At 32.8% G+C, this 932,272-nt stretch overlaps 8 protein-coding genes across 27 annotated transcripts; 5 read left to right on the forward strand and 3 right to left on the reverse strand.

Annotated features, from left to right (window-relative positions):
• The first annotated feature begins 13,942 nt into the window (after window positions 1–13,942).
• Window positions 13,943–105,112, forward strand: Zip99C (Zinc transporter Zip99C). Its single transcript, XM_085817253.1, has 9 exons — window positions 13,943–14,343; window positions 77,520–77,624; window positions 81,581–81,690; window positions 82,248–82,472; window positions 83,421–83,510; window positions 95,055–95,168; window positions 95,990–96,059; window positions 96,987–97,086; window positions 99,253–105,112. The coding sequence occupies exons 1-9, from the start codon at window positions 14,091–14,093 to the stop codon at window positions 99,326–99,328; spliced, it is 1,143 nt and encodes a 380-aa protein (XP_085673379.1). The 5' UTR covers window positions 13,943–14,090; the 3' UTR covers window positions 99,329–105,112.
• Window positions 105,113–106,567: 1,455 nt separating this feature from the next.
• On the reverse strand, window positions 106,568–145,435 carry LOC118183253 (heme A synthase COX15). The gene is made up of 9 exons (XM_035352725.2): window positions 145,190–145,435; window positions 144,964–145,065; window positions 139,097–139,248; window positions 135,889–136,008; window positions 132,535–132,721; window positions 125,993–126,242; window positions 117,749–117,903; window positions 113,994–114,107; window positions 106,568–106,869 (listed from the first exon to the last, which is right to left on the reverse strand). The coding sequence occupies exons 1-9, from the start codon at window positions 145,238–145,240 to the stop codon at window positions 106,729–106,731; spliced, it is 1,272 nt and encodes a 423-aa protein (XP_035208616.1). The 5' UTR covers window positions 145,241–145,435; the 3' UTR covers window positions 106,568–106,728.
• Window positions 145,436–180,554: 35,119 nt separating this feature from the next.
• On the forward strand, window positions 180,555–298,717 carry LOC118183251 (heat shock 70 kDa protein 12A-like). 2 transcript variants are annotated; one of them, XM_035352720.2, is made up of 12 exons: window positions 180,555–181,073; window positions 242,578–242,730; window positions 247,399–247,748; window positions 251,128–251,453; window positions 251,592–251,866; window positions 265,836–266,030; window positions 276,043–276,218; window positions 278,106–278,327; window positions 281,036–281,228; window positions 285,346–285,683; window positions 291,386–291,759; window positions 295,887–298,717. In XM_035352720.2, exons 1-12 carry the CDS (start codon window positions 180,653–180,655, stop codon window positions 296,290–296,292), a joined length of 3,429 nt encoding a protein of 1,142 aa, XP_035208611.2. In that variant the 5' UTR covers window positions 180,555–180,652; the 3' UTR covers window positions 296,293–298,717. The 2 variants fall into 2 exon arrangements, with proteins under 2 accessions (XP_035208611.2, XP_035208612.2); XM_035352721.2 differs by lacking the exon at window positions 242,578–242,730.
• Window positions 298,718–304,645: 5,928 nt separating this feature from the next.
• Window positions 304,646–362,596, forward strand: LOC118180039 (VIP36-like protein). 4 transcript variants are annotated; one of them, XM_085817257.1, is made up of 9 exons: window positions 304,648–304,823; window positions 331,986–332,101; window positions 335,538–335,652; window positions 336,626–336,708; window positions 343,574–343,735; window positions 346,084–346,198; window positions 347,816–347,868; window positions 349,102–349,159; window positions 362,248–362,596. In XM_085817257.1, exons 1-9 carry the CDS (start codon window positions 304,712–304,714, stop codon window positions 362,556–362,558), a joined length of 1,125 nt encoding a protein of 374 aa, XP_085673383.1. In that variant the 5' UTR covers window positions 304,648–304,711; the 3' UTR covers window positions 362,559–362,596. The 4 variants fall into 4 exon arrangements, with proteins under 4 accessions (XP_085673386.1, XP_085673385.1, XP_085673383.1 ...); XM_085817258.1 differs by having other exon boundaries at window positions 331,989–332,101; XM_085817260.1 differs by lacking the exon at window positions 349,102–349,159 and having other exon boundaries at window positions 304,646–304,823.
• Window positions 362,597–368,838: 6,242 nt separating this feature from the next.
• On the reverse strand, window positions 368,839–386,011 carry BORCS7 (BLOC-1 related complex subunit 7). The gene is made up of 5 exons (XM_085817261.1): window positions 385,768–386,011; window positions 385,549–385,611; window positions 385,414–385,457; window positions 378,359–378,379; window positions 368,839–372,932 (listed from the first exon to the last, which is right to left on the reverse strand). Exons 1-5 carry the CDS (start codon window positions 385,906–385,908, stop codon window positions 372,881–372,883), a joined length of 321 nt encoding a protein of 106 aa, XP_085673387.1. The 5' UTR covers window positions 385,909–386,011; the 3' UTR covers window positions 368,839–372,880.
• A 256-nt stretch (window positions 386,012–386,267) lies between these two features.
• Window positions 386,268–519,821, forward strand: HPS1 (Hermansky-Pudlak syndrome 1 protein). 5 transcript variants are annotated; one of them, XM_085817254.1, is made up of 17 exons: window positions 386,268–386,644; window positions 403,477–403,635; window positions 411,183–411,301; window positions 429,929–430,043; window positions 433,161–433,315; window positions 449,660–449,783; window positions 453,604–453,670; window positions 457,070–457,095; window positions 457,280–457,417; window positions 469,439–469,594; window positions 475,817–475,932; window positions 476,015–476,224; window positions 477,500–477,626; window positions 478,865–478,981; window positions 495,058–495,137; window positions 495,372–495,465; window positions 518,548–519,821. In XM_085817254.1, the coding sequence occupies exons 1-17, from the start codon at window positions 386,534–386,536 to the stop codon at window positions 518,584–518,586; spliced, it is 1,953 nt and encodes a 650-aa protein (XP_085673380.1). In that variant the 5' UTR covers window positions 386,268–386,533; the 3' UTR covers window positions 518,587–519,821. The 5 variants fall into 5 exon arrangements, with proteins under 5 accessions (XP_085673380.1, XP_085673381.1, XP_035228314.1 ...); XM_085817255.1 differs by lacking the exon at window positions 495,372–495,465; XM_035372423.2 differs by lacking the exon at window positions 518,548–519,821 and having other exon boundaries at window positions 495,372–498,502.
• Window positions 507,352–561,038, reverse strand: Abp1 (Actin binding protein 1). Its single transcript, XM_085817256.1, has 12 exons — window positions 560,671–561,038; window positions 560,395–560,450; window positions 560,094–560,206; window positions 544,352–544,426; window positions 543,730–543,867; window positions 539,167–539,244; window positions 538,386–538,472; window positions 536,006–536,131; window positions 535,832–535,912; window positions 526,768–527,128; window positions 516,049–516,207; window positions 507,352–512,260 (listed from the first exon to the last, which is right to left on the reverse strand). The coding sequence occupies exons 1-12, from the start codon at window positions 560,751–560,753 to the stop codon at window positions 512,121–512,123; spliced, it is 1,497 nt and encodes a 498-aa protein (XP_085673382.1). The 5' UTR covers window positions 560,754–561,038; the 3' UTR covers window positions 507,352–512,120.
• An 877-nt stretch (window positions 561,039–561,915) lies between these two features.
• Window positions 561,916–827,561, forward strand: LOC118189353 (rho-related BTB domain-containing protein 1-like). 12 transcript variants are annotated; one of them, XM_085817263.1, is made up of 17 exons: window positions 561,916–562,050; window positions 562,655–562,752; window positions 565,715–565,830; window positions 566,402–566,469; window positions 671,200–671,430; window positions 726,946–727,049; window positions 732,715–732,912; window positions 753,858–753,902; window positions 765,539–765,746; window positions 766,766–767,014; window positions 770,012–770,397; window positions 775,116–775,209; window positions 775,303–775,456; window positions 791,268–791,386; window positions 791,978–792,220; window positions 806,858–807,006; window positions 817,636–827,561. In XM_085817263.1, the coding sequence occupies exons 5-17, from the start codon at window positions 671,251–671,253 to the stop codon at window positions 817,802–817,804; spliced, it is 2,298 nt and encodes a 765-aa protein (XP_085673389.1). In that variant the 5' UTR covers window positions 561,916–562,050; window positions 562,655–562,752; window positions 565,715–565,830; window positions 566,402–566,469; window positions 671,200–671,250; the 3' UTR covers window positions 817,805–827,561. The 12 variants fall into 12 exon arrangements, with proteins under 12 accessions (XP_085673389.1, XP_085673388.1, XP_085673392.1 ...); XM_085817262.1 differs by lacking the exon at window positions 566,402–566,469; XM_085817266.1 differs by lacking the exon at window positions 566,402–566,469 and having other exon boundaries at window positions 775,336–775,456.
• Window positions 827,562–932,272: the final 104,711 nt, after the last annotated feature.

Genomic DNA, 932,272 nt, shown 5'->3' on the forward strand with positions numbered 1-932,272 from the left:
AGCACAATAGAACTGTCCTGAAAATTCAATGTGGCCTTCGCGGCTTTTAAAAACTCCATACCTAAAATAAGTGGACTTTGCAAGTTTTTTACTACAAAAATTAATACTTTAAGGCTTTCATTTTGAACCTGTATCTTTAAATATAGTTTTCCGATACATTGACAAGTTTGTCCTTGCGCTGCTATGATTTCTGTGTTTTTATTTTTAAATAATATCAACCTATTAAAAGTTCTTAAAAAAATATCACTCCTAAAATTACCTCCTGTATCGATGAGGGCTTCTACAGGTACATCGCCAACCAGGACTTGTATAATTGGTAACTGTGAGTTCTTTACGATGACCGTATTTAAGTGTCTTCTTGAGGGTTTTTTCAAAACTTCCGGGGTCTGGACACTCGCTTTCACAAGCCCCTCTACCCGTTTAAAGCTTTCCTTTCAACTTCTGCCTTCTGGGTACGCGGACGGTTGTTTTCAAATTTCCTTTTTGGGCCTTGACCTTCGAGCTTCGATGAGTTAGCTTGATAGCTCTTTCCCCCATAAGAGCGGTTTGCATTTCTGGTCTGCTCATTTGAAGATTGCCTTCGAATACTTTGAGAATGCGATTCCCCTCTAGCTTTTTCCGCTATTCTGCGATTTTGGAACTTGACCGCCAATTCGAAGAGCTCCTGCAATGTGCTAGGGTTTTTAATTTCGAAGTAGTTTTGAACAGCAGGTAACTCTTTTGGTAAGATTATTTCAATAATCTCCACTTCGGGTTTCTTCCCATACAGCATATCCGTCAGCTTAATTTTTCGCAGAATAAAGTCCGTCAGTTCTTCTATATCCCGTTGATAAAAACTATATAGTTCGGCTTCTAGCCTTGCTCGATCTTTCACTATGGGGAAGGCCTTTAATAACGATTTTTTGAAATTTTCAAATGTATATGTCTGGCCTCCGAATTCCCCTAATAAAAATTTGCGAGGCCTGTCCTCTTAGTGCAGATGTGGCGATGGCAACTTTTTGTCTTTCAGGCACAGGGTAGACCTGGAAGTGATTTTCTAGGCCTTCTAGAAATATCACCACCGAATTTTTTCCGTCGAAATTGACGTTTGGCTTGATTGACGCTCTCATCGTCTGGACCAGGTATCCAAATCCTTCCAATTGGCTTGCCATTTCTTGTTGTTGTCCAGCAGCTTCCATCCAATTTTCGGCCATTTCAGTTCGACAAGTGTTCTGGCGCCAATCTAATGTTGCGCGCTTCCAACCTGCACGCAACAATAGTGGTGACTGCTAAGAACTGGAAAGTAGACAAAGTCTTGAGAAGGGTTTAAATCCCTTTTTATTCAACTTTAGAAATTACAAATGCGTGCTCTTGACGCTCACAAACTACGCCGACCCGGTGGTAAAATAAAAATAAGAAACTAAAAAAAGAATAGTAACAAGTGACTAACTACGAGGCTCTCTAAACGTAACTAACCTCACCGCGTTCTAAGATACCGCTGATAATTCAGCAAACTTCTGAATATTACGTTGAAAGATTAACAACCTGCCGAGGCAAGCACACAGGCCGAAACGCGTGGTTCTTCAATTTCTAACTAGCCATCTCCACGCTCGTAAAGAAAGAAAGCACACTTTCGAACTCGTTTCCCTTCTATTTAACTCACTTCCGCTGACAGTTTGAATCCTTGCGCGTTCTACTAAAATTTACATACTCTGGCATTGGCAATTCCAGGGGAAAGTAAGGCTTGACAGGAAAGATAGTTTAAACTTAAAATAAATGTTAGTTAAAATAAATATAAACCCTACAAATTTATATTTCATACAATGCATACTAAATTGAAACTATAAAAATAAAACGCACAAAAAAGTTACTTTTTTTATATAACATGAATGAGAATATGTTAAAATGCAAGGTTATATTATGAAGTACCTTCTATACCAGGGGTGGCCAAAGTGCGGCTCGCGAGCCTGATACGGCTCTCGCAGGCAATTTGTGCGGCTCATGCATATAAAATATGTATATGAGATATGGTAAACTGAATGTATATGAGTACTGAATGTATATGAATGTATATGTATATGAGATATGGTAAACTGAATGTATATCTGCTCATGTATATGAGATATGGTAAACTGAAACTATTCAGTGTCCAAAAGGAAGTAATTAATTAATTTAAACTCTTTTTACAAAGTTATCAGGGATTTCTTTCTATTTAAAACCTCCTCTACTACTTCTATAATGATGTAAATATGAAGTTATGGCTTTTAGAAAATCTAGATGTGGCTCTCCAACATTCCTGAATTCAAACGTGCGGCTCTCACTGACATGAAGTTTGGCTAACCCTGTTATATGCAATATAACTTGAATCCGTGGCATCTACAGCGTCGAAAATATTTAAAAAACGCTGGCGCTGGAGGCTCCTGAAAGAACTTTTCGAGTCTAGTACCTCACGCTGCTTTAATAGAAATGGGAGGGGAAAATGTTATGGGAGGGAAAAAAATAAATAAATAAAACACCTCATACACGACAGATGAAAAACTAGTTATGGTATCAGCCAGAAATAATGGTTGTTGATTTTGAGTGACCCTAATCATTTCATTATAGAAGCCGGAAGAAAAAACATACCTACAATTATAATTTTAACAATGAATGGGAAGAGAAATATGCTTTCATTATTTTTAATTTTATGCAAACAAAATGTATTTGTTAAATTTATGGTTCAGCAACTGTTGAAAGAAAAAGCAACATTGAGCAGCATCATATAAAATATGATACTAAATATCCTTCTAACAACAATCTGAGAAATTCTTCACACATTTGGAGCAATCTGCAAGAACTTTCCTTTTGATGTTTTACAATAAGTTCTGGAATGCAAAACTCAATATCCCAGCGAATTAGCAGAAAGCAATGGTCATTCCGATTCTGAAGCCAGGAAAACCACCTGAAGATATAGAATCGTACAGACCAATCTCACTGACTTCCATTATAGTCAAGACGTTTGAAAGAATGATAACTGCAAGACTAAGTTTTTGGCTGGAGCCAAACGAGATTCTGGCAGAACAACAGACTGGTTTCGGAAAAGGCATGACAATTACTAATTCAATTTTGAAGTTGGTTCACAAAATTAAAACCAGTTTCAATTTGGGAAGAAGCTCCTTGGCTCTCTTTGTTGATTTCCAGGGAGCCTACCACTCAATATGAAGAAGGAGTTGACGCAATATTGACTTCTAAACAAACTTCACGTTTATAAAATTGGCGGAAAAATGTATAACTGATACAAAGTTTTTATCCCAAAGATGGGCGAAGACCAGATGGAACGAGCAGGAATCAAATTACAAACGAAGTAAATTAGGTCTGCCTCAAGGAAAAGTTAGCAGCCGCACCCTCTTTAACACTAATATAAATGATTTGGTAACCAAGTTAAAAAGATTTAAAGGCATTAATATCTGTATGTTCGCAGACGATGTTGTTATTTGGACAGAAGCAGAAAATTTCAGAAAATATGAAGACCAAAGGAAAAGACTTGAAACTATAATGAATAATGCACTTGAAGTCCTGCAGACCTGGTCCAAAGATGATGATTATAAATAAAAACAAAACAGTTTACCAGTTCTTCTGCCTGAGGCACGTGAATACAGACTTTGAATTAAAAATAGACAACGCTATTCCTTAAAGCAGCACTGGTACCACATATCTAGATGTAGTGCTAGACAACAAATTAAACTTTACTAATCATGTGAATACTGTTATAGAAAAAGTAAGGAAAAGTTCTTCAATTTTGAAAAGGCTAGCCGGTACCAAATGGAGTAGCTTACAGACTATCCTAAATAAAACTTACAACACTTACATTAAATCTATTTTCAAATATGGAAGTGAGGTGTTAACACAAGGGTGTTAACACAAGGGAAAATTAACTCTTTGGAAAGGGCCCAAAGTAAAGCTCTTCGGATAATCACAGAAGCGGTGAAAACTACCCCGATTACAGCTATGCAAAGCTATACTTCCAACCCCATCAATTGCTACTGAAATCAAGAAACAAGCAGTTGGTACATTTGTTAAAATGAAAGCATCGCATAGAGCCCAATGGCTGAACGAATGCAATCCGACTACTATGAAGACCCAAGTGTCTCCCCTAGAGACTTGTGAGAAATTATTACAAGAAACAGATGAAAACAAACCAATGCATCGTAATAAGGTCATGGTTAATCCCCTTGAATATACTGACATCAGATACCAGCTAGATATGAATGACTTGGAAAAGAAAAACATTTCTGATGCAATATTAAAATCAAACACATTATCTATGTTATATGAACAATACCGTGAACTTGAAAGGACTAGAGTATATACTGGTGGCTCTAAAATACAAGACAACACTGGGGCTGGTGTACACAGTAAACTGTTTTCCCAATGCATTCCTGTGAGACACTTCATGTCGAATTTTGATGCAAAGATCCTTGCAATCTCCCTGGCTCTTGTGAACTTCAAAATAAAGATCGATTGCTTCTCTAAAGCAGTTATTCCAAAGCAGCCATCCAGGCTGTAGTTATAAAGATATACCCAGATTATTTCAGAAATAAGACAAACCGTAAACTCTCTTTATAAATACAACAAAACAATCGGTTTTTCAATGGATCCCTTCACGTGTAGGTATCGACGGTAACGGAAAGGTAGACTCACTAGCCAAGAGAGGAACACTTGAGCCACAAGACAGCAAACCACTTCCTCCAGAGTCACTTAAAAAGCATATTTTTGAGAAATTAATGGATACTCTTAAATCCGATCAGGCAGCAAAATCAATAGGCAAATCCTGGGCTAACATTCGAGACACATGGGAAACGTTTTGTCAAAAACTCTTTAAAGAGGCTGTGGCAAACTTCAGACTGCAAAGAGGCCACGATTGCATGACACGTTATCTTAATAAAATTGACATCCTTACAAATTTTCAATTCGGGCATCATGAATCCAGAGCATATTCTTATATGCCCAGAACTATATAAAGAGTCTCAGAAACGTGGTGAAGATTAGTAAACTATACTGGAATGCCAGAGCTTTCATAAACTCCTTGTAAAGATTACATCTCTTGTGTTCCTTTTCTTGTTTAAATTTTTAACTTTTTACTTTCTTCCCATGTTCATTTATTCTGATTCTTGCTTTAAATGTTTTTTTTTTTTTTTATTATATATCATTATTCTTGTGTAATACTTGAGCTGTTTTATATGTTTGGATTGATCTTTCCAATAAAGCTATATGTAACAAATTAAGAAATCTAAGAAAATATAAAGTGAAAGAATTTAAAAGTGCATTCAATGCCCAACAATCAGTGTTTACCAAGCTGGCAAATAGTAAAAGGTTGCTATTATTGCATCATTTCAGATTGATCAAAATTTTTCAAGATCTCAGAATCTCAACTTTGATTGCTAAAATCAAAGTTTCAGGATAACAAATATCTAGAATGACTGCATGAATTTAACGATAATATCGTTAAGTACCAGAAAAAATAAGCTCGTAGAAGACGCGCAGTGTTAAGTTTCAGATTAATATGCTCTTCATGTATTTAATTTGCATTCTAGGGAATTTTTAATAAATAGAAACATAAAGAGTATGTAATTACACTTTTTCTTTAACATATTACACCACGCATTTTTATAAATTATGTATTATGTACATTTATAATTGAAACATCAAAACTGCAATTGGTTCGCCAGAATTTTTTTAAATTCTCAACTGACCTGTGTCAAGTTAAAGTTCGAGCACAAATGTTTCATATCATAATGCCATAACATTTATAGTGATTTTTAATCACAGTTTTTTATATACAAGAAAATAAATAATATGTGTTCAGTTTTGAAATGAAAATAAATAAATAAAAAAGTAAAAATAAAAAAATAGAAAGTATATTTTTGATAATTCAAGCAAAAAAACTAACTTTTAAAAGTCTTAATTATAAAACAATATAAAACAATTAATTACAAAAATGGATGCGCAATAACGATGAGATGATGGACTGTAATATGCACATTAAAGGCAACACTTAAAAAGACGTCGTCCACACGACGAGACAATACTTTTCAGTTTAAGCACTAAAGACCACAGCAGCAGCAAACTCCAGAATGGATTACACTAGTACATACAAACTAGACTCGTTACCATGACAACCGTAAATGAAATCATGAAGAGGTAGCGCCATCCATTGTCATCAAGACACACTACAAATTCTCTTGGTAGCATAAAAAACTAAACATAACCCCCCGGCCTTAAAGCTTTCTACGGGTTCAATAAAGACAAAACAGTTTTGCAGCCCTTAATTCTGCCGTTCTGACATCGGCCCTGATTCGCTTACTATTTGAATCTGGCATCGGCCCTGATCGCTATACTCTTTATATTTGAGATGCAAATTGATGAAGATATATGGACCCTGTAACCGTTACTGCTCGGAGTTGTAAAGAAGGTTCCAAATTTTGAGTTTTCTAGGCCAAAAGGGACGTTAGTCCTGAGTCGGATATTAGTCTCGAAAGGGCACTTTGCTTTGAATCACTATGAACTGCATATCACTTTTCAGATGTTTGCCACCAAATACTATCGCCCTATATTATATTTAGAGAAATTAAATAATGAAGAATCTGCGTGAATGTTTCTCGCTTTGCAAAAAATCATCGGACATACAGCCATCTAATTCTGAGTAACGTAGTCCTCCATCCGAACATGGGGAATTCCGAATTTGTTTTATTATCCATATCATATTTTGTAAAACTTTCAGGAATTGTTGATTAACAAATTCAACGATTTTAATAAGAGCAGTGGCAACACTGAGTACGGGGGAAAAAAATTAAAAAAGCATTTTTATCTCCAGCGCGCCAGAATGTCTATTGGACAAAAAGACAAAAAAAAAAAAAAAAAAAAAAGAAAAAAGGATTAGTAGGAGTGAGTGTAACAGCAGACTGATAGAATGCGAGCTTAGCGAGCGCGTAAAAGAACCTTAAAACCTTAACGAACCCTTTTGTGCCACCGTTAAAATCTGAGCCTTCCGGTTTTTTTTTTTTTATTTATTATTATTATTATTATTAACGTTTTGTTGTTTAGATTTACTAATTAAATAATTATTCCAAGGTTGCAAGAAATGGTTGCATGAACAGTGGCGTAGCTAAGGTGGGGCAAGGGGGGACATCCGGGCGCAGCATCCAAGGGGCGCCAAACTGATGCTACGAAATTTTTTAATGAAATGATTTCCATTCTTGGCACACAGAAAGGGACGCAAATTCTTCAGTTGTCCCCGGGCGCTGGAAACTCTAGCTACGCCCCTGTGCATGAATTAAGAATTTAATTCCAAAATCTTATTGCCTAATGTGACGCACGGCGTTAAAGGCATCATGGTTGATGGATGTTTCGCTGCCTTTATGGAAAATAATGTGGATTGGTATAAATATGTAAACATTCTTAATGAAAACCTGAACGCGCTTGTGGTTATGACACATCTACCCTGAAGATATCAAAGCTTCTGCATACTTTTTGGACTTAAATCCTATGGAACATATATGGAGGAAAAATATAATGAAACATGATATTTCATGTTTCATGAAACATGAAATATCATGTTTTATATGATATTTATGAAATATAATGAAACATGATAAATATAATGAAACAGTGGCTTGGAGGAAAAATATAATGAAACATGATATTTCTTGGAAAGCTGTACTCAGAATGTTTTAAATAGGAATGGAGCAAATGGAACGCATTCTTACCCCAAAAGATTAGATGAATCCGTGCTAAGGGGCATAAAATGGTGTAATCTTAACAAGGGGATATCCAACAAAATTTTGAATGTCCTGTTATTTTCATGCTTTTACTAAATATAAAATCTTTGGCAAAACAGTCGGAACACTTATGTGAGTTCTTTTTCAGAATTTTTAAAATGAATTATATTTTCTTTTTGCTAAAGATGCTTTGCCCAAGTTTTTTTACTTTTTTAAAAACAAGTAGTTTGAGGTGATCAGTGGTGAATGTGAAAAAAAATGAAGTGATTTAGCTGATATTTAGTCACTGATGTTTGCTCATAAAACCGAAAAACAGAAGGGTTCGAAAGCAAATATGCCTACTGTATATTTTTTGGATATTTAAGTGTTGTTAAGTTACGAGCTGCTTCTTTTAAATTAACTAAATTATATTAGTTTTTCATCCATTAGAAAATAAAAATCGAAAGACATCTCGTTTAATTTTTCATACTTCCATTTTGTTGGTGAGATTAAAACATCTATCACTTCTTTTACTTCTACAGTAAAATAATACTTATGAAAATTTATTCTCGAGTTAAGTGATTCTTGACTATCCAATTTACTAACTTTTCTTTTTCGTTTCTTTTCAAGTTTTATTGATAGATTCCAGTCTAAGCTAAATTTCTGATAAAGCTAAATTTCCACATTTCTCAAGAATATTTTCCCCTATGTGCTGTAAATAAAATTATTATTCGTATATTGTAATTGCTTTTCAGTTTAATTCGATACAGCACAAATTATCTAAGAAAAGAATGTCATTATGGAAAACTTTCTGAGAATATAACTGGCTCTTATTTACGCTATACATGCGAAAACTACGAAAGCCGGTTCAATGGTGTTCAGTTAATACTGCAAAATGCTATTATTTTCAGCTCACTGCAATGATATGATCATTTGTATAAATATAAAGCAATAGTAGCTAACGAAAATTATATAAAATACGATATATTCATTTTCTTGTCTCACTTTAAATGTTAAATGCTGCCCAGACAAGTGGTTAGTGACTCTGAATACAGTACCGAAGGGGCCGAGTTCGAATCCCGGAGAAGGCATAGGTGGCAACGATGGCCCACTTATTAAGTGTCTCCATAAATAAAGTGACCACTCCTTCCGGCATTAGTAGTGATCAATGCCTATAATGGCTTAATGCCCGCCATTTGGGGGGGGACTAATTAATTTTAAATCGGGAATAATTAAATAAATTTTCGATTTGGTTAGCTTCGATTTGGCAACTAAAGTACAGCAGGAAAGGGCCATCTGCCTAAGGGAAAGAATGTACGTAGAGGACTTTCCAAGAGAAATGGCTCGTGTTCGTGTGTTACAAGGCATTCATGGCAACACGAAAGCATTCATGTAATTGCCTGTTCGCCGAGTATGAACCTAGATCGAAGTATTAGCATTCATAGCCGCAATTCATTTCTAAGAGCCTTAGTTATAACAGAGTATTACAGCCTTATTCTGTTACTTAATATCAATTATTCTAGCTAACATAGTTTGCCCTAGCACTTCCAGAGCAAAACTTAAAATTTTAATACATTTTTTATTTCTTTTCTATAAAAAAACATCTTATTATTTCATTATAAACATTAGAATAACTCAGAAGAAGAGAAGACGTCTCTTACTTTATCTCTTCATATTCCAGTCTTAACAGAAAATGTTCTATGGTAAGATTCGTTTAATTGATGTAGATACAGTTGTAACTATTTCAGCATGAACATAAACGAAACGAACCAACTGCACAGTTTTGAAGTCATAAACGAAACCAACTGCACAGTTTTGAAGGAAACTAAACATGGATGCATCGTTACAGAAGCTCAGAATATACGCATTGTTCCAAGATATATTTTATAATGATAAATGGAGCAAGTCAAAACTTTATAACGAAAATGGAGAAAGAGATTTATAATACCGTTTAATTTTCATAAGCTTTTATTTAGCTCACTCATGGTGTTTGTCGCTATGGTCAAAAGTTTGTCAGCCATTTTTTATTTTTAAGCTACATCATAATAAAATTGAAATTAAAATTTTGCCCACATAATGTTTTCATATGACAATACAATGTGGTGCGAGGAGTTTTTCCAACTCTGACTTGGAATTATGACAATACAATGTGGTGCGAGGAATTTTTCCAACTCTGACTTGGAATTTTTTTAATTAAATGTTTAAATGATTTTACTCATATATCTTCGTTTAGCAAAGGAGCTAAAATTCTCGGAATTTCAGTGTTCGCAACATCAGATAGAGCGGCAGAAAAAATCTTTTAAATGAAGTTTGTGTGAGATTTTAACACAATTTCGGTTTCTTTTTCTGGGGAAAGGAGGCAAAATTTTTGGAATATTTTGATATAACAGAATTAATGGAAGAATAAGTGTGATAATTCATTGTTGAAAATTTATTTTTAAGCTGAATAATTTGATTGATAACGGGAAGAAAATAAGGAAAGTTTTAATAAAATAAGTTTATTTAAAATTCAGATCATTAATAAACTAAATGGAGAAAAAAAATGTTATAGTTCAATGAGAACAAAAGATTAAATAATTTTCTTTACAAAGTTCTGCAGTTTTATATCGCACATAATAATACCTGGGAGCTTAAATAACGAAATCAAATGATCGGGTAAACGTTGATTTTTTAGCAACATTGCTAAAATTAGAAGCCATTATCTTTATAAATTTATCAAGGGCGCCCACGCTTCTACACCATTCGCGATGTAAAATTATAGATGAATTTTGTGAACATTGTTATTTAATCTGTTGTTCCCATTAAGCTAAAAGATAAATTATTTTTCTCCTTTTAGTTCATTAATGATTCTATTAGTTTTAAATAAAAGCTTATTTTGTAAAACCTCTGAACGTAATTTACATATATTCTCTGAATTTAAATGATATTGCAAATTAGTTCGCATTAATAATTGATCTTTTATTTGCATACAATTAAATTTTCATAATTTAAAATTTTAATTTAAATTAGCTTTAAACGAATGAGAGAATAATTTATATATATATAAGCTATCCTACTTGAATATCTATATCCTATTCCGATGAACTTTTGAGCATTAGGCTTCCCTGAAACATAGAAACAATACTTAGTTCGTGAATTTGGATATTATTGTTTTGTTGTTACCGCGAAATGAGAGCGGTAAGAGCTATAGTTCAGATTAAAGGAAGACAGTAGAGAATTACTGATGTCGACAACATGGGCACGTTAAATCTATTCAACTGATTTCCGTAAAGGTAAACTTACTTGATTACGACAATTCAAAAAATAAATTTTAATGTTAGAAAACGGTATATACAGTACTCGGTCGCCACAGTAAGGTCCGAAAAGGAAATTAATTTCCTAATTCTTCTCTTAAATCAGCTTTTTGCAATGCAAAATTCTGATTTAAGAGAAGCAGCATATTTTGCAGCATATTATGTTGTCACTATATAAGTTATTTGTCCCACCTTCCTAACGTGCCTTCGTGGTGTAGTGGTTCTGCACACTGGGCCGGTGTATTCCAGAGATCCGTGGTTCGATTCCCGGCGAAGGCGTTGCATATTTTTCAATCAGTTGTTGCTTGCCTTTAAGGCCAGAGGTTTAGTCCTCTCGATACTTAAAACGTATTGTAGTTTCGGCAGTTTGCATACTACATACGTAATCTTTTAAAAGGCCAGTCTTATTGTTAGGCATTTGTAAACTAATTCAAAGTTAGCTTTTATTTAGAATTTTAGTTAGTAGCTTTATATTTTTACGGTCAGAGCACAAGTGGTTGGTCTCTGTATCCCGAAGTGCGGGAGCACCAGTGATCTTATACAGAAGGGTTAAGTCCACCCTTCCTGCTGGTGTTGTCTATTCCACGCATATTTGAACATAGCTTGAATAAGATCCCTGTTCCTATTCAGGATACATCACGTTTCCAAAGCAAATAAAAAGACATACTAGTTCTGACAACTAGACTGAGTCAAAATGTGAATCGAGAGGCGCTATCCTGACCGAGGAGATGGCTACAAAAAGAATGACTAACGTCTTCAGACCCCATCATATGTCAGGCCCAGTCGGGATTCTCTGAGGATACTGGCAAGAGCAGGAAAGAATCATCCTGCTGAGTGCCGGGAAGATCACCAAAGTACCAAAGTATATATCAGATGGGCAACTATTATTAACACAGAGAAAGAAAGCAGCATAAAAAAATGCAGTGATTTTGAATTATTATAAATAGTGTTGCTTAAATAGACTTTGTTGCTTTAAATATGTTTTAAAAATAAGTCTTTTTGAGCTTTTTCAAAGTTGAAAGTTAATAATTATAATTAATTTTTTTAATGAATTTCTAATTTTTCATAGCTAATTTGGAGCTTCTTATTTTCCAATTGCGGCAAGGGCCTCACTCGCATCCCTCTTATTCCGGCTGTGCTAACTATACCGTTTCGAGAACGAATTAAATACATGGACCTTATAAGAGATAAGTTTCTTATAAGGTCCATGATTAAACACGGATACAGCAGGATGTCAAAGACTTCACTCATGAGTCTCATTCAAAGGCAAACTTTATTGGAAAAAAAGAAGCAACAAACTAATACGTTTTACTTTCAGTCTTATGCAACTGCATAAGATTCTCAAGCAAATAATAAAATAAATTAGTTAATTTATACTTAAGTAATTTTATGTTTATTATATCGACTCTACGCTGAGTAAAATGAAAACTGAAAGGCGACAGCCTGACTAAGTAGATAACTCGGGTTAGAGCTCTTACATTATAGCAAAGGGCATAAGGGCTATTTGCTTGAAGGAAGGTATACTCGCGTGGAGGACATTTTAAGGGATATTTTACTGGTCCATATTCACTTACACTGGGGAAAAACGTGAAAACTCCAAAGCATAGGATTTGAACCGAGTCCTAACTACCAGTGTTAGTGATTTTACCGCTTGGCAGTTGGAGAGAGCAGATGAGTGGGAAAAAATTATTAATAGAAGCCATGTTTTTGGCTATACAGCACCGATAATGAAAAGCCGTGTCCGTAACATAGTACGCTTTTTATTGCTTAAATGTGATAATTTGGAATTGTGCTTATTGATGCGCTTACAGTTTTGAAAGTTAGCATACTTAATTCCTTTTTTAAAAAGGTATTTATGATTTTTTGCAGCTCATCTGACGGCCTACCAATTCTATTCCCCTAAGGCAAGTACCTCACTTGTCTCATCCTTGTCCCAGACTTACCCGTTGCTATTCTCAATCTTTTTATGTGAGAAGTGGTTTCTTAAAAATCGCTTATTAAATTTTAATTCATCTCTTTTGATTTTATTTAAATTTAATTACTTTAATTTTCAATTATTTTAATAATTAATGATAAATTAATTATGAATTAATTAAATAATAATTATCGATTAAATAATAATTAATGAATATTAATTATTTAATTTGATACTCATTAACTATTTAATTTTTAAATTATTAATGATTTTATTAGTAATTTTATATATTTATTTACTTTTGTTCCTCTTGCCTGACGGTCCTCCATTGGGATCTGGCACTTCTACTTTTAGAAATTAAGCCCCGGAGTCGATAGAAAGATTCATTTTTAAGATCATAATCAGAATTCTCTCTCGAAAAACTAACTGATCTCTATGGCCCCTTCGAGCCATCATCAGTTCTGTTACGTGATTCCATTGTTTTGGTTATTTATTGATTTAATAAATTATTAATTAATAGCATTGTATTAAATTCATTAATACTTTTTACAAATAAAATATATCCAAAAGAATGTGCGTCTTAAGAATTTGTTGCAAAAAGATTTATTTCATTTGAAAAATTAAGGAAATGTTGTATTGTTACTTACAAAACAGACATAATTAAATATTTAACCATTAAATTAGTTTATTTATCAGAAAATATTATTTTAATATAATTGTTACAACATAAATTGGGTTATTATAAAACATTCTCTTTTAAAATATTTTATGAAATAAAAATATTATGATTACACTTTTGCATCTCTTTCACCATGGTTGTATAATGTTATAAATGAAACACTATGTACTCCATAATACAGAGTTAGTCATACATATTCTTTTACAGAATATCAGATATTTAGAGCTATTTTTTGAGTTGAAACTCCAGGGAGAGGAATATGTATGCTAGTACTCAAAATAAGCAACAGATGGCGACACTTTGCTGCTAACCTTGATTAGTAGTTGTTAATTCAGCTAAGGGAAGGGGGAAGCCAGTGACGGAAAACAGAGTGGTCAGCAAGACAGCTCTTCATCATCTTCTGTGATGTGAGTTGCTATGGTCTTAATCAGGCTCATTACGAATCTGATCTACCTTGTGTAAGGCTTGTCATCATCACTTATTTAATTATGTACAAACTATGCTTATGTTCTCTTTCTTTGTACTATTTACATCTCGCAACGGCGGCTACAGAAGTGACCGATTGCTCTACAAACTGCGAGTCTTCAGTATATTGGTTTCAGGATCTATTCTTCAATGGATTATCTGATAATAATCGTTATCAGACTTGGATTTTATCTATTCTAGCATCCTGTGTAATCGGATTGACTGGTATTGTGCCATTAATAATTTTCGTTCCTAGCAGAGAGCTTAACTATCAAGGTAAATGTTTAAACTGTTTTGAAATAAAGAATCTAAATTAATTTTAATGAATTTAGTACATTATATAATGTTTTTTTCCTGGTAATTTAACATACAGACAGAAGAATTGCTATTAATTTTATGTAAAATTGTTTTTAAATTTGACTGCTGTAATTTCATAATGCAAAGTCAGTCCTTAAATCTTGTTTATTTTAATTGCACACTTTTAGTAAACTGTTTAAAAATAATGCCATATCAAGTTCTATGATTGCTAGATTTATTATTGTTTGACACATTGTGAATATATATTTCGTTATTTTAAATATAATGCACAGTGTTTATATAATTTTGATTATTAATAGTGAATTGTAAAAAGTACTAATTGCGTTATGTGGTTTACTTTCCTCTCCTCGGATAAATTATATGCTATGCTTATAGAGTAATATATTGAAGTATTTCTGACAGATGTAGGAATACATTCCTTTGAGTATGGAACTCGATTCGATCGAATTAGTAATTACTAAGTTATGTAACATTTCTTTAAGTAGGAAAAAAATATTGTTTTGGCCTATAACTGTAGTACGTACTGCAATCGTCTACAACTTGATATAGTATATTGATATTATTCGGGGTTGTTAACTAGAAAAGCTGCATATTCCTTACTTTCCCATTGCAATCCTTGCTTTGCCTTCTCAAGTTTGTTTACGTTCGGAGTCCTTCGGTGGATGCACGTCTAGTAAATTGGACAGAACTTTCTGGCGGCAATTTCTCTCGTTAATTATTGATTTGTTGTTCATTGCGTATTCTTTCAGTCAATAATGTCTGGTCAAATTTGAAGTAGCTATACTTCAAATTTAAGTATAGCAACGTCAACAAATTAAATATATGTAAAATGAATGTTAAATCTTGAATTAGGCATGTCTGATCTGTTTGATTTCATATTTTTGTCATTAATTGTTTTAAAAAACAGCGCCATGTATTATAAAAAATCAAAAGCGCCGTTAGATTTTACTCATTGCTATAATTTTCGAATATTTGATAAAAAGAACGAATTTATAAATGTAGGAAGTGTTATAGATGCTGCGGGAAAAAAACTTAGTTTTCACTTCAAAAACATAAATGCAATTCATAACGGGCGAATCAAAACGCCCCTTAAAAAATGTCAGTTTTCTCTTCAGAGTGTTAGAAAAATAAATGCAATTTATAACGAGAGAATAAAAACACAGTAAAAGATTGTAAAACTAAATTTGTGGCGACGGTGAAACATGAAAATGATTTTAATTTATAAGGAAATGTCAAAAAGATAAAGTAAATAACAACAAAATAACAGTGTAAAATATCTGTGCGTGAAATATAATTCATTAAAATACTTTTCTGAAATAATACTAATCTGAATAATTATAAAAAACTAAACAGTTTTTGCATATATAGGTAGATCCATTTTGTTTAGGACAATTGCTGCCAAAATGAAAGATCATGTTGCTTGTAAAAGTACAAGCTGTTCACAGCATTGAACGGCAAATTTCCTGACATAGATTTACAAATTTTGATTCCGTTTTACAGAAATATATGCTGATATGTTACATATAAGAATATATTCAAGTTTAAATTAGGAGAGAAAGCACTAACTTGATTTTTCTATATGATTAATATTTTACTTATAATAACTTCATGTTTGGAAACGTTAATGGTTATAAACAAAGCTACTATGCCAATTAGTTGAAATTCTATAAGAATTGTCTGTCTTTCAGAATGTTGTTGATGCTAGCTGAAAAGAAATCTATAACATCCTGTAACAAGTGTTTTAATTTTTTTTTTTTTTTCTCTTACCATTATAATGTCATGATTATATTGTAGTTTCTTTTACTGGAATTGGGCTCACCAGCGGCCGAGCGGTAAAGTCGCTGAACACTGGTAGTTCGGTCCGAGGTTCAAATCCCGCGAACGAGCTGGCTGCATGGGCGCTTTCGTGGCTTTCCCCATGTGTGACGCGCATACGAGCCAGTTTCCCCTAGAAAGTCCTCCACGAAGGCATCCCTCCTCCTAGGCAGATAGCCCTAGTGTGCTTTGCCATAATTAAATACACACACCTTTTACTGGAATTTAATTTAGTTTTTTTACAAAAAGCTAAAACATTGTTTATCTATGATATTCTATCAATTTTAGCATTATGACAGCTTTATAATTTTACCTTGTATGCATTAGAAATAGCAATATATCAGCTTTCGAAAATAAATTTACGAAAAGGTTAGGATGTATGATCGATTGCCTTATGGAAAATGAAAAATTATCTTAAGTATAGCATATTGATATAGCATTTTAAATACGTTAGTTTTATTAATGTAAGTACTGTATGATTAAAGCTATGAAGAGTTTAAAATCCTTACTTTCTGTCTGCATCGATTTAAAAACTAATCGTCTGCGTGAAAGATTATTTACTCAAAGAGTTGAGTGAAGGTTTGAATGCTGTTCAGGTCAACCAACCAACTGAATCAAAGTCCAGTTGCATGAAGATAAGCTCGGTACAAAGAGTTCACGAGAGTCTAGTCTTCCTTTTATGTTTTGAAAGGGTGTGAGTTCATAAATAGTAAAAATGATAATTTTTTTTTTTTTTGAATGGGAACGCAATACCTTTTATCTTCTGAAACGGTTTATGGTTTGTTGATCTCCATACACGTAGGACGTTGAACTGTTGCCGATCTCCTTATGCGAGGTAAATCTGTATTTTTAAGTTTTAATACTATGTAAGAAAAACATATTAAATATAAATTAATATATTAACACTGGGAGCTGTTAGTAATTATTTTCAAGAGCAACACAAATCTTGCTGAAATAATTCCTTCAGAGGAAGATTTTGTTGAAGAAGTTGAGTGTTTCTAGTCTTTTTTTATGCTTAGATTTTTTTTTAGCCCAGAAGAGCTATTAGTTTCGTTTTGGCATTTTGCGTTGATTCACTTTTCAAACTGTTGCCAACAAATATCACAGCCCTGTATTTAAAGAAATTAAATAACGAAGAATCTGCATAAATGTATGTATGTTTCTCGCATTACGATAAAACAACGATACCTAGAGCCATCAAATTTTGAATAACGTAATCCTCCACCGAATATGGGCATCTGGAAGCCCTAATTTGGAATTTGTTTTATTATATATAACATATTTTGTCAGACATTAAAGAATTTTTGATTAACAAACTCAACGATTAATTTAGAAGTCGGACAACAAAAATCAGCGTTATACTATTTGCAAATGATTACAGGACTAGTTTCAACGGTTTTACCGAACCATTATACTCAGCTGCCAAAGCGCAAAGGAAGAAAAACAAAACAAACTCGCAAGTGAAACTAACGATTTCAAAGCGAGGAATGGCAACACTGTATGAAATAAATAAATAAATAAATTTACGTCTCCAGCGCGCAAGACTGTGTATCAGAAATTCTAAAGATATGCTTATATTAAAATTATTTTGCGATATTGCACTTGAATTGAATTTTATGGCTTAAGTGCGAAGAACATGATATTTAATAAATAAAGGTAGCACACAAAACGTTAAAAAAAAAAGTCCCTTTGGGCGTAATGTAAAATCTGAAAGCTTAATTTTTTTTTGGGGGGGGGTCTTTAATTCTTTTTTTAATGTGTGTCCTTTGAAATACAGAAGTTTCGTAATGTAAGAAAAAAAAATTGGGGGGAGGGGGAGAATGGTAAAGAATAGTGCTGCATTTCCATATGCATCTCGCAAAAGCAAATCTCTTCGTCCCATATAAAGCCCTACCAGTGGCCGAATGTTAAAAGTTTGATCGGGGTACATTGAAACATTTCATTAATGAAATTCGCAAACTTCTATTTGTTCACAAACCTTGGCAAAGATTTCTAATTTTGCAGATGCGTCAGATTTGGCGGTTACAATTTATAATTTGCCGTCTGCTTCAGGAAATTTTTTAGTCTGGACCTTGAGTTGATACCGCATTAAGGCTTTCAAATGCCCTGTTTGCTTCTGCCAACCAGGTGAACTTGACTTCTTTTCTCTTCAAGGTTAATAGTTGCCCTGCTATAAGAGCAAAATATTTGATGAAAACCCCATAATAGGAGCACAAGCCCTAAAATGAGACTTAACTTTTTTTGCTGTATTATTATTATTTTTTTTGGGGGGGGGTTACGATTTTAGAATCTTCCGTTTCGATATCGGAGTGACTTATCCTCTGTATATCAATACCCCTTGCTAGTTTAAATTCTTAGCATCTTCCCCCAGTTTCCTCTTTTGCGACTTATTTTGGCGATCATCATTAGTGGGTGAAAATGTCTTCCGGCTATCAAAATGTCTACCTCCATCTGCTACAGATCTACGAAAATATCCGCTCGAGCTCTGCTCATCTCCCGCTGTGTATGTACTCATTGATATTCGTCTACTTTCAGACTTCACCGCTAGCTTAAATAACTACTGTAGCTTACTCGGGTTTCTGAATTTGAAGCAACAACCTAGACAATGTTATTTGGATAACCTCTGCATAGGGCTTTTCTCCATAAATAAGTTTACTGTTGTATTTTCTTTAATTGTATTTTCTATTCGCAACTTGGAATGCTTTCACAAGGGCGGTTTTAAATACATCAAATTTGTTATTCTCCTTACCTGGTTCACCCAACAAAAATTTACCGATGCCTTTGTACCAGCACACTGCTTGTCCTCGAAGCGTGTCGTTTGCTATGATGACTTTCTGTAACTGGACAAAGTAAAAATTGGGTCTTTAATTATTCCAGAAAGGTCACTGCCAAACTTCCGCCATCGAAAATTCTTGCTGGTTTCATTGACGCTCGCATCGTGTCTGCGATAAATCCAAAGCCTTCTAGTTGAGTTCCTGGTGGAGCCTGCAAACTTGGTTGGGGTGGATTAGACTAAATAATTTCTTATCTTGTCACATGATGTGTAATTTTTTCGGGCGCCACTCATAGGGTTTCACTTGATCTTGTAATGCTAATTAATTCAATAATTCTGACAGACGTAAGCGAATTATCGCTATGTCTGAAACAACGATAAAATCGTGGGAAGGTTAAAAAATACTGTTTTATTTAAACAGAATTTAGAACATAAAAGCACCCTTTTGTGTTACAATATAACCAAACTCGCTGCAATGCAACGATACAGAACAGTCAATTTAAGGTTAACATGGAATAGTATTCAAAGACTACACAATTAATCACTATATTAGAAGCTGCTCATTCCTCCACCGGAGCGTTAGAATTAAAATGTCGGCAGCGAGAAAGCACAGAGCCGAATAATTACAACTATCACTACTGGCAAGAAACTAGCACGTAGCGTTCACGCGAAACTAGAAACATGCTTTACCTTAAAATCTAAAAATTCTAATTTAAATACCAATTACTCACTTGTATTCTGGTAAGAAATACGGAAAGGAGAAATTAAAGTAAAAACTGAAATTATAAATGACTGGTCAATTAAACATAAAATTCCCTACAACTTTCCAAATTAAAAAAAAAAAAAAAAAAAGGTGATCGGGTTCGAAATCCATTTGTGATAAAGACACGTCGATGTATGAATTAACTTTGAAAGAAGAGGAAGAGCTAATTTCGGTGCGCAATAACCGAAATTTAATTTCTAAACATTCAGATGAATCAATTTATTCTTTCTTGGTTAATCTCAAGTACAGTATCGCAAACTCCGACAATATCACAAAAAAGTATATTATTACTGTTTTCCACATCTTATTTGTGAGAATTCATATTTTCGGCTTTGACCAATATCAAAACGAAAAAAAGATCCAATCTTTTATATCTGATAACAAAAAACACCAATATGAAATTTCGCATTAAGTAATGTTTAATTTATAAATATTTATTAAATAAATATTTTGTTTACTTTGTATTGCAACTTTGTTTCATATTTAATTGAAAATTATTGTCATAATTTATTTTTCAAAATATATTGTAGGTATATCAATCAATCAACCAAGTAAAATTCTTCTAAATTTATCTTAATGTATCGGTAAATTTTTAAATTATTAAATGTGAAAATGTTTATGACGAAAAAAATTTAAGTCACTGCTGCAGAGAAACAGACATAGAAAATATTCTCAAGCTCACTAAATTAGTTTTAGTGGTAACTGAATGAAAATTAGGTGATATGTGTATTTCTCCCATCTGGCACGTGGGGCTGAGATTAGGAAGACAGTGTGGAAAATGGGGAAAAGACTTCGCAAGTGATAAGGGGGAGGAACAATTGGAGGAAAAGGCATATAAACTGTAGGTTTTATCATATTCAGATAACCTAGCCTACGTCCCATATAAAAGTACGATTAAGAAACATGCAAATTCATCATATAGTTAACTGCAACTTTAGTTTTTAACAACTGAGCTTTAGTTTTTAAATTGGAAGAACTAATTTTAACTAACTAATAAATTTTGCAATGGCGAGTTTAAGACAGTTGAGATTGCAGGGTTATTGGGTTTTTTTTCTTCAACAGGAGGTATGAAAATGTGCAGTGCTGTTGGCGGGACACGAACTCTGGAACCTGTCGGAAAGGAGGGAGAAGGTACCTTATACACATCACCTTTTAAAGGGCAACTGGGGATTAGGGGACGCAGTCGCTAAATCCTGGTGGTGACGAATTAATCCTCGTGGTGACGTCCAACACCTTTTAGGTCGGACACCATTTGTACAGTCATTAGTTTTTTTTTTTTTTTTTTTTTTTTTTTTTTAGGAGGAGACGTGAAAATTGTGCAGTGCATCTCCGGGACTCGAACCCGGGACCTCTAGAATACGCGTCGAGTATGTTCCCACTTACACCACGAATGCATGGTGAAAGGAAGGAGAAAATATCGTATAAGATAAAATGCAAAATTCATCCTTGAGTTACGATCAACTCAATAACCGTACGCATTCTAATAGCCTTATCAGACAAGGCAATTTTTCGAACAATATGGAGTTAGTAGCGACTTTACATTTTGACATTCATTGCTTTTAGTGAGTGTTCAAGGAAAAGGGAAAGGATCTCAAGAAGGATGCCATCCGAATGATCGTACCAGTATTTTATTGGTGTCTTTTTCAGTTGAAGTTTCATCTGACAGATTTTCGGCACTAGCTTCCTAATTTGACAAGCTCTGTATTAAATAACATGGCTTGGTCGTAACAAAGGTAGTAGATACATGGAAAGCATAGTCCCCACCCCCAATTAAAGAAATTATTTTAAAACTTTAAAGCAGAAAACAGTTGGCTAGCTCCTATTCTATTTATTCTGTCTTTTGCGAAATTGTTGTATTATGCTATTATGTCATACATTGTTAAAAAGGGAGAAGGTAGATTAGCCATAATTTTCTTCGCAATATGTACTGCGTGTAAAGATTACTTTATGAATCTAAAACTGCAATCCTATTTATTGTTATTTCTCCGATATGATGATTTCGTGCTTCAAAAAATTAAGTGAATAAACGTGAACGAGAAGACCGTGATCATCTCATTCTCTTCCTGTTTGTCACAACGTTCATAATGTGAACTTAACTTAATTCAAACCCACATATGCTTTGCAAATGTTTAGCTGGTACAGCTGAATATCTATCCTTGTTGTTATACTCGAATAGCTGTTCGAATGCGGTTATTATTTCAGAGAGTTGCCTTAATGATAAATAAATAGGTTTTTCGATCCGGTTTCAATTAAGCGTACAGTGTCTTCCTGTTAGACGTGAATAACTGACGTCTTTACCTGTGCCATATTATTGTAGGATTGCTCCCTTGGCTTTTGTGGCTTTTGTTTTCATCAAGGTTTCTAAATTGTTTGAAAAACTACTTTTAATGGCCAGAAGTCAATGAGGGCCTATTAGAAATTGTTAAAGCAAAAGCGTAACAACATTATTCCTTTGCAGAGCTTGTTTAAAATGTTACTCATAGAATTTCCTTCACAAATTACGTGCCTGGGCAAGAGGTAACCGAGAGCAGGAGTTCTCAGCTGAGGGATTTCAGAATTTCAGGGAGAACATGCCCTCTGACTTTTATTTACCTGTTATGTTTTAGTTTATAAATATTAAAATAAAATTTTTTATTCGATTTTTGGTATTTATCAACATTTTCTCCACTTTTTTCTTGTTTAATTTATGAAACACTTCAAAAAGTAATTTAAATTTAAGTAAATGAATATATGTGTTTCTCGATTTTGGTAAGGAGGGGGGGGATCGACTAGCAATGCTGAAAGAGGGGGGCATGGGGCAATACAGATTGAGAACTACTGATCTAGATGTATTAGAGCAGGCTCTCAACCAAAGCGAATTTCATTGTTCCAGGGGGGAGGGATGCGATCAGCCTTTTATTAATTGCTAAGTATTTGGTTTTAGTTTATGACTATAAAAAACTACTTTTTATTCAAGTTTGCTATTTATCAACATTTTCTATACTTTTATTTGTTTAATTTATAAAACACATTAAAAAATTATCTAAACTTAAATCAATGTAATGTATTTTTTGAGTTTTTGAAAGGCGAAGGGAATGGTCATCTAGCAATGATGAAAGGGGTGCATGAGGCAAAAATGGCTGAGAACGTGAGAACCACTGTATTAGAGGGAAGACTGACCATTTTCTGGCAATCTTATTGAATGCTGACTGAATGTTTGTTAGGACGGACTCTGCGCGATCAGTTTTCTCATAATCTTACTTTAAAGATTACAAGAAAAACTTTTTCTTAATATCACTTTAAAGATGTCTTTCACTAAAATGGATTTTGATATTTTAAAGACATCAAGATGTGGTCCAAATAAAACAGTGAAACACAAATATTATATCAGAGATCGTCAACCATATTCCTACTATGAGCGATGTAAGACAATCATTTTAGAAATTAATTTAGCATCCTATGTATTTATATTTTAGTATGAGGTGCAACTCATTTAATACAGCTTCAAAATAATGGAAAGCCGATAAAAAAATACAGGATTTCATGAAGTCAAAAACATTTTGAGAAATTTCTGAATGCATAAGGTAACGGAATCATATGAAATTATTTGTATTTGAATTTGGATAAAAATGCTTGATGGTGATTTTTTTTCCAGGGAAAATACATAAAATGCAAATGCGAAAGAGCAAATTAGAAAGGGATTTATTTATTTAGATCATAGCAAAGCATTCAAGAGCTCTCTGCGCAAGGCAAGATATGCCTTCGTGGAAGTAATGTTTATTAAGTCTTATGACATTTAATGTAAATTGGACGGAATTTAACAAGGAATAATTGAATTTCTTAATTTGCCATAATGAGTGGTTAGGTTAGGTTATTTAATTACGGCAAAGCCTCGAGGGCTATCGGCCTGAGGGAAGGGATGCCTTCGTGGAGGACTTTCTAGGGGAACTGCCTCGTATGCACGTTACACATGGGGAAAACCACGAAAACACCCGTGCAGCCAGCCCTTTCGCGGGATTCGAACCTCGGACCGAACTACCAGTGTTCAGCGACTTTACCGCTCGGCCGCTGGCGGGCCTCATAATGAGTGGAACAAGGCAAGTGGATTGTTACATTGATTCTTGATTGATTTCCCCATGATAATAAGAGTAAGACATTTGCATATGATTTAATTTAACTAAACATAAGTACTAAAGCATCAAATGCCTTATCCTCATAAGCGATCATGATTGCAAAGAAACTCAATCTGCACTTGCGCGACCTTAATTCTGCCAACGAAATTGTACGGGGCATCACAGAAATAAAATGACATATAAATGAATACATAGAAATACAGAGACGTCATTAACTTCGGAAGAATGTATGATAGCACCGAAACTTCTTCTGCATATAAGCAATCTTAGCGCAAATTCAGTAACTTCGAAAACGTAAGATATAAAACTGATGCCTTTGAAATGCTGAATCTTTAATGTGTCAGGTGAGCAGAGGGGAAGGGGGTAAAGTTTGCACCTTTCACTTCTACCTACACCTTTGAATTTGTGTGGGCATAAAATGGCGTCGTGATGCAATAATGTAGTCCACCATAACTGAATTTACATGGAAATGCCTTAGGATGTGCTTTGAGCCTATCTACTTTCCGTAAAATAAATTTTTAATGGCCAAAAACTTTCAAAAATTTCAGTTCTTGGAAAGACAAGATCCAGCTCAGCATAATCTAATAATATTAACTAGAGATCTTAAATATTAATAATGACTCAATGAAATAAAAAAATGTTTAAGAAAGTCCTCCAAATGAAAAGTGTGTGTGTGTGATTATGGCAAAGCCTCGAGGGCCATCTGCGTAAAGGGAGGGATGCCTTCGTGGAGGACTTTCTAAGGCAAACTGGCTCGTATACACGTTACACATGGGGAAAACCACGAAAATGCCCATGCAGCCAGCCCGTTCGCGGGATTCGAACCTCGGACCGAACTACCAGTGTTCAGCGACTTTACCGCTCGGCCGCTGGTGGGCCCAAATGAAAAGTATGTAGTATATTTATGTATTAATTTTAACAGCGCACACGGTGGCTGCAGTGGCTTAGCTAAGGGGAAGAGGGCATTTTTCTTGAGAGAGAAAATTTTTTCCTCGAACAGTTAATTCAGTAATGTTTACTGCTTAAAAAATGAATGCCTATCATTTAATACATATTGACAACTAAAAATAAAAATAAACAAATAAAAATTTCAATTTAATTAAACCATTACTTATTCATTATAAAGCGAAGTTTCAAATTCTTAAAACCAAAACCACAAAATGCATGGCTAGGCAATTTCTTATTTGCTTATGCTTAATTGCTTATGCGATTGCGTTTTAAAAACACACCGCACTGTCAGTACGCTTTGTGAAAACGTTTTACTTCCCCACCTAAATTTTTTATTCGATACAGCTACTCTGTCATCTTCAAAAAGGTAACAAAAAGCCATGGCTACCGGTCACAACCATCTAAAAGTTTAGTTTGCTACTTTCATTAATAAAACAAAGAAAATCCCATTACCCGGGTATAAATTGCCGCCATCTTTGTCAACACTGCATTTTTCAAATTAAAAACTTTTTTTTTTTTTTTTTTTTAAAAAAAAAAAGATGCGAGCGTTTTTATTCTGGAGCCTCACGTGTGAAGGTTGCTGTCTTAACGAACGTTGGTCGATCTTCCTAATGATGCTATTATCTCCATGACGAGACATTGTTATGGGAGCGGTCGACTTCGATAATATCGTCGATGATTTTTTTAACAGTAAAGCAAGATAAATATCGTTTTAGAACATTTAATTTCAACAATTTAGAAAATAAATATAGTGTTTCATTTTAATTTATCTCCGTATTCATCGTTTTGTCGCATCTTTTGGTGGAGAAGAGTGGCAAACTCGGGGTCCACTTTGGATGAAGGAGACGCTGGCAAAGCAATTAAATAGCTCTCCGCCATTGAAAGAAAACCTTAAATGAAAAATGCCTCGTATAAATTGGTTTATATGTGAGTCGTTATGAGGAAACAAAAAATATTTTATACAGAAAAAGAACTTGGGACGAAATTGCTATAATAACCGATTTTAATCCGTTGAGCCGTTACTTGTTCTGCAATTATTCCTCTTTCCAGCTATCACTTTTAGTCTCTTTTCATTCATCCACTTTTCATATTTATAATCGTGTTATCGATATCTAAATTGATTTGTTGTCTTCCGTGGAAAAAGTTCTTCGTATTAAATAAAAAAAATTATCTCGATCGAAGATATTATTAACATCGCAAAAATGAAATTGAACGTTTATTATTTGAAACAGTTAAGAGTTAAAAATTTATATATATTTTCTACTTGTCAGCTTATGTAAGTGATCCGTATTAGAGCTAACAAAGAGTTAGGTGAGACAAAAAATGCAGTAAAACCTTCTTAACCGAACTTCCGACAGCGCTGGAGGAAAATAATACTGAATCGGTGAATCCCCAAATTAATCACTTTCACCTGCTTTGTACATCAACTTTTTTCCATTGCATGATTGCTTAGACGTAAATACATATTTTATAACAAACTATGTATTAATATGTATGCAATTAGTATGAAGAAGGAACTTGGGATAGTGAGCGATAATAAGTGCTTGGGTTATTAAGCGATAACTTGGGATAGTAACCGATAATAAGTGACTTTTATCCGCTGAGCCACTGCTTTTTCTGCAGTTATCCCTTTTTCTGTCTACCACTTTTAGTCTCTTTTCAGTATGTAAAAATTTGTGAATATTTGTCTTGTCAGGTATTTCTCCCGCCTTCCTAGCGTGCATTCGTGGTGTAATGGTTCTGCACGCTGGGTCGGTATTCCAGAGTTCCGTGGTTCGATTCCCGGCGAAGGCGACTGCTCATTTTTCATCTTGCCTGCTTCCAAAAATACATAATGTCTCTACAGTCTAAGAGATGACACCCAAGTATCTATGTGTAATGATTTTGCCACATGTATTAAAAAAATACGCTAGAAGGAGCTGGAAACTTTTAGCTATTTATGACTGGCTTTTTTATGCATTACACTATTTTAAAAAATACATGGATTTAAACTATAGCGATGAAGATTGGGGCAACTTTCTTGTGCGGTGATTGATTGTACTTGAAGCTTCCATCCAGCATAATTTACACATTCTCCCATCCAGCATAATTTACACAAGGACTATACAGTCACATTTATTCGAACTAATAACTTGCTTCCCTCCTCTAGTTGATATAATACTGATTTTAGGTAGCTCAAACGAAGCTAGTTTTTCATAAAGCAGTAGATATGAATCATACTTTTATAAGTAAACCTGTGCCGAATACGGAAGTTACGTCATTAATAATATAACTACAGGAAGTTAAATATTAATGACTAACCCCACAAGTTATTATAATATAATTTCCTATAGGAAAAAAAAAAGTAAAGAAAATAATATTCTATTCAAAAAATAAATAAAATAAAATAATATAAAAACTGAAGGCGTATATCACGCCTATAATAGAGAGAATGTGTATAATCAGTAAATGCTTTTTCTCAACTTCGGTTATGGAACTTAGTGTATTAGTTAAAAAATAATTACAATAAAATTAAAATTTAACTACCTTCTCTCTATTATGGGTGTGATTATACACCCATAATTTAACTACCTTCTCTGTATTATGGGTGTGATACGCCTTTAGTTTTTATATTATATTATTTTATTTATTTTTTGAATAGAATATTATTTTCTTTACTTTTTTTTTCTATAGGAAGTTATAATGTGGGGTTAGGTCATTAATATTTAACTTCCTGTAGTTATATTATTAATGACCTAAGCTCCGTATTTGGCACAGGTTTGCTGTATACAAAGTATGACTCATATCTACTGCTTTATGAAAAACTAGCTTCATTTGAGCTATCTAAAATCAGTATTATATCAACTAGAGGAGGGAAGCAAGTTATTAGTTCGAATAAATGTGACTGTATAGTCCTTGTGTAAATTATGCTGAATGGGAGAATAAGCTTCAAGTACAATCAATCACCGCACAAGAGAGTTGCCTCAATCTTCATTACTTCATTTCCCTTTCTCACCACGTGTTAAGAAGTCATTCACCCCTCAAGGTTTTATTTTTAAAGTCGTGCTTTTCAAATAATAAGAAAACTCGAAAACCGAAATGCAGCGTATTAAAAACATTATACATCTTTATTTGTATTTATGCATTTAAAATTTATTACGTTTAATAATTATGTACATTATTATTATTATTATATTTGATAAATTTATATAAAAAAATTCTGTTGATTCTCTCTTGCATAGTGCCTAAATGTAACTTCTTTCTATCTTTTGGATCCCATGTTTTCAACTACTCTCTAGTTATTCTTTGCCGTTTGCTTTTTATTAAAATTGTGAATACCATTCGAACGGACAAATCCTATATTTTTGAGAACTCTTAACATATTTCATTTCCATCTCAAAACCTTTCTTTTTATCGTATATCTATCTGAAAATATCGAGATGTCATATTATGAGCTTTTTTTCTTCTGGCCTGCTATGATTTCAGGTATCTTAGTTATCTGTATTTTAATACACTTATTTTTAAGGTATTTTCTCCGTTCTTTCTGTATACCTTCGTGATGTAACTTTAAGAACGCTCAACGCGTATTCGGAAGGTCTGGTGTTCGAATCCCGGCAAGGTCACTGCGTATTTCTTTAGTTTTCTGATTTCGAAAAAATTATAAAAGGCTCTAGTGGCGCTGCAACTAAAAGGCGGTGGACGATAATTCGTCACCACAAAGATTTGGCGATTTCATCACCCTTTAAAGGAGGTAGTATACAAGGCATTTTCGCCCTCCCTTTTTTCCACGTGCCTTCGTAGTTCAACTGGAAGCACACTCAACATGTTATCGGGAGCTTCGGAGTTCGAAGGCACTGCGGAATTCTTTATTTTCCTGACATCGAAATATCTTAATGACTCTACAAGCTGTTCTGAAGTTTATGAATGCGGCTACTTATAATGTATTGTGAAAGCTGTTCTTATAGTTGTGCTGCTTCTGCTTATTGGAATTTATGTTAAAAGAAAGCTTTTATTTTTAATTGCTGTTGTCTATGCTTGCTTAGCTTAAAATGTGTATTCGTATGTGTCTTCCCGTACATTGACTTGCCGCTCTACAATTCCATTCTCCACATACGCGAACAGAATCGCCACTTCATTTTCGCTGGCAAGCTCCTATATTCATCTGTCCACACACTGATTACGTACTAAATATTTTGAGAACTTCAGTTAAAAACCTTCAAGAGGCTTCACATTCCCATGTGCTTACATCATCTTAAAACTTTGAACCATGTGCACGTTGATTGCCGATGGCTTTTAAAAATGGGGGAAAATCGACCTTCACCATCTTGATTTAGAAATAATCTTTTTGATAGCTATTTAAGATTTATTATTTGTTTGGATAAAACTTATATATGTTATCCATTGCCTAACCAATATCACCAGTCTCTGCGAAGATCTTGCTTAAACATCTGAACATCAAGATGTTGATCAAGATCATCATGTTGTCATATTGATTTAGAATTCTAAAACGCCTGTGTAACAGATGTGAAAAATTCTAATGAGATTTCTGAGCCTATTTAAATTTTCGAATATGCTTTAGTGAATTGTTTTGTTGTGGAAGGGGGAGGAAAAGAAAATTGTAATAACATTTTGTTGACTATATTTTGTGAACATGACTACTTTTGCTAGGCAGTTGGAAATTGTAATTATTGGGTTACAACAGACAGTAAAATTCCAGTGAATTTGTAATAAAACTGTGAATATCGTCTTGTTTCAGATTTATACGGAATTAATTCTGGAAAACGAAGTGTTAAATTTTTTAAATAGTATTTAAAAAATTAGTTTTTGGCATTTTTCTTTTAGCAAAGTTGTAGAGTTCCTCACTGTGTAAATCTAAGTTACTGATGGAAGTGAAGAATCTTAAGAACTAATAAGCAAATAATCGCTTGAGTTCGTGTGACAGGAAACAAGAAGATAGACAGGTAAACTAACCCTTTATTATTCCAACTAAAATTTAACAAAACTCCGTCTTGGAGTATACGCCGACACTTGGGCTTTGAACTTAAGAGACTAAGAATAATACTAAACTAATAAATCTCTAACAGAGTTGGGCCCCTTAACGTTAATAGACAGCAAAGCTATCAAGGCCTAAAGTACGGCCGAGCGTAATAATAGCTTACGAGAGAGTAGCCTAAAAAGGCGAACGCGTGCAGCCAGAATACCTGGTATCTCTCTCACTAAGACCGAAGAACTTCGCGGATAAATACCGCTCTTCCTCATTATCTATTCAAACGTGATTCTAAAACTACGTTCTGGCCGGAAGTGGTAAGTTGAAGTTAAGAATCTATAGGAAAGGAACTTTAACTCAAAATTTAACTGTTCATAAAATTAACATAATCCTTACAAAGTTATCAAAGAATTTGATGCGGAACTTTATAGTAAAATTATACTTAAGATCAATTTACTTATATATAACTTATGATTGTATCACATTTCAAAAGTAAAAACAAATTTTGTTCACATTTTTAGGTTTGAAGGATTATAGTGGATTGTGCTGCCTGTCTAATTCTAGGCCCATTAGTCATATATTTTGTATTCGAAAGCATCAAACTTGTTTCGTATATTGTTTAATAAAGATTGAATTGTTTTCGCTAATCACCAAAAAAATTCTGAAACAATATTTCTGACTGATATTGCGCCGAATTTTAATGATTATCCTAAATGGTAGAGAACAGGCACTGAATTTAACTCTCCCGTTGTTTTTATATGCAGTGGCAAGTTTCTGTACCATTCGACAATTTAGGGATTAGAGCAGAAATCGTTGAAGTGCGAACCTAGTCCTCCCCACCCTGAATCTTTCAAATGAGTTTTCGTTGCCAGCTACTCGGAAGCAACCCCCCCCCCAAGGTCTGAATCCGAGGCTGTATGCACCATGGAGGTAGGGTCCCTTCTTACCTCCATGGTACGCATGCTTCTTCCCATAGACATGGTTCTTCCCGGAGCAATTAATGTCCCATTCCTTGCGTTCATGAAGGGAAAACAGGGCTATAGGAGGAAAAATGTTAAAGGGAAATTTTGGCCCCGCTCAAGGTCTAAGGTGATATGATCTTGTGAATAACTTGCTGTAGCATAGAAATAGGTAAAAGTACCCTAAAACGAGCCAAAAAAAAGGCATCGCAGTTTTCAAAATGTGACAAAGAAGGTCGAAGGGGTAATAAATATATGGTTTTTATTATATATATATGAAGGGATGTTTTTACGTACTCTTGAGCAGTTTTACTTCCTTATCCGAAGTAAAGGAAATATTGTAATCACGAAAAATTTCGGGTATCATATTTCAACGAAAATATCTATTTTGACCGCTATGGAATGCAATTTAGCGATATTTTTGAGTGGCATCTGTACGTAAGGGCAGAGTAAAGGACTCTTTTTCGCAAAACGAATTGTAAAATAAATTTAAAATGGATTCGGAAGAGAATTTTTTCGTGACGTCTGTATCTCCGTGTGTAGGTATCTCCCATAACTCAATAACGAAAAGACTTAGAACATTGAAATTTTGTATATAGGATTGCTATAACATGCAGGTGTGCACATACCTTTTCGGTTATAATAGGCTGCACTAAGAGTGAGATCAAAAGTAAACTTTCCGTTTTGTGCATCAAAAATCTGCCTTCTTGCCCGCTAGCCGAATTGCGCATTTTTGCGTAGAAACCCTAATTTTAATTGTAAAAATTATTTTTGTTAATTGTTTGAAGTGTATTTGGTGTTTTATGCTTTTCCATATTTTTCAGTTATTTATGAAGATCTTTAGAGTTTTTATGTATTTTTGCTTTGTCACGAAGTAAGAACTGAATTAATTGAATGAGAAATATATCTCCAATTAGATTCGAGGAAATAAGTTTAAATGAAATGCAACCAAAAGAGTGTATAATTTACCGTACAAGGAAGTCCACATCAATTTTTTTTAATTTTATTATTTGCGACGCGACAGCTTTTGATCGTATGAAATTTTTTATCACACCCTCATTGCGTAAAAATGTTATTTATCGTAAATTGCGACGCGTAGATTATATTTAGGTTTTTTTAACCAAAATAAAGCAGTAACATTTTTAAATAATTTATGTAAAGTAATATAAAACCAAATTTAAAAAATAAATGATCAGCCGTAAAACATTTTACAATATACAAGCACCAGAAGAAAGACACAGTACTTCTTGCATATTTAAAAACTGTCATTACCTTAATATTTATGTTAAAGTATTAAAGTTTGAAACGCCGGCGTTCTATAGAATTCTTAGGCATTGTATATAATGCCGTACATTTTTAGACAAAAGTATGAAATATGAGAATTATTACATACTTTCCTTAGGCATTGTATATAATACTTTGGCATTCTATAGAATGACAAATGGGGCCCACCAGCGGCCGAGCGGTAAAGACGCTGAACACTGGTAGTTCGGTCTGAGGTTCGAATCCCGCGAACGGGTTGGCTGCATGGGCGTTTTCGTGGTTTTCCCCATGTGTAATGTGTATACGAGCCAGTTTCCCTTAGAAAGTCCTCCACGAAAGGCATCCCTCCCTTTAGGCAGATAGCCCTCGTGTGCTTTGCCATAATTAAATACACACACACAGAATGACAAATGCTATTTAGACAAAGTATGAAAAAAGGTCCTCAAATATACAAATGTTATTCTGAGAAAATAATAAGAGAGCCATTAAAAAAATTAATTCAAAATTCGTAAAGAAAAAAGAAAGTCGTACAAAACTATATCTTTCTTATTAAGGGAAACTATATTTTCATATAAAAAATAAGAAATTAAAGTTAATCTAACTTGTTGCAACATGGTAGGCTTGAGTGACATTTTGAATTTCATTTCGTGACACTTTTCACGCAAAGACATTTCATATTTTGGCATTTTGTTTTACACATACATTTGACGAATCTTTGGCCGCTTCCATTGGACTGAGCAATTGCAACTCACCGGAGAGGAATTTCGTGGTCAGGAATATCTTAAATTCTAAGTAAGGCGTAAAGCGAATTGTGATATCGCATATATTTCTTTTAAAATTACCTTAGAAGTTCCAAATGGGTAGAAACCACCCTCTGTCACACTCATTTACAACTGCCAATATATTGCACGAATCACCTTGCTCCTTGTCGACGTCAGGAATAAGAACTCGCACAGTGGTTCCCAAAGATGCAGTGGGAATTTTTTAGAATTTATTTTACCTTCAATAGCTTTTTCAGTTTTGAAGCAAAGGAACCACAAAATTTCTATTTCATCATCTTTATTAGCATGGCCACAGAAGGTATGAAATTTTGGACGACGCTTTTTGCATGCATCAATCGTTTCCTTTAACCATACACAACAGGTATTAGATAGAAACGGAAATCTCTTTGGTTAGTATGCCTTCATTATGTTAGTTTAATTCACTATCGACTATAATCTCATCCATGTTTTTGAAACAGGCTCTTTTTCTTGCATAATTTGACTAATTTCATCTTTTTCCATGGTTTGGACGCTTTCTATTATGTATCTCATACTTTGAGAGACAAAGAGTGAGATGTTTTTCATACTTTGCCGGTTTGTCATTTGTCATTCTATAGAATGCTTAGGAAATGTTTGAAATATGAATCGTTTCATACATTGCCGGCTAGTTTTAGGCGTTATATACAATGCCTAGGCATTCTACAGAATGCCGGATTTCAAACTTTGCCGGCAACATTTACAAATGCTTCGGTAACCCTCAGTAAATTTTACGCAGTTCTTATTTTCAGAGCTGGGAAATACCACAATACGGAAATAGAAATACATATTTCTGCAGTAGTTTTAATTTTAGTATTTTAAATGAAAGCAAAACTATACCGTTGTTGCAATAATTCGTACTAAGGAGCCTGACCCATAAATGCCTCTTATCTTCAAGGCTATTGTGTTTTCTTCTCCTTCTCTGGAGCATTCGTTATGGACCATAAAAAAATTATTAATGCTTGTGTTGTTGATTGGCTTCTGTCGGAAAGTTAAACCTATCCAAGTGTTTTTTTCTTTTATATCTTGCCAGAGACTGCGATGAAAATGACCTTCTGGATATACTTAGAGTGTGAAGTAAACGTAGTTTTAATGTTAACCCTATTGCGTAGTAATAATATCCGAAGATAAATACAATTAGCGAACTTGCTTCCTGCTAACATGTTGTAGCCTACTTCCTTCTTTCATGAATTGTATTTCCATTAAAATGTAGAATAGACAAAATTGTACCCAGGTCAGGAGCGCAAATTGCGTCCATTACGAAGTGTGTAATTCATGTTTAAAGTCTGCTTCTCAAGAATAAATTAAAAATAGTTTAATCGGCCATAATTGAAAATATCTGTATCTTGTGAATTTGGAAGTTGAAGAAATATAGGTGTGTAGTTAAGAGTTGCATAAAAGACGTTAGCAGTTGCTCAGATTTAACGCATTTTATTCTTGAGACTCATAGCTCTGATATGAATTACGCATTGTAATGTTCGCAATCTGCGCCCCCGTTCTTGATTACATTTTTATTTTTTCCATATTCTTCAAAACAATTAATTTCGATGCAGAAAAAATAACGCAGCAGCACTGAGCAAGTAAGTTGCCAGAACTGAAACGAGAAAGAGAATGCCACATGTCTAAAATTTAAGCCTTGTTCAGAATAGTTTGATTTTGGTTCACATGTAATCCTCATTGGCTAATAAAAAGTTTCGGTTTCCAAAGTGAGAGTTTATATTTGGAATCTGTTGTAATAAATATTTGGAGTTAAAATAAAGTTTAAAATCTTTTATTTATTTATGCTACATAACTTAATATTCAGAATTAACAGCCACCAAAATAATGTAATCTATGTCGATAATATCTCAAAGAAATTAATGTCTGTACCAGTTAAAAAAGTGAATGACGTTTCAAGTATTTAAACAACGTATAGAGTAATTTTTGGAAATCAAAAAAGAAAGAAGAGTTTCTTAATTAAAAATAAATGCAGGCGTTTTAAAATTTTAATTAAAAAGAACTATATATGTGCGTGAGGTTATAACAGGTTATTGATACCCTCAAATAAAATAAATACTATATTGAAAATATAATCTTAATGTTCTAATATTTTCATTTTCCATAACTGCATTATGTATATTAAACAAGAAAACCTCAGATGAGTGGAAATTTCTAAAATTTCCTTTGATTTGTCTTTCCTTTCGCTTACGCGAGTTAACTTTACGTACGGATTTAAACGCAAAACTTTATCAAATGTGAGAACTGGCCCAAACCCTTTCAACGACATCTGCCAGTGACCGCAGCCGTCTTCATTTCTTAGACATCCTTCTCAAGGATGCAACAGCTCTGTCACTAAACATGGTATAAAAGTGACATTTTTATGTGACAGCAGTTACGGGAAAGTTCCAGTAGTGTTCATTTCTGTTTCATTTTTTCCTTGCTTTTGTCTACTTTTCAGTATTTTAGAAAAAAAAAAAAAAAAAAGTGCTTTCTTCAGCACTTTATTTTCAGTGAATTAATAGAAATATTTTAAGAAATAATTTTTATTATTTTCCTCGAATGGTGAAAAATATTTGCTTACTAATGCAAATTTTAAATTTATGAAAAAGGATTTTATATTATTGCCTGTGTCCGTGGTTATTTTCATTTCATTTTTGTTTTATGTGAGCTTTGTTAATAAAAAAGTTGAAGGCTCTTTTTTTAAACGAAGCCTGTTTGGTTCTTAATATGTAGCTTGTTCTATTAACGCATCGAATGTTCTATTAGTCCTCATTCGGGGTCCACCAATGGCCCAGCGGTAAAGTCGCTTAACATTGGTAGTTCCGTCCGAGGCTCGAATCCAGCGAACAGGACGGCTGGATGGCAGCTTTCATGGCTTTCCCTCATGTGCAACGTGTATACGAGCCAGTTTCTGTCCTCCAGGAAAACATCATTGCCTTTAGGGAAATAGCCCTTGAGTGCTTTGCCATAATCAAATAAGCCGAAACCAAACCTTCTTATTCATAGTCTGTATTTTATGCTCTTCGTGCAAGACTAAAAGTAATTGGTAAAATTGGTTGTAGTTTTGCATTAGAAAGGTGAGGTATTTAGTCTTTTTAGTCCAAAGGGGCTTTGTCCCTGAAAGACTAGGTCCAGCGGCCGAGCGGTAAAGTCGCTGAACACTGGTAGTTCGGTCCGAGGTTCGAATCCCGCGAACGGGCTGGCTGCATGGTTTTCCACATGTGTAACGTGTATACGAGCCAGTTTTCCTTAGAAAGTCCTCCACGAAGGCATCCCTCCCCTTAGGCAGATAGCCCTAGTGTGCTTTGCCATAATTAAAATAAACCAAACCCTGAAAGACTATTGTTTTCGTTTTGCGATTTTCTGTTGGTTCACTATAAATGTCCGTTTCACTTTTCAAACTGTTGCCACCAAATGTTAGAGTCCTGCATTATATTCGAACAAATTAAATAATGAAAAATCTGCATAAATATATGTATATTTCTCGCGTTGTGATAAAACAACGGTACATAGAGCCATCGAATTTTGAATGACGTAATCCTACTGCGAATATGAGCATGTGGAAGCCCAAATTTGAAATTTGTAATTTGTTTTGTTATCGATTTCATATTTTGTAAATCTTTAACGAATTTTTGATTAACAGACTCAAGCATTTCAAAGCGATCAGTGGCAACAATGTACAGAAAAAAAAAAAATTATCTCCAGCGCGTGAGACTGCATATCGGAAATTCTAAAGGATATGCTGAATTTAAAACTATTTTGGGATATTGCTGTTGAACTGAATTTTATGGTTTAATTGCGAAGAACGTGATATTTAATAAAGTTAACAGACAAAATGTTAAAAAAAACGCTCCTTTGGACGTAATTTAAAATCTGAAACCTTTCGGATTTTTATTATTTTTATAATTGTTAGCCAGCGAATTCCTAATTTTGGAGGGTGCTGCGTAAGGCAGTAAGTTTTATCATGTGTAGGTATGTTTCATCTTCCAAAATTGGAAAGACATCGAGTTGTGATAAAACAACGGTACATAGAGCCATCGAATTTTGAATGACGTAATCCTACTGCGAATATGAGCATGTGGAAGCCCAAATTTGAAATTTGTAATTTGTTTTGTTATCGATTTCATATTTTGTAAATCTTTAACGAATTTTTGATTAACAGACTCAAGCATTTCAAAGCGATCAGTGGCAACAATGTACAGAAGAAAAAAAAAATTATCTCCAGCGCGTGAGACTGCATATCGGAAATTCTAAAGGATATGCTGAATTTAAAACTATTTTGGGATATTGCTGTTGAACTGAATTTTATGGTTTAATTGCGAAGAACGTGATATTTAATAAATAAAGTTAACAGACAAAATGTTAAAAAAAAAAAAAAAAAAAAAAAAAACGCTCCTTTGGACGTAATTTAAAATCTAAAACCTTTCGGATTTTTAATATTTTTATAATTGTTAGCCAGCGAATTCCTAATTTTGGAGGGTGCTGCGTAAGACAGTAAGTTTTATCATGTTTAGGTATGTTTCATCTTCCAAAATTGGAAAGACTTCGAGTTTACTAGAAGACTTGAAGGACATGACATTGACGATGATGCGTTGTTAAGTCCAGCTGCCGGATTTTCGAAGTGCGAGATATAATGACAGCGGACTAGGGTATAGGAATAAGAGTAAGAATATCATCTATTAATATCTCTCATGTTCTCATTTGTCAGGTTATTACATCTATTATTTTTATGACTACTTGTAAATCAGATTTGCCGTATCCTTATGTGCTTGACTACGTAAGAATGACATTCTCCCTTTTCTGTTGCGCAATTCTTTGTTCGGCATCTGCAAAACTATCCTAAGCCAGGCACTTTTTTTTTTTTTTTTTTTCCATAATTAAGGTCATACTCTTCTGTAATCCATTCCATTAAACTCTTAGTAGTCCTTTTGCTTTTCTCCTTTTTTCATAGAAACAAAAATATCCTCTTTCCATTTCTTTCCAAAACCAAAAATGGTACCAAAGGCGAATGGCATAAAACAACGAATGCTCATAAGCAGAGGGGTATGTGCTATTTCGTTATCATATAATCAATGTTTCTACCATTCATGAAACTAATAAAAGACTTTTATACTAAGTATAGTACATATCCCTGTAAAATTTACTCATTATTATTTTTTTTTTAAATAAACCATTTTTGTTTTTAGGCAAACTAGATTAACGGAGTCTGGAAAATAAATCCTGAATAGCTTTGGTGTTAGCATGATACTCGTAGAATTTTAAGAAAAAATTAACTTTTGTGGTCTTTCGATTGCAGCATATCAAAATTGAAAAGCCTCTTTTGTTACTACTTTAGAGATGAAAATTCGCATAAGCCTTTCGAAGTAACTTATTACCAGTAAAATTTATTAAATGTTTCTTTCATTGTATCTCAAAACAAAATTCCCCAGGTGGGAAAGTTTCATTTTTTTTTTACTGTGTTTTGCTTTGGATACTACTTTGTATAGTATTCAGAAAGTATTAAAGAATATAATATATTTGTCAGCGATTTTTCAAAACTTTCAATAGAGAGCACGGGTATTTTTAAGATAAAGCGCAACCCAGTTTTGGAATGTAGGTAATTTCCCTCTATTTCTTCAAACAGCGTCTCTTAGCAACAGTGTGTTAGCTTGATTTCTCTGTTCTCCTTTCAAGCACTTTCGCTCCCCGTGCACTTATAGGGAGGTGGGGTATTAAACTCTCTTCTGACATAAATATCTGCGCTTGAAAGAGGTCAGACAACCTCTTTGCAAAAAGTGGAAAGAAAGTTGAATAAAGTGTGTGAAATACCTGCTTTATTAGTTTTGTTTATCAGAAACCATCCAGTTGGATCTCATTTTTTTTCTCTTTCACCTGTAACCTTATAACCTTTATTTTCCCCCATAAACAAACCATTCAATTATTTTATTGAAAAAAAACCGGTTAGGTCTAAAGGATATAACCTTTTTGTACACTAGTCCAAATATTCAGACAACAAATCCAAATATTCCAAAAATTCGGATATCTGCGTTGTAGTTTCTATGTATTGATTATACTTCAAGTGATGGGATTTTAATGCGGTTAGAAACGTCTTCCTAATCGGTGTCTTTCTAAAATGTTATATTATGTTACTCTACCATGCTATCTTTCCTCTTCAAGACTTGCTTTTGTACGAAACACTACAATGTCATACATTAATGACTCTCAGATTGTAGATCTACGGTACCTTTTGGATTGGTTGTAATTTTAAATATTGCAAACATTATTGCAGTGCCCAGTAACATGTACTATCTCAAAGATTACTGGTACCCACTTTTCTTTATAGCATATGCAGCTAACGGTTTAATGTAATATTAATTAGCTTGCTAAATTTACAGCATCGGCTTACATCATCTGCCAATCAACTCAAGGTAGACGGTGACCGACGGATTGACGATCTCCTTTGGTTTAATTTTATTTTAATGTTCTGTAAAAACAACTAGGCTGTTCGATGCTGAAAATGTAAAGCAGAAATTGTATTCGCACCATGATTTGAATCACAAATCTTCCACTTGGCTAACTGGACGTGCTAACAAATTACACTAAAAGAGCAAGTATTGGAGTCAATGAGGATAAATCCTTGTATATCTAATTCATGTAATTTTGGGTATTTCCTTGTTAAAGCTTCCATTACGCTAAATCACCAGAACTAGCAAACTTAATCTTCTTCGTTGAAAATTTCAGATGTCGCTAAAGGCTTGGTGGCTGCTTTAACAAGGGTGTACGGAAAATCTTAAATATATTTAATTTATTAGACGTCCAAATGATAATTCTGTGAACATTTTTCAGCATTATTTTAATTAGTGGAAGATGTTTCTAACACTTTGTATTGCATACCCGGTACAAAATTACTTCATTTTTATCGATATTAAGTTCATTAAACAATATACTTATGATTTTAATCTCGTTTATTTCAGTGTTTTATTTCAGAAAATATTATAGAGTTAGAAAAATGTAAAATAATAATAATAATAATAATAATAATAATAATAATAACAACAACAAAAGTAAATCTTTTTTTTTTCTTCCTATAAAACTACGTAAAATTTACATAAGCTTTGAAAATGTAATACATAATTTTGCTTTGATGCTAAAATTAAATGGAATTATTATTTTTTTATTTAAATAAGACAAAAACCATAAGGCATAACTTTACCAAATTTAATTAAATCAAACTAAATATGGTAAAATAATGAAATGAGCTAATCTAAATTAAGTTAACGACTCTCTAAAATTTTGTACCCGATAAAATTATAATTTTATGTTCTTGAAATCAGCGAGAAAATTAATACTGGTAAATAAATTAACATCAAGTATGATTTTATTCGGCCTCGAGAGAACAAAACTATCTGGATTTGTGAAGTTCTGGATATTTGAATCTCTACCGTATAAATAGCAGTTGCGAAACAACGAAAAATGTACTTCTAAAGATGGCAATCACAGCTTCTGTATTCACAAGTTTTGTATTTTATTTACGTAAACCACATATCGTTCTTGTCCTGAGGAAAAAAAAAAACACTGAAATTAATTAACATGAAATACATTTTTATTGTTTATGTAAATGCATTTTATTTCCTTATCTAGATAGGAAGTAGATCCGACGGGAAAATTCTCAAAGATTTTTCCATTTAATTAAAATAAACAATTGCAATGTATACACATATGGAACACCAGAAGAATCATAACGGATTACATTTAACACCCAAACGAAAGGACTACGAGATTTAAATGTAAAGAAGAGTATCGATTCATCTCTTTGAAAGAAAACAGGCCCTGGCTGCAAGAAATGTGTTTCTATTTATATGTAAAAAATTCAGGCAATCCTTTTGTAAGATTAGATCAAGAAAGACATGAACTACGAGTCGCCTGTCATGAAACTCAATTTTGCCGATACTTCCGAAGAACGTTTGCTTTGTTACACACACCCCAGTGTTTATGAAGAATTCTACAGGCAACTCAGCATCTTGCTAATGCGTTACATTGATTATCGCTAGGTGTTTATTTCGAGACTATTTCTATAAAGGTTAAACTGCAGATTGGCTGGATCGAATTCTTTGCTGCTTAAGTCTGAGGCTATGGTCTATTCTCATCCAAAGTAAGTCTTGCTCCATAATACTGAGTAGGCAAAACACGTATAAAATCGTGATACTAATTTGCAAAACGTATATGAGTCTTGCCTAAAATCCTGGCTTGCACCGGAAACGAGAAATACCTAAATCATTTCCAGCTGGATTTAAATACGTAACTTAGTTTAATAGTTATTCAGTACTGGATGCTTAATATTTGTTAGTTTATTTAATGAATTATGAAAAGGCATGTGATAGCTGTCCTGAATGCTTAATGAAATGTATACGCTATGTAATGCTTGCGATATGAAAATTTCACTTACAGTGAAGGATATTCAGATTATATAATTTTTTTTTTTTTTTAATACAAGTTTGACACAAGTTTAGGTCCTTAATTTGTTTACTTTAAAAGCATGGCAGTATATCTGCCATATCTTCTTTTATTTTTTTAAAAAAGTATGTTTTCCATTTTCAACTTCCAGTTATAAAAATTAAAATTTTTAAAAGAAACTAACTTCTGTAACAAGCCTACTTCTTAAATATCATCAAAATATACACTCTTTTGCAAAAAAATCGAAGCACCAAGAAGGACTTTTGCGATCGTGAAGACATTTGGTATGCAAAAACATCTTGATCGAACATGCAAATGATCAAAGTTTCAAGGTAAAAGAACAGGAATTGCGATCATAGCGCCATTTCTAGTGCGGAATTCGCAAAGTATAAAACTAGTAACAGAGGCGGAAAATTTATCTTTTTTTGTTGCTGCCATTATAATTCCATAAAGAAGCAACTAAAGATGCCATTATGACGATATCGAAGACCCTTACAGACAACTAAACGACTTCGAACGTGGTCGCATTGTAGGGTTGCGTGAAGCTGGGACAACTTCGTTGTACCTTGTATGTTGTGGTCATGCCGAACAGTATGCCGCCACCTGCAGCATACAGACACTGCTGTCAAAGATGTTGGCAGCAATGGTTGCTACTAGGAATTTGCAGACGAAATGAAGGCCAAAGATCACAAATGCGAGGCAAGATAGGATGATTATTCGCCAGGCCCGAACCGCCCCAACGGTATGCTTGTTGACTATTCAACGCACTACAGCCACGTCTATACCTCCCGTGGTACCGTCCACCATCTCACGGGGCTTTTCTGAAGCGGAGGGACGCTGACAGAGGCCTTTAAAACATTTGCCTTTGATCCCAAAACATCGACGGAGTCATCTGGAGTGGTGTCGTAGCCGATCATCGTGGCTGCTATCACACTGCCATCGTATAGTGTTTAACGATGAATCTCGCTTCACTCTTGAAGCAGATGACCACCGTGTTCGTGTCTGGAGAGGACGTGGCCAGCGGTATCTACCAAACAAAGGCTGATATGTATGTTTTACAAAGTATGACTTAAATTCCAAAGTTTTCAGTTATGAACTGGTGTTTATGGTACCCTATATCATTTGAGCTCTTATAAGTTTTTAAAAATGTTTCCTTTTTTGAATTTCAGCAAATTCACCAGGTAAAGTTTTTTACATATTTTTACATACGCCAGCTAAAAATAGTTACATATTTTTTACAAAGATGTATTAGTTTTGGTTTAGCTGATTATGGAAAGGTACACTAGAGCTGTCTGCCTAAGGGGAAGGATGTCTTCGTGGAGGACTTTCTAAGGGAAGCCGCCTCGCATACACATTACACATGGGGTAAAAACCACGAATCACTTATGCAGCTAGCCGTTCGTCTGGAATCGAATCCAGGGGAGAACTACCAGTGTTCAGTGATATTATCGCTCGGCGTTGATGGGCCAAATGAAAAGGTATGGCAATCATATTTATAAGAAACGAAAAATCAATCTTTGACATAATATTCATTGATAGTTCCACTTACATTCCATGTTATTTTAAGACGCTTCCTTCTACTTTTCTAATATTTTTCATAATTGTGTTGTATATTTTGATAAATGTTTTTTCAGATCAATATGCACAGCCAATTTTACACATTCTTGTTCGATTTTTAATTGCGTATTATTTCTTGTATATACTGCTGAATAAGGTAACTACAAAATTCGTTTATAAATTTGGCTTTTAGGGTGAATACAATCAAAAGAGCATTAATCACTTTTTTCAAAGAAAGTTTTCCGATCCAACGATTAAATTTTCCATTGTGTCTCAACTGTCTACTTTTCAATCATAAACTTCGTTATTGGGCCGGGAAAAAAAATTACTAATTTTTTAAGATGTAATTTTCTATTTAGATTTTCTATGAATTTTCATCATATTTAAAATATTGCTTCGCATTTTAAAAATATTTTATGTTGCAGAAGAATATGCTTTAATGGAGACCTTTAAAATATGTTAATCTGAGTATAAGTGAGTGTAAATCCTAGAGTAAACAGTACGAGGCCTCGGACATCGGTTCAAAATATAAATGACTTTCCTTATTTTGTGTTTGCGTGTAGTATAATTGCCAACTTACTTTCTCTCAGAATACTCTCTAGACGCAGGACTTCTTGAACTTTTTTCAATCGCGATCCTTTTTTATCACTGAGGTTTTTTTCGCGACCCCAGGACCCCATAATATTTACGAAAATTTTGTGAAACCCCATAAGCATTACGCAAATCCAACACACGCGTGAGTGAAACTGCCAATTTTTTCACTTGTACTGTAATATACTACTATTGCGGTTTTAGTCATCAACTTTAATTTCTAATTTTAAGACATAGAACACTGTGAAAATTTTTAATAAGTAGCAGACGAAATGACAGCGTCACGTGCAAAACAAGTAAAATGAACGTTTATATTATAAAAAGAATGCGTCGAAGCGTTTTCGTTTTTGTCTGTATTGTCTTATCTTTATCTATTTTCAGATATATTGTGTAAAAATTTTTGGTAATTGTAAAATTATTATAATAAGTTAAAGAAATTTTAAAACTGCTAAAATTTTTCGCGACCCCTTCTGCAGCGACTATACACAGAATACAGTTTAAGAAACCCTGCTCTAGAATACAACACCCTTTCTAAGAATACCACATCCTATCTAATACAATAGCCCAGTAGAAAATACCCTTCCTCCACAGCGAAAATATCTGTCTGAGATACACTGATTAAAATTTGGTCTCAACTGGAAATCCCAGTTGCCGTGATATAGTGCAGCATTCTTTGAATATGAAGTAAGTTCCAAGCGTATATGTGAGCAGAAGAAAAATATATGAACATGGTACCGTTCAATATGAACATGGTTTTTCTCATTCATCTCATAGCTTTTAATGTAAGAATTTTTTTTTTCTTTTATGCTTTTTTATTGGGTAATCTTCTAATTGGCGAAGTATGAACGATTTCGTTGCATCCTTATGCTGAAAATGCCAACAGAATTACTAAATAACAAGTTATTAGTGAGCTCCTCTTGCTGCATCTTATTGACAACACTGTTCTTCGTTTCAGTGTTAGAATCAAGGTCTTTTGATTGCCGTGTACTTGAAATCGAAGGTCTCTCTCTCTCTATGTAATGAATAATTGCTGAGTTCCTTGCAGCGGTGTAAGCACAATATGCTATTGTCCTACACTTTTCATTAAACATAGATTTAAAATGTGCATAAAATCATATAATAAATGGAACTGTAAATGTAATACTTGTGGAAATATGCCCATATTTAAAGAGTACAGTATTTTCTGTTGACTGGGAAATATAATTTACTGAATTGTGTCTGTATGGATGGATTTAGTTCCCTAACAGAAAACCAACAAAAGAGAAGAAAATGGTTATTTGTGACCAACCAGATGCAAAGTTTATTACATATTAGTGGCTGCCATTTGCCGTTCTACTCGGCTACTGCCGATGCTGTTTTCTGGTTAGAGTCTTGAATCTAAATATTTGCAGAGGAATAGGCCTTTTTAATGAGGTATTAAAAAAAAAAAAAAAAAAAAAAAAAAAAACGGTGTCTGGGTAATGGAATTTGCAACGTTTCCAGAGCTGCAATTTTTCTAATGATGTTTACGTTTACGAAAAACTTATTGAGGTACAAATAGTAATACGTACATGACTTCAGCTTTTACACAATTATTTTTTTAGCACATTGCAATAAAAGAAGAAGTTTATATTAGAATTTGAGGAGTAAATCATAATTGTTTGAATTACTAAAATTTAATGTATTTCATCTAAACTGGTTTTAGGTTACCAAAGGGAGAAATTATTTGCATAGGTATATAAAAGCATAGGTATATTAAAAACAAAAGATTTATTCTTTGCCTTTCATTTTTTGAGTTGAATTTCTTTCATTTAAATTTTAACCCCACTAACTGAAGGATATGTAAAAGAAATATAATTGGACTCTTTTAAACAAACTTTAAATTGCATGCTACAGTTCTCTACAGTTCTAAATTGCATACTACAGTTCTCCGTGTTTCATGTCACGTTATGTTCCTATCATGTTATTTTGCCTGTCACATAACATGATAGCACATTTTAAATCTATGTACTAGAGAAACTGTAAAGTAGGTTAAATGCACTGGAAAGTTTCCAGGTGAGGGCCCTTATTTTCCTCTGCAACGGGAAGCATTTTTTTATCATGTTTGTTTCTTCGTGCAGATTTGTTGCACAGAAATTCCTTATAATGAGCACCTTTCTCTGGTAAAGCCTTTTTATATATATCGTATCACTGATTTGGTTGAGTTTCCCGGAATATAAAATCAAAGTGAATGTTTGTGTGATTTTTAATCATTCGTGATAATAGTGATATTTACAAGCCTTTTTACGCTAACGATCCAGTGAATGAATGAAATAAATGCAGAGCTACGTCTTGAATAATTAAGCTTTCTCCTTAAGTCTCCTCTCGTTATTAATTTATAATAAAATAATATCACAGTAAATTTTTTGCCTACCATCCAGATATATCATTATCTCCTAAATTGATAATTTTAGTCTAAAAGTAAGACGCATGCACAAAAAGCATTAAAAAAAAGCCACTTGTAAGAGTGAGGCAAATCGTCATCAGTGCATCTTCAGAAAATAAAAGTGGTTGCACCATCAGTGCTCGAAAGTACACCATACATAAAGTAATAAATTGAAAATTAGAAATATAGATTTGTAATCTAAAAAAATGTAAAATTTAGTAAAAATTAGAAAACTATTCCTGAGAAAAGAACTGGTTTTATGTGAGGGGAATTGTAAACACTGAAAGTAATTTAATCTTTTTTAAGATATTGTGAGTGGTTTAAAATATTTTAATGAGATATTTATATAAGGTAATTGCCACATTATTTAGCCAAACTTAACTTTTTCTCACGGGGAATTATTGCCGTATCTCAGTCACTTAGTCATAATTATTAATACAAAAACATAAACTAATTCAAAGTTTACTTAGTTTATGTACAATAACTAAAACTTCCAGACCCTGTAATATTCATAAATACAGACGTTTTCTATATACGAGCACATTTCTATTCTTTATTTCGAAGAAAACGCGTATTACTCAAACTCTCGCAGATAATTTCACCCAGCTTAAATTACGACTAGCCTCAGTCACTTCCACATGCAAATCTTAATGCGATTAATGAAAGAGCCTTAATTATTTATTGTGGTACATGTTGGGAGCGCTATCTTTCCGACCATCCCAGTTTAACTGTGATTTGGCAAGGAATTTTCCAACAAATCACAGCAAGCGGCATACTACCTAAATAGTACTTAATAACCTACACACACGGCAAAATAACCGATTTAGATTGACATTAAACACTGTACCTTATAATGTAAGTCTACAGACTCTTATTACTTATGTATTATGTCTTAAAATATATGTTTAAACCAAAAAATACTGTAGAAAGGAATGCAAAAAGTTTTAAGACGTCTGAAACGGGGGAGGTGGGGAGAACCATCCGTCTTAGTAAATAGTTTAAGCGTTTTAATATTTTTCAAATAAAAAACTGATCCTTCTGATATCTTTATTCTATAATAAAAGAATAAAAAACTAAAAAAAATAGATACTTATTAATAATTTAGGAACCATCTTAATAACTATTATTTATCATCATCATTATAGATGTCACTACATATGTCCATGGCGTTCCATGGGTACTCATTCCATGTAAGAAGATTGGACTATTAAACATATAATCATCCCCTGTGGAAAGGGCTTCTATTTTGATTAATCATTTCCTTATGGGCGGCAGTTACCGAATCTAGTAAGACCAACATCATTGAGTGCGTCGATATTTGTGTTCATTCTCGATTTTGGGGGGAAGGGTAGAATAGGCATGATGTATGTTCCTTACGGCTAGCCTCAAGAGTACCTTTGGACATCTATCCTATAGGAAATGGCAACGATTTGATGTTATCGCTACCAGACATAAGAAGCTTATGCACAGATATTCTCATTTTGCACCAACAGTACAGCTGGACTAATAATGTCCTGATGTGTAAAGACATTTTAACTGGAGAAGCATCCAAATAGGTTATTTCCATTTTCTTCAGCTTTTGTGAGCTAACGTTTGTAGCAATTTTTACAGTTACGGAAGTTGTCCTTTATCCTTTCTTTATTAAGAATTTTTAGGAGCATACGATAACTTTTGCTGATTTGTATCAAGCGTCACGTTAGAGCTTTTGTTTTTTGCTAACTTTCGGAAAAAACTTTCTTTCGTGCTTCGGTATTTGAGTAGATTTTCTCACTGATCTGGATATATTGGTTGAAATTGTTAAACTAATTCTTGAAATAGTCATTTAGAGATTTTCCCACACGTGAAGCCTTCGACAGTCCGACTGCTTTGCAGTCAGTTTCGGAATAAACACTTTTAATACAGTGTTTAAAGTTTCAATGCAGAACATTATTTATATTAACAATTATCCACAGCAGGAGTGTCCCAAAACTAAATTAATCGATAGATTAACATCATCATCATAACCATCGGTATTATTATTTATTCATTATGGTAAAGGTCTCTTCTTACAGGATGAGTTCGTTCCTCTTATTGATAGAAAAATAAGTAGAATCTTACAATAGCGGCTTTTCATATTTTGATTATTGTTTCAAAATTTTAACTTCTTAAAACTCAGTTTCTGTTTTTGTTCAGAAATAATATACCGTCGAAAGGATAATAAAATTTTGCTCCGAACGTGTTTTCCGGATTAACGGAGCCAGACTCGGAAGGACATATTGAGAAAATTTTAGATTTTTCATTCTATAATTTCATTTTACGACTGAGCGTCAGATTTCTTAAGCTTCTGAAAAAGGAAAATACAAGAGATTTCCCTAAGACGACCGCCCATGATTCTGGTCTTTTATGAAGGGTTTTGAGTTAGAGAACATCATTATTTCCGCAATGTTCAGTAACGATTCTACTTTTCAGATGCTTTTCTGCTCGGTGTAATGTCTCAATGTATTTATTATTTTATAAAATTTAAAATATGTAACGTATTTTACTGTGAATTAGATTTGAAAGCCTCGGGCATAATTTTTACTTAACTATTGAATTTGAGAAACTTATCCATGATTAGCTGATTTGACTGTGATGTGACCGATTTTTTTTCTGTAGAGGTTTAATTATATATTGTGTAATTTTAATTTCTAAATAAACGTCATCCGTTGTATTCCGAGTTCTTTTGATTTTTTTCTAGGAAACCTAAACTGGTTATTAATGCTACATTTGTAATATATGTAATGTTAATTACCCAGTTATTACGATTTTGATATTTAGTATAACTTCTTCCTTTCGTATTCCTGACCAGAATGCAAATTAGCTAAACAAATTGAGAGTTCAGGCTGTATTTCGATATTTAAAAAAATAGCAAATGTTTTGGAATAAGAATTTCTAGCAACAGCTTATTGTTTGAAATGAGAAATATCATCTGCTACTTCTAAGTTTATTCTTTTTTTAAAATGTCGTATGTAAATAAACTGTGGAATGAAGAATATGTTTTTCCACTTTCCGAAGAAAAATATTCCTATTCCATTATTCAAAAATGTTGTGAAATGCATAGTATTAAAATTTTTGAGCGTAAAATGAGCAACATTATTGATTGGGAGGGAAAAAAAAAAACACTTGTAGAGACATTAGGTATTTTTGGAAGGAGGCAAGATGCCAAATCGCCAAATTTTGGGCGTGGAGAATCATCATCCATTACCCTTTTAGTTCGGGCGTCACTGCAGAGACATTAGCTATTTTTGGAAGCAGGCAAGATGAAAAATAAGCAAACGCCTTCGCTGGAAATCGAATCGCGGACCTCTGGAATACGCTTCCAGCGTTCAGACCACCACACCACGAAGGCATGCTAGGAAGGCGGAATAAATACCTTATACACTAATCATTACTTCTCTATTGAAAGAAAGCTCCAAACGAGTACCAATGAAAGAGGTACGTATAACTGTCTTAATGTTTCTAAAATTAAATCCTTGGTAGGAAAGAGAAAAATGCACCGACGCAGAAATCAGTTGCAGAATCTTTAAATGCATCTGTTGCAACAATAAATAAAGCTTTAAAAAGCTTATGTTTTAGAAAAAGCTAAAACATAATGCCCCCTGCTTTTCCCGAGGCATGTGACTCAATGCAGAACAATTTGTGGGATCCTGTATGACAACTAATTAGTAGCAACTAAACAGAATGACCCTTCAATGACCCTTGATGAAGCATGGGTTTACCTGAATGACTGCAACATAAAAAAGGCTAATTTATTATCGAAAACGAAATGAAAAAAAAAAAATATAGAAACCTGGTTCCGTCAATGCAAAGATCATTTCAGTGAGGGGTTTATGATTGTTGCAGGTTTCTTTTACAGTGGAAAATTAAAAATAACAAGAATCGGGGGGGGGGGGAACATTAAAATCAACTCAATATACTATCAAGAGAAAGTTTTATGTCCGATATTTACAAAAGAAATTCCATTTATTTATCCCATTGACTTTCAGAAAGTGAAATTTCATCAAGACAAAGCAACAAGTCCTAATTCGAAAAGTACCACTGCATTTCTTGAAAAATGAAGACTGACACAGGTATTGCATATAAACCCTTTTGGCGTATTCTTGCGAAGTTCCTGACTTTCCCCCTATGGACTATTAATAGCCTATCTCGACCTTCCTTAAAGGAGCTCTTTGTAAGAGCAAACTGATCACCACTGTTGGACTGTGGAAAGTAGTGGAAGAGGAATTCAAATCAGTATCCCTGGAAATTTTATAAAGAGCCTTTCTATCCTAAAACTTACGATCAGACTTAAGTCTATGAAAAAGGGCTATCAAATTGAATATTTAAGAAAAATAATCTTTACATAAACATTAATTAAACGCCCCCAAAATCGTTCTAAAATTGTGTAAACACTCTCAGTATTTAAATTGAGGGTTTTGAATCCTAGAGAAAGAGAGCTTCTAGCACTCGCGTTCTCTGTTAGGTTTTCGCGAGCTCTATTTAAAATTTTTTATATTTTGTTATTCTGGCTTTGGTATTTTCTCGCTAGCCGATTTTAAACTTACATCCCGGTAAAATAATTGAACGTATTTTATTGAATGGGTAGATTAGACTATGTTATCAACTTTTGAATTTTATTGTTTTTTATAGCTTAATTCAAATAGCCGCGAGTGGTTGCTTTTGTCTATAGACAAATTCTGCCCTTCTGTTCAAATTAGATCAAAGTAAGGGGTTATTTGTAACCTTCTTCTGTACTTAGTGAATATCTGAAATATAGCGATAACTTGGTATTTTATCTAGTAGGATCTGCAGGACTTTAGTTTCAAGAGCAGCAGCAATCCTATACATTGATTGAATCTTCTCTATTTATTAGCGAAGCGATAAAGCTAACCTTGCTAAAAGATATCGACCTTCGTCCCAAGGACATTATAATTTAGAGTCTGTGCTTAATCGATTTATTTCGCTGTTATTAATCTCGCTAAAAATCATGACTTAGTCCAGATGCGTTTGAAAATGACTCTGGAATTATGATGTAATTCTTTCTGAGTCATGATGATTCCTGAGCCATTATGATTCCTGAGCCATTTTCAAATAAATCAGCTGATGGCAGCGAGTAAGTACTCTGTTCTTCGTTTATCTGTCTTGAACTTTCTTTAGTTTTTCCTAATTATTTATTATTATAATTTTCGCCTCTCATCTTAGAAAACAGTGTACGTATGCTACTTCTTTTTATTCAGAAATTAATTTGGGGAGCTTCGTGGAACGCACCTGCCAATGACAGGAGGCTATAGCGACTGCAACTTGCGTGAACCACATAAATCCTCTGTAGCTAAGAAGATGGAGTGGATGTCATGTTCTCCCAATCTGAGGCCGGAAACCCGGGAATTTCACATCTCAGTTCCTTATCGCCCGTCCTCCATTCCGTCATTCGGATGATGATGATATGAGCTTCCATAATACTTTTGACAATAGTGTCGATAATTTTTTGTTTTACTTTGTTAAAGTGATGTAATGTTTTGTTATTTTGCTACTGGATATTCAGAAAAAACTGATGCATATAAAAATAAGAGTTGTAAATCTTTTTATACCTAAAGTAATTTACATTTTCATTTTTATTCGCATTGTTTCTGCTCTTTTTTTTTTTTTTTTTTCGTTAGAATTCCGTAGGCGTGGTCATTTTTGTATTTCTATGGTCTATTTTGTATTTCTTTTTATATTTAAAAATTAAAAATATAAAATATAGACAGATACGTCTATATTTTATATTTTAAATTTTTTTATTATATTGTTTAGAGAAAGGGTAATGTTTGATATGATGAATGTGAACCTATTGAAATATTATTTCTTCAATTTTAATGGATAATATACATAATTATAATTATTTGACTATATAATACTAAAATCTGAGTGATTTTAATTACTGAAAATTAGTTTTGTGTTAAATTAATTAAAATTTATGTTTTTATAGACAATAAATATTGATTATTTTAACAAAATAAAACGTCGAAGGGAGGAAGAATTTTTACATTAAAAAAAATCCAATTTTTAGTATTTGAATTCCATTAACTTTCGATCAGATTTCCTCATATTAAGCACACAAAATTCCTAAAGTAAAGTCAAATGATGCTTATATGTTAATCACTGATTGATAATCATGATAAAATATTAATGTAATTTTTTTCTGAGGGTATTAATACGGAGGAGATATTATGGTGTAATTATTTATACTGTGTGAGGAGAGACAGTCTAACTTAAATTGCCTTCATGGAATCTAAACTTTTGAATTTCTGATGAAGTTCACGTTTCTGTTTTAAATGTGTAGTGTTAATTGTGTTTCATGGGTTGATTTATTATATTTTTTCATTAAGTATAGAAAATAAATTAGGAAGTTTTGTTATTTTCTTCAGATTTTGTATTTGGTTATTTACCAGTCGGAAGATTTCGAAAAAAGATATATTGCATTTACCATTTTTTTTTAGTATTAAAGTAATATTTGTTAATGCTGTATTTGGATATAATTTCGATTTCACTACTGTCACTTAAAGTATCCACCCATATTTAAGCAGCTTGGAAATAATTGCTTTGAAATCACATCATATGCCTAGCATTGCTACTTCGGTGCAAAATAGATGCCCTATTTTAACTATCTGCCTAACAGGTATTATGTAAAAATCGTTCGCAGAACAATTTTAAATTGACGCAACGTAAAGGAATTTATTATAAGCTGTCGCTCTTTTTAGGATGAAAGCGTGAAGGAAGTAATCAAACTAAGATAGAGGGCTAAAAGTCTATTGAAAATTAAAAGTTAGAATTTTTATTTAAAGATGAAAGTGCAAAATCTAGTTCATATATTGATTACAGGAAGCTTAATCAAGTTACTAAAGCAGATTCAGAACCCATATCTAAAACAGATATGATTAAGAAAAATATATGCTTAAGAAATGGTGAAGTGTTTCTTTCATTACATCCGGTGTCTGGTTATTTGTGTACAAAATTTAATAAAAATGGATTCTGAAAAATTAGCCTTCACAACAAATTTTGGTCCTAATAAATTCAGCAGATTACATTTAAATTTCGTTATCATTTTGTTTTACATGTCGTACAATGGTACTCTTTCAATATTACATGTAATATATTCTTTTTATGCACAATTTTGTTTCATTTGTGTACGACTGGGTTAAAAAAGGAAATGACGGGACATAGTGGAACTTCAAAAGTTATATCCTTGATGAAAAATCTTTCACATTTTTGTTACGTTTTAAAATTTTTGTTTATTTTGTATAGTAATATTTACCTTCATTTCCTAACGCTTTAGTGATTTTTTTAATGCTTTTCTGTCGCTAAGCGTTTTCTCTTTGAAGAAGGAAATACGTAAGATAAAAAACATATAAATCAAAATTATAACTTTAATAGCAATAATCTCTTAACTCTCCGTTTTAATCTGGTTATTTCTCTCTTCCAGCCTTTATAATAAATCTGTCTAAACTGTGTCATCTTAAAATTAATGTTCCACTAACGAATATTTACATAACGTACATGATATAAATATTTACAATAATAATTTCAATTAATTGGGAATGGAAACTTAAAATTAACCAGTCGAAATAAAGCTGAACTAAACTGTATCATTCGGAAATAGATTTCATCTGAAACACATCGCATTTCTATTTTTAGCTTGCTGTCCTGCCAACATATCGCCACTTACCTCCTATTTTTAGCTTGCTGTCCTGCCAACATATCGCCACTTACCTCTTTCATCAATGCATTGTCATAGCTATGCAAAAAGGCGCAAATGTGATCAAGAACGGGAGCACTGCGCCCGTTAAGCTGTCTACGTCTAATGACAGACGTAGAATCGTTGTGTCCAGAAGTAAATCAAGAAAGTAGTGCTTTCAATCGGTCGTGAATACTGCTTTGTGTTTTACATCATCAACTTTTGAAACAACACATACATACTAATAGGTGATGTCATTTCTAGATATTAAAAATTATGCAGCCTCTTTTTTAGTAGTGAATTTTATTATTTCAATAACCACTTTTCAACATGCTTGTTGTTTGTGAAGGCTGATCTTGAAGTAACGTCCTACTTTTAAAATTGAAAAGTCTTATGGAAGAAGATTAGTGCTGTTTTTATCCGAGAATGGAGAGTCTTGGATTTAAATCGCACACATTCGATTTCAGACCTTCTAATACACACGAACACTTAACATTTCTATTAAAGATACGTTTAAAATAAGCTGAAAGTTTTCTTTGATTTATTACTTGTTGAATAATCAAAGAGTCATTGAAAATTCTCTTCTCTCAAACTTTAGAAATATAATCTAAAGTTATTCGACCTTATTTTTCTCTCTTGCAAACGAGTTTGTCATTTTTTTTTAACATTTCCCGCGGTTCATAGTATTATTTTACTGTTATGTAGGGATGTGGAAATTCAGTATCCACAGAACTTACCAATTCGTACCACTTCACAGGCTGCCTCATTTCTGAATATGTCTACGTGTTCCTAAATCTAGCATTAAAAAAAAAAAAAAATTTCACGATGAGCAAGTTTTTTTAAAACCGCGATGCTTAACGTTTTAGGTTTATATAGCTATTCAACGCCTTTAGCACACTTCATGAATCTGAATAAATCCTTAATTCCCATGTCTGAATGTTTATACAATCCTCACTTGACCATAAAATGGATCTTTGAATCCCTGTGATTCCAACTTAAGAAACTGCAGCCGAATCGCTAAATCGATATTCCCGTCTTACGTTGAGCATTATTATACAACACAAAAGCAGGTCCGTTATTTTCTTGTTTGGGAACCGTCTGTCTGAGTTCTTTTTTATTCCATGACAAGTCTTTATTCTCTGGAAATTTTGAACTTCTTGAGTTTTGTCTTTGTTTAATATTTCGCTGTTAACGGGCTATCTGTGAATACATCTTATATGTGTTTATGTACATAGGATAAAATATGACAGCAAACTTCTAATTTTTATTTGCAATAATCGTCCTTAATTTGGACATTTTCCCTTTCTGTCTTAAATATAGTACCCATTAATAGCATATCAGTCTAAACTGCGTCATTTCAAGTTAATCCGTTTTATGCCATCTTAATGCAGCAATGCAGATTCTTTTCTCCGGTCACATTAAAGATTTCAGTTGAAATTCATTTATTATTTTTCCCCTCCATATCTCAGCTTTCTTCCGAAAGGGTGCGCACTTTTGCTTCACTCTTACTAAGCGCGGCGCTTGACTCTTTGTATTGTGCACTGTCTGAAAATGCTTTCAAAAATGTGGGCCGTATATGGCCATAATTATGTGTAACTGAGATTATGCGTCAAAATCTACGGCTACATCTCTGTGCAAATGTTATCATTCCATCTATGCAGTAAAACTTCTCCAAGTTACATTTACGCCATAAACCATCTTTATGCAATTACGTATATAAAAATGCTTTTGGAATTTTAAATTTATATTAGTCTAAAGCGCGAAATTAGTCTTCATGAAGATGTTTATGCTTAATAAGTGGTATGATAAAATTAATCTGCGAACTTGATAATATAACATGAAATGGAATGAATGATCTAATGTTTTTAAGTGTGTATTTGACATTTATTATTTTTTTAACCGTAGGATAAATTCAGTAGAGGTTGGCTATAAAAGCCGGAAGTTTCGAAGCTGAACCCTTGTAACCAATAAGAAATCTAAATGAATGCTGATCCATAGATGCTGATTAGCAAAAAATAAATATTCCCAAACAATAAAAGTGTCAATAAACGACATATCTCTCTAACCAATTTGGAATCCTCTGAAAAGGAAAGTGAAAAACGTTGTGCATCAGTTGGGGGAAAAAAGATGAGTTTTACCTCGTTTATATCAAGCTCCCAAATGTTCACCGAAGCATCTCTAAACAACAGTGACAACTTATGTATCTGGAGTTTACTTCATTTGCAGTGTGTAACCTATTTTAGGAAGATCAAGTCCTGTTCTCTTATCCTTAAAAGAAAAGCTATTTCAGGAGTGAGTGAAATTTTTGTACGAACAGTTAGGAAGGTCGTAAATTAAGCTGACCTCATGTTGGTAAAGTATGCTAGAAAATGAACCATACTTTTTTTTTGTGTGTGTGTGTGTGTGTGTTTATTGTTTTCCTATGTTGCTGGGGTGTTAAGTTTTTACCATATACATCATGTTAGGCTTCTAAAATACACTCATGTCCATAAATTAAGGATAATGCAAAATCAGGCAAAGGAAGAGTTAGAAGCAAAACAAATTTGACTTATTTGTAAAGCTTATTTATTAAACAAAAGGTAAAGAGCAAAAAAAAAAAGATGCTATATATTTGATATTATTAAAAAAATTAGCAATTTTTTTCTTTCTGGAGCAAATTACAAAAAAAAAAAAAAAAAAAAAAAAAAGTATTTACAAAAAACCAATATTACATGGTATGATTATTAATACATTGTATGTCTCCCAGACGATGCAATACAGTCCGTACAACGCCTAGGCATGCTGAGTATCAAATTATCGATCTGTTCTTGGGGGATATTATACCACTCAAAAAGCAATACTCTCCGAAGTTCCAGTAGACATGTAGGAGGAGGTTGACGGGCTGCAACTCGTCGGCCAAGCATGTCCCACACGTGCTCTATTGGATTCAAGTCCGGTGAGAATGCTGGCCAGTCCATACGGGTGATATCCTCCGATTGAAGGCATTGGCTTACGATGTTTGCACGGTGAGGACGGGCGTTGTCATCCATAAACACAAATTGTGCGCCCATGGCGCCCCGAAACAAACGTACATGTTGTTCCAGAATGACGTCCCGATAGATTTGGCTTGTCATGGTTCCAATTTAAACATGCAGGTGAGTTCTGGAACCCAGAATAATTCCACCCCAAACGAGCACTCCTGCACCACCGTAACGGTGACGTTCAATGATGTTTTCTTGGTGGTAACGGGTACCTGGAGCTTTCCATATGAAAGTCCGGTGAGAATCAGACTGCAAGCTAAACCTGGACTCGTCGGAAAACATCACACAAGCCCACTGTTGCGGTGTCCACAATGCATGCTCTCTACTCCAGGCTAACCGCAGGCGACAGTGAGTTGCAGTAAGTGGAACGCATCTGACAGGTCTACGAGCATATAGACCAATCTGCCCTAAGCGTCTGCACACGGTCTGCCTTGAAATTATCGTACCAGTGGCTGAAAAGAGCTGACGAGACAGGTCTGAGGCTGTGCTCCGCCTGTTTCTTTTGGCAGTAACTGCCAAATACCGGTCCTCATTCGGCGTTGTAACTCTGGGGCGACCTGTGCTGTAACATCTACTCACATTACCATCATCTTGGAATCGTTGCCAAAGCCTGGAGATGACACTCTGGGCAATTCCAAGTTCGTCTGATACTTCCAGTTGGGTACGCCCACATTCCAGACAGCCGATAATTCTACCACGTAAAAAATCATCCAAATGCGTCCTTTGTGTCATAACTATTCGGTTATTGCACTGAAATGCTTATAAAGCGCCTGCGAACAATTTTACTTCTTTGCCTGTATTCCTTATATATCACTCTCTTACACTCTCGTCATTGTGACGTACCATCGGTGTCATCTGGTTACTTCCTGAAATTTGCATATGATTCTTGAAGATGTGTGTAGTGATTTTACAGGTGATATATTTATTTTAGAGTTCGATTTCCACGTGACTCCCGAATTATCCTTAATTTTTGGACATGAGTGTATGTATCATCCAGTACAGGATTTACGTATAAACTACAGCTTAGGGCTCCCGGTTTTGGGGAGCTCCCCCCCAAAAAACCCTCTAGGTATCCGAAAATCATATTTGGCACTGACATATAATATCTGGACTTACAAAGGGCTCCTACTTATTACAAAGGGTCCTTACAAAGGGCACCACATCCACGCGACTTGGCAGCTGTTGTCACTTTATAAGACGTCAGATGTGTATCTTTCAAATGTAATAATGTATTTAATTGATATAAATATTTAATCAATCAATAATCTCTTTTTTCAGTTATTATCAATATAATCAATATTATTAATAGTTAAAATTAATTAAAATCAGTATTAAAATCTTATTTATGTAACAATTTTTATGAATATTTGCAGCATGTGTGCATAAATAAATATGCACACACACGCACACATAGCCTACATGAATACCTAAAAGATCCTTTTAGTTGTTTACATATTTCACCGAAAACAGTTATATTTTCGATCTCATAGATTTTATATATGTATTAGGCAGAATGCATTAATGCGAGACATAGTAGGCGTCGCTTAATGTGATCATGGTTAATGTTATCATTCGGATATTGTTATAGAAATGGCAAAATCCTGCCCGTTTCTATACAGAAACATGGAAAATATATCGCCGTTATGATCAGCAGGTCGGTAAATGTAATAAAAATATTGTTATAATGCATTTTTAAACTGTATAATCATCAGATAAAAAGTAAAGAAAGTAAAAAAGATCAAAATATAATGTAGAAATTAGTAAATGACGCGAGAAAACACGAAGTGAGGCATTAAACCGCCAAATAGCTACCCGAATTAATTTTTTTTTTTTTTTTTTTTTTTTTTTTAAACACCTGTGAATATTGCAGCCATAATTAAAACATGGGATCACGGGATTTTTACTGCAATAGAAGTAAATTATCACCATGAGATGAGTATTAGAATCTTTTAAAACATGAACGATATGGATGTAAGTACAAATGAAATAGCGTGGAAAATTAATTTGTTGGTGCGCTGCAATTGCTGAAGATGTTTTCGAACCCCGTCTCAGAAAAGATAATAAAAAAATTGTTTTAAACATTCAAACCTTTTAATAAATGATGAAATACAAGCAAGTAAAGAAAAAGCAATGGCTTCAACTAACATGAATTGTGAGGAAAGTTTATGTCGATATTGGTGAAAAAATTCAAGTTGCAAGCAGTGCTGACAGAAAAAGGTATCTGACAGGTGATTTTTGAAATAAATAGAAGCACAGATAAACTTTCTGAAGAAGATGATGAAATCGATGAGTGTCCTGCAAGTGCTAAGGGAGCCTTAAGATCGTTGATTCTTGGTAACGCGACCTGGTGTCAAATCCTGGCGAACAGGCTGGCAACATGGGAGTTTCGTGGTTTCTCCCATATGTAACGTTGATATGAGCCAGTTTCCCTTAGAAAATCCTCCACGAAGGCCTCTTTGCACCTGTATAGGTAACCTCGAGCTGTTATCTGAAAGAAATGCAGAATATTCACTGATTTTTTTTTTTTTTTTTTTTCCTAATTAATATGATGGGGCAGGTAAAGTGTTTATATGTTTCTGAGATATTTGTATTACACGAGGTAAATTCTGTTGCTATTTTGAAAAATACTTTTTCCTCATTGTTTAATGTTAGTCAGTTAAAATTATTAAAATAGCCTTGGGCAAACATAATTGTATTAAGCGGCGTCTACTGTAATTATTTTAATAAATAGTTATGTAATTTAAGTGAAAAGTTATGCTTCAAGTGAATGATTTCGATTACTTAACCGAGTGATTATAAATTTTAGGTGTATTAGTTCTCTTTTTATTTATTTATTTATATATGTTTGTTTTGCAATAAATGGTAAATAATCAACTACTCTACTGATATGACTGACAACCAAGAAGAAAAATTTTATATGCTATAAAAATAAAGTAGAATTAATTAGAAACCCGCCAGCATTCACTTTTCCATCTACGCATTTCTGCAATTTGCATAACTGTGGGAGTAAATGCTTCCCTCTGTTTTTATGCTGATTTGTTATGTGGTTATATGTCACTTTGAATTCAAGCCTTTAAGAAGAAAGTAGATATTTTTCACAGCATGTAATTTGCTGCTCCTTGATTGGTCAATGACCTCGTATCCGCTCGCCTACTACAGCTATATTTAGTTTGTTGCATTTGTCTTGGTAGAACGCCTACAAAACGGATAAGAATCGAGGGTTTAAAGAGGCATTTTTGCGGAATCGTGAAATTTTTTGTGTTAAATGAAGTGGTATCTGAATGTTAGTTGAAAAAAAAACTGTGTCACTTTAAAAAAGTAAATTTCAGGCAGATTATTCTTATATTTATTAATTTCTTACTAGTTAATTAATTTTCGACTTGGCTGTAAATAATTCAGACTAGTAACAATAATGAGTTTTTAAAATCATTCTCTCAAACTCTCTTCTGTCGTGAAAAAAAGGCCTAAATGTAAACAATGTAATATGCTCTGATAGCCTGATATAATGGAATGCTTAGGGAAGTGAAAAGATATTATAGGTTTTCCTGATATTTCATATTTTCATTTTAAAACAGTATACTGTTACAGTAACGATGTTTTATGAATGAAACGAGATGTTTTATATTATGATTTTTACAAGAAATTAACACCTGTGATTTTTTTTTTTTTTTTTCATTTAAAAAAATATAGACATAAGTTTTTGATATAGACATAAGCCATTTTCTAAAAAACAAAGTAAAAAGCTCAAAATTGTGCGCAAAGTATGATTTTTATAAAATTTATTCTGTGCGCAAAGTATGATTTTTATAGAATTTATTCAGTTGTTTGGAGAAAGCAAATTTTCTTTTAGTACCTAGAGTGCATTCCACATACATAAGTCGGTTTAAAATAGTGAAGCTTTTGCTGGAATATCTCGAACACTTCGTCCAGAAATAAGAAGAGAAAAAGATTTTTAAATGAAAATATAAGAATATAGTTTTAAAAATACATCTTTATTTGTTAAGACAATGCAAATGAAATTTGATAAAAGAAATGCTTAATTAAATCTTACGTTTATGTTCTCGATGTAATTTGCTAAAACAATCTAATGTGGGTAACACATGACTTCTTTGTACGGCGTATTAAATTATACGCATTTTTTAATGCACTTCATGAAAACTTATTTTCTCGAATTCTTCTAACTAATTAACCGATCTCCCAAGGCAAGTTGAAAATGACATTAAAAATTTCAAATTTGGAAAGCATGGTGAAGTTTGTCGTACGGGAAACAAACTTCTTATAATTTTATTTTTTTTCATAATGAGTATAAAACCCCAAATATAAGTATCGGAACTGGAAGATGGCATTAAAAATTAGATTTCGTTATTTGTCGAAAAAAAATTTATTTTTAAATTTAGCATTGCTAAAACATAAATATTCTTCATTTAAAACACTTCTGTTATTGGAAACATATGACTACTACTAACTATTGCGAAAATAATGGTCAGGCAAAGGGTGGGTATATATAGGGTGGTCATAAAAAAAAAAAGACTTCTCCGATATCTGAACCCCTAGCGGCTTATCTGCTCAACTAATCGAAATGAAATTTCAGATAGTGTTATTTGAAGGTATGCTCTCGAGAATGCGATTGTAAAAGAGCTACCACGTTTCAGTTACAGTTGAAAAAATTCGAAATTTTCGATTGCAACAACAGCTTTTTCCTAAGCAAATTGATGAGCGCATTAAAAAACTGTAAATTCCGTTAGAATGATACACGTATGACGAAAATTGCGGGCGTAAAACATTTCCAAAGAAGAGCATTGCAAAGGACCAAAGACAATATAAGAAAGGAGAAGGGGGAAAAAACTTTCATTAGAATTACAAGTTTTCAATGTTTATGTTTCAAGATAGAGTCATCTTCCGTAACTTTGCAGTTTTGTAGCCACCGCGATCCCCCGACTTCACGCCGAGGGATTTCTGGTTCTGGAGTTATCTGCTATCTAAGCTGTACACATCGAATCTACGAGATTTGTCAAAATTGAGAGATGCCCTACACATTATAGGGCATCTCTCAATATTCTTGCAATGTTACGTTCGTCATTGTTATCAACAATCTCCTGCATTCAGCACTTTATCATTTGGGAAGGTGGGCATGTTGAAAACTTGTAATTTCAATAAAAGTATTTTTCCAAAATTCGTAATGTATGTTCCAAAATTCGTATGTTTTGCAAAAATTCGTAACTGAATTTATTTATTTTTTGAGATGTACAAATAAAATTAATTAAATTAATATCTTCAAAATCTTTAAATAAAATTTATATCACATTTTAAGTTAAATAGCTTTCATTTATAAATTTTATGTTACTTTATTTGTGTTCTTTTTTAATGGTAATGATAGCATATGAAACAGGATTTCAAATAATTTAAATTGTGAAATTTTTGCAACACCGTATTTGCAAAAAATATGTAACTAAACTGTATTCGTGGGCTGCATAAAATTGCTTGGAATGTTACTTGAGGCCCACGAGCTAATTTGAGACCACAGAAATAAATATATATATAATTTATGACTATATATATAATTTATGTACGTAAAATTAGGAAACAGATTTATAGTCTTATAAATAATTGGGTTTATTTATTAATGAACAATTTTTACTTATTTGTGAGTTTATCCTTATCGTAAAATAAAATTTGTGTTTTTTAACATTGCGATTAGAGTGCTGTGATGTAGCATTTCTGTTTTTATAGGCTCAATTTTGTACCTAGTTTTTTTTTTTTTTTTTTTTATTGTCTACTCTAAAAATATGCGATTTTAAACATCCGAATTTTATCATTCTTGACTGTGTAAAATTTGTCGCATTTAAATAGTATTGTTTGAAATTTAAGGGGCATCGAACAAAAGAAAAATATACAATTTTTAAATCATTGGAAAAGTTATGTTGATAAATAATTAAAATTGCTTGCTGATAAATCATTAAAATATTGCTACACCGAAACGAGAAATTGAGTCAGCGTAAGTTCGTAGAGGGGAAGAGTCTAGTTCTTTCCCTGTCTTTTTTATTTTTAACTTTTCTTTATTTCTTCTTCCCCCCTTTCTTTCTTTCTTTCCCCCTTAAGGTAAAAGAAAAACAACGTTCAGCATACTCTTGTAATCAGAGTTATAATACAGTTGCTTGTTGTGAACTCGATAGCATTGATATGGCTGATTGTATGTAACAAAAACTTGACTTCCCACTCAATTATAGTTTCAAGGTCTTGGCTTTCACTTTATCCTTTCAGGAAATGCGTAAGCTATTATTTTTTTATGAATACGTGCTCATGAATTCAAAACTAATTATTGAAAGTTATTTTGTGCAACACTTTTAGAAAATAAGGAGGAATAAAGTGTGGAGATTGTTCATTAACTACGAGAAATATTAATTTGCTAAACTGTTTTATTTATTCGGAAAATGCAAAAAGATGTTTAAAATCAACCAAAACGTGCAAAAACTCTACGTTAAATCTCTTAAAATATTAGCATTCTTTCCAAAAATTTTGGAAATTCGAAAACAGTTTTGTACTAATTTTTCCGTCTAGCTCTGCAGTATACATTTTCTAAACGTATTTGCGTAGTGAAATGAATATGGTTGTAATGACACCCTTCAATGTCTTGGCAAAATTGACATTATAAGTGGAGTGATTTAAAGAGAGATCTATGAGATGATATAAGTATATAATGATATAAGTATCGAAACCGGAAGATGGCATTAAAAATTAGATTTCGTTATTTGTCGAAAAAAAATTTATTTTTAAATTTAGCATTGCTAAAACATAAATATTCGTCATTTAAAACACTTCTGTTATTGGAAACATATGACTACTACTAACTATTGCGAAAATAATGATCAGGCAAAGGGTGGGTATATACAGGGTGGTCATAAAAAAAAAAAAAAAGACTTCTCCGATATCTGAACCCCTAGCGGCTTATCTGCTCAACTAATCGAAATGAAATTTCAGATAGTGTTATTTGAAGGTATGCGCTCGAAAATGCGATGATAAAAGAGGTACCACGTTTCGGTTACAGTTTAAAAAATTCGAAATTTTCGATTGCAACAACAGCTTTTTCCTAAGCAAATGGATGAGCGCATTGAAAAACTGTAAATTCCGTTAAAACGATACACGTATGACGAAAATTGCGGGCGTAAAACATTTCCAAAGAAGAGCATTGCAAAGGACCAAAGACAATATAAGAAAGGAGAAGGGGGAAAAAACTTTTATTAGAATTACAAGTTTTCAATGTGTATGTTTCAAGATAGAGTCATCTTCCGTAACTTTGCAGTTTTGTCGCCGAGGGATTTCTGGTTCTGGAGTTATCTATCTAAGCTGTACACATCGAATCTACGAGAATTTATAAATTTTATGTTACTTTTTTGTGTTCTTTTTTAATGGTAATAATAGCATATGAAACTGGACTTCAAATAATTTAAATTGTGAAATTTTTGCAACACCGTATTTGCAAAAAATATGTAACTAAAATGTATTCGCGGGCTACATAAAATTGCTTGGGAGGTTACTTGAGGCCCACGAGCTAATTTGAGACCACAGAAATAAGGAATACAATGCTTTCATCGAGTATATTGTATGTACTTATATTACTAAAGCACTAAATATGTCTTTAGTTTACTGCTTTAGTAAGAATTTAAAACGATATAATTATAAAAAGACAAGTGTGTATTTTAATATAAATAATGACATTCCATTTAAAATTTGCTTGCATAATTTTATTTAGGTATGATAAAAAATTTGAATTGCATTTAAATAATATTAAGACTTTATTTGAAGAAATCGTGGCTTGTTATTTATTCGTCTGATATTAGTTCTTCAGATTCATTGGCGTTTAAAATGCCTAATGAATTCAGTGTCGTCTCTTGAATGCAGTTAAAAAACAAGATAAATCGTTTTAACAGACCTTCAGAACCTTTTAATTAAAGCAAATTTTCTTTTCTTGGCATAGATTCTTGCAACAATAGTAAATCTAAATTTAGATTGCCAAGGAAATGAATATCACCTTTTATCTTTTGATTTCCTCAAAAGATGATAAAATGACTATGAAAGTTTTATGAAATTTCAATAGTTATAAATACAACAACTAGAAAGAAAAGACCTGCCGAATGATGTTAAGGTTTTAGACATATGAAGTATATGTCTAGATGCAATAATAGAAGCCCTTCTAAACTCAGTTTAAGTAAAAGAGGCTTATAATATAGGCTTATAAGAATAGCAATGTATTTTTTATCATATATTGCTTTTGTCGCGTTTAAAACATGGAAAACGTTAGCCCTTGCGTATTTTGCCGTAACTCATCTGCTTTATAGCAAAAGTGAATTTTTTTAAATACATTATAAATCTCGCAATATATGTATATTTGTGAAGTACATGATAAATATATTTAATTTTAAAATACTTAAAAAATGCATGTTTAATTAGCTATAATAGTAACTTTGTTTCATCTGTATTCTTCACACTTGCGCTTCGGGGTTGTACTGATGATGGCAGTTGGAACTGAATAAACAAGCTTTTTCCCCATTGATCATTTTTAGGATTCGAAAAATTAATGAGAGTATGATTAAAAAAAAAAAAAAAAAAAGACATTTCACCTCATTCGACTTATTGCAAATATGTATTTTATGCATGCCCTTTTCAACTTTTACTCCGCTATCGAGTTCTTCATTCCGTTCCTGCAGGATTTTTATGCGTAAACGAGCTGCTATAAATCAGTGAAACTTTAGCAATTAATGGGCTACAGCAGAGGAAGCCAAATGAGCATAGGGCATAAACAACCTGCCACTCTGTTTAACACGAAAGCATAATCTTCATACGTTATGCAGATCATGCTGAGGAATTGATTTCAAATCGCATATCTTCAGACTATTAGATGTTTTTTCTACAAACAGAACTTTTTAGTAACCAGCGTAAAAATGCAACTTGGCATATTAACCAGAAAAGGTTTGCTCAGCTGATTAACTGATTTTTTTCGGGGGGGGGGCTATATTGACATAACATGTGGCGAAGACCCCATGCAATAAACCCTCTCACTAAGAATCAAGCCCAAAAGGAACTGCTAGTATTCAGGTTTACTCAGTTACTAGATAAGATACATCAAGAAAAATCAGTTACATCAGATAGAAAAATGGCAGTATAAACTTCTACGTTAACCAGTACTTAGTGTAGCATAAAAAGACAATCTAATTAATGAGTTACTCCAGCATGACATAGAGAGCAATATGATGTATTAAGAATGTAATCTGAAGTTTAAAGATTAAATTTATTTTTTAGTTTTAAATTTTTTATTATAATACGTAAATACACAGATATATGTAATAATAGCAAGAAAAAGACGGAGCAGCGTCGATGCGTAATAGCTGTATAGGATAGATCGTAGATCCATATTGAAGAAGATGGATTCTGATTGCGTATTATGCTAATATGTTGACTTCGTAATATCTAAAAAACTTGGCAGTCGAGGCAGTTTTAATTCCATTTTTATTTGCAACTGACATTTGTAGCCTCTGTTCGCTTGGCACTCTAGTCGTGCCTATTCAAAAACGTTTATATTTTTGATATTATTGCGATAGGAAGACAGCCCAGCGTCATTGCCTGCGAGCACTGCACAAACCGAAGCTACGTGCGTAGTTATCCGATATGGAAGCGCACGAAGAGAAAAGTTTTGGTTTGAATTAAAAGCTTCAGTTCCCAATTATTACGTCATCAGCGCTGCGCCATGGACCTTATAAGAAATAGACTAACCCAAATGGGTTTTCTCCCTCGTCTGAGGCGTTCCCGGTTGTCACCTTGATCACATCCGGAGGAGCAGGGACGACTTGCAGAAATTTAACAATGGTTGCCTATTGCAGCGTGTATAATTGTCAAGAAAAAGCTGGTTGTAGCGCCTCATTTCAAAAATTAGAATTTCTACATATTTTTATTTTTGAAATTGAGATTGATTTTTAAAAATTTAGCATACTTATCAAGCATAATTAACGTTCCAAATAATTATAAAGCTATTGCATGCTTTCAGGGCTGGATATTTTTTTTAGCTTTTCCTATTCTCTAAGGAAATTTGTAACTGTTTCTTTTAGAAAATGATATTTTAAATCTGAACTAATAGAAAATTTCAAACAAGCAATTTTCTCTTGCAATTTTTATGCTTTTTATTGGTGTAAATATGTAAAAAATACTAAAATATTTAAAAACTAATTTTTGAAAGTTTTGTTTAAAATTCTAAATTGAGCTGCTTTTTTAAAATTACAGATGAGTATTATAGCACAATTTCTATAAAAGGATTTTTATTTCAATTATATTTTATAATACATCATAGTGATAACACTTTTGACTCCTTAAAAATTTTTATACATTTAATTCTGATATTAAAATTGTATTTAGCCATAATAATTAATTTTGCTTGCATTTTATAGTGATTAATTTTTTTTAATTAATTTTTAGTTCTGCATAAGATTTTTTTTTTATTTACTGTTAATTTAATTTATTAGCCCAAAAGAGCGGTAGCCTAGAAAGACTTTTAGTTTCGAAGCGGCATTTTGCACTGTTTTACTATAAATGTCCGTGTCTCCTTGCAAATTGTTGTTACCAAATATTATCGCCCTGTATTACATTTAAAAAAATTAAATAATGAAGAATCTGCATGAATACATGTATGTTTCTCGCACTGTGACAAAAACGACAGTATCTAGAGCCATCAAATTTTGAATAACGTAATCCTCCACCCGAACATGGGCATCTGGACGGCCGAATTTCGAATTTGTTTTAATGTATTTCATATTTTCTAAAACTTTAACGAATTTTTGATTAACAAACTCAACGCGTTGAGAGCGAGCACCGTACGGAAAATAACAGTTTTATCTCCAGTGTGGAAATTCTTAAGATATGCTGTTTTCAAATGTATGTGGTTTACGGGCGAAGAACATGATATTCAGCAAATATAGGTAACACACAAAACGTTAAAAAAAGGTTCCTTTTGGGCGTAATATAAAATCTGAGTGCTTCTAGATTTTATTTTACCTTTTTTTCCCCTTCATTACACTCAGAAAATTTTATAAATTGCTCAAATAAATATTTCACTTTAATGTTAATAAGTTAATGATGATATAATCAAATAAATGATTGTTTGTAATGTTATTATAGTTTTGGAAATCACTGCCTGAAAATGGTCATTAAATTAAAAAAAAAAAATATCAGACTTTATTTAATTTTACCTTATTTATTTCAAAGCATCACGTACTATCAATCTTATTTAATTTTACGTTATTAGTACACAAAATTAAGTTCATAAATTTTGTGCTTAGAGTTTTTACCCTTTTACCAAAGTAAAGATGTTTGTACAAGAATTACGCGTGAAAAAAATGCACGAAATGCAGTAAAAAGTGCTTTAATGAGATATATTCAATCCTATTTGGAAAAAACTTTGACTTTCATAATCTCATCACTATACAACGTATCACATTTAATAATTAAAAAGAGTTATGTGATACAAACGCCATAGGTTTCAGTGTTAAATTAAACCAGGTCGTCCCTACTCTTTCTTGCTCACATGTCGGTGACGCGCGCCCCGCCCACTGGGTTAGTCTATCTCTTATAAGGTCCATGCGCTGCGCAGGATATGCAAAATGGAATGATCTAGAAAGTACGCAATCCAGATAAGTTATTACTATTTTTAAAACAGAGAGGGGGAATTAAATGGAATTAGGGGTTAGTTTAAATTATAACTTTGATTTACATATTTTTTATCTTACATTACATATATAGTGTAACAAAAGCGAATTATTAGAATTAATATTATAATATTATTATAATAAATAACTTCCCACTTATTAATGTAAGAATGTAATCTGAAGATTACACGTGACAATTTAGTTTTTAGTTTATATTTATTTCTGCTATTTTTGCAAAACAGCTTCTAGCAGAAAGAAGTCTTGAGTTCAGGTATGTTTTTCATTTCATCTTTTCGTAGTTATAAATTTTGGTCATAAACTGGCAAAATATTATTCGTATATTCTCCTTCTAAAACATTATTGCTGCTACATTTTTTTAAAAGTTATAACTTTTCAGACTAGAAGGTTCACCCATAAAGTTCGTGCTTATATAGACTAATAGCAATTTCGCTATTTATTTTAATGCTGTGAATTTGCCTTGCCAGGCTTCTTGTATAGTTTTACTACACAAATTAAGTATTTCACTTATACTTGTTAACAGCGAGCGCGTCAAGAAATGAAACCGGGAAATTGAAACCTGTTAAAATTAATACTGGAACTTTTTAATAAAATAAATTGTTAGCTATCAGTCTCAATGCCTGTTCGACGAAACGCATTCTGGAATTTAGCAGAGTTCGAGTGCCACTATGCATTTCCTTTGAAAAGTCCATGATGATATTCGAATTAGGCTAATTATTCCACTTACCTCTGCTTTTAGTACTTATTGTTTTTTTAATATGATGTTTGTGTTATTTTTTGTAATACTCGTATGTTTTGAGATAGCATTTTGTAATATGTTTGCACTTTATTCTACTTACATATTAACTTTTAAATTTGAATCAATTTAAGCATTCGTCTTTTGCTATTTTTCTTAATTAATATTTCATACATATTATGTTTTATTATGTTTTTACATTTTGCATTACTATTAGATCTTTACTTTGTGTTTATACCTTTTTGCAAAGGAACGAAGTATCACTTTAGCTCGTAGGCTATAGCTAAAAGAATTTACTTTTTAATTTTATTTCAAATTTTGCAGCTCAATGCGCAAAATTCTTGAACAGGTCGTTTTTAGTTTAGTTAGAATGCCTAAGCGAGTTATCATAATAAATACTATAATAATAATTATTATATTATTATAATAAATAGCTTCCCTCGTATTTGAATAGGAAAGCTATTTGTGTTTATTAAACGCTTGACCAAAAACTGAACCATAAAATTATTTAAATCTTTTTTAAAAAATAAATTGTATTGCAAATTGCTGATAAATGTTTAATTACTGATATTTAAATAAGACTGTATTCATTTGGTAACATCTGTATTTTGATTACTGAACTCTGCCTACGATTTATAATTTTCATCAAGTCTGCTGGCCATTTGATGACAGTCTTCATAATTTGGTGATATCGATCAGTTATTATCAGCCATCACAACGTTACTGCAATATTTAAAATATATTCTCTCCTCTTTATTATATTCTTACTATTTTCTTTGTCTAGCTTGCTTTACTGTAGCAGTGTAATAGCTTATACATCAAAATGTATGTTAATCGACAGTTTATATTTTTCAATAAAGCTTTGTCCAGAAGTAGGCTTTTCAAAGGTTAGTTTTAAAAAATTCATTCGCTGAGTTTCAAGACAGCAGGCAAATCAGTGCTTCTAAACCCCGCTTTGTTTAAAAATCAACTAGAATATCATTGAAGCTAACTGAAATTTATAGAATCATATTCTGAGCTTAGAACAAACTGATAATCAGAATAAAGTTTACTCCTAAGATGATTTCTTTATCAGGCTTTTTTAACATACTTACATCGATCTACTTTATGAATCAGTTACGTTCCTAAGTAGAGAATTCTACGGACATGAAAATTAGAGACAAGATTAACTAGTAGAAAAGCACTGGTAATCCTACAGGCATTCTTAGAAAGATTAAATTCGTGGAAGAAATATTTTGTTAATATCTCAAAGGTATCCTTTTCGATGTGGGCCCACCAGCGGCCGAGCGGTAAAGACGCTGAACACTGGTAGTTCGGTCTGAGGTTCGAATCCCGCGAACGGGCTGGCTGCATGGGCGTTTTCGTGGTTTTCCCCATGTGTAACGTGTATACGAGCCAGTTTCCCTTAGAAAGTCCTCCACGAAAGGCATCCCTCTCTTTAGGCAGATAGCCCTCGTGTGCTTTGCCATAATTAAATACACCAACCTTTTCGATGTGTGATTGTTTTCGCTGCACTGATCTATGTCTGGGAAAATAGAAATTTTTGCCATTTCACTAGTTGCAAGCTTGGTGCGCAAGTGATTCATTAAAATAGGAGAGCCATGTCTTGAGTAATTAAGGCCTGTTTTATTAAATGAGTGCGAAAATCTGTATGTCGTATTAGTTAGTAATGGAATATTAAATGCTACTATAAAATATTATATTAACTGTCAAGAATTTCAAGATATCCTGGTTCAAAAAAACACTAATTCGAATCACACATAACATAAAGATACATGAACACTACAAATCAAGTTTTTAAACAGCCAAGTTTATTCAAGTCTAACACACATTCAACTAGCGGATGCCAGATCCAAGAACAAGAAGTATAACATCATGAAAGATTTACGCCCTCTTTGGCGATTAAAATATTTTTCCACATAAAATTTCTTACACACTGGGCCCGGCTGAACTGTAGTTCAGAACAATCAAGATTATCAGTGTTACATGAACATTTTCAAGAATTATTTTCAAGAATCATTATGCATTTCAATACAAATTCAAGTTTTGTAATAAAGAAATGTCACATAAATATCAAGAACATGTAAAACGTACCATATGTTTCAAGAATATCAAGTAAATTTCATCAAGAATTATTGTTATAACATTCCTATTCGAGCATCAGGATTTAAATCGAGAATTTATATAACTCAAGATAATATTAAACAAATTATTTCAAAATCAAGATTATCATAATTCAACTAAAATACTAGAATTATTACAAGAAACCTGTCTTTTTTTTTTTTTTTTCAGAATTAAATTAAAATTTTTAAATACACTTATAAATTTTTACAACCTTAAAAATTTCTAATATATACATTTCTTTAAATATTAAATATACAGTACTTAAACATACTATACTCAAGACATCAGCAATTAAATAAAATAGATACAACATTAGTAGCATTACGATTACATTTTCAGTAAGAAATATACTATCATACAATTTTAATACTCTTAGCACTCTAAATTTAGATAGAGGTAATGGGTGCTATGACTTGTCGCATTGGTCGGGAGTTATAACGCTGACACAGTACACAGTTTCTTATAACACGTTTCACATTTTGTCTGGATCTAATTATCCAGTACTTTTCACGGAGGAACATGAGAGTACTAGCTACACCTGTATGAAGAACTCGTTCATGTGCATCACGTACTATAAGATCAATTGTTTTTATACAATTGTTTTTTTCTTATCGTTTGACACTGCTGTTTTGAACGGCGCTTTAATTCATGATTTTATTTTCTGTATCCTGAATTTATGAGGATTAATTCGTAAACTAGCAGACGTATCGCAATCGTTTAGCTTAAAATTGTTGTAGGTATTAAATTGGACTATTTTAATAATAAACTCTTCTTTGGCGTGTTATGTTGCAATCTGAATTTTGCAGATCGTTTTTTAGTTGTTTTTTATTTGAAGTAGAAAGCAATTCGTGTTTGTGAAACGCTTGACCGAAAGCTGAGTTTCCGTAAAATTATTTAAGTTATTTTATCGCGTAGTTCTAATACTTAATTTACTTTGCATGAGTGTAAGCGCATTAGGATCAAGCTTAAATTCCTTGGCTGGATCTTTCGCCGTTTCTGTCTAGATAAACGGGGATTATCCGTACAGTAAACTAACAGAGAAAATGAGAAAGTTTTTATCGGCAGTGGACTGGCGAATGAAATTCAGTTCGCATTTGTTCTAGATGCGAAATAAAGCCAGTGTATTGCATGGACAGTATCGTTACATATCAGTTCTTTTGTTCTTCACTGTCGTCAAAGAATACTATATTTAATTCCCTCTATTCTCATGATTCATAACGGTAGCTTATTGTTTTCTTCAACGATATTGTTATATCATTATTTTTATACAGCCATCATTTTATTAAACTGTCCTAAAATGTCTTTATTCATGATCTTGATAATAATATTTGGCATTTAAATAATACTTGTATAATACATTATATAATACTTTATATAATACTACAAACTATTTTTGTGCTGTTAAAAATGCAAATATAATAGATGGTTGTTATTACGTCATTTAATTTAGTGGTCTTGAAATGGCTGACTGCATGCGGTCCCTTAAGCAATTTTATGGGGCCCGCGAATTTAATTGAATTAAATGTTTCTTGCAGATATGGTGTTGCAAATATTTTAAGAATTTAATTGTTTGAAGAACGAAATTACATTATTTTCATTGCCATTAAAAACGATTGCGAATAATGTAAAAGAAAATACATAAATTAGGAAAATTGTTTCAAAAGAATTATAAAATTGAGCTTAATTACCATATTTGCCGGCGTATAAGACGCACTTTTTTTCTTTGAAAATAGGTTTAAAAAATGGAATGCGTCTTATACGTCGATACTGCATCTTATACGTAGCAGAATAGAAGGAAGAGACCTAGCATTTCGCAAGTTTGTGAATGGATCGAAGCTTCATGGGATGCTGAGACAGTGGTTAAATTATTTAAGTAGTGTGGCATTAGTGATGCACTGGATGGCACAAAGGACAATTTGTTGTATGAGGACTCAGATGCTGATTTAGAAGAGATTTCAAGTGACTTTTCATTTAGCTCTGGAGATGAGTGTCTGGATTTTGACGAAGAAGATTAAGAGGTGTTTTTTCTCAGATTGGATATTTGCAGAAAGTATTACTTTATATTTAAAATATTGTAATTTCATTATAATGATCAGGAATAAAGTTTTATGCTTCAAAATTGTATATAAAAAAGAGGTTGCGTCTTATAGGCCGGTGAGTATTATACGCCGGCAAATACGGTAATTTACTAGTTTGATTTATTTAATCATGACAAAGCACTCCAAGGCTATTTGCCTAAGAGAAGGGATGCCTTCGCGGAAGACTTTATAAGCGAAACTGGCTCGCATACATGTTACACATGGGGAAAATCACGAAAACCCGCATAGCCCGTTCGGCTGGAATTCAACGCAGATTGGAACTACCAGTGTTCAGCGACTTTACCTCTCGGCCGCTGGTGGGCAATGAATTTACAGTTCCGTATAAATCTTACTCAAAGATTTGAAGCTATAGATTTCATTAACTCTGATTCGTACTTTTCAAAAAATAAATATTCTTAGTTACGAATTTTTGAACTAAAAATTATCTCATTCTTTTGTAATAATTATATGCGAACAGCGTTTTTTTCACAGTCAAAAATTAATAAGAAAAGAACCCGACTGACCGATGAGCATTAACAATCCGTGATGAAAATAATTTCTAGCAATTTTGCTTCAAGTTACAAACTTTATCGGAATCGAAACGTCATTAAGGTCCAGCTATAGAAAGAAATAAAGAAGTTTTTAATTATTTGCATTCAAATATATAATACGGCAGAGGAAAATCACATAAATAAGCGAAAGACACTCGGTTGTCATTATTTATCCTCAAATTTTGTGCAACTTGAAAAGTTTTCATAGTTTATTTATTTTTAGTTTAGATTAAAGTTAGTTATTTAAAAATTAATTAAATATACTAGAATTATTTTAAATAAATGTCAGTCTTAATATTTTGTTGTCAATATGCTTAAATTATAAACTGTACCAAAAAAAGTTGCGGGTACCAACTTTAAATTTCAGATAGAAAATAATTATAACATTTGAATTCCATTCTTCGCTTTTGTATTATTATTGTTTATGTATGCTTTGATAAATGTATATAATAAGCGAAAATTAAAATTTAGTTCAAATATTTTTTATTTTTTATTTTGTTGAAAAAAATGTTGATTTTGAAATAAAAAAATTAAAAATTAATAAAAAAAATTTTTAATTGCAAAACAGTTTCTGACTGCTGCTGTTTCGGATCGTGCATTCGGCCTTCATACAGTTTCAGTTTGTTGAGACCACGGATTTAATTTATGAAAATTTTCTATTTCGAATTTTTGGTGGAATGGTACGTTTGACAATGAAAAGCTCACCAATTTATGACCAAAACTAAAGTTGAAATCTGGCAGATCGAATTACTACTTAAAAATATGTTCAACTTTTATTAATTATACTGATAGTGTAAATGTTTATGAAAAGTATTAGCTAGGTGTCCATTAGTCAATATTATAAACAATATTTATGAATTGTTTTTAAATAGTTTTTTTTTTGGGGGGGGGAGGGGATCACACTGATAACTTATCTACTGGCTGTGGTTTGAAACATTAAATAAGGGGGGGGGGAATGACACTGATGAGAAAGAAACTACTGTAATTTAAAAGAGATATTAATTAAAATTTTATGTTCAGGAAATGATAATATCTCTCAGATGTCACACTTTTTGGGATACTTGGGGATTTATTCATCCGTAAACATTTTGGGGAATCTCTCGGCCTAACTGTGAAAATATGTCGTAATATTGTGCTACTGTAACGTAACGTGGCATGGCGCTAAGAATGGAAAGGCTATATTGTAAATGTTTTTAACGAAGCGTAACTGAGCTATTTTTTATTAATTAAAATTTGGTTATTAAATTGGGAATGGCTTCTTTTTCTTTGAAATGACTTCGTGCAATTATCTTCTCCAGCTTGTAGTGTGAATAGGGATTCAGAATTTCTAAATTAATTCGAAGTGTGTTATTTTTGCATGCATTACAATGGAAACACTTCCTTACATTACAAAATATATATTATTTATTTGTGAATAGTAAAAAAGGAGGGGAAAAAAAGTATTGAAGAAAGTTTTTTCAATTGTGTGGTTTTATTCTTTATTGATTTAATTTATTTTCTTCGTTATTTCGTTTAAGCGAAATTCAGTGTCGTAGCTAGGTGAGAGCGAGGCGGACAGTTCGCCTCGGCAGCACTTCGTTTAGGGCGGCATTTTACATAGGAAGCAATACAGGGGCTAGGCATATAGATCCAGCGGATCAGAAAGAAGGACTGGGGCTAATCGGATTTGGGTAAAGCTCACTACGTGTGTTTGTCTAAGGCAACGTTTCTTAAACTGTGGGTCGCGATCCCTAGGGGGGCGCGGGACCTGCAGCCGGGGATCGCCAAAAATTTAGCAGTTTTGATATTTGTTTAACTTATTATAATAATTTTACAATTACAAAATATTTTTACACAATGTATCTGAAAATAGATAAAGACAAGACAGAACAAACAAAACAAAAAAAAAAAAAAAAAAAAAGGGAAAACTTTCCCACGCATTCTTTTTATAATAGAAACGTTCATTTTACTTGCTTTGCACGTGACGCTCTCATTTCTTCTGTTACTTATTTAAAATTTTCACATTGTTCTATGTCTTAAAATTAGAAATTAAAGTTGATGACCTAAAACCGCAATAGTAGTATATTACAGTACAAGTGAAAAAAATTGGCAGTTTCACTCACGCGTGTATCGGATTTGCGTAATGCTTATTTGGTTTCACAAAATTTTCGTAAATATTATTGGGTCTTGGGGTTCGCGAAAGAATCTCAGTGATAAAAAGGAGTCGCGACTGAACAAAGTTTAAGAAACCCTGGTCTAAGATAAGGATGGCTTCGTGAAAACTCAAGTTCTCCACGAAGTGCTTAGGAACTGGAACTGGCTCATAATGACGTTACGAAAGGGGCACTGGCTCGTATTCACGTTTAGTGTACAAACTCTAAAAACGCTTATGCAATCAGCCCGCTCTTTGAGGTTTGATCCCAGCTCGAACTACCAGCGTGGCCGTATCTACTCGATCATTATTGAGATGAAGAATCATCACATGCTGAAAACAGTCATAGATCTTTATATAAATCATAAAACGCAAAGAGGCTGCTAAAATGTATCACTCATTAATGTATTTATTGTTTCGTATCACTCATTAATGTATTTTTTGTTCTACGAAAATAAGGTGTACGATAATAAATTTTATTCTAACGATGACAAGCCCATTTTCTGTTATCAACACTTTTGATTAAAGGAGTAATGGCAACAACTTCGTGTATGGCCACTTGTCGTTCCGGTTATAACGGGTTTGTGCGTATCCGTCGTGAAGATTCACCCTCGAAACTCCTAAACTGCGTTCGCGTAGCTTATGTGGGCGTGTCCTTGAAACGTTAATGGGTCAGGGTCATCGAGTCTTCCGACTCCCCGGCATTATGCGATTTGTTCTCTCTCATCGGTTCGTCGGCCTCGTTAATTAGGCTTTTGAAATTGTATTTATTTATTTTCCAATTATGTTTACGAAATCATCTAACCATAATATAGAGCGTGAGCAGTGATTAATGAATTGGCAAATAATTGGGCACTATCACCTACAAAATTAATTTTAGTTCAGGAGATTTTTAACGCTTTCTCTCAACCCAGTTTCCATCAAAAACTGGATTCCTAACTCGCCTCTAGGTGGATGTGACCTTGCACTTTGATATACCGATAAATCTGTTATTTGTTCCGTATTTAATATTCCGACATGCGACACCAAGAATTTATGTTTTCACTTTGGAATCCTCTTTCAGTTAATTTTTTACATAAAATAATTCTTCTGAAATGCGTTGTAATTTCACGTTGTAAAACTTACATTGTAAATTTTGTAGCATCCAGTCGTAAACGAATGCTGCAAAAAGAAACCAGCAGAACCAATGTTAATGTATGAACGCTAGAATTCAGACTGAAGTATCACGAGTTTAAGGGCCTTAGTTTTGGCAAACACATTTTATCCTTGATTGAGCGCGTATATTCTCCCAAACACTTCTAAATCCTGGAGACCCACGATTCTGTTAAAATGGCTTTACGCAGAGCAAAAATTTACTCAAAAGTCGTTGGTAGCATGTGTTTGTTAAATCACTCATACAGATCAAAATATTCTAAACTATAAAGATGATATAAATTTTCGTCTGCAGTAGAAAGCATTAATGATAAAATTCTAAGTATATTGTAGCTATATTGTAAAATATTAGGGTTTGAAAAAAAAATTTCACTCCTTTAGTAAATGGATGTAATGAATTTCAGATGTCCAGATTCTTTGTGTAGCTTGTTTACTGCTTCTTGTTACAAGAGCTGTTAATATATGTAACCATCTGATATATCCTTTTTGCTAGGATTAGGAAATGTCAGAATCAAATTAGTGTCTGTAAATGCCCAATTATTTTATTCAATTGTTATTTCCAGGTGGGAGTAAATTATTGAGGCTGTTACTTAGTTTTGCTGTGGGAGGATTGCTTGGTGATGTCTTTCTTCATCTGTTACCCGAAGCTTGGAAACACATCGAGAGCTGTAAGTTATTTTTCTCCAGTTCCCTTGCGTTAATCTTGATAATGATAGTTGTAGCATTTTGTAATGCATCTTCAATCTAAAGTATTTATTAATAATATTCTTAAACATTTCAAAAGAAGTAATCATTTGGAACTGATGATAAAAACAAATCACTTCTAGGAAGTATTGAAGTTATTTCCGGTAAAAAAAAATAATAATTTATCAAGAAATGTCGGATAAATTTAGATTTATTATATTATTTAGTAGTTGTTTTGCTTTAACAGTGTAATGTAGGAAAAGTTGGGCTTGTAATATTTGAAGAAATTGTAGTGCATTTTAATTTTTTTCCGATATATTTTATGGTAAAGTATTTTTAAATGAACGAAGATTGCTTCAAACGTCTGTCTTCCTTCATTCTTTATGGCTTTTAGATTTCTAATATTTTTATGAGGTTACACGCTTAATTTCCTTACTGAACTTGGCACAATTCTAAATTCTTGGTGTTTCATTTTGATTTCGTAACTTCAGTCTTAATATAGTTTTTTAGATGCGTGAAAGTCTGTTTTGTCATCAGTTGCCTCTCGTGTTACCTTTAGCATTTAATTCAGTTTCTTTCTTGAAATTTCCAGGATTTCTAAAGTTTTATTGCTTTATGCGCAAATTAGGTATCGAGGATATTATTTTTCATGACTATAATACATATTTCACCTCAGTTTATTTCTAAAATAATGTTGCGTGTTACTCATTTTGGATCGATTTCCCAAATAAATACGTAAAAAGAAAGAACTTAGTCTTTTTCATGGATAATAAATTTACACAGATGATAAAAACAAGCTTTAGGAGTACACCGGGAGATACTACCCAAAAACCTTCCATCGATCAACAACAAATGTCTTAGATTCGGTCCTACAATTGAGTAATTTGCATTTGTAGATAAAATATCACGAATTTTCAAGGCGTAAGAGTACTGCAAATACTCTTAACTTAATACTTCGCTGTAATTCCAGTGCTGATCTCTAGATTAAACAACTGACTGAGGACTTCCTCTTGTCTGTTTAATGAGTTTTCTTCATAATAGTATTAATGATCATATATGCAATGAGGTTAATTTGTTTTATTATTATTTTTTTTTTCACTTGTTTAAATTTCATTTGACTGAAATAAGTATTAACACTAGTTACGTTTTCCTTAGTATTTTACCTAGTTCTGTGTTTACGTGATATATTAGCAAATTGAGTGGTTACTAAATGATTATACTTTCACTTATTTCCAGTCTACTTTGATGTCAGTTACAAACATTTTTTTAGTAGGAAGAACACATTCTGGTAAATTTTGCGTTAGAATCTGTAACAAGGAAAGTTGATTCAAACCTCAGATTTTCCCTATTAGCTCATTCTGGTTCTTATACATTTAGAATAAGAAATAAGCGTTCTTTTGATAACCATCTTTTTCATCATATAGGAAAGTAAAATGACATTTAGAAAATAAGTTTTGAATTCGCGAAGACAAAGTACCTAACGTTTCTTCTTTGCAAATGTAATATCACACACATCGTCATCTTTCTCTTTCCTTATTTTCCATCATGAATATAAGTATCATTTCAGGAAATTCTTTTTAACTTTTCACTTTATTATAAAAGTAGTATCTGCATTTCCATATCTAAGTTTTGCTGTAGTATAAAACACGTTTGCTGCTTTCAGCTAAATTGCATTAGTATTAGTCATTTCTAACTTGATTATAATAATGTTCCTTTCTTAACGAACTTCTTTTTACAAACTAATTGCTTTGGAAGTTAAAGGAATTTCCTGAAACCAAGTATAAGTATTAAGGTTTAATGCTTTAAGTTAGGATGCAGTCTGTCTAAGGATTTAAATGTAACCTCCTCCCAGAACATTTCATAACTTTTATTTTGGTATTCTATTGGTGTGAGAATTTTATTTGTCATAATTAACAAAACATTCATATTAATTTCTTCGTTTTAGTTAGTTTTAGTTTCATCTCAGAACTTTAATGACTTTTCAATTTTAAAAATTACTTAAAATATTCGATATGTTTGAAAAAGATGGCTACAGGCATTATTTCTTTAAATAATCTTCAAGACATAATGAATTCTGATGATTAAAATAATGTAAATAATTTTATAAAATTATGTTCAGTATGTGGGAGAAAAAATGTTTCGATAAAAATAAATTCTTATTTTTTATATGGTCCTTGAAGATGAAAACTTATAATTATAATGTTCTTGATATCATGAATTGACTAAAACTAAAATATTTCTTTATGTGTATAATTGGCAGAGATATGCTCAATGCATACTTTCAGTAACAAGTTTATTAATAGATGTTGTTTAATAAGGTTGTTCTTTTGGAAGGGAGAGGGGTACCTTCTGCCAAAACTTGTTCTTAAAAATATTGAACTGCTTTGTTAATAGGTGTCAGAAATGACTAAATAGTTAAAAGAAAAGGGGGGGAAAAAAACGAATATTTTCCTAAAATTTTGCATTTAAAGGTATGCAGCACTTTTTTTTAAAAAAAACTGAATCAAAGCATAATGAATAAACACTTTGTAGGAAATTTTATGTTAATTAGCCATTTATTTTATTTTGATTTCAGCCAATTAGGCTTTTCACACTAAAGTAATATTACCAGATGAAATGTAACCCTTCTTATGCATCACTGTAATCAAGTTTTCTGCATCAAGGTTACAGCATTATATAGGGAAAAAAAAAAAAAGAAAAAGAAAAGAAAAAGAAAAAACTTTTCTATTGATGGAAGGAATTTCTTAAAGAACCAGGGTTTGAAAATTTCACGGCTCATCCAAGCGCTTTTCTAACTACAGTATTTTACAGAGGGAAAAAATCTTTTTAACTTTTTTAAAGGATGTAGGATTTTGAGACTTTCCAATCATTACAAGGTCCATTTGGTTCATCCGTTACACTTTCAATTTCAGTTAATTCTTTAAATGTTTTCTTGAATGTTTCCATTTCTTCAAAATTTTATGATAGTTTTTCACCACAAACATTCAACTGACATATACTGTAATATTTGTTCCATCGGTCCAGCAAACAGCTGTCCGCTACTCTGTCCAACACCCAACTTGTCAACTACCTTCTGCATTGTAGTTTCCCTTAGAAAGTCCTCCACGAAGGCATCCCTCCCCTTAGGCAGATAGCCCTAGTGTGCTTTGCCATAATTAAATACACCAATACACCTTCTGCATTGTCTTTTCCTTGTCCAGTCTCTTGATTGCCTCAAGTTTTTGTTCAGTCGATACAACTGTCTTTCTTTTCTTCACCGTTCTTTCTGTACTAGCGTAAATTTCAACTTTTAAACACTACAACAATGTTTGTCAAATTAGACGCACCATGCACAATCTTACTACACGCATGAAGAGTAAGAGATGGTAAACCGATCCTCAGACATGATAAACCAAGGCCTTCTTGATGGGATCTCCCATCAAGATGGCTTTGGATAAACTCACTACACTGAATGACAGACGCATGCATCATAGTATCAACGGGTGTGTCTCAGGTAGAGTCGGAAGCAACAATATATCAATCAATAAATAAAAGACTACTTTCACAATAGTTGCTAATGCATGTCCCCTCCGATGTCGGATAAGCGAGACTAATAAATATTTTTAAACTTAAAGTATGCTGTAGAATAGGGATATCATGGCTATGTGACCCTCCCCCCCCCCGAAAAAAAACATGCACGACCCCAGTCGGAGAGTCGAGCCTTGGTTGTATACCATCAAATCAGTTTTCTTTTTTGGGGGGGGGGAAGATTTTTATCTACCGTGCAACACTACTGTATTAGGGTCGCGATCCAGTTTGAATACTACTGCTATACAAGATGTGTTATTAGGTATTTCATTGCATTAGCCGTGTTAAACGGTTTTGTTATAGCCTTTTCCTCTTCTTTCAAATCACTATCTAAAATTGTTTCAAATTCACTATCTAAAATTATCTTTTATAGTGGGACCCGAACTGCACTCCAGTCATTTAACTTTAGGATTGTGGGTACTTATTGGCATGTTCTCCTTTGTTATCATAGAAATCATGTTTGCTGCTTCACAGAACAGTAAGGTATGCTGCTTTTATTTCATGTCTGATTTTTTCAATTGGAATTATTTTTATTGCATTAAAATAAAAAGAAGAGCATTTTTATGTAGCTAGTATATTTTTGCTTAAATGTAACGCTTTTTTTTTCCTGTACTGTCGGTACATTAACGTGAAATTAGAGTTTACTTCGATATCTTTTGTGGATTTTAAAGATTTTCCGCTCCATTCATTCATATCAGGAATCTTGTATAAATATACAGAAATTCCCTTCTATAAAACAGCACTAGCATGTTTTGTGGGAAAAAAATTTCAGTCAATTTATTGATGTAAATTTATAGTATTACATAAATTAAAATTTATTTAGATTACTTTCTTGAACATTTCATTTTCATTAAAAATGAACGTTCTTTAACCTGAAAATAAATAAATAAATATAATTCCCCTGAAAAAATTATTAAAGCATTTTAATCTGTTTGTGATGTTGAATACTAAGGTATTCATATATAGGTCATTATCTTGTAATCTGTATTTTTAGCTGTTACTATTTTTCTCCTTTAATATTTATCATATTCTTTTCACAGGAAATTTCTGATAATGCCATAGAGATTTCCGAAAATAATTTTTATTCAGAAAAAAAACACGAGAAGCAAATACTGACATCGTCATCTAACATACTGTGCAATGGCAATTCCTCATGTCATAAAGTAGCTTCTGAGATGCAGCAAACTTTTATGCAAAATGGGTATCTGAAAACTTCTAATGGAAGTCTAATTAAAGAAGTTCCAAAAGTTTTGCAAACAATACACGTAAGTTCTTACAAATTGCATCAAATAAGTAAATATATGCTGAAATCTCTTGAAGTAAATCTTGAATCTCTATTTTGATTTCTTAACCAAGTCCAGACTGATATGATGCTTTCTTAGGAGTTTTGAATAGGTGCTTAATCAGTTTCCAATTAATTTAGCTGTTTTAATGATGATATTGCTCCTTATTAGAATTATGAGGTTAATAATTAGTCTTATGAGAGCAATATTATGAATTTGAAATTTCATAAAATTTCTATATATATGCATTATGTTCGTTAGGGGGGAAATGGGGGCAGGGGCTGAGTAACAGAATTTATTGTTGTTATTTGACTTAAAATTCTTTTAAATTATGTGAACCACTGAGCAGTATTGCTATTAGAAGTTTTATTTGATTAAACTACCTACTAATTTTTTATTGTTATTTAGTTATTATTATTTATTGTTAATAGAAAACTGTGCAAAAATGCTCCAGTTCTTTGTTCACCAGTTCATAAATGTACTAACTCCCTGTAAAGTTGTAGGGTTCAAGCCCAGCAAATATGCCGACTGCATGAGACTTTTTGTGACTTTGTTCATGGAAATTTCATAGGATGGGAAGAGATTATTGGGGTAGTTTTTAATTTCATGTACTAACTTTTATGGCAATATGGGTGAAAAAAAATCCTGCATGACATTTTGAATAAGGCTAAAACTTTCAAGCAAGTAAAGATGCTAAATACAAGAATATGAATAAAACTCAGCTTTGAATTATAAAGTAATAGTTATATTAGATAGTAAATGTGATACCTTAAAATAATGAATAATTATATTTATTTTGAATTAGTTATTTCATATTAAATTTATTTTTGTTTTAAAGGGCAATACTTTCTGTTAATATACTATAATGTGTGTAAGTGTGTGTATATCTTTTTGTATTTAAACAATCTATTATATATTTTGCTTTTTTAGATATCTGGCTATCTGAATTTAATGGCAAATAGTATAGATAACTTTACTCATGGGTTAGCAGTTGCAGCTAGTTTTCTTGTAGGAATAAAGGTAATTTTTTTCATGAATATCGTATTAAATCCTTTTTTAAACAATGAAATGTAATGTAATGTAATGGGTGAATCAAAATGTAAAAGTAATTTTAAAATTCTGTCACAGTACACAAAAGCTAAATAATATAAGATGTTCACAATAATTTTTGAATTTTTCAAATGTGCATAGCTCAGCTTTGTGCTGCACTTTACATGTCCCTGCTAGTTGAAACCGGAATCAACCGATGGGTGTTTTACTACAAAATTGCATCATTTTAGAAGAAAGTGCTATCATATTACCTCTGTGAGCTGGAAACATAAAACAAATTGAAATTAACGAAAATGTGTTTCATCAGTATGGAAGTAAAAATTGCTTAATTTTGCGAAAAGTTTTTAAATTAATATTTATAAAATGGGGAAGTAAGTGTAATGGAAGAAGCTCAGTCTGATCAGCCATGAGTGCTGTGAATGTTGCGTGTGAATGCCACCATAAATGGTTTGATCAGAAAAGACCAACAGATTATATTTTTTATTGTCATTGCACATGAGGCAGGCATCTGTTCAAAATGTAGTACGTAAAGGCCTAAAGTTAGTGTAAAATGAATCTTTTAACAGCTTACTGATCTACATGAGAAATGATGCATATATGTTGCAAACGAAATCCTAAGATATTTTGAAGAAGGCTGAATTTTTTGGAATAATTTCATCAGCAGTGAGATTTGAATGCATAATCTGGAATAAAAAGCAAGAAACAAAGTGTATAAATGGAAGTGTTTGCTTTTTCCAGTTAAAAAAAAAAAAAAAAAAACAGGTGATAATTTTACAGCAAGAAACAATCGTGCTCACTAACCTTTTGAGACATAAAAGGTCCTAATCTGTGGAATTTTCAGAAATGATGTGAAAGTGGTCATAGAATGTCTTGCATTATACTTGTGCAGGAACTGAAATATACTATTTATAAAAAAGAAGAATTAATAATGTGAAGAATATTCTTGATGTACTGTAAGAATGCATATGGCATATCTTCTAGCACAAAGGTTCTCAACCGGTGGTACGCATGAGAAAAATAGATGGTATGCAAAGAAGCAAAGTATTTTTAACTACTAAATTCAAAAATTAAAACCCCAACATGCTGATTGAGTCTTTTCTCTAACACTCGTAAATTTATGTTATCTGAATTTATGTGTTCAAGAGTAGTGGTGGTACTAAAGGTTTTCAATTTTTGTTTAGGTGGTATGCGTTAGTCAAAAGGTTGAGAGCGGCTGTCCTAGCAGCTGCAGTTGTGTGTGGGGGGGGAGAGTAGGAGTATTCAAGTAATTTATAAAAATAGCTAAATCTGGTGATTCAGATACCTTTACATAATTGTCAAAGCACAGCAAACTTTGATACTGTGCCTACTGTACTGTGTGATATTACTTTTCCATAATTTTTTTCCCACTCTCAGATATCAGTGATATCTCTAGGAACAGATCATTGTCATCCTAAAGGCTAACCATATACTTAATACAGGATGTTTTTCCGAACGTTTTGGATATATTCTGCACTACTATGAGCCTATGAATTGTTTAACCACAATTCATAGGCTCATAGTAGTGCAGCCACAAGATGATCTCCGAGTGAACCATATGTAATCATATTTTCTGTTTTGCATGTAAATGTTAACAAATTTTCAATCCCTTATAATTCTTTTGTTACAAGAATTCTGGTTTCTTTAAAAAAATCTTTAAGCTGTTCGTTTTACTGAGAAGTGAAGACGCTATATCTTTCTTCCAAGAAAGACTTGTAGCAATTGCTACATCATAAACATTATTTTTCTGCTTTAAGAATTACTTTACACTACCAATTTTGAAATAAATACAATTTATTATTCACTTTTTAAAGAATTTCTTTTTTAAATGACAATATTCTACGATTATTTTCGTTTCCTACTGTTGCCACTCACAGACTACATAAACTTGTACGAAAAAAAGATTATATATGGTTAGTAGAGGTTACACTACTCCCCTTCCAAACAACATAGTTGTGATACAAGGAGAAAAAGTATTGTTCTCACATAAATACTTACATTACAATAAACTATATAAATACTATTTACAAAATATTAGAGTCTTTATATGAAGAATTAGTAAACAACATTTAAATATTCACGTAATCTTGGTAACGTGCTGGAAAAGTAATTGCTCTCCCGCTACGTGTTGTTTTAAATTTTAAATCATCCGTGTTTCCATTTTCATCTCCAATTAATGAAATAGTAGGTTTTTCTTTATTTGTTAGGTTTGGAGAATCATCTTCGCCTGAGGCTAGCAAGTAAGCTTGTTTTAATCGATCGACGGAAACATTGATGTCTTTTTCTTTAATTCTCTATTTGTCATTTCTGGCAATGACAGGAAAAGGTCCTTCATAAGGAGGTTCTAATGCCTTTTTGACACGATCCACTCTGACAAATACATGCAAACACGAATTTAAATCTTCATTTAAAAATAACTTTTGTTTTCTTTTGCATTGACCTTTAATTGGTTTTAATTGTTCCTTTTGTTTTCGGAATTACTGGTGAAAGTATCTGGTTCTAATTTGGTTTCGGGCTCTTGAAAGAATTCTCCTGGTAGCTTCAGTGATTTACCATAGACCATTTCTGTGATGGAACAATTGGCATCATCACGTAGAGATGCGCATAAACCAAGGAGTATAATTGGTAAAATTTCACTCTATTTGAGTGAATTGTGAGCTGTAATGGCTGTGTTTAATGTTCTGTGTACTCTTTCAATTTTTCCGTTGCTTTGCGGGTGGTATGAAGTTGTTGTTTGCATTTTAATTCCACAGATAGTACCTAAAATTCTGTACAGTTCTGATCTGAACTGATTTCCTCTATCTGTGATCACATTGAAAGAAACGACAAAACGACAAATCCAATTTGCATAAAATGCTTTTGTGATTGTTTATGTAGTAATATTTTCTATCGATATAACTTCCATCCAGCAAGTAAAATGATCAATGTATGTTAAGCAATAATTATTTCCATTTGATGGTGGGTATGGTCCAATTATATCGATATGAATTATGCTAAATCTTTCATCTGGTTCGTCAAATGAGTTAAATTTGGAAAATGTGTGGAGAATAATTTTACTTTTCTGGAATTAATGCAAGTTTTAGCCCATTCCCTAACCACAGTGGCTAATCGCACCGACGGTGCGAATAGCTAACAGGCTATTCACACCACCTTCGTTCGCGCATGCACACAATCAGCCCAGGTACCAGCATTATACGCCGATTTCCGTAAGGCAGGCGGTAGCGAGAGCGAAGGTTGTGAACCCTAACTCAGCAATAGAAAGGGTTGTTAATTGTTCACCAGCAAGAGAATAATTTGCAAGTAATAATTATCAGTTACAAAGACAAGGTCAATCTATATACATGATAATGTTGAGGAAATGATTAGATAAAACAGGGGTTTAATGATGGTTCTAATTGCAAATGGTTCTAATTCAATTGAGGACGAGTAATTAGTTAAAAAATCTTTAATTTATTGACAAAAAGGCTACAGAAATTACTTAAATTCTTTTATTTAACAGAGGAATTTTTATGCAAACTTAGACCCTAGTCTTACAGCATAGGACTGTCAGAATAATTATTCAATAAGAAAACTTACTGAAAATTATAATATTCTTATATATTCATCGCTTTTTCAGTATCCACACATGTTTATAGGTTCAAATGCCATATTTCAAAATCAAAGTTATTTATGAAATAAAACCTTATAAAAATCTGATGAATCATTTGTATGCGCAAATTTTTAAATCTAAATCTCTTACATTAAATTATTTCTGTCTTTTAAATTGCATCCCATTATTTATTTCAATTTAATTTATTAATGTGTTTGTATTAATATTTCAAAGTTCTTTGAAGTACTTTTTGTGTCCTGAAAATGCCAAGTATTTCCATAAAAAATAAGCAGGCATACAGAACAATTCATTTAATAGTTGATATAATCGCTTTTAGCTTATTTCATGTCTAAATTTTCTACACAGAAATCCTCTGTCTAATTTTTATTATCTTTTCTCGGACGAAAATTTTCAAAGAGGAATGAATTAAAAGTCTTGATTGAGCAAAACACATCTTTAAAGCTAAATGTATTCTAAGAAGTACAAAAAATGTAAACAAGATTTTGTCCCCCCCCCCCCCAAAATCAGTCAACTATTGCAACCGTTCATGAAAAGGATAAACATAGCGAACATAAAAATCTGCCCCTTTTTTTATATATACTTTAATAAAAGGAAATGTGTTCCTTCTTTTTATAAGAAAAGGAACCCATTTTTCTTTCTAAACTTTTGAAATTCGCCAATGCTTAAAATATGATAAACTACGCCAAGGTAGTAATCCGCCGTTTTTTTAAAAAAAGATTCACTACAACAGTTCGCGCACGTAGAATCCGTTCCTTTCGATTGCGTTCAAATGACGGATTTGACAACTCAATGCGCATGCGTGATTAATGTTGGTGCGAATAACTTAAGCGGCTAATCGCACCGGTGGTGCGAATAGCATCGGCCTTCTGTAACAGCTTTCTTAATATTCTTCCAAATGAATCTTGATGCTACTTGTTTCACTGATGATTTGATGCCAGGATGGTTCAAGTCGTGTATTTTGTGGAAAACATTTATTCGAAATTGTTGTTATGGTATAAACGGTCGAATAGTTGAAGCTGAAATATCACACCGGATTACTTTTCCCGAAGGTAGTGGATATTGGTTAACATTTAAATTTTTGCTACCATTTAGTAATTCTATTAATTCTTCATTATTGATTTGTTCATCCGCAATTTTGTCATAATCGATGTCCGAAACTGATTCAATTCTAGACATCGAGTGTGAAGCAATATTATCCTTCCCAGTTATGTATTTTATATTTGCCGAAAATTGCGAGATATACTGGAGATGTTTTAATTGTCTAGGAAATGCTGTATCATTTTTTTCCCTTTAAATGCGAATATAATTGGCTTGTGATCTATGAAAATTGTAAATTCTCGTCCTTCTAGCATATGCTTAACAGGGGCGTAGCTAGAGGGGGCATCTGTCCCCGGGCGCAGAATCCAAGGGGCGCCAAACTGATGTTACAGCATTTTAGAATTAAATGTTTTCCATCCTTGGCAAGCAGTAGGGGACGCGAAATCTTCAGTTGCCCCTGGGCGCTGAAAACCCTAGCTACTCTGATGCTTAAATTGTTTGATGGGAAGACAGATACGTTCCCGGTCATATGTGCTATAAGCTTTTTGGGTGTCATTTATTATTATTTTTTTTAATAAAATGCTATTGGTTTCCAATCTCCGTTTTCATATTGCTGTAGAACAGATCCAGTTGCAAAATTAGAGGCGTCTGTACATAAAACTAATGGTAGATCTGGATTAGGGAAAATTAACATAGCAGCATTGTCTAAATCTTCTTTACATTTTTCAAAAGACTTCTTTTCTTCTTCTGTCCATGAAATTTTCCTTCGATCTTTTTTTTTTTTTTTTTTTTTTTTTTGTGGAACCTTTCAAGTATTCATTTAGGGGAGCTTGGGTATTAGCTACATCTTTTAAATATCTTCTATAAAAGTTAATCATTTCTAAAAATTTACGAAGTTCATGAATAGTTTCAGAAAGTTTATAACTTGTTATGGCTTGTACTTTTTCTGGAAAAGATTTTGAGCCATTTGGTGTTATCAAATATCCCAGAAATTCTAATTTCTTCACTCCCATCACTGATTTCGATAGATTGATGCGTAGTCCATACTGTTGAATTCTATTAAATACTTCCGTAAGATGTTTGGTATGTTGTTCCTCAGTTTCCGACGCTATTAGAATGTTGTAGTGGAGGGAGCATTTCTTAAGCCGAAACTCATCACATTAAATTCAAAAAGTCCAAATAGAGTTATTATAGCTGTCTTTTGTTTATCTTGTTCTGCTATTAGGATCTGGTAATAGTAAATCAAGTTTAGAATATATTGTTTTGCTTTTCAAAACGTGGTGGAAGTCATCAATTCTGGGTAAAGGGTAGCGACTGGTATTGTGACATCATTTAAGCGCCGATAATCTCCGCATTATCTCAAAGTAACGTCTTTTTTCGGAACTAAATGAAGTGGGCTTGCCCATGGTGATTTGGATGATCTTATAATATTATTTTCAAGCATAAAGTTGAATTCTTGTTTGGCTATTTCTAATCTTCTAGGATCTAATTTTCACACTTTTGAAAAAATTGGTTTTCCATTAGTAGGTATGTTATATTTAACATTATGTTTTGTTGTAAAAATTAGTAAATCAGGTTTTGTGATTTCCGGAAATTGTGCCAAAATATTAGAAAATTTATTATTTTTGTTTAAGGTGCTAATATTTGATTCATCGGCTGACGATGCAATTTCACCAATAATGCTGAGTTTAGTTACACCATCAATTAACTTTTAGTTTTTAATATCAATTAATGAATTAAACCGGTTAAGAAAATCTGCCCCCAAAATGCCTTTACTGACTTTGGCTGTGATAAATGGCCATTGAAAATTACGGCAAAGTCCCAAATCAAGAGTTAAAATTTTATCTCCAAAACAGGAATTTGAGTACCATTTGCAGCATAAAGTTTAAAATCGCTACTTACTTTGTCATAAACATGTGGCTGGAATTAAACTTACATCTGTACCACTGTCAATCAAAAATTTTATCCCAGGTTTTTTTTTTTTTTTTTTTTTTTTTTTTTTTTCCCCTATTACAAAAAGTCTATAATTGAATTCATGGCAATTCTTTAAATCTACAGCAGCAGAACCGACTGCTAATTCTGATTCTTCTGCGCAGGCAAGTTTTCCGAGTTTCTCCAGTTACATGGTGGCCTACATTTTTTCGAAAGCATCTGGATCCGAAAGAGAAGTTGTAATAACACAGCTTATCATCCGGATTATAAAGCTTCCGACTTCTACTTCTGCCTCTAGACAATGATCTGTTTTTTCTTTCTATATGACGACTTCTTTCATTTGATGGGTGATGGAGATGGAGTTCTTCAATCCTGCTTTTCCAATGAAGATATTTTTTCCAGTAATTTTTTATGCTTTTTTTAAACCGTGTTTGGCGACGCGCTCGAATTCTTAATTTAAGTCGAATGAGCCTCATAATAGTCAGTTTGTGAATGCATGTCGAAAATCTTATCAGCCATAATCGCCAATTTATCAATACCTTCAATCACTAGTAACTAACTAACATGGACCTTATAAGAGATAGACTAACCCAGTGGGCGGGGCGCGCGCCACCGACATGTCTGCAAGAATAGGGACGATCTGGTTTACTTTAACACTGAAACCTATGGCGTTTGCATCACATAACTCTTTTTAATTATTAAATGTGATATGTTGTATAGTGATGAGATTATGAAAGCCACAATTTTTTCCAAATAGGATTGAATATATCTCATTAAAGCACTTTTTACTGCATTTCACGCATTTTTTTTTCATGCGTAATTCTTGTACAAACATCTTTACTTTGGTAAAACGGTAAAAACTCTTAAGCACAAAATTTTTTAACTTAATTTTGCCTAAAAATAAAGTAAAATTAAATAAGATTGATAATACGCGATGCTTTGAAATAAATATGGTAAAATTAAACAAGATCTGATAATTTTTTTAAAATTTAATGAACATTTTCAGGCAGCAATTTTCCAAACTATAATAACATTACAAAACGATCATATTTATTTGATTATATGATCATTAAATTATTAACATTAAAGTGGATTAGTTATTTTAATAATTCATAAAATTCGGAGCATAAAATTTTCTGAGCGTAATGAAGGAAAAAAAAAGATAAAATAAAATCTGGAAGCACTCAATTTTATATTATGCCCAAAAGGAACCCTTTTTTTTTAATTTTTGTGTGTTACCTATATTTATTGAATATCATGTTCTTCGCCCGTAAACCACATACATTTGAAAACAGCATATCTTAAGAATTTCCACACTGGAGATAAAACTGTTATTTTCCATACAGTGCTCGCTCTGAACTCGTTGAGTTTGTTAATTAAAAATTTGTTAAAGTTTTACAAAATATGAAATAGATTAAAACAAATTCGAAATTCGGCCGTCCAGATGCCCATGTTCCGGTGGAGGATTATATTATTCAAAATTTGATGGCTCTAGATACCGTCGTTTTTGTCACAGTGCGAGAAACATACATGTATTCAAACAGATTCTTCATTATTTAATTTCTTTACATATAATACAGGGCGATAATATTTGGTAACAACAATTTGCAAGGAGACACGGACATTTATAGTAAAACAGCTCAAAATGCTGCTTCGAAACTAAGAGCCTTTCTAGCCACCACTTTGGGCTAATAAATTAAATTAACAGATAATAAAAAAAAAAAAAAATCTTGTGCAGAACTAAAAATAAATTTAAAAAAAATAATCACTATAAAATACAAACAAAATTAATTATTATGGTTAAATACAATTTTAATATTAGAATTAAATGTATAAAAATTTTTAAGGAGTCAAAAGTGTTTAGCACTATGTATTATGAAATATAATTGAAATAAAATTCCTTTATAGAAATTGTGCTATAATCCTCATCTATAATTTTAAAAAAGCACCACAATTTAAAATTTTAAACAAAACTTTCAAAAATTCGTTTTTAAATACTGTAGTATTTTTTACTTATTTACACCAATAAAAAGTATAAGAATTGCAAGAGAAAATTGCTTGTTTGAAATTTTCTATTAGTTTAGATTTAAAATATTATTTTCTAAAAGAAGTAGTTACAAATTTCCTTACAGCATAGGAAAAGCTAAAAGAATATCCAGTCCTGAGAGCATGCTATAGCTTTATAATTATTTGGAACGTTAATTATGCTTTATAAATATGCTAAATTTTTAAAAATCAATCTCAATTTCAAAAATAAAAATATGGAGGAATTCTAATTTGTGAAATGAGCCGCTACAACCAGCTTTTTCTTGACAATTATACACGCTGCAATAGGCAACCAACGTTAAATTTCTGCAAGTCATCCCTAGCCCTCCGGTTGTGATCAAGGTGACAGCCGGCAACACCTCAGACAAGGGAGAAAACCCTTTTGGGTTAGTCTATTTCTTATAAGGTCCATGCTAACTAATAATAACTATTCTTTGATACGGTGCGGCAATTTGTCCATCCATAATGCTTTTAATACCATGTCAGAAATATCACTAGTTGCCAAGGATTTCATTTTTTGTAATAGATGACTAGGTTTCATGTCGCCAATTTCAATGCCAGTGAAAAGGTGTTTGATTCGTTTATTTTCACTTTCTTTAAATATATTTAATAAACGCTCTTTTGCCAAGGAATATTTGTTTTCAGTCTTATCAGTTATTATAATCCCAAATAGTATCTACATATTTAGGTTCCACTTCATTACTTATACTATTAATTTTAAACTGTGCCTCTATCTGATAAAAGCAAATTTCTGGCTATCTATCCAAAAAGGTGGAATTTTTATACTGACCTTCATAGTTTCTGAAGAATTCGCGCCATTTGACTGGCTTTCTGTCTTGTCTGTATTTTCCATAATATTTAACGTTGCTAACATCAGGTCACCAAATAATGTAGCGGTTGCTACATCATAAACATTATTTAGTAAAAGTTTACAATTGGGTGCCCCTTGTTTTTTGGCGATTCTTTTTTGACGCCGAGATCGGCGTCAGGAAGGCACAATTCCAAGATGGTCACTACACAAAACCAAAATAAGAAGTCAAAGAATTGCACAAACTCTGTGTCCATGACATCGATCTGTTTTCACTTAAAAAAACATCCTAGAATTGCACAAACTAGGCATTGCGCACTGCCTTAAATTTGTCCATGTACACATCAGTCTATTTTCATTTAAATAAAATCAGGAAACTAAAACAAAGTTAAAACTGTCATGGTAACCAGAAGTGAGGTTTCATCGCCAAGTTTTTAAAAATTGTCGCTAATCGAAGGGACATCCAGTTCTACACTAGAGCTCATTATTTTTCTGCTTTAAGAATTACTTTACTAATTTTGAAAGAAATTATTCACTTTTTAAAGACTCTTTTTTTAAAGGAAATCATTCTATGATTATTTTCGCTTCCTACTGTTGCCACTCACAGTCTACATAAAGTTGTACGAAAAAAAGATTATGTTTGGTTTGTAGAGGTTACAGACTCATTTGTCTGTCAATCAAGTATATGAAAATGGTCATTTAATAAAACCACATATCAATGAAAGTGTTTGGAAATACAATGTCAAAAGTTGTGAATGAAAGAAAAACAGATTTCCAACTATTTTAGTTGGTTTCAGAATACTGTTTATAATAGCACAACGGTTAATTTACTGTTAGGAAGAGCAGACATAGATTAAGTGGTGGGAGAAGCCTCTTAACTTTTATAAAAATACAACTATTGACTGGAACATTTTTATGATAAAGATATATTTTCTGTGTCTAAATATGACAACCAAATAAGTGAATATGTGCAAAAATAGGGATATAATGAAAATCTCTTTGTTCGGAGAAGATACAGAGCCACAATATTGAATATTTGGCAGATTATGCCAAGAAACTAATGAATTATTTTTTCCTCAGGATATCAACTGAGAAGCAACCACAGTCGTGACAAAACTATGTACAAGCGGGATTGATTAATTAAGATTGCTGATGAATATATAAAACAGAGGAAGTGGAAAAACCAGTTAGAGAGGTTTTACTGTGAACCATAAGTTTCATTTTATTGATTCAACATCACTACTCCTGCACAAAATGTTGAATGATTGTGGTGTTACGCTACGTGGTGTAATAAAAATCAGTTAGGCACTGTTTGAAATCATCTTGAGTCTTACCTTGCAGCCAATGCCATAGTAAAAGCAGTTGCAGAAACATGACAATCATGAAGTGTATGACAAAATTAAACTTCAACCTGATGATTATCCTAGAGTCAGTTTGCTGTTTTAAAAAAATGGGGGGGGGGCATAATAATAAAGAAGTACCAGACCCTTTTTTTCATTGCATATAAAATTAGCCAAATGTCTGCAATGATGACACATACCATCTAGTAACTTCCATTTCAGATTGATGTGATTGAATCACAAACAAGCATGATATTTTCATGTCACAAATCACTCATCATACATCTACTAATAACTAAGAATGAATGATGACTAATAAGAGAAAAGATGTTATTAGAGAAAGGATATCCTATCACATGTATTTAATTAAAGGAAAGCTGATCATTACCGATGAAAATTGACATGATGTAGATATAAGATCTGAGTGTATAATTTGAATTTTTTTTTAATCTGTCATCCTTTTCAAATTAACATTATATGGCATATCTTTCCTAAGCACCTGCACTGGTCAAGAGCATTTTATCTACTCAATTCTTACTGTATAGAGAGCATTCTATTAAATTCCCACTTCATCCTTTACACACAAGTATGCATGAAGAATAACCTTTAAGTCAAACTGTTTTAAAAAATGTATAATGGTTATTCCTCATATTTATTTTGCATTTATTGTGATATTGATTGTGATGTTTTTTCACAATTAAGTTTTCTGTTTCTTTTGAAAGATGGGAATGCTAACTACTTTTGCCATTCTCATACATGAAATACCTCATGAAATTAGTGATTTTGCAATTCTTCTTAAGTCTGGATTTAATCCTTGGAATGCTGTCAAAGCCCAAGTAAGTACAATTTGTTGATTATGAGCCTAATAGTTTAATTATGCATTAAAAAATATGAAAGATAAGAGTGAAAGGAGGTGGGGGGGAAGTAGATCTTCATCTAAAATTCTGCGTATTAAAAAGCGAAAATAGAATTTATCATGTTTGTGAATAAAGTATGCTTTTTAACTAATGTTTACTGATTGGAATTATATCCTAAAAACCTTTAAAGGAGTTCAGTTATTGTTCTGTTTTAGGAAAGATGTTATTTAATCTCATTTTGATAAAAGCATACATTAATTCTTAAACCTGTGTAACTTCAAGGTTATATGCAATAAAGTGTTGCTATCATAGTTACATACTTCCTTCCTGAAAAAAATTAATTAACCAAAGTGTGTGACTTTTCCATAGTGCTACTTGCAATTTTGATGTGATAAATAGTATTTGTTCTCTTTAAATTTGAAAGGCAACTGTTTCCAAAAGAAAGTTGAAGAACTAGATGAAATTTCAAAGGATTATTCCTTTATAAATCAAATCCAGAGTTGTTATTTTAAGGAATAATACATTTTCCTGTAAACAAGCAATTTTTTTATTGATTAACCACAAAATTATTTTTAAAATAATACCTTGACAAGAAATACTTAGCTTACAGTTTTAGATATGACTAGTTGACAACAAAATTTTATTTTTATTTCGAAATAGGTTAAGTGACTTTTATTAAAATTTTGCACACATATTTATATAGTTATACTTTGTTCTATATTTATTTTATTTGCTTTTTCGATAAATGTCTGTGTATAAGATTAGTAAGAATTACATTTTTATTTGTTTATTTTTTACAGGTATCAACTGCAGCAATAGGAATCCTGGGAGCTATAGTTGCATTGTCTGCAGGATCAGTTGATAAAGTTGGTGAGTCAAACAGTAGTCCATAATTAATAAGACAAAAGAAAATTTGCATTTTGATATTACATTGTAATGTAGTGAAACTTCTCATGGCAATCATCTCTGTATGCCTGCTTTTCTTACAACAAAAAAGGATATCATTTCTGTAAGGTGACCATCTCCACAAAAAATCGAAATCATCTATAAGTGTAGGTGGTTGCCTTAGGGAGAAGTCACTTTATTTACATTATTTCAAAAATATTTTAATTAAGAGAGAAATTAATTAAAATAAATAAAAGAATTGTATTAAACTGCAAATATTTGTTTTTAATATTGCATTTAAGTTAAATTAACTAATCAATGAAGAAAAATTTAATTAAAATTTCATGAATATTTTAATTGTAAGGTTATTTCATAAATATATTATTACAGAACAAAGTCCATAATCCGGACTCGTCGAAACTTCGACGATTCCAGATTAGGGTTTTTTCCGGATTTATAGATCATCAATTTAAATCTGGTAAGATGGCATGCAGAAATTATACAATTAAAAATATGAAATTGTAATTTATGAAATAAAGAGCAATTATGATCTAAAGGGTATCAAAATTTAGGAAAAAATCTTAATATTTATTTGTTTACTTTATTAAAAATTTCTTTTAATGTAAGTTGTTTAAGTTACTTCATTTTTTGTGCTAAACGTGCATGCGTCAACACATTATGCGCATACCTAAAGCATACAAAAAAAAGTCTGTAGCTTTGAGGTCCAGATTATAGATCATTCCAGATAATGGACGTCCGGATTATGGACTTTGTACTGTATAAGATTTTACAGTCAATAAATAGAATATAATGCATTGTTTTATGCAAAGAAAGTGTATATGCCTTTTCTTAAATGAATTTACTATATTTTGATTTTGAGTTCAGAACACTGCTTATTTTGTTTTGTCACAGGTGCATGTACATCTTGGATTTTACCATTTACATCTGGTGGTTTCCTTAATATTGCGCTTGTGAATGTATTGCCTGATCTCTTGAAAGAAAAAGATCCATGGTAAGGATATATACCTATATTTAAATTATTTGGGACTCATTTCTTGTACGAGAATAATTGAGTATTTACATTAAGACTTGCACACCAGAATTATTATTGCAGAGGTAATGTATTTACACAGCTGTATAATTTATGATGATAGCAAAAAGAATCACTATGTTAGTATAATTTATCTTTAGTATGAAACATTTGTGATTTTAATATCTATAAATTTAGTCTAATGTTTTAAACATTATTTATGGCTGTTAAATATTAAAATACAATTTAAGTTTGTATATTTTTTGAAAAATGATTGCATTATGTATGATTATTTAAATAATTTTAATTCTAGGCGTGATGTAATCAGCTCCCTGATTGGTTACAGAATATTTGTGCATTAACGAGCTGTAATCAGCTCCCTGATTGGTTACTGAATATTTGTGCATTACCGCGCCATTTTAAAAATTTATTATTCATCTCATCGAATTCCTTAGATTTCATAGGAAACAAATGTCCCTTTCATAGATTAATGTTGTTATTGATAAGTACCAAGAATTATTAGTATCGGAATAAAAAAATTGTCCTTTGAGATCTTATTTTGGCCTACCTGGCTTTCCTAATCAATGATTTACTTATAAATTGCAACAAGGGTCAGAGGAAATTTATTTTAAATTTTTGGAGGAAACCTCACTAATTGCTTCTTCTATGAAGTGCAAGAAATGTGAATCACAGATGAAGATCGTTAGAAGAGCTGATTCTGAGGACAGCCGTATATGGTATTGTGGTCACGGTGGAAGAAATAACCACTGTAATGGTAAAAAAAGTATTAGACATTTACCGGAAATAAACTAATTGCTGTCATTTTAGCTCTAGTGTGCGAAGCATTCTTATTTACTTATTTTAAAGTATTTGAATTTAAGTAATATTTTTCATTCTTTTAAACGTTGTTATGATGGTTTTTAATTTTATATTCAATTTATGTAATATTTTAATCCAATTAACGTTGGCACAATATTTTTATTCTATTTCTTTGCTAGTATATGAAAGTAATAATTTAACCTTACTTTAGTATTTTATATTCATAGTAAATGTATTTATTTACATTTGCCTGCTATCTTAAAAAACAATGTTTTCAACAAAAAATTAATCCATTATTTTTAACGATATTTATTTTTTTAAAGTTTCTAATACTTTACTATATGTGTAAAATACGTAAAAACAGAGTTTTTCAAGATGGCTGAAGACTGTCGAAACCACGCCAACAATTGCGCTGAAGTAAATCGCAAAAAATCCATGCAACCTTCTACCAAAGTAGCACCGAAGAGGCAGAGAGTGAGACCGAAAAAACAAGCAAAGAAGAAAACTGACAGTTGCATTAGTCTTGAGACAGCAATGACTTTTGTTGAAACTCTATAGGACATCAACGACCAAAAAAATTTGATTACAATGATTAAACAGCACTTCGAAAAGTATGTAGTGAGAGTCATCAGATATTTAAACGGTCTCAAAAGCAAAGTAAAATTACTGATATTTAAGAAATATAATGCATACAATATACATAAAAATTGATAGTATGGATTATCTATGTTTTTCACCTATCTGCGTGACCTGCTTTTCCGGCATCTGCCTGGATAATTGACGGCATTTGTATACAGATATTATTATTATGCACATTATATCCCCAAAATAAATCAATAAACCTTCTTCCAAGTATTGTTTTTATCCCCTTCCCTGGTAAATATTTCGTAGCAATCACTAAAAGAATAGATTCAAAGCAAATATTCCCCTTCAGCAATTTTGCAAAAAGATATCATATTCTTTCAGAAATTATACCACAGATTTCTTCCAGGCAAATACAAGTAACTTAGAAACATACAAATGCAGTTAGGATCTTGGTGCATAAGAATAGATGCATCATATCAGCTTTGGCAGCAAACATATTGAAAGTTTGCTTTTCATACATGCGCAGATCAGTAACTGTTTCTCGCACATGCAAAAATCTGTCACCGTTTCTTTTTCCCTAATGCAGAAATGCATCGAAGCTGCCACAGAAGACAGGTACTAAAAATTTTAGTTAAGTGCAGATAAATAATTAATGCAATTTCTACACTGCTCTAATGTATTACTCTGTACATTTTTTAATAAAATTTGACAATTGTTGTGAAATATTTATTTTGTGTTATTTAGGGAATCACTGAAGCAGATGGTCTGTCTTTGTGGAGGCATTGGAGTTATGGCCTTGGTCAATATATTTGTGCATTAAGTTTAAAAAGCAAGTCAGCTCATTTTATGGCAACTTTAAAACATTCAAATTGCATATAAAAATGTTAATTTTATTGTCTATTTTACCCATTACTGAGCAATTTTAACAAAATTTATTTATTTGAGTGCTTTGATCTATGCAGAAAAATTAATTCAAAACATAATACTAGAGATATGCAGCTTAGCAATTTGGCCAACATTAAACTCAGAATTCAAATTGAATTTTTCTGTGGCTATGCTGAGATTAAAAGGTGCTCAGAATGAGCTTAAATGCTTAAAAAGTATTTGAGCTACTATTACAACATACTTTACAACACTATACCCTTCAATATCAATGTGGTAAAAATTTTGTGACCTAAATTCTATGGGGATAAATAATGAAAAATTATTTAAACTCAATTACATTATTTTAAGCATCAGAAATAAATAAAAATAAATAAATAAACACATTTAAGAAAAACTTCCAAGCATGCTTATTTTTATGTTGCTTATTGTTTAATTATTTCATATAGTGAGTTGAGCTTAGTGAAAGAGCATTTTAATGTATGGCAAATTTAAAATTGTGTTTTCCAAATTTTTTTAACTTTTTAAACATTTTTTTTAAATTGTATTAGTAGAAAAAAGTTGCCCTCCTTTAAGTGATTTTTATTATAATCCTCATTAAATTATATCTGGAAGAGTGAATTGTGTATAATAGTTTTAATGTAATCATGGAAAACAGGAACTTCCTGTGAGATAAATTTAAACAAAATGTATAAGCAAATCGCTTTAAGAGATCTTCAAAGTGTGAGCTGATAGCCTTTTGAAAATTTTTCTCATATTCACTCTTTGCTAGTCAGATAATATTAGAATATATGCATTTTTTCACTATGATTAAATAATAGACTAATCATATATAAGTATCTATTCAAGAAACTAAAGCATGCATTTATATAAATTTAAAATAAAGGATATTTCTGTATTTTAATACAGGGTTCCTACTGAAATTCAACTTCATAGATTCATATTTTTCATATTTCGTAATGATTTTTCAAATGTTTCGTAATCAAATAAAACAGTTATGCTGACCAAATATAAGGAACTAGTTGTCAAATTAAGACTAAGGAAATACTTTCAAGCAAAGCTTAATTTCTAAAATTAGAAGTGCTAGAATCCTGTAGAAAGCCACCATAAATACTGAATAAAATAATATTTAATAAAACAGTAAAGATAAATAATTAGAATAATTTAAGTTAATGATAAATTTTCTGGTAATACTGTAAATCAGTTACATAACAAAATGTTGGAGCTTATTTTATTTAGACAGTGCAGGATTTATATATAAGCTACACAAGCTATAGCTTAGGGCCCCCACTTTCTTGAGGGACCCCAAAAAACCCTCTAGGTATCCGTAAACCATATTTGGCACTGACGTAATTATATCTGGACTTATAAAGGGCCCTATATCTCAAATAGCTAAATCTAGAAAGAATTTTCTGCTGAAATTTTTGTTCAATTTTATAAAAATAAATGCCAGTGCTCCTATTGTTGACGATTTTGTTATGCTTCATCTGGAACTATGATCTATTCAAAACTGAGAAGTACTGCAGCTGGGCTTCAGTGCAATTTTACGCATTGCCATCAAGCATTTATGATAAAATACAATGAAATAACTAAGAATGTTAGAAAAATTTTATTTACTTTATTTGACATTGGATTATGGCATCTAATGTCAAACAAAATAAATAAGTATACAAGAAATAGGCACATTAAAATTTTTAAAAGTAAGCAGTTTTTTAAAATGAAGGGAAAACTGTACATTTTGCAAAATATATTTATAGCAAAAGTACATCATTCACAGAAAATATTACACTCTGGTGTGTAAAATCGAAGAACTATTAATCACATTGTAGTGAAAAAAAAAAAAAGTATTCAACTAAATACAATTATATATTAAAAAAGTATAAAGTGTAGTAAGTTTGAAATTGCAGTTTTCATTTTTGAAGATCAACAGTATTTTTAAGGAGAGGGGTGACAAAACAGTTTTATTTCTAAAAGAAAAATAAACATTCACTGACAGATATAATTATGTATTAATAAAATTGCTCTATATATGAGGTGAGTAAAATAATTTTCCAAGAATAGCAAAGGGTACAGTAACTTCTTATATGCATTCTTTTTATGACAGGCAGTGAAAGCATGAACTTTTCATTATCTAAAAGGATTGATTTATAAACTTTTTTTTAAACTTCACTTGCATTTTGGAAAACATTCCAGACTTTTCCCAACTTGAAAAAAATTTATAGTTCACTTATTTATTGGTTTTTATTGTACCTTTGGAATTTTGCAAGTGAGTGGGAACACTGTACTAATAAAAATTATACTGTTCTAGAAATGAAAAAGATTGTAAAAAAATATTAATCTATATAGCAAACAAGGAATCAATAACTATCATAGTATTGATTCCATTATCACTAGAAATTAATTGCTGAAAATATTAAATAGTAAATTTAAATAGAATAAAAAATACATAATTTATGATGACAGAACACTTCAAATAGCTTTCATGGAGGATTTTAAAAGCACACTGATTTGCATTCACATTACTCACGAGAAAAACATGTGTCAACAGCAACCAAACTGGGAATGATTTACTGGTGTGCTGTGGTTTAACCTTTTAGTTGCAACAGCTCTTGTCAAAATATGATTTCAGTTTTAGTTTAATATTAATAATATTTGTAAACATAACTTTTCTAGTATTTCCCCCACACCTCCAAAAAATTATAATTTTTTCAAGGATTTAAAACCATGTATGCATAAACTTGAAGAAAGGTGTAAAATTAAAATGCGTACATAATGAATGCAAGATTAGATTGATGTATACAGTACATCTATGTTTGATATATTTTTATTTGCATTGCCATGATACTTTTTATGAAATCCCCTTCAAACCAGAAATTCTACTGTTATTTTATAAAAATTAAGAAATAACTTTAGAAAGCATAGAAAACATATTATAGTTCCCCTTTGTGAGTCCCCTTGGATATATTGCTTCATTGAAAATGATTTAACTAAAAATAATTTTAAATAGCACAAAAGTAATGATTTAAATAAAAACTGAATGGGGATTTTATAACTTTTCATAACTCTGCATTTATACATTACTGAATAATTAAGAACTGATATGTTTCAGTTCTCTGAATTACATTAAATGAGCAAGTTGGTTGCGTTTCACTTTATTCTTCAATGTATTTATGTCATGATTGTGAGATACGCTGTTTTTTGTTAAAAGTATAAAAAGCCCAAATGCATTTTAATTGTTTTTCAGCATTCTAGTCATGCATTTATAAAAAGGAACTACTACTTATTTTATGTGTATTATAGTACATAATATAGATAATTAATATTTTATGATACAACTGTAAAATATTTCTATATCATCAGTTATTAAAAGTAATATTTCGAATGGCTTTCCCATAATTTGATTAGAAAATATGAATAAGAGTATCTATATGGAACAGAGATTTTTAACTTTTTTACTCTTATGACTGTATATTTGTCAATATATCTCATTGCACAAAAGTAATTACACCTAAAATCCTTGATATGATTAATAGATTAGATATTTCAAGTTTTTAATGAATTTATAAAAGCATCTTGTGTTAAATTTTTTTTAAGTTTAAATTGCATAAAGAAATATGCATTAACTTGAATAAAAGCAAAAATTCATGTGTTTTTAAACATAAATTCCAATATTTAAAAAAGTATTCTGCAATATATTTATGACTGAGAATATGAAGATTGTATATACATTTGCTTTGAAAATAGATTTAAAAAAATAGTTGGAATGAAATTTAAAAAAAAAGTATTTTGCAACCTTAACTATTAAAAAAAGAGAGAGAGAAAGAGAAAAGTGTAGCTTTTTTCTACAGGCAAAGTTCAAATCAGATTTAAAACTATTACAGTACAAAGTCTTTAATCCGGACTCGTCAGGACTTCGGCAATTCCGGATTATAGATCATGAATTTAAATCTGGTAAGATGGCATGCAGAAATTATAAAATTAAAAATATGAAACTGTAATTTATGAAATAAAGAGCAATTATGATCTAAAAGTTATCAAAATTTACAAAAGAAAAAAAAAAAAGCTTAATATTTATTTGTTTACTTTATTAAACATTTCTTTCAATGTAAGTTGTTTAAGTTGCTTCGTTTTATGTGCTAATACTTTCTCTTTAATTCTATAAGCAGACATGATTTCTTGTTCAGTTACAAAGTTCCGCTGTTCAAGTCCTGTAATTGCTGTGCCGAGAATACCGACTAACTTGTCAATCGGAATTTTTCGTTTTCACTAACCTCTCTGTCACTTTCTTCATGCCTTTATCCATTTTTTTGAAGCAATTCCACTTTTTGTTTGATGGACATCAAAACATGCTTTCGCTTTGTAGGTCCTTTGGCAGCTCCAGAATCGTAGACTCTTTTTGACATAATCGAAAGTTCAAGCTTACTTTTTATAAAATTGCTCTAACAGTCTGCAAAAAATAATAAGCCGGATCCAATTAGAAGATTAAGGAACAATGCAATCTGCAACATTAACTGAAATAGATAATTAGATCATTTTAGCCTAGCTTATACTGTCCGTTATACATTAAACACGCATGCGTAAACATATTATGCGCATGCGTAAACGCTAACTTTGAGGTCCGAATTATAGATCACTCTGGATTATGGACGTCCGGATTAAAGACTTTGTACTGCATTATGATAAATACTAATTGCTGGTTTTTAGTTTTTAAGAATTCTCTCTACAGCTGTATTTTTAAATTATAATTCTGAGATAAGTGTATTAAGTTGTTTAAGTTCATATTTAAACTGAAAAACTGTAACTGTATCCAAAGGCTTCAAATATGAAGGTACTATGCTTAATGCTTTTAACAGCTAGGATCCTGAAAGTGTCATAATTTTGAAGCATTGTACTAAACAGTGACATATAGTTAAAAAAATCAATGTTATTTTTATTTATTGATAATTTTTTATATTTAAATCTTTTATTTTCCCCATTTTTAGATTTTCATGCAGTCCCCTCATAAATGGTGAAATCTAATTCTTTCTTGCCAAATATTAAAAAATACTCAGTCATGAAAAATTATTTATGATAGCATTTACATTTCAATACACATCAATGATTTTATTATTTATTAATTTTTAAATACATCTTTGTTCTGAAAGTGTATTTCAGCAAATATTTTTGACTTTTTTATGCTCTAATGAAGTCTTGTGTATAGTTAGTTTCCTTATTTTAAAATTTTGTGTATGTATTTAAAAAGTTTTATGTGTAAAAAACTGCATTTTTATTCCCAAATTGCTATATATGTCATCAGCAGCATGCCAAGATCCAGAATCTTCAAATTCTTGATTTTTAGAAAGGGAAATTCCAGAAAAAATTTAATTATGACTTTAAAATAATTCTTTTATATGCTTCTTTTTCTCTTGATAGAATGTAAGACACATGCACACAAAAAGAAAAACAATATGAAAAGTGCATTTAACTGAAAACTTCAAAAATTTGAGATGTGCACTTTTAACATGGTGTCAATACTATATCCTTATGTTTTACTGAATTTTAAAATCTCTGTGACAAATGGCTTTAAAGATTTGGGAAAAAAAGATCTGAAAATTTTTATTAGATTTTAATCTGCTTCTAATTCTCATGTGCCTTTTGATAAGAGAATATTTTGTAAATAATTATGTTTTTGTTTAATGTATTATGCTGTAAATAAAAAAAAAATAAAGAATGAATTATGTTATTTTGAAGTGTTTACTATCCTGAATTTCCTATAGTAAATTAAACTGCACTTTGCTTTATGCAGTCTATTGCTTGAACACCATTCTATTAATAGAATTTCTCAAAATACTAATAAAATAATTAGTAAGTAATGATACTAAAAAATATTTTTTCTTGTTAATTGAATAATTAAATTTGCAGTGGAAGAATATCTCATAACGCAATTAATGGACCTCCTCTGGAATTTCCATGTCATGATCCAGTCCTCTTTTACTCACATTTGCTCAAGTAGAAACTTCAAAATTATAGAATTTTTTCCCTGTGTGTAAAAATTAACTGTCATGGGCTAGACCTGAACATTTTGAATCTCTTGATTTCCCCCCCCCCCCAATATAACAATAGAGCACTATTTATCCAAGCTGTCCAACCATTCCAGAAATCCCTCCCCTTCTGAAGGTCACGTTATTTTTATTAAGAAGAATAAAAATAGCATACTTTAAACAGATCATTTTCAATAATAGTGTTATTTCTAAATGTATTTGGTATAAAGCAAAGCATTTAAACTTTTGACATTTTATTTAAATTGCATAAAGAAAGCATGCATGTATAATCAACTGAAAATTTCTTAACTCTTAAATCATTACTCTGTGACACTGATTAGATAGTTAAAGTATTTTTCAAAACAGCTCTGTAATTTAAATGCACAAGTGTTTATTTTAATATACATATATATATATATATATATATATTTGTATTAGTCCATTAAATACCTAAAAGTTTCCAACTTCAGAAATTCTTTTCTGAAATAATGCCAACATTTGTATTAGGCTTTTGATGAATTTCTTCATAAAATGCCATGAATGTACTTAATGTTAAAAGCTTATAATCAGTTTTTTTTGGGGGGGGGTAGTTTCAGAGAAACTCGGAAGCATGTAAATTTAAATCGACTCAGTTTGCCATTGAAAGATATTTAAAAGTGATCTTGTAAAGAAATATTTTGCAGTTTCCTATTTCTGCATGTAACACGCTGAGGTTACTTTTTTTTTTTACATTAGAAAGGTGTTCTTTAAAAAATTAAAACAATGGGAAAAAGTAGATTTAAAGAAATTAGGGAATATTGTTTTGAGATTCACTGTGATAGCATTTCTAAGAAATGAAAAACACTGGATTTAAAGGAAATCAGAAATGACAAGTTTTTTTTTGATTCACTGATGCAGTGTTATAGTAAAAGACATGCCCATTTATTTGATACATATTTAAGCAGAATCAAATAAATTTATCAGAAGGGACCAGAAGGCAGATTTTACAATAATTCATTAATCAAAATTCAGCCCATGTGTTTCTCAATATTCCAGATGTGAAAACAATAGTTGAATATGTGGATAATTTGAAATATAACACAAATGCTCCTTAATTAAGTTTAGGAGTTAAAATGCATAAAGAGTAGTAAATAAGGAAAAAAAAGAAAAAAAAACCATAAAATAAAAACTATTTTTATTTTCATTTAATTAAATATAATGATCTCTTAAACATTTTCTTTTGCAGTGTGTTGGGGTGTAAATCCATTTAAAATGCTCTCTACGCAAAGTGAATAATGTGTTCATTAGATGACTTTTATAAAATATCTTAACTGTGGAATTACTTTGGTATCATTTTCAAGATTCTCAGTTCATGTGTCAACCAAATAGCAGTAGAAAGTAAGGCAAGAGCTCCAGACTGATGGCTAGCAGCCAGTGGTTTAGGTACTTGCATCAATAATGTAGCAATCCCAAGACTCACCTGAAATGGAGGGCAAAATAAATAAGATTGTCTTAGTATCTTAAAGATGTTTTTATCTATATAAAACTTTGCTAAAGCAAATTAAGAATAGACATTACTGCAATTTTAGTGAAAGATAATCAAGAATTTTCATTTCTTGTAGAAGCACTACGAAGTTACAAACTATTATTACCTATCCATCAAAGACTATTTTATTGTGTGGAACTGTCTCCGATTTTGATTTGAGTACAGAAGTGGCACTAAATGGGAATGAAGTCGTATACAAAAGTGAATTCATGGAGATTTAATGAAAAATGATTTGGGAACAACCTTAAAAAGATATTTCAATATTTTCTAGTGAAATACCTGGTTAATGGCAAGCAACATCATCATCAAATAAACAACAAAAAGTGTATAATAAAATGGAGGAAAAAAATTGCAAGCTTACAAGAGTATTATTACCAGCTTGCTCTATGGAAAAAATTATTTGCATGTATACTGCTCTCTGACTATGAACATTTGTGTTTACACAGCATATGATAATAATAGATGAAGATTTAGAAGTATGTATCATTTTTATAGAGAACATATCCAAAGCATTAATTCAGCAAAAATAAAACATAAATATAAATGCTGAAGATTATACATGGCTTTTTGATTTCCAAGGCTATAAAAATCAAGTGAATGTTCCCATGCATCCTTCTCTAAATTTTATAACTTGGCAATCTGCAGTTATTTCTCAACTAAAATTCTTATATATTGTATATAAAAGGGGGAAATTAACCACATGTGGTTATATCACTGTAAACTGATGTAACAATAGCAGAGAAATGAACAACCTGTGGATAAAATAAGAATATAAAAATAATTATAAATTAATTAAGACAGCACATAAGTACGTTATAAGGTAGGTCCTTAACGGGTCATGAAAGTTCATAGTTCGCTGTGGATTTGAAGCATGATAAATAGATGAACTTTCTTGATTTAGACATGAGACTACATAAAAGTAAACATATTCTTACTAAAAGGTATGAATTATATATACTGTAAGGAACTCGCACCTGGGATTTCTTTTAAGCTCTTAACTTTCTTAAATAATTTCTAAACTAAACGTGAACTGGATTTTAATTGTTGGTATTTCCTTTAAACTTCAGTTGAAATTCTAAATTGTCAACTTTACCAACTGTAATTACTACACAATAAATATTGTGTGAGAAGTATATTGCACTCTATGAGTTCATCTTTTTCCCCAACGAAACTGGATATATAATTTTATATTTTTAACAGCAGCCATGAAACAGAAAATCATTTATGTCAGATTGTATGCTTTAAATTCTGCACCACTGTATTCTATATAAGCAGATGGCTCTTTGACTCCCAAAATTTCATTGATTCTCCCCTTTGCATGGAAGTTCAGCTGCATAGATGGTGCCTTGAGTATTGGTTTCATTTTTGTACTAAGATTTAGTGGATTGGCTAAGGTGTCAGTTTCCCTATCACAAATACTCCAGGAAGCTACTTGATGGCTAAAAAACTGTCATAGATCTGAAATAAATTTTCACTCAAGGCACATTACCCATTGAACTGTTGTAAATTAGAAACTAACAAAAAGAATATCACATTCATGAAATAATTTGACTCGGTGTCATCTTAACAAATACTTATTCATATTTTAGCTTTACATACTATGTATGCAAGTAATAGCATTTTTTGTATTATTCAATATTGAGATTAAATCTCTTTCAGCTATTTATTCTCTTTTCTGCATCTCGGTTTTAAAATTTTTGCTTTTTATTTTATTTAAAAATTCACACTTAAATCTCTTTCAACTATTTACTCTATTTTCTGCATCTTGGTTTTATTTAAAAATTCACACAATTATCTACTGAATACCAGAAATTGTCATTTATTTAGAATTTATAAAAGAATAATTAAAAATTCAATTATAGCAATCTGTTAATTAGTATCTGCTACATATTGCTGGTATAAACAATATTTGCACACTGTAATTACTAAGAAATATACTTATTTTGCAACATTTTTAATTGCACCTTATCCATATTTCGAACAATTTTATTCATTTTTAATGAGAACTAAATGATAGCTTTATAAATCAGACAGAACACCCTTGTCTCCTATTAATTAATATTTTACACAAAGTCTGTTATTGTATAATAATTACGTTGCTGGAAATCCAGATTACGAATAGTAGAATCTTAAATTAACTTTAAATTATTTCCACTCTTGATAGTGATTGAATGAATGAGTTATTGCTTTCTTACAATGATCAATTTAAATAAATTTTTTTCAAAAAGTGTTCTCATAGGAACCTTGATGATATTACACTGTAACACACATGCATTATATTATAATGTTTCAGCCTGAGTGCTATAATATTTTTATGTTAAAATAAATTTGATTTTCAAACAAATGTCTGGCATTTGGGAAGATGTCAAATTTTTCTTCATTTTTTACCTCCTGCCAACTTGTATATGTAGGTAAGAAAACTAATGTTTTCAGTCCAAAAATTCCGTACTGAGTTTTCAGTGAATAAGCATGAATTAAGAGTCTCCACAACATGTTTTTATTATTTTTACAATGATGTTTGTCTTGACGATTTTTTGACGATAGTGCATAATCCTGGGTTGAGGTGACTGATGTTACTTTGAAGCCAAAATTCTGTGAGACGATCACTATTCTGGAAGCTGGCTTTCAAAGTTTCATTAGTTAAAAGTTCGATCAATTCCTCCTGAATATGAACCTTTGCTGTTTCAATATTCATAAAAGGGGTTCATGATTCACTGAGGGACTCCTAGGGATAAAATATCCTTAAAATGTTCAGAAAAGTCTTAGTGCAAAGACTCAAGGTGTTGACAGTAAACTTTTTTTTGTTTCATCGAAGGGGATTTCACTGCTCTTGTGCAGATCCAACAAAATTGGAAACTGGCTAAACTCATTGTGAACAAAATTCTGCTTTTACAAAGTGAGTTGTTTTAGGAAAGTGGAAATAACAGATTTTGTTGTGATCAAAATGAGCTCTTCGCATTGAAGCTGCAAATTAATTCCATTGAATTTTGCATCTTATATTGTAGCAATCTGTCTTTCAGAGCTATATCTTTCTATTTGAGGAACTCAAGTACAGAGTCAAAAAGATAAAAGAATCTATTGAAGCAGATGTCTTTGGAGAGCCAGCCAACTTGGGTGTGTAGAAGCAAGCAATTAAATTCTTCATCATTTTCCTAACACAGCTGCTCGGATAATTGATCAATGAAAGCATTACTGCAAAATGACGTACTATAATAGTTGATGCAAAAGGTCACTGAAGTTTTCTGCAGCTAAATGTCGTCTATAAATCAAAAGGTCGATGAACACACGACGACAAGTCACCACTGCAGGAGCTCCACCGTGGCAGCAGACATAATGTTTGCAAGAGGAATATTTTTCTCTTTAAAATAATCTTTGACAGTATTAAAAATAGATTTACCTTTAGTATCTGCAATTAAGTTTTTTGCAAAAAGCATCTTTTGAATAATTTTTCCTTCCTTCACAAACCGGACATACACTAATGGGAAAGCCTCATTAATAAACCTGTACTAAAATATAATCCAAAAACTTTTCAGTTTTAGTACTTAAAGATTTTGATATAAATGGGAACAACATATTAGATTTCGGCTAAAACTGATGAACCGGAAGTGATACTTTACTTGAAGCCCTGAATAGACTTTCATAAAAAAGTATATTTTGAGATAACCAAAACTTCTCAAACTTGGTATTTAAAATGGTTGTGTGATTTTAAATCATATGTGACATACATAATCATATGTGACATACATAATCATTAAATATATTCTTAGAATTATGCAAAATATAACAAGAATAGGCTCATTATGAAGATGAGCTCTTGTCATGAAGCAATTATATGTATATTCTCAATCTTTGATGTGTTTGCTTCACTTTTGTGTGAAATCACTTTTCAAATAAAAGGATATTGCCACCAAATGTTATCACTATGTATTATTTTTCACATATAAAAAGAAATTTATAACAACACTTAAAACTGTATCAGGAGTTCTATAAATACGTTGCATTTAAAAATTTTGTGATTGTTAAGTCACCTGGTTTGTGAATCCAAAACACTATAATCAAACGGTACACTACAATCAATGCGATATTTTCAAATCAAAGCATGAGAACTGATGTGTACATGAGCATATACAGTTATCATTGTTCACTGTATAAGACAATAGAATAATAAAAAATAAGTAGTATTTATAATTAATAATGAGTCATAAAGTTTATAAATATGTTACATTTTATTTCAAATTATCAATTGGAAGTGATAATTAAAGCTCCTTCATAAAACATGGGCTGGCCACATCGGCTTTTTTTTACTTAGAAATTAAAAATTCTGTCTATATAAATATTAGTGCACTTCAAGAGCCTGTAAATTTTTTCATTCTTAATATGCAACTCCAAACTTATAGCAACATGTATATATAAAACATTAGTAGCATATTTAGAACATGATTTATATATATGTGCGTGTGTGTGTAAAAGATAAAAAACATGTAACTTTGAATTATACTTTAAATTAGCAACAGTCCCTACTTATTCTTTTTACTTTGGGCATCATCCACTTTTCTACTCTAAAAATAGTAATAACCTTTTCAAAACTGGATCACATCTGAAATCTAATTCTGCATCATGTCATTTTAACTTTCTGCACTACTTATAGTTCTTAGCCAATCAAATTTTTTAAAAAAATTACGATAAATACCACTATAATTTAACTACACACTCTCTTTTTGCCATTTGCTCAGTCTTGAATAGCCCATGTCTCTTTACTTATTCGCACAGTGGTATTCACATTCTTCTATTGTTCTTATACAAAATTGTGGGGTGCCTATTGCACCCATAATAGTGTATGCAGCCAGCACTGTGTCTTCAGAATTGCTTTATATAATAACTAGCAGCAATGCTGCCAGCCTTCGTCTGGCTTTGAAATGTACCGAAAAAATGCTTTAAGGGGACACCAAACGTTAAATTTAGAAACTGAGCAGAATTTTACTCTGCAGAATAACTACACATAAAAAAACTGCTATTTTTTTTTTAATGTATTACATATAGCAAAATTACATTTAAAAAAAAAAACTTTTTTTTTAAATGTAAAAAAACGTGTTTACATATAACAAAATTACAATGAAATAAGCAATATACCTTAATACAAATATTACTTATCCTAATAAATAAATTAACCAACTTCCCATTGCCTTTTCTCAACAAACATCCAGTATCTAACAGAAACATTAAATTTTAAAACTGCACAGAATTATCGCCCTCATTTTTCTAAGTGGCAACAGTGCTGATTTTCAACAGTCAGCAGTCCAGTATACAATTGAATGAAAAACTGTTGCTAAAACCACATTTCAAAAGAATGAAACTATTCAAAATGGTGCAATAAAATCGAAAATATAAAATTTTAAAAAAATCAGAGTCGAATTTTGAAAAAATTGCTTTGAGTTGCACAGGCTCTTCTCTAGATGCACCTATATACCAAATTTCGTAGCCCTGGATCTATTAGTTTACGTGCAGCACGAATGAAAGACACACAGAGTCTTTCTTTTATTATATGTAGAGATAAATAATTTGACCACATTTGTGTGGAAGTCCATCATGCCATCTATGCAGTAAAGACATCCAAAGTGTATCTATGTTATGTTATCATTGCTAGTGCATTACAACTATCACTTACAAAGTTATCTTGGCTATGACTAGACGTGAAATGGTTTTCATCTTCCACCTAAACTACATCATATATACAGTCAAAAGTATTAATTCGGACACCCATAATCCGGAATGATCTATAATCTGGATCTCAAAGCTACAAACTTTTTGCGCATGCGTCGGCCTTTACGGCTGCGCATATGCATGTGCGCATGCGCATAATACGTTTACGCATGCGCATTTAATGTATAACGGACGGTATAAGCTAAAAATATCTAATTATCTATTTCAGTTAATGTTGCAGATTGCATTGTTCCTTAATCTTCGAATTGGATCCTGCTTATTGTTTTTTGCAGACTGTTAGAGCAATTTTATAAAAGTAAGCTTGAACTTTCAATTATGTCAAATAGAATTTCCGATGCTGGAGCTCCCAAAGGATCTACAAAGCGAAAATATGTTTCGATGTCCATCAAACAAAAAGTAGAATTGCTGCAAAAAATGGATAAATGTATATGTTTCTCTAACCATTCCGAAATCAGTTTATCAATTTCACGTTGCTCTGCAGCGGGAAGGGGGAAACGCCGCGGTGCACAATGTTGATCTGTCAGCACTGTGAAGATAAGGATCTTCAGGGCAAATGTTTTTATTTTATTTGGCTTATAATTCCTTACTAAATGTAGTATTTCATCTCGATGTACTCCGTCTTTTGATATGATTTAAATCAAATTCCTCATCATTATAATTCGCTTCCAATAGTGAAGAAAGTGACACAGAGGTTATTGAAAACGAAAAAATTTCGATTGACAAATTAGTCGGTATTCTCGACACAGCAATTATAGGACTTAAACAGCGGAATTTTGTAACTGAACACGAAATTATGTCTGTTTATAGAATTAAAGAGAAAGTATTATCACATAAAACGAAGCAACTTAAACAACTTACATTGAAAGAAATGTTTAATAAAGTAAACAAATATTAAGCCTTTTTTTTTTTTTTTAATTTTGATACCCTTTAGATTATAATTGTTCTTCATTTCATAAATTACATTTCATATTTTTAATTTTATAATTTCTGCATGCCATCTTCCCAGATTTAAACTGATGATCTATAATCCAGAAAAATCAATAATCCGGAATCGCCAAAATCCCGACGAGTCCGGATTAACGACTTTTGACTGTATATACATATATTTCATAATAATTTATATACCATCTCCAAGGAACACAAATTCAATTTAAAACCATGAATGAAATAATGTTTTTATAAATTATTATGAATTATTGGTTTATTACTTTGTAGCTTTAGCACAAGTCACAGGCTTTATAATTTTAATTAATTTATTTTGAATATATATATATTTCATAAAATATTATACCCATAAATTACATAATATATAACAATAGCACAAATTATTAGTGTACCTGAATTAAGGCCATAGCAAACATGCAGTTTACTGCTAATCTAGCTCTTGGAGAAAGAGGTAGTTTACGAGAATACCACCAAAGGCCAGTCACAGCACAAAACACTGTTTCACCCTAAAACATGGAAGAAAACATAAATTAATTCTAACTATTCATCGTAAAATACAAAAGTGTAAGCATGCTAAATAAGAATGAAGGGTTGGGGGACTCACTCTTCTCAAAGACAAAAGAAATTTTTCTCATTTAAATCTTAAATTATAATTACGAATATAATAAATCATTTTTTTTAAATTAGCATAGCATACATGAACATAAAAAGGGTATAGCAAAAAAAAAAAGTATTTCCTCTCCTTTCAACACATTTGACTTGCATGAGTAATTACGAAGGAATATGAGTAGTATAAGGTTATCATTAAGAATATTCAATAGAAATAAAATACTATTCAAAAAAGCTTCCTTCAGGTATGCTGTATACTTACTGAATATATACTTAATTTTACTTAAATGAGATTCTAAACAACTTGGGAAAGAATTTTTTTATTATAGGATTACATGTTTTTTTTTTTTTTTTGCTAAACAACCACAATTATATAGCATTTAAAGTTAAATATAAGATATTAAAGACTGAACACCTTGCATGTTAAATAAAATGACAAAGAGCTTTCTAAAAGATCAGAATTAAAATATATATAAATATAGGTTTCTAAAGGATTACAATTAAAATAAAAAATTTTAATAATATAAGCTTTTATTAAAAATTCATAAGAGAATTAATGAACTAAAAGTAGAAAAATAATTTATCATATCCTTTATTAGGAACAAGAGATTAAATTTGAAAACTTTTAAAAAATTCATCTTCAGTTTTATATCACTAATAATAAAAGCATGGGGCCTCCTTGATAAATTTATAAAGTTAATGGCTTATACTTTTGACAATGCAATTAATTTAATATGTTCCACTGTTTAGGGGATGTTTATTTAATGTTTAGGGGATCGTAGATGAATTCTGTAAAGAGAATTATTTAATCCCTTTTTCCAAGTAAACTATATGATAAATTATTTTGCTACTTTTAGTTCATTCATTCTTTTATGAGTTTTAAATAAAAAGCTTAATTTATATATAAAAATGTTATTTTCATCTTTTTAATCTGAATGACATCAATCAAATTATTAAATTGAAAAATCATTTTTTTAAATGAATAATCACTCGTGTAATTGTTGGAATCATTAATTCCAACAATTATTTATCAAAGATCAAAAACATCCAGCGATTTTGCCGAAAAAATCAGAAATTATGTTAAAATCTCTTATAAACTTCATTTAAACTTTTCCACATGAAAAAATAGTGCAAACAGTAAAAATTCTGAGATTTTTAGTTTGTTCATTAAGTGAAGATATGTATGAAAAACCACAACACTAAATTTTAAAAAATTTAAACAGTATTTTGGAAAAAAAAAAAAAAATTCTCACATTTTCCAGAAATGTGTGTACTATTTTTCACAAAATTCAAGTTAAGTTTTGAAAACCTTACTATTGTTTATTCAGATTCTTTATGTCAACAAATTCATCTAAAAAAGTTGTAAAATTTAAAATCTTGATAACACATACATTTTTGGATGTTAAAATTTTAAAATCCTACAGGAAACTATATTATGTATTCCATTAAAATTGAGAAAAAAAAAACAGCTTTTAAATTGAAATTCTGAGAAAAAATGTACATAAACTTATGGAAAGAATAGATTTTATTGTGATGCAGTAACACCACAACCTTGAAATTATGTTTCCCGGTATACCAAAGGAAGAAGCAATTTCTGTGTCACACTTGAGCATTTTTTTTTTTTTTTAATGTAGAAAATCTCTCAATGTTTTCTTTTTTATCATTCTTATTTAAAATGAGGGAAAAGAATTTGTTTTATAATCTCTGAAAATTTCAAAATTTTGTAACCAATGCATTTTTAGATATTGAAATTTTAAAATCATAAATGTCAAACAGTCAGAAAAAAAAATCAAGCAATTTTTGAAAATTTGGCAGAAATGATGTTAAAAAAAAGGCACAAATTTTATTAAAAATGAAAAGATATGTGCCAAAAATCATTTAAGCATTAAATTTAAAAATATATAAATCTAATATTCAAAAATATTTAAATCTAATTTTGAAAAAATTTTGCCTATCCACAAGCAGTATATGTTCAAAATTTAAACTTCATATCTTATCAAGAAGTAGGTTAAAAATCGATGATAAACTTCTGACCATAGCAACAAACACCATGACCAAACTAAATAAAAGCTTATAGTATGATATAATTTTCTAAAAGATTGCAATTAAATAAGATATAGCTTTTTAAGAGACTATAATTAATCAAAAATCTAATTTTCTAATAAAATATATAAGAATATAAATTTAATATTATCTTTCTTTAAAATAAGAATTATATAATATTAAGGGCTCTACTTTGTGGATACTTATGTCAGCTTTGTCACAATCCGATTTTTTTTTTTACATGACAACATTTGAAGAATATAAATAACAATAAACTCATTACATGAAAGCCACTGTTGACATAAGCATTTCTTTAATAATGTTTTCATTAAGAAGAATGCTGGCTTAACAATGCTTTTTATTCTTCTTCACACTATTGGATTAAACAATAAAATTGCTGTTTTGATAAGACTTATACTATTACATTAATATAATAATAATAAAATGATAAATAATACACTGTGGTTGACAAGGTTCCATTAAAATTCCAATTTATTTTTTGTCTTTTTGAATCGAAAACATTTTGTGATAATTTTAAAATCATATGAATAATGTAATACACAGCAAACAGTTTTTCAATTATATATATATATATATTTCTGTCAACTCTTAGTTTCAGATCAATGCTAACAAATATAAAGACTGTCATCTTTCCCTAAGAACATATTTAAGAAACTCTTACAACATATGTAAGAAACTCTTATTTTGAAATACAACATATTTAAGAAACTCTTTTTTTTAAAAAATACATCTGAAAGAAACATATGCTCAGAGAAAAATGAACTGAATATAAATAATAGCTTATAGAAAGAAAAATGAGAACAATTAATGACCATAAAAATAATACAACAGAAATATAGTCCAACTATTAAGTTCTTGATTCTCTAAAGAATTGAATAAGCAAATACATTAAACTCTGTACAATATAAATTGCATCAGAATGAGACTGAAAGAAAAGTAGAGAATAAATCTAACTTTAAATCTATATATACATTTTGAGACTTGGAACAGAGATTAAACAAAATTTCAAAATAAAGCTAAATAAAGATTAAACTAATATAAATGATTTATTTTATTGTTTTACTTTACACAATTCAAACTACGCCACAATGAGCAGTTAACAAAATAAATCCACTCATGAAATTAATCAAAAATTTTATTGTGTACAATGTTTCCTTTAAAAGCATTTTTAAACATTAATAAACGTATGTTCACACCACACATATTTTGTACATCCACACCATACACACTTTTTTCTATGCCTTTTATAATATAAGATGCATCATATTTTCTAGATATTTCACCAAAATCAAAATACTCTTTTTTACATCATAATTATATAAAAATAGCTTTCATATCATCCAATACTCAAGTCACAAAAGTAAAAAAAAAAAAGTAAAAGAATGAAATTACAGAAAAGAACATACATATTTTAAAACAGAAAAGAAAAAAAAAAAAAGAGAGGAAAATATAATTAGTTATGCAATGCACATACCAATATCCTATGATTGAATTGTGTGGTAGTGGGATTTTCTGTAATGTTTCTCCATAATGGAGAAAAAGCAGTAATATCAGATGGAATCCATCGATCAGCCATTTTTGGAAAAGAATTATAAACTAATCCAGCTTCTATTCCTGCTACAAATGCTCCTATATATGAGAAAAAATTTCCATGATGTAATGAATTGTGAATATTAATTTAGCTGTCATTATAATTAGTTCGATTAAAATTTATTTTAAACAAGATACAGGGTTATTGTCATCTGCTTTTTCCCAAATGTAACAAAAATTTGCAACAAAGCTATTGAAAGACTTTGTAATTTTGGTTTTCATTACAAGTTCTGAGTAAGTGACAAATATTTATGTTAAATTAAAAAATTTATATACATTTTTGATACAATTTTGATAACATGAATATTTAATCTCAAGTTATAAATACACCGTGCAAACAAGTTTATCTGATTCACAAAGCTTTACAAAGAATTAAGCAGCTCTTTAAATAATATATAATTTTATAGGAATCATGCAAATCAACAGAAATCAAAATTACACATTTAAGTTTATTTAGAATTTAAATATTTTTAGCTGAAGTGAATTTTGAAATGAAATGCACCTGAAATAATATGATAAAACTTACACAACATTATTTATTTCACATTCTAACAAAAATTCTCTATAATTAAACAGTATGTTTCCGTTTTCCAGAAAATGCAGCATGTAAGTTGACCTGGGCATGGAAAGCTATATTTGAAGTGAGTTCAGCAAATTAATAGCAATCATATATCAAAGACTATCCATTGAAAATGTATACTACATCAGCTATACCTTCTGATGTCAGAAGATAAACAAACTCCTTATACACTATAACCGCTACATTGAAATCTTTGTGAAACAGTTTAATTAGCTGTCATGATTATGATGTAATGATTTCTTATTATGAACAACATCCAAACAGCTATTAGACATAATTAAAAAAATATGAAAATAAATACACAAGAATACACATTATGAAATATGGGTTTAAAATGCTTAATGAATTTTTAAGTAGGTAGAATTATAATTCTAATATGTAAAATTTTATTCAAAATTTATTTTTGAGGATATTAGTAAGTGTTTCTATATAACACTGAGTAGAAAATCCAGATTGTTATTTCTATATTTTAAATATGTACCACAAGTCTAACAAAACAGCACAATATGAATTTTCTCAATGTTCATCAAAGTTTTGGGGAAATCCACTTCTATTGGCAGTAAATCCACCTACCCCAATATGAAGTTTCAAACTGATCACAGAAGCAGAACATTCAGTTGGAATATTGATTAAATTACTATACAGCAAAGCAATCATTTTATCTTGATGATCATCATTACACTTAGAACATAGTAAAACACAATATACACACCCCTATTATACCTTTCAATGAATATAGTCTTATTTCATATTTACTGATAGTCATCATTTTACTTCTGTGTTCCCATGTACCATGACACAGATAGTAATTCTATTCCATATCTACACTAACACAAGAGCAGAATGGTTACATTATGTTAATTGAAAATATATTTCATTTTAGCTTTTGTCATATATACAACCCAGTAACAGCTGTCAGAATACCTGATGCCATGTTAATATATAGACTGAAAACATCGGAAACTACTACATTCAACTAAGCATATTCTCCTGCCAATTACTGATATACAGCAGTGGCTATTCCTCTTAGATACATAATCAAGCAAATGCTATCAGAAAACTATCATTATCATTTAAACAGATAGCATTTAACTGCACATCAGTCTATATCTTTATATATATAAGCAGCTAAAGTGTGTGTTGCCGATAGTTTATTGTTGCCACTCGGAAAAATGAGCGCGGAAATTAACGTTGCCACAGTTTTTAATTACCGTATTTGACGGCATATAAGACGCACGTTTTTTCCTAAATTTGGTCGCAAAAAAGTTACCTGCGTCTTATACGTGAAGGACACAGGTTAACTTTCAATATTGAATGCTATTTTTAGCCCGGATAAAGGTCTAGACACACATAATGTTTTCTACATCTGCCATAATTATTTTGGGCAAGCGTGAAATATCTGTCGCCAAAAAGCGTCAAAGCTCGAAGCTGATATCAAAGTTCGAACAGGTTCGACAGTCACATCACGTCTATGAGCCTTTCTTTCTTTACATAGACTTTCTTTGACTCAGTCGACACACGTGTCGGTATCGGTGCTACTCTGTATAAACGTGTCGGTATCGGTGTTTAAAACTATTTGTTTAGAAAAAATACCCTGGAAAATATGACTACAGGAAACAAGAGATTAAGCTATACAGTTCAGTATAAACTAGGAGTGTTAAACTATGCCAAAGTGCATGGAAACAGAGCAGCAGCAAGGCATTTCGGTTCACCACTTACCGAAAAAATTTTACGTACTTGGCGTCTGCAGGAAGATCAACTGAAAACTGCTAAAAAACAAAAACATAACCTTCGATGCCCAGCTCCATCTTGTCCTGAACTTAAAAATGCCGTAAAAATAGTGGTGATTGATAAGAGGAAATCTGGGATAAGTGTTTCAACCAAAATGATAATCAATGATGCCAAAGAATTTGCAAAAAAACATGGGAATCAGAACTTTTCAGGGTCTGAGGGCTGGTGCTGCAGGTTCATGAAAAGGCAAGGCTTATCAATGCGCAGAAAAACAAATATTGCACAGAAAATGCCTGCAGATTATGAAGAAAAAATGCTAGCATTTCATAGGTTTGTTGTAAATGCACTCAAGAAAACTTCTTTTGAGCTCGGTCAAATAGGAAATATGGATGAAATTTCACTCACATTTGATGTATCATCCAACAAGACTGTGAGTATTAAAGGGTCTAAATCAATAACCAATAAAACCACAGGTCATGAAAAAACCCGATATATGATAGTTCTAACATGTTGTGCTCAGCACAACAACAGCATGTGCTCAGCACAACAAGGTATGCATCAGATATTTTAATGTTCAAACATGTTGTGCTCAGCAAAACATGTTAGATTCCGCTAACATGTTGCCGTTTTTCATACTCAAAAGAAAAACTCATCTGAAAGAAAAACTTCCAACGGGTGTAATTGTTCATGTTCATCCGAAAGGCTGGATGGACGAAGCTGGAATGAAACTGTGGTTACAGAATGTATGGGCGAGGCGACCTGGTGGACTCTTAAGAAAACCCTCTCTTTAGGTTTTTGGATCAGTTTAGCGCCCATAGAACTGAAACCATAAAGAATAAAGCGAGAGAATTAAAAACCCAGATAGCTGTCATTCCTGGTGGACTTACTAGCCAATTTCAGCCATTAGATGTATTGGTGAATAAGCCATTTAAGGAAAAGGTGCGAGAACGATGGAACAAGTGGATAGGAGAGCCACATCACGCCCTCATACCCTAAGGTATTCATTCTACCACTTCATTCCACAAGTGTGCGAGTGAGTAAAAAGATCTTGGGAGGACGTAAAAGCTGAAGTAATTGTTAAGTCCTTTAAGAAGTGCGGAATCAGTAATGCTCTTGACTGAACAGAAGACGAGGCATTATTCGAAGAAGATGATACTAGCAATGACGGAAACAGTAGTGATGACGATATTCTCGTTTTCGATGATGATGATAGTGAAAAGGATTTTTATGGTTTTGAAAGTGATTAAAGTCTAATTTCATGATAGGCAACATTTTCCCTGAATCTGTGTTTTTTGTTGTCTTTGCTTTATTTTGTATTATGTTTGACTGCTTGCCGTTCATTCATTTATTCATTATTGAAATTTCATTATTGAAATTATCAAACGGCAAGCTATCATGTTCAAAATAGCTTGCCGTTTGTTAATTTTCCTTAATTAAAAATATGTTTGGTAATTGCATTCAATGATTGTTTATTTGGCTTTTATGAAATATGAGAACTAAAAGAAACCACATTTTAAGTCATTGTGGTACCCTTTTTTTCCTTGTGTGTGGCCTTCTAAATAAGGATGTGTCTTATATGCCGTCAAATAAGGTAATATCTCGGCCAATTAAAGTTGTACAAAGATGAGAATGGTATCGATGGATTCGGAGAATTTTTTAGAATCCGAGAATGCACGTCTCGAATTTCAACTCGACGCCGTTCCATAGATATTCAAAAAAAAAAAAATTTTTTTTGCCACGTAGCCAAATCCCTCCAATAGGGAAAACCCAAGAAAAAATGTGGAAAATGTAGGGAAAACGTAGGGGGAAATTAGTTTTTAATTAATATCTCATCTAATTAAAGTCCTAATATGAGACGAATGGTCAAAATGGCGTGCCACGGACCTGCAGAATCCAACGGTGTGCTTCTCTAAGCCTGGGAGCCAGCCGTTTCAGACGAGATGATGTTACTTCACCCCATATATATATGCGGCTTAAGTGTATGTTCGTCACTGATAGTTTATTGGTTGCTTGCGTAACTGTACTAGCCAATGGGGTGAAGTTGCCACGGCACAGGGTTGCCGTTCCAATTGAGATGTACAATTTCCTGTAAAACATGCCTTTGCTATGACCATCAATAAGTTTCAGGACCAAACGCTTAAATGTGTTGGCATTTTTTTTACCTGAGCCTGCATTTGGACACAGTCAACTTTATGTTGCCTGTTCAAGAGTTCGGGAAAAAAACGGACGTAAAATTAAAAATAATGGATGGTCCTCTGCAAGTCGAGCTTAACCCCTTCGAGCCGGGTAGCGAAAACGCGCGCTTATCGCGGAGGTCGGCAGTGTCTTCCGCGAGTGTCTCTCCAGGGCTGGGGGCTTTTTTGCTACTAAGCCTAAATCCATGAAATTTCTGAAGTATCAATGCATTGTTTAATAATGCTCTATAGAGTATTTAAACGGCTTATGTTTTATAGATATTTTTATATATATACTTTAATTACCTTATTTCTTGTTTAAATGCATATTTTACACATTTTATTTTAATTACTCACCATTTTATGACTTTTAACATTATACATCTGAAAACTAAATATATTACTTAAAATTCTCTTTTTGTATGAAAAATTTTAAAACAGGGATCTACACACAGTCCTACATTACATTCCTTGAACTCATAATAACTCATTTGCCGTTTCGGAGGATTTTTCCGGGAATGTGAATAAACGAAGCATCGTCGTCTCATTTTCTTATCAGTCTCTTCTGAACAAAGTTTTGGAAAATGTCTTTCAGTTAATCTTTCAGAATCAATATCAGAATTTCAGAATCAATATCTGAAATATTTTGCATCATTTCTGCTATTTCATGCTCTGTTAAACATTTTCGACGCTTCGACATTGAAACGGTAAAAACAGAAAGAATTCACGTCTAACAAGATCTAATTATTTTCTAAAAACTGAACTGTAAACCAAAATACTCAACGGTTTAGTGCATATAAAACTTCTACTTACAATAAACAACTACCACGTCCGAATAAAGTGCGATTTAAAGAGACGTCATAAATCACGCCTTTCGGAAACATTTAGTTCCCCGTTTGTTTATATAATCAAAAACCCGTGTATGTGAGTCATGCTTCTCTCATGTCGAGTAGAAGGTCTAATGTACATGTATCTGAAACCATATGGGCATACAGTGCCATCTTGTGGCAGAAATTATAGTTTGAAAAACGTTCCAAGGTATTGGCACAAATACGTGACATTCGGTAGAAAACTCAACAATGCTCTGGCACGCCTACGTGTCGGCCGGTAGATAAGTGCGTTCGTTGCTGGCACGTATATGTGACAGTCGGTGTGAAGGGGTTAAAAATGATGGAAAGCTCTACACAAGAAATGTTGTGTACTAAGAGATCTTTGACATATGAATTAATTCTTCATTATTTAAATCACCTTAATTTATTAAGCTAGCGGTGTCTCTTAAGAAATGTACTGCCAGTGGTTTCCTTCATTGTACTCTAGTTTAAGCAATTAAGCAAGTAGAAGGGGGAAACCCCATGGGGCAGTAAGCAAAGGGGCGTCCTTGCCACCTGCCCTCGGTAATTCAGTTTAAATTAGCAGACACATTTGCACAAATCATTTTAATTATAATTTATAATATCTAGAACAGCGGTCACTTCGTATGACCGCCTGGCTTTCTAAATAAAAATCGTAATATGTTAAAAAAAACTATCATATTCTGCAATTTTGAAATGTGCCAGATAAGTAAATGCCTAGAGATAAATTTTTAAATAAATAAATAATTCAACATTTCTTTTTTATTTAAAATACATTAAAATAAAAAATCTTGATTTAAATTATTGATATAAATATTTGGATAAAGAAAGCACATCTCACACCAATAAACAAGGTATGCATCAGATATTTTCAAACACTATTATTGATGAAAGAATATTAATTTAAGCCCACTGAACATGCTTCTGAAGTTGGGCTACTTGGCTATATATTTTAAACGTATTTTGTACACCTTATACCACTATCCTTCAATCCATACTTCAGTTACGTATTTGAATTTCATACGGCTAATTTAATAAACCTGCCACATAATATACAGCATGCTTCAAAAGATCATTACCAAACTTCACATGCTAGTCTGTCATACCACAAAAACAAGATTTACACATGAACTTGTGTCTGAAAATGGGAACAGCGACCGCTAGAGGGCAGTGTTTGCAAGCGTAGAGGGAAGAAAGAAAGGATGTCAAAAGAGGTGTTAATATGACTTTTATTAAAGAACATGGTTAAATCACAGAAGATGTTTAAAACTCTTTCCATTCGCCACAATACATGCTTCACAACATCAATATATGGATTCACAGACCTGTTCAAAAATAGATAGGTGTGTCATGGACACATGCCGGTACTTCCACAATCCTGGTGACAAGATCCATGTTTGATGTTCCCATCATCTCGTACACCATGGATTTCATGTATCTCCACAGTTAGAAATCAGAGGGAATCAGACTGGGGGTCGCAACCAGCATGCAACTGGTCTGCCTATGCCAATCCAGCGACCAGGATATGTAATATCGAGGTATTTCTGTACAATGCTGCTAAAATGTGCAGCCCCTCCATCAAAATGAAACCATATGTTTTGTTGTGTAGCTGCTAGAAAATCAATAATCAGATATAACAACACTCTTTCCCCAAAATGTCCATAAAAAACTGAGTTAGTAAAACGATTCATCCTTCTCCTGCAACGTCCTCAACTGAAATGATCACACTTCTCACTTTCTCATAAGCCTGCGAACATTCTCCTCTAGTGGCCACTGTTCCCATTTTCAGACACAAATTCCTATGTATATCTGATTGTCATGGTATGACAGACTAGCACGTTAAGTTTGGCAACAACCTTTTGAGACACCCTGTATGGGCAAAGTGTGAAGCACTTTTTACTTCCTTGTACAAAATAAAGGAAATATTGGAACCGCAAAAGATTTTAGGTATATATTTCAACGAAAATACCCACTTTGACCATTCCCGTATTTATTTGGATGATTTTTTCCTCGTGACATCTGTACGTACACTGTATGTGTCTGTATATTGCTGAGGAATTGCCTTGTTTTGATTTCAATTTAATTTTAACTTTTGATGCTTTAAGTTTATTTTACTTCAGTCCTGCAGCTACAGTGCAGGATGGGTTTAAATTTTTTTAAAAAATTTTATACTATTATTATGTTTCTTTTTGTACTTTATATATATACATAATTTATTTTCTAACAGATTATTAGTATATTATCTCCTTTGACAAAAGTAGTTAAAATTCTTTTGAAATTATATATACCCACTTACTTACCCAGGCTATATTTTTGCAAACACTGTTCATAGTCATATACTTCCAATTACAGAAGTGTTATTCATGTTTTTGCAATGTCAAATTTAACAAAAATCAATTTTCAACAAATAACGAAATTTTACTTTAATGCAGTCTCCCTGTTCCTATACTTATATTTGAAAATGTTTTATAGTCATTATGAAAAATAAAATTATATGAAGTTTGACTTACAGATGACAAATTAACTGGGATATTTAATTTAAAAATTTGCAGTTTTTGATGTCATTTCAACTTGCTTTGAGGGATTGGTTATTCAAGTTAGAGGAAATAAGTTTAAATGAAGTGCAGCAAAAAAAAAAAAAAAAAAAGTATAATTTAATAGGCCAATACAAGGAAGTCATATGGCATCCACATCAGATTTTTTTCAAAGAAGCAATAAAATTTTAAAACTTAATAAATGTATTCAACAATGTTTTAAAATTTATTGAAGATGTGTGCTTAAAACATTCTTACCACTAAAAGCAGTAAGAAAAATAAGTCCTTTTGCTCCATGCGCAAATCTTCGAAATTTCAATAATTTCTGTGTTGTTTCCATAGACTGTGGAGGTAACAAATGATTAAGACCAGACCACAACATTAAACTGTACAGAATAAATGCCATTCCAAGATGAGCAGCTAACCGATACTGGCTCACTCGTGCTACACCATCTGGTTCTGGTTTTTCTTCCAAACCGCTTTTAACCATATACCATCCAAGCAAACCCTGAAACAGAAGTACAATGACTTAAAATTTTTGCTATGAAATATAATAGTAGGAATGAATAGCAAAACTGTTTTGCAATAAAAGTAGATTAAAAAAAATATGAATAATCCCATGACCTACCAACAACTATATGTACCAAATTTTTAACTCATCTGGTTACCCTATTGTGGCAACTGAATAGCAGTGAGTCAAGAAGCTGTCCAGCAGTAAGTAGCAGTAAGTCAAGAAGTCGAGGCCAAATTTTTAACTCAACTGGATATATTATTGTAGTAACTGGATAGCAGTAAGTCAATCCATTTACCGAGAAGTCAGAGCCCAATAGATTAAAAGACTTATTTTTTTTACTAAGTTTACAATTTTGTAAAATAATATTCAAATACTCTAGCCTATAATTGATTTCAGAAAAACAAATTGGCCGCCTAACCGATATAATGGTTAGCTTCGCTGACTGCTGTGCCAAATGTTTGTAAATGTATAGTGTCTAAGTGGCATTGGGACACTCTAAATATGTGGTAAGTCGAAAGTCCTCTCGAGAGATTGATGGTAGGGAAAATGGGAGACCCTCGGACCTATTCCCCTGGGATGCTCTACATCAAAATCAGGGATGGAAATGAGTTAAAGCACATTATCACCTGTAAGGTGCTCAAGGCTGTTGCCAACAACAGGCATAAACTTGTGCTCCTTGCCATGAGAAATTTCATGCGCTTGGGCTGACTATAAGTCAGACAAATGAGCATTAGCAACAGCAACAAAAGAAATTTAATCTGGCACATAATACAAATGCCAAAAATTTCTTTAAGCGATCAAACACATTAGAATTTACAGTATTATGGATGTTAAATATTTCCATTTGCAAAACTGCAGTTGCTATATTTTAAAACATGCTATATTTTAAAACATATCTTAAATTTCAGTAATATATATTAAAATATTTTTTAAATTTCAAATTTTAAAAAATGCTGAGTTTCTGTCTGGTTTTTGATGCTGACAAATCCCATGAGCTTTTGTTTACTTTAGAACTCTCCTCTTGATTAACTAATAACAATTAAAATTCTTGAGAACAAATTCTAGGCCAATAAGCTAAAAGAACGTAGGATCATAACAATATTTAGTTCCAATTCATGAATTCCTTTCATTTATCTATGCAAGTCTTTCTTAAATATTCATACTCAATCATCTAGTTACATAATTTTACAATATACTTAAGAATAAGAAATTTTATGAGAAAAGAAAAAGTCTACATAGCTAATATTTATATTTCTAAAGCAAGTGTATATTGGTCAGCAAAGTGGAAGAAATATTAAAGCATACAAACCCCATCCACTTGAAACCCATGCGCAATACGAGCATGCATTAGTTGGTTATCATTGTGTGTGTACACAAAAATGCGTCCAACAAGCAAACAAAACAAAAATTAGGCCATTTTACAAAATGCTGAAACCGAAGAAGACATGTATAATCAGAAGGTATCAAAGCAATCTCAGTTTGGCACAAATTTTGAATAAAGCTCTACTGATTCCGAGGGTGATCAGACATAGTTCCCTCTTTTTCAGGAGCAAAAAAAAAAAAAAAAAGTATTTACAAAATGAGAGGCACTACACTTGTTTCTACAGCAAAAGTAATGGGTGGTGCAAAGTGAGCATGAATGTATAACCATCTCTAGACATTCATGGGTACTTACTGGTTAACAGGGCACTACTTAGTGACAAATGTAAACTTTGGCATGAAATTTAACTAGATGTCAGTAAGCAAACATTCACATTAAGATAAATTAAGTTACATCCACATGACACACAGAGATACATCAACACAATATTGTTGCATGTGTACGGGTTCATAATAATTGAATGCACACAGAACTGATGATAGCTTGATAAAATTTATCTTACCATAAGAAACACATTGCAGTTTTGGAACATTCCACAAAAATACTCATACAGCTCTGCACTGTACCACAGAGCACAATCAATAGTTACACTTCGAACTACTAAGAACATTAAACACAATGCAATGCAAAGCACATCTAAAAAGCAAAGCTAGAATGGATATTACAATACTTTGAATTCAGCTCTGAGCTAAAATCTGAAAGCAAATGCTTTCTCTAATCTTATATAGTTTTCACTCGGCAGCCGAGAAATTTTGAAATTATTAGAAGGCATATGAAGGCTGGATACAATAACAGCTACACATGGAATCAGTTTACAGTTGTTCAATTAAAATACACATTACGATAATACAAGGACTGGACCAAAGTTTCGCCAAGTCTGATGACTGTGTGTGTTGTCCGACGACATTTGGTAACAAAAATTACTCTCAAAACCATCGCCATTTTAGCGAGATCTTGCCAACTTAGCAAGATAGCCATTTGCTCAATGTCAAATAAACTTGCCTCTGAATTCTTACTTTTCCCACAAGCTTCACTTCTTTATATTTTTACGTTACATTATACATAAAAAAAAAAAAAAAAAAAAAAAAAAAAAAAAAAATTCACCGAAATTATTTATGTATGTACAAAATTCATAACAATATATAAAGCTTCATATGAATAACAAGTATTTTATACATAATGAATATAATATACATATTATATATCTTAAAACTTGTAAACCAATGAAAATAGTGGATTATTTTTGTTAAAATTTGTAAACCAATAAAAATAGTAGATTACTTCTGTTAAAATTTGTAAACCAATAAAAATATTAGAAATCATATACATGAAAAAGATAATAGTTACATGCGAAAGCTTTGCATGCTAGTTTTTTCACAAAATTTAATATCCTTCTCTATCAGCTTAGTTATTTCTGTCCTAAAATTAAAATTAAATGCATATTTCATTACTAAACTCAATTTTTAGAAGTAAAAACAAGAGACTTTTATGAAAAATTTAATGAAAATCAGGCAGTATATAAGAGGTTAGTGTAAAGAAAAAGTGATACATACGTTATCTCAACTGTGAAACTGTAGCCAAGTAGCATGATTTAGCATCAGTTTGGTATAACAACACATACACAGTATCTGTGCTTTTGTCCGGTGTACCAAATGATTCTCAATAACCTACTTTTTTTTAATGAACAAGGATATTATTCTTGTATTTCTTTTTTTCATTTTGAAAAAAATAAATTGCAGTAGACTCCTTAACCAGCTTCCATTCAACTGGATCCCCGCTTTAACTGGTCATAATTAATTTAAGTCAAAAAATAAGAAAAAAAAATTATAAAAATATTTAAAATTCTGCAATTATGTATTTTAGATATAAAATAAAAAATATATAAACTTTAAAAAAAAAGAAACATTTTGTGCATTAACGGAATCGCACACTCCTCTTAATTCAAAAATAAAAGGGTCCCAGAATATGAGTGGAGAAGGTATTAATTAGAATGCAATTCGATAATAGAGCCGACACGTGCTGATCTTGAACAGAAAAGAATGCACGTACCGCAGTTGAAAATGGCTTTATGCTATCTGGAACAGGCATCAGCTTCTTCCTTCAATGTGAAGCTTTTAAAAAAACGGTGAAATGATGCAATGAGTAGACGGATTTTTAGCCTTCAGCACAAAAAAAAAAGACTGAATTTTTTAAGCATTCCTAATAATAGTATGTACAATTTTTTAATAAATTGCTACATTTAATAAATGCTCACTTTCAAAAAAAGTGCATTTCCTTCAATCAAATCTTTTTTTTTTTTTTTCACTTTCTGCTTTAACCAGAATTTTGCTTAACCAGCTCCCATTTAAGCCAGTTAAGAGGGTGTATTAAAATTTGGAACCTGCCTATTTCAGAAGTGTAAGCAAGGGATTATTTTTTAATTTATGGCATCCTACTATCAAAACAAGTGTTTAAAAGGCACGAAACAGTCAGCTGAATATGGATAACAAAACAGTAATGGATTGGAACAATTACCTATGGAAAGTTTGTACTCATAAAAGTTCTAAACAGAATGTCCTATAAAATGAGGCCTAACAAAAGAGTAGAAATCAATAAAAGCCTTTCTACAAAGTACAAAAACGAAGACCTGACTGTTTATTAAATAATGAGACATTATTTCCTTCAGAATTCCATACGAATGACTAGTGCAACTTTGATGGGATTTTCACCAACACTCATGGTTTGAAAAAAAGCCAACTTTCACAGTTGATGAGATAAAGCGAAAAAGTCCAAATTCTCTATATGGTAGTACATATTAATGAACTAAAAGGTTTGAAGTATTAATATGGAGTTTACTGCTTGTGGAAAGAAAAGATAAACACATTTATTTCTAAGCAACATGGCTGCAGTGTGCATGTGATTCTTCCGCCATAACTCATACTCACTCTTCTGCCATAACAATCAGCTTCATGCACTTCTCTTGCACACTAGCTAATAACGAAAGAGAAGAGAATCTGACATCAACATCAGCATATCCACAAATCTGATCATTATGGCTGAATGTCACTATGCCATAATGATCAGATTCGTAGATTTGCTGTTACTGATAACGCATGGAACGAGAGGATTTTGCTCAAATGCAGATACCATTACATTCCAGCAGTACTGCATCAAGATTCTCCTAGTCATGTCTAAATTTTCAGTATTTCAGTGGGTCAGCAGCTGAAATGCCTAGGACCAGAGCCTGATTTAGACTCGATAAGGCCCTAAGTTATTTGAGATATGGGGCCCTTTATAAGTCTATTATAATATATTTTAATACTACAGTCAAAAGTCATTAATTCGGACACCCATAATCCGGAATGATCTATAATCCGGACCTCAAAGCTAAAATCTTTCTGCGCATGCGCCGTGTTGACGCATGCTCATAGGCGTTTTACACGTCTGCACAAGACCTTTACGACTGCGCACATGCGTCTGCGCAAGTGCAGAATACGTTTTTGCGTCGGACGGCATAAGCTAAAATTATCTAATTATCTATTTCAGTTAATGTTGATGATTGCGTTGTTCCTTAATCTTCGAATTGGATCCGGCTTATTATTTTTTGCAGACTGTAAGAGCAATTTTATAAAAGTAAGCTTGAACTTTCGATTACGTCAAATAGAATTTCCGATGCTGGAGCTCCCAAAGGATCTAGAAAACGAAAGTATGATTCGATGTCCATCAAACAAAAAACGAATTGCTACAAAAAATGGATAAAGGTATATCCTTTGTTTATCTAACCGTTCCGAAATCTGTTTATCAATTTCACGCTGCTCTACGTGGGGGGGGGGGGACGTCGCGATGCGCAATGAACTGGAAGTTGATCTGTCACCACTATCGTTATCTTCAGAGCAGATGTTTTTATTTTATTCGGCTTATAATTCCTTATTAAATGTAGTATTTAATCTCGAGTCTTTGATATGATTTAAATCAAATTCCTCGTCATTATAAATATCACGAATACAAATCAAATAGTTTTCTGGTTGCAATTTTCTAATTTCAGCTATGCGTAAGGTAAGCATGCACGCGTTGAAAGAAATGTTTAATAAAGTAAACAAATAAATATTAAGCTTTTTTTTTTTTGTAAATTTTGATACCCTTTAAATCATAATTGCTCATTATTTTATAAATTACGGTTTCATATTTTTAATTTTATAAATTCTGCATGCCATCTTGCCAAATGTAAACTGATGATCTATAATCCGGAAAAATCGATAATCCGGAATCGCCGAAGTCTCGACGAGTCCGGATTAAAGACTTTTGACTGTATTTATATTTTAATTTTGAGGGGGGCCTAAGCTATGCTTATGTAGCTTATACGTAAATCGAGCCCTGCCTGGGACCCATGAAAGGGAAGGTGTTGAATGCATAGAAACAGCCTGCATATTCACTGAACTAAATCCTGCAGAAAATGCCTCAGTAGAGTTGTTGCACAAATAAATCATCCTTCCCACTGTCCAGAAGCTCAAAATGAATCGGACAACACTCCTCAAACTCTTCTAAACAGTTGAGGGAAAGCATACTTAACAGATATAAAACACGTATTAGTATCCGAGATCACACGCACCTTACTAAGGAATGCAATGTGTCATGATTTCAGTAGAAATGAACATTTTCTGTGATTTCGAAAATGCTTCAAAGAGTATCTTTTCCCTTCCACCTTTCTTTTTCTCACCTTCTTTTCCCATGTTGTGAAATCTTTACAATTTTACATTATAAAAAACTCACAATATGTCTATTATTTATTATTCCAAAATGTACCTCTGTTCCTTAGCATTTGTTAAAGTTAGAAATGTTAGGGATCATAAGCAAAAATATTTCGGACATATTCAATGCATTTAAACCTAAATAAATATATAGAAAAATATTCATACTTCATTTTACCTGACATAATATTAGAGTGCCAAATATTAGGACTCTGCTTTTTATAGCTTTAGTAAACCATTTCTTTTTCCAAAAATAAATGGCAGGAAGAAGAAAAGTAGCTCCAACTGCTCGACCCCACATCCGATGTCCATATTCCATATACCATATCCATTTAAACTCTTCCAAGGTCATATCGGCATTTTGTCTACATAGAAAAATAATAAAACACACATTTGCATCAAGTCAAAATGTTAAAAAACAATTAAAAGAAAATAAATAAAACAATAAACATGCAACAAACAATCTATAAAATGGATTACCAGAAAGTACAAAATCTAATAACCCATTTCAGTACCCGTAACACAAAATAATGTCACGGTTTGAAAAAATATTATATTATTACTTCTGATTTGTCTTCAGAAGGTAAAATATGATTTTTTTAAATTAAAAATTAGCTTTAAGGCTCATTACTCAATGACAGACACACTAAATATATTATGCTTCCTTCACATTTAGCCATATAAAATTACATGCATTTCTTTTGTTAATATGCTTTCTTATCATTTTCCTTTGGTAGTTACTACTAATTAATTACTAGTAATTACTATTAAACAGAATGCAAATGGTCTAACAACTGAACATTCATTTTGAAATCTTGACTTCACAAAGTCACCCTCATAAAAACAACTATTATATACGGTGGATCATAAATTTTTTGCAAAAAGCAACCCTGTTTTTCTCAAACACCATTTGGGAGGAGGGTGTGCTAATAGTGCCTAGGGATAAGTCAGTTCACAGAATTTAGTCACTAAGGAATGTTTCATATGTGAACTTCATGCTTCTTATATGAAACACTTCACAAATATAATTCTTACATAACTTTCAGGGCGTAGCTAGAGGGGGGCAAAAGGGGTCATCTGTCCCTGGGCGCAGAATCCAAGGGGCTCCAAACTGATGTTACGACATTTTAGAATTAAATGTTTTCCATCCTTGGCAAGCAGTTAGGGGGGCGCGAAATCTTCAGTTGTCCCTGGGCACTGAAAACCCTAGCTACGACTCTGATAACTTTATAGCACCTGTACTGGTTACACTACTTAAGGCACTGCCCCAGTGTTAGTTTAATTAAAAGAAAATACTACATGGCCATGTTTTTGGTGAAACAAAAAAATGTGAAAAGACATGACTCAAATATGAGACAGTGCATATGTCTGGTAGCTTTACCAATACTGCATACTATTTTACCATAAACATCGAGACAAGATCTCACACTACACCCACATTCATTTGGTGTAAGAAATGAAACTGAACTATAACAGTTTAACTACATGTTAGTTATTATTTAACTAAATGTTAGTTATTCATTAGAACAAGGTTTACAACACTACTCTAGTTTTAAAGGCATTTATTTGCACGAGATTCACTATCATGCTGATGAATATGCTAATAAGCATAATTACCAGTATCCCTTGACTTAAGTAGCAAAAACTGCTTCATTTGCATAAACCAGTGGTGTAGGTGGCCATATTATATAAAGCAGGGTTTCTTAAACTTTTTTCAATCGCGACCCATTTTTATCAGAGATTTTTTTGCGACCCCCAGGAATCCATAATATTATCAAAAATTTTGTGGAATCCCCGTGCAAATCCGACACAAGCGTAAGTGAAACTGTCAATGTTTTCACCTGTACTGTAATAGACTATTGCAGTTTTAGGTCATTAATTTCTAATTTTAAGACATAGAACAATGTGAAAATTTTAAACAAGTTAAACGAAATGACAGCATCACATACAATGCAAGGAAAATGAATTCTTTTATTATAAAAAGAACGCGTCGAAACGTTTTTTATTTTTTCTTTGTCTGTATTGTCTTTGTCTATTTTCAGATACATTGTGTAAAAATATTTAATATTGTAAAATTATTATAAGTTAAAGAATATGATCACCTCCTGCAGGTCCCGCGAACCCTTGGGGGTCGTGACCCACAGTTTAAGAAATCCTGATCTAAAAAGCCATAACTTAACCTAGGCTTAATTTAATTTAGGCTTTGCGGATAATCAGCAAAATAATGGGTAGCTAAGGAGCCATACCACCTGGAGTTTTTTTTTGTTTTGGTGTAAATCCTCAGTGCCAGTGATTGGCTTCTTTCGCACCAATAATTATTTTTATAGCATTATTCCTCCAACTAGCAAATATGTTTTTGAATGGATCATAGATTCCCCCCCCCCTCTTTTTTATTTTCTCTCTATTTTTATTTTATAATACTTGCAACTGGCTCTTTTATTTGCAGATTTGGAATACTTCTCAGTATATCATTCTTATAATTTCACTGATCTGAACACTAGATGCCATACTAAATCTTTTGAATTATAATGGTATAGTGCAAAATGCTGCAATAAATGCCAAAGAGGCATGTCCCTTCCCCCAACATTTAGACTCTTATTTAATTGATTTCATGAGGGCACTGCATCCATATCAAAGAAGAAAATGTTTTGGGCTATCTAAATACTTTTAATTTTATGCCCTCTATTTAGTCTCATGCTTTTTTGGGGGGAAGGCAATGTTTATTAATTGCTGTCATTTTTATTGTAAAAAATTACCAAATTAAAATGTCTGGGGGGATATCTAGTACTGAGCCAAAGGCCTGGGAAAAGAAATACAATAAATATGCCAATATGGTTCCAAAAATGCATGGTATGGCTTTAGCAGTAAAGTTCTAGAAATGTTACTCTCACTAGGCTGACTAAATGAGGAAATTGTGGGAAATTCTGGCACCAGAATTACAAGAATTTGAAAAGATTACAAAAGGACCTAAATGCAGCAGGACATTGCCACACAGTACGTGTCAAACACATCCATACTCAAGGTTAAAGAAATTTTCCCAAATAAACTGATTTCTTATAGAGGTGACATCCAAAAAATGCATGGTGTGCATGGTTTCTAAGGCGCCCAGGTATTTCTTCAGCCCACTTCTTTTAATAGGGGTATTTTAGAAGTCATGCATAAGAAATAAAACAATAGCAACCTAGTTGAAACAAAATATTAGTGATTAGATGGCCATAATTTTGTATGTCGCATGTCAGTGTGTTTTCAGAACCTACATGCTTGGTTGCAAAAGAGCCAAAGACTTTAAATAGATATCTGAATAACATTTTTAAAAAGTAAATTCCCAGATATGTTTATTCTGCTAAATCAAAGTTCAATAAAATAAGTTAACAATATTTTTATTAGTATATGACTTTAAGAAAGTGCAGAATTTTATTGCCCACTCTGCATATGCTACAAAGCTGCTTGCTCAGTTTTCAAACTGTGCATTTCAGCAATAAATTATTATTTTGCATTAAATAAAGTGAATAAAATGATGAAAAATACTTACTGTTTAAATTCTGGAAATTTTTTATACTTCTCAAATTCTAATATCCACTGTTCTTTAGATAAAGGTGGAAATTCTTTAAAAAGGTGCCAATCTACCATTGATAGTCCAGACTTTGTGAGCCTAAAAAAAAGTGCGCATATATTGTTGCTGGCTATCGGTTATTTTATATCTCTCTGAATTATCACTTCGAATAACAAGTAAAAATTAAAAATTTAATATAAAACTAATTACAATCAGCAATTCACATAGCTTAAGCATTTTGCAAATATGAACAATTTCTCTTTAGGGATAAGAAATATTGGCAATTGTCAAAATCATTTGCTGAATAAACTCACAGTTCAGGACATGAGCTTCCATAAAATTTAAGAAAGATTTGTCGCATGAAGAACATACCTCAAATTTCACTTAAGCTATTTTTATATTCTGAACCCTGCCATTCTCAGATCAACAAAATCAATTCCATATTAGAAAAAAACACACATAAATAAAAAAAATTTGGCCACAAAACATATATATAAATAAATAATACAAAAATGCAGTAAAAAGAATTTAAATATTTACAAATATATAAGCACAACATATATATATACAGGGTGTGAATCAGAAGTTTCAAGACTGGTTCATTTCTGAGTAGGGGAGCGCATACAGACTGGTTCCGCCGGTAAGAAAAGTAGTGGGGGGTCTCAGGGAACGAACTGACGCTGCGGCAGTTGCCTCCAGAACCCTGGAGAGGGCACATCGTTTGCAGTGTTAGTGCTTGTCATTGACCTTGGTTGAAAAGTGGGAGAGACAAAAATAGAGCAGCACTTGGAACAACGTTATGTGAGTAAGTTTTGCGTGCGACTGAATAAAGCCGCCATGGAGACTCTCGGTATGATTCAAGAGGCCTTTAAGAAAGAAGCCATGTCCTATGCAAGGGTTTTCATGTGGCACAAATTTTTCAAAGATGGCCGCAGGACTATTGAAGACGATGACCACTCTGGGAGACCATCATCAAGGCGAACAGATCAAAATGTAAAGAGAGTGCGGGAGCTTTTAAACAATGACCATCGTCTTAGTACTAGATTAATTGCCGATGAACTGACACTCAGTCAGAGTACGGTGTGGAGGATTGTGACAGAGAAATTGATGATGCGAAAAGTGTGTGCCAAACTGGTGCCAAAAGTTTTCTCAGTGGATCAGAAAAAATGGCGCATGACTGTTTGCCAGGAAATGCTCCAACAGTTGAATGTTAATCCGAACCTTCCAGAGAAAGCGGTTACTGGTGATGAGACCTGGATCTACGAGTATGATCCTAAGTCAAAGCTCAGAATGGCACACTGCTTCCTCACCAAAGCCCAAAAAAGCTTGCATGAGGAAGTCACGTGTGAAGTGCATGCTGGCTGTTTTTTATGGTAAAGGAGTGATTCACAAGGAGTTTGTTCCTCATGAACAAACTGTCAAAGGTGACTTTTACGCCGGAGTGCTCCGCCGCTTGAGGGATCGAGTTCACCACGTCTACCCGGCGATCGAGGACAATTGGCTTCTTCACCATGATAACGTGCCCGCTCACATGTCGTATGCCGCCGCCAAAGTTTTGGTCAAGTTCAACATGACAACACTGCCGTGGCCACCCTACAGCCCCAACTTGGCTCCAAGTGACTTTTTCCTCTTCCCCTGAATCAAGACAGGCCTAAAAGAGAAGCGATTCGACTCCATCAATGGAATCCAGCAGGCTTCGACGAGAGCCCTTGACAGCATGACACCTGAGGCCTTCCAGAAGGGCTACGAACAGTGAAAGACATGCTGGCAGCACTGTGTTGATGCTGAAGGATCATATTTTGAAGAATTTAGTTGCTGCACTTAAATGTCCAGTAAATTTCTAGTTCTGAGGTAAGTCTTGAAACTTTTGAATCACACCCTATATACATGTGTGTAAATGTAACAGGAAAAAACATTTACATGAAAATTCTGATTTACATTAGCAATAGCAGTTAACCATTAAACACATTAAGCATATACGAGTATTTAAGGCATCAAGGAAAAGGGGCACCACAAAAAGGTCTTTTAGAAGGCAGGAAAGAAGGCACCACAAAAATTTCCCACTGTCAATTTTACCATGGAATATATGGTGCAGGTAAACCAAGACCAAGAGAGAAGAAATTGGGGGGAAGACATAAATTTATGAGGGGGTACAAAAACTTTTCAAGTGCTTAGGACCTCTAAAATGTTTTAATCCAACCCTGCTGTTAACCCTCCAATTTAATATGGATATTTCCCCTCCCCATTCTTTTCATAACGATGATGATGCAAATACTTCAGAACTGAAAGTTAAAACTGCAAACTAAAACCTCCATCTCAAATGAACTTTCATTCTGAAATACATTGCTTTTCACTTCTGCTTCTCCTGCTAATGCTTGGTCTCTTAACTTCTGAGTGGCAAAAGCGGCTTTACCTGATCATGAGATTTTTGGTCACATGGCACATATTAGTTTGTAATTTAAGATATTTTGCTTTCTTACTTTCTTTAATAATATAGATGTCATCTTAATAAATATAAGTTTCCATAAAAATAGAGAATAAAAAAAGTGGCTAATAAATGCTGCTGAACTACAGGTCTTCATGATAGATACAAAATTCTGTGCTGCTCAGTGGGTTAAAACAAAATATAATAAATTCAGAAACACGCCCGATTGCTGCAGCTCAGTTATTTATGTCAGCTTACTGGAATGTTTGATCAACAAAAAGGAATATTTAAATTTGCCGTAACTACATGTCGCTTCTATGTAAATACATGATGTGTCAGCAGTGTGCTTCAACATCTACACCAGGCGTCCCCAACCTTTTTGTCCCTAAGAGCATATTCTAGAATATCTGTTGGACAGCGGGCACCATTTACTTTTTCAAGGTGAATTTATAGTTGGATAGAATTAATAATACATCCACATAAAAAGAAAGAGATCAGTCGCATTTCGCTTTCTGCTGGTATCTGTGTTGGACGTGATTTCTATTTCATTCAAAATGAGGAAACTTTCACATAGAATTTCATTAAAAACTAAAATGTTCTTATTTGAATCGCACAACAGCGGGTATGAGTTATGTGCCATGGGTTGGGAACCCTTGATCTACGCTGTCAGTGAGGACATTTTCCAGTTCATTACACGCACACACACATGCATATAACAAAAAAAGATGATACAATGAATATAGCTATAAAAACATATTTCACCTTGTGATACCTCCCAAGATGACTGATCCAACAACCATACCACTACAGCATATCAACCAAGTTCCAACATAACGTGAAGCTTTGGGAGAAATTCCTGCCGCAGAATTCTGAGCAACAGTAAGTGTTTGACGAAAAAGTGACTTTTGAAAGGTCTAAAAATGAAAAGATATTTTCAAAAATGAATATATGCATGACAACAGCAACTTTGTAAAATGAAATTTTTGGCAGAGGAAAGGAAAACCATATCAGAAAGAATAAAACGCTATGAAATTTTGCAGTATGTGACTAAAATAGGTCGTACTGTAAATATCCAATAATAGAGACTCAAGATTTCCAGTAATCAAGATTGTTTATTCTCTCTAAGCCACATAAAACCAAGTTTGCTGATCATTTTATTTATCGGCTCAAAAATTTCCGATTGATTTAAATAACATAAAATATTTTTATTATTTTACGTAAGTTAATGTATTAGCATAAAAATCGTTATTTTAACTGAATAAAAATATATTTTGGTTTAATTTCAAGTTAATATAGGACTCACCATGCTTTACTTAAATAAAAAATAATTTCTTCATTTAACTATAAAAAGAAAAATGACAAACAATACTATGCACCTGATTTTAAAGTCTTAATATAAAACAATAATTTTATTTTAATTGAAACATAAACATGTTTCATACAAAAAAAAAGTTCCATTGTTTAATATTGTCAATGGAAGCAAGAATATTTGTTTTTTAACTATATAATTTTTGTTAAAATATGATAAATGAAAAAATAAAACTCTGAAACCTACAATGCAATAATTACATATTTGGCCTTCATGAAAAGAATTCTCTAGACTTTTTTAATGCATAGGCCCCTATGGGATTTAGTTGTCTGAAATTTTAATGTATTCAGTATTAAATAATGCTTTCAATTTCATCTTAATAAAAGTACACCAAAACCACAGTGGCTTGGCATCAGTGGACTAGTCTAGATCCTTAAGATTTTATGTATTAACACTTTGAAGCATATTTTTACTTTACATTAAAAAGCATTAAAAGGAACATCATTTTACCTGTCTTGAAACCACATATCATTTGAGTGTAGGCAGGTTTTCAACAGAATGGGAAAAGTTTAGGTTTTCCCAGTTCATGCAAGGAAAGATTAGTTACCTGTCTCATGTTCACCAACTGCCTTAGATATGCTGTAGATATGCCTTAGATATGTAAAGGATATTTTAAAATTTTCTTGTCATTCTTATAATTGAAACGAATTTAACTTTTAATGGTATAATTTAGTTCAATTTCACAAAAGCATTCTTATGATCCATGAAATAATGCAAAGTAAAATATACTGAGGTAAAAATTCCAAGTTTAAACTATAGAGAAGGAAATAGATTGAAACATTAGTCTTCACACAAGAAATCAGCACATAACATGCAGAACAACCTCTAATGCTGTTTTATGTACAACAAGCTTGTTAGATGTCTTAATCGCTTTTATGTTTTGGGGATAATATTTCAAGACATAAAAATAATGATAAAAAGTAGATCTACTTCCCATGTTCTCATTTACACAAGCATAAAATATTATACCCATTATTCAGAAATGGAATATTATAAAATTTTAAATAATTAACGATATCAAAATCGTAAAAAACAACCTTGTATTTAGCGTAAGTATATAATAGAAACACTCAATCGATTTCGAGGGCAGCTAAAGGTCCCTCCTCATCAGGAGACAGAAATATCTAGAAAGAAGAAAGAAAATAAAGGGGGAAGGAGTCTCAGAAACGAATTCAGATTCGAATATTTGAAGTTCAGATTTTGAGCATGAAGGTGTATTTTCCCCTCACTCCCTATTTTTAACTTCGCTAATTTTTCTTGTCCTTTATGTTTGATCAGATAGCCTGGCTCAGTAAAAGTAGGCGGCCAGTGTAACTCTGATCAAAAATCCGGTTATAACCACGTGCAGTGCTGATAAGGACCACGTGTTTCTGAGATTCCTCCCCCGTTTATTTTCTTCTTTCTAGATATTTCTTTCTCCTGATGAGGAGGGACCTTTAGCTGCCCTCGAAATCGATTAAGTGTTTCTATATACTAACGCTAAATACAAGGTTGTTTTTTACGATTTTGATTGTCACATTAGCGTGTTTCTCTTCTAGTCTAATTAACGATATGCAAGATAAAAAGTAATCTGTTTTGCTGGTCTTGTTCTCTCTTTGAGATAAAATATTTTAATTAATGACTTATTTTTATAGCATCCATCAGATCAAAAAATCCTTTACTTATTAAGGAAATATAGCAAAATTCCCTAAGCATAAATTTTAAAAAGTTTAAGTCAATTTTTCTATAAAAGCCATTAGAACAACAGCAACAAAAAGAATGCATACAAAAATGATGACATTGGAAACTGAATATTTGTCATGCATATGGTTGGCTGAATAATTACTATGCACCTAGTTACCAGAGTTTGGGATATTCTGAAAGTATGGCGATTTCTACCAAGGTGGCTGCAATGATTCATAAGTATTTTTCTTCATATGTGCTTCCCTTTGGTAAAGAGAATGGCATGCCACAGACTAAGATCATTATATCCCATCTACATATAAAATACAAATTCCTTGCATACCATATTTTTTTTAATATATGGGAATATAATAGAAAACTGATATTCCAATAATTAGTGTTAAGATGTTTGAGTTGTAACAGGTAGTATCAATTGTTATAACAAAACTGTTTATTTATTTTTAATTAAAGCTTCATTATGGTCATATTAAAGCCTACAACTTATGAGCAAACAAAAGTCACTACATCTTATGACATTGTCTATTCAGCAAAACTGTTTGCCTATTTTGTAAAAACACAGGATATTGCATTACCTTAAAGATTCTACTGAAGTCTACTTTTATACATATATGAAATTTTATGTTTCTCTCTTTCTTAATTATAATTTATAAAACACATGCAAAACATCTTGATTTTTTATTCTCAGTCAGTTAATCTTACATAAAATATGACACTTATCATTAATAAAAATAACAGTTTCTTGCTCTGATTTTATGATTCATAAACTGGCAGTGTAGAATCAGCTTCACTTTCTTCTATATTACAACTCTCGTTCCTGATTATAATTTACAAAATGTATGCAATTTTGTCTTGATCTTTTATTCCCAGTTAGTTATTCTTACAAAAAATATAACATCTGTCATTAATAAAGATAATAGTCTTTTGCACTAATTTTATGATTAATAAACTGGTACTGTAGAATTAGATTCACTTTCTTCTATATCTTGTTTGGAAGTTATTCTGTTAGCCTTAGCTAAAAAGATTTATATCACCAAATTCTGCAATCCTATTTCCTTCACTTGTTCTATCACTTTACTCTGATGCAAGAATATTGTATTAAGATGTTACTTACATGTGAATTTTAATCCAGAATTTTTCGGTCGATCTTTACATTATGGTAACTTGGCGATTTTTTGGCGAAAATTTGGCGACGAACTCTCCTACAGCAACCCTCTATTTTTTTTTTCCCGCCGCCATTTTGTCTTCATGAAGTAAAGACATGTTTCTTTTCTTTTTATCTACTGAACACTTTTCAACAATCTACTAGCCAAATTACACTTATGCTAGAAATTTTACCTAACAAAACTGCTTAATCATGACAAACATTCACTGCAAAATTGGGAAAAAGTGCACAATACCATACTCCTTACGCGTTTTTCAAAATAACACATACACATAAACCATGTACACGTCGACTTATTTTTACTTAAAAAAACATCCCAGAATTACACAAAAATGGCACTGCGCACACTCTTCACTATATCCATATACACTGCTTTTTTCTCATAAATTAGAAAAATTTCACGAAAATACATGACAATTTTCTGAATCTTTAAACCCGGTAAAAAGAACATTTATGAAATTACCTGATCACGAAAAAGTATATACCCTTTCCAAATATGAACATTTCCACATATAAAATAAATAAAATATCCAAAAACTTTTACCTCTAAATCATCTATTATATTATAAACGTCACCAACGAATTCATACCGCAAGCATTACAAATACTTGTTGTGTCAAATATTTAAATTATTTCCATGCATGTTTACTTCAATTAAAACGTATACCAAATTCCTACAAACATAAAATTCACAAAATAACTATCATTTAATTAAAATATAATTAAATTCAAAAACACTACTTAAAATATAAATAAGCACATACATTAAATTAATAAAAATTAGCTTACAATCCTAATTACTTTAAACTAAATCATTGCTAATAACAATTTTCCCAATAATACTAAATTACTTTACTTCCACCTTACATTTAGAACAATGCATAAAAATAATATCCTCAAATAATTAAAAATACTAACTTACCTAATCTTCTTCAGAATCTTGATTACGTGTCCGATAAACTTTTCTTATTTCTGTTTCAGGATCTTTAAAATCATACTTATAGTTCACAGCAAGGTACCAGGTAAAATAAATAACTTAATAAAACATCTTTACTTCTATCTCGCACAACCTTAAAGAAACACTTATTACTACCCCTTTCAATCCCACTAAATACCCATTTCGAATTCACTTTAGTTAGGGCCATGGGATCCAAAAATTAACGAACACTGTTTCACACAACACAGAATAAAGCCAAATACAAAATTTCCAGATTTTTTCCCGATTTCCCCCCTTTTCCGATTAAAGAACCATAATTCGTCCATTAATATCACATGACATATCCCATGATCTCTTATTTCCCTCACACAAAATAATGCATAATCGGAACTGAGTACTGCTCACATTATTACCAAAATCCCAGGTAGTAACCTTTATCGCCTTCAAAATGTCGCCAAACTACCAGTTACCATATTCTAAAGATCAGCCAACTTTTCTTGCTTCTCTTGCAGCTCTGAGTCCTTACTTAGCTTACTTTTATAGTTACCTTACTTTTACAACATGCATTTGACATTCGCCTGCTATAGAAAAAAATATATTTTTTTTTAATTAAACCTGAAAAAAATTACATTATTGGTTATTCGAACTTAACTTTAAATAATGATTCTGTTTTCAAAACTTTACATAATTCATATGAGTTGTGTTTTAACAATGTCATTCGTTAATATTCAAGCACATGAAGAAAATAAATTTTAGTAAGCATTCAGCATATCAGTTCCTTTAAATTTCAGATTCACAACCATCCTTTCCCCAAAACCTTTAATTTTTTTAAAGCTGCCCATTATATCATTTGAAGAACATAGCCAGATTGCAATATAAAAGAAATATGTAAAAGGAAGCACACATCTCAAAGGTTTTAAAATGTACGTAGGTTTCTTTAAAATGAAATAACAAATTGTGCAAAAGAAACGTATATCATTCATAAATGTATTTAAAGCTACATGTTTAAAGAGAAGTATATGCACATCATTAGTAGGGTATAGAAAAGAAGCTACTTATGTATTATCCCGTTAACCAGACAAGTAATGCAATTTAGTGATAATTATGAATGACTATCGCTTTCAAATTTTACTATAATGATTGGAGATTGGATACCATTGCCAAAATTTTTGCCAACAGTTGATGCAACAATGCATAAGTACCCTTTCTTTCTAAAAGCAAGTTTTTTGTTTATATGTCATATATATATATATAATAAATTTTGATACTTCTTTATTATTGCAGCCCCCAAGATTGAATCGCTAATCAACCTAGATATTTCCGAGATTTGTACACATATTAAAAAATTTTTTTAACTTCCTGACTTTTTGCAAAAAAATTCCAATTATGAAAAAATTTTTAATTTTCACAGACTTTCCAAGTGAGTGATAATCTTGGAAGGCACCATAAACCTTCTTATAATTCTACAATTCACATACCTTATGTACTTTTAAAAATGCCTGTTTATGTCTGATTCCCCATGTTACAGGACTCGGGAAAATCTTCGAAGAAACATGGGATGCTATTCCTCTTGTCAAAACCTAAATAATGTAGTAAATGATACAAATGGAAATTTTTTAAAGTATACAAAAATTAAAATGAAACTCTGGAAAAAATCTATATTAAAAAAAGTGTGACGTATATGGAAAAACGAAATTAATTTACCTTTCCAGTGAAATTTAAAAAAACCGGTGTTGATGCTATAGTCATAATCATATTTTACAAAAAATAATGCAGATTGCCTAGGTCTGATTTAATAGAGCTACAGTTAATTTATTTAAATATATATTAAGCATATCACATTAAAAAACATAGTTTTCAATGAAAGTACAGTTTGCTAGGAAAAGGGTATTTTTAATCGGAAGTATCACCGACTTTCACATTACATAAACTCGGAAATGACAAAACACATATAAACAAAACATTGACTTCACATCATTTCAAAATCAGCATTATTTTGCTGTTTCCTTGTTGATACCAATAAAGTAATAAATAGTTACTGACCAAGAGGACCAAGACTATATTCAGCTATAAAACTTAAATGATTCTTTTATTATAAAAATACAGTAATACTAGTAGATGGAGGAAGCTTAATCTTTCAAATATTTTTTTTTTTTTTTTTTTTTTTTCAAAAATATTTATGTCATGTCATGAGAGTGGCAAATCATGAGAGTAGCTAGAATTACGCTGATGTATAATAGAGTTTTAAGAGGTTATCACACTTGGCTACAGTGCTGGCTAAACGAGACTTTTCTGAGAAACGAGATTTTGGTAGCACTGGTTTAAACGGGTCGATTCCTAGAAAAAAAGAGCCCCGCCTGAAACGAAGTATCGTCTAGCTACGGAAACGATGTTGCGGCTACGCGGAATGTTTTTCAAACTTCACTGAAAATTTCTCTGCTGGACCTCTGTCCCGGGTGCATATTTCACAAGTGCACATCAGCGTAGCCACTGAGGGAGGGGTTTCGAAATTGGACCAATGAGCTTCTATTGTTCTTGTGATGCTAAATCTTCAAGCCAGCGAGCGTATGTTGTTTACGTTTTAAATTGTATTTGTTTCACAGTTATAAATGTATGGCGTAATGGTAGAAAATCTCGTAGTGCTTTCGTTTTATGAGTTTAATTAATCGCTGACATTTCACTTTCGCGATTTTTCTCACGCATTAATATTTGGATTGATGTTCACGGCACATTATCGCTCTTTACATTGAGAAAATGGCTCAAGCTACAATTAGCCTCGAATATTGTGCATTTACTAACACATGTGGATTAACAGAATTTAAGTGTACAATTTTTTTAATTCTGCTGAGAAGGACTGGAAGTGTTACAATGAATCTAGTGTTTCTTATCTCAGTGCTTGGATTCTTTTGCTTTTTAAAGTGTAAGGTTCAGAGTAATATTGCGTATGATCTGATTGAATCCATTGTTAACATTAAAAGTTAATACGTGAGTAAACTGAATATATTCGTTGTGAATAAGATAAATTCGTTCAGTTTGATGAGTACTTCTTGAGTAGACAGTACATGTAAGAGTGAGCAGTTATTAAATGTGAAATTTAACACACTAAATATATACGCATCCAAATTAGTAAAGTTCACTTTGAACAAAATTCTGCATTGGTTATTATAACATATTTTTCATATAAACTGCAATAAAAATTACTGACTTCTATTTACATATATAATTGGTATAACTATTTTTCTCATATGCATAGTTTTATGTAAAGATATCATTTGGGCTCAGGTGTTATCACATATTTCTTTCTTCATCTTATTTACCACTTATTAAGTAATATTTCACATGGCTATTTTTGCGGAGTATCCAGCATTTGTTTGTATTTATTTCAAATTCCTTCAACCAGGCAGTGAAATCTTCACAATTGCTTATATTTGATCCAATTTTACAATGAAAAGTTTCAGAAGAAATCGATGATGCTTTAATTAGTTTGTACAGAAAATTGCGTGGCAGAATATTTCAACCATCTTGCTTAAATCTTAAAGCACGCGAAAGATAATGTGAGATGACAGAAATATTACTGGATGTCCAATTGTCCATCCTAGAAATCACTCCCTCGGTGGCTACACAGATGTACACTAGTGAAATATGCGTCGCGGGTAGAGACAACCAATCAGACAAAGTTCTGCTTCTGAAGCATCAAGTGTTCCCTATCTGAGCGATAATCGATTAGTGTTTAACTTTCAAGTCTTTATGGTAAGTGAAAATAGTAACCTAGCTACGTGGATTTCCTGGAATTGTGCGGATTCTGAGAATTATACTTTCGACGTTAATTCCCGCGTAGCCGAAGTATAATATGACTGAGGTTTTACAGAATGCGGTTACCGAAGCCTTGTCTACTTTACAATTAACCAATGAGTATTAAAAGAAGATGGAATAATTTGTACCTCACTGCTGTACGGAGTGTTTCAATAAATATAAGCGCCCAGTGCAGCAGCGAGCTGCAAATGTTTCATAAACGATTAGCTTGAACAGGGATTTAATTAGTGATATTTTGTGGATGTGCGAAAATTATTAATGATATTTTACACAATTTTCTCCAGTCTAAATATAATATTAAATACTGTAAATATTTTGTTGGATATATTAAAATTTCAAGTAAATGTGCACGTGTGGAATTAATAAATTGAAATAAATAGGTATTAATTCAAATTGGAAAAAAAATTGCTTTTGAAGGAAAAGCACCTGCACATTTCTAAAAAAAGGGAGGGCACTAGCTGCTTTTAGGCTTTCGCCACTACTAAGACCAGAAGTGTTCATCATTTTATTATATTGGCACATAATAGCTACTTTCGTAGTATGGCCTTCTTATGAGGGAACAGAGGAGGAAATTTACATCCATGCCTTCTCCGGGATTCGAACCCGGGCCCTTCGGTATCGCCCGCGGCTTCCCTAACCACTTTACCGTCTGGGCGACAAGAGACCTGCGTCTGACGGCCTTGAAATCAATAGTGTTTTACTCGAAGTCTGCACCAAACTAAGGCGAGGCCTTGACTAAGGTTGCTTTCTTGCCCATTTACCAGAATTATGTACACTTTTTTTCCAAATCTTGAAATTTGCCTAAAATCACCTTACTTTCTATCTTGAAATTGGAAGCTTAAATTTTGAAATGTACCTAAAATCATCATATTTACATATTATATCGTGTAAAATACATTCCGAGGTGGGCCAGCATTCGAGATAGACGTCTTATCTCTTCGCTCTCCGTTTCCTTGCGTTGCTGCCATCCCGCTACTGCTCCGAGTTCATCGACCTCGCCTCACGGGCTCTGGGTTGTTTTTTACTTCCTTGTACGAAGTAAAAAGGAAGTATTGTAATCGCGAAAAGTTTCAGGCAGCATATTTCAACGAAAATATCCATTTTGACCGCTATCGAATGCAATTTAACGATGTTTTTGCATGATATCTGTAAGTAAGGACAGAATAAAAGACTCGTTTCCTCCAAAAAAATTATAAGACTACTTTAAAATTAATTCTGAAGAGAATTTTTCGTTGCGTCTGTACGAACGTATGTACGCGCGTGCGTACGTACGTACGTACGTATCTAGCATAACTCAAAAACGTGTAGCCTCAGAACGTTGAAATTTTGTATATAGGACTGCTATAACAGGTAGATGTGCACTCGTATTTTGGTTGCAATCGGCCGCACCAAACGTATATAAATATATTTATGTATATATCCACTCTGTTACCCGGCTCAGTGATCTCAGTTTCTTTACTCGTATATGTTTGTAAATCGTACATTTTTTGCTTTGAAAATGATTGAATTATGTTGTTTTTATCTTCCGGTTAAGGTTTTTATGCCTTTAGTAAATCTGTATGCAATATTTTTAGAATTATCAACAATTTTAAAGTTGTTTAAGTGCAGCTAAGCCTTTTTTTATGGCGGTCATTGATTGTTTACATTTGAAACAGCAGACTAGTGGATTTGTTGCCAGTCTACAGAAATTTAGCTTCGCACCAACAAAGATAACGCCTTCATTTATTATTGCCAATTAAATCATGCTTAATCCTTTCTGGAATTTTTTCGAGGAAATAAGTGTTTAAGATTTACTTCGTAATTTTAATATGGATATTTTGAGTTTTTATGTATTTTTGCCTTCTCGTGAAGTGAGAACTGAATTAATTGAATGAGAAATACTCAATTGTCTGTGAAAAACTGTTTCTTTTTTGTTTTGTTTGCTTAATTTCTTTATACATCATTCTAGCTTTATTATATTGATAGTATTTGAATAGACCATGTGGCAACGATTAAATAATTCTATTCTTTAAATGATATAAATTTTGTGCATTATGAGTTATAATATGAACGAAATATAATACTGTTAAGTGGATCTAGCGCCAGAGTTTCGCTATGGTAAACAAATACTAGAGTGAATTTTAAAGAATGCATTTATTCTATTGTGGTTTATGCGCTGTCGGCGAAGTAGATTTAATTCAATCCAATAAGTTTAAATAAAATGCAAGAAAAAATGCGTATAATTTAATATTCCGTACAAGGAAGTCATGTGGTGTACACATCAGATTTTTTTCTTTGGCTTTCGCCTCGCAGAACCGTCGCCTTAACTCCACTGCTGCATCCTTCGCTGGATAAAACAGATCGTATTTTATTCTTTCTTCTTATTCTCTTTATTCACCGTGCTGATAAGGGTACCTTCGGGTACGGCCTCTAGTTATGCCTTTTTTCCAACCTATTTGCCTCACATGATTAATCAATATGACACAACAAACATAAATGTAACTAATAATAATACAAACATGGAAATTTCACCTCCAAACTCAGAAAATCCTGACATGAGACATCTCAATGATGAACCCAACGTTCTCCAAATATTAAGTCACAAAATTACTATATCCAATGACGTCGAAACTACCAGATCCTTGGTGGAAGATATCCAAGGTATCCGTAACGACCCAAATGTGATTATGTCCGCTAGTGATCAAAAATAACTAAACTTTCTCCTTGTAAAAGCAATTAATCAACAGCGTATGCAGGAAAACGAGATGGCCAATGCAAAAATAAACGAATTACACACCTCTAATGAAAACCTCGCTAAACAATTTGAAGAGATTAAAAACTTCTGCGATTTGCTTTCTTGCCCATTTGCTAGTGGTTTCAAAGAACAAAGAAAAAGAAATTTGCGCCATAGACAAACGGATTCTGACTCCGATGAGGAGCCTTCCCTCAAAACCAGCAATCGATATGAACAATTAGAAACCAAATAGACGACATGCATTTGGACAACGAAGATGAATCAGCCACTCAGCTCACTACCACCCCAAAAGACCAACCAAACAAAAGTGACACCATTCCCGCAAATAGAAAACCAAACTCCAGCTCCAAAACAAGCAGAATTGATAAAGTGCCCATTATTGTCGTAGATGACGTACCAAAAGCGGATGAATTCTTAAAAAACTTAAACAAGCAAACCGGAAAAGAGATAACTGGAGCCTTAAAAGGACGCCGCCTTGAAATACAACCTGCAGACTCACATCGATTCATTCGCAAAATAGCTGAAGAAACAAAGCTTAAGGCCACACCTACTTATTGCCCGAAGATAAAGATTTAAAAGTCATAATAAGAGGCTTACCCATCACCACAGATCCCTAAACCATCACTCAAGAGCTACTTGACAAAGGATTTAAGGTTAACTTTATTACACTATTAAGAAACAGAAAAGAAAATAAACCAATGCCACTTTTCTTAGTACATATACCAAAATCAGAAGAAAATAAGGAAGTATTCAAAAATCAAGCGCATAGGTTATATGAACGTATTAATAGAATCATTTAGCAAGAAACCTGGCCCTCCACAATGCTACAGATGCCAGGGATTTCTTCACAGTTCCCAGCTCTGCACCAGAGGCTGGGTTTGCGTTCGTTACGGTGGCAATCATGAACCTATAGAATGCACCCATAGTCGCGAAACAAACAAGTCCAATTCCAACCCAGTCCTCCACCAGCAATCAATCCCTGGACTAACAGAAGACAAGACTTTCCTCCGCTGACATCAAACAGTAACGAAAATCTCGCTCAAACCTCCATTCAAAACGAAAATCTAACAGAAGAAACTACCAGCATCGCAGAATCCTCCCTATCAGACCTCTTCGACTTCTTTTCGCTAAAAACAATCTGGAAAATAGTGATACAATGACTCAAAAACATTAAAATTAAAAAATCACCTCTTGATAAAATAATCGCAGTAGTCGAAATCATTGAAAAAATAAGAAATCATCTTTAATTCTAATAAATTCAAGAATAGGTGCAACATAAAAATCCTCTCTTGGAACGTAAACGGTCTTTACCATAAAAAAGATGAATTATCCAACCTCATTATTGAAATTGAACCTGACGTAATACTCATATAAGAGACTCACCTTAGACCAGCACTCAAAGTACTTTATGCTAATTATAACACCTACCGTATGGATCGTGAGACAGGAAGAGGCGGTGGCATCATCACATTTGTTAAAAGGAGCATAAAACACTCTCAAATTCCTAATCCCAGCACCACTTTTGAAAGTAACACAATAGAAATTGTAATATAACATAAAAAATTCAAAATTTCTAATATATACATCCCACCAAATAATAATCCCAGCGCACAAGAATTGATTCCCCTCCTTAATTCTAATATTTTTACCATTGTCGGAGGAGACTTCAACGTACCTCCCTCACTCGACAGAAGTATAGGAGTTACAAATTGGATCAAATACTCTGAAATTCTGAATAACTCCATACAAGGAAACCCATGCATCAACAACAAAGAAGATTTAGAACAGGAAGTCTCAAAATTTACCAACTGCATCAATTCTGCTTTAAAGGAAGCCACCAATACTTTTTATGTGAACAAGCCTTTCCTCCCCCTGCCTGCCGGTATAAGAAATAGTATTAAAGAGAAAAACCGGATCCGTAAAAGATTGCAAACCACCAGGGATCTACACCTCAAACGCGAACTAAGCTCTATGCAAAAAGAAATCAACAGGAGAATCAAAAACTTCAAAAACCAAAAATAGACCAATTTCCTAAATAACCTTGCTATAGAGGAAAATTCCCTATTTGACACTTCCCGCAAATTCAAAAAAGCTTATAAACCTATCCCACCTATCCATGGATCTAGTGGAATTTCATATACAGAAGAAGATAAAGCTAAATCTTTTGCGGACTATATGGAAGATACATTCACTCTTAATCCCACTCCGTACGACAATAACCATATTCAACGGGTCAGCCTGGTGGTCAATAACTTCCTTAATACCCCTGCTCCGTACAACTTCACTTTCCTAACTACCCCAACAATCGTTGCCAACACCATCAGCTCCTTACAAACGAAGAAAACCCCAGGGCACGATGGCATCTTGACCAAAGCACTGAAACATCTTTCGATCAACGCTCTTACCTGCCTAACTAAGATAATCAACAGCGTTATCAAATTCGCTCATTTTCCTAACTCATGGAAGCAAGCTATAATTGTTTTTGCTAAACTGCAACAAAATCCTACCTTCCCACAGAACTATCGCTCTATCAGTTTACTTAGCCATCTGTCTAAAGTTACTGAAAAAATCCTACTTTTCCACATCCAAAAAATTCACCCTTCCATGAATTTTCTCCCAGAAGAACAATTCGGTTTTCGTAATCATCATAGCACTTGCCACCAACTTCTTAGTTATCAACATTATCACTGAAGGCTACAACTGCAAGCTTCCGACCGGTGCTATATTCCTCGATATCGCGAAAGCTTTTGACAGGGTATGGCATCGAAGCCTTATTTACAAACTAATCACTCTCAATTTTCCAGATCATTTTATTAGCTTAATAGCCTCTTTTCTCAGCAACAGAACATTCAGAATCAAAATCGGTACTGCTTACTCAACCCTAGAGTAATCAATGCTGGTGTACCACAGGGTTTGGCACTTTCGCAGTACCTTTTTAATATTTATACACAAGACATCCCTAAAGACCCTTCTGTTCATCTTGCACTCTTTGCCGATGACGCCGCCATACTTACTAAAACCTGCACCGTTATCGCCGTAAGAAACCAACTCCAAAATTATCTCATAAAACTGGAAAAAATGGCTCACCCTTTGGAGGATTAAAATTAGCACTGATAAAACTAAGACAATAATTTACCGTAAATGAAACATGAAACACTATCCTCCACCCCCTGAAATATTTGACGAAGAAATAGACTGGATTAATGAAACCAAATACCTTGGAGTCACCCTTGACCAAAAACTTACCTTCAGAACCCACTTCCGGTCCGTAGTACAACAATTTAAAATCAACACAGCTACTATGCGAGCTCTTCTTGGTAGAAAAAGCAACTTATCTACTACAAACAAATTAATTTTATATCGCTCCATAATTCGCCCAGCCCTCCTTTATGCAGCTCCGATCTGGGGACATGCAGCTAAAACCAACATTAAACAATTACAAATTCTGCAAAATAAAATTCTACGAGAAATTATCAATGCTCCTTGGTATATTCCAAGCATCTACATTCACAGAGACCTCCAAATCGAACTTATTCAAGAGTATATTAAACGATTAGTGGTCAACTTCTTTTGTTCAGTACAAATCCACAGTAATAGCCTTATTAGCACTCTCAGACACTCCCCGCATCCCAGTGAAAAACATCGGTACCCATGTGACATCCTACCCACATAAGAATTACAACCTTAATTGACTCATTCACGCTAAACTGACTCTGCGGTTTACCACCAGCGGCTACATTTTATAACGACACTGAACTTGCAACCCCCCCTTTTTCGCCGCCGCTAGCGCGAACCTGACTCTCTTTTTCCGCCTCCCACACTTCCTTTCACCCTACTCTTTCTCTTCCCACCTGATTCTCATCAGAAGTCGAGTAAAAAGATGTTTCTACATCTTGACACTCGAGAATAAAATACGATCTGTGTGTGTGTAAAATACGATTACTCGCATGTTACAGGTAGATTTTTCTTATTCCGTACTTCCAAAGCTAGCAGTATTGTGTATCTTTTCCCATGTTTCGATAATTTAAAGGATAAAATATGCAATTTTAAAAAAATGCTCTGAATTTCATAGACGTCCAGGTTTGAAACAACAGTGCTTTTATTCTGAACACAAAAATAAAAACTACGCAACTTGCCATTGTGGTTTTGGCTGTTCTCATGCATATAGCCAATGTTCCAACTAGAACCTGGTTTTTATTGTATAATGCGAGACCTATTGTAATTATCATATTAGTACGCAAAACTTCAAAAACTTTCTCGATTTTGGCCGTAATTCCGCAAAATGTCAGCTGGGAGACCTGAAATTCAGGCTGCAGAGGCATAATGCCAAACTAAAGAGGCTCAAAGAATCAGGAAAGTACAGTAGCAAAAAATACAGCGTACAGTACAAAACAAATAGAAAAAGGCTTTAATGAAATGCGTTGGTACAAAACCTGTCTGGCGGGGAGAAAGAACTGCAAATCAAAGAGCCTTAGTAAGAAATATGATCTTCCCTAATTGCAGTGTTGCGTTGCACCGTCTGTTGATACTAAATACCAGATTATCTAACAGATCTTAGAGTAAGAGTTCCCATTCTTCAAGGAGCCCGAGCGCCCGAGCAGTAAAGTCTATGAGCACTGGTAGTTCGGTCCGGGATTCAACGGGATTGCTGCGTTGTATGTATGCAAGTCAGTTCCTCTTAAAAAGACCTCCACGAGGCAACGTTTCCTCTAGGAGGTGCTTTGCCATAATTAAATAAACCAACCTTAAACTAATCAAGAAGCATCAGTTTCAGCTGTCTGCTTTCTGGTCTGGGATTCGATCGTACTGTCGGGCGTTTCGATAAAGTACCCGACTCATGTTCAACGGGATTTAAATCAGAGGAACGCGTTGTTCAATCTATTTTATGAATATCTTCGGTTTCCAGGAGTCCTCAACATCAGTCCTGTGTGGCCATGCATTGTCAATCATAAAAACAAAGTCGGGAACAATGTTGCCTAGGAAAGACACGCGTGGGGGTAGGGGAGAATAACTTCATTACAGTGATGATCTCCGGTAAGAAGAGACATTTAAGATCTACGGTATACAGAAGTTATTGTGTACAAGGCTGTTATAATTTCAGATTCCATAAAAAGCTACAAAACATCCTCAGATGTTTATTCTTATATGCAAATACAAAACACTGAACTCTCTATCAAATATAGAAGAGACATTTACCAATGCTATCAAAACTCAATAGACCTAAATATTTCATACATTTAATTATAACCCTAATAACAAGGAAGCATTATAACCCACAAAATAATTAGATACAGTTTTAAATTCCTGTTCTTACTAAAAATGCAGATATTCTAAGAACTGTAATGAACGTTTTTTACACAATCAGAATATTCCAGTGTACCAGCTAACAATAATTGTAATTAACTTACAAAAATGCAAAGATAATACAATAATAACAAAATGGCAAAAAAATAAAAAGAACAAAATAATAACTATAAAATAACAAAAAATTCATAATTAAAGGCTATAATATTAACATACAAACAGACAGTTCCCAAATGCAGAACGTATTCCCATGTGGAAGTGCAGAGCATATCCAGTACTTAATAGTCCTAAATATTCTATGCATTGAAGTTAAACACACAATTATCATTACAACATGTCAAATAGGAAGGAAAAAAAATTAAAAGGCTACCCATAGTGCAAATGTTATGCGAAGGTTGTTGGAAACGTATACAACTCATTGCAAATATTAAAAATTTGAGTTAATCTGTGCTGAAGAATTTGTCGTTTTAATAGTGTTTTAGTCCATTCACTCCAATATAAGTCTGATGGTCTTTGCAGATGAAATTCAGCGGTGAGTGAGCAAGAAAAAGCAAAATGGTCTGGAGACCCAATACTTCCACAGTGACATTTGTCATCTTCCTTGAGATGAAATCAGAATAAAAACGACGGAAAGGGACCGTGTCCCGTGAGAAAAGTTGACTGCGCTGCAGATAAAACCAAAAATGTTTCCGATACCTTTGGCAAAAATTTAAAAGTTCTTTTGCCCGTTGTGGAGTGTTCCCATTTTTTTGCCATTGCTGGAGTAAACTCTCTTTTGTATATCTCTTAATATAAGAAAATGATAAAGGCAATGAATATTGAGGAAGATTATTCCCTCTTACCGCTTCTTTTGCCACCTGGTCTGCCAACTCATTGCCATAAATCCCCCTATGAGCCGAACTCAGCTCAATAAGGGTCTAAGAAGGGGCAGGAAGGTTAAGAAGAAGGATTTTTATCTTTGTTACAATTGTATTTCTTGAATTTTCCCCCCTTTATGGCCTCCAGACTAGAAAGTGAATCGCTGTAAATTTCCACTTGTGATGGAAATTGACTTGAAAGTTGTACTGCTTTTTTTAATGAAAGTAGTTCAGCTTGAAAAATAGAGTTCGCTGGCCTCAGTCTTCGACGCCATGAATGCATTGGTTTGCCATTCTGAATTACACATAGTCCACATTCTGAATTACACATAGTCAATTCCAGATTACACAGATAGATCTCATTGTTCCGAATGAGATCTATCTTATTTTTACACTATCTATCTTATATTTACACAGATAGATCTCATTGTTCCGAATGAGATCTATCTGTGTAAATCTGGAATTGACTTTTTGACTCATTTGAGAAGGTTATCCTTATTGCACATGAAATGTAATTTTGTGCTGGATAACACAGAAGTTCTGTGCTCCTAGTTTAACAACTGAAAGGATCGTATGAAATATTCCACAGTTTACTCTCTAGACGAAGACGCAAAACTCGAGCCAGCACCGCCTTCCTTTCTGCTGTTAAGTCCAACGGAGGAATGCCGGATAAGACCTGCAAAGCATCAATGGAAGTTGTTCTGTAACTTCGACTGATCATTAGAAGAAAAGATCTTTGAATAAAAATTAAGAGTCGTTTCTCATGTTTCGTAAGAGAGTAAGCCCATATTGCTGAACAATATAAGATTATTCTTTCTATTACAGTCAAGTACCATATTTTTAAAATCCGCGATGAGATTCCCCAATTCTTACTAGTTGTTCGTTTCATGCGAATTGTCAGTGACATTACTTTTGTTCTGATTGCCTTCAAGTGAGTCGTCCAAAAAAGATTGGAGTCAATAATAAGACCTAGGTATCTCAAGCTTCCTACAAATTTAATAGATTTGCCTTGCAATTTTAAAGGTGGTTTGCGTTTGAGGGGTTTAGTTGCCCCTATCAACATTGCTTGAGTTTTACTGGTAGAAATAATCACTTTGTGCCTTCGTGCCCAGTTTGCTATAATATCCAGATAAGCTTGAGCCGCAGAAGAAATACCCGATTTATCTTTAACAATTAGCAAAAAATCATCTGCAAAAGCTATGAGTTTACAGTCTGACTTTCCATCAAACTGTCGCAAAAGAGAGTCAGCTACTATAGTCCACAAAATGGGACCGAGACAAGATTCCTGAGGACACCCTTTTTGTAATTCTTGATCATACTGTCCTGAATCTAAAGTCACTTGGATATGATGATCTTGCAGATAACTTCGCATGAGGTCAATGATATCTACTGGACACCCCATGGTGACCAGAGCGTCTATTATGTCCTGCCAACACAGGGAGTCAAAAGCTCCTTGTATATCGATGCTGATCAAAATCGAGTGCAAATGCTCGTTCCTATTCGATTGTAGTGACGAAATCAGGTCGTAGATTGCATGCTCTGTAGAGCGCCCTTTTTGAAATCCATATTCTGATGGATGTAGTATACTATTTTTCTGTAAATAATACTGCAGACGCCCTAAAATTACCCTCTCTAAGAGCTTACCTAAAGCTGGTATTAAACAAATTGGCCGGTAGGATTGCGGTCTAAGTGGGTCTTTGTGCTGTTTTAAGAAAAGTACGACTTCTGCTCTTTTCGATTCTTTCGGAATGTATTGGAGTCGCCAGCAGGTTTGGACATATGCGATAATCAAGTCCGGTGCAATATTGAACAACAGTTGAACAACAACATTATCTAAGCCTTCTGGTCCGGGAGCCTTCTTTAAATTTAGGTGATTAATAATGCGTTCTAATTCCAGACAATTTGGTAGAGATTCTGGGAAAGAGAAAGAAGAAGCATGGTTATTAAATTTAAAACGTAACTCTTGCTGCGTTGAATCATTTTCTTCTGATAAATCTTCTTGGAAAAGCGATCTTAAGACATGTGCTACCACTTGCTGTGAACTTGTAGCCGAAGGAAAAATTTGTATTTGAAGAGAACAAGGCTGGAAAACTTTATGGAAAGCAACTGGGTAAGCTGAGCCGTACTTTTGTTGAGTGTTGGTACAAAACGTTCTCCAAGACGATAATTTGGTTTCCCTAATTTTTTTCTTGTACAAGGCCTGAGATTTCTTATAATCTTAAAATAATGAAGCACGATTTATAACTTCATAGGTGGCTTGTGCTCGTTTTCGCAATTTCAGTAACTTCCTTCGCTCAATTGTAAGTTCTTCATTCCACCAGGAAGTGGCTGTACGCGGACAAAACCTTCTCATTTTGAAAGCATATTTACAAGCTTGTATGCAAAGTGCAGTCATTTTATTTTAAGTGTTATCCAAATCTGAAGTTGAGCTACAATCTTGAAAAGAACGGATTAATGATGAAATGTGAGGAGAAAAACAGCTGCGAAATTTATCTTTTCTTCCAAAGAACGTTTTAAATCTTAATTTGCCTAGGGATCTCAGAGTTGGAGAAAAACTGAAAGTAATAGCTCGGTGATCACTCAATGTAATGCTATCACTTACTGTCCAATCTTCTGTAAAAGGAGAAATGGAAAGAGAAGTAAGAGTCAAATCTGGCCAACCCTTGGCATGCAAAGTATCGAAGGTTGGAGGAGCATCTAATTTATTAAGAAGAATCAAATTTTGAAAATCTATAAAGTCCAAAAGCGGAAGGGATCTAGAATTTTCATAGGGATATCCCCGCATTAAAGTCTCCACCTAGTATAAAATTTCCAATTGGGTTTTCCTTTAGATAATCTAATTCGTGTAATAATGCATCTATGTCCTTACTAGGTGGAAAATAAGCTGAAATAATTAGCAATTTTCCTTCAAGGGTATCAATCAGAATCGAAACGCTGTGCTCAGTTTCTTTCCACAAAAATGGTGACAAAGGTCCATTGTACACGATTATTAAATTAGCCTGATGGTTTAAAGAAAGAAATGTTTTCTTATAAGATGAAGAGCCAATTAGTAAATTTTTGGACGTAATATACGGCTCCTGATAAAGACCCACTCTACACCCCAGTTCAAGCTGTATTTAATGAATGTTGCTCGTTGCCGCTATAGATCTCTGTAAATTACATTGTATAAATTTCAACGAATTTCTACTTAAAGGGCCTAATATCTCTATTCCAGGTTCATTTGGCTGATTTGCTGCTTCAATTTCTGTCGATAGGTCGGACATTTTGTTGAAAATGCCGTGTGAGTGCAATCAAATGTTGTTCCCTTATGCTCGTTTGAAATTAGACAATTTACACAAGATGGTTGTTCTTGGCAATTTGTTATTGGAGCGTCGTGAGATCCAGCACACTGGGCACACTTTGGTTTATTCTGGCACTCTCGGCTAATATGACCTATCTCATAGCAACGTGTTATACGTATGTAACGCCGATAGGGACAGGACGTGAAGCCAAGAAAAATCCTATCTTGATGACCCAATCTATTAAAGTAATCACGATCCAGACTAATAATCCAATTTTTCCTGGAATCAGGTCTTGAAAGAGGGGTTCTTGGTTTAATTGAGTTTTCTCTATTGGCTGGGAGATGTTAATTCAATGCTGAAATTAAATCGTCCGCAGTAAAGTCCGAAGGGACTCCAAATAATATAATCGAGTCACAAAATGATTTTGGCTCTCGCAGTTTAACTTATCGCGATAGATTTTCTTCACTCGAAATTATCTCTTTAAGTTTTAGTAAATGTTCGCTTGTCTCACACCTAATCAGCAACTCGTTACTGCGAGTTGGACGGATTTGTTTAATTGGAATACATAACTTTGAAGGTTTAATTGAAGAGGCCAATTTATCTTGTAGAATCTTTGGAGTAATAGATTGGTCAGTTGGAGCTAGTAAGAGTACGTGATCAGTCAGTTGTTGTGGACGAGAGACTTTTTTCTTTTTACGCTGAACTAAGGTAAAAGTAGGATCTGAATCAATTTTAGAAAGATCCTCCAAAGTCTGCAGGTCTGAGGATGTAACTGGTGGGACTGTAGGCTCCAGAACCGCAACCACCTTTTGCAGAGAATCAATTTGTCCACGTTGATTTGCAATTAATTGCAACTGATCAGAAATTATATTTAAAGCAAGTTGAAAGGCGTCGAAAAGAATTTTTGGGTCTCCCTTATTTAACCTATGTTTAGAGCTCTCTGCTCCAATAAGGTTGAATACATCTGAACTTTGTGCTGGGAAATTATATGCGCGAGTAAGAGATGGATCACAAGAAGGGACACTTTGAGCTTCAGAAGTTACCAATGGAGGAGCTGAAGCCGAAATCTGAGCCATCAGTAATAGTAAAAATGTATATAAGTACAATGAACAATGTAAACATCAAGTATCTTAATACATTAAGTACTACGCTTCTATTGAAAATAGCTTACCAGCATTAACACTTCCCTTGCAGTAAATCGTTTACAGTCAATATAGAATCAATAAGCAGAATGAATTTAGCATAGTAATAATAAAACAGTATTCAATGGGAAAGTGATTGCTGTTACGAAGAATAGAACCAGTGGTATGAATTTTAAACTATTATTATCATTTTTATTTTTTAATCTGTTAAAAAAACAAAATTATAAAAAAGATAATTGGAAATCAATAGTATTACAAAACCCCAGTTATGGGAGGGGGGGAAAACATAATTTAAAAGTAAATATTTACTAGGATAAAGACTGGGACTGTCTCATATAATTGCTATTAAGGGAACCAACTTATTTTATGGAATGAAAAACATTATAAAAGAAAAATTATTAGATACAAAATCTTATTCAGTTAAAAAAAAAGAAATATACTTCATAAACAAACTGGGAGTTAAGTTAATTTATAATAAAAAAGAATAATTAATCCACGCCATTAACACTTAGAAGAAAGGAAATTAAAAAGTTATTTCCCAGGATAACCAATGCAATTAAACAATTACTTTACTCACAGTAGAACTAAGTTGCGGAAGCACATTACGCTTTGATCATATCCAATTATCACGTGGTTGCTCCACAGTGTTCGTCTTCCTGCACATACAGTAGTTTGACGATAGAACAATTTCGGTTTTATTAAGCTGCCATTTTGAAACTCAGTGCTTACCGACGCTCAAGATATTAAAATATCCACTGCTTGTCAAAAGCTAGATGCACACAGGAAATTTTGTATCCACAGGGAACTGGACACCTCATAAACACATCATAATAAAAATTTTCATTTATTCACCTTTTAATCACACTTGAAGAAGCCAAAAAATACGGAGCTCAAACGAACGCTGCTTCACAATCAGTGGACGAGTCCACTCTACGACAAGCTGACTCATGGAAGTTAAAAATATTTTATATCGACTTCGGATTGGAATGGGGCAGTTAACTAGGATTCCTGCGCAGTCCCAGATCTAGGGGGGTAAGCCGGGGTCCGTGCCCCGGGCGGCAACTTCTGAGGGCGGCAGATTCAAGAGTGACGCTGAATTGTATTTGAAATGTTGTGAAATTTTGATGCAACATTAGTAGTTTTAAAGCCAGCTTTAAAAACCTCTTTAAAGAATATTTAATTAATTAGTCGAAACCTTTTAATGGAGCAAATAGTTTTAAAAGTAAGCTAAGTACAGCCGAACACGACTCTATAAAGATCAGATCAAGGAGAGGACAATAGAGGGACTCTAGGCGTCACTGAAAAAGTCAAAGGACCCTGTCCCTATGCCAACCCAATATGTAATTTTATTACAAAGGTACTCCCTACACGCCTTGGTCTTTGGTCCCTGTAAGTGACGCATAGAGCAAAGAATCTATATATCTTTACCCTCAACTTCTTTGCCTAGAGTCCCTCTGTTGTCCTCTCTCCTGGCGGGAATATTCAAATGAAAAACAGAACGATTGCATAGAGGCACCTTGTTTTTATACCAACTCCTCTTGCGAAATAAATGGAGAAACATTGTAAATTGTAATTCCTTCCTAACACCCAATACAAATTAACCTTGAACCAATGAAATAATTCAAATTAATGTACGTCGAGAATATACAACAGAAATGAAGTCAGGTATATTGATTTTTTGCAGCCAGTCAGCAACCTAGGTTTTAAAAATGGATTTATTATTTTTATAATTTTTAAAGTTTTTTTAATCTGGAGGTGTTTTTTTTTTTTTTTTTTTTTTTTTAATTTCTTTGAATATGCCTGCTTCTAGTATTCCTCACTATATTTAGCGAAATGCAACCATTTAGTTAGCGCGCGCGTCTGCGACGCGACCTTAATACTCTTGAATTTAATTACGTCAATTTTTAGCTTTTTTTATTAAGACAAGTTGTACTGTATATTATTTAGGATGCAAGAAATCATGAGAGGGTCTAGGAAAAAACTCTCAGGGGTAGAATATAGAATCAGAGCAAAAGATAGGACCGAACAGAGAAAACTAATTGCAGCTAAAATGAAAAATGGCTTCAACGAAAAGACGAACCGTCAGACCCAGGTGGTGCAGAGATTCTAAACGATATTGATATTTCTTGCAATTTGCATGCCCAAAATGAAGAATCTTCATCTATCATCCTCAAACAGACTCCATTTCAGCAACTGAGAGAACAACTTTCTTCATAGACACCAAACGAACATCTAGAGGACATGAAATTAGAATATAATGTATTTTCGCATTTAGGTGAGTGTGAGAAGCAGAAAGAAGACTTAAAATCTTTTGTTTTGTTGAACCCAGGTAGTTGGCCAATCACAGAAAAAGTGAACGATCAGTAACAATCTTTCTTAGCAGTCAAGCTGTATGATTAGCCGAAAAATAATCAGAAAACGTAGACCTTAGTACGCTGAACGTGATAGAAGACATTTGACATCTTCATTGTGGCACAGAACATTACCAAATAATGAAAAGCTTAAAAGATATTGGCTTATATATTCTAAAACTAAAAATGCAATTTTTGTACACCCTGTGAGATTTACCAGAAACATGCCAGTGCCGTTACATCAGCATCGTGTACTGCAGGATTCACTAATTGGAAAAAAGCTTCAGAAAGGTTAACTGAGAACGAAATATCTGAAATCCACAGCGAGTGCATGATTAAGTGGAAAATTCCACTACAACAAATAAAAATGTGTCAAGGCATCGATCATAACATTAAGAGATTAATTCACACAGAGAAAGAAAAATGGAAAAAAATCCTACAGATGAGTATGGATGCTGTATGGTATCTTTCAACAAACTGTCTTTCTTTCCGTGGGTCTGATGAAACCCCTGGCAGTCAGCTCACAAAGTGTCCTCGGCCTAGTCAACGCAATTTTTTTAATTTAATGATTCTGCTAGCGAAACATAACTCTTAAGTACCACTTAGAATACCTAAGGAAGAGACAAAAGTATCATATTTAACAAAGATAATTCAAAATGAAATTACTGATGTAATGGCGAAAACAGTTCGCAATAGCATTTTAAATGATATTAAAGAAGCCAAATATTATACAATAATGTTCCAGATGTGTCGCATACAGAACAAATGAGCCAGGTGATTCAATACGTAAAAATATGTGGTGATGTGTGAAATAAAGGAGAGCTTTATTGATTTCATAGAAATTGGTGGAAAGACAGGAGAATGTATTTCTCAACGGTTTGTGGGAAAACTGACGCTTGATGGTTTGGATATTGACAATGTCGTGGTCAATCTGTGGATAACGGATCTAATATGGCCGGTACTTACGGCCATACTAGATCTTGGATTAATCCTGGAGTACAAGCCAGGATTATAGAAATGAATAAGCTGCCGAATTTGTGCGATGTTTGGCTCACTCTTTGAATCTTGTCTGTGTGCATTCTGCCTCCGTCTTGCCTCGCAGTTAACTTCTTTGGAATTATCCAGAAGATATTTAGCTTTTTTGTGGGATTCATTATTCGATGGAATATTACGAAAACATGTACAAAAACCAACTCAAAAGGAAGCAGCCAGACGAAATGGTTGGCAAAATATGTGGCTTTGAAAGTTCTTCTAACGAATGTACCAGAAGTAGTAAAATCCTTGAAAGAAATTAATTGTCTTTCAAAGCACTATATTACTATTTTAAAATTAACTATCTATCAAAGTAAAGCAAGGCATCTGCTACATGCTGTAAAAAATTTTGAATTTATTATCAGCCTGACAATTTTGGCTAATATTCTTCGAGAAATCAATCGAATAAATTCTAAAATTCAAAAGGAAGATATTCTTGCGCGTTCCGTCGCATTAATGAAAGGACTGACCAAAACTTTGCAAAAAATTAGACAAATTCCTACGGAATATTGGATAGAAGGATTTAAAGCAGCAGCTGAAAAAAATTGAGGTTGAACCTATTATGACAAATAAGTGAATTCTAAAACGAAAAAGGAGTTCGACGAATTGTGCGAGGACGAATCACGAACATTTCATCCTGTTCAGCTACTTTCTAATGCAATCAGCGTCGGATTTAGCATTTTTTCTAGGCGGGGCAAAAACTTAAGAATGCCACCCTTACGAAATCGTTACATTCGATGATATCGAAATGGGATGAAAAAATTCATTAAATTTAATACATATTGCAGTTTTTGCTTTCCACAATACGTACTATTTTTAATAAGTTTTGCGCTTTTCAATATCTCCCATTTAAATAGTTTTTCAAATAAAAATTAATATTTTCTTATCATTTCCTAGGAAATGGTCAGATTGAATTTAATTATTAAAATATATATATATATATATATATGTACCTAAATGTGTGTGTATATGTGTGCGATAATTTTGCTATTGGATGAGACAACTCACTAGAGAAAGCACCAACTGTTGTACAGTCTTGATTGGAATGGTGATAGATATGGGTGAAATACAGATTGCACGTTGGTCGACTGGATCTTCGGAAAGCAGAACTAGCTTGATATCAGAGCATCATTTTATTTCTTGACGAATAATTTCTTAAATATATTTTAAGACATCTTTTCTTGGTAAGCGCCTCACAATTTTATGTCCGCATATCACATTTTTAAACAATAGATGGAAGCTGCAAAGCGGTTAATGTTTGCGTGCCGAGGAGAAAAAGTGAATGAGTACTTCAGCAGGACCTATAAAAAAGATCGGAAGCTTTTGTGAATTCTGAACAGCGACTGGACAGCTTTCGCGTTGCAGATCACTGCAGGTGAAATAATGACATACATACCGCAGTACATATTCTTTGAAGGCAGACTTATACACAGCAAAATTAAGAATTAAAATTGCTAATTATATTAGTAACTTGCTAGTAATTTGCTTTCATATTTTATAGCTTACATATATACACGTGTTTCTCTAATAATTTGTAAGGATCATTGCCTAGTTGTTGATCCATACTTAGATATATTTGATGTCATGTAGATGCAGTAAAAAAGCATTTGTGGCAAATTTAAGTATTGACTTTTATTTTAACTGATACTTATAGCCACAGATAACTTGCTATACAAACCGTGCCCAGTTTTGGCGTAGCGAGGGGGGTGGCAGGAGGGTGTATAATGCCCCGGGCGCCGCTCGCAGAGGGGCGCCAAATGGTCTCAAAACAAGATTTCTATCATATCACTGTGTTTTTTTTCGAGGGGGGGGCTCGAAAAAGGATTTTGTCCCAGGCGCCAGTTATGCTCGCTACTCCACTGAATTTCAGAACCTTTACATTTCTGATATCATTGCTGTAAAAAGACAGGAGCGCACACAATGCAGTCTAGATAGGCAGAGAAAATAGCAAGTTCGTTGTGTTAGAGACAAAAATCCTAGTTCAGAGCGATATAATTTCGATTTCGATACATATTAGTTGGCTAATTAATAACTCTTTGAAATTATTATTGAAGGCTTATGTAAGTTATTTTCGTCAGTTCGTCATGACATGGATTAATTTGGCAATAACGCGGATTAGAAGGTTTATTATAAACAATCATCATGAGAACAAAAAGTGAAAACAATGAAATTAAAATGACGAGCTATTGCAAATTTAACTTAGAATTTTGATTTATACTTTTTTTTTTTTTTTAACATTTATACATAAAGATAACGTCGCCTTTGAAAGTCGATACACGCGTAGCTCTCTTTATTTGCGTCAGCATATGTGTCAAAGAAGAAATTCCTTTTGGATTTAGTATTTATCTTGATGATGGATAGGAAACAGTTCAGATTGCAGTTCGGTTCGGTGCCTGTCGACGACATCTGGTGCTTTTCTCCATCGCTTGCTTACCGCCCCACTCATTTGCGCTTGAAGCGCCGGTAACAAAAATAATCGTTTCGGCTCCTTTTGAATAAACTGGACGGGTGTTTGAAAACACCAAAGATTTACGAAGCGAAGACGCCCACCAGTTTTTAGAATTATTATTATTATTATTATTGCCATTATTTATTGATGCTAAGTGAGAAAAATACTGTATCATCCATTTTCGCTGATCAACAAAAAATATACGGAATGTCAGCAACAGTTTTTCTCCCACTTTAAAATCATAAAAGAATTTGTGTAAATAAACATCGAATGCTACTGTGCTGACACATAATCGAAGAGATGAGAGCTTATCTCATCAACAGCAACTGTCTTAAAGAGTTCAAACCCGTTCAAAGACCTTTAAAAAATGTCTTTTTCAAAATAAAGATAACATAATATCAACACTTTAATTATATTTCAAAATTAGTTTTCGTGAACATCAAAGGTTTTCCCAAAATTTCAAAAACGTTGCATGAAAATACTAATACTTAAAATGAAGAATAAAATTGACGCAAAAGGAGTTTGAATCCTTATTTCAAATTCATACGTTAAAATTCAAAGGATAATTCAGGCAGTAAAATTTTAGTGATGTCTGAAGAATAAAGACGTGATTTTCTCCCACAGATTTGTTCGAAGCGTGTACTATAATTTGGAAAAGTATTCACAGTATCCAAATTCTTTTACTAAATTCATTTAGTATAAGATTATAGATAAAACACGTAAAAGGATGGGATGATAATATTTCGAGCTAGCGTTTTTGAGGAAAACGAATTATTTGTAAAAGTTAATTTGTGTGTATGTGTGTGGAGAATTCTGATAGGGACAGCACGTGACTTGTACGGCCTATTAAATTATACACATTTTTTGCTGCACTTCATTTATACTTATTTCTTCGAATTATTCTAACTTAATTAACCGATTTCTCAAGGCAAGTTGAAAATGACATCAAAAATCATAATTTTTTGAAATTACGTATCCTGGTTAATTTTTGTTTTAGAGTCAAACTTCTTCTAATTTTATTATTTCATAACGCGTACAAAACTCTCCCAAATGTAAGCATGGGAAAGGGAGACCGCATTAAAAGTTAAATTTCGATATTTGTCGAAAATTAATTTGATGTTGTCAAAACATGAATATTTTCCTCACTTGAAACACTTCTGCAAGAGGAAGCATACGACTTATGACCAACGTTTGCGAAAATAAAGGCGGGAAAAAACTTTTTAAGTCAGGTAAGGGAGTGGTTGTATATGGCACGGGATGCAAATTTGGCAAAAACTCTGGTAGTTATGTCAATTGCAATAAAAACGTTAGGTGTGCAACTAGATGTATAATAACCCCACATTACAATTTCAACGTTTTACGGCTAATCGTTTTAGAGTTATGTGAAATACATACATGTATAAAAATATAGTTGGCACAGACGTCACGGAAAAGTCCTTTGTGAATCCAACATAAATCCATTTTACAATCTATGTTGGAAAAAAACATTCCTTTATTATGTCCGAACGTCCAGACGTAACGCAAAAAAATCGTCCAAATGGATTCGAGAACGACCAAAGCGGATATTTCTGTTGAAATATGGTACCCGTTACTTTTCGCTATTACAATACTTTCTTTACTTCGTACAAAGAAGTAAAAAGGGAGTTTTAAATTTAAATTATTGTACTAAAAATATACTAACATGTCTAAGTTCCCGACGCGGACAAACAAGTTCCCGACGTTAGACTACAGACTTGACAGATACGAACAATATTCTTTTCTACACTGTAGTTTCTTGCATGCGGTGACTCAGCTTAATTCACCGTCATTAAGGCTTCTATGATCCATATATTCGGTGTCTTTGCAGTTTTAAAAAGTGAAACTACAGCTCGTATGAATTTCTATTAATTTGGATTACGCATTTTTTTCATATGATGAATGAATGACGATTGTTTCCTCATCTTATGCCATTTCGATTTAGAAAGAGTTTCACAGGAAAGGTTTTTTTTTAAGGCAAAAGAAATCAACAACGTTAGAATAAATTACTAAATATTATTATGAATTATTGAAATTATGAAATTATTTGCCTTCCTTTACCAGACAGAGTAAATGTACTAATTAATTAAACTATCAAAATCCTGACATTAGAAAATGCAAGAGTACAATTAGGTCTAAAGGTTCGAAATGTATACCAATAGCTCGCATCTGAAAGGGAATTGAATACGTCTATAATAGTACAACGTACATTAAAATTTCTTCATTTATAGTTAATTGAAATTTATTGTTATTCCTTCTTACATCCGAAGCTCGAGATAATGCTCAGATAATAATTATAGCTTAGCCAAACAAAAACGAAAGTTTTCACAAGCGTAACGAAGAGAAGGGAGAATTGTTTAGCAGATTCCAGGGAATTCCCAGATGGTTAGAAAACTCGGCTGCTCAGTTGTTTCCAGTACCATTTGCTCCGTATTGTTGTCACGTAACAGTGTTTACACTCACGCTGCGAAGAGGACGAAGCCATCGAAATTCACCAGACCCTCTTACGGATATCCACCTTACGGATAATAAATACAGCGCTGATGAGGACGACGAACTATGTCTTTGAGGGAATTTGCTTTTCGAAGACTGGGGGAAAAAAAAGAAAGTGTAATTAAAATTGAGTTTTTGAATTATTTTCAAAGTGGTGATGGTTTCATTTACTTTCTACAGTTTTTGAATTATTTTTAAAGCACTGATTTCAATGACTTTTTTTAAAGTAATCTTACATGTTGCTAATGTGTTGAAGAGTAGAAAAAGTGTAAAATTTTGCTATAAAATGCAGAATACTTTTTAAATTAAATAAATAAATAAAGACTCTTGAAAATAAAAACATTTACTTAAGCAAAAGAAAAATTCTTAATGAAAATGAATAAATTAAATATAAAAAAATAGATTCAAAATGCAAATTAAATAAAATCATATAGTTTCTGTACGGGTCAAAAATACGATTGGTTTTTAAAAATGTTAACTTAAACACTAGTTCTTAATTTTCTTCCTGTTAATTGCATTGTTCAGAAGTAGTAATGCGATAATTAAGAGTAAAATCCTGAGAGAGCGCATCGCATTCATTCATTTTATGCGTTCATGTATGATTTCGAAGTATTGAAAATATACAAATTAAAAGAAGAGCCTACAATGATGCTATTAAACGGCTTAAAATTAACTAGTTACTAAAATGTATCTCATTAAAAACTTTTATAAACAGCATACTAAATGGAAAAAGATATTTTTTAAAAATATGTATGATGCTAAAGATACGCAAAAATAAATGTAAAACGTTTGAGCCCTTTTACTCAGTACCAAAAAATTAGGGTTTCAAAATTTCAGTTTTTCCCATAACTGTGTAAATTTTTCTGTATTTGAAAAAAACGCGTATACTAAAAATTCCAATTTTTTTTTCCTTTTTTAAATTTGCGTTTAAACTAAAGTTACGAATAAAATAACGGGATCAAGAAATGTGAATGAATTCATCACCTGTTCGCCGATTAGACAATAATTTACAATCATTTTGCAGGTTTCAGTTTTAACGGTGGGGGAAATTTTCTGTTTTTCTTCAAATTGGTTAGGTTAGTTTATTCATTACTAGCGGAAGTGCCCGATGCCAGTTAAGTTAGATTGAGAGTAGTGTATCGAACAACAGAGAGAACGATACAACTGTAATCCTTATCCACTAACGATGCTAAAAATGCGATTCATAGTCATACATTTTTTTTCAGTCTGATGCAATATGGAGCCCACATAAAAAATTTTGATAAAAAAATAAACTCATTCTCTCTCATTATATCACCAACAATGGCAGGCTGTTTTTAATGATTTTCGTCTTTCTAATCAAATGGTCGTAAAAACTTAAGCTCCATCCATTATTTCACCTATATTCAATTTTAGTCGATTAAATGTGCCAAAAAATTGATCATAATTGATCATAAATCAATAACGCGAACAAACAAACAAACACACAAACAGACATTTTTTTTATATAGATTTTGTAAAACTTACAAATTTTTGATTAACAAACTCTAGAATTCGAAAACGAGCAGTAGTAACACTTTTCGAAATAACGTATATTTATTTCCAACGCTTGAGATTGTTGCCACTCGGAAAAATGAGTGCAAAAATGAGTGGTTTCAGAGTTTTAATTAATATTTCGGCTGATTAAAGTCGTACGAAGATGGGAATAATCGAAATGGCTTCCTACGAATTTTTGGAATCTAGAATAATGTATCTAATGCTTGACAATGCTATTTTTATTTCATTGTAAAACTTCGAAATTTTTTATTAAAAAACTCTAGAATTTGTAAGCGAGCAATGGCAACACTTCTCGGAAAAAAAAAACAGATTTTTATCTCTACCGTGCGAGACTCGGAAAAATGAAGGCGGAAATTAGGGTTTTCAGTTAATATCTCCGATTTTAGACTTAAAAAAAAAAAAAAAAAAAAAAAAAAAAAAAAAAAAAAAAAAAAGTGGACGTCGGCCTTTTCCTGGACCCAGAAACAGAATCGCAGAAATTTTGGTGACGATAGCTATAGCAGTGACTGAGTTAATCGTAAACAAACAAACACACAGACATTCTTCTTTTAGATCACAAATCAAGCTATTTATCGTCGGAAAAAATACCTAAAGAAACCAAATGCACCTTTTTAAAAAGGCTGTGGATGAAAAAGGAGAATATGAATGTCTCAGGGATAAATACTCTTTGAAGTCCTATGAACGTCTTCCCCACCTGTCTACCCCACCCAATGAAATTATTTTCAATTATCCAATGAAATTATTAAACAGGTTTCGCTAATAAAAATTATCTGTGAACATAAACGTTTAAACTTTTGTGGTAGATAGTAACTTGCTGCTATTTCTTTTCTTTATCTTGATATTCATAATTGATAAAAATTTAAAACAATGCCAGATTATTATAATTTGTGACAAATTACTTGCCTTTCTGAACATTAAATTCTGTGTTATTTCAGTACAGTATTTAATATCTGTGTAAAGGTCAACAGGTCACTCAAATCATTAAAATTAAGCAATAAATATCTGTAAAATGATATGTGATTTGCGTTAGACTTCCTGACAGCACTTTCAGCTTCGAAGCTCCTTATTAAATTTTCTCATAGAAACTCTCCATGGCACTCACCATTAGTCTATTTCTCATTGGTAATAAATAGCATTCAATATAAATGACTTTTGAAGTAAAAAATGACTTTTGAAGTAAAAAATGACTTTTGAAGAATCATAGGAGAAAATATCATTCATTTTGATGATAAATAATATGTTAATTCAAAATATTGTTACGAATTTGGTATTTAAAAAGCTAATGTTAGTTTAATTATAAATTAAATGGTTTTATTTCTCGCGCAGTGCAGCGCGTGACGAATATTAAAAGAAAGCTAAGCCGGAAAATTGAAAATACAAGAGCGCGTGCATTAAATAAATAAATATCTCTTTTTGATTTCGAGAAAGTACTGGAAAATTCTAGCGCGTGATATTAAAATCTTATAAAAGGAGGAAAATATCTCAGTTTGGAGTAGTTGCTTAGTTTGTTGTTGTTTAGAAAACTGCTGTTGTTGATTATAGCGAATTCGCGAATTAGCGTTCTTTAGCTGTTTTGAATTACGTTCTATTGTACAATTGAGTAGTTAAAAGATAACTACTGTGAGATATTGTAATACTGCATGATAATTTGAGAAAATTTAAGCATTTTTGTTGTGATAATAAAAAGTTTTGTTCATTTTTCATCGGACTTGTGCATTCACTTCATAACGAACCCGTACGCACGCAACAATATTATTCGAGTAACGTATAGTTTAGCTTAATTCTACACAAATAAACTCAGACTTCTAAAAAGTATTTTATTAGATTGAAAGAAATGTCGTTTTTGTTTCCATTGTTTCGGGATTAGTTGACGCTTTAATTTTTTGTTCTATCAGCTTCTCCTTTTCTCTTCGCTTTATTCCAGAATTTATATAAATCAAACTAAAAAGTAGGTTAAGAAGACACGAAGTTATGCAGATCTAATCATTCTTTGATTTGCTTAGACCAAAACACGTATTTTTTTTATAAGTGTGACCTAATTAAAGAATTAATTTTATTTTATAAACTGCATCTTATTTGGATTCCTAATACGTCATTAGGAGCAGTTTTTATTTTTCTTTTCTTTTTTTAGTGACCAAACTTTCTATGTTAAGGGAATTGTTCCACACTTGAACTCAATCGTCTCTATATATGTATAAAAAAATCTGATGTGTACACCACATGACTTCCTTGTACGGAATATTAAATTATATGCATTTTTTCTTGCATTTCATTTAAACTTAGATTGAGTTAAATCTACTTCGCCGACACCGCATAAACCACAATAGAATAAATGCATTCTTTAAAATTCACTCTAGTATGTGTTTACCATAGCGACACTCTGGCGCTAGATTCACTTAACAGTATTATATTTCGTTCATATTATAACTCATAATGCACAAAATTTATATCATTTCAAGAATAGAATTATCTAATCGTTGCCACATGTTCTATTCAAATATTATAATAAAGCTGGAATGATGTATAAATGAAATTAAACAAACAAAACAAAAAAGAAACAGTTTTTCACAGACGATTGAGTATTTCTCATTCAATTAATTCAGTTCTCACTTCGCGAGAAGGCAAAAATACATAAAAACTCAAAATATCCATATTAAAAATTACGAAGTAAATCTTAAACGCTTATTTCCTCGAAAAAATTCCAAAAAGGATTAAGCATGATTTAAATAATAAATGAAGGCGTTATCTTTGTTGTTGCGAAGCTAAGTTTCTCTAGATTGGCAACAAATCCACTAGTCTCCTGTTTCAATGTAAACATCAATGGCCGCCATTAAAAAAGGCTTAGCTGCAATTAAACAACTTTAAAATTGCTGATAATTCTAAAAATATTGCACACAGATTTACTAAAGGCATAAAATCCTTAACAGGAAGATAAAAACAACATAATTCAATCATTTTTAAAGCAAAAAATGTACAATTTACCAACATATAAGAGTAAAGAAACTGAGATCACTGAACCGGGTAACAGAGTGGATATATATATATATATATATATTTATATACGTTTGGTGCGGCCGATTGCAACCAAAATACGAGGTGCACATCTACCTGTTATAGCAGTCCTATATACAAAATTTCAACGTTCTGAGGCTACTCGTTTTTGAGTTATGCGAGATACGTACGTACATACGTTCGTACAGAAGCCACGAAAAATTCTCTTCAGAATTAATTTTAAAGCAGTTTTATATTTTTTTTGGAGGAAACGAGTCTTTTATTCTGTCCTTACGTACAGATATCACGCAAAAACATCGTTAAATTGCATTCGATAGCGGTCAAAATGGATATTTTCTTTGAAATATGCTGCCTCAAACTTTTCGCGATTACAATACTTCCTTTTTACTTCGTACAAGGAAGTAAAAAGAACTAGCTCGCGGAAAAGAAAATAGAAAATAGAAAATATTAAAAGTAAGGAATTTTGCACTAGTCACATAATATAAAGCGTTGCAAAACGTTTTTTTGTCAAATGTAAGGAATTCGTTATATATTAATTTCAATATTACAGCACTGAATTACATAATAATTACAACAATATATTTTAATTAATTTATATCAGGTAGATGTGTTATTAAAAAGTAAAACGATTATATCGATTATTAAAATGCGTTTGTTGCTTTTGATTAGTTTTTTTAATAAATTAAATGATTAACAAATTCATTAAACTCAAAAGATGAATGAAAGAATAAATCACTTTGTTTAATGGCAACCATTCTGAGAGCTGGGTATGTACTAGGAGTGTGGAGATGAATCAAACAGGTTTCGTTTCGTGCAATATCAACAGTTAAAAAGCGAATAAATTATATGTCTGTGGTGGCTTTATAGAATGGTACAAAAATTTTGGAAATATTCTGCTCAGGCTTCATAATTACTGAAAATTTTGATATTTCTAATGTCAAAATTAAATCGAAGGATACCGGTAGTCTTCAAGGTTATTGATCTCCAGTTTCTTACAGGTTGACAGTCACTAGTGGTAGGTGGTATAGAAAATTTAAATATATTTTTATATTAAAATTAAATGAGGTATATCTGCGCCTGTGAATCTAATAAAATTAAATCAAAGCACAAAAGTACCCAAAAAAGCTTTTTGTCACTACTGATCTGCGGGAAGAAAGTTACTTGGGTTCAATCAATGGGTCATCGCTGAGAGCAAAGCAGTAAATTTAGGTAAATTTTAAAATTAAAATTATATCGTACTACACTAGTGCCTGTCAAGATTGCAGCTCATAGATATCCCCATTTGGCGGCACAGTGAATTTAGATAGATTTTAAACTGTTGTTCCGTACTTGTAACTTTATAGTTTAGTCGACGAAGCACTTTCCCGTCGCATTTTTGTTATTGTGAATTTGTTATGTTAATCTGTTAGATCTGGCAACATGAAAATACTGTAAAAGTTTAGTTTCTGAGAATTGGCAACTGGCATATTCCAAGACGCGAAGAACTCTTTCTTACAAAATATACTCGATGCAACAACTGTTTTTATTCTCTTTAAGAATAAATAATTAAACGCAATCGCTAATAAACGCATAGAAATTTAATTAGAACAAGAAAGATATTCCCAGAAAATCATACCCTATTTAAATGCTATGCTAGAAGCGTGAAATTTGTGGAGATGAATTACTGCATTTTATGAAATTATTGAACATTTCGATTTTCATTTAAAAAATAGCGAATGGTTATTTATAAGAAAACTATTATAACTACTTTTAGCGGATATAACAGTTTTTTACGGAGCTGTACAGTCAGTGTGCACCAGGTGAAATTTTGGTCTCCCATCATTTTGCATACGTACCTGTACATTTGTTTTGATCGATATAACGGTTAGCGTTGCCGTATTGATGGTTGCTGGGTTCGGATTCGAATCTCTGGGTGTTTTTACTGCGTACTGTATCTATGCAGCATTGGGACACTTAAAATAGTAGTGAGTGGAATGTCCTTTCGATTGGTTTGGTGGTAAAAGAAGAGAGGTAAGAAGCTTTCGGATCCGTCCCCAGGGTATTCTGGTGGTCCCGAAACATGCTCATTTGTGTGACTTTTCGGTTTTTGTTGCTTACGCGTGTTGCCATCTATTATCATTGATGGGAAGTGTGGCGTACGAGTTCCCGATGCCTTTGGCGATGGGAAACAATCTTCGGTTTTGATCGTGAGTCTCTTACGTGGCAGTGAAATACTGTACCGCTATCGCAAAATTGCTCCTGTGCGGATGATTTTCATATGTGATCCGTTTCTTGGTGCAAGTTTTTTGTTTGGTCATCAGAATTTTTATGTGAATTAAAAGTGGGTTGGAGTTGTGCAGTAAGGGCGGTGGGACTATAACTTGTAAAACTATTGGTGAAGTTCTGGGATACCACTCATTTCTTCCTCTTTTGTCTTGTATCTGTGTGCGATGCATGGAGTTTTAGCATGACTTTATGTCTACATTTTTCAATTTGTATGTGCTGGACACTCAACAGCATCTTTCCTGCGCTATGGATAGGCCGAAGCGGACAGGTCATTTGGTCATCGCGATAACTCAACTTGTCACCCAACGATTTTCTTCACTGTTAACGCAAAAACCTTGTGTGTGACTGCCTTGTAGTCTTTGGCAACAGCGTTGTTCAGAGAGCCACTGAAATAGCAGCACGGGTCGAGAGAGATTTAGTATTTTTGAACATGTTCGAAGATTTATTCTCTGGTGATGTGAAGATGGATAGAATGAATTTAATATTTCTTCTGGAATAGTAAATATGTGCGTGCCTAATAACCGTATTTTACAATGTTACTTAATTCCTCGATTTTATTATACTTCTTGTACTTCTAGCACAACCGCCGACTGTTTAAAACCAAACGTATGGTCAGTCTATTAAATAAGTTGCTGAAGCTCTTTACTGTATAATTATTTCACTACCAGTGTAGTTTTAAAACGTTTGTATCGACTAGCAGTCAAATTATCGATTGCGGACAAAATTCCACGTGGAGGTTAATAAAAAAATTTAAAAAAACCCAGTAGTTATATAAAATCAAATGCTAAAAAGTGAGAAATTGGTTGAGTTTATTTCTGGATTATAGCATAAGAACCGGAAACGCTTTTACAATATCACCGAAACGTAAAACAAAGAGAGCCATCAAGTGAAGATGTTTTTATTTATTGTTTGTCACAGACAAGCTGCGTATGGAACAATGGTTTCTAATTGTTGTCTTACAGTGGAACTCGCGCTTAAGAATAAATAAGAAAATGTTAGAATTTTACCTTAGGCTACAGAAATTATGCTGTGCACCTGACCTGAAAGAAGAAATTTTTTTTTAAATGTTCCTGAAAATGTCCGGCTTGACGTTGGCAACATCGCAGGGGAATCGCTCATGAAAGCATAGCATGTAAATAACTATAATTTTTCTGGGAGGGGAAAGTAGCTGGCTATTTTTATTACATTCAGAGTTGAATAGGAAAATTACGATACACAAAACAATAGGTTGTAAAAAAGTTATCTTAATAATTTAAGGGAAAATTTTTAAAAATAAAATGTAAGATAGACCAGAACCAAATGATAATTACTCCAATATCCGGACATCTACATTAAATCTAATGCTTTCTGGGGTTTGAAGAGATATCCAAATTTTTTTAACTGCCACATCAGTAATAACGTAGCAATCCAGTACTGTGTTGTGACATGACTGGAATAAAGTTGAATGGGTGGGAATGTTCGTGTATTTTAATGCGATGAAATTTCCAATTATTTTCTAACGAAATCCTAAGTATTAGGATCGTAACGTCATATTTTACACAAAGGGAAGATATCACAGTGGAAATTAAGAACAGGAGAAAGAATTACAAAAATTTCAGTAATCATGCGCTGACAAGGAAGAACAACAGTTTAAACAGACAGTTTAAACAAACGTTAATTTTCTACACAAACTGAAATTTCAGTCGTTGCAATTACTTGGAAATTCCAGCAAATTCAAGAAAAATTCTGAAACAAAAAACTTGTATAATGCGAATACGAGCCAGTTTCCCTTAGAAAGTCCTCCCGAAGGTATCCATTCTCTTAAGGAAATAGTCCTCGTGTTCTTTGCTGTATCCAAATAATGTAACCTAACCTGAAATAAAAATGGTGAAACTCAAATCATAATAGATTTTGTAAGATTACTGAAGATACCAAAAGCTGCTGGAGAATTTAAAATTAAATTTAATTCTTTTGATGGTCGTGAAAAGTCTCATATGATATCCTATTAATGGAAAAGTTTAATTATTGTAGGGTATGGTGTAAAAAATCAGTTTGATCGCAACTGATCTGAACATGGAATTGAAATTAACATTAAGCATTTATGTATTTGCCATGTTTTCTTGCTCAAGTGACTAATTCAAATACATTTAGAACTCATTAGTGTTATATTATCATTGTGAGAAGAAATTTCGATTCAGATCTTCGTGGAAGTGAAGAAGCACCCTAAAACCGTAACGAGCATTTCTTTACATAATTTAATGGAATCTGCTTGAAATTTCAAAAGTCAGGATATCTTAAGATTTGTATTTTCAAAATAATTTTTTTTGAAATGAGAAGATCTGTCAGACAGATTTTGCCAGTTTCAGTGAACTAGAAAAGGGACATTCGAATCTATTCGAAAAGTCGAATCTTCGTTTTATTTATTTATTTTTTTTTTTTGCTTTCGAATCTTAAGAGGGAAAAAGGTTTCTTAAAGGAACCATTTAACATATTACCCTATTCTTGCGTATATAAGCCGCACGCTTAATTTTTGCTTCTAATTAAAAAAATCTGAAGGATAAGCCATGGGCTGTTTACAGTTTACAATATTTTTTTTTTTTTTTTTTTTGTTTTTTTGTTTTTGCAGATGCGTAGGCTTTGTTTATTTTTATTTTTTATTTATTTATTTGTGTGTGTGTGTATGTGTGTCTGTGAAAAACGTAAAAACGTGTGGTTGCACTTAAGAGAATGTAATAACTCAACATTTTGGAAATAATAATTTCATTTATGCTTATTAGAACTCTTCCTAAGGGGGGAAAAGGATATTAATGTTAATGGTACGCTCTTGAAATTTTTGACTTTGTTAATCAAAAATTCGTTAAAGTTTTACAAAATATGAAATAGATAATAAAACAAATTCCTAATTCAGGCTGCCAAGATGCCCAGATTCGAGTAGAGGAATACATTATTCAGAAGTTGATGGCTCTAGGTACCGTTGTTTTATCACAATGCGAGAAACATGCATACAACTTCGTTATTTAGTTTCTTTAAGTATACACAGGGAGATATTGTGGAGCGTGTGCGGAGAATCACCTGCGTTTTAAGTGTTCTTCTGATTTCATTCCCTATACTGATTCGCTGTACTTCTGATTGCAAAGAAACGATGTTTCAATACTAAATATAATGAGGAACATGATGCTCTTTCTAAGGAATGTCCTGTGTATTTGGAAGAAATTAGATTTATTAAGGATTATCCTGATATATAAAGTTTATTTATATTTTATTTAACATTTTTATTGTGAACAAGGGCACGGGCTTACGTACATACAAAAACAGCACCGACCACTTGCGGGAAAAACTTAAAAGTTAATTTAGCAATAAATTTAAAGGGTAAAGATTTAGTGCTAGACTACACAATTCAATTTAATCTAGCAGATTTCCTCAGAAAACCTACACTCGCAGGATATAACTCGATGGCAAAGAAATGCGTAGCCGCTATTGAGATCAACAGCTGGCTAAACTAGCAAACGCGCGCTTTCACTAGCGAAATCATGCTTTGTCTAACCTTTTATTTCCAACAGTTTAAATACTCTCGTTCACCTACTTCATTTTCATCCTGACTCTGAAATGCGAGGGGAAATAAGAGAATTCAGGAAAGTCTCACATATTTAAATAAGAGTGAGTAAAAAAAAAAAAAAAAAAAAAAAAAAAAAAAAATTAGATGCTGTTATCCGAGTTTTTTAGTTTTACTTTCTTTAACGTATTTAAATTCTTACAACTATAAGGATAATTTAAGAAATGCTTTAAAATTTTTCTCGTTTATTGTTGATAAGATGCATTTAAAACATTATTTTTACATTTTTTCGCTGAAATTTTTTATTATGTATATAAATTATGAAACATCATAATGCTTGTAAAGAACAATGACCCCCTAAGTAAAAAAAAAAAAAAAATAAATAATGAAAAATTAAAATAATTAAGTGCTCTAATTAGAATTAAATCCAAGATAAGTTTTTGCATTAACATAAGACATCAGTTAACTTTTAAATTAAGGCACTGAGCAAGTGTTTAGTACCGTCGAATAATAATAAGTCATCATAAATGGAAATTTATCTAAAATTTAATTTTTCTAAATATTAAATTTAATATTAACATTTTGAAAGAAACACAAATAACTGTAATTTTTTACGGACTTTAAATCGAAATAAATACTTACATTATAATAAAAATTTTAGGGAAAGAAATAAATAAAAATATTTTGTGAACTTAAATAACATGATGTAAAAAACTTCTTTTAATTACAATTATGATTCGAATGTGCGTACTAATTATCATTTTCGTATATTAAAATGTTTTTAATTAATATCAGTTAAATGGATCATTATGCAATCTCGAACAAAAAATTCTGGAAAATAATTATTTGCTAGGTCACGTGAAAGGCAAATTAAAGGGTCGTATTACTCGCGCAGTAGCAACAGTTGCCAAGTCACATGGATGGTAAATAGCTTGGTAGCGTAACGTAGCGTGTCGTGTTCCAGCTTCAAAATATGGACGGATTTTCCTGACATAAATAATTAGGGATGTTCAATAAGAAAAATTTCAAATATGAATATATTACTGAGATTTAAATTACCAAATTATTGGATTTTTTTTCCGTTATGAAGTTTTTCGTTTCCTCCTTTTTGGGATTTCTTTCAAACTCCCGTAAAGTGTTATCCGAGAATCCCAAGAAAATATCCTATCAGATCCCTACTCCGAAGCAAAATCCCTACTACTGTGATTGCAGAAATCCCCAAGCGCAAACCATCCGAACCTAATGGCGGGAAATCGCTGTAGGCGATTGAACGGTTAAGTGCGCAATTTTGCTCAGCTCAGCGCGGAAAGTTTGCAGAAGTGGCAACAAAATAAAGAATCAAATAAAAAAAATGTCCGTCCGAAATCGAACAGTCACTACATTCGAACGACAAGACTCGGTCATCGCTCTGCGGGAGAACAACTCACCATCCTTCGAAAGGAATAATAATGTGGTAATAAACTGCGACTTCAGGGAGCAACAGCAGACGACTTCACCACCCAAGCGTGTATTCTTCCGCCGACGAATTCCGTCAGAAATTTTGGATGATTTGCCGGAATCGTCCGTCGACCCCCTACCACAGGAGTTTTCTCCCGCTGGCAGTGGCTTTGGGGGAGGGTTCAACACATACGGAGCGGGACGACTTTCTCAGGACAAACGATTACCGGACGCTAAGTACAGCGGTCGTGCGATCACTGTAATCGGTTCTCCTTTGCGCCGTCCGCCGACTAATCGGAGTAAATCGGTGGATTTTAGCAGACGATATATTGAAAGTAAGTTTTGTATTTACTTTTTATAAGCTTTGGTAAGTGTTGTTGGGTGAAAAATATTAAATAATAGTACTATTTCATTTATTTATTGATTTATATGTGGTTTTTTTCTTTAGATTAAAAAAGCAACAGGTAATTTTGCGTTTTGATTTTAATAGCAGAAAGCAGTAGGTAATTCTGCTTATTACTTTTTGATTTGATTTTAATTACAAAGTTAAAGTAAGAAAGCAAAAAATAAAAGCAATAGGCTGCAAAAAATAATAAATGTTGGTCTAATAATGTAAACACTACACCTAATAAATAATAATTTGCAGTAGACTTCCGTTAACTAGGGAACGACGCCAGTTGTTAACTCGAAATCATGGAATAACCCATATTATAATTTACAAAAATATACGCATAACAATCTACTGTATTTTTAAGTAGTCTAATTTGGAGAATAAATTCACTTAGTTATGTAATTAAATAAGATTTTTAAAATAAGTACGCTCTTCAAAGCAGAAAGAACAATGTTTTTGTTTGTATTACCCTTGTATTTTACCCAAATAAGGTGTCTTACCAAGAGTCAATGAAGTAATCCGCAACGCGATTAAGTCAGTACTCTGCCCCTCCCGATTAATCGGGAGTTAACTATATTTTTATGTGAGTTAACTATATTTTTATATCCCATTTTATATTCACCCAGTTAACTTTATTTTAATTATTTACATAAGTTTTTAGTTGGGAGCATTTACCGAAAGTTATTTCACTTATAATTCATTTATTTCGAATATTAGGTGAAATATTAATTAGGGTGAAGTAATGGTTTCGTAAAAAAAGTTATGTTATTATGAAACAATTCTTGGGCACCCCTGATTATTATTATTATTATTATTATTTCTTGATTTGAAAACCAAAAGAGAAAAAAAAAAAAAAAAAAAAATGACAACCTGAAAATTTAAAATAGAATTATTTATAAATTATTTAAGGCTATTTTAGATATTAGGTTTTATCTAATTAAATAAAAAATATAAGAATTTATTTAATTAAATAAAAAATAATTCTAAAGTAGAGCCAGAAGCGTAGATAGGGGCGAAGGGGACCCTTATTTTCTCGGGAATGCATTTTTGGCATGAAACATTATTTTATAGGAGTTTATCAAGCGGATCGTCAGGGAAGGTGAAGAATAGTGTGATTCTGAGTTGCCATTTGGAATTAAGAAAAAATTTTACACTAGATAGCACTTGGAAACATCCATTGGAAATTTTAACAGCTACTTAACTCTTGCTATATCCTTTGCTCCATCGAAACTTTTGAACGAGAACTACGAATAAATGATCACGATAACGTTAAGAAAGAGGAAGATTGAAATATTGTGAGAAGAGTTTTCTAAATAAGAATTCTAGACCGCTATCTGACCATGGGCACTGGAAGTCCGAATTTGAATTGTTTTATTTATTTTTCGTATTTTGTAAAATTTTAAATGAATTTTGATTAACAAACTCAGTGATATGAAAGCGAGCAGTGGCAGTCGTGCACGGAATGGAACATTTTTATCGCCAGCGCTCGAGACTGTTTATCGGGAATTCTAAAGATACCCAAGCTTTTAAATATTTTGTGATTTTGCTGATGAACTGAATTTTATATGGCGTAAGTGCGAAGAACGTTATATTTAAAAAATAAAGTTAACACATAAAAAGTTAATAATAATAAAAAGACAAAAAATTTTTTTTGTCTTCCCATCTTACTAAGAAAACTGCATATTGATATGACAAACTGAGAAAAGATTGAAAAAACTTAAAAAAAAATATTCCAGTTTCCAAATATTATTCCCGATGAAATATAAGTGAATGAAAACTACCAATTTACTCTGATGTAGATGTTAACAGACAATTTATTTAAGATAACAAATATTAAAATTTGATAAAAAAAATTACCTTAACGAGGATAACGTAATGTAAAGAGGGAAAAAATTGAGGAAGCTCATGTCTTATCTTTTTGTGTCTTCTGCAGCAATGAATGAAAGTACAGGTATTTAGGAAATTTCTTTAATTGTTAGTACATTTTTCAGTTTGCCAAATTGATTAGAGAGAAAGACTTCGCTTTTATTTAGAAATTTCGCTATTATTTAGAAATTTCGCTATTATTTAGAAAGGAAGAATAAGAGAGAGAAATTTCGCTTTTATTTATAACAGACCTGAAGTGGAAGTACCTTTCAGCGTTTGTTTTGTGCTGTTAAGGAAAAAAAGTATGACTTTAAATCTGAAACAACTGTCAGTTTTAGAGCAGTTCTGCAGGATATCTTGATTGCCTTTTAAGAACTGTATGATTGGCGTAAAAAGTGTCAATAAGCTGTCAAGCATATTTTCGCATTCAGGATCGGCCCTATCATTCGGTGCAAAATATACATTTATACTAGGCAGTAAGTTTCTGGGGGTTAGAGAAATTGATCTAAATTTTACAAGTAATTTATAATTTATTCTCAAAGTGGCAGTGAAATATTTATTGCACTATGTGGCAAAATTTGTAGAGCCAGGCCCCTTTTTACTTCCTTGTACGAAGTAAAAAGGAAGTATTGTAATCGCGAAAAGTTTCAGGCAGCATATTTCAACGAAAATATCCATTTTGACCGCTATCGAATGCAATTTAACGATGTTTTTGCATGATATCTGTAAGTAAGGACAGAATAAAATACTCTTTTCCTTCAAAAAATTATAAAACTGCTTTAAAATGAATTCTGAAGAGAATTTTTCGTGGCGTCTGTACGAACGTATGTACGTACGTATCTCGCATAACTCAAAAACGAGTAGCCTCAGAACGTTGAAATTTTGTATATAGGACTGCTATAACAGGTAGATGTGCACTCGTATTTTGGTTGCAATCGGCCGCACCAAACGTATATAAATATATTTATATATATATATCCACTCTGTTACCCGGCTCAGTGATCTCAGTTTCTTTACTCGTATATGTTTGTAAATCGTACATTTTTTGCTTTGAAAATGATTGAATTATGTTGTTTTTATCTTCCGGTTAAGGATTTTATGCCTTTAGTAAATCTGTGTGCAATATTTTTAGAATTATCAGCAATTTTAAAGTTGTTTAATTGCAGCTAAGCCTTTTTTAATGGCGGCCATTGATGTTTACATTGAAACAGGAGACTAGTGGATTTGTTGCCAATCTAGAGAAACTTAGCTTCGCAACAACAAAGATAACGCCTTCATTTATTATTTAAATCATGCTTAATCCTTTTTGGAATTTTTTCGAGGAAATAAGCGTTTAAGATTTACTTCGTAATTTTTAATATGGATATTTTGAGTTTTTATGTATTTTTGCCTTCTCGCGAAGTGAGAACTGAATTAATTAAATGAGAAATACTCAATCGTGTGTGAAAAACTGTTTCTTTTTTGTTTTGTTTTCTTAATTTCTTTTATACATCATTCTAGCTTTATTATAGTATTTGAATAGAACATGTGGCAACGATTAGATAATTCTATTCTTTAAATGATATAAATTTTGTGCATTATGAGTTATAATATGAACGAAATATATAAGTTGACTGTTATATAATTATTGGATTATATAACAGTTAACTTAGTTTCCGTTAAAAATTATTATATAAGTTAACTGTTATATAATTATTAATACTGTTCAGTGAATCTAGCGACAGAGTGTCGCTATAAACAAATACTAGAGTGAATTTTAAGGAATGCATTTATTCTATTGTGGTTTATGCGCTGTCGGCGAAGTAGATTTAATTCAATCCAATAAGTTTAAATGAAATGCAAGAAAAAATGCGTATAATTTAATATTCCAATACAAGGAAGTCATGTGGTGTATACATCAGATTTTTTACGTTAGACATGGAAGGATAGCTGAGAAAACTCGATATTCACCGCTTGGGTAGGCTGACAGAAACTGCTGAATTGTGATAAGCTGAAAAGTGAAGAAAACTAGGCTTTATATTCCGTTTCCTAAAGTTAGATGGCTCAGTTTAACGTTATCATTATCACCATCTCTAACCCCTTGCGTTTTCTGTCCTGGTTTTGGAATATGAACCTACGTTAAACATGTGATTCGTTTGTTTATAGTCTGTTTATCTCGTCATTCTCGCTTTTATTGTTATTTAATATTCTTGAATTATTTAGTATAATTGCGGAAACAATACTGCCATTGTATTTTGATTTATTTATTAGAAAAAATATATCATTCAAAGTTTTCCAAATTATGATAGAAAGAAAAAGTTTAAGGTTTGTAACTGTTAGCTATTATCTAAAAATTTATAATTTAAAATCAAATTTGTACTTTGAGCTATACTACTGTGCCTTGAAAAGTTCGCTGTTTGAAGTTTATCAGATTACCTTCATTTCACGAGTCAACATATTCCAACCCCTTCGAACCTCAGTGCTAAAAGATGCTTCTTGTCACTATTTGTGAATTAAAAAAGAAAAGTTCTTTTTTTTTCTTGGCCGAATGGTACGTGTGAAAAACATTATATGTTGATACCTTGTTTTTCTAAATGACTCTATAATGAGAACTGGTTCAATTTTGCAGTACTTGCAAGAACAATTAGGGGAGAGCAGACCTTCCTTATTTACGTGAATGTGGCCAATTTGAAGAAATAATTCTGTTTCCGGGATTTTTCTTCCCGCGTTTTTCAAAAATCTTCCTGTTCCCGCGAAATCGGAGAGTACTGTCCTCCTCTATCACAGCTCTTCAGGAGATGTCACGATGAGTTATTACGAAGAGCTGGGTAGTTTTTTTTTTTTTTTTTTTTTTTTTTTTTTTTTTTTTTGTGAATAAGTTAAATCTTCGTTAGATCGAAGACGTATCTTAGCTTAGGCTCCTCTCGAAATCTTTAGTTTCATTCTGTTTGTAATTCTGCTACAATATTAGCTGCTGTTTTCACATCTTGTGTTAATCAATATGGATGTTTAAGACATTATTGAAACTAAAAGGTTAAAAAAAATTTTTTTTAGCCCTTTATAAAGGTTATCAATATCGAATTCGGAACACATGTAAGGAAAATGTAGTTTATTGGACTTTTCATAAATGAAAAGCTGCAAAGACGCAATTGAGACCAAAGCATCAGAAGTCGTTTTAGAAGAAAGAACGTCATTTTAGAACTTTTTTTTAGAGCGAATATTTATTCAGAAAAATTTTATTATAACTCACCTTTATGCAGAATTTTGGAAGAATATTGTTTTTTGCTTTAGGAAACAATCTTTTATTTCATTGCCAAAATCATTGCAGAGTGTGAACATTTCTCTCTCTCCTTTTAAATACGGTATTACCTTCATTCATGCAAATATCTGAGATCATAAATATTTTTAGATTATTTCTTTTTAAAACTCTCTCTCTTTTTTTTTTTTCTTTTTTTTTTTTTTTAAGTCTAAAATTTTTTTGCTTTCCTATCTTTCGGGAGAGGCCAAGGTCCATTCCGCCCCTCATTATGTAACCCCTTTGGTAAGGGAGGTAATGATAGACCAGGGATTCTCAACCTTTTTATCCCTAAGAGCACATTCTAGAATATCTGGCGAATAGAATGGACGGCGGGCACCATTTACTTTTTCAAGGTGAATTTATAGTTGAATACAGTTAATGATACATGCACATTAGGAGAGAGATCGGTCGCATTTCGCTTTGTGCTGGTATCCGTGTTGGACGTAATTTCTATTTCATTAAAAATGAGAAAACTTTCACCTAGAATTTTATTGGAAGCTAAAACATTTTTATTGGGATCGCACAGCGGAGGGGGGGGGGCACACGTTTAAACGATCGGCTGACGCCATGGTGCTTGCGGGCATAGCGTTGAGAACCTCTGGCCTAAACCCATAGAGCCTTCAAAATCTTTATAAATATCTCATGGTATTATGCCTCTTCAACAGAATCATTTTTTTTTTCTTAACGAAGAACTGTAGAACTATCAAAATTTTTTTAAGCCAAATTAATAGAATTAATTGAATTAAGACTCGATCTTGAATTTCTTCTAAAATCTCACAATTTTTTTCCTTTTGTTTATGCTCTAGTCTCCGATTTTTTTGGGGGGGGGTGGAGGAGAGAAGATGCGGGGATAATCCGTAACGTGGAAAACGTGGATATTGTTAATCGAAAGTACAGTGTATTGGCTATCAATAAATATTTATGTTTCATTAGCTCCGTATTTATGTAACAAATTCAACTTAAGTCTTATGATTGTGATAACTTGTTAGAATATGAGGCACTTAAAGCAGCTGTGGAATTAAAAGCTATATCTTTCAGATTAAAAAAAAAAAAAAAAAAAAAAAATGGAATTCGTAAAATCGATTGTATCTACATCGGAAATTTTTAAGAAGTACACCACATAGTAAATTTTCCATGTTATTTGGCTATCGGGAGTTGTTCTGTACGCCTTTCTTGGATTTTTTTTAACACTCTTTTATAGTAGCAAACAATGCAGACGCCCCCATCTTTAACACTTATTTTTTTTTTTTATCTAAACCGAATACATTGGTACAATATTTAGGTCTATTATATTATCCCCTCCTTTTATACTGAATAGAATCAAATACTTTCCCATAAGAATACAAGAAAGGAATCTGAATTCTCCATTTTCAACCCGATAGGTCACGTTCAAGCGTTCGGAAGTTTGCTGCTGCCTGTCTTTCCCTCACGAAGTTTCTCCCATAAAGGTCAAAGGTTCTCCACAGAAAGAAGTGTTCTCCGTTTTTCATAACCCATTTAAAGGTCCGAAATTTATTTTTTATTGGAGCTGAATGACTCATTCTGAGGTTAGACATTCTTTTTTTTACTGGGCAGACGTCGATACTCGTAAGATGCGTAATGGAAGGCATCCTTTGAACATCTGTGTATAATTTTTGAACTTCCATAGACCTTTTCAGAATGAAAATTGTTCAATTACAGCTCGCTTCATATGAACATGATCGATTCAGTTAAAAAATCATTAGTATTCTGTACGTATAGAGAACTTTTTTTTGGCACAATTACTGGATTTTTTTTTAACCATTTGACGTGGCAGAATTGTTAAGAGTAAAATAATGGTTACTTTTTGTTGAGAAATGATTTTTCACTTCAATAATATGTTCGATAACGTATCGCGTAGACTAAAAAGATGAAAATTACAAAATAAAAAGTTTTTATTATAAAATAAGCTTTTATTTAAAGCTCATAAAATAATTAGTGAACTTAAAGAAGAAAAATAGTTTATCATGTAATTTAATGGGGAACAAGAGATCAAAATTATTCTCTTCACAAAATTCATCTACAAGTTTATTTCATGAACAGTAAAAGCGTGGGCATTTAAATAATGAAATTCAATAATTGAATTGCATTTTCAAAAGTATAAGCCATTAACTTTATCAGAGAGGCCTCCTGCTTTTATTAGTGATGATATAAAATTGTAGATGATTTTGTAAAATGAGTTATTTGATCTCTTGTTCCTATTAAACTATATGATAAATTATTTCTCTCCTCTCAGTTCATTAATGATTTTTTTAGTTAGTTTTAAATAAAATCTTATTTAAAAAAAGTTTTAAAAATAATTTTAAATAGCTAAGTCTTTTCTGTACTGTTTTCTTTATTTTAGAAATAAATCTCGCTCTTTAAACAACTTTTCTTTTTTAAGAAGATGGAAGTATCCATGAGAGTTTAACTTATCTTTCATGTTTCATATATCATAGAATAAAATAAAAAAATTATGAAGAGAGCTTTATAGGAGCAAGCAAATAACTTTTCTTTCAAATTCGAGATAGTACCTCTGTTCATTCATTTTCTGAAAGCTTTACTAATGATTTATAGTCGTTATTTAATAGTGGGAAAGAAAGAATTATTGCAGTGCTGCTTTGCAGATTTAGAACCATTTTCTTATCACTCGAGCTTTTAGAAAGTTTACTGCTGTCGCATTAACCATCAGACAATATCACTATCGTTTGAAGACAGTACTCGATACTTAGACATGATAAATTTTTGGAATACAACCGCTTTACACGAAGATAGGGTTTAATTATTTTACAGTATAGTCTCAGGACAACTATTTGTGTGTTACTTTGTATTTGGTACCCTACATTTTTGTAGAGCTCTTAATGTTCCAATTCGGATGACATCCATTAAAAATATTTCCTACTGAATTATGCTAGGAAAAGGTACTAGATCTGGGAGGGGGGAATTTATATTTGCATTTGTTTTAAATTCTGTAGTGTATTATTTTATGATGTTACTATTTTCAGGGTCCGATTTATATAATAGGAGGTCCTAGGTAAGGCATTCTTCATGGAGCCCTCAGGGCTGACTTTCCTTGTTTTTATTAAAGAAGTGGGTCTTGAGGAGACATAAAACGATTTTAGACCTTTTAGAACCTGAGGTCTTACGCGCGAGTATTATAGGTGCCATGTATCTGGCTGCGGTCAGCTAATCAGCTGCTTCCCTCGCGGTAAGAATCCAGCAAGTGAGGCAGACGAGAGTTACCTGCAGAAAGTGTGGTATGGCGTTTAGCCTGAGTTGGAATTTCAAGTTTAGCCAGCGGGGCTGATTTAATTTGTAAGGTATTGAACACCTGTGTTTCATTGGAGTTATCTTAAATCATATAATACCAACATCATGTAAATATTTGTACACAAAAGTCGTGCTTCCATAAAGGGTTAAATTTCCAATAATGTATTGTGTCACGTCTCTGCATTCCCAACAAGCATGGCAATAGGCTTAGGTCGATAATTATGCTATCCACTAAATAACTCAACGTAAAATTATTAAATTAACGTATGCTTGATAAGTACGAAAAGAAAAAAGGTATCTTACTGCCTTAATATACATTTCTAGTTGCTTATTTTTTTTTTTTAAATTTCATGTACTAGATGTTTTATATACTTCATGTATTATTCGAAACAAATGCATAATAAATAATGCATAATCAGTGCACATTTTAAATCTCACTATCGCTAAGCATTTTTAATGTATAATTTTTGAAATTTAATTGTTTGAATTCAACAGCAAGTAAGCGTTCAACAGTATATTGTAAGAACTTATAACATATATCAACAAGTATTTCATCCACAATTATGTTTATGGCTCTTGAAATTTCACTGTGATATAAATGTATTTCAGAAGAACTTTCACTCTCTCATCCATAGATTTATAATTTCTATGTCTAAATCAATTTCATTTCAGTTCTTACTGATAACAATAAAAAGCTAAATCAATATTCAGTCAGAAATAATGTGCTACTTTGATAGGGAGAATGTTAAGAAGAGAAAAGTTCTTCCTAATTAAGGGATTTTTATTCAATTTCCTCCAAATTAAGCGTGCAATTTAAATTGATTTCACTTGTTAAATACTACGTTTTACTGCACTCAAGGAGTGGTATGAATTCTTATATCTAACTCTGTCATATTATTTAAATTTTTTATTAATCGATGGGAGGAGATGGCTAGATCTGATGGTTAAAGGTACTAGAACACTAACAATTTATGCAAGGCACTAGATCTTGTAGAAAAGTTCAAAAAGGTCTTCCATGAAACCTTCGTTCAGGAACCCATATCTGGTTGGCTAGAATAAGCATTAATAATTTAATTGTATGCATTATGCTGATATTCTGCAATTATAAATGTGCATTTTCTTTTTGATATTCTTGTGCTTTAAGCATTAATTTTAAAGTATTATAGAGTTTGACCTTCTTTAGTAGCATAAACTAAAACTCTTACCAGACTTGGAGCGAATTATTAATGTACCTGAAGTTAACGACAGAGACTTGAAAAAGTTAAAAACAACCTTTTTATTAAATGAAAACTTGACCATAAAACGCATGCCAAAATTTAAAACTTAACCTTGTAGTCAAAGACTACATAATTTAACTTTAAGTTGGCTCAGAAATTCTCACCGGCGTAGCAATTAATGTCGGCTGCAAAAACGAAAGCCGAAGAATTACAATCACATAAGAGCTGCCGAAACTTAGTAACGGAGCCTTCGAAAGGCTGAAACACGCTTTGTCTTGTAATCTGAAAACCTCATCTTAAGTACTTTCTAACTGATTTAAATTTCTGGTGAGAAATCAGTGGAAGCAGAAGTTACAGTAAAGGTATAAATCATAATGACTGGTCTTACCAGATCTGACCTTATCTGACCAGATGTAGCTAATTTTAAACTTAAGTCTTTTGAGCTGCGTGAAACTATCAGTAGTTATCTGTTAGGAAGCATTGTATCTCTTGATTATTATTTATCCCTTCAATAAAAACCATTCGAGGGTTAAATATCTACCATCTGAAGAAATTCATCCAAATTACTGGTGTGTTATTATAGCAAAACTCTAGTTATTTAGTTAATTATATGCCTAATAAATTCATTGTAATCTGGTCTTGATTACCTTCTATGTCGCTAGATTTTAAAGGGCTACAAGGTCATTCTTGTACTGAAATCCTTCTGTGATGAAAATAAGGACACAGGCGTTGGAGACTTCGAAAAAATGCTATGAAAGCCCCTCGTTGTGTTATCTCTAATTACAACTTCTCATAACTTATTGCAGAAGTATAATTACGCTATTTCCAATGCCATAAATTAGTAGTAATCGAATCTCGAAAAGGTAGTGTCATAGGGCTATTTGAATGACTGTATGTAAAGTGACTAGAAGCACTGATTTCACACATTGTGATCCGGTTTCTAGTATGCATTGAATTTTAAAATTGTTCTCAATACAAAATGGTATTTTATGATCTAACTCTCATTTAATTCGTAATTTAAATTTTTATTAGAACTACAACAAAAATTATGTATAACTTGAGTAAAAAAAAAAAAAAAAAAGAAAGAAAAGATTCCTTATTTATTTTCGCATTAATAGTATAAAATACTATAAGATCACTTTAGTCTATTTAATCACTTTTAAATATCATAATCGCTTTAATCATAAACAATAAGGGCAGCATAACTTCCAAACAACGACATCTTTCAGAGGCCCAAGTACTCTATTTCTTTCAGGTTGTTATTTCAGCACCAAGGGAAGTGCGATGGTTCGCGAGCAATTACTCACGCTTCAGTGAGATAAGTGAGTTTCGTGTCACTCTCGTGTCGTTGGTTCGTTGCCCGGGTAATTCACCGACAGATTCCGACACATCATCACAGTATGAACTTGTTACCACCATGTTGCACAAAATGGGTTCATGCCCGCTAACAGTGGAAACTGAGGACATATTTTATCGTTGGGAATTTTCTATCATACTACACTCATTTATTTCTAATGTCTTACATCTATAGATAGTAGGCGCATCAAGCATGTTTTAGGTAAATGAGGATATGTGTGTTCAATTTAGTGTAAAAAATGTCATCTCATGCGATTTTAATCAACATTTTAACAATAAAAATTGGAAACCTAATTAATAGGATATTAATAAAATAGAAATTTACTAATATTTATTCTGAAACCTTGGTTGTTAATTTATCACTGAAACTTTTAAAATGATGAGTTTAGGAGGAAAGAGATAATATTCGACAGCCTACACTGCAGAACTTTTCCTTGCAGGCTTTATTCAACAGACATCTGGCCTATGTTTCGATCTTTGGAAGAACATTTCTTGAAAATAGATAAACGAGTGTGCTGCAAGGAAGAAATAATAATAAATGACAAAAATAGAATTAATTTCTTCATTTTCTAACAAGCTGATTGCTCTGAAGCGGTGATATTTGTTTCTCATTTTAGCCATTTTTGTTACAAATATTTCAATATAATATTATCGTGGAAATATAATTTTTGTTAATGTTCATTTCTTTGATGATATCTGCTGGTTGCTGTTCTTTGTTGTTAAAGTATCATGGGATAATTAGTGTATATTATTACCCATATAGTATCAGAATGCTTTTTTAGAAAGCTGATGTGACACTTGCGTACATAGCAGTTCCACGCAAGTGCCAATGGCACATATCATTTCTGTGGGAACAGGAAATTTTCTAACAGGTGTATATAAAAAATAAAATGGCCAATTATTATACTTCTCTGGCCTTAAATCTTTTAGAGCTGTTCTAAAATTTAGAATCATATGAAAATTTTGAGTCCTTACTTTTCATTGTCCCACTTAAATTTGTGATAATCAAGTATGCAACGTCTTATTATAAAATATGTATACTTTAATTTAATTTCATATTTCTTTATCAAGAAAATAATGCGCACGTGCAAGATTTGAAGCTATCTAAGAATTGTCATAACTATAATTTTCTTGCTTGTGTGCACGATTTCTTCGAAGCTGTATAAATCTTGTGTAAGTTTAAAATGAGTAATTACTATGCCTCTCGCCTACAAAACTTTATAAATTAATCTTTCATCTTAATCTGTAAATTATTCTTGAATGCTAACTGACGCATATCACGCAAACCAGAAGGATTTCACTTCCTTTGCCTTGTAAGTCTTGTTGATTAACCCAGTAAAATGAAAACTGATTACAGACTCATTCTAAAAAAATTAAAGATTGAATAGAATAATTATTATGAAAAAGACATTTACAAAATATACGTAAAAAGATTTGAACCATCGTTAATTATTTTTATTTTATATTTTTCCAAGTGTGCCTATCATTACCTGTTAGAACGCCAATTTTTATAATAAAATAATCAATAAAATGCATGGGTATGTTATTTTCTTTAAATCCTTGTGAAAAGAAAACAATCTTTTCCTTTAAGTCGTCAGCATCTGTACAGATTTTTTTAAAATCTATTAATTTGGCTGAGTATTATTTTACCGATGACTTTTTGAAAGATATTTTCCAGTAAATAAATTTAAGTGTAGAAAAATTAAAGCTTCTTCTTTTATCAAAAAGATTAATTGTTTTATAATTAATGATATGAAGATCAAGAGATTCTGTTTCTTGCTGATTTTTTAATGGTTTTATTAATTTTTAAACAAGGACAGGTTTGGAATTTTTCTACGGCATCATAATTATTAAAAATAATTATATCATGAACATACATGTAGGTGTTTGCAGAAAGTTTTAAACTTGCTTGGTCAAGAGATTGTTGAAACTAAAATTCTTCAGTAAACAAGTACAAGTCAGAAAGTTGTCGAGAATTTTGTTCTCATGGAAATTCCATTTATTTGTTTAGAAATAGTGTTATTAAATTTAACATAATTGTTAAACAATGTGTATTTGAAGTAAATACTCTTTATCTGTTGTAATTATTAAAAACATTTCTGGAAATAAGTTTGGAACTTAAATTAGACTATTGTGAATTTTTTGTGAATGTTGTGTAGGACACAAATCGTCAAAAACCATAAAAGTTAAAAAGTTAATATATATATATAATTGTTTATTGCTATAAAGCTATATGATGGTCATCTTCGGTTTTTGTTCTAATATTAATTTACTCATATCGGTATTTCCTCAGAAGATATATTGTAACACACTGGTGGACGATTGTGCGTATGCAAATTTTGGATTGTTAAAGTTATTCGTCACGTGATGCGCTGAGAAAAAAATATAAAGGATTTGACGCGTATTAACATTTGTTGTTCAAAAGTAAAATTTAACGGGAAAGAACCACTTGACGAACTTGCATTTTTCGGCATATCTTTCCAATATCGCTTAGATGATTTTACGCTTGGTCGTATTACTGGCAAGGTTGAAGAAGGGCAAAAAAATAACAGATACTGCTAGGGAGTTTGACAGCCACAGGGGCGTTGTTTTAAGCCTTTAGAAATCATTCAGACAAATGGAATGTGTAGCAAACGTCTCGGGGAGCTTAATGGCAAACCGCACATTGAGTTGAACAATGTTAACGAATTTTGCTTATTGCGCATGCTCAGTGGTGTACCATTGGCTTGGGAGAAAATACTGGCGACTAAGCAACCCTACACAAGCCTGTTCGTCATGTAGATCTTATCGACTGTTTACAATTGCAATAATACGGAAATTTGTATGTGCTTATTGCATTTGCTTCTGTGTCATTTTACTTTGATTTATTTAGGTCACAAAAATTACATTTAATACCAGTTATAATAATTTCTTTGACTTTAATTCAGTAATTTAAACTAGATTTAATCCGTATTTTGTTAAAGTACATACGAATGGAACGTATGGTAAATACTCAATTGCTTTTGTTTCTCAGAAGTATATTCAATAAACATTCAGCTAATATATATTGTAATGTTTCCTTCTTTGTATTCCTTCTTAAACGAAAATTTGCGTAGTTTAGAATCGATATTTACAGTCCAAGTAAGGAAGCAATTTACACCTAACAAGTTTTAAAACCTCGAACTGTGTACCCCAAATAACACAATATCAACCATATAACATATTTATCTTCTTTTAAAATTGTGCCAAAGTCGTTATTGCGCCAAATTCTCTTCTGGGCATGCGCAGTAAGCGAAATTCGTTTAACATTGATCAACTCAATGTGCGGTTTGCCATTACGCTCCCGGGTCGTGTTTGCAGTACAACGCCAGCAGAAGATATATACTTAGTGCTTTCGATAAAAAGAACCGGCGTAGCACATCTAATGAGGTAACAAATCAGTAATTTGCTGCTACTGGCAAGCAAATTCCCCGAAAATCTCCGTCTGCTGTAGCCAGATATTTGCATCAAGAAGGACTCTACGCCCGCCGTCCTGTTGTATATATTCCATTGTCCAGGCAGCAACGTACCGCTCGTTCGCAAGTGTATCGCGAGTATCGTAATTGGACTCAATAGAACTTGGCTCGTATTCTATTCTTAGAGACGGGGAGTAGGTTCAGTCTGTTACCGAATGATACCAAATGACTCCAATTGATCAGGCGTGAAAGTCGTACTACTTATCGTCCAGAAAATTTCTAGGAAAGGACCGATATCCGAGGGTATGGGCCGGCACTATTATCAATGGCCAGAATGGGACAGAGAAATGGGATAAATTAGCCCAACATGTGTTAAATAATGTTGTGCAAAGTATGAAACGACGTGTAGAATTTTACATCGCTCTCCATGGTGAAAATATTCCGCATTGACATTTTATGCCAAAATGCCTACAGACGTTAATTACATTTTTTTTTTTTTTTTTTTTCACGTTTACGTATTCAGCACAGTATGACCATTTTGTCCCTTGAATACTTTGGAAAGCCTTCTAGAATTCAAAGCACAATAAATTATCTTTATTATTATGCCCTAGTATTCTGGCATTATATTATTTCACTTGGCATCCAAATACACATTTTAATGCGCCATACAGCCGTTCGTGGTCCATCCTTAGCAATTGCCCACTAGTGTATATCAGCCAGTTACCAAATTTAAAAGATGATTTTTAATGTTCGTTTTTAAGCTATTGAATATTTAAATGTGCTAGGGTGGCCTGAAGAAGAATGTTTAAGAACAGGCTTTATTCAAAGCACGCTAAGTTTAGGAATTTAAAAGTCATTCGATAGAAATATCCCAAAGCGAAAGTTGTCACCTAACTAACATTATTGACTTTCTTTTTATGTAACAGAAGCGGGCTTTTGTCAGGTCAATAATTTATGACGGAAAACATAAAACAGGTTAAATATTTTGGTACTAGTTAGTTAAGAATTAGTTTAAGCAGCTTTATGCCAAATGTTAAAAAAAACTGCATGAAAACATCAAGAGCAGTCATCACATTCATTAAAATTGAACTTTTATGCAATTAGACTCTGTGATTTTGTTTCTGAAAACTTATTTATTTATAAAATAATAATAAAACAAAAAATATTAAACCATAAATATAATAAATCATTCTTTTAAAAACTTTTGTCCACATTCTTAGTTTAATTATTGTTTGTAAGTTATTTACGTGTAATTATTTGTATTATAATTATGTTGTAAGTAGTGTGTTATACAGAAAAATGTATGGGGCTCGATGAAGAAAACCATTCTTTTCAAAGCGGTCGATGCAAGAAAAACTTTTGGAATCCTTGATCTAAACAGTAATATTCTCTCTGTCTTATCCCGTGTAAGATCTAACTCAACAATTTCGCTTCATCATAGAAATGTTTAGTTACATCATTGAAAAAGTACGTTAACCTTTTCCTGGGGGCTGGAACTTTCGCCCGGTCTTGGTATTAAATAAGGATCAAAGAAATTTAGTATAAAGATTTAAAACTTGCTTTTTAATGTGGACTAGGCACTGGCAGATCCCGTCGATTTGTTTTTCTATTCTTTGCTGGCTAAATAATTGACTAAATGTAGACAGTAAAAAAAATTATATACTATAGTCCAGGGGGAAAAGTTAAAGTAAACTTTAATGCTGAATTCTTTCAACTGTGTGTAGTTTTTTTCAAATATCATGAACAATATTCGTTCGCCACGTTTTAATCATGCCACTAAATGTCAGCTGTTATGAATCCAATATCCATGTACTATGAATCCAGTATCAATAGAATATTTGATATGTCTGCGCAACATTTCGTTGCCATTTTCTTTCAAGGACATAACTGAAAGGGAAAGAAGAGATGTAATTACGTAAGGTTTAATGCTTGGGAGGAAATAAATTAATAAATAAACTATCCATACCTACTTTTTTCTTGCAAACTTTTTCCTTTCATGCATTTCGACAAATTTTTCATTACCGTTGAAGAATGTGATCCCAATAGAGAACATTTATCTCAAGTAAGTGGAGCAACTGAGGAAGACACAGCATGTTATAGAACTCTTAATTAAAAAAAATAATAATAATCTGAAAGCTTCCAGATTTTACATTACGCCCAAAAAGGACGTTTTTCTTAACGCTTTGGGTGTTACCTTTATTTATTAAATATTAGGTTCTTTGCACTTAAACCATAGAATTAAATTCAACAACAATATCACAACATATTTAAAACAGCGTATCTTTAGAATTTCCCATACACAGTCTAGCGCGCTGGAGATGAAAATGTTTTTTTTTTCCTTCCATACAGTGTTGCCATTGTTCGCTTTGAAATCGTTGAGTTTATTAATCAAAAATGCCTTAAAGTGTTACAAAATATGAAATCTATAATAAAACAAATTCCAAATTTGGGATTCCAGATGCCCATATATTCGGTGGAGGGTTACGTTATTCAAAATTTGCTGGCTCTAGGTACCGTTGTTTTATCACAATGCGAGAAACATACATGCACTTATACAAATTCTTCATTATTTAATTTCTTTACATATATAACACAAGGCGATAATATTTGGTGGCAACAATTTGAAAAGTGAAACGGACATTTAAAGTTTTCAACTCAAATTGCCAAAACGAAAGTAATAGCCCTTCTCGGCTAACGCCCTTTGGGCCTAAAAGGTAATGTTCCACTAACTGTTGACAAAAACGCTTAAACACGTCTCGTTAACTTAATTATGTTTATTAGTAAATCAACTAAATGAGTTATAAACAAATATTTTAAAATACAGTTTTTAATGTCTTTTTCAGATCTCTGTTCTGTGGAATATTCAACATTCGCACACATTTTCAGGAACCAATTACGTGCAAAAATTGGGGGCCGCCTGTAACTAATCCGTTCGCCGTTAACCAAACTTGAGACGAAGTGCTAGTATTCATTGGTTTAATCTAGTCAGCCTTTAGTCGACGCTGTTACTAATTAGATTACGCGTTATTATTATATCACACATTTTTTCATAAATTAGGTTATTTATTAATAAATAAATAAAATAATTAAGAGGGAAAAATGACAACAGATAGATGTCCATCACGATTTGAAAAAACATGAACATGATACGAATAACAAATACATTCAATTGGGAGGGATTGAAGCATTAACAAACCCCAATTGACGATAATGTAGAATTAATTGTTACTGGAGTACTAAATATTGATGCTGCTTAAACAATGAACTTAGATACGTATCCGTTTCGAAGCCCGATGAGAATCCTCAAAGCAGACACTATATCGTGCAAGGGTGGGTCCTGTTGAATGAATAGAAAAATTCTTTTCTGCGTTCTGGAGCAAGGAGTACAAACAGAGTATATTAAAAAAAAAAGGCCTTTGCCGGAACTCGCACCATATATCCAGCTACTTCCTGGATTGAAACAAAGATGGCACTTAGCGAAAAATAGCTCTGAATCTTGACCCAGTGTACTTTTTTCTAATTGTAGTTACTACTTGAATTGTTCTTAGCGTTTGGAAACAAAGTACCTTGTGTTGTATTCTTCCAGTTTCTTGGTTATTTTCTGTTGACGCTCTTGATCGCCCTGCAGCACATGATGTAAATACTTTCTTTTTTTTAACCCCACTGCGCAAAGTGTTCTTAATGTATATGTTTAAAATAAATGACGATTTTTTTATGAATCTTAATGTCCCACGCTTTGCGGATGGCTGAGGATAACACAAGCGGTTAAAATAATGATCAGTGAAATTTCTTCATGTGCTGTATGTTTTTTTTTTTTTTTTTTAAGTAAGTTCGCAAAGATTTAAAAATGGATTAGCCAGTAAATCTCAATCGAACTTTACACTTTGTTGATGGACAAAATAATTTCTTTTCGATCTTTCTTGATTTTTCCTATAACAACATTTATAACATTTTCCGCAGTCATTTAAGCACATTGAAGGCTTTTGTTTTGTTAATGAGACCTTTGGAATCATAAATTTCTACGTGCCAGCAGTTCTCAAGTCTAAATCATCAATGATGATCATAAAATATTAATGATCTAGACCAAGGATGTCAAACTCGCGGCCCACAACAAATATTTTTGCGGCTCGGTCATTATATCGGCAAATAATAATATATAATAATAAAATAACATATCGACGAAGAAAAAAATGAAATGTTTACTGCTAAGTAATTAACGATAATTTATTCAGTGTTGTTAGATTACTCACAGCGAGCTGACACACTTTACTTAAATTACAAATGCGTGTGAGTAGCTTGCGTTCAGCTACCTTCGGCTTTTGGGGGACACGTGCACTCAGAACTTGTACGCATCCCCTGATAGCCGAATGTGGCCGAACTCATGGTCTCAGTTTTCCAATCATAGTTTTGTACGATATATTGGTGCATGCATGTGCATGCATGTGCATGCACTTTGCTTTATTATTAATTATTACTTAATTCATATTGTTACGGATTTCATAGTTATTTATTTAGTTAGTTTTTTTTTTTTTTTTTTTTTTTATTTAGAATTGCAATTAGATTTGCTTCATGTTGCCTTAGCAACGCAGACGATTTTTGAAAAGACAGCTGCGTTGGAAGGTTAAAAATAGAACAGCGCGTGCATTTAATACCTAATAAATAAATATCTCGTAATTGCTGTTGCCATCCACAAAAATCCAGATATTTATAGATGTTTCCAGTATATTCGAGAAATTAATTATAAAGCTTATAAAAGCCGAGAACAAACAACTCATCTCAGTAGTAGCTGTAGTTCTAGCGAACTGTTTGTTTACTTAATGCTGTGATTGATTTGTAGCGATTTCGCTGTGAGATCAAATTAGTTTCTCTGTTTTGAATTGATTTTTGCTAAACGTTTGACATTTTGTGATATTGTTAGAATATTTTTGAAGAAATATTTCAGCATTTTGATTTATCTCTTGTGGAAAGAATAAATTTTTGTTAACTTTTTAACGTTAACCGTGTTTATTCCAGCCCTTTGTATTCAGTATGTCTATATCAAAACTAAGTGGTAGTAAAATTAAACGAAAAATCGCTGACGAACATAGAATATTCCAAGTAAAATGGGAATTAGAATATTTTTGCTGTGAAATAAAAGATAAAATAATCTGCTTGATATGTAATAATACTATTAATGTATCAAAGTTATATAATATTAAACGTCATTACGAACAACACAAATCGAAATATAACAATTACGAAGGATTAATGAGAGAAGAAAAGTTGAAAGAGCTCAAGTTAGGAGTGAAAAAGCAACACTCCATGTTTAGTAAAGTATTGCAAGAAAGTGGAGCGGCGGTACATGCAAGCTACGTCTTGTCCGAGTTGATAGCTAAACATTCGAAGCCTTTTATTGACGGTGATTTCATCAAGGAATGCCTAAAAGCTGGAGAAATTGTTTGTCCTGGAAATGTGAAGGCTTTTCAATCAATTTCATTGTCTCGAAATACAGTTGCGGAAAGAGTTACTGATTTAGCCGCGAATTTAAGTGATCAGATCAAAGCAAAATCATCTAGTTTTGAAAGTTTCTCCATTGCCTGTGACGAGAGCACGGACATTAGTGGCAAAGCTCAATTAGCAGTGTTTCTTCGTTCTTGTGACAAGAATTTTAACATTTTTGAGGAATTACTGGAACTAATACCGATGCCTGGTACTACCACAGGAAAAGATAGATTTACTTGTGTTTTTGGACTTCTGCAGAAATACAATCTACCTTTGGCAAAATTAAATTCTGTAGCTACAGATGGCGCTCCATCAATGACCGGGAAAAACAAGGGCTTCGTAGCATTACTAAGAAAAAAACTTAGTGAAATTCAACGGTTCAAACATTCATCATATGCATTGTATTATACATCAAGAAGTTCTATGCACGAAAGTAATAAATATGGGGAATGTTTTGTCATATATAAAAAAAGTTATAAATTTTATAAGATCTCGAGGTTTAAATCAGCGTCAATTCACTGCTTTCTTAAGTGAGTTAGATAGTGAATATTCGGGTTTGTCCTACTATACCGAGGTACGTTGGTTATCTTGCTCCAAGATTCTCAAACAATTCTGGGATTTGAAAGAAGAAATATGTCAGTTTTTAAAAACGAAAAATCAAGACGTAAGTTTGTTTTACGATCCAATATGCATACAAGATTTATCTTTCTTGGTTGATATAACCTAACACTTAACCGATTTAAATTTATCGTTACAAGAAAAAGATCATATCATTACGAACATGTTTGACATAATTAAAGCATTCAAATGTCAACTAGTTCTTTGGGAAAACAACTTAAAAATGAAGATTTGACGCACTTCCCGACGTGCAGCATGAACAAATCAAGTTTAGATGATACTTGTTCGTATCAAAAATACGCAGAAAAAAACTGCAAATTTAACAACTGAATTTGAAACGAGGTTTAATGATTTTAGTTCCCTCGAAGACAAATTCTTTTTGTTTTCTTCGATTTTCTCAATAAGTATTGACTCAGTACCCAGCCATATGCAAATGGAGGTGATCGAGATTCAATGCAACTCAAATTTGAAAGCAAAATTCATTGAAGTGGGCGTGCCTGAATTTTACAAATATTTACCAGTCAGGTTTGAAAATACTCGAAAATTCGCATATGAAATTATTTCCATGTTTGGTAGCATTTATCGGTGCCAGCAGTTATTTTCAGTCATGAAAGGTAATAAGTCTCCTATTAGAAACCGTATTAATGATGCTCACCTTGGGTCAGCGTTGAAAGTTATCACTGCAAACAAAATTTCTCCCGAAATAGGAAAGAAAATAACAGAGAAGAGATGTCAAGTATCAGGACGTAAGCATTAAATTTTTCTTGTTCTTTTCTATATAAATATATATATATATATGTTTATTATTGTATTATTCGAAATAAATCTACGTTTCTATGAATTTTTTTTTTTTTTTTTTTTTTTTTCCGGCCCGCCTAAAGTTAAACCTTGTTTGTTTGGCCCAAGTGTACCTATGAGTATGACATCCCTGATCTAGACGGATCATCAATGTTTTAATATGGTTAATGTTGGAATCTGAAGGGGCAGAAAGGTTACCAGTGCAGATGGGAAACATGGACGCATAAATTGTACAATTATTTTCTTTTCTCCTTTAAATTTTTGACTTGTTAAGGCGACAGAAAAAGGTAAGGCAGTTCATGTAGAATGATAGTTATATCTCAGAAACATATGTATTTTGTTCTTTACTGTATGCCGTTCTTTACTTGTTAACTCATGGTTGAAAGTACTGTTCATAAAAATTATTTGTAAACTAACGTTGTTATGAAATTCAGTTTATCCGAACTTAAGGGACGTAACAATTTCGGATAACATTTTTGCCCCGTTAATCCATGTCAGTGTTATTTTCATAGGGAAAAAAAAAAAAAAAAAAAAAACACACCTTATTTTTGCACACATCCTAATTTTGAAAAGCATTTAGGACAAAATAATCTTCTAAACGTCCATTTTAATTATTATTTTATTTCTTTTTTTTTATATCGCCTCAAAGAAGCGGTATTCATCTGTAAATTTTTATGGCGAGACTCAGATAAGAGGTATTTGGAAATTTTTCTACTGCGATCTTGGAAAACAAAACAGTGCAAACTAACAAACGAAAAACGATATTTTTACAGAAGAGAAAAATTTGCGCGAAAATGTATGGAATAATTTAAGGCCTTTTTAATTTACTGAATTTTTTTGTGCTTACGTTTAAGGTTAATTTATACACTTTTGAAGAAATCTTTGAATATTGCTCAAATTTTAATTCACATTATCCCTCAATGTATATATACTTTGAAGTCATCATAGTTCACTGTTTCATATAAAAATACGATGTTGTAACTTGTTTACTTTACAAAATTGATGTTTACTTTTGAGTAATGAGAAACGAAAAAATTTCATTAAATAAAAACTAAGTAATTAACTTCCGAGCTTAGATTTTGTTTACTTCATTGTTTAGGCTGAGCGAGATTTTACTGTACATTCAAATCCAGCTATTTATGATTATAAACTGAAGATTTTAGACGTAACTGTAAATTAAAGGTTCCAACAAGATCTTCAAACGGAATTCGAGATATGTCGGCTAACTCATGAACTCAAATTATGCAACGTAAAAAAGCATACAATGTTTTACAGAATTTTGGGTATTGTGCCTGTCATGCGCGAAAGTGAGCCAGTTTCTGATCGGTGACTTGGAAAGTTATAAGCTATTGGTAGCAATTTTTTTTGTTTTTGTTTTTTTGTTCTCTAAATGAGTCGTTGAGACTTTTATGTCGAAAATATTCGATATTACTTTCATGTGATATTTTGCAGGCGTATGTTTTAGTTACGCACTTGATTGCAGAGGTAAAACAACTTTTCGTTTGTTATCATCTGTGAAAAGGATGCATGAGTAGAGTAAATTATCTTTTTTTTTTTTTTTTTTTTTTAATAAAGCGTAAATATAAGACAGTTTATTAACAAGTCTACTCTGGTGAAACTTCCGGAAAACTTAATTGTGTATGTAGTTCTTAAAATTTACTTTTGCTGGCATAATACAAGACAAACTGCTGACCGCTGCTGTTTTATTTTTGTGTCGTAATGCCTTTGCATACACATTGCCTCTATAATATTTATAGCATTGATTACGGAAATGAAAATTTAAATCAAAAGTTTAATACATTTAAATTATTCTCGAAACCATTAGTCATCTGAAACAAAATGTGAGAAATTGAATATATCGTAATTTGTACTTAAAATGTGTTACTATTGCTCCTCTTGCCTGCTATCTTGAATTAGCTACTCCAACAATTAAAATGGATTTTAAATATTCAGTCGCTGTTTGCCTGAGTTCTTATTCATTTGTTTAGCATAAATTAAAAGAGAAAACTCATAGGCGTTCACATAATTTTACTGTATAGGTATCTAAACAATGTAAGATCCAGTGGATGTTGTCACTCAGATATACACTTTTGATAATAGAATTGCCAAATGAAATGAGAGGGAAGGACTATTTTTAAAGAAGTTACGAAACACCCAATATTTATCATTATCTTCGAAGCAGCTACATTTATTTCTAAAGTTTGTTGCTTTAGGAGGAGTAATTTTTAACTAAGTACTTGTGTTTTAATGGACCTTACGGAAGGAGATTAAAAATAGCCATTCTCCTAATCATAATATTTAACAGTGCAGTCTTCCGAGTGGAGGTAACTTGTGTATTTCCTCCGTTTTTAAGTTTTTAATTAGTTTTACTTCTTGAAAATTATGCCGAGAAAATTGCTCTTTGTTATACCATATCCTAGCTTAACTTAACATATTAAAAAGCATGTATGAAAAGACATATCAAATATTACTCCGTTTTGTAGTTTAAAGAAATCAGTAGAAAATTATGCCGAGAAAATTGTTCTTTGTTATACCATATCCTAGCTTAACTTAACATATTAAAAGCATGTATGAAAAGACATATCAAATATTACTCCGTTTTGTAAAGAAATCAGTAGAATTTATTCAGTTTTCTGTAGACGCTATCATGTCTGTATAAATGCCATATATTCTACAACTTACAAAAATAATGCAAGATTTCAGAAATAATGCAAATGCCTGAAACAGGCCAAATATAGTAGGAAGTGCTAATTACATTAAGAATATGTCAATGTACTAAGAGATAAAAAAAGGTCTTGTAATAATTAAATCATTAAAAACATGGCTTAATTTGATTTGACGTAATTAGATATATTAATGTAAATGTAATATGTGATTTACTAATGTATGTTTGATGTAGTTATGATATATTAATTTTTCAAAAACAAAGGAAGATTTCAGAAATGTTGCATTTGTCTGTAACATGGTAAAAATGAAAGGAAATATATTATTAAGATATTTGCCGTAGTATTGCGACAGTGCACTAAGAGATCCACAAAATATCTTACAATAATTAGTTCCTTAAAAATATTTAATGTAATTAGTAGATGTAATTAGATATACTAATGTAAACAATACATTTACTAATTTGTAAATGTATTGTTTGCATGATGTACTAATGTATGTTCGAAGTAACTATGTTATATTAATCTGTCATAATCCAACTTTAACTGTTAATCGATTAGGTTCATTGTAATAACAAATAATTGTATACAGTATTATTGTAATTGTTTATTCAATACGAAAGCCTAGAATTAATGTAAAGTATCTCTGTAATTAAATGTCTTGTTAGGCTGGCTTCTGATGCGGGCCAACCGAATGCCCAGCGGGTACAGTAGTGTGGCGGTACAGTAGTGTGTACCTGTATAAGTCACTGACAAAGTTCTGGCGCTTCGTCCCACTTTTCCCTGTCCCTGTAACATAAGAGAGAGAAATAGTCAGTGAATTTTAAAAGAAAAATTGCATATATATATATTTCCTAAACAGTATTGATTAATTGATTATATTATCTCCTAAGTTTAATTAAAGTAGAATTATTTTAAAAGTGTGCATCCATACTGGTAAGTTATATTTTGAAAGATGTTTTGAAGTAATTTGAAAGCAAAATGTTAATAATGTTTTAACGGGGACTGGAGTTAAATCATCACGAAGAATAATATTACAATTGTAAAAGTAAAAATTAAAACATGTAATTATTGTCATTGATCGGAAATTAGTTGACTTTTCAAGGGGAACAAACCAACTCCCGTTCAATGATCAATAATTGATAAAAATACGTAAATATGAAAGTGTTTCGTCTTTACTCGAGTTATAAGTTAAAGCCAAACCGGCAATTCTAGTCAGGCCAAATATTTCCGCGAATAGTTGTTACTCAAAGAACTTATTCTCATGAAGCATTTTAGTCAATTCAATTCGGAGTAAAAATCAATTACTGTAGAGAAATCCTGTAAAACTCGAGTAATCGTCCCCGACACTATCATCTTTATGTATTTGAGTACTATATTATTTGTAGAAATTAAACATTGGAAATTGTCATTATGAAATCGAAATCAAAGTAAAGTTGAAATAAACATAGAAGATTATAAAAAAGATAAATAATGCAAACTTTGTAAAAACAAATCAAAGAGAACATAAAAATAATATAAAAATAAAATAGAAAATAATATAAATAAGATCAGTGAATGTACATGAAGATATAAAGGCCAGAAAGGTATTAAGTAACTTACATTCTTTCTAGTGGGGGAGTTGGCAATGTGTTCTCTTCGTGTCTGACTCAGAAGTGTAGGGTGTCCGAAAATTCTTAGCGGCAGTAGGGGCTTTGAATTATATCAGTCGGTAAGACTTGGGTGAAGAAATTTATTATATATATATAAAACTAGTGAGGTTCAGATTTTTGTGGTCGCCCATAAAGGCTTTTTTAATAGCCTATTAAGGTATCTGCCTACGTTAAAAAAACGATTTCGGCGAAAAAAATCGATTTTTTTTTATTGCCCAATTTGAAAGGTCAATTTTGTAGGATTCCGAAAATGGTTCATTTTTACGTTTGTGATAATTAGAAGAGAAGGTATAGCCAATTAACTGCACTGGAAGTGCAAGCAGAAAGACCGGAAGTGCCATTTAAAAGGCTCAACTTAAAGGTAAACAATGTTGTTATCCGTGTTTTTTTTTAACTGTTTGTGTGTAAAATTGTGCTAAAACATTTCATTTTAATTCTGGGTACTTTTTTTTTTGTTTCTGGCAATAATTATTTGCCTTAATTCTTTGAACTGGGACTGGCAACATTGCGGTTTTTTTAACTGGGTTTGGCAACATTGCGATTAGGTATAAAGACTACGTTGCTGGGTGCATATATAGCCGTTTTAATTTTTAATTCAGGGTATCTTGGATTACTTCCTGTGTTTGAACATTTAAGCATATCAATTGAGCAAGAAATGATTAAAAATTACTTTGGAATTGATAACGAAAGAATAAAGAACTCAAAAATTCATTCGTCGCTCATTTCGAAAATAGCCAGAAAAAAATTAAAATCAAATAGGAAATCAAAATTACTTAAGCATAAAGATATGGAGGGTGTGATGTACAAATGTGGAGAATTTTAAGTGTGTAAATACAACAGAACAGTTTTTCTGTTAATGTGAAATCTTTAAATGCGTTTTCTGAAAAACTAATTTTTCTAGTGTTTTTACATACAAGAAATGTAATTACTCAAAATGGTCTAAAGATATATCTATTAAATTTCCCTAAAATGTTTTCTATATTATTTATTAGGTTTTAAGCTACAATCTAAGTAATATTTATTAATTTGATTGTTTTATAAGTATTTCTATATAAAACGATAAGAAATATTTTACAAAAAACTGTGTTTTTTCATGTAATTACACATATTTTAGTAAATTTTAGAAATATCATATATATTTTAGTTCATAACACAGATAAGTGTTGTATTAGTATACAGTATAAAAAGAATTGAAATATATGCTGTGAGAAAAAATATACGGCATTTAACGTAAGTGTTAAATTCTCCTAAAAATTTGCATAAAATTGCATATATTTCAAAAATTTATAAAAATATTCCTAAAAATTTACCTATTTTCATGATTTGATATATTTTGACTAAATAAATATATATTTCATCAGAATTCTATGTTTTTAAAAAAAAGTGCTCCGAACGTAGGCAGATACCTTAAGGTAATAGATGGTAAAGTTAAACATTTTATAGGATGCTAGATGAATATGCATTTAGACTAACATAGGAACGTTATACATATACGTTACATATCTTCTATATATTACAAAAGTGAAAAAAAGATATCACCCAGTTATATGAAGATATTTAAGCATATTGTTGCAACTGAGCGAACTGTTTTTACTGTTTTACTGATTCCTAAAAATAGCGGGGCTTTGCAGATCAAAATTAATTTAAATTTGTTGATACTCAATTACACTGAATAACATGGAAGAAAATTAATATGTGGTATTGGTTTCAAAGTATTTATTTTAAATGTATTACAAACACTTAATTTTCTTTAATTTACAAGCAATTAAATTAAACATTAGTCAGCTGCGTTAGTAAAATATAATTTTTAATATAAAAAAAGCAAATAGTTAATTATATTGGTAAATTTAGAAATCCACAGTGTAAAATTCACTGCCATGTGTAACAGTGCCATATGCAAAAACCAGATTTTACACGTGACCAGTTATACATGATAAAATATAATCTAAAATTTCGTATTACAGACGTTCCTGTTTATTGGAATAATAAAATATATTTTGTTTACAGACGATCTTCTGAAAGTGATATTTTACCTAAAGTTATTTAAAGCACAAAAACGAGCTTTAGGTAAAGTTTGGAGTTGGCGGGAGGTCATGTGCTCACCACATCAGATTTTTTTATTAACTGCTGTCAAATTGAGCGTAATTTTAGGAGCCGTGGGCGTCGTCTTTAGTATTTACGAGATTAATTTGAATGTTACTGCACTTTTGCTTATCTGGACCAATATAATGTTAATTTATCAGTTTTCTAAATAACTCCATCACACTTTCCTCGCAGTTGCTATCATACATTATGGAAAGAAAATTAAAACGGAATAAAAGTTATTAATCGAATTAAAAAATAAATAGGACAAAATTCATTCCATTAGAAAAGAATAAAAACAACAGGTAATTTCAGGTATAATTTTTTATAATTTAACCATTGCCAACTTTTATTCCCTTAAAAAACTCCACTTCTATAATTCCATACCTGATGCGAACTAAATGAGGACTGGAAGGGTCGAAAATGAACCTGTGTCCAAGTGTAATTAGAGAACCAGTCAATTTTCCTTAGAAAGTCCTCTACGAAGGCACCCTTCTTAAGCAGATAGCCTTCTTGCGCTTTGCTGTGATAAAATAAACCAAATCGATTACCTTACATTCAATGGAAGTCTTCAAGGTGATAAAAAGTGATCGCATTTGTTGGAAGCAGCGCTGCTCCTGCGATGACTAAAAATAACTTTTTTATTATAGCAGATCGTGCATTGTTTCGGAAATCCCCTGCGATATAACGTGTAGGCCATTCCACTTCCTACAGGCCTTAAAGTTTACCTTTCTGGAATTCAAATGGCAATAAGTCTGGCAACATTATATGCCTGACCTTTTCGGCATTCGCTGGTGGTCCCGCACGATCAATATTAACATCTTCATGTATCTTCTTAAACTAGGTTCAAAATGGCAACTATCCTCTAATATTTTCATCAAATTTAACTCAGTTTCTAGACGTTTGAATTAGAAATTTGTTACCTTATCAGCATCTGTTTCTTTCTTTTTTTAATCTAAAACTTCTGTACCCTAAAAATAGTTACTTAAATATTGTTCAACTTACTTACTTTCGATGTCAAGGTTCTTATCTGTCTCTTCAGCTAATCGCTAAGTCTTTTAAACATTAAATTAATTGTTTGTCTATCCAAGTTTGGTAGCATCTTAATTTTATCTTCAAAGTTTCAAATTTAGCTTCTGTTTCAAGAATAGCATTTCTGAATAGAATTTTTTCCTGTTTTCTTCTGTTTCAGGAATATAATTTTTTCTTTATATAGATTTACATAGATATCATTTACAAGTCGAGTAAAAAGAGCTTCTTACCATTTTCCGACATTTAGATATTTTTTTCATGTTTATAAGTAATCTGCTATATACCAAAATGTCGGAAAAAATTTAGCATCAGTGACTTCTACTAAGTCATTTCCATCTAAAACTGATGTGAAAAAATCAACAAAAACATAACCTTATAACACAAATCAAAGTTCGTAGTATTTCTTTTTCACGTACTGCACACTAAAGAATTACGCATTGTTGCCAGCATGCGATATCTAAATACTTGAAAAAAGATACGTCTTCATGAATAGCTGATAACTACTTCTACATTTAGTCCATTAGAAGAAAATTTCGCTACTAGTAAAATCTACGACTCTCATAGTCGTAGATTTTACTGTTTGTATTCGATTGGCAAAAATTCACTTACAATTAGTAAATAAACTGCAATAGTTACTTCATATATTAAACCGTTTTCTAATATCTGACTGAGTAATAGTGGCCCATAACAGATAAGTTTAACGATACACAAAAATAAAAAACAATATCCAATATTATCACGTTAGAGTAAAACATAATTCAGATCGATTCTTTTCGTTTGCTTTGCTATCTGCTTTTCATACTGCATCTGCTACAAGTGTTTTTCATATTTTGTTTGCCGTCTGTAAAGTGTACACAACATATGTTTATAACTACTCCTTCAAACTTTTAAAAACTAGTGATAAATAGAAAAATGAACGTTATATTTGCGTTTGAGTAAAGTTGTAAATTCTAAAACTACGCGAAAAGTGAATTTGAAATTCACATTAGTTTTAGTATTAAACACTTCGCAGAGACTTCCTTAAGAAGTTTTATTTTTTCGGTTCCCGGTTTTCGTGTTCTTCAAAACTGAGAGTTTTTTTGTATAAGGAAAATATTTCCTGCAAGTTTTGTGCGCAAGTGATCCAGTAAAATAAATGCCCAATTACGTGTTAAACAGTTAAGTCTCTCTTTTTTAAATAAATGCGCAAGTCTCCACGTTGCGTTTATTTACGAAGAAACATTATAAACCAGACAATTTTCGTATTATCTGGCATTGCCATTTTAAATAGCTGATTTCAGATGTACGAGTTTATGGTTTATATTTTTAATTTTTGGGTAGTAAGCCTATTGCAATCGTTCAGCTTAAAATTGTTTCATGTATTAAACTGTAAGCATCATTGCAGTTTTGCAACTAGAATTGAAAGTTTTTTAATCTTACAGTTTTTATGTCTCCTAATTTTTAAAGCAACTTTTTGAAGCTTTCATAGCAGACGTTAGAAGGTGTATGACTGCATTCTGAAGTTTCTAAATTTCAATATGTTATTTGAACTATTCTTAATTTTAAAATCAATAATTTTATAATTTTATTATCTATTCAAAACATTATAATATAGCGAATTGTTATTGATTTAGATGTTTTTAGCCACTGTTATTAGAAAATATACTCCTAGCACAGTTTCGAGAAAGGTAATCGGAATATTTTAATTTCTCATATCGCTGCACCCTTCAGAAGATGGTTGATGAAGCTGATGGTATGGTTCGTCGAATTAAACCTTTTGTCAACCAGAGATCTACCTTTCTGAATTAGAATGCCAAGAAAGTCCTCTCCCGGATATACGCAGAAGTGATTGAATTTATTTTCGTAATCAATTCTATCAGGATATTTTATGTTCCAGTGATCTGATAAATAGTTCATTGTATTGTTTACGCGTTTCTGGAAACGAAATTTTTAAATGCTGATGTCGTTCTGCTGTTTTAAAAAATTAATTATTTTTTATTTTACGAAACATAACAGTGTGCACTGAAAAGATTTATATATATCTCTTTCTTTGGAAAAGCTTTGTCAGAAAATTTAATAAGCTAAGAATCTAATAAGTACTGTCCTTTGTGTTAATTCTTAATATGTATGAATATGATTGTGGAATTATGAGTTAAGACAAGTTTTACATTTTCTGTATATTTTTAATTGTTTATACTCAATTAATTTGTTTTTATTGCAAATTTTTGTTTCCATTTCAACTATTTGGTATTTAAAACGATAAATTTTAAAGGTTAGTAAAAGATAAAGTTTAGAAACGGTTAAGTGAAAGATAAACTTTACTGTGCACCAATGAAAACTGTATTGTAATTTCGTTGTGAAATACTGATCTGTGTATACTTCAGTTTATTTTAAGATGATGTTTCAGAGCAGTATCATCGAAACACTATTAAAACTTACAGAGTCTATAAATTGATTTCAGATAGTACTTGCATTCATAAAAAAACTCATATTAAAATTTTTTGTTTAATGGTTGATTGATATCATGTTGAGTTAACACTCAAGTCTATGAAGCTAAGATATTTCTTTAAAATGTAGAAACTTTTCAGCAGAAAAATCATTATCCTATACATTTTAATCTCTTCTAATTTGCATATATGAACTATGACTGGATCTCCCATTTTATGAACTCTTTGGATAAGATCGAAATTAGGTCTTCCTTAATAAAATTTTGCACTTTGTTTCTATAATAAGTTATTGCTACATGTCCTGAAGTGCTGAACTAATTTATGTATTCGTATTTAAACTTGTACTGATGGTACTAAGCATAAAGCTATGTCATAAAAATGTATTTATGAATAATTTGGTTAATTTTTGTTTTAAATACACTCGTGCTGAAAAATAAGCAACAGGCACTAAAAAAAAGGTACGAATCCCCTTTTTGCATTTCCCCAACATACAATTTACATATGAGGTTGCCTCGCCGAATGCAAATAGGCAACCAAAATATAATAAAATGCGATCCTGCATTTACACCACAACACCTTAAAAAGGGGTATGCATCAGTTCGCAAGCAGCGATAGTTACGTGTAATCCGAGATAGCTAAAGTGGAACGTATTAGCCGAATACACCATTTGTACGATGAAATGCTTTGGAGGGCTGTCGGGATGTTGCAAGCTGGTGCAAGACAATCCGCTGCTGCGAGACAGCCAAATGTGCATCGCAGTGTCATCAGTAGGCTGTGAAATCGTTAGCAAAGGAATCGAAACCCATGCAGAGGATGTGAGTCTGGACTAGCGTTGGCACCTCTTCGCTGTCAAAATCCGGGAGAGGAAAAAAATGTTTCCAGGAGAAGAATAAAAATTTTTCTTCAGTCGCAACTGAAAAAAACTTCCGTCTTCTCAATTTCATTTAAAATTATTTTTTGAGTTGCAGGAGCAAGCACACTCTCGCAAATACTTGTACATTTTATTCTACCACAAGAAATCTTTTTTTGTCAAAGAAGAATCTGGAAATAGAGTGCTATACAATTTGTTTGTGCATTTAACTATTAAAACTATGATGGTGCTTAATCTTATGAAGACTGAAGTAATTTCAATTCCTGATATATTATTCTGTTCTTCTGAAGATTTCTTCACGAAAAAGTTCGAAACCGGTTGCGAAGAATCCCTATTCAATATTAGCGACTGGTGTTTCTTGCTTTGGGAATGTACAGTTAAAGCTCTAACATCCTCGTACTTAATATTAACCATTTTCCAACATACTTTACATTCTCCGTTAAAGTTGTCTCTCTTCATAAGCTAATAAAATGGAGTTAACCACTTGTCTTGAAACGACGTCGGATTTTTTTTCTTCTTCTCTGCGTGGTCGTGTGATTTTCGATGTTCTTAATCATTTCGTCCGTGCGCATTGTGTCGTTATTTTCGAGAAACTTGATATTCCGGGAGAGTAATATTTATTTTAACTTCCTTCCGCGAGCCAAGAGATTTTAATTTTCAGGGCTCAATTCCGGGAGAATCCCGAAATTCCGAGAGAGGTGAGAACCCTAGTCTGGACGCCGGACGATTACCACAACGGTAGACGATCGCTTCCTGTTGCTATGTGCTAGACGCCGTAGACCACTAGCAATCCGACAGCTGCCGTCACATCTCTCTCCTGTGGCAGGAGGCCCAAATCCCGTCAAACAGTTCGCGTCGACAGCATTAAGGTAGACTGTATGCCCTACGACTTTTAGTTTGTGTTCCTTTGTCCCCATAAAATGTCAGAGCAGTGGAAACGTGTAGAATGATTCCCGAAGGGCAATGATATAATGAGAGCCAGGGAAAGGCTATCGGGTGCCAGACATCGTCGAAAGGGTCAATTAAAAAGGGGGAGGCTTACTTGTATAGGCTGGGATAGCAATGAAAATGGCGGCCGCACCGACCTCTGCATGATTCCTCGTGGTTCCGTCACAGGCGTCATCTCGAAGAAATTCTGTACCCTCTTCTGTGCCCTTTTACCTCTGGATGGGTACCGAGGCGACATTTATTGACGATAACGACCATCCGCAGAGAGCTCGAGTGATGCGAATTATCTGGAGAGTGAAACCATTTCGCATGTACCATGGCCTGCTAGATCACCGAACCTGAATCCCATAGGGTATGTGCGGGACATGTGGGAACGACAGATAGCAGTCGCAATGTGCCGCCTGTTATCCTTTACAAGCTTCTACATGCATTATTACAGGAATGGACGCTACTGCTTTAACAAGTGATCAACAACATAATTGCCAACTTGCCTTTTTGCCGTTGTCAAGCATGTATTCCAGCTAAGAGGGTATCGTACTCCTTATTAGCGTGATGTTTCCATTGCACAGCTTTCCGACCCATTTGGTCATTCGCAATGTGATGGTCTTTTAATATATGTGCTTTCGTATGTCTTTCCTTTATTGTTTGTTGTGTAATCTAGCAATGCCACAACAATCTCTTGGATATCTAACGTATATCCTTTAGTTGTTTTTGTTTTTTTTTTCCGTGTTTTGTCTTTGCTGCTCATTTTTTGAGCACGAGTGTAAGATATGATTGAAATGAAATAAATAGTTAATATTTTCTTATGTTAATTAAAGGTATTAATTTATGTATTTAGCGATATTTCGTTTTATAAAGCTTTATTTTATTGCATTTTGCAACTGTTGACCTTTCTCATGAATCAAAGATTTATGGCAATCTTTTGTCAACCAGTTCTACAGAACACCTTTGTTCCATTCAAGTCTCTATGGTATATCATGTGTAATGTGAATATGAACTGGTTTCCCTAATAGAGTATTCCACGAAAACATCCAGTCAAATTATGCCACATTCGGGTAATCATCAAAATATTTCAAATTTTTTTCATTGTTATTATTTTGAAATTGGGCTTCTTAAATATGGGTTGGCTTCTGATTATTCAGTGACTAAAACTTATTATTTAATTACTGAAGAAGTGCATTATTTTTATTTATTGTTAAAATTATACATTTCATGAATTTCTCATTCCTATAAATTCAATGCGTTTAATAATACTTATACTACTGTGTATAACATGTGTAAACATGAGCTATTAACTGAAGAGTTTCAAGGCTGAAGAATTTTTAGATTTTCTGGTTTCTCCCTCCTGCCCCTCGGCATAGTAACCCTGTGCTGTGTTTGTAAAGGCTGTAACTCAGCGTATCTGAATTCAAGCAGTTGAACAGTGGTATTCAAATTTTATGCCTGTGTGTTATATTAGCGAAATTAAATTAAATGAAATTCAAATTTTAAGTTAAGCCAAACTGACTAACTTTCTACCACTACTTCCGGACAGAAATAAAAAGAACAAGAAAAAAAATAGAAGCTGAAACTCTTACACTGTGAGGAGAAATTGAGTGGTTGATCTAACGAAATTAAATCAATAAATCAATAGCTTTTAAAGTTAGTAAATTAATTCAAAATTAGAGTTACTGATTCTATAACCTAAAAGAAAGAAGGAATAAATCTTCTACTGGTGCCTTGGTATAAAATATCAAAATATGTACTTCAGTAAGAATGAAAAAAAATTTCATTTAATAACCCAAACTCTATAAATATGTTATCTCCCATGATTATCTATACCATTACAGTTTCTATTGGAATTCCTGAAAACATGCCAATTATTCCAAAACTGAAAGGTTACAAACATCAGGGAAGAAATTCATTTTCTCGGGCCACCTGTTAACCGGTGACATTACCTTTTGCATGTTACATCTGTCAAGTGATTTTCCAAAGGAATGTAACTTGGAATTCAAGTGCTTCAAATTCAAATGTATCAAAATGGTGATTCAATGCAAGTAATTGTACTATTAAACATTTGCAAGCAAGGATGCCTTGCGTATTTTATTCTACTATTTCAAACACTATTTTGGATGTCAAAGACTGTATGTTCTTTTCCATTTTTATATATTTCTTGCGGTTGTAGATGATAATTTCTGCAGAATTTTGAAAAATAAAAACAGCATTTTTCATGAAAATATTTGTCTACTAGACAAAAGTTTGATGATGAAATAAAAAATTCAATCATCTAATTAATTAAAGAAGAATTAAAGTAAATGAGGAATAGTCAAGATTAAAAGCGAAATTACGGGAAAGACTTTTATTTTTTAAATGTTTAGATAAAATCCAAAGGGTAATTTTGTTCAAATCACTAAAATATATATGTAACAAAAACTGACGTTATAAAATTCAATTTTACTCTTGTACTTAGCAAATCCGAATGAAGTTATAATAGTTGAAAAATCAAAAGAAAAATTTAATTTTGGAATTTTTCATTCTTAGGATGCAGTGTATATTTAGGTATGTTAAAATATTAAATATATGCCTAAAAATTATGAATTGTGCAATAATGTTTATTGTGCAGTTAAATCTCTCGTGGTGACCATCATTCCTGAAGACGATCATTATTTCTGAGGGCATAAGTAAGCATGGGTATTGATCATTCAATTCTCTAATACCACCACCACCACCAAAACCGTTCGGATCATCAGGTACTGGAGAGGTTATATCGGGAAATTTCTCAGGGCCGAGTTGCTCGGTTTTATTTCTATAGAGCATTTTTCTTATAAAAAAAATCCTAGCAAAATTTTGGGCTTTTAGAGCAATCTGAAGAAACTAAACTGACTGAAAAGTTTCAAGGATCATTGTGTGCGTATAACAAAAGTCTTTAAATTAGGTGAGTAATGAGTGCGTAAAATGTTAACAGATAACGAAAAAAGATTATCATTTTAAAAGTAAACACAAACTTTCATTAAAATTGAATATTCCCCAGCTTGTTGGTGGGAAAATACTTGCGGATTTCCCATAAAGCAATTGACGATGAGTAAAATATAAACCGTGTCCACGTAAGTCCTAACCAGGTCTTCATTTTCGTAACGGTTCGTCGTAGGCACGCAGGCATGTACTTCCAGTTATAAAAGTGTTTTAAGTGACGCAAAGATCCATGTTTTTGCATTTTAAAATAACTAATTTTGCATAAGAGTTATTTTTAGAATTTTTCATTTTCGGAATGCAGTATATATTTAGGTATGTTAAAATATTAACTATATATGTAAAAAATTATACATTATGCAATAATCTTTATTGTGCAGTTAAATCTTTCATGGTAACCAGCATCCTTGAAGATGATCATTATTTCTGAGGACATAAATAAAAGTGGGTATTGAACATCAGTTCTGTAATGTCACCTTTTCTTTTTTAATGCTTATATTTAAGAAAATATTTTACTCATTATAAGAAACCAAACACAAAACGTTTGACTCCCGTAAGACAAAAACTGATGGATATATTTGATATTAAAGTTGAAAATCATATTTACAAGCCGTACGCATATTGAAGAGGAAATTCTTTGAATTTGTGCATATATAAGAATAAAATATAGTTCAGAAAATGGTTTCTGATTTAAGAGGTTACGTAACGAAAATTTCTCTGCAGATTATTGTAGAAAACAATAATTAATTCATTTATTTACTTTTCAAAATGGATAATTATTTACAGAATCGCATAGAACTCGTATTCACATTTGACAGAAAACACTGGAAGGCTTCAGTACTTGCACGTATCCAACTCGTGATTTATTTGCATTAATTAAAAATTAAAAATATTTGTACTTTACTGGCTTTTTTTAACGATTACCGGATTATGATTCTGAATTAAAATTTCATGAAAACATTAATAATGCATTTAAAACTTTGAAAACTTATAAATTACATGTGTGGAAATTCTTTGAAACAGCATGTAACAAAATTATAAATTAAAGACCCCTTAATAAATCAATAGCAATTAAAAAAACTCATTGAATTAAATCGCAAAAGAATATCATAGAAAAGCATTTAAGGGGAGAATCAATATCGAATTCTTCTAATTCATTTATTAACCCGACCCTTCAGTGAAAATTCAGAATGACATCAAACTGTCGCACATTTTGAAATTAAATATATCAGTTAATTTTTTGCAACGCAGGAGTTAAACTTTTTGTGTTTTAATTTTTGAAACGTTACAAAGTTACAACGTTTCAATGTTTCACGTACACAGTTTCTCTAAATATAAGTACAAAAACTGAAGGAGCGTGTGCGACTTAGTATTTCATACAAAATACTAAATATTAAAACTATGAACATCCGAATCGTTGCGTATTTCACATTTAAGCTATTAAAACATTATTGTAAGTGGAAGTATATGTTTGCCACCAATGGTTTCGAAAATAAAAGCCAAGTAAGGATTTTTGTGGATACGGTGTATAAACAAATTTATTAATAAATCAAAAGATTAATTGTAGGAGTGTTGTTGTGCACTAAACCTTGGCCGAATGCGGAACGAGATTTTGCGTGTATGTACTATCTCAATTGTCTCCATTTATTTTGTCCAATGCAAGCATTTGAGTTATACACACGGTACGCTGTAGAAAGTCGGATGTGTTGCGATAGTCTTCTTTTATGACTGGTTTGAATATTCATTAAACGAGTCAAACATTACTTAGAACAGAAAACGTTAAATTACATCTCTGCAGATAAAGTTCTAGACGAAGAAAGCACGACACACTAATGGCATTTTGGAAGAAATTCAGCATAAAACACTAGTGGTCTAACTCACATGGCAGCAAGTGGATTCATCAACAATGAATGCTTGCTGGTATCAGCTTTGGGTCAGAAGTTGTCAACAGTTTTAGAGGATATCCGTCGATTGAAAACTAAGCCAAGGAAATAGTACAAATTGCAAAAGCAATTGGAGGCGAAGGCTTTACAGGTTTGGGAGAGAGAGAGAGAGAGAAATTAAAGAATTAGTGGTGAAAGACGATCATGAAATGACAAACGCGATTGATCTTGTAACACCAGCCGACGGCAAAAGCAACGATGGTGAAGAAAATATAAAGCCCTTAAATTACAAGATGTTGAACGAATTATCAAAAGGGGGAGAGGAGCTACCTGATTTTGTAACGGAGATTGATTCAAATAAGTGAAAAAAGAAAACTGAAAAACTTCGCGCTCTTGCAGCAAAACGTTTAATGAGTTTCATCAGATATTGTCTTAAGCAAAACTCACCAGCTATTTAATAATAATTCTACCTTGTACCTGTTTATTAAGCAGTAATAGAAAACTTTTCAATTAACATTTGTTTCATTTTCCCCTTTTAATTACAATAATATATAGGTTTTTATAAATTATAAATGCTTTCTTAATCTGAACTATACTTCACTCGCCGTTTCCATAGAAAGTTAACTTTGAGGAACGAGATTTTGCCGTATGCGCAATATGTTCCATTCCCCTCCTGCGTTTGGCAGTGGTTTAACTGTATTGAAATAACTCCCCAGTTATCTTCTATGCTGCTAATATTTCTATGAGCTTAAGTTTGTGTCTATCTGCTTAAAATGAATCGAATGACGTTCGTTATTTTCGCCTGTGTGATCCTCGAATTCAGTAAACTGAAGAATTGTGGTTAAGCGTGTTCCTCCGTAGTGCCTTGTTAGTTTTGAACTCCCTTAATATGTTAATGCAAACATGAGGTAGCATGTAAACCTTAAGTAATACAATAATTCGAATACAAATTGTGTCCAGTTATGCTGGCATACCATACTAGAGACGGCACAAATGAGGAACTTAAATGAGGAAAGCATAGTAGCAAAAATTGAATAGGACGCATGCAGTACTAAACGAATGAAAAAAGACTTTATTGACAGAATGGAGTTTGTACAAAAAACTGTCCGGTTAAGAGGGAGAACAACAAACCAAAGAGCCTTAGCAAGGAATATGACCTCCCCTAACTGCAGCGGTTACTTTGCACCATCTGTCAATATTCAACACCAGATTATCTAACAGCTGTTGGAGTAAAGAGTTCTTATTCTTCAAGAAGCAAGTTCTTATTCTTGTTTCAGTTGTCTAGTGTTCTCCGGAGGGTAAGATCGTGACCCTAGGTGTCTCCCTAAAGTATCCCACATATGTTCAATTCGATTTAAATCAAGGAAGCGCGTTGCTCAGTCCATTCTGTAGATATCTTCGTTTTCTAGGAACTCTTCAACATCATTAGTCCTGTGTGGCCGTGCATTGTCAACCATGAAAACTGAGTCGGAGCCAGTGGCACCTCGGAAAAGATACACGTGGAGGAGCATAACCCCATCGCAATAGCCATCTCCGGTAAGTAAACCTCTAACGAAAATGAAGCTCTGTCCGTCCATTCTTCATAATGCCTTACCGTGCAAGCATGCCAGGACCAACTCAGCGGTCTCTTTCCCTGATGTTAGGGGGATGAAAGTGCATCCCTACCTCTCTTCGTATCAACCAGAATCATATGACAGACTGAAACGACTCTCACCAGTAAAGGAGAACGTGGCTTCATTGATGAGATATTCAGTCTCTGTGTTCTCTACACCACTGTAAACGCCGATGGGCAGCTGTCAGTGGTATGCAGCGTTCAGGACGGCGAGCGATAATAGGCATCTTCGTCTGGCCACAGTCAACTCGGGACATCTGTCGTCCAGTTACCATGCGCAACTGCTGAACGATGCCTGCTGTCTGATTTCGATCTCCTTTTGCCTTTAGGGCAAAAAATCGCTCATTAGTCACCGTTATATTTGTTGGCCGACCACCACTGGCCTTTCTTACAACTGTACTTGTCATTCGGAAGGTTTTCTAAGATCGTGAAGTGACACATTTATCAATTCCAAACTCTTGGGCGACAAAATCAAACTATAGCTCTCCTGAAGCTTGCCAATCATTCTACACGTGTAATATAAAGGCATCCTGATGTTTTCTTGTATCTATATTACACGTATAAATCTCCACTTGCAGAAAAATGCCTGGAAGGGCTTCTTCCATTTTTTTAAGTTGCCTTGTATTGCCCATGTTGAATTCTGACGTTTTGCGTGCCCTGACGTACCCTCTGACGTCATAGTGCTGATATTTGCATATGCATCGCCTTTCTGCTGAGATGTCTTTATATTGTACCGATGGCAAAAAGCCCTCTTCAACGATTTCATAGTTGTGTGTTGAAAAATGGGTTTGCTGTTTAAGTTTCGCTGACTAGTGTACAATGTTTTGTAATTCGTAGGCCAATAATAATGTTGGTGCTGGAAGACAATTGCTCAAATAAACAAACGATCATAAAGTATGATATGCATGGATATAATTCAGTACTGCATAGTATTTTATAAGTGTTTTTTTTCACTTGTTTTATAAGTTATTTCTCCCACTTCCCTACCGTGCCTTCGTGGTGTAACGGTAGCACACTGGGCCTGTATTCCAGAGGTCCATGGTTCGATTCCCGGCGAAGACGGTTGCCTATTTTTCATCTTTTATGTTCCAATTAACCTAATGACTCTACAAGTGGCGCCCGAACTAAAAGGGTTCGCACCCAGGATTTGGCGACTAGGTCCCTAAAACCCTAGTCGTCTTTTAAACAGGGGAGTATATAAGGTACTTCTCCCACTTCTCTAGCGTGTCTTCTCTAGCGTGCTCTTGGTGTAACGGTAGCACACTGGGCCGGTATTCCAGAGGTTCATGGTTCGATTCCCGGTGAAGACGGTTGCATATTTTTCTTCTTTTCTGTTCCAATTAACCTAATGACTCTACAAGTGGCGCCCGAAATAAAAGGGTTCGCACCCAGGATTTGGCGACTAAATTCCCTAAAACCCTAGTCGCCTTTTAAAAAGGGGAGTATATAAGGTATTTCTCCCACTTCCCTATTGTGCCTTCGTGGTGTAACGGTAGCACACTGGGCCGGTATTCCAGAGGTCCGTGGTTCGATTCCCGGTAAAGACGGTTGCATATTTTTCATCTTTTCTGTTCCAATTAATCTAATGACTCTACAAGTGGCGCCCGAAATAAAAGGGTTCGCACCCAGGATTTGGCGACTAAATTCCCTAAAACCCTAGTCGCCTTTTAAAAAGGGGAGTATATAAGGTATTTCTCCCACTTCCCTATTGTGCCTTCGTGGTGTAACGGTAGCACACTGGGCCGGTATTCCAGAGGTCCGTGGTTCGATTCCCGGCGAAGACGGTTGCATATTTTTCATCTTTTCTGCTTCCAATTAACCTAATGACTCTACAGTTTCATCTAGCTTTTTTCAAATTAGGTGTGCAACACTGCTTTTAAACACTCGAAATATGTTATTACTTTAGCTTTTAATTTTATCGTTGAGACTTTTGATCCACAGCAAGCTATTATTACTAGGTTTCTGAGAAATGAAAAATTATACTCTTATTTGGAACTGTGTTCGATGCAGGCTTCACTGTTCCTCCCTGCATACTTCAAGATATAACTTGTTTATTTCCAAATTGTTTTTACCTGCTGCTCTCAATTAGATCATTCACCGCAAAAATACTTGTCTATAGAAGTAGACCGGCACCAATTATAAAATGAAACAGTGCCTTCGAAAGGAGGATACCTAATTGTACTTATATTTTTTAATATACAATGAAATCTATGACAGTGTATAATGAAGATTAGCCATTATTCCAGATGATATTAGATTTTTGTAAACGTGATCGTCTTTGAGAGCAGGACTATCAATACTGTTATTTAATTATGTTTTCAAAAATACTGTTTACTTTTAGACGTGAACATCATAATGGGCCCATGAAAGGCTTCACTGAATTTAAAAATAAAAATTAATCAATTAGCATACTATAGTTTTTAACTGTTTTAAAATAATATATTTTTTTTTAATTATTCGGATATTTTTGTTGTTAGTTAAGCAATTTATGGTTTTAAAATTTATCTGTCATTTTTATAAAGTACATTTTGTAGTTATGTCTTGGAGATTTTCGACTCCTGCTGTCTAGATAAAAGTAACTGTAATCTCAACAGAATTCATACAAAGTGTCTAACTGAAACTTAGTTTATAAATTAAAATGGGGTATTTTTTTAACATACACTCTATAACATAAAAAGCGATGCACTAAGAAGGAACTATCCGAATGAGACGAAAATAGGTAGATATGATGTTACATGTATTGAAAATAAAATGTTAATAGTATCATAGGATTGAATGTTTTATTCAATAGCTACAAGATGTAAAAGGAAGTCCGTAATGCTTTGATCCACCCTTAGCCCTGATGCGAGCTGTTATTCGGCTGAGCATCATTTTCTTTCGTAAAACTAGAGTATGATCGCTGCAAGTATAATATTACCGTACAAAATTATATCTGTAAATCCACTTGCTCCACTTATAAGGAGCGTTGCAATCTTCCAAGCGTTGCTTACCTGGAAGATGATGATGAGTTAAAAAAATAATCTTTTAGTCTTTTTTTAAATTCATAAACCCAAATAATTGATTTATAATATATATAGCATGAATACAAAAGCTGTTGATACTGCATTAAATGTCTGGAAGAAGACCGCCAATATTACTAGTTAGAATAATTGATATCGATAATGGTAATTCTGTGCCTTGTTATGGAATTTGAAAACATATGTTACAACAAAAATAATGCTTTTGTCAAATTGCACGTAAATTGAAACATGACAGCAATCAGAGAATTTATGGGATCTACTGCTTCACAACTTCTTTTTCGAATTACTCAGCCAGGCGTGAATTTTAGGTGATGCTATTTTAATTATTTTAAAATTTCATAATAGCCTGCAGTTTCATCACACCTTTCTGAACCGTTTTCATTTACTTACAGAACAAAACGTTCGAAGAAGATCGTTTCACGTTCCGTTATTAAGCACAGGCACGCGCGGCGATTGAATGCGTTGTTTAATGTACCGTTGACACAGTAGGCTGCACTCATTTGTGTATCTCCTAGTTTGACCCGATCTCCTGACTGATTCTCCTTTCTGCAGTGTTTGCAACTACAGAAGCGTTACTTTCTAAACAAAAGATGACCCTGATTATCCAAAAGAACAATCTACCGGCATAGTGGATGTTCTTAGTTTACGCCGGGACTTGATGCCGACATTCACTCAGAATTCAGCGTAGATGACACATGTGGTGATGTGTCTCCGAAGTGGTTAAAATCGCGCTTTTGTTGAAATATTTAGCAGAACCATAAGTGTGCTTCCAGACCAGAAGGCTTTATCTCATCATTTTGCCATTGTAAAAATCTCTCATGATAGAGAGATTTTGAAATTTGTCTGAAATTGTGAAAATTGTCTCAAAATTTTGGTTCTATTGATTTCATCTTGTAGATGCCAGATTATGAATTTTGGATTTGCTGAGTCAAAGTCCTTCGACTGACCATATCAGTTTAATTATTAGTTTTATTTGTTTCTGTTAATTTAATCGTGATCTGCATAGTTTTCGAAGCAGGAGGTAACTTACGGAATAGAAACTTTGTTTTGGATATGATAATAGAAGAAGCATATTCGTTACGGATATTGAATTCTGTGATTTAGGACTTTTCACAAAACTACAAGGAAACAAAGTATTAAAGCATTTACTCTTTAATTTTTCCAATTTTTGAATTTAAAAGAATCACGGAAAATTATAAAGAAGTGTTATAAAGAAGAATAACAAAAACGTAGGTAAAGAAAAACTGTAGAAAAGTAAAGAAATCTGTTAGTTAAAAGAAACCATTTTTATCATCTTTTTTTGTTGGAATGTATGAAAAGTCAGCGATCTGTTTTGCTGTCTTTAAAAGATTTTAGAGTGAAATCACGAAGAAACTACCTGAAAACAATCGGTCATTTAAAAAAAGACTTGTCTCCTGTCCTGTCCATTTATATGTCATGTTGAAAAACAGAACAAACACTGCTTTCTGAATATCAGCTTTTACTGAAATATTCATGTTGCTGACGATATCTTTCTGTACAATTTCTAATAATCTAACGGCTATGAATGCCTGTGACTGAAGTTTTAAATTGCAGCCCACATGATACCCATTATAGATACTTTGATAAACTGGTAATGAAGAACATACTACTAGCAGACATGAGTTTTGCGTTCATCAACAGAGTAGTTGAATAAATTTTCTTTATCATATTCGGAACGGAAAAGTTCTTTTGCTTTTCTTTTTCATATCTTGAACAAAAGGTAGAAAGTTGCTCAATGGCCACCTAATGCTACCACCCCTTTCAATCCGTCAAGGTCCTACGCTTCCTGAGTAACCGTACAATTTTACGCCTGCTTGAAAGGTATTCTCCATCCACATGTCGCCGATGGACATATGCATAACTATGGAACTCGAATGGTCGCCGAAAATTACATGCAATGGCGGCAGTAGTTCAAAAACTTGTCACACGATCCATAATGCGAAAGGTAAGATTTTTTTTATAGTCTGTCATTGATCAAAAGTAAATTGTATCTTTCTGTGTTCTAATATTTCCTTTGCACTTCTGAATGAGAATCTAGGATTTGAAATGTCTCGAGGAAAGTGGTTTTCGTTCTTCTTTTGAAATTAAAACATAAATTTTTTATACATGCATGTATGTTGCGACTTTTAAGTATCGTATTCACTGTATTCTCCAAGGTTTTCACTCATTTTCTCAAGAAAAGAAACTTAAGCATTTGTGTTATTTATAATGTAAAATATACGCGAAGAATATAATACTCGTACATTTAATCAAGAACTTAAGTGATAAACTGTACATTAAGATATAAAATAATAATACATTTAACTATCTCCATTTATATAATTGTTGTAATTGTATATATTTGGATTTGCATTCCATTTCCTTTAATTTTAATTAATTAGTAAAAAGTAATTGTTAATTCATCAAAGTATTTAAATGAACGTAAATAAGAGGATCATCCAAGAAAAAATTGTGACTTACCTGAAAATGCCGCTGTATTAAAATAAGATGTATGATAATAACAAGAATAAAATTATGTAAACGATTTCCCACTTTAAAAATACATTGAACACATTAGGAACGCCTGGATTACCCATGGTTCTACACGATTCGGGCTTCCGTTAAGTGGTGATCTTGAAGAAAAAAAAAAGGTAACCGATGGTTTTAAATTATTCAACACACTACTGAAGTGTGGTATATCGATTTATTAATATCGTTAGATTGATAAAATACCGATTTAATTTCAAAAATAAGTAATAATTAATGTAGGAGGAGAGGTGATCTTTCTCGAAAAAATTGGAGGTTATTTAAAAATGAAAACTGCAATTTACCCCTGAAGGCCAAAAAAAAAAAAATAAATTTCGTTTAATAATTTCATTTGTTTATTGAATAAATCGTCGCTTATTAAGATATTTAGCGAGTGAAATCTTCCTAATTGGTTTTTGATTTTTCTCGTATGGTAGTCACCCTCTTTTTTTTTCTGAGACTGTTTGAAATTCCATTTTATTATTACTATCTGTTGTATTTTTTTGTTAACTTCCTTCCTTTGCGTTAGATGTCAGCACCACATCAGTAGTTCTAATCATGTATCTAAATTTAAAACTTTAATTTATTTATTGTTTTGGAAACATCCTAGCTCAAGGCAATTACTTAAGATTTACAAAATTGAACATTAAATTACATGCATACACGCACTTAACTCTTAACCTGAAAATAAATATTCGACATTAATTTGTTACAGGTTACCAGTTGTGCTGAATGGAAATGAGAAGGAAAAATAATGTAAACAATTTAGAAATATAATTAATCATTTAAAGACTTTATGAAAGATAAATGCCGAAGCAAGCCATCATATGTCACATTATATCATGTTGAGTAATTAATGATTGATTTTTTCTCTCCATATAAGTACTACTGCAGAAAAACTGGAAAGAGCGTAATTTAAGTAATAAGGTTTTGTTTTGTTTTGTTTTGTTTCGTTTTGCTATCGCTTGGCGAAAATGATAATAGGTTCAATGTTTTCTGTGTCGCCGAGAAGATGCGTAATGCAAAAGAATCATTTTCCTTGTCATGAGACGTGAGATGACTGCGATTTTCATGAGCCCCTTCCCGCATTCAGCATGTATTCTAATTCTAATTAAGAAAGGGTAGTGTTATACGTTCTTCTAGTCCCTCTCTTTGTGTTTGCATTTCGTGATTCTTATTGGCATGTTGTGAAAAAATATTATTAATTTTATTTATTGTTGTATGTTATAAAAAAGTCATAAATCTTAAAAGAGCTGCATTTTCTTGTTTTCATTATTCTAGTAATTCTCTGTTTCTTTCAAATATTTTCCCATTAACACGTTGAATGCCGCGCGCATTTTACGTGATTCGCCCATGGCGCCAACATGAATATTTTATTAATCGATGCATACTATGTTGAAATATTATGTACAGAAGATAAGTTATGTAATTGTGTTTAATGCATTTTTCCTGGTGGGGGGGGTCACCGCTCACCCCCGAGGTGCTGCGGACCATTTTTGCGATTTATTATTTACATTTTTGCGATATATTACTCTTCTAAACATTATAGTAACATTGGTTATTATTTAAAAATTTATCTGTATCGATATTTACTGTAATTATATATTTTTATTGTTGGTCGCGTTGCCGGTGGCCCTCACGGCGATGTAGCCAAGTCGAGTGCCGGCCACCGGTGACCCACACGTGTGACTGTGCATTTAAGTGTATTCTTATTTGAACATATTACTATTAAAAGACTAAAAGGCTTACCGTAGACTTTTATTATTTTAAAAGTAAATTGATAAAAATAAAATGAAATATGAACATAATTTACGAGGTAGTTCATTATTGTTCTTTGAAGTAGTACCTGTTCAAAACTCCCTCATGTTCTTTTTGTTTATCACATTAAACTATTGGTACAAATAAATCTCATTTTTATTGCTTTTCGTTTTATTATAGTAAACCGTTATTAAACCTGCTATCTATCCTCAGCTACGTGTCGAAAGAAGCATTTCCAGGCTTCTTCGTTTTCATGATCCTGATAAGTTGACTTGTAAGAAAGCTAGCTCTTTGGCGAAGACCTTCGCCTGCCTCGTAATATGTGCCGGATACGTACCCGCAACCCACATCGTCAAGCGCAACTGTTTTGGCTAGAAACGTCCCGTTAGAAATAGTGCTTGAAGACATCCGTTTCTCAGAAAAGCTTCTTACAGCGTCGCAATATTTGAAAACTCCATTCCATTGCGCTAGTTGATTTGCGCCATTTTACCAAATACGTTTACTCGCTGTGTGTAATTGATCTATTTTTTACGATATTTCAAACATTTTCATTATTAATGTTTCAAAATTAGGCTAATTAACTATTGTAGAATATTCTATAAATGCTTTAACGATTGTTAGCGTTTTAAGTTTTCGAAAAACTATTATGTTTAATTTTGTCTGTTATTAAAATTTTCACATCTTGAACGATTTAAAGAATACCATAGCATTTAAGAGCATTAGGTATGTAACATGTATAAACAGTAAATTCTTGCAATATTCCAAACTTTTCATTATTTATATTATGAAATTGAGGCTATGTATTAATAATTGCATAATTAATCCTTAACGTTCAAATGTCTTACCTTCAAATGCTAAATGTTCAAAGTTCACTCCTAAATGATCAAATAGCAAGAAATCTTTATCAATTGAGATTATCTATTTGAAATCACTTGTCTTTTGTTTTAAATAAAATTAAAAGGGATTAATATCAGACAGAAAAACGTATCATATACCCGAGATAGATAAAAAGTTTAAGACAAGTAGTTAGCTGGAGTGTTATGAGTGTAAAGAAAAAGTTCATGAAAAAAGTAAAAAAATTCTGTTTCTGCGAATACTAGGACAATAAAGAGTTTCACCGGAGTGCAGCTTTTTAATCCTTATTGCTTAGACCAATGTTTCTCATGCTGTGACATGTATACCGCCAAGAATTCTGAATGAGGTAGTTAAGAATCTGCAGGAAAAATTGAATAACGAGGTAAAAATGTAAATGTATCAGTAGGGTAGATAATTCACAAGCTGTGAAAGCATTATTTCAGTGTAATAAAGAATAGGACCGATTTTTTTTCTTCATTATTTAAAACTAGAACTAGCATTCAAAACGAACGATTTTCCTCCTTGATAAAAAGATGTATACGTTCAGTCGTCAATAGCTTCTGTAGTCTTGTAGTCTTGAGAGCACTAGTCCCGTTCTTTCGCTTATTTAGCGAGTCGTAGAGACTTCCCTTCCTAAACAGTGCATTGAGCAAAGTTACTGAATACATTTTTTAAAACCGAATTCGAAATATATGGCCCTTTTTTAATGTGTTTGTGTGTACCACGAAGTGTACTGTTCATTATCTTGCCCTTATATAACTACTCTTCTCATCGATGTTTGGTAAACATGACCAGGTAACTCTGTCATTCGTGCGAGTACTGTTCATTCATTGAGCTCTGCTGAATTTTTCTATACCAAATTTTAAATTAATGCTTCAGTTCGTTTATTATCAAATATAGATCAGGAACTGAAGACATTTATGTTTTAAAACGTTTGAACTCGATGTGGTTACTAATCAGTCATGGAAAATTTTTCTAGGCACGTTTAGCACGTGTTAGAGAAAAATCAGAAAGAAATTTGACAGAATTAATTTCTTCGAACAAGTGAAAAAAATAATTTTATTCAGATATGAATATAAAAAAGTATAAAACTTCACATAGTTGAGGTAAGGGTTGTGCTATTGTATTTATACGTGTGGAACTATTACTACGTACTGATAGCATGAAACCGCTTTAACTGTTGCAGCATTTACAGTCTAAATATGTTAGGTATACAGAAAATGAACACGTCCCCCCACTTCCTAACGAAAGGATTTTGGAGGCATCACGCAGAAGAATTTAAAAGTTGCCGAGCTTGCACTTTGAGTGGCAGAAAGAATCTAACGCCGGTTTTTTTATAAAGAATTTAAGATATGTCGGGTATGTTAAAAGGGACAGTAATAACTGAAATTTAAAATATCGAATTCTATCAAGTAAGTGAAAGTACAGGCGTTGTTTTTATTCCTTAGTTTTTCAAAGCATTCAAAGGTGGTGAAGTTGAAGAAGTCCTTTTTACCATTTTTTGGTCACAGCAAACAAAAAGATGAGGATAGATTTAATGGAAGTAATTCAAAGATTTAATGGATTCAAAGAAACTGCCAATTAATCTAATTCTTGCAGGCCTTATATTGAAAGTGTGTCAGAATTCTACGCCGTCATTTCTCTCATTTCATAAAATTGCCCTGCCCCCAGTATAACTCGGAGACACTGCTGTATCCACAGACGAAGTTTAATATCTAAATACTTCTCTGCTGAATGGGATGTCGTTTCTAATAAATGAGTTTAAATTTTATGAAGATAATTTTCAAAGCATTTTGTAAGCTGTGGACAGGCTGTGCTACGAATTAATTTTTGTTACGCTACCCATGTGCTTTTCTCTCTCGCACATAGTCATAAATAGGGTATCTGCTTAGAAAGTATTCGTGATATATTACACATGTGCTGCTTTACACATACAAAGCTTTCATTATAATTCATGGTTGCACAATGAAAATACACCGTCTGGAAAAGTACTTCAAATGAGAACAAAAGCCTGGCTTACAGATAGAGAAGGCGATGTTAAAAAGTAGTTTTCATTTCAAATAACAGCACATGCCCAATTAGGAAAATTTATAGGCTTATCAGTATGAAGTAGGTTACTATTTTGCGTGATACAGTTGCTAATTAGACGTGGCACTGATTCACGAGTGCTCGAATTCTGTCATGAGGTATATATTTAGATCACGCGATACTGATCAAAGTGTTGAATTCATCTTCATTGCGAGGGCACTGAAGAACATTTCATGGTAACAAGCCATTGTAACCAGATAACCCATGGTGATTAATTTCAGCAGTTAAAGGTGGAATAAATGTATAACATTAAATTAAAATATGTTGTAAAAGAAATAATGTAAATTCAAATTTACAAAGTTATTTAATTTTTATTTTTATGGCAGTTGTATGCAGCATTTTGAAATCAACTGAATCATGAAATCAACTGAATCAATGAATGAAATTGGAACAACGCCGAGTAAAAATTTAGTGTGAATAAATAGTTTTAGAGGAATTAATATTAAAAATTCAACTTACGAATTAATAATTTAAATGCTGTGTTTATATTTATAAATGTTTGAAAAAGTGGGATTTGCAAAATGTGAATTTAGAAAACTCGTAATAACTCATACATAACCGCAGAAATTTTCTGCATCAAAAATATCCTTTAGAAATATTGTTAACATAATCATTAGTGTTTACTAGTGATAAATTCTGATGGAATAACAAAAATTAATTCTCTTGGAAGGTACTAAAAATGTTATTATATCCGTAACTTAGACACTTTTAGGTAATTCTTTTAGTATAACCTGAAATTTAATAAAAGCAGAAGTATAAAGTTATCTCCTGAACAGAGATTTATTTCACATTTCAAGGTTTTGCATACTGTACACTAGGATCAAAGGTTTAATATAAAATAAGAAAGAAAGCTGGAAATTTTTGACATTTTATATTACTCCCAATGAGTACTTTTTTTTCATACATGTTCCGAGAGCATTTGGGCTAACGCCACTTCGCGCTGAAAATATTTAAAAACAGCACATTCCGTTCGACAGTCTCGCGCACTAGAGATAAAAAGAGATAAAAATATTTTATTCCCCAACAATGTTAACCACTACTCACTTTCAAATCATTGAGGTTTTTAATCAAAAGTTCCTTAAAGGAGTACAAAATATGAAATAGACAATAAAACAAATTCCAAATTCGGGCTTCCAGGTGCTCGTATTCGGGTGGAAGGCTACGTTATTCAAAATTTGATGGCTCTAGGTACCGTTGTGTCTTCACAGTGCGAGAAACACACTTACGTTCATGCAGATTCTTTATTATTAACTTTCTCTAAGTATAATACAGGGGGATAATATTTGGTGGCTATAATTTGAAAAGTGATTCAGGCTTTTGCAGTGATACAACGCAAAATCCCATTTCCAGACTAAATAGCCCTTCTTGGCTAACGCCATTTGGGCTAATAAATTTAATTTCTAAAAGTTTAAGAAGGAAAAAAATAGTGTTTTAAAACAATTACATACAACCTATTTTCGAACTTTGGAATGGAATGGTATTTTTCTAAACCATTTTTATGATGCGAAATTTTATTAAGTAGTTTTATACTGTATTTTTTTAATTGCTTAACTGAATGAAATAAAATCAACAAACATACATCTAAAGGGAGCCATGTCTTCTAGGGAAACTTTCCCAAGGAAAATTTACATTATAGTGCCTTATCGCATTTTTTTTTAGATGTTGCGTTTGTAAGCATTGTATAAAATTATAAAAAATGCGTTTCTGAATCTGCCATTTAATACGTGAAAGGCATTATTTCTGTGTTTTATTATAGTTGGGCTAATTTATTTAATTGAACTCTTTGTCTTGGTGGGTTAATCAACTGTAGAGAATACTAGAAGAACGTTTGCCCAATGGGAGGAATGTCTTTAGGAAGAGCTTTCCGTAGAAACTTTATTGTAATAAAAATTATGCGAAATATTGTTGCAGACTTCTATATTTACTATTTATACTAAACAGAATTTTACATAATCACTATTCTTTCTCAGTTTTAACTTTTTTTCTTTTCGAGATTCTTCCCGGAAATCGCAGAAGTGGTTGTATATTTCAAGAATTTAATATGATCATTCGTTTTAAAATCAGAAATTTTATGGGAAGCAAAGATTAAACACTTGCATTCCTTAACTACCCCCCCCCCCCCACACACACACAGAAAAATTCGTTTGTGAAAAAATAAGCAAATTACAGTATCCTACTGTTATGCGTTTATTGCTCTGCCAGCGAAACGAATAAGTGTTGAATCTTACGTAGTTGTCTATCTTACCTGCATTTATAAGGAAGTCTATCTATTACAGTAATATATTTTTTCCCCGTCTCTTTCTGAAATGCATTTGTAATTATTCCATAAGTTTTCCTGGAGATTACACTATTATCAGGAATTTTTCCCATAGAATGCTTCAAATTTCAGTCTAGCTTTAAATCACTAGTTGATCAATTATTATGAAACCCTTCTAAGATCACCATCCACAATTCTGGACGACTTTAGTCGTTTGGAAAGATGGCTGCCTTAGAAAGGTACATTCAATATCGATGTTTATTTATGCTCTGAGAAATACTGGTCACGTTTAGAGGTAGTCGTATTAGGAAGCTGGTCGCAATGAGAGGAATATAACTGTGTAAGGGATACCTTTTTTGCTTCGATAAACATCATTTTCTGTTGCGCTGTGGAAAAGAATAAGTTTATATGCAAAACTAATTTGCGAAATGTTATACTACAGTATATTATCGGTTATCCGGGTCGATGCCGGAGAAGTAGAATATTGATAAATAAAAAACATAGATAATCGGAATTATCAATTTATTCATATTGTATACATATATTTCTTAAAAAACTCAGTCATTTTATTGCGCTTTTGCGAACGTTTAAATATTTGTCGAAATTCACTGCGTATATTTCGGAAGTGCTATTTTATCACTGTATTCGAATCCCTTTGATCGACGACGTCCAACTGAGCTTTATCCCAAGTCATTGCTAAACTGATATAATTGTGAGTATATTGTTCGCTTGTATTTTCAGTATTTCTCTCTGCCTCTTTTAATCTTATGACGTTTGAAATGATATCCGCATCACTTAAGCACTGAAAGCTCGGCTCAGTCGAACAGCCATCGAACCATTCTTTGGTGCTTTATCGATCAACATTTCCAACGAATTTTTGCCATATAGCTTCAATTATTGTCCCGACTTCTTCATAATTAGGTAAATCTCCGATTTCCATATTACGAAGAATCTTTCTTCGCGATCGAATTTGACCGTGTTTGTTTCGTACACACACTCGCGCGTGCATGGACAGCCCCATACACGGATAATCCGCTTCCAGTACTTCTTGAAAAAGCACTGAATTTGTGTTAAAAATAATTTAATAAAATTTAAGGTTCCTAATAAAAATTCGGAAAATGTTTTATTTTCCGAGAAAGAAACCCTTTTAAAAACTCATACTGTGAAGGAAGATTAGAAAATTTTTCATTTGATTATAGGGATTTAACCTTCTAAACTGATCATTTTTTTGAGAGTTTGATCAGGAATGCCCACTAATTAATATATGCTGATATTTTTATACAACAATTTTCTGAGTGCTAAGGTTAACCTTCCGTATCATTTCTTTGTTTTTGAAGAACTGTCCCAGAAGTTTCTAAATTCCTTTGCGGCGAGTTTACTTTCCGAATTTCCGAACACTACTCCTAGTGTTGAGCGAACGTTTATGGTGATACTCGATCCTACTTCAGAATCGCAGGAAGTGGGTGGATTCAGGGGTTGAGCCTGACAGGTTGGTAATACTGGAGAATGTTTTTCGTCAAGATAAAGGGGAGGGCAGTAAAAAACCGCTAACTGCTTGTGTATTCGATGAACCTTTTCTCACCCTTGGGATTGAATTTCGGGTTATGTCTGGAATGCGCTTTGTCTGGCGGTGCTTTTGCCATCTCCTACTTCATGTTTGGAGCTGATTAAGATAAGAAGCAAGTTATACGACTGGATACTACGTATAGTGGTACGCTTGACAGAACGTGGCAATTTATTTTACGGATGGTAGAAACGGTTTCTTTTCGAAGTTTAAACAATTTTTCTAGCTATCGTATACACTAATGATATTAAGAAAGAGGATCTTGTTGTTAAATGGCCATGCAAGATAGAATGTTAGATGATGATATTAGATTATAGTGATAACAGAATTATTTAAAAAAAGGGAGGGAAAGTACGAGAGTTATTCACATAGATTGCAGATTATGTTAATTTTTTTCTTTCAGTGCATAAAAAATGATTATTCTAAATGAAAAAAGTGAGTTATAGTGAAATGTGTTTAAATTATATTTTATTGTGTTGCGCGTTTGACCGTTGCAAAAATTTAGGAAAAAAAGTGTTAAGTTATGAGGAATGCAAAAATATGGTACTTAAATTGCTACTTTCATTCTACAATGCAATTTTAAGCCATTATAATTTTATTTCTCCAAGATTGAATGTTTGGCAAAAATCTATTTTCATTAAGTGCTTGGAAATGTTTAGAAAAGCATCCGACTGTAAAATAGTTGGTTGCAGGTACAAATATCGCGATTATTAAATTATCATTTTTAAATTGAAATTTCAAAAATCTGGTTCTATACCATTTTAATTGGTGTGAAAACTTATTTTTAGACATTTCCTGACTTTTTCCCATTGAAAAATCCTTTACATGAAAATCACGTGATTTTTTTTTTTTTTTCTTTCATAATATTATCTTAGAAATTATTCTTGTCTAAACTTCCTTGTGGAAATACCTTTATTTCCAAGCGGTTCAATTCTTTAAAAATGCCTGATTTTGTGGCAGTTATGTTAGCAAAATCTGATCTGTCTTTAACTTTCAAATGAACAGATTCACAATCGTGCAAATCGACAACGAAATGTTCTTGTGTGCACACTTCTCTAAACAACCCTACTTGGAAATACCGTATAATCATACGCTACGCTGGATAGTCGAAAGATCTTACTGTATCCTCGTTCAAAATAGCATCTTAAAAGAGAATACAACTGGAACTTCCTGATAAAATCGTAAGAAGTCGGAGAAACCCTAATGCTGTTAGGAACTTCACTGTATGTTTCACTTTTCAGTAATTGCACTTTTACCTTTCAGTATGAACTTCACTATTCAGTAACTTCAGAAAGCCTGACATTTGTCTAGGTTATGTTGCAGATTGTATTCATTTCCGAGGATGATATAATGATAAACTTCATCTGAAATATAAGATATAGGATTAGGTTGTTTAGATTAAGGCAAAGCACATTAGAGTTATTTGCCTAAAGAGAGGGACATCTTCATGGGCACTTCATGGAGGATAGGAAAATTTGGTACAGCTCCTTGAGAAGTTATTATAGAATGACAACTCTCGTATAACGACTGGCTGAAATCTGTATTTCAACACTACCTAAATTCATGTTAAAGGGTACTGACTTGTCCCATTCGTTTTTATTAGCCCATTCAGGGCCCCATATACTACTTACATGTAACTATGCGTTTTTCACTGTTTTAGCCTTAGCCCCACTAGTGGCCGCGTGAATAAGGCCATTGAATACCGGAAATCCGACCTGGTTTGAAGCTCAGACGAAGGGGCTTACTACATGACTAGTTTACCCATGTGTAGCATGAATACGAGCCAGTTCTGCCTAAGAAAGTCCTCCAGGAAGCCAAACCTGCCCTTAAGCAGATAGCCATCGTGCGCTTTGCCATATTAAAATAATCTAGCCTTTTCACTATTTTAAAGATACTAAAAACCACTTTTAAGATGTTAAACAAGATGAAAATTTTTTGGCGCACTCTGAAAATGTTTTTTAAATTTATCATAATTAAGTTTTAGAAACATTAGCAGTCTCTATAAGTATAAAATAACCTACGTTGGATTAGGTTAGGCAAAACACAGGAGATGGCAAGGCACAGGAAAGGCTATCGGTAGGGTAGGGAAACTGGTTCGCATACACGTTTAGACGTGAGGAAAACTACGGAAACCTATGACGCAGTCAGCTCTCCGCCTGAGTTGGAAATCGGGTCAAACTCCCAGCATTCAACAGGTTGGAAGCACTCGGCCAGTGGTTGGGACTTAAAATAATCTATTATTGAGTACCTTTAAATGGTAAGATAGACACGGAGATGTAATTTCAAAACAATTTTTTCTTTCATGCAATTTAAATATGAAATAGATAATGTAAATGACAGTAGTAAAATCGAAATTGTATCCACATATAGCATAAGTAAGTAATATACATTAATTTCTTGGAAATAAGCTGGTAAATTATCAGAAATAAAATGTGAATAAAAAAATAGATTTCTGAATAAAATATAAAACTTCTAAAATTCTTTCCTTTACTTAATGGAAGAAAACATTACGGATTTTATCCATGAAACATGATCAGCGTTCACTCTTTTCTTTCTTTTTATGAATTTCGTCAAAAACTCAGAAAATTAGACTCTGCGAAGAAAGTTACGCGGTCTTCCGTCCCTAGTGCATTTAAATATTTATCTCAGAATCTATCATCCATATTGCCAAAAAACTTGATAAGAAGGATGAAATACATTAAGCAAAAAGTATAAAATAGATTTAGTATCTTATTGCAGTAATATCAAAATTTAAAAATTCAAAATTTGCCATACAAAGTTTAATAAATTTTTTTTGCAGAAATACAAGTTAAAAAATAGTTATAGCATTACAATTTTTAAATTTACATCTTAGAATTTTTAGGAGGAAGTATATGATATCATATACTGCAAATAGCTTCCATCGTTATATTCGGTTTGGTTTTGTTTGATTTATTTGATTATGGCAAAGCACTCGAGAGCTATCTGCTTATGAGGAGGGATGCCTTCGCGGATGGCATTTTTTAGGGAACTGGCTCGTATACAAGCTACGCTTGGGGAACACCACGAAACGCCCATGTAGTCAGGGACTCGAAACCCGGGGAATCGAACTACTAGTGTTTAGTGGCTTTACCGCTCGCCCCCTGATAGGCTATTCTGTGAGATATACATACGTAGAGTCATCAGCTTTATCGAAGCAGGGAACATGAAAAATGTGTAATGCCTTCACCGGGATTCGAACTCCAGACCTCGCGACTGCTAGCCGGACGTGTTTCCAATTGCACCTCGAATGTACATAGTAAGGAGGGAGAAAATACCTTTCATACAGATATGCATAATGCAATTCTAAGGAAATGATGTAAAAGTGGAAAATTATTTATTGTTACAATTTAAAAAAAAATAATTATACAATTTCATGGATTTTGCTTATATTACGTAGAATATTAGATCTCAACAAATCCCATCAAAATAAATTATCTAAACCTTCTTAATAAAGATAAGAATTTGAATAATAATATTTAATTTTTTAAAATCAGACTAGTCCTTTCATTTATGATAGATCAGGAATATGCTTAATATTTACTTTTATTATTAACAGTTTTTCTTTTGTATCATATATAAGGCTTATATTTATTAACCATTATTAGCCCAGAAGGGATGTTAGTCCTGAATGGAATATTAGTCTTGAAACGGCATTTTGCGTTGAATCACTACAAACGGCATATCCTTTTTGAGCTTGTTGCCACCAAATATTATAGGCCTGTATTATAATTAAGAAGCTGCATGAATGTATGCATGTTTCTCGCAATGTGAAAAAAACAACGGAACGTAGAGCCATCTGATTTTGAATAATGTCGTCCTCCATCTGAACATGGAAGCATAAATTTTGAATTTCAAATTTGTTTTATTATCTATTTCGTATTCTGTAAAAATTTAACGAATTTTCGATTAATAAACTCAACGATATCAAACTGTACGGAATAAAATATTTTTATCTCCACCGCGCAAGACTATCTATCGGAAATTCTAAAGATGTGTTATTTTTAAATATTTTGTGATTTTGCAGTAGGCGTAAGCTACAAGAACGTTATATTTAACAATAAAGTAAACACATAAAACAATAATAATAAAGAGACAAAGACAAATTTTCCAAAACCATCCTAGAAAACTGAACATTAATATAATAAACTGAGGAAAGACTGAAAAAAGCAGAAAAAATGTATGCCAACACTTAACGCTGCATCCGGAATTCTAAATGTATACTGCTATGTTGCTTTTAAAACTTTTGTAATCATGCTGTTGAATTGTATATATCCTAAGAGCGACGAAAATTATTCTTAATGATAAAGCTAAAGAGATCGATCAACAACAACAACAACAACAACAAAACAAAACAAAAAAAAAAAAAAAAAAAAAAAAAAAAAGTGCGTAAATAGGAATGAGTGTAACAGCAGACGAGTAGGCTGCGAGCAGCTCAGCGAGAGCGAAGAAACTTTAACAAACCCTTTTGGGCGACCGTTAAAATCTGAAACCTTTCAGATTTTATAATCTTTTCTTATATTCTTCTTATTATTTTATCTATACTATGACTTTTGCTTCCATAAATTTTTACCAGAATGCAAATAATCAACTTGTACATAAGAGCAGAGTTCCTAAAAATTAGAGTGAGAGCTAAAAATTAGGGCGGCAGCGATGCTGACTGTTTTGATATTTCCTCGCCGAGTTTTCATAATTACACTCATGTCCAAAATTATGTTTACATGCATAAATTCACAGATTTCTGAGAGACTATGACTTATAATTTAATGAATTTTTGTGGAATCATACATAACATGATGACACATAAATGCAAAAGAACAAATTGAATATCACCTCATATGATATAAAATTGTAGCATGAAACAATAAAAATGGTAATAGAGTGTGACAAAGAGAGTTAAGAAAAAAAAGGAATGATTCAGAAAAAGAATTAAGTCTTACGAATTTAATATGGAATATGATCTCCCCTGGCTTGTACACACATATCACAACGTGTTTTAAGGCTGGAAATAACGTTGTTAACCACAGTTTGGGGAATTAATCTCCACTCTTCCAGCAATGCCGTCTTCAGAGCATTTACATCTCTAGGAGGAGGATGTATACGTGCAATTGCTCTTCCAAGGTAGTCCCATAAGTTCTCTATCGGGTTAAGGTCAGGAGAGTTTGGTGGCCAAGACATTCGCTTAATGTCTTCACTTTCAAGGAATTCATCAACGAGGTTTGCTCGATGTGGATGGGCATTATCATCCATAAATAAAAAGTCAGGTCCATATGCACCCCTGAAAAGTCTTACATAAGGATCTAAGATCTCATCTCGATATATCTGGCCTGTCACAGATCCGCTGCTGAACACGTGTAGGGGCGTACGTTCATCGATCATTATTTCACCCCATACCATCACACCTCCACTACCGAAACGGTCACGTTCCATAATGTTCGAGGGATCATTTCGTGTTCCTGACTCCCTCCAGATGTAAACACGTTTAGAATCACCAGTTAAACTAAACTCATCAGTTAAACTCATCAGTAAAGAGAACATGGGACCATTGATGTTCAGTCCAGTTTTGATGTTCTTTACACCAATTAAAGCGATCCCTCTTTTTCTGTGAAGACAGTAAAACACATACCATTGGCTTTCTGGCATAAAGGCCTTTTTCATTAAGCCTTCTGTATATTTTTTGCCGTGATGCAACAGTTCCAGTGGCGGCTGCAAGCTCTGAACTTAACTGGCGAGCAGTAGCCTTTTTGTTACGACGGGCAGTTAATGCCAGATACCGATCTTCAGAAGCAGTTATCATTCGTTTCCTACCTTGTCCAAGCCTCCTTACAACACTTCCATCATTTTGAAACTGTTTCCATAGCTTAGAGACTGTCTGTCTTGAAATATTCAGACATGTGGCTGTTTCCATGATTGACTGCCCTGCTTCTAAACGGCCGATGATTCGCTACTTTACAGATTCTTCCAAATGATACTTCGAAGCCATAACAAACCGCTTTGAGTCCCTACACACTGAAATCAAACGCTATGTTGCAGAAATTCACTCAAATACTCAGTTTGCGCAAAGCGCTTGATTCACCCTTGGATGGCGTAACGCCTAGATTTGCATATCACAAACCGTTTGATTACTTTTGATTGGATAATGCTAATTAGGCTTGGTTTTCACACATTCCCTGCAAATACGGATCACATTGATTCGATATTTCATTGAATATCATCATTTTTGGGTATGTAAAGATAATTTTGGACATGAGTGTACTTTACACTGACGTTAGCCTTTTTCTCACGCAGTTAGAATAGTTTGCACCAATTATTGTAGACTTTTGTGAATAAAGCTTTAATGGAAAATGTTTCTAAGCCTTCTTCTGAGTTGGAGTTACTTTAATAGACGGGGTGATAAGTCGCTTGACGATCTCACTAGGGACCAAGTTTAGTTAAATAACTGAATGCTTTAATCCATTATAAATAAGCGTAAACATTATTTTCCTTTAAACATATATGTAAAACGTCATTCAATGGGAAAACTGAGCCTCCATTATATTTTGGCATGATTAATGAATGAGGAAATGAAGAAATAATGAGAAGGGAAAGGAAAATATAAAGTACTTTTATAAATAAGAACGACGTGCCTGTTGAAGCTTAAACCCTTAGTTTTTGGTGCTTCCGTTCTTTTCTGAATATCTGAGCAAAGAACAGCAAACTGTTGTATCACTTTAAAAAACCCTAAACTATTGTCGTAGCATTCCATTTTAATGAGGGAGAGAATGGGCGAAATACACAGTGAGATGAAAACCGACCTGCGTATAGTGTCTAGCCTCAGCTTGAGGACACGACGCGCGCTCCATTTTCTTCCTATCTCCGTAATGTGGCCGGTCCGTTCGCCTGGATTTGAACCCTTGTTGTATGAAAAGTCTTGGGCGGTCTTATCTCTTGGCTAGTGGTGGATCTGTGATATATAGAAAAAACGTTTCTTGAATTGTTATTGTTTAACCTTACACAAAATGATTTAGCCTGGCAGTTCTGATAATAAACAAAGTTAGATAATAAATAGTGAAATCCGTGTTTATTGATTTTGTTTGTCTATAACTCCACATATCGCCTAGAGATTCGTATGCAAACTAAAAGATGATGTAGCCTTCTTTGCTATCGAATTTTTTCATTGTTATACTTCTAATTAAATTAACGCTTACTAAATGATTCTTGTCTTCTGTGCCTTTTAATAGAATTATTCAACCGTTCCTTGATTGTGAAATCACTCGCTGGCGGATGTAAATGGGCGTGCATGCGTAGTCTCTCAGCCATGAATAAACATCGTGTTCTAACGAAAGGGCCATGTGACGGTAGCAATGCCATGCGCTGCTTAAGGCAGACCTGCATAATACGTGCCTAAATAGCTGAGAATTACTTCGCAAGCGTGCTATGAATCATAACTGAAAATGCGCATGCGTGCTGGGGAATTCGGTTTCGGACTTCATGCTAACCGTTCTCCGAAAATGATTTATTTCCCATAGCTAACCTTGAACGAATATTTGGACGCGGTTACCATGATTGCGCACTTTCCACATACTGTTTGCTCTGTTTGAAGAACCGTAAGCGCACTTCCTATAAAGTATGTTTTTATTGTCAGAGTAAGTCAAATTTTTATCCCTGAAATTTTGTGCGCAAAATGATGCTTAGTTCTGATATTAATGTAATGTTACTGTGCAGAACAGTATTGACCCATATCCTCGGTACGTTTATTGTTTGACTTGTCGATTAAGCGCTGTTACACTTAAAAATGTGTCAGTATTAAATATTTTTTCAATATTTATTGAAAAACGCCCTATTAAGACTATTTTAAAACAAAAGTAAATATTACTTTCGTGTTAAAGCGTGTTAGAAACCAGTGAAATTTTTTAAAAAGAAATATTCAATATCAACTCATTCCTTCCAGATCAATTGCACAAGGGGTATGTTGACAAAACCGCCACTTCAGCAACTCGATCTCTAGTGTGCCAAGAGTGTTCTATAGGAACGATTTTTGGTCTCTACCACACACCCACCACCCGAAGGAAAGTAATAGAGGCTCAGTCGTTTGATTCATTTCGTAAGTATCATCAGAATTTCATCTACTTCATTCAGGGCTTAATTTCTAAGATTAGAAGTGCCGGAGCCCTATGGAAGACCATCAGCAAAGAGGAACAAGAGTAAATAAATAAATAAAATAACTATTAAACTCATTAATAATTTTAAAATTAAATAGTTTATTATCATCAAATTAATTAATAGTTATTTAATTAATGTTATTAATTGTTATTTAATCAATTATTATTATATAATTAATTAATTATAATTTAATTGATAATTATTATATAATTAATTATTATTTATTGAAATCATTAAAGATTGAAGTAATTAAATAATTAAAATTAAATAAAATGTAAAGAGATAAATTGAAATTTAATAAGCGATTTTTAATATAATTTTATTGTTTAAATAAAATTTTCGAGATAAAATTTCTACTGAAATTGTTATTCAATTATATAAAAGAAGTGTCGCAGACTTCTTATTCAGGGCTCCGGTGCGTTCCGGCTAGAATTATGATTTATTACAAAAACTAAGAAGCACCGTGGCCGAGATCCGGTGGGCTCCGGCCCAATTTAAGCTCTGATCGTAGAGGGGAGTCTTTTTATCATCACAAAAAATATATATACTTAAAGTACAGTGATAAAAATTCCAGGGCGAAACACAATGAGCGTATGAGTGGGTGGACACAAAAAATGAAGGGAATCTTGGTAAGAGAGACCGCGGCTCTCTGCTGATATAATTATAGCCATCAAGCAGATGTTTGTCAGAGGTAAAAGGAGACCTGAATCTGACTCCTAAGAATGAATGTAAAGTTGCTGGTTACGCTTTCTACCCATTAGTGGATACTGTGGGAAGACAATGTATAGGACGAGCTTAAGCAGTTTATCTCAGTATTTTACTATTCTTAGTATTCAGTTTATTGTACTCGCTGTCCTTAACGCACATTTAAGAACAGAAATTTTCCTTCCTGCGAGGATAACTAACTGTAAGCATCAATAACAATATACTAGATACGATGGCATGGCGAGAAATATACGCGTTCCTAAACAAACTCCCCCGAATTTATTGCCCTTCTTAAAGGGAAAGGTTTCCGCATGTGAGTGAGGGGACTTTATTTGAACGTCTCATGTTCTCATGAGTTCGTATTTCTAGGGAAATAGAGTATTGCAAAGTCTGCTTATTGTTAAACTAAAACGTTAGGAATTCTAAATTTTTTTCCCTTTAAATTGTGGTTCAGTTTTATAAAAAGAAGTACCGGAGCTCATCTTATTTAGGGCTCCGGTGCGCTCCGGCTAAAATTGTAATTTATTTTAAAAATTGAGAAGTACCGGAGCCGGGCTCCGGCGCAATTTAAGCACTGACTTCATTTTAAAATGCGAAATTACAGAAGTCATGTATCTTTTGATGTCGAGAGCTTGACAGGAAGCATATTCTGCCTTTTTTGGTGGATTACGTTCGTATATGCAGTCCAGTTGTTGCTAAACTAGGTTTACCAGACGTCCATAATTATCCCACACAGTCGGGTGTGCAATTAGATCAAATTGCTGCATCCGGAATTTTTAAATGAGAGTGACTGTTTTCTTAGGTGATTATTTTCACTGCTAAATGCATCAGCTTTAGCAGATAGGATTTTTCAACTGTGACCAATTTTGATCTCCAGAAAAAGTACATCATAGGTATCAATAATATAAGAACTTTAAAGTAAATTCCAAATATTCATATAATAATTTTTTTGAATATATAAAATGCATCAAACAGTTTCTAAGGAAAATATTATGCTATATAAAATAAGCGAGGATGGAAGAAAATCAGGAGTTCCAGCCATCCGCATCAGAATAGACATGCTGCAAAAACTGTGTTGTTTGCTTTTGAATATCTTGAATATTTTCTTGTTCTTGCTGTAGGATTTCTTTTTTTTTTTTTTTTCTTTTTCTTTTTTTTTTTTTCATAATAATTTTTATCTGACTGATACAGTCTTGTATAAAATACCTGTAGAAGGTTTTTCTAATTTTATAGAATGGGGTGTTTGTAGATTATAGAATGCGGCGTTGCATCAGGACAAAAATCCGATAAATCAGATTTTATTAGTTTTCATTATGTGCCAAACGTGTCAAATATTAATTTACATGTGGCGTTTTCCTGGTGTCGGTATCGTGCTAAAGGGCGCTAGAAGTTTCTTTTGTGTGGACATGATAATACATTCATCCAGTATTGTGTACGAGCGACTTGACTGAGCCATTAAAAAGAAGAAAAAGAAAAGAGCAACATGAATAGCCTATTTATTTCTGTTATAAGGTATGTCTCCCGCTTTCTTAGCGTGCCTTCCTGGTCTGCACGCTGGGCGCGTATTCCAGAGGTCCGCGGTTCGATTCCCGGCTAAGACAATGATTTGAGTATAAAATTGAGCGTATTTCTTCCCGTTATTGCAAAGAAAATATGAATTATTGTATTTATATAAAATTTCGATGAAGTGGGAGTTTATTTTAAAATAATATTTCCATTCTGAATTGCAATTTCTCTGCAGCTCTGGTCATTCTTTATTCTGTTTCTCTAAATCTGCGTTACTCTTCATTTGAATGAAAAAAGCGATTTCATAGATTAGAGCGAAGACATCTATGTTTTCTTGTGCTTTCAATTTGTCAGTTAACAGGTGTAATCTGGTCGGGAGGGGGACGAAAAGAAAATACTTGGCTTTCTATCTGATGAGAGGAGAAGAAAGAAAAGTGAGTGCTCATTGTGTCACTGAAAGGGTTTTACATCTTTTTTAATACACAGAAATACACTCTCCTGTATAAAATCAACAAGGTTTTTTTATAATAAACACTCGTAATTAAAAATTACAACATGCAAAATCCTTGTTAATTTACTGAAATGTTTTTACTGTGCAAAAACTATTTTAGTACTCTCAAAAAGATATGAAAGTACAATTGTGGCTTAAAAGTATAGCTGTGACTGTATCATATTCCTGAATTCTATCATGCAGCTTCGACTGGTATAAAGTTTGGCCAGCCCCTCTATATAAGTTTGTTAAAAACAGGTAGTCCGTATGTTTTTCTTTTTCGTAATTGAATAAAGAAACTTATATAATGTTCATTATTTTATGTGAATATTTGTTTTAAAGTATATAAATCAGTACCACGGTTTTATATTGATATAAATGAAAAGATAATTTCCTAATACTTCCATAGGTCTGCGTGTTTATTCAGCGTTACTTATGAATAAGTAGTTACTAAAAAAGGCAGTTTTAAAAAGCTGAAATTAATGAAAAAATATTTGAAATCAACAGTGTCAGACATCTATCTTACTGATTTGTCTATCACTTCTTCTGACATTATAAACTTAAGATATGAAATATAAATTTTGTAGTAGTTGAAACTACAAGAATAAAAGTGTAATGTATAGCATACCGTATAAAGTAGTCCAAAATTGATTTGTAATTTTTTGAGGTAGTTGAGAAAATTTGTTTCTGTAGATGATTTATCTTTAGTAGCATAATTTGTGCTTATACGAGGAGCAGTCAAAAAGTTGCCAGAATTTCGGTTTTTTTTTTTTTTTTTTTTTTTTGCTGATTTTAAAATTATTTTGCAATATTGCTGTTGAATTGAATTTTATGGTTTAAACGCGGTTGTTGCTGTTGATTTTGGCCAGTATTGGTAGTGTGAAGAGAAAGTTTACCATTCGACTTCTCGGATTTATCCTACTTGTACGCATCCTCTCAACTGCTTATTTTACTTTTAATTATTTTGTTAATTATTATTTTACTTAAGTTATGTATTTAATTATTTAGCCAAATTTTGTTATTTTTTTTATCTTGTTGTATTAAAGATGGATGATTGACCAATATTTTATGGCACCGGTTTTTTACATGAAAGTGTGGAAATGCTTCGGTTTCTAAAAAATATGGGAACTTTTATTAATTTGGATAATAATAAATACAATAAGTTCAGTAATTATATCATGCGTTTAAAAGTGTGATAAGGATTTAAATAACTGAGAATTACGAGCATTATTTATAATTCGATTATTGTACTGCTTTAATTTGAAAAATAAAGATCTTACGTCACGTTAATGATAAACTAGACCTTTTGCTTTCCTGGATGATAAGTAGTGATTTAATGTAATGTAAGGTATTGAGTGGTGTGAGAAAAGGAAAGTCTATCGAGTCTTTAATATCGAAACTGCGTTAATTCAATTATTAACTCTTTTTCATGTTGCGTGTAATTTTAAAGAATGTCATTTATGAATTCAAGATGGTATTCATGGGAAATAGAAAGTGGAACAAATACAGTCATACTAACTTCTTGTTACTTTATTCGTTATGTATGAGCTAATTTCTTCCTCTTTTTTGTCCAGTTTCCTTTATGAACGAAAGATATTTTTAAATAAGTTATAATAAAATCGTCTATTGTAGAAATTTGTTGTAAAAATACTAGTTGCTTTTCAATAAAATTTCTTTATGAATCAAAAATACGATGGATTTTGTAACTGATTTGAGAAACATTTTAATTGAAAAAAGGTATAGTTGTGAAATATTTTGTACTTTCAAACCTAAATCTTCGTAGAACATAAAATATGATTATATTACGACAATATTATTTAATGACAGTATTCCAATACGTGTATGAAATTATTCAAATGTATTGGATATTGAATTGTATGTTTAATATGAAATTATGTATTCTTTCAGCCAATGAAAGCCGTTGGGAAAGAACATCGCTGCCTCAGCAGTCAACATTCAGCTCCCAACCTCCCATTCCACCTGTGAGGCAATCCCCTCTCGGTCAACCACCAAAAACCTTTCATTATACTCCTGAACTGCGCTATAAACCAGTTTACTTTGGTGATCCGAGGTTACGTCGCTACAGCTGTGGGTATAGCGAAAGGAGACCTTCAAGAGAAATATCAATAAGTGGTCTTCAGGATTTCTGCCGGACCATGTTGACTGTCAAGACTCCAGAATCGGTTTCTCTGCAGAAGAATGGATCTCAGTTTGAGGACAGTCATTTGAATAATAAAAAAAATGAAGATTCTAGAACAGTAAGTATAAATTTGTAAATTAAAGAAACTAATGAATACACTACTTCCCATTAAAATTGCTACACCTGGAAGGAAAGCAAATAGCAGAATTTTATTATATATATACAGTGTAATGAGAGAAAGACATGATTTAATTTTCAGTTTGGTTTAGTGTCGAATTAAATTTTCAGTTGGTTTGGGGTCGAAATCTGCTGTCGAACTGAACTTGGATGACAGATACTGGTGTTTCATTCCATCGACTTCAACTTTATGCCAGAGTTCATCAGTTGTAGTGGGTGGCGATTTGTACTGTGTCAATCGCTTGGCAAACCATGACCAGATATTCTCAGTAGATGAAAAACGCGCTGTCCAGGTCAACAATCGAAAGCCCTCTGTATCGAGAAAAGGGAGGGCAGCACCGAAACTTGCGGTCGTAAAGAATACCTTGTTGAAGGATGACATCAGACAAACCCCGATGATAGGAAACAGCCACGAACCTTAACGCCTCAGAAATATAAGGGCGGCTTTCCATGTTATCAGCTGTGCGAACAAGAGGTGACCGAGGTGTATACCCAACGGCACTTGATGCCAGCACGCAAGGTGCTAAGTCTGTATGATGATGACCAATGCAAGTTTTCAACGTTCGTTCTCCTCGATGCATCACCATCATGATGCTGTATGCAGAAACGGGATTCGTCTAAAAAAACGACATTGTGGCGTCCAGTGTCATCGTTCATCGCACCACTGTTGGCACGCCTATCTCTGATGCACCATCACTGGAACCACAACAGTGGTTATCGTGATGACAGTCTGTGATACATCAGATGTCGTCGCATTGTTCGCGAGGACATTTGTTGTCCTTCATGCAAGCCAGTTCAGAGGACGTGATGTGGCTGTCAGTGGTATAGCTAGAGCTTTTACCATTCGGGCGGTCCTTGAATTTGTCGCCTGGGACGGTGTATAAATTTGTCGCCCCTCTTGATATACAAGCAAATAACTTATTTGTCGCCCTTCTTGATATACAAGCAAATAATATGTCAAAGCGACATACAGGGAAATAAATTAAAACTCTATGCTTATTTTTGAGGAAAACGTTTATAATTCTAACAAAATTATATTATCTTTCCCTTCTTTTTTTTATCCTCAAAACCTTTGGTACAATCTATTTGATTGCTCCAGTAGCTGGACAGAACAGAAAGATGTGCAAAATAGACATAGGTATTTCATAAATACTTCTTAAATGATTTTTATTTAGGAAATGCTTTTTACCTACAGCGGCACTTACGGCAATTGTAAAGAACAGAAAGTTCGCAGTAGTATTGCAATACTTTGTTCTAGAGATTGTATTTTAGAATAAACTACAGAAGCTCAAAAGTACGACCCTTCAACGTCCCTGTTTCATATCCCCAAGCAATAACGGAAATACTTCTCTCTTAACGAGGAATTCTTCCATATTCATGTCACCGTGATGATAACTTAGTTGATATTTGTGATTTTCACTTAAACGTTTTGACAGAATAAGAAAGTTATAATCAGAGTACGTAGGTACTGAAATCTCGTGGTAATTTAAATACTTCATCTACAGCAAAAAATATTCTTCTTCTCAATTTAATTCCGTATGGCAGTTTAGAATCGAGTTATTCTTCACTTGTCTCGAAAATGCACATCATCATGCCGCCCAGACTAATGGATAGGAGAGCCTACTGCGATATCGAAGGGCCCGGGTTAGAATACCGGAGAAGGCATGGCTCTAATTGTCCGTCAAGGTAATGGTGGCTCACCTGTTAGGTGCTTCCGCAATAAAGTGGCTGCCACTTCCGGCCTTAGTAGAGGCTAAGCCCAAGTGGGTTAATAAGTGCCCGTCAATGGGGGCCAATAATTTGCAATTTGAGCAATAATTCTGTCTTCGCAGTATAAGGATTGCCACGGCATTTTAAATTCAAATTTCAGAAATATGACTTTCCCTCAAATATGATGATTTTCATTATTTAACTTCAAGTTATAACTGATTGATTGCATTTTTTTAACCAAAAACGATAAATATCCAGTTATAATTTAAACTTATTTACTCGTCTGTAATTATAAAATATTTTTTGTTACACATTCACTTTCAGAATCGTATAATATCTAGTCTGAATGAAGTATATAAACTTTTATGATTTCAGAAAAAAAAAATCAGTGAAATTAATGTGTGAAGTAAATTAATATAGTTTTGCTAGATCTTTGTAACTGGTAGAATTTAAAAAAGTGGCAAGATTAAAATAACATGCTATGTTCATTCTAGATTCGCATAGAAAATAATAGAAATTAAAAAAATTGTATTTTACATAAGCACTGGCGAGCCCACTTATTTAGCATGCTTAAAGTCATCTTTACCAAGAGTGAAATGTTTTCCCAGGATTTAAAAGCAGAGTGAAATATCCAAACGAACTTCGTGAGAATGAAAAATCTTATGCAAGTTTCGCAGTCAACTATCTCTTAATAATGGAATTTGTTATCCTGCCTACTAATTAAAGTGAATAACTGTTTATTAAAGCTTGTATCGTCATATATTTGCTGATGCAATGAAGGTTTTGACAATTAGCTCATATTTTTCCGAGAGAATTTATATATTTAGCTCATATTTTTCCGCTTTCCGAGAGAATGAAAACCTTTTTAATTTTAGCAGAAATATATCCCTTGTGTTCTTTATTCATTTAACAACCAACAAACTTAAAATAAAAGTTCCAGTAAGTTATAGGTTTTAATGAATGGAAAACAAAACGTTCCATATCTTCATGAGAGTGTTTTTCAGGGGAAAAAAATAACTAACGGTATTAAGAACGAGTTTACTGTCTGAGATCATTTTCACGTGTGTATTAAAGATGTAGTTAAATACATTTAAAAAGGTAACATCTATAAAGCAGAATCTGTTCTTTTGGCGCTTCATGGTTTGGTCTTCGGTAGAACATTTCTCATTATTAAATGAAGTGGCTCCTTGAAAATATTTAAAAGTATATCTGCAAATTATACGCGCCGAGTGGGCTGATCATTACACCACGAAGTCATGCTAAGAAGGCGGGAAAAATACCTTATACAAGTACCATATAAAATTTAGATTTTATTCATATTTTCAATATGTGGAGAAAGAGTTCACTTTTGAAACAATTTTCATAAAACTCATATTTTATTTTAAGAATTTTGCTGCTAAAACCAGTACTTAAGCTCATTATTTAAAGAAGGATGCCTAGAATAACTTATTTGAACATACGCTATATACTTATATAACAAATTTTTATATTCTCCCAAAATCATCATTTAATCTTTCGCGAAAACAAATATAAATGAAAATATTTACGAAGAAATTTTGCTATTTCGACAGCTTATTTTTGAGGCATAAATTGTGTTTTTGTTTTCTTAGTCTGTAAACGAGCGGGAAAACTCGCAAAACGCACAAGATATACAGACACAAAAATCGGCGAAGCAGTCCACGCCGTTACGAAGTCCAAAACTCGTGAAAGAAGTCTTGAAACGTATGTCTTCTCATCCAAGCGGTAGAGATCCACAAATCCCTGAAACGTTTTCTGATGAGGATGATCCCGATTTTTCTGTGGAAAGAGAAGCTATGAAAGTTATTGCTGATTTCGACAAGAGTTTACCCGATGTCCATGCCACCGAACAAGTTGAAAGATACCCAACTATAAAAGAAGGACCTGCTTTACAACAGATATCTGAAGCTCCTTCGAAGTAATATTTTATTACTGTTAAATATTTTTTCAACTACCTTTTTTACATTTATTTATTAGCAAGTGAATATAACATAGAAGCTAATTTTTATTAATTGTATTCTATAAATTATTTATAAAATTATTGTGTTTTATTTAGGGATCATGGTTTGCAGTCCGATAACTTAGTCGAAGAAGTCCTCCTCAGCGAGCGCAAATACTCGAAACTCCTGCCTATGGGCAGTTCAGGCTTTGGAGAAAAATTCCAAGGGAGAGACGAAATAGAAGATTCTAGACGCTTCATGTCTTTGACTAATGACCATAAAAGTCGAGGAGCTTCTACTAGGGGAGAGAGTTCAGCCCCTCCAAAGCCCCCTAGAAATTACGATTCTTTACCTCGAGGATTCAAAGCTTCCGACGCCGAAACGCAATACGGTAAGTGCAGAGATGAGTATAATTGTGCCAAAGTATAAAGTAAAATGAAGTATCTGCGTTTCTTATTTGTGTTACGCTAGATGGTTTTCTGTAAACAGGAATAAAAATCCGATGTTAAGATTTTTCAGTTTTAAATTAATTAATTAAGCACCATATACAGAAACTTAAAGTGAGGTTTTTAGATTATAAGTCAGAGCGTGTTCTGCCTGTCGATGCCATTTTACTAAGTTGCTATATTAGATAAGGTTTGTAGTCTTTGGCATTGCATTATTTGCTGATAGTGACTATCCACACCGGTTAAATTTTGAGCATTCCGTTAAACTGGTTTGTGTAGTCTTTGGCTACTAGCACAGTTGAATTTTTACATTTAACTTACTGTATTTAAATTATCTGGCCACAAGTGGTTGGCTGAGCTGTAAGCATAAAGTATGCCTTCTGTTCTTACTTACAGTTGTTCTTTTAGACTTGACGAAAATTCGCTGCTAGTCTATTAAGTTTAGTTACAGTTCACGATTGCTAAGAAGACATCTAAACTTTACAATGTTTATGATTTTTAAAAGGTATCGTCTAACATGATTCGTTATTTTTATAATAGTGTTTTCTATCAAAAAAAATACAGTCCCCCCCTATTTTTAGAAGGGGATATGTGTGTGCATTTGAGAGCGTTAGAAGTTAGTTACTGTTCTTTTAATATAGTAAATACACTTATGTCATCGTATGATACCTTTTGAGACCATCACAGTTACGTGAAACTGCAGATAATTGATTATTCGTGTAACTTAATAATTAATGCAGTAAAGTTTTAACTGATCATTGCTTTACAAAAAGACATTATAAACTTTAAAGTGGTAAAATGTACTGTACTATGTATTTTATTCCATTTAAAATATCTTTTTTGCTGTGTTCGTAGTACTTATGAAAGTAACGGTTACTGATGTTTTAGACCACAGATTCCCAAACTTTTTCTTGTAATCGACCCCTATTAAAAGAATGGTTTTCTTCATCGACCTACTTTAGTCTATAGCATACAGCTTACAACGTAATCATAAAACAAATAATTGCGTGTATATAAATTAAGTATAATTAGACTAAGAAAATGAAAATTTTTTAAAAAAGAATGGCTTGTTACATTTACTTTGTAATAATTTTTATATTATTACTTTTTTATTTTACAAATATAAACAAGTTTTTAGAAACAAAATCACAAATTCTAATTGGAGAAATGTTCGATTTTAATTAACATGATGGCTACGCTTGACGTACTGATGCAATTTGTTTTGGCACAATATTGCTTAACTTAATTTTTAAATGATTTCTTTCAAAAATATTCAACATGTTTCTTTTTTTTTCCATAGGACACTATTCACTTGGCTAAAGCCTGCTTCTACTACGTAGGAAGAAGAAATAATCAATAATGTTTGTTTAATAACAATTTTTTTGAGGGGGGAGGTTAATTTAGCGCAGACACGTGTTTTGAATTCAACTTGTGCTTGAACATTCTCCTTCAATGCAATAACTCTTGCATCCTAATATTAATATCAAATATATCGCAGCATTGTGATTCTGTGAGCCATGCTGGCACATTCATATTTTCAGTGTCTTGGAAGTGAGTGTAAAATATTTTCTGAAATTTTTCAAACGACTTGTATATAATAATGCATCTTTTGAGAAAGTTCTGTGGTTTTGATATTTTTAGTTATGTTTTCTCGTGTTCCCGCGTCTTCTGTTTTTATATCGCATAAATATATATGTATTTTTTGAAATATTATTGATTTTTAAAGTATATTAAATAATTTTTATGCATTTTCCTTTATATTTATTTCATATGATTTTTTTCCCTTACTACATAATATAGCTTTACATCAATAAACAATTATTAATTGTCAATTTTATCAATAAATTCTTTTTTATAAACAATGGGATTTGGGATTATGCGGATTAATGGCCAGTACATATTGGATTATCGACCCAAGCTAACCTCATGTTCATCATTGACCTTAAAATTTAATCGACCCCAAGGAATAAATAACCGGCCCCGCTGGGAATCCTTGTTTTAGGTTGATCATCAGCACAGAACACGGAACATGTAAAGGATACTTACTGTACCTGTATAATACCGCATATAGTTTTAAGTGATGATGTAAGTGCCCAGTTTTAAGTAAGTTTCAAATATTGATGGAAATGTACAGTTTCATTGAATTATTATTAAAATTATGTTTTTCATCAAATTGCTGCATAAGCAAGGAAACATTACTGGAAATCAGGCATATTTGTTTCGACTGTCGGGATTGTCATAAGGAAACAATAATTAAGCTTGTTTGAGTTGTTAATTTCACTGTGACCTTCTGTATAGGTTTTCAGCTTTACTAATTAGGAGCTTGTTATCATTCAACATCGTATATTGCGTTACCAGATACTTTATTACTATTATACTAAGTTTAGAGACGTAAACCTCAGACTAAATATTTGCACATAAAAAGATAATGTGCATATGTTGTCTTTTTTTCAATGAAATGATTAAGATGATTGGTTTAAGTACAGAGATGCCAAGTTCTAGGCATAATGAAAAAAATATTACTAATATTATATTTATAATTCTTAACTTTTCAGTTATAGGATAAAAGTATTTCATTCATACATTTTGAGAATAGCTTCTGCAAAAATGTGAAATTGATAAGCAACTCAAATGTCCTTGCTATAATAATTAAATTATTTTTCATCAGAATAAATGGTATTTTGATTTTAGTTTGTTTTAGTTTATGTGATTGAATCAAAGCCTCGGGGGCTATCTGCATAAGGGGAGAGATATCTTTGTGGAGAACTTTTCTTAGGGAAACTCATATGGTGATTTCCTGTTATGTTTTTACCACCAATCCTCCAATTCCATATCAAAGATTATGTTCTTACTGCATTAATATAAATATTAACAAGACATAGTGCACAATAAAAATTAAGCTTTATTTAGGAACTTCGCGCACACTGCCCGACAGCCTGCCTGTTTCGCTCTGCTCGCTACTCGTAAGAAACTTCTCCTCTAGGATTGCCACACTTATCGGTGGGCGCAAGGCGCGCTCCTTATCGCCATCACCACAGAGTTTCCCCCCAGTTCCTTTCATGGAGGTAGGAAGTAAGAAGGAGTCGCCCTAAACAAGTTTCTCCGTACCCTGCTCTGAAGCACCGGCGATCCCTACGTGGTGACCAAAACATTGGGTCATTTACCATTGAGTTCTATGGGATTTGACGTGTTCGGGTGTAAATATTTTGTAATTACCTCGCAAATATACATATAAATGTATATATTTACTTTTTTTACAACACTTCAGAGTCCTAAGTATGTGAAAACAACATATTTTTAAACAACATTTCATTCTGAACGGAATTAAATGCTATACTTTTCACAGGACAGTTTTCTCAGAATGGTTTAATTTGAATGAAATATTTTCACAAGTTTTCGTTAATTACATTAGAAAAAAAAATTAAGGTAATTCAGTTTTATTCCGTTAAGGTACAAAAATTAAGATCAAAGTTTATTGTATTATTAATATTAAAATTACGCATTATTTCTTTTCTATTTATAGAGCTTCTTCCTAAAATACTTTCTTAAATATGACATGATTTTTTGGCTTCTTTTAAATCGAAAAATGTAAGTCAATTTATAATTAATGCTCTATTCGGTTCATTTTAAATAAGAGAATTATTAGGAATTAGCGAAATACTTTAAATAAGTATTTCGCTAATTCCTAATAATTAAATATGTATTAAATAGTATTTAACTTTCTCTGAACATTTCTGAAAGGGAATAAAATAAGTTTTTTTTTTTTTTTTTTTTTTTTAAGTATTATTTAAAACTTGTAACTGAGTTATTATAAAATGTAAAGGGGAATAATTCTTTTAATTATACTTATCAGATTTTTTTTTTTTTTTTTTTTTTTTTTTTTTTACCCTTCATTTCAACAATACATATTCAAAAACTCTTTATTACGTTCTTAAGTGCGCATCTCATAGCATTTGCTTTACAGTACCTTTTAACAGATTGCTTTCCAATGCGAACAATTCTTGCTTAAATAGTTTTATAACGTATTTGTCAACAGGATTTCAATTTATGTTTACAATTCAATATTAAGGTTATTATATATTTAGATAATATTTATAATCATTATAAATTAGATACATTTAATCATTAGATTTCTTCACAGTACTTTCACAGGTTTTAATAAGTGAATAAATTCTTCATTTCAAATACATTTATAAATAATTTAATGAATATTTAAGTATTTTGTCAAAGGCAGATACATGCTTTTTGCAAGCACATGCATAAATACCCATACATATTTCCTATTTATCATTTCCGGCATGTGCAAATCTTTAATTTCTGTGCATTCACTATATTTTTCGTGTAAAGTAATTTACACTAATTTAGCATACACCCGAAAGTTTTACATAAAAAATATATATGAATATAATTTGAAGGAAAATTATAAGTATTATTTTTAATACCCACTCAAAGGTCAGTTTTTCTTCAAAATTCCTCCACGACGGCATCTCTCTCTTTAGGCAGATAGCCCTTGCCTGCGTTACTCTATTTAATAAAAACTTAATCTGACCTATGTGCCTAATTACAAATATTTTAACATACATAATTTTATATTTACATTTAGCCATCAAGTTTCAAACTTTTCAAATCTTCTAGAAAATAAATTTTGGCAGATCTCTTTTAGCAATTTTCTTAAAATATATATTTTTGTAGTGCAACAGCTTAGAATTTTATAAAACAAATTCATAATCAAAATCGCTGTTGTTAGTTATCGAAAAATAACCAAGATGTGATTTTTGCGTAAATGTCAGTAAACTATACAAATTGCTATTATCCATCCCACTATGAATGTTTCTTTCATGCGAGAGTGTCCCTTTTTCGATTTCTATGGAACTGTCGTGTGTCGAAATACTATCAGAATCTTGTCAAGCGAGCTTCTGAATGTAAACAAATAACATCCCGTCTGGTGACCCAAGCTTCAAAGCAGTGCTTCACTTCTAGCGCAGAATGGCCCCTCCTCCCTTTCCTACCTCCATGGTTCCTTTAATGGCTATTCAAAGGAACGACATAGGTTATGAAATTATCTCAGAGGATCCGTACTGTCGGGTATTTTTTACATGATTACAAAATTAGAATATAAAATTAGAAAAGATCAAAATGCAATTCAATATGTAACAAGGTATTGACACATATAATAAACATGAAATAACAAGAAATATGTTAAGATATGAATTTAAAAAAAAATGTTTTAAATTGTTATGTAAGAAGCAAGTTTCTTAGGGAAGTGAACATGTCTTCCCGATCTGGTGACAGTTTGTGTCTTAGAGAGTTCGTTTGCAGATTTATTCTGCTGAACTGTCTTTAAGTCTTTATTTGTTTTCAGTTCAGGCAAATTAGAGTCCGAAAGCAAATAGGCTGGTTTCACACGGTCTGTAGACACAGTAGATTTCAGACCGTTAATATCAATTGTGAAAGTTTTGTCCGTTCTAGAAAGGACTTTATGCGGACCTGTATATGGTTGGCACAGAGGTGGCTTTACTCGATCGACACGTAAGTATACATGCGTACACGACTTTAAGGCAGCACTTACGTAACATTTTTCTTGGCAATATGCAGATGTTGCTATTGGATTCAATTGTTGCATTCTATGCCGAAGATTCGTGATAAATTGTGTGTCATACGGAGATATCTTAGATGACGTTATCATATCACTAGGCAGCTTGAGAGCTGTGCCATACACCAGTTCAGCACAAGATGACTGTAGATCTTCCTTTACGGCTGTACGAATACCAAGCATAACAACTGGTAGTGTTTCAGTCCAGTTATTGGTTTCGTGAGCCTTGAGAGAAGATTTTAAATGTCGATGAAATCGTTCAACAATGCCGTTGGACATTGGATGATAAGCTGTTGTTGTGATTCTGTTCGTACCCAAAATGCGCGTGAATTCTGCAAAAAGTGCGGATCTCATTTGAGAACCTTGGTCTGTTGTTATGATCGATGGGCAGCCAAAACGAGATATCCAACAGTTGAAGATGGCTCTGCAAATGGTTTCCGTTTTCATATCCGGGATGGGAATGGCTTCAGGCCATCTGGAGAATCTATCTATTAGAGTCAAAAGGTACACGTTGCCTTCTGATGGAGGTAACGGTCCGACGATATCCATATGGATTTCTGAAAAACGTGCATCAGGAAGAGAGAATGTGCTCAGTGGTGCTTTAGTATGCCTAGTAATTTTCGATTTTTGGCAAGATTCACAGGATTTCACCCAATTTTTGATATGACGTTTCATATCGGGCCATACATAACGAGAACAAATAAGCTTCGTAGTAGCTGCAATTCCTGGATGTGACAGATTGTGCAGATGATTAAAGATGAGTCTGCGAAAGGAATTCGGAACAAATGGACGAGGAATGTCTGTTGACATGTCACAAAGAATATTACCATCAGAATATTGGCACGGTTTAAATTCCAGTTTCAAAGATGATGTGTTGTTTTTGAGAAGGTCTTGTACCTCCGGATCATGCCGTTGAGCTTCCGAAAATTTTTTAAAATCCAGAAAAGGAGATTTTGTTATGGAATCAATTTCGATTCTTGAAAGAGCGTCAGCATCGACGTTTTTTGAACCTTGCACATGCCTAATATCAGTAGAGTACTGAGAAATAAAATCTAAATGGCGCAATTGTCGAGGTGAACATTTATGAGGGTTCTGTTTAAAAGCGTATATTAACGGTTTTTGATCCGTATAAATTATAAAATTTCTGCCCTCTAACATGTGTCGGAATTTCTTAATAGCAGAATAAATTGAAAATAATTCCCTATCGTACGCGGACCATTTCTGTTGACTTTTATTGAGTTTCATAGAGAAAAATGCTATAGGTTCCCATGTTTGTTGAGACAACTGCATAAGTGTGCCGCCTATTGCGACGTCTGAGGCATCTACCTAGATGCTTACCTGGGCTCCGGGAATAGGGTGTCTCAAAAGGGTAGCGTGAGCAATGGCATTTTTGGCAGCAATAAAGGCTCAGCATTCTCGTTGTTCAGCATTCTCGTTCCAATTTAATTGTGGGGATGAATCCTGAACACGAGAACGAGATTTCTTTTTATTAATATAGCCTTCTGACAATTTTATTAAAGGAGAAAGAATATGTGCTGCTTTAGGTATGAAACATCTGTAAAAGTTAAACATGCCTAAAAATCGGCGAAGCTGAGTGAGAGTGGTAGGTTGAGGAAAATCTAAAATACATTTGACTTTGTCAGGAAGAGGTTCAATTCCGTTTTCACTAAGGTGAAAACCTAAGAAATCAATAGACGTTTGACCAAAGGTGCATTTTGAAACATTTATGCAAAGTCCATATTCCTGAAGTTTGGAAAATAAAGCTTTCAAATGCCTGCAATGTTCCTCAGAATCTTTAGAGGCTATGAGCAAGTCATCGACAAAAGCGTAAACACCTTCTAAATCCCGCGTGACTTCATCTATAAAACGTTGAAAAGTCGCTGATGCATTGCATAAGCCGAATTGCATACGGGTACTTTCGAATAAACCGAATGGTGTGCATATGGCGGTTTTGTGGATGTCGGCTGGGTTAATTGGTATTTGATGGTATGCCTTAATCAGGTCGACATGACTAAAAATTTTAGTACCGTGCAATGCAGCAGTAAAATCGGCTAAGCATGGAATAGGGTATCTGTCTTTTATTGTTTGAGCGTTCAATGCTCGATAATCTCCTACAGGTCTCCATTCCAGACTTCCTTTTTTGGAACCATGTGAAGTGGGGATGCATAATTGCTGCTCGAAGGTCTCAAATGCCCCAATTGCATCATAGTTTGAAATTCTTGTTTTGCTATTTTTAAGCGATCTGGAGCTAACCGACGAGGTTTTGCAACCACAGGTGGACCTTTAGTTATGATATAATGAACGGTGTTATGTTTAACAGGTTGGTTAGGATCTGGTAATCTAGTAACTGAAGGAAATTCTTTTAAAATTTTGTGATATGGTGTATCACTAAATACAGTTTTTACTGAATAAATGCTTGCATTTTTCACGCAACCGACGGTTTTAAAATGCGTTTTTAAATCTTTGAGACATTTGTTTCTGAGATCAGGCACCAATTCAAAGAAATGGAGAAAATCTGCTCCAAGAATGGGTGTACTAACATTTGCTATAAGAAAAGTCCATGTAAACTGTCGTCTTAATTTGAAATCCAAAGAAAGTGTTTTTTGACCATAAACATGAATAGTAGAAGAATTAGCAGCGAAAAGTGTTTGTTGGGACGAATTCTGTTTTTGAGAATTATTTGCTGGAAGTAAGGACACGTCAGAGCCGGTATCGACCAAGAATGAAAGGTTTGTTCTACGGTCACGAACGAACAGGCGACGTGAAACTTGAGGCAAAGAATAAGTCGCCTCTATTCTTTGCTGGTTTCGTTTCCCTGCCATGAACAAGGTTTTGTACATTTGTCATCTCTACACTTTTTCCCAAAACGTCTATGATACCAGCAAACAGAATAATCTCTCCTTTTGGAATTGCTTCTTTCCTTATTGCGATCTCCGCGATTTGGCGACCGACCACGAGAAAGAGAAATGCGATCAATACGTTTGTTTAATTTTTCTATTTGTTTAAATAATTTATCCTCAAGAGACTGATCGACTGTGCGAGAAACGGCACAAGTCCCTGGGGTTGGATTTACTTCTAAAATTCTGTCGGCAATTTCTGCAGCTTTATCTACAGTTAAATTGGAAACCGCTGCCAAAATAGACTGAACAGTCGAAGGCAAACGTTGAAGGAATAATTCTAACATTAAGTTATCAGGAACATTTAAAGATTCTGCTCGACGTTTCATATTTCTAAGCAAATCGGAAGGTTTTCGAGAACCTAATTCCTCTCCAGATAATAATTGGCGAATTTCTTGCTGAGAAGATTCTCCCGAACGATTTATTAACTCAGTTTTGAGCTTTGTATATGGATCAATAGGGTCTGGTTTCATAAGTAAATCCCGTACTATTGATGCGATATCTGGAGGAAGATGAGCAACTACATAATTATATTTAGTAATGGATTCTGTGATAGGTTTGGGGGTGGCAAGAGCAAAGGTACTTTCACACATAATAAACGATAAAGATGGGTCTGATCGGTTATAAACCGGAATTTGGACGGCATAAACATCAGACATTGTGCAAGGTTTTTAAGCCAAAATAAAAGCAAAAATTTAACTAAAGAAAATTAAATTAAATGATAAGTAGAAAACAGAATTATAAAATGATCTATAATTACTACTCATCTGTGATCCGGAGGACGAAAACCGATGTAATCCATTACTTCTGGTTTGGAGATCTTGAGTGATGGCTTGTAGTCAAAACCGAAAGTGCTTGAGAACTGTTCATACGATTTAACACAGTCCGGGTTACCATTATGGTGATTTCCTATTATGGTTTACCACCAGTCCTCGAATTCCATATCACAGATTATGTTCTTACTGCATTAATATAAATATTAACAAGACATAGTGCACAATAAAAGTTAAGCTTTATTTAGGAACTTCGCGCACACTGCCCGACAGCATATTTCACAAGTGCACATCTGTGTAGCCACCGAAGGAGTGGCTTCTAGGATGGACCAATGAGAATCCAGTAATATTTCTGTCATGTCACATGACCTTTGCGTGCTTTAGTATTTAAGCAAGATGGTCGGAAAATAGTTAAAGCATCGTCGATTACTTCTGAAACTTTTCATTGCGAAGTTAGATCAAATATAGGCAATTATGAAGATTTCACTACCTGGTTGAAATAAATACAAACACATGTTGGATACTTCGCAAAAATATCGATGTGAAATATTACTTAATAAGGGGTAAATAAGATGAAGAAAGAAATATGTGATAAATATCTGAGCCCAAATGCAATCTTTACATAAGACTATGCGTATGAGAAAAATATTTACACCAATTATACATGTAAATAGAAGTCAGCACTTTTTTATTGCAGTCTATATGAAAAAGCTGTTCTATAATAATAACCAATGCAGAATTTTTATTCAAAGTGAATTTTACTAATTTGCATTCGTATACATTTAGTGCTTTAGATTTCATCTTTAATAAATGTTCACTCTTAAATGTACTGTCTACACAAGAAATGCTCATCAAACAGAGTGAATTTATCGTATTCACAAAGAGTATATTCAATTTATTCACTTATAATTTTTAATGTTAACAATGGATATAATCAGATCATATGTATTCTGAATCTTACACTTTAAAAATCAAAAGACTGAAATAAGAAAACACTAGATTCATTGTAACACTTTCAGTCATTCTCAGCTCAATTAAAAAAAATATATACACTTGAATTTTCTTAATCCACATAATATGCCGTGAACATCAATCCTAATATTATGCGTGAAAAAATCGCGAAAGTGAAATGTCAGCGATTAATCAAACTCAGAAAATGTAAGCACTACGAGATTTTCCACTGTTACGCCATATATTTATAACTGCGAAACGAATGCAAATTATAACGTAAACAACATATGCTCACATGCACGAAGATTTAGCGTCACAAGAGCAATATCAGCTCATTGGTCCATTTTCGAAACCCCTCCCTCAGTGGCTACGCTGATGTGCACTTGTGAAATATGCTGCCCGACAGCCTGCCTGTTTCGCTCTGCTCGCTACTCGTAAGAAAGTTCTTCTCTAGGGTTGCCACACTTATCGGAGGGCGCAAGGCGCGCTCCTTATCGCCATCACCACAAATCTTTGAGACATTTGTTTCTGAGATCAGGCACCAATTCAAAGAAATGGAGAAAATCTGCTCCAAGAATGGGTGTACTAACATTTGCTATAAGAAAAGTCCATGTAAACTGTCGTCTTAATTTGAAATCCAAAGAAAGTGTTTTTTGACCATAAACATGAATAGTAGAAGAATTAGCAGCGAAAAGTGTTTGTTGGGACGAATTCCGTTTTTGAGAATTATTTGCTGGAAGTAAGGACACGTCAGAGCCGGTATCGACCAAGAATGAAAGGTTTGTTCTACGGTCACGAACGAACAGGCGACGTGAAACTTGAGGCAAAGAATAAGTCGCCTCTATTCTTTGCTGGTTTCGTTTCCCTGCCATGAACAAGGTTTTGTACATTTGTCATCTCTACACTTTTTCCCAAAACGTCTATGATACCATCAAACAGAATAATCTCTCCTTTTGGAATTGCTTCTTTCCTTATTGCGATCTCCGCGATTTGATGAGCGACCACGAGAAAGAGAAATGCGATCAATACGTTTGTTTAATTTTTCTATTTGTTTAAATAATTTATCCTCAAGAGACTGATCGACTGTGCGAGAAACGGCACAAGTCCCTGGGGTTGGATTTACTTCTAAAATTCTGTCGGCAATTTCTGCAGCTTTATCTACAGTTAAATTGGAAACCGCTGCCAAAATAGACTGAACAGTCGAAGGCAAACGTTGAAGGAATAATTCTAACATTAAGTTATCAGGAACATTTAAAGATTCTGCTCGACGTTTCATATTTCTAAGCAAATCGGAAGGTTTTCGAGAACCTAATTCCTCTCCAGATAATAATTGGCGAATTTCTTGCTGAGAAGATTCTCCCGAACGATTTATTAACTCAGTTTTGAGCTTTGTATATGGATCAATAGGGTCTGGTTTCATAAGTAAATCCCGTACTATTGATGCGATATCTGGAGGAAGATGAGCAACTACATAATTATATTTAGTAATGGATTCTGTGATAGGTTTGGGGGTGGCAAGAGCAAAGGTACTTTCACACATAATAAACGATAAAGATGGGTCTGATCGGTTATAAACCGGAATTTGGACGGCATAAACATCAGACATTGTGCAAGGTTTTTAAGCCAAAATAAAAGCAAAAATTTAACTAAAGAAAATTAAATTAAATGATAAGTAGAAAACAGAATTATAAAATGATCTATAATTACTACTCATCTGTGATTCGGAGGATGAAAACCGATGTAATCCATTACTTCTGGTTTGGAGATCTTGAGTGATGGCTTGTAGTCAAAACCGAAAGTGCTTGAGAACTGTTCATACGATTTAACGCAGTCCGGGTTACCATTATGGTGATTTCCTGTTATGTTTTTACCACCAATCCTCGAATTCCATATCACAGATTATGTTCTTACTGCATTAATATAAATATTAACAAGACATAGTGCACAATAAAAATTAAGCTTTATTTAGGAACTTCGCGCACACTGCCCGACAGCCTGCCTGTTTCGCTCTGCTCGCTACTCGTAAGAAACTTCTCCTCTAGGGTTGCCACACTTATCGGAGGGCGAAAGGCGCGCTCCTTATCGCCATCACCACATTGACTCTTATATACGTCACACATGAGAAAAACTACAAAAACGCCCATGCAGCCAGCCTGGTCGCGGTCTTCTAACCTCGGACCAAACTACCAATGTTCAATTTCGGCTTATGTGATTACGGTAAAGACTCGAGAGCTATATGCCTAAGAGGAAGGATGCCTTCGTGGAGGATTTCTAAGGGAAACTGGTTCGTGTACACATGGGGATAACCGCGAAAACGCCCATGCAACCAGCCCGTCCGCGGGATTCGAACCTCGGACCGAACTACCAGTGTTGGCCGCTCTTGGGCAAATGGTAGTTTGAAGGAATGCCATTGTTATGTGAATCATTATGATGAAAATAACGTTTTGTACAAGAAGAAAGATGTGTGTGCTTCTGGAGTAAGTATCATTTAGTTCATACAGAAAATACACAATGTATTTCTGTTTCACTGCTTGATTAACTCAGTGATGTAAAAAGATAAAAAATACAGAATAGCTGGATGTCCTTTTTGTATTGATTTTGTATTTGATTTTGTATCTATGTCCTTGTTGTATTTGATTTTGTATCTATGATCGTGAAAAAGAATATCAGTACTTAATTTTGTAACAGTGTGCCTCATTGTGTTATACTAGTATTAATTAACTAGTAATAAAGTATGATAGTAAAATAATTAACCTTGTAATAAATTATGATAGTTAAATTAATAAATATTATGTTTAATTTGTGCTTTTAATACATATACTCAGTAATTAACACACACACACGTATATATATATATATATATGTTTTTTTTTGGGGGGTGCGGTCGTCGTCTTGTATTGTATATGGTTCTATGTTGTTTGTCTGCCGCTGTTTTTTGAAAAATGTATGAAAATGTTGGGAACGAAAATAGCATAAGTTACTTTAGTTAAATTAATATATGCTTTTGTTTGATGACTTTTGTTGATATCTCAGGATGCAAGCGTACATATTACTTTGTATTCCATGCTAAATACCTTGATACGAAGCATTTTAACACCGTCAATATTTTTTCCCCCCAGTAACACAGCTATTCACCACTACCATACACACTCACCGCACACACACACACCTGTGAGACACTATTTATTGTAAATGAAGACAGATTCTTCTCCTTTTAACTACACTCATGGACACAATCGTATGTTAGTTAGGATATTTTCTACTTTTTTTCCTTTTCTTCCTATAGGCCTTTTGTTCTTTCCTCTATTATTTTTGGGCCATTTATTTTAAATTTTATTTTGTCCCATCTTTTCTTCCTTCCCTTTTGAACTCGTACAAAATGTACGAAGTTCTTTTTTACTCTCCTCAAATACAAAATTTCCCACCTTTCTATATACCTTTCCTTCGCACCTATGCTTGATTTTTCGCCCATCGGTGCAGAAAGACTTAGCGGGTGCAAAACAAGACATCTGTCTACTTTGTCTGTCTGTCTCTCTGTTCCATATAGCAGTTTTGTTAATTTAAATTTTGTGCTTTGTGTTTTGTGTATTAAAACTTTATATGAAACTGCCCTTTCAGTGTTGTTCAGAGCATTCAGAATTCATTAATGGGCACTTTTGATATTTTATTTTATGTTGATTTATGACTTTTATTGTTACAGATGTGGTGTCATCTGGAATCCATCCTCTGACTAATGGTCATTCGACAGCAAACCGTACTGCGAATCACAGCAACCCCTCGCCACAGCAGAATTATTTTGTAGTGGTTGCTATCGATTTTGGAACAACATATAGTGGCTATGCTTTCAGCTTCACGCAAGATCCAGAAAATATACACATGATGAGAAAGTGGGAAGGTATGAGCAAAATACGATTTCTGGACCTAGAGACTATATATAAGCTTTAAGAAAGTGCAACTAAAAGAAATGAAAGTAGTAATTTCTTATACGCCTGCAATTTCAGATATTGAGGCTGCGTAAATGCATCCTTAAAAATATCATTTCGATATGTCATCCGTCAGTGCATCGAGTTGAAGATCAGTCTGTGTAGAAATAATGTATAATGTAAATAGTGTCTTTAATCACTATGACTATTTACCATAATTTATCACGTTTAAAATGCTTTTACATCTATGGATCACTTTTACATCCATTGATGTGTATTTAGGTACTGCAAATATAGTATTATTCTTTATGTCAACTGCATGATTTTGTTACTAGCATCCATTAACTTTACACCACTTGTAAAAAAAATTTAGCTGAGGTGCAGAGTTAACTAGCTGGTCATTAACTATAACTTTTCCTTCGTTGAAATCGTTTCAAGTTATTGGTATATAAGTTGCATGCGGGCCTCACTCATGCATTTCATCCATGGCAATCAAACTCATATTGCATGCGGGCGGAATGCCTGAAAGGTACTGAAAGGAATAACTTTTTTTAGCAAAATGAAAAGTGTTTTTAGCAAAAACGAAAATAAATAAATAAATAGAAAGCTTTTTAATCAAAATCAAAATTTTCTTAACTAAATTTTAAATTTCGCATACTAAATATTCATCAAAACATAACATAAGCAATACTAATTCTAATAACGCAAAATAAAAATTCAAATTTGTTTTCTATATGGAATTTAAAGGTTGGTATCTGCAACATTAGCTACGTTTGTAATTCGCTCAAAAGCAACATACAAAATTTATTCATAGTTTCAAACATAGGCATTGATGTAAGGTCGATCTAATAAAAAGCACCAATAAACAGAATTCACAATCCGTATATTAGTTTATCTCTGTCTATATAGCAATATGAACTGTGCAGCCGTGCAACCAGCAAACCAACTACTAGTTGACTGAAGAAAAGTATACATCAGAACTATAAACTCTATAAAAAACCAGAAAACCAGGCTATTGAAGCGCTACATTTTGTCGCCAGCCAACTAAGTTTACTGATTACACTTATGTGGGAAGTTCTCCCACCTTGCCCCAGTCACTTAGTTTAGCATAAAAGCATACAGTGACAAAGTCCCGTACTATTCTATCTTTGTTCTGTACTTAGCAGCGTCTATAGAAATGAACAAGCAGATTTCCTGGCACGGAAAGATGCATAACTATTACATTCAACAAACTCAAATATGTCATACCACTCAGTAAATCTAAATATAAAACCGTCTATGACAGGCATCAGCCGAAATTGTTGGACAACATTGAAACAATAGAAGGCTACGATCTCGCTTGCGAGACAAAATATCCACAACGTAATACCGTGGCCCCTTTTCGTCTACTTTTACAGGTCATGATTGCCTTGAGCGAACATCTTTACGGATTTGGTATATATTTACTCAACCATTTTGCCCACTCTGTGTTCTTACGGAACTTGTAAACAGAGCCCACCTTCGTCGCCGATACTGGCTGACCAAGATTGTCTTAGGCAATGACTTTCACTTATTTCTGTTACGTTTATTCTTTTAATTGCTTGTTGTTTTTTGCCTTATCATTCAAAATTTAAAAAAAAATCTTTATTCTGTTCAACATATAATGATATGCCGTTGTTATAATGAACCAATCGCATAAGCTCGATTCATATCTTTGTGTCTCTAAAACTGCGAGCACGATATATTTATAATAATACATAATTGAAATGTATTCGAGGGTTATTTAAAAATTTCTTCGGGGGACGCATGTGGACTGCAAACTGGCTGGTATAGGCAAATTTTATTACAAGCAGGTATATACTCTTAATGGCAGTCTGTTTAAAAAAACAGACTTGATTATTGGAGACAGCGCATTTATAGAGCGGCACTAAATTTTTAAGAGAAATTGCTATTTTAGAATGCGATAATAATGTTTATGATAAAAATCTTGCAGTTATCATGTCGTGAAAAATCTTCTGTAACGCATAATTTATATGGAGATTTTGGTGACTTTCAGCTTACAATAGAATTTTATGTGGTATTAGTACTTTTTGTTACCGTCTTTCTCTCAGATAGATTCCTAAGGAAATAGATGTTTCTAACTATTAATAAAGTTCTGGTATTCGCAGTTTAAAGCAACGAAATTAAAGTCTAGGTACTTGGAAAACTCATAGATTCATTCTATTACATTTAAGGAATCAAATCATCAAATCGGGATTATTTGTAGGGTTTATATTTATTTTAACTAACATTTATTTTAAGTTTAAACTATCTTTCCTGTCAATCCTTACTTTCCCCTGGAACTGCCAATGCCAGAATATGTAAATTTGAGTAGAACGCGCAAGCATTCAAATTATCAGCGGAAGTAGTATGATTTAAAAAGAAGGAAACAAGTTCGGTGAGAGAGAGTTATTCTTACTTAGCGAGCGCGGAGGTAGTTATAGAGATTTGAAAAACCCCGCGTTGCGGCCTATGTGCTTGGCGGGAAGTAGTTGCAATTGTTCCAGTGAACTTCAAGTCTGCTGAATTAGCAGCCGTATTGTAAAACGCGGTGAGATAGTTATTTGAGAGAGCCTCGTAGTTAGAATATTGTCTTTAATTTCTTTTCAGGTTTTTATTTTTATTTTGACTGCCGAGTTGGCACCGTTTGTAAGCGTCAAGAGAACGCAATTGTAAATTAGTACGTTGAATAAAAAGGGACTTAAACCCTTTATAAGACTCTGTGGTTTATACAAGCTTTCACAGTCATCTCTTGGTTGCGTGCTAGTTAGAGGCGCGCAACGTTATATTGGCGCCCGAACACTTATCGAACTGAAATGGCCGAAAACTGGATGGAAGCCGCTGGACAACACCAAGAAATGACAACGCAGTTAGAAGGATTTGGATACCTGGTCCAGACTTTGAGAGCATCAATCAAGCCAAACGTCTATTTCGACGGAAAAAATTCGGTGTCCGTATTTTTAGAAGGTATAGAAAACCACTTTCAGCTCTATCCTGTGCCCGAAAGACAAAAAGTTGCTATCGCCACATCAGCACTAAGAGGACAGGCCGCGCTATGGTGGAAAAATATAGGCAAATTTCTTCTAGGTGAATTTGGAAGCCCGACGTATACTTTTGAAAATTTCAAAAAATCGTTAGTAAAGGCCTTCCCCATAGTGAAAGATCGCGCACGGCTGGAAGCCGAGCTATATAGTTTCTATCAACGGGATACAGCACAATTGACGGACTTTATTTTACGAAAAATCAAGCTAACGGATATGTTGTATGGGAAAAAACCCGATGCGGAGATTATTGAAATAATATTACCAAGATTGTTACCCGCTGTCCAAGACTACTTTGAAATTAGAAACCCAACCACATTGCAGGAACTTTTCGAATTGGCGGTGAAGTTTCAAAATCGCAGAATCGCGGAAAGAGCGAGAGGGGAAACATATTCTCAAAGTACCAGAAGGAAGGAGGAAACAAGAAATGGAAATCGCTCATATGGGGGAAAGAACTATCAAGCTAACGCATCGAAACTTGAAGGGCAAGGCCCAAAAAGAAAATTTGAAAATAAGCATCCGCGTACCCAGAAGACACAGACTGAAAGGAAAGCTTTAAACGAATAGAGGGGCCTGTGAAAGGGAGGGTCCAGACCCCGGAAGTTTTAGAAAAACCCTCAAATAGACATCTAAATACAGTCATCGTAAAAAACTCACAGCTACCAATTATACAAGTCCTGGTTGGCGATGTACCAGTAGAAGCCCTCATCGATACAGGGGCAGAAGGCAATTTCATGAGTGAAAAGTTCTTCAAAAAGAATTTTTATAGGATACGACTCTTTAAAACCAGAAATACGGAAATTATAGCGGCGCAAGGAGAAACATGTCACTGCATGGGGAAAGTAGCATTAAACGTACAGGTAAAAGAGGAAAATCTCAAAGTATTAATTTTTGTGGTGAAACACCTCCAACACTCTCTTATTTTAGGTATGGACTTTTTAAGGGCCGCGAGGGCCAAATTAAATTTTCAAGATAGTTCCGTGGTGCTGGAGATGGACCAGAGGGTGGTGGAACCGGTGGAGACACCTGAATTGGACCTTAGCCATTTGAATGACCAGGAAAGTAAAGCAATACAGCAAGTGGTGAGTAATTTTTCTCATTTGTTTTCAGAAAAGCCGGGAAACTGTCAGATTGTAACTCACAAGATTCAATTAAATGCCGAAAAACCTTGTAGGACTAAACCTTACCGCTATGACAAACAAAAAGACGTAATCATCGAAGAACATATTCAGGAGATGTTAAAGAATAAAATAATAACGCCCATAAATAGTGAATACGCGAGTCCAGTCGTACTATGTAGGAAAAAGAACGAGTTTCCTCCTTCGGATAAAAGGGCTTGGAGGTTTGCTATCGATTATAGAAAACTAAATAGCATAACTAAATTCCCAGTTTACCCTTTGCCGGTTATAGACGAGATCATTAGACAGATCAAATCGACGAGATATATGTCTACTTTGGACTTAACGTCTGGCTACTATCAAATAGCTATGAGACCCGAAGATATACATAAAACCGCGTTTATAACAAAATCGGGCACTTATGCATTTTTACGCATGCCTTTTGGGTTGTGTGGGGCCCCGTCAAGATTCCAGAGAGCTATGGACATTGTTCTAAAGCCTGTCCTAGGAAAATCAACTTTAATTTATCTAGATGATATAATTATAACGAGTAGTACGTTGGAACAACACATTAGTGATCTCGAACAAGTTTTTAAATTATTAAAAGAGGCCGGTCTTACAATTAACGCCTCAAAATGCAAGTTCGCAACTAAAGAACTTAAATATCTCGGTTATAAAATTTCGCAAAAGGGTATAGAAACGCAAGATTCAAAAATAAAAGCTATTAAGAATTTCCCACCGCCCAACACCGCCAAGAAACTTTCGTCTTTCCTTGGACTATGTTCTTACTATCGATCTTTCATAAAAGATTTCGCTAATATTGTTGAACCACTCTTAGTAATGAAAAGAAAAAAGAGTAAATTTACGTGGACAGCGGAAGCTAACACGGCTTTTGAAAGATTAAAAGAAGCGCTTATTAATGCCCCTGTTTTAAAATTCCCTGAGGGGGACGAAAACCTGGAAATTGCGGCAGATGCATCAGACTATGCGGTGGGTGCGGTTCTTATGCAAAATAACCATCCGCTGGCATTTATTAGTAAAACATTGAATCAAACACAAAGGAATTATACAGCTACAGAAAGAGAAACATTAGCCGTATTAATGGCTGTACACAAATTTCGAGTTTATTTCGGCAAATCGCCAGTAACTGTCTTTTCGGATCATGCGGCTGTTGGTAGACTTTACTCGGGGAAAAACCTAACGCCCAGGTTAATAAGATGGGCTTTAAAACTCCAAGAATATAATATCACAATAAAATATAAACCGGGTAAGGAAAACAATGTAGCTGACGCACTTTCTCGTATAAAACTGGACGAGGAAGGTAATGAACTTAAATGCGCTGTGTTGACTTCAAAAATTTTAGATTCTAGAGATACGGTTATTACTGAACTGAAAGCTGATCCTGAATTTGGAAATATCTATGCTTATTTGAAAGACCCCGAAGGCTTTGAGCATACAGATATCGATGCGATAAGAAATAGAGCAAAAAACTATGAAATAATAGATAATTTATTATTCTATACGAAAACAACGAACGAAAATCTTGAGTATAAGCCAGTCATCCCAGCCTCGCTTCGATTAAGCATTTTGAGGGAGTTGCACGAAAAAAAAAACAGCGGGCCACCTCGGGGTCAGAAAGACTTTAAAAAGGGTACGCGAGGCGGTATATTTCCCGCAATTATACAAAATAGTAACGGCGTATGTCAGGTCCTGCAATCAATGTCAGTTAATAAATGATATTAATTACAGCCCGGCCGGGTACTTAAATAGCATTCGCGCTACATTTCCGAATGAAATTTTAGGCATAGATCTCCTTGGTCCCTTCCCCCAGAGCGAGTTAAATAAAAATCGTTTTCTTTTAGTAATAGTAGATCATTTTTCAAAATGGATAGAAATTGTTCCACTTAAACGCGCGTCAGCCAAAACAGTCGCAGATGCATTCTTACACAGATACATTTTAAAATACGGTGCACCGATAAAAGTCATTAGCGATAACGGAAAACAATTCATTAGTCAAATATTTGAAAACATATGCAATGGACTTGATATACGCCATATCAAAATGGTTCCGTATAGACCACAGGCTAACATAGCAGAAAGAGTTAATAAAAACATTGTAAAAATAATTCGCAGTTACGTTAGCACACATCACAAGCGCTGGGATGGCTACATAAATGAATTAGCTTATGCTTTAAGAACGGCACATCATGATACTACGGGAAAAACTCCAGCAGAATTATTTTTAGGCAGAAAGTTAATTACGCCTTTAGATAAATTACTCTTTGTGCAACAAAGAGAGCAGGAATTCAAGCAAAAGGACGTGCAAAAACTAATTGATCAGGCGCTTAAAACCTCGGATACGGCAAGAAATAGGCAGAAAATTTATTACGATAAAAAACGCCGTGAAGCAGATTTTAAAGTTGGTGATAAAGTATTGAAACGGAAATTTTCTTTATCAAGTGCCCCAGACAATTTTATGGCAAAGCTAGCTCCAAAGTTTGAAGGCCCCTATGTAATTCAGGAAATCAAAGGAGTAGTTTTATATCTTAAAAACGAGAGAGGGGAAATCTGTAAAGCAAGTCCCGACCAGGTGAAAAAATACTATAATCCCAATGATTTTGAAATCCTTAAAAGTTTCTTGCAGGACTCAAGTCTAAACGAAATAGAAGGGCCAGAGACTGCAACAACTATTCCACCACCCAAGAAACGGAGAACTGAAGAGAGACCTAGCACTTCTACAACCCGGACGTCGGTATCAAAAAGAAAAAATGATTATCAAACTCCGGCGTTTAAGAAAAACAAAAGTACAGATGAACCGGGTAAAGAAACCGTGGTAAAAAGAAAAACACCACCTACAAAGGATGGCAGGAGGAATTACACATCAAGAAGAACGCGCACACGGCCACAGAGTCAGGTGCCAGCAAGGCCGCCGTTCCGGAAACTGAAACGCCAACAGGAAGCACAGAAGTACGAGGAACAGAAGAAATTCAAGGACTCCAGACCGGAGGACGTCAAGACCAGCCGTCCCAGGCAGAAACGCAAAAGCCAACAACCAGACGATTACTCCGTCAAGAGGCCAGCATGTAGAGGACGCAAAAGAAAGATCAACGGGGACGACAATTGGAGATCAACAAGGAGAAGATTGACATCCATGACACCTCTAACTTGGGATCAATTTTGTCAAAAACGGATGACGGAGTTTCAAGCATCGAAAACTCAAAGATAAGTTAAAACCTTCTATAAATATTTTTCTCTTTTGTTCCGAAATGTTATGCATAAGTACGAAGTTCTATGTTTTGACGAAAGTCAATATGTCTCGGTTGAGACTTAGTTTTGTTTTACTTTATTTAGCTAAGGCAAAAGTATTATTTTCTTTAAGTGTAAAAGCTAAAAACAAGCATTTTCTGTTGGTCGAAAGACTAATTCTGTTATGTTAAAGCCAAAATTTGGCCGGAGATAAAAATAACTTCGTATTCTTGTATGTACTAATAAGAATTTTAGTTTCAGTGCCGCCAGCTTGGCGAAGGATGAGTAAAGTAAAAATTTATTTTCTCTTATTCATTTTATGGTAAATTGTAAAAAGCATATGTATTAAACTTTTGTAAATGTATGTAAATACTTGCATGTTATGTAAAAGTAGAATTTAGTCTAGAAGCATAAAATTGTAGATGCTAAAAGTGAATGCTTAAAAGCAATGAAGTCAAAATTTAAGTATTAAACTGTAAAGTCATGCTTTAGAGCGAAAGCCTGCATGTTTAAAAGATGAATGAGGGGGAAGTTAGAATGAATGTGTTTTGTAGGGTTCTCCACCTACATTTGAATTTTTAAGAATATTAAAGTAGCTCATTGAGTTGTAGAATGTCGAGTAAGGTCTGTCTATTTGGTTGTTGAATTCTAACAAATCATGGTGGTTAGGGGAAGTGTTGTAAGACTAAAACACGAATATTCCCGTTTGACACCACACACGGTGGAGAGCCAGGGTAAAGTTAAATTAATGCTTGAAAAATTGAATGAATGTGAAGTAAGCAATAACTAAGAAAAACGAAACGTTAAAAACAAAAATTTATTGTGTCAAGAAAGTGTAAATTATAATGCATGTAGAAAGATACTGATACTTATTCCTTCCAGATGCTGGAAGGAAAGACCAAGATTGATTGATGAAGTCCAGGAAAAGTTGCTGTAAGAAGAAACCTTTGTAAAGAGTAACAGAATTTTAATTGTTACATAAGATTATTTTTGTGTAAACGAGGCTTTCGCCAGTTAGTTCAGAATTAGATAAACTTACAACAGGTCGTTTGTAGGACCTGCTTCCAAGTTTTCCAAATTCTGGCAGCGGCAAATGTAGGGTTTATATTTATTTTAACTAACATTTATTTTAAGTTTAAACTATCTTTCCTGTCAATCCTTACTTTCCCCTGGAACTGCCAATGCCAGAATATGTAAATTTGAGTAGAACGCGCAAGCATTCAAATTATCAGCGGAAGTAGTATGATTTAAATAGAAGGAAACAAGTTCGGTGAGAGAGAGTTATTCTTACTTAGCGAGCGCGGAGGTAGTTATAGAGATTTGAAAAACCCCGCGTTGCGGCCTATGTGCTTGGCGGGAAGTAGTTGCAATTGTTCCAGTGAACTTCAAGTCTGCTGAATTAGCAGCCGTATTGTAAAACGCGGTGAGTTAGTTATTTGAGAGAGCCTCGTAGTTAGAATATTGTCTTTAATTTCTTTTCAGGTTTTTATTTTTATTTTGACTGCCGAGTTGGCACCGTTTGTAAGCGTCAAGAGAACGCAATTGTAAATTAGTACGTTGAATAAAAAGGGAATTAAACCCTTTATAAGACTCTGTGGTTTATACAAGCTTTCACAGTCACCTCTTGGTTGCGTGCTAGTTAGAGGCGCGCAACGTTATATATTAAATAAAATGACTATCTCAGTGCTGTAAAATTGTATGGTAATTAAATAATCCATTAATAGCATATATTCAGAATACCAATAATAATAATAATAATAATAATAATCTGAAAGGTTTCAGATTTTAGATTACGTACAGAGGTTTTTTTTTTTTTTTTTTTTTTTTTTTTTTTTTTTTTTTTACGTTTGTTTTGTGTGTTACCTTTATTTATTAAATATCATGTTTTACAATCTCAAACCATAAAATTCAGTTCAACAGCGATATCGCTAAATAATTTTAAAATGCATATCTTTAGAATCTCCCAGCTTTGAAATCGTTTAGTTTATTAATCAAAAATTCGTTGAAGTGTTACAAAATATGAAATTGATAATAAAACAAATTTCAAATTCAAATTAGGACTTCCACATGCCCATATATGGAAGATTACATTATTCAAATTTTGATGACTCTAGGTAACGTTGTTTTATCATAATGCGAGAATTCATGCACATTTTTCGTTATTTAATATCTTTAAATATAATACAGGGAGATAATATTTGGTGGCAAGAATTTGAAAAGTGAAACAACGCTTATCGTGAATCGACGCAAAATGGCAAAACGAAATTAATATGTGCTTCTGAGCAAATTGCCCATTTGGACTAAAAATTCAGATAGTAATTACGCAATCATCCATAATTTTTAATACATAATTTAAAGAAATAATTGCTGATTTAAATTTTTATTATTATATGTTTTGCTCAATAACCACTTTGATAAACTAATTACAGTTAATTCAAAAACAATTTTTTTTTTTTAATTTCTGAACTGATGAACTTATGGGATTAGTTACCGTTCTGTAAAGAAGATTTTTAGACAGTTTAGTAAGTTATTATCATTCTTTCTTTATACAATTTTGGTAGGAGGCGATAATGGGGTTTTCAATCAAAAGACACCGACGACATTGCTTTTGGATCCAAAGGAAAAATTCCACTCTTTTGGTTATGCTGCACGAGACTATTACCATGACTTGGACTCTGATGAAGCGAGGCAGTGGTTATATTTTGAGAAATTCAAGATGACACTGCATAAGACCGAGGTAATGTAAAATATATTTATTCAGCTAAAAAAGCTAAGATACCTTATTTAGAAAGAGTGCACAGAATTAATGAATTAGATTTTTTTTAGAAAATTGGTTCCATAAAGTTTGTTTAAGCGTCATTCTCAAGAGATGGAGATAAGAATAATTTTCGAAAGTTTTATTTATGATTAATTTTCATTTTTTTAAATAGTTATTAAAAACAGTTTCTAGAATTTTTAAAACTGTGACGTAAGTTCAAAGTACTTTTTCAAATTTTATTAAATGAATCTTGCAGAAGTGAAGACACGTATTCTTTTCTTGCAAAAGTTTAGAAAGTCAATAGTATAGTGCATAACTCCCGAGAAACAGAAAAATGATTCTAATAAAGGGGGGCAGGGAGAAAGAAGGGAAAAAATCATGCGAAGTTAAATTTCTTTTTTTGTTTGTATGTGTTACGTTGTTGTAGCAAAAAAAAAATGTCCGAGCAAAATTCGAGAATTGATAATAAATCAAGTTAGACTACAACAAGTCGCAGAAAGTCATATCATACTAAATTTCCATTAGAACTTAGTTTTATAAAGTATGTTTAACTATTCTTACATTTAATTCATATAATTCTTGATGTGTATATCTGTAAATTGGGTGTCAAAACGTCATGGTGAGATTCTTCTACTTGTATTCTGTTCCTTCGAATGGGAGTATCAATGCATACATTTAATCTGCATGTAACACGGCACACGTTTCTACACATAATCAAGATACGTTGAATTATTATATCTCATGATGGTAAATCGACCGAATGATTGCATTTTCTCGAAGCTCTTTTTTACCTATAGATTTCTGTAAGTAAAATGATTCGCACCTTGTCCGTGCAGCAACTAGAAACAACAGTTTGATGGTTTTCCTTAAGTGACGGTTGCAGCCCTTGATATTATTTCAATGTGTGCTGTACTGTTAAGAGAGTATGAATAGAAAAAAGGTGATGCTTTTTAGATTCTTTGCCAACTGTTAATAACAATAAAATATTCCAGAGCCACCTTATGGGAATTTTTATCGCATGAAATAAAACCAGATCCAATGATTTTCAAATACATTTCAAACAGAGGGAATTCGTACTTCATATGTAATATTTACGTTATTTAGAAGAATTAAAAAATGGCATACCACAAAAATACTTCATGAAGCTTTTTCACCTGTCAGAATTCGTGATAGCATAGTGGGATCAGATGAATTCATATTCTTTTTATCGCAAATTAAAGGATTCTAATATAAGCAAGCTATAAATCAGTGATGATTATATTAAAAATCAGATATGAATGATAAATATGATTGGTCTGGTTATTTGAATATGGTGAAGCACACGAGAGTAATATGTCTAAGGGTCCATTAGAAGTAACTGAGTGGTTAGGGCCACTGAACGACCCGGGTTCGATGGCAGGTGAACGAGGGGGCTACATGGTTGATTTTCCAATGTGTAAAGTGAATAGGTTTTCCTTAGAAAGTCCTCTACGAAGGCAGCCCTGCCTTTAGGTAGATAACCCTTATATATTTTGCCGTGTTCCAGTAACCTAATCTGCTTAAATATATATACCGTATTTATAGTGGGATTACACAGGGGGGGGGACCCCGAAAATGCCTATGCAGCCCATCCGTTTGTCGTTATTTGAACGGGGATCGAACAACTAGTGTTCAGCGGTCTTAACCACTCAGCTACTGGTGGGCCCTGAGTTACGAAGTGTAACACATTTATATCGCAGTCAGAAATATTGGACCTCGTTATTAACGTGTTTTTTTGCATTAAAGGTATAATAATGAAGTTTTGACTAACTATTTTTAATAAAATTAGAATTTTAAAGGTAACTAAAACTGTGTTTCAGTCTAATGTTTTTTCCCTCCACCTTTCAGTATTTGAGCAGGGATACTTTGATCTATGCGGCCAACGGACGAGGACTTTCAGCAATGACCGTTTTTGCGCATGCATTGCGTTACTTCAAGGAGCATGCCCTTCAAGAATTAAGTGATCAGTCTGCTACTACCATTCTTAACGATGATGCTCGATGGGTGGTTACAGTTCCTGCTATCTGGAGACAACCAGCCAAGCAGTTCATGAGAAATGCTGCATACGAAGTAAGGCTACTCTTTTAACACATTCAGCGTACTGAAATACAGATAACACATATGTTCAAGATTTAAAATAGGCAACACTGTATCCTCGGGTAAGAACGGTACGTGAATTATGGCGAGTATGACAGTGTAATTATTTCCGCACAAAATAATATCCAATTTGTAGGAAAGAATTCAAAATAACAGTAACAGAAAAACAAAATAACAGTAACAGAAAAACAAAATAACAGTAACAGAAAAAGAGTCCTTTGGAGTCCACATGGATCGTATAATGGAACATTTTAGGCACTGATCACTATGTTGCAGCGTTAAGGGAAGCTGATGCAATAATTGTTTTGCTGACTATTCGTGAAGAATTAGAGGACATTGCACCATACTTATGGGTATTTGGGCTGTGGAACACACTTAATTTTCTAACAAAGGGTATGTATTGTGGCTGTACGATTCGTAGCAACGATGCAAACAAAATGTTTGTCGTCTGGAGCATTGGCAAATAGGGTCACTGAGATCTCGTATGTTGCTCTGTGTGGCCTTCCTGGAACTATGAATCCAAGACCTCATAACAATCATTGGATCAAAAGCAATGCCACTAGCAGTTGCTTGGTACTGTAATCCGCAATCATGGTAAGCTACAGTTTTCTCGCAGTCGAATTCTGAAACATACTTATATGAGTTCCTTCTTACAACGAGGTATAACGCGACATCTAGCACAAAATAAAAGCGAATAACTCGATTTCCGAATAAAAAATCAGTATGTCAGGCTGCCTTTTTATACTGTTTCAAGGTGTCATGACTTCCCTATAATACACCGGGACTAATAAATCTAATAATCGCCGGTCCTGGTATATCTCATAATAATTTTAGGGCATGCAACTACATCCGGTTTAGTTCCATGCCTTGAAACGTTAATCATTTGCATAACACAGTATGTTCCACCTTTCGTGCCAATTTCAAATTTCTTGTTTGCTTTCTTCATGGTGTAGCAAATTTAACGGCCAGCAATGCGCATACATAAATTCAACTTATGAAATAGGTAATTGAATGAAAAAGCAAGCAAAATCAGTTTTTATTCTACTAAATATTAGACACCATTTTTATAAAACAGAAAATATATTAAAAGTAGTTGGAGGGGATTTTTCTGATCGATTTTAATGAAAACATTTTGTGAGCCGGAAGGTAAAAAATTTCATTTTCAGTGTGTTCCGGGTGTATTTAGTTATTCCCAATGTTGCCAGAAATTTTTGAGTTAAACTAGAAAGAGACGAAGTAAAAAATCGCAAAAAATATCACGTAACGTGAGACATCATGCGATTTTAATGAAGTATAAAGAATGATGACTGTCTTGGAATTTGGCAGATATAATTAGATAGTAATTTCTAATTTCTAATTCTTATTTATAGATATAAAATAATATAATAATTCTTATTTATAGACAGATAATCTCGTCTTGGCTTCTAAAAGTTTGGCTCTGCTATATTCAGTATATATGAATTATTCTAAAAAATCCTTCCTTTTGAAAATATACCATAGAATAAACTCAATGAATGCACTACAAGACAACCATCTGTTTTCAGGCATAAAATTCCACTTTAAACAAGTACTGTACTCCATTAAATCAATTCATATTTACATAACTTACAATAAGCTTTTGTCTTATCAGTTTTCATTCTTTATAGCCAGTTCTCAAACATGAGTAAGCCAAACATTTTGATAAGTGGCGCTGAATTTTTTTCGTGCAGCTTTTATTTCACATTTAACACCATATAATCTTACTTAAACTCGAGCATTCTACTAATAGATCATGAAAATATTACACAAACTAATCAATTAAACATATGAAAATGCCTGCTGCTAATGCTAGTACCATGCACGTACTAGCACTCGTGGGCCACGAACGCAGGATCGTCAGTTACCAAATTTTATTTAAGCCTAAATAAGTTATTACTCTTTAGTATAAGTTGTAGAGACATTAGGTATTTTTTTTTGGAAGCCAGAGAGATGAAAACTAAGCAACCGCCTTCGCCGGGAATCGAACCAGGGACCTCTGGAATACCGGCCCAGCGTGCAGAACCACTACACCACGAAGGCACGCTAGGAAATTGGGAGAAATACCTTATAAAGTTAATTTCAGTAGATACATTATATTAACTTATACGAATTTTATCATACTGTAAAGACATTAGATATTTTTTGAAACAGGAAAGATGAAAAATTAGCAATGCCTTCGCCGAAAATCGAACCGCAGACCTCTGGAATACGCGCCCAGCGTGCAGACCACCACACTACGAAAGCATGCGAAGAAGGCGGGAGAAATACCTTATACTACATTAAAAAAATCTAAGTTAGCACCAGAAAGTGATGAAGCAGCAGAAAACTCGCAAAATCGCACATAGGCATAAATTTTAGTAGCACATGGTTGTCAAAAGCAGCAAATTTGTGAAAAGTGGGACTCCTTGGCAACTCAGATTATTTCAAAATTTTTTCTGCTGTGTATTTTGAAGCTTCTCTCCACACATCGTGAGATTCGTACATTTTTTTTTTTTTTTTTCATAAAACTAGAATATGAATGGTTAAACAAGGCTCAGGAATAATGAACTGCAAAATATACTCAGTTAATATGATTGAACTCAACTGACAAGATTTTATATGGTAAGATTAAAGCTTTCAGACTTGATCACGGAATAAAGCTTTAAATATATATTTTCATTTAGGCTGGAATAGCATCCAGCGAAAATCCCGAGCAATTGCTTATCGCTTTGGAACCAGAAGCCGCTTCCATCTTCTGCAGAAGACTTCAACAGCACCAACTAGTTCCACTCGTATCTTCTCCTCAGAGGCTTTCCCTACCAAATATCAAGGAACCTGCTGAAGGAAGTCTTGAACCAGCTGTCATTGAAAATGCTGGTATGGTTTTATTTCTCATTAATACACCGTTGATCAAGAATATTTTTTAAGTATTGCTTCATGAAATCACCAAACGCTTATTTATATTGAAATGATGTTTCATCTTCTTGCCTCATATATAGTGTCTCACAAAAGTGTTCTCACATTTTAAGAATTTGCAGAAAAAGCGCTGTAACACGGAATTGAATTGGAATATAAAGCCCAATATTTTCTCATATCATCTCCATGTGACTTTGAAATAAACCAAACTTTTTAATTTTTAATATTGACTTATTTTATTTTTTTTAAATTCAAAATGTAAGGAGGCATAGATAAAACACGCGACAAAAGTGATCGTACACGAATCATTTTCGCAAAATTTCATAAATAAAATAATCGTCTACCACTTTTTTTATTTTTGCATTTTGAAGACGTTTAAAAAATTGTTTGGCTTTATTTTTTTCTTGCTTACTTCGTTATATTTTATTTAATGTTTAAAGATGGTTCGCAGTCGTAAGGAAACAACGAACAGCATTCTAAAATTGATCATTTTTTATCATAAGGATGAAATTCGATTCGGGATATCACTAAATTAGTAAATTTATCTCATTCTTCGGGGTAATATGTGATAGAATGCTTTAAAAAAGAAAATAGGATCCAAAATAAAGTAAGAAGAGGTTGTCCGGTAAAGCGGACTCGACGTGACTCATCGTAATTAGAGATTTATAGTTAGAAAATTTGTGAAAAATCCAACAAGTTTTTTATAGTTAGAAAATTTTGTGAAAAATCCAACAAGTTTGAGTGTTTTAAAGATTTCTACAGAATTTACTGAAAAATTTTCTACTTCAGTTTCACTTAAAACTGTTCGACGAATACTCAGATGAACTGGATTACATGGGCGCTCTGCTCGAAGAAAATTTTTTGGAAGTGCAAAAATTAGAAAGCTTAGGCTTTTCTTCTCAAAATCAATGATAAATAAGCCCGAAGCGTATTAGAGTCATGTCTTATTTGAAGATTGAAGGCAAATTTAACATTTTTGATTCCGATGGGCGTATAATTGTATGGAGGAAAAAATTAGGAGTTTAATTCCAAGACCTTTGTTGTTATAGTAAAACATGGCGGTGGAGGTATTCTTGTGTGAGGGTGCATGTCAGCATCAGGATTAAATAATTTAGTATTTATTGATGGCACAATGTACTATGTTCTTTATTTAAATATTTTAAAAGATAATTTAAAATTATCCACCCAAAATTTGGATACTGTAAACAATTTTTTTTTTTAATCACTATAACGATTGTAAGCACACAGCCCTTGACGCTCGCCTTTTGGGTGTCTATAATTGTCTACAAGTTCTCAAAATACCACCTCACTCACCAGATAACCCAACAAAACACATTTGGAGAGATTAGAGGTTAGAGTACGAAGACACAACATTAAAACAAAAACCGAGCTAAAACAATAATGATGGAAGAATGGAGGAACATTGATGCAGATATTACAAAAAAGTAGTGAACTCTATGCCCGGACGTTTGAAAGCAGTCGTAAATACTGCAGTATATACTACAAAATATTAACTGGCAGAAATATTACAAAATTAACTAGAATGTGCAGAAAGCGTACAAAGACTTTTGTGACTTCTGTTACTTTTTTATTATTGATTTTCAAAAAAAAAAAAAAAAAAGTTTTAATATGTTCATAAAATAATTCGTGTAGTTTTACTAAGAGAAATTTCTAGTTCTTATTAAAAAATTTCATTCTAAAATATTAATTTTTATTAATGAAAAAAGTAATACTTCACTGAAATTTGTAAGTGTGCGAATACTTTTGTGTGCCACTGTAAATACTGTAGTTAGTATGAGCAGTAGCTAAATCGACTTCTGATTTTTTTTTATTCATTTCGAATATTTATTATAGTCTGTATAATCCGTACCTATTTTCAACAACCGCATTTTACATATGTGTTTATTCACTGATAATGTCTGTTCACTTGAGAAATATTCATTCATAAATCGTGTAAGCGCTTGAAATTGTTTGCTCAAATGGGGAATTAATGCAGCAGAATTTCGCAGTAATATTTAGAATTTGCACAAGGGCTGAGTGATAATTTTCAAAGCTGTATTTCTCTTTCCCGATATTAGGTTTGACAAACCTATAGTTAGTTTCAGAAAGGTTATGCATCAACAAATTTGAACTAGCAGTTGGGTAGCCGTAGCTTTCAGTATTTGGACACAGCGACGTTACGTTTTGTTGGGGTGTATGAGGAAGACATCTGTAGGACTATATGATAGTACTGTGACTAAATATTGTCTTATTTGACTAAATTCGGAAGAACGGTTACGAAGCGCTTCAGTTTACATAAGATGATGGCACATTGTTTGAGTATTTAAAAATGATGGAGACACTTCAAGGCAGTAACACCTGAATGATCGACAAAGTAGTTGGCTCTGCATACATACGCTTTGTGACGTGTGATTTCTGAACGTTCTCAACACTGAAAAGCCAGCTGCAGGGAAAGAAGTTCTTTTCAGTGGAGGAAATTAAAAACACCATTACTGCAGTGTTAAAGAGGCTGTCACAAAACATTCTCCCCCCCCGGGGGGGAATCGACTGGATGGCAACTTTTAGCGTTCTGGCTAGGACCTATACTTAGACAGACTCTGCTACTGGGATATATATTGTAATTTGCCTTCAAAGGACTAGAGCCATCGATCCTTCGGTGGTCAAGTTAGGTTCAGCAGGGATCGTACAGGTACTGTCAGGTCTGTCTCGGGCTGTCTGATCACTACATAAAGTTGTCCTCGAGGGTTCACCTACATTAGTGAACTCAGGGGGAACTGATGTTGTCGTACGTTGTTTTTCGGTGATTAATTGGTGCCTGGTCACCCTGTCTTGTGCTCATTAACCTGACATTGTTGATTGTCGTCTGGGGTTGACCATTCTCCCCCAAGTAGATCGCCTCTAGAGGTTGAGGCGTCACTCCGTGTAAAGGGCTGTTTTAAAGGCCTAAATCAGGAAATCTGTTCTTACTAGAGCACTGCCACAAACAGTGTATTTCATATTTTGAATCGTTTATAAAACGGTGTGAAATGTGAAACACTCAAATTTGAAAAGAGAAAAAATTTAGAATCATCTGAATTTAGGCTGTAGTCATCTGATTCTGATTAAGAGAATCGAGCTTAAAACATTTCAATTGATATACGTAATTGATAGTTACTTAATGATATTCTTATCCGAAAACAGAATAAATTCTTAAAAAATGCAATTTTTTGTAACAATTTTCAAAGAGAACTCGATAATTGTGGCAACGGTGACTCATAATCCATAATTCCAAAAGACTGGCTTTGCCATTTCGTCCGCATTACCTTCAATTTATGCGAGCCATATTTTCGCACATGAATTTTTTTAAAGTAAGAACAGGAGCAGCTTAACTACCGCAAATTCAGATGTATTCGTCTTAAGATGACTAACTTACAAGACTTGACTGACTTGACTGAATTGTTCAGTTTCAGGGGAGTCACTGATATCGAGGCGAAAAATAAAGTTCATTCAGTTATATTTGTTTTATAATAATAATTAGAATTAGAATTTAAATGTTTATGTTTAAAGTTTAAAGCGTATTGTAATTATTTTCTTAATAAAAGTTTTCTTCTTATTCATCAAAAAAGACTGTTGTAAAATGAAAATACCGTTGACCCGAAACATTTTCTTAACACATACAGTTTGGTTGGCTATGACCCGTAGCCAAAAAATACCGACGCCTGGTCAATGTCGCAGAAAAGTTGAATTTATAATTCAATAATATCTTAACAAACTGTAAACTCATCAAAGTTCTGTTTAAAGTTGTGTTGTTTACCTGTTGCTATTCGGTAGTTAAAATATTTGGCTTAGAAATAAATCACATTAACTTTATGAATTATTTATGCTGATTTTAATATGTATTTCTGAGTAGAAAAGTAGACATTTTTAGATATACTTGTTTTAAATACGAAAAGAGATTCCCTGTTTTCAACAGCAGTGAAACAGTCTAATTGCTACCAACTCTTTAATATTTTATACAAAAATAGCATTCTTTACTTAATTTATTACCCATTACTCTATATGATAATTTTTCATCTCACATCGTTGTGTAATTTAATAGGTACAAGATATATGGTGGTTGACTGCGGAGGCGGAACTGTGGACATAACCGTCCACGAGATCATCGATGAAAATGGTACAATCAAAGAATTGCACAAGGCCACTGGTGGACCGTATGGTTCGGTAGGAATTGATATGGAATTTGAAAAACTCCTTGTAGACATTTTCGGTGGTGATTTCATGGAACATTTCAAGCTGAAGAATCCGGCTGCTTTCGTAGAGCTTATGGCCTTGTTTGAAGCACGAAAAAGGAATGCCAGTCCTTTCAAAATCACACCCATCAACATGGCATTGCCATATTCTTTTGTCAATAGCTACAAAAAGATAAAGAATACTACGGTGAGAAAATTACTTCAGTTTTTAATCAAATATTTTTTTGAATTTTAATACGCATCTTATTTGAAGCATAAAGATCTCTGAATTGTATAAATTTAGTTCTAAGATTAAATACAATATGATGATGACTGTTTTTCTTCTGGAACATTTTTATCTTACACACATTTATGTATTTATTTCCTTTTTTAATTGACGTGATAATTTTGATGAACTATAATTAAGCGCATTAGATGATCGTAATTAATCGTATTAGGAAGAAGGTACTCATCATATTACTTGTAATTCAAAAAATTTACACACTAATCATTACATACGGAAACAAACAAAGAAACAAACAAAAAGAGAGAGAGAGAAAGAAACTGATAAATTTCTCTTACAAATAAAATGATCAGTATATTCAAGGAAAGCATTCTTGTTTATTATGTGCAAAATTTCAGCCGTACAGATGAAGCATTTAGCGTTATATTTTTAGCCTCGGCTGGAGTGCCTATGAATTCCCTATCGAAATTAGACGCTTATCAAAACTTTCATTTAATACGTTGTAGAGACATTAGGTATTTTTGGAAGCAGGCAAGATGTAAAATGAGCAAAGCCTTCGCCGGGAATCGAAACTACGGACCTCTGGAATATGCGCACAGCGTGCAGACTACCACACCACGAAGGCATACCAAGAAAGCGGGAGAGATGCCTTACATACCCCCTTTTTTTAAAGGGCGACTGGGGTTTTTAGGGGACCCAATCGCCAAATCCTGGGTGTGAAAAATCATTCACCACCCTTTTAGTTCGGGCGTGAGTGTAGATACATTAGGTTTATTTCGGAAGCAAGAGATATGAAAAATACGCAACGCCATCGCCGGGAATCGAATCGCGGACCTCTGTAATACGCGCCCAGCGTGTAGACCACCACACCACGAAGGCATGCCAAGAAGGCTGGAGAAATACCTTATAAAGTTACTTTCAGAAAATTAAGTTGTGAAATTTGTATCATAGCTGCTCAGAAACAGTATTAAACAGTATTGTAGTAGTTAACAGTATTGCATGCATTAATATTGATTAAAGTATGTATTAGAGTTGGTTAAAGAAAACTTGTCGATGTATTTATCGAACTGTTCATTATATACCACTATCACAACTATTTTTCTTAACAGAAGTATTTTCTAGTAAACTCTAACTAAGCTAGAAAAATTTCACTAAATATTTCTGATAGCATATGCCTGAGAAAAAATAAAATTACACTGGTTATCATAAATTAAGAAAAAATAAAAAAATAGCGATAACTCCCTCAAAAATAAACCAAACCGTGTAAAATTTGAATATGTTGCCAAGTAAGAGTAGCTGAGTAAAACTGCGATATGCAAATTAGTGGTGCTGCTTTCGGAATACGTCATCTGCGAGGAGCATAAAAGTCCATGTTTGAGAGCAAGCCCACATATTTCACTGTGACAGTGACATCAGAAATCTGAGATAGCCAATTCGTAAGAATGACCTCCAGGCATCATTTGCCTGCAGAACTGAGATGGAGAGCCATTGGGAGACTAGAGGCAGGACAAAGTCAAACAGAACTGGCCAGATGGCGAAATGGGAGTTCTTCTGTGGTTCATAGACTTTGGAGGCAAATTCAAACCACAGATTCGGCATCTAGGAGGTTCAGCCAAGGACGGCCAACCGCTACGACGAGCGCCGATGACCGATATTTGACATTAAGTGCACGCAGGAATAGAACCGTTAGTCCGACTCTTCTTAGATCCTCCCTTGCTGCAGTCACCGGAAGGTTCGTGTCAACGTCAACTGTGCGTAGAAGGCTTCACGAAGGTGGTCAGTATGCGAGGCGACCAGCCATTTGTGTGCCGCTCACGTCACGCCATAGGAAGGTATATCGTTTTTAGTGGGCACGACAGCATGTCCACTGGACGCCTGATCAATGGAGGGCGGTTCTCTTTACAGATGAGTTCAAGTTTAGTCTAGAAATCAATAGTAGGCGTTATTTGATATGAAGAGAATCTAGAACCCGTTATACATCCGTGAAAGAGATATATACGGAAGAGGCAGTGTCTGTGTTTGGGGTGGACGCACAGACCTCCATGTCTTTCCAAGAAGGACCGTGAATGCTCAGATTTATAGAGATGACATCCTTGATGTTTATGTGCGCCCATATGCCGGGGCAATAGGTGATGCTTTTTTTCTATTACAGGACGACAACGCAAGACCACACAGGGTTCGCATCGTAGAAGATTATCTTCAACAGGAAACAATAATGCGCATGGAGTGGCCAGCTGGATCCCCGGACTTGAATCCTATCGAGTACGTTTAGGATGCTTTAGGGAGACGTCTAGCTGCTCTCAATCCGCCCCCTCAAACCCTTGTCGCGCTTGCAACTGCTTTGCAAGAACAATGGCTCTCGCTTCCTATGGAACTGATAGACCGCATAGTTGAAAGCATCACACATCGTTGTATGTGCTGTTTCGCTTCTAGAGGCGATCATATTCCATATTGAAGATACTTTTCCTATAGCAAGCTGACACCTTCGATTTGTTATTTTATACATGTGCTAATTTCTATACTACCATATTTGTCTGGTAATTTCTTTTTATGTTATTTTATACCTTACTATGTGTATATTGTGGTAAGTTTTATTAAATTCTTTACATGTAACGTTTTCAGTAGTCGTGATTTTTGTGATTTTTCCTTAATTTATGATAACCAGTGTATATTCAAATAGAGAAACGAATTGAAAGAAATATAGTAGCTATACAAATAGCTGTTTGCGTTTTGTTTTATAATAAAAAAAATGTATTATGAAGGAAAAAAACTGAATTCTAATTTTAATGAAAACATACAGTGGATGGACAAAAATATGGAAACACATTGTGAAATGCATGTTTGAAAAGAAAGATTGATTTTAATGAAATATGTAGGTGGCGCTGGCGTTTTTGACTACTGACGCCACCTCTACAACTTCGTAAATGTGCTAAACAGTTCAGTTGTTGTCGGAGTACTGTTATGTGAGGTTGTCATTGCATTATGTCAGAGTTAACAGACTTCGAACGTGGGCAAATTGTTGGAGCACGTATGGTAGGTGCTTCCGTAAGCAAGGTAGCCGAGGTGTTTAGTGTTTCAAGAGGTACTGTATCGAAGATTTATTCCGCATATTTGAAAAGCGGAAAAACATCATCTGCTAAATCACAGCGCGGACGAAAGTGTGTCCTGAGTGATCGGGACAGACGATCATTAAGGGCAATTGTGACGAAAAATAAGAAGACCACAGCTGCAAAAGTTACTGCTGAAATGAATGTTGTGTTACCGAACCCTTTGAGTACCAAAACAATTAGAAGGGAGCTTTATAAACAGGGAATTGCTGGCCGTGCTGCAATTGAGAAGCCACTCATCAGTGATGCTAATGCCCGTAACAGGCTGCTTGTTGCCAAGAGTGAAACATGGCGGGGGTTCTGTTATGGTTTGGGCAGCCATATCGTGGTTCTCTGCTAGCCCCATGATAACTGTGTCAGAGCACATGACTGCCAAGACTTATGTGAACATTTTGGCCGATCAAGTTCATCCCATGGTACAAACTTTGTTCTCCGATGGTGATGGTGTCTTCCAAGATGACAAAGACCCTGTTCACACAGCTCACATTGTCCAGGACTGGTTTTCTGAGCACGAGGATGAGTTGTCCCATCTTCCCTGGCCACCACGGTCACCAGACCTGAATATTATCGAACCTTTGTGGTCTACATTGAAACGGAAAGTGCGTTCTCGTTATCCACCGCCAACATCGTTATCTGAACTTGCCACCGTTTTGCAGGAAGAATGGTATAATATTCCCTTGGCAAACATACAGGAACTGTATTTATCCATTCCGAGAAGACTGCAAGCTGTTTTGGATGCCAACGGGTTTCCTACACCATATTAAGCAAAGAAACATGTTTTTTTAAAGGTGTTTCCATATTTTTGTCCAACCCCTGTATTTCATTAATCTAAGTGTACGGTAGGATTATACTCATTTCTCCAAAGTCCAGCAGATGGGGATCTAGTACCTATTAAAATCTTCGAATTACATTTTGACAAAATACATGAGATACTTCAGGATAAGTTAGGATGTTTTATGGCGGTGTTAAGTAAACGTAAACTACACTGGTTATCATTAATTAAGGAAAAATCACAAAATTGACGATTACTGAAAAAGTTACGTGTAGAATTTAATGAAACTGACCCACAGTATACAACACATAGTAAGGTATAAAAGTAACATGAAAAAAATTACCAGACAATTATGGTGTTATAGAAATTAGCGTATGTATAAAATGAAAAATATCGAATGTGTCAGTTTGGTATAGGAAAATTACCTTTAATATCGAGTATGATCTGCCCTAGAAGCAATAGAACACATACACTGATGTGTGATGCTGTCAGTTATGCAGTCTATCAGTTGCGTAGGAAGTGGGAGTCATTGCTCTTGCAGAGCAGTTTCAAGCGTGGAAAGGATCTGAAAAGAAGGACTGAGAGCAGCTGTACGTCTTTTATAAAGCATCCCAAATATGCTCGATAGCATTCCGGTCCTCGGTGATCAAGCTGGCCACTCCATGCGCTGAATTGTTTGCTGCTGAAAATAATCGTCCACGATGCGAGCATGTTTGATGGATGGTACGGGTCTCAAGTTCTCAAATAACACCTACTATCGCTTTGGATGCTAAACCTGGATTCATCCGTAAAGAGAACAACCCTCCATTGATAAGCTATCCAGTAGATTTTTTGACGTGCCCACCACAAAGTTCCCTTCCATGACGTGTCGCGAGAGTCAGGCAAATGGCTGGCTGCGTCGAGTACAGACCTCCTTCGTGAAGCTTTCTGCGCACGGTTGACGTTGACACCAACCTTCCTGTGGCTGCAGCAAAGGAAGATCTGAGTTGAGGTTCTAATTCTACGTGTGCATAACAACAAATATCGGTCATCAGCGTTCGTCGTAGCAGTTGGCTGTTCTTGGCTGAACTTCCTGAATGCCAAATCAGCAGTTAGAATTCGTGGTCAAAGTCTATGAACCACAGAAGGGCTCATCTTTAGCCAGCTGGGCCACTTCTGTCTGACGTTGTCCCGCCTCTAATCTCCTCTCTATCGCAATTCTTCGGAAAAATGATGCCTGGAGGTCACTGTTACAAATTAGCTATCCCAGATTTCTTGTCGCAGATTTCGTATCGCAGCGAAATTTGAAGGCTTGCTGTGGATGCTCTGAAACATGTAATTGTGTGCTCCTGGCAGATGGCACTTTTTGATTGCAGCGCCACTAATGTGCATATAGTTTACTTAGCGATTCTTATTTGTATATTCAAAGTTTATACGGATTGCCTTATTTTTCAACGAGTTATCGCTATGTTGATTTGTCCTTAATTTTTGGAAATCAGTGTAGTATGATATCGATGCAGGAAAAGAAAGCTTTAAAAGGCAAATTAATCACTAACGAGCCATTTTTTTCGTAGTTAAATGCGCAAATTTCAAAACTAAAACAACAACCTTAACTTTTTTAGACACAAAAATCCAAACAAACTAGAAAAATTTCTTGCTTGACACATATGTTATTTCGTAGATTTTAATATGTTTTTGCAACATTATCATGACATGTAATGCCATTTTAATTCGAAGTTTTATTTTAATCGAACATCCTATCATTGTTAGAAAATTGACATTTAACATTTTTCGTTGTATTATTACAGATGGATGCAGCTCTCAAGAAATATGGACATAAAGATATCAAATGGTCATCCCAAGGGATGTTAAGAATGGAGCCCTCCGTTATGATGAACTTATTCCAGCCGACATTAGATGCTATACGTAGACATGTAGCCCAAGTTTTGGACACTTGCGATAGCAGTGGAGATATTTCCTATTTGTTCTTAGTGGGTGGATTTGCCGAATCTACCATCCTCCAAAAGACTATACGTGATGCTTTTTCAGATAGACTGAAAGTGATAATCCCTCAGGGCGTCAGCTTAGCGATACTTAAAGGAGCTGTATTGTTTGGTATAGACCCGACTGTTGTCAGTTCTCGCAGATCTAGGTTGACCTATGGTGTCGGAGTCCTAAATAGGTATGTGCGCAGTAATTCAATATGTTAATTTATTTTAATTCCTAGAGTGTAGGATACGAAACTGTTACACACCCTAAGAGACTAGAACTGATAGAATAAGTATCTTAAGAACGGTTTGGTCTTTCTCTAGTTCTTCATAGTAAGCCTTATATGGGATCAGTGAATTGTGGGTATCGTTCCAAATGATGGTGTTAATGTCAGTTGAATATTCCTTAATCATCATCGTGGTAACTGAAGATTGATGATAAATTGCATTATTCTGCTGGAATGTCCTTTCGCTTAAGAGCCCGATCTAGAATCTTAAAGATTTTCTGAAGATCTGTGAGAATAGTGCGCATATCTGTCAGAAGGATAAAAAAGGCCATATGAACACGTTATCCTAATACCGCATTCATCTTGAAGGGTATCTTTCAGATAGTAAATATCGGGCCTGTAGTCAATGCGTAGTGCATGCAGCCTTGATTCATGGACTGTTCTCTCCGACTTGTCTGTGCTAACGTCCAATTCCGATTTTTCGAACCCGTTTCATTCTTTGAATTGGTTTACAATATACATGCAGTGGGACACCAGGAGGTCTTTAGTTACTAAATCCAGTGGTAGACAATCTTTTTATGTATATTTTGTGTTTGGGCGGCAATGAAATTTGTTGTGATTTCCTGTTATCACACCAGTGCGTCTGTAAGTTGTTTTTGTTCGTTAAGAGCTTTGAATAAGGTATTGCTCGAGTTATTGAGAAGGCCAAAAAGGTTTACGAATCGGACCAAGAATTTTAATTCCTGTCATAATAATAAGGGAAATTTTCTAAAAAGTACTCTTCAGTTCATTTGTAATTTTCAGCATTTTAAATGTAAAAAACTCATAATAGTGTAGAAACTAAACATACATCTAAAACGTAAATTTGATGTACCATTTTTATAGTATGATTTTATAGTATGCTTGTAGAGACATGAAAAATCTGCAATGCCCTCACCGGGACTTGAATCACTGGGACACCACCACGGCCCTCTCTAATACACGCCGAGTGTGTTGACCATTAAGCCACGAAGGCATGCTAAGAAGGTTGGAGGAATACCTTATATACTCCCGCTTTCAAAGGGCGACTGGGGATTAGGGGACCTAGACGCCAAATCATGGTGGTGAAGAATTATCATCTACCACCATTTTTAGCTCGGGAGCCACTGTAAATACATTAGGTATTTTTGATACGGAAGACGTGAAAAATGAACAATGCCCTCGCCGGGACTAGGACCTCTCGAAACGCGCCGAATGTGCTGAGCATTACACCAGGAAGCCATACTAAGAAGGCAGGAGAAATACCTTATATATTAAACTATATTTTGTTCGTTATTTTGCTCTTAAGTATTTTATTTTCTTTCTTTGAATAAAAAAAAAAGTAAATCTAAAATTTTCAAAAAATTTTAAAAATATGTTAAACGCAGAAAAATAGTAAAGTGAAATTAAAATATTTCTTAAAAATTAACTCATAATATATGATTCACATGAAATTTAAACATTAGTGTATGAGGTGTGTTTTGTAAGCAAAATAATGCCTTTATTTTGAAAAACGAAATACAGAAACTTTATAGACGACACAGCGAAAATTCCTTTCATAAAAACGCTTAATACCGTCTTATGTTATTAGGTTAAACCTACGGCAGATTTGTGATTGATGTTGCCGATAGTTGTTTTAGACTGTGGCACGTCTATAATTGTTGGTTGTGAACAATGGGCTCAGATATTAATAACGATCTTCGCCAGTGCGGGGCACCTGTGAAGGTATTCTTGGCTGCTGCTGCTCTATTAGGTATAGAGCTGACGACTTTGCATACCATAGCTTGATCGCTAAACCGATCACATCAAATAGGGCTATCTTTGCCGCTAGCAGTTTTGGCGATTTCTTCCGTGCGCGGCAAGTGCAGCGCCTTCATAATAAGTGTATTTTAGTTCAATATGCTATTTAATACGCAACTTACTTAAAATCGCAACCAAATTATCAGTCACTTGTATTGGAGTCGCCCCTGTAGCAAGAGAGACGAACCTAATTGTTTCTTAACTATTTCTAGTTTTACATCGTCCTTGCACTAAATTAAAAGTGTATATTTTTACGAAATGTAGCCAAGAGGTAAAACTAGAAATACAGTGAAGAAGTAAACTTGTTAACTAACTGGGTTTTGATACCTAAACATAAACAGCTAACAATACTAGAAAGCATTATACTAAACTGTCATTGCTGATGGGTGGACGATACGTGAGATAGTTTCCTTGATGAAAAGCTAAATTTTTCTAAATCTGCACTTTCTCTTGTTATTTAAATCTAATTTAATTTACATTGAGGTGAGGCTGACGGACATGAAAGTAATGTGTTAATTAAAGTAAATCGTACAACATTACCATGTACATGGCACTTCAGTGGGTCTTGCTAATTTGTTATAACTCGTCAATGAGCGGAGTTAGTACCGCCAGATTTTGTGCGCTTGCCTAGAGAACGAAAGGAAACTTATTTACGGAGTCTCTTTTTTTAAAGCTAAAATAGACTGATATTCAGTAGAAGACCATTTTTCCCTGTCAAACCCTTTCATCTTTTTAACTAGAGACAAGGAATTATGTCCTAGTGCTTTCAAAAATAAGCTAAAAGCTATCACGACTGTCAAACGTGCAAGTTTGACTTCAGTGGCTGATGAAAAAAAGGGCTTGCGATCTAATTAAAAACATCAAGAATGGCTAAAACCATCACCGCTGCGCGTTGCCAAAGCAGTAACTGAGAAAAAGCCATCAATACTAACACGACAGTAGACCCAACAATTTGACGTTAGTCCAGTCATAGCATAGAGAATAATCAGAAAGATTTTGATATTTTTCATTACAAAAATACAGTTAAAGCAAATTCTCGGGCCGAACGTAGTTGAAAAGACTAGATTTTGCCAACATCATGAGCCAAGTGATTAACACTGTTTTCAACCGTAGGGTATCGTTTTATGCTATGAGGCTTACTTCTGGTTGGATTTATTTATATATCAGCCGTCAAAATTACTACATTTGAGACAATAAAAAGCCTGAAATGGTCGTTGTCATATCTTATCCTCCACAAAAGGTCGTTGTATGATGAAAGCGTCTTGGGTTCATATTCTTTTATTCAGAGTTTGAATTCAGGATGTTCCATCTAATTCTTACGAACGAAGTTCATTCCTAATGCCTACTACAAACTGTGGATCCAAGATGCATGGATCCACATTCAACAGAGAGAAGTCCTGAACTTGTTCAGAAATCGCTTTGACAATCATTAGTTAGTTATCGCTAGAGGCTTCCGGAATCACTTTGGCGAAGTACTTTCTTGATTCCCATTTAGTCCTTTTTATCGCACTCTACTTATAAGGCTATATTAAAGTCTACAGAGATCGACCAAAACCACAGAAGAGCTGAAAATAAAGATATCAAATATGAAAAAGTCGATTTCAATAAACTGATGAAAGCTGGTTATCATGAACTTCAAGGTGAGACTTTTCGTTAGACTTCTCAAGTGGCAAACATTTTGAGAAACTCATGTTTTATTTTTCTTCATTCTTGTGTGTAAATCCTGAAAGTCTTTCTCCGTTCAATAATTACGGAATAATTTCATTGTTGAGAGCGTGCGAAGCACCGTTATATAATATTAGCTAATTTTCCATCTGTTGATAATGCAGTAAACGGAATGAAGAAATTCTGATATTTACATCATCTCACTTTAATGTTTATTTTAATAATATTTGTTTTCATATTAATTTGTGAAATTATATGAGCAATAAATGCTTTCAAGCATGTTATTAAACATTTATTTTCCAGACTTTTTTGTTATGTTAAGATTTTATATAAACTATGATAATGACTATAAGACGGTTTAGAGAAAATTATAAATATTTATGAGCCTAAAATATTTGCATTTTCATACGAACGTAAAGTATATGTTTTCTAATCTCAGTAACAAATTAACCAGGTTATCATCGAAGTATAATTTATTTCTAAAAAAAAAAAATGTTTTAACATTTTTCTTTTCTTTCCTATTTTTTTATCTATTAATTACATGTAAAGTAACTTTAAAAACCATAATTTAAATTAAGCATGAGATTAATCCATAATGTAACATTTTACAGGTTTATTAATGGCGTGCATCCACCAGAAAAGCTTGTGGTTAAAGATGGAGTAGAATGGTGTGCTGATGTCTTTGACAAATTTGTACTTGCCGACCAATCCGTTTGCGTTGGTGATACTGTCATTCGTCGCTATACTCCTGCAAGAAGTGGCCAAGCATGTAGTGTCATTCATATATACTGTAGTGAGAGAGATGATGTAGCATTTATTACAGATCCTGGTGTCAAACGCTGTGGTACTTTGGTGCTGGACTTGCCAGACGACTCGCATTCTGCTGACAGTGTGCCTGCTGGCAAGCGAGAAATTCAAACAATCATGATATTTGGTGATACTGAACTAAAAGTGAGTGCCATGGATGTCCTCACTGGAAAGTGTGTGAAAGCAGAAGTGGACTTTCTGAATGGTTGAAACGCATACAGATTTCTTTCAGGAAACAGTTTCAATTTCTTGAAAGTGCTTAATTCACGATACAGTTTCAATTTCTTGAAAGTGCCTAATTCACGATGATTTCTTATTATATCATGCTTCTTTCAATATCCGCCTCAAAGTTTGGACGATTAAAATATCAGTTATAGCATCTGCGTCAGATGTCATAATTTTCACATTTTCTCGGATGATTTGTGAAGCATTCGAGCTGCTTGATCAAATTTTCCGCTTTCTGTTTATGCGCTGATATACTGTGATCTTTCAGAAAGATGTATTCATCCTCTGTAGTGTACTGTGATTAATTATGGAAGCATGGAGTGTCCGAAAGTTTCAAACATTTCCTAACTACATCTTAGACTTCAGCGGTTATGTATTGAGGATTCTATTAATTAAATAATAAAAGCAGGAAACCTTTTGAATGTTCAAAATACTGCTAATCATGTGCAGATTTATTGTGCAGAATAAAATTGATTTAGAAAACTATTGAATCTGGAAAGAATGAAGCTTCCGAAAGGTAGCTTCAGAAAGAGAAGGATACTTATTTTTCAGACTCATCGCGGAAGTGATGCTGGTATTTTAATAAATATATCCTATTTATGCTGATTTAAATGCTGTGTGAATATATAGTGATGTGTTGATTAAAATAGGATATTTCTACCGAACTCATTATAAAACAGTTTAATTACAAAAATGTTTGGTTGGAAGATTCGTCAACTTTTTAACCCTTCATTAATGTAGGAAATATTCTCTGTATTGACATTTATTTGAGTTTGAAGAAAAATGAATTATAGATCTGTTATTTCGATTAGTATCTTAATGAGTACCTTCGAATTATGATATAGTATTCTGTAATTCTGACATAAAATTAGCTTATTTTCTTAATGCATTTATGTATCAATTACCGTATATAATAGATATTTTATAGCTTTGATTTTTTTGTACCATAAAGCGTTCGTATATCCCCTTTAAAACCAATGTAAAATTTATAGTACGAAGTATATAATTGAAACTGTTTGTTTGTAATGATTTCCTGTAATATGACATAACTGTCTATTACATAAATATAGTACATTGGGAAAGCATAAACATATTTAAGTGTATTTTAATGATATTGTTTTAATATACATCATATTATTATGCAATAAAATGGATTAATTTTGAATGTGAACTATTTAAGACTAACACAAAAATTTCTCTCCCCCCCCAGAAAAATATCTTGTTTTGTACTCTGCTTTTGGGAATGTGTAATAGGATATAACATAAGAAAAAATTTAAAAGGTAGAGATTGTCTGGGTAATCTATTACAAGATCTGATAAAAAAAAGTGCTATAACATATGCAATTATAAAAAAAAATGTACCTAATGGGCATCATTTGCATCTTTTTTTTCCCCCGAAACATCCTCCTCTGCATGCAATGCATTCAAAACATAGTAGCAAAGTTTGGCATATATTAAAAGAGCAGTTTTCAAGAACTACTCTGCTGTGCCTAGAAATCCCAAGAGTATTTCACAGCATAAATGTAGCCTACGATCTTCTTTAATGAGACCCGAAATCTTGTTTATCATAACATACATTTTATTGCTTATCTCAGATTCTAAGGATTTCCATCCTAACTAGATTTTTCGTTAGTAGTAAGCAACAACGCTGATTTTGACAACAATCTGCAGAATTTAGAAGTTCGTGGGCTAGATATCGCATTTTTCAATAAATGATAGTTTTAAGTAGTATCTTCTAATGCTTCGCAATTTTGTTTCTGTCTCTCTGCTCCTTCTGTACCCTTTCTTTTATTCAAAACTTAATTCATCAATTGCATATATGAGTAAATATATGTCATATATCTTTATTTTAACTTAACATGATTATTTGTGTTGCCATCAGAACGTACAACATTTTGTTTCCCTGTTTGATATGTTTTGTATAAATAGCACCATGCAGAGATTTGTTAAATGATTCGATTCGGCAAATCTTCATATATTTTCACGAATAATAATCTACATATTTAATACATTGGACTTCATCTTTACCAACAGTATTCTATAGTAGAGTTTATGAATTAATTAATTCCTGGAAAACTTTTGGTTTAACAGAAACTCCATGTAGATTTATTGCTTAAAATGCGCCAAGCCAAAGAATAATTGATTTGATTTGTTAGAATTATAGCAATCATATATTTTGATATTTACATATGTTTGTATATATTTTTGTATGCCTTATTCATTTGTAAAAGTAATGTATGTCATGAAGAAATTTTTATATCTGCAGCATGTAGTAAAGTAATTCCTTTTCTGGCAAGAGTGAACAATGTATATTAACTGGGTATGCCCAGTTTTATGTGCCAAGTTATTACCTAGCTTTATTGTATATGTGTTTTTTCCGTGCAATAAAATTCTTTTTTTTGAAATTTTACCTGTAGCTTCCTTTCCTTTTCCACAAGTTCCCGTTTATTTTGCCCTGATTCTTTTAATAATGTAAAGAAATGCTTTTTTCCATTGCTTTTGGATCTGATTTCTTTACAACTTGGGAAATCAGGCTGAAAATATGCTTCTAGTACATAATTATAATTACTCTCTTGGTAAATATATCAGAGTACGTGGAATGAATCATATGCTTGATGCTATCTAACCGGCTGTTGCTTAGTCTCTAGGTTGGACATTTAATGTTCCTTAAAGCTTAAATATATACTGCAGCAAGAGATTCTCGATATGGCTGATGAAGAAAGTACCATGAAGATAATCACTAAAGCCATGAGGATAATCACTAAAAAGACTAGCGTATCAAGCTGAGCATTATCATGCCACAAGACAACATCATGAAATAGTCAAAGATAGGACAAGTGACGGAGGAAGCGAACACTACCTATCTACCATAGCGATTAATTGGTATAGCACCGCGTCCCCCTTATCTAGAGCATCACAAGATGGTATGGGTCAGGGTGAGGGGCTACACGACCCCCTCACACAAGTCCCGATTTAAAATAATGCGAATATTTGTAGAGCTTATCCATTACAATCTTGTGGTAAATACCATATGTAACAGTATTATATGTACAAACATTTTCACATGAATTTGTTTTGGCTTCGATAACCATCCGTTTGTATAAAGCCGTTTCTTTTTGAAAAATTATGAGAGTGTTGGACTGAATATTATTCGTTCTTTCTTGTTTCAATCGTCTTCTCAGCGCGCGGCACTTCAAGGCTATGACCCTTGGGGTCTGTTGTATGCGTAGCTTCCTTTTTCATCAATGCAGCTTGTTAATTTGTTTATTAGTACTTTTACGGGGAGGTGTTCCTCACATCTTTCTTGTAGAGAAGTCATAGGATCATCCATAAAATGCTCTGTGTCTGCTGTGGATCTTATATTATTTAGGCATTTGTGGAATGTGAAAAGTCGTAATTTTATTATTCTTGTAAATGCTCGAATCTTTCTTCCTGGGGAGTAATATCTTTTGATAAAAGTTGTAGTTATAGTTCTATCGATTTTGTAGGTGATGTATTTATGTTCCTATAAGCTAGTTTCTTCGACCACTGTCCAATCTTGCCTAAGTGTGGCTGCGGGTGATGTAGCCAATGTAAGGTCTGGCCAACCTTGTGCATACATATTATCAAACATTGGAAGAGCATCTTCTGTATTAATTAGAGTTAAGTTATTTGCAGAGAGAAAGTCTTCAAGGTTATGACCCTTGGGTCTGTGTTGGCATATCTACAATTTATATTACGGGTGTTGAAGTCACCTGTAAGAGAATGTTAGCTATTTGTACTGCTTTAGCAAACTGACCATGAATATTGTAGCTGCATTTATTTTTGATGTGGGTGGGAAGTGTATTGAGTTGAGAATAATCATAAGATTATGTGTTTCTAATAGGACAGCAATATAGTTTCTTTCTAATGAAATGATATTAGATGACCAGTCTGAGTTGGTGCAAATAAGATGGCTCGTGGAGGGACTTCTTTGTTCTCCTTTTGAAAGACATTCCATTTAAATGGGAAGTCTATGACTTTGCCATTCCGCGTGTTCTTGAATAAATATGAAATCTATGTCTTGTTCCGCGGCGTAGGCTACTGCATGCGCAGTTGCAGCTTTCGCCTTCTGAAAATTTATTTATAGGCAGTTAATTGCCTGAGAACGATGTCGTTAAGTAACACTGATATTAGTACATTTACTGACTTGATGTTCTCTCTGGAATGAGAGATCTGACGTTTGGAAATGGTGAATAGTATTCAATGATACTGCGGACATAGAGTACTCTCCGCTGGTATTCTGGACATTCGTTGTAGTAGGCAGGATGCTTGAAATCGTACTTTGCTCCATATCGGAGGTTTGTGTCACCGCAGTTAATACATTTTGCCTGATCGCTTCTACATTCTCGGATACTGTGAGGCCTTGTGCAATAGGCACAATATGGCTTTGTGCTTTGACATTTATCCTGTGTTTGTCCAAATTGTTGACATCTGTAGCATCTCTTGATTCCAAAATATTCTGTGTCAAAGATAGGACAGCATACGTTTTATGATTGTACTGATCCCTAGTTGTACCGTGAGAGTGTTGTGAACGCCTAAGAGGGCTATTAGGAAACGGAATAGCGCGCCAGACCATTACGTTCTGCGTGGCAGCCGTTTGGCATTCATCAGTGAAAGATTAATGTGCTAGGCGGCCAGCTGTCTTCAGATAGGTCTGCGTGGGTACCATGTAAAATGAGATTTACATATTACTAAAAATAATTAGATTATATTGTACGCCATGCGAAGTTGATTTCAATGAAAGCTACTAGCGGCCAGCCTAAACTGAGAGTGCTGAATGTAGGAGAAAGTGCGGACGTTTCTCAGATACAGTTATATCATTTGTAACAGATAAATTTAAAAAATTAAACAATGAAATATCATTTATTTTTGAGAAAGAAGACTAATTGAAAAAGGAAGCTTAAGGAATGATTGTTGCACCCCAAAATTTCTGTTTAAAAGTTAAGTCTTATTAAACATTTGATGAACAATCGGAAATGAAAGATAACATTTTTGGGGAAACTGCAAATCTCAATAACCGCAACTGTACGTATGGAGCTTTCTGCTAGTACCTCCTGCACAGACGTATTGGCAGAACATTGAAGTCTCTCTCTTCAGCAGGGAATTGCCAACAGCCAGACCGTCATATGCTTAGACAGTGGCAAGACAGTTTCTGTCCGCTTTGTGTCTATTATCGGTTTTTTTTGTGTGTATAAGTTCTAAGATTTTCATTATAAATATTCTTATTAGTTACGTGTGCATTTAATATTATGATAAATTTGATTTTCAAGGCAGATCCGCACTTATTAGTGCCTCAAGTTCTGCTAAATGATGAAAATAATAATAAATGTCGTGTCGCTACATTATGTACAGAACACAGACCAGAATTATCAAGACTTACGAAAAAAATGTTTTCCATTGCAGAGCAAATAACCGTATGCATATTTCACAAGTGCACATTTCTGTAGCCACCGAGGGAGTGGCTTCTAGGATGGACCAATGAACATCCAGTAATATTTCTGTCATGTCACATGACCCTTCGCGTGCTTTAAGATTTAAGCAAGATGGTTGAAAATATTTTGCCACGCAATTTTCTGTACAAAATAATTAAACCATCGTCGATTTCTTCTGAAAATTTTCACTGCCGAGTTAGATCAAATCTAAGCAATTGTGAAGATTTCACTACTTGGTTGAAAGCATTTGAAATAAATAAAAATCCATTTTGGACACTCCGCAAAAATATCCATGTGAAATATTACTTAATAAGTGGTAAATAAGATGAGGAAAGAAATATGTAATTAACATCTGAGCTCAAATGCTATCTTTACATAAAACTGTGCATATGAGAAAAATATTTACACCAATTATATATGTAAATAGAAGTCAGCACTTTTTATTGCAGTCTATATGAAAAAGATGTTTTATAATAATAGCCAATGCAGAATTTTATTCAAAGTGAACTTTACTAATTTGCATTCGTATGCATTTTTAGTGTGTTAAATTTCACATACAATAATTGCTCACTGTTAAATATACTGTCTACACAAATACTCAACAGAATGAATTTATCTTATTCACAACGAATATATTCAATTTATTAACATATAACTTTTAATGTTAACAATGGATATAATCAGGTTATACATAATATGTATTCTGAAACTTACACTTTAAAAATCAGAAGAATGTAAGCACTGAAATAAGAAAACACTAGATTCATTGTAACACTTCCAGTCCTTCTCAGCTCAATTAAAAAAAAAAAAAAATGCATTTGAATTCTATTAATCCACAGGTGTTAGTAAATGCATAATATTCGAGGCTCATTGTACTTGAGTCATTTTCGTGACGTAAAGAGCGATAATATGTCGTGAACATCAATCCAAATATTAATGCGTGATAAAAATCGCGACAGTGAAATGTCAGCGATTAATTATACTTGTAAAATGAAAGCACAACGAGATTTTCTACTATTACGCCATACATTTATAACTTTGAAACAAATGCAAATTGAAACGGAAACAACATACGCTCACTTGTAGGAAGATTTGGCGTCACAAGAGCAATAGAAGCTCATTGAACCATTTTCGAAACTCCTCCCTCAGTGACTATGCTGATGTGCACTTGTGAAATATGTTAACCGTATTCTATATGACCATATGCACATTTTATGTATTCAATACATTTCTTAAAATATATTTTCACTTATTTCAAGATTTTTTCGGAAGAAAAATAGTAAATGCCAATGAATATTCAAGTTTACAGTTTAGTTGGAATCCTTAATTATTTTATTAAAGAAATAACAGAGATTCTTACACAGCAGTAAATTAAATACTGCAATGCATTTCTGCCTTCTCGTGATCACTTACACTGTAGACGCCGGGAATGGAAAAGATTAGCTGTCTTCAAAGGACTAGAACCATCGTTTCTACCTTGGCCCGTTCTGGCGTGGCAGAGTCTGTACGGCTACTGTCAAGTCTGGATTCGGGGTGCGTGATCGCTAGATGTCTACATAAAATCTGGTCGTATGTGCTAATCATGTATGAGTGGCCGTGTGCCGATCGGTTTGGCCTGCGCCTAACGAACTGTCTTCTCGTAGAAATGACAATCTTATATAAGGGACACACTTACGCGAAGGCAGGTGTGCACTGCAGTACCATATCTGAAGTAACTTGTATAACTAGGGTACTGATTTTAAGACAATCCGAAACACAGATTTTTGGATTTTAATGAAAAGTATTCCATCTCATAGAATCTTTTAAATATTTGAAATAGAATACTGAGCTAAACTTTTTTAAATGGTAATAACCGCAAAGGTATACCCATACTTTTGTTCACAGTTTGGTTACAGAGCTGTTGTTACCACTGTCTAATTTTCAGATAGTGCGACGGTAATCATAACTATACATGCACGATTCGAACTGATTTACTTACAAAATAGAGTAGATAAGTGGCTCTGTGCAGAATATCGGTTTAGATTGTTATTTTTGTCGATTACATTCGCGAAACTAGAGACAGCTTTGTGCCTATGTATGAAAAAGCAGAAGTTTGAAAAGACCATTGTAAGATTGTAATCTAAGGTAAGTTTATCCGACCCTCTTTCTTTTAAGATATTTTTGGACATGTAAGTGTTTTGGCAAAAGCCGACCAAGATTGTGCTGTCTATTATTAGACCGTATTTATACTCCCTTGACTTTGCCACAAAACTATGTTACCCAATTTTTCTGCATGCTTTCAATTAACTCACCGGAATATGTGACGTTAATGTAATTTTTATCAATGCATTTCTGCAGGTGATAGATTTTACAGAGCCTGGAAAAAAGTATATAAAAAAAATCATAGTAAGTGAAAATGAAAGTGTGGCCCAATAAATCAGTGTGAATCCGAATCTCGCAAGTATCTAAACCTACACTCCGAAATCAAGACAGTACATGGCTATACAAGGGCAAAGTATCAGACTTTTCTGCATGCGGAATTAAACATTCTCCTGGTTACATCGCATGTTAACACACTGCTACACATACTCATTACACTATACATTTTATAATATGCATCGTATTGATCCGCTGAAGCAACAGTTCACTATCAAGTTTCCATATAAATCTCCTCCAATTCATATTATATATGTATTAGCATATTATTATTTATGCATATTAAAATGGCATACTTTTATTTAATTTTGTATTTAATAATTCGATATTAAAAGCATCATCCCGCAAAAATTAAGAAACTAGAAGTGAAAGATTACGAAGATCATGTTGTGGCAACGGTTATTTTCTACGCGGCAACCAGCTGTGTATACATAGGATCAGAACCACGTGTATATCGTATTAAGACGTGATTTCACTTTTAATTCCTCCCATGTGGCAAACGCTTCGTTTTTCATAACCGGCGAAAGAAATCGAAAATGTTGTTCATTCCCAAGTTTTCTGCCGTAATCTTTGTCTTTATTTTTTACTTTCTAACATCAGATGCTGTTGTCGTCAAAAGAGAAAACTCTCTAATGGGACCTTATGAAGGTAATTTATGGAAATATTTATTGTTATTCAGCGAAATTTTTTTTTATATTTCTTACTTAAGCCTGTTACCATTCGTATACTATCTTCTGTTACAAGTCACAATTTCATCAAAAAAATATTCGCTCTAAATTTTAACTTGTAGTATTATATAAGTTTTTTAACAGGGCCAGTGCTCAGACTTGACGATTTGTTGGGGGGAAAAAAGAAAGAAGAGAAAAAAAAAAAAAAAAAAAAAAAAAAAACTGTTCTCATTATGCATGCACCCCAAGCAATGGTACTTAAGGTGATATAGTTTCGAAGGATTCCACTTACGTAAAATATCTAAAAGTACTATTTAATTTAATGAGACGAATAATTTCCTACCTAAATATTTTCAAAATTTTTGTGTTTGTTTCCGCAAGTTGTGAATTTTACTTTCGTTAATTTATAGAAAGATTTAACTAATGCCTAGAAATTAATCGTAAACTGTGTTTCGATAATGAATATTAATTTTTATAACATTTAAATTCCTTAAAATTTGATGCCATTTTAATTTTTGATTTTATTTTATTATGCAGCTGACAATTAATTTTGTAAAAGTTACCGATCTTCTAAGGTGCATCACTTGAAGAGTCTATATATATGTTATTTATAAGTGATACTGTTATGACACTGCATTTTAGAATTTCCAGAAAATAAATTTTATAGCCATATTTCGTATTAAACGTATTCTCAGAGTCGTACCAGATATTTTTTCATCTGAGGTAAAGAGTTAAATGCGCGCTCCTGAATACAATCAAATTAGCTATATCTCTAGACATCTATATTTATCAATGGTAACTGCGTAAATCCTAATATGATAACTTATGTAATATTTTTGTTGAAGTTTTATATATTCAGAAAAATGATATATGTAATGATTTATGACCTTTTAATTGAAAACATTTAAATATACATATTAATAAATAGTAAGGAATATTTAAAGTAATATAATTAACATAAAAAATATTGCATTAATTGTTAAACCTCTTCTTAATATATTATTTCTTGTTTTTAACGGGAAAAAAATCGACAATAATTTTTCATAATCCACCTGATTAATTAATTGAAGTTATATAAAAAGATAAGCCATGCTTGAATTCCTTTTTTTCTTCGCAAGAGAAGTTTTGGATAATTTTGTGTATTAAATTTGTTAAAGCTTTTTTCATAGTACACTAGTAACTGTGGACCGTAAAAGTATTCTTAACGCGGTTTCTGTATTAAGATGCAATTAAACTAAACTGTTTTTTTTAATTATCTTTAAAAGATTTAATCTATTAGTAAACAGAATACATATAGTAGCTTGATTTATGGAACGTTTATTTCATTTGAATATTTCAAGTTCTAAGCATTAACTGCTGCTCTTTTTAAAATATCTGAATCCATTGATGTTGCGTTGAATCTACCTGAATATTATTGCACTCAGTCGTTCTCGCCGTTAAGTTAAATCTGACTCCATTCTATAACACTTGAAAAGAAATATTTTAAATAAACAATTATATTTCTTGCTTAAGAAAGCCAAACTTTATTTTCTTACACACTTAAGGAAATCAAAATATTATTTTCTTCTTTCTTACTGTTGCCAAACTTCAAAAACAAAACTATCTAAAAAGGAACACGACGGCTGTTGAATATCGTTAACAAATATAAATCATGGAGCTCACAATAATTGAGTTTAAACATAAATGTTAGAAATTGGAATTCTAAACTTTCACATTCCTCAAAAACATTTTCATTCATTTTCTGTAAAGAAAATGACAATAATCCCATTATATTTTATTTACTTAATTCAATATGTTTGATCTGCCTAAGGAGAAGGTCTGCAGGATTCTCCTGCAGGATTTTCCAAGGAGAACTGGCTAGTGTTTACGTTATACGAAGGAAAACCGTGAAAACACCCATTCAGACAAAATTCATTCGCGAGGATTCGAACCCTCCATTAAAGGTTAAGCCCTCTTAAAGCATGCAGACTTATGTACAAGTTTTTGATTGCAAGGCTATAATTACTTAGTCTGTTTCTTGCAGTATCAAATTTCATAAATATTACATACTTAATATTACTGTCTGACCACGTATTCCAGATTTATGTAAACATCCGGTTTGTAGCGGAAGTGGGCATATCTATCGGTGATGTTGGGGGTGAGTGCAATAGCCCGGTTAGATTTAAATGATGATAGCGTGATAGACCATTTCACGTTCTATCTTTCGAGTGCTGCGCAACAGAAAATTTTTGACTGCGCTTTATACATTTTAAGCTGATGTACCATGAAATTTTAAAATTATAGAATTAAATTAAAATGCATAGAAACATCAGATCTTGACATTTCAAAGAAAAACCATTAAAAGAACTGTAATAGTAAACTATTTGTCTTAATACAATTCATCATCAGTTTATAAATATTTTGATAGATAATATTAATTTAATAATATAATTTAATAGATAACAATTAATAGTAATTTAGATAATGCATCTTAGTTAATTTTTAATATTTTCAAACATTGAATGAAAAACTTTTATCTGTTAAATATTCTTTAAATAAAAAATATAAATTACATTGTTAGTTCTAAATTATATTTATTAATATAATGAAATGATCTATAAATAAAATAAAGCAATTTAATGAAAAGAGGTTGCATACAAATTATTTTAGTTTTAATTAGACATGCCATACCTTTTTCTCCCTTTACATTTTTGGCTGCGTAACTGGAATGGTCAGTCTTCCTAATTGTGATTCTTCATCACAAACTTTAATCACGTTATACACTAATTTCTTAAAATCGCAGCGGAAAGGTTTATTTCTAGAGCTTTCTGGAACACTAGAACTCATCGTAAAAATGATGATTTGAAAGTAAAAGAAGGCCAGTAACAGCGATGCTCAACGATTGTAAGAAAAAGCACTAAATGACCCCCGACCTCCGAGAGGAAAAAATACTCGCGCTCTTAACCCACACCCTGTGATACTTCTTAAACAATTTGAAGTAAACTTCAATGATGGAACACAGCAATAACTTTTATTTTACACTAAAAAAAAAAAAAAAAAAAAAAGGCGACATACAAACAAGAGAAGAAAAGGTATAAAAACTTATTAAAAAAAATAACTACATGCTTCGTGCGAGAAAATGCATGCGGCTCTCGAGCCTGCGTTTCAATATTACCAGTAATATGTACATTATTTATTATTCATCTATTTCAAATGCACGAGATGTTAATAACGATATTAAAGCTGTGACAACCGCTACGATCTCCGAGAGGGAAAAATACCCACGCTTTTCACCCACATCCCTTCAATTAAACTGACCCAACTTGGCTCTCAGCCAAACTGCTGTCGCTAGTGTGGTTAGACAGTAAAACTGTATTTGCATGTATTAATTAGAACCTATTGTAATCATTTATTACTTGATACCTCGCGTTAGAGTTTTTTTTTTTTTTTTTCCTTCCAATGGCGAGCCCTCAGCCGATTCAACTTGGCCACTCCTAAGACCAGAAGTGGTGGTCACTTTATTATGCAGGCACCTAAATAAATGAGCCACCTTCACCTCCTATGAAGGGACGAACAGTTACAACCATGCCTGGGCGAAACAATCCGAACGAACCTGGGTTCTTTGGTATCGCAGTTGGCTCCCCCAACCACCATACCGTCTGGGCTGCCTTGTCTTAGTTTGATACAGAATAATTTGAGGTAGTAGTAATGGGCTGAAAATTATACAAAGTACTGATGAATAATTTTCTTCCTCAGTTTAAATGTTAAATCATTTTACGTACTTAATAAATAATTATATTTTCTTATTTGATATGGCTAATTGATTTAAAAACGCACCAGAGTGTTATCTGCCTAAGAGAAAGAATACTTCCTTTACTGGGAGGGCTATTTAAGGGACTTTGCTCTGTATTTATGTCATATGGTAAAAAATATGGCAATGTTCATTCAAACTGCCCATTCGCTGGTGCCTGAAACCGATTCGAATAATCAATGATCTTCAATTAAAAAAAAACTCCACTTAGCCACATGTTGGCGGACAAATAATTCTGTTATTCCCTCATAGCTTTAGCTACACACCGAATACAGAAGATGTTTACACATTTTTAAAGCGATTTCCATAAACAAATATAAAAAAGCTAATGTTTCGGAATAAAAATTTCTGGCAATAGCTTATTATTTGAAATGTGAAATACCGCCTGCTATTTTTAAATTTATTCTTCTTTCGAAATATCGCATATAGACAAACTGTGTGTTGAAGGATATGCTTTTGTGCTTTCCAGAGAAAAATATTCCTATTCGTAATTTATTTGCCGTATTTCAAATTTCTAAGTGCAAAATAAGCAATATTATTAATCGGAAAGGGAAAACAACTAGTCATTGCTTCTACATGGAAAGAAGACTCCAAACGAATACCCCCCCCCCAAAAAAAAGGGACAGTGCTATATCTCCCGTTCTACTGGGCCGATTGACAAAATTCAAACTGCGTTTTTCATGTCTCGAAAGCGCGATTTAGGATATATATTAGATTTATATAAAGCACTAATCTAACATAGGTATTTTGATACAAAATCGGACTTTTTCTGAAATAACATACCAATTTTTTTACATATCTCGATTCTACGACTCAAATTATGCCAGAATACCAAGTTTTGTAAAAATCTTACGAGTAGTTTTTAAAATATTAGCTCTCAAAATTTTAGCTCCTCAATGTTAATTGAATTTGGCAAATATTTATTAATCTCTCTTTTTTTATTAAACTTTTTTGATTTTTTCTCTCACATTTCGAAATTTAGGTTCATTCCAAATAAAATTTACCCATTTTTTGTGTTTTATTTTTTAAATTTCTATTTTTAAATAATTTTTATAAATTTTTCGAAAAAAATTTTGAATTATAACCTATAAAATTTTTACCATAATCTTAAAGTAGGTGTATTTTTAAGCATATCTGCAAAAAATTAGACTTTTTTATTCAAAATTGTCTAAGATATACACGAATTTACATATTTTCGAGTTTTGAAATTTGGCATCTTTTTTTTTTTTTTTTTGAGCGATAATAACGCCAAATGTGGTCTATGGATTTTTGTTACAGTGAATTGCCACAGCTATTTTTAACCTTAAAATTCAAGTAAAATTTTACGAAGAATTAATTATATAATATTTTTCCCTCAATGATGCGTAATAAATATTTATTAATACTATACGAAAAGCTATTCTTTTTAAATAAAAAGGATATTATAACATTATATAACAGCAATTCAATTATTGGCGCCGTACCTTTCATGTTACTCCCGAATGGCAAGTTACATGATTTTTAATGAGTATTCGGGTTTTGCTAGTAACTTCACTTGGAAATCGCGCTTAAACTAGGTTAGTTGGTCATTTGAACATAGAAAGAACATGGGAGCTATTTGATTAAGATGCTTTCATAGAGAACCTTTGTAAAGAGAACCTAGAAAACCAACCATGCAGCCTGGGTTAGACTTCGCAACAAACAATTAGTATTTAACAATCTTCAAATGCTAGGCAACTGGTGAGGCTCCAATTAAATCTCCAATTTAATATTTTATTTGTAAATATTTAAAATATTGTTGTATTCTTAGACACAAAAAGCAGAATTTAAGTTTTGTTAACTCGTTAGTAAACTACCAAGCCATAGTGCAAATGAATATTCAATTTCTTTCTAATTGTATTCACTTAATATTCTTGGAATATGAGCTAAAGAAGGAACGTTCTCGGAAGATTAAAGAAGTGTTTAAATCCAGTGATATTAGGTTTGTCTTACAAGCTCAGGATCAAAACGATTCTGCAATTGCCCGAGCAGTTGACTTGCAAATGGCTGTGAATTAAGCAGATGACTTTTAATCTTACGTTTTCAGTCAGAAAACATATTCCAAATGTTTTGTATTGCATCTTTTTATTATTCAATAACCAGTCGGAGAACCGCTTGTGTTCCGAAAATAAGTATGTGTACTCAATGGTCCTGCATGTTCTTCAAATTTGTGTTCTTGTGATTTTTTTTTCTTTCCCCAAAACTAAAGTTGTCTCTCAAAGGAAAGTTTTTTACATTGAAGAGACAAAAGGAGTATGACATCTACTTTTAGAGGCATGTCAAAAACGGATCTCTACAAGCCTTCTCTTCCATTACATGTTGTGCAGTCAGACAAAAAGTTGCATCAGCGTAAATTCTATAATCTATTTTTATAACACTCTGATTATTTTATTAACATACAATGAATATATACTAAATCTTGTACTTCAGCTTAAGTAATTTGGAATTTTTGACGGAATTGTTGTCGGAACTAGGACTTAGAAGATAAGTCAAATTAAATATTTCGATAACCCAATAAATTCAAGGTCGAAGTTTCAATACTTTATTTTATGAGGGAGGGGAAATGTTTTCAGTTTTGGTCCATTATCCTAAGTATATTTGCTTCGATTCTTTATTTTTCCATAAAAGCGAAAATTTTACGCATGGTATACATATAACGCATAGCTTCAAATTAAAATTTAATAATATACAGAGAGGTTATAATTAAAGTTCCACATTGAAACGGTCATAAAAGGAACACTACTGGATCAAATGTTATCAACTTGGTAATCGTGTAAAGGATTACTTGGTGTGTTACTGGATCAACTTGGTAATCGTGTAAAGGAGGTCATGGGAATTTATTTTTCGCGAAAAAAAGGAAGTTCGAAACCTCACCACCAGGGGGGAACTGGCGCTGTATGCAATATTGTTAAACGAAATATGGGTCGGAATATAACTTGACCTTTTGTTACACGGGTTTAATATGTTGTATACCCTTAAGAAACTTTGAAGTAGGAAAATTACCATTTAAAGGCGTTAAATTCGATAAAAGTCGAGTGCGCGATCCGTGTAAGTGAGAAATTCGTCCGTGAAAAACCACGAATTAGCGATTAGAAAATGTGAGATCGCAAATCACTCGCACAAGTGCGTACAATCTGGAAATTGTTTTCTTACAGATCGCTAATTTGTAATTTTTGAAGCCTGAATTCGGCGCTAGCACATGAAGATACTGATTCAAAACGCTTTTAATCGATTTGGGCCAAAGAAACCCTCATGTTATCTATCTAGTTCCATTGCATTCTCCTAATGCATTCCATTGCATAGCAGTCATTCCACACCGTTTAGTGTTGAATGACAGCTAGTTTTATAATTGAACCATTTTTCTCTGAAGAGCACTCGACAGCTGGACCACTGTGATTGCAGCTCACTTAGAGTCAATGTTAAAATGTTTCGTGATACATGAACTGCAGTACCGTGGCATTTTAGATACTACGGATTTTTATGCCCCACCTCACGTGTGTCACACAGTTACTTAGGCAACATTTCACGAATGAACGTCTTATAAGCCAACACTTCCCCTCTTCCCACCAGACCTCAACCTCTGTGACTTTTGGCTATGGGGTTATCTCAAAAGCACTGTTTATGGTGATAATCTAAACAATTTGGCAGAAATGAAAAATGTGATACACTGACATGTCCGTAACATTCCTCCTGATATGCTAAGAGCTGCTGTTGAGAATGCAGTAACAGAATTTAACTTACTTTCGGAAAATGCTGGACGCTACATTGAACATTCTTTGTAAAACTTTTCGGAAAATATTAAACACATTTTAAACAGATGTTTTCGTGTCTTCATTTAACAATATTGTATACAGCGCCATTTTCCCCCTGGGGGTGAGTTTTTGAACTCTTTTATTTTTCCGCGGAAAATAAATTCCCATGACCTCCTTTACACGATTCCCAAGTGTGATAACATTTGGTCCGGTAGTTTTCCTTTAATGACCATTTCAAAGTGGAACTTTAATTATAACCATCATGTAAATTAAACTTTAAAAGTTTGACAGTTTGGTTCAAGTCCCATCTTTTATATTAATCCTCTTGGAAAGAATGTTTTAAGAAGTTAATTTTTCTCTCGCGTTATAGATTGTATAAAAAAACATGATCTTTAATATGATTTAGATTGTTTCAGCCGATATAAGAATCGGGTCACTCGGTGGTACAGAATAAACCCTGCTGGACTGTTTTATTTCTTCGTCATTTAGCAAAAATCTTTTAATTAAAATATTTATCCTTTGGACTTCGCTTTAAACTTTATTTATAGTAAAAATGACTAGAAAATGAAAAGCTGTCTTCAGCTGAAACGCAATTCATGTAATTGATATTTTAAAAAATTGACAAGAATGCAAAATTTATGGAAGTCTAGCAATCGAAAAATCTTAATTTTCTTATGTGAGCACTGAAAATAACTGTAGAAGGAAAGAAGATTACGGAGAAAAGTAAGCAAAAATTTGTAGGGAAAATTTGGCTGTCAGATATACCAATATGTTTCAAAAAGTTGGACGCTTTTGAATATACTTTCAGGATACTTCAAAGAATTTAGGCGTTCAAAGAGAAAACACTTGGACGTGTACACCAGCAAATACCATCAATTGAGCTTGTGTTAACAGAAAAGACAAAAACGATATCATTGCAGATTAAAGTGAGGAGCGACTGGTTTTAGACTACATGGTTGTATAAATTTAAATTACGTTATAGAACATATCGTATCATAAATGGAGAATCCCATGATTTTCTCAGTCGAATTATTTGAAGATTCAGGAGTTTATCCAGTATTGTATGTGTATGTCACCTAAAGGCGTTTTTTCCCCTCCTGGTGAAACAGCGGCCGAGTGGTAAAGTCGCTGAACACCGGTAGTTCGGTCCGAGGTTCGAATCCCGCGAACGGGCTGGCTGCATGGGCGTTTTCGTGGTTTTCCCCATGTGTAACGTGTATGCGAGCCAGTTACCCTTAGAAAGTCCTCCACGAAGGCATCCCTCCCCTTAGGCAGATAGCCCTATTGTGCTTTGTCAAAATTAAATAAATCAAAACGTCTTGATGAAACCAGTCTTTCCTTTCATCTCATACCTTCAAAATGTTTAGCCTCTAAAGACTGATAAAGGCTCTGACGAAATACTTCGTGAAGAACTTTCTAAGGGAAACCAGTTGTCATATACGGCCCAAGGCCCAAGGCGTTTTGCTTCCGGAGTACCTTTGCAAATAAATGCAATAACCTCCACAACTTCGTTAAGAAAATATTGAATAATTAAGATTAAGCATAGCTAAAGTGAGGAGTGAAAACCGTTACGGTACATATGAGAAAATCCACGAAAACGCCCAAGCAACCAGCCCGTTTACCGGGATTCGAACCCCGGAGTGAACTACCAGTGTTCAGCGACTTTACCGCTCAGCCGTTTGTGGGCCTTTATGAAATGGAAGGCGATAACTTTATTCAAAATGATTGTCAGAAATATCAAGATTATTTCGAAAAGTTGGATGCTTTTTAATATACTTGCAGAATGCCTAAAGAAAAAGACCAAGAATAAATAAGTTTTTGTGTGAAATTTAGTATTAGTATTTTTTTTTTTTTTTTTTAAATTTAAAACCTTTTAATCTTATGATATTTGATTCTTGCGATTTCAAAAATAGTTGACTAAAATAGTTGACTAAAATATGAATAACATTTTAAGAAACCAAATGTAGGATAAAATTGTGTAAAGCAACGGGCGCAATGATAAAACTGTTTAAAGCAGTGTATGCAAGTCATCCTAAGTCAAAATGTCGGTTATGCATCTCTGTTATTTATATATATCTTTTCTGAACGGAACATTGAAAGGCGTGTTAACTGTGCTTTACTGAATTTTCTCTTTCAATATATGCAGTTTTCAAACGCATCGTAGTCTGGGTTACAAAGTATTCTTCCGAAAGAAATGCAAAATGCAATTCAAATAAATAAAATCAAATTCTGCAAAATTTATATTAATAAATATATTTAAAATGCTCAGTTCGAAGGAATAAATAGAAAATTTTAAAACAATTATCTGAAGAGACAATGCAACACAAACAATTAAAATAGAAGTATAAAAATTTAAAAATTACCTAAAATAATAACTATGACAAAAATATGTATAAAGAAAACTATTTGATAAAAAATAAACGCTTCACCTTTATTTACGCAGTTCGAATAGGTAAATAGAAATTTTTAAAACAGTTATTCGAAAAACAAAAAAAAACAAAACAAAAAAAAAAAAACATGCAAGTTAAACAATTAAAATGAAATTCGAAAAAGAAAAAATTACTTAAAATAATAAGTTATAATTAAAAAATAATATGAAGAATATTATTTGGAAAAAAGGAACGATGGTGACTTTTTTTTCCTGTCACGGGAAAGGAAACTAGGTTGCCATATATTAAGAAGTTCGCCAAGTAAACTATTCTTGGCGCAAACTGAAAAAAACGTGACAACATAAATTTGTGAATTTCTCCGTAAATTTCTCTCCAAATTTTACAAAATTTCATATTTAGGCGTAATTTGAATTGTAGAATAGAAATATGTAAAAACATTGCTATGTTATTTCAGAAAAAGTCCGATCTTGTGTCAAAATACCTATGTTAGAATAGTGCTATATATAAATCTAATATATATCCTAAGTCGCGCTTTCGAGACATGAAGAACGCAATTTGAATTTTGTCAATCGGCCCAGTAGAACGCGAGATATAGAACTGTCCCATTTTTTTTTAGCCGTGTACATCTGTAGCAATAATAAATAAAACAATATACCAAGATTTATAACATAAAAAAGCTAAAAACATAATGTTCACAAGCTTTTGCAAAGACATGTGACTCAGCGCATAACAATTTGTAGAATCCTGTACGAAAACTATTTAGCGAGGGATAAATGGAAATACATTGTGACCCTTGATGAAGCATGGGTTTACCTAAATGACCGGAAAAAAAAAAAAAAAAAAAAAAAAAGACTATATATTATCGAACACGAGGAAGAGGAAAAAATAGTACAAATCTGGTTCCGCCAATGCAAAGAAAATTTCAGTAAGGGGTTTATGATTGTCGCAGAGTTCTATTACAATGAGAAATTTTAAATAAGAAGAGGGAAAGATGTATTAAAAATCACCTCAACCTACTACCAATAAAATGTTTTACGTCGTATATTTGCAAAAGAAATTGTATTTCTTTATTCCAATGACTTTCAAAGAGTGGAACTTCATCAAGACAAAGCAACAAGTCATACTTCGAAACTCAGTCGCTTGAAAACACGAAGACTGATATAGGTATTAGATATATATAACTTCTCAACATATTCCCGCGAAGTCCCTGATGCCTATGGACGGTTGCATCTTAGGTCTGTTGGAAAGAGCTCTTTCTAAGCGCAAACGCACTCCTGTTGATGATACTAGAAAGTAGTGGAAGAGGAATGGAAATGAATACCTCTAAAAATTTTACGAAAAGCTTTTCTTTCATAGAAATCACGATGCAGACTTATAAGCCAGAAAAAAAAAAAATAAAAAAATAAATAAAAATAAACATTATTTAAACAGCTCCGAAATCATTCTAAAAGTGTGTAAAAGCCCTTTGTAATACTTACCCTCTTTTTTAAAATTCAGTTTCTTTTTTAATAAAAATGTTAATAAGATAAAAACTTTTACTTTAATCTTATTTTTTTATTGCAGTTATACTTTCAGAATAACATTTATTTACATTTACTTGCATTATCCATATTAGAGGCAATTGTTTTGGGTAGAATTACACGTATTTCCAAAAATGAATGCTTTTGCATTCATTTTTGGAATCTTTAATATTTTTGGAATCTTTAATCTTTAATATCAGTCACCCTTGATAATTAGTCCAGTGTTAATTCATTTACAGCAGCTTGAAGCCATCTTTTTTTATTTATTTTACATTAAATAAGCCAGAAATAACTCATAAAAAAAAAAGAAAACTGTGTCTTACTATCTTTTCACATTTCATTCTTGATAAAAGTTAAAGTATGGTGCCGATTCACCTGATTCTCCTAGCAGTATTTATAGCTTTTTCACGAATAGCCGCAAATGAAACAAACTATATATAGTTAGTTCTGAAGGAAATTAAATATGGACGAAACAGAGAAAAAATTTGAAATATACGTCTCGTTCAACGGCATATTTTGTATCGAAATATGGAAGAAGGAAATCTTTATACAAAGAATGAAACAACTGAATAATGCGGTATATTTCCTCTCTGATACCATTATTAATCTTTTAATGCCATTCCAAACCACTTTTGGGCTTAGGTCTGCAAAGCAAACTCTTAACCGCCGTGTTTTCCATAGCCAATGGAATCTGAATAGTTTGTTATGAAGAAATTAAATCCCGCCGGGCTCGAATATGATATTTATATTAGAAACTGGTATAAGAATTTAACTCATTACTGGGAGACTGTGCAAAATTGCTGGTGCCGGTTGCTTGACATTTTTTAGGTCAGTTCAGTCTATGGAGATCATTATTTTAAACCTTGCCTTAGTTCCAGTAATAAAATTTTAACAATGCAAACACTATTGTGAAACTTAAGCACTTTCGCGAATAAATTAATGCCATTAACTTTTCTCTTAATTCATCTGAATTATTTATAATAAATTTTTTTCATCATCCCTTTTTTGGATTTAATAGAAACCTTTCATTAACAATGCGTGTTTAATAAAGATTGCTAGAAGGCAACAAAATATGTTAGTTAATTCATATTTATTAATTCTGCAGCTTTTTACATTGACATTAAACTGCGTCAAACATAAAGTGAAGGATGTCTCCCTGAGCTGGAAGACAGCTACAAAAAGCGGTTAGTGGATATTCTGCATATAGCCCGATAATGAAAGCAAAATCAAGACTATAAAGCTTTTAAATTACCGTAAATACTGCCTACAAAGGTTTTTTTTTTTTTTTTTTTTTTTTAAATTTTGAGTATTTTGTTTCAAAGCCATGTTTCTTTGTGTATTTAAAAATCTGAAGTTAAACATCATAATCGATTTTTCATACCGAAGGCTTCACTTGCTTCGCCCTTGTCCCTGCTTTGTCTACACATATCAACATGTTTTGAATATAATATCAACAATTTTTATTATTTTATCATTAAATTTGAAATACACGCATTATATGAAAAATACGATGCTCTAGTATTTTAATGAATGTATATTTGTTTTGAGTTGGTTGCCTATAATTTTATCGCATCTGTGTGACGTTGTCACATGTCATAAAATATTTGCAAAAAACCTTAGTGCTTGCTTTCTCCCGCAACCAGTAGAAGCCTGATACCATTCAATGGCCATTTCATATTCAACAACCTAATACTTATTGATTTAATTATAAAGCTTCAGCTAGCCTTCCATTTTACTGTGCTCAAAATTCGAATAATAAAATAAAGAATCAGAAATGATTAACACAATAGATAGATTATAATCTCCAGTGTTTAGATACAACAATTTTCTAACCTACATTATCTCCAGAGTATTTCACGACAGCAGTTACTATTTTTCAAATGGCAAGGAAATATCTTCGATAAGTAAGTAAACTGTAGGATAGGTATTAAGTACAATACTGACTCGAGTTTAACACGGCGTTTTGATATTAAAATAGTTTATGGAATCATTATAATCTTTCATGTGTAATCTAACATTTATAAGATGTATTAAGACAATTAATGTCGTATTCTTTAACTTTTGCGTTAAAAGTCAATATTCGAATATAGAATTAATTTCCCGATAATCTTTTCCTCTAAGATATTCCCGATATTCTTTTCCTCTAAGACAGGCACAAAAATCGTACGAAATTTATAAACTATGAATTTTATTTTGTTAATGCGTTTTCACGCTTACAACGAACGCATTTCTCTGTAGTGAACTGATTCATGGTATCTAAACTTAAAAGCAACAAAGGCTCAATTAATCGGATATATATATATATCTGTGTGTGTGTGTGTGTATGCATGTATGTGCCACGTACAAATCTATGTACTATAAAACCTTAAGCGTATAAGGTATTTCTCCCGCCTTCTTAGCATGCCTTCGTGGTGTAGTGGTCGACACACCTGGCGCGTATTCGAGAAGTCCGTGGTTCGTGTCCTGGCGTGGGCATTGCTCATTTTTCATCTCTCCTGCTTCGAAATAATCTAATGTCTCTACAGCACTACCTATGTATATGTGCCTCCTACAAACATTATTTACACATAACCATTATTCTCTTTCTTTTGAAAATAAGGCCATCTTATATTCCATGCTCATTAATGTGGCTGCATTTTTACAACAGGTCATCGACATGTGCTTATATGTTTACAAATGCAGCCACTGAATTATGTTTTTAAAAATATGAAAAATGTTCATTATTTCCAACTTTGGTGACATGTCGCGTATGTGTTTAGTTCAGACGAAAGCAGTTTGTTGGAAATTTAAAATTCATATCACTTTGTTATCAGAAAGGATACATCAATCAAAACAAGATACAGCAGAACTCCAGTTGTTGTCCAATAAATCCAAAACTTCAGTTTCCTTGACTGTGGTTGTCCGGAACGATCGGTCTTTATGCGGTTTCCTGACTGTGGTTATCTAGATCGATCGCTCTTTATATGCTAATTGAAATTAAGCTTTTGTTAATTTATTTGTTTTCAATTTTTTCAGTGATTTAAATATCACAGAAACATAATACAGCGCAGCACATGTTTTCTACGGAGTCATTAAAAAGAAATAAGCATGCAGTATATTAGATTTTCCTGTAACATTCAGCAAGTACATTAATATCAAATCAGTTTTACTGCACATAATCATAATATTGTTCTTTGTTTATTTCCTGAATCACTGTTTAGCCATAACAATAACAAGTGCATCTTTTCAAAAAATAGAATAAACAAATGCGCTGGTTTTATATTAGTTATCTCTCTAAGCAAGGAATCTTTGTCTTATATTAGGCATTATATCTGTAATTTGTTATTTTCTGTTAGTTTTTTAATATACATTGCTTTATTTCTCATAAGATTTACCCATTCACATATGGATGTAATTTTTAAGGATAAATTGACGAAAATATTTTATTCATTTGAAATCTAAAATCTTTATTGAAATAAACTACGATACCTTATAAAACTCCCCAGTTTGATTTATATTAATGTACTCAGGACTTTTTAAGACAGATTATCTGGATTTTTTGAATAATCAAAACTGCTGTGATCTCCAGCTATTTGCGAATTCTGTTATACTTAATCCTCTCAGCATCAGTCGTGACTTGTTAAAATGCACCAAACGAGCTGTCAAAATGCCAGATGCAAATAGACATGATGCTGCGAACACTATGTTTGTACTAAATCATAAATCAATTACTTCAAGTTATTTGTTTCATTAGTAATGCATATTTATAGATTATATATATATTATATACACTGGTGTGCAAAAATTAAGGACGAAGTCGAAAAATTAGCATATCAGCTGAACGACGAGGCAGAGCGGACAGAAAGACCAATCAGGAGATTAAGTAAGGTGATGTGTGGTAGCACATGCGCAGATATGCAGGTAGACATAATGGGGGAGTGTCTGAGTAGTATAAAGCATGTTGTCGGTGTAAGATCAGTATTTCTGGCAAAGAGATTGCACGCCGTATAGCAGTTAAAATCACACCGAGTTGCTGCCTCAGCGAGAAATGGCGAATAATCAATCTGTTAGACACCATCTGGATGCTTTTACCCGAGGTGGAATCATTGGGAAGTTGGAGGAAGGCCGCAATGTGACAAGTGTGGCTGCAGAGTTCGGAATTGCTCACAGCATCGTTTCACGACTTTGGAGACAATTTCAAACTATAGGAACAGCTATCCGGGGGTTTAGTAGTAGTCGTCCCCGAGGAATCACACCCGCAGATGACCGGTATATTGCCTTACAGACCAGAAGAAACAGGCGGCAGACAGCGGGGGAAATCGCTAGACACGGGACACAGGCGACTGGACGACCGATAGCGCGTTTTACCGTGGCCAGAAGACTGCACGGTGGTGGTCTGTTTGCACGACGCCCTGTACGGTGTGTACCTCTAACGCCTGCCCATCGGAGAAGGCGTTCTCTGTGGTGCCGGGAACACCGGAATTGGAGAGACAATGAATGGGGACGAGTACTCTTTACAGATGAGAGCAGATTCAGTCTGAGTAGCGATTCTCATCGCATACTCGTCTGGAGAGAGCGGGGAAGGCGCAATCATCCCTCGAACATCATTGAAAGGGACAGGTATGGAGGTGGCGGTGTTCTCGTTTGGGGATGCATCATGCTTGGTAGTCGTACAGACCTTCACATCTTCGATGCAGGTTCAGTTAACGGGACCCGTCATTGTAACGAGATTCTTCTTCCATATGTGCGTCTTTTTAGAGGCGCTATGGGTATGCAGTTCCTTTTTATGGACGACAATGCACCGTGTCATCGCACAGTAGCTGCCGAACAGCTCTTAGAGAGTAAGGATATTGAACGTATGCATTGGCCGGCACGATCTCCGGATCTCAATCCCATCGAGCATGTATGGGATTTTCTAGGCAGACGCTTGGCAGCTCGTACCTTACCACCAGTAACGATTCCGGAGCTTCGATTGGCGCTGCAAGACGAATGGGCAGCAATGCCTCAACAGCTCATTGACACCCTAATTCTCAGCATGGGCAGACGCTGTGAAACCTGCCTAGCAGTCAGGGGAGATCATATTCCCTATTAAAGATCGGATGTTTTTTGCTGGACACCCATCACAGGGATGTTTCGGCCTTCAGTCGCATTGCGCTCCATGCTACTTTTTCAATAAAGCTTCTTTTTATCCCTCTGACTTCTCTTTTAGTAAGTGTTGCTTACATTACTCATGTCCTTACGTATTGCAGATCTTACGGTACTAAATGTGTTGATTTGGAAAACTTTTGTACAAAGTTATATTGAAAAAAACCGTCTCGTCCTTAATTTTTGCACACCAGTGTATTCAAGCGGGTGAAGCCTTTTTAATCGAGAACACTTACTTAGAAAGTAATCTGAGCTTTTGTCATTTTAAATTTAAATAAATATTTCAGTTATAGTAAAATATTTTAATTGCATTTTGTTCATGTTTTTAACAAGATGAAAATTGATTTCTGGAAGCTAAAATGGGCATTCTGCTGCATGTACGTTGTACCAAAAGACTACCAAAACACCAAATGTAACCAATATGACAGATTGATATGATAGAACCAGTATGACAAAATATGACTTTTTGAAAGGGTTAGTGTTTACATCACTACTTAAGAAGCTGAAGCGTTGTCAATCGGGGCTTTCTACATACAACATACGCTCACTATTTACATTCACCCTAATTTGTGTTCTGGAGACGGCTAGAAGAACAAAAGGTCAGAAAATAAGTAACATAAAAATAACTGGTTTATAAAACCTTATAGAGTAGGGGAGAAAGATTTTTAAGAGGTGTTAAGTAAATTTTGATCGTTAATATTGAAAAATTCTTCCATAACTTATTCTTTATTTGAAAATATTAAATGAGCTCATTCGTTTTATCAACTGCATCCTGTGTGCAAGCACGTATACCTCTGGGGCAGACAAGAAATGAGGCCATGCTTCTTTCTCTCTCCCTCTCTTTCTAGTCATGGGATAACTAGAATCCATAATATTTATATAATAAAATAGTCAAAATCTTTACGTACTGCAGGTGTACTAGCAATAAATGTATTCCTAACTCAGGAGCTCATTGCCCAAACGAAATATGCGGTCCTTATAAGGGTTTAGAAAGTTATAATATCCAAGTTGCATTCGATAAAATTTTCTTTGGTAATAGATTATTTAACAAATATGAAAAAATACCCCCCCCAAAATGGCAGTCAAAATATTTACAATTCAATATTATTGAAAAATATTTTAATTTATGATTTTTTATTAATTATTTAAAACCCAGAAAAGTTTTTCAACTAATTCTCTTTGTCTGCTGAAATATTTTCAAATAAATTCTAAGAAAAAGATAAGAAAAATTACTTTGCTAAGGGCAATGTTACGCATCCTTTCCCATATTCTTACTTGTTCGATATTCTGCAAAAGGAAATGTAGGTATATTTCGCTTTCGAAAGCAAAATACAAAGCCATTTGGCCAAAAAGAAGTTATAAGGTATTTTCTCCTTCCCTTCTGCATGCCTTCGTGGTGTAATTGGAAGCATACTCGTAGCGAATTCGAGAAGTCCAGGGTTTGAGTCTCGGCGAAGACACCGCACTTTTTTTACGTCTCAAGCATAAAAGCTCTACAAAGTGAGATAATAATCTGATAGCTCTACAAAGTGAGATAATAAACTAATAGCTCTACAAAATGAGATAAAAATTGTCCAGTTGTGGGAAAAAATGTATTGGCACGGCCAGAATGCCAAATTAGACATTTATAACATATAAAACGACAACATTTACTATAAATCTTACTATTATACAAAATGCATAACATCAGCGCAAGCGCACATATTCACACGAGCGCGCAAAAGAAAGAGAAAGTAATAAAATTCACAATTTAACAAAGCTGCATAACATAAAACAAAATAAAACTTTGCAAGGTACATTCTATAAAGCATTGTGCAGTAAAATAAGATTAGACGTTAATAATTTTATTCATAACCTTTATCGTTTCAAATACATGATACTGTTGTCTGTTTTGGTGCTTATCATAACAAATATATGATACTGTTGTCTGTTTGGTCTGTTTTGGTTTGTTTGTTAAATTAATTTTTGCATGCCAGTACAACACTTTGGAGCTGTAAATAATAATTTATTATTATTGGAAGAGATTTTACTGAAGGGTTCTCTTTTAAATGTCAAAGTGATTGGACATCCCCAAATGTAATGATTAATATCTGCCTTTACATTTAGTTTTCCACATTAAAATGTAACAACGCTTCGCAAAAAACGATTCAAACTCGACGATTCGAGATATACGACGAGATATTGTGGAAATTTTCTATATTCCTATAGCCTGACTCGAACAAAAATCTGACTGTAAACCAAATTTCGAAACTTCTGTTTAACGAGGTGTATACATTTCTTAGTGCGTCTCCATTATTCTATTCTTCTTGCCATATTTCTTTGAATTCTTCCCTAATCATACTTCGGAGGATGAACAGGAAGTGGTAATAATGATATCGTTCAAAACAGTTGAAGATTTCGAAAACTAATCAATCAGTTCATTGCCACGAATGTGACAACGAATTCAAAATAATTTGATATAATTTTTTTTCTCGTATGGATTAAAAAAAATATTTTAACTTCAAAAATACTAAACATTTTAATCTCATATGTTTGAATTTTTATAAACTTTGACTGCCTCTAAAATCTTTTGTGTCATTATATCGAAATACTTCTTAGGGATTATGCAGAGAATACTTCATTTATTGCGGCTTTGTCCACTTGACTAAGAGACTGCGCCATTTTGTACATACCTTGCGTAACGCTATTGATATAGCTAATTCGGATCTTGAACTCTAAATTTTGAGTACTGAAACCTTTCTAATGTAAACCAAAACCTTCTCTTGGTGAGCTTCCATAATGGATAATTGCACACACTTTAGTTTCTGCTTCTCTTTCTATAAAGACGTTATTTCTTTGTGCTTTCATCTATTTGCAATAGTATCAAAAAATATAAATATTCGGGAAATAGGCACGATTAAGAGTGCCAAGTGAGTTGTGGCAACAAATGTCGATTGAAATAAAAATGAATATTTAATCTTACTCGGCGCCAAGTTTTCTCTTCAATATGGATCTACGTTCTAAGCTATCTACGTGCTACGCTATCACATTACTACGTCTTTTTCTCTTTCTTATTAGATGCAGACACAAAATAATTTTAAAAAAAGAATCAAAAATAAATATTAAATAAAAAGTGGATAGGCAATAAAATACAAAATCAAAAATATTATGAAATATAATAGAAACAAACGTACTTAAAAATTTACACACTAAATTTGTCTAGCTTTGTATAATGGCTATTTAACTTTGAAGTAAAATTTTAATCAGTAACCCTATCCATAACATTTGTTACATGTTTCGTAAAAATCTTATTAAGTGATTATAAGATCGAGAATCAGTTCAGCAAATTTCGTTCTTATGCTAGACGGGGCATTAGGAAATACCTCACATGTAGCCAGATCTTCTGTGAAATACCTTAAGGAATGTAAGTGCAACAAATCCACATGCAACTTGCTCAGATATATCTGAGGTATAACATGCTTCCAAAACAATAATCCGCGATCACTTGCATGCATTAGGAAAAGTCAGTAAATTGGATAAGTAGCATTCTGTATGATTTGTCTGAAGATAAGTCCCGTCTCCCAGTCTGTTACTCACTATTTCAAAAATATTGTTAAGAAATGTACAGGCGCGGTGAGATGGCTTCCCCGCAAAGCAGTTTTAGGGTTGCCATAAAATGGCAAAGGAAGGCAGGGTTGACACATTTGGCGAGAAATCGCCCATTTGGCGATATACCAGGGACGGTTGGAGAACCTTCTAGAACGAATTCTTACCGGTTTAGTCGAGAATGTTCCCGAACACAAGCCGAAAGCTATATAAACCGTGCTGGTCTGCAGTCAGTGAGTGTGCTTCATCGAGAGAAGTGTGTGTCTCTCATCGAGAGTGTGTGTGTCTCGTCTAGCGAGTCAATCCCTGCGGAAGCAATCGCGTTGACAGCCGGCCAGCGAGTGCCGAGTGGGTCGTCAAGTGCCCCGAAAGAGTCTCGTAGAGCATCGTGGTTAGTGCATCGTCGAGAGAGCATGTTGAGCTCCGGAAACGACTGAACCGAGAGTCAGGAGCTGTGCTCTGTTGTGTCGTCGAGTGCATCGCGAGTTGTAGCGTGGAGAGTCTAGAAAGTACGTGGAGTTCCGAGAACGACCAAGCAGAGTCGGGAGCTGTACTCCGGAAAGCAGAGTCGAGTGCTTTGCAGGAAGCTTGTCTCCACCGTTATTGCCTGACAGTGTGAAGGCTGTGTCGCTGATTGTTCCAGCGTGTTTATAGTAATTCATAGACGACTGTAAAACGTGTTTCGGAGCTGTCCTGACAATACTGACTAATAAAGTGTGTTTCGATACTTCATCAAGTGTCGTCGTTATTCACTCCAAATGTACGAACCCCGTACGAACGTGAAGGAAGAAAATAACGTAACAACTGGAATGTTACATTATTTTCTTGTTACTTTACGTGTCATGTTTCTTGTTACTTTACGTTTCTTGTTTCGTTACGTGTCAGAAGAATAAAACGATAAAAACGTAACAATATTGATAAGAACCATTAGTGAATCATATCATTGTCTACAGAACGAAATGGTTCTTGTAATAATATAGTGCAATGTTCATTTAGTATTTAAGACTGGATGAGCTCTTATGTAAGATTTTAAAGCCGACTCTGCACTCAAAGAAGATTCTTTTCATGTGCTTTCGACTTCATAATGTTTGATGTGCTTTTAATTTCTGGATAAATTATTATTTATGTGGCAATGATTTCTAGCAAAAACGGTTGTACACATTATGAAATATAACATAATATCTCTAATTGTTTTTGAATAACGCACATTTTTGTATGCACCTTAAATAAATAACAGATTCAAAGGCTTTTAATAAGAGGTTAATTAATGCAGCCTATGAGAAAAATCGCTTTCATGATTTAAATTCTCTGAAAAGAGTTTGGTTGTTTAAACCGTTATACTGAGCATCCTTTAAAATGTGCCCTAAAAACTGAAGAAAGTTTCCGATCATAATCCAGTTCTTCAATAAATTTCTTTCTTTCTTTCTTTCTTTTTTTTTTTTTTTAATTTATATTAGAAGGAATCGATTCGCAAAAAGCGTTTATTAAGTCATTACCTAGCATCAAAAAGAGTCAGTGAATTTAAAGATGCCAAAGCTGCTCTCAAAGTTTTTTTGTTAATAGTTATCTGATGTGTTGCAAATAGAATAATAGATTTGGGTGTGATTCAAATTTGTCAGAACCAAATCTCTTACTTGGTAAATACAGTGGTAAATACGTGGTCGAACGTATAAAATATTTGGACACTAATAGTTCGTTCCGGATACAGTTACCATTAAATAAGCTTGCTTCATGAGGTATTTGTGTTCTCCTTTGTATTATATGAATATGAGTCAGTTTACTTTAGGAAATCCTTCCCGAAAACATTCTTTCTCTTAACAGATAGCCCTTGCATGCATCACTTAAACATCACTTTGACCCATCACTTAAATAATCTTACTTAATAAACAATCTACCGTAGCAGTCGAGTTATTCTCAAATGTAGTCGTTAGCATTAAAAAATATAAAACTGTGTGCGTTGTAAGATAAGAACATGCACATTGTATTTGAGACAGAAAACAGCAGACACATTATACCAATAAGAAAAAAGTTACACATTGTAATTGAGGTGAAGATGTTACATGCAGCATAGTTGCAGAAAAACGTATCATGCCCTGCTGAACATTATAAAGTAAAAAAGAAAAAAGGAGGTTAAGTCTACCTTATACATATGTAAAGAATCGTGTCGTACACCTGTTTTGTGTCAAGAAACATCGTTAATCGGTGGTGGTTAATTAATCAAAAACTGATTTGCTAAGTTTATTGCCACTTTTCCCTGTTTTATTCAGGGTTTTGACATTTTCAAAAGTAGTCATGCAAAACTTCTGGAATCAACTAATGGCGATAAATTTGTCACAAAAGAGTGCATGTACAAACAATCAAACTGACGATTAAATTTCCTTCATATTAAATTCGTATTCACAGTATAAATAATTCGTTGGCAACAAGGATAATTAGTTAGTCAGTTTAATTGAATACGGATAAAAGTACGTTGCCTATAAACCAGGCAGTAATCATAAGCAGCGTGGATTCGGCATTTCCTACTTTTATAACGTTAAGTTTGTATTTTAGCGTTAAAAATTTCTGCGAAGAATTTTTCCAAATTATCTGGGCTACCATGGAATTCGTCTTGGCCACAATTTAACAATTGTTGCCATTGAGGAAGACGTAGGATCTTTAATTTAGTTTTAAAATTATAACTGCTTAATAATTAAATGATTTAAAAACAATAAAATATCTTTTAAAAAATCTAAACTTTTTTTTTGCCAGTGGCAGACACTTGCTTATAACGGCATTGGCCACACCTAAAGCCAGAAATGGTGGCCATTTTATTGTAGAGGAGCCTAATAGGCGGCCACCGTTACTACCTATGAAGGGACAGACAATTTTATATCCATGCTTTTTCCAGGATTCAAACCCGGGTCCTTTGGTATCGCAGTCAGGCTTCCCTAACCACTATACAGTTTTGGGCGGCAAAATCTAAATCTTAAATCTAACTGATAAAATTTTTAAATGCATTTAAAATTTATAACACATGTTAGTGATTATGAGCATTATTATTAAAGATGTCGCTAATGCCATCCGTATATTATATAGCTTGGTACAGAATAATTTCGTCTCAAAACGTTTTAGCCTATTCCTAGCTAAAACAAAAAACACTATATTGCTTCTTTCATTTTGCAATTTTTGAATAAACTGTATAAAATAACAGATAAGTAATCCATAGAATTCGTTTAATAATTCTTTAAATAATAGTTTCTTATTCCTTGGTGTCTTCTATTTCGGAACATATGCAGTTAATTGATATAAGAGAGTAGCTGAAGTATCTGACGTTACCTGGCCTTTATACAGAGTGAAGAGGCTTCATTGATTGGGATGTTAGTAGTTTTTCGAAACCTAAGGCAGGCATTGAATTTCTTCTTATTTTGGTTCAAGGTGAATTGAGAAAAATTGTACCAAGCTCAATACTTGTTTTGTTATCAGTTATGTTTTCGGAAATGAGCTTTCGGAAAATCACCATCCACTTTGTTCGATTTCTTCACAATTTTTGAAATATTCGTGAAAAACTGAATTCGTATTTAAATTCTGCATTAAATGTTCTGCATTGCTCTGACAGTTCTACACGTTCCAAAGAGTCAATGAACATGGCACCATCTAACAGTGAGCTTAACATTCTAATATAAACGTCCTGAATGAAGCAATCCTTGTGGGAGTTTTTGAAAATCTTATACCGACAGTGATCTTGCTCTTGTTTTGAAGGTCTGGTATGCAAAATTTCATCAAGATCGGAATAAAACTGTAGATCTGTATGCATTACACTCACAAACAAAACAAAAAACGGACACTTTTCTTCACATGATTTAAATATATATTTATGATTATAATCAGTCCAACTACTGTAATTCTGATGACTCAGTTAGTAATCAATAATAATTTATATGGATTTGCAAATATTGTCTAATCGGTCATTTCAATTCTTGGCTGATTTTGATTGTTAGTAGATAATTATTCACTCGTTGGATGGTGCATAGCTGTAGACTCGTTGGTGAATCAGCTATTCTTACACTGCCGAAAATAAATAAGTAAATAAATAAGTGAGCTCATTAAATGGCATACTAAAATAATTAGACTCATTTTTGACAGAAAGTTTAATTGCCTTTACTTAATTCTCCCTTCTGTATTCTAAACGTTGCTCCATTTATAAAACTATAAACATCTCACATTCAGAGCATTTCTTCAAACTAAGCATTTTCTAATCAGGAGACAGTTATTTCATATGTAGCAATCTGTGCTGTCTTAAAAATGAACTTGTGGGAATCAAAATTTCCACCTTTTACTTCCTTGTACAAAGTAAAGGAAGTATTATAATTGCGAAAAATTTTCGGTATCACATTTCAACGAAAATATCCATTTTGATCTCTATCGAATGCAATTTAACGATGTTTTTCCGTGACATCTGTACGTAGGGACAAAATAAAGAACTCTTTTTGCCAAAACTGATTTAAAATAGCTTCAGAAGAGATTTTTTCGTGGCGTATGTATGTACGTACGTATGCATGTATGCATCACGCATAACTCAAAAACGAATAGCCTCAGAAAGTTGAAATTTTGTATGTGGGACTGCTATATCTCCTATTTTGGTTGCAGTCGGCCGCACCAAAAGTATATAAATATATGTATATATATGTTTACTCTGTTACTCGGCTCAGTGACCTCAGTTACTTTATTCTTATATATTTGTAAATTGTGCATTTTTGCTTTAAAAATGATTGAATTATGTTGTTCTTATCTTCCGGTTAAGGTTTTTATGTCTTTAGTTAACCTGTATGTAATACTCGTAGAATTATCAACAATTTAAAAGTTGTTTAAGTGCGGCTAAGCCTAATGTTTTTAACATAGCAGCCATATTTGTTTACATTTGAAACTTAGCAGAACAGTGGATTTGTTGCCAATCTAGAGAATCTAAGCTTGCTTCGCCACAACAAAGTCACGTCTTCTTTTATTATTGCGAATTAAATTATGCTTAATCCATTCTGGAATTATCATTTAAGTTATTAAATTATTCCATACATTGACTCGGCATAATGTCCACAACAAATTAAATCAGTTTCTACTCCTTCAATATCATTTTGCCGAGTGAGACCAAAAGTAAACTTTCATTTTTGTGCAGCGAAAAATCTGTCTTGCCCGCTGCCCGAATTCTTTATTTTTGCGTAGAATGTGTAATTTTAATTGTAAATTTTTTTAAAAAGTTTTTTTAACTGTATTTGGTGTTTTATGTCTCTCTATATCTTTAAACTTTTAAGAAGATATTTTGTGTTTTTATTATTTTTGCCTTTCCGCGAAGTAAAACTTGAATTAATTGAATGAGAAATACATCTCTAATGAATAATTTTGAGGAGAATATTTACGAGTAGCGCATGTGCATTAGGTATGTAACGCTGAATCGTCTGTGAAAAACTGTTTATTTTTTATTTGTTTAATTTCTTTTATACATCGTTTTAGATTCATTATAGTATTTGAATAGAATATGTAGCAACGATTAGCTAATTTTCCCGATGATAGAATTTTTTTCTGCATTCTGAATTATAAAATAAATAAGATGTAACGCTGTTAAGTGAACCTAGCCCCAGAGTATCGCTATGCTAAATAAATATAGTGAATTTTAAAAAGCTCATTTATTCTATTGTAATTTATGCGCTATAGACGAAGTAGATTTAATTCAATTCAATAATTTTAAATGAAATGCAGAAAAAATGCATATAATTTAATATTTCGTACAAGGAAGTCATGTCGCGTACACATCAGATTTTTTATTTTATGCGTTTAAGTTTACAAACGGAATTTAGCGTTTCGTCCAGAAATATAGGGTCCCTAAAACGAACGATATGATTTGAATTCTCTGAACAGCATTAAGCATAATTGCTACTCAACTGAAACTAAAACTGTTTCGAGCAGGAAGTTTTGAAATTTTGTTAACTTTAAAGGTGTTAGGATGAGTTCTCTTCATGACGCGATAGACGTCAAGTTTGTAAGCCCAGGTTTTCCATGTTCATACCAATGTTTTTCATGTTTCATGCATAAATAATGTTTTCCTCCAGTAGTTGGATTGGTGAAACCATTATGACGTACGAAACCATTTTTCCATCTTCCTCTTATTCTCAAGTCAAGTAAGCAAAACTTCATCAGGATCGGAATAAAATTGTAGACCTGTATGAACTGCACACGAAAAAAAAAATTCACTTTTGTTTATGTATAATACATGATTTATATTTATGATTATAATCAATCTAACTAGTGTAATTTCGCTAGCCTGTTTAGTAATCAATAATAATTGAAATGAATCTGTGTTTATTGATTTTAAATTGCTTAGTTTGTTAATTAATAGCAGAATAAATTTGAAAGAAAAACTAAATATCTTATGTTTTGCTCAAAGACAAAACATTGCCCGATGGAAGATAAAAACATTTTAATTCGAGCAGTGGCGACACATTTCTTTTAAATTTTTGAGTTTGTTTATTAAATTTGAAAGACAAATATGTAACGAGTGGCAAAACATTTCTTTTATTTGGCCAAGTTTTCTGATTAAATTTGAAACATAAATATCTTTTACTGAATTTCTACCAAAGTGCGTTATGAAATCTCGCTTTATTTTTATCTGAATTGAGTTTCTACGAAAGTACGTTAAGAAAGTATACTGAATGCTGTCAATGAGTAGTTAGTTATCTTAGATGGAATGACGCAAAAGTTCTCTATGAGAGACGCTATTTTTTTAAAAATTTCCCCGTATTCTAATCGTCGAAAGTATTATATCAGTTGTCTTAAAGGAACTTTTATTTTTATAAAGAAAAGAAGAAAATTCTTTAATATAGTATTATTATAGTTCTTTTCATAATATTTAGAATCTATAACTATCTCCCTCTACTATTAATGTGGAAAGTATATTACTGAAATAATGAGAAATTTTAAATCTCTTATTTCTAGCAGGTGCTGACAATCTAGTTTACTGGGACTTGACAGGAAGCGCACAACTTGGGCAAACATTCATCCGTTTGACCACAGATGAACCTGATAAACAAGGAGCTATTTGGAATAATTTTGTAAGTGAAACTTTACTCACTCACTCTACTGTCACTTCGCAAATGGTGGTATTATTTCCTATAACAAACACACACATATATATATATATATATATATGTTTGTGATCGCTTCGAATAATCCAATTTATTCCCTTTCCAATAAAATAAAAAATATTATTTATCTTATGTAAGTTCAAAAAAATAAATTCTGAATATTATTTAAACTTCTGGCTATTAAAATTGCAACACCAGGAAGGAATGATCTGACGAACGTCAAAATCACATGAAAGGAAGAAGTTGGGATATGGTAAATGATTAGTATTTCAGCGCATTTAGAACGACGCAGTAGTGAGAACGTTTCTTTTATATGGCCAAGTTTTCTGATTAAATTTGAAACATAAATATCTTTTGCTGAACTTCTACCAAAGTGCGTTATGAAATCTCGCTTTATTTTTATCTGAATTGAATTTCTACGAAAGTGCGTTCTTAAAGTATACTGAATGCTCTCAATGAGTAGTTATCTTATATGGAATGACGCAAAAATTCTCTATGAGAGACGCTATTTTTTTTTTTTTTTTTTTAAATTTTTGAAGCACTGCATAAAAGAAAAGTTGTATAATGGATTTCTCATTCGGAAAGTGCTTTGTAAGGTTGGAGTTTGCTAAGAATATCGTGTTATACCTTAAATAAGAAGAGGAATTGCTTAGCGGCAAGTTTCGAAATTCGATAGAGGCAGGATCGTTGCCCATCAAAAGTGTAGATTATCGTTCCGCGATATCGCCGGTCTCACTGATCGACATCCAACCACTTTCATGCGAATATGGAATTAATAGATTGCTGAAAATCATACTAAACAGCATGCAGGATCTCAACGCCCTCTCATAACTAACGTCAAAAAGGACAGACATATTGTGAGGTCAGCTCTGCTAAACCGTACGACCACACCACGGACCATTAATTAGAAAAGAGGCGTGTTTGCAGCACGCCCAGTATCAGCTCGTAAAGTCCGTCGACATTTGCAGTAGCGTGGACTATCAGCAGGATAACCATTACTTCGGCTTCCCTTGACAATGCAGCATAGAGAAAGACGGCGACTCTGGTGCGCCAAACGACAAAGCTGGGTACAGGAGTGGCACTATGTCACCTTTTCAAACGATTCCCGGTCCTACATGCAGTATTCTGATGGCCGCGCACGTGTTTGTAATATCCGAGGGGACCGCATGTCATCTGCTTGCACTCGATATCGGCAGAGAGGCCTTGCACCTGTTGTGCTAGTTTGGGCAGCCATTGGATACACGACACGCACATCTTTAGTTCGAATCGATGGTAATTTGAACTCAGATGGATACATTTCTGACATCTTACGTTTAGTGGTTGTGACCTATCTTCGAGGCTCACAAAAGCCATGTTCCAACAAGATAATAAAAGACCACATGTTGCACATCGTGTTCTGACTCGATACACAGGACATTCGATTGCTGCCCTGGCCTGCACGATATCCAGATCTGTCACCCACTGAAAACAGCTGGTCATGAGTTGCTGAGAGATTAGCCCGCCACCCCTCTCCAGGAAATGCGGTTCATGAAGTGTGGCATAGCATGGAATGAGTTGCCCGTTTCTGTTCAAAGCCCAGTTTATCTCCATGCCTAATAGGGTAAGGGCCGTTTTAGCTGCCAATTGTGGCAGTCTACTAATTTCACACCGCTGTAAAACTCCGAAAGGCTTATAAGTTTTTGTTGGTTGCAAAGCTTGACTAAGAAAGTAAACCAGATAAAATGAGAGTCTTGAACTCTCATAACACTTCATTCTCCTCAGTACGATTGTTGCTATTTCCAATTCTGTTACATTCACCAAGTCGCCCAACTTAAAAAAAAAAAAAAAAAAAAAAAAAATCATACCCTTTTGATATCAGAATCCTGTACGAGTAGAATTTTCATGTTAAAAAATGTTATAGCTTTTCTAACAAAATCTTTTAAAATTAAATCTAGCTGAGTTTTTTTTTTTTTAATACACACATCTTAAGGTTCTCAACACCTCTACTTTTGCTGAACAACTTTGAATCTCCATTAACTTCCTATCTAGTATTAAGGCATATATCACTTTACTCTTACATATCGTTAACAATATACATAAATTTAAATTCATGGAATATATTGAGCACATTAAATTTTTTAAAATCCGAAAATTGAGTATAGATTATATAAGAATGAATTGCTTTTAGAGACATTAAGTATTTTTTGGAAGCAGGAGAAATGAAAAATTTGCAACGCCTTTGCCGAGAATCGAATCGCGGGCCTCTGGAATACACACCGAACGTGCAGACCACCACACCACGAAGGATGCGAAGAAGGCGGGAGAAATACCTTATAGGCTAAGTGTTATTTGACTAAAAATATTTGAACTGCGCAAACGAAACGAAGATGACACAGTAAACATTTCGACAATCCCCAAATAATACTGAATTAGAACTGCAAAGAGCAGGACTAACACAATTACTTAAGCAACCACAGATAATGTACAGAAAGAATGATAATTAAAAGAACGGATGAAAACAAGTTTGATTTTGCAGTGTACTCCAACAGAACTGAGCAAAACATTTGAAAATATAAAATTGTTACATTTAAAAATTATCCTGTTAAAACGCAACAAGTGCACTTAATAGCCTTCGCATTCTCTGAAACCGGCACTCTTTGTAATTTGCTTCATTGGATATCGTGTAATATTAATATTACATGACATTTTATTGTATCTGATGCATGTTGATTAAATTTAGCAAACAATTAGATAATTTCTGCAGAATACAAAATCATGCTGTGAGAGGTATATTATTTTTACTAATAGTTATTATAATTTGTTAGCCTTTTCTGTCCCTTCTTGTTTCTCGCCAGGATGTAATGAATTAGGGTGAACGAGAGTGTATTTAAATTGAAGTAGCAAAAAGGTTAAGTAAGAGTGTATTTCGCTATTGAGTGCGCACGTTTTTATTTCTGCCAGCCGTTTGAATTCTGAATTTCGGCTTCACATTCTTGCCGCCGAAGTCTAATATCACGCCGGTGTAGGTTCCTCAGAAAATCTGCTAGGTTAGCTTAATTTTTAGAATCCTGAAGCTTATCTTTAAATTTACTTTGGTCCACCATTATCTTTAGTTTTATCGCTACAAGTGGATGGTGGATTTGTAAGCACAGAATCTAGTAAGTTTAGTAGCAATTTATGTTAGCCAAGAAACTAGATCTTACAATGTACACAGATATATAGAACTGCGCACATACCTATTTGTAAATGCTGCGATTTTAAACTGTTGAAAGTCTGCTGGATCACTATCAATTAAAATTTAGGCCAATTCACTGTAATTCTGAAGTACCAACTGATAAGATTCTCAGATGTTAATGAGAAAGGGTTTTTAAAGGAGTACTTGTTACATTTTCTGCAAAAATTGGCTCTATTTTCTTTCTTTCAGCCTGTATTGAATTCTGACTGGGAATTCCAAGTACAGTTCCACATTCATGGCAAGGGTGTCTATTTAAATGGAGAAGGCATGGCGCTTTGGTATGCCAAGGAACCACTGCATTTAGGTAAGCATTTTGATCGTACGCGGAAGCAACTATTTGTCAAAGTTTTTTTTTTTTTCCAGTTCGTTTTTTTTAATGATAAAATATTTACTTTACCTTTTCCGTCATCGTTATTTGTCTCAATTTATGCTGCCATTTATTTCTTGGTGTAGATGTATATTTAATCATACTTTCATAATCGATCACATTTATTACATTCAAAGCGGGAATAATAGTCATCTTTTATAATTTTAACAATTTGTATAAAATTCCTAATGTTATTTATTTACATTTAAAAAAGTTCAGAGATAATTTTCTTATAACAAACCACGAGAAAAAAATTGCCAACCTGAGGTTCATTATAGTCATTCTTATTTTAATTAGATATATCAGTCAACGTAGCCACGGAAAATTGATTCTCCTTCAAGCTAAACTTAATTTGAGTTAATAATTCCCTCAGTAATAATATTCATGATTTTGGCTTTTAGCTCGTAAACTGTTCATAATTAAATCATATTTGAAACAAACAACATTACCGAACCTAGAATACTAAAATATTAGTTTGCCTTATTTCTGAAGCTTGAAATGATCATAGATTAATAATACCATGCTGGTATATGGTAATAAATGAGAATATCCGGTAATCAAAGAGAAAACCTTTGCAGAAAATCTAAAAGAAAGTCCAAACGTAAGCTTGTTTCGGTATAAGGATTTTTTAGATTGTACATGTGAGGTCTGTGTTCGGCACAGTGGACATATTCGATGGAATGAAAGTAACTAGAATATTCTGTAGCGGAAACTTAGAAAAATTATCAAATCTAACTCTGCAATGAAGCAAAAGGAAAGATGATTGTTATTTTGTACAAAATTATCTAATTATTATTACTCACCTTCAAGATATGCACTAACACACACTAATCACAAGTTCTCTCTGCCACAGAATTGTAACTTACAAAAAGTACGTAATGGCATGTAATGATTAAAAATCATATTTCAGGTCCGGTTTTTGGATACATGGATTACTTTGATGGATTAGGAATATTCATAGATACCTATCAAAACGAAGCCACTCCTCATAATGTGAGTAAACAATTTCTTAACTAATAATATATTTTAATAACTAATAATATATTTTTAATAACTAATAATATATTTTAGCATATTATTATTGTTTGTATTTTACTTATAGTATCTACACCAAGGGTTCTTGACGGGGTCAGTACTGTTCTGTAGATTTTGTTAAACCTAAATAAAATATCTTTAAAGTTAGTTTCATTCGACTTGTCATGTCAGCCAAAACAAATTGCATTGCGTTATAAAGAAAACTTGAAAATTGGCATAAGGCAACAAACCAGATTAGCAATAGTGTTGTTGGCTGCAAATAAGAAAACGGATTTCCTTTAACCTGTCAAATTTGAGATTCGGAGCTAAAAATTTTAAAAAAAAAAAAAAAACCTAAATCGAATTTTTGAAAAAAATCGCTCCGCCATATTGTATGTCATCGACAAAACATTGCGTGCACAAAATTTGAGTATTATAGCTTAGCAGGAAGTATGTAAGTCGACGGCAAAACTCCATCCACATTGAAGTACCATTAATGAACTAAATATAAGCTTTTATATAGATCTCTTTATAAAGAAATCGAAATGTTGACTTTCGATGCTTGAAATACCTTCGCCATTTGTAATAAAAAGTAAACTTAATTGCAAATAATTATTCAATTAATTATCTTAGATTAAAAATTACAAGAACGAAGAACGCAAAACTTCCTCAGAAGATATATTGTTATATATCATCAACTTGCCAAATTAAAAAAAAAAAAGAAGATTTTTAATCTTCGCTTTTAAGACACTGAAAATTTGAACGTGCTAGCATGGCTCATAGACCTACGATACAGTAGATCTCGATAATATGATGCAAGAAAAAGCTGATTGCATTGAAGAAGGATGTTAAAGCACAAGTTTTATTCAAAACATATATATACATTAAGTTTTGGAATTTAAAAGTCATGCACTAGAAGTATCCAAAAATCACAGTTTTTACCAAACAACGTTATTAAATTTTCCTTCTTCTTACCTAATAGAAGCAAGCTTTAGTCATGTCAATAATTTACTACTGAAAACAAGAATGAGCTGAATATTTGTGAACCAAGTGACTTAAGAATTAAGTTCCGAAATTTTATGCCAAATATTTTTAAAAAATACATCAAGACATAAGCGCAAACATCACATTAATTAAATCGAACTTTTGTTTAAACCCTGATTTTGTATCCTAAAGCTTGTTTATATTTGTAAATTTAAAAATAATAATAATCCAAAAATAATTAAACACAAATCGAATAAACTATTTTTTTTCAAAATTTTCATTCATATTCTTAGTCTAATTTTTATCTTTAAGTCATTTATGAGCAATTATCTGCATTATAATTATTGTGAAAAATGTAAGGCCTCGGCGAAGAAAACCATTCTTTTAAAAATGGAACTCATGGGAACTTCTTTAAAAAAATGGAACTTAAAAGAGGTCGATGCAAGAGAAAGGTTGGGAATCCTGATTTACACAATAGAATTCCAGTTACCTGGATCGTTTGTTTTTCGTTTACAGCAACAAAGATTATTTTTTTGTTAATTTATTTACATGTTCTTTCATTGATTTAAATAGTACGAAAAGACAAAATAGTTTAACATATATTTTTAAGAAGCTTTAATAATAATAATAATATTTATTCTTAGCCTGCCTCGCCTCTCATTGGGCACTACAGGTCATTATTCGTTATTAATTAATTACAAACAAATTACATTTATAAATACAATTTGATGTTGGTTTTTCCAACTTACATTGAATAGTTATATTAGTGAAAACAAGTTGGAATAGGAATTTGAATATATATATGAAAAAGTGAGTTAATTACATATTTATATAAGGCATGCTGCCTTTTGCATATCTTCAGTTTTTAACCTGGTATGACTTGTATGATGGTCTTGTTGTCATTGACGAAGCTGACAATCTGTCTTACTTCCTGTAGACCATAGAAATCCGTTAGGTAACCTCTGAGACCTTTACTTTGGAGTAGGGCGGTGTTGGCTGGAGATCTAATCGACTTGGTGAGTGGGCATGAAGTGATGTAATGGACGGCATCTGCTGTGCTGGCAGGTGATCCACAACTGCACTTGACGTGTAAATGTAGAAACCTTTTCTAAATATTGGGGGAACCTTCTATGATTGGAAAGGGCCTGAACCGTGTAGTGGTTCGAGTAAACTCTTGACAGCCTGACGATCGGGAAGATCCCTTGTTCCCATCTTTCTTACCATTAAGAAGCTTTAAATTGATTTAGATGAATGTATATGACACAGTTGATGGTTTATACAAAAAATAATTTACTGTAAGCAGGGTCGACGCCAGAACCTTGCAACCGGTGCGGTCACACCGGGCGGCAATATTTTTAGAATTTAGAGAAGTAACGTGCATCAAAATTTATGGATGGCAATTTTTATTTTCATTTCGAGAAGGCATTGGGCAGCAGATTATAAGGCGGCAATATTTTTAGAATTTAGATAAGTAACGTACATCAAAATTTATGGATGGTAATTTTTTTTCCTTTCAAGAAGGCATTGGGCAGCAGAATTAAAGGCGGCAAAATTTTTAGAATTTAGAGAAGTGCCGGGCAACAGGATTGAGGTCCGACAAAGATTGCATCGGGAGGCAAAATGCTTAGCGCCAGCCTTGATTGTAAGTCAATGAACATGTACGGTACATTCTATGAGATCGCTTTTAATTTAGCATTTTGTAAACAAGCATCATCACATATCAATATTCGCTTCGAAACCCATACGTCAGTTTCATTCAGTTAAACTCACTGCAGATGTAGAAGGAGTGTGCAAGAGAGATTATTTGATGTGACGAATTAAAATTCACTTTCCGCGGATTTGCAAATTACCTATACATTGTAAATAATGTTTCTATGAAGCCTTTGAGTAAATGATTTTAAGTGGCGATAAAGGAAACTTTAAAAGATAATTCTATATTATTATTATTATTATTAAATAAGATAAGAGCAGTTAGGATTCAAAGAAGACGACGACATAATTCTTCTTGCTGAAGTGCTATACATAGGCTGGCTTGAAGTATGACAGTCTGCCAATCCCCCCTTTTTTTTTCTTTTGAATTTACCATTTTGAAATTTCCTGGCTTTAGAAAGAGATTCAAACGAGTAAAACAGATCAGAAAACTCCATTGCGGTCGTCCTAGGGTTTTCACACCCACTGCTGATAAGAATACGGCTTTATTCGGTAAGCGCAATCGAAGATCAATCATACCAACTCTGACAGTAATGATTACTAATAAAATTGTTAAGGTCAATATTTGCCAATATTGTACGACGAGGATTACATATGAAAGGATTATATGCCTAGGCTACCATGATTTGTGTTCAAAGCTACCATGCCTAGGCTACTATGATTTGTGTTTAATACGTCAAAGGCAAAGAAGCGTGTTTGAATTGGAGTCGTTAACATGCGAACCGGAGAGCAGAATCCAACTCACCAACTGGAACCAACTGACAAAACCGGATCCAACTCAATTTTCACAGATGAGCCAAAACTTGCACTGGAATCTGATAATAATCATGTGAAGATTAAAAAAAAAATATGCAACAGCGTATCAAAACATCATACGCGGAAATAAAACCAAATGCTATGTTTCGTTTTGTAAAATGAAACTTGGGATTTCGACATTTGAAAATATTATTTTTCTTGCTTTACTCTTACAGGATCATAGATGAGACTGTCAAAGATCTATAAATAATTTTGCATATTTTTAATGGATTAAAATCAGATTAAAATTATATAAGATCATTTATAGATATTTGATATTTCTTGAACTAGTTTTTACTAAAAAAATATAAATAAAATTTAAAAAAAAAAAAAAAAAAAAAAAAAAAAAAAGGTGGGAAAACTTTTTATTACAACTGTCTACAGTTAGAGCATCAGTGAAGAAAATTCGCAACTATATTTGCATTATGTGAAATTGAATTATGAACAATAAAGATTTAAAAAATGCTAACAAATCCATTTCAGTATTTCAATTCGAACAGAAATACTGTTGTTCAGTTTATAAAACTATAAGTTTAACTGTACACTTAATTAATAATAGCTCTAATCAGAAAATCTAAATTAAGACAAAAAAAATTATTTACAAAGCTGATATCTGGAAATGAATTTATCGATTTTTACAATTTAAAAATTTTCAGAATTCTTTCACTTTGCTTAATTTTTTTTATTATAAAAAATAAATACTTCATATGAATGGCATGTAAAATAAATTAATTATTTTAAAATTTTACGAGAAAAGATGCTATTAAACCTTTTGCAATTTTGCAGCTTCCTATGATTGATCGATTTCAACATTTCAGATTTCAGTTTACATACATACGTACATAATGGTACTTGATTATGTCTTCCTAAATTCTGTGACCCGAAACACTGCACATTTATGTTAATGTTCTTTTGGTGTTAATCGTAGTCATAAACAAAATATTATAGTCTAATTTTTACAATTATAAGAAATTTTAAATAAATAATATACTTTTCAAGAAATTTCCGTTAAAGGGAAAGTGATATCAAAGTTTACATGCAATATAAACTAGTAACTGTGATGACTGTATTGATAATGTAGTTATTGGGCTTAGAAAAAGAAAACTTGATTTTAATTTAATTACAAATTCCTGGTATAAGAAAATAGCAAATATATTAGTATAACAAATATCTTAGTATAATAAATAACCCGTTTTTCAAATTATTTCATTTTTCCCTTTTTACAAAATGTATTTTTTGAGCTTCAGATATGTGCCACTTGTTTATAAATGACGATTTTCATGCCTTTAGTGCATTATTGAACATCCATAAACCATTATTAAAAGAAAAAATCATTTAATAGGAAATTTTGCCTTAGCGATAAAAACAATATTAATTTTGAATTCTACATGCCAATATTAAATTCAACTTATTGAAACGTTCTACATATCAAAATTCGAATAATAATTCTTCTATTCATAATAAAAACATTATTTAACCTTAAATGAATATTTGAAATTTGGTATTTTTCCGGCCTTTATTTTTGGTAGTTTCTATCGTCCCTTCGAGAATTCAAGTCTCTACCGCTTAAACTGTAATCAGTAAGTTTACAAAAGGAAATTAGTATACTGACATAAATATACAAGTAAACTTGTAAACTTTCAGAGTAAATAATTTACCTTAGAGAAAAATAAAATCTTTCTCTTTAATATTTTTTTTGCCTTTAAAATCGTATTTATAATTACAGACACCAGACATTTTCATCATAATCATTAATAATACATAAACCACAGCATTGATCTTTGATGGAAAGACATGCATGCTCACTTATACACAAGGGTATTTAAATACCTAGGATCAATATTTACCGTTATAAAAAACACTTTATCCTTTCCAATTTATTTATATCTGAGATACGTCATCTTGGTTTTTACATTTTGTTCAAGGCGGTCCGATATATTATCGAAAGGCAAGCCTTTTGATCAGTAACAAAGTTATGTTATGCTCTATATTAGTCACATTAGCTCATAATGGTTCTACCTCTATAATTTCAGCAAAATATATATATTGCTTTGAGAGAATGCTGCAACTATTGCCTAAAAGGAATGTCTTCATTATGATTGTCTGCATTTTCTTTATACCACCTAGATTCTACGTCAAACAGTGAGCCTAATTTGTTAGCCGTTAAAATTTCCGACAACATTTTAGTCCAATCTCTTTTAGAACTACGAATGTACGCAAGTTTGCATGCTTTTGTTGACTCTGTGCCTTATATCATTTCTATTAGTTGAGGAAAAATTTGGACTTATCAGATGATAAGCCAAACTTCCACTGATCAGCAGGCTCTGTTTTGCGAGTTTTGTCCCAAGCTAAATGAATTTTTTTATGAAATTAAATTAAAATTCTTTTCCGTATTGCGACTTTTCTCTAAATATTTATATGTTAAAGCTCGGTCCATTATTAACTGGCTGGGGGAATGCTTGTTTTATGTGAGATCTCCGGTCAGGATTTCTCGAAATTGTTTTCCGTTCATAAGTTTCTCCATTATTATTTTCAATTGAGTTTGATTTATATACACTCTAAACTATGTTTTGGCTAACAGTTGTAAAGCCATGAATAAAGCTTGAAAACTTCACCGTTTTCTTGATGTTATGAAATGCCCAGCTGCGAAACAGCTTCCCCGCAAAGCGGGTTTAGGGTTATTAGAAAATAGCAAGGAAAGGCACGGTTGCCAGATTTGGTGCGAAAAGCTACATAAACCCTGCCTGTACGCGGAGTAGCAGTGCATCGTCGTGTGTATCGTGAGAGTGTTGAGGTCTGCGAGGGATCGACCGAGTTGAGAGCTGGATTTAGTGTTTTGCCGTGAAGCTGTCTTCACCGTTATAGCCTGATGGCTGGAAGGCTGTGTTGCTGATTGTTTTAGCGTGTTGTCGTAGTTTTTCGACGACTGCAACGCGTGTTTGGAACTGTCTTGATGCCAAGGACGAATATATCTTTTGCCAGTCACTTAATTTGACAGATAGAATTTCCGAATTAATCCAACAGTCAAAGTTCTTACGACAGAACTTTTGCCACTCACTTAATTCGACTTTCTTAATTAATGATCTTACTAGCGCAGATATTTCAAATTCAAATGCTCGTTCAGAACGAAAGCGAACATATGTTATTTTATATAATGTAGAATCGTTTAAATCAAATTCTGATAACCTTAAGCATATGCTCTGTGAAGTAATTACACTAATTATAACGGCTACAGATGTCTAATTTGCTTTCTCCTGTGTATGCAACAATTTTACTTAAAATGTTTCCACGACATAATACAATAATCATTTTATTGAGACAATGCTATAATGCAATTATATATTTTTAATTTCAGCATCGACATCCTTACATTTCTGCAGTGGTGAATAACGGTTCGATATCATACAAGCATGATGAAGATGGAACACAAGGCCAAATTGGTGGTTGTCACGTTCCACTTCGAAATCTGGAAAATCCCACAAAAATTGCTGTATCGTATATGTCTAACATACTCACAGTTAGTATATTTATGTGCTTTAATATGTTAGTACGTCTGATTAACACTTCAAATATTCTAATTTTTAAAAACGAAATGGTCAAAATACTATTTCGCCCAACAAAAGTTGTACCTGCGTGAATCTTGCATACAAAAAATATTTTTCAGTTATTTAGCTTACAAAATATATGTATTGTCAAACTTACAGGCAGTAAAACATCAGAATTAAGTTCTATTAAAAACTGCAATAATGTCACTCTTTGACCATTTGTTTTGAATTTTAATAAGTACAGCGATTTTAAGTTCATCTTTCACTGACTGCTTAAAGGCTCTCAAACCAAGGCTAGTGAACAAATGCAGGACTAACTTACCGAAACGACGAGCACTTAGCAAGAACTTACTATGTTTACGTCGCTAATTAAAAGTCTATAGTAATTAAACTTACTCTAGAGCAATGGTCTGAAACTCACACTGCATGCGGGCCAAATATACGATCTTGAAAAACAGCTGACGAGTCGTAAATTTTAACTTTCGCTTACTAAATATTTTTCAAAACATACATAAATAATAATAATAATATCTCAAAAGGCAAAAATTCAAATTTAAATTTATTACCTATCTGAAATCTTAATTTTGGTATCTGCAATACAATTTTGTTGATGGCATTTTTTTGTAGCCTTGCAGAGAAATTACTAAGCACGGTATCGATCAATCGTATTCTTTACTTATTAATTTTTAACTGTGAAAAAAAAGGTCTTCAGATATAAATATATTTCCAAACAAAGTGATTATTCTTAATGCAAATATTCGTAGCTGAGCTTATTTATTTTTTTGATAAATACGAATGAAAGTTAATAAAATCTTCAGGTTTTTGTATAAAACACTGTAAATTAATTAGTTCCATTTATAGATTTTTCTGGTGCATTACTGAAGTTCGTTTAATTAAAATAATGTAAACTAGAATTGAAAATAACTAAAATCTCGAAGTCTTTGTAACACAGTACTTTCAACAAACATATAATTGAAATGTTTTCGCGGACCGCATAAAAATGCTTGCGAACCGCATGCGGCCCGCGGGCAGTCAGTTTGTCACCACTGTTCTAGAGTAAATGAGATTTGCATAAAGTTTTCCAAGTGGAAGAGCTATCGCGACGATAACCAAGAAAAGAGTAGGAAAATATAAAAATGAAATTTAACTGTTAGGAAATTAACGTAATTGTCACAATTTAATAGCACTTTCTTTAAAATAAATTTAAATAAATACTTGTAGAGACTATTAGGTTATTTCGGAAGCAGGAGAAGTAAAAAATGAGCAAAGCCTTCTCCGGGAATCGAACCACGGGCCTCTAGAATACGCGCCCAGCATGCAGACCACTACATCATGAAGGCACGCTAAGAAGGCGGGAGAAATACCTTACATACTTTTCTTACTGATTATTAAATGCTAATAAAAATTTTCAATAAAAGGACTAAAAATAGGAGGAAAAAATATTGCATACATACAGAAAGGAACTGCTTAACTAAAATTAAAAAATGACGATGCTTGTAACCCTTTTTCATATTTTTGTGAAACTGTTGAACAAATATGAGGATTTTGAATTCTGATAAGCAGATTGGTTTCTGAAGACATACCTTAATCTATGTTACTTAATAATAACATAAACGGCAGAATAATGGAAGCAAAAATTATCAACAGAAAAACTGCTCATTATTAATAAAATAAATAACATTTCTACCTGGTATATAGTTATAAAATTCCTTTTAATAAAATAAATAAATTTTACTCTAAATTTGTTCAGAAATTACAGTAATATCTCCTGCATAAAAAAAAAAAAAAAATGAAGTCTGCATTTTAGTATGCTTGATTTAGAACCTGCTTCTCCAGATGTTTTAAAAACAGTTTAAATTCTTTTTAAAAAATGGTATCGATAAACAAAGGAACTTATTCTTGTCCGAAAATAGAAATTTTTGTATAAGTGTGTTAAACGTAATTTTGATAGTATTCTCTTGATTTCAAATGCTAAGGAAGTAAGATACTCCATCTTTCTCATCTGCACATAAAATATACAACACATAAAATTGCATGCAATAATCGATTTTTAAGTAAAAGTAAAGTGAATACGGATTGCCTTTTTTAATAAATCGACGCATAGAATAGTTTTTAAGATAGATAAGTTTTTAATAAATCGACGCATAATTTGAAACTTACTATAAATGAACATGGTATAAGTCTATAAAAACTATACCATATTGAAATTCATATACGTTTGAAAAAATACAGTATTACACAAATAATCCAAACTGCGGCATTTCTAAATAAAAACGCAAAAACCAAGGGTCGTAGGTTCTTACTTAAATGTTTCGTTTAGGTCTTCTTGGATACAGAAGGACGGGCGCAATGGAAACCATGCTTTAGAGCTTTAGGAGTCTACCTTCCAACAGGATATTATTATGGAATCTCAGCCAGCACAAAAGAACTCTCAGGTAAAAAGTATTTGTTTTTCTCTAATTAAAGCTAAATATATGCATATTTAGTATTTCAACAAACATGACATGGATATTAAATATCAAAATAGCCAGTGCTTCAATGATAAACGAGATGCTGCAGTTAACGTATTTCTTGATTCATCTCTCTATAAAATAGCTTTAATGATTTTCAGTTATAAGAAGACTATCAATATCATCTTAAGCTCTTTGCATATTAATAGAGATTGTACTACATATGACAGTTCTAGGACCCGGTGATTGTTGAACCCAAAAGGGGCAGCAAAAGTACAAATCGATCCCTAAGGTAAAGCCAAGCCTCGGCTTGTCGTCCCCCTCCACACACATATCACTGTAATATTATATGTAGAACAAGGATTAAAATAAGAAAGAATACATCCGTTTGGGCTACTTGCTATTCAAGGTTTTTATCGTTTCATTTAAAATATTTTAATATGAAGCGTAAAATCGAAAATCATGGTTTAATACAGGCCTGTACTCTATAGCAGTACATCTCAAATTACACTGCTAGACAATTGCTAAGATGGATCGCAAATTGTAAGGCAGTATAATATTAAGTGGAGTTAGAAGCATAATAAAATAGTTAAAATATTAGAATAAAAGGACATCCAGGAAAATACAGAAAATTTTGAAACATTCAAAAGTAGAAAAGTGTTATTTTGATGTTATGTATGGAAGAATGAAAAGATGTATATGAACGACGGCAGAAACCTTTGAGAAAGGTGTTAGTACGGAATATGTCTGCTGTGGATTGTGATGCAACTTTCCACATGGCACGCATATTTTGTACAATATTATTCAGCACTTTATGATCCCACTCTTTTCCAACTGTAACTACACGTAGCAACTGTAACAACTGTAAACTCTTTTCCGTCCCAACTGTAACTACATGTAGGGGCATGCGGGCATTAATCATGATCCCGGGCCGTACTATAATATTGCAAATCAGTCCCTTTCCTGCATACTTTCTGGACGATAAACGATACTACTATTATGACAAATCAATTAGCGTGCACAATCCGATGCCTAACTCTTTTCTGAAAATAGTATGTAAGTCGAGTCTTGGTCAATCCAACTGCGATGGTCGCGACACCATTGCAAAGGGGCAGTATGGCGCTATTTGGACGATGGGACACACAACAGGTCTGCGAGTGTATAGTCCTCTTTCTCCCAAATGTCTGGCTACAGTTTTTTGGGAAATGCGTTGTCCTGCGACACCAGGGAACACCTTCCGCAACTGCTGCGCTGTGGTGCCCCCTTCTTTATGCCCGATTTTTTTATGCAATGTATTTGACTCTTGCAGCGTCTTACTTGTAACACAACCTTTCCTGTAACGTTGGTTACCCATTCCATTTGTTTTAAATATTACAGAACAGTAAAATAACTCTGTGGACGATGTTGAACTCCTTGGCGGCATTTGTTATTTTCGCCCTTCTTTGATCATTTCAATGATACGGTCACACGTAAAATCATTTAAATGATGTCAGGAAGACATACCGAAATTTTAAAGATCGATAATAAAATATTTGCCGTAAATCGATTAATTGATCTATTAAGCACAACTTAAACTATAAATGTTCTTGTTCTTATTTGCAGATAATCACGATGTCATTTCTGTTACAACATTAAATCTGGAGCCTGATGACAAGGTGAGTTTATTGTATCAAATTTATTCCTAGATTAATGAAAAATGAAAATTCATGCAAATATATTTTTATTTATTAAGAACACTGTATATACGTTTTAACTGTAAAAGATTTTGTGAGATTTCCATCTGTTTAAAAAGAGTTAAATTTAGACAAAATGTTATCAATTAATACAATAGTTATAACAATAATATAACAAAATGTCATTAATTAATATATATATATATATATAATATTATCAGGTCGATACTTTCTCATTAACAACACCACTTCAGAAAGATTTTTTTTTTGCCGAACTGTGACCTTCTATCAAAATTCGTTATTAAAATTTTTAATAAGGTAAATTATCGGGTTGATCAATATTACAGGCAGTTCGATCGAGTTACAAACGTTTAACTTTTTCTTGTATGTTGAAACATATATGGCCCGCAGGTTCACCATTTTTAAATGTGTCTCAATAATATCAATAAAATATGGACATTTAAAATTTACTTCTTAATATCAAGTAGGAAGTGTTAGACCTTGTCAGTTTGTTTTCCTTCTCTTTCCTTTTAAAATAGATGGCTAATTGGCCCTAATACGTAAAGAAACCGTTTTGCTTATGAAATACTTATATTTGGAGGGGGGAATAAATAAATGAATAAAATGCAGTCAGTACAACATATACACCAGGGGTTTATTAAGACTTTTAAAACACCTAAACTTTTAAAAGATTTTGGTGCAGTTACACACATTTACTACAGTTTTTTCCCCATTCCTTCATTACCGGTCTTATTTAGCTGCACTATACGTTTTAAGCAAAAATCGACAAGGGAACTTCTTGTGGTGTGTTCTTTCCTTGATTCCCTAACTATCTTTTTCTGATACTCCTGTCCTTGATACCCTAAGCACGTGCTTATTACTCCAGCTACACATTTGAATATAAAGGTAGGTAATTTGATGACAATGCACATATATTTTTTATTAATTTTAAGCTGATGTGTGAAAAGTTTATGCGCTTAAAATGCATAAAATACGTGAAAATAAAATAAATGTTTATATCTGTAATTTTTTTTTATGAAATGTAAGCTGCCAATAAGGATAAAAGTTAATAGGAATTTTATTACTAGAGTTACTAAATAAACCATCTGACAATATTTTGGTACTCATACCGTGAATATCCTACTTTAATGTTTGTTACACACTAATTTATATTCATTCATAAAAATTAAGAGAATTTTCGTACATTTTGACTAGGAATGGGAAGACAAGAGTGACATTATTCCTTTTGCTGAGAATATTCAAGTACCAATCAGTAAGTTAATCTTTTTTTAAAAAAAATTAAACTACATTATCTCTGTAAATCACCCAATCAATTTATTTATATCGAAACAGGATATTTTCCCAGCTTTTCGAAGTACCAAACTAAACTTTACACTAAAATCAATATTATAAATAAAAAAGGAGTTACAAACTACCTATTATATTTGAACTCCTTGGGTTAATTTTTAACGAAAGGAGGCAGAGCTGAAGCTATTATAAATGGCATTAAAAATAAATAAATAATTATGAAATTTCAGAACAGCGTTCATAATAAAATATTGCTAATGTTAATGTGATATCTACACTGAAGTGACAAAAGTCATGGGATACCTCCTAATATTTTGTCGGTCCTCCTTTTGCCCGGCGAAGTGCAGCAACTCGACGTGGCATGGACTCAACAAGTCGTTGGAAGTCCCCTGCAGGAATATTGAGCCATGCTGCCTCTATAGACGTCCATAATTGAAAAAGTGTTGACGGTGCAGGGTTTGGGGCACGAACTGACCTCTCGACGATGTCCCATAAATGTTCGATGGGATTCATGTCGGGCGTTCTAGGTGGCTAGATCATTCGCTGGAATTGTGCAGAATGTTATTCTAACCAATCGCGAACAATTGTGGCCCGGTGACATGGCGCATTGACATCCATAAAAATCCCATCGTTGTTTGAGTACGTAAGTCCATGAATGGCTGTAAGTGATCTCCAAGTATCTGAAGGTATCCATTTCCAGTCAATGATCGGTTCAGTTGCACCAGAGGACCGAGTACATGCCATGTAAAAACAGCCCAGACCATTATGGAACCACCACCAGCTTGAACAGTGCCTTGTTGACAACTTGGGTCCATGGCTTTGTGGGGTCTGCGCCACACTCGAACCCTACCATCAGCTCTTACCAACTGAAATCGTGACTCATCTGACCAAGCCACGGTTTTCCATTCGTTTAGGGACCAACCAATATGCTCACGAGCACACGAGAGTTACTGCAGGCGATGTCGTGCTGTCAGTAAAGGCACTCGAGTCGGTCTTCTGCTAGCATAGCCCAAGGAAGACAAATTTCGCCGCACTGTCCTATCGGACACGTCCCTCGTACGTCCCACATTGATTTCTGCGGTTATTTGACGCAGTGTTGCTTGTCTGTGAACACTGACAACTCTACGCAGACTTCGCTAGTGTCGGTCGTTAAGTGCAGGTGATCGGCCACTGCGCTGTCCATGGTGGGATGTTATGCCTGAAATTAGATACTCTCGGCACACTCTTGACACTGTGGATCTCGGAATGTTGAATTCCCTAACGATATCCGAAATGGAATGACCCATACGTCTAGCTTCAACTACCATTCCGCGTTCAAAGTCTGTTAATTCTCGTCGTGCGGCCATAATCACGTCAAAGCCTCTTCACATGAATAACTTGAACACAAATGAAAGCCCTGCCAAAGCACTTTGCATTTATACATTTTCTACGCGATACTACTGTCATCTGTATATTTGCATATTGCTATCCCATGACTTTTGTCACTTCAGTGTATACTGGTTACCAAAAATTAATGAAAAATTGTAAAAATAATGATAACTCGTCGGAAAAAAAAGCCAATCCGTATAAGATTTTAATACATTGCCAAATAAGAGTTGACAAAATATTATGTGTACAACTGCAGTATACAAATTAGTGGCGGTGCAATCGGAATGCATTATCTACAAGGAGCATAAAATTGCATGTTTGAGAGAAAGCCTGTAAATTTCGCTGTGATACCCAGATAATAAATCTGGGGTAGCCAATTCGTAACAATGACCTCCAGCCATCATTTGACCGAAGATCTGCGATGGAGAGCTATTGGGTGACTACAGGCAGAACAAAGACAGAAGTAGCCAAATGGATAAATGTGAGTCTTTCTGTGGTTCATAGACATTGGCAACAATTTCTAACTATAGATTCGGCATCCAAGAGGTTCAGCCGAGGACGGCCAACCGCTACGACGAGCGCCGATGACCGATATTTGGTGTTATGCGCACGAAGGAATGGAATCGCATTTCCGACTCACCTCAGATCCTCCCTTGCAGCAGCTACTAGAAAGTTGCTGTCAACGTCAACTGTACGTAGAAAGCTTTACGAAGGAAGTTTGTACGCGAGGCTACCAGCCATTTGCGTACCGCTCACTTAACGTCATAGAAGGGAAAGTCAACATATCCTCTGGACGGCTGATCAGTGGAGGGTTTCTCTCTTTATAGATGAGTCTAGATTTAGCCTCCAAGGCGAAAATAGGCGTTATGTGATTTGGAGAGGACCTGGAACCAGTTATCAAACATTCGTGAAAGAGATGCATACGGAGGAGGCAGTGTCTGTGTTTGAGGTAGTATCTCTTTGGGTGGACGCACAGACACCTTCATGTCTTTTCACGTGAAACCGTGAATGCTCAGGACTGTAGAAATGACATTCTTGATGCCTATATGCGCTTTTACGCCGAGGAAATAGGTGATGATTTTCTGCTATAGGACAATGACACTAGATTTCACAGGGCTCGTATCGTGGATGGTTACCTTCAGCAAACAAACAATTCAGCGCATGAAGTGGCCAGCTCGACCACCGGACCTGAAACCTATCGAGCATTTTTGGGATGCTTTATGAAGACGTAAGCTGCTTTTAATCCTCCTCTTCAGACCCTTACCACGCTTGAATGTGCTTTGCAATAGCAATGGCTCTTGCTTCCTAAGAAACTGATCGATCGTATAATTGACAGCATCGTACATCGCTGTATTGCTTCTAGGGGAGAGCAAACGTCATATTGAAGGTGATTTTCCTATACCAAATTGGTACATTGGATTTGTTCATTTTATACATGAGCTAATTTTTATAACACCATAATTGTCTAGTAATTTCTTTTCATGTAATTTTATACCTTACTAAGTGCTGCGGTTCAGTTTCATTAAGTTTTACATGTACCTTCTTGAGTAATCGTCATTTTTGTGATTTTTCCTTCTAATGATAGCCAGTGTATATCATCATAAAGTCTTTCAAAGGTAAGAAAACATTTTCCAACATCAAAAATTCAACTAACACATAAATGTAACTCAAAAATGAGTTTGCATACACGAACAAGATACACGCTCGCAGAAACATAATAACATATTATCTTGAATTGGGTGCAGGCTCACCGGGTTTTTTGGGAAATGAGAGGGTCTACGCGCTGGCTAAAAACGCAACAGTTCAAAACGAAATAGAGTCTGTTAAGTTACAGGAGTCGAGGAGAAAGGCTGTGATTCTAGAATTTTTTTTTTTTTTAATATGGATGGAAAAATGGACCGCCTTGCGCCTTGGAAAGGAACAAGGGTTACATGAAACATATCAAAACAAAAAAGAAAACCTTGACTTCAACCAAATTTTTAACGAGTCACGGCAAACCTTCCTTTTATCTTAAGAGATTACAAGATTCCGACCACTATAGCAATTACAACGAGATAGGTAAAGACCCGTAGACCTTTTTAATGACACCAGGAATGATTTCCAAGAAAACAACGATTTAAATATTGCACTAATTTTGAAGAAATATAGAAAAATCGAAAAGAATTTGAGAAGAAATAATGGAACATTGATGGGCGCATTCGCTCAGTGCGTGTATGCAATTTATGCTTTTTTTAGCTCAGAGGGCGGTAGCCCAGAAGGGCTATTATTTTCGTTTTCGCATTTTGCGTCAAAAACTTTAAATGTCAGTTTCATTTTTCAAATTCTTGCCATCAATATTATCGCCCTGTGTTACACTTAAAGAAATTAAATAATGGCGAATCTGCATCAATGTATGTATGTTTCTCGCAATGTGATAAAACAACAGTACCTAGAGCCATCACATTTTGAATAACTTAATCCTCCACCGAATATAGGCATTTGAAAGCTCTAATTTGGAATTTGTTTTATTATAGATTTAATATTTTGTAACACTTTAACGAATTTTTGATTGACAAACTCAACGATTTAAAAACGAGCAATGGCAACAGTCTACGGGAAAAAGAAAAAAAACCTTTTTACTTCCAGCGCGCGAAACGGTGTATCGGAAATGCTAAAGATATGCTCATTTAAAAATCATTTTGCGACACTGCTGTTGAACTGAATTTTATCGTTTAAGTGCAAAGAACATGATATTTAATAAATAAAAGTAACACACAAAACGTTAGAAAAAACGCCCCTTTGGACGTAATGTTAAATCTGAAAGGTTTCAGATTTTAAATTACGTCCAAAGGGGATTACGTTACTTTTATTCCTTTTGTTTCTCTGATTATGCAGAGGCTAACCTGACGCTTAACTAACTAACCTGACGCGAAATACCCCTATTTTGAAGCCATTAGCCCCATATTCGAGAATTAGTGAATACTAATATTAACTATAATATAATCGCAGACTACACAAAATAATTCAAATTTCATTTGAATAATTGCATTTTAATTCATGATAGAAATTGCTAGGAATCTAAATACGTCAAAAATAGTCCGTGATAAAGAAATTCAGACTTTTATTGACCATATTATCAGATAAATTCTTTAAGTACCGATCTATGAAGGCCTTTTGACTTCATATCTTCGGGGAATATGACGATAAATTTACTGATCTACTCGCAGCCCAGTAAGTAAGAACGCTTGTACTCAGAAAGATGCTTTCTCTCTGCACCCCCACGTGGACAACAGGCTTACTATTATTCTTAAGCTGTCATGTGCCCTCTGCAGGAGGAAATCTACAAGTTGTGTACTGCGGCCAACTACCAGGAGGGTTAACGTTTTATTATAGACTGAAATTCCTTTATTATTTTTATTGTTTTAATTCGATTTTAAAACGTACTTTTTCAAAATTAAATGACTGTTCAAAAATACATGATATTTTAATAATAATTCTTAATAAAAGTTCTCTCTGTGTTTTTTTTCCTCTCAAAATTTTCGACGCTGTAAAAAATTACGTAAATGATTGAATTTAAGTTTCCAGAGAGAAAGGGGTTCATATTAAACATATATTGCTGAAATACATGGACATACAAGGCCTTTGAAGGAAATAGTACATTGGAATCCTGCGTTGCTACAAGTGAACAGTGTATCATACACTTAAAAATTCTGCTCCATAAACTATACGTTTATAGTTACTATACGTTTAGGATTATTTACATTAATTTCTTAGAAACACATACTGTGCTAGATATTATAGGAACTTTTTATACAATATATGCAAATATCAAAATAATAATTCTCCGAAGTTTTTACATAATATTTAAAAGATGATGATTCAGACAATAAGAAAAGAAATATGTGTGTTACAGAGTAAAGTTAATTACATTGTTGTTTTAAAATATGAATAAGAAACACACTAAAAATTAAACGTAATGTAAGAATGAGCAATATACTTCAGTAGACAGTTTAAAGTTAGGAGTAGATTTTACGTCAAACGTATAGGTTAAAATGAGAAGTAAGATCATAATCAGCATGATTCATAACAAATGACTGAATGTTGTCACCGCTGTTGCTTGTCTTAGAGAGACACATGCTCATTAGAACAAACCTGAAAGGTCTGATGTAGACACAGTTGGCAAGTGTTGAAACTTAGTCAGGCTTTGTTTGATGCAGATAGTGTCATAGCTTTGTGTAGAGTTCCAAGGGATTGTAGCCCAGTTAATATACTTTAATGTTCCAATAAGCGATTAAAGTACCGCAGATGATAAGTTGTTTTGTATTCACTAGATGCAAAGAATAAGTTTTACTTGAATTTAAAAATTTTTGTGTTTTATCTTGTGACCACAGTAAGTGTTAATGAAAGGCAATAACTCGCTTTAATATGTAGAGATAACTTTTAAGGGTCAGCAGTTAGTTATAAATAATTAAATTAGGTAATTAGATAACCTTAGTCATTATGGATTTACATGGCCACTATTAAATTTTATGTTTTAACAATATTTGTTAAAAAATTCAAATTAAAATCCTTCATTTAATTTGAAATTAAAATCCTTCATTTTAATTTGAAATTAAAATCCTTCATTTTAATTTGAAGCCTTTCCAAACATTTTGGCTAGTTTATATTGATTTCCTTCTCTTTAATCATCTTTTCTAACAATTAGAGAGTTGTCTCAATGCTAGTTTCTGCGTGCTTATCTCCTAACTTGTCAACCTCTCCACAAGGTACCTATGAGGGTTTACTTGGTCTGGTAAAAGTTAAATAGTCCCAAACCCCCGACTGAATCATAAACTGAAAGGCTGAAATTATAAACAATTGGGTAAGTTACATAATAATAACTGCACATATCTTTGAGGAGTAATTTTCTTTATGTATTCAGTTTCTTTCTTCAACACAGTTCCGTTTCATTTTAGAATTTTTGGATCTAATTATTTCTGTTATTCTAAAAAACACTAGTTGCATTTAGAATGTATAGAAAAAGTGGCTAATTCTATTTCTTTAGTAATATGAACATTCAGAAGAAATATGAAATATATATGGTAAAGCCCGGTTACAAAGCTGGTGTGGCAGAATTTTTAGAATTCAGTGACACACCGAACAACAAAATCTATAAATAGCAAAACGTTTAGAATTTAGGATCCACAGAGATTGTATCAGGTGGGAAAATGCCTAGTGCCAGCTCTGTGTATGATGCATTAAGGCATATTAGATGAATCTTTTAAATTGTAAGTTTTCAATTTCTTTATTAATAAAAAAATCCCTTTCTATAATGCCTGCCCAGTGATAAGATTAGAAGCATTTTTGATATTTTTGATGCTTGTGTCTAGTGAAAGGTAGAGAAAATAAAGGGAAGATAAACATGTTAAGAAAAAGATTTTAGTATCAGGAGTAAAACATTTAAATATTATGTTTTCATTGTTCTTCCAGACGTTCTCCAAAAGGTAAGAAATTCATCCCAAACTTTCTGTAAAATACATCCATTACGTATCGATATCATGGAGACATTTTTCATTTTGTCACATATTTCTCAAATCTTCTAGGATCGTGAGTCTATAAATCTTGACTTCAAACCCTTCTAAACTTTCCAAGCTGCAATGTCTAAAATACTAAAGAAAAATTATCCCTACCAATTCTGTAACAGCAAAAAGTCAGAAATATTTTGAAAAAAAAGGAGGGAAAAAGTGTAAAATTAATTTTATAGAGAAAACTGATGCATATTCTGAGAATTTTGAATATTCCGAGACAATTGCATGGGAAAAATGCTTACTATGGAAAAATTAAAAAGAAGACAGTTTTAATTAATTGCATAGGTAATTTTGTTCTTGCTAAGAGCTGTTTTGTAAATTATGCTTCATAGCAATATGCCTTATTTATCAGATTCATAATATTGTATAAGTTGCCAAAATGAAACTTTATAATATGACTTTATATATAATTTCAATATATTACCATTATTTTAATGAAATTTATCAATGTTATGATGCTTTAAAAAAACTGGTCGAAAAGTTGTCAGATCTCGGAATTAAAAATTTTCTATAGAAACTGATCCTAAAATCGCCAAAATGTTGACAAGTCGCCAAATTTAGAGCTGCTTAATAAAAGAATTCACATCCCCAAAAGCGAAAAGTTAAAGTGTTCTTTATTAGAAAAAAGGAATTTCGAAATGCTTATGTTTCACTTCTTGCTTAGAAACTCGTGTATCCCATCATTTTTATTAGAAATAGAAACAAATTATAACCCATGAACCCATTCAAAAGATAACCATATATGTCAGTGAATCGCCAAAAATATTCCTCCAAAATGCTAATTCACACTCAAAATGGCAGTCATAAATAGAGACAGAAATTTCAGATGATTAAAATTAAGGACTTTCTGCTGATTTTAGCCAAAATTAAGGACTTTTAAGGACCAAAAATCAATTCCAAAAAATTTAAGGACTCTTAAGGACCGTACGAACCCTGATTTATGGCTACATGAAATTTTCTAACAGGTGTAACCAATCATGAGCAAGTGACACTTACACACAGCCAACCAGCCTAGTATCATTATTCACGTGACTTTTCCCTCCCTCTTTTTGTAACATTCATTCCTACTCTAGTCAAAATGAACTAGAGAAGAAGACACCCGTACAGTAAATCTGTATCAGAAAAATGAAGGAATCCGCTGAGTATCAGAATGCTTTCAACATTAACGCATCTTCCTCAGCAATTTATTGTTGAAAGCTATTCATTTAACAATAGAAGAAAATTGCTTAAAGGCATCTCAATTAACAGAATTCTTTGACAACTTTATCAGTTAATGGATGAATAAAAAAAGTGTTCCTGTAGAAATATAACAAACAATATTGTAGAAGGGTAGAATCACAGACTGAACAAGCTTATTCAAATACCTTATCCAGCTTTCAGACAGTTCAATAAATCATTCAAATATTCAAAATATAAAGGCTAATCAAATCAACTGTGGAGATTTGAATTTTTCTGGTAATGAAAGAGCAAAAAGGAGTAGTAAAAATAATAATTCAAGTGGACAAGAAAATTGGAAATAACTTAATGGCAACGATGCTATTAAAAAGTGCGTAAAAACTCTAGAATTAATCTCAAAATTGAAATTGAACTTCCTGTTTTTTTACTTTAAAAAAAAAAAAAAAAAAACACTAGAAGGAAAAAGTATATCCTATAAAATATTAATTCAATTATAGAATCAAATTAATGTAATCAAGGTCTTTATCTATTCAGTTAATCAAGTATAGACATGAAGTGTAGAATTAAAACAAAAAAATCAGTTTCTTTCAAATCATTTTAATTGATGGGTTATTTTGTGATATTTATATGTTCTGGCACCTTAATTAATGCTGGAATTATTTAAAAAATTTATGTGGTTTCTATAACTATAAATCATAATGTAATAATTTATAATTTTAAATTTAAAAAATGGAGTTTTTCTCTGTAATTTTAAAGACCGATTTTTAAAGAAATCATAAAAACTAAAATTCGAAGTTAAACATTTCATTCCTTCTTCTAATTTTATGCTTTTAAAACTCACGATTGAAAAAAAAATGCATAATATTTTACACAATTTACATATTATATGAGGATTTGAAAGCTCTTTTAAAAGCGCAAGCCTGTGGCACATGCCTTGTTTGCCTCAATGAAAATCAGGCGCTTGGGAAATCATGATTTCAAAATATATTTGTTTCAACGACGAAGAAAATCCATTCATAATTTTCAAACACATCAGTCTGAAACTTAGATGAAGTGTAAAGGTAAATTAAAAATGTTTGAAAAAGAGATTTAAGATATATATAATTCTTCACATAAATACATGTTAATACAGACAATATAAACAGTTTATTAAAATTGATATTTGTGGATTCCAGTAATTTAAAATTTTGTAAAATAAATTAATTATATTATAATTAAAACAACTGTTCCTATTTTATCGAAAGATAATCAAAGAGAGGTACTTTTATGCGGAATTGCCACTAAATTATACAAACTACTGTTCCTCATGAATGAGTGCAGCAAGGTTCCTGCTTTTCGATTTGTGCGAAAATGCCTCTAAAAAATAATTCTGATGATAGCACAATGATTTTTAAAAATGTTTATGTTTAGTTTATTTGATTATAGAAAATACTCTAGGGATATCTGCTTTATAAGGGAAAATGGGTCGCAAAAGATGTTCAGAATTTTTGTACACTTAATTGCTAGAACTGTTACGGTGCGTACGTTTTTTGTCTACAAACGTAGCGTCCTCTGAAAATGGCTCCGTGTCCTTCCACCAAAGAATCGCCCACAGATCAATATTCACGCCTGAACCACGTGGACATTCTCTTGCCAGACATTTTTTTAATTCTTTACTTAAAGTGAAATATTTAAAAATATGAAGTATGTTATTTTACATTGAAATGTATAATAACATACTTCATATTCTTAAAGTAATTAGATACACATAAATATTTCTTCGGCATTGTATTTTCTGAAAGCTCTGAATATCATCGGACACCATAAACAATCAATTGCTCTTTTCAAATCAAAGTACAGAATATCAAAATCATGATTATTTATTTTAGATGGGCGAAATCTTTTTTTTTGTCAAAATAAAATTATTTGTCGATTTGGTTGTACAGCTTCTGCGCCCATAAGCGGCAAAGAGGTAAAATGAACTTGTAGTTCGATCTGGCTTCAAATCCCGGCAAGCAGGCTGGCTATCTGATAATTGTCGCGGTTTCTTCCGTATATTAACGCAGATATGAGCCAGTTTTCCTTAGAAAATCCTCCAAGAAGGCAAATAGCCTTCGATGTTTTGCCATAACCTAAGTAATCTCTGTTGGGTCCGAGCCCAGATTATTTCCATGAGTCAGTAATTCCTTATATTTGATATATCAATTTCTCTGTAATGCCGCATTTTAATATTTCTCCTATTGCTGGGAGAAGAATTGTAGGTCTTTAATAGCTTAACTGCTTTTTATGTAATGCCCTAAGCAGCCACTGCTCTGCCAATCTTTGCAATGTCAGTTCTGTTCACAAATATTTGAAAAAACAGACATTTATATGTAAATGTTTTGGCAAATTTAATGCTTATGTTAAATATTCAATATTTTTTCCAAATGCATATATTTTGATTTTCTTGGTTGGTTTATTTAATTATGGCAAAGCACACAAGGGCTATTTTCCTAATGGACGGGATGGACTTCGTGGAGGACCCTCTAAGGTTAACTGATCCGCATACACGTTACAAATGAGGAAAACCACGAAAACCACCATGCAGCCAGTCCGTTCGCCGCGATTCGAACCCCCTGGGGGACCGAGCTACCAGTGTTCAGCAACCTTCGGTTGCCGGCGGACTTTGATTCCCTTGATACAGTACACTATTGTAACACTCACTTATGTTATCAGCTAAACGTTTTATAATAGTTCGAAAATTTATTGAAATATGTTAAATTACACGAAATAGACAGTCAAAAAAAAAAAAAAAAAAAAAAAAAAAAACTATTATTTTACATAAAAATGCCTTTAAATTACAAAATCAAATTAATACAGAGAGCTTTCCTTTTAGCTTAAAGATCTAGTCAATTATATAAAGAAAATTGTAGCGAAATTGCATAGAAATATCTGTAAAACGTTTTGAATAGGTAAATTTCATGCATGTAAAACAATAAAACAGATGAGTTTTTCAGAAAATGCGTTTAAGATTTCCCTTTAGCAGGAAAACTGTTATTCTGTGATTACAGACTTAAAATTCACCACATTTGTACACCAAGGCCTCCTTAGCTTCATATTCATATAAGTGATTTTGATTTCCCTTCGGCTTTTAATTTTTTCTTGCCTATTGTCGAAACGAGTACGGAATATCGTTTCGAGTTCTTTATTCATTCACTGTCAATATCAAATAATTTTTAACCATTTTTTGTTCAACTGATACTAAGTGATTTTGATTTCTTAAGTATTCAAACACAAGAAGTAATCCAAGATATCCTGAATTAAAAATTAAAACAATTATATATGCACCCAGTTAGCATATAGTCTTCAGTTCTCCAAAAGTTTCTTTCCGCAACACTGTCCATACTACATCATTATATTAAATCTCTCATTGCAATTTTGAGTCATTCGATGTAAACGTTTTGAGAATAAGCCTTTGTCACATAGACTCAAATATGTAGGCTAATAACGTTCAACACATATTCTGGAATACCAGAAGATTTACCTGAAATTTTCAATCCACTTTTTACTGCTCTTTTTATTATCTACACCAACTGTCTGCTACTGGGCACTATCCGTGCATTTCTTTCGTCTTGTTAGAGCAGCAATGGGAAAACGCAGCAATAACTACTGACTGCTACATTCGCTTTGGATAGCTATTCCATAATAATTCTATAATTTATTGATAAATTTATGTGTTGATTTGGTTTTTCCACTTAGCCCCTTTTTGTCTTTTTCCCAAATGGCCAGATAATTATTGCCAGAGGCAAGAAATTCCTTATTATTAATATTTTCCAAAGTTTCAGAATTTAGGTAGAATGGTTGAGTAAAATTTCTACACAAATAAGTAAAATTAGAAAGTGGGTAACACCAATGTTTACCTTTAAACTGAGCTCTTTAAATGGCACTTCCGGTGAATTTTCCTTATTTTCTCTTCTAATTATCATAAGAATAAAAATAAAACATTTTTGGAATCCTAGAAATGGAATCAAATAGGATAATTAAAAAAAAAAAAAAAAAAAAAAAAAAAAAAAAAAAAAAAAAAAGAGATTTTTTTGGCTAAATTGGTCTTTTTGATTTAATTGAAAATGTTAATTAAGTTTCACATTTATTTCCTTAAAAGTAAATAACTGAATGAGGTAACTCATTTTATGATCTCCATACATACTAAAATTGAAATAATTACAGTCAAAAGTCGTTAATTCGGACACCCATAATCCGGACCTAAATACAAACTTTCTGCACATGCGTCGCGTTCACGCATGCGCACAGGCGTTTACGAGTGCGCGTAAGATCTTTACCCCTGCGAATATGTGTGTGCGCATGCGCGTTTAATGTGTAACGGACAGTATAAGCTAAGCTAAAATTATCTAATTCAGTTAATGTTGCAGATTGCGTTGTTCCTTAATCTTCGAATTGGATCCGGTTTAATATTTTTTGCAGACTGTTAGAGCAATTTTATAAAAGTAAGCTTAACTTTCGATTATGTCAAATAGAATTTCCGATATATATTTACTAATATGTAATTTGTATCTACAAAGCGAAAGTATGTTTTGAAATCCGAAATCTGTTTATCAATTTCACGCTGCGGATTGGAAGTTGATCTGTCAGCACTATCCTTATCTTCAGGGCAGATGTTTTTATTTTATTTGGTTTATAATTCCGTACTAAATGTAGTATTTTATCTCGATATACTCCGTCTTTGATATGATTTAAATCAAGTTCCTCGTCATTAAAATTCGCTTCCGATAGTGAAGAAAGTGACTCAGACGTTATTGAAAACGAAAATATTTCCACGCCGAAGTCCCGATTAACGACTTTTGACTGTATAATGAAATAAAATTAATAATTTCCCTAAAATTTTGAAATATCTAGAGTAATTGAAAATGCTAATTAGGTTTCACATCAGAAGTCCTTTTTTAAAAAAATAATTATTATATTTCTCTTTACAATGATCAACACGAAGATACAGGAAAACAACAACAGAAAGCTCAACCCAAAAAAGTTGAAGAAAAGCAGCAGCAACAAAAAAAGGCCCAAGAGAAAAAAGAACAACAAAAGACCCAAGAGAAAAGAGAAACTCGGGATGATTCTCCACCACAGCCTGAGAAAGAAATGGAAATTGAGGAGGAAGATATTGCAACTGCTGCTCCTGTTTCATTCATGAGGAAAGCTATTTATATGACTGGTATAGCAGTTATATTACTTATTGCAATATCAATGTATAAGAAGTACAGTGCTCAAAGAAGAGAAAGAATGCAGAAACGATTATTCTAATTTACAAGTTTTTAAATAAATAGTCCTTTTCTTTTAAATTATGCGCTTTTCATATACAGCGTTCGCACAGTAAAACTACAGTGAATTATTATACACACCCTTTAAAAAAGGGCTCACAGATACAAATGATGGTATTTTTATAATAATGTATAACCTTTAAGTTACATAAGAACAAATATATTTCCTAATACCATTTAACAAATTTAATATATCTTTGACCAAAATGTGTATCATAGGAGGTAATCTGACAGTCCTGTGCACCAAACTTCCAAAAATAGTGGAAATTTCAAAATGGATATTAATGGCAAATTATTCCGATATATAACATAACCATTGCTGTTGTTATCGTGTCATCCTATTCAAATAGTACCATGGGCGAAAATGATAGCCCTGGCAATCTGTAAAATGAGAGGGGAGAGAGAGAGGTTTGGTCTCTTAAACAAGACCCCTGTTTTTAACACTTCAACAATGTATAGCATTACATCAGTTTATACTATTAGGTTTAAAAACAAATATCAACTACACCACAATGCAGAAACAACACATCTAATACTAATCTGTGCGATTCATTATTGTATTGGTAACTGGCATTTGCCACTATTGGTGATACATGACGAAGACTTATTTTATAAATATTTACAGTTTTTGAATTTTAACCATAAACCACAGTCAGATTCAGACCTGTTTAAAATTTATGAAGTTTTGATCAAGCATTACCAATCTTACTGATAAATGTTTTTAAATGCTTTGCAACTTAAAATCTGAAAACATTCTGGTTATAGTTCAGCACTACTATTTTTACCTTCAACCAACATACCTATATACACAGGTAAGGGAGAGATGTTTTGAACCCAAAAATTCGATTGTGAATTTTCAATGAATAAGCACGAATAAAGGATCCACAGAAAATGCTTTTGCTATTTTTACAACGATGTCTATATGTGTGTGGCGAATTCTTCGTCTACGATAACTCATATATGAAAATTAAAAAAATTTGATACTTTCTGTATTTAAGCTTTCTTCATTCATATATAGAATTGATTAGATTTTGCGTTAAATCGGATAACCGGAAGTGATACTTTACATGCAGCCCATAACAATTTTTAATGAAAAACTATATTAAAATATAATCCAAAACTTTTCAATTCTAGTATTTGAGACTTTTATATTAATGGGAACAATACATTAGATTTTGGCTAAAACTGATACATCAGAAGTGGTACTTTACTTGAAGCTCTGTACAGACTTCCATTAAAAAATATATATTATGGGGTAATACAAAACTTCTTAGATATGGTATTAAAAAAAGGTATGTAATTGAGAACAATATATTACATTTATAAGCATTAAATGTATTCTTGGAAGTATGCTAAATGCAACCAGAATAAAGCAATAAAATTCCTCAATATTGTATTGAAACATTTTTCAAATAAAAGTATGCTCACACCATGGAGGTAGGAAGTAAGATGGAGTCGCGCTAAACAAGTTTCTCCGTACCCTGCTCTGAAGCACCGGCGATCCCTACGTGGTGACCAAAACATTGGGTCACTTACCATTGAGTTCTATGGGATTTGACGCGTTCGGGTGTAAATATTTTGTAATTACGTCGCAAATATACATATAAATGTATATATTTACTTTTTTTACAACACTTCAGAGTCCTAAGTATGTGAAAACAACATATTTTTAAACAACATTTCATTCTGAACGGAATTAAATGCTATACTTTTCACAGGACAGTTTTTTCTAGAATGGTTTAATTTGAATGAAATATTTTCACAAGTTTTCGTTAATTACATTAGAAAAAAAAATTAAGGTAATTCGATTTTATTCGGTTAAGGTACAAAAATTAAGATCAAAGTTTATTGTATTATTAATATTAAAATTATGCATTATTTCTTTTCTATTTATAGAGCTTCTTCCTAAAATACTTTCTTAAATATGACATGATTTTTTGGCTTCTTTTAAATTGAAAAATGTAAGTCAATTTATAATTAATGCTCTATTCGGTTCATTTTAAATTAGAGATTTATTAGGAATTAGCGAAATACTTTAAATAAGTATTTCGCTAATTACTAATAATGAAATAGGTATTAAATAGTATTTGACTTTCTCTGAACATTTCTAAAAGGGAATAAAATAAGTTAAGTATTATTTAAAACTTGTAACTGAGTTATTATAAAATGTAAAGGGAATAATCCTTTTAATTATACTTATCAGATTATTATTATTTTTTTTTTCCCTTCATTTCAACAATACATATTCCAAAACTCTTTATTACGTTCTTAAGTGCGCATCTCATAGCATTTGCTTTACAATACCTTTTAACAGATTGCTTTCCAATACGAACAATTCTTGCTTAAATAGTTTTATAACGTATTTGTCAACAGGATTTCAATTTATGTTTACAATTCAATATTAAGGTTATTATATATTTAGATAACATTTATAATCATTATAAATTAGATACATTTAATCATTAGATTTCTTCACTGTACTTTCACAGTTGTTTATAAGTGAATACATTCTTCATTTCAAATACATTTATAAATAATTTAATGAATATTTAAGTATTTTGTCAAAGGCAGATACATGCTTTTTGCAAGCACATGCATAAACACCCATATATATTTCCTATTTATCATTTCCGGCATGTGCAAATCTTTAATTTCTGTGCATTCACTATATTTTTCGTGTAAAGTAATTTACACTAATTTAGCATACACCCGAAAGTTTTACATAAAAAATATATATGAATATAATTTGAATGAAAATTATAAGTATTATTTTTAATACCCACTCAAAGGTCAGTTTTTCTTCAAAATTCCTCCACGATGGCATCTCTCTCTTTAGGCAGATAGCCCTTGCATGCGTTACTCTATTTAATAAAAACTTAATCTGACCTATGTGCCTAATTACAAATATTTTAACATACATAATTTTATATTTACATTTAGCCATCAAGTTTCAAACTTTTCAAATCTTCTAGAAAATAAATTTTGGCAGATCTCTTTTAGCAATTTTCTTAAAATCTATATTTTTGTAGTGCTTAGAATTTTATAAAAGCTTAGAATATAAAGCTTAGAATTTTATAAAATAAATTCATAATCAAAATCGCTGTTGTTAGTTATCAAAAAATAACCAAGATGTGATTTTTGCGTAAATGTCGGTAAACTATACAAATTGCTATTATCCATCACACTATGAATGTTTCTTTCATGCGACCCCTTTGTGTCCCTTTTTTGATTTCTATCGAACTGTCGTGTGTCGAAATACTATCAGAATCTTGTCAAGCGAGCTTCTGAATGTAAACAAAGAACACCCTGTCTGGTGACCCAAGCTTCAAAGCAGTGCTTCACTTCTAGCGCGGAATGGTCCCTCCTCCCTTTCCTACCTCCATGGCTCACACCAAATATCGCTATGCATTATTTTTAAACAAATAATACACCATAGCTAAATAATATAATAACTATATATTATTAAAAAGAGTATGGCAATAATTAACACACTTTTTAGGAATCCTCAAAATATGCTGATTTTACAGATTTTATTGCTGAATTTTATAATGGCATAAGAGCAAAGAAAGTGTTCAATAATTAAAGCTAAAATGACAAATAAAGATGTTTGTCATCTTAGTAAGAAAACTGAACACTGATATCTCAAACTGAGAAATAACTGAAAAAGAAATACAGGGTGTTTATAAATTAATGGTGTAGTTTTAAAAATTAATAATAAAATGTATTATCTTACCCATGGTAAAACCTACACTGTAAGCATTTGTAACTAAGTTTCTCATATGCTACCAGCTGTTTGCTTATCATGCTTGTTGCGCAGCCCCAGCGTCAGTTTCTAAGATGGCGCTGCAACAGGAAATGGTTTTCTGTGTGCTCCGTTTCGAGGTGTCCAGATTTGTGGTTTCAGTGCAGTATGAGTTTCATGCACGTTTTCTGTCCCGCGAGAAAGTGCACGGCCCATTTTTCTTCAAACAAGAAACTGTGATCGGTGATTCATTTCTAGACATGTAGGAAACCTGGTTGTTACCCTAGCTGAAAATCAATTACAATGATTACATTTTGCAACTGGACAGTGCTCCACCCATTTTCACAGGAATGTACGAGAGCTTCTTAATCATGTTCTTCACTAATACTGCATTGGACGTGCTGTAACAACTAACAGCCTTCTCCCCCGGCCACCCCATTCGCCGGATTTAACACCATTTGATTTCTTTCTTTGGAGGTTTATTAAAGACTGAGTTTATGTACAGCTAATGCCTGTGTCCCTTGAGAAAGCTTGTGACTGGATAAAGCGCGCACTGCAGACTGTCACGGCAGACATGCTACACCCGGTATGGGGAGAATTTGATTATCGTGTAGGTGTGCGTTGTGTGACAAGGGCAAACATATAGAAGGCCTGTGATTAATTCATCAAAAACTTGGACAGTTTCTGCTGCTTATGCTGCAAGATTTGCTTATATAAAGTAATACATTGATTTATTATTAATTTTTAAACCGCACCGTTCATTTATAAACATCCTATACATAGTAATACTTAACACTCTATCAAGAATTCTAAAGATTATGCTTTTAAAAATTCTGTGACTATTATGCTACTGATTTGCAAATCCCAAACACTATATGAGATACTAGAGGATATAGTAGTATGTGATGTTTTCAAATCAGAGCACAATAACAGATAGATATACAAAAACGTATAGTTATCATTGCCCATTGTATGGGATTAAGCAAGAAAGTTTATAAACACATTTTAGATTTTATTTGCAAACGATCAACTGGATAGTTTACTTTAGTTCATTTCTATTCCATCAATACTATGTCTTAACATGGAATTTTTGGATGTCATGTACTGGCCACATCAGGTTTTTACTTCTTAAATTTATTTAAAAAATATCTAATAACTGTGTCTCCTCAATTTGAAGATTAAGAAGCAAAGCTTAAAATATAAATTGAAATGAATTTAAAAGTTTCATACTACTTAGAAAAACAGACACATATACATATGCAAAAAGAAACAGACACATATACACATGCAAAAAGAAACAGACACATATACACATGCAAAAAGAAACAGACACATATACACATGCAAAAAGAAACACACACAAATCATAAATGCTCCTTTTGTGTGATGCACATTTCTATAGGGGGGAATTAGAAATAAACAAACTAAGTTATATTATTGCTATTATTAATGAAAAGCTTTGACTATTTCATATGAAAGAATTCTAGTAGTTCATTTATTGTCTTAAATGTAACATTTTGAAGACCAATAATAACACTTATGAATCTTATTAAGTTGGAGAGAAAAATATCGTAAATAAATTTTAAAACTTTAATTTTGGAATGTTTTAAAAGCATGATTTTTTTTTTAAAGTTATAATTATAAGGAAATATTTATATGAAAATATTACTGAATTTTGTGCACATGCTGCCATTATAGTATACATTACGTAGGAAGTCTGATGTTTAAGCTGAGGTTGAAGAAATTCTAGCAAACTGCATTTAGCATTATCTAGCCCACCAATATGAGTTGCATCTGTATCACACAAATATATATACAATAAATAAACCTTTCTATGCATTTTGTCAATAAACTTCCTTATCACATTTAAAATCATTTCAGATAGAAATTAACATTATTCCTCAGAATTCAGAACTAAAAATACCTAAATTAGAGACTATGAAGAATAGGTTATAATGGTGACACAACAAATGCAGTTTGTAAAATAGAGCAGTCTTCATGTTTTCATCAAAATCAGGAAATTATAATAATTTCATTATTTTATTAACATTGAAAACATTTTGAAGGACTTAGATTTAATAAGTGTAGACGTGTATCGGAACTTCAGGAAATTTCTGTTATTCTTACAGCTTTACAGGAAAAAAAAAAAAAAAAAAAAAAAGTTTCAGCTATTTGAGCTGACAGATTAATAAGGCAAAAACTGAATCTAAAAAGAGCCTTTAAAATTAAAGGAATGAACAAAACAAAGCAGAATAAATTATGAAAACAAAAGTAAAATTTTCATCGAACAGTCAAGTTAAAAGAAATGAAACATCATATATATATATTTTTTTTAATATATTTTAAAGGAATTTTTATTGCTTAGAAAAACCTACGAAATGCATCTCTTGCTCAAAGATAAAAATAAAAATTATAAGTATTACCTTACTAATCCTGAAACTTTGTCAGTTAGTATTCGTCATCATGGTTTGAAAATGAAAAAGGACAAGAACATATGAATAAAATATATCTTCTCAGGAAATGACTTTTAAGATTTTATTAATAGAAAAGTCATAGAATATACAGGATTCTGAAGAGTAATTTCAAGGCTAAAAGAATTCTGAATACAGCTGTTGTTGATTTCATTAAAATTGAAATTTTCAGTAAGATGAACTATACTGAGCTATGAGTCACACAAAAACATTGCCCAAATGGATTGGAGAGTAATCACAATGGATATTTTCATTACAATACTTCCTTTACTTTGTAGAAGGATGTAAAAAGACGAATGGCAGGCAGTAAGCCCTAGTGTGCTATCAGATGTATTAATGCAGGGCAGTCAATCAAAGCTTGAACATAGATACAATTCCAAACAAGTCAAACAGTTATCCAGAAACCTATCCAAGTTAACCAAAGGTTACTACACCTTCTGAAAATCGGTGTATTGCTATAATAGCTGAGTGGAATTGATGAGTGACTTCCATGACTGTTACATCTATCTATGGTTGTCGTGTCACTTGGTGGTGGTAAGATAATATCTGCCAGTACTGTGTGTTGAAGGCTTCACATGAAAGGATTGTGTGCTGAAGTACTAAGCATTATGCTGCACTAACTGCCCAATAAAGCAAAATTAAAGTAGTGCCATCAACACCTCAAATGGACTGTCTCAGACTGGCATAATGACCTGTTCGTGGCCAAGTCCAGATTTGTCCTGGAATTAGATGATATGCATGAAAAGGTCTGGAGAGAAAATGGTGCAGGAATCAGTCCCAGAGCATCATCAAACATCACACCTTTACAGACAGCAGCATCACGGTGTGGGCTGGAATTTCAGTGGAATAGCACAACCAGCTGCACATCTTTAACGATAGTTCTGTGATGGCAGTGTGGTATCAAGATGAAGTTCTACACCCCATAAGACTACCCTGCAGAAGTTGGTCCTAATTTCCTCTTTAAGGATAATACTCACCTCCATCAAGTGAACATGGCTAAAGAGGAACCAAAGAGTGAGAGATTTCTCATATGGAAAAGCCACCATATTCCTCCAAACTTAATCTCATTAAAATATTTTGTGTTGCTATCAAGCATGCTGTCTTTGCATGTTTACCACCTCCAGCCAGTCTCAGACAGTTGGAACTAACCTAATTGAAGAATGGCTTTTGCAAGCAATAGCAATTTTTGGTCATCTCATTGAAAGCACAAGCAATCACTGTAAACTTTGTGTGAAGGTTTGGATAGTCACATATCTTATTAATGCAAACTTTGTTTGTTTTTAGCTTTAATCATCAATTGTTAATGACTCAAATGTGATGTCATCATGCAACTTCTGAAAATTAAATATTTTGATGTTTGTACATCATACTTGCTTTCTTTCATGCATAAATACATCTGCCATCTTCATGTGAAATTTGGTGTTAGTTAAAGCTACTGTTTCAACTTTTGTTGATGTATGTAACAGACACACACATATACATGCTTATGGTAAGGGTATCATAATTCACAAGACTGCAAAGTAAATCAAATTCTTAAAATAAATTAGTAATCACTATGAATGTAATCAACATTAAAAAAACAAATTATAATAATTCTTAACAGCATATTATTTGAATTTCAAAACCAAAATATATTTGCAGAAAAAAGAAGTTACATACAATTTTAAACAGCACCACAAAACAACAACAACAACAACAACAACAAAAAAAAAAAAAAAAAAAAAAAAAAAAAAAAAAAAAAAAAAACTATAAATCTCTAATATTTTATGTTAAATTTACAAATATTTATCATACAAATACTTTAATTTGAAATAAATATTTAAAACAGTAAAATTTTAAGTTATAGGACACAATGCTTATAATAAAAACACACTGTAAATGACAATTAAGCAGAAACAGAAAGCTTCATAATTGAAATTTATCATTCTGTATTTTGAATTAGTAAAAATTAATTCAAAGTACAACAAAAGGGTAGACAGACTTTTGAGCAAAACGGACAAAAATAACACTATCACTACATGATTCAATAATTTTAACATCATAGTGTGATTTGTATATTGTTATTTCTGTATTAAATACAGTCAAAAGTCGTTAATTCGAACACCCATAATCTGGACCTCAAAGCTACAAACTTTCTGCGCATGCGTCGCGTTGACCTTTACGGCTGCGAATATGCATGTACACATGTGCATAATATGTTTACGCATGCGTGTTTAATGTATAACGGACAGTATAAGCTAAGCTAAAATTATCTAATTCGGTTAATGTTGCAGATTGCGTTGTTCCTTAATCTTCGAATTGGATCCGGCTTATTATTTTTTGCAGACTGTTAGAGCAATTTTATAAAAGTAAGCTTGAACTTTTGATTATGTCAAATAGAATTTCCGATATATATTTACTAATATGTAAAGGATCTACAAAGCAAAAGTATGTTTCAAAGTCCATTAAACAAAAAGTGGAATTGCTGCAAAAAATGGATAAAGGCATTCCGAAACCTGTTTATCAATTTCACGCTGCTCTGCAGCGCTGTGGGTGGGGGGACGCCGCGGTGCGCAATGAATTGGAAGTTGATCTGTCAGCACTATCCTTATCTTCAGGGCAGATGTTTCTATTTTATTTGGCTTATAAATCCTTACCAAATGTAGTATTTCATCTGGATGTACTCTGTCTTTGATATGATTTAAATCAAATTCCTCATCATTATAATTCGCTTCCGATAGTGAAGAAAATGACACAAAGATTATTGAAAATGAAAAAATTTCGATTGACAAATTAGTCGGTATTCTCGATACAGCAATTACAGGACTTGAACAGCGGAACTTTGTAACTGAACAAGAAATTATGTCTGTTTAGAGAATTAAAGAGAAAGTATTATCACATAAAACAAAGCAACTTAAACAACTTACATTGAAAGAAATGTTTAAAAAAGTAAACAAATAAATATTAAGCTTTTTATTTGTAAATTTTGATACCCTTTAGATCATAATTATTCTTTATTTCATAAATTACGGTTTCATATTTTTAATTTTATAATTTCTGCATGCCATCTTACCAGATTTAAACTGATGATCTATAATCCAGAAAAATCGATAATCCGGAATTGCCAAAGTCCCGACGAGTCCGGATTAACGACTTTTGACTGTATATCATAAAATGAATAAAATAACTGCAAAAATGCACACTAAAAATTAAAAGTACTTAAATTTTAGGGAAAAAAAGGACTTAGAATAAAAGTGTGATTTAAAATAGACTTGTTATTCACAGTCTTATGGCTTTCGGGAAATTCATATGTCTAGTCAGAAGAGCTTGCATAATAATCATGATTTTGCTTTGTTAAATATATAAAAGTCAAAGACTGGAATAAAGCCATCTAAATTTGCAAAACTATAGAATTAATACTGGCATGTTTTTCCTTTCTGCATCTATAGTTACTTTATTCCTTTGCTGTAGTGCTTAATACTACATGAAATATGAATTATGCTGAAGAATAATAAAACATTAGATAAGATTTAATACAGATTAAAATATTTTTAATCCATTTGATTCATATGGTTCTAAATTTTTTATTTGAGACAAAATGTTTTTTGACCATGATGACATTTAATGTCAGTTAAAACCTCTTCATCAAATTCATTTCAAGTCTGTAATGTAATAAACAGAAATTAAGCTACAAAAATGTCGTTCATTAAAAATACTTTGTCTTTACACAGACTTGTACAGTTTTAATATTTTGAACAATCATATGTTTAGCACAACAGGGGTCTTAGAAGATTTATTTATTCAACTGAATGAATTACTTTTACAGATTGGTTAACCATGTATCCAATATGCAACAGACCAGAAAAGCAATTAAAAAATTTATCAATAAACATACAAGAAATTAAATGTATGAAAAGCACAGTTAATTCAGATTTACAAAATATTTACAACTGAAATGTATAACACACATCTGAAAATTTTTGTATCATAATTTCAGATCATACCATTTTTTATGACTTTTACAAACACTTCCAATTTGATATCAAAGGAAAATGTAGACTTAGAACATAAAAAATAAGAATAACATTTCAGTACATATTTAGTATTTTTATATCAAGAAAGAATTTTGTGCAGTTGCTCTTTCACATCTTCGATGAGTAACACACTGGAAAAAGAAAATATATTTTAATAAATAACATCTTAATACACCATTTTTGTTTAATCTTTTAAGGATTTTACCAAATAAACATTACTTAAAAAATTTTACAAAATCTAAAAAATTTAATAAAATAGTATATTAATAGATGCATATGTAAAAAAAAAAAAAAAAAACAATTTTCAGAGAATGTAATTTTAGCTGCATTCTAGCATCTAAACACACTGAGATTAAACAGTCAAAGATTAAAGTACTTGAGCAAAATATGATTTATTTCATACTTATGCAACTACCAAAATGTTTATAAATGAAATTAATGAGCAAGTATGGTATACTGCCTCATGGAAACTCTTTGTCACATATTGTCGAAAAATTTAACTTATTGGAATTTTCCATAAAAGATTTATATATAATTCAGCATGAAGTAACTTAAAACCTCAGCATGATGTAACTTAAAATCAAGAATTGATGTGGGCACTTACACATTAAAAGTTAGAGAAAACTTTGGGTAGTACCAAAATATAATTTGCTAATTTATGGTTCCTGTCTCTCTTTGTAACCATACTGTAAATTATGATGATGTTTTTTTCATCAGGTACCTCAATTAGTTTCTCAATCTGTTTCAATATTTTCTATATTTGGTACTTTCTTAACAGGCGCTGAGATTTATTTAATAAAGAAAATATGATGTGAACACCACATGACTTCCTTGTATGGCCTATTAAGTTATACACATTTTTTGCTGCATGTCATTTAAATTTATTTCCTTGAATTTTATTAGAGATATATTTCTCATTCAGTTACTTCAGTTCTCACTTCGCGGCAAACCAAAAATACATAAAAACTCAAAACATCTTCGTTAAAAATTGTAAAATACAGAAAAATATAAAACGCCAAATACAATTTAAAAAAAATTGCAATTAAAATTAGAGTTTCTACACAAAAACAAGCAATTCAGCCAGTGGGCAAAAAGGCAGATTTTTTGGTGTACAAAAGTGAAAGTTTACTTTTTGTCCCACTTGGCAAAAAGATACTGAAAGTACAGAAACTGACTTAATTCACTATTCTACTGAGTTTCAAATGTAAACAAATGGCGGTTCGTTAAACTTAACTCACCAGTTAAACTTTTAAATTGTTGATAATTCTAGAACTATCGCATGTAGATTCACTAAAGGCGTAAAACTTTAACCAGAACATTAAAAACACATAATTCAATCCCTTTTGAAGCAAAAAAATGCCCAATTTACCAACATAAAAGAATAAAAAAACTAAGCTCACTGAGGCTCACAGAGCGGGAGAGGTGCACAACTAACATGTTGTAGCAATCCCATATACAAAATCTCAATGTTATACAGTACAAGTTCTAGAGTTATGCAAGATACGTGCACACATACGTACAGACGTCAAGAAAAAAATATCTTCTGAATCCATATTACAATTCTTTTTGGCAAAAACTATCTTTTATTCCATCTGTACATACAGATGTTGCACAAAAACATTGTTCAAATGTTTTCGAGAGCAGTTGAAATAGATATTTCCTTTGAAATATGATACCCAAAATTTTTTGCGATTGCAATACTTCATTTACTTCATAAAAGGAAGTAAAAAAAGGTATCTTTTTTTCAGAATCATGCAATATTACTAAACATGTTTTAATTCTCATATAATTAAATTCTACACCTCTAAAATATATTATGAACTACAGCACTCAAAAATGCATACAAATGGCATAAATGAGATTAGAAAATAGGTTTAAAGGAACTGGATCTACTCACAACAGCAATAAAATTATTTGTTTATAACTGGTTTTCTTATATTTTACCAAGAAATAGGTAGACTTAAACATCTGAATTTAAAACAATTAACTGATTAAGGAATATCACTGAACCATCAGAGAAGCTGCAAAACCCATTCTGGGAAAAGTTTAAAGGAAAGATCGTTTTTTATTTAGTTATGATATTCAACAAATAGAAGTTACAGATACAGCACATAAAAGATCTTAAATGGTTTTCATAAACTTTCATATTGTATCATTATTGTTTGTCCTTTTCCAAATAAAATCACATATGCATACTTGTCTTGATGCTAGGGTCCCATAATTTTGAAAACACTCAGTTAGCCTATATTTTAGGGTGCCCCTTGGATTATTGCCAAGTTGTTGTTTCATTTATGGTAACTTGAGTAGTTGAATGTTATGGAAACCCTATTATAATCTGATTACGGTGAATTTGACTGATGGAAAAATATTTGTAAGGGCTTATTTCAGTTTTGGATGCCAGTTAAGAATTATGTTGCGTATTGTGTGCTTTGCATTGTAAAATGGATGCCGGTGGTAAGCTGGGTGTGTGGTGGGAAAGAACAAGAGAGAGCAGAAGATGTTTTTTTGAAGTGGTTGAGGGCAGAAAAAAAGAAACTTTGTTGGATGTAATTCGATGGAATTATAAGTGTCCTGTTTGTACGAAGGAAATACGTATGGTCGAACGTAAAGATCTTTCAGATGGCTTTGAATGGGTTTATCACAAGAAAGGCTCAAATGCTCACTATATAAAGAGTTCCATTAGAAAGGGAATATGGTTTTAGGAAAGTTTTTGGATGCTGTTTAAGAATTTTATGTGCCACAGAAATTTCTAAATAAGGTAAGTGGATATTTCCTTTGTGTAGTGCAATATTTCCTTTTTTATGTTATTTCATTGTTTAATTTAAAATGCCATTTATTGAGATTACATATTTTTTGTTTGGCTATAGTGTAGAATTGGGTGCTACTTTAATTTTTAAGTAAAAATAGATCGATGTGTACATGGACAAAGTCAAGTCAGTGCACAATGCCAAGTTTGTACAATTCTGTGATTTTTTTAAAGTGAAAATAGATCAATGTGCCCATGAACACCTAATTTGCAATTCTTTGACTTGTTACTTTGGTTTTGTGATGTGTCCATCTTGAAATTGTGCCTTGCCAAAAATCGCCAGTTTTTGCCAAAGAGGCACCCTTAAATACATTTTTACCAAACAATGAACTGCATGCTGTTTTGTAGAAGGAATGTCACAAATTTTAATCATTTTTCCAAATCACACACACACACAAACAAACAAACAAACAAACAAAAAAAAAAAAAAAAAAAAAAGGATAAATAGCAATTAACTTATATCTTTTTTTACAAAAACTAAACCAGTTTATTGTGAACTAAAAGGGTTTACATAAAACCACAGCAAAGATCTTACGATTGAGTTATGACATTATCATTTTATGCTATGATTGAGTTATGCTTATCCATCATTATTGCTAAATTACACTGTTTGAAGACAATGCTCTTAATGTGCTTACTTACATTTTTGGGACAGAGGTAGGGAAAATCTTAAATTGCACCTCAGCCCACTGGAGACTGGCCAAGATATTTCTCAGTTTTATTAGATAAATCATAATTCTAGCTGAAGCGTTCCGTAGCTCTAAATAAAAAGGGCTCCAGTACTTTTTTAATTAAACAGAGCCAAATTTGAGTAAAAAATTCTTTTGATGTCATAAAAAAATTATTTGAGTAGTAAGTAAGTCTTAAAAATTTATTATAATTTCTGAATATATGCATTTGTTTCCTTGGGAAACACACACTTGGACACAGGCTGAGATTTTTAAGGAAAGCAAAGCCTTCACTTTAAAACCGTTTTCTCTAGGAAGTGCAATAAATTTATGAAAGCAGAATCAGGTAATTTTTCATTCCCGAAAGTACTAGAAGTTATCACTCCAGTTGTGCCATTATATCCACTGATTCAGTATCAGTGGTCAGCAGTTTTGATTACTCATAATTTACAATAAAATGGGGAAAGATAACCATTATTTATATTGCTGTGTGCGTACGCGTTCATAATAAATTAAATGCACAAGTGCGGTGAAAAATGAATAAAATTTATTCTTATCACAGCAAATAAAAACAAAATGCTTAAATTTCCTTAGAGATATTCGTACAATATCCCAATATCTCAAAGTAGTTATCTTTTAAACTATTAAAACGTTCAACAGAACTTAATTCAAAAGAGAAAAGTAATCCGATTTCACCGCGAATTCGCTACAATCATTAACAGCAATAAGTAAACAACTGCAGTTTTCTAAACAATTCATTAAACAACTGGCCTGCAATGTTTTGATCCCGCTTTTTTTAAGCTTTTTAAATGTGCACGAGAATATTCTGGTATTTTCCCAATTTTTCCCCAAAAGCAAAAGCGTACAATTACGAGATATCTATTTATTAAATGCGCGTGCTCCTGTATTTTTAATTTGCCCAGCGTAGCTTTCTCTTCAAATAAGTCTCGTGCTGCATTGCACGATAATATAAAACAATTTTAGTTAATTCTATTTAAAAATAGCTAATTCAGTAAAAAAACCGTAACAATATTTTAGAATGTGCTCTAAGTTATAATAGGCTTAAATTAGTAAAATAATATGATAAATGCCTCCAACGAGTCTAACACTTGGTGAACATGTTTGAAGAAAGCCCCCTTCAATTTTTTTTGAATGATGTAGTCATCTCTCATATTCCGGAAAAATTTTTTCATGTTCTATTATTCTGCTTGAAAACTAGAATTATACCAGCAGTGGATTGTACTCAGAAAGTATTTTTAATGCATATAGTTCTCCATTAAAATTTACTTCCACATTCTGTTTATATATATTCTGTTTCATATATACTGTTTCTAGAAGTTTTTACATTCTTATGAGTGAAACTTTAATAGTTTTATCTTTTTTTAAATAGTATGTTAAAAAAAAGGCAAATTTGCAGTTCTATATTCTTTGAAATAACATGTAATATGGTATATTCAAGGCTTAAATTCAGTCAGAGCTTAGTTCCACTATTTCTTAGTTTGAGTAAAACTGTGATCCCAGTTTGAATCCCAAATAAGACAAGGTCCAGTATTTTATTTTATTATTTAAGAATTTATCATTACTTTAATTTAAACTTATCTCTATATTTTATTTAATTTTAATTATTAATTACTTCATTCGTTATTTTATTTTCCTCGAGAACCTTACGTACGTCTTCGGAACTTTTAATTTTAGAAATTAAGCTCTAGGGGAGGGAAGTTTCTAAACTTAAAAAATATTCCAATTACTTGAATGCTGGACACGTATATACATACTTTTGTAATTTTAAAGGAAACACATTTATGCTTACTTTTAATTTTATAACAATAATTCCATATTTTTTATCATTAGCCAGCATTTTTATATACTGGTTTCAATATTAAAGAAATACATAAAATAAGCCACATAAAACTAAGTAAAGCAGTAATATTTTACAGCAAAATACACTCTTTAATGAAACATGTCAAATAATTGTCATATGGTAAGAGTTTTTGTTTACAATTTTATCATTATAATGAAATAATATATATATATATATATATATAAAAACTGTTAAAGAAAAATTAAAAAAACATAATCTTACTTTTTCTGAATATTATCCAATCTGAATGGGGGAGGAAAGAAAGATTTTCATTAGAATTTAAAAAATGAGAAATTCAAAAATTTAACAATAAGAAAATTTATTATAAATATATGATTTTAGATTCATACACATAAACAATTTTCTTTTCTACAACTTAGTTAAATGTTACCTGAAGATAAAAAATTAATTGTATTAAAGAACTTTTAAAGGAGCAACTGCTGATAGAATTATACAGGGTCTCTGAGAATGAATAGTGTTATTTCATGAAATATCTGTGAAGTGTGCTTTCATTTGATTTCATGCGAAAGTGATTAAAAGTACCTTCATTTAAATCAATCACTGAAAAGGTTATGTGCATGTGTAAATCATTAAAAGTTCTAATCTTACCTCATTAGACCTCTTCCTCTGATATTTGTCAAAAATAAGGTTTATAATAATAAAAAAAAAGGTACTTACGTATTAACGCAACCAGGCCAAAATTCGCATAAATTGCCAAATTTGGCGACCCTACTTACGGCAACCCTACGTGTGTTATACGTAGTTTTGTAAAAAAGAGCATGTGGAGATTCACAAAATTTTCCTGCATTTTCGTGCAAATTTTTGTCATTTATGAGAAAATAGCAGTGTACATGGATAAAGTCAAGAGTGTGCGCAATGCCATTTTTGTGCAATTCTGGGATGTTTTCTAAATAAAAATAAGTCGACGTGTACATGGTTATGGCGAATACGGTTTTCAATCAGTGCTAAAAGAAATAGCCAAAAGATTTCCACCGAAAAAATAATTCTGCAACTTATTCAAATTCGAAACCGGAAGGGTTTAATTGCTATTTTATATTTTAAAACAAAATAATATAAAAACTGTATTAAAAATTATCTGCAATTAATAAATGTACATTTTCTTTCTATTCATAATTTTTTACTCAAACTTACAAATCGCGCCAACCTGGTTGCGATAATACGTAAGTACCAAAAAAAAAATTACAATCTTGATCATTTCAAGGAGAAAATCACTTTTGCAAATGTAAGCTACAGCACATTCTTGCTAAAGTATGGTTCAAAACTGAATATTGCTATTATATCTGTTGTGCTGTTAGTGATGTGTTCGATCTCAGTAACCTGTCATTTTCTTCACTATTGGTTAATGATACTGAAAATTGAGGAGCAACAAGTTTTAAGTTATTGGTACTTCCTTCTCTTTACAGCCTCCATTTTTTTATATATTACTAAGATAAGCAATAAATTGTCAGCATATATCACAAAAGGGAACTACTCTGATATGTGCCCTCAAGTCCGCAAATTTCTCGCCAAACGTTTGTGGCGAGAAACTCCATGCTGCCATGTTGCTATCTAAATTTTTTTTCTACATTTCGAACTTTAAGCCTAAAATGTCTCCAAAAACCATGTTTTAAACACACAATTTAAGCTAAAAATCTGAAAAAAAAAAAAAAAAAAAAAAAAAAAAAAAAAAAAAAAAAAACAGATAGCAAAACTGTTTCTAACCAAAATTTATTTGACAAGAGTCCATGTATACAGCGATATGTTTTAACTTAAAAAAAACATCTACGAATTGCACAATTTAGGCAACAAACGAATCTACGAACTACGCACATCTCACTTTAATAAATTAACATAACAACAATAAATTTCAAAGAATAAGATGTATACAGCGTTCTGTTTCAACTTTAAAAAACATCTATGAATTGCACAATTTAGACGGTACGCACAAATCAACAAAATAACTAAAATAAATTTCAAACAATTCAAAAAAACAACAATGACAGAAATTCATACTAAAAAAATGAACATAACATTCTACAAAATAAGAACAAGAATAAAATGCACTTACCATGAATTAATGCTTTTTTGAACAGCAGAAATACCAATTTCATACTGCTTTTAACATGCTGCCACGTAATCACTATCGTATTTATTATATGATAGCCAAACACACTATCCAGAAAATTCATACTATGGTTCACAAATAAATAAAACAACAAATAATCACAAATCCTTACTTCTATCATGCACAGTCACTAAAAATAATCTCCCAGACCCTCTTTCCACCTCTCAACAGGATGGTCACGACGATATTTCCTTTTGCCGAACTTCAACAACTTTCACCATTTTAGCTTCTCAGACACAGAGCATGACGCGAACCAATGAAAGATTTTTTGGCTGATCTTTACAATATGGTAACTGGTAGTTTGGCGACATTTTGGAGGCGATAAAGGTTACTACCTGGGACTTTGGTAATAATGTGAGCAGTACTCAGTTCCGATTACGCATTATTTTGTGTGAGGGAAATGAGAGATCATGTGATATGTCATGTGATATTAATGGACGAATTACGGTTCTTTAATCGGAAAAGGGGGGAAATCGGGAAAAAATCTGGAAATTTTGTATTTGCCTTTATTCTGTGTTGTGTGAAACAGTGTTCGTTAATTTTTGGATCCCATGGACCTAACTAAAGTGAATTCGAAATGGGTATTTAGTGGGATTGAAAGGGGTAATAAGCGTTTCTTTAAGGTTGTGCGAGATAGAAGTAAAGATGTTTTATTAAGTTATTTATTTTACCTGGTACCTTGGTGTGAACTATAAGTAGGATTTTAAAGATCCTGAAACAGAAATGAGAAAAGTTTATCGGACACGTAATCAAGATTCTGAAGAAGAATAGGTAAGTTAGTATTTTTAATTATTTGAGGATATTATTTTTATGCATTGTTCTAAATGTAAGGTGGAAGTAAAGTAATTTGCGTAAACGTGCATGGAAATAATTTAAATATTTGACAATAAGTATTTGTAACCATTTGTAATGAAGTAAAGGTATGAATTAGTTAGTGACGTTTGTAATATAATAGATAATGTAGAGGTAAAAGTTCTTGGATATTTCTTTTTTTTTATACGGGGAAATGTTCATATTTGGAAAGGGTATGTACATTTTCGCGATCAGGTAATTTCATATATGCTCTTTTTACCGGGTTTAAAGATTCAGAAAATTGTTATGCATTTTCGTGAAATTTTTCTAATTTATGAGAAAAAAGCAGTGTACATGGATATAGTGAAGAGTGTGTGCAATGCCATTTTTGTGCAATTCTGGGATGTTTTTTTAAGTAAAAATAAGTCGACGTGTACATGGTTTAGTGATATTTTAATTAAATGACAGTTATTTTGTGAATTTTATGTTTGTAGGAATTTGGTATACGTTTAAGTTGAAGTAAACGTGCATGGAAATAATTTAAATATTTGACACTAAGTATTTGTAATGCTTGTGGTATGAATTCGTTGGTGACGTGTATAATATAATAGATGATTTAGAGGTAAAAGTTTTTGGATATTTTATTTATTTTATATGTGGAAATGTTCATATTTGGAAAGGGTATAAACTTTTTCGCGATCAGGTAATTTCATATATGTTCTTTTTACCGGGTTTAAAGATTCAGAAAATTGTCATGTATTTTCGTGAAATTTTTCTAATTTATGAGAAAAAAGCAGTGTACATGGATATAGTGAAGAGTGTGCACAATGCCATTTTTGTGCAATTCTGGGATATTTTTTTTAAGTAAAAATAAGTCGACGTGTACATGGTTTACGTGTATGTGTTATTTTGAAAAACGCGTAAGGAGTATGGTATTGTGCACTTTTTCCCAATTTTGCAGTGAATATTTGTCATGATTAAGCAGTTTTGTTAGATAAAATTTCTAGCATAAGTGTAATTCGGCTAGTAGGTTGTTGGAAGAAGTGTTCAGTAGATAAAAAGAAAAGAAACATGTCTTTACTTCGTGAAGACAAAATGGCGGCGGGAAAAAAAAATAGAGGGTTGCTGTAGGAGAGTTGGTCGGCAAATTTTCGCCAAAAAAACGCCAAGTTACCATAACGTAAAGATCAACCGATTTTTCAACATCAACAGGGTTGCCATACAACACGCTATCGTGCCAAAAACCAGCGCAGAACACATATCCCCACATTTGGTGAAATTGGGGCGTGTATGAGAGTTGTACCAATTTTTGATATCCTGATGTCGGAAAATGTCATATTACGACTTTTACATTTTATGTGTATTAATTTTGAATAATCAGTTCCTCTTATTATTAAAAATAACTATTTAATATTTTATAACAGAATTTCATTTAAGATTATGAATTATTAAACCAAATACAAGTTATGTAAATTAAATAATTGGATTTTATTCTTACACTCTGTAAAAAACATGTATTAAAATTTATTAAAGAAATTTTCTTAAAATCTAATTTGTTTAGTAAAATCAAGTTAAGCACCTTCAGTTTTATCTAGTTCAGATGCTCAACTTTCACAACATATTTTTTTTTTTTTTTTTTTTTGCTATGCTGCATGTACATGCAAAAACTTTAGTACATGATGAAAAAAAGTACATTGTAAAAAAAAAATAAATAAATAAAAATAAAATCATAACTATTATTATTGAAAAAATGCATCATAACCTACAAAAAGTAATGCATAATGATCTATAAAATGCAATTACAAAGGACAAAAAATTTACTCACTTTTTACCATGTTATAATTTATAAAAATATGCATCATCCAATTTCACTTAAAGTTCAAAATGATGCACCCAATACACAGCAAGTTCCATTGGTAGGTGGGGGGGGGGCTTAAAAAATTAGGTGCACCTAGAGATTGATGTCACATCTAATTTTTTTTTAAATACAGAATATGCAGATTTCACTTTTTTGAAAATATTTAATCTATGGTTTTAATAAAAAACAATTCAAATAATTTATTATTTTAAATTAACATTATGTAAGAAATTATTCTTTCAGTACTAATTTTTTAAGTAACATTTTCAAAAAGAGGTATGGTCAATTAAAAAGTATTAGAAAGGCATTTCTAAGACTTTCAATCCATAGCAGTGAGAAGGGATGTATCCACAATGTTTTAGTATTTTTTGATAAAGATAACATTTAAAAAAATGCAGTGAAAAGGCTACCTTTCAAAGCCCTGACTGCTTAGGGCATGCTTTCCCCCCCTCACCTCACTTGGACTGCAAGGAGGGCATCTCAATGTATTCTAAATTCCTCCTGAGAAATAAACACAAACTTGGCAATCTTCGGTTTATTATAACAAGAGCTTTAAAGATAAGAAAGGGCCAAATATTTTTTTCTCAAATTTATGATTAATTACATAATTTTTTCAACAAGAAAATTAGTTAATGTTTCTTAACAACTGCACATAGTTTTCATCTGTTTCTGCATTTATGTCCAGTATTTCCAGCTACATAATGAGAATTACGGAATAAAATGAAATATGTCTACTGTGATTACACAGAATTTATAAAATTTTATAATTTTATTTTAAATTAATCAGTAGTGGCTACAAAATGAAAAATGCATTAAAATTTTCAGTTGCTTTCAACATCTTTTAAAAAAGAAACAGCAACTTAACAAACTGCTCGTAGTATTGTTACAAGAATGTGAAATTAATTTATAAGGTATTTCACATTTTTTATTCATCTTTACTGAGTGCACATATTTTTCAATTGCCAGTATATTGTAATTGTTTCTTCTTTTTACCAGTTTCATTTCATTTGAATATACAAAAAACTTATATGCACTAGCAATTAAACAAATTTTCATTTCTTGTTTCCTCAAATGCATTTAAAGGAAAAAAAAAAAAAAAAAGACTGAAGTAATTTCTATCTTTTAACAGAAAACTATACAACAATCTATTTAAATACCCCATTCAAAAACGTTAGCATGAAATATACATTTTTCAGTAATTAAAAAACAAAAATCAAACATGTTCAAAACAATTAAGCTCTAAACATTTACGAAAAAATTTGTTCATATTGAATTAATATTCAGAGAAATTCACCTGCAAAATAAACTATTTACATTTCCTTTTTTACACTCAGGTAAATGAACAAGACTAAGGTTATAAGATAACAAGGAAAGAAAATCCAGAAAAATAGCTACAGTCAAAAGTCGTTAATTCGGACACCCATAATCCGGACCTCAAAGCTACAAACTTTCTAGGCATTTACGAGTGCGCGTAAGATCTTTACGGCTGCGAATATGGGTGTGCGCATGCGCGTTTAATGTGTAACGGACAGTATATGCTAAAAATTATCTAATTCAGTTAATGTTGCAGATTGCGTTGTTCCTTAATCTTCGAATGGATCCGGTTTAATATTTTTTGCAGACTGTTAGAGCAATTTTATAAAAGTAAGCTTAACTTTCGATTATGTCAAATAGAATTTCCGATATATATTTACTAATATGTAAAGGATCTACAAAGCGAAAGTATGTTTCGAAATCCGAAATCTGTTTATCAATTTCACGCCGCGGCGCGCAATGAATTGAAGTTGATCTGTCAGCACTATCCTTATCTTCAGGGCAGATGTTTTTATTTTACTTGGCTTATAATTCCTTACTAAATGTAGTATTTCATCTCGATGTACTCCGTCTTTGATATGATTTAAATCAAGTTCCTCGTCATTATAATTCGCTTCCGATAGTGAAGAAAGTGACCCAGAGGTTATTGAAAACGAAAAAATTTCCATTGACAAATTAATCGGTATTCTCAACACAGCAATTATAGGACTTGAACAGCGGAACTTTGTAACTAAACAAGAAATTATGTCTGTTAAATAGAATTAAAGAGAAAGTATTATCACATGAAACGAAGCAACTTAAACAACTTACATTGAAAGAAATGTTTAATAAAGTAAACAAATAAATATTAAGCTTTTTCTTTTTGTAAATTATGATACCCATGAGATCATAATTGTTCTTCATTTCATAAATTACGGTTTCATATTTTTAATTTTGTAATTTCTACATGCCATCTTACCAGATTTAAACTGATGATCTATAATCTGGAAAAATCGATAATCCGGAATCGTTTAAGTCCCGACGAGTCCGGATTAACGACTTTTGACTGTATTTTAATTATTTAAAACTGAATTGGTGACACTTAATGACAGAATATAGCAATCTAGGAATTAATTAGATAATCACAAAAGGAATCACTAATCAAGAAATGACAATAATAAAGAAATAACAAAAAGTTGAAATACTTACTGTAAATTCAGATGATTTGTCAACAGTTGCATTCTTTTGAGATTCTAGTGAGGAAAAATATGGATATATACAATGAAAGGTTCCACTGTTTAGTGTTCCAGTTTAGTAAATAAAGGGAAAACAGAATATACTTACAGTTTCAGAATTGTCAAGGGCATATTCTTGCAAAGCAAAATTACGTGCAGTGTGCATTAGCGTCTACAAAGAACGAAAGGCAGTTTTAATTAGGAATTAGCAATAGTATTAATACCAAATGAATGGACACATTTCAAGAAATGACAATTTATAAAAAAATTACTTAACATATTCAGATCGTTATGAATCCATGAATCAAAATATTTAATAGAAACAAACCTCATTAGACTTCGAACCACGAACTATCTGTTTCGCTAAAGTTCCAGTGCCTATTACGTTTACTTGAATTCTGTCTGATAAACGAGCTTTAGATTCAGTGAACAAATTCCTTGCACTAGATGCTGATGTAGGGGCACTCATCTTAAAATATGTACTTTAATAATTACGTCAAACTATATCTACATGTACGAAATTCCGTCAAACTTTCCTGTTTACATCCAACATGGATTTCTTTCCTAAATTTAGATGTTTGCCTCCTGGACAATATTTATTCCTAAATATTTGATTAATTCTGTTATAAAATTCAAATTAATCTATAAATTAAAGGATTAAAATAGATATCTGTGAAAAATTTACAATACCAAGAAATGTATATAGATAGAATTGCCTGTGATAGAACAAGTAATAGAACAATCTTTAACCCATAGTGGAGTAAGATCATAACTTATTTTATTTGTAACAAGGAATAATACTACTCAACATTTGCGCAGTATCACGAGTTCTTCTTAGCAGACGTGCCTATGTTTACAGTTTCTGAAATATTTGGCGGGATTTTGATGTTGCAGATAAAGCTAGAAGCAGGCGGTCGTCATGCCGTTTTATTAGATTTAAAATAGTATTTTATTATTCATATTTTCGAATCGTAAGATGTAGATATGTTTCTATTTTTTAACGTTCCGTTTCTTAACTCCATTTAGTTCATGAGTTGCTTCATATGAAAGAACGCAAAAAATATATCTTTGTTTAAAATATTAGATCTTTAATAATGAAAGGTATTATAATGTTTGATAATTTAAATGATTTGACATTTTTCGATGTTGATGAAGAATTATCACAACATGTACAATATTTAGCGTCGAAAGATGGATTGTTAGAGGTAGTATTTCAAGAATATTTGTTCTTTTCCCATGTATATATATTTCTGTTGAAAATCCTAGTAAAATTCTTTTCTTTAGATGCTTTTTATATGTTGATGCATAAAATGTAATGATATATGTATGCATAAAATGTGATATATGTATGCACATATGTGTAATGATATGTGTGCGAGTAGATATGTGTATGTATAAAAAGTAAAAAATATTCTTCATCTTGAATTCATATCCTGCTTCCATTTTACGCAAATGTAGCAGCATTAATTAGAGACTTTTTAAAAAAATTATGTATAATTTTTGTTAGATAATTAGGAAATAAGTCTAAGAAATTGTCAATTTTATCAAATACAAAAAATGACCTTATCTTACTTAAAAAATTCAAAATGTTGTCAAATAGGATCATATTTTTTTATTGTTATATCATTTTCCTGTTTGACTTTGTGTTTGAAAATTGCACCTTAATGAAAAATTTAAAATAAAATGAGATCCTTTTTTAGTAGGTAAATTATTTTTCCAAAGTATGTAAATGCCTTTTTGCATTTAAGCAGGAATATGATTTGGGGAGAAATTTTTTTGGGAAGCTGCTTACTGTTTATGTTAAACATCATGAAAATCATAAAAATAGTAAGTGCGCTTTTTGATTTCCCCTTCTCACATATTTCCTCCCGACCTTATTTAAGGAACTTCTGATTTACTCACATAGCACTCAAACTTTTATCTGAACTTCTTTCTTTAAGAAGTAGTTTTTATAATGATTTTTCTGAAGATTGCTAAGCATATGCCAAGAGAAAAATTTTCATAATGGTATACCTCATAAAATGTGCTGGTCCCCTTGTGAAGGTTGGTATAAACTAAATCAAACAAATTATATTTTTGCCTTAAAACCATTATTGCAGAATGACACTTACATGTATTTTAAGTAGTAATAGTATGATTAAACTTAGTGGTGCTACAGATAACTGCAAGCATTCGACTATGGTATAGTTCTATGCATTTACTATTGGTATAGTTCAGTGTTTGTCTGTGTTTGCTTGCACCCATAGGCATAGCCAGGGAGTTGCAGGGAGGGGCCCTTGCATCCCCTAAGTGAATGCAACTTTTTTTTTTTTTTTTTTTGAACTAACAAGTTAGGGAAAAGTTTTCTCTGTTTCTTATTCTTTAAGTCCCCTCCCCTTGGGTCTTCTGTAGAATCTCTTAGCCGAACGACTTTAATCTTTTCCCAGCTACAAATATTTTCACAGTCAGTCATACATGTGTCGGGACATCCTTTTGCTTACATCACCTTAAACAATATAAATAAGTAATGAATGTCTGGTTGTAATTCCATGATTTTCCTATAAACAAGCGTTCCCCTTTGTTCAGCCTAAGTATAATTTTTAGTACCATGGGGGCTAATGAGAGGCTTCTTTGTGACGATGACATTGACAAGTTCCAGCTCTCTATCTTTGGTTAATGACAAAGGGAAAGAAAATTGTTGCAAAACTCTTTCTTGATTCAAGTCATTATAGTGTTTTAAATTTGACAAAATGCTTAGTGGTAATTAAAGAAATGAACGTATAATAATTCATTTAATCTGTTCGAAAAACACTTGCACATGGATCAAGGAAGTTTAAAGTTTCGGAGTACTTAGACACGAAGCCTTTACCTGCATATCATCAATGTATTAAAATTATCATCAAAAGAGGGTTTCATCAAATAAGGTAAAAATTTTGAAAAGACAAAAATAAAAGCTTTAAAGAAAAATTGCCTTTGCACTGAGTGAAAACATAAAAACTCGGAAAGTTGTATAAATTAAAATTTTTGCATCAAAAAAATTAAAAACCAGAATAATTTTGATGGAGAGATCAATGTCGAATAGTTCTCAAAAGAATAATAAAAGAGATACATTTCCTTGAACCTTCATAATCCTACTGTGTGATTGTCAACAACGTGGAGAGGAAACACCTGCGGAGATCAGTTGAATGACCTCGCGAATGAATGCTTCAGAGTTGGGAGAGGGGAATCGCTTATGAGTCGCAACTTGCACATGGGGTTTAAAGCTTTATGACAATAAATCAGAATTAAAAAAAAGGATCATATTAGCCATGCAAATCACTGATCCCTTCTCACATCTCTACTTATGATTTTGCCCCTGCATAGTCTGTTGTTTTCTGTAGAGGAAAAATTTATTAGTGTTACGTATTAGATTAGTGTTCTTTGCACTTGTTTTTCAATCTATGATAAACTTTTACGATTCATAATAGCTAGCATATGTATTGACTTTTTGCTGCTATAAATATAAGAAAGATGGATAATATAAATAAGAAGCAAAAACTTAATTGTAATTGTACAATTAAGTTTTTGCATCTTATTTCTATCTGTAACCAGAGTTTGAGTAACCCACAAGACATCTTAGGTATTGCTTAATATCATTCAGAACAAATGCCTCTTTATTCATACAGAAACAAAAGCCGAGATATGAGGAGTTGAAGCAAGATTTACTAGAACCCATGCAGCAGTTAGGCCATTTTTTGATTTATTATTTGATAATCTAAAAATTCAGGCTCATTTCATAAGCTGTGGTGACTTATAATAAATAAAAACTGAGCTTAAATCAGAATAGTCACATAACTTTTAGTATAAATTTAGACTATTTTGGTATAAATTTATACTACCGAAGGCATCCCGATGAAATTAATATACTTGGGAAAAATAATTTAATGCAAAGACGTTTATTGAATTAAATGCATGCACATGACTTTTCAATTTGTAGCGAATGCCAAAGTTACATGTAACAAAAATTAAAGACTTTTCTCCCTCCATGTATGGGGCAAGGGGAGTTACAACAATTGTACAATTAATTTTATTTTTTGAAAAAGATGGATGTTTCAAATATTTTTTTTCTTATCATTATCATCAAAGAAAAGTTGGTTAGAGTAGACTGAAGGGTATCCCTTGTATTATTGCAAAGATGGGTTGATCTTTGGATTATGGTAACTTGGCGATTTTTTGGCGAAAATTTGGCGACCAACTCTGCTACAGCCACCCTCTATTTTTTTTTCGCCGCCATTTTGTCTTCACGAAGTAAAGACATGTTTCTTTTCTTTTTATTTACTCAACACCTTTTTCCAACAACCTACTAGCCGAATTACACTTATGCTAGAAATTTTATGTAACAAAACTGCTTAATCATGACAAATATTAACTGCAAAATTAGGAAAAAGTGCACAATCGCAAACTCCTTGCACGTTTTTCAGAATAGCATATACACATAAACCACTTACACGTCGACTTATTTTTACTTAAAAAAACATCCCAGAATTGCACAAAAATGGCATTGCACACACTCTTAACTTTATCCATCTACGCTGCTATTTTCTCATAAATTACAAAAATTTGCACAAAAATGCAGGAAAATTTCTGAATCTTTAAACTCGGTAAAAAACACGTATATGAAATTACCTGATTGCGAAAAAGTATATACCCTTTCCAAGGATGAACATTTCCACGTATAAAATAAATAAAATATCCAAAAACTTTTACCTCTAAATTATCTATTACAGTCAAAAGTCGTTAATTCGTACACCCATAATCCGGAATGATCTATAATCTGGACCTCAAAGCTACAAACTTTCTGCACATGCGTCGCATTCATGCATGCGCGCAGGCGTTTATGAGAGCGCGTAAGACCTTTATGGCTGCTAATATGTTTGTGCGCATGCGCATTTAATGTGTAACGGAGGTATAAGCTGAGCTAAAATTATCTAATTCAGTTAATGTTGCAGATTGCGTTGTTCCTTAATCTTCGAATTGGATACGGCTTATTATTTTTTGCAGACTGTTAGAGCAATTTCATAAAAGTAAGCTTGAACTTTTGATAATGTCAAATAGAATTTTCGATATATATTTACTAATATGTAATTTGTATCTACAAAGCGAAAGTATGTTTTGAAATCCGAAATCTGTTTATCAATTTCACACCGAGGATTGGAAGTTGATCTGTCAGCACTATCCTTATCTTCAGGGCAGATGTTTTTATTTTATTTGGCTTATAATTCCTTACTAAGTGTAGTATTTTATCTCGATGTACTCGGTCTTTGATATGATTTAAATCAAGTTCCTCTTGATTATAATTCGCTTCCGATAGTGAAGAAAGTGACCCAGAGGTTATTGAAAACGAAAACATTTCGATTGACAAATAAGTCGGTATTCTCGGCACAGCAATTATGGGACTTGAACAGCGGAACTTTGTAACCAAACAAGAAATTATGTCTGTTTATAGAACTAAAGAGAATGTATTATCACAGAAAACGAAGCAACTTAAACAACTTACATTGAAAGAAATGTTTAATAAAGTAAACAAATAAATATTAAGGTTTTTTTTTTTTTTTTTTTTTTTTTTTTTTGTAAATTTTGATACCCTTTAGATCATAATTGTTCTTTATTTCATAAATTACGGTTTGATATTTTTAATTTTATAATTTCTGCATGCCATCTTACCAGATTTAAACTGATGATCTTTAATCCAGAAAAATCGATAATCCGGAATCGCCGAAGTCCCGACGAGTCCGGATTAACGACTTTTGACTGTATATTATAAATGTCACCAACGAATTTCTACCGCAAATATTAAAAATGGTTACAAATACTTAGTGTCAAATATTTAAAATATTTCCATGCACGTTTACTTAAACTGAAACGTATACCAAATTGCTACAAACATAAAATTCACAAAATAACTATCATTTAATTAAAATATAACTAAGCCATGTACACATCGACTTATTTTTACTTAAAAAAACATCCCAGAATTGCACAAAAATGGCATAGCGCACACTCTTCGCTATATCCACGTACACTGCTTTTTTTCTCATAAATTAGATAAAATTCACGAAAATGCATGAAAATTTTCTGAATCTTTAAACCCGGTAAAAAGAACATATATGAAATTACCTGATCACGAAAAAGTGTATGCCCTTTCCAAGGATGAACATTTCCACATATAAAATAAATAAAATATCCAAAAACTTTTACCTCTAAATCATCTATTATATTATACACGTCACCAACAAATTCATACCGCAAACATTACAAATACTTAGTGTCAAATATTTAAATTATTTCCATGTACGTTTACTTCAACTAAAACGTATACCAAATTCCTACAAACATAAAATTCACAAAATAACTATCATTTAATTAAAATATCGCTAAACCATGTACACGTCGACTTATTTTTACTTAAAAAAAATATCCCAGAATTGCACAAAAATGGCATTGCGCACACTCTTCACTATATCCATGTACACTGCTTTTTTCTCATAAATTAGAAAAATTTCACGAAAATGCATGAAAATACTCAACGTGTACTACTCAAACGTATTCCAAAATACTACAAACATATAACTCACAAAATCACGATCATTAAATTAAAAAACACTACTTAAAATATTAATAAGCACATACATTAAATTAATAAAAATTAGATTACAGTCCTAATTACTTTAAACTAAATCATTGCTAATAACAATTTTCCAATAATACCATATTAATTTATTTACTCCTTACATTTAGAACAAAGCATAAAAATAATCCTCAAATGATTAAAAATACTAACTTACCCAATCTTCTTCAGAATCTTCATTACGTGGCACGCACACTTCCCTACAGAAAGAGTTCCAATCACCTGCAGTACTACTGCTAATTTCTAAATCCGAAATCCAGTAATCAACTGGCAGTCTATTCACCCAGTAATAAGAAATTAATAAAATTTCACCCATACTCAAACTACTTTCAGCAAACCACGTACCCTTCCATACACTCCGTTTCACAAAATGTCCATTTTCACCAGATTTCTTGCACCGCCATTCAAACTTATCTGTAATATCCTTCCTTTCACACAATCTCAACTTATTATTATTATCAGATAAACACATTAAAAAATTTAGAATTCACTTTACATAGCGCCATGTAATCCGAAAATTAATCAACACTATTTCACACAACACACAATGAAGCTTAATACAAAATAATATAGTACTACAGATATTTTTCCAAATTTTACCCCCTTTTTCGATTAAACAACTGTAATTCGTCCATTAATGTCACATGACATATCTCATGATCTCTCATTTCCCTCACACAAAATAATGCGTAATCGGAACTGAGTACTTCTCACATTATTACCAAAGTTCTAGGTAGTAACTTTATCGCCTCCAAAATGTCGCCAAACTACCTGTTACCATATTCCAAAGATCAGCCCAAAGTTGTTGTTTTGTTTATCGTCAAGTTGCTTCATTTATGTAACCTGAGTAGTTGAATGTTCGGTAAATATATTTTTACCTAGAATTGGATGCTCCTTTGACTTTTTAAGTGAAAATATATGGATGTGTACATGGGCAAAGGGAGTGCGCAATGCCAAGTTTGTGCAATTCTTAGATGTTTTTTCAAGTGAAAATAGGTCGACGTGTACATGGATAAAGTCAAGGGAGTGCGCAGTGCCTAGTTTGTGCAATTCTGCGATTTTTTTTAAAAAGTGAAAATAGGTCATTGTGCACATGGATACCCAGTTTGTGCAGTTCTTTGACTTGTTATTTTGTCTTTGTGCAGCGGCGATTTTTGGCACTAAAATCTCCACTACACAAAGCCAAAATAACAAGTCAAAGAATTGCACAAACTCAGTATCCATGTGCACAATGACCAATTTTCGCCAAGGGGTACCCGTGAATAAACTTTTATCGAAAAGTTTACATATAAATTAGGAAACACCTTTTTAAGCTATAAGACTGATTAAATATCAACTTAAGATCCTGCTAGTAATAACTAAAATGTGAGAGGAGAACATAACTGTTGTAAAAAATAGTTTTGAAGTTGGTCATTAACTATTTTTTCTTCTATATGTAATATATAAAATTTAGCTATAATCAAAGTAAATCTCTCACTCAAAATTCGCACTCAGATTTATGATTTATGCTAGCAGAATGCTTTTACCTACCATTCAGCAGCGCCTTGTACCATTTCAACACGCCATTTCCATGCATACTTTCTGTTACAAAATCTCCGTATTTCAGTCCTCTATATCTGCCTTTACATTTTTGTGATGTATTTTTAAAGCAGTCTGTGGATGTATGTGATTTAATTTCAATTTCAGGCACTTTAATCTTAATTTTTCATTTGAAAATTCTCCCTTTTCAATTTGCTTTTATTTTTCAAGCTTTATTTTAATCCGGCTAAAATTTAACACATTTCTTTTACTCAAATATAACATAAAAATGTAATAATATTTTAGGTGGTAAATTCTTCTTATGCTATATAGTCTAACACAGGGATGTACAAACTTTTCGGTTGTGGGCCAAAAGTTGAAAAAAAAAAAAGTTTGGTGGGCCAAGATAAACTTTTCTAAAATTTTAAAAACAATATAGTACAAGTATTACATTAATTCTTTCTAAGGTTCATAGTTGAAAACACTTGTTCACGTAAGTAAGATGAAGCAAAAATAGCACTGATTTTTCTGGGTGTGAGATATTAAATTTGGGAAACTTACTTTCGATAATGATTTGAAAAACTCTAACTTTGGCATATTTAGAAACAACTGCTTGAGATGATTGGTAGGTTACAACTCAATTAATTCAAGCTGAAAAGTTAAACTCACTGCTTCTTAATTTACTTTGAAAGGCATGGTAAAAATATCCAATTCTCTTTGAATGGCACTGAAATCTTGAAATCTGCATTCAAACTCAAAATGCAGTTTTTTCAAGACATCTTCATAATTCTTAGGCTTTTCTTCATTTACTGTGAGTATTGAATTCAATACCTCAAGAAATGAGACAAGTCGTTCTTAGCTAGCTACCCAGCAAACATATTTCGTTTTCGAGATGGGCCCAGATATCGTTGATAAATTGATTTTTTCCTTGCATCTTGACATTCAAGTTGCTCATATGACAAAGAAGATCTGTGAAAAATGCTAAGTTCGACAGCCATTCTGTATCTGTAGTAGCCCAGTTATTGCATGAGAAATAATTATTTTTTATTTCATATATTTGTTCATGTGTTTAATTATTTTATAAAATTAACTTTAATATTTTGTTAATATTCATATTTATATTTCTTTTATGCTGAATGGCAATAAGTAGTTCATATTTATATTTAAATTTCTTTATGCTGAATGGCAACTAGTTCTAGTTCTGATTCATGATTGCGAGGTTTTGGTTTCAAAACGTTGCTCGTAGCCTTGGCTACTTATCTTCTAACATTTCGCACTTTGCAGAACACTGTTTCTCATGGAAGAATGACACAATGTCGTCTTTCAACTGCCAAACTCGTTCAAAAACACATCCTGCACTAAGCCATTTTATTTTCGGGTAATACAGTCCATCAGAGCATTCAGATTGCTCGGACTAAAGAAAATCTCGAAATTGCCTGTGAGTAAACCTGTGACATCGAATAGTATTTACAAGCTTCACAACTGCACCAAGCACGGGTTTCATATTCAATGAAGATCTACACAGAGCATTTTGATGTATAATACAATGCAGAAAAACAGCATTGTTCCCAGAATAGTTTTGATTAAAGAGTCCAAGAAATCCAGATTTTTTTTCCTGTCGTATTCAGTGCTCCATCGGTCATAATATTAGATGTATTTGTTACAGGCGCATTCAAAGTTAAAAATCCTTCCTGAAATTCACGAAAAATATCACATCCTGCTGTAATTCCCTTTAAATAAAGCATGTATGCCAGTTCCTCAATAATTTCATTCTCATCAATATCTCATATAAATAATACTAATTGAGCAGTAGCATTTATATCAGTGCTTTCATCCTTAGCTAAGTAACAACATTTAAACTGGCCAATCTTTGGCTCTAATTCTGATGTCTAATTTTTATCGATGTCACGGATTTTAGAAGTCGTGGTTTTTCGAGATAAGCTTACAGTCTTAAAATTATTTTTCTTGTCTGGACATAAAACATCACAAACTTGAAGCATGCATTGTTTAATAAACTCCCCATTACTGAGAGCTTTATTATAATTTAGCAGTATTGTATGCTACAATGTAACTTGCATGTGTAGCTGCTTTTTGGATACTGTTGTTTTGGGGTTGAAATAGTTTACGAATAACCCAAACAAGCACTAACTATGCTGTGCTTTTAATTAATTTCACCACTACAGTACAAAGTCCGTAATCCGGACTCGTCGGGACTTTGGCGATTCCTGATTAAGGTTTTTTTTCGGATTATAGATCATCAGTTTAAATCTGGTAAGATGGCATGCAGAAATTATAAAATTAAAAATATGAAAGCATAATTTATGAAATAACGAACAATTATGATCTAAAAGGTATCAAAATTTACAAAAAAAAAAAAAGCTAATATTTATTTGTTTACTTTATTAAACATTTCTTTCAATGTAAGTTGTTTAAGTTGCTTCGTTTTTTGTGCTAAAGGCGCATGTGTAAACATTAACAAACATGACATTCCCCCCTTAATGGGCACGGTCAATGACCGGATGGCATTAACAGACACTGAGAAGGCTGAACGCATTGCGGACAGTCTTCAAACAAAATTTTCACCAAACACTGGACTCATGTTCGATTCCTGTGCAATGCATACGCATGAAGTCCAACACCAAGTTGAAGAATTTCTCTCCTCCGATACACATTCTGAGGAGCCCATTACCACAACAATGACTGAGATTTCTGCAATTGTCAAAAATCTCACACCTGCAAAAGCGCCTGGCCTGGATAGGATTTCTAATCGCATGATTAAAAACTTACCAGTCAAATTTATATTTTACCTAGCGGTTTTGATAAACTCAATGCTAAGGTTAAAATATTATCCTGATACCTGGAAGAATGCATTAATAATTCCTATTCTAAAATCTGGAATGGACCCTAAGGTCCCTCAAAATTACAGACCTTTCAGCCTCCTGTCTTCACTTAGTAAGATTTACGAAGCTATACTGCTTAGATACCTGAATGATTTCTGCCGAAGCTGAAATATTATTATTCCTCAGCAATTCGGTTTTCGTGCTAAACACTCAACTCAGACCCAGCTACTGAGGGTAGTAGAAATCATTCACACAGGATCTCGGAGTGGAAAGCCTACAGCTATCGTTTATTTAGACGTAGCAAAGGCTTTCGACAGGTGTTGGCATATCGGAATTTTATTCAAGCTCATGCGACTTGAAATTTCGGCTAATTTTGTGCACTTAATGCGCTTATCTCGCTAATCGTTCCTTTTCTGTCAAAGTTAAAAACTCTGTTTCTTCTCCTCGGCCTATACGGCTGGCATACCACAGGGAGGAATAATTAGTGCTACACTCTTCAACTTGTATGTAAATGACATACCACAGTCACCAAGTGTCAATCTAGCACTTTATGCAGATGACACAGTATCATTTCGCAGCACTCAACACTGCATACCACCCTCAATCACCTTCAGCTGTATCAACAGATTTGGAGTCCTGGCTCATTACCTGGAAAATCAAAATTAATGTCGCAAAGAGTGCCGCCACCGTTTTCTTTTCCAGAAAGAGGAATGTTCATTGTCAATTCCCACCACTCAGGTTATTTGATGAAGATGTACCCTGGGTGGATTCCTATAAATATCTGGGAGTATATCTGAATGTGAAGCTGCTCTGGAATACACACATTAACTATACAATAGCCAAAGCAAGAACTACCAGAACTCAACTCATGTCTCTCATCAAACGTACCAGCAACCTCTCTCTCAGCAATAAGATCCTCGTCTACAAAAGTACCATCCTCCCCATCCTGACTTATGCAGCCGTCGTCTGGTCAACCGCAGCTAACAGCCATCTGAAGTTCAAGTTTTCCAGAGCGTCATGCTTCGTATTATGACTAATGCTCATTATTTCGTCCGTAATGAAGTGCTACATAATGACCTCAAAATTTTACCCCTGGATGCCTTTTTTCGGCAAAATTCGGCTAAGTTTTTCAATAGATTATCACAGATTGAAAACCCAGTCTTGCATTCACTTCCTGCGTATGACCGGCTCCGTTAAGCAACCTAGGAGCGTTCTAGATAGAACATTTAACATCTTTCCTAGGAAGCCAAAGCGGAGGTGTTTGCTTGACTAGGAATTCTTTCTAATTTTTAATTTCAACTAGCACTTCACGGGCCTAACCCGGCGACCCTTAATTACTTATTAATTATTTCAAATTACCCGCTGGACCTAATCCGGCCTCGTTCAACAGTATATTTATCTGTATTGCCAAACATATGATGCTCCTCCATTTGCCAAGATCTCACCGTTTCAAATATCACAGTTCAGACAAACAGGATACAATATCACAATAGGATAACAGATTAAATCACATCGAAAACTATTCTAATTAAGTCAATAAAATTTTTAATCTTCAAGTCATACTTAGCTCTAGTTGAAATACTGTACCATAATCCTGCACAGTAACTCATCTTCTGTTTAAAAATTTTTAATTCAAAATTCCCTAATAAAATTTAAAAGCTTACATATTATCCCTTGAGTATCCTTAATCTTAAAAATTAATTTAAACCTGCCCTTAAAATTTTTCCTCCCCATTAAATTCCACTATTTTTACCCTCTACTTAAGCCACTTTTGCTCAAAGCTCTTCCCTTTAACTCCTCTCCCAAAATTTCTCCATCTTTCCTACAGTTAACTTATCTCACGGTTCTTAATATCTTCGAAAAGTTGCTCGTTATTTTCACAGTGAAAAACCCTCGCGGTTCGCCACGGGAGGTAGGAGAACTTTTCGCTACTAATGAATAGACTGTCTCCCCCCTTTCGCCTTTCGCTTTTTCCTCCCTGGATTCTAGTTTTAGTCGTAACACTCCTTACCCCCCTCCCGCTCATCCCCAAGGCATTAGCAATCTCTGCGGCTTTCCGTATTACCTAATTTACCTTTCCCAAGCCTTGGAACAATATGTTTCCCGGCTGATTGTTTTCCAACCTTCTCGATTCCATTAACGCAGTGCGTTCAGGAATTCGCCTTAATTATCATCTCTCTCTCTCTTTCAATCTTGTAAAACAAGTTGAAAGCAGAAAGAATTTTTCGTCCCTAGTGTGGACTCCTTATTCACTTCTCTCTCCATAAACCCTTAACGGTTTCGTTCATTTCCCTTTAGCCATTGCTTTTTCTTAATTAATTCAGTTTTCTTATCGAAGTTGTGGAGGTAATTGCATTAATTTGCAAAGATACTCTGGAAGTCAAACGCGTTGTGCCAAACAAATTGAGGCACTTATCATAGCGGTGGACAAGCTTCGTCATAGAATTCTACCACCACTCACTCACGTGCCGGGAAAGCAGGAACTACAAGGGTTGAGCCAGAGCGACGCGAGATACTTATAGCAGAAGTAGGAATGACGTCATCTCACGGCAACCAATCAGCTATCGGCACGAATTGGCTCTTCAGATGACGTAACATCATGTTTTGTTTTTGCATCTCAATTAGGTTGAAACAGTCCGTTCTCAATGCAAACAGTGGCAGCAAGAAAAAGAAGTAGAAGTAACTACTATATTACATTAAAATAAAGACTAAACTAAATAAACATTTCAAGGAGGAGAGATGATGCAGTAAAAGGTTTAAAAATAAGCTATATTTTCCAACAAAACGCACATGTGTAAACGTATTATGCGCATGCGCACACGCATATTTGCAGCTGTAAAGGTCTTACGCATGCGCGTAAGAAAGTTTGTAGACGCAGAAAGTTTGTAGCTTTGAGGTCCGGATTATGGGTGTCCGAATTAACGACTTTTGACTGTATTTATTTCTGTGTGCATAGTTATAATTTTAGTATTTTTCCAGTTTAAATTTATTTCTATTAATGTGATACTCTTTATATTAATACACATTAAAACAAGTACAGTAAATACACAACTTCAAAAATTGAAATCATAATATCGAAATTCTGATTTTATAAGATTTGTTTTGTAAAATTAGGCTTAACTGCTGAAAATGCGTGTTCCAGTGGTGAAAATCCATTTCAGCGGGTCCGGTCCCATGACTGCGCTTCGGTCTCTGTGCACTGGTCCTTAAGGGGTTAAGAGGAGGAATGTTGCAACCATGATTTAGGAGGGTGGGTAGGGTGTTCGTGTCAATGGCCACGCATCTAAAGATGGAAATATTAAAATATTGTTGGATACCTGATGAAAATTATGATTTTGCAGCAGATGTTATCCATTCAAGAAGAAAGTTTAGATATTAGTGGCTAAAGACGTATGCTCCTTGGCTCGCATGTTCAGAAAGTGTAAAAGGAGCATTATGCTTGTACTGTGTTCTTTTCCATTCTGCTTCTGCATGAGTGAAAGGTGTTTTGGGCTTCTTCATTATTAAGTCATTCATGCATTATCATGTCATGCATGAAGCTTGTAAAAAATCACTTTTCAAATCAGTGGCAAAAGCATCAGTAATCGCAGCCAAGAATTTTCTAAAAAATGAACCTGTAAATAATGATAGACTTGTTTCTGGGCACAAAAAAGTAATGGAAGGAAATCCAAACGTAATAGCATCAATTATTTCCATAATCATGTTTTGTGGAAAACATGATCTCTTCCTAAGGGGTAAGATGAAACAGGAAGGGAATTCAGGACCTGATTCATTTAAGAATCAAAGTAGGAGATAAAAGTTTGCAAAGACATTTTGAAAAAGGTAGTAAAAATGCTACTTACATGTCACCTCAAATCCAAAATGAATTGATCAATTTGTGTGGATTGCTGTTGAAAGACACTATAATACGAGATGCAAAAAAAGCTTCTGCTTATGACATAATGGCAGACGAAACAAGTGATATATCTGGGAAGGCACAATTGTCAATTGGTATTCGATTTTTTTGATGAAGAAAGGATGGCTGTCATGGAATTCCTAGGATTTACTGAACTAAATGAAATGGATACTCGTACTGTAATAAATGAATTATACGTTTTTTCTGAAAAGGGAAGGTTTTTGATCCAAATAAATGTGTTGGGCATGGTTATGATGGATGTTCAACTATGGCAGAGAATATTAGTGGCGTGCAGAAGATCTTGCAACAGAAGTATAAAAAAGCCTTGTTTTTCCATTGTGCCTGTCACAAGCTAAATTTAGTTGTGAACAGTTTGAACTGCATATCGGAAATCAGAAATACTATTGCTACTGTAAAGGATGTGATAAACTTTTTCGTGTGAATCTGTTCTACAAACAAGATACTATATACTAAATGCTCCAAGCTTAATGTGACACACGCTGGTCTTAGAAATACAGAAGTATTAGTATATTTAAACAACATTTTAAAAACATAATATAGGAAGTGGAAAAGTTATCATAAGAAGGTAATGCATCTACCAGGAAAACTGCTTTCCAGTTACATTGTGCTGCGTCGAAATCTGAATTTATCGTATACATAGGACTAATTGCAAAATACTCGGCTCTGCTAGAACATGTGGCTAATATTTTACAGTCCAAAAATTTAAATATACTACAATGTGTAGACCACATAAACAGAATATTAATGCTTATAAAAGAACATCATAGAGCAGCAGATGTTTTATGCCAGAAAATTCTGTTTTTTGCAAGTGCTATAGCTGAGAGCATTGGCACTGAATTGCAAGCAATGAGAATTGTAAAACTGCAAAAACATCGCTCAAATCCTCCAGCACCTAAAATCAATGAATTCTAGAAAAGCTCTCTTATTATCGCTTATCTGGATTCCATAATACTATCACTGGAAGAAAAATTTTCCAGCAATGATTTATCAGCATTTTCTTTGTTGTTATTAATTACATCCTATGGCTATGCTAAAGATGGCAGTGGAAGAATTTACCATAAAAGTGAAGTGGTTTCGCAATTTTTATAATTTGAAAAATTTTGACAGTGAGAGGGAACTGTAGTATTATTTCTGGAAAATGAAGAAACTAGAGATCAACAACATGAAGGAGTTAACTATGGAAGATTTGGTAAAAGAAACAACTGTTTTCCCAGAAATGAAACATGCTCTTCTTATATCTTTGTCTCAACCATGTACTACATGTACTATTGAACACTCATTTAATACCCTGCACATAGTAAAAACTTGGTTGCACTCTACAATGACAGAGAATCACTTAAATGGGCTGTGTATGTTAAGTGTGCATTGAAAGCTTGTTCAAGAAACAAGAATAGAAACAGAAAAAGAAGTTTTAGAATGATTTAGTTCAGAATGCAGAAAAATTGTTGTAATATAAATTAAAGACCTAGTAAAAAATGTTCAGAAGTCTCTTTATTCCTATCTCCAATGATCAGTTTAAACTCATGTAATCCAGTTTCATTATTTATTTTTTCATTTATTTGACTGTAGCAAAGCATGCGAGTGCTATCCTGAAGGAAAGCTGTCTTGGAGGAGAATTGTTTGAGGTAAACTGGCTCGTATGGAATTTATATTGCATGAGGGAAAAAAAAAAAAAAAAAAAAAAAACACTCATGCAGCCAACCAATTAATTCACTTTCAAATCAAATTACTGGTGTTAAGCAATTTTATCTACTCTTACCACTGAAGAATTTGTGTCATGTCATAGTTTCGTTTTCTCATTCTAAGATTGTTTGCCCCCCCCCCCCAATCTGGTCCTGGCTATGCCCATGCTTGCATCTATGATTTTCCTACATTAATATCAAAGATCAAAATTTATCAGCTATTATGCTTCATGTAAAAATCTTGAAATACAACAGAATTTTTTTTATAACTTTGCAGTTTTCTATTGCATGATTCTTTGTAGGTATTCAAAACATTTTGCAAATGTGGGTTTAATATACCTGTGTGACATTTTAAAACAAATCATTTCATAAAATAATCTGATTGTAATTTTTTTAAAAGCAAAACTTTCTTTGGATTTTTCATCCACAAAAATAACTACTGAGAACATTTGTTACTTTTTTTAATTTACTTTATAAATATAAAAATAGATTTGGTGTTGTTTCTTTCTGTCTTTTTTCTGTAAAAGTGAACTAGTTTAAAACTAAAGAATCTATCAGTTGTAAAAAAAAAATTGTGGAAATGTACAACAAATTGGGGGGGAGGAATTAATGAAGTTTTTATGTAACATCATGTTTTGCATCGTTCCCTTGAAAATAATTTTAATTAATATACGTATGCATATATTTAAATAAGACGATTTTAGAATGAAGGATTTTGAACAAAAGCAGTGCTGCTACCAACTGGATTAGAACTGCAGACAACTTATTTGAAAATTTTTACATTGCCAACAATGTCATCCATATTTGCAGGAAGTGAAGGGACTTAATATGAATGTTAGATAAAAAAAATTAGAATTGATTTTTTCACTTATTTCCAAATAGTGCATGCCATTTGTTTGTAAATATATTCACATAAATTTTTTAAAATAATTATGCAGTGTTTGAGTGAAATTAACAAATCCAACATTAGGTGCTCTCCATGACAGGTCCTTGCACTGAGCGTTTTATTAAAAAAATTAACTCCGTTAAATTAAGATTTTGTTATTAGCTATCTTCTCATTTGTTTAGGCTTTGGTATTAAAAATGTAATTTTTGTACTATTAAGTTCGGATATATTGCATTAGTGTTAAATAACTCTTTGTTTTTCAGAATGAATTATGCATGGTAATTGCTATTTTAAAAGTTATTTAATTATTTAATTATTAATTGTTATTTAAATTATTAATTGTAATTAGAAATAAATCTTTTATACTGTCTCGTTACCTTTTAGGGCTGTATGTTTAAAAAACCTCAACAATATTTTTAAGTCATTAACTTAGCATACAAATCATGCACTATACAACTAGTCACAAATATTAAATTTTAGTTAGCTGTGGGATTTTTTTGGAGAAATTATATCTAACATTTTATATATTACATTATTTTCTGTTCACAGTTTTCCTCATTTAAAAACAGTGATGGCATCGTAGACAAAAATGTAATTATGCAGTTGTTCTCACCACTGATTGCTTCTTACAAAGTGATGCAAGCCCAGTTTGGTAATAAATACAAATACATCGAGTCTGAAGATGGAGTGTTACTAGTTTTTGATGAAGTAATTTTTTTTTACAGTTAATTATGTGTATATGTATAATGTTTGCATTAATTTATGTATTGTTATTGCTTTTAACATAGTGTTTTTTAAATTGTTTGTTCTTTTGTAAAAGGCCAATAAAAATGGCCCCCATGTCAAACTCTGCACGTAAAGTCAATAAGGACAAAAACCCTATATACAATCTGAAAAACATATAAAATTCTAAATGTAACATGCACTTGAAATTAAAAAAAAGTAGTAATATGTTGGTGAAACTCTCCCTCCACTTTTTGTTCCATTTTTATAAAATAATGAGGAATGCAGTCATCCTTAAAAATATACAATTAAAGACACAGCATGTAAGTCAAGAAAATATTTTTAAAAAATGAATTTAATTCCCCAATTTAAAAGTTTCAAGGATTTTCAGTTTTGTGTTTTGAGATATCGTAAATAATTAGTGTAATATCTAAACTCTATTTACCAGCTGATTTTTCCTAATAATGGTACAAAAGCTCTGAGTTCTTGAACCATGTTTTGTAAGATTCTTTTGTGAAGACCTGTTACAATTTTTAATGAATACATCACATTTAATACATACTGCAACACATTTAATGCCTATTGTTACACACTTAGATAAATATCGAACATACTAATATTTGCTTTATAACTCAGTTCATATTTTTAAATTATAAAGCAATGCAAAATTTCTTTAACTCTTTGTGGACAAGTAAGGATATTGCTTAATGTAATTTTGTAGGTGTTCTACTTGTTAAGAATTAGCTTTCATATAAAACAGTACAAGAGTAAAACAAACTTTAAAATAAATTAAAAAAAAAAAAAAAAAAAAGATCCTTTACAAAGAAGTTCATCAGAATAATTGTCTAATTGTCTGCTGATAGTTGTGGGATGTTTTATTGCATTAGCAGTAAAAAGCTGCTGAGTTTTATGTGTTATTTACCACATTTCCCTTAATCAGTTGTCAAATACTGCCATAAATTCAGAACCCTAGCTACGCCTCTGACTACTAAACATTGATAATTTGACTCAGGTTCAAATCCCAGTGAACAGGCCAAGTGCATGGACAATTTTCTGATTCTTTCCATGGCATTTTGAGATGGTTACCTTTATGAAGTTATATGAAAAATTATCACTCTCCTAAAGCATATAGCCCCCAAATGCTTGCCATAAGCAGTTAAACAGCTATAACTTTTGCAGCACGTTGCGCAAAAAACTTTGATGAAAATTGGTCTTTTTTGTATAGTTCTTACAACTTTGCTTTTAATAATACTTCATATATTCAGTCATACAAATCCAGATGTTATATAGATGCATGCAAATTAATGCATTAGAATAAAGCCCTAAAAACTTATATTTTCAAGTTTATCATTACGAACTTAATGAATAATAAGAAGTCTGTGTGTTACCTTGCTATTGTAAAACTATTTAAAAAAACAGTCTGAAAGGTTTTAGATTTTAATTGTAGATCAAACGGTTTTGTTAAGGTTTTTTATGCTTTTGCTGAGCTTGCAGTCTACCAGTCTGCTCTTGCACTCACTTCTGCTAACATCTCTCTCTCTCTCTCTTTTTTTGTCTTTATAGCTTTATTATTAGCATCATTTTCTTCACATAGAGTTCAACACATAGAGCACACATAGATTTACAGCACATAGAGTTCAACAACAAAATCATAGAATTTTTAGCATAGCAACAAATGTTTAGAATTCTTGATCTAGTGTTAAGTGTGTTAGCCTAAATTTTAATATTTTTTCAGTCTTTTCTTAGTTCATCATATTGATATTCAGTTTCCTTGAGATAGCTAAAAAAAAAAAAAAAAAAAAACTTTTCCCCTTTTTTTTTATTAAATTTTATATGTTAACGTTATTTATTGAATGTCATGTTCTTTGTATTTATGCCACATACAATTCAATTCAACTCAACTGTAAAATCACAAAATATTTAAAAACAGTATACCTTTAGAATTCCTGATACAGTGTTAGAAGTTGTCATACCTATTTTTATTATTTGCTACATTATTTCTTTAAAAACTGGCAGCTTGCATGGCCAACCCCCTAAAATAAGTACAATAAAAAAGAAAAAATTTGTAATGATTTTCAATGAGTCCAACTAGCATAATTTCTTAAAAATATTGAATATTTCTAATTAGACATCTGATGATTTTAATAAATGTTTATTTAAATCAGTCAGATTAAAAAATAGAAAAAAATATTCTTAAGAAATGTGTTTATTACTTTTAAATCGCTTAGTTTATTATATAGTAACCTTCCAGATTAATATGAAAGTATCTTAGGCTTTACACGTTGGCATATGAAAGATGAAACTATTTTATTTCCAGCTGCGGCAACACATTGCTTTCATAGAGCGGAGGTAATTAATTAAAATTGAAAGATAAATATCTTACACTTTTTCAAATGGCAACAATCTCACCTGCTAGAGAATTGTTGCTATTGCTCACTTTCAAATCATTGAGTTTGTTTATTAGCCCTCTAAGCGGCAATGGGCCTAGAATATACTCATATACGGCCTAGAATATTTATTGTGATATCTGTAAGAACGTATATATACGTGCATATTAAAATATGTCAACGAAATTAAGGCAATATATCAAAAGAAAACAAACCCAGGTATGAAACACCAGGAGAGTTTTAACATCAAAAATCAAAAAAATAATTTCTTCTCATAGTAGTTTTGGGAAATTTGTGCTTTCTTAGCGAAAACCGTGGCCGCCCAGAAGGTTAAAAGTTTGGTACTTTTCTGTTATCGGTATCGAATTCAGAAATGTATGCACATGTGTATGAATGTGCATATATGTGTGTATGTATACACACACACATTTGTACTTACAGCATGAACATACAGCATGAACACATGCATATATGCCTACATACATACATTTCTGAATCCGGTCCTGATAACAGTACCAAAAATACATTAAAGTTTACAATATATGAAATGAATAATAAACAAATTCAAAATTTGGGCTTCCAGGTGCTCATGTTTGAGTGGAGGACTATGTTATTCAGAACGTGATGGCTCTAGTTACCATCATTTTTGCACAATGAGAGGAACATATATACTACATGCAGATTCTTCATTTTTTATTTACTTTAAAAGTAAGACAAGGTGATGATATTTTGCTCAGCAATTTGAAAAATGATATACTGTTTATACTGTTTATTTCGCTTTAACCCTAGAACAATATCGGCAGCTTTCTGGGCAAGGTCTCCTAGACAAAGCATTGGCGTTTCTGGTAATAATCCCATCTGACAACGGATAGTGATGTCACATTCCTGGAGTCTCTGTATCCACCTGGCAATTTGAATTTCAGGATTCTTGAAATTTAAAAGACAGGTCAACGAAGCACGATCTGTGTGGAGCAGGAATTCTCTACCGCAGAGATAATGATGGAAATATTCTACGGCTTTAACTATGGCGAGCGAGCAACTCTTTCCTGGTGACATAGTAATTCCTCTCTGGTTTTGATAGGCACTATCTCTAGTAGGACATGACACGTACTTGGCCATTTTTTTCTTTTGACAAAACAGCACCGACACTTTCATTGCTCACATCTGTATCAAGAAAAAATGGTTTATCGAGCTGAGAATCAGGATTGGAGCAGATGTTAAAGCTTCTTTCATGTTGTTAAATGCATCCTCGTGAGAAGACAGGCTTCAGCTTGGGAATTCTATGCATTCGCTTCTGCCTTTATAGAAAATTGTGTCTTATACACTTGTCAGGAGGTCTTTCCATCATATGTGGATAGCTTCAGAGACGAGCAGGCATGGGTAAAAATTTAAAACCATTAGAATTGCTTCCTGCTGTCGCTGTGCATTTCTTTAAGGTGTCATCTTCTTTGGCGACAGCATACATACTACACGCTGTCCTCAGTTTGTTGTTGGATTTGTCCTTCCACTTTCATCTCTTCTTTGACAGAATTTATGTCCCTTCCATCTTTTCTTGAATGGCTTTCATATCTTTTTTAATGGATTCTCCACCTGCTTTAATTTCTTCTTTAATGGAACCGTTACCCGATTTCATGTCTTCTTTAACTCTTTGAAAACTGAAGCCTTCGCTAACCTATATATTAAAATACCAAACCTCCTTAAATGGTTTTCAACAGTCACAACAATTTCCTCCCCTCCCCATCCATTAACACACAAAGAAGAGTGAAGATTTCAAATGACATCCTTTCTACTTCTAACAAATAAAGATAAGGAACCACAAACAAGCTGTCTGCAATAAACGGATAAAATGCATTTGGGGAAATTGCACCTGGTACTGCATGCCTTAGGGGAAAGAAGAAAACAACATCAGAATTTTGGGTGATTCTGATGTTGGTACTGCATGCCTTAGGGTATGCTGGTACTGCATGCCTTAGGGGAGGGAAGAAAACAACATCAGAATTTCGGGTGATTGAGGTTGTTTGAATGAAAAGTCATTTGGGCCGTTATGTTCTGCAAAGAATTAAAGGATACTTGGCCAACTTCCATCTTTTCTCGGAATGCAACAAAGGCAGTCACAAGCTGTCTTAATTGTTCTTCCATTGCTCTTGTTACTGGCATACAAATAGCCATCTTCTGAAGTAACTTTATAAATTCCACTACAAATTTTAATATTCTATACAGATTTTTCTTAGACCTGACAACAATAGAATGCACCACCAACTGAGTACAAATGCTGATAGTCATATAATGGACATATACAGCGACTCAGGTGGTGGTAAGCAAGTAAAGTAAGTAATCTCACTTCTGACACCAAAAAGTGTGGAGTGCATACGGGGTCTTAATAGATTGAATGCACAAGTCTGATAATAGGTTAATAAAATTTATTCTTATCAAAAGAAATACAGTCAAAAGTTGTTAATCCGGACTCGTTGGGACTTCGGCGATTCCGGATTATCTCGATTTTTCCGGATTATAGATCATCAGTTTAAATCTGGTAACAGTAATTTATGAAATAAAGAACAATTATGATCTAAAGGGTATCAAAATTTACAAAAAAAAAAAAAAAAAAAAAGCTTAATATTTATTTCTTTACTTTATTAAGCATTTCTTTCAATGTAAGTTGCTTCATTTTATGTGATAATACTTTCTCTTTAATTCTATAAACAGATATAATTTCTTGTTGAGTTACAAACTTCTGCTGTTCAAGTCCTATAATTGCTGTGTCGAGAATACCGACTAATTTGTCAATCGAAATTATTTCGTTTTCAATAACCTCTGTGTCACTTTCTTCTATCGGAAGCAAATTATAATGACGATGAATTTGATTTAAATGATATCAGAGTACATCGAGATGAAATACTACATTTAGTAAGGAATTATAAGCCGAATAAAATAAAAACATCTGCCCTGAAGATAAGGATAGTGCTGAGAGATCAACTTCCAATTCACCGCCGCAGAGCAGTGTGAAATTGATAAACAGATTTCGGAATGGTTAGAGAAACAAAGGACATGCCTTTATCCATTTGACTTCGAAACATACTTTTGCTTTGTAGATCCTTTACATATTAGTAAATATATATCGGAAATTCTATTTGACATAATCGAAAGTTCAAGCTTACTTTTATAAAATTGCTCTAACAGTCTGGAAAAATAATAAGCCGGATCCAATTCGAAGATTAACCCCTTCGCGCCGACTGTCACGTATACATGCCAGCAACGAACACACTTACCTACCGGCCGACACACAGGCGTGCCAGAGGATTGTTCCGTTCTCTACCGACTGTCACGTATTTGTGCCAGTACTTTGGAACGTTTCTCAAACTATCATTTCTGCCACAAGATGGCACTGTATGTCCATATGGTTTCAGATACATGTACATTAGACCTTCTACTCAAAATGAGAGAAGCATGACTCACATACACGTGTTTTTGATTATATAAACAAATGGGGAAATAAATGTTTCCGAATGGCGTGATTTATGACGTCTCTTTAAATCGCACTTTATTCGCACGTGGTAGTTGTTTACTGTAAGTAGAGAAGTTTTATTTGCTCTAAAGCGTTGGGTATTTTGGTTTGCAGTTCAGTTTTTAGAAAATAATTAGATCTTGTTAGACGTGAATTCTTTGCTTTTACCGTTGCAATGTCGAAGCATCTAAAATGTTTAACAGATCATGAAATAGCAGAAATGATGCAAAATATTTCAGATATTGATTCTGAAATTCTGATATTCTGATATTGATTCTGAAAGATTAACTGAAAGACATTTTCCAAAACTTTGTTCAGAAGAGACTGATAAGAAAATGAGACGACGATGCTTCGTTTGTTCACATTCCCGGAAAAATCCTCCAAAACGGCAAATGAGTTATTACGAGTGCAAGGAATGTAACGTAGGACTGTGTGTAGATCCCTATTTTCAAATTTTTCATACGAAAAGAGAATTTTAAGTAATATATTTTGTTTTCAGATGTATAATGTTAAAATTCATAAAATGGTGAGTAATTAAAATAAAATGTGTAAAATATGCATTTAAACAAGAAATAAGGTAATTAAAGTATATATATAAAAATATCTATAAAGCATAAGCCATTTAAATACTCTATAGAGCATTATTAAACAATGCGTTGATACTTCGGAAATTTCATGGATTTAGGCTTAGTAGCAAAAAAGCCCCCGGCCGTGGAGAGACGCTCGTGTAAGACACTGCCGGCCTCAGCGATAAGCGCGCGTTTTCGCTACCCGGCTCGAAGGGGTTAAGGAACAATGCAATCTGCAACATTAACTGAAATAGATAATTAGATAATTTTAGCTTAGCTTATACCGTCCGTTATACATTAAACACGCATTCGTAAACATATTTTGCGCACAAGCATATTCGCAGCCGCAAAGGTCTTATGCGCATGCGTCAACGCGACACATGCACAGAAAGTTTGTAGCTTTGAGGTCCGGATTATGGGTGTCCGAATTAACGACTTTTGACTGTATATAAGGACTCTGGAATTTTCCTTAGAGATATTCGTACATGTGTTCGCAGTATCATGCAATATAATCAGTAGTCATTACTTCAAATTTCTAAGAATGTTAAATACAACCACTGCAAAGTGTACCTAAAGAGAAAGCTAACTCTTCTATCTCAGTTCACATGGAACTAGACAACTTGCAACAACAGTAACTAAGCAACTGAACTCAGACGCTCTCTCTGAGGCCTTTTATAGCTTTCAACCAGTTGCGAGATATTTCTAGTACTTTCTGTCTCTCGAAATTACTCGAAAACAATGAGAGGGTGGAATTATGGTTACAGCTAACATAGTGGTCAATTTCATTTATTCAATGTCAATACAAATTATCGAGATATCTGTTTACTCGTTGTTAAATGCGCATTCGCCTGTATTCTTAGTTTTCCGGCAAAGCTTTTTCTTAAAATTTGCCTTGCGCTGCATTGCAGAGGAAAATACAACAATTTTAATTTCAATTCTACCAAAATTTGCTATCTAAATGCAAAATTTGTAACAATATTAAATAATCTGGCTTTTTAAAAGTCATCTTTTTTTTAGGTATTTTCTTTCTGTTTGACATATTTTTGAATTAATTTATGTTTTTCATTGCAGATTTCAAACTATATAGTTATAAGCATTTGTGACAATGAAGAGAAACTTGAAGAAATCCAACAAGAATTGTCTCTATTTTTAATTCTTGTGCAAATGTTTTTTGGCCCTTCTTTGCATATGTAAGCATGATTTTATCTGTTTATGTACGAGGGCCATCGAGGAAGTAGATTACGTTTTCGTCTGTGTCCGCTAGGGGCGGGGCTAGCGCGGCCATCTTGGGGTCAGAGCGTTGCGCAGCTCAGTCTGCATCTAGCCGTGCTAGTGAGAGGTTCGTGCTGTGCTCCGTTCAGATACTGTGACGGTTTGAAATGTCTGCGTTAATTGAAAATCCCGCGAGCTGCGAGGTGCGCTCAGTAATAAGGTTTCTGACTGCAAAAAACTGTAAACCGATAGAAATCTATCGGCAGCTTCGTGAAGTGTATGGGGACAACATTATCACTGAAGGTGGAGTGCGTCAGTGGGTCATAAGATTTCAAAATGGCCGAACCAATGTTCACGACGAAGATCGAAGTGGGAGACCCAGCATAGTGACCGCCGAACTTCTCGAAAAAGTCGATGCTAAAGTCCGTGAAAATCGAAATTTCACAATAACGGAACTTTCTTTGAGTTTTCCACAAATTTCGCGAAGTTTGTTGCACGAAATCATCAGCGAAAAGCTTGGTTACCACAAGTTTTGTGCAAGATGGAAGGCAAGAAGAGGTAACGAAGTGGTTGAAGGCGCAGGCGGCCGAATTTTTCGACGAAGGAATTTCCAAGCTCGTACGTACATCGCTACGATAAATGCCTTAATTTGTATGGTGACTATGTAGAAAAGTAGTATTTGAGTGTGGCTTTCATCTGTATATAATAAAATTTGTTTCCTATACTTTGTTTATTTTTTTATTCCAAAACGTAATCTACTTTCTGAATAGCCCTCGTATAAAAATAATATTAATAATAAATAATATTAATAAAAATAAATTAACTTTTAAATGAAGATATTCCAGATGTCTTGTTTATAATGTATTACTGTGTACAAATTTCATCATTTACATCAGTTTTGAGTTTTTCTTTTACGTTTGAGCAAATGGTTTTTAAAAACTTTTCCTTGAAATAAGAGAAGAAGATGCCAATAAAAAACACAATATAAATTAATGTCAGAAGGGAAATGTAATTTAATGCAAGATAAATATTTGAAATCCATGAGAGCTGTGCCTAATTTTGCAAGAGTTTTTTTATTCTCTTTCACCTTTATAGCAGATTATTTTACTGAATGAAAGAAATCCCAAGAGGACTTTTGCTTTTACAAAGGTAAGGGGAAATATCTGATTATTTTAGGTGCTGACAGCAAAAAAATATGTGCTTTTAAATTTAAAAACCGACAGAGTTTCAAAGTAAGCTTGCATGATGTTTTGATTCTCTATAAAGAATTATATTGGAATCATTATATTATCATTGGGGTATGCCTGTTAAGTTGCAACAAAGGACAAATATTGGTTGTGTGGAAGGCAAATAGTCGGTATTCTTCGGTGTCTATCTCTCTTGGTGTTGAATATTGAGATATATAATTTTTTATGGCTGATGTAAAATGATTCGTGTTATTATGACTGTTTGTTTTGATGGAATTAAATAGCAAGATAATCCATTTTCTGACCTCCTGCAGCTCACTAGTGGCCAGGTGGTTAAGATCACTGAATACTGGTATTTCGACGTGGCTTGAAATCAAATGCTGTTGAACAAACTAGCTGTATGGATGGTTTTCTCCATGTGTAACCAGTTTCCTTCAAAAAGTATTCCACAAAAGTATCCCTTTTTCAGCATTTTTATACAGTCAAAAGTCTTTAATCCGGAATGATCTATAATCCGGACCTCAAAGCTACAAACTTTCTGCACATACGTAAACACATAATACATTTACGCATGCGCATATGTGTTTAAGCATGCACATAACACCTTTACGCATTGTGCGTTTTAATGTATAACGAACGGTATAAGCTAAGCTAAAATTATCTAATTATTTATTTCAGTTAATGTCGCAGATTGCGTTGTTCCTTAATCTTCGAATTGGATCCGGCTTATTATTTTTTGCAGACCGTTAGAGCAATCTTATAAAAGTAAGCTTGAACTTTCGATTATGTCAAAAAGAATTTACGATTCTGGAGCTGCCAAAAGGATCTACAAAGTGAAAGCATGTTTCGATGTCCATCAAACAAAAAGTGGAATTGCTTCAAAAAAATGGATAAAGGCATATTCTTTGTTTCTCTAACCATTCCGAAATCTGTTTATCAATTTCAGGCTGCTGCTCTGTGGGGGGGGGGGACGTCGGGGCGTGCAATGAACTGGAAGCTGATCCGTCAGCACTATCCTTATCTTCAGGGCAGATGTTTTTATTTTACTCGGCTTGTAATTCCTTACTAAATGTAGTATTTCATCTCGATGTACTCCGTCTTTGATATGATTTAAATCAAATTCCTCGTTATTATAAATATCGCGAATACACATCAAATAGTTTTCTGGTTGCAATTTTCTAATTTCGACTATGCGTAATGTATGATTTAGGCATGCGCGCATTGAAAGAAATGTTTAATAAAGTAAACAAATAAATACTAACCTTTTTTTTTTTTTTTTTGCAAATTTTAATACTCTTTAGATCATAATTGCTCTTTATTTCATAAATTACGGTTTCATATTTTTTATTTTATAATTTCTGCATGCCATCTTGCCAAATTTAAACTGATTATCTATAATTCGGAAAAACCAGTAATCTGGAATCACTGAAGTCCCGACGTGTCTGGATTAAAGACTTTTGACTGTATTCAAGTAACCTAACCTCTAACCTTCCTAACAGCACAGTCTCTACTTTCCACCAAACTGAACTCTTATGACCTCAATCTGACACATTCTCATCATTAACACCACATCTGAACTTTCAATATGTTAATTGTTTTTTCAGTTATGGAAGGTAAAACTATATCGTACATGCATTATTTCTTTTTCATATAAGCTATGCATTTCTCATATAGTATTTCTAGTTTTTGTGAGAAGTAATGTTTATATTAATGTAGGTTTTACATGTTGTTTTGTGTTTTTATAGGTTACTTTGTCTGAAATAATTGCTCAAACTTTGAATCAGTACACAATCCAAAAGTCAGTGGATACTTTAGATTTTAGATATTTTTTTTTTTCAGGCCTTTTAGTATTTCATAGTTTGTTCAATAATTGCAGCCATGGTTGAACTCACATTTTTTAGTAAAAAATTAATCACAGATGTATTTGGAAGAGCAAGAACAAAATTGTTAATAAGAAAAAGTTATTTCTGTTCACATTGTACCATAAATACCAAAAAATTAGCTATGAAAATATTTCACATGCTGAACATTTATATATAAATGAAGATGTAAAAATTTCCTTTAAAAATTTAAGTTTTTTTAAAGATTTTTCATATATTATGGAGAGTTTTCAACTAAGTATCATGAACCTTAGAGAAAACAGAACAATATTATTATTAGTATTAAATACAAATTTGAATTGAAACCCATGAATATTCTGTGAGATATGAACATTTAAAAGGAATTATTTTTAATTGTGCTTCTGCAACATATATCAATTTTCTTCTTTCACAATTCGGTAGCCAAAGTATGTATAGCAAGTATGTAGAGACATTAGGTTATTTGGAAGTGGGAGACTTAAAAAATGAGCAATGCCCTTAGCCGGTACTCGAACCACAGACCTCTCGAATTCACATTGAGCCCTGAAAGTTAAAATCCAGAGATTTATGCAGATTTATTGGCAAGTCACACAGTTTAAATTGGAAAGAATAATTATAATTGCATAACTTGTAGTTGAGAGACATTTGTCAGTGCAACAGCTGCCATGCTTGCTTTGTGCCCAGAAAGCTGCTGCTCATGGGAAATAGTTTGCTGGACATTTGATACAGGATGGTAAGCAAATGTTTTATTTGGTTAGGTTGTCTGACCCAAAAATGTTTTAGCATTGAGTAAAAGTACATGTATCATATCTAATTGACTTCATATCATTGACTTCATTATCATAACTAATGAAGTTCCAGTTATTTGCTGAAGTCAAGATGTATTTTTCAATGTTTTTCAATATTTGAAGTGAGCACCCATGAGTTATGAGGTTAAAAAAAAAGAATTAAGTTAAACTTTGCTTGTGTGTTTGGGCTTTCAGTTGCTCATGCAATATACAGTCAAAAGTCGTTAATCCGGATTCGTCGGGACTTCGGCAATTCCGAATTATCGATTTTTCCGGATTATAGATCATCAGTTTAAATCTGGTAAGATGGCATGCAGAAATTATAAAATTAAAAATATGAAACCGTAATTTATGAAATAAAGAACAATTATGATCTAAAGGGTATCAAAATTTACAAAAAAAAAAAAAAAAAAAAAAGCTTAATATTTATTTGTTTACTTTATTAAACATTTCTTTCAATGTAAGTTGTTTCATTTTTTATGTGATAATACATTCTCTTTAATTCTATAAACAGACATAATTTCTTGTTCAGTTACAAAGTTCTGCTGTTCAAGTCCTATAAATGCTGTGTCTATCGACTAATTTGTCAATCGAAATTTTTTCGTTTTCAATAACCTCTGTCACTTTCTTCGCTATCGGAAGCGAATTATAATGACGAGAAATTTGATTTAAATCATATCAAAGATGGAGTACATCGAGATGAAATTTTACATTTAGTTAGGAATTATAAGCTAAATAAAATAAAAACATCTGCCCTGAAGATAAGGATAGTGCTGACAGGTCAACTTCCAATTCATTGCACGCCGCCGCGTTAAAGATAAACAAACATTAAAGTTTAGATAAACAAAAGATATGCCTTTATCCATTTTTTGCAGGAATTCCACTTTTTGTTTAATGAACTTTGAAAAATACTTTCGCTTTGTAGATCCTTTACATATTAATAATCATATATCAGAAATTCTATTTGACATAATCGAAAGTTCAAGCTTACTTTTATAAAATTGCTCTAACAGTCTATTGCGAAAGGTGGTTCTAATTCTAAATGAAGTGAAATACTTCAACAATCTACAAAAATAATAATTTTATTTACAAAGCAACTTTGATTGCATCGAAGGTTCACTGCTAACTAACTACGTCGCAAACTAAAAACTAACATTCTTTTTCAGAAGCGAAGCGCCCTCTAACGGCGATATATAAATCATTTGGGGAATTTTTCCACACTCCCCACCTGATAATTTTTGTAAAAATTATCACTATTTCAGCATACAAATAATAAAATATAAGAAAGCAACTTACATATCAAATACATTCAACTGATGTAAATATAAACTGCAAAAGGAAATTCTATAAAATAAACAAATATAGTTAACTGCATCAACTCAAATGTTACTCAATACGTAAATATTAATTCAAATTACAAACAGTAAATTATTAGTAATAACTAAACTAATTATCTAAAATTAATGTTAGTGAACATGAAATATAAGAAGTAAAATTAAAAGGTTACAAATTTAGTTCATTTTCAGTCTGATAGTTCAAGGGGGTATATCAATTGTACAGGTCTCTTAAGGTCCCCTTTTTTAGTTTTTACCACACATGATCGTACAAGACCATCACGTCCTTTGAAGACTTGAATTACTCGACCTAAATCCCAGAGGAACTTAGATTTAGTTGTTCCTTCAAGTAAAACTATATCACCAATTTTAAGATTTTTCTTGGCTTCTGGTGTACCAAAGAAGTGAGCATTTCTCAACTCAAGAAGATACTGATTTTTCCATTTTTTCCAGAACTGTTTTATAAGCGTTGTCTGATATTCTTTTCGTTTTATTAGACTCTTTCTTGTTGGAGAGTTATTCAGGATCTCAGCAAAGTTGTATGGATATTCATCCTTATGTCCGATCAATAGAAAATCAGCTGGTGCAAGCGGTTCAGGTTCATGTAAATTGTTGTAAACGTAGGTCAAAGGACGTCTATTCACAATATTTTCGACCTCTGTCAACACAGTCATAAATTCTTCAAAATTCAGTTGAGCTCTGCCTAATATCTTTTTCAACGGTTCCTTTATGGTTTTCATAAGGCGTTCATAAAAAGCTCCCTACCATGGAGCAAGCTCGACGATAAATTTCCAAGTCAAGCCTTCATTTGCTAGAAAATTTTGAAAGTCTGTACCTTTAATTATGCTGTAAAAATACTGTAAATCTTTGGCAGCATATTTGAAAGTTTTCGCGTTATCTGAATAAAAGGTGCGACAGTTTCCTCTTCTCGAAATGAAATGTCTGAGAGCCAAAATGAATTTGTTTGCAGACATATTGGAAATGAGTTCTAGATGTAATGCTCGTGTAACAGCGCACGTAAACAATACGATGTATGATTTCTGAATGTCGTTTCCAGACCTGATGTAAACTGGACCTGTGAAATCCACGCCTGTAACATAGAAAGGTGGAGTTTCAACAATTCGATCTTTAGGTAACTGAGCTGTCATTTGTTTCGCTGGTTTTACTGTGTATTTCCGACAAATTAAACAGTTCCCTATAACTTTCTTTACCAACTGACGGCCTTTAGGAATCCAAAATTTCTGTCTTAGTTTGGCTAAAGTTGCTGCAACTCCCGCATGCAGAACCTTATTATGTTCCCTTTTTACAATTAATTCAGTAAATTTGGAATCTTTAGGAAGAAGAACTGGATGCTTCTCGTCAACTGTATATTCGGTTTCTTCTAATCTTCCCTTAATTTGAAGAATTTTATTTTCATCAAGAAACGGTGCCCAGCTGAATATATCAGAGCTTGGAAAAATTGACTTGTTAGATTGAAGAGCCTTAATTTCAGGTGTGAAGAAATCCATCTGGGCTTTACGAACACAAAATATTTCAGTGTCCTTAATTTCAGAAGCACTTAGTGTTCCACTATTAGCAGGCAGTTTTCTTGCCTTAGCAACGAAATGTCTAACCCATGCCATAATTCTGAGATATTTCAGCACATTACTGAATTTTGTCATATCCAATAGTTGATCATCTCTTTTCACAACAACGTCATAAACAGATATCTTACTACGGAGTTCTAGTTGCTTATCGTTTCCCACGTCAAACTTCGGTTGAACTGGCCAGTCTATACATTTGTTTTGCAACCATTCTGGTCCAAACCACCAAAGTGAACAATTTCTTAAATTAGCAACAGTAGTTCCTCGTGATATGATGTCGGAGGGGTTATCTTTCCCACGGCAATAATGCCAATTATTGCTTTCAGTTAGTTTCTGAATTTCATAAACTCTGTTTTTGATGAAAGATTAAATCTTTCGGGAGATCCCTGAATCCAAAAATACGTTATTTGAGAATCAGTCCAGTGGAAGGGGATTACTTCGTATTTTAAAGATTTTGCTATTTTATCACTCAATCTAGCAGATAAAAGCGCACCCAAAAGCTCCAATCTAGGAAGTGTAAGGGATTTCAGAGGTGCAACTCTACTCTTGGAAGCAACAAAAACTGTTTGAAAAGTTCCATTGTTCAAAACTATTCTCAGATATACCACGCATCCATAAGCTTTCAAACTAGCATCAGAAAAGCTATGGAGTTCTATTTGTTTCACATCTGCATCTAATAATCCTTCTAAATAGTAGCAGGGAATTCTGAGGTGGTTCAGTTCTTCAATTTCTTCGTACCAGGCTTTCCATTTATAACTAAGATCAGGTGGAAGTTCATTGTCCCAATCAATTTTGGCAGACCAGATTTCCTGAATCAGACACTTTATTCTTATAGTGAAAGGGCCATAAAATCCGACAGGATCAAAAATACGGCCTGCGGTTTGCAATAGAAAACGTTTTGAGTTGATTGACGAGGAAATGAAATTTGTCAAGTGCTGAGTGTCTAAATAAAAATTATCATTATCCGTATCCCAGTTAATTCCTAACACTTTGATCGGGACAACTTCAGGAGATTCTTGCATCGAAAATTCTTTGCGATGCCAAACATCTTTGAGTTCTTTGGAATTAGTATGCCACTTATGTAGTGACATGCTAGCTTCATTAAAAATGTTCACAATTTCTAAACTTGTTTTCAGGGCTTGTTCTAAATTTTGGTGACCACCAATAATGTCATCAACATACAGGTAGTTGTTTAAGAGTTCTACTGTTTCAGGATATATTTCTGAATATTTTTTAAGGTGATGCTTAATAGTAGCAGCTAGGAGAAAGGGACTAGATTTTACTCCAAACAAAACTCTTGTAAATCTAAAGGTTTTCAAACTCTCATTGTTATCATTAGGATCATCTTTCCAAAAGAATCGTGTAACGTCCCTGTCTTCTTCATTTAACTCTATCTGTAAGAATGCTTGTGTAATGTCCGCTGTAAAGGCTATCGAATTTTGTCTAAATTTTATCAATAAATCAAAAATATCAGGATATAGGTTCGGACCAGTGTATAAACAGTCATTTAGAGAGAGTGTTTTTGGTTTATGGGCTGAAGCATCATAAACTATTCTTAGTTTGCTTGTTGCTCTATCATTTCTGATGACTGCTCTATGAGGTAAATAAAATAGGGTCTTATCATTTTGATTGTCTTCTTGAACTGGTTCAATAATATGTTTTAACTAGCAATCCTTTAAAACCTCTGTGTATTGAACAAACAAAGAGTTATCAATTTTAAATTTGTTACTCAATTTCTTAAATCTTTCAAGTGCTATATCCCTATTATCTTCCATTAAATGTTTTGAATTCGGTTTCCAAGGTAATTTTACTTGGTATCTGCTGTTCTTATACCTGATATCAGATTCGGAAGATTTCATAATTTCTAAATCAACAGTTTTGTCGTTTTGAGTATCACTTTCCAAACCCAAGTTTTCTAGCTTCAAAACTGTTGTAACTGATCTGATATCAAGTTTTCATTTACAATTACTTTCATAGTTAATAATTCACTATGATCATTATTTACTTTACCCTGCAAACACCACCCAAATAAAGATTCTGTGGCTACTACATTTCTTGAAATTCTTTTAATTTTACCAGTAATTATAGAATAGTAGAAATCTACTCCTATGAGAATATCAATTTTGTCACTTTTTCTACAACAATCTGCTAATTGTAAATTTTGTAAAATTTTATTTTTCTTAGCAAAGTTAAAATCTGGAGGAGAGATAACAGTATTGGATATATTTTCGGTTTCAAGAAGCTCAATATATATATTAAGATTAGGATCGTTTACATTTTCTAGTTTTGCTCTAACAACATTAAAGGTTTTTTCTAACGCACTTTTATCACCAAAGGAATAAACAGAAAGTGATTCTTTTCTAACAATCGGAAGTTCCAATTTAGTAGATACATCTTTAGTTATGAAAGATCTCATTGAGCCATTATCAAAAAGAATTCTGACATTTTCAGATTTATCATTATTTCGGATCAATGCAGAAGCCGTTTGTAATAATATTTTATTAGATCTATTTTCATCGGAATTATATGACGAAACAGCGGAAATAACGCTCGAATCCGACGTTTTCTTTTCAGGTTTTTCATTATCTTTTTTCTGATGGAATGAATAACAAATGGCTTTCGAGTGTTTATTAAAGCAGAAGGCACAGTTTATTTTTTGTTTACAATTTTGGATCCGGTGAAACCGACTCAAACATAAAAAACACCGCGATTCACTTTTTAAGATCTCTTTTTTCTTTTCTACACTTAAAATTTCGCAATCCGCAGATTTATGATTTGTGTTCCCGCAGAACAGACACTGCGATTCGGATGACGCCGCTAATAACTCAACTGTAGACGGCTTGCTCGTTATGGCTGGAGAATGTTTATGTTTGAACGGCAAATGCTTTTCCAATCGCAAATATTTTTCTCTAGAATTATAATTAACAGAAGCCGCGCGTTCTCTACTGAATACTTCGTTCCTCAAAAAGGCTAACAAACCTTTTAAATCCCAATTTTCGTCTTTAATTTTTCGGCTATAATCAAGAACGAATTCATTAGGAAGTAATTTCAAAATTAAAGGCGTTAAGAGATTTCCGTAGGTATCAGAGTCTATTTTTAATGCTTCAAGATTTCTTATCTGTACTTCGGCGTGATCTAGAAGTTTTCTTAATCCGTTTATATCATTAGGATTTCTAACAGGTGAAGTACTTAAGAGTTGTCCTAAATGCGAATTAATTAAGATATTCTTTTGACCAAATCTGGAACGTAACAGTTCAAGAGCAGCTTCGTAATTATTTTCGATGAGAGCGAAACCAGAAATAGCTTTGGTGGCTGAGCCACCAAGAAAGCTTTTTAAGAAAATTAATTTTTCTATTTTTGATAAATTCGGATTTTTATCAATCGCATTTTCGAACTGACCTATGAATTCTAACCAATCCGAAGAATCACCATAAAATTTAGAGATCGTTAATTTTGGAAGACGAGTGAATTTGTTACTTTCGTTTTGGGATTCTGTAACGGTTTCATTAGAAATGTCTCTATTTGCATTGTCCGAATTTTCCAACTTATTCAACTCCTTCAACTTTTTCTTTCCTCTAAACTGCCACACTTGAATTTTCTCTTCATATTCTAAAGCGGATGAGATTTCAAGTTCAAATTCATCTTCTTCGACTTTTAATTCTCGTTCTATTTCAGCATCTAAATTGCTCAAGGATTTTGATTTTTCGTTTAACTGGTCTAAAATTTCTTCCAATACATTTACATTTATACTACTATCATCTTTATTCAATTCGGTTTCAATTTTCTTTAATATCTTGGACACTCCAGTCCTCAATACCTTTCGTTTTGATTTCAGTTTAGCAATAAGATCTTCCATATTATATAAAAATAGAAAATACAGGCTTACCTTGGCTGTCTTCGCATAAAATGATATCCAAAATTAAAAAACACAAACTTCTAAATTGGCCAAAGGTTCTCGGCACCGATGCGCCATATTGCGAAAGGTCATAATTCTAAATGAAGTGAAATACTTCAACAATCTACAAAAATAATCATTTTATTTACAAAGCAACTTTGATTGCATCGAAGGTTCACTGCTAACTAACTACGTCGCAAACTAAAAACTAACATTCTTTTTCAGAAGCGAAGCGCCCTCTAACGGCGATATATAAATCATTTGGGGAATTTTTCCACACAGTCTGCAAAAAATAATAAGCCGGATCCAATTCGAAGATTAAGGAACAACGCAATCTGCAACATTAACTCAAATAGATAATTTTAGCTTAGCTTATACCGTCCGTTATACATTAAACACGCATTTGTAAATGTATTTTGCGCACACGCACAAGCATATTCGCAGTAGGGAAGGTCTTCTTGCGTCAACGCGACGCATGCACAGAAAGTTTGTAGCTTTGAGGTCCGGATTATAGATCATTCCGGATTATGGGTGTCCGAATTAACAACTTTTGACTGTACTACACATGAGCTGCAGGGGATGACTTGCATCAGAACTTAAAATAACAATGAGGGATGAGAGTTTAATTTTGGTATTTACATCATTAGAAACCCCCCTCAAGTGTTATAAATTTATATAAAAATTCTCTTGTATATTATGCATATATAGAAAAATATTGACAGTTTGAAGCATTGTATTGCAGTAACTTTCTGGAATTAACTGCATGATAAAGATTTACAATTAAATTTAACATTTGTTTATTTTGACATCAGGTATGATGTGGTTTATGCTCAAGCACTTTTTGCCATACCTAAATAGTATCAGGCAGGTGCATATTTGTATAATACTGTATGAGTTCACCTATGATAAAGCAGTGTCTATTAAATTAAGAAAATGACTGTTTGTGGAAAATCGGTTATCATTCAGAATCCAGTAAAAATTACTTTATTGATATACTGATGTCTAAATGAGCATTCACAGTTTCCATTTAAAATTTCAATTTAATGTTTTTCTTGAACATTATAACATTATCTGTAAGTTTCATTAAATTTGGTTGAAAACTCTTGTTATAAGCAAAAAATACAAAAAAAAAAAAAAAAAAAAAAAAAAAAAAATCATGTATTTATTATATGTTCATTAACATATGTGTAATTGTTACAGAAATACATACCGACATTCCATATAGCATGTAAAATACTTAATGAAGTTACAGATCATTTCTTGGTTTCTAACAAACATAAAACAAAGTGACTATACTTTTATGTTATCTGCCTAGAGCTTCTGCAAAATTACCAGTCATTGGTGACTACTTTTTCAGCAACCTAACACATGAAAAACAATAGCCATTAAAATAATGATGGCATGCTCAAAATTACATAAAACAGTAATGAATTAATAAAATTAAAAACATAAAGAAGCATCCATTATGAAACTGTAAAAATTACATAAAGCAACCATCCATAACAAAACACTCAAATTTCATAAAACAGTAACAAATTAAGTTAAAACACAATAAAACATTTAACTTTTTATTTTTTTGGTCCTTGTGCACAGCGACCTGTTTTAACTTTTTTAAAAAAAATAATAGAAATGTAGAGTTCTCAGTATTGTAGAGCAAAGTGGCACTGCTCTCCATGTGCACATTGATTTGTTTTAACTTAAAAAAAATTCATAGACCTGCAAAAATTCATAGAACTCGGCATCACGCAGCAACTTGGCACTACTCTCCACGTACACATCGAGCTGTTTTAACTTAAAAAGTCAGACAATTGCCTTTATTGGGAAAAAACAATTTTTTTATATTCTTCTTTTCTGTACTCTGTATGCGTACTTCTTGCAGGTAATTGCATCAATCAGTAGTCATATTTAGCAATGCAATAAAATGCAATTTATTGATTTATCAGTTTGAAATTTATACTCTATATATCTAGTTGTCATGAAAGTTTTCACCAAAAAAACTTTCTTAATAAAGTTAGGGGGAAAAAACATGAGCGCAGTATGTGCCTTTAGTGTGGGTAGTAATCACCAGCAGAATCTATGATTTTCTGCCAAGGTTTGGGTATTTTTTTCAAGGCCTTTCGCCCAGAAACTTTGTGGCCATGAGTCCAAAAACAGATCAACCTCATTTCGGACATCCTATGCGGAATGAAAGATAGCACCTACAAGATATAGCTGCAGGTGTGAAAATAGAAGTCTGAAGGAGCAATGTCGGTGCTATATGGTGGATGTGGCAAAGATACCATTCGAGTCTGTACAGATTTCAGCCGATGAATGCAAATACACGTGGTCTTGCATTATCTTCATGGAACATTACCTCTCTGCATCGGAATTCAGTTCAACACTTTTCCTTCACAGCAGCTTCAACTTGAACTAGCATCTCGCTGTACACCTTACTGTCTATGGTTTTACCTTTTTCCAGATACTCTTTGTGGATAATACCATAGCAATCCCACCAGATACAAACCATGACCCTTTTGTTAGTTGAATTGCGTTTTTCGATGCTGCTGATAGGCTACCGGGTGCTGACCAACCCCCTTTTCAGTCTGTGTTGTTGAAGCTAATCCGTTTTTCATCACAAGTGATGATCCAGTCCACAGTTTTGCCCTTGTATTGATATTGAAGCAGATTAGTACAGGCCCGGAAACATCTGTCCTTATCTACTTGAGCAGCTCATGCAGCATCCAGTGACTGAACTTCTATGTTAAGTTTATGCTTGCATAGTTCAACTAATGGACATGGCACTAACGTCTAACTCCTTACCAAGCGGCACTAACGTCTTAACTCCTTACCAAGCTCTCGAGTGGTTTCATACTGATCTTCCACAAGTTCTCATAGGCGAGCCTTATCAACATCAGTAGGCCAGAATCTTCTTGAATGTCATAGTCCTTTTTTTTTTTTTTTTTTTAATGTTCGGTACCAAACCTTCACAGTGGCATATGATACAACATTAGTACTAAAGCTGTACACATGATTGGTGACATTCTGTAGCTGACGTTTTGCAACAGAACAGGAAGTGGTTCTAATCTGCTAGCATTATAGTTCCATTTCAGACACTATGTATTTAATGATAACAATATTTTTTTACAAATTTTGTAACACAATATTCTAAAGCAAGTCTCTTTCTTTAAAATGCCAAAAATCATGTGACAAAATATGATTAAGCACACCAATGTGAATTGTTTGTGCAGATCATATTTGTGGTGACGGGAGTTTTTCATTAAAACTCGATACATGAAAGTTTGGTTTATTTGATTATAACAAAATACTCAAACATGATCTGCCCAAGGGAAAGAATGCCTTCATGGAGAACTTTCTAAGGGAAACTGGCTCATATACACATTAGAGATGGGGATGCAGCCTACCTGTGTGCCAGGATCCCGGACTGAACTGCCAGTGTTCAGCCACTCTCCCACTCAACCATTGGTCTGACTCTGTGTACAGAAACATTTTACCTTCTGTTGAACTTCTATTTGTTAATCTAGGTTCATTAGTTGGGATATTATTTCCAAATAATTTTCATTAGAAGTGGTGAGAATTTTTCTTATTTTCAAAATCTACTTTTTAATGCAGTTTTAAGCTCAAGGTTACTTACTTGGCAGATTGTTTTATGGTTTTTCATGCATCCTGCCTTCTATTTCTGCTAGGTGTGAAAAGTGCATAAAAAGGGTTAGAACCTTTTTTTTTGGCATGCTTGGCATTATCGACGTAAAGGGTGAACTAAAGGAAGGAAAAAAGTGAAAATTTTTTTATTGTTTTATTCTTGCCACCGTCTAGACTGTGGCAGCATTCACTCTTTATAAACGGGTGCACGTTTGCGAGTGATACTTTTCTAATCTAATTGCTTTGCCTATGAAATCTGTGCCACTGCATACATGTTTGCTGAAAAATAATGTTAAAGTTAGCGCAAATTAATACTTACCGATATCTAATTTTCGATGGTGCAACTCAGCAAAAAAAAAAAAAAAAAAAAAAAAAACAGCATAAGATGGAGATCTTTTGCAATTAGCATCTTCCTCTTTTTGATTATGGAATGGGTTCTCCTTTCATCTGCTGTGCCTGCGCGATGAATCGCCTGCCATGAGAATTCCCCATGGTTCTCCTGCTATGAGCATACCACTGTAAGATATCTCCCATCAAAGTGGATTCTCATGTTCTTATCATCACTGGTATCTCCTGATGAGGCTCCCTTGGTCTGCCTACTTAACTTGTCCCTATTTCCACCAAGAGCAGTCATTCCATTGGAGGATCTTTACATAAATCTTAAAGATAGAGATTCTGCCAGACACTGTGGTTGGAAAAGAGTGTATCTGATGCTATGATTAAAGAAATACTCACAGATTGATAGAGAAAAGCAATTTATTTTGTTTTATACATACTACTCATTCCACTTAGTAAGGTGAACTTTTTCCAGCACCCACTGCTGCTAAATTAAATGGAGTTTAAAATATTGTTACTTAGTAAATAAAAAATTATTGTTGTAGCCATTATGAAAAAAATGTTGTAAATCTTAGCCTTTTTCATAAAATGTCTGAAAACATTAATCCCTTCTGGGAGAATACACTTATAATACATGTTTGAAAAGGTCTAAAAAATAAATAACTTGGTTGATTTAATAAAATAAGTTGTTTTATATGTTTTCCTGCTACCTATACACTTCTTGTTACCTTCTGCCACCTCTTGTTAACCAAGGTTGTTGCCTCCATGCAAAGTTTTTGGGTTTTCTTTATAACACAATGCAATGTATTTGACTTCATTCACTTGAACACATTAGTTTTAACAGATTAGTTCTAAGGGTTACATAGGGTTTACCAGAACCACTGTACAACATATGCACAGTTTTGTTAATACATCTTACGTTTTGTATATAATTCACTTAGAGAAACTGAAAATTGAATGTAATGTGTAATTCAAAAGTTGTATCTAATTCTTTTCGATGTGTAACGTCTTTTTAATTTTGTTCCTAATTTTTTGCTTTTTAATAGAATTAAAAAGTAAATGGTGACTATCATATAAACTTATCAGGTCAGTCCATAAGTTCGTGTGCATTAAGAGTATGCGGGGAATTCACTATGACGCATTTACTAAAACAATACAGTTTTGAACCTGTTGAAACTTGTAATCGTTTGATTAACATATTATTCAGTTCATCACCAACTTTTGTAAATATCGAAAGTTATTCATCTTCTATGGGTATTAAGTACCCATAGAAGATGAATATAGATAATCAGTACAAACGAGCTGTGATACATTTTTTATTTTTGTGTGGGGAATCTGCCAAGTTTGCAGCGATAAAAATTAATAGTGCACATGGTGAACACACTATTAGTGTAAGGACTGCCCAGAAATGATGTAAAAAAAAATAAGTTGGAAAAAGCAGCATTGATGATGAACCCCATTCAGGACGTTTTGAACTGTTAGAACCAAATCAAACGATTAATTCAGAAGATTATAGTGAACAACTTTGACATCTAAACTCAGAATGGCTAAAAAAACTCCAACGATTGGTGAATATAAAAAAGTGTTGTTTCATCATGATAACGCTAGACCGCATACGGCTCAAACAATGCTGCGAAAAATTAGTAAATTTAATTGGGAGCTTTTGCCACATTCTGCTTACTCCCCAGATATTGCTCCAAGTGATTTTCACTTATTTCGTGCCTTACAAAATTTTTTATTTAGAAAGAAATTAAATTCTAAACAGGATGTACACAATAAACTTTTTTTTTTTTCCCATCAAAACAAGTTTTTTTTTTTCCCCCCCCCCCATCAAAACCAGAGTCTTTCTACAGCAATGGCATAAAAAAGCTGCCTGTAAGAGGGTGAGACATTGTAGATAATGGAGGAAAATATATAATTGATTAAAATGTTAAATTGTGTTTTTTTATATTATTTAAAAATTTACCAAAAAAAAATGCACATGAATTTATGGACTGACCCAATAAATATTTTTGTTTTCTTTTTTCTTAAACTTTTCCAGTTTTTTATTAAATAATTTCATGAACTGGGATTAAATATATCTTTTCCATTTAAATGGCTTTTTTCTAGCCTTAGTTGTTCCATTGATTATTTCTTTTACCATGTTCTTCCATGAGCATTCCATAGGATTTCCATGTAACCAAAATTATATTTATAACATTTTTTATGTTTCCACATTGCAAATTTAATTAATCAAAACTTCTTTTTTTTAAAAAAAAATTATTGTGGAGATATAGCATATTCTAGTCCAGTTGTTGCTTACTCATTTTTGTAATGATTTCGGGACTTTAATCAATGTTTAAAATGTAAAGAATATTTTTTCAAAAGAAGAATTCGGTCTGATAAACTTTTTTTCTGGATTATAAGTCTGCATCATGATTTCCATGACTGAAGGACTTTTGGGACTCTTCTGTTATCAGGACCAGATTCAGAAGTATATGTATGCATACACATGTATATATATGCTTGTGCATATATGTATGCACACATACATATACATATATATATATACATACACACACACATGCATGCAGGTGCACATCCATCCATATATATGATATATGCATACATATGTACATTTCTCAATTTGGTCACAATAACATAAGAGTATCTAATTTTTGTAAAATTTCCTGGGGTGTTGATTTCCATACCGCTTCCACTATTTTCCAGAGTCCATCAATTGTGGCAGTTTACACTTAGAAAGAACTCTTTTGAAGAGACCAAGGGTACATCAGTGCATACATCAGGGGAATTCGTAGGAATATATTGAAAATGTATATGTGCAATACCTGTATCGGTCTTTATTTTGTCATGGAATACAGTGATATTTTTGAAGTATGACTTGTTGCTTTGTCTTGATGAAATTTCACTCTTTGAAAGTCATTATATAAAGAAGTGGAATTTCTTTTGTAAATATCAGATGTAAAACTTTCTCTTGATAATATGTTGATTCGATTTGATTTTTTTTTTTCACTCTTTGTATTTTTAACTCTCCATTGTAACAGAATCCTGCAAGAACTGTAAATCCCTTACTGAAACTTTCTCTTTGAATCGATGAAACCTCACTTTTTGTTTTGTTTTCAATGATAAATAGACCTTTTTTTGTTGCAGGTATTTAGGTAAACCCATGCTTCATCAGAAATCGCAATGTATTTCTATTTATATCCTGATAAATAGTTCTCATACAGGGTTCAAGTTGTTTTGCATTGAGCCACATGCCTTGGCAAAAGCTAGTGAAAATTATGTTTTAAGCTTTTCTAAATTGTACATTTTGGTTTATTATTTTATTTATTGTTGCTGCTGATGTTTTTAAAGACTTAAGAATTGATTTCTGGATTCTCAGATTTTGTCTTTTTGCTAGCTTTAGAACATTAGAAACTGTATTTACCCTTTTCAGGTCTGAAGTCTTCACTCCATACAGAAGTAAAGACTGATAGTATTTATTTTTGCAATTAATAATGTTGCTTATTTTGCACTTAGAAATTTTAATACATTGCATTTCACACCTGCTTAAATGGTGGAAATTGAATATTTCTTTTCAGAAAGTACAGAAACATATCCTTCAATTTGCAGCTTGTTTACACGCATCATTTTGAGAAAAAGAATAAATTTAAACATAGCAGACAGTATTTCTCATCTGAAAGAATAAGCTGTTGCTAGAAATTTTTATTCCAAAGCATTTGCTTTTTTTAAAAAAAAATTCTTTTTCTATATTATTCTAAAAATGTGTAAACACATCTGTACTTTGCTGTTTGTACATTGCTTTCTCTAAAATAAAACATATCAAATCTTGCATTTGTATTTAAAAACTGAATTTTTTACTTTTTTTTTATTTTTAAGTTTCTATGATTACATTTGAAAACTATGTGGTATTATAGATGCATTAAAAATATGGAATATGCATGCATAAATCAATTATATAAAAATTTGAAATTTTTTATGTAGGATTAAAAATGACTTATCCGAATGTTCTGGAAAGATTACAAAATCTGAATTAATTGCACAGACTTTGACTAAATATAGAATTTTAAAGTTGGAGCAGCAAATGTTTCTTATTGAAGTAAGAAAACTTTAGATTTCTCTATAGTTATTGTCAAAGTTATTTCAGAAATAGTATATATAAAATGTGCATGATTGTAAAACAGTTTCAGTTGCAAATATTTATGTTTTTTCAACCCTTTTGATCATATGTAATCATTAATTATTTAAATATGAATTAATCTGTTATTATTAAACTTTTACTGATAACTTTTTATAGCTTTTATTTGCATCGTACTTTTCTATTTAGTGGTAATTTATTCTCTTAAATAAAATGCTTCTATTTTAGAACAAATATTTTAGTTCAAAGTTAATATTACTTATAACAAATATGTGCATACAGAGATTGAATCAAATAATATAAATACTTTGAAAAGGAAGGTACTACACATCTAATGTGGTATACCTTTAGCATTTAAAGTAACCGGAATCCTCCTTGGAAAGGATACTTTTTTTAATTCTAAATATGGCTACTAAAACTCGAATACCATTCATCACTTAACCCTCCGAGAATTATGGGTTTAGCCCTGAAATTCCAAAGTTCTTGAAAATGTCATGAATAAGTGATATTTTCTTGACTTTAATTAAAAAATGACTGTCTCATTTTGTACCTTGATTCCTTTTCTTCAAATATACATCCAAACTGAAATTAAATACATTAAAAGCTAGCAAAAGTTTTCATGTGTAATGAATATAGAAGGCAACCTTCTATACAGAATTTTCTGGTCGCAACGCTGAGAGGGTTAAAACTGCTTCAGGTCTTTGAGATATACTGGAGGAAAGTAAATGGGATCTGACTTTGTTATCCAGCACAGACCATATTTGCTGAATGATGATTTTGGAAACTAGGGGAGATTTTTGATTTCATTTTCATATTTTTCAAACCATAACTAGACATTCCGATCTCTATGAACTTTGGCATTGGTATCTTGGAAGTATGTAATCTCTTGGGCAATGCTTGCGTTATTGAATGAACATGATTACCTGAACTGGTTACTTAATGCTAGTCATCATTCCTTTCGTGGCAGAAATGAAAATTGCTAAACTATGATATAATTGCATTAAGTATTTGAAATCTCTATTACCATGCTTTGAGACAACAATGTGGATTGTAAGCTTCTGTCAGTATTCTGCCTTTACACGAGAAGCCTCAGTATGCCTTGTCAAAATAATGGCAATTATTTATCAAGTTCAACAGAAGAACTGTGGCTTGTAGGAAGTGAAGATTATCCTTCTGTGAAATCGGTCCTCATGCTAGATTAAAATGAGCCACAGCTAATTATGTGCAGCTGACCGATGGAAGTGATTGCACCAACCTTGTCACACCACCAAATGAGGGGGACAAGCATGTTATGCACAAGACAATGATCAATCACTCAGCCACACTAAGACCTAATTTATGCACAGACATTGAATGAAAATGCATAAATTGGGTGTATTGCAAAATAGCCTATGTCAGCGCATACCATTTGATGTTGTCTGCCGGGGAAGAAAATCTTTGCAAGATTTGCTTTGCTGTGATTAACATTAACTCCACCCCCTAGGCACACATGCTGCAAATGTGTGTTGAATGCTGGATATATATGAATAAATTACATAGCAATTGTCTTTCCGGACAAGTCTCGATTCTGTGTACAGCAAAATGATTGTTATATCTGAGTTTGGAGAGAATGAGATTACAGACATCATGACCCTTGCATTATGCATTATCTTGCAAGTCTCTCATCTGGAGTTATGGTTTGTCTTGCCACTGAATATTATTCCCTCATCTGCTTCACACACACTACCAGTATATTCAGTAACCAGTGCTATGCGTCTGAAGTTTTGGAGTCTTTTTTACCTTCCCTTGCCTTCGAGGCTGCCTTCTAACCAAGTTTCAATGGAACCTTGCCTGAGCATATGTAATAAGAAATATTCAACAGTTATTCATTTCCTGTGTGGTTACACTTTTGCCTTATTCTCCCAGTATGCAATCCACCAAACATGTCTATTCGATGATTGACCCAATATACAGCATCTGTGATGATACCAAATAAATATTGATAATAGAAAAAAAAAGATTGACTGACATACCCCAGGTATGCATCCAAAGCCTCTTTCAGTTATGATGCATGCCATAGCAGTTATTGCCAGCTATGGCATCTACTCAAAATACTGATTTCTTCATGTTTCAGAATCAGTGTCAGCCATGAGGGTCCAATAACATGAACCTAGTTCCTTACTGCCAGAAAAGGCAGCTTATGCTGTCCCAAATGGTAGTGGCTTTGGCCATCCGAGTGAGTAGCGTGACAATCAAGAACATGGAATCAGTAGATATCTCTCTCCTTAGTTTCCATGTGCCTGAGGTGAGACATGTTCCTGGGTCACTAGTTCAGCATTGGATGTTAAAAGAGAGAGTTCAGTTTAAAGTCTGTGATGCTTGATTGAGACACAATGAGTGAGCAAGCGAGTTTGTGATATTCCTCTTTTGAGGATACTTTTGAGGATAGTCACCTGGCCCTCCCAGCTAGTTCAAGGGGCATTGCCTTACATTAAGTACCAGGAAATGTTAAACAAATTTGATTGATTGTCTAATAAATATGTTTTTGATATTTCTTGTTCTTCATAGTGTTGCATTTTAGATGGCTAGTGCTTTAATTTTTACATTTTTAATCAACAATTAATCATTGAATAGTGTTCTTAAAGTGCATTTTTTAAGTTATGGTTATGGATACAAACTAATTTGAAAATTTTTAACTTCGTCATTTTATAATGATGTAATCATGTTTTAATTTTAATGAGTCAGAATTTAAATATATTTTTGTTTTCTGAATAAAGTTTAAATTCAGTTTTTTTTTTTATATGTGTTGAAAAATAATAGCAACACCGATACAATTTCTTTTTTTATAATATTAATATTTATTATTCAATTTACAGTTGCTTACAATTTATATAAATTGTTTTGATACAAAAAAAGTTGAATGAAATCATATAAATTACACTTGATTACATTTCAGAATTCAGTGTGTACATGCTGGAATTTTAATACTATAATAAATATTGTGTTTTAACTGTTTTTGTTGAGAAAGAAGTTCAGCTTTTTAGTGAATCTGATATGCTATATCTATTTACATATGTGTACATTTTTTTTTTGTTTCAGGCAATTGAACGGTTAATAATAAATCAAGAAATTACAGCCATGTGTATAAACTTACTTCAAGAAATTCTTGAAAAAATAAGGCATACTCATAAAGACGGAGTATACTCGCATGCATTTGCGCTGGTAGATACTAAGCTTTTGGCTTTATATTCTAGGTAATGTTTGTGTATACTTTTTAGACATTTGCATGCTTGTTATAAATTATTCATTTTGTTTCAATTCGTAATATAGCATTTTAATGTGTGTTGTTTTAAAAGTATGATTATTTTTGTAGCAGCTGGATTGTTTTCATAGTTTCAAAAATTCTTTTGAGGAAAAAATATAAAAGAAATATATTATTATTATATTATTATATCTACAACCCAATTATATTTTATCCTCTGTTGCTATATGACTGTAGTTTATAGTGGTTTTATTAATCTAAAGTAATATTTATAAAAAGTAAATAAGCTATTTTATATAAATTTTGTATGCAGAGAGAGGGACATAAAAGATAGTGATTTTAAGGTTATAAATTTTATATATTTATATGTTATATATATATAATCTTATGTATTTATTATTTGTAAAGTAGAGGATATGAATATGTTTTAAGCTGTTTTCTCATTTAAAGGTTTTGGTTTTTCATTTTATCATTAAAGTTTCTTAGCATTTGAACATTTTCATCAAGTAAATAGATATCTTCAAGCAAACAACTGCATTTGTGTTTAAAAAATTTTTTGATAGCATGTCAACAAAATTTAGCAAAAATATTCTAAGTGCATTAATATTGTTTTTACTTTTCAAGTTCAGGGCTGAAATAATGGAAAATACATAATTTTAAAAATGAGTTAAGGAAGAGTTATACATAAATTGAGTGCTTATCTTAGTGCAGCAGCCTCCAGATTAACCACTCTCTTTGGTATTGAACTTTAGAAGTCAAATAATCAAATAGTTGATTAATTTGAAAACAGATGTAAAGTAGCCTTTATAGTTTTAAATAAAAATAAAAATATATTACATTTTGTATATGGATATTTATTAAAATTTCATTTATCTAAAAACCATTTACTTAAATATATTTAGCTTTTGCTTTGAAGCAAAATTATGCTGCAATTTCCTACAGATAAATATCAACAGCAAATTAATTGTTTTGCTGTTTTTATGGTTAACATTTCCTGTTGAAAACAAAATATGTGTACAAAATACATGGTTAATAAATAATAGATAGGATATTAAGTTCACCAGTTTATGAATAATGATATTCTTACTCACTTTATTTTCTGTGCTAAGTAATATAGGATCTTTGAATGTATTACTTTGCACTTATTTTGCCTTAATGTGAACTGGGAACAGTCCCAAAGATAGTCAAATTTAAATTTGCAGAGACATACTGTATATTAAATTAGATTTTTATTTTCATTGCTTTCTTACTTTTTATCCATTGAATGTATTTTTAAACCTTGTGTCCTTATCATTGTTTTTTGTTAGGTCGTTCTGGTATAACTGAAGAATAAAATGACGTCTTCGATATACATGACAAACATTTATTTTAACTATGAAGACGTTGAACAGCAGAGTAGAAACATAATATTACACAGCGCTTTGCACTTCTCTCTTACATGCAATACTCACCACTGACTTTGGCTAACTACATACTAAGTATAAGTATTACGCAGCAGAGAACTTGCTTATCATGCGCATGCGCTAGGGGAATTGATGGCGGTTGCCAACATACCCCCTTTCGACGTTGATTCTCCTATTCCTGAAAAGTAAAACAAAATACATATTAAACAGTATTCAATCCTACAATTGTACAACAGTTTTGATGTTTAACAGGAGTCAGGGGTTTGGTTAACACATCAGCTCCCATTTCACTGGTAGGTATGTACTTCACATCTAATTCACCGCGTTCGTACACTTCACGCACAAAATTCTTGTTTTCAGGTCTTTTTACTAATTCCCAAGCCTTTTCTTGAACAAGCGAGTTATATTCTAAAAGCATGGCATTATGCCAATTTTCAGCATATGGTCCGTTTAATGCTTCTTGCACCGTAGGATTAATGCTTTCCTCAACAACATTTTGAGTTTGTTCACTTTTATTTATAACTGTATAATAATATTCCTTTTTAGGCCTTCCTGGCAAACCTGTTTTTAGTTTCTTGGGTCGACCAGGCCCCCTTTTAATCAGGATAGGATGCATTGATTCACTATCTAAATCACTTCCGTTTTCCGGTTCAGCTTCAGATTTAAGTGGCGACTCGCTACCGTCCAGAGGTGATGATTTTTCACAACATGTTTTATTTATAATTTTTTCCTCCGGAGCGAAAGGCAGATTTATTTCTTGCTCTGAGTCATAACTACAGCAGTTTTCAAACTCATTAATAAATTTTACATCTCTGCTTATTATCACTTTACGTGCCTCGGGATCCCAAAGTCTATACGCTTTTGATTCATCAGAATAGCCAATAAAAATACATTCTTTAGATCGAATATCAAATTTGCCTATTCTTGGCCTTTTATTTAGCGAAAATCCTTTTTGGCCAAAGGTTCTGAAGTGAGAGACAGCAGGTACTCTGCCAAACATCACTTCGTAAGGTGTTTTTATTTCGTTTTTGAAACCTCGTGTTGGACAGCGATTTCGAATGTAAGCAGCCGTATTGACGGCTTTGGCCCAGAATTTCTGAGGCAGATTGGATTGCAATAACAAACATCGCGCCATTGAAACCAAAGTGCGATTTAATTTTTGCGCATGATAAGCAGAGAACTTGCTTATCATGCGCATGCGCTAGGGGAATCGACGGCGGTTGCCAACAATAACAATAATCACAAAGAGAATAAAGAATTTAGTTTAAATTACCTTAACATTGCATTTTTTTATTATCGCAGTGAAAGATCTGTAATCAGTTTTCAAGTTAAGCAAATTGTTTTGTTAGTTAGAGTACGTGAAATAAATAAATTTTGCAGTGTTTGCTATAAATGTTTAACTGCTCAGAAAAATGAGAAATTTAACTGAGCTAGCTTAATGTATTTTATTCTCGGTTCTGAAAATATAGTATTTTCAGTAAAAGGTTAGAGAGTTTCTTTAAGCAATGTTTAATTTAATATATGGGGTTATTTTTATTTTCAAAGGCGAGGCACTACTAAGAATTGTTTGAGTTTAATTTCTTAGCACCATGTTTATTACACAAAGTGAACTTAGGCAGGTATTGTATAACATTTGCTGGCTGAGAATATAGGCTGAGAAACAAGATTAATCATGAGTTCAAAAAGAAAGACTGTATGCACTATTTATAAACAGCATAGAGATGCGAAAGGAAAGTATCATATGTTCTCTCATATTTCTCCCTTACTTGCATAATTCCCCCTTGTTTTTTTTTTTTTTTTGTTTGTTTTTTTTTTTTTTTTTTGTGTGTTTTTTTCCCCAGTATATGATTTAGAAATTTCTGATTTATGGTAACAATGCACAATGCATATACAAATAGGAAAGTATTTTATGTAAATAAAAATATTATTGAAAGGTCCTTTGAAATACATAATAGTATAATAAAATTAGTGTGTCTTTAAGTGTGTGTTTAATGTGCTGTGTTTATCATTGAAGCTGTTTGTTCAGAAATAGTGTACACTGCATAATTTTCCCCTCCTGGTTTTCAAGCATTAAAATTAGTCGGAAAAGCGAGAAAATAAGGTATATTATGAAAAAAAAATACAGGATAACCTGAAACTGCATAATTATCATAGATATTAATCTTAGATTTTTATAAATATAATTAAAAGCTATATTTTATGTTTATGAATATAGGTAAATGCAACTATAATAGCAAATATAAGAGAAACATGCTAATTCAGTGTTTCTTAAACTGTGAATTGTGACCTCAAATGGGGCCACAAAGCAAAATGTTAGGGTTGCTAAAATTTAGTTCAAATATACATGAACTGGAAAGAAACATTAGCGGCAATCTCTTCATTATCTTTAATTTAATACAGTCAAAAGTCATTAATTCGGACACCCATAATCCGGAATGATCTATAATCCGGACCTCAAAGCTACAAACTTTCTGCGCATGCGTCGCGTTCACGCATGCGCACAGGCGTTTACGAGAGCGCGTAAGACCCTTACGGCTGCGAATATGTTTGTGCGCATGCGCGTTTAATGTGTATCGGAGTTATACGCTAAGCTAAAGTTATCTAATTCAGTTAATGTTGCTGATTGCGTTGTTCCTTAATCTTCGAATTGGATCCGGCTTATTATTTTTTGCACTGTTAGAGCAATTTTATAAAAGTAAGCTTGAACTTTCGATTATGTCAAATAGAATTTCCGATATATATTTACTACAAAGCGAAAGTATGTTTTGAAATCCGAAATCTGTTTATCAATTTCATGCTGCTCTGCGGCAGAGGGGGGGGGGCAGAAACGTCATTATTAGATTATGATAGATTAGAAAGATTATGTCAAATAGAATTTCCGATATATATTTACTGATATGTAATTTGTATCTAAAAAGCGAAAGTATGTTTTGAAATCCGAAATCTGTTTATCAATTTCACGCTGCAGATTGGAAGTTGATCTGTCAGCACTATCCTTATCTTCAGGGCAGATGTTTTTATTTTATTTGGTTTATAATTCCGTACTAAGTGTAGTATTTCATCTCGATATACTCCGTCTTTGATATGATTTAAATCAAGTTCCTCGTCATTATAATTCGCTTCCGATAGTGAAGAAAGTGACCCAGAGGTTATTGAAAACGAAAACATTTCGATTGACAAATTAGTCGGTATTCTCAACACAGCAATTATAGGACTTGAACAGCGGAACTTTGTAACTAAACAAGAAATTATGTCTGTTTAATAGAATTAAAGAGAAAGTATTATCACATGAAACGAAGCAACTTACATTGAAGGAAATGTTTAATAAAGTAAACAAATAAATATTAAGCTTTTTCTTTTTGTAAATTTTGATACCCTTTAGATCATAATTGTTCTTTATTTCATAAATTACGGTTTCATATTTATAATTTTGTAATTTCTGCATGCCATCTAACGAGATTTAAACTGATGATCTATAATCCGGAAAAATCGATAATCCGGAATCGCCGAAGTCCCGACGAGTCCGGATTAACGACTTTTGACTGTATATTACATTTTCTGTAGAGCGCAGTAATAAAATTGCAATACTGGGCAGGTATAGTTGCCAATTATATTTACATACTGAAAAATACCATTAAGTGCATCTTAAGAGGGGTGTTGTTTTGCAGTTTCAGCATATAAGTTATTTCAGAACGAAAATATGCTGTAAATGTAGAGTATGTAATGCTCTTCAATGCACATGCAAGCTGAGAGTTAAGTCAGAGCTGCTGCTGCAACTAGTGTAGTGATAATGCTTTCCAAGTATAATTCAAGTGTTCTGTTTCTTTGCAACAAGTATGTACATTCGAAAAGCTATACCATATTGTATTTTACTGTTTAACTCAAATAAGGTATTTATTTGAATAATTATTATAATGCTGTGATATGTTTTTGTTATGCTAGTTTTAGCACATAGTTTTATGTGCTATTTCTAGTAGCTTTATGAAATCCGAGCAGGGAAACCACATGCATAGAGTCCTAAATGAAGATCCAAATTTGGAGAAATGTAGGAAGAAAAATAAATAAAATGAGTCTCTGGCTTCATAATAAAATGAAGTCTTGCCAATGAGGAGCAAAATTGTTCTCACAAAGAAGGCTCAGGTGCGAGGGATTTCTACAGGCTCCTAGGCTAGGAAAGCCACATCCTGTGTGTAACATCGAGTGGAAAGACATAACTTTCCTGGCATAACATAGTGTAGTTCATTACTGAGAGAAAAATTCTCATGATAAGCAATGGATGAGCCTTACCTATACACAGTTCTAGGAGGCAGTCGAATCATATCTGGAGATGTCAGGATGCAATAAAGGGCAAAATTGAGTGGAAAGGCATATCTTAGATGTCGCAAGCTTCTTTACGGCTTCTGGCACTCAAATGAAGATAGAATGAATGACTGACTGATTAATTTATTGCCAGACTACCACACAGTGTGCAGTTTTTCCGGCTCAATCAAATTTGCCACATGGGCGCATCACATGGTACTATCTGCCCGTGGTATCCCAGAGGGAGCGGAAGAGGTGGAAAAAAGGGGCAGACCGAGACATCGCGCGATCATGGACAGCAAGTGGAACATCCTAAGTTAATTGAAGAAAAAGCACAATGTCTTAAAGTAATAGTACAATACAAATACAGAAAGAGTAAAAATATAACAGAAAATATATACAATATGTACACTATATACAGGATATTGCACACTACTAATCATTAAGTAGGAAAGTTAAGAGTCATTTGCAAGGTGGGCCACTAGTGGTCGAATTTCACAGTCCTCGTCTAGAATTGTATAATTTAGTGTGTTTAAATTAGACAAATGTGCACAGTTAAGAGCTTTCATGAAAAAATTCCTGTTGTGTTTGTGCAAATGCTGCTCAATTGTACTAATTTTCAAGTCTCTGTGTAGAGTGGCGTTGCTGACGTAGTAATGAGAGTTAGTAATCATTCTAAGTATTCTATTCTGAATTACTTGCAGTATGTACAGGTCTCTCTTTTTAGCCGTATTCCAGGCTGGCAAAGCATATGTAATGATAGGTCGTATGTTCATTATATACACAAGCCGCTTTCGACGCAGATTTAATTTTGAAAACTTGTTAAGAAGGGGCTTTAAACTGTTGATTACAATGAAAGCCTTTTTCCTCACGTTAGTGATATGGTCGTTCCAAGTTAGTTTTTGATTCAGTACTACACCGAGGTACTTGGCTTTTGTGAATTGCAGCACCTGTTCATTGAAAAGATAAAGTTTCCTTTTGAGTGGGGTCTGTGTGTGTTTTCTCCTAATGACAAGTAGTTGTGACTTTTGCGCATTGATCAATATCCTCCATTTAGTACACCGGGATTCAATATTGGGCATAATGTCCTGCAGCTTCTTTAAATCATGATTTGCATTAGCAGACTTCACAGCTAAAGCTGTGTCGTCTGCATAACATCCTAAAAAGTTATTTCTATCCAAGTGGTTGAGCGGGAAGTCTGAAACATTAATAAATATAAAATTGGTCCTAAAATGCTGCCCTGTGGTATACCAGCATTAATTTTCCTAGTGTCAGAGACGTCTTTTCCAATAGAGACAGAAAAGCATCTATTTGTGATGAATGAAGTAATGAGCTCAATCATTCCCCTTTCGAAGTTGAAATTAATAAGCTTGTAAATCAGCCCCTCATGCCAGACGCGGTCGAAAGCTTTCACCACGTCCAGCATGAGGATGGCAACATTTTGTCTGTGGTGTAAGGCATCTACACAAAATTCCACAAGCCTTACCAGCTGCTTAGAAGTACATAATTTTGTGCAAAATCCGAACTGTTCGGGCAGAAGTACATCTAAGAACAACTTGAGCCAATTTAAGATAACACGTTCATAAACTTTTCCTAGCCCTGAGAGTAATCTAATGGGCGGTAGAATGAATTGAAGAGAAGGTCTATGAAGAGCTGGGAGGAGCAACTGGGTCACGTGGTCCAATGGTTGATCTGGAAAGAGAGTGCATAGTCTTGCTCGTCAGGCATTGGTCATGGGCGGGGCTTAATTATAAATGTAACTTAGCAAAAATTCAGAATTACAAAGTAGTTAATACTGGTAAAATTAAAAACAAAATACATGTGGAAATAAAAGGATCATGTGCTGAGATAATATAAGTTGGCCTAAATAACTATTTTGGGAGAAAATTGAATAAAAAAAGAAAAAACTTTGTAAAGCATGGTAACAAGAATGAAATAAGTAGTGCAAAGTATTAAATGTAGATGGCGACACTTATGCACGTCTTAAAAAAACCTAAAAATAGTATTAAAAATGCAATTGTATGATGAGAAAAATCAATTAAAAACATGGGAAAATGACTCTCAAATGAAAGTACAACCAGGTACAATTAAATTAAGTGCCAGAGTACTGTTCCGGGTCTTTTTTTGTTTCCATAATCAGTGTAGTTGTAGTTCAGTCTAGGAATGGAACTATTATTGACTTTTTCAATGTTATTGAAAAATTTTTTTGCAATGTAAATGCTGATGCTATCAATGTTTAGTTCATTATTGTTAGCATAAATTTAGGTATTTTGCATAATGAAACTCGAAAGGCATACGAAACGAACATGCGCCAAGATATATATTGGCGAGAGAAAGTAAAGTTCGCGTGCAATGCAGTATATTTGACTTTCACCTTAGGTACCGTGCCAAAGTATGTTCCTGTTTTTTTTATTGCCTAAATAGGTATGCTTGAAGATGTATGACTTATATTTGTATGTAAGTTATCTCCTTTTCGATAATTCGGTGTTTTAATGTCTGTGAAGATTATTACTTTTTGTTATGCTTAAGTTAAGCAAAATTCTCCTATTTTATTAAATAAAGATTTCGTAGTTAATTTTTTGACTTATGATTCTTTAATGAAAACTGCACCTGAGGAAACTTACTCATTACGCCTTCAGTGCTAATTCACAAACCAACAATTATGGATGCCCCCATTTCTGAAAAACCAGGGACTGTTGGAAATTATTCTTAAAGTAATATTCTGGCATTGCTGGATTTTAAGCATATTGGTCTTACATACATAACCCCCAGACGGGACAGGCGTTAGTAACGGTTTGTCGCAGCATGGATCGAAATACATGAAGTTTGTTTTGGATAGATAGAACGGAGTTTCGGGCAATTAAGGGGTTGAGTAATGCTCTGTCTGGTACCCCGAAACTTATTCAAAATATATGTAATGTGTGGCTTCTAATTGTGTCTTTGGTGTAAAACGACACCGAGGTATTTAACTTGCTTGGCCCAGGGAATGCTAATGTCGTACATCTTGAGGGTGATATTAAGGTCTAAATTTCGTTTTTTAGTGAAGTACACAGCTTCAGATTTTTCCACATTCGTTTTGATCTTCCATTTGATCATCCAGGACTCTAGTGCATGGATGTGTTCTTGTAATGTTTGTATGACTGTGGCCATGTACGCGTCTTGGTAGAGGATCACAGTATCATCTGCATAAAGTGCTCATGTAGTGAGGGGGTTGTGAGGGATGTCATTCATATAAATTGAAAATAAAGTGGGCGAAAGTAAACTTCCTTGAGGCAAGCCGGCGAAAGTTACTTTTCGTGTAGAGTGAGTATTGTTCTAACGAACGACAAAGTGTCTATCATAAAGATAGGAATTAATGATGTTTATGATGTAATCTGGGAAACCCAGAGTGATTAATTTGTAGGTGAGACCCTGTAACTATACACAGTCAAAGGCTTTTGAAATATCGAGGAAGAGAACTCCAGTGATGAGTCTTTTCCGGAATCCTTCCGCTATCATTTCTGTGACTCGATAGAGTTGGTGTGTGGTGGAGTGTTTACTCTTGAACCCATACTGCTGAGGGATGAGAATGTTTTTGTCTTTTAGGAAGTCTTGTACTCTCTTCAGTATGACAGCTTCAGCGATTTTACTTAAGGTCGATAATAAGCTTATCGGCCTGTACGATGTAGCCAGGGGGGATCCTTTCCTGGTTTTAGGATCAGTGCGATGATAGTTGTTTTCCAATTGGTTGGAAAATACTGCAGGCGTAGCATGGCGCTCAGGAGTTTGGTGAACTTGCATAACATTTTTACTCCCATCTCTTTGATCATTTTGTTGCTTATCTTATCCAATCCGGGGCTTTTCCGGTTTTTTTCTCTTCTCGATATAACTAATAACCTCTGATGGCATAATTAAGGGTGTGTTGTTTATGTTTGTTTTTGATTGGAATTGTGTGATGAGTAACATAAGTGAGAGTTCTGTTTGGGGGTTGGAAATGTTGTGAGTGCGAAATTGAGAACATAGTGATCTGCAATAGACTCAGCTTTCTCAAAATCGATGTAGGCGATCCCGTCGGGGCCGTTAATGGGCGGAATATTAATGTTGCGTCTTTTAAATTTAGAAACACCACTCCACAGTGAATTATCATCTGTGGATAGTGATTCTAAATGTCTGGCCCAGTCGAGTTGTGCATGTGTTTTTTAATAAAATCCTGGCTTGTTGGTTTAGTTGATTCAGTAATGTTTTGTCCGTGGGACATCTGAATCGCTGCCATTGCTTGTGTACATGATTTCTGTTTCTGATCAGCTCACGGATGGCACTGTTCTTATATCTCTTGTCTGCTCTTATGGTTTTACTATTTTTTAGTAAAGCATCATGGAGTTCATCAGTAAATTCTTCAGTGAAAGCATCTAACTCATCCCTCGATTGTATCATGGTGGTAGGGTACTGAGAGTTGTTAAGAGCTTTGGCATATCCTGCCCAGTTCATAATAAGGGCTCTTTTGTGTGGTGTACTGTAGGAGTCGGTAGAAATTTCCATCATCACAGGATTATGGTCTGATGACAATTCTGTCAGACTTTCAACATAACTCGGAGGGTTAATGTTTATTAAGATGAAAACGTTCATAATTGAGGGTCTACCTATCCCACAGCATGTTGGTTTATCTGGAACTGCGAGATTAATATTGGCCGCTTGGGCAACTTTGTGAAAAATGTGCCCATGTGGATTAATATCCCAGCAATTCCAAATGCGATGGTGTGCATTAAAATCTCACAGAGAACTGAAGTTCTTCAAACAACTAGTACTGAAAGTGGAGAACAGGTAATGTGTACATCATATTCTGGACCTGTGAGAGAGCTGAAAAAGTTATCCTACAAATCAGGAATGTGAGTGGTTGCCAGATGATGACTATGCCATCTTGTGATGTAGGAGAGAGCTGAAGAAATTCGTCCATCAGCAAAAATAATGAAACTAGAGTAGGTTAATTCGAATAAAGTGGAACTTTTTATAATTTTGCAAGTCACGTGTTAGAAAAAATTATTATGTCATTTTATTTTTATTTTAGGATAAAAATATTTTTTATCCATTCATAAATTGTAAAACTTGAGTAAAAAAAGTAGTGACACAGATGGCAATACTACAAGGTCTCTTCAAGCAGTACTTAGTAATCAGAAAGAGGCATCTAAGATGCAAAGAGAGTATATGATGAGGCATTTCTCCAATTTGGTTTAACTTTTAACAACCACGAATGTACAACCTCTTTGTTTAATTTGCTGTACAGGGTTCGTACGGTCCTTAAAAAGTCCTTAATTTTTTCAAAAATGATTTTTGGTCCTTAAAAGTCCTTAATTTTGGCCAAAATGAATAAACGGTCTTTAATTTTGCTCATTTGACATTTCTTATCATTTCTAATGATTGCCATTCTATGTGTAAATTGCGATTTCTCAAAAAAAAAAAAAAAAAAAAAAAAATTAGCTACATGAACGAAAGTATCCGTGTCTGATTGGCTATTCACCCAATCTTTCGAAACAGGTGTTATCCATAAATTTAGGCAGATTGTGACGAAAGCGTGAAGCCGGAAGTTCTTTAAGAGGCGAAAGTGATGATGAAGGTGTTCGAGAAAAAAAAAGGGGGTGGGATTCTGAAAATATTTGCCAAAATTAGAGCAATCCCAACCTGGAAGGCCACAACCCTTCCGACGCCAATAGGAACGAGATGCCTGGAAAGTGCATTTTCAATAAACTGTGGCTTCATCAAGCTGACTACAAAGACTGGATATTGATGGATGACAATCCTTATAAAGCTAAATGTGGTCTTTGTCTGAAACAAATTGAAATTTCTATAATGGGAGAGTCAGCGCTGAAAATTCACATGAAAATTAAGTTTCGTTTTATCATTTCAATTTGTTTTTACGCGGTTTTGCTTAGCTTAATTTCTGTGTTTGTTTCAATTAAGCCCTAAATTAATTTTTTATCATTTTCTACGGAGTTTATTCTCTTTTGCACATACTATATGTACGGGATATCGGGATTATGAGTTTATTTCTGCAGAGGGTCTGTTATCGATTTCGCCGGAAATCTGTTGGCTCCATTTCGATTTTAGGTCGCCAAGGGCAAATTCGGTAACGCTAGCCGAGAAAAAGTGAAGTTTGGAAATACGTTTTGAAGCTTCAATAGACAATTAAGTATTTGGGGTATTGTTCGGTTTCGAGGGCCGTAAAAAAATTGCAGCGAAAATGTATGCGCAAAAGCGCCAAATCTAGTAAACGCGCCCATTTAACAGCCCGCCAAATCTAGCGTACGCGCTGATTTCAGATTGCGTAAGTTTATATAGTTCTATATTTCTTAAGACGCCATTGAAATACTAGTTTAATTTTTAAATCCTTTTTTTTTTTTATTTTAAATCCTTTTTTGATATTCTATGGATTTAACAATTTGGGAATTGCCCTGACGAAAAGTCGGCAGTAGAATTTTGAGTAAAGTGCAGAATCACCCACTGCTTGACGCGTTTTTAAGAATTGCACATACTCGGTATTCATGTGCACATCGACCTATTTTCATTTGAAAAAAAATCCTAGAATTGCACAAAAATGGCACTGCGCCCACCCTTGACTTTATGTATGTACACATCGACCTATTTTCACTTAAAAAGTAAAAGAAAATTAACAAAAATCCAATTGTTTTTACCCTTCTAAAAAGCGGCATACAAATAAGTGAGCGATTCTGCACTTTACCGAGAATATTTTCAAAGAAAAGGCATCATTCAGTATAGAAAATTACGTTAGAACAACCAACGAGATGAAATTATGCTTTAGCGATGAGTCGGTAGTGAAATAGCGATGAAGGCATCCATTCAGTTATGTTTAGCAATTTTTATGTAAATTATAATAATGATCTGAAATAGTTATTTACTATTATACTTCCATTCAGTCATGTTTAGCCTTTTTCACATAAAATTAACCTTTATATGAAATTAATCTTTCATCTAAATTAAAACATCAATCTTAAATAGTTATTTACTATTATACTTCCTTTCTTGCCGCAATTATTTTTGGCAGCATTGGCATCAACAATAGTTTGGCGATTTTTTACGGCCCTCGAAACCGAATAGTACCGTATTTGGTTTAATCCTATGCTTTTGATAGTAATGCATTATTTTTGCTAATGGCGATACAATTATTAGTTGAAAACAACTAATTAAAAATTTTCAAATATTTTTAAAGCTGAAAACAATCATTTGAAACTAATTTTCCTGAATTAACTAGACGCAAAATTAACTTTCATGAATTACTAAAGTTATTGGGTAGAAGCAGGGGCGTAGCTAGAGGGGGGGGGAAGGGGGGACATCTGTCCCCGGGCGCAGAATCCAAGGGGCACCAAATTCATGTTAGGACATTTTAGAATTAAATGTTTTCCATCCTTGGCAAGCAGTAGGGGGCGCGAAATCTTCAGTTGTCCCTGGGCGCTGAAAATCCTAGCTACGACTCTGGGTAGAAGTTTAACTGAAAATATACATTCCATATTATATATATATACATATTTATACAGTACAAAGTCTGAGGTCGGGACTTCGGCGATCCCAGATTTGAGATTTTTACGGATATTAGATCATTTTAAAGCTAGTAAGATGGCACGTAGAAATTATAAAATTGAAAATATGAAATCGTGATTTATGAAATAATGAAGCATTTATGATTTAAAGGGTATCAAAATTTACAAAAGAAAAGAGCTTAATATTTATATGTTTACTTTATTAAACATTTCTTTCAATGTGAGTTGTTTGATTTGTTTTCTCTGCTGATATTTTGACTAATACTGTAGACATATAATTTCTTGTTGAGTTATTAAGTCCATTGTTCAAGTCCTGTAATTGCTGTGTCGAGAATTCCGAATAACTTGTCAATCAAAATTTTTTCTCGTTCAGCGACCTCTCTGTTACTTTCTTCACTATCGGTAGCTGTATTTTCTGGATTTAGAACCATACTACTGATTTCGCCCTCCGTTAATTGATTGATGATTGGGGCATTGTCATCGCAATGAAAAACTTCTGTTTAACTTCCCTAAATTCTGCTGCCTGGTGCGGCCATGCGAGCTCTGGCGCAGGTTCTGGCTTTATGTGAATTACAAATCAGTTAAAATCGTAAAACTAATCGTAAAAATAATGATAAAAGTAAAGTTTATTGGGGATTCATTGCTGAGCAGTTAATGAATGATAAATGTCGCAAGAAGGACATTTCACAAGCTGAAAGTTTTGCATTGAAACAAGGTCAACAATGTGTCTTAACAATAGTACAACACTTAATGAATGTCTAAATGTCCAATAAATTATTCTCTTATTCGAAATGCATCTTGTATAGACCCGCGATTGATGGTTAAAAGTCCAGAAAAAGCCCAGAACAAAATGAAAATAGTTCTAACGGTATTAATGCAGAATAAACATGTTTTACAAGATGATTGGGATGAAATTCTGCTGCAGTTTGGTGAGTTTCTAGACAAATTCCTATTCGTTTTTTTTTTTTTTGTTTGTTTGCTGATAGGTCCTTAATTTTTTCTTTGATGGTCCTTAAAAGTCCTTAATTTTCATGTAAGGAAATGTGTACAAAACCTGCTGTAACATTTTGACCATGGAGTGTATGAAACATCAAAATTGAAAAAAAGCATCTTGAAATTAAGCATTCTTTGTATGACTCATTCATTAAAAGCATTTCAAATGACTGTTGCAATCTTCAAAAGAAAAACAATATTTTATGAAATTTATGCCTGTTAGCGAAAAATATTTATTTTCGTCATAAAGCTTCATTTTTGGTTTCTAAAAATAAAAATTGAAGAAGATCTTGTATTACCTTCTGTTATTAAAATGGTAGAAATATTTCAGAAAAGTAAATATAGCGATGAAATTCAGAAAATTCTTTTGTCAAACAACACTGTTGCCAGTTGAATTTCTGAGAGTGAATTATGAGATTCTGCAAAAATCAGTTCAAGCAACTAATACTGATTTTGAGAAAGCCTAAAATTTATACTTCTTTTAATTATTTATGTATTTTATTATTCATTCATCGTTGGATGAAACAACTGATAGTATTTCAAATATATCATTTGAAAGTTTATGTCAGATACATGTATAAAGAAAACTTTTCTGCAGAATTGTTATTTTGTTGTTATTTGAAATAACATGTAACAGCAGAAGACATATATAGTAAAGTTGATGAATTTTTTAAAACTGAAGATTTATAATGGAAAAATTGCATTGGAATATACACAGATGGTGCAAAAGTGATGTTGAGCAAAATATTTGTTTTAAATCATTTGTAAAACTGCTAGTAATGATCATGTAACTTTTGCACACTGCTTGGTCCTCCAAGGCACCCTTGCAGGGGAAAAAAAAAAAAAAAAAAAGCAATGGAATTAAAGGATGTGCTTCAGGATGCTATCAATTTTTTTATATTTTTTATTAAAAGTCATGCCTTTAAAACCATTTAAAATCTTTGTAAAGCTATGAATTCTATATACAAAAATTTATTAATACATGCAGAATTAAGATGAATGACAAGAAGGCAAAGTTTAAGATTTCTGTTATTAGAAGATGAAATTATTATATATTTAACCAAACAAGCATCTGATTTTGGAGCTCTTTTCCAAAATAATTTATAGATATCAAAGCTGTGTTATTTGTAAGATATTTTTTTAGAAACAAAACATCTCAATATTGAAATAGAAAATATCTATTCAAGTAAAATATAACAGTATATTTACTTCAACAAAATTGAAAGTTTTATTAAAAAGATTAACATTTGGAAAAATATCTGGAAAATAATTCACTTGAAATGATTTAGACTACAGATAATTTTATAATTGAAAAAGTAACTATAAAACTTAATTGCAAGAAGTATTAGAAATCATTTAAAATCTTAGAAACAGAGTTTTGTAAGTACTTTATATCGTATTTCAAAATGTTATCTTGGATTCATTTTGATATGAATAAAACCATTTTTTGATTGAAGTCAATGAGAATAATCACCTGCCATATGAAGTCTAAAAGGAATTTTTTGAGCTATTGATATACTCAAGCTTAAAAGCTTTTAAGCTTCCAAATCCATGACTGAGTTCTAGATTGGAGCTAGAACTGAATTTCCCACAATTTTTGAAATGGTATTAAAAGTTTTGCTATTCAGCACCACATACTCATGTGAAATGACTTTTTTAACTTTAATGTTTGTTAAATCCAAGTATTGTCTAATTAAAACACATTCATGTAATTAAGACATGATTTTCTTTCATTAATTTTTGTATACCTGAAGCAAAGCCTAAAACTGCTACTTTTCATGTGTATATGCGGAAATATTTATTTTTATATTTCTATTTTATATTTTGGATCATGAAGGAAATCTCAATGATAAAAAGGGTTCTTGAATGAAAAAAGTGTAAGAAGCACTGTGCTAATTAATAAACTTAGAAAAATTCAGTTTCAGAGTAACTCTGAATAATAATGTTTCTGTAATAATAATGTGATACAGATAGTGCTCCATGCTTTGAAGAAAATCTGACAGAGATTTTGCTTAACGAATTCTAACTTAATACTTCAGAATGTGTGAACAATTTATGCTTAAATTAATTATACTGCTAATCAAAAAATAATTTATTCATATTCCTCTTTAGCCGAAACTCTGGCCAGTTATCTAAAGAAACACTTTTGTTACTTATCCTCATTGTTCAAGTACTAAAGAATGGGTCTTCATCAGAGGAACAAACTGATGACACAGCCAGAAATTTAGATGATGAGGTTAGCTCTAAAAATTATGTTGTTATGTTATTATAATAAATATTATTTGAAATTCTGAGTGCGCAAAAAATGTTTAGTATGTACTTAAATATTAGTGCAACCCACCTTAGTAGAAGTCACAAGTTTTGCCAAACTGAGACAACCATGTACATAATAATTCTTCAGTTTTAAGAAGCAATTTTATGGTTTTCACCTGTGTTTCTTTTGCAATACCCTAAGTTACAATGATTTTTATAAATAATTAATTTTCATTTTGACACTATTTTAAAATAAGGACTTGTCTAGTGTACCTGCAATGGGAGAAACTGCTGTAAGAGTTTCTGCAGGAATATTGTACTTTGATGCGAAATCTATTGTACTTTTGAAAGAGAACAATTTATTTAAATCCCAAAAGTGATGACCACAGAGTTTCTAAATAGGGGGAAAAAATAAATTGCTGATTTTTGGAATAAATGCCTAATTAAAATGTAAAATAGGTATGTAGTAATATCTATGCATGCAATGCATAAATTTACACTAAGTCATTTTTCTGTTTTCTTCTTTTAAAAATCACCCAAATGCATCAAGGTGGTTGTGCCAATATATAAGTACCAATTTTTTTAGGCATAAGAAATATACCTGCATCATGATTAGTTATTTCAGTAAACAAAAGACAAAATAAAATTAGGGATTTTAAAAATGTGATTATATTCATAATTTATTGGCATTACTTATTTTGAAAACATGAACGCTGTTATAAAAAAAGCTAAATCATCTAATTTAATGACATTCAATAGGTGGCACTGGAGCATATATTTTTCTGTAGAAAATTATTTTGCGCATGTTGTTCTGTAATGGAAAAGATTCTATTTCACTACTTTTCTTTTAATATATTTTTTTAATATGTATGTGATAAAATTTCTGTTGTAATCATTGTTTTTTTTTTCTGCATTATCATATTTCTGTCAGTGTAATGGTTATATTTCCCTATGTTTTTAAGAATACTTCATGTTCTTCGCTTTTTTTCAGATATGAATGTTTTTTCAGATGTTTTTCAGAATTTCAGATATTTTTGAGTTTTTATTATGATGGACATTTATGAGTAGACGTTATTCTTGAAAATCACTTGCTTTTCTTTTACAGCTTGTCTTGACATCTTAACAATAATTTCAAAGTCTTTTTATTGTCAGAGGATAGAGATTTATTTTGAAACATTTAGCAGTTTGGTCACTTTTATAACTGCTTGCCATATTTTTAAATGCTGTCCACGTGTGATTCATTCGGATGATACTTTGATGCCATTAAAAAACTATTTTGACTGAATAAGCATTCTATTTAAATAGTTATTACAGTATTTATTCTGTCAAATTGGAAATTTCAGGGGGGGGGAATAGAATTTAGAAAAATTTCTCTACAATCAGAAATTTGTAAGGAAAAAAATTTTTTTCCCTACAAATTTCAAACAAAGTCACATGTTTATCATTTTTTCATGCCAATGTTCGTCATTTTTTCATTTCATGAAAAATAAACCAGACCTTGAATTGACTGCATCATGAAATCTCACTGTTGATTTCATGATGCGGTGAGTTATCACTCATGTTGATTTCATGATGATGTATAGAAAGGAAGTTTTGACACCAATGAATCTATGTGTGCTTGTATGTAAAATCATTATTTTTTAAAAAAATTCTTAAATTTTTACTTATAAAGTTTATAAATACCCAAGTTTCAAGTTTATAAATACATATTTATAAACTTGAAATTCAGCAAGTAAATTGCTCTTGGTGAATTTCTCAGTTTATACTAGCCTTTTTGCCAAGTGAATTACTCTTGGCAGAAAGTGAAAAAAGTGGACCAAACTATATTTTGAAATTACTCTGTATGTCCCTCACAAATTTTACAAAATTTGGTTTTTAGGCATAATTTGATTCACAGATTCAAAATATGGGGAAAACTGGCATTTTATCTATAAAAAATCCAATTTTATGCCAAAATATGAATAAAAAATTAAGAACATATAATGTATATATGTTCATATAATGAAAAGTTATATACATATAATGAAAAGTTATAAATATATAATGAAAAGTTAGAACATATAATGTATATCCTAAATCACAGTTTCGAGGCATTGAAATATGCAAGTTGAATTTAATCATTTGGCCAAATAGAACAAGAGATGTAGAACTGTCCCATTTTTTATTCACTGTACATACATTAAAATTGATATTTCAAAATATATTGTTATATTTCATCTGTTATATCTTGTTAATATTTTTCTGTGTTCTTGAAACATCGACTAGAATGTTTTCATTGAAAGTGTTAATAGAGAATTTCATTCTATTTTTTTTACCATTTTATATATAATGTACTGTGCTTTGTTATTTATTTGTATATGTACTACTTGTATATCATATACACATACAGCATACTTCCATTAGATAAAGAGTACTTTAAAAAAATTGGATGTTTAAATATCTTTTAAATGATTAGTTACAGTTACTTTGTTCAAGAAATGAATCAGGTAAGTTATGGTTCCAGAAACTACAGTTTTAATCACATAAAATCTTTTAGTTAAAACACATACAATTAAAAATTTTATGTAATACCTTCCTCAAATAATGAATATTGAGTCCTCAAAAACAACAATACCTCCCTCAAAAAGGGGGGGGTATTTTCTGATTATTTGTACCTTCCACCTATTTTCAAAAAGACAGTATAGAAAGAATTTCATACAAGAGCAGAGCAATTAATCAATAAAATAAAAAAAGTAAGAAACACTGGTAATAAAACACTTACCTTTTTCAAGAAATCTGTCATTTTTGCACTACTGTTCTTCTCGTACAGCAATCTGTTTTTGCTTAAAAGATCATTACAGAATTGCACAAACTCAGCTCCGTACAACATCTGTATTGCACGCCAGTCAAAATAGACATGCTGTGCACATACCTGGATTGCCACATAAATATTTTTAGTGACATCATGGGTTGCCACATAATTCTTTTGGTGACTTACTATTTTGCCTCATGAATATTTTTTCATGACTTTTCAGTGGAGGTGTGGATAATCAGTAAGTGCCCAAAAATTTATTAAGCTTTTTTTTCAAACAAAAAAACTTTTCAAAAAACAATTCTGTAATATATGCAGAATCAATACCAAAAATTATCACGATTATGTTATTTAAATCACTTCCTTGGTGAAGGTGGAACAAGTAATGAAAAAAGAAAGATTTTAGGAACAAAATAAAATTTTGAATTATGTTAGGCAAAAATTTTGGAATTCTAACATATCTGCAATGGAAATTTGAAACCCATACTTAGATACACATGTTTAGTATTGGTGTACAAATTATTTTCAGAAATTTGCATTGGAAAATTTACATGGTTTCTTTAGTAATTTTTAGGCTTGATTTCAAAAATTTTTATTAATATCTTGGTAAATTTTTATCACTTAAAGATAGATTTTTTTCCATTTAACTAACTATAAAAAAAAAAAAAATTCATTAATATTTTTTTCTGTAGAGTTTTCATAAAAATTTTAATTTCATATGTTTTTGCTGAAAGCTGTCTCTTTCAGACCAATACCAAAATTGCCATTGCCTGAAAACCTGTTTTTCTTGATTTATTTCTAAACTGGAACCATGAAGCTAACAATTAGATATTTAGTAAATGAATCTTTTTTAAATATCCCACATAATAAGTGCATATTCATTTGTTATTTATATGTTTTAATAGCTTTTTAAAATAAGAGTTTACCATGTATCATTTTTGTGTAACATAAAGTATTATTAATATTTGAAATTACTTAATAATACTTATTACATTGTTTCCCAATATTTTAGTTTTTCATTCCTATATCTACGAGTGCAGCAAAAATAAATTTGCTAACAGAGGGGAAAAAAGTTACAAGTAAGTATTGTTTTAGTAATTTTTATGTATATTGTCATTTATATTATTTCAGTGTCTTTTTATTTCAATATTATGCTGTACTGTTAATTAAGCTGAGTAACTGTAAAGTCATCTTGCATAATACTTTAAACTACACCAAAAGCTCACTATTCAGCATTTAAGTAAATGGGAAGCTCAAGTAAGCAGAATATTTTAGAACAAAAAAAAAAAAAAAAAAAAAAAAAGTTTTTGCTTGAAAAATTTAATAAATAAGAGATTTGTAATGCCATTACAGATAGGCTTGCCAGATGTCCCGATTTTCAGATAAAATCCTGGTGTCCCAGCCGGTTTACTTCTAGTCCCAGTAAAAATTAAATTTGATTTTATAGATGACCAAAAAAGTCTATAAAAATAATTAACTGTTAGTATTATTTAGGATAATTACTTTGCCAGTTATCTCTGTACTGTATGAAAGGTGAAATATATAGAAGAGTAATGATCTGCCAATAAATAATATTGTCAACGTATTGTCGTCTTGCCAATCGTGACCATGTGAGATGCGAGAGGCTTTCCGGACTCGGCACTAGCCACTTGCAATAGAGATCACTCCCTTTTGGTGGTGTCTGTTGTGTTAGTGAGCTAGCACTGTTTTGCTTATGCTTTAAGTTAAAATTTATGCATTCTCTGTTAAAATGCCAAAACTGTCATGTAAATTCACCGGGGATTTACAGAATGAATTCCCTTTTTTGAAGAAGGTATGTACTGGCAATCAAGATCAAGACGATAAAGTTCACACTGTAATTCTGAGTTTTCTGTTGTTCGCAGCGGTCGATCCAATATAAAAAGAGCATTTGCGATTGAGTAAACACAAAAAGAGTTTAGCATGTGCTGCCAGCTCATCAAAACTGACCAATTTTGAAACAAAACTGCAATTTGAAACAAGACTGCGAGTGATAATGATAAAAACATAGCAGTGGAAGTGCCGACCTTTGCTTACCACACAGCAAACCATAGCCTAAGTTTCAATTCGAATTCTTCTCCATCAAAGCTAGTTTCTAAGTTTTTTTAACCTAAATTCTCACTCAGAAAAACTAAGTGTGAGGCAATAGTTTTAAATGCCATAGCTCCTTTAGCTCAAGAGCTTAAAGAAGACTTGACCAAGTCAAACTACATATCTGTAAGTATGGATGCCTCAAACAGAAAGGATATAAAATTTGTGCCAATTGTTGCATGCTACTTTGATCCTAATTCAGGTGTGCAAGTAAAGCTGTTAGATTTCAAATCTGTGACAGGTGAAACATCTGAAATTCTTACAAATTACTTATACTCTGTTCTGCTGCAAAATTATTTGAACAGCAAAGTAGTGGGCTTTTGTGGAGATAACTGCAACACTAACTTCGGTGGTGTGAAAAGAGCAGGGCAAAACAATGTTTTCTATTGACTCAAGAATAGACTAGGACGGGAAATCAGTGGAATCGGATGTGGAGCACACATTGTGCACAACTGTGTACAAACTGCATTAGATAATCTCCCAATTGATATTGAGGCCTTACTGGTGACGATTTATAAATACTTTCGCATATACACAGTCCGTGTAACTAAACTAAAAGAATTTTGTGAATATGCCGAGATATAGTAACGTAAACTCATTCAACATGGGAACACCAGGTTTCTATCAATGATGCCCAAGCTGGAAAGAATTTTACAAATTTTTTAAGGTCTGAAAGCGTTTTTTTTAGACCAAGAACTGTGCCCATCAACAATAAAAACTTGTTTACTGATTTAATGGGTGAGCTGTCATTGTGGTTTGTCCACGGACAGCTTGCACTCTTTAACAAGGCCATCCTGGTAATGGGAAAAGATAATACTACAGCTTTTCAGGTTGCTGAAGCTTATAAAGCTCTCAAAAGAAACCTGACAGAAAAAAAGGATTCAAACTTTATTCCTATAGGCACAAAGAACATCTGCAGGAATCTAGACGAGCAAGTCAAAACAAATGCTGTTAATTGGGAAAACGCCAAAACTTCTGCTGAAATGATTCTTGATGTACCCGATATGCAAATAAACACTGACCAGATGTTGAATGAAGTTGTGCTAGCTAAGGAGTATTTGCAGTCAAATTGGGAACAGTGGAAGCAAGAAGAGTCTACCAGAGATGTGATTACTTTAGTGAAGAAAAATGGCTCAGGCTGTTTGATCAATTCAAGGAGAATCACATAGCAGTCCCTAATCTGATCAAGATTGTTGAATATGTCTTCTCCTTAACTTGGACATGGGCACCAGTTGAGACAGTATTTTCTTTGATGAACAACGCATGGACTGGTGATAGGGGTTTGATGAAGGAATCTACGGTTAAAGGCTTGATGAAGTATAAAATTAATATCAGATTGTGAAAATTTTAACAAGATTAAAACCAAAAAAAAAAAAAGACTTTCTAAAAAAAGTCCTAGCCAATAAAAAGAACATGTAAATATTGTTCAAATTTTTATTCCTCATTTAAAGTGTTTTTTCTAACTTAAGTAGCTTATAAATATTAGCATGTAAGAAATAAAATGTTTAAATTTATATGCTTGTGTCATTTATTATTACCCATGGTTTAGGTTCCTATTAAGTAACCATTTATTCATAACATTGAGAACAAACGACCCTCTAAAACACTCCAAAAACCCGCCAAGGGTGTGTATCCTTGAATACCCACGATGCTGAGGGGCATTTCAGTGTCCCGGTTGAACATTTCTGAAATCTGGTAAGCCTAAGCAATTATAATACTAATAACAGATACACATTGTTCCCAAACAGTGTATTAGTATCAATAATGGATAAGCATAACCAGTGGCGTAGCTAGGGTGGAGCAAAGGGGACAGCCCCCGGGTGCAGCATCCAGAGGGCACCAAACTGATGTTTCAGAGTTTTAGAATGAAACGTTTTCCATTCTTGGCATACAGAAAGGGGTACAAAATCCTCACTTGCCTCCGGGACTGAAAAGCCCAGCTACGGTTATGAGCATAACATGCCAACTCAACCATATGATTGTTTTGGTTACTTTGCTTAGTTAAGCCCATTTAGTTTTTGTAAAGGAAGATTAAGTTCTGTTCGAAATATGCCACCTTTTATGACTAATTTTTTTTGAAAGCTTATATAATTTTAAATGTAGGGTTTTGATATTTAAGTTGGTAGCAAATAAGATGATTGGTTTTATAATTTTAGAGCTGACGTTTTTGCTATTCACTAGGTTTTTCTAATGGGAATTATGTTTTTATGTACTCAACTATCTAGCATTTTCTCGTATTTGGAATTCAGCATTTCTTGAGCTTTCTGGATAGTCAAGCTTTTACTCTATATTCTTTGAAATTTAAAATATTGTTTCAAGTGTGCATGCTAAAAACTTTAATTTTATATGATTGTTTTCTTATAATTTAGGCTCATGGAAGAAAAATAAACATGTTGTAAGTATTTCTTTATCTGTTTTTAATCTAATAATTTCTTAAATCATTTATCAAATTATTTTTGTCACTTTGCTTCAGTTTATTATTTTTTTCATAATTTTATGCTGTTATAATATGTTGAAATTAGTTTTCATTCAGATGTAAAACATCATGTCTTATAAAAGTTTTATCATTGTACTTCTAGGGCAATAGATCAGACAAAATAAAAACTGGAGCTTATAGTCTTTTAGTATACTTAAAATCTCGACCTGGTCTATTAGTTCCTCACATCCTTTATGCCATAGAAGTGACTCAAAAAATCACCTTGGTCATCCTGAATGAGGTAACAAAAATTAGCATTTTCATCAATATATTCTGAAAAGTTTTTGAATGATATTTACAGTATTTGGTACTTACGTATTAACGCAACCAAGCCAAAATTCACATAAATCGCCAAATTTGGCGACCCTACTTACGGCAACCTTATGTTAATTTATTAAAGCGAGGTGTACGTAGTTCGTAGATTCGTTCGTTGCCTACATTGTGCCACTCGTAGATGTTTTTTTAAGTTAAAACATGTCGCTGTGTACATGGATTCTTGTCTATATTTCGAACTTTAAGCCTAAAATGTCTCCAAAAACGCGGTTTTCGCATATGCAAAAACTACGTTTTGAACACACGATTTAAGCTAAAAATCCGAAACAAAAACAAAAAATTTAGATAGCAAAAACGTAAAGTTTCTAACCAAAAATATTTGACAAGAATCCATGTACACAACGACATGTTTTAACTTAAAAAAACATCTACGAATGGCACAATGTAGGCAACGAACGAATCTATGAACTACGCACACCTCGCTTTAATAAATTAACATAAGGTTGCCGTAAGTAGGGTAAACAAAATAATATAAAAAACTGTATTAAAAATTATCTCTAATTAATAAATGTACATTTTCTTTCTATTCATACTTTTTTACTCAAACTTACAAATCGCACCAACCTGGTTGCGATAATACGTAAGTACCCAGTATTTTTTGTTAGCCTCTTTCTTCAAAGTTTATGAAAAAAAAAACTGTTTAAAAAGTTTTGTTTACAGATTTTTAATTACTCTTAAACTTTGTAACCGTTATAAAGAAATTTTCATTAATATTAAAATTTATAAATTGAAAAAAAAAAAAAAAAAAAGTTGTGGTCATTGTAACATATTAATGAGCATTATTTTTTGGCCTAATTGGTATAAGATCTCCTTTCACTCTGTGCTTTACTGACACTTACATGGCTTAATTTTAGCTGTGCCATCCAGTTTTGTTCTCATCTTATATTATTATCCTTTAAAAAATTTCAATCTATCATTTGCCCTTTTTCCATACAGGGTGTTTCATAGATCATGGGTCAAACTTGGAGGGGTGGTGGAGCATACTAAAACATGCATTTTTTGTATAGAAATGTAGGTCTAAAAAGATAGGTTAAGGCAGGAATGCAAAAAAAACGACATGAGAGGAAAATGTGTTTATGTACAAAATCAACGCAAAGTGCTTCTTTGCAACAATACAGCATTCACAATAAATGCTCAAATAAGGAAACACTAACAGTAATAGGAACTACAGCTGTGATTGGCTGGCACTGCAGCAGTAGAGGGTGGTAGTGAACCGGACAAACCACAATCTGATGCATCAGAGGATCATTGGCAACTCTGGTGTCGAGCGGGATGAGTGAGTTTACGCACAGGGAAAAAGCTGACATGCATCTCATGTATGGTGCTGCTAATGGGAATGGCAGAGCAGTGCTACGGTTTCCAAACAGGCGTATGCCGAAGCATACAATGTTCGAGAGGTCGCATCGGTCTCTTGTGTGAAAATGGATCATTTGAAGCCACCTCTGACACTAGGAGTGGAAGAAGAAATGCACGACAACCTCGCATTGAAGAATCCATCTTCAACATTGTGCATGAATCACCTCAGACAAGTACAAGAGCTATTGCACCTCGTCTGCAGCTGAGTCATTCCACCGTTTGGAGAGTATTGCATGAAAATGGCTTGCACCCATACCATTTGCAGAGAGTCTAAGCCTTGCAAGAGACAGATTACCCTCTTTGAGTTCATTTCTGTCATTGGTTCTTGCAGCAGTGTGCGGCGCAGGCGGATTTTCCATCGGATGTGCTATTCACGGACGAGGCAACTTTCTCACAGGAACGGCATCTTCAATACCCACAAGATGCATGTGTGGGCAACTCATAATCCACATGGCACACGTCCACATGCATTCCAAACCTGCTTCTCCGTGAATGTGTGGGTGGGTATTGTTAACAACTACCTCATAGGCCCATACCTCTTACCTGCATGTACAAATGGCTTATGTTATAATATTTTTCTGCAAGGGGTGCTACCGAATTGCTGCAGGATTACAAGTTGCTGCAGGATGTTCCGGCTGTCGTTCGTGATCGCATATAGTTCCAGCGTGATGGTGCACTAGCCCATAATAACGTGCCAGTCTGCAATTACTTGCAGGGGACATTTCTGGGCCAATGGATTGGCCGTGGTGGACCCGTTCAATGGCCACCCCGTTGCCAGGTTTAGCCAGCTTGGATTTGTTTTATGGGGCCATCCGAAGCTGGGGTGGGCAAACTTCATGACCATAGGAGCCACGTGCTGGAATTCAGGGTAAGTTCTAAGACACAACTAGATTTTTGAAGAAATTCCATATTTTCATGATTTCAAAAACAGTGAAACAGGTTTTGAATGGAAAGAAACATTTGATGTAAATTTGATGACAGTTTTGCATTTTTATGTCATTTGTGTAGTTAAATATAAATATACAATTCTTATTTCTTCTGCTTTATGTTCGAAAAAATACATTTATACAATATACAAGTGTGAAAACTGTTTATGATGCAACTGAACATTCTTTTTTGAGACTGTAAACCAAGCATTTTTTTTTAATGATTTTCTTCCTTCTCCTTTTAATAACTGTTGAGTGATTTTAGCAGAGGTAAACTAAAATAAAAAAAATACGTAATGGCCTTTACAAGTACAATTATGAAAGAAAGAAAAAAAAAAAAAAAAAAGAAAGAAAGAAAGAAACTTTTGATTTGAGTGAAGAATAAAAAGCTAATTTGAAAAATAGGTCAAGCAATTTCTTCCGCTTTATTTTTAATTCAATTGCTTTTCTATAGAAAGCATAGAATAAATGACACAAGACAGCATATGCTGAAGTGAAACCGCTATTTTAGGAAATAAAATTATTTTAAAATAAGCTGTCAGCTTTTTCATGTTTATGTGTACAAAATGATTTAGTTTTTTTATACAATTAACACAACAACCTACATATTGGGATCTAACTTAAATAATTTAATTAATTTCTTATATGTAAATTGGATTATCAGTAACATTTTATTTTTTCTAAGGATGGGATATTGAAATTCTTGGATTCCATGGAACTTCAAAATGATTTTAAATTCAAAACTTAAATATTAATGTTTTTCCTTTTATGTGAATCTGAAGAAATCATTACATGTTTCAACTTGCAATTTCAGGAAGATTAATTTTATTGATCATAATTAGAAGAAGTCATTGAGAAAACTCAATTTTTGTTTGGTATGGCATTCAGTGTAATCTGCTTGAATTTTTTTGCACTCCATATGCTGTGTTTTCTCAGAAGTTCCTAAAATGAATTTCCAGTTATCTTGACTATTTTGGACATAACCTATAAGTTGCAGGCAAAAACTACAACTACTATATTTCAAGTAACTCGTGCCAGTCCTATATATTCCTGGATATTTCAAGTAACTCGTGCCAGTCCTATATAGTCCGGGATATTTCAAGCAACTCATGCCATGGTATATAAATGCTACTTTGCACATGTGACCTTTGCTATATACCAGTTAAACTTTTAGCCTAGTTTTTGAATTTTGAACTATTACTCAAATATTTTTTCAAGCTGTATTGAGAAAATGAATAAATACAAAGTCAATTGTGGATGTCTAGTATCTAAAATGATCTAATATTCAGACTTTCTGATTACCTGAAATTTTTTTTAGAAATTTTTTGTGAAGAAGAAAGAATTACATTCCAAGAATAACATATGCTTAATAAATATGTAATGGCATAAAATGTAAATAATTAGTTTGAAAGTAACTCACAAATATTTTAATAATTATAAATGTTACTTTGCATGTCTTATCATTTTAGGCAACAGTTTTTATCTTTGGAATGCAATTTGTTAAAAATAACAGAAGATGACTTTTTAACTATGGAGTTGGTGAATAAAAATTATATTTGGTGTTTATAAATCTTTTTATTAATTTTATTTTTATTTATTTATTTATTTTTTATTTTTTGTGGTTCATTCCAACATCCTCTTGGAATAGTAAAATTTTGTCTGCATCTTATTATGTTGTATCAACCGAGGATTCATGACAGGTGTACTTATATTTGGTGACCTGACAGCTTTTGACTTGTTTATTTAACATGACTATGGAAAACATAACAGAAGCAACTACACTAATAGATGCTGAAGCTAAAGTAAGCATTAAAATTCCACCATTTTGGCATGAAAAACCCGACATTTGGTTTTTCTAAGTGGAATCCCAATTTCAAATAAATAAAATCACAACTGAGACTAGATTCAATTATTTGATATCTCAGCTTGAACCAAAGTATGTTGAAAATATAAGGGACATTATTAAAAACACTAAGCCTAATCAATATTCTGTGATGAAAGAAAGACTTTTAAATGTTTTCAAAGAAAGTGAAAATAAGCAAATTCAGCATCTGGTTACCGGATTAGACCTCAGAGATTATAAACCAAGTCAACTTTTGCAGCAAATGAAAATTCTAGCCACAGGCGATTTTCCTGAAAAGAGCTAAAATCTTTATGGTTGGATAAGATGCCCGATTTTATAAGAATATTCTTCTCATCAGTGAAGAAAATTTAGAGAAATTGACCACGATGGCTAACAAAATTCATGAGAGGAGATCTGGTAAAGAAATTTATGCTGTTTCGCCAAATGTTAATGATTCTTTATTTGCAAGAATAGCTGCCTTAGGACAAAGTTGATTCAATGCAAATAAATGATCGTTCTAGACCAAGATTTAGATATCATCACCGGAATACATCTTGAAGTCATAGCCATTCGAAAAAGAGATTTAATGCGAAAGGTAAATATTGTTTTTTTCATTTTAAATTTGGTGATCGTTGTCAACCTGAGAAATGTTATTCGCCATGTGCTTGGGGAGAGAAGTCGGAAAACTTCATACTGCAACAGGATTAGCGGCTACTACTTTTGCTGGTATCAATGACAGCTGCAAGTTTTGTGTATTTGTGAAGAACAAAAACACAGGACTGTCTTTCTTAGTAGATTCAGGTGCTGATTCAGGTTCTTAGTAGATTCAAGATTGAGACTTAATATTTCTAAATCTGCTTTTGGAAATAATGAATTGGAAATTTTAGGCTTTCTAATTACACCTGAGGGATCAAAAAACCTCTTCCTGACAAGGTTAAATCTATTCTTAATATTAAATTGCCTGACACTGTTCATCAACTACGAACCTTTTTCAGAATGGTCAGTTTATACCATCGTTTTTTGAAAAACGCCGCTAGTACTCAGGCTGTTTTACATGACTACCTAAAAGGCGCAAAGAAAAGAGATAATCAGAAAATAACTTGGATGAATGAAAAATTTGAAAAATATAAACAAGCTATAGCAAATGTTGCTCTTCTCTCTCACTTCAACCCAAACTTACCTTTTTTGTTGTGTACAGATGCTTTGGATTTGGCAGTCGGTTCATCCTTTAATAAAATCAACAATAAAATTAATCTTTTCAAAATTTATTTGGTCAAATATCAAAAAAGATGTTCAGCATTGGGCAAAATCTTGTATTCCATGTCAAAAATCTAAAATAACCTAGCATACAAAATCAATAATTGGCAAATATCAAATGCCATCAAAAAGATCTTTGAGAAGTACACATTGATCTTGTTGGTCCGTTACCACCATCAAATGGTAACACCTACTGTCTAACATATATAGGTAGATACACAAATTGGATGGAAGCTATTCCACTTGAAAACATTTCAGCAGAAACTGTAGCGAAAGCTTTCTATAGCAACTGGATAGCAAAATTTGGAATACCCTTGCACCTAATAACTGATTGAGGAACTCAATTTTCATCTGAAATATTTCAAACCCTGTTAAGAAGAATCTGCGGCATTAAGCTTTCACACACTACAGTCTATCACTCGTAGTGCAATGGCAAGGTAGAATGGCTCCACGGATCAATAAAGGCTGCTTTAAGAGCTCATAATAATAAAATTTGGAGTGAAACATTACCAACAGTTCTTTTAGGCTTATGAATAGCAATCCACTATGATACTAGCTATACTATAGTGGAAAGGGTACATGGAGAAAATATTTCTGGAGAATTCTTTGAAGAGAAAATGAGTCATACACCAACTGGAACTTTTATACATAAATTACAAAAGTATATGGAATTAATTTGGCTGAAGGAAATACAACAGAAAGGCATCCCTAAATTATTTGTACATAAAGATTTAGAATCAGCTGCTCATGTTTTTCTTCGCATTAGCAGAGTTTGGAAGTAACTCGAACCCCTATAGGAAGGTCCGTATTTGGCTATCAATCGTGCAGTAAAATATTTTAATCTCAGGATAAAGAAGTAAATGTATCAATAGACAGATTGAAGCCAGCATATATTCTACCACATCAAATCCCTAAACAAGAGAAACATACAATTCTAAATTGTGTAAATAATGTGCCTACGCCGATTGAAATTCAAACCAAAATAACTGTGGCTTAACCTAAAGTCAAATTAAACCGTTTGACGCGCGCGATATTATTTTTATAATTTTTTAAACTAAAAACTGTAGAAATATAATATTATGATCGTAGAGACAAAGAATATATGAACTTAAAAAAAATCTACTCTTGCCCATTGTTCTGTGGGTGGTGGTCGTACTATGAAACCACCGCACGTCTAGGACTTTGAAACTTAGGTAGTAGGAAAAAACACTTACCTTTCTCCGTACACGTTTCCAATAAATGACGAAATTTATGAATTAAAAAAAAAGTATGTAAGAATTGCATTATATATAATTTTTTTACATTATTTTACAAAGTAAATCTTCAGAAAAAATTAAAAAAGTAAACATTTATGTAATTTTTCTGTAGCAGTGAAAATATAAGTACCTACATAATAAGGACGTTTGGCTAAATGGATAGAAAAACTCAGTCAAATAAGGATAAAAAAAAGGCTGAGTGCTTTTTTTTAATTTCAAAGAACAAATTTTTTTTTGTGACACTACTCAAAGCATGTTTTGTTTTTTGGTACGTGCATAGACCCACATTGCACGTTTCGCACATGTATCTTCTTCTATGAGGTTTCTTCCTTGTGCTACAAAATGAACACTGCCTGGATCTAAATTTCACTGGTATATGTCCAGTGTTATTTAGTTTCTTTTCATCTGGCACATGAAATTTGTGGTTTTTTATGTAATGGGGTGGGGGCTTGGGTCTTTTTTGCTTTGGTACGGATCATTCATTTCCTATTCATACTTATTTTATTCGTATTTCGTCCCCAAATATCCAGAAAATATTTTTAATTTAAATAAAACTTTAAGCGATTTATATTTTTAATTGTAGCAAAGTATATTTATATTAAATTTAAACCACAGGAAATAATTTATAAAATCACAATACTAGCTTGGAGAGCAAGTGTGTTGAGGTCAGAGAAAAGTCTCTGGAAAAGAAAGACCTTTTTTACTCGGCAGGTGCATGTATTGTTATTGTTTAGTAATAAAATAACTCTGTGATTTCAAAACCCCGTTTCTATATCCCTGGGTAAAAATAAACATTCCTATTTGAGAAGCAAGCAAATGCCATTGTGAAGAGCAGTGGTTTCAAGGCCCCAAGCTTCTAGAGCATTGTGAGCATTGTGACACAATGCTCTAGTAAGGCAGTTTTCGCGCCCTGAAACCACAAAGCAAATGCAATACATACAGAGTTTTTTTTATATATGCAGTTTAATTATTGCTATCTTTTATTGTTTGTGATAAAATCATGATGTGCAATGAATAACTTTTGAAATTTAAAGTTTTTTATATTAATAAAAGGAAGTTATTTTGTCTCATTGAAAACAAATTTTAAAAGGCATCCGACTTGAATTGCTAAGACCTAAAACATGTATGATTCTGCAGTCATTTTGTGTTATTTAAAGGTAAAAGATCAGTAATCAATTGATTTTTCACTCAAAAATTTCGAAAAGAAGAGGAGAAAAAATATTCTAAAATTGGTGGTTTCAAGGTGCGACCACCGCGTGTCAAAGGTTTAAGACAATTCCGAACTGGTAGAATTCTTAAGACACCATTGTGATTCAAAAACGGATATTTTATTTATACATTAATTTTATTATTATTTTGATGATAAGAACCATTGCTTCTTCCAATCTTTCTGACTTAATGTTCGTTACTGGAAGGGGAGTGAATGTAATGCTATAAAATGTAAATAATTAGTTTGAAAGTAACTCACAAATGTTTTAATAATTATAATTGTTTAATTTGCGTATTATTGTATTATCATTTTTGGCAACAGTTTTTGTCTTTGGAATGCAATTTGTTAAAAATAACAGATGAGTTTTTGACAACAGAATGGTTACTAATTATATTTGTTATTTATATGGTAATCTTTTTATTTTTTTATAGTTCAATCAAACATCCTTGGAATAGTTAAATTTTGTCAGCATTTTATTACGTTGCATCAACTAAGTATTCATAATAAGTGTACTTATAGGCATTTTTTTCATAATAAAGCATTTCACAATAAGCATCCTGATTCTTAATTTTAACTTTAGCCCTAAATGAAACACTTCTATGTTGAAGAAACAAAATCATTTATTAGCATAAATCTATATGATAAATAATTTTGTTCCACAGCCGCCTTATCGCTGAGCATACATCGCAAACCAAAGCATTCTTTCAAAGTTTATCACTAATTTTACGCTTAGTAAATATCATATAACCTTTATGCCAATCTGCCAATCTTTTTCAAAATTATTTTTTGCTTTCATCACCATATGACTATCAACTCACCACAGCTTGAGAAAGGACTCACATAGTGTTGTCTAAAACTTTTTTGTTTTAAATATTAGTAATTTAATGCCAAACAACATGGAAACATTTTATGCTGACATTATATTTGACCAAAATTATAAGACTTTAGTACTGTAAAGTGTTAAGCATAACGAGGAGGAATTAAACAGAAATTTCTAAAAATAAATCTTGTAAATGGTATTCATAAGCCATTTAGTGCTGTTTTAGTTAATAATAACTGATTTGTTGTTCTGATAAGCCTTATAGGTACTTTTCTGTTATGCACCTACCACCCTTTTTGGCACATAGCAAGTGATGGCGATCACCTGCCATGTGATGTGTGTGTGTTTGCCATCTATAAATTATTCTTATAACCAGAAATTTTTTATCAATATTAAAAACCCATTGAAATGCATGGCAGGTTGCGTGATGGAAAAGTACTGCCTTAAGTATATGTGGAAATTTAGTTCATCAGGATTCAGATGAGCATATATAATAATATCATAAACATATCTAAGAAATAGATGTAAGTATAATAAATAACAAAACTAATATGCTTCAGGCTTAACTTCCTCAATGCGCAATAACAGGAAGAAAATTTTTAGCAGGACAACATGTGTTTAGTCACCAATCTGATGATACATTGCCAATATTGTATAGCTGATGTCCATTAAGTTTTATGATAATAATTATGAGTTTGAATTTCTTTGGATATCACAAATAAAAAGCGAAATTTTCTGATTAATGGAATTTGTGATGAAATGTGGAGAAGTAGTAATAAAAATAAATGAAGTTAATGTAACAGAACTGTTACATTGCGATAACAGTGCCTTTTAAAAATCGCTCAACTAATGGAAGTGAAATTTAGAGTATAGTTCCAAATCCAGAAAATATTATTACCGAAAGTGAAACAAAATGACAAATTGTTGAGATAAAAAAAATTTTTGTTTGACAATTCAGTGTTTATTCTTGACATGGTATTTACCGGAATTTGCAACTGAAAAGAAATTATGCCTATTTAAAATATTAAAGAAAGTGTTAGCACAAAAAACAAAGCATCTTAAATAACTTAATTGAAAGAAATGTTTATGAGTTTGGATTTCGGACTTCGTATTGTTTAAAGATTTGGTTTTTTGAATTATGTACTTCATTTACTCAGTTTATTATTTATATTTTTAATAAATATTAATTAAAAAAAATTTATTCTTAAATTTATTTTTCATTAAATGATATTTAAAATTTTGTTTTATTTTAAAATGTTTAATGTTAGTTTCCTCTCTCTTTTTCTTCAGCATCATTTTATTTGTTCATTCAAGATGGGAAAATAGATTAAAATGAAAGCATATTTTACATATTAACGATTGCATTTTCTTCAAATTCTAGAGCTTAATGCCCATAGTTGGTGTAAAACTTTCAATTCATCTTCCCTCTTCTAAAACAAATTTATTTACATTTTTAACAAATATGTGTAATGCGTATTTTCTTTTTGAATATGAGCTTAAAAGAAGATTAGGTGTTAATTTTTTTTTTTTTTTTTTTTTGATTAAAGAAACACAATACGTTCCCCATGTACCACATAGTATCACATGGGGCTTACAGAAGTAAGTATGAAACACAATACAAAATAAACAGAAGAAAAAACTGAAATAAAATTAAGGATGATTACAAAGTTTTACAATGAATTGACAAAAAGTGTTAAAAGCACTTCTCTCGGAAATAAATTGGTAAAATTATATAGGCCAGTTAATATTAAAATTTTTCAGTCCCAGTTTCAAGACTTTTCTTTCGCTCTCATATTTAGGACATAGAAGAAGCACATGTTCAACATTCTCCTCGCCACCGATGCTACAATCACAGACAGACTCGGGGCACAACTTAAATCTGTTCAAATAGCTTTTGAAATTTCCATGGCCAGTAAGAAATTGGGTTAATTTATAGTTTGTGAAGAAGTGATGACATGACAATCTCATTTTGATAGAAGGGGAAAATCTCTTAGTTGTGCTCCCTTTATTTGAATTAATGAATTAGTGGTTCCACGACTCCACAATACTTTCATACATGACCTTCTTATGAAAGGAATTAGGGATATTGACAAAAGTATCAATTTCCCGCTTAGTCGCAGTCTTAGCAAGGAAATTGGCTCATTCGTTTCCAACAACACCTGTATGATCACGAACAAATAAAGATGCATCCGAAATATTTTTATCTTTTAGGTTTTTCAGTTCTTTTTGAATCTCGATAATGATATTATTAGAAGAAATACATTTTAAGATCTCCAAGGATGAAAGGGAATCAGTACAAATGAGATAGTCTGAAACAGCACTATTTTGTTCAGAGTCCCATTTGATGGCAAAGTTTAAGCACAAAAGTTCAGCTATAAAAACGGTACATTCATCTCTAATTCTAAATTGAAAGTGCTCAAATACAAGACCATTTTTTAAGACAAAAAATGCAAGATCAACCCTGCCATCAATTTTGCTACCATCAGTGTAGCAAGTTACAGGCGAATCATCTACGATTTTATTGCTAAACTGAATAAAATTAACAGCATTTCTTTCTGAAGGATGAGGGAGATCAGATGGAGGCAAAGAGCAGATGCCATGGCAGTTGAAAAAAAAAACAAACAAACAAAAAAAAAAAAAAAAAAAATTTCTTCTTATTTTTCAATGAAAAATTATAAATGACTATTTTTCCCCTTTTTAGACAGATATTCAGTGTGTGAAATAAATTCTAACAAATATTAAAAATAAACCAAAATAATGATAGTAAGAAAGCTTAAGACTTTGTTTTGAATTTTTGTTAAAATGAAACAGAAATAGAATTACATTAGAGAGAAAATTTTTAAACAGAATTCAGTTTTACTAACAATATGTAGTAAATATGAGCTTTTAGTGCCTGCAAGATAAATGATGTTTATTTGTAGTTGCAAGTGAACTTGTAAACACAAATATTTATTTGAAGATCCATACAAATGTGAAAGTGGGTGTATAAAAACATATTGAAACACTTTTCTTTGGTTGGCATTTTTATTTATCCATGGATCAATGAGGAAAAGTCTGCTGGACTTTTTCTTGTTATTTCAATATTCTACCGAATGAGCTGATGCCTCTGGATTTATTTTGCAGTCACATTAAGATATTAGTTCTGAATAAATACACATGCATGTAGTTTTTACTTTTTAATAAAAAATTCTTTTTATAGACAAAGATTTTAAAAAAGAGGTTTCTGTGGTTATTCTAACAGAATTTCTTTTAATTTTCAAGTTGTCTAACCAAGGAATGGTATCAAGCTACATCGCCTCTCTCATTAGAGCACTTTATAACTTACAAAGTCATCCTTTAGCTCGCACCAAGTATGGGTCTTTTGATGTTCTAGAGACCGAATTTAGATCTTTGGTTGATGCTATATGGAAAATGAAGGTAAGTAATATTTGGATTTGAACTAGGTCATATAATATTTAAGGGCAAAAAACAAATGATAATTTTATGCTGGAGTATGTAATATATAGTAAAAGAAACGTGTTTTATTAATTACAATAATGCTAGAAATATTCATAAAAATTAAGAATAATTAAAATAAATATATGTATAATATAAAATTTTAAACTTTAAATTTAAAGGAAACTGGAACATGAGTTTTTAAGTATATTTATTACTTTCTAAACACCTTTTCAAACTTCCTACCACTGTTTGAACGATAAAATATCTTAAGCCATATTAAGTGGTTAACATCCTAAGAACTGACTGTTTGCCTAGTTGTGTATGTCTCTTGGGATGGTAACACATGCTAGATTGTGTGGATAATAAGTATTCTGGCTGCATGATATTATATATTCTTATGCCCACCAAAATTGGCTGCACTGCAAACATTTTTTATTCAAGATTTATTTTTATATCAGTTGTATATTCAATTCTTATATCAATGTTTACATAAATCAGATTAAAAGAGAAACACTTTCAAAATTTAAAATTAGGCAAAGCAGCAACCTCATCTGGTTTTAGGTTTTGAAAAATCTTTTCCAGTTTTGAAAGCAATCAGACACTCACCTGTCTTCAGGAGCAAAAGTAACTGTGGCAGAATTATTTTGTTTCTGAAGAGGCAGATAGCCTTCACGAGCTGTGCCATATTCAGTTAACCTTACCTAAATTATGGTAATAAACCCTTTCTTATTGTTTATATCCAGATTTAAAAGAGAGAAAAAATTATTTAAAAGCCCAAGATTCTATGGAAGAGGTGTTTCTTTGTTTTTTGAGATTTTCCTTACATAAATTAATCACTAGTAGTTTAACTCATGTTATGAACTTTTAGAATTTCAGGGAAACTTTTATACATTCTTAACATTTTACAGAAACATATTAAGGAATATTATATTTTCAGAAGGCAGTCCAAAGCCTTGTGTATATGCACTTTTATTACTTTTTTTTTAATCCTATTGGCTTTTAGTGGGTAAATGAGAAATAGTTCATAAAGAGTTTTTGTTGTAATAATATGTATTTGAATACCTTCACTAGATCACGAAGAATGTGCAAGTTCATATCAAACTACAGTTTTATTCAATTTAAAATCATAAAGTATGACTAAATTCATAGCCCTCTAAAAATTATGCATTTTTTTAGAGAAACTTATATGACAATATATTTTTATGATTCTTTAAGAAAGAATAAATCTATTCTATAAGATTTTATTATTCTATAACAACTTATGATTCATCTTGAGGTAAGATGAATAGAGGAAAACTGTTGTGGTGTTATCTTTGGAAGTACAAATGTTAGACTTTCCTAACATTTGCAACAATATTTTCTGGAATGCAACAAATGTATTTTGGAAAATAAGGGACTATTGTAATATGATGAAAAACTTGCATTACAAGATTTAGGGTATCATAAATATGTACATATAAGTAAAATTCAATTTTAAGCGAAATAGCCCCAGGAAGTAGCTATCTCATGTGGAATGAAGAACCCTTTATGAAAAGGAGAGAAAATTTCTGCTATTCTGAGAAAACACGTGTGTCCACCAGTCTAGTGTTCCAGTCATAGGATATAACTGATTTCACATATGTGTTTTATGTTGCTAGAAGCGGTTATAAAGTGGGAGTTGCTTCAAAACCCTGATCTGTTACATGAATAAGTCATAATATTCTAACTTCATAAATTTTGCATATGAAGGTTTTGAAATTAACTAATGTTTTATTAATTGGACTATATGAGAAGTTTTATTTTATTGCTTACACAACTCAATGTGCAAAAGCTGTTTTCATTAAATTACATATCTTTTTATGTGAAACATTTTTTAACTGGTTGTATATTACATTTAGAGTTATTGTTTCAGGAAATAAGTCGGTAGAGTCTTGTTTTGAGTACAAATTATCAGAATATTTAAGAACATGGAAAAAGAGAGGTAGAAACTGATACTAATTAAAACCTAAAAGACTTTAGCATGTAATAATGTTTTATAAAAACCGCATATTTAAACAATTTTGCCTATAAAATTTTTGATATAAATAAATGTTTTAAGGTTATAAATATGTATTGTAAGGATTCCTGTGTATTTTGGAATAATTTAGCTAAGTAAATCATGGTATATTAATAGTGTAACTTATTTTTGTAAGTTCCCATACTGTGTTGTTTGACTGCCAGTCAGTGACTTAACTAGTTATTTATTCAATTTTAAAAACAGAAAACAATAATAACAGTAAAAAAAATAATAAGAGTATAAAGAAAGATCTTAGGTTGGTGCAGATTTCATAAAAATATCAAATGCAATTTTATATTAATTCCCTACTAACCTAGGGCTTCTTCCCTTGATTCTGCATTTTACATGTGTATCTTTTACGTGTGGCATAATTCCTTTCTATGTAGATTGAATTGTCTTCAATGCATACTGCAGTAAGATAAGAAATTAATGCATATCCCCCTTTTTTTTTTTATCGTGGTATAACTCTTAGCATATCCAACTAGCATTTGAAGATTCGTTGTTTGAATCCTGGTGAAGGCATAATTGATTTTTCACATAGGGGGGAAAAAAAAAAACTGCAACTGACTGTTTGTACAAACTGATTCCAAAAAACTGCAGCCTGCAGCTGACTGTCTGTACAAATTGATTCCAAAAAAAGCAAAGCTTGCTTAAGACCAACTAATGCTTTTGTTCAACATGGGACCAAGACCAAATTTTCAGTTTTCTTAAGCTCTGTTGTCCTAAAAGTAGAGAGAGAAAACTCTGATATATAACTCCAGCATATGATCTCCATTTTAATACACGGAATTGGTAAAAAAACACTGAGCTTTAAGTAAACTATTACTTTTAATTTATCATTCGTAAAAACTATCTAATTTCTTTAGAAAATTGCTAATTTGTTGAAAATTATTAATGAATTCAATAATTATTAATTTAATAACTATTTATTAATTGAATAACTATTATATAAAATATCTAATTGTTTAGGAATTATTAATTTAATAAATATTACTTCTAATTTATCATTTGTGAAATATATCTAATTTGTTTAGAAAATTTATTGCTGAGTGTTAATTATAAACACTACTTCTTTTTTATCATTCTATTCTTCCATACAATGTACAATGATATGTGCTCATGTACACATCCATTTTCATACTTTGACTTTAAAATATGGCATTGATCATAGTATATCGTCATATAGCATAGTGCTCCAGATCTATGAATCAGTGACAAAATTCTTAAAAGCGGCATATCTCTTCAATTCCAATAGAGTGTTAAATATTGCTCTTTTTTTTCCCCCCAGTCTTTTCTCATTTATATCAGTGTTCAGTTCTCTTAAAAAATGACCAAGTTTTTTATTTGTCATTTTAAGTGTTAGTTAGGTAGCAAGTTTTCATTTATTAAGCATTACCTTCTTTGCATTTAAATGCTTCTTTGCATTTATGCAACTTAAAGTTCAACTACAGAATCTTTAAAATCAATATTTTACTTGTTTTATATAAGCATGTGCATCATTAACATTATATGAGTATCATATGACATGAAATAATTTTGAAATGATTCAGTTTAGAGTGTTTATTATAAATATTATAAACACATTATTTTTCAAAACAGAAAGAGGAAATAATCAAATTAAAACAGATAGTTTCATTTGGCATTACTGCAAGTCTAGAGAAGCTGTAGTTCCATCAGCATGGGACAATATTGCATACTGAATCATAGAGAATCTATGACTGTGCTTTAGCAAATATTTTCTAGTCATTTAAATTCTAAAGAAGGAGTCAAAGGAGAAGTCATTTCATAATTATTCTTCAGACTTGTCTGTATGCAACTACTTTCTTTGGGGCTTCTGAAATCTCAAATGTATAACTAATAAAAATAGAAATATTGTAAAATTTAATTTTACATTACAGAAGGTAAACTGCAATTTCACCAATCAGTGTATACTAAAAAATATTCCAGATGGTGGAGAATATTTTAAAAGTGTATCAAAAAATTAGGTTTTAAGAGAAGAATAACATTATGATAAATAGCATTCATTGTATAGTCTATTGTTTTGTATAATGAATAAGTATTTGAGTTGTATTTCATGTGCTCTTTTCAATTTCAAAATCATCAGATTGCCAAGGTAAAATTAAATTGAATAGAAATAGGGATTTATACTGTACTTTGGCTTGCAACATTTAAATGAAGATTATAACATAAACTTTTTTTTTTTTTTTTTTTTTTACCTTGAGATGTAATTGCTGTAAAAGCATCAGTTAGGATCTATTATCTGACTGAGATTTTTGCAGTAAGAAATTTTTCTATGTTTAGTATAATATCTCTGAACATATAAGATGTAAGAACATGTATAATGTTTTTGAATAAGATGGAACATCTTTTGAGGAAAAATTTCCAAGTATTCTTATTGCAGATGTGTGCAGCATTCTTTTAATTCTTTTAATAAGGATACATAACTTTGTATTTTTCCAGTTATTCAAAGAATAGTTATGAAATTCAAGGGAAGTATACTAACTGGAATTTCATTTATTGTTAAAATTTAATGTTTGGTTTAATTTTAAATGAAAAAGTTCATTGCATTTCATGAGATGAAAACATGGTTTCCTTTTTAAGGAATAAGCTGTATTACTCCTGAAAATTGTACCTGAAGTAAGAAGAATGAAAAAATGAATAATCTGAAGAGTTCTGCAGTTTTATGATAAATGCAAATGAAGCAGCACAAAACATACAAAAATTTCGTTGAACCACATAAAAGTCATTTTATTGAATGATATTTTGCTGTATCTCTGGCAACTGGAAAATTTCTTTCTAAAAAAATCATTATCTTTATTCATATAGAAGTTATTGAGCTGATGTTTGACAGTCTCCAAAGAAGTGAACACCATTTTGTCCAGAGAATTTTAACCAGTGACCTATTCATCTAACCAGTGACCTGGTTAGATGAATTCAGTTGGGCCTTTTGAACATAAAGGGTGACACAAAAAATCCCAGTCATACTCAATAAGTTTTTGTCTGATGTGGCATTGAAATGTGGGGAGTATTGTCATTATGAAAACAATGCATTGACATTTAATACATTATTTGTGTTCTGTATTGATTTCTGCGTTTAAAACTACCATTTGGAGAATTAGATGTTTGTGAATTTATTATTCGATTTAGTCATTATAGGTAGTTCTTTTGTAATCCCACCATATACAAAGCATTACATTTTTGAGATGTAGCCCACCTCTCAATGTTAATAAAGGAGATTAACTTGACTTACCCCATTGTCTTTTTTTTGTGTGTACATTTTTGTTTTGTAGCCAGTTCTGATTTCCAGTAATAAGCCATTAAAAATTGTTTCAGCAAATGATTGCATGCCAGAATTTGAGCAAGCATATTATGATCTATTAAAATATGGGTATCCATATATTTTAGCAGCTTAATATACCCAGTTTTCTAGTTACTGAACTTAATAAGGGGGATTTTCAGGGATAGTTTCTTTAAATAGGTCTCTGTTTATAGCACATAGTCATCCAGAGCAGGCATCTTCACTGAGGCGTTTTTCAAGTTTGAAGGTGGTTTGAGAAGTTTCGCCACTTCTCAAACCACCTTCAAACTGTATCATCAAAAACAGCACTTGGTTGATATTTAACATAAATTTTATGAATGGCCTAACTATTTTTTTCCTTTTTTTAGGAAAAAAGTGCATAAAATGAACTTTTGAGTTTTCCAGTCTTAGCATTACACTGAAAGAAAAAATACCCCACATATGTTAGAATTATGCAACATGAGCAGGGAGGACTAAATTTACACATCTGCTTCGATCAAGTTCACTCCTTATCAGCAGAAACAAAATAATTAGAAGAAAATATGTTTTAATTTGAAAAAGGCCAGAACTTCTAAGATGACCCAGTATTCTTCCCTTTCAATACACATAAAATGGTAGTAGTATCAGTATTTTTGACTTTGTCTAAAATTTTACTTTTTGTTCTAATGCTATCCAAAACACTAGATTATGATTTGATTAAAAGAGATTTTTCCACTGTCACTTTTGGTACAACTTACATATGTACTTAGTAATTCAGATCAGTTTCATTAAGAATATAAACAAGTTTTTGATAGCAAAATTATTTTTGTACTTGTGATTTGATATTTAAAACAGTACTTTGAATCTGCAAGAATGATATATTTTTCAGATGCTTGATGAAAAAGAGAAGTACATTAAGAAGATAGTTGTGAAGTGGGAACAGTTAAAACAGTGTGAAATAGAGTCATTTTTCCAGATGTCAAAGGAATCTAATTTGAATCCTCGGTAAATTGTATCATAGTTACTCTGTAAATAAAATGCAGTGTTTTTTTTTAGTATAATATATTTGTTATTATTTTATCTACAGATTAGACTCTGCAATTTCATCACTTTGTGAATTATTAAGGCTGTTATTTGAAGAAATAATTGCTAATCCTTGTCAAAAATATGAAGAAATTACTCATAATTCAGAGCATCAAGAGGTTTTAATACATCTTCAAAAACTTGGCATAAAGCGCCTTAATGATGTTGCAGATTTCTTAGAAGTGAAAGCTGTGCAGAATATTACCATGTCCTCATATCCTTTATTTGTAAATTATAATTTATGTATTTGAGCAAAGTTAATATATGCAATATAATTTGTATGATGTTAATTAATATTTTCTGATTTTATTAATTCTGTGATTTTCTGATTTATTGAGGTTACAGTAATGTATGAAAATATGAGTCTAGTACATGAAGAATAATGCAAAAGTCTAAGCATTATTTTTCTCATTGATTTATACATATGTCATATAACTATGACATATGTATAAATCAATGAGAAAAATATGAAATAAATTTATTCCCGTAGAATTATTTATAAATAGAATTTTTTCCATGTGTAATTAAAGATCGTTTAGATGAAAAGTTACCAAGTTGTAAATCTGTTTGTGATTGCAAGATACTAAAGAAAATTTTATGATAGTTTTGAAAGCACTTATCTGCTGAGCTGTCAGTCTTTGGATTACTTCTCCAAGAAACATTCTCAAGTTGCTAAGATTCCTTATTTTAAATTGGTTCTCCAACTTGAAGTAGATTCCATACATAATTATTTATCACTGGAAAATAGAAAGAAGTTACTGAGTGATAAGAGAGCTATAAGAATTTTTATTCATTTGTTGTTTGTTCAGAATATGCTGACAAAAATTGTTGTACGATGATGGCAATGAAGAAGCTCACAAATCCTTATATCTGGTTATCAGTAATTTTCAATATTCTTTGCCAAAGTCTTGCATTGTCTTTCAAATTTCTTGTTCCTTCATGTTTATGCAGTAGCGTATTTTGTATAAACGATAATAAATATTTTATTGATTCTCACAATTCACGGAACTTTTAGATTCTTGATAGCAAACACCAAAACTGCTATTTCAGCAGTCACCTTCTTTATTCAGTAACAGTAATGTTACTGAATAAACATATTGAAGTATGTAGTTACTTCAGAATATTCAATGATATTCTCCACACTTTACAAATAACTTACTGTCATATTCTGAGTTGCCATGTCTTTAGATAGTGGTTGTGCAGTTTTGTAGTGTTCATTTAAGTAATTTTATACATGTATGTGCACGAAATTTTTCACAATAAACTATTGGATTTAAAAGAATACCATATTTATATAAGTGAACCTCAAGCAACTGAAAAAAAAAAATAAAAATAAAAATAAAATAATAATAATTGATTAGCTTGGCCATATTAATAATGTAAATTCTAAGTCCCAAAACATTTTACTGAACCACAAAAAAGTTAAAAAAAAGTCATCTTGAAATAGGGTAAATTCGATATTTATACATTAACCTTAACTTCGTTTCAAGTATATAACGGAATACCCTGGCCTTATTCATTTCATATATGTGGACAGAACTTGTGATTGCTTAATTGCTCCATCTATTTTTATGAAGAAAGGCCGTCCAAATGGAGCAGCATCTTTGAAGAAAAAGGTACTTTTTAATGTTATTTTTATTCATGATGATAAGATAATATTATTTTTCAAAATACAAAAATATTTGATTAAACTTTATAGTTTGATTTAAAATTATCAGTTATGTAATTTAATCATTTTAATCCAAGACCATCTAATAATAGATTATTAGATGTGTCATATAATAATAATTTCCTTCTTCATTTCTGGCTATCACATTGCAACATTGCTAATCTTATTGTAAGCAGGACAATTATAATCCTTGTAGAAAATGTGGAACTTTTCATAAGTTATACAATTGTCCTGCTTATAATAAGATTAGCAATGTAGAATAAACGATGTTTGTGTATATCACGTTACCATCACTGAGCACATACCCAACATATAAAAACAATACAAATTTAAGGTACTCTGCAAGGTGCTTTGAGTTCCTGCAAAACTTAAGGTGATAAAAAAATGCATGCTTGTGAGCAGTAAAGCATGCTATTGTATTTAAAGCCTTTCACAACAGCCACAGTAGATTATGTACGTATTTTCATCATTAAGGCAGGCAGACTGAAAAAATTGCAAATTTTATGATCTGCATGTTCTGATGAAATTAAATGATGATAAAATAATATGTTTTATGTGTTATTTGTTATAACTTAGTCTGCTGTACTTTAGCCTGAAAATATTCAGAAATGTTTTCTGTAAATCTGAATATTTTGTTTTTTCTCTGCATCATTTAAATTTTCAAAAGGGGGAATCTGCGAATGCAATTCTAAAAGTGGTTATTTTGTGTTCTTTAGAGAAGTCCTTAAGATAATATTTGTGCATATTGAAATGATATCAAACATTAACATACTAGTACAAAAGTATAGTGCAGATATTTATTCTGCACTATATTTAATGCAGAGAGCTGACTTCAGCTGCAAAACTAAGTGCAAAATAGATGAACTGCCAAAATATGTTTTCAGAATTTCAATAAAAAATTTAAATGTGTGAGTTTTATTAAATTTGAGAAAATTTCTTGAATATATGAGATAAACCGTAAAATTTTAATAGCATATATTTTAATGGAAATCTTTAAAAATTGTAATACCCTGATTTTTTACATTTAGAAATTTGCAGTAGCCATGTAAAATATCATTTTATGTTTGAAATTGAAAGGAGCTAAAATTTTTTCACTGCATTACATGAAGATAAATGAAGTATTCAAGTTTTACATAATGTTTGGAGGAGATTTTCTTTTTAACTTGTTTTTCTCCCTGTTTTCAGATATGGAAGATGGTTACTTTTGGACGAAAATACATTGATGGAGTAAATAATTTTTGCTGCCTCTGGAAAGATGATGATCTCAATTTCTTTTATAATGTTTGGTTTGAGGATTCTACAGTATGTATGTTTTTAATATAAATTATAAAATTAGATAAGCATGAGGGTAATTTGATTTTTATCACAGAAGTATGACAAATCAGAGTGAAGAAATGCTAAAGAAATTTTCACATTCAAGTAGTTAAAATTTTTTACAATGGAACTTTGTTGATGGATTGATTTCATCTTTAATAATAAAAATAAACTAATGCAAGCTATACTTCTAAACTTGTAATTCATTTAATAATATCATTCATCGCATACTAAAAGTTAGCTGAAACTAACCTTCAAACTAGCTGAGGATCAATTTCAGTCACTAGGAGTGTACATCTTCTTTGGGTTTTAGAAACAAACACTGTAGAAGATAAAACAAAAGTCGAGAATGGGAAGCACTTCCTTTGCAATGATAAAAGTTTTTATATGAAAAAAAAGATCACCCAGATCAAAGGGGAAGTGAAGTTCACATGTATTCTGCACAAGTACTGGAAACTATTTATTTCTGAAAAAATAAGTTTAAATGTGGCTGTTGTGTGTTTGAATATGGCAAACCACAACCTTAAATGTAGCAGAAATGCATTAAAGATAAAACATTCTAGACATCCAGTTGAAACCACAGTAACTATTTTTTAAAAAGGTCTGTGATACCTTTATGTAAAACTGGTAAACTGTGCAGGTTGGTTGAAAGTGCAGGTATCTCAAATGATTGAGTATATAATAGAAAATTGTAGATGAAAAAGTCTTCTGCATCATGATAGTTGTTGTTGTTCACAATTGTTGACTATCACCTAGAAATGCAAATGAAAGAAGATTTTGAATAATGTTTGGTAATGTTTAACTGCAACCTTTAGCACTTTTTATGTTGATTCATAATTATAACTGAGACATGGATACACCATTTGAGTCAAAGCAGTGGACAACAAGTGGTGAAAATGTGTTGAAGAAAATGAAGGCCATTTTTGTTGGCTGAGAAGATGATGGCCAACGTTTTATGGAAATTCTTTAGTAATCATCTAGTCACCTACTTGAAGAAGAGAAAATCAGTAACAATAGCATATTGTGCAACATTACTGGACTGTTTAAAAAAAGCTGAAATAAAAATGGTCGAAATCAGCCCACAAGAAAACATTCTTTTGCCATGGCAAAGCATCAACCCATAAATCAACAACTACAATGGCAAAATTGCATGAATTAAGTTTTGAACTCATTCCTCATCCATCTCACTCTTTCAGTCTTGTTCCCTAATTGAAATCATTTATTGTTCCCAAATCTGAAAGTTAGGTTCCATGGAAAGAAATTCTTGATTGTTTAGTAAATTCAATATGGCTAAGTACATAAGGGCTACTAACCTGAAGGAAGGACTGTCTGAGGAAAACTGTTTTGCACATAGGACTGTCTAAGGAAAACTGTTTTGCACATAGGAAAATTCGTGATACTACCTGTAAAGCCAACATGTTTGTCAGCATTTGAAGCTAGGCTAAGTTTCCAATGTTTAGTAGTTTTAACCATTTTGCCACTTTTAGGCAAAAAATTCACATCAAATAAGGATGTCGTTGTCATTTTCAATCTATACTTGTCATTCATAAAAGCTACTTTTCCATTGGGATAAGAATATTAGAATTTGAAAGTGGAGCCCTGTAGCCCTCACTAAAGATTATGTTGAGAAATAAAATTGATTATTTTCTGGAAAATGAAATTTAACTTGCTTTTTTAACAAATATAAAACTGTCCTTTTACAGGCTATGCTCTATAATATCTGTTGTTATTTTTAACATTTATTTATTTTGAAATTTGTTATTTGTGACTTACTGTTATAAACATAATTAATTGAACTTGCGAATAAGTATATTTGATGGGTAATACTTTTAAAGTGGGGAAGTTTATAGAACGTGAGATACAAAATTAATTATTCTATTGTTAAGGCCACTAGCCACAGAGTGGTAAAGTCACTGAACATTGATAATTTGGTCCAGGGTTTGAGTCCCAGTGAATTGGCTGTCTGCATGGGCGTTTTTATGGTTTCTCCCATGTGTAACATGGATACAAGCGCATTTCCTTTAAAAAGCCTTCCATGAGGCATCCCTTCCTTTTTGTATAATACCTTATGGTGAAGCATGTAAAGGGTTTTTTTTTTTTTAAAAAAAAATAATAAACCTCTTATAAATATGATTAGAGACAAATGCACAAAATCAGTTTACAGTAAATACTAAATTGTAATAGAATGAGCCTTAAAATTCATGTACAGTCAAAAGTCATTAATTCGGACACTCATAATCCGGACCTCAAAGCTAAAAACTTTCTGCGCATGCACCATGTTGACACATGCGCATAGGCGTTTACGCGTGCGCGTAAGACCTTTTACCACTGCGCATATGCGCAAGCACAGAATACGTTTTCGCGTGTGCGTTTTATGTATAACGGACGGTATAATCTAAAATTATCTATTTCAGTTAATGTTGATGATTGCGTTGTTCCTTAATCTTCGAATTGGATCCGGTTTATTATTTTTTGCAGACTGCAAGAGCAATTTTATAAAAGTAAACTTGAACTTTCGATTATGTCAAAAAGAATTTCCGATTCTGGAGCTCCCAAAGGATCGTACAAAACGAAAGTATGTTTCGATGTCCATCAAACAAAAAGTGGAATTGCTGCAAAAAATGGATAAAGACATGAAGAATGTGACAGAGAGGTTAGTGAAAACGAAAAAATTTCGATTGACAAGTTAGTCGGTATTCTCGGCACAACAATCAACGGGACTTGAACAGAGGAACTTTGTAACTGAACAAGAAATTGTGTCTGTTTATAGAATTAAAGAGAAAGTATTATCACATAAAACGAAGCAACTTAAAACAACTTACATTGAAAGAAATGTTTAATAAAGTAAACAAATAAATATTAAGCCTTTTTTTTTTTTTTTTTTTTTTTTTTTTTTTTTGTAAATTTTGATACTTTTTAGATTATAATTGTTCTTTATTTCATAAATTAAGGTTTCGTATTTTTAATTTTAGAATTTCTGCATGCCATCTTACGAGATTTAAACTGATGATCTATAATCCGGAATCGCCGAAGTCCTGACGAGTCCGGATTAACGACTTTTGACTGTATTTCATTATATGGGGGGGGGGAGATTATCAGGTTTGATTACACATGGGTTTACTATGTCTGTGTATGGTGAGAAGGGAGGAAGAACAGTGACTTTAGGAAATGTACATTACATAAAGACAGGAATTTCTTTACATAGAACTGTATGTGCAGTTATCTTCTGTATCTTCTGTTATCAGGAACAGATTCAGAAATGTATGTATATATGCATGTATGTATGAATGGATGTGTTCATGTATGTATAGGTTATATGTGGGTATATATGTATGAGTATGTGTATGTACACACATATATGCACATACATACATATACACATGCATACATACACACATTCCTGAATCCGGTCCTGATAACAGAAGAGTACCAATTGTACTGATACTGATAGTAATAATAATTATTAAAAATAATTTATAATTGCAAAGCTTTTTTTTTTTGTATGAAAATTTATACTGTTAGTTTCTTTTTTTAACTGACTACTGGGTGATCTATAATTTATGTCTTTATTTTATTTTATTATTATTATTATTATTATTATTTTGTTATAAGGAATTATCACATATATCCATGCATGCTCTCATGATATAAGTTGTAGCATATTCCAACTAGCAGTAGGAAGATCGATAATTCGAATCCATGCCAGGAGACAGATGATTTTTTATGTCTCTACACTGCTATTCATGATAGATCAATAATTTTACCATTCCTTCTACTCTCTTTAATAGGATTGCATTATTTTTATGAGTTATTTGGTTATTACAAATGAAATGGTTGTTGAGTCGGGTTTCTACTAGTTATGGCAAAAAGTAGGTACAGAAGTTTAAGATAATTTTTATGTCATGTGACAACTTCATACATGAATGATGCAACTGTAGTACCCTCACAAATTGCAAAATTGGCGCCCTCTCCTTTCACACAAATTGAAAGGCCCTCACCTTTCACACTAAATTATTTCCTGAAAATGTGTGTGAATGTTAGAAGGTGTAATAAATAATAAATGTAAATAAATAAATTTAGAAAAATTAATTATAAGTTTAGTATTAAATTTAGAAAAAAATTAAATGTATTTTTAAAATGTGTATTTATAAATCATGTTATTTATAAAGCAGTACACATTATTAAATTAATGAGTCTTATTTAAGCACTTTCAGATGTTTTCTTTATAAACTTATTTTTTAACTATTATTTCTTTTCAATATTTAATTGAATACCACTTTTTTTTTCTTTTCTTGATAAAGAGTTCTATAGCATGCTGTGTCTTTTATAATCACATTATATATATTCTTCTTTGGGATCACATTCTTCCATGATAGTAAGAAATTGTCAAGATGCTTCATTCATATTATTGATTGTCACTCTTGATTATTTGAGCAGTTTCTTTTTCCTCACCTTCACTGTGCATTTTATTTAATTCTTACTGCTCAATTAGTATTCATTTGATAGAGGTACTGACTGAGATTCAATTAACTTATTAATATCTTCGTTGTTGATAACCACATTTAATTCGTTCATTAAGCTAACTTTTCATTTGAGATAGTTTCTTCATTTATAAAATCGCTCCTTTCCAGGAGTCTTTCTGTTGACTTTTTTATTTCAGCCCATGAATCTTTAATATTGTTTATTGTGTTTAATGTATTATAGTTCTTCTGAGAATCTCTTAATATAGATCCACCTTCCCTGCTAGTGGCCTGATTCATTGTTATCCTCATATAATAATATTTAAAGATAGCTATCATTATTTGATGTATGGGCTGTATAAGCAGCTGGTACAAGAAGGAACACAACATTGATTTTTGGGTATAAATTCTGCGGAAATGTGGTGTGTCTTGGATAATTGTCTAATTTTTTTCCCCAATGGTGGGCACTATCCATTATAGGTGTTGGCAGAAGTGGTGGTCACTTTATTATGAAGGCACCAAGGAGGCAGGTGGGCCACCATAGCCTCCTATGCAGGGAACCAACAATTTACATCCATGCCTTCTTTGGGATTTGAACCCAGGCCCTTCAGTATGGCAGTCAGAGTCACTAACCACTTTCCTATTTGAGAGGTGCATCATCTAAAATTGATGATGATTTAAATTGTTAATTTTTTACCTTCACAATATTGCTTAACTGCCAGAACAAAAGGAAAAGTGAACTAATCTTTAAATATTAATGTAGTAACCCAGATCTTTTTATTTGATGTCCAAATGACTGGGAGCAGTTCTTTAGCTTTCTCTTTCAATGCTGTGGGATTTTCTGCATGATAAATTAACATTGTCTTCAATTTTAAATCATCTGCTAAGTTTTTTTACCAAGAAGCTGTACCATTCAGTTTTCAGAAAGTTTATGCTCAGGAGCAACTGATCCTTCCTTAGATAAGAACATATGATTAGGCATTTTTTTCAAAATAAAACATGGGAGAAAATAAAAAAAAAAAAAAAAAGTGGGACTAGCTGCAAGGAAGCAAACAATTTTTGTAATATGAAAAAGTCTTGAAAAAATAGAATTTTTAAAAATGTGCAAAATAGCACATTGTGTGAAAGTTGAGGGCCACCTGTGTTTGTTTTGTTGAATAAACATTAAGTACTATTGACATTCAGTCATTTATGAACACTGGTTGGTTGCTGTATTTTTATGAGTCTAAACTGGAAAATCCTGCTGAGGCTCCAATGGAAAACATCAATAAGTACACTCATGTCCATAAATTAAGGATAATCCAAAATCAGGGCAAAGGAAGAGTTAGAAGCAAAACAAATTTGACTTATTTGTAAAGCTTATTTATTAAACAAAAGGTAAAGAGCAGTAAAAGATGCTATATGTTTGATATTATTAAAAAAATTAGCGATTTTTTCTCCCTGGAGCAAATTAAAAAAAAAAAAAAACCCTATTTACAAAAAAACCAATATTACATGGTTGTTAATACATTGTATGTCTCCCAGACGATGCAATACAGTCCGTACAACGCCTAGGCATGCTGAGTATCAAATTATCCATCTGATCTTGGGGGATATTACACCACTCAAAAAGCAATGCTCTCCGAAGTTCCGATAGACATGTAGGAGGAGGTTGACGGGCTGCAACGCGTCGCCAAGCATGTCCCACACGTGCTCTACTGGATTCAAGTCAGGTGAGAATGCTGGCTAGTCCATATGGGTGATATCCGGATTGAAGGCATTCGCTTACGACGTTTGCACGGTGAGGATGGGCGTTGTCATCCATAAACACAAATTGTGCGCCCATGGCGCCCCGAAACAAATGTATGTGTTGCTCCAGAATGATCTCCTGATAGATTTGGCTTGTCATGGTTCCAATTTGAACATGCAGGTCAGTTCTGGAACCCAGAATGATTCCACCTCAAACGAGCACTCCTGCACCACTGTAACGGTGTCGTTCAATGATGTTTTCTTGGTGGTAATGGGTACCTGGAGCTCTCCATATGAAAGTCCGGCGAGAATCAGACTGCAAGCTAAACCTGGACTCGTCGGGAAACATCACACAAACCCACTGCTGCGGTGTCCACAATGCATGCTCTCTACTCCAGGCTAACCGCAGGCGACAGTGAGTTGCAGTAAGTGGAACGCATCTGACAGGTCTACGAGCATATAGACCAATCTGCCCTAAGCGTCTGTACACGGTCTGCCTTGAAATTGTCGTACCAGTGGCTGAAGAGAGCTGACGAGACAGGTCTGAGGCTGTGCTCCGCCTGTTTCTTTTGGCAGTAACTGCCAAATACCGGCCGATAATTCTACCACGTAAAAAATCATCCAAATGCGTCCTTTGTGTCGTAACTATTCGGTTATTTCACTGAAATGCTTATAAAGCGCCTCCGAACAATTTTACTTTTTTGCCTGTGTTCCTTATATATCACACTCTTACACTCTCATCATTGTGACGTACCATCGGTGTCATCTGGTTACTTCCTGAAATTTGCAAATGATTCTTGAGGATGTGTGTAGTGATTTTTCAGGTGATATATTTATTTTAGAGTTCGATTTCCGCGTGACTCCGAATTATCCTTAATTTATGGACATGAGTGTAATTCAATTACTAATGAGAAATGTATTGAGACTTACTGTTAAAATGCAAAATTTTGCACAGGAGGTTTGAGACTACAAAATGAATCTTGTAGTCATCATGCTTCTTCCAATGATTTTCAAAGGATTTAACTGAATCAGATCCAAAATGAATTCTACTGGAGATCATTCAGGTACTAAATGTACACTGTCCAAGTATTTCAGAGGCTCTTTGCTATGAATGATAGAAAAAGTAATGAAACTTAACAAGTGAGTTCTCTGCAAATTTGCTTACAAAACAAACCACAGCATTTGGAAGTATGCTTTTCTTTCTTAAGAAGTACAGTTCCTACATTTTGATTCTGGACTAGAAGTGGATGTTCTGCTACAATCATACGTGTTCGTCTCAATGGTTGTGAGTGAAAAACATTAAGAACTCCAGAGGACCTTGTAGACCCAAAGAAAGTGTAGTTTACTTATATGCATAATAAATTATGCCTTAAATAACAGCACTTGTGAATCGGCATAAAATACTATTGCTTTGTAAACCACTTGACAATATACAACAGTGTTAACCATACAAATCAACAATTTGAGATTCAACTTGTGCCTCATCCTGCATACTCTCTTGACACTTCTGCAAGAGATTACCATTTTTTCTATATCTGAATTATACTTTACCAAAAAAATGCTTTTCCAATGATGAATCAATTTTTTAAGCAGTGGGAAACTATCATTTTCAGAGACCCTGATTTTTACCAATGTTACAATAACTAATGAAGTATGTTTAAGGGAGGTATGACCCCTTAATGCTAATATTTATATAGAAATCTGAAATGAAAGGATCACAGTGCATTTTTCTACTGGAAAACATTCTGTAATAGCATTAGTGCTATCCATACCTGAACAGTTGAATGGGAAGTCAGGCATCACCCTCTCTCTTGGTGTATCACCCATTAATTGCTCAGCTTCTGTAGGTTTAAATGGAGTCGTGAGCAACTAACATACTTAATGCACACTAACACTAAAACACATAATGCCATCATGCACAACTTTTTTACACATTGCCTTACCCTGAACTGGCCAAAACATTTGTCTTAACATAATGTAGCAAAACAGTAGATCCTAGATGAAAATATCGCTTAGGATGGAATTCTAAAATGAATGTAATAAATTTATGACCTTTAGGCAGGATAATTCGGAATTTGCTGTTAAAACTTACATTAGCATGCTTTATTCTGCCTTTCATTCTTAGTACTCCCTCCTTGTCTAAAAAGGGGTTTAAACATTTTATCTTACTTTTGTAAGGAATATATATATATATATATATATATTTGCAGCAAACATTTTATCTCTTCTGCAAACTCTTTACTTTGAATCTCCTTTATTAGGAAAATTTCTTCATTGTTGATTTCCTCCATCGTCAAGGGTCCCAGTCTCTTTTCATTTGGACTCTTCAGTTTGTGAATAAATATGAAAAGAGATAACTTATAACATGCAATGCTTTTGTATAGTTATTATTAATATTAAATAATTCTTGAATACAAGGGTTAACAGTGACAATAAGAACAGGTAAGTCATTCTGATTAAGTTCACTGGTAAATTTGGCTTTTATGACAGACACAGGAATTTCATGATTAGGATACTCTTGCTCAGTCAGAAAAGTAGGTCCCTCTTAATCATTTTCTGAGGATTAATTCTTTTTGAAATAAGATCTGTAAGATTGTTCTTGGGAGATACGTGTTGCCATTGTTGAACCTTTGTCAAGTCCTTTATTGTCGCTATAGGGTTCAATTTTTAGGTTCTAGAGTTCAATTCTATGAGATAAGATACAAATTCAAGTTCTTTTTTGAATTTTCCAGCATTTTTTGTAATATTAATCAGATCTGTAATCATCATGCTGTCAGTTATTACTTCTGCTAACTCTGTAGCAACAAGCTGCAAAATAACTTTTCTCCCATTTTCAAACATTTTGAAAACAAACTTCAATCACAAAACTCAACATAACTAATTCAATAAAAAATAATAACAACAAATTATTTTGGGTAAATGACCAGAAAATCTCATGCACTTACTTCATTACTAGTTGCTAATCTAGTAGTATAGCTTAAGTATATTGCTAGTAGTATAGCAATTCCCTTTTGGTTTCAAATGCATCATTGTAGCACTTCAAAAACGAAAGTTTTATTTTCACATCTCATAATTATCCATAGTGTTCTTAAAATAACGGTTCATAACTGCATGGAGCATTTGATTATTATTATACATGAATTATACTGTCATAAAATTAAGTCAGTTATATATCATATTGTGTATGATCCAAGGTGACCAATTTTACGAAAAACAAAATTCTTATGATCAGTAAAAATATCTGGAAATTATTATTTTACAGTTTTCTCAGTTGTTTCACAGTTATTTCACATCTTCCAACTTTAAATGATCCATGCCTAACAACCATTTTTAAAATTAAGACACCTGGTTTTCCTGCCATCCATAAATGATTTATCTCCATAGAATGTTAGATTAAGTTAAGATTTTAATATGAAATACATTACTGAAATTAAATTTTTTTAAAAACATGTTTAATACTGAAATGAATGAACACAGTTTACAATTAAAGTTAAATTAGGTGCTTGAAAAGGTGTGAAGGTTTTAATGTTGTTGGGTTTATTGCTTTGAATTTTTTCATCTTTTACTAATCTTTACTCAATTATACATCATGCCCCCCCCAAGTCCTGCTATGCTGCCTCAACGTGGTGGCGGGTGTCACTGGGTGGAACGGGCAAAGAACGTCGGGAGCATAGCTCCTGGTAGGGCCACCCTAGGCGTGAAGGCCGTTACAACATGCCCAGATAAAGCATAGCAGGTGAAGATCCTTCAGGTGATTACCGTCTTGGTGATCGGGTGTTACAATTCTGGAGCCCTAGTGATCTCTCCTCCTTTCAGCCTCCTCTCCTCTTAACTGCAACTTTTCTCATTTTCCTTCTCCCTTGTGGTTTTCTCTTCTGAGGTTTGGGCTCGTCATAAGAAACTGGAACAGCCTTGTCCCTAGATCTTCTAGTGGCGAGAAAACTGCCCACGTGTTTGCCATGCGTTACTGGAAAGGAGGGTCCTGGTAGTTGAGGGACGAGGTACTGTCCCCAACATACTGCTTTGGCCTCTGCTTCAGTTAAACGGGAGGCAACTTGTCGCCCTCAGGGGTGTCAATCGGCTGGTCACTAGTCCTTGTGTCAGTGGCTTGGGGACAAGCTCTCAGGAGTACCTGCTTCTGGGAAGCCGACTGTGGGACTTCAGTTTGCGTATAGGTTCGGCTAGTGCTGGCATAGGAATCTGCATCCCCTTGTTGGTCTCCATGCTGGCTGAGGCGGTCAGACCTGAATCTTTCTCCATTTAAGTATGAATGCTATGATACCTTCCTGCTCCAACAATGTACCCGATACTCCGATTGTGACCCAAAGACTAAGAAGCAACATAGAAAGCACTGTATCAGATGTATTTTGTCCACGTTTCTTAATTATAACCAGCTCTGAAGAATTGGGAAAAAATATCACCCTTTTTAATAAACAAACATCTTTTGTCTTCCATAGGAGAACTGAACAATATTAAGAGACTTTGGTCTGGAGACCTTTTAATAGAAACTGTGTCCAGAAAACAGTCTAATAGTCTTTTGAAACTAACTAAATTAAAACAAGCAAACATTGCAGTTAAGCCACATAACATTCTAAATTCGTCCCGAGGAGTAATCTCTAAAATAGGTTTATTGTCTGAAGAGGAATTTATTAAAGAGTTGGCAGATCAAAATGTGTGTGGTGCTCGTAGGATCAAAATACGGAAAGAAGGTCAACTCATTCCCACTAAACATATCATACTTACTTTTAAGTTTCCTAACCTGCCTAAAAACATCAAAGCTGGATACCTAAACTGTTCAGTCAGGCCATATATACCGAACCCAATGCATTGCTTTCAATGGCAGCGCTTTGGAGTTGGAAAGACCTCTTGTTGCGGTAGCCTCACGTGCGCTCGATGTTCCATCGTAGGCCATGCCAGTGTAGGCTGCTTTGCTGCCCCCTTATGTATAAATTTTAAAGACGAGCACTCAGCTTTTTCAAGGTCATGTCTGAAATGGCAGACTGAAAAACAAATTCAAAGCATCAAAGTTACATAAAAGATATCATTTACAGAAGCCAAAACACTTGTTCTCTCGAATCAGCCAAAACCTAATAAATCTTATGCATCCGCGACAAAATCATTCAGATCAATATCAGCGCAAACCACAATAACCACACAGAAAGATCTAGCAATAACAGAAGATTCTAGAAACCAAAAATGAGGGGAAAACCTGATGTTGAAAGTAGTACGCCGGTGACTGCGTCCAAAGGAAAACAGGATTTCCAACAGAACAAACATAAAGATGTTATCAAAGAGAAAAATAAGCAAAAACCCTGAACCACCAATCAAAGTTCTATCACAAGCAAGTCCAGGACGCCTAGACGCCTCAGACGAAATGGAGGTTGAACAAGGGTTATCCCTTCCGAAAAACCTTTTGCCTCGAAAGTAAAAAAAACAACACCGCCCAAACAAGAATCCATAATGGGTACCTTAATTTCGTAGAACTGCCAGGGTTTCCGTCAAAACCTGGATAATATCAAGGATTTAATCAACATCTATCAACCTGCCTGCTTTGCACTGCAGGAGACCTTGTTAACACCAAGCACCCATGCTAAGATACTGAGATATACCACAGTAAGAAAGGACAACCTGTGTGGGGATCGTGCTTGCGGTGGTGTGGGCCTTATTGCCTCCCACAATCACCCATACACTGCTCTCTCTTTGACGACCTCCCTTCAAGCTGTGGCAGTTCAGATTAATTTACTATTCTCAATCTCATTATACACTATTTATTTACCCCCACATGAGCATGTAAATCAGTGAGAGTTGGACAGAATAATAGAGCAGCTCCCAGGACCTTTTCTGATTTTAGGTGACTTCAATGCCCATAGTACATTATGGGGAAGTCGGGACACTAATTCAAGGGGCCGGCAGATTGAACAATTAATGGAAGATCACTCTATTTGTCTCCTTAATAATGGAGAATACACTTACTTTCATCAGTCGACTAGAATATTTCATGCAATTGATCTGTTTTTTTTTCTCCAGCTCTACTACCCTTGTGCTCTTTCAGTGTAGGGGAGAATCTCTACGATAGTGACCACTTCTCAGTCATAGTAAATATTACAGGGAAATCAAAGATCTCAAGACAACCACGCTTACTTTATAATAAAGTTAATTGGAATCTTTTTGCATCTTGTGCTGTGCTGACCGAAGAAATGTTAAAAGATGTGGAGATTAATGTAGCAGTAAAAATAATCTCTGATGCCATTGTACAAGCAGCTGATCTTTGTATTCGGAAGTCCTCGACAAAGTTCCCAAAGCTCTCTAAACCCTGGTGGAACAATGATTATGATGAAACTTCGAGACAGCAAAAGATAGCTTGGCATATCTTTCACCGATATCCAACAGTGGCAGATCTTCTTGCCTTTAAAAAAGCTAAGGTGAATGAAAGAAAAGTGAGACGGTAAAGTCAGAGAAAATCATAGGCAGCCTACGCGTCCACTATTACCTCCTCAGTGTCTAGCAAGCAGGTTTAGGAAAGAGTTCGCAAAGCCTATATAATGATTATTAGACTATATAATGATTATTTCTTCTCTGTTCTAGAAAAAGACAGAAAGGTGATAAACACTAGAGAAGAAATAGCCAATGCTTTTAGTGATACGTTTGCTGCTGTATCTGGCAGCAGCAATGACTCAGAAGAGTTTCTGTCCACAAACATGCGCTTGGAAAGGATTCAAATCGACTTTTCCCATCCTAACACAGATTCTTATAATAAAGATCTTACCATGTTTGAATTAAGAAGCGCAATTTCTCACACTCATAGGATCTACCCTGGTCCTGATGGAATAAATTATTTGATGATAAAGCATTTGCCATATGAATCTCTAGTGGGCTTTCTCGCTCTTTATAATAAGATTTTTCCTACTGCCTGATGCAGGGCCTTTGTAATCCCTATAGCAAAACCCGGCAAGGAGGCGAAAAATCCTTCAAATTATCGCCCCATCGCTCACTAGCTGCCTTTGCAAGATCATGGAAAAAATTGGTAAATCACCGTCTCACCTACTATCTGGAGAATAACCATTGCCTATCGCCTTACCAAAGTGGTTTTCGTAAGGGAAGATCTTCACTCGACAATGCCCTGTTTTAGGAACCGCAGTACGCAATGCATTTGCAAAAAGAAATCTTGTTTCAATCTTCTTTGACATGGAAAAGGCGTACAATAAAACTTGGTGGCATGGAACTCTTCATGATCTTTATAGCACTGGGCTGCGAGGTAATTTACACATTTTCATTCAAAACTTTCTGAAGGACCGCACTGGCCAAGTTAAGATCGGTTCGTTGCTCTCCCAAGTATTTGTACAATAAGGTGTACCCCAAGGTTCGGTGCTCAGTGTCACTCTTTTCAGCCTGAAAATTAATTCCATTTCTCCTTACAAGAGAACAAGAGAACTTCCTCCTGCAGTGCATGGTTCCGTGTATGTTGATGATTTGATGATCTATTGTCACGGTCAAGATATGAGATACATTAAGAGACAGCTTCAAATTGCTCTAAACAAAATCATAAAGTGTTCCAACAACAATGGCTTTAAATTTTCTAACCAGAAGACCGTCTGCATGTATTTGTGTCGCAAAAGAAATCTACATCCTGATCCAGAGCTGCATCTTGAAGGTTCTTTGATCTACGTTGAGCCAGAAGCAAAATTCCTAGGAGTTATTTTTGACAGAAAGCTCACTTTCTTTCCGCATATCTTAAATTTAAACAAAAAATGCGCTAAAGCTCTCAACATATTGAAAGTCCTTGCAAGTACTCCATGGGGAGCAGAACGTTGTTCTATGCTCCACAGTTATAGTAGAGCTTTAATCTGTTCATAACTTGACTATGGCTATGTTATCTATGGATCAGCAAGACCTTCTGTTTTACTGAAATTGGATCCAGTCCACCATCAAGCGCTACGTGTTTGCTGTGGTGCTTTCAGAAAATCTCCAGTCCAAAGTTTATATGTCATCTTATAAGGTATTTCTCCCACGTTCCTAGCATGCTTTCGTGGTGTAGTAGTTCTGCACACTGGGCCGGTATTCCAGAAGTCCGTGGTTCGATTTCCGGCGAAGGTGGTTGCTATTTTTAATTTTTGCCTCCTTCCAAAAAAATCCTAATGTCTCTACAGTGGCGCCCGAACTAAAAGGGTGGTAGATGTTGATTTCTCCTCACCCAGGATTTGGCGACTGGGTCCCCTAAAGAAAAGACCAGTCGCTCATTAAAAAGGGGAGTATATAAGGTATTTCTCCCACTTTCCTAGCGTGCCTTCGTGGTGTAGTGGTTCTGCATGCTGGGCTGGTATTCCAGAGGTCTGTGGTTCGATTCCCAGCGAAGGTGGTTGCTAATTTTTCATCTGATTTGCACCCCAAAAGCTTTGACTTTTTCGGTATTGCTCCCTGGCAAGAAGTGAATATTCACCTACTTAATATTATTGGAGAAGAAGAGCAGTACCAATGATGTCCAATATCAACAAAATTTTTTGGAGCATAGAAAAAGTTACTCCAACTATAGAGCAATTTTTACTGATGGCTCAAAGAATCAAGATCATGTTGGGGCAGCTTTTGTTTGTGATAAAGAAATCAAGAGTAGTAAACTTCATAAGGCTGCACCTGTCTTTACTGCAGAAACTTTTGCCATTTTGGATTCCTTAATCTTTATTTCTAAGCAGAATAGCAGAAAGTTCATCATAGACTCTCTGAGTGCTCTTGATTCAATAAATACAAATACTGGCCACCCTTTGGTCTTAAAAATTTTAAAGGCAGACCTCCATTTGAGAAACCCAGGTTATTCTATTGTGTACTGCTGGGGGCCTGGCCATGCTGGCATTAAAGGCAATGAACTCGTCGACGTCGCAGCAAAATCTGCCGCAGTTACCACTGAAAATGATGTCCCTTTTGCAGACATACAGAATTACATCAGATCAAAGATCTTGTCCAAGTGGCAAGAATTCTGGGAATGCCAGACTCTGAACAAATTAAGGCAGGTAAAACCTAATGTGGAGTATTGGGAGCCGAGAGGGAATCTAAAGGAGGATGTACTGCCGACTCACCTACGATTTGGTCATTGCAGACTGATACATCAGTATCTGTTGAAAGGAGATAATGAGCCTATTTGTGGCACTTGCAATGTTCCCATTTCAGTCAATCACATTTTAACTTGCTGTCCTACTTTTAGTCAAAAACGTGATTACCATTTTAACTCAACAAATGTTAACAGATCTCATTGGAAGAAACCCCCACATCAACCTCATAAGATTTTTAAAAGACATCTCTTTTTACCATATGATTTGAAGTTATTTTCCTTTTAACCTGCTCTACCTGTTGCTAAAGCATTTCTCCATGCCTTCATCAGCATTTCAGGTTCATCTCATCAATTCATTTGATATAGTGTGTTTGTGTATCTTGAATTTTATTCACCGTTTGTCTGGTGCATAATAACCCTCGAGGTTTTGTGCCATTAAAAAAATCAACCAACCAACATCATGGCCATGGTTTTACAGTGAACAGCAATAATTGTAATATTACTGTTCTTATAAACAAGTAGGACATTTTTTAGCTTTCTGGAAAACGTGTGCCGTTCCTGTGCTATAAAAAACATATTTAGTGAAGCTATACATATTAAAATAATTTACATATTAGAAAAGAAAATTTTAAGTTATTAAAATGCCATAATACAACAGAGATAATTAGAATACTATAATCCATTTTTAAAAAATCCACTTGGTTTATGAAGATTTAAGATTTTTAAAAAGATTTTTAATTTAAATTTTTAACTGATTTTTCATGTAAAAATTTTTTGCCTCGTGATTTTTCTCAAAGTTTATCAGAATATTTTAAAAGCAAGTTAAATATTTGCAGGGCAGATTAATTAAGCCTACATCATATCCTAATTTGAAGAAATTCCCTGCAAAAGGAATCCTTTGTGGAAATTTTTACAAGTAAGTCATGATTTAAATCTATATAATTTTTGTTTAATAATTTATTGAATTAGTAATACTGTTATATGTACTAATTACTTTTGTACATTTTTTCATGTATGTAAAAACATATATAGAATATATTTTTATTGGGTAAGGACAAATAATGAATATAATTTTTATTACAAAAGAACATTTATATAACTATTTTTATTGCAGTATACCTTTTTTTTCATGCTTCATTTTTTAATGCAGAAAACTTGTTAAGGAATGCTTTCCTGATGCTTCATTTGAACATATCTTGTGCTATGAATTTTTCTGTGTTCATTTGGATTCAACACCGAATGAGGTAATTGTAGATCACAGTCGAAAATTATGTACACAACTTTGGGCTTTCACTGGTGCATATAGGACTTCTTTGGATTTACTATAAACTTTTGAAATTAATTACAGATGAACCCAGCTATAATGAATTTCAAGGGACTGGAAGTTTGGTTTGCTGCATCTGATCCTATAAAAAATATATTATCTCACGAAAATGTTTAAAAAAAGGGGGCAGTTGACATTGTCTATCAGAAGAAGTGAATATTAAATATGATTTTAAAAAATTATATTAAAAAATTATATTAAAATTTAGTTATAATTACTATGCTCAGTCATTAAATCAGTTGATTATTCTTTTCCAGTCCATAAATTACTGAGCATAAATATCATTAGTCTGATCCTTATGCATAATTATGTTATCCATAACAGTATAAAACACTAATAATGAACAACAGAAATATTGGACGACTTTATTTTTATCTAACTTCTGAAGACAAAAGTAAGTTAGAACTTTTCTTCAGGATGATGCAGATTGCAGAATAATCTTATCCATGCTTGCAAAGCAAAGATTCAACACACTTAAAAAAAAGAAAAAAAAAAAAAAAAAATGCTATGTCTAGCAAAAGACTTAAAGAATGTAAAACTCTTATTCAAAGAACATTATGTAGAGAACATTTATACTCAGACAAAACAATTTGACAACGATCATTCCCTGAATAACTGAAAATTTTCATTTTAACATCAGCTTTGATTAGAATTCTGACTGATAACTCAGTCAAAGCATTTGAATAGAATAAGAGAACCCATTCATGTTTTTTGGTCGAATGGTCACTAACACCATATAATGTTCTCATTCTCTTAGGATTGTGTCTCACAGAGTCATTGTTTTTCACACTTAGTTAAGTGCTATGATGTGGTCAGGGGAAGGATAAAAGAAAAGTAACATGAAAGTTTTTCCTTTAACGGATAGAATGTAGATTAGAGTGGGATAAAAAAGCCCTTTTAAAAATTTTTTATCACTATACCTTGGAAAATTTGCCTATCACCTAGCAGAGCAAAATTGTGGGGGGGGGGGGGATAATAAATAAAATTATATTATTTAGGAGCAGATCTAGTCTGCTTTCACATTCAAGCTGACAGTAGGTAATTCCTTGACTTTATAAGAGTTTAGAAAAACATATTGCTGAAATTAGGCAGTTGATATATTTTATTTTGAATTGTTACACACTTCTTTGGTTCAAAATATAAAAGAGCAAAAATTTCATAGGCGGTCTAATACTCTCTGAAGTGATTAGAACTCATTGATATTTTACTCAAAATTTACAACTTATTAACCATTAATTCAGTCAGCATAATTTAGTGGGACAGTTGCAATATCTTTCCTTCTCCATTATTAACCCCTTAAGGCACACATTAATTTCTAATTTTCAGTCAAAAAATCACCTATTTTTTTTTCTTGCATAATCATGCCAGGGTTAGCTTCAAATCGAAATCTCGGTGGTGCAACGTTTGGTTGATTTATACTAATTTGATACCAATTCCTTGCTATATCCAAAATCTCGTTGTCATTATCTTCCGATTCACTTCCATCACTCAAGAAATCATCACTCTCATCGCTGAAACTGTCTGATAAATTGGCATATTCAAAATTGTCATCGTCAGAGTCGCTCATTATCAGATAACTTTTTTTAAATTACAAAAACACTTAGTAATATAATTTGCAGTTAACTGCTTACTTTTATTATATTTACGTAATAAAAATGGATATATTACCTTTTCCACACCAAACGACTACTTTATAGCAAAGAATTCCTAGCAAACTTATAGCTAATCATCAAAATGCGCCACGTGGTTTACACAAGAAAAATGCTGAATAGTGATGCTATCTATGTCAAATAAGTTTAATTATAATCTAGCCTATTTATTTTTACTGGAACGGATCTCAGACAAGCATTAGAAATAAAATAATGCGAGATACAAGGGCGCCCGTGTGAGACACGGGCATGTGCAAATTTGCTGGAAACTTTCGCCCGTGTGAGACACGGGCAAATGCGTTAAGGGGTTAAGGAATAATAGGAGGACGACATAAAAAATGTATTAAAGTCTGCTTTACATTGCTGCAACTGGATTTCCAAAGTTTTGTCACATTCAGGCTAGAAATTGAACATTTGACTGAAGCATCTAAGGTATGTGACACGAAGGCTTGATTAGAACAACCCTTACATCAAGATGTAAGCCGGCATTTTCCCAAAAAACTAAGGTGCACTCTTTTGAATAATAAAGTAATAAATATTTACCATTTCTTTATTTAAAAAAAAAAAAAAAAAAAAAAAAAATATCAGAAGTTAAAAGATAATGTTATTTTTATTTTTACCACAAATGGTGTTTTTGAGCCTTTTGTGTAAACAATAATAAATTTAAAATTACAAGTTTTAAACTTTTTATCATGATCCTCATGTCCCAAAATTCACATGAGAAACAACTGCATTTTGATAGTAGTGAATAAAGTAATTATAAAAAAAAGGCAAAAACAGAAAATTTTCAGTATTTTTCAAAATTTTGAGTGCGATGCATGAATGAGATATATTTTTATATACGAAAACATTTTTTTTTTCATTCTGCATGTTAGATGATTGCAACTTTTACGGGGTATAGTGATAGAAAAATTATAATAACAAAAGTGTTTTTTTCTCCCACCTTAATGTAGATGCAAACTTTCTAAACATGGATGATTTTAAGTTTTAGTAATTTTTTTCGCTTAAGTGGAAATTAGGAAAAAAATATGAAAAACAAAAACAAAAAAAAGTTGAAAATATCCATACAATTCGTTACATTCCAATTTTCATTTTTTTAGGGGTTTGCTGTTGCAAAGTAAAATAATAATAGGTGTAAAGAAAATTGGACGAGACCAAAAGGTTCATTCGTTATAGCAGGGTTTGACTGTAATTCAATATTTTGTACCAGTGATATTAGATGATTGATTATTTGTATATATATATATATATATATTTGTAAAATCAAATATTTTGTACATTTTTTAATAAAAAATCACAAAACAGCTATTTCCCTTTTACCCAAAAATTTTTTTAATAGTTCAGATTTTTTATTTTTATAGTTATTTGTATATATCGGTTGTTTTAATAGTACATTCCATTTTAATACAGTACAAAGTCTGAAATCCGGCAATTCCGGATATTAGATCATCAATTTAAATCTAGTAAGATGGCATATAGAGATATTAAAATTAAAAATATGAAATCGTGATTTATTGATTTATAAAATAATGAAGTATTTATGATCAAAGGGTATCAAAATTTACAAAAAAAAAGCTTAATATTTATTTGTTTACCTTATTAAATATTTCTTTCATTGCAAGTTGTTTAAGTTGCTTCGTTTTTTGTGCTAATCCTTTCTCTTTAATTCTGTAGACAGACATAATCTCTTGTTTAGTTACACTGTTGAAGTCCTGTAACTGCTGTGTTGAGAATTCCGACTAATTTGTCGTTCGAAATTCTTTCGTTTTCAGTAACTTTTCTGTCACTTTCTTCACTATTGGTAGCAGTATTTTCTGGATGTAGAAACCATACTACAGATTTCGCCATTCATTAATTGATTAATGATTGAGAAGCATTGTCATCACAATGAAAAATTTCTTTTATATCATCTTCATTTATTACCACTTCTCCACATTTCTTTACAAAATCCTGTTCTGAATAAGTAACTTCCCACATATACTTAAGCCTTATTGAGGGCAGGTGCTAGATATCTTACCACCTGATGTAGTCTCTGTGGGTCCTAAATTCTGAGACCTGCTGCTGATTCTGGGTTTATATGAAAAACAAATCAATTATTCTTAATTCAAATAGCCCTAAATGCAATCTTTGGGTCTATGAGTATCATCAACAAAATCTATTTTTAGCATATGGAAAGAAATTTTTCCTTGTCAACATTTTTTAGCGCGTGTAACTTAAATCTGTAATCATCGCCAAGCGTAATGTCAACAGAATAGGGTACCATACTCCTTTGTTATTCAATTACTAACATAAAAAAATTGTTTAGTCATCGCTACATGAGTCATTACTCAAGTTATCATGTGTTGATAAACGCGATGAAAGGAAAGTATAATAAATAATGATTCGCCAGGTCAACGCTGTATCTATGTGGAAAATTTCGGTTTGAGATGTGTGCCAAGTAGATATGCAGCAATGGAGCCAAATTACCGATCATACAAATTTATGCTAAAATGGTTAGGTTAGGTTATTTAATTACGCCAAAGCCTCGAGGGCTATCTGCCTAAAGGGAGAGATGCCTTCGTGGAGGACTTTCTAAGGGAAACTAGCTCGTATACATGTTACACATGGGGAAAACTACGAAAACACCCATGCAGCCAGCCTGTTCGCGGGATTCGAACCTCGGACCGAACTACCAGTGTTCAGCGACTTTATTGCTCGGCCGCTGGTGGGCTTTTTATGCAAAAATGACCCAAGGACCAAGGAAGGGTTCTATTACAGGGCTCTTAGGCATGTAGCCTTTATCCCCACATCGTCAAAGAATTATCTTTATCAACAAAAAGAGGGTTCCGCAAAGAGGTAAATTTAGTGCCAAAATGTTAATTTAACAAAAAGAGTAACTGCCTTCCATAGTGAAAAAAGGTAAAAACACTGAAGGACTTAATTTGGTAATTTTGGTGTCGAATAAGGGCCTGAAAAGCATCTATGTTTTCTTGATCAATGGTCATGTGGTGTTAACAACACGAGAGCGGAAACACTCGCGAAAAACTTCATGTCGCAAGTGCTTCGGGTCTGGGGGAGGGGAAAAGCGGGAACTCGTTAGGCGAGTTAAAGAGACACGGCCAGCAATGATTCTGAGGAGAAACTTTTATAAATATAATAAGATTGCATAAACTTTAAGTGTTATGATAACTAATGAAAAAGCATTAAGTTCTCTTAAAGAGATTAAATTTAAATTAAGTAATCCTTGCACTAGAATCCTTTTAAGAAGGGAACAAAGATGAGCCTGATAACAATCGTTTATGGTTGAAAGAAGTAAGATTGCCCGATTATGGGACAAAGAGAGAGTGACCCTGAGGGAAGCTGAAAGATCAGCGAATTCACTCAGGCGGGGGGGGGGGGGGGGGCGAAGCGAACGAGTGTATTGAAACTTTCAAGGCGCCTCGTCTCCATAGCAATGCCTCTTGGGAAAAGGAAGCACATTATATGCGTTCTCCAGAATAGCTCTGGGTCTCTTTTTTGATGATGCAATGCCCGGATGATAAACAGGGAGGCTGTGGAGTACAGGGTTTCCAATCGAAGGAATCTTTTGGAAAAAGTTAGCTGAAAGTAGCTCTATAAAGCAATTTATGGGGAGAATTTTGGCTGCATTATGAATGTCCTCGTTCGTAACAAACCAAGGAGCTTTATAAATTTGCCATGACATAATGTTCTGAAAAATTTGGATATGTTTTCTCTTAGTAATTGCTGCTGCGCCCCAAACCGGGCTAGCATATGTCAGAATTGGCATTATCATTGATTTATTGAGCAAAATCCTGTTTTTCGTGGACAGGTTGCTATTTGTAGCAAAAAAAGGCAGTAATTGGGTTTTGACAACCTTCGCATTGGAAATTGTTTTTTTGAATGTGAGGTTGCCAAGTTAATTTTGAATCAAGTATCACTCCTAGATAGTAGGAACCCAGGAAATTGGTTCTCCAAAGAACTGCAAGTTAGGTAAATTTGTGAAAGTACTTCAGATAAATAAAGTGGCAGCACATTTAGCAACATTAGTTTTGATCTTCCACAGTCCGAGCCAGAGCTCTAGGCTTGAAAGATAATTCTGCAGTGCAGAAATTACCGTGGAGGTGTTGGAGTGTTGGTTCATGATGGCTGTGTCGTCTGCATCTGTTCCAGATCGACATTAGGTGACTTAGGTATGTCATTTATGTAGATGTTGAACATTTGAGGTCCGAGCAAACTTCCTAGTGGAACCCCAGCACAGATCGGGCGGGGAGTTGAGTTTTCGTGGCGAACTCGCACCTGAAAGGATCTACCTGTCAGGTACGAATTGATAGTTTTAGTGCTGAAAAACCAAGCCGCATGAACTTGTAAATAAGCCCGTCATGCCAGGTCCTGTCAAAGGCCTTGGCAATGTCAAGATAGACAATTCCAGTTTTCTTTCATTTACGAAAGCCCTCGTGAATGAATTCCACTACACGGAGTAACTGGTGTACTGTGGAGTGTTCAGGCCGGAAGCTAAATTGTTCCGGGATTATTAAATTTCGATCACGGCAGAATTCATTCAGGCGTTTAAGTAAAACAAATTCATATATTTTTGAGAGAGATGATAAGAGGCTAATAGGCCTGTAGTTGATGGGGAGATTTAAATTTTGACCCAGTTTTGGAATAGGAATGACACCTTTTAAGCATAAGGTTAATCAAGACCGTTCGTTATCCATACAATATACATAATGGGGAAGTTTTTAATCATGTGATTTGAGATTTGATCTATGCCAGGAGATTCTTCAACTTCATTTTATCGATGAACTCCAGCACTTCAGTTGGATCAGTCGGCCTGAGATCAGGCATGATGGGTTGTGTTAAGAAATGTTGAACACGTGAGTGTATGCACTCCTGTGTAACCGGATGGTTATAGTAGTCGTCGATATTTGGACTGAATTGTGTAGCAAGGCTGCCAGCAATAACTTCAGCCTTTTCAGTGTCTGTAAAAGTCATCTAGTTAGCATTGGCCATTTCAAGGGGCGGAATGTGTTTATATCGTTTGCATAGTCGGGCGGCAGCGCGCCAAACCGACCCGTCATCAGTCGTTAGGAACTCAATGTAGTGTTTCCACTCCGCTTGTTTTTGCAAGCAGGTTTCAGACCTAATCTCGTTCTGTAGTCAGCAAAATTGAGCACGGATACTGGGATCACGTGTTCTCTGCCAAAGTTTTCGCAGGTAGTTGCGCCACTTAATTTTGGATTTAGTATCCGGCGGGAGCCTAGCGCCTGGACGTGTGATAGGTTTCGAAGCCGCGGCTTTCGCTTCTTTCAGTAAAGACTCCATGCTTTTAATACACCTGTCAAAGTCCACTTTGCTGGAAATTTTGATAAGGGGGGTAGCTGTACATTTCAAAATAAACCGAAAATCGTCCCAATTTGTTGAGACTTCCTCCTTTAATTTTGAGTATCGATTTTGAATATCTAGGGTAATCAAAACAGGGTAGTGATCAGAATCTAACTCTTGAATCACTTTAATTTCATGCCGAAAGTAAACATTATAAAAAGCAGCCAGATCAAGAACTGCGGGGGGACCGTCTTACAGGGTAGTAAGTCGGAGCAGTAGGAGCTATGATCTGTACACGAGAGCTCTGAACCCATGAGTTTAGACTAATGCCAAACCTGTTCTTATTAGGACAGAACGAAACGGTATGGTGTGAATTTAGATCACCAGCAATAATTAGGTGATTTGAGATTGTGAGAAGTTTATCAAAATCACCGACAGGATAAACACTCCTTCCACGAGCAGCTCTTTTTGGGGGAAGGTATGCTAAAACAATTGTAAGGGGGGGGAGAATTTTGTATAAAAATTTTGATAATAGTCGCTTCCACATGTTCCAGATTTGGGGGAGGTATCATGTGATGTTTAATCGAATGCTTCACATAGATACAGGTGCCACCACTTGCATGTCAGCCATATGACACCCTGTCAGTCGAGTATATGTCACAGTTCCCAATTCTGGGAATTCGCCCTGGGATAAAATGGGTCTCTTCTTGGACCAACAGTACATCAAGATCTCGTTTTGCAATGAAATCTCTCACTTCATGGATCTTATTATAGATACCATTTGCATTCCAAGTGCAAATGGAGAGTGAACTTTTTGTGACAGGTCTTATATCATGTTGGGAGTTGAATTTTAGGCCGTAAATTGTAGGTTCTGCAAATATAACAGGAGACATAGGCCGAAAGTTTAGCCGAATCAGTCTGAAAGTTCAATATAACTTTCATATATGCTCTCATTAAGGCGTTAATCTGCCTAAGCTTTGGCATAGCCTTTTTGAAAGCAAGAAGCAGAATATGCTTGTCTACTGCTGGGTCTCGGGAGATGTCAATTAAGCATTTTAGAGTAGAGGCGAAAATATCATCCGAGTCGACACTCTCTGCTGAAATGACTGCTGGGGTTACAGCTTTAGTTTTTGCAGTAACCGGCAGTATTGGCTGTCTAGAATCACATCCTGGCTCTATGGTAGGTAGCATTCTCTATTGCCGCTGCATAACTCAGGGGGTTAACATCACTGGGGCGAGTATGTGCGGGTCGTCTTGGTGGTTCGGCGTTTGCCGTGGTGGTTGTAGTGCCCTGAGATGGAGCTGCCGAGGCAGCGGCCCTATTCCTAGGCGTGGATTTGTTACCACAAGTCCGTTGATTGCCTGGGAAACGCAATCTAAAATTGGCAGGATGATCTTCTCTGCAGTTGCAGCAAGTAGCAGGAACATCCATGGGTCTAGTACATTCAGAAGCCCAGAGCATCTCACACAACGGATTTGTAAGGTGCAGACATCCGAAGAGTGGAAGAACCCTGAATCCGAAAGCATTGAGTAGGGCCCTTGAGGCCGCGATAACGACGCTCAATGCTGACCGCTGTGCCCCACATGTCATGGACAGCAAACAGATGGTCGATGAAGGGGTGTAGGAGTACTTGTAAATAAACAAGTGGCATTGGATGTTTGGAATGTGGCTGAGTAAGCCGAACGCACCAATGCACTTTAAAGCCCATTGCCTCGACTTCATCTTTCACATCCTCGGTTTTAACCGGGAGACCTCTAATAACAATATTGATCAGCCGGTCCTGCTGCAAGTCTTATACTGGATGCCAGCCTTTTTTCATTCAGTGGGTAACCTCCCGGAACTCAAGTTCGGTTTAAATGAACAGTTTTAGATAAGGTCCAGTGAGCTTGACTGAATATTGGGGGCAATCTCACGCAAAAAATTTAATTGCATCTTCCACTGCTTGCTCGATTTAACGTGAATTGCCGGAATAGAAGGTTGCTGCGGAAGTGGGGGAACACTCCTCACATGCTCGCTAGAACTTTTTTCTCCGCTTTCAACCTCCTGGCTGCCAGGAGTGGTAGAAACGGGGGGGGGGGGGGGGGGGGGCAGTACGCTGCTCTTTCTTCGAGCCTAACAAAGACTCTTTGATAGCTTCATACTTATTTTTTGTAAGGTTCACATTTGACATTTTCTTGGTGACCATCGTAACCTCTGACCTTTCGGTCGAAATGTTGCTACTGCACGCCATTTTGGTGGCCATATTGAATTTTGAAGCATTATCAGAATTATTTTCATTGCGAATTTTGTTTAATATTACATTTTAACTAGCATTTGCACTTGATTAACTACTCTTATTGACTTTAACATTAGATTCAATACATACAATTTCAACATCAGAATAGTCACTTTCAGAATTTATGACGGGTTTACCTCGCTTACGAGAAGCGGGGGTAATGAAACCGTCCTCATCAATACTTTCCCCTTTATGCTTATGCGCTAATTTGGACTTTGTACTGTACTTGTTGTCTTGAATTTCCTTTTCATTTTTGTTGCTATTGTCAAATATAAAATAAATTATCTAGTTACAAAAGTATAGAAAATTGTTTTGGGATGCGAGAGCTTAAATATTCAAAAGAAATCCTCTGCCATTTCTTACTAGAAGAATTATATTTGATTTTTATGCAAATGATGATTTTGAAAACATTTACAGTAAAAGATTATTTCTGTATTTATGAATGAAATGTGCATCTAAAATTTTCTGTCTTCTTAAACACAATTTATTAAAAAATATATAAGTATTAAAAAAGGCATGTTTTTAAAAATGTTTATTTTGCATATTAATATATTCAGCTGGTTATATGCATGAATTGTAATGCTAATTGAAGAATTACAGTGGCATAGTCTAAGTTGATATATAATAAACCCTTGCCAAAGATGGGGGGATTACATAATTAATAAATTACACATACGGCAAAATTGTTCTTCATCAAGGCCTAGTTTGGAGGAGCAAACTTGAAGAGCACGGAAAACATAGGAATAAAATGAAGCTAACTTTTGTTTAGTCGGATGACATGATTTACTCCAAACTAGCCCTTGATGAAGAACTAAAGTATTTAAAAGCAATAGCTATCGACAGGGGCTTTCCACCCAACATTATTAATCAAGCAGTTAAAAAATTCTCATCTCAACACACTAAAAGTCACACTCTTGTTTTAGGAGATTATAAAAATTTTGTTGTCATTCCCTTCTTTCAATCAGTTAGCTATAAAGATGCACATATTTTGCAGAAATTTAACTTTCGGGTTGTTTATTCTCCCATCAATAAAATTCCGAGTTCCATACTCAAGGACCCCATTCCGGATATGAGTTCCTGGGGTATTTATAGGATTCCTTGCCAGTGTGGTTTAATTTACATTGGCCAAACTAAGAGAGCCTTAAAATTTCACGTCAAGGAACATGAGGCATATGTTAGAAAAAAGTAAACACAGAAGTCTTCTGTTGCTCAACATTGTTGGTCCGAAAACCACACTTTCAGTTTTTCTGCTGCCAAAATTATTCAAAAAACATCTTCCATTGGAGAACTGGATTTTCTAGAGGCATTTCACATTCATAAAAATCTTTCTGTTCTAGTTAACGATCCTAATTCTAATCCAAATTTGCCTTCGGCCTTTAAAGAAATTATGTTTTAGTTCTGTTTCACCAACAGATGGCGCCACTTGCTTATTCTTGTCCAAGCTTTCTTATCTTATCTAATCATTATTTCCTATCTTGTTCATTTGCGGTTTTGCAGCTGAAGATGGTGGTTCGGTAAAACCATCGAAACTAGTCCTGTGAAAATTTTTGTAAATATAACGCTGATTTTTGTTGTTTGACTTCGGAATTAGTATTTATTCGGCGTGTTATTGTGTCTTAATTAAAAAAAAGCTTAATATTTATTTGTTTACTTAAACATTTCTTTCAATGTAAGTTGTTTAAGTTGCTTCGTTTTTTGCGATAATACTTTCTCTTTAATTCTATAAACAGACATAATTTCTTGTTCAGCAACAAAGTTCCACTATTCAAGGCCTGTAACTGCTGTGCTGAGAATACCGACTAACTTGTCAATCGAAATTTTTTTTTGTTTTCACTAACCTCTGTGTCACTTTCTTCATGCCTTTATCTATTTTTTGCAGCAATTCCATTTTTTGTTTGATGGACATCGAAACATGCTTTCGCTTTGTAGATCCTTTGGCAGCTCCAGAATTAAACTCTTTTTGACATAATCGAAAGTTCAAGCTTAATTTTTATAAAATTGCTCTTACAGTCTGCAAAAAATAACAAGCCAGATCCAATTAGAAGATTGAGGAACAGTGCAATCTGCAACATTAACTGAAATGCCTTAGAATCAGAAAGATAATTAGAATCAGGAAAGATAATCTTAGTCTAGCTTATACATTAAATGTGCATGCGTAAAGCGTACAAAAAAACAAAAAAAAAAAAAAGTTTGTGGCTTTGAGGTCCGGATTATAGATCATTCTGGATTATGGACTTTGTACTGTATAAAGTTTATAGGTTTCCAATTTATTAGCAGTTCCAGTGGTATTTATTTGTTTTCATTAAACATTTTAACTTAATGACTTAAATTCATCATTATTCTGTAACTGAAAATGTTGTATTTTTTAGAGTTTAAATTTTGTTTCAGTGAATTACATTAAAACAAACAAGACAATTTAAAAAGAAAATATTTAATTCAATACAAAAATGAAACATTTAATGTAAAACTTGGATGTACAATAAAAAGTTTAACAAATAAAACTATTCAGTACAAATTCAAATAAAAAATTACACAGGATAAAGATATGCAAGGAAACTACATAATATAAAATATTGCTCATTTTTAATTTTTAATTTTTTTTTTTTTTTTTTTTTTTTGTATACCTGTAAAAATTAGACAAGTCTTGATAATACAATTAAAAAAGCTCATAGTTCATATATTTTAAGTACTTAATCATTTATAACTGTTCTCCAAAAGTATATGTCAAGCTCTATGCATTTTAGAGCATACCTGCATAATATGCAGTATTATAATTTTTAAGCATTTTATGCATTTTCAGCTTAAAACATATTAAAATTCACTACAGCAGTTCAGTCATTATGTAAAATATCAACATATTATACATTTTTTCTATAGTTGTAACATTTTCAAATTGAATAAATAATCACTATTATGCTATTTATTAGCAGATATTTAACAATTTAAAATTCCTAAATTTCCATAAACTCAACAGATGACCAGGCCTAGATTCCATATTAACTATACAAATTAAGTGATAAAAGTGTTTAGGTATTCAATTTACATTACTTTTACTGAACATGTAAAGGATTTTTCTTATTTTAGAGTTTATACTTTCTTTTAGATGACACATTTCGAAAAACAAGAATTTAACACACTATCATTAGTTCTCATTACTCTGTTGAAGATGCATCAATCATAAAACAGATTCAACAGAAATGATTAAAACTTTGCTATGCTCAAAATTTGTATATATTGTGTTATACTTCAGCTTTTCTCCCCCTTGCACATAAAAGAGTTTATATTATAGATCAGGCATAGGGAAAAAAATGAAGTAAACGTCAATGTTAGTAAAACATAGATATCTTTCATTTTATGCCTGACACTGTTTTGTAAATGCTAAGTATGAAATAAAAACAAAACACACACACACACACACACACACACACACACACAAAAAAAAAAAAAAAAGCACCAAGATTGAGAAAGGAGATAAAACGACTAGACAAGAATAAATTATAATAGTTATAGTACAACCATAAATGCAGCGAAGAAATCAAAGCTGAAGTAAGAAAACTATTACAGAATATAATAGTAGAACTCCAGTTATCTGATATAAAACAGACTGAATAATGGTAGTGTCTTGATCAGGAGGTCTCTGATCACAGGACTGATTTACTTGTACCATCAATATGAAAAATGCATTCTTAATGAAATATTATACATAGTGCAGTAATAACTTTACTATCAATCAAAATTATCATAATTTTTAAGTCTGAATTAAATTTTAATGGTATGTGATAATAAGTAAATCAGATAATGGGAAGTACTGTATTTCATTAAAGCCAGTGATGTTAGAGGAATAAAAACTGTAATTAAGAAATTATTTACATTTCTGCTTCCTTTGAATGAACATAATGCATATATATTAGACAATTAACATAAACAGCCAAAGTAAAAAGGAATTGAAGATAAAATATATAATATAGATACTGCACATGAAGCAGAGTGTTTTCATACCAAGTTTTATTTTTTCAGTCAGTCGCTTATATATATATATATACAATAGTTATCCTCATTAAAATAAATATTGATGTCAAATGATGCTATTGAAAGTTTTACTATTGAATATATTACATAAAAATAAAATTTAACTACGTACTTTGGTTTCTGGCATACCCATTTAGTTCGTTTACTTTTGTGTCCTTGCCATCCACTTTTATCATCCATTCCATGACATTATTGTTAAAGCCCAGGCCTTCTAGCATTTACAAAGCATATTATATAATTTGTTAATATGGACAATTTGATACCAGTGATTACAATTACATCAGCAGAAAGATGTGAAAATATCTTCAAATTAAAACATATTTTTGATACCTATTAGCATTGCAGGTATGCTGCCTTTGTCTTTTTCTGCACTATAAAATACAGTATTAGCTACAAACAAATGAACTGCATAAATAGATTACCAACGAATAATTTCTGTGCTTCCAATAGACTAAGATGGATCTTATCCAGCAAAGAAGCCATTCTTGCATCAGAAAATGGCCATGACTGCATTTGCAGTATCCTTCTTAATCTAACCTCTAATAATCAGCAAAAAAAGAAGAATAGAAGATTCATTCTTTTACTTTAGCTGGAAATTATTCACTACCTACCAACTATATGATATGAGCAGATCATATAGTTAGGTAAGTATCATGATCTCATATTCATGATAATCATAACTAAATCTTCCTTATTTTTATAAAGGAAAATTAGTCACAATATTTATACCAGCCAGGTTTCAGAATAAGGAGCTGTAAAGGGAAAATGAATTTGCTGCTAGACATAATGATTCTCTTTCAGGAAATCTGCTTCCCTTTTCCATAAAATTTATCTGAAAAATGTTAACCACTTCAGCAAAGAAAGGGAACACAGAAGTTTACAGTTGGAAATGGGACAAATGGAGAGCATTTGTTCTATTCCTCTAGACAAAAATCATATGTCTCACCAACTAATCTGAATATATTAATTGTAATATAATGAACATAATAAATCCAAGCTTATGGTTTAAAGCATGTAGATACTTTAGTATTTGATTTGATTGTTTTCTCATTCATCAATATTATAATTAATATTGATGAATATATTAATCGTAATATAATGAACATAATGAATCCAAGCTTATGGTTTAAAGCATGTAGATACTTCAGTATTTCATTTGATTGTTTTCTCATCCATCAATCATGATTTAAAATATAAAACATTTAAATTTGTATACTAACAACATACTTTTTTCAATATAAAATTAATGTTTAAAAATTTCAGCAATTTTATGCTTATATGTTCTTAACCTCATGTTTTTCCTTGAGGATCTACTCCTCTATAGACAAATAATTTTTGAAAAAAAAAATTAAATGTTTAGTATAATACAGTCAACTACTTAAGTCTTTGACTACTATAGGTGCATATATGCATCCAGCAAAAACCATCAGTATGGCCTATGGGTGCACATGTGCATCTGGCACAAACCATTAGTGTAAACTATGGACACAAATGTGGACTCGGCAAGGCTTTGGCCATATACTGTTGTCTCATCTGTATGTTTGGAAATTATTTCTATTGTACATGTCCAGCACTCACAAGAAACCTCACACCCAGTTCGTTGCTTAACAAGAAGAAAAAATGAGATCTTATTTATTTGGTCATTCGTTCTACGGTTGCATGCCACTCTCTCAGAGCGCTTCAACTTAAAGCAATTAGCAGTCAAAGGATTAATTGGGACCTTAACTAATGTGGAATGATGGAAAAATTACAATTAGAAATTTTCAGTATGAAACAAAACTGTCTACAGAAAATATAAAAAAAAGAAAATGCACAGCAGTGCTAGTAGATGAATTCAGAAAAAATTAAAAGTACTAATCAACTTTTCCACATGAGTTTTAACTCAATGAGATTGTTCAAATTCACTTGCAAATATATATATTTTTTTTTAAATGTATGTGCAAACATACATATACTGACAGCTAAAATAAATTTATGTTTTGAAATTCAAAAATCCATTTTAAAATTTCAAACATTATTGACAACATTATTAGAATTTCATGGTGAATTCATACATGCAATACATAGCAGTTTGTAGATATAGGAACATTATTTATTCTCCTTATCTAAATCATTAGATCAGATTATGTCTATTTAATTGCTAAAGCAAATTAAGGCTATCTGCAGCTCCATTTTGATTGATCTTGAGAGATTTGATTTATTACAAAGAGAACTATTTCGACTAATTTAGTTTTTAATGAGAACTTCAAATAATAATCTTTACAAATTTAAGTCTGAAAAAACTTTACATGGCGACTACTAAAAAATTACAAAATATTCTAATGTATTAAATAATTGATTAAAAAATTACATTTTGAATATTATTACAATCTATAAAATTCATACAGTTTCAGAAGAAAATTCTAAAAAGCATCCCTAATAGTATATAATTATACATTATTCGCATAATATGATGAACATGCCTGACCAGTTTATATAAATTTATTTTTGTATAAATGACCATTTGTGTCATACAGCACATAAAGCAAAACTACTTACATTTGAAATAAGGAAACAACAATGTAATATACCCTGAAATAGTATTCAAAGTAAAGATTATGTTCTTCACACAGAAGACCAAATCAATAGTTAAAAATAAATTTCTAAAGTTCTTTCATGCATGCAGAAAGATCTTCATTTATGCATGCAAGAAAGCTTTAAAAAATTACAGGACACTGCAAAGAGTTTACAGTATGAAATGGAATACTGTTTACCATTTTAAAAAAGCTATAAAATGTGTCAAAGACTTAATGCATCAAATGAATACATTAAAAAAAGGCATTGGTTTGCTATAAAGAGATACTCCATAAAATTAAAAAATCTAAAATCTGACTGATTAGTAACATCCTCACTAATATCCATGTTATAATCTAAATACAATACCAATCAGTTATTGATTCTCACTTATTAAATAAAATTTACCGATTTTCAAATCAATGTATAAGAAATAAAATCTTCCCTTCTGATTGGTAATTTTTAAATATGTAATTATTTTGTAATAGTAATAAACATACTTAACTGTTCTAACATCTTAAAAAATCATATGGCACTTCTCAAGATGTATTGAAGATATTTCATATAGGCATTTCAAGCATACATTTTCCTTTCATTCTTAATTTAAGAATTTGATTTACAACTCTCAACAAGACATTACCATGTACATCTCTCTATCTAGTGAATTCGTAAAATTGTTAAAAAAAAAAAAAAAAAAAAAAAAAAAGAATTACAAAATTTATTTTCATCACAGATGATATATTGCAGTCTTAAATGAACACAACTTATCAGTCTAATAATTCAACATAATTAGCTGGAAATAAACCATAGGAACCATCAGGAGCAAGGCCTTGCCACCATCCCTCATCAATCTGTTCTATCTGAGTTATGATATCATCAGGGTCAAATGATATTTCTGTATCATCAGCTACATAAGAAAATAACTAATTAATGTACTGCATCTAAAGAATCATTCACATATATATTAATCATGTAAGTAAAGGTATAAAATTCCACTGTCTTTAACAGTTATGAATAACTATATTGAGAAATGCATTTTAATTGCTATTACATCCCAAATGATTAAACTGATTAACCCTCTCAGTGTTAAGGCCGGAAAATTCCGTACAAAAGGTTGCCTTCCACATTCATTATACGTGAAAATTTCTGCTAGCTTTTAATGTATCTGATTTCAGTTTGGATGATATTGGAAGAAAAGGAATCAAGGTACAAAATGAAAGAATCATTTTTTAATTAAAATCAAGAAAATATCACTTATTCATGACATTTTGAAGAACTTTGAAATTTCAAGGCTAAACCCATAACGCTCAGAGGGTTAAGAGATAAAATTTGATAAGGCATCTGAAGATAAGAAAGTGGAATAATTTGGGTAGTAAAAGATAACAGTCTGTATAATTTTGATTTTAGAGAAAAATGAAAATTATTCAAATTATAAAATTATCAAACTATGATAAACTTAAAGCATAGGATCAAAATGGGATTTTTATGAAAAGCCCACCATAATCGACCAAAATTTTTAATATATTTAAATAATAATCCTTATACAAAATCAATAATAATTCCAGTTCCAGAATACAAAAATGTAGATTACATAAAAAAATATATAAAGTATGGAAATATAATCTGTAGAGATGGAACATTTCTCAAGAATTCTGAGTACCTTGTTTTGACGTTAGTGATATAAAGAGGTTAAATTAGGTAATTTGGATATAGCAAAACACATAAGGGCTGTCTGCCTAAGGAGAGGCATGTCTTTGAGAAGAACTTTCTCAAAGAGACAGGTTTGAGTTTCCATTACACATAGCGAGAACCACAAAAACAAGGCATGCAGTCAATTCATTTGCCTTAGTTTGAACCAGCATTCAGTGGTCTGTCGTTTGACCAATGGGTTGACTATGTAAAGAAATTTGGTTTCATGCTGAATTTATTATTTCAATATATGCATATCTTTTACAATGCAAAATGTTCTTCCTTTCCTCCAACTTAAGAGGTTTCTGTTAACATTATACTGAGCAAATTGTCAGCATTAAAAAAAGTATTAGTTTATTTTGTGTTTCCATACGGCACTGTAGGAAATTTTTGCAATATTTCAAGCATTTTCATTATTATATTGAAATTATGCTAGCCAATAAACATACACTAACTTTTTTAAATAATTTATTTTATGACACTTTCTTCAGCATACTACATTACTCTCTAAATTTATTATTTTTAATGCAATTTTAGATTATTAATTTTGTACATAGATAAAGTTTGGGATATCACAAAAAATTTGTTAATATACAAGTTTAAGTAAATATTTTTCCTCCATTTCATATTCCATATTGAGATGTGTTTTTTCCTGCATGTTATGAAATTTCAGTTAAAAACAGTTTTTGAAATAAAAACTAATTTATCCAAAATAAATGGATCCATTTTTGACAATATCAGCAATTTTATTTAAACTTTTAAAAGCACAAAAATGTTAGCTTCTACATCTCAACTTTTTTTTTGGGGGGGGGGGCTTGTTTTTCTTCATATAAAAAATTTTTGGAATATTTTGATTTCATTTCAGGAAGGCACGACTCTTACTTATTTATAAGCTTTATTCTTTTTTTTCAATCCTCTGCCAAAATATTTCCATTTAAAATTCAAAGTACTATAGAGTATACATTCTAGCAATATTTAAAATCTTTACTAATATAATTTTTAAATTAAGATTATAACATATAATTGCCATTAAGTTTCTAAGAACAATATAAGTCTCACTTTAAAGAAAGAAATGAGGAACTTAATGAAAAGGACATGCTTAACTGTGTTACCAATTTATTGCAGTTGTCAGCAATCATCAGTTAATCTGCATCAGTTAAATGTTCAAGATATCAAGATATGCTAGAACTTGATCTCTATACATATCAAGAGTTAAAAAAAAGCACCTTTATAAATATGTACCGTTTCATTCTAGCGCCGTCGCAGCGCTGTGGTAGGCGTCCTGCGCATGCGCACTAGTCTTTCTTGTTCACTGACTTTCAATTGTCGTCATTTTGGTTGCTCTATGTTGTGTTTTCAGTTTGCTGTGCACATTCAAAATGTTTAAGACAATTAGTTCTCCCGCTGACTGTGAGATTCGTGCCGTGATTAAATTTTTTAACGTGAGGAATGTTCAACCGGCCGAAATTTATCGTCAAGTGACAGAAGTTTACGGTGAATGCGCGATAAGTGATGGAATGGTGAGAAAGTGGGTAAGAATGTTTAATGCAGGTCGAACAAATGTCCACGCCGAGGCTCGGAGTGGTCGGCCTTCTGTTGTCACTGATGATTTGGTAAGGAAAGTTGATGAAGCAATTCATGAGAACAGATGCTTCACAATGACAACTCTTTCAGAGGCATTTCCACAAATTTCACGTACTCTTTTGTTCGAAATTGTGTCTGACCACTTGAATTATTGCAAACTGTATTCCCGATGGGTTCCAAAAATGCTCACTGATGTTCACAAAACAAAGCGACTTGGTAGTGCCCTGACGTTTCTCACGCGGTACAGTGATGAGGGAGAAAACTTTTCAAACCAAATTGTGACAGGTGATGAAACTTGGGTGTGTCATTTCACACCAGAATCGAAACAACAAACGATGGAGTGGAGCCACTCATTCTCCGAAAAAACAAAAGTTCAAAGTGACAATGTCATCACAAAAAATCATGTGCACTGTCTTCTGGGATAGGAAATTCGTTTTGCTTACTAAATTTCTTCCCAAAGGTGAAACCATTAATGCGGCACGATATTTTGAGACTTTAACAAAACTAAGGCATGCCATTCAAAACAAATGAAGAGGAATGCTCAGTAAAGGAATTGTGTTGCTCCATGACAATGCTCGGCCCCATACTGCTGGTGTCACTCAATCGTTAATTCGACAGTTTCATTGGGAGCAGTTCGATCACCCGCCGTACAGCCCGGACTTGGCGCCGTCCGACTATCACTTGTTCCTGCACATAAAGCGCGAGCTTGGTGGCAAGCGCTTTGGATCTGACGATGACACGAAAAATGCTGTGGAGTCGTGGTTATCGAAACTAGCGGGAAGTTTCTTTGACGATGGTATACAAAAACTGGTCACCTGCTATGACAACTGTTTGATCATTGGCAGAAACTATGTTGAAAAATAGTTTAAGACATGTATTTTCATGTAAAAATAAAATTGGATTCGAAAAAATTGTTTTACTATTTTTTTTTTTTTTTTCAAAACGGTACTTAGTTTCCGAATACGCCTCGTATATGTGATACTCATTTCACTTTCACCAACTGTGAAAAATCCTTGCTCAAATTTAGAATTTTTAGCTCTCTATATATTTACATGAATACTTATCGCAGTTGTTGCTGGATAAATAATTGTTACATAGACATTTAAAATTAATTATTAAAGTGATAGTAAAAATTCCATTATTAATTTCTTTTAAATGTAAACTTATGACTCACAAATATCTGATAATTATGATAAGTTGCTTCTCTTGATTCAGAGACCAGAGATATAAATAAATGAATTTTTTTTTTTTTTTTTTTTTTTTGCTTATAAAAACTAACTTCAGAAATAAAAATTTGAAATTAATTTTTACACATTTTAAAAGACTTCACATTAAAAAAAAAAGTAAGCACTACTTCCCTTGACATAAGTTAATAAACTATTATAAAATAATTATAACATTTGATACACAGTTATAACTTACCTGCTTGATAATCATATAAAGCACGGGCTCTTAATCCATCAGATAGCTGGCCAGAAGTAATAACTTGGGTATTATCTACCATTTGACGAACCATGCCATGTTCTGCCATCATTTCAGTCAATGGATCTCTAACATCAGGAGGTGCCTCCAGTGTAGGTTCTAAACAGATAAATGTTTTCATTTAAATTCATATTTTTTCATTACTTTCAGTAAACTTATTTAAGTCATAAGTTGAAGAGCAAAATTACCTAAGTATAACACTAAAATTGACATTAAAATTATTATTAAAAGCAACTTTTGATTATATATATGTTATTACAGTTCCTAATTTTTGCCCATTAATGTAGCACAACTGTATCTTAAAGAAATTTTTCGATACCTTTTAGCAATTTTAAACGTTTTTGCAATTTATTTTTATTCCATGAAGGAATAATTAAATTAGTATGAATACTTCCTTTAAAATTTTTTTTTGAATATATAAGGTTTTCATTTCACTACTCAAACAGAAAGTTTTTAATTATCCTCACCCCCCCCCAAAAGTCTATTTCAATGATGCACACAAATGCCACATATTTATTTATTTGAATTCGTTAAAAAATAAAATAATAATTTTTTTTTTTTTTTTTTAACATTATGCACTGGCCACAATTATGATCACTCAAGAACAATTGAAACTTCAACCAACACTCCAACATCATGAAAATAAAAGACAGCAAACTCCACAGTTCCATTATGATTCATTACAACAAAAACAAATATATAGTCATTGCAAGAATACACTCTTGCAAAAAAAATCGAAGCACCAAGAAAGAATTTTTTGATCGTGATGAAATTTGGTATGCAAAAACACCTTCATCGAACATGCAAATGATCAAAGTTTCAAAGCAACCTAACTGGAATTGGGATCATAGTGCACATTTCTAGTGCGCAATTCGCAAAGTATAAAACCAGTTACAGAGGTGGAAAATTTATCTTTTTTTTTTTTGTTGCTGTGATTGTAATTCCATAAAGAAGCAACTAAAAATGCCATTACAGTGATATCAAAGGCCTTAAAGACAACTAAACGACTTTGAACATGGTGTCGCACTGTAGGATTGTGTGAAGCCGGGCGGTCATACTGAGCAAAAGGCCACCACCTGCAATGCACCTGCCAAGGAACACAAATGCGAGGCAAGATAGGATGATCGTCTGCCAGGCCCGAACCACCTAAACAGTATCATTGCCGACTATTCAACGCACTACAGCCATGTGTATACCTCCCGTGGTACCAGCCACCATCTCACGGTGCTCGTCTGAGGCAGGGTTACGCTCACAGAGGCCTTTAAGACATTTATCTTTGACCTCACAGCATCGGCGGAGTCGTCTGGAGTGGTGTTGCAGTCGATCATCATAGCTGCCATCAGACTGGCATTGTATAGTGTTCAGTGATGAATCCTGCTTCACTTTTGAAGCAGATGACCACCGTGTTCGTGTCTGGAGAGGACGGGGCCAGAGGTCCCAATCAGCTTTTGCTTTACAAAGGCATACAGCCACAACCCCTGGTGTAATGGCGTGGAGTGTTATTTCTTATGACAGCAGGTCATCTTTAGTCATCCTCTGTACATCTTTAACAGCTCAATGATATGTTGATACCATGCTGTGGACTGTTGCATTACCCTTCATGGCATGTCATCCTGGGGCTATTTTCCAACAAGATAATGCCAGGCCACATACCGCTTGCATATCTCTGGACTGTCTCTGTGCAGTTGATACTCTTCCTTGCCCAGCAAGGTCACCAAACCTTTCATCAATCGAGCATGTCTGGGACATAGTAGACCGCCAGATTTGGGCACCACAAAATATCACAGGTCTGGAGCGACAATTGATGAATGCCTGGCAGAATGTGTCGCAGGATGACACTAGGAACTTCTACCACTCCATGCCTCGACGAATTCAAGCATGCATTGCCGACAGGGACGGTTCGACCAACTACTAATTTGAACAATCAACGGGTGATTTTGAGCCATGAACATATGACCTTGATTTTATAATCATTTTATTATCTATGTATGTGTACACATATTCAATTTCATAAAAACAACCACTTCCTTCATTGTGCTTCGATTTATTTGCAAAAGAGTGTATAACTCGGAGGGGAAACACTGAATTTGAAAAGTACAAATCTACCTGTACCCTAAATTACATACAGATGCATGCTATGTACATACTTAAATAATAGCATTTGGTAACATGATGCAAAGCTTCATTTACAGTCTTTGGTGTTTTTTGATTTGGTGCAAAGTATCATACTTATGTATTTTCCCGACAACTATTTTCACCAAATAAAAACTTGCCAAACAGTGCAATTTAGCTACAGTAATGAATAAGCATGATGTCACAACACATTAATAAGATTTTTGCTTTGGTATTATGTAACTTAATAAGCCAGTTTAGTTTTTGAAAGAAGAATTCAATGAATTGTTATTTCTTATATCTTTGTTTTTTCTTACATTATTTTAGGCAAAGGAAAGATTAAAATCTAGGACCTGGCTTCTATAAAACAGCAAGCAGTGGTCCATTCTCAATGTTTCGGGACTGGCTATACTTGTGCATTTATAGAAAACATTCAAAGATTGTGGGGCTCCCAAAAGCAAAAGGCACCATAGAACTGCACAACACCACTTAGATTTGTATTGAAACAAATTCATGTATTTGCCAAGTCACAAAAAAGTGATTTTTTGCTATAGTGACAGCTTTGTTGCTATTTTAAATGGCGTTAAAGAATTTTTGCTGCCAAGATAACAAATGCTAGTTTTAATGAATTTGTCAGATAATCTTATATTAAGCTCATATTTATTTAAATGCTTTATTTGCTATTTCTGTAACTTGTATCTATTCATTACTTAATTAAATAAAGTGTGACCCATAATGATCTAACTAAATAAAGATCAATCTATTTCTTCAAACTTCTGCCAGAATGATTCAAGCATATTTGGCGAGACCTCTGCTAACTTTCAAGGTCAACAAGAAAATATATAGATAAGATACATTAAATTCTGAAAGTAAAAACAAACAAAAAAATTATTTGTTTTTTACTTTCAGAATTTTGCATGTTTAATTACAGAATTTGATAAAAGTTGTGAATTCAAATATTAAAAACTGAATTCTTTATAACATGAAATAAATAAACATATTCTTTTATGAAAATTCCCCTTTCTTCATAAAGTTTTGCTTTGTCAAAAAAAAAAAAAAAAAAAAATTTATTGGACAAAAAGGTAATTTTAACTAATTTAATGCAAAACTAATTTTAAGTAATTTAAAATTATATAACTAAAATCATGCAAATTTTTGTTTTCAAATTATCATAATTCAATGTATCCTAAGACAGTGGTCTCAAACTCAAACTGCATGCCGACCGCATGCATGACCTGAAAGCAGCTGGCGGGCAGTATGCATGACATGAAAACAGCTTGGTGGCGGGATTTTTTTCTCAACAAAATTTCAATAATAATGCAAGGGAAATTCACATTTATTGTGCTTATTTTCTATCTGTAACAAATTTCTGTTGGTTACATTTCGTAATTCAAATGTACTGACAACTGAATGTTAAATTTTTGGATTGATATTTATTTCAAATAATTAACATTTTGAACTAACCACTAAATAGCTTACTTTTAACATAAATTTAGAATAGACAAATTATGAAAATGTTTACAAAAATAAACAAATTTTCACAGACATCTTTCGTGAAACAAAACTTCAGAATAAAGACTGACAACTTATTCTCTTTCTTTTATGTGTTAAATGTTTTATTGACACACAAAGAAACAAAATGACTCAAAATTGTATGTACATAATTATACATTTCTTTTTTTTTTACTCAACATGTAACTGCGGTTCGAGTTTGATAACATTTGTAGCATTGGAGGAAAATTTTTTCATCCTGGATGCCTATTCTACAATCACTGGATCTCATCTACTATAGTGCACACAATACCGACTCAAAAGAAATTTTTTTTTTTGTCAACTGCCCCCAACCTTATGAAGTAAATCATTTTGCAGCCCTTAGATCATATGCGGTTCGGTCCACCTGACTTCATTGAGATAGGACAAATTCTTCAGGCAGCTTTAGACCAATTATAGTACAGACAAGTGACATAATTTATAGCATGTGGGCAATAAGTTCTGGGCATATTTATTAAGGTGTGCAAAGGTCAAAGTTTCAGCAATATTTTTTTCTCATCGTTTCATAGTGGACAGGTCAGTGGCATAGCTAGAGCTTTTGCTGCCTGGGACAGTTCCCTGAATTTACTGCTCTTTTGATATAGAAATAAATACTTAAAGATGTTAAAATGACATACAGGGAAATATATTTACAATTACAAGAAAATTTTAAAAAAAAATTATATAGTATTATTTTGCTTTCCCCCTCTCAAAATCCTTGAAGATATCATAGAAGTGTACGTGACTGTTCCAGTTTCTGTAATGTATGCAGACAGGAAGAAAGTTTTCTTAAATACATAAACATTTATAATTCTTAAATATTTCTTGAATGGAAAATTAATATTTATAGTCCTAAAATACTTTCTACATGATTTTTATGTAGAAAACTCTTCTCACAACCAGCAGCACCTACAAAAATTAACAGAAAAGTTCACAACAGTATTCTGCATTTTAGAATAAATTGCAAAAACTTAAAAAGACTGCCCTTCCACATAGCATGCTAGCAGTAGGCTGACTGACTGGCAGACGAAATTCATTTGCTACAGATTATTGATAAAGCAAAAAAATCATAAAGCACAAAGTACCTGAAATTATGACAGTTATGTATTATTTATGAAACAGTATGTAATAGTAGTTATGATATTATACTCTATTAATCTGGCTTTGTTTGATATATTTATAAGCGTACAGGATCAAAGAAATTCAATGAATTTAAGCTGATAATATATGGGATTGGCTTGCTATATATGAGTCACTTCAAGGACATTTTTATATAAGATATTGTTCAAGTGATCTTATATATTAATAGTCCCGAGAAATTACTGTATCCCTCTCTATGTATGATATAGTTATCCTATCCAGCTGGCAACTGGAAGATCCATAATTTTAATTCCAGCATAAGCCCACTGATATTTTGCATTATGATAAAAAAGCTTAACGCTTAAACTTAACACAACACGCAAACTAAAATACAAGTCAGATTTTGTCAAATAGAGCATTAATGTCTGTCCCCACTCACCCTTTAAGAATGAAAAATGTAGAGATTTATCAAATTTCTCCATGCATGCTCTCATGGTGTAAATAGTTAGCATATTTAACTGCCAACTGAAAAATCTGTGCTTCGAGTGATGGCAAAGGAATGATTGAATTTTCCTGTTTGATTTATTTATTATCAGATAAATATATCTACTTAAAGCAACATCTTCATGATTATTCATTTAAATGCCCACTTACCTTTTTGAAAAATCTTTATGAAAAACTACGCCCCTTATTTTCAAAGCAAAAATATTAGATAACAAATAGTTAATTGCAAAACCTGCAACTCTCATTTCATCATATTGTCATATTAAAATGTTATATATGTGAATGTCTGTTTGTATATATCTAACAATATACATAATAGAAAACTGTAATAATGAACAGCATCTCTTTTAGAATATAAAATTGATAACTAGTATACTACATTTTTTTAGTTTGGAGATTAAAAAAATATTATTTTTCAATACTAACAGATAAAAAGAATTATTTCATGAAGAAATCCTTAGATTTATAATATTGTTACTCTATAATAATTTATATATAAAAAGAAGAAAGTCTGTATGTTTGGTTGTCTTCTAATAACTCAGTCACTACTATAGCTATCATCACCACACTTTCTACAATTCTTTTCTGGGTGCTGGAAAAGGTCGACATCCACTTAAAAAAAAAAAAAAAAAAAAAAAAAAAGTAGCTAAAATCAGAGATATTAATTAAAAACTCAGTAAAATTATAATTTTCGCCCTCATTTTTCAGAGTGGTGACAGTCTCGCAAGCTGGAGATTAAAAAAAAAATTCTAAGTTTTACAATGCAATAAAAATAGCATTGCCAAACATTAAATACATTATTCCCGATTCCAAAAATTCATGGGAAGCCTTTTTGGCTATTCTCAACTTTGTACAACTTTAATCAGCCGAAATATTAATTAAAAACACTGAAAACGCTAATTTTTGCACTCATTTTCCTGAATGGCAACAGTGTCGCGCGTTGGGAGATAAAAATGCTTTATCTAAGAAAAGTGTTGCTACATCTCACTTTCAAATCGTAGAGTTTGTTAATTAAAAATTTCTAAACTTTACAAAAACTACGCATATAAAGAAGAATGTTTGATTGTGTGTACTTGTTCGCATTATTGATTTCTGATCAATTATGATAAATGTTTTGCCACATTTAATCGACTAAAATTGAATATAGGCAAAATATTGGATGGAACTTGAGCTTTTAAGACCATTTGATTAGAAAGATGAAAATCATTAAAAACTACATGCCATTGTTGCTGATATAATGAGAAAGAATTAGCCTATTTTTCTATCGATTTTTTTTTTATGTGTGTTCCATATCGCATCAAACTGAAAAATGTACGACTATGAATCATATTTTTTTGCATCGTTATTAGAGAAGGATTACAGCGGTATCATTCTCTCAGTTAGATGCATTACTCTCAATCTAACTTAACTGGCATTGGGTACTTTCACTAGTACAGTCAAATACCAAAAATCCGCAGACCTGAAATCCACATTGCTTCTCAAAATATAAACATTCAGTTTATAGGTTCCGGAAACCACAACATTGAGTACGAAATATCAAAGAAAAAATACTTACAGAATAATGACATCATAATTACCGAACAATCATGAGTCATAATGGAAATACTAAATTACATCATGATAAAAGCTTTTTCTCCTCTAATCTGCATTGAGGTAAGAAAGCAGATGATTCACTCAACTCTTCTTTCAAGTTCAGGATTCACATTGTTGTATTTTCTGAGTTTTGTTATTTCACGAGATTATTTAGTGCTGCCTTTTTTTCTATCCAGATATTTTGTGGATAAATTAAGAATATTTTAAATTTCAACCCATTTTAATACAATGAGAGATAAGAAATGCACTCATGATTTTACTGCTTGCAACGTTGAAAAATGTAAACAAGTTGCATTGACGGTAATGCAAAAAGTGCCAATTCTGCAAAAGATGGAGGCAATTGCTACTGCTCAGTTTATATCAGAATCATATGGAATTAGGACACGATTGTGTATGATATACAGAAAAATAAAGAAAAGCTGTTGAAATTTTACAGCAACAGTGATTCTAACACAAGAATACGAAACCGGAAATCTTTGCATGAGGTGAAATCGGCAAACCTCGATGCTATTGTACATATAATACAATGAATAATATAATCAATTTATATATGTAATAATAATTTAATGCATACAATACATTATTACAATAATGTATATAATAATTTAATTACATGTATCTAAAATGCCTTATTTATTTTGCACTTTTAGTCTGGATATTATGCTTTATCTTTTCTGTCCTGAAATCTGCAAAATTCACACAACCTCTGGTCCCAAGCTTTGTGGATTTCTGGACTTTCACTGTATAGCAATAATAATAACACTATAATATAATAATAATAGTAATGTAGTATCATCTTGCTAAAACATCTTAGCACCTAACAGAAAGTTATAGAGTTATACATTATGTACAAAACTATTTTGTAGGCAGACATTATTTCAATCAAATGACAAAGTCTGGAATTTACTGATATTTCTAGAATTCATTACTATTAGTAAGCCCCATTTATTATCATAATTGATTTTTAAAACTCACGCCTTTCTCACTGTTAAAAATTTTAATCATTTAATAAAGTAATAAATAATGAATAAATTTCAGAAACACAGTGACCATGTATTTTCATGGCGATTCATGAAAATACACTGTTGCTGTGTTTTTCATATAAAAAATCTTTTATTTTAAACTGCTGACATCAATATTTTATTTAAAACAAAATACATTCACTATCAATAATCATAAAAAGAATACAAATGAAAATAATTTGTAAAAATACCTAAAAAAATTGATATTTCATAGCTTTATAATCCTCTTAAATATATATATATTCATATACAAGGTGTGTCATAAGTCTGTAAAATATTTTAAAAATTTACAAAAATTGAAGGAATTGGGTTGGAATTTTACCACCCAATATATTTTAAAATTAACTTAATCTTTGTTGTATATAAATTAGTTAAATTAGATAGACTCTTCTTAAAGGTCTATGTATTATTAAATGATGAAAAATATGTTGTAGAAAAATACTTTAAGGAAAATTGGAAAAATACTATCTAATATTGTAAAGGGAAATATATATTTCATTTTGGAAAGAAGCATAAACAGCCTATCTTTCTTTCAGTAAATTCCTATTTTCTGAATATGGCTGAAATATTCTCTCATCTCAGTGCATATTATCATGAGAATAAATTTTGGCAGTCTAAGGAAAGCAATAAATGCATTTTCTAGAAGATTGAATGCATTGTCATATTTTTGACAAATTTGAAGATCTGCGACTATATTCTTCGCATAAATATGAAAAAATTAGTGGAGAAAACATATACAGAGTCGTGATCAACTTCCTACTGAAACTATGCAAACCTGTTAGACTTTTCATTGTAAACTGTGTTCATTCATTTCAGTATTAAAAATATTTTTTTTTTTTTTAATTTAACTTCAGTAATATATTTCATATTAAAATCTTAATAACTTAATCTAACATTCTATGGATGTAAACCATTTATGGAAAACCTGACAGACTATGAGGCAACTATGTTCCCCTTGTTTACTACCAATTCCATACTGCAGAACATGCAATACTGGATAAATCTGGTTTTCATTGGTAGCAATGAATAAATTGAAGAAAACTCTTGGGGCATAGAATAGGGATCCTGGATTGTAAATGCTCATTAGTCAATTGGGCCATTTTGTCAAGACTTGCTTATTTTTCAACCAACTAGTAACTTCTCAAGGAACATAAAAATACCAACTCAGTGGGAGGGGAAAGTACATAAAAGTTTTTATCAACTTTTGGTTGGTAAATAAATTTATCAATCATACAAACGTTCCACACTTTAGTCTAGTCACGCGAGCTGGCTTGCAAGCATACAAAGTCTATAATTTTTATAATATAATTGACATCATAAATCTATCCATTTTATTTCATTTTCATTCACTAGCAATGATGCAAACACAAGCCATGACATGTGATGATTATGTCCTTTTTTAAGCTTCTTTTGTGAGTTTGTCAGAGCATTGTTATAGATACATTACACAATGTACTTTTGGTTGTGCGCTGGCAATAGCTTTGAATCAATTGTAATGCAATGACTGCTGAAATATTTGTTAGTTCTTTTCTATTTTCTTAATAAACACTGTTTTGAGTTCCACTGCTCAACAAATTTATGTTATATCAAAATCCATAAGCACTATATTAAAACAAATACATAACTGAAATGGGCTGCATAAAACTGCTTTGGGGATAGCTTGTAGTCTGTAGGCCACCACTTTAAGACCACTGCCATAAGATATTACTTTACAAAATTATTCAGTAAGAAGTTATGAAATAACATTACATTTGTTATATTCAGTATTATTTTATCTCTAATGTAAGTTATAGATAATTACTTTCAATGCAAAAATTACCAAGTATAGGAAATTCTTAACATAAAAGGAAGCAGAAACGATGCAGATAGAAAATAAAACAAAAATCTGTAAAAAAAAATAATGTACTTATGGAAACTTAACCCCTTCCTCTTTAATATACAGTTCTCTCTAAACATCCAGTAGCAGCATAGCAAATAATTATATCACTTCAAAAAACTGTAGAGATTACCACAGATGCCCTAAGCATCCCATAGTAGCATGGGATTTGATGAAAATCAATATAGGAAAAGATTTATGGGCAAAATCTCAGATAGGAAGCATAATCTCCTGTCCAATATTATGACATAAAAGTCGCGGACAACAAAATATGATTATTTGATGAATTTCACAAGAAAGAGATATTAAAGCAGGTCTTGTTGCAACAGCAGATTTCATAAAGATTAGGCAATAGATAAAAGCCATTTAAATCATGTAACTTTAAATTACAAGTACGATGACTTAATTAATATAGATGTAAATAGTGCCAACATCCGTAAGTTATTGCTACGATGCATGTTATTATGTTTGCTTCACAGACCACTATTTAAAATTCTGTTGCATATATTTTTTTTTAAAAAAAAGGGGGGGATGTGAGCTTACTTAGCACTATGTTTTTTTTTCAAAAAACTTTAAAAAAAATGCATCAAAAAAGGAAAACACGGTGACAGTGATGAAGTTAAGAAGCTCTTCGCTAACAAATAAAGTCTACTGTACTTAACTGTGCCATATATACACACCAAAATAATACCAGGATCTAGAAAGAGAAAAGTAATCATGGTAAAGCCTGCTTGCTAAATATTTTCTGTTTTTTTAGCAAATTATCTAAATCACTGAAGATCAAAGATATTTTTGTTCTTTAATTTAATTACAAATTCATTCTACAAAAAATGCTCAGACGGTTTTGTCTCTTTAATTTATTTTAAGATATATTATCACAGGAAATGACAATGTACTCACATATCATGTCGAAAGCTAAGAATTTGAAAAAAACCAAATTACCATCCCAGTTTTGCTCCTCTTCAGCATTTGCTTCCATCTCAGAATCTTGCCGAGGAGGTAAACCTTCCTTTAATAAATTACGTGTGTAATTAAATTCTTCAGGAGGTGAAACAGATGCTCTTGTATCACTTTCTGGCTCTTTTTCAAGCTTTACGGGCTCTTGATATTCCGGAGAATGAATGTTTTGAGAAAGATACTGGTTATGGTGTTGATTTCCTATTCTTGCTTGGTTCTCTTCAAATTCTTGAAGAATTTTTGGCTGCCTAGATGCCTGAACACTTGACATCTGTCCTGCACACGTATTTTGTTCAAATATGGCCCGTGCATTAATTTTTCGTTGAGATATTAATGTTTGAGCTTCCTACAAAACCAAAAATTATTACAAAAAATTATTCCCATTTATATGAATTATTTGTAGATTTTTTTTTTTCCCCCTAATGGCAGATTGTGAACAGTTACAGTGTAAGCCAGTCCATTAATCTACTCAAGGTCAGATGTGGTGGTCTCTTTATTATGGAGGCACCTAAAAGGTGGGCCACCATCACCTCCTATGAAGGAAATGGACAGTTACAACCATGCCTTCTCCGGGATTCGAAACCAGGCCCTTCGGTATCGCAGTCAGGCTTCCCTAATTACTATACCATCTGGGTGTCATTTACAGATTATTAAAAAAGTATATTACTTAAACACCTTTTCGGGATAAATTAAAAGATTTTTAAGTGAAATAAAGCCTAAACAATTAATTAAATTAACGCATTTAATATTTCCACACCAACAACTTTTTTGTATTAGCATATCATTTTGCTTATAAAGAACGTTTTGTTGCTGAGAAACTAAAATTTAAAATATCATTTTTTTAAAGACCAAAACGACTATTAAGGCCCGTCTACACATAGCGATTTTCTCGGCCGACTTTCTCGTAGAACAACAATTTTAAGGATCTGCGCATGCGGCAAAAATCGGTCATGTTCTCTGCCACGATTTCAGAACTGGTGTTCACTGCTTACTAGCGTACGATAAAATCGGAGTCTCTAGCCAATAAGATTGCTTTGAGTGATCACGTGCTTTTCGCCTCATTTGGAATAATAAACATGGCTGCATTTCGTTGGAGCAAAACTCAATTAATATATTTCTATAAAGAAAATGTTGTGTTGTGGGACACAAGTAATGTAAATTTTAAAAATAAAAAATTAAGGGATTCTCTTATTTTGGTAAGCTTTGTCTTCCCCATTACTTTATATATTCAAATATTTTCTATTCGGGGTGAAAATTATTTTAACTTCCCCAAGAAAAGTTCCAAAAACTATTAATGATGCCATGTCATGGGTACTAGATGAAAATATTCAGAAACTACTTGAAACTGTGGTCACACTTATTGAAAAAATTCAAAAAAGCAAAATCTCCAGTCGAGAATAAAGCAGCACAGAGACTCAATTGACTTTGCCGAAAATGGGAGTTAATCAGGTGACAAAGTACATAGCTTTTCCGACATCTCCTGCACGAGCGATTATAGCCCAGTGGTAAAGAGTAGACTATGTTTTCTCCGTGCATCGAGATCGTGGGTTCGATCTTCCACATTAATTTTGGACTTTCTGCACCTGGAAGAACTTTTTAATTTAGTTTCTCCATCTCTAAATTCGAACTGCATGACTTAAAAGTCACGTTTTATTTTTTCGCCTACGGGTGGGGTGTTTATTGAATTTTAAAGTCTTTCTTTTTATTTTTCGAATGGCCGTTGGCACGTGTTTTAGATCTACTGGTAAAAAAAAAGTCACAAACTCAGTTTTGTGTTAATTGAGTTTTGCGAAAGCAAATTACAGCCCAATTTAATACAATATTGCTAAATTTTATTCGCTGATTAACTGATAGAGTCATATGATCATAGTTTTCAGACTGTATTAGTTATTTAATTATGCTGATATTAGTTTTTTAATGTTCAATAAATACACTACTTAAGACTTTGCACCTTTATGATATTTCTTATTTAAAATTTTTGCACTCAAATTACACTGTTGCTTTTTAATGTAGTAATCTTTATTTTTTGATTACTACTTTTTACTCATATTGGTTTGATATTCATGACATTATTGCCTATTTATTCATTAATAAAATTTTCGATTTAAAACACAGTAGTTCTTATTTTTTCTGAAAGATGGTTATTTTATTATTTCAAGATTTAAATGCACAAATAGGAATGTCAGAAAGTGAAATTTAAAAATAAATAAATAAAATAAAAAAAGGAGTAATCTGTGTACTCAGTATACAAAGGAAAAGCATATATTTTTTTTAAATTTTCCTGCAAACTAAATTTAGCAAAAAATCAAAATCTTGCGGCATCTTTTGTAAATACTTTCCGAATTGTACCGCATCTTTAATACGCAACTCCTGGAGCAGGGTATTATGAAGGCACTATGAATTTCTCCTCGTTTGACCCAATTTCTGGTCCAAACGCATTTTTCCCCCTTCTGTAGCAATAGCTATGTTCAAAATTGCTGTATCTATAGTAGCAATTTAAAATAGTCATCCATTATTTTGACTATTTGACAACACCGTAAGCTTTGTTTACAAATTGCAGACAGTGTGACGCTATAGAGGGCGGGAACACTTCCTTTCACAGTGATTGGCTGAGTGAATTCCTGTACTAACGAGAAAATCGTTCCGTGTAGACAGGCGAGCTATCTCAGAAAATCGCTACGTATAGACAGGCCTTTTTTAGTCTCAAAACATTTTTTACTTTTCATTCCAGTCTGCTGCCCTTTCTGAAAAATGTTAGATATTATTCTTTCATATTTAATCTGTTAAATTAACAAACTATTTAAAAGCAATAGATGCAGATCTTAAGAATAGTATTTTTACTTTATCTGATTAATTTAAATAAAAATGCATTTAATTCACAATATTTCTAATAAAAACATTACATATTTTTTTGCTTTTTTAAATAGACACAAAATATTGTTGCAAAATGCCTACTCAGGACACTCCACCTTCCTTTTTTCTTCGAATTAGAGTTAGAATGTTTTGTAAGGGAGTTGCTGGCCCTAACAATTACTATCAAAACAATATTATGCTCTATTTCAGTAATTTGTAAATAAATTAGTTGTTGCTGTGTTTTTTAGACTGAGCCTTTTATCGCCTATTACATAAAAACCTGAACCACCGAAAGAATGAAATCAAATGATGATAGTTACAACTTTCGTATTAGTTTCATATGGTGCATTGTTGATGGAATATCTGAGATGATTAAACCATAACTTTTTGTATTACTAAATCATGCCTGCGAGGAAAAATTCTAACTCCTCATTTTATATTTATTGTTGATCCTTGGATATATTCTGTTATATAGTACTAAAAAAATGGCAGTGCTAGAACTTGCAAGTCAGGAGAGGAGCTTGATGAGCAGGATTTAAGAGATGATTACGAGCTCTTGGTAGAAAGAAATAATGAATTGAAAGCTCTCAACAGTGAAATCAAAACTTCTATTGCAATTGATCAGCTAGAAAAAGAGATAATGGTGACTCAGGAATATAAAGCAAAATGTTTCAAATAATTAAGTAGAATATTAGGTTACCTCAAAAGCAAAACTAAGATTGAGTCAGCTTCAAGTGATTCGCATAACCACAAAGTATGCATGTGTCTTTAAGAGAAAAATGAAGAAATCAATGTTCAGTTAAAGTTAGTAATTGAGAAATGTTTTGAAGATCTGAAACATTGGCAAAAATTATGGAACAGTTTCTAAAGTAAGACAGATAAAAACAAAAGCATTTTGAAAGTTGAAAAATTCGCATATCTTAAAACCTTAAGCTGTCAAGCTGCCAATGTTGTTTCAGGATTCGAAATTAAATAACAATTATTATGACAACTGCATAAAAATTCTGAAAGATAGGTTCGGGAAAATAGATGTTATTATAAATTCCTTTATGAATAAAACACTAAATTTGGAAGAAGTAAAAAATTCTTCTAATGTTTCAGCATTATGCCGAATTTATGATGCGCTTGAGATCTCTATTCGAAATTCTCTATTCGAAGTGATAAATGTTACATCAAGTTCTTTCGGACATTCATTAATGCCTATTTTGCAAAAAATCTTGTCCCACGATCTTATTTTAGAATTTAACAGGCAAAGGGATGAAGGCGATGTTGACATTTTTAAATTCATTTTATTCTTAAAGGAGGTTGAATGTTGCAAAAGTGGCTTGTGGTGAAAATAAAACATTTACTAATTATTATAATCAGAAAAAATAAAAGACACAACAGAAATATCAAGGAAGAATTACAACATGTGGAAATATTAACACTACAGCACAGCCAGTATACATCTTCTGTGAGAAACACCACGATTCTTTTAAATGCTGTAAAGGGGTAACTGAGAATATAAATATTCTCAAAGTGCAAAATGGATGTTTTAAATGCTTAAAGAAATTTTATTTGAGTTGCTTTTGAAGAGCTAATGTATGTAGTAAATGTAACAGCAAAAATCATCATGAATTTATCTGTTTGAAAGGTAATGAGGAAAGATCAAATTTATGTAATTTATCTGAAAATGAATCAATTGCCATGAATTTGAAGAAGGAACCTTTTATTTCAAATGTTAATACTAACACTTTGGTTTCTCAGTGTAATATTTCCATTTCGAAAAATACTTTATTACAAACATTTACTGTTTTGGCTTGCAACAAAAACAAAACTAAAGTTGTTCATATTCTTCTTGATCAAGGTAGTGAAAGATAATTTATTAAAGATACCTTAGTGAAATCTTTAAAGTTAGAACCTATCTGAAATGCAAAATCACTGTTTTTTTTTCTGATTGGAACACAGAAACCAATAATTGAGAATTATCCTGTGTCATAATTGAATTATGAGATAGAAATCAGAAGAATAAAATAAAATTGAAATGCCTAGTGACTAATACAATATCAGCTTGTCCCATAAAGAATCCCAGACATAACATGCTCGAAAAAAATGAAGCGTTTAGGTTTACATTTAGCAGATCTAAGTGTAAACAACAATGAAGAATTACAACATGTGGGAATATTAGTTGGCACCCACCAATTCTGGGATGTGTTGACAAGGTCAAAAATGCATAAACATCTCTAAGCCCTAAATTCCATTTTTGGATGGCTGTTAGTGGGGGATGAAAAAAGCGAATGAAAGGTAATGATTCAAAGTACTTCACAGTAATGGTAGGGAATGCCTCGGCGTCAGATAATTTAAGCGTGCTTTGGCAGGTTCATTAAAGGGAATAATAAATGAAGGCAAAAATGAAATTAATCAAACTGATAATGACCTAATTAGCCATTTTTAAAGAGATATACAGTTTAAAAACGGACGATATGAATGTAAACTATTGTGGAAATCTGCTACCAAAGAATTAAAAAATAACTTTGACATCGCAAAATGGCAGTCTGAACTTTTAAAACAAAAAATTACAGAAAACTCCAGAAATATTGCAAGAATATAAGGAAATTATTGAAGAGCAGTTAAGGAAAAAAATATTCAAAGAATGCCCTAATGAAATCAAAATCAAATTTTCACAATATTATATGCCACACCCTCAACCATTGCTGTAATACACGATTCTGAGACTACCAGTGTTCGTGTAGTTTTCAATGCTTCTTTTGTTATAAATGAAGACAGGAAAATTCAAATCAATAAATAAACGTCTAGAAACTGGTCAAAATCTGGCTTCGAAAGTTCCTGATGTGATCCTGAGGTTTCATGAACCTGAAATAGCATTTTGTAGGGACACAGAAAAGGCATTTTTAATTATTGGCATTGCAGAAGAAGACAGGGATTACTTAAAATTTCTTTTTTGAGGAGAGGAATGATCCCCAATCATGTAATATCATGCACATGTGTTGGGTGCCGTTCAGGGCGGCGGTTAGTCCTTTTCTGTTGGCTTCTACAATAAAATATCATGTTTCAAGTTATAAAGGGGACCACCCCGAGAATTTTAAAATGCTTAATTCTTCTCTTTCCGTTGATGATTTATTTTATGGAGATAAAACTGTAGAAGATGCATACCGATTCTCTGTAGATGCTGTAAATATTTTTCAGGATGCGGGTATGAATTTGAGAGCTAAGTGCCTCTGGTTTCAATCTGAAGCAGAGGCAAAAGCAGTGTGTTGGGGATAGTACCTTGGTCCTCAACTACCAGGCCCCTCCTTTCCAGCCTTATGGGTCACAACGCATGGCAAATGTGTAGGCAGTTTTTCTCTCTGAGAAACTAGACACTAAGAAAAGCAGTAGAATTTCGTTTTGAGCCCCAATATCCGAAAAGGAAAAACCACATGGGTGGAAAAATGGAAATAGTATAGATAAGGAGAGAAGAAAAAGTAAGGAAGAAAGATCACCAGAGCTCCAGGATCATGACCCTCATCTCACCAAGAGGGTGATACCTTGAAGCGCCAAAGTATCTCAGGGTTGCCATACCTGTACTCACAAAAAGTGAGCCCTTAAGGGTATGCTAGCCATAAGAAATGCTATGTTAACATTGCTACATTGTTCCACACAGGATGTGGCCAAAAAAAAGTGCTAATGCAGGAAGTATGGCAACTAGGTATAGATTGGGATAATCCATTGCGATCAGACTTTCAAAATCAAATGAAAAAATAGTCTGACAAAATATCAATTATTAAGGATATAAAAATCCCCAACAGTTTTTCTGAAACAACAGTAAGGTTGAATAGCTGGGATGTTCAAATGCATTGTTTCGCAGATGAAAGCAAACAACACGTGCACCTGTGATTTAACATGGAGGATGGTAAAGTACTAAGTAGTTTTGTAATTTCCAAATAGAGTAGTTTCACTAAAGAAACTATCTTTTCCAAGAGTGGAGCTGGCATAACCACTCATCAAAGCAAAATTAATTTCAGATATCACACAACAGTTAAGAAAAAGACTAAAGATGAATGCATTATTTTTAGACATTCTTCTGCATTATTACATTGGATAAAGGGCGTTTTGAAAAAATGGCAGCTATTCATTCAAAACTGAGCAATAATGGGAATACAAATAAAAACATTCTCTCTTTCCTGCAATCCTGGGAAAGAAAGTCTGGCTGATATGTTAAAGAGAGGAAGAAAGTTAAAAATCCATGGGAAAAAAAAACTGGTGTTTGGGCTTAAGTGCCTAATTAAAGAAAATAACAGATAATGAAGTTAGGAAATACAGTACTGGACTCGTTAGACCTTCCATGACTGAATTTGATATCATCAGTTTAAATCTAATAAGATGACATGTAGAAATCAAAATTAAAAACATGAAATAGTTGTTTATGAAAGCATTAATAACCTTAGATAAATCAAATTTTTTTTTTAAATGAGGCTCAATATTTATTTGTCTGCTTTATTAAACATGTCTTTCAATGATCTTGTTTAAGTTGCTTAGTTTTTTTGTGCTAACAGTTTCTCTAATTTCACTGACAGACATAATATCTTGTTCAGTTATAAAGTTCTGTAATTACCATGTTAAAAAAAAAAAAAAATGTTCTTTGTAACATATTATAAACAGTCATTTGAATTAAATCTCTTAAATTAATGAACTGGTTAATATTCAACAAATCTTTCCTAGCACAAGCATTAGGATAATACAAGTTCCAGAACCTGGCATCCAAAGAACAAATTCATTATTCTTTTAAAAATTTAAAGTTGTAAGTTTTTTTTTTTTTTTTTTTTTTTTTTTATGATTAGCTTATCTTGTATCACACTAATTTTCTGTAGATATACACTGTGAAAAAAAAATGGGACAGTTCTAAAGCGTGACTTAGGATATGTATTAGATTTATCTATAGCACTGTTCTAACATAGGTATTTGACACAAAATCAGACTTTTTCCGAAATGACATGCCAATTTTTTTCCATATTTCGATTCTATGACTCAAATTATGACAGACTACCAAGTTTTGTAAAAATCGCACGAGTAGTTTTAAAAAATTAGCTCTCAAAATTTTAGCTCCTCAATGTTAATTCAGTTTGGTATGTATTCATTAATATCCCTTTTTTTATTTAACTTATTTGATTCCTTTTTACACAGTTCGAAATTTAGGTTCATTCCAAATAAAATTCACCCATTTTTAAAGATTTATTTTAAAATTTGTATTTTTAAATAATTTCTCTAAATTTTTTGAAAAACATTTTCAATTATAAACTATAAAATTTTTACGATCATCTTAAAGTAGATGCATTTTTAAGCATACCTGCAAAAAATTAGACCTTTTTATTCAAAATTTTCGAAGATGTACGTGAATTTATATATTGGCATATTTCCTGAAAGCGATAATAACGAAAATGTGGTTTACGCACTTTGTGAAAATTATTTGAAAGTAAGAACAAATTGACTTTTTTCTCACTCATCTACAATATAAAAAGATAGGAAAGAGGTGTCTTTTTTTCGGTTCCGGCATAATGGAAGGGTACGGAAAATAGGTTGCCATATATTAAGAAATTTACCAAGTGAATTATTCTTGGTGCGACCTGAAAAAATTGCGCCAAGATATATTTTTGAATTTCTCCGTAAATTTTGCACCAAATTTTACAAAATTTAATATCTAGGCATAATCTGAGTCATAGAATCAAAATATGGGAAAAAAATTGGTATGTTATTTCAGAAAAAGTCCGATTTTGTACCAAATACCACAAAATACCTATGTTAGAACAATGCTTATATAAACCTAATATATATCCTAAGTCGGGCTTTCGAGACATAAAAGCGGCTGAGTGGTAAAGTCGCTGAACACTGGTAATTCTGTTCAAGGTTCGAATTCCGCGAACGGGCTGGCTGCATGGCCGTTTTTGTGGTTTTCTTCATGTGTAACGTTTATATGAGCCAGTTTTCCTTAGAAAGTCCTCCACGAAGGCACCCCTCCCTTTAGGCAGATAGCCCTAGTGCGCGTTGAAATAATTATATAAACCAAACCAAACGAGACATGAAAGACGCAATTTATATTTTGCCAATTGGCCCAGAGGAACGGGAGATACAGAACTGTCACATTTTTTTTGGTGCAGTGTACATACATGTATACATTAAATTACAGTTCCAATTAAAAAAATCATAGATTTACACTTACATAACTCCTTTCTCTTCTTAGACTTTCACTTCTCATTCTTCTTTCTTTTTCTTCTTTGGCATCATCTTCTAACTGCTTCTCCTATATAGAAATTGATATTTTTATGAACAATTGCAGTCTAGTTTAAAAAGGAAATAATTTTAAAAAGCTTTTTTTTTTTCGAATTTTTCTCACCCACTGCATTTTTTCTTGAACTATACTTCTTGCGTTATTATCAGCATTCTTTTCAGCCTCTTTCATCTGATTAATAGATCTAGATCTTTCTTTTACCCATTCTTCTCTAGCTGATGAATCACGTAACTTAAAAAAAGAATAATAAATAAAAAATAAATAAATAAATAAATAAATAAATTAAAAAAAAAAAATGAACATACATATAAACGAAAAAAGTCTATTAGAAATACTACACAAGTGTATGTATTATCTCTAGCAAATAAAACATGCAACCCCCTCAAAAAAATATAACACTAAAATATCATATATTTTCATGTACTAGCGAAGAATTTTTGGAGCTTTCTCTGAAGCTAAAATATGGGGGTTGGTTTACATACAGATCCACTAATCTCGCAAAAAAATGTAAGTACTTTTCCAGCCAGGGACAAGCAATATCAAATATTGCACTTTTTTTTAATTTCTTTAGTTTATCTTTCTTAAGTTTACATTAATTTTAAAAGAAATGTGTTATTTGTTTTATGAAAATGAGTTTTCCCCCCTTTTTTTGAAGAACTGTTTCTAATGCTGGTTTGTTGCATCTTTGCCAAAATGAAAAATTTGATGTTGGCAAAATTTGCACCTAGCACTCTCCACTCTTGAAATTGTTTTACATATTTTTTTTTTCTTTTTTCCAGCAGCCATACTGTTAGAATTTTCAACAAACATGATCATAAGTAGCATGAAATTTGCCTTGTAAGAATTTCACTTCCAGCATATCTTTTACAAAAAATAAAATGGCACAGAAAATAAGACAGCACAAATACTATCATATACAGCACAAATACTATAGATCATATACAAGATGACCCCATCATAACATATGGCTGCGAGTGCTGCACAATGACTAAACTAATTTAAACTAAACTACTGATCTTTGAACGTAAAACACTAAGAAAAATATCTGCCACTGTTTGTGAAAATGGTGTTTGGAGATCAATGTATAATCATGAAATCTACCAAAAATTTAGACAGCCTGATCTCAAGGTCATAAAAAGCCACATGATAAAAGCTGGGTCATTTATACAGAAATGAAGACACAAACCCAGTAAAACAACTCACGCTTATCAAACCTATGCGAGCTAGAAAGTGAGAAAGGCCACCAATTAGGTGGCTTGATGCTGTTGAGGATGACATTAATACCATACATAGGGCAGACTGGAGAAGTATTGTCATAAATAGGTCCAGATGACGTAGACTGATTGAGACGGCCTTGGCCAGCAGTAGACTGTAATGCCTCAGAAGAAGAAGAATATACAAGACAACAAATGAAGGGGGAAATGTACTAGCTTCAGATAGGGTTACCAGAATTAAAACTATTGTTGTTGACATCTGGTGTTTTACTTTACAGTGATTTGATTGGAAAATATTCCACCCACTTTACTTGCTTGGCTACATTTTCACCCTCATTCAACATGCTTGAATGTTCAAGATTTTTTTATTTTTATTTTTTATTTTTATTTTAGGTTACATATAGACTTTGAATTTTGGACAAATTTGTAAAGAAAAATGTGCTTTCAGCTTATATACAGAAATATATGGTAGATATGATGAGAAAGGTCCATTAAAAAAACAGTCATTATATATTAAATCAAATTTAAAGAGTGTTTACTAATGCCAAATTTCCATTATCAAATAATTTTTCAATTATTTGTGTAGCAATTCTTTTTTTTTTTTTTTATATATATATATATATATATATACCCCTATATAAATAGTGCATGTCTAGTTTTGCCATATGTTTCCACATATGGATGTGATATTTATTATTTGTTAAGTTTTTCAAGTGGTATTATAGACCACTTGTTTCACTTAACTATGATATTTGAGGTATGATATTACATGTAATGCATATTTGCATGCAAATTTTATGACATTTCTTATATAACTGTGGGCTTTGTTATTTACTAAGAATGAAACCAAAGTTATGTGACTTTTCTTACAGCTGAACATCTGCAGCATGCTAATTTTCATGAAAGTGTACATTAAGAAAGACAGCAATGATAAACATAAACAAAATGTAATAATACACACTGAAATTGGTTCAAAGGAAACTGTGTAATATATATAACATATGATTAATTTAAGAAGATAATACTGATTAACCATTTGAGGAAGAAATATAATTCATAGATAAAACTATAGCAGATTATAATAATCTAAAATAAATATGTATACTTGATATGAGGGCAGGATATGAAAAAGATGATAGCTCAGCATGCATAGTCATGAGCAATGGCCAAAAAGACATTAACATTATCCCCCCACTAAAAAAAAAAAAAAAAAAAAAAAAAAAATCAGTTAATATTCAGTACTGAAAACTATGCAGTCAGTAATAATTTACCTCCCGTTCTTTCCTTTCCTCCTCTAATTTTTTCCTTTCCTCTTCAGCCTTCTTTTTTTCCTCAAAAATCCTTTTTTTTTCTTCCTCCTATACATGCAAATATGTGCAACAGAAATTTAGAAAATTTCATTAAATATGTGTTGCATTAACAGAGCCTGTTAAAATTCATACTTAAAATTAACACTTAAATAAAATAAAAAGCACACAAAAGTTCTAAGTTACACATGGTGATAAAATAAAAGTAGCTATGTAAATACAAATAAATAGCATTTATTTGCTAATCAATTAATAAATGAGGAACTTACAAACAATTACTTCTAACAGGATACAGCAACAGCCTATATAGCTTACAATTCATTGGATCACATCCTCAAAGCATTTGATATGACAGGATTATCTGTGGAGGCGATGGCTAACTTGTTGCCAGCTGTCCATTTAAATTTCTGAACTTTTCAGTACATTATTATTATTTTGTGTGGAGGGGAGAGGCACTAAAAAAGTGCATTGCACCAATCCTTACACCCTTCAAGAGTCATAGTAGAACAATTTACTATATCCTATCTCACCAGGTAGGCTGTGGCCTTTAACAACCTGGTATTCATGATCTAAAAATGCAAAGATATAAATGCTCACACTCTCAGCATCTTTTGCATGCCTTTATCACCTTCATTTTCACTTGAACTGTGTGCTCTCCAAGCTACTTTTATCTGTACCACCCTATAACGATAATGGATTCTGATCTGTTCAAAACTTACAAATAATGGTATTAGAAATACAATACCTGCTCTTTCATCCAAAACTTTTCAATTTCTGCTGGATTTATTTCTCTAGTTGGCATAATTCTTTTGTATACACTACCCTGTAACAAATAAAATGCTTTATATAAATTAGAAATACATACATACATTTTTAAATTAACTGATAATCTAGGCAACTGTTCCACAATAAAAATTGGACTATTGAGACTATAATCAATGGATATCGAGAATTATGTAAATACAGATATCGAGAACTACTAAAATGTCATTTCTGTTCAGAATGCAGTAATAGTCACACTGCCTTTCTAATTTCAAATTCATATTTTTTATACTGTAAAATTTTCATATTTATGATACTTCTGTTGCAAAGAGATTTAGCTTATGCTTAAATGGAAATTAACAAAAAATAATAAATAACAATAAATATGATAAACACTTTTATTGGATACATCACAGAATTTTATTGCAAAACAAAATATGATACTGCCTAAAGTATAAACAATACAAACAAATCAGTATCATACTTTGCAAAACAAAAATATGATACTGCATAAAGCAGTTCAGAGATTCAGACTTATCATGATACAAAAAGTTCCTTTAATAATAATAAATTATCAGTGGAAAATAATTATCATCAATGCAAAATTTCTTTAGAAGATCTCATCTGCATAAGTATTAATCCTAAATTTTGTAAAAATTACACATTATTTTGTATTTTTATTAATCTATTTATGAATAAAATTTTACTTTAGGATTTGCATTAATTTTTATTACAAGTAAAGATTTTAAAACATTTATATTAATGCATCAAAACATATTTAGTCATAGAGAAAAGTAAAATTTATATGAAAATAACTTATTTCTCAACACGCACACTCATATATATATATATATATATATATATATATATATATACACAGCAATATATATATATATATATATTGCTGTGTGCGTATGGGTTTGTAACTGATTGAATGCACAAGTCCAATAAAAGGTTAATAAAATTTATTCTTATCAAAAGAAATATAACAGAACAGTGGAATTTTTCTCAGAAATGTTTGTACAAGTGTCCACAATATCACGCAGTAACACATAAAAATGTTAAATAGAATGCAAAGCACAGCACAAAGAAAGCTAATCTGATCAACAATAACAACAGCAGCTAACTAAACAACTGGAGCTGAGATGTCTCTCTCTGGCTTTTTAAAGCTTTCAATCAGTCGCGCAAGAGTTCTAGTAATTTCTTTGCTTCTCAAGATTTCTGGAAACCAACAAGAGGATGGAATTACGGTTACAGCTAACACAGTAGTCAATTATATTTATTCAATTTCAATACAAATAAAAGAGATATCCATTTATTTATTCAATGTTAAACACAGGTGCTCTCATATTTTTACGGCATAGTTTTCTCTGAAAATTTATCATGCATTGCATTGTACAGAGAAATAAAACAATTTTAATCATAATTCTACTAAAAATAGCTAACTAAATACAATATTTGTAACAATATAGTATATATATGTGTGATGACTTCGAAGTTAATGGCATAATTGCTAATAATGAAACCAGTTCATGAATTTATAGCAATTGTGGCAGCTTGAATACTTTTTATTCTTTATAAATTACTTTTTTTAGTACAGACGTGTTTAACTGGCACGCAATGACAGCTTTCCTTAATGAGTTACATTCATACTTTTAATCTTTCAAGAATATTTGAAGAAAGAAACAGACAGCATGCTTGTAGGTCACAGAAGCAACAAAATAAATCTAAATTATGCTTCAAAAGCTAGGCTGAGAATGATCCAGACACAACTTTCACTTTACTGCCTATTCTAAGTTACAGTTCAGAAATTTTAATATTACGATTGGCTGAAGCGTTATGTTAATACTTATATCATTAGCATCATGCAAGAATCATATGACAATGATTAATTTTCAGATGACACAGTTTAGAATGGTTCACTATAAGTAATTACTATTTTTAGGAGAGAAAGCTATAACTAAATTAAAAAGAAGAGTTAAATGTCTATTACAAATTAAAGTTACAATTTTAGTTTACTTATTATTTTTTTAATAGATCTTAATTGTTCTTGTATGGAATTCTTAGTGCGCTGCCATTTTGAAAATGGCTGTTGCCTGTTGTCCATTAACTTAATGAAATAATAGTCAGGGAAAATTTCACAAATGCTCTCCAAAGTTTGTAATGAGTTCATGAATTTTTTGGTAGCAGTGCAGATAATCAGAAAGTACCTTTATTTTTATTGGTTAGACATTTAGCATGATTTTGTATTCCACTGACATTACAGGAGCCACAAATGAGATGTTAGGATATGGCTGTGCACTTTTCACCATTTTCCTGGCTTCCATAAATGTTTCCTGCCATTTTTAATGACTTCACTTTCTTCTCAGCTTTCCTTTTGGACATGAACAAGAGAATGCTGTGTGTTCCCTTTTGCAATTGATAAATAGTAGTGCAGATTCGCAATTATCACTGTTCTTTCTACAGAATAAAGTGTGTATGCGAGGATTGCTGTGTACAAAGAAAGAATTGTTGATATCCTTATATATTTTTAAGTATGCATGCAACACCAGCCAACCATAACATGCATATACCACATATAGGCTATTTTTTTAACCTCCGATGGGCTATAAAGAAAAGGAATATACAAAAGAGATTTTATTACCGAAAGTAATATATAATACAGGTTATTTCTCTACATAATCAGCTTGACGACTGAGGCATTTGTCATGTCTGTGAACAAGCTTTGCAATACCCTCTTCATAAAATGTTCCCGCCAATGATTGGAAGGGAGTTGTGACTGTTCCTTCGAGTTACATGTTATTTTGGAAGCACTGCGCCCAAAGCCACTGCTTTAGTTCAGGGAAAAGATGAAAGTCATTCCACGCTAAGTCAGGACTACATGGTGGGTGTTCGAAAATGTACCAATGAAATTGCTGAAGGAGCCATTGGGCTACACAAGCACTGTAAGGACAGGCATTGTCGTGAATCAGAACAATTCCAGAAGTCAGCAGGTCTCTTCGTTTGTTTTGAATAGCTCTCCATAAGCATTGCTAAGTTCCACGATGTGAATCTGCATTAATTGTTGTTCCAGGCTGCATAACTTCCATAAGCAACACACCTTTTTGGTCTCAAAAAACAGTTGCCATAACCTTACGGTTGTTGAAGATTTGTTTGAATTTTGTGGGTCTCTTTGGAGAATTTGTGTGCATCCGCTGTTGTGATTGTCGTTTTGTTTCTAGTATGTCATTTTGAACCCATGTCTCATCACCTGTTACAATGGATTTCAAAAAGTCCTTTCCATCAGTATTTTAATGGTCAAGAAACTCCAATGCTGCAGCTATTCAGCGAGTTTTGTGGTCGTCAGTCAACATCTGTGGGATGCAGCAAACGCAAACTTTTCTGTAGCAGAACTGTTCAGTAAAGATAGAGTACAGGGAAGATCTTGGAAACTTCCAGAAATTTCATCGATAATTCACTTAATCTTTAAATTTTCAACACCATTCACGAACAACGCTATTACCCATAAAGTTGTCTCCATACACTCATTTTTCGATGAATTTCTGGTGCACTGTTCTCTTCTCTGCTTGCAAGAAATGAATAACAGCTCACAATTCACACTTGGTGGAAAAATCAATATCGAAAGCCATGTTTACGCGACTGCAACTCAACAGGAAATAGTGTGTTAAACTTCCAGAATTAAATTTCCAGTGGCAGAGCACGTGGAAGGGGAGATGCGCAGTCGCCTACTATGCACACCAACCACCTGCCTGGATATCATATTGTGTGGAGGTTGGGGGGGGGGAAACCCTCGTACATGCTCAAATACACAATTTTACATAATTTAAATTTAACCATAATTTTACTGGCTGTTGAAATGTAAATATCGACCGTATAGATCTTTATTTTTTTCATGAAATTTCTATTTTTCTGATAATTTTTTTTAAATTTCACTAATGAATAAAACACTACTTACAAGCCCCAAAAATTACCAAAGCTTTTTCCCAATTTACAAAGTCACTAAAAAGTTTGCTTGTGGTTGCGGATAATAAAAAGCACACATGCACATCCCCCCCCAAAAAAATACCCATTCTGACCAGGTATTTTTGCTCTTTGAAGAAGTTCATGCCAGTTACCTTGAAACACATATTTACAGCCTAAATCAGTGTCACTCTAAGGTTGAAATTTCCCTAATTTTAAAATATAAAATGCTTTATTTCTTTTCCTAATACTATTTCACTATTTTTTTTTTTTTTTTTTTTTTTTTTTTAGAATACTATTTTATCCTTCATTCATTACATATTCTCATTTTATAAAATTTACCACCTTTGCCTCTGATTTTCTTTATGCATACATGTGCAACACATACTTGTAAATGGATAGAGAAGATGAATTAATTATAATGACAAATACTCAGAAGTTAGTCTTTTGTGTTTAAATACACATTTTATAAATTTAATCACAACAGGTACAACACAGAATTCTGTTATTATTTTGAAAAAAATCCAAGCAATCAGTGCTGAGATTCTTTAAAGAATTTATATTAGAAATAAGTCTAAACACTTACAACAGGAGCAGTATTTTCGACTGGTTCAGACCGATCTTTGAAGTTGAAATTAGAAGAGGAGGCCTTAGAAACCTTTTCCAAGATTAGTGAAGGTTCAACATCTTCTTCCATTCTCGCATTAATTGTGACATGAATACCCTATAAAAGAAGGTAAAAAATAAACTAAGAATTCTGTTTTAAAGGTATAAAAAAGTCTTGGCATCAATTTAAGTTGACTATATTGACTTTTTAAAGTAAGATAATCCCCCTCTTAAAAAGTCAATCTATGACATAAATATATAAAATGAGTAATTCGCACCTTTTTCACATACAAGTGCATTCCTACATGTGCATACAAAACCAGAATGTAATAACGTAATTCAAACCATATCACATCAAAGGTTAATTCTGAAGTACTTTTCAAATATTACAAATGCAGTAAAATTTTAAAATTGAATCTACATTTACTCAATGCATATGGTATTTGCATGTAATACAAAAATATTTTTAAATATATAAATTGATACATAATAAAACCCAATTTAAATTTATAATAAAAATAATAGGACTGTGTGTATAGAAATATAGCTTTTAATAAGAAAACAATTATTTCAATTATCAACTAAAAACTCAATAATTTTACCTTAAAAAAATTAGCTACATCAAGCACATGATTGGCACAAGCTCCTTTTCTTGTCAAGGGAGCACCTTCTCCTTGCTTGGGAGGGGGGAAAAGATACATACATAAATATAGACATATATATGCAAAACTGATGTGAAACATTAAAAACAAAGATACTTTACACTGCATTCTCTAAGGCAAACTAAGTTGTACACTACTATCTTAATCTTTGCATGGGGGGAGGAATTCCTTGCCACTATATATATCCTTTACAAATGGGGGGGGGAAACACTATTGTGCCCAAAAAATTCTCTCTGTACACACAGAAAAATTGAATGGAAAAGGCTTTATAGGTTACTTTTAACCTTCTTTATTTGTATTAGATGGCAGCACAACACAAATCAGTCCATACATTTTAGCCATGTTTAGTTAAAGACCCTCATTTTTCCCAGATTTTTTTTAGGATATAAAAGCAATTGTTTGATAAGAAATTTCTATGTTATTTTTATTTATTTATTTTGCTGTATGCTGATCTCTTTATTTTATATTAGTTTTAACTTTTTACCTTGAAATCTTGCCTAAAATCAAATGACAAACATCTGGTGTGCCCAGAGTGGATTCACTGAAACACCAGGACCAGATCAACAACTGTATCTTTGTTTCGCTGCAATATTTTCTTCCGTGAGCTCATCTACAACAGAAAGGTAGGTGCACATCTGTGTTTCATTTTCCCCCCCCTTTTTTTTTGTTGTTGTTTTTGGAGGGGAGGTTTGGTTATCAAATAAGGAGTTGTTGGTGTGATTTTCTGAAGGTCAGGGGTAATTTTATCAGTTAGCTCTTTAACTTTTCACTAAAGCAGTTCTCTTTTTTTTTTCTTTCGCTTTCATTGAAAGAAGTTTTGTTAGCTCTACGTTTTGATAGCTTGTAGTTGTAGATGTTTCTTTAATTTTATTTTATAGTCTATATTTTCTTTAATTGTAGATATAATATTAGTTTATTTTCTCTGACTTTTAATTATTTTATAAATGAATAGAAGAGGGCTGACCATTTCTGAAGCATTGAAAGTGCAAAATATTATCATATTTTACACAGATATGATAATGAATAATTCTTCAGATAATGATCTGATCTGCATTGGTATGCATCGAATCATGCATTATTTTTCAGATAATGAATCTGATGCAGATCCCAGTATATGTGGAAAACATGCAGTTTTGGATTGTGCTTTCAAAGGTGGTGTCATTTGCTTTAAAAAGTACCCCCATGACAAAATATACGAAAGTGTAAATATGAAATGTAAATATCATATAGCCAAGTTACCATTTTTCATTTATACACATGTAATCATGATATAACCATGAAGAGCTTTTTTGGGGGGGGGTGTAGAATAGTAGGCCTTATTGTGGTGCACCCTGGGTACTGCTTATCTGCTATGGTAATTAGAATCTACTGTTTTTTAATCATACGCAAAATCTTTTACTCTATTATGCGCTTCCCAGCAATGCTTGCTTCAGAGCTCTTTTCGAAGCTCTATTCACTAAGTGAGCCTGCTTCAAGCACACTCACAGAATTAAAATGGTAAGTGCTACCTTTACAAAATTTTACCTGTGTACTACTCTAGGCCTGATTAAATTGCCTACTATTTCTACCCCCCCCCTCCGAAATTCCAACTTTGAAAGGTAGCATGCTGGAAAGGGTTAATATATTCCTAAAGCTGACATGACAGTAGTTAGTGACACTGATTGCCGTACTGAAAGTCCTGGGTTCTAATCCCGAAGAAGGCATGCATGTTTTTAAGTATATACCATATGTGTAACAAAGAGGCATTCAGAATACATGGCGAGTCGAAATTCTTTAAGAGGTTGGCTGTACGGAAAAAGATATTCAGACCATCTCCCTCAGAATTCCAACTGAGACAGAAGCTTAGCAGTTACCAAGATCTGACATATGTTTATATGGATGCATAGGTGGCAACCTTGCTATACCTGTTTCATGTTTTAATAAAACACCCATATTAGTATCTTTCTCAGTTTACAAAAGAAATCCAAAGAAAATTTTCTATTTTATGAAAGAAAGCAAAAATATCATTCAGTGTTTGTTCTACACACTAAGTGCAGAAAAGCCCGGCATTGACTAAATATAGAAATGAAGCTTAATGTAAAAATTAGCATATACAGTCAAAAGTCATGAATTCGAACACCCATAATCCAGACCTCAAAGCTACTAACTTTCTGCGCATGCGTCGCATTGACGTTAATAGGCGTTTACACACTACGCATAGGCATTTATAGCTGCGCATATGCGTGTGCACATGCGCATAATACGTTTACGCATGCGTGTTTAACGTATAACGGACGGTATCTACTAAAATTATCTAATTATCTATTTTAGTTAATGTTGCAGATTGTGTTGTTCCTTAATCTTCGAATTGGATCCGGCTTATTATTTTTTGCAGACTGTTAGAGCAGTTTTATAAAAGTAAGCTTGAACTTTCGATTATGTCAAATAGAATTTCCGATGCTGGAGCTCCCAAATATTTCTACAAAGCGAAAATATGTTTCGATGTTCATCAAACAAAAAGTGGAATTGCTGCAAAAAATGGATAAAGGCCTATCCTTTGTTTCTCTAGCCCAGTGTTTCTTAACCTGTGGTTCATGGACCCCTTGGGGGTCCATGGGTCATATTTTGGGGGTCCGCTGACTGCTCCTAATTTTTAAAATGTTTGCATCAATATTTATAAACAATCTTTTTTTGTCACGGGCAACCACTGTAAGCCAACTTGGATAAATGTAGTATTTTATATTTATAAACTAAATACTTAACACATCAATAAAAGGCTGACAGCATTCTTCCCTGGTTGAGAACTCTTGCCATAGAGCAGTGTTTCTTAACGTGTGGTTCATGGACCCCTTGGGAGTCCATGGGTCATATTTTGGGGGTCCGCCGACTGCTCCCAATTTTTAAAAATATTACTGCATCAATATTTAAAAACAAACTTTTTTGTCACGGGCAACCTCTGTAAGCCGTCTGTCTGCCATTTCCCAATAATAGAGACCCCCACAATACGAGAAAAAAAACATTCGCAAACCATATAAAATTTGAAATTTTTAGAAACACAAAGTAGCCTTTGAACTTCACTTAGAAATAAAGTGATGTTAAAATCAGTTCCGCAAAGTTATAGCAAATTTTTAAAACAAAATATTTGTTTTACTTTTTCATAAGTTGTAATTAAAGTATTTTTTTTTTCAAGTGTTTTTTTTTTTTTTTTTTTTTTTTGTGTGTCTTAATGTTTGTTCTTAATGTTTCATTTGGTTATTTGATATTTTTTGTAGTCCAAAATGTCCAAAAAAAGGAAGTATGATGAAAATTATGTAAAATATGGATTCTGCTGCATGAAGGAATCGGACAGTGTTGAAAAGCCACAATGCTTTCTGTGTGAAAAAGTTTTGGCAAACGTCAGTATGAAACCGGCAAAACTGATAGAGCATCTCAAATCTCTTCATCCTGAAAATGTATCTAAAGATCTAGATTTTGTTACAAAGAAGAAAGACCAGTTTTCAAAATCTGGAACATTAACCAAACTTGGATTTGGTATTTCACAAAAACCTTTGGTTGAGGCATCTTTCAGAGTTGCATATCGTATTGCCAAAAGTAAGAAACCGTATACTATTGGAGAGACATTAATTAAGCCATGTGCGCTGGAAATGGTTGAATTAGTTTGTGGACTGGAACAGAGAAAAAAAAAAAAAAAAAACTTGAGGCTATTCCATTGTCCAAGGATGTGATACATTCAAGAATAGTTGAAATTTCTTGCAATATCTTGAAACAAATCATCGATGAATTGAAAGCATTGCCATTTCCCTTTAGTATGCAACTGGATGAAACTACAGACATCTCGAATTGTAGTCAACTTCTTGTTTTTGTTTGTTACATGGTGTCTGCTGATATTATCAAAGAAGAATTCTTATTTTGTGAGCCTCTTTTGCAAACTACAAAGGCAGTTGATGTTTTAGCGATTTTAAATGTTTTCTTTTCCAAACAGGACTTCGACTGGAAACAAAAACTTAATTCATTTTGTACGGATGGAGCACCTGCGATGCTTGGCAATAAATCTGGTTTTGCCCATTTGGTAAAAAAAAAAGAGGCTCCTAATGTTATTGTTACACATTGTTTTTTACATAGACATGCACTGGCTACAAAAACTCTTCTAACCAGCTTAAAAGAAGTATTGTCAATAGTTATTAAAACTGTGAATTTTATTAGAAGTAGAGCTCTTAATCATTGTCTTTTTAAAACACTGTGTCAAGAAATGAACGCAGAACATGAGGTACTTCTGTACCACACAGAAGTGCGCTGGCTGTCACGAGGGCAGGTTTTGAAACGAATTTTCATGTTGAAGACAGAAGTATCACTTTTTTTTAGAAGAAAATGAAAACTCACTCTTCGAATATTTCAAGAAAAAAGATTTTATATGTAAATTGGCTTACCTGGCAGACATTTTTAACCACATGAACGATATATGTCTTTCAATTCAAGGGCCTGATACAACAATTATAGATGCCACTGAGAAACTACAGGCATTTTTATTGAAAATGTCACTTTTGAAAATTAGAATTCAAAATGGGATATATGCAAACTTTCAAATGTTGGACGAAGTGCTTTTTAAAAATGGATCTCGGAAAGACAGTTAGTTATTAAATAACTTGAAAAATGAAATCTGTGAACACCTGGAAGTACTTCAAATTTCATTTGAAAAATATTTCAATTCGAATGGAATAAATATAAAAGATGAGTTGTGGATTCGTAATCCTTTTCTGTGTGATATTGACTGTATCGATGACATGAACCTTGCCAAAGATGAGCTAATTGATTTGAAAACAAAATCCTTGTTAAAAATGGATTTCCATTCAAAAACTCTTGGAGAGTTTTGGTCTTCTTTAAGAGAAGCCTATCCATTGCTTGTAAAACGAGCTATGGCAGCCATTATTCCGTTTGCTACAGTATATCTTTGCGAAGTGGGATTTTCCACACTTGTCACAATAAAAACAAAACATCAAAACAGACTGAATGTCAAACATGATATGTGCGTTGCTTTGTCGAAAACCATCCCTTGATTCAATCTGTTAATCAAGGAAAAGCAGCAACAGCCTTCACATTAAAAATTTTAATTTCTTCAAATTTTTTATACTATTGAAATAAAAATATTAAAATAATTAAATAATAAAACAGAATATATTTTGTAATGAATGATGTTTAAGCAATTTTTTTTCACAGAGGGGTCCATGACATATTTAAAATTTTTAAAGTGGTTCATTGTGCCAAAAAGGTTAAGAAACACTGCTCTAGCCAATCCGAAATCTGTTTATCAATTTCACGCTGCTCTGCGGCGAGGGGGGGGAAGACGTGGTGCGCAATGAATTGGAAGTTGATCTGTCAGATCCCCACAACCAGAAGTCATACGGATTCAAGTCTGAAGAACGAGGCCAAGTGGCTGGAAAATTTCTTGAAATCTCCAGTGTACTCAATCATCTCCAAAGTGGGCATGTAACAGTACTTTGACTAGTACAGCAATGTGAGGTAGTGTACCATCTTGCATAAAGACAGGAGTCTGTAAACATTCTCGTTCTTTAAGACAGGAATGACTTGCTGGTGAAGAAGTTTGCAGTGATGGGCACCCATGATGGAACACCTTCAAGGGTTTTGAGAAGTGTTATTCTCAAAGAAAAAGGGACTAAGAATAAAATCAGCTGTAAAACCACACCATACAGTAACGTACTCAGGATGTGAGGCTATTTAAGCACACCGTGAGGACAAACAGTACCCCAGAAAGTTTTGAAGATTATCTGGTTGACCATTTTCATACTTTGGGATTATCTTAAGTATTCTCACCAAAAAGTAGCTTCTGTGCCAATAACCACAAATAACAGTGTAATCCTTGACTACGCGAGTTAGTTTAAGCGTATTGACATACATTGCTTGTTTTTACTTCGCTGCAAAATGATTTGACTTGGGATTTGCCTAACACCAAAGAGTGGCACATTTTCAATAGTATAAAATCATTTCTTGTAAGAAAATGTGCGTTAATGGTTACAATAGGCATTGTATATCAAAACCGATAAGCAATGGCGATGCAATGTAAAGAGGTGCAATAAATGAGTAGCTATTTGAAAAGGCACATGGTTGGAGGGCTCAAAACTCCTGTTTCTGACTGCCATTCCAGTTTATTTACTACTGGTCACAAGAATTAACATAAACTGAATGGGAAGAAAAACAGCTGGATTTAACAGGAAAGACAATTGTTACCTGGAACAATTATATGAGGGAAGTGTGCACTTATAGCCTTCTACATCATGATTCAAAACAAATACAAGGTCTGAACAAAATTGTAGAGATATATGAAAGGCTACAAAGAGCAAAAACCAAGTCGGTCATATTCTTCCAAAACAATGGATATTTGAGGGACTCTGCAGAGAGACGAATGAGTTTTTCATCATACAGGTTCCCAATCAAAATACAGTAACTTTAATGGCTGAACAAAAAAATTGTTCAAAAATTGCAGAAAGAACTACAATTTTCTCAGACTCGTGGAATAGTTACAAAACTAATGAACTGAAAGCAGTGGGATTCCAACACTTTAAAGTAAATCGACGATATCATTTTGCGAATCCTGAAACTGGTACACATACACAAAATATAGAATGACTGTAAGGTTTGGCAAAATGAAGAAACAAGAAATACCGCAGAACCTTAAAACACTTGGATTTGTATGTAAATAAATTTATGTGGCAGAGAATGCACAAGGATAATGACTTTCTGTTTGCGCTTTAAAAGCTATCAAGGATTTTTGGCTGCCAAAATGATTTATAATAATATATAGGGTTAGATTAAGAATAATTCGATGTGTAATGATAAAAAAATGCAGGTTTTTACTTTGTTTTGATTATTTTCATTACACTTTTTTATTACATATTCTTATAGTTACATTTTTTTGTTATTATTATCATTTGATAAATTTAATGTGTTTAACCCTCTCAGCGTTAAGGCCGGAAAATTCCGTACAGAAGTTTGCCTTCCACATTCATTATACATGAAAATTTCTGCTAGCTTTTAATGTATCTGATTTCAGTTTGGATGTATATTGGAAGAAAAGGAATCAAGGTACAAAATGAAAGAGTCATTTTTTAATTAAAATCAAGAAAATATCACTTATTCATGACATTTTGAGGAGCTTTGAAATTTCAAGGCTAAACCCGTAACGCTCAGAGGGTTAAAATGTTTATTTTGGAAATTACTTTTCATTATGATGATGCCAAAGAATTTGCGCATTTTCGTGAGTGTGTACAGGTCAACAGGATAATTCCAAAGTACCATTTTGAATATTAACTGCTTGATCTAGGATAACATACGACTCATGCAACTATAAAATGTTCCACAGCCATTGCGCCTAAAAGAAGACTAGCAAAATTAGTGTGTTTCTTCGTGTCGCAGGTTGCAGCTCTTTCAGTAACTTGAATTTTATATGACTACCACTTTACACTACATTGCAGAACCTTTTGATCAATCAAGGGAAAGATCATGCGACAGCACTCGAAAGCACTTCGTCAAAGAATATTGAGAACCGAATGATCTTGGGATGAGAGCCTGAGTGATTTCTTCCACAATTTCATTTGAAATTATTTCAGTCCTCTTCTTTACAGCACACACAACTTTCCAATCTCTTCAAATTTAATAATTATATTTTTCAAACCCTGCCTCAATGTATGCTCTTTTCACAAGACTTTCAGGCATAAATATTCTCATAGAGTTGAAAAATTACACCCATTCTGATAAAACCACTTGATCAATAAAGCTCAATCTTTTTTCTCTAAAGGTATGGTGTAGAACGATTTTATGGCACTGATTATCAGGTTTTTTAAAAATGTTCCAAAATTACATAACATCCTTTCTACATTGCATGAACAGTGCCATCTGTTGGTCCATTTTTATTGCAGATTTCTTTTGCCCACCATCCACATAGCATATTTCAACAAAATAGGTCTACCAGAATGAGCTCTATGTATGTCTAAATCTTTAATTATAACCAATCTGTATTTTTGTTCTTAAATAATTATTTTTGCAGTATTTTGTGCAAGTTAATAGTATATATTAACTATTCTCTCTCTTTGCATTTGAAATTCTGCAATAATCCGTTCAATATCATAATGCAAATGTAAACACAAAAAACCTGCAAAAAGTTGCTTGGAGATGCATGTGGACCATTCTCAAGAATGTGTGTGCCTATTTTCATAGCTCTTGGTCTTTCTAGATAGATCTTTTTCTATGTGATACTATGCACAAAAACTCTTTCCCTTGTCATTACTGATGTTACTAAAGATAATATGCACTTTAGTAATGACAGTAAAAAATCAGTTGTTATTCAGAGATACTACATGTCAAAAATTTATGCTCTGAAAATGATTATATGGCTAATGACAACCTCATCTGATGTGATTTAAATTCAAAGAGTTAATGGGAAAACGTAATCATGAACAAAATGCAAAAAGAGCAACCAAGTTTTTAAGACAAAGATTTCATTACGAGAACAAATGGCAGAATGAACAAATCTCAAAAGGAAGGGGGAGGGATTCCACAGAAGACAGACACACTGTACGTTATCCTTGTATTATTTTTAATTATGTTCCCAAAATAATGTTATTATTTCCATATTACTAATTTTTTCAACAGGTTCTTATCCAAAATATATTTTTAATGTGCTTAAGCACATTAAAAATAAGCATATATGAAGGAATCCTGAGGGGATATGAAGAAGAATTGTAGTGTTATTAGTCCCAAGCATTCGTTGTTGCTTATGGGAATATTTAAATTGAAACTGGTTGAATCTTGGATTTGGTCTGAAGTGGAGGTAGGATTTGCTTTGGATATCCTTGTTCAATATTTGAATTGTTTGTAAAATGTCAGAGTTAGTTAAGTTTAGAAAGGAATGTAGTGCTGTTACGATCTTCTGTAATTAACCAGACTGAACACTTTGTTGTTGAAAATTATAGCGAGATCAATGCAACAAATAAAGTAAATCTCTTAAAAGAATTTCAAGTGCAAATAATAGACAAAGAATTTAATTTAAAATGCTTCAATGATGAAATCAAAAGTCTTCATGATGTTAATAATATAAAAAATGAAATTACTGTGTCAGAGGAATATTTGGAAAAGATTATCTTTTGAAACAAAAAACAATAAATGTAATTGATAGAGTAATGGAAGATGATATGAACATAAATAATGCATCCTTTTCTACTCTCCAGTTACACCAGAGAACCTAACTTTTAGAGAGATCAATGCAGTTAAACTTCTTAGATTAATTATACATAAATATTATGATGATTCTGCTTCATGGGTGGAATTCCATAACCAGTTTGAATGTAGTATTCGTAATAACAGCAATCTTACATAAATGGATAAACTTAATTATTTAATGTCATACTTAGGATGTACAGCATTTGACTATATAAATGGTTTGCCATTAACAGAAGAAAATTATGACACAGTTTTGAGAATATTAACACCATCCATCTGAATCAGTTACTTAAAATACCTATTGTTAGAAGTACAAGTTATTTAAATGGATTAAGAAAGTTATTTGATAAAGCCGATATGAATATCAGAAGTTTAGGCATTAGGAGTTTAAACAAAATTAGGGGCATTAAGAGGTTAGTACTTTATTGATACCCATTTTACTCAAAAGAATTTCGAAAGCACATGTTTCTGTGAGTAAGACAAAGTTATCAGCTCTTTAGTAGTGCATTTAAAAATATTTTCAGAAAATTTGAAAATAAAAAGCTTAGTACTAATCAAAATATATCAACTGTGAGTTTGGAAATGTTAAAAAGACACTGTATATTTCGTAACAGTAAGGACCATGACCTGTGCGAATTCCAAAGAGTAAATTTAAATAAAAAAACGATGGGTAGTCTATATTTTGGGGTACTCCTTGGTTTATCACTAATGGGTAATCCAAAATTACCATAAATAAACTTCCAAGTTGTTTTACTTATGGTAACCTGAGTGTTTTATGGTATATGATTTGGAAACCCTATTATGATGTTATTGGTTGTAATGTGTGATAGCGCTGATTTTGATTACTTTGAAGAATATTTATTAGGGTTTATTTCTGTGCTGGATGTCGGTTAGGAAGTACGTCGCTTATTTTATGTTTTACACCGTAAAATGGCTGCAGGTGGTAATATTATCCTGAAGTTTCTGTACAATTTGGAATGAAAGCACTTGTTGACTGGTGTGTAAATGAAGGTTTAAATGGCTTAGGTTCACCTTAAAGTAAATTACACAGTGATATTTAAGGATTTGGAAACCAGAGTCCATATGAACACTATTAAAGATATATGGGGTGTAATAAAGAAGGATTTTTGAAAGAAATACCACCGACAGTCTGTCACTATGGTGGATATTTTTTTTTTTTACTTTTGTGAATTTATGTGACAACGGCAGTATACAGATTCTAGTTCAGATAAGTTTAAAGTTTTTCTATGCTGTTAAGGAATTTTGTGTGCTGCACACCAAAGACACAGTTTCTAAATAAGGTTAGTCAATATTTAATTTTTGTACTGCACAGATTAGATAACATGTATTTCCATTTTCATGTTATTTCCTTGTTTTACTTTTTGCAAGTTATTGAGATTATACTTTTTTCATGTTTTAATTATGTTCTGGACGCCATTTTACTTAAAAGGACATTACGTGTAAACAGGAATGGCGTCAAAAATATCACATTACATCAAGGAGTACCCTGAAATAAATTTTTCCCAAAAAGATAATCAATGATTCAGCGGTTCTTCAAAATTCCATGGCCGATTCTGTAAGACTTAACTTATGCATGTAAGAACTGCAACAGCTTAATTCATCACTATTTACTATACGAAAACAACAATAAATCAGTTATATAGGAAATGGCAAAGAGGAATTTAAACCTAGTGTCTCGATGCAGTTCATCTAACTACGGGTCAAAGGGAGTGCTATTTCAAACTTGTACAGGGTGGCTTGCTGAGAAGAAAAATATAAACTTTGCACAGTGCTCATGGATAGGGCTGTGAGAGATCTCGGATTACAAAATCTTTGGCAAATGTCTTTACAATTAATATTATTTGAAAGGAAAGATTATCTGCTTATGGTTTTTGGTCCTTGAAAGCAATAAACAAAACATACCATGTAGTGAAGTTAGAATTGAGAATTAAGAAATGGGAATAACCTTACAAAATATACTGAGATAGAAGTATTAGTTACTGAAATTATTACTGCCACATCCATTGCAATTCCTAGTATACACATTCAAAATATTTTTAAGCAAAAGGGTTTAATTTTAGCTGATGCATGAAATGACTCAAATGAAGATTATTCATATTTTAATAGGAGCAGTGATAAAGTCATCAAAAGAGAGAAAAGTAAGTCAAAAAGAGTCAAAAGCACAATGCAATAATCAAAAAGTTAAACTGCATCCTAACTATTTTGGGGCTTACACTGTAGGAAATACAAGATAATTTTGGAGAAATGATTCAAGGATATGTAGTATACATAAATTTTAGCATTAAAACCAAAATGCAAATGTTATGGAATGTACAATCTTTAGAAATATAGCTTCTAATATGTTGCTCTAAAAAACAATTTGACAGTAATTTGAAGTTTGTAGATGGAAGATAGGAAACTTGGGTTAATCTTCCATAATCGGGGTGAGCGCCAAACTTGGCGAGATTTTGATTTGGTTGCAGTTTCCAGCTGCATGTTTTCCTGTCGCAAACCTAGAGATTTATTTCCATGATTGATTCTCCCAGAAGTTTTTTTTTTAAATTTAATTTTGAAATACTGTGTTTGTTTTTAAAAGTTTTACTGTTTAATATTTGCAGGAGGTTAAGCTGTTGTTGGTGGGAGAATGTTGATTTCAGATGAAATGAAGTTTATAATTTACGAATGTTTTCATTTAATTTTATTTACTTAATGTTTTCCGGGTCAGTTAATTACTTTTTTTTCAGTTTTACTTCTTCCATTTGGAAAAGACGTGCAATGTTTAAAGTTTTGAGGGAAAGTTGCTTAGTTTGTTGAATTCCACGACTATAGTAACTTGTATATTTTAGCGAGTTTATGATGCATCCGTTGTTAATGAATTTGAATATATTTACTTGGCTGACAATTGGAGTCCAATGAATTTATTATATAATTTATTATTATTCATTATACTATTTTATCATAAATTACATAGACAGGACTATGTTTTTACTTGCAAAGCTTAAGGACTTTATTTTCCTCATCTAGTATTTTATCATCTCATTTTTCTGTTCTGTTTACGTAAGATAACGGTTTTCACTACTACAAAACTTAAAAGTTACAATTCTGTTTATGTTTAAATATCTCATCTTAGTTCTCTCATTGCGCCAAAAATAGTTTGGCGCCAACTTACCCCACATAGGAAGATTAGCCAAAACTTGCTTGCTATGGGAACCTTGAACCTTGTTATGAAGAACACTAACTTTTGGCTCTAGTGTAGAATTGGGTGCCCCTTCGATTAGTGACAAATTTTTAAAAATTTTGGGCCTGAAATCTCATTTCTGGTTACCATGATAGTTTTAACTTAGTTTCAGCTTCCTGATTTTTTTTAAATGAAAATAGATTGATGTGTACATGGACAAATTTAAGGCAGTGCGTAATGCCTAGTTTGTGCAATTCTGGGATTTTTTTTAAGTGAAAACAGATCGATGTGCACATGGACACAGAGTTTGTGCAATTCTATGATGTTTTATTTTTGTTTTGTGTAGCGGCCATCTTGAAATTGTGCCATTCTGCCGCCGATCTTGGCTTCAAACAAGAATCACAAAAAACAAGGGGAACCCAATTGTAAACTTTTACCACATTTTTTTATTTGGCCAAAAGAAGGTTTGAAGATTTTAAAAAGTACTTTTAAAATAGAAAATGGTGGTAAAAGTATAGTTTAGGGTACCCCTTGGCGATTTTTGGCAGTACATGGATACCGATTTTGTGCAATTCTTTGACTCATTATTTTGGCTTGCGAAGCAGAGATTTTTGTGCCAAGAATCGCCGCTACACAAAGCCAAAGTAACAAGACAAACAACTGGACAAACTCGGTATCCATGTACACATCGACTTATTTTCACTTAAAAAAAAAAATCCCCGAATTGTACAAGAATGGCATTGCGCACTCCTTTGACTTTATCCATGTACACGTCGACCTATTTTCACTTTAAAAAAAAATCACAGAATTGCACAAACTTGCATTGCACACTCCCTTTACTTTGTCCATGTACACATCGATATATTTTCACTTACAAAGTCAAAGGAGCACTGAATTCTACAATATAGGCAAACAAAAAATACATAATCTCAATTAAATAAATTTTAAACCAAACAATAAGATAACATAAAAAAAGAAAAACATGTTATAAATTTAAGCACTACCAAAGGCAAATATTCACTTACCATGATTTTTGAGTTCGTTTCGTATACCCAGAGCCACATAAAAATCAATCATACTCAAATGACTTTTTTCAAACCAGGTACTCTTTCTGATCGAACGCTTCACATAGTGACCATCTGAACCTTTCTTCCTACAAACTCATTCAAATCCATCTAAATAGTTTTTACGTTCGACTAGACGCATATCCTCCCTACATACAAGACGCTTATAATGGCTCCTAAGTAAACCTTCATTTACACAGTCAATTAAAGCTCTTTTCCCCTTTCGCTCCAAATCGTACAGAAACTTCAAATTAATCTTACTACATCCGGCCATTTTACCATCTAAAGAATCAAACCAACACACACCACAAAACATCCCATGATTCAAAATTTCCCAGAATTCTGCACCCGATTACGTCACAATAGGGTTTCTATAACATTCAACTACTCAGGCTACCATAAATGAAACAACAACTTGGCGATAAATCAAACAACAACTTCGGCATAATACAAGGGGTACTTTAAAGTCTACTCTACCCAAAATGGTTAGCAAATGAACTTAAGGACATAATTAAAGATCAACAGATAACTGAATTGATGAAGAATGTTCTAGGGATGAGGAAGAGTATTTTATTTGACATTCAGCAGCTGTGAGAACCGATATTAATATTCCTAAAGTTTTTTAACTGTAGTTTAAAAACAAACTAAGCCTTTCTTTAAACAATTGCTTACAGACAGGTCCAAGTTTAATTGCAATGTATTGGACATTACTTTAAATATACATGAGTAAACAATACAGCTTAGAATTTTGAAAATCATAATATATTCTGAAGCTTAATTTAGTAAAAAGAAAAAATATTGTAAAGGTGCAAATATTTAAAAAAATAATTTACTAGATACATCATAAATCTCGTTAACTAGATGCCTTGTAAATTACATAAGAGATATTATTGAGTTAAAATAACAAACCAAATAATTCTGAAAGATGCATAATATATGGCATAAGAGATATCTTTATTAACAACAATTGAACAAATTTTTATAAAAAAAAAAAAAAAAAAAAAAAAAAAAAAAAAAATGCTTTAAATTACATCAGTAAAATACATAATTAAAAAGTAAAGTGCCATTTAAATTATGGAGGAATACACTTATTGCTCTTAAATCACTCTGTTATGGATTTTTTGATTTAATTTGAAAGATACAGATCTCATGCTCTGCTGGATGACAACCTTACGAGAACCATCTATTAGTACAGCTATGCAGAAGTTAAAACTTTCTGTATTTTGCACAACTGCAACATTTATCATATTATGTGAATGATACACATAATGTAACACAATATATCTTTTCTCAACCACTAACTCTGAATCTACTTTCATGTTAATTATTTTATCCTGTAGTTATCTCTGTTATTGACAAGGGTTCCATACAGAAATTTCATATGCTAACTCCCAAAGAGAGATGCATATGGTTATTTTTTACACATAGGAGTCCTTTATCATGAGCAGGTCTCAATGAAAATAAGAAGTTACATAAATTAAAGTAAAAGACTAAATCTTTTGGTAAGACACCAAAGACACTTTTCTAATGTTGATATAATTTATTAAAAAATAATAATAGTAAGTTGGAAGCAAAAAATTTTGGGTAAAGTGCAGAATCGCCCACTTATTTGTTTGGCGTTTTTTACAAGAGTAAGAAGAATTGGATTTTTGCCAATCTTCTTTGACTTTTTAAGTGAAAATAGGTTGATGTGTACACGGATATAGTCAAGGTAGTGGGCAATGCCATTTTTGCATAATTCTGGGATTTTTTTCAAGTGAAAATAGGTCGATGTGCACATGGATATCGAGCATGTGCATTTCTTAAAAACGTGCCAAGCAGTCGGTGATTCTGCACTTTCCCCAAAATATTAATAAATTCTACGAAACAGAAAATATCTATCTTGCATCAGTGTGGGTAAAGATATTTTCCCATTTTAGCAGACGGTACCTTTGATGTTCTTTCAAATAATAACTTTCAGCATCCCATTAAGCCTAGTAATGTAGGCAGTAACATGTACAGTTTGCCCCTTAATATGGTACAGTGTGAAATATACACCAAAGTATCAACCGTTTCTTAAGAAATGTGTGTGGGAGGAGATGAAGATTTGTAGATGTTAAATTTTTAAAAAAAATATTTAGTGAAATATTTTTAAAATGACTTCTATACAAAACCTGAAAAATATTAACATTTACTGCTAATCAATTATATCAGGACAACGTTAAATGATAAAATTATCATGAATGCTTACCCAGTTTATGAGGACAAACTTTGGTAGGCCAGTAGTGGGACTTATAACTCTACAGAAAGCATACATTATTTTTCCACTATTTAACTCATCAACTAACTCTTCCAGCCCTCCATCTAGATAATTTTCAGAACTCCAAATTAGTATATATATCATGGTATTAAAAAAAAAGTAAAAATATTACAGTGTAAACATTATGTACAGACTTTTACTTAGATTTTGCAGTTATATAAATTATAAACATTTCAAATAAATATTCAAACAAATTACATAAGAGTACTAATTCATTCCTATTTAATCTCACCTCCTTTATCAACGACATATAAGTCATTAGACTGCTTTTCATAACCAAACAGAGCCCTGAAATATACAACGTTTAAGGCCATTTAATCACAAAACATCGATTCTTATAAAAATACAATTTTTGTTTTGAATTTCAGTTTTTAAATTATACTTTATAGACATCAATCAGAATTTAATTTAAGATATGAAAACACCGGCTTCGATAAACGAAGATTAGCTAAGCCTATTATTCCTAACGAAAAATATGCAATATACTATAATGTATTGAAAACTATACCAATCTGTGGGAGATTTATCGTCAACAACTTCTTTCCAAGCTTCAAGCAAAGCATTTCGATGCTTTGACAAATTTACAGACATGTTTAATATTACCAACTGTCAAAGGCTATGACAACACAAATGACAGGAAATTAAACTCCGATAAATGACGTCATGATATTATAAACACATTTTCTTAAATTCATATTACAGAATCGCTTATAATTTTCTATGCGTTCCGTTACTGTTGTGTTTGTATAATTATTATCGATAATTATAAAAATATACGCCAGTAGTCTAACGATAAAAACAGAAGATCAAGAGCCAAACTCAAGGTCAGGAGAGAGGAGAACAACCCGTACGAAAGTATTGCTGCGTACGGTATATAAAATGCTACAATTAGGACCATCTCGCTCATTTTGGCGACAAATGTCATGTGATTTACAACGTTTTCTAACATCTCAAAGAAAATTTATTCTTATTCAAAATTAAGTTTCTATTTATATAGCTTTCCAATTCGTGCACCACATAAAGATATCATACTGAAATGAAAATAAAATGTATTTTAAAACAATGTAGCTAACTAAAAAATCAAGACTTATTTTATGGAAAAGGATCTTAAGAAAAATACTTCAGAATGTGTTCAGGTGATTAAAAAAAATATTACATTACATTATATATAAAAAAATTCAAATTAAAAAATACCAAATAAAAATTTTTAAAATAACATATATATTTAGATAAACCTTTTGCTTTATACGAATAGAGAATGTTTGTTAAATTCAGGTATCATTTTAACCATATAAGTTGTATAGCCAGTTTGAATTTTGAAGGTTTAGAAATGTTTCAATTGCGGCTGTAAAAACCTTGCTGTTTTTAAGTTCTGGAATATCTTCAGGAATGTTACTATGCTTTCACCGAATTGAATCAGGAAGTTCATCTGCAAAACATTCGCCTCTCATGATGTTTGCTTTTTATAATATCTAAAATTCGTGATAATTTAAATTTGCTTGTATTTTATTCATTTTCTTTCATTAATAATATTATTTTTGTCATGATTTGGGCAATAAGTGGACGGACCTATACATTTTATTTCCATATTCTAGCTATCTAATCAAAGGATAAAATCAAAGAATAAAAAAATTAAACAGCATCAATATTTTTGTAAACAATTCTTCTGATATTTTATAATTTTACTATATACCGTTTGCAAGAAATTGATAGCGATTTTTCATATCACGACTTTGGCGATTAAGATGATTTTTTTTATGACAACATAACCGACGTCAATATAGCAACCCTGAATTGCACAGGAGTGAAGAATCTCAGGCTTATATTCTACTGTGCTAAAGAGACATCTCCTGTGACAGCTGAATCGTTGGTTATCGTGTTTTTCAAGGTATATTATATATTTTGGGGAGGAAATTGTAGGGTTATTTCATAAGAATGTAAGAATAAGTTAGGGAAAATGTAGTATTTTGGCGTATTCTAATTGTATTATTCCGAAACCTAAGAAAATACATTCGAAGAGTGGTTTGATTAGTTCTAGTATTTACATAAAAGTATAAACAATGGCAGCTGCATAAGATGATAGTATGCCAAACCAGCTGGTTTGTCATGTTATCTCTAATTTTAGTTTCGCTGTAATACATAGCAAGTTTCTATTTAATGAAAATAATTCCTTAAATAAGATATGTTACATAGTGGCCTTTAATTTAATTAAAAAGTAATTGGTACTGTGCCGCATTTACAATCAGAATACTTATGTTGATGCATTTTAGTGATATTTTTGCGCATCTTTTTTAATAATTAAATAAATAATGTAAAATAATACTAATTTTTTGTACGGTTCTTAATCTCTGTATCAGTTCTGTATGCTATTAAACTAATTGTTAAGTATGTTTACAAATAGATCGATTTTATAAGAAACTGAAAGTTTTAAGGACATCTTAAGTGTGGGAAATAATATTAAGCTCTTTTTTCATTATATATTTTTCTTGTAGGCTTTTCTACTATTACATGAATGGGAAAAGACCTGAATAAAACATCAATGAAATGACTTAGGTAAACAGTTCAGTCTAGAAGTAGATTGCAGAGTAAAGTAAGTTCTGTAGTTGTTTTTCTTATTAACTTTTCCCCCCCTACTTATTTTCTCCAAGAAAAATAATTTATATTTGCTTTTTAGTTGTAGATAAAATTTTGTTTAAATACGTTAAGTTTCTCATTCGACTTTCAGAATAATTTTAATCTCTTTATAAGAAAGATGTATCATATTATTTTGAAAAAATATTTTAAATTTTCCTTTCGTAAATTTGTAATTTTCAGAGCTATAATATTATGTGAGTCATTGATATCATAATAATAAGAATTCTGTTTAATACTCTCAGAATAAAAATTTTAAATTGTTGTATTTCTCAAGGATTTGAATCATGAAATTTTTTTAAGAGATTTTTCAATTTTCTTACATTAGGTTGTCATGAAGTTTAAAACTTATAAAATCTTAGATATTAAATGATAAAAATCGACTGAATTAAATATCATTTTAAAAATCAATAATGTTTTTTGATTTATTACATTTTGCTGATTTGTATAAATTCAGGTATCTAAAAAACAATTTAAATGTGGAATGCATATTCTTTTTGTATCATTATGTAATTTGTTACTTTTCTATTTTTTCTTTCAAAAAATTATTTTAAATATTTATTTTTCATCAATGGGAAATTTATTTTACTCTTTTTCTTTCCTGTATTTATTTTTGAAGTTTCAGAAATAAATAAAGTGTTTAGTGTTGTCTTTTGAGAAAGTTTAGGAAATCAAGATTCTTTAAATTTAGATTATGTATCTTTTACAGAATATATGATTATCATAATTTTGTTCCTTTTTTCATAGAAGTGAAAAATAAATCTCTTACCTTATCAACAACAAAAACTCTATTTGTGAGAGTTTTAATATTTAAATCTACTTTCATAAATTAAAATTTTGAACTTTTTTTCACAGTTAATTTTTAGCATTTGTCATTTGGTTATTAAACTTCAAAATAATTTCAGTGGGTTTATTGGAATTATAATATATTTACAAATCAAGAGCTTAAATTAGCAAGCTAAAGCAATAATTTGTACATCACTTTTTTTTAATAACAGTTATCATAAGAAATTTAAGTACTTTCTGATTATTTTCATTCCCACAGAGAGGTTTTAAACTCGTGGACTAATTTGGAGATCAGTCTTAAACTCGTGGACAAATTTGGAGATCAATCTTAAACTCGTTATTGTCTTTAGAAAGAAATGTTTATTCCGGTATTAGTACTTACATATTCATCATAGTAGAAATCGCCAAATTTTCAGAAGCCTTCAAACTGTGCCAGTCATGCACATAACAGTTTTTAGCTAACCATATTAATTGTAAGTTGCAATCTGAAAATTTATCAAATCACCTTTTTCTTCTGTAAACAAACACGAAACTGCGCCAGGATGGTTGCATTAATACATAAGTACCTTAGTATCTTTACATCTGTTTCATAGTTACATCCAGTGGCACCAATTTTCTTTCTTCTTCATTTCCATACACTACATGCACACATCTTGATTTAATATACTTTTACCTTCTCTGTGTACTCAGTGATCCATTTTCATAAAAATAAATAAATAAATAAATAAATAAATAAAAATAAAAAAGAAAGAAAGAAAGAAAGGAAAGAAAAATAAAAAAAAAAAAAAAAAAAATCATCGAATTGCAGAAATACGGAATTGCACATAACTTTGCCACCAAAATCCTAAAATGAGAAGAGGAGAAGAGGCTCGTGATGGCTTTAAACAAGCCACACACTTTACATGTACAGAAAGTCCAGTCCAAGATTCTGATAAAGCAATGGAAAGTGCAGTATGCAATTGAATACTGTACTAAAATCTCTATAGGAGGATTCATAATCTGCAATCGCATTGACTAAATGCCCGGAGGAAGCAATTTGGGGGCTACTATATATTTATGTGTGTTATCATATACGTACTTTTTGGTGGCATCGTGAGTTGCCACAAGTATTTTTTTTTGACAAGGTGTAGTGTCTCATCAATACTATTTTTTGATGGAGATGCAGGTAATTAGAAAGCACTAAAATTTAATATGTTGCAAGTTCATTGGAATAGATTTCTGTAATTTCAGTTCCTGCCCTAATATCATGATATGTTACAGATAATTTAATTCTGATAATAACAGATAATTAATAATTTCTTCATTAATAGTTTTTTTTTTTTTTTCTAATTTTTGTTTTAACTCTTAATTTTTTTTTTTCTAACTTAGAATCATCTCTGTAATTTTCAGTTTTATTTAGAAATTTATTATACTAACAGAGCTTTTTCAAACTGATAGAAAGCAAAGTGACTTTGAAATTTATAGATAAAACCATTTTGAAATGATTCTTATATGCAAATAATAATCATACATGCTGTGCTGGTTGTTTAAGTATTGGCAAAATATTTTAGTTTTAGTCTTATCAAAATATTATTTTGACTAATATATTGTATAAGCAGATTTTGAACTTCAATATGCCGTATGTGAAAAGATATTTGCTTTTATTTTTAAAAAAGAAAAATTATTGTATTTTCACTTATTTATTTATTATATTTTTCATTTGTTTATACATTAATGATTTAAAATGTTATTGTCAATATCTGAATATAAAATAGCTTAGCTCTGAGTCTATCATCAAAAATAATTTCTTTCTAAACATTTTTTCTTGAAATGAAAAAGTGAAAATTACTTTGTAAATTAAATTTCAAAACTTATGATATATTCAAGAAAGAAACCAAGAAATTTAGATTTTGTGTACCCCTCTTTTTTCCCCCCTTTTACAAGTGTAACATAGAATAATACACAATAAATAAAAATATGCATTCCAAATCCAGAATAGATTTATATTTTTGCTTATAGTCGTTAGTATAAAGCAGATATTTGATAATTATTTGTTTAGTAAACTTTTATTTTAAGAATGTTGTAAATGGATTTATATTCATTTTTTCTTCTTCCCCCCTCAATTGTTTATAAGTATACATATGTTATTTTAATAGAGCTTATGAGATGAACAGTGTGCATACTGACCAAGAAAAAATGGAGCATTCAGAATGCTTTATACTTTAAATTTTCAACTTGCTGATGCTGCTCCCTCATAGCCTTAACCACCCAAGTAGGTGAACAGCTTTAAATCATTTAATTTTTTAAGCATTATATATTGGTTTAGTATCAGACTACATGTGAGTAATTAACCCTAGATTAATAAATATCCACCTTAAAGATTATGCTGTTTTATGAAATAACATGCTTAACCTCTTTCATCTTAAAAATAATTAAGAGATGCATGCCAAAATGAATTGATCTTTTATCTGTTTTTACTGGGCTCCATCAATATGAAATTTAAAGTTTAATTGACACATGTTGTCTGAGAGTCGAAAGTTTAGTAAGCATGTTTGTTGCATTATTTTACCATGCATTGAACCAGCATTTCAGTATATTTTTTGTTGTGCTTCGTATTCGTTTGTTAAATTGATTTTCTAAAGAATTTGGTTATTACATAATGAAAATGTGTGGTAATATTTTAATATTTCCATAACTTTAGATAAAGTCAGTGATCACCCAGAAGAAATTGTAAAACTTTATGAGAGCAATGATAATGAAACTGTTAAAATGAAAATGTAAGTGAATATGAAAATAGCTGCGAAGAATATTGAGTTTTAGCAGGAGGTTTTTCTATGTTTCAGGAGGTTTTTCTACTAAATTCCATTCAACCACCTTGAAAGAAACATGTCTTTTCCTTGGTGGAAAATATGTAAGTTTCATATTTTGCTCAAAATAATAATAACAAAAAACAGTGACCTGATAGAAAAAAACAAAATATTTATCAAAACATGTATAGTGAAGTTTCTTCAGTGATGAGCATTTAAAAGTTCAAATTTTTTGTTATCTGTGCTTGATACTGATAATGATAATCTTGATAATTTATCTAGCTCAAAACATGACCAACCTTATAAACAAGGTATAATATTTTTTTAAAATATGTTTTCATTGAAAAAAATCAACATATCTGCATTCAATTTGAAATAAAAGAAAGGAATTAATTTGAACTCTTTGTAATATTGTTTATATCATTCAAAGTCCTCAAAACAAAGCAAAAAAAAAAAAAAAAAATTCAACCCATCAATTTATTTTCACTTATTTTTTCCCTCAAAAGGCAATAGGAAAAACCATCAAATGGCTAAATGATGAAATTAATTCTAAAAGAATACATTATCTAAAAAGCAAATTCTACATAAAGAATACATTATCGAAAACAATTGAGATTGTTTAATGTTAATAGCTGCAATGAAAGACAGTCATTTGTCTTCCTGAGAACTATTTGATTCATGGTAACATATAAAAGTTCAATGATTTGGAAAAGGTTTTGCTAAATTAAAATTTTATTTAACATCATAAGATTTTTTGCAATGAAAGAGGGGAACCACCTAAGAAATTTAAGAACCAAGAATTTATTTTTCTACGGCCACCCTATAAATTTGGAATTATTTACTGAAAGTCATAAAGAAATATATAAAGCTAGTTATTTTCTTACAATTGATGAACAGTTACTAGCATTTTTTTTTCACCTTTCTACCTGCCAAACAGGCCATCATAATATTGCATAAAACTACTAGCAATATGCGATTCAAAATACATAAATGATAAATGCAGTCAGTGTGTTTATCTTGGGAAAAGTTCTGATACCAAAGCTTTTGTAAGCAGATTATTTCATCAGAGTTAGTATTCAGCATTCACAATTAAAATAAGAGAATATATCACAGATAATTGGTTTTTTTTTTAATATTACTTAATACCATACCTCCAAATTATTAGTAATATATATATATATATATATATATATATATATATGAATATATATATATATATATATGAATATGATGTATTATTGGTACTTCATTGTTGTCTTTTAACAATGAAAAACATACAAATGCAAATCTAACAAAATTGTTGTTCTGCTAGCTACCTGCAGCTCATGAAAAGAAGCACGTAAATCTTGAAATAAGTGAACCAAATATTATTGAACTATATAAGTCAACTAAAAGTGAAATTGGCATGCTTGAGAAATTGTGTACTGTGTTGAGCTGCCGTAAGAAGAATGTCGATGTCATGATAGAGGATGACAGGGGGAGTGTACTCATTTTGAAATGAGTACTATACAGTTAATTTAGCACCAAACTTTATGATTTAAGTTTGAATATCTGTGGTAGAATGTAAGACAAGGGAATGACATTTGTGTTACATAAAAAAAATCAAGGTGTGTTCATCTTCCACAATGCATTTATTCCTTTGTTTTCACTGTACACTCAGTACCTGATAGTATTTTTAGAATTACTATTGGAGCATGCTGAACTACTCCATGCCACCTAACAGTGAAGTTCCAGCAGAATAACCTTTCATCTGCAACCATGAGTCACCATTTCTGAACATATATGAACATGCAATGTTTCCCTGTGACTTCATGATAACTGGAATAAATGTAAATTAAATTGAATTATTTCACACACAGTTTACAATAATAATAATACAGTGTGGTATTACATTAACTGTGTAATGCTTATTAAAAATGAGCATATTATCGTGTGACACTTTGTACATGTTTTTCGCATAACAAATATGATCTTAATAAATAGTTACATAATATATGAATGTATAATTGTTTCATAAGAAATGTATATATTGAAATGCCAGTAAGTAGATGCAAATATTTTGGAGAGCGGCAACTTTGAATTAAATTGGATTTTAAAGAGGATTGAAATACCTATTTTATCTCATCGTATGAAGCATTCAGTTGAAGTACTTTTGAACTGAAGATTTTGCATTCAAGAAAAGAAAAGTTAATGAATTTTGCTCATCAGAACTAAAAAGCAGAACTATATACTTTTGTAAATGCTGTTCAAAAACAGTTTGTAAACAAAGCTTCGTTTTTTTAGAGCATGAAAATAAAACCTGAAATCAAAATTTATGGAAACCAACTTTTTAATAAAAAGTTAAATTTATAGTGATGTAAAGCAAGTCTTAAATAGTTTGAAAAAATAATTGGTTCAATCTGTTAGATAATTGTTTAATAAGTACATTATCATTTCTTAAGAGTTTGTAATCTAGGGTTAATAGTGTTATTACTTTTAAAATGGTAAGCAGAAAAAGTGAATATCTTCAAATTTTTTTAATGGAGGTTTAATTTTATTATATGTTTTAAGAGCTAGCATATTAGAAGTAATTTCTAATCCCTGTATTATTTGCCTTGATTGAGTTTTATTTCTTTAAAAAGACAATATATAAATATGTTAGTATTATAAATGGTGTATTATCGATTTTACTAATTATTGTGAACCATGAATAAATTATGGATTATTTTCTTGAATACTGTTTTTCCATGCTGAAATGTACATTGTACAGCTGAAGGTTTGAAATTATAATTAAAGAAATTGCAAAGATATTCCATATTGAAGAGATACTAAATTAAGTTATTGCATTGTGTGTTTTTGACGCAACATTTATAATTTGTGAATACTAATTTTGTATATATGTGGGATTTAAAAACTTTAATAATGTTTTTAATCTAGATGTAGTATAATAACATTCTCTGCTTTTTGCATTACAGCTTATTCTTATAAAAACAAAGGTGTCGCTGATTTTTAAACTAGGCTTAAACATCATTCTGGAATGTATGATCTAATAATACTAGTCATCAGATGTTTTATCACAAAATAAGTAAAGCATATTTTCCATGCATTCATATACCTGATTTCAAATATGTCCTCAATTTTTTTAATACCATTAATAGCTTTTGTTTGATGTCATTTGATAGTATGCAGATACTACTTAGATACAAGCAGGTAATTATATATTAGCAAACAAAGCATAAATTATAATAAGTAATTTATTTTTGAATTTTTTCAAATATTTTATATATATTCATATTTCCATATTTTATATCCTTTTTCTGGTTTGCAGTTAACTGTAATAAGAAATTGGTTTCTCTAAAGTGTATTCAGTAATTTAGTAATTTTTGTAGTTGCCATTGTATCTTCAGTATTAAATTTTTTCATCTATGATTCATTGAATTTAGTCTGTAATTATTTTAATGGAACAAGAGATAGGGCTAATAATGTGTTTATTATTGCTTCTGTTATGTTTTTGTAAGGTAATAGTTAAAACTCAAAAACACATAAAAATGCTGTCAGATCTCATGTATCCTGATTTTTGTCATAAAGACAAAATAATGACAATGCACAATGTAATTATTTTCTCCTGAATGTGAAAGAATTAAAGTATTCCTTAATTCTTTCTGAATTCACAAGTGGAGTGATGTTAACAAAGAATTTTGTATTTGTTTCATATTGAATTCTGAAGAATACTATCGTCTTTTATCTTAACTAGAATAAGTATAAATTAAACAGTCTGAAATAAAGTACATTGCTAAATTTAGTGTAAAAATTTACAAAATATAAATGAAACTCGAATTATGTTTAATAATTGATGAAGCTGTATGAAATGTTCTTTAAAAACGAAGTTTCATTAAAATAGCTTATTTTTTAGTTCTTTTCATTTGTATTAAAAATATATCAAGGATAATAAGTCTGAATGGAGTTATGAGATGAGATGATATCATAGTATAATTTGGTGCTTTTTATATTTTAATTAGCTTTTCTAATAATAACAGTCTTTTTTAATAAGGAATGACAATAATGATCAACAGGACTATACAGTATGTAAGCATAACATTATAATGTAATGTGTCATTTGTTAACCATTATTGTTTTTCTCCTGTTTAAGAAGTTTGATTATGATAGTTTCACTTTTTCTCATACATAATCTATTAAAACATTAATTTTAACTATCCATGGGAACTAAAAAGATAAAAAGAGTTAATATGATATATGGCATTATAGGTGGTTGACCATATTTCTATGACACAAGAATGGGACATCGAGATGGCAGAGCTGAGATGAGGATTAATAAAAGAACATAATAGAAAATATTTTATGATTATAAAACGTGTAAAATTTTATCATCATTCTTTAGTAATTGAAATCATATTGAAGCTAAAATGTGCTGTTGAAGCAAGTGATATTTCACCTGGTTTGAACCATAAACATATCTCTGACAAAAGTTATACAGGAAATTTGAGTCTTTCAAAGCCTTATCCTAAAACTTCTCACATTCCATGACACAGATTTGTCATGCAACGAATACAACTGTTATAGTCTTTGTACTTGACCATGATTTCTGTTATTCTGTTTATTCCAGATATAACTGTTATTCCTGGAAAAGGTTTTATACCTGAATTATTTTGTAATAGTGTGATTTTTTGTCATAACACCCCTTTAAAAACATATTGTGATATTTTAATCAACTTCCTTAAATAATGGATTTTCGAATATTTAAACATAGCAAATCTTAACAATTTTCTAAGTCTAAATAATTAAACAGTGTACTGTAATTTTTTTTACTACATTGACTTTGGAAAGAGATATAGCAGCAGATTTTTTATGCATGAGAATTTAATAAAATTTTGAAATTTTTACTGTAAAATAAATTAAATGAGTTTTTTTTCCTTGATATGTAAGTTTGTAGGTAAAGAAAATGCTGCATTTTATCATTTTGTCTTTTATATTGATTTATGAAAATGTAAAGTTTGAGTAATAAATTTTTCAAATTTTTGGTTTTAATTAATTTTGAATGGTTGATCTAAAATAAAAACCTGGCTTTTAATATTAATTCATATTGAAGTAGGTAAGTATGAAGTACTAACCCTTTGAGTGGCACAGAATTTTAGATCCGTCATGAAGACCAGTATTTAAAAAGCATTTATTAATTGAATTTGTATAATTACTTATTTTAGTCTGTATTTTCATAAACTTACATTCATGAAGATGATATTGACATTATTAAAGAAAGTAAGAAAGCAAAATATCTTAAGTTATAAACCAATACTATATGCCAAGTAGCAAAACTTCTGACGAGTGGCTTTATCCGGTCATAATGCTCAGAGGGTTAATAAACTTGTGAATTAATTTTTTATGTAGACTAAAACAATTAGCTGTATAAAATGCTTAAAAGAAAATGAGGTTTCATTTTTCAAAAAGTTGACTTTTCAGATTTATTTTAAATAGTGAATCACACTTTTAAGATTAATGTAAAGAAAACTACATTATAATCGGCGTAAAGTAAGCACACACTTGGATTTGCTTTCAGTCTGACCTTTCGGAGCCGGTGATGTACGCAAAGTTTGGTTTACATAATAATGATGATGTAATTATTTAATATTTTAGGTCATACCTGCAAGGTTAAGGATTTGCAATTTTCTAAATTTTAGAAAAACTTTGTTTCATTATGATTTCTTCTATTCTTCTGACCATCTGCGTTTTTCAAATTAAATGATTTAATGAATATTTTTAAAAACTGTTTTTAATAATTTCTTCAAAATCCATATTAATCCTATCCTATCAATAAAGGAAAATTTTGAAGCCGTACTTATTCATTATTGCACAACAGATTTCAACACACTGACTGGCATCTGGTTGTGCATAATACAAATATTGATAATTGAAAGCAAAACACTAGCATGAATGCTATAAAATGTATGTTTGCTTAAACTCTCATTATATTTTGTTTAAAATCTTTTGTGTCTCATTAATTTTGTTTAAAAAATGCTGGTAACAAATTATTATTGCCACATATTCTATTCAAATACCATAATAAATCTAAATAAATTAATATTTTTTTAAAGTTTCTGAATATTTTAATAAAGATTGTAAATTTTTTCATGAATAAAATTGTTATAGCTTTTAAGATAGTTAAATGCAATTAAAATTAATTAATACAGTCAAAAGTCGTTAATTCGGACACCCAAAATCCGGAATGATCTATAATCCGGACCTCAAAGCTACAAACTTCCTGCGCATGCGTAGCGTTGACGCATGCGCATAGGCGTTTACGTGTGCGCGTAAGACCTTTACGGCTGCGAATATGCGTGTGCGCATGCGCATAATACGTTTATGCATGAGCGTTTAATGTATAACGAACGGTATAAGCTAAGCTAAAATTATCTAATTCAGTTAATGTTTCAGATTGCGTTGTTCCTTAATCTTCGCATTGGATCCGGCTTATTATTTTTTGCAGACTGTTAGAGCAATTTTATAAAAGTAAGCTTGAACTTTCGATTATGTCAAATAGAATTTTCGATATATATTTACTAATATGTAAAGAATCTACAAAGCGAAAGTATGTTTCGAAGTCCATTAAACAGAAAGTGGAATTGCTGCAAAAAAAAAAAAAAAAAGGATAAAGGCATATCCTTTGATGATCTAATCATTCCGAAATATGTTTATCAATTTCACGCTGCTCTCCGGGGGGAGGGAAACGACGCGGCGCGCAATGAATTGGAAGTTGATCTGCCAGCACTATCCTTATCTTCAGGGCAGATGTTTTTATTTTATTTGGCTTATAATTCCGTACTAAATGTAGTATTTCATCTCGAGGTACTCCGTCTTTGATATGATTTAAATCAAGTTCCCCGTCATTATAATTCGCTTTCGATAGTGAAGAAAGTGACGCAGAGGTTATTGAAAACAAAAAATTTTGATTGACAAATTAGTCGGTATTCTCGACTCAGCAATTATAGGACTTGAACAGCGGAACTTTGTAACTAAACAAGAAATTATGTCTGTTTGATAGAATTAAAGAGAAAGTATTATCACATGAAACGAAGCAACTTAAACAACCTACATTGAAAGAAATGTTTAATAAAGTAAACAAATAAATATTAAGCTTTTTCTTTTTGTAAATTTTGATACCCTTTAGATCATAATTGTTCTTTATTTCATAAATTACGGTTACATATTTTTAATTTTATAATTTCTGCATGCTATATTACCAGATTTAAACTGATGATCTATAATCCGGAAAATCGATAATCCGGAATCGCCGAAGTCTCGAAGAGTCCGGATTAACGACTTTTGACTGTACATTAAAATAAAAATCCGATGTTGATTACATAACTTCCTTGCACGGAATATTAAATTATACACATTTTTTCTTGCATTTCATTTAAACTTACTGGATTGAATTAAATTTATTTCATTGATAGCGCATAAACCACAACGGAATAAATGCACTCTTTAAAATTCACTATATTTGTTTCTATAACGACACTCTGCCCTAGGTTCACTTAACAGCATTACATTTCATTCATTTTTAAACTCGGAATGCACAAAAATGTATATCATCTTAAGAATTATCTAATTGTTGCCACATATTCTATTCAAATACTGTAATAAATCTAAAACAATGTATAAAAGAAATTAAGCCAATAACAACAAAAAAAGAAAGTTTTTTACAAACGATTCAGTGTTTCATTCAATTAATTCAGTTTTCACTTTGCGACAAGGCAAAAATACTTAAAAACTCAAAATATCTGTATTGAAAATTTTGAAGTAAATCTTAAACACTTATTTCTTCGAATGAATTAGGCATGATTTAATTCACAATAATAAAAGGTGGCGTTATATTTGTACTTGTGAAGCTTACTTTCTCTACATTGGCAACAAATATACTATTCTGCTGTTTCAAATGTAAACAAACATTGCTGCCATTGCAAAAATAATTAGGCCTAGTGGCACTTAAACAACTTTTAAATTGTAAATATTTCTAAAAATATCGCATGCAGATTTACTAAAGGCATAAAAAGCTTAACCGGAAGATAAGAACAACATAATTCAATCATTTTTAAAGCAAAAAATCTTTAATTTACAGGCATATAAGAATAAAGAAACTGAGATTCCTGAGCTGAGTAACAGAGTGGATAAATATATACATATAATTTATATACTTCTAGTGCGGCCGATTGCAACCAAAATGCGAGGTGCATAACTACATGCTATAGCAATCCTATATACAAAATTTCAACATTCTGAGGTTACTCGTTTTTGAATTATGCGAGATACGTACATACGCACAGACGCCATGAAAATTTCTCTTCAGAATTCATTTTAAATCAGTTTTATATTTTTTGAGGAGGGGGAAGAGTCCTTTATTCTGTCCTTACGTACGGACGGACGTCATGCAAAAACATCGTTAAATTTCATTCGATAGTGGTCAAAATGGATATTTTTGTTGAAATATGATGCCTGAAAGTTTTCGCGATTACAGTACTTCCTTTTTACTTCGTACAAGGAAGTAAAGACTGGTAACTGCTGCAAGAATATAGCTTTTGAAGTGGAAATAACACATCTAAAATTAGATGAAATTAAAAATTTGACACTTTATATTCTCTTTGTGCTAACAGAATGAGAAAAAGAATTGCCATCACATTTTATCAGCACAAAGACGGTGAGGAGAAGGTTTGCTTAATAAAGTTGGTTTATTTTAGGTAGTTTTTTATTGATTTTGAATACATATTTATTAGCATTAAACCATTTTATCTCAGTTTTAGATTTTAGGTCTTTTTTTATATAATCTTATGATTATATAAATCTATACATAAACTAACTAAATGAGTGTACATGCACTGAACTAAAAATTATGAATATTGAAAAAATATTTTTTTTCCTCATCTAAGAGACAAAACTTGAAAGTTATAATTTATGATATTTGAAACTATTTTTTGTTGAAATTATTATCAGATTATTTACTTCCTTGTACAAAGTAAAGGAAGTACTGTAATCGTGAAAAATTTATTGTATCATATTTCGCCAAAAATTTGGACCTCACGCAAATTTATTTGAATATTTTTTTTTCATGACATCTCTACTAACGGAAATAATAAAAGATTATTTTTTCTAAAAGGAATTGCAAAATGGATTTAGAAGAGACTTTTTTCGCGACGTCTGTACTTACATACATACGCTCGCATAAATAATAAAAGATTACTTTTTCTAAAAAGAATTGCAAAATGGATTTAGAAGAGACTTTTTTCGCGACGTCTGTACTTACATACATACACTCGCATAACTTGAAAACGAGTAGTCGTAGAACATTGGAATTTTGTATAAGGGACTGCTGTAGCATGCAGTTGTGCATCTCCATTTTTAGTTATAATCGGCTACACCAAATTGTATAGATATATTTCCACCCTGTTACAGAAACGGTAACCTCAGTATTTTTATTCTTCTGTGTTGGTAAATTGTGCATTTTTTGCCTTAAAAGTGGCTGAATTATGTTGTTCTTGTATTCCGGTTAAGGTTTTTATGCCGTTTCTTAACCTGCATGTTATAGTTCTAGTTTTTGTGCCATTAATTAATCTGCATGCAATAGTTGTATTATGGTAATTTAAAATTGGCGTTAGGCCTAACGAGGCTGGAAAAAAATTGGCATGTCATTACAGAAAAAGTTCGATTTTGTGTCAGAATACCTGTTTTGTTTTATACGGGCGCAGCCCTTCCGCCTGGTTTGTTGAACCTTATGAAGAAAAGCGGGCGCAACCCTTCCAACAACAAACGACACTAGCCGGCCGTGTCCAAATAAAAACAAAATCAATTTAGCAGCTTAACAAAAAGAAAAGAAAATTAGGTTAGTATTCTTAAAAAAAAAAAAAAAAAAAAAAAAAAAAAAAAAAAATTGGCACATAAAAACACAAAAACATTTAAGCTGTCCCTGCACCTTTGCATATAAAGTCTTTCTCTCCCTTTAAGGGTAGTTTCCATAAATTGAACGCTTTCAGTATGTTAGCTCGATCAATCAGAGATACCGATGACATGTTTATGAGAATTGATGACTTTCACAATGTCTTGTGCAAATTTTACTCTTTTTTTATAATTTTGAATCATTTCTCTTACATTTCCGATTCCATGTAAAGCTCTTACCCCCCCGGTGAGTGTACAACTTTCAATAAAATTAATGCATTCACCAGCAGTATCACATTTAAGGCATAAATTTACCTCCCTGGAGGTGGAATCTCTGTAAGTACATAGGAAAGCGTCCAAGCCCTGTTACTAATTGATTATAGTCTTTATCGCAAAATATAGGCATATTCTTAATTATTATATTTGACAAGGCCTCTGATCTTCTAGGAGACACATTCCATTGATCAGACCAGGTTTTATACATGTGATCTTTCATTTTGCTAATTGTAACTTTTTTAGAATGTTGTAGATCACCATCAGAGATCCCATCCCCCAGGGCAGCCTCCTTTGCCAGGGAATCCACCCTCTCATTCCCAATGATACCAATATGGGCCTTTACCCAATGAATATTGATTGACATTTTATATTTTAAATTCATATAATCATTTTTAATTTTATTCATGATATCATTTTTATGGTCCGGCCGAGAGAGGGCGACGAGTGCTGAATAGGCATCCGAGTATATATGAACTGTACATTTATAGATCAAATTGGATTTAATCCATTCCAAGGCTTTATAAATGGTGTATAGCTCTGATTGATAAACTGAATTATGTTTGTCCAGTATGTATTTTTGATAATGGATCTCCAAACCATAAAAATCTACGACAAACGCACATCCCACACCTCCCTCGAAACCGGACCCATCTGTATAGATTTCATATTCGCTGGTAGGCAATACATTGCAATCAAATAAAATACCATGTCTCTGTCTTGGATGAATCGAATTATTGTCAATTTGGGCAAATGCGTTGCTCTCAACCTGGATTCCATCCAGAATAAGAGAGCTTTCTATTGAATATTGTAATAGGAATTTATTTTAGAAAAATTGATAATGAATGTAGAGAGGGTGAACCCCGGCCAAAATACATGCGACTTCAGATGAAACTGTTCTAAAGCATCTAGTGATAATCAGAAACCATCCTCTTTGTATTGAATCAAGCTTAGTTCTCAACCTAACAAGCTCCCCTGCCCGGCGGCCCCAAGCTCCGATACCGTACATAATCTTAGGTATAATAACATTATCATACAGATTTTTCAGAATATCACTCTTGACCTGTAAAGTATTAACGTTAAATTGAGTCCTGTAGAAATTTAAGATCTTGTCGGTTGCTCTATGGATATTCTTAAAATTTTCTATAAAAGTCAGTTTTTCATCCAGTGTTACACCCAGATATTTAATTGTACTATAAAATTTTATGTTTTTGTCAAGAAATTTAAGTCTTGGATTCCTTACTTTTTTCCCTTCTTTTGGGAAAAAAATTCCACAAGTTTTATCCATGTTAAATAAAATATTTTCTTCTTTAGTCCAACTATTTAGAACGCAACCCAATTTACTGAAATGGGACTCAATTTTATCCAAAGAAACATCACATATTAAAAATAATAAGTCGTCTGCATAACAATAAGTGGAAATATTAGGTATATTTACATCCTTGAGCAAATTATTAACAATAAGACCCCAGAACAGGGGAGCGCTACATGAGCCCTGGGGCAACCTTTAGTCATGGCATATTTAATGTTGAATTCTCCAAGTTCTCCCTTGTAGACCAAATACCTGTCTCTGAAGTAATCCTTGACTGTGTCAAACATTTGACTTGAAACATGAAGTTTCTTTAATGTGTGCAAAACAGAAGACCATTTTACTGTGTCGAATGCACCCTGGACATCAAACGAGACCAGGGCCACATGATAAAGTATTTGTTTACATCTTATTTCTTCAACTACTTTATAAAGCGCAAGATCTGCACTTCTGCCCTTACGAAAGCCATATTGAGAGTCTGAGATATAATTTTTGCTATAAATAACAAATTGAAGTCTATTAGTTATTAGTTTTTCAAGTAACTTACCCATAATATTCAGTAAACATATCGGTCTAAATTTATCATTTGTTTTTGGTATAAGAATCAGCTCTCCAGTTTTCCATGCTTAAGGAAATGTATTTAGATTTAGACATTTATTGTAAAGAAATAGCAATAAGGAAGGGCAGGATGAATATAATGTCTTAACAATAGTAACCCCGATCCCGTCCGGCCCAGGGGCAACTTTTTCACGAAAAAGAGGCAATAACAATATCAATTTCAGTGTATGTAAAGTCCTGTTCTTTATTAACCTGGTATTCATGTAGAATACTTTCAAACTCAGTGTCACTAAAGTTTTCATCCAAATTCAATATGTCTTTTACAAGTCTTCTACAGTGGTCTTCCAATGTGATATCTTCCTGTCTTTTATAGAGGGTGGTCTTTTTTCTCCTTTTCCCTGCGGCAATTTTGTAGAATTAATCATAATATTCTTGGCTTCGCAAAAATAGTCTCTGCCTAAATTCGTAATTTGTCCTTTTTATGGTCTTTTTGTATGATGCCAAGTATTTTTTATAATAGACTTTCCGTGTTAATCTCAAAGACTCAGACAGACCCGGAACGTGACTGCTTTTCCTAAAGGCTCTAACCTGACGTTTCAATTTCTGAAGAGTCGGAGTCCACCATGTAACATCATTGTCTTTTTCTCCTAGTTTTCACAACTAGTCTTCTTGCCATCTCCCTCTGAATACGCAATTCCATATCAAAAATGATTTTTTCAACTCCTCAGCATCTTAACAGTTGTTAATATTATCCTCCAAATCCTGAAAAAATGGAAGTAGACCCTTTATGAACCTCCCAACTCTTCCTTTATGTCTAGAGTAGATAACACGACTTTTTGTCGATTCATAATTACTCTCCAAATTGACTGAAACATAGCGATGGTCACTCAAAGATTCACAGTCTAGAATCTCCATATTAATATTTTCCATGCTTAAGTCAGCTGAGCCCAGAACCAGGTCTGTCCAGCCTGTTCCAACAGGAGAAACGAAAGTAGGCGGTGAACCACTTTCATTAAAAAGAATCAACTCCAACTGTAAAATAAATTCCGTAGTTAAAACACCCCGTTGATTAACAATAGAAGCTTCTCAATTAAATTGTTTTGAGTTAAAATCACCAAGAATTAAAAAAACTATTGTTAAAAGCTCTCAACAAGTTCTCCAATTCAATTAAGTGTTCACTGATATTTTCCGCAGGAGAAAAGTAGACCCCTTGTTAGACACAGGTAATACAAGTAATAATGTCAGAAACATAATTGACATAGAAATTTATATTTGTATTGGTAATAATAATAGCAGACCTGCCGTTTTTGACGTGCACTGATCTCCATTCATTTTTCTGATATGCCAGATTGTCCCCAATATAATAAGGCGCTTGCAAAGTCAGGATATCAAGCATGTATTGTATAATCTTTTCTAAACATGTAAGTTGGGCAGATGCAATAGCACAATGATTGAGGTTAATGTTTAACATCTTCATAGTAAAATCAATATAATTTAAGATGATATAGATCAAAATAAAACAGTTTACAATAAAATTCATTAGCTAATATCCAAGTCTCTATATACAGTTAAAACTTCAATTCAAAATTAAAATTTCTATATACAAGTAAAAACAGCTATATACAAAATGTATTTACTCGCAACCGGGAGGGAATCAGAGCATTCAATCTTTCTGGAAAAATCTTGAGCAGGAACAGTATTCAGACAAAATTAACAAAAATAAAAAATTACAATATTTAAGTATCGAAGTGCAACTGTTCAATAAAACAGAGATCAAATGTCAAGGTGATCTTTTAAAAATCTAACTTCTTCTTTATAAACCGGACAAGAGCGTGAAAAGGAATCGTGAGCGCAATCATAGTTAGTACCTTATCTCTCGTTATACTCTAAACAATTACCGCAACCAATATTGTCATTTTTACAGTCCTTTTTTCTCATGATTAAGAGAGCAAGTTGAACAACGTAATTCAAATTTGCAATTTTTTCTAGTATGCCCAAAACGTAGGCATTTAGAGCATTAGGGTTCAGGTAGAAACGCGCGGCGTAAGATTTCCAACCGAGTGCCAGTCTCTCTTCTTCGAGAACTGTGCTTTGGCAATCTGAGGAAATAATATAAATACGATGAGTAACACCTTTCTCCTCTGCAGGAATTCGAAACAGCGCTCTGGCACACTCTCCAGAACAAGGACATTCTTCTTTCAATTTCTTCATAATATCTACATCCTCAACATGATCTCCCACATTATATAAAATGATCTTAGGTTTAATAAATTTGTATTTTCTGGGCCTTACAATAGTTTTCAATTTCTCTCCTTTTAGAATAGCCTTCTTCAAAATAGCAACCTCGTACTTATCCTTTAATTTTACGATTACATCTCCGTTCTTTCGAGTAAACGAATTGACCACTCCAATACCCAATCTGCCAGGATCCAGCTGATGGGTTATTTCATCGTAAATATCAATCTGTTTATCAATTGGTCTAAGTAAAATTTCGTTATCTTTTCTTCTATCCCTTTTAATCTTTTTTTCTATATCTTTATTCTCTTTTTCTGCAATTACTCTTACTTCCTCCTCCTCCATCTTACACTCACCAGCTTCTCCATCAGCATTTCTTATTGAAATCAGGTCCTTAATCTCTCTAATCTCTTCTAAGACCTGGCTCATTCCTTCATCTCTCCTTCTGGAATTCTCAAAGTCAATTTCATTTGTAAAACATCTCTCTATCCATTTAGCAATAAGTGTCAGGCCAGAAGATAAATCATGTATGATATTCTTGGCAATTCGTTTATCTCTCGTAGTTTCAATAGTGTCGAAAAGACCCTGAATTACTCCTAAAATATCGGACTTTCCAACATCTTGTTCAGGTTTCCTATAACTTTGGCTAAGACTATCTTTTGTCCTTAATAGAGACATATTTTACACTTCTTAAATCTTGGTAAAGCACTATAATAAGGGGACTATATTATAAAATCAAAATTTCATGAATTCAATATCTTAAAACTGAATAAAAACGTTCTATAATACAAAACACTCAAACAGACAGTAAAATCCTACAGCATAAATGATAATATAAGTTTTAAAGCAAAAACTAGCGCAGGAATTCAAAAAGTTTCCCAACGGGCAAGAAGATTTCGATTTTGGTGCACCAAAACTGGTTTAACTCTTCTTCAACGGCCGGAAAGTCTTCCGTTGATGGAGCACCAAAGAAATTTTTTTAAATATAATTCAAATAACTTGCAATGAGACTTCTTAAAACAATTCCTCAATACTTCGAAACATCAAATGTAGTTACTTCTAGTAATAAGATAATTCAAAAATTTTTAATCACCTGGCAAAAGGTCTAAAATTACAAGTGCAAAACAATAGATCTAAAAATATAAACACTTGGCAGCCACGCTTAGCTTATCTTCGAAACATGTAACTAAGAGTATCCAAAAGTTTTAAAATAGCAGCCAGAATTTAACATAAACTTGTACAAGCATAAAATCAAGCATTTAGATCAAAAGCACGGTAAAAAAATACCATTTGCACGGACTCTTAATACCAAAGTGACCGAAAACAGCACTCCCGTATGCAAATGAGCTGCTACGTGGACTTGAAATTTTAAACTTCTTCAAAACTTGTAGAAATCCAACATTATGCACAAAGTAGCACTTTTCCATAAACCGGAACTCGTAAGCAATCATGTAAGAGCACTTTCACCAAGTAAAAATCAAAACACACCGGAAAATAAGCAATTTACGAATCACACTTCAAAACACCAACCAACATGGCAGACAACCTGCGCAGAACAGCCGCCAGAATACCTGTATTAGAACAATGCTATATATAAATCTAATGCATATCCTAAATCGCGCTTGCAAAACATGAAAAACGCAATTTGAATTTCGTCAATCGGCCGAGTTAGAACGAGAGATATAGAACTGGCCCCCCTCCTTTTTTTTTTTTTCTTTTTTGTGCGCAGTGTACATTGTAATAAAGACTGCTATGAGCATGGATAACTTTCTGTTTATCTGAATGAAATTTATTTATTCAGTATGATTTGACTTTCGTACAAATATATAAAGTGCATTTTATTTTTAAATATTTTGTAACTTTCTTTTGAAATAAAGAAATTCTTATACTGACATATTAAGAAAATGAGTATGCGTTTCGGTAATCATTTTTTTAAAGCTTCTTAAATGTAAAATTTAAGAATAATATTACTATGTATAAACACAGTTAGATTGCTGTTTAATGAATAATGTTAGTTATTGAAATTTGAATACAAATATTTTAGTTAAAAAGCATCTGAATTTTAGATAATAAATCATTTGTTATTACAAAGTACTTAAATAAATTCCTTTTGAAGAGCTATAATTTTTCATGCGGAGGATATTTATTATGTAAAATTCAAAAATCTATCCTGCTATGCACTGGTAAAGCTTATGTTAAATATTTAATTTTTTAAAATTAATTGTGGAATTACTGATTGCATATAACATAAAAATGCATGACTAAATCTTGACATATGACTGCAAGATAAAATATATATTATTTAGCTTGCTGAATTTTTGTAAGATTTTTGTATGTATTGTATGTATTGTAGTTGTTGTTTATTTGTTAAAACAACAACTACAATACATATTTTTGTATGTATTGTAGTTGTTGTTTTGTACGTGTGTTAAAAATGTATTTGAAGAAATTAATCTTATTAAAATTTGTAACGTAAATAATTCAATTATTTAACTTTTGAAAAATAGTTTGTTGAATTCCAATATTTTTTCATATCTTTTTATCTAAAAATTATTGCCAGAATAGTTAATAAATTTTTTACCTTCAGAAATTTAAAATTGTCTGATAGTTAATGTTATGAAATTCTAATGACTTACTTCAAGTAAGATGACTAAATTAAGAATATTTTCTTTGGAGCTCATTTAATAGGATATTTGACTGTAATTTAAATTGCAACTTTGGCAATATACATAGTTCTTTTACTGAGTAGCCAAGTTCAGCATAACACTATTCTGAATCTGCTTGGTTTACTCTTTTTTTTTTTTTTTCTTTCTCAGTTAACTGCTGTAAAAGGTCTCTTTAAAACCTATTTTCTCACCAATTTCATTGAGTGATTTCCCCAATTCTCTTCGTAATATCAACTTTAATATTCTGATTTTCTTTGTGCTTTAAGTATGCATTAAAACTGCGGTTGAAACAACAAATGTCTGCATGGTATTTCCAAACAAAATTATGATACATCCTTTTTTTGGCTTTTACCGGTCTTAAATCAAAGCTTGTTTATTTAAGAATTTACATAAAATATTATTTAGTCAAAGCATCTCGAAGAATTTAACTGTCTAACTGTCTAGAAGTTGTTGGCTCAGGCCTTGTAACTATCTAGAAAGTGTTAGTTTAGTTCAGTGGTCCGCATCAGACCGTATTTTGCTCTGCAAAGATCATTCAGATTGTGATCACTAGATGTGATGTTTGCGAATTTAAATATTAGAAATAAATAGGTGCTTTGGGAACAAAATTATTCACTTTTATTATTTTTGTTGTGAAATCTCATTAACTGTAATTTACAAAATAGTGTGGTGAAAATGTTATATTATGTATGTGTGTTAACAGCTTTTATGAGAAAAAAGAATTAGGATTTGCAATAAATAATTTTTCAGGATAATAAGTAATTATATACCTAGATATTTTTGAAATATGGGCTTGTAATTTTACTAGATTTAATTAATGAAAAGTCAAGCTATCATCGAATGCAATTTACTTATTTATTCATTATGAACTATCAATAATTACAAATAATCAATAATTATTTGTAATTACAAATAATGAATAATTATTTGTAGAATTCAGGACCATCAATTGATTTATTGATACTAATTTTGTAAGAATTGGCAGCTTTCTTACCAGTGCAAATTGAATGCAGGAAAATTAGCTTTACAGGTAAATTTTAACTCCCATTTATGATATGGTGGATATTTCAGTTCGAGATGTGGTGAAACATAAACATTTTCTCTCAACCATAAACAATGGAACTCTTCTAATTTCTAATTAAAAAACAGATTAAATCTTTCAACTGTTTTATTCCATTTTTCAATTACATTTTTATACATTCGGGATAGTCAGCAAGCTGATCTTTGTGGTCTGAAGTACCATATTTTCTAAATATACGTTAAATTTTGATTGGAATTTATGAAAAATATAAATTTTTTATAAAAAATAATCTGTTAATTAAATCTGATGATTGTATTTTAAACTATTAAGTAGATTGTTATTCACGTTTTATTTTCATACTTCAGATTTTCGTTTTTGAAGTATAAGCTTCATAAATGTCAATGATCTAGATATTTTTCAATTATTATGTATTAATAATTGTTATATATCTATATATTACGTATAATTTTATGAGACTTTATTAAGGAAATGGTGAGTTGCCACCAGCGTCGTTTCACTATTTATTCATTCTTAGGCAGTAATAATTAATAATTCAGAAATGCCAGCTGAGTTACTGTTATTTATTGTAAAGATGTTTGACAGCATTCTTAAAAATGATTAATAATACAAAAAAGTTAGCTTTACATGTAAATTTGAACTCCTATTATTTACAACATTAGCGGTCTTTTAAAGAAAAAATCTGATGTGTACACCACATGACTTTCTTGTACGGAATATTAAATTATTCGCATTTTTTCTTGCATTTCATTTAAACTTATTAGATTGGTTTAAATCTACTTCGCCGACAGCGCATAAACCACAACAGAATAAATGTATTCTTTAAAATTCACTCTATTTGCTTACCATAGCGACAGTCTGGCGCTAGGTTCACTTAACAGTATTATATTTCGTTCATATTATAACTATGTGTATGTCTTATCACTTAGTAAGAGGCAATCGACCATTAACGGCCTTTACCAATATATGATACTTGACTTTTAAATGCTTGAAGAATCGAGTAAGTTGTATCCAATAATATGGAAGTACTTGTACACATGCTGTGCTAGAACTCAGAGATTACTAGCGACGGAGGCTCCTGTGTCGCCGTCCGTAGAATAAGTAAACTTTGAACAAAAGAGGTGCTCGTGTGGCGCCATCTATTAGTAGTGATCAAAAGCATTTTAGTTGACTGAAGCCCTGGTTGCGCCATCTCTTGCAGGATGTATTGTAAGGCATTTTTAAAATTTCTTAAAATTATTCTTTTGATAAGCAATAATTGGCAAGTAAAATGATGAAAAACACAATTTGCAGTACATTGAAACGTTTCACAAGAGTAAAAACTATTTACACACAAAGTCTACCTGCTTTGGCAGAAACAAAGTCATAGTGCTTTGTAATTTGATAAGTAAATCTATAAGTAAAGAAAATGAAGTAAAATCTTGGCTAACTAAGAAGAAAACGAAAATATATACATTACCACCGACTATTATGGTGAATAGTGCGGAGCCTCTTGTGGCGTTGTTCAATTGTGAAATCATAATTTCCTAGTTTTTTGATGATATTCTTAGGATGACTGTCACATTTCATAAAAAAGTTATGAGAAGCTTTTAGAATTGCAGAATCCGTCGGTTTAATTTTTAAATCATTGTGAAGAGTGCTGTTTCGTATGAACCAAGGCGTATTTGTAATTATTCGGATGGCCTTGTTTTGAATTCTTTGTATTTTTTCGCGATGAGTTCTTGCAGTTGCAGCCCACGCTGGGGAAGCATACAGTAAAATCGGGCGGATAGCTTGTAGATAGATAACTCTTTTTGTAGCGAGACTAAGTTTAGAATTTCTCCTTATGAGTGCATAGATACTGCCTATTGCTTGGTTGACTTTTTTACAGATATTTTCGATATGGTTTTTGAAGGTTAGTTTTTGATCGAGATAAACGCCTAAATATTTAACACATTTTTCATTTGGGATGGAGATATTATTAATTGTGATATTGTTGAGATGTCTTTTGGAAGGGTTCTTTTGGAAATAAATTGTAGTGGATTTTCTTTCATTGATTTTAATTTTCCAAACGTTAAACCATGGGAAGATATAGTCTATTGCATTTTGGAGAGCTCTTTGCGGATTGATGGATTTGCTGAGAATTGCAGTATCGTCTGTATAGCAGGCGATAATGGCATCTTTGTGGCTGGGAAGATCATTTATGTAGATGTTAAAAAGAAAAGGTGAAACATTCGAGCCCTGAGGGATACCTGCTTTCATTACACTGATATTAGATAGCTCGTGCACAAAATTTATATCATTTAAAGAATTATCTAATCGTTGCCACATGTTGTATTCAAATACTATAATAAAGCTAGAACGATGTGTAAAAGAAATTAAGCACCCAAAACAAAAAAGAAACAGTTTTTCACAGACGATTGCGTATTTCTCATTCAATTAATTCAGTTCTCACTTCGCGACAAGGCAAAAATACGTAAAAACTCAAAATATCTATTAAAAATTACGAAGTAAATCTTAAACACTTATTTCCTCAAAAAAATTTCAGACAGAATTAAGCATGATATAATTCGCAATAATAAATGAAGGCGTTTATCTTTGTTGTTGCGAAGCTAAGTTTCTCTAGATTGGCACCAAATCCACTATCCTGCTGTTTCAAATGTAAACAAACAATGGTCGCCATCAAAAAAATTATTAGGCTTAGTGGTACTTAAACAATTTTAAAATTGTTGATACTTCTAAAAATATTGCCTACAGATTTACTAACATAAAAATCTTAACCGGAAGATAAAAACAACATAATTCAATCATTTTTAAAGCAAAAAATGTACAATTTACAAACATATAAGAGTAAAGAAACTGAGATCACTGAGCCGGGTAACAGAGTGGATATATATATAAATGTATTTATATACGTTTGGTGTGGCCGATTGCAACCAAAATAAGAAGTGCACATCTACATGTTATAGCAGTCCTATATACAAAATTTCAACGTTCTGAGGCTACTCGTTTTTGAGTTATGCGAGATACGTAAGTACATACGTTCGTACAGACGCCACGAAAATTTCTCTTCAGAATTCATTTTAAAGCAGTTTTATAATTTTTTTGGAGGAAAAGAGTATTTTGTTCTGTTCTTAAGTTCAGATATCACGCAAAAACATCGTTAAATTGCATTCGCTAGTGGTCAAAATGGATATTTTCGTTGAAATATGATGCCTGAAACTTTTCGTGATTACAATATTTCCTTTTTACTTCGTACAAGGAAGTAAAAATACTGGAGGACTGAACTAAGAAAATGCAGTAGTAATTAGTTCTTGGATAAAAATTGTGAAAATGATACTGTAGGTTTTCTGTGTTTATGAAATAGATGATATCTCGTAATTCATCATTTTTCTGCCCTATCAGGAAAGGTAGAAGAATATCTGAAGTATGTTAGAATGTATTCAGGAAGATAATCAGAAATTCTCATAATCGCAGTGTAAATTCTAATTGTATCTCCAATGTAGTAAAGCTTTCAATCTTGCTATATAAATATTGTTTTGACATTAGATAATTCCAGCTTCTCTGACGCGTATTACTCATCTTTACGCGAAACAAAGCTTAAACTTTCTATTTTTTGCACTTACAAAAATTTTTAGAAAATTTTTCCGTGAATTCTGAAGAAATCTTTGCAGCACTCAAACGTGGATTTTTCACTAATTTTCTAACCATAAATCTCGGATCATGTTGAGTTAACTTTGATGGACGACCTCTTCTTACTTTATTTTCGATTCGATTTTCTTTTAACGCGTTTTATCACGTACCACATTGCAAAATTGAATAAATTTACAAATTTAGCGATATTCTGGATCGATTTTCCGCCCTTATAATGAAAAATGATGAAATTTCGAATGCTATTCAATGTAAACAGAACGGTTAATAGGAAAGCATCTAATGTTACACCTGATATTTCTTATGCAAGTGTTGTGCAAAATAAGAATGTCAATAAGAATGTTATTAATGATAAAAAAAACTAATGATCCAGGCCTTGGTGCCTTTTTTGATTTATTTAAGTGTATCGAAAAGGTTTTTCTATTTATAACATATTTAATAAAATTTCTACTAAACTACCAGAGCTTCAAGCTACTGAAAACCCTATAGATAAACTGTTTGTATTGTTTGCATTATTTGAGGAAATTTTTAATTCAGATACTAGTGTAAGTCATACGTAGTAATTTGCACAAATTTACTGATATGAATGTCGAAACACTAAGAACTTGTTATTTTAATTTAACTATGTTTATTCACTTTTAAGTAAACTGTGCTTACATTCTGGTCTGTTTGTTATGCATAACTCTACTGCAATATTTATGCTCAGTTTTGTTGTATCCTGAATATCTACTAACAATCTGTAAGAGAGTATTTTGTCTCTGAATCCAAATTATGCTCGTATCGATTTAGAAGTTTATATTGGGAAAAAAAAAAAAAAAAAAAAAACCTCTAGCTTCTGAATCAAGCCAACTCCCCCTTTCGACAGTTGCCACGGAATAGGCTGGCCAGATTTAATACTCTCCACCTATTTCATAAACAACTGGACAGTACAAGATGATATCAGTGCGTCCGACTACAAGCATATTACCTTAACCATCGACACCTCTATGAAAATTTCCAACATCAGGCTTTATAAATTGCAAAAAAGTAAGCTTCATGATTGTACCTACAATGATGCTTTGGACAAATACACAGATCACCTGCTACGAGACATCCAAACTACTTGCAAGGAAATTCTCTCGACTAAAAGCACAAAATGTATTACGTCGCTTATTTGGTGGACGAGGGAGTTACTTTCACTGCGATAACGCTGCCACGCATTTCGCCTTCGTAGCAGCCTACCAGAGGAAAAAGAAGCAAGATTGTTGCAACTCCAACAAGCTAGAGCGATGTACAAGAGGAGTATTTTGTCTACTAAATGCTGAAGCAAAATGAACAAGCAAGATCTTCACCCTTTCTCAAATTTGTTATCAGCTCAGCTCCTCTGCCACAGAGAGTGCTACACCCTCTATCTTCAGCACTATCATAGACGCTATCTTTGCTACAGACGATGCTTCCAGCGACACAGATTCTCAATCTCGAACTCGACGCGACCCTGCAATTCCAGCAACATCAGACAACGTACCCTTCACTAATAAGGAATTAAAGATCACCTTCCACTATCTTCCCAAGAAATGAGCTCCAGGACGGGACGGTCTTGACTACAGTATTATCAGAGTAGCATTTCTCTCTCACCCAGCTTTCTTTTTGACTTTATTTACTTCTAGCAAACTTTACTTTTGATTTTACAAACTTCTAGCATTTCATCACTTTCTAAAAGCTTTTAAATCAGGATAAGTTGTCTTTTTTGCTAAGAAAAATAAAGAACTAACAATCACTTCCTCTTTGCATCCCATCTGTTTACTTTCTGCGCTAGGGGAGACCTATGAGAGGCTGCTCATCAGTAGATTAAGACACCAAATAGAAAACACAAATTACTTAAGTCCATGCCAATTTGGATTCAGAGCAGGCAAATACACTACTTATGCACTAGCAGAACTTCGGATGGTAATTCAAAACAACAGAGACCAGGAAAAGCACTCAACTGTCATCTCGCTAAATCTAAACAGAGCTTTTGACTCCCTATGGTGGCCTGCTATCAAGCAGGCACTAAGGGATGCCCATTTTCTAGGTAATCTATACAAAAACCTCTTGTATCTGTCTTGCAGACACAGAACTTCTCATTTCTACCAAAAATGGCATTATACGACAACAGCAAGTCAGAGACTGCCTTCAATGTTCATGTGCAGGCCCAGTACTCTGGAACCTCACATTCAACCAAGTGATCATTCACCCCTGGGTGTCCCCCGTATGCAAAACTAGTAGTATATGGAGTTATATTTAATCTATAACGTTATGAAACAGGATGCAGGCATTTCATTATTATTGTTGCATTGACTTTTAGCTACGAGTATATATCTACTCCGTTGCCCGACTCGGTGATCTCAGTTTCTTTTACTCTTTTATGTTTGTAAATTGTGCATTTTTTGCTTTAAAAATGATTGAATTATGTTGTTCTTATCTTCCGGTTAAGGTTTTTATGCCTTTAGTAAATCCGCAAGCAATATTTGTACAATTATCAACAATTTAAAAGCTGTTTAAATGCAGATGAGTCTTAATTTTTAAATAACATGGCAGACATATTTGTTTACATTTGAAACAGAATAGTAGATTTGTTGCCAATCTAGAGAGACTAGGCTTCGCAACAACAAAGATGCCTTCATTTATTATTGCGAATTAAATCCTTTCTGGAATTTTTTCGAGGAAATAAATGTTTAAGATTTACTTTGTAATTTTTAATATAGATATTTTGAGTTTTTATGTATTTTTGTCTTCTCACGAAGTGAGAACTGAATTAATTGAATGAGAAATACTCAATCGTCTGTGAAAAACTGTTTCTTTTTTGTTTTGTTTGCTTAATTTCTTTTATACATCATTCTAGCTTTATTATAGTATTTGAATAGAACATGTGGCAACGGTTAGATAATTCTATTCTTTAAATTATATAAATTTTCTGCATTCTGAGTTATAATATGAACGAAATATAATACTGTTAAGTGAATCTAGCGCCAGAGTGTCGACTATATTGAAGGACTGTAAAACATGGTGACATGAATCACTTTTGTATTCCTTGTAAATAAATAGTTGCCACTATTAAAGTTCCAACCCTCGTATTATTTAGAAGAAATGTGCCTGTTGTTTTCTTCAAAGTTAGACTTGATGATTAGTTAGTAGACCAATACCTATATCATCTTAAAAGTTGTAATTATCCATTTCTCCTTACAGAATCAAGCGTTCGGAGAAAGCATCCCAGATTTCCTTTATCATTCAAAAACGCATTGTTACAAATTGAGCCCATGATTATCTGCAGTTGTTCTTAGTGTTCAAATTTCAGATTACTTGTAGAAGTTGCCAACAGTGTTTTGGATGAAGAAGCCACGGTCATGTAAAGTGCTGAATTACGTTTTTGCAATCCCAGAGAATTTATTTATGATAACAAAATTTTTGAGTCATTAAACATACTTCAAATAAGAAATACCTGCTGTTAAAATCGCTACCGATCATAGAAAACGTTTACAATCATTTAAAGTCTATTTCTGGTGAAACAACTAAAATTATCAGACAAAAATATAGAATTAGCATTTTAAATGCATTAAAGACATTGGAAACTCATCAGATTGGGATTTTGAATGCATTAGATATTGGAAATGTCCTTAGTGGTGATAATATCACCAGAGTTTAACTTCTCTATATAACAATAAACAATTGCACAAATGATGTGCATTGTTGTAGAGAGGTAGTTTTCAGAATTCCTATCTATTTTATCTGACAAGGGCTATGGCTTTGAGTTTGAAAATTTAAAGAAATCTTTAGTATTAATGTATAATTTTGTAAATACGATCTGAGTTATTCGTACTGTACGGAGATAAAAGTTTCAACAATGAACAAATGACTCAGTTTTTATATAAGCAATGTTAATGATTTAAAGGAAGTTATTAAATTGTTTTTGTGATATAATAATGTTTATATATCTATGAATCATACTGTGTAAGTTTTTAGGGTGGATTTTAAATATTAATCATAACTTTCTATGTTATCATTTATTTAATGCCTTAATATACAGGAAATATCACAAAAAATTCATAAATATAGTTATTTCAGTATTTAGAATGTATAGAACAGAATCTGGAATTAATGACCGTTGTCGCATGTTTTCAGAAACTCGGAAAGTAGTCGATCAATGAGTTTAACCACTTGTACCCGCAAGAAGCCAGTGAGTGCTTTTTGTCAAATTTGATTTTGTTGGGTTACGAGCGCTCAACTACTTAAAACGTTCTAAATACCATATTTGAGAACATTTCTTGCTAATTTGTGCAAACAAAGTACTTTAAGTAGACTCATATTTCATTGAAATCTTCCTGAGATTATCTATCGCCTATAGCTTCAGACGAATTTAGTTCTCTGTGGTTTCCTTAATAAATGTTCAATATCAAATTTAATTAAAATTTTACGATCATTTTCACTCTCATAGTCTGTTATCATAGCTGCAACGAACTGAAATACTACATGAATGGGTAAGTTTGCTTGAGAATAAATAATGAGGCAAGGATTAATTTCTAATTGTTCAGAATCGACTTAAAACTGTTGTTTATCAGGTGCAAAATACTATAGAAACTGGGAATGCCTGGTATTTTGAAATAACTATATAAGCTTTATGTAGTAGTTTAACGAGATATCCAGTGCTTCAATCTTATTTTATTTTTTCAAATATTCAAAGAAGCTAAAGTTTTTAAGTAACATTTTGTAATAATCTTTTATAAAAATAAACAAGTGTTCTTTTTTTTTTCTTTTAATATATATAAATTATAACACGAATTTTTCTCTCTTTAATTTCTCAGTCAGGTGCTAAAAACAGTAAGCAGTCCGCTCGTGCGATGGCAAAAAGCCAGTATAGCTCACAGTATCTATAGCAACCTACAGTATGATTGCATGAATTATGAATTTCTGGTTGTCATGTACAGCATATAATTTACCGTGAGCTTAATCGACGGGTAGCTATCTCGCGATTGTATGTCAGAAATTGCCAGATTTAACTTCTGGCATCTCAATGCGGTCGCGCAAATCATTTCTCTTACAATTGAACCATTATTTTCGTGTTTTCTGCGAGATTCGGTGGGTTATTTTACATTGCAGATTTATTCAGAGCTAAGATGTTGTCGATGTTTTTCAGATTTACTTAATTACTGTTTTTAATTCAGTGCTCCTAAACTTAAATTACATGCGAGCCGAATGAGTGATCTAAAAACAGCTGAGGGGCCTTTTTTTTAAACAAAATAAAAATTTTATCACCAAATAAAGATATTTTAACTAAATTTTAAATTTCTCTTACTAAATAGTCATCAAAACATACATAAGCAGTAATAATGATATCGCAAAGGGGGGGGGGGAATTTATTTTCTATCCGAAATCAAAATTTTGGTAGCTGAAAGACATTTTTCATGGTTACACTTTGTAATTCAAATACCCGTATATTGATAGCTAAATATTAAATTCTGACTTTTCTGAAATAAAGGCTGACATTTTTAACCAGTTATGATAATTTCGATCTGTTCTATAGCTTCTTTCCGTATTCGTCTCCAAAATGCTAATTAGCTTTAGAGTATATAAGCTGATGGTTTTGAATCTTGAGAGAGAGAGGGCCTCTGGCAATCACTTGTTAGTTTCTTTACAACCTCTATTTATTTAAAAGTGATTATTCCAGCTTTTGCATTCTCTCGCTGACCTGTGTTTTAAACTTACGTGGGGGTAAAATATTGAGTCAACTTATAGCTTAATATATTGAATGTTTAGTCTTAGACTATTTTATGAACGTTTAAGGGTCTGTTATTGTTAATTTTAAAAGTCACGTGTGGTTGAAGTTCTGTTGCACGAGTTGTGGCTTCTGTTTTAAGTTCAGATTTAAATAAATAGGGTATTTAAACCACCTCTGGACGTTTTCATGTGTAGCGATAATTCTCGATCTTTTCTAAGGGAGTCTGCAGGACTTAGCTTCCAGATCCATAGCAAATCCTACAGCATATTTAATTAATCATTAAAATAACTTACTTTAATTTGAACTAAAAATATACAAATTATAAAAACTTTCTAGTTTTCAAACTTTCGCACCACGTCTTTATTATTCGCGATATAAAATTGTAGAGGAATTCTGTTAATAGAATTATTTAATCTATTACTTCCATTAAACTAAGTAATAAGTTATGTTTTTTATAGCATCCATTTAAAATGAAATCTTATTGCAAAAAAACCTTTTTTTTTAATTGTATTTTGTTTAAAAAGGATTTATGCTTTTTTATTTAGTCAAGATATTTTGTTTTCAATGTGAGTAACTATCAACTTCATTTTCTGTGATGGATATTACTCCTCAAAAAGAGAAGTAAGATTGGTATATTAAATCAACGTACCTCTGTGACTCAAAGGGACATTATTAAAGCATGTCAAATAAGCACTGAGACTGTAAACAATATTCTTAAACATTATAAGGAAAGTGGAACCGCTGAACCACAAATGGTTGGAAAAGGCAAAAGATGCTTCTGTTTTTATGAGAAAATCAAAACAGCAACACCGGCTCTCATCTACAAAAGGAGTTGGTCCATTTTATGATCCATGTACACGATTCTACCGTCATGTCGAAGATTTTCCGAAGGGCAATGTAAAGCAGTTTGACATCTGAAGAAACAAATTTAACTACATGAATGAAAAGCAGTTGATATGTGCAAAAAATATATTCCGTAAGGACACAAAAAAATTTGGGATTTTCGATCGTGTGAACAAAAACAATAGGTGTATTGTGTGGAATTACGGAGTACAGAAACGTATAAAACTACAGAACAGAATACACCTCCAGAACAGAATGTGTAAAATGTGAGCGCAATATTTTCAGCCACGCATCGGCAAATATAAGGTGCTTGATAACTTGTTAGTTTCATTGTCACTATGTGAGAAGAAGCTTTCCTTGCAGGTGGCATGTATGTCGTACAGCAGTGACTATTACTTGAACAGTATGAAGAGAGTACAACCATGTTCGACTGCTAACAAGTAGTATTTCGAAGTAATTGTACAATTAATGTAATCTTCATGTTATTGTAGAAATATTAATGACTAGAAAAATACAACTACAATCTGTTTTTAAAGTATTCTGTTGCCAGCGGAACGCTTATTAATCCGAGAAACAATTATATAACATTGTCATTCTAATATCAATTAAAATTACTCAAAGACAGTTTTTATGATGTTTATTCATACTAAGATTAGCGGTGCCCAACCTTGTGCTCGCCGGTCGTTTTGTATGTGCTCGCCAGCCCGATTAGGTATTATGAACAAAAAATATTTTAAAAATAACCATTCATTTATATTTCTTAATTGTTAAAATTAAGCATTTATAGTCATAAGAGATACCTTGCAAGACGTTATAAAATAATTAATTGCTGACTGATGAACTTGATAGCGAACATGGAAACTTATTGCTTCATTCCGATGTTAGATGGCTCAGCAGGGAAAAAGTACTTCAACGATTTGTAGAACTTCTTTCGCCAATTAAGCAGTTTTGGGAATCCGGAAACGAAAGTTATGAAGAATTGGACGATAATAATTGGTTATCCGATCTGTATTTTCTCACGCATATAACAGCTAAACTGAGCAAACTGAACGAAGATCTCCAGGGAAAAGAAAAAAAAAACCCTTTTTCAATTGACTGGGATTGTAACTGCTTTTCAGATAAAGTTAAGTTTGTGGATAAATCAGATGAAAAAAAAATTCACCCATTTTCAGAATTTATCAAGCCATATTCTGATACAAGGAGAATTGAAGACAACCACAAGACAGTTGAAACAGAGAAATACTCGGAAAAACTAAATGCACTGAACAATAATTTTGAACTCCGCTTCTCTGATTTCCATAAAGTTCAGCCAATATTATTATTCTTCTCAAACGCATTTGCTAAAATTAATATTTCAGATATATCACATAAGATTAGAAATATGTTTAACAAAAATGTTGATGTTTTGGAAATGTGCTCGCGATAGGCCAAAGGTTGGGCACCACTGATATACAGGGCGTCTGAAAACTCATTACCTATTTTAAAGAGCCTCGTAAGCGATGTGAATCTAAAAGTAACATGAAGTTTTGCCATGGACGCCTGTTTGCGTAACCTTGCAGTTTAAAGAGCCTCGTAAGCGATGTGAATATAAAAGTAACATGAAGTTTTGCCATGGACGCCTGTTTGCGTAACCTTGCAGTTTAACATAACCACCAGCAGTGTCAGTACACTTGTAAACGCATGCGTGTATGATTCACAGCTTATGTTAAGAAATCAAAGGTTAATGCATTCAGAACAGGACGGATTCTTTCCTCAAGCTTGTACCTGAGTTGTGGAATGAGTCACTTGTACACTTCTTTGACCCATCCTCACAGGAAAAAAACGCACAGAGCGTCGTCACAGGTCACGAAAAGTTTTAGCTCTCTACCGATGTTTGCCCTTCAGGGAATTCCGCACCTTGTACCTTGCTTCTATTTCAGCTCTCCCTTTCTTGCTTAAAATTTGCTTTAAAGAACTGGAGACATCTTCAGTTATTTGAAACATAAATGGTAAAGAATAAGCTTCTGTTATGTGTCATAGTCGCCCTTAAAGTACGTTACGGCATAACATATTTTCTCTTTAAATGTAAGTATTGACTTACATCCTGTATATATTAACAGACATCCTGTATATATTATTTTTGAAATGACTGGACACATTTCTTAAGCATTCATCGATAAACCGAACCCATCGGTCATTCAGTCTCCTTATTTCAAAGATCATTTACCAGAACGCGTCGCTGTGGGCTATGAAATTACACTGGCGATGAGCGGAAGGAGAAGAATACCAATAGCAGGCAAATCGTATTGCGTTTCAATCCCTTACCTTGGGCAAGAGTAAGTCTTCACTAACCATTACATCATTCAGGGCGGCTATTATTTTAATGAAATATTTCTTTTTATGAAAGCTCTCTTATATTCGTATACTTTTCAAACAAATAAATTCTGTAGGTGACGTGCATACGTTTAGGATTTTTGGAAAAAAATCCTGTAAAGTACAGTTTAACGTAAAAAATTGTGATGTTTAACTCAGAGAATTTTATTTTCATATTTCTTAATTTTGTATTTCATAATACGATAAACCAAATGGTTTTATTTACCTGAAATTTCCATTTTAGTTTTTGTGGATGAAGATTTAGTTGTAAACAATGACTTGCGTTAATTGTGTAATGTTTTTCCGAGGTCAATTTAGAAAACAAAGGCTAAAGTAGAAATAAAAAACAATATTAAAATATGGAAACGTGTAGACTAATATGGAAACGTTGTATATCTTCTGTATGTTTAAAAAGTGTAAAATTGTGTAATTTAAATCTGTAAAAATATTTAATGTTTTTAATCAGATATATGCATTTTTATTTAAATCAGCCAGAATAAAAAAAACGTTCTTAATAACTTCATCTGTCGCTTTCAAATAGTTTTTTAATTAATGAGAGAAAAATTAAATGTGAAAGAATAATAGCTTACTTTTAATCCGAATTCGAATGGCAACAGGCCCACCAGCTGATGAACGTCTCTAATACTGAAAGCTCGGTCCGGGGTTTTGAGTCTCGGAGAATGGGTTGGCGGCATGGTTGTTTTCCTGGTTTTTCCCCGTATGTAACGTTATACAAGCCAGTTTGCCTTAGAAAATCCTCCACGAACGAATCCCTTCTCTTAGGTCGATAGCTCTCGAGTGCGTTTCTATAACTAAATAAGCCAAACCAAACCGAATGGCAACAGACTCGAAAGAAAAGTGAAACATCGGAAAATTGTGTTTAGAGATTCAGTCATTTTGAGCTAATAAAGGAGAAAACATAAATGATTCTATTGATATAGTAATTCATTAAATTTTAAATTCTATTAAAGTCAACTAGTGTATTATTGGAATTGTAATGCTGTCCAAGTGCCTTCCCAGACATTTATTGGAAAAGCAAATGATACTATGTGCGATTGGTACAACTTGTGTCGTGACGTCGAAAAGCGTTGTAGTAGTTTCAGGCACGTGACGTGGTACAAATAGACGATTCACTCGTACGAGGAAAGGGAACGATAGGGGCCGCATTCAGCTTGGATGAGCGAGGTGATGCGTTGCCTTCGGACGATTTTGATGCAGGAAACGTCATGAACCAAAGAAACCATGGCAAACGAACAGAAGACCCTAGATATTCACTTTAACATAGTGGTTCTTAACCTTTTTTCTCAACCCCTTTCACCATTGCTAGACGATCTTTTCTCCCCTTCTTTCCAGTACTCGAAAAAAAAAATATTTAAACTTGGATTATTTTTTAATGTGATTTATAAGTTAAATGAGAAAGTGTAGAAAAAGTTAATAAATACTAAAATTTGAATAAAAGTGTTTTTACTTCCTTGTACGAAGTAAAAAGGAAGTATTGTAATCGCGAAAAATTTTAACGAAAATATCCATTTTGACAGCTATCGAATGCAATTTAACGATGTTTTTTCGTGACATCTGTATGTAAGGACGGAATAAAAGACTCTTTTCCATCCAAAAAATTATAAAACTGATTTCAAATGAATTCTGAAGAGAATGTTTCGTGGCGTCTGTACGTACGTATCTCGCATAACTCAAAAACGAGTTGCCTCAGAACGTTGAAATTTTGTATGTAGGACTGCTATAACATGTAGATGTGCACCTCCTATTTTAGTTGCAATCGGCCGCATCAAACGTATATAAATATATGTATATATATCCACTCTGTTAACCGGCTCAGTGATCTCAGTTTCTTTACCTTTATATGTTTGTAAGTTGTGCATTTTTTGCTTTAAAAATGATTGAATTATGTTGTTCTTATCTTCCAGTTAAGGTTTTTATGCCTTTAGTAAATCTGCTTGCAATATTTGTGGAGTTATCAACAATTTAAAAGTTGTTTAAGTGCAGCTAAGCCTAACTAATTTTTCGATGGCGGACGTGTTTGTTTACATTTTTAAAGTTGGCAAAATAGCGGATTTGTTGCCAATCTAGAAAAACTAAGCTTCACAACAACAAAGATAACGCCTTCTTTTATTATTGCGAATTAAATCATGTTTAATCCATTCTGAAATTTATTCGAGGAAATACATGTTTAAGATTTACTTCATAATTTTTAATATAAATATTTTGAGTTTTTATATATTTTTGCTTTCTCGCGAAGTGAGAATTGAATTAATTAAATGAGAAATACTCAATCGTCTGTGAAAAAACTGTTTCTTTTTTTTGTTTTGTTTTGTTTTGTTTGCTTAATTTCTTTTATACGTACATCGTTTTAGATTTAATATAATATTTGAATCGAACATGTGGCAACGATTAGATAATTCTTCAACTGATATAAATTTATATACATTCTGAGTTATAATATGAACGAAATGTAACGCTGTTAAGTGAACGACACTCTGGAGTGAATAGTGTCATAGTGAATTTTAAAGAGTGCATTTATTCTATTGTGGTTTATGCGTTATCGACGAAGTAGATTTAATTCAGTCCAATAAATTTCAATTAAATGCAAGAAAAAATGCGTATAATTTAATATTCCGTGCAAGGAAGTCATGTGGTGTTATACATCATTATATTTTTATATTCTTAAACTGAAACTAAATTCACATCTGGCCATTAAAATTGCGAAACCATGAAGGAAAGCGAATACAAAAAAAGATACTTATGGCACGTAAAACAGTATGGCATGAAGATAAAATGATTAAATTTATAAGCATTTTGGAGGTTTACAGGGGGTGTGAAATTAGTAGAAACATCAGCCATGCCTGGCAGCTAAAATGGCCCTCACCCCATCAGGCATGGAGTTAAACTGGGCTTGGATGACAGAAATGAGCAACTCATTCCATGCTGCTTCAAGTCTATGCCATACGTCATCAACCAAATTAGCTGCAGAGGGATGGCGGGCCAGTTTCTCAGCAACCCATGACCAGATATTTTCAATGGGTGACAGATCTGGAGACCGTGCAGGCCAGGCCAGCAGTCGAACACCATGTGTATCGAGGAAGGTCAGAAAACGACGAGACTTAATGGTCTGTGATGTGGTCGTACTGTTTTGCAGGGCTGTCCTTACAATATGTCTGTCCTCTCTGGCGTTATTTATGGGAGGGCGTTGAGATCCTGCGTGTCGTTCAGTATGACCCTCAGCAATACGTTGATTTCATATTCCCATGACAGTGGTTAAATGTCGACCAGTGCGACCGGCGATATCACGGAACGACAATCTGCACTTTCGATAGGCAACGATCCTGCCTGTATCGAATTTCGAAACTCCCTGGTAAGCATTTCCTCTTATCTGAGTCATAACATGATATTCTGAGCATGCGCCAACCTTACAAAAACTTTCCGAATGAGAAATCCACTATACAGCATTTCTTTTATGCAGTGCTTCAGATGTCGTTTCTTCCTTCTGCTTCGTTTAAATGCGCTGAAATACTAATAATTTGCATATCCAAACGTCTTCCTTTTATATCATTTTGGCGTTTGTCAAATCATTTTTTCCTGGTGTTGCAATTTTAATGGCCAGCAGTGTACTTAACAGGTAAATAAAAGACTGAGTGAATTCCTTCCTGCTTGAGAACCCCCTGCATTAAATGTTTTCTATACAAGCCTTACCTTATTGAAGTATTTTCTCCAATGCGACATCAGTTTTTATACTCCTCCTCACAGAAATCTACCCACTGTTTGTGGAGACAGCGCCACACTTTTCGCTTCTTCATTGTGTATGACCTTTTCTTTTTTTTTTTTTTTTTTTTTTTTTTTTTTTTTATGAAGAACATTTTCAAATCAGCAAGAAATATAAATTATTTGACGTTAAGTCTTGGTTAAAAGGAGGAGGATTCATTTGCTTCCAGCTTAATGAAGGCTTGAATTTGATTAGCATTGTGCAGCAGAGCTCCCAAGGGAGCAAAATACACTAAGTGAACTTTTCACGCTTCTTATTTTGAATTACCAGAACCATGTTTTTAATGTGTCAGAGTAAACTTTTGAGTTTGTCATTTTGTCTCACGAAGGAAAAACTCTATAAGCAAATTTTATTGTCCCTTTCAATGCCGCACAAATGGTGAAAATCCATATCCATCCGCCCTTGGTGAAAATCATTTGCATAAATTCTCATTTTTTTTAGTATCCAGAATGCCGTCAGTACATACATTAATGTTCTAGAGTTTCATGGATTGTCCATGTTATGTTTTTTTTTTTTTTTTTTTTTTTTTTTACGGTAAAGCTGAACCTGGAAAATTCGTTACCTTTGGATGGTTAAGCCATAAGGCAGCAATGCCAGGAGGGCAGCCCTCTTCTCTAGCTATTACCTTTGGATGGTATGGAGTGAGGAAGTCGGGAGCGGCGCTTAGCATTTTTTTCTTGTATCCTTCAGAAAGCACTTTTAGAATACAGTAATTCTTTTAAAATAAATAAGTTCTAGTAGTACAATCGATTTACGAGTTTGATATAGAAGAGTTCGTGATATTACTGAGAAGTACGTGTAAAGCTACAAAATTGTAAAGGCCCTATCTTAGTAAATTTTTTTATGGATAACCATCTTTTAGTTACTGAAGTCCATATAGTTACTGAAAGTTAAATTTTGTTTATATAATATAGTAAAGTGTTTTTTACCAGACGATAAAGATGCATGATTAGGTGAAAATTTTCACTTATGTCTTTTTCTGGAGTGTTCACTTGATGCTCAAACAATAGCCAACCATCATATCCACACTGCACAAAAAAGGGGGGGTTGTTCTATATTTCTCGTTCTACTGCGATATGCCGGTGAGAGCTTGCTTAGGGTCAGGTTGTTTTAATATGTCAGAGCAGGCAAGGGTTTATCTGCTTAAGATGCAAGTACCGGTACAAGTAAGTACCCAAATTTTTATTTTTGAACGGCAGAAGTGTCTTTAACGAAGTCTAAAATTTTTTGTGCTCTTTTTCTTTACGTCATCATGTCATTTTTCATTCAGATGACCTGGGAAGTTTTGCTATAGGACGAGATGTTAAGGTTTTTATATTCCACATGACCTGGCAGATAGTTTCTTCAGAGTTGCAATTCAACGGGACATGAGACCTTTACCTTTCGAGTTATAATTGTATTGCCGTTTTTTAAAAATTTTCTTACGTACTCCTCCATTAGTCTCTACACAGAAATGAAGGATGCCCCATGGAAAACTTTTCAAGGGAGAGAAGCTCGTACCCATATTAAACTTAGGGAAAACCACGAAAACGCCCATTCGCCGGACTCGAAATCGAGACCAAAACTGTATTTAAAAAGTTAAACTTATTAATTTACAGAATGTTATCTTAAAACTCTTTTTTTTTTTTTTTAAATCATGTATGTTTCAAATGTTTATCAAACATCGTGCATTTTTGTGTTCAAAGTGGGTTAATTGGAAAGTTTTCGTTAAGTCAAAAATAATAGCTTGAGCAGTTGCGAAAGCATGCTAAGCCTCTGGGATCGTGTCTGAACCTGTTCACGAATATTATTTATTTTTTTCATATTCAGTAATAATGAACATGCCGTTATAACATTTGAGCTCGTTATTATTTTTGCCACTGCATTTGTGCTCATTCTTAATGAATGAGATGGCTATGTTCAGGAACAATGAAGCTCACGTTTTTCCCGTGACTAGATACTAATAGAAAAACCTTTCATTATTTGTATAATTTTATTCTTAAATTTATGTCAAAAGGTAATATGTTTGGTAATCAATTAAATTTTTGCACCTGTTTGTGAATTAAAAGCTAAACTTTTTGAACTTATAAAATTACTTATTGCACGACTCTAAGCCGACTGAGAAACTTCGTGAAATTTTTCACCAATGAAGAAATACGTCTTTTGTGCAAAGTTATGAATTAACATTTTTGGAATGGTATAACTTGGAAGATTTTTCCGTGACAGAAACCATTGTAGCATTAAAACTGCCATCTTGATTTTTAAGGTCACTGCTGTATTATTAATGCAGACATTAATTTCCTATGTCGTGCATATGCACAATAGCTGAAGAGTAACGCGTTCTAAAAAAATTTTTTTTAAAAGCTAAGTTGTATTTCCTCAAGTTATTCTTTTGTATCTCCAAACTAGAACTTATCACTAAGTTTTGTGTACATAAGGTTTTCCATTTCTTGGTTTTTGTGGGTGCTAGCAATAGGTTTAAAACTTGTCGTGCTCAAGCTAAAATAATTTTAATATCCAAGTATCTTCTTAAGTGAAATGTGATCATATTGTTGATATTCGCCGTTTATATGTGCATGCTCATCGTCAGAACCACAAGTTTCAGTAGTAGCCATCTCCCTATAGCCTGTACGTCGCATCGTGTACTACTGCATAATTATGAAGCATATGTGTCTGGGGAAAAAGAAAACTTAAGCTTTGTCGGAGGCAACAAATCTTATGACTATTTTATACTGTGAAATGCGTTTTTCTATCTTTTGACAATTTCATTGTGAGATTGTAATCCAGTATTACCTCCTGAATAACAAGCCTTGGTTATAACATGCAACTTGATACAAATTGTTTTGAAGAAAGCTGTCAATATTTCGAGTAGGGGGGCCTTTGTGAATTAATTGATTTTTTTTTTAACTTATCATGGAGTACCCGGATGGATTTTAACATTTTATTCCGGGCAATTTGAAGACAAATCTTTTTATTTGTATTTACGGTTTACCTGAGACGGATATCATCTGGGGGTTGTACTATAGCCGCGTATTTTCCTCCCTCCATTGTTTGATTTTAATTATTTACAAAATTGTCAAATTGTTTTTTCTAACGTAAATACTTTGATTTTAAAATATAAGCTAATAGTTTTTTAAAATTAGAACTATATTAAAGTTTTTAAGAATATTATATAAAGAATGATGATAATTGATTAATTTCATAGAATTATTTATTTATATTCTGAAACATACACCTAGTGGCGCCTAAAAGGACACCATTAGTTTTGAAGTAATAGTATACGTAAGTTAAATAAGATATTTTTAATTGCAATTAAAATAGTATAGTCTATACATTCCTGAATTTTAAGTAACAGTTATATAAATAATAATTATCCTTTTTTTAAAACAAAATTAATCAATAATGTGCAAAAAAGTTCTGTAATTGAAAAACACGCAGTCAGTTATGTTCGGTATAGTTACTAACATTTCGAACAGTCGTTGTTGATTTGAGTTCACTGTAAAATTTCTGTCCATAATAAGGTGTTGACATAGTTTTGTGTCATGCCGAGAGTAGCGTAGTATAAAACTTGGTTGCCTAGCAAAGGAGTATACTTGCTGTAAGTTAAACTTTAATGGGTGCTTTCCTTGAGCTTAACAAAACAGACGAACAGGATATGTTAACCTATAATATGTGAGGGAAAACATAACCTAAAGAAGATTGATAACAGGTGATTAACTTGACTGGTTTGTCAGCAAGTACTTGACTGCAACAATTCCGTGCGATACTTCATATAAATGCTGTAGGAGACACTCTGCTAAAATCACTATTTCCATTCTCGTCTTCGACAGCTATTTTCCACGTGAAGATTCCATGCATCACAATGCTAGAGAGAATCACGGCAACTGGCCAAATCGATAACTAGGTACCACACACATTCCGGATAGGCGCATCAGCACATTCTTCACACCTTTCTTGGCTTCTACCGCAGGATGTTGAACTTTAAGCATCTTCAGCATTGCACAGCTTCAAAAGAGAATGTAAATTTCCCAATACAAGGAAAAACCAGAAATAGAAGAGTAGGTTGCTTCACATCAACAATTTACAGGGTGGCGCGCGGGAGTGCGAGATTTTGAATCGCGTAAGTACATGGTCGTTAACTGAATATGGCAACACTGTGAGACTATGGTAATGTAACGTATACAATGCCATTTAAGTTACGAAAAAATAGTTGGAAAGATTTGAAGCGCTTGAGTCAACACTGAACTTTCAGAGACAATCCAAGCAGTAAATGCTGCGATTGAGCAGAGTCTGCAACGCTTTGCTTGACGTCATGCCAAGTGATTTGGATTAAGACGGCGGAGTTTGGGTAGAAAATTGCATGAAGATTTAAAAACTGCATCCATATAAACTCCAGGTAATCCATGCGTTGTAGGATAGCGATTTCAACAATTGACAAACGTGTACCGAAACTTTTTTTTAGCCAAATGTAATGAAAATCTGAAATTCCTTCAAAACTTCTGGATCTTTTAAAGCTGCGATATGAGATAAACTCAGAGATGATGGATTCGAAGTTGCGATATGTGAAGAGATTCGATACGTTACCGCGGACGTAATGTAGAAAGTTATGAGAAACGTCTATTCGCGAATGCGGGAATGTTACCTCAGAAAGGGATGCCATTTAGAAGACGTTATTTTCAAGTGAGTTGGTTTTGTTTTTATGTAAATGGCGAACTTGTATCTTCTTATATCCAGAATTATGTAAAAATGTATGTAATATTACTGTGCATTATTGCATTAAAAATTCTTCCACTCTTGCGCACCATCCTGTATAGTATTATATTCTCTTTAATAATTGTTATAATGAAAATGCATTGCTTGGCTGAGTAAGAAAATGTTCTTGTGACTTATCTCACTTGTCTGATAGAAACATCAGAACAAGCTCACTAAATTCATCATGGCAAGGAGTGCAAGATTGCGCGTATTGTTGGCAAGAGCCTTGAGAACCATGCAAGTGACAGGACGACTTTACTCAGTCTCGTTCCCAATTTTAACGGAGGGTACCTCGAGGTGACGGGTCCGAATGTCTTCCACCCCATTTCTCCTACCACCAACTTCTTTAGAGAGTTGTAAAGTACATATTTAGATTGCTCTCCTGTCTCACAAACACTATGCATTTATAAACATCTATGCCTTCTCCGGCATTCGAATTCGGGCCCTTCGGTACGGCAGTTAGCGTTGCTAACCACTCTACCGGTTTGGTAAGAAAATGAATGATTTAAGTTTTTTTCCCCTGCGGTTCTTAATGAAATTTTGCGATAATTTTTTTAACCATTATGAGCAGTGAAACATCGCATGCACTTATTTCTTATATAAAATTCTATACCCATGGATTGCAAAATTTCTAGCTCTACATCTGAGGGTAACCAACGGTCAAACTGTTAAATCTCTAAATATTAATATTTCAACTTAATTTCAAACTTCAGCGAACGAATTGGCTGCATGGTTTTTTTCTGTGTGTCACGTGAATACAAGAGAGTTTCTATTAAAAACGAAACTACGAAAACATTCCTCCTTTTAAGCAGGTAACAGTTGATTGCATTCCCGCAATCCCAATAATCTAATAGTAACTGTATGTCCTGTGTTCCTACATGCACCTATATATAAAATAAAAGTCTGTATGGGTTGAATTAAATGTTAAAGGAAATGTTCGATGCGTTATTACACCCTAAGTTGTTGAAAAAGTAATTTAACAACAAACAGATATTATATTAAATTAAGATTAACAAATATTAAATTCAAATATTAAACAACAAATGTTAATTATTAATTAACAAATATTAAATTCAGATTCTTCTCTTTGGTATAGTAGATGATCCTAAATTTTAAATTTGATTCGTTAAGTGAATGAAGTTCTAAAAATTCTTATAAGTATATCCCATATCTTAACTAATTCTTTAAAATGTGAAGATTAAAAATATCTTTGGAAAATAACTAGAAAAAAAAGATTAAAATGCAAAATTAATATGCCGAGTCTTAAAGTTCCGATTAAGTCGACACACGGTCATTCATTAAAGGCCTTTTAAAAATATAAGGTTAATATAAATTGAAATTTGCCAGGTTGAAATCTAGCGCCAACCATCAAATGTATATGAATGTAGATCTAATTGATGATTTTTATGCAGTTTGATCGATTTACGCATAATTTGAGGCGTAACGAAATGTGAAAAAAAAAAATTCTGAGATTTTTTTCCATATTTCGTTACGTTCCATATTTCGTTCGTATTCGTTCCAAAAAAAAAATTAATTTAAAAAAAAAATCTGAGATTTTTTTCCCAAATCAATTACTTTTTTCTTCTTTTTTTTTATAAGAAGCATTTGTGATCCGAGGTTCCGTACGTGTAACTGGAAATACTAGATTAGTCCTCCTCTTCCACTGGTTTTTACTACTGTACGTATATGCTCATCATAAACTCAACTATTGCATTAAATGTCATGGGTAAAAGTTTGTATTAGGTCGCTAGTTATAACATTTATTTCGTGAAAACGAATATTTTCGTAGCTGTTTTTTTAATGTTCCTGAAAATTTTTAACATAGCAACTAATTCGTTTTATATTTAGGCTTCCCTCTTTTAATGCTTTTTTTTTTTTTTTTTCATTGAAAATAAGTAGAAATGTGAAGTTTATATTATAGTACTTCCCTCAGCTGTTTCAGAAAATATCGCGACATTTCATCAGCTAACAGTTCGAGCGAAAGAAAGATGTTGAGTTCATCCTTACGGAGTAATTACGTAATTTATTCAAATAATCAACAGTTCGTAACATTCGGGAAGCAGGCAAAAAGTATATTAATTATTTTTGATACTTTTCCGTTTTGCCGGCGCAAACGATAAAGTCGCCAATAATGTTACAACTGATGCCAAACGGAATATCTTGGCTGGTAACCTTTTGCGCCTCATTTTCAAAAAAAGTCGCAGCCATTTCTTACCAGATTCATTGTTTCTTTGAATACTGGCATACAGTTACATAGAATATTTATAAAGATAATTAAATTTTATGCTCTAAGACCATTCGCGGTAATTAAGTCAATTAGGATCCAATCACACCGCTCACCCGAAGGCGAAAATATAGAAAAGATAAAATCAAGGGTTAGATTCATCAATTCTAATGAGAATGCACTTGCGAGGTAAAGCACTGCGGTTTTACATAGTTTCGGAGTAAGCTGTTCGTACGAATTGAAATAATTCTTGCATTTAAACTTGTATTCCAAATTAAGATTTAACTTGAAATTAATTTAGATAATTACTAAGAGAATTAAATTTTTTAGCGTAGTTTTTGTAGTGTTACGTGAGATGAGATCACTTGGGGTCACGTGATACGAACCGGCGAATCAGGATGTTGAACCTTGATAGCATATAGTAAATTCCTAAATTAATGTCTTTTTACAAATTTATTGTCTTTATTTATTGGCTTTTTACAAAATTTTAAACCATATTAAAATGTTTATGCCTTTAAAATAAAAAAATCTTAGAACTAACATTTGTTAATATTTTTTACGCGTGTACTGTATGTTGTCGCCAACAAAGTCTGCTTGGCGAGATTTGCGCCGGCGAAACGAAGAAATACATATTTCCCCCCCCCCTAGAACGCATCTTAAAATGATTTCTGACAGTTCCAAATTAACAGTTTAATCTGTTTTTCATGGTTAAAAACGTCTTTCTGGTGTTTATGATGTTCTTTAGTGCAAAGGAACTCTAGAAGAAAATTCAATGAATAAATAAGGTAAAATGTATGTATGATTAACACGTATGATTTTGTTTTTCTCTTCTTTTCCTTTTTGCAGGAGTGATGAATAAAAAGTGGTTTTGAAGTAGATTTCATCCATTTTAGATTGCCATTGGCGAATATTTTGAAAATGAAATACCCACTTATCTAATTTATCTGATCAGTTTTATCAATTATACCTTCTCTTCAGCTCTTGAAAGTGTATGTATCTCAGTACATTCATATATATTTGAAAAACTATTGCTTTTTATCAAAAGTTGGTATTAGAACTGAAGTGGTCTAGATACTTAGTCAAAAAATATTAATATCTTCTCCGATATTATTAAAGATAATGTGCGTGAACTCTGAAAAGTTGTAATCTGCTGTTTATGTTATTTCATTAATTTTTTACATCATTTTTCTAGCTTGAATGTATGGTGGAATTCTAAAATGGGCGAGGGAAAGAAGTGTTTTATGTGTTTGAAGAGCTGAGGTTTCCATTACAGTGTTTCGTTTATTTAACCCACTTCAGGCAGGTATGCGGTGCAGTCTATCTCTTAGTGCATGCACACTCAACTGACGAACTTTCTATTTCTAGCTGCAAACAATTTTTTGGTCTTGCACTTGACAGATATGCGCGCCTCCTGTTTTCGGGATAGCTTCCAAATAATGTGGCAACTGTTTTCCTTCCGTTGGAGAAGATTTTTTAAATTCATAATATTTAATCTTGTAAATTTTGAAATGCGAAATGGATATTTAATTGCAACGGATTGGAGGAACTTTTTATGTATTTTAACAAATTGTGCACATATTCGAAACACAATTTATTGCAAATATATATAATAATATAATGTCGTTTTGCCACTTCTCATCCCAAACAGTAAGTTTTATACAATAATATTTCTCGCGCTTTTTTTAATGAAATCTAAATATATTTGAGATACAGATAATTGACTCTTTTTGTATAGGATATTTTAAACTGTTCTGAAATTTTATGGTTTCAGCACATTATGCCAACAAATGCAAAATTTTGCGTTGTTGTGTGTCAGTTTTGCTCGAAAAGTATAGAAACGCCGTTTACAGAATTGAGCTTTATATTTTATCGTGGAAAACAAGTAAATAATTGTAATCGTTTAGCAATATTTCTTTTGTTTTTACAGTTATAGTAGTATCTTTTATACTTAGCGTAAGACTGAATTACTTTAAAATTAGTGGTTTTTAGTAAGAATTATCTCTTCGATTCTGCTTTTTTTCTTCTTTTCTTTTTCTGCTCGACATTTTTTCTTTGCACATATATTAAATAATATTAAATGTACAATTTAAATTATTTGTTTTGAAAACATTTTGCAAATGTTTCAGAGTATGTATTGCCGTTTAAATCATAAAGAGCGTCTTCGATAAGAATGTGACAAATTTAGGGATCTTTTAAAGTTAAAATTATTATCCATACAAAAGTGACGTACATCAGAATGTTATTAATATATTTCTTTTCCAGATGTGCATATTTAAATTCCCGCGTAATTTCCTTTTTTGGCCTATCTTACGAAGATCTAGCCCACCAGCGCCGAGCGGTAAAGACGCTGAACACTGGTAGTTCGGTCCGAGGTTCGAATCCCGCGAACGGGCTGGCTGCATGGGCGTTTTCGTGGTTTTCCCCATGTGTAACGTGTATACGAGCCAGTTTTCCTTAGAAAGTCCTCCACGAAAGGCATCCCTCCCCTTAGGCAGATAGCCCTAGTGTGCTTTGCCATAATTAAATACACCACACCGTACGAAGATCTGCTGGATCTCATCTCCTCATGCACGCTAGTACGGTGCTTTATGCTAATACTGTGCTTTAAGAGTCGGAGGTAAATTTTATTGAACTTGAGTCGAAATTTTAGTTTTTTTAACACAAACGGGCATTAGCTCAGTAGGGCTGTTGGTCTCGAAACGCCATTTTGTGTCGATTCACTTTAAATATCCGAATCACTTTTCAGATTATTACCACCAAATATTATCGCCTTGTATACATTTAAAGAAACTTAATAATGGAGAATATACATGAATGTATTTATGTTTCTCGCATTGTGAAAAATAACGGTATGTAGAGTCATCAAATTCTGATGAAAATTAGTCCTCCACCCGAACATGGTAACTTGGAAGACCACATTTCGAATTTGTTTTATTGTCTATTTCATATTTTATAAAATTTTAACAAAATTTTGATTAAAAAACTCAAAAGTTTCAAAGCGAGCATTGGCAACACTATAAAGGATAAAACATTTTTATCTCCAGCGCACGAGACTGTCTATCGGAAATTTTAAAGGTATGCTGGTTTTAAATATTTTATCCAAGTACAAATGCTCTTGAAGCGTGTGTGTGTGTGTGTGTGTCAATAAATGGGGGGGGGGGAACGCCCGTTTAGACGTAACAAAAAATTTTCAAGCTTTCATTTTTTTAAATAATATTACAATGCATTTTGATATTTCTAGCGTAGAGTATGTTAGGAGCATTATTATGTTTAAATACAGGACCGATATTTCTTTTATTCAAATAGTTGACACCTTTCGTATAATACCTGGTAGGCAATAAAATACTTTCGTTTCGATGATGATGTGTGATGAAAGGAGTCAAGCCTTTTAATACACTGCTTTAAGTAAATGGAAACATTTACAATTCCTTGAAAAAAGGCTGGTTAAGAAAAATTGCCCTCTCCTTTTATGGGGTGTCGTAACTTTCCTTTTAAGCTTTTGTCCTGAAGTGCATATTTGGATGTAGGTACGGAATGTTCATGATAATGCATAGTGCCTAAGATTAGGATGGGCATAAAATACGATTCATTTGTCTTCCGCGTACTTCCAGATGTTATCAGCTGCTTATAAATTTTAGGCAATTTTGTTTTAGTTTGGAGCCGTCATTGAGGTAAATGCACGCCTCTGTAGACAATGCAAGGTGTCCGATTATTTAATAACAGCCTCCCCTCCCGCCAAAATAATGACAGAGGTTTAGTTTGCTCGTTTCAGATATGGAATTGTTAATATATTTTGCTAAACAAATAATAATTTCCAAATGCAAATGATAATTCTTGTGACTTATTTTAGTTTAAAACAAAAATAATGGCAAGGAATATTGTCTACCGAAACATCTCGTCAAAACTTTCGAGTGTCCGAATTGTTATGTGAGTTACTGATCAACACTTTTTGAATAAATTAATTTTATTGCCAGGAATATTTTGAGGATATTTGTTTTGTAACAAGTAAGACTTAAAATAGACGGAAAAAAATCTTAAGGCGTTCAGATTTTATATTACGCCCAAAGTGTTTTTTTTTTTTTTTTTTTTTTTTTTTTACGTTACCACTAAAATTTAGTTCAACAGCAATATCACAAAATATTAAAAAATCTGATGTGGACAACACATGTCTTTCCAGTATGGCCTATTAAATTATACACATTTTTTGCTGCATTTCATTTAAACTTATTTCCTCGAATTTCATTAGAGGTATATTTCTTATTCAATTAATTCAGTTCTGATTTCACGGAAAAGTAAAAATACGTAAAATACTCAAAACGTCTTCATTAAAAATTGCAAAGAACAGAAAACGGCCAGCGGACAAGAAGGTAGATTTTTCGGTGCACAAAACTGAAAGTTTACTTTTGGCCCCACTCGGCAAAAAGATATTCAAGGGGCAGAAACTGACTTAATTCACGATTCTACTGAATTTTAAATGCAATCAAATGGCGGTTCGTTAGGCTTAACTCGCCACTTAAAGTTTTAAATTGTTGATAATTCTACAATTCCATGCAGATTAACAAAATGCATAATACTAAGTTCACCGAGCCAGGTAACAGAGTGGGAATCTATATGCAGCACATCGCAACGAAAAAGAGAGGGGAACAACTACAACATGTTTTACCAGTCTCGTATATACAAAATTTCGACGTTCCACGGCTATTCATTCTTGAGTTAAGCGAGATACATACCTACATACTTACAGATATCAAGAAAAAAATCTATCCTGAATACATTTTAAATCCCTTCTACAATTCTTCTTATCAAAACAATTCTTTATTCTGTCCGCACAAACAGATGTCACCCAAAAAACATTGTTCAAATGGTTTCGAGATCGGTTGAAATGGATATTTTCGTTGAAATATGATGTCTTTAAATTTTCGCGATTACAGTACTTCCTTTACTTCGTATAAGAAAGTAAAAACAGCATATCTTTAGAATTTCCGATAGACAGTTTTGCGCGCTGGACGTATTCCCTCCGTACAGTGCATGGAGGTAGAAAGTAAGAAGGAGTCGCCCTAAACAAGTTTCTCCGAACCCTGCTCTGAAGCACCGGCGATCCCTACGTGGTGACCAAAACATTGGGTCATTTACCATTGAGTTCTATGGGATTTGACGCGTTCGGGTGTAAATATTTTGTAATTACGTCGCAAATATACATATAAATGTATATATTTTCTTTTTCTACAACACTTCAGAGTCCTAAGTATGTGAAAACAACATATTTTTAAACAACATTTCATTCTGAACGGAATTAAATGCTATACTTTTCACAGGACAGTTTTCTCAGAATGGTTTAATTTGAATGAAATATTTTCACAAGTTTTCGTTAATTACAATAGAAAAAAATTAAGTTAATTCGGTTTTATTCGGTTAAGGTACAAAAATTAAGATCAAAGTTTATTGTATTATTAATATTAAAATTATGCATTATTTCTTTTCTATTTATAGAGCTTCTTCCTAAAATACTTTCTTAAATATGACATGATTTTTTGGCTTCTTTTAAATCGAAAAATGTAAGTCAATTTATAATTAATGCTCTATTCGGTTCATTTTAAATTAGAGAATTATTAGGAATTAAATAGTATTTGACTTTCTCTGAACATTTCTGAAAGGGAATAAAATAAGTTTTTTTTTTTTTTAAGTATTATTTAAAACTTGTAACTGAGTTATTTTAAAATGTAAAGTGAATAATTCTTTTAATTATACTTATCAGATTTTTTTTTTTTTTTTTTTTTTTTTTTTTTACCCTTCATTTCAACAATACATATTCCAAAACTCTTAAGTGCGTTCTTAAGTGCGCATCTCATAGCATTTGCTTTACAATACCTTTTAACAGATTGCTTTCCAATACGAACAATTCTTGCTTAAATAGTTTTATAACGTATTTGTCAACAGGATTTCAATTTATGTTTACAATTCAATATTAAGGTTATTATATATTTAGATAACATTTATAATCATTATAAATTAGATACATTTAATCATTAGATTACTCCACAGTACTTTCACAGTTGTTTATAAGTGAATAAATTCTTCATTTCAAATACATTTATAAATAATTTAATGAATATTTATGTATTTTGTCAAAGGCAGATACATGCTTTTTGCAAGCACATGCATAAATACCCATACATATTTCCTATTTATCATTTCCGGCATGTGCAAATCTTTAATTTCTGTGCATTCACTATATTTTTCGTGTAAAGTAATTTACACTAATTTAGCATAGACCCGAAAGTTTTACATAAAAAATATATATGAATATAATTTGAGTGAACATTATAAGTATTATTTTTAATACCCACTCAAAGGTCAGTTTTTCTTCAAAATTCCTCCACAATGGCATCTCTCTCTTTAGACAGATAGCCCTTGCATGCGTTACTCTATTTAATAAAATCTTAATCTGACCTATGTGCCTAATTACAAATATTTTAACATACATAATTTTATATTTACATTTAGCCATCAAGTTTCAAACTTTTTAAATCTTCTAGAAAATAAATTTTGGCAGATCTCTTTTAGCAATTTTCTTAAAATCTATATTTTTGTAGTGCAACAGCTTCGTTAAAATCTTACCAAGCATGAAATAGATAATAAAACAAATTCAAAATTCGAGCTTCCACGTGCCCATGTTCGAGTGGAGGATTACATTATTCAAAATTTGATGGCTTTGGGTACGGTAGTTTTTTTACAGTGCGAGAAACGTACATACATTCAAGCAGATTCTTCATTATTTAATTTCTTTAAATACTATAATACAGGGCGATAATAGCTGATGGCAACAATTTAAAAAGTAATATGCCGTTTGAAGTGAACCGACGCGAAATGCTGTTTCGAGATTAATAGCTCTGGGCTAATAATCTACAATTAGCCCAGAGCTATTAATCTAATAGAAAAGAATTTGGAGCTTATGTTTCAATATTTAGTTCAGCGTCTATGCAATTAAATATAAAAAATACAGGTGGCTGAAAACAAATGTGATATACTGTATAAAGCTTAATACAGTTTAGAAGTTTCATAAAAAATTATTATTATTTGGTATACCATTTTTGGCGCTAATCGTATGTGTTGTAAGATTATCTGACAAGCGATTACCTTGTAATATAAAGAAGAATTTTCAGTACTTTCGTGCAAAATTTTGTTTTGAGAAAAAATGAAACCAATATCTGTGTTAAATATTCGAATATTTTAAAGACCTTTTGTTAAGAAATTAATTTGTGAAGTGTTTAAATGAGTTTCTTTTAAAAGTTATTTTTTAAATGGACACTAGGACTTCAAAGTAACGTTGTATATGCATGTGTTTTCGTAATTAGCATTCATCCACCTCAATGGTAAAATTGAAAAGTTTTATGGAAAATTCATAACAATTTTTTACAATTATTTTTAGGATTTTACTATAAATTTCGTTTAGTAATATGCTATTGCCAAAAGCGAAAGAATTTAGTAAGCCTTGATAATTTTGTAATATCCTTTGCATGCATTTATATTGTTAAATAACTTCTTCGCTGTTCATCTTAAATCTGAGTTGCAGTCTTGTTTCTATTCTGCAGATTGTACAGAGATTATCAGAGTGCAGTGTCGTGAGTTATATTTTGTGTTTAATTTCATTTTTGAGATTTACTTCACAGTTTAATAATACGTACTTCATCTTATATTTAGGCTTAAATTTTTTTAGAAAATTAGATTTGCAGTTAGACCTATCATCAAATAATATTCATCTCATTAATGCGATTCAGAATACAACTTCGCTATTTCGCTTATAAACTGAAAATATCTTCTTAATTTTAATATTAAATTTAGTCTTTGCTTTGTATGTATCTTATTTTTAATTTAAATATATTAATATAAAGTGTAATAAATATTATGGGTATATCAGCTTCATGGTGCAATCAATCAGTCATTTTACTGTAATTAAATGCTTGAACCAAGTTATTGTAGTTAAATGTGTAGAGTGTATTATTTAAGCCTGAAAGCGCGCAATGCACTTAGTTTTTTTAAGAAGCTAGATTTATAAGTCTTGATAAGTGCTAATAAACGAAATTACGATGGGGTATAATCCTTTCGGATGGACGTAAAATTTTCTGTTGAAGACGCACGGAAAGGTGCTTACTGATAAAGAGACTAAAACTGCGTTTTAGAAAGTTATTATTTCGTCTTAGATCAAAGTATGTGTTTTCTGAAATAAACAGAGTTTGGGCAAGAAAGCTGCGCACATAATTGGCTTCTAGTCGAATCAGTGTAAATAATCTATGAACATAAAAGGAGGAACTGGGTTAATCTTTCAGAGAAAGTGCTAGAAATTGGTTTCCAAGCGAGGCGTTGAGTTCTGGTGACCTAGAACTAAAAGATTGATTCTTTGAATTTATTTATTTATTTATTTTCTTTTGAGTAATGGATACCAAGCTAATAAGTTGCATGTTCTTGTTAACGTGTAGCGAGAGATTTTAAACTCACTTCTAACGCTATATACGGATATACTCTTGTAATTATTAAACTCTGGAGAACTCTTGCAAGAAAATTGGTGTTATTTATTTAAAAAATATAATATTTATTTTATTTTGTTTTATTTTAAAGTGCGAGGTTTTGCCCTAATCACTTCCAAAATACGTTAAAATGAAAGATTTTTATTTTTATTTTTGTTTCTTTTCAAAAACAATAAGGAATAATTTAAAAAATGGACTGGGATTAGATAATCTTTAGAAAGGTAACTGAATGAATGTGGATGATGGAACGTTTAACAAATGTCTTAGTCATTTATTATAAATTAAGAAAGCTGTGCGTTTCTAAACTTCTTAAATGAGCCGCTTTTACATATAATCTATTCTGAATAATTAAAATATTCTTGTAAAACTTCAATGAGTACCCATCTTTTTCTTCTTGAATATTATTAAATGTGTATATGTACTCGGTAATAAGTAACACTTAGATTAATTGCTGGCCAGAAAAAAAAGTAGATAAAGTTTCTAATAGCATATTCTATTATATAGATTCCAACAGAAATATTTTTAATTACTTTATTTTTGATATTTGTACTTAAGTATACCTTGTGAGACTGACTGTATTTATCCTTTTGTATATATGTGTATGTGAGACAGTAAATTAAAGCGCTTGGTATTACTAAAGAGAAAAAAATGAAAATTTCAAACATGAAATATACGAAAGATAAAAGCGTATTTAGAGTAGAACATTTTTAGGAACTTTTACAACATTTAATAATTAAAAAGTAAAAACTATAAGGTACTTAAAAATAAAACTGTACAAATATCTTAATTTAGTGTTTGCTTTAGAATCTGTCTAAAGAATTGCGACAAAGCAAGCGAAGGCTGTCACTAAATTAGAGATCAGTCATTCGTTGCTTTGTGCCCCCGAAACAAATTGTATTTTAAAAAGTGCTTTTAATAACGTTAAATATATTGTGTTAGACGTGTTTTTCGTTGTTTAAAATAATGGTGTTATTTCTTAGAATTTTTTAAAACATTTATAAGTTATAAATCGACGTAATTTCTTAAAATGTTATTAAGAAGTTCCCCCTTTTCGACAAGTATTTCAAAAACGGCGCATAACTTATTGTTACGAAATGTACAGGCGCGGTAAGATGGCTTCCCCGCAAAGCAGTTTTAGGGTTGCCATAAAATGGCAAGGAAGCAGGATTGCCGCATTTGGCGAGAAATCGCCCATTTGGCTACAAAATTGTCGATATGCCATGGACAGATGGAGAACCTTCTGGAACGAATTCTTACCGGTTTAGCCCAGAATGTTCTCGAACACAAGCCGAAAGTTATATAAACCCTGCTGGTCCGCAGTCAGTTAGTGTGTGCCTCGTCTAGAGTGCGAGATAGTTACTGTGTCTCATCTAGTTAGTCCGTGCGGAGACCATCGAGTTGACAGCCGGCCAGCGAGTACTCTGTATGTCGTCGAGTGCATCGCGAGTTGTAGCATGGAGAGTCTCGAAAGTACGTGTAGTTCCGAGAACGATCAAGCAGAGTCGGGAGCTGTACTCTAGTGCTTTGCCGGGAAGTTGTCTCCACCGTTATAGCCTGATAACCTGGAGGCTGTGTCGCTAAGTTCGTCGTGTTTATAGGAAATCTTCGACAACTGTAAACGTGAGTTAAACCGAGTATCCGGTAATAGTGATAATGGTGTGGGTACCGGCTGCCATGGTTATGGGCCCGTGTCCGAATAATAGAAAAGGCATAGATGACTATTTTCAAAGCTTTTCTCATGACGAGTGGACTTAGTTTGGTTTATGTGATTTAGGAAAAGCCTCGAGAGCCATCTGCCTAAGGGACTTTCTAAGGAATACTGGCTCGTTTGCACGTTACACATGGGGAAACGCCAATGCAGCCAGCCCGTTAGTGAGATTCGAACCTCGGACAGCACTACCAGTGTTCAGCGACACGGCCGCTGATGGGCCTTGGTGGACATAAGAAATATATATATTTACCCTACCTGTCGTTTGGCGCAGTTCATTAACGGAAGGGTTCTTGGCGCAATTCAAATGATTTTATTAAATGAAAGTACATTCTGAATGTAAGAAAATCTGTAAATGGCCTGGCTTTTGATGCAGAAATACTACGATGATCTTTTGTATTTAAAATATGCAAATATGAGCCTGGCCAACGGTTACCATATGGCTAAAGCTGCTGAGTGTTCATAGTTTTTTCTGGGCATTGTTTATGCCTGCATGAGATTTTGATAGTTTTCCCTTTCTGCAATTTCATTTTCTTTTAGAAATAAATAAGCTTCTTGCTCCTTTCCAAAGCGTGGATTCGGTAGATTGTGTTTCCGTAATTAAATCGATGACTCAGCAAATATGACAAGGATAATAATATTATGAAATTCCGAGAAACTACGTCGCTTCGGACATGCAGAAAGATTGTATTTTTTTAAAATATTTAAATATTTTTATGCGGTATCACATTTAAAACTCTATGTGGATTTGCCAGTTATTATTTTTTTCAGTTGAACATGTTTTGATACATAGTAGAGTTTGGAAAGCACAAATTGTTTTTATTTATTCATGGCAAACCGTACACGGCTATTTGCCTCTGAAAAGAGCAGTACCGAATACAGAATATTACTTTCCCATCCTTAATACCTTAATCTACGTTTGTAATGCTGCCAGATATACTGCGGTTTGTGGTTAATTACGTTTGCTGTTAATTAGTATAGTTTAAATCACGTATAAGTATGATAATCATGGAATTATTTCCGAGGTATCAGGACAGATAATTATCGAATACTTTTATTGCTTAACGTAGTCAAAAATGATATAAAGTATGAGCTAGGCGATTTAGAAAAAAGTTATGCCTATCAGATTAACAAGCATAAGAAGCTGCTAATACGTTGAGATTGGAGACTTTCAAGCTCAAGATGAGTATTCTCTTAAAACCATGCAACTCTTCGCAATCAAAAGTTAATTTTGCTGAAAAAGTATGAATAACTGAAAATTTCGGAGAGAATTTAAAAAATTTTTGTATATATTGCACGTACGTATGTAAATATATAAACTCTGTTGTGGTTGTATGTATTTACTTTCTTTGTAGTGGCTATAATATTTTGCGCTTTTTGATTACGTGTGTTGCTTTTCTTTACGTAATTTGATAACTGAAGTGTGTAAAGAACTGAACTTAGATAGAACGGTAAAGAATTTTTGAACTTAGATATTAAATAAGAGTTCAATCTTTACTCTGTATAGATGTTCGATTTTTTTATTAGGGAGCACTCCATCTGTAACGCGGGCGTAATTCTTGTATCAGGTTTCCACGTTATAATGAGGGAGCATTTTCTTTGAAAATTTCGCAAAAATGTTTGTAAACGTAATTGTATACTCCCATTCTTGATCTACGGTGAGTTCACTGTGCTTTCGTTATCAGTGATTCTGATTTCAGTTGCAGCTTTTCAACACAACTATATAAAGACAATAGCAAATATTGTTTCTATACAGAGAGCGAATAAAAGCGCCATTTAATATTTACTTAAAGGGAAAAAAATTCTCAGTAATGATCGCTTAAGTTCATGTCGATCGTTAGATCAAGTGGAAAATCGCGTTCGACCGCAACAAAAATCGACGTTAGTCGTGAAGTCATCCCGGAAACTCTGTTATGACGCTAGTGCAGGGCTCCTTGAAAACGGATCTTAAAATTAATGTTCTTTGTTCGATCGAGACGCGCGCGTGCAATTCTTTTCTTTTTAGTTAAGAGTGAGAATTCATTTTTAGCCGAGCTTAGGGTTTTTGGCTGGACATTCCGTTTTGCGTGCAAAACTTCATTATGAATCAGAATGCGAAACAAATGTTATGGTTTCTGGCACGAAAATGAGTTTTAGATTTTGTGGTTTTTCTCATCAGCATATGGCCTTAAGAGAAAACGCACATAATTTAAATGATTTAATTTGGAGGGGGAGGTACTAACTTGACTTTTATGCCGCTGAAGTTTTCATAGCATGTTAATACTGTAAAATATTTTCTTCGCTTGATCTATAACTACTAGATAGATCTGTTGTTGATGTATATAAAATACACCTAAAATAGCAGAAAAGATTATATAAGATGCAAGGAAGGAAGGGTTTGCAAGTGATTTGTTTGCTTATATTTGATTAATACAGCTACGCGAAATTAATTAACAGAGGTTAAAAAAATCTACTGAAAGATCATTCAGATTTCTGTTATGAATGGAAGTAAAAAAAAATTTGATGCGTACACCACATGACTTCCTTGCACGGAATATTAAATTATACGCATTTTTTTCTGCATTTCGTTTAAACATATTTCCTCTAATTTCATTCGAGATATATTTCTCATTCAATTAATTCAGTTCTCACTACGCGATAAGGCAAAAATCATGAAAACCTCAAGATATCTTAGAAAAATATAAAACATAAATGCAGTTAAAGGAATTTAAAGAACAATTTTTACAATTAAAATTAAAGTTTCTACGCAAAAACAAAGCAATTCGGTCAGTGGGCAAGAAGGCAGATTTTTCGAGGCACAAAACTCAGTTTTCTTTTGGTCTCACTCGTCAAAAAGGCACTAAAGGGGTAGAAACTGACTTCATTTGTTGTGGACGCTATGCTGAGTCAGTATATGAGATAATTTAATAACTTAAATGATAATTCCAGAATGGATTAAACATGATTTAATACGCAATAATAAAAGAAGACGAGTTTATTCTAACGAGCAGTTTCCCGGTAGCGCCATACGCATACACATTCATGATTTTGCAGAAGTGCTATTCGTCTAACAACGCGATATTACACCATTTATGAGCTTGTGTACTCTGACACAGTCGCAAACGCCTCTGTGCTGTTATAAGCGGGCAAAGCAATAATCTCTATGGGGGGGGGGGGAAATCGTGACCTTCAAGACGACGTCCTATCGTAAGTACAAATACATTTTGCTGTGCATAACACTGCATTTCTTTAGTAGGGTGAATGATGTAATTACACGATTAGCACGAAATACACTGCCCTCCAAAAGTTAAGGCACAGCATGTTTTTTGTGTCTAATGAAGCAATATAGAAACAAAACATTTACAGGGCATCTTCAATAAACAGTTCTTTAATGAATACGACATAGAATGTTTCTAAAGTTCAACACAAACGTGAATTACAATAAAAAATTGCACTGTTTTCAGAGAAATCCAGTGTTGGAGAAACAGTATATCACAGTTTTTTGAGGAAGCATGGGGTGGTAACATTACAAAAATGGGTTTTAATAAGGAATGTGTCCATCCAGCGATACTTCATGATGTCAATTAAGTTGTCTGTCAGTGAAATAGGAAGCAACGACCAGACACGGAAAAGCTCATCTAACGACCTTGGAGGAAGACTTAAGCAGTAACCTGTCTCATAAGGTAGTCCCAAAGATGTTGTATCGGATTTACGTTTGGGGATTGAGCTGGCCATTCCATCCGCTCCATATCGTGACCTTCCATATATTCTTCAGCAACCCGAGCTCTATGTAGTCGCGCATTGTCGTTCATCAGGAAAAAAAAAAATCCAAGACCAATAGCAGCGGCATATAGGCAGACTTATCAATTAAAGATCTCGTTTCGATATTTCACACCGGTCAAAGTTCCTCCTTGGAACACATGCAAATCAATGTGGTCACCGAAAGAGATCCCAGCCCAAACCATTATTCCACTACCTCTGTAACTGGGCCTTTCCACAATGTGGGAGTGGTTGTATCTGGTGCGTTGTTCCCTCCAGATTATCTGACGACCTGAATCACTTCAGTGTGAACTTGGACTTGTCTGTGAAGAGAACAGACGCCCATTGTTGACTGGCCCAAGAGACGTGTTCTCTTTCCCTACATACACGGGCATTTCTGTGTCTTCGAGTCAAAGGGACACAAACATCTGGTCGTCTTGCATACAGACCTGTATTGAGCATGCGTTTGCGCATTGTAGTAGCTGAGATCCTTGCTCCTGTTGCCACTAAATGATCTGCCATGAGCTGAGGCACAGTAATGTTACTCCTCATTCGGGGCGAAAGAGCTAAATAACGGTCTCCCGCAGGTATTGTAACTCTAGGTCTGCCTGGAAGTCTTCTAGACACAGAATCCTCGGATTCAAACTGATTCCATAGTCGGTGGACTACATTGCAAGAGACATTGATACGTCTGGTAGCATCAGCTTGTGACATCTCAATTTCCATTCATCCGATTGTCCGCTACCTCAACGAATCGAGCAAACGACTTCTCCGAGACATTGGTAGACTCTCGTAGATATTGTCCATGAAACTGTAATAACAATTGAAGATCAACACTCATGAACAAAAATTACAATTTTTGTAGTTTTTCTCCACCTCCTGTATAAGTATTCATTTTTATAAAATAAAAGTAGTAAAGTGGTAGTTATTCTTTTTGCATATTTTTTCTTAAACGTCGTTACTGTCATGCATATGAACTGTGAATTTAAATGTTATCGACATTTTTATAATGGTGAGCCTTCAAAAACATGCTGTTCCTTAACTTTTGGAGGGTTGTGTGCATGTCCTATATGGCATTGGTGCGTTGAGAATTTTTGTGAGTCTGCATTGTCACTCTTCCTTCCTGGTTGTTCCTGCTACAAGTCGCCTTTTCTCCATCGGTTCCATATCTATATTCATTCCGTAAGTAGATCAACAGTGGTCGAATTTGGACACGAAGGAAAAGCAGTTTGACTGTATGAAAATCCACAGTACACTATTATTATTTCTTCCTGATCAAATTCTGCTTTATGTTTAATCTTCTGGCTCGACGTATCTTTTTACTTCTGGGAAAATAACAAGATTGAAAAATGATCGAAAAAACAGTTATTATACAAGACTAAAGCTAAATGCGAAAGCACATTCTAGTATAACTCAGTATAATGGACATCACTGTCCAAATCCGATGAATCAGAATTTTTTTCAAAAGCAACAGTTAAAAAAGAATCATTTACACGAGTAACAACTCCTGAGACTATAATTTCAAGTCTTCCATCTGAATTTACTTTTCCTACACCAACAATATCACTTATTTTCTTCGACCTGGGTAGTTCTTTCTAGATCCAGTAGAACTAAATGTTTGTTTATAAATGTTTCTACATTTGAAATATCTGACATCGTCTCGTTTACGTAGCTGAAAACCACTATGAAAGGTCTTTAAGAAAAGTTTTAAGTTGCCCTTAAGTCTCAGTATCAGGACCTACGTTTTGGAGTATTATTATTAATGATCTCCTATCAAAACTGGAAAATCTTGCTTGTTGTGATCTTGCCTTTGCGGATGATGTCTTGTTTTGCTTCCAGAGTAGGGACCTTTCTGCTACTTTTTTACGGGCACAAGAACTTTAAATTTCGCCTACGACTGGTCGAAAGGATTTAAATTAGACTTTAATTCTGATAAAACCGGGGTTATGATTATTGAAAAGAGAAACATCTGTTATGATGCATTTCAGTTATCTCTCGATGGCACCCCTTTGACTGTAATAAAGCAAATGAAATATCTTTGGGTTTTACTCGACTGTAAATTTTCTTGGAAGCAACACTTAACTTATGTATCAGAGAAATAGGTTAGATTACAGCGTGGATTAAGTCATATTGCACGCAAGACATATGGTATTAATTACAATATTCATTCGCTCATCTATAAACAAGGAATTGCACCCTTCATTGGCTCTAAAGTCTGGGGTATATCGCTCAAGAAGAAGATAAATTATAGATATTTACGACGCGTTCAAAGGCGTATACTTCTGCGGGTCATATGTGGATATCGTACCGTTAGCTATGAGTCTGTTTATGCAATTTCTGGCTTTCCTCCAATTGACATTGCCATTCTTCATGCTATTGCTCATGAGGAAAATATTTCTGCTTCTGCTGTCTCTCAGTATGATTGTATTTTACCTCCATCTGATCTTCCTCATCCTTCAGAAAGAAATGCTGTTAATTTTATTCAGTTTAGCAATAAAATCGTAGATGATTCACCTGTAACTTGCTATACTGATGGCAGCAACATTTATGGCAAGGTTAGTCTCGCATTTGTTGTCTTCAACAATGGTCTTGAATTTGAGTACTTTCAATTTAGAATTAGAGATGAATGTACCGTTTTTATAGCTGAACTTTTGTGCTTAAACTTCGCCATCAAATGGGTCTCTGAACAAAATAGTGCTGTTTCAGACTATCTCATTTGTACTAATTCCCTTTCATCCTTGGAGATCTTAAAATGTATTTCTTCTTCTAATAATATCATTATCGAGATACAAAAAGAACTGAAAAACCTAACAGATAAAAATATTTCGGTTGCATTTTCATTTGTTCGTGGTCATACAGGTGTTGTTGGGAACGAACGAGCCGATTTCTTTGCTAAGGCTGCGACTAAGCGGGAAATTGGCACTTTTGTCAATATTCCTAATTCCTTTTATAAGCAGGTCATGTATGAAAGTATTGTGGAGTCGTAGATTCACGAATTCATTAATTCAAATAAAGGGAGCTTAACAAAGAGATTTTCCCCTTCTATCAAGATGAGATTGTCATGTCATCACTTCTTCACAGACTATAAATTAACCCAATTTCTTACTGGCCATGGAAATTTTAAAAGTTATTTTAATAGGTTTAAGTTGAGCTCCGAGTCTGTCTGTGATTGTAGCCTCGGTGGAGAGGAGAATGTTGAACATGTGCTTCTCTTCTTCTATGTCCTAAATATAAGAACGAAAGAAAAGTCTTGAAACTGGAACTGAAAAACTTTAATATTAACTGGCCTCCAGAATTTTATCAATTTATTTCCGAGAGAAGTGCTTTTAACACTTTTTGTCAATTTATTGTGAAATTTTGTAATCATCCTTAATTTTATTTCAGTTTTTTTTCTTCTGTTTATTTTGTATTGTGTTTCATACTTACTTCTGTAAGCCCCATGTGATATTATGTGGTACATGGGGAACGTATTGTGTTTCTTTATTTAAAAAAAGTATAACTCAGTGGTATCCATTAAGAACCTGGTATTAAGTATTGAATGAATTTGAGTTCCCTAAAACAATAGCAGAGCTGAAATTTAAAGAGTGAAGAATTCCATGGAGCAATTAAAATTCTTTGTCTATCCTGTCTTCTTTTTTATATTGACTTTAGGTGGCATTACAGCATCCATTATTTGCGTTTGCTCTGCATTTTAAATCATTTTCATGTTTTTCGATACTTTGTGTGTTATACAAATTTCAAGTCGATCGACTGCTTCCGTTTTTGCCTCCGAAAAGACGTGATAAAATATAGAACATTTTCCCCGCTTTTTTACTTGTCTAATAACTAGAGCCGTGCTTAGGTATTTTTTCACCTGGAGGATAAATGCGCTTCCTTATATAAAGTGCAAGTGAAACTTATACACTTTTGTATCGAATAAATGTAACTGTTTTATTTCACAATACTGCAACTTTTACAGTAATTTTTAATCATAGCTTTTTATGTCCAGAAAATAATACACAAAATATTTAGCGTTTTAAATTGAAAAAAAGTTTAATAAATTTTGGTAGTTCAATCAAATAAGTGACTTTGAGATGATATCTTAAAGCCTTTTTAAAATATCCTAATTATCTTGCCTTCTTCAGTAATGTTAATAATCTTCAATAATTTTTCGAAATTTATTGTTTTTCTTCACACATGCTCTGTAAGCAGAATACCTATGTTTGACAGTTTTTGGGCGGCGAGGTGTCTCCAGAATTACTGTAGTAGTGTGTTTTTAATTATTTATATTTCTCATGAAATGTCTTCAGAATTTAAATCATTCCAGTATTTAAATGTTAAATTGCAGGATGCTTCTTTAAATTATCTAAATCCAGTGCCATTAATTTTTCAGCTTTCAGAAATGAAGGAATGAAGGGGTATTAAAAGAATTATTTGAACGCAGTAGCTTATTATAAAATCAATAAAGAAATCTGCTATACTATAAAAGTCGTAAAATATGGAAATCTCAAAAATATAAATTAGGGTAGCTTAAAATTTCTGCTTAAAACAAATAATATGTACTTTAAATTCCTTACAGAATCATTTTTTAAGTTTTTACAGGAATATTAATGAAATTAAATCGACAAAAAAGAACGAACAAAAAAGGACAGCATCAGTCCTTGATTTATAACGTTTCACTTGCCATGCGATCAGGGCTGTGGAATCTGAGTCGGGCAGATTTTGGGGTAAAAGGAGTCGGAGTTGGAGTCGCTAAAAACAGGTCGACTCCGACTCCAGTTTTCATTGGATAGTTTGAATTTGAAGTGAAATTAAAATGAATTTAAAAAAAATTGACAAGCTGAGTTATTATTTTTATTTATGAACTTATACATTAATGAATAGTTATTTTCTGTTTTATTGACCTATTAATAAATAAATATAAGGGAGGAGGATAGATGTGATATTTGCCATTAGTGATTAAACTGATTCCTTTAGTTACTTCGTTTAGTTACAAATCTCACTGGTAAATTAGGTAAGCACCAATAGCAGCAAGAACTCCTAAAATTGATGCCATTTTTAGGTAGCAAGCAGGAACAGGAGCAATTATTGATCAAGCAATGCGATAAGGAAATACATATTTGATGATAAAGAGGTTTTTAGAATTAAGATCTTTTTTAGATATAGATAACCCTAATGTTTCGCTAACAGAAAGACTGTGGAATGATCTTGCAGAATTGGAAACTCTTCTTTGTATACCGTATATAGTCACAAAAAAGCTGCAATCTGAAGAATTGACAGGAGGCGAGAATGGGATATTTGTTCTTTCTGAAATGGAGGGTTTAATACAGAAGGAATCATTTCTTCAATGAAGAAAAGAGAAACTAGTTTGCTAGACAATGAGATCTTGCTGGGTTCAATATATGGATCCGAAACACCGAATTTTCTTGGATGACGAACAAATTAAAAAGGCAAAGAAGTCATCTATGAACTTTAATTAAAAATGAAATTATTCTCAGAACAATTGGAGAATTCGAATCAGGACATTCAAACTGCAGACGTTGCAACTGAGTCTCTATCATCCCCTTCCAGTGATGAATTAAATTTTGAGAAATATTTTTGGATAATATTGAAAAGGCTAAGGCAAAGCGAATGAGAATAAAAAACAAGAGCCTTTAGATCTAAAAATGAAAAAAAATACAAACAAGATTTCTACACGGTCTTTGAAGAAATAGAGAAATATGATTGCGCTTGCAAGACACCTCTTTTAGAACTTATAAAAATCTACCCTGAAAAGCTAAAAGAAGTAGCCCTAACAGTAATAGCTTTTCCTCCTACTGAAGTTAGTGTGGAAAGACTCTTCTCAGCTCTGAAGTTTAATCAAATCGGATCTATGATCCTCCAACAAAGAAAAGCTTGCCAAAGCTATCTTGTTTCTTAGAAATAACTAATGCCAGTTTTTCCATTTCATAATAAATGCTAATTAATATAAATAATTTGCTATGCCATCAATTTTTTGTAGCATCTATTACTTCTTTTATATTAAAAAAATAAGCTGTAACCCATGTGTATATGTTTACATATATATGAGGGAGTTGGAGTCGAGTCGGAGTCATTAAAATTCCAGGAGTTGGAGTCGGTTATTTTCTCTACCGACTACATATCCATCCGCAAGTTTTATGTAAACCACACATTTGGTGCATTCGATATTTCGCAATCCGAGTAAGTGTAGAGGATTTCCGTTTGAAATATTATAATAAATAATTTGAATTAAAAAAGTTGCTGTATTTAAATACTTCAAAGAGTTTTTCATTGTGTATTTTAATATGAGCTGTTGTTTCGTTGTGCAAATTTGCAGTAATTTGCTATCTCAATTAATTTGTATGTTTCAAAGTCTTTAATTTATATTAATATACTAATTTATATATAATAATGTAGTTCAAGATGTTCATTCAAATAGAACATGATTTTATATTGAAAATATTTACTCCGCTGTACTTCACTCCCCTTTAAATTTAGTCAATAAATTATCCTTTCTTTTTCTTATAATTCTGTGCTTCCCCCTCGTAGTCGAATGCATAACCTGCTGAAACTTGTTGGAAATTTGACTTACTGACGAATCTCAAGAAACCTACTCGTTGCAAGAGTATTTTCGTTGTTTTACCAGTACGAATAGTAAATATGAGTTTAGTTTTTCTTGAAAACTTCACGACGACGGCTTTCTATCCCTTAGATAGATGCTCTTTAGAACTTTGCCATATTCAAATAAAAAGAGATAAACTATCCTAGAGATATTTCTGACCTAGGAATTTTTTCCAACAAAGAGCATTGGTTCTACGCTTTTCGTATTTCCCGTTAATATTTGTGGTCGACTAGATAAGATGATTAAATGCTATTAATGCTGTTAATACCGCAAGGATCAGCTCCCTACGAAAGGGCTGACTGTATGGAAGCAATTTTTTAGTCGAATCGAAAATCGGAGATAATATTTTTTAAAGCACAGTTTCATTATTAATGTAATTTAATGTCGTTTCATATTTCATCTCTCAGTCTAGCACCCGTGATCGATTGATTGTTCTGTGTGATTATAATGTTATGAATTTGAAAGGAAACTTGTTGCTAAATTTTAATTCGGAAAGTCAATTACAAGAGCAAACATTTTCGTTTTGTTTCTCTTTCTTCACATAACTGATTTATAATTCTTAAAAATTCTTTACAAAATCATATTTTTTTAAAGAATATATTGTTTATATTGTCTTATAATCAGCCGCATTGAAATAATCTCTTTTATTATCTCGTTTTTCTTGCAATTTAAGGGAACATTTAATTCTCCCATGAAATATTTCATATCTTGTTTTTTATTTCTTATATTAACATTACGTCTCACAACAGTACAATTAAAAAACGTTAAACTATGTTTTACTGTGTCTCATAGCAAATGTATCTATAATCAACTGAGCAGTACGGAAGCAAAATAAATCTGGATACATTGGGATAAAGAACCTCGAATCTCATTCTGTAGCAAACTCTTTTAAAAAAAGCAGCTAGGAATTTATACATAGTACATTTATTTTGTTTTAGATTTCTTTGTTTGTGGTTCATATAAAGGAAGGTAAAAACGTAAATCAATTAAATCCTGCTTAAACAAGTTTGTTTATTGTTTTGATATAGTGAGTGAAGCGTATACTTAAGGTAACAGCGTAAGGATGATTACTGACTAAGAAAAATGATTAACAAAAATTAAGCAGTTGACGTTTCAAGCACTGAGGATGAAACCCAGTGTGAAGAGCACGCTTTTTACTGCTATTTAAGTATGGTGTTTTAAAAAAGTTGACTTCTCGATGCTTCAGAGTAAAGTCAAATGGCATTTTTATTTATTTCATAACTAACTATGCGCCTCGTGATAGCCGCGATTCTTGTCCCTGCTCGGCTAATAGGTTTAGTTAGCAATATCGTTGTGGGAAAGCCATGAATCCGCATTTAAAACAAAAGCAAGGAAACAGAATACGCTTAATTGCAAAATTATTTTGTAAATCACAATAACATCAAGAAATCTTTTTTTTTTTTTTTTTTTTTTTAATGTTATTGTGATTTAGTTGATGAACATGCTATTGTGAAATTTAGAAAGATTATTACTCTTTAAAAGCACATTATATGGAGTGCTGTATCTCTTCAGAAACAAAGAAAATTCTACATCTGACAAGATTTATGTCGCAGATTTCGCTCGCTGAAAAGCGGATGAAAAAACATGATCTCGATCTGCAGTTATTTATGTGATGCGCGCATTAAAAAATTTATTTAATTTCTCCTTCCCGGCTTCTTATTACTATTAGGCTTTTAGTTACAATTTTAATCTCGTAGTGTTTTTTTTTTTTCCTCTTTGTTTCATTTGCATTCATGCTTTCGAGTCTGATGGAAAATGCTTCTCATAAAAGAATACCGATAAAATTCATATAACTGATTTTAATTGGAGTTCTGCAGTGTAGCCAGCACGTTAACAGAATTCTAATTGTAAGCCTATGTATCTAGCGAAAGACAGTGATTTCTGTCGCTGCTATTACCTTTCTAAGATGACACCTCTGAAAATAATACCTTGAAATCTGTATTAGATGAAGTAGTAGACCTTCGCAGAAGATGTATGGCTGACGTATAAGGCAGATTATTTTTCCCCTTCTAATTTAATTTGTAATTCAGGATGCATGCAGTTAGCAATGAAGTAGTTAAAATAATACATTTCTTTAAAATAATTACAGGCAACATTTGTTGTAACATGACATTCCTACAGAAAGTTTCGAGAATACGGTTGCCAAATTAAAATTTTAATTTGAAGTCACGTTACATTACAGAAAAGTCAAAAATCTGAACAGATTTAAATGTACGTTAATGCATTTGTATTAAAATAGAATGTTTCCACATGTAACGGACCCAAATGCAATTAATTTAGAAGCAGTATAAAAAAGTTGCTTTTAATTTTCATTCGAATTATATCATTTTCTGAAGTTACAGTTACTTATCTTCATATGACAGAATTTTAATATTTTATCAAAAAACACAAATAAATGCAAGTAACTTTTTTTTTTCTTTTTTACTTTTTATCTGTCTTTTTTTTTTTTTTTTTCTTTTGTAATTAATTGTAACATACAAATTAAGATGCTGGAGAAGAAAACTTAGACGATGAGAATGTCTCATCTGAAAACAAACTGCATTCATTAATAGCGCTTAGCTACAATGAAGAAGACTGGCTTGTCTTATTTAATTAACATAATATATGTTATTGATGGTTTTAATAAATATATTTCTGATATTTTTAAAAGGAAGTTGCGTAAATTTGTTATTTTTTTAAACCTAACTTTGTTTTTGTAATACTTTGTGGCCCACCAGCGGCCGAGCGGTAAAGTCGCTGAACACTGGTAGTTCGGTCCGAGGTTCGAATCCCGCGAACGGGCTGCCTGCATGGGTGTTTTCGTGGTTTTCCCCATGTGTAACGTGTTTACGAGCCAGTTGCCCTTAGAAAGTCCTCCACGAAGGCATCCCTTCCCTTAGGCAGATAGCCCTCGAGGCTTTGCTGTAATTAAATAACCTAACCTAACCTGTAATACTTTGTTTCATATAACATGAATTCAAAAAATGTGGCATGAAGGTAACTCGTATAATCAGGAATCAAATGATCGTGTTTTATAGAAAATTGGCATTTTTATTGAATTTCTGAATCTTTTCTGAATTTCTGTATCGATCAGATCAAAAATCAAGATTTCATGGGTAAGAGAATCAATTTATCCGTATTTTATAATACTAGTGAAGATTATAAGAATAACTACATGAGCAAATATTATTACGCGAGTACTGAGATTTTTAATAGCTGGAATATTGCTAATAGTAAATCAGTCTAACATATTTATATCTATTGTAATTATATTTTTTAACATATCTTGATTTTCTAAACATCGAAAATACTGTTTTTAGAAGAATAAATTTTCTTTATATACTGGGCTTGTTTTTCTCGAGAGCATATGGGGCACGTGTATCAGGCCTTCACTTTCAAGGAAGCCGCTCTTAAAACAGCAGCTTTTTACAAAATTTTGTTTATTTCCCCCCCCTTCAATGATTTCGGCGTTTTATTCATATTGATGATTATTGAACTGATAAACAATTTAACTGCATTAATTTGGTATAAGTTAATTATGGTTTGTAGTGAAATCATTAAGAATTCAGAATGAATAACTGAATAAGAATAATGCAACACATACTTAACTATGAAAAGAAAACTCATAAAAATCGTAAAATGGTACTTTTTTTTGTTTTAGTCATCTTGAATAAAAAAACTGTATTTCACGAAATACTTCCCAGTAAAATTTAATTTGCATCGGTAACATTTACTTACTATATATATATATATATATGCGAAGAAAAGGAATATTTAAAACCTATTGCTAAAAAGTACATTTGACACTGTAGTTCCTGAGTAAAATAATTACATCATGTAAAAACACCAAACAATACTAAAGAAGCCTAAGTTATCGCGTAAAAACTTAATGTAAAAATTACAAAACTAGATAACTTCAAAATCAAAAAGGGATGAGAAAAAACTAATAAATTTTAATAATTTTAAAATGATGCTCGCAAAAATTAAAAACATTTCAAATACACAGTAAATATGTACAAAGAATTGCAACAAATGGTAAATTAGCCCAACCCGAGATAAACAGTAATAAATTATAGTAAGTGTGTACATGTATGTACAACAAAATTAAATTTCAATGGCAAAATGTAAATGGAAACGTAACTTGGAAAAAAATTACCAAGTACTTTTACGAGTGTATTAAAAAAAAGCTAATATTTAATGACTAAGTAGTATTTCCCGCAGTTGTGTTTCCACGATAAGCTTTGTGCTAAACCATTCTTCCAAGCTTGGTAACTCGAATGACTCATGGGCGGATATTCCTGATACGATATAGTTCCACGGAAATGTTTATATGGCGCCAATGTTTTTTTCCTCCTCCCTGTTACTCGCCGCAGTCTCAAACTTACTGCGCAATAACGAGTACATCGGTGAACGTGACGCAAACAGATGAGACTGCTTAGTTGTGCTTGTACTGTTCTGAAACGGTAACGGAAGCACTGGTTTCCTTTGGGGGTTGCTCGTTAATTTTAAATTTTGAGGTGAGGAGGGGGAATTTATTTTCTGGAGTTTATTACTAGCTGAACGTAAACTACTTTTTCTCGCGCGTTGTGCAAAGTTTTGATACATATATCTTCCCTACAAACTAAATCATTTATGGTTTGTAGATTTTATTTGTGGGTCTATTACGTTGTTTTAAAAAGTTTCATACGCTGCTATCGTTTGAAAATCTTTGTTATTTCTACAAGTACATAAAAAAAAAAAAAAAAAAAAAAAAAAAAAAAAATTAGAATTTTTATATCTTATCTGGTATGGCAGATACTGAAAGATCGTTGTATTTCCATCTAACGCAAAACTGAAGCTCTTTCCCATATTTATTTGCTTCGTCACTTAACATATGTAAAATTGCTCAGTGGGAGAAAAAAAGGGGACGACTTTTTGTGGAAAAGTATGCGATAATGGAGTAGTAATATGTAAGCGTTGTCATTAATTCGTATAATTTTTATATGTAATAAAATGATTGGAGAGGTAGCTGTTAGAAATGAGATGTTTATCTGCGTGGTTATTATTTAGATTGTTTAATGCGTAGATGGAATGATGAACGACTCGGCCAAAATACAGCGCAAAATTTTATTTCCTGATAACTAATTTTTAGAACGAATATTATTTACACATCACCATTATGAATGTGCTTGTAGACTTTCTTTCTTTTGTTAGCCCCAAAATGCTATTAATTTCGTTGTGGCATTTTGCGTTGATTCATGATAAATGTCGGTTCACTTTTCAAACTATTGCCATCAACTATTACAGCCCTGTATTATATTTAATGAAATTAAATAATGAAGAATCTGCATAAATGTATGTATGTTTCTCGCATTGTGATAAAACGACGGTACCTAAAGTCATAAAATTTTGAATAACGTACGTTTCCACCCGAATATGGGCATCTGGGAAGCCCAAATTTAGAATTTTTTAAATTATCTATTTCATATTTTGTAAAACGTTAACGAATTTTTGATTAACAAACTCAACGATTTCAAAGCGAGCAATGGCAACACTGTACGAAAAAAAACATTCTTTTTTTATGTCCAGCGCGCGAGACTGTGTACCGGAAATTCTAGATACGCTCATTTTAAAATTATTTTGCGATATTGCTGTTGAACTGAATTTTATGGTTTAAAAAGCGAAGAACATGATATTTAATAAGTAAAGGTAACACACAAAACGTTAAAAAAGCGCCCCTTTGGGCGTAATGTAAAATCTAAAATAAAAATCTGAAAGTTTTCTGATTGTTTATTTTTTAAAATTTGAATTGGATAAAAATGTCCGCTGTGCTACTCTTACATAATGCCATGATGGCATGGGTTAATTTTCACATGATGCACTTTATATTCTTTGAGTTTTAATAAATCATATCCTGATTGCTGTTATGAATAAGTGTATCAAAGTACAATATATGAAGGAATCAGTTATAAGTAATAGTTGCTGCAAGTAAACTGAGCTTTCGAAAATTTCTTCTTTTCTCATTTCAGAATTTCTGAAAGTAGAGTAATCACGGAAATTTTCCTTTGATCCTAAGAAGCGTTTCTGAAACCTTTTGGATCTAGCATTTTTATAAAACATTGAATGATCAAGCCCCATCCCCGGTAACCCACATCTATATCGTTTGCGAAAACATGTAACAAAAATAAAAAACTAAATATAAGTTTGGGTTATTTAAAAATTAATGAAATTAGGCGTAAATACACAGTCATATTTAACTAAATTATATGATGTGGTGGTGGTGTATTCAATTATGGCAAAGCACACTAGGGCTGTCTGCCTAAGGGGAGGGATGCCTTCGTGGAGGACTTTCTAAGGGAAACTGGCTCGTATACACCTTACACATGGGGAAAACCACCAAAACACCCATGCAGCCAGCCCGTTCGCGGGATTCGAACCTCGGACCGAACTATCAGTGCTCAGCGACTTTACCGCTCGGCCGCTGGTGAGCCCTCTAATGAGTGGGTAGTAATAAGTTTAATGAGAAGGATGACTCTGAATAGCTTCTACATATTTCAGTCAGCTCCATGTTTATTAAAATCGTTCTAAAATCTCCATACTTAGTTATCTGCAACTTTTTTTTTTTTTTTTTTTTTTTGAAGTTTTTGGGGCTGTTACTGAACTCGAAGACGAAGCAAATGCCATGAGAAATCTCTGCGCAGTATTCCATAGACCAGGATAAATTTCAGATTACTTCTTCAGCATCTTAAACTGTTGATATCAAAATCTAAATTCAAGAATTGTCATAAATTTAATAAATGTCTCTTCTAAATCTAATGCTTCTGAAATCGCACAGGAAAATTTTTCCAAAAGATGATCTGGAATATTTGTAGTAAGATATCGGGTCATTGTGTCTCTTGGAGTTCAATTACAAACTGGCTCTTTTACAAATCTTCTAAAGGTGAAAGTTTTCAAATGCATAGTCGTCATTTTTTTTCTGCAGTTTTAAAATTTGAGAGATGTCTAAGTTCTCTCAAATTTCATGTATGCATTTGAAGCTTTGCTTGAAACACAGAAATTACATTTTTCGTTTTATTAGAAGTGTAGAGACATTAGGCATTTTTGGAAGCTGGCAAGAGGAAAAATGAGCAACGCCTTTACCGGGAATCGAACCACGGACCTCTGGAATATGCACCCAGCGTGCAGACTACCACACCATGAAAGCATGCCAGGAAGGCAGGAGAAATACCTAATATACTTTCCCTTTTAAAGGGCGACTGGGATTTTTAGGGGACCCAATCGTCAAATCCTGGGTGTGAAGAATCATCATCCAACACCCTTTTAGTTCGAATGCCACTGTAGAGACATTAGTTTTTTTTTTTTTTTTTTTTTTTTTTTTTTTTTTTTAAGCATGAAAGATAAAAAACGAGCAACGCATTCGCCGGTAATCGAACCACGAACCTCTGGAATACGGGCCCAGTGGGCAGACCCTATACCACGAAGGCATGCCAAGAAGGCGGAAGAAGTACCTTTATACAAGGAAGTCATAATCTTAGTGCTGAAGGTTCTATTCATTAAATCAGGGTTTTTTAAACTGTGGGTCGCGACCTTCAGCAGGGTGTCGCCAAAATTTTAGCAGTTTTGATATTTCTTTAACTTATTACAATAATTTTACTATTGCCAAATATTTTTACATAGTTGATTTGAAAATAGATAAAGATAAGACAATGCAGACAAAGAAAAAAAAAAAACGGAAATGTTTCGACGCATTCATTTTATAAAATAAACGTTAATTTTCCTTGCTTTGCACGTGACGTTGTCATTTCATCTGTTACTTATTTAAATTTTTCACGTCGTTCTATGTCTTAAAATTAGAAATTAAAGTTTGACCGAAAACTGCAATAGTATATTACAGTGCAAGAGAAAAAATTGACAGTTTCATTCACTCGTATGTCGGATTTGCGCAATACTTATGGGATCCTGGGGGTCGTGAAAAAATTTCAATGATAAAAAGGGGTCGTATCTGAAAAAAGTTTAAGAAACCCTGATTTAAATTATTAAACAAATCTGTCAGCTTAGGTATCTCTGTCATTTGAATTTATCAACGCTATCTGTAATCTGGCTTCTTAGTTTTCAAAAACCCAGTGGTGGCTTAGGGGTAAAGTTGCTGCACGTTGGTAGTTCAGTCTGGGGTTCAAGTGCCGGCGAATGGGCTGCTGCATAAATATTCTCGTGGTTTTCCCGATGTGTAACGTATATACGAACTAGTTTCTCTTAGAAAGGCAGGGAAGGGATGCCCTCCACGAAGGCATCCATCCCCCTTAGGCAGAGAGCTCTCGAGTGCTTTGCCATAATTAAATAAACCAAACCAACTTAAGCTTTCAAAAACAGAGTCGAAACGTTTGAATGTTTAACCAGTTTTTCAACTGGTCAGCTTGCCTTTGATAGCCATCGACCTTCTGAATGAAAAAGCAGACAACTGAAAATTATCATCATTGTTAATATATTCCAAGCAACCTGAGGAGTTTTAAATGGTTGCGACAGTAAATGTCTGTTGTGAGTGATACGTTTCTGAAAAGGTAGTATTCAAATACTGTCATATATTAAAAAAAAAAAAAAAAAAAAAAAAAAAAAAACTTATATTTTTCATCCTCCAGCAATTTTTATATGGCCCACACAATATCACTTGGAGCTCTTGTTGCCCCCTTTTAGACCACTTCAGCGCTCACTGGGGAGGCGTTGGCCACTTCAGAATCATTGTTCTAACGAATCTCAAGTTCGAGAAATATTGATAGCAAGTATGTTTTCATTTTCTTCTTTATATCACCACGATGTAAATTGAGTGCATTTTTATATATCGTGTTTTCATCTGTTGATGATTATATTATCTGCTGCCGTGTGCAGTTGCAAATACGGCAAATAAATTTATTACAACAAAGTAATCGAAGTCTTATTTTAGCAGAGATGCAAAGTATTTCTAAAAGAATTTTTCATTATTTATAGCTCATCATTTTTAAAGCATCGGTGCGGTTTCTGTTTGCGAAGTCGAAGAGATGACATTACCAATGTGCATTGATCTTACCCTCTCAGATGCTGTTGATCACACACTAATTGTTGTCAAATGAAACGCTTATTTACCATTAACCGGATATTTTAATCATTGCTGTAATACAGGTTAGCGTTAATTTTGTCGGCAAAATAAACTCTGACTTGGTGTATGATTTAATCAGTTTGTGAATTCTGTCTTGGAGCCTAGGGAAGGAACTACTGAGTTGAATTTCTGCCTGTCCTAGCAATATCCAAAATTATAAAACCGAGACTTATTAACCTTTTCCCAAAATTATTAAAATTATTAGTGCTGAATTACGAATAGAATTAAATCAATAGCTAACTTGACTCAATCATTTCGTGTTAGAAAAAATGATCTACTGCTGATATATAATTTTATATATCGAGTATTACTGAGTCTACAGTGTCCATATTCTTAAGCATCTGATTGATTCACTGGTTAATTAATTTCGGCTAAGCACTCGCAGGTTGTCTGCTTGAGGAAAAATGTGCTTTCGTGTACAATTTTTTTTAAAGAAACTCACTTATTAGATATATTTGTCGGATATTTTTTGTATATCAACAGTGCTAGCTAAAGGAATCGATCTACTTCAATCTGTGTTTTGCTTTACCTCAAATAACCTAATAACCTGCATCATCCTCAAATAACGTAATAAATTAGTAAACATGGTAAGAATTGTAAAATCAGTGTTATATAAAGCAATGCAGAAATTTATTTGTACATTATCAATAGGTACTAACCGATTTTCAGAATATTAGAAGAAAGTTTGTAACGTGATTAATATAAATTTACTAATTGTGCAAGTAAGACAGTTGCTTGATATATATTGTAATACTTTGTTGATTCACCACAAGCTTACTGCTTTTCATGCTTTTTTATTGAAATAGTTAGGTTTCGAGTATAGTTTAGAGTCTTCATGCTTTTCTATACCTATTCATGCTTTTCTATACCTTTCCTTTCTTTCTTTGTCAACTTTTTTTTTTTATAATAAAGAAGAGATTATACTATACTGTGTTGGAATTCTCCCGTTTGAAACACGGCATATAATGGCTTCAAATTCCAAAACATTCATTCCTTATTTAAAACTATCAGGTGCCGTTTTACGCCAACAGTTTCTTCTGGATAATGATCTGGCCTGTTTCCGTATCTTGATAACATATAAAATTTCCGTTAGGAAGTCTTCCACGAAGGCATTCCTTCTCTCAGGCAGATATTTGCTATACTCAAGTAATCTAACTTAATCTAAACTCAGTCTTTCCGGAGATTCATGTTGTTTTGTCTAATTGAGAGAAATCAATCAGCTCTGTTCTGGCTTTTCAGTTTTGTATGTGAAAAAAGGGGATTTGCAATGATTAGAAAAAAATTTTACCTTTTGTGGTCGTAAAGGGTGGCTTCCGTTTGCCCGCGGATTCAATCAGTTTTTACGATAAGTGAATTATTGTCGACTAATGATAAAACTCAAATGTCTCAATTCTTTCAGTCATCGTAATTAAAAACCATGAATTTTGGCAGCAATAGTGCTGCCTTTCATACATTAATTATTGATTTGTCCTGCTTATCTTGATTGTTTTAAATAAAGTAAGAGCTGTTGGAAGCTTAATTTATAAGATATTTCTGCAACCTTTTTAGCATGCCTTCGTGGTCAGCACGCTCGACGTGTATTCGAGAGATCCGTGGTTCAAGTCCCGGCGAGCTCATTTTTCATCTCTCCAGCTTCGAAATAACCTATTATCTCTACAAAGTATTTTCCGAAGAGTGTCGTAATTGCTTTATTATTGTATTCCATTATACCCGACATCCTATCGAGATAGGACATGTCAACATCCTATAGAAATTCTTTTTATTAGTATTTTTTTAAATATAAAGCAGATATGTATATTATATTTATTAGTAATTTGTAAAAGTTTCGTGTCATTTAGTTTGGATTCATAAAGATGGAAAAAATTCAAATTAACGAGATGGATGAATTTGCTTTTGTTGAACAAGCAAATCGATATCAGGTTCAATAGACGAGGTTGCAATTCTTAATGCGTTTTCAAGATGTTTGTCAGTGATCTTTGTCTTATTTTTGTTTTTTGTATGCTTCGTTTTTTTGAAAATAATTGTTCACAAATATAGGTACTGCCGAAAGCTGAAGACATTTATAAAGTATGATTGTGAAAATTAGGATATTTATCGCGGGGTAGGTAATCTTTATAAAACTCCAGTAAAGAAATATTTTCAAATTTTTCTTTCAGTTGAATATCACTTTGCAGTTAATACATCATGACATCCTAAGACGTTTCTATTTAAATTTTAATTTAAAAATAAATGCCAACGAATCGATTATATATGAATCCAATTCAAACATTTATTTTTTAAATAAAACTGTGTAAATTTAAATGCTTTCATAATTTATGTTTGGGCCGCACTTTAGACACCTATGGTCTAACGGATGTTATTATCACTTGGGCGATCGCATCTGAACTTAATCCGAAACGCAAAAAGTTGCACAGTAACTACAAGTCTTTGCAAACTGCAGAACACAAAAAGCTTTCTGTTCACTTGTCGTCATTTTTGCTACTAGTGCATTCTGGCGCATGCGCGTACCAATAAACACAGCTGTTTGAGTTGCACTTTCATTTCATGTATTAACTATGATTTTAAATTTTACCTAATAAATACTACAAAACGTTAAAATCCTGATTTTCATTCAGAAACACCGTGTATTGTTCTTATGTTCCGGTTAAGTTTTTTATGCCTTTAGTTCATCTGCATGCAATAATTGTAGAATTATCAAACAAATTAAAAGTTGTTTAAGTTCCACTAGGCCTAATGAAGCTCCATTAGTTATATTTGAAACTTAGTAGCATAGTAAATTAAGTTTCTGCACCAACTTCAGTCTCTTTTTGCCGAGTGGACCAAAAGTTTTGTGCACCGAAAAAAATCTGTCTTTCTGCCTAATTTTAATAAATTTAAACTCTAATTTTAATGGTAAAAGAATTTTTAACGGCTTTTCACACTATGTGAAATTTTAGGTTTTTTCCGTATTTTACAATTTTGAATGAAGGTGTTTTGAGATTTTGTGTATTTTTCACTTGCCGAGAAATGAGAACTGAATTGATTGAATGAATTATCTCTATTCAAATGCGGGGAGATAAGTTTAAATGAAATGCAGTAAAAAAACGTCCACATCAGATTTTTGTACACTTGGGGTACCGCATATATGGATGGAGTTTCAAGTGCTTATATCTTACTGTTACCTGGTTTGTATATATATTTCTGTAAATAATTTCTGCGCTTTGTCTTGCTCTTGTAGTTTTTTTTTTTTTTTTCAAAATAGACGGTGTTAAAATAAGGGGGAAGAAAGAATATGAATTGGGTTTATAATTTCAAATTTGTGACTGAACTAGAAATACATCAGTATTGTTTCGTTAAAAAAAATCTGTTGGCTATACCACATGACTTACTTGTACAGAATATTAAAATATAGGCATTTTTTCCTGCATTTCATTTAAACTTATTTCCTCGAATTTTATTAAAGATATACTTATCATTCAATTAATTCAGTTCTCACTTCGCGGCAAGGGAATAAAAACTCAAAATATGTATATTAAAATATGAAAGATATAGAAAAACATAAAATACCAAATACCGTTCAAACAATAATTTTTTTTTTTTTTTTTTTTTTTTTTTTTTAAGCGAGCAAGAAGACGGATCTTTCGGTGTGCAAAACTGAAAGTTTGTTTTTAGTCTTACTCGGCAAAAAGACTCTGACGCCGTAGAAGACTTAATTTGTTGTGGACGCTATGCTGAGTCAATATACGAGATAATTTAATAACTTAAATGATAATTCCGGAATAGGTTTAAGCATAATTTAATTCGCAATAATAAAAGAAGATAGTACTTTGTTGTTGGGAAGCTTAGTTTCTTTAGATTGGCAACAAATCCACTATTCTGCTAAATTTCATATGTAAAGAAATATGGCTGCTATGGAAAAAAATTAGGCTTAGCCGCACTTAAACAACTTTTAAATTGTTGATAATTCTACAATTATATCATACAAGGTAACTAAAGGCATAAAAACCTTAACCGCAAGATAAGAACAACATAATTCAATCGTTTTTAAAACAAAAAATGCACAGTTTACCAACATATAAGAATTAAAAAACTGAGCTCAATAAGCCGAGTAACAGAGTAAGTGTATATATATATATACACTCATGTCCATAAATTAAGGATAATTCGGAGTCACGCGGAAATCGAACTCTAAAATAAATATATCACCTGTAAAATCACTACACACATCGTCAAGAATCATATGCAAATTTCAGGAAGTAACCAGATGACACCGATGGTACGTCACAGTGACGAGAGTGTAAGAGAGTGATATATAAGGAATACAGGCAAAGAAGTAAAATTGTTCGCAGGCGCTTTATAAGCATTTCAGTGAAATAACCGAATAGTTACGACACAAAGGACGCATTTGGATGATTTTTTACGTGGTAGAATTATCGGCCGTCTGGAATGTGGGCGTACCCAACTGGAAGTATCAGACGAACTTGGAATTGCCCAGAGTGTCATCTCCAGGCTTTGGCAACGATTCCAAGATGATGGTAATGTGAGTAGACGTCAGCACAGGTCACCCCAGAGTTACCACGCCGAATGAGGACCGGTATTTGGCAGTTACTGCCAAAAGAAACAGGCGGAGCACAGTCTCAGACCTGTCTCGTCAGCTCTCTTCAGCCACTGGTACGACAATTTCAAGGCAGACCGTGTACAGACGCTTAGGGCAGATTGGTCTATATGCTCGTAGACCTGTCAGATGCGTTCCACTTACTGCAACTCACTGTCGCCTGCAGTTAGCCTGGAGTAGAGAGCATTCATTGTGGACACCGCACCAGTAGGCTTGTGTGATGTTTTCCGACGAGTCCAGGTTTAGCTTGCAGTCTGATTCTTGCCGGACTTTCATATAGAGAGCTCCAGGTACCCATTACCACCAAAAAAACTTCATTGAACGACACCGTTACGGTGATGCAGGAGTGCTCGTTTGGGGTGGAATTATTCTTCGTTCCAGAACTGACATGCATGTTCAAATTGGAACCATGACAAGCCAAATCTATCGGGACGTCATTCTGGAACAACGGGTACGTTTGTTTCGGGGCGTCATGGGCGCACAATTTGTGTTTATGGATGACAACGCCCGTCCTCACCGTACAAACATAGTAAGCGAATGCCTTCAATCGGAGGATATCACCCATATGGACTGGCCAGCATTCTCACCGGACTTGAATCCAGTAGAGCACGTGTGGGACATGCTTGGCCGACGAGTTGCAGCCCGTCAACCTCCTCCTACATGTCTACTGGAACTTCAGAGAGCATTGCTCTTTGATTGGTGTAATATCCCCCAAGATCAGATCGATAATTTGATACTCAGCATGCCTAGGCGTTGTACGGACTGTATTGTATCATCTGGGAGACATACAATGTATAAAAAATCATACCAACCGTATAATGGTTTTTTGTAAATAGGTTTTTTTTGTAATTTGCTCCAGGGAGAAAAAATCCCTAATTTTTTTAATAATATCAAACATATAGCACCACCTTTTTTTCTCTATTTACCTTTTGTTTAATAAAGAAGCTTTACAAATAAGTCAAATTTGTTTTGCTTCTAACTCTTCCTTTGCCTGATTTTGCATTATCCTTAATTTATGGACATGAGTGTATATATATGAAAGCCCAACGGTTATACGAAATGACCGCTGTTTTAGGTATTATAAACTGTAATTAAAATGATTTGTGCAAAGGTGTCTGCTAATTCAAACTGAATTACCCAAGGCAGGCGACGAGGACTCCCCTTTGCTTACTGCCCCACGGGGTTTTCCCCTTCTACTAGCTCAATTGCTTAAAGTAGAGTGCAATGAAGGAAACCACTGGCGGTACATTTCTTAAGAGCCACCGCTAGCTCAATAAATAAAGGTGATTTAAATAATAAAAAGTTAATTCACATGACAAAGGTCTCTTTGTACACAACATGCAAACAAATGTTCACCTTTCCGCTGACACGCTTAATTTGCATTCAGTTGTAAACCATTTCAAAAACAGATGATTGCTGATGCAAACAAATGTTCACGTTCCCCCTAACATGCTCAATTTGCGTTCAGTTGTAAACCATTTATAAAACAGATGATTGCTAATGCAAACAAATGTTCACGTTGCCCCTGACACGCTCAATTTGCGATCAACTGAAAATTCAGTTTAAAATACAATGTCGGAATAAAATCGGGCAAAATTTTAAACTCTTTACGCGAAAGGATATTTAGCATAGAGGTTTGGGTAAACCTACCTGATGAGATTATCAGGTTCAATTGTTCGGTCTTACTTTCTTCGGGAACATGCAAGGACCTGACTCGGAACAGAGAGCTTACTAAAGCTATGTTCAATAACTGTGGGAAGTAGACAGGATACACAAGAAGGGTATACAAAACCCTTTATTTTTCTCTATTTACAATAATTTCCGTACTTCGGAATACAAAGACCCACTACTTGTGGTCTAAACGTAAGAATATAAAAATATAACTAAACTCTAATTTAACTTTAAAATAATAAACGTGGAAGATTGGCCTTATATTAACAGGAAGCCGTATGTACGAGTAGTACAGAGAACTGCTAACACTACAATACGTTTAAAGTTATCAAGAGGATTAAACCTCTGGCCTGGAAGGCAACCAGCAACTGAGTAAAACTTCTAAGGTAAGCGGCCTGCTTCGACTAACTGCTTCTTCTTTTTCGCTTATAATTCTGGCCGGAAGTAGAAAATAAGAAGTGATAGTAAAGATTTAAAATAAAATAAACGTTAGTAAAACTTAAGATCCTTACATACTTCCCGCCAGAGTTAATTAGTTTGAAACTGAGGTCTAAAACGACCTTGTTGAAAACTTTTAGCTCTAGAATCTAACGCGAGGCGAATCTTTTACAAACATTTTTCACTAGAAACTAGAAATTTAAAAGAAAGAAATTTGTTTTTACAATAGCAGCTCCCAGGACACGCAATTTTTTCATCTGTACTGCATCTAAACAGGAGCTTTTATTCAAATCTGGTTCCTTCCAGAGATCTGGAAGGAAAACTAGTTTAATGAAATGTTACACAATGAAATGGCAAGTAACATGTATAATTATATTTCTCTTAACATTCTTATTTCATTCATGACTATTTTAATTATCTCTCCCCGTGCTCTCTGACATGTGTTGTAAAAGAACACCAAACACGAATGTGTTTATGTCTACGTCTACGTGTTCAACACTTCCTCCTACAATCAAAGCACTAACGTGTTAAAAATTCAACATACCAAGACCTCGTAACACACCCTAACTTCAACTCTAAACCCTGAGGTACTATTCTGAAAGTGGCTAACTCTGAAGTGTAGCGTCAGAGAGCCTAACTACATTCATTCAACCTTTAACACATATTCACCATAATTTAGTCTTTTTACAGTCACACGAATAAAAAAAAAAATTTTAACATTACTTTCACTTTTACCATATCACGGTATTTCTTAACATTTAAAATAACAGTTCACATTGTATATAAGAACATATTAACATGCCGTTCATTTTATGCATTTGAAAACATACATTAGTAGTACATTGTTAACTTCTATTCTTTTCAAAGCAAGTGCCAATTCTTTCTACATTGAAATACTACATTTCAAAAAGTCTTTCAGACTAAAACTTCTTTCTTGCCAGAATGTTTTAAATAAAATTTATACAATAACTTTTACAATATTTAAGTATTTACACATCGCTATTATACATCAACTTTAGTTTTACGCGCGAGTAATTGAAAAACATAATACCAAAATCGGTAACAACTCATTTCTCGCCCTTTTGGCGATAAAGGTAGACCTCGCATGAGGTAAAACTTCTTGAAATCTGCCACTTGCAGTAAGAATGAAAGATTAACTTAAATTTGCAAAGTAACATAAAATTTTACTTATCTTTGTGATATTCGGACATTCTTTTTTGAGCCCAGTCTTGGAAGGTAGCGTAGATTCTTGTTTGATTTATCATCCTTCTTGTACGGGTTCGCCCTTCAGTGCCTTTTTCTAGAAGCTTTCTTTTTTCTCCAGTTCGGTCACCCTTGAATACCTTCTTTTTCGCCTCTGCCTGTGGTCTTGGCCGTTTGATGGCAGCTGGTCTTGGCGGAACCGGGAAACTTCTTTCGCGTTCTTGCTTGGACCTCGTTGCTGGCCGTTCACATTTTCCTTGTAACTTTTCCTCCGCCGCTGGTGGCCCTTCCGCAGTTCGGCGACATTTGCTGCGGAGAGTCCTGTCGGATGAGTAGATCTTCCGTTTTAGAGCCGGGTTATAGTTGCCGTCATTTCTCCTGGCTCGCTTTGCATTCGTCGTCCTTCTCACTTCTTCATTCTGGGGGTGTTCGTGAGCTCTCTTTTCTGGACGGTGGAACGGCTTCTTTTTCTTGTTACCTTCAATTTTCCCGCGAGGAAACTTTCTTTTCACCTGCTCCTGCCTCTTAATGGCTTGCCCCTGTACTTGTCGTTGTTCCACCTCTGGAGCTTGTGCCTGCAGTGTCTGCCGTGCCGGATCCTGCAAAAGATCTGTAAATATTTGCACTTTATTACGATCATAGTAGGGTTTGATTTGATCAATGTTTGCGGAGCAGGTTTCACCATTCTTGGCTTTTAACACTGCTACAGCGTGAGTTATTTTTTCTATGACATATGGTCCTTCAAATCGAGGAAAAAATTTAGCAGTTTTATCTTCTGGTGCTGAAGAAAGTGAATGCTTAATTTTTAATACTTCATCCCCTATAAGTTACTCCTTTATAAGTTACTCCCTGTCGTTTCAAGTCATAATACAGCTTTTGTTTTCTCTGTGCTACTTCAGTATTCTTTTTTGCTTCTTTAATTAGTTTTTCTATATCACCCATTTTAAATTCTGGGGCTCTTTGTTGCACATAAAATAATTTTTCTAACGGCGTTATAATCTTTCTGCCTAAAAATAACTCAGCAGGAGTTTTGCCCGTTGTATCATGTTTTGCGGTCCTAAGGGCGAAAGCAAATTCATTGACATAGTTATCCCAGCTTTTATGAAAATTTTTAACATAACTACGGATAATTTTCACTATATTTCTATTGACCCGTTCCGCTATATTTGATTGCGGCCGATACGGGACCATTTTTAAATGACGTATGCCCAGTTTTTGGCACATGTCTTCAAATACATTACTTACAAATTGAGGACCCATTATCCGATACAACTTTTAGGGGCGCCCCGTATTTTAAAATATATTTATTTAAAATAGAATCAGTAACTAATTTCGCGGAGGCTCGTTTTAAGGGAACAATTTCGGTCCATTTACTAAAATGATCAACCATAACAAGGAGATAGCGACTTTTATTTAACTGACTTTTTGGGAAAAGGCCCAATAAATCGATGCCAATTATTTCATTTCGAAATTCGAATTTAATACTATTTAGAAACCCGGCCGGGCGGAAATTAATATAATTAACTGCTTGACATGTTGGGCAGGACTGGGCATACGCCCTTGTTAACTTCTGCAGTTCAGGAAAATAAACTGCCTCGCGTACGCGTTGGATAGTTTTTCGAATACCAGCATGAGAAGCTAAAGGGCTGTCATGGAGCTCCTGCAGTATATTTAATCTAAGACTAGCTGGGATAACAGGTCGAAATTCGTTGTTGGAATTCGTAGTTTTTGTATAAAATAATAGACCATCTATTAGTTCGTAATGGGCCGCCCTATTTCTTATCGCCACAATATCTTGGTGGCTAAAATTTTTAGGATCCTTCAAATACTCATAAATGCTTCCAAACTCAGGATCCTTACCCAGTTCGGTTATTACAGTTTCTCGGGAATTTATTGTACATGCTGTGAGCATTACCACCTTTACAGTATTACCTTCTTCATCTATTTTAATTCTGGATAGGGCATCTGCTACGATATTTTCCTTTCCGGGGGTATGCTTGATTACCAGATTATATTCTTGTAGCTTGAGTGCCCATCTTATTATCCTTGGGGATAAGTTTTTCCCTGAGTACAATCTAGTTACCGCCGCATGATCAGAGTACACTGTTATTGGCGCCTTTCCAAAATAGACTCGGAACTTTTGCACTGCTAACAGAACTGCAAGTGCCTCTCTCTCGGTCGCGGAATAGTTTCTTTGTGTTTGATTTAAAGTTCGGCTAAAAAATGCCACGGGCTGCTGATTTTGCGAAAGTACCGCTCCTACCGCATAATCCGAAGCATCCGCTGAAAGTTCTAAATTCTCATTCTTTTCAGGAAATTTCAACACAGGGGCTTGCGTTGATGCTTGTTTTAATTTTTCGAAAGCACTATTGGCTTCGGCCGTCCACGAGAATCTTGCCTTTTTCCTTTTTAATTTTAACAATGGTTCAGCAATAGCTGCAAAATCTTTTATAAAGGACCTATAATATGAACAATGTCCTAGAAAAGAAGAGAGCTTCTTCGCCGTGTTTGGAGTCGGATACTTTTGTACAGCGATTATTTTTGATTCGTCTGTCTCGATTCCTTTCTGAGATATTTTGTAACCTAAATATTTTAATTCAGGGGCTGCAAATTTGCACTTTTCGACATTAACTTTTAGACCGGCCTCATTTAATAAAGAAAACACCTGTCTTAAATCCTGTACATGTTGGTCGAGATTATCACTAGTAATAATGATATCGTCTAAATAGATAAATGTGGACTTTCCAAGAACAGGCCTTAACACAATGTCCATACATCGCGGAAATGTTGCCGGTGCCCCTGAAAGGCCAAACGGCATACGCAGAAATGCATAAGTGCCAGACTTGGTTATAAAAGCAGTCTTAGGCACGTCCTCAGGCCTAACCCCTATTTGAAAATAACCAGTCGTTAAGTCTAAAGTCGTCATATATTTGGGGGATGTTATGTTCCTTAGAATTTCTTCAATAATAGGTAACGGATATACCGGATATTTAGTTATGGAGTTTAATTTACGGTAGTCAATTGCGAATCTCCACCTTTTTGGATGTGTCAAAGGATAGTCATTATTTTTCTTACATAAAACCACCGGGCTAGCATAACTACTTGAGATGGGCGTTATGATCTTTTTACGTAGCATATCGGTGATATGCCATTCTATAATTTTTTCCTTATTCTTATCATACCGGTATGCTTTGTGGCGAACTGGCATTGAATCTCCGGTGTCAATACTATGGTTAGTAACCTGAGTAAATCCTGGAATATCACTAAATAACGAAGCAAATTCATTTACCACTTGTCGGATTTTTCGTTGGTCTTCATTAGGCAGGTGGTCAAGATTTAACATCGGCGGTTCAGCCTTTTCTTCACGAACTGGTTTCATCGTCAGCTTAAGGGACGCTTCATTAAAATACAGCGTTGCTTGTGCCTCTGAAAGAAAATCTATCCTGAAGATAATATGTGCTTGCAGATTCTTTACTATGAAAAACATAACCTTTACTTGTTCGTCCTTGATACGGACATACAGCGGTAATTTACCTATACACTTACATCTTTCTTCTTGCGCCGCTAACACTGTCGTATTATCCGAATTATATATGCGGTATTTCCGAAAATACTTCCTAAAAAAATCTTCTGCCACACAGGAACACTGCGCGCCTGTATCCAGGAGTGCGGTGGCTGGGATATTATTCACCAACACTTCAATCTTCGGAAGAGTCAAATTTTTCACCATTACTGTATTTAACTTGAAGGAAGAGGGGTTTTCGTGGCCTTCGGATTTCCTCACCCTCTCGTCAGCAGAAATCCGTTTTAGTTTAAATTATTTTTCATTTCCGTGCTTTCTTTCTTTTTCCACTGGCCTTGAGACTTTTTTCCTGGATTGCTATTGAACTGTCGACGTTCGCCGGCTGTTTTTGAATGCTCGGGTTTCCTTGCCCACTGATTCGCTTTGCTTCCGTAGCCGTGTGCTTGAGTTTGCTGTAGTCTTGGCGCACCAAATTGGTTTCGCTGTTGATATTGGCGTCTTCTTTCAATGTCCGCCGTTCTTCTACTTTCAAACTGGATTGCTAGCTCAAATAACTTTTCCAGTGTAGTCGGATTTCTTAATTCAATAAAGTCTTGCACTTGGGGCAGTAACCTCGGCAAAATCACTTGAATTATCTCAGGATCCGGACGGTTTCCATACAAGAGTTTGAAGACGTGAATTTTTCTTAAAATAAAGCTTGAGATTTTTTCGATTCTTTGCTGATATATACTGAAAAGTTCCGTTTCTAATTTCGCACGATCCCTTACAACAGGGAAGGCTTTTAGTAGGGCAGTCTTGAAATTTTCGTAAGTATAGGTGGGACTTCCTGCTTGACCCAAGAGACTTCTGCCTATACATTTGAACCAGTTAAGCGCTTGGCCCCTCAAAGCGCTGGTAGCTAAGGTAACTTTTTGAAATTCGTGCACGGGGTAGAGCATGAAGTGGTCATCCAATTTTTCCAAAAAAACTGGTTACCGGTGAGTTTCCATTAAATGTTGCTTCTGGTTTCATCGAAGCGCGCATGGACTGGACGATGTAACCAAATCCTTCCAGGGCGGCAGCTGGCATTTCTGGATTCTGAGCCGCTTCTGCAGGCAGCACAGGTTCTTCTTGAAACTCGGCCATGGTTATTCTTCTTCGTCGGGCGCCACTATCAGGTTCAATTGTTCCGTCTCACTTTCTTCGGGAACATACAAGGACCTGACTCGGAACAGAGAGCTTACTAAAGCTATGTTCAATAACTGTGGGAAGTAGACAGGATACACAAGAAGGGTATACAAAACCCTTTATTTTTCTCTATTTACAATAATTTCCGTACTTCGGAATACAAAGACCCACTACTTGTGGTCCAAACGTAAGAATATAAAAATATAACTAAACTCTAATTTAACTTTAAAATTATAAACGTGGAAGATTGGCCTTATATTAACAGGAAGCCGTATGTAGTACAGAGAACTGCTAACACTACAATACGTTTAAAGTTATCAGGAGGATTAAACCTCTGGCCTGGAAGGCAACCAGCAACTGAGTAAAACTTCTAAGGTAAGCGGCCTGCTTCGACTAACTGCTTCCTCTTTTTCGCTTGGCAAAAAGCCACAACTTAAATACTTGGCGTTCGCCAGACAAATTTTGCATAAATACGTTAACGCTTATAATTCTGGCCGGAAGTAGAAAATAAGAAGTGATAGTAAAGATTTAAAATAAAATAAACGTTAGTAAAACTTAAGATCCTTACAAGATGTACTACGCCCAACTCGTTAGTTGGTTTCGTCTCCTTTAATTTCTCAACGTTTGCAAGTTTCTAGGTAATTCATATGTAAATATAGTTAAATGCATAATAAGCAACAATTGTATGAATTAAAAATATTTAAATGATCTTAAATACCATGATAATTTAATTAAATCAATGATAACTGCATGTATGGTATCAGTGTATATAGACTGCCGTGGCAACTTCACCCCATTGGCTAGTACAGTTACGTAAACAACCAATAAACTATCGGCGACAAACAGACACTTAAGCCGCATATATATAAGAAATTATAATGAGAAGCTGTAGCTCAAACACCCCTTCACCATGAAGATCAAAACTTTTAACCTTTCCACTGCATAACTAATTTTATTCCACCAGTAATATACATTTTTTAATATTTTGATATTTCTTGGTTTCGTATTTTTTGGTTATATTTTTGTTTGTCCCATTGAAAAAAAATACAGATAAAAACTTCCATTAAAGAAATTAAGAAGATTACTTCCATTAAAGAAGTAAAATATATGTAATTTTTTATTTTTAGAACTTTTTAGCAGTAAGTATTTTTTGAGATTTCATACTGTAATCTGAAAATTTCGTTTGAAAATTTATTTCATGACTTTTCTCCCCGTTTCCAGTTTTTTCCCAGCTTTGGCTCAAAGTGTCTTCTAATTTCTCCAAAGTGTGATGATTTCCTTGGAAAACATTTTATCTTCAGTTAATTCATTCGCCCTTGAAAATATAGCAGATTGCTCGAATGAACTATGAGTAGCTTGGCCTTTAACACTCAATATTCTGATCAATGTTATCTGACTCATTTACTTCATGATAATCCTTTCTTACTTTACTTATCTTTATTTTTACTTAAGGAGCTGTCCCATATGTTTCTTTTTGGTATCTGAATTGCCGTTTACAAATATGCTTAGGAAATTCGTCTTCGTTTATGTGGTATCTTACGTTTATGCATTTCAAGGTTTGTATTTTATTTAAATATTAATATCACACATATCATTACATAGTTTAACGAAAAGTACATTTATTTTAAATTTTATTAGCCTAAAAGGGGAACTTGCCCAGAAGGGCTTTGGCATTTTGCTTTGGTTCACTATAAAATTCTGAATCACTTTTCAAATTGTTGCTACTAGATATTAGAGCCCTGCATTATATTTAAAGAAATTAAATAATGAAGAATCTGCATGCTATGAATATATATATGTTTCTCGCATTATGAAAAAACAACGATATCTAGAGACATCAAATTCTAAATAACGTAGTCCTCCACTCGAATATGGACATGTTAAATACCATGAAAATTAAAACAATGATAACTGCATGTGTTGTCTCAGTGTATATGGAATATTTGAATGCCGTGGCAACTTCACCCCATTGGCTAGTACAGTTACGCAAGCAACCAATAAACTATCGGCGACAAACAGACACTTAAGCTGCATATAATAAAGATATTTATATACTTTTGGTGCGGCCGATTGCCACCAAAAAGACGGTGCAGCAATACATGCTATAACAGGCCTATGTACAAAATTTCAGCGTTCTGAGGCTACTCATCTTTGAGTTATGCAAGATACATAAATATGTACGTACAGACCTCACGAAAAAAAAAAAAATCTCTTCTAAATGCATTTTAAATTAGTTTTATAATTTTTATTTTGGGAAAAAGAGTCTGTCCTTATGTACAGATGTCACGCAAAAACATAGTTAAATTGCATTCAGTGGTATTAGTTTATGAACTGTTGTAGAATATTTTACCTAGAGCACTGGTATAGATACTAACGCCAATATCAGTCTTAATTTGAAGTTTAAGTTAAATAAATATCTTTTATGTAATTTTTTTTCTTAATTCTTAAAAATCTTAATTTTTCTTAACTTGTAAGCACCATTTTTAGTTAAAGCACTAACTTAAAATTTCGGATATAGGAGTTAATTGCAGATCCGATTTTCTGGTTTCCGATGGAACTGTAAATTGAAGAATTGGTTCCTAAAATTTCCATGCATGTTCTAAACTTGATTAATTGTTTATTATTATTTATTAATTGTTTAATATTGATTTTCATTTAATTATAATATATATCTTTTCATAGAAGTTTCTTCCTAATAAAAAGTGATTAAATCGATTAGTTTAGTAAGTTTTCTCCAAATAATGGTTTACAATGTACTCGACGAAAGGCCCGGATATATTAGGCTAACATTGAATAAATTTAAAGTTATGCCAAAAGTATTTGTAGCTAAGAAAGATTCTATACATAAAGTACTGAGTTCATCCCTGGCTATATTTCTTTTGTTTGACAGTTTTCTTAGTAAATAGTGCAAGTTCAAAATGTTAAAAAAAAAAAAAAAAACCTATGCTCTCTCAAGCACTTTATGTTTCTTTCTTTCTTTTTTGGGGGGGGGTTGTTTTTGTTTTTTAGGCCCCTGCCGCGTCTGTTTCTAAAGTTAAAGGACGCTGCTCTAGAAAACGTCAGAATGAAAATTCTTTCGGCTGCCCACCGAAGGTGACAAGCCAGCTCTTTTTGCGCATGCTCAAACTTCGAGCAGCAGATGCCAATTTCTCTTGCGTCTTGTTTGGCGGGTTTTAAAAAAACATGGGAGCGTGCTGAATTAACGGACGGGAGAAGCATTGTGGTGATGATTTGAATGTGGATTACTCTGTTACGCGTACTTGACTCGTATGGCCTTTCCTGTTGTTTTAAGACATCTAGCAAATGTACATTTGCTGATAGAATAATTTGCACTGGTGTTGGAAAAAGCGCTGATTAAGCAGGTCAGTTGGATATTTATTTGATGATTTCATGTTTTTCTTAATCTGCTTAGCAGGTATATAATAGTGTTCTTAAATCCATTCTTATTAAACTTTTTTTCTCTTTACATTTTCTGGATTTTAACACATAAATGCAATTCATGTGTTTTTTCAATATTTATCAGAAACCACTAATGAAATACGACTCTTGTTACATGCGTTATGAATATTTTCGGAGAAGGCATATCCGTATTTTTTAAAATCTTAAAAACAAATAAAATCGATGGAAATTGTAGCAGCTCCAAAATAAGTATATGCGCAAAACGCTGATCTGCGGTGTACTTTTGTTTATCTGATATGAAAACGAAAAGCTGATTTCTGTTGAAGAGCGTAATATATATGTTTGCGAAAGGAATTTTATATGAAGGAAATTGAGAAAATTTGGAGTCTATGCCCCCAAGGCGAGTTTAAAAGGAGGCGGGATTTATTCTCATATAAACAGATTTGTTCTTCGACAAGCTTTTCATAAATAATAACTACATTTTTTTTCATTAATGTATATTCTTTTTTCTCCTCATATATGCTGTTATTTTTTTATACCATAAAGCTGTCGTATTAACAATGTAACTTTCACTTTTGCGAAAAAAGCGTCTTGTAATTTTTTGCTTATTGATGGCATGTGTTACTAAACTTATTTCAAACAATCATGCAGTTTCTCATCAATCTCATTTTCCATTGCTAGTACGATAGCTTAACCCATGGTTGGGTTTATGAAATGAAAGAGAACCCAGCTGATCAGAACTTTTTGAGGGCTTCCATAAGGGCATATATTTTCTGTTTTTTCAAAAATTAATTACTAATTTGAAACCACTTTAGAACTCGCGATTGTGACCTACACAGTACTGTCTCACCGCCTTTTCCTGTGCCATTTAATGGTCATTTTATTTAATTTCTAACTCATTAATTACTCGCCTGATATTGCATACAAGTACACTTAATTTCAGAGGTTTCATTTTGTAATCAGCCTGTGAGTCCTTTCTGAGGGAAACTAAAGGTATTTGCTATTTATGAAGTCAAATGACAGCATACTTCAGCGGTTATAAAATTTACTAATGATGATGTAACAAGAGAAGAAACTTGGGGAGAGCTTCGGGCCTTGTTTTGACAGGTACAACATGGAATTGCTTAATAAATTTTGATGTACTTTTCGCTGAAATTAGTGAGCACAAATGTAAGTTGTCATAACCTACGAGATTTGTCTCAAATGTTTTGCATTTTTCATAGTCGAGAGCATTAGTTTAGCATTGTATATGTTAGAAGCCCCTGTTCCGTCATCTTCTATGATAACCTTGAACGATCGTATGCCGTTCTACCACATAACATTTCTTTGTTCACGTAGCTTTTCATTTGGCCTTGGGATCAGTTTTCTGCGGGGATGAATGCACGTAGCTAAGTGGCAGTGATCTGTGTTTATAGGTGTGTTTGCGTTGCGCCATTCGAACATCACTTCGGTACGCCTGCACGGAAAATTTTATTGCGTTCGTGTTTTCCTTTTTTTTCCCAGTCGTAATTTCTTTTATTCCACTTTTTTTTTTTTTTTTTTTCAAATTTCTTAACGGGATTCTCGTGACGCATGTGTAATCTTAAAGTTATTTCTAATGCCGTTTCGTAGACTACATTTGTGTCAGCGTTGTTGTGCCTATCAATTTTTCTCTCAACAAATTACTACTACTTTAACTCTTAGCGAGTAAGATTTGTCTCAACAGTAGTTTTGTTATATTAAAAAAAATTACTTAGTTAATGATAGTTTGTATATTTTCTAAACAGTGCATAAGTAGTCGCAATATGCAGATTATTGCCCTGAACGTAAATACTATTGGCCTAAATAAAATTTGTACTTTTAAAAGGTATTTACAATTTTGTATTTTTAAAAGAGTTTTTATGATAAAAAAAGGCCATGTTAAATGACGAAGCTTTTATGTAACTTGTTATATTGTATTAAAAGAAATACAATTAAATAACCGAAATATTTTACTTTTAAAAACAGATTTAATATCCTTTTTCCTTCCTTGTACGAAGTTAAAAGGAAGTATTGTAATTGCGAAAAATTTCCGGTGTTATATTTCAATGAAAATATCCATTTTGACCGCTATCGAGTGCAATATAACGATGTTTTTGCGTGACATCCGTACGTAATGACAGAAAAAAGGACTGTTTTCCCCCCAAAAAAATATGAAACTAATATAAAATGAATTCTGAAGAGATTTTTTCGTGACGCCTGTACGTACGTATCTCGCATAATTAAAAAACGAGTAGCTTCAGAACTTTGAAATTTTGTATGTAGAACTGCTATAACATGTAGATGTGCACCTCCTATTTAGGTAGCAATCGGCCGTACCAAAAGTATATAAAAATATATATGTTACTCGGCTCAGTGAGCTCAATTTCTTTATTCTTATATGTTTGTAAATTGTGCATTTTTTTCCTAAAAAAATGATTGAATTATGTTCTTCTTATCTTCTGGTTAAGGTTTTTATGCCTTTAGTTAACCTGCACGCAGTAATTGCGGAATTATCAACAATTTAAGTTTTTTAAGTGCGGCTAAGCCTAATTTGTATTTACTATTGCAGACATATTTGTTTACATTTGAAACTTACCAAAATAGTGGATTTTTTTCCCAATCTAGAGAAACTAAGCTTCGCAACAAAAAAGTAATGTCTTCTTTTATTATTGCGAATTAAAGTATACTTAATTCTGTCTGGAATTATCATTTTAAGTTATTAGCTTGTATTTGCGTAGAAACTCTAATTTTAAGTGTAAAAATTGTTTTTTTAGTCCATAGAGGCTTTGTCCCTGTCTAAAAAAAAACGCACCTTTGGACGTAATTTAAAATCTGAAACCTTTCAGATTTTTTTAATTGTTTTAACTGTACTTGGTGTTTTATAATTTTCTAGATCTTTCAATTCTTAATGAAAATATTTTGAATTTTTATGTATTTTTGCCTTGCCGTGAAGTGAGAACTGAATTATTTAGTAGCGCATGCACATTAGGTAAGCGGCGCTGAATAGTCTGTGAAAAGCTGTTTCTTTTTTATTTGTTTAATTTCTTTTATGCATCGTTTTAGATTTATTATAAGATTTGAATATAACATGTGGTAATTCTTCAGATGATATAATTTTTGTGCACTCTGAGGTTATAAAACGAATGAGATATAATGCTGTTAAGTGAACGTAGCGCCGAAGTGCCGCTACGGTAAATAAATATAGTGTACTTCAAGGAGTGCATTTATTCTATTGTGATTTATGCGCTGTCGACGAAGTAGATTTAATTCAATATTCTTTAACTGGTAATTCAATATGTTTGAATGAAAGGCAGGAAAATTACCGTAATTTCCGTATACCGTAATTTCTGGACCGTATTACCGTATACCGTAATTTCTGGAAGAAAGGCCGCATCATCGTAAACGCCGCACTCGAGAAAAATGGCGGGAAAAAATTTAAAATTACACAGAAACGCCGCATCAGCGTAAACGCCGCAATAGATTAAATTGCGCGTGACATCGTCGTGGGCCGTATAGATGCAAAAACTCAACCTAAGTCCTGATATATGACATACCAGTTAAGAAAAATGCATGAAATGAAACCATAACTCAAAAATAAATTAAAGGTAAGAAATGTATAGCTTCTGTGTCGTTTAGAGACATTTTCAAAAATTTTCCGCTCCCTAATTAAAAACTATCCAGCAAGTACTTCTACCCAAACTGATGGGATCTGTATTTGGCAGAATGCCAAGAAAAATCCATTCATGCTGAAGGGGAAATACGTCAGAGTTCGTTATTGCGAGGCAGGTGGAGTCGTGTCCGCCTTTGAAAAAAATTGCAGAAAAGGCAGGGTGGTGAGAGGATGGGTCCTGGAAGATTCATGGAATGGCAGAGGAGAGAGACTATTCAAACTGATGAGAATGTTGATTTGAAAGGGGAAAGAATGTTATTGTTCTGAGATCTTGTTTAGGGTGAATAAGGCATGCAGGTCCGTTCAAGGGAAAGAATGTAAACAAAATAACGTTCGCAAAAAGCAACTGAGTGGTCTTTTGTGTGGGAACAGCACCAGTCTATGCACAATGACAAGGCCATCCAAACAATGTACAATGACCATCATAGGAAATATTTTATTCTTAGTGCACCTAAACGCCGCATGGGTAGAAACGCCGCACCCGCTGAAAATTTAAGTTTTAAACACGTAAACGCCGCGGCGTTTCTTCCGGAAATTACGGTAATTTAATATTCTGTGCAAGGAACTCGTGGTGTACACGTCAGATTTTTTTATTTTAAGTATAAATTAAGGAACAATTATAAATTACTTTTAAAGTTGAGGCTGCGTAAGTAATATGAGTATGGTTATTATAAGTAGGGCATTTTGACGATTGGTGACTTTTCTAATTGTGGATTTTTATTTTAAGTGCAGTTTTTATTTTTAAAGTGAGTGAAAATCGTAAAATATTTCGCTACTAGATTTCTGCTACTGTAGCAGTGGGAAGTGTGGTATAACATTGTTTAAAATGCCATTCTTGTAAGATCGAGAGGAAATCAATGTTGACTTAATGTGATTTTTTACCCACGTTAGTTAAGTACGATGAAGTCGCATTTCGACAGCCTGGCGAATTACTCCTCTTATAAAATTAGGGGCTAATAACAAAATTCACGTTAGAGAATGATATATTTGTAACACTGAATGCTATCCTTTGAAAAAAAAAGGAGGAAAAAAAATGAAAAATATCACTTTAAAATCAAGCTGGTAATGAAAATTGAAATTTGAAACTTTAATTGAAGTGTGCGTAGTTTTAAGGAAATTAAAATGCTCAGTTGAAGATTTTAAATAATGTAGAAGGAAAAAAAATTAAATTTGTTGTATTTATAAAAAATGACGGATTATCATAATTTTCTTCTTACCGGACTCGGACATTCTTTATGAAATTGAGGAGTTCCCTTAATTTGCCTGACGTGTTATTAAAACGTGTGTTATAATAACGTTGCAAAGGAGGGATTGGTGTAGTTAATTATAAGTGCCGACGTAGTGCGAAATAGAGATTTTTAAAGGAGTAACATAAAAATTAAATGTTTGGAAAAGTTTGGCAGTTATCAAAAATGAATAGAAAGTTTCTAAATTACTGATAGTTTTTAATGTAGGAATATAATCTGTTGTTATAAGTTAAAAATATTATTTAGTAATTGTTTAAAAGAAAAGGAACATATCTCAATAGCGAGAGTGTTTTAAAGTAAGTGACTGCAAAAGCTTCGGTATATTGTGAGATCAAATATTGAAGAAGCTTAAATTAATCGAAATAGTGTTCGTATTAGTTGCTGTATCCAAATAAAATTGAATGTTGTGATGGCTTAAGTTATGTTAATTTTCAGGAAATCTATGCCCAAAATTGAATAAGCTGTTCATTAGAAAATACCTAATTTTTTCTTCGTGACATAAATTTAGTTTCTTTTAGAAAATTATTTAGAATATGCAGAATTTCATCTAACACAAAAATAAAAAATTTGGTGTGTATGCCACATGACTTCCTTGTACGGAATATTAAATTATACGCGATTTTCGTGCAATTCATTTAAACATATTGAATTAACAATTAACGAATTTTGAATTTAAAACTACTTCGTCGATAGCGCATAAACCATAATAGAATAAATGCACTCTTTAAGGTTCACTATATTTATTTATACTTCGGCGACACTTCAGCGCTAGCTTCACTTAACAGCGTTACAACGTATTCATTTTATAACTCGGAGTCCACAAAAATTATATCATCTGAAGTATTACCTCGTGTTCTATACAAATTCAATAAATAAATCTAAAACGATGTTTAAAAGAAATTAAACAAATAATAGAGAAACAGTTTTTCACAGACGATTCAACGCCGCTTACTTAATGCGCTTGCGCTACTAATTATTCAGTTCTCACTTCGCGGCAAGGCAAAAATACATAAAAATTCAAACTATTTTCATTAAAAATTGAAAGATATTAAAACTCAAAACACCAAGTACAGTTAAAACAATTTTTAAAAAAATTCTTACAATTAAAACTGTAGTTTCTACGCAAAAACAAGCTAATAAGTTAAATGATAATTTCAGAATGAATTAAGCATCCTTTAATTCGCAATAATAAAGAAGACGTTACTTTGTTGTTGCGAAGTTTAGTTTCGCTAGATTGGCGGGGGAAAAAATCCACTATTTTGCGAAGTTTCAAATGTATACAAATATGGCTGCCATGCTAAATAAAAATTAGACTTAGCCGCACTTAAACAACTTTTATATTGTTGATAATTCTGCAACTATAACATGCAGGGTAACTAAAGGCATAAAAGCCTTAACCGGAAGATAAGAACGTAATTCAATCATTTTTAAAGCAAAAAATGCCCAATTTACAAAAAATATAAGAATAAAGAAACTGAGCTCAGCTGAGTAACAGAGTGGATATATATACACATATATTTATACACTTTCCCGGTGCGTCCGATTGCAACCAAAATGGGAGGTGCACATCTACTGTTGTAGCAGTCCTATATACAAAATTTGAACTTTTTGAATATACTCGTTTTTGACTTATGCGGGATACATACGTACGTACCTACAGACGCGACGAAAAAGATTAATTTTAAATGAGTTTTTATAATTTTTTGGGGCGGAAAATTCATTCTGTCCTTACGTACAGATGTGACGCAAAAACATCGTTAAATTGCATTCGATAACGGTCAAAATGGATATTTTCGTTGAAATATGATACCCGAAATTTTTTGCGATTAGAATAATTCCTTTTTACTTCGTACAAAGAAGTAAAAAAACATATAATACAGAGTGTGTTTGCACATTTTTAATTATTTCAGGACCATTTAATTAATGTTTAAAATATAATTTTTTTTTTTTCTTTTTTTTTCTTTTTTTAATGTTCGATTAAAATCACGATGCAGACGTATAGTCAGAAAAGGAGCCTTTTCTGACTATATGTCTGCATCGTGATTTCCTTGATAGAAAGGCTTTTCTTAAAATTTGCAGCGGTAATGATTTCCATTACGTTCCGAGTGCATCAATAGTAATGGGTTTCTATTTTACAGTACCTCTGTGAGTCTTCGGTTTTTCAAGGCCTGCAATGGTACTTTTCGAAATATTACCCTCTGGTTTGTCTTGATCAAGTTTTATTCTTTGAAAGTCATCGAGATTTCTTCTGTAAATATCTGACGTAAAACTTTATCTTGATAGTATATTGAGTTGATTTTAACATTTTTTCGCACACTTCTTGTTTTTAATTCCCATTGTAAGCGAATCCTGCGATAGTCATAAACTCATTACTGAAACTTTCTTGGCATTAATGGAATCACGTCTGTATATTTTTTTCTTTTCGCTTTCGATAATAAATAAATCCCCTCTTTTTTTTTTTTTTTTTTGTTTCGTTGTTGTTGTTGTTGCAGTCATTTAAGTAAATCCATACTTTATGAAGGGTCGCAGTGTATTTCCATTTATCTACTAAATAGTTTTTTTTTCGACGACAAATTGTTCTACGTTGAGCCACATCCCTTAGCAAAAGCTGCTAAAGATTGTTTTGTTAGCTTATTTAACCCTTTCCGGCACGCTACCTTTTAAAGTTGGAGTTTTGATTTAAAGAAAAAAAAAAAAAAAAGGCAGTCTAATTGGGCCTAGAGGAGTACACAAGTAAAATTTTGTGAACATAGCACTTATCGTTTAATTCTGTGGGTGTGCCCGAACTCAAGTGGGCACGAAGCTCTATTCAATTTTTTCGAAGCTCGTGGGCACACTGATTGGGGAATAGAGCTTCGAAAAGAGTGCTGAAACGAGCATTGTTGTCAATGAACTGACCGATGAGATGCGGAGAAACAAAGAATATAGACTCTCAGTTGTCCTAGATTATCGGTGAGCCCGGTCTGGGCACACCTAGGGTTCGCCGTTTGATTTTAGGCAAGATTTCAAGGTTAAAATTTAAAACTAATATAGAATAAGGAGATTAGCATACAGCCAAAAAAATAACATAGAAATTCCTTTTCAAACAATTCCTTTTATACCCTAAAAAAATCTGGAAGATATCTTTGAAAAATGAGGGTCTTAAAAAACTAAACATGGCTAAAATATATGGACTGGTTTGTGTTGAGCTGCCATCTACTATAAATAAAGAAGGTTCAGAGTAACCTATAGTAACCTATTAATCCTTTTTCATTCAGTTTTTCTGTGCGTACAGAAGGAAAATTTTAGGTGTGTCCAGACCGGACACACTGTGCCGCAAAAGGTTAAATTGTAAATCTTAGTTTTATTTTATTTATTGTTATTACAGATCTATTTAAAGACTTTGCAACTGATTTCTTTGTCGACAGAATTTCTCGTTACCAATGATTTAACTATAGAAGCATTGCAGACTTTTTTCGGGTATTCGTTTGGAGTCTTCTTTCCATGTAGAAATAATGATCGACGGTGTTTCCTTTTCCGATTAGTAATATTACTTATTTTGAACATTGAAATACTAATACCATGCATTTAACAACGTCTTTGACTTATGGAATAGGAGTATTTCTCTTCGGAAAGCGCAAATACTCTCCTTCGCTCCACATGTTTCCTACACTCTTGTTTGTATGCTACATTTTGAAAGAAGAACAAAATTAAAAGTAGCAAACGATATTTTTCATTTCAAATAATAAACTGATGCCAAAATTGATATTCCAAAACATTTGCTTTGCATTAAAATTCTTTATCGAAATCGTTCTATAAATGTGTGAACACCTTCCGTATTTAAACTTTTGTAATGTTTCGAAAGAATAAAGTATACACTCAGTCACAGTATCTGCAGTCAAAATTTTTCTGATACCGATGTAAGAACGCTTGGCGAAAAATTAGTGTTCTGTTATGTTTTCTATGATTGTTGTTTTAAGAAACAGATTAGATTAGAATAATTGAAGAACTACTAAGGGAAATCATCTTTATTACTAAATTGCTATATACGTTGACGGTTCTAAAATATGATCGCCCACACGTAGCTGGGTAGATAAGACGCTGAACACTGGTAGTTCGTCTCGGATCCAGATCCTAATGGGCTAGCTTCATGGGTTTCTCGTGGTTTTCACTCCACGTAACATAAATACGAAGTAGTTTCCTTAAAATGCAAAACGAAGGGATTGCTTTTCTTGGGCAAATAACCGTTGTGTGTCTTGCCTTAACCGATTAACCTAATCAAACGTAATCTTCCTTATCTTATTATGTTTACATGCCGTAACATCTCTTTCTACAATGATCGGGAAGAGAAGGAAAGAACTAATGTTATGTTACCGTTCTTGGAAATATGTAACAGAACCGCTGGATTATTGAACTGTTTGTGATTTTATAATTGTAATACTGCCTGTTAATCTTTAAAGCTGGTACAGGTCTCATTAACTTTGGGAATAGTGGAATGAAATCATGTATAAAAAGTGTATGAATAACAAAAGTGAACTCATTAGGATTATTTTGTTTAATGGTAAATGCCGCATATCCATTCCATATTTTCCTAACTTTTTGTTTTCTTACTATAATCAGTACTTGTATTCTCTTTGCCCGATCTAAATGTAAACAGAAGCAGTGTGAACAAATATTATTTGGGCAATTCGAAGATTCCAGCAGTGGAGGGATATTAATTTCCTCTTAAAACGTTTCATATAAGACATTATTTGCTGTAGAGTTATAACTGGAAATTTCTTTCATTTCACCTGCTAAACTTCAGTAGTATCGCAATAAAAGTTGTCAGTTTGTTTTATGAGGGATATTTTTTGCTTCATATTTACACGAGTAATACGTTCTGATGTACTTTAATTCCATTTCCGAATTGTAAGCGTCTTTTATTTTTTAGCTGTTACGACGGAGTTTGTTACTTGCAGATTCTCTTTGTAGTTAGTATTGTCGCTGGTATCATGTATTAAAGTATGAACCGCCTTGGAATGTTATCAGAATTCTAATGCTCTGAAGTAGTGTTTCCCGAAAAACCTTTAAAAAAGTCAACGGAACTCCCGCCTCCGAAAGCAAGACCTTCAAAAACGAGATTATGATTTCTTATTTTTAGCTGTATATGCTGTTTGTTGAAGCTTGTGACGTATTGCATCTATCACAAAATCTGTGGATGTTCAGGGTTTTGTTATCCGTATCTTTGCTCCTGAGGAAAATTATCATAGTAATGTTCAAGGTCTATATTCTCATTAAATTTAAATAGGTCTTTGAAATTTATTCATAATTTGCTACGCTGTGAAATTTGTATAATTTGTATTCCTTGTGTATGATCGTTCGTTAAAGAAATTGTCAATAATATAAACGTTAGTTTAGTTATATGCTTTTCAGTTAGTTTAAGTATTAAGCATATCTATTTCATCACGAATTCATTTGCCTTTTGGTTATTATTACATATGAAGACGTAAAATATTCATTAGATATTTCTGCTAGCGAATATAAATTTAAAATGGGAAAGCTCATTAACTTGTTGTGGTTTATAAGCGTAGAAAATGCTTAGCTCATTTTTTTTATTTCTTGAATGAATTATTCTTTATCCTCTTAATTGCTTAATATTGTAAAATGATGCCCTTTAGAAATAAAGCTTCTGAATAAAATGCATATGTTTATTAATGTACATATACGATATATGTGTTACATTTATTTAAGTACGAGTAATATTATAGAAAATAGCAAGCTTGTTATGAAAGTATTTTGAAGTATCTTTAAAAACAAAATAGTAGTTAAATTCTTTTACAATATTGCCAAATATAGAATGTTGAATTTTTGTTTTTGTTTTTGTTTTTGTGGAAACCAGCTTTTTGCGATAAGGTTCTAATCATGTACTAGAAGAGGTATCCCACAGAGCCATGTTTACGAAGTTCTCTATTTGAAGTCTGTGTGAATCTATATGGATTATGGTAACGATCAATCGCAAGATTGTCTCTTAATTGCTAATGATTCGCAGTGATAATGTGTTCAATATTTCTATAGGGCTACTCAACGAAGAAATTGTTTTCGCATTTGTGAAGATAGGTATGCTCGAGCCATTTATATTTTCGTCTTTACGAAGGTGTATGCCTTGTAACAGCTTTAAATAGTATTAAAATTTTGTAGTTTAAATAATTTAAATAGATGAACATTAAGGTATTTGTGAATGGCAATATTTGAAAACAGACTCGAGTGCCACGTGCGACTCTCGCACGAAGAATGTAATTTATTTTTAAGTGATAGAATATGTTTTCTCTTCTTGTTTGTATGTCGCCATTTTTGAGTGTTAAATAAAAGTTATTGCTGTGTTCCATCATTGGAGTTGCTTCATTTCGCCAAAGAAGCATCACAGCCTTTAGTACACTGGTGTGCAAAAATTAAGGGCGAAGTCGAAAAATTAGCATATCAGCTGAACGAAGAGGCAGAGCGGACAGAAAGACCAATCAGGAGATTAAGTAAGGTGATGTACGGTAGCACATGCGCAGATATGCAGGTAGACGTAATGGGGGAGTGTCTGAGTAGTATAAAGCATGTTGTCGGTGTAAGATCAGTATTTCTGGCAAAGAGATTGCACGCCGTATAGCAGTTAAAATGACACCGAGTTGCTGCCTCAGCGAGAAATGGCGAATAATCAATCTGTTAGACACCATCTGGATGCTTTTACCCGAGGTCGAATCATTGGGAATTTGGAGGAAGGCCGCAGTGTGACAAGTGTGGCTGCAGAGTTCGGAATTGCTCCCAGCATCGTTTACGACTTTGGAGCCAATTTCAAACTACAGGAACAGCTATCCGGGGTTTAGTAGTGGTCCTCCACGAGGAACCACACCCGCAGATGACCGGTATATTGCCTTACAGGCCAGAAGAAACAGGCGGCTGACAGCGGGAGAAATCACTAGACACACGACACAGGCGACTGGACGACCGATATCGCGTTTTACCGTGGCCAGAAGACTGCACGGTGGTGATCTGTTTGCACGACGCCCTGTACGGTGTGTACCTCTAACGCCTGCCCATCGGAGAAGGCGTTCTCTGTGGTGCCGGGAACACCGGAATTGGAGAGACAATGAATGGGGCGAGTACTCTTTACAGATGAGAGCAGATTCAGTCTGAGTAGCGATTCTCATCGCATACTCATCTGGAGAGAGCGGGGAAGCCGCAATCATCCCTCGAACATCATTGAAAGGGTCAGGTATGGAGGTGGCGGTGTTCTCGTTTGGGGAGGCATCATACTTGGTAGTCGTACAGACCTTCACATCTTCGACGCAGGTTCAGTCAACGGGACCCGTTATTGTAACGAGATTCTTCTTCCATATGTGCGTCTTTTTAGAGGCGCTATGGGTCCGCAGTTCCTTTTCATGGACGACAATGCACCATGCCATCGCACAGTAGCTGCCGAACAGCTCTTAGAGAGTGAGGATATTGAACGTATGGATTGGCCGGCACGATCTTCGGATCTCAATCCCATCGAGCATGTATGGGATTTTCTAAGCAGACGCTTGGCAGCTCGTACCTTACCACCAGTAACGATTCCGGAGCTTCGATTGGTGCTGCAAGACGAATAGGCAGCAATGCCTCAACAACTCATTGACACCCTCATTCTCAGCATGGGCAGACGCTGTAAAACCTGCCTAGCGGTCAGGGGAGATCATATTCCCTATTAAAGACCGGATGTTTCTTGCTGGACACCCATCACAGGGATGTTTCGGCCTTCAGTCGCATTGCGCTCCATGCTACTTTTTCAATAAAGCTTCTTTTTATCCCTCTGATTTCTCTTTTAGTAAGTGTTGCTTACATTACTCATGTCCTTACGTATTGGGGATCTTACGGTATTAAATGTGTTGATTTGGAAAGCTTTTGTACAAAGTTATATTAAAAAAACCGTCTCGTCTTTAATTTTTGCACACCAGTGTACATAGCTCTCGAGTTTTGCGACAGTATTAATTAACACGTGAGAGAGGAGAAATTTAACAATAATCCTATTTGCTTTCGTAGTGTTTTTCAAATCTATTAGAATAAAGTGGCATTCTAAGTGTCTATCCTTCTTAACATTTGGAAAAAATTGTGAAAATTCTACACTTATTTCTCTTCTATAATTTTTTATAGAAATTATGAATAATATAACCGGTATAATTAATTTTTAACTAAAAGAAAAGCTTATTTTTAAAATTTTAAATGAATTTGCCATAATTTTAATTTTACATTTTTAATTAAAATATGCTGTTCATTTTAAAAATTTATTATAGCAATAAGTGAACCTTTTCACCCAATAAATGAACACAATAGCTGCCAAATTTCCATTTATTTATAAATGGCAGGATAAATAATCGAATCATCATTTGTGGAATGTGATGGTTTGATCTTTCTAATGTAGGGGTCAATAAATGGGAACGTAAGAAAATCGTCCTTTCACAAATTTTTCTCTAGGTTCATTGATAATTATTGTAGTATAATAATAACGTAATAATAATAACAACTTCCTTCCTTGCCTTTTTTTGGCATATATTTTAATTTAAATGCATTTTTCTTTCACTCTTTTTGTCCATTTTGTTTTAAATGCATACTTGAAAAAGAAACTGCTTTAATTCAGCATTTGAGCATTTGATTAAATTTGAAGTGAATTCCTTCAATTTCTTTTGTAATGGAGAAGCGTTCTTCTTGTTCCTAAAGAATTACTTTAGTACATTTTAGAATAAACTTGTTTACTAAGTTATCATTTATTTTATTTCAGAAGTTAAATAGCTGCAGTTACGTGTCGTAGAAACATCCTGCTGTCAGCTTACTGTTTCATGATGTTCGTTGACGCCAATTATTTTCAGCCTTGATTAGCCACCTGCTTAATTAATTCCAAGGTCTGCCATCATTTATGGCGCAGAATTCCAGAGGTATTCTAGACGTCTCACGAAAGAAAAGAATGCTTTTTTTTTCATTTTGCTGTTGCTTGTTCTGGTTCGCCCTTCGCCACCTGTCTGCTCACTTGAACCAAGTAAATTATGTCGTAGTAGGAAGTAGGGTCCAAAGCACTTCATTGTGTTTTAGAATAAATTCAGTAAATTTTAGCAAATCTTAATATTTTTCGTATTGCTGTAGGAGAAAACTTACAATATTTGCATTTCACATTGTATTGTCGGCCTGTTTTTCAACGTAAAACAGTTTTCAAAGAAGCAACAAATCTTTGAAGCTAACCTCTTCAACAAATGATTGATATTTAAAGAATCTAGATTGTGTTTGATTTTTGGTTATGGTGATACACACTTATTTCTTTATGTTTACGTGATTACCATTCCCGTTCTGTGTGCATAAAATGCTTGACTTATTTGAAATATTACTCGTAACTGTTTTACAATATCTGAAAATGGTCTGACTGTTCTTCTCACAGACAGGTATCATAAATTATCAAAACAATTTGATCTGTTTCATGTGACTTGTAATTAATTAGCAAAGATATGCATCGTGTGTTGTTTTAAGAAGAATGTGGTTTATAATCTTAAACTTTATTTTTACAATTTTTAGTGAAAATTTTTGTTTCAAATTACTACATTGTTTGATTCTCCACATTGTTATAAAATTTAATAAGTATTCTGAAATTTGAGATTTATTTTGGGGATTCTAAGTTTCTTCATTCGCTTTTCTCTCACCCTAGAATATCTACAAAGTATTTATGTGCGGTTTAAAAATAAAATTTAAATGCATTGTTTTATGAATAAGCATCGCTAGTTATTAATAGAAAGCTGAAAAAAAGTATTAAAGGCGGTTTTAAAAGCTTGATTTGCATAATTCCTTCCCCTTGACGTTGTTTTCTTCTCCCAAAATCATTTTCTAATAATTGACTACTACGTGGCTTGTATTTCATTTGGTCTTCATTGACTAAGTTTAAACTATGTGGATAAACGATTTTTAATTCTCCGAAACTAGCTTTTAGACTTGAGATATTCATAGAAAGGAGAACGAGATTTAAACAGCTTAATTTTATAATACTTAATTTTTTGTAGATAGTAATCGAAATGATTTTAATAACAGATGTTTTTAATTATCTCAGAAAAAAATTGTGCGATCTCTTTTTAGCAATCTCACACAATTTATGCCTTAGTATAGAGGCCCTTTAAAGTAAAATTATTACGTGAAGAAAGAGTAAGCCCTTCTAAACGAATAAGCGAGAAACTATCAACCGTAAATTCTGAGCAACGTTCATGTCGTGTGTATGGTGCAATAGGATTGATGGTCAGAACTTTAAAGAGGTGATTGAACATAGTAAAAGTAACAATTTCCAGAATACTGTGAGTGGTGGAATGTGTAATTCAAGCGCCGAAATATTGTATTGATGAAGAAGTAGAGTTAACGAAAAGTTGTTTTAATGTCGAATATTTACAGGAAATAGTGTTTGATGTTTATAAGAATTTTTTAAATGAATAATCAGCAACTTCAGTACATGCATCACATGTATGACGGATTTCATTTTACGTGACGTTTATTGACTTCCTTGAAGATTATGCTGGCGTTGCTGCTGCAAAATACGTGACATGCTGGCCTTCTTCTAGACTGTGCCTATCATTTCATCGTCGTTATATATGTTTTTCAGATCCTAGTTGTTTATTTGAACAATTCTTGTAACTCAGATATTTTTCCTTCTAAATATCCGTGATTAAAACGATTATGTTTCCCCCCCCCATCGATGTTTTTAATACTTTTAATGCTGGTTTATTTTGAAAGAAAGTATATACATGAAGAATGTTTTCGAAGGAATTATACCTATATAAAAATATTGTGCCGCAAAAGTTTCGAAGAATATTAGTATTTTTTTTAATTCTAACATATTTTTCAACCGATTTATTTATAATTGGTTTGTCATGGAAAACATTGGGATTAAAATAATGGCCTTAGTGGTTTATTACTGTTTAAATTTTTACTCATTATGTGTGTTTGTAGCGGCGTTATTAATTCTTTTAATGTTACGTTTTTAAATAAAATTTTTAGCAAAAATATTTTTAATAGAGTGGTGTCGAAAAGAATTTACGACACAAATATCTAAGGAAAAGTAATTTTTAATTTATTTTGTTCTACTTATTGTATGTTTGAACAAATTTATTATCATAAAATTGATAATAAATTATCATAAAAATGTTCAAATATATGGTAGTAATGCCGAGTATGTTGAATAAATTGTGGTGTGGTATATCATAATAAAATTATTATTCATAATATATATTAATGAAATTTAAAATGAAAATGTTGGAAAATGCTAGTTCACGTCATGGTCAGCGACACTGGTGAGATTCATATGGACCTTCACATATAAAGGTTAATGGAAATACATTTTTAACTTAAAATTTTGAAAAAACAAATATTCCGAAGAAAATGTAAATGATCATAAACTCATTTTTTTAGTGTACCTGATACTAATATTTTATATTTGAAATTTCTAGAAAAATACAATGCGTTAGAATAAAATAAATGAAATTATGAACGAAATTTATATAATGCTTCAACTTTTGCGTTATTTCCTTAAAGGTAGGTTCGTGAATAAATTCTCCTTCAAAATAAAATTACATTACAGTTGGCAAATTCGATCTTGTAATTTTTAATTAGTATCTCCATGAAGTACTCCATACTAGCTGTTATTCGTTGGTGAAAAGAGAATTTAAATTATATGGATATGGCTTAGAACGTTATCCTTGACTTGCTTATTTTTGAGAGGTGCGCCTCATCGGAGGAAAAGTGATAAAACGATTGATGTATATGTCTGTGTTAATGATAGTTTATTAGCTATGTAGATTTCATTTCAACATTCTAAACGCTCCTGAAAAATCGAAAGCAGTTTTTTTTTAACAGGTAAACATTGTGGCCTGTTTGTGCAAGGTAATGGAATTTCTTGTTAGAATGAATGTTTTCATCTTTACTGCTTCTGCAACTAAGCATTTCTAATTAAAATGTTTCTTCGTGCAATTTATTTATTTATTTATTTATTATTTTTATTTATTTATTTATTTATTTATTTATTTTGTTTGACTGCCAGAATTTTATCTGGATTTTCTTTTATGGTTTACTACTTGCTTTTGATGCATATTGACCATTTCTGAAAACGTTCTTTTCAATTAGAAAAGTGCATGTATCTGTTTAACACGTATAAAGAACACATGTTCATTATAACGCAAAGGCACACATGCGTTTTTAATGTTTGTTTACCTATTTTACTATTTAAAAAACATCTGAAGGCAATAAAAAAATCAAAGAGCATTTAAATCAGCAAACAAAGATTTTTAAACATGGCTGATGATAAATGTATTACAATTTTGAAACTTTTATAAAAGCAGAAAACTTGTTGGTCCAAAACATTGACGTATTATATACTGGTGTAACACAAAGATCACAGTTCCCTCAATTCCAATTAACCAGTGTTACCAATTTCAGAACGTAAAAATGCCCATCGGTCAGATGGATCGATGTGTACTTATAGGTGTTAAATATATTTTATAAATTCGTAAGACCCCTTTTTTATTTCAAATTCTTAATTGTCTGTCTTTATTATAAAAATTCCAAAGCAGTTTCTCGCAGTGTATTTATTTTTGGAAGAATTTATAAAGTAATTTTCATGTATACATTCTACAATGATTTTGTTTTGATAGTTGAAATTGTAATAAAACTGTAACACTCAGATTTTATAATTGGTGCTTACAAATTCACGTAGTTTATGATGTTAGGGATATGTAGCTTTAAACATGGTTCATGATATTTTCAAACATTTAAGCTCTCTTTCTATTGTTATGAGTATGTGATCGATTTGTTTATTCTCGAAATATTTAGTTAGAGCGAGTCATGTCTGATATATTTTATTTCAAATGTGTTCTTTAAAAATGTTCCTGTTGTTAATTTTTCCAGACACCGCTGATTTTGTTTGAATGATTAATTTTTGCGTAATTTTTTCTATAGGTCGTGGATGAGGTGATGTAAAAGAAGCCCGGGACATGGAATGTGAAGAGCATGGATAATGAGCAGCCACATCAAGAGCATGTGAAATGCGTGGTGGTAGGCGACACTGCAGTGGGAAAGACCCGACTGATTTGTGCCCGGGCGTGCAATGCCCGACTCACCCTCAGCCAGTTGCTCACCACACACATACCTACAGTGTGGGCTATCGACCAGTATCGAATTTATAAAGAGGTAATTTTGTTTTAACACTCGAACTTAAGCTTTAATTTGCATGCACAAACGATTTTTTTTCCATCGTATCTGCAAGACAGCAGGATCGTCCAGCTCTTTCGTGTGAAGAGCTGTTTAAAAATTTTCGCAGTATTTTCAAATTCCAGATAAATAATGTAGGCAAGCTGAAATAAAATCTTTAGCGTGATAGATCCATGTGTCGCTTGGAAAATTTAATTGCGATTCTCGAAATTTATAATTTTAACATACAGATCCTACTTTTAACTTACGGCTCTCTACTATCATGAAGTTTGGCCACCTCTTGACTGTATACTTGTATATACAATCGTTTTAGATACCACTCGTAATCTAGTACTTCAGATCTCTGTATGCGTAGTCGTTGAGTGGCCTTGCTCAGGAGCCATTTCGCTGAAATTGTATACGTTAAGTGGGCTGCATTTGATTAACATTTTGTAGATAGTAATTTATTGTGACCATTCGTAGTCTAGTGCTTCAGATCTCTGTATGGGTAGTCTTTGAGTGGCCTTTGTCAGGAGCCATTCCACTGAAGCTGCGTATGTTAAGTGTGACAGGTGGGCTGCAATTTGATTAAAATTTTGTAGGTAGTAATTTATTGTCACAAATAATTTTTATTTATTTAATTTAAATACAAACATAATTTAAATACAAACATATGTCATTTTTTAATCTTTCCAGTTGCTAGTTTTTATTCCTTTAATATGTGGAATAATTAAACAGCAAGTTTTACTGCATGTTCATTTATTGCTATTTTTATTTAAATGAATTGAAAGCTACAGACTATAATGTATAATTAGAAATTAATAAATGGATTGATTATTTGAATATCAACGTGCTGCAAAATCAGATTGAACTGATATGGTAACACTAATGTGTTTTTTCCCCAAGTACTTTCAAGCACAACAGAAGGAATTTTTTATGATCAAAAATGAGAGAGTTAGAGAAATCGTATACATTTCTAAAACTATTTGTGAAGCCAGCTATATTTATGTATTCTGCGGAAAATTTTTCTCTATGAATAATGAAACGTTTAATATGAAAAATACTAGGTTTCCAATTTCGTTAACACTAGTTTAATTCCGTTCGTATATTTTGGTTTTCTAGGTAAAAATTTGGAGAATTACTTAGTAAACACAAGTTTTATAGTGAATGATGATTTGTTTTCTTGGTGTTGATTCTGATTTGCAGGTAAAACAACTTTTACAGGAGCGAAACTGTTATCTTTTGCTGTAAAATGAGGTAATTGTGCACCATATAAATGCATTTACAAACGCATTGCATTGAAAAAAAAAAAAAAAAAATGTAACAGTGTTTCTTTATACTTAAAATCTGCATTTTGGAGAAAACTTTATATTCATTGGCCCCAGGAAAGAAATTTTTAAGTTCAAAAGACTGACAAGTTTCTCGAAAGCTGCGCTTCGTTCCTATGGCAACGAGTTCGCTTTACGTCACCAATGTAAACGGCGATATTCTTAATGTGGGGTGACGTCACAGAAATCATTGTGCTTGTCCAATCAAACATCATAAAATGATGCGGTTATTCAGTCTGTTCCACATTTAGATTGAATGGTACACATGATTCAGCTTTTCTCTTTTAGAACTATCCCCACCCTATTTTTCAGGGTTTGATCACCATTTTTCCAACTGCTATAGATATTTGATCTTTTCTATGAGCTATTTATTGCTTTTAAAAGCGCTTTTTTTTTTTACTTCATCGGGCTAACTACTTCAGTGATTTCTTTTAACCCACTGTGAAGCTCTTAATTGATCGTATTTCATTCACGTTCATCTTCAGATTTTCCCATTACTGTCAAACATGCAAATTTCGTATTAAGTTATATTTAAAATTGGTTTGCCATGGTTTTCCAGAACTGAGGATTTTGTTTATTGTTTTTTGTTTATTCTGCTCTTACTGTGCATTAGATGGCATTTCACTGTTCAGCGTTAAGGTTTAAATACTAATGTGTGTTTCTTGTTGTAAAACTCATTTAAAACTCTGATAAGATTTAGAGTAGCGTATGTTTATTTGCTTCATATGTTTGCATTATGTTTGATAAAGTGTGAAATTATTGTAAAGCATAAAATAATAAAAAAAAATTATTTGAAATATAAACAAAACAGTTTAATATGCTTTTTAAATTTTGCATCATTTTCGTTACTGTACTCAGAAAAGTTATACGATCACTTTTTTTACGTGGTGCCACTATAAGTCTGGCTATATTTCAAGAAATCTTCTACGCGACAATTTTTTGGGCGAGTATTGATAGAGTTAGGTGCTGTTGACTGAGGCATAATAAAGTATCCGATAGTTTTGTCATGCTATGTTTAATTACTCTTTCTTCTGTTTTATTTCATTAGTGGGGAAGACTCATTCAGTGGTTATTTCGTTCAATTTCGGGGGAGGTGGAAATAAATGTTTTCCTAGAAAATTTGAGACTTAAATTCGTAAAATCACAGTTATTGCTTCCTCTTATAGTAAAGATCCCTAAGAAATGATTTTCCCCCGATAGCTAGCTTAATTAATTTACAGCCTGAAAGTACACTACCCGACATTGAAAATGCAATACCAAGAAGGAGTGGGCCGCATTATGCAAATTTCAAGATAGACGCTCGTCACCCAGTTATGCGAATGATGTGAAATGCGCAGTTCTTCAGCCCGCGTTGAGGAAGATATAAGGAACGGAACTTGCAAAATGTTAAATTTTTGTGCTGTTATTTCTGATAGGGAAATCATCGTAGAAAATTTGTTCTTGTCTCAGAGGACGCGTGTAATAGCAGAGAATGCCAGGCCGTCGTCAACGAAGGCAGTTCTAGCAGACAGACGATTTTACGAGGGACATGGTGATCGGACTGAGAGGGGCGGGTAGGTCCATACAGCAAATCTCAGCTGATACATAACTCGACGCGTCCACAGATGATGGTTGTAATAACGAAATTTGGCAAGTTCGAGGGGTGTCGGTGCAGCTAGAGTGACGTCAGCGTGTGTGGATCAACGTATCCGCCGACACGCGGTGGCTAATCAACAAACCACTTCTACCTCCATTCTTTAGCATGTTCAAGACACTTTAGATCAGTGGTGGCGAAACCTTTTGGGGCTACGTGCCCGAAATAGAATGGCTGCGTGCCATTCCGTTTAAGATATTAAATTAGAATTATTTATAAATTACCTCCAAATGCTTAGATCTGAAAACTAGAATCTATTTAACAATAAAAGTATTTAAACTCACCAGCAGTCTGCAATAAATTTAAACTCGTTCAGCAAAAGTTAGCTGCATGAACTTTGGCGTATTCTTTGCCATGTAACAAGTAATATGATTGGCCCAAACAATTAAAACGTCATAAATTGGATCAATAAATATGTATATCGTTTCTATGGCGATATATGAAAATCTTATGTCTAGGCTTAGGCTCTATGCCAGTCACAATATGCGATAAGTAAGTAAAACGTTCAAGACAGACTAAAACACTTATTTTACATAATATCATTTTATTGTGATTATTGATTAAGGAAGTAATATTTTAGTCGCGTGCGCGGATAAGGCTCTGCGTGCCGACTGTGGCACGCGTGCCATAGGTTCGCCATCACTGCCGTAGATGTTCCCATATCGACCAGAACCATTTGTCATCGATTGGTGGCTAGTGGCCTGCACTCGTGGCTTCCGTTAAGAAGATTGTCATTGACTCATATCACAGACGCCAACGTCTGCAATGGTGCCGGGCTCGAGTGATGTGGACGACGGAATGTCACAGGGCCGTGTTCTCATATGAGTCACACTTCCATTTCTCCAATATTAGTCGCCACGTACGAGTGTGGTGTCGATTTAGAGAAAGTTCCAATCCGGCAGCAAGTGCGGAACGCCCCAGCGCGCGGCAGGCGCAATTGCGTATGATTCCATGTCACCTCTATTTCGTATTCAGGACACTATGACGGCACAACGACACGTGGATGATGTGTAGCGGTCGGTGACAGTTCTCTATCTTTAGGAAGTGCACAGTACTTTTTATCAGCAGGAAAACGCCCGACCACACACTGCTCGCATCAGCCAACGTGCTGTGCAAGGTGTACAGATGCTTCCCTGGCCACCGTTCTCTCCTGATCTCTCACCAATCAAACACATTTGAGATGTGGTTGGACATCATTTGCTGACCCTGCCATTGCCGCGTTCAGAAGGTGAACTGTGGCAAATGGTTGACAGGGAATCAGTGGCGGCTCGTAGCTAAAATTAGTAGGGGTGCTGTTCCAAAAAATTTTAGCCTTTGTTTTAAAATTGTGTAAAAGAAAACAAACATGTATAAAAAGAAAATTTATTTTGAAACTTCATGAAATCTTACAAGAACAAAATTAAACATTTCTTATTTACTTATTTATTTCTAAATTGTTACAGTTTAATCGTTATTTATTCATTTAAAAATGAAATCCATTCTTCTTGTTTTAATTTGGGTTAAAAGATCAATATTTTTCTCCTTGATCTCTGGATGACAACTGAAGAAATTTTTTTCTATTGATAGCACTGCAAGCGCATTTAGTATTTCAGAGTTTATAGTACTTCTTAGAAAAGCGTTCATTCTTTTCAATGTTGAAAAGCAGCGTTCTGCCTCTGATATAGTCATGGGAACTGTCAAGAGAATTTTTATGAGTTTTGTAATTTCACTAAGAACATCGTCTAGATTATTTTCCAAGATAAATTTCAGTAGCTCAATTAATTTGCAGTACTCATGAATATCAGACCTACAATAGAATACCTTTAGTTCAGTTGCAAGTTTTTCTTTGTCAATCATTGGATATGCTTCAGTGGTCAGTACCATTTCTTCTGTAGGATGTGCATTCCTAAAACTAGCGAAGCATTTCTTGTTGAACAATTTAGCAGCTGCTATAAGTGTTTAGTGGTTCGCCGTTGCGATGTGTCTGTATTACTGTGATATATTTGGTGTTTTCATTAAATATAAATGAAAGATATCGTCGTGTATTTTTGTATACCAAATCAAGATCAAAATTAGACTGATGCAAACTCGTCGAAACAAAAATATCGTTCGAACAAGAATCGTCAAGTGTTATTACTCGACTTTCGAACTACGCATTCGTATTATTAATCGCTTCGTAATAGTACCTAAACGTGTTGCTTTGTCTATCGCGGTCGGAGGTGGTCCTACAACCTACAAAGACTACGCTGTTCTCGCTCTGTATTACGCATGTTATTTCTAAATAAATGTCACATATTTTTCATTTCTGTCTCTTTCTGTTTGCTGAGTTTCATCACTTCCTGGCCACTCCGTCTTGGTGTTGCATTTTCAATGTCGGGTAGTATACATCTGTCTAAAAGAGGTAGATGTTCATGGATTAAATTTCTTTTTTCCCAAGAGAAAATATTAACGTTGTATATGGAAGTGCTTGCAACTAGAAATACTGTTGTTCTGCAGTTTTAACCACATGACCATTAATAAGCCTTTCTGCGGACAGACTACATTTATGTGTTCTTTACTGCTATTTAGTGCCTTAAAATGTTTTACAGAAAAAGTTTTAATTCTTTTTAATTCTTCTGTGTGAGAGAGGTAAGTGTGGATTTTTCACGAGTGTTAAAATAAGTATTATTTTTAAATTTAACTGAATTGTAAAATATGAAAAAAAAAAAAATGTCTGAAAAATTTTTGTAAGAAATTATGCAGACATTTGCATTTTCCTATAAAAGTAATATACAGTAGAACATCGACATATGACAGACCCAGCATTGAGCTCGTATAGAGAATTTCTCGTATCTAGAAACAAATTTCCCCATTAAAAATAATGGGAATCCAGTTAATCCGTTTCGCACCCCCAAAAATATCAACATAAAAATAATTTTTTCTAATAAATAAACTGAAACTAAACTAAACTCAGTGGTGTAACAGCCCTAATGGGCCAAGGTCAGCAGCGCGCGAAAATCTGCCTTTTTGACCGTGGGCTCCGGAGTGCGTAGGCATATGCCCCGAACAAGTGGTCAGCTTGTCGCAGGACCCCCAGTGTTTAGTCCCCAAGCAAACATGGTACTCATTTTATTGACCCAAGTGATGGAAATCAAGGGATGAAAGGCTGAATCGATCTTGCGGGAATCAAATCCCGGACCTGTGGTGCTGTTGCGCGATGCGCTAGCCACTGCGATACCAGGCTTTCTAATAAATAACACTGGTAAATAATATAACCTTAGTTTACCTTTATGATAGCTTCCGACACCGACGATATGATAGCCTTTTAACTGCTTCTCGTTAATCCCCACCAACAACAGCTTCTGAACATCTTCTGGAAGTTTTGTACAGTGCTTAGAATTAACGGTAACTCCTTTGGCCGCATCAACTTTCTTAATTTCTTCCTTTTTCTTTAGAATAGTGCAAATCGTCGATGTCGAACATAAGTATTCTCCAATTCCGTCCCTCTTACACCACGCTTATGTTTATTTTTAATTTCTTTCCTATTTTCAACGGTCATGGCTTCCTTCTTTTTATTTGATGCATTATCTGAGGCAACAATCTTCTTGGGAGGCATCGCGAACTAATTATTTTCACGTTAAATGTAAAAAACAATTAACTCACAAGCGCACGAACACGTAGATCAAAGAATACTGAGTGATCTGATGAGGGGATTTTTCGAGTTGAGCCGGATCGGGAAACTGCGCCACGCATACCAGCAGCCTGGCTTATTGCTCGTTACTCGAGTCAATGCTCGTATTTAGAGATGAAACGTTTCCCTCATACTTTCCTCGTATTTCGAATTTCTCGTATATAGAGGTGCTCGTATCTCGAGGTTCCACTGTATTCTGTTGCGAACACATGCAGTTAAATTTATAATCAATAAATTTAGCTAAATCCGTACTTTTTAAAATAAAAATTAATTTTAATTCATTATTGTCGATTTAAGTTATTATACAGATAAAGTATGATATTTATTTTTTGATGAACTTTAGAAACTGTATTTTCCGCGATATTTACTCGATTCCCTTACCTTCAATTGTTCTAAATAAGCGTTCATTTTATATAGTTTTAGCATTAGATATACCCGTGCTTAATATTGTTACGTGCATACGATTCGTAATGAATTGAATTCGCTCGGAACCGATGATAACGTGATGAAATTTATTTTCCCAAAAGATACACTTCACAGGTCTGGAACTTTTCACAAAAGTTCTCTCAAAAAACAAACAAAAGTTTTCACAAAAGATCCAAAAAGTTTTGAGTTCTCCTCAGTATAATAGAATACAATCAGCAGTTACCATTTCAAACTACTAAGAACTTTAAACAGAAAACAGTATAAAAAACCTCAATTGCATAGCTCGCACAGTGATCTCTCAATACTCTTAATACTCTAAGCTAAATTCTGAACTAAAAAGCAGAGCCCAGCTCTCACAGAGATCTGTCAATATTCCAAAGTCAACTCTGAACTAAAAACTACGAATTGATATTCTATTTGGTTGTATATAGTTTTCTCCCGGCCGCTGAGAAATTTGCAGTGCTTTTGATTTCTCGAAATTGCTGGGAGGCATACATAGTTACAAAAGGCCGGATGTGATTACAATTACAAAATGATAGGACCAATTATAGTTACACAGGAGCGGAACCCAAATGTTGCCATATAGTCGCCCAGTTCCACGATATCTGACTATTTCTCTCCAAATTTGGCGATAAAAATTAGTCGCGAAAACTATGGCAGCTTGGCGCTGCGTTTAATGCTAAATGGAGTTGTCCCTGTAACCTTATTTTTTTGCCGAAGCTTCAGCCTTTTGAGACCTTCCATGTTACGTTATGCAAGAGATACTACAACTTATAATTTTACTGAAGTTATATTTATATATATATAATTCGTTACTTACGTATATACAAAATTCATACTGTCCCCTTGGTAAGGACTGCACTTCTTGGGCAGTACAATCCCTGGACAGGAAGCCATACGTACAACTAAGGAAAATCAATGCAATAGTAAAACAATAATTTCAATAAATAATGTACAAGAAATGAAGTACCAAATCAATAAATAAAATTTATATAAAAGTAGGACTATGGCCTTAGTCAAGGGCGTCGTCTCAGAGCATGCGATGTATGCATATAAATTTGAAATTGTGAAAAAAGACCTGTTGTTTTTTAACTCATTCGCATAATAAAATCCTTATTAATTACTTTAAATATGCAGTTTTGCATTGCATCATCGGTTTTATTTAGAATCCGAAATTAGAACAGGAGTTGCGCGTGTAATTCTGCTTCTGCGTGCTTTGTAACCTGCATCATTAATGATGCAACGTATTTTCGCGAGGGCAAAGGGAAACTTTATTCCCTCCTTTTCTGTTGCAACAATACATGGTTGATCAGTTTTTTTCCTAATTGCATTCTGCCTCAGCATAGCATTCAAGCAGGAAGAAATGAATATTCGCTGTTTATCTCTGAATTTAGCACAATTTGTATTAATTTTAGAGATTACTATTATACAAAGGCGAGATTTTTTTTCCTTTCACAATTTATACTTAGGTTTAAAGATTTTTCGTTTTGTTAATTTTTTTTTCATTGAAAGCTGCCTTATTTTATAGATGTTTATTTTGGGGTCTCTTTCAGAATTCCGCATGTTTTAAACCAGTAATATTAAATGAAGAATCTTTTTTTTTTTTTTTTTTTTTTTTTTTTTTTTTTTAGAAATTAGAAGCATAGCTGAATGTGAAACAGGGGGGGTTTTCAAATGACGTAATTAAACTGATATTTCGATTTTGATCGTGCTTTGAAAATTAAAAAGTATTTAAAAATAATAAATCTTAACAGGCGTGTACACTACAAAATACGACACATAATCAAACTACATAATGCAAGAAAAACAGTTAATACCTTATGTTAAAGAAAGTTCTTTTTACCACGATCATTTGTAAGTTATGAATTTAATAAGTTCATTGTGTTAGTAGTATCCTTTTTAAGATATGAAAAATTTGCTCAGATCAAGACTTGAATTCAGCCGATTTCCGGTGCTTCTCAGTTTTTTTTTTTTTTTTTTAATGAAATCATAATTCTAGCCAGAGTGCACTGGAGCTTTAAATCAGACAAACTCTGTTATGCACCTGAATATCAGTATTAACTGAGAATACTATTAACAGAAAATATTAATGCCATATTTTATTTATCAGTTAGTAAATCTGATATTGGTACTACAAACAAAATAAACGACTGAATTTCTAAGGAAAGACCAAAATGGGAAAACTTCCATCACCTGAAGAAGAAAATCCGTCTTCTAAAAATGCAAACTCAAAAAGGAATTTTTTTGGGCTATATTCATTTGGTCAGAATGTGTTTAGAAGCCAAAATAAAAATACACACATATCTCAGCGAAAAAAAAAAATTTTTACTTCTCACTGAGATAAATGTGTGGCCTATATAAACTGTTATCGGAATCTGATTACTAATCTGAATGGCAAGGTAAGGGTTTGAATTCCATGTAAGGATTAGTTATTTATGTGTTCTTACGCCTTGCCATGAGCTTAATATCAAATCATTCCTGGTGGTGTGATCGTTCTTGGTAATGAGACAATTGTATAACTGATTGGTTCAGCTGTTCATTTGGTCATTAAGAAATTATTAAGAATTATTCATTAAGAAATTATTAAGAATAAATCATTAAGAAATTATTAAGAATAATTAAGAAATTATTCATTAAGAAAACCTACCTTTTATCTTTATCGTCGTAATGCTTTTTCATTTATTTTAATTTATTATTTATTTGTCCATTTCCATTTAATTTTTATGATATTTTAATTTATTATTTATTAAATTAATTATTAATATTTCCATTTTTATATTTTATTTAATTTTTCATGATTTATTGCTTTATCAATTATTTTATGTATATATTTTTCGTTCCCGTTTCTGGAGGCATTCGACAGAATTCCAGCACCTCTAAACTTTAAAAATTAAGCACTGGCTGTAGTATTACAGCACATTTAGAGCTTTTCATGTACGAAGGACAAAAAATAGATCTTTAGTAAATTAAGAACAGGAAAATATCTATAAAGATAGGATAAATGACAAAAGTAAAATATTAAATGGGCTGGTAAATTATGTATATGCCTTCATAAAACAACAACTGCCTTAATCAGTCTGCTGACTAATAATTGATTAACGTAATTTATTTATTGATTATACTTGGAAGTAAATCATTGTGCGATCGATATGCATCAATCAAGCAAAATTGAATTATGACCGTATGATATAAATTGTGCGCAAGCTTTAACAGAAGAAAAATTCCTTATCAGTATTTCTGACCTTAAATCTGATGAATTTTCGATTTTTATTGTGTGCTATGATCATTTCACATGCTGTGCAATATTTAACTATGTATTACTATTGAAATTTTAAAGTCAGCTTTCGTATATATGTAATTCTAACTTATATTCATAAATAACAATGTTTTTAAAATTTGATGATCAGCAGCATGCCCTTTACGAAAACTCAGGATATCCCGCTGGCTTTAGCATGCTATTTAGGTTATATACACTGTCGGGACTATGTATTATGGCCATAAACAGAGGCTAACCTATCGTTATGAAGGACTAGAATTTGATGACTTATGGATCCGAACTACGACGTCTTTTAGCATGTTTTGGACTATCTAAGGGCCGTCGCAGGGTGACAGTGGTTTAGGAGAAAGCCCTTTCTGTCGAATCGGATTCCATAAGCACATACCATCGTTGTATCATCCTCCTGTAGCTGTTGTATCGTATTTTGTTTTCGTCTTCTCCGTCTTCAAATTGGCTTACTGTCGCTGCAAAACTGTGCATCACTTCAAACCGTGCCTGGAGATCCTGAACGTACTCCTCAGGCGAAGAAGACGCACAGGGAGGGCGATCAAACGACAGATCACAAGACGAAGATCATGATCGAAGAACATCTGGGATGGGGAATAGCCGGTACTCTCGTAAACAGCCCTGCGGTAGGCCAATAAGAACAGTGATAACTTCTGGTCCCAGTCCTGTTGGTTCATGGAAGCCATCAGCGAAAGATTATTGAAGATTAGACCACTCTACCATGCCGTCTAACTGTAGATGTAAGGTTTTCGTTTGGGTTTTGTCTATGCCAAGTAGTTTACAGTTTTTTAATTACAGTTGATATAAAATTCCTTCCTTGATCGGAATGTAACTGAAGAGGCACTCCGAATCTGGAAATCCAATACTAGATCATTACCTTTGCTAAACCGTTATTCTCTTTTGTAAGAGCAACGTGTTTTCTATTGGTGAATCTCGTGGCAAAATATTTGTTCGATGATGTCTTTTCAAAACAAGCTCGCTATTTCATGAGCCAGTAATATTTTCTCTTTATATGTAAGTTTGTATAGTTGCAAACAAAATGTTTGTACAATTTTTGTTTTAAAACTGTCGGAATGCTTTGTAAAATGATATTCTCTGTATTCAGGTCGGTAATAACCCATTTGTATTTAAATTTTGAAACTAAACAAAAAATTCTAATTGTAGTACTGGTTTCAAGTATAAAAATATATTCGGATAAGTGAAATTTACGAAGTCAAGAGCGAAGTACTTACTAATACAGAGTTCGTACGGTCCTTAAGAGTCCTTAGGTTTTTTGGAATTGATTTTTGGTCCTTAAATGTCCTTAATTTCATCCAAAATCAGCAGAAGGTGCTTAATTTTAATCATCTGAAATTTCTGTCTGTTTTCACGACTCCCATTTTTTTTTTTTTTTATTAAAGAAACACAATAAGTTCCCCATGTACCACATAATATCACATGGGGCTTACAGAAGTAATTATGAAACACAATACAAAATAAACAGAAGAAAAAAAACTGAAATAAAATTAAGGATGATTACAAAGTTTCACAATAAATTGACAAAAAGTGTTAAAAGCACTTCTCTCGGAAATAAATTGATAAAATTCTGGAGGCCAGTTAATATTAAAGTTTTTCAGTTCCAGTTTCAAGACTTTTCTTTCGTTCTTATATTTAGGACATAGAAGAAGAGAAGCACATGTTCAACATTCTCCTCTCCACCGAGGCTACAATCACATACAGACTCGGAGCTCAACTTAAATCTATTAAAATAACTTTTAAAATTTCCATGGCCAGTAAGAAATTGGGTTAATTTATAGTCTGTGAAGAAGTGATGACATGACAATCTCATCTTGATAGAAGGGAAAAATCTCTTTGTTAAGCTCCCTTTATTTGAATTAATGAATTCGTGGATCTACGACTCCACAATACTTTCATACATGACCTTCTTATAAAAGGAATTAGGAATATTGACAAAAGTGTTAATTTCCCGCTTAGTCGCAGTCTTAGCAAGGAAATCGGCTCGTTCGTTCCCAATAACACCTGTATGACCACGAACAAATGAAAATGCACCCGAAATATTTTTATCTTTTAGGTTTTTCAGTTCTTTTTGAATCTCGATAATGATATTATTAGAAGAAGAAATACATTTTAAGATCTCCAAGGATGAAAGGGAATCATTAGAAATGATGTAGTCTGAAACAGCACTATTTTGTTCAGAGACCCATTTGATGGCGAAGTTTAAGCACAAAAGTTCAGCTATAAAAACGGTACATTCATCCCTAATTCTAAATTGAAAGTGCTCAAATTGAGTCTGAATTAGCATTTTGGAGGAATATTTTTGGCGATTCACTGACATATATATCGTTATCCTTTTGAATGGGTATGGGTCTTGGGTTATAATTTGTCCTTGTTTCTAGAGTAAATGGTTGGATACTCGAGTTTCTGAACACGAAGTGAAAAATAAGCATTTTGAAATTATTTCTTTTTTTCTAATGAAGAGTTTTTAAACAACTCTTTGCTTTTGAGGATGTGAATTCTTTTTATAAACGATTCTAAATTTGGTGATTTTAAGATCATTTTCTATAGAAAATATTTAATTCTGAGATTTGGGAATTTTTCGACGATTTTTTTAAAAACATTGTAACATTGATAAATTTCGTTAATATAATGGTAATATATTGAACTTACATTTAAAAAATAACATTAAAATAAAATATTTTTTTTCACTGTCATATTATAAAGTTCCGTTTTGGCAACTTATTGTACAATATTTTGAATGTGAAAAATAAACAAGGTATAATGCTATAAAGCACAATTTACGAAACAGTTCCTAAGCAAAAGTAAAATTAACTATGTAACTAATTAAAAATGTCTTCCTTTTAACTTTTTTCATAGTTAAAAGTTTTTCTCGTGTAATTGTCTCAGAATACTTATAATTTTCAGAATTTGCAGCAGTTTTCTCTGTAAAATTAATTGTACATTTTTCCCAAAATATTTTTAACTTTTTGCAATTATAGAATTGGTAGGGATAATTTTTTTTAGGATTTTAGACACTGCAGCTTGGAATGTTTTGAAGGATTTGAAGGCAAGATTTATAGACCCACAATTCTAGGAGACTCTAGAAGAAATGTGTGACAAAATAAAAAATGTCTCCATGGTATTAACACGTAAATGGATATATTTTACAGAAAGTTCGTAATGAATTTCTTACTTTTTGGAGAACATTTGGAAGAACAACGGAAACATAATATTCGAATGTTTTACTTCTGATATTAAAATCTTTTTCTTAACATGTTTATCTTCCCTTAATTTACTCTACTTTTTCCTAGACGGAAGCATGGAAAATATCAAAAATACTTGTAACTATCACTTGGACAGGCGTTATAGAAAGGAATTTTTTAATTGATAAAGAAATTGAAAATAGACAAAAGATTAATCTAATATGCCTTAATGCATCATACACAGAGCTGGCACTAGGCATTTCCCCACTTGATGCAATCTCTGTGGATCTTAAATTCTCCTTCCAATGCCTGCTCTAAATTCTAAAATTTTGACATTTCTAGATTTTGTTGCTCGATGTGTCACTAAATTCTAAAAGTTCTGCCACTCCAGCTCTATAACCACCCTTTACCATGCATATTTCATATTTCTTCTGAATGTTCTTATTACTAAAGAAATAAAATTAGCAGCTTTTTACTATACATTCTAAATGCATTTAGTGTTTTTTAGAGTAATAGAAATCCTTAATTAAATACAAAAATTGTAAAATGAAGAGGAAATGTCTTGAAAGAAACTGAATTAACTGAAACTGATAAAGAAAATTATTCTTCAAAGTTATTATTATGTAAATTACCCAGTTGTTTATGATATCAGCCTTTACTATAATTTCCCATTTCTATTTCCTCATATGATAGTGTTATTGAGCCAGCTTAAATTAAAATTAAATCATATAGTCTCAGACCACCAGTCCACATTTTTAGTTTGAGTTTGACTGTTCTTGTTTAATTACATTACCATGAGATGTAATTGATTTTGTTAGCATCAGAACATGCCTTTATGTTCTAAGTTCTTTTTAAGTAAGAGTCTTATTTAAACCTTTGTCTGACATTGTAGATACTTTCAGACATGGCGATAATTTTCTTCACGTCTGTTGAGACGTTTTGGACTAGTTAACGTTTACCAGATCAACTAAACCCTCATAGCTACATTGTGGAGACGTTGACAAGTTGGGAGATAAAGCACGCAGAAACTAGTGAGAACATTGCTTTGTGTATTGAGACAAATTTCTGATTGTTAGAAAAGATTCTTAAAGAGAAGGAAATCGATATAAATGAACCAAAAAGTCTGGGAAAGCTTCAAATTATAAAGACGCATAAATATTTTGTTGAGTGTTGTTTTTCAAAACATAAATGTTTTGTAACGACATTAAAAGCTACAAAACATTTATGTTTTGTAGCTTTTAATATGTTATTATCCTAATATCGTTTATATATTTTGAAATAATATATTCTATTATTTCGTAAATATCCTATATCGTTTATATAGTTTAATGTGTATTTATCCCAATATTTAATATAAGAATCAATGTCATAAATTACATGTATTTTAAACTGTCAAATTTTATTAGATTGTTATTTTAATAGGGCTTTTTTAACAAATATTGTTAAAAAATAAATAAAATTTAATAGTGGCCACGCAAATCCGTGATGCGTAAGGTTATCTAACTACCTAATTTAATTATTTATAACTAACTGCTTACCCTTAAAAATTATGTCTGCATATTAAAGGAAGTTATTGCCTTTCATTAAACCTTACCGTGGTCACAACATAAAACACAAAAATGTAACAATTCATGTAAAACTTATTCTATGGATCTAGTGAGACCTAAAATAATACAAAAAAACTTATCACCTGTGATGCTTTAGTGAAACATTAAAGTATATTGTTACGAAATGTCAAGGCGCGGTGAGATGGCTTCCCCGCAAAGCAGTTTTAGGGTTGCCATTGCAAGGGAGGGCGAGAAATCGCCCATTTGGGGACAAAATTGGCGATATGCCATGGACTGAAGGAGAACCTTATGGAACGAATTCTTACCGGTTTAGCCCAGAATGTTCTCGAACACAAGCCGAAAGCTATATAACCCTTCTGGTCCGTAGTCAGAATCATCGAGAGTGTGCCTCATCTGGAGTGCGAGATAGTTAGTGCCGAGTTGGTGTCTCGTCTAGCGAGTCGGTCCCTGCGGAGTCGATCGAGTTGACAGCCGGGCAGCGAGTGCCGAGTGGGTCGTCGAGTGCACCGAAAGAGTCTCGTAGTGTATCGCGGTTAGTGCATCGTCAAGAGAGCATGTTGAGCTCCGAGAACGACTGAACCGAAGAGTCGGGATCTGTGTGTCGTCTGCTCTGTGTGTCGTCGAGTTGTAGCATGGAGAGTCTCGAGAGTATGTGGAGTTCCGAGAACGACCAAGCAGAGTAGGGAGCTGTACTCTAGTGCTTTGCCGTGAAGCTGTCTCTATCGTGATAGCCTGATAACCTGGAGGCTGCGTCGCTGATCGTGTGAGCGTGTTTATAATAGTTCATCGACGACTGTAAAAACGTGTTTTGGAGCTGTCCTGACAAATACTGGCCAATAAAGTGTGTTTCGATACTTCATCAAGTGTCGTCGTTATTCATTCCAAGTTTACGAACCCCGTACGAACGTGAAGGAAGAAAATAACATCTAATATAAGAAATAACTGGTGTCAAAAAAGAAAAAAACGCAATAATATTAACTGGGTTGCAATCCTTGAACTTTACAAAAAGCTAGGTCATCAACTGCGTCAGACAGAGCCCAACTAACTTTCAAAACCTGCCAGCTGTGCCTACATCAGGCCTTTCAGGTTTTTTCTAATCAGGAGACTCTCTCTAGGTAAGCAGCAGCGGTGACAACATCCAGTCTTTTGTTATAAATCATGCTGATTATGATTTTACTTCTTATTTTAATCTATGTCGCTATGCCGCATAAAATCTACCTGCTAAGCAAGTATGCGATAAAATGAAACACACACACATATATATATATATATATATAATCATCATAAAGCATAAACATGTTAGTAAAACATAAATAAAAAAATAAAATTCTTTTGTGTTTTTTCAAATATGTCCAACTATCATAAGTCTAAAATATTTAGTGCTACTTGATGCATTTTATAAAGTTGATTTTATTCTCAAACTTATCAATAATTTTGTCAATTAATTCGTGTTTAATAATAAATCATCCTACTGACAGATCTATTTTATTTTTAGGATGGTATTACAAAAGTGAAGTTCAGTCACAGATAGTATTTTTAATTGAATTTATTCAGTTCCCATTTGCTCATAGCTCCTTAATTTTTTTCATTAATGGTGTTTAAAAGTATTTAATTTCGATGTGCAGAAATGTATACGAACCCTGTAATAAGATTTCTATGAGAACATAATTTAAATTTCTTCCATTATTTACTACATAGTTAATCACAAACTTGAAAGAAACATGTCACTGTAAAATTCCTTGACGCGTATTTGCAGTAACGCCATCTAAACCTTGTGATTGGTTTAAAAATTGTTAATTATAATGCCTTTATTTTAAGAATGAACTTCATTCCTTGCATCATGTTATCAGCTTAAGGATGTTTGTCCTTCCTCCCTCCAGTAGATACTGTTCTTGGAAGCTTCACAAGTTCCTTATCAGTAATAGGATGCTTGCGATAAATGCAAGCAAAACTCTTGTTATCTTTAATTTTGGAGAAACAGAGGATGAATCACTTTATACGTGATTTTGATACTAGGTTTACATTCTGGGTGAATAAAACGGTAATTTGTTTTTCCAATGGCAGATTGTGAACAACTACAAATGTAACCCAGTCCGTTTAATGTATACAAGGTCGGATGTGTAGGCACCTAATAGGGAGCTCTTTATTATTTACCACTCTTTATTATGGAGGCACCTAATAGGTGGGCCACCATCGCCTTTCTTATGAAGGGGATGGACAGTTACAACCATGCCTTCTCCGGGATTCGAACCCAGGCCCTTCGGCATCGCAGTCAGCTTCCCTGACTTCTATACCGACTGGCGGCTGAAAAGGGTAATTAAAAGTACTGTTTCCCCTCTTTTCAAATCTGCATAGTCTGTAATCTGATCTTGCTCATATTTATTGTATCGAATTTTGCTATACATCTTGAAAATTTTCTAGGCAACACAAAAACGGCTTTGGTGTAGCTATTAAGTCTGATTTGAAATCATACCAAAGTAATCAGTTTAGTAACATTATTTTAGGAATTTTTTTGAGTGAATGATTGCTATTGAAACTGAAAATGTGGATTGGATTGGATTACTTAGAGTATGGCAGAGCACTTAAGTTCTATTTGTCTCAGAGCAGGGATGCCTTGATAAAGGAATTTTAAGGATGCTGTCTCGTATTGACGTTACACATGGAGTAAACCACGGAAAGATAATCTTTATTGAACTTCATAATTTTTTAATGCAAGGTGTTGAGTGTATTATATTTTTAGCTAGTTTTTGGTACTTCGTACTAACTTTACAGAATGAACATATGAAGGACTTAATTTCAAGCTGTTTAAAATAGTTTAATAAACAAGACTTTTATTATGTGCATGTGTGTTTTAAAGTAAATACGTTAAGTGATTGTTGTATCTGGTTAATGTGTTATATATTGTGGTTACAAACCCCCCCCTTTACCAGTTTTCTGATTCTCTCTAGATTTTCAATATTCCATAGGCCCACCAGATAGCCGAGCGGTGAGTCGCTGAACGCTAATAATTCGACCTGGGTTTGATTCCGAGCGAACGGGTTGGCCGCATGCATATTTTCGTGGTGTTCCCCTTGTATATAGGTATGATACAGTTTCCCTTAAGAAAGTCCTTTAGGAAAGCATCCTTCTCCTATGCAGATAGCCATAATCAAATAAACTAACACAGTATATCAAGACATTTATACAAACTTACATTACAGTATGAAAAGTGTTCGTTCGCAAATTTTATTTCATTTAAGAGTACGGCTGCTGAGCAAGAAATTCTCTTGTTTCAAACTTTTGCGATCATTTCATATTTTCTAATAAAAAGGATGATAGATAATGTTTCTTCTGGATTAGTTATATAATTTAATCATTAATTTTATTATTATTTCTTTGACCTTTTTCGTTGAAAATGATTATAGAGTTATAATATATGTTGTTGTGAATAGTTTAATTAATTAATTTAGTTTCAAGCCACTGGGGAAGAGGGAAGGAAGGCTGCAGAAATTGTTCAGAATAAGCAAATGTTTCTAATAATCAAGCTGCACAAATTTTACATTCCATTTTTAACTTATTGATATGCTGGGTACTTCTTTTTAATGTTAAGAAAATTAGTACAAATGTTAAGATGCTTACTAAACTGAACCTTAAATATTGTAAAAGGTTTGTTTATTTAATTAAATACATCAAGGCACATTAAAAGCTGTCTGCTTAAGCGAAGGTATATTTTCTAAGAGAAACTGGTTCAAATTTATGTTTACAAGATTAATGAGGAAGGATATTATCAAGAATCTGTTGAACGAAGATGATTTAGATACAAGATTAGAATAGTGGAGAATAAACCCTCATGTTAAAAGTTTCATTTTGTCTTAACCACTTGCTTTCCTGACTTTACAGTTCATTAAATTGCTGTTGGACTCATTTCTTTTGACTACTCATTTTTATTGGTCTGTTCTCAGAAACAATGGAAAATGTTAAAACTGCGTGCTCTTATTCCTAGCAATCGCAGAACTGTTTAAAGCATCGTGTCTTTAGAATTCCCAGTTGAATGTTGTCATATTTTTTGTCGATCTTTTCTCTTTATGACATTAGTGATCAGTTTTCTTGATTTGATGACTTTTTTTTTTTTTTTTTTTTTTTTTGTCATTTAAACTTTAGTTATTTAACACTAGCAGTTACGCAGACAGCCTTCGTCTGTCTTTTAAATGTACCGGAAAAATACCTAAAGGGAACACTAAACGTTAAATTTAAAAACTGCGCAGAATTTTACTCTGCAGAGCAACTTTATTAAAAAAAAAAAAAAAACTGAAAAGTTTCAGATTTTAAATTACGTCCAAAGGGACTTTTTTTTTTAACGTTTTGTGTGTTACTTTTATTTATTAAAGATCATGTTCTTTGCACTTAAACCATAAAGTTCAGTTCAACAGCAATGTTGCAAAATAATTTTAAAATGAGCATATCTTTAGAATTTCCGATACACAGTTCCGCGCACTGGAGTTAAAAAAGTTTTTTTTTTTTTTTTTTTTTTTTTGTCTCCCCGTAGAGTGTTGACATTGCTCGCTTTTAATGCTTTTAAATCACTGAGTTTTTAAATCAAAAAGTCGTTAAAGTTTTACAAGATGTGGAATCGATAATAAAACAAATTCCAAATTTCAAATTTTGGTTTTCAGATGCTCTTATTCGCAGTAGGATTATGTCATTCAAAATTGAATGGCTCTAGGTACTGTTGTTTTTTATCACAATGTGAGAAACATCTATACATTTATGTAGATTCTTCATTGTTTAATTTCTTCAAATATCATGCGGAACTCTAACATTTGGTGGCAACAATTTGAAAAGTGATTCGCCTTTTATACTGATTCGACGCAAAATCGCAAAACGAAAAGAATGGTCCAGTGAGAAAGCCCCTTTGGACTTAAAAAAAAAATGTATTACATATAACAAAATTACAATGAAATAAGCAATATCCCTTAATACAGATATTAATTATCTCAATAAATAAATCAACTTCACGTTGCAAAATCTTAAGAATTCAATTTGTATAAAGGAAATTAAGAACTTTTCCTTTGTTTGTTTCCTAAAAAAAACTCATACAGAACTTTTTATATAATTAAAATTATATATAATTAAAACATAATATAAAAAATTAGAATAAAATAAGCAATAAATCTCATATTTTCAAGAGAAAACAGTCAGCAGTTCAGTATCCAAAGGAATGAATCAAAAACTGTTGTCATAACCACATTTCTAAAAGAATGAAACTGTCATAAGAAAGCAGTAACCATTCAAAATTGTGCTTTGTGGATGACATAATTCAGAATATACAAACCTCTTTGCCGTTAGCTGATAAAGAGAGAGAGAGAGAGGAAAATAAAAAAATCTGATGTGTACACCACATGACTTCCTTGTATTGGAATATTAAATTATTTTTGCATTTCATTTAAACTTACTGGATTGTTTTAAATCTACTTCGCCGACAGCGCATAAACCACAATAGAATAAATACATTCTTTAAAATTCACTCTAGTATTTGTTTACCATAGCGACACTCTGGCGCTAGATTCACTTAACAGCATTAATAATTATATAACAGTTAACTTATATAATAATTTTATAAGGGAAACTAAGTTAACTCTTATATAATCCAATAATTACATAACAGTTAACTTATATATTTCCTTCATATTAAGTTAACTGTTATATAATCCAATAATTACATAACAGTTAACTTATATATTTCCTTCGTATTAAGTTAACTAATATATAATCCAATAATTACATAACAGTTAACTTATATATTTCGTTCATATTATATAACTCAATGCACAAAATTTATATCATTTAAAGAATAGAATTATCTAATCGTTGCCACATGTTCTATTCAAATAATATAATAAAGCTAGAATGATGTATAAAAGAAATTAAGCAAACGAAACAAAAAAGAACAGTTTTTCACAGACGATTGAGTATTTCTCATTTAATTAATTCAGTTCTCACTTCGCGAGAAGGCAAAAATACATAAAAACTCAAAATATCTATATTAAAAATTACGAAATAAATCTTAAACGCTTATTTCCTCGAAAAAATTCCAGAAAGGATTAAGCATGATTTAAATAGTAAATGAAGGCGTTATCTTTGTTGTTGCGAAGCTAAGTTTCTCTAGATTGGCAACAAATCCACTAGTCTCCTGTTTCAAATGTAAACATCAATGGCCGCCATTAAAAAAGGCTTAGCGGCAATTAAAACAACTTTAAAATTGCTGATAATTCTAAAAATATTGGACACAGATTTACTAAAGGCATAAAATCCTTAACCGGAAGATAAAAACAACATAATTCAATCATTTTTAAAGCAAAAAATGTACAATTTACCAACATCTAAGAGTAAAGAAACTGAGATCACTGAGCCTGGTAACAGAGTGGATATATATATAAATATATTTATATACGTTTGGTGCGGCCGATTGCAACCAAAATACGAGGTGCACATCTACATGTTATAGCAGTCCTATATACAAAATATCAACGTTCTGAGGCTATTAGTTTTTTAGTTATGCGAGATACGTACGTACGTACATACGTTCGTACAGACGCCACGAAAAATTCTCTTCAGAATTAATTTTAAAGCAGTTTTATAATTTTTTTGAAAGAAAAGAGTATTTTATTCTGTCCTTATGTACAGGGACAGGGACAGGGAAAAGTGGACGGAGCACCAGAACTTCGTCAGTGACTTTTACAGGTGTTGCTCCGCCGCACTACTGTACCCCGCTGGGCTTTTAGTTGGCCCGCATCGGATGCTAGCCTACCAAGACATTTACATAGTAATTTTACATTAATATTAGACTTACGTATTGAATATACAATTACAAAGACATAGTATACAATTATTGCAAAGAAATTAACCTATCAACAAAAGTTGGATTATGGCAGATTGAAATAACATAATTACTTCGAACATACATACAAACTTTCATTGTACATTGTACTTCATACAAACAATATATTTACATTAGTATATCTAGTTACATCGAATTAAAATAAACATCATTTTAAGGAGCTAATTGAAGATTTTTTTTTTTTTTTTTTTTTTTTTTTTTTTTGTGCATTTTATCATACTTAGTTGAATTACTAAGGCGAATTCTCTTATTAATACATTTCCTTTCATTTTTTTAACTTGTTACACACAAATGCATCAGCACTGAAGTCTTACATTATTATTTTTGTAAATTAATGTATCATAAATACAGAAAATATACATTAGAAAATCACATAATACTTACATTTACACTAATATATCTAATAGAGTCGTATATTATTTACATTATATTTTAATTAATGATTTAATTATTACACTAATACAGTCCAAATTCTTAATGTAACTATTTTATAAAAACTATTTATACCATATTTATCCTGTTTCAGACACTTGCAATATTTCTGAAATCTTGCATTATTTTTGCAAGTTGTAGAATAAGAGGTATTTATACAGATGCGATAGCATCTTGACATATGTCTTCTCTTTTATATGCAAAAAGTTTCTTCATAATCAAGGAAACCTTTTGTTGTAAATGAGGTATCGTTAGCATGCATTTAATGTACTCAGGCGTAATTTGTGACCTTCCTTTGCAGTGTAGCTCTTTTGTGAGCTGGCACTTGAAAATATAGTGCTCTGGGTCTCCCTTTTCCCCACATACGCACTTGTCTGATTCGCTCAAATTTCGTGCAAAGTAGTACGTGGGGAAAGGACCATGTCCAGATAAGAATATGTTGATGAAGAAGTTATAAGAAATTGGATCATATGTGGGTTTCTTGTAGAAGTTGAAAAGCCTTCTACCTACTTCTGCATTTTCCCATTCAGTTTGCCATTTTTTTAATGTAATTTTTTTCAACATATGTTTCACATACGATTTAGGGAATGGGACATTGATTGGAGGTAGAGATGGGTCTTGAGCTGCATTTTTAGCAAGCGCATCTGCCCTTTCATTTTGGGCTTGTCCAGCATGCGCTTTTACCCACTTTATTTTTATAGATGTTCTCTTGCGCTGTGATAATAAATCGTAGATATCTTGCACTATTGATGATTTGTTTCTTGCATCATTGACAGCTTTAATTGCCGCTTGGCTATCACTGTAGATGGTAACATAATGTTAGATGCTTTTGATGAGACCATAGAATAGCGTGTTTTATGGCTGAAAGCTCAGCTTGGAAAACGCTGTTGTTGTTCCTTAGGTGTCCTTTCCATTCTGTTGTATCTTGTTCTGAGAGGAGTGCAAAGAACGCGCATCCTACTTCTTCGTTTAACTTTGACCCATCTGTGTACACGACTGGAAATGAAGGTACACTGAGGGTGTCTTCTTTTGTAGATATTCTGAGTTTTGCATGTACTGCAGGGTGTCTTAGGTAAGGATTTCGTGGCTGTTCAAAATCAAGGGGGCACAGGTTTTGATCTTCTACCTCTATGTTTTTCTTGAGGTGGAATAACGTGGCTAAGTCTGCATCTTCTTTTGCTTTCAGGTGGAGGGGTGGGATTCCTGTTAATACACAGAGAGCTGCCGTTGAGGTAGTTCTGTATGCTTTTGCTATTTGTAAGAGGAAGGGGCGTTGGATCGAAGCTAGGAGTCTTTTCTTTTTCACTGTCATAGGGTGAGTCCATGCTGATGCCCCGTAGAGGATTATTTTTTCGATCACGGTATTATAGAGAATGTTTTGCATCCTCGACTTGAGGCCCCACGTTGTGCCTTGCATCCTTGCGAGGGCTCTAGAAATAGTTTGGGTCTTCTTCCGAATTTCCATGAGGTGTGGGATCCAAGAAAACTTTTGGTCAATTTTCAATCCGAGGAATTTGATTTCTTTTGAGATCTTGATTCTTCTATTATTGATTTTAATGCAAGGTAGCCTTTGTAGCGATTTCCCCGGTTTTGGAAATAAAATAATATGTGATTTGGGCTCTGAAATTATTAGTTTTTGATTGACGCAGAGGGAATGGAATATGGAGAGAGTCTCGTTACTATTCTTTTCTAGTATGTCTCTTGAATGCCCATTTGTTACAAAGGCCACATCGTCGGCAAAGGCGATGAGCTTTGTATGGTCCGGCCACTTGTAGGAGGTGATATAATTGAAGGTGATGTTCCACAGGTCTGCACTTAGACAAGAGCCCTGTGGACAGCCCCTCGTTATTCTTCTTTCTACTATACAGTTGTTGCTGATGATTATCGTTGCTCTGTTTGTTAGGAAACTATTCATTAGCTTGAATATGTTCCGAGGGCATTTAATGTTGCGCAAGGCTTCAAGGATACCAGGCCACCACACGGAATCAAACGCATTTTTGAGATCCATGCAGAATACTGCTGTATGGAGAGCTGAAGATTTATTCCTACGGATCTGTCCTTATGTACAGATATCACGCAAAAACATCGTTAAATTTCATTCGATAGCGGTCAAAATGGATATTTTCGTTGAAATATGCTGCCTGAAACTTTTCGCGATTACAATACTTCCTTTTTACTTCGTACAAGAAAGTAAAATCTGTTGTGCCTCGCGTGACACTTGCGCCTCAGAATAAGAAGATTGCGATGTGCATGTTGCGTGTCCAAAAATTAAAAGGAAAAGAAAACTGCATTTTATCTCATATTTTGAAGTCAGCAGTCCAGTATACAAAGCTTTGAATGAAAAACTGTTGCCAAAACCACATTTCTAAAAAAAATGAAACTATTCAAAATGATGCAGAGATTACGTTCTTCGCCCTTACGTCGCATAAAATTCAATGAGAAAAACACAAAATCTTTAAAAGCAGTGCGTGCTTAAAATTACGACTAAAGTGTTAAGTGTTGCCGCACATTCTTTATATTCATTGTATTATTCCTTTAAAAATAATACATGGCGATAATATTTGGTGGCAACATTTTTTTTTATTTGAAAAGTGATTCAACGCAAAAGTGAAACGGTCATAAAATTGATAATTTTTACGCACGACCAATTATACCTAATAAAATATAACCCAATATTTTATTATGTATAATTAAACCGGAACAATAAATAAGATTTTGTATGCAAAAGATCAACTGTAAGTGATAGATAAAGCTCGTTGCTTTTTAAAAAATCTGATGTGTACACCACATGACTTCCTTGTACGGAATATTAAATTATACTCATTTTTTCTTGCATTTTATTTAAACTTATTAGATTGAATTAAACGGTTGGGTACGAACTGCGCCAAATTTGATCGAAGATACCCTTCCCCCTCCTATTTAATCCACGAACTGCGCGACGTTTCCTGTCCCCTATTTCTTTCCCAAGAAGATTGGGTGCTACAAAAAGTCATTTATCGCCATTAATGGGACATTCTATTGAGACTGGCCTTTATTTTCGTTTATCAATATTGTAAACATTGTGCATTCAAAACAAATATTAATTTAAAGTCTGGCGTGCGCTAAAGTAAAAATAAATTTCTTTTACACTCATTTTAAAGTTTTATGATGCTTAAAGGAATGATTAGCCAGATCTTTTTTATTCTCTGTAAGAATTAAAAACTTTCCAAGTTGTAGATTTTAGTCGCTGATATATATATATCAGTTTTGAATAGTAAAATTGATAAATTAATGACATACACAAAACTGATGCATACTCAACCTATCAAATGTCAGATTTGTAGCGCACCTTAAATAAGTTTCTTATCTAGATAAATATTAACAAATCTTCTTAGATAGCAGAATGGTTTTAACTTTCAAATTTACCATTTTAGGTAAACAGTTCTAATTTAATTAAAAAAATTCTCTTTATTAAATCTAAAAATTGGACGTCTTAAGTCGTTCTAAATTCACTCTAATATTATTGCAATATATTCCCGTATTAAGCTTTCCATTTTTAGTCATTGAAGTTATTTTAAGGTTATTTAACTTTGTTACAAATTCCATATTTTAATACTAGAAACGTTTAAGTATTTATTTTGTTTTCCACCTGATGTACTTTGGCATACATTTAATTTCTAATACACATTTAATTAATAAATTAATAATTATGAGAATCAGCAGAATTTTCATAATTTTTTTTTTCCCTTTGAGAACATACAGACTCCCCGTACACCACATATGTACAACACGGGGCTTACAGAAGTAAGTTAACTAGAACATTAAAGGTTACATGTATAAATAAACATTAAAAATTACATGCATAAATAAAGCGAACAAAAGCAGAGAACAGCAGTCTGGACTTCACGAAAACAGATAAGTTCACTGGCCAAGTCACTCCGAACATTTTCAAATCGTTCTGTAAGCATAATCTAGGGCCATCAAATGTAGGGCACGAGAAAATCAAATGTTCGACATCCTGAGAAACTCTTTTTGAACATTCACATAAATTGTTTGATCGTAGATTAAAACGAAACAGATAACTTGCAAATTTACCGTGACCAGATAAAAACTGAGACACTTTAAAATTTAACGAGAGGAAAGACTCGGAATTCAGTCTATGGTAAATAGAAGGAAGGAACTTTTTGGTGACTTCCGCATTACAAGATGAAATGTATTCCTCATTCCACATAGCTATAAGCTTTTTATAATGAAAGGACTTCCAATAACTCTTTGGAATGCTAATGTTGATATCAATGGGTAAATTTAAGGCATCTTTAGCTAAGAAATCAGCTCTTTCATTTCCGTAGAAACCATGATGAGCACGCACATAAGCAAAGCAGATATCAATACCTCTAATTCTAAGTGAACTAACAGTTACTAGGGTTTCGATAACTAATTTATCGCAGCTGGTAATACTGTTCAAAAGTTGAAGAGAAGAAAGAGAATCAGAACAAATAAGGTACTTTGAGGATGTTGTCCCATGATCCTGGATCCACTTGACGGCAAGATAAATGCACAGAAGTTCTGCTTGAAAAACTGTACATTCATTCCGTATACGGTGTGTAAGAAAACAAATCTCGGAATTGCCTTCAAAAAGAACAAATGCAAGGCCAACCTTGTTGTTCATCTTGCTGCCATCTGTAAAGAAAACCATATGAAAATTTATTTCAGCAGTGTCTTTATAATCGCAGAAATTTATGGGTTCTAAAGAAGCGGGATGAGGAAGATCAGTGAAGGGGACAATTCCATTAATACAGTCTTCCGAAGCATGAGTTGCCAATGACTCAAAAATATTATTCTTATATGCAACTTCAAAATCAATAGGCGGAATTTTCATAATTAAAAAAAAAATTCAAACTCTCTTATATTTATATCCTGGAATTTTCAGTTCCCTTTTAATCCATTCCTTTTTCTCATATTGTTGCACTGTACTCAAGTTTTCATGTATGTAGAATTTATATACTACTTTGTATTGTATTAATCCGAATTTATATTTAAATGATAATTTTTACAAATTCTTGCATCACAACTCTAGTTAATAGAAGATGTTTCTAACACCTTGGCGAAGCTTAATCTTCAGCATGTAGCTTATTTTCTAACCACAGTTTCAGGCTGAATTAAATAGTAAATGAATGCGTTATCTTTGTTGTTGCAAAGCTTACGTTTCTCTAGATTGGCAACAAATCCACTAGTCTCCTGTTTCAAATGTAAACATCAATGGCCGCCATTAAAAACAGGCTTAGCGGTAATTAAACAACTTTAAAATTGCTGATAATTCTAAAAATATTGGACACAGATTTACTAAAGGCATAAAATCCTTAACAGGAAGATAAAAACAACATAATTCAATCATTTTTAAAGCAAAAAATGTACAATTAAGAACATATAAGAGTAAAGAAACTGAGATCACTGAGCCGGGTGACAGAGTGGATATATATATAAATATATTTATATACGTTTGGTGCGGCCGATTGCAACCAAAATACGAGGTGCACATCTACATATTATAGCAGTCCTATATACAAAATTTCAACGTTCTGAGGCTACTCGTTTTTGAGTTATGCGAGATACGTACCTACGTACGCACGCACGTACGTACGTACGTACATATGTTCGTACAGACGCCACGGAAAATTCTCTTCAGAATTAATTTTAAAGCAGTTTTATAATTTTTTGAAGGAAAAGAGTATTTTATTCTGTCCTTACGTACAGATATCACGCAAAAACATCGTTAAATTGCATTCGATAGCGGTGAAAATGTATATTTTCGTTGTAATATGCTGCCTGAAACTTTTCGCGATTACAATACTTCCTTTATTACTTCGTACAAGGAAGTAGAAAACATGGATTTAGCGTGAGATCCTCGCTGGCCACAACAGATTTTATTATTATTACTAATTGAGTAAGATTTCAATTCTCAGGATGCATGCCATTTATATATTTTCAGACTGCTGTATGTTTAGTGCCTTTAAAACTACTGTCCTTCCATTCTTAGAGCATATAAATTCTCTTAACTTTGGAGTTTTGACGAAAGTGACCCCACGTCCCAATTTTGGCGGGATAGTCCCTCTTTTTGGAGAACTGTCCCGCGTCCCGCCGCTCTTTAGGAAACCTCTGCATTTCTTATTTTAAATGTACTGTAAGAATATATTTACCTATTATTTATTAATTATTTTATTAAATATAAAGAAATAAAAAAATATATAAAGAAACACGTATGCAGAGTAAACTAAATTAGGCGATGTAACGAGTTAGATTTACTCTGTGGTGTTTGATCATTGTCGTTACATCTCGCCAAATACAGTCAAAAGTCGTTAATCCGGACTCGTCGGGACTTCGGCGATTCCGGCATATCGATTTTTCCGGATTATAGATCATCAGTTTAAATCTGGTAAGATGGCATGTATAAATTATAAAATTAAAAATATGAAACCGTAATTCATGAAATAAAGAATAATTATGATCTAAAGAGTCTCAAAATTTACAAAAAAAAAAAAAAAAAAAAAAAAAAAAGCTTAATATTTATTTGTTTACTTTATTAAATATTTCTTTCAATGTAAGTTGTTTAATTTGCTTCGTTTTATGTGATAATACTTTCTCTTTAATTCTATAAACAGACATATAATTTCTTCTTCAGTTAAAGTTCCGCTGTTCAAGTCCTATAATTGCTGTGTCGAGAATACCGACTAATTTGTCAATCGAAATTTTTTCATTTTCAATAAATATAATTTGTTTACTTTATTAAACATTTCTTTCAATGCGCACATTCGTAAAGCATACATTACGCATAGTCGAAATTAGAAAATTGCAACCAGAAAACTCTTTGATGTGTATTCCTGATATTTATAATGACGAGGAATTTGATTTAAATCATATCAAAGACGGAGTACATCGAGATGAAATACTACATTTAGTAAGGAATTATAAGCCTAATAAAATAAAAACATCTGACCTGAAGATAAGGATAGTGCTGACAGATCAACTTCCAATTCATTGCGCGCCGCGGCGTTCCCCCCCCCCCTCTTCCGCCGCAGAGCAGTGTGAAATTGATAAACAGATTTCGGAATCGTTAGAGAAACGAAAGATATGCCTTTATCCATTTTTTGCAGTAATTCCACTTTTTGTTTAATGGACTTCGAAACACACTTTCGTTTTGTAGATCCTTTACATATTAGTAAATATATATCGGAAATCCTATTTGACATAATCGAAAGTTCAAGCTTACTTTTATAAAATTGCTCTAACAGTCTGCAAAAAATAATAAGCCGGATCCAATTCGAAGATTAAGGAACAACGCAATCTGCAACATTAACTGAATTAGATAAATTTAGCTTAGCTTATACCGTCTGTTATACATTAAACGCGCATGCGTAAACGTATTATGCGTTTAAGTGTATGTTTTAACGAAACTTAACGAACATTTGAATTAAAAAATTATTGGAGTAGGTTGTGCAGCGCACATTCTACACAGTACTATTCAAACAGCATCTGACTGACTTCCAGTGGATCTTGAAAATATTATTGCAAAAAATTATTCGTATTCTTAAATATATACTGTGAGTAACGGAGTACTGTGAGTACTGTGAGTGTCGAAAGTTTGAAGGAGTTTGTAAAAGCGCAGAAATCGAATATAAAAGAATTATTGGTTACAGCAAAATACGATGGCTAGCTCTTTTACCAGCTGTAGAAAATATTTGTAAAATATATTAAAATCATACTTTTTATCACAAAATAAATGTCCAAGAATATTGCGGCTCTTTTTTGAAATTGACACATCACAAATTTAACTTCAGTTCGTCCACAACCAAACTTTATTATTTCACAATGCTGTGAAAATTATTGAAGTTTTAAATGAAATCAATAGTTTAAAAACAAAATTGCGAGAATTGATAACGATTACGTTCCTTTAGTATTCGAAAGGACATCACTAAGGTTGGAAGAACAAGCTTGCATTAAACGACCTGATTTTCTGAAAGAAGTCAGAAATTTTTATAATAACTGCTTCGAATATCTTGAATAATGGACAGTTCAATTCAAGGATATTAAAAAATTTCATTGGAAAAGGAAAAAGTTAAAAAAGGAGATTTTGTGGGCATATGTGGAAAAATCTTTTTAATATATTAGTAACCATTTTCCGAAAAATAATATTTGCGAAAATGATCATTTTGGTGAGGTGTCATTGGTAAAAAGATACGATACTGAAGAAAAAATTAAATGCTGGTTGTCTGCAAATGTGGACACAGACAAAAAAATGCACGGAGTTATTCTGTAATTTTAAGCAGAATAATATTCCTTATGAAAATATTGTGAAAATTGTAGAACACGCTCTCTCCCTTCCAGGAACAAATGCAGCGGAGCAACAAAACGTGTTTTTTCTAGTATCAATAAAATATGGACAATTGAAAAAACGCAGTTGAACATTAAAACTTTAAAATCTGTTTAAGCGTAAAATATAATTTGACCAATTGGTGTGAGAAATTTCAGGACATTTTACTACATCATCCGAATCTATTGCAAAGTGTTCACTCGGATAAAAAAATATGACCGTGAAAGAAAATCATAATTTTTTAATAAAATTGTAAATTAATTAAAAAACATAATATTCAAATTATAGTTTTTTACAAATATTTTTATAGTTACCAATAGTTAATAATAAATATATTTTTATTTTTGTAATAGATAAGTAAATAAATGTATAGAATAAAATATATTATTTTGAATTATTGGTCTGCTTTCATAGCTAACTTACAATTTTCATTTTATTCCATTTGTCTCGCTTTGTCTCAGTGAAAATGTGGTCACTTTAGTTTTGACCCATCTAGCGGAGCAAGCAACTAATTAGGAATTTTCTTAGTTTTGCAGTTCGCCGCAGAATAATTTTACTAAGTCTCTTGTGTTCATAATCTTTTTCAAAAAACTGTATACCTTATTTATTCTGGGGGCTGATGTCCGCATACGAAAAAAAAAAAAAAAAGTACTGCCTTGAGGGTTTTTGCAGAACTAAGGGGGAAGAAAAGGTGCTTTCCCCAAGCCTCTGTCTTTGTTTTGACTGCGCACAGCAAAAGAAGAATCAACGCCGTCGCGCCGTTGGACGATAGCCAAGTTGGAGAGTCGGCCTTCAAAAATGACTTCGCAGACAAGTCAACAACCTTCCTCCTATGAGAGTCGGTAGCGTATAAGCAGAGCCTATTGCAAAAGATGTTAGTTACCTTTACATCCTTTACGTGTTTTGCGCTTGAAATTTTCTTAAGAACTGAGATGACTTTTCTAGAAATGATAAAGCTTTGTGTTCTTCAATTAACTGTTAATAGCTAAATTGTTCGGTAGGTTTACTTTTGTCAGAATGGTAGCAGCAGATGCACAATTGATTGGTTGCGAGCAAATTTTTTTTTATGTTAAGTGTTAAGAGTGTTTTTTTCAACGAGAAGTCTTTGAATCATTCTTTTTTTTTTTTTTTTTTTTACATCGTTGTTGATAGTCAAAGATCTATTGCCATTTCATCTAGTGGTTATATGCCGATTTTAATTATTAAATTCAAGGTAAACTACATATGTTTATTATTCTTGGCGCATTCTTGAATTGCAATACCTTCTTTATATAACTTGAAAATGTGCTTAACCCGTAAGATGCTCTGTAAAATTGTGATTAATATAGATGTACTTAAAAAAAAATTCTTACAAATGAATATTATAGTGCTACATTAAGTGTTTCTTCTGGACGAAGTTTCCATTTCTCTGTAGTATTTTAATGTTGACATGCTTTCAAACCATATGGCAAACCCCGTGTTAAACTCCTGTACTGTAAAATCGGAGTTTTTATTATCTGTCAGTTTTTCTAGAAATTTCCACCATAGCCACCATGTTGAAGCACTAAGTGACTTTTTCAAGTCAAAGAATTCAGCCTTGCTCTTTCACCTTAATTTTTCTCTTCTGGTTGTTGTTACTTATCCCCTGTGCTAAGAATGCTCTAGGCTATTAAAATTACATAGCCTTCATTATTGTCTTTCTGCATTTGAATTTACGGCATTCTTCAGTTATATTTTCAGATCGTTGAATGCCAGACATAATTTCAGGAAGCTCCATGGCTGTTACTTAGCATTCCTACTTTTTGATGTAACTTTACTGCGTGCCATTCTTTATAATGTCAAAGATTAGTTCCAGATTACAATAAGCGTTAAATTTTTCCGGAATTAATGTTGAGATTCACTACATTAAAATGTTCGTGGATTTTTCTTAAAAGGCCGCAAGTTTTTTGCCTCTTTCTGATCAAGGTGGAAACTGTTTTAGTGAAATCATGGACGTATAATCTGCGCCTGGTGTTCATTACACTTGTCGCTAATTTACTGGTATACAACCTTTTTAAGGAATCAGTTAAACATAATTTATTTGGGGATATTTTAGAGAAAAAAGAAACTAATAATACTGAAAGGCAGTTCTTTCACAGTGGTGGGTTATAAAGTACTTTTGCTCTTTCATAGACGCTTGTAAGATTGAGATTTTATCCTAATTAGTTGAGACATAAATTGTTGAGTAATATTTATAAAATGAAACAAATCAAAGATACAAATATTCATTAAAAATAATGCGGTAGATTTAGTTTTTCTTCTTGCTAATGTGTCAATTTACACTCAGGTGAACATTGATTGTAAAAATACTAAAAAATATTGTTTTTAGAAGGCAGAAAAATAAATTCAGGGTTTAAAAATAAGGCAAAAAAAAAAACAACATCAGTTTGGTGTTGATTTTGAATAAATCTCTATCAGTTTCGAGGACAGCCGAATGCAGGTCCTTCTTTTATTAGGGGGGGGGAGGATGCTCTGTTATTTTGCAAATAAGATTTTGGGGCATGAATGTTGTCATCAGCTGGACATTAAAACGATGGAATATTCCATAGTGATCTATTCAATATGCATACAAAGAGCTTTGTCTTAACCGTTCATGGTTCCAGATGATTTTGCTTTTCAATGACGTGGTGATCTGAAAGAAGTGATTTTCAATATCAGAGTTTATTTATGTTTATCAGAGTTTATTCTCTAAAATATTGGTCACTTTCAGAGGTGATTACTTTACCACCATTAATTGGAGATGGCCATCATATCAGAGTTTAACTCTGTGTGATCGTATACACACAGTTATACAATGAAAGTTAAATAATAATTGTATTGCTTATGCTGTAGCTAATTTTATTGCTTTTACGATTTACCCCTTGCGTGGCGGAAGTTATGATGATACTTTCTAATAATTCGCATTACCACGAAAAGTCGCCAATTCATTGGCAACTTCGTGAATTGCCGAAAAACGTTTGTTTGCTCATAGGTGCTAATTGCTGTGTTCATAAATAATGCAGAAAAACCTTTGCCGAACGCGATTTTGCGTTACTTGTTACCTTAATTTGTCTCCATTTAATTCGTTCAACGTGAGAATTTCAGTTCAACGCGAGAGTTTCAGGTAGGCTGCTGTTTTGATTCGAAATCAGATTTGGTTTTATATCCAATTTATTTGATTTACGAACACATACAGACGATTATTTACATGTAGAGTTTAGTATAAAGATAAAGTGTTTCGTACATCTTGATGATAAACATTCCGTATTTCAGTAATATAACTAACTTGACTGCTGCTTGCTTAGAAGAACGGGAATTCCCCGATCACAACATATGAAACTGGTTGCCAGATTCATACATCAAACTTAACAAACAAAACAAATTCTTAAATAATAATAAACGGGAAATACTAAACTTAATAGGAGTCATAACATCTTCCCCTACTTTGCATTGCAGGCATTTTTCTTAAAGCAATGCAAAATGAAGTAATGAAAATGTATACATATAACAGACATAAATTTTAACACATGACATTACAATTATGAAAGTCTAAGAAAAAGTCAATAACAGTTCGTAAGTCCATACGTTTAACAGGCACTACTCGACGACCGCTGCGCGTTACCCTTACACTCTGCGGAATTTCGTTATCACAAGTTTCTGATTCTGGGATGGTCTCAGTTTTTTTAGGTACATCATTGAAGTTGTCGGCAGAAGTAAGCTCCAAAGGATAAATGCGCTGGAGGGGCCATATGAATTCACCATTGGCGACTCGTAGCTTTACAACACGTTCAATATTGTCTTTACCAGGAAACAGTTCAATTACCTGGGCTAAAGGCCAATTTATCATGTTTGGATTCTTTGATTCAACTAGAACAATTTCTCCTGGAGAAATCGTATTTCTCCGTGATGATTTAGGACTTCTTATTAATTATCCAAGATATTCCTTATAGAAACGTTTTCGTAGATTTAGCCGTAAAGTATGGAGATAACGTACACGTTTCAGTAAGTGATGAGAGTCAATTAAATCCAAATCAATGGTTTCTCGTTCCCCTAAATCTTGAATAAAGGGAGCAGGCGTAAGTGGTTTCAATTCGTTAGGGTCGTCTGACAAATATGTCAATGGTCGTCCATTTATAGTGGTCTCACAATCAGTGAGCAAAGTCAACATTTCTTCATATGTGACACAAGATTTTCCCAAACACTTTCGAAGAAGTTCCTTGATACAACGAACCATTCTTTCCCAAAACCCGCCATACAATGGGGCAGATGGAGGGCTGAATATCCATCTGATTTTCATTACTGCACATTCTCTTTGAATGAAATCCCAGTCCAAAGATTTCAAAGTGTTTGCAGCTCCTGTGAAGTTGGTACCATTATCAGTATAAAGAGTAGAACATCTTCCTCTCCTTGCCCAAAATCTGCGTAATGCTTGCATAAATGCTTCAGTGTTCAGGGAGGAAACTAGTTCCAGATGAACTGCTCGATAGACAGCACACATAAAAAGGACAATCCACGCTTTGCTCCCTCCACGCAAGAAAAGAGGCCCAGCCAGATCTGCGCCAGTTACTTGAAATGCTGCAACTCGTTGTATTCTGTCAGGAGGCAAAGGCGCTGAATCTGGGTTAACATTTCTTGAAGTTAGTTTCTTGCGTTGTATACATTGTCTTAAAACTCTTCGAACAACTCTCCGTCCTTTCGGAATCCAAAATCTTTCTCTTAATTGCGTTAGTGTCATTAATACTCCAGCGTGCATCAAAGAGAGGTGGGTATGCAATATCAATCTCTTTAGAATTGGATTGTCTGGAAAAACTATGGGACGTGTAAAATCCTCTGGATCTTGACTAAGAATGAGTCTTGTCTGAACCTTCAGAATTCCATTTTCTGTGTAAAATTGTATCGTAGTGTTATACTTCTCACGTATTTCAGAAGGCCATTCAGATTGGATGATTTTTATCAGAGTATTTTCTGCCCTTTCAAACTCTTCATCTCATTTCTCAGCTTCATAGAGTTTTTCTTGATGTTGTTACAAAATCTCAAAACATAAGCAGTCACGCGGAGAATTCTTTTGTAGCTTGAAAAGTACAGAAATCTTTCACTAAATTTCCTTTCCTTTTCAGTAAGTAAATTTATGACAACTGTTTTGCGTCTCTCCAGAAGTGCTTGCTCTGGAATGGATAATTCCGATATTGGCCAAACTCTTCACTTCCATACAACCAAGTTGGTCCCTGCCACCATTAACTCTGCAGAAGGTCCGACCAGTCGCAAGTTCGGGTAGGTAAGTCTGCTGGGTTGACGTCTCCAGGAACATGTCTCCAGTCATCTATATTGGTCAATTTCCTGATTTCTTTCACTCGATTTCCAATGAAAGTGTTCCATGGTTCTGTGTTTGTAATCATGCCAAGACGATCATTGAGTCCGTCCAAAAATATGTCTTCAAAGGAAAATTCAAATTTTCTAATATTGTTGAACCAATTCTAGCTCCCATGACAGCTCCTAAAAGTTCCAGTCGCAGAATTGTCGGTCTCATAACCGAAGCTATTCTAGCCTTTGCCAAAATCATTGAAACTTTCACTTCTTCCCTTTCTTCACAGCGTAGAAATGCACAGCAAGCATACCCTTGAGACGAAGCATCAGTAAATATGTGTAAGCTGGCCATTTTGAAAGTTCCATACAATATTCTTCGAGGGATTCGACATTTCTGAACAAGATCGAAATGTTTAACCCATCTTCGATAACGTAATTGCAAATCGGATGGCAACTCTTCGTCCCAGTCTAACTTATTTCTCCAGGCTTCTTGGAGTAGTAACTTAGGCAATAGTGTCGGCCTATGGGATCATATATGCTGTTAACAACAGAAAGTAACATTCTCTTCGTTACAACCTCACTAGATTTTATGTCAGCTTGAGAACCAACGCATTAAAGTTCATCGGTTTCTGTATCCCACTTAAGGCCAAGTACACTTTGACTTTCCTGACACTGAAGTCCAGAATGAGCCCAACATCTCAGTTCAAATGACGCTTCATTCATTATTTGCATAGCTTGAGATTTCAGTTGCTCCAGTTCTTTTACGTTAATGACACTTGTGACTAGGTTGTCAACATAAAACCCTTCTCTCAATTTATCAATCGTATTTTGAAGGTTTTCTGTTTGGAATTTCTGCAATTCTAAATGATATTTTATTGTGGCGTTCAGAAGAAAAGGACTGGAAGTGATGCCAAAAAACCACTCGGCAGTGTCTATAAATCTTAAGTTTGGTGCTTTCAGCATCTTCCCACCACAAGAACCTCAGTACATCTCTGTCTTCGGCCCTTAAACCTATTTGCAGAAAAGCTTGCTTTATATCAGCAACTACTCCCAAGGGCCCTAAACGGAATTTCAGCAGTAGTGGCGGTATCTGATGTATCAGACTCGGTCCAACACTCAAACACTCGTTTAAAGAAGCATACCCAGGCCGCTTGAAAGAAGCGTCGAACACTGGGCGCACTTTCGTAGTACTGCTGGATGGCTTGATAACAGGCCTATGAGGGAGAAAATGACTGAGCTTAGGAAGATGTTCCATTGGAACAGTTTCTATGATGCCTTCTAATTTTCCACTGTTGGAATACAGCATTGTAGGCTTCGAAGTTATTTTCGTTTAACAAACGTTTTCTTACCGTGCGAAGTCGCGATTCAGCTATATCGTACTTATCATAAAGAGCAGGATGCCCAGCTAACCACGGCAAAGCTACTTCATAACGTCCATCTTCACATACCCTTCCCCCCCGGGGGTCGACGTAGAGAACTCTGCGAAGCTACTGGCTAGGATCTGTACCTAGGCAGTCTCGGCCACGGGGGTATAAAATTTATGAACTTGGTGGTTCTGAAGGCTCTGGGAAAGGTCACTTATTGGCCGGCCTCGGAGTCTGGCACGTCCTAGCGCGGCGTGGTGCTAGTAACCCGTGAGGATTTCCCCCGGGGTCGCTGGGTAATGTCCCGCTGCGACGGGCTCGCCCGAGCGACTGGCAGGAGCAATTGATGACCGGTGCTGCCTGGTGATGTATCCAGGTGGTGCGCGGCTCTGCTGGAGGGTAATAGTGGAGGTTGAACCTCCACGACGTGCCCGAAGGCAGAGTCGACCTGTAGTGAGCTAGTTCTCGGAACAGGGAAGCCCAAACCTATAGTTCACATTCCCTTAAATTTTTCTTAGAATGGATCAAAGTGTCTTCTTCAAGAAGAATCTTATTTTTTCTTTCTACAAGATCTGTAATACCTAAAACTTCTAAATCCCATATCTTCGGCAACTCAAAATTTTGAAGATTTAACGTGACCAAATTAACCACTTGCCTTTTCTTGCCTAGCCCTAAAATTGTCCAATCTAGTAAAGTCTCAACAGCGGAAACTCCAGATGTAAGTACCTCAATTCTTCCAGTTAAAATGTTTCCAAGTACATCGGCTCCTAGAAGAACTCGTATAGGTGGGGTATCTCTTCCAACATCTGTTAATTTTATCCCTCGTGAAGCAAGATCAACAAGCAGTGCTTCATCACGTATTCTGGGTAACGTTGAACAAATTTTCTGTTGATCAAGCAGAGACATTGAAGTAGAATACTTTCGATCCAAGCTTTCAATAGTTACTGTATATCTGTTACGCTCAGCAGCCGGAGAAATTCCTCCGCCAAACAATCCTTGAGATAACACTTCCTTTCCGGAAGGAGGAAGATTTAACTCAGCAGCTAAGCTCTTCTCAATATAGGAACGATGTGATCCATCAACCATTAATGCTCGAACACAGATTTCTTTGCCTCTATGCCGTAATCTGATCGTGATTGTTTTCAAATATATTTCACGTTCTGAAGGAAGATTTGTCAGTAGAGTCTCTGTAGAATTTTGTTTTTGATCTGCTACTTTGTCCTTTGAAGAGGAATTAATATCTTTACGTAAACCTGGGCAGAGTAACGCGTAATGCCTCCGTGCACAAATCAAACAATTCACACTACTACGACATCTTTTTGCCATATGACCAGGCTTAAGGCAAACAAGGCAGCATCCTTTGCGTATAACTTTAGATTTCCTCTCATCTAGAGTCATCTTGGGAGCTTTCTTACAGTCTCTACTAAAGTGTGGATAATCACAAAAAATACATTTAGCCCTTTCCTGTGTGGATGAAATAAGAGCTGAAGCAGAAGGGGTATAATTTCTTGTAGTATCAACTTCCCTTTTAACCGTAACTTGAGTTCCGAAACCTGATCGAGCCAAATTTATCATTTCTTCTGATTCGACTTCATGGCGTAAAAAGCAAATCAGGTTTTCCAGGGATCTCTGACTGGTAGCTTCTACTTCGTCAATATTTTCTGAACTTCTACTCCTTTCCCACGCTCGCAGAACATTTTCTGGCAAACATGACTCCACCAATGGCTCTAAAAAGTCAGCAAATTTTTCTTTTGTACGCCCTAAACTTTCTAATGCTCTTAATTCGGTCTCTAGCATATCGTAGAGGGTGGCTAAATCAGGGGCATTCTTCCCGGCCATAGCATTTTTCAGAACAAGTGAAAGGAGATCGCGGACATATATTTGCACTAGAAGATCCTCCCGACCAAATCTTAATTTCAGCTGTTAGATGGCCTTTGGATAATTTTCAGCTGTTATTGGGAAACTGGATATTAATCTAGCAGCTCTCGAATCAGGCACCATAGACTGGTATAAATATTAGGATTTGTCTATAGCAGTCAGTTTCTCTGAGTCATGTATTTTTGAAAAAATACTCCAAAATGTTAAAAAGTCTTTGGGATCACCCGAAAAAATTTTTAATTCAAATTTAGGTAATTTTAATTTTACCACATCACGCTCTGCAGGACTTTCGAAAAAAGATCCAGAATCTTTACTTAAAAGCGTTTCTGTCTTTGATTTAAGCTGAAAATAATTATCTCTGTAATCCTCTGCCGCCTCAAAATCGGCTTCGTATTCAGCAAGTCTCAGTATTTTCTAAAAGTAATGACTAAATATTATTCTGAATCTCATCTAAACGTAAAAATTTATCTTGTAACTGAGCGTTCAACACGCTCAACTTATCAGCATTCTTGGCGTCTTTCGTCGCCAAATATTGCTTCAGCTTATTCACCGTAGACGTAAATGAAGTTCTTAACGACTTTCGTTTTATTTTCAGAGCATCCATATTTGTATGTACACCCAAAATAGTTACTTAAAATGATACGTAATAAATTCTTAATTTTCTATTTATAATGAAAAATTAAAGTATTTACACTTTCTTAAACTTAAATCACTTTATCATCATAAACGGCATATCGTATACTTATAAACAGTAATTTAAATCATTCGTACCTGTACGGTTTCATAATATCAAATTCTGAATTCTTCAAATGCAGAATACAAACTCTGTCGTGTCTTCGGACGCCAATTTTGTTTTGATTCTAAATCAGACTTGGTTTTATATCCAATTTATTTGATTTACGAACACATACAGACGATTATTTACATGTAGAGTTTAGTATAAAGATAAAGTGTTTCGTACATCTTGATGATAAACATTCCGTATTTCAGTAATATAACTAACTTAACTGCTGCTTGCTTAAAAGAACGGGAAATCCCCGATCACAACATATGAAACTGGTTGCCAGATTCATACATCAAACTTAACAAACAAAACAAATTCTTAAATAATATTAAACGGGAAATACTAAACTTAATAGGAGTCATAACAGCTGCAGAGCGTTGGCCGTGTTGCGATAGCTCTCTTTAATTTTGTTTGAAAATTCATTCATTAAAGAAGTCGAATATTACTTAGCCGAAGTTTTAAAAGTTCTTCTAATTTTACATAATCTCCAGGGAACGATACTGAAGCCTTCACAACATTGGATCCAAATGTAGAGGCTTTATTCCCTCCATTGAACACCACTCGCTTGGTTCAACCAATGGATAAATGAATCATAAGAACATTCAAAGCCTGTTATGTCAGGCGTGTTTATGTCAAATAAAGCAATAGGTGAAGGAAAGCACGATACATTAATTGCATTGTGGAAGCAGTTCAACATTAGACACTGCATAGAAATGATCAAACTCACGTGAGAACAGGAAACTTCATCAACAATGAAGGTTCGTTGATATCAGTGCTGGCCAGAAGTTGTCAAAAATTTAAAGACTATCCACCGATTGAAAGTAAAATAGTCGGCGAAGGTTTGTCAGAATTAGAAAGAGGAGAAATCAAAGAATTAGTCGAAAATGACAAATAAAGAATTGAATGAACTTAACATCATCCAACGGTGAAGGCAGCTATAATGGTGTGGTGGTGTGGTGTATTTAATTATGGCAAAGCACACGAGGGCTATCTGCCTAAAGGGAGGGATGCCTTTCGTGGAGGACTTTCTAAGGGAAACTGGCTTGTATACACATTACACATGGGGAAAACCACGAAAACGCCCATGCAGCCAACCCGTTCGCGGGATTCGAACCTCAGACCGAACTACCAGTGTTCAGCGTCTTTACCGCTCGGCCGCTGGTGGGCGCAGCTATAATGAAAAAGATGTAGTGATATACAAGACATTCAAGAAGTGAAACGAATTCTTAGAAAAAGTATTGGAACTCTTTGATTTTGTAATGGAGAACTCTATTTTACGATGGTGAAAGAAGAGGCTATTTCATGAAAGGTATTGAAAAACTTTGTATCTAATGAGTTGCGTCAGACATTGTCCCAAGCAAAATATCGGCAGCCATTTAAAAGAAAGTTGTATCATGTACCGACTTATTAAGCACCGATTGAAATCCTCTCAGTTCTTTCATTTTTCTCTTTTAATTGCATTAACATTTTGATTAGCATAAATGACATATAATTTTGTCAAAACCTAAATATTATTGTAATTCAAGGGGAAAATTAAAATGAATTATACCTAACACATTTTCACAATAGTAAGTTATTTTTACGTAACGTGATTTTGCTGTACGCGCAATGTGTTGATGACTTAACCCTCGCGTTCGGAAAGGGTGTGCTGTAATACAAAGAATATTTTATAAGAAACAAAAAATTTTATGACCTTCCCCCCGAAAAAAAGTACTTTTATGGCCGATTTTACATTTTTACAACCAGTGGATACGTTTCAGCTATGGCCTTCATGCAGGCTTTCAAAGTGTGACTACTTAACAGATCATTTAGAAATATAATTTAAAATATCAGTTACTTGACCATCCTTGATTACCGTTTATAAGCATATTATTTGATTACTCGGTTTTAAATAAATAAATATAATTTTTAGCTGTTCTTATTATTGAATGTTTAAATGCCATTTGAGTTAAAATAACACTCTGAATAAACATGATGCCAGTAGCTAGATTTCCGCCTTTTCTTTATCACGAAAAGACGAATGTTCTATATTTAAACCTTCGGAAGTAATCCTGCAAATTTATAAATATTACATTGATTCTTTAACTCCTTCAACGATAAGTTTAAATGACAGTTAGGTATATGTATTTCATATCATAAGAAATAATTTAATGTTTAAATTGGGGTTGTGAATAATCAGAAAGTACCTTACGAATAAGAATATGAAATAAAAGAATATGAAAAAGTATCACAGTGCATGATGTTGAAATTAGAAAAGAGAAATAATTTGTGAAAAATTCATGCTGTGTGTTATTTATGAAATCGATGTCAGTATACATCAGCATACAGTATACATGACTTATATTCTATTATATATACTATATAACTTTCATATTGTTACGAATTTTATAAATACGTAAATAGTTTTAGTGAAATTATATAGTTTTAGTGAAATTGTTTTCTTTTAAACCATTAAAACCTAAAGAAGCGAAGCTTTGCCGCAAAAGTAAGAATACAGGGCAAGTCTATTTAACACCTAGTAAATGGTTATCTCCCTAAATTGGCGAGAAATGGCCAAGCCAGCGATGGTTTTCGCGACTGATTTTTGTCGCAAAATTTGGCGGAAAATCGCCAAAAGTCGCCCAACTTTGTGATCATTTGGCAACAATGTGATCAGTCTCTGTATAACTGTAATGGTGTTGTAATTGAATAACTATAATTGGTGCTATGTATAGCTGGAACCGTATCTGTTCTTCATGACGCTTCTAATAATTTTGAGAAGGTACTAGAAACCTCTCAGTACCAGGTACTCAGTGAGCCCACTGTATTTCTCTACCATCATATATGCTTCGACTTCGTCTACGGATACTGTTATCTTCTCTTCATGATTAGCCTTACAAAACGACCAAACAAGAGATCACGTTTTGCTATCACTCTGTGAACTTTTTATCTGCATGATAAAATGCTTTCTTCATTTGAAATGCATTTGTTAGCTACGCTGTACTATATCTTGCTAGTCTGGGATAGGGCTTCGGTCCAAGAACCCATGCCTTTGGCCATCTAAGAATCGAAATCTTTCGGCGGCCAGCAGAGAAAACTATACAAGACCGTGAAGAGCATCATTTTCTGAGTATCAGTTGTTTAGTTTAGCGTCAGTTCGGAGTATTGGGATATATCCGTGTTATATTTGCGCTTTAGATACGCAATGCATTGGGTTTCGTTTAACGTTCTTAGTAGTTTGAAGTATAACTACTGATTATACTCTGTGAGCTGTATGAGTATTTCTGTGGAAAGTTCCAGAACTGTGAAGTGTTCCTTTTGGTAAAATAAAGTTTATCAATTTTATCTACTCCTCAAGCAATGAAGGCTCATTAGGAACATGACCAAACAAGAGATCACACGGCAGACTAAGGTCACAACCGAAGAGCATCTGCAATGAGGTATAGCCAGCAGTCTCCTGGACATTACCGCGATTGGCCAGTAAAGAACAGTGGTAAATTCCTGTCCCACTCCTTTTGGTTTCTGGAAAACACCAGCTAGAGTTTATTAAGGTTGGTTCACGTAAACCTTTCTATCATGCCGTCTGACTGGGGATGTAAAGGTTGTAATGTTGCGCGGCCCCAATCTGCACGCAAGAATAGTGGTGACTGCTATGAACTGGAAAGTACACAAAGTCTTGAGAAGGGTTTAAATCGCTTTTTATTCAACTTTAGAAATTACAGATGCGTGCTCTTGACGCTCACAAACTACGCCGACCCGGCGGTAAAATAAAAATAAAAAACTAAAAATGAATAATAAGAAGTTACTACCTACGAGGCTCTCTAAAGGTAACTAACCTAACCGCGTTCTAAGATACTGCTAATATTTCAGCAAACTTCTGAATATTAAGTTGAAAGATTCAACTATCTGCCGAGGCAAGCACACAAGCCGAAACGCGTGGTTCTTCGAATTCTACCTAGCCACCTCCACGCTCGTGAAGCAAGAAAGCACACTATCGAACTCCTTTCCCTTCTATTTAACTCAGATTACTTCCGCTGACAATTTGAATACTTTGCGCTTTCTACTAAAATTTACATACTCTGGCATTGGCAATTCCAGGGGAAAGTAAGGCTTGACAGGAAAGATAGTTTAAACTTAAAATAAATGTTAGTTAAAATAAATATAAACCCTACAAGGTGTTGTTTGCGTTTCGTCGATACCGAGTATCTTTCAGAGTTCTGTAATTCCACCCTAGATAAAATTTCTTCTTTGATCGGAATGTAACTGAAGAGGCACTCCGAACATAGAGATCCAATACTGTACCGTCACCTGTGCTACTGTGATAAGGATGTCAAAGGCAGTACGATCAAAAGGCGCTTTTACATTGTAACGTTGTAGCTTCCCTTGGCTGCATTTCTTCGGTCTCCTTTCTGATCTGCACAAGCATCGCATGATTGGTACCACTTTTGCATGTCAGCCCTTGCATGACTCGTATAGAAGCACTATCGAACTCTTTTCAAAGTTTTCATTATTCTGAAATGCCCTCCTGTAAGACTGCTGTGTAGTTCTTTAAAACGCCCAGTATCCGGGATCTTAGAAGTATCAGCTACGGAATGCCTTTCCATCATCCCGATTCGAACTTCCGGTACAAGATGCCGTTTCGATATGGAGTGAGTTTCAGAGAGCGAAATTAGGATTATGGATGGAAATGCTGTGCCAGGCAGGTTTCCGGTTTGAAGACTCCATAAATTCAATAATGGGCTTAATGTCGGTGTCTTCCAACTGGTTTTTCCTGAGTTCTTCGTCACTGCATGGGTCTAAGTCAGATAATATTGGATTTATAACTGAATGTACGATTGAACTAAGCAGTGCATATTTCAGTTCAATCCTATAACAATATCGGTAGCTTTCTGAGCAGGGTCTTCTGGACAGGATGTCAGCATTTTCATGTGATGATCCCTTGTACGACGGAAAGTGATGCCATATTCCTGGAGTCTCTGGACCCTTTTGGATATTTGGCCTTCATGAGTTTTCAAATTTAAGGGCTAGGTTAATGACGCATTATCTATGTGGAGTAGAAATTTTCTGTCATAGAGATAATGATGAAAATGTTCTATGGCTTTAAATATGGTGAGCAGCTTGTTTCTGGTGACACAGTAATTCCTTTTCGGTATAGGCAGACACTTTCTCCAATATACCACGGCACGTTCTTGACCATTTGGGACAAAACAGCATTGACACTATTATTGCCTACATCCATATCGAGAATCCACCCAAGTCCTGCTTTGCTGCCTCAACGTGGCAGGGGGTGTCACTGGGCGGAACGGGTGAAGTACGTCGGGAGCATAGCTCCTGGTAGGGCCACCCTAGGCGTGAAGGCCGTTCCAACATGCCCAACTAAAGCATAGCAGGTAAAGATCCTTCAGGGGATTACCGTCTCGGTGATCGGGTGTCAATCCTGGAGCACCTCCTTCTTTCTGCCTGCTCTCCTCTTAACTGCAACTTTTCCCGTTTTCCTTCTCCCATGTGGTTTCCTCATCCGAGGTTCGAGCTCGTAATAAGAAACTGAAACAGCCTTGTCCCTAGTTCTTCGAATGGCAAGAAAACTGCCCACGTGTTTGCCGTGCGTGGAGACCCGTGTCACTGGAAAGGAGGGTCCAGGTAGTTGAGGGGCGAGGTACTGTCCCCAACACACTGCTTTGTCCTCTGCTTCAGTTAAACGGGAGGCACCTTGTCATCCTCACGGGTGTCAATCGGCTGGTCACTAGTCCTTGTGGTCAGTGGCTTGGGAGCAAGCTCTCGGGAGTACCTGCTTTTGGGAAAGCCGACTGTGGGACTTAAGTTTGCGTATAGGTTCGGCTAGCCCTGGCGTAGGAATCTGCGTCCCCTTGTTGGTCTCCATGCTGGCTGAGGCAGTCGGGCCTGAATCTTTCTCCATTTAAGTATGAATACTATGATACCTTCCTGCTCCAACAATGTATCCGATACTCCGATTGTGACCAAAAGACTAAGAAGCGACATAGAAACACTGTATCAGATGTATTTTGTCCACGTTTCTTAATTATAACCAGCTCTGAAGAATTGAGAAAAACTGTCACCCTTTTTAATAAACAAACATCTTTTGTCTTCCATAGGAGAACTGAACAATATTAAGAGACTTCGGTCTAGAGACCTTTTGATAGAAACTGTGTCCGGAAACAGTCTAATTTAGTTAGTCTTTTGAAACTAGCTAAATTAAAACAAGCAAACATTGCAGTTAAGCCAAATAACATTCTAAATTCGTCCCGAGGAGTAATCTCTGAAATAGGTTTATTGTTTGAAGAGGAATTTTTTAAAGAGTTGGCATATCAAAACGTGTGTGGTGCTCGTAGGATCAAAATACGGAAAGAAGGTCAACTTATTCCCACTAAACATGTCATACTTACTTTCAAGTCTCCTAACCTGCCTAATAACATCAAAGCTGGATACCTAAACTGTTCAGTCAGGCTATATAAACTGAATCCAATGCGTTGCTTTCAATGTCAGCGCTTTGGACATGGAAAGACCTCTTGTCGCGGTAGCCTCACGTGCGCTTGATGTTCCATGTTTCCGTAGGCCACGCTAGTGAAGGCTGCTCTGCTGCCCCCTTGTGTATAAGCTGTAAAGGTGAGCATCCAGCTTTTTCAAGATCATGTCCGAAATGGCAGACAGAAAGACAAATTCAAAGCATCAAAGTTACACAAAGGATATCATTCACAGAAGCCAAAACACTTGTTCTCTCTAACCAGCCAAGACCTAATAAATCTTATGCATCTGCAACAAAATCATTCAGATCAATATCAACGCAAGCCACAATAACCACACAGAAAAAAGAACTAGCAATGACAGAAGGTCCTAGAAACCAAAAATCAGGGAAAAAACCTGATGTTGAAAGTAGTACGCCGGTGACTGCGCCCAAAGGAAAACAGGATGTCCAACAGAAAAAACATAGAGATGGTATGAAAGAGAAAAATAAGCAAAAACCCAGGACCCCCATTCAAAGTTCCATCGCAAGCATGAGTTCAGGACGCTTAGACGACTCAGACGAAAGGGACGTGTAAGAAGGGTTATCCCTTCCGAAACACCTTTTGCCTCGAAAGTCAAAACACCAACACCGCCAAAACAAGCATCCATAATGGGTACATTTATTTCGTGGAATTGCCGGGGTTTTCTTCAAAACCTGGATAAGATCAAGGATTTAATAAACATGCATCAACCTGCATGCCTTGCGCTTCAGGAGACCTTGTTAAAACCAAGCAGACATGCTAAGATACGGAGATATACAACAGTAAGAAAGGACAAACCATCTGGGGATCGTGCCTGTGGTGGTGTGGGCCTTATCTCCTCCCACAATTACCTACATTGCTCTCCCTTTGACGACCTCCCTTCAAGCTGTGGCGGTTCAGATTAATTTACAATTCTCAATTTCATTATGCACTATTTATTTACCCCCACATGAGCATGTAAATCAGTGAGAGTTGGACAGAATAATAAAGCAGCTCCCAAAACCTTTATTGCTTTTAGGTGACTTCAATGCCCTTAGTACATTATGGGGAAGTAGGGACACTAATCCAAGGGGCCGGCAGATTGAACAATTAATGGAAGATCACTCTATTTGTATCCTTAATAATGGAGAATACACTTGCTTTCATCAGTCGACTAGAACATTTCATGCAATTGATCTGGTTTTTTGTTCTCCATCTCTACTACCTTTGTGCTCTTTCAGTGTAGGGGAGAATCTCTACTATAGTGACCACTTCCCAGTCATTGTAAATATTACAGGGAAATCAAAGATCTCAAGACAACCACGCTTACTTTAAGATAAAGCTGATTGGGATCTTTTTGCATCTTGTGCTGTGCTGACTGAAGAAATGGTAAAGGATGTGGAGATTAATGTAGCAGTAAAAATGATCTCTCATGCCATTGCACAAGCAGCTGATCTCTGTATTCCGAAGTCCTCGACAAAGTTCTCTAAACCCTGGTGGAACAATGATTGTGATGAAACTTCGAGAGAGCAAAAGATAGCTTGGCATATCTTTCACCGATATCCAACACTGGCAGATCTTCTTGCTTTTAAAAAAGCTAAGGCGAATGCAAGAAAAATGAGACAGCAAAGTCAGAGAAAATCATGGGCAGCCTACGCGTCCACTATTACCTCCTCAATGTCTAGCAAGCAGGTTTAGGAAAGAGTCCGCCTCTGGACTATATAATGATTATCTCTTCTCTGTTCTAGAAAAAGATAGAAAGGTGATAAGTACTAGATGCTTTAGGTGATACATTTGCTGCTGTATCTGGCAGTAGCAATTACTCAAAAGAGTTTCTGCCCACAAAGATGCACTTGGAAAGGATTCAAATCGACTTCTAATGCAGAATTCCATTCTAATGCAGAATCTTATAATAAAGATCTCGTCATGTTTGAATTAAGAAATGTCATATCTCGCACTGATAGGACTTGCCCTGCCCTATGAATCTCTAGTGGTCCTTCTTGCTCTTCATAATAAGATATGGAAGGAACAAATTTTTCCTACTGCCTGGTGCAGGGCCTATTTTATTCCTTTAGTAAAACCCGGCAAGGAGCCGAAAAATCCTTTAAATTATCGCCCCATCGCGCTCACTAGCTGCCTTTGCAAGATTATGGAAAAAATGGTAAAACACCGTCTCACCTACTATCTGGAGACTAATCATTGTCTATCGCCTTACCAAAGTGGTTTCCGTAAGGAAGGATCTTCACTTGATAATGCCCTGTTTTTAGAAACCGCAGTACGTAATGCATTTGTGAAAAGAAATCATGTGGTTTCAATCTTTGACATGAAAAAGAACTTGGCAGCATGGAACTCTTCATGACCTTTATAGCACTGGATTGCGAGGTAATCTACCCATCTTTATTCAAAACTTTCTGAAGGACCGCACTTTCCAAGTCAAGATTGGTTCGTTGCTTTCTCAAGTCTTTGTACAACAAGAAGGTGTACCACAAGGTTCAGTGCTCAGTGTCACTCTTTTCAGCCTGAAAATTAATTCCATTTTAAGAGAACTTCCTCCCACAGTGCATGGTTTCCTGTATGTTGATGATCCGATGATCTATTGTCAAGGTCAAGATATGAGATACATTGAGAGACAACTACAAATTGCTCTAAATAGAATCATAAAGTGGTCCAACAACAATGGTTTTAAATTTTCTAGCCAGAAGACAGTCTGCATGCACTTCTGTCGCAGAAGAAATCTACATCTTGATCCAGAGCTGCATCTTGACGGCTCTTTGATCCGCGTTGAGCCAGAAGCAAAATTGTTAGGAGTTATCTTTGACAGAAAGCTGACTTTCCTTCCGCATATCCTAAATCTAAATAAAAAATGTGCTAAAGCTCTCAACATACTGAAAGTCCTGACCAGTACCTCATGGGGAGCAGAACGTTGTTCTATGCTCCGCATTTATAGATCTTTAATCCTTTCCAAGCTTGACTGTGACTGTGTTATCTACAGATCAGCAAGACCTTCTGTACTCCTGAAATTGGACCCAGTCCACCATCAAGCGCTACAGATTTGCTGTGGAGCCTATGTCATCTGTTTTGAACCATCTTTGGAATTCAGACGCCAGCAGTTGTCCATTGATCTTCATTATAAAGTAATGTCACAGGCCGAACATCCTGTCCGACTCATGACATCTGATCAGTACTGGCGTCTTTACCATGTCCGTCCTTCATGTATCCCACCTTTTGATCTTCGCATTCACTCAGTGATTGAAGAATTCAACCTAAATGATCTGCATCCCAAAAGCTTTGACCTTTTCGGTATTGCTCCCTGGCAAGCAGTGAACATTCACCTACTTAAGATTTTTGGAGAACTAAAGAAGAGCAGTACCAATGATATCCAATACCAACAAATTTTCCTAGGGCATAGAAGCAGTTATTCTAACTACAAAGCAATTTTTACTGATGGCTCAAAGAATCATGATCACGTCGGGGCAGCTTTTGTTTGTGATAAAGAAATAAAGAGTAGTAAACTTCATAAGGCTGCATCTGTCTTTAGTGTGGAAACTTTTGCCATTTTGAATTCCGTAATCTTTATCTCTAGGCAGAATAGCAGAAAGTTCATCATCTACTCTGATTCTCTAAGTGCTCTTGAATCAATAAATACAAATACCAGCCACCCTTTGGTCTTAGAAATTTTAAAGGCACACCTCCGTTTGAGAAACGCAGGTTATTATATTGCGAACTGATGAGTGCCTGGACATGCTGGTATCAAAGGCAATGAACTCGCCGATATTGCAGCAAAATCTGCTGATATTACCTCATAAAATAATGTCCCTTTTACAGACATACGGAATTACATTAGAACAAAGGTCTTGTTCAGGTGGCAAGGATTCTGGGAATGCTAAACTCTGAACAGATTAAGGCAGGTAAAACCCAATTTGGAGTACTGTTAGTCAAGAGAGATCGGAAGGAGGATGTACTACTGACTCGCTTACGAATTGGTCATTGCAGACTGACACATCAGTACCTCTTGAAAGGAGATAATGAGCTTATTTGTGGCACTTGCAACGTTCCCATTTCAGTTAATCACATTTTAACCTGCTGTCCTGCTTTTAGTCAGAAACGTGAATTTTATTTTAACTCTCTTCGCTCTATAAATGCGAATGTTAACATATCTCATTGGAAGAAACCCTCACACCAACCTCATAAGTTTTTTTAAAAGACATCTTTTTTTACCATATGATTTGAACTACATTTTATCCTGCTCTACTTGTTGCTAGAGCATTTTTCATTTCTGCCTGGACATTTTAAAGCCATTTCTTCTTGCCTTCATCAGCATTTCAGTTTCATTCCATCAATTCACTTGATACAATGTGTTTATGCATCTTGAATTTTACTCACCATTTGTCTGGCGCATAATAATAACCTTCGAGGTTTTGTGCCGTTTAAAAAATCAACCAACCAACCATATCGAGAATAAAGGGTTTGTTGAATTGATGCTAGGATGGGAGCAGATGCAAAAGCTTTCTTCTTTCTTTCTTCTGTTAAATGCGTCCTCATATTCTTTTGTCCGCAAAAACGTTTGCTTATTCTTTGTCATTTTTTGAAGGGGTCTTGCGATGGAAGAAAAGTCTTTCAGAAATCTCCTATAGTAGGTGCAAGGCCCTAGGAAACTTCTTAACTGATGGATACTTTCGGGATGTCTCTAATCTTTAGCTGCTGAAACTTTTTTTTTGGATCTGTAGCCATACTTTGGGCAGACATGACATGTCCGAATTAAGTCATTCCCTCTCTGAATAGTGGACCTCAACTTTAGATTGGCTCCTTTCAGTTTCTGAAGAACCTGTATGATTTTCTAGATATTTTTTAAAACTCTTCCCGGCAATGATGAAGTCATCCAGGTATATCAGAGAGGCTTTGCAGAAGATACCTGTCAACACAGTCTCTATAAGGCATTCGAATGTTGTCGACATATTACATAGTCCAAGCGGCATAACTTTGAACTGCCAAAGTCCTTGCCAGGTAGTAAATGCCGTCTATTCGGTCAGAGTGTATCCCTACCTGCCAGGATCCACTCTTTAAATCAAGTGTCGAAAACCACTTGCTTCCAGAAAGAATGTCCAAAATATTGTCAGTTCTAGGAAGAGGGTAGCTATCTTTCTTCGTAACCACTTTCAATCGATAGTCAACGCAAAATTCAGTTAACCAGCTTTTGTTCTGACCGGATGATGGGAGAGGCCCATAGACTTACTGGAGATTCAATAACCTTGCCTTCTTGCATGTTCTTTAGAAGTTTCCCTTCCTCTTGTTTAGCAGTTGGTAGACGTCTTGGATATTGCTTGATTGGTGGATGATTCCTTGTATCGATTCTATACTATGTTATGTTAAATTGGTTCAACCTATGTGAGAAAACAAGTGGGAGAAAACATCTTCAAATTCTTGAAAGACACGTTCAGCAGCATTCCTCTCTTCGCCGTTTAATTGCACATTCTGCAGTTAATCTGATGTAAAGCTTTCAAAAGACACGGATTCTGAAGTGTTACTCTTTCGTTTAATACTGGTCACTGGAGTACATGCTGCAACTACTTCACCTTTCCTAATAGCTTTCACCTTATCAGTTACATTGGCAACTCTCACCGGGATAACAATCCTGTATACGTCTACAAGTGCAGAGGCTACTAGTACTCATCATGGGATGTTAAGTTTTGGGATATTCCATTATACCATACTGGAAATTTCTGTTTCCAGCTATGAATCCTGGTAATTAAAATTCTGTTCTAGCTGGTACATTGGTAGCGTCTTGAGCTATGATTTGGTGCATGGGTTTAACTTCTGCATCATTAATTCTGAATCGGGTTATGTCCTAAGAGGCAGAATGCAGTTCATTATTTTTAAAGTCCAAGGAAAGATTGAATTTCCTTTGGAAATCCAATCCGATTGTGCAAGGATTTGTAATATCTGCCTCATATTCCGTGTGATGGTAAGCGACATTTCCAAACAGGATGTTAATGTTTAATTTTCAGTCGATGTCATTCTTTTGGACACTGTTTAGAGGGTAACGCAGGACAGTGTCCAGATGAGTTTACCTTCCAGTTGTTGAGCCAGATCTTTTCGAATGATGGTAACATCGGTTCTTGTATCGATGGTTATATTGCAAGGAACTCCATTGACGTATCGCATGATGAAAAGTCCATTACTGCCGGCATTCAGTGCCGAAATCTGAAGTGCTTTAAAATGGGGCTTCTCAATATCTTTAATCTCTGCTCCACAAGATGTCCACTAATTTGTTTCTTGCGTCCTTACTAGGGAGCAGTCTTTTTTCCTGTGTCCATTTACCGTTGGGCGTTCTGCAGTACCTTTGTACATGGCTGTAGCTTCAGCACTTTATGGTAAGTTTGTTATTTCTCCTTTTCCGTCTCAAGGCGTTGACCTTGTCTGCTTAAATTGTCTAGATGAGCAACTATTTGATGCACTTACTCCTAGACATGAGCACCTCTGATTGGGTAGCGGTCCCTATTAGTAGCTTACTGGGCTGCCTAAAATTTCATGGCATACACTAGAGCGCTTAAGTCCTTGACATCCGCCATTCGCAGAGCTTTCTGTATTTCTTCAGGATTCTGGATGCCAACAATGAAGTACTGCAGGATATGCCTTGCTTCTGTCAGGCATTCTGAAAAGGCAAGATGGGACAGACTTTCAACATCCGTGGTAATTCTATTTAGTGTTTCCATGGGCTTCAGTTGACAGGTCAATTGAAGCCTGCTATAATATTTTAAATACGAAACTGGATACAGCTTTGAAGTCTAGTCTCTGGTTTTCAGGAAAAGTTTGAAGGTTATTCGCTGTGTCTGCTGTCAGAGAGGCGCCGAGTTGACAGGACTTAGCTTGGGAATTCCTTCCATTCGCATCCGCCACTATAGAAAAATGTGTCATCTGCACTTGCCAGGAGGTCTTCTCATCATATGTGGATAGCTTCAGAGAGGAACGAGAAGGCACGGGTAAACATTTAAAGTCATCAGAATTGCTTTCTGCTGTCTCTATGCGTTTCTTTAAGGTGCCAACTTCTTTGACGACAGTAGCAGCAGAAACCCTGTCTTCAATTTGTTGTTCCATATGTCCTTGGACAGCAGAAACTTTCTTCAGTTTCTCCAACTCTGCTTTCAACTTTGTCTATTCTGCCTTTCATAGCCTCGAATTTTTTTTCCATTATGGCAGTAATTTCTCTTTCATTTTCTTTTGTCCAGCTTTCGTCCCTTCTGTAATGGAGTTGATGGCTTCTTCCATCTTTTCTTGACATCCTCTCATCTCTTCATTGAATGCCGCAAAGGCTGCCATGAGCAGTCTTAATTTCTCATCCATCGCTTTTGTCACTCTCATTCAGTCCCACTTCTGACAGCAAAAAGTGTTACGAGCATATGGGTTTGCAATAGATTGAATGCACACAGGTCCGAATATAGATGCGTAAAATTTATTCTATCAAAAGAAACATTTCAGAGTTCTGGAATTTTCCACAGAAATACTCGCACAGTATAGCAGAGTATAATCAGTAATTACACTTAAAACTACTGAGAACGTCTAACACAACACAGTGCACGGCGAATCTAAAGAGAAAGTTAACCTGGAGCTACCTTGGTACTCCGAACTCACGCTGAACTAACAACTTGCAACAACAAGAATCAATTTCACTTTCACATTTACAGAGTTATAGTAAGTGTTGTCAATAGGCTCCCACAACATGAACAATAAATGACTGCTATGGATAGTCAAATACAGGTTTGACAGTTATAATCAGTTGAATGGTGCATTAATTATGAATATGACAAATAACAGAGTGACTGATAAAACAGTAAAAATAATACATAAAATAAGGCAAAATACATAATTCAAGGAAATAAGTATAAACAAAAAAATCTAACTTAAAATAAAATGAATTAACTAAAAGTACAGAACATACGGGGGGTTGTGCTGGTGACTAGAATGGCAGCTGAAAATTACACCAGCTTGTCTTATATTACGTGCAATATTAACACAATGACATAGGCGTTTCAGTGCATAGCGATTTTTTTAAAGTCACTTTGCCCCCATGCATGTATATGGTACACTGCTGGTTGTCTAAGATGGTGTTGACCGCACTAAAATGTCACCAAATAGTGGCCAGTGGTTTGGTGAAATTTGGCAACAAAAATTAGCTGTCCAAACCATTGCCAGCAAATTATCAAGAAACCCATTAACTCAGTGTTAAATGGACTTGCTCTGTATTCTCAAAATATTTCATGTTACATTACAGAAAAAGAATACACACAGAAAAAATACTTACAATTTTGCGTAATTGCGCTTTTCATTATTGCACTAAATCTTCTGTCTACTATTTACAAAATGTGTAACAATATAGATGCTTGTATTTGCAATGGCAGTGCAGGGTAAAAACACATGAAAATCCAATGTGGAAGACTCGTTTAGAAGTATATACTTTGTTAAAAGAAGCATGAGACCCTCAGGTATTATATTTTGGGTTGTCATGACCAAAATTAAATGTTATGAGATTATGAAAAATGCTCACGACTGTTACTTTTAAGTTACTGATCGGTGACAATATGCCTTCAGTTTTTAATCAATGACTGTCATGAATTGTTTGGATTTGACAATATTTGTAAAAACTCGTTTTGTACAATATTATTTCTGAATATACTGGTAATAAAACTTGTTTCAAAAATGGATTTTTTTTTTTCCCTTTTAACTGTTGTTAGTATTTTGCGAAATTATTTGGGGGGAGATTATTGAAGTCCGTTATTTATTGTATGATAGCTTTATACAATTGAACAGAATGTGATGTTTTGCTTTTCTGTTATTAATAAAATTTCCCTTTATATTTTATCATGTATTTTTAGAGCTGTGTGGTAATTGTTTTATAAATTTTAATTCCTTTGGTTTAATTTTTTGCCCAACATTTTGTAATGTTCATTATTAAATTTGTAGTAATATTATGTTGTGTTTTTTAATAGGTACTTGAACGTTCATGTGAAGTTGTTGATGGAGTAAATGTGTCACTTAGATTATGGGACACATTTGGAGATCATGATAAAGACAGGAGATTTGCATATGGAAGGTAAATGTTTTGAATATCAGTTTTGTTTTCTGTGATTTGAATCTGTGTTACGGTAATTTTTAATAAAATTTAAGTTTTATCTGAAATGTAATTCATAAAGTTTTATGAAAAGTAATGTAATAACTAAATATGTAGAAATTTAAAAAGATGCCTTTTTAAAAATATTTTACTTGTAAACTTTTTGTCCATTTCTTCTAAATAGATGTGAAAATTATTAATCATATAATATGTATATATATATATATATGTATACAAAACAATAATTTATAATTAGAGAACTTATTATATACCATCTCCAAGGAACAAAAATTTAATTAAAACCATGAATTATTATAAGAAAAAAAATTTAGTCAGTATTTAAATTAATATTTTAAATTAGCATTTTCTAGACATATATTGCTGTAATATATATATATATATGCGTGTGTAAAATATAAAAAATACAATGGCTTTGCTCTACGCGAAGAGGCAACCTCTAATTAACTTTCCGCAATTTCAGGATCTTCCCCCTAGACCAGTACTTTCGAGAACATTCTTGAAACATTATGTAATTGCTAATATAGTTGTAGAGTTCATGCCATTTTTCATCAGATTGCTTTTCTCCTCCTGCCCCTATATGACCCTTGCTGCCGCTCTTCCCGTTTGTATTTCTTTGTTTGAATAGTATTATGCAGACAATTTAAAGTTAATCCTATTTAGTCTAAATTACTATCACATATGTAATCTTGGAGAATCCAAAAGAATAATGATTTGCTATTTGAATTGAATAAAGAATGTGAAATCAAAACAGCTAACTTCTTCTGTGTCATCATTTAATGCCTTGCTTCATTCATGTGCCCGACTGCCAAAATATGACATATATGTATATATATTAGTAGTATTTGTTAAAATGACAGATTACTGCATAATCGTTAAGAAACATCTGAAATTTGTATGTAACAGATTGCTTATTCAAACATTTCACTTTTGGTGACTAAGTTCAGACTCTTTTTTTGACAGGGGAATAGAAGTTTTTTAATTATGTAAATAATTTGTGCGAGTATACTTTTTACAGTTGAAAATCACTATTGATTAAACTAGTAGTGAGTTTAATTAAAATTGAAATTGACTTAAAAGTTTGATGAAAAATACATTTCAAGTTTCTGAAAAACACATTTTGCTAATCTGTAAATCAATACAAGATGTGAAGCTGCATAAAACAAACAAATTTGATGTAGTATGTGATCTGTTGCATTTTGTTAGTTAAGTATAACTTAGATGATGACATTAAAATACTATTTTTAAATATGAAAATAAATACAGATAATTTTATAATAAATATAATAATATAATAAATAAATATAATTTAATACATGAAGGAAAAAAATTCTATTAATTAATTTAATAGCACATACAATTTTTAATTTCGTTAAATTTAAATTACTTACAATTTTGGGGGAAAAAAGTGCAGGAGTGGTCCTTGTGCTGTTTTTATGAGTTTTTCAGCCATATACTCTATGAATGTTGTGCAGTATGACCAAAAAAAAGTCATCAGTTTTATCAGAAAATCAGTCATCAGAAAAAAAAAAAAAATTCAGTGTAATGCTTCAGATGTCAAAAGTAAACATAAATATATCCCTTAAATCATAATGAATAAAAAAATACAAATTATGAAACCAAAAAAAAAGTTTACAAATTAATATGCAATCAAATATCTGATATTGTTAAAATCCAATAGAATATTTTTCAAAATATAAATACCTTATTTTAACTGTTTGCTTTCTGTAGTGTTTGTAGTCTTCTTTTTATACAGGGTTTTCTATAGTTATTATTATTATTTTTTTGTTACAAAAGTAATTCTTCAGTAAAATGTTTACGGACACCCACAAAATTTGTTTGACACAATATTTGGCAGCATGACCTAACTTACTTATATCAATTGAATTAAATAATTTTAGCCTATTTATAATAGAAAATGCAAGAGTCGCCACAAAATTTCATTGATTTTGCTCAGAAAGAAGTTCAAAATAATGTTAACAATGTCTGGGTGAGGATACTTTAAACATCCTGTACCCATACTTGAAATTAAGCAATATGCATCTTCGCATATCAGTTCTTTATCAATTGAAAACTGGGACATACATGATGAACACTTTTGTTTTTTCCACATGACATAAACAAAATATCCTGCAAGATATTTAAAGACTGGCATTACACTTTGGATGCCTAAAATATCCTCATTAGTTACATAAATATTTAGGTCACTAATTATTTCATCTTCTTTTTCACATGAAGACATAGCATTAAACTCATCAATAGTAATTTGACCAAAAGTTGCAGCTATAAATGAAAAAGTGTTTTGTAATCTGAGTTTGGACTTGCATTAAAATATTTGCCTCACTAAGGCATGATATTGCAATCCGGCTAAAAATCTGTACTTTCCGAATCTCTCTTCTAAGGAATCAGTTTGTATTTTTTCAGAGAACATATTTCATTTTAAGTTCTTCGATACAATATTGCTTCATTTCTAACAAAGCACAAGTTGTGTGAGTATGATGAGTTTCTTTTGCAAAATTCCCTGTAGTTCATCCCAATCTTTTCCAAATATCCAGCCAATTAAAAAATTTACTTAAGAACTTCACATTTTCATCATCAGACAAATTAGTTCATGGGTTCATATTTTCATTTCTTAGTTGAATTTCTTTATCATAATTTCCTTTACATCCAGGAACAAAGAATGGGAAGTCATAGTGATGATAGCAATATTTCTCATGAAAATATGGAGAAACAAAAATCTATCACTAAGCAGTTAACATGAAAAAGCATATTAATAAAACTAATGAAATCTGTGGATTTACCAAAAGCGTGTGAAGTATGTCTAACAGCATTAAGAGACAGGGAGCTACTGATATGTGGGGTGGACAAAGAATGTGGAGAAAGTTTCAGGGAGTGTCATCGTGTAAGTTACTGCTGTGGGTTCCTTAACCATGATGTCACAAGCTAGTTTCGATTCAGAGTGCAAGCCTTATTTATCTTGATGGTGACGGCTCAGCTCATATTCCAGTTACGCTTCTCAGTGGGCGCAAGCAAACGCAGCTTGTATTACAAATTTATGTCTGACCAATATCGCACGTGTTTGGAAAGAAAGAATTGCTTAATGTTGCGACCCCTGAAGGTTTAATGCACCGAGATCACAATTTAGTTGATATTTGCAATTTTAAAGTTTTGAAAGCATAAAAATGGTATAAGAGTGCATAGCTGTTAAAATCTCTCGCTGATTTCTTTGGATACCTGATCTACAGAAAAATGTAAATGTATGTATATCTCTATTAATTCCACATGGTAATTCGGAATTGTATTGTTCTTTATTTGACTGAACGATCCCCAGAACTAACCTCCATCAAATATTATTTTACATGAAAATGGCACTTCCAAATTATGTTGTCTGTGGTGGACCAGCCCCCTCTAGCTGCACTACTGTTTCTAACATCACATGAATTAAAGAAATGAAGATGAAATTTTCATACATAATTAAAAGCCTTAATTAACTGTATAAGAAAAATACAAAGAAAATGGCAAAAGCTTTCATAGGCTTTCCCGTAACCAAAATAATCCAATCAAAAGCAATTTTCCTCATGTATAGCATGGTAGAAGTAACAAACTAGTTTCATTTAGAAAGCCCTCAACAAAGGCATTTATGCAGATAGCCCTTGTATGTTTTGCCATAATTAACCCTTTTTGAGAACATTTGACGACTTAGACTTCTCATGCACTTGTTTTGTGTAAGTTATGGATAATAAATCTTAATTCTCATTCAAACTAGGACAAAATTAAACATGCGCATTTTTGTTCGTGGCAAAAGTGATTGGTATCAGTTATAAGAGCGAATTTCTTCTAGTACTTCAGTGAATGTTGTTTGTGAAAAGTCAACAGACGAAATTTTTCAAATAAATCCATACCCTAAGGGTTAAATAACCAATCCAACGATGATAACAGATACCAAATAATAATAAAAAAATCTGTGTGCCATATAACAAGTTAAATTATATTATCAGCTTAAATCAAGATCTTGATCTCTTGTAATAGTTCTGTTAACAGTGGCGAAGCTTGACTGTTTGAAAGTAAATATAACTGAATGGGTCATTATCTGATGGGTTCTTTAAAAGAAAGCCTAGGTGAAAATGCTTGGCTGCAAAATATTACCTAATTTTACAATTTATCTTACGAGATGTTCCTTAATTTTCAATTATGCCATCCTTCCTGCGAAAATAATATTGAAATATTCAACAAGAAACATCATAGTAAGAATTATTGAAGAGGCAAAATTTACTTTAACGAATCTTTATATAAATCATTACATTATCCCTAATATTTAAAGACTGTTTTAAATCCTTTTTTTGTTACGCTTAATTTCAACATATTCAATGAAATGTTGACCTAATATATAAGGAGATTATTCAGGAAATATAAGTATAATTTGAACACATTCTTTTCTATGATTAAATTCTATAAATTACCCCAAAGTAAATACCAGTTCAGCAATCAAGATTTTGCGTAGAATGGTTCAAAATTGTTAACCGAGGCAGTTTTCAAAGATATCCCTAATGCTGTCTGAAAAATATTGACAGGTCTTTTCACATTCTCGCAAATATTTATTAATAGTATTAGTTGAATAATTTGTGATTTCAATTATATTTAGTGGAGAGCCAAACATTGCTCTTGAGAAGTTTTTGATTGAATGCATTGATTTGTTATGGTTTCCAGACTCTACAGATGGCTGTTGAAAGCATTCAATGTTTTGACCTTAATTGCTTGAGGCAGGGGTATCTACATCCAAAACCTGTTCAACTGTGCAGGCAACACAGATGTGAAAAAATTTGCCAAGTTTCTTACTTGGCGAAAAAAAAGCAATGACCTTACCGAAACCTTTAGGTTTTCAAAATATTTGAATATAATCGATGTATATGCACATTTTGTGCTGTAAAAATAACATTTTGATGAATGAATTTTGTCATGGTGAATCTGTAAATGTTATTCTGTTTCCCGAGGTAAAAAATGAACTGTTTTAATGCAGAAAAATTAAATGTGTCCCCAAAATGAAAGGTGATCATCAGTCTAAATGGAGTTGTGGTGCCCTCTATTTCGCAATATTGATACTAATCGAAAAAAACGCTGAAAAAAAGTTTTTTTTTTTTTTTTTTTTTTTTTTGCAAATATTTATTAATAATATAAATAAGGTATGCCATTTTTTGTAATTGAGCAGAATTTTCAGGATGTATTCTATGTAGCAGCAGACTTTTTCATTACTTCACTGCATTTTTTTGTGTGATAATATACCACTAAATTTGCTTATGTTGAAAGAATAGACAGATATTTGTCAAGAAACTGCCTTAATAATTTTCTGTAATAGTTTCTTTTAGGTGTGGCTTAATTTTTTAATCAATTTGCATTTGTTATTTTTAAAGTATCATTTCATATTGTTAACGGCATTAAATTCTTTAGCTGTCCCTTTCCCGTTTTAGAAGCTTTTTTTTTTTTTTTTTTTTTTTTTTTTTTTCTGGGGTAAGGGTAGACAGTAATGTTCTAGTTGTATATTTAGTGCATCTAGTAATTAGTTTATGTGCATATATTATTTTTGTTTAATACTGAATATTTTTTCAGGATTTCATATTTTTATTTACTGCAGGTCAGATGTGGTGCTTCTTTGCTTTTCAATTGCAAATCCAATGTCATTACGGAATTGTAAAGTGATATGGTATCCTGAAATTCGAAGGTTTTGTCCTAGCACTCCAATTGTTCTGGTGGGCTGCAAAAATGACTTACGATATATGTATAGAGATGAACAATTCCTCAGCCTGTGTCGTGATCGCAGTCCATTTTTTAGGTAGGTATTTTGAATTTTTTACCCCTTTTGGATATGAATGTTCTGTGATTAACTTATGCCTGGAGGGGGCATAAAGTAATCAGATCAAAGTATAATTTTTCCAAGAACAATGCAAGTCCTTGTCTTTTCTTAGATGTAAATGTTTAAAAAAAAAAAAAAAAAAAACTGGGGTAACTTGCTGTTGAACTGCTTAATTTAAACATATATATATATATTTTAACTAACACTTCAAAAAGGGTAAAAGTGGACCTTCAATGTTAAAACCTAATGCTAATGCAGCTAAGATTAATTAAATTATTAATAGATATTATCCTCTTGGAAAATGAAGAATAAAATCTTTTGTAATTGTAAATTTTAATGTCGTTTAATCAAGTGGAAAAAACTTTAAAACTAAAAATCCAAAAATATTTTAATTATTGCTGATTTCATGAAGAAAGGCCGACTTTTCAAACATTTATTATCCCTTCTTGATAAAATCATCAACAAACATTAAGATCTGATCATGTTTTATCCATTTTATTTGTTATACAGTCAAAAGTCGTTAATCCGGACTCGTCGGGACTTCGGCGATTCCGGATTATCGATTTTTCCGGATTATAGATCATCAGTTTAAATCTTGTAAGATGGCATGCAGAAATTCTAAAATTAAAAATACGAAACCGTAATTTATGAAATAAAGAACAATTATAATCTAAAGGGTATCAAAATTTACAAAAAAAAGCTTAATATTTATTTGTTTACTTTATTAAACATTTCTTTCAATGTAAGTTGTTTTAAGTTGATTCGTTTTATGTGATAATACTTTCTCTTTAATTCTATAAACAGACACAATTTCTTGTTCAGTTACAAAGTTCCTCTGTTCAAGTCCCGTTAATTGTTGTGCCGAGAATACCGACTAACTTGTCAATCGAAATTTTTTCGTTTTCACTAACCTCTCTGTCACATTCTTCATGTCTTTATCCATTTTTTGCAGCAATTCCACTTTTTATTTGATGGGCATCGAAACATACTTTCGTTTTGTACGATCCTTTGGGAGCTCCAGAATCGGAAATTCTTTTTGACATAATCGAAAGTTCAAGTTTACTTTTATAAAATTGCTCTTGCAGTCTGCAAAAAATAATAAACCGGATCCAATTCGAAGATTAAGGAACAACGCAATCATCAACATTAACTGAAATAGATAATTTTAGATTATACCGTCCGTTATACATAAAACGCGCACGCGAAAACGTATTCTGTGCTTGCGCAAACGCATATGCGCAGTGGTAAAAGGTCTTACGTGCATGCGTAAACGCCTATGCGCATGTGTTAACGCGGTGCATGCGCAGAAAGTTTTTAGCTTTGAGGTCCGGATTATGGGTGTTCGAATTAACGACTTTTGACTGTATTATATATTTGTTAGTTCATTTGAATGAAATTCAGTCCAGTGTCAGTTTGTCTGTATATTTCCTCATTGTACTGCCATTAACTTAAATTTGTAGATATATGTGCAATAGATATTTTCAGGTAGTCTCTGTTAAACCAGGTAGCTACTTGGATACAAAAGCAGATTAACTGCATAAGGCATGCATATTGGGGAATATTATAAGTAGTGAAGGAATCATGTTTACACATTAGCATAAAACTTTGTTATAGTCCGAACTGCATGCATAAGAGTTGTAGTACTAAAAGTTGTAGTCCGAACTGCATGCATAAGATTTATTTTTAATGAAGTAAAAAGAATATCTTTCTGAGCATCCTGTGTATTAATAATTGTTTAAGGGAAGTTTTTTACATTAACAAGTGATAGTTATTTCAGACTTTTTAACATTCTTGTGTTAGCAGTATTTCACTCTTGTGAAAAACTATTAGATCTCATGAAAATAAAAGTAACCTTATTTTAAAAAACTGCATACAATTTATGAAAGAAATTAACTTTGATGGATAAAACAGCCAAAGGCTGGTAGTTCCAATCGTAAAAATGTAGTAAAGGATTTTTAATAAAATTAGGCTGCTAGCTTCTACAGATAATATGTATAGATTTAAAATATTATAATTTATTTATTTATTTTATTGCTAAAATATAAGAATTTTGAATTTTTGTAATAAAATGCAGTAGAATTGAAATTATCCTAATATTCAACTTATCTTCATTTTTAATAAAAAATTTTGATTAGAAAAGTAACATAAATGTCAAGTATTAAAAATTAAGTACATATTAATTCAGAAGTCAAACAACAAAAATCAGCGTTATATTTACAAAACTGTGAAAATTTACTGTGAAAATTTTGTAAATATAACGCTGATTTTTGTTGTTTGACTTCTGAATTAGTATTTATTCGGCGTGTTATTGTGTCTTAATTAAGCACATATGTTTGAGCAACCCAGTTTTATTGCACCTTTCACAGATTTCAAGTCCCATTTAATAAGGTAGACAGAGGCCATTCTCAAAAGCTCGTACTGAGCTTATGCTGGTGTAGTTCATGCATCTGAATTTCATTTTTAACATTGTTTAGTAATTAGAAATAATGCTGTTTTATAATTTTATACTCTTATTTGTTAAAATTTATTAATGAACTTAAATGGAATAATTTGAACTGTAAAGAATTAATTAAAAATATTTTTTCATTTGGTATTTTAACAAAATTAAGAATGAACAAAGCAATAAGTAACAAGGAAGTATATTCACCAAGAAGTATCTTTTGTTCATGTAAATAATTAAATTCTAAAAATACTTGCTTAAAATTTAACACATTTATTGCAATAGTCGCTCTGTCATCTCATTACTTTGATTCCAGTTTGTTGAGGATTTTTTCAGGATACCCTCCTCATATCAAATTTTAGTTTGCCATAGTAAATTATTATTGTCTGTTCATGGTGCCAGGATTGCTAACTTAATTTTGATTTATTTGTGCTTATTTTCTGTATTGGAGAAGAGAAGGAAAAAAAAAAAAAAAAATGGGGAATTGAGATTTGCCTAGTAATGGAATGGTATGAATTTTAATAAATTTTATAGATACATAATGAAGCTGGAGATCTGTTTGGTCCATTTTTTATATGGCTTGTCACATTTTGCAAAACTCTCTATATGCAATTATTCTAATCTATAGTAGCATCATTATCAGTAAACAATGTTTTAACTGCTACTAACTTCATTTCAAATTTTAAACATGGCATTGTAAAATTTAAAATTAGGAAAAACAGCAACAGTATTTGATCAATCTTTGGATTATGGTAACTTGGCAATTTTTTGGCGAAAATTTGGCGACCAACTCTGCTACAGCAACCCTCTGTTTTTTTTTCGCCGCCATTTTGTCTTCACGAAGTAAAGACATGTTTCTTTTCTTTTTATTTACTCAACACTTTTTCCAACAATCTGCTAGCCGAATTACACTTATGCTAGAAATTTTATGGAACAAAACTGCTTAATCATGACAAATATTAACTGCAAAATTGGGAAAAAGTGCAGAATTGCAAACTCCTTGCCGCGTTTTTCAGAATCGCACATACACAGTAACCATGTCGACTTATTTTTACTTAAAAAAAATCCCAGATTTGCACAAAAATGGCATTGCGCACACTCTTGACTTTATCCATCTACACTACTATTTTCTCATAAATTACAAAAAGTTGCACGAAAATGCAGGAAAATTTTGTGAATCTTTAAACTTGGTAAAAAGCACATATATGAAATTACCTGATCGTGAAAAAGTATATACCCTTTCTAAGGATGAACATTTCCACGTATAATATAAATAAAATATCCAAAAACTTTTACCTCTAAATTATCTATTATAAACATCACCAACGAATTTGTAACAAAACATTAAAAACGGTTACAAATACTTAGTGTCAAATATTTAAATTATTTCCATGCATGTTTACTTCCACTGAAATGTATACCAATTTGCTACAAACATATAATTCACAAAATAACTATCATTTAATTAAAATATAATAAAACCATGTACACTGCTCAAAAAAAAAATGGGACAGTCCTATATCTCCCGATCTACTGGGCCGATTGACAAAATTCAAATTGCGTTCTTCATGTCTCGAAAGCGCGACTTAGGATATATATTAGATTTATATATAGCACTATTCTAACATAGGTATTTTGACACAAAATCGGACATTTTCTGAAATAACATACCAATTTTTTTACATATTTCGATTCTACGACTCAAATTACGCCTAAATATGAAATTTTGTAAAATTTGGAGTGAAATTTACGGAGAAATTCACAAATTTATGTTGGCACTTTTTTTGTCAGTTTGCGCCAAGAATACTTCACTTGGCGAACTTCTTAATATATGACAACCTAGTTTCCTTAGGAAAAAAAGTCACCATCATTCCTTTTTTCCAAATAATATTCTTTATATTATATTTTTAATTATAACTTATTATTTTAAGTAATTTTTTCTTTTCGAATTTCATTTTAATTGTTTAAGTTGCACTTTTTTTTTTTTTTTTTCGAATAACTGTTTTAAAAGTTTCTATTTACCTATTCGAACTGTGTAAATAAAGGTGCAGCATTTATTTTTTTTTTCAAATAGTTTTCTTTATATATATTTTTCGTCATAGTTATTATTTTAGGTCATTTTAAAATTTTTATACTTTTATTTTAATTATTTGTGTTGCATTGTTTCTTCAGATAAATTGTTTTAAAATTTTCTATTTATTCCTTCGAACTGAGCATTTTAAATATATTTATTAATATCAATTTTCCAGAATTTGATATTATTTATTTGAACTGCGTTTTTTTCGGAAGAATACTTTGTAACCCAGACTATGATGCGTTTGAAAACTGCATACTATATTAAAAGAGAAAATACAGTAAAGCACAGTTTTACACGCCTTTCAATGTTCCGTTCAGAAAAAAAAAATATAAATAAGAGAGATGTATAACCGACATTTTAACTTCGGATGACTTGCATATACTGCTTTAAACAGTTTTATCATTGTGCCCATTGCTTTACACAATTTTATCCTACATTTGGTTTCTTAAAATGTTATTCATATTTTAGTCAAATATTTTATTTTTGAAATCGCAAGAATCAAATATCATAAGATTGAAAAGTTTTAAATTTAAAAAAATACGAATACTAAATTTTACGAAAAAATTTATTTTTCTTCTCTGTTTCTTTAAGCATTCTGAAAGTATATTGAAAAGTATCCAACTTTTCGAAACATTTTGGTATTTCTGACAATCATTTTAAATAAAGTTATCGCCTTTCATTTCATAAAGGCCCACAAACGGCCGAGTGGTAAAGTTGCTGAACACTGGTAGTTCACTCCGGGGTTCGAACCCCGGTAAACGGGCTGGTTGCATGGGCGTTTTCGTGGATTTTCTCTTGTGTACCGTGTATGACAGTTGGTTTCCCTTAGAAAGTTCTTCACGAAGTATTTCGTCAGAGCCTTCAGTCTTTAGAGGCTAAACATTTTGAAGCTATGAGATGAAAGGAAAGACTGGTTTCATAAAAAGGTTTTGGTTTATTTTATTATGGCAAAGCACACTACGGCTATCTGCCTAAGGGGAGGGATGCCTTCCTGGAGGACTTTCTAAGGGAAACTGGCTCGCATACACGTTACACATGGGGAAAACCACGAAAACGCCCATGCAGCCAGCCCGTTCGCGGGATTCGAACCTCGAACCGAACTACCAGTGTTCAGCGACTTTACCGCTCGGCCGCTGTTTGATCAGGAAGGGAAAAAAACATCTTTAAGTGACATCCACATACATCACTGGATAAACTCCCGAATCTTCAAATAATTTGACTGAGGAAATCATGGGATTCACCATTTATGATACGATATGATGTTCTATAACGTAATTTACACAACCATATAGTTTAAAACCAGTCGCTCTTCACTTTAATCTGCAATGATATCGTTTTGTCTTTTCCGTTAACACAAGCTCAATTGATGGTATTTGCTGGTGTACTCGTCCAAGTGTTTTCTCTTTGAACACCTAAATTCTTTGAAGTATCCTGAAAGTATATTCGAAAGCATCCAACATTTTGAACATCTTGGTACGTCTGACAGCCAAATTTTCTCTACAAATTTTTGCTTACTTTTCTCCCTAATCTTCTTCTTTCCTTCTACAGTTATTTTCAGTGCTCACACAAGAAAATTAAGATTTTTCGATTGCTAGACTTCCATAAATTTTGCATTCTTGTCAATTTTTTAAAATATCAATTACATGAATTGCGTTTCAGCTGAAGACAGCTTTTCATTTTCTAGTCATTTTTACTATAAATAAAGTTTAAAACGAAGTCCAAAGGATAAATATTTTAATTAAAAGATTTTTGCTAAATGACAAAGAAATAAAACAGTCCAGCAGGGTTTATTCTGTCCCACCGAGTGACCCGATTCTTATATCGGCTGAAACAATCTAAATCATATTAAAGATCATGTTTTTTATACAATCTATACCGCAAGAGAAAAATTAACTTTTTAAAACATTCTTTCCAAGAGGATTAATATAAAAGATGGAACTTGAACCAAACTGTCAAACTTTTAAAGTTTAATTTACATGGTGGTTATAATTAAAGTTCCACTTTGAAATGGTCATTAAAGGAAAACTACCGGACCAAGTGTTATCACACTTGGGAATCGTGTAAAGGAGGTCATGGGAATTTATTTTCCGCGGAAAAATAAAAGAGTTCAAAAACTCACCCCCAGGGGGAAAATGGTGCTGTATACAATATTGTTAAATGAAGACACGAAAACATCTGTTTAAAATGTGTTTAATATTTTCCGAAAAGTTTTAGAAAGAATGTTCAATGTAGCGTCCAGCATTTTCCGAAAGTAAGTTAAATTCTGTTACTGCATTCTCAACAGCAGCTCTTAGCATATCAGGAGGAATGTTACGGACATTTCAGTGTATCACATTTTTCATTTCTGCCAAATTGTTTAGATTATCACCATAAACAGTGCTTTTGAGATAACCCCATAGCCAAAAGTCACAGAGGTTGAGATCTGGTGGGAAGAGGGGAAGTGTTGGCTTATAAGACGTTCATTCGTGAAATGTTGCCTAAGTAACTGTGTGACACACGTGAGGTGGGGCATAAAAATCCGTAGTATCTAAAATGCCACGGTACTGCAGTTCATGTATCACGAAACATTTTAACATTGACTCTAAGTGAGCTGCAATCACAGTGGTCCAGCTGTCGAGTGCTCTTCAGAGAAAAATGGTTCAATTATAAAACTAGCTGTCATTCAACACTAAACGGTGTGGAATGACTGCTATGCAATCGAATGCATTAGGAGAATGCAATGGAACTAGATAGATAACATGAGGGTTTCTTTGGCCCAAATCGATTAAAAGCGTTTTGAATGAGTATCTTCATGTTTTAGTGCCGAATTCAGGCTTAAAAAGTTACAAATTAGCGATCTGTAAGAAAACGATTTCCAGATTGTACGTACTTGTGAGAGTGATTTGCGATCTCACATTTTCTGATCGCTAATTCGTGGTTTTCACCGACGAAATTCTCACTTACAGGGATGGCGCACTCGACATTTATCAAATTTAACGTCTTTAAATAATAATTTGCCTACTTCAAAGTTTATTAAGGGTATACAACATATTAAACCCGTTTAACAAAAGGTTAAGTTAGGTTCCGACCCATATTTCGTTTAACAATATTGCATACAGCGCCATTTCCCCCCTGGTGGTGAGGTTTCGAACTTCCTTTTTTTCGCGGAAAATAAATTCCCATGACCTCCTTTACTGGATTTCCAAGTTTGATAACATTTGATCCAGTAGTTTTCCTTTTATGACCATTTCAATGTGGAACTTTAATTATAACCACTCTGTATATTATTAAATTTTAATTTGAAGCTATGCGTTATATGTATACCATGCGTAAAATTTTCGCTTTTATGGAAAAATAAAAAATTGAAGCAAATATACTTAGTATAGTGGACCAAAACTGAAAACATTTCCCCTCCCTCCGAAAATAAAATATTGAAATTTCGAACTTGAATTTACTGGGTTATCGAAATATTTAATTTGACTTATCTTCTAAGTCCTAGTTCCGACAACAATTCCGTCAAAAATTCCGAATTACTTAAGCTAAAGTTCAAGATTTAGTATATATTCACTGTATGTTAATAAAGTAATCAGAGTGTAATAAAAATAGATTATATAATTTACGCTGATGTAACTTTTTGTCTGACTGCACAACATGTAATGGAAGAGAAGGTTTGTAGAGATCTGTTTTTGACATGCCTCTAAAAGTAGATGTCATATTAATTTTGTCTCTTCAATGTCAAAAAACTTTCCTTTGAGAGGCAACTTTAGTTTTTGAGAAAGAAAAAAAATCACAAGAAGACAAATTTGAAGAACATGCAGGACAATTGAATATACATACTTATTTTCCAAACACAAGCGGTTCTCCGACTGGTTACTGAATAATGAAAAGATGCATTGTAATGCAATACAAAACATTTGGAATACGTTTTCTGGCTGAATAACGTAAGATTAAAAGTCATCTGCTTAATTCACATCCATTTACAAGTCAACTACTCGGGCAATTGCAGAATCGTTTTGATCCTGAGCTTGTAAGACAAACCTAATATCACTGGATTTAAACACTTCCAAAGAAATTGAATATTCATTTGCACTATGGCTTGGTAGTTTACTAACGAGTTAACAAAACTTAAATTCTGCTTTTTGTGTCAAAGAACACAACAATATTTTAAATATTTACAAATAATATATTAAATTGGAGATTTAATTGGAGCCTCATCAGTTGCCTAGCATTTGAAAAAGAAAAGATTGTTAAATACTAATTGTTTGCTGCTCAGTCTAATCCAGGCTGCATGGTTGGTTTTTGTAGTTTTTTAGGTTCTCTTTACAAAGATTCTCTATGAAAGCATCTTGATCAAATAGCTCTCATGTTCTTTCTATGTTCAAATAACCAACTAACCTAGTTTAAGCTCGATTTCCACGTGAAGTTACTAGTAAAATCCGAATACTCATTAAAAATCATGTAGCTAGCCAATCGGGAGTAACATGAAAGATACAGAACCAATAATTGAAATGTTGTTAGGGTATGCTGTTTCTTAACTTAGATGGTTATTCCTTAATTAAATAGCCCACCAACGGTCGAGCGGTAAAGACGCTGAACACTGGTAGTTCGGTTCGAGTTTCGAATCCCGCGAACGGGCTGGCCGCATGGCCGGTTTCGTGGTTTTCCCATGTGTAACATGTATACGAGCCAGTTTCCCTTAGAAAGTCCTCCACGAAGGCATCCCTCCCTTTAGGCAGATAGCCCTCGTTTGCTTTGCCATAATTAAATAATCCAATTCAATCCTTAATTAAATATAATTGATTTGTAAATTCTACTAGAACTGACGGTAAGAATTGAAGTGGAAATAAGTTATATGGTGTGCAATCTTTATTAATATAAAATTAAAAATATTTGCATAGAAAAATGTTTGCATTGAGACAGAAAGTTTTTTGAAATATTTGCAATTACTTTATAAGAAGGATTTATTAATAACAGTAATAATTACTTATTATATTACTGATGATTAGGATTCAATTCTTGACAATTACATTCTAAATTAGAATTTTAAGTATATAATGAAAATACGCTACGCACAAAAATACATTTTAGGAAAAAAATGAGTTGATTTTTTATGTTTTAAAACTTCTTAAATTCATTTAGTAAACATCATATCCTCATTGTTTATTGAATCCAGAATGTTGGTGTCGTTTATATAATTATTCTTACTTGTCCACAGAATCTGCTGACTTATCCAGCCATTAAGTAGCTGCAGATCATTTCTACATAACCATTGAACTTCCATTAATTCAGTCTCTAGAGGGTTGTATGTTTATATGATAATTTGACTTTTATAAAAAATGATTATTCTAAATATTATGTTTCTATAAAAATATATTGTGCTTTAAAAATATGGATAATAGTATCAGCCGCTCTTTCAGACACTTCAAAAGCAACAGTTTGTTTAGAAATAAATTATGCAGTTAATGTCATAAAATTCAAATAAATATCAAACGAAAATTCTCAGTTTTAGACAATTCGATTTAAATGAAGTAAAGTAGCAGACGATAAAACGCCGAAGGTAAAAATTTGCTCTTACAAAAACTTACTCTTAAATTTTTTAAAAAAAGAAAAGATACGAGAGAAATTAAAAAAAAAAAAAATAGTTAAAAATTTGAATAATATCATCTATAATTTAAAAAAATAGCCTTTCATATAGTATTAATAAATATTTATTACGCATCATTGAGGGAAAAAATGTCATATAATTAATTCTCTGTAAAATTTTACTTGAAGTTTAAGGTTAAAAATAGCTGTGGCAATTCAGTGTAACAAAAATCCATAGACCACATTTGACGTTATTATCGCTCAAAAAAAAAGGTGCCAAATTTCAAAACGCGAAATTATGTAAATTCGTGTATATCTTAGAAACTTTTGAGTAAAAAAGTCTAATTTTTTGCAGATATGCTTAAAAATACACCTACTTTAAGATGATGGTAAAAATTTTATAGGTTATAATTCAAAATTTTTTTCGAAAAATCTATAGAAATTATTTTAAAATAAAAATTTAAAAATAAAACGCAAAAAATGGGTAAATTTTATTTGGAATGAACCAAAATTTCGAAATGTGAGAGAAAAAATAAAAAAAGAGATATTAATAAATATTTGCCAAATTCAATTAACATTGAGGAGCTAAAATTTTGAGAGCTAATATTTTAAAAACTATTCGTACGATTTTTACAAAACTTGGTATTCTGGCATAATTTGAGTCGTAGAATCGAAATATGTAAAAAATTTGGTATGTTATTTCAGAAAAAGTCCGATTTTGTGTCAAAATACCTATGTTAGAATAGTACTATATATAAATCTAATATATATCCTAAGTCACGCTTTCGAGACATGAAAAACGTAGTTTGAATTTTGTCAATCGCCCCAGTAGAACGGGAGATATAGCACTGTCCCATTTTTTTTTTTTTTTTGAGCAGTGTACACGTCAACTTATTTTTACTTAAAAAAAATCCCGGAATTGCACAAAAATGGCATTGCGCACACTCTTTACTATATTCATGTACACTGCTTTTTTCTCATAAATTAGAAAAATTTCACGAAAATGCATTAACATTTTGTGAATCTTTAAATTCGATAAAAAGAACATATATGAAATTACCTGATCGCGAAAAAAGTATATACCCTTTCCAAGGATGAACATTTGCACGTATAAAATAAATAAAATATCCAAAAACTTTTACCTCTAAATTATCTATTATAAACCTCACCTGCCAATTTATAACAAACATTAAAAATGGTTGCAAATACTTAGTGTCAAATACTTAAATTCTTTCCATGCACATTTACTTCTACTCAAACATATTCCAAAATACTACAAACATATAACTCTCAAAATCACGATCATTAAATTAAAATATAATTAAATTAAAAAACAATACTTAAAATATAAATAAGCACATACATTAAATTAATAAAAATTAGCTTACAATCCTAATTACTTTAAACTAAATCATTGCTAATAACAATTTTCCAATAATACCATATTAATTTATTTACTCTTTACATTTAGAACAATGCATAAAAATAATATCCTCAAATAATTAAAAATACTAACTTACCTAATCTTCTACAGAATCTTGAGTGCATGGCGGATCACAAAATGTCCATTTTCACCAGATTTCTTAGGGCCATGGGATCCAAATATTAAACAACACTGTTTCACAGAACATAGAATAAAACTAACACTATAAAGTACAGCAGATATTTTTACAAATTTACCCCCTTTTCCGATTAAAGAACAGTGATTTGTCCATTAAAGTCACATGACATATCTCATGATCTCTCATTTCCCTCACACAAAATAATGCGTAATCGGAACTGAGTACTTCTCACATTATTCCCAAAGTCCTAGGTAGTAACGTTTATTGCCTCCAAAATGTCGCCAAACTACCTGTTACCATATTCCAAAGATTAGCCCAGTATTTTGGTGCAGATTGAATCAAACTCTCTCAGTTTCAAAAGAATGATCAAATACAGGTCTTTTATCTTTAGAGAACAAGGGAAACGTGGAAATGATGTTATAAAATGCTGAATGAATAAAAGAAGAAAACATGTAAGGAAAGATGCCAAATAATAGACATTTTGAATGCTCTAATATCTACTATCAAGAAAGAGTTTTTAATGCAGTTTTTAGAAAATATCATAATTGTATGTGCATTAAATAAAAAGAAGCTTAAGGTTTACATTTAAGATCTTCTTGTATGAAATGCACATATTCTGTAAATATAGTGTTTATTTTCTGTAGTTTGAGTTATTATTCAGTATTTTGACTTTTTAGGTGATTTTTATGCAAAATAGAATGGAATAGCTACGTAAGTCTAAATTTAAAATATCCAAGATTTATTCTTTCAGCTACACCTTAAGAATATCAATTTTCAAAAAATAATTATTTATTATATGAGGGTTAGTCAAAAAGTTAGTTGCACTGCCTAAGAAAACAAAACAGGAGCAAAATTTTACAATAACTTTCTTTATATATTAAAGTTTCATTCAAAATCTACTTTTCAATGTAATTACCTCCGTTATTTAAGCATCTGTCAAAGCATGGTACAAGTTTTTCCGATGCTTTCTGTAAAGAAATCCCATCCAATGTCCGATAACCATTGTTGGGCTGCGGCTTTCACTTCGGCATCTGAATGGTACCGTCGCTTTGAAAGTTCTTGTTTCATGGGACGAAACACATGGAAGTCAGGAGGTGAAAGGTCTGGGCTATAAGGAGGGTGAGTCCACATTTCCCACCTAAACTTTTTCACAAGTTTGCATGTTTGTTTTGCTGCATGCGGTCTTGCATTGTGCACAATGCCTTTCAACAGTTTACGTAGCCGTTGATTTTTAAGTGATTTCCGCAATCATTTTAGTCCTTCACAATAAGAAGATGCATTAATTGTGGCACCCTTCGGCATGAAGTCTGTATTCGCCATGCCTTCTCTTTTGAAAAACAGCATCATCATCACCTTTCCTGCAGATGGAACAGTTCGACATTTTGATCATGTCGAGAACTGCAATGTTTCCACTCGAGTGAGCTGCGTTTCATTTCAGGTGAGAAGTGGTGAATCCAAGTTTCATCTCCAGTCACAATTTTGTCCCAAAACTCACTTCCTTCCGTCTTTCAAAACGCTTTCCTGTATGTTCCTCCGTCAATAGACATAGCACCCATCGAGCACAAACTTTACGAAATTTAAGGTGATTGGCAATAATTTTATGCACTTCCATCAGAAATATCCAGTTCATTTGAGATTTCCTCTATCATTATGCATCTGTTTGCAAGAATGCATTCATTCATGCGAGCAGCGATTTCCGAGTTTGTTTCAGTTGATGGTCTTCCCTCGCGCTCAGCGTCGTCAATATCCGTACGTCCATTCTCAAACATGTTGCACCATTTCGCGATAGCTTGACATTACATTTCATTTTCACCATACACTTCAAGCAACTGCTCATAACTTTCAGTGCAGTTGCACCTTTTTGCCCACAAAAAACGAATCACGGCATACATTTCCAATTTGGACGCTATTTGCAGCTGTCAAGACATGTTTGCGACTGATAATCAAAAAATCTAAACTTGCCTTGGGGAAGCGGCTACGTCACACGATAAAGGTACATGTCTGAAGGGTTGCCACACAGTGTCATCCAAATAGTCTTAGACGGAACATATTTACACAGTAGTGCAACAAACTTTCTGACTGACCAATGTACATCATTCAGTCTAAAAAATATGCAAGTGTTTATGCAAACTTATTATATGACTAGATTTATTTCATTGTCCATATAGTTAATTGTGGTACATTCTGATTTATTTTTGTTACTAGTATTTAATCATCCTTGAGGCTCTAGTATTTTAGGTGGAGTTTGTTGAAATTCCATTGTGTTTTCAAGAAACTTTTTAATCTAATAAATGATAAGGTTTTTGCTTTTGTGCAGTTTTATTTTTTACTGTAAGAACTAAATGTCAGTAATACTGTTTAATCAATTTTCAGGTACATTACTGTTTTGATTGTAAGCAAGGTGCTTTTTAAAAATGAGCATTGAATGTTTGAAGTATACAAAACTATTAATGCAGTAATTAGTGAACAAAGAGCATATTATAAGCTGTTAGCAGTTGACAGTATATTTATTAAAACTGACATCTAATCGGTATTGCTGGAAATTTTTGAGCTAAAGTAGCAAGAGAAGAATTGAAAAATAGCATGTGGCATCAGAGATCATGTGATTTTGTGATGTTATAAGTTCGTAAGCTCATGTATCTCTAACATCACAAGTTCAGTTTGCAAATATTCCATGGGCTATGAATCGAGTCGTTTCTTAGAAATTCGTTCTTTACGTAGAAATCTGGTGTTGCTTTGATTTTTAAGTCATTTCAGTTAGTTAGTTCTTGGCAATATTATAATCAGTGGAATGAGTTTCAAATATGTGGCACAGAGTCCGCAAACAATAAATATATGGCATAGAGTCCACAAACCATCATGTAATCATTTTGAAAATTGGGGAGGGGGGACGGACTGAAAAACAGCATTGATAGAGTAATAAAATTGCCAGTACAGTCAAAAGTCGTTAATCCGGACTCGTCGGGACTTCCGCGATTCCGGATTATCGATTTTTCCGGATTATAGATCATCAGTTTAAATCTCGTAGGATGGCATGCAGAAATTCTAAAATAAAAAATATGAAACCGTAATTTATGAAATAAAGAACAATTATGATCTAAAGGGTATCAAAATTTGCAAAAAGAAAAAGCTTAATATTTATTTGTTTACTTTATTAAACATTTCTTTCAATGTAAGTTGTTTAAGTTTTGCTTCGTTTCATGTGATAATACTTTCTCTTTAATTCTATTAAACAGACATAATTTCTTGTTCAGTTACAAAGTTCCGCCGTTCAAGTCCTATAATTGCTGTGTCAAGAACACCGACTAATTTCTCAATCGAAATTTTTTTGTTTTCAATAACCTCTGTCACTTTTCTTCGCTATCGGAAGCGAATTATAATGACGAGTAACTTGTTTTAAATCATATCAAAGACGGAGCATATCGAGATGAAATACTACATTTGGTAAGGAATTATAAGCAAAATAAAATAAAAACATCTGCGCTGAAGATAAGGATAGTGCTGACAAATCAACTTCCAATTCATTAGGCGCCCGCCGCCGAGCAGCGTGAAATTGATAAACAGATTTCGGATTTCAAAACATACTTTCGCTTTAGATCCTTACATATTAACAATTATATATCGGAAATTCTATTTGATATAATCGAAAGTTTAAGCTTACTTTTATAAAATTGCTCTTACAGTCTGCAAAAAAATAATAAGCCGGATGCAATTCGAAAATTAAGGAACAACGCAATCATCAACATTAACTGAAATAGATAATTAGATAATTTTAGCTTATACGTCCATTATACATAAAATGGGCACGCGAAAACGTATTCTACACTTGCGCACACTCATATGCGCAGTCGTAAAAGGTCTTACGCGCACGCGTGAACGCCTCTGCGCATGTGTCAACGTGGCGCCTGCGCAGAGAGTTTTTAGTTTTGATGTCCGGATTATAGATCATTCCGAATTATGGGTGTCCGAATTAACGACTTCTGACTGTATTAATATTAAGGAACATAGCATTATTTTACAATATTTTTATTACTATTATTTCTACAATTATTCATTTCCATATGTCAGTTATGGAATACAATCTGTGGTCCGATGAGTATAAAAAGAAATTTTTAAATTGCCTTTTATGCGAAAAAGAGGCAGTAGGAGTACAACTTTTACTTTTTATGTTTTAATTTTGAACTTATTTATATCACTGTTTATACAGACATATCTGAAATAAAATTATTAACATTGAAAAGAAAAAGAGGAAAATTACTAAATAAATAAGTAAAATTGATTGTTAGACCTTTATGTTGTATTTTTGTATGGAACTTTTTAAGGAACAGAATATAAAGAATGATGCCTTGGAATTCTGTAGATAAAATGTGATAGTTATTTCAATTATAAACAGATATTTGTACCTCAGCTTCTAAAATTTTGATTGAGTTTTCTTTAAATTATATACAGTCAAAAGTCGTTAATTCGGACACCCATAATCCGGAATGATATATAATCCGGACCTTAAAGCTAAAAACTTTCTGCGCATGCGCCGCGTCGGCACATGCGCACAGGCGTTTTACGCGTGCGCGTAAGACCCTGACTACTGCGCATATGCGTGTGCGCAAGTGCAGAATACTTTTTTGCCTGCGGTATAACGGACGGTGTAAGCTAAAATTATCTAATTATCTATTTTAGTTAATGTTAATGATTGCGTTGTTCCTTAATCTTCGAATTGGATCCCACTTATTATTTTTTGCAGACTGTAAGAGCAATTTTATAAAAGTAAACTTGAACTTTCGATTATGTCAAGTAGAATTTCCGATGCTGGAACTTCCAAAGGATCTACAAAACGAAAGTATGTTTCGATGTCCAACAAACAAAAAGTGGAATTGCTGCAAAAAATGGATAAAGACATGAAGAATGTGACAGAGAGGTTAGTGAAAACGAAAAAATTTCGATTGACAAGTTAGTCGGTATTCTCGGCACAGCAATTAACGGGACTTGAACAGCAGAACTTTGTAACTGAACAAGAAATTATGTCTTTTTATAGAATTAAAGAGAAAGTATTGTAACATAAAATGAAGCAACTTAAACAACTTACATTGAGAGAAATGTTTAATAAAGTAAACAAATAAATATTAAGTTTTTTTTTTTTTTTTGTAAATTTTGATACTCTTTAGATCATAATTGTTCTTTATTTCATAAATTACGGTTTCATATTTTTAATTTTAGAATTTCTGCATGCCATCTTACCAGATTTAAACTGATGATCTATAATCCGGAAAAATCGATAATCCGGAATCGCCGAAGTCCCGACGAGTCCGGATTAACGACTTTTGACTGTACTACATTTAATGAATGTACATTTAATGAATGTAGTATATAATTTAAAGAAAACTCAATCAAAATTTTATAAGCTGAGGTACAAATATCTGTTTATAATTGAAATAACTATCTCATTTTATCTACAGAATTCCAAGGCATCATTCTTTATATTCTGTTACATTTAATGAATGTAGTATATAGTCTGAAGAAATATTGAATTATTTCATTTTTAGTTGGAAAATGTTTCATGTTAAAGTTAATCAAGAAGCATTTGAATAAAAATAATATATTTTAAAAAGTGAGCATGCATGTTACTCATAACACAAGAGCTATAGTTTGACTTAAATGTTGGAATTGTATTCATAAACCACCAAAATTTTAAAACAAAATGGTCAATGAAATGTATGAAAATACTACTGATTAGTATTGAGAACTGCATATGTGCATGTGAGCTAGGATCACCTGTTTAAATTAAACATACATTATATGAGCATATAATGAATTTTATGATGTATTTAAAAGTAATTAGCAAAAAGTAGCACAAGGAAATGGTGGAGTTGCAGAAAATTCACATCAACATAAATTTTAGTAGCATAAGTTTGCCAAAAGTTGCAAATTTGTAGAAAATTGCATGATCTGGCAATACTGCATTTAATAAGTTATAATTTGAATCAAGTAGTAATTTTGCATAATTAGCTGTAGGTAAATTTTTTCAAATAATTAGCTAAAAATTACTAAGAATTTAAATAAAATTTCTAAAGTAAATGTCATGCATTTGTAAATAACTTTTTGTTTTATTTGTTGACAAAAGATAAGGTAAATATTTTATAAATTTTTCAGAAAGCCAAAAGGAAATTATTTTACTGTAAAACTTAAGTAATAGGAAAAAATATATATACATTTGTGTACTTCAAATTCATAACATTAGATGTGCATATATCCTTGTCCAATTAAAAAAAAATATATCAACACAAACTACAAATAAAGAGCATGTTCTTTGTTTATCACCTGAAGAGTGAAAATGGATTTTTATTTTGATTAAGAAGGCAAGTTGCTTGCATTTCATCCTGACAACTTGTCTTATGTAGATTTAAAGTCACAGAGCAAGTACATGCATATTTTTGCATTAAGGAGATAATTAGAAAATCATATAAATTTAAAGGAATAATTTTTTTTTTTTTTTTTTCTTTATTTTGTCTAAGGTAGGCAGTACTAATCATAGGTACATCACTACATATTTCTGCTTCTAAAGCAGCTTATATGATGTAGTTCATTTCAAATCAAAGTGTTAGTTAAATCAAAGTTGTTAGTTTCAAAATCAAAAAGTTTTTCTCATATATATATATATATACGAGAATGTTTTCCTAATTTTAAACTATGTTCAAAGGCCATTTTCTTTGTTAAAATCATATAAGTCAATCCTATCCCAAAATCATGAATGTGCATTTTCCCGTTTTCATAAGCATGCATTTTGTGCATTTTTTTTTGGGGGGGGATGTTTCACACATTATTAAAAGTTCCTTATTCTGTGAGATGAATATATAAAAATTACAGTGTAGACGTAATTTTTTGCATTTTATCAAAACCAAGTATGTGCCAATCTAAGATTTTCAAGTAAGTGGTATTGGTATGATGGTAGTGATGTATATGAGATTTTTCCTAGCTTAAAAATATCTAAGTTTATCTCATTGATAGGTAATATATACATAAACATGATATAATATATATATACATAAATGTATAAAAACTCTTCTCTCAACAAAAGAGCTTTGTTTATTGTACACTTTTCAATCTGAGAGCAGTGATATGCTGATGCTAAAATAATCCAAAGTGCTAACTTGTCAGCAAATGTTAAAATGGATTGCATGGTTTTTTTTTTGGGGGGGATACATAAAACATAAATAGAATAATAAATCTTAAGCAGGAAACTGAAAAAACAAATATCAATGCATATGACTCAAAATTGTTGTATAAAACAGATATAATTCAAGTAATATGTGTCAGTAGAATCTTAGAAAAAATTCAAAGGAACAAGACTATGATATTAATAGGAATGTGACCCCCTAATGTTTAGAGAGAAACAGAATCATATATCACTGTGTGATTTCACTCTCTCTATGAGGTCGTTAATTAGATTTTGTCAGAGTAAGCTGTTTCTTCTTCTTATGTAGTCTTCAAGGTATTGAGATATCTATGAGAATAATTCTACTCTGCAACATCTCTTTCAGAAGTGTGTCAAAATTCTTTCTGGAATTCAAATAAAAAAGTATGGTTGGCTACTTCTTTAATTTAATACTTTCAGCTAAGTTTTCTCACTGAAGTTGTTATATCATTTATAAAAAGAAAACCAGGTCCTCTTGTCCCTCTAAAAAATATTATAAAAAATTTAAGAATTCATCCCAAAATTTTTAAGCAAATACTTTTTCACTGATATCAGTATGTTCATTAATCACTTTACCCTATGCCGTTATATCTGTATCACTGAAACAATTATATTTTTAATGTTTGTAAGAATATTTTATTTTATGGCTGTCTTTAGATGAAAATGCAAATGTTTAGAATCACATGTTGAATCGAAATTCAGCATGATCATCCTTTGAACAGAAGTTGATCATCACTGAAGAGAAGCATGATTTTTTTTTTATCATAGTCCTTCAGTTCTGGGCCCTCTTTTGCTGTAAGATCAGTGAAAGTGTAACCATTGGTTTTCCTGTTGTTAAAGACTTTTTCGTAGGCCCTTCTAATACAAATCAATCATATAGAACTCCAAGTGGTGGGCGAAAGCTCTAAATTCAACTTACTATTACCATATTATAGTTGACAGTTTCAAATAAAAATTGGTCCTGAGAAAGAAGTCCCCCCCCGTGACTTAGTTATGGATCTTTAGCAATTTCAAGAGTCTGTGGACTGTTTGTAGAGGATAGACACTGTTTTGAAATTCTCCTGTCTCACCATTTCTATAATTGTGCACATTCTTTCCAAACTATGAATAGCTATCCATTTAAAATATTTTTCATATAATGCTGTAGTGCTATCAAAACTGATTTGATGCAGTAATTTCTGAAATGAAACCTTGGGTTTTAGAAAATTTGTACTAGAAGTGGACAGAAAATTTGGATATGTACTCTGCACTCTCATATATTTGAAAATAGCATTGTGCATTGACTTTGTTTCAAAATCAAACTGTTCTGGTTGGATGAGTAGTAATAATTAGATTTGCTTTGTGCTCATTCTAGGAAAAAATAAATCACATTAGTTGGTTGCATTATGAAATTTTATTATATATATATATATAAAGTTAACTCTGGACATAATTAAAATTCAAGCATGCATTTTCTGATGGATGAGAGAGAGGGATTTTCAAAAGATCCCCATACTTTCTTTTAGCACTTTTAGCATCAAAAATGTTTAAATTATAAATCAGTTTTTTAAACTGTTGGTGTTTAAATGTTAATTTTTTCATTTTGGTTTTCAGATTTCCTTAATAAATTGACATATATCTTCCCCCCTTCTAACCGAATATGGCTAACCATCCTCCCCTTGGATGGTTTTTATTACATACTGTTTGTAATGGTATCTAATGCTTTTCAAGTACCTGCTTGAAATTTTGGATTTTTTTTTCCAATTGAAATTTAAGATGAAATAACTGAAAAAGCAGGCTTTTATTGTTGATAATTATTTATTAAACAGAAAAAAAAAAAAAAAAAAGGTACATGAAAGCTCATAAAAATTTTTTTTGTTCAAAACACAACTCAAGATAATTCAATTTACTTGTCTGTGCCTTAGTAATGCTTTTGAATACAATAGGAATTCCCGTACAAAAGTAATTCATATATTTAAAATTAAAACCAAATGGCCATAATTTTCAAAATCAGGGTTAAATAAAGTTTTTGAATTCATCAATGAAAAAATTCTGTATCAGGTTTTGGCTAATTAGTGTAATGGGCAAGTAATTTAAATCCTTTATATTTTACAGGGGCAATCATCCTTGTGTGTCAAGCAGATTTCCAGAATTTGGAAGGTATTGGTTTCTTATACTGTGGATATAATTTAATTATTGGGCGTTTTAGTATTCTGTAGAAACTTCAATATATTAATTTTTCTAAGAATTTTGTTTGATATGGTAGTATCTGGCTGTTCCTGTTCTGTATGTAGCTAGCTGGCATAAAAGAGAAATTTTAACTAGACACATTTATTGGATTTATTTTTCACCCTCCAGTGGAGCATAACATGTATACAACTTTCTCATCATGTAAATAAGTGTATATGTTTAATATATGCATATGATAAAAATTAATGTGAAGACTAGGAACTTGGTATTAAATATATTAATTATTTTTATTGAATCAGAATTGTAGAAATTGGCTTTTTATTGAATTGTAGAAATTTGAAGCCTACTTAATGTTTTTTCCATATTAAATTTAGGAATGTAAAGCTTACTTAATATTTTTATTGCATTAATTTTTTAAGTCCATTGTAGTGAACTCATGCATATACATAGCTCTTTCTTAATAGGCATTTTATTTATTCCAATGTTTTAAATCTCATATTAAGTAACTAACATTTAATATCTAATCATTTAATTTTTACTGAGATAGAATCCTGTTTAAATCATAAATGCTGTAATAGTTTAAATATATGTTAAATTCTGTGATTAAGTTTCGTTGAGGGAAATGGACTGTAGGTGAATTTTCTAATATGGTGTTCATTTGCTAATATGATGTTTCAATTTAATTACATATGGGAGTATGTTAAAATTAAGAGTCATGCATTAGAATGAGTTGCAGTGTTATTTTAATTACGTAGACTGCAGTATGTTAATATTATCGAGTATATCAAAATACTATTAGATGACATACTAATTTTCTGTCTTATCAAAAGTTTTCTTTCCATCTGCTCCTCCCAAAAAAGTTTAGGGCAAGAAAAAGGTTTTAAACACCTATACAAAAAATTTTTTAATGAACATTGTTTTTAATTTAAAAAACACATGCTTAATGGTTCTTTCTGCATTATCAAAGCAAACTAAAATAATAATAATAATAATAAATACAATTATTTATTTTATGCTGATTAAAGGTGCATTACATGCATTCATCACATGTGTGTTAAATGAGTGTAATTTGGAAGTCCGTTTTTTTTCTCGCAAAATTCATTTTTTATGAACTTAAAGTCAGATATCATGAGATGAAAGTAATATTCATAGGTGTATTTTTGCAATTTGTAAATGTTGTAAATTTATCCAAAAGTTGCACACAAAATTTTAAAAAGCTGCACAAAATTTTAAAAATTGGAAAAATTCCAAAGAGGGATGTTATTAGCAAATTATTTTAATGGATGACGTCCCTAAACTATTATATGTAATGCATCACTTGAAATTTCATTCAGAATTTTACACTGTAAGCCTTTAAAACTGTGTGTTTGTTGCAAGATGGTGGCAAGCTTTTATGATTGAGCATTACTATTGATTGAGCATAAATTTGATTACAGTGTTATCTATCTCACACTTTTTGTTGGCGTTTGCAACATTTTATTTCTGAACTTGTCTATTTTAACTGAGCCAAAAAGGGAATAGTGGTCACTTTGTTTGTGATGGTAAATGTTGTGTTTCTCAAAGTGAGTTTTCCATGGGGAAATCATTGTCTTCACACAAATATTTTGAAATTTATATTTAAATGCTTTAACAGCTTTTCTATCATTATTGTCTGTGAAGTAAAGCTCAACCATAAAAATTCATTCTGCTGGAGAAAAACTCATGATTGTCAATTGTATGATAGTAATGACAAAAATATTAAACATAAAAGTTTAAATATATAATTCATAAATATATTTTTAAGATAGCTAATTAATGTCCTTTTATAAATAGTACATTTTATACTGGGTACCCGAATTTGTAATTTTTTTCTTATTATCTCTACCTGTTGCGTTCATATCTATGTATTTAAATACCTGTCAAAATTAATTCATATATTTAAAATGGTTTATATGGTTTATAAGCAAATGGTTTTCAGGAAATTTTCTGAATTTGTTAGTTGCAGTATCAAATATTGTATTGTATGAAATATACAATAATGACCCAAATTCTGGATACATATTGAAATTTTTGTTTTTCAAATTTGCATGCTTATGAAAAATGTGATGTCATGTAATGGAAAAATTTTTATGTCACCTACAGCTGCAGGCTGGAGATTCTTGTTTTTCATCACATTTTCATGTCTCCCAGTAGATCATTGAGTTTTGCGGTTTTTAATTTTTAGCCATTATTAAAGAAAAGGTTTACTGTGAATAAATGAAATCTATTTAATTAAATTTAATTTGTTCATGTTCCATTCTCCCTGCCCTAGTGATTTTCAGCATAATTTTGCTCATTAAATTTTATCTGAATTGTATTAATCCACTGTTAACATTAATAAAGCATTTTATGAAGATTCAGTCATGTTTAATCAGTTATTTGTATTTTGTCTTGCATCAATATATGGTACATAACTAAGTTTACTCATACAGTAATATGTACTCTAATTATTTTGTTTTCTTTGTATTTAAAATTACTTGATAAATGAAAGCTTTCCTTTCCTATTCAGGATTTTTTTATCAGTATATAAAAGTGTAAGAACAATATAGAATGAGATTAGTCAAAGGAATCTAACATTTAAAATATCTAATTAAATGTTAATATATTTTACATCAGAATCATATTATAAATAATTCAATAATGTCAATCATGCATTATAAAAGTCAATTTAAGTCAGTGTTGAGTTCTTTTGAGGCAATTATGTATAATTTAATAGATCATTTAATGCTGAATTGGGGAGAAAGCATTCAGATACATTTAATGTGAAAAAAAATTGCCATAAATGATGCAGTCTCTTTGAATATTTTATTCCATTCAGTAGTTAGTAGGAAAGTGCCACCCAGCTGGTATAATGGTTAGTGATACTGACTGCTATATTCATGGGCCGGGGTTTGAATCCCAGAGGAAAGCTTGGTTGTAACTGTCTATCTCTTCATAGGAAGCAACAGTAGCCACCTATTAGCTTCCATAATGAAATGGCCATCATTTCCAGCTACTGTAGTGGCGCAAGACCAATCGCTATTAAATAAAGTGCCCAGTCATTTAAAACAAAAAGTTAGTAGGAAAGCCTTTACTTCTGGTAACAACATCGCAGCATTGTCTCATTGAGCTTACAAAGGCAATTAATAAAGTCATAAAGTCATACATTTTGGCATTATGTAATAATGAAAGCTGTTCTTTTCTTATTATGTAATGCAAATCTGTAATTAAAAGCCTTTGCTTTTTATCTTTTATTTGATGAAATATGATTTAGTTGTTCAAGATCTTTCAAATAATACTGTAGATTTTATATCGAGTTTTAGTTCAGGCCTGTTTCCTAGCCAGGGCAATAACTGAATACATTTTATATTGAATCATTGTTCACATAAAATTTCTGCATGGCAGGGAACTAAATTCTAAGATTGGAAAAGCAGATGAAATTTCATGTGATTCATTATTTAAACATTATATCTATTGAAAACAAGAGAAATTTCATTATTGAGAAAGATATCACTAACGGAAGTAGCAGTTCGTGTTCTAGGATAGAGTCCATATATTTTTTTGCATTTAGTGTGCTTTCTGTTATTGGTAGCTGTTTGCTGACATACATGAACATATCCTTCTTCTAGTAGGCGCTTTACATTTGTCTGAAAAAAGTCAAAATGCAGCTCTTCTCATACTGTGTAGCACGTATTTTCAACCATCACTTCTGTATAATGATGTCTTATTCTCATCAGGCTAAAGAATATAGTGTTTTTGGTCATCTGTCCAGTTAGTATATTCTTTTGCTCAGTTCTGTTGCACTCTTGTAAATTAAGAAATTATTCTTTGTTTGAAATCTTATCTCTGAGTCCAGAGTCTGATAGCCTTCTCCTTATAGTTCTTGAATTTGCAGGAACACCACTTATGAGAAATTTGTACTTATGAGAATTTTGTCAATTTCAGAAGAATGTTGGCTTGCATCCATTAGTATATCAGCTGTGTGCCATCAGTGGACTAGTCCCAAAACATTTTATACATTAATATTTTCAAGTTTGTTTTTATCTAAGACTCAAAGCATTAAAAAGAACATTATTTTAACTCATTTGAAACTGTGCCTATTGAAAAGTAGTTGGATTTTGGGAATATGAGAAGCTCATATTGTGTTGGGCTCTGTGTGACGAACAACTAGCATGTTTTCACCTGTTTCCACAGCTATGCGGACTAACTATTAACTACTAGCACAAAAGTTATAAGAAATTTTACTTTTCTCTTGAATTCATATAAATGAAATTAATTTTATATGAAATAATTCGAAGTAAAATATATTAATGTGGCAATTCTAAACTGTGGAGAGCACGGTATGAAATGCTAGTCCTCACAGAAGTTGGAATCATTTTATACACCTACTGCTGCATAATTATCTTTTTGTTTTTAGTATTAATGTGCTCAACAAAAATAGTTGGTGAGTAAACAAAATGTATAAATCTGTAATAAATCAGACTCGATTGAATTTAAATTAATAAACAGAGAGCATTATTCTATGCAACAAAGACAAACTACTACTACATATAAAAAAATATGACATCACAGTTTCTTTTAAAGATAAACACTACTGCCATCTATTGGCCAGCTGAGAAAATATATTCATAAAAACTTATATATATATAAAATACTCACAGATAGATCAATTTTACTGAATTTTAAGGTTATAAAGGTCTTTCAATTGGTCTTCTAACAACACTCTTATCTAATTGAATCTCACAAGATCTAATTCTACCATTACTTTCAGGAGATAATTCTTTAATCCTACCTAACTTCCCATTACTTCATTTCACATATTCTTCTTATACAAGTACATCATCATTAATTTTAAAGGTGGGAGTTTTTGAAAACTTGATTGATCTTAGTTCTAGCAAATAGTCTTTATAAAACCTTTTCCAAACATTTTCTGATAGTAATTGCCTACAGTTCTATCTTTTAATAAACTGAGATCGTATGGATTCTGATTTATAATCAGGTGAAGGTTACAGTCAATCTGGATCCAGTTATAAAATAAGATTGTGAAAGAGGATCAGTTGCATTTGGTTTATTGTATGCATAGGTTATGGCTCTAGAATTGATAACAACTTCAACTATAACAGTATACAGTTCATTATACCATAAAGAAGCTTTACCTGAGATTCGTTTTAAGCAAGGTTTTAGAGATCTTACCAACATTCCCAGAATCTTCCTCACCAAGCAACACTTTCTACAATAAATTTCCATTTAAAAGCATTTTTCTCAATGAAATTTAGAGCCTTTTTATCATTACATAATTTACATAAATACTTTAATTTGCTATTGTCAGTTTTAAAGATCTTGGCATTATCTGATAAATAACTCTACAAATACCTTTACTTGCAAAACAATTATGCAGTGCTTGAATAAAACACTGTGTACTTAAAAATTTGATAATAATTCTAAATGGACCCCACTTACCTCAAACGGTTTCTTTCTTCACTGGGTCATCGGAAAGAGGAGCTGGTATCTCATATGAAGCTGTAGCATTATATTTTTTACAAAACCTGCAATCATATAACACAGATTTTACAAAACATCTAGCTTTAAAAACCCGAAATTTACCTCTTACTTGCACTAAAGTTTCATTTACACCAGTATGAAATACCTTTTCATGACAGTTAAATATAATTAAATGAGGAAAAATATTGTTTGATAGTATTATATATTATAGGTTGAATTTCACCAACATCTAATGATTTTACAAATCTAATTCACTCTCTTAAACAACCCTTTTCATTAATTAATGGACCAAACAAACCCAAACAATTTGGAATTTTAATACAATGGTTTTTTACATTTAACATTATTCTGTTCTACCAAAAAGTACCCACTTTGTGAAAACTTAATCCAATAGCACATAACATATTTCATTTTTGGTCACAGAAAAATCACTGTATTTTGTGACTTGTTTGTTTATGAATCTAAATATATATGGCATTACTTTTAAAAGTTTACTTAAATCACCAAAGTTCTCTTGTCTTTGGTGTCTTTAAAACACAGGTTACGATGGTTGATCACTGCTGGTAACTTGAATCACAACACTCTTTCAAGTAGTGTGCTGTGTGTTACAATGTTCATTCATTTTAGGCCGATTTATTTCATCTTGATATAGATACAGATCATGCCACTACACTCAATCTGCTATAAGCTCAGTCACCTTAACAACACAAATGATTTTGTCAGCAGATTGTCTCATCCAGAACAATGATACCACATACTCTGTGATGTTTTATCTTGAATTTTCACACACAGTTTTGTATGAATGTTTTCCACCAGTGTTGCAAGTTTCTTAACCAGTGGAGCACAATGAGAGAATCAGTCCACAAAGAAATCTTTGCTTGAGAAAATGCACACAGACTGTAGTTAGAAGGCCTAACACTGCTACTTCAAGTTTGAGTCTTGGTGAAGATAATTTTTTGAGAGGAGCCACTCTGCTCTTGACTATCATTAAACTTACTATAGAATGGTTAAAACCATAGAGTTTTACTTACACTGCTGCTCTGTAAGAACTTTGAGATAAATCATGAAAACAGTGTAGTTCCAACATTTCCAGGTGTTACATCAACGTCAAGAAAGTACTGTGTACATCTTTTTCTCTTTTTTATCTCTCTCACACACAATATATATATATATATATATATATATATTGTGTGTGTGTTTATATATATATTGTGTGTGTGTTTCCATTTTGCATGTTTGCGCTTGTAAATATACGTTTTCATAGTTCATCATTCATGTATCTTCTTGTAGTCAGTTTTGGAATTAAAACATTTTGTTTTCCATATGTAAATTCACTTGTAATAATTGTACATTTTTCTACCAGAAGTTCTGAATTGTTCTGAAAGTCTGTGGTTTTATGCAAGATAGAATGAATGGATAAGCAAAAAATATACCTTTTTGTTCAGAGTAGATTGACAAGATATTTAACACAGAGTATTACTAATGAAGCAATATTATTTTTTTCCCTCTCCCAGTATGAAGTTTTTTTTTTTTTTTTTTTTTTTTTTTTTTTTTTTTTTTTTTGTTAAACTAGAAATTTTGCATTTTTATCATTTTTATTTTCTTATTTCGTTTCTTTTGTTCTTTAAGTGATTTTTTTTTTTTTTTTTTAATTTTGAAGTACAATGGACAAAATTCTTGACCACTAAGGTCTCTCTTGTTCATGTTATCATTCTACTTTTGTATTTCACTTTTAGCAGCTTTATGCGCAAAACGTTTTATTGGATTTGCTAAAATTCCAATTTACATTTTTCCAGCTTTAGCAATGAGGTAATTTGATACTTTTTATAGTTTCTATTCTGCATTAGGTTAGTCTTCCTCACAACATGGTGTAACTATTTTACCCAGGAACTACAGTATCAAGTGTACTTTTTAGCAATAGCTTTTAAACATTCCTCTTCTTTGCAAATATTTTAAAATTTTGCAGTTCAATGCGCAAAATTCTTGTCCACTAAGGTCTCTCTTCTTCGTATTATCATTCTACTTTTGTATTTCACTTTTAGCAGCTTTATACGCAATAAGTGTTATTCGATTTACGAAAATTTCCAATTTACATTTTTACAGATTTAGCAATGAAGTAATTTGATACTAATTTGAGTAATTTGAGTAATTCCTATTCCACATTAGGTTAGTCTTCCTCACAACATGGTGTAACTATTTTACTCAGGAACTGCAGTATCAAGTGTCCTTTTTAGCAATAGGTTCTTCTTTGCAATTAAATAAAACATATACCTATTTAGTTTAATAAACTACAGATGCATAATGATTTTATGTATGGCAGGTAAATGCAACCTATGCAGAGAGTGTAAAATCAGTTTGTTTTTAAAGAGAAAAATTATCTTTTCAGTTCTTTCACTGAAGTTTTCTCTTTAAGATGTGTAACATTAATCATTACTTTAAATATACTGCCAACTTTAGTTATCACTAAGTTTTTAATTACATTTAAGTGTATATTCTTATATCTGTAAAAATATAAGCAAAAAATCCGGTTTAAAAATAATCTATGTCTTCTAAATATATGCCAATATTCAAGTTTCAGTTTTGTTACAAAACTTCGCACAAACGTATTAAGTTATATTATTATTTTTTCTTTTTAAAGATAAGTTGTATATAATTAAAGCTCTCTCTCTCTTTGGGGCAGATTCAGCACCTGCCACAACTTTTCTAATGTATGTATAATTAAGTCCATTAACTATCCAGCACGCGCACTTGGCAATTTTACATGAGCACACACTCCTCGTACTTTTTTACGACATCCGTTATTTTACCGTTTCTGGCACGAAAAACGACAGAAATGAGTGAATATTGATAATAAATTTGTTAAGAAATAAAATATTATTATTACAAAATGTAAATGATATCACATTCAAATATAAGTAATTTTTTTTAAGTTCTTATGTTAGTGAGATGGAAATGCAGTGATATATTTCATTGTAGAAAATTTTTAATTTATTATTTAATAATTATGTTTTAAAATCTAAGCTAATTTTTATATTCATCAAAGGCAAGTATAGACAAATAAAAAAAGAAAACATCTTAGTAGGGAAAAAAATAAGTTTAGCACTACTTGTACAAGGAAATTTACTTGTTACTGGTTACAAAAACTCCTTTTAACTTTAATATTTTTATTTATTTCTAAAAAACAGAGATAAAAGAAAATAAGGAATGGAAATCGCTATTGTTCTCCCATCCAAAGGTTTCCTTTTCTTTATCAGATAATTCTTGAAGAATGCAGCAAAATTAAGTGGTTAAAATATTTTTTGCCATGAAAATCGATATAAAATTTAGAGCCAAATGTATTCAAATTAAAAAAATACACAGCAATTAATAACCCAAAAATTACAAAATATTTGAGAAAAAAAAATATTTTCCTAATTTTCACCCATGATCACGCGCGTATCCTAACTTTTACAAAAAAGCTGCCAGGTAGCACAAAAGCCCAACAAAAAAAAAAAAAAAAAAAGGGGGGTAGAAAGGAGGAATAGAAATGACATTCAGACGTCTCAGCCTCGATATGCGAAAAATGTGCATTAAAAACTGAATTTGTCATAAATTTTGTGCATGTGTGTGTGCTGGAAGGTTAATATTATAAAGGAATTATTTAACTCTGAAATTTACTTGGATGTCACAAATTCTGGGGCTTGCTTTTACAATTCTGAACTGAAATTCAGAATGATATGCAGCAGTATAATTTATTTGCATTCAGTTCAAAGTCATACTTTTACATCTGTTCTGTATGAAAAATTTTCGAAGTGAATCTTCTAAATTTTCATTTTGACCTCTTAAATTCTGTATGCTTAGTTTTTAAATTTTTCTAGACCATTATTAAGTAATGAATTCTAAAAGGTAACGTTTTGACAAAATATTACAATTATCTGGAGATTCTTTGCCAAAGAGTTCATTATCTCTAAGTAATATTCCAATAATGTATCAGCTGTCTTTTTTGTTTGTCATTTCAGAATCACAAGAATAAATATTTCAGGTTAATGAAATTACAAGCAATATAGTACATAATTTCTTGGCATGGTTTTTCAAAATAAAACTGGTATGCTTATATGTTATAATTTAATTTTTTGCCATTTAATCTATACCCTAGCAAAAGATATAGTATTTTGATTATTAAGGAGCTGAGACTAGGAATAATGTGTTTTCTTATTGTTAAAACATAATTATTGCCTATATCTGATAAGTCTGTTACTCTCTGCACTTTACTTAGTTTAAAATAATAACCCTTGTATACAATGTCTGTTAAATAAATGTCTAATTATTGATTTAAAAGTAAGCAAATTATGGATCAACATATAAAGTGGGAATTGAATCTCTATCCTTCACAAATCCTTTGCTTATGTTATAATAATTACCATAAAAGTAGGCTTCGTAATGTTACTTGATTGGCCTTATTTGCTAGAAATTAACTATAGTTTAAAAATTATTAATACTGGAAACAGCACTATGATGAGAAAGTCATGTTATGGATGCATGCTTTTTAATTTTTAACTCTGGTACAAATATGTGTTTGTATTGTAAAAGTAGACATAACTGTTTCATAATTTCTTGAATATTTACTTGCTGTAGAGTGCTTTGCTTGATAAATGTAAATACAGTATTTGTTGCATGACATTCCTCAGTGTTTATAATCGTTAAGTTTTTAGAATAGTTTGTCACCCATATATGTTATTTAAAACAAATGCTTTACTTCATATTCCCTTTTCTACCATAATTGTCAGTAATTTTAATGTGATGCTTATGAGAAATATATGAATAAATTTCATTTAACTATCAAGCAATGTAAATAAAATAATTATTTTTATTTCTAGCTATATAATGTAATCCTGGAACAAATTCTAGCATGAAAATCTTGATAATTTACAAGCTTTATATTTATCCGATTTTGATAAAATAATGAAAGCACAAATTTGAAAATATTAAGAGATTTTGGTAGAAATTCTCAGTGACTAGCAATATATTCTATTTGACCATTTTGATATCTGTATGAGTATTAAAACTATAAAATGGAAAAAAATGTATATGAAATGTACATGAAATTGTTGCATACACATTTAAGTACACGAAAGTGGAAGGGAAAAAAGCTCATACTTTTGCATGAGGAAGAAGTTGGGTATTTTTTTACTGTAAGCATTGCTTAATATTGCTGACTAATTTGGATAGCAATTGAAATCTTGTAGCCTTTCATTTTGCTATTAACAGACTACTAAAATTTTTACAATTTGTTATTATATTATGAACTCTTTTAAAAGAATAAGTATATCTGAAATTTTTCAAGTCTGTAGATATGGTGTTTTGCTGTACGATATCAAATTACTAGGATTAGGATTTTATTTTAAGCAAAATGTAAATGATCACTGCTACTGAATATGTTTTGCTGATTTGCCCATAGATCATTAAATTAGAGAGCACATTTTAATATGAGCATAAAAAAAATGACTGTAACTTTTATCATTTTAAAGCTACTGGGGGTGTGGGGGGAAGCTTATCATGTCATATGAAACAAATTTTCAAAATAGGGACATTTGTTAAAAGATTGAATATTTTCTAAATGGGATATGTACATATATTGATAGTTTTATTATAATGCTAATATTGTTAGTAAACATTTTTAAATCAAAATTTTATTTCCATCAAGTAATAGAATTTTTTTCCTCCTAGAATTCAATGTGTCTCATAGAAATACTTATTTAAATTTTGAAAGAAATGCATATTTAAATGAATTTCAGGAGCTGTCTTAGTGAATTGTGTTCATAATCACATTAAATGCTCATAACCAACCTCATAAAACAATAAATGCTCATAACATAATAAATAATGAAGACCATTCAACATTCATAGTCACAATAAATGTTGAAAAGAGTTCTTTCTCTACTGAAAATATTTCATGTAACAAAACTTTTCACTTCGCCCTATCTATTCTATTAATACTGTATTTAAATTACTGCATTTGAGTGCGACTGTTCATTGATGTGAAAACTTGCATGTACATAACATGTGTTTGTGTACATTGTACATTATATGTATATATTTGATTTTATATATGTATTTGATTTTTATAGACCTTTGAGAGAAAGTGACATATTGTCACCAGAACAAGGAAGATCTGTTGCAAAAGAAATTGGAGCTCCATATTATGAAACTAGTGTATTGACTCATTTTGGTGTAAATGAGGTTTTTGAAAATGTTATTCGTGCAGCATTGCTTGCTAGAAGACAACAGCGTTTCTGGATGACAAATCTGAAGCATGTGCAACGTCCCCTGTTGCAAGTAAGTATAATTGTCATTTATGTAGGTAATGTCAGATTACAAGAAGTTATATAAAGCTGCAAAAATACAATATATCAATATTTGTAATATTTTAAGATATTGAATATACTTATGTGACTTAAGGAGAAGAAGATAATAAGTGCTCTGTTAATGGTAAGGCTAATGATTCTATATGTCTTATATGCATGTGTACTTGCTGTATGAGGATCTATATGATTATCTGTTGTTAAAACTCAGTATTCAAATCTGTTTTCCAGTAATGTTTAAAACTTACATAGAAAAATTTGAAACATTTCTGAATTAACTGATGTGTTTATGTATAGTTTTATAATTTGAGCATTTTAATGCCTTATTTCAGGAAAAATAACATTTTAAGAAATTAAGTTTATTGGACTTATTGTTTTGCTTTCAAAATTTTGTTTCATTTTTTCAGTACACAAGATAGTTTTTCAGTTTTGAATAAATATTAAAAGTATCATTTCTTATTCTTACAAAAAAATAATTCAAAGAAAGTTTTGTGATAAAAATTGTTTGGTGACAACCAGCTTGATGAGCACTTCAGAAGATTACCTTATTTTGCTTCTTATGCTTTCTAAGGCAATCAAAATCAATTGAAATTATCATCTTAAAGCTGTTTCATTGTACCAAGTGAAAGAAAATAATCAAATGTGTGATTTTGTTATTTTCTGATTGTAAATTCATTTTTGGTAACATTCAGAGCCTAATATTTTATAAAAATTAAATAAGGAACATAAAAGAGATCACAAAAAATAAAGTGGTAGATTGAATAATATTCCTATATTGTAAATAAAATTGTTATTATAATGTGTTACTTGAAGTAACTGAAGAATAAAATTGTGAGGCAGTAAAGAACAAATGTAGAGGCATCATAGAAAGAAAAGAACATGTATGAACTATGAAAAGTGTGATTATATTGTTTTACATTTATTTAGTAAATTATCTAGGAATGCATGTATTTTTAAACATTTTAATAGCAATCCCATATGTTTAATGAATAGGTTCCATTCTGTCCACCTGAACCCAGGCCTCCAGAAGTCATTGTGCCACCTCCACAGTTTGAAGATGATATGTTATCTTTACTTAATAGCCAAACTTACACAGATGTTATTTTTCTCACTGGAAAAGTGGGTTTTGCCGCCCATAAATCAGTTTTGTCCGCTGTTTGCAACTCTCTTTACAAGTTGTTCACCCTTGATCTGTCTTCAGATGCAACTCTTGGGGGACGAAGTGCCAGTGATTCCAGTGTAGTAAGTGATCATCTCTCAATAACATGATACCTTATATAGTAATGATAGCCACAAATTTTGTTCATAGAAACATCATTTTTCTGCTAACAAATGAGAAATAAATTTTGATAATTTTTTCAAATTAGTTCTCTATCCTCCCTTTTTTTTAATTGAGTTTTTATTTTTATGCAATTGTATATTCTTAAGTTAGTGGAATGTGTTTATATGTTCACATATAACTGATTAAGATAAAAATGAATGATTAAGTATGATAAAATGATTTTAATTGAAGTAAATTGCATTGTACATAAATATTACCATATATACAGTAAGTAAATTATATACAATAGTTAATGTTTCTTAATTGTGTGATGCAACAAATCAAAAGAATAAGATATATAGTAAAAGATGAAGTGGAGAAGTTTTACAAAAGTAAGAATGGATAAATTAAGAAAAGTGGAAATGGCAAATTAGCCAGTTATGATATTATCAGGTGAGAAGGATCGTGACAAATTGATTCAAAATGGAGAATCAAGTTTTATGCATTTTGAATAGTCTTTCCTTCTCATTTCTCATCTTTGATTTAATTTCTTTCATCTCATGTATGACATATTGAATTCAATTAGAATAATCCATGTTGAATTTTAATAAATACTACTTCAAAAAGAAAGGCTTATATCATCTCTCTATTATCTGTTTTGATTCTAGGGGGAGAAACGTCATCTATCTTGAAAATTTTACATATTAAGCTTTTGCAGATTCTTTACCTCAGCATAATATTATTGGCAATTTAAATACAGTTGAAGCAAACAACTTATCTCTCTTGTTCTTATTTATGAAGGTTTAGTCAGATGTTTTTCCATCTTTTTAAAAATATTTAATTATTTGTTTTTATTTTAATACAATTTTCATTATTTAGTTATTCAATTGTCTGTTGAATAACTAATATAATATTCAGTTGTTTTGTATTTTCATTTGAGATTTATTAGTCATTGTTTAGCTTACTGATCTATAACATTATTTCAGATTTTATTCTTTTTTTCAACTCTCTGTTCCCTGCCTTTAAATGAACACCAGCTTATAGCAAATTTTGTGACCTTCATTAAGCCTCATCTACACAAGAAGACATTTCTCTGAACAAATCTCCCTCACAAACATGAATAACAGCATTTTGTCTGACATGAAGATTTTGTACCTATGTTCCTCCGAGCTACTAAGCCAGTCAGAGTAGATGAAGCATATGACTGATTTGCATCCAATATTAAATTTCCTATTCATTTCAAAACTTTTGAGTGAACTCTTAAATAATTCAGAATGGTTCATCAGCTAATTTTAGATAACAGAAATGCAGTGGCTTTCAAAAGGGGTGGCTCAATTGAGTCTGATGTACCTCCTCTTGATAGCATTACATCAGATTCGATTGCATTCCTCTTCCTGTGTAATTTCCCCCCCCCTTTTTTTTTTTAGATTTTATTATTTCACATTTTTTTTACTCTTCTGACTTTCGGTTAACTTTCAGTTCTGACTTCTGACTTACATATTTATGGGGAATTTTGAAATTTACTGGTGTTGATATTTCACTTATTTGTTACTTTATTTTTGTAGAATTGGTTCTAAATTTGTTACTTTTTGAATATATATATAATAAATGCAATCAAAAGCCAGAATACTGTTAATGCACAATACCCAGATAGGATAGATCGTCGATCCATATTAAAGAGGAAGATTCTGATTGTTTAGTATCTAAACATTATATTTTATGCTATATATGAAGTAATAGCATAGGCAGTTGAGGCAGTTTTAATTTCATTTTTATTTTCCAGTTGACATTTGTGGCCACAATTTACTTGGCACTCTAATTGTACCTATTCAAGAACATTTACATTTTTGATATAATAGCGATAGCAAGCAGGACAGTGAAATTACATCCTAGCAGAGTAGAGAGCGAAGCCGAAGTCCGTAGTTATCCGATATGGAAGCATACAAAGAGGAAAGGTTTTGGTTTGAGTTTAAAAGTTTCGGTTCTCAATTATTATGTCAATCAGCGGTGCACAGGCCATGCAGAATGGAATGATCTAGAAATGACTCAATACCGAGAAGTTATGATGATTTTTAGTACAGAGAGGGAGAATTAAAGAGATACCGTTAGTTTGAATTATAATTTTAATTCGCAATTTTTTTTATCTTACATATATATATATACACACAATCATTTCATGAAAGGAGAAAAGAAATCAATTACTTCATATATAGCATAAAATATAATGCTTATTGCTGAATTGTTGATAAGTAGAGTCATAATAAATCATCTTTTTAAGTACATGGAAAAAAAACAAATTTGATTGCTTTATAAATAATGCAAAAAATCTAATTATATTAATATAATCAATATAAAGTTACCATGTAAATAATTAATCGGTATAAAATTTTATGTATTGAAACTTCTGTCAAAGAACTTTGATTAGTATCTGAGTGTTGTTTTACATTTGTGATATTTACTGATTTACAAAAGAATTAATGGAAAAGTAAGGTCTGTGCTATCATATAATCAAAAAATTATGGGATAAAAGTTACAGTTAAAAATATTCTGTACATCACCTCCATATCATTTAACATCTTTTCTATATGCAAGTGATTTCTGCTGAGATTTTAGGTTCCTGCAGCCACAAATATATTGCTTCCTTTTTGTAGCCATGTACATACCTAAATTACTTTCTGCTTGACGAGCTCATATATTACCACATTTAAGTTTTCCCTTTTACTTCCGGAGCTGATTTTAAATGCATGTTTTTTAACCTATGATGACAATTAATGAGTTTTCCTGTACACTGAATAGTTAGTCTAAACTGATGTTGATAGATAAGCCTCAACCTCTAATCTAAGGTTGTGACCTTCTTCCTTCCATCTACAATTTGCCCTTGGTTTCCTTGCTTATATATTGAGAACACTGGCCTTACTTTTTGATTTACGTATATTGTGTAAATGTATTATTTTTTAAAAGTGTATTCTTCTTATTAGGTTAGTTCATCAGATAGTTCTGTGGGAAATTTTAATACAGACACTGAACAGTTATTGACAGAGAGCCCACATTCTGTAATCACCTGTGCCTCTTTCTGTTTATCTCGAAGTCACCATAATGCAAACCAGAACAGTACTGGTGAATCTCACCATCACGGTGCTGTGCGTAGACGTTCTAGCTGCCAGATTCATCCAGAATCTGCAGCTCATGCATCTGCTTGTGTAACTACAGGAATTCGAAGAATCCTTGATCATCGAGCATTTCAGTGCATAAGTATTGAACGATGCGAAGGGCTTGATCATCGGGGAAGGGTCACATCTTCTATTCAAACCATTGTTACTTTAAGTAAGATTATAACTCCAGGAGCCATGCAGAGTTGTCTTAGGTAAGAATAATGATTGGTGTCAGTTTCTTATGTATGAGATTTCACGGAATTCTTTTTGTGTATCCTTTTGTTTCGGAAATAAGTACTATTGTTCACATACTTTATGCTTAGCTTTTTTAAGCACTTATAAAATGCATAGAGAATTGAAAAGAATATGAAAAATATTGTTGTATTACATTTACATATATTATATACATTCTGTTTGTACACTTTTACACACTAATTAGGTTCCCGAAAAATCTATGGAAAGAAATATGTATAAATAAATAAAAAGTTACTTGTAAAAAAGTAGCAGTTAATTCCAAGTTGAGTGAACTTACACAAGTAATAAATTATATTCAAGTAAATCGTATTGAATCTACTGTACAGTTAGCTGGATTAGTCAAAATCATGATCAGACTAATGAAAGCCATTTTAATTTTAATTAATAAATCAAATGTCTAAGTTTCCAGTAAAATTTAATAAATTTATGTGATGCATACACAATTTAATTACCAATGAATGAATAAACAAATGCTTTGTTTCAGATTAGGTATTTAGATTTATTTTTTGAAGTAGTTTGTGTTTCCTACATATTAAATATTTTTAGTTTCTTCCATGAAATACTGAATGCTTCTAACTTTATCATAAGACCTAATGTTATTTAACTCAGTGCAGTATATTGAGAAAATTTTCCCAAATTAGTGTTCATTTATATTTTAATGTATTTGAAAAATATGATCATGAAAGCATTGCTACAAATTCAAGTTTTGGAGCACTTTTTTAATAATATTTTTCATGAATTAAGCTTCTACTTTTTTTGACACTGAACCATGTTTGGTTACAATAAATTCTGTTAATTCCTCCCCAAACCTCCTTTACAAATTAAGAGAGGTACTAGTACTCATCCAGATGATCAATAATTGCCATAGAACATAGGGTCGCATTTCACTCTGAGAAGCAGAAAAGAGGAATATTAGAATTTCAACCTGAACTTACAACAGTGTTGGGAGAGCGAACGAATGGGATCAAAAGTTGCACAATCAGTTTAGTGGAAAACTCACAGAGAGTGCACAAAATGGATAAAACTGAAAACTTGACCTTCGAGTGTTAATTCGAGATAAGGCTTTGATGGCAAACATTCAAATGCACATCTTTGTTTGGCAAGGTCCGAATCTTGCAAACGACTGCAACAAGTTAATTATCTAATCAAGAGCTGAATATTATCAACTCTAACTTCTGCTGTATGCTGAGATTAGCATAAAAGGTATGCTGTGTTTCGGCTGTCAGAACTTCATACTCCATAGAAGGGCACTTCAAGTAGAATGAGCGCAGCACAGTAAGTCCAGGAGGACAGGATGGAAGATTTCGAAGGGAAGCAGATTTCGACTGCTACCTTGATACTTGATATCATGGTAGCAGTTTTCCTCCTAATAATTTAGGCAATTTACTTGTTGCAATCATTTGCGAGGTTGAGACCTTCCCAATCAAAGATGTGCATTTGAGTGTTTGCCATCAAAGTCTCAGCTCGAATTAATACTCGAATGACAGATTTTTGGTTTTATCCGTTTTATGTATTCACTGTGAGTTTTTCACTAAACTGATTATGCAACTTTTGGTCTCATTCATTCGCTCTCCCAACACTGTTGTATGTTCAGGTCGAATTCTAATATTCTTCTTTTCTGCCTCTCAGAGTGGAATGCGACCCTACGTTCTATGGTAATTACTACTCATCTAGATGAGTACTATCACCCCTCTTAATTTGGAAAAACATTTTAGAATCTAGTATGTAAATAATAATTTAAAAAAAAAACTTTTAATAGCTGTTAATAAATAAACTGCTAGTTTTTCTTTGTGAATTTAATATTTTACTGGCATAAGCAATTTCAGTATTTTATTTACATTGGTTATGTAAACAACAATGTTTGAAAGATACGAATTTTAAAATTATGAAGCCAATAATGTTTTGATATTGGTATTAAAATAAACATGCATTTTCCTTCATAAATTTATGAAGTTATGTTCATTTCAGCAAGATACCAAAGAGGATAATTTATATTATTACTATAAAATATAATGTAAGTTCAGAATAGTTGTAGCTTCTTTTATCATTGACAGAAATAAATAATTCTCATTCAAATTGATTATATTACTATTGGGATCGCTTTTGTTTTTAAGAAATAAGAAGTTCGTCTAAATTATCAAAACAAATCCTCAAGGGAGATTGTACTTTAAGGAGATATATATGATAACTTTCTTTAATTAAGATGTTTGTTTATAGCTTTTCTTTAAAATACTTAATTTTTTGGGAATTGATAGTGCAAGAAAAATGTTAATTTGATTTTTTACTTATGTGGCTGGCATATCAAGTGAAGGGTTCAGTATTTATGTGCATTTCTAAACATATTCCAGGGAGACGTGAGTTCAATTACTACCATGCATTAAAATGTAAAAACTACTTCACAAATGTGTAAATATTCATTATTTGTATTTCTAAGTTTAGGAGATTGGGAATGCAGTTTCAGTTTAAGACTAAAAAAACTACACTTGGGGAGAGAGGCGGAAGCTACCCTAAAAGTGCAAAAGAAAATTTAATTGTTGAACATCTGTTGAGTAACACATACTAGAAAGGTATTTTAACAGAAAAGTTTGTCACTAGAAATAATTGCCCCCACCCAAAAAAAAAAAAAAAAAAAAAAAAAAAATTAAAGATTTTAATGGATAAAAATGTATAAAATTTTATGTATGGTAATTTTTTTTTTTTTTTACTTTTAATTTAGTGCCAGAATAAATTGATTTTGCCGAAATCTTTGCAAGCTAATTGATTATTATGGTTATGTCACTTTTCTTTAATGTTTTCATACTACTATCGAATTTTGACACTTGGACTTTTCATTGACAAACTCTACCGAGAATTACCATTTTTAATGTTATTTTTCATAATGCATCAAATTGGAAGCAAAATATAAAAACTAAGAACTATATGGCATGCTGATTTTGTCTTATAGCTACATGCATGTGTAGAATGGTTATCTTTTCATAATCGTGAAAATAAGGGACTAGCTATAATGAAAATAAGGGGCATAGTTTTTCTCTTTTGAATCAATATACAATAGATTCTAATTTGATAACTGTTGTGAAAGTGACATAGTTGACAATTGAGGAAAAATTTCAAAGAAAAGAATTATATGAAGCTTTTTTTCTTGGTGATTGGAGGCTTTAATTTTAATAAAAACTGATGCTTAGGATGATATTTCAACACATCCATGTAATTTGGCCTTTTTTTTTTTTTTTTTTTTTTGGTGCCAGTATATTCCTCATAATGAACGTCGAGTTTCTTTGATCAAAGACACATTGGTCAAAGTAAATCCACATTGTACTTTGTTATAAAAGTTAATGGTGACCAGCCTACAATATTTATGGGAATGTTGTTGATGTTACCAAAAATATTACCAAATTTAAAGATACCATCACATCCCTTAACTGTTCATGTCATTTGGTTCAAATTTGCTCTGCTGTCAGTATTGCTAAATGATGCTCAATTAGCATTTACAGATTTTGTCATGAACTTTAGAAAGTACTATATGTACTATTGTTACTCCATATTTGCAATTTCATTTCCCTGCGACTAAAAATGTCTCAAGAGGAAAATATGCCATTTAGATCCCAAATGTGTGCCAAGTGATAATAAGTTAAAATATAGCAAAATATTGAATGCAATAATTCATATACATCCAGTATTATTGTCTTCTCATATTTCCACGATAAGCAGAGTTGCATTTATTTAAAGACTAATGCCCATGTCAGATCTTAGGGCTAAGATCAATGTAAACAGATCAGAATCAGTGAAAATTAGCATTCAAAACAAGAACACATTTCAAATCGTTACTATTACTGTTGCTTATATTATTTTTGTATATCCATAGAAGCCGGTGGGAAACAGAAGATTAATGTCTCATACTTAGTTTTTTTTCTTTTATTATTATTTAGCAATTTATTTTTTATGGATGATTTAATAATGTTTATGTGTTGCAGATAATGTACAACTAAATTACATACTTTTGTGGATAAAAACAATTCCTAAATACTGTCCTAAATCCTCTGCCACTGCTCTCATCCCACACATTTTCTTTTCTGTTTTGTTAATTTTTAAATCTGTCTGGAATAAAGTTAGTTTTTTTTTTAGACAAGCCCTAGTTAATCCACAAGCCAGTTAATTTTTCTGTTGTTAATTGAGAATTGACTATACTTGCTCTAAATATTAATGATTTTAATCCATAAAAAAGATATGGAAGTCTAAAAGGATTAAAAATATATTTCTTGTAGGAGAACTGGTCATTATGCTAATGTTAAAAGAACAGTGATAAACATAATGCATTTATGCTGAAGTGATGAAATAGCAATAAAGATCCTAGTGTGGTCCATCATTTTTGTAGAACACTGTTGAATGTGAACAAATATTTGAAGAATATCAGTAATTCAGTCCCTGTAGGTTTTCTTTTTCAAGTTAGGTATATTATGAAAGTAGGTCACTTCTTAGGAAAATTCCATTAGAACAGATGTTAAGGTATTTGGTACACTATTTCCTATATAATTATAAAATTATTATTTACTTTTTTTCCAACTGATCTGTGTGTTTTTTAATTCATTTTTGTTTGTGTTTGTATATTAATTAATAACTTACTAAACTAATAATATGTGTGTCAATAACTGTACCCAATGTTTTGAAAAAAATCTAGATTTCTTTACACTGGAGGCTTAGATCATAAGATGTGTATAAATATGACTGAGCTGTTAGATGCAGCTGAACTTATGGACATACCAGAACTTCAGGTTAGTACTTAATTCCTCCATGGTGAGTTGGTTACTAAAAATTTTTTATGCATTATTTTTGCTTTTGTTATATGAAAGAAAATTGTCATTCAGACTTTTGACCGGGAGTTGTGCTCTCCTGTGCAGCTACTTATCGGCAGTGGGCAACACTTGCAGAAGGAGCTAAGTTCTGAGCTGCATCAGAAGTTTGCGCAGAAAGTTAGAAATAGAATGCGAGAGGTCTGTTTGCACCAGGGGCTATTTTCAGGTAAAAATAGATAAATTTTTAGTTTTCTTTAATATTTAATCGTTTAGTGCTTATTATTTGTTTCATTATAAATAATTCTAAGGATTTCTTTGTTTTTAAAACATATATTGGTCTGAGCTTTGAGCACTGTCATTATCATGACATCACCTTAATGCTTTTTCTTTTTTAACATTTTGAATACATAGCAATTGAGGTGAAGCTTGTTAGAAAATTTTCATTAAAAATCTTATTTTTTCATTAAGCAGGAAATAAATAAAATGTTAGCAGAGTAATATATTTTCATTGATATAGTAAATATGTACAGTGTTAAAAGCTTCTAAAAGTTTTGTTTTTATGGTAATTTTTTGTACTATAGGATCTCAGTTTTAAATCTTCAATTTTCTTTCCTCATTTGTGTAGGATTTTCTCAGATTCTTATGTATTGTAGCACAGTCCCTAGAAGGGTCAGGATATAACTTTAAAATAATACAAGATTGTAAGATGTAATATTAGTATGTTTCTTAGCGTTTGGATTGTAAACAGATTTCTAAACTCTTCCTGTGAAATTGACAAACTGGTATTGTTTTTTAAACTCTTAATACCTTTTGTAGTGTCAGTAACATCAATAATATTATTTTCTCCCTTTTTTCCTCATGCCCTCACGTAAAGTGACCATACTTCCCGAAATTCCAGTCCCTGTCCCGATTTTTCACAACTTGTTTTTTGATCCTGAATTTATAGCATTTGTCCCGAAAAACAGTAGTATGAGAATGTAAAAGTTTAAATGCATATATTTGTTTATGTAGTATAGATTGCAAACTGAGAATACAAGCATAATTTAAGAGACGTGTGCAATACTGGCCACATAAACAGGGAATTACCCATCCAGCATTTACTTGAGAAAAATAGCAATGGAGGAGTTCTATTTCTCTTCCCAACCACCCAGCATACACAGAATTTTTGCTCACAGCTGCAGTTGAGACTTTCACGTACAGACAAGGCTACAATTTTTAACTGATAATCAGTTCTACTGTGATTGTATATACATATATTTTTAAATTATCAATGGTACTTTACATACGTGTTCAATGATGTATTACATATGTTAGCGTCTATCATCTCCTTGCACATTATTGCACTGCATCTAAAAATAATTCTTTTGTCATTTGCTCAAATTTCATCATAGATTATATCCGTCTAAAATCATCTTTCTTTTGTCACGTTTAGATTGTAAAATTTTTACTCCATTTTGATTTTACATAAGGATTAAAATTTTTTTAAAATATCTGCCAAAATGATAACGTGTAATGGTGTTTCTGTTTGGCAATGACATCTATTTTTAATTATCAATGGTGAATTACATCCCTGTTATGTGTATCCTTTACTGCAGTTTAATTTAATTTAGTATTTATTTTTACCATTGATATTTTTAGTAATGGGTTTAAAAAAATGTACATTTAATGAAACCCTGCAGAAGGAATACCTGTTTATTGAAAAATCTTCATATAAATAGTAATAAAAATAAAATATTAAACTCTTCTTTGGCATAGTTGATCATTAAGGAATTTCTTCAAACAGGAGAAAATGGATGATAAGGAAGAAGAATTAGCTGCAGTAGAAGGTACTTTTGCATACTACTATTTGAAAATGCAGTGACAAAAGCTTGGCTACAATTTATTAACACTCAGTCTTCAATATTTTGTAAAGTTATTACAACAACTGAAAATCAGACTGTGTCTATATTTGATGTAATTGCTTCAACAGATGCTCTGAAAGCTTCAGTATTGAACAAGATAGAAGGAAACTTTATTCCAATAAATGTTATAAAAACTCTTGAAAAACCTGAAGAGAATGAAGACGTGTCACAATACAAAGTTATTGAATTTCGAGAAGCTATCGTTTCATTTTATCAGACTGCTCTTACTTATTTGGATTCTTTTATAAGGCTGCTTTTACTTATTTTACAGAGATAGACAAAACAAAAACAAAAAAAAAAAAAAAAAACTATTTCAGAAAGGAAATGTACAGCTGGATTATATTAAACGAAATCCCTTCTTTAGAGTTTTTCTTCAGTATTCCTGCTACTAATGCTGTAACGGAGCGAGTGTTTAGCATTATGAACAGTTTCTGGACTAGTGATAAGAAACAGCTTAAAGTGGACACTATGTCTAGTATATTAATCACCAAAATAAATTTTGATAAAATTGCATGGACTTTTATAAGAAAATCAAAAAAGAAAGCAATGTTCTAAGAAATATTCATACTTAAAAAAAATATATAAAGCTACTTCATCAAAATAATTTAGAAGGGTTACAAATTTATTATTTTGTTTAAAAATTAATACTGCATTTTGATTTAATCTTTATTTATTAAAAAATATGATATATCATTATTAAAAAATACAATTTACATATTTTGATTTATATATATGTATATACAGTACAAAGTCCGTAATCCGGACTCGCCGGGACTTCGGCGATTCCGGATTAGGGGTTTTTCCAGATTATAGATCATCAATTTTAATCTGGTAAGATGGCATGCAGAAATTATACAATTAAAAATATGAAACCGTAGTTTATGAAATAAAGAGCAATTATGATCTAAAGGGTATCAAAATTTACAAAAAAAAAAAAAAAAAAAAAAAAAAAAAAAAGAAGCATAATATTTATTTGTTTACTTTGTTAAACATTTTTTTTCAATGCAAGTTTAACAACTTGCATTGTTCTTTTGTGCTAAACGCACATGCGTGTAAAGCATAAAAAAAAAAAGTTTTTGTGGCTTTGAGGTCCGGATTATAGATTGTTCTGGATAATGGACGTCCGGTTTACGGACTTTGTACTGTATATATATATTGACCTACATATCACATTTACCACAATAACAATAAATAATTTATTAAAAAAATTATATATATATTGTCTCAAATTTTGAACATCAAAATCTGATCATCTTACCTTATGGTGCAGTTAAAAGCATACTCGTTACATATTTGAGAGGTCCAGAGATCGAGTCCCATTGAGGCATTGCATATTTTTCATGTCTTCTGCTTCAAAATAACTTACTGACTATACAAAGAAACATTATTTTCTTACAGTTTCTTAAAATATATGTAATCAATATGCTCAGGCCATCTTCCAATAATTTCATCTTCATATGTTATGTGTTGTCCATTCTTATCTTTTAGTGGCATACTCAGATTTTGTTTTCTAAACTTTCACTAAAATTCGTTTTATATTTTATGTGTAAAATGTTTCATTTTCTGCTGCAAATTTGAGTAAAATCTCGATCTCAACTGATACATCTTTCGGCTTTGGCAAATTATCACCTACAACATTATTATCAATGCATTCCTTACCGCCCACAATGTTTGGCTCTGGGAAAATTACTACTAAATCTATTTCACCAGGACCATCATCATCTGACTAAAACATCATGTTGATCTAACTCCTTCATAAATTATAATGCTTCATTCAACTGTAAAAACTATAATGAGTGTAGGATATTTGTTCTTTTCAAACAGTTGTTTTCTGGAATCTGTAAAAGAAACACCACTCTCTATGAAAATCTGTAGATTCATAAAAAACACTACTTTGATGTTACTTTTTTGCAGCATTTTAAAAAATGCGTATTTATGGAAACGAAGTCAAATTAATAACCTTACTTTTCGACAGTATTTATACATTTTAATGTTTTTGGAAGATAGTCATGTCTTCCTAAAATTATTTGATTGGTTGCACCCTCTTAGATCTATTCAAAATTAAAAGAGAAAACTTTGCAAAAACGTACCAAAATGATCATTTATTTTTATAAAAAAAATAATGTGAGAGAAACAATTTTTTCCCCCAAAACCAATGATATTTTATCTACAATATATAAAATAAGTTGAGGGGTGGGGGAAAACTGTACAGAAGGAGGAAAAAATGTTTTGACTAATGTTGTGAAAAGGCAATGTTAGTCATTAATGCGTTAATTTTTTATCAAAATCATTCTAAAAATGTGTAAACACCCTCAGTATTTTGCAATTAAGTTCTCTCTTTTTTAAGTTTTTCTTATTTACCTGATTTTTCACTGTCCCTGTGCCAATTTTTATCTAATTTATGTGTATATGCAAATTATTTTTCTTTCTTTTTTTTAATAACTAGAATTTTGCTTGCTGTCTTTCATTAACTACAAATACATTTCAATATTCCTCCACTTTTTTTTTTCTTTTTATTGTTTGTTCCTCTTCAGATTTATGAGTAAATAAATAGACATAGTTAAAAATTTAAGATCTCCATTAAATTTTTAGTTGAGAATTATTGGAATTAAGCTTTATTCATTAGCTTTTATTTGTTTTTCTTTCTTCCAATTGTTTTATAAGACTTTCTGGAAACATAAATGTAATAAATTTATTGACAGACTTACCAGTAATTAAATGTTGTGCTACAGAATGATGAATTAAGGGTTTTCAGAATTTTAGCTTTATTTATGCTTTTACCAAATAATGGTAACTAAAAAATATGTCTCCTTTTTGTCTACCAGTTGATGCAATCTACAGGGTGTGTCTGAAAAGTTCGGTGATTGGTCTCATAATTAAAAAACTGTGCCGGTTAGGATCTTGCACTCACACAGACGCAGTGAGAGAAATGCCATCTAGAGCCATCTAAAGGCCATTTTACGACAGATAAGAGGAAGCGCACACTATGAGCGGCTTAACGCAGTCAGTGGGAGAAAGATTGTCAGTGTGACATGGAGCAACGAATAAACATAAAGTTTTGCTTCAAGTTAGGCAAAACGGCGACGGAGACACATAATATGTTAGTGAAAGTTTACGGTCAGGAAGCAGTGAGTAAAAAGTGTGTTTATGAGTGGTTTAAATGCTTTACAGATGAAAAGGAGGATGTCAAAGATAAGCCGCGGTCAGGACACCCTACAACAAGCACAACTCCAGACAATGTGGAATGAGTTCGACGGATGCTTGCAGCAGATCGACGACTATCTTTAAGAATGATAGCTGGTGAGTTGCAGATAAGCCTAGACAGTGTGAGCACCATTGTGCACAAGCATTTGCATAAACATAAGATATGTGCCCGGTTTGTACCGCACTTGCTGTCATACGAGCAAAAGCAATACCGGATGGAAACCTCTGGAGATTTTATCGACATGTGTGACCGGAATCCGCAATTCTTGGAAACAATAATTACAGGTGATAAGTCGTGGTGCTATCAATACGATCCGGAGACCTAGTCCATGGCATGGTGTTCAATGTCGTCACCCCCTCCCAAAAAAAGTCGTTTGACGCAATCCAGGATCAAGACATTTTTTATCTTCTTTTTTGACAGTAAGGGTTTGATCCATCGTGAATTTATACCCATGGCTACAACCGTCAATGCGGAATACTATGAGGGGGTTTTGAAATGGCTGCTGCTACGCATACGCCAGATTCGGCCACAGTACCGGAATGGACAGTGGAATCTGCTCCATGACAACACCCGGCCGCACACTGAGATCCGTGTAACCCAATTCCTCGACACGCACCAGGTTCCAGCTTTGGATCACCCTCCATATTCTCCAGATCTGGCTCCCACAGACTTCTTCCTGTTTCCCCGCCTCAAAGGAATTCTGAAAGGCCAACACTTTTCCTACATTACTGAGATCCAACAACGTGGGACAACGGTGCTTCGAGCCATACCGAAAGAAGTGTTTGCAGACAGTTTCCAACAATTGTACACCCGATGTGAAAAGTGTATTGTTGCTAATGGCAAATACTTTGAAGGCCAGTAAAGCTATTTTGCTTGTTTCCTTATTTTTATGGTAAAATTCACTGAACTTTTCGAACACACCTTATATTTAGTTTTTATAGGATAATCAGAGAATTATGCAATAAATTAGAAAAGAGGTCTACCAGTAATTATATTGTGGTTTTATAAAATGATGGGAAAATCTCTCTGTTTTTATGTTGTTTGTCACTTGTTTATTGTGTGTTTAGTAAGTGTTGATTTTTTAAATTCACATTAATAGGGTCATTTCATGTTCAAATATACACCTTCCAAAAATATTTGCAGTTTTTGAGAAAGTGCTTCTTGTATTTTTATTTTTAGTAGTTTCTGAGCTGTACAACTAAGTTTGATAGTCATCTTTTAATATGACATTGAAAGAACCTTTCAAGAAAAAGTACATAAGTACATAAAGCAGAGGGGCATTAATTAAAAATATATTGCAACCATCTGCATAGTTATAAAAGTGAGAATAATTTTTAATTGAAGTTTAGTCATAATTTTTTATTAATTTGATTTATCATGCTTGAAAGAGAGCAAATGCCAGTTGCGTCTTCTGAAAAGTTATCACTATTAACTTGCTTTTGTTTAGGATGTGTAAAAATCTTCCTTTTCCATTAAGTATGTCACTGCACTCTTAATGTTTCATCAGCAATTTGAAAATATGTAGTATCTTAATATATCTAAATGTTCCAGTACATTTTTTTAAAAATTAGGCAAAAAAACTACCTTGTGTTTCGCACAGATTTTAATTGGAATTCTTTCAAATTTCAAGGGTAAATGGGTACAAGTTCCTCTTCATCAGGAGCAAAAGAAAATTCTGAAGACCTACCCCAACACAAGGTTTTTATTTTGCCTACTTTTAAGTTTTATTTTTGGGAGATTTCATTTCTTACTTGATACCAGTACATCTGTAAAAATTGGGACTGTTTAAGTATCACTTTCATTTTTATCACTTTAAACCATCAGATTGTCCTAAATCATATCAACTGTCATTACCTCTGTTGTTCATCAACTTTGATGATATTTTGAGAAACGATGGAACATTTTAGAGATACAACTTTATTCTACTTTATTAATGCTAAAATTTGTATTTGATTCATTCTCTTCTGTTGTTCTTGGTTATCCATCATTCAAATGGGGGGGGGGAACTGCATTCATGAAAAATTAGAGAAAATTTTGAATGTAATTTTATCCCATGGTAAAATCGATTTCCATTCTGAATTTTAGATTTTCCCCTTTATATATTGCATTTTTATATAACATTTTCTAATGAAAAAGTTATTCTTATGATTGCTTTCGAGACTAATTCTAGCAATTAAAATATTTTTGGAATTTATTTTTTCTTTTGATACCCAAGCTAGATTTAGTGATATACTTCGGTATTTCTGTTTTATAAAGGCCTTGGTAAAAAAAGGGGGAATTAACACTTTTCTTCATGAGAAAATGGTTTATTTTTGCACATGCACGTTTACCTTTTTTCAGCTAATGAAAATTATTTCATTTAAAATGTTACCATTTCTCATTGTTAAATAATGTAGCATGTTCATTCTTTTAAAATAAATAATTTTTCATCATTAAATATTTAATATGGGCATTTCACCTGGCAAGAAACAAACAATTATGGATTTACACTTATGCACATTGAGTACTCACTAGTGAAAATGTTATCTATTATTATAAACACTTTTTTGTTAAATATTTAATGCACTTACTATTTTCATTTGGACCTTGATTTAAAAAAAAAGGTGCTATAGCTAGAAAGAAGGAAATTTATGGAGATTAACAAAATTGAGGAACAAAAACAAAAATGCCTACCATCTACTAGACCTAACAGTATTTATGTTCTTGTATTATGCTGGCCATTATAGTGTACTGGACAGTTTATTAACAGCAATTGCTTTGCTAGCCACCAGAAAATGTTAAATATGAATTTTAGTGTATGTTTATTTAAATATATTTTAAATAAATTGCTTACAAAATGGTAATAAATAAAATAATAAACAATACATTATTTTAAATTCCTTCTAAGTTTGTATTAAATAAGTTGTGCTTTTTAGATATCGAATGAATTTCCAGTTTGAATTGATCTTCATTTATCTGTTTTATGCAAATTTATTGCAATAAATCACATATTTTTAAGCCTGGATTGCAATGGTGTTTTCTCTTCCCAGAACTTAACTTCAAAATGCGATATTTAAATGAACGTATTAAGCTTTATTTTCCTATTCCTTATTCCAAGACCTGGAAAAGTCAAAAGTCATTAATCCGGACTCGTCGGGACTTCGGCGATTCCAGATTATCAATTTTTCTGGATTGTAGATCATAAGTTTAAATCTGGTAAGATGGCATGCAGAAATTATAAAATTAAAAATATGAAACCGTATTTTATGAAATAAAGAACAATTGTGATCTAAAGGGTATCAAAATTTACAAAAAAAAAAAAAAAAAAAAAAAAAAAAGCTTAATATTTATTTGTTTACTTTATTAAACATTTCTTTCAATGTAGGTTGTTTAAGTTGCTTTGTTTTATGTGATAATACTTTCTCTTTAATTCTATAAACAGACATAATTTCTTGTTCAGTTACAAAGTTCCGCTGTTCAAGTCCTATAATTGCTGCGTCGAGAATACCGACTAATTTGTCAATCGAAATTTTTTTGTTTTCAATAACCTCTGTGTCACTTTCTTCACTATCGGAAGCAAATTATAATGATGAGGAATTTGATTTAAATCATATCAAAGACGGAATACATCGAGATGAAATACTACATTTAGTAAGGAATTATAAGCCAAATAAAATGAAAACATCTGCACTGAAGATAAGGATAGTGCTGACAGATCAACTTCCAATTCATTGCGTGCTGCGGCGTCCCCGCTCCCCGCAGAGCAGCGTGAAATTGATAAACAGATTTCGGAATGGTTAGGTCAGTTTTTGCAGCAATTCCACTTTTGCTTAATGGACTTCGAAACTTACTTTCGCTTTGTATATTCTTTACATATTAGTAAATATATATCGGAAATTCTATTTGGCATAATCGAAAGTTCAATCTTACTTTTATAAAATTGCTCTAACAGTCTGCAGAAAATAATAAGCCTGATCCAATTCGAAGATTAAGGAACAACGCAATCTGCAACATTAACTGAATTAGATAATTTTAGCATAGCTTATACCATCCGTTATACATTAAACGCTCATGCGTAAACGTATTTTGCGCATGCGCACACGCATATTCGCAGCCGTAAAAGTTTTATGCGCAAGCGTCAATGCGACCCATGCGCAGAAAGTTTGTAGCTTTGAGGTCCGGATTATAGATCATTCATGGGTGTCCGAATAAACGACTTTTGACTGTATAAATAGAAGAGTGATATGATTTAAAAGCATATAACTGAAAGATTACTGAATGTATTAAAAAAATTCATAATTCTGTCATAAAGAATTAGTCCCTTTTTAGATCAGTCAAGATGAAGCCATTGTTTCTCTTTTGCTGTAGAATAAATTGCGTCTTGGAATCACAAATTTTAAAAATAATTAGTCTTCTATAATTTGTATATCTGATCTCTGGTGTTTCAGTGATGCTGAACTAAAGTCTATGCTTACGCAATATTTATTTTTTCTAATTGCTGTAACCACCACCATTATTATTATATTCTGTGTTTGTTGTATCTGTTTTATATACTAATATAGTATCAGTTTATATTCCACATAACCATATTTTTAACATGAATATAAATTTCTATAGGCTGCTGTAATATATTTAAAAAAAAGGTAAAAGAATTTCTGCTTTATGTACTTTTGAAAGTGTATAAAAGCATAATTTAGGATATCTGGTATATCTGGTTGTAACAAAAGTTTTCCACCAAAAAACATTCTAAATAAAGTTAGGGACGGGGAAAAAAAAAACATGAAAGCAGTACCTTTAGTGCGGGGAATAACCATCACATAAATCTATGATTTTCTGCCAACGTTTTGGTAGTTTTTGAAAGCCTCTGACCCAAAAACTTGGTGGCCACAAGTCCAAAAAGAAATCAACCTCATTTCCAATGATCTTTGTATAATGTAAGTTAGCACCAGCAAGATGTAGCTGCAGGTATGAAAAGGGTAGCAGTCCAAAGAAGCGATATTGGGGCTATATGAGTGTGGCGAAAGATCCCATTCGAGTCCGTACAGTGTTCAGCTGGTGAATGCAGACACATGTGATCTTGGATTATCTTGATGCAACATTATTTTTATGCACTGGAACTCAGTTCGACATTTTTCCTTAATAGCAGCATCAATACGGACTAACATCTTGCTGTACACCTTACTGTTGAGGGTTTTACCTTTTTCGAGATAGTCCTTGTGGATAATACCACGGCAATCCCACCAGATACAAAACATAATCGCTTTGTTAGTCAAATTGCATATTGTAATGCTGCCAGCGAGCTCAACGGGCACAGACCAACCCACTTTGCAGCTTGTGTTGTTGAAATAAATCCACTTTATATCACAAGTGATGATCCGGTCCAGAATTTTATCCTTGCATTAATATTCAAGCAGATTAGTACAGACTCAAATATGTCTGTCCGTATCTGCTTGAGTCAGCTTATGCAGTGATTGAACTTGTACATGAAGTTTATGCGATGTGTTATGCATGACTGATAGACATAGCACTAATGTCAAACTCCTTAGCAAGCTCTCTAGTGGTTTCAAACTGATCTTCTTCCTCGAGTTCTCGCAGGCAGGCCTTACCAGCATCAGTAGGCCAGCCAGAGTGCTCTGCTTCTTGAATGTTCTTCCCCCCTCCCCAATGGCGGGCACTTGCCTATGCCGGCATCGGTCACTCCCAAGGCCAGATGTGGTTTTCTCTTTATTATGGAGGCACCTAATAGGGGAGCTACCTTTGCCTCATATGAAGGGACAGACAATTCACAACCATGCTTTCTCCAGGATTTGAACCCGGGCCCTTCGGTATCACAGTCAGGCTCCCCTAACCACTATACTGTCACTTGCTGCCCAGACGCTTCTTGAATGTCATAGTGCTTGTTTTTGAACTTTCGGTACCAAAGCTTCATAGTGTCATATGATACAACATTAGTATCTAAAGCTGAATACATGATTTGGTGACATTCTGTAGCTGACTTTTTGCAACAGAACTGAAAGTAAATGATGGTTCTAATCTGGTAGCATAATGCTTCCATTTCAGACACCTTGTCCTTAATGATAACGATATTTCTTTTACAAATTTCACAGCACAGTGTTCTAAAGCAAGTCTCTTTGTTTCAAAATATGATTAAACATTCTAGCGTGAACTGTTTGTGCAGAGAATATTTGCGGTGGTGGAAAACTTTCATTAAAGCCCGATATATCAGGTTTATACTTCCTGTGTTGTATTTTATATGTGTTGGGTACGTGCTCAGTGATGATTACAAGATGTACACAAACATCGTTTATTCTACATTGCTCATCTACTATTCTATATTACAGTTACGATTAAAGATAATAATAGATACAGTTACAGTTACATATATAACATCTCCCTTTTTTATAAAAAATAATAATAGTAGTAAAATTAAACATATTCTTTTAAATAATAAGGTTTCTTAACAGTCCTACCAGATCAAGTGACGTAGTTATGTCCATTTGAAAAATTTGATGATACTATACCTCTTTCACTATTTGGTGACACAACACTTCTGTTAGATTTTGAAGGACTTACAGGCACATCTAAATTTGTAGTGCTCCTACTATTTTCATGTATCTCGGGTTCATCTATAACTTCATTCTCATAGTTGTTTTGTATTGCAAACTCTTCCTGATTAGTTCCTTTTAGGTCTCTTCTGTTCCTTTCTACAATTCTTCCATCTGTTCTTATAATCCTATATGAACGTGGTCTTTCTGCTTCTTCTATAATTTTCCCTCTTTCATTTAGTTTTTTCCCTTTCTCTTTTATGTAAACATGATCTCCTGTTTTCAGTGGTTTTAATGGTCTTGCATTCCTATCATAATAACTTTTTTGTAAGGTTTGTCTCTTCAGTAAATGTTGTTTATGGTCTTCATATCGTTTAGCTTGGACAAAATTCTCTTTTATAGGCATCAATCCATTTACTTTTCTTCCAAACATCAATTCTGAAGGTGACTTAATTTCATCTGAAATAGGAGAGTTACGATATTCCAGTAAAACTAAATATGGATCCTTGTTGTCAACTACAGCTTTTTCTAACATTCGCTTGACAGTTTGAATATGTCTTTCAACCATTCCATTAGACTGTGGATAATTTGGACTTGAAGTTCTGGTTTCAAAATTCCATCTTCTTGCAAAATCTTTATATTTCCTGCAATTATATTGTGGACCATTATCCGAATATACTATTTTCGGAATACCATGTCTTGCAAAAATTGATTTCAATTGCTTTATCACTGCTACACTTGACAAATCTTCCAAATGTCTAATTTCAACATATTTGCTAAAATAATATATAACTATTAGATAATCCCTTCCTTGAAAGTAAAAGAGGTCTGTTCCCAATACTTCCCATGGACCATTAGGTATTTCTTTAGATATCATTGGTTCTTTAGTATTAGCTTTCTGTAAACTTAAACATGTTTGACAATTCAGTACCAAATCTTCAATTTCTTTGGACATTCCTGGCCAATATAATATTTCTCTTGCTTTGATCTTGCATTTTACTACTCCTAAATGACCATAATGAATTCTGCTTAACATATCTTTTCGTAAACTTCTTGGTACAACAACACAGGAATTTTTAAATATTAATCCATTTGCTTCTGATAGTTCTTCTCTGAAGTTAAAATATGGTTTTGCCAGTTCTGGAACCATACATTTTTCATCTGGCCATCCAGTTTTAATTAATTTCTTAAAACTTGTAGTTCTTCATCTTTTTCTGTTTCCAGTTGAAAAACTTCCATTTTACCATTAGACATTGGTATACATTCTACAATTAATCCAACATGAGCTTCTATTTCTCCTTCAAAGAAATTAGATCCTTTATCAGTGAATGATCTTGATAATGCATCCGCTATAAAAAGTTCTTTTCCTGGTTTATATTTTATCTCAAACTGATATGGCTGTAATCTTATACGCATTCTTTGTAGTCTTACAGGGCATTTATTTAATGGCTTTTTAAAAATTGATTCCAGTGGTTTATGATCACTTTCCACAGTAATATTTTTTCCAAATATATACTGGTGAAATTTCTCACACGCAAATACAATAGCTAAAGTTTCCTTTTCAATTTGAGCATAATTCTTCTGTGTATCTGTTAACGCCTTAGATGCATATGCCACTAGTAAATTATTCTGCAGTAAGACTGCTTGCTCCTAGTCCTTCTTGAGATGCATCTACAGATAAAACTACTGGCATGTTTATATCATAATACTGTAAAACTGGTTTATTTACCAAGACATCTTTTAGTCTTCTAAATGCTTTTTCATGTGTTGCATTCCAGTTCCAGATAACTTGTTTTTTCAACTAATCTCTTAAACATGATGTCAATTCTGATACATTAGGTATAAATCTAGAAACATATGTAATCATTCCTAGGAAAGTTTCTAATTCTTTCACATTTTTTGGTGGTTTTATATCTAGAATAGCCTTAATTTTGTCTTCATCTGGTTTTAAACAATCTTTAGAAAATATATGTCCCATATATTTCACTTCATTCAGCCCAAATTTACATTTATTTAAATTAAATTTAACATTCTTTTCTCTGGCTCTGTCCAACAACTTCTTTAATCTTGAATAATGTTCTTTTTTATCTTTACCCCAGACTAATAAGTCATCTATATATATTTGAACTCCTTCTAAATCACTAAAAATTTCAGAAAAACTTCTGTGGAAAACTTCTGGTGATGAACTCAGTCCATATGGCAACCTTAAAAAACAATATCTACCAAACAGAGTGTTAAATGTAGTAAATTCACAACTTGAATCTGACAGTTTAATTTGCCAAAATGCTTTGTTTGCATCTAAAATACTAAAGACCTTTGCATTTGTCATTTGAGATGAAATTTCTTTAAAGGTTGGTATGTGATAATGTTCTCTCAGTATATTTTGGTTAAGGTGCTGAGGATCTAAACACACTCTTAAATTTCCATCCTTTTTCCTTACTACCACTAATGAATTCGCGAATTCTGTTGGTTGGTTAACTTTCTTTATAATACCATCTTTTCCCATTCTTGCTAATTCCTTTTTTAATGATTTAATAAGCTAAGTGGAATTTTCCTACAGGGTTCTATTTTACCAACAGCTCCTGGTTTTAATTTAATATGATATGTATATCCAGTTAAATTCCCAGTTCCTTTAAACAAATCTTGATATCCTTTTAAAAGTTCTGGTAACTTTTCATTAGAATCAGGATTTACTGTACAAATCCTTTGTATTAGGTTTAATTTTTGCAATGTAGGTAAACCTAAAATAGCTGGAATGGTTTTATCAGATGCTACAACTTGAAATTCTATTTCATCCTTGTCCCCTTTCGATGTTTCACATAATAATTTACATTTTCCAACTACATCAATCGTAGTACCATTGTAATTATTTAAAGTGACTTTTGATTTAGTCAAACATTTCTCTCTTAAATTTAATTGTTTAAATTTAGGCAATGGTAGCACATTACACTGAGCTCCAGTATCCAACTTAACAAATAAATATTTAGATATGTTTACTTTTAGTTTTTCAAACCATTCGGTTTTATTTTTAGAAAATGGATTTATATCTTCTACTGACCCTAAAATATATTCATTACCATTATTATGTAACTCATGCTCTAAATTATTCTGTACAACATTAACATTTTTATAAGTGCACATTTTAGAAAACTGATTTTTCTTTTTACAGTACAAGCAAATCTTATTTTAAGCAGGACAGTTGTATAACTTATGAAAAGTTCCACATTTTCTACATGGCTTTGGATTACTGTACTTATTTCCTTGATAGTTTGAAGAAGATTTAGTACTTTGTTGCTTTTGTTTTACATGAAAGTCTTTCTTACAAGGCTGACTTTTTTTCTCTGAAGGTCGAAATTTATTACGTTTGATAGCTTCTATTTTATTTTCTTCAGTTAAAGTTTTCAGCTGAAGTTCTGCTAATTCAGAAGCTTTACACATTTTAATACATTTCTCCAATGTTAACTGATCTTCCCTTAATAATCTACCTTTGAGATTTTTATTTAGAATTCCACTTACTATTCTATCCCTTATTAAACTATCTTTTAATTCTGCAAATCCACAGTTGCTACTTAATTTCTTTAAATCGGTTAAGAAATCATCAAACGATTCACCTACATGTTGTGTTCCACAGAAAAATATATGTCTATCAACACTTTCGTTTGCTTTCGGTATGCAAAAATTTTCGAAAGCTTCAATTACTTTGTCAACATCCTTCTTATCTTCTTCACTTAAATGAAAAGTATTAAATTTTTCAAGTGCTTCTTCACCAATAATATGCAATAAAATAGCTACTTTAATTTCAGGTGATTTAGTAATACCACCAGACGCTAACATATAAATTTGAAATTTTTGTTTCCATTTCTTCCAATTTTCGCCTAAATTACCGTCAAAATTTAGATTACTTGGTGGCTTTAATCCATCCATATTTAATTTAGGACTTTAAATAGTTTATATATACGTATTTTTAGCCACTTCCAATAAAAATAAAAAAATAAACAACGCACTTACCAGCGATATCAGTTTCGATTTCACTGTAAACAACTTCCCATGATGTTTTTGTTTAGAATACCTTTACCGAGGCTGCATGGTTCTTCAAAAAAGATTTTCTTTTTTAATCAAGGACTGGCTGCGCCATGTGTTGTATTTTATATGTGTTGGGTATGTGCTCAGTGATGATTACAAGATGTACACAAACATCGTTTATTCTACATTGCTCATCTACTATTCTATATTACAGTTACGATTAAAGATAATAATAGATACAGTTACAGTTACATATATAACACTTCCCATTTTATAAACATATAAAATTGGGATTAAAGATTTATTTTATTTTATTGAATTTTATTATATTTCCTTGATATTAATTTTTGTATGCTAATCATCAGTAATGCCTTTAATTTTTAGATGTCTATTTTCAACTTGAAGATGGCCTTTGTTGTGCACACAAGCCTATATTAATGGCTCGTTGTGATGTGATGGCTGCCATGTTTCGTGGAGATTTTCGAGAAAGTTCGGCAAAAGTTGTAAGTTTATTAATGTGTCTTAGAGTAATACTGTGAAGAGTAATGTTGTACCTTGCAAAATGTATGTCAACAATCCAGAAAGATATTCAGTCTAAATGTAGCATGAGGATTGTCTACTTTTACAGCACTTGCTGAAAATTTCCCAAAGAGTATCAAGTTTTATGTTGAAAGATAAGTTTTAGCAACATGATTAGATATTTACTCTAAGTGTAGCGTCAATAGCATATTCTTTTACAATGTAGCTGAAATAGTTCCAGAAGGTACCAGTATTATGGAGACTACTGAAAGATATATCTAACAACATTTGTAACATATGCTACTTCATCATGTCATGTAAAGCAGTCAAAACCATATAACTTTGCCACAGAACAATTGACTTGCTCTTTAAATATACTGTGAAAGTTCTAATGCTGCTGTGGTAGTTATTGGGGGGGGGGAGAAAAGGATAATTTCTTTTAAAAAAATGGCCGAAACACCAGTAAATTTTTTTGGTGTTTTGAAATGAACTTAATATAAAAATATTATTCTCCTTTTTGCTTTATCCATTGCTGCAAACAATAAAAGTATGAAATTCTTTTCAATTAATTTTAGGTGCATTTTCCTGGTGTGACAAAGTGCTGCTTCCAGCAACTCTTAGTGTACCTGTATACTGATGAAATTGATGATTCTGTGAATCCCTCCAATTGTCTAGAACTTTTGGAACTTGCCAATCGACTGTGTCTACCCAGATTGGTTGGTCTTGTAGAAGCGCAAGTTATTCGTGAACTTGTGAAACTTTCCAATGCTGGCGTTGATGCTACAGAACATGCTTTACGCTTGTTGGAACCTTGTCAAGTAAGTATTCATTGAAATTAGAATAGATAAAAAGTTAATTTGCTTAATCCATTAATGATTTGTGATTGCGGTGCCTTTATTACATGATCTTTGTGTTAGAATGGTTACGACCACAGAATATCTTCCGAGTTGGTTAAATTTGTTCATAAAATTAATTTAGGATATATTTATGGGTAAAGAAAAAAGCTAAAAATTAGTGCATATTTATTTTGAAATATGAACAGTATGAAAATTGCTGTATTAAAAAAAAATTGTATGAAAATTGCATTTGCCTTAAAAATCTTTTTTGAAACCATTAAGAACACAAATAATCATTTATTGAAAATTAAGTAAACGTCTTGTTTATGACCATTACAGGTTGGTACAGGTTTGAATGGAATGGTGAATTGGAGCTGCACTAATTAAGGTTAAATTTAAAAATAAAAAATGTTAATTTTACTAAAATGTTATGCTATTCTTAAATCATAAAATTATACTTGCATATTAACAGAATAACACAGCCCTTTTGAATTTAGGATGAGAATATAATCCTAACCCTCCAAGCATGGGTTTAGCTGTGGAATTTCAAAGTTCTCTAAAAATGTTGTGAATGAGTGGTATTTCTTGATTATAGTTCGAAAATGAACCTCTCTCTTTGTGCTTTGACTCCTTTTCTTCCAATATACATAGAGCCCAAAATCAGATATATCAAGAGCTGACAGGACTTGCGTGTGTAACAAATTGAAAAGCTAGCCTTCTGTGCTTACATACACTAGCCTTTGGAGGAAACGAGTAAATTGATGCAACAGTTGCAAATATCGCAATTAGGCGAATGGAACAAATCTTCTACATTGAGAAATGACATAAACGTGGAACTGAATGTGAAATTTTATGTGTATAACAGGGGTCTACAAACCTAAGTCTGTGAGTGCCATAGCAGCTACCAATTCTTTTATATGTTCATGCTGCTGTGCAACCATGATAAAAAAATTATAAGTTTTGATGAAATGTTATAAAAAATATTTTGTAGTTAGTTAGTAATTCGAAAAATATAAGTACCGGGTGGCCATAATTAAACTGACAGTGCTCACAGTGTTCTGTAGCGTGATCTATTTGTGAGAATGATGCCACATTTTGGAGGAAGATTAAGCAAGACAAGGGACGAAGGATTCCGCGAAAAAACAAATTAATTCCAAAAGTCACCGCTAGAGGAATATTTGGTGCTGTGTAATAGAAAATAGAGTGGTAACAAATGCAAATCAGTACGGAAATTACCTTTTATTTTGCATTCAAATGAGGTTCAATATGGCTGCCGTTGTTGTGGACCACATATTGCATTCTGTGCACAGTATGCACAACAGCAGAAAGTAACATGTCTGCAGGAATCTCCCGTACAGTCCGTGATATGTTATCCTTCAATGTAGCCAGGTCCTGGACCAGTCTTTGATAGACCTTGGACTTAAGGTAACCCTATAGCCAGAAGTCGCATGGGGTATGATCAGGCGACCGAGGTGGCCATGCAGTTGGAAAGTAGCGGCTAATGACTCTTTCTGTTGTGAATTTCTGTTGTAGCATCTGTTTCACCCATACAGCAACGTGTGGAGGGGCTCCATCTTGCATGAAAATGATTTACCCCAGGCATTGTCTTTGCTGAAGTGCCGGAATGACAAAACTGTTCAACATGTGGCGATATTTCTCTCCGGTAACAGAACAGGTTTCCTGTCCTGTCGGGGTAATGTTCTCATAGAAGAATGGACCTATGATAAATTCCGCTGTGAACACACACCAAGCAGTTACCTTTGGTGAATGTAAGGAAATTGCTGTGACTGCATGTGGTGATTTGTCATCCCAAATTCGGCAGTTCTGGGTATTCATAGTTCCATTCAGGTAAAAGTGGGTTTCGTCTCACCATAAGATTTTCCACGGCCAATCATCATCCACCTCCATTCTGGCAAGAAAGGTGAGAGCAAAAGTCAATCGCTTATCATGGTCGGGGTACAGTAGCTCGTGTACACGGCTGATCTTGTACGGATAAAAGTTGATAATCTTTCGTAAGATTTTCCATACCGTACTATAAGGCATATCCATATTCCAAGTTACTCCATGAGCACTAGAGGTGGCAGCAATATTGTCTGGTCCTCTGTCGACAATCGCCGTAGCAACTGCTTCGATTGTATCCTGTGGTACAGGTTTTCATCCTCTGCCTGACTGAACCTTCAGAGAACCTCTTTTCTCAAACGTCGCAACCATTGCTTTTAGCCCATTAACTGACACAGGACCGTTACCTTTATGCATTTTTTTTTGTGCGTTCTAAAAGCACGAAGAGCGGCTGATGCGTTGCACTGGTTGAGGTAAAGGAATTTGATCAGTAACGCACGCTCGACTAAAGAAGGAGACATTGCACATAAACTTTCAATCCGATTGATTCGAAACGTAACACATTGCCTTTTAAAACCCAAGCAGCTGGCACTGTGCGAATGGATGTAATGTGAAATTTGAATAAAGAACTTCTTCTTCTGCTCAGCATACGTGATATTGCAGATCATGAGACTTTATCGATGTTTATGTAGATTTTACACTTTTTTAAAAGTGTTGCCATATTGCACTTGAACTAAATCAGAAAATGTTCATAATAAAAGGTAATTTTATTCTGTATTAATTTGCACTTGTTAACACTCTATTTTATATTACACAGCGCCAAATATTCCCCTAGCGGTGACTTTTGGAACTAATTTGTTTTTTTGCGGAATCCTTCGTCCCCCCGTCTTGTTTAATCTTCCTACAAAATGTGGTGTCATTCTCGCAAATAGATCACGCTACAGAACACTGTGAGCACTGTCAGTTTAATTATGGCCATCCGGTATATCTGCTTAAAAAAGTGTGTATAATTCTGTGTTTGTCACTTTAAATGAGCTTACCAGATGCTCGCATTTGACCAGTATTGTCCCAGTTTGAAGGTTTTGAAGGTATGATCCCAGCCAGTTTGCCAGCTTGTCCTGGTTATTTGTGAAAAATTTTTAAATGTCAAATATATGTACACTAAAAATGCTTGTGACACATTCCTGTGCTACTGCCCAGATGGGATAATGGTTCGTGATAGAACATAGATCAAGATGACTTCTGACCATAGGTAAAGTACTCGGAGTAGTCTCGGCTCTATGGAAAGAAACTACAGTCTGCTAGCCACAGCCAAAAGCCTAACCATCAGAACAGATGGATGTTTATTTCTCATAATAATTTTTTTTTTTTTTTTTTTTTTTTTTTTTTTTTTTTGTATTTGACAGCACATAGTATACATCTTTGCACATTTGTGACACATTCTGATTTGACATCTTTGCACATGTGTGATGCATTCTGATTAGATTTTTTTTACCATCTTTGCACATGTGTGATGCATTCTGATTGGAATTTTTTTTTTTACATATAGAAGAATGTTGCATAAAAGTTAATGTTAGCAATAATACATAGAAGATTTGAATGTTGTTGTTTTTATTTTGACTTGATTCTTTATTTTATAGTTATTTTCAGTGCACAGTGATCAATGATGTTGACTGTTGTATGGAAGGGCTCAGGTTGAAATTCCAGAGAAGTATGGATATTTGCGAGTGTATAGTGTCTGTGGTAACAAGGCACTCAAAATACTGGGCAATATTAAAATCCTTTCTGAGGTTAGTGGTAGGTGAAGTGGGGTGGGTAACCCTTAAAGTGATCTGACCTCAGGATATCCTTCCTTGAATTTCTATGTTTAATTTTCTATGGTTTATTGAAGTATTAAATTCTAATTTACAGTTTGTGTCATTATCATTTCAAAAGCAAGCTGGTTCATTAACTTCTTTTTTTTGCTCAACCCCCCTGGCAACAATGTGGTGAAAGATATAAATAAGCTACATTTTTACTGTTTCCAATTTTAGTATACATTGTTTTTGTATATTTTTATGCAATTAGTCACTGTGTTTTTCAATTTTATTTCTAATGGTGTGTTCCAAGTTGAATATTGGATGGGTTTAAATATTTTATTTTACAATACTCCCACTAGTTGTTGCAGATGTCAACACATAATTGGATTAGGTTTTGAACTCCTTTCTACTTTGTAAGGTGTGGCAGATCACACAGAGGTAAGAAATTTATATGTATGTTCTCCTCACAATCTTCAAGCTGTTGTAAGGTGTGAGATTACATGCTCAAACATTGAAGGAATAAAACCTTATACAGTAATGGCACCACTTAACATTGCAAGATTCAAAACTTCATGACCAGTGTTATTTTAGCGATATGCACTTTATCTGTCTCTTAATTTCAGGGGGCTGATGGACTAATGATCGTGCGGCTTTTCTAATATCATCTTTGATTATGATGAATCAGATGACGTAAAAAACAACTGAAAAATAAAAAGGGCATGAATAATTAACTCTTCAAAATGTTCCTGTCGTAGCAAGTGCCCAGAACATTCTAAGACTCTCAACTAGACTAGAGAGAGACTTGTTGCTAGCAGTATCCTCACTTAATAAGGACAATAACTTATCTTTAAATAGCTATTCTGTGTATTCAGTAGTAAATGTCAATTTTTATTATTATATTGTTAATAGAGTTTCTTGTATAGTTATAATATTGTTTTTAGTTCAATAGCAGTTTACATATTACGTAACGTAAATGCAACCAAAACTAGTTATTATAAATAGAATCACTCTACTAGTATGTTAGCTCCCCAAAGTAACTATCTTTGGAATATATATGTCCCTTATTTATATTTTGCAGAAAGCCGTTATTTATTTATTTATTTATTTATTTATTTTTTGCTTAATTCATTATGTTGCATTTTTCTTCTAATCTGTTACCTCCATGTTCTGTGTAAATGGCGTTTATATGAATCCCAGTTTTATAGAGTATTTTCAGTCATTGTTTTTAATGTTTTACTTTATAGATAGAAATTTGCAAACATATGTTACTATTTACAAATTAAAATATTATGTCATAAATATATTGCATGTATTTAGTCTGGAGTCTTCATGCATAAAGTTTAAAATAAAGTTTTCTTGAATTTTATGTTCAGTTTCAGCTGCTAAATTATTTGATAAGCATTCATAGAGCTGATAAGCATGTATAATAAAATTTGCTGTAATCCATAATAAGATATTAAATTTTTCGATGTAATATTTTTCTTTCGTTTTCAGGTAAATTAATTCATTTTAACAAACTAATTTAATTAAATTCACTATAATAACCCCCAAAAAAGTCTGAATGTGTCATTATGTGTAGAATCATAATACAGTCTTACTCTTTGATTTTATTTTGCTTTAGCAATTAGGTGTTAAATCATGGTATTAATAATATCTACATTCCTGTTGTCATAATTGTGTCTTTTGAGATTAGAAAGAGAATTATAATTCGATGATATGCCTTTTAAATTCTGCTGTTTTCATGAAAAGAACATAAAGAATTTGAAGCTAATAATATTTTTACCATTTTATTTAGTGCATATAAGTGGTTAACTGCAAAGAAATTTCGTACTAAAAGCTGATCATTTTGTAACTAGTAATATTAAACTGTGAGTGCTAATCATTAACATTGTGATGCGTATGAAATGCTGTAATGGTTATCTTCGTAACAAGGTGCGCATCCACTAGAGTTCAAAGTGAATGGCACTGCCCTCCATAGGTGTAAAAGTCTAAGGGCATAACTGAAGCTCCAGGCAAATTGGAAGGGGGTATTTTGTAACAGTGGGCAGTGAAAAGGATAGTGTTTATATTGCAGTATTTAGGTCTTACCTCTGCCTGCCTTTCCAGAAATATGTCGTTCACAGCTGATGTCTAATGTCTCATCCACTTACTTTGAATTACAAACTAAAGTGATTTGCACACTAACTTGATAAAATACTAACTGAAATGATCTATGAACTGAACTTAAATTCAAAACAGTCTCCAATGTGAGCAATGCTGTTACTTTTATTTGTAAATTTGTAGTTATTTTTTATGCTTTGAAATATTAAGAGTGAAATCTGTAGGCATTTTTTATTCTATCAAGGAACATGTTACTTCTTATACTTAGGCACCCTAACATCTAGATCCAAATATCTAAGGTTAGATAATTTGTTTCATTTTGTTATATATTTGTTCTCCTGCATGTGCAATCTGTAAGAAGATATATTTGTTTGTTGTATTGACTTATCACATCATTTTCTTAGAAGTTGGTCTACAGATACCAAACGTTAATGTTTAACTCAAAAAGCATTGTTTCTCTATATATTTTAAACTCAGCCTACATGTATACTGAAGGTTTGATATCTTTCTGATTGTTTATTAAAATTTTTCCAGATAACTTGTCGTTAATTCTTTAATGATAGATTATCTGGAGAGCTTTGTATTGCAAATGAGGAAATCTATCATCTGGTTCATTCTTCATCCAGAAGTTCATTGGCTATCAAAGGATACTTGTTTGAACCATTGTTCCAAACTTTTCAATTAAATGCTAAATTTTTTGGAAGATAGAGCTACTGCTTTAAGAGCATGCTTGATGAATTCAGAAATTGATACAGTTTGACAGTCTGACAGATTTGTTTAATAAATTCAATTAATCATACCTTTATTTCCAAGGCAAGGACCTGCATTTAATAAAAACAAAAAGACGTAATTTCTGAGTTTATAGCAAAGCTTCATAAAAAAAATTTAGAATGAGAAGAATTTAGTTGCTTTGCAAATTTTCCAACTGTAGAAAAAATGGCAAAGATGTACTTGAGTGTTGCCAGTATTTGGAAACTCTGAAATTGAACTTCAAGAAAAGATATTTCAAAAACAGATGTACCTGATTGTCTTTACAGTCCATTTGCCTGTGCAGTTTCAGAAGGATCTCCAAATTTAGAACAATTTACTGAGTTAAGAACAAATGCGAAGCTAAAATTTAAATTTAAAGGTGGATATCAACTGTTTGGGGCTGCAAAAGTAGATACCTGAACTTTATCCTTGTTTGTGAATGTTGTAAAGGAACTTCTCATAGCATTCCCTTTGTCTTATTTAGTGAATTGCTGGTTCATTGTTGTATTAATTCTAATAATTAAAAAAAGATATCTGCTGCTGGTAATTAATTGATTTAAAGTTCTGAGAATTTTCTTAAAAAAATCTGATGTGTGCACCACATGACTTTCTTGTACAGAATATTGAATTATACCCATTTTTTCTTGCATTTCATTTAAACTTATTGCATTGAATTAAATCTACTTCGTTGATAGTGCATAATTGCACTGTCTAACCCGCGAGTACGTGTGCCGGGTAGCTCAGATTTTCACCCCCACTTTCTTAGTTAGTCAGCATGGCACCGCATCTGAGTTACGATAAAGAAATGGAAAAGGTTCAGAAATATGCTAGAAACCATTTCAACAGATGATAAAATGTTTAGAGAAGAGGAGAAAGAATTAATAGATGAAAAACACATCAGCATTTATAATTCATCAATAGACAGTGATACAGACACTGAATTAGATAGTGAATTAAAATCAATGACATGATGAAAATTATGTTGGTTAAAAATGGCTTGGTATGGAAGAAAAACAAATTCCGAACAAATGTTGGGACTGCTTCTAAAAGCATTATCTTTAAAATTCTAGGAAATACTAGTTATTCGAAAGTAGAAGTTCAGTCAAATCAACGGTGGCAGCAAATCATGCTCCCTTTGAAACTAAAAGAAAAAATAATTTCAGAAGATTGCAACATGGAAACACCATCTAAAAAAAATTAAAAACAGAAGGGTCGCTAAGGGCCCTAAAAACAAGGACAGAAAGACATGGTTTCTGTGCGAGAAATGTAATAGTATGTATCAGTATTTGTATGGAGCATATGTGTTTAGTCTGCCCAAGATGTGCAAAATTCATTTATTATATTCTTTAAAATATTCTAAAGTTCATTGTTTTTTATGTTAATCCACATTTATACTCATATTTATATTATTAATATAATTTAAAACATGTTAATTGCTTTCGGGTATGACCTACCCAGCGCACCTTCTTGTGTTCGTAATTTTAGCGCGCGTGCTCGCGGGTTAAAATTCACTATATTTGTTTAACATAGCGACACTCTGGCGCTAGATTCACTTACATTTCATTCATTTAACTCAGAATGCACAAAATTTATAACATTTTAAGAATTTGCCTGCATTACATTTCATTCATTTAACTCAGAATGCACAAAATTTATAACATCTTAAGAATTTGCGTCATGTTCTTATCTAATCATTAACGCATGTTTTATTCAAATACTATAATAAATCTAAAATGATGTATAAAAGAAATTAAGCAAAGAGCAACAACAACAAACAGTTTTCCACAGACGGTTCAGTCTTTCTCATTTAATTAATTCAGTTATCACTTCGCAACAAGGCAAAAATACATTAAAACTCATGATGTCTGTATTGAAAATTATGAAGTAAATCTTAAACACTTATTTCCTCAAATAAATTCCAGAATGGATTAAGCGAGATTTAATTTGCAATAATAAAAGAAGGTGTTATCTTTGTTATTGCAAAGTTTACTTTCTCTAGATTAGCAACAAATCTACTATTCTGTTGTTTCAAATGTAAACAAGCAATGGCCGCCATGGAAAAAGTTATTTGGTTTAGCGACACTTAAACAACTTTTAAATTGTTAATGATTCTAAAAATATTGCATACATATTTACTAAAGGCATAAAAACCTTAACCGGAAGATAAGAACAACATAATTCAATCATTTTAAATCAATAATTGTGCAAAAAAATGCATAATTTACAAGCATGTAAGAATAAAGAAATTGAGTTCACTGAGCCGAGTAACATATATATTTTTATATACTTTTGGTGCAGCCGATTGCAACCAAAATACGAGGTGCACATCTACATGTTATAGCAGTCCTATATACAAAATTTCAATGCTCTGAGGCTTCTCGTTTTTGAGTTATGCAAGATATACACACGTACGATGCCACGAAAAATTATCTTCAGAATTCATTTTGAAGTACTTTTAAATTTTTTTTGGGGGGAAAAGAGTCCTTTGTCCTGTCCTTATGTACAGATGTCATGCAAAAACATCATTAAATTGCATTCGATAGCCGTGAAAATGAATATTTGCATTGAAATATGATGCCTGAAACTTTTTGCGATTACAATACTTCCTTTTTACTTCGTACAAGGAAGTAAAAATGGAGTTAAATATTAGCAAACTGGTTAGAACAGAGGTTCTCAACCGGTGGTATGCAAAGAAGCAAAGTATTTTTAACTATCAAATTCAAAAAGTAAAACCCAAACATCCTGATTGAGGTTTTTCTCCAACAATATGTGATCTGAGCTTTATTCAAGGTCAGTAGCCGCTTATAGATTTTAGCAAGAGGCAAAAGATCTGTCTCCATATAGCAGAATTTGTAGTTCTTCCATGTTGTACATTTCACAAATATTCTTTTAGCCGTAGACATAACAAAATTTGCCGTAAATGATGATTTAAAAGGTGCGAAAGAAATGGATGCTGTCTTAAATAGAAAATGAAATTAAGTTCCTATAAAAAAGATAATTATATCTCATCAATTCTCTTAGCGTTTATCAATTTATTAACATGTCAGAACTTTATGTGTCGCCATGTCCGGGCTAAAATCGCTCCATTTTCAATGAGAATCATTTTTTACATCGGTTTGCTGTGTCTAACAGTAGGAATTTTTTTCTTCTTGTTGCTTTGTATTCCTTACTTTTCTACACAATAATATTGCCTTCTGTTTTTGAAGAATTCGTAATATATTGTGCATTTAAATATTTGCCAAAAAATAATAAAACAAACCTAGATTTTTCAAAATGGAAAAATGGCTAGGATTGACTAAGCGAAAAGTGACAATACAAAGGTTATGGATCCAGGACAATCTACTAGCACTAAGAATATTGAAAAGAAAAGAAAAGTGTTTCTAGAAAACATAATGAAAGGTATTTATCATTTGGGTTTCCTTGGAATGGAGATGAAATGGACCCTCAACCTCAATGTGTTGTTGGCGGTGAACTATTATCCAATTAAAGTATGAAACCATCTTAAAGGATATCTTGAATCTAAGCATGCCAATTTAAAGGATAAATCTGAAGTCTGTTTTAAGAAGAAATTATCAGAGTTCAAAATGGTAGACAAGTTATGAAAGGTTTTTGTTACTTCAAGTGAAAAAGCTTTGGAAGCTAGTTACGTGGTAAGCCTAAGAATTGCTAAGACTAGGCAGGCTCATACTATTGGAGAAAACTTTATATTACCAGCAGCTAAAGATATCATTTTAACATTATTCAACGAAAAAGAGGCTAATGAACTTAATAATGTTCCATCATCAAATGATACAGTAAGTCGGCGAATTTATGAAATGACAAATTCCGTAAAAGATACTTATTCAAAAAATAAAACACAGTGAGTATTTTGGATTGCATATAACAAACTTTGTTCAATTATTAGTTTACATATGCTTCGAAGAAGATAAATGAATTGTTGTAGAGTATTTATTTTGTGAATCTCTTCATGATAGAGCGACTGCAAGTGAAATTTTCAAAATAAGTGACAATTTTTATGTCTGAGAATGTCCTTCGAATAAGTGCATTGCCGTATGCAGTGACGGAGCTCAGGCTTTAACAAGAAAACATTCTGGAGATTCTCTGATAAAGTCGCACCTGAAACTAAATTTACAATGAATTTTTTATTAACAAACTCAACGATTTCAAAGTGAGCAATGGCAAAACTGTACAGAAAAAAAAAAACAACAAGTTTTTTTATCTCCAGCGTGCAAGACTGTGGCTAGGAAATTCTAGAGATATGCTCATTTTAAAATTAATTTGCGATATTGCTGTTGAATTGAATTTTATGATTTAAGTGCAAAGAACATATTTAATAAATAAAAGTTACACACAAAAGGCTAAAAAAGGCGTCTCTTTGGGCATAATGTAAAATCAGAAAGCATTCAGATTTTATTATTATTGTTATTATTATTATTTAATATTTCTATTCAGAAATTGAAAAAAAAATCATTGTAAAATTTAGGGGTGGTACTAAAGGTTTTCAATTTTTGTTTAGATGGTACACATTAGTGGAAAGGTTGAGAACCGCTGGGTTAGAAGCTTATCAGGCTGCTGCTTCCTGTTAAACTTATGTTGTTATTAGTTTAGTTCATAGTACTGTCCTTTATGTAAATTAATTAAATATGACTGTATATTTATTGTTAATTTTATTTATATTAAAAGCAATCCAAAAGAAGTTGGTTACTGTTTTACTTTTACTTACTTTTTTAAAAATACAGGTACGGCTTCTTCCCGGTGGGGAGATATTGAGAATTTTATTATTATTATTATTAATGATCAGAAAACTAAAAGTGTGAGAGAGGCACTACTCTAGAATGACATAATTAATATCTTAGCATATTTTTCCCTGTACTTTTAGCACAAAGTTCTGAAAACTTTAAAGTATTCAAGTTATTTTCTTTTCCCTCAAGGCATTCATAAAATGGATTTATCCACATAATGGTTATTTTCGTTTTACTGATTGATTTGCTCATGGGTTTTGCGTGCATGGGCTCTGATTGATGAAGCAATAATTGTGAATAACTTGAAGAAAGTAAGTACAGTCAAAAGTCTTTAATCCGGACTCGTCGGGACTTCGGGGCGATTACGGATTATCGATTTTTCAGGATTATAGATCATCAGTTTAAATCTGGTAAGATGGCATGCAGAAATTATAAAATTAAAAATATGAAACCGTAATTTTTGAAATAAAGAGCAATTATGATCTAAAGAGTATTAAAATTTACAAAAAAAAAAAAAAAAAAAAAAAAAAAAAAAAAAAAAAAAAAAGGTCAGTATTTATTTGTTTACTTTATTAAACATTTCTTTCAATGCGCGCATGCGTAAATCATACATTACGCATAGTCGAGATTAGAAAATTGCAACCAGAAAACTATTTGATGTGTATTCGCGATATTTATAATGACGAGGAATTTGATTTAAATCATATCAAAGACGGAGTACATCGAGATGAAATACTATATTTAGTAAGGAATTACAAGCCGAATAAAGTAAAAACATCTGCCCTGAAGATAAGGATAGTGCTGACAGATCAACTTCCTGTTTCATTGCGCACCACGACGTCCCCCCCCTGCAGAGCAGCAGCATGAAATTGATAAACAGATTTCGGAATGGTTAGAGAAACAAAGCAGTCTTTATCCATTTTTTGCAGCGATTTAAACTTTTTGTTAAAACAATTTAAACTTTTTGTTTGTTTTTGTTTAATTTAAACTTTTTGTTTGATGAACATCGAAACATGCTTTCCCTTTGCAGATTCTTTTGCAGCCCCAGCATCGAAAATTCTATTTGACATAATCGAAAGTTCCAACTTACTTTTATAAAATTGCTCTAACAGTCTTAAAAAAATTCGAAGATTAAGGAACAACGCAATCTGCAACATTAACTAAAATAGATAATTAGATAGTTTTAGCTTAGCTTATATCTTCCGTTATACATTAAACGCGCATGCGTACACGCATATACGCATGCGTAAAGGTATTACGCGCATGCGTCAACGTATAATACATGGAGGTAGGAAAGGAAGGAGTGGCCAACCGGCACTAGAAGTGAAGCACTGCTTCGAAGCTTCGGTCACCAGATTGGGTTTTCATTGTTTATATTCAGAAGCTCGCTTGACAGTGTTCTGATAGTATTTCAACATATGACAGTTCCATACAAATCGAAAAAGGGACACTTTCGCATGAAAGAAACATCCATAGTGTGATGGATTTGTATAGTTTAGTGACATTTACACAAAAATCACATCTTGGCTATTTTTCGATAACTAACAACAGCGATTTTGATTATGAATTTGTTTTATAAAATTCTAAGTTGTTGGAACTACAAAAATATAGATTTTAACAAAAATGTTATGCTTAAAGAATGAAAAATACCTTACGGTACATCTAAAATTGTATACGTCTTTCGATACCCTTGATAGAGTATTCGTACTTTTATTTTATGTTCCAAATGTTTTGAATAAAATAAATTTTTTTCACATCCATATATTATTGTAACATGTACCTTTTAAAATTTTGTAGAGGAGAGGCTTTACTGCTGCTCATTTTAACCCCATCGTTTTAATTTTATATATCTGAAAAATAATCACTTTGGGCTTACACGTTTTACTTATTTAGGTTAATTAAAAATAAAATCCTTATTTTATTCCCTTTCAGAAATGTTCATAGAAAGTTAAGTACTATTTAAAGTATTTTGCTAATTTCTAATAATTCTGTAATTTAAAATGAACCGAATAGAGCATTAATTATAAATTGACTTATATTTTTCGATTTAAAATATGCCTCAGAAGCCAAAATATCATGTCATATTTAAGAAAGTATTTTAGGAAGAAGCTCTATAAATAGAAAAGAAATAATGCATAATTTAAATATTAATAATACAATAAACTTTGATCTTAATTTTTTTATCTTAATCGAATAAAATCAAATTACCTTAAGTTTTTTCCCTAATGTAATTAACGAAAACTTGTGAAAATATTTCATTCAAATTAAACTGTTCTGTGAAAAGTATAGCATTTAATTCTGTTCAGAATGAAATGTTGTTTAAAAATATGTTGTTTTCTTATACTTAGGACGCTGAAGTTTTGAAGAAAAGAAAATATATACATTTATATGTATATTTACGACGTAATTACAAAATATTTATATCCGATCACATCAAAACCCACTGAACTTAATGGTAAATGACCCAATGTTTTGGTCACCATGTAAGGATCGCCAGTGCTTCAGAGTAGGGTACAGGAGAAACCTGTTTAGAGCTACTCCGTCTTACTTCCTACCTCCATGGTATAATGCTTTGATGCATGCGCAGAACGTTTGTAGCTTTGAGGTCCGGATTATGGGTGTCTGGATGTAGGTTTTTGTTAAAGAAATAATATTGTAATAGCTATTATTATTTTTTCTATGAATACTTTAAATTCCTCATGTTCACTGTTACTGTGTCTTTCAAAACTAAAGCATAATTTTCTATTTTAATTTTTGTGCAATAAAAGTAGTTAAAAAGAGAGAAAATACATGAATAAATTTGGTAACCATAAGTGGCGTGAAAGGAAAGCATCCCCTGGCTTGTTCACTGCTAGAGGTTTGACTTTTTCCAGGAATATTCCAATTTTGATTGAGAACATTGAAGTTTTGTGGCCTTTTTCCCTACCGCCAACCTCTCGGGGATACTTTTGGCCCATCAAATTTTTAAACACCCCCAGTAGTGCAGACACATTTACAAAGAATCTCATGCTTTCAATCATATGCTTAAAAAAATATTTCTAAATACTTTCGGTTTGATATAAAATTTTTCTCATTTGTGTGTTATGTGTAAGATTTTTATGTGTTATTTTTCTAATGCTATTTTAACAAATGAGAACTTGCTAAAATTGATTATTTATTATAATATGTTGTTAAGTAATTAATTAGGTTATAATTGTTCTGGTAAAAAGGAATTTGCTTCAGAAACGTTCTAGCGTAGTGAATTGCTAATAACTAATGCTAAGCTCTTGGAATATGAAAGGAATAATTCCAGTAATTTAATGAATAAAGGAATTAAATGCTCTGACTTTTATTATTTATTGTGAGCTTAATGCATCAGTCTTACATTTTTTTTTTTTTTTTTTTTTCAGATGCATAATGCAGATCAGTTAGCTGACTGGTGCTTGTATTACATTGCAGTAAATTATAATGACATTTGTCGTAAGACACCGAAACTGCTTCGTAATCTTCATCCAGAAAATCAAGCTTATTTAAATAGAAATAGATGGCCTCCAGTATGGTAGGTTTATTTTAATTTCTACATTTTTCTTAATTACTTAATAATTTAATATTTTATAAGGCTTGAAAAATTCCCTGTACTTTTGGAGTAAAACAAAATTTTGTATTGCTCTTTAGAGAGCAGCATGATGGAAAGCCAAAGGATATCAATTTGATTCTTTATTATTGTGTACTGCCTAAATGTAGTCATTAAAATTGAAAATATTTCAAAATGAATCTAACATTCCATCTAAAGAGGAAAAAAAGGAAGAAATATGCTGTTATGTTACAGCTATGCATGTTTTACAAAATTTTTATGTCAGTCAGTGGCATAGTTAAGTATTTTATTCTAATGTTTTCAAATCATTCTAATAATTTAACTTAATGTGCTATATTTAAATCAATTAAAAATCCAAAAAATAAATAAAGTTTTCTGTTACAGAACAATTTCAATCAAAGAATAAAAAGTAATCAAAGTACATAAAGTTTTTTAAGTATCTTTGTGAAGATGGATGCTTTACAGTTTTGGAGGTATTGTGCATTCTGATAGCAAAATGTTAATTTTCAGAGTTTGGGATTGATTTGAAAAAACTGCTTGAAAATATCTACAGGATGCAAAAGATAAATTTTTAAGAAAACTATTTCTCAGATTATGAAGATATGCTCTGGTTAAGCTTTTGATCTAAAAAACTGAATATCCTCGTTTTATTTTTTTAATGATAGCTGACGTTTATGTAATATTTGATTGCATAATAAGAAATATATTTACCATTTAAATAATAATTAATTTGGCTGAAAGTACTAATTCAGAAGTCAAACAACAAAAATCAGTGTTATACCTACAAAATTTTCACAGGACTAGTTTCGATGGTTTTACCGAACCATCATCTTCAGCTGCAAAACCGCAAATGAACAAGATAGGAAATAATGATTAGATAAGATAAGAAAGCCTGAACAAGAATAAGCAAGTGGCGCCATCTGTTGGCGAAACCAGAACTAAAACATAATTTCTCTAAAAGCCGAAGGCAAATTTGGATTGGAATTAGGATCGTTAACTAGAACAGAAAGATTTTTATGAATGTGAAATGCCTCTAGAAAATCCAGTTCTCCAATGGAAGATGTTTTTTGAATAATTTTGGCAGCAGAAAAATTGAAAGTGTGATTTTCGGACCAGCAATGTTGAGCAACAGAAGACTTCTGTGTTTCCTTTTTTCTAACATATGCCTCATGTTCTTTGACGCGAAATTTTAAGGCTCTCTTAGTTTGGCCAATGTAAATTAAACCACACTGGCAAGGAATCCTATAAATACCCCAGGAATTCATATCCGGAATGGGGTCCTTGAGTATAGAAGTTGGAATTTTATTGATGGGAGAATAAACAACCCGAAAGTTAAATTTCTGCAAAATATGTGCAACTTTATAGCTAATTGATGGAAAGAAGGGAATAACAACAGAATTTTTATAATCTCCTAAAATAAGAGTGTGGCTTTTAGTGTGTTCAGATGAGAATTTTTTAACTGCTTGATTAATAATGTTGGGTGAAAAGCCCCTGTCAATAGCTATTGCTTTTAAATAATTTAGTTCTTCATCAAGGGCTAGTTTGGAGGAGCAAACTTGAAGAGCACGGAAAACATAGGAATAAAATGAAGCTAACTTTTGTTTAGTCGGATGACATGATTTAAAGTGTGGTGGAAGGCAAACCGATGAAGGTTTACGGTAAACTGTAGTACTGAAGTTGGATGTGTTACGTGTGACCAGAATGTCGAGAAACGGAAGAGAATTGCAAGTCTCAAGTTCAAAAGTGAACTGAATAGCAGGATCAATAGAATTCATTGTTGAAAGAACTTTATTTAAATCATCTTTATTACCTTCAAACAGGGTAAAAGTATCGTCTACGTAGCGGAACCATGCCGGGAAGTTTAAAGTTTCAAACAATTTTGATTCATAATAATGCATGTAGATATCAGCCAGGATGGGACTGAGGGGGCTTCCCATGGCTAATCCCTCAGTTTGCTTGTAATATTGGCTGAAAGTATTATATTTTTGCTGTCTTTGTACATAAAAGCAATGTTACACTACTGTTTTATTTATCTATTGTTTAGGTCCTTGTTATTAAATTAGATAAATTGACCCACTGTTTTATGTATAACGTAAATATAAGCCAATCTACATTAAGAATTACACAATTTTATTTCTTTTGTTATCTGTCAGTCAACTTCTGATTAATTGGGGTTAGATTAAATGAGCCTTATCGAAAGAATAATTTTTATATATTGTGGAACAATGCAAAATTTGCTATCACAAACCAACAGAATAGGGCCAAATTTCTAGAGGAAGCACAAAACAGAGAAGCCAATATATAAGGTAACAGCAGTGATGACAGTTTATTTACAATATTTAGGAATTTTTTTACCTACAAAAGATAGATAGAAATGAATAGAAAAGAAGAGAAGGATGATTGTAGCTCAGGCACAGTCAAAATTCTGTATTTTCTACTTTCTCAAATGCGGAATATGTGGATTTGGGAGATGTAGACTCTGTAATCAGTAAATCTGTAAAATCAAAATATTTTTCAAATTTTGTTTTAGAATAAATATATATATCTTTATTTCATAAATATAAAACTTTTAGACTAAATAAAATTCAATGAGAAGTTGATCTTTCTTATCTGAACAAACTTTTTATTCTATAGAATTTTTTTCTGGACGGATTTGCGCAGTGGGAATGGCATGTTAATCCAATATTGTTTTGTCATAATTTACCTAGAATAATTGAAATTTGCCTTATACTTTGTAGGAATTAAGTGTGATAAATAAGGAATTTTTTATTTTTGAAACAGTGATATTTTACCATGAAAATGTTAGGACTGGACTTTGGACTTTTATTTAGGACTGTTACAACTAATGCTCAGAGTGAAAATTAATTAGGAGAAATGTGAGTAGCATGATTGCAATAATTTTTATGGAAACTCTATTAAGTTTATGTGAATAATTGAGATGGTTTGTGGTAAATTGGGAATTGTCAGTGAATAGAGGTCTTTAAGTTTTGTGCATTACTGGCAAATGATTCAGATTAGCTTGACAATTTCTAAGCTTGTTTGACTGATTCAGAGATATTAGAGTGCGTTATGTCTAAGAAAACGCGCTGTTCACTGGGTATTGCTAGGCAGCCCGACCCGTCAGTAGAGATGCAGGAAGAGAACACCCCGGGCGTAAAGGGTTCCTCAGTTTTTGGCTCTTGGACTCAGTTCCTATTATTAACAGGGGGAGAAAATAGCATTTGTCTGGCTGATTTTTTGGATAGACTTGACCTGATAGCATCACATGTAAGATGGAAGGAGCCAGACAAGGTTACTGTAATTCGAGTTAAACTTAACTGGACGAAGCTGCGGAATTTGTTAGGAATAATCGGCGTTTGAGAAACGAAGCTAGCTTTTCCTACCTGGTAGGTTCCTACCTTGAGGAACAGGTTAACAACAGTTTAAAGTTTACATTCCCATATTCGTTCCCTTATACAGGCTTTTCAAAAGCCACAGGAGTCAGTTAGACAATTCTCCGTGTGTATAAAACTTGCCATATAAAACTGTTCGGGTAGAAAGGATGGGCGATTCGGCAGCAGAAGCGCAGAGACAGGAATTGCTATTATCTGTTTTTCTAGAAGGATTACACTTTCACCTTCTACATCGTCTTCTGCCCCACAGTCATAAAACATTTGCAGCCTCGAAAAATCATGCAATTTTGGAGGAAGAGATGGGGATAAAAAACCACGCTGAGGCTGATTTTCAGTCAGCTCAAGTTAAGGCGGTTCATACTATGAACACAGTCGATTCCAGGGGCACCCTTTGCATTTCAGACAAAAATGTGGTGCTTGCAGAGGCTATCAGATTGCAACAGCAGAATTTAACTCAGTTGAACGAACAGGGCAGACTGGAACACAGATTTCGACAAAGAAAGGCAGGACCGACGAGTAGACCAAATTCTAATATGGCACCTGCACCTTAAGCGGTAGCATCCCAGGATTGAGGTGCAACTGTTAGCAAATTGAATCCTCAGGCTCAGACATTTAATTTAAACTAGATAAGGGCAGGAAGAAGCACACTTCCATTTCATCCTCAAATGCCTTTTTGGAGGTGCCATCCGTCTTGGTAGTATCCACAGGAGAATCTTCATTACCAATAGTAGAGGGTTCTATTTTAAATACTGAACTTAAATTTTTGATAGATTTGGAAGCAACGGTTAATATTATAGAAGAAAAATTTATTGCAGAGTTGGGGGATAAAGTTTCATTTTCTCCCTGTAAATTTTATTTAAAGTGAATTTCTAATCAGAATGTTCTAATTACATGAAAAATTAATTTTCCGTATAATTGATGGGTAAGATTTTTTCAGTTGAATTTCTCAATAAGGACAATGAATTTTCTTTGCACTATGGTGTCATTTTAGGAGCAAAATTTTTATTTGATAATGCACTAATTCTGGATTTTAATACTAAAGAATTAGTAGGTCATAATTTTACTTTAAGCTGGTGCGACAGTTCAAATTGCCTCCCTCTGAAATCGATAGATTCCTTAGATTATTGCTATGCTGTACATAAACATAAATGTTTGCCATTTTCTGGAAAGTATAGTAAAAGTAATTGCTCCTACAGTTGATGATTCTTATGATACTGTCTTATTAGAACCGACTGATAAAAATTCACATTGCAAATTCTCTGTGACAAGATCTGTTAATTTAAATAATGATTCTAAGACTTTTAACGTTAAAATAGCCAATTTTACTCCCTAGTTTATTCATATTAGCAAAAGAACTAAGTTAGCCTCTATTCTTCCCGTTAATGTATCTTCACCAGAAAATTCTTTTGTGAATAACACGACGACCATTGAGAAAGGAGAGGATTTCGAGTCGGGGGGGGGGGAGAATTTGACCTTTGACCTTTCTCACTTGTCACCGGACCACCAGCAGCAAGGATCCCACTTCCCGAATAGCTAGGTGGATAATGGTCTTGTAAAACTATACAATAATACATAAACCAGGGTAATTGAACGTAACAGCTTATTTTTTGTCTAGGGTGGTAAATGTAATGCATCTTGTTCAAAATTCTGTCAGTCCAGACTTATTACAAATTTTCAAAAAGGAGCAGGGTTCAGACCTGGAGTGTAAGCGGGTTATTTCGGATATACAAAAAAATTTGACTCCTAGTCCTCGTTTCTTAAATTTTTTATGCGTGATGTCATTTCATATTGTGATTATGCTACGCAATGTACCCGTTGGCAAAAACAGCACAGATTGGTTGTTCCACAAACTTTAGTATCATGGGTTCTGCAAGAGCACCATGATTCACCAGTGGCGGCACATTCAGGGTTCCATTGCATTTCATTGTACACTACAACACATTCAAAAATCTTTTTTTTGGAAAGGCATGCATAGGGACATACATAATTAAGCAAAATCATGTCATTCTTGTATTGGAAGGAGAGGTCACCAGCCTTCCCTTCTGAGACTGCCTGTGGCTTCTAGTCCGATCGAACATATAGCTATGGACATTGGTGGTCCCTTACCCATCACTTTACAGGGAAATAGATACATCTTAGTCATGACCGATTATTTTACAAGATTGCCTGAGGCTTAAACTTAGAAAGACTTTACTTTAGAGTCTATCATAGAAAAATTAGAACTTTTTATTTTGGCTCATGGTGTGCCCTTACACATAGTCACTGACCGAGGCATGAATTTTATTTCCCAAGCAATAAGGGCAGTTTATCAGAAATTAGGTATCACTAAGCACACCACTACGAGTTACCACCCGCACTCTAATGCAGTTGTTGAATGCTTAAATGCTACTCTAATAAATTCTCTTAGCCACCTTGTGAGTGAGACGTAAGAAGATTGGGACAGACATTTGCCTTTTGCACCTTTAGCGCACAGAACTGGAAGGCATAGCGCATTACAAGACTGCTCGGCATTTTTTTTTGTATGGAAAAGATTTAAATTTACCTATTGATTTGTTGACACAAACAAATTTTAAGACTTATTGTGACACTGAAACTTTTTCAAGGGATTTAATTTAAAGACTCAGTAAGGCTTTCTATTTAGTAAATAAGAACTTAACAGAGGCAGCTGAAAAACAGGAAAAGATTAGGAATAAGAATGCTTTTTCAAAAAATATGAAAATAGGGTATATGGTGTATCTTTTTACTCCTATATTACGGCCTGGATTGACTAAGAAATTTGCAAAGTTTAATGAGGGTCCATATAGAGTTTTTGGACAGGTCACAAAAATGAATTTTGAGTCAGGTACGAGGCCACAGCAATCGTAGGTGGTACATGTGGATAGATTGACAAAGGTAGCTGAACATATAAATTTTCCTTCTTTACAGGTTTGCAACACTGACGCTCCGGAGCGAATTGATAATCAGTGTGCAAGTATACCTTATAATTTGAGTGAGAGAGGCTCTCAGGGTTTTCTAATATACAGTACAAAGTCCGTAATCCAGACTCGTGGGGACTTCGGCGATTCTGGATTAGGGTTTTTTCGGATTATAAATCATCAATTTAAATCTGGTAAGATAGCATGCAGAAATTATAATTAATTAAAAATATGAAACCATAATTTATGAAATAAAGACCAATTATGATCTAAAGGGTATCAAAATTTACAAAAAAAAAAAAAAAAAGCTTAATATTTATTTGTTTACTTTATTAAACATTTCTGTCAATGTAAGTTTTTTAAGTTGCTTCGTTTTTTGTGCTAATACTTTCTCTTTAATTCTATAAACAGACATAATTTCTTGTTCAGTTACAAAGTTCCACTGTTGAAGTCCTATAATTGCTGTGTCGAGAATACCGACTAACTTGTCAATCAAAATTTTTTCGTTTTCAATAATCTCTCTGTCACTTTCTTCACTATTGGAAGCGGTATTTTCTGTATCTAGAACCATACTACAGATTTCGCCGTCTGTTAATTTATTGATGATTAGGCATAATCTTTTTGACATAATCAAAACTTCAAGCTTAATTTTTATAATATTGCTCTAACAGTCAGCAAAAAATAATAAGCCGGATCCAATTAGAATGTTAAAGAACAGAGCAGTCTGCAACATTAACCGGAATGCCTTAGAATCAGTAAAGATAATTTTAGCCTAGCTTATACCATCCAATCCGCATTATAGATCATTCCAGATAATGGCTCTACGGATTACGGACTTTATACTGTACTAATTTTGTTTCTGTATATATTCGATGTTGAGAAAGATTACTGGCAGAATTTCCTTTCGTGTTTCTTAATCAAACAATTTGATTCATCAATTTGTGTCAGAATTAAGTGAATTTTGTATTTGAGTTTTGCTTAACTCTTTCGACAAGCAGCGCTTTTTGTTTTACCACGATGTGCGAGAATACTTCTTATTCTTGGATTCCAACACTTGTGTCTCCATAATTTTTTTTGGGGGGGGAAGGGGAGGACTTTACGGCTGGTTCCGTAATATTTTTTTTTTCCTTCCTCTTCAGTAACGTTAGCAAAATTGGTTTTCCCCCCCCCCTTAGGTCCTGATCAGACCGTCTTTTCAGCTTAGTTGACCTGGTTGTCTATTTAAAGTGTGTGAAGTCTACTATGCTTGAAAGATTTGCATTTTATTTTGCGTCACTCATATTTAGTTTGTAGTGTTATAAGTGTCTTGCTTTTATATATATTTTTTCTCTTTTGTTTTTGTTCATCAGGTATTGCTCGTTTCCTGAATTTTTATTTTATATTTGTCTTGCATTTTCAATGATTTGGGGGCACGATTTGATAGTTGTCTGTGCGTTGTAACTTCTGGTATCAGCTGTAGGGTGCTACGAAATATGGTTGAGTAGATTCTTATCAGTGCTTCCGATTCAAGGGCGAAGTTGCCTTCCTTGTTTGCCAGACGAATAACGGGGGGGGGGGAGTTGAGATTATTTGTTCATGGGTACTTTCTATTTGAGTGGGGATTTTCTTCAGTGCTCACGTCATAGTTTTCTTCTTCATTTTCGGGTTAGTTGAGGTCGAGTTTTGGGCACTTTACGCTTGGTTCTGTTGCTTGCTTAGGGGGGGGGGTGTCAGGATACAGGAATTCGGAGTAATGTGAGCAAGAGTTCTTACCGTATCTTTCCCGTTTCATTGACAATTCCCAAGGGTCCAGTTGCAAAATGGATGTACTTTACTTTGATGTAATCAGGTTCCCTTAAGTAAATGCAGGATTTTTATATTTTTTTTTATATTAAGAGAGAAGTAGGATTAGTGTAATGGCATATTTTGATATTCTTTTCATGTGGGATTTGTAAACTTTTGGCACTTCTTTTCGGCTCGAAAAAATTTTATGGTTCCTCCAAAAAATTTGTTTTTTCACGAACGAAGGAGGAAATGTTGTGTAGTAAAATTCAAGATTTTACGAATTAAATCATTTCTGTTTTTTGCTGAATTAGATATTAAGTTTAATTTTTTTCTCTAGAAAGAAGCATTTATTCGTGTATTTTTGTTATAAGGAGATTAGTTTTTCTTTTATTTTCGCATAATTCTTAATATATTGGGATACAGTCTGTAAACCAGTCTCTCAAGTAAAATTTATGTAAAATTTTCTAATATAAAGTGAAAGGGAAAAATTTAGCGAACTTTAATGGATTAATTGTGCAATGTTAGTTTGATTTAATGATTTAATGTAAAGAAACGGGGTCGCCTGATATTCGTTTCTTTTGTGCCATTTTGGTTTCTTTTTCCTGTCTTCTTTGACTCAGGGAGTGTTCCACAGGATTCTAGAAGCTAGGTCTTTGTTCGGAGTTAATCCGAAGGTGTACGTGATAAAGTATATTTGTAAACAGGAAGTTTAAGGGAAAGGTCGGGAAGAGGTCAGGATTTTGGTGAGCCGGTTCTGAGAGAATTGGCGAATTTTCATAGATAGCGGACTTGTGTAGTAGAGACTTGACCAGTTTTGGAAAACAAAGATTGGACTTTGGAAGCTTCTGAGGGGCGAGTTTTGCCAAGTCTGGAAAACAATGCTTGTTGGTACTTAAGAGAGAAAACTGAAGTGTTCACTCTCTGGGATTTGGATTTTTTCTTCGTTTGTGGCTGACACTTTTGAAAGCGCTATCTGGCTGCGAAGTCAAATAGAGGATTTCTGACATTCTTGCCTGTGGTGTTCCTTTTGTACCACAGGTTGTGTCCTTTTGTTCCTGAAGTCTTTTCATGGGGATTCTGCAACATTATTTGCCTTCTACACCCTGATAATCTAAGGGCATGTATAGATGCTTGATATGTGAGTGTCGACGAGATTTGTCTGCTGTAAGGATTATGGATGCTGCCTTCCACTGCCCCGCTACGATGTGGTACAAGTGATTCCTACAAAGCGAACTGACGAATTAGCGAGAGAAGGGGGTGGATGACGGATGAAGTAGATGTGTGAACAGGAGGTGCTTCCCCATGACAATTCACCGATGAACACTAGAAGGAGAAAAACACCCTACGACAAGCCCATTGCCATTCTTGACGGGACCGCGGAGAGTGACACCATTAGTGACTGCAGCAAAAATGGAATGCCAGACTATTCCAGTATGATATAGCTAAGTTTGGGTTCTTTTATCTTTCTTTAAGAATTTTGTTTTCATGCTTTTATTGAAATTTGAAAATATAACGCTGATTTTTTGTTGTTTGACTTCTGAATTCGTATTTTTTTATTGCTTGATTACTCGAAGGACTCCAGGAACCCTATTTCTCTTATCATTATAGAGAATCTTATTTTGCCTTTAATTTGTGTTCATTCGCGATAGTGTTTGTTAGAATTTTTTGAAGTATTAACGTAAAGAATATCAGAAATTTAGGTATAAGGTCTTAATTAATCAAGAGATTAAAGGATTAAGGAATTAAACATTAAGAAATATGTTTTTGTCATGAAGTAGAATAGAAGTAATAAATAAGAATGAAGTTTGAATGACTATGTGAATTCTGTGTTAATTGAATAGTATGTTATGCTGTATTACTGTTGTTGGTAAAGCAACAGTTTTAACATCTTTCAAGATGTTAAATATAAAATAATAATAATGAGTAAATCTTAATTACTAGAATAAACTTCTAGATATTCAGGCAAGATTGAGATTGCATTCAAAGCAAAATGATTGGATTTTTTAAAAATATAATCAGGTAATAGTTATTATCTTGAAGAAGGATAAGTATTTACTGGTTAGTATTCTGAAGCAGTTTAAAACAAATTGAAATAATTATTTCGGGGAGTGGGTATATCAGCAAGTGATGCCCTGGTTTCCTCAGTTTCATGCAGCTCTAAGTGATGAACTGCTAAAACTATGTCATGCACTTTCTTGTCTATAGTGTGGTAGCCATTTCTAGGTGTTCTCAGTGTGATTCGCCCAGCTAATATATGTAATAGGTAATAGTATCCCAATAAAAAAGCAAAAAATTTTGTTGGAAAAATATAATTATTGGAAATTTAAAATTTTTAATTTGCCAATATACTTCAAAATGTGAATCTGCCATTAAATCATTCACTTTATGTTAAATAAAAAAGAAGAAAGAAAGTGTTACATATTTTTAATCTAACTTGGTTTGTAAAAATTGTTAGCAGGAACAAATGCTATTACAAAATAATTTTTGTTATATTTTTAAATTATGTATGTATATTATTTTAGGTATCTGAAGGAATATGATTACTATGAACGGTGTGTTAGAGAGCGACAGTGGCAAGAAAAGCCGCCCAAAGTGTTCAAGCGTCATAGAAATAATAGCACAAGTGGTTGCCTTTGTTTTACTGGACGAAATAGGAACAATGACTCCAAACGTGCCTATCGCACCGTCTGAGGGGCGTTATGAAGGAATATGCATTCCTTATTGCATGTTCATTATTGACTTTGAGAAATGAACATTTTATCTCAACTGGTTGGGATGATGCATTTTTTTCTTGTCATTTGTCCGTTGTATATTTTACATGGACTCAAATGTTTTTCTTTTTTGTAATATTGTGCTTTTAAATGGTCCGGCACCATCTCACTGTGTCATTAATCCATTTCATCCTGCTTTTTGGAAACTTCTGCTTAAGTTTGAACTGTTCACGAGCTTTAGGATGTCAAAATTCTCATCTGCTTCATATTTTTGCCAGAAATGAGGAACCTAATTCTGTAATGTTATTATTTTGAGATAGGAAATATGAAAAATTTGCTTTCATTATGCAAAATGTATTTTTTAACTATTGTACTGGTTTAATTACTTTAGAACCCACATTTCTGGGAGAGGGATTTTCATGTTAAATTATGGTTTCTGAAAGAATACCTAATATATTCAGAGAGATTATGTAAACTGTTGGTAGATTTTTATTATTATTGTATGAATTTAGTTATAAAATGTGAACTATATAGAAATGTTCTGAACGCTTGGTATGTTAAATATTTGACTGTTGTTGTTGTAATATTTGTTAACTAATCTGTGGCTTTATAAAGTTGGATAAAAATTTTAATGTGATAGATATGGTAATGTATATTATGGATGACACTCACCTGAAGTAATGCAGTGCTTAGCAATTAGTGTTGAATAAATATTTATATTATTCCTTGCACATGCTTGTAATTTATTGTGTAGCATATTTTAACAACAAGCAAATGTACTATGTAATACTGCTGGTCAGTATATCCATTAGCTTATAGGAGAATCTTCAGAAATGGGTTTTTTTAATTTTGTGTATTGACTTAAGTTTCGTACTTCATACAGCTTTTTCATTTGAGTTTATAATGTGTTCAAATAATGACTGTGATCTTTTCACATTTTAATTTTGTTCTCTGTTTCTTTTTGTTCTTATATGTACAGCAATGTTTACTCAATATTTGAACTTCTGTGTTGTTTATCTCAGAAGTTAAAAAGCCCTGTTTTAATATCTAAGTAGTCATTTTGCTGCATTTTCAATATTATATGTCACAATTTGGCTTGTTAAAATATAAGTTGGTAATGTAAGGTGAATGGAATGAACTTCTATTGTGATTCTGATAACTGTCAGAAAATTGTAAGCTAATGTGTTATTGAAAAGTGCCCTGAAATTTGTATTTAAAAAAAATGAAAGTTTTTTGTAGCAAACAGTAGAGCCTCTGTTACTCGGTCTCAAAACATAATTAATAATTTTAAATAAAATTTAATAAAAAATATTTAAATATTTATAAGAGCCTTATTTGCTGTATTTTATTAATGCTTTCATTAATTTTTAGTAAAGGCAGAACAATCAGATACTATGAAAAAAATCTGAAAGCTCCAATTGTTTTTGTGGTGGGAGGGGTTTGTTATTTGAATCTCAAATCCTAACATTTAAAGAAACTACTAAAAACTATTTTTAAAGATTAGCTTTATTTAGGCCCAGTGGATGCACTGATTAAAAGAATATGGATTTTGCAATTTCACCTGTACTTTTATCATCATCATTTATTTGCATGCTAAAAGTGTTTTAGTGCTTTGATGAATCCTTCAAATAAACAACACTTCTGATATATATATATATATAATTTATTTACTAATAGATTATTGAGTATATTATCTCCTTAGAGAAAGGTAGTAGAATTTTAGTTGAATGAAGTAACTTATAAGCATTTAAAAATGAATCTTGAAATTTTTTTAAAAATGAAACATCAAGTATGACTCATGAAAAAATTAAAAATGGAAACATTTAAAAAAGGAAAAAGTAATCAGACTAAGTAATTATCATCATTGATCGGAAATTGGTTTCAATGGGAACCAACACCCAACCAATTAATAATAATTGATAAATAATAAATGCGAAGGGGTTTCATCTTTTACTGAAGTAAGAATTATGATGCTAAACTAGTATTATGCAAGTTGAGTATCAGCCAAGTAGGTAGATTTTAAGTTAGATGAATTTAAGTTGATGTACCATATAGAATTCATGATGAAAGTGGCAATTCCATTAAGAGGAAAACTTTTTGAATATAGTAAGATACTATTATTAGAGTGAGTAGTAGTATTATTTTCTTACATGAGTAAAGTGCCCTCTTGACACCCTCACTTTTAATCATGTTTATTCGAAGTAATGTTTATAAACATAATAAACAGAATGCAATCTTTGTAAAGATTATTAAAAAATGTTAAATATAAAAGTTGAAAAAATATTTACAGGTGATAAGAAGGTACAATAAAATATACAAAAGGAAATATACATAAATGGCCAGAAGATGAATTAATTAAGTTACTTGCTTGTGAATGTTAAAATTGAGACATGCCCATTACTGTATTCATACCCAGAATGGAATTTGGAATTCGAACCACGATGGAGAGAGGCCAGACAAATGAGTTTGTGGCAGTCGGGGACTTTGAGAATCTATTTTTAGAATGCGAGAAGGAAGTGGGTGTGGAACTGTCTTTCGAGCACAAGAGGCATCTGTTGAAATTTTTTACTTTAAATGATCAGACAAAGGAAATTAATTAATATATGGCTCTTTATTAATTAATATATTTACTTCAATCTTTGCATATAATAAAATTCAAATTAAATTGAAAGCAAATTCAAATATCACTCTCAGTTTGGTAAAAATATTAAGTATGTTGAAGTCTTGAATTTCAAGAATTTCAGTCAAGTGCTTCATTTACTAAATTTCTTTTGTATTTTTTTAATAAATATAGATGTATTTTTTAAATTATTATTTTTTAAAACAGATATCACATTGTGTTTTAATGAAAAACTGAGTATTATTATTATTATTATTATTATTATTTGCATCATCTTATTTTTATATGAATGACCTGAGATTCAAAACCTTTGAATTTTGAATTCTAGAAAATATAGGATTTCTACCATCTTTAATTTTAAATGTGCATGCAATAACTGTTAATAGAAACTTTATTATTATGCTACAAAGCTGATGCTTAGTATTGGGATTAAAAATAAACGTAATATAACTATACATATTTTAATGTAATGTGTGTTTAAACTTAATTTTCTGCTTTATTTTGCTTTCTATATGCATTTTCTATGAAAACTTCTGCATAGGCTATTATATGAGAATATCCTGGTTTCAGTAGACATAAGAACTGACATGAGGAAATTATAAATTAATAAATAAAAAAATATTAATATTTAATGTTTATAACAAGAGTGGATTTGGAAATTTCTGTTGTTAATAAATATATTAATATTGATTGCAAATATTTATACGTGTTTTATAGGAAATAAAAAAGCTTATCAGGTTTAGTGTTTTTGAAACCGAGGTGCAAGAGGTTTTACTACACTACATTCAAAGGAGAGTTCCAAATTCCATATTTATATGTTTAAAAGGATTTTTAATACTGTTGTTAGATGTGTTCTATACTAGGAATTTTTTTATTTTACTTGCATTCTACACACACGCATAAGATAAAAAAAAACACACACGCATAAGATAAAAAAACACACACGCATAAGATAAAAAAAATATAAATCAGCATTATAATTTAATTTAACAATAGAGTCTTAATTCCTAATTTTTATTTTGGATCTTTCTTCTCTGTATTCTAAAAGTAGTAATAACTTTTCTGAACTGCACTATTTCCTAGATTAATCTACATTACATGGCTTGCACAATGCTGATGATGTAGCTTATTTGAAACTTAATATTTTGAAAACTGAAACCTTTCTAACCTAAATCAAAACCTTCTCTTCCATATTGGATAAATGTGCACTTTAGCTTCAAATTCTGTGCTGTTTGGACAGTATTTCGCTATGCTCTTTTCCTATCACAATAGTTTCAAAAATGTAAATATTTTGGAAATGGGTACAATTAGAGTGCCAAGTAAATTGTAGCCACATACGTCAATTGAAATAAAAATGAGTATTTAATATTAGGCCAAGTTTCCAAATCTTTATGGATTCAACATTTTAGCATACTATGCAATCAGAATTTTTCCTCTTCAGTATGGATCTACTATATTCTGAGCTATCTACGTGCTACGTCATCAACATTGCTATGTCCTTTTTCTCTTTTTTATTACATATATATATATATATAATATTTATATAGGTGTTGCAAAACAGAAAAGCAAGGATTTGATTATGCCTAGTAGTGCATTTTATAATTTTTCTGTGCATATTGTGGCACAAAGATTCAATGTCATTTTAATGTGTGCATATTTCTCAAAGTAAAATTATTATTATTTTTTAAAAAGACAAATTTCAGACTTCAGAATATCATTTAAACAGATGTGAAATACTTTGCTTTCAGTAAACCTGTGAATTTTTTATAATCATACAGCTCTAATATTCACAAATAATGTATATAAAGTTAGAACTTTTATAATTTAGTAAGTAATTTAAAATTAGAATGCTCAAATCATTTATGCATCTAGAGTGAGTTTTCATATGCATCATGGATTACAATTCCATACAGTAAAGAAAACATTCATTTTTTTCCATGGAGAGTAGATGATTTCCCTCCCCCCCCCCACACACAGGAAAAGGGTCTATAGTTGTTTTAGTTGTTTTCTTTGTTAAATGTCCATGGAATTCTTGAAAAATATATAAGTATTTCAGATTCTTTCCAAGCTTGAAAAGTCCATTGTGTGTTATTAGTAAGAAATTTGCAAACCAGCAACAATTTTCTATACATTAAAGTTATAAAGTTATTGCTTTGAATTTCAAATAATCTATTTTATCTAAAAATACAAAATTTATATAAAAGAAATACTAACTTAACTTTGCCTGTTATGTAAAGTGTGTACTGTGTTGCATAACCTCAGGCTTTCAAAATTCACTTGCAATTTTTTTTTCTCAAATGTGAAAAAAAATTTTTTTTTTAAATCATCTTTAAAAATCTATAATATAGTTTCAAGTTTATCTGATTTTGACAATCATTTTATGAATTCTTATGAAAAATAATTTAAATCTTAAATGCTTGGCATTTATCTAATTTACATTTTAATTATTAGCATATAAAACCTGTATTGTTATTTGTGAGAGAATATCTTTGTTTATCTGCCTTTTGTTAGGCTTTCTTTGAAACATTTCATATGATACTCTTTTAAGATTGTGTAAAAAATAAAGATTGTGTAAAAAATATTAAATTTCTGATTATATCTGATAAATCTATTTCACAATTAACCCTATTTCTTGAGTAATTACTTTTTATGATTAAGAACTGTTTTTGTGCAGTTGTATAAAGATAGTAACATTCTTAGAAGATATTTTGAATCTAGCCAGATGGTGACTTTATTTATGAAAATAGTTATAGCGCTCATAAGGTGCCTCTGTGTTACAGTGATAACTCCGCTATATGTGATACTCACATTGATAATAGTCCGTAATCAAACAATAGAATTTTTAAGCATCATTTGTAGAATTTGTTGTGATACCGTTTTGCCAGTTAACCTCATCATAGCCTAGATCTCAGAACTTGCACATATTCATCAGTTTGAGTTTGATCTTTGTAATTATCAAGTGCAAGGCTTACTGTGTATTGTCCTGTGCCAAAATTTGTTTGCTGCAGTACTATGTATTTGTTTTATAATGTATTTAATGAAAATTTCATGTTATGTATTATAGAGTACCTGCCTTGCACACTTTAGTCAGGCCTTTACTCTAAGATAAATTGTTATCAAAGTAATAGTTGTGGGTCAGTTTTCTATGCAATAAATATTTTTCATGCAGGTATTGAATTTGGATTTAAAAAATTATGAAACATTGACATATTATAAAATCCTTAAATTTGCAATTATGTTCTATTATGTTTATGTGTACTCACTGTAAAAACATTCTCTGAAGGTCTGGTTTTATGATAATGTATGATACAGAAGTTATTCGCAACTACTCCTTTACATTCATGTTTTTTTTTTTTTTTTTTCTTTTTTTGAAGGGGGTATCTGATGTCAGTGGTGGAAGCACAGTAATCAAAAGTTTATTTCGTAATCAAAAGTATGATGCACTTTTGGTAATTAATCTGTGTTACAGATTTTTTTGTTATGTTGTTCATCTAATCATACCAATGGTTCTCATCCTGTTTCGTTCCATGCATTACTTTCACCATTGCTAGTAGATCATCTTTCCTTCTTTCCAAAACTAAAAAAATACATATACATTAAATTAAGTTTACTTTATTTCTTAATATGTTTTATAAAGAAAACAAGAAAAAGTATAGAAATTGCTGTTAATACCTAAACTTGAATAAATGTAGTTTTTTATATTCATAAACTAAAATACATAACAGTTAAATAAAAGTCTGGCCACATCCTTCCCTGAAACTATAAAATCAGCCAGGAAGGTAATTCCCCTGGTTGAGAACTCTAAATTATACAAAAGCTTGCTTGAACATTGAAATCAAATGTGTAAATTTTATGCATCCATTAATGTTCTGTTAATTATAATGAATGGGGCATTGGAATGTGCATCATGAGCCATTTCTGAAACTTTTTTGTGATGTTTTAATAAATTCCAGTATTTATTTCATAGTAAAAGATAATTTTATAGAATGAGAGTGCTACTGATAATTTAAATGTCTGAAGTGCACTTTTAGTGAAGAAATAAATTTAAAGGTTATTTCTTGCAATATCTGAAGACTTTTGTGGATTGTTTTTTCTGCTTTGCTGGCTAGTCTTTAATTTTAAAGAAATGCTTAAGGTATTATTTTGGAAAACTAATCAACTATAAGCTTGCTTTTGATAAACTTCTACATTTTATGCCAGTGTAGCAAAAGATTTTGAAAACCAGGAAGGATTTAAAAACTACAGCTTCAGAGAAAATTAAATTTTGATGCAGTTTGAGATCTGTGGAAGAACGAAACTCAGTTATTCTGCTTCTACAATTAAAATATTCTTGAGAAAAAAAAAATAATTAACTTAATTTTGATTATTGTTTTCTAGTTGGGACATTGTAAAATTTTAAGGTAATACAGAAGTACTGAGTAAAGAGTTTCTTTTATACATCCTGTTAGTATCAAATGCTACCATACAATGTTATACTGTATCTTATATCAATTCCTTAAAAGTTGAAACTATATTAGAATTCAGTGTGGTTTGAGAATATTACTCACACTTACAAACCTTTCACTTTTCTGTTATGTATGTTCATAAATATTCTGTTAACTTCATATAAGAGTCTCATTTGGGAATTGTAAACTAATATTTATCTTTACTGTCCATTAAGTATGCTGTTTATCTATATCTTTGAATCGTGAAATGTAAGGCAATCTTTGTATTTTGCAGCTGATAATACTTTTTTATATATTTCATTTTGTATCTTAATAATCTAATATAATTGATATTATAATTGGCCCTATTGATTAACCTATTAATTTGATTCTAACATAAATTTGGAGGATGATTGCTAGTATATTTAATAGTCATTTGCTTTATTTTACCGAGAAATTGGATACAGATAAAAATTGCCATTCATTGTGAAATGGTTACATTTTGTTTACAGTAGTTTCTCCTCTGGTTTTATTGAATGGAAACAATATTGTTTAACAGATAAAAATTGCCATTCATTGTGAAAGGGTTACCTTTTGCTTACAATAGTTTCTCCTCTGGTTTTATTGAATGGAGACCATATTGTGTAATAGTACTGTATTTTTTCTAAATGAGTAATTTATATTGTATTAAAAAAATTAAAATGTATATTAAAATTTATCAGTTTTTGATCCATATTTGCAATCTTAGAGTTAAGACCCTTATAATTTTATTTCATTCCTTGCAAAAGATCATTCTTTTTTTAAGCTGTCATAAATGTAATTCATATCAGTGTAATTAAAATACATAAATGCTATGTTTTTGGAGTAAATATAAAGCTTCCTATTTTTTAATATTTATTTTCCTTCAGTATCATAGTTGCCCACAGTTTAACTTTTTTGTATGTAGTAATAGAACTTGACATGTAAGGTGTATTACAGTTATGCTTATATATGATGTTGTTACTAAGTGCCATGCTACATTTTCTCATACTTGTGAAGCATATTGTTATTGCATTTTATAAAAGATTTCTAACAATTTCACTACACTGTAGATGTTAAAAATATCAAATTATAAAGTTTAGATATATGATTATATGCTGTTCTTAAGGTTATGTGTGCTTCATGTAAATGATGTGCAGTGATAATTCCAATTTGTGAAGTTTTGAGCATGTTCATAGGTTGCACTTTATACTGATAAAAGCACATTGTATACTTTATAAAGCCTTTTATAGTTCATTGTTTTCTTTCACTCCTTTCACTTTAAAGCATCATGTTGGTTTCATCTGTATAAAAATATTATTAGTGTAGCTCCTAATATGTTTTCAGAATAGAAGAAATTCAGTTAATTTGACAAGGCTATATTCTTTTCTTTAATGCTTTGTAATTCTAGTAACTTCTCACTTGGAAGACAAAAGAAATAATTTATCTTTCATATGCAATTAAAGACACTAAGTAAATACATTAGTGTATTTGAAATTCTTTCTTTTATATTTGAAAAAAAATGATAATATATGAAAGAATTTAGCAATTTTTAGTGCATTTGCAATAATTTTAGTCAATGTGTATTAAAATGTTACATACACATCTATTTAGGCTAAATTTATTATGCATCTTAATAATTATAAATCATCACATATATTTAAGAAATTGTCGGAATTTTTTTATCAAAGGAAACAAAATGTGACTATTTTTTTGTTTCTAAATTTCTTGAGTTATATGACAAATGCTTCATAAATGACTATTCAGCATTTGAAAAGTAGAAAAATGCATGTGTCATTTAGAGTAGTATAGAAATATTTCTAAAACTAGAATTTTCATTTTACCTGCTAGTTTTTACTTTTTTATAACTTTGGCCCAGCTTTTGGAATGTACATTATTAAATTAGATATTTATGTGTGTAATATTTTTAGGAGTTGTGTCAGCTGTTGTCTTTGTCTTTAGGGAGCGATTTGTGATGCAAAAATATTTTGAATGTTATATCAAATATATGGAGTTTTAATTTAAAGGAAGCCAAATATGACATGTTTAATGAAATATTTGAGATCTGTAAATTGTTAGAATTATTAAGATTATTCTCCAGTTGATTTGGCCATTTTATCCCCCGTTAAAGCTAATTGTGCCAAAATAATAATTATGTCATGCAACGAGTGAGTTTTCCAGATTTGTGTATAACTTTTTTTTTCCAGTTACAGCATCATACCATTAGTTAATTAATAATTTTTCCAATTTATTTTGTTTTTTTTAATTGCAAATATAAATATTGCATATATTTTTAAAAATTATAGGTTTATAAGGTATTGCAATAATTAGGGTACTAAATGAATTTATAGTCACACATGTAATTAATAAATACCTCATCTAGTTAAATATTTAGTTTAATAAGATAATTTTTGCCAATCTTAAAAGTGAGATAAATGCTTATGCATTGGAAAGTATTCATTTGTTTTCAATGTAAATTAATTTGTATATACTTATTTGCTGTACTACAAAGTGGGGAGAATAGCATACGCACAGTGAGACAAATTTACTATTAGCTCATATTAAAAGTTGTATAAAATATTTTAAGATTTCTTGCAAAAAATGCAGAAATCTGCACTCATGTAAGGTATGGAATTGCTTGATTATTTGTGAAATAAATATTTCATAAAGAAAAATTGTAGTATATTGTGTCTCATCATTATTGAGTGTGTTTGAATTTTTAAGAATTCATTAAATTTAGTTTTCCTGTAGAACATTTTTTAAATAAACAAAAAGAGAGAAAGATTGAGAGTTAATTTTCCCAAATTCTGTAAATATTTGGCATAAATGTGAGTAATCATTAGCAGAAATTAACATAAGTATGTTAACTGGTGACCTAAGAAATACTGAGTAAAGAAAACTTGAACTACTCAATAAATGTTTGCATGACAAAACGTAAAATGTTAATTAATGCTTAAATGGTTAACTTTAAAAAATAGTCTTTAAAAAGAAGGGGCAAAAATTGTTAGAACTTTGTATCTTAAAATTTGGTATTAATACATTATAAACCACATTAGTTTCTCAGACCAGTAAATGAAACTCAGTTGTGATTTATGGTGTCAGGCAAGTTGTAGTCACGAGTGTTTTCCAAATCATAAAATATTTAAAAAAAAAAAAAAATGAATGCTTCTACAGTTCGTCCCTAATAATATGAGTTAATAATATGCTTCTACAGTTTCTGGCTTGATGGCTTCTCATTTCTTAAATACGCCGCTGTTTAATCAAATGTGGCTGTAATATTGTCTTGAATAAAAGGATTTTCTTCGGTATCAAGAAATCAGATCGAATTAGTTAGAACTTGTTCTACAGGGTGTTTCATAGATCACGGGACAAACTTGGAGGGATGGTCGAGTGTACTAAAGCATGCATTTTTTTATAGGAATATAGGGTCTAAAGTGACGGGTTAAGGCAGGAACGGAAAAAAAAAAAAAAAATGACACGAAAGGAGAATGTGTTTATGTACAAAATCAACGCAAAGTGCTTCTTTGTAGCAATACAGTATTCACAATAAATGTTCAAAATTGCGACCAGCAGCAGTAATACATTCTTGGTAACGTCGCAGAAGGGATTGACGAACATTTTGAAAAACGACAGGCATTTCGCCCACGCTTGCAGCCGCAATGGATAGTCCTGCAACGAGGTCCTCCAGTGAGTCAACGGGAGTCTCTTAAAGGATGCTCTTCAGTTGGCCCTATAAAAAAAATCCAAGCTGGATAAATCTGGCGAACGTGGCCATCGAACGGGTCTACCACGGCCAATCCATCTGCCCGGAAATGTCCCATCCAAGTAATTGCGGACCCGCTATTGGTTATGGGCTGGTGCGCCATCATGCTGGAACTACATGCGATCACGAACGACAGCCAGAACATCCTGCAGCAATTCCGGTAGCACCCCTTGCAGAAAAATATGATAACATAAGCCATTTGTACGTGCAGGTAAGAGATATGGGCCTGTGAGGTAGTCGTTAACGATATCCACTCACACATTCACGGAGAAGCGGGTTTGGAATGCATGTGGAAGTGTGTATGGATTATAAGGACCAAGAAAGGGTTCTATTACGGGGCTCTTAGGCATGTAGCCTTTATCCCCACATCGTCAAAGAATTATCTTTATCGCCAAAAAGAGGGTTCCGCTAAGAGGTAAATTTAGTGCCAAAATGTTAATTTTAAAAAAAGAGTAACTGCCTTCCACAGTGAAAAAGGGTAAAAACACTGAAGGACTTAATTTAGTAATTTTGGTGTCGAATAAGGGCCAGAATATATTGAGGGGTTACATCATGAATTTTGAAAAGCATCTATGTTTCCTTGATCAATGGTCATGTGATGTTAACAACACGAAAGCAGAAACACTCGCGAAAAGCTTCATGTCGCAAGTGGTTCGGGTCTGGGGAAGGGGAAAAGCGGAAACTCGTTAGGCGAGTTTGAATTAAAGAGACAAGGCCAGCAATGCCTCTGAGGAGGATTATGAGTTGCCCACACGTGCATGTTGTGGCTATTGAAGATGCCATCCTGTGAGAAAGTTGCCTCGTCCGTGAAATAGCACATCCAATGGGAAATCCACCTGCGCCGCACACTGCTGCAAGAACCAATGACAGAAATGAACTCGAAGAGGGTAATCTGTCTCTTGCAAGGTTTAGACTCTCTGCAAATGGCTTGGGTGCAAACCATTTTCATCCAATACTCTCCAAATGGTGGAATGACTCAGCTGCAGACGCCGTGCAATAGCTCTTCTACTTGTCTGAGGTGATTCATGCAAAACGTTCAAAGTAGATTCTTCAATGCGAAGTTATCGTGCATTTCTTCTTCCACTCCTAGTGTCAGATGTGATTTCAAATGACCCGTTTTCACACAGAGACCGATGCAATTTCTCGAACATTGTGTGCTTCGGCACACGCCTGTTCGGAAACCGTTCTTGGTACAACCGTAGTGCTGCTCTGCCGTTCCCATTAGCAGCACCATACACGAGATGCATGTCAGCTTTTTCCCTGTGTGTAAACTCACCGTCACGCTCGACATCAGAGTTGCGAATGATCTTCTGATGCATCGGATCATCATCATCAATATTGCCGGCATATTGCTGTTTTTACGCAATGTTTCCGGCTCATAGCACATAGGCCCGAAGGGCGCATGACGGTAGTTGGCAATGACGATTGAAAGGAGGCATCAGTAATGCGAAGAGGGGGTGACAGCATGACGTCACAAGTTTAGAGAAACACGCAGACGAAGCCCAGGACCAGGAGAGGCGAAGACAGGGTGAAAATCAGACTTGTTCTGTTGTTCATGATAGGTACATGTCATAATAAAATTACACAAATAAGATAATACAATACAATTTATTAGAATAATAAAATACATGCAAATAAAAATGAAAATAAGTATATAAATAAAATACGGGAAAAAAAGTCTATATACATATTTACAGCGACGTTGCACTCGTGATAAAATTACGTAGGGAAGTTCGAGTCTCGAGTGGTAAAGGCCGCGAGTGGTCGAATACGTGCGTCCTCCGCAAAGATCTGATAATCGAACACTTTGAAGTGTTTCATATGTGAACATTTTTTTGCCTTTTCAAAGAATTCTCTATTAGCTTTATGAAGGAACTCTTCAACTCTGTCGATACGTAGGTCTCTGTGTAAGGTCTCATTCGAAACATAAAAGTGCGCATTAGTAATAATTCTGAGAAGTTTGTTTTGCGTAACTTGAAGTTTTTTCATGTCACTTTGAGTGTAGGTCGCCCAGGCAGGGGAAGCGTAGCAGAAAATTGGCCTGATAATTGCTGTATAGATGTGTCTTTTCCTTTTAAGATCAAGTCTGGAGTTTTTACCAATTAGCGGGAGGAGGTTTTTGATAGTATAGGAGGTCTTCTATTTAATATTGTGAATGTGGTCTTTCCAGGTAAATCTGTGATTTAAGACTACCCCAAGATATGTAGCCTTCTTAACAAGTGGTACTTGTTCATTAAAGATATTAATTTTTCTGTCTATAGGGATTCTGGAATATTTTTTGCCGATGATAATCAACTGGGATTTTTGTCCGTTAATCGCAATTCTCCAATTAGCGCACCATTCCTCTATGGCTGGAATTTTTTCTTGAAGTTTTATTAGTGCATGCTCTTGACTATGTGACTTCACGGCAAGGGCGGTGTCATCAGCATAACATCCGAGGTAAGTATTGAGGTCGGCACTATTGGGTAAATCATAAACGTAAAAAAGATACAAAATAGGATCAAGAATAGAGCCTTGAGCTACACCGGCTTTCAGATATTTGGTCTCAGAGTGTTCATTTCCAAAATTTACAAAGAATTTGCGGTTCCGTATGAAGGAGTTGATAAGTAAGATGAGGTCTCTACTGAAATCAAGTGTAATGAGCTTAAAAATGAGTCCCTCATGCCAGACGCGGTCGAATGCTTTCGCCGCTTCGCTGATGAGGCAAGATTGTAGGGTGTTTTTCACAAAAATCGCGACCCCACCACCTATGACTCAATCTGTCACATCTATAACATCTATAGTTGGCGATATTCCTATTGTAACAGAGAGTCGCAAACGTTTCTGTGATGAGTGCAACGTCAATATCATGCACAAGTAAAAAGTTGTGAAGTTCCGTAATTCTATTCTGGACGCTATGTGCGTTCCAGGTCATGAACTGAATAGTGGCCCGACTATTTCTGTATTGACCCATGATCTAAAGTCTGTGTTATGGGAGTTTCTGGACTGGTTTGAATAGTCTGTTTTGTTTGTTGTGTTAATTGCAAGAAGCCAGCGCCTTTAACGATTTTTACTAGCTCTGCTAGATTTGCAAAAACTGTTTTTGCTTCATTGATTGTTTCCGAATATAGTCCTGATGATATGGCTTGTGCATAGCTTTTACCTTCTATGATACGGTTTGAGTATGTTTTGTTTTTGACCGAATTACTTGTGCTACTATTGTTCTTGGGATACTTTTCACAATCCTTGAAGCTAGATGTGTGAGGTCCCCCGCAGTTCGCACGGACTAGGGGCTTATCAGGATTTTTTCTGTCAGGGCATTCTTTAATTGAATGGCCTCCGCCACATCGGGTACATTTCGGAGCATAATTGCATCCGGCTTGCGTATGACTGAAGCCCTGACAGCGAAAACACTGTATGGGCCCCTGTCTGCCTTTTTACTCAACTACTTTGATTTTCATATCACAGAGTTTGTATTCATTATAGATTCGTTTCGAGTCGTCAGTTTTTGGTAATGTTACAAGAAACAATGGGAGTGGGATGACTTCCCCGCCTCGTCGTCTTGACATTTGTTTGATTTCAATAATTTTGTAATTTAATTCCTCTAATTCTGTTTGAATTTCCTCTATATCTGAAGTAGTAGTGAGTCCATTTATAACAACTTTTAAGTTTTTATCTTGAGGCAATATGTAGGAGTGGTGCTCAACTTTGAGCTCTTTGAGTACCTTAACCATGCCTCTATAACTTTCAGCGTCTCCTCCAATGACTTTTATGCCATCATTCCTCAAGTTTTGTCTAATAAATGAGAATTTTTTGGTATGAAATACTTTTTTGATATTTCCCCAAGTCATGACGTTTTGTTTAAGAATTAACGGTAGAAGTTTTCTTTGCGTGTTGCTCTCTGAATTTTGTGTATTACCTTCAGTGCGTTCATTATTTGTTATCGTCTGATTATTTGGGTTATCTTGATTTTCTGTTTCGCATACATTGGTATCCATGTTATTATCTGTTTCATTTTCCTGATTAGATTCTGAATGTGTTTGCACACCATTAATCGACTCTTGATCATTTGTGCTATTACAAACTTGATTAGCCATAACGATCGGTGAGATTATTTGTGTGTGCGTACTGAGTTTTACTTTTTAGCATCTGGGAGTTTTTCTTCTAACGGTTTGGTCGCCTCTGCGGCGTTTAAATGGTTCTTCATCTGAACTCGTGTGTTGATCAAGTGTTTTTTCCTCGGTACTGTTAGTGGGATCATCATGTAAGTTTATTGGACTTCTGGCCCTGCTGTTTTCATCATAGTTTTTACTTGTGCTAGATGCAGGTGTGTTATCATTGACATTATTACTTTGTTCTTTTAAAGCCTTCACAATCTCAAGGGAGCTAAGCAAAAAATTGTAAAATGTTTTTTCAATATCAGATAATTTCCCATCATTTTTGTATCTGATTTTATCTGATGGATCCTTTTGGCTTTACATTCGTATGCTGAAACGAGCAGGCCACACTCCCAACCAATCAGGAGCGAGCATTCCACTGCCTACACTGACGACGAGAAAGCTAAAGGTTTTGCTGATTTTCTCCAAGAGCAATTTAGACCAAATAATTTCCCCACAAATCCTACATCTGATCAAGAAATTACGAAATCTGTCAACAAATGGATCTCCTCTCCCTCCCCCAAAAATATCATGGTTTACTTCTCCTTCGGAAATTAAGGACATTATAAAGCACTCTCCTTACCGTAAAGCTCCAGGTCTAGATGTCATCACCAATCAAGTGCTTAAGCATCTTCCTCATAACTACATCACTACATTATGCAACATTTTCAATGCCTGTATTTGGAACTACTACTTTCCCATTCCATGGAAACAAGCATCCATTTTCATGATTCTTAAACCTCTCAAGTCTCCGGACTCTCCTACCAACTATCGTCCCATCAGTCTCCTTTCTACATTGACAAAACTTCTTGAAAGAATTATCTATCACAGACTTGCATGCCATCAGTTATGTCCAATACGGCTTCCGTCAGGCACTCTCAACTACGAAGCAGTTAACAAGAATTGGTGAATTCGTGGGTGCCTCTTTACACAACAAGCTCAGTTTTGCGGTCCTCATGCTAGATGTGGCCAAAGCATTTGACCGCGTCTGGCATGAGGATCTCATCTACTAGCTTATTAGAATGAACTTACGTGAGCTGATCCTGATACTCAAGTCCTTCCTGGATAACAGGACTTTTATCGTACGACACGGCAACTCGTATTCTTCATCTCCCAAGGTTATCTCAGCGGGAATTCCACAGGGAAGTATTTTAGAACGGATTTTGTATATTATCTACGATAACAACTTCCACCGTCTACAAGATGACCGCAATATGCTTCTTGCCTGTACGCCGATTCTCGCCAAATCCAGGCCCCCTAATCATGCCATTTCACGGATTCAGAACAAGATTCCCGCCATTGAAGACTGGTGTCGTAAGTGGAAGATTAGCAAAATTCCAGCCAAATCAGCTTCTCATCAGGAAATTCAAAAATTTTATCCCATCGTCTCTCGGACCACTCTCTTCAATACCGACAACCCGTTGGTGCTCACCGCCAAATATCTGGGTGTTACACTAAACTCTACCTTCACATGATCAAACCATATCAGGAACGTTAAAGGAAAAACACTACAAATCATGTTCAAGCTTAATTCCCTCTTTTCGAGAAACACAAGACTCAGTCTACAAAGAAAAATAATAATTTACACGTCCATCATCCTTCCTATTTTTTCCTACTCTTCTCCAGCCTGGGCCCATGCCACAGCTAATGACATCAAACATCTTCAAGTTATTCAAAATAAATTTTTACGCATCATTACTGAAGCCCCGTACTTTGTCAGAAACAGTTCTCTGCACAGGGACTTAAAAATTGAATACGTTCAAGATTACCTTAACAAACTGAACAACGCATTTTTCAGCAAATCTGCAGCCTGCCGAGCAGTGAATTTCTCGGAGCACATTAATTGAGATTTTTATGAATGATCTTCTTATCAGGCCTTTTGCAGCCCACCAGATGAGAAAATTTCAACACCATTAGATGACACCAGCTATACCGTCTGCTTATCAGTATTATAAGATTTTGTTTTCCGCAGAGGATAGTGTTGCCTCTTTTCTTCTATTTTAAGACCTTTTCTTCATGAAAATTTCACTCAGTTTCTCCAATTTCGTCATGCCCTTCCTGGGAATCTTTAAGGAGCTGGAAAGAGCTAACTGTTAGCTGTATGCCAGTCTAAATACCAGCATCCAAGTCAAAGTCCAAACGTGAGAAGCACCTGATATCGGATGTAAGTAAATTAACCCAAAAAATAATAATGTAAATTAACTGAGAATTTAAAGACGAAATGGAGGTTTCAACAATAGAAAATTAGCAATCTGGTTTTTTAAGATTTTCTTCAAAACTAATAATATAACGTTAAAGAACCGTATTACATTCTGTAACCTGTGGAACCTTTGGAAACTGTGTGATGATGTCATAGGTCATGTGAGCTTACAAACACTTTGATGTTACAAAAATCCAATGAGATCCGATGTCACATGCTAGATTTTGTAACTTTTCAGTTCTTCTCTAGCTCAGAAATTTCTGCCAATACTCATAACAGCTAATACTGAAGGTAAAATATTCATTGGCAAAATAAAGCAACTGAAAGGTGGATTTGTTTATGTAGGAATTCTTAGTTTGTCTATAATGGGAAAATTATGCACAGTGCAGGATTTACGTATAAGCTACACAAGTTATAGCTTAGGGCCTACATTTTCTTGAGGGGGAAATTAAAATATTAGTATTAAATTATAGTATAACACTTATAAAAGGCTCCATATCTCAAATAGCTTTAGAGCCTTATCAAATCTAAATCCGACTCTGATTATGCAACCAGATGCAACAGTACAATACCTCGCATAATGAACGTAATCGACGGACATTATTCATTATATGGCTTAGATGAATGAGATCGTGAAATTAACGCTAGGACAAGGAAATCTGATCCTGTGTGGAACAACTGAAATACTACACAATATCAAGTCTTATGGCTAGCATGAAGCTGATGGTAGAAGTTTGAAAATTAGAAGGCTTAAATCCTGCGAATAATAGCTATAAAAAGGCCATAGAATTTCACCATGTGGTAGATTTCTTGCCACAGAGAGTGCAAGAGGAGCCAGCTTTGGTCACATGCTTAGTTAAGATTAAAAAGATAAGCTGTGGAGTAAAGTGAATTAAGTGAAATACAGGAATAGACAAACAGAAAAAAATGAGAAACGAATCAACAAAGACTGGAATAATTTGTTGGGAAACAAAAAACTTCTGTTGTAGCTTCCGAGCTTCTTCGAGTGGTGCAAACACTGGAGTACCTACTCTGTGAAAGCTTACTTCCATCCTGTAAATACACTCATGTCCATAAATTAAGGATAATGCAAAATCAGGCAAAGGAAGAGTTAGAAGCAAAACAAATTTGACTTATTTGTAAAGCTTATTTATTAAACAAAAGGTAAAGAGCAAAAAGGATGCTATATGTTTGATATTATTAAAAAAATTAGGGATTTTTTCTGCTCCATTACATGGTTGGTATGATCGTTAATACATTTTATGTCTCCCAGACGATGCAATGCAGTCCGTACAACGCCTAGGCATGCTGAGTATCAAATCATCGATCTGATCTTGAAGCCCTGACAGCGAAAACACTGTATGGGCCCCTGTCTGCCTTTATACTCCACTACTTTAATTTTCATGTCGCAGAGTTTGTATTCATTATAGATTCATTTCGAATCGTCAGTTTTTGGCAGTGTAACAAGAAACAATGGGAGTGGAATGACTTCCCCCCCCCTCGTCGTCGTGACATTTGTTTAATTTCAATAAATTTATAATTTAATTCCTCTAGTTCAGTTCGAATTTCCTCTATGTCTGAAGTAATAGTGAGTCCATTTATGACCACTTTTAAGTTTTTATCTTGAGGCAATATGTAGGAGTGGTGCTCAACTTTGAGTACTTTAACCATGCCTCTATAACTTTCAGCATCTCCTGCAATTACTTTTATGCCATCATTCCTCAAGTTTTGTTCAATAAATGAGAATTTTTTGGTATGAAATACTTTTTTGATATATCCCCAAGTCATGACATTTTCCTTAAGAATTAGTGGTGGGAGTTTTCTTTGCGTGTTAGTCTCTGAATTTTGCGTATTACTTTCAGTGCGTTCATTGTTTGTTATCGTCTGATTATTTGTGTTATCCTGATTTTCTGTTTCGCTTACGTTGGTATCCATGTTATTATCTGTTTCGTTATCCTGATTATGTTCTGCATGTAAGTAAGTAAGTAAGTTTTTGGCTTCCCTGCTCCGCGAACTAAGCCCACTACAGGTCTACTCCCCCTTTGGGCATATCGTGGAGGTTCAACCTCCACTATTACCCTCCAGGAGAGCAGCGCACCACCTGGATAAGACACCAGGCAGCACCGGTCGTCTAATGCTCCTACCAGTCGCTTGGGCGAGCCCGTCGCAGCGGGACATTACCCAGCGACCCCGGGGAAGACCCCCGGGTTACTATAACCACGCCGCGCTAGGACGTGCCAGACTGCGTGGCCGGCCAATAAGTGACCTTTCCCACAGCCTTCAGAACCACCAAGTTCATAAATTTTATATCCCTGTGGCCGAGACTGCCTAGGTACAGATCAAGTTTGCACACTATTAATCGACGTGTGATCATTCATGCTATTACTAGCTTGATTAGCCGTAACGATCGGTGAGATTATTTGTGTGTGCGTACTGAGTTTCACTTTTTTAGCAATTGGTTTGTGAATTTTTGTTCTAACGGTCTGGTCGCCTCTGCGGCGTTTAATTGGTTCCTCATCCGAACTTGTATCTTGATCAAGTGCTTTTTCCTCGGTACTGTTGATTGGATCACCATGCAGGTTTATTGGACTTCCGGCCCTGCTGTTTTCATCAGAGTTTTTACCAGTGTTAAATGTAGGTGTTTTATCAATGACACTATTATTTTGTTCTTTCAAAGCATTTACAATCTCAAGGGAGCTAAGCAGAAAACTGTAAAATGTTTTTTCAATGTCTGATAGTTTTCCATCATTTTTGTCTGTGATTTTATCTAACTCCTTAATCTGATTTGTGTAAATTTCCACGAGCCTCTCCATGGTCCGCTACGCAGAAATAAACGCAAAAAATCCAAAATCCTGCACCCCTGCAAAAAATGGAGTCCTGCACCCCGGAATGGAGCCTTGGCACGATAGCCTTCTCCACACACGGATGTGCAGGCGAAGAACACACGAGGCCCCTGACAGTCACCTGAAGTGAGAGCTTGTGGGTAACTACGTGTGTTATCCGATCCTAAAATCCAAAATCAAACGCGCAAAATATTTAAATTTTATCCGATTAAATATTCAAACGCGCAATTAATCTTAATGATAAGCAATATGGCAGTATTAGTCGCAATACCAGCAATCAGGCAATTTTGGCAACACACGTGGTGGTGAAAATCAAAATTTTGCGAAATAATCCCAAAATAAAATAAAATAGTAAAACAGTGAAAGCATATAAGCGTTTCACAATAATTACCAACCGCAAAATAGCATTGAAAAATGCTGATGCAATCAGATTCGTATGAGCACGTGGTCTCACAGGGAAACCACACGAGACGGACGTACTTGCTAACCGGATCTGAAAGGCAGGCACAATCTCCGACGGTGAACCTTCATCCACCAAGTCCCCGCTCCGAATCTGATGCATCGGATTGTGGTTTGTCCGGCTCATTACCGCCCTGTACCTCTGCATTGCCAGCCAATCACAGCTGTAGTTCCTATTACTGTCAGTGTTCCCCTTTTTTGAACATTTATTGTGAATATTGTATTGCTGCAAAGAAGCACTTTGCGTTGGTTTTGTACATAAACACATTTTCCTCTCATGTCGTTTTTTTGCGTTCCTGCCTTAACCCGTCGCTTTAGACCCTACATTCCTATACAAAAAATGCATGTTTTAGTACGCTCCACCACCCCTCCAAGTTTGTCCCATGATCTATGAAACACCCTGCATGCTCAAATTATAGTTAATGTTTTGAATGAAAGAATCGCGGGAGTGAGTTGGAGGTTTCGCTACGTAAGTTTTCCGGCTGATATTAGTGAACTCTTACGTAATCGTTCACTAAAACTCATTAAAGAATACTTTTTCGTTTTCAACACCATATTTTTCAATACCATTTTTTGACATGGACGCCAACATGGCGGATTGTGATGGTGACGATTTCTATGCAGCTCTGGACAATGAGCTTCAAAAGGTGGAATCGGCCATCGTATCGAAATGCAATATGAATCCTCAGATTCGTGATGATGCGAAGAAGGCTTTGGGTGAGATTAAAAGTTTGATTACTAGGTATGTTGAGCATGTTAAATCTGTAAATTTTCGTGAAGCTTGTAAAGAAAGCTTATTGAATTCAGTCATGCAAACGAAATCGTATGCTAATGCTGTGGCGCCATCTGTTGGGACAAATCAGACTGATTCAGATTGCTGTGTTTTTGTGAGTGCCCAAAACTGTACATCTGATGAAGTTAAAAAGCTCCTTAAAGCTGAAATCAACCCTCGGAAACATAAAATTGGAATTAGCAATATTCGAACAGTTCATAACAATAAAGTAATGGTGAAATGTGCTTCGGGATATGATAAAGAAAAACTGTTTACTGCTTTGGAGGAAGACTCATCTATTTTGAATCCATCTATTCCAAGACGAAAATATCCTACAGTTTTACTTAAAAATGTGCCAAACAGCATTAGTAATGATGAACTGTTAAAAATTATTGAAGAACAAAATCCTGAAATTACCGTGAGTGAAGAGACTTGGAAAGACGTTAAAGTTCGCTTTACTTTAAAAAAGTTTCAACGTGAGAGAAGCGTGGTTATTGAGGTGCATCCTTCTGTGCGCAAGCGTATTTTAAATTTTGGGCGTATTAAAGTGATGTGGAATATGTGTAAAGCTGAAGATTTTGTTGTTTTAAATAGATGTTTTAAATGTTTAGGCTACCACAGAAGTCTTGATTGCAGAAATCCCTTGGCTTGTTATTGCTGCTCTGGTGAGCATAAGAGTTCAGAATGTGATAAAAAAGAAGTGCAAGTGTGTATTAATTGCATAAGATTTAATAAAAAGACGAAAAATGTAACTAAGAAAGTTGATGTGAATCATAAGCCATTTTCTGGAACTTGCCCCAGCCATACATTTATGATGAATCTTGCAGCTTCAAAAATTTATTATGGGTAAGTCCGACAATTTATCTGTTTCTTTTGTACAAATAAATTTGCACAAACCAAAACTTGCTACTCAGCAACTTATTTTATATATTGAGGCAAATGACACTGATGTCGCACTGATTCAGGAGCCGCACTTTTATAAAGGTGTTCTTCCTGGCTTTCCAATAAAATATAAAGTTTACTATGATTCCGAAGCAGAAGTTGTCAAGTCTGCTGTTATTGTTCGCAAACAGAATCTTTCTCCTTTTTTGGACTTAAATCATACAGTTTATAATACTGTTGTTTTAGATATAAAAATCAATGGATCTGACTTGACTATTTGTTCCGTTTATTTCGAGCTCCAAACTAATATTGACATAGAACTATTAAAAATTTCACAAATTTTAACGATGAAGAAACCATGCAATTTTTTATGTGGTATGGATTCGAATAGCAAATCAGCGATTTGGCATAGTCCTATTACTGATGCTAGGGGAACGAAACTTAGTGATTTTATTAGTGCGAATCATTTGTTTCTACTTAATGAACATCGCGGACCTACTTTCTGTTCCACGCAAGGCTCGAGTTATATTGACCTTACGCTTTGTAGCTTAGGACTGCTGCCATACGTTCAAGGTTGGGATATCTCTGAGGAAGATTCTCTTTCTGACCATAAAATGATTATCTTTGAACTTGTTTTATGCTGTCTGATTATATCTTCTAATTTGTGTACTTTTAATTTAAAAAGAGCGAACTGGTTTTTATTTACTGAACTTTGTAAGAGAGAATTGTGTAACTTGAATATCCTTCTTAACAGTTGCTCTGATTGTATTGCATTAGAAAGTGTTGTAAACAGACTTTCTACCGTTGTTTTTAATTGTGCTTTACTTTCAATTCCGATGAAGAAAAGTAAGAAGAATGGGGTCCCTTGGTGGTCTAAGGAAATTGATTGTTATAGAAAGCATGTAAATGCTGCTAGGCGTAGATTCCAGAGAGAAAGAAACTGTCTTCTTAAAAATATTTATAAAATTAAATATTTTGAATTGCGGCATAAGTACAAGGCTAAATTAGCTAATGCTAAGCTTGAGTCGTGAAGAAATTTTCTATCAACTATTACTGTTCACAATGTCTGGAAATCTATATATAAGTATGGGGTCAAGACCAATTTTGCGAAAAGGATTGAGATTTCGGGAATTAAACTCCCGGATGGCAGTGTTACTTCGAGTTTGAGTGATACAATTGTTGCTATAATGACAAAGAATTTCCCAAGAGATAATGCGCATGATGATAGAAATTCTCATAGAACTATGCGCACTGAGTCTGATGGACCTTATATTTCTTTTATGGACTGTCTGTTCTCTTCTTCAGAAGTTAACAGTGTTATTAAAAATCTCAAGAACAAATCACCTGGGCTTGACTCTCTTTCTAATGAAATGATACAGCACTTTCATGCGGTGAATAGCACATTTCTACACAAACTTTTCAACCTTTGTTTACAATTAGCAGTTTTTCCAGCACAATGGAAGAGAGCTCGGGTTGTTTTGATTCCTAAAACGTTAGATACAAGAACCCCTTATCTTGATAACATTAGATGCATTAGTCTTTTGCCTACTTGGCAAATGTCTTGAAACTCTCTTCATTAACAGAATAAATTGGTATTTGAGACAAAAATGCTTTTATAATGATTCTCAGTTCGGATTTACTCCTCGGAAGTCCGCTGAAGACGCCATTATTCGCCTTTGTAATATCTTGCAGTGTGCAAAGAAAAGGAAGTATACTACACTTCTTATTTCCCTGGATTTCAAAGGAGCTTTTGATAATGCTTGGTGGCCATCTATCTTAAAAATTTTAAAAGATGCTGGTATACCACATAATATCTATAACCTTCTTAAAAGCTTCTTGAACGAGAGGACTGCTGAGCTTCAGCTTGGGAACGAAGCTAAGGTTTATTCTCTAGAAAAAGGCTGTCCTCAAGGCTCTGTATCCGGACCTACTCTTTGGAACATAATCATAAATGATCTTTTAAGTCATCTCGACGGTTGTTTAAAAATTTAGTTTGCAGACGACTTACTATTAATTTTCCAAGGAAGGATTTTGAATAACATTCTTTTGAGAGCACAAGAAGTTCTAGATTTTGTCTCCAGTTGGGCGATTTCTCATAAACTCACTTTCAATCCTTCAAAAAGTAAAGTTATGCTTGTTCCCAGTACGTTTGATGAACAAAATATTGCTTCTTTGATGCTCGATAATTCTCCGTTGGAATTTGTAGAAAATGTTAAATATCTTGGTGTCATTCTTGACCAAAAATTAACATGGAAAAAGCACATTGAATTCCTTTCTGCTAAATGTGAAAAAATTATTAATGGCTTTCACCGAATTGCCAAAAATACTTTTGGAGTAAGCTACGATGTTAAGAAACTCATGTATAAGCAGTGTATTGTACCTTTCATTTCGTACGGCTGTCGTGCTTGGGGACATGTTCTTGCCAAGAAGGTTAACAAAAGAAATTTAAGAAAGATTCAACGGAGAATTCTTCTTCGTATTATTAGTGGTTATAGAACCTTAAGCTATGAGGCTACTTTTGTTCTTGCAGGAGTTCCGCCTATTGATTTTGAAATTGCATATAAGAATAATATTTTTGAGTCATTGGCAACTCATGCTTCGGAAGACTGTATTAATGGAATTGTCCCCTTCACTGATCTTCCTCATCCCGCTTCTTTAGAACCCATAAATTTCTGCGATTATAAAGAGACTGCTGAAATAAATTTTCATATGGTTTTCTTTACAGATGGCAGCAAGATGAACAACAAGGTTGGCCTTGCATTTGTTCTTTTTCAAGGCCATTCCGAGATTTGTTTTCTTAGACACCGTATACGGAATGAATGTACAGTTTTTCAAGCAGAACTTCTGTGCATTTATCTTGCCGTCAAATGGATCCAGGATCATGGGACAACATCCTCAAAGTACCTTATTTGTTCTGATTCTCTTTCTTCTCTTCAACTTTTGAACAGTATTACCAGCTGCGATAAATTAGTTATCGAAACCCTAGTAACTGTTAGTTCACTTAGAATTAGAGGTATTGATATCTGCTTTGCTTATGTGCGTGCTCATCATGGTTTCTACGGAAATGAAAGAGCTGATTTCTTAGCTAAAGATGCCTTAAATTTACCCATTGATATCAACATTAGCATTCCAAAGAGTTATTGGAAGTCCTTTCATTATAAAAAGCTTATAGCTATGTGGAATGAGGAATACATTTCATCTTGTAATGCGGAAGTCACCAAAAAGTTCCTTCCTTCTATTTACCATAGACTGAATTCCGAGTCTTTCCTCTCGTTAAATTTTAAAGTGTCTCAGTTTTTATCTGGTCACGGTAAATTTGCAAGTTATCTGTTTCGTTTTAATCTACGATCAAACAATTTATGTGAATGTTCAAAAAGAGTTTCTCAGGATGTCGAACATTTGATTTTCTCGTGCCCTACATTTGATGGCCCTAGATTATGCTTACAGAACGATTTGAAAATGTTCGGAGTGACTTGGCCAGTGAACTTATCTGTTTTCGTGAAGTCCAGACTGCTGTTCTCTGCTTTTGTTCGCTTTATTTATGCATGTAATTTTTAATGTTTATTTATACATGTAACCTTTAATGTTCTAGTTAACTTACTTCTGTAAGCCCCGTGTTGTACATATGTGGTGCACGGGAAGTCTGTATGTTCTCAAAGGAAAAAAAAAAAAAAAAAAAAAAAAAAAAAAAAAAAAAAAAAAAAAAACACCATATTTCTTACGTTTTGCGTTCTGCATTTTTTCAGTGTGCTTAAAACCTAGAATTCTGTTTATGGAAAATCAGGTAGTAATCTAAGCTTTTATAATTATGTAATATTCAAGAATAAGGCATCATTGAAAAATGTATGTATACTTCTATGGTTTGGTTTCTATTTCGCTCTTGCTAGATCAAATGTAAGAATATAATAATAAAATATCCGATATGGACATCGTTGTATAGCCTATTAAATTATTTTTGATGTACTTCATTTAAGTTTATTTCTTGGAATTTATTTCTCATTCAATCAATTCAATTCTCACTTCGCGTCAAAAACATAAAATCTCAAAGCACCTTTACCTTTTTACTTTCTAATTCTTGAAAGACAGAAAACGAGGGGTGTGCATGAGGAATAATAAAACATCCAAGATTACGACAATGCATCCTATCACATAGCGACTTCCGTAGCGGCTTTTTTGTTTGGAAAAGACATCTCTATTGCCCTCATTCTCCATATTAACCTGACCTCCATTACTGTGACTTTTTCTGTTCACGTCCGGAAAACCTATCTGAAGGGACAGAATTTTGCAACCGCATAAAACATTACAGATTGTGATCTATCATTTGAAGGCAATTTTAGTTTCGGAGTCCAGAACGCCTATGAAAAGAAGGAAAATTTGTCAGGCTGTGTATGACTTCCACAGAAGCTTCTTTGAAAGGAGATTGAATAGTTTTTCAATTTAAATGTAAATAAAAGGGCTTCTAAAAAAAGTCTCATTATTTTATTTACGGACTTCATGCTCTTAAAAATGCGGTACAACATGAATAGGACGACAGAATATTTTACTGTTCCGTTACGTTAGTTCATATATTTTACTTTAGTAGAGATGAAAAGAGTACTTTTAAAGTACGCAAAAATATACTTCATTTTAACTTATCCTTTATAAAATATCTCTTTGAATGCCTTCCATTCAAAAAATATAATTTTGCTTAACACATATCGCAATCCTAAGGTCATATTTCGAAATCTTAATACGTGTAACAATTGATTAGTTACTATATAAAACAGAGTGGGATTTTCATCAGATGGACATTTGATTCTTACACTAAATTATAGGAATTTAGTTGTTATGCTTTTCCAGCACTGTTTTATTAATTACAGTAGTTCGGAAATAGGGGAAGTGCTTCATCTGGGGTAAATTAATGGCATGCGTCTTCACTGCCCTTGTTAGGTTCTCGAGCACAGTTTGAAGCTCCTGAATTAATGGAGGTTGTTGTTTTTTACTTTTGGTTCGTGCTGCATTCTTTTACTGGTGATTAAGAAAGAAAATACAGAACAAGGAGACCATCGAATGTGCACTGAAATAAAAATAAAATGGAGCGCAGATTGAGTTTTGACATAACTCTTCGAATGTAGCTGCAAACAGGCGTTACTTTTACAAATATGTATTATGTTTGATGTCCGTTATGTAACTAAACAAACATGTATATCCTTATTTATAAAGAATAAAATCGTATTTGATGTAAGATTAAAATACCACCATAAAACGTTTGATTACAAAAATAAAAAAACCCAGAAAAGAATAGAAATTAATTTCATCTTTGTGCTTTTTCAGTCTACATGTAGAATTTGCATCCACGGCACATTCGTCTATTATATTTGCATTCTTTTATTTCTACACTTAGAAGTCTTGAAATGTTCCTGTTTTAAAATGTTGATAAAAATACAGTAGAACCTTAGATCATGAACTCCTCGCTTCACAAATTATTTGGCTCACGAATAAATTATTTGAACAAAAAGAGTCTAGGGTGACAAATGGTATCTCGAGTTGCGAAGAGTCTAGTTGGAAACATACGATTTTCAAAGATGTTTTGAAATGATGATGTAACCTCTACCTCATAATTAACAATCAGGAACCTCTGAAAAAATAATTTTAGTATTTCTCGTTGCTTAGCCTCGAGTTAACAAAGTAACATTTCTCGTTAACAAAGCCTGCAGCAAGTGACTTATATGGCCTTAAATTCAGCGTGAAGGAAATTATAGCCAGACCGGCAGTGGCGTAACTAGAACTCTTGGACCCCTATGCAAAAATTTTTCATGGCCCCCCCTCAATAAATTTAATGTGCTTAAAAATAAAAATAAAAATAAAAATTTTTAAAAAGTTAAAAAAAATCAAGGATTTCACGAGCCAGTGTTTTTATGATGAATTTTATTACATCTGGATTATTTTTTAAAAAATAAAAGCACATCCTTAGAGAACCAGTTGAAAGGTAAGTAACATGAAGAAAGAATAAAAAGGGAAAATATTTTCCCTTGATCACATGTGAAATTTGCTTTAGTCTGTATTTGATATCAGATGATTTTAATCAGTTATTTAAGACTTTTTGTGTGCGTGCGAGAGACAGACTTTTCTCTCCTTTCACTGAGATACATACTGATAATAAATGAATAAGTCTATATAAAATAAGGAACATGTCACGTAAAGTATAGCATTAAGAAAAGTAAGAAAGCTTAGTTTTACGGAGATTTTTATATAAAATCCAAGAGGTTTTACATACAAATATGTTTTGAATTTTTATATAAAATCTGCACCAATCTAAGTTTTTTTCGCTTAATTTAGCAAACTTAAATAACTGGTTATATTATAAAACATTGAAAACAATATATTCTGTGAAAATAGAAGAGAAACACGCCGAGTGAAACAAAATTAGTAACACAATAACCTTAAGTTTGGTGTAGATTTACGTTAAGATCTCAAACAATTTCTAGGGCAAGCAGGTTTAAGACCCTCTTCGTCAAAAGTAAAGAAATCTACAAGACTGAAGAATAGCCATATTTTTCAATTGCGCTAAAATATGTGTAAATATTTATTTTTGAATGATTTTTTTTACCAGGGTAACAACTTTTATTTTATAATATTAGCTATAATTTTATAAAAGCTCCTTGCCTTCATTTCCGAAAACTCTCGAACATAGTCAGAAAGATCAATTTCTTTAGGTGTATCTTGCTCTATAGAAATTAGAGCAAGATTTGTCAGCCTAGTCTCCGTCATAGAAGATCTTAAACAAGTTTGTATGTATTTTAATTTTGAAAAATATCTCTCTCCACTTGCAACTGTTATAGGAAAGGACAGCAAAATTCGAAGTTCCACTCCAATATATTTGCAAAACATTCAAGATTTTATACATATTCTAAAATGACAAGGGACTCCGCTCCAGGAACGATGTATTTTGACAGATCTTCCAGTTCATCACAAAATTCCGAAGCATTCAGATTACTCGAATGTTTATTTGTGAGTTTCAATTTCTAGTCTTTGCGTCTATTCAAAAGTTCTCTGAAAGATGTTTGAGGGTTCCTGCGTCGTACAGGAAACTGTACCGTAGTATGCTCCGTATTCCCGAGTAAGTTAAAATCTTTCTTCTACAGAACGAATAGCAATGTCTGACGTCTAAATATGCAATTCTACTTTAAATTCCTCTTCCAACACTTTGTATGTTTTCATATGAAGCCTCGTACCCAAACAATCTACGTCGCCTTAGAGTACGATGGACTGGCTAAAGGAAGGGTAGATTTCTAACGTTTCTGCCATTTACTTTTCTTCGGAGATGAAATCTATTAAATTATTATTTAAATTATTAAATTATTATTATCACTTCTACAACTTTCTAAAAATGTTTTCTCATTCTGCAGAGCTCCGACAGCTGACTGCAGATTCGTCTTTATACTTTGCAGAATTTACTCGTGTGGTTTACATGAATGAGTATTTCATGCCAAATAGCAACTAAGACGAGAAATTTTAAATTTTGTCTGCCAAGGATGACGCCGAATGCCATAAGAAACTAGAATAAATATTTTTAGCAAGCTATAATAACAGAATAAATTTCCTCCACAAATAAAAAAAAAAAAAAATGAAAATGTAAACAATGACTTGTGTTAATTTTTATTTACTTTTTGTTTAAACCTTTAAAAAATTTTGCAAAATTTGTAAAAAAATAGCTCTTTCTGTAACGTTATTTTATTGGCAATAAAACACTGAATAAGATGAAAATAAAAGAATAAGAGCATTTAACTTAAAAAATTTCCACTTAATTAACCAAATAGACAAAATATTCTGTTTCTGTGCTATGATTCGGGAGAGGGAGCGCCATATAAGTTATCCATGAAATAAATATATAATGAAAAGGAAATGAATAAACAAGCTAGAAACGAGACAAGGGTAAAGCCAGTGAGAAACTTACTGCAAGTAAATGGCTAGAGGGGCAAAATTAGTTCATACGAAATTTACAAAAAAATCTTAAAGCTTTCAGGTTTTACGTTACGCCCAAAGGGGCATTTTTTTAAAGTTTCGTGTGCTACTTTTATTTATTGAATATCATGTTCTTCCCGCTCAAACCATTAAATTAAATTCAACAGCAATATCGCATGAGCATATCTTTAGAATTTCCGATACACAGTCTCGCGCACTAGAGATAATTTTTTTTTTTTTTTTTTTTTCCCCGTAAAAAATTTTCATTGCTCGTTTTGAAATCGTTGAGTTTCTTAATCAAAAACACGTTAAAGAGTTATAAAATATGAAATCGATAATAAAACAAATTTCAAATTCCAAATTCGGGCTTCCACATGCCCATATTTGGTGCAAGATTACATGATTCAAAATTGGATGGCTCTAGGTACCGCTGTTTTACCCCAATGCGAGAAATATAGATACGTTTATGCAGATTTTTCATTATTTAATTTCTTTAAATATAACACAGGGCTGTAATATTTAGTGGCAACAATTTGAAAAGTGAAACGATATTTATAGTGAACCAACGCAAAATGCCAAAACGAAATTAATAGCCTTTTGGGGCTAAAAATTTAGAACTTTTAGTGTGAAAAATCTAGCGCAAATGTAGCTAAGATTGATCAAATTTAAATTTTTAAAATTTATTGTTTATACTATCAGAAGAGAGTAATATGCTTGTGAAAAAGATTATTGCAACCAGTATAAATATTTAACGAATAAAAATTAAGCAAAATAAATTAATTTTTTAGTCCAAAAAAGGTGCAATTTGCTCTGTAGGACTATTATTTTCGTTTTGGCATTTTGCGTTGGTTCACTATAAATGTCCAATTCACTATTCAAATTGTTTCCACCCAATATTATCGCCCTGTGTTATAGTTAATGAAATTAAATAAGGAAGAATCTGCATAAACGTATCTATATTTCTTGCATTGGGATAAAACAACGGTACCTAGAGCCATCCAATTTTGAATAACGTACTTTTCCACCCGAATATGGGCATCTGGAAGCCCAAATTTGGAATTTGCTTTATTATCAATTTCACATTGTGTAAAAATTTAACGAATTTTTGATTAACAAACTCACCGATTTAAAAGTGAGCAGTGACAACACTCTACGAGGAAAAAAAATCGCGCGGAACTGTGTATCGGAAATTCTAAAGATATGCTGATTTTAAAATTATTTTGCGACTTTGCTGTTAAACTGAATTTTATGGTTTTAGTGTAAAAAACATGATATTTAATAAATAAAGGTAAAACACAAAACATTAAAAAAACGCCCCTTTAAACATAATTTAAAATCTGAAACCTTTCAGATTTTTTTCTGAATAAATGCTATATTAAATTTTTAACTCATTTTATTTTTTAAATGTTTTTATTATATTAATTTCCTGAACTAAAATCTGGAAGGATTAATGTAAAAATTCATTACTATAAGTTTCTGATTAACTAGCTTCTGTAATGTATGTAGTTTCTGTGTGATTAATCTTTGCCGGGATAATCCGAAAAAGCATACAAGTCTTTAGAGGTTAAAGTTATGCACATTGATATTTATTAAACCTGGGATTAATTTAGAACTGAAGGTCCTACTGTAAGCCATCAAGAACAGTGAATGAAAAATGATTATAAATTAAACAAATAAAACAAGGAATAATTAAAATCAAATAAAATGTAAAGTTAAAAGGTATGTTTTAATTTTAAAACTAATGGTATATAAAGAAATAATAAATATAAATTTACATAATATACACACATATACAAGCAAAAACATATCTCGGGCAATTTGGAATTTATATTTTGTTGACTTTGACGCCTGTTATCGAATTTAATATTGCTTTAGTTTAGTTTTTCGCATCATTTTAAAAATCAAGGATAATGCAAATTTAGAGTATTCAGAAATAAACTCTTTAATTTAATGATAAAAGAATGGATTGGATTGGATTATTTAATTATGGCAAAGCACACGAGGGCTATCTGCCTAAAGGGAGGGATGCCTTCGTGGAGAACGTTTTAAGGGAAACTGGCTCATATACATGTTACACATGGGAAAAACCACGAAAACGCCCATGCAGCCAGCCCGTTTGTCCGAGGATTCGAACCTCGGACCGAACTACCAGTGTTCAGCGTCTTTACCACTCGGCCGTTGGTGGGCAATAAAAGAATGAAAGGACATAAGAAAAATTTGTATTTTAGGCAGAATTACAGCTATAAAAACCGAAGATAAGGGAATTACAGATATTTAAACATACATAAGCACAAAAATTGACAATTAAAGCTTTTATATAATAATCTTAATATTAATGTATTGCATTACTTTCCTGTCAATTACAATTTAAGCTGCAATATAGTTTTCATTGTTTCTAAGCCGTATAATTAAATTCTCAAATAAGAATGTTTCAAAAATATTTTAAATGTATGCAATTATACACGAAAAGCATTAATATAGAAAAAATTTTCAATAATTTCAATAAATTGTTATGTTTCAATAAATTGTTATGTTTTATTCTTTTTTCCAAGTGTTTCGAAAGCGTGTAGAGAAAATTCTCGTACATTTCAGATTCGATTTTTCGGTTTTATATCAATTTTAATGTCTTAAATGAAAATTTAATTGATTCTTTTTACGGTTTTAGATCTCAAATGAACCAGGACAACGAAATATGTTTTCAAAACGTATTAATCGACTATTATGAAGCTTTAATTCATTTTTCTCCTGATGAGTTCTGAATTGGAGTTTCAGTAAAAGGAGAATAATTTTTATAATTTTGTATGATTTCCCTTTTGCATTTTTATTTTTCGAGTTTTGTGCTACTAATTCTTATTTTAACTTTGTTTAGATATTGTGTTAAACCTCTTATACACGGTTGCAGTTATTTATAGCGTCAAGGAATTGCCTTCCTTTGATTCCAATTTAATTTTAACTTTAAATGCTTTAAGTTTATTTTACTTCAATACTGCAGCTATAGCGCAGGGCAAGTTAAAAAAAATTTGTTTTTTATTTTTGGCCTGTCATTATGTTTCTTAATGTATGGAAACATATATTTATATTTCATATTTATCATAAAAATATTTCATTTTAATATAACAATACGTTATTAATATTAGAAGACATTTGCATTGTTAATGGTGATAAGCTTGGATTTTTAGATAAATGGATTAAAAGTTTAGTTAAATTGAGTTTTTAGTAAGTTTGAAATTATAAGAATTTAGTTTATGTAATATTACAAATCAATAACTTACATTTATAATGAAGAATTATATTTGAGATCCCTTTCAAATTTAATTTTAAAGAAAAACTTCTTTATGCTCTCGATGTATTGATGTAGACTAGAGAAATGTCATTAGAATACGAGCAAGTTCAGTTTACTGTTCTGAGTCATCAGCCAATTACAAGTATACTGAAGATAGCATTTCACACTTCAACGCAGCTGTTTAGCAAAGAAAGGGACCCCGCCTCCCCCATAAATTTCCAGTGTCTTCCCAAGTTGAGTCACAGTAAAACTTTCATCTAAGATTTTACTGTAAAGATGTCCACTTTCCTTTTTAAAAAGCTGAAACAACTGTTTTTTTTTTTTTTTTTTTTCCAGTCAAAATTCTACTATTATTATTGTCATATTCCAATGACACATAATACATGAACTGCAATATCTTTTAGCATTTCCTCTGTACTATAAATGTATTTCAGTTAATGTAAATTATTAAATATTTAACAGTAAAAATTAGGGATATTCGAATAATTTTAGGAAATTCTTCCACAAGTTTAGGATGAAATAATAAACAAATTTTATTGACCTGTATCCAAAGAGCTTTGAAGGTGACTGTGTAATATGTGAAATGGAAATTTTAAAATTAAACCTTCCAAGTTTCAAGTTTCCAGAAATGTTTAATAATTTGTAGTTAAACTTATTGGCACTAACGTATTTGAAGATGAGTACTCTGTCGCATAGATTCTAAAATTAGCATAAATAAAGACTTGTTTAGGAAACAAGTGTAAAGTTTCTTCATAATTACTAAAAATAAAGTTGTATGAAACAAGTTTTGCGCACTTCTTAGAGAAATGCGAAAAACATCATTTAATGAAAATAGATTTTTTTTTTACCCCAGGTGGATCAAGAAGCAAAAATCAGTTAGGAAAACAAAAATCACGATATATTTTAGGAGCATTAATATTTTTGATTATTGTTATCTTTTTTATTTACGTCTTAAAACAACTATTTCTGGCTCAGAAATTAATTACGTCAGATTTCCAGTTTTTACATTGTTTATAAATTAAGCGGTATCATTTTTATCTTAAACATTAATTTATTAATGACAAAAATATGAAAAATACATATAATGTATGGGAACATATATTAACGGAACCTATTTATGTCTTAGAAAAGCTACGCAGTGGTGCCAAAATGAAAGAGAATAATGCGAAAAGGGATTTTATGAGTGAAAATCGCATCATTTTCCACTAAAGCGTTTTAACTAATTTTTTTTTTTAATTGGGAAAATTATTGAAATATTGCAATAAAAGTGGGAGAATTCTTTTCCATTCGTCTGTGTAGTGAACATTGTATTGTAATTTGTGTTCTTTCAGATGTTGAAATGCAACTTAAAACTATTAGGTCCAACGTTGCCATTGATATGCTTAATATTTTCAGTAATTAATTTATCGAAATTTACGAAGTAGTATATACTTTTAGTTGTATGATGTCATTTTATTATCATTATTATATTATTATTGATGATTTCACGTACTGAACGCTCTGTGCAAAGTAAAAGTAGAATAAAAATTTAAATAAATTAAAAGCGAAAGTGTAAATTTTAAAGTTTCATTTCAAATAACGGCCCACTTACGGCCGAGCGGAAAAGTCGCTGAGCACTGGTAGTTCGGTCCGAGGTTCGAATCCCGCGAACGGACCGGCTGCCTGACCGTTTTCGTGGTTTTCTCCATGTGTAATGTGTATACGAGCCAGTTTACCTTAGAAAGTTCTCCACGAAGGCATTCCTTCCCTTAGGCAGATAGCCCTCGAGACTTTGCTACAATCAGGCACACACATACTTTTTCATTTCAAATAACGATTAGAAAGTACTCCACGAAGGCGTTCTTCCCTTTGGGCAAATATTCCTCGAGTGCTTTATTATTGTATAATAATTCAATTCAGTTCCGTTTAAATAACATACAAATTATTGCGCATTACTGAATTCTAAGCTTAAATGTTTCACGTTGTTAAAATGAATTGTAATTTATTATATTTTTTCAAACGAAGGGAAATTAAAATATTTCTTTCAAAACAAATTTAATATCTTCAGAATTATCTTTTACAGATTAGTGTGAATTTTTGGTAGATGAGTAATTTACAGACTAAGAAACACCACAGCTATTCTCTTTCCTAAAGCAAATCAATTTACGAGTTCTATGCCTTCAGATTTAATTCTCGTTTAGGAATTTTAAAGAATTCTTAACCTGCACTTTATCTGCAATGTGAGAATATTTTGTAAATTTTGATATGAAAAATACGATAAATATTGATTACTCATTATTTTAAGTAAAAATATTCATCCATTCCATTTCCTCTCCCCATAAGTGAAGAAGAAGTCATGAATTTCGATAAATTTAAGGAAAAAAAATTAACTGGAATATTTGCCGCTTAATTTTTAAGCAACCAGAATGAAACTTTGTGTTCTTTGTTGAAACACAACAAAACCCGTTGAATTGGAATTGCAAAGGGTAGCTTTGTCGCATAAAACATGCCCCTTTTTCTTTGACCTTGAATTCATTCAAAGATCCCTAAGAAACGGGAAATCTCTCTTTTCTAAATGTGGTGTCATAAATTCTTTGCATTTCCTGGACGCGTAATGGCAGACCGCACATTGAGTTAAACAGTGTTAAACGAATGTCGCATACTGCGCATGCTCAGAAAAGAATTTGGCGTAATAACTATGTTGGCGCGATTTGAAAAGAAGATAAATACGGTATATGTACCGCCATCTGATTGTAAACAAATCTGGCGTTTAAAACTTCGTAGAGTATAATGTAAATGTAAATTAATTACTGTGTTAAAATACTATTTTTTGCTGTACTGCTCAAACAACTAGAAAGCTGAAATTATTGCGAAGTTATGTGAAGCAGTGTTTGCATTCAAAATGCAAGATATAATACTTGTGAAATTCTGCACATTCCTTTGGAACTGTACAAATTTTCTTTCAGAAAAAGACTGAAATTTAGGATATATTAGTTGAAAATTTATTCATTATACTTTTAAGCAATAAAAACAATTCAGGATTTACCATGCGTTCCATTCGTACATACATAAAGAAATACTGAGGAATATAACAAGTGCTTGCAAATAACACTGAATTTTACAATTCCTTAATGCTAGTTATTAAATTCTTTAAAATGAGAAAATAAAAGCGCGGATATACGCTAACAAACTAAGCTAGAATCTCCAGTTTACAATTACTGAATTATAACATGTGAACAAATTACATCTAAGTAACGAATTATTACGAACATATGTTAACAAATATTAAATGCACTGTTATTGACAAATTAAAATGAAACATATATTAGAAAAATAAGCAAGTGCAATCGGTATGGACGTTAAAATAACTAATTAGCAAAGTTCCACAACATTGCAGTTGTAAACATCACTCGAACACACTCGACAGCCATGGAGATCACGAATAAGCTAGCGTAGGGTTGCTTAGTCGCCAATATTTCTCCCCGCGCCAAAGGTACACCATCAAGCATGCGCAGTAAGCGAAATTCGCTTAACACTGTTCAACTCAATGTGCGGTCTGCCATTACGCTTCCTGGACGAGGACACCATTTCGACATGTGGGTGGGGCAAAGTCCTTTCATGCCACGACTGCTCAACTTACGTCAATGATTTTGTGTCCTTAAGAAAGGAAAGCATACATTCTGGAGTTAGGAATTGACACTTACGAATGATTTCCCCCTCCAGATTATTAGTCTAAAAAAGAGAAAAAAATCAATCCGCCTTTAACTTTGCCATTTTTGGAATGTTTCATGCTTCTAAAACCAAAATTTTCCCGTCCCTATACCCTGCTTTCTGGTGCGACTGCACCGTCGTTTTTTTACATTGTGAGAACCATACATTCAAGCGTTCTAGGTAGCGTTGTTTCGTCATAGTGCCAGAAACATACATACATTTATGCAGATTCTTCCTTATTTAATTTTTTAAAATATAGTACAGGGTGAAATTATTTGGTGTCAACAATTTGAAAACTGATACGCCTTTTATAGCGAACCAACGCAATACATGTTATATTAAATTGTAAAAATCATTCACATTAATAAATTCAATTTCAAGCTTAATATTAGTCCTGATTTTTGGACTTGGATTTAATGGAAGTGCTAGTAACAGATTCAATATATGAACAAAATTAAACGCTTCGGAATGACATATGAAAATTTCGAACTGCAAATAATATACCACGTTTCCTCTTAATTTGCAAAGGTCATTCGAAATATTAAGTACCAGAATCCTGTTTAGTTACTTCTTTATTTATACTTAGAAAATGTGTCTATTAATTATTCGATCATAATAACAAAGTATATAGAAATAAATTAATATACAAAATAATTACATTATAATAAATAGTTACAATTAATTTTCAATCCCCCCTGTTGAATTGGGATTGCAAAGGGAGAAACCTTTCCTTCAGGGGGTCGCCTTTAAAAATTTTCCGGTAAGAAACTAAGAAATACAAAGGAACTTTTCCTATTTTCTGCTGACTCCTATGCCTGAACTGAGGTAGGTCACGAAGTTACTATTTGATAGTCGAATGATGGAATATTAACTTTTGCAAACACTGAATTTAACTGTTTCATGTGCTTCCAAGGGCCCCTTTTCTGCGTCTTATACGGAACTGCGTCACTGCACCATATAGGAAGAGGGCCCTTAAAAACTTAAAAGACGAATTCTATTATATTAAAATAAGAATACATAGTAATACAAACTCTAAAAATAAAAATGAAAAGCGAAAGGAAAAAAGATACTTTTATGTTTAAACATGTAAATGTAGTTCAGCAGGACATTTAAGGGCCCCCTAAACCTTCGGGCCCCTATGCGACGGCATTCCTTGCATACCCTTATTTACGCCACTGCAGACCGGGTTGTAGCCAGAGACGCTGAGTATTTTGACAACTAGAGCGTTTTTTATTGTTCATGATATTGTGTCTCTAGGCAAAACTACAGACTTAGTAGTTAGCAGTGATGACATGGAGAAGTTACTACAGGTTCCCTAAAATTAGCTCAACAAGAATGAAGTACAGCAGTTTTAGAAGCAGCCACAAAATGCTACTGTGGAATGTCTTTAGAAGAAGAGAAAAAGAGAAAAATAATCCTAATTTTCTCATTCGTGAGATTTGTTGTAAAACGGCATGCAACAGTATACTAAGTTTCAATGACAGTTCATTTTAAAAACATTTTAAAGCTTAGGCATAGAACAAATTTTCAGCGAAACGGAGGCCTGATGAGGTCTAGCGTTAGGAATGAAGACAAATAAACAAGCAGAGTTTCATCTGGATTAACATACTATATTGAAATGCAAAATCATTATAGGCACAGTAAATGTTACATGGTAAGCATGGTAAAGTAAAACAAGTGACAGCAACTGAAAACGTTACCAAAAACAAGAAATAAAAATCGTGTTGCCACACATGTTGCAAAATACAAATGGGAAATATAATCACAAATTAAAAGTTATTTGCAACACTCCCCCTTGATTAAATTTTCCTCAGTGCTACACTGAACCTTTGATCGAACAAGGCTTTCTTTTGCACACTCTTTGTCAACATGTCTGCTGCATTTGAACTAGAAGGCACATAGGTAAAGTTCAGCAACTTCTCTTCAACCTTCTCTCTCAAGAAAAAATGCCTTAGTTCAATGTGTTTGTTACGCTCTGAAGAGACATAGTTCTTAGCTAAAGAAATGGCACCCTGATTATCAACAAATAAGTTTTGTGGAAAATTAAAAATACATTTCTCCCACAATTTCCTTTAAAAAATTTTGGAACCACAGTAGTACTCAGCTTCAACTGTTGACAATGCAGTCGTCTATTGTTTCTTACTGCTCCATGAGACAGCTCCACCTGCTAGTAATACCATATAGCCACTAAATGATCGTGTATCAATTTTATCACCAGCCCAATCAGAATCGCAGAACACTTACAAATCCTTTCCAGTCTTTTGGAAAGTCAGCTTTAATTTCTTGGTCTGTTTTAGGTAACGAGGAATATGTTGTATTCCAGCCCAATGTTCCTTGCTTGGGCAATTATTGAATTGGCTCATGTAAGTAGTAGCAAAAGCTAAATCCGGCCTTGTTCCTCCTGCTAGGTACAAGAGCCCTCCAACAGCCTGCCTATATTTTAATGCTCCTTCAGCATTCAACATGTTATCCTTAGTTGGCTGTTACATATTTCATGCCTGGATCTAATGATGTTGATGCTCCTTTAGCGTCTTGCATATTAGTTGTTTCCAAAAGCTCACTAGCATAGACAATTTGGTCAAGAGTCACACAGCCATCTTCCTTTCTGCTTATCCTAATTGAAAGAAGGTGATGTATTTCTCCCAAGTCCTTGATTTTAAATGTGGCTGCAATATTGTCCTTAAATTCCTGAATGATGAAACCTTTGCTGGGCATTACAAGGAGATCGTCCACATAAACACCTACAATTAACTCCTTTTCTTTATCGAAGTAAACACAAGGATCTGCTCTGGATCTTTTTAGGTTCGCTGATTTCAGAAATTTATCGAGGCACATATTCCACTCTCTCCCAGACTGATGAAGTCCATAAAGGAAACGTCCACTTTAACAAGCAAACGTCTATATGTGTTTTCTCGTGCAGACTCACTGGTGGCTGTTCCATGAAAATTGTCTCACTCAGTTTTCCATTTGAATAGGCTGCAGTAATGTCCACTTGATGAACCTGCCAGTCTTGCTCAACTGAGAATGCTAATAAAGTTCTAATTGACTTTGTTTTTATTACAGGAGAAAACGCCTCTTTGTAGTCAATTCCTTCGACTTGGATGTAGCCACGAGCAACTAAACGAGCTTTATATCTTTCCACTTGTCCATTTTTGTTAAGTTTCCTCTTGAAGACCCACTTACACGTCACGACTTTCCTTTTTTCTGGCCTAGGCACTATGTCCCAAGTTTCATTTCTATTTTAAATTTTAAAACTCTTCTTCCATGTCTAAATTCCAATTTTTTTTTTTTTTTTTGCATCTGGACTAGTCAATGCCTTTTCTAAAGTTTCAAGATCATTCTGGAAAGCTTTCTTGGGTGTTGAGCCTTCATATTTCTGTTTCTTGGATTGTCAGCTGCACTGCTTTTCACTTGTAATTCCATTTATTTCTGGAGGAATTTCTTCATAAATCTCTGAATTTTCAATGACATAATCCTTTGTCCACTTAGACGTTCAAATTTGTCTTCTGGGTCAAGCCTCTTTTTCTGGTGTATCCTCCACATCCTTCTTTTCCTGTTGAGAGCCTTCGTCTTTACTTTGTTTTCAACTTCATCACCTTGAGACGAATTTCTTTCAGAAACTTGTTGCAGGGGCAATGTTATAATGCTTCCTGTCATGGAAGGTTTCTCTTCAAATATGTCATCTCGGGAACAGATTACTTTACTGGTTTCTTTGATAGAAATACGGTACTCTTCATCTCCATCATACCCAAGGAGATAACCGTTAGTTGCCTTTTTGTCCATCTTTCTCCTTCTCTGGACTGGGACATGAGCATAGCAAGTCGATCCAATGATATGCATGTATTTTATTCTGGGTTTCTTTCCCATCCATAATTCATAAGGACTTAAATTAGTAACTGAAGACTTGCCTGTCCTATTCAATATATAAACTGAAGTACTGACGAACTCTGCCCATAGGTAAGCTGGAAAGTCCACTTCTTCATCCCAGTATTTGAGAGTTCTAATCATTTCTAGAACTGTTCTGTGGCTAGGCTTACGAACTGCTGCTAATGTTTATCTCCACTTTGCTTCTAAGTTTTTCCGCGCAGATATAGCATTCTGGGGGCCATCACCTGAGGAAGTCTAGCGTTAGGAATGGAGACAAATAAATAAGCAGAGTTTCATCTGGATTAACATATATTGAAATACAAAATTATTATAGGCACAAACATTATGGTAAAGTAAAACAAGTGACAGCTGTTGAAAACGTTGCCAAAACACAGGGCGTAGCTAGAGGGGGGCAAGGGGGCATCTGTCCCCGGGCGCAGAATCCAAGGGGCGCTAAATTGATGTTACGACATTTTAGAATTAAATGTTTTCCATCCTTGGCAAGCAATAGGGGGCGCGAAATCTTCAGTTGTCTCTGGGCGCTGAAAACCCTAGCTACGACTCTGCAAAAACAAGAAATAAAAATCGTGTTGCCACACATGTTGCAAAATACAAATGGGACATATAATCACAAATTAAAAGTTATTTGCAACAAGGCCTAGTGGGTCTGATGAAGCTTCGAGTGGTGATAGGAGTAAAAAAAAAAAGAGGATCCAGATAAACAGTTATTTGACGTTTTTATGTAAAGAGACTCTTCGACCAAAAAATAATGTCTCTTCCATTTTTGCTCCCTAATCTGTTTTTATTTGTTGTGATAATAATAAATTTTGTTCATTTTTCATCGGACTTGTGCATTCAATTAAAGTAAATTAAGTTTCCGGTTACTTAACATATTTTCGGTTATTTAACATAGTTTGTTTAAAATTTAATGATTTTTATTGAGTTATGAATTTGTGCTCAGAATACTGTAAAGTTTAAATAAGCAATTATCTGTAGTCCAGGAAAGAATTAGTGGATTTTCCATTAACCCCTATGGAAAAAAATGTTTTGATTTATAAATCTTTCAGTTGATGAATGGCCTTCAGGTAAGAATTAAGTTCGTGAACTGAGGTTTCACTATACATGTTTCGGTTTTTTCAGAAACTTAATTACATTTTATGATAATATCAATGTTTGAGCATATTGCGTGAAAATATGGTGTGGATGAGAGGACAGGGAAAAATGAACTTAAAAATGGACAGGGAACTAAAGTACTAAATTTTAAATAAATACAATAATCAGGCATTTTTTGTAATTGTAGGATTATTTTAACAACTATGTTCCTTGCGAAACTATAGATGAATCTATGTTGAAAACTGTCTTTAATCTGACACTGTTCATTAGGAAATCTCAAATTTTCAAGAATTATTCAGTATATTAACATCATGAAAAGTGAAGGTACTTTTCCGTTTTGCCGGTGCAGGCGTTAAAGTCGCCAGTAATGGTACAATTGATGCCAAACGTAATATCCTCACTTGTAACCTTTTACGCCTCATTTTCAAAACAATTCGAAACCATTTCTTATGAGATTGATTGTTGCTTTCAATACTGACATACAGTTACATGGAATTTTTACCAGATAATTCAATTTTATGCTGTAAGGCCATTCGCAGTAATTAAGTCAATTAGGATGCAATCACACCGCTCACCCGAAGGCGAAAATATAGAAAAGGCAAAGTCAAGGGTTAAATTCATCAATTCTAATGAGAATGTACTAGCAAAGTAAAGCATTACGGTTTTCTATATTAATTTCTGAGTAAGCTATTCGTACGAACTGAAATAATTCTTGCATTTAAACTTGTATTCCAAATTAAGATTTAATTTGAAATTAATGTAGATAATTACTGAGAGAATTAGATTTTGTAGCGTAGTTTACGGGAGGTCAGATCACTTGGGGTTACGTGATATGAAAAGGCTCAGGATGTTGAACCATGAAAGCATAGTAAATTCTTAAATAATTTAATATCTCTATACAAATTTATTGTCTTTATTTATTGGCTTTTTTATAAAATTTTAAACGATATTAAAATGTTTATGCCTTCAAAATAAAAAATGCTTAGGACTAACATTTGTTAACATTTTTTATGTGTACACTGTATGTTGTCGCCAATAAAGTCTGCTTGGCGAGATTTACGCCGGCGAAACGGAAAAGTACCAAAACTGAATTTTGTCGTTTCTAATTTAAAGCTATTTTGCTTTAAATTGTTCTTATATCGCAATTTGTATCTGACGATGATTCTTGATTTTCCTGTTAACTGTAAGTGAAATTATAGGAATCACAAAATAACAGTGAGAAGGGGGGAGGGAAAGTTTTCTCACTGCATTAATGACAAGAGCGGATTAAACCATTTGGGGGGCCCCTGAAAAGTATTTACTTACCTATATGTTTGAAACATCGGTTCGCAATTAGTGCTGAAGTTCAATATTGTTACAGATTTAGTATTTAAATAGCTAATGTTAGTAGAATTATAAATTAAATTGTTTTATTCCCGTACAGTGCAGCGCGTGACAAATATTAAAAGAAAGCTAAACCGGATAATTAAAAATACAAGAGCACGTGCATTTAACATTTAATAAATAAATAAATCTTTTTGATTTTGAGAAACTGCTAGAACAATCTCGCGCGTGATTTAAGGTATGTCAGTACCCTAAATTCATCGTTTTGGTGAAAATTTTTGAAAATTTTTTTATTTATTAATTTTATAGGCCATATATTTAGGTTTCCAAAAATGCTTTATTTTTGTGTTTATGATAAATAGAAGAAAAGTTATAGTATAAAAAGTAAACCGGAAGTGAATTTTTGGATGCCGGAAGTTGGCATTTAAATGGTCGTAAAAATGTAAACAATAAGTTTAAACAACTATTTTCTAATCATTAAATAATATAAAAGTTGTAGAAACAACACATCTTTCACTGCGTGACACTTTGCTGATAAAATGCCTACATGGGAAGACTCAAAACAATAATGAGTATTTGAATAACCTTTTGAGGTATTTTTTACCTAAAGAAACTTTTGTCCAACTGAAAACATTGCTTTTAGGTGCAGATATTGCTGTATTATTATTTAATTCAAGATATTTAGGCCTTTTACCTATTTTCAGGTATATAGAAATAGAAATTAATCCCATTATGTTTGAAAGCTACATGGGAATAGACAAACAGCGAATTCAGAAATAGAAACGCCAATCTCTACAAGCAGCAAACTTAACCAGTAAAATGCTAAAAGAAAGTCAAAATTAGTTAAGAATGAAGTAAAAGAGGTCCTAACATACAAATACGGCATACAAATACAACATACAAATACAATAGTTTTAAAGGTCTAAAGTGACTACAAAATTTTTTGTGCTGTATTAAAATCTTGGGTACTATTCGGTTTCGAGGGCCGTAAAAAATCGCCAAACTATTGTTGATGCCAATGCTGCCAAAAATAATAGCGGCAACCCTAATCTAACAATTGCGGCAAGAAAGGAAGTATAATAGTAAATAACTCGCTAAGATTGCTGCTTTAATTTAGATGAAAGGTTAATTTCATATAATACATTTTTATTATTATAATTTATATGAAAAAGGCTAAACATGACTGAATGGAAGCATAAAAGTCAATAACTATTTCAAATCATTATTCTAATTTATATAAAAATTTCTAAACATAACTGAATGGATGCCTGCATCGCTATTTCGCTACCGACTTATCGCTAAAGCATAATTTCATCTCGTAGGTAGTTCAAATGTAATTTTCTATAATGAATGACGCCTTTTCTTGGAAAGTATTCTCGGTAAAGTGCAGAATCGCTCACTTATTTGTTTGCCGCTTTTTACAAGGGTAAAAACAATGGGATTTGTTTCAATTTTCTTTTACTTTTCAAGTGAAAATAAATCGATGTGTACATAGATAAAGTCAAGAGTGTGAGCAGTGCCATTTTTGTGCAATTATAGGACTTTTTTTTAAGTGAAAATAGGTCGATGTGCACATGGATACCGAGTACATGCAATTCTTAAAAACCCGTCAAGCAGTGGGTGATTCTGCACTTTACCCAAAATTCTATTGCCGACTTTTCGTCATGGGCAATTCCCAAATTGTTAAATCCATAGGATATTAAAAAATGATTTAAAATCAAAAAAGGTTTTAAAAATTGAACTAGTATTTCAATGACGTCTTAAGAAATATAGGACTATATAAACTTACGCAATCTGAAATCAGCGCGTGCGCTAGATTTGGCGCGCTGTTAAAAGGGCGCGTTTGCTAGATTTGGCGCTTTTGCGCATACATTTTAGCTGTGATTTTTTACGGTCCTCAAAACGGAATAGTACCAAATCTTTAAATGCATTTTCTGAGAAATTGTGTTTTTCGTTACTGTTGATTGCGATTACATTAATTTCTCAAAATCTATTTAGAATATTGAAATGAAATTTTGCCAAAATGTTTTATTCATCTTTATCTGTGTTCTGTAGCAAAATCTGTTCTCTTTGTATTTATTTATTGATTTTATTGACAGTATTTGAAAGAAAAGAGGATTTTTTTTTTGTTTAAATTTTGAGTTTTTGGACCAAGTTTAGAATATTTCAAAAAATTTTATAAGTACTGCAAATCTTATGCTACAGAACACAGGTAAGTATGTTAATTATATACTGTGTAAAGATTAATGAAGTATATTCATTAGAATGTATTTTAGGAGATATGGCGTAAATAAAAATTTTCACTAAAATTTTACTAAATATTGCCTATATTTGAAAATTAATGAAACGTTCTATAAAATTCCATTTAAATTCATAGTTTTATATCCCATCTTACTCAAAAACATGTGTGTTTAATTAAAGTTTTATGTATTTAAAAAAAAGTGCTCCGTATGTAGGCACATACCTTAAAAAGCTATTACAAAGGAAGAATACCTCTCAGTTCAGTTAGTTGCTGTTTTAAGAGTTTGTTTAGAAAACTACTCTTGTTGACTGTAGCGAATTCGCGAATTAGCTTTCTCTAGCTGTTTTGAGTTAACTTCTGTTGAACGTTTGAGAAGTTAAGATAACTACTGTGAGATATTGTAATACTGAAAGAATATCTGAGAAAATTTAAGCATTTTGTTTTATTTGTTGTGATAATAATAAATTTTGTTCATTTTTCATCGGACTTGTGCATTCAATTCAAACGAACCCATACGTACGCATCAATATGATAAATAATTAAATACACATTATTACTTAATATTATTAATATCTTAATATAATTATGAATAATATTTTCAATTCTACATCTTAGTATATTTATTCAAGACTAAAATACATAAAAATTAATTATATAAAAAATTAAATATTCCATGGGAAAGGAAAGTAAAACATAAAACGGCTACTACATTTTCTGAAATATTTCGAAATTAAAATAATTGATTATTAAGATAAATAACCATTAAGCAGAAAATTTAGTAAATTTTTCTCTTGATTTCATTTTAGCAAATTCATCAATTATTTTCGAGGTATCGATATTATTTAACACTTCTCGTTCCATATGTAATATAGCCGTACTGTTTAATCTTCATTCTGACATCGTACTTCTTAAATATTTTTTTACTCTTTTTAAAACAGAGAAAGATATTTCTTCTGATGCATTGGAAACTGGACTTGTCAAAACATTCTGAAAATAATATCTACATTAGGAAAAGTTTATGACTTTCTCGGGCAGCATGATATACTTCTGTGGCTGAACTAAATTTGTCTTTATCTTCTTTTAAAAATAATAAAAACATTCGTACTTCATCATCAAATTCTATAACACTTATATCATCTTTATAAATCTCTTTTAATTTTTCTACACAGACTTCTTGTTCTAAATTTGACAAATTTAAATAAAAGAATGTTTTAAAATTTTCTATATAATTTTTAAATACTTCATTTCTATGAGCAAATTCCGCTATTATTTTGTCACAAATAACATTAAAAGAATTAAAAATAAAATCTTCGCTCTGTGAAAGTGATTTAGATTTTTCAATACTCTCATAAAAAAAGAAAACTTCCCTTTTTTATGGCCTGCAATTCCACTCTTAAAATGTCAGATATGTTATGGAAGTTGCATCTTTTTCTATGTCAAAAAATTTATGACGGAATCTTGGAATAAAATTTTCCAAAGATTTTAACAAATCAGCTCCTTTAAATAGGTTGCATTGAGTTGATTGTAGGAATTTGCTGGTAGCATTCATTTTCTGTAAAATGGTGTTCCAAATTATTATCATGAGTATCGTTTCATATCTGCACATTTTTTAAAATAAAGATGTGGTCTCCACTACAGTTACTTTTTTTCCGCCGAAAGTTTCATTGCTTTATTCCAGATCGGATTTTATCCAAAATTAAAATATAAGTACCAGATAGAATTTTATAGTATTATTAAATGAAACTAAATTATAAGAATGTTTAAATCTGAGAACATTATATTGAATTGTACATAATTGTAGAACGTAAGATTAAGAATCGATTAAATTTTGATCTGTGAAAAATAACTCGTACCCCAAAACTCGGGCGTCTGGCCTTAGGAGATTTGACTGATTCTAGCCAGTCTGACGACTTTCTCTGAGTTTTCGTAAAACCCACTTTTGAAGCTGTCGGAACAATTTTCTCGAAGCTTCCAGAAGGCCGGACAACCATATATAAATAGATTCTGCAGCGAATCAGTTACTTCAGTAACTTATTTCGTTTCAAAACGTTAGCTGAGAGAATTTAGAACTGAGCTTTAGAATTTACTCCTGTGAGTGATATCGGTACTTTGTGATATTTTTATAATGTAAAGAAAAACACTGTCTTATCTCTATGCCTCCTTATTATATTTATAGCTATTTATTTCACCGTGTCCTATTATTCAATGCAAGACATTATCAATTTCTTTCTGCACAACTGGTGTAGTTATAACGAAGAGCGGTATCATGGAATTGATTGCTGCCAGTCAGTTACGAAGCAACAACTAATGCCGCGGAAGTAACGAAACAGGCACTCGAAATGCAGAACATAACTGAAGCAAATGCTGTTGAAAAAAATTAAGCAAAAAATGTGAGATGTTCTGTAAACCAAGGATCTTTGCCAGCGCAAATAAAGAAATTTCTGATGTTAACGAAGGATTCGAGACAAAAATAGAAAGATCGGAGAACTTCTTTATGGAATCGGCTCAATTTATAAACAACGTCCCGGTTCAGCCTTCTGTGACTGAGAACTCTGCTCATCCTACCACGAATGACATCAGAATTCATTCATCTCGTCCTATAATCAGGAAAAAAATGATAGAGAATCATTATAGAATGTGCACAAAGGGCAGTATGAAATGATTTCGCAATCAAAGTAATGGGATATCGTTTCTAAAGGCTTACATTTGGCTATTAAGGGGAGAATCTCTTAACCTTTCACAAACATATTAAAAGTGTCTTAAAAAGATCAGACGCTAAAACTTCCGTAAATAATTTAGAGTTAGAAGTTTGTGAAAACGTTTGTTACGTATTTAAGACTCGGCAACAAATAGTAGTACAGAACCTTCAAGAGCTAGAGACGGACATAACAAAACTGACTCATCTAGCATTTATGGATTGCAGGACTCTAAATATTTAGAACGTAATATTTAGTTCCTAATACTTTATCTTTGATATTAAGTCCTAATATTTTGTCGAGTCAATTAGGGATCTCGATATACAGAAAGTACTCTGACTAGTTGACAACAAAGAATTTTGTAGTGCATGCCTCGAAAGTGGAGAATTTACAGAATGCCAGCAGAAAAGATCATCGATTGGTAAAGGGTGTCAACAGCAAAATGTTTTGGATCATTGTTCATAGCATCATTACTCAAATTAAAAACATAAATTAACATTAAGATTTTAATTTTAATTTAATGATTTGATACAGGAAATTTTAGATGATTTATTATTATACTTATCATAACTTAGAATAATTTTAATATCAGTTCTAGTGATACGTATTTTTTAACATGATATAATACATTTTTCCTAAATTATTTATTTCTCGTTCCGCCGTTCTGAAAATTAAATTCAAGATTCAGCAGCACCTTTTGAAGTGAAAGGTGCTTATATCTGTTTTAGATTAATAATTTGATAGCATAAAATGTCCGCAAATAATTCTTTAACTCAAATCTATTATATATCTCTTGTACTCGCAGTGAAATTGATTTACAGTTTCGGGTGTGCATCATTATTTTCTTCTTTTTCATTTTACTGAATCATTTTTTATTTTACAAGCACTGCCGCTTTAATTAAAACTTAAGCCTTGATCTTGTTAAGGCCAGTATGATTAATTCACAGATAGTTGCTCTGTTCCCTACTTCCTTCTATGATCATACATCAGCCTGTCATGTGCCTTATCTTTAGCTAAAGTGAAACGGAATTGCATCCCATTAGTTAGATGGAGAATTTAAGCTTCGTCTTTCAGCAGTTTAGTAAGCAAATACGATTTATAAAAACAGGTCAAAATTTTATTCTGAAATTAATTTCAAATTTGAGATACAGAAGTGAAATATTTTAATTCATGTATCTAGATCATTGTTATGTGGCTGTGTTAATTATCCTCGGTTAAACTAAGTTTTATTATTGTTAAATATTGGGGATATTTTATATCACCGTAATACGTTTGAATAACATAGATTAAAAAAGTAGAATCTGAAAATTTCAATTTTCGTTGTTAAAGATATCGCCAAAAAGTTTAAAAGTGTTAAAAGAACAATTAAAAAGTTTTAAAAATCACAAGACTAAAAGTAAATAGCAACCTGATTTTGATACGCAGACTTTATTTAACATCAGAAATATTTTAAGCTAAATTACGAGAGCATAGTAGTTTAAGAATTAATTCTCCAGAAGTTAAAGCTATTGAACATAAAATTCTACATTTAAAAGAACTTCTTTTTTTTTTTTTTTCTTTTTTTTTTCTTCTTGTGTGTGTGTGTGTGTGTTTTGAGAGTAATTACGTAGAGTGAAACGTAGTTGCCTACCAAAGGAGCATACTCGATGCAAGAAAAATATGAGTTTTAATGGGGCTTGCCTTGAGCTTTATAAAATAGCTGAACAGAGAACTGTGAGAAAAAACATGAGTGATAACAGGTGATTAAATCGACTGGTATAAAATACTGCATTACTTCAGGTCTACTTTGCTATTACATTAAGTCGGCAGGTACTCGTCTGCAATTCCATGCGTTGTTTCCATGCGTTGTTAGTAAACGCTGTACTGTCTGTTAAATTCCTACTCTCATTCTAGTCTTCGGCGCAATATTCCATGTCAAAGTTCCATGCAACAAATCGCCGCAACACACTGAAGATAATCATGGCTACTGGCCACGTCGATAAAGATGACAACACACTACCCGAATAGCCACATCAGGACGATACACATCCCTTACAGCAGTGCTCCGCAACCTTTTCTCACCTGCGACGCACAAAAAATCTTTCTGGAATTTCGTGGCACACCAAAGAGTTCCGAGTTATCAAGGAAGTGCCGAAAAAATTCAAATGCTGACACACTTACAATCACACACACAACTACACAACAGTGAAATATATAAAAGCATTTAAAATAGACATTATTAAGGAAAAAAAATTGTCATTGTGTATTAAATACATGATAAAAAATTGCAAAATGTTAAATACATGTATTTGATTGCGGCACACCTATATCCTACTCATGGCACACCGGTTGCGGAGCACTGCCTTACAGGACGCTTAGTTGCTGTAATGCTACAGTGATCTGCCAATGTTATTTTTCGTCACATTACATTTTTGACCACGATAGCACATTACAGAGATATCACATTGCGATGTGGATGTGAATGTTTCACAGATGTCATATACAAGACACAGCAACCCTTTAATTGTTAAGTATAAGAAAACTGTCAGTCAACCACATCCTGACCTTTCTTGACCTATTCACGTGATTTTTCTTAAATAAGATGTATCACTGCGCGCTGAACTTGCACCCCTCCGATTCATTATTAAATGCTTCGATAAATCTTTCGAAATAAATTGTATTTTATACTAATAGCTTCGGATTTTATGTGTTTCTTTTTATTAAAAAATGTTGATAGCTTATAGAGTGTTTGAAATTGTGGAACTACATTCTGTGATGAATGCATACACATTTTAGCTTACCTAACGTTATTAAGAGAGGTCGACCAACGAGTACAGCGTTTGTTTCCCCCTGTCTTATGGATTTTCGCTACGACCATTATTTTAGTTCTGTCCCTTCTGTAAGATGAACATCTCATCATTCTAAATTTTCAGATAAGCGCTGTTTATCGTATATTGGTGTGAACGGTGTCAGCAGTAATTAATACAGTACAAAGTCTGAGATCAGGACTCGTCGGGATTTCAGCGATACTGGATTTGGATTTTTCAGGATATTAGATCCTTTTAAATCTACTAAGATGGCATGTAGAAATTATAAAATTAAAAATATGAAATCGTGGTTTATGAAATAATGAAGCATTTATGATATAAAGATATCAAAATTTACCAAAAAAAAAAAAAAAAAAAAAAAGGTTTCACATTTATATGTTTACTTTATAAACATTTCTTTCAATATAAGTTGTTTAAGTTTGTTTGTTTTTTGTGCTAATTTTTTCTCTTTAATTCTACAGACACATAATTTCTTGTTCAGTTACTAAATTCCATTTAAGTCCTATAATTGTTGTGTCGAGAATTCCGACTAACTTGTCGATCGAAATTTTATCAATCAAAATGAAGCAAATAAATAAATTTCTATCTGAAATTAGTGTATAGCAGAAAGCGAATTCTGGAGAGTCAGTTTAAGTATACTACTGCTAAAAAAATAAGCAACAAAGGCAAAACAGGGAATAAAACAAACCCTATTTAACGGATATTTAATTGTAACTAAAATGTAAATGAAATTGATCCAAGAGTTTGGTGCGGCATTACTAAACCGCATAGCAAACAATATAGTAAAGACACAGAAAGCTACATGTATTAAGACCATCATATCGCGAAAAGCCAAATGGGTCGGTAATGTGCATCACCCACTAATAACCGGTATAATATATTAATTTAGAATTCAAATAACACAAATAAGCGTTATATTTGCAAATTTAACGCTAAATTTGCAAATATAACGCTGATTTTTGTTCTTTGAATTCTAAATTAATACTTGTTTGGGGTATAAAGCTAAAACGCATACTTGACAACGGCGGGGCAAACTGGCAATAGTGTCGTTGATCGCTTGTTGTGGCAGTAGCACCCATTCCTGCAGTAATACATGTCAGAGCTGATGGAGGGTACTTAGCGGCACACTGCGACCTGCTGTCCGTTGTCCCACACATGGTCTGGAGGATTCAGGTCCGGTGATCTAGTATGCCACGGCAGGTATGGAATGGTTTCACTCTCCAGAGGACTTCGCACCACTCGAGTTCTATGCAGGCAAGTCGTCCCGTCGGTACCCACTGCAGCGATAAAAGGACGCATAAGAGGATGTAGGTCATGATATCGGACGGCTGTGACTGAGCCACCAAGAATTGCTATCCCAGCTAATGCAAGTGAGCTTACTCTTTCGCAATGGTCTCTTTCGACAATGTTTGAGGCCGGATAGCAAAATCCCTGGCTCTAGCAATATTATTGCTTCCGGAATCGTTCTGGATGTTAACTCGAGGCTCGTCCGTAAAGAGTACGTGGCCACGATGCTCATGTTCCCAATTCAAACGCGCTCTGACATGCGATGGGGGTAAAAGAACAGAAATCACAGGTCGTCTGGTGTACAGTTTACCCTCATGCAGCCCACGCGACACATTTTGGAGTACTGTAGAGTCATTAGGTTTTTGAGGTAGGAAATACTGTTATCACTGTAGAGTCATTAGGATTTTGAGGTAGAAAATAGGAAGAATGAGCATTTCCCTAGCCGGGACTCGAACGTGGGCCTTACGAGTACGCTTTAAGTGTGCTAACCGTTACACTATGAAGGCATGCAGAAAGGAACTAGAAAATACCTTATAAACTCTTTCATTTTATAAGTTATCTTACTTCCCTTTTTGTTGTTTCTAAGTAATCTTTTTTGTTGTTTCTAAGTAAATTGTTTCTAAGGCTCAGGCGGTTATGAAAAATACAAATATTCAGACGATGATTTTTGAGTAATTCATTAATTTTATTCTACATCTTAAGTGGATAATTCAAGTTTAAATCCAGTATGGCAGAGAGCTCTCAAGAGAAAGGAATTGTGAAAAAAACCAATTATGAGCTTAATAAAATATAATTAATGAAAAGGACAGTTCACATCCACAACTATTTAAATTCACTGCTTTACACTTCCACATTGTGCAATTAAGACACTTTTCTTTGTGAGTCAGAGAAATAGATTTATTCCACGGCTTAGAGAAAGAAAAAAAATGTACTATTGGCCAATCAGATCATATCAAGTGCTTTGTAACTATTGAGTTTCAGAGACACTAAGGGCACGAATTATTACTCTCAGTCACGTAACAGCTATGGAATTAATTACAGCTTTGCAAATACTTCACATTACTGTGAAGAATACTGATCAGAAGCTGGTCGCTTTCTCGAGTTCTTAGACTGTGATTGTTATCCCATAAAACGAATATTTTTCCTAAAACATAGAATATTTGACCAAGCCTGAATAGAATTAAAAAAGAAGAGAAACACACAAAGTGAAACATAAAATTAGCAAGGCAAACAACCTTGTGTTCGCTTTGATTTAGTCAAGAGCTAAATCGATTTCTCTGGGAAATAAGAACAGGTCCCACCTTCATCAGGAGCAAAAAAATTTGAAAGACTAGAAAGCTGCTTTCCAAGTTCCAAATTCGGCCGTGTATACATGACGTGTTCCCACTCAATGAAGAGGAGTCCATGTGGACGCATGACTACGATGACTCGTAACATTCTAAACCCGCAGGTAAAGAGCTGATGGGGCGACCTTTGTCACGTTTACATCAGCCATCTTCCTGAATGGTGCGCAAAGCCCTGATAATATGAGCATTTCATGCCAAAAGAAAATACATATAATATTTAAATGAAAGAAATGAGATCTTGAAGTATTTACAATTTGTACAGTTCAATCTTTGTTTCGCCTTAAAGGAGATTTTTTACATGCTTACCCAGAAAACAGAGTACATAAGAAAGTCAACTGAGCGGATTGACTACGATAAGCAAAGTTGTTATACAATTATTATTTATAGTTATTGATACAGCATAACTTCGTGCTCACGTGATCCTTTAGTGTTTTTACAAATGTACTAACTATTTCAAATTCAGCATACACAGTTTTCCAGGATATGCAAATGTGGCATAATGCGTACAATTTCGCTGGTGAAGTTTTCTAGCGAGGAAAATGTACAAAATACAAATTACGAGTATCTAAGCGATGCTTAGGTACAGTGTTAGTTGAAGTGACCAATAAAGTGTTATATGGTTGTTAACGCAAGTTTTCACCTTGGCTGGATCAGAGGTCTCAGTCCCAAATTTACGTTTTCAGAGGCCGGCACTCATTCAAATAAAACTCAATTCAAATAAAACTGTGCATATGACATATCAAAATGTTGGGAAAATTGCTGGCCAATTTGATGGTGTTGGTTCTAATTAACGTAGAAAATCTTAAAGTCACTCAGAGCATTATGTTCGGAAATTGTCCGTGGCATGAAGGTAGACATCTTGTGGTTGGTTGCTTCATGCCGTCGAATCCAGTAGTAGTGGAAGTCGAGAAGTTGTCTTCTAGCATGAAGGCTGCAAGAGATTTCAAATATCTATCTTTACTGAGTATCTCATAGTGAAATAAGCCAAAATATTTCAGAGTTGTAATTCTTTGTTTTTCTTTTAAACAGGAATTCATTTGTTTTTTATAGATAATAGTATAAAGCAGCGGTTCTCAACCTTTTGACTAACGCGTATCATCTAAACAAAAATCGAAAACCTCTGGTACCACCACTACAAAGTACTACTACCACCACCATTCTTGAGCAAAGCTCAGATCGCATAAATTTACGAGTGTTAGAGAAAAACCTCAATCGGGATGTTGGGGTTTTAATTTTTGAATTTAACAGTTAAAAATACTTTGCTTCTTTCCGTACCACCTATTTTTCTCTTGCGTACCACCGGTTGAGAACCTCTGGTCTAGAGGTTCTATTTTTAGATCGTTGCGCAATAGTTCATTTCGTAGATGGTAATGAGTGTTGGTCATAACTTTTAAGAGTTTCGACTGAAGTATCTGCAATTAGTAGATGTCGAACGTTCTTAGTTGCAGCCGCCCACGCCAGTGAAGCGTAAGTAAGAATAGGTCTGACAACTGAGAGGTAGAAAAGGCGCTTTTTGGAATGGTCGAGCTCTGAGTATTTCAGTATGATGGGTAAGGAATGAGTGCATGATATACAGTGCTTTGTTTCTTACAAATTTGATGTAGTCAGTCCAAGTGAGACGATCGTTGATATATACACACAGGTATTTTGCATTCTTCACAGTCGGAACTGGTTCATCAAAGAGAAACAGATTTTTCTTGATTATGATGTTCTGTTTGGTTTTTCTTAATAATCAGCAGCTGTGACCTTTCAGCATTTAGGCAGGCTTTCCATTGCTTAGACCATTCCTCAAGAGTGCGATGTTATCCTTCAACTTTCGTTCCATGGTTAACATTCGCAGATTTCACAGCTAAGGTAGTATCATCTGCATAGCATGCTAGCATTGAGCTGGGGCTCGTACCGTTGTTTATGCTAGAGAAAACCTTGTAAAAAATTTGCTCTTGTCTCAGAGCTCGCTGTAATAGCAGAGAACGCCTGGCCGTTTTCAACGGAGGCAGTTCCAGAAATAGACGATTTTACGAGGCGCATGGTGACGGGACTGAGAGAGGCAGTTAGTCCATACGGCAAATCTCAGTTGACACACACCTGGACGCGTCCACAGTGCACCGGCTGGGGTTATGATGATTGGAACAAGGAAATGTGGCAAGTGTCGGTGCAGCCAGAGTGACGTCAGCACACGTGAATCGACGCATCCGCTAACAAGCGGTGGCGCACCCGCAAGTCACTTGTACCTTCATTCTGCAGCATGTTCAAGACACCCTGGATGTTTCCATATTTTCCATTTCATATACCAGAATTTTTGGTCACATATCGAAGGCAAATGGACCAGAAAGACCATTTGCCATCGATTAGTGGCTACTAGCCTGCACTCGTGGTGCCCGTTCAGAAGACTGCAATTGACCCCCACATCATACAGCACAACCTCTGCAGTAGTGTCGGGATCGAGCGATGTAGATGATGGAATGGCACAGGGTCGTATTCTCAGATGAGTCATGTTCCTGTTTCTCCAATAATAATCGTCGTGTATAAGTTTGGCGACAGGTCCGATCCGGTAGCAGTAGTGGAACGCCCCCACCGCGCGACAACGTGGCATCATGGTTTGTGGCGCAGTTGCCTACGATTCTACGTCACCTTTAGTTCGTATTCAGGGCACTATGACGGCGGAACGATACGTGGATCATGTGCTACGGCCGGTGACGTTCGCCTACCTTCTGGGAGGGCCAGTGCCCTTTATCAGCAGGATGACACCTAGCCCCACACTGCTCGCATCAGCCAACGTGCTCTGCAAGGAGTACAGATGCTTCCCTGGCTACCGTTGTCTTCTGATATCTCACCATTTAAACACATTTGGTATGTGATTGGACCCTATTTGCAGACCCTACCATTGTCGCGTTCAGAAGATGAACTGTGGCAAAAGGTTGACAGGGAATGGAGAGCCATTCCTCAGGACACCAACCGTAGTCTCATTAAATCTGTACCTAGACGTGTTGCTTCGCATATCGCCGTCCAAGGTAGCCCTACGATCTACTGAGCTGACGCTGTTATCGCTCTATGTTACGTATATCATTTCGAAATAAATTATTGTTCGTTGCTGTCTCTCTCTGTCTGCCGAGTTTTACCACTTTCTTACCTTCTTGGTGCTGCATTTTCATTCTACCACCTTCTTGGTGCTGCATTTTCAGTGTCGGGTAGTGTACACAGAAAGAAGCATAAATTGCGCATTTTAGCATTCCAATAGTTACTTTCAGTTATGATTCTAAAATTTAGGTTTATTTAACATAAGGTCAGCATGCGATTTCATTTCTTCTAAAATAATTGTGCTAATAATTTATTCGATAAGAATTTCTTCTACTTATATTTTACCACAGCGCAGTCCAAAATTAATTACTTTATATTTATGAAAATAACTTCATCACCAGAACTATAAGAAATTACAATAAGTAAATTTTCGTAACTGAATAACTATTAAGAGGGAAATAGAAAAAGTGCAAAGGATGGAAAACATTTTTTTTTTCAAATAAACTATTAAACGAAATAACTGCTTAACATTTTTTTCAGGCATGTTCGAGTTTCTTTCCATTATATTTATCAAAAAATTGATATTCATTTGTTGTCAGTTAAAGAGATTTTTTGATGTCAAGGATTTCTTAAGTTCCATTAGAAATCATAGTCTATTCTTCGAATGCATTTTTTCGGAATTTTTGTGCACTGTATTTTGAATATATATCTACTTCGAGTATTACAGAAAGTATAAATTAGTTTCATCTTGTATGAATTTTAAAAGTGCAAAATATTTTGTACTCCCCGTTTCCTTCATCGCTTTTGTTTATTCTTTTGTGATGTAAAATGTTTAAAACTTTGTTCAACTTAAAAGATTTCCCTACATCATCAGCATGAGAAGAAAAATGTTAAATAACAAATGTGTTACTCCTTTTCGGAGGATTTTCTTGGAAATTTTAAATGCATTTTATTTTAGGTACCGTAATGATACTATTAACGTGGAATAACTTGAAAAAACTTCAATTTTTAAATAAGACATCTGGGATTGGCTTATTTTTTGTAAGAAATGCTTAGCATTATATCTTTAACATTTGAAGAGAATCTCTGTCTTGTTCAGGATCCTTTTTCTTCAGTCATGGAAATAGTCTATGTCGTTTTCTTGGGTATGATCTGCTTAGTCATTCAAAATAAAATTAAGTAAATAATAAAATTGTCTATTTAAGAGTATTTTTGTTTCTTGAAGAGGAGGGATTTATATAAGATTTCACCAAAATGCCTTCTTCATAAAACTACGAACATTCTAAGGATGAATCTCAATTATTTAAATTAATATATATAAGAAATTTAAGCATGTAGTAATTTAATGTTGACTGTAATAATTATTCATATTGTTCTTTTACAGATACATTTGGTGAGGAATTTGCAAAATATAATTTTTTCCTGTACTTCACATTTGTATGTAATCAACTATTTGTAAGCTGTTTATTTATTCTATCTAATAAATTATTTTATATTAAGTAGCATTACTGTCGTTCTCCTGCTAGAATGCTAATTTTAGTTCAGCATATTCAAATGAGATAATGAGGTTTTAGATTGTTTGTTCAGAGCGTGTTCCGCCTGTTTAAGGTCACGTTACTAGTTGAAATTCTACGATAGCAGTCTGTTTTCGCCATTACTTTATTCTTTCCAATAGTTCTTGTTAGTATAGGTTTGAATCAACTTGCGTGTTAATCATTTATGTGTAGCTATTGGGCTAACTTTAGATTTAACTTAGTTTTAATTTACGCCATAGATTCTGATTAGTTTTGCAAGCTTCTGTTCAACTATATGAGTCCTTAATAAAAGGGTCTTTTACACTCTTCTTACGATCTCTGTTTAATTAACAAGACATAGCGATAATTCGTTTAGTTCTTCATGAGTCTCGACTTAGTGCGCGCTTTCCAAGAAGGTGAGACTACAGAATATATTACTTTTAATTACATTTTAAGCAAGCAAAATAAAAGATCGTCCAAAAGCAAGTTTTATTGACTGAAATAAAGCATTGAAATTAGTCCAAAATATCTTCATAATATGCTTCGGGCTCCACAGGTAGAATTGATCTCCTTGAATTCTGTCTCTGTCTCTGTCCACCTGGTATCCTATATCGTCTTCATCCACTTTCTTCTGACGAACCAATGAAAGTATTTCAAACAAGCCTGCAAATCAGTAATTTTATGTGATTCCTTTCTAACATATTGTAAAGTTTTATTTCAATACCTATATTTTGTATAATTATCTAATTTAGTGTCGATCAACGTTTTTGCATACGCGAGTCAATTTCAGAAATGTGCCGAGACACAAACTACACAATAGCCAATATTTAGGAGAATATGCTGAAATAATATCTGTTCTCCATGTGTTAATTACATTATTCCTAATGTTTGAAGACAGTAGTTATATTTATTTCAAATTACCGTTAAAAGCAACATTTCAAATAGCATAGTAAAACTGTAAGCTTACACACGTAGGAAATTCAAACTTGCCTTTTTTACATGTAATACTTCAGTATAAATTTAAAGATCTTAATAAAATTCATTTAATGAAATCACTATGAGCACCCATGAGAAGAAGTAATTTCAAATGAATTTTTAATAATGTTGTTTCTAATTTCAAGGAGGTCTGAGGATGTTGCCAACCATTCAGTTTCCTTGCAATATTTTTACTGCATTAAGGATACAGGGAATGAATTAATAAATGTGCCTGTTTTGAAACATCAAAAATGAATGAAATTCATATACAAAAAAATACGAAGTACTTGCTTTGGAAGAAAAATTTCGAAAAATTAATTCTTTTCTTGATTGAAAAGATGGGTCACTTAGCTACCAGGTTCTGTGAGACAGTGTCTTGTTGCTCTAAAATACTGCCTTTATCAGGTTGTTAAATAACATTAGGAAGGACCACAAGATATTAAGGTAAAAAGAAAGTAGAAAAATTGTTCGCTAATTTTTCCCAAAGTATGTTTAATATTAGCTCACAAACGGTCATGGTTTTCTTGACTTAGTTCTTAGTTAAGAAGGACTGTAACAAGTATAATTGATTTAAACTGTCTCAAGTAGAGTAGATTTAAACTTAAAAACTTCGCAGCCTTATGAGGCAATTTAATTATCCAATGAAGTATGGTAATGGTGATAGTTTTGTAATTTCAGATAAATTCGTTTATGCGATATTTATTAAAAAGGAAAGTGAACCGTTAAAACAGCAAACGAATAATTTTTTGTCTGATTTGATTTTGGGCTTTCACAAGGAAATTTTACTCCTGTCATTTCATAAAATTAAAAGTCCTTACAAACAATTCCTTATAGAAATTTCATTGTTAGTTGTTCAATAGTGTATTACTTATACAATATACAAGTATCGTCTTCCTATTTTAATGAAATACTTCGCCTTAAGATAGATCCTCTTCTTTAATGAGATTAAAATACTTAATTTGTTTTACGCATGTCAAAAACTGTTTGGCAAATAACTTGGTTGGATGATGTAGCGCTGGCCATAAAATTATAATGGTTGATGCAGGGCAATGCCTTGCACATAATGTTTTATTAGGAAACTAATTTAACAGTCTCAGAATCATTTACTGATTTTACATCATCTGCAATATTGATTAAAGTATTTTGATTAGCGATATTATTATAGTTCTTAAAATAACTTCTGATACCTTGTAAAGTTGCGCGCTTCCAACCTGCACGCAACAAAGTGGTGACTGCTGAAAACTGGAAATTAGACAGAGTCTTGAGAAGGGTTTAAGTCCCTTTTTATTCAACTTTAGAAGTTACAAATGCGTGCTCTTGACGCTCACAAACTACGCCGACCCGGCGGTAAAATAAAAATAAGAAACTAAAAAGAGATACTAACAAGTAACTAACTACGAGGCTCTCTAAACGTAGCTAACCTCACCGCGTTCTACAATACCGCTGATAATTCAGCAAACTCTGAATATTACGTTGAAAGATTAACAATTTGCCGAGGCAAGCACACAGGCCGAAACGCGTGGTTCATCAATTTCTAACTAGCCACCTCCACACTCGTGAAGCAAGAAAGCACCCTTTCGAACTCGTCTCCTTTCTATTTAACTCAGAATACTTCCGCTGATAATTTGAATCCTTGCGCGTTCTACTAAAATTTACATACTCTGGCATTGGCAATTCCAGGGGAAAGTAAGGCTTGACAGGAAAGATAGTTTAAACTTAAAATAAATGTTAGTTAAAATAAATATAAACCCCACAACCTTAAGCTCATAAACTTAATCTGTTAAGTAATCTTAACAATAAATGAAACAAGTTGTGTCCTTTTTTACAGATGACAATATGAGTGAGCCTAAGGAAAAAGGCAGAAATAGTATTACTTATTTAAAATATGCTTTGTTCCGTTGCAGTATAATGCTTTTCTATGTGTCTTCTATGTAATAAAACTTTGTCAAAGAAATAAAAGAAATCCTCTAAGCTAAAATGTTTCCCAAAAGTCTATAACGACAAAAAAGACAATGATTTAACTAACTTGTTACAGTCCTTAATTTTAAACAATCAAAGACAAATACTTAAAAACACCATCATTGCGACAACCTCTGAGAGAGATGACAATGGAATGCCTATTTTTTGTAACATTTCTTTAATTTTCGTTTCCTACAGAGTCGGAAAGCGGCATAACTTTGACACAAAAGCTCATAAGGAAGCAGATGAGGAACTAAAAACAAGACTTTTTTAAAAATTACTAATGGCAAATTACAAATTCAACTGTCGAAAGAACAAGCAAAGATGAAAGAGAACAGCAAAACTAAAAAAGAGACCACAGGGAGAGAAGATACCCTTTATAATCTATAAATTTATAGATACCATTTATATACCATATACCAAAAAGAGACCATTTATAATCTCTAAATGTATTTTGTGTCTCGCCTCTCAATATCTTTTCCAGAGTAATCCAACATTAAGTGCAGGGTAACGACTTTGATGTGAAGCATCCATCTCCTTATGAAAGTTGCATTAATTACAAATTAGGATTGGGATAATGTTCATTCGAATGCAGATGTTTTAAAAGACAATCATGTTCAGAAATAAGACGAAAGATAGCAACAGGTTTCATTCTGGATCATAAAAGAGTGTTAAAAATTCTGTTAATGCATACTTTATGACTCTTCTTTCGGTAACGTCTTTCCAAAAAGCGTCTCTATAGTTATTTTTTATTATCTTTTGGCAGTGTAAAAAGGGATGTGGTTGTCAGTTATTTGCAGAATATTGGCCTGTTTCTTTGTCAACAAATTTGCCTTATCATTCCCATGAAGGTCCGCAGTATGGTGGTATCCTTTGCATGGCAAATTTTTGCCCTTCTAAGCTGAGCTGAAACCAGAGTTTGACCGAGAATGCCACAAATTCTGGTAACTAAACATATACCAATTTTATATTACACATTATGGCCGACGATTGAGAAGCTGTTTATTGCTTTTTCGTAACTTTATGTTTTATAGAGCATGAATTTCGTACAGTTATGAGCCTCCGGGTAGAAATTCATACTTACGGAGATTTACAACTATAGCTCATAAATATAGAGCCAAACATAAATAATCTTATATCATTCGATCATATTCACCCGGTTACAGCCGAAAACATCACAGATGAAAACGTCGCGGAGAAAACAACGCAAGGCGAAAACGTCGTGGTACACAACATCGTGGGAGAAAATAAAGCAAAGAGAAATTGTCGCAGTTCTAAAACATCGTGGTACAAAATATTTTCGTCGAAAATAAAGCGGTTCACAAACTTCGCAGTTTAAAAACAGCGTCGTCAAAAATATCGTGGTAAAAAATAAAGTACCTACAAATCATCGCATGACGATAACATCGCAGACATGCGTTTTTCAGGCTTTAATAATTGTAAATGAATATTCGCATAATGATTCGTGAGCGCAAGATGGAAAGAAGGATCATTTTTACTTCTTTATTTTTTATTGACTAATAAATTAAAAAAAAACAGAACAAGAAATTTAAACAAAACAAGAATTACTTTTGACTATAAGAGTATCAAATTAACAAAAGTGAAGAAAATAATCTCATAATTAACTTCGAAATTGTTTTATAGATAAAGTTATGCATTCACTTATCTTTCTTTTTCTATTCTTTTTTAGATTTATACATTTAATGAAAAATTACCGGTGAAACTTTATAAAAATAATTTGATAATGATCTAAAAAATAATTTAATATTTAATAAATAAATATCTCTTTTTCCATTTCGAGAAAATACCAGAAAATGCTCGCGCATTTAAAAAGCTTATATAAGCGGCATGAAAACCTCTCACTTCGTTATTCAGTTAGTTGTTGTTTTAAGAGTTTGTTTAGAAAACTGCTCTTGTTGACTGTAGCGAATTCGCGGATTAGCTCTCTTTAGCTGTTTTGAATTACGTTCTGTTGAACGTTTGAGTAGTTAAAAGGTAACTACTGTGAGATATTATAATACTGAACGAATATCTGAGGAAAATTGAAGCATTTTTTTTTTTTTTTTTTTTGTTGTAATAATAATAAAATTTTGTTCATTTTGCTTGTGCATTCAATTCATAACGAACCCGTACGCTCGCAACAATACTATTTCAAGTTTAGAAATGTTTTATTTATATTTTATTTTCACGTCACTATTTACCATTCATGAAATCAAAGTTAAATTTGTAATTTTTCTATTACACAGTTACACAGAGTTATTTCGCTTGGAGGTCCATGGCCAGATTTTGGCTTTAAGTAGTAGTGAATGGCCATAGTAAGTTTGTGAATCATTGATGTATACTTTCAATTCCATCATCAAATAAATTTCCTAAAAATATTATACTTCTTCTTCCTTGTGACTTATATCGACATACCTTTTGGTTGATTTACCAGGTAAATAAAACAGAGCAAAATGTACTGTCGAGAAGTTATTATTAAGGTTGCTTCCTTGAGTTTCGGATGTTATTCAGTCTTATAAAGGATACAAAATACTCTGAGTTTGTTCATTTTAAATCAATCTGTGTCATACATAGTATATTATAACAAGCTCTCCAAAAGGCAAAGGTACTGCTTTTAGATTTTATGAAAGCAACAAATGTCTTCCCTCCAAAAGAAGATGGGAATATTAGGAATTTAAGAAACGAAAGACTTCTAAAACACTTGCGGGAAGTATTGGCTTTAAAGGGTAGTACTTTAAAATTTGCGAATCAAAGGCACAGACACTTTTTGCGAAAACTGAGTCGAAACATCAACGTCAGAAAATGCAATATTTTTGCATTTTGTAATTCAAAACAGTTCGTATTTTATCAGAGATTTTATGATTTGAAAACAGCTTTAAAACAGTATAGAAGATGCAAATATACTTTTACGTTGCAAATTATCAATATCAGTTGCGTATATACTTACAAAGTTAATATTATATTTATAAGTATTTTCATACGTTCATAACAAGAAAAGAATGGAAGCGCAACGAAAAATAGAATTTACAATTAAAATTTGACCAGCCATGAATTACATGTCTGCAAACACTCTTATTTATTTTTAAATCAGTTTTTAGCTTTGAACACTACAAGCGGTCCTAAAAAATGCCACTTGAACCAAAAACTTTTGAAGCAGACAAGTGTAGATGCAGAATTTTTTTAGTTTCTAAATAAGTCATTTCGCTTTATTTGAAATAAAAGAAGCATGAGAACATAAGATGCTCGTTTCTATTTAGTTTTTCTTTTTCTTCCAACTAAGAATGATGCTAGGTAAAAAAATTATTTAGTTAAACACTTCAGAAACTTATTGGCGAAATAGGTGGAACAAAAACTGTATATGCTTTTAATATGTTTTTATGTTATTTTTATTTCAAATTAAAAAGGAGGAAACGCAGAAATGAGATTTAGATTTTTCAGAAAAATTATTTCAATGATATATTTTGAAAATAATTTTAGGCCTTTATAGTAGTCGCAATTTTCCGTTTGCGTCCAATTTTGATGTAGATTCAAATAAGACTAGCTGAAACACATCAGAATATTTATTCCTCGAAATCCAAAGTAGGTGGATTTATTTTAAATTCAGAAATGTTTTAGCTAAGTTGATTTTAAAATGTATCACAGAGGCATGTTTTATTCGTCACTCAGTTTTTTTAATCTTTGTGATGATTATAATTCTAAGCACAAACAGCAATGACGTTTTTAACAATACTTAACTAAATTATTTGCCTTATGCTGTTTAGTGGAACAGATATTGAGATTTATATTTGGAAGCTTTTCAAAGTAAGTAAAAGCTTTCAGATGAATTTGATAAAATAATAAGAATTGAAATCAGAAATCTCTATATATCCTTCCTTCACCATTATTCTATACGATGCATATAAAAAGATTGTACGACCCTATTTTCTCGCAGACCAGTACTAGACTTACAGTCCAAGTTTATAAATTGAAAAGTGCTTGAAACATTTCTTAGCATAATCAAAAGTAGACGTGTTGCTTACCGAAGGCTTCAAGAGCATGATCTTCATATTAGAGTGCTTTTCATTTTGCGAACACCAGAAAACAGCACTTAAAAGTGGTGTTCCCTCGTTATCGACGGAGCTACGATTACTGGTCCAAGTACTGTTTTCAAACAATTCTTATAATTTAAGCAAAGATTCTGGACGTAATTACTTCTTGAGAAAATCTAGAACAAACTTCTTGAGAAAACATTTTCAATCACAGCCCTCTAAAAGACAGTAAGCTTATGGTGTAGGACCCTTGCTTGTTGAGGAGTCATAAGATACGGTCGCAACGGGATACGGCTTCATGTTATTGGCAAATATTTTGTAACCACTCAGAGGTACGCAGATGAAGTTATGCATTTCCATATAAGGCTGTTAAGAGAGTATTCGGTTGTTAGTTGCTTTAGAGAGGTTTCAAGCCAATCTAGCGGTCTAGCGGCTTATATAACGGTTATTTCTCTTTTATTTATGTAAATAATGATATTTAGATGTTATATATAATATCGATCGACCCTGGTCAGTAAGTCGATTAATTATTTCCGGACTTATGCAGTTTCAACTTCACGAGATAACGCTTGGGAAATATTCAATTCTTTAAATACGTTCGACAGTGTTTAAAATGCATTACTGATCATTCGACAGTTTCGTCCTTCATCGAAATGTTGTCTTTCAAAATTATTAATAACGTATGTCTGCATTCAAATTTACACTTTTATTTTTAACCATCAAACACGAGAAGAGAAATCAGTTCGACATTCTGTGTTCTCGCGTTCGCCTGATTTTCTGTACGCAGAAAGCTGCTTAGCAGTAGATTTTTGGGTTAATTCGCATACAATTATCATATATAATTACACGCAATGTAATTTTAATCAGTTTTTGTACATTTAGCGTAACTTTGTATAGTCCCCATTACCTTTGAGCACTAGTGTAAAAATTGAAGCTCCACTAAAACTAAAGTTAAAAGAGATTAAAACTCAAACTTCCGTTCAGTAGCAAGGGCGGACGAAAATACATTTCCGCACAGGGAGCAGAGAGTGTCAGAAATACTCTTTAGCATCAAGAAAGTTGTATACTTATTTACTTTAATAATTCAAATAGCAGATATATGAACTCATAAAATTAAGTCAAAACATAAATGTTAAAATATATTACTCAAATAGGGTTTTTGATGCAAATAGATTTGGGTGTCTAATTCGCTGAAGTTTCAGAGACAGCTGCTGATACAGACTACCCCTTAATCTGGCTTTGTTTAACGTAACTTTAACTAAGAAACTGAAAAAGAAAAACTTATCTAACTTCAGGTTCAGCGATAAATCTTAGGTTCATTGATAAATCTTAGTTGTTCATATTGCTAAGCTAATCACATTCATAGCATGAAACGAAAGATATTGAATACAGCCGGTTATCAAAGTGTCTTACAGGATTATCAGCCATATTTAATGGGTTAATTTCGCTATAGATATTCATATGTATTGCGTTATTCTTTGAGATAATCAAATTTACCCAGAATTGAAGTCCTCAGTTTTCTATAGACGAAATGTTTTTAAAATTAATCTAACGATTTCGATTAGTCGAACTTTTTCAACTCGAAACACCCGGAAGTTCAACTGTTTCAAACTGTGCTGAAGTAAATGATTTCCTTTACTTCGATAAGTTAGGTATTACCTTCAGACCAAGAGTGGCATACCTAAATCTACTTGCCAAGTTTTCAAATGTGAGTTAATTTACACTTCACACTTTCGTCTCAGTCTAAATGGATTAATTAAGCGTTGGCTGAAAATCTAAATGCGCGATTTAACCTCGGCTTTCTGAATGGCATATGCCGGATGTAAAAGAGCTGGGAGAGGAGAGAAAAAACTACCGAGATCGTAGCTGCCAAAAGCCCTATTGCTAAATTTTAAAAAACTCCCACTCAGATAGTCTTCACTCACTTGAAACCGTGTGAGAGCTGATGAAAAATAGGGGTTCTATGGATCGAAATCATAAAAATATAGGTTAATTGACATACACATTTGAAATTTACTGGCAATTCTAATTTGTTTTACAGATGAAACTTTTGTTATTATTTAGAACTTTTGTTTATTATTTAGAATTAAACTTAAATAACTATTCCAGATTTAAAATTTTTATTTTGTATTTTAATGCAAAAAAAAATTATTTTTTTAGGAAATGAAAGCGAATGGTTGGTCCGTTTTTTTGGCAATTTCGGAACGAGATTTAAAATTGTTTCCCCGCAATGTTTTTCAGTGAATGGAGTTCAAAATTATAGATAGATAGATATAAAAACAAAAAATATTCTGATTAAAATTCTGTGCCTTTTTACCCTACTTTCATTGTTGCTGCTAGTTCACATTTCTGCAGCTGAAATAAAAAATAAATAAATAAATCAATAAAAAAAATAAATAAAAACTTAATACAAAGCAGATACTTTAACTATATTTGTCAAATAAGTTACGCTGTGCCATTCTGCACAAAAATTATGAAGTTTTTGTTGTGCTTTTACTTATTTTTTCATTTTGTAATGTTTGTGTAAAATAATTTGGATACTGAAGACAGATATTGATGGCATATGCCTGATTTGGGAGAAATTTACATTTTTAACATGTTTCAGTAAGAGAATCCGCGATTGTAATCTGACTAGTCTTAGAAACACAGGATAATTGCGATATGCTCAACATAAAATTTGGGTAATTTACTTTCGATTAACACTTAATCGCTATTGGTTCATAGAAAATTCTGTTCCCAGATTGAAATCGTTGTTGGCTGAGGCCTTTATGTAAGTGCTTACGTCATTAAGAATCATATGCTAGTAATTAATATTAAAATGACGCAGTTTAGGGAAGTTTATTATAAGCAATGACTATTTTTAGGATGTATAAAGAAGAAATAGACCAATTAAGCTAGAGAGCTAACGGAGCATTGCAAATTAAATTACGTATTTTGGTTTACATGTTTTTTTTTTATCATGCACGTATGTCTGAATAAACTCAATTTTTAAATTTTACTTATATTCGAACTTTTATCATGCACCAAAGTAATTTTCATAATTAATGCGCAATTATTTCTATCCTATTTCTTTAAATATATTTTTATATGAACCTGTGTAAGGTACATCTTTTAAGCGTAAGTTGCTAAAAGTAACTTCGGTTTAAATTTTTGATTACTCGAATATTTTTCCCACTCTTTTCGGTTTCGGCTTAGAAATCTAATTACATACACTCAAAACTCTGCATTGAAGCAATAAACAATTAACTCCCTAGAAGATATTAAAATAATATCACGCATATGGCTTCTAAGAATTTGTTTAAGATTTATGCACCAAATTTCGTTACTAGGTTACGTACATTCTGCCGCCCCTCCCCCCAAAGGAAAAGTTCTACATTTTCCGTTCTACCGGGCCGAATAATGTAATGAAATTTAACTTGCGTTTCCCATGTTCGAAAGCGCGACTTAAGATAATATTAGACATATAAGATATATATTAATATCTTATATATAACATTGTTTTAACCTAGGTATTTTGACATAAAAGCGGACTTTTTCTGAAATGGCATACCTATTTATTTTTTTCATATTTCGATTCTACAACTCAAATTATGCGCATATATTTCATTTTGTAAATAGGATGAAAAAGTACCCAGAAATTAAAAAATTTATCTTGGCACACTTTTTAAGTCTCTGCCAAGGCGAAATTCTTAATTTATAGCAACCTAATTTCCTTTCCCATTTTTCATCGTGCACGAGCGGAAGAAAAGTTGCATGGTTCATTCTTTCAAATGGTTTTAATAATGTGCGTGAAGCACATTAGTCGTTATTATCGCTTATAACACTTATGCCAAATTTCAAAATGCGCCATTATATGTATGTCACATGTATGTCTTTGGAAATTTTAAATAAAAAACTCTGAGTTTTTGCAGGTAAACTTAGAAACGTACTTACTTTAAATTGATGATAAAAATTTAATACATTATGATTCCAACTTGTTTTTATCAATTAAGTTTAAAAATATATTTATAAATAGATATCAAATTCAATTAACACTGAGGGAATAAAATTTTGAGTGCTAATTTAAAAAAAACCCTAAAAACTAAAGAAACTAAACTCGACAGCTCAACTAGCCCTTAGCCATAGCAGGCACTGCCCTAATATCTGCTTTCTAAATCGTGGGCTCCGGGGTGCTTGCGCTTCTTAGCCTGGACCAAAGTCCGTGCAGTGAAAGGTCCGTACAGTTAACTGTACGGACCTTGAGCCTGGACAAGTGGGCAGCTTGTCACAGGACCCCCGGTGTTTAGTCCCCTAGCGAACTTGGTACTCATTTTATCGATCCACTCCAGGGATGAAAGGCTGAGTCAACCTTGCCTAGCCCGGGGACCGAACCCCGGATCTGTGTTGCTGCTGCGAGACGCGCTAGCAACTGCGCCACCAGCCCTACATTTTTTAAAACTTACTCATGCGATTTTTGCAAAACTTGGCATTTTGGCATGACTTGAGTCGTAGAATTGGAATGTGAAAAAATAGGTATGTCATTTCAGAAAAAGTCCGATTTTGTGTCAGAATACCTATGTCACAGCAATATTGATTAATTGATTATATTATCTCCTAAGTTTAATTAAAGTAGAATTATTTTAAAAGAGTGAATCCATTCTGGTAAGTTATATTTTGAAAGATGTTTTGAAGTAATTTGAAAGAAAAATGTTAATAATGTTTTAACGGGGACTGGAGTTAAATCATCATGAAGAATAAAATTTCAATTGTAAAAGGAAAAATTAAAAACATGTAATCATTTTCGCACTAAATGAATTTAAGATCATACAACATTTGATATGTCACAGCAATGATATATATAAATAACACATATCTTAAGTCGAGCTTTCGAGACATGAAAAATGCATGTTAAGTTTCGACAATCGTCCCAGTAGAACGGGAGATATAGAACTGTCCTTTTTTTTTTGGGGGGGGGAAGCAAGATATACATGTGCGTAATGAAGGTTCTAGTTACCTCAAGCTTAGATTCAAATCCTTGTAGATCGTTTTCTTGATTCCCTCCCATATGTGAAGTAAATGCGAGCCATTATTCCTTAGAAACTTTCATGCCATCCTTTCCCCTTAGGCAGATACTTGTGGTGTGCTTTGCCCAAATGAAATAATCCTGGGCACGCATATGCTTAGAGTTATGCATTATTCATAATTATTCCTGTATTTTGTCTGAAAAATTATAAATGAATTCAAACACAATTTTCTTTATCAGTCTGATCTTTATCGGTTAAAACATGTGTCTCACATTACTGATGCTACATTTCCTGCGAGCTACTAACATTCTGTCCTTAAATAAAATACATATCCGAATATTTCAAATTTGAAGAGTGACTTATCACGCAGCTATCGATTGACGGTACCACTGTTGTCAATTCCTGCGGATTCAGTCTATCTTCGATATTACGCTTTTGTACTAGTCACTCTGTGGTAACTGATTCGTCTACCGTTGGATCGTTGGATTCTGCATTTGCATAGAGCCTTACATGGCATGTTTTTAAAATCCTAAGCGTAAATCTTTAAATGTGCAATCTTTTGCTGCACGGAGAAGGGAGTTACCTATCTTATTATGTTGTCACTGATATTCAACATCTCATAATATATAAAATGTGCATTTCTTGCTGCATATTTATTGACCATTTTTTTCCTTACCTTACAAGAGGCTATACAGGTGTTTGGCCGAACAGATCCAAGACATTCTGTGTAAAACGGCTGTAAAATCTTTTTAAAGAATGTAAAGCATTAATTTTACACACCGCTCATAAATCTGAATTTTGTAAACCGTCAAAGTTTTCATAAAAGTAAGTAAATTAACGAGCCGAATGTTCCTTGACGTTAAAGAGATGGCTTTTATGAGATAAGCTATAATTCAGCTCATAATGTCTCTGATCTCACAGCAATGGTATTTCTGAAACAAAATTTTAAGGTAATTATTCTTAAATAAAATTTTTAGAAGATAGGAATTAAAAAAAGTTTTAATAAATTTCTTGCAAAGATTTATCTGTAATATAATTAATTAATTCTTTCTTTAGAGGAAGGTCTTTAAACTAGAATCTTTCGATGTCATCACCAGATGAAATACTTATGGTGGTCAAAAATCAAAAATAAGATAACTTATTCAGATATTCTCAGAGGAGTCAAAGTTAGTGGAGAAAATAGACAACAACAACAACAACAACAAAAAAAAAAAAAAAAAAAAAAAAAAAAAAAGAGAGAGAGAGAGGGAAAAGAAAGAAAGAAAAGAAAAGAAAACTTGAATATGACAACTAAAATTGCAGCATAATTAGAATTTATAAAAAGTGTTTGCTAAATCGGCATAATATATTTCGCCGATGGTCCGAACTCACATAGTCCGAAATTTTACGCCCTAGGAAATAAGATTAGATCGCAGATCGCATAAACGCCCTGACTGAGTGTAGATTAATTAAAAATAGATTCTGCATTGCTAACACATCATACAATGCATTAAAGGAATAAATAATGTACTTCGTCAAATGTACTGTAAGGATCCTAAGTTTTACTAACGTTTATTTTATTTTAAAACTGTACTATCACTTCTTATTTTCTACTTCCGGCCAGAATTAAATGCTTTAACTTGTTTATGCAAATTGTCTTGATAACGCCCAACTACTATTTAAATTGTGGCTTTTTGCCAAGAGTTAGGGAGAGAGAAGGAGATTTGGGAAGCAAGCTGCTTGCCACTGCAGTTCTACGAGTCTTCACTCAGTTGCTGGTTGCCTTTAAAGCCAGAGGTTTAGGCTTCTTGATATTTGAAAACGTATTGTAGTTTCAGCAGCTCGGCGTACTACATACGTACCCCTTTTAAATAAAGTCCAGTGTTAGTGCTAGGCATTTGTATACTAATTCAAAGTTAGCTTTTAGTTAGAGTTTTAGTTAGTAGTTTTGTATTCTTACGTTCAGAACACAAGTGGTTGGTCTCTGTATCCCGAAGTTCGGGAGTACCTGTAAAGTATTGAAAATAAAGGGTTTCGTATACCCTTTCTACTTTTGTTGTCTACTCCACACATTGTTGAACATAGCTTGAGTAAGCTCCCTGTTCCTATTCAGGACACATCAGGTTCCCAAAGCAATTCAAGAGAAACACAAGTCCTGACAGTACATACATGGATATGCTTCACGAATTTATACACATTATACAGTGCAATCCCTACTTATGATTTTTCTACGCCGTTTCAAGTTTAGATACAGTGTTTTGCTGAAAGTTTTAGTCTTAATTCCAGAATAGTCAAAATAACTAGCTGCGAAGCTGAGACCGAAGAAATTTCGATCTTCTCGCATTGGCTAAGGAAATTCAGATGTAGCAAAATGCCCTTTCTTGAGCTGGGTATCATCCGCAGTGAATGGATGAGCTGAAATAGAAGGAAATTAATACGGTAAAACTGAAAGCAAAGCGAGTGCTGAAGAAAGAATAAAATAAAATAAACAAGCGACTGAAGACAGATAACGCAAATTTTTGACATTTGAAAAACTTTTGCAACATGAAATGAAAATAAATTATTACATGAGAATATTAATCTAATACGATTTCCTCCTCTACTTTATTTCTTTTCAGATTTTTTTCCTGAAAAAAAATTTAGCTAATACGTATAATGCAAGTGATAATAATAATTTAAATAATTCCTATTCCAGTAAAATTATTGGAGTAAAGGCAAACTTCCTTATAGGTTGAAGTAAAGGCAAACTGCCTTATAGGTATAAGTCAGTTTTATTTTAACTATGATCTTGACACACGCACACACACACAAAAAAGTGAAAAGAAGCGCTTCAATTTACACTAGTTTATATAGAAAATTTTTATATTTTCATTTTTATTAAACTATTCCGACCCTTTACATATTTCGTATCATGGATATTAAATGTTAAACGCCTATTTTATCAAAGTAATGATAGTAATTAATATCCCGCAAAAATTTCGCGCCCCTTCGTAATCGTTATTAGTGTCTGCCTTCACTACTGAATAAAAGCTTTCATATTAATTTCCAACCCGGAAGATTTTAATTTATCAAATGCAGGCGTAATTTTCCGATGGAACGCCATTTGTGTCCTCGCTGCCATTAAAAAGCCATTTCCAGCACATTCCTTTCGCCTTGGGATCGCAGACGACTGCTCTGAATCGGAAGATTACAGTTTTGACAATTTCAAACGAAGGCAGCCGAATTGCTAATTGAAGCATGTCTTCAAACTTACTTTTACTGTTCTAATTTGTAATTAACTGGTCTTGCTCCTGAAATATAAAATTATAAAAATAACGAATCTAAGGTTCTGCAAATGAGTTGTCAATATTACGGTAATATGAGCAGCACCTTTTTGATTTGGCTTTTAAAATTTGATTTTGAATTAAGTGCTTAACTTTTAAGCAAGGAATTTTAAAAACAGTACCAGTTTTAAGTGCAGTGCACTTAAACGTGTCTTCTGCCCACTAGTTTGGAAACAAGTGATTATGATTTTGTTCCAAACTTCGATGAAGTGCACCAGAGGTAGCTAAAATTTATACATCAAGTTTGTGTTAGCGCCATATACAATGTTATATGTTTTGTTTGTCTGAAATATGAGATGAATAAAATTGCATGTTATTTCAAGATGTATTTATTACAAATTTTCTTTGAAGAACACTGAGATCATGATTACATACTCGTATGTGGTCTCGCATTTTTACGAAACAGGGCTCAAGCAAAAGAGTTTATGGTCTTTTGACATTTACAGAGCATTTTTTCTATAAGATACTTAAAATAATGCTTTTTATAACTTAAAATTTTCAGTGCTGTTCTTCCTGTTTTCGAAAAGTTCTGAAGGCGTTTCTCGACCAAGTTTCTTAGCGATTCTTTCACCGTTTCAAAGAAAAACATAAATTCACTCTTGTGTACGCAAGTATTTAAGCAAAGCTTCTGCTATAACTACGCAGCTTATGGTATTTTATTCCGTCCCAGTTTCCGATGATAAGTGGAAAAATAAATTCCTTGACTTTAGACACTATTTAAGAAGAAGAAATGAATTTTCTGGAATACTAATTAAAGTCAAGCAAATGAAGCATGATTTTTAAGAAAATTGATTTGACCTTGTGATTAGGAGAATATTTTAAATATAAAACCCGCTTTAAGGTTCCCAATAGACCAAAATTTTAACTGCTGTAGTGTTTACTTATATGTTACACAAATACAACAAATTAAATCATTCTTTTTGAAAATTCTAGGATATATACAGAATTAATATTTTCTTAGAGCGGATACAAATTTGATAATCTTATTGTTTATCCAATATGGAATCCTTAATCACAGAAAACAAGTAAATTTTGTTTTGTAACTGCTTCATAAATGTGACTGAAGATATTGAATCTTGATCAGTGAATTTGCTGGCTAGTTTCACATTTTAGTTTCTCCATAAGTAAATCTCCATAAGTTTCACATTTAAAGGTGTGTGGAAGTTTTTGTAACTTGAGTTTATTATAATCACGAATGTTTTAATGATTAGAATTTTTAACCTACTGTTATGATATTTCATATAAATTGATTAGTTTAACTATATGGTGATTGTTTCCTTTATGCCTTGTTTCATCACGTACTCGCTCAGTCCAGAAGGTTATGCAAACTTCGTGGCAAGCGGCGTAGGTTAAATGAGAAGAAGAATCATAAACTCATGAATCACGAAGAAAACTTTTAATCGGAAGTAAAATTCTGAAATCAGTATTTAACTAAATAAAGCCATTAGTGTCCTTTTCTAATTCCTTATTTATAATACAATATTAGTTATTTCAATGCCTTTTGAAATGAGTTATTTCAATGCTTTTGAACCAAAGTTATTTCAATGCTTTTTTGAAAATCATGAAGCTATAAATTAATTTTGTCCTTTTCTCACGTATTCGCTTTTACATTTGCATGATTTTGATTCTAAGTTTTTAAAATAAATGGACATTTGGAGATGCATTATTTAACTATTATCATAACGAATTGCATTTAGATTTCAGGAAATTAACAAAGTCTTGACATAAAATTTTAAAAGCTATATCATCTAGCTTTATTCTCTTTCATGAAATGAGAATTCACTCCATTATGGAAATATATTTGATTTTCTGAGATATATTTTAAAGAAAGTACCCGTAATTTTAGAGTTGTTGGGAGCAGTGCACCTCGATGTAGGGATTAGGCAGAAAAAAGGAAGAGCTATGGAGATTTTTATCTTAGGTTACTATGTTCAAGATCATGTATAAATGGGATACTTATGATCGATTTTAGTTGCTAATAATCAAGTGTTCCATGAAAAAATATTATTTTAACTTTTTTCTTGTTGTCTCTTTAATAACGTTTTTCAGAAATTCATTATTTTCAGACTGCAAAATTGATAGTTTTTCACCAGTTTATTTTTGCATAGAAAGCACAGATAGCTATTGGTAAACTTTAAAATTAACTAATGCTGACCACTTTTCCCCCTTTCAATAAAGTCTGAGGCGTGAAATCTAGTTTTCCTCAGTTTCTTTCAGACCCATTAGCCGCCGAATGGATAAGATAGTTGACGAATGGCAATTCGGAGTCGATTTGGACTCATATCTTTAGGAACGAGCTGTGTCAAATATTGTCCAAAGTAAACTTGGATATTCAAGATTTTCTTCATGGAGTAGCGTGATAAAAATTGTACTCTCGGACTGGTTACTGCAGATAATTAACAGACGCAGACAGCTAGCCGATAAACATCCAGGGAGTTAACTTCCGAGCAGCAGCAGTGATTGGTGTTCAAAAACCAAAATGGCAGTCTGAATAGCTGATGACATTATACATGCAACCAATAGCATTATGTATAATGCTTAAAGTCCTTAAACAATGCATTTCCTTCTGTTAAGTATCATTCTGTATGTTTTTTAGTATTTGTGTTAAAAAATAAAACCACTTTTGACGGAAGCTGCTGTATCTTTTCCCTCAGATTTACAATTCGAAATCAGATATCTTTTAAATTTTATGTTAAGCAAAAATGAATTAGACCAAGTGAGTGAGTTTTATTACGCTCAGGCTTATGACAAGTTAGCCGAGTGGAGAGTCTCCTCGAAAATCCTACTCGAAGGCATATCTCCTCTTAGATAAATCCTAGTGTGCTTCTCTGTTATTTGATTTGTGTTATTCTTAACTTCTTCTGAAGAGATTCACACTGGGGATCAGTTTGTTAAGTTCTGCACATCGATGTGCTTTTATAACAATAAGCGAGATTTCCAAAACAATGTCACGTATGGTATTTTTACATAGGCCAGCTCATTTATAAACAAGACCTTTTATTATTGGCTGTTAATTCTTAACAAAGTTGAGTTTTTAAGCTACTTTAAGATAACAGGAAGTATAACTTTTACTACGCTCAGGCAATTTTATTCTGTATCAATAAATTTTGCTGTAATAATTACTGTGGCACTGTTTAATTCTACTCTAAATAAAATATATCCGGCTTAATTGCTCATTTGCTTGTTAGCGTATTTTTATCTATTTTCTTATCCGTCTTATAAAAACTTTGCAATGTTTCCAAAATTGCATAAATGATCATTTTATTGAAGAAAAACTGAAGAAAAAGGATCGAAAGACTGAGGAATAAAAGAAAAATAGAGTTAGTGTTAAAAAAATAGAAAAAAGTTTAGTAGGGTAGCATAGGTTTCATTAGACAGAGATAAAAGCAGTAGTCGTAAAATAAAAATGCTTTTTGTACAATTCTAACAACTTCGATCTCTGCTGTTTTCAGTTTTTTATATGTGTAACCGCCCTGCTTCAGACCATGAGTGTCATCAGATAACAACAAAATTGTTTTCTTATTTGTATTCTTATGCAAGAAAAGCTTCTTCTCTTATGTGCTTGCTCATATTAGAAAAACTTTTGTTGTCTTTATAGTTCACAGACTAATAATAAAATAGCGTAACTTCTACTGCAAAACACTTATTAAAAATCTAATTTTTGTTTTGAAAAAATGAGACAACGCACCATGAAGAGGAGAAAATGTAGAGTATTTATTGGGGTTAGTAAATTTCATCTTAAAACACTTTTAAATTATTTCTATAATAGCAAGTATGGCCTTATATTTGAAAAAAAAAAAAAAAAATCTTAAAATATCTTATCGAATGTTATTTCTAGAAAAATGGCGATTATAATTTTAGTTAACTGGATTTCTAATTGCAGGCTTTGATGCTAGGTTTCTAAGTAGTATAAGCTATCTATCTTCAAAGAATTTATAGTGTACAATAATTGTATTCAGTGTAAAGAATTTAAAAAGATAAAAGTAATTCAAAAGTATTTGCACACAAAAACTGAAGAAATGTAGCTAAACCATGTTTCCAAGGAGAGATCATTAGATTCGGTCTCAGTTTATTGCCAATAGTTTACTGTAAATTTAAGCATCTTGCTTTATTATACATAAAATTGATCAGGAGTTATATTTGGCAAAACAAAATCCTTTGAAATCTAATTTTTCAGATTCTAGCTCAATATTTGGAAGATGTCATAAACTATCCATGTAGTTTGAACCTTGTGAGACTGTCAAAAGTTTCGTTCTAAATTCTTTTGTTACGAGAATTATTTACTCATACATATGTATGACATGTAAATCATACAGAAATTGTAAGGTTTTCGAATTCTTACTCAAATTTTTAAACCAAAGTAACGGTTTTAGGCGTCTCATAAAAAAACTATTAATTTTTAATAAAATTGGAAAATAAAGAAAACAAAACATTAATCATATATGTTTATAGATATACGTTATTACAGAATTTCGCTATTATGACATTTTATTTTTGATGCAGAAGGATGAATGACAAGAGGGTCTGAAAGCATGTTTGTAGAAGAGGCGTAATATGGTTTTGAAAATATCTTTGCCATTAATGCTAGTGATAGAAATATCTAGAAAATATTTTATCTTTATGAAAGCTCAGCATTTTATTTGCAAATAACAATACCTTTTTGTATGAAACCTCAGTTAAAAAACATATCTTTAATTACAAATCTGTTGTGTCAAAATATTACTGCTGAGAAATAGTAGAGATTCAATTATTGGACTGTAAATATTCGGAATTCAAAATTGCGCATGGCTTGTTCTTCTTCCTAGAGCAAATAAAACTGATTAGTCCAAAAGAAAAGTAATATAACTAAAAACCAACTTACTAAATGCTAAATAGCGATTTTATTTAGCAATGTCTGTATATTGTTGCGTTTTTCTTCTGACACCAGTTGTTACGTTATTTTCTTCCTTCACGTTCGAACGGGGTTTGTGTGGATTTGGAGTGAATAACGACGACACTTGATGAAGTATCGAAACACACTTTATTGGCCAGTATTGTCAGGAGAGCTCCAAAGTCACATTTTACAGTCGTCGAAGATCTACTATACACACGCTGACACAATCGACGTTACAGCCTTCACACTGTAAGGCTATAACGGTGGAGACAGCTTCACTGCAAAGCACCAGATTACAGCTCCCGACTCTGCTCGGTCGTTCTCGTACTCTCCACGTACTCTCGAGACACTCCACACTACAACTCGTGATGCACTCGACGACACGCAAGAGTATAGCTCTGAACTTTTCGGTTGAATTGTTCCCGGAGCTCAACACACTCTCTCGACGATGCGCTAACCGCGATACACTAAGAGACTCTTTCGGTGCACTCGATGAACCACTCGGCACTCGCTGCCCGGCTGTCAACTCGATCGACTCCGCAGCGATTGACTCGCTAGACGAGACACCAACTCGATACTAACTGTCTCGCACTCTAGACGAGGCATTCTGATACGCCCTTTCGACGAGGCACACACTAACTGACTGCGGACCAGCAGGGTTTATATAGCTTTCGGCTTGTTTCGAGAACATTCTGGGCTAAACCGGTAAGAATTCGTTCCAGAAGGTTCTCCATCCGTCCATGGCATATCGCCAATTGTCGCCATATGGGCAATTTTTAGCCAAATGTGGCAACCTTTCCATTTTATGGCAACCCTAAAACTGCTTTGCGGGAAGCTATCTCACGGCGGCTGTACATTTCGTAACAATATTTTTTCTACGCAAAAATTGTGTAAAAAGAAGCAGCTGTAGAACAATGCAGTTTAAAAAATTATAACTTTGTTTAATCATTTAGCATGAAACGCTTTTTAACCTGATACTATATATAAAGTCATGATTAAACGTATCCCATTATTACTTTTTATCCCGTTACTTGCTATTTTTGAAAAATAATACATTTAAGACAGCGATCACTTATTTGCACCTCAGATTGAAACCTATCCACGATATATTCAATTTCGCTATTATCTGCGCCGACCGCTATTCCAAAACCGAAGGCTCGCACCCGAAACAACTAGGACTAGCTTTCCTATCTAATCTGTTTGATCATAGACCTAAAGTTGTCCCTATATTAAATGTTGTTGTCCCGTTCGGTTATACAAACATCTCACTCCTCAATTAAACTGGGATTGTCGAAAGCTTGTCGGTTGAGATATAGTTGATTGGAGGAATTGGAATACTCCGAAGAAGAGTAGGAGTATTAATATTATACCGAGACAATAATTTACTTAATACTGTGCATGGGTTTTCGGTCTTTGAAAGCTGAATTATTCTGAACATTTGTTTGGTCTAATTATTTGACAGAATGCGTGCCTGATAGAACTTATTTCTTTTGAAAATGGAAAGCAAAAAACTAAAGAAAAAATTTCCATGAATTCAATTTATGACAATAATAGTTACAGGAGGGAAGGAAAGCTTGCCGTGTTTACTAAAAAGAATGCAAAGAGAACGTAATATTTCATTTTACACCTGAAAGAAAGAAAGATGAAAAAAATTACTCTCGTAGCTCCCGAAAACTGTTTTTTCAACATATTTAGTTACTCGTTTGTCTTAATATAGCGAATAAATTTCAGCGTTAGAGACTTAATCTTTGGTGCTTGATAAAAATTTTATTCCTCTTTCGGTAAAATGTTACTTGATTTGTAATTTCTCTATACAAAATGAATTTAAATCTTATAATTATTAAACGAAATTTTTAACAAGAACACACAAATTATATAAATATGAAACAAATATAAGAGGCATTTATCCAAGGAGCGCTTTCTCACATCTACGAGAAAACGATTTTGCAAAATTTTTAAATTTTACTTCAGGCTTAGCGTTTTATTAAAAAGAATAGACTTGACATTTTCTTTGTTTGTATATTTTTTAAATATTGCGTGCCTACGACAACCGCGACGCAAACGCGAGTTGGCAATCCGATCCGATGTTACTTTTTGATGGCAGTTTGCCCGTGATTCAGGATGTTATTAGAAATTTGAGTTTTCTATTTATTTTATTAGAGATAGATCATAGAAAGAGAAATTATTCCGTAATAAAACCACCAACTATCTCATCGGGGTAATTAGCAAAATTGCATTCTTAATGAATCATCTCAGATATCTCCTTTTCAAATGATAACCCACTTCGAATGCTTTAAACGTTTTCACGAAGTACTAATTGAAGATGACATCATTTGTAGACAGAGTGTAAAATGAGTCTATTGGCATATCGCAAAATTTAATCGAGCATTTATTGAAATTATTCCCTTTAGTAACAGTGGTTCGAGTATCTAACCTTTATCTCAGTTTTTACCTTAAACCGACAAACAATTGATGTATTCATAAATATAAGTGTAATAAGAAAGATGATCACAACTTTAAGGGATAACAAAGCATGGCAAAAGTAACAGTTCATTTAATACTATGCACGGTAGGAAGCCTGTAAGGATCTTAAGTTTTACTAACGTTTATTTTATTTTAAATCTTTACTATCACTTCTTATTTTCTACTTCCGGCCAGAATTATAAGCGTGAAGGTTTTTATGCAAAGTTTGTCTGGCGAACGCCAAGTATTTAAGTGTGGCCTTTTTGCCAAGCGAGAGAGAGGAAGCAGTGAGTTCGAAGCAGGCCGCTTACCTTAGAAGTTACGCAGTTGCTATTTGCCTTTCAGGCCAGAGGTTTTAATCCTCTTGATAAATTAAACGTATTGTAGTGTTCACAGTCTCTGTGCTACATACGCTTCCTGTTATTATAAGGCCAATCTTCCACGTGTATTATTCTAAAGTTAAATTAGAGTTTAGTTTTATTTTTTTACTTTTACGTTAACGAGTGGCGGGTCATTGTATTCCGAAGTACGGAAGTTATTGTATATAGAGAAAAATAAAGGGTTTTGTATACCCTTCGTCTGTATCCTGTCTACTTACCACAATTAGTGAACATAGCTTTAGTAAGCTCTCTGTTCCGAGTCAGGTCCTTGTATGTTCCCGAAGAAGGTTAGAAGGAACATTGAACCTGATAGTGGCGCCCAACGAAGAAGAATAACCATGGCCGAGTTTCAAGAAGAACCTGTGCTGCCTGCAGAAACGGCTCAGAATCCAGAAATGCCAGCTGCCGCCCTGGAAGGATTCGGTTACATCGTCCAGACCATGCGCGCTTCGATGAAACCAGAAACTCACCGGTAACCAGTTTTTTGGAAAAATTGGATGACCACTTCATGCTCTACCCCGTGCACGAGTTTCAAAAAGTTACCTTAGCTACCAGCGCTTTGAGGGGCCAAGCGCTTAACTGGTTCAAATGTATAGGCAGAAGTCTCTTGGGTCAAGCAGGAAGTCCCACCTATACTTACGAAAATTTCAAGACTGCCCTACTAAAAGCCTTCCCTGTTGTAAGGGATCGTGCGAAATTAGAAACGGAACTTTTCAGCATATATCAACAAAGAATCGAAAACCTCTCGAGCTTTATTTTAAGAAAAATTCACGTTTTCAAGCTCTTGTATGGAAACCGTCCGGATCCTGAAATAATTCAAGTGATTTTGCCGAGGTTACTGCCCCAAGTGCAAGACTTTATTGAATTAAGAAATCCGACTACACTGGAAAAGTTATTTGAGCTAGCAATCCAGTTTGAAAGTAGAAGAACGGCGGACGTCGAAAGAAGACGCCAATATCAACAGCGAAACCAATTTGGTACGCCAAGACTACAGCAAACTCAAGCACATGGCTACGGAGAAAAAGCGAATCAGTGGGCAAGGAAACCCGAGCATTCAAAAACAGCCGGCGAACGTCGACAGTTCAATAGCAACCCAGGAAAAAAGTCTCAAGGCCAGGGGAAAAAGAAGGAAAGCACGGAAAGGAAAAATAATTTAAACTAAAACGGATTTCTGCGGACGAGAGGGTGCGGAAATCCGAAGGCCACGAAAACCGCTCTTCCTACAAGTTAAATACAGTAATGGTGAAAACTTTGACTCTTCCGAAGATTGAAGTCTTGGTGAATAATATCCCGGCCACTGCACTCCTGGATACCGGCGCGCAGTGTTCCTGTGTGGCAGAAGTCTTTTTTAGAAAGTATTTTCGAAAATACCGCATATATAATGCGGATAATACGACAGTATTAGCGGCGCAAGGAGAAAAATGTAAGTGCGTAGGTAAAGTACCTTTGTATATCCGTATCAAGGACGAACAAGTAAAGGTGATGTTTTTTATAGTAAAGAATCTGCAAGCTCATTTGATCTTAGGAATAGACTTTCTTTCAGGCGCACAAGCAACACTGGATTTTAATGAAGCGTCCCTTAAGCTGACAATGAAACCAGTGCGTGTAGAAAAGGTTGAACAGCCAAGGTTAAATCTTGACCACCTGCCTAATGACGAGCAAGATAGAATCCGACAAGTGGTAAGTGAATTTGCTTCGTTATTTAGTGATATTCCAGGATTTACTCAGGTTACTAACCATAGTATTGACACCGGAGATGCATTGCCAGTTCGTCAAAAACCATACCGGTATGATAAGAATAAGGAAAAAATTATAGAATGGCATATTACCGATATGCTACGTAAAAAGATCATAACGCCCATCTCAAGTAGTTATGCTAGCCCGGTGGTTTTATGTAAGAAAAATAATGACTATCCTTTGGAGCATCCAAAAAGGTGGAGATTCGCTATTGATTACCGTAAATTAAATTCCATAACGAAATATCCGGTATATCCGTTACCGATCATAGAAGAAATTTTAAGGAACATAAAATCAACCAAATTTATGACGACTTTAGACTTAACGACTGGTTATTTTCAAATAGGGGTGCGGCCTGAGGACGTGCCTAAGACTGCTTTTATAACCAAGTCTGGCACTTATGCATTTTTGCGTATGCCGTTTGGCCTTTCAGGGGCCTCAGCAACATTTCAGCGATGCATGGACATTGTGTTAAGACCTGTTCTTGGAAAGTCCACATTTATCTATTTAGACGATATCATTATTACTAGTGATAATCTAGACCAACATGTACAGGATTTAAGACAGGTGTTTTCTTTATTAAATGAGGCCGGTCTAAAAGTTAATGTCGAAAAGTGCAAATTTGCAGCCCCTGAATTAAAATATTTAGGTTACAAAATATCGCAAAAAGGGATCGAGACAGATGAATCAAAAATAATCGCTGTACAAAAGTATCCGACTCCAAACACGGCAAAGAAGCTCTCTTCTTTTCTAGGACTTTGTTCATATTATAGGTCCTTTATAAAAGATTTTGCAGCTATCGCTGAGCCATTGTTAAAATTAAAAAGGAAAAAGGCAAGATTCTCGTGGACGGCCGAAGCCAATAGTGCTTTCGAAAAATTAAAACAAGCATTAACGCAAGCCCCTGTGTTGAAATTTCCTGAAAAGGATGAAAATTTAGAAATTTCAGCGGATGCTTCGGATTATGCGGTAGGAGCGGTACTTTCGCAAAATCAGCAGCTCGTGGCATTTTTTAGCCGAACTTTAAATCAAACACAAAGAAACTATTCCGCGACCGAGAGAGATGCACTTGCAGTTCTGTTAGCGGTGCAAAAGTTCCGAGTCTATTTTGGAAAGGCGCCGATAACAGTGTACTCTGATCATGCGGCGGTAACTAGATTGTACTCAGGCAAAAATTTATCCCCAAGGTTAATAAGATGGGCACTCAAGCTCCAAGAATATAATCTGGTAATCAAGCATACCCCCGGAAAGGAAAATATCGTAGCAGATGCCCTATCACGAATTAAATTAGACGAACAGGGTAATACCGTAAAAGTTGCAATGCTTACAGCGTGTAGAATAAATTCCCGAGAAACTGTAATAACAGAACTGGGTAAGGATCCTGAGTTTGGAAGTATTTATGAGTATTTGAAGGATCCTGAAAATTTTAGCCACCAAGATATTGTGGCGATAAGAAATAGGACGGCCCATTACGAACTAATAGATGGTCTATTATTCTATACAAAAACTACGAATTCCAACAACGAATTTCGACCTGTTATCCCAGCTAGTCTTAGATTAGATATCCTGCAGGAGCTCCATGACAGCCCTTTAGCTTCTCATGCTGGTATTCGAAAAACTATCCAACGCGTACGCGAGGAAGTCTACTTTCCTGAACTGCAAAAGTTAACAAGGGCGTATGTCCAGTCCTGCCCAACATGTCAAGCAGTAATTATATTAATTTCCGCCCGGCCGGGTTTCTAAATAGTATTAAATCCGAATTTCCAAATGAAATAATTGGCATCGATTTATTGGGCCCTTTCCCAAAAAGTCAGTTAAATAAAAGTCGCTATCTCCTTGTTATGGTTGATCATTTTAGTAAATGGACCGAAATTGTTCCCTTAAAACGAGCCTCCGCGAAATTAGTTACTGATTCTATTTTAAATAAATATATTTTAAAATACGAAGCGCCCCTAAAAGTTATATCGGATAATGGTCCTCAATTTGTAAGTAATATATTTGAAGACATGTGCCAAAAACTGGGCATACGTCATTTAAAAATGGTCCCGTATCGGCCGCAATCAAATATAGCGGAACGGGTCAACAGAAATATAGTGAAAATTATCCGTAGTTATGTTAAAAATTTTCATAAAAGCTGGGATAACTATGTCAATGAATTTGCTTTCGCCCTTAGGACCGCAAAACATGATACAACGGGCAAAACTCCTGCTGAGTTATTTCTAGGCAGAAAGATTATAACACCGTTAGATAAACTATTTTATGTGCAACAAAGAGCCCCAGAATTTAAAATGGGTGATATAGAAAAACTAATAAAAGAAGCAAAAAAGAATACGGAAGTAGCACAAAGAAAACAGAAATTATATTATGATTTGAAACGACGGGGAGTAACTTATAAAGTAGGGGATGAAGTTTTAAAAATTAAGCATTCACTTTCTTCAGCACCAGAAGATAAAACTGCCAAATTTTTTCCACGATTTGAAGGACCATATGTTATAGAAAAAATAACTCACGCTGTTGTAGTGTTAAAAGCCAGAAATGGTGAAACCTGTTCCGCAAACATTGATCAAATCAAGCCCTACTTCGATCGTAATAAAATGCAAATCTTTTCAGATCTTTTGCAGGATCCGGCACGGCAGACACCGCAGGTACAAGTTCCAGAGGTGAAAAAACGACAAGTACAAGGGCAAGCCAATGAGAGACAGAAGCAAGTGAAAAGAAAATTGCCCCGCGGAAAAATGGAAGGTAACAAGAAAAAGAAGCCGTTCCACCGTCCAGAAAACAGAGTTCACGAACACCCCCAGAATGAAGAAGGGAGAAGGACGACGTATGTGAAGAGGACCAGGAGAAATGACGGCAACTATAACCCGGCTTTAAAACGGAAGATCTACTCATCCGACAGAACTCTCCGCAGCAAAAGTCGCCGAACTGCGGAAGGGCCATCAGCGGCGGAGGAAAAAGTACAAGAAAAATTTGAACGGCCAACAACGAGGTCCAAGCAGGATCACGACAGAAGTTTCCCGGTTCCGCCAAGACCAGCTGCCATCAAACGGCAAAGACCACAAGCAGAGGAGAAAAAGAAAGTATATATATTTCTTGTAAATGTCCGAGGTTTAAAGGTCTTTTCATCTTACATGTTTTTTATATCTTTACTTCGTGTTCCCACATTCACATTTCACTGCACATTATATTATGGAAACCGGTACTTTCAACATGGTATTTCGCTCCTTAAAGTTGTAACATTCCTTCCTGTTACATGGTGTATAATTTAATCCCTTCTAAAAATGGCTGCTAAAATGAATGAAAAAATTTTGAATTACTCATTTTTTAGATGTGTATTCTTAACTCTTTTTCTTTAATTATGCACTATGCATGATCTAATTTTAACATAATAACGCGCATACAAAGATAAATAATTTTAGATTAATTTTTTGAGGAGGCTATACGAGTATGTTTTCGTCAATGGGCACTTAGATCTCGTAGAAGACAGAACTGAGACCTCGAATATATAGTACTTCCTTTCGAGATGCAAAGCATGTTCTCATTAAAACAAAACTAGCTTATGCGGGAGATTCGCCTTTTGAACAACCTTACAATCTGAAATCCCTCATTGTCAATGATTTCAAACTTTGGATGAAAGTAAAGAACGTTATTTATTTCTAAACATCCAGAACCACGTAATTCCTGTTAACTCCCTTTTAGGTCATTTAATCTGAGATTAAACAGAAGATAGAATTTAGCTAGAAATATTTTTTCAAATATACTATATAAATGAATGAGTACAAAAATATTTAGCAAAATTGCTAAATATTGCCATTAAATAATTGTGCAAAATTTTAGATATACTAATAATAATTAAATTTTTACATTTTATTCAACGCCTGAAGTAAATATCTTAATTATGCAATAACTATGAAGTATAGTCTTTCCACCCCCGAAAGAAAGAACTGATTTGGTTTTGGGCCGAATAATGATCGTAATGGATGTGTAAATAAAGGCTGTCATAGATTTAACCATAAAAATAAATGTTTTAAATTTAGTAGTGACAAAAGTGTTTAAAAAAAGTATTCAATTTGGAGGTTAAAAACTCTCAAATTTAAAATTCTGCAAATAAATTTTATGAAACCCATAAAGGTATCCTTCAATTATGAAAATTTAAAATGACAATTTTTATTTAAATAAGAACTATATAGTTATCAAATTTAACATGTACGAGAAAGCATATTTCTATCGTGCCAAGATTCATTCCGAAGTGAAATATGCTGTTTTACGAATGCTATGAGCCACAGTCAAGATTCATGAGCAGTAATCAGAGAATTCGTCCAGCGCTGCTTTATCCAATAACGCTGCTTATTCTGCCTCCCACCGTAGAGAATATTATTAAATAATCCATTACAGGCGCTAGGCAACAATACAGCAGATCGCGAGAAAAGTTACAGGGAAGTTAGTTGTGAAGAATCGGAGGAATTTGCTTCGGTGGTATTCTAAGAACGTTAATGAATGTAGAAGACTGGCTTGCGTATTCTCCGGCGAGAATATGGACAGGCTCTTCCAATCTTTCGAATTATTGTAAGAAATAGGTTTTCCCGCCGAATTCTCGGTCACGATGTAATTAAACGCGAGTCAGAGTTAAGTTTGAAGTTTGTTGGACCCATAATTTAGCTGTTCAGTGGGGTCTGGAATGAAAAACATTTCAGCCAATCACAGCAATGGCTTGAAGTAAATTTTCTTGTTTAAGCGAAGACTAATTTCCTTAATTTTACACTATCACGAAGTTAGAGCATTTTTCAATGGTAATACTAAATAAAGGCTTTCATTCTTTTCAACTCCAAACTGAATGTCCTGAATTTATTAGGTACTGACTTTATTAAGTAAATAATTTGAAATATTTAGTGATATAATCTTCTTAAGTAAAGAATAGTCAAGATAAACTTCAGATTAAAGCACACAATTGAAATCTGAATCTTTATTTATGTAATCACTTGTGTAATTCTTTAGTCTCAAAAGATGAGGGATGTGAATTTGATTGCTCATTATTTACCTTATTCAGCTGCTTTTTTAAAGTTTTTAACTCACGAGGTCATGATCAGCTCAGACAGGAAAATAGTTAGTAACTCCGACTCATTCGACTGGATAGAGAAATTATGCGCTTAACTAAGTACACTTGAATGCCATAAATACAGAATGTTTAACATAACAGAACTAGTCTTGTAGTCAAGTAGGCCGGTTTTGCCAACAAACGACCCAAGGCGTCCGCCTTAAGGCTTCAAGATAATGAGCATATTTTGCTCATAAAAAAAAAAGGAAATATACAACCTTAAATGTTTTTCTAATTATAGCAAAATATTGTTTAATTTAATATTAAGTAGATCTACTATTTTAATCTAACTTTTCATTAATTTGTTAAAATTAATAAGTAGAATTCTCAGTGATATTACTGCACCTAATAGAACAGAAGGAATGGGCATAAGGTTAGTAAGAACTATGTAGGTGATAAAAAGGTGCAGTGTGGAAGATTGATAGAGTTCACTGCAATAAATTATAATTTACGTACAATTGATAGTTGTACAATATAATTAATAAACTGATGTATTTGAGTTGCATTAGCTGTGGAGTCAAATCTCTCTGTAAGTGTTTAACTACAAGTGCTTCCACAAATTTATACGGTGGTAATTAAACATTGCGATTCAGATTGTATTGTTATTTTAAAACGAAGCTGAAGGCTCTTCTTCTCCGTACAGTTTAATTAAATTTCTTTTCCTACTTAGCCTGACAAGCGTGTGACCGCTCCATCCGTGAAAGGCTACCAGAGCCCTAAGAAGATTTGAAATAAACTTTTTAATATAGCATGTCCAACTTGGGCATATAAATTAAAATTACACTACTTGTGGGTATTAGATAGCAAAAAATTGAATTTACATATTTAAAGTTAAATAACTAGGACTAGTTTTAAATTTACACTTAGTTATACCATTTAAATTGTAGCCGGAGACTACAATTTAAATGGTATAACTAAGTGTTGGTTCAAATTCTTACTGTGTGGTTTAACTTCGGCTGGCAAAATGACTGTCACCTAACTAACGTAGCAAATCATGGCCAGAGAAAAGTACATCTAGAGAACGTTGCCAATAAAAGCTCTGTCTCAAAATCTTCCATATAACTCCATCTTGAATATTTCCGAATTATTGCATCCTTGTGAGAGCTAACTAAAAGGAGAAGTTATAGCATGCAACTAAATCATGATAAAATGGGTTAAACTTTGTCATATATGAGAGGAATTATTTCTGTTTTGGCAAGATTTCCACTGATTAGCAGGAATTTCATGTAAAGCTCAGCAGCTTTGCTGTTCTTAGTCATAAAATCTAAAATAAAAACTAAAAAGGGAAATAAGAGCAAATAATAGCGAAATAATAAATAAAAAATTAACAGCAAATCTGAAAATAAGCAAATAATGCGTAAATTCTATGCGGCCAACAAAAAACCGACCTTCGGAAGGTGGACGAAAGGACACTTTTTTTTTCTTTAGTCGACGATGCTTAGGTTTATAGAAAATATTATCGTCTTCATAATTCTTAGCTGTCCTAAAACGCTATCTTTCCTACTTGTATTTTGAAAATTTAACCTTAGAAAAATTAGTTTGATTACTCGTCCATTGAAAGAATGTTTTAGAGTGAAAATGAAATCACATTTTGCATTTTGGTCAGTTATCGGGTTTTAACGAAAGTTTCCTGCAGCCGCAAATATCGTCTGTGTAACAGTTCTCGTGGTGGTGTTTAATTATATTTTGTCAAACGATTTTTGGCATTTGAAAGAAAGAGACTTACTTTAGAACATTGTGTTGTTAAATTTGTAAAACAATATCCTTATCGTAAATACAAGGTGTCTGAAATGGAACTATCACGCTACCAGATTAAAACAATCATTTACTTCCACTTCTGTTGCAAAAAGTCAGCTACAGAGTGTCACCAAATCATGTGTACAGCTTTTGGTACTAATGTTGTATTATATGACACTGAAGGTTTGGAACCGAAAGTTCAAAAACAAGGACTATGACATTCAATTAGCAGAGCACTCTGGGCGGCCTACTGATGCTGATGAGGCCCGCCTGCGAGAACTTGTGGAAGAAGATCAGTATGCAACCTCTCGAAAGTTTGCTAAGGAGTTAGTGCCATGTCCATTAGTTGCGTGCATCTCATAAACGTGACATACAATGATAATCGATGGGTACCGCATGAGCTGACTCAAGCAGATAAGGACAGACGTGTTCAGGCCTGGACTAACCTGCTCGAATATCAACGCAAAGACAAAATTCTGGACAGGATCGTCACTTTTGATGAAAAGTGGATTTAATTCAACAACACAGGCTGAAAAGGGGATTAGTCTGCGCACGGTTAAAATGTCGTATACATTGCGTATACATTGCAAATCGCAATTTGACTAACAAAAAGATCATGCTTTGTATCTGTTAGGATTGCAGTGGTATTATCCACAAAAAATATCTGAAAAAGCTAAAATACTCGACGGTAAGGTGTACAGAGATAAGTTAGTCAGTGTTGACGCGGCTATCAAGGAAAACATCGAACTGAGTTCCGTCGCAAAAAGTTTATCTTCCATCAAGATAATGCAAGACCCCATGTGTCTGAATTCACCTGCTGAATTCTGTACGGACACGAATGCCATCTTTTGATGCACCTACCATATAGCCCGACATCGCTCCTTTGGACTTCTACCTTTTTTCACACCTGCAGCTACATCTATCTTCCAATCTTCACAAGACATCCAAAATGAGGTTTGATCAGTTTTTAGATTCATGGCGACCAAGTTTCTGGGCCGAAGACTTTGAAAAATTACCAAAACGTTGTTAGAAAGTGATAAATTTGGGTGGTGATTGCTACTCGCAGTAAACGTACTTTCATGCTTTTTTTTATAACTTTATAAAGAAGCTTTTTCACCTGAAAACTTTCATTACGACCAGATATTTTTGTTGAATTAAGTCGTTTTCCATTTCAATTGTACCAATAAATATAACAAATACATGCAAAGTTACTTTTTGAATAAGCAAAAAGTTCAAGCTTCAGTTATTTTAGCACCCTGAAATTTAATTTGAAATCAAATTTTAAAAAATATTTATCTTTTACTTCTTTGCTTTCGTTTGAAATTAATTCAAGCATCTTTTTTTACGTTGAAAATTTTAAAAATATTTATTAACTTCAAACATTTTTTGCTTACATTAATTCAAAGATCCCAGAGAAAGAGTTATAACGTTAAAGAGTTCACTTACGTCCATTTGCGTTTCATTTTAGCATTCTATACTAACCATTAGTTTGCAATAAAAGCACATTTCAGTTGTTAATTTAACTATACTAAATGCAAGAAAACATTTGTTTGTACATTTTGATACCTAACATGTTAGTATATATAGCAGTTAAATGACGAAACATTGTTCCTGTTGTGCATGGTTTTTTTCTCTTAAAAGGCAAAATGTTTCTATTCAAAAAAAAGGTCTTGAAAGGGAGGAATATTTTTAATTCTTGTAATTAAATACTATAATACATACACATAAATTAAAGAGTATTATATATTATACTTCATGTTTGGCTTGACGTAACCAAAAACATTTTTACAATCCAAAAAAGAGCTGAATTATCATTCGTTTCATCATCTGAATTATCATCTGTTAACTTTCATTTGATTCAAAAAAAGGGTCATTTACATCTTTTCCCTGTCTCTGTGGTACTTACAAGACATAGTGATAAAATACTATCAAGTCTTTATCAACACTATCAACACTCTTTTCGTACATTTTATGCTTGTAATGAAAACGAAACGGTATAATTTTAGTAGTCACAAAACGGTACTTTTTTTGATAAAAGTCTATTAAGCTAAAATAAAAAAATATATAAATACACCAACATTCTGAAATTCAGGAGATTTCTCTGTTTAGGGAATTATTTTTTCTTGAACATGCATTGAAACATGGTGTTTTTCGCATTTAATTTTTTTTTACTTTACAATGTTGTTCTTAAATAATTTTCATTTTCTTATTTGGTTTCACAAATGACGATCTATTAATTCCTGCGTTACTTTAACAGAAAATCTTAACAAATCAAGAATACAGAAATATCTCGATGTAGATTTAGATTTATTACGTAAACCTAACTCTCTATCCACTTACTGATAATATTAGGTGTTACATATCTGCAAAAACCTATTTTTTGATGATTTTAAAGGCCAAATGTTGAAACTCGAAGGCTATCTTATTGAGTTTATATGCATAAGGAATTGTCATATAAAAATTATTAAACTGAAGAGAAGCGTTTTTCTAAAGAATTATTTGGACCTTCAATGTCTGCAAGAAACTTTTAGGAATTCCATAAGAGAATATATCTTCAATGCTTCAATGTAGAGATTCTGGAACATAAATTTCATTTTAAGGACACAGTAATAACACAATTTTAAGGCCGCTTTTATAGAAAATATGAGAATATAGAAACACAATCCCATTCAAATTAAAAATACACCACTATAGAATAGTGTTTTACTATTACACGTAATTTCATCTTACGGTAATAAAGCCTACCACTCGACCAGACTATATACATAGGTCCAAGAATATTTAATAGTTTTGCTGATATTTCTAAATAACTACATGCATGTAATTCTTGAAATATATCCAAACTAATATGGATGTTTGAAAAAAGGAAAATTGACCCGCTATAAAACAGCAAGGGCATTTTAAAATTATGAAGGAGGATATACTCTTTTTATGGTATTTTTGGGAACTTTGGGGTTTTCGAAACTGTTGGAAGACAAAGTTGGACTGTTGGAAGACACTTTTCGAAACTGTTGGAAGACAGAGTTAAAGTAGCATCCTTTTTTTATCATATTTAATAGCAAAAATACGTAATAGGATATAAATGAATTAGAAAATTAAATTAGCCCCAAAAAGCAGGCTTCATTTATTTCTCCTCATTTGTAGTAACTGAATTAGATTCGACTCATGGTAGAGACACACTACATAGATATAGACGAAGATTTCGTATTTTTCAGTACCATCTGGTTGGAAAGAGCGTTTACGTAAGTATTTCATTCAAGTAATGAAATTTAGGGAACATTTTAAATAATTACTTCTTGAATTAGCAGCCTCTCTGCATAAGCTCATTAAAATTGTACTAAGATGATGCTTTATAAATTGATAATGCATTTTGTGGACGCAACGAAAATAAAAATGTGTTTAGAATGTTTGAATTTAGTTTCAGTACAATTGAAAAAGAAATATGTGTAATTTTCAGCATTTTATGAATATGCCTTATAAAGGAAATGCGAATTTTATTTTTATATTGAGATATAAATAGTTCAAAGAATACAATCTACTCCAGCAAAGGATAAATTTCAAGAGCTGGTGTGATCGTTGATGCTGCCTTAATCGCTTTTTTAACTTCTGCTCAGAAAATATTATTAAAATTATTTCTATATTTGATAAATTAAATTTCCTAGAACCCTTTAACTTTCATCAAAATCTTGATAAAGTTTTCCCATTTGTTAAAATCTATCAATTTTATTTAATGATTTTAATCTCAGAAGAGATAACCACAATGTGCGGTATACAGATAGCATTTTCTGCTTGCGTGAAATCTCTTCTTAATGACGAATTTAACACTTTCTTCTAAACATACATCCAGCAATTCCAGGCTGTCAATTTTTAGAATATGCTATTAAAAGAAGTTAATAAATAAATATATTGTACCTATATATTCATTTATCAACTTCCCTAACATAATTGCATTTAAAATATAAAATTTATTTGAATATAATTGATGTCAGTGACCACGGGACTGTGTTCTGTGAATATCTGTCATTATGTTGCCAGCAGTAGCTGAGGATTTAAAATCTTATTTTACATCTTCATTTTCATATTTGTTTTCAACAGCCGACGCAGCAATTTGTTTTTTATTACTTGATTACTTCTATTTTGTCTAAATGTGATATTTCTAGCAAAATGGAGGGACAAAATTATTCCTGGAAACAAATAACCCGATACCAAGTTCTCCAGAATTGCTAAGAGTTTTATTATTTTATAGAAAATTTGGAAATACTGAAACTAATACGATTCTATCTAAAGCTTAATTTTATCTAATTTTGAAATAGAAAACTGGATAGAAAGTAATCAGAGTAAAAATATAAAAAACACTGTTTTTTATATTTTTATTCTGGTTGTTAGATTCAATAACAATTGTTTCATAAAAATAAAGTTTATTATAAATAGAATTTCGTTTGCGCTAAGTATTGATCCCTTCCACAAATAAAAGAAAACATTTTCTTCATTAGAGAAATATCTCTTGACACTTAAAATATCAAAAGAAATTTCTTGGTACTTAATGCGTTATTTAATTGTCTACATTGTGGGAAAATGCCTGATAGTAATGGGAAAAGAAGATTCTTAATGTGTATTCCCTAATATCAGAACAAAATTTTTATACAATCATTTTATTGTTGAGTTTATTAAGTGTACTCTTTTTACACGAATTTCTCTGAAGCTTTTTTATAGCTATTGGCTTTTATGCACTTTTTAAGTATCAATTAAACAGCTTCTTCTTATATTTTAGCAAGCAATGTTTTTTAACTTTATGATTTAAAAAAGAAATGCTTTATTTGAAGTTTTCAGCAAAATACGATAAAAAAAATCTGTAATTGGGAAACTTCAAAATATAAATGCTAATTTAGGTTACATTTAATTACACTGTAGTGTGAATTTTATGGTATTACCTCAATCCTTTTATGAATAGTAATTAAGTTAATGGTACTTATTTCTCTGAGATCTTTATTTTTTAAGCTGGCAAAACTTGAATTAATCTTAGTAATATCAAATGCAATTTAAAAATATTATTTTTCTTAAATTATTGTTATTTTAACAAAATGAACTGCGAACTTCGCTTTTAATAATCTTAAAGAGCTCAAAAGTATGTTTTAATTTTAGAACTGATTTCAGAAGGAATTTTCAGAAATATTGAGAAATGAAAAATATTTGAAGATCGCAAAAAGTAGAATTATAAGGCATTATTTTATTTTCTTGTCTATTGCTGATTCGCTAATAATATTTCGTTAAATACTACCTGCCAGTTTTAATGCACATAAAGAATTTATATGCATTAAAATTATATTTTGTACTGCAACGCATAGTTAAATTGTGAAGAAATTAAACTTTGTTCTATTGCGAAAAAGATGTAGTATTCAATATGAAAGCTTTCATTGTTGTTATTCATATGGCTGAAATCAAAATAGAAATCTTTGACGAATAAAATTGCCTCTGGAAAACATACTTATTTGTTTAATTTCCTTTTCAAGAATTTTTACTGGAAGACTTTTGCCACCAATAACGGGCATAGCGAATTAAGTATATGAAATGAAAAGGAAAGAGGCAATTAAGGAAAAATATTTCTGGAATATTTAAAAGAGACATTCAAATCCAAATCTTTTTGTTAACTGCAGGATAAAACTGATTGCGTGAGCTGTTTCAATATTGTCTTTTCCCATACAGAATGCAGAACGATCTAATTCTCCTTCTTAAAATGCATCAACGCCTAAGGCTGGTGGGTTGCGTTGATGTGTGGGCTTCCGCATTCAAAGCCATAGTTAATCATACTGAATAAATGAATAATGGCTATTTATGAGACACCTGATTAGTTATAAGACATGATTTTTTGTCGCTTTTTTAGAGATTAAAATGCAAAATTTGTTAGATATCGCAGAGATCTTTTTTTTTTCCACTGACTTTCTACTAATTTGAATAGTATGTATTTTGACTGTCTAAAACAGCTGTTTTTAATTTTTGTAAGATTTTGCTAAACATGGTAATTTGTGAAGGCTAGATTCTGCACCCAGCATTTTATCTCCAAGCGGATAGGTTTCTATTCTACACTTGTGTGCGAAATTAAGAGATTTTAAAAATTATGTCCATTTTTACGAAACATATTGAACCAAAGGTACTAATTATGCCGCTGAAAAATTATGCAACTATTCAGAATCGAACACTAAGCGTACACTTGCGTGTTTGCGGAGCTGTAATTTTGGAGAAGGTATAACCTCACGAGGACACTGGTTCCATATCGAGAAGACCTGAACAAGGTCGACGAAGATCCACAACGTCGAATGAGGATCGTTATCTGGCACTTTTACCGCAGCGGCACAGGACTGCTACAGTTTTACAACTCTCAGGTGAGCTGTATGCTGCTACAGGAACCGAAGTTGCTCGAAGACTCCATGAGATAGACCCGCTATTTGCGTTCCCCCAACACAAAACAGTGCATTTAATATGGTGCAGACAACATGTGCCTTGTACCAAACATGAACGGAGCAACGTGCTTTTTACAGATGGGTCAAGATTCAACGTGAATACTGATTTTCGGCGTACTTGTGTCTGAGAGAGTCTAGAACACGATATCATCCCTCTCCCATCAGGATAGAGGATCATTACGGTAGTGGAGCTGGATGGCCGCACACCTCGGCATGGATTTGATAAAGGCTCATTGACTTCTATGAGGTATAGCGAGGAGGTCTAAGAGTCTTATGTTCGACTTTTCTGGGACACAGAAAAGTTCCTGTTAATGGACGACAACGCTCGCCCACGTAGGGTCAGCTGGTCGAAGATTACTTGAAAAATGAGGATATTCGCCGCATGGGTTGGCCAGCCGTGACTTGAATGGCTAACTCATGCGGTATACAGAATGTCTATACCGCAATGTCTGTATACCGCATGTTTGTATACGGCATGGACAAAGTATACAGAATATCTGGACGCTTTTGGGAGGAGAGCAATTTCATTTAATCGTCTTCTTCTGTGAACTATTCCGGAGTTGAAAACTGACTTGCTGCGGAAGTGGGATCGGCTGTCACAGGGAATCCTCAACTGCTACCTGTTCAAGATCAGGGCTAAAGAGATGGTTCTTTGGCTTCTCGCACCTGAAACCAGAAGAAGAAATTGATAACGTAGCTAGGTTTGCTTGCTAATTTTACGCTTAAGAGTGTCTTATTTGGCGTCCAGTTTCATTAAGTATTTGTTTGAAAATCAAAAATTGCTTTGAAGAATCCTATAGTAGGCACTATGAGTCGAGATTTTTAGGCCATGAAATTATATGCATTTATATCTATGCTAAAGAACGAATATGCGTTAAATGTTGTTCATTTTGTAACAGTATATTTTAAAAATATGGAAATAGTAAACCATTAACAATAAAGATGGGTAAATTTCTACATTTATGAAGAATTTTTTTTCGTTAAAACAGTAAATATTTGGGCAAATAATGTTTTTGATGCAAGTCACAAAATAATTTATATTATGGGAAAATTAAATAAAAATAGACAAGTACATTTTTAGAATATATGCTAGAAAGGCCGTTTTCATCTATTTGATTAAAGATTGCTAATAATAGATTTCGTTATACTTATAATAATTTCGCTTTTTTTACTTTTATGCATCAATTAGCACTTGGAAAATGTTACTCACACATTTCCAAGCTTTTACACTGAAAGTCCATAAAATATATATAATTATATAGTATAAAAGCATTACTATGGATTAACAGCATTGTTATGCGGTATCAATTACTCATTAAAAATGAAAACGTTTTAAACTGTACGATTTTAAACATACTCACGCATGTATTCTTATGTGTTAAAAGTACACATACTGATACTAATTTGAGTATTGTTAATGGAGAATTTCTTCATTCCGTTTTTCTAATAATAGCTTCCTATTCCCTTTAAATCTCTATCTCTCTCTTTTTCATTGGCTGCAAAATACTTTTTAAATGCTGATTTCTCGCAGTCTGTTAAAAAAAAAACTGTTTTCTCAGAGCCGATAATCACTCACATTTTTTTGGAGGTTTGAAAAATTACAACATTGCATATTGACATTAAATTTACTCAGTTCCTCACGGTTATTGCAGTTATCATTTCAGAGTTTCAGATATGCCTTTATAGAACTCATATTCGGAATTTCATCAAACGCACTTTACAATTTTTATTCTTTTCTGTTGCGTTTGCTGCCTTGATGTATTCTGATAACTAACCAAGTCAGGTATATTAACAGTTGGGATAGAATCATTTTTGTCGGTAATCCTAAAGACCTATTTTTCATATCATTCTCATAATCAGATTAATTGAAGTAAGTAGTATTCTAGCATTCTTTGTGTTGATAATATCCTCTCTTTGACATCTGTGCAGCTGTTCTTTTGTTAGAATGTTTCTATACGAAAATCGATAAAATATCATATATCACGTTTTTTTATGATACATAGTATTGCAGGTAGCGACGACATAGGACACCATTTTTCAATATTTTCCCTTTACAAACATTTTGTAAATGTTGTATCCATATTACATGGAACAATGGTTGCCAAAGCCTACTCCAAAGAGTGGTTGGACTTCTATTTTACACCCAAATTTTGAGGAAGAGCTCCCTGGGGGTGTCTCCCATTTCCCGCCCTCTCTCTTTCGACTAATCCACACGAGAGGACTTTCGGCTCGTCGCATATTTAGAGCACAGCCATGCCGCACTGACACTATACATTTACAAACATACATATCTTCTCCGGGATTCGAACCTGGCCCTTCGGTACCGTATTAGGCTCCAATAACCACTATACCGTCTGTGCGACAACATTTTTCTAAATACAAATGCAATATAAAAATATCTCAGTTATAATTTTCAAGTAAAGTGAACCTCTTTCTACGAATGTAAGAACTAAGATCTAAGCTTTCGCAATGTGGATATCTGGTTAGTAGGCGAGGTGACGAATCCAGTGACGTCACAAAAACATCGGTATGCTCCTTGAGAGGGTTCGTGTTGGCATCGTTTGCCTCAAAGGCATGAACCAGCCTTTCTCTTTTTTTAGCCCTAGTTCAGGATATAGTCACGTTGCGCGACTTGTCTGGATACGAGAAGGAACATACCCCCACATTAGACTTATTTTCAGTTCGATATAGCAACGTGAAGTTCGGCCGTCCTTGCACTATGGGCTTTACTGAGAATCATGCGTACATAAAATGACTTTTGAAATGTGCATCTGTTTCTCTGTTGTATATATATATATATTCATACGGAATTTTATTAATATACGTCCATTAGGTTTCCAGGAATTCGACGTAATGTGCAAATTCTCTTAATTCTGCGCACGAGTGTATTTGGATACAAAAGCTGGCAGTGTAAGATACTTTTTATTGTATGATGACACTTTAAAAGTGGAAAATTGCTCTTAAAATATTTATCTTTTGTGCTGTCTCTTCTTCAAAAACTTCCAAGTTGGCTATTGCTCATCTTTTAGAAAACTTTAAACATTATGGGTGTGATAAGGAAAGTGATGAACATATTACTAGCTAAAAGCGTAATGATTGGCAGTATACTCTACTGCGGCATTGATCAATATGTTAAATATGTAAATAGAGCAATATGATGTTGTTTTACTAATATTTTGTCTTCTGTAGTAGTCGTTCACTATTTATATTTTCTGCAGGATTCATAGGTCAGCATACGAAGCTGCAGGTAGTCAGCATACGAATAACTATTTTTATAAGTAAGTTCATATTATAAATAAAGCCATGTTATACATATGGTCATATTTGTGTTATATTTCGTACTCTAATCAGCTTTTATAATAATTTTAAGTGAATGTATGTTTTGCGTTATAACTAATTATAACTGTCTGGCAGATTTATGCCGTTGCTCTCTTAACCCTTACTTACGAAATTTGAAAACATTGTTTTGAATAAAATATATTTAGATATACAGAAAAAACATCGGATGCATTGTACTTAAACGCATAATATTTTTTATACCCCTATCTGTTTTCCAGTATCGAAAACATTAACAAAGAATAAGCAAAATAAATTTAGTTGAAATCAGTAAAAAATGCAGGTTCAGGGTTTTTGGAGTACCGACTAAAATACATATATGTGGTATGAAAATATTGTAAGGTTCACCAGAAATTAAAATTACGTTGGTCTTTTTAAAGTTTTTTACGCTATTCTATCAACGGGTAATGAGATCATTGATGAACCATTATGTTTCTGCATTTAATACTTCTACACGTGAGAAATGTCTTCTGTAAGCAAGTGTTATTACCAAAACATAGTCTTATCATTAAATATCATTAAAATAAAATACTTCCTTCACTCATCCCAGATACCGAGCAATCCAGAAAAACTAAAGACAAAACTTGCTCACTTACCTGTGTAGTGTGATGTTAAATCGGAATAAAAACTATAAGAAGTTGATTTATCTAATTATATTCTATCTACACTACAAAATATATACATTATTTAAAAATTTTCGGGAAATTTTTCTGGCCCCTAAAGTTATTACACATGTTAATCGGTTCACGACACGAGGTCGAAAGGGAAAAACCCTTTTTCTCTTCCTACTTCAATGACAGCCAACGCCATCTGTGTCTTGTACATCAAATGAAGAGATTTGTTTTTAATGTTTGTAAGATACAACTAATCAGTTTCACAACACTCCCACCTTTTAATTTTCAGAAGCAAAATCAAAAATCAAATAATAGTATCCTTAGTACAGGAACACACTTCTAGAGGGTACAGTTTACGTACAGGACGAATCAGTATGCCATTTCTAGTTTTCACTTTTACAACTTTTACACGTCCATATCTGCTTGTACAAAGTTCTTGGACACGAGCAATTGGCCAGTTCACTCTTTTAAGGTTCTCACAACCTATTAGCACGATGTCTCCAACTTTTAATTCACAGTCCTTCTGTCCATGCTTTTGTACTAACTGTCCAAGGTACTCCTTGCGGAAACAGCTACGTAATTGTGCTCGAAGTTCCTGGCAGAAACGCTGACGAGCCAAGAGTTTATTTCGATCTAAAGTATCCAAATCTCCTGTACCTGAAACCTTAATGTCCTGTTAGAACATGGAAGGCGTTAATGGTAGAAGATCCTCAGAGTCATTTGACACATAAGTAAGTGGTCGACAGTTTATTACGGCTTCCACATCACAGATGACGGTGAGTAACTCTTCGTAATTGACTGCAGCTTGTCCTAAGACTCTCACAATCAAATTCTTGGTTGTGCGGATTAGACGCTCCCACCATCCGCCCCACCAAGCAGCAGTGTTGTGTAGAGAATTGTCTAATTGCGTTATAAAATCTAGGTGAATGATTTTCTGATTTAAGGAAATCTTAATTTTATTTGATTCTGAATTATTTATTTTAATGCTTTAATTTTGGGGAAAAACAGATGCTTCTGGGAATATTATTTAGTCTCAAAGAATATTATTTATTTTTCTTTTATTTGCAATTTTTGTACAAGCTTTGATTCATTGTGAAAAGAAGCAGGGAAAGGGAGGCGATTCTGCTAAGTCATGATTTCGCGCGCTTTGTCCTTTAGAATGTTCTAGAAGAAATTTCATTGTGCAGTTGACCTTAAGACAGGAAGTACGTGACAGAAGGGTCAGAGGTTGCCACTTAACCTTTGATGTAAGTCATTCAGGTTGGCGATCGGAAGGTCCGGTTGTTGGCTAGGTGAAGGAGGGGCGCGCACGCGCATTCCCCCTTATTTCCGCATTCAGGGGTTGAAACGCAAATTTTGCCCAAATTAAGGGGGCGATAATTGAAGCCATAGTGGGAGCCCGCGTTTGTGAAGGAGACGAAGAAAATTCGAGTTTTAATCACTTTTTGCCCGACTTTCGAAGCTGAAGGATTTGTTAAGTTTCTGGGGATGAATAAGTGGTGATTCAGGCGGATCACGGCGGACACTATCCGGCCGTCGCCTTGCTGTCGAAAAGAAAAAAATGATCCAGCGAGTATTAAGTTTTTTTTTCTCCAGCGAGTATTAAATTCCAAAAATTATTGGCCAAGTTCCACCCCGGCCAACGTGAGATTTTATACTAGACATCCGGACTGCGAGCTTGAAGATTCTGTTCGGGTGCTGGTTCTGGTGGCTTACTTTCTGCGATGATGAGCGTGCGGATGTGCTGCTGAAAAATAATGGAGTTGGTGTTCTGAATTGCGGCCAGTGACACTGGAAGCGTGAGACTCCTTAGATGCCTGTGTTCCGCTTACGGAATGCAATTTTCCAGGAATTTTGTGGACTTCTAATCCCCTGATTTCTCCCAGAATGCAAGACCAGCCCGAGACCTTTCCGGGTGCGTTTCAAGTCGTCAAAACAACAAGTAAGTGCTTTGTTATCAATTTTCCTTCGAACGTTTTGGAAATTGGATCTTTACTTTAAATTGAATCTTAAATTAATTCTACAGAAACTGAATTGCTTCCCTTTTTCCCCTTCTTAATTTACCGAGACAAACTTCCTCTTATGAATTAGGATGTAATAATATAATTTGTTTGTGTAATCTTCCTTAGAACAGATGTTGAATTGCAAATAATTTGTTTTCTTTAACCTCTTAGAAATTTCAGAACGGGTACCCGTAAAATTAAAAGAGTTATGTAATAGATTTCCAAATCATGAATTTAAATGTAACAAAAGAATATGACAAGTTGAAGAATTCATCTGTGTCTAAAATAAATTGAAACTGTAACTAAAATAAGAAATTTGACTCTCTGATTAGGATAAGATTTAATTATTTGCAATTCAACATCTGTTCTAAGGAAGATTACACAAACAAATTATATTATTACATCCTAATTCATAAGAGGACCTTAAAGTTTGTCTCGGTAAATTAAGAAGGGGAAAAAGGGAAGCAAGGTCCGACACAATAACGACCATCTTCGTTTCTGAAAAGAGAGTTTAAAAATTTTTCGTGGGCAATTCAGCAGCGTTAGTTGAATTCTGGTGAGCATCTAATATTCCGATCGTTTCTAAGCTGCAAAGATCGGAGATTTTAAAGTCGTGGCCCACTAAACTTGCACACAAAATGGAAGCATCTTTATCTTTGTGATTAACAAATTCCTCCGATACACCACAAACTGTCCAACCAAGTTTCGTACAGACTGCTGTTAATCCTCCTTTTAATTGTTTTACGGATCCCGTGAGAAATTTTCCATAAATATCACTACCGATGAGCATTTCATTTTTGGGCAATCTGCTCCCAGATCCGACAACCAAATAATGTTTCGTTTTAATTCTTTTAATATCGGACCCTTGGGTACCCGAGATATATCCCCACATATTATGTCTTGATCTAAAAATTCAAATTCTAGATTTGAATACTTACGCGGACTGGCTGAACATAATTTTACCCGATATTTGTTATGCAACTTTGCTTCTGTTCTGGCACCTCCAAATAAAGTAAGAGCAACATTTTCTTTGGAAATAATTGGTAACTCCAATTCAGTGGCTAATGATTTCAAAATATACGATTTCTGGGAAACACAATCTAAAAGTACTCTAACATCTTTATGCTATTTGACACCAGCTACTCTTACGCATAAAGTCATTAAAGCTACGTCAGCGGTACAAGTTTGCCTGGCTGTAACCGTATGTATGTTGTCTATTTCTGATTTTTCTGTAAGAGGTTTAGTTTCATTATTAATGTCTAGACACAAAATAACTGAGTGTGATTTACCACAAGCAAAACACCTAGCAAACTGTTTACAGAACTTTGCCATATGATTTGGTTCCAAGCATTTTAAACAGCATTTTTTCTCATCAACTTTAGAAATCCTTTCATTGAGAGATAATGAACGTGCAACGTAACAATTTTTACTATCATGCATTTTACCACAAAAAATACATGCATGTTCTTTAGTTGTAAGAAAACCTATGGCAGTGGGAACATTTGCCTGTTCTTAAATTTAAATTTACCTTTTGTTTCCCTCTTTGCTTTATCGTGATATCCTTCTTTACGACTAACACCATCGAGTCCATTACGCGCCAATTTTAATCTCTCCTCACCCTCCACTTCAGACTTTAAAAATTTCATCAAGCTGGTAAGGCGAGAAAGATCAGTTCCTTCAGGCTGGTTAAAGAGCGAACTCCTTTGCCACCGCCTTTAAAGCATCTTCTGTGAGACACGATTCCACCATTGAGGAAATAATCAGGATGTGTTTTCGCTCGATTTAAGACTTAAACACTCTAAGGCTCTCAACTGAGCTTCAATTTTATCATACAGTTTATCAAGAGGTAATTTATCCTTGTGATCTGCCTTCACATTAGAAACAATTAATTTAATTAGTTCCCTAACATACACTTCTACTAATAATTCAGGTTTCCAAAAACGTTCCTTCAAAGCTAAAACAGCTTTATCATAATTTTCCGGTCACCGGATAGCTTTCAATGAATTCTTTAGCACGTGATCCGGGCTTCATACACTGAATCAAATAGGAAAATTTGTCACTTTCATATAAATCAGAGTCAGTGTGAATTTTCTCAAACTGCAACCAAAACGGTAGAAAATTTATCAATTCCCCATCAAACTTATTAATCTTACTACAACAAATACCAGCACCATCATTTGGTCTTGTTTCTAAATTGATTTCATCTGAAAATTGCAATTTTTCATTAATTTGCCGAGTTAGTGTTATGAAATCATCAGAATATACCTCACGACTTTCGATTTCTTTAGTAACATCATCCTCTAAAGTTTTCCCGTCTTCAGTTAACAAATCAAGAATTTTATCATCTACATTTTTTATATCTGAATATACATTTTGTAGTTTAGTAAGTTTATCTCATACTAAATCTGCAGAAAAATCTTCTTTTACTAACTCCGTTTTTAAAATATTAGCAGTTTTTGCCAAAGACCATAGTTAACTTCCATAGTTAACTTTCAAAATAAAACAAAATGCTTTACAAAATAGTTTCGAATTTTTTAATTTCTTAGAGTCCTGTCGAGTGACGCCAGTTTTTGTTATTACTAAAACATAGTCTTATCATTAAATATCATTAAAATAAAAATACTTCCTTCACTCATCCCAGATACCGAGCAATCTAGAAAAACTAAAGACAAAACTTGCTCACTTACCTGGGTATTGTCTAATTATATTCTATCTACACTACAAAATATATACATTTTTTAACAATTTTCGGGAAATTTTTCTGGCCCCTAAAGTTATTACACATGTTAATCGGTTTACGTCACGAGTTTTCTCTTTCTACTTCAATGACAGCCAACGCCATTTGTGTCTCGTACATCAAATGAAGAGATTTGTTTTAAATGTTTGTAAGATACAACTAATCAGTTTCACAACAGAAAGTTTGATACAAGCAGCGACTGAAAATCAAAACACTTTTGGACGAAATGTGGGTACCCGCTGTTTTAGATGTATGTTTATTTTCTGTGTGTTTTCTCTTTTTGTTTATAATAAATTTAGAGTGAAGGCCGTTACGAAAGCTCTTGGAAACTGAAAGAATAATATTTCTGCAAAGATCATTTACTGGGGAACTCAAATGTGAAAGACAAAAGCTGTTGTAACTGGCTCTAACTTTCTTTCCAAACTTAGACTCAACAGTAAGCTTGTTGTATACTGTAATCGCTAAGTATTTTAAATCGAACAGGCAAGTTAAAAGCTAAAAAGCTCCTGTGTCAGGCATCCCGACTTCTGCAGATGTTCACTTCAGATACTAGATATACGAGAGGGCTAGACAATACCTCCTAACCTCTTGGTAGAAGGATGGCATTTTCGCCTTCCATCAACTATCAGCTGAGCTGTACTAAATCTGAGTTACACATTTTGACAGTAGTCAGCTCATTTACTATTATGCAAAGCATGTATAAATCAAGGTGAAAGAATGAAATATGAGATAATTTTTAACTTTAAGATACTTGATTACTAAAGTTTCTTATATTTCGGCATAATTTTTCTAAATGATAAATTTTCATCAGATTTGCCATACCTTCTTTTACTATATTGACAGTCAAAATATGCATATTTAATTTTGCTTTCATTATTTATCATTTTATATTCCCGTTGCGTGAATCAGTGAACTTAATAAATTTCCAAATTTTTAAAACTGCATTTAAAAAATTTGAAAATTGATGTTATAACGCTGTATCAACAAATTTAGTTATTTTTTACAATTTTTAACTGCTTATCATTTACAATTTTAAACGCTTATCATTAGAATATTAACAGTTAAAATTTTTACTTTTATTTATTACTTGATGAGCACTATGTATATATTTTAAGAATGGACAGTTAAAAGACCTTCCTTGTAAGTTAAAGTCTCCGACCGCATATCCTGTTGAACCACATAGACTACAAAAACATCGCAGATATAATAACACTATGTAGTATTTCCGGCGAAACCTCCTTTGAAAATTTCTATTACTACAGAGGTATTTACACAATTTTAAAACGATTTCAGGGCCGTTTCGATAATGTTTAAATTGTAAAGAGTATTTTTTAAATGTTCGATCTGATAGCTCTTTTTTTTGGACTATACATCTGCATAATGATTTTCATGATAGAAATATTTTTCTTTGCGGAGGATTTGCGCGTAGAAAGAACTTTTTTCAATAGACCATAATGTAAAACATCAAGAAAATTTGCAGGAAAACGTTGAAAAGGAGTACATGCAGTACCTGTATCAGTCTTCATTTTTTCAAGGAATGCAGTGGTACATTTCGAAGACGACTTGCTGCTTTGTCTTGATGTAGTTTCACTCTTTGAAAGTCATTGGTATAAAGAAATGGAATTTTTTTCTGTAAATATGGGACACAAAACTTTTTTTTTGATAGTACGGTGAGTTGATTTTTAACATTTTTGCCTGCTCTTCTTATTTTTAATTTTCTGTTATAAGAAAATCCTGAGACAATCATAAACCCCTTATTGAAACTTTCTTTGCATTGACTAAACCAGATTGGTAAATTTTTTCCTTTTCGTTTTCGACAATAAATAGACCTTTTCTTTTCACAGTTGTTTAGGTGAACCCGCGCTTCATTAAGGGTCACAATGTATTTCCATTTATCTTCTGCTAAACAGTTTTCATCGAGGGTTCAATAAATTCCTCTATATTGAACCAAACGCCTTGACGAAAGCAGGTGAACATTAACTTTTTTTATGCGTTTCGATTTATTATTTTATTCATTGTTGCTACAAATGTATTTAAAACCTCTGATTTCTGCCTTGGTGGATTTCTCTTATTACCAATGACTTAAATTTAGAAACATGAAAATAATACGCACTTTTTTGGTATGCATTTGGAATTTTCTTTCCATGTAGAAGTAATAATTGAGAGCTTTCCCCTTTACGATCAATAATGTTGCTTATTTTGCATTTAGAAGTTGTTATATTATGCATTTTACAAAGTTCTTGAATTATGGAATAAGAATATTTCTCTTCGGAAAGGGCAAAAAATGTATCTTTCAATCCCCACCTTCTTTACATGTGACATTTTGAACGAAGAATAAATTTAAAAGTAGCAGACGATATTTGTTATTTGAAATAATTAGCTAGATATTGTTATTACATAATTAAAAAGAATTTCTTAAACGAATTAATTCTAAAAACGTGTACATACCCTCTATAACTAGGGGTTTCTAGTTATGATGAAAGAAGCTGTGGGCAAAGCTAACGATAAACTCAGTCCAAACATTTAATCCTAATTTATCCCAGCGAATGCCTTCCCAGTATGAGTGTAAAAGTATAAAAAATTCGTTTTATTGTAACAGCCAGTAAGAAGGGATAACTATTAATTCCAAACAGTATTCTGTATCTATAGACATCTAGTGGTTTTGGTTTTGAGATAAGGGAATCGGTCTAAAAGAACCGCATGACATCTGTGTCTTTTATTTGGATTTTAAGAAATGCCTGTTGGATATCGGTTGTGAAAGCTACAAGATGTTTTCTAAATTTCAGTAAAACTTCGAATGAATTAGCATACAAATTAAGTACCACATCTAAATAATCATTCAAGAAAAGATTTTCTGCTCTGCGACCTTAAAGCATCAAACACTTTGTGAACCTTACTTAGTACTCTGGCATTATACGAATAACTATTCTGCGGGACAAATAAAATATGGCATGTTTAATTGTTTTCACTGGAGTCCTCACAAACAGGTTTTATAACTTTTTTTGTTTTATGTTCCGAAAACAGAAGTTGATCAATCTGAAATTTTGAGCAAAGTCTTAAAAATCTTTTATGGGCAATATCACGTTTACTTCCTGATAAGTATCCCACACCAGATGTCTAGGGTGATTTAACTTTTTAACCATTATTATTTTGATGTTCGACAATATTTTAAGAACTCTGTAATCTTTTGCAGTGTAATCGATTAGAAATTCCTGCATAAGATGAATATTATTATTGTTACAGAATGTACAGGCGCGGTAAGATGGCTTCCCCGCAAAGCAGTTTTGGGGTTGCCATAAAATGGCAAGGGAAGGCAAGGTTGCCATATTTGGCGAGAAATCGATAAATTGGCGACAGTTGGCGAGAAAATTGGCTATATGCCATGGACGGTTGGAGAACCTTCTGGAACGAATTGTTACCGGTTTAATCCAGAACGTTCTCGAACACAAGCCGAAAGCTATGTAAACCCTGCTGTTCCGCAGTGAGTGTGTGCCTCGTCTAGAGTGCGAGATAGTTGGTGTCTCGTCTAGCTAATCAGTCCGTGCGAGAGTCGATAGAGTTGACAGCCGGAAAGCGAGTGCCGAGTGGGTCGTCGAGTGCATCGAAAGAGTCTCTTCGTATATCGCGGTTAGTACATCGTCGAGAGAGCGTGTTGAGCTCCGGGTAGGACTGAACCGAAGAGTTGGGTAGCTCTGTGTGTCGTCGAATAAATCGCGAGTTGTAGCGTGAAGAGTCTTGAAAGTACGTGGAGTTCCAAGAACGTACGAGCAGAGTCGGGAGCTGTACTCTGGTGCTTTACAGTGAAGCTGTCTCCACCGTTATTGCCTGACAGTTTGAAGGCTGTGGCGCTGATCGTTCCAGTATGTTTATTGTAGATCTTCGACTACTGTCAAAGTGTTTTGGAGCTGTCCTGATTGGTAAATAAAGTGTGTTTCGATACTTCATCAAGTGTCGTCATTATTCACTCCAAATCCACACGAACCCCGTACGAACGTGAAGGAAGAAAAATACGTAACAACTGGTGTCAGAAAAAAAAAAAAAACGTAATACCTGGTGTCAGAAGTGGGATTTGCGAGTGAATGCCAGTGATCCCCCTGCAGAGGAAAGCCATGGCGGAAGAAACGAAGACTTTGATGGACTTCTTAGCCGAGTTGAGAGCTGAAATGAAAGCCAGACTGGCTGAGATAAAAGGCGGATATGATGTGATAATAGCTGGATATGAAGAGATAACAGCTGAGATGAAAGCCGGACCTAAAGAGATGAAGGCCGGACGAGAAGAGATGAACGTCGACCGAGAAAGGGTGCGAGAGCAACTCCGACAGATGAAAGTGGAGCTTGCAGAAGAGACTGGAGTCATGAAAGAAGATGCAGAAATGGAAGAATCAAAGGATGAAGACATGAAGGGAGTAGTTAACAAAGTGCCTGAGAAAGATCAAGAGATGACGGATGAAACATCTAACGGGATTAAAGGAAGTGAACTAAAACATGAAGAAATAAATGATGGAAAGGAAGTTTTTGATTCTCACGTACTTGAAGTAGAGATAGAAGAAAGTGAAAATGCGACTGTTAAGTTCTTCGAAACTGATGGTGAATTTACGAAGTCGCAGTTAGCAAGTATTGAACCATCTGAAAATGCATGTGATGCTGGGATGGAAGAAGCTGATTTACAACTTATGCAGAGTGCTTCAGTTTTGCAAGAAAATTCACCCACTTTACAAACTGGGTGTGTGCCTCATAGTGCAGGTTTTGCAGACAAGGACTTAATTATAAACCAGGATACTTCTGCTTGTAATGGATCAGATTCTATTTGCGACCCTGGTGCAAACATTGGAACTGTCTTTCAGGAAATAGTAAATAAGCATGTACCATCTGCTAAAAATACAGAGGTGAAGTGTAGGCATGCTGCGAATGAACTACAGAGTGGTGAGCAAACTGTTTCAGATCTTCCTGTGGATGAAAAGTCTGAAAGGACTAAATCTTCATACTGTGATATGCAAAACAGAAATGCATCTGAGAAATGCAGTGGAAAAGTATTTGACCAGGGTATATTTTAAATAGACTGAGACTGCAATTCATTTTGTACTTTAATGTATATAATTTAAAATTGTTATGTGTCTAATTTGTGTATATAACTTGTATATAGTGTAAATATTTGTTTTTTTTAGTTATGCTATTTTTTTTTATTTTCGAACCTTTTGTTTGTATCGAATTATTCTTCTGACCAAGTGTTGTACTGCCCGGGACGTGCAGTCCTTGGGAGGGGGCAATGTTACAAAATGTAGAGGCGCGGTGGGATGGCTTCCCCTCAAAGCAGTTTCAGGGTTGCCATAAAATGGCAAGGGAAGGCAGGGATGCCCCATTCGGCGAGAAATCGCACATTTGGCGGCAGTTGGAGATAAAATTCGCGATATACCGCCAAAGGTGGCAACCCTGCCTTCCCTTGCCATTTTATGGCAACCCTAAAACTGCTTTGAGGGGAAGCCATCTTACCGTGCCTGTACATTTCGTAACACTGCCCCCTCCCAAGGACTGCACGTTCCGGGAAGTACAACTCTTGGTCAGAAGCATAATTCGATACAAACAAAAGGTTCTAAACCAAAAAAATAACATAACTAAAAAAGCAAATATTTACACTATATTATTTCGCATAACCATTTATCTTATGATTGAGAGCTTAGCTACCATGTATCTTTTCCATTTTTTCACCAGAATGCAAATCAGGTTTAGAATAGTTAAGTCAGATTTGTTGAATTGCAAGACACAGCACGTTTCGGCCTCTCGAGGCCACGTTACTAGGTTTCACTAGCTTGGTGTATAGCTGCCGACATTTAAATTGTTACACTGATGAGAAGTTTGAACTAGCTTTGCGTTAAACGAATTGTGTAACGTTTGGCTGCTAGTTTTAATTTTAAACCTTGAGCCTGACTGTTTCTTTAAGTTTCATTGCCACAAGTTGCGGAGGCTTATGCGAGCAGGAAAATTTCCTTTATGTTCGAGTTCTGATCTAATAGAAAGGTTTGTTTAAACCTTTTCAAGATTTTGTACTTCTTTTCAGAAAAAGCGATAATTTTCTTAATGTGTGTTAAGTGTTTAATGCTAATTTATGCTACCAGAAAACAAAATTCAATACCCATTGTCAATTTCAACTCCTTACTTTTCCAGCTGCCAGAATTTTTCTGTTTCTTCAGAAATCAGGTTTTCTTATATAATTACTTCCATTTCAAGGAAATCAGAATACACAGTGTCACCAACAAGAACCATCCAGAATAATTTTCATTTGCATCTTATTGATATGTTTAACCTTTCCTGTAAATGAATAATAGTAATCAGCCCCTATAAGAACTACAGTTTTATCATTTTGATATTCCTTGCAAGAGTCGAATAATTTCACACTTTTCAAATTTTTACCGCCGAAGAAATATACACTGTAAGGAATATACTAAAAAACGCCGAAGGAATGCAGTGAAAGTACTTCTTTTCAAAGAGGTTTGAGCTTTAATTCTTTTAAACATCTTTACAGATGCGCATTGAACCATTATGGTACAACAGTCAAACTTTCTCTAAATGTTCCTTATTACGAATTTATGCTGAAGTTGGAAGAAGAATTATACTGCTAGATTTATACTCATTTTTGTCTTTGACTATGAGAAGTTACCGCCATCACTTTCGATTCATCAAAGCCCAAATAGTTTTCTCTTTAATAAAATCGAAAATAGTTTGCATTCAAGCATTTATAACCAAAAAATGAATCCTTTTCTCTCCGATTACACTCTTTAACTTCGTGCTTTTAAAGAAGAGCAAGAAAACATCACCCTTTTTTGTTTAATATTTCTCTTTTACTGTCATCATTAATATTCCTACTGAACTCCACTGTTTCTCGCTAAAATTCCTCTGTTTCTGAGTCATGGTCTTGTTTACAAAATATGCACTTCAAACTGATTCCAGTTAACAACTCCTGTTTACTAATATAATAATGGTGTCATTTTGATTTCTCAAAATTTTGATATCAGGGTAAACGATTTTCGTGTTTTTAAGTTTTTATTTTTTTCTGGTTGGGCAAATATAGCTCGTTCTCTGCTAAGTGTTTCATTCGTCAAAATCTAGGAAATCTATTAGATTCCAATTTTAAGACTTATTTAATCTGTTAAATTCTTGCGTAAGATGTATTGGTATAATTTTCGAAAGAATTGACATAAGCAGGTGCCCATTCGAATTTGAATCTGTTTCTAGTGCTTCTAAATTTCTGATCTAAATCTCAACATAATCGAATAGTTTTCTTAAATTCTATCGAATAACATTGTCCAAGGCGAGGCTTATGCAGTTGTTCTGTTGTAAGCATTGTTATGTTTTATTTTATTTCTGTTAAGTAGTTGGGTAATTACATCATATAAATTACAGGCTGCTGAAAGAAGAAAAGTTTTGGATTACATGTTTGGGATTAAACTTGCGCGTTTTCTTATTGGTTTCATAATGGAAATGATTAGAAATTTTAAAGTTATGATGTTCAAACGATTAATGTTCGAACTATTAAGATTAATTCCGAATTAAATGAGTAGAATATATCACCGTAATTACTGTAGTAAGTTGAATGTTAAAAAATTCAGGAAATGCAAAAGAGGCGCTGGTTTATACATATTTTAGCCGCTTTTGAGATACTTGCTTACGATTGTATTCGCCCCTCCCCCATTTTTCTGACAGACAGGACATTCTTTCTCATTGTAGATAGTTTTAGCTTAAAAATTGCTGCTTTTGAAAGCAAGATACTGCCGTAAAAGTGACAGCGTAGTGATTTATGGCCATAAACGACAGCGCAGCACGAAAACATCATGTAAAATGTAAGTCAATTTAAAAACGAAAATAACTCCTTGTCCATTTTTATCTCTCACCAGAACTTTCAAGATTAATAAAATTAAGAAAAGAATCAAAATTATTTATTAAGTTCCCTTTTATAAAGACAGAAAATGTTCAGTTTTTGTTCTTATAAATATGACTTTCAAAATAATTATTTTACTTTTGTACCAACCTCACGTATCAAAAACCAAGTAAGAATGCAACTGTAAAAGCTTGGATATCCCCCAAATAAACACACACACACAAAAGCAGTATTTATCATGGTTACGAAGTTTTTGTAATCTTTTGGCTCATAACAAATGCAAGAAAAGCCATAAGAAAATGTTTCAGATATTTTCCTTAATAATAAAATGTATATCATGAATAACCTACAAAGGGTTATTAGTTATAAATGAAAAATTGGTCTTTTAGGCAATTAAATTTCTTACATTTTCTAAAGTGTAATTATTTTAGTAGACTTCTGATAATGTATAGAAGAAAAACATCAGAGATAGAAGATACTGCAAATGCTTTTAATAATTTTATAAACATTATTTAATAACAAGGTAGTCTAGAATAATGGTCTTGTTGTGATATTATTTACACTGTACTATTTATTACACTTATATAATTTTTCCATTCAGAGCAGATGCTGCTGACAGATAGTTTCCAAAAATTATGATGTGCGGAGATTTGTTATTGTGTCTCATCTTTACTCGCGCTCTTTGACCATTACATTGCATATCCGAAAAGGAACGCAAAAATTTGAAAACTTTTGTTGAATATCATAATAACAAAGAGATGATTGATGGAGTAACTGGAAACTATACTATATATTATAGAGCACTTAAGGAGAGGAATTAAAAATTTTCAAGGTGAAGGTTTTGAATAAATGTTTACTTTAGCATAATAAAAAGTAAACTAAACATATTAATTCTGAGTTCCAAAAACTTTATTTTCATGCACAGCTTAGTTAATAACTCAGCCATGAAAACGAAAATGTAGAGATTAAAATAGAAATTAGAAGGAAAAGCAATTAATTTTCTTAGTTCTGCTTCTCAACTTAAAAATTGATGTTGCCAGTGTTAATCGGTGTTAACGTTTCATTCATACTGCACTCATTCTGGTACCTTTTTCAAACAGTTTTTTTTTTTTTTAAATTTCATATTTTAAATAAATTTGAGGAAACTGCTTTGTTTAACATTGCACGTATCTTTGGACTAATATTTTTGATATATTTTCCATCTTCGAGGAAATTATGTCCCATATCACCATTTATTCTTACGTTGTAGCGAAAAATAAATATGCTATTTCTCTAAGTTTCATCGCTTGGTAGTCTTCCTCTGGAACGCCAGTTTTTGCTTTTATGAATATATGTTGGAGATGTGCAGCATTAAATAATCACTTTATAAATGTATAATAGGGAATAAGACAAAAACAAAGTAAAATCTGGGAAGAAGGGGGCACATGTGATTGAAAGATACAGCTGAAATACACTAATAGATAAAAAAAATTAGCGCACCAAGAAGGAGTCGTAAAAATGAAACGAAATTTTATATACGTTATGACTACTTTGATATAAGTAAATGATAAGAAAATCAAAGAAAAAGGATAATTTATTTCAGAGAAAAAGGCTAAAGGACGGAGGAGTTAATACGAATGCACGATGCG

The sequence above is a fragment of the Stegodyphus dumicola genome, chromosome 5, assembly GCF_044657685.1.
Source record: "Stegodyphus dumicola isolate Sdum_Otavi_A_Nest chromosome 5, ASM4465768v1".
Classification (NCBI taxonomy): Eukaryota; Metazoa; Arthropoda; class Arachnida; order Araneae; family Eresidae; genus Stegodyphus; species Stegodyphus dumicola.

What these genes read in the sequence shown, in the direction of transcription:
- Zip99C (XM_085817253.1), top strand. Translation starts at nt 14,091, where the DNA reads ATGTACAAACTATGCTTATGTTCTCTTTCTTTGTACTATTTACATCTC. An exon ending in AGGATCAGTTGATAAAGTTG is followed by an intron (nt 96,060 to 96,986) that starts GTGAGTCAAACA and finishes GTTTTGTCACAG; the next exon opens with GTGCATGTACATCTTGGATT. An exon ending in TTGAAAGAAAAAGATCCATG is followed by an intron (nt 97,087 to 99,252) that starts GTAAGGATATAT and finishes TGTGTTATTTAG; the next exon opens with GGAATCACTGAAGCAGATGG.
- LOC118183253 (XM_035352725.2), bottom strand. Translation starts at nt 145,240, where the DNA reads ATGATTATGACTATAGCATCAACACCGGTTTTTTTAAATTTCACTGGA. An exon ending in TTTTCTTACTGCTTTTAGTG is followed by an intron (nt 117,904 to 125,992) that starts GTAAGAATGTTT and finishes TCTCATATATAG; the next exon opens with GAGCATTTGTAGCAGGAATA. An exon ending in AATTCAATCATAGGATATTG is followed by an intron (nt 114,108 to 117,748) that starts GTATGTGCATTG and finishes TCCATGTTTTAG; the next exon opens with GGTGAAACAGTGTTTTGTGC.
- LOC118183251 (XM_035352720.2), top strand. Translation starts at nt 180,653, where the DNA reads ATGTCCGTCCGAAATCGAACAGTCACTACATTCGAACGACAAGACTCG. An exon ending in CATGATGAGAAAGTGGGAAG is followed by an intron (nt 266,031 to 276,042) that starts GTATGAGCAAAA and finishes CAATTTTGGTAG; the next exon opens with GAGGCGATAATGGGGTTTTC. An exon ending in GGTGTCGGAGTCCTAAATAG is followed by an intron (nt 291,760 to 295,886) that starts GTATGTGCGCAG and finishes AACATTTTACAG; the next exon opens with GTTTATTAATGGCGTGCATC.
- LOC118180039 (XM_085817257.1), top strand. Translation starts at nt 304,712, where the DNA reads ATGTTGTTCATTCCCAAGTTTTCTGCCGTAATCTTTGTCTTTATTTTT. An exon ending in ATATGTCTAACATACTCACA is followed by an intron (nt 343,736 to 346,083) that starts GTTAGTATATTT and finishes TGTTTCGTTTAG; the next exon opens with GTCTTCTTGGATACAGAAGG. An exon ending in GAATATTCAAGTACCAATCA is followed by an intron (nt 349,160 to 362,247) that starts GTAAGTTAATCT and finishes ATCAACACGAAG; the next exon opens with ATACAGGAAAACAACAACAG.
- BORCS7 (XM_085817261.1), bottom strand. Translation starts at nt 385,908, where the DNA reads ATGAGTGCCCCTACATCAGCATCTAGTGCAAGGAATTTGTTCACTGAA. An exon ending in CCCTTGACAATTCTGAAACT is followed by an intron (nt 385,458 to 385,548) that starts GTAAGTATATTC and finishes TTTCCTCACTAG; the next exon opens with AATCTCAAAAGAATGCAACT. An exon ending in TTGGATAATATTCAGAAAAA is followed by an intron (nt 372,933 to 378,358) that starts GTAAGATTATGT and finishes TTCTTTTTCCAG; the next exon opens with TGTGTTACTCATCGAAGATG.
- HPS1 (XM_035372423.2), top strand. Translation starts at nt 386,534, where the DNA reads ATGAAAGGTATTATAATGTTTGATAATTTAAATGATTTGACATTTTTC. An exon ending in CAGAATATTACCATGTCCTC is followed by an intron (nt 476,225 to 477,499) that starts ATATCCTTTATT and finishes ACTTCGTTTCAA; the next exon opens with GTATATAACGGAATACCCTG. An exon ending in CTTTGTGGAAATTTTTACAA is followed by an intron (nt 495,138 to 495,371) that starts GTAAGTCATGAT and finishes TTTTTAATGCAG; the next exon opens with AAAACTTGTTAAGGAATGCT.
- Abp1 (XM_085817256.1), bottom strand. Translation starts at nt 560,753, where the DNA reads ATGTCTGTAAATTTGTCAAAGCATCGAAATGCTTTGCTTGAAGCTTGG. An exon ending in TAAGAAGAGAAAGGAGTTAT is followed by an intron (nt 527,129 to 535,831) that starts GTAAGTGTAAAT and finishes TTGGTTTTGTAG; the next exon opens with GAAGCTCAAACATTAATATC. An exon ending in AGAGGAGCAAAACTGGGATG is followed by an intron (nt 516,208 to 526,767) that starts GTAATTTGGTTT and finishes TTATCTGTTTAG; the next exon opens with AACCTACACTGGAGGCACCT.
- LOC118189353 (XM_085817263.1), top strand. Translation starts at nt 671,251, where the DNA reads ATGGATAATGAGCAGCCACATCAAGAGCATGTGAAATGCGTGGTGGTA. An exon ending in GCCATGCAGAGTTGTCTTAG is followed by an intron (nt 770,398 to 775,115) that starts GTAAGAATAATG and finishes AAAAAAATCTAG; the next exon opens with ATTTCTTTACACTGGAGGCT. An exon ending in GCACCAGGGGCTATTTTCAG is followed by an intron (nt 775,457 to 791,267) that starts GTAAAAATAGAT and finishes TTTAATTTTTAG; the next exon opens with ATGTCTATTTTCAACTTGAA.